Here is a 1,096,118-nt window from a genome sequence, read left to right as displayed (position 1 = left end):
AAACAGATGATGGATAATTAAATTGTTTGGTTATTGCAAAAACTTTACTTTGTTCCCTGTCTCTCTTGCTCTCTTCCCATCTATTTCGCAAATCGTCCGTAGTAAAGAACTACAATTTTGCAGAACTCAACTTAACACAAAAACAACCTGTTGGTCCAGGTACATGATAGACGAAATTTTAAAAAAAGTAAATAGGATAAAATACCTATAAACACGTATCTATTAATGACAGGGAACCTGTTGAGATGTCCACCTCCGATTTTTGAAAAGAGCATGGTTTAAAAACCCCAAAACCAAATTTTCAGCTGCCTAACTTCATTTTTCGATTTTTGGCGAACGTTTGAAAACATTAAAAATTGACTGTTTTTGGTGATTTATGCTTCTTTAAAAAAAGTACCTACGTATTTGATCAGTAAAAATGATGAAAATAAATCCTAAAACAGATATTAATTCCCCAAATTAAAATTTCACCCGTCCTGGAGCCTCCAGCGCAATTTTTCAATTTCTCCAGAATTTTGAATGTGCTCTAGAAGGCGTAAATTAACTTGTTAAACAGATCGAGTATAACACACAACTCGAGTTTCAGCTGCCCAACTTCATATTCACGCCTTCTGGAGCGTTATTCAAAATTCTGGAGGAATTGAAAATTGAAAAACCGCGCTGGAGTCTCCAGAACCGCTGGAAATGGCAAAATTTGCTCTCGTGGGGTTACTTTTGGACGAAATACATCGATTCGCGCAAATTTTGGAAATTTCCTTGCACATGGGAAATTTGCCAAAACCATCAAAAAAGTTTCGTTTTTTTCAAAATTATAAAAACATCCTAACTTTTGTTGAAATTGTTTACAATAAAAAACAGTTTTTGGCCATAATTTTCAAAAAAATAAGTACATTTTTTCTGAAGTTATCAAAAAAGTCCTAATATTTTTTGTAAAAATGAACAAATCCACGTATTGTTGTTCAAAATTTCAAAAAAATCCATTTTTGCCAAAATTGTACAAAGTTTCTTTTTTTTTAAATTATTTTGAAACCTCCAACTATTGTCAAAATTGCCAAAAAAATCCTTTTTTGCCAAAATTGTCGAAAAATACATTTTTTTACATTATCAAACTATCTGACATTTTGTAGCCAGCAGCTTATGGTCAGAGTTACAGTCAGCACCAGGATATGTATGACAGTTCTTCACTGTGTTTTTGAATAAGGTATTTCTTTTACAAGTATGTAGTCTATGTGGTTTCTGACTCGATCTCCAGGACTGACCCAAGTAGATATATAATCTTCTTGCATGCTGTTTGAACCCGGTATTGCATATTAATAGAGAGACGCGGGCGTTAAAGTGTAATGTATACATTGTAGTGCATTTAACATCTATTACACATTAAGCTCCGAGCACGAGAACAGCAGAGGCAACAGAAATGCACGCTATCTGTTGCCGGTATCAAAAAGCTGTAACTGGTTTGAGCAACTATAGGCAGTGATGATTATGGAACTCAGGGTTGTAAAAACCTGGCTAGTGATGTATGAGCTACTTTGTAGATAGCATAGGGAGCAACGGGAAACTACTACATGAAAGCTCAAAACAACGTCGATTCCCTAGAATAATCGCAGTGGCATAGGCATTCGCCTCACCCTGTTAGGGTACCACAAAAATGTGATTTCCAATGTCCTGTAAAGGAGAAGGAACCACGACGACGATTCTACCAGCATTTTACCTCTTTCATTCTGCTCTCCAAGTGTGTACCTCCCTGCAACTTGGCTGCCATGATCGTTCCTGACTTTGGCATTGAAGTCTCCCACGCTACAGGGGAAAATTCAAGGAAAAACGACAAGAGGGACGAAATGATCTGAGCTACTGACAACAAACTCACCGGCGAACTCTCCCTGTAAGACCCTGAAAGAAACTATCAGATATGCTAGAAACTGGCTAATATAGATGGAAATATACGCTATCTCCTGTAAAGAAGTGCAACCACAAAGACTATGACGTTATAGAAAAAGTCAAAATATTTTTCACAGAAATCACCAAAAAACTTTGTTAGCAGCCAAAATGTTGAAAATTCTTGCTTTTGCCAGAATTATTGTAAGAACTCTTCGTTATGTTTTTTGCCAGAATTGTCTGCTTTTTGCCTAAGTTGACAAAAAAAACTCGTTTATGTCAAAATTGTAAAGAAGCTCCTTTTTTGTCAAAATTAGAAAAAACTCCTCTGACTTTTGTAAAAATTGCTAAACAAAACTCCTGTTTTTTGCCCAAGTGTTCAAAAAATCCTATTGCCAAAGTTGGCAAAAATTCCTGCTTTTGCCAAAATTATTTTAAAAAGTCCTGTTTTCTGCCAAATCATGGTCAAAATTCATTTTTTTTTGTAGTTATAGAAAAACCACAAAAATGTAAATTACCTCTCGATTTTGGGACAATAATCTGATTTTGAATCCAATCCATGATCTAAAGCGAATTTTAGATGACTTTTTAGTACTTAATTCTGGATTTTTTTTCAAAATTTTTAAATTTTGGTAAGATTTGTTGAACACATGTGTATGGTACCTACTTTTTGGATTTGAAAAAGATTTTGTTAAAATTTTTGAAAATAAAAATTGAAATTGAAATTTGTAGATATTTTTTGCAGTTAGGGTACTGATTTTGAGTTGGGACTTCTGAATAATTTCAGGGTAATTTGCCCATTCTTGATAATATTTTCATTCCGAAGGAGTTTTTTTCGCCAAGCATGGTCCAAACGCCAAACGTGTTCATCTGTTCAACTGTTCAAATTGAAATGAATGTCAGAATTGTAACTGAATTGCTCTGATCTCAATTATTGAATTTTTTTGGTATTTTTTTATTCACAGAACTCATGATTACAATCCTTGCCAACTTCAGTATAGGTAGATGAGCGTTTGACAACCTTTTGAACACGTTTTCTAGGGTGAATTTTGACGCTCAACATTTTTTATTCTATACATTTTTTGTATATTTCGCATAATTTTGCACAAAAAAATGTGTATTTTTCAGTTGTTTTTTTTTGCAAATTATGAGATTTTTGCAGACAACATTCAATTTTATGGATTGGTAAGAAGAAAGTACTTGTGAAAAGACACACTTTGGCGAAAACAATTTTTTTGTGTCCAACCTTTCAATCCGGAGCTGTGAAGGTTCAAAGTTTTCTTTTGTGAATTTTACCTCACCACTACGACAAATTTTTTTGAAAAAAATCGCGTTGAAAGGCCCATGCTTCCCCTACACATTCCGCGTGGTACCAGAATTTTCTCCCCATTACTCATGGATATTGATTTTCCCCCGCAAAAACGCGTTTTTTGGCTTTATTGTCCAAGAGAGGGGGGGGGTTGAGGGGCAAAAATTCCGCTCGAAAATTTTTTTTGGAGGTACCCAACAATAATCCATTGTAATTTTCCAAATCTGGGAACAGGACCATTTCGTCTATTTTACCTGAGAATACCCTTTTGGGCCTTTGATTATTTTTTCATACGAGGTTTGACTGCACAGTACCTAACAATAAAAAAAAATAGGTAGGTAGGTACACATCATCTGATCAAACAGTTATTAATTTCTGTTTTGCAATTTTTAGTGAATTTTTAAAAATTCCAAGTAAGATAGGTAGGTACAATTTTCACAGAAAACTGAAAATTTCATGAAATTGAGTTGGGAAATTCAAAGTTGAGAGCCTTCAGCAGATTTTTGGAAATTTCCAATTTAAAACACCCCCCTCCCTCCCACAATTAATCACAGGTTCCTGGACTTACTTTTTTAAAAAAACTAAGTTGCTGTATGCACGAAATTCTATGTAATTAGTGTCTCAAGTTCTGGCCCCTTGTCCCATGTCAGGGAACCTAATTTAAAACAAGAAAATTTTGTTTCAAGACTGTACAATATAAGACAATAGGTATGTACATTTCGAACTGCGTGGCGATGATGTACTGTGGTATGGGTTACAGTCAGTGTAACTATAGGATAAACGTCGAGAGGACGATTCGGGATACTAATTTAAATGGTTCTCACAACAAGGGTGATAGTTTTCAGGACATTAGTAATTTAGATCCGGATGGAGAAGCGTGCGGAAAATTAATTCGTAATTGACAGATTTATTCTAGAGAGAGGATGACTTTCAGAATGGTTAAGGTTTTTTTATGTGCTGTACGTCGAATAGTGTGGACCGTGATTGAAAATCGTTGTGCTAATTGCTGCCGAATCGCCCCTCAAGTGTTTGAATGGCCGATTGGCCGGTGTCGCGATACCTGTAAATTGTGCGGTGCCGTGGACGTGTGCCTAAATTATTATGAATACCAGAAGAACGTCGCCACCTAATGTTTCATTTGCAGATGAAATATCAACCTACGAGCATAAACATGAAGATAGGCCGAATTCTGTAAATACTGATTCACCCTCCAATGCGTGTAGCTATTCGGAAGTCATCTCAAAGTAATTATTCATTTTGTCACCAATTTACCTTCGTATTTGAGGTGCATATTTTTTATTTGTACGTGTATTTGACATTGGTGTACTTACTCGAGATACAAATTGATATATTGCCGATAATTTAAATAGGCCTATAATACCATGTGTTGCCGAATTGTCATCAATCCATCCACCATAGAGTGTAACTTACCTAGCCTAAAACTATTACGTTGATACTCAATGTAAGTGCCTTTACTTTAGACAAATAGAGACAGCCAATTGTTTTTCCTCAGAATTTGGTTGAAATGTTAGGCTATGAATACATATTTGCTTAATGTGATTGAGTCTGTTCAGATTTTTCTCACCTACTCTCCTGACAAATTGTTATCATATTACACTGTTGATTTGCTGAATACTGACGATCTGTCAAATTTGATGGACATTTTTTTGAACTTGAAATTTCTCCCCCATATCATTTCCGAAACTCTTCAGGAATTCAAAACATTGTCAGCTCATATCTGATTTAAAATGGTTTTGAAAGAGTCGAACAAGTATCATTTTCGTTATTCTTATTTACAATTTATTTGGCATTCTTTATTTCGATTTGGTTTTTATAAATAAGGGTGTGTGTCCTAAAAACCTCAAACCAGCTAGGTCCATTTTCAGGCATCATTATCTTGATTTTAAAATACACGTTTAGCTGAGAATAATTCTAAAGTAGCAGTTTTGCTTTAGATTTGTTGAAAGTTTCCGCACATGGAAAAAAGTTACTGGAGCAAAACACTGTGTTTTGTGTGTGCGGCAGTCAACGTTTTAAAAATCGAACAAAGTGCCAAAAATACAAAATAATCGCAAGCCGTATAGATAAGCAACCAAGTAGAAATACACACTAAAAGGCAAACGAACATATAGACAGGAGGGCAACAGCACAAGCTTCATTTTCAGGCACACACCATCTACTATAGTACTATACTCGCTTTCACTTTTCTATCATTTTTCTAAAGAGAAAACCTTCAAGTTTAACGACATGGTTTTGCTAGCCAACGAAACCTTCTTAATGATTTCCTTTCGGTAAATTAGAAAACAGGAAAAATGATAGACTTGTAGACGTATATATACGTTTGCACCTAGAATAGCACCGCCATAAATCACGAATTCACTGAAACGTTAGATAATATGTTTGGTGTACTATATGGCGAAAGATAGATGCGTCCAAACTACACCCCATCGTACCTATCGTGTAGCTGTAAGTGGGATAGGTTAGGGTAGGTATTATGTAGGATAAGCTCTGTGCTGGTTTCGATATTGCTGAGAAATTTTTACTTTCGTTTGTCAATAACTTATCATCAGAATCAAGTATTTGGTTTGAAAAAAAAAGAATAGTCAAAAGCTATACTCTTAGAATTCAATACTCCTCAAGTAATCAAGAGATATGTTCATGTTTGATATTGTCATAAGTCATATTGAACCATCGGGTTGATTTTCAGTACCATATTTTCTACTCAAGGCGAGTAAAAGGATGTTCAGAAATCTACAAAATCCACCAATCAAGGAAATATAGATATATACTTATTTCAACCAACATAAAATTATTTCCAACTTAGCTCCAATCTGATACTTTTGCTTAGTTCCATCTCAAGAGACAACTTTCACTTAGCTCCTGCCTCGCACTTGCTTAGTTCTAGTCTTGCATTCACTTAGCTGTGGTCTGGAATTTGTTCAGCTTCATTTCAACTTTTACTCAACTTTAGTCTGGGATTAGCTTATAGTTCTGCCCCAATTTTTACTAATTTCTAGAGCTCCAGTCTGGGGTTTGTTTAGCTCCATCTCAACATCCTTTACCAATCTTGCACTTCCTTAACTCCAGCACTGTACTTAACTCCAGTCTGAGATTTGCTCAACTTCAACTTCACTTTCACTCAGCTCCAGGCTGGGATCCTTTCAACTCTACCCTAACATTTGTTCAACTTCAATCTGGGATTTGCTTAGTTCCATCTCAACTTTCTCTCAGCTCCAGCCTTGCGCTTAACTCCACTCTGGGATGTACCCAAATTCAATTTAGCTTTCGTTCGGCTTTAGTTTGGCAGTTGTTCAACTTCATCTCAACTTTGGCTTAGCCTAAGTCTGGCATTTGCTCAAGTCCATCTCAACTTTCACCAAGGTCTAATTTTGCTTTAACTTGGCTTCAATCTGCATTCGCTTCTCGGAAACAATTTTGAAATTCACTTAGATAAATTCAAATTAGGTACCGTTAAAAGAAGTCCAAATACCAGAAAGTCAAAAAATATATTTTCATGTTTTCTGGTATTTTTTTGCCAATATGTAGTAGGTATTTTTTTCAGGATTTTTCAAGTAGGTAAACATAAAATTGATTACAAAATGGCCAAATGTATTAATGCTTAAACTGAAACTGCAATTTTTTCAGTAGGTAGGAACCTATTCATTTTATTTTTTAAACATTTTTCATATTTTTTTGCTAGTTTATTCTTCAAATTCAAAGTTGAACACCCCTTCATTCAAATTTCAAATTCAAGGCTCAAATACAAAACTAGTGAATTGTGAAAATGTCAAGTCCTGGTGCCGCATCGGCAAGGCCAAGGCAATAAAATTTTTGTTTCTTTGGAAGAATAGAAATATTAAAAAACGTTGCTTTCCATATTTTTATACTTTTTTTCTATCAACACAACAAGAAATGACAAAACTGAAACTGAAATTGAAAAAAAGGAGAAAATTTGAAACTGAAAACTAAGAATTGAAAAAAAAAAAGTGAAACTTGTTAGACTGTATTCAAGCACTATTGGGATATGAAGGAAGGATGAGAATAACTCCTTAACAAGTGAAAGATTACCAGAATCCTTATACGGATCTTTGTAATATCAAGAAGGAACTTACTTACCCCTTGCTATCTCAGCTTATACCACTTTAGTGTCGGATACGTCAACATAATAAACATATCTTCGCATCAATTAGGCTCACAGATTCGCGAAATAATTAAAACACAGATTCGTTTCTCCTATGTAATCGCTGTAGTTAAATCACATTTGGTCTCTTAAATATAAGGTTTTTCATAATGTAAGTACACATTCACCTGATAAAACGTAATTAGAACAAAGCGCTGTGCTTGACCACCTAATCACGTGTAAGATACAAATTCACCAATCCCTAATAAGAGCACATAAGAAAAGAACTTAAAACTATACACTTCCTCAAGCGTTTTTTATGGGGAATCGGACTAAATGCTCAATCTGACGATTCATAGATCACTTAGTACAGTTCTGACTCACGTATCTGCCACGACGGACAAACAAGAAGTGATCTCAAGATCGAATATGGCTAAAGTTATACCTGCAGTTTTAGGTCAATCTTGAGAGATTATAAGCTAGCGCTATGTTATCAAATATGGGAGATATAGAAATGTTCATAGCGTGAACCCCCGCTGATTCTTGAGTACACCCTTCAAATTCGCGAGTACCTATATATGTGATGCGCTCTGTGAAATAGGACCACAAGTCGGAAAATAAAATTGTTCAGTACATTAAAATAATTGAATTGTGATGACAAATATCAATTTTCAAGTTTTGTTATGCATATTTTGAAAGAACACACTTCTAAGAACTTGTGTACAAATTTTCAGCGCAAAATATCGGTTAGTTCGTCCGTAATTATGTGTTATAAAAGCGCATATCAGATTTTTAAAAAGGATCAGGATCACAAGTCAGTAATCACATTTTGGTGATGTTTTTCTGCTCTTTCCTGTTATTTATGTTAGTTTCACAATAAAATTAGTTGTATACCATTAGAAAAACCAATTTTTAAAAAATGTTTTGGTAGCTGGGTGTCTGTGGTGACAGCTTGGCATGCCGGAGGTCGCGGGTTAAAGTACAGCTGCCGGCAAAAATTTAAAAAAAATGTTTCACTCATTTCTGTTTCAAGTCGTGAGTTTTTGCAAAATTATCACTTTTTACACATTTTTACGTTTTTTTTCAAATTTCTTGCGTCATTTTCCTATTTTTGTAAGTGATGAATTTATGCATGCCTTGCATAATATCAGAACCATCCATCCATTTGACGTAATTTTTTTTGATAGCATCGCATGATATCCAGGATACACATATTAAAATTTCAGATCGATATGTAAAGTGGTTTTGAAGTAAAAAAAAATAATATGTGCTAGGAAACGCAAAAAAACTTTGAACTGATTTTTCTCAAAAAGCATTTTTTCAAAATTAAAACTTTGAGGCACCCTGTCTCGGGTATTTTTCAACCAATTTTCGTTATTTTTATCTCAAAATGTTCGGAATGAAGTCCTCTAATAATTAAGCAAAAAAAATCAATTTCGATTTTTCCGACTTGTGGTCCTGTTTCACAGAGCGCATCACATAGGTATACATCTTACCTTAATAAATCAAACGATCCCTAAGTTGTCAAGACCTAAAGGATTGGATTATCAAGCCCTATAGGATCTCACCAACCTGAGAATCATTACGTAATGCACTGCCAAGACAGTAAGGCCATAATGCCACCTTAAAAACTTCCATTTTTCAGTTTTTTTTTTTTAGCCTGGAAATTTGCCAAAATTGTGTGAAAATTGTTCAAAAATTTGTAAGAATACTATAAACAGATTGAAAATGAATAAAAATTGTTAAACAATTACAATTATGAGGATTAATTCTACAAAATTGGATAAAAAATTTTAAATTCAAAATTTAAAACCCAGATATCCCATCACACTATATGTATTAATTGTAACTTTATTTCTAAATAATGTATTTATGCCCTAATCATAAGTTTGTTTTAATATAGAGCCCATAGCCTAAGCTGCTGTAAATGGTTCTTAATTAAATAAAAAAAAAAATCAAATATTTAGTATAGATACCTATTAGGTAACATTGAATAAAATCTTTAAAAAAATAACATAAAATACTCTGAGTAATTGCGCCATTTTAGGAATCCCTAACACCTCTCTCGGATGACCCACCAGGCTAAAATTCATGTACAGACAATCCAGTCCATACACATAATATGGCATTACAATTTCAGCTAAAATTACCCTCTCAGAAATCTTTGATTTTTTTCCTACTAATTTTCATTAGATGTGACAATAATTTTCAAATTTGGGAAAATGCATTCGCTATGCATGGGAAAAAATTTTCGATTTTGTTGAAATTGCAAAATAATTTTTTATACATTGTTGCAAGATTTCATGTTAGTAATATGGTCAATTTTTCATAGTTTTTGACAGTTTTCTATCTGTGAGGCATTTTTAAAGGAATTTTTCTTGAATTTTTCATCAACTTCAATAATCGATTTCTAAGGGAATTTTTGCAAAATATTGATCAATTCAAAGAAAACCCTGTACAGTGTACATAAGAAATTGACGAAAAATTATGCATTAGTTCATGTTTGGGAGATGGGGAGGGAGGGAGCAAAATAAATCTTTTTTTCAGTCACTGACTCAGAAATGAACGCGAATACGATTTCGCGTTCATAATAAATTAGATATTCTCAATTTTCCTTGCCTGTGAAAAAGCAAGACGCAATTGCAATAACTTACTAGTTACGTACGAATTTTCTTGCACTAAATATTGACCTACATTATATATCCAGACTTTCAATGTAAAATATTGTTCGATTAAATCCATTCAACGATGATTTTTATTCTTTCAGTCTGCCGCCGAACCATACAGCAGTCATGTTGCAATATCCGACAACCGATATTGTTTATCATTTTCGTCCTTTTAAAAGACCATCAAAGTTGGATCAGCTTCAAGAAAACTGGAGAAAAATGGGAAGGTATTTGCATTATTATTTGCTAAAATATACATATTTTTCATAGCTCGCAGTACGTGATCGGGTAGTAAAAATCGTATGTGCAGTTGTCGACTGTACGCGCCGAGAGTTATAGGTCTCTCATTGTATGCTTTTTTTTTTCAAAACGTTCACGGAATTTTTAAAATTTTTCCGCCACGCCACGCCACGCCATCTCGTTTCGTATTCAAATTTTTTTCTAGTATATTTCCCCCTAGTTCCATTGTACGTAGTACATGTCCATCGACTTGGTAAAACTAGTGGCAATCTTGCCATGTACGCAGGAAGGGGAAAAAAACTTGGTCGGAGCATTTTTCATGTCGTATAATTCCGTTTTTAATTTGTCAGAATCACGGAGTCCGTATACGGTACAGAATGCGGACGAATATTAAAATTTCATCGCGCAGTGAAATATTTACTTCGGACGAGAGTAAAAAAAAAAATATGTATATAATGTCTCGTTTAATAGCTAGAATAATTCTGCGAAATTAGCTTTTTATTTTAGCGAAAACCCCAAGTATTAAATATGTTTAAAGGAAGAAACGGAAGAAGAAAAAAAAAACAGTGCATGGAATTACTCGTGTAACTGTGGAAATATTAGCTCTCGTACGCAGTGTCACACAGTATAAAGAAATCTCTATGTAATATTAAAAAGTTACTTTTGTTGAAAAAACGTAATATGTACAATGTACATAACTTATATCTAGCACATGAGAAAAATAAGTGAGATTTTTTAAACATACGTTGCGTATGTGTATAAAAATTTACTTTTAGTCGACGAGAATACATATAACTGAATTTTTTCTTGTTTCGTTGTCGACGAGTGTTTTTTTCCTTTTTACAATGAAAGTAATTCTAAGTAGGTATTCGATTAAATTGCGGTAAATTTATATACTGTCTGAATTTTACATCATAAAAAGGATGTACCTAATATTTTCGAAATATGTAATTGAAAATTTCCTGATATTCGAGTACCTACTTACTGCTTGTACAGATATTTTCTTCGAACAACTTTTGCAAATTATGTGCGAGGACTGAGGGTGTAGACTGTAGAGTATTGATATTGTACCGCAATCGAAAACACGTGCTGACTGCTTACATGAGAAAAATCCTTGTAACCAAAATTTAAGGTCCTGACAATTCATTTTTGGTTCCTCCAGAATGATATGAAAATTCTGGAGTTTGAACCTCCCTGGAGGATCTAAAAAGATCATTGAAAATTTGATTTGTTTACCTACTCTTTCTGGAATTTACATATAAATTGGTTAAAAATTCACTTTTGAACTATAGCTCTCCTGCAATTTCAGGGTAAAATAACCACTCAAAACGGTCAAAAGAATACCCAAATAGCACTGGACAATTTTATCGGTCCCAAAGTTCATTTTTGGCGTTGTGTATAATTTGTTGGTTTTGTGGTTGATGTGTAAGAGTTGAATGAAAGAAATACGTACATACTTTACTTTGCTCAAAAAAAGATATATTTCATAAAAAAGTTTAAAAATTGCTCTTGAAACAGATTTTTGGGATTTTCCTAGTTTTTGAAAATTTGCCAAAAATAAACTTTACGACCTGAAATTTTGGTGTGGAGGGGGGGATAGTAAAATATTCTTTTGACCTAGCTTAGTTCCCTTCAAGGAGAGTATCAGTTCAAAATGTTTTATTGTTAGTCTGTAAACAGGCTGTTTTTTTGTACTCAGAAGGATTCTGTCGAACTTCCTGCCAACATTGAATATCCTAAATCAGATTTCGTGTACTTGAATTGAAGAAAAATTTGCAAAAGTATCTACTCTGTCGTTGAAAAAAAATTTGTTTTACTCTTCCAACCAGTACACTTATATTTCACTAAAATTCAAAACTTCTCTGATTGTGAGACATAGGTATAAAAAGTCTAAAAAATTTGTATGGTAAGGGTGAAGTCGCCCAAAACCGACCACTTTCTGTAAAACTGCCGCCAATCAAAGACTATTTCAATTCAAAACGTGGTAAATGGCTTAAAATGTATAGGTTGAACTTTCCCTTACTCATATCAAAATTTTGGTGCAAATGAATAATCCTTAATATGTTTTTTGAATTTTTTTCCAAAACAACTCAAAAACTTTTTCAAAATTTGGTATCCTAATCCCAACCACCTCCAAAAAGTGAGGTACCCTAATTCCAACCACATTTGAAAGTGCAGCAACCAATAAATACTATTTCACGTGAAAATACAGTAGATGGCTTAAAAGATAGATTGAACCTTCCCCCAACTCATATTAAAATTTTGGGGTTATACTAGAATAATTCTTTATGGCTTTTTGGTATTTTCTTCCGAGGCACCTCAAAAATGACTGTTTGAATTTGGTACCCTAATCCCGACCACCCTGAATTTACATGATCTTATGGGTAGTCCGGATTAGGAGACCCATATTGTTTTACACTTTTGTGAAAATTTTCTATACATAGGTACCTGCAATTGATTGCAAAAACTGCAATACCATCAAAATCTCACTTTAATCACGATCACAAATCATATGTAACACCACAAAATTAATTATAACAAGTTGAAAATTTTTGGCGATAAAAAATGGTGAAAAACAATTTTTTGATCATGGAATATCTTCAAATTCAATTTATTTTGTGAGTTTTGGCTTTACAGTGGCCGGGAATGTCTCAAATTAATTTTATGTGATAGAGGAACACGTTTATATCACTTTTCAATAGGTAGCGCTAATAACAGATGAGATATACATGGTGGTCAGGATTAGGCACTGGGCAGAATAGGGATGTTTTACCCTTAAATGAGACAGCGTGATTGGTTGGAAATTCGAAAGAATGTGGATAATTTTCATTTGGTGCACGCCTCCTTTGGATTAGATAGAGATTTTCTTTCTTTAAACTGATTTTTATTCTTGGTCATGATCACTTGCCTTGAACACCATGACCATATGAGCTTCTGATGTTTCCATCCCCTCAAAAAAAATTTCAAAATCTTGCAAGATTTGTGTGGAAAATGACGCATTTCGTCAGAGAAAAATATTCCTGCATTTTTAACACAGTTACAGGATCGATCATTTTGTATTTGAAAACTCGGACTTCACCTCTGTTTGATAGAGGAGAAGGTACAATTATGGACCCAGGTACAAATATGGCCCCCCATGGTTTAGTGTACAACCACTAGCGCTATGGTCATGCTGGGTACTAAAAATTATACTAGTAGTGTAGTACCGATGATCCATGTACTTATTTCGGATCCATTCAAACTTGGATGTCTCTCATCAGCAATTGTTTTTTTTGCGCATTATTTTCTTGCCAACGGAAAATTTTACAAGTTTTTCATTCAGTAATTCATCAACTTCAAATAAAGTTTGGAAAAAAAATTATCAGCAAAGTAAGTAGCTTACAATGTGTACTTTCAAAATATACTTTCATATTTGTCTGAACTTCAACTGATTTTCATAATTTTTTTCATTTTTCATAAACTGCGCCGATTTTTTTCTGGGTATAAATATGGACCCCTAAATTTTTTTACCTAATTTTGATTCAATATTTTTTAGAATGTCGAGAAAAGTGTTATATTAACAAAGAAGACAAGTCCAAAGTGTCGAAAATGGGACCATGATTTTTTCATTTTTCACAAACTTAGCCAATTTTTTACATGGGTATAAATATGGACCCCTAAATTTTTTTCATCTAATTTTGATTCAATGGTTTTTAGAATACCGAGAAAAGTTTTATTAATAAAGAAGAACAAGTCCAAAGCATCAAAAAACATCTTTAAATAAATTTTTGTTCAATTTTCTGAAATTTTTATTCATTTTTTTAGGGGGTCCATATATTTTGTACCTGAGTCCACATTTGTACCATTTTATGTCACTTTTCTAAATTTCAAATTTCTCCGTGAGTTTTCAACAAAAAGAAAAAAATTGTTTACACAATATACTAGAGTCTTTGGCCTTTCGAATGGTATATTCGAAAAAAAAATTTTGATAATTTTTTCTACCCTTTAAAGCCAAAAAGCTAGAGGGAGTCCATATTTGTACCTTCTCCTCTACAACAGTAGGTCTTTCTAGTTTTTGTTTTGAATTTTTGTGTTATTTCTAGAAATTCGAAAGTTGGTAAAAAATCAACTTCCAACTGACAAATCTATTAATTGCAGGCTGCAGCAAAATGTCCTGAAAGTGTCAGCTTGAAAAAAAAATTAAAAGTTGCAAAAATATCTACAGCTTTATTGAATGTTGAAAATCCGTTAAAAACACAAAAATATAAAGTTGAACTTCTGAAATTTTGGTAACCGTGTTGCGGTGTTGGGGAAAGGGAGGTTCAGAAATGAGTAATTTTTTAATGTAGGTACATATTACCAAATTTATAAAAACTTGGAGAAAGACTGAAATGAGAAAATTTTTAAATAAAATCATTCTGGAGAATGTTTACTTTTATAACAGAAAGGTAGAGAAAACACTAGAAATCAAGCTGACCAATTATTCAATAAAATGTTTAGGTATTTCTCATTTCCACTCGAAAAAAATTGAATAAATATTCTTGCTAAAACAAAGACCCGAATTGATGGATTAACTAGGTTTCAATTTTCCAAATACAGATAGGTACACCTAGCTCAAAATTGCTTAAAATGAATTTGCAAAACGTCGTTTCTGGTTACATTTTACTTGGAGTTACGTTTTGAGACCACGTGTTTGATGCCAATAAAGAATAAGGTGTTTTTTGGAACCCAAATATTCTAAAACAATATTGCGGAATTTCAAAAAAAAACCTATGATTCGGTAATCACGATTTTGGAGAAATTCGGCCAGACTCGAACAATTTATGAGAAAAAGTGTTTTTGATTCATTATTTATGCCCAAAATAAGCTCCGAAACATGAAACCAGTAGCCTAATGGAATGATCATAATTGAAGGTTCTTAGAATTGCAGTTATTCAGCCGAACTTTTAAAAAATTTTAAATTTATGATGGAAGTTTGAACCTTAGGTAAAGATCCATGCTTTCTCACGTTAGGCAGGCAGGTAGTTGAAATATGACGAAAATAGAAAATTTACTTTACCTCGTGGTTAGATACATTTTTTAAGATTTCCAATCATATTTTTTTGAAAAAGTTTTTCGTGAAATATCCAGAGTGCCAGCTGCCAGCTTATACCTAATCCAATTTTTCGAAATTTTACTGCTTTTTTTTGTTTTAAATGTTAGCACTTTTAAAGCATTATTTTCACCAGTGATATCAAAATGGTACCCCAAAAATGTGATTCTTTCAGTTGAAATATGATCAGGCGAACATCGTTAATCTGAAATGAATCCCGATAATTTTTTTTTGTGAATGAGCGAGATCGCATGGTCATTGGATGGATTACATTATAAGAAGAAGTTTTAGTAAAATTGCATGATTTTTATTTAAATTTTTACACAGTTCTGGTCAATTTTGGAAGTTTTTAAAAGTAGAATGTGACACCTTAATTACCTATCTATCCTATCCTTTTTCCATCAATTGACCTCGTTGACAATTTCTTTACTTTCCAATTTCATCAAAAACATTGTTGGAAAAATAAAAAAATTGGTGCCTTGTTAAAGTGATGACCGAGATGAAAAACAGAAACTAAAACCAAAATTTAAAGAAAGTGCATAATTGATTTTATTGATGCTGTTTCGGTTCACTAACCTCATAAAACTGGGGAATATAAACTTGGAAGATTTTCTTAAAACGTAGGTATTTTTTCACTTACCTAACTATTCACTATTCAGCTTCTATCTTATTGTTTGGTTCATTCATATACGATAAATTCAGATACCAGCTGTCTATCAATGCTCAATCAGCACTCACTTCTTCGTTGACCCACAAATCCGCTCCTCTCGATTCTTCAAAAAAATAACTCAAACTTATTCGAAAATGGCGTGTAATTAGATCGGATCAGAGGGAGTACAATATGTAAAATGTTACACAGGTTGTTGCGCGGTGTATTTCTCTCTTGAAGAGGTCACCAATGACGTCATTCGCTATCTCAAAAGATATATATCGTCGGGTTTTAACCAAATTATTGCACAGTCGTGCTTTTTTTTTCAACAACGTAAATATTAAAAAATAATCTCGCGAATTTTTCAACCACTTTTCTGTAAAGTTGTGAGATACCCTGCCTCTCGTTCGCAGCCTATAGGCCCTTATACCTTTCTCCAGCTGTGCTTATACCTATTCACTTTATCGTCGTATTGACACTCCAAAGTTCGATTAATAACTCGGTACGAGATTTTTCTTTCGCAGATTTGCAAATATAGTATAAAGAATGGAAAACTCTGGCATATTTTAAAGGGTCTCGTTGAAAGCTTTTGGAAAATTTTTAATATACTCGATTAACATTTTTTTCCTTTTTTTTTTGTTTCATTTTTTTCAGTGATGCTCTGACTACGATATTGTCCGCTTTGTATGGCAAACTTTTAGTTGTGATGGGTATGGCCTTTCCTATGTCTGAAGTTATATCTACTCATATTCCTCATTCGTATTACGAGGTATTTATTCTTTTTTTTTTCAACTACTTACCTAGGTACTTAAAATGTCAACTTATTTAATGATCAGAGCTTATTATCTGTATAACAATCACCGACGATGAGGAAGAGGATAAAACGCAGACTCATAAGCAAACGAATGTTAGAAAAGTTGAAGAAAATTTACCATATCATGGTTCTAATTGATGGCGAAATAGAACAATTTTCATATCGCGTTTATTAAAGCAATCCATTATCTAGATTTTACACAAGGGCGAATGTCCGGTTTTGAAAAATTAACACTTAATAGGATATCCGCCATTCGGCAATTATAGCCAAGTAGACAGGTGTGTCGAAAGCTTCATTTAAAGCTTATGATCGAGCCATTAAGACGCTATAGAAGAAATAAATTTACCTATTCTACTCGACTCGCCCCTTACACCGCCGAGAAAAGGGGCAAAATTGTGCTCATCTGAAGTTTACTAGGTGCTTTGAAATGCGGCAGAACAGAAGTTCTAAATTATCGCACTGTTGTATAATTTAAAGGGTAATTTTAACGTCATGGTTCAGTTTAACTCCATTGTCTTCGGTGTAAAGAAGGTACCCGTAATTGTACAGCATGAGCGAGAGGGGGCGAGCGGGGAAACTGAATGAATTTCTGGAAACGTTGAGGTTGTCGTAGTTAAAGCCAAGGGTTGCAGAATTTTACGTAATTTTTTCTCTCTTTTTTCGTCGTGTACCGGGTCACCTTTTCTCGCAATAGGGAAATAGGGTCAACGTTGAAGGGCTTGCTAGAGGTATGTATCTTCGTAATCTTTGTGACGTGTTTAATTGATTCGAGCAATGGTAAAGTTGAAAATTTCGGATGCTACTGTATATACGAGTTAGGTACAGCACCAGTTGGCAACGTCGACTGTGGTTTAGATATTACATAAAAAGGATTGAGCAAGTTTCTTAAACGTATTGTAGGTACCCTATTCCCCTATCTTACGTATTTTTTCCCCTCAAGGATGTGAAGCAATTTTTGATGTTTCGAGTAATTCTTCGAATGACTGAATGATTTTTCTACTCGCACGAGTTACATATTCATAACATAACGAACGAGAAACAACTTGACGTGAATGTGTTCAAAATCGAGTTCTGTTTTAGCTGGCTAAATATTAATTCTGCTTCATTTATTCAGATATTTCGTTCCGGAAGAAAGAGTAAATATGAAGGTGTCGCTTTTCACTTTTTCGATTTGTTTAAAAGCCGAGATTTTTATAAACTTTTACGATTCTCAAGGAGACCAGAGGAGGCAAATGTGCGGATATTGTTTATTCACTCGAGTCTTCAAATGTCATATTTTCAATCTACTACAATCGGATGTTCGGTATACAATCATTTTATGGAGGGAGGAAAGGTGAGGTAAGAGTCCCGAAGTCGTAATTTTTTTCTTTTTTCAAAAGTCGATAAATGTGTATCGAAATATCATGAAAATTGTCCAAAATAGTGGGAAAATTCTCTGGTACGTATAAGGTCTATAATTTGTTGAGAACTTTGTAAAACTTGTTCAGTCAAATGAAAATAATTTATTAGCGTTTTTTTTGAAAATTTGCATATCTTGTAAGATTGGGATTTTTAATTTTCGTTTAGAATGCCTCTAGGAAACCTTCATTTCTTCACGAGACACTTAACTACTTACTATGTATTCTCAAAAAATTCATCTTTTTTTGTAATGGAAAAATGCTGAAGAATTTTCAAAGTTTTCATCACCAAAAAGTAGGAAAAACCATCAAAATAAACAAAGACAAGTAGGTATACCTATCCCAACTAGTAGAAAATTTTTGAACCAGACAGTGAACAGACCAACTTTTCTCTAAGTAGGTAAAAATATTTTACGAACAAATTGATTCGCTTTTTTTGAAACACTTGTACAGCAATTGATCTGTTTACAATCGAATAGAATCATTTATTTACGAACGATTGGCGATTGAACAAATTGATTGATTTCTAGATGAATCATTCGCGAACGAATTGATTCGTATAAGTGATTCGTTCGCGAACGAATCGATTCATTTACTCAAGTTTTGATGAATCATTCGCGAACGAATTGATTTGTATAAGTGACTCGTTCGCAAACGAATCGAGTCATTTACTCAATTTTTGATGAATCATTCGCGAACGAATTGATTCGTATAAGTGACTCGTTCGTGAACGAATTGATTTATTTACACAATTTTTGATGAATCATTCGCGAACGAATTGATTTGTTTGAGTGACTCGTTTGCAAACGAATCGATTCATTTACTCAATTTTTGATAAATCATTCGCGGACGAATTGATTCGTATAAGTGACTCGTTCGCGAACGAATCGATTAATTCACTCAATTTTTGGTGTTGTGAATTATTCACGAACGAATCGATTCATATGAATAATTTTTGGTAAATCATTCGCGAATGAATATTGTTGAATTTAAAAATACGCATCCTATGCTGAAGTGGCAGATTAGATAGGTAGCCAATCGACTAAATTTTATATTTCAATTTTGGCAAGTATTGAAAATTCAAATTTTACTCATTCTTCATGCAAAACTCAAAATTATGATTACCTACCTTGAAATTGAATTAGAATTCTAAAATGTATTTAATGCCTTGTTTTTGATATTTCAAATTGTTTGTTGGAGATTTCGAATGAGGTGCTCTGAAACATCTAGCAAAATTTTGAATTCCTTTTTAAGTTTTGGAAAAATTGCAATTAAAACAGCCCTTCTGCTACCTACTTAATTTAGAAAGATTTCAAAAATGAGTAATTATTACAAGTATGATTTTTCTTTTTTTGAAAGCTGAAAAATTTTTAAAAGTCACTGAAGGCTTTAGAATAACTTGAAAGAATCATTAATTGATTTGGAAGGTCCGAAATAGGGTACCTATATACGAGTAAACGGCTAGCCCTCAGTTTTTTATAAGCCCCTGAAGAAAGTTTTGGAGGTAAGTCAGCGGGAGCACAATATTTTTGAACATTTATGCCTAAAGCAAAAAAAGAGGCCTCGGAGACAGTAAATTTGATTATGAGTTTATAACTGTTGGATATTTTGGCACTTTTCAAAATAATTTTCTAAAATAATTGTAATCTTCAAAAATTTGCTGGAGAGCTCTAAACGGTTTGAAATAATTATAGAAATGAATTTTGGTGGTCAAAAATGATGTACACAATACTCGTACATAAACCGAACTACCTATTCTGATTTTTAAGTGGAGAATAAACACAGTTTAGATTTTTAAAATTTCCTCCAAAAATCAAAAAATCAAATTCAGCTCCTATATTTTTGAATGTTCCTCCCATAATTTTTTCGCAGGTTGCCTCCCTTTTGCGAGCGTTTTTCAAAAAAAATTAAGAGAAACAAAATTGATCATCAACTTGAACGAAATCTGAGTTGATAATATTTAAAAATGAAGAAATTGTGATGTGAGAGAAGAGATCAGGGAAAAGGGGTTGACTGGAGACGTGGAAACACATTTCGTCACTTTTCCAAATTTACGAGCATTGGCAAAAATTACGTAAAAATTTACGTTTTCATTGTGAAAATTCAGATTTTCTACATTTTTTGGATCCTTGGACAATAAAACCAATACATTATAAAGAAGACTGCAGTTTTTGACTTTTTTCGGGGGTTCTTATTTTTGAAAACTTGAAATGACAAAAACAAAAAAAAATATGGAAATGTGTAACCATGATTTTCGAAAAATTTCAAAGGTAATTATTGTTATTATCACATTTTTCAACATTTTTTTTATTCATTTTTTTTTAAATAGAATTTTCAACAATTTTCAAATTGAATTTCATCACTTTATTTTTAAGGTAATTTTCATAACGCCTCAAATTGATGAATGCTTTTTGAAAATTTTCTAATATTTCAATAAATGTAGGTACCTACCTATCTACCAATCAATAGGCTATCTTTCAAAAATCGGCTCCCTAAATTTTAAATATTCGCCTAAATTCTTAATTTGAACCAAATGATAAAACTTGCATTTTAGAAAACTAATTTAATTACATTAGGTATTACTAAAAATTACATCCATGAATTATTCAATTAGGTAAGTCGAAAACATCTCGTCGAATCGAAAATTTCACTATTCAGAAGAAAGTCCCTATCTCTAGCCAAATAAAACAGTTCAAAGTAAAAACTACCGAAATTAACTAAGCACCGTGTTTACAAATTATTTAAAATGATGATCAAAAGCCGCAAATTGAAATATTTCATGAAACGACGACATCTTCGTTCTAGTTGAATATTTCGTATCAACAAATGTACCTAAAGAACCCTTTCGATTTCTATTTCAATAATTGATTCGCTTAAATAAACTCCTTATAAAAGATAAGAAGCTCAAAACACGCTGTTCATTTTCAAACATTGGAATACCTATCTGCAATAAAGCATGTTACCTACTTCTAGTTTCCGTTCAATATTTTCATTGCTAAAATTAATGAAAAATTTGCTCCACTAGCTGTTGCTATGAGAAATGAAATTTTTAGAACCAATGTCTCGTGTAAAATTTGCCAATGTCTTTTAGAAAATGCCTCCTGCTTTGGTATAAGTAGATATAGGTACTTACTTAATATTGACAATCAACAGTTTTTTTATACTTACAATGGGATAGAGGTTCTTTATAATAAGTTAGCTGCTTCAATTCCATTCAACTACTCGTAATAAAATATTTCCATAAGTTACACCGCAATAAGTAATTCGCATACATTAAAATCATCGAAGCAGCATTATTGCAGCCGCTCGAGAGAGAAAAAAAAACCATTTGACAGGTTGGACGTTTTTGAAGAAGAAAAAAAAGTCGTCATCTCGTTGGTATACCAGATATCCACTTTAATGTAGAGATAAAAACCTCGTCTGGATTAAAGTTAATTTTGAAAAAATTCCTACATCAAAGGCTCCGCTCATTAATTATGATAAACTGTCAAAGAAAATGTTCGTTCAACAGCACACCATACTCTATTAGACTTGAAAAGATTAGCGAAGCCTTAAAAAATAAAAACTGAAAAGAAAGTTTTTTCCCCTAGATATACCAATAAAAAAAGAATAAAAAATAATGAAAAAGAAAAAGGAAACCCCCAAAGGTGTTTTTATGGCGGTGTTCATGTCAGTTATAATTTCTGTTTCATTTGTTTTTGAAACGTATAATTTTACTGTTGAAGTATTATAGTACGAAGAGTAGAACAAAAAAAAAAAGATAGAAAAAGTATCTCTACGATAGAACCAACTATACATATCCATATTCAAGATTCAGTCTCGAGGCAATTTAGGGAAAAAAGGAAAGAAAAGTCTTCTATTTGGTTTTTTTTTTGTTTCGAATATGTATAAAGTAGGTATATCGACTTTTAATCCGGATACATTTTTTTTTCGTGTTTTTCGAGTGGAAAACAAGCTTTTTTAACTTGGCAAAATACACGACTAAGAAGTTTTATTCGAATACTATAGAGGGCTTTATACTTTAGATGGTTCTTAAGCTTAGTGAACTTTCTTACATTCGCCATAGATGGAGTATCGGGAACGGGATCTGTACTTTTTTATACTTCGCAAACCTCTTAGCGTTTTATCGAATATTGAAATGAAGATGGCGAATTAAGGCTTAAACTGAATCAATGGTGGCGAAAAATTCATTCGTGGTGAAACTCGTGAAACATATTGGAGCGCGAATTTCGACCAGATTATCGCAAATTTGTGACTATGATGACGTATCAGTTGAATTATGTAGACGATTACACGACGCAGCAACTTTCATTATTTTCAATAGCATTCTAAATTATCTAAATCAAACTCGTCAAATGTAAATGAATTTTTCGCATTTGAACGAGCACCAGTTCGATAGAAATTTCCAAATGGAAATTTTCAAACTGTCGATCGAAGCTTTTTTTTTGCACAATTCATTGATATAGAAATCGCAATAAGCGTGGTTATCTTTTGTTAAATGCGAGTATACGCTTTCGCGAGCAATTTTTAATCTCTAAATGAACATACCGTGTGTCGTGTGTGCTGATAAATTCAACGTAGTGAAAAGACAATGCTGACAAGTGTTCTCGCGTCGTTTACGATAGAGGCTTTTTTATTTAGAAGAGATTCCTTTTATGTAATTTAATTGCTATCGTGTTTTTTGTTCACTTTTCAAAGATAGATAGGTACGTACGTTTAATTAAAAAGTCTAAAGTCTTACTCTTACAAGTTGTTAATATGATGAAGGGCGAATAGGTATGGTTCTGATTAGACAGGTTTTTTTTCACGACAGGTACTTTGAAAAGTTGCAGATCTGATAGATCAAGCAGTTTTCAGACTAATTATTGAGCGTGTGCTAATGCAATTCTATAGTGTTGAATGAGTTGCATACCTATATTTCTTATGTTACTTTATTTATCTGACAATACGGTTTGATAAGTTGCCTATTTGCACTTTTCTAGGCGTTAATTGACGAAAAGAAAAAGTACCTACCATTAGAATTGGAATAATGAATCAAAATTCTGACAAGGACAAGAGATACTGAAAAAGAAATTAAAATATGAAATGAAATCTAATAATTGAAAAAGGGGTTGGGGGTAAAGTCTCATCCCTAAATCATATCATGGATGTTTTTTGCTTGAAACTTGATTTTTCCAAGTTTTAAAACGATAAAATGCCAGAAAGATTTTTCACGAGTCCGCCATACTTTCAGTAGCAATTCGTTGATTTTTTTCGTAGCTTTTAAAAATCAGAATTTATAAGCCCAGTCAAGTACGATTTGACCCAGACATAATTGGGACCAAAGGTTTTTTTTGCGAATATTGTCTAGGGTGGTGTGGTAAACAACATACTAAAAGCCCCCACCCCTACCCCTAGAGCTAATCCCCCCACAATGGATCAAAGTCCCCCAAGGGTTATTCCACGTCAATTGGACCATGAAGTGGTAGGAGGGTTCGGCGATTTTTTTAAATTTTTCCTGTGGAAATACCTTCTGAAGGGATGACCAATGGCGCAAATCGCAGCCCTCTAGCCCATTTTTAAAGGCAGCCAGAGGGTGTCAACGCTTTCAGTGAACCTAAAATATCATCTATTTCAGCAGTGGATTACTCGATAACCGCGGTACCTACCAAAATGAAACATTTTCCCATAGTTAGGGGTTTTGAAAGGATTTTTAGTGATATCATAAAAATCAGTGTTGCCACTTTTTTTCGTACAAAAAATTAGCTCAAAAATTTTAAAACGTAGTTTTTACATTGTTCCGACTCTCAAAAATTCTGAAAAAAATATATTATGGACAACTTTTCATGCTGAAAAACATATTAAAAAATTGGGATGGTAACATGTTGCAAAGTTGGTTTAAAAAAATTGAAAGTTCGCGAAAAAATGCGATTTTTTGATTTAAAACATGAAAAAAAGTTTTGTTTTAAAGTTGACCAATTTGACCCCTATTTTCACGTATCCGTTGAAAAAGTTGAAAAAATCCCTTCACTCGGTGAAATTAACTCATCACAGAAAAATCAAAATTCGAAAAAATTCAAAAAATAAACAAATTTTAATTTGTTTGATGTGAGTGTGATTTTTATAAACTTTTTCATGAAATACGTCAAAAAGAGGTCAAAATAAGGCAACTGAATAAATTTAAACTTTTTTTCATGTTTGAAATTGAAAATTGAATTTTTTCGAATTTTGATTTTTTTTTTGTGAGAAGTTCATTTCATCGAGTGAAAGGGTTTTTTCAGTTTTTTCAACAGATACGTAAAAATAGGGGCCAAATGGGTCAACTTCACCAATCAGAACTTTTTTCATGTTTTAAATCAAAAAATCGCATTTTTTCGCAAACTTTCAATTTTTTTTAAACCAACTTTGCAACATGTTACCATTCCAATTTTTCAATATGTTATTCAGCATAAAAAGTTGTCCATAATACGTATATTTTTTCAGAATTTTTGAGAGTCGGAACGATGTGAAAACTACGTTTTGAAATTTTTTGAGCTAATTTTTTGTACGAAAAAAAGTGGCAACACTGATTTTTATGATATCACAAAAAAGCCTTTCAAACCCCCTAACTATGGGAAAATGTTCAATTTTGATAGGTATCGTGATTATCGAGTAATCCACTGCTGAAATGGATGATATTTTAGGTTCACTGAAAACTTTGACACCCTCTGGCTGCCTTTAAAAATGGGCTAGAGGGCTGCGATTTGCGCCATTGGTCATCCCTTCGGAAGGTCTTTCCACAGGAAAAATTTCAAAAAAATCGCCGAACCCCCCTACCACTTCTTGGTCCAATTGACGTGGAATGACCCCCAAATCAATTTTTTGTCAAAAAATTCCGAAATGCCAACTTTTGAATAAAATGAGCACAGATCAAGTGATCATTTATCTCCTCTCAAATACCTATTAAATGAGCTGTCAACCAACTCTCTAGCCCCAAGTGGTTGGCGCTACGACCCCTCAAAGTGATGTGATTTTAATAAGTTTACATTTTATGACTTTGGGACTTGGAACAGCTGTTCTATTCGATCAAATAAAGTCAAACTTGAGGAATGAGATTTTTTGGGACCTATTAAAGTCGACCCCTAGAGTGGGGAGGGTTAAATTTGAAAATTACGGAAAGGTCATTTTTTTGGAGGGGCATATAATGGTCCCAAATCTATGAAAAGGTGGAAACCCCCTAATTTTACCCCTATTTTCGGGTTTTTTCCTCCTTAAAAAAAGTGGGGATGACCTAAAAATCTGATATTTGGATAAATGTTGATCAAAATGGGAGTACTGACCAATGATATGATTTTGGACAATTTTCATCCATTTGGGACCATATTAGGCCCCTCCAAAAAAATGACCTTTTTGACCCTCCCCATTCTAGGGGTTGACTTTAGGTCCTGAAAGAATCTCATTCCCCAAGTATGACTTTATTTGATCGATTAGAACAGGTTCCAAGTCCCAAAGTCATGAAATGTAAACTTATTAAAATCACATCACTTTGAAGGGTCGTAGCGCGCGCCACCCCTCTTGGGGCTAGGGAGTTGGTTGATAGCTCATTTGATAGGTATTTGAGAGGAGATTAAATGATCAGTGCTCATTTTACTCAGATGTTGACATTTCGGAATTGTTGACAAAAAACTGATTTGGGGGGCTTTGATCCTCTGTGGGGGGATTAGCTCTGGGGGTAGGGGCGGGGGCTTTTAGTATGTTGTTTACCACACCACCCTAAGCAATATTCGCAAAAAAAAACCATTGGTCGCAATTATGTCTGGGTTCGCCCATTTTTTTCCGCTATTTGACTGGGCTACTAAACATTACAATACAAATAATTATTACCTAATCAAAAATTACCGAGACATTGCTAAAGATTACTTGCAAATTTTCACGCATTATCAGTTGGTAATTTCTGAAAAAATACGAGTACATAGATAATTTGCAAGAGATTCAAATTATCAATAAAAATTTGCCCGTAATTTACAAATAAATTACCCGTAATTTACCAAAAAAAATTACCTCTAATTTACCAAAAAAAAAACATTACCCGTAATTTACCAAAAAAAACCGTAATTTACCAAAAAATTACCCGTAATTTACTAACAAAATTACCCGTATTTTACCGAACATATTACCCGTAATTTACCTAAAAGTTACCTGTAGTTTCTCAAAAATTACCTTGTAATTTACCAGTAATTCACTGGAAAATTTTAGTAAGGTATTTACTTAAAAATTACCAGCGATTTACCCCGAAAAAATGTACATTTTCCAACGATTTTGTTTTTTTATCCTCTGCATCAAACAATGATGAGCTCTGATCTATATTTTACTCGTCAACAACTTTGTTCATTTTCCAAATAATTAGCATTGCATTTTTTTCAGGTGTATTATTTATACCTTTACATCGGCAGTATGTTATTCCTATGTTACATGTACATAATGCTTTGCAAAATGCAGAAAAAATCATCCAGAAGAGGTAAGCAGAAAACGCCTACTGCGAATTTTTTTTAACGCGATAAACGAAACAATTAAATGCAACCCTTTTAACAATGGTACTCATTTGGCGTGTAACTTGAAAAAGTAATTATTCATTAGACCGAAGCAATTGGCTACTTGAAAAACCCCTTACTCTTAAGTTGGACATTTACAAAAGGTATCGTATTAATCCAACACGGGCTGTTGCCTGCCTAAAAATCCATCATATAGATCCTTGCGTTAGTGAAACACCACCCTGGAGATTAATTTAAAATTTAACAAACCTAAGTATTTTTTTCCTCCTAAAATGATATATAGGTAGTAGGTACCTATTCCAAATGATTGCAAAATAAAAAACCTCGACGATATTTTTAATTAACAAAGTAGGCGTATGTTGGCCATATTGTAAGTTACCTACTGCCCTTCGCCAAGTAAAAAAACTGCATTAGATATCGATGTACCCGTACTTACACATTTAATCCTTTTTTGTGCTATACATACGGTGGAAGTTCGGCTATACATAGAAAAGAAAGATTTAATTTGTATTAGTGATACTTATTCTATCCGTAAACTGACTAAATTGAAAAAAATCGCTCTCGTATGTGGCTAGCATTTCACTTTTAAAAATAAATTTGTTTCAGATTTAGACACATGTTCGGATTTAGAATCATCATCATCTTCGTCCTCTTCATCTGGTGGCAATTCGTCAGATTACAGCGATAAAAAAGATAGTAAACATTCTATGAATTCGGATTCCGTTCAGAGAAGTTTAAAAATGAAATCCAAGTATTATGGCCAAAGTCCGGGAAGTAACTCGCCTCTGCAGCATTTCGGCAGCTTTTATTTACGAATGGGAGCTGTTGGTAAAACAATTTTAGTACATTTTTGTTTGACGATTTTCTTGTAGCCTATTGGTTTTGTTTCGGTGCTGTTCTATGAAAAATATTATGTGTTTCAGCATTTGGAATAGGAAGTATGATATATTCAGGATTGGAAATCGGCCAGTATTTTGAATTGGAGAGGAATACCACTTGTCATAATGTACTGGTCGCTGTGACACCGGCTACTCGAATGGCATTCATTTTTATCCAAATGTATTTTATATTTTTGAATGAAGAGGCAAGTTTATGTTCCGTACTTATAGGTACCTTTTTCAAAACCCTGAGGGTTCATAAATCAAGTTTGAATGTTTGAATTGAATTTATTATCCAATTCCAAAAGATGTGGGTTCAATTCCCAGCTCTGGCTCATAAGTGATTTTTAAAAAAAAGTGCAACAAATATGTACCTACTTAAGTACCTATTAATTTATTTATGAATATTTCAGGAACAAATAAAAGTGACTCGACACCGGGTTTTTTCTAGATTTGGTCTGATGCATATGATTGGCACAAATCTTTCTGTTTGGTTGAATGTGTTAATTCAAGAAACCAAGCACGAAATTTTGACTTTTTATAACCCCGAGAATAACACCATCGGATTTAACAAACAGAATGTGCATAGTAAGTACCCATTCGTCATTTCTGGTTTGAAAAAATAAATACCGAAATAAATAAATAAATAAATAAATAATACCTAATCAAAAAATACTTATCAAACATAGGGAAGAATGATTTTGACTTTTTTCAAATTTTGAAACACTCGACCCTTCTCCTCCACTCCACAAAAGTTACGGTTTAGTCTCAAATGAACATGGTAAGAATTGGTGGGTACTTCTAATATTGTAATCACAACTAGTAATCCTTCTGATGACCTTAATTTTTCACAAAAATTGTTTAAATAATCATTTAAAAATCAAGTTTTATCATTTGAGGCAGTTTAAAGAAATTTACCTACCTATACTGATTTCATTTATTCAATTTTTCTGTTTTTTTTTCAACTTCGGAGGCTCCTATATATGTACAATATTCTTTGGGTCATCAAGAAAGGTTTTTTTGTTGTTTTTTTTGAAAATGAATCTATTTAAATGTGCATAGACCAGAAATGGAAAATTTTCAACAATTTTCTGCATTCTTCAATTTTGTGTTTTTTTGTTTCAATTTTTTTTAACTTTGAGGGCTTTTACTAGAGGAGGCCAACACGATTCAAGGGACGGAGGGAAGATTTTTATTGAAAAAAAAATATATATCTAATAGGATTTTAATACAGAAATTGGTCATTTTCAAAAAATTTTCATCGATTTTGATTAATAACTTTGGAGAGCTACTATAGGACCAACATATAGCTTGGGCAACCCAGAGAATTTTTTTTGAACATAGGTAAATGTAGGCAATATTATAAGAATTGAAAATTTATAATAATGAAAATAGACACCTGGCACACACACTGTATATTTTTTACTTACATTTTCCGACATACCTACCTATCTTTTCATTACGAAAAGATGAAATACGATTTGATAGCGATAGTTTGAAAATAAAACATATTTAGGTAGGTACCTATGTATGTGTAATTGTGTACTGCTCAAAATAACGCTTCGCTTTTCGAATTGCCATCAGTGTTATAAAATTTCAACGACAACAGACGAGTGTAGGAACTTGGAAAATGTAATAGGTGGAACATTTTACTGGTAAATTGAACATCGCATATTATCTATTAATGGGCTGTTTAACAAAACATTTCCGTCCCACGTGTCAACAGCAATACACTACCTATACCTACCTATGTATCACCTAACATAAATATTCGTATATGTACGATGTTTACCCAGCACACGTTTCAAAATGGCGGAAATGCTATTTATGCAGTTCGCTTCTCGAGAATAGATAGAGATCTATAGGGTATTAAAATATGTTTTCGCGAAAATTCGTTCGAGAAAAAGATTCTGCTTCACTACCATAGTACCGAGACATGCTTTTTACTCCGCAATCGTAACGAGCTTTTAAAAGTACCATATCTATCAAATTTGTTTCAGCTTTCAGCAACACTCCGAAAACGACAACGACACCTTTGGTGGTTAATCATACGACCGCGACAGAAGCGATCCGTTTGAAAAGAAGTTTAAAAGGAACTCACTACATTTACGAATGTCGTCGTACAAATATTATCGGATCTTTGGTACAGAACGCCAGTCCTTTTTTGTTTCCTTGTACCATCGAATACAGTTTGATTTGTGCAGCCATCTTGTACGTGATGTGGAAAAACATCAACAACCTGTATTCCCATAACAACAACCAAGAGACGACTTCGAAGCTTCCAACGTTACCGCAGTACAAAAAAGCACCTCATCATTATTCGGTTGATTGCGCACAGGCTCATAAAGGATTATTTTTAGGAATACTTTTCCTAGTGCTGACCATCATATCGTTGATATTGTTTTTCGTACTAGTCTCGAGACCGGATCTTATTGCATTTGCTGTGATGGAAGTGAACATTTGCGAATTGTCGTTGTACGCTATGTCGACGATGGCCTCGATCATCGGTATGATACAGGTGGGTAGGAAAATATTCTGTTTATGATTTAGGACTTGAAGAAAGAACTTATCTAATTTAAGGCGTTCTATGTGAAGAACCTTGGAAAAAGGTTACAAAGAATTTTAATTGGTAAACATCTTATTCTCCCTTCAGTGGCTTTGGCTTATTAATTTCATCTGAGACTATTTTCAACCAACTAACTTGAAACTATAGTGGTACAAAAATAGATAAACTAGAGGGTAATTGACACTGAATTTTCCAACGTTTTTTCTTTCAAACCGCAAAAATTATCCAAATTTAGTTTTAGAGGTTCAAATCGCTGTGGACAAAAGAGAACCGAATTCTGAAAAATTTTTAGAAGAAATCACATTTAGAGTGTATTTTTCACTCCTCATCTGGTCTCTCAAGGTTTTCTGAGTGCCTGTCTGGTTTCTTAAGGTCATTGACCCATCTGCTTGGTCTCTCAAAGTCACTGACCTATCTGTCTAGTTCCCTTTAAGGTAGCATTTCTGGTCTCTGAAAGTTATTAACCCGGCGGTATGGCTTCCCAAGGTTGTCTGTCTGCCTTTTTGACCTGTGTTAGGGTCATTGACCAGTGAGTACGGCTTTCCAAGGTCGTCTGTCCTGTCTGTCTGTCTGCCTGCCTGTCTGTCTAGCCCCTCATGGGTTGTCTGTATCTTGATCTTCAAATAAACTGTATTGAAACTGTTTCATATAAGACAATTAGTGCGTTATGATGTACATACGTAAGTAACCAAAAAGAACACATCTCAATACCCTAAATAAGTGTTTCAAATCGTTTAAAAATACGGTTTCCAAATTACAGCTTTTCTCCTCTATGAATAAACTGTTTCATTATTTTGTAGTCTCGCCTTTTGAGACTGCAGGTGCAGGGATACCTAAAATAGCAAAAAACTACTTCAGATTACAAAAAATTAATCGAATTAGACCTACATTAAAATAAAATGCATTTCGCTAACTTTATACGAAGATTCTCACCTTATTCCCACGTCGTCTTTGCTTTTGCCTGTGTATGAATAGATTAGATTTTGTTTTGTACCTAACTATACCAGTGGCGTAGCCAAGTTAGGCGAAGGAGGCCGTTTCACCCCCCCCCCACCCTTCTCAAGCGAAAATTTGAAATAAAACATGTAAAAATGGTCATTTTTTCATTTTTTGGACCCAATATTTTCTTTATTTTCAAGAATTTCAGAAAATTACCTCTAATTTCGATTTTTCATGTTTAAAAGTCTGCTTTTGCCTCCTTGAGAAATTGCTGGCTACGCCAATTAACTATACCAAACAGGGTGTCTGTCAAGTGGGTGTCAAAACTTCAGATTTGGATATAATCGGGTACGACTTAAAAAAACATGATATGGGCAAGTTGCCTATCTTTAAAATTTAAGAGGCAACCGAGCTTTGAAAAAAAATTGCGAAAAAACGTATTCTTGACCTTGGGAATGGGTAGTACTTTGGAAAACATACAAGTTTTGTTATTATGAATTTTTGCCTAACTTTAAAATTTAAGGGGCTAGAAATATTTCAAGAGAAAAAATTGAGAAAACGTATTTTTGACCTTGAAAATGGATAGTACATATTTTAGAAAATAGATACTTACCTATGCAAATTTTGTCATTATGAGTGTTTTCTTAACTTTGAAATTGAAGGGGTTAGAAATATTTTGAAAGAAATCTGGCCCTATCAATTTCAAAGTTAGGCAAAAATTCATAATGACAAAAGTGCTACCCATTCCAAACGTCAAAAACACGTTTGTCTCAATTTTTTCCATTTAAAATATTTCTAGCCCCTTCAATTTCAAAGTTGGGCGAAAATTCATAATGACAAAATTTGTATATTTTCTAAAGCACTATACCCATTCTCAAGGTCAAAAAACCGTTTTTCGCATTTTTTTTTCAAAAAAAAATAAGCAGGGGTGCCCAAAAGTCAGTTTACGCCATCAAAAATCACATATAATTCAAGAACTAAGTCTCCAAATGAATAACTAATAATTTTCATCACGGTCATTTTTCTCTAGGATGCACCGTTCGCCGAGAAAATCAACTTTTATGTGAAAAAACGTGAATTAAAAAAAAAAAATGAAAAAAATTGGGGAAAAAATTTAAAATTAATTCAGCAGTTAATTTTAGCTATTTTCAACATGATTCCCATAATTTGATGAAATATAAATGAACTTTTCAAAAAAACACGTCAATTTTTTTTTTTTACAAAAACGCCACGCGCCAGACCCTTTGGGGGGGGGGTTGCTACCAAAATCAAATTTTGTAAAAAATGAAAAAAAAATCGAGTGATATGTCAAAATGTAAGTTTTTTGGGTCGAGAAACACGAATTTGAGATCCTTTTTTCCCTCAAACCCTTTGGGGAGGTGCTACCAACAAATTTTGTAAAAAATGAAAAAAAAATCGAGTGATATATCAAAATGTAGGTTTTTTGGGTCGAGAAACATGAATCTGAGGTCCTTTTTCACCTCGGACCCCTCGGGGGCCGTTGGGGAGGTGCTACCGTTCTTGAGATATCTTGTCTCAAACGGGACTACAGTTTAATTTTTAACTAAATTAACGCGAAGTAATTGTAAGTGAATCCGTGAATCCCCTCCAAAGGGTCTGGCGTTTTTGTAAAAAAAAAAATTTATATTTCATCAAATTATGGGAATCATGTTAAAAATACCTAGCTGAAATTAACTGCTGAATTAATTTTAAATATTTTTCCCCAATTTTTTTCATTTTTTTTTTAAAATAGGTACACGTTTTTTGACATAAAAGTCGATTTTCCCGGGGAACGGTGCATCCTAGACAAAAATGACCGTGATGAAAATTGTAGAAGATGAAATTTCCTATCAGATCAATGTCATTAGTTTTTCTTTAGGAGGCTAAGTGCTTGAATTATATGTGATTTTTGATGGCGTAAACTGACTTTTGGGCACCCCTATAACGTTTTTTTTGAAGTCATGCCCGGTTATATCCAAATCTGAAGTTTTGACACCCACTCACCAGACACCCTGTATGATACGTATACGAATTGATTCTATCTCACAGGCAGTATTCTTACTCCTCGTTTTTTTCTGTTGAGTGCTGCTCGGGTGACAAAACCTACACCTTAGTGTCAAATTTTGGCACTTTTCTGCTATCTATGAGTAAAAGTGAAGTGGGAATCAATTCATCAATTCGACCATTTTTTTTTTGTTTTGCGAATCAGCTCACCAACTTCTACATTGCCCAAATATAGAAAAATTCCTGGAAAAAGAACTTGAATAATTACAAAAAAAAAAAAAAAGAAAAAAAGGTTGAAAATCATGAAAAATTGATTATTAACATTGAATGAAATCTTAATCTTATGAACACATTCTTAAGTGTAACTATAAATCTGTGAAATTGGCTTTGAAATCCATCTAAAAATTGATCAAATGGTAAAATTTAGCCTCAAATACATACGCATTGAAATGTCATAAAATCATATTGAATACACTTAACAAAGGATTAAATATGCAGCAATTCGAACAAAAAAATAATATATAAAACCACGTTCTGAGTTATGATTTGCTATCTAACTAACTTCGTTTTTTTCTAAAATACCACCAATGAACGCGTAGGAATGATTAGAAAACTGCCTCTTCTTTCGAAGATTCTGCGATGATTTTCAAATTTGAACAAATTTTTGATCTCATTGCAATGCGTCGAATGATACATAGGCCTATTCTATAACAAGACACCATTGTAACTATTAGTCTGTTGCCTCCTCCTCCGCCTCCTCACTACCACCCCATCTGAAATTCCTCGTGTGAAAAACAAAATTTACCTTCGTTGGAGATTTCAGTGTACCTACCTGCTTTATTTTACGCGTGACCATGAAGAAAATTCATATGCTGCTTTGTTCCCACCTACATACCTGAGTGATTAAAACCGCCACCATAGACCACAGCGAAAAACGGTCGAATAAACGATACATGGTAATAATTTGTACGAAATGGTTCGGAAAATGTCGCAGATCCGTTTATAAATGTAGTATCGGAGCCAAATATTACGGAAACGAGACCCCTGTATCCGACAATGGGCACATGTACAAAATATAGACTTTTCAGTATCTATCTACCTATGGTACTTTTCTGTGTTTATCGTCTGCTGGATGATAATAATGTATGCGATATTTTTACCTATGTTCGTAGGTACGTCAGTTGAAGTTCAACGGTAGTCGAAGCTTAGAGCTGGATAATATATTGTTGGTGGGCGGCCAAACGGGTATACTGATCTACAGTACGTTTACCATAATCGGAGGTCATTTTACCAAAGAAAAGAACACCATACTGGTACTGCTGACGGCTTCCGCGTCTCTAATACAGACAACGTGTCAGACTTTGTTTATTTTGGACGCATCGAAGAGGTCTTGCATTACGCAAGAACAATTCCGAAAGAAACCGGGCCGCGAGACGATAACGTTTTTGCTGGTAACCAATTTAGCCATGTGGGCTATAAATACGTTGGAAAAATCTAGAGGCGATTCGCATCCTATACAGTTGCACTTTTACGGACTTTGGGCCTGGACTATAATCACTCATGTGTCGATGCCTTTGGCCATCTTCTACAGATTCCATTCGACCGTGTGTCTGTGCGAAATATGGAAACGAGCGTATAAAATGAAACACAGTTATATCTGAGAGTGCAGCTCGCTGTGCGGCCTATCTCTCTCTGGCTCACGCTGCTTTTTCTGTGTAGATATCAAAGCTCTCTATCTGTTTCCCTCCTCGTTGGTACATTGTGCCGTGCAGGGCCGTGTGTTCGCGAGGTGGTATTCTTCCTTTTTTCTACGTCTACTACGTTTATGGTGTACGTACAAGTAAAACCGACGATGGCCAATGATGAAATTCAATCTACAAAAGGGTATTGCTTGCTGAGCTACCATAATGTTGGTAATTTGATCGCGTTTGCGTACTCCTATTTAGTTCTAAATGCGTATTTTGTATACGTACCTACATTTATGATGTACCATGCTGGTATTGCTTGCTACCCGATCGGTCACGTTCAAGTGTGGAATCTGCTATTACTAATTCAACTCAATCGGAATTTTTCAACTGGACGAAACTTTACTCGGTATAGTTCTCAAGATTTGTAGGCCTGCGGGTTTCGTATCATGTCAATTTAATTCTTGAACTATTAGCAATGAACCTCATACGCCCTTTTAACAGATTATGTTTTATAAATAAATTAACGTGTGTGTTTTTCTCTTTTTCGTTTATTTTATACACTAGCGATGATAAGTTTGAATGATACAATTTGTTTCTTGGACAGATGTTTACCCCTTCAACTTTAAATATAGGCAATATTTTAACCTAACTTTTTTTCATGAACGATCAGCTGATAATCTGAACATTGATCAAGAGGAAAATGTAGCCTATCAGAATTTCCAAAAATAGGGATTTTTGGCCAATTTCCAAACCCAACTTTTTTAGTAAGTAGGTAAATAGATTAAACAAAATTCAAAATAATTTAAGCTTTAAAAACTGTCCAATTATAAAAAATATGATTTCTTGTGTTCAGAAACCACGATCATAAAATTTAAATTCTGCAAACTTTAGGTACTTTCCTTCAAAATTTCACGCTGGCACATGTCAGAATAATCGAATGACTCGCAGAAGACATTTTTCATCGTTCTCTTGAGTAAAAAACTGATGGACGAAGGTATTATGCCTATTCTCACGCTTGAAGGTGAATTTTATTTTTGATTGGGAGGATTGGTGGAAGAGCAGTGTTTCGAATAAATATCAAGGAATTGATGTCTGAGTGAAAATACACATGACCTGGATTCTGACAAAAATTGACGAGGAAGTTAACTTTGTAGGGAGACCACGTGCCACAAAAAGTTTGAGCTTTCATCCGGGAGCGCTGACGTGAGCCAAGGGCTCCCAGACTAGGGTCATTTTTGAAGAAAACACAACTGTATTTTTTTTATCACGCTTGGGAACTGTTATCTGTATATGATCTCACCCCCCCCCGGTGCGATTTGAGTTTCTGAACGTTCGTGAACCATCTACATGCTTTGAAATTTAATACCATTTTTAGTTTTCCACTAGCAACTTTAAAATTGGCTACCCCAAAAATGTGGATTTCCTTCTATGTACTACCAAGAATTTTTCCATTTTTAAAATCTAATTTGCAAATTGGGCATCTACAAATCTAGATTTAGATTTTTTAAAAAAAAGATCTTGTACCTACTCATCACCGACAACTTTTTGTCCTGAACTAAAATTCCAAAATTCATTTACACCAAAACGTTACTGGATTTAATTTGTTTTTTGACATTTTAATTTCTTCAAGTTTTAATTACTAGGTAGGTATCAACTTTTTAATGAATCTTCTGTTTCAGACTAAAGTCTCTAATTTTTGATGTTTTGTTGATTTCCTTGATCATTTTTAAAATTCTGTTACTTTTTCTAAAAATCTATTCTTAACTCCTATAATCTTTAAGTTTGGAAAAAATTCTTCCAATCAAATATTGCTGATTTTTAGTTGTAGCCCCTTCTTCCCAAAGTCATTTAATTTTTTTCTTCTTCAAATCGTGAAAACGTGATTTTAACGTCATTTCGAAGAGTAAAATCTCAGAATTTGACCCAAAATAACACAATTTTGAAAGTTAATGGAAAAAATCATATGAAAAATTATCGAGCTCTTGCTACAATGTATTTCCATTGTAAATTCTTTAATTTATTTGAAAAAATTTGCATAAACGCCTTTTTTAGGGGTGCCTAAAATGGGGTACTCTAAAAAAAGGGTTCAAAATTACAAATATACAGGGAGCTTAATTCAACTTTTTCATCGAGATTATTGAATATATACCTCAAAACGTTACGTTTGGCGCAAATTGCAAGTTTCTAGTTTTCCAGGGGTTCCCAAAATATTGAAATTACGAAAAATTGGAAAATTGGATTTTTGAGTACCAGCGCAAAATTTTATTGAGCTGAAAATTTAGTATGATGGAGGATACTAATAAACTGTAAAAAGCTTTTTAGCGGGGCTCAAAGGGGTATATCAAAATGGTGGTTCCAAAATTTTCCAAAAATCAAAACCCCTCAGTTTCTGCCCCCGAGGGTGGAAAATAGAAAAATCTCCTCGCATAACGTTTATCGGATTCAAACATATTTTATGCTAAAAAAGTTTTTGAAAATAATACTCAGTGGTTCTTAAAATTATTTTTTCATTCACAACTTTGGGAACCCCTGGAGACCAAAAAATAGTCATTTTGGGTTAACCAACCACCGATTCGTATTTTGGACATTTATTTTAGCATTTTAAGAGTGGTTGAGTCGATAACTAACTGAGGCCAAAAAATGGCCTTATCGCATCATTCTCTTCCTTTTATTTGGAAAAATTTGTGATTTTTTTCAAAGTTTTGACTTCAACGATGTCAAGTTTATGGTATTTGAAACGAAAATTTTTTCAGATTTTTTGGATTTTTGAAAATGGATCTTTATAATTGAATATTTTGGCAAAAAAAAAGAAAATATGGAAGTTAACTATGGGCTTCTTTAAAAAAAAAAGTTGGTAGTAAAAATTTTTTCAATCAAAATTATTAACATTTTTTTAAATAATACGAATAAATCCGGTCCGTCCGATTATCATTTTTCGAGAAATTCTCAAAACACAGCGGAAGTTTAACTTTTTCTGAAAATTTTCCAGTTTCTCTGATACACACCCAGCCAATCAAAGTAATCAGCTGAAAATTTAGTTTTACGAGTTTTTCAACATCACCTTCCATGTAAGTACTGAAATTTCGTTCAAATGCGATAATACGTAGGTGGTACTTACATTATGTTAGTTAATGTTTTCTTTTTGGGATGAGGTGAGGTTAGGAGGGAAGTAGCTAAATTGAAACAGAAATACTCCCTACTTACCAACTGAAGCACGAGTTTAAGTACATTTTCAACATTTTACATCTAAAAAGTAATTTTGTTCTTTCACAAGTCTACGACTGGAACAAAGCAAAAATAAGCAAGTAAGATTTACATTATTTTGATAGGACCATCAGATGACCACAGCTGATTTATTTAAAAATAGTTATACCTACCCTTCTATTTTTGAAACCTCCTAAATCATTAGATAACATTTTTCTCCGCTTAAACAAATATGAAAGAAGACGAGAACCGTCTTTTTCGAATCCGGAGGGTGGCAGAGTTTCCTAATCTGTATGTAGAAGGGTTGCTCGGATTATTTCGTCGACCCTGACAATGATAATGGAGAAGGGTAATTGATAAAAAAAAAAAAAAAAAAAATAGTTGGGGATCATCTTTTGATAGTGCTTGTAAATTTGGAGTTGCTAAAGAATTTTCGTTTTTGAATGCAAATATCATAATTTCTGGCCTTTGTTAAGAACAGATGCTCATATGGGATTGATCAGAATTCAGAACTTGAAGGAGATACTCACAAAACTTTTTCAATCTAAACAGAAAACTTTAAAAATTTAGATTTAATTTTTGACAATTTTCAGTAATGATCCCTTAAGTATATTATACTTTTCAGCAAAAATTATATCTGTTCAATCGCAATTTTAATTTCTTATAATGAAACGTCCCTGAAATTTTGTAAAAAAAAATCCACCAGGAAGCAAAGAACTTTTGAGTGATTTTTTCCAACCCACATTCGAATTTTCCCAAGTGCTTGAAATCAATTTTTGATGTGAGTGACCAAAGTGGTTCTCGTATTAATAGTTTCTCAATAGGTACATAGTTCGTAATTTTTCAATTGAGTAACCTAACCTAACGTTACACACTCAGTTTTATTTTTCCAAAATCTTGAGATTCATGAAGCCTCATCAAATTTTTCATCTTAAAATTGGCCCATGAGAATGAATTTTAGAGTATTTTTCAGCCAAGTATCAAAAAACTACCTACTTGAAACCTTTTCTCTGTTTCGTGCCAAGTTAGAGCGTGGGGGAACGCCTCAAGTCTTGAAAACGTTTGTTTGGAATTGGAATACTTACCTGCATTGTAGATACATTATAGGTAGGCATGGAAATAGGTGAAAAACAAACGACGAATGATCAAAGAAACTAAACAAAAAGAAAAAAAATGACGAATACAGCATAAAAGAAGAAAAATACTGTTATTTCTGTCACCTTTGAAAGTGCTTTGAATAAAATTTTATCGCTCAAGTTCCATACCATACCTTTTCTTACCAATCTTCAAACCCTTGAACGAGGTAAGTAAAACACTGCCCCGAAACAAAATGCTTAAAACCGCCCTTCTACTTTAGCGGTAATTGTTTTTGAAATCACTTGTTAAAAAAAAGAAGAAAAAGAAAAAAAAAGAAAAAGACTATACGGAAATAGCATTCGAGCCTCAGAAGTGGGTGCATAATGTATACGCAACAACCACGCTAAAAGAGAATATGGACGCGTATGGTGCACAATGGACACGAGGATGGGGGAGGGTGAGGACACGAGCGCGAGCGGTAAGCAAAAGCATATACTACATACCCTTTGTAAACTGCATCGCACATGTATCGAGGGGTTAAAGTGTATTATGAGGCAATGATTGAACTCCCTTCTCTTGTGCGAATCTTTTCGGGTAATAGCATTCGGCGTTCTTCATTTTTCATTTGATCGTGCCGGCGAATCAGGCATTAAACGTGGGTTCGGTGCTCGTTGCAAGTGTGATCGCGGGTGTTGTGATGTACAGATCTCGTCATCGAGCTGATTCTGCGTTGTTGTTATACATTGGAAGTGTTTTATCAGTGTTTTTGTGCGAGAAGTTATCAATATTTGCGGTGAAAATTTCGAGGAAAGATATGTGATCTAGAATAAGAAAAATTTTTCCGGTGATCTTCTTTGAACTGGTTCTGGTTATCAGCAGGTTGGAGATTTCAATTCATCTTTCGGGCAGTTTTGGTATCACGAAGATACAGGGCTAGTTTATATTACCCAGAATCGGATCTGAAAATGAAAAATCATAATTGGAAATCGTGATTGTGATCAGTGATTTGAAAAACTCAAAATGTCGTTTCTGGGTGAACGTTGCTGATTCTTGAAAACTATAGAGAAGTGGACCGTAACTAGGCCGTGTATCATCGTAGTAGGTATACGAAAAGGGTCGTGTATTTATGGTTTGTAGCACCTAGCGACGAATCTCCGATGACACATGTCACCCTGCCATCTCGAACACAACCCTTTGCAACGTTTAAAAGCACTATATCATTATAAAAATACCATAAACAATGGCACAGCAGACACAAACGACAAAGATGTTTGATTAATCGAACAAGCTGGCTGATGGTTGATTACATTGTTTTACTGCGGCTTTACCAGCAGATTACATCGTCGTATTTAACATGATAAGTTTGCTCGAACGTTAAATCCAGGTACGTTTGCATCTTATTACCTCCTTATGTGTTTATAGTTGGTACTAGCTACCTATAAATGTGCTTTGAGCTTTTGATGATGGTAATCTTCGCTTAAATTGTGCAGTTAATGTTCACGTCGACGATGTCGACGTCGTCGTAGTCGGTGACGTTTTAAATCGAATCTCTTGAATGGGAAAACTTATATACTACATAGTCTAGTTTTTATGTGATTCTCTCACTCGTCGTCGTCGTCGTCGCTTTTGTTATGCAGTGTAAACCAGACCCATTTATTGTTCACATCGGTCGTATTGAATTTGGGGTTGACTGCGGCCGCCGCGCCGCGTCATTGTCCGTCCCCTCGCTCGCTCCATTGAAAAAAAAAAACATTTCACCGACGCATATTTTGTTTTCGTTTCAATTAATACAGGGTCATATTAATTGTTTTGAATTCTTATCGAGGTTTTTTTTCTCCACCGATGCGATTGTATGCAGTAGCATTGGGTTTATCGGTTTTGACGCGACCGAAAGAGCTGTGCTGGAACAGTGGAAATCCAAGTGTGAGAGAATAGAAGGGGTTATATAATCTGCGTGATTTGGTGTGGGTGTCAATTTCAGTCGCGATTTCATCGGCGATTTAGAGTCAGTAGGTTTGTATGCTTTCTGGTGGGTTTTTCGAAGTGATCTGATCCGCGAGATGGATGAGTTTAATTGTTTTGGAGGGTGAAGGGGAAACCATGGCCGAGGGGGGGCTATTGATCGAGGATTTTAATAATGTGTTTTCGAGTACACGGAACTTTTGTCGCTTTACATGTGTTGTGATGTGACGTGATGAGATAACACTCCGTTTAACGACCTGAATATTAGAGTAATTGAAGTGGCGAATCGTTCGCGAACGATTTTTCATGAGAAATGTGCAATTGGGCATGTACTGCTCGCATTTTACTTTATTTTTTCTCGGTTTATTCTCGTTAGACATGATTCTGGTCCATTCGTTGGCTCTACCCCCTCCTCCTCATATCGATTGCAACCTTTCTGGACCGATTAACAGCTGTCATAAACCTCCAATTTGAACAGAAATGCGATTTTTGGAAAGAGCATGGTATATGAAACTCCCATAACTAAAATTTCAGGTGGCCCAATTTTTTTATTTTTATTTTTCGCGAATTTTCGAAAATTCAAAATGGTGATTTTTTTGGAAATTATGGGATTTACTTTTTCTAATGTACCTACTTTTTCTATAAAAATAATGAAAATCAGTTTTGAAGTTGATATCGACTAGCCCATTACAGAATTTTCATCATTTACATCAGTTCTGGAGCCTTCCACTCAATTTTCGATTTCTCCATAAATTTTTGAATCTTTTGAAAATTGCAGAGGTTAATTGCTGATAAAATTTGAGGTGTGGATTATTCTCGACCTGTTTCGTGTGAAAATGGTCAATTTAAAATTTTAACGCATTCGCCAAAAATTTAAAAAATCAATTTGAAATTTTGGTCTATTTGGGGGGGGGGGTTAAACCGTGCTTTATTAGAAAATTGTAACCCCTACTAATTGTAGACGGACACCTCGAGTGATTCCCTAGCCAAGTTTCCTCTGTGCTCGGGAATTACTCTAGAAAGTGTTGTAGTACATATAATTTCATTCGAAAGTGGCTACAATTGATTTGGGTGTAGATTGTAGAAGGTAGGAGTAATTTCGACTATTTGGCTACAAATTGGGCCATTTTTACAAAAATTCTCCAAAAATTTAAAAATCATTCCACACTAATTTTCAAAATTTAATTTTGAAATGTGAGTGGCATGCTCTTTTAGTGAGCCAATATCAACTCGATCGGGTCTGCCTGAACTTATTTATACCTTCAATTTTTTTTTCTTTTCAAGAGTTTTTAAAATTTTTTATTTAATGGAAGGAGCTTGTCTAAATATTTCAGATAAAACAGAAGAAAAAATTATAATTTGTTAACATCAGGGAGGTATATTGTTTGAAACGTTAAACGTTCCCACACATAGCGTAAAATGTGGTCCTAAAAATGAACGGAGTCGCTTGCAAACGTATAACATAAGCGAGTGATTTCTTTTTCTGCACTTTCTCATTCTTCTGGCAACTCTTGCCTTGTTTCCATTGTACTCGTATGTATCAAAAGTCTCTTCATTACGACGATTTCTTGTTTCTGTTAAATTACTTTTTGGATTCTTGCACTAGTAAAAGGTGAATTCCACCCATGTTTTCCAAGTTGAAAAAATTACCGCTTTCCAAATGGAATGAAAAAAGTTTTTAAAAAGCGTGTATTTTTCAAAGTTAGCGAGTAAATTGTTAATACGAACTACTTACGCGTACGGTGCCGCTGCCTCCGTTTCTTACGACGACGCAATAATCAAAAAGGGGAGGTGTAATGTGTTGTGAAATTTCTCATGTGTATGTTGAAGAAGAAGATGAAGAAGAAAAAGGGGTGTATACTGTACGATCATACGTTGGTAGATACAAAACATGACAAGTATTGGCCTACTACAACATGAAACTTGAATTGGCTAACTTTATGCATACAAGGTGTCCCATCAAACGTCCGAGTATCTACTTGGAGGACTTTCGGTGTGGTGTAGCCAACATGACAGGAAGGGTGCCCAAAGCTGGGTTTTTAATGCATTTCTTTTCAAATTGAGAAGCATCTGAGTGCAGTAAAAGTGCACCACGGAAGATGCACGAAGCTGACTAATGTTCAATCAGAATTCAACGAACTCTTCCGAGCATATCCGAACCTTATCAGTGATGCAAAATCGTACTTTTTTGTATGGACATACACGGTTTTGGATTTAAGGTAATGTACGATTTAAAATTGAAATCATTTAAGACTGAAAATCAAATTCATTTTGGAAGTTGACTCCCTGAAATATATAAGACTTAATCATGTATAGAGTACTGCTCGAAGGGGTGGGATTCGGGGGGGGGGGGTTAGAGGATTTCGAACACAAAGCCTTCGAATTGGTATTAACAATTGATATGGAATTTTTCACTTCACTTTTGAAGTTTTTTGTCAAACTTCTCAGTGGTTTTAGAATCCATTTTGACAATTATTTCGATTGTAAAAAGGATAGGTAGGTACGTATAAAAAATATATGTCCACTGAAAGGAAAACTTCGAATCATGAGTTTGTTCTTTGCTTGAAAATTTGATAGTCACCATGAAATCAGTGGAAAATCTCCAAAAAATGTTCAAAAAAATAATAAAAGAGGAAAGAATCGATAAGAAATTGGTTTAAAAATCAGTATATCGGTAGATTTATTATTTGAAAAAAGTAATGGTTACTTACTAGTTACTGAAAAATCAATGATACTTAAGTACCTATCACCGGAAAATTGGCAAAAAAAATACTGAAAAAATTGGAAGAAATCATTTGAAAATTGATTTAAAAAAATAGCATGATCAGTACAGAAAATTGCTTTGAAAAATGTCTGAAAATTTAGTAAAACAAAATCGCTAGGAAAAAACAGTAGAACACTGGAAATGATCACAAAATTGGTATTTTAAAAAAAAATTACTGAGAAAACAAAGACTACCTAAGGGTAAGGGTGCTATATATGGACTGACGCCCAATATCGGTAGTTATTAGCACTACCTGGTGGGAACAAGCTTAATCTGATGTATTTTTCACAGAAAAACACAATGAGACCAAAATCAACTCCCTAAACCCAAAACTCGTGATTCTAGAGGGAAAAAACGAAATTGAGAACCTCAAATTTTTTTTCATATGTTTCGAAAATCCAGCTTCTCGAAAAATTTCCCGGGGACGCACCCTATAATGTTTTTTATTATTATTAGATACATATTAAGAAGTGGTGAAGTTTTCTGAATTAATCAAGACAATCTGGAAATTATTCAAGGTACCGTATACCTACTTACGATTTTTCAAAGTTCAAAGTTATAGGGTAGCCTAATATGGACTGGTGTACATTTGTTATGGGTTTAGTTAATTTCACGTTGAAGTAGTCCATATTAGGGATCCAAAATTGACTTTTAAAATTTTGACTACTTTCAGGAAAAAATTAATTTGGCCCACTTAGAATTTACTCTTATTGTCTTAATTAAACATATTTTAACGGTGTTTCAGCTTCAGCAATTAAACGTATTTTTACGACATTTCAGAGCTTTTTTTTGATTTTTCGAAACACTCCATATTAGAGTTGAACCAAAATTCAATTTTTGATTTTTGATAATTTTCAGAAAATGATATTTTTGAAACACTTAAAATTTCTCAAAGATGTTGATGCTTTGGAATATGAAACTAGATAGATGTAGGTACATTTTGAGCTATCAACCAAGTTTTTAGCTCAATTACAGCGGCCACGGCAATCAAAAACAAAAAACCTGTCCATATTAGGCGCCCTTACCCACTGGAAAATCTTGGGAATTGGTTTAAAAAATGACCAGAAAATTAGTGAAAAAAAATGTTAGAAAATTATAAGAGGAAATCACTAAATTGAAATCATTAAAAAATCAATGAAATAAATAATTGCTAGATAATAAAGGACGATGACTCAGAAACTGCTTCAAAAATGTCTAGAAAATCAGTTTTAAAAATGTCAAAAAAATCGATAAAAAAAAGTTTTGGAAAAAATTGTGAAAAAAATGTCCACAAAAGCAAATCAGTGGGAAAATACTAGAAAATTAATTTAAAAATAACTCGTGTACATATTATAAAAGAATCACTTGGATATTGGTTTAAAAATTATCACAAAATTAGTGAAAAATCACAGTGGAAAAACAGTTAAAGCACAGCTGAAAAATGAATTATTACGTGTCTGAAAAAAAAATGACTGAGAAATCAGTAATAGTGATGAATCACTGAAAATTGATGCAAAAAATGATCACAAAATTACGGTAAAATTTCTGGAAAAATATTTTCACTTCATATGACAAGAAAATTGAAAAAAAAAAACGTTCATCATAATAATATCAAGAATTCATCCCAATTTTTTCCAAATTTTAATGTAAGTAACAGGTCAGATATAATGTTGTAAAATCAGTAGCAGGTATTTATTTATCAAGTTTTTCAAGTTTTTAATTTTATTGTCTTACATAAATATGTAATATGGAGAACTCATTAGAATTTTTTCCACGATTTCAAAAGTCTGCAGTGTCACACAAATTTTGGAAGGACGACTCCCCCTCCCCATGATATTGAATGTTACCTACGTGAATGAGATACACAATTTTTTCATAGTAGGTACCTATACCTATTACCTATCTACCTACATACATTTTTTTCAAAAATTAATTTTGAATAATAATTTCACCTTATGCCTGTGCCTTCAAATAAAATAGACAATTATTGGCATCCTGTTTAGGTAGGTATTCCTATATTTAAGTATAAAAAATTCTGTACAATGCTCTTCTCACATCAGATCAAGAATAAATTCAAAATATGGCGAAAATTTTGATAGGACACCTTGTATACACACACACATGGTAAAAAGAGATAAGAGTGAAACAAAGATGGTTAAAGAGAAGATGTAGCAAACGAATTAAATTTACCTCGCTGTCTACCTGAATAATGCTCTGTGCGCGTAGCGAAAAGTATTTCACACCTTTACGCGTTTGTTTTTGTCATCGTATAATCGTATATAGGTGTAGCTAGTAGCTAGGTAGGCAAAGTCATACGCAAGTAGGTAGGATTTTTGCAAAATAGCGTGAAATTAGCGCAAAAGCTGTGTGTACACAGTTTACGGTTCACGAAGCTTGCCGCAAAAGTATACAGACGACAGCTTGAATAATACTTTTTGCAATCGATTAAACCATTATGGTAGACGATGTGTGCGCGACGTGCGAGTGCCCCGGTGTGCCCCGGGTGCTCAGGGGAGGGCAAAGCAGTCACAAAAGCGAAACAGAGGGGAAAATTACTGAAGCGGATTTCCATATGGGCAAAAGAGGAAGAGACACCTACCTAACCTACCTATCTATCTATGTGCTGGAGAAATATCGATATTGAGGGTTCGTTTCCATGACTAGCTGTTTGCGACAAGCAAGCGCTTCGCTAGAATAACTGATTGATTGGTCAGATAAAATAGATTAAATTTTAGCATCCGGTCGTCTGGCCATACCAAGTACGGTACATTGAAGATAATCGTTCGTGTCTTGCTTCGGGGTGAAATTGAATCGTGTATCCGCGACTTGGGCGAAATATGAAAAACCTTATGGTTTTCTTTTTTTTTTTTTTTGAACGTTTCCATGTGTGTGTGTTTTGGTCGGAAAAATGGTGTGTTGTAAAAATGGTACGTTAGCGCGGCGCCTTTTTATATAAGCTAAAAAATCCGCCGCTACGTATAACACTGATTACTCGACAAGGTACAGGCGCGTTATCATTCGGTTATATTTTTCGAATCGTTCATTGCCGTGCAAGTTCACTCTTCAGCAGTCGTTTGGTCGTCGTATTTTTCGACCTGTTGTTCGATCATTTGTTGCGCTTTGACGTGCTATCTGCTGGTGTACGAATACGTGTATTTTTAATTTCGTCTTCCGTTCACATCGTTATAGAGTGTATCTGCGGTAACCAAGTGTGAAAATTTTACGTGTTTTTTCATCATAGTAAAGTTCGTTATGTCGATAAGCTTTTTAGTATTTCATACGCAGCGCTGAGCTCGTACCGATCGAATCCGTGCCACTTTGTTTACATCCGAATAATGCCGTCTGGGTGGTGACCACGTGCTCCTTATCACTAACTACGTTCTGTGACTGCGAGGTAAATACGAAAATTTTTTTGGAAATTTTTTTTCAAATCGATTGTGTGTATCTATCGTTTTTATAGGTAACTTGAAATTACGTATAGGTTGTTTTCTTTCTCTCGTTAGTTGTTTTCAATTTTATCGTGTGATATTCTCTTGGGTATATAAGAGAAAAAACTCGATCGAATTTTTTTTCCTGATCAGCCCACACGTACGGGGCGGGGGTGTTTAGAAAGTGCTTTTTCTCGTTACACCCTTTTTTGTTTACCGCTGTTGCTGGAGAAGAAGAGAACTAGGTCATTCGACGTTGCTATACTATTCAATCTAACCATATACTATGTAGCTTGGAAACAACACAATGATATTAGGTACAGTGATAATTAAACTGTATACTGGATGCTGCGAAACGAACTAAGGGATTGAAATATGGGTCAGCGGAATCTAATAAACGGTGCAACCAAGCTCGAACCGAGCGTCTTTAAGGAAGAATTTAATTGATGGACTTAATTGAATAACTCGACGAAATGAAATTTTAACCAAATTATATGTATAGGTAGCATCACGTCTTTGGTATCTTGGCGAGAGGATTAAAAGTTGGCGGCAGAAATTTATTGTTGTCGTCGCCGTTGTGAAGGATTTTTTTAATGAGTTTTTTTTCTTTCCTTTTTGTCGAGCTTGCAGAATCGTTTGAGTGAAAATAATGCTATACGCGATGTAGGAACAGAAAGAAAATTTTATGGAGTAGTTGTGTACGAACAACTAATCGACTTACCTATTGTTGTAAGTATGTATGACTAACGAAGTACATACTACCTTTGTGCTGTTTATGTGATTAAAAAACAGATTATCCCTTTGTAAGCAAGCTTTTATCAATCCGTCTGATATGATACTCTCTTTATCAATACCTTCTTTAGTTTGGTTGTTTTTATGATAACGTTTCTCAATATATAAATAGCAAATAGCAAGTTCGTTTTTTCGATATGCATTCATTATAGGTACGATGAGCTAATGATTCGTAGAAATAGAAACTACAGTATGAATTGATTGAGATTGTGATCTTGTATTCAAATAGGTACAGATTACAGATGCGGATGAAAAATAGTTACGATGCGTTTACTTTTCACTCATGAAGGTTATTTTGCTGGCTGCTGATAACGTTTTTATTATTTTTATGCGTTGAAGGCGCGATAAGGAACTCAACACGATGATTTGGTTTCTCACGAAAAAATATGAAGAATATAAGGAAGAGAATATTTTTGATGATTTAAATCGTTGGATATCAAGTTTTGGTTTACATCTGCTTAAAATTGACATAAATTCAAAAATAAACTCAAATCATTATCCATGCTATGTCTATGTACAAGAAGCAGAAATTATCTGCTCGTGTTTGACACGTTAAGTAATCGTACATTTCTGCTCGAAACTGTGAGACTGTGACCCTCAGCTTTCCAAAAAAATTGATTCAAGGCGTCATACTTTATTTGAAAACATTTTTTTTATATTCGAAAAATATTTGCACTTGCTTCGAAGTCCCAGTTTTCCAATCACATTTTTTGAACGCAGTGGAAGGGGATCGACTTTGGTGCATAAACCAATTTCAATATTTTTTATAAAACTATATCAAGAAGCTGCTTTTACCGTTTTCAAAAATTTGCCAAAAATTGAAAAATCGCTTCGGCTGCTCAAAATTTGGTTGTAATACTCTTTCAGTGGGTCAAATTTAAGCTCAAATGGAGCTGACAGGTTGTAAAGTTTTCCTTCTAAGATTGTTCAATTTTTTTCAAGTTCATCGCTTTATGGAAATCACATGCACTTGAAATTGCCTTTACTATTTGTCAGCTCCGATCAAGCTGGAATTTTGATTATTAAGAGAACATGCCAATCATATCTCATAATTAAATTTTGAGCCGCTATAAACATGTTTCGATTTTTGGAAATTTTTTGAAAATAAATGTAGATGTAGTGGAAATGAGTCATGTTTAGATTCTAAAAAAAATTAAAATCTGAGGATAACCGATATTTTGAGGTCAATTCTTTAAGTTGATTGCGGCCATTTTTAAGTAGATCTGGACATTCTGAATCGATTAAGGCAAGTGAATCCCCAATCGGAGATGATGGATTGAAATAAACATTTTTTTTTTTAATTATGAAAATTGCCTTTTTCTATAAAAAATTACACAAAACTTTCGATTGCAAACACTTTGAAGTCGATCTAAATCTCACAGCAAATGATAACGTCCAAACCCTCCGTTGGTCGCATAACTGTTTCACAGACCAGTTGAGGTTGAATGAAACCCGATTCATCACGTTGGTAGGCGTATTGGCATCATTTACGTGCAAGAAACACTGACACGGCACAAAAATTGCCTATACAATTTTCGAAGGAGTAAATTTTTGAGATTTGACCAAAGGACTTTCACCTTAAGGCGTTTTTTTTTCGTACATACGTCATATTGATATGTACAAAAAATGACCTTAAGGTGAATTGCCAAAAAAAAAGTTCAGGATAATTTTTGAATTTAAACTCGGTTTTAGTAAATAAAAAATATTGAAAAGTTTGCATTTTTACATTATTCACTTCAAGCTGAGTTTTGAACTTTGACTGAATCCAAGAAAAATGCCCCTTCAAAAAGTAATTAGGCAAATTTGACACTACGCTAATCTTTTTGGCCTTTAAAAGGCATCAATTAATACAACAATAAGTCTAAAAAAATGACCCGGTCTGACAGACTGTTATGCGACCACTCACGGAAAAAAATTGAATAGAATTATGCATCAGAAAACGTTGTTTTATTCGATTCATGATGTACCTACTTTTTAGTTTTTACAAAGGCTCTCTGAAAAAGTTCATAGTCCACGACGGAAGGACAGGTTGATTGCATAATTTCGGTACATTTCAGTGGCGGTTTCAAGTCATTTTATGGCGGGGGTGGGGTCGTGCCATTCTGACGGCAAAGGTCCAAATTTTAACGTAGGTACTGTGCTTAAATAATTTACATTTTTCAAATAATTTAGGTAGGTACGAGTATTATTTCTTGAATTTTTCATAGTATCGCGAGTGTCTTGAGCCAAGCATAGGCAAAAACTTTGAAAAATCCTTTACCTATTCAGAAAATAAAACTATCCCAATTTTGATTTGAGAAATTGGCTTTTCAGTTTTCTGATATCAAAATTTTTTATAGATCAATACTGCCAAAAAATGGCACCTTATTGCAATTTTTGCCAAAAATGGCACCTTATTGCAATTTTTGCCAAAAATGGCACATTTTTTTCAAGTTGTGCCAAAATGGCACTTGTAATTTTTGTCAAAAATAACACTTTTCCTATTTTTGCTAAAAAAGGCACTTTTTGCAATTTTTCCAAATGGCACTCTTTGCAATTTTTTGTCAAATGGTAATGGCATTTTTGTGATTTATTGGCTCGAGCGGAGTAAAAATCCTCAGAAAAATAACAATTCTGTGGATAACTTGACAATTTTTCCAGCGATTTAGGATTCCCAATACCCCTTCCCCAGCTTGACTTTTTGTTATGTACTTCACCAAAATTCACTTTTTTATGTGACAAATGTATTTTTTGACCCTGCTTTAAGGCATTTAATGGAGGGAGCAATTCAATTGAACTTCATTTTGAAAATTGAGTAATACAGGATGTTAAATGAAATGTGAGCAATAATTTCACAATAGATGCAACTCGAGTAGACGAACAAACATATTTTAAATTATTCAAAATTTTTTTTATTTTTGATGAATTTTTCAAAATTAGTAAATTTTAGTTCAAAAAATGATGTAGGTGTAATTTCTTCAATTCGCAGACAGTAAGAAAATGTATCATTTAAATAATGCCCTAAGTCATAGTACTCGAGCGAACGAACAAAAAATGTTATTACGACCAATTGCCTATCTTCAAAATTGAAGGGGCAAACAGAATTTAATAATTCAAATTTGGGGCGCTCTTTTGAAAATTTTGAATCAGGTTTGCCCCTTTAATTTTGAAGACAGGCAATTGGTCATAATGACATTTCTGTTCCTCCACTCGAGTACTATGGGCTGAGGGCTCAAAGATTTTCTCATTTTTGATGAATTTTTCAAAATTGGTAAATTCTCGGTTTTGCGGAACACGTGGCGCTTTCATTTTACAAGATAGGCAACTTATCATAATAAAGTTTTTTGTTCGTCTACTCGAGTTGCCTTTAATGAGATAAACTTTTGACTCCTCCTTCTTTTGTAATAGTTTGAGGGGATACGTGATAACAACTGAAGGATCGAAACTCAAAACGTGGTGAGAAGGAAAGGGAGTTGATCAAGACAAGGGAAGGGGATTGATGTCCCAGTTTTAAAATGGGAAATATTTAATCGAACGACAAAAAAGGTGGTTTGAACGACAGGCCAGTCTTACGACAATAAGAGGGGTATTAACGACAAATTAGGTGCTAAAAACAGAAGCTTTTAAACGACTAAACAGGTAGTCATCACGACTATTTTTGTTTATGAATCACGACTACTTCTCCTGACAGATATGAGCGTTAGAACGACAAAGTATGATTTTCAGCGACAACTAAATCATTCTAAAACTGTCTACATTTTGCCACTTCTCCAGATGTGTCTTTAAAGGAGTGGATCTCTGGGTATCAATGGGCTGCTCAAAACAAACAAGTGATTCAAATTCCAGGCGATTCCAGCGCTGCTTCCTTTTTTTTCACCATCTCCAGCATAGCCAAACACTCAATTACTCCCAAATTAATCAAAACCTTCAAATCTGCAGACAAACATTGGAAAACTTTTGACAAATTCCTCAAACTCACACATGGAATTTGGAAAATCAGCATTGTACCGAACAATTTGAAATTATCAACTTGCTCATGCCTTTATTTCATGAAAAGAACAACATGTAAACATGTACTTGGAATGCAAAGTTGTCAGAAATGGGTTCGGGATCCCCCCCCCCCGAGGCGAAATCCATTTCCTTCGGTCAAAAACGCAAACTTGGGAGGCCAGATTAATCCAAAAGGGCACTATTGGTGCAATGAAACTTTTTTTTCCTATCAATTTGCAAATGTGTAGTCTTTGTAGTCTCTTTTTAATTGTATAAATTGCCGTTTTTTAATCATAAAATTAGTCGTTCCTAGATACTATTGTGTCGTGAATTTCGCTTATCCGGTTGTCGTGTAAAATAATTATTTGTCGTTGAATGCATTTTTTTACCGTGCAATATAAAATGCCTGTCGTTGAAGTACTTTTTTTGTCGTGTTTTTTGTGGGACGTGGTATTTATTTTTTCTGTCGCTTAAACCCCTTATTTTTGTGGTGCATTCCCCCTTTTTTGTCGTAACGATAAATCATACCCTTTTAAAATACGTAACTGTAATGTACATATAGTAAGCAATTTCAAATTCATTAAAAATCATTGAGTTAGATTGTCAACTTTCGATCTATTCGTACAATATTGTTTGACACTTTCCCCCGCAGTCTCCTCTTCTACCCAGTACCCTTCCCTTTCCTTCTAAGTAGAAGGAAATAAGTAGCATCCAATTTCAATAATAATAGCGATGCTGATGGGGAAACTTAAAATTGGAAGGGATGACGCTTCGACGTTTGAAAATAAAATTGGAAAATGACCAGCCCTGAATGGTGGAGAGGTTAGTAAATTGACAAAAAAAATAATGTGAGATGAATATTAACATTTCATTATAAGATTTGAAATTTAATTATGCCTATGATTATTTATTTCTGCGTCGTAATTGTTACGAAAGACTTCCCCTTTTCTCCTCACCATCGATATCGAAGAAAACCCGTACTCACTTTTCAGACGAGAGAAAGAATACAAAATACGCAAGTATGAATGAAAAAAAAACAATTGAATAGACTGCTAATCCATTTCAATCGAAAAAAATTTCCAAATATAGCAACAAAGGCGCGATAAAAATTCGAGAAAGGCGTTTGAAAAATGAAATTCAATTTGCAGACAGTGATAATAATGTTAAAACGAATCAGAAAAAGAAACCTCGCTAATCCAAGTTTAAAAGAAAAACATAAATGTTTCTCGAGAATTGAAAAGTATACTCTGCAAAAGGAAACAAACACTCTACAAGGAGAATATTTTTAATCCTTACCAAAAGCTTAAAAACTTCCCGAATCATTAAACGTACGTAATCCGCGTATTTAAAAAAGGGTTAAACTACTGCAACGTAACCAAACGAACAAAAGTTCATTGCGCGATTATATCTCCTTAAAAAACAACTTTTATCGGCGAAGTTTTCGTTTTAAAATCACGGTGGCGCGAAAATTAAAATCATAATTCATAACCGTACGCTCTAGCTGCTCCCTTCATTGTAGAACGACCGGATGTTTTATGTAGTACTTAGTACTATTTGGTCTCAGTTTTAGCAGGTCTTATCTAGTTCTTAATACGATAAACACGTTTCACTGTGAAAAATTACTCAAAATTTTCAAACCTACTTTGTATTTACGTAGACTTACTATGCGTACGTCGGTTCCATGCAGAAGCACTTTTTGGCGCCAATATTTTAAAAATCAAATATCGAAGGTGATCAAATTTTATACCTTTGGTGTATTGAGCGTGTAAGTAGGCTGTATTCTAACCTACGAACACAATTCGAATAAATTTTAACGGGTCATAAATATAGGGAGTACTTTATAGAAAACAGTCTAATGAAGTGGAAAGATCTACAAGCTTTCGGACGCATTTCGCACGACATTCTAGTAAAATATTCTCGCACTACCGTCGTATATTCTAAACGATTACCATAGACGAAATTTATTGATCATAAAGTGAGAAATTTAGTCAATTCGAAGCGCATTATCCTCCCCATTTATGTATAGTTTTTTACCGTATAAAGGGCGTATAAATTATGTACGAATATGTATTATCCTCAACACCACCCGCACTGCCTGCAATGTGCATTTTCCGCGAAAGGTCTAAATTCACTCAACAATTTGCCAATCAACGCCCAACCTAATAGTAATAATTATTCGTCCAAAGTCGAGTTTATTACCTACGGTATTTTAGAATAATCTCAACGTGCTCGAAAGATCCGCCCGCGGATTATTATGAATATATTTTGGAGCATCGTTCGTCGCAGAGATACCCTTTTCTATCATGAATATGGAATCTCTTTTATCGTGTTTTAATTAACTTGGTTGCCTGTGAACGACTTTCGCGTCGCGAATATCAAGCTCAACGATGACTCTAATGCTCTTATATTTACGATTACATCTTCAAGAGACGAACTAATTACCTCCAGTGGCGTTAATATTTTCCTGTTGGAATTATTCTTTCGAGATGACGTTGAGTCGTTGATGAAACAGAAAAATCCTCTCAGTTCGCTTAAATCTGAAAAATTTTGGATTAGAATTCGAAATTGATCCAGATATTATCTGCTCAGCTCTGTGATGTGGTTCAGTTACCTTTTCATGTTTTTGAGTCTCTTTTGGCGAAATAGGTTTTTTAAAGCATTGGATGAGCTTGGGGGAATGCCCCTCCCCCCAATCTACACATGCCTGCTCGAGAACACCTCTTCCACGAAACAATTTGGCATCGTTGCTACGTTGATGTTAAATAAGTTGCATATTCTCAAATCTCGATTGGCACATGTACCAGAAAACCACCCCCCTTTCATTTCATCCATTGATGTCGTAAAGTAAGTTGTCTACAGCCCCTTTGTAATGCCTGTTTCAGACAAATACAACCCTTACTACATTATTGTTTGATGAATTGCCTATGATAGATTATGTGCTTCTATTATGTGACAGTTAACAACGAAATTCATTCTTTCCTACCTCAAGGTTTATGGTATTGTGCATCTGTACGAGTATGTCGAAGAGAACACCTGAACCAAACAGAATTATGACTATTATGACTCTAGATAATATTTGAGCATAAAAAAATAAATATCATTTTTTGGGCTGGTACTGAATTTTGACAAAACCATCCTCAAAAATCTTGATTTTTTTTTTATTTAACGAGGTTTGTTACAATCTTGAGGAGACCTTAAATAAGTAAAAAGCTCGTTATAACGCTATCGGTTATAACGCTGATTCCCCCCCCCCCGTCTCTACACAACCCCATTTAAACCAGTGTAAAATTAATCGCAATATAATGCTCATGAGCGATTATAAAACTAGTATTAGCGCTCTAAAATTCAGAAAAAATCACATTTTAAAAATAATTTTGACAACGAAAAACCAATTTTTTGCGACAAAAAAGCTTACTTTCATGTAAAAAATTCTCACTTTCTGAAAATTTTGGCTGCAACAACAGTGAACAGTTTTTTTTTGCAATTTTTGCAACAAGTAAAATTATTTTTGATTTTGGCAAAAAAAAGTAGATAAGATTTTTTGATAAACGTATTAAACTTTAATTGAAGCTTGATTACAATTCTTACAAAATAAAACAGGTAAGTAAGTATCTAAAGTTTTTACAAAAGAGTAGAGTTCTAGATTTTTTGTCATAATCTTGAGAAGAAGTTCACATTTCCACTTCTTTATTATTACACTCTTTTTGTTTTAAAACGAGAATTCACGGTATTACACTCATCAGCGTTGAAATGATACTTTTGCTTATAACGCGTTTTGACTTATATCGGACTTCAAACCATTTTTTATAATATCTACGACTAAGGAGTGAGGTTTTAAATGATGGAAGCAGTTCCCAAATGTCATTTACACTTAGCTGCTCTTCTAGTTCCACTGATTCGTCTGATTTCTTGGAATTATTCTTTGGAATTGAAGGACGGGCTATACTGAATTTAACTATCACCTTAAACTTGACCCTAGAAGTTAAACAAAGGCAACTTTTATGTTAACGTACATTAAATTCAGTATAAACCAGTCGTATTCTTAAGTTACGGGAATAAGTTTATGGTCAAGTTCAATAGCCCATCCTTGACATGCTCAGTTGCTGTCATCTTTAGTTTAGATATAGCAACAACTTTTGCTTGATATACTGGACAGTGGATACCCTTTCCAGTTGGCTGTATGATCACCATCACAATTAGCACACCTGGCTGGGTCTTCTTTGTTCTTCCTACATTGCTTTGTTTCATGGTCTGATCCACACTTGACAGATTGGGTTTCCTTACTCAGTATGTTTTGGTATTACCAACTTACTGACAGTTTTTACATTGAGGTGACTCTCTTTTTTGCTGGAGGTTCTGCCATTCACTTTGGTGTGCAACAAGAGCCCCATTTCGTAATAATGGTCTTGTTGTTTTCTTTTGGGCTAAGATACTTACCCGGTTCAAACCCAGCTACAGAGGCAAGCTTGTGCGTGTAATTAAAAAAAAATCTTTCGTGCAATTATCAACATTACACGCCAAGTACCGTGGGACTACCAGTTTAGCCAAGCTAACACAATGATAATGCACGCCATCTGTTAGCAGAATCAAAAAGCTGAAACTGGTTCGAGCGTCTATAGAGGTCAACACTGAGGAGCTCAGGGTCTCTAAACTACCTGGGTAGCTCCAAGGTGCTTGTGTAGATGTCATTAGAAAGCAACGGGAAACTACTAGTGGAAGCTCGAAACAACGTCGATCCTCTAGAATAATCGCAGTGGCAATAGGCATACGCCTCACCCTGTTAGGGTACCACAAAAATGCGATTCCCAATGTCCTGTAAAGGATAAGGAACCACGACGACGACTTACACATAAAAGTGTGGTAATACTACTTTATAATAAATTATGAAAAAATCTTGGATTTGAAAAAAAAAAAAACATACTTACAATTGAATATTTTGCCAGTACCTACCAATGTAGATGAAAATTTCTACTTGTCTTGTAAAAAGATAAGCGTTCAACTTCTTTATTGAGTAGGTACCAGTACCTGCAGGATATGCAAAAATATTGTGAACCCCAAAGAAAGTTTTTATTAAAAATATAGGTTGGCAACGTGAAATGAAAGCATACCTCAGTCCAACAACCAATCATGGACTATCATTACTATCATTCACTGTGATCAACCAAAACTTTTGACAGAAAACTTTTTTAGGGGTACACAATATTTCTGCTCACCCTGTACCTACTCAAGAAACCAATAAAGTAATTACTTATGCCAATTCTTCGATATGTATTGGTACACAAACACTCTGATATTATGCACCAAAGAAAATACTGTTTTTTTCAAATTTGTGCTCTTTTTGGCAAAAAGAAAATCTCATTTGTCTTTGTCTATCAATACTGATAATATATTTTGACAATATAAAAGTCAGTCTGTCTGTCTTGTCCATCCATCCGTCCGTCCATCCACTTGTTTGGTTGGCTGGCTGGTTTCTTGAGGTCATTGACCCGTCTGCCTGGCCTCTCAAGGTCGCCTGTACTCTCGTCTGGCCTCTTGAGGTCAGTGACCTGTTTGTCTGGATTCTCAAGATCACTGACCTATCTGTCTAACTTTCCAAGATTATCCGTTTGCCTGTCTGGTCTCTTAAGGTTATTGACCCATTCGTATGACTTCCCAAGGTCGTCTGTCTGTTTGTGTGGTCTATTGAAACCATTTACCCGTATGTCTGGACTCAAGGTCACTGACCTCCCTGTCTGGCTTCTTTAAGTCATTGGCCCGTCATGTCTGGCTTCTCAAGGTTGTATGTATGTATCCCGATCTTTAGAAAAACAGTGAATTTTTTCAATTTTCAATTATGAAATCGGTGCAAAAATAGTCTTGCGGTAATTGTGAAAGCATGGTTGGAAAATTTAGAAAGGCTTGATTCCAGCTGAAATTATGCTATAAGTTAATTCAGCTTTTCACTTCCATTAGATGAATTTTTATGTGAAATATCAATTTTTAAAAATCTACTGAATGCTCCAGATCTGCTGGAAGTGGTTTGAACCCATGTCCGATCGATTGGAAGGACCTCTCTCGAAAGATGAATTTCCATTATAAATGAAATTATAATATTTATGTACAATAATTATGCATGTAAAAATCGAATACCAAAGTAAAACTTATTGCGTTGAGTACTTCCTCGTAAAACCAATATTTGAACTTAGTAATCATGTCGATTAAGTTTCCAGTAGGGACTTTCGTTGGCATCAAATCAATAATAAAAAAAAAACACGCAGCTTACATAACTTAATCGTTCGATAAGTTGCCTACACCAAGAAGCATGCAGGAGTTGGGGTAGGTTTTTTACTCACGAACATAATATAAAACTGCAACTTTCACTGATCGTGTGCACAATATTCTGCGGACATTACGAATAGATTTCGGTTAAGGGTGTATATCACGCAACCGATACACGATGATTATTACCCTTTTTGTGGCGGTTATTGCTTCAGTAAAAGCGGGAACCGTTGGACGAAGTTGACAAATTTGGAAACAAAGTGTGTAAAGCAATTAAGTGTACCAGCGGATGTTTACGTATGGAACGTGGATCCCTTTTGAATTGAAATCATTAAGTTTATTATGCCGGTTAATTACGTGGACTCTTTGAGAGAGCTAGTGGGACAATCGAGGTACCTAGCGAATTTGTCTCCGCTGTGTGATTTAATGAAGCAACCTTTTAATGTTGGTTTATTATTAATTTTTAGAAGTAATTCTGTTTACGTAATAGTCTTTTGTGTGCGGAACAAAGAATCTTCGTTATTAATCCATTAAAAGGTGCTTTTGTTGTAAGAAGGATATTTTCAAAGTTTTTCTGCGTGGTTGTAGTATATGGTGCGTATTATAATACCTATCTACTCAACATACTGACCTATCTTTGCGAATCATCTCGTCACGAAACCTGTGCTAAAATTACTACTCACTTTTTTGTTGATTCAAGTACATGATTTAATAAAAAATTTTCCTATCTTTTCTCGACAGAGATATTGGAAGTAATTGATTTCTAGATTTTGAAAAGATTTTTGAAACGTAGGTACCTACTCGTATGTATGGCTTGATTTTTAATTGATTTCGCTCCTGTCTCGAAAATTGAGAATGATTTATGTGCTAAGTTGATTTATCCGAAATATTTGCGCTCTTTTTATTTTCTTTTTGCAATAAGTACCAAACTTGGTAGGTAATTCGTTATGCTAGACGTTGTCCGAGTAGAGGAAAAAGCTTGCAAGTTTAAAGGGTTTTTAAATGACGCTTGATGGCATCACGTTCGAAGTTATACTAGTTTAAATGAGTTATTATTATATTTCTCGACGAGAGCTCGTAAATTATTCGATTAGCTCGTATGCCGTTAAATAATGTTTCGTAAATTATCGTCATGTCCGATGCGCGAGCCATGTCCTGCAGACATGATTGCGTTTAACGTATCGTTGAATTTTTCCCTAAAAACCAGTCGAATAAATCAGATTTAATGGTCTATATTTCACCTTTAGGTAGGTACAGTTTTTATGCCTGATGAACATATTAAATTTTTTAGGTGCTGGTTGTCAGATTAGTCACGGTGTATGATTTCATTTTATTTTTTTAATCTAGGATTCAGTCGTGTCAAGAATGTTTAAAATTTCCACCATTTTCTCTGTAGTCCATAAGATCATTTTTTTTTTTCATTTTGGGTGCTCAAATAATTGTTTGTAGAGTGGTATCAATGAAAATTTCAACAAAAAAAATCTCCATCAGAATCTCTGGTATTTTTACGAACAAAGTGAAAGGGTGGTAAACAAGGTAAACTGGAAGTATGACGATAAACGGTTTGTTTTTTTTGCAGAATTAGCTAAGAGAGGATTTCCAACCGGTTTTTGTTTGAACCGGACAAATATAATTGAAAAAGTACAAAAATATGTACATCATTAGTCAAAATTTGAAGTGCTGAATGCCAAAAAATCGAAATTCCTTCAAACTAATCCAGACAGCTGAAATTTAGTTCCTAGGGCAATGCATACCCTAATTTCGATCCTCCAAATTGATTAAAAACTGCATCGAATTGTTTTGAGCAGCTCTGGAGCCTCCAACGGATTTTTAAAATTTGAAATTTCCACAAAATTTTACCTAAGGTACTGAAGTTGAGAACGCAACTTCCCAGAAGCTGCGAGAGTCTACTAAACGACTTGAAGCCACCTCCAATTGACTCGTGTATTTTGAAATTAGGTACGGTGTAAAGTAAATTTCAAATTTCCACCTTCATTGGGTGAAATTTTGCGGAGATTTCAACTTTCAAAAATCTGCTGAAGACTTCAGAACTGCTCAAAATAACTGGAAAACGTTTCCAATCGATTCCAGAGGTCAAAAATAGCGTACTTGAATTTTTCTCATTTTTGGGCCACAAATTTTTTTTAATTTACAAGTTGCCAAAATGGATTAATTTTATTTCAGTTTTTGACATTGTTTTATATATTTTTGAAAAAATAAAAATTTTATGAAGTACTTTGTTTCAAAATTGATGCTCAAAAAACAAGAAAATTTGAAATAAAAAAGAATTTCTCCTCATAAAATTTTTAGTGAGAAATCGTATTTTCAAGAGAAATATTTTTACCACACTCTACCTACCAATCAAATTAAAATTATACTAAACAGGATAAAATTCATCAAAACGTACGGCAGTATCATATTCCCAGCTGAAACGAATAAAACAAGCTAATTTTTCAAAAATATCCCAAGAATCAGTCTCGGGGGAATTGATGTGATTCTCAAAAGGATGTCGTTCCCAGTTTTCCAGCAGAGAATAAATTTTTGACGCTTGCTAAAATTAAGCAAAGGGTGAAAGGCTGCAGAAGATGAGGGAGTAAAGATTCGTGTTGCTTTCACAATGTAAAAGTTTGCGTATAAATTAGAATTTATCTAGTCGATCGGCAACTCGAGGGAGTCACGTTTCGTGCGGTTATTATTTATTGAGGAAAACTGTACCGGCTACGGTTACAAAATAAAAAAAAGCCCCAACGTCCACGAGTTACGCGAATAAAAAATGTGCCGGAAACAAATTAAATCTTAACAGTCACATTTCACTGATTTTTGTCGCGTCGCACATCGCATCGTTGAAAAAGAGAAAAGGCTCTGAAACAATAACGAAAAACAAAATTAAAAAACAAATCAAAAATTGTTTTCACGTATAAATGAGAAAATCCCCCCTCGCCTACCCTTGCCCCCCCCGTTTCATCTCTTTTTCGCCTAACCGTTTTGAAAAGCTGCAAAGTAATCTTCAGGGGAATTTTCGGAGAGAAATTAAAAAAGCTGCGAAAATTGTGCACAATTTTGAGTTAGACGAGAATATGATGAAAAGAATATCGAAAGAGTGTGTGCTTGGTCGAATAGAGCAGCTGTGAGTGTAAGTTCAACAGACGTAGACTATACTATTTTGAATATTCACGAACTTTCGCGATGTTGGCAACATTTACCGTGTATCTAGGAATAGTTGAGCGAGTGCGGATAAGTTTTGTGTACTTAAATTTTACAATGTATTACGAGTACAAACAGTAGCTGGGTGTGTGTAATTGCGATATGTGTTCCGGGTCTGTGTCCAGCGTACCTATACAAGTAAATACAAACGTATTCGGAAATACGTTCGCGTAATTATAAACTTTACAAACCTGCGCCAACGAGCGATTCGCTGGATTTTTTTTTAAATCGTCGTGCGTGCCACATTCGTGCGAATGTTTGCTTTCCTAAACGTATCATAAACTCGTACGTAGTGTAGAAAAACACTCGTAAATTAGATGCAATTTGAAAGTTTTTTTTTTTACCCCTGAGTTTTATTACTTTGCGGACAGCAGCCGTTCGACGTTATACTAATAATAAATAAACATGGATACGAGCTTTTGATGTTGCGAAATATTTGCCTTTCAGTAAGTGTTTTAGGCTATAGTTTATAGTACACTATTTGGAATCGCATGCGGCCCTTTTCAAAGGAAAAATTGCAATTTGATACCCTATTATAAACTTCCTTCTCGAGTTGCCACCTAGAATACAATATACTTAGTTACTTTTAACGTTTCGAGATTTATACGTGTGTACCCGAGTACCTGTTGATTGCTCGTTTTTGGGGTTAAAAAGTTGTGCAAATTGATAGCACCTGCTGCTTTCCTCTCCTTTGACGAAAGTGTTTTCTGAGATTTAGATACCCAACTATAGGATATTTTGGTGGCAAGCTGGTAAATGTGACCTGTACGATACAAGTATATAGTATATCGAGAAGCTCTGCATGAATAATTAAAAAAATCGATCCCTTCTCTTAATAGACACCTCAACGACTCTAAAAAGGTCAACTGTGTATTCTCCGACGCAAAGCACGTTTCACCAATATGCCCCTCAAGTGGCAAAGGTACAACCTGCTATAAGTGCTATATGTGTGAATACACGAAATACGTTCTAGCGTAGGTACTTATAGTATACCATATACCATCTCCGTTAGTGATGAAATTGGCATTAGGCGCGATGCCAGTAGGAATTTCAAATGGTTGCAGGGTCGGGTAAAGAGAAATGGGCAGACGAGATAAAAAGGTGAATAGGTCTGTTAAAAAAAGAAATTCAAAATGAACGTTGTTTCGGATTACCGACAAAAGAGAACAAACGAACGAGGTGTGATAATAATGCACCTGGGATTTGGAGAGTTTTCCTCTCGTTTTGTTTTTATTTTTTCAATTGAGAAGGAAAACTAATACAAAATTTATAATTTGGTTTGTTTTGTTGATGTGAAAAAATCGAGACCATTTTGCACCATACCTATACCGGTCAATCTTCGACTATCCATTGGTGTTAACTATTCCAATGCTTAGTAGGGTTGGGAAAGTTTGTATTTGAATTTTTAATGGTGTCTAAGGAGTAGAGTTCAAATCTTTTAATCTCTATTACTTCCATTTTACTCAAGACTTTTTTAGAGGACCGAGATCTACAAATGATATTCATATTATCATGACTGATCATGGTTTATTGTTTTTTTGTTTTGATGAATGAAGTTATTGGAAATTCTACAGGTAAGTATTTGTGCCAGAGCAACTTAAAAATTTAATTTTGAATGGAAAAATTGAGAAAATTAATTTTTATTGAGAGAAATTTCAGGGTTTTAAAGTGCTCTACTACAAAACCATGATACATATACTCCACTGTCTAAGTACAAAAGATCTCTACCTCCAAAACCCTTAACAAAAAATTCCTAATTCAATCAGACTCGCTCTCTGCTCTTTTATTAATGGATCCAAAACAAATTTTCAGAACATCAACTTGTTCATAAGATCCATCAAATTATTTATAAACTTCAGACCACTGATAAAATTATTATATTTATGTTTGTCCCAAGTCATGTAGGTATCGAAGGAAATCAGACAGTAGATGAGTCAGCTAAAACAGCTGTTACCCCTTCTAAAATTTTCTCTGTAACCCATGATGACGTTATAAATATTCTAAAAATCATCCAAAACTCCAACTGGCAAAACCTATGGAACTCAAAAACAAATCACAAACTATGTATTTACCCACAAAAAATCAATCCTTTCTTGGAAACACCTCCATCACCTATAAATAGATCAGAAGAAATTATAATCACCCGCCTCAGAATTGGTCACACCAAATTAACCCATAACCATTTGTACACCAAAGCACCTAAACCCACCTGTCAATTCTGAAATAATCTCCTCTCAACACCTTCTATTCTATTGTTCTTCCCTCAAAACAAAATGCCAGTCCTTTAACATTTCAGACCTTGACCCTACAATTCCTGACAACATTAAACAGATGGAAAACATTCTAAAATACATCAAAAAAATCAATCTTTCGAATCAAATCTAACTAACCTCTCGAAACTGAGCGTAAAAATCCTGGCAATTATACACGCCCAGTATTAAAAAAATGTAAAAAAAAAAAAAAAAATGAGTCTAGGTATATCTCAAAAACAAGTTGGGCTCGAAGAAAAATATGTAAATTTGGTTCAAGAAAAACCATGCCATCTCACCTCAAAACCGACTCCAGAAATCATCAACTTTGGTCGGAAGCTCCAGATCATCTCAAAAACGGTGGCAATAGATTCTGGAAGGAGGTCGACTTGGGGTTGAAGTTTTGACTTTGAGCAACTTGTTGCAAAAGTTGAAGATTTTGGAATTTTTTTTTTTCAATTTAAGATTTTCAGTTGGTAAAAAGTGCAATTTTCAATCAGATCGGTTCGGATTTGAAATTGCTGGAGAGAATTAAACTTTTGCTTGAGCTTCTATATGGGCTCGAAAATTGTGAAAATCGATTCGGGAGGTCTACTCAAAAATTTAAAACTCAACTTTGACGGTTTAAAATTTAGTTTTGAGGTCTGGATGACAAGCTTTTTCAGTGAGCCACATTTCAGCTCAATTGGAGTAAAGTAAATGGGATGCGAAGGTTCCCTTGCCAGAAAAATGTATTTTAATCATCATGTAATGGAGACTTCTCTTTGTTAGAATGCCTGTAGAACTTTTTGCACCCAAAAATCAACTTCAAAAATCAGTCAGGCTTTCGATTTTCTCATCTTCACTAGGCACATACATGCCTACATACGTTTATAATTCTGTGTATCCAAAATTTAAGAATCCTGATCGATGGTTCATTATCTTTATTCTCGAGTCGTATGAACCGGACGTTCGAAATTCTTTAGTGGGAAGTGGGGAGGGGGGACGAATGATCCTAAAATACTGTCACCTCAAAATTCTACGACCAGGGAGTATATCGAATACAGCGGTATATTCCCCCATTTTCACATTCCAATAGATTTTTGGAGCTTTTTTCAGGGTTTCTCAGTCGGGAACCTCCTTCATGAACTAAATATTCTTTAGAGATTTTGGTAGAAAAGGGCCCAACCGGTAGCTCTTGGCTCACACACTATACTACCAAAATTTCAGATACCAGTTTTCAATTTGAGGACTGTAGTAAAGGAAATTTTAAAATAAAAAAAATGCAGAAAATCATGCTTCGAAAAAATAATTTTGCCTCTGAATTCTTCAAGTCTGGTATATCAACTTTTTGCCCATCATAAAAATCGAAAGAAATGAAAATTGTAGAATATCAGGAACTGAATTTCATTTTTAACCAAATTTTCATAATTTTTGCCGAATTTTCAAAAATTTATAGGTATTAAAACGTTATCATCATTTTCCATGAAAAACTCAAATGTCCTTCAGAATGGATGGGTAGTGGTTTCCAGCCTTTCTGCAGTAGTCTCCTGGGAATTTTTAGATTTTCCAGTTTCGGAAAAAATGCCATAAAAGGCCCAAAATATGATTCAGCACATTCATAAACTCCAATGTACCTCACCCACCGATCCCACCGTCTTTGTGACTCTTTCTATTATTTTGAATGCAAACTTCTTCTAAAATCCGTTCAAGATTTTTCTTTGTCCAAATCAAAAATTTTCCGCTGATTGAGATTTAGAGATACCAGAATTTTCTCTTACCAGACTAAATTTTGTCAACACTTTTTTCCCAATTTCAATGCACGAAAAATTGCTTGGTGGACCAATATTTTAGCAAAATGGTTCAAACGTTATCATACATAATTAATGACATTTTTTGTCAGAAATGTCTCTATGATAGATTAATTAACGATGAATGTAGTAAATTATGTAGTACCCTATGATTAGGATATTCTTCCTCACAAAAATTAGTGAACTTTTTCTGCTCGTTTTATTTGCATAGATTATAAAACGACTAATTTATCGTATTATATTGTTTCAGGCATGCATAAATCATCGGAAAGGGTGAGACGACCGTCTCCCGAATTTCTAGTACCTCTTGGCTCAAGAACAGCTACTTTGAAACGAGGCAGCAAAGAGTACAACACCGTTGTAAAGGTAAGTAAACAGCAAAAATACCATTTTATTCATTTTTCCGTACAAAAAAGGTCTCGTACGAAAATACACACTTTCCAAAAAGTAAACAAAATTATAATACGGATTTACTTATCCTTTGGTATGGAAAAACATGCCATACACAATAGCCAGTGATAAGGCAGATAAAAACTAGCATAAAGGAATTTGTTGTTATGACAACTGATGCGCGAACAGCAGAATCTATTTTGTGAGCTTCAGCATGAGGTCATTGAAAAATAGAAAAAAAATATGATGGATATTTTTTACCATCAAAAAAAAAAAAAGAAAAACGTTTTCAAGTTGATTAAATTTCTAAAATTTTTCCTGCGTAGATAGAAGTTGAGTTTAGCTATCATTCTACCCAGTACTGACAGATGCACGACTTGACATATTTTTCATTTGAATGAAACCCTGCGAATTGCGCGCTTGCGTTAGTTCAGGGATGCTGGAATCTTTTACTCGAACTAGCAACGGCATCTGTGTAAGATGGTTGAGATTAAATCCAGCAAGTTATTGATTTTTTGCCACAGCGCCACCCTGAGGTAGTTTTAGCAAAATAGCTTGCAAATTCGAGCACTGGCGCTCAGATAGGGTTACCTGTGCTCTTACAACCTATAATCACCTCTTGAACGCTAATGAAGGAAAATTACCTCTTACTTCGGTATCACAAAGAACCGTAAATTGGAGAGAAAAAAACTTCCTCAAAACGAAGGGTAATTGCGAAAAAAATCAAAAGGAAATTTTACCGTCGCTACTCAAACGCTGCGGTTGATTTTTCTAGCTTATATTCGTGGCTTTATTTTCTGTTCAATTTACGTATAGATAGGTACCTATTATATGCGAGTAGTTATCGGTGATTGTACATTCGTGCTTTTCGTTTTTCTTCTTGAAAATTGATTAGATATAGGTACCTACGTAAGTGTTCGTAAAATAGAATACCTAAACGCAAAATTCATGTGGGAAAATTCGTGATGAAATTTAAATTGAGAATTTTTTCTCAGTCAACTTAGGCTGCGTTAAAGTTTTAAAAAGTTTTATAAGTCGAGAAAAATTTACATGCTGGTATTGCTGGTGCCTTTGAAAGAATTCAATTTAATCCCCAGATCTGATCTTTAATGTACCTACAGAAAGTTTTCGTCGAAAAAGTTTTATGAAATAAATATTCAGCTTTCCTGAACTTTCATCTTGTATAAGTTTGAGAATTGGATTAATTTTTAGTTTGGGGATAAGTACATATAAAAGTGGTTGTGTTTCTTAGCATTTCTATGCAAAAGATGAATAAGTCGTATGGTGTTTCGCATAGTTCTATCCCAAACGAATTTTCATGACAATTGAAAGCAAAACAATTGAATCAGATTAAGTAAAGAGAAAGACGATGAGCATTTCGAACGCATGCCTGTTATAGTGACGTTTCTGCGTTTCTTACGCTTTTGGGTGAGCATCATCATCATTCATAACGAAAGTGCTCTTCACGTTCTTTGATGGAAGAAGAAGAAAACTGAATAAGAAAGATTCTCCCTCCCGCTCGCATGTTCACTATAAATGTATGCGCGCGCACGAATCGTTGCTCAGGTTCTCTGATGGAAGGGGAAACCTGAGTAGGATTTTTACCTGTTCGCTATAAATTGATGCGCGCGCACGAGTTGTTCCCAATCACGTTCTCTGCTGATGGAAGGAGAAAAAACCAGGACTGGGTCATTCCATGTCAATTCGATCAAAAAAATGCAATTTGGAATGTCGTCTTTCGATTTTGCTCCAATTTTTTTCACAATGTCTGTGCACCCAATACGTGAGAAACCCGTAATCAGTTTGGTTCCGGTCCCCACAGGGGGCGGGTGGGAGGCTTCAATTATTTTCACATTATCTCGAGGTACTCAACTTCAGCAGCGTATGCCTCCAAAGCTATGATATTTTGATCAAAACTGATTTCACAGTTCAAAAGGACATTGCATTTTGAACTTTTAAGTATTTTGAGATTTTCAAAAATTGAAAGTTCAAATTTCAAAATGACGCTGTAAGTGGGAGCTACCATTTGAAATTCTGAAAAAATTTCTGAAGATGAACTTTTTGATGCTTTTTTGAAATACAGTGGAAATCACTTATAATGAGATTGGTTAGTATGAGATTTCGGATACAAAGAGCAAAATGCTTGGTCCCGAGCACAACGCCATTTAAACATGCACAATATGGTATCTGTTAGAACGAGCTCATTTATAATGAGGAATCCTGATAGTGCGAGCTGAAATTCTTGAAATTTGGTTCGTATTATTGTGTTTTCTTCCGCTTATAACAAGTGTTCAGGCAGAAAACATTCATTAAATCCCAAATTTCAACTTTATAGTTTAATTTAGTAAAATTTTGAAATTCAGACAAATTTTGTGACATTTTTTGAAAACAGAAAATTTCTAAAAGCTGCTGGAGGCTCTAGAACTGCTCAAAACGATTTAAAATCATTTCCATTCGATTTGACATGTAGAAAATAGTGGTAAAATTCAAATTTTTTTTGCTACACGTGTTACGATTACCATTTATAACGAGAAGCTCTTCATATCTGGTTATTACAAGATACTCGTTGTCGGTATAAATGCAAAACGTTTTATTATATGAGCAACCGGATGCAACTAGCAAAATGTCCGGTCCCTTCAATCTCACTGTAAGCGATTTTCACTGTATTTAATTTCCAAGATGGTATCTTTTAGTGGTGGGATATTATCGATACCAGTTATTAGCCAAGCTAACAGATCATGCACGCCATCTGTAGGCAGAATCAAAAAGCTGAAACTGGTGCAAGTGTCTATAGAGGTCAACACTGAAGACGTGAGGAGCCAGGGTCTCTAAACAACCTGGCTAGCTCCAAGGTGCTTGTGTAGATGTCACTAGTAAGCAAGTGGGAAACTGCTAGTGGAAGCTCAAAAATAAATTTCCGTGAGATACATAATCAATGCGATAGAGGCAACACCAACATAAAGGATGTTAGCCCAAACACCTAATTCAGCAATACCACCTCGAGTGGTTACTGGTTATGTGACTTAATGATGATAATTATTGATATATAATAATATGCGAGTGTACTGAGATTTATCGATATACGTAAAAAATTCAATATCCGAAAATTTTTGAAAATTATGCAAAAATTCTGTAAATGAATTGTGCGAAGTGTTTTTTGCTCTTTTTGAGCATTTCTAGACTCTTTTAGGGTAAGATATTGATTATTACAGCTATTAATGTTAGCCATGGGCCCATGTCTGTAGGATGGTAAAATGTTGACATTGCGTCATCATTATATCTTGAAACTTTGAAGCCTGGAATAGGTAGCCAGATGCTGAAAAAGCAAAGAGTAAGGAATAGCTTATAGAGTTGATTTAGTTTCTCTTTTCATGAAAAATCAGCTGTTTTATGGTCTTTTTATGAATGTCAAAAACTTCCGATACATATATATCGATATAAATATGGATATGAGACCTTCGATATTTTGACAATATCGATATCCCGAAATATCGATAATATCCCATCACTAGATCTTTTAATGGAGGATGAGCATCCCCTCCTCCAAATTTAGGCAAAACGTTCAAAAAAAATATGGTGCATGTGATATGTCGAATTGTATGTTTTTGGTGATGCTGAACACGAATATGACGTCAAATTTTTGATTGGACCCACCCACGGCCCCCAGCACCTCCCCAAATGAGGTAAACCTTCAAAAATTGAAGTGTTTTATTCGTGCGACACATGAAATAGTATGTTTTTGGTGATGCTGAACACAAATATGACGTCACATTTTTTATAGGACCCTATATATGGAAATCATCACCTATTTGTTGGACTTTTACCTATTTGGGGAGGTTCTGGGGACCATGGGTGAAGTCAATTTGAAAAACTAAGGATATATTCGTGTTCAGCGATATCGAAAACATACTATTTCATGTGTCACACGAATGAAACTATTTTTTTGACTTTTACCACCTTTGGGGAGGTACTGGGGGCGGCCATGGATGAGGTCCAATAAAAAAATCTGGCGTCATCAAAGCGGGATCATTGGAAAATTAATTGCTGATGATAAGAGCTATATAAATCTGAAGTACACACGCATGCGCATACTATAATTCAATTCTACCAACACAATTACACTCATTAATTTTAGTGATTTCGATACCTACTATCAATATTTTTTTGATGCTGATACATATGTAATTCAAAAAAAATATTACAATTTTTTATCGATATTCTGAGTATTGCTAGTATTTTGGTACTGAAATTTCAATGAAGTGAGTATTGCAGCCCTCAGAGCTTCTATAAACTTTCACCTCACTGCAAATTTTCTATCAGATGACCAATGCTTTTTAATATCTTTACCTACTGACTTTCCACTACTTGCCAACCACCAACCTATCTACAGAGAAACATTTTTATTGAGATGAAATCATTTCATTTGTAAATGATTTTTATTCCTAAAAATGCATCCAAATGTATATTTTTCTGCGAGAATTAGAAATTTATTTCGAGGAGGTATCAAATTTTCATTTTTCTTAATTCAAATACTCGAGTTACCGCCCTTTACGCTACGCTATCTAATTAAATAGGCCTTAATTCGTCGTTGACCCAATGTCGGTAATTAAGAAAAGAACACAGAATCGTACGTACTCCGAAACATTTAATTTAACCGTCATTAGCGGCAATAAAATTTGACGTTTGCGGACATTTAATACACCAAAGTCACATCCACACCAACTTTGAGCACCAATGCATAATTTCCAACGCTGGTCCGGAGATGTTGGGTAAATCAATGTTGTGTAACCTACATTTTAGAGTTCGCTAATATCTCCGGAACTGTGCGAATTTCTACCTTTTTCTTTTTTCTCTCCGTCTTTCCATGCCCGCGTCGAGGATTTTTCCAGTAGTTATGCAATTTTGCAGTTTTCATAGCAATTAATTTTTTCTGCACGTTTGAAGTGTAATCTCGTTACTATGGCGATGGAAATTGTGTAAATAAATTTACACCGCTGTTGCGAATTTCATTTAATTTCGTCAGAGGTGATTTTCAGCGACGACGTTACTTTGTTGCGAGAGCAATAGCCGGGTTAGCCGGCTTATTGATTTTGTATAAATAAATATTTTTTTTCCTTTACCATTGTCGGTGTCTTTAACCTTTGGCGGTGAGAATTCCAGGTACACTGTGGTCCGGAAAAAGGTAACAAAGTTGAGATGGATTTTCCCCTCGGGGAAAGTGTTTGTATAATTAGCTTAATTTCAACTTGTTTCAACTTCGAAGCGACGAATTGGAATTACATTCTAGAGCAATGATTTTTGCAAGTAATGGTTCGAGGGTACTTTACAACTTCCGGTAATCAAGCATGGTTTGAAAGGTGTTGGAAGAATTAGGTACCTGCAGTTTGATAAGAGCTGTTTGGCGGAGGTGGGTGGTTTTTGGGGGGTTGGTAATATCGTATTGTACTGGCCAGTATATAGTTGGATAGACAGTCACCTACCTATGTGGATTGTGGATTATGTGGATACTTACAATTAGTTGATTATTTTTATTGCTAATAGGGAATTTCTTGTTTCAAATTGAAACAGTTTTATTGGATACGTTTTCGTTATTCAATTCGTTCCTGGTGGTTATATTTTGAGTTGGCTATTTTTAAAAATGCATGGGAATGTTTAGTGTAAGTTTTTCTCATATTTCATAAAAAATTAATAATTTTTAGATGGAAAAAAGTTATTCAAAATTTCACAGAAATTACCAGTAATTTTGTAAGATGAGATCAGGGATGTCTAAATGTTGGAATTTGATCAATTGATCAATTTTTTTAAAGTTTCCAAAAGTTAGGGTGATGCAACTCGTGGTCTTAAAAATTTAGAATAGACCCCCTCCCCCCACCCCACAAAAAACGCAACCATGTCAAAAATTTGTGTGAATTATTGGTTAGTACATAGATTAGTACTTACATTTATGTACTAGGCCTAATCTTTATTTAGCCTATGTTCCAAATTTCATCTCATTTGATCAAAAAAATGTTCAAGATCGAGTCAAAAATGCATAATCTTATATTAGTAGGTATTTTACCATCCTGTCTGGTGATTAGGATCATAATGATTGGCTTTTTAATCATGTTTCACTTCTGCTAGTAGAGACCCTGAGAAAAATTCATAAATTTTGTAATTAAGAAAATTTTTTCATGCCACATTAATTTTTGCTGTTAGGTTTTTAACGCGTTGCCGTTGATTCGGTCTTTCACACCCTTTAAATAATGAAAATAAACCAACCATAAAAACATTGCCGTATTCAAGACCTCCTTTGAACCTTTTCCTCTTTACACTCGATTTATCTTACTTTACAGACGTGAAAATTTTCCTAAATGACCCTCCCTTCTCTCCTTCCCTCATACGTAAAACTAGAAAACTTCATAATAGGAAAATAACTTTTAGTGTGCTTTTTTGCCACTGTATAAAACTACCTATTTATACGTGGGCCATGTATCAACACCTTATCAAACTACCAAGTAGGTCTATGACTATTTTGGAAACCAATAATATTATTTTAAAGACGGTACGAGTTTCAAAAATACGTTAGCGAGTTTTTGACGAGCTTTTGATCTTTATGACATATGCTTCATGTGTGTTCTCGTCTGTATGTTATTACATGTGAAAAGTTTGAGAAGTCTGAAATTTCATCATGGTAGACTTGGTATACGACTGCGACTTCTTTGCTTTTTTGCTTCAGCTCAGAGCCGTATACTCGCGAGTACTCGAATTTTAAATGCTTTCTCCACTTGAGATTTTATAGTGGGAAAATTTCAAGTGTTTTTAGTATATCATTAAAAACGAAGCCGAGAGACTCGAGCAGGAGTATTTTGAATAATTAACATCTTAGATACAGTTTCCATTTGTTTCTGCGAGGCGGCTAAAATTTGATTAGAAGTAGAAATTATTTTGCCACGTTTGATCACGATTAGAAGGTACGTACGTAAATAAGGAGAAAGATTTCATTTGATTTTTTTTTTTTGAATTCAATGAACCAGAATTGTTTAGAAAGTATAATATCACAATAAACCACATGATCAGAAGGTCTCACATCGGGGCTACGAGAGTTCTTTTATATTCGTAATTTTCTTCATTTTGGAAAGAAACCAATTAAAAAAATTCATACTTGGGCATGCTTCCAGCGAATATTTTTAGTAAATTCAATACTTACTTAACCGTAAGAGCACCGTATGGTAATTATGTCAATGGCGAGCAGTTTTGGTAGACCAACTAAACGAAGTAGTGGTTTTTCGCGCTGTTTCCAAAGAAAAAAAAATGTGGCGCGTTTTTAATACGAGTTTTTGTTATTTTTTTATAGCTTAACAATGAAACCTGTGCTTTGGAGACGGCCATCGCTAGCTGTACGAATTTCCGATGCTGTACCAATTTCGATATGTTATCGAAAAATGCCAAGTAAGAAATGTGTAACTTTATTATTCGATTCACGTACGAAAATAACACTCGCATAGGTACCTACTACCTACATGATAAAAGCTCGTGTAAAACAAGCAAAACGAATTATTGCTTCGAGATATACGAGTTTATGGCGATGAAACAAAAAGGCCATTGCTCTTAAGAGTTTATCCTTGAACTTGTAAATATGTTGTTTGTATTTGACTCGAGATTTTCAGTAATTGATTTTTTTTCAATATCATCAGAAAACTACCAAGTACACTTATGTACTGGTGTACAAAAAGTAAAAAACTCTGTTCAACAGTCTCAAATTAACTTCCTCAGCAGAAAATAAGTGCCGACTTATCACATGGCAGAAATTTTCAATAGGCACGATAAAATCTCTTTTATTGAAAAGCTCATAAGTTCATCTCAAAATACGTGTGTTAGTGAGATAAATGGAATATAGGTTACTGTGTTAGATGGGTGCTTAACCCCTTGTTGGTTATGAATTACATACCTACCTACTTCTAAGCTCTCTTGTCATATTTCTCTAAACGAATTCGAATAGCATGGAGTGGAAGAAACGTGAAACATATCACGTTCTACTATCTAACAATAGGTTGAGTCCTTTTTTATCTCTTCGGGTGTAATATACAATATTTCATCATTGGTTTTTTGACATTGGCGAATTTATTTCCTAATTCGCCGTGTCTTACTTATTTTAGCGTAGTTTGAAGAAAATACTAGTAGGGGGCCAGGGGGATGGGATGTGAGATAAGGTGGTAAAAATGTATCTTTGTTCAATTTTTGTTTACAAAAATATGACTGATTACTTATTGTTTTTAAGATCATTAATTATTTCAAGGAATTTTATGATAATTGTTGAATTTTTTCAGTAATTTTTTTTATTTTTTCATCGTGATTTGGTACATAAGTACATATTCAACTTTTGGGACAAAAAAAAGAAATTATAGAGATATTTGCCCTCATCATTTGAGAGCGGTAATAGCTGGAAGTTTTGTTAAAAGAAGAGGAAATCATATCAAAGCTCCATAATCATTATTTTTTATTTTTATTTTTTTAAATTGAACAGAACCGTGTAATGGTGTAAAGAAAGCATACAAATTTAGACCTCAGTAATTCGTTTTCATTTCGTTTTTTTTTTTCAAAATTAGAAATTTAGAAATGCATGCACTTTTTTCCTGCTCTACTTACGATTCCTCAAAATCCCCTTACGCCCCCTAAATGAGATAAAATTTCGAAAAGTCGCCAAAAAAAACGTGTAATACGTCGAATACGTAGTATGTTTTCAAGATTGCTGAATACAAGACTATTGACTCTTTTTCATTATTTCACTCATTTTACTGCTCAAACGTCCTACCAACGCACCAGAATTATCCTCCATGTCTTTAGTAGGTAAGATGTCAATCTTCTTGCCTATCTCAGTGATTTCATTTTGATTTCTTTACTGTGAATTGAAGGGTTGGGCCCAAAAAATAAGGTCATATTCGTACTCAGTGACCTCGAAAACATACCTACCATTCAATAATCACTCGACTTTTTACGATTTTTCAAAATTTTGATCATTTTTTTGTGGCACAGGGGGGCTTCGAAGGGTTGAACCCAAAAAATGAGTTCATATTCGTACTGAGTGACCTCGAAAACATACCATTCAATAATCACTCGACTTTTCACGATTTTTAAAAATTTTGACCCCCTTTTTGGGGCACAGAGGTGCTTCGAGGGGTTGTATGGAGAAAATAAGTTCATATTCGTATTCAGCGACCTTAAGAACATACTATTCGACATATCGCACGTCTAGATTTGTTTTTCAAATATATGTGTATGATTCAGTAGTGTGTTACTTGAAAAATCAAGCAACCCTCACGAACCCCCGGGGAGGGTTGAAAACATACCAATGGTAGTTTAATTAGTACATAGTTGGATGAGTAGACTTTGTAAAAAAAATTTGAGCGAAAACGAATGATTTTAAGTGGTAATTTTGATTAATTTATTGGACTGACCTTTTTTGAAACACCTACTCTTTCCACCCCCTTTTTTAGACACCCCCCTTGAGAGATGGGTATCGAGCGTAGTATCAAACTATCGAGAATCTGAAGGGGAACATTTTTCGTTATGGTGGTTTTTCTCAAAAACCTAATATTTACGGAGTAAAACGCAAAAAACGTGAATCGGAACCGGTTTTAGCCCCCTAAAAATTTTCCTGCCGGGGTAGGAGGGTCGGTTTTTTCTGGTAGTTCAGAGGGTCCATCCGAACACATTCCCGAAGAGAAAATTGATGTGCCAATGAATTTTGAATAGGTAACCAATTTATTTCTTTTGCCCAAATAAATATTTTAATAATAATTAGTTGTTCTCATGGAAACATTGGAACAGTTTTATAAAAACGAATCAAGTAACATTGATTTTTCCTCCCTTATTCATTGCTTAAGTATTCTTTTTTGAGCATAAAACGATACCTAGATAAATTATTAAATCGTACTCGTACTATAACTTTTTAAAATAATTACGCAGCAATTAATTCAAGTTTATAAATTTTGTTTACAATCCTATGAAAGTACATACGTACCTACCTACATAATATACTCGTACTAGGTAATATGCATAGGCAGTAAAACTCATTAGTAAAATGCTTACCTACGATAATTAGGGGGAAAAGGAAATTATAAATAGATAAAAACAATCTCCATTTTGCGTATACGTATAGGTGTAATTACTGCACTAAATTGAGAAACGAGCGATATAGTTCTATGAACGTCGGGTTAATTTTATAATCACGTCAATACGCGATAACCTAATCAGTCGGTTAATTAGAAAAATGGATTTTTAATTCATTCATTATTCGAAGCAAATTATTACGAAATTCAGGCCGCCGCCGATGTTCTTTTGTTGAAATATCGACTTATGGTATAATCACCAAAGCTTCCATCTCGCGTGCCAGCTTCTCAATTTTGGAAATTTTAGACGATATACGTCTTGTTTATACAGGTAAAGGAACGAGCTTTTCGCCTCGTTCGTAAAAATACGTCTTATCGCGTGTACCTCGTTAAATGGTTAGTTTAACTGTTGACTTTACACATTTATCCAAAAAGCCAACATGGTCGTATGATAAAGCTATATCTTTCGTCGGTAAAGCCTAAAGCTTCGTATTAATCGTGTAAGTGTATTGATTGAAATGGTCGAATACGTATAAATACGAGCGACCGCGTTAATCGTATTATGTAAGCCGAAAATGAATCTAATTTTACGGGGGAACGCCTTCATCGTATCGCGAGAATTATTAATAGGTCTCTCGAGAAAATCGAATTAGTATAACAATAAGTCTCCTTCAAAACTACCTAATCGCCTGATTAATTATCGACGAACAGCAGCAAAAAAAAACTTCGTTTCTATGAATCTGTATATAGGTTTCAATTTTTCGCGTCGTGAATTGGACCGAAGCCATTTCGATATCTTTTTCCTCAATAAAGAAACAAAATATATCTTCGATTCGAAGAGCTAAAAAAAAAATGATAATAAATGCTCTCAGTCGAGTAAACTCGTAAAACGAGAATTTGCTATTCGGTAATCCGTTTTCATTAATATATCGCGTTTCCGATCAACTTCCCTTATAGAAGAGACGTCTTGTTTTTGAACTGCGATATTCAGCACAGATAGAGAGGGAAAGGAGGATAGGAAAGTGGGACTATAGTGTGTTTTTGAGTTCTTTTCATCTTGCAATTCTATACTCGTGGCATTGTTTGATTGTTTTTTGTCGGTTCGTTGTTTCGATTTGCAAACTTTTACTCGGTGTTATACAGGGTGTCCCAACAAACGCTGAACTTTTTTTGATTGATACACCTTCATATAAAAGAATCTAAACATTGTAATTTCAAAAACTCCGCCAGAAACTGTAAAGGGAAATACATTTTTTAGAAGTTTTCCTGTTGGTGTATTTTTGGATAGGTATTAGATATTCTTTCAATTTTTGTGTTTTTGGTCCAAAAATTTCGCTACCAATTAAAAAATATTCCTTATTAAGTCACTTTGAATTTTTTTCCAATCTGGATTTCCTGAAATAATTCAAATAAATACACGTCTCTGTCTCGTAGTCCTTCCAACTTCGAGAAGCCTTTGTTTTCTGTGAAAATTTTAGAACCTTTACCCCTCCAAATGTTAAGATAGGCAAGCCTATCATTTGTACATACAAAAAAGTTTCGTGATACCATAAACTATACCCCAAACTATAGCAAGCATTCAATAGGACACCCTATATATACTACTCGCGTACACGGCGTATGATTTTTATCGCACCGACTTTAACCCCTTCGACGAAATGAATAGGCTGTACGGTACACACAATGAGGGTTGGGACTATGCATGAGGTTTTTCCCAATGCAACCAGATATACACGTATTATACTGTAAAGCAACTTTACTGCCAGGAATTTGATTAATTTTTCCCTACAATGTCTGGTTCTCTTTGTGCGAGTGTCAGAGGGTGAAAGTATACACATAATACCTTACCTACTGTTTGAATGCAACTGAACTGGCAAGAAGAAACGGTAGCTTTTGGCGGGAAAAAGTACGCGCGTTTCGCATATCGAGTGTTGAGACTGTCTCTGTCTCGCAGTAGAAATTGCACGGTCCAGAATCGATATTATTTTGGTCAAAAGGTTGGGAAATTAAATGCTTTGGGAGGGGTTCATGAAGAAAGAATCGTAGGGTGTGAAATCGTACACTTATATGTGTAGGTATGTGAGGGTGGTAAAAACAATGAGAGCATTTTCAAAGAAAACGAGTTGCAATCTGTCTTCATGTGTATGTGGCCAGAATGGAAAATTTTATATGGGTAAATGACTGTGACAAATTGTATGTTGGGGTGGATTGAAGATGAGATGAGAAGTGGGGTGTTTTGAAGATGTTAATCTATGTGAAATAATTTTTCACTGGAATGGTTCTGTTCGAGAAATTGATCTTGAAAGGGAGATTTTCTATTTTTTCAACTTGCATTTTGATTTTATTGTGTTTTTGATGAATATTTTCAAGTTATTTTTAGTTTTTTTTTTGGCGATCAAAATCAGATCAATATGAAAGGGGAGAGCAATTCGACCTTCCGTTGGTCTAGTGAGATTAAAAATGGGACTCATTTGGAGCTATGATGGTTTTGCAGGAAAATCAGCTTATACTTCGAAAATAATATTTGTTCCAGTTTATGAGGGAAATTTTGAGTTTTCAAGTTACTATACTGATGGAAAAATACTTTACAATGATTGAGCTGGTTTTTGTTTTTAGAGCCATCATTCTCTAAAATTATTCAATTTTATGAGGATATAATTCCCTATTTTTTGGTTTTGAAAATTCTCAATTTCTGTCTCAATATTCATCCAAATAACCTCTTTTCCGAGAAAAAACTTCCACCGATTGTTTAAGCAATGTTATAACCCTTATCAGGGCTATCTTTCTGCATTTGGAGTACTTTGTTGAATATTTATTTTCTGAGTCAGAATATCTTTAAATACCCAACGTTTTGTAAATATAATGATATTAAGTACCACTTGGTGATACTGCATAAGCTGAATACTCTGAGAATATTACTTACCCCGGCAAAAGGCTATACCAATTATATCACACAATAAGTAAAATGTAGTCACGTGTAAGACACTATGTATTAAACGTAAAAGAATAAACACAATTAAATACCTTTTAAGAAGGTTTATATGTATCAACACGATACTTAACACTTAACACTAATTACTTATAATTAAACACAATTAAAACTAATATAATACGCTTTCTTGCCAATTATGGCTATAATACACCACCGAGATTATATCGCGTCGACACGTCCGATCACTACGTACCTCAACAATATAACAATCGGCCGCAGCGCCGCTCCGTGGGCTTGTAGCCCTGTGTCGCGACGCGTGATCAGTGTTACCAACACATATACTTAATCCTATATAACCCTTACAGGTCCGGCATATCTCCCCTCTATCATATGCCCCTTCGTGGCTTTACTCAATGAGTATAACCAGTCGTGGAAAGCACGGATCAGAGAGAGAAAGATATGTCGAAGCTGTAAGGCTGGTCCCTGTGGGAGCAGTCTCTGCCCCTCGTGGTGTTCCACTGCGGGAAATTCGAGGCAGAGTAAATCCAATTTTAGCCCACTGTGCACGTAGCAATACCCCCGAAGCTCCCCTTCGTGACCCTGCACCACCCGCTGTCGCATCCGAAGGTACGAGCAGCGAATAAGGACAGAATACACGAAGTTGAAAATATCGGGTAAGTATGTACTATCTAGCGACAGAATACAAAAATAAAGACTTTTTCCCTATTCTACTAATTTTTTCAAACTCCCGAATCAAAATGGATAGACGAGACAAAAATTAGACTAGCGAACCGAAAGTCTGGTTACTGTGAACCAACGTAGGAGGTACGTGTCGTCTGCCTGTGGCAGTATGTCGTGTCGTATGTCGAGTATGAAAAAATTACGAAAAACTTAGAGCTTCTAAACATTTAACATTTTACAAAATACATAGAAATAGGACTGTTCGATGCGTCAAAAATACACAACTTATGAAAATAAAAAACAACTGTCCAAAATTACGCATCGTGAAATCAAATTTGTCAAATTCTTACAAAATAAAACTAACTCTAATCAGTCCTTTCGAAAACAAAATTATAGATAAACAAAAATTAATCAGTCTGTGACCGAATAAAGTTACATGTAATCAAATTATAACAATCAGCACAATAATATATCAATCGAAAAATGCAACGTAGCGGATTAATCGAATTATCGAACCAAAATACAGATGATTATCGTCGGATGTTAAAGTTGACTTCTTCGAATACAGATAACGACGTTGAAATAAAACGTTGGCGGAATGTTACCTCGCCTTGGTTGCGATGATGCCAAGTCAGTGGCGACTACGATGATACTTCGACGATTGCTGTTGAGAAAGTTGATTAATAAGGTACCCTGTGGGTAATTTTTACAAAATGTCAATTTGACATCGCTGCGCGATTAGGTTAAAAAGTAATTTCGACTCATTTTTTGCAATTTTACGTTAGTCCACTCGAGTTTGAAAAATTAAACAAGGTTCAAAGCTACGAAAAATAAATAAGACTTCGAGTGGAAGATTTTTTAATGAAAATTCTGGTGAGATTGGTCCCTAGGTTCAAACCTTTTTTGAATTTATCAGTACCTACTTTTTGGAAGTTGAAATTATTATTTCAAAAATGGCCAAAATTTCTATCTTTTCTGAGTCGTACGTAGTTGTTAATTTTCACCAGATTTTATGTATTAGACTGTGTCTAAGTCGTGTTTACGATTGTATCGTATTAACTCTCTGGCATGTCAGCATCTTCGTGGTTGATTGTAGCGTTTGCGCTATCTTTGTTGCTACTCGCTTCGCCTTGTTGGCGTTGAGGTTTCGGCGTACTAGTAAGGAAGTTTGCTGCATTTTGCGACTTATTCGGCGATGATCCTGTGGATCCTTGCGTCGTGTTTATCGGCGCCTGTGGCGTACCAGGGTTTGACGTTGAAGGGTATTCTGAAAAAGGAACCGTTCCTGGTAGAACAGTCGTTTCCACTCCTTCTTCCATTTTTTCAGGTGTATTTGGGCTGTGTCCAGTGTACTCAGTTTTTCCATCTCGCAAAATGGTGAAAGCTGGTTTATCGATCGTTGGGGGTAGCCCTTGGTGTTTTGCAACTTGATTGTTTCCAAATGGTTGCATTTGTTTCGTTTCAGGAGCATGTTGCTGAATAGTTTGATTCAATTCGTCGCAAGCTTGATTGAATCTGGTAGTCGAAATGTTCATCATTTGTTGTCCTCCAGGTACTTCAACCATCTTTTGTACCGTTTCCGGTGTGGTTTCGATACCTTCCATTGCAACGTGTTGTTGCGCTTGTTGCGCTTGTTGAGCGTTGAACTGCTCCAAGTTGGCTTGACTAAGTCCAGCTTTTACGAGTGTATTGTCGTTAGCTCCAGCTTGTTGCTGACCAATCGGTATGTAATCCGTTCCTGGACTTTCGAATTGTAATTCGGCTTGTTTTTCCGGAAATTCATCGTCCTGTTGAACGAAATGTTGAGATGATTGCGAGTATTCCGAAGAATTATCATCGTCGTAATATTGGAAGGCGTCTTCTTCCCCTTCGTTCTCTTCACGTTCCCGCTCTTTCGGATCTTTTGGCGGCATGATGAGGTCGTCGCGGATTGCGAATACGTAATCGTGATAGACCTCTGGTTCAAACCACGGTCCGAAATCGTCCATGTTCGGTCGCATGTTGCCAAAAAAGTTTTCAGGTCCCATTATCTCTACGATACCATTGTAGGTTCTAGACCAAGAGTCTGTAAATACCTTCGTGTAAGCCTCTACGAGCTGCTCATTCTGGTCAGGGAAATACATCAGTGGCATAATGTATATTTCTTTTACATTATACTTTCGCATGAGTCTTAGTAGTACCGCATAATGATCGCGGAAAGTCCTCGCAGACATGCCATTAAACATGTCCCAGTTTCCAATCGAGTACATGACTCGCGGTGGTGCGTGTTTTAGCTTCGTTAACGTATCGATGAGGTCAACGATACTCAAATCACGTCGGTATAGTCCTGGATGTAATGCTTGTAGCATATTCTCTCGTAGTCGTAGCATATACTGGACCATTCCCCAGATATACCCATCTCCCATCATTAGGACGTCTTGAGCTGCAATTGCAGTGTATACGCCGTTCGCGGCTTGGCTGTTAAACGTTGCAAGAAGTGAATATCGACAAGGATAGAATTGTAGTGGAAAGAATGGAAATAACGTCGTTGCTTTTATCGCATATCGTCGAAAAAATCGATCGTGTTCTCGTTTCGTCTGTGCGAAAGGTCCTTTACGATCACGTTCTTGTTTGCTTCGACTTTTTGTCTGTTGAGTTCGATAAATGCTGCGTGTTTGTGTCGATGGCGTGTGTAGCGCCGGTGGTATCAATTTGCCTTGATCGTCGTATTGTGGTACCTGGTCCATAACCGAAACGTGAGGAGGTACCTGGTCAGGTCTGGCTGCTGCCAGATTTACGTTGGCATTTGGTGCCATTTGCTGCTGTGCTGCTGCGGCACGTTGTTGATTTGCTTTCGTCATTCGAATGTTGCCAGGGGATACTCCTCTTGGTAACCGTGGCGGCGGCATTTGATGTTGTAACATCTGTTGTTGTGAATTGTAAGTTGGAGTCGGAGCTCGGCCTCTTATCGCTGGGTTTGGAGCAAAACTCTTCTGTATATTGCCTGTTGGCAATTTTTGACCTTGTGTACTTTTTAGTGGTGGTCTGTATTCGTGTATCGGACGTTGAATATTTTCGAAGTCCGGTTGGATTGCGGCTGCAGCTGCGTAGGATGCTGGTGACGATGTTGATGTACCAGGTTGGTTTGTGTTGTCAGATTGAACTGATAATACGTTCGCAGCTGTGCTGAGAATAACGGATGCGTCGTCAGCGTTTCTCGCTGGTGTAGTCGATCTTGATCGTGATCGCCTCTCATTAGCTTTAGATAAAGCTAATTGGTAAAGACTTTTAGTCTTAGCGAGTTGAGTTTTCGTACTCGTAAGTTCTGCCTGTAGCTTCGCTACTAAAGCTTGGGTTTGCGCGATTTGTTGCTCACTAGTGGCATGACTATCCTGCCAGAATTGAGCTTCAATTTCCACCGTCGAGTTTGCCAGCGCACGTAAGTCTAGCGCTTGTAGCGTTGTCTGCATTAAGTGAAATTGTGAAGCGTAAAGCGTCTTGTTACACTGAGCGCGTGGGCAGAGGACCATTTGTTGTCCGTTGGCATTTGCCTCATTGCACATGTCTCTTACGCATGCTGCGTGGAATACGTGTTTGCAGTCACTTGTTGCGAGTATGGTGGCGGCGTCCTTTAGGTCTGCCGTGATCGCCGGTTTGAAGATTACAAGTTGGCATTTTTCGCACGTTAGTGCTGGAAGCGACGACATCTGTGAAGCAAAATGAAACGAAAAAATACGCGATAAATTCGGCACTTGTTCACGGATGTTTCGATTTTACGTAAATAAAGTCATGCATTAAAAAGCAAAATAAATATGTGTTATTATTTACACTCACCGTCTTCGTCGTTATTTGTACTTTTCGTACTTGAAGTTGGCTCATCTGGTCCAGGTTTGGCCTCTTTCACGATTTTTCTCGCTACTCTGATCCAATCACCAGGTTTGGTGGCAAGCCCGAATCGTTGTGTGTGATATGCACAAAAGTCGCGATTTTGCGTCGCTAGCACTTCGGATTCGTCAACGTTCGGATTCGTCGACACTTTCCACTGTGGGTCTATGTCCGCGAGCCGTTTTTTGATCGGTGGAAATTCGTATACTTTCTCACCTTCCGACATTCGCACTCGCGATTAGAAATTAAGCTTTCGAGCTTAAGAGTATGAAATAAATCGCACTTTACACAAAAGTATAATCGTGACTTGAATCGCACGTCTCACTACCGAGCGCACTTTGGATTCCGAAATCTTTTCGCACAAAGTCGCGAAAAATGTTTGGATTTTTCGATAAATCACAGTAAAAAGCAGTTCGCGAAGTAATTCGCACAATTACACGTCAAAAGAGACACGTTTTATAAAAACTTTCAACTTAAAAGAGCAGAAATTAGCAAAAGTACACGAGCAAGCACATACCCGAACGGAGAACAAAACAATAATGTTCGTAAAGTACGGCGTGTCGCTCGATGCAGCCGGTTGTGTTGGCTTATCTGAATCCCCCACCTACCTACTTCATCTACGTTCGTAGCGTTCGGTTGGCGAAAATGGCGCCGGTCGGGCGGCTGGTTGCGAACCGATCGTGTAAGTGATGTGTTTGTAGTGGTAACTACGATAAGTTCTAGGAATTTCTGCTGTCCAATTGCAAACGTGTCGAGCTATGCTCGATTTCGATTAATTTTACGTCATATTTCAGTTGCTAATTAATATTTCAAAATTCTGTTTCGATAGAAATGTTCTTAATAAATCTGTGCATCTTTTAGTATAAGAATATTTTTCCTTTGTTATGTAATTTTAATAAAAACTTGTTGTTTTATGTGAAAAAATCTAGTCATGTAATCGGCTGATACAATCAGCTCGATCGAATTGGTTTGTGTTGGCTATGTTGCCAAATGTCGCTTTCATCGTGTTCGATGAATTCTCCGAAGTAAACTCGTCTACTTCTGTTTATTCGTTGGTTTTGGAAAAATTTTGACTTCGAATCAAAAAGTGATGCCTGTCGCAATATTAAAAATTCAATTTTGGTTCGAAATGTGTTTCAAAATTTTGGAAAAGTCAATGTTTTAGGTATTCGCTACGCGAAAATAGTTTTGAGTATTTGAATTTAATTATTCAGTCACGTAGGCATTACTTACCTATTTTGTACCTAATACTTACGTATCGAACTTGCAGTCTTGATGCGAATTACTCAAATTCGGTTTTATTCTTGTTGAAATAAATTTATTTACCTGTTTTTAGCTTGTTATTTATTTTTTAGTTTTAAGTTTTTACCTAATGAGTAGTCGAGTCATTTTTGTCGTATGAAAAATTTTTATTCGAAAATTTCACAATCTTAATTCTAGTCTTATTATTCTAGTCAATCTTAATTGTAAATTAAGCCTTTTGGCTGAAAATCTTCGAAAGTAGCGACTGTGTCGCAATATGTTAAGTCTTCGACTCGAAGTTGAAGATTTTTTCTTCAGAGGTAAATTTAAGTCTTATTTAAGGTCGTCGGATTCCAAACGAGCGGAAAATTTCTCGAAATGTGGATACCGGGATGTTGGGTCGAGTACGGATTTGTCCATTGATTTTTACCGTCGTACGAATTTCATCTCCTCTTCGGGCAATTCGAGTTACCGTGATCACGTACCCATCGCTGCTTGAAATTTCTGGCTCGTCGAAGATCAGGAGGCTGCGCATCCAATTCAAAAAGGTCGAAATTCGGATTTGTCTGTATGCGTCTCCGATGTCGCTCATGAAATCAATGCTGATGGTCGCTTCTTGACGTCTTTGACGAACTTCGAGGATAAAGCTGTGGATAGCCATTGTTTAATACGTTACGTTTAGCACTCGCGTCTATAGGTAATCGGTTTCGACTTTATCGCGAAAATATACTCAGTGATTTTGCTTAGGTGCAAAATTGAACGTGATGCTGTCTCGAAAATCGATTATCTGCGATCGGTTTGTCTTTTATCAATCCGTATTACGTATATGCACGCACGTCGTTGGAAATAACTTCACTTTGTCTATTCGAAATTTTACGTCTTCGATATCTCGCACAAAACAACAGTCAAGATCGAAATACTTTCCGTTTGTCTAAATTTTACTTGAGGTTATTTTTCCCTTTTTTCCCTCGAAGGGAATTTATCTAATTTTGAGGGAAAAATTAACTTCGCGAATTTTAATCCGAATTGAAAAATTCCAACTGCGTTGGTCAAATGCGGTAGTTGTGATTACATGAAAATTGTCTAGAAAATTTTTTATGCATATTTTTGTTAGGTAGGTATGTTACCTATTTAGTTGAAATTTCGCGATTTTTCCGAAACTCTTTACGTATCGTCATTTTCTCGTAGGTCATTAAGCTTTTTCTTAGCTTTTTCCAATGTAATTCGTTTTTCTCGTCTATCCGCCATGTCTTGGCGTAATTTTTCGTAATTTTCTTTTTTCTTTAGTTTTTCAAGTTGTACTTGATCTCTTAGGTATTTTTTTACTGAAGCGTCACCTACGATCTTGCTTACGCATATGTTTAATTTTGGTCTCATTTTTTTTGATAAGTTTGAGTAATTTTCAATGAATTTTTGTTTGATTTTGTGTTTTTCAGCTTCATTAGCCTTATCGTAAACCTCTGTGGGTTCAAAGTCGAGATCTCTTTTGATCATGTTTTCTATTTCCTGTTGTGAAGGACGTTTTAGGATTGAAATTTTTTTCAGCTCTGCATTTTTGCTGTGTTTCTCGGTCTTGTCTTTTGAGTCTGATTCAGAGCTACTGTCTGACGATGCGTCGTATACTTTTTCTTGTTCAGTTTTTAACTGATCTACGTCATCGTCGTCTGTTAGCGACATTATGATTGATTGACCGTCGTCGCTGCTATTGTCAAGCTCAGATTCGTCAGAGGAGATTTCAGTTTCATCCTTGATTAGTTCACAAGGATCTGGTGCAAAATAGTTGATGTATTCTCCATCAGTGTAATCAATTACGTCGATAGCATCTACGTCTATGACGTTTAGTGTTTTCTTAAGTTTTTTAGGCTTTGTAGGGCCCATTCTTTGCCTGTAAGCGGCCATGCGTTCTGATCGACGTAATTTGATTCCACTTGTGGATGGTTGGGGGTTTTGTGTCCCTGGATTTTGAGTAGTTGTGGGTAATTTTATTTCCTTTTTGGTAGGGTTTTTTACCTCTTTGTTTTTTAATTCGTCGTCAGTCTTAGGTGGCTGATTCGTAAAATTTGCTGCAAGTTTTACTCGCTTTTTCTTTTTAATTTTAGCTTTTTTAGCTTCATTGTCTGATTTTTCTTGTTTACGCTTTTTGTATAATTTTTTGCGTAGCTTTCGAGCTTTTTGTGCCCCAGTTGATTCGTCTGTCGAATTTTTGTCCTGAGTACTTTCTTTTTCCTCATTTTGTGTTTGTTTGGGCTGAAGCTGCGCTTCTAATTTCTTTTTATTGCGTAATTTCAGTCTTTGCTCTCTAGCAACGTCAATAAGTTTTTTTATGACCATTTTTGATCCTTCGTGGAAAATTTTCTTTTCCGCATCAGTTGCTAATGGTATACCTTGAATTCTTTCAAGCATGTCCTCTTCCGAGTCAGTTGTTGATGATTTTTGATCATCATGTTTATGTTTGTTTAGGAAGTCTTTGATTTTGTCAATCATTTTTCGTTGATCAATGTATGAATGTAACTTATCGTCTTTTTCCATTCTATCGATCTCCTTTTGAGTTAGGAAAAGAGTGAGTTGCCTTATGTTGGCTACACGATTGATGTTTGAGTCGTCTGTGGGCTCTAGTAAATAGGAATTTATTCCTGTACGTTTTATTACTAGGTAGGGACCCACTTTTTTAGGGTAAAATTTTTCTCCAGTACACTTGTCCTTACTGGATTGTTTATGGTTCGTGAGTAGCACCATGTCTCCTTTTTTCAAGATAGTAGGATCAGGATGCTCCTTATTGTATTTGTATTCTTCTTCAATACGTTGTAGTCTACGCCTTTCGCGTATGTAATTCTCAATTATTTGAGAAGGAGTCATTGATTCCACTTTGGACTTCATGTGTTCAGTCGTGTAGACTGCTTTTTTCGCCAATTGATCTGCGATTACGTTTGTGTACTCGATTTTACGAGCATAGACGTGTATAAACTGTACACTTGTGAATTTTTTCACTAACTCCAAAATTCGTTCAAATAAAATTTTGTGGTGTACTGGCTTCTTACGAGAATTAAGCCAGTTGTTTTGTTGCCATCTTGTGACAGTATAGTTTAATGCTTTGATCGCATAATTGGAGTCCGAAAAGCATTTTACTTTCTTAAAGTTGTTCTTTAACATTGTCTCTAGTGCGACTATAATTGCCTTTAGTTCGGCATAGTTATTAGATAGACTAAATTCACCGTCAAATTCCAATTTCTGTGAAATATTTTTTGTACTGTCAGTTGAAAAACAAATTCCAATGCCTGCTACGGCGTCTTCGTCTCCATTCTTGGAGCATGCTCCATCAGCTGTCACTCTCGCATAGCCGTCTGGATCCGAGTATACATCCTTTTCAGGGATTAATGTTGTTTTGTGATTTTGTTCGATTGTCATCGAAGGTAGTTTAATCTTTGCTAATTTATGTAACAACTTTATCAGTTTATGTTTAAAATCGTACTTGGCTCCTTTGTGTGGCATTTTGTCAGTAATACAGTCTTGGATGCCCCAGGCCTCATTGGGTTTAAATCCAAAAGGACCTGGTGTGTTATTAATTTCGTCTTCAATTTCTTGAACGTATGTGTGCCACCATATGTGCGTTGTAAAGGGATCGTGTAATTTATTGATTTTAGTCCGGAGTTTGTCTCCAATAATCCGCATCGTGCGTTCAACCGACGACGATTGTGGATTGTAGGCATTCGTGTGTGCCACTTTTATATTCCTGTCTTCCAGCAGGTTGTACCAGTCGTCATTGATAAATTGTTTCCCATTGTCTGAGATTACTTTCTTAGGTTTAATACCCTTTTTGTCTATCCATTCTAGGATTGTTTTCATCTCTCGACAAACGTTTTCTTTTTTGATTTCTGGCATCGATCTTAGCCAATTTCTACCCGTGAAAATGTCTTTGGCTACTAGTAGGTATCTAGGTGCCCCTTGTATAGCTGGAACTGGTCCATAAATGTCTACAGAGAGTACCTCTCCCATTGAGTAGGCTTCTATTTTTCCGAATTCAAGCACTTTTGGCTGAGCGTAATTTTTATTGAGTTTGCATATTATACATGCATTAGTGATTTCTCGAATGTAATCGAGTGATTTTGGATGGTAATAAATGCGACGAAATGCTGCGTCTAATTTATTTGCACTAGTGTGGCCATAGGCAGTATGTAAAAAATCGACTGTGTCATAAAAGAGTTCTGTTGGCAAGTAGGGAACGTATGTATCGTCATCAAGTCTTTTCATAAGAATTTCCTTTTTCTTTACGGTGTCTTGAATCTCTTCGTCTGTGTCGGATTCAGTACGTTCTCCGATATTCGTATTGCATTGATTTACAATTTTGTATCGGTTTAGTAACCGTTTCTTTTTGTCTAATTCTTTTTTGTTTTTCACAGGTATATATTCCTTCATTATTTTCATCATTGCGATGCAATTTTCATCAGTTTGTTGATATTTAGATATGTTTGACATTTTGTCAAAAAGTCTTGGGACATTTTCGTCCAAAAATTTTAAGTCAAAAGTAGAAATCATCGTTTCGAAATTTTTTATTTCAAGTTCAGGTGCTCTCATCATATAGAGCATCCTATTTGATTTGGTCATTGAAAATTGTAGGTCAAAGCAGTTCAGCATTGTAATCCAATATGCTGCTTTGCGATGCGTTTGCATCATGTCTCTATATTTGTTTATTGTGGCTAATAGGTTTTTCTTTACATGAATTACACGTCCGAATACCCACATTTGTAGGCGTTTAAGTACTTGGACTAACGCCATCATATCCTTGTCAAAAGGTGTAAAATTCTTTTGGTGAGCTTCGAATGCGATCGATACAAATAAGCATATGTGCTTTTGTTCGTCATCTTTATCTTTATTTGTGATGTAAAATAGAACTGCGTTCATAGCATCTTCACTTACGTACGTATCGAGATATAACTCGACGTCAGGAGGTGGTGGCTTCAGTGTAAAATCTGCACAGAATTCTGTCTTCAGCTTTTCAAAAGCTTCTTCTTGGGCTGGGCCCCACAGTATTTTGCCATCTTTAGCACTTTTACCTACAGTCAAGTTATAAATTGGTCGCAATAATTGCATGTAATTTGGAATAAAATTCCTGTAAAGACCTGTAAGTCCAATTAGTTGTAGTAATTGTTTTACTGTCGTGATATTAAATTTACCTTTTTTGTTTGTGTGTTTATCCACAAATTCCATAAATTTGGTGACTTTATCCTTTTGTTTGGAAATTTCGTCTTTGGATATTACAAATCCTAAGTGCTCCGCATATTCGCGAAAAAATTGTGTTTTTGTAGGATTTAATTTCAATCCATTTTCACGAATGCGTTCGAATACGTGGAGTAGTCTTTTTAGTGTTTCTTGGAATGTAGCTCCAGATACCTTCACGTCGTCGACGAATTTTGTGATTCCTTTCTGGTCAGGAATAACTTGGTTCATCATGTGGACGAATTCTCCACTTGAGATTTTCAAACTGTAAGGGAGTCTACAGAACTCATATACTTGTCCACATACTTGGAACGCTGTGAATTTTCGTGAAGCTTCATGTAGAACAAGTTGCCAAAATCCTGACGTAAAGTCAAGAGTACAAAAATATTTGTCACTTGTGTTCTCGTAAATTATCCATTCTATCGGACTTGGTTCAGTGAGTACTTTCTGTAAAACTGCGTTTAATTTGTCAGCATCTAAGCATAAACGTATATCTCCAGATTTTTTAATTACTGGAGCTGTGGTGTTTATGTAGTTTGACCTTGAAGGTCTAATTATGCCTAATTTCAGCATTTTTGATATTGCTCGTCGTAAAGATTCAATTATCTTTTGTGAGGGTCGGAATTTTTCTCCTCTCCATTTTTTCAAGTCAGGTTCTTTAATGTTATTTATAAATTTGAATCGGACTTGTTCGCCCTTGTATTTACCAGCATTAAAGCTGAAAATGTCACAATATTCTTCTAGTTCTTTCCAAGCATTATTTGCTTCTTCAAGTGTAATCCATCCTTTGATGACAAGATTGTTCAAGTCTATTTTCATATTTTTCTTGTAAAGCTCTCTGGCTTTTTCTTGTTCGTGAGCCCAATCTTCATCTAGGTATTGTGTATGATTTTTTATCATTCGTACTGTACTGTGTACATTTTGTGGATATACCATCATGTTTTTCAATGGTAAGCTACCATAACCAAATCTAGGTGTTAGTTCAAAACGTTCATCTTCTGTGAGGAAAGGTATTGTGAACGGTATACCATTCTTAGGGTTGCAGATAGCTCGTTCTTGACCATTTTCACAGTCAATTTTTATACCTAAGTATCTTAGTGATAGTCTACCAATTATGACGCTGTATCCGTCAGTGTCTAGTATAAAAAAGGGCATTGTTAGCATATGGTTGCCTATGCGTACACATACCTCTACAATATGTGTCATTGCTCGTATGATTTTATTATCAGCTAATTTTAAGTTTACTGGGTGGTCCAGTTTTATGTATTTGATCCATTGAGGATGCTCTCTTGTTAGGTAATCTACTACCGGTTTTGTCATTGCATTGGGCAATGCCCCCGTGTCCAGCTGAGCTGGTATAGGTACGTTGTCTATAAATATGGGGATTGCGCAGTAGTAATCTTCTGTGTTTATTGTTGGTCGTTGTAAATTTGTTTCGTGACGAGCTTCACTCTCATTTGTTTTCATAAATTCTAAAATGTCTAAAGCTTTTTGCTCTAATGTCAATTCAATCTTTTTGATTTGATTTGGATGTTCTTCATCCTCGTTTGGCTCATATTTGGATATTTTGATCCATGGATCGTCTTTTAAATTGTCTACAAATGATAGTTGTACATCATTTAAGTCCATTATGTCAGGCATCATTAAAATTGCCTCGTTTAGACGATCATTTGGTCTCATTTGTGATGCTTTGTCTTCGTAAATTTCTCGATTTCCGAGGTTGTCTATTTTAATTTTTTTCATTCCAAGTATCGAATCATATTCGTAATAGTCATAGTGTACAATTTTGTCCGGTGGTATAGTACCGTTCATGTTTAAGGATTTTACCTCAAATGTTTTTATCTCATTTTCAATGTCGGTTTTATCTTCACCTTCGATTTGTTTTTGTTCTTCTAAGATATGTTTCTTTGATTTCGGCTTCATTGCCGTTTCTGCGTTGTAGGGTTTTGAAAGCTGTGCACTTTTTGTAGGTGGATCGTAAGTTATTCTTACGAATTCGGCTTTTCCGTTTTCTTGTGATCGAAATTCTCTTCGCATGTATTCTCCAGTAGCTGGATCTATGTCTACTTTTTGGGCTAAAACAGCTACCAAAGTTTTCATCATGTTGCGATTAAATTGTATTTTGTCTTGAGTTTTTTGTGTACAGCATTCGCTGAATTTATTTTCTCGTACGTAGCTTATTGGTTCTTTCAATAGACTACCTGTTTTGGGCATTTCTTCGCCTGAATCGTCTACATCTAGCAATATTTTGCATAATAGGTCCTTTACTATGGGGTACATCGCCATGTCAGGATAATACCTGTCGTATTCTTGACAATAGTGAAAAGTAGCCTCAATCGGCATAACCTCATTTTTTGGTGATTCTTCGGGTTGAATGAACCATCCTTTTTTGTTACTTTCGACTGTTTCAGTGCGTAAAAATTCGTAAGCTATTTGCTTATGAAATGTCACTCTAGGGTGGTCGTCTGCTATTTCTTGGAACATCTTACAATACTCTTTGTATCGATGTAGGCTCGTGCCTTGTTCACCTTTCTTCGGTGGTTTTGCTATTGGCATTAATAGTATTATTCGTTCCGCTCCTTTTTCTAGCAGTGTGTTTACGATTAAACGTAATTTGTCTTTTACCATTTCAGTAGGCGCATTAAAGTGATTAAATTCAATTTGTCCTGCGGACAATATGTATTTGGCATTTTTTGGAAAGTTGGTTTTGCAAACTAGTTTTAGTAATGTTCTAATGTCAATCTGGTCCCTTATATATTCTGGTAGTTGTTCGGCTCTGCGTACCGTTCCTCGTCTTATAAAGTGTACGATGCCGTCGCCTATCCATATATAGTCTTCTGTGAATGCATTTTTTTGCATAATCGGTGGAGGAAGCATTTTGCTAGACGAAGCCTCCGCGTCGCCTAGCTCTACTTGTTTCCCGTAAGCTTGTCAGCTTTTTCTTTTTCTAAACGTTTCTTCTTCTCCTCTTCAGTCTCCTTCTTCGGAGGAGGTAAAATCGTAATTTGCGCTTGTGTTTGCGCATTCGTTTGGTTTAGCGCGTTTACCGGCGCTGTGAGTGTACCTTGAGTTACATTCGATGATTGCTGCTGCACAGCTTGTTGTTCATTTAGCGCTTGTAGTGCTGCTTGTTGAGCTGCGAGCGCATTTGGATCTACCTGTGGCATGAAAGTCGGCATTTGCATTTGCATTAGCGGGTAGGGATAATATGTAGGTGCTTGAAATACCGGTGGATATGGATATGTCATAGGTGCTTGTGTTTGGGTCATCGATGTATCGAAATAATTCTGTGATGAATTAGAGGCTGTGTCTGGGTAGCTATCATCCAAATTATTATCATAATTTGTGTTGTTGAAATCGACATAATTGCCGTAGTTATCATACCCGTAATCGGGGGTGTATTCTTGACTGTAGTCTGGCATTACGCCATCCATTTCCATTTGTTTCACTGGTAATGTTTGTTGTTGATTTCCTCCTTGTGGAGGTTTGTAGATAGCTACCGTTGTATCCGTGTTCGGTTGTTGTTGCCTACCTTGTATTGGTAGGGGTGGTCTTTGTGAACCTTGTTGGAATCTGTTGTTTTGTTGGCGTTGGCCGCCATTTGATTGGTTATTATTTTGTTGTCTTTGAAATCTTTGACCATTTTGATTCCAATTATTTTGATTTTGAGGTCTGTTGAATCTTTGATTCATTTGTTGATTGTAGAATTGAGCATATTGCTCCGGTGTAAATCTAGATTGGAACTGTTGTAGCATTTGCTGTTGCTGCATCAATAGATTATTTTGCGCTGTGCGTAAATCAGGTATGTTAGTATTTTGTGTCGTAAATTTTTCGGGTGTATATTTTAGTTCCTTGTGTTTGGGATTATGTTCTTTTTTCGAGATTTGTCTTAAGATTTCAATAAATTCGTCGATCGTTAGGTCCGGTTTTTGGACATATAATGCGTACATTTTTGGTGTCTTATCTCTCATCATGTCAACGATGAATTTTTCATCTCTAATAGTGGAATTTTTGAAATTTTCCAACCATCGTATCATAAATCCAATGATTTCTGGTAACGAACGGCAGTATTTTGCGTCATCGCAAAAGTTTTCAGCATCTTGCTGTGCTTTTGCATTCCAGTAGAAATTTAAAAAATTCGTGCGTAAATCGTTATATACATGAACTTGTAAGTTAATACTTTTGAAAGCCCATTGGTCTTTCGTGTCTATGTTCGCACGGAAGGCTGCGGCCTTCATAAATTCAGTCACATTAAATCCAAGAATGTATTCTTCAAACGCATTAATGTACTCGTATGGGAAATAACGTCGATGTTCGTTAAAGAATACGCCAGCGTTACGCATAGCTGCGTAGTCGATCTTCGTTGGTCGCGTGTCTGCGCCTGTAATCGCACGTTGGTGTGGATTTGCTTGTAGCGAATCGTGAATTTTTAATACTGTATTTGTAAGTGCCATTTGGTTGATAGTGCAATTGTTCACTAATTGTACTTGTTCAGCTACATTTTGTTCGATGCTTTGCATTCTGTTGTCGTTTTCTATGAATTTCTTTTTAGCGCTTTCATCTAATGTCGTGTGTTTGTTTGAGTAATTAACTGCCCAATCATTTAGTTCATCTAATTTTTGTCGTACGTATTGTACATTTGTAGCTGCGTCTTGCGCTTACGTTACGTGCAGCGGCAGCTGCGACAGTAAAATCGTCCGAGGTTGCGGCAGCGACAACGGCTCCGTTTTCCGAACTCGGCGGCTGGACGGGGCGGCGGTGGCAGCACGTACCACGTTGATTCGAGTGCTTTTGCTTCGCCTCTTCTTGGCTAATTTTCTCAAATTAACCTACGCGAAAATGCAAATAAAAGCTCCTACTTATGTCTAGATTATTAATAAAGCCACTTTTTAATCTTTTATTTGCGGATTTACCACCAAAAAGAAAAATAGCAAGCGTGTGCGAGCTCTCGCGGCTCTCTATTTGTCTGTAGACAATAAGCAGAAAAATGAATAAGTACTTGACGTTAGGCGCCAATGTAAATATAATGATATTAAGTACCACTTGGTGATACTGCATAAGCTGAATACTCTGAGAATATTACTTACCCCGGCAAAAGGCTATACCAATTATATCACACAATAAGTAAAATGTAGTCACGTGTAAGACACTATGTATTAAACGTAAAAGAATAAACACAATTAAATACCTTTTAAGAAGGTTTATATGTATCAACACGATACTTAACACTTAACACTAATTACTTATAATTAAACACAATTAAAACTAATATAATACGCTTTCTTGCCAATTATGGCTATAATACACCACCGAGATTATATCGCGTCGACACGTCCGATCACTACGTACCTCAACAATATAACAATCGGCCGCAGCGCCGCTCCGTGGGCTTGTAGCCCTGTGTCGCGACGCGTGATCAGTGTTACCAACACATATACTTAATCCTATATAACCCTTACAGGTCCGGCATATCTCCCCTCTATCAGTTTTTTTCAGAAAAAATCTCCGGCAATCTTCAAAAAAAAAAAACAATGTTGAAAAATTTTTATTTCATTTTATTATTTATTAGGTACCTACTTAGGTTCTACTTATCATTAAAATTCAATTTTTATTTTTTTTCTACTTTTTTTTCAAATTGTGTGAAGTTTCTTGGATATTGAGGGGAAGTTTTCTTTTTGAAAAAATGGTCATTGAGAGGAATTTTGACACAGATTTGCATTTTTTTAAAATTCCTTCATACCTCAGTCTGTATTAATTGTTCATTTATTACAGTGGCGTCGCGATAAGTGAAACCTCGATATGTGAAAAAACTCAATAAGTGAAAAATGGCTACCTCGTTAACTGAAACTAGGATTTATCCCAAAATTATCGCGTTTACCTCTATAAGTGAAAATACCTCTTTAACTGAAAGGTACTGACTCCTTCAGCCTCTATAAGTGAAAGAGAACTTGTTAATACCCGGCTCATGGTTGTGGGATTTTTGAAAAAAAGTCATGTGACCTACCTATATGTGTAATAAATGGGCTGATATTTTGCCAGAAATTCAATTTCTTCAACCAAAACTCGTTTTGAACATTTTTGAAGAATTTTGGAGCCAAGATTGGGTATTGGAATTTTTGGAGAAGTGTCACGCGACTTATTTAAATGTGTTGAATTTTTTTGAAATATGCAAATTGGTTTACTGATTTTTTGACTACCCTTTATTTTGGTTACAAAAAATATTTTGTGTACACTGCTTTGATTTAAATTGAAACTGTGGCAAATCATTCGGCACAAGTGCAATCAAAAATTGATCAGTTTTTCAAATTATAAATTCATAATGCGTTCGAGGTGTTCATATATCAATTTGTAAAAAAAAAAAAATCAATAAAAATTCATTTTTTCCCCTTTTTTTATCCGAACTTCGATAAGTGAAAATTAACCAAAAAAAAACTCTCCAACTGAAATCTTCGTATGTGAAAAACTCGATAAGTGAAACAAAAATTTTCTTCCCTTGAATTTTCACTTATCGCGACGGCACTGTATTTTTAAAAAAACAAAAAAACAATTGTGAAGGTTCTGTACATAAGAGGTCAGTTTCATTTGAGGCACAGGGATCGAAAAACTCCAAAATAGGTATCCCAACAGATAGAAAAACTTTTGAGCCATACAAAGCTGAATCGAGAAAGCACACAAAAATACATCACTGACCAAAATTCTAGGTTTTAAAATTCATTTTTCGATTTTTGATGACCTGGTTAAAATCAGAAGGCCAAAATGCAAAAAAATCAAAATTTTACAAAATCAATCGAAAAATTTGAAATTTGGGAATATTTTTTTTTAGACCTCCAAAATCGATTGGCCATGGTTTTGAACAGTTTTGAGCATTTCTAGAGCCTTTAGCAGATTTTCGAAATTTGAATTTTTCCTAAAATTTTACCCAACTTAGTTGAAAAAACTAAAATTTACTGGAAACTGTAATTTTCTCATTCCGAGGTAAATGAATACAGCTTTCAGCCGTTTTAGAATTCCAGAAGATTTTTGATGAAAATATCAGTTTTTGAACTTAATTTAGGCAATTTTTATGTCACTTTTTGAAAATCTGGAATTTACAAAATATAGCCGGAATCTCCAGAACGGCTTGAAATTACCTCTAAAACAACTCAGAATTTTGAAATCAGCATAATATAAAGTGACTTTTACCTTTTCCAATTTCGTTGAGTAGAATTTTGTAAGTATTTTTAAATTTTAAAAATTTACAAAAGGTTCTAAAACTGCTCAAAACAGTTTGAAATAATTTCAAATCGATTTGGGTTGTCGAAAACAAGGTTCACACCAAATCTCAACTTTAAAGCCATGTTTGGAAAATTTTTTATTTTTTCGCATTTTTGGCTCAAATTTCATGTTCAAAAATGTATCAAAAATCAGAAAAATCTCGTTGGCAAACTAAAATTTTGGGTGGTGATGTGTTTTTGTATACTCTTTCAATTCAACTTGTCAGGAACCTCTTTTGTGAGGTTTGAAAATTTAAAAAAAATGTTTTCGTTACTTTTTTGACTTATTGTTTTCATTTTTGGGTACTCTCGGAACCATGTAATTTTCAGTTTATCAGTTGATAGGAGACTAACATTTTCAATCATTAATTGATAATGAACTTGATAAAATATGGAGATCTAATGTCATTAAGAAGAACAAAATGATGTGCGAAGAAAAATGAATGAAATATAATTTATGCCAAAGTACCAATCTAATTTGCAAACCAAAAAAGACTTCTTTCATAATCCGAAAACAACCGCGTAATTACGAGGAAGAATATTTATACACTGAAAAATTACCCATTGCATACTAATTTTATTTCAGTCATCTTGAAAATCAGATCAGAATAAAATATAGAAAGGAAGATAAGATAGGTAGTTAAGTAAATATATCGTACCAGTTGAGTATTCAACTCGAAAGACTCGACAATACCCATCACAGAAAAAGGAAACAGAAAATAGTCGAGTCTGCAAGGTAGAGCACAACACCGAAGATATTTTCCAGGGTAAGAGATGGAAAGAAGAAAAAAAACTTGAGCTAGAGACGACACAAAGAATCGATATCTAGCATTTATGGCTGAGCTGTGCTAAGCTCGGTTGTGAGGTGACATTGCGGGTACACTTGACCAAAAATGAGTTTATAAGAATAAACGACTTGTCTGATTGTTAAAATGTTTCAACACATTTAGGCTTTTATTTACTAAAGTTTTTATTGACCGATGAAAAGTACAGTGTGAAAATTTCGCGAACCCTATCTTTTTGTTGCGTGACAAAATTATGACGATATTCAGTACCTACAAATAAAAGATACAGAGTACATTATTGTCGTATCATTGTTGACAGTTTACTAGCTTGTTGCTGTTCGAAGAGAAAAAAAATTCTCAAGTTTGAATAACGGTCAAATAAAGCGAAAAAAAATGTGGAAGTCTCCGGAGAAATGATGTATGTTCCTGTATACGAACGAAAGAGACAGAGAATGGGATAATTCGAGATGAAAAAAAATCACTAAACGCCTCGCCGAGTACCTTGGGATCGTATAATAAGGTATCCGAGTACCTATATGTAACCTGGATGCAAAAGAGAGAAAAAAAAAGGTAACATTTTCGTGAATCTTTTACACCAGCAGCCGGCCGGTGAACACGAGAATTTTCCAGAAAGCATGCACGTATAGGTGTAACGTGCTGTAGAAACGAAGAGGAAAGATGCATCGAGAGCGGCTCGGGGGGTACGATGTAATAACGATATAGAAAGAAATTCGGTCATTCGAAAATAGCACAATTTCCTACACACAAAAGGAGGAAAATAGTGTGGATATGGAGTAAGATGAACCCTCGTTTTGGCCCTGTTTCGTCGCCTTTTCACCCGGCGCGGGATGTGGAAAGCAACGGGAAGAATTTTATCTGCGAAATTACATCGCGAGGCTACACTGATTACCAACGATCGAATAGGATAAAATGCGAATGAACTTAAAGCTGCGAGAGGTTGTGTAGAAAAAGGAAAAGTGAGATGCGCGAGGTACGAAACGCAGCTCCCTCAGCTTGTATCTGTGCTATAGGTACGCGAATTGCGAACCGAAATTTTCGAGTACACGGTGACTCTGGAGTGGAATACGCGGCCGCGGAAAAACTGGAACTGGAAATGTTGCCGAAAGTGTAGAACGTAACGCGGCGGTGGCAGGGGCGGAGGCGAGGAGCTGGAGCGCGCGAGATAGAGCGCGAGAGTGAGTGACCCGTTATACGAATCCAGCATCCTAGGCGAACGCTTACTCTGCACGCTGGTGCGCTCTCCAATCAGCGAAAAGCTCGTTTTCGAATTTTCATCCCCTCTCACTAGCGGCCGGCGAGCTTGACTACTTTCGTTTCCGAATCCGGGGTGCCTGCCTGAGCTGCAGAATGAAAATACCGAGTATAAGACGCGGTCCGCGTTCGTGTAGTTGTGTGCGTATTACGTGTGCGATGCGATGATCGTCGAACAGATGCTGTGTGTAAGTTTTTTTTCTCATCTTACGTGATATCTGTGTGTCGTGCAAGAGAGTTGCTGCTGCCGGTGTAATTCTTTAAGGAAATCCTGTTTCGTTTTCGATGCGATTTTCTCCAAATTCGTAATACGAGCAGCCAGCCGATCCTTTTTGGATAATATTTTGGCGAGTTTTTACGGCGCAGATGTAAAATCAGTGGTGCCATAAGAGTGATCTTAAAGCCGCATCGAGTCCTTTCTCAAATTGCATATTGTACCTTCTACCTCTGCTCCTTCTGTATATATCTCTGTATTGTCGTCGTTGTCGTTGCGGGTAATTAATTGAGCAATATCACGAAAACGATTATCTAATGAATTTTAAGCACGTCGCGTAAAAAGGAAGCAACAATAAAACCTAAATTATTCTCAATGTAATCGTCGAGGAAATTTTTCATCATTGGTGTACGTCTAAGTAAGAAAGAGATGCTGCGTTCGAAAAGATTTTAATTATCAGCTTGGTCGCGTTTTCTATTCAGCTTTAATTTACACCAGTTGACGTTTCTTTTTCATCCTCGAGTAATCTGAGCTGTACATGGAAGTAGGTAACGAGGCTCGTATAGTCGATGCACTTTATGCCTACAATGTGTTTTTAAAACAGATTGCATAACATACTTGAAATGTGTGTACATTTTTCAGTTTATTTTCCTATACAATCTTGGCGCATCATGAGCTTGAGTTTCGAGCAAAGCTGTCAAAATCTTAAGAACTGTAGAAGGGCTGTGGCTCCTGGAACTTGAGTTTTAAAATGTTTGAGATTTTGTATCAAAATTTTAAATCAAGCACAAGCTCTATTCACAATTGAAATCTTACTCAGTTGCTTAATAATAGACTATTCTGTCTGTTTCTAACAACGAATTATCCTCCTACTTGGAAACAAAAAAGTTAGCTCAGTTAACTTAAAATGAAACTCATCAGTAAAAGCATGAAAATTAGAAGAAAAATGATGTTTTTTCATTCTTTTTGTGTCATTCCGGAGGGAGGGAAATAAATTATGGTTGTTTTTTCTCCTTAAGGCATTTGAAACGAATGTTATCGGGTTTTTCTCTCAAGGGGGGGGGGGAGATACCAACAAATTTTGAAAAAATTGTATGTAGGTAATACTTAGTCTCGTTCTTCATCGTTTAACACACACGTAATGATGAGTTTTCCATGCACATGTGCAATGAAAAAAGGGTCGCTCTGTTGTTTCTTTTGTAAAATGCTACAAATTATATCTACATCAATTTAATATAAAAGGACATAGGAAAAATACGAATGAAAAAGAAAAGGAGGGAAGAGTAGAGAGAGAAGACGGTCTGTGAAATATATGTTATTATTTTTTAATTGAATTCAACTGCATTTTAATTCACTTCTAGGTGTGGATGAGATGGGCGAGGAAGGGGATATCTTTTTAGAATTCTTCTCTATCGAATATTTCTACTGCGTTGTGATTGAGAAGGTGAAGGGGGAAGGGAGGTTGAATGAAGTATCTTTGGGGACAGCTCGAAGAAAAATTAAGGCACCTACTCGTATTTGAAAGTAAAGAAAACTAAAATGATCAATTTTGAGCGTTCCTCTGATTCAATGTGCTGTTTTTTTTTGTAATTCTCTTCAGAAAAAGACCAATGTTTAAAATTTTCTCGCTAGGATCTCAATTCACTTTTTCCTACCTGAAGATCAATTTCACCTACTTTAGGAAAAATGACTTGTCATCTTAAGTTTTCGCCCCTCGCATGCACAATTATGCACGTCTTTCTCTTGGTTAGTCAAATTTCGATTTCAACCACTTGTATTGAAACTTGAAAAGCTTCTTTGAAACGTTTTTGTGAAACTAAATTTAATTAATAGTAAAACGAGTTTTTTTGAGGAGAAAAAATGCATTAAAAATCAAACATCTAATTTGGAAAAAACATAGAAAAGTGAGAACCCAGCGGGTGTAGGATGATCGGATCTGATCACTGATCAGATTTGAACTAATCTAATCCGATCAAACTTCAAAACTTATCTGGTCAAATCATATTTGTATTCGAGAAACGTGCGGATCTGGTGAGGTCTGATCAGATCTATTCACATCTGTTCAAATCCAAATCAGGTCTTCCCTATTGAATCTGATGAAGTGTGAACAGATCTAATTCGATCAAAACTTTTGAAATGAATTATTCATTCGTTCACATCTTGTCTGGTCAAATTGGATCTGAAAAATGTACGGATCTGATGAGATCTGATCAGTTCTGATCAGATCAATTCAGATCCAAATCCGGTCTTCCCAATTCCCAATTGTATCTGATCAAATCTGAACAGATCTAATTCGATCAGAACTTTGATCCTACCGGATCAGATAAGATCTAATCAGGTCCCGTCTTTCAGGTCTGATCCGATCTATTCAGATTTGTAGGTCAGATCCAATGACTGAAACTTTGATCTGACCCGATCTGATTATATTTGGTCAGGCCAAATTGGATTCGAAAAATGTACGGATGTGATCTGAGCTGGTCTGATCAATCAGGACTGATCAGATCTACTCTGATTTGCTCAGATCCAATCAGGTCTCCTCTATTGGATTTAATCAGGTCTGAACAAATCTATTCCGATCAAAACTTTTATCTAACCTAATCTACTCGTAAAAACTTCTAAAATGCTGGAGCCCCTAAGGAGCATGAAATTGTTGTGCCTTCATTTTTGAGAATTAGAAACGCCAGTGCAACTTTTTAATTGTAAAATTAGACTGTCTTCTCCAAAATGTTGGTCCGGATTGGAAAATGTTGAAAAGATGATGAAAAAGGGCCTCTTTTGACGATGAATTTTCAATGCGTTCTAAATTTTTATTAGTAATGATAACGCGAAAGAAATGAAAAGATGGACCTCTCCTGCACAAATGGGTCCTAAATTTCATTATTTCCCTGTAGAATTTTTTTTGAACTTAACCGTGCCTGAAAATGAAAGATCTTTGATACAAAAAATTGAAGTCAACACTTTTTAATGTTCGTTTTTTTGCCCCTTCTCTCTAAATTTGAAACAGTCAATTTTCAGTGCTTAGCAGTCACGACATTTTGCCTTTTTAGAAGCAGTAGTTTTTGACTGCAAAACAGTAGAAAATCTACTGAATTGATCAGTCAAAATGATTTTTTACTCATCAATTCAGTAGATTTTTCACTGCTTTGCAGTAAAAAACTACTGCTTTTAAAAAGGCAATTCACTGTTTCAAATTTAGAGAGTTCAATAATGTATGATGAGTTTGACCTGAGAACCATTGGATTCTGCAGTCAGAACATTATTTTCAGAACACCCTGTAGTTATACATAACGAGTATGAAATTTCGAAAATCGATGAGGTAATCGAGTTTCCGGGGTCAATTTTTGATAACCCAATACTGCGTGGAAATTTCCCAATGTTGAGCCTTCGCTTACTCCGAAAGGTAGGTACCTACCTACCAGACAAGTAAATTTACAATACCGTTTACTTATCCTCCTTGAGCACACATCTGTTCTGTATGGGCAAGTTTGGTCGTTAGCTTTATACGCGGAGAACGAAAAAAGGGTAAACTTGAGCTTTAAGTTGCATTTTAATGACTATCGTAATGAGTTAGCGAGGGTAAAGTTCCCAATGTATCGGTGTTTTTCTATACAAATGTGCGGTCTTTTGTATTGTGGAAAATGTGTGCGCTGTGTCGCGTCGCCTCGTCGACGTGCGTAGCGACGTAGCATTTTGAAAGGGAGATGTTTATCGAAGGGACCAAAAAAGAGGTATTTGCATTTTGTAAAACGACGACAACGACAACGACGGGATATACGTATTTTGTACAAACCGTAGACATAGACGCAAAACCACGCCCATTTTGAATGTAATTTGGAAACTTCTGTATGTACGAGTATATCTATGTGTTGAAACGTACGTAAAAATTTCAATTATGGAGAGAAAATCGTCCAAAAAATCTGTTGGCATAGGATTGTGATTAAATTCCGCGTGAGGCAATAAAAACGCCGTTTTATTGGATACAAAATTAGATAATAAATTTGCCTCGGCACCTGTTACCATTATCTATACTATGTAATTCGCATTGTAGGCTTTCTTTTACTTGGATTAGGTATATACTCTAATAAGCCAATTTTTTTCGTAAAAATAGATCGGTGTGATTTCAAGAGTCGATGTACCAAAGGTGGACTGTAATGTTTGTTTGGTTTTTTTTCTAGATTGTACAATGTACATAGTAGATATATGATTTCCCTCTACTCGAATGTACGAGTACATACGTAGTTCTACGTAATGAATTCCGTACATTCGAATCTCTAAGGCTTATCGTTTTCACGCACCATTACTGATTTTTAGCTGCGCTCGTAAACATTTATTTAAAATGAAACGAATGAAAACGTTCGCGTCGAGTTGGTAGTCGTCGGAACTATACACGCGGTTTTGTTATATGATCTCGAACAATGGTGGGCGGTGAAGTTAAAGTGGCCACTGTGACTTCGGAAAATATTGATACAATGGCAACGCTGCCAATATCAGTGACGAGATACGCTCAGCAGCAAGGTACGGTGGAAAAAACCGAAAAATCTGCCTCGAATAAGGACTTAGAGGCGAAAAAATCCCGTCCACATTATGTATATCATCAGCTTAAAAGGTTGGTATTAATTTTACTTCTTTACTGCAGGGTGCCAAGTACAAGTACCAAGTTATCTGCGTCGATTTCCTAAAGTAGATAAACCATAAAGACCCTCGAAATTGAACGAGCATCTTTTTTTTCCCTATCTGTTTATAATTAAAGGGTGTGATTTTAGAGTAGGTATTACGAAACGATGGTACAACGCGAGCTCTATATCTTAGAATACCTGCCTATTTTTAAAGTTACTGTGAGAGTCCTTAACGTACGCCACTTTAGAGGGTTTAAGTTACTCTACTGGAAGCAAATGAGTTACCTACTATAGCTGTGTAATTTGAGATAAAGTTGTATCGAATATCGAAAAAAGTAAAGCTCTGTGATATTGACTGTCGATAGGTAGGTAGTTTCAATAAGCTATCAATTGGACATCAAGTGATTTTTACGAGTAGTGAAGTGATGAGAATTGAGAAGAGTGAAAGATTAAATTTATAAGGTTGAATCCCAAGTACTCAAACTATGGAAAAATCTTACCATGGTACTCGGATCATTAAATAATTGTTCATTGTGCAAAATTCAACCAATTTTTTATAATTGAAAATTCAGATTTTTTGAAAATTCAACTTGAAAAAAAAAACTTTGAACTCTAGGCTATGATTTAAAATTTTATAATAGCTGTCGATTATATATGTATAACTTTTCATGTCAATTCGAAATATTTTAATTTTAAAAATGAGTTATTTCAATTGGGGGGGGGGCAGTTTCTACCTCATCCACCAATTTGCGAGCGAACTTGAAAAACATATTTCATTCATTAATATGCATGTTATCAAAGATGCAAAATGTTGCCACATACTTTTAGGATCTGATCCTAGCCAACGTCACCCTTCCTTTCCTTAACAGCTGTCAACTCAGTGCATCAAACCCAAAAGAAATTATCTCCAAATGAAAACTTTTGTTCGGGATTTTTTTCAACCAACACTTTACTACTTTTTTTCTGAGATTGAGCTGGATTTTGGCTCATTAAAAGGGCATGTACTCATATCTTTAAAGCCAAACTTAGAGCTTCAAAATCTGATTTTTTCATTTTTGGCAGTATAGAAACCTGCTATTTTGAGTTTTTATGCCAGGCTCAGGATTTTTTTTGTTGAAAATTAGTATAAGATTCAAGAGAACATCGCTCGAGGTGTTTGTTATTAATTTGAACGGGAGCACAATTTTTGGAAAGAGTATGGTTTGAAAACCTCAAAACCAAAATTTAAACGGCTCAAATTAATATTGCAATTTTTTTAGCGAATTTTTGAAAATCCAAAATTGACCTCTGTATTGGGTATTTTATTGAGTAGAAATGATTAAAATTAGTCCTAAAACTAATACTTATCAATTTCCCTGAATCGAATACGTTTGCCATTTTGAAACCTCCCATGATTTTCGATTGGGCAGCTAGAAATCGAATTGTAGATTTTTCTGGACCTGTTCAACGAGTTCGTTGATATTTGAGCTGATTTCTAGGCGGACCCCTCGATTGTGCTTTCTTGAAAATTATAGGTGAGCATTGATTATACATATGAGGAGAAAAATTCAAAAGATCGAAAATTTTCTGTTCTCATGAATTTGTTTAAAACTGCCTCCCTCCCTTCAGATCCAGATTATGCCATTTAATGTAAGGGTAAGGGCGCCCAATATGGACGACATTTTTGTTTTTGAATGCTGTGACCGCTGTAATTGAACTGAAAATTTCGTTGATAGCTTAAAATGTACCTACATCTGTCTACTATCATATACCAAATACGTAAAAGTTTTCAGAAATTTTAAGTGGGTCAAAAAAATTGTTTTCTGAAAAGTGTCAAAAATCGAAAATTAAATTTTGGGTTCTTAATATGGACCACTTTGAAAATTTATTTTAAAACAGACTACAATGTTGTAAAAATACGTTCAATTGCTGAAATGCTGTTAGAATAAGTATGTTTAATTAAAACAATAAGAAAAAATTCCAAGTGGCTCAAAATCATTTTTTTCCTGAAAAGAGTCTAAATTTGAAAAGTAAATTTCGGGTCCCTAATAAGTATGGACTACTTTAACTTGAAATTGTCAAATCCATAGCAAATCTACAGGTGGCCGGTCCATATTAGGCTACCCTATAACTTTGAACTTTGAAAAATCATAACTATAAGTACTTTGAATAATTACTAGAATGTTTCTATTGATTCAAAAAAATGTAGCACTTTTCTGTATTAAAAATAAATCACATCGTAACGTTTCCCCGGAAAATTTTTCAAGAATCCAGATTTTCGTGAAACGTGAAAAAAATTTTGACCCCCCCCCCATCAATTTTGTTTTTTCCCTCTCAGTTCGCGAATTTTGACTTTAGGGCGTTGATTTTGGTCTCATTGTGTTTTTCTATGAAAAATACACTAGATAAAGCTTGTTCCCGCTAGGTAGTGCTCATAGCCAACGAAATCGCCGGTGGTCCATATTAAGCAGTGGTCCCTGGTCCATATTGGGCTAATTTACCCTAAACCCTCCTGAGCGATTTCATATTTTTCCAGAATTTTCGAATTTCTCCAGATGGCACTGACCAGCACTTCTTCATCAATACCTATAGCTAGGTCCAAAATAACCCACAACGCCATTTTTAGCTGCCCAAAATCATTTTCACGCCTGCTGAAGAAATCGAAAATTACATTGGATGCTCCAGAATTTCCCAAAACAGCTGAATTTGGTTCTTCAGTTTCAGGACTAATTTTCATCATTTTTACTAAAAAATGTATTTTTTAAAAACATTGAGTAATCGTCGAAAATTTTTGATTTCGATTTTACAAAAATTTGCCATTTGGATTATAAACACAGCTGTAAATCAAAAATACCATAATTGAAGGGTTCCTTTCCAAGTCGGCCTAAGTCCATTTTTTTCGTTTCGAGAAAAACACAAATAAGTGTTTTTCTCGCCCTTCCGCTTCAATAATAAATGATGTGATTATATGGTTGTGAAGCTTGATCTTTCTGCTTTAAAGTACCGTATTGGTATTTTTTTAATTTTGCGTATTTTCAGCTCCAGAGCGCGTCAAACAGTCAGAAAAAGTGGACTTAGGCCCATTTGGAATTATCTGATGTTAAAAATTTTGAAAAAGAGCTGAAAAACGCGTTTTTTAAAAAAAAAAAATCACGAATCATTAATTTAATACATTTTTGAAACAATTTCATTCGAAGCACCTTCAAATTTCGTCTCTCGAAAATCGTTGAAAAACTTGAAGAAAAACCGGCACAACCGCACTTGTATACAAATTCTTAAAAAATGTATGATTTAGGCCACTTTGGAATAATCAGCTGTTTTTTCGAGCCGGCAAAACAGCGCTCCTGAGCGAAAAAAGTAACGCCAGGTGTTGGGACAAGGTGATAAAGGTGTTAACCGACCTGTACCAGCAGATGGCGCTGCTAACTCAAAAATGATAAAAATGGACTTAGGCCGACTTGGAAAGGAACCAGGGCTGTTAATACGAAACGAAACGAAACGAAAGACACGACACGAAACGGAAAATTTTCCCTCTGGACACGAAACGAGACACGAAACGAAACGAATCGAAAAAATTACACAAAACGAAACGTTATAACGAAACGAATCATTTCTGTTTCTTCAATTTTCGGCTTTTCGTTGCAAGTTTTTTTTGTAAATTTCGACCAAATTTTGTCAAATTCACTCAAATTTCATCCATTTAGAGCCTTTAGAGGGGTTCTCTTCTTCATTTATTGATAAAAATGTCCGCTTTTCTCACTTTTTTGGCGGAAACGAAACGAAACGAAACGACACGAAACGGCACGAAACGAAATGATACAATTTTTATGGAACAAAACGAAACGGTATAACGAAACAGTTTGGTTTAAAGAGCTCAACCGAAACGAAACGACACGTTTACGTTTCGTGTCTAACAGCCCTGAAAGGAACCCTTCAATTATTTAAACTGTAATTTCTGATTTTTCGTTAGAATTAGACCATTATGAAACTCATTACCCCAAATTTTTTGAAAAAAAATCTATTTTTTGCTTGATCTTTTCCTATTAAATTTTCGAAAAAAGGCTGCTACACATTTACAGTGGGTATACCTACCAGTTACTTTGTGCAATTTGTGACTCAAATTTCACGAGTACAAAATTTCAACTCGTAGCTTACGAGTAAATTTTAACTTTGGCAACATCGTAATTTAATCTCTTCTCTTAATTTGATAATTTCATCGTACAAATTGTTGTTTAATTATTTTCATCGGTGTCAGTTTCAACGAACAGGAAAATCTCAACGTTTATAAATTTCTCAAAATGTTCGCCATGTGTTAAATTTGGCAGCTTGTCTCATTTATATCGTAGAAAATTCATGTAGACCCGTGTCTCGGCGTTTCACTTTTAAACAAGGCTAACATAAAATTTATTTACCACGCGAATTTCCAATTTTTTCGTCGCAAAGATGACATAACCTTCGTCTTAAACAACTTATCCGGTGACACCTCTCACATACCTATCAAGTGGCGTTGATCGATGCGTGTCTTACTAAAATAGAGTACCCTATTAGAGTAAATTTTCGCTACATCTTCACGCACCTAAGTAATTCCTAAGTCAATTTGTATAAAATATGATGTCTTTACTGATGCCAAAAAAATTTCAAATTCTAATCTCGATTGATCTAACTGCACCTGACATGGTAATATCGTGTAAAGCTATAAACATTAAATACTTGAACTGGGCGCCGGGTGCTATGCTATAATGTGCCAGCCAATACTTTATAGCCAGTTTCAAAAAATCAAAAGCATCTAGGACTATAGGAGAGATTGAACTCTCTCGAGTGACGATGACGTCAAATTTTACGATGTCAACGTTCGCAGTACAGCCAAAAAAAAAAAAATGCATGTCTGGCAAAAAATAGCCTCATTGGCAGTTACGTGCATAAGTCTAATGGCCTTTTTCAAGTACATTCATTGTTGGTACCTACTTATAGTTTTCAATATTTTAGTTAGTAAGCTTATATACGATTTTTATAATATAAACACACAAAAATTGAGAGTGAAACAGGCGTGTCGTATCGCATCGCGAGTCGTCTTTATATCCGGAAATAGACATATGTAGAGTATATTATTCTATGTAGGTAATTTTTGTACCAAATGCGAGTTTTATTTTAATTTATTGATATGTTCCTTCGAAGGAAGGGTGGACACGTGTTGAAATATTTATTGTTTTATATTACAGGACGTCCATGTTCGTCGTGTTGAGTTTGCTGTACGGAAAATTGGTGGTTGTAGCGTGCATCGCGTTCGTCGTGTCGAAAGAAGTCACTAAAAGTTTACCAACTCGATATTACGAAGTAAGTACCGATAAATTAACTCTTAACAGGGATCTGTCCTCGTAGCCTGGTCACCTGATACGTTTTGAAAAGGCAGACAGTTTGAAACTGGGTCCTGCATCTTGTACATAAGGCTTGTGCTTTCAACTTCGACGTTAATAGAGGGTAGGGGCCCAGTTTCATGGTTAATTTAAAGCCAGTCCGAGAATGCTGGTATCTTTAATGTTTTGACGTATACGCGCACGTTCGTGATAAAAATAGGAAATACGTTGTACTTACGTCGATTCGGTCTCGTATTTCTTAATTATCACGCCTCCGGAGACTCGCTGGAAGCCATCAAAAACAAATTAAAACTTTGAACGCAATCTGTACATGATCTAGCCCAAAAACTGCACAGTACTCGGCTTTGAAATTATTTCATCGCTATCGTCTCCTCCCCCTTGTTATTCTTTTCTGCACTAGACAAATGTGTACACAGAATCCCTCCGATAAATTTCCATATCCCTCGAGATTCGATTACCACGTTGAATTATCGTTAATTTATCGCCACTCGGAGAATACTCCTCGACCTCTTGTCATTTTTCACCATTTTGCCATCTCTCTCCTAATGATTTCATTTTTTACAGGGCTTCTTTACATATTTATTCGGAGTCAGCATAGTATTCCTGTTATACCTTTTCTGCTTCTTATTGCAAGACAGCTCGTGCTGCGGTGGAGGCAAATCGGACGAGAAAGCGGTCAAGAAACCACCGAAAAAGGATAAGAAAAAGGATAAAAAAGGCAAAGATGCATCATCGGAAGGCGCCACTCAATCCCAAGGTGCTCGAAGTAGACCGACTTTGTTACAGGTACAAGATTATTTTCACAGGTTTGGATTTTTCTAAGGCGTTGCTTTAGTTTTCTCCTTTTATCATATTTTTATTTCGGTATTTGTTTGATTTTTGAGTTTTTATCGCTACACTATTAGCAACGTTTTCACGAATCAGACAACGTTGCTGAAATACCTAGGCTTTAGCAAGGTGCACGCTGAGGTGGTGTTTGGCTTTATATTCTGTTGTTATTTTTTTTTTCGTATACTGGTTTTTCTTTCTATTTTTTCTATTTTTTTTGTTCTCGTTCACGTGGTGTTCACGAAAGCTTTAGCCAATGTAGTGCTTTTGTAGCTAAGCTTTTATATCGTCAGGTATTTAGGGAAGCATTATTAGGGGGATTGGTGAAAAGGTACTCTTTACAAAAAAATTTTAAATCTTGGTGACGGAGAAGTTATTATAGATATCTGATGGGTTACTAGAACTGAAGTGCATCTTGCTTCAGCCCCTCCCCCCTCCTGTTCCTTTTACCGTGAAAAATACGTACGAGTAAGCACACACGCCTTTTAACTGTAGATTTAATATATTTTTTTCAAATAGAGGGAAGTATATCCGCATAAAATCAAGGACAGAAATAAGACGAAACCAGAAACTGAAAGAGCTATTGAACGTAGTATCGATAGCATAGACGTCGAAGAAAATCCAAACGATCAAAGTTTGGTGGTGAGTTTTTCGACCTGTTTTCTGTGTAAGGCCACCTATACTACATAATCTGTCTGCCAGTGTAACGATTACGCATGGATAGATACCTACTTATTCTGTCTTGTTTTAACCTCTTCGTATGTTATGTGTCATTTTACATGTGATATGTTATGTTTCACTGTGGCTTCATCTGGTCTATGATAATCTAATGACTGATTGTCAACCGGAATATCTGTATGTCAGTATGTCTCGTGTGATTTGTAGGTAGCATGGTGTCGTCAGTTGTTGTTAATGTTATATACTCGTACTTTTACGCCAAGCACCAGTATATCGTACACTGTGAACCGATGAGTTTTTTGAAGGGTGCTTTCATCATCATTAGATGAAATTACAGTACTACGAGCCAGCATGTGACTCTTACTTAATGATTACCAAGATGCATGTAACAATGTTTCGTCGTGTCGACGTTACTTCGTGGTACCTACATACATTTTAAGAAGTCAAATAAAAAGCTGGATATAGTATGTAGGTTGAAGAGCTTCTATCTGAGCCCCTGTAATCTGTATCGAACTCTTTTCTCAACCGAGGAAAATTCAATATTTTTCCTATCTACTCCAGAATAAATGTAATGAACCCAACGATCAATTCTCATCAAATTTGTTGGTTTTGAATGTCGGTTCCGATCGGTAGAATAATTCTGAAAAGGTATGGGGTCTAATCTTGTTACAAGTCCAAAATTTTCCCCATAATTTTCTAATCTGATTCCACTGCTATCAGTCACTCAACTTTGAAAGAAAATAGGAAATCAAATAAGTATGTTTAATTTGAACGAGTTTATGGGGTGTGGTGCACTTTCCCTCAAGAATAAATTGAGAGGTTCATTGTTTTAAAAATAAAACAGTGTTGAAAAATCAAATTTTACAGTAGACCAAAATGTCATCGAAAAACTCATCTGATTTTTTTACTCATTTTTGTCAAAGTCAAGTTTTTTCAACTTTGGAAAAGTACCCCCATCACAGGAGAAAAAAATTAAAAATTTTCAATTTCTCTGAAATTGACATATATGATGCATTTCGAATTGATATTGGTCAATGCTTGAATTTTGGTCTGGTGGATGACCCGGAAGGCGGTTCAGGGTTTCCTAAAATGAGAGAATCAATCCCCCCCCCCCAAAAAAAAATTAGTATCAAACGTAGAAAAAAATGACAAATTTGCTCCAAATTCAGATTTATGATGTGGTTGGGTGTCTTTTATATTAGGTACCTACCTATCTACACTGCGAGAAAAAATTTCAGAAACTTTCTATTAACCTTTGGTGGTATTTTACTTCCTTGCAAATTGAAAAAAATCGGTTAAAAACTGTCAAAATTAAAAATTTTCAACAGAAATTGCAATTTTATCCTTTTTGAAGGGATTAGAGGTTATTTGGCGATAAAAATTTCATCACATGTTTGATGTTTTAGCTATAAAGGAACGTCGAGAATACACCAAAACTTGATTTTTAACCCCCTAAAACAAGTTTTGCGTCTTCTGGAGGAATCTTAAAATTTTGTAGAAATTGAAAATCGCGCTGAAGATTCCAAAACAGTTCAAAATTGTAGAATTTAGATCTGCTGGCTTGGTTTTGAAATCTTCCTTCGAACTGAAATTGTTGATTTTGAAATCTTTTTTTTCTTAATGTATAAAAGTGCTGGCCAAAATAACACATCCACCTGAAAATCTGCTCAAATGTGAATTAACTTGTTACACAGGTCGAGAATGAGTCACAACTCGATTCTTAGCCGCCTAAATTAATTTCATGGACTCTTTGGAGAAATTAAAAAATTCTGCAGAAATTAGATATCATGCTGGAAACTTTAGAATGGCCAGAAATGGTGAAAATTGGTGTTCGAGAGAGTTGATATTAGTTTCAAGACTAATTTCCACAATTTTTACTGAGCAAATGCATTTTTTCACGAAAATCGTGAGTTTTGGTTTTTGAAAAATTGCCTAAAAATTGAACAATTAATTTGATCAACTGAAAGTAGGTCGTTGTGCTTTCAAACCATGCTTTTTTCAAAACTCATAGTCTCATTCAAGTCTAAAAGATCTTGACCTCGTTAAGTAGGTTGGTACCTACTGTACTTATTCTTCAAAGGTAGCTTTAAAAACTGATTTTTTTTGGTTTTGAATTTTAAGAAGAAAAAAATTGAAAAGACTCATTTTCAAAAAATATTTCTGAATGCGAATATTCTATAGTGAATTATTGACACAGAAATCAAAGATGAAATCATGATAAAGAATTGAATCTTAATGAAATCATCATCCATAATATTGTAAAATGAGTCATCACAGTTGATCACCTTTGATCACTGCACAGTAGATAAAAGCTGACAGTGAGATAATTACCTACAGTAAAGCATCTTCAGCCAAAAATTAATATGATATTTCAACGTAAACTTACTTGATTTAAAATATACACGATGAATTATTTACATTTGAACGTATGGTAAACTGTTACTACAAGAATTACACACGTGTCTTGATCTATAGACGATATTTCTGGGTTGTTTTATTAAATAACTAACCTACATTCTAGTCAAATTGTATAAACAAACTTAATATCTTCGACACAATACTGCCTACCGGCCATCTTATCGTATAATCTGTCAATTAAATAGTGGCAAATTTGGTCCAAGGCAGAGTATCTGGAGCGTCTCAAATGAAAAAAAATTGCTTTCACCAGACACTACGAGGACCTTAATGAGTTTACAATCTGTTGCCAATAAACATACGAACGACGCGACGTTGTATACTGTAACTTGCTGAGATGCTCGAATTATGTGTTCGAAAATCTTGCGGATTAGATAATTTATGTGTATTTTTAAACTAACACTCGCATTGTTTTTGCTGGATAACGCTTGGCTTTGGACGCTTTTTTTCTTAGTTATTAGACATGGCACGTTCTTGTTTTTTAATTTAGGTGTATAAGTATTTACGAGTAGGTAGGTTGAAATAACTTTTTTTTTTTTTCGTGATATTTTTGTATGGATACAAAATCACACTTTGCATCAAGTCACTTGAACCTGAATGAAAATTATTTTTATTGTGATACCTACCTACCTACTTCTGTTTCGTAACAAGGAGTAAATTTCGCATCGTATTTAACACATTTATCGCTCTTGTACAAAATTTAATTACGTAGTAAAACGTGTACTACAGTAACATCCTGAATCAATGACCTTTCCCTCCGCGTTCTGCTCAGCATTTATATAGGAATTTGTATTTTATCATGCATGTATAAACTTTGTACAGACCTATTATTTATTAACGATCCTTAACGTATTGGTCACTGATATTCGGCATTTTGTATTACATGTGTCTATTCTCATCTCTCGAATACGATATTATGCTGTACTTGAGAGATGAGATGACAAAGAGGAGAGCAGGAAATTGTAAAAGGCTAGGTATTAATTTCGACCCAGTTGTTATGTGGTTTTGTAATCGAACGACCAAAGCTTTAATTAAATTTTCCTATTCGAGTGGAATTTTCTGATGAAAAGGTACATAGGTACCAGGTACCTATCGACTTGTTCGAGCGGTGTTTTTCATGTTGGAAATTACTCGATGCAAGGGTCAAATAAATTAATAACGATCGATGTTCGATAAGATTGCCAATCACGTAGATTCGTATTATCTAACCGATTTTATGTTTTATGTATTTCCAGGTTAAAAAAGGCAAAGGAACGAATCAATCTGAAGAAAAGTTAACCGAACCTAGTCCTGATTCTATCGATATTGAAGCTTCCAGCTCGGATGGAGAGTTCAGAAAACGTAAAACTTCTCAAAATCTTCATCATTATGGTAGCTTCTTCCTTCGAGTTGGAGCTATTGGTAAGTTAAATTGAAGTTAATATGGGAATCTCCTGTCTTCGTCTTTTTGGAGTTGAACTGAAATGTAATTACCTTCCTATGTGCAAGGTGTGGTGATTAAGGTCTAGAAATAAACTCTGAAATCGGATGTTCTCGCTAGAGACTTCAAAATTACCGAAAAAGGGCGAAGAGGGTGAAATTCGGCTCAGGGAAGTTGCAGGATAAATTTTCATCATTTTAAAAAAAAAAATTTTTTAATGAATTGCCGAAAATAGTCAATTTTAAATTTTCAAAAATTCTTCGAAAATCAAAGCTTTATTATAAGGAAAGCATTTTGGAGAACCTCGAAACTCAAATTTACCTACGTATATCTATTTTTAGCCCCTTCCTATCCTTTACATAGGCAACATATTCAGCTTAAGTTTTCCTGGAAGAGTTATAGAGGGAAAGGAAAAGGGGGGATACCCACTTGGTAAGATTTTTAGTTTAGTCATTCATTATCCAAACACCTTGCATGAATGGGTGAAAATCCCCTCCTCCTTCAAACGAAAAAATAAAATAACAAACAGATAAAAACAAAATTTATTGTTTTATTTTTTTTTCAAAATAAAAGTACAAAAAAATTTCTAAACAAAATTGAACAATTAAACCCAATTTTCTCATTTTATTGACCATTTTGAAGCTTCCACTGTCAGAAAAGTTCAACTTTTTTTTACTTAAACGAGCCATATAGTTTACATAGGGACTTAAACATTTGGTTTTAAGAATTTTTTGGTAATTTTGAGAATTCCCTTATAAGAAAAAAAAGGAGTTATTAAGAAAGCTCATGGAATATTATGGTTTTTCAGGTTTTGGATTGGGCACCATGATTTACATCGGATTGCAGTTCGGAAAAATCTTTGAAATACCTTTCAATTCTCCATGTTACGAATTGCTGCGTGCTTTGAATCCAGTTTTACAAATGGTGTTCACCTTTATGCAGATGTATTTCATATTCATGAATGCCCGAGTAAGTTTAAAAATGAAAAAAAAAATCGTTTTACAAGTATCCATGTAATGGCAGGATTGAATTTATTCCAAATATTTATATTTTAACCAGTTAAAAATCCACCGATTCAAATTCATCGCTCGGTTCGGTTTAATGCACGTTATGGCGACCAATATCTGCGTATGGATTAAGACCTTGGTATTTGAAAGCCTAAACGAGATCGACAGGAAACCAATATCGTACTTCAATTTCACCAAAGGCATCGTTAGCACTTTATCAACCGATTACGACCTCATGGGTAAGTTTTAGCTCGAATCTTCGCCTCAATTCGGCCGGATTCGCTTATTTTGCTCAAGTTCCTATCTGTATCTGCATGTACTTAATTTTTCAATACCTACTTGTAGAACGAAGCAAAAGCGTTCTAAAAGGCGCCACCACACCGAGAGGAGGTTTTAAATCGTACAATCTCGAAAAAGATTTCGAAGTAGGAGCAAAAACATATTTCGAAGAAGTAGGAAGCAGTGTAGCTCAGGTACCCTATGCCCTTCTGAGTGATACACTAAACAGCACCACTACTCGTCTAGTCACCACTACCACTGCGTCCACTGTGACTCCATCGACAACCGCTAGAATCCTGTCAACGTTGCCTCAGATTGTCACCAGTACCAGTACAGCTTCCTCTACCACTGCCCAAGCCATAGTTACTAATACTATTTTAAATAGCGTTTCTACTTTTCCAAGCCAGACTACCGCTGGTAAGTATCCCAGTTGAATGGAAATTCGTCGATTTTTGAGGCATACCTATTTCTTATGAAGTTATGATTATGAATTATGAATTATTTTTTTTGTGGTTTCCAGCCAACGCCACAGATTCCGCGCCCCAATTGCTCCATGCATTTGCCGAAGCTCTAGTTGGATTGAAGCAGAATGCTACCGTGCCTACTTACGCCAACGATTCTTGCGGTAGGATCAACATAATGGGTACAATCGTCGAAGACTCGGCACCATTTTTGTATCCTTTCATTATCGAATACAGTTTAATCGGTGCTGCGGTTATTTACATAATGTGGCGTCACATCGGACGTTACCCCAGGTAATTTTCGTGCTTCAAGAGAATTTATAAATTCTTCAAATATATGAAAATGGCCCTTTATCGTGATACTCTCTTGCAGATACGTATCTGAAGAAAACATTGAACATAAATTAGAAATCATGTTGTCTCAAAGAGCAGTAGCTATAGCTCAAGCTCAAAGCGGTAGCCGAGTTGACTGCATCGGTGCTAGCAAAGGCTTATTTTTCGGACTGCTCATGCTGGTCGGATCGTTAATTTGCTTGTTACTCTACTTCGTTCTTATACAACACGAACAGTTCAGCAAATTCGCAATTTATTTAGCCGATGCCTCTCACAGTGCTGTAATGGCTCTCAGTTTACTCGCCATCATCATCGGGTTCTGCAGGTAAAAAGATAGATTAAAGGATTATGGTGCAGAGATCGTTTTAAAAAATCTGTACATCGGTATTGATTGATTTTTTTTATTTTATTTTTTACTTGCAGAGCAAAAAATCTAAGATTTTACGCAGCTGATTCGACAGATTTGAATGATATTTTGTTACGTATTTCGGCGTTCGGATTGTTCGTCTATGCCACTTTCAGTATCATCGCAGGGGCACGATATGCTTTTATTAAAGAGAGAAATCTTCTAGTCTTAATTACCGGATCCATCACCATATTCCAAGTGCGTTTTTTTTTATTGTTAGTATTGGTAAATTATGAAGGGGAGAGGAGGGAGGAAAGAATTGACAAATCTGATTGACGTGAGCGATTATTAAAAAGGGTCAGTTCTCATTAGCAGGACCTAGATAAATTGAAAATTAGGTACCTTTGATTGTGAAATGAAATAGAAGGATAAAAAAAAAACATTTTCAAGTTCGAACATTTCTTTTCACAAATTATATTTAATCTAAAGTTTCAATTTTTTTCAACTCTCAAGAAATTTGAGAAAAAATAAATCCATTCATTTTCACTAGGAACTATTTTTTTTTTTTTTTTTTTTTTTTTTTAATTTCGACTCGAAAAAGTTGACGATTTTTTACCGAGGTCAAATCAAAATTTGAAAATTTGTTTTATTCCTTGATTGGTTTTAAACTCTATTACTTACTTTTGTCGACAGGTCGTACTGCAGTTATTATTCATCGGAGACATGTCCAAACGACACGTGTACCTTCCAGAACACGATCGTAATAAACCAGGACGTCAAATTGTCACGTTTTTATTAATCTGTAACATCACTATGTGGGTCTTATTTACATTTGAATCTCAGAAAGTCCTCGTTAATCCAGTTCAGGTAAGCTGTATTCTTTGCTGATGCCAAATTTTTATATTTTTGTGATTTTTTAAGCATAATTTTACCATTTTTTGATCATGGAAATTTTTTCAAATTATTTTTCTTTTCTAAAAACTGAAAAAAGGAAAAATCCATTTTTTTTTTAAATTAAATATTTTGAAAAGTGTAATTTTTTAACAATAATTTTTTTCAATACCTATGTACATAATTATAAGCTGAAAGTAGGTATATTTGAATATTAACAACTGATTTTCTCTTTTTTAGCTGGACTTCTATGGACATCGTGCTTGGAAATTAGTGGAGCACCTAACTTTACCACTATGTATCTTCCATCGTTTCCATTCAGCGGTCGCTTTAGCAGAAATATGGAAAAATTCATACAAACCTCGTATCGAATAAAACGCCAAACCCAAAAAGCTGTTGCTATACCTATACGCTTGCCAAGGAGGAAAAAAAACAAGTTTATAGACAGTCGTGTTTAAAAAATTTCTTAAGCTTTAGACGAGAGATCCTTTACTGTTTTCTAAAGAATTTTTACTCAACAAATTTATACATATATTATTGTTATAGAAATGATTACGTGTGTTGCATTTGAAATGATTTTTTTTATATTCGTCGCTTTTTATTATTTGCATTTATTATTGTTTTTGTTGTTCTCTTTTTTTATTTTTTTTTTATTTTAGTCATTATTTTATAAGTGAAAAACTCCGTATAGATAGGTATCCGAAAGCATCGAAGGAAATATGTAACAAACGGACCATATTTTTAATATGAAGACTTGTCAAAGATTTTGTATGTGTTCATTTAAACATTTCATAGGATCTCACAGCATTTAAAAATACATAAACGAGGAAAGGTCAATTTTTACGCGCTAGAGATATGCTGAATTTGCTATAATTTTTTTCAGTTTTATACGGTTTTTATTTTTCTATCTATGGACTTTTTTTTTTTGCTCATTTCTTATTAACGCTGCTAAAGCGATTTGATCGCCCGAGAGAGGAAGACCACAAAACAAGGCACTGGAAATTTTTTTCAAAATTAGAAACATAGTTTATTTTGTACCTGATTATATTTATACGTATTTGTATCGTGTATATTATGTAAGATGATCGCGCTGATAAAGATGAAATTAAAAAAATCAAAATTAATTTTTAAGCCTTGGAAATCAAGTACATAAATAATTAAGTTGTATAGTAAAGAAAAAAAATTGTAACGGTAGTGTTCATGAGAAGGAGTAATGCTGATGCGATTTTCTTTCAAAAAAAAAACTTCGGCTTCGACTGATTTTAAATTTGCCAGAGTCCTCGAGCTCGAGGGAGCTTGAGACGCCGCGTATAATTTTTATTGCCAAAGACATATCGCGTGCTATTCGAGTATAGTTCATTGGTCATGTAAATAAAAAGCTTTTTGCGCATCCGAGCTCAATGAATTTTCGCAAAGTATTACCATTCCTGTTTAATCGTAGATTATAGGTTATTGTTTTACCATATTTTATCTATTATTTCGCCCCCTTTTTAAATTGTAACGACGATTTGTTTAATGTATTAAATTTTAAAAAATCTTGGTATTGTTTCCTATAGCATTAATGTTTTGCTAATAAGGTTCTCACACGTGTTTATATATTTACGTTAAAGCATTTTATTATTTTTTTTTCTATTTTTCTATAGATTTTAAGAGGTTTTTTTTTGTTTGTCTTAAGAGATCGTTACTTTTGGAAGGATGGAGGCGTAATTGCCGATAAATATTTTTTGTTTGTGATGTAATTGTATAGGTATAAATACAACGACGGAGATGGAATTATGTATTTAGTAAGCGATGTGTAAAGTTACAATAGCTTGATAATTGTCCACACATTTAAGTAAAATATAATATATTTATGGTTATAAACGTAGCTGTGTGATTTGTCTGCAGGAATGCCTCTAATCGTATTCGGCACCTACGGTGATGCTGATTTGTTTAGAGATTACTTCGGTCGAATGATACCATCGGTTAGAATCTAAGACGACTGAAAAATATTTGAAATTATTCCAATTATTAAGGAATATTAAATTGAATCGAGTAATTGATTCTTTTTCGAAAAACACTTACTGATATCACCAGGTTTCATATCAACGGAAAATGTATCCTCGCAAGTGTACAAACATTCGGTCGGTGTTTTTATAATCCATCGTTTTTTACCTTTTATCTGAGCCTGCCAAGAGGGTAAATGAACATCGTCAATCTGTTAAATAATTTGTGTTAGTGGGTTAGTTTGGAATCTGTGTTAGAAAGGTTAAAGCTATAAAATGGTGTTTAAATTTTCTCACGTGTAATTTGGCTCCATGCCCAGGAGTACCCATGAATATCCAGTCGACGATATAATTCTCCGAAGTTTTCGGTAAAAAGCTCGGTTTTTCGTAATAATCTCGTAGGATTGCTACTGCTATTGGATCACATACGCTCCTGCGAGATTAAACAAGGAAAAAAAACCGTAGGAAAAATTGATCCTTCAGCTACCTATTTCTATAGTGATTTTGAAATCAGTTTTAAGTGTGATTTTTTTTTTACAATTATTGTTTTAAAATTAACAGTACTCTTAAACAAGCATGTAAGCTAGTCTTTGTAGGTACCTACTTACTTTTTTTTTCATTGTCATTTCTTAATGTTACGGAAAACACCTAAAGTTACCTCTTTTTGATCCTTCTTGGATACTCACCATCCAACATACCATGGCTCCAACAGCATTTTCTCACGGATTCGTGCAACGTCCATAGCAAACAATTCGTTTAAATTTTTGAACTCTTCATTATAGTTGATAAATTGGCACAGATGCATTTGAGAAATGTCGTTCAGATGTTTGAAAAATTCATAATCGAAAGCTTCCATAGCTTTCCAGTATCTCGCAGCATCACGAACGACCAAAGGACGACCAGTGTATGCATACCTGTGGATTAAAGTTCGAGTAGTTCATTCAGTTGGAGATTGCAAACTAATTAACTTCTTAATCTTAATCATAAATAACTTGCCAAAACTTGAAAAAATTTCAAGAATATTATGCATTGCAATAACCCAATAATTGTTAATTTCATAATTTGTTATCTACCCAGACCTACTTTGGCTACTTTAAATTTTTGGGTCTAAATTCTAATTTTTAAATCCTATTCTATCAAAAGTAAGAATCAGATAAGAAGAAACTGTACCTAGGTACCCTACCTAGCAAAATTACCAACCCTTCAAAGTTCAAAAAAATATAAATGAAAAATAAAAAATGTTCAAAAAAAAATAAAAATCTAAAAAAAATTTGTAAAAGTTGTCAACCAATCAGTGATCGCGATCTCTAATCAACTTCTTATCATTTCCTCTCCTCCCCCTTTCATTGTAGTTGTTGTTGTGTTTTGTATTTCTAACACGTGCCCAGTTCGCTGTTCGAGCGATTTTTTGCGGTTTACGGTTTTAATTCGTGTGAATTGAATAATTTAATTAATAAATAAGTGATCTAATGCTATCAAAGTGAATCTCTAACGTACTTCTCTTCGAATTCAGTTTGTGTTATTTTGGTTACGGTATCAATAGTGGTTTTGTTCGTACAAACCGAGCAGTCCAGCGGTTTGCGAATATAATGGAAAATGGTATTCTTCGGTCCGAGAATACATTTCTGCACAAATTACAAAAAGGTTAGTACCATTACTCGAATTAAATACTAAACAAACACTAGCAAGTACACAATTACTTTACGACTAATTAGCTTCATGTTTTCGAAATATTATACAACTCTCTAGATGAAAATTCGCGAACACCGGTATCTTGTGCTAAACGGAAGTTAAAAGTGTTCGTTTACCAAGATCACGTAATAAATTAACCGTTTACGACTAACGTAGTGGAAATTATACTAAATTTTCACGCTTCAAGTGTTGAAAAAATAAATTCTATGAGCGATAAATCTTGCTCGAAACGCCTTATATAAACCCCCAAACTTGATGATAAACTTTTTTGCAATCGTATTTTTCGAAATAGCTCCCACAGTATGATGAAGCTTATCGGTAAACAGGCCGAAGTGGTTGCTAAATTATTTTTATACGAATACAATAAAGCATCTGCATTTAGATCTAGTCATCGATGGGTTTGATTTTGCGTAAATTTATTCGATTTGGTGAATTGCGAATTGCAAGCCTTCAGGCGAACGATGGGATTGTTGTGTAGAACCCACGTGTTTATGTGCACTTGTTTGTTTTGTTATTGTTTGGTTTGAACTTGTAAGTAATCGTAGGTTACTCCGATTTACTCATGTGTTTGTGCTGTACTTCAACAAGATCATAGACCGTAAGCTGTATATAAGCAGTATTGTATGTAGATGATGTACGTCTACGTACGTACTTTGAGTGAACAGCTGATTTAAAATAACAAATGCACGTGGTGTTGTGATCTGTCATTCTATTTACGTTATACCTATGTATTCACCATTGCAAGAGTATGCTCATGTCAAAATGTCCGTTTTCGGGCATTGAAACACGTTTTTAAAAATAGTTTTTTCCATAATTTCAAAATGAAATACCCTTGTAGTTAGCAACAATGACGTGCACCTACATAATTTTTCAATTATATCCAAATAAGCTATAGTAATACTTACAGTGGATCTGAGCTGTTCCCAGTCAACAATATTGTTCAAACACCATTTGAAAATTACAAATGAAGCGATAATAATTATGAAAATTGCAAATTGTTTGAAAAGCCCCATAACACTTGGAGAACTACCAACAGAGTAGGTAAATTTTCGTAAACGTTGAATATGAAAAGGGTTTTATATTTTTTAAGACGATGATCTGCGCATGAAATAATTGGAAGGATGCGAGGCTTTTCCTGGTATTTTAAATAGGAAAGTACATAGAAATTTCGGTTTTTATGTACCATTTGATAATATTGCACCATTTTATTGTTCATTTTGGACTTAATGTTTTGGCACAATTTTCCATCATTTTAAGGTTGTTGAAACCGCACTAAGTTTGTTTCCCAGAATCGAGTGTTTATACTTATATAAATGTTTGTTTTCATTGAGTTGGATGTAAGTAAATGGTAAAAATTTTAAAAGTCGAAAAATTATTTTTTCGGTACCTATACCTGATTGAAGCATACGTTTCCAAAACGCACCAAGTCCATTTTCAAAGATTCTGAGGTTGCAAAGTCATCTAGCATAATGTTGCGGCCCAAAATGGCTGATTTTTTTATATGTTGTGCCCAAGGGTGTTGGTTACAACATATCAAAAAATCAGCCAATTTGGGCCATTTCTACGTTTCCAAATTGTACTAAGTACCATGAATTTCTTATCAATATTTTTTTGGACTTGGTGCGTTTTGGAAACGTATGCTTCAATTATTTATTGTCGTCCGAATTCTTTTATTGAACAAAGAATGGGAAATGGATATACCATAAGTATGTGCAAAATATTAAAAAATTTGAAGGAAAAAAAGTAGAAATTAGGCTATTTCTTAAAGTACACGTACATGAATAAAAATTGATGACAGAAGAATACAAAAAAAAATTGAAACAAAATTGAAAATTATTTGAGGTTAACTCAAAAATAAATTCTGATTTTTCAACGAATTTTTGAAAATTTTAAAAATGTTTAAAAACTGTCATTAGATAAAACAAAATGTGGTATTTATTTTTTTTTTAAATTTTTTTTAGGTTGAATAATTCATTTCATTTCATTTCAAACCTCTTGCTTAGAAACAACCACTTCTGGGGTATTTTGGAACCTTCAGCGAGTTTTCAATTTTCTCCAAGAGTTTCAATTATTGCTTTGGTAAAAAGCAAAGAAGGATAGGATCTGAGCACCTAAAATATTTCAATGAGTATTTTAAAGCGGTTTCTATAAAATTCCTGATGTACCAGTTCAAAGTCAAATTTTTATGCAATGAGCAGAGGTTATATTTCAGAAAGCCACGAGCTATTCATTCGTTTAGAATGATGTTACCTACCTGCTGGATTTATTTAATCGACTAAAACTCAAGACATTTTTTTCCTGTTTAGACCGATGTTACGTAAATTCTTGGAAAAAATTAAAAACACTCTGGAGGCACCAGAGTGTCTATTTTTCAGTTGAGGAGTTGAAATGAAGTACCCTAATCCTTCTCTTATGGTCCGTCTCCGTATTGTTAAAGGAAGGTGTCTGAGAATCCTGCTTATCCTGCTCCCTCTGCTTAATCAGTTCTGTTATTGTTTTTCTATCCTGCTATTCTTTTTTTTTCTTTTACTAAAGTTGCCAAAAATTTCTGTTTTTGTTTTTTTTGGTCATTATATTTGAATAAAACTTAAAATTAATCATTTACGATTTGCTATTCCTTTTTTCTTTAAGAATTTAGATTTTTCTATCCTCGCCAATTCCACTTGAAAATTGAAGAATGTTTACTCGAATAAATGTAGACAAGTCAAATGGTTTTCATTTTGTTCAAATTAAAAACATATCCATATGAAAACTTCATAATTTTACATTTATTTATTTTCTTTTCCTTTCAGAATGTTGATTTTTTTTCACGAGTAGTTCTGGGATTTTCTTCAATTGTTAAAGTATTGAAATGAGGAGCAATATTCCAAAGTGCCCTTAGTCCATTTTTTTCGAATTACGTTTTAAAAAAAAATAAAATAATGTTCCAAAACGCACTTTGTCCATTTTTATTGAATTTTTTTTAGCGGTATCTGGTAGATGAAGTGTTAGCTACATTCCTACATCATAAATCCACCCAAATAAAGTGTTAAACTCGCCTATATAGCCAATTTATCAGATTAAAAGGAAAATTTCAAAAAGTGGACATGCATAGGACGTTTTGGAATGTCGCTCCTCAAATGGTTAAAATTGCAAAAAACTCGAATTTTTTGCATAATCAAACTTTGAAATAATTCCCTCCCTCCGACCTTCTTCAAAATTGAAACATTTATAAAAATTTCTTGTCCAAAATCTTGCTTTTGCATGTTTTCCGTTTTGTTAATCTTTGTGTGAAAACAAAATTAATTTTGAAAAAACTAAAAATTCACGAATACCTAATTATTCTTCATTCTTCAACGTTTTTTTTTTAATTTTTCACAAGAAACATTGGTTTAATGACACTGATGAATGATGAGTATCCAAATCAGTAGAAACTGAAAATTCACCAACAAGTATTGATTTCACTCTCCACAAATCATTTTTAAGAATTTACAGAAATGCATTATAGGATGCAGAAGTGACGATTATTTATGCATTTATTACACTTCCATGTCTTTTTGTTAATTTTAGAATTAAAATTCAAGAATAAGATAAGCTGATTCTTAATTTTAAAAAAGTGGTTTTTTCATTTTTATTTTTATTTTTATTTTTTAAATTATACGATAAATTTCTGACAAAATTTTTCTTCCATTGTTTTCCATTTTTTAATCCTTTTACATTCATACTATAATGTCTCTAGGTCAAGTCATGAACCTCCAACGTTTAATTCCAATTCCAACAAATAAGTTGCAAAGAAGGTTAATTAAAATTAATTCACCCCATAAACATTCTAATTTGTACTTTATTAATCAAGTAACAATCACATATTGCACAATTAAATGAATAATAGCAATAGGTAATACAAAGAAGAAGAAAAAAATGAGAGAAAAAAATAAAGAAAGTAAAATAAGGAAGAAAATAAAACATAAAAATCACAAAGCTATTACACTGCGGCATTATTGAATAAATACATATTCTATACGTAGGGTATACCTCGGTAAAGGTAGATTACGAGTATATAAAAGAAGAAAAAAAATTACCAAAAAAAAACACGACATAAATAACAAAACGATACTCACGCTACGACCAGAAAAAAAGTATTAAAGAAAGAAAAAACATTTCTAATGATTGAGTATTATTTAAAAAAAGGTAATACTGATACGCATTTCTTGGAGTTTTTCGTTCTACTGGAATAAAAGAGAGATAGATAAATACTTTATAGAGAGAAATTAATTAGGTAATTAAAATAGTCAAGGAAAAAAAAGAAAGTAGATATATAAAAACAACGGGAAGGATTACGATTTGATCATCTTTTGGAGTAAAAACTCCTACTCGGTTGATATCCATTGGTATGTTCGACCGGGAACTCTGAGTAGAAATTGGATGGTAAACAGAAAGCTGGTTTGGGCATTTCTATCGGTACATTGTAAATACTGGAAGATGGTTGGTGTTTTACTTTGGTGTAAGTTATAGTTCTGCCAGGTTTTAAACCAGCAGCGCTGTAAAAATACGAAATTATCGATTAATTATCTCGAGTGAATGATCGTAGGTGGAAACTGCGGAAACTTACGTAATTGGTGTAGACAGGCTTCTGGGCTGTTTTCGAGATGCTTTTATTTGGTAAAGTTTATCGCCTTGGGAAGCGTTGACGCGACTTCGAGAATTTCGTATCGCTGCCGAAGTCAATTCGACCTTTTTCTGTAATTTTTTCATCCAAATAAATTGATCGAACATTTATTACAGGCGAATTGAAAGAGACCCTGTCAAACTCACTTTTTCGTAATTTTGGTCGTGAATGGAAACTCGCGCTTTACAAACTTCGTCCTTGTCTTCCAAATTAATGGCACCTATATTATGCATTATATCGGATATATCGGCTTTCTTTAGCACCGTAGGCTCGTATAAAAATTCCCTTTGGATTTGATCACCGTTACGAAGAGCGTGAATCTCGTTGCTATAAATTCCATATTTATGGGTAGGAATGAAATTCGCGCTGCCGTACTTCTTTTTACGGTATCTATTGCCTTCGATCCACAATTGAGTTTTTTTACTGCAATCAAATAACCATTAAATTCGATTAACGCGTTGACGTTCGAAAATAATTTGTTTATTTTTTACCAATGAATATCGAAAAGTCAACATGGTATTTTTAGATTGTGTTCTAAATATAGATTTTTCCTTTTTTTTTTTTTAGGATGTCACTTGAAGAATGGACGTCATCGATTACTTAAATATTTAAATGGTCATCGATTGGTGAGTTTTTTACGCGTCATTTCATTAATATTTAGCCTGCCTTTCGAATAATCGAATGTTTAGGTAGAAGTTCGTTCAAAGTTTCAACAGGCTTGATAAGTTCAGCTTTCTCTCTCTAATATTTTTCGGCTCGAATTTGGCGAATTGAATTTTTAATGGAAAATATGACGTGAATATCAACACAATAATTTATTACCTACTTGTTATCAATATTTCATGAAGAGAGAAAAACGGTCGAAAATCGTTGAAATTCACTATCGAGACGTTTCGGTACAAAAAATTCATTCTTGTGAAATGCCTGATTCAATTTTGGTTCATTTTTTTTTATTTTCGTAATCCTCATAAGAGCTTCACAAAAAAAAATTAACGATGATTGCACGAGCGAGGGGATAGATTGACTAGAGAAACGACTTTTCAACAATTTCCCTTCTTACGAATGTTTTTATCTCTCAGAACTGAAATTCCTAATCTCTTTAGTATCTTTATTTAATCCCTACGTGATTCCCACTAGGTACTGGAAACTTGTTAGATGAATAATCTTTCAAGCGGCATAACAAACGTTGAAAAATCCAACTTTCTCGCAAGATTTGCAACTCACGTTGCCAATTTAAACAAAAAGTTCCAATTTTTTGTACCAATTTTTACGAAAGACTGGTACTTAAAGTCTTTAAAAAATTGTCCTCGAAAGTTTAAATTTCAGTGTCTCTATGTAGAATAAAGAGCGAACTTCACCACGTGTGACCTCCAGGGAATTGATAAAAAAATCTCATCGTTGAACACTGAACAACTCGTGAAAATAGACGAATGAAAACGGCGTTGATTATTTTTTGCTTTGTTTAAAACTTGAAGGCAGTGGGAAGGTGCATATGTATCTCAAGACAGGTTGAATTTAGAGCAAATCTATTTAGAAGAGTTTTACGTGAAGCCAACAGATCAGATTCAAAATTAGTAATTAAATTTGAAAAGCTATAGTTAACATTTCTGGATAAAAGCTCAACTTTTTATAATGAATACAAAAGTTGAAAGCTGTCCTTTGAAGAAAATTGAGAAAATTACAGTGTTGCTTTTTTTTTTATTATTTTTGACGAATTTTTAAAATTTTAAATATTCTATTTTCCGTAAAAAATATCAAAATTTGACAAAGATTATTTCTCAGTTCTGAGCAACTGACTTTTGTAAACGAATTTTCGTATTTGGTTTTTGAAAAATATTTCCTAGTGTTTGAAATACTTGATCGACTATAAATTTTGAAATTTAAATTGAAGAAATAGATTTCTCCTGTGCAAATAATAATAGATCATTTATTCCATCATAATCAATAATCGATTTTTTTTAGACGAAAAAAAAACCATTCAACCGGTTTCATTCCACCACGCAATATTTTCGCAAATGATAAATAGAATATCATAAATTCGTATTCAATATCTGCGAAATATCCGGTATACTCAACGTATTAGAAATCGATAATCAATAATACCTCGCGGACAAATAACCTCGAGCCATCGAAATACAAATCCTAACAAGATGATTTTTTTTTTCAAATCAAGTACAGGTCAAAGAACCACCAAAATCTCCTACGCTCGACTTGCGAAATTCAAACTCTGCATACAATCAACCTATAAATCATTCAACGTACCATTATTATCGTTATAAGTTATCGTTCATAGCTCGAAATCTTTCTATGTTTCTCAGTTTCTCTTCTCTTGTCTCTTTGCTGCTTTTATACATTGGCTTAATCTAGCTGTACCCATAGTTTCATTTAAACTTGATGAAAATTTTACTCTAGTCGAGTTTACGATTCTCGTAAATCCTACTCTTAGTCCTTGGAAAATTTATACAACTGCTCTGATAGCGTTAAGAGATTAAATACAGTCGGATGGAGGAGCAGGGGGAGGGGGGAAAGAACACTACGAATAAATATATTCCAAAATGGCAATGACGATTAGTAACGATGGTCGTAATAATAAAAAGGTGTGCACTAATCGAACTAAAATGTACCCATGTGTAGTAATCGAAGCAAATCGACTAATATTGCATAAACTTGATAAACAAACAAACTATACTCGTATGCCCGACATGTACCTATTCGACCTTTTGAAAAACATCGCGTCTGTCACAGCAATAGAAATACGCATCCGATACGAGTAATTTCAAAACAAACGAGAGGAGACGAGATGATCAAAACAACCGCTCTGTAATTTCCTCTCATTTCAAAGAGGAAGACCCGAAAAATAATCACCAATAATTAAATTTCAGTTGTTTTCTTTTTTTTCTGCTATTTTCGTAATACGCAGCGTGAAAAACCTATCCCATATGTTGGAAACAATTTAGTGGCAATCGTCGTGATTTCATCATAAAGCCTGAGTGATGAGGCCGACTGTGTTTACTCAAAATACGAGTACTTCCTGCGTTGTCTCTACGGAACATCGAGCCGGAAATGACCATTTAAATTGTAATTTTTTACTCGTTAGTAGGTTAATTAGCATGAATACACGGGGAGGATGATAAAAAGTGTGAATTTTCGATCAAGTACTACGCGCGATAGACTACGTCATAATGTATTATCACGTCACTCGATACATATGTACTTACTCGTGTAACCATTTTTGCTGAATACCAATTATAGAACCGGGCCGACAAATTCGTACCCACGCAATGGCTTCTCCTACATTGAATCTGTAATGCTTCATAAGGTAACACGCAATAACCGATCCGGTTCTGCCAAGTCCGGCTGAAAAAAATTAATAAAAAATACCGATTCAATGAACAATCGTTTTAGATTAATATCGCGATCAGTAGTAACCTTGTCCTTTACCTTTGCAATGTACAGCCACAGCACCGGGAGCGTTTTCGGTGATTTTGAAAAATTTTTCCAAAATCAGGTTACTGGGTGTGCTGCCATCGTGGAAATACAAATCGTTATGTTGGAAACCGCTATCGATGAAACGATTCGCATCGTACGATTTTTTATTCAATCGTATGATGTTTGTTACGCCATTGGTCTTGAAGTACGAAAAATAGTATTCGGGTGCGTGTTCTTGAGAATTGGCTGGGTAAATGAAAGAATTCAAAATCAAGTGAATTGAAATATACCGAGACGAATGATTCGAAAAATTTGCAGATACCTTTATCGACGTGAGAATGAGGTCCGCTAAAGGCGAGGAACTTTTGAGGCACTATCCAATTCATGTCTCCTTCTTCGACTCTCTACATTGAAAGTAAGAAAATTACCTTTTTTGGAAGTAGAAGATATAGAAAACAATGACACCAATAAAAAAGATGATCTAATTACTTCGTAATTCTCGTATTCGGCTAAATTGAAATCATTGAAACGGAAGAATCCTAATGCGTGGGCTCTGAAGATCGCCTGAAGGCAATCTTTGATCGATATGGTTATGGTAGGTTCGGTGGTTGTTGCGTCTCTGTAACAAAATACGTATTGTGGTATCATTGGGCAAACAACGAAACACCATATCGTAAACAAACAAGTGTACAATGTGGGTGTGGGTGGAGGTCAAGTGGTCGTGAGATTTTTATTATGATTGAGAAGTGGTCTGGAAAATCTGGACACTATAGAAATCAAAAGTGGCTATGTTCGGTTACTGAAGAATCTTCCTCTTTCCTCTTTCCATTGGTCTGGGATGAGAAGCTCTGAGTAATAAGACGTAGATACGTTGATGTAAAATACGAACCATGTATGGTAAAAATTTGGTAATCGGGCGGAATAAAAAAATTATGGAAAAATTTTACTGCTTGAATTGCGAAGAAAATTGTATTTCAGATGAACAAATCGTCTAAACGATATTATTCTGCTATTTTTTAAAATGGTAGGTACCTATTGGTAATTTGTTTGGAAATTCGTACTTTTTGAAAATAGTTTGGTTTCTTTGAACATTTTATCGTCTATGCCAAGCTTATGGGTGAACTTTATGATAAAAATCTTGGTCAGGGCCGCGGGGCGTAAAATAAAATTCAAAGACCTTCACTCCCTATAATCTTGTTTTCATATATAAAACCTGTCCAATGAAAGAAATAGGATGACGAATTTTGAAAGTGAAACAAGCGATCGAAAAATGTATAGTGACTGAAAATTAGATCCTGAAACGAGATGCAAAAAAATGGATTTCTAAAAGGATGGGAAATTTTCTGATGGTTTATGCTTGCTTTTTTTAAGAGCAGTATATTCGTTTTATTAAAAAATGAAATTTTAACAATTTTTTTCCCCGATTGCTGTGTGAACTGAGTCCATATTACAAGGTGAAAATTTGATTTCGTATTATGATTCTTTTTTGGGAGGGAGAGGGAAGTACTCTTTTATTTTTAAGGAGAAAAACTGGAAAATTTCTGTAAATTTTTGTCTCATAATGGGTTATCAAGTTGCTGTAAATTTGAAATATTTCGGTTCCAGATGCCTGTTTTTTCCTCTCTCCCCGAAAAGTATTGAAAAATCACTATTAATTTCAAAGAAAAATTTGATTTTTAGGCATTTTTAGTAAAAATGTATGCATCTGTTTTATAGTTTTTATGGCCAACAGATAACCTGCTACAAAATGAATTTTGATAAAAATTTGTTAAAAATGTTCAAAAATGAAAAGTTTCATTTTGAATTGTGATCTGACCTTTCACGACGAACAAAAAAATGTCGTGACAATGTAGCCTTTGTAAAAATTAATGAAGCTATAATTGACTCAAATTTTCAAATGTAAGTACCTACATCAAATTTTAGTCTCCTGTGTTGCTTTGCAGCTTTTTCAATTCTAAAGATGAAAATTTTAATTCTAATTTTTTTGAGAAGTTGAATTATTTCTGTAATTTTTAATTACTTATTCGTAACCTTTTCAGTATTGTGAAGATTGGCCGTATTGGTGAAGAATTAATTTCGATAATTTTCAAAAATTATGGCAGGATAAATTCGTAAAGTTTTATTGTATCAATAATTTGAAATAGTAGTTCCTTCAATTTCTTATTATGCCTACGTCTCTTGTGAGAACTTGTGGGTCGCAAGAGATCGTATTGAAAAAATTAATTAGGTCACATTCGTGTTTAGCGGCTTCAAAAGCGTACCATTTGATATCGCATGGCTTAGTAAATTTTTCTACGTAGTTGTGACCCTAATTGCAGGTGGAAGAAGGGTTATAATCGGAAAAACAAGGTTATATTTTGTATTCACTTTTTTCTAAAACGTACTCTTTGATGTATCACATCACTTCGTCATTATTTTCCAATACTGCCCCCAAAATAATTAAAGAGGGGATGCTCCCTTGATTAATAAGAATGTCCATTTTAAAAATGGCGAATCTCAAAATAGTACTGAAAGATACATAAATGGTAATTCTCGTGTCACTTTATAGTTTGCACTTACAGCGTCATTTTGAAAGTTAAACTTTCAATTGAAAAGCTCAACTTTTGAAAACTTTGGTGTAACTTTCTGAATTGAATTTTAACGAGTTTTTGAAGAAGTTATATGCTTCCAAAGTTGAGAACCACGACATACGTATATGAATATGATGAAAACTTGAAGATCCTTCTCCCTCCCCTCTAGTTTTTCTGTGACTAGATAAAGTAAAAAAATAAGAAAAATAAGAAGACGGCCAAAAATCACACTTTTGGTTGAAGAGATAGCGAATGATCCTATAATTTTTTGGATTGTGTGGTATCCAAAATTTTCTCCATCGATTATTTTTGAAAAAAAAAAATGGGAAATTTCTGGCTCATTCACATGTCAAAGTAGAAAGCTATTTATTTTATATGTACCTCATTTTGACCTCTGAAATCGACTGGTTATATTTTTCGGGCCATTCTGGAGCCTCCAGTAGATTTTTGGATTTTCCAGTTTCGGAAAAATTGCCAAAAAAATTAAAAAGGAAGGAAATTTGATGTATTTTAGACTAGTTACCTATTTTATTAATACAATCTATTTTTCATTCTTTACCTTTATTGTGAAGAGAATGCAAAAAAATTGTAAAAAAGTAAAGTAAGTACCTAGATTGGAGTTTCTTTCTTTTTTTCTTTTAATTTTGACTAATTTTTTTTTGAAAATGAAAAACATTAGAACTTCTATAATTTTTTTTCGACTTCATTTTCAATTTTTATCAAATTGGTTCATTCGTTTTTTCCCCAAATACGTAGGTAAATATTCTTCTCTCTTTGATATAAGAAAAAAAATTGAAATGTATTTTGGAATTATTATCTGTGTTTACTGAAATCTTAAACGCTTTCAAATCATCTCGTTCTCCTTAATAATCGATGAACTCATTTTTTACGACATATAGAGAACAAAATTTTTAGTTTGATAATTTCAAGACCATAATAAGTATTGAAGTTTTAAAAAATGACTGCTCACATTTATCATATTCTATTACATTTCTTCCTTTCATCCCCTTCATTCATAAGGCTGCGAGTAATTTCACATGCAAGCTACAAACCACGTAATTGATTTTAGAAGACCGAACGAGGTTGGTAACCTAATTTCGAGAAAATTTTTGATTCTTTCTACATTAAATTGCGCACGTATTATTGAAAGAAGCAATTTATCAAAATACTTTTCTTACCTGAACGGTAAAAATGGTGGGATATGTTTTCCAGTCAATGGAGAATACGCTTCTTCGACGGTTTTATTCAGATAAATCAACTGTGTTGAAGTAGAATGGATGCGAGAAGAAAAAAAAAAACGAGACAAAAATTAGAAACGTCTAACAAAACTCCGTTGGGAGTCATTTAGAAGTAGCGTCTGTCTACGCTTTCAAAATACTTACAGCGAAAGACGATATTAGAAATGCTGCATTCGATCTTTTCTTCTCGTTCATCGTAGTATAGTGGATTATTATTTTATCAGTGAAAGTCTACATGGACAGAAAAAATGCCGCATTATTAGTAAAAAATTTAAAACTGCGGATTTCAAAAGCTGTCAGTGATAAAATTCAGCTTACGTTTAGACATTTTGAAATCATTGTGCAGTATCGATACAACATTGATAAATTCAGTGGCCCAAAATCGAAATAGAAATTTTCATAGACTAGGATATCATCGATACAAAAATAGTGGTATTTACTCGAAGATACTGGTACGATTCCATTTTGAACTGTAGCAAAGTACAGTCGATCTGTAAAAAAAAAATAAACAAGGTGTTTAAGTGACTGATAAGCTCTTAACACAGTTTTAAATTAAATCTGTTTGTAAACAGCGCACAGAGTGGTATACATTTATTATCAGAGTACGATTAGAAAAGTGTTTATTATTCCCTGATAATTATTTAATTATGTTATAAAGAGTATAAAAAATTGAAAAAATTGAGGAATTATTTTTTCGTAAAAAATATATAATCAAAATTGACACAATTCAACGTATTGTTTTGAACGTTATAACGTATAAATTTAAATCGATGACGCTTACCTTTGAGATATTCTCCAACGTAGAGGAAATCCTTTAGCTCCATTTTCGATATGATGTGTGTGGAAAAATTGTTTCGACGAATGAATTCAGCTTTCACCTCGTCAGAGTATCATATTTTGCGCGAGACTTTCGATTTTATTATTAAATTCTAAACTTGTAAAATATCAAACCGATGCATACGACGCGAAAGATCGAACACCTCCGTATATAAACAACATTGACACCTACAACCACCTACCTGAATGTACGTTGACGAAATGAATGGCTTTGCTGTACGGCTGTACAGCAGAACAGGTATCACTGGTTATAATCTGTAAAAACAAGACGTTTTCGGTACCTGAGCAGTGAGATAGAACCCAAGCCAAAAGCACCCAAGTTACCCCAAGAATCAAGAGATACGCGGAGCGGAGTCGAAGCGGTTACGCATTCATTCAAAACTACGATTTGCGAAAGTAACTGGATCGAATATGGCGTCGTATTCGCCCCATAACGCGTTCTGATTGGCCCAACTTCCAGTTACGTAGCACAATTAACGAATGAGAACTTTTTACTTTTTTAAATTGAAAAAAATTCTCTATCGGGGTGAATTTTTGGAACGGTGGAGCGCTTGCGCTGAAATTTATTCGATAGGTAGACTTGGGGGAGTTTGAAAGTTTAATAACGTGCGGAGGTGTCGAGATTTGAAAGATTTTCAAGGGTATACATTATTTATATTAAGGTAAATAACCTTGAACGTTGCTTCAGATTTTTTTCCACCAATTTTGAGTTCGCTATTGGGTATTTTTTTTCGCGTCGAAAGTTTGCCCGACTTCTGAAATTTGAGAAAATTACTCGAGGGATATTTGGTATTGAAATTTGTTCGTTTTTAGGAATGAAAATAAAATTTATAAATTTATTTTTATAACAAGAAATTGAAATACATAAATTACAAAATACGCGTAGGTACATAATATTACATAACTTGAAATTGCTACATTGATGAAGAAAAATGATCGTATATATAAGGGAGAAAACTTGCGTTATTTTATTTTATCGCACAGTTGCTGCGTAAGCCATTGAATTCCTTCTTGGATACCATCGCCATTCAGAGCATTTGTCGTACAAATATGCCAAGGTTTATCCTGGATCCGTTCCAGGTGTAAACTAGAAGCTATTTTTATGCTGGATAGGGCGTCTCGAAGATCTTTTTTATTCGCTAGAAATAATATCGGAATACATTTCGGAGATATATCCGGATGCTGGATCAATAAATCTAGTTCGTCTTTCACCACCGCCAAACGTAGCTTGTCACTGCTGTCTATTACAAAAATAATCCCTTCGCAGTCTTTGTAATAGTGTTCCCAAAGTTCCCGGTATCTACCTTGACCTGACATATCGAAAGCTGTAAATCCAATGTTTTGGTCTGAAAAATCAAAGTTGCAAAAATTTAAGCAAGCTTAAGCATCGAGTCTAAAATATGTAATGTGAAGTTGTAGAGTGGTTCAAAAAGGTGTAAGTTACAAACAATAAGTACCTACCTATTGCTGTTTCTACATAGATTATTCAATTTCTCAAAGTTTCCGTCCTACAGCCCCCCCTCCTCCAATCTCTTTTCCTACTTACTGAATTTTTTTCGTGAATTTTGAGTCAATTCAACGAGTAGTTCTCATTTTCATTTTTATACATATACATGCATTTATTCCATTTATTCTGTTTTACTACTGTTGTTTTTGTTTTATTTTAAAAATTAACAGCTTACACGCTTGCATTTTTTCGCCTTTGGAGATTGAATTATTTTTTTAACATTTTAAAACATTAAAACATTTGAATTTCTATATGAAAAAATTCAGTCATTTTTCAATGTTTTTGTCTACTTCAATATAATGTCTGTTTTTCAAATTATAATCGAAAAGATGTTTCGTGATGATATTTCATTGTTGCATTCAAATTATTTTCCATGTTTTTTTAAAATTTTTTTTTAAAATTTATTCATTGAGTAAAAATATGAAACCAAACTTTATTAAATAATTTTCCACTTGATAGATATATTTTATTTGTGGGATTTTTTGATTTCAATTTTTAAAAAAATGTAAATACTGAGCAAGTTTTTTCAATTTTTGGCTAATAACTACCAATTCAAGAGAAAAGAATTTAAAGCTTATCACTCTTTGATTTTTATTTACAATTTTTTTTTTTTTTTAATGTCATTTTAATGAACAAGTCTTTTTGTTGTTCATTTTGCATATTTTTACAGGAAATCATTCATGCTCTGACATTAGAATTTTAAATTTACAGAAACATAGAACTTGCTATCTCAGAAAAATGATTTGGAAAATAATTCAAAAATTAGATTGTAAAATTTGTTTAAAAAGGAGACATTTTCACTTTTTGTTGACCTTCAAAAATTGATATTAATTTAACCAAGAGTGATTTAAGTCAATTCAAAAGGACACTAATTAAGGTAGGTACTTAAAAATTTGACATTTACCTAAAAAAAAAAAAGGAAGAACCATGACACCTAAAGCTGTTTCTTGTACTTATTTGAAGAAAATCATTCTGTGAGCATGATTTTTGTGAGTGGGAATTCTATCCAAAAATATGTCCTATTTGAGATATCAAAATTACGTTATGAACCCCCACCCCTCTCTTTCATCTTCGTATCCAGAATTTCTGTTCCTAATATCTAAAACCATGTTTTGAAATTACGAAATATTTTTGTTAAAATTTAATTTTTCGAAGTTAAAATACGTTAGAAAATTTTGATGATCCTTGAAATGTATATCAAGTTTGACAAAGGCTAATATAAATATTAGTAAAAATTTCGGAGAGAAGAATGAAATTTTGGTCAAAAATGTGATTCTTTAATTACACATTTTTAAAAGTTATTTCTTCACTATTTTTGAGGGTTCGACAACGAATTTTTTTTATTTTTTTGGTTTCAAGTGAACTTATGAAATGATACCCTTGGAACGACTAAACCTCTCATCAGGATTTGCACTGAAGTTCTGAGCTTATTGAGTGAATTTTTTGGTGCAAAAATGTGGATGCGATTTGTGGTGCTTTTTGCAGAAAATTTAAGCTGTGCATTTTCGGGCACTTTTGCTGTTATTAGTGCTCTTTTTTGTAAAATGATGCCTTACTTTTGAATTTTTCTATATTGAATCCGACCGTGGGAACGACTTCACTGTGCGATTTGTTATCATCGTTTTTCAGCTGATTGAGCAAGGTGCTTTTTCCACTGTTATTCAATCCGAGCACCAAAATTCGCGCTTCTTTCTTCTTTATGCCGAAGGCGTTTATTAATTTATCCAAAATGCCCATTATTTTCATTTTAGCTGCTAGATACTTTGCATTATGTTAAACAGAACTGGCAAACAATCATATGCATTGTGTTGTGTTGACGACCTGTTATCGGGTGTATCGAAAATGCGATGCAGTATTGATACAGTGTTGCCCTGACTAAAAGGGGAAATCGGGAAAAGACCCAATACAAAAGGGTTGATTTTCGAAGTGACTGAAATTTCGATGCAATCACAAAAAGTGTAGGATTTGATTTAATACAATATTGCAAAAAAGTTAGATATTAGTAATCAATGCCTGAGAATCAGTGTTGGAGGAGAGGACTGGAGGAGGGATGAGCTAAACGAAGGAGAATGTGACAAGTACCTATATACGTGAATAGGTATTTCAGAAAAATTATTTCATAAATTTTCAAAACCACTCAAACCAATAGAATGACTGATCTACATGTTTGAAAAATTAAAACCTCTGTTTAGACACATCACATTAAGAAAGCCTTTCCGGGATTCAGCTCGTTGCTAGGTGGCAACACTGCTCGCGTAATCACCAACAAAAGCCCGTATCTAAGTAAATAATGTTTTTATTAGATTTTTTTCTACTTGTTGTATCGATTTTAATATTTTGCATGTCTCAGTCCCTCACTCATATGGTAATTTTTAATAATTCAGAAATTACTCGCCAGTTCTAATAAAATTTCACCGTACTTTTTTTCAAAATTTTTATTGGCGGTAAAAAAGCTATCACAGAAACGAGTAAGTATAGGTATAAAAATTATTTTAAAAATGATTCTTCCAATAAAAATGTCTATTTGATGAGGATTGTTTCGTTATCCAAATCCAGCCAATTGGTCCAGGTATAGTTCCAATATTTCGGATGACTAGAAGGATCTGCTGGTTGATTAAGAGGCTTCACCGGTTTATAGGTTTCTAAAGCTTCGAGCAGAATGCTGAGTATCTCTGGTTCGTCGTTAGCACGATTGTGATTCTCGCAGGGATCGTTGCGAACGTTGAAGAGACAATATTTTTCGGTTTTCAAATTACACGAATTGCCTATATACGAGGATTTAGGGAAAAACAAACAGATACATTATTCATACTTTTACGTTGCGTAATTCGACAACGTTTTATGGAAGTTTTTTAATTTCATCGTCGTGTCCTACGCGTTGCGTACAAAGTGTATAGGTACATACATATATTATGTACCTACCTACTTGTAATTTAATTAGGAAAGTTTTTCTTCGAATTTTGCATCTGTTGGTGGAAAATCCAAGGCCAAAAAAGATCAACTTTAGATTGTGTGGGAGAGATGATACGATACGACACGGTTATTTCGTATACGAGTATTTTTTCGTGAAAGTGCTTTTAGCAGATTGGGGCAAGATGGAGTTGAAATATCGAGCTTATAAAATTATGAAATATGACTGAAGAACTAAAGGTACCACTTACATCGTTGATTATTGCACGGACGACACAAAACGGAAGCGTTTTTCCGTAATCCATTGATCGTCTGTCTTGTAGGAAAAGTAATGTTGTTATTTTTGAACGCTCGCGCTACCATGCTGTTCTCGATTTCGGTGAAATTATATGCGAATTCTCTACCTCGACCCGAAGGACCGTACCAGCCGTCCCATTTACCGTCGTATATTTCCCCTGAAATCGTTGGTAAACGACGAATTTAATTACGTCAGGGTAGTGTGCTGGATGAGAAGAGAAGAGGAGAAGACGTATGGGGTAATTAAAAATGTACACAGCAGGGCGAATTTCGCAGAAATTGAGGTTAGTGACTTTGGTTGCAGGTTGAGTGGTTTCGTATATAATTTCTGACTTTTTTTATTCTATACGATGTGCGATTTTTTACTGCTTTAAAATTTCGAGTGGGGTGGAAAATTTTTTTCAAGTTTATGATTTTTGTGTAAGACTCAATAAATTGATGGAGGAGATGTGGGAGGGTAATAAGTGCAACTGCAAAATAATTTCATCTTTCAAAACTTGGAAAATTAATTTTATTAAAAGCTCGAGAAAAATATCCAAACCATTTTCAAAAATACACCACCAGACAAAATTTTAGATGCTGAATTGCATTTTTCCATTTTTGAGAAATTTGAATAAATACTTATACTTCGCTTGTTTTCCGTGAAAAAAAAATCAAAATTTCGTCAAATTGACCTGAAAACTTGAAATTTGGTTGGTATCCTATTTTTAGTCTGCTAAATCCACCAGTGGTAATTTTCAGCTGTTCTGAAGTCTTCAGCAAATTTTTTTTCCAGCGATCTCAATATTTTATTTATTGAAATGGACTCTTCTAAAGAATGGAAATCAAAATCATTTTAGTGACCTATCATATTGATTGACCTACCTGATATTACTTTCCAGTCACCTTTCCGTAAAGCTGACATATTCCTCAGTTGATCAATATTTAAAATAATTTCATCGTTATCTGTCGAGTTTTGTTCTCCCGTCAAAAGTGGCCAAACGTTGTGCCCATCAAATGTCAAATTTCCTAAAAAAAAAAAAATGATTTAATAGAAATTAATCATACGTAAAAGTTTAAAAAATAATGTAATTGCCTTGGATTTTAAAAGAGTTATAATTTTGTCCTGCACTGTCTCATTGAGCCGAATAATGAATAAATTCGGTAGAGGACGACTCATTAATTACCTATATGTTAAATTCGACAATGGTATATTTACGTATGCAATGGAATGTTTATATTATGACTTCATTTTTCGAAGTTCACTCACCTTTCAGACTGGTGCTGTTTACAGCCGCGAGGATTGTTGGTAACCAATCTTGAATATGCATTAAGTGATTGCTGATTTTCGAAGAAGGCAAAAGCTTACTCCATACAACTGCTCCACCTCGGACACCTCCTTCCCATAAGGTATCTTTTACCTAGAATTTATTGGTACAGAAAAAATAAATTGAATGAATTTTTATGCTGTTAGCCTATGAATGGTGTGAAGAAGAAAATGTCAAAGTGTGATGATACCCCTCGGAGAGGCCAATTTGAGGCAGCGTTGCTATTAAATCCAGCTGCAGGTCCTCCATTATCAGTCGTGAACACAATTTATGGTATCTTGCAAGAGACCTTTCTCGGACAGTGCTTCGATTATTTTGCCTACAGATTCGTCTAGTTTCCATAGCATGGCTGAAAACAGTATAGTGATGTTACTTAGTACTTTTATTATACACTGGAGAAAAGAAAAGTAAATATTTTAAGTAAGCCAGGTAATGGGTACCTGCGTATGTACGTCGATTGATATCCTCAATAGAGTTGAATTTCTTAATCACCTCTTTGGGAGCTTGTAAAAATTGATACATATTAGCCGAATGAACAGCTAAATGAGCCACATATAAAAACAAAGGATCGGAGGCATCGTGCGATTTAATTATCTTCACAGCTTCATCGGTAAAGAGATCAGTCGAATAGTTGGTGAACGAATCCCACGAAATATCCATTCCACGTCGCATATCGTAGCCCCAATAAGTGCCCTAAAAAAATATAAAGTTACCTATTACGATTTTTTATAGAGTAGGCACCTATATAAAATACCTATTATGATCTTACTGATTCTTGAGCCGTATGATCGAAGTAGTCTTGCCGGCCTGTCCAGTATCCAAAATGAGAATCAAATCCGCGATGTAGTGGAGTGTAAGCAGCACGACAGTGGCCCAAGTGCCATTTACCCACTGCATGAGTCTTGTAACCATCATCTTTGAGGTATTGGGGGAAGATCTTCAGGTTTAAAGGTAGACCCCATGGTTCGTTGCCGAATATTACTCGATGTTGCATTCCTGTAAAAATTATGGTTACTCATTGAGAAAGTACGTAAATTGGTGAAAATATTAAAATTCATGTCTTCTGTTTTCATAAAGAAATTTTTCACTGAAATTGTTGTTTTTTTTTTGTTCAAAAAAATTCTCAACTTGTAATTTTTCTACCTTTTTTTTTTTGGAAATTTTACAGGAAATTTATTTACGAAAGCAAGGTCTGTGATTTTCAAATGCCTGAATGCCCCATATTGGGCCAAATTGCAATTCTGGTGCACCAAAAATCTGAAAGTTTGTATGTATTATGAAGGTTTTTAGGTCGCTGATTTCAAATGTGCACGTATATAACCCAAAGTAACCGCAAAAGTTTTCAATTTACAAAATTTCAAACATTGTAACTATAGATGAAAATCTAAGCGAAACACAATATGGCTTTGTAGCAAAAAAAGGGACGAGAGACGCAATCGCCCTGCTGAAAGTGATCATCCAAAGAGCACTGAATGCAAACAGGGAAATTATTGCTTGCTTCGTCGACTATGAAAAAGCATTTGATAGTGTCAACCATGAGAGGATGCTGGAGATCCTGAAGAAATACAATATCGATGACAAAGACCTGCGGATAATCAAGAACCTGTACTGGGAGCAGAGCGCAAACATCAAGTTTGGAACTGAGTACTCGGAGAATAGATGTGGTATAAAGAGAGGTGTGAGACAAGGATGCCCCCTCTCACCTAGGCTGTTCAACGTGTACGCAGAAGAAATAATGAGAGAAGCGCGAATCAAACAAACGGGATTCAAGATCAACGGCAAGAGAATAAATGAAATAAGCTACGCAGACGACAAAGTGATCCTTGCTGAAACAGAGGCGCAGATGCAGAAAATGATCAACCAAATCAACAGTGCTGGATTAAAATATGGAATGAAGATAAATGCAGGCAAGACCAAGGTGATGAGATTTACAAAAGGAGACTTAAAGGAGGTCAAAATCAACATTGGAACTCAAGAAATTGAAAATGTAAATCAGTTCAGATACCTTGGAGCGCTGATAAATAATGATGGTAGAGATCATAAAGAAATCAAATCACGGATTGGAATGGCAAAAAGCGCCTTTAACAACCTAGCCAATGTGCTGGGAAATCGAACGATGAGTCTAGCTCTGAGAAAGAGAATTATGCGATGCTACGTATGGACCGTTCTGAAGTATTCTTGTGAAACATGGACCATGAGTGCAGAATGCGAGAAGAAAATATCTGCTTTTGAGATGTGGTGCTATCGAAGGCTACTACGTATCTCATGGAAGGACTTCATCACCAACCAGGAAGTATTAGCAAGAATAGGAGAGGAGCGGAAAGTCGTAGTAGAAGATATAAAGAACAGAAAGCTAAAGTATCTAGCTCATAAAATACGAGAAAACGGTATTTTCATGCTAGCGGTACAGGGGAAAATTCAAGGAAGAACTACAAGAGGGAGGAAACGATCGGAGATGTTAACAACAAACTCACCGGCCAACTCTCCCTGTAAGACCCTGAAAGAAACTATCAGATACGCTAGAAACCGGATGATATAGATGGAAGTATACGCTATCTCCTGTAAAGGAGCGCGACTACGACGACGGCGAACTCGAGTAATGGAAATTTAGCTTTTTATAACGTGGTTAATTTCGATTTTTCATTCAGTTTTATCCTTAACCTCAAATTGATCTCTCGGAAGCGGAGTCGATCTATTAATTTGCCAAAATTGTAACATGGGCGTGGAAATGTAGTTCTTAGAGTTCGTTGATTCCAATTTTTTCACTGGATTTCACCTCTGACACTCAATTAATTAAAATCAGCGACCTCAAAAACCTAAGTCCAACTTCCAAGCTCATGGCATGACAATTTTTGAAATTTTGAAAATTGAATTATTTTTGGAAGTGTTCAAATAAAGTAGGGTCAGAGGTAAAATTACCCAAGAGAAAAAAATCGTTACATCCACATTTTTGATATATGTACATGCAAGCCCAAATTCCAATCACAATTCCAAAAAAAAAAAACAAGTGTTCACTCCTTTGAAAAATTTCCATATGCAAAACTTCATTCTGATTGACGACAAGAGAGCGTGTGTTCCAACCTGTATTTATAGGATGAATGCCTGTCATCAAGGCGCTCCTAGATGGCGTGCATACTGGCAACACGTAGTAATTCTGCAGTATGATTCCGCTATACGCTAAGGCGTCTATGTTGGGTGTTGGGATCTGATCCAAGCCATGGAATCCCATATCATTCCATCCCTAAAGCAACAAAATCAACAAATATTTGAAGAGAGAAAAAAACACTTAGAAAATAGAATTAACACAGCTAGTATTAAGTACTTAATAGAGGGCTATAATATCGATCAACATGTAGGCAATAGGCATATGCTACTCACCAAATCATCGGCGACGATAAATACAACATTAGGTCTTTTTTCAGCCGAATTTACGCAAATAGGAGCAAAATAAATTACCAATACGAACACCGAGGTGAAATAAATCATCGCGTGTACGGAGTTCATTGCGCACATGACTGATGAAAAATAAACTCACAATATCAGACGCGAAATTACGAATAGTGAATAGTGAATAGTGAGAGTTTAGACTTTGCTTATCGTACATTTTCAATAAATTTACCACGTGCTATATTATGTAAATTGTAGATGTACTATGCATTTAATAATGTCTATTTCGATAAGTCTCATAATCGGCGCATTGGTAACACAGAAACTAGTTAATTCCAGTAAACGGATGCCAACAGACAGTGAATTTATTGAGTATGTCGCAGTAGGACAATTTGCATCAGGGTAGCGGTGGCGGAGACGACTTCAATGACGACAATTTCAAATAACCGCGATGTGTTAATGATTTGTACATGTATACTAATCTGGTTTGAAAGCGGAAGAAATACGTTCGTATTCGTAATGCAAAGTTTTATGACGATGAAGGGAAAGAGAGAGGATTGTCAAATCGGGCGGCACGTGTGCTTGTTGGTTTTCGTTTAGGTATGGTTTATTTGTAGAATGCAAACTGTCGAGAGATTTGATTAGGTTTAAAATAAAAGTGATATCGGTCAAAGCAGAATGAACTTCGTGATGTTGTTGTAAAAGTTGGTAGGTATAATTAACACTTCGAGTTATCTACGAGACGAGTATTTTAACGCGATAATCTAAATATGTAACATTAGTACCTACCTAGTACCTATATATTGATCAGAAGCTTGCAAAAAATATGGAGAAAAAATGGTTCTTTTTTAGCGAAAGGAATATGATCTAAAAAGGGGGAAAATAAGACGTTGTGCACCCTGTTAGACATTACTTAGGTAGGTAGCTAGAGGTACTGTACTTAAATTTGGGCTATTTTGAAACAATTCAAAACTCTGATAAGACCCTAATTTTTTAAATTGAGTGCTCAAAATTTAATGGTAATTAAGTCTTATGAATTTTCGTACTTTGATAAAAAATAAGAAAAATCGATGTTTGAGTGACAGCATTAAATAATTGTAGAAATAAATAAACTAATTCATTTGCTTTTAAACAAAATAAAAATTCGAATATTTGAAATTTGCATTCATTATAGTTACAAAAAACAAACTGTACCTGTACTCGTTAAGTTTATGGTAGAAGAAGGGTATAAATTTTGAAAAAATGTTCCTAATCTGTCGCTAGCACAATTAATCTGAGTTCGCAGGATTAATTACAATTTCATGCGGACCCCTTTAAACGAATTAAGTATGTATGCTATTACGTCAATTCAGAAATCTGCTGAAGGCTTTTAAGGGGCCTCAAGACTATATCAATCGATTTGATAAATCGGAAACAAGATGCAAGTTCAATCTTTGCTTTTTACCATCGATTGGATCAGAGATTCTGAATATTACTCATAACAAGCCTAATTGGAATTTTCAAACTTGTCAGAAAAAAAAGAAAGAAATCTAGTTCCTGAAATTCATCTCATGGTCAAAATTGGATTTTGGCTTCAATTTTTCAAAAATGGTTAAGATTCGAAAACGTGCTCCCAGTTAAAATGGTCCATTCACCAAGCTCAATTAATTGCTGATTTGATGCATTATCTATAAATTGAAACGCCCAAAGAGGTGAATTGTCCTTCGACTGATACCCATTTACACGTGACTATCTAGGTACATACTAGTATTTGCCAGAACTCGAGCAGTAAACACCTATACAGTAGCGAAGGTTCATACACCTTATTTCCATGTGCGTAAAATTGTTCAGTTCCACGAACTTGCACCAGAACAATCGCCTGAGGAAGTTTTTTTTTCTCTCCGATTCTGGAAATATACGCATGTTTACAGTTTAGGTATTTTTCTCGAGGTAAAACTATTCGCAGTCCCTTTTCAAGGTTTCAATACTCAAAGCGTACAATTTTTCCATCGAAAATTTCCTAGTTTTTGTTTCACATAGAAAGGAAAATATATTTTCGTTTTTCGTACTACTCGTACTCGTATGTACGTACTTTCATGAGCATAGGAAGACACGTCGACGACGTTGTTACAAATTAACTCATTTCAATTGATCTCTCTCGATGCGTGCGTATAGTCGAGTTGGATTATTCTCGCGCAGGTTAACCTTGTCAGTCGCGGCTTGTTTATAACGAATAATTACCATTAATTACAGAGAGACTATCTACGTTCGAAATACGAGTACTTATTCGTGGTGTCATTAAACGTTTGGTTTTGTATAGAGTTTTGCGTGATCAAACGGTGTTTATGGGAGTTTCGCAGCGAATTTTGGTATAAGTTTTACGAGGTACACGCAGATGGCAAGTTTTCCATAAACGCTTAGGTATACGATTTGCACGCAGATTTATGAATGTACCTTCGTATTTGCGCGTGGTAGTTGTTGGTTGGTTTATCGACGACGATGGTAGCTTTATGCAGTTTTGTAGCAATGTAACACGTGGACGTGGGAGTTGGAATATGGGACGAAAGAACCCGGAATTAAAGAGGTGAATAGACCTTAGGTATGGAGTGATTTTTTTCGTTATCATCTATGAAAAGAATTAGGGTTAAAATGAAAATCGCTCTTAGAAAAAAAAATGAATTTCCATACCACGCGTATCGTACTTTCCTGCATTAGACTCGTCATGTTGACTTGAAGAAGTCATGAGAAACAATAGTCAATCGAATATAGTGAGTGAGAGGAGGATCAAAATGAAAATTAATCGAAATTTTCGAGCTCAGTGCGAAATTTTATGTAATTTTGATGGGTCACGTTAAGTTTTCAAATCCACGTTCATACATAGTTTTAAAACGGGAGGGGAGAGGGCGGAGATTGGATAAAAATTTTTGAAAGATAAGCATACTCACATAACGAATATTATGAGAATCACTCTGATTGCGTACACATAAATCCCTAGTATCGGCGCGTACGTAATGTGCAAAATTTGTTCAATATCATCGTTACATTCAGTTGGAAGGGGGGGGGCAAAATACCACCGCGGGGGAGGGGGTCAAAATGAAAAATGATTGCGATTTTTGAGTTCAACGCGAAATGTTATATTATTTTGATGGGTCGCATCGATATTATCGGATAGACATTGCAGTGTTGAATTCTGGGGGGGGGGGAAGGGCGTAGTTGACAAGCCTATTAGTACACATAAAATCGCATTGTGGTCGTATTTTTTCGCTGATTTTGCGTAGTTGGGCTTTAAATAGCCCGTTTAACAAACGTCCAAGAATCGTTTGCACCCGAGTCATACTCTGGACATTAGAGCCATTTTACCATCAAAAATGGCCAAAAATGCATAAAAATCGCATTCAAAGTGCCATAGAATGCCGTTGTGGAGGATTTCACGAAAAAATTACATATTTGGCATCAGGAGAAGTCCCCCCCAACGCAACCCCATCGAGTTTTTTTGGTCCCGACCATGTCCTCAAAATCATCTTTTTGAGGGTCCCCCCACCGTTGTGCGGGGTGAAAATTTTTAGATTGAACTTTTCTGAATATGGAGCAGGTAGTATGTACTTTCATTTTGGCAGCACATTTTTTTGGTTCCCGAAAAAAAATACAAAATCAACTTCTAGAGCACTTTTTCGTGTATGGATTATAGTCTATGAGATTGGATTTCAAAAATCATTTTCCGATCGTTGAAACATTTTCCCAGAAATTTAAAATTGTGGAAAAATTACTTGTAGAAGGCCTTTTCTGCTCATTACAACCCCTCCCCCTCTCCCGTTTTTGAAAAGTAATGAAATAATTTGTTTTGTTTTTTTGAGACATGTTAAAATTATTTAAAAGATTATCACCTATTTTTTTAAAACTGTGTAAACATAATTTGATGAAATGAAGTACTCGAAAATTTTTTTAATAGAATCGTCTGATATTTATTAAACGATTTATTTTATGATCTAAGAGTCGTAAAAAGTTTTTCAAGTAACAAAAATACTTATAAAATACCTACCTATGATTTACGTTGAAATAAACTAAGATACAAAACTGAGAAAAAAACTACCTAAGTAGTAAGTACCTATGAAATAAATGTAACAGCTATTCAAAGAGTTTCTTTTTTTACTACCTAATTTTCCATTTCTTGTTTAAAAAAATTGTTCCATCTAATAAATTAATTGCAATACTTTATACTCCAATATCATAATTCAAATCACGAGCTCGAGCATATCCATTATTTCTCTCAGTCAATTTCCCAGTTCTTGAAAATGTATATAATACTCCGCGTCACACGCGGTGCATTTTTTCATCTTGGTCCAAGTACTACCTGGCACATCACCCCGATGTAATTTTATTCCGCCGTATATTTCGGTGAAAATTTTGGATTTTGAAGATGAAGAAACTGCAGCTTTGGGACTTCGTCGACAATGATCATTTCTGAAGCTGTGGATGAAGCTGGTATCTCACTAACGTAGTCCATCCAGTTAACCCAAGTCCTGTTCCAGCGAATGGGATCAGCTCTGAGATCAATTGGTTTGTTCAAAGGTGCTACTGGAACATATTTGGACATAATTTTCGTCATATTGGCCAAAACATCCGGATACTTGGCTGCCAAGTTGTTCTCCTCGCAAGGATCTAGGGATACGTCGAAGAGGCATATTTTATCGCTAGAGATGGTGCAAGGGGTACCTTTGGGAAAATGAGTAGGTATTAGAGTCGAATAGCTTTGAAATCGTAAGGATATTTATATGATGATTTCTTACAAAGAGTTTCATTGCCTTTGCAATAGTCGCACGAAAGTGTGATATTGGCGCGTATTTCTGTCATTTTTTCTTTAGATGGGATCGGGAAATTATGTTTCGTAAGTGTTTCTGCTACTGGACTACTGCTTATTGTGGTCACATTATAACTGTAATTTTTTTCACGTCCCGTTGGACCGTACCATTTATCATAGAGTCCCTTGTAAGTGTTACCTATTTTCGAATAAATTGGTCAGTGGATATTTTCTTTGATTTTTTCAGCATGAAAAAATTATATGTATCTACAAATTACCTTTGACCACCTTCCAGTTATTTTTACGTAGTGCAGAGATACCACGAACGAGGTCTCGTTGTATGATGAGCTCATCGTATTCCGAATCTTTATCGCCTTTCAAAACAGGCCACATGTTGCGTCCATCGAGTCCTGGTACAGATAAGAAAACAGTCAGAAATAGATACCTTTATTCTTTTCAAACGTAGGGAACACTACGCTTCGCTTACCTTCCAATAAAGTGGAATTTTTTTCGACGTTTTCATCGACAGCTCCTAGTATGGTTGGGAGCCAATCTTGAATGTGCATTAAAGCATTAGATACTTTTGAATGAGGTAGATCAGCACTCCACACAAATGAAGCCCCTCGTACACCTCCTTCCCAAATTGTATCTTTGACCTGTATTCGAAGAAAAATTCGTCAAGTCAAATGTTACCGAATTTCATTGAAAATAAGTATGTATAGGCATACGTACTCCTCTCAAAGGCCAATTAGAAGCTTGATTTTGATTAAAACCAGCAGCCGGGCCGCCGTTATCGGTAGTAAATATTATAATCGTATCTTCGAGCATATTTTTATCAGCCAGTGCTTGTACCACTTTGCCTACTGATTCGTCCAATTTCCAAACCATAGCTAAAAGTACAAAATTGGGTATGTTCAAGATGGAAAAATTATTGCAAAAAAAAAGATATCTATTGATCTATTGTAAGGAGCATACCTGCAAAAATACGTCTTTGTTTATTCTTAATGTAACTGAATTTTTCAATAATTTCTGGCGGTGCTTGAAGAGGTTGTCTGGGATTGGCTGAATGACAAGCCAAATGAGCCAAGTACAAGAATAACGGTTCAGATGTATTATGAGAACTGATTATATCGACTGATTCTTGAGTGAACAGATCAGTCGCGTATTGCCCATCGTGATTCCACGTCGTATTCATACCTCTTCTGAAGTCATATCCTTTTGTAGACATCTGAATAGTATTGATGAATTAAAATATAAATGCAAATTAAATTTCAATACGCTTAATCGCACTAAAAACTGTACCAGATCTATTTCATCGTGATGGTAATAGTCTTCGTGCGAAGTCCAGTATCCAAAATGCGAGTCGAATCCTCTATAAGTGGGCGTATAAACTTTCTTATAGTGTCCCAAATGCCATTTACCTACAGCTCTCGTTTTATAGCCATACTCCTTAAGGTACTGAGGCAGTATCTTTAAATCCAGAGGTAACCCATAAGGTGTGTTGGCTAAAAGAACCCTGTGATACATGCCTATAAAAATTTGAAGCAAGAGGAGGAAAGGTTGATGAAAATTCTAGTGTAAGTAACTAAGTATTGAAAATAATTGAAAGGATCATTAATCATATACCAGAATGAATAGGGTGAACTCCAGTCATAAAAGCTGATCGAGATGGTGAACATAATGGTAAGACGTAGTAATTGTGTAGAATGACACCGCTATATGCCAGTGCATCTATGTTCGGTGTGAGAAACTGGTTCGAGCCGTGAAAGCTAACGTCATTCCAACCCTTAAAAATTAAGCATTTTATCAGTATACAAATTTTTATTCAATTTTACACTTTGAAAATCGTTTTTTAAATTAAATTAATTTTTACTAAAAAAAATCCAAAGTCAAAAATTATTTAAAAAAGAAAAAAATGAAAAAAAAGTCAAATTCACGACATTAAAAAAATCCTAAATTCGGAAAAAATATTTTAAAAAAAGTGTAATGAAAGGTATGTTTATTTTTAAAAAATGTATCATCTTGAATGTTCAAAAAGATTGTAAGATTCCATTTTTAAAATTTTTTATGAATTATTTAATGTATTCTGTATAAAAACAACGTACCAAATCGTCTGCAACGATCACGACAACATTTTTTTTCTGAGCTGTGTACGAGTATTTGATTAATACGCAAAAATAAAGAATGAAAATTTTAAAATTCATTTTTCATGCACAGTAGTTTTCAAATTTGCGACTTCACCTTTCAGTAGATCGTTCGTTTGTGTTACCTATGAACAAAGTTGAGTACCTAATGCTTGTTGGCCAAAAAACATTTTCCCAATATACTTAGGTATAGCTATAAAAAGTTTATATTTTTTCATTCTTGAATGTGCTTTTCAAGAAAACAATAAAAGAAAGCATGGTGATAATGGAATAACCGATAAAGATAGTGGTCATTCATGATATTTCCTGCACAAATATTTACACGTATTGTGTGGAAATACGTGTTTTCTGTAAGTATGTAGCATGTGGATTGAGGATTGTGGGTTTAAATACATAACATGTTTTCGTTGGGATGTTGAATTTGAGGGTGTTTACTTTGATTTTTTAGGTACAGTAAATCTTGGTAACAAAATAATTCTACTTTCTCGGCCTATCTATAGGTACAGTATAATTTACTTGTATCTTCTTAATTACTTTCCTTTTGTGATTAGAAAATTGAAAAACGCGACCTCAAATCTGTTTCGTAAAAAAATAAAGGTGAAAGTCGCTTTCTGCAGGTGTTACCAAACGACCCTTGCTAATGGCGAAAGTGAAAATTTTTTTGCGATTATCTAGGTGCTTAGTACCTCTACCTACTGACAACTTTTCCGACAATTTTTAAAGTCTGAAATTATCTTGAATCGTGATCAAACTACGTCATCGTCTTACGAATACGTACGTAATAAAAGTTGAAGTACCTACCTACCTATCGTATAAAGCTGAAGGCGGGAAGAGAGAAAAGTGGTGCTTAAAATCCTTACAATATAAGCATCGAAATATCACTTATGGCTTTGAAAAGGTACCTTGTGGTGAAGTGAGCATTTTTACACAATTTGCGTTCATAGTGAATGACTCATTTCGTCACTCAAGATTTTTTTTAGGTTTGTCGCCACTTCAAGCAACCATTTAGTTCAAAATCGATGATTTCGTCGAATTCGCAGTTCTGCGTATAGATATCAGGTACCTTCTTACGAAAAAAAGGTTAAAAAAACGCTGGTATCTTAGGTAGGTAGGTACCATGTTGTCCTAATCAGTATTCACTATGAGACATTTCCATTCTGCGAAAATGTCCTGACATCGTCTTATATGAGACATCACGTTTAATGATTTTTCATTCTGCGAAAATTTCCTGACATCGTCTCCGTTTTCCTACCTGATGAGGGGTTTTGAATTCTGATGCGAAATTTTTCTAAAAGCCCAATTTTGAAATGAAAAGGGCCATATGACTTACATTAATAGCCCTACTTACAATTTTTGATCATTGAAAAAAATGTTGTATTGTAAATTTTATTGTAACTTTTTAAGACAGACGATAGATATTATTTTGAGAAATCGCCGATTTCGGAGCTTTGCAGGCCATAAGTTATCAAAATTATGTTCATGGTCCCTATGAAAGTTCATTTACCCTCAGCTTCGTCATGTTTGGAACATACGTACTTGGGATATTTTGTGAAATGCGCAGAAATTTGTTTTTTTGGTGCTTCAAAAACCCTTGCCCCGTTTTCCTTTGAAAACTTTTTTGAAAAATCTAGCAGGTATCTGGTCGCAATGCGCATCATATTAGTTTTTTTTTTTTTATAAATAGGAAGCGTTCTCAACGTTACGTGGAGCGCATTTTCTTTGGTAATCCCTTGTACTTTCCTTTTTTCCTTTTTTATTTTTTTTATGGGTTCAATAAACCTCAATTGGTATGTTGGTATCGACTGATCAAAAGTAAGTAGATATACATATGTAAAATGCATTTGAAAAAATATTGTATTTACTATGAAATCGTGCTCATAATACATTATTAAGGTATAGGTATCTGGGATCTGGGTGTTGGTTCATATAACCTCCTTCTTACCTCTTTAAGTAATAATTTTAAAATGTTAGTACACTTTGTTCGCATCAAGTTGACATCATTTTTGATGCCTTTCTATATGCCAGAACTTTCTACTATTGATGAATTTTGTGGCTCATAGTCCATCCAATTGGTCCAAGTGTTGTTCCAAAACATTGGATTGGATCTAGGATCGCGTGGTTGGTTTAAAGGTGAAACTGGAACATACTTGTCCATGATTTCCACCAAATCAGTCAAAATATCTGGGTATTTGTGTGCCAAGTTGTTTTTCTCGCAAGGATCTTTGGATACATCAAACAGGCATACGGTTACATTGTGTAGGGATTGGGAGCAAGGGATGCCTTTGAAAAAACACGAATCAAATCAATATATCGTTTTTGAAAATGTATAAATAATATTATGATGGGTGCAGATTGGAAAATTACTCACATTCGGTTCCATTGATGCCGCAGTAAGTGCGTGAGAGTGTAACGTTGGCACGTACTTCGATTATTTCTTCTTCAGATGGAATTGTGAAATTGTTTTGAGAGAGAGCAATAGCTGAAGGGCTAAGCTGTATTTCAGTTATATTGTAACTGTAAGCTTTACTCCGTCCACTCGGACCAGCCCATTCACTGTGAAGTGGCCATTTACCCACTTTGTGAAAAAAAGCACAATCGATGGTTATCATTGTCACTATTTTGCATGACTCAGTGGCTCAGCTGCATCATCAACTAATACTTACTTGTTATTATTTTCCAATTGTTTTTGCGCAAAGCGGAAGTTTTATTTGCTCGTTGAATTATGAGTTCATCATATTCAATTTTTTTTTCACCTTTCAATACCGGCCACATGTTATGTCCATCGAGTCCTATTGACAAAAACGTGTAGGTATGTACCTACTTGTTTTTGTTCATAGTAGAAAATGTAGTTTTTGCTGCAAAATACCTTTTAATACAGTAGAATTGTCGATAATGTTTTCATCGATTGCTCCTATTATAGTTGGAAGCCAGTCTTGAATATGCATTAATGTATTAGATACTTTTGAATGAGGCAGATCTGCACTCCAGACGAAGGAAGCACCACGTACTCCTCCTTCCCATAAAGTAGTCTTTGCCTGTATTCGAAAATAAATTCATTCAATAAAAGCTTCATCTTGAGTTCAAAATCACTCAGAACAAAATTTCAACTCCGGAGATGCCATTAGAGGTGAGATATGGATTCTTAAAAAGGGTGCATTTTCGAAAAAATTGTTGATTTTCACGTACATATTTAGAAATACTTATCTCTAGGTCAAAAAAAAATTGAAGCACGACCTCCACCTTAAAATAAGCTGTTTACAAATTCTCAACCACTCAGTGGAACTACATAAAAGTAGTATTGGATTTTTCCCGAAACCGGTTGGGTAATGATTTGAGCGTAAAAACCTTGATTTTTTTCGAAAACTATGTGTTCTTTTTGCGATCCATCGTATATTTTTTTGTACCTATTACTACCACCATCATCATACATAAAAAATTACGAATACTTACACCTCTTAAAGGCCAATTGGATGCATGATTTCCGTTCATACCAACAACTGGGCCACCATTATCCGAAGTGAATATTATAATCGTATCATTGAGCATATTCCTGCTTGCCAAAGCTTGAACTACTTTACCTACTGATTCGTCAAGTTTCCAAATCATGGCTAAAAATATGTAATAGGGACTGGTAGATTTTATCCTGTACAAATTATTCTTATCCAATTGGAAAGAAATGAATATTGTCAAATGGAACTGTCAACTACCAGCAAGTATTCTTCTTTGTTTGTTTTTGATATATTTAAACTTTTTCACGATTTCTGATGGAGCTTGAAGAGGATGATCACGATTTCCCGAATGAACAGCCTGGTGCGCCAAGTACAGGAATAAAGGTTTAGAAGTGTTATGTGAATTTATTATATCGACCGATTCCTGAGTGAAAATATCTGTTGAGTATTGCCCTGTGTAATTCCAGGTAGCGTTCATATTTCTCCTCAAGTCAAGTCCGTTGATAGCCTCCTAGAAAAATTTTAAAATATATTGAAACTGTAACACTATATACAGTTTCAAATCATGGATGCGTTTTTTGCTCAAAATGACTTGATGCTTACAATTTCAACAAAATAAAAAAAAATGGTAAAATATCAGAAATTTCAGAAATTGACCATTTTTTTGGAATTCCAAGTTTTTAAAAAATCATGTTTTATTTTTCAAAATTGATAATTTTGTTTGAGTTTATACGTAAGATCCTATCATAATGTCCGAAATTGATCATCTGACATAATGTGAAGAATCCATCGAAATTTTTTTAAAGTTCTCGAAAGTCAGACAAAATATTGTAAAATCGGTTCTAGGTACTCGAAATAGTGGATACATATTACGTTACCTGTTAATAGGATTTTTTACAAGTTTTTAAAAGTCTGACTTACCTAATATATATAAAAAAAAATAACAAATCATTTTCCCAAATTTTCAATAGCCAGAGCCAGCGTGATGCAAATTTTGGATGACGCAAAAAACGTATACATGTCAGAAACATTGATTAGGTATGTACATACAAATGGTACCCACATTTCCATAGATATGAGTGTAATAGTCGTCCTTTCCGCCCCAGTATCCAAAATGCGAATCGAAGCCTCTATATAATGGTGTGTAAACCCTCTTGTGAAATCCCAGATGCCATTTGCCAACAGCTCTGGTTTTGTAGCCGTAGTCTTTGAGGTATTCTGGTAGTATTTTCAAGTTCAAAGGTAAGCCAAAAGGTTGACCATTGTGGATAACACCTGTTTGCATTCCTGGAAATTTACATGAAATCTAATGGTTCGTAAAAAGGAAACGAAGCATCTGGTGGAATTTGAAGAACTGACAGTAGCGAAGTAGGTATGGTACCTGTATGAATAGGATGGATTCCAGTCATAAGAGCTGATCGAGATGGCGTACATACTGGCATAACGTAGTAATTTTGTAAAATGATGCCACTATATGCGAGAATGTCTATGTTTGGTGTCAAGAATTGATTGGAACCATGGAAGCTAATGTCGTTCCAGCCCTTTAAAATAAATTAGAGATTGTTTCGTTCCTCTTTCAGATAATTCGAATCATCAATTCTGTTGAGAGCCCGCATTATTTAGGCGAGATATTGAATTTACTATATTATGTAGTGTAGATGAAAAATTGTGGTTTTACAATTACACCTGCAGTTGCTTCATCACAACAGTTTTTTTTGTTACCAACTTGCAGATAACCTAGTACCCAATTTCTGAATTTATAATACATACATTTCCTCGTGCTTTTTATTTTATTATTATCATTATAATTGTTATTATTTTTTGTTTTTGTTTTTTTTTTTTTTTTGAATCTCGCCTCAAATCTGTAAGTTAATAAATATTCGTTTAAAGCTATAAATTTCACTCATGAATGGATCATTGGAGTAGGTACCTATAAACTTTCAAAAGTCCTGCATAAATCAGAACGAACTATTCAACCACGTTTGATGGTAAACTACTCATTCGTTCTTATTGTACAATCAGAATACAAATTGTCAAATGTCAAACCATTAGCTGAGATGGGTTGAAATAAAAATTCATTCATGGACTTACCAGATCATCCGCAACTATCAAGACCACGTGTTTTTTTTGTGCAGAGAATGAGTTTTCGAAAAAAAGAAAAATTGAAAAAAACACTACTTGTATTTTAAAATTCATTTTACGATGTTTGAAATTTAGGTATGTAGATGCTATTGAAAATAATAAGGTACATCTGTCTATGTTGGAGAATGTTTGTTAGTTCTTTGTGTGTCTTTCGAAAAAAATTTCCAGTCAAGTCATTATCTATATAGGTTTCTATAAAAATATGCTGTAGATAAGTATTTGCGAACATTTCACTAAAATAGCAAAGATTAGAAATAGGTAGAGCGAAGACAATCATAAAAATAATTTAAAATTTTCTTATCAACGGCCGTGCTACAAATTCTTTACTTTTTATTTGCAAAACCTGAAGTTGGGTTTTATCAAAAAAAGAAAGAAAGAAAGAAAGAAATGTACCTACTTACAAAAAAAGTTATAAAAAAACTTGTACCTTAGGTAGGTAGGTATACTAGGTAGATACTGTATTATCCTAATCAGTAATCAGTATGAGACACCGCGTTTAATGACTTCTCACAATCAGCATTCTGCGAAAATTTCTTGACATCGTTTTTACTATCACAGACAGTATAGTTCACCGATTTGAGTCCATTTTCTTACCTGGAAAGGCTTTTTGAATTCTGGTAAAATGAGATTTTTCTAAAAGCGTAATTTTGAAATGAAAAGAGCACTTGAATAAAGTTACCTATTACTTACAATTTTTTGATTATTGAAAAAAAAGTTTTCGATCAAATTGTAAATTTTAGTGTAACTTTTTGAGACAGACGATATTATTTTGAGAAATCGCCGATTTCGGAGGTTCGTAGGCCATAAGTTATCAAAATTAATGTTCATGGTCCCTATGAAAGTTCATTTACCCTCAGCTTCTTCATGTTTGGAACATACTTGGGATATTTTGTGAAATGCGCAGAAATTTGTTTTTTTGACACTTCAAAAACCCTTGCTCCGTTTTCATTTGAAAACTTTTTTGATAAATCGAGCAGAAATCTGGTCGCATGTTACCTCTTCAAGTGCGCATCGTATTAGACCTTTTTTTTATCAATAGGAAGCGTTTTGAACGTTCTGTGGAGGGCGTTTTCTTAGATAATTCTTACATACATTTTTTCTTTTCTTTTCTTTTCTTTTTTTTTGATGAGTTCAATGTCTTCTTTCTCCCAGAGAATGTTCGCAACCAAAGCTGAATTTGTATGGTGGTATCGACTGATCAGAAATGTAAAATGCATTTGAAAAAATATTGCATTTATTATAAAATCATGCTTACAATATAATTATACATTATTGAAGTATCTCATTTTGTTCGCATCAAGTTGACTTTTCAAATTTTTTTGATGTCTCTCTATATGTCAGAATTTTCTACTAATTGATGAATTTTGTGGCTCATAGTCCATCCAATTAGTCCATGTGTTTTTCCAAAACATTGGATTACATCTAGGATCGCGTGGTTCGTTTAAAGGTGAAACTGGAACATACTTGGACATTTCTTCCATCAAATCAGTCACAATATCTGGGTATTTGTAGGCCAAGTTGTTTTTCTCGCAGGGATCTTTGGATACATCAAACAGGCATACGGTTACACTGTGTAGGGATTGGGAGCAAGGGGTGCCTTTGAAAAAACACGAATCGAATAAGTATACATAATATGAAAATGTATAAATAATATTATGATGTGGTGGAGATTGGAAAATCACTCACATTCGGTTCCATTGTCGCCGCAGTAAGTGCATGAGAGTGTAACGTTGGCACGTACTTCGATTATTTCTTCTTCAGATGGAATTGTGAAATTGTTTTGATAAAGAGCTATAGCTGAAGGGCTGTGCTGTATTTCTGTTATATTGTACTTGTAATATTTACCCCGTCCACTTGGACCAGCCCATTCACTGTGAAGTGGCAATTTATCCACTTTGCGAAAAAAATTGCACAATCAATATTGGTATTATTGTTGCTATTTTGCATGACTCTACTGCATTACCTACGAATACTTACTTGATATTATTTTCCAATTGTTTTTGCGCAAAGCGGACGTGTTATTTCCTCGTTGAATTATAAGTTCATCATATTCAAAATTTTTTTCACCTTTTAATATTGGCCACATGTTATGTCCATCGAGTTCTATTGACAAAAGGGTGTAAGTATGAACTTGTATTGCTCATGCTCGTAGCAGAAAATGCAGTTTTTGCTGCGAAGTACCTTTCAATAGAGTAGAATTGTTGACAATGTTTCCATCGATTGCTCCTATTATAGTTGGAAGCCAGTCTTGAATATGCATTAATGTATGCGATACTTTGGAATGAGGTAGATCTGCACTCCAGACAAAGGAAGCTCCACGTACTCCTCCTTCCCAAAAGGTGGTCTTTGCCTATATTCGAAAATAAGTTCATTCAATAAACATTTCATCCTGAGTTTGCAATCACTTATAAAAAATTTCAGTTCTACAGATGCCACCAAATGTGAGATATGGATTGTCAAAAACCGTGCATTTTAAAATAATTGAGGGTTTTATTTTCGAAATAAGCGATTTATAAATTCTCAACTGCTCAGTAGAACTGTAAAAGTGGTACTGGATTTTGATGACCTTGGCCTGGGGTTGTTCTTTGAGAACCCATGCCTTCCCCCCGGGGAGACCTCCGGCGCTAAAAAATTTTCTGGGTGATTTTCAACTTGAAATAAAGGTCTCAAATTTAGTTTAGTTAAAATCATCCGGTATATTTTTTCCGCGATCCGCCCAATATTTTGTACCTAACTACAACAACTACCTACATGAAAAATTACAAATACTTACACCTCTTAAAGGCCAATTGGATGCATGACTTCCTTCCATACCAACAACTGGACCACCATTATCCGAAGTGAATATTATAATCGTATCATTAAGTATATTCCTGCTTGCCAAAGCTTGAACTACTTTACCTACTGATTCGTCAAGTTTCCAAATCATGGCTAAAAATAGTAGGAGATGATGAATTTTATTCTGCTCAAATTATTTTTATCCGATTGGAAAGAAATCGGTATTGTAAAATGAAACTATCAACTACCTGCAAGTATCCTTCTTTGTTCGTTCTTGATATATTTAAACTTTTGGACGATTTCTGATGGAGCTTGAAGAGGATGTTTATGATTTCCTGTATGAACAGCCTGATGAGCCAAGTATAAGAACAAAGGTTCAGAAGTGTTATGTGAATTTATTATATCGACCGATTCTTGAGTGAAAATATCTGTTGAGTATTGCCCTGTGTAATTCCAGGTAACGTTCATGTTTCTCCTCAAGTCAAGTCCGTCGTAAATCCCCTAGAAAAATCTTGGGGTATATTGAAACTGTATGAACACTATATGGTTTCAAATCATGGGTATGTTTATATCCATGTCAGAAATATCGATTGCAATTAATATAGTACATACAATTCCGTTTTTATGAGTGTAATAGTCGTCCTTTCCACCCCAGTATCCAAAATGCGAATCGAAACCTCTATATGTTGGTGTGTAGACTTTCTCGTGAAATCCCAGATGCCATTTGCCAACTGCTCTGGTTTTGTAGCCGTATTCTTTGAGGTATTCTGGCAGTATTTTCAAGTTCAAAGGTAAGCCAAAAGGTTGACCATTGTGGATAACACCTTCTTGCATTCCTGGAAATTTACAAGAAGTCGAAGGGTTCGTAAAAAGGAAACGAAGCATGTGGTGGAATTTGAAGGACTGACTGTGACAAAGTAGGTACCTGTGTGAATAGGATGGATCCCAGTCATAAGAGCTGATCGAGATGGCGTACATACTGGCATAACATAGTAATTTTGTAAGATGATACCACTATATGCGAGAATGTCTATGTTTGGTGTCACGATTTGATTGGAACCATGGAAGCTGATGTCGTTCCAGCCCTTTAAAATAAGTTCGAGATTGTTTCATTTGTATTTCAGATCATCAATCTTATTGTGTCGAGAGCCTGCACTATTTTGGTGAGATTTTGAATTTACTTGTACATACCAAAGTGTAGATGAACGCTTGGTATTTTATTACACCGTGTTACATTACCTTTATGTTTATTACCTACATTTGTGTAGGTACATAATTGAAAATTATTAACGACTTGAAAAACATTAGGTATCTTTTTTTACCAACTTGCATGTAACCTACCCAATTTATAAAATTTAAAAAACATTTCCTCGCACTTAATTAATTCTTTTTTTTTTTTTTTTTTTTTTTGAATCTCGCATCAAATTTTCAAGTTACTGAATAAAACTCCGAAGGTCGTGTAAAAAAATGAAAATTAATTTACGTACTTACCAAATCATCGGCAACAATCAAGACCACGTGTTTTTTCTGAACTGAGTTCGAGTACGAATTTTTGAAGAAAAGAAAAATTGAAAAAAACACTACTTGTATTTTAAAATCCATTTTTTCACGATGTTTGAAATTCAGGTAGGTACCTAGATGGTATAAAAAATAGTAATGCGCGACTATATTGGAGAGTGTTCGTTGGCTCTTTGTGTGTCTTTCGAAGAAAGTTTTCAGTTGAGTCATTTTTTGTATCGGTATCTATAAAAATTTGTAAATATTTTCGAAGAATAGGAATTACGACGAAGAAGACCATCATAAAAATAACGTACAATTTTCTTATCAACGGCGCGGCGATACTACGAGTACAAATCCTTATTTTCAAAACCTACATGAGCTGGGTTTTCTAAAAATGACTTCAAGGGGGGGGGGCAAAGGGTGTAATTTGAGTATGAGGATAAATAGTACGCTAGTATTTTGAATAGTTAACACCAAAATTCTAATTTATTTGGAAATTGAAATAATCTAGATTTTATTTTTTTGTTCCATGATACGTAGTACGAAGTTCATGAACCGATTATTATGAAAATTATAAAATATTAGCCGGTATTGGCTCGCAGATTTGTAAAAAACTGTAAAAATAGGTAGATAGATAGGTAGGTAGGTAGGTAGGTACTAGGTAGGTACATACTGAATTCATGAAAATTTGGTCAAAAGACTCGCAGTTTTAAATAGGTCAGCACAGTTATTGCCACTTTTATCTACATTAACAGCGTGTTCAAGACGAAATATGAGGACGAAAAAATTTGAAAATTGATAATAATGAAATAAGACGTATATACGAGGTATTATTTAGGTATATTGAACAAAGAAACGTAAAATAATCATATAATGCCGACAGGTGACACTCGGCCAATAGGAAGGAAAAATAATAACAAAAAATATAATAAATTGCTTAATTAGTAAGTACATAATTCGTATTGGAAACAAAAAGTAGGTAACAATAAGAAACAAATTTTTTAAAATTAGATTTAAATTAAAAAATACATTGTAAATAAATTTCGACGATGACAATAAGATCTATTCAAATAGATACACTTTACGAGCTTGGAATTAACAGAAAATCTCTATTTAAAAAACACATAAATACGTACTACGTAGGTAGTTAAGTAATTAAATAAATTTTACATTTAAAAATATTCGCGAGCAGATGAACAATACGAATTACAGGTTAGATTCCGACGAATATCGAGATTTTTATGAAAACATCTTGGCTTTATCTTTCACGTTTCCGACAGCGAGTGCTGTTTGGGTGCTTTGATCTGAAAACAAAGGAATAAAATGTTGAAAAAAAATGCATAGTTTCGAAATTTTTTGCACTATTTTAAATCGGTCGAGAATTCCACCACCAAGTTGACAAGAAACAGAGGCTAGGTCACGCATGAATTGTACTGCAAAGCAATAACCTACTCTACCTTATCGTGTTTAAAACTTCGCAACGTTGTTGAAAATTGCTCGTAAAAAGGTTTCAAAGGAAGAATTACATTTTTCTCGAATAATAAGAACCAGTAATTCAAATCTAAAGTTTTAGCAATGTCCGAAACGTATGATGAATGACGCGTATTTTGGTGTGAAATTTCTTCTTTATCTAAATCATTCATACAAAGGTAATGGTCAAGTCAAGTGGAAAGTAGGTATAGCATATCTCAAGAGATCTGAACTAGTGTCTATAAATTTTGGCTGAGGTTAGAATTTTTGGGGCTTGTGTAAATATTTTTTAGAATCTCTTGAGGGTCTTTCGACCGGTTGTTAATGATTCTTTCAAGTATACGAGTAATTATACAAGCAACAGAGCTCTGAGAAAAAGTTGTGGAGAGCTAAAAAAAACTCTGAATGTACCAAAAAAGGGTGAAGAAAGTTGGAAGGGATGGGGGGGGGAGGAATTGTCTGAAAATGTTTTTTTGAATATGGTCGTGAAAAAGTAGTGATTCTGGCTTTGAAAATTTCTATAGACACTCTGAAAAAGAAAACATTGAAAAATTGACGGATTTTGTTCATGTTAAAAGAAAAAACAAGAGGAGCAAAAACACATTTTTTTACTGCACATGGCTGTAATATTCCAACTGCGAATTTCCAACAAAGTGTGTTAGGGTCTCAAAACATAATGATGGGATAAAACGAAAATTACGATACCCAGAGTTTTAGCCAACTAATCATAATATTCTTATTCGGGAATTATTTGCAGTTTAAAAAAAAAATAGTTTTAAAAGAATCGTTGTAGCTGAAATATGACCAGAAACGACGTTTTCTGGAGTAATGACTGGCCAACTGATTTTCTCATTGTTATTTTCGAGCTAGGTATTTTTAAAAATTCAAATCCCTTTAGGATCTTGAATTGTTCTATTTGACAGCTGAATTATTTTTTTGGCATCTAAGCTATGCTGCGTGAGTTCACAATAACTGAGTGGACAAGAGGTTTTTTGGTTACAAGTGAAGAATGAATAATTTTCTTCAATATTTCCACGTTCTCATTTTTGTAGTGTTCGATCAATTTTCGTATTTTTTTTTCAAATCTGCGTGCACAACTTCCCTGAAAAATCAAATTCTCGCGTGCATTTTGATTTTAATGTATTGAATGAATTTTGGGGTCGAGTTTTAAAGTGAGTTTTTATCCAAGCTAAAGATGAAGCTCTAATCGATTTTATCGTTCCCATTCTAAGATCGCCCGGATACTTTTGTTTTACTCCATTGTGAAGGGGAGGGGTCTTGGAGGTCAAATTGGTTTAGCACAATTCAAAATCACCATACTTATTCGGATTTTTTCAAAACAGGGTGTACTTTTTTCGATTTTTTGACTCCATTTTTGAAAATTATATTTTCCAAAGCTTGGCTTGTCCTATTTTTACAAATTCTTTAAAAAATTTCCAAGCAGAGAAATTTTTGAAACTTTTTAAAAATTTTACTCCAAATGGAATAAATAAGATACCACCCTAAACGTTGAAAAAAATGAAAGAATGAGACTGAATTGTTAAATGTACATGTATCCATGGCCATTAAGTAGGTACCTATTTTGATTTTGAAAAAAAAAATAGATTCAATAAAATATGACCATGAAAAGTATGAATACAAAATTTTTTTAAATAGTTTTTACTGTACACTGTTCATTGACTATAGAAAACATTTTTAATGCCTAGTATATTTTTATTATCTCACTAAAATAGACCTATTTAGGTATTATTTCTCAAACAATTAAGTATTAACAAGTTGAAAATCGCTGAACTGGTTTGAAAAATTTATAGCTTGTTAAAATAACTCCGCCGGTCGGTAGACACATAATATTCATCAAACATGCAAATAAATAACTACGTAATCGTACGACTCAAATTTTCTTAGAAAATTTTAGGCCTGAATTTTCATAGGTAGATGAGTAAATATTTTGCTGGCAATCAGCCATGTTGGAAAATATAATAGGTAGTTCGTATTATGTTAATATTTATAGCTTGTATCGCTAATGGTTACTTTCTTCAAGATACAATTTATTGACTCAGGCTCGATCTTTTGAGACATGTATGAAAATGTTTGGGATGAAAAAAAGGCACGATCTGAACATGATGGCGAAAATCGAGAGAAAAAAGGTGGAAAACGGATTAACATGATGAAACTTTTACCTACTACCCACACGTCCAGTAAGCCATTGTTGGAAAATGTTTCGCGAATTGGCGTAAAGGAGTTTTCCATTAACGATGACGACAGCACGAGGGGAACCGGATAGTAGAAAAGTTTTACGAGTATAGGGATCTTCGTTTTTTTTGTTTTTTTGTTTTTTGCTGAAGATAATAATTATACAAAGTGAACTCGTTAGGTACGGAAAATTACCTATATACAAAACAGTGTAAACATATCCGGTATGTTGTGGGCAGTAGGTCTAGCTACACGTACGATGGATATCGAGGTAGACAGAGTGAGAAAAGGAGAGGTAGTTCTGGTTAATTGTATCACACATTCTCATCATTAACCTTAGCATTAGGTCTGATCAGAGGCATAATTACGATCGAGCTTAAAGAAAAATTGTTATAAGGACAAACCGTATTTTTCCGGCTCAGTTTCGATTTCGCTTTCATCTTGAGTTGTCGGTGTCTCAGCGGAAGGTGTCGTACTTGTACCGTGGACTTTATTATACAAATGGCTCACAGTTTGCACGCCGTAGCTACTGACTGTCTTGACGCAGTCAACGGCCGGTTGGACAGGTACGCTATTGATGGCTTTTGAGCATATCTGTTTATACATAGATACGGAAAACATCTCTAATTATTTATTGTTGAATCATATGATATGGGGTAATTGGTGGTGATTTTGAAGATATATATTATTTTTTAAATTATCACGCTTCAATGTACGAGAGCTTTCAAATGCAAGATATGATCGGCTTATCTAACATTTTGAAATTATGGCTTATGGACGCAGGTGTATTTCTATTTTTACCCAAAACAATCCTAAAGTTCACCTTGAGCTGCCACTTCGATTTTTTCATTTTACGTCGGTAGGTACTTTCTTTTCGACGTATAATGGTAAAAAAATACGCAATTACTTAAAATCGACGTTTCGGCTGCGTCGTTCGAATTTGATTTTATCTGTTCATTTGGCTGAATTTTATTTACGTGTCTCGCCGTGTTATTGACACGATAGTAAATAGAGCGTATTATATGCATATTTACGTTAGACTTTTAGATATTTCGCTTCGAAAATTTTTATCGCCTTATGAATAACGACAGGGGAATGCAAAATATCAATAAATGTTACGATAAGGAAAAAAAAATAACGTACCTTCTGGGGTGTTTCAACGCCCTTTTGGATTGTGGTGCCAACTATGTCCATCGTGGTGCAGAAAGTCGAATCGGCGAATTTGATTGGTTTTTCGAAAATATTGGTGACTGGTTCGGCTAATTGAGCGGCTTTGTTGACTGAATGTTCAGCCGATTCGAACAGGAAACGACATACCGAGTTGGATCCCTGTTGAAATAAAATGTCTGTATTAAAATTATATCAAGAAAAAAATTACAATATCTTTGAGGTTTCGAAAAATTGAAGAAATTTCGATGAGAGCCTTGATCAAATAATTAGGTAAAGGAGATTAGGACAGAACTTGGAAAATAATGCTGATAGAATTTGACGTCAAATTGAATTTTATTTCAATTTTTTCCAAACTTTCGAGTGGGAAAGGAGAAAGGATTTCTATATCACACTCGTAAATCAGTTTCTTTTTCATTTCACTTTTTTTTAATTAACTTAAAACGAATGTCATTTTTTAAATTCAAATTTTTTATTATTTTTTTGTGTAGTGCTTAATTAGATCACCCTCTCCCTCTCTCCCAAAATATAAACTTTTCAATGTCACTGGTCATCATACTTTGTACGTACATATATATTAGGTACTTCAATTATTATTACTTGAAGTTTGGTTTTCATTTGCTCAGCCTACATGTGTTTCTAAAATCTCGTTGAGTTGTTAAAATAATTTTAATGATTTTTTCCTGTCGTGCGTTGACTTTTCTTTGATTTTGTAAATAGGCAAGTATTACAAATTTTGAATCTTATTTTCTTTTTTTGGGAAATGTTTGTACATTTTTTTCATTTTTATTTCAGTTTTGAGCTAATTAATTTTCAATTCATACCCACTCGATTTTTGTAGTTGTCTGTCAAGTTACTTACTTTTACTTTTATAAATTTTTGCTCCAATTTTTTTTGGACATTTTTTCTTGATTTTTGTACGATAAATACCTAAATACATCATTTTCTCTTCCTTTTTCACTAATATATTTTTCATTTTTTTTTTTTTTTTTTTTTTTTTTGAAAGTCATCATTGGAAATTACAAATTGTTTGTCTTTAACTTGAGAAGTGATTTTCCTCCCTCCCCTTCTACTCATACCTTGAGAGCCTATGACTGAGCTGTTATAATTTTAGGTACCTAGACCTACACATTTTTACTTTTTTTTCAAATTTTGGGATTGGTGTCCAAAATATAGGCATTTTGAAAGAATTTTCAAATTTCGTAAAAAACCGCTCGCCAGGAAGAAAGTTCCTTAAGAAGTCTCGCTCTACGTAGGTTTCTATTATTTATTTTCAGGAAATCAAAACATCTAAGTGTATATGCAAAATGACAATTGATAAGGCATTTTTTCCAAAAAATAGGAATTTTGGATTTCACCTTGCGAATTGGTTTACAATTTACGAGTATGAGATAGACAAGATATCGCGGATATATTTTACCTATTTTGTTGGTCATTTGTTGTAAATTGAGTGAATTTTTTGATGAGTTATCGATGATTTCGATCGACCGCATACGTTTTTTGTTAGGTATTCAATTTCAAGCAAAAAGTATATGAATCACCTTGACATTATTCCTTAGGATAACATTGGACCTTCTCAAAAATCGAAAAGAAAAAATTTTCTCAATTTTCCTAAAGTTTTAATAAACTTGGGAAACATTTTTCATTTTGTGATTAATAAAAATCATATATCAGTCGAGTTTTTTCCCTTCCCTTCAACATTTATTGCTGGAAAATAATATGTATTATTGAAGGGGACGAGTACGCGTTTATATTTTAATAATTGATGTACTAGGATCAAATAGATCTGATTGAATATTTACGAATAAATACCTTTTTAATCGGAGAATGATGCAAACAATTCCTCAACCAGTTGAATAAAAAGTAGCACCAGAGTAAAAACAATAGCAACATAAATATTAAAAATAAAATCAAAGCGAACTGAATCGTGTAATAAGTCGAAGATTCGTTATTTTGATCGCGTAAAATCATTTTTTCGCGTTTTCGGGATCGAAGATTCAACAATTCATCAACCGTACCCTCACTTGACAAATAAATCCAGTCAAGTAACAAATCGTGAAATGTGTCAGCAAAATTCGATTAAACAATTAAAAAATAAGTTCAGATAACGTAGGCACCTATAAAAAAAATTCAATTCGACGATACGCGATGCGATACGAGTCATGCAAATACGTCATTTCAGGTTTTAAAGTTCGAATTCACATCGTCGTAAAGTTTTTCTTTCTTTGTGTTTTGTAATTAATTATTTTTATCGTATTTCGTTATCGTGTTAATTGTTTAAATTGATTTTTTAAAATGTTTTTTTCACTCAAAAGTACCTGACTTGTTGGTGTCATTTTCCAAAGTTCAAAGAGTCAATTTTTTCGTATCTTTACACTGATTTTCATTTTTACCTCTTTTTTATGCAATATCTTTTTTGAGTTTTTATAGGCAATTTTATACCTAATTTTTTTCATGCATGTACACAGAGTATCCTGGTTTTTGAAAAATAAAAAAAAAATAATCAGAATAGTTTCGAATAAAAAAACTTAATTTTTTTGCAAAGTCTTATACTCGACAAAAAATTTGATTTAGCCTTTGATGAGCTTAAACGACAAACGTATTTTCCCCATATCTGAATGTCTCTCATGTCCTCTCGCCCACCCTTCTCACTCACCAAAAAAAACTGTTCGAATCGAAATTCTCCTGAAATATTTAAACATGGCATGAATTGTTGACGCCATGATTGTTTGGAAAATTTTTTCAATTTTTTTGCAAAAATTTTCCAATATCGGTTAAATGTCTCCAAGGCATCGACATAATTGAACTCGTCGTTGCAATTTTCTTTTTTACAAGGTCTTCGATAATGAACCTTTTCTCTCGTGTAATTTACCTATCAGTACATAGTATTCACCTAATAAAATTGCATACAGTTGCATAATAAGGTAATAAATGCAAATGACGAATTACTCTAACCTTGACTTTGTCATATATTCCGGTGGTGAGATTGATTCCTGTACTGATGACTGGAAGGCTTGAGATTCTTTGCACGGATTCCAGATGCAATTTTTTTTCTTCCGGCTGAGGCGTTGTGGTCGGCGTTTGTGTTTCTTGGGCAGGCATTATGTAGATTTATCTACGAAAAAAATCACCGTAATTAGAACAAATTGAAATGACCTGTAATGTAAGTGCAACGTGCGCGAACGTCGTTTGGCTTACGAGCAACTTGTAGCGATGTCGTTACATATCTATATGTAAAAAGGAAACAGAACCCTTGACACTGATACAAGCATCATATTTGCATGCAGAGAACTTGAATTTTCAATGTTAAGGTTACCTACTCTTTTTGTGACTGGTCATTTTATAACAGTCTTTAGCATAAAGATTTCTTCAAAGTATTTTCTTGTCACTTTCTACCAGTCAATCGTAAAAATCTAATACATGGTTCATTTTTCAGTTAAAATTTATTTCAAAATACCTTCAGACCATGCAATGAATTGAACTGGCAAAAAAAGAAAAAAAACACTTGGAAATGGTTTCCATTACGATGACCTCTTGAAGAATCGAATACCTGCGTATATAACCTTAATGAAATATTAAAATCGTTTTCGTATTTTTTTCGTCGATAAATACTCTAAAATTTCCGAACACATTTGCATACAGTTTACATTTTCACCCTAGATTTTCAAGTCACCTTTACCCTCGAGAAAATGTTTCTAATCACGTAGCTAAATTTTCAAGGATTTTACCCAACACGTCGCAAAATTGGAAAATTTACTTACCTATGAAACGACGAAAGTACGCTGTAGAAAAAAAAATCACTGCACAAAAACGACACAAGATTTACACGTTTTCAAGATGTAATAACGACTATTAAAATACTACCGAACACTGCTGTAACGAGCTTGCCGAATCTCGAAGTATGAAGTAATTTGAACAATTTCAACGACAATGAACGGTTTCGATAATGAGCACGATTTAACCAAATTCACACACTTACACGTCGAATTCAGTTACACTTCGAGATCTGCTATCAGGTGGAAAGTCCACAAAGCGGTCGTGTGATGTTATCGAAATCGGAATGATTAAGGTGATTCTCGTATAATATGAGCGAATGTGTGGTTTATTGTAAAAATGAATATACCGGTATATGACAAATTTTATCGTCATGGGCTATGAGTCGGTGAGTCATGGATTCAAGTCGAAGTTTACAACAGGTTATGAGATATGATGAAATTGAACCTTAAAATTACCTGTTTGAAAAAAAAATTAATAATAATTTTTCTCATTAAATAGGTACCCATAGTAGGTACTTTAATGTGCTGAAAGTGAATTACTATGTACAGCGTGCGGTGAATTACTTTCCTAGCACCGAAGTAGGTCTAGGTATGGGTCTAGGTATAATGCAAGGAATAAACAAGTGTGATGAGAACTATCTTGCTAGCATTTGCTAAAACCTATCTGTGTAGGTAATGTAAAGGTATATGAGGGATCACATAATATGTAACTCGACTCCTGCATTTGAATTCGTCGAACTATTTTTCAAATTTCGATATGAGTGATGCAATACCTACCTCTATGGTGTTTTTGGCATTTATTGTAAAATATGCTTCTAGGGATTTAAAAAATCTGGATATTGAGAATGCAATTTAATTGTGAAATAGATAAAATTGACAATAATGTAGATTGTTTTTGATCTAAGTGGGAGAGAATAGAATACTACGGTTAAAATGTGACTTTATTTTGTAAAAGTTTTGTTGTTGTTTTGTCCAAAAATTGTTGACTTTATTTTGTAAAAGCTTTGTTGTTGTTTTGTCCAAAAATTGATTTCATTGCACGTGCAACGGAATTTTTTTGTTACATTACAGGAAATGGAAAAATAAAAATTGTTCTACTTGTACATACATAAAAAAAACAGATAATTTTTAAAAATGGAAAACCACCGTTTTAAACAATTCGAAATGTTTTTCCAAACAGTGAGTAGTAAACAAAGATAGCGAATTTTATATCGGAAAAGTACCATCAAGTGTTTAAAAAAAAATCCGTCGTAGAATAAATACATAGTAAACAATTTTCGAGTTTTTTTCCATTTTGTGAACTAGTTGAGTGAAAAAAGATAATGATGAGCCAGGGAATACAAATTTTATGAAGGGGCCGACCTAGATCACAACCATTGAAAAAAAGTGGTGATGAGATGAGTGGAAAATATTCGGAAAAATCCGCTTTGAATTTAAATTAATTCCGGTGCTTGTAGACAAAAGTGATTAAGTGTTTTGTAATAAATCGATGATCGATTAATTATAAGTTTTGATACCTAATGAAGCCTTCGATTATTGAGGATAAAATATGTAATTATCTGCGGTACACGTAAGATTGAAATAAATACAATGTATTCTAGAAGTATATCAACACGCCTGAAACTAGTTTCTTGCGAAGAAGTGGTTTAAAATAATATTCAAACACATCTGTAGTGTAAATACTCTCATAATTTGTGGGGGAAATAAATACTATTTCAGTTCAGCTATTTTTCACCAAAAACGTCTTTTCTATGTTTTGTTTAATGAATTAAAAAACTTTGAGAATATTTTTAAATTTTAAATATCACCATTGCTACTCGTGCTAATTAAAAACCACTCAACTTTTTTTAAAAATAGGCTATAATTTTCAATACTTAATGTTAAATAAAAAACAAAAAAAAACACCAAAAATGATGTATTTTTGAGATGAAGCAATTATTGGTCGCAGATTCTGTTTCTTATATAATGAAACTTCTGGAATGCAAATTTCTGTGAGGTGGGCAGGGGAGGGGGGGTAAGAGCGGTTAGAGATGAAAAATTTGAATATTTTTGTGTTTTGAAACAGCTGAAAAAATAATCATACAGATGCAACATTTGATTTCAAACAGGTAAAAAAGCACTTGGCAGATCATTTTTTAAAGCATCTGATGCTTCTTTTTATTGACATGTCAGAAAATGATAGGAAAAGACTTGTACATACAAAGTACCCGTGATTTATGTGATTGATTTTCAATAAAATTCAGATTTTTTTAAATCTTCACACTATAAACTTGTCCACGATTTGAAATTTTGAAACCACTTTTTGCTGATACATACTTTCTAATCCGTTTGATTGCATAATCACAATTGATCTAATCTCTTAATTTTTGAAATCAAATTACCCCTCACTCTTTCTTTCTCTCATTACAAACTGCGTACCTAGATGATTGTAAAATGCTATCGTTTTGCTTTGTTAATTATTACGGTGGTAGTTTAACGAACTCTGTCATTTTCGAAAAAGCGTAGTACAAAACCGTTTGATAATCTATGTTTACCAACAAATACATATATCGTTGTTTATGCAGTGGCCTGAGGACAGGTCAGAATGAAACACGAGGTCGCGTAGGTGCCGGAAACCGAAATTTACACGAATTGTGGTAATGACCACTATCTCATGTGGGTACTTCTAGGTACATGATTGATACATATCTGTATTTTGCATGTCCATTAAAATGCCCATTGGTTAAAAATGTTAAGATATTTTTTTTTGTAAAAGTTGAATAAAAGTTTAAAAATTCAGCTCGGAAATCATGTGAAGCAGAATATTTTGCATTCTAAACTAAATCCCTAAAAAATTACATTTTTTTGATACTTACATGTGAAGGTCGCGTTTTTTCCAAAACTACTTATGTCGACTCAGCGTGTCGAAAATAGGACATAGAGTAAATTTGGAGCTTTCCAACCTACCTAACTGGGTACCTATACCTTGTGGAAATTTCAATTCCAAAAATCCACTAGATCTCAATGATTTGTAACTGCTTCTAATGAATTTTTTCATGAAGAGGGGGGGGGGTCAATTTGATCAAATTCGACTATTCCATGTTGATTCAATGGTTCAAATCAAAATTAAAGCGTAAGTACGTCTTGGAACTTGAAAGTATGAATTCAAATATTTAACCTTTGCTCTGTATGAGTCAAACTGGATTCATCGACATCATTAAAAATATGTATTAGCTAAATTATTCATTCGTTTACTTCATTCTGTGTATTAAAAATTGGGTGGAGGTGGGAGAAAATATGAGCATAGAACAAAAAAATTAATATGTAAGTACCTTTGAAAAGTTTCTCGTTAAAATTTCAAGCATTATAATTCCTCAAGTCTGTTGATATTCTATACAAAACAAATTTCCTGACACTTATATTTTTGAAAAGAGGAGACTGGACTAGAGATGTATCCGTTGATTGATTTTTCGACTAGCTGAGATAAACTGAAAAAGCGTCTGAGTCCTAACGTTACATCATTGGGCAAAATTTCAGTGACAAGATTCCATTGCTCGATTTTTAACAACTTCTTAAAAATAACTACAAAATATAAATTTCACCCATTTTTCCTAAGAAAAAAAATAAAAATCAAATCCAATTGAGCTAAAAGTTGAACTTTGTTCTAGGTCTCGTTTTCGAACCTCCCGAATCGAGTGATGACAGTTCTGAATCGTTCTGGAGCCTCCAGTGTTTTTTTTACGTTTCAGATATTAGTTTTTGAAAAAAAAAAAAAAAAACACATCAAAAAAAGGGCCAAATGTAATTCAGAACTCATCTTTTCTGGTACTTTTGATTTATTTAAAAATGATTTCCCAAAATTCGGTTCTATTTGTTCATGCTTGCTTTTGTATTTTTGTATTTCTCAAACTTGTTTCTCTGGAGCAAATCTTAGTCTTATCTCTTTAATTATAAATGGTCTCTCCTGTAATTGGCTTTAGCTGTTGGAGAGACCTAAATTGTAAAATAAAAAAAAAATAAAAAAAATCATATTTGTAGTGAGTGTACTTCTACATCAAAAAAGCCCATTCGGTCGGTGCTGAGAAGGGTATTGATTTGATTTTTCAAAAATCAAAATAAACTTCCAACATTCTCTGGTGGATCTCAACGGCGCGGTGGTGAGTGTAAAGTTGTCCATAAAAGCTTCACGTTCACGCGCCATTTAGATCAACTGGGAAACGTTGTTGGAAGACTTTACCGATTTTTGAAAAATACAATCTATACCCTTCTCGGCACCGACGAATGGGCCCAATTGATGTAGATTCCAGTTTCTGAAAAATATACAATAATGTATATTTTTCAGAAACGGGAAGGTATAAAAATTCGCTGCAGACTCCAGAACGGCTCAAATGCCACAAATTAATATGAGAGAAGTCGAAAGTACCTATACAGCTCAAACTCCATTCAATTTTTCTACATTGATGCATTGTGAACAGAAAATTTTCAATTTTTTCCCCTGAATTTATCAAGAATTAAATCAAAGGTGTTACGAGAGGGATCGAGTAACTCGAGTTCACATGTCCTAAATTTCATTTTTGCCCTTTTGAATTTTTTTTTTTTTAGAGAGTTTGAAGAGTTCGAAAATCCCCTAGAGGCCTCCAAAATGGCACGAAACCGCTGTAAATTTTTTCAGGAGAGTTTGAAAATATAGTGCATAAGCCAAATATTATTTTCCTAGTTCAACTGAATTTTTTCAACAAAGAAATAATCCTTTGAACTTCCAAAAGTTCGCCAAAAATTCAAAAATAAAATCTAGCTCCTGAAATTTTACTTTGTGGTGTATTTTTGAATGCTTTTTCATCCATTTTTTTCTGTCCAATTCGAAAGTTTTCCTATTGATTGAGGTGCTGCTGGCTAGTGTGGGTAAAATTTTAGCTTACCCTGATTAACTATATTATGAGTTTCTCATTAGAATGAAATCATTTTTTAAATGATTATCAGTTGGTGAGAGATATAGGACTAGGGCACAGCGTCGTCGGTCAATATACCTATTATTTCTCAATCAACTTTTTCAAACATTAATGCAAGTTCAGGTCAGAGGTTATAACCTCTGTATTACAATACAGAGCCTATACAATCCGTTCCAGCTCAACTACCTACTGGAAAATCTCCCCCTAAGCAATACTACTAGTAAGCTGCACCATGATAAATGCATGAATTCGTAGTGCAAATGCTATAGTATTTTTCAATGGGTATATCTACTTCGCTTTCGTTTATTATTTTTACTGAAAATTCGCATGTAGTGCAAAATAATATTTGTGATATTCATCGCTCGTGAATCCGCATTTTTCGAAAGGTAATTGTTCTTGTGTTGCATACACAGCTGTCAGATTTTACAGAAATATTTTTTCGTTATCACGTATGTGATCTAGTCATGTAGATGTATATTGTATGTACTTTTGCTTTCAATTGTCGTAACACGATATTTGGCCATACATATTAATATATTGCATTACTAAATGTTGCCTATATGCCTTAGATTTAGAAAAAAAGTAAAACCAACGTCGACTTCGGCATCGATGCATACGAATTGTGTCGGATCTCACGTATGTAGAATTTTTCTTCCTTTTTCTTCTCGTGACAAAACCTATGTAGGCTGTTTCGCGAATTAATCAACTAGAACGTGATGTCTAATTTGGCGAATCAGTGGTACCCAAAACACTGTGCGAACGAAAGTTTTTCTTTACAATGAGTTAAAGAATATTTCAAAAACTAAATAACTTTGAACTTGACACATGCTAAACTATCTTTAATCCTTGAGAGTGTAGGTCTAGGTATAGGTATTAGGTACCTATATTTCAAGGCACCAATAATTCACGTTCAACTCCAAATCCATTCTTAATGTGCCGGAATCGTTAGACGAGACGGTACAGGTTGAATTGGCGCCTTTTTTTACGTACTTATAGTTCATCTCAAGGTCACCCAAGGGACATTCTCGCACCCAATGATGGGGGAAAAACACCAAAACTGTTTATCCGAATTCGAAGAATTGAAAATGATAACTAAACTGTCGCTAATTGATATTGAAATGAAGTGGACGTGGTCTAAGCGTAGGTAAAAAGTACCTTAGTTCGGTATCCGATCGGCGATCGCATTGAACTTTACACGCATTGCAGGTGACCTGCGAGTTTATTTGCATGGGAAAAGAAGTCGATTAAAATTTATGAATTTATGTATGTAACATTGAAAGCTATTAGTAAGATCATCGCTAGCCGCCATTGTCATAGGCTAATTTATAAAACCAGAGCAGCTAAGCTTATTTCTTCAGTTCGTAATTTGACCGTCGACAGATACCTAAAACTTTTCGAGATTAAAAAAAATCACTAAATTTGATATGTGGAAATGATATAAACGGATACACGTGATTGGTGGAGTGTTTTAATCGATAATTGAATTCATCTGTTTAGATTTTCTTTTGAATTTATTGTCCTTTTTTTTTGTAGTGACATAAATTTTTTTCCAAGTGTTGTGCCCTGTGTATACCTATTGGAAATAAGTGATAATCTTCGTTTAGTTGAAACTTAGCTTTTAAGTAAGTTGATGATGATTTTTCTTATATTTATTATGAAGTCTTGACTCTTGAGGGAGAATAAATAACGAGTTTTGAGGTGGAAATTGAAAGCTTTTTAAATGTTTTTTCCATTTTCAAAATCTAGAATAATTACTTATCAATTTTTAAATGAGTAAAGAGGAAGAGGGTATCTATTTATCGTTGAAGAGACAGATAATTTTTTTTTCAGATTTGTCAAACATTTTTTGGGCATTTACCTACATGTTTTATTTTTTAGAATTTTCGGAATAAAAATCGTAGGAATAGCTTTCCCTTGATGCCTAATTAAGTACCTGATTTAATTTGAAGTAGTGGAAAGACGAATTAAAATTCTTTTGACCTCATTATTATTTAATACTTTTTTCAACAACCGTGTAAATATCTACTGTCATTTAGATCACTTTGTTTTTCTATAAAATGTTATTTCACGATGACAATAATGATGACAAATGTTCGCGAAAAAATTTGCCATTATTTTAGCAGAATAGCTAAAAACTATCGTGTAGGTAGCTAGGTACCAACTTAAATAATGTTTCACGTTTAACTGCCTCATGCATATTAAATACTTTATTTTTACCTTTTTTTGCCAATTAAGAGAAGCCTGCTTTATACATTTTTCCTGGTAAATTTTTGTATCAAAGAGAGAGGAAAAGGGAACGTAATGATTTGTAGCATTTCGGATTAGTGGAGAAGTAATTCAATTTTTAAAATTGTAAACTTTTGTCATGTACATTTGAAAAATGAAAAAATTGATAAATATTAACTGTGTCGAATGAGTGCATTATCATTTTATTAATGTATATTTTTGTAAAATGTAATTAAGATGATAAATTTTAGACTTAGGCTTATTGCATTAAAGCTAATGGGTGCTCATGCTCAATATTTTAGTAGGTATCAGCTTACTTAGGTACTTTAGTTGATTTGGTTCCCAATTAAACATTTTGAACATTATTTCGAAGTACGGTATCACTAGATGAAAAGGGACGTCTAATTATTTCTTGAGCAATAAATATTTTAAAAGGTTATTCAAATAACGAATGATCAGTTTAAAACTATTTACCAAGAAATTCATAAAAGAAGGGAGGGAGGAGAAGGAAACCCCTTTCTGTATAGTCAGAGGAATACTAAAAGTTTTTCATTTATTTACTTGACTTTTCCTTTAAAAAAATGTCGCTTGAATAATTAGTGCAAAATATAAAAATTTTACATAATGATTTGACAACTTTGAAATATGATTTCGTGGTTGAAAAACTAAACAAATTTTGGTCAGAAATTTGCACCTTTGATAGTTTTTTGGTTGAACGCTTTCATCGAGTGAAATGCACTCAGTTCAATGTCCACCCTTACTTCTGGTAGGAATGATTTTCCTTTTCGATTAATTTTCAGAAAATTAACAAAAATTTTGAGTATCTAAGGTGAATTGAAATCTTGTGATTACATCTTTACTTGTTTTATTTGAAATGTGCAGGTATTTTTACTTAATCATTTCACGTGTTTTCATCTTGTTTTTCAACTCATTTGAGCCTATACATAATTTCATATGTTTTGCTCTTTTTATCGTTTTTCAAGGCGCAGGCGTACAGAGTGACCCCTCTGAACTCATTCAAAGTTTGCTCAAAATCATTTTAAAAACATTCTCTTTTTGAAAAAAATAATCTCAATGTTCTGATGAAAAATTTCATGCTGTTTAAATTTTTTCCTCATTATTTTTTCATAATACGTTTCAGTTTGTTTTTTTTCAAAAATTGAAAAAATGAAAAAAAATTGACTTACCATTAATTTAGGTTGAATTTTATTTTTGCTTAGAATATTTCAAAAAAAAAATCTCCAGAGAAAAATGAATCACACATTCGCGTGTAGAAAATTGTATTCTACAGTTTAGTGTCTCTTTATTATTATTAGTATTTTTTTTTGTGTGGAACACTTGGGTTTTATCAAAAATCGATTTTTTTAAAAAAAAACTTGACATTTTTGTTTCAATTTTCTCATTACAAAAAATTATTCATGAAAATTCGAGGGTTAGCTACGAAAAAAATGAAGAGAAAACTTGATTTATTGCGGTAAAACACTTTACTTTTTTCTCGATTTTCTCTCCAAAAAAAATCATTAATCCATGAAAAAATGAAGAGATATGCCTTTTTAGGCACAAATGTCCCATCGTTGTATACCTAATGGTCGAACATTTGTTCCTATTATTGTATAATTTTTGTTTGTAGGAAAATTGAAAATTTTTGTGTAGGTCTAGGTAGGTACAATATTTAAAACCTAATTACGTTTTTTTGTGGAATACATTTTACATGCCATTTAAAAGTATTATTTTTTCTCTATTTTGATAATCGTAATACGCTGTCATTTGCGAAGTAGGCATACTTTTTCATAGTTTAAAATTTTGAAGAATATATTTTACATAATTTAAAGAGTTTAGATTTTCAAAAAACTTCCTGAATTACTCATTAATCCGCAAGTTGCCATTTCTTCGGTTTCAATTTTTTTGTCGAATTTTTGTATAGTTAAGTGAGCTTAAAAAAAGACTTTTCAGCACATACTAATACAAGAAAAAAAGGAAATTATACCTATACCTACTTAAAAACATGCATTTTATTTTTGTTGCAGGATGGCAGTCTCACTGGAAACAGTAAATGTTTTAAGATTATTCTCATCAACAACCACCTTCTTTTACTTAATAATACCAGCCATCACGTTATGGTACATTTACTTCCGAATTAGCCGAAGACGTTTATACGAATTAGTATCAAAAATCGACGGTCCAAGCGGATTACCACTTTTTGGAAATGCTCTAGAATTCATCGGTGATCCACACAGTAAGTTTACGTCATAACTTAGGTACTTATTTTATGAATTCGTAGAGATACGTAATAAGTTAATTCGTAGGCTCGTAGGCAGTAGGCACTACAATTAAATTCGATCAATAAATAAAACCTTTGTATGCAAATTACCTCTCAAAAGGAAATTTTCTAATGGGTGTTTTTTTCTTCTATTTTCTTCTTTGAATTTCAACTGTGAAAAAGTAACCTTGACTAATTCGAGGCGTCAGTCCCAACTGTTTCGCATATTATTTACATGTATAATTAAGAATCGATTTTATATGATGATTGTTTCATGTGATTGGGAATAATTTGACGTTTATTTCTGTTTCAGCTACTTTTAAAATTTTTTACGAAAGGAGTTTCGAATTTGAATTCGGTAAACCGATTAAATTATGGATTGGACCTAGAGTGGTGGTTTTCTTGACTGATCCTCGTGATATTGAGGTAATTTCTTTCTGATGTTTACATTATTATCAGAAGTACATAATGATTACGAAGTTGGATGCCATTGAGTTCGAAATTCGGCCCAAATTTCTAGAGGGGGTTGTCCTGGTTCCTGAGTTTTCGAAGATGCCAAGAAATGAAGGGTCTGAGATGAATTATGAAATGTTCGAATATTTTCCTGATTAGGCAACTTGTTCGACACATATGTCGTAATTTTAGACTATATCATAGAATTTCATGAAATCTTCGAATGGAGGTATAATCGAGAAGGATTCAACTCCCTGGGAGTATCCCGAAGGTAACATCTCACTATTTTCAAACAGTAAGAAGCCTTTTTATGGCTCGCGTAAAATCTGATCCAAAAATGAAACCGATAACGAAATTATCTCTCTCAATAAGGAAGATGTTAATTAAATTCTTGGTTGTCCTTGCTGATTCACGAGGCAAGCTCCGTTACTCAGTCGAGCCGACGAAGAATTATTAATCGTCTATTTTGGGTAAATTATTTTTCGACACGATTGTCGTCTCGACGCGACCGACGTCTGCATCGAAAAGCGAAAGTAATACGTAATAACTGGGGAAATAATGCGTTTACTTTTTATCAATCTACACGACGACGATGCATGGCGTGCATTCAAAAAAGGAGCTTTCATTCATACCAACGTATCTCTAAAAGGAAGCTGGTAATATATTTTACAGGTGATCTTGGGCAGCCAGGTGCACATTGATAAGTCTCCAGATTACAGATTATTCGAACCTTGGCTCGGAGATGGTCTTTTGATTAGTACCGGAGAGAAATGGAGAGCGCACAGGAAACTCATTGCTCCTACTTTCCACTTGAACGTGTTGAAATCGTTCATCAGTATTTTCAATAAGAACAGCAGAGCTATTGTTGAAAAAATGAGGAAGCTCGGAAGCGAAGAATTTGATGTGCACGAATATATGGGAGAAGCTACCGTCGAAATTTTATTAGGTGAGTATTCAAACGAGTGGTATAGCCTGAAAGGAACAGGAAATTAAAAATTTGGTTTGTTACAGAGACCGCTATGGGTGTCGATAAGAAGACTCAAGATAGAGAAGCTAGCGAATATGTTATTTCTGTAATGAAGTATGTGTCAATTGCTAGAAAAAATTTGGGAGTTTCAAAATTTTTCGCTCACCCTTGAATTTTCTCTTATTTCAGAATGTGCGATATCCTCCACATGAGACACAGACAAATTTGGTTCAGACCCGAGGTCATCTTCCAGTTCACTAAATATGCCAAAGCTCAGGAAAGATTTTTGAATATTATCCACGGATTGACTAACAAGGTAAAAAATCCATTAGGTAAATTTTAATCGAGCTGCTGAAAAGACGTGTTTGTGATATTAATTGATCTGACTTCTGCCATGGCAGGTATTACAAGTGAAAAAAACCAAATACGAACAGAAAAAGAAATTGTTATTAGAAAACGAACCGGAGTACAATATTGAAGAAAAATCCGAATTCACGAAACCAGAAAAAGCTGAAGTTAAAATTGAAGATGTCAAAACCGATAAACCAGACGAGCCGGTTATTGGGCATTCTTATGGCCAAGCTGCCGGATTGAAGGATGATTTGGATGTTGATGATGATATTGGTAAAAAATCTAATTTCAAACGTACACAGAATGTTCGGGAAAGCGGATCATCAGATTGAAAATTTGTGTATACTTGACCGAGTATTTATAAAAAAAATTTGGATGAAATTTTTCCAATTTTGAGAACTGAAGGAGCAAGAGCTTTCAAAAAAAAAGGATGAAATTAATTTTTGATCATAAGTTTGGATGCTGAAACGAAAAAGCTGAGCACAATTTTGATTTAACGACCATTTCTCAGAAAATGGTCCCAAATCAAAAAATAATCGCAATTGACGTTGAAAGTTGATGAAAAAATTTCATAAAAATTTTTAATTCGCCAATTTCAGAGGTTGATAACTTTTTAAATTTTAGTTTTTGACAGAAAGCTGTCAGAATAAAATTTGTTCGTTTTCTATACGGTCAAACAAATTCTCACTTTGGTCATCTATTCTCCGGACACCATGTGTAATCATAATCAAGCTTTCGCACCTCACAGATATTATTATTTTGATGATTGATCTGTCTAGGTGAAAAGAAACGTCAAGCTTTCTTGGACTTGTTGATTGAAAGTGCCGAAAATGGCGTCGTACTGACCGACAAAGAAGTCAGAGAACAAGTTGATACGATCATGTTCGAGGTGAGCCAGCATTTAGATGGAAATCGTAACTTTTCGACTCGTATTCATGCATTCCTTTGAATAATTCTGTCATTTTTTCCTTAAAATTCAGGGTCACGATACCACAGCCGCTGGAAGTAGTTTCTTCTTGTGCTTGATGGGTACTCGTCCAGATATTCAAGTAAATATACTCAATTGCTCAACCTAATCATCAATTTCGAACAAGGAGAGAATTAAATTTTTAAACTCTGTTATTTTAATCACAGGAAAAAGTCGTTGAAGAATTGAATGGAATTTTCAAGGGATCGGATCGTCCTTGCACTTTCCAAGATACTTTGGAAATGAAGTATTTGGAACGTTGTATTATGGAAACCCTTCGTATGTACCCTCCAGTGCCTATGATTGCCAGACAAATCAAGGAAGAAGTTCAATTGCGTAAGTTCACTAAATTATGATTTATGCAAAGTTTCAAATAATAACTTTTGAATTACCTATACTTACGCGAAATTTTACCCATTTTTGATTGATAATTCATTTCATACGACGACCTTTCCATGAATAATTCAGTATTCATTAATTTAGGTAGGCATTGAGAAAGTTCCACCTTCCCCCTTTTTTGTTCCCTTTTTCCTTCTCCCAGATCTCATATTCCAAAACTAGAAAATTTTTTAAATACCTGTCAAATTTTAGTTTTACTTCCCCCCTCCCAATCACCCTTCAATAATATCTGGAAATGATTTCAACAAAAAATAATCATGTTATGTATCAAAATACTCTGAAATCACGCCCAGGATTCGATTAGTTGATCATTTTCCCAATTAAATTCACTTTTTGAAATTTTTCAGCGTCCACCAACGCTATTTTACCAGCCAATTGTACCATCATCATTGGAACATTCAAATTACACCGTAATCCGAATATTTACCCAAATCCCGAAGTATTCAACCCGGATAACTTCTTACCAGAGAAATCGGCAAACCGTCATTACTATTCGTATGTTCCATTCAGTGCTGGACCACGAAGCTGTGTCGGTAAGTGTGAATCAACATAATATTGCGTAACAATTACTAATAATATTTTGTTTACATTTACATTAACACATTACGCAAAATTTAACCTAACCAAAATCACTCTTGAAAAATATGCAACACGGTGGTCTGGTCTTGAGGTGATGGCAAAATTAAATGGGAATGATAAAATGGGATATTTACTCATCGGATGTTATTTGAAAATAGGACGTAAATACGCCATGTTGAAATTGAAAATCTTATTATCGACCATCTTACGTAATTTCCACGTAAAAGCTCTCAAGAGTCAGAATGAATGGCAACTTCAAGCCGATATCATTTTGAAAAGAACTGACGGTTTTAGAATCATCTTAGAGCCGAGGAAAAAAGTCAAAGTAGCCGCCTAAGTAAACACAGTGAAGATAGGTTAAAACTATCGATAATTTTCAGTCATCAGCATTATCGTTGTACATTTATACTCCTAGGTAATAAATTTATATTGTATATATTTATGTGTGTACCCTAACTAACAATATACCATTTGTTACGAGTCCAATACATCATGTTTTTATCTGTCTTCGGAAGTTTTGCCTTTGTGTGTGTGTGACTGTGTGGCATAATGAGACATTCTAGACGTATGAGAGATGAAAATATCTATATGTAGTTGTAGCTCAGGTGAGGAAATGATTAGTTTTTTGAAATCAAGTAGCATAGGTACTGTAGAACTGAGAATTATTAAGCTTTAGTAATTAGTTAGGTAGAAGTACTGGAGTGTTTGTCTGGGAATTTTTTTTGTAATGTTGAAGGAGAGACTCTAATAAAAAAAATTGTGGAATGATGTTGAAAGACCATGAGAAAAATTTTTGGTGTCTGAATCGGATTCCTCGTATTAGACTTTGATGTTTTGTGGAAAAATTTTGAGCTGTATTCAAGAGATGGGGAGTCTGAATCAGAGACCCAACATTTTTCTCACGTTTTTTTGTCATTTCCCTACAACTTTTTTCGATTCCCTCCTCCAACTTCTGGAAAAAAAAGTCAATGATGATTACGATAGTAGATAGTACGGGCACCTTTCAACCATAACATTACATTTTGATTTTCAAACTTGATAAACTACAGGGGAAAAACAATAAATAAAATTAAAATTGAAAAATATAATAAATTAAATTGAATAATAAAATCTTCAGTAAAATTTATTGCATTTCAAACATTTTTAAAAATAAAATCAGCCTACAAAACATTGTTTTTTTTTTTAAATTTTTGTATTTTAATTTATTTTACCTATTACTTACATAAGTTAATATTACACTTATATAAACTAAGGATGGGTGTAAATAAAATGTGTTTTTTTAATGATTTTATTTTTTTCTACTTTTACGATTTTTTTCTATGGAATTTTATACTTAGCCAAGTGGCTAAGTGAAAACTTGAACTTCAACTTGAAAAAATAATTTATCAACAACGAATTCCGAGAATTCCAAGTTTATGGAGGATTTAACTCCATTTTTGAGTAATGGGATTTGGGCAATTCGTCATCGTCTCATATTTTCTGAGTACTTCATCCAGAATTCGGAGTTTCATACAAATTCTACGAATTTGTATGAAGATTTAAATATTTCAATCGCAGCAAAAAAAACGTGCCAGTTACCAAATAATTTTAATGAACTGATATTACGGAAGCATTTGAAGAGTGATATTCCAAAACTCGCTTTGTCCATTTTTATCAAAGTTGAGTTTTCAGTGGTACCTGGTAGATGAAGTATTAACTCACATTCCTACATCATCAACCTACCAAAATGAGGTGTTAAACTCACCTAAATAGCCAATTCACTGAAAAATTTAAAAAAAAATAATGTTCCAAAACGCACTCTGTCCATTTTTATTGAAATTTTTTTTAGCAGTATTTAGTGGATGAAGTGTATACCTACACTCCTACATCATAAATCCACCCAAATAAAGTGCTAAACTCGCCTAAAAAGTCAATTTACCCGTTTAAAGGGAAACTGTTTTTCCTCTTTCCTGAAAAGTTGTGAAAATGGACAAAGCGAGTTTTGGAATATCACTCTTCATTTGAGAATTATCTTAGTACCTGAAGATCTTAATTCAGCGTTTTTACGAGGGAACTTTTACTTCCCATCACTTCTGATTGAGCTGAAATTTTGGCTCTACTGGAACAGCATGTCACCGAGACTTCAGAACCAAATTTTGAGCAGCTGACGTTGATTTTTCAATTTTTGGCGACTTTTTGAAAATGTACTTAATTATGTAATATTTAGATGAAAATCTGAAAATCGGGTTTTATGCTAAAGTCGATCCTATGAATCGATTACCATCATTTTCGATCGGATCTGGATGAGCCTCCAGCCGGAGTTGATCTTTTCTACAGCATCTTCAAATCGCTCTGGAAGGTGTTGTAGTCAAGTTCGGCAGCTGAAAATATAACCCTGTCTTAATAAAATTGAATTATGTTTTGAGTTCGGTTTTGCGAATTGATTAGAGTAGCTGAATCGCAAATTCGAGGTGAAGGGTTAGAAAGTGTATTTTTTTTTTTTTACAAATTAAACATCTCAATTTGAAAAAAAATCCAATATCGTCAAGTTTGGCCTCAAATTACTAAAAACTATCCACATTATTAATTTAAGAAAAAATCAACTCGAAACTGTTTGTATAAGTTCATTCGAGGTTTCTTCGTAAATCCTATAAATTGAAAGTTAAATGCAAATATTACATCATCAGTTCAATTTTTTGGTCTTCTAGCTGTCACTTTATACTCGCTGACGAAATTTTATATCGTAGAAACCTTTCATGTGTGAATGTAATTTGAGGTCTTGTTACTCTCATGCATTTGTACAAAGGTCAAGGAAAAAATTGTACATATTCATAACTTTGGTCATATTTCATCATGCGTACAATTTATCCACTCATAAAATTTATGAAAATTATTTGACAAAAATAAGAATTGAAATTCAGCAGTTGTGATGATTAATTTGAATTTTATTCAAAATATCATTAATGACAGATCACATGACTTGTTTCATATCAGACATTTTCATTTTCAGATCACTCTATGCTCTTGTGGGCTAAAATCATTAGTCGTAAAAAATATCTCAAAAATACGAGATCAATCAAAAATCTTCAGCATCTTTGAGCAAAGACCAGAAGGACCAACTATTGAAAATGATTGGTGATTGGTAGCTTTCCTACCCAATTTGACTTTTTAAAGAACGTGTTTTTCAAAATTTTCCTACAAGGATCCTATTCTTTTTTCATTTTGGCAATCGATTTAGTTAGTTTTTAAAAGAATACGAACTACTCGTGAAATATCTGCCTATTTTTATCAGTTATTTTGACACCTTCCCTCCCCTTCCCTGCCACCATAAAGAAAGCTACATTGAGGTGATGTTATCGAGTGGCGCATAAAAATAGGTTGAAATTTCACACATAATTATAGAATTACGAACTTACTTTTCATTTTTAATCACTTCATGGTTTTTTTTCAGACATTGTCCTGTATTCTTTGGAGTCGGGTGCATGCTTTATTGCTCACTCAGCAATCAATACGAATAGGAAACCTTTTCAATCGCCGTTCGCACAATCCCGGAAGGATGCATGAGAATGAACTTCTTATCGGAGAAATCAGCGAATCGTCTCTTGCTCACGTGCATTCCATTCAGCTTTGGACCGCTAACGCGAATCTGCACCTTGGTAAGTTGACTGTGTAAATAAACCTGCTGTGAAATGACGCGACAAATTTATTACTTAGTTGGTACTTTAATATTTACACATCGTAAAAGAATGCTCGTTAAGGAAAGCACTCTTGAAAAACAATACAATGTAGCCTGAAGATGATGGGCACGCGTTTATAAGGAGATGAGAAAAGTAGATAATATTTGCTCATCCATTTATTAATTCTTTTATCTTTCCAAATAGGTATAAAATAAATACGCAATTAGTGAAATTGAAAATAATCGACAACCTTACGTAATTTTTTGAATGAACACCTGTGGATTTGGCAGATTCGTGCAATACTGTAATAAAATTCAACCATCTCGAGATCATTTTCGTCTATCAAAATACAAATAAAAATTACAGTAGCTTTACTCGTCGTAGTCTAGAGAGTGAGAGTGGGCGACTACTTACTCATCACTATTCAGTCTTTTGTTTCGAGTTTAGATAAGCCTACCTACCTACCATTCTTGTAATAACGGTCCATAAAAATTAGATCTCGTTAACGTTCTTATAGCATGAAATACAACATTAAAGTATACAACTTTTCAATAATACATAAAACTGAGTAAAACGTCTCAACAATGTAACCATTTGCATCACATTCTCATGTTTATGTTTTTAATTCATCTTACTTACTATTTACCTATAGGCCTAATTACCTGTAAGTGCTGTGTTATAGGTGTAGGTATCTAAGATTGTTTTTTTTTTATTTCTCTAGGTTTACTACTTTCTTGATTAGTTTACGAGGAGTCAGAACTGAAAATATTTATGTGAAGATGCGAATAAGGATTGGTAAGTAATAATTAAATGTTGTAGAAAAGTTGTAGAGTAGAGACACTTGTGAGTAGAAAATTGCTGGGTAGATCTAGAAGAACACTGCATGTTGCAAAGATGCCTAGTGAATGGTGTTTTTTTTCTGAATAAGATTTGAACATTTTTGCTCCTTGTTGGATATCCATTAAGATTACGTTTTATGAGATGAACGAAAAACAAAAAAAGTATTGATCTAAAATACTTACACAGTACTGACATAATCCTTTGTCCTTCCTCTTCCTCTCCTCTCCTCTTTTCATTTCTACGAAACAATTCAACGATTTGAGGTATATTTCCGCTCTGTCGCAAAATATTATGACGAATAGGTATGTTGTATGTTATTTTATGGTTCTGAGCCAAAATGTCAACTCTACTCGTATGTTGACCAGACTTACGTAATACAATCACATAAATTTTATCCATGTATCACTTTCTAATTAGTTGGCGGGTCGTTGTGTGTTGTATGGACGCTGAAAGGTATGGCTTATGCTCTAGAAGTTATATTTGTTGTAACAGAGTTCAATGCATTACAAATTAAACTGGTAAATGTTTTAATAATGGACTCTGATGGCGCTAAACGAGACGGAAACGAGCAAAAAGAGTGCATTTAGAGTCGAAGAATTATGCCCAAGTTCTTTCAGTCTTTCCGCGTAGTCGACAACGGATGGAATTGTGCGAACCTTTCCCGTGACAGAAAATTTGTCCTCTTTTAGCTTTTCAAGATAACAAATAAAAAAGTTTTAAAGTGGTCTGTGTTTTCAAAAAAATTGTCGACATATTGAAAAAGTAAAAAATTGAAAAAAATGTATTCCAAATTTCAGCCTTCCTCGCATTAAAAATAACTGGTGTGTTGATTTTTTTTTTCAAATCAACAATTCAATTCAATTTTTTTTTTTGTAAATTGAAATCTTGATGGCAGAGTGGGAGGGGCTGAGGGGGAATCGCTTTGAAGAAGTAGACACTCCTGCTTGCATTAGGATGGTCTATTTCAAACTCTCAAACTAGAAGACGTATTGTCTACTATTAAATCCCAGCAAATGATTTCTTTACGTAAAGAAATGAGAGTAAATGGCTTCAAGAACTTACGGTTCTATGGAATTTTCGACCTTGAATGTTTTTTAACACTGCAAAATATGTCACTAATGGAAAAAAAAGTGAGTAGGTACTTAAATTGAAAAAAAATTAAAAATCACTCAAAAAATGTTTAAAAAATTTTGAAGTGAAGATAAAATTGTTGGAAAAAATAATTGTCGAAATAATACTTGTGTACTGAATACCTTGACCTACGTATTAACGTATTTTTCTTAAGCAGTGAAATGGTCCAGAAAATTCCCTTTCCCCATCCCTTCAATTCAAACTATAAGCACCTTTCAAACAAAATATTACCTACTGTCTCAATTGCTGCTGCTTGGATGCAGAAGAGAGAGTTATGAGGGAGCTGCAAATCTCGCGGTTATCAAAATTCATGAGTAAGTTGATCACTTCATACAAACAGGATTTCTGCAACAAAATTTATCTCGAAATTATCCATGTACCTAATACCTATACTCATCTTGAAATAATTAGTATGTACTCGTATTTGAATTTTGGCGCATTTTTTTTTGGAAAACTTGTTCTATGTATATTTTATTCCTGTTTTGGCTAAAAAGTAATCTTTTGAAAAATTCAACCAAATTGAAGATCCAAGATCACATTTTTTTCGAAATCTTCATCTTCCATTTATTTTGGTGTTCATCTTGAACATAAGAAGGAAAGGTGTATTTTCAAAGCTCCAATTTTTTAAGAAAAAATGCCATAAAATTTCAAAAAATACGGTAGAGAGCAGCAAGTTTAAAAATTTTCTATTTTGTTCATATTTTGGGGTGTCATTGTGTTTTGAAGCTCAATCTCAACGTAATGTGTTAGAAAAAGTAAAAAAAAAAAAAAAAAAAAAGGAAATCCTCAAACAATGCGAATAGGTTGCTTTGTACAACTTTGGAAATCTCATATTTGATGTTATTATGATTACCGTCGCTGGTTAAGATCCACTTGAGGCATTTAGGTCAATGTTCAACGTTCCAGGTGGCAGCTCAAAGTTTAAAAATTGAATAAAATTTCAAAATTTAAAATGTTTTGGTTTTTTTTTTTTGTGGGAGCGAAAGAGGAAGGGTTTCAAGTGGTCTTTTTTGAAGCTCGAAGTTCATTATTGTCATGACTCATGAGAAATTCTAAAAATAATAATGTACTTCTTTCCTTCAAAATGTGATAATTTTGTACTCAATTGTCATATGATCATCAAAAAATCGCCTAAACCAAAAAAAATCAAAAGTGGTGAAATTTTTTTTTTTCAAAGAACTCCTGTTGAGAGGGAGGGGAACACATTGACCTTGAAATTTGAGATTTTGCTGTGTCTTGTTAAGAGTACATACATATTTTGCCATAACTTTTTTCAAAGGTCCATCAAATTAAAAAAAAAAAAAAAAAAAGTTGAGAAACTTGATTAACATATTTGTAGAATTTTAACTTATTACAACATAAGTATTATGTTATGCTTGAGTATCTCATTTGAAAACACGTTTAATTGGGTGAAAAACTCGCCAACACTTTGGCAGATTCTCCATCTGTGGAATTCTTTAGGATGAATCAACATGTGACCAAATCAGCGAACAGGGAACAAACCACTTTTACTTTTCATTGGCAAGAACTTGAACAATTCGTGGATATTTTTGACCATACATAGAATAAAGTTGTAATACTCACCGAGAATACCGTACTTTTTCGTCATGACACTTCTCTTCCCCTCTTTGCTCGCATTCTTGTTGGGAAAATGCGGGTCTTTTTGAAGAAGGAGGTGAGGATTTTTTTAAAAACAATGAGATGTATCGGTGAGTCGTGTGACTCGAGGAGAAGGCAGAACGGGACTAGGATGGTCGGGCGAGGAGGAGAGGATAATCAAAGAGAGAAAAATCTATTATGTATAGAGTTTTGTGCTTAGTGTAGCTGTGTATGTGTAGACTCTCTCCATATACATGCGTGGCCTATACTTAGACAAAAAAAAAGAACTGCAGTATATGGAAGATGCCATGAAATATACATAAAATGTACCTATGTGCTCGAGTACGTACAACGTGTTGAGTAATGCAAGTGTAAGAAAAAGAAAAATACCTACAAAACGTCCGTGCCGCATCCAAAGGTATATAAAACCGATGGGATATGGGTCACTAGGTATATAAATGCGAGTACATGAAGAAGAAGAAGAGAGAAGAAAAAAAAACAAAACAAAACAATGAACTAAACGACTTGGCCGGCGTCGTCGTCGTCGTCGTCGGTAACGCTTCAACATCCAGTATCGGTTACTTGAAGCGCGCGCGTATGTTACCGTCTATTGTTTTTTTTTCATCTCTTGATTTTCTTCTCTTAACCTTACCTTGCTTCTTTCTTGTTGCTGAGTGTGCTTGTGTAAGCCAAGTATAGGTAAGTGAATTCTTGGCGAACGCGTGGTGGTTATTTTCCTCTCGGTCTCGCGAGCTATTACCTCCTTAGGTTGTTGCGGTCTGCTGCTGTCTCTCTGTCTCTCATATACTTACTCTTAATACACTTGTGTCCAACTCCCAAGAGCAAGAACAGGTATGCGACGTTGATACCGCGAGTGCTTTGCCGCGAGTACAAGTTCAAGGAGAGTGGATAGCCTTTCGGTAAACGCGTTCGCGTTCGTTTTCACGTTACCAGACGTGTCGGAAATTCACTTTTTATTGACGAAATCGATGCTTTGGCGCGAGTTTATGATCGCGACGTGTTGCGTCTTGATGTGATCGTGATCGAAAATTTTGTCCATTTTGTCGCGTGTGTTGTTCGGGTACCGAACACGATTCGGTGTCGGTGTCGGTGTCGGTGTCGGTGTTTGAAATCGGATACCTGTGATGTGCGGTGCATGACTCATGTGGAGCAAGCTTTTTCAGCCTCGTGAACCAAAAGTGTTCGCCGGATGCAAATGACATCGCAATATGGAGAAGATTGTAAGTGATTTTGGGGGTGTTTTTTTTGTAGATTTGAGATGGTGGGTTTTTGAAGAGGAGAATTAAGGGATGTTGGAAGAGCTGCATTAGTACTGCTGAATTTTGAGAGATCACGTTTGCAGGAAATTGAAAAATTGATTTTTAATTATTTTGGCGGAAATTGTGGAATTCTTGCGCTGAAAAATTGAAAACATGGTGACTGAACAGGAAAGACAGGTGAAAAATGAAGAACCTTGAGACCGAAAATGAAATAATCGAAATTATAGGATACTTTTATTCCATTTGTTGAAATTGAGGACTGTTGGTGCAGAATTGGTGTTTTTTTTTGAAATTTTGAAATTGGAGATCAAAAAAGTTTGAGCTGAGGATAGGTAGGTAGGTTTAATGATGAAATTTAAAATGTTGACTACCTTACAACGAATGAACTTGAGGAATTTAGACCTCTTAAAATTCAAAATTTTTCGTACAAAAATTGAGAATTTCTCAAGAGAGCAAACTTGGTGGCAATTTGAATTGTCTATAGTTACATCCTTACATTTTTATCACTGAATTCAGAAAAAAAAATGCACATAGGCAGTACCCTTCTCGAAAAAGCTAGGTCAAAAATTGTTGTTTATTTTCATATTTTACGCCATTTTTATGAAAATTTATGCAGACTTTACAATAATTTTGAGACGTTTGCCAAAATCTTGAAAATCCAAGAAAAGTTTTGAAATGAGAAACCCTGATAAGTTATCTACAATAAAAATTATCGGTGATAAAAAAAATAAGGATTGATAAAATAGTCTCAACATATAATTATGTAAAAGTAAGTAATGTTTTCAATTTGAAAAATAATGAAATTGGACAGATAAAAACAGATACTTACGTACTTACCTACCTAAAAAATAAGAATTGGAAATTTTTTGAAAAATTGTGTCAATCACAGAGGGTAGTTCCGAACAAACAAACAAAAACATCATGGGAAGGGAAATTCATGCCCTGTAATTTTGTTTCTCTTGATTTTTTCCATAAGACTCGATTTTCCAAAAATTTATTCCTTGTGATGAAAAAGTCGACATTTTCAAAAAATTGTTACGGAAGAAGACGTTTTTTGGGGGGAAAAAGTCATGTCTTGTACGAAAAAATGAGGAGAAACGAAAAAAAAAATCAGGGTCTCTGGATCGAAAATTGATTCACTCACAATTTTTGATCCCATTGATGAATTATGTTCGGAATGAAAAAAATTAATTTTAGCCTCGAAAATAGGCCATTAAATCCGAAATCGACTTATCAAATGCTAAAAATCGGTTCATTTGCGATTTTTGATCTTTTATGATCATTGATCAAACTTATGTTTGGAAATGGAAACTCAAGTTTTTCTTCGAAAATGTATTTGCAAGTCGGAAATCGATAAATCGAATCCCAAAAATCGATTCATTTGCAATTATTAATCTCACGCGATCGAACATATAAGTACCTATTTGAAATGGAAAATAAGTTTTTTCTTCGAAAATTGACTTCCGGATCAAAAGTTGATCACGATAGGAATTCGATAAATCGAATCCCAAAAATCGATTAATTGGCGATTTTCGATCTCATATGATCATAGATGTTTGAAAATGGAGAATCATATTCTTTCAAAAATGAATTTGCGGATCGAAAATCGATAAATCGAATCCCAAAAATCGATTCATTTGCAATTTTAAATCTCATGCGATCGAACATGAATATTTGAAATGTAAAATAAGTTTTTTCTTCGAAAATTGACTTCCGGATCAAAAGTTGATCATGATACGAATTTGATAAATCGAGTCCCAAAAATCGATTAATTTGCGATTTTCGATCTCATATGATCAAAGATGTTTGAAAGCGGAGAATCATATTTTTTCAAAAATGAATTTGCGGATCAAAAATTGATAAATCGAATTCCAAAAATTGACTCATTTGCGATTTTAGATCTCATATGATCGAACATAAGTATTTGAAACAGAAAATGAATTTTTTCTTCAAAAATTAACTTTTGGATCAAAAGTTGATTATGATCGAAAAATCGATAAATCGAATCCCCAAAAATCGATTTATTTGCGACTTTTGATTTCATATGATCAAATAAGATTTTAAATGAAATTTCGCATTTTAACTTGAAAACAAAACCCCTACTTGATCGAAAATCGATTGATCGAAAGTCGAAAATCTACATTATTTACTTCATCGATCATGTTCGAAATTATCGTCTGTTTTGCATTGTTTCGTTTCATCTTCAACAAAAATTTTATTTTTCGTCTCTCTAAACGCGATGTTATGAAAGCGGATTTTTTTATACTGGAAAAGAAATTAAAATTAACACAAAATATTGGAAATTGTCAAAATGAGCCATATTCACTTTTAAAACGAAAACGACGAATTTTGAATTTTATGGGCCAACATTGAATTAATAGGAAAATTGTTCCAGCGAATTGAACGATAAGACAAAGACTATATCTATTTTTATATTTTATAGATTTCTACCCTCAGTGTCTCCTGGTAGGTCAATTTTCTTAAAATGAAAGGTAGAGAGAAAATCGACAAGTCATCCAAAATTATCATAACTTTTCGTCCTTTCTTTTCAATTTTTTTTTTAAACTGTATTGAAGACAATTGTTGGAGGGGAGGAGATCACAGGGACTGGGGCTGAATCGAAAAAAGCTCGTATTTGAACGCATCCTTTAAGCCTTTCAAATTATTCAAAATCAACGTGTAACTTTAGTTGCATTTTTCAAAAAAAATTGAAGACGTCATAACAAAAAGGGGTATATATGACACATATGTCCTTTTTGAGACGAATCCATATTGTTATTCTTCAGACCTTCCTCTATCATATGAGACCACCCCCACTTCACAAAGTCGAAAAACCAGTGAGATATCGCCATTTTAAAACTGCGAAGTCGATTAAAAATCTACTTTTTCAAAGATAATGGGTTACTCATGGTCGATTTTGTGTTGTCAACCATTATTTACCTGGTTTAAATTCAAAAATTTGCTCAAAAACATTTTTAAACCAATAAAAAAAAATTGGCCAAAAAACTTGTCTTTTTTTTTTTTTACTCAATATAGCGATCTTTTTTCAGAGATAATGGGTTACTCATGGTCGATTTTGTGTTATCAACCATTATTTACCTGGTTTAAATCCAAAAATTTGCTCAAAAACATTTTTAAATCAAAAAAGAAATTGGCCAATTTTTCGCTTCAAAAAAGACATAATTCGAAATGTTTGAGCGCTTACCGCTAACACACAGTTTCCTCCAGACTGATGGTGCATAGCATTTCATATAGTTAGATAGTGGGAAAATAAGATAAAAATCGTCACCTTGTTCAAATATGCACATTTCTAAACTTCACAAGCATTCAAACTTTCAAACAGTTTTTTCTCAAAATACAACTTTCACACATAGATATGTCCTTTTTGCTATGACGTCTTCAATTGTGAAATTTTGGAAATGAGCTTGTTAAAAAGAAAGTAAAAAATAATTTTCGCCGTAATCTTGTCAAATTTTCAAATATGTACTGTACTTAGTAATTGTAGTAGCTTTTTACAGTTCTGATCACAAAAGTTGAACCTCGTCTTCAAAATTCAATTTTGAGTTTTTTAAATTTTTATCATCAATTTGAATCTCCTATTTTCTTACAAGCTCAGAATTTCTTGAGATATTATGTACTTGGTAGAAACGGCCATTGCTTAAAAATTAGTATAAGCTTAGCAGCCACCTTGAAACGGGGCTTCAACCTTCTCAAGGTTGAAATGGAAATAGGGTCTCTTACAATAATTTGAGCTGGATCGACAAAGCATGAAAAATATCCGAGTGATCGGAATTTCAAGTGCTAATAAAGCCTATTTTTTGAAGAATTTTGAAAAAATCATATTTTAACAAAAAGTAAAAAAAATCGAAATTTCACCTTATTCAGTCTGAAATAAGCTTAAATTTGGTATTCTTGTACGTATAAGCAATTTGATTTTTAAAAATTCCCTAAAATTAAAAAAATGAACTTTAGCACTTGAAATTTTAGCTGGTGCAGTATTTTTGTATACTCTTTCAATAATTGTTTTGTTCGACCTCGGAATTTTTCTGTCCGTTCGAATACTTCTTTCGTTAGCCAGATTGAAATTTTTCCAAGTGAATTTTTTTCTCAATTTATCAGTGTTACCAATCTACATATTTTTTTACTAACTTGAGACGTACAACTCACTTCATTAAACACTAGCCTAAAATACTTTCCAAAGAGAAAAGTTTCTCAAACCCATTACTGAACTTCTAGAAAAAATCACCTTCACCTCGTCAGTTACATATTCATTTTTTTTTCAAAGCCAGATCGTGAGAAAATGAAAACCCTAATATCGATAGCCTTTGATGTTGGTATAGATACACTTGATATTATGAAATGATTCAATACCCTATCTTCTTCTCTTTTCAGCCATTCTTTGCTTTGAAATTTTGAAGATGAGATAAAGGCTGAATAGATGAATGACACAATAACCGAGTGATTTTCGTTTAATTTTTCAATATTCCACCTACCTATAGGTACTTACTTAGATACCTTATATAAATGCCTATTTGCCCTAGTACGATAGTATAATATGGAGAGTATAATATGATAAAATACCGTTTAAAGAAATAACGATATTGAACAGTAGAATATAAATAGGCACTTTAGCTATTGTTTTTCTCCTCGACGACGTAATTGTAATTACTTTTTTAAAAATCAGTACACGTATGGACTATCTAGGAGAACCCCATGTGGGGGCATTCATTAATCATGTAAGTCAGGTAATATACCGCTCGCCGGTGCACTGATATAATAAATCACTAAAATGTTAAACGATTATCACTATAAAAAAACTATCCCTATATGAGTGCCTACTATAAGCTCCATATTCATAGTGAGATGATAACGTATTATGCTACATCATTGGACAATAATTTAAATGAAAGTACTCGTGTCCTCTGCGTCGTCGTCTACTTAATAGCTTCGTCCATTTTATTAACCTTGCTAGAAAAAAAAAATTATTTCGAGATATAAAAATTTACAAGAGTGGTAACACTTTCACATATCATCATCACCTGCTAGAAAATCTATAAGTATTCGCTCAAGTGTAAATACGAGTACAAGATGCTTATAGGAGGATCTATAGAATGAGAATTTTTCGCAATTTTATTGAACCAGTTGACGCTTATTTAATAAAAAAAAAGTACCCCCTCGTCCCTTGAAATCTTATCAGAATAAAATACGACTGAACGGTTTAAAATGTAAAAATTTATATTGCTTTCGAATACGAGTAATTCCTAAAGATATTCGAATACATACTTACCTATTCAAATCTGAGGTAGTTTACTCAGGTACTTTCTACACATATTCGCGGTTACTACAGGTAAATTTTTATGGTTCATTTATCTTCGTATTACGTCTTAGTTGTTGTTCTTGCTGGTGTTTTTTTTTTCGGATTTAGATTTTAATAGCCGATTGAAATATTTTTTTACGACTGATTGCCGACAAGAATTTGCGAAATGCCGATCATCGCTCGTTCGAGAATCGAAGCTGTCCAACTGGTAGTGTGTTGTTAAGTGATCAGTGCAACTCGTAAATGTCGATTGGTTTGTCTACGCAGACGCCATCCTCTTTGGTATTTTCATTAACGGCGCGTTATTATATCGGAATGATAAATACGGTGAAAGGTTCGAGTTAATCGGAGTATTTTTTCCCCTCTTCTGTCTGATGAGTTTTGTATGACGAATGATTTTATGATTTTTATATCGACTTTTGTCTTTAATTGACGAAGAAGGGTGTGTAAAAATGTGTGAATGGCTGTCTGGCGAATACCTATCTTGTTTTTTTTTTGTTTCCTTCTTTCGCCATTCCTTCAGATTTTCACATTCTCAATGACAATGTGGAAACAAGCTCATTTGCGCTAATTGTTGTTGATTGTACATTATCAGCTGATTATTTAATTGTACCTAAATAAAATTCTTACAGATTTTTTTCAGCTGCTGTGTCAATTGGATTTTTAGAAAAATGAGAATGAGGCGAGCAAAATCGGTCTTTTTTAAGAACTTGAAGGTGGTGGGGAGAGGAAAGAGACTGGAAAAATTTATGGGGCTGATTCCGAATAAACATGATAGAAAGTCTAACTATATATACGTCTGTTGGGAGGGTTTCTCCTTTCAATGTGATTAAATTTCAGAATTTTCGAAATTGAGAAAACAAGTTGGTTACAGAATTATAGTGTCTGGTTGTTGACGTTTCCGATGAAAGAGCTGCATGTGAAAATTTCTGCGCAATTAACTGAAATGCTCTGTAATTACCTAATCATTTTCGACTAAAAGAACCATCTGAGTTGGATCTTATATTCTCACAAGGAAAGAGTTTCTAAAAATAACATCATCACCCAAAATCTCAGGTACAATACTCAAACTGCTCTAGTGCATTTTTCGATTTTTGGTGAATTTTTAAAAACCTTTGAGCTATAATTGGAAAAAATTTAAATCTCACCAAATTAATTAACCAAGAAAGCTGGAACTGGGTACGTTACATATTGTTTACCGCCCCCCACCCTTTTGAAATAGATTGAAAACGGTGTCAAACAGTTTTGAGCAGTTTTGGAAATCTCACATTTTTTGAGGTGGGGGAGGGGATGGGGGTGGCGAGGTTTATTGGGAAAAGTTCCATAAAAACTACGTAAATTATTGTGAAATAGACAAAAACATGGGAAATTTGAAGATATGAAAAAAAAGAAAAAAATGTAGGAAGTTTTGAAATTTTGACCGAAAAACTGAAAAGATTTTGAGTGGTTTTACTCGTCTTTTATAAAAAATATCCAACAATTTTACACAAAAATTTCAAAATCAGCAATTGTGATTTTCGTTTATTCTATAACGGTTTCAAACTACCTCCAATCGACTTAGTATGTTGAAATTTTGACTTCCCAAATCCATTTGGTAAAATTTTGTGAAAACTTAAATTTCCAAAAGTTTGGTGGAGGCTCCAGAAAAACGCTCAAAATAATTTTATACCTCTTCCAATCCATTTGAAGAGTATAAGAAAGTGTTGCGTTCCAAATTTCAGCTTTCTTGACCAATTTAGTAAACTTTTGATTTTTCTTTATTTTTTGCCCTAAAATTTTCAAAAATTCATCAAGAATCAAAAACTCAAAAAGTTACACTAGAGTTGAACGCCTGAAAATTTGGCTGCTGATGTAATTTCTGAGTCCTCTTTGCTCTTTCGATTTAGTTTTGTCCAGTTCAAACGATGTTCTACCAGTTGTTTTTTTTTTTTTGATACTTCCCTCATTATAGGATTGACGTTTCTTACAAATCTGGCCCTCAAAACAACCTTGAAATAATTACATAGATTTTATTTAGATGTTCAATAATACTTACTAATTTTATTTATCAAACACTCAAATGTAATGGACTTTTGGAAATCATTTTTCTGATTTGAACAATTTTTCGATTTCTCAAATCATTTTAATATTTTTGAAGAATTTTGAGCAGCATTTACATATTTGCGGAACAGTTGAAATGAATGTGTTGTCTGATGATTGAAAATTTTAAGCCTTTTATGCTCTGATCTTGGATTTGATAAATCGATTTCTCTCCACGAATGTTTGGAGAATTGTGTTTCCAATTACGATCATAATTCATCTCAAAATCATTTTTTTTTTTTGAAAAATTATTTTTTTCAAATTAAATTTTAGCGATCATTTTATTCAAAATTTGCTCTTTTTCTGTTATAAAATGGCCTCCTGAAATCAAATTTCATTATTTCCTCAATTTTCATCACCTTTTGAATTCCTTCTCAATACCGGGAAGTCAAAAATAAGGCAACTGAAAATTTGGGTTTAATACTCTTTCGGCTTCAGACATGTCAATCTGAAAATTCTCGGTTTCGGTAAATTAAAGCCGGAAACTTCAAATATATGTACCTAACTACCTAATGATCGATGAATCAAATTCTGGGTCGAAAAGAGTGGTTCTTATTGGAAAAAAATTCAAAAATCGTGAATAGTTGTAATATTGTAAATTTTTCCAAAAATGCTTACCAAATCAAAAATTATAAAAAATTTCAGAAAAATGCACTCTTGTTTTGTTTAGGCAGGATGAACACCATTTTTTTAAAAGGTATAATCTTCTTCAAAGAACGAATGAGTATTTTTCAAATAAATTATGAGATTTTTTCAGATGGAAAAAAAAGTAATTTACTGGTTTTTTTTTTGGTTTTTTTGTGGTGGTAGGGAGGGTTTGAAGTGGTTCCACGACTCTAGAAACTTGAAGATGGAAAAATATCAAAAAAAGTCTCGAATTCCAATTTTGCTGCTTGCGAATATCAGTTCAGTTCATATTATAACATTTAATTTTCGATTTGTCACAATTTTTCGAAAATTTGGATCAGGCTCCCTTACCATAAAGAAAATTAGTTTTATACCAATTATTAATCAACCGAATCGATTGATAGCAATTTTGAATCAAATTTTTGAATTTTTCAATATTTTGAAAAATTTTATAAAAATCACCGGTAACGAATTCAGCACCTGTCTACATTCACATCAATCTTCTCACGGTCTATTCCGTTGATTTAGACAAAAATTCTCTCAATCTTATTTCTAGCTGTTGAAATCCATAAATATTTGAAAAAAATAAATTAAAAATTTGTCTGGATTCTTGAGGTTTTTTTAGCTCAAAGAAATCCATACATTCCAGAGGTCAAAAAAAAATATGGTTAACAAATTTCAGTTTTCTTCAAATCGTACCCTCCTCAATCTAATAAAATTATATTTTCTTTGTGAAAATACCGAAATTTATTTTCAAAAATTCATAAAAAATTGAGAAAAGAAATTTCGTACTTGATTTTTGTCCCTTAGGGTGTTTTTGAAAACTCTTAGTTTTTCTCCATCCTGGCCAAAAAATTTCCCGCCGATTTGCCTTGTCAGCCTGTGGATTTGAGTTGACTTATTCCACCTACTTGAATACCAATTTCGCGAACCATAACAGTTAATTCGAAGTGTTACGTAAAATTCTCAAACCACGGCGTATTTTTCGATCATAATTCATCACGAATGTCGGATATTATACTGCGGTATTTAAATATTCTAAAATAACGTAGAAAAAAATGTGTAGTTCTTGTAGAGAGTCGCGCCTTTTCAACGCTTTCTGTTCGTTTCAAACTCGCGGTAAAAATGTATGCACACATGCCAATAATATCAGAAATGATATAAATCCTAATGGTAAATATCCGCGAATACATGTGTTTTTAGTTATGTATCTCACTTATGACATGACGTGTCGTATTACTCTTTAGTCTTTACCGGATGTAGAAAATACAATTTCTAAATTACACGAATATTTATCGGAAATACTCGCATTCGTATAGGTAGGTATATTTGCTCGTATCAGTGAAAAGTGATAACTTACACCTAATACCTTTTCGAATATATTTACTTCCGCTCGCGAGTTCCTTCTTCCACCCCTTTACGTTAATTTTCACTTCCTCTTCGAAAATTTTTTTTTCCGATTACAAATTTTTGATTTTTTCTGCAAATTTCTCCTTGTTTGTAGGCAGGCTTGTCTCGAAACCCCAAAAAGGAGCCGCTCTTTGGTCATCGCGCCGGCTTCTAGAGAATATTTTCCATCGCGTTCTATGATGTTTGTTTAAAACGCGTGTCCACCTTACTCGAACGTGTTTTCGACATTTCATACATGCGAGTTTACACATTGGTCACAGTTGTAGGTACATACGTTTGTATGCATTATGTTTTGTTACTCGAAGAATCACCAACTCGCATGTTAATCCGTGCAATTCTTCGAAGAGAAACCGCGCACCATCTTTGGGAAAAAAGCCGCCTGCGTTCGACCAGTGTCAATAGTGAACCAGTCAATCTCAATAATCGATGAAAGGAATCGATAAAGAGACTATGAAAGAGTCGGTCTTCTTATATGTAGCTACGAGTACATAGATTGAGTTTTAAAACAGCCTACGTCATTATTGGGCTCGAATTTCGAGTGAAATTATTTTCAAAGTTATCCAGATGGCGAAAAAATAATCAACTAGATCGATCACTTGGAATCAATTGTTTTTAAAAAATGATGATAGCAAAGAGAAAAGGAAAAGGTGTTACATTATGTCGTTGGTTTGTGTGAATGTGAGATAAAAACCATAGGTAGGTAGGTAGGTAGGTGAAAGATTTGCCAAGTAGATACTATAGATAGATATAGGTGCTGACAGTTGAGAATTAGTAGAGACTGTTCAACTTCGATAAATAATTAACTGCTTTAAATATACATTAGCATTGACACATGTGTTAAGGAGATATATGTGGCTGCCTACCTATCTTACCTTATACTTGCAACCGCCAATTGAAATGTACATGTAAGTAAGTTATGTAGGTATATAAGGTATAATATAATGTTGTAGTTTCTCTTCTCTGGGTACTGCATTTAGATTAGAACAAGAACATTATTAAACAAAAGGAAGGACTGAGAGTGAGTGAGACTTCGATGTATTTAAAATTGAATTTGTAGGTACCTACATGTGCACTTTTTAATTGGCTCCAGAGACCTACCAGTCTGAAAATTTTTAACCAATGACAATGCTATAACTTGTTAACTAGGATATAGGTACTAACGTACATGCTTTGTATCGATTACCGTGTTGATTTTGTTTGGACATTTTATAAGGTTTCGAAATGTCAACGTGTGGAAACCTTTGAAAAGTCCCCTGGATTCTTTTCTCTCTTTTTTTCCCGAACAAGAATATTCTACTTGTATGTCACGTATGGCTAGAAATTCGATATTAGCCGGTACGTTGTAAGATATCGAAACTAATCCATAGTACATATTAAAGTCAATTATACGATTATTTTTTCTGTCCAATGTTAACGTAGGAGGTATACTAAAGAAGAAGAACATCAGATCGAAAAAATATTTCACGTTTAGAAAACTTTGTTCGAGAATGGAAAGTTAGATAATTTTTTTCAAAACGAAACTTTTTTCTGAACCTCTCCTCTCTTCTCCTTTTTAACAAAAAAAAAAATACGAGTGATAGAAACCTCTTCAGCTCAAGTACCTACCTACTTTGATTTAAACGAAAGTTGAATTTTGGGACGAGGCTCCTTCGGAAACAAGTTTTTATTTGAACAGAAATTCATTAAAATCGTGCATACTTTTATTTAAGTGCTTTTAAAAAAAATTAAGTACCTACCATTTTGATATTTTAAAAATTTACTTATTTGTTTACTCGCTCGCCTAAACATAGAGAGAGTCTGTTTCGGCTATCACATCAGTTTACCGTGAATTGGGGTGGTTTTCTTTTTCATTTACTCGTATTCGTGGAAATGAACAAACCAATTGGGAAAAAAGTAATTGACAACGTTTTATAGTTCAATAAGCCCTATACGAAATGTCGCAAGCAGAAGCTTTCCACCATTAAAATTAAACGAGCAGATTCAAAAAGTGTATATGTGAGGACCCTGAAATTGATTGTACCTAGGAACTCTTTAAGAATCGAATGGAACCTCCTCCTGTAAAATTTCAGTTTTGGTCGTATGTATGGTCCCTTTTGAAGTATGATGATTTTTGAAAATTAATGCATATCAAACTATCTGCGATCTTCGTGATGATGAATATTTTTTAGGTTGTCAGATTTTTCTAGAGACTCAAAAAAACGTTCAAATTGAGTAAAAAAAAATAAATGATTGACAAAATGCTGAAAAATCAACAAAAAATCATCGTTTTACTAACAAAAAATTAAAATTCATTTTTTGTTAGTTTCCAAAAAAGAACATTTTAAATGGAAGAAAATCATTTAGTTTTTTTGAATAACTTTCTTTCCATTTTTTAAGCACCTGTTTACCTACTTCCTCTCGTAATTTTTTTTCAAGTAAGAAAATTAGGTACATATTTAATTATTTTTAATCATTTTTACAAAAAATCATTCCTGATGAAGTGATGATTAATATTTTTTTAAATTGGACTTTCAAAATATGAATATATTTTTTATTCATTATTTTTCCCTCAATTTAATCCTTACTTCAATGTCCGAGAAAGTGTCTCAATTCTTTGGCATTTTAGCAAAATATTTTCATGTTAGGTACCTACGTAGGTAATCATAATTCAAATTACGAGTATTACTTTTGTAGCTAACATTCAAAAGTGTTTTTTCCTTAATCAGTTTTTCAATTTTTGATTTTTCTAAAATATATTTTTCGAGTTTTTTGTGATTGTTGGACGTTGGTGTAGGTATTGTTATTGTTATATGTATCTTTTCAATACTTACTGGAAATTTGTTTGATTCTTTGTCATTCAAGCAAAATGACTGGTGCTCGCATTTTTTGGGTTGTCACTTTTCTATAGAAGTCTAAAACAGGTAGTACTTTTGGTACACTTTTTTCAATCACCCAAAAAATGAGACCTTTACGTACACTTTTCTAGCAATCAAAAATGGTACATTGGTGTTCACTTTTCAAGCAGTAAAAAATGGGACCTTTGCACGTTTTTTTTTTCAATTTGAATTGTTCCAATTGCCAGGTTGGAACTGAAACCCAAAATCAAAAATTCGTACCTTTTTTCTTGTTACCTTTTTTTGGTTTTTTTTGTTTTTTTTTGGGGCTTTTGTTTTTGCATCTTTCAAAATCTTGAAAAGAAGGAAGCAATGGCAAAGAATTTCTCTTAGCAATCTTGTCAAGTTGATAACTGTATTAAGTATACCTCCTTCATTAACATTTAAGGGTAGAGGCACCAAATATGGGCCACTTTTTTTTGGAGGATTGCCACTTGAAAACTATAGTAGGTTGAAACCTCCACAAAGGCTTAAAATGAAGTTCCATCCTTCCATTAACACTGTATAAAACTTCAAGGGTGAAGGTCAACTTTAAGTATGTTTTTTTTATTGTTGAGTGATAAGTGTCAAAATGACAGTTCAAAATTTTGGATGCCTAATATGGACCACCTATAAAATTTCAAAATAAACATACTTTCACATTTTTCAAAAGGTCATATTTATTTGTAGAAATGAACAAAAAAACTTATTCTAAGCAGTTCAGGTTGATTTTGAATATTTTTTTCAAATTGTTGAATGACGAGTGTCAAAATGACATTTCAAAATTTTGGACGCTTAATATGGGCCACCTAAAGAATAATTTCAAAATAAAAATATTTTTACGTTTCAAAACATCATATTTATTAGTAGAAATGAACAAAAAAAAGTATTTCAAGCATTCCTCTTTTCAGAGGCTGTAAAAAATGAGTAAAAAATTCAATATCACAGGTGGTCCATATTAGCGCACCCCATAAAAAAAACTTTGCACCAAAAATTTCTGTACATACCTTCATTTTTAGCAAAAACTGATCACTCCAGCAGAAACTACATCCTTTTTTGATATTATAAACATCAATGACATTTTAGAAAATTACACCACATTATATTTTAATAAAAGTTGAAAAACACACTAAAGAAATTTTTCAGTGTCTCAAAACAGTTTTTTGTAAATTTCTCAGCGAGTTTTGACTTTACAGTTGTAATTTTTGTCTCATTCGTTTTTTTGATGAAAAATACATCAGAATACATTTTTTCCTGACAGATTGCGCTAATTACCAACGAGAACGGGCGCTGGTCCATATTGCGGACTGGTCCATAATTGGTGCCCTTACCCTTATCAACAACGTATACATCAATAATATTGAGTATTTTTTTCAAAAGTTTTTGAAGTGTATTCTGATTTTTTTTAAAAATCAGGTAGATGACTTTGGAGGTTTGAGGGAGGGGGGATTTTCATTCTACATGAGGACATGAAAAATGCTAGATAGATATGTACGTCCCTGACGACACGACAAGTATATTATGTTCTCATAAAAAGTGTTCAGAATAAAATTTTCTTTCGAGGGTAATTTTTACTCGAAACATTGTTTAAAAATTCCACAGTTTGATTTTAGCAGAAGTCTAATTAAAAAAATTAGATCATATTTGTGTTCAAGTTTTTCAAGAACGTTCTATTCAATGTATGTATTACATGAATCGCATGATTTCGTAATTTTTTTCAATAACACTCAAATTCAGGCGAGAAGCTGGCTTCCATTGAGTCCCCATTTTGAATATTCTATAATTCGAACTTGTACCAAAAGTTTCAAAAATGCGATTTTTTGATTTAAAACATGAAAAAAAGTTTTGATTGGTGAAGTTGACCCATTTGACCCATTTCTTTCACTCGATGAAATGAAATCATCACAAAAAAAATCAAAATTCTGAGTAAATAGCTGAAAAATTAAACAAATTTTTATTTTTTCTATGAGTGTAATTTTTATCAACTTTTTCATGAAATACGTCAGAAAGAGGTCAAAATAAGATAGGTAACTAAATTAGTAAATTTAAACTTTTTTTGATCTTTGAAATTTTTTCGTATTTTGATTAAGGGCCAGATGGGTCAACTTTACCGATCCGAACTTTTTTTCAAGTTCACTGAAAACTTTGACACTCCCTAGCAGCCTTTAAAAAAGGGCTGGAGAGCTGCAATTGGCGCCATTGGTCATCCCTTCGGAAGGCATTTCCACAGGAAAAAAATTTCAAAAAATCGCTGACCCCCCCCCCCTTACCACTTCTTGATTGAATTGACGTGGAATAACCCTTGTAAGGAAATTCCACGGGGTAACGAAAAAGCACCCTTTTTTCTCATTTCGACAAAAAAAATCACAATTTCTTGAATAAATTAATTTTTGAAATTTTGAATGAACTTGAAAATTACATCTACCCATTTTTTAAAATAGACTACCTATAGATACCTAATTTTTTCGTTTGTCTAAACTGTTCCTCATAATTATGAAATTTTTCGATATTGGTGCCGGGGAAATTCAACGTACCCAGAGGGAAAAAATTGAAAAAATTGTAAATAGGGCCCAGAAAATTTTAAAGTGGTAAGTTTGGTGGTATCCGTTTTCCTGTTTGATACATTATACGTATTACTTTTCGATGGAGAAAATACTATCTGATTCACTCCAATGTCCAATGTGATTAAAATCCAAAATTCATTTACTTAACTACTAGATTTCTTAAAAGCCTTGAATAGGTAAATTTTTTCTGGTTTCTTAATTGATTCTATTATTGTGCCCATTTTCAAAATGATACTGATACATATTTCATTTAAAAATTTGAATTAACTCATCCGAGAGCTATATATTAATAGACATCTGTCGTAATTAAGTACGTACACTTTCAGCCTTTCACCCATAACACATTTACTGTCTTATTGTAGTTACAAGTGAAATGTTAAACAAATAAGTTACACGATTGTTAAACTTGCAAGATGCTATTTAGCGTTGAGAATAGATAGATGAGTAATGCCACGAGGAGAATCTACAGATAGAGGGCGGGAGGCAGGAAGAAGAGCGAAAGAGAACATTGAGTTGAAATTACATGTACTTGTGGCCGGATTGATCGTACCACTATCGTATAATATACCTGAGTAATGTCGTATTCTGATGAGGAAGAAATCGAACGTGAGACGATTTAAATAGCTATCTAGCCTATACGATGGTTGTGGTAAATACCTATAAGCCTATATAACAATAACACGATGCCAATATACATACAATCTGCATAGTACACAGATTACACACCAAGACATGAGACATGTCTGGTTTCATTTTGCAGGTTCTTTGACTACATAATTAATACGACAATACTTTGGTCGTAAAGTTGTCGATGGCGTTTAATAAAATCCATAGATAGAGATACCATGCACTCATAATATGTGTATTGTGTACTCGCTCGGAGACAGGGGGAGGTATGTTTTAATAAACCGACAGTGAGATTATAATCTTATACGTTAGATGTGTGCATATTTAATAACGATGAGCTCGATTAAATCATCGAATTGGAAAGTGAACACTGTAATTTGGTCGTCGTATGAATCGATGATGTGTACAGACTACAGACTGTACACTCTTCACAGACATGCAGTTTTGTTTCGACTCATCGTCGTAATAATTACGACAGCGGGCGACATTGTCGTAATAAAACTCTTGTTCACTTTTCAATATTTGAACTTGAAACTCTCATGAAACCGTGTTGTTAAACACTGCACCAAGTCGACGCGGTGCAGTCACCCGTGAAATGCGAAATTTAAAAATGCCACCTGCTACCATTTAATATCGCTGGAAACTGGTTCTCGATGTGGTGCCAGAGTCCGAGTTGCTCGGTGCGGAGGTAGCTACGATAAAGAGACGTCGTTTAAATATCTGTTTTATTAATTGCCCGTACTGGCCACTGGTTGAAGACCGGAGGAGACTCGTAAAAGTAAAATTTTTTACCGTATTAGCGGTCGGTCGTGTGCTCTGTAGATTAGTGAAAACAATAGGTAAATAGTCGAAGTTTTGAATGAGAGATGTATGTGAACTGTGCCAACGGGTCAAGTTTATCTAATCCTAATATCGCAGGTTTCATATTTTTATTCAAGTCCAAGGTGAATACCCATCGCTCTGTATGTATACGAGGTATAGAAAGAAAATTTCATTTTCTGCATAGTTTCACTTTCCCTGGACAGACGTAGTACGAGTATATAGGATGCTATGGCAACGGTGGCCAAAAATTCAGGTGTCAAAATTACCAACAAGTTAATCATAGGTCTTGGTACTATTTTCGAGAGGTACCTTCTTATATGTTAGTTGAATCTAATGAATTGAATTCTCTTTCTGTTTCAGGTTTTAATCGCTATTTTGCTGATATACTTTTTGCTTATCACTAAGCAACCTGTGTATTGTCGAGATCATCGCAAACATGGCCATCTTTCACCATATCTGGAGCCTCCTCCTCCAAGATCCATCAGAACAATTCCACCACTTCACAAGCGCCCTCCAGCTCATAAATCAGGGCATCATAGTATCGGGCCTCCACATAAAGATCATCCTAGTGCAAATTCCGTTCTGCCAAACCTCTCGAAATGGTTTTCGTCCAGTGGAAAGCAAGATAAAGAGAAGGCTGCTTCGGGAATAGCTTCAAAATCAGTGCTGCAAACCAGATCGCATGATTATGCTGTCGAAGAGTCTAAATGTAATCCTTGTAATAGCGTTCCATGGATACCAATTGTGGGCAGTCATCGACCTAAACAGCTCGATCTGGGATTCGATCATCAACAACACGAACAGCCTGAGGATTTCGCCGGAAATTCGTATTATTCGTCTTTCAACGAGATGTCTTCCAATTTGAAACCCATCAATGTGATTCCTTCACCTTTTCCAATGTATTTTGGCACCCCTGTGTATAATCCAGAACTGTCCCATAATCATTTACCGGCTCAAGATGTATCCCAGAATCATTATCAAGTTCAGGATGTATCTCAGAACCATTTCGCAGCCCAAGACATATCGCAGACATTCCATGGCCAAGACTTTGCTCAAAATCATTTCCAAAGTCACACTTTACCCGAGAACCAATACCAAACTATCGATTGGGGCCATAATGCTGCTGCTCCTGTTGCCGGATTTGGCGCCACGTGGAACGCAGCTCCATCCTATACAGCTTCGGGATCAGATAATGTGCACGAGCCTAGTTTATATAGTCCTCAAGTAGGCCCTCAGTCAGGCCATGTTGCCAACCATTTCAATACTTCTGCAGATCCTTGGCTATACGAGTCGAAAGTTATGCCATTATCACACTACGTGTTATCGGTGGATCACCCGTTGCAAATATACCAGACGCCATTGCTGGATGTGCCATCGTACCAGGTACCCCCTAGTCCAGGAGCAGACTTACCTTTGCATGTGCAAAATCAAGTTTTCCAGCCAACCCAGGCTCCTGCTCCGGTTCACGAAGAGCCAGTAGCGAACCATTTCACATCATCGACCGGAGCTGATGGTACCAATGACCGGTATCGACCATTGGCTCATAATTCCTTATTGGATGATGCCAAATACTCTTCGAGCGAGAGTAAATTTTCATCTGTAGGAGCCGAAGGTAATCATGTAAATGATACTTCCGCATCGACTGATTTCTTCGAGAATATTACCAGTTCGTTGATCGAGTATCTGACTCCGCCTAATCTCAGCCCTAATACCAATGAAGAATGGGTCTTCGATGCGGAACCAGAAACACCCAAGAAAAAGAAACAGATACAAATCGTTATACCTTATACGATAGATAAATCCAAAGGTATCCAATACAAAAACTCCTCTTCAAATTCATGGAGCACTGAGCGATCCCTGTCGCAGAGATTACGCGATATGTGGGGCCCTTTTACCGAAACCACGACCCCGTTGCCAATCGTCAGCTACTTAAAATCCAACTCGAACGTATCTGCGAGTAAACCGTCCCTGGGCAATCCTCCCAAACGTCAAGAATGGTCGGACATGTTAAGACTGCAGAAAGCCATCGACACGTGGACTGTCGAAGGATACTCGAACCATAAACATAAACAAAACGAATACTATTTTCAAAAAGTAATCGCATCTACGTTACCTCCCTCGAAAGAAATACCATCCGATTACCTGGCCAGCACTGTATCCTACCTGCATGTCCAACCTGTACACAACTTTAGAGGTGTACGTAACCAGATACCTGTGATCGAAGAAAAGATGCACCAAGAACCGTTACACCTGACCAACTCCTCCAATTCTAAAGCATGGGAAAAATTGCCAGTTTCGGTGTCGCCTCTAACAAAGGAGAAAGTATACATTGTTACGCCTTTACCGTTAAAATCCTATAATTTTAGCGCCGAAGGTGTTGTCGAAAATTGGCCCTGAGGTGGTCTTCGAGATGAGACGATGCGGAGACGTCGTCGTTGCAATACGTCCTCTAGTTTTTTCTTATGATTTATACGCCCGGTACCCGGTGTTTTTATGAAACATTTATGTAGTATCGACTTGTGCCATAATTATATGTACGTACAGAGAGAGAGAGAGAGACGTACCTCAACGTGTGCTCGTAAATGTAATGTGTAATTTCTAATTGGATTTGCCATGTTTTCAAATCAATAATGTGCTTGTACGTAAGATTTTATATTCGTACTGCAGTTTGGTGTGCATTGGGGGGTTTGATCGGGGTTCGTTTTAGGTTGATATGGTTAGTAATTTCAAATGCAGTCTGTTTGATGCTTGTTCTCAATTTATTCAATATGAAGAATGAGTGTTTAGAAGGATCTTCGATGATCAGGTATTTTACTACGAGTACCAAAGATTTGTTGAGTTCAATGCTCCTGAAAAATGCTTCATGTAGGTACCTACTGCAGAGGTCTCAATGTTGACCGTGAAAGCAAAATTCAAAACTCCAAAAATACGGTTTCAGTTTTCTTCTTTCTTTCTTCTTTTTCTCTCTTGAAATAAGAATTTTTTACTTGAATAAAACTGAATAAATAAGTAGGTACGTACCTACATATTATTTTTTTTTATGATTTTTTACTTAAGTATTGGTACATTTTTCCTCTGTTTTTTTTTTTTTTTTTTTTTTTTTTTTAAAGTAGATATTACAATAAAAACATTTATCATCACCATCAGGAGTAAAATTACTCACTTTCTTTTCCCTTCTTTATTGGATATTATTTTTTTGTGATTTTTTTTGTTGGAATATCTAAAAATGCTTCAATTTTCTCGCACTTTGATATCATAATATCATTAGATAAAAATGATTGATGTCTTGATTTTTTTCAATTTTTTTTTTCGAATTTTTTCGATTTTTTTTTCGTGCTATTTTTTGTTATTTTTATAAATGTATAAACTGTGTTTTTTCCAATTTAAAATATTTTTCATTTCAAGCATATATATAACTTTGAAAACCAAAAAAAAAAAAAACAAACTAAAAACGGATGGTTTGACAGGGTTGTTGGGATGTTTAATGAAGCATCAAAAACTTGATGCTAAGTATAGTAATAATTTTTTATTTTTACATAATAAATCCACATTAAATAAAAAATTATGATATACAATTTTTTTTTAATTTTAAATCAATGTAAGTAAGTACCTATTTGAGCTGAATTTTTTGAATTAATTTTCATCATTTTTTTACCAAAATGACTGTTTAGGTACCTATTTTATTTATTGACAATGAAATTTCTTTTTCTTTTTTATTTCTTCTTTTCTTTCATTTTTTTTTTTTTCGAAATTGAAACCCCAAAAACACAATTATTCTTCTATAGAAAAAATTTTTAGTTTTTTAAAGCTTCTTTGACGAGGAACATTTATTCAAATTGGAATCATTTTTTGTTATTTTCACGCCATTTGAGAGCAAAGAAGAAAATTTTTCATTATTTAACAAAAATTTTCGAATTTTTTTCAAAATTTTGTTTTTTAACGACCTTTTGTTGTTCATCTAACTCAACTGTTTGCAATTTTTCGACGAGTAATGATTTCAAAAATTGCTTCTTTTCTCAACTTGAGAAAAACTTTGCATCATCCTATGGAGCATTGAACCTGACAAAATTTTGGCAATGAAATGACTGTTTACTGACCTTTATGGGTACCCTATTTTAATGTATTTTTTCTAGGTGTGGAAATTCAAATAAATCAAAATTTGTACCTACTTACATTATGCATCCTGAAAGTAAATGGATGATGATTATTGAATTTAAAAATTATTTTATCGTTCAAAATTGGAAACGTAAGAGCGATTTCAGCAGGCATAAAGTCTCAAGTTTTAGATTTAGTTTTCCATTGTTCATTGAGGGAGGGGATGGGGGTGATATTTTATAGTCAAGACGTAATATTTTAGTATTTTTAATGTAGGTACCAATCTATTTTTCCCAAAAATTTTATTTGTATTTTAATAAACTTAAAGTACCTACTTACTTTGTTTCTTTGTGTTTAAAAAAAAATGTACTTACTTAATACAGAAAAATTACGTGAAAAAAATTTAAAAAGTTGTTATTATTTTTTAATTTTTAAAATTTGATGATTTATTATGTATTAATCAAAATGATTGATGGGTTTATTAAGATTGTGATGCTGAAATAAACACATCAGGTATTTAAAAAACACCATAAGAAGTATACCTAAACCCTTGAAGTATATTTTAATATTCAAAATTTCATAGAAATAAGCAATATTTTTGTATTTTTTTACCCATGCATTTATTTATCAATTTTGTTTTGTAAATAAATTTTAAAGTTATCATTATATGTAAGTAAGTTCCTGATTATTTTCATGGAAAACGGAACGAAATTTCATATTATGTAAATTAAAATTGTAATTTGAAAATTGAAATCATAGTAGTAAGGTGTAAATAAAAAGTACATACCTCTGTCTCGTATGTTTGTGCAAAATATATTACGTAAAAGTCACACGAATCATCTTATGTTGATATACTCATTACAGATGGAAAAATAGTAGATAGATACCTCTAAATATTATGATGGTGATAGTTGACATGCCAAAATAGCCGCTGTTACACGCACAAAAGTATATATGACTAATTTTGTGCAGAGTCCAGCAACTTTATTGGTGTCGAAATTGCATTCGGTACTTCGGAGACGTAAAAAATCTTGTACAAAAAAGGTCACTATATATGATCATCACAATACACATTATAACTTATGCACCAAACACGACTACGACTGGTTAATGACTAAGAAAAAACTTAAAATGGTGATACGATTACGAAGAAATTTCATCCGAGGTATTTAAATTCACCCTGTTATTATGCTAAATGTCCTACTTTGGCTTTACCTGAAAGGAAGTCGAGAAAACCTAGTAATGTGGCGGGCACAGCCAACAGAGTCCAACCAGTAAGAAGCTTACTGTAGGTAATTGGATAGCATTAAACGGTATTAAAATTATATATAAACTCGAAAGTAAAAAAAAAGTCATCTAGTATGACTTATTCTTATGTAATTGATCGAGTGGAAAAATTTAGTGGTGTTTCTTTTATGGTGCCTGTCTGTATAAGGTTGATGGCCTTAAAAAAATGACCAATGGAGATATAGGGAAAGAAACATGAAAAATTATACGATTGGACTTTTCATTGAGTAATTCACCTGTCAGACTTGTGTGTAAGTTTGGTATTTTTCCAAATTTGAAAATCTGAAATCTATTCTTCTGGGTTTCTCAGTCATGGATTTTGCTCATTTTTTCACTATGCATGGAGCATGGGCATTCTTCTGGTAGTTCTCAAGAGAAATTTTATCAGTCCAAATAAAAAATTGAGAGCCCAACAGAGGTTTTAATTTTTAAAAATACATATTAATTCAGTTACAGTGGATGTCCCTTGGTTTAAAATCATATTTTTCCTCACCTGTGTTAAAAATGGGACAAAAAGCGCAATGTGAATCAAAATTTCACCAAAACAGAATGTTCTCAGAACTGCAGCTTAAATGCGAAAATTAATACTGATCATTTTTTTTTTATTACCTACTTTAAAATTTAAAAAGTTTTTGGGATTTAAATTTTTTTTATTAATTGGCTATTTTTGAGTTTCAAAACCTTTTTAAATTTTAGAGTAAGAAAAAAAGATTATCATGACAAAATTTGTATATTTTTTGACGTAGTATTCATTTCCGAATTAATTTTTTTCATTGCAATTTTTTGAAATTAAAAATCATTTGTAGCTTCTTCAATTTGCGAGGTGGGCAAAAAGTCATAATAATCGTAGGTATCTAATTTTGTTCATTTTCCAAAGTACTACCGACCTCCATGGACAAAATAGGATTTTGGCTCTTAGATTTTGAAAAAGTATTTTTCCCTTTAAATTTTGAAAATAGGCCACACCTTCACATAACTTTTTTTCTTAGTCGTACCAGGTTGTATCCAAATCTGAAGTTTATACCCCCACTCCCCGGACACCCTGTATAGATGAATTCAAAATATGGGTCATTCCATGTTAATTCGACCAACGTTTTTGAGTCATGTTTTTCGAATTCACTCAAATTTTTTTTACAATATCCACCCACCCAGTAAGTGATAAACCCACAATCAGTTTGGTCCCAGCCCCCTCGGGGGGGGGGGGCGGGTGGGAGGGATTCCATTATTTTCACATTGTCTTAAGGTACCTATGTACTCAACTTCAGCAGCGCATTCCTCCAAAACTATGATACTTTGATCAAAACTGATTTCACAGTTCAGAAGGGTATTGAATTTTGAACTTTTTAAGCGTTTTGAAATTTTCAAAATTTAAAAGTTGAACTTTCAAATTGAAAGTTACAATTTCAAAATGGCCCTGTAAGTGGGAGCTACAATTTAAAATTCTGAAAAAATTTCCATAGATGCACCTTTGATGCTTTTTCGAAATATTTGAGTTTCGTGATGGGATCTCTTATTGGAGGGGGAGCACCCCCTCCCCCAATTTTGGGCAAAACTTTCGAAAAAAATCTGGGACATGTGATATACCGAATTGTATGTTTTTGGTAACGCTGAACACGAATATGACGTTAGATTTTTGATTGGGCCCCATCCACTGCCCCCAGCACCTCCCCAAATGGGGTAAAAGTTCAAAATATGAGTTTTTTCGTGTGACGCATCAAATAGTATGTTTTTGGTGACGCTAAATACGAATATGACGTCAGATTTTTAATTGGACCCATCCACAGCCTCCAGCATCTCCTCAAGGGGGGTAACTTAAAAAAAGTGGTTTCAATCGTGTGACACATCAGACACATGAAATAGTATGTTTTCGATATCGCTGAATCCGAATGTAGCCTTAGTTTTTTAAATTGACCTCACCCATGGCTCTAAGAACCTTCGCCAATTGGTGAAAGCCCCAAAAAATTGTTGGAGGCTGTGGATGGGGTCCAATCGAAAATCTGACGTCATATTCGTGTTCAGCGTCACCATAAACATACTATTTCATGTGTCACCCGAAAAAACTCCTATTTTGAACGTTTACCGCATTTGGGGAGGCGCTGGGGGCCGTGGATGGGGCCCAATCAAAAATCTAACGTCATATTCGTGTTCAGCGTTCCCAAAAACATACGATTCGATATATCACATGCCCCAGATTTTTTTTTACGAATGTTTTGTCCAAAATTGGTGGTGGGGGTGCTCCCCCTCCGTTGAGAGATCCCATCACAAAACTTAAATATTTCGAAAAATTATCAGAAGGTGCATCTATGGACATTTTTTCAGAAATTTAAATGGTAGCTCCCACTTACAGGGCTATTTTGAAATTTGAACTTTCAATTTGAAAGTTCAACTGTCAAATTTTGAAAATTTCAAAGTGCTTAAAAAATTCAAAATTCAATACCTTTTTGAACTGTGAAATCAGTTTTGTTCAAAGTATCATAGTTTTGGAGGAATGCGCTGCTGAAGTTGAGTAGGTACCTTGAGACAATGTGAAAATAATGGAAGCCTCCCCACCCGTCCCCTGAGGGGTCTGGGACCAAACTGATTGCGGGTTTCTTACTTACTGGGTGAGTAGATATTGTGAAAAAAATTTGAGCGAAATCAAAAGACATGACTTTCAAAATCGCATTTTTTTGGTCGAATTGACATGGAATGACCCATGTCGTTATTTCGAAACGAAATTGAGAGGCTTTCAACATAAACTCGGTCAAAATAGTTATAATGATTAAAATAAATAATAATTACGAGTAATAAATCCATTGAATTTACGGAAGTTACCGAATACATTCAAAATACAAATACTCGTACCTCTGCAGTACTTAGTACTTACTGTACACTACCTACGTGTACACTGTACATTATAATCTCAATTCAATTCGTTACGAATGCCTGGCGCCATCTCTTGAAACATCAACGAACCGCTTAGTCCGGTTGGAAAATTTAGATAATTTTGTAGACCTGCTAAGATCTTATATTCTCCTAATAACGTAACCGTTTCTCGGGTCCGTTTTAACCCTTTTTCGCAATATTCGTTTTGTCGTATAAGTTGCATATTTATACGAAAAAAAGGCGCAAAAATAATATTTTAAATTGCAAAATTACCTGAATGATATTTTTTGAGCTCATCGTCAATATATAATATTAATCATCGACAGCGGCTTCGACGAAACTCTTGAGAAAGGCGACTGAGTTTGATTCGGGGAGTGTTTTCAAAGTTTCTGGACTTATTTTTGGCGCTATATTCGAGTATTACCCAAACCGAGCTTTCAAGAGGGAGGGGGTAAAATTTGAAAATGAGCTCAATCGTTATATGGGGTGTCAAAATATGTTTTTGGCTTTTCCCAGCACGAATTAGATAGTATTGAATCTGGAAAAGGCTCATGAGATGAGGTTTCGAGAAATTTGAAGATGATCTTAAATTCCATAGGAAGTATCAAATTAATTGTAGACCTATACATTTTTGGTAATTTTCCAGCATGACGTAACTATTTTTTTTTGTATTTTTATGAGTTTTCATGCTAATTTGAGATCACTGTTTGTTAGGGTGGAGCGGAAAAAATGTATAGTCTTCGATTTCGCTGAAATTGAAGTATGTTGGAGATTTTGAGTTGAAATGACCCCCAAAAAATTTTCAGCCTCCCACGTGCCCCTGCGGTGGAACTGTGGCCCCCCAAAGTAGGGTCATTTTGGAAAAAAAACGCTGTTTTTCGAATTTAAAAGTAGTAATAACCATTTTTTTCGAAAACGGGTAGCACTCTAAAGTTGCGATTTGAGATGACGATTCGAATGACGTAATCGGTTTTTCGATTTGACCCCCGCTAACCCTCCCCAGTTTCGTTTGAAAAGTCGCGAATCGGCGTTTTTTTGCTATTTTAATTGAAAATACAGTCGATTTAGGATTCGAATGCGATTTTATGATTGATTATTACTTTTCACATTGAAACAAGTGAATCTAGCTCGTATTACAATCTCTACCCCTCCCCCTTTCTTGAGCCCCCCTCCACATTAAAAACTCCCCTGCCACCTTGAATATCGTTCCAACAAGAAAAATTACGGGATAAAAGTTGTTTCTTGAACATTTTTCTACATTTTGGTTCTAACAAAAATTTTATTTGGCGCCACCCTTGGGCCCAAAATTCCCAAAAACCATTTCCAAAAAAATTCAAAATCGCGTTTTTAACGTTTTTACGAAAAATTTGTAATCAATGAAGCGTGAAAATTTTCAATTTCAACAGTTTCCATTACAGACTACCCCTGTTAGATTTTACATACTAGGTTAAGTTTAAAATTTTGAATGAATGAATGAAGATGTTATTATTTATTTTTTTTCAGTTTTCATAAAGAGAATTTTTAATTACGTACCTTACTGATTGATCGCAAAAAAATGGAAGTACGTTGTAAATTACGTTCAAGATACAAATAATAATGGTTATTGCTACTTTTAAATTCGAAAAACAGCGTTTTTTCCCCAAAATGACCCTATTTTTGTTGGGGGGGGGCACAGTTCCACCGCAGGGGCATGTGGGGGGCTGACAATTTTTTGGGGGTCATTTCAACTCAAAATCTCCAACATACTTCAATTTCAGCGAAATCGAAGACTATAAATTTTTTCCACTCCACCCTACTGATTGTAAACTTGAGGTTTTCAAGTTGTTGGAATTTTTTTCGGTGTAAATATTCATATCTACAATTGCTAATTTAAGGTCTCCAATTGTGAATATAGTGATTATTTCAAGCCTTCTCACTTCATTTTTCTTGAAATAGAATTTCTTAGAAAGCCAATAATTTGGATTTTTTGCATACTTTTTTCAAAAATCGCACATCTATGCTCATAACTGCAGAAATAAACTAATATATTGTAGAGAACAAAAAAAATATATATTAAATAAAATTCTTCTTACAAAGTAGAATGTATTTATTTCAGTTTTAATACACAATAGTCAATAGTATTGGTCATTACAACGATATGTTTTTAACCGGTAAATTGAAAATCAACGTAGATAAATTTAACAAGGAAAATTCTGTCGAAAATTTTTAAAGTAGGTAAGTTACGTAACAAATACTTTCAAAATCAATTAGGTAATACGTTTATTCGTTCAAAACTACATACATAAATGCCATAATGAACGTAAGTATATTAGGAGAAAAAAAATGGAAAGGGGCGGTAGGGAAAAAAGACTTTTATCTGCGAAAACAGAGATAATACAGCACAATATACTTACGTGGGTATATTTAAAATGATTTTACCATAAAAGAAAAATAAATAAAAATTCGTTACAAAAAAATTCTGTACAATTCAATAAATAAATAGTACAATAACGAAAACAAATAAACAAAAAAATAAAAGAGAAAAAAAGGTGTATACTATAATGTTGAAAATTTACTCAATAGGTACTATCAACATTGCTCATATCAAACAAAGATGTGCTTACATAACTAATCACAATAATGAAGAAAGAAAAAAAATGAAAATCAACCGGCAAAACAAATACCTAGGTCATTATAGTTTTGAGAAAGAAATATACGTCCAAATAAATAATTTTAAAAAATGTTCTTCGTTTTGCAGCAGCGCATATTCACGATATGCCTACCCCGACGTAATTCCATTCTTCAAAATAACAAAATTTCTTCTTTCAACTTTTTTTTAAAAATTACGAATAAAATGGTTTTTTATGATGTGCCTTTCGTAGCTTTTTTTTTAAACCACATACGACAGAGTTACACTCCATACAAATTTTATAGGGTTTGCTTCTTTTTTGTTTAGGTATAAAATATCACAGAACATTTTCCAATGACTAGATTAATAGTTAAAAGCAATTTTCAATTTCGAGAATACTTTTTAGACGCCATGTTTGACAATTTTTGGCCAATAGAAAGTAAATATTATAAAATAGGTACTACAGATTTAATACATGTAAATATCAATTATAGTATCAGCGTAGTATTATTCATTTTCTACACATTTGTGATGGTTTTTAAGGCCAAATAATTCATGAATTTTGACAGTACATACAACTTGAAAAAGGTTTCTCAAGTCTATTCTGGTCACGATAAATATGTCATTTGGTAGCTAAAGAACTTAAGATGATAAAATGTTCTTCTCCTTAAAGTGAAAAATGTCACTTTTCCACATCAAATTAGGTATTACATATAAAATTGCATTGAAATTGTTACGCTGATACTTGGACGATTTTAAATTTCCAAACGAATGGAAATTTCATACAGTAAGATAACAGAAAGATGATATATTACAAAAACGAAAGGTCTAAGAGGGAGAAGATGTCGACGTAAACAGATATAAGCTATTTATATACTTATTGAAGTAAATGGCAGATCAGTTGCCTCACATTCCAAACCTCAAAACGAAACCGTAGTACGAAGCTTCCTTCAATATTTTCCACTCGTTACTGATCCATAAAAAAAACATAGAGAGAATTGCCTAAAAGAACAATGACCCAAGACCACTGTTCTGATCTACTTTAGTCACGACTTCCAAGCACGAAATTTACGCAACGACAGTCTCTTCAATCTGGACATGGTACTGATAAAATCCTGATCTTTCTCCTCATCGCTAATGGCCTCTCCTTCGGAATGAACTTCGCGATGTTTCTTGGGTGTTGGTTCAATAGAAACAATGTTCTCTTTGGCGCTTCCTCCACGACCCAGTCCACTCAGAGGGAACCTGGTTTTCATGAACCGACTAGTTGGTGGATCACTGAGAGCTTCGCCTACTGGCAGCTTGGATAACCCTTTGCTGAGTTTTTCGAAAGTTGTGCTTCGTACTTTTTTCAGGGTGTCTCGCTCGTGGAGGATGAATCGACCCAGGGTGGGCCAATGGGCTTGGGTTCGATAGATATTCTCATCGTCTGGTAACACTCTCTGTTGTTTATTACCTCCGTACTCTAGTTCTTCGATGAGCACGAATTGAGAAGGGTTTTCTAAACGTCTGGCTTTGATTAGAGCCTGAGCTAGAACATCTTGAGCGCAGGCGCTCAATGGTACTTTGAGGATAGCGTAAGGGATATCAGCTGAGACATTGTAAACGCAAACTAAAAAGTTGTCAGCATCTTCCCAAGTTTTAGGCTGCCGGATTCGAGTACTTCGGATGGATGATAGCCAAGCTCTGCTGCTTGGATCGTCACCCAAACGTTTGAGTAAGAAACGCCCTTCGCCTTGCCATTGGGCTTGGGCTTGTAGAGGACATTCTTGAGGATCGAGGACACGTTGAGTGGCTGGTATTTCTCGGTCTTTCTTTTCCCATCCTCTGGATACTTCTTCGACTAACACGTAATCGTTGATTTTCTCAGCGCCTAGGCCAGCTTTCTGTAGAGCTTGCAGAATCACTTCTTGAGTGGTGCTTTCTTGGGTTATTTTCAATATGGTGCTAGGCTCATCTGGTACAACTCCGTAGACCATTAAGAAGAACATACGTCGTTTGACTCCCGGACATCGGGCATCCGGTTTGCCTAGCGTGCCACTGGACTCGATCGAGCAGCTAGGGCCTTCTTTGGGGAAGGAATTCTCAGAGCTGGCATAGTCCAAGCTTTCCTCCTCGGTTCTCGAGTAGATAAACAAGGTGGAAACGTATAAAGGTTGATTTTGATTATTACGCAGACGCACGTGTCTGTATCCGGGTTTCAGGTGTTTTAGTGGTATGACTCTTTGAGCTGTGATGTGACCAGTACTGACATCGATCACGTTGAATCTAATGAAAGTTAAATCTCTAAACATGACTTGAAAATAAAACGTGTCATTCCACGTCGGATTCAGCGAATTCCTCTGCACAATTTTCGTCTTCTGCTTACAACTATCCACCGGTATACCGATCAACTCGACCTCGACTTGAACGCTCGAATAGAAGTTATTCTGCGACAAATATTGACCAGAGATGACATGCAGTATGAAATTAGACGAATGTAATCCATCAAATTCCTTATCCCAAGGATTGAAACGACGATACATCATGTGATTACGATCGCACATAACGCTCGGTTTGAGGACATAACCGCATCGGCCATTTTGCTCGAACATGGCCGTATTTATATGTAAAGCGGTATCTTCGGTTTGATAATTCAAAGCTACCATTTGTATCCCGAAAGACCAGAATATAACTGGGTTGAAGTTGGATGAATCTATGCGCATTCCTGCTGGATAGGTTCTGACTAGCTGGGTCTCGGTGTGGGCGATCAAAGCGAGTGGTTGCTTACGACATAGCTTTTTGGCTGCGTTTTCGTTCAACGAGGCGCATTGGTAGCAAGGATGGTACATGTTGAGACGTTGTTTTGAGTGGTGAGATTCGGATGAGCTGGGGCTGCTCGTGCTGGATACTTTTTTCGTGATGGAGCTTGGCAGAGAACTGGTGACCGAGCGTTTGTAACGGACTGAGCTGCTGGGGCTGATCGTGTTCAAGCCTCGGAATTTTATCGCCTGGATGAATAAATAAACAAATTAAAATTAGGTATAGGTATGATTGAATGATATACATATAAAAGAAATAGGATATCGCTTCAACATCGAGTCATCAAATTGAATGAAACTTTGTACCTGTGTAGATTGTTGCAAAAGGATAATATTACATGTCCACTGCCAAGGGAGTTTCTTACCACTTTTAATAGAATTTTTAAGTAGGCACGTGTTACTATTACTATCAAGGAAATCGCATGAGGAATCTTCGATTTCAATGAAAATTAGATTTTTGGAAAGAGTAGCTTTTTCAAAATCACTACAAGCAAAATTTCAGCTCGGTAGATGCGTATCAAAAATTATTTTTCGATTTTTAGCAAATTAAGAAAAAAAACTCAGATTTTCAGCAAACTTGGAATACTTATTTTTTGACAATAAAACACTAATTATCCGATCTTCAAAAAAATAAAATAAAAATAAAACCATCATTTCTACCAGTTTACAACTTCTGTAGCAAGATTTTTCAAAATCTTATCACTACCTAAGCATGAAAATTGAATTGGGTAGTTGGAAATTTCCGGCAGAAAAAGCTGCCTGGGGCCTTTAATTTGATTTAGTTACAATTTTTTCAAAATCTTTACCTACTTATTTAAACCTCTTTTTTTTCAAAAATAAATTCTTGGAGAAAAATGATATGAATTTGGATATTGGTGGAAACAGATTTTGGAAAATGACTCCTAATGGTTAAAAACGGCCACGAATACAGTTAATCGTTTTTCTAGGACTCGCTAAAATTTTATTACGATTTATGACTATTGAAATGAAAAAAAAAAAACAAGAATGTAAATTTAGAAATTATCTGCAGGCTTCAGGGTGGCTTAAATCTTCATCAATCAATTAGGAAGATCATTCAAAGGTGGAATTTTAATTTCGATATCACCTTTCTGTCACGATTACAATACTCTTCATCATAGGGCAAGATTTTTAAAATTCATCAAAATTAGAAAAATTAAATTCAGTCCTTGAATGGTCATTACAGCCCCTGAATTTTTGAAATATTATTAGCAGAAAAATCGAAACTATCTACGTACATTTTTAATCAATTTAACTATCTAGTATATGTACATGTACAAATGCTATGAGTGCTCAAAAATAACACTTTTTTTAGTTTTCCCTCATAACTGAAAAAATAAAAATAATTAAATAAGAAACAATTTCTCTTTTCATACACCTTAAAATGTCCTCCATGTTTTTTTTTTAAATGTTAAACACGAGTAAGCAATCTTGAAAAATTGTCTCTGATGATTTTAACCAAGTCTGTATCTGTATTGTTTCTCTTTTATCAATAAAATTTTTTCATTTTTTTATTTTTAATTTTCCAAAAGAGGTGCCTATTTGATTAAAATGTACATCATAGTCATTCAGAGGGACGATTCGAGAGAGAAGGTGTCATTTTTATTCGTCTGATTTTTCATTTCCAAATAGGTAAGCGTGAGAAGAAGATGCTCTTTTGTTAGAGTTATTTTTCATTTTCATTTTTTTTTTTTTTTTTTTTGAAAACATTTTAAATTTTGCTTTAGAAATGTATTGTAGACATATAAAGAAGTCTCCAATACGAACGACCAGACCAGGAAATACTTATTTTTTCCTAAATTCAGGTATCAGAAATCCAAAATTAAATAAGTAATTCAATTATTACAAATTTAAATTCCTGCCTAATTGTAACTTGTAAGGACGATTTTTTTTTAAAAGGTGAAGTTCAAAAATCAGTCCATCAAGGAAATAAAATTTAAGATTTGACAATTGAGGGGTTCCATGAAAAAGGGGCCTTGGTCAATTTTTTTTGTTTTTCTGACTCGAATAATTCTGAATATATTTAAAATTATCATTTTTTATTAATTCCATCATATTCAGTGATATTGAAGGTGTTCATCCCACAAAAAAAACGAATTGGAAAATGTTTGCTCATAGAAAAAAATTTTAAGTCCATTTGAATTTGTAAAAATCAGTGAAAAAAATTGACTAAGGCACATTTTCCAGGAAGCCCCTCAATTTGACTCGAAAAACTTTCGTTGACATGAACACGATTATTTTATACATCAAGGCATCAAGTGTCATTCAATATGATAAAGTTTCAATCGAGTATTCGTTCTAATTATGTACCTGTATATAAATAATAATATCGGACAGTTCTTTGGAAATTTGGTTATTTTGTTTTTTGCATTTTTGAATGACGTCATCTTCCAAACCATTCCATTCGGTTTCGGTCAACTGCAACGAGGATTTCGTAGGATTTCGTGATGGAGTTTCGTGACTAGATAAAGAATCAGTTCTCGTAGTTGCTAAAATCAAAAATTATTCGCCATTAGCAACAAAATACACAAATGTCGCAAATTATGAAAATAGTCAAATCACCATCTAAGTTGTCGTCGTCGTCATCATCGTCGTCATCGTCATCATCGCTATACTCGTCATTCAACGATCCTCCACTTGTATTAGATACTATAGAACTAGCTCTGGGAGCTTGAGGTTGCCTCTGGGTTGCTCTGGCACCCTTCAGAATAGGATGCGGTGTGATATCAGCCATTAATTTCTTGTTTTTGATTAAAATACGGTTTTTGAGCTGCGCTGGTGATGGTAAATGGGGGTCGTCACTGAAATCGGCGTCGAATAGAAATTTTCCCACTAGTTTGTCGCCGAATACCATCTGCACAAAAATATTATCGTTGAATAAAAACCATACCATATAAGGTAGGTAGGTATGATAACCGATGATTAGGAACTGCTAAATGGTTATTAATCATACTTGAAATATTTGAGCCATTCTGCCTTGTTGTTGAATCGAGCAATGATTTTCTAAAGAAAGGATGACCGGATATGGAGAGGTTACAAAGGCGCTCTTGTTTATAGCCTCGACGACGGCTTTGAATGGTATCTTGGTGGTAAATGTGTGGCCATGGTAGATTAATGGGTTACCATCGTCACCATCCCAGCAATCCAGTTCTACACAACGACACCCAGTCAAAAGCACCTGAAATTGAAATAAATTGATTACTTAGTATGTATATTTTAATGACACGTGGGGTATTTTAATTCTAGCCTATTAAAATTTCGAAAGCACAAACCTGAGTATAAAGATCAACGGAAGATTCGCCTTTCAACTGATGCCCAGTCAAATACGTGTTATGAGATGAAGCGATATAATAGTGAGATAAAGGTTTATCCATATCCATATCATTGGGCTCCATTCGTTCATTCGGATACGCGTAATTATCCTTATCCATCAAATAACGAGCAAATCCTTCAAACGATAGACAATTCTGAAACCTCAGAACTGAATCAGGTTCATGTCTCTGTAACATAACAAACCCGATAATCGTTATTTTTCATAATGTGTCAAAAAAATACAAGTAGAATAAATAAAATGATCTAGGTATGCGATTATTTATCTACTCACGTGAATCAGGGCAATAACTTCATTTTCAGACAGCCTTTCCATTTGTTTGGTTTCCAGGAACTTTGAGAAGTTACTCAGTGTAATAATTTGAGATCTAGATGTGTCAACTCCAGCTGAATTTGAAATAATGCTGGCAGCGGCAATCGCGTCGAATATTTTCTTTTTATGGATGCTTGAAGAATTCCTCGATTCTTCCAGTTCGAAAGAGCTGTTTCGTGTCAATAAGCCTGGAAATGTTTCGCAGAAGCCATGAATAGTGTGTCAATTTCCAAACGAGTAATTCGATAATAATTATACTTATTGAGCGTGAAAAAATACAAAATATCAATTCTAATAATCACTCGGACGTAAAGAAAAATATCTCCATTAACGTAGAAAATCTGCCTGGTTCCAGTTTTATTTGCGAAATAAAAACAACAAAAAATTACGTTTGGTAACAATTTACAAGAGAACCTATCGAAGTGCCCACCTTCGATTAAAATGGGATCGTGATTTTTGAAAAAGCATACCATAGTCTGAAACCCTCATAACCAAAATTTTAGCTGCTCAAATTGATTTTTAGAGAATTTTTTATAATTCAAATTTGACTATTTTCGGCAATTCATTTTTTATTTTTGTTTTTTTTTCTTAATGAATTTATTTATTTAGTAAAAATGATGATAAATTCGTCCTGAAACTCGTCCCAACTTCGCTGAGTCGAATTTCACCGTTTCCGGTAATTTTGGAGCCTCCAAGCGTAATTTTCTATATTTTTTTAAAAATTTAAACATTTCTCCACAAGGCGTGAAAATCAATTTGGACGACTAGAAATCGAGTAGTGGCTTGTTGTTGACCTGTTTGAAAGGTTTATACACATCTGGGCATCGCATTTGAGCCGATTTTCAGCCGGGCTCCTCAAATGTATTTTTTTGACCGGAAAAAGGAAAAAATTTAAAAAATCAAGAATTTTCTGTTCGCACAGAAATTTTTGAAATTTACTGTACACGAATAGCCTTACATTTTGTCTAAAACCAACCACATAACTCCATGTTTCACCATTTCGTGTCATTCTGAAGCCTCCAGCATGATTTTCGATTTGTCTGTAAATTAAAAATTTCCCCAGAAGGCGTGGAAATTAATTTGGGCAGCTAAAAATCAAGTTGTGGCTCATTTTCAACCTATTCTATGAGTTTATCTACGTTTGATCTGACTTCTCGAAGAACCGCTTGAAGGAGCTTTTTCAACCAGCACATTTTTACTTCAACTAGAGAATGCTGGTCAAAAAAATGATAAATAAGTAAAATACCTTCGAGGTTTCCGCCAGAAAATCGGCTCGAGAATGTGGATAAACTCATTGAATAGAGCAAAAATAAGCCACAACGCAATTTTCAGCTGACTAAATCAATTTTCACGCCTACTGGAGAAATTTTAAAATTCTTCATGAAACCAAAAATCGCACTGGAAGCTCTAGAACGACCGGAAATTGTAAAATCTACGTTGAGAAAGTTGATACCAGTTTTTAGGATTGATAGTCACAATTTTTTTAAAAGCATAAATCGCCAAAAATGATAATTTTTTAAAATAGGGATTTAGATTTGTTTCGTTAGGTTGAGTTCTTAAAAATTCGTCAAAAATAGAAAAAGTCAATTTGAGTTGCTGAAATTTTGGTTTAGGAGTCTCAGACCGTACTTTCGGCGAAAATTTTGGCTCCCTTCAAATCAGGCCAAATTTCTTTTTATTGAGAAAAACACCTTTTGTTTTTCTCAATATTAACTTAATATGTGCGAAAAAGGTGGTAAAAGATATACTTGAAAAAAAAACTTCTTTTTCCCTGCTCAATAACTTAAAATTCAGATGAAGTATGAGTTTTTGTCCAGTTCATTGATCATTGTAATTTTTATGCTTAATCGAATGAATCGAGGATGAAATTTCTTTAAAAAGAAATAATTTAATTTTTAATACAGTTATTTAATTTTTTTGAAATTAATTACTTGGATCATTATTTCCAAAATGGGTACGTACTTATTTTAAAGGCTTTTTACGTCGTTATTTTTGCTATTATTTATAAATAATCGATGCAAAATTATTCGACAATTTTTTAAATAACCAACAAAGCCTAATTACGACACCAATAATCTGTCAAAAATCATGTTTACATCAATCTTTCTGCGAACATCAACAGTTTATCTTTTCACAGAACACATATGATTGCCTCAAGCACACAGCTTACTGAGACAATCATGTTGTGTTAAGTGATAAAAATAAGTAAATACGAGTAAATAAACAGCTTCAAATTCATAAATCCATTATTTTTTTCCAATTCTCAATTTTATATTGAGAAGATGTTAATTCAATTGAAGGAGAGGAAGGAAACTCAAAAGTTGGTACACAACAATTTTCAGAAATTTTTTGATCTTTTTTGAAGCAAAAATGCAGATTTGCAAAGCTTAATTTCAACCTATCCAAAATTTCAAATCCTACCAATATCTACACAACAACTTGACCATCAGGGATTCCAAGAGCAATACCAGTTTACTCACCAATTTGTCTAGACCTCTTTCGGCCATGCTCGGGAGAACTCCTACCGCTATCGGTCAGTGAACCATCGGATACGCTTCGTCCAGAAACCGCCAAGTGTTCAAATAATTCGCGTATATCTTTACGACACCTCAAACTACGAGAAAATATATTTCATTAATCACCGTACATGATTGTAAAATGGAAACACATCTAAGATGAGAAAAAGAAATCAATTTAGGTCTCATTCGACTCACTTGAATGATCTGAAAAGCTGCACAAAATCGTGAAAATCGATTTGCGTTTCTTGGGTGATGGTACCTTGAGGAATGTTCTTGATCTGCGACAATATATCATTTTTCTTCTCCCTGCGAAGGTGAAAAACGTCACGTATCAGCACCATCGATATATCGATAAGTATTCGCCATCAATAACACGTAATTATAATATGTACAATTACGTATCCGACTAATATGTATTAAAATATTAGAAACAGTTCGCGAAAGAATTTCGTCAAAATTTTGTTAATTACACGCCAGACGTGATACGAGCAACGAATACGAAACATGACTGAAAAAACTGTGCCCATCGTTTAAAGAGATTCACGAGCAACTGGCTAATTAGAAGTTATAATAGCCAAGTGCAACGAGGCTCGTAATTCGCATGTAGACGTTAGATTATTAGAAGAAAAACACACACGGTTTGATAATTGTAAATATCACACGAGGTATACGTATGATTTCTGCAGTCGTTTCAAGTAAACGGATTTGTACTTAGTACTTACTTTCGCGAAGGGCTGGTTTTATCTAAATGTTCACTCGATCCGTGAGGACTTTTTATTGTATCTATATCACTGGATATTGAACGACTTCTGCTAGGCGGAGGTAAAGAGTAAGTTCCTGGTCCTAAACCTTGTCTGCATTTTGTACCAACGACTAGATCAGTTATATCGCATGGCTTACTCACAAGTTCGCCCTGAAAAAAAATGTTGCTCTTCAAATAAGATCACCTACCTAATAATAAATAGATTAAGGTAGGTAATAATGATGAATTTGAAACCCACCTTGACCATTTGCAAATTACCAATGGATCTTTTCTTGCGAATACGTATAGATGTGCCTCGTTTTATGGCTCCATTTTCCGGAGGTGATATACCACTCCCTGTTCCAGTCAACGACCAATCACGACCACCGAATACCTATTTAAAAATGAATAAATTAATTCACTCGAACAAAAATCAAAATCGTAAGAAAATATATCCACATACTCGAATCGCATCCATAATAGTTGGTCTGGTAAAATTTCCTTCGTTCAAGTATAATTGAATGTACTGTTCTTTTAGCCAAATTATTCTCCGGTCGGTCAACTGTAACTGGTACTTCAAGCCTCTAATAATATTACATAGGCCTTCGAACCATATCCTATGAACAAAAAACAAAACAACAATTGTTTTCAAAATTCGTAATTACTACTTGTCAACAGCACGTACACGCGAAAACACTCAATGACCATTTTTGAGTGGAATGATCATTCGTAATAAGGTAAATATCAACTCGGACAGGAAAAGGAAAATTTTCATGGAAATTTCTCTTTCGGTTGAGGGGTTTTTTGGGGTATTTGTTTGCAAGTTTTGTAAATAAATACGAATAAAAAGCGAAGTAGACCTATGCGTATTGGATGTACCTACCTACTCTAAGTACTTACTCATATGTGTATACTATAGTAGGTATTTGGTTGTTTATTCATGTTCACCAGAAATGTGCAAGAAGAAAGAATGTTTTAGGTTCAAGGCTAATTTATGCTCATTTTACGCGATTTTTCGAATTGAAATGAGAAGAAAAAGTATAGCAAGTATGCCATTTCTTTCACCTGTCCTTGTGAATATCTATTTTACTCAATTATAAGCGAAGAATCACCAAACGATCAATTCTTGTCATCAATCATTTTTCTAAAAATCGAATAGGGTATACTTAATACATTATATTTTTTTAATAAAGATTTTTTCAATTTTTTTCAAAAAGCGAAAAAAATACTCGATTAAAAAAGTTTTGAAATGTAAAATACAAGTATTGAAAAGTTGTTACCTACAAATGCATAAAAAAAGACACTTGGTGGAATAAAAACTTTTTTAAACTATAAAATTTTTTTTTTTAATGAAATAATTTGAAAAAATTTGAAAAAAGTATCTACTTACTTACCAATTTAAACAAAAATGAAAAACGTTAAAAAATAATTATTAAGTTATTTAAGTACAGTAAGTCCCGCTTATTAGAATTGTGAATAATAGAATAATTCGGTTAATGGAATGGAATGTGCTGGGACAGAACGTTTGTATCTTCTTACATGCTAATTTTTCCGCATATTAGAATAGAAAAGCACATTTCACTCGGTTAATGGAATTGAATAATCTTCAAAAGTTGGAAAAACTCCCGAATTTTAGCAAAATTTAACAAAAATTGAATGAAAACGTGTTGAAAACGTATTAAAATGGCATAAAAAAACGAAATGAAAATTTAAAGTTGGTAAAAATTGGCAATAGCTGATGAAACTTTTGTAAAATCTTATAAAAATCATCCAAAGAAGTGTTCAAAATATATTAGAAGACTATATGTAACTAAAAACCAGAAAAATTATTGAAATTAACTTCACAAAACATCAAAAATTGTTATAATTTCAACAAAATTTGGAATTTGGCGTTTTTTATCCTTCCGCTTTATGGAATACTCCGGTTTATAGAATCAAACATACCGGGTCCCAACTCGATTCTAATAAGCGGGACTTACTGTACAAACATTAAAAAAACACTTGACAGAAAATATAAATTTTAAAAAGATGTTCTTGATTCAATCATTAATTATATCTCAAGAACACGAACAACAAAAAAATAATTAAAAAAAACTGTTTTAATGCATATTCGAAACATTTACTGGAAAAAAAATGAAAAACTAAAAAAATTATTCTTGGAAAAAATTGAAAAAATACTGTTTCATGTTTAAGAAAAATTATGACAGAATTTTTAAGCATAATTTTGGTACCTATGTGAATTAATGAAAAGAAAAGGATCAAAAATAACCAAAAACGGAGGAGTTGCGATTAAGGCCATTTTTTTGGCCTCAGCTATTCGTAGTTATCGACTCAATCACTCTTAAAATGCTGTAATAATTGTACCAAATACGAATCCGTGGTGAGTTGACCCAAAATGACCATTTTTTGGGCTTCAGGGGTTCCCAAAATTGTGAATAAATAAAAGAATTTTAGGAACCACTGAGTATTACTTTCAAAACCTTTTTTAGCGTAAAATATCTGTTTGAACCCGATAAACGTTATTCTAGATGATTTTCCTGTTTTCGACCCACGAGGCAGAAATGGGGGGTGGGAGTTAATAAAATCTCAGAATTTGACCCAAAATAGCACAATTTTGAAAGTCGCAAGGAAAATCATATGAAAAATTATCGAGCTCTTGCTAGTGTGTTTCTAATGAAAATTCTTCAATTCATTTGAAAAAATATGCATAAACGCCAGTTTTAGGGGTGCCTAAAGTAGGGGACTCTAAAAAAAAAAAAAAAAAAAAAAAAAAAGGTTCAAAATTACGAATATGGGAGCTTTATTAAACTTTTTCATCTAAGTAATTGAATACTGTATATGTATTCCTCAAAACGTTACGTTTGGCGCAAATCGCAGGTTTCTAGTACTCCAGGGGTTCCCAAAATATCGAAATTACCAAAAATTGGAAAATTGGATTTTTGAGTGCCAGCGAAAAATTTTATTGAGCTCAAAATTTGGTAGGATGGAGGTCTTTCAGATACGTACTAATAAACAGTAAAAAGCTTATTAGCAGGTCTCAAAGGGGTAAGGTTCAAAATGGTGGTTCCAAAATTTTCCAAAAATCAAACCCCCCCCATTTCTGCCTCCGAGGGTCGAAAACAGAAAATTCTCCTCGCATAACGTTTATGGGTAAAAAAGTTTTTGAAAATGATACTCAGTGGTTCCTGAAATTCTTTTTTTATTCACAACATTAGGAACCCTTGGAGCCCAAAAAATGGTAATTTTGGGTCTATTAACCACGGATTCGTATTTGGGACATTCATTACAGTATTTAAAGAGTGTTTGAGTCGATAACTAGCTGGGGCCAAAAAATGGTCTTATCGCAACTTCTCCTTTAAAACAAACTTGAAAAATTGAAAATTATCCCAAAAAAGGTGGAAAAACAGATTCGGAATAATAATGGCAATTTAATTCGCATATCGTAAAATTGCAGTATGTTGTAGCACTATTTTGATTCCGAAAATAAATTTTGAAACTCAATAACATTAGCAAAAAATATAACTACCTAGATAAGTATAATATTGTAATATATCTAAGTATTAACGAAATAAAAAGAATACAAACTCTAAAAAAATCATTCAGTAAAATTTGGAAAATTTCATCTTTTTGATGAAAATTGTGATTTTTTGATGTTTTGTTAGGTGTAGGTAGGTATTGTTAAAGGTTATACAGGGTGCGCAGAAATATCTTGAACCCCTAAGAAAGTTTTCTGCTAACTATTTCGGTTGGTCACAGTGAATGATAATAATGATAGCACATGATTGGTTGTTGGACTGAGATGATAACATTCCACCAATCATATGAATCTATTTCACGTTGCCAACCTATGTTTTTAATGATAAACTATCTTAGGGGTTCACAATATTATTCCGCACCCTGTACGCTGAATTAGGTAACCTTTATTTAAAATACCTATCTATCTTGTACCTACTTACTAAGCAACGATGATTCAAAAATTAATAGAGTACCTATCATCCGCATTGAGACCATCGAGAACGTAATTGTACAGGTAGGTACATGACTCTTATTGATACGATGGGTTCTGCTTCTAGACTCGACTTGGGTCGAGAACGATCTAGTATACCTTCATTACAAACACAAAGTACGAAAAGAATCGCGTATCGACAAAAAATAAAACACACATTGACACGAATTTCAACTGCAATAGGTAATTAGTTTAAGTTTACGGACCGGAATTCGCGAGAGTAGTTTACAAGTTTTAATGCCATGTTGACTAGGCAGCTATCGTTGAAGGAATGAATACTCATATCAGACACCTATCTCATCCCTACGTGAGATGAGATGAGTGACCGAGGCTGCGTGAAAATACATACATATCGTGTGGTCACATCCATCCCCAATGACGGCATCAAAAAATGAAAAAAGTGTTGTTGTAAAAAAATGACGTAAGTATTTAGACTCTCAAAAGCCCTATCCATATTAAAAATGTTTCTGCGTATGTTGAAAAAACTCGTTTATTTTTTTGAAAAAATCTCGACATTTCAATTTTTATCAATTTTTTATACTTTTACCACCAAGTCATTGCTTACCGAATTTCATTTGGGAGATCAACAGAAGACTAAATCAATGAATTGTAATTCGAAATTCAGATTAAAAAATTTGTTTGCATTTCCCAAGACAGATACTTATTCATTTTCAAATTACCTAATGGAAAAATCCAAATGTTCCTGTTCTCGAGGAAATTATTGAAATTGGTACAAATCGCTGCATCTTATTAAAAACTGTAACTAGACCTACCATGCAATCATTATTGTAATCGCTCTCGAAGATGACGCTTCAGCCGTCGAAATCGTAGGTATACGTACTACGTAGGTAAATGTAAATATATTCGTGACGTAAAGTAGAAGTGAATTTTTCATTTATATAATTATTATTTATCACTGAAAATGGTCAATTTTGGGTATTCAAAAATTTCTCGAAAATCTAAAAATAAATTTGGGCAGCTGAAATTTTGGTTATAGGAGTTTCAGATCATGCTCTTTCCAAAAATCGCGACCCCGTTCAAATCAAAGGCGTACTTGTCAAGTGGTTCTCTTGTAAGATTTTTTCCAATTTATAAAATCTCAGCAAATTTTAGGTCCTTTCAATTAGAAAAAAAAAAAAAAAAAACATGTACCTACATAGGAGTCAACAAATCAGGTAAAAATAAAGGAACATATGTAAACTAATTCCACCAATCTATCTCATAATTTTCAGAAAAACCGATACTAAAATTATTTCTCAAATCCCCAATCTATTTTTGATACAATTCCTCGTATTAAGTATAGAAAATCACGTTGCATCATATGAGAATAAACACTACTTTCATTTGAAAAATCCTACTAGTATAATAACATGTACATTATTATATTATAAGTTTAACGACACGATTTAAAATCACACGGATGAAAAAATTTCCTCAAGTTTGAAAATTTAACGTTCGAGGAAGCCCATAAATTAATTTGTCACACAACAAAGAAATACCGATAGTGATTTATTACCAAGGTATCGAAACTTTGCGTCGAGTAGGTCAGTCGAAACTCGAAATACCTATACAGACTGCGGAGAGAGAAGGGAGTAAACAAATCGTAAAATTTTCAAAATAAAAATTTGCGGAACTTCGATATTATCTTTTGGAAACGGGTTTATTGATTTTTTTCCCTTCAAAATAACGACATTATGCCGACGCGACGCCGACAAAATTTAAGCAGGTGGATATTTGATAAACACAGTATTAAAAAGTTTATGACATTTTCAGCGAATTTACGAAGGAAGGTAGGTGTATTTTGCACCACTTTATGTTCATTGTATCTTTTACTTGGTTGTTTTTTGAAAAAAACAACACGTTTCAAAATTTACGAAACGTAGAATGCGAGTGGGTATAATTTTTCAATCTCGCGTTCGCGAAAGAATTTCAATCCGAAGGTCAATTTTGACAACGTAAAGGGTTAAAAATCCGCGCAATCATCTCGAATTCGAATTCATCAATGACGCCATTTCGCACCACAAACGAAATGTATCGTCATTAAAAAATCAGACGGGCGTGTAATCGACGATTAATTAAAACCGGGTTTAATTAAGAGCGAAAAAAGGTACGAAATGTGAGCCAAATTGGACATCGAAGGCGGAGAAAGAAGGTACATACTGGAAAAGTGGATAACAGAGGGAGAGAGAGCTAGGTCTTTGACTTGAAACGAACATTTATCAAAACGTATTATTAATTTCTTACTTGAAAACTTTCGGCGGGAATAACAAATACAGCATTCGATTATCGCTGACATTCGCTCCGAATAGTAAAGCTAGGCAAGATTCGTTCATCAGGCTGGAATCGAAACCGTATCTTTTAAGCGTGGCTATCAATTCGACTTCTTTTTCTTTATCTTTGGCCCCGGAGTAGATTTCTTTGACGTAGGATAAATCCAAGAACCCTTCTTCTAAACCAATCGAGGTTATTTCACCGAACGGTTTGTTGGGCGATCCCGGAGTCGAGATGTCTTCAGGTCTGATACCCAGTTGGTAATCTGGCACAGTGACCGTCGAGGTTTTTAACCCGCTCCAAAATGGTTTCCTCCACGATAAAACCGAGCCGCTTCGTTCTAATCGAATGTAAATCAGGCAAGATCTGGAACCTTCGATGTCCCAGTGAATGGCTGTAGTACCGTGATGTAGCATCTACAACCGAAAAAAAAATCACACATGAACAGAAATGAATAGAAAAGGTCGAAAGGTTTCTCGAAAATTGAAATATATTACGAAGAGAATAATTCAATGAACCTGTAAAATATGCGTATTTAAACCAGAACAGGCCGTGGTTATAGGAAAGGTGCACACTCCATGGTCATAGTTCACCGGCTGGATTGGAACGTACGAATCCATTTCCGTTTGGAAACAGTTACCTTCGTCTTCGTCGATAGTATAAGATCTTTCGATTTCCGGCGTATGTATACTGCAATTTTGAACGTAACAAAAAAAAAATGAAACATTATTAAAGCTAACTATACCTATGCAAGTTTTAGCATAAATACGAGTAGTGTGTTTTACGTATAAGTAGGTTACATTATATGAATAGGTAGGTACGTAGATAATATAGACGTTGCAGATGACAGCTTTTCTCTGGCTGTCTGTTTAAAATGTTGAAATTTTCATTCGCAGACCTACATCAACTTTTCCTATTTGTACCTATCAATTTTAAAAATTTTCGCGATACCTACTAATTTTTCAATATTTATTCACGTACCTACACAGAATAATATGCAGATGAACAAGAAAAAGTTCTGCTATGAAATTGCATACATAGGTACTTATACCTACCTTATTTGCCCACTAACTACATACAGGGTGCCCAGCAATATCGAGCACCCCTAAGAAAGTTTTTCATTAAAAATATAGGTTGGCAACGTGAAATAGATGCATATGATTGGTGGAATGTTATCTCTCCAGTCCAACAACCAATCATGTGCTATCATTATTATCATTCACTGTGATCAACCAAAGTATTTTAGTAGAAAACATTTTTAGGGGTGCTCGATATTTCTGGGCATCCTGTATTAACAAAAATAAAGGGAGCGTGAGGCTGAGAACGTCAAATGTAATTGAATTTGTTTTAGAAAATCCCTTCACACCTTCACAAAGAATGTATCCCAAATGATTTTCGACCGCAAGGAATCACTTGAAAAAGTTTGAGATGCTGGATTTGATTTTTCCATTTTTGAAAATCGTTTAAATTAATTCTACGCATTTCCCCATGAAAAGATCAAAATTTGATGAAATTCAGCTAAAAAGATGGGAAATATACATAGATTAAACATAATTTTTCAATTTTCTAAAACAATTGACGTCTTACGATGATTTTGAGTCCTTCTGGAACCTGTTGTATGAGAAATAGCCATAGGTGTGTACAGCGAGTGAGCTAGTTGGATGAGTCAGAGTTCAAGAAATAGGTTGAGGAGTGCGTGAATAAAAGTAGGACACTTAAACATGACGTTCTTATGTGGTTTTATTAAAGAGTTGGCGCCCCACGTTGGGCGCCAACTCTGTCGTATGAAATTAGGGTACTATAAACCAGGTATGTCAGACGGCCATTTTGTTCCTGGTTTGACGAACTTAGCATTGCAGTATATGGGAATTCTGCAAACTTTAACTGCGTATATCTTCAAAACTGTGCACTTTTACAACTTTTTCATATGTAATAACTTCTTTGAAAGAGAATTGAACGAGCTTTCCAATGGTATGCTACATGTATCAATTTAAGTACATTTAATTTTTTTGAATTTCAGTCATTTTTCAGCACTTCATTTTTGGGTTAAAAATAGTTTGAAATTGTGTGAAATTCACAGCATGTGTTCCAATTCAATGATTACTTTCATCCTATGCCAGAAATTCCATCATTAAAAACCTTGAATTGAAAAACAACAATTTTTGAAAGTGAGGAACAAAATGGGAGTCTGACATACCTGGGTTCAGTACCTTAATGAAATAATAGGCAGGTTTTATCAAAACGATGTATTCCATAATATGTAGGTACACTGTTCAACTGTTAAGCTGTCTCAGTACAAACTTACTGTCTGGCTTGATACCAACTAAATTAATAAAACCGCATAAAAACGTCATGTTTAAGAGTGTCCTACTTTTATTCACTCACTTCTCAACCTATTCCTCGAACTCTGACTCATGCAACTAGCTCACTCTCTGTACACACCTATCTCGCATACAACAGAACCTTAAGCGAATAGTTGTTGGAATGTTGGATGTCTTAATTATTAAAATTTTTCAGTTAAAAACGCCTAGATAAAATTCAAAAGATATCAGCAAACGTGGATCTGAATCAATTGGCTGGTGAGAGTTTTTTTTTTTTTTTTTTTTTTTTTGCAATTCTGGCATCTCCGGCCCTTAAAAATTTTTCAGTCCTGAAAAATAACATCAACTTCTGAACGGAGAGGGACAAATTTTGAAAATTTGAGTTTACTATTTTTCTCAACTTTTTAAAAAATATGTAATTCTTCTCACAAAAAATCTCAATTACCGACCATCTAATGCGCTGAATTTCAGAATCTGAACAACAAATTTTAGGTTTGTTTTTTTTACCCAGATTTTGACAGATTTTCGAGAACCTGGATTTTGGCAGATTTAAAATTCACTAGAATCTGCTATGGTAGTAGCTTTTGAAAATGGATTTTGGATTTTACTGAATTTACTTGAAGAGAGAAGGCTTTTAAAGTTTTAAAAGTATGTGTGAAAAGTATTTAAAAAAAGAGATTTAAAAAACGTCCAAAAACCAGATTTTCGAGAATTTGGGTAAAAAAACAAATCTTTGTTCTCAAAATTGAAAATGCATAACCAAAGTTTTCATGTATTTTTTAATTAAACTTACTCTGGGCATCAAATGGAATTTTTTTCAAAAACACATTGTAATTTTTTGGGGGGGGAAAAGTTTAAAATTATTTTTAAAACTTGTAGTTCTGACTCCCAGAATATTTTTAGATGATAAAATATTAGTTTCAGTGAACATACGTCAACATTTATTCAGAGTTTTTGATTCCAAAGTTCGATTTTTTATTTGAACACTTTCTCCGTTCTTGAAAATATAATACCTAATTGAACTTTTTTTTTTTAATATTAAGGAAAAACTATGTTCTAATATTTCAAATCGTTAGACACTTGACCTTTTCACATTCAATTTTTAAACTTCATTGGTTGAATTACTCTCAAAAGTCAAACTGTCGAGCTGTCAAAAAATATAGGTATTAGGTAATAATAATTTGAAACGCAGAAAATCACAGCTTGAAATTTTCTCTCCGACGTCTTATAAAAATTCCAAATACCGCCTGTCCTACTCGATTAAAACGTTTAAAATGCCTTTTGAATTTGGTATCAGATTTTAAATATCACAAAAATTGCTTTAAATACAACCCATTGCATAGAAATTACCTGAGCAGTCAATTTTAATCTCGTTCGATTGCGTACAAACAACCATTCAATATCTTAATATTTTCGTTGTCAGATTTTTTTTTATTCCGAATGAGTTTTTTATTCTTAAAAAAAAGCAAAGAGAGAAAACTGAATGAACAGTTAACATCGAACGAAAGCAAATTTCAAGCTTGGTTTTTATACGCGCAAAATTTTGCAGTAACGTCTTATTTCTGTCTCGAAGTATTCATTTTTTATTTCGCAAGTTTTGTGTTTCTTTCAAAAATTTCAATTTTTTTTCACAGAATAAAATAAACAGATTGGATAAGTAATTTTTTTAAATTCATAGGTACCTGCAGCTCGTGTATTTCTAAAAACTTCTCAATATTTTGTACATATATTGATGTGCTTACCAATTTATAGGTTGAAACAGTTCTACAGAGTGTTCAAAAGAAATGGACACGATAAGAAAATCATGACCATACAATATACCCACCACCTACCTAATTAAATATGTATCTTCTGAAAAATTATGAGTACCTATAAATAAAATGAGTGTAATTTTTTCTTACCTTTCCGTGGGCGTACAAATGATTCTTTCACGATTGAAGAAATGCCCGTGAAAGACGGCGATATGATCCATGATATTTTGAGCTTGATACATTTTATCCAAATTAATTAGCCCAGCTGCGTTAATTATGGTTAAATAGTGATCTTCTTCGACTAAATCGGGTAAATTCTGAAATTTCCCATACAAAATATAAAAAAATTACAAATCGTGCGATTTTTTTTTTTGAAAAGTGCGTGTACTTATGTTTATGAAAAACCATCAAAAAGTACGTTTCTCTCATCTCACTCATCAAATTAAAATACGTAAAAATACACTCGAGACTCCTCAAATACTGAAAATTCTCTCCATCTTGAAAAATCAGCCATGGTAGAGAAGATGGTCTATTTTGTACAATGTAGATATATACCTAGATAATTACCTCTTGCAATTTTTGCAATTCTTTACTCTGTAAATTGGGAGCCAGCACCACCAAACTAGGAGTGTTTCTAACTACATCGGTTAATTCTTTGATGAAAGATCCAAAAAACGGTATAATTGGACATTCGGGTATTTTCAACGCTGTTGAAAGTGCCTCTTCGTAACGTTGCGTTAGTAACGAATTCGAAAGCCAGTCCAACAATGGCACTCCTTGCGACTCTTTTTCCTTAATTGATAACCAGAACGGTTTCAATTTCATCGACCTGTCAAAAAAATATTACTCCATTAAGAATATTCGTCGTCCAACGTCCATATAGCCTATATCCACCCTGAAGTGTTTTTTCTTTTTTCTTTTTTTTTTGTCTTCGTCATTTCTCCACCCAACCCAATAATCAAAATCATCTCGTAGTGATATCAAACAAACCGTATCAACCATCCATACTTCCACATCCACAGCAAAGAGAGGTAAAAAAATCAATATAGATACGGATAAAGTCGAGAATATTTACAAATGATGAACTCGTCCTTGAATAAATCGGTGGACCTGGGACTAATATTGTTGTTACGAGTGAAATTTTTAAGCCATCGTTATATCTACTCTTCTATATGAATAGTGTGTACCTTATACCTAATAATAAATGTCACACAGACACGCAATCCCTCTTTTTCATTATCCTTTTTCAAAAACCCGAGCAGAATGGGAGGTGAAAAGTAAAGCTTGGACAATTTTTCAAAACATATTTACAATTTTCTTCGATCAAATACTATTTACGGATACCTACATTGTAGCTTACTACTTAGGTACCTTACCTACCTACGTAAATATCTATACCTTTATTACATTTCTATTACGAATAACTCTAGATGGAGTAACTTGGGGCAGTTTTCACCTATGAGGATTCATATTTTTTTGGTGTAATGGATCAAAATTATTCGTTCAAGTACGAACAGGTTCAAAATGAATTGCTCTAAAGAGCATCATAATGTTTTTTCCCTAGCCCCAGTTCAAAATTTTAGCACTTATACCAACATTCAAACTCCAAAGGTTAAAATTGTCCCAAGTTACTCGATCTTACGGTACTTAGATATATGAATTGAATAGGTAGGTACATTTTATAGAAATAATTATAATAAAAATCCATCACGATAATTAAACTAAAATGCTGTATTATCTTTCAAAATCAATGGCTTATGTAATAATATAGCGTCACAACAATGCAGTAGGTATAATAATTTCACCAAAACAATAAAACTTTAAAGGGTTATCAACACTGAACATAAACACACGCCTCATTTAATTCGCGTTATTGAATTTAGAGCGCGATTTTTCACAATTCAGATGTATACCTATTCCTTGTACCTACACCAAGGTACTTCATCTCGTTGAAGTATAAATTGATTTTTTCAAAAGTTGAATTCGAGAGAAAAACGTTTGTGAAATTTGAAAAATTATAAATGTCTTGAAAATAAAAACGAGCCACAATAATAATTTTATAAAATGATTGTTTTCATTTTGAAAACCAAAAATCAACATTCTAAGCCTGCCAACTTTAAAGCAAATGTACCTGCTCTCCATTTCTCAACAGTCAACACAATTTTCTGATGTTTTTCTACGAACAGCATCTTTTTTCTTCATCACGATTTGTGTACAAATAACAAAATTTACGTTAAGATACTATATCTTTCTCACAGTCAGAATACTCATCAATTCGCGTGCAATTCTTTCATAAAATCTCCGCCAATTTCCATTTCCATTTCCATTTATCGTTCACAATAAAATCCAAACCTAATTGAACGCTGATTCCTCCCACCTCACATATACCTAAAAACTTGACTGGAAATTTAAATTCCAGCACAACCTTGGTCGCGTATAGGCCGAAATCGCGTAAAATAAAATTTTATTAGAAAAAGCGATTAGCTCGGTATAGTATTTTTCTTTCCATACCAAACAAACTCGCCGTCGTCGTCGCCTTTTCATCCATCCTGAACACAAATTACGCAAAAAGTTCACGATCCTATAAATTACGTGTGCGTGTTTTGACGCAATAAAAACACGTGAAAAATCTTTTATTTTTCACGTTATTGGCGAGTAATCTGTCGTCTTGGGTCGGGGTGTTTTTCTCATCGTGTGATTTCATTTTCTTTAAAAGCAATTCCGTTCTATTATGCCTCGAGCTCGTATAAATTAACGAATCGTAGTTTGTAGAAAAAAAAAGAAATACACGCAGTCTATATTATCCTTCTGCTTCCTCGAATTCCAATTTTGTGATTTGCTCATTTTCAAGCACACATATACCTATTACAAGCGAGTAGATATTATCTTTTTCCTTGACAGCAGATAAAGGTATACGTCTTATTTATTGAAGAAGGGGGGAGGGGGAGAAATGTAAATTATGAGCTGATAAGATGAAACCATCTAGAAAAATGTACAAATTAGAATATTTTGCAGATGTGTTTATGACATGATTGTCAACGACGAAGATGAGTTAAACAGCAGAACGTAGTTATTCGATTGGAAAAATTGGTAAAGAAATGAGTAGTTTCCACCGGCCTACAACATATATAGTACAGCTGGAGACCGAAAGAAACCCCTCTTTCTAAACCAAATAATATATTGCAGCTTCATGTAGTATTTTCTGTATTGCAGTCGATGATCTATAAATACTCGAGGTACAACAAGTTCACAGCATACTTAAGTTTATAGATAGTTGAATAAATTCACTCTTAGGTACAAGTGTATGTTGAATTGCTAATTAAATACATTCGATCAATCTGCAATATTCAAAGAGTGATGCAACGTTGAAGAATAATAATACTAACTTAAATTTTAATTTAGCATAATTTTACTCCTTTAATTTCCAAGATAGGCAAACTAATTCACAGTAATGTACCTATATATATATGTATGTTTAAAGTTTTCACATCGAACAGTACACAGTATTGTAATTTGAAGAAGAAAATAAATGAGCACAATGTCAAGTTCTTCTCGAGGCTAAATAATTTTTTTTTCAACGAAGGAAGTCGATATATTCCGATTCCTGATTATGAATTTCCGGTTCAAAAATTTGTATGAACACATACTTATTGAAGATTTGTGTATTTTTTTAAAGGAAGAAACCAAAATAATAAAAATTGATAAGGCGTAAAAAAATATATGCCATTTGCAATAGTCGATCATGTAGTAGGCAACATTTTGCACATCGATGGAGCTGGAAAAATGATTCAATTTCAGCTCGTATGAACAAATACGTAAGAGGATGGTGACAGTTGTAGGTTACTTTAGTCGTAAGCATGCATGGTACCTATATTGAGATGATTGACTGATTTGAGACAGAAGAATTCACACAGGTGCGCGGGATTGACTGATTATAAAACATACCTACTTATTTATAAAAGAAACTCGCGAATGTGTAATCTAATTCGTTTTTTTTCTACAACCAACTAACTTAAAGAGCCATTTCTGCTTTCATTTTACGAGTAAATCCCACTACTGCTAATCCAAGAAAATTCAGATAAAATAAATTGCAAGAAAAGGACGTCCTTTCCTGAATTTAATATACGGAGTAACTATGCTACCAAAGAGGAATCTTTGGCCATCTATTCGTTGTTACCGATTTCATTCGTTTTTCAAATTTTCAATTTGGAGGTGGGAGTCGTAGGGTGGCTTACAAAAAATTGAGTAGTTCAATCCAAAAATTGATGATCATAAAAAGAGGAGAATTTTATAAAATGGCATAAAAATTGTACATTTAAATACGAGTAGGTAAATGATGGAAGCAAAATCGTTTGCGGTCACATTTTTACTAAAATTACGTTTCCACGCTCAATTTTGATACGTCTATACAGATGAAAAATGTATTTTTGATGGCTCCAATTTTCAAAAAGAATGATACAAAATTCCAGAAAAAGAAGAGTCCTGGGAATATTTCATTCTTGTCGTATTTCATCATTCCACTACTACGTTTTGAAAGCCATTTTTGACAAGAGTGAGAAAAAGTATACCTATCATTTTTTCAGAGCAAAATTAAAAAAAAAAAAATAGGGACACATTCATCACTTATACGTTGAAAAAGGGCCTCAAAATGCGATGACAGTTCCAGAATATGATCAAAATACATAGAAGATTTTTAGAGTTGCAGCAGCACAATCGTACTTTTCAAGATTTTATAGCATTTTTTTTTTTTTTTTTTTTTGAAAAATTTGGCCATTAGGTAAAATAGGTAAACTTTTAAATCTCATGAACAGGGCAAATATTTTTTCACGTTAAAAAATTGGTTACTTATATGCGCAATAAATATGCACTAAAAACTGCGGAAATATGCAAAAATATGCGCTATAAAACCACGTTATCATAAGTATCGAAATACATACCTTGTACCTAGACCTACCAACAAAGGTTTTTGAAAACCAATGAAAACATCAACCATTTTTTTCCTTCTCTCTCCCTTTTTTTCAGAAACTCGCAAGAATTCATTTTGATTTTTGAATATTTTTTTCGGAAATTTTTGTAAAATATGCACTAAACATCTAAAATAATGCAGTAAATATGCAAAATGAAGCCATTTTTGACGAAAATACGCGTTTTTATGCATTTATACCCAAAATACGCAAAAAATATGCGCTATAAAATTTCATCATTCGATTCGAAATTCCAACCAAAAATATTAAAACATCAACATTTTTTTCCTACTCTCTTTTTTTCCTCAGAAGCCCGAAAAAATTCGGTTTTATTCTGTAAAACAAAACAAAAAACGTGAATTTTGAACATTTTTCTCGAAAATTTTTGTAAATTATGAGCTAAACACCTCAAATATGCAGTAAATACGAATACGCGAAATAAAGCCATTTTTATGACATTTATAATACTAAAAAAACATCTTGCGCAGTTCGCAAGATCAACCGACTTTGCTCTAAATATACCCCAGTAATTTACCAACATTTATCTCAGTAATTTACCAGACATTACTTAAAAATTTACCAATTTATCAAAATGCGCGGAAGTACCCAAATTTACCGATTTAATGAATACGAAAAGTTGAAAACATCGACAAAATAAAATAGTCAATCATAAGTAGCCATCATATTACACTTTTATGAAATTGATTTTCAAATAAAAATTAGCGTACTTATGAAGACGTAACCGTCATATTACAAGTGGAATAATATATCAGGAAAATTGTTGACAAAAAACAAAATTATTCCCGAAATTTACCAATTTACCAAAATTTAGCTATTTACCAAAATTTACCAATTTACCAAAATTTACCAATTTACCGAAATTTACCAATTTACCCATTTACCAAAGTTTACCAATTTACCAAAATTTACCTATTTACCAAAATTTACCTATTTACTGAAATTTACCTATTTACCGAAATTTACCAATTTACCAAAATTTACCAATTTACCAAAATTTACCTATTTACCGAAATTTACCTATTTACCAAAATTTACCAATTTACCAAAATTTACCAATTTACCAAAATTTACCAATTTACCAAAATTTACCAATTTACCAAAATTTACCAATTTACCTAAATTTACCAATTTACCGAAATTTACCAATTTACCAAAATTTACCTATTTACCAAAATTTACCAATTTACCAACATTTATGAATTTACCAGACATTTCCCCACTAATTTACCAATTTTTTACCGAATTTTTTTAGTTACCCCAGTAATTTACTGCCAAAGGTTTTTTTTACCAATTTACCAAACTTTACCAATTTACAAAAAATAACCTCAGCAATTTACGAAAATTTAATAATTGGAATACCAATTTACCAATAAAAATTACGCCATTAATTTACCAAAACAAAAATTACTCAAGCAATTTACCAAAATTTTCGACCAACTTTAATTACGAGTAATTCACCAAAAATACCTAATCATTTTATTTACTAAAAATTACTATTAATTCACCAAAAAAAAAAATTATCAAAATTTACTGGCTATTTACCAAAAACTTAATGTTTTTTGTTGAAACAAAAATTACACAAGAAATTTTTGAAAAATTTTGATTTCTTATGGCAAAAAAATTTTGGACGGATAAAATTAACAAAAAAATCAACAAAAAATTTTCTCCTCTTGACTCGCGCGGGATTCGAACACCCGACCTCAGGCGCACCAATCTGCAACCTACACACCTTAACCACCCCATCTGTTTGTTGGAGGTGAGCCGTTTGCGAGATATAAGGGTTTACACAAATTTCTGCTTATCCATAACGTTGAAACACACTTAAACGTTCATATCTCGTAAACGGCTGAATCGATTTCGACCAAATTAAAAATTTCTCTAGTTCAGTATCAAAGCAATATTTTGCCATCATCAGTTTCGACTTAAAGTTCGGAGCTTTTGAGTTCAGCGTGACACAAATTTATACATAAATTGATATACCTATAAATATATATATATAAATATATATGTAAACTTATCTCGTTTTGCGCCATACGTCTTATCGTGATCAGCACACTCCAAAACGTCAAGAAAACCCACCCCCACCCAAATCCTCAACCATCATGACAAATACAATACCTTACTTTTCCGTTTCACGGCAAAGTCGGTAAAATATGCAAAAACAGGGTGTCTAACAAAATTCTCAGACAAAAAATCATGACTTTTTCATGACCTATTTTTCACATTTTTATTACCGCATGAAAACACCCCTTCCCTCCTCCCCCAAATAAATAAATGACTTGAAACTGGAAGGAAAGTTTTCTAATTTTTTGGAAAAAAAAATCATTTTTTTTCATTTTATGGGCTTTTAAAAAAATGTTCAAGTTTGTTTCGAGCAAAATTCATGACTTTTATATGACTTTTCATGACTTTCACGACCATCTACCAAAGTTCATGACTTTTTCATGACTTTCATGGCCGTTAGACACCCTGAATAATATGAAATATAAAGAAAACTCGAATATGCGCAATCTATGTAACTACACAGTAAGACAAAAAAAATATGCAAATGCATAAAAAAGCTTGCCGTGCTCATGAGGAATGTGACCCTCAAAATGTAACAGTAATTACAATACCTATGATCAAAATGGAGGGGAGATTCTCATAGTTTTTGTTTCATCAATGGTAAGTACCATAATATTTTTTGATCAGTTTTTCAAAAAAATTTAGAGTGTCTTAGGTTCCACAATTTTTGGATCCAATGGTTCAATTTTTGCTGGAGAAGCTTCGTGGGTTCCATTGCAGCGAGTTCGAGTAAAAAAAGATGAGGGAAATCGATGATTGAATGGCCGAAAGGTTTGACATATATAACCTGTAAGCTATACAGCAGGATTAACAACTCAGAAGAATATTCAGCTTCTTGGTTAGTTTTGGAATAAGAGAGATCTGAAAATGTCTGAATGTTAAGAATAAGTTACAATATTTCAACTCCACTTTGAATGATTCTTCAGTTGGGTGGGGGGGGGATTATTGATCTAATGGAGTAGGTACATAACTTTTCATTTTTATCATCATGAAATGTATTTAGATTCTAAAAAATCTCCACTAATATATTTTTTTTCAAAAATGTTTTTCTCCAAAATTTATAAAATGTAGCGAAAGAGAATCCCTGCAGTCTCCTCAAATCAAGCAAGATGGGTTGCCTATGTCACCGTTGGAAGGATGTTTTACCAAAAAAAGGTCACCCTGTATATGCGCAAATAGAGTAAACTACAAGAAAAAAAAATATTAGAAGATTTTGAGTAAATTCAGTAGGTAATACTGAAGTAATTAGGGACGTCTTTAGTGTGCCCTCAGACGAAGATCGCTTCACCCTGCCAGCCTCAAGAAGATTATTGATACGACAACCGTAAACACACATTAACAAAATATTCAACAAAAAAAACACCTTTTACAGAATTAAGATCATTTTAAAATATACACAAATCTTAAATTAGAGAAAAGCTCCCTGGAATGAGCCAAGTTCTACATTCTGTTGAGAAAGTTAAGCACAGTGCGGAGCCGAGAAAAATTGTTAGTTTATTTATAAACGTAGGTTTTAAATTTGCCCCAAACGCCCTCTTTCTCATCATCCCATGCTTTGCATAAAAAAGAAATAGGTAGAACCCCTCCTCCCTCCCCGAAAGCATCATCCTAACCTTGCATCTTCAGAGTTCTGAAAAACACCTGGAGTATCTTTTTAACAAGATCTTCGTTTTTCAAAATGTTATTTTGAAAATCAGTGAACGAGGTTTTTCCCGCCCTCTCAGATTAACTTTCCAACAAAAAGCAAAACTTTTCCCAAACTATACATCATCAGTATAGGTACACAGAATATTAATTAGGTACAAGTACTAATTCATAAGTTAAATAAAACGACGTTATTTAATATTTCTGAAAATTCAACTCCCATTCTCTTTGAGCATTTTATCCATCTCGCTGCAATCATTCGCCACATAAGACGATAAAAATTACTTCTCGGAAAATTTCGCATCACGTTCGCAACACGTACATTCAAAAAACCTTACTCAAATACCCCCGCATAACGTTACCAATTAAACTCTCGCTTAAAAAGTTGGTATAGCAAATCGCGCGGTCCGATGATACTCGCGAACAATTTCCCTACCCTGTTGTTGGCAAATGAAAAACCCTCCATATTTAATTGAACGTCGAGCATAAAACGTACTTTATATAAATCAAAGCATCTCCGAGTGAGTCGGAGAGTCCGCATCTCGCATTTTGTAAAAGTTAGCAAGTAACGAGACTTCGACGTTCGCAGGAGCCATTTAAAACGTAAAAAACTTATTAAAAATTTTCGCCTTCAGCGAACGCCATTAAGCGAATAGAATGGAAGAGCGAGATGGAGGGGAGATGTACACCATTTGGCTAATTAACTAGATGAAAAAAAAAGAAAGCAAAGACCTTTAAAAAAAAGAAGTGCATTTAAAAAAGTTCATCGTACCGAGAATTTCGTCTAGTCCAGTAATGTCGAACGACGTAATGGTGAATTTCAATAAGTCTTTTTAATTCCTTCTCCGGTATAACCCCGTTTTGTGCTGTTTAGCTCAAATGAAATTACCCATGAGTTTAAAAAAAAATCCCTCTCTCGACCATATTAAACCTTAGTTAATCGTTTAAGCGTATATATATATACGCGCACAACACAGAACCAGCTTATGTATAGAGTAAATATCAAACAAATTTCACACAGACTTACTTCAGTCCGGCTAAAATTTCCATGGCTCCGTTGAAATTTCCAATATTCCAGCATGTGACTGCCACCCTCAATATACAAGATAATACTGCTTTTCGGTCTTCATGTGTCGGTTGCATAATAATCAAATGCGTTATCCACGAGCTCACCTGTCAAATGTAATTACGTTTGTTTTGATAATGAGGGTTCGAAAAAATAAATGAATAATCAAATAAAGATTGTCTTTGGGTTTTAAAATCAGGAATATGTTTAGAGGAAAGTCTTGATAGATGAAATATGTACCCAAATTTCAATTATTTTCTGCAGGTAAACCTTTGCTTATTAGGTACCTCTACCTATCTATTATTGGTCTAATGTTTCAATTAGTCTATTTGTTTCAAAAAAATTTATTTTTTGATAAATATTCTTCAATTTTGTGGAATTTGAGTGAAATTTCTATTTTTTTTTCAATGAGAGCTGGGAAACTTTCATCACTGTCCAGGAGCATGACACATACAAGTTATGGCCAAAGGTGTATAAGATCATAAAGAGAATTGACACAAATTTTAACGACAGAGTGGGCTTGCCAAAAATAAAAATCAATGATGCAAAGAAATATTTTGAAGAACTCTGGAGTGATGAAAATGCACAAGATACAAAGATAGAAGATGAAATTGGAGAAACAGAATATCAATTAAAGAACTAAGAAGCTTTGAAAACAGCAAAAAATGCAAAAGCTCCAGGAGAAGATGGCATACCAACAGAATTGTACAAATACGCAAGTGGTGAATTTAAAAGAAGACTGCTGGAATTCCTAATAATATGATCTACTAAGAAGAAAAGGTACCTGAAGAATTCAAAACAGCAATTGAAGACATCATAACAAAAAGGGGTATATATGACACATATGTCCTTTTTGAGACGAATCCATATTGTTATTCTTCAGACCTTACTCTATCATATGAGACCACCCCCACTTCACAAAGTTGAAAAACCAGTGAGATATTGCCATTTTAAAACTGTGAAGTCGACTAAAAATTTACTTTTTCAGAGATAATGGGTTACTCATGGTCAATTTTGTGTTATCAACCATTATTTACCTGGTTTAAATCAAAAATTTGCTCAAAAACATTTTTAAATCAAAAAAAAACTGGCCAATTTTTTGCTTTAAAAAGGACATAGGGTATAATTTGAAATGTTTGAGCGCTTACCGCTAACACACAGTTTCCTCCAGACTGATGATGCATAGCATTTCATATAGTTAGATAGTGGGAAAATAAGATAAAATCGTCATCATGTTCAAATATGCACATTTCTAAACTTCACAAGCACTCAAACTTTCAAACAGTTTTTTCTCAAAATACAACTTTCACACATATGTCCTTTTTGCTATGACGTCTTCAATTGTAATACCACTGTTTAAGAAAGGCGATATGTCAAACCTGAAAAACTACCGAGGAAGTCTACTCAACACCTGCTACAAGATACATGCGAAAATACTGGCGAAACGACTGGTAGAGCATGCAGAAGAAAAGATGTCAGCCATTTAGGGGCCAAAAATAGGCAAAAAAACATTTTTTGATTTTTGTGACCAATGGTCGGTTTTATCGCGGACAGTCACATATGATAGGGTACATAGAAAAAAACTGTTTCAAGTACCAAAAGATGAAGAGATAACAGATAAAATGCGAAAGGTAATAAATAGAATATATAAGAACAGTAGAATATAAGTGTACGAATTGGGAAAAAACTCGCAGAACAAGCAGAAATAAACAAATGAGTTTGCCAGGGATGCCCACTGTCTTGTTTTATTCAACATGTACATGGATGGATCACATGGTAAAAGAATGGCAGAAAACGAAGCTGAAAGGAATCAAAATAGACGGAAGGCAGGAAATATCAACAGTACTATTTGCAGATGATCAAGCAGTACTATCCGAAACAGAAGATGACCTGCAGAGATCAATGTACAATTTAACAAACACATCGGAAAAGTATGATATGAGAATATCATCAGAGAAAACAAAAACAATGGCCTCTAAAGGAAAGGAACTAGTAAGAAGCAAGATTGTAATAAATGGAAAAATCATTGAACAGGTCAGCAATTTCAAATACCTGGGAAACACGATATCATACCAGGGAGAAGTAGATGTTGGTGGAAAGATTGCAAAGTTCCTGAGAGTCACAGGACTGATAAACAGGACCCTGAGAAGCAGTAAGTAAGGTACCAAAAGAAACAAGATTGAAGGTGTACAATACCCTAGCAATTACCAATGATGACTTATGGAAGCGAGGTATATATGGGCACTGAAGAAATCTGATGAAAAAAGAATAATGGCAGCGGAGATGAAATTCATGAGGAGAATGGCAGGGGTGACTCTCAGAGACAAGAGTCCCATCTGAGAAAATAACAGCAGATCTCGGAGTGAAGCCAGTCATGAAGAAGATAAGAAAGTATAGGAAAGATTGGAGAAATCATGTTGAAAGGATGGATGAAACAAGATCGCCGAAACAGGTCCTCCAATATACATACACCAACGGGGAAAAGATGCAGAGGGAGACCAACGAGGAAACTCACTGATACCTCAGACTCATCCTCGACAAGTTCCACACCATAGCAAACAGGCCAACAGGCCTACCGCTTATAAGGAAACGACGGCGAGAAAATGTTTCAATTTTTGCATCATTTCACCCAAATATCATACGATTTTTTGGTCAATTTTTTTTGCGTTTTAAAAATATTTTTGGGTACTTTTTTTTTGTGCGATTTTTTAGTTCAATTTCAAGTAATAATTCAGAAAAAATGTTCAAATTTTCAAGTTTCATTTTAATTTTTCCATGTTTGAAAAATAAATATTTTAATTTTCAATGTTTCATTCAGTATGTAAAATAATTTTTTTTTTCAATTTTTTCAAAGCAGTTTAATCCGAGATTTTCAGGATTTTCTATCATTTTTCGTGTTTGGTGTTATTATTTCAATTTTAGAAAACCATTTCAAATACTTAATTATTATAATGTACGATTACCTAATATCATTATATTGATTTTTTGAGTCATTTTCACGGTGTCAAGTAATGAAATTCAAACAAAAAAATTAATCATTTGACGAGTTTATTTTCATTTTTTGTTCGATACTTTTGAAAAAAATTTCGATATTTTTGGCCATTTTGTTGATGTTGAAAATTCGGCGACTATTACAGATAATTGCAGCTCGTCGCGTCTTTCAGACTCGCAAAACGAAAGAAAAAGCATCTCTGATAAAAATAACCCAAAACACTCGAGTTTGAAAAGACATAGGCAATTTCCTTTCTCACGTATGAAACAACTAAAGGTAGATAAAAAAAAAAAAAAAGAAAGACGTATCTCAAGAGGGAGAAAATAGACATGTACACGAATTTCCATAAATATGTACTAGATAAAGAAAGTTCAAGGTTGTTAATTGATACACGACCCCGTTAAAAGCAACAAAATCAAGTACCTACTCTCGACTATAACGAAGATACCACATAGATCAAGTTCCCATTTAAAAAGATAGCACGTTGAGAGTACTCTTTCGCCTACCTATCATTTTTCAAAGGGCGCGAGAAAATTTCAACTTTCAACCAACATTGCGGACGAGTTTCTCACCTCGAACTCGTTAAATAAATTTAACGGATTCGAATTTATTTTTGGATTCGTTTCCATCGGCATGCTGATGCAGCTCAAGTATATGTACCTATGCGTTAATTTTAAAAGCTTTTTGTTGTGATGGTGATTTACGTATTTGAATAATTTGGAAATTCTCGCATGATATCTCTATACTATCTTCATGACTTATAGATAAGATGTAAGTAGTTGAAAAGTTTTGGTTCTTTGCATTTTTTATTCACTCGAATTTCCTTCTTTTAAAATGGCCGAATAAATTATAAATTGAGGAATAACTTTTGAAATGGGGAAATTGAAATTCGACGAAAAGATAGACTGATGGAGCAATTTGAATTAGGTACGTTTTGAAAAAGATGGCCTAAAAAGTAGAAGTGAAGAAGGGTATATGAACTGAGGGCTAAAAAAACATCGTTTCCTTCGATTAAAAGTTTATAAAATTGTTTTAGGTACTTTGTACCTAATTGGGCTCATTTATCGCTTTTTTCACTTACATTAAACCCCTCATTTCCTTTCATTTCTCTTTCCCTTCCCTTTAATTTAAAAACATATCCATATCCATGATTTTTTAATAAAATAAGTTTTACTTTAAAAACCTATTTTTTCAACTTTGAAGATGATTCTTCTCTTTATTTTGAATTCAGTCGTTTCGTACATTGGACTACCAGTAAGTATCATGTTAGAAAAAAATATTATATCGAAATTGCCAACCACTTACCTCGTTAAATCTCTTGACTAGTGTCCTAACTGTAGTCCGCGATGTCGGAGGTCCGCCTAAATCCAACGTCACCTGTCTCAGGTAGTCAATCGGTGGTACTTGATAGAACAGGTTATTTTCAGCTTCGGACAGTGATAAGGCTACTTCTTCAGGGAAATGTAATAACTTTTGAAACGACTCCAGTTCGATGGTGTATATTGGTTGGAAAATAGACGTGATTGGCTTCTTAATCGACAGTTCTGTAAGAAAAAATACAGACAAACTTGCATTAATATTTATGTCAATGTTGTCCTTTTTCGTTATTATACCCTCTACACTATAGGTACTAAAAACCTCAATTTGTACAACAGGGTATCCAATAAGGCGAGTATCTACCCGAAATATTTAGGAAAAAATGTTAAAATAATACGCAATTGTCCATTGAAGTTAATCAAAATTTTTATTCCGGAAGCATTTTCCTCTTTAGATTCAAACATAGACATGATAATCGCGAAATGGTTTCTCAAAATGGGACCTACCCGACAACCCTTCCTTGTATTACTCTTCAAAATTGGCCTTACTTAGAATTAGAAACAAATTTTTAAATTTTTGATTGAGTTGAATGATAAAGTGATTAAAATAAAACCAAAAAATACATAACTGGTGGAAAATTTGACTCGCATTTCTTTTTTGGTAGAAGATGAAAAACTCATATTTTTTTAAATTTTCGTGGGTACATTCTGCTTCGAAAATGAAGCAAATTTTTTTGGAGGACTCCTGAAAAAAAAGCGATTAAGCGGATTGCCATGGAATAAAAAACTGGTGGTTTTGACTTTTTTTTGAAAATTGAAAAAAGAGCAATTAAAAAAATAGTTGTGCCTGAACCTAAAATTTACCTGAAAAATATTTTCATCTCTCTAATTTCATCTTCCTCTTCCAAAATTTGACAACATATTTTCATGTTTTCAATTTTAGAGCATTAATGCATGTTTTAGTAGTTCAAAAATACCAAAAATCTGAGGATTTCATATTATTTTCATTCTAATGCTTGTTTTTTGAGGCATCTTTTAAAATGTTTTTAAAAGGGCATTCCCGGGTAAAATAGGTAAAATGTCCCTGTCCTCGGATTTTTGAAATTTTGATGAAACATTGTTGGGTACCTTTAAATGAAAAGATTCAAGCCAAAAAAATTCCTCCACCCCACCCTTTTGCTCACAATGGCGAAAAACACATTTTTCGGGGGAAAAATCATACTTCAACGAGTTTTGAATAAACATTTTTGGATTCACCCAAAATATATGCATAGAGGAAACACGAGTCTAGCAACGTGAATTTTTTCAAAAATTATTGCCTCCCCCCAGGGGGGGAGATATTGACAAAATAAAATTTGAAACCGCCATATCTCCAAACCTAGTTCAAACACACAAAATTTTTTTTCTTTCAAAAATATACTGCATGAGTACTAAGAGTATAATATTAGGTATTTTTTTTTCAAATTTTTTCTCCAAGTAAGCCATCTTTGAAAACTCAAAATCACTCAAAAATGTGCTTTTTGTGTCACGGCACCAGCACCAACAAGAGCGATACTGCCATTTATATAATTCTGAAATTTTACATGCTGTCCTTCAAAAACAATAGAAAACCAAACAAATTCTTGAAACCCCAATTTTGGGGCCATAGGCATCCCCTCCCCTAATTTTGGGGCGAAAGAAGATTGACAATATGGGTATCGTTATCATATGAATCGAACTCGCTGAACACGAATATGAAGTCAGATTTGAAGTTGGGCCCTTCCAAGTTCCAAGGGTCACATTGGAGAAGGGTGGGTTACCCAAAAAATATGGGTCAGAAAGATGTACATAGATAGACACTCAAATCGCACATTTTCATGGGTTGATCGAGGTACTTTATACTGGAGTAGTGGCATTAACAAAAAGTGTCAAAAAAGCAATTTTCTAAAAAATGGCCCAGGTTTGAAGATTTTTAGCGTAATCAGGCTGGGGTCTAAATTTTTTCAAGGTGGTCACTCAAAATAAATTCTCATACCATGTTTTCGTCCAGCTCCAAAAATATCTGTTTTTTATTGCTAGATACATTCTAATTAGTTATACCTACACACTTTGTGTCACGAAAAATAAAAACTTTTGGTGGATATTTTGAAAATTGAACAACAATGTTGAAAAACAGCTGGCTTAAATCTCTCTCTGATCATGAGAGGGAGGGATGAAGCTGAACATTAAAATTGAGCAAAATTTGATCGATCAAGTTTTTGCCCAACCTGAAAATTAAAAATCATTATTAACCAAATGATCGAAAAAATTAATAGCCTGCCAATAAGTGAACAAATTTTTAAAAAATATTTTTTTTTCCAAGTGGGTAGATATAATTTAAGAAAATTATTAACACTTGAACATGGCAAATTTACAACTTGAAAAATTGTTGTTACCAATTTTGAGCAGTATGATATCAAAGATTAATCTCACTCAGAAGGTTATCATTTATCACACTAAAATATAGGTGTTCACTTTTTGATAAACTACCTATTTTCTGAATCAATTTTCAAAATATTTCTCTCAAAATGTAATCGTAGCCTCTTCAAATTTTGCAAACTAGACAGAAATTCATAAAATCAAATTTTGCTTAATCATTCCTAAGATATTTAATGATTTTCCATTTCTTTGAGAGGTCTTTGCCCCTTGAATACCATATTCAAGGCAAACAGCATGTTCATCAATCTTTGCTTACAATGAGACCCATGCACTTGTGCTTAAATATTCAGCTTAGCTACCATCCCTTCTGAGACACCCGGTATCAGTAGAAAATAGAAGAAAGCGACCAAAAAGTGAGAAAAATCCAATGGCGAACCAACGGTCTATCGAATCGAGTAAAACACAACATCAATTAATATTTTAATTACTAAATAGGTCACGTATGTATGTATGTGTGCAACAATGCTAAAGCACAAAAAAAAATACCTCTACGCGGCGGTTTTTTAATTAACTACGCGTTTTCGTAGTAAGCAAAAATCAGGTTTGGATTTTTTTTTCATTCGCGGACTCGTTAGATATTGATTTTGTATTTTTATTGTTTCGTTTTGTTCGTTTTACTATACTTCTCACCGAAGTTTTATTTTAATTTTTCCTGCTCCTTTGATAGAGTAAGGTAAACTTTTAATTAATTTGCTATCTATCTACTTTTTTCTCCTCAAACACCTCTTTCTCCGTTTACTTTGAATTAACTCGTAGTTATCGCGATTTAAGAACATTACCGTACCTACTTCAAGTACGCGCAAATTAGTTATCATCTCTCGAAAGGGCTTCATTTAATAAAAAGTCACCCAACTGCTAAGCGCATACAACACGATTCAGCAAACAGAAGAGGGTAGAGGTAGCTGAATAAGGGATTTTGTTTATAAAATCTAGACTACCTACTACGTACTTTCTAGTTTGACGTAAATAGTACGTAAGAAGTATAGGTACTTACCCGATTGCTTTGTGTTTTTTAGAGAGGCATATTCCTCTAAAAAATTCGAATCAATTTCTTGTAATATTTGCCATAACGTGACGCCAATTTCTCTCATAGCCTGAATCGAGGGCACAATTAACGACCAACGCGTGGCCCGAAATTCTAATTGCAAACGATCGTGCGATCTTCCGCCTCCGCTACGCCACTGAAATCATCGTAAAACAACAAAAACACACAATAAGGTATCGGATCGGCAAAAAGCGTTAATATTATTCAAAATAATTACCACCTTTCCGGACTATAAAGCTTTACCCCAATAAAAAGTTCATCGTACTCGCGATAAATAGCATCGCGTTGAGCTTTTTAGGGTAATTTGTTCGACATATACGCGATGAGCTAACGTTATAGTATACGTATTTTACGACGGAATACCAAAGAAAAGCCAAAAGATAATACGACGATATACAATACAGAATTAACTGTAATCAATATGCGGATTACGCAGCGTGGAATTTTTATTCGTATATTATTCGATCATTTGTCATCGAAATTTTTAAACCGACAATTTAAAAATATTTACCGTTAGATTTTTCTGCGCATTGATCAATCTTACTCAATCGAAACACGAGCCCGAAATTCATACAAAAGTTACGTAACACGATTATACTCGTAGGTACCTAGGTAGTCGTAATAAGTTGACTTTTTCGTTGTTTCAGGTCGTGCGAGTAGGTAATCGACACCATAATCTTGTATTTTTAGCAACAAAAATTTAACCAAATTGAAAAAAATTCATCTTTCGAGCCGAATTCGATATTTAATGGAGGTTCGAAGCTATAAATCAATTAACCAATACACTTCTTTGCCATGATTCGTCCAATGTCAAGAGAATACCTACCTACCTACGTTATAGACGAGACTCGAGATGTGAAATAAGATAAACCTTTGTATCGAATTCCACCTTTTAACAGATATTATAAGTAATTGACCGAGACAATGGGGTTTCTTTATTATTGAATTTTTATACTAGATGTCTGAATTGTACGCTCTCCAGTTCCAATTTCGCTTTTTCTGCGATATACACGTCGTAATACGAGAAGGCACGCGCGTTATCGTAGATTTTCAAACGACCTGAGTCGGTGTTTTATTCGCAAAAAATAAGAAAAAAAGAAACACGTCTTTATTGTATCCACGTTTTTCTAGAAAGGTAAAAATTCGCGATATGGTTCGAAGAGTTATTCGTTGCTACGAGTACTTGAAATTTGATGAACAGAATCGATATATATTATTCAACTTCTTGCGATCTACTTTTGGATAACGTGCTTATCAAGAAAATTGATCGAAATGAGTGCGAAATTTGGGAGATTTTGTCTAAAAAAAATATGCTTGATAATGAAACGGTAACGTTAATGAGGCATCAAAATTTAAAATTTTTTGAAAATTTCAAGTCAGCCATTTACACCTAAGTACCGCGTGTTTCAGAACAAGTGTCGAGTATTTCGCGTAATGATCAGCAACTCAAACCACATAAGTGTCAGTTGAGTTGACGGTCTTGAAAACTGAAGGGTGAAGGGATAAAATTGTGGGCTAGTTTATGCTGACTCTGCAGTCTGCAAGTTTGCACAGTTCTCGAAATGCATTACAGATTCATTGAATCTGATTGTGATGTGCTATGCTGTGTTAAAAAATTTTGACAGCAGTATTGAAGTTAATGCATTAATTTTGCCTAAACTAAAAATTGAAAGTAATTTTGGAAAACTGTATTAGGTATACTTAAGATGATGTATGTACCTATCTACTAAACAACATACTGATAGTTCGGTCGTGGGGTGGGGGTGGGGGTGCTGGTGGGGGTTGGAGTTTTCAAAAATTCTTCTGACAAAATTTCCTACTTATCCGAAAAGTGTGAAACGATTTCAGAAAAAAAATTAAGTAATAAAAAAAAATAAAATAAAATTCATTTATTTGAAGGAAAAGAAGAAAATGGCTCTTTTGTAAGTTTTACATAATTTCGAGTTTCATTCATCATTCATTCATGATTTTGGTGATATCTTCGTAGGGAACTCAAAAAAAAATTGTCTTTTTCAAAAAATGCTCCTTATTAAATTTTCCATCCCATCAGTTTGAAATTTTATGAACTGGTATTTTTTTTCAATGGTGCGAAAAATGGAGGGGTGGAGTTTTTTTTTGCGTTTCAAGGTTCAAGGATCATGATTGCAAGTCCTTCTCAAACAAAAACAGCAATTTGCCCTAGTTCTGACTTTTCAGATTATCTACTCTGAAAATGAATGATCAGAAGAAAAATTTGGATTTTCAAAATGATTTTTTGTTTTTCTCTAAAGTTGTTAAAAGAGAAAAAAAGGAAACAGACTGAAAAAATGACTTTTAAACAATTAATAACTACAGCAAAACTGATTTTCAAAATGGGATTTCAATCATTAATTGAACCCTGAAGAAAGTTTGGCTGGAGAAATTTCAACAGTTTTACTTATAATGGTACTTCTTAGAAGGTTTCAAGCTCAGGTCCTCGCAAGAAAAAACTTAAATTCACTTATAACACCTTTCTACAAAGAAAAATGGATCTAGAAAACCCTCTTTCATTTCAAAATATCAAAAAAATAAAATTTAAAATCATTTTTAAAAAAGAAAAAAATTAAAAAAAATTGTTTGGTAGAAAAAATAAAAAAAATAAAAGAACACGTGCTTGACTCAAATATTTGAAAATATTCACGTATGAATCTTCCTCCTCCCCCCCCCTCCTTTCACCGACTGAAAAATTATCAAGACTGAAGGAACTTTTTTGGGGTGGGGGTGTTAATAATTACTAGATTATTACACCCTACTTCAGATTATATTGAATTTGTCAGGTTGTGTTTTTTTAACAAGAGTAATAAATTTTCTATTTCGGAGGGGCTGTCAGGAATGGACAATAGAATAGTAGGTATTGAACAGATATGGGTTCAGAAGAGCAAAATTGACATGATGGTTTAGGGACTTTTATTTTTAGGTAAATATGGTTATGTGTGATTTTGGTGTGTCCAATTCTCAGTCTTGTCAAGATAACTTCTTCAATTCTATTCACGTGGGAGAGGTTTTTCCAAGGATGCACTGATTTTTTATGTTGAAAGAGCTTGTTGGCTGTTTGTTGGGACCAGAAATTTTGCCAATTCATGTATATACTCGTATTTTGATTGAGAAAACATTTGATGTCGTCAGCTGTGATGATGGTAAGGGGGGGAAAGAGTAGTTGCAGATTTTGCATAAGTATCAACAATTTTGTTTCCAGTGATTTCAATGTGGCTGGGAACATACATAAACTGAATAATAAAATGGGAATTTTGTAGCTCAAATAGTTTTTTAAGAATATTTTGAACTATAGGATGATCAGAAAATAGGTTTTGTGTAGAAATCAATGAACTTAAGGAATCACTCAGGATCAAAAAATGTTTGTTATCTGGTTCAGAGGTGAGTATATTATCACAGAGGCAATGATAGATGACAGTGAGTTCAGCAGAGTAAATAGATGAACAGTTTGGGAGTTTGAAATTTGAAATTTCACCATTTATAGAGTATGCATATCCAGAATGATGATTTGGTATTTTTGATCCATCTGTGAAACAGAGGTTGAATTCAGGATATTTTGATAGAAGTTCCAGATAGTTATTTTTAAATATTAATGGGGAATGACTTTTCTTTGAATAATTATTCAAGTAGTAGTCAATTTGGGGAGGCTTAAGCAGCCATGGAGGGTAGGATATTGGTTTTTGAACGAGAGTTTTGGGGTCTATTTGAAGATTGGTTAATGTTCTAATAAAATCAGAGATAGGTCCTTCTGAATGTTCAAAAAGCTGAGGGTTGGGTAGGTGAATTGAATATTGGAGTGGGTGAGAGTGATTGGTTGAAGCTGTTGTGATGAATTTATGAACATAAAAAATCTTATGTTTTTCATAAACTTCTTTAGAAGCTGAAATCAATGCCAACTTTTTTGATGTAGGCAAGAGCTCATTATTTTCAAACTTCAATTTTCGAAGATTTGTTTCGATTTCGATAAAATATTTTCAGGAAGGGTAGATATTGACACATGTGAATACTTTCTTACACTTTGATCTCTGTAGAGCCTTTTTTTTTTTTTTTTGACGACCTTTCACTTATTTTAAGGGGTTGAACTTTCCTCCATTCAACGGTAGTGACGGTTTTCGAAAAGGGTTTTTTAGAAGTCTACATTTTTCAAAAAAGCCAAAGGTATCACGCAAATTTCAGTTTCTTGCAAAAAGGAAACTTGAGTACAAAGTCCATGTCATGGAACATGAAAATATTAAAGTCTCACCAATCAGACTACTCTCTAAATTTCACTGTTTCAAATTTAGAAAGTACTTACTCCAAATTCAAAAATGTTTAAGAGACAGTTAAATAGGCACGTAAATGTAGATTTGAAAATTTTCAATTTTTTTTTTAATAAATCGATGGAAAATTCAAACCAACTTTTGGCGAAAATCTTAAAGAGCCTATTCAAGTACATTATGCAAACAATCTAGACACTGAAAAAATTTGATCATCTGATTGAAAACTTTAAACTCGAGCATACGCAGTATTGTATAAAACGAAAACGAAGGAAAAATTGTAAAAGAATCGAAGGTATAAACGAGAGCACCTATTATATTTATCACTTATATACCAGTGACAATAGGTAGTTTTCAATTTATTCCTAACACGTGCCTTATCCATCAGCACCTAATTTAATCGTTATACCTAGATAAATTACTCCACGATATCGTCGTATTATTGATGATTCATTTCGAGATAACAGCTAGCCGAATACCACGACGAATAAAGACATTCTAACCTTTTCTTTTTTCTTCTTCTTTTTAATTTTCTTATTATTTTTTCTATTTTTTTTTTCTTCGCGAAAATTGTAAAAATCTTTTATCTGTATTTCATTGTTCAAACAATCGGCAAAAGGGTTTCCTTAACATTTACAAGAAAGCGAAAATTCGTCGAGCTTGTGTTTTTTTTTCATGTTTGAAAAAGCATCAGGTAGGTATTTTCATTATTAAAAAAAAAAAAAAAAAAAGAATCGTGGAAGAAATGGCTTATTTCCTATATCACTATTCAAACATTCGACATAGCTAAGGAAAAGTGAAACTATCTTGTCCGAAGGTGTTACCGATGGTAAATATAAAATATATACAATGCAAACAAAACGTACCGATACCGAAGAAAAAATTCAAGTGTAAACTAACCATTTTCAAGGAAGAGTGAACCTGTTATTATTTGTAAAAATGTGAAAAAGTAATAAAATTGATTTTTTCGTTTTCTTTTTTTTGGAGGTGAGGGAGAAGAGGAGAAAGAGGAATTGTACCTGTGAAATATTGAAATGCGCGTTTAATACTAGTCATCATACAGGGTGTCCCATCGGTTGCTTCCTGGTAGTGAGTTTTATTTCTATCTCACAAGGTTCTAAAAAATTAATTTTAAACAGGCAGAGTTGATAATCTGTGTATTATTGAAATTCGCAAAAATTTCCCATAAAATTTGTGGGTTACAAGAAGCGAAGAGATTTAAATCGAGAAAATGAGTAAAATTCGAACTCATTGTCAGTGTCACAAAAACTTAACAAACGATATATCACACGATATTTTTATTTTTCTAAAAATTGCATCTCTCTTGGTGGATTTTTTGGTGGAGGGGGAGGGGGGTAAAAATTAACGTGATTTTTACGCAGATATTTCTAATGAATTCATTTCAAAAAGACTTTAGAATTTGTAATCGTTTCTCATATTGAAACTTGCTGAAATGATCCTGAAAATTTCGCCCCCCCCCCCATTGAAGCGTAAAATGTCAAAAAATGAAAATTTCGGCCCAGTTTTTCGATTTTACCTTTTCCATCTCCCCTACTCAACAACTTTAATGACACTCTTTGTTTTTAATATTTAAAAAAATTAATGAAAATATTAACAATAATCGCGAGTAGTGTCTTGTGTTTTAAGCGATCCAGAAATTCGCTCGATAAAGCGAGTAAAAACAAGCTGATAAACGATTCTACAGATAATGAATATTTCCCCCCTTTTCCAAAGTACATACTACATTCGATTAGAAAACCAATAACCAAATAAAATAAAAAAAATCGAGCGATTTTATACGAGCATTGTAGATAAAAGTGTAGGTACGCAAATAATGAAACGACAAAAAGTATACAGAAATTAATCAATTACGCGTGAATTCTCGAATTAACCTTGTATCGGCGATTAATTTCTAAGGGCATAATAAACGAAATTTGTAATTTAGCCGACACGCATATCAATTAGTTTTGAAAACAAATTGAGCTGAGCCAATTTAAAAATACACCGGACATTTATTTGCGGTTTTCAAATGGAAATTCAGAAGAAGGGATGTGCGTGGGCAGGTGAGAAGAGGGAAACGTTCAATTTGTGTAATGTTGTGTATACTTCAAACAGGGGTAGGATCTAGTTAAAGTATGCATGCAATGTCGAAAACTAAATAATATGACGGTCAAATGAAACAATCTGAATTAGTTGTGCACTCGTTTTGTTCTCGAGAATTTTCAAGTCTTTGATGACACGTTTTATCAAACTTGGTAGACAAATTATTCAAAGGGTTAGAAGAGAAGTAGTAATACAGTCATTGTCATTTCTACCTTACAAGGTCAGTAATGAGAGAATACACAGAGGAATAAAATAAAACTTGTACGAGAAATTTCAACCATGAATGCAACCTGTACTAGTAAACTACATCTCGTATATATGCCATTGTACTACATATTTCGCTTTTTATACCTATGTATAAGTCAAAGCTACCCTCTGTAGATATATTGCCAAGATTTCATTAGATCTTATCAAAAAAATAATAGGAATAGGATCACGATTCAATGACCTTTGATTAAAATGTATCTTTTTAAAACATACTTAGGCATATTCAAAATTCAAAGTTTACCCCTTTAAGGCAAAAACTTTGGGGGTTTTCTCAATCTCACCCCGACCGAAGACAAATTACTCATTGGTCGGCCTTTAGTCTCGATAATTCATCAGTTCACGTGGATAACTCGGCGGTATCTCGCTATATGTACCTACAGTCTGGTCCGAAATATTCAGAAACAAATTTATTGTGTCGTAGATTACACCAACTATCCCAAGAATCGAGATCGAACTTGAAAGTTTCGATTAACCAGTATAGCTCTCCCTACGGTGTAAATTTGATTAAGTGCTCGTAATTTTTACTAAACTATACATATCCATTTTAAACTGTAATTAAGGCCATTTTACTAGCCTCTTCTTGAACAGGGATGCGTATACAAATGATCAGAAGCTCACGCCTTACGGTGTTAGTGGAACGGAAAAAGGCTATAAGTATACAAATGAGGGAGGGAATTTTTCGCAGGAACATTTAAATCTCGCTTAATTTAACGCGAACGTGCCCTCGTCGAGATGAATTTTTCGTTATAAATCAGGCCTCGGTATACTATCACTTATCAGTATCAGTTGACTACACATCATGGTCTATAAATTAATCGTTTTAATTATTATTAATCCTGTGTCCGCTTTCTTCTATGTGCAAACTTTGGGGGAGCTAAAAATAGCCTACTTTTCTGAGAAATTGAATTTTTAATCTTTTTTGCATGAGCTAGTAAGATCAATCCTCATACCATCATTTTCAAATTTTAATTTGAAATGAGTCATAAAATGAAGAGACTTTTTCAAAGTTTCCAAAAAATTTTGAAGCTTCGTTTAATTCTTGAGTTTTGCACCAAGTTTTTCGATAAAAAAAAAATATATTTTCACATACGAGGATTTTTTAAAAAAATATTCGAAAAAAAACATTGCAAAATGCAATGGCCAATGGTCTACATTCATATTATTCTGCCACACAAATTCCGGTGTCTCGAAATAAGGTCCTCAGATTTTTAGTCAAAACAATTTCCCCAACGATATCTTTCCTCTACACTGTCGTAAAAACACATTTTACGATTCAATTTGACAGAGCACAATATAAACGTTTTATTTTCTCGACTAAGTAAATCGTCCTTCGTCCAGACTAATATGCTTTCAAATACCCCCAGTTTTTACCCCACTGACTGAAATTTATGGTACCTATTATTGTATATAGCTATACACAGTACATACGTGCGAGCTGTATAGGCATTTTGGTGCACAAGAAAAACGTCGATACCGTCTAATGAAAAATCTGCATTAAAAGTCTTAGCGGATTAAAGACTTTTACTTTTAATACTTTTATCCCTTTTTTCGAGCGAAAATTCCCGATCCATCATCTCGTATTTTAAAATCAGGCTGTACCAAGACTGATATAAAATTTAATGAATTTCGTAATCGCAGGCTGAATAAAAAAAATTAACGTGCCAGGCATCGGGGTATTTTGAATTTCGTAACGATAATACTCGTATAATAATTATGAGATGAAATTTAAAACTATTAATAGATGCGATTAATTCATACACCACTGAAAGTGTTTTCCCCGACAGATAAGTTTATTTTTCGTAGTATACCCAAATAATGAGGTGGATTTAAAAGGGATCAAGCGACGTATATTGTTTAGTAACTATGTAAAAGATGTGGACCACCGAAAGGGGGAGAATTCGCGGAATATCTTGCCAGTCAAGATTCAATTTTGATAAGAACCAAAAGCAAGAGAAATTATATTGTGAAAGTTTGCAAAGATGAGAAGTAACGATGATGGAAAAAGTGAGCCCCACGCTTCCAAAAAAAAAAAAACTTCAGGAAATGAAGGGCAATGAACTTGTAAAATAGAAAAAAAAGAAAATTTACAACCAATGAACAATAAGAAATAAAAAAATAATTAGGTAATAGGTAATAGGTATGATGCAAAACAAAAAAGAAAAAATATACCCTACCCAATAAAAAAATGAAAAGGAGAAGACCAGGCTGAAAAACAATGTGACGAAAAAATTAGTTCGGGAAATTGAGATAGCAACTTCGATTTGAATTCACTTCACAGAGTATAAAAAAAGGGTTGTTTTCATTCTTGTTTTTTTTTTATGGAGAGGGAGTGAAAAAGGGTTATTTGCGACACTTTTATTTTTTCAGCTCAAACTGTAATTTTCCAGTTCTCCTCAAAAATTTTCAATTGATATTGAAATTTTCGACAGAGGCGTGTGAAAGAGGGAGTGGGATCTCTCGTTTGCTACTAATCTCATTGAGCTTTTTTTTTGGTTGTTCCTTTTAGTCTTTTTGATTTTTTCTTGGTGTTTATCTTTCTCCCTTCTCAGGTTCCTCGACCCTTATTTACAAAAATTCACACAACAGTGCAAATATGTATGTACCTAAGAAGTTGTACTTTTTTTCAAGAAATAGAAATCAATTCCCCGATAATACTCCCCCCCCACCCCACCTTCCAAGTGGAAATGAATTCATCAACCTTTTTTCTACATTTGCTCAATTGCAGATTTGCAGACATTCTTAGGCAGTGATTTTGCAAAAATTACTGGGTAGTTTTTCCAAATGACATTTCCAAAAAAATGGAGTAATTTTCTCAAAACTTTGAAACTGCATAAATATTCTCAACAGTTCTAAACAGCAAGATGATTAAATTATATGATTAACAATGAAGAAAAAGATTTTTCAATGTTTTTGATTATTTTTCGTCAAAGGCAGCTCAAAACTTTTCCAAACTTTTTTCTTTTAAAAAGGATCGACAAGAAAACCTTTCGAGCTCCGATTTGAACGGAATTGCGCTGGATTGAAAGAGTGAGTTTTAAAATCTACCTTAAAAAATTTCAAGTAGGTACTAAGGATCATTTTAAACCTTTGAGGATTTTTTTAATTTTTTAAAAAATTTAAAAATCTGTTTCATAGCAATTTTTTAGCTAATAAACAAAATGGACTAGTGTGAAAAATTATTTCATTTAAAATCTCTCTTCTCTCACAATAATTATCAATTTTAGGCCATTTTGGAGCCTCCAACAAATTTTCAATTTTTTTTTAAAGAAAAAAACCACTTTTGAACCGATCTTTTTGAAATTTTGGCGTAACCACCTGAAAAAAACCGTCGATAAGGTGCTCAATAAGCATCAAAACCAAGATTGTATGAGCTAAAGTTCACTTGCGTTCCTTTTAAAGCTACATATACCTACTTAAAATTTCTGAAAAAAATTGAAAATTTACTAGAAGCTTCAGAATTACATAAAAATGGTACATTTTCCAATTGGGGAGGGGGGGGTGTGAAATGGAGTAATTATTCACTTTCGCTCATTCTTCACGAAAATAAAATTATAAAGGCGTTAAAAAATCACCATTAAAAATAGATTTTTTGAATTTTTTAAATTTCAAAAAAAATAATACCAAAAATCTGAAAAATGCACTTGTGAGAAATTGATTCTGATTTTAAAAGCTACAATTTTTATTTATGTATTAAAAATTTCAATTAATTCTATGACTACCTCCCTTCATTTATTTTTGTTATTCAGAATGACTTGGTATTTTTTTGATCTCCAATAAGTAATAATTTTTTCCCCCACTTTCCGGCCATTTTTTCGAATTAGAGACTCGAGATTACACTAAAATTTAATTTAAAAAAGAAATTTTTAAACAGAAAAACAATGGAGGCAAATTATAGGGAGATTGAGTGGTTGAAAATCGCTCGAATTGTGGAGGAAATTCAGTCAAAAAATACCAAGTATTGACAAATTCTTGCTTCTAGGACGCAACAACAAGTTCAAAAAGAAGTGAAATTTGACCAATCTTGGAAAGGTGGCTGTCTCCCCACGTCAAAAATCAAAGACATAAAATTATTCACTCGACACTCGCACAATTTCCGTCGTGGAGGGGGGGGGGGTGTCAAAATTCACTGATTTTTGGCATTTTTATTTTTTGGCAATTTTTTTGTAGTACGGATGTATACCTATCTAAAATGTTTTCTTTTTGGAAATGAGAGGATGAGGGCACTTCTTATTTCATATCCCCAGGGTGTCTAACAAATTTTCTTCGAAGAAATGCATTATTTTTACATTACTTTTTGCATTACCATATAAACGTTTTTATTCAGTTTACCCCCCTCCCCCCCAAAAAAATTATCTTTTTGAAACAGTTGGAATTAACAAGTCATTTTTTGGCTTACTGGCTGAACCAGATGATGGAAAAACTTCGAAAATCATGGATTTGTCGAAACTGACTTGCACAATTCGGTAACTCAGTCATAAAATTTCTCAAATACCTAATTTCTTTCAAAAATTGGAAATTTTTTCCAGAACTTAGCCTTGGTGACGCATCAAACCGATTTAAAATTTCGCACAGAGATAAAAAATTGCTACAGATTTTATTTCACATAAATTTTCCTTCTAAAAGTTCAAGTTCGAGGTTAATTTTGTCAAACTAGTCATGTAACATACGACGGTAAATCAAAATTTCATGCTGAGGCTGAAAATAGCAGCAGTTTTCATATTTCCTTCAAATTGAGATGTATCTAAGCCTCTCATTATAAAATGCATCAATGGTAAAAATTGAAAAAATATCAAAGAAAAAAGAAACCAGCACTTACTTGTTGCAAATCGACGGAATTTTGCGATTTCGATAATATCTTCGTTTTGTCATCTAACAAAACCGCCTTCTGCGGACCCAATCCTAATAATCGTGTGGCCTGTAAGCAGAAAGAAAAACAATGCCATTAGAACGGACGTCGTTTTGACCTTGATAGACGTTAGACGTTGCAAAGTAGGTATTATTACATCTAAGTATATGTACCTGGAAAAGAAAAACAATACTCGACACTTTTTAAGATAAGCCTTATCGGCTACCGAGCGGGATACATGCAGCTCTTATCGAGCCGATACAAATTAACGATCGAAATTTCGTCTTAATTCTAAACACGTTTTTTTTTTTATTCTTTAATCAGATAACTCGGCTAAACAATTATCCAATCGATAACGTTTAATTCGCAGATAAAAAAATGTTACCCTGGTAAGTTACCTAATAAAGAAAAGCCAACTTACAATTACCACTACCAGTTAGGTATTACGATGAACGACAACCTGCTGAGGTATTTATTTTTCAATCTACGTTGGCATTGGACGCGCGGTTTTTTTTTCGACTGAAACGACCACGAAATCGTTTACTTTCGACGAAATGACAAGAATAGAATATACAGGGTGAAGTGACCAGAGGAGGGAAGGAAGTGCAAAAAAGACACGAACGGCTAAAAAAAAATCCTCAGGCTACTCTTTCTCTATTTTTCAGTAGTCTCGAGCGTATAATAAACGTATTATCAAGATTTTCAATTCGCGCTGACAAAGCAAAATGTAATCTAACAGATCTGCCATCCTTTTCCTACCATTTTCGGACGCTGCTGGCTCGATTTAATTAAAAAACCAGAGTTATCGAGTAACTCGCGAAAATACGTACAAAATTAAAATTCATCTCGTAAAAGCATTGTACGAGTTTGATCAATCATACCTACCAACTCGTCGCCGAGGAAATTTTTCCAACCATCGCCCATCGGTCTTAGTCATTCGCACAAATATCGCCCTTTACTGGTTTATTGAAGCGTACGAGGCTCATGCTTCAGTAATTAAAATGTTTTAAAAAATTACCTACCTTTCACGAACGCGAACCTTCGAATACGACGAAATTTTCGTCATTAATAAAAACATATTCGATTGATATGTCAAGACTGAGTCATCGAGTTACCGTACCTTTTTTTTTCAACCAAGTTCGCCAGAACGGAAAATTTATACCAGAAATCGGTACACGTAATTTCTACTTTGTGTTAGTACATCAGGGAGGAATTTTAGTTGAAACAGGAATCACATATCCGGATTTCAGGGGCAAGGGAACGAGATGATATTTCCAAAGGAACAGGTTCCTTGTACATATAAACATGATGTAGCTTTTATAAATATACGTAAGCGTGATATACATAAAGCCTGGTTTGATTTATGAATAAAACAAGCCCGTTTGGTATCAAATTCATTCTTATTTTTGTCACACATAATACCTATTTATTCTCAATGAGAATTTTTTCCCTTTGATAATATTTCATCTGCGTATGTTTCAGTAAAGAATTTTTATAGGATATTTCGACGAATTTGTTCATATGAAAAGGGCACGTAGGTCAAGGTAATTACAAGTAGATAATAAAAATAAGACTTTGTTCGAAATATTCGAATATAGATATCCAATAAAAAAAAAGGAAAGACCCAAACACACACCTTTTCACACCTACATACGTCAAGAAACACCTTTAAAATGACTCTTTCGAAGTAAACAGCCTCGAAAAATCCATGATTTACGATGCATTTTCAAATGAAAATAATTTTATTATCGTTCATAATCATAACTAGAAAGCTCGACGCAGTAAAAAAATTTCAAAAAAATGTGTAATTCTGGTTGGGTGAATAATGCAACAAAGTCGAATTTATCCAAATCTAAAGGGCACATGTGTCGTATATCAAAAAGTCGTAATTTTTCACGAAAAAAAAAATCAAAAATAGCCCCGAAAATAAAACTCGAGGGTAAATGAACTCGAACGAGTCGCGATTTTTATACCCTTTTTGAAAAAAAAATTAATACTTATACGAGGCGACAGGTCAACTTACACTCCGTTTATTACTATAATATACACCGTGATAAGACTTTTATTCACATTCACTTTCATCTTATATACTCCAGCAGTATGATCAGTTAGCCTTTTACAGTCTTTATCTTATATTTCAGAACGTGTCATTCGTAAAAAAAATAAAAAAAAAACTTCGCAACTGGGGTGAAAAATAGCCAACTATGGCGTTCGATATCTGTTCCATAAGCCTTTCAAACAGATCTTTCAATGAGTTTTACGATGAGGCTATAATTATTTTATAGTCTATTGTAAACGCGTTTCTTTTCTACGCGAAGAATATCAAATATAAATTCGCAGTAATAAGACAATGAACTCGATTTAGGTAATTGAAATACAGAATGATAGGTCTATTAAGCTATTTAAAATTAGCTTCATTGAGATGATGAGTAGAAAGCTGAGCTTATTGCTACCTGCGGGTGTGTTTTGCTTGCTGAGAAGATACAGGCACGTGTAACTTTTTTCCCTTTAATCGAACGAAATACGAGATTTTTTATGCATTAAAATGATGTAAATGAGAACACATCACAGAAAATTATTCAGGTCTGATTTTCATCTTTCGATATGGTTCTGCTTGAAAGGGAGAAAGCTGGGAATTTTAGCAGAATTTTGCAAAGGAGGTCAATGCGTATTGCTTACGTAATACTACTGAAAAATAATTTTTAAGGATAGATGGGATGAATTAAAATACTCTGATTTAAGGCGCGAGAAAGCTGCAGGAATCGGCTGGGGAAGGAGGTAGGAATATTTGAGCGAAAATGCGACCTTTTGTCTTACTTTTTGGAGGGGGGGAGGGGGTTGCTAAAGTCCTGCTTTTTACCATTTTTAAATTACATTTTTAAATATTCTTCTCTTCATAGACATTAAAAAATTTTGATCCATTTTGTTATTCTTCAAAACCTTGGAAATTTTTAAAAAAGATTTTTCAGAAAGTTTTACTTTTTACCTACTTTTTTATGTTGTCCTGCTTGTTTGACACTTCGTACTTTTTCTTTCATGTTCGAAAAAATGTCTTCAGAGATCTAAGTGAAATTAAAATTGAAAGGAAAAAAATCACAACAACCCCCTCCCTCCTACCACTTTAAAACTGCTATCTCTAAAATGAAATGTTTCGGGTTTCTGCTTCTCAATAAAATGTTGAAATCTTCTGTTCATTTTCTTTTAGATTTTTGATTTCGTTTCTGTATTGTTCGTAGAATTAGAAGTGAAGAAAAGAAAAGTTGACAAAAATTTTGAGCACCCCCCCCCCTTTTAATAAAATGGGTACCTATTAAAAATTTTGGGAAAATGGTATGTTTTCCACCTTTGAAATCAACTCCGAAGAAATGCAGAAACCTTAATTTTGAGTTGAAAAGTTACCCAAACAAATTTCAACTCAGGAAGTGCCTTAGGAGAAGAGATGCGGAATCTCAAACAGGGGACATTTTCCAAAAAATTGTAGTTTTTTTGCTCCTATTGCTACCCAATCTGTTATGGAAAAAATTATCTAGTTCCAAATGATATATAGTATTAGAAATTTTACGTCGATTTATGCTATTTTCATCAACATCCAAGACCACCTTTAGGGTTCTACTGAGCAGTTTGTGAGGCAGCATCCATGCCAGTACATGATACTATGATCGTGACTGTATCATTCTCCTCCTTGGTCTATGTGTTAACTCCCATTCAAGCCAAACCCCAAAGTGACTGGAACAGTTCGAGGCTCAATGCACCAAACTGGAACTTTCTCTCATCACTGCATAAGTAGCTGCGGCGAAGAAATACAAAGGAGAATTTGGTCTGTTATGCTCAATTGCTCATGTATGTCCTCGCACTATAGGTGACCAAAGATGGTAATCTCGGGTACCTGATCAATACTTGAGCCCTTTGTGCGTGTCATGTTGTGATATGTGATTCTATTATTTTACGTCAAGCCCTTAAATTGTTGTGATATATGTAACTATTTGAAAAGGTTTCTCGCGAACACGGGTTCCTGCGCATCATTGTTGTGACATGTGTATAGTCTCAATTATATTAGTAGGAAATTAGTATAACTTTATCTTACTAATTGGCGTTTGGTTATAAGGTGTATGTACGCGTATATTTGTAAATTTACTGCAAATGAGTTTAGATATAGTAGTTCTGATTTCTTATTTCGTTCTAAGAGCATCTCAATTAAATAGGTATCTACTCTAACTGGTATATCATATGTGAATATTGTCGAACCTATATACTTGGTAGTTCAAATAGGTAAGACTACATTAATGTAGAGTTGAATAAGTGAGAATCCTGTAGGCTATCCAAGAAACTCATAAGGGACGATACATCTATTCTTTGTGAATATATTCTGACCTTAACCACCCCTCAGATTAATTATCATCTAAACCATCTCTACCATTCTCTTATATTAACCCTTTACAAGTTGAAAATTCCCAAATCACTTATTTTTTAAATAAATTATTGTAAGTAGGTATTGAAAATTTTTTCTTTGCTAATATTTTGTATTGATTATGCTAAAAAGTAGAAAGATATCATTTCTGAGTCTGGAGAGATGTTTTGAAACGTAGTGGCGCCAATTCTTCAGTCATTATTGTCAACTTTAAAAAATTAAAAAATTCACATTCTCGGCTATTTTTCTTGATTTTTTGAAATTGGCAACAATGGCCAAAAAATTGGCAACACTGCGTTCTAAAATATTTCTCCAGTTTCAAGAATGAAATCTTTCAACATTTTGGCATAATTAAGTAATATGAAAAAGGTGTTTGCGAAGAAAAATTTTAAAAACACGAATTTATTCAAAAAATAAGCAATTTGAAAATTTTTAACCATTCCGGAAATGCATACATACTTGTAAATATGTACCTACCAAGGAATCTCAAATACCTATCTTTCGTTTGGGACTGGGTCATTTCCCGCAAAACAGGTTAGGTAGCGACAGGAGCGAAAAAATCACGATTTTTCCGAAAGTGCCATCTCTTTGAAGGCCCATCTCTTCTCACCAAGGGCACCTCCACAGCTAAAAAAATTTCCAAGTGACTTTCTACTCAAAATGAAGGTCTCTGCTGAATTTGGTTAAAATCTGTTGAATTTTTTTTCGCGATCCACCTTAATCTACATGTCATATTTTTGCTAATTTATTCTGAGTTCTCAATTAACATGTGTCATTATCGCTTTCGTGGAGTTTGAAACCCTTCCTCACTCTGTGTGAAAAAATTAGTCTGAAAAACCGAAAATGTCTGGAGAAAAAAAATTTCTCTGATGAACTGTATAGTGTGATTGGAAAAAAGTTCATCACTTCTAAAAAAAATTATAAATAACTGTGTGCTTTTCTTTAAAATCAATACACACGTGGCTTATGTATCAAGTAGATATCACCAGAAAGGCGAAAAAAGGAAACCCATTCAGCTTCCGATGTTTATTTTGCATTCACTTTGTTTCAGTCCAAATGGTTATTTTTCAATGGAAAACAGAAAAATTACAATCACGTAATAAGCAGAATGTCAGACACTATTCAAATGTGTAGATTTCCATTCTTTCTCAAAAACAACAACAACTATAGAATAGCTTGACGACTCAAATGGTAGTGACCTTATGCCAGACACTATGATAAATTCATCCCTATTCGGTTATGATTGTTTTGTACACGAGTTCGCTAACGTTACTTATACCACAACAACTCGTGGTAAAATTTGGTAAAACAAACGACAAAATGGTATTGAAAAAACAACCCATCATGTAGCATGTGTATCTCGGTACCGAAAAAAAATCCAAGTACTATAAGATTCGAGTCATGTGAGAATATTTCAAAGGAAATGTTTTAATATTGTCACACCGAATTAATATCCGGTTCGAGTTATAGCTCATACCCGACATTCGTTACTAATACACAACTTATAGTCATGTCTTGGTACCGTTTCTTCTTTTTTCATTTCGGGGGAAAACTCATGGCGTATCCAAGCTACGAGGTCTATGACTTAGAACTTGGTAAATTTCAATCCCGACTCGTGCCTCCCCTGGTCGCGTGTCGTGCCCTATCTCGCGACAATTTTCCTTACACACGTAAGTAAATACATATTTACTATTTTTATCTCGTTCAACGCCAATTTCATTAAACGAGACATTTTTTTTGCCACCGTATTCGTAGTATATAAGCGATCGCATTGCCAGCGTCATAATTTTACCTTCTTCATCAACTCACGGCGTGATTGATTATCGCGAATCACCGACTGCAGCGCCCAGCTCGCGATCGCCTTGTTCGCCAATAATGTTGGGTAGGTAGGGTACTTCATCATGAAAAATTTTTCATCGAGTTTCGAGCTCGCAGCGGTGATCGTATAGAACGCTATTTTAATTGCATTCTCAGCAATCGCGCCGGATACGAAAATTTACACTGATTTTCAATTACCGAAAATGAATTAAAATTACGAAAACGTTCGTCGTTTTAATAATGGAACTTACTAATACGTTGCTCGGGCGTATTCAATTAGTTTTTTTAAAAAAAAAACTCTCGCAGATTCAAAAATAGGTAACTTACAACACCTTTTTCTTGATTTTTTTTTCACTTCTCAACGCGTTTAATATTTTTTTTCCTATTTCTGCGTCTTTTGGCCTCTCTCCGACCTTTGTCCTTTTCCTTTTTTGGCCGTGTAGAAAAAACACAAATTTTTAACCGAAACGATCTCGTTACCATAAAGAATGAATTTTAATGGGAAACGTATACTTTAACGTGTTTCCAGCGTCGATTTTCGCTGCTGCCATTGCCATTATACACGCAAACCGAGTGTATTTTCTTCTCCGAGCGGAGCGTTTCTTTTTTCATTCACCGTGTTCCTATCTTTACCACCTACCCTTACTGCAATTAACTCGCGCCTTCTTTTTCTCCTTTTTACACTATCGCGCGAATTGAATTCCAAGTCATTCGATATTTCGAATTTTTAATCAACGAACTGAGGATATTTTTAGCCACAAGACTACCGCACTATTCCGCATCAGCAATTGGATAGCCTATTTGACGAATTAACTACAATAACTATACAATCATTAATTATTAATAGGCTACCTATTTCGCGATTCGATTTGCGCCGAATTGTTTTCCCCTAGATTTTAAAATCCGCCAACGTCTCCGGTTTCCTAATTACATACAATATAGATAAAGACGTCTGGAATTTCAAACCGAATTTAATCAAAATAAAATTGAAACCGAGAAAAAACTTTAAAATAGAAACGTGGGTGGTATTACGAGTATTTCGTGGGAAGCAAAATGTTAATAAGAAATTGTTCGAATAAACTCAACATAGAATGCTGCAAAATTAACAAGAAATTACCTCGTAAGAGTTTCCATCTATCTCTATAGTCCCGAAAGGATGCCTAGACTATGAAATTCGAGCTTTTTCTTCAACGGAAAGGCAAGGAAGGAGTTAACTACTCAATTTTTATTCTACCTACTTACTACAAGTTATTTAAAACATGGTTTATTTGAAAAAATCAAGCAAGTTATTTCTTTCATTCTAAAAAAAAAGTCAGTCGGCACCCATAATACTCTATCTTTCTTCCACAAGTACGCATCGACTTAAAAAAGAGAAAGAAAAAAGTTTTTTGAAAAAAATCGAAAGTAAAAATTATAACTTGAAAAAAAAAAGTAGATACCTAATTAGAAATATAAAATACTCGAGTTTTCAGCTAGCTTATCATTCCAGGATAAAAATAGTATATTATGTATTTTGAATTTCCTTGAAAAAAATGACACGCAACTTACGTCAGGATTTAGTTTTCAACAAAGGGTTGAAAATTTACGATATGCTTCAGACAAGTTATTTCAAGGTGAATTTAGGTTACAAATTTTCCATGAGAATTTGTTTCATAATAAAGCTACGGTGAGAAAAAATGTATTTTGTATACGACTATCAACTACTTACCTACTTCAGTTTCGAGGCTGGTGAGTTGTGATTGTGGGGAGAGGGTGGGGGGGGGTAGGAGTTAAACTAATGGAAATGAGGTTCCACAGTCAAATTTTTCATGTTTTTGACCTCACAAAAAAGTGATATTTTTTCTCAGTTTTTATCAAACAAAAAAGAAATTGAGCTATTTTGCAACTTTTTGGTAAAAGGTGGGACGTTTTGGTAAGTTTTGGTAAAAAACTGAGATTTTTGAGCAATTTTGCTAAACAGCGAGATGCTTGCCAATTTTTTTGCAAAATGCAAAACTCTGTGATATACATACAACTGGGCCTATCATGTTTCTGTGTTACTATTTTGGATATGTAAAAGCTCGTTATAACACTTTTCAAGGGACCAAAAAAAAGAGTGTTATAAAAGCCAAAACACATTATAAGCAAAAGTCTCATTTTAACGCTGATGAGTGTAATACCACAAATTCTCGTTTTAAAACAAAAAGAGCATAATAAAAGAAGTGGAAACATAAACTTTATTTTGAATTTGAACAACTGTTTCAATTTTGAGGTCTGCTGTAATAATATAATCATGTCAGTTTTACAAAATTGTTTTCTTTGGTCAACATTTTCAGAAAGCCTTGCTTTTTTGTTCCAATTTTTCCAAAAAGTAATCAGTTGCTTACCTACCAAAATTATGAAAAATTTTACTTTTCAGTTTTCTTCTCAAGATTTTACGAAAAATCTAGAAGTCTTACTCTTTTGTAAAAACTGTTATACTTAGATAGATATCTGCCTTTTTTTGTAAGAATTGTATCAGCTTCTACATAAAAGTTTGATATCAAAAATCTTACTTTTTTTGGCCAAAATCGAAAATAATTTTACTTGTTTGTATGAACTGAAAATATTGAGAGTTGAAAAACAGATTTTTTGTTTTACTATTTTAAAAATAAAAACTGCAAAACTTGCAAAAAAATGTTGTTGAGGCCAAAACTTTCAGAAAGTCTGGCTTTATTGAAGCAAAAAATTGGTTTTTTGTTGTCTAAATTATATTAAATGTGATTTTTCCTGAATGTTAAGGCATTAAAACCCGATTTATAATCGCTCATGAGCATTATATCCTGATTAATTTTACATTGGTTTAATGGGGTTGTCTAGGGACCAGAGGTAATCAGCGTTATTTTATAACTGAAAGTGTAATAATAAGCTTTTACTATAACTATGCAGGCCCCGACCCACCCACCAAGTTACTGAGAAAATCTTGGTAGGCCACGACATATTTTGGCCGATGAGGTAAAAACTGGACCGCTTAAAAAATTTCTGAATGAATTTTTATGCTCAGTGAGTCAGTGCCCTGCACTTTAAAAAATGGGAGAAAAAAATTTGGCCGATTAATTGAGGAGCCCAAAATCAGGGGCACTAAAATGGGATATCTCAGTACGCCACATGTTCTTGGGCCTGGCCCTGATAACTAGTAGTAACACTGCATTGTCCTTGAGTATGTGGGGAGCCCTACATCGAAGCTACGTGAGAAACAGATGGCATAATGTGTATTTGAGTCAATGCAGATAAGTACATAACTAAGAGAGCTGTATGCAGCACAATGCAATCTATCTTAGACAACATCAAAGATTTAGGAGTAAAGATCAAACAAGTTATAACCAATAATGGTTCACAATTTAAACCAGGCCCGGACCTACCCACCAAGTTACCAAGAAAATCTCAGTGAGCCGCGACATATTTGGGCCGATGTGGTAAAAACTGGGCTGCTTAAAAAATTTCTGAATGAATTTTTATGCTCAGTGTCATGCACTTTAAAAAATGGGAGAAAAAATTTGGCCGATTAATTGAGGATCCCAAAATCAGGGCCGCTAAAATGGGATATCTCAGTGGGCCGCTAAATTTTTCATGTTCTTGGGTCCGGCCCTGATTTGAATCACTCTCTTGGTATAATTTACTCTAAAAGATGAAACTCATATAAAGGTTGCACTCACTACAGTGTACAATCCGCAATCATCCTCTGTAGAAAAGACCACACGTGTTATAGAGAATTAAATAATGTACAAGTACAACTGAACAAAACTCATAATCCTCATTAGACACATCTGATTTGGAAATGGTTTGTTGGAGAAATCAAAAACAAGATCAATAATACTCCTACAGCTTTACAACTCTTACAATTTTAGTAAAAAGCAGGACTTTTTGGCAATTATTGGCAATAAAGTGATACTTTTTCGCAACTGAATACACAGTGAATCGTGATTGAGTTTTTACTCCAATTTTTTTTGTGAAAAAATTTGTAAATTATGGGACGTTCGCACTGTTTTTAAAAATTTTAGATCATATGACCTCCTTTCTGAAAAGTTTTCAAGTAAGGTAAAGTGGAGTAATTCCGATGGCAAAATTCAAAATTTTAGCAATTTCTCATTTATTGGGTTTCCTGTACATTTTGGGGCAAAAATGATAAAACAGCTTTATTCCTATGTCCTTCAGCTACACATTGACTAAGTATATTGAAGAGTGATTTGTGTGGAGGCTTAACATATAATTGAAAAAACATTTTGGAAGGTCCAGTTATCGGAATTACCCCATTTTTGGGGTAATTCCAATAACGAGTTTTACAAGGAACGTAATTCTCCTGGGGTAACTAATTCCGAGCCAGTTATGTTGAAATATACAAATATGTACTATTTATTGTATACTTAGGTTTTTATTTCATGTAAATTGAATCATTAGAACAAAAATTACAAAATTTTTACAAATATGCATTTTTGAGGCATAATTTTTGAAAACTAGACTAACTAGAGAAAAAAAAAAACCTTTTGATGTAGACTTGACAAAACGGAGCAGATGGACCATCTGATCATTAATGGGCGTAGGTTAGCACTAAAACTACCTACTTTCTTCATCAGTTGTGCCAAAATGTGTTTTGCAACAAAGCTAGGGCTTGCTATCGGAATTACCCCACTTTACCTGTACCTACCTATTAGGGTAAAAATAAACTCTGGAGCAAAAATCCCCCCTTCCCTCCATTTCTTTCCACATTTGGAATTTGGAAAACGAACCCACGATAAGAAGCTAACAAAAAAATACGTATCGAAACACCACATACTTTTCAACAGTACAATTTGAATCACATCATTCGCACCCCCCCCCCCTGCACACATCCTCTCAACCCGTATCTGAAAGATAATATTCTTCAGAGGCCTATATACACAAAAAAATGTCGGAATCTTTCAAGCAGCTTGGCTAAAAAAAAGCTCGGTATTAGCGTTAAATTTCCTCACTTTGACCGCATTTGTTTCAGTAACGCTATTCTAGATTCAATGTATCTCACAAGTTTAATAACCTAGAAGGGCGGATCAGTCAAAGCCTATATAGCAACCGAAAATACGTTATAGAAAAACAAAAAAGAAAAAACAAAACACTTCTTTCCGCTACTCTTATGCTTATCTATACACCGTTAAGGAAGTGAAAAAAGAGGCGGACACTTCGTTGTAAAAAAAAAATTAACATCATTATAGGCGCATAGGTCATTGATACCCGAAAATTGTATAAAGCTGTCGATTTCCGGACCGGGTAAAACTTTTTGTAAAGATAGTGTCCTCTCTTCTACTCCTCCAATCCGGTAAGCGGCGAATGATGATGCTGACGACCGCGGTTTTTTTCTCACTTCGTCTATTCCTAGCGTAATATGAATGACAAGTGTGCGTGCACGTTTATGTGTACACACGTCGACTGGTGGTATACAGATAAACGCCAAACAATTACCTCGTATATGTATAGAGCTTTTATTTTAAAAATCATCACCCGAAATGCGTGGGAGTCGGTATCGAGACCTTACATACACACGCGTACCCATAAAACCGAATCCTACGCTTGGTAAAGAGAAAGAAAAAAATTATAATCGGTGTATTTAACTGCCTAGCCGATGCGGCGCCTCGCCCTTTGAACCATTTTCCAATTTAGTTTACCTCTTGAAAAATACACGGCATTTTTTATGATTTTCAAAAATTTTACACGTACGCTCGGGGGATTAATTTGTACAATAAGTTTACAGCTTTTCTTCGACCATCGTTTGCAAAGCCCCCTGCTCGCTGCCCTCTTTCCGGCCACGTTCTAGTGTATCATCGCCGGCACTATCAGGACATTACATATCGCGTTCGCTGTATTCAGCTCGAGCTCGAGCACAGTCGTGGTTTTTATGAATAAAATCACGCGCTTTGATCTCCATCTCTCGCGTCTCTCGTTCAAGGTCTTTTCGCCGGTATATCCATAGAATTTCGCGATGCCCTGCCATGCTAGCGTTTTTCTCTCTTCTCTAATGTGCAGCGAATTCGTTTTCGACGTTTTAGTTCGCGTTTTTAAATGGAATATTTTACATTTAAATAAGACCGTTGCGAATTTCGTTCACCATCGTGCACCGACAACACCCGCCCAATAAAAGCGACATTATTGCCACTGCCTGAAAATACCGCTCGGTATATGGTATACAATAGAGTTTTATCGCGTATCATCTCATCGCTATATACTTATAAAGCGTGTTTGCTGGACAGACGAGGGGGATGAAAGGAGGCTCGAAAGCATCTTTGAAGCCATAGTCATTTCGTAGGTATATAGTACTGTTAAAATCTACTCACTGTATTATGCGAACATATTACCTATAATTCTGATTATGACCCAAACCTCACCTCGCCTATCTTTTTTAGTAGCCATCATAGCCAAACAGCAAACACACAGCGAAATCTTTGCTGTACATTGTTGCTTGATTTACTCTCTTCTTTCTTCTCCCTCGTGCTGTATATTTGCCAGCTCCACGGAGGTATAATTTTGAATTCGTACCAGTTCGGGTAATTTTCATTTTTCAAATGACCATTATAGCGACTAAAATGTTATTTGATGCGATAGCCCATCTCTTGGGCTCATTTCACGAATTGTTAAAAGACGAACATGAAGAGAGAAACAGCACGAGAAGCAATGTCTTAAATTTTTTTCCAATTCTTTTCGGCTGTTGAATTCCCCTAAGAAATGTCGTACATAATTACAAAGTGGCTCGTATGAAGAGAAAAAAAAACCAACGAGATGAGATGGTGACCAAAAGATAAGAATAGAAAAGACAGATGAGATGGTTGAGAAAAAAAAATTGGCAATTTTCTAGATACATGTTTGAAATACAGTATCACGTAAGTGTCTGCTGTGTTGGAAAAGAATTAAACATCACGAAATACTTTTCGTGCCGAAGAATTCGAAATAAAGGATCAATGATCATCCGTGGTGTAGGAAGTGAGAGGAAAGGGGGTGCTTCTTCTTAGACGTATAAATTTTGAGCTGAAACATTAGAAGTACCAAAGTACAGGGCGCGGGCTGATCATACAAATTTATTGAACAGAATCATGCTTTCTAATTTTTGATCGAAGTGCACACTTTTAAAATTAACTTCCCAGAAGAAAAAAACATTCACGCATTATGCGTGAGAAGACCGACTTTTCTTTAAATACAAATCTTTCACGAACAAAATTGAGTCACTTTTTTGAAACATTTGTATAGCAATTGATCTGTTTGCAATCGAATCATTTACGAACGATTGGTGATTAAATAAATTGATTGATTTTTTGGTGAATCATTCGCGAACGGATCTATTAATTTACGATTGATTCGGTTTTTGTGAAACTATTGCGTATAGGAATTGATCTGTTTTCAGTGTTTTCAAGTGAAGTGAATGTAACCGAATCGAATCAATCACAACCGATTGGCGATTGAACAAATTGATTGATTTCTAGGTGAATCACTCGTGAATGAATTGATTAGTAGTTAATGAATCATTCGCGAACGAATCGATTCATTTACTAATTTTCGGCGAATCATTCACGAACAAATCGAAAATTTTTTGGTGAATCATTCGTGAACAAATTGAATGATTTTTGGTGAATCGTTCGCGAACGAATCGAAAATTTTTTGGTTAATCATTCACGAACGAATTGAATAATTTTTGGCGAATCGTTCGCGAACGAATCGATTAATCTACTTAATTTTTGGTGAATCATTCACGAACGAATTGAATAATTTTGGGTGAATCATTCGCGAACGAATCGAATAATTTTTGGTGAATCATTCGTGAACGAATTCAATAATTTTTGGTGAATCATTCGTGAACGAATTGAATAATTTTTGGTGAATCGATTAATCTATGTACTTAATTTTTGATGAATCGTTCGCGAACGAATCGATTAATTTACTCAATTTTTGGTGAATCATTAACGACCGAATTGATTCATATAAATGATCCGTTTGCGAACGAATCGACTCATTTACTAATTATTGGTGAATCATTCACGATCGAATCGAATAATTTTTGGTGAATCATTCGCCAACTAATTGAATAATTTTTGGCGAATCATTCGCGAATGAATCGATTAATTTACTCAATTTTTGGTGAATCATTCGCCAACTAATTGAATAGTTTTTGGTGAATCATTCGCGAACGAATCGATTAATCCACTTAATTTTTTATGAATCGTTTGCGAACGAAATGATTCATATAAGTGGCTTGTTCGCGAACGAATCGATTAATTTACTTAATTTTTGGTGAATCATTCACGACCGAATTGATTCATATAAGTGATTCGTTAGCGAATGAATCGATTCATTTACTTAATTTTTGGTAAATTATTCGCGAACGAATTGATTTATAAATTGAAGAATTGATCAATTCGTTCGCGAATGGTTCTTTCAAAAAATTGATGAATTCGTTAATGAATGATTCCCTTAAATGAATTGATATTCCCACAAACAATTCACTCGAAATTAAATCAATTTATACGTAAACAATTCGTTGTTAATAAATGATTTGTTAGGAATGGTATGGTGGAGTCTTTGTGAGAATTCAAGTTTCATTAAAATCGGTTCAGCAGTTTTCTAGGCAATGAGTTTTACGTAAAAAATGTCGAATAAAAATTTTGTCGCTCGATAAACTTTCTAATATTTTGATTACCTACTTTATAACAATTTGTCTGACTTTTCAGAACTTTGAAAAAATGACTAATTTCTGACATTTCGAGTTACATTTAAGTACCCATACGAGTAATTTGAATTTAAATGCCTAAAAAAGCTCAATGAATTCGCTGAAATCGTGTCAAACCCCTAAAACTAATTTTTCAACATTTTGTAAAGCTCTCAAAAATTTGGAAAAATCGTTTTGAATTTCCTGAAATGTAACAATTTTGAAAACTTGAAAAGCTTTCCATTGGTCACTTCACCCAGTTTATCATATTTAATGTAGGTAATTTAACATTTTAAAATCAAATTTCATTCTCCTCCTTTAATATTTTGATATAGAAAATCTATAAACACATCCTCCATTAAAATCCTTCTCCATCAGTGAAAAATGATTAGGTTACAGTTTCGCTTTTCCAACCTCTGAAAATCATCCAATAATAAACTGCCAATTGCCTAAATTAAATCCGTTTGTAACTCGTTCAGATTTTATGTCGGCACAAAAAATTACGATTAGCTTTTTTCTCAAGGCCTAACCCAGTGGTGCATGATCAATAGATAGAAGTCTCGAAAAACTCAGGAGTAAGCTTCCCAGGTCAATTAGTCAGAGTTACATCGAATGCGTGTATTTTCTAGATGAAAACTCGTCCCGGATTAATTTTCTTTTCACTGGTCGTTTGCCCCTTTAACTCGAAATGAAACATAAGTAGATCTATAACAATAAAACTAGCGTAATGACTTTTCTCAGCTATGTCCGAATTGCCATTAGGATTGATTTATACTAGAATTTTTCAAGGTAGCATCCGTTTTGCAGGTATTATATCCTTTCAATTTCGTTTACAAAATTCTCAAAATTAAAAAAATATTTGACTTCGAATATTTTAAATGCACCTGCCTTTTCTACAATACACTTTTGACGTAATGTAAACCTGTCGAATGGAACTGATTCGAGTCAATTTTCAATACCACATTTCACGCGATCTCGTGACTCGTAAAAATACACGCAGATTTTCATAAATCAACACTCGAAGAGCGTCTGCCCTTCGATTGGGAAACTTGAAAGAAAAAGGAGAAAGGGGCGGGTAAATCAGTGTATAGGTAAGTATTACGATACAATAAAAAAGAGTACAAATTCGACACATCAATGACACAACCAACCACCAACAGATGTTCAACGTGTACATAATTCAAAACTCTCGGTAAGTTTATACTTAATACATAGTAAACTACTCGAGATATAATCAACTAGAGTATACCATTTCCTCATATCGAACCCAAGTTCCAACTATCCGTGTATGATTGGCTGTTCAATGTAAAAACCGCGTAAACACTCGTAAACCCAATTTACCAAAAAAGAAAAACAAAACGTAACATTATAAACAAGTGGCAGAAATCGGATAACGATAAAACAGCAAACAGCAGCGTAGCGATTAATTACTTAACGGAGTTCCACACATGGTTAGGGAACCTGATCGGAGCAGAGCGCGGTATTTAAAAGAACTTCCGAGCTCTCCGCGATGCATCGAATCGCGAATCGAAGAAGAAGAAAAAAGTAGTAAATCACGTCCTCGGTTTATTTTCAATTTACAAAAAAACCTTCGCGTTGCAAATATGTACACCGAGAGAGGGCTTATGTTCGCTGGTTGGATTCTTTTTCTCGTATATCGTATCACATGCTCTCGTATGTATACTACGAGTATCTACATACAGCATTGCCACAAAGTCGACGGCATGGCATCGGCATCGGCAGTCCGCACTCGATATCGGAATTATTATTGAAAGAGTATTTCATATTTGCACGCCACACGCGTGTGTAAATACATGGTCGAATAGTTTCATTAGGATTTGCATACGTTAGGCTATGTATATTTTCTCGAACGTATCGCAAAAAAAAATCCTTTGTACGAAATGGCCTTAGAAATTTTTAAAATATTAGGTCGACATCTGCTGGTTCGTAATACCCTTCGTATGGATGTGTATTGTGTATTTACGCGAAACGCGATTCTCAAAATACGACTATACTTATTGGCTTTTATATTAACAGAATATAGTCACAATCGAAGTCGTATATGTCTTAGAGGTCAGTTAACCCCTGATGGAGAATTTTTTTCGCAATTAAATATACCACGTGCTGGGCCATAAGGTGATACGAAATCGTATTACGAACACACCATGTTTCATCGTGTGCTTTTCACGCCCAGGGAATTCGCCGAAAAAAAGCCAAGAATCAATCTACAAGTTTGACAATATTCCAACTCGTCACGTACGATGAAAAAGTTATTTGAAAATTTCGTCGAAACCGCGATAATATTTGAGATTTCCATTTCACCAATAGATAACATTTTTCTTGTCTCAATTTTTGTTACGGTTCGAGAATGAGATTTATAAAAATAAAGTTTCACAGAAAGTAGGTATTGTGTTAGTTTACAAAATTAGCTAAAGAATAAATTCAATTCGGTAAAATAGGGACGAGGAGGAGGAAGGCGTTGTATAGGAAGTATGAAAATAAAAATGTTTCCAATTTCCAATATAAGGCTAATTTTTCAATACAAAAGATATTTGGTTTACAGTGAAGTTTTGACTCAGAAAGTGGCTGCCTCTCCCCTCCCATGCAGAATAACTTCACAATTCTACGATTCTCAAAACGCAAAATTCTACAAAGTACTTATGTAAATTATTGTAAATTGGTAGGAAGGTAGGTGCATTTCGAAATCTCATAAAATATTTTGTGCAATAACACAGAAATAAAATATACTTAATACAGACAAATTTCAAATCAGTGAATCTAAAATCCGCATAAAAAGTACAAGTCCGGAAACTTTTGTGCTAAAATATTTGACTTCTGAAATGATTTTTCAGCATTGATAAATTTTTGAGAGTTCACAGTGGTACATTTTTCACTCATTTTTAAACAAGAGAGCCCGATTCCTTCTCTTCCCTTCCCTTCTCTTCCCTTCCCTGAGTTGATAAAAACAACGTACCAGTCGTTCTAATACCTTCAATACACTTTATTTTTCTCTTCAAATTTGAAATTCTCAGAGAAAAATCAAAATCGTTTTTCTTAAAAAATGTATTTAGAATTCTAACAGAATAAAATAATGGGATGTCGAGTTCATTTTGAACCATGCTCACATTTCTGAAGGAAAATCAAAGATTTGAACGTCGAACGTTCTTTTAAAATATTTTTCCAGCAGGTTCCCAATGAATCCATTGCAAAAATCCTTGATTTTTCTACTTTTTCAAAAAATAAAAAATAAAATAAAATTCAGGCCCTGAAATTGAGCATTATGATGATGATAATGATGTAGTATTACGTAGTACCCTATTTCTCAAAAAATTGTCAAAAATTGTTTTTGGGTGACCAAAAAATTTCTCGGTGCTATTTCTCAAAATTTCACATCCATCAAATTTCAAAAAAGGGAAAGAAATGGTGATCAATAATTTTTATTGATCCTGTAAGATCTGAATGACAGAATGGTTGATACTATTGATCACTCACCCCCCTCCCACAGTTAAAATTTCTTTTAAACAGTTTTTACGTGATTTTTCAAAAATGTAAAAAAAAATCAGAAAAATTAAAAATCTTTGGGGTGAATAATTTTGATTGTGAAAAAAATCAGGCGAAGAAATTTTTTTTTGTGTTGTGGCATGTGAAAAATATGCTGAATCCGTCCGTCCCTGTGCATGAAAGACTGGCATTTTATTGGCTGAAAATATAAACGAATGAAAAAAATACCTGGAAACAAAATATACCTATACCTACTCAATTCAAAAGATTTGAAAAAAAAAAAACAGTGGGCATTTTAAAAAAAACATCAAGAGGTAGTAAGTAATAATTTTGTATTGTAAGATAAAAACAAACTATGAGGGGGTACCTATCCAGGCATTTAATAAAAATTGTGTTTCAGAAGAAATTTGGCTGAAAATTTTTTTGATATGGGAATTTTGAAGTAGACATTTCTTGAGCTTGATGCACGTGTAAGAGGGGAGGGGGGTGTATCTGTATTCTTACTTACATTTTTGTAGCCTTACCTACTTTTTTTTTGAAATTTAGAAAAAAATCAAAGATTTGACAAACTCAAAACAAACATTTTTAATTTTCTTCCAATTTTCCAAATTCACATGTCATGAGATTTTTTTCAAAAATATGTGATGTTCTAAAATCGGTAGTTTCTCAAAATTGTGTATTTTCTAGCAAAATTTTTAAAACAGTGTCTTATTTTTCTCGTTCAGTTCAAGAAAATCACTTTTGAAAACTTTTCAATTTCAAAAGTGAGTTTCTTAATTTAAGCGTTTTTTGGCTTGATGGGGGAGCCTTCTCGCCCCAGGTTTTGAACAACCTCAGAATGGATTAATTTGAAGATTTTAAAATTTCAAGAGTCAGAAAAATTATCCAATCAATAGTTCGGTATTACATACTTGATAGTAGTTCAAATTTAATCGAACTTTTTCGTAGGATTTTATTGTTACTTACCCCAACAAAAAATAGCAATAAAGAGTAAATTTTCTTTAAATTTCAATAAATCTCGAACACAGAACTACATTATTTTCTAAACAGGCCATTTTCAAATGAATAAATTCTCAAACAAATAACACCGTTTTCAAATGCCTTGATCTTTGAGTTAGTGCCAATTCTTACCTCTTATTCTTTCTTCACTCTCGATTTACAATACACATTTGGATATATATACGACTGTAATATTTCACAGTACCCAGCACTCATGCAATAAAAAAAATTCTACGAAAAAGGTATGTACATACAACGGACATTTTGCCTAGTTGTGAAATTTAAGGCGCTATAAAACTTCTCGCACTTGTAGTAGCGTCTTGAATATGAAATTTAGATAAATTCTTCACATCATTTTTTACGCTACTCGTTACAAAACGGAGAAAAAAATACTACAATGAGTTACGATAAAATCAAGAACACTATCTCCCGCGTAAGCGTATCGTGCTTATTTTTATCCCTTCTCCTTCCCCGCCTTTACTCCAGCATTTATCTTTTTCTCAAATCTGCCTTTACGCTCCGATGATAAAACTTGAAAGTTTTTAATTGCGAGATAATATAACTTTTTGGGCTATTTTTTTGTTCTGTTCTGTCATCAAGTTGATTTTACTATCTTGTACGTATTTGCCAAAAGGCCAGGACAGATCTTTTAGATATCTGTCATCATCGTATCATAGTGATAGTTGAAAAGTTTCTCTGGATTTTTTTAGAATACGACCGAAGAATTATCTTTAAAAGGGAGAAGAGAACGCAGGGAAGGTATAAGGTTTATTTTACACAATCACGAGTCACGACTCCTTTTCAAATTGACGAAGGCGAATTATTTTCAAAAAATAAAACAGCTCGATGTATACTTAGCATGTACTTACATATTTGTAGCAAAGACGGCGACGACAACGAGACTCCTAATACGTTAAGAATTTAATGATGGCATTTTAAATTCGAGCAACGGCTTCGAGCTCGTTTCAAGCAGAAGGTCACCAACGATAAAGAACGCTTTTAAAATGTATTTTATCGTGTAAAAGAAGTAAACTATACGTACAAAAGCACATATTATACATTATAATAACGTTACAATGTTGCTGCTTAGTATTACATTTATCGAGTTGAAATAAAAGGAATATTTTAGGATAATAAAGCGTCGCCGCCGAGTAGATATACCTACGCCGCGAATCAATCCCAATACACCATTTTGTGAAAACCTTTGAAACACACATCGCAATATCTACGATACTCTGTATTTTTTCATTCAGAGGTGATTCATTAACGCGAGTTGGAATTTTTTTCGCGGAATTTTTAATTTGAAAAACATAGGGATGAATTTTTTGTTACCGTACAAGTAACGCGAAAATTTCATTAATTTCAAGGCTAAAAAACAATTTATTTTTTAATTTAATTTTTTCGACGATCGCAGCGTCCGCATCCTCCCTGCTCAGGCTACCCCTTCGCGAGAACACGTTAAAATACGGTCACAAAAGCGTTACAGTGTGTTGTCAATTTTTAACATCGTGTTGTAATATACTCGAATTGACACATACGAGTAGGTACGATACATTGTTCTGTTAAATTGGCTCAAAAAATGACACCTAGACGTAAATTAAGGCAGAAAGGTTGAAAGTTGCGATGCAATTATGGTTTACATCCTGTCCTATAGGAAGGTATAGGCTATTACAAATTCACGACGAGAAACCAAATCGAGTGTCAATTTTGTGAATATCAAGATCAATGAAAAGCAATTTTCAAGTTGCTCTCTGTTTAAGTCATCTTCGAACAATCTAATAAACTTACAATTAGATTTCCCTCAAAATAATAAATGAAATTTTTTCTATATCCTGTTGAGATTATTAGGCTATAATCCGAAATAAATGATTTGTTCCTCAACTAAATTATTAGGTATTTCAATAATTTTGAAATTTTTTGAAAAATCACCCATTCTCTCTTTCCATTTTCCCCTCCAAAATTAACAGAAATTTCAACCACTTGAGAAGTAACATTTTTGATGAAACAAGAGGGGAAGGGTGTTTAACGGAGATGGATTTCTTACACGTTTTTGTCGGATCTTGAAATTTTCAGATTTAAATGGATTTTGGATATTGGAGTTCAAATACATGGTTCAAAAAGAGCCCAAAGTTCAAATCAGGATCCAAGATTCAAGGCTCCATCTGGTGCATTTTCGGATACTTGATACGATCATTACGATCGGTCAAAATTGGAATTTCAACGAAATCCTTCGTCAGAACTACCGGTAAAATTCAGATCCATGTCTCTCGCGTATCAACTTCCGGAGCTTAAATTTTGGCTAAAATCAGTCTTTTAGATACCTGATCGACTCATAACACCATTGGCCGAATCCGGCCTTCCGGTCAGAAAACAGAATTTTTTACTTTTTTTCTCATATTTTCGGTAAATTTAAAAAATGGCCGTTTCTCCCCACCACATGAACTTGAGCAGCTGAAATTTTGGCCGAGGGGTCTATGCTTGATACCTAATCGATTTATACTACCGTCGGCCGGATCTAATTATCATCAGAAATCATATTTTTTGCCCATCTGGTGGTTTATATACCTAAATGTTTTTGGAAAATTTGAAAAATCAGTAAAACCAGCTCTTGTTATGAACTTCAGGAGCTTAAATTTTCGTCAAACAGTCTATGTTAGATACCAAATCGAACCATACCATCATTGGCTGGATCCGGTCTTCTGGCCAGAAATCAGAATTTTTTATTTTTTTTCTCATATACTTCAAATGCTTGCCAAAAATCGAAAAATCAACTTGAGCAGCTGAAAATTGGGAGATGGGTGCTTTTTGAGGTACTCTTTCCAACAGTCCAAGTTTCATTCAAGTCGAAGATTATCATGTGGGGGGGCTTCCCTTGTGAGTAAGTATTAAATATTTTGAGAATTCCTGAATCTGACAAAAATGAAGTTTGAGCTCTTATAATCGTTCAAACACGATGATATGAAAATATTGAAGATAACAAGCAACAATTTAGGCCAAAAAAATTTTTTAAAAATTGAAACATTTCAAAATTTTTCAAATTTTTTAAATGTTGACCTCTTGACTGAATATTTAGCTGAAAATTTGAAATTTGGCCATAATTTTTTGCTAAAGTTCATCAAATTTCAAAAAAAAAAAAAAATTAAAAATTACCCACTTTGATTTTTAACTTACCTCATTCTTTCCCTACATATCTACTCGTTCTTTAATTTCAATTTAATCAATCGTGAAAAATTTGACTACCTATTTACCTACTTCTTTTCTAAATCAAAACATTTCAAAAACATTGCTTCACCAATGCCCAATACTAGAATTAGGGGATCAGATTCCTTTCAGAAAAGTTGGTCCCACCGTTCACTTCTACAAAAAAAAAAAAAATGATTCTTAAAAGTTTTCAACATTCTTTTATTTTTCAAATAGAAATCTGCTGACGAGCACGGGGAATAAAGACACTTTTCCCGTGGAAAAGTATAATATGCATTTGAATCTTTTTATTCTTTGTATCTACCTACTGATGTAGTTTGTTTGAAAAAACGGCTCATTTTCAGGGTAAAAGTCAGCTCAAAAATTATGACTTACTTATCTTAAAGTATACGAAAAACTACAAATGTAAAGAATACTCGGCCGAATGTAATAAATTTTCTCGAATTTCTTTTGGAATTGAAACACCTACGTAAAGTTGCTCGTTCAAGAAAACGAAAATTGTACGACTTGAAAAAATATAATATTGTATTCGAGGATCGATGTAGATACCAAAGTAATATATTGTAAGTACAATGGTACAAATTTGAATTATCCACGAACTCGGCATTTAGGCAGTAAAATTGAATATTAAAACAGGTTTTACTGGCGATAACATAATTTTGGACATTCGAGTCGAGAAAATATCGCAGCAAATAATTAACGAATAGTATGATTGATCGAGCAAATTTCACTAAAAGAAGAATACAAAGTTTCGTTCTTGTTTCTCTCATAATGGCGAAAAGTGAAAATTCGCACACGCGTCATTTCATATAAATAAATAAGCAAATTCGCGGCTAATATTTTATTTAAAAAGTTTGCTCGATTCGCGGAACAATTAGGTGTCTTTACAACGATTCAGCGAGTTTGAAAAATTCAATTCTCGCGTTAAATCGAATTCTCGACTAGCTTAGAAAAAGAGGTCCGGCTCCGGTTAAAGCGGTCGTAAAATTTTAACTCGTCGTCATTTAAATTCGCTCGAGATTATAGCGTAATTTACGAAGCATACGGTTCGCCAAAAATCTACGTGTTTATAAACTGGTAGAAGTGAGGTCTCGCGTATAAGACTTTTCTTGTTCTAAGGGAGGTCATTCCTTTTAACTTGACGCTATTTTCATGATGACTTCCCTTGATGGTATGAAAATTCCTACGTGTGTATTTTTTTAGTAAGTATGTTAGATTATTGGGCCTCCCTATAACAGGACGTTAGGCACAATCGAAATTAGATTCTGTGGTAGCTGTGGTTGTTTTTGTAAAGTAGCCGAATGAGCATATATGTAATACCGAGTATGTACTCGTATATCCAACATTTCCAATAATCGCGATAAACGCTTAGTCAATCTATTACACACATGGACCTCCCTTGCGAAAACGGTGTCCGAGACCTCACTTCGACTGATTACCAAACCATGGTGTGTACAGATACAGAGTAAGTACGGTGTACATATAAATTAATTATCGAGCTCGTATATTTCATCGCGTGCGCGTGTGTATAGGATCTTGTATAGTATTCCGTAGGCTGGTGGTGAAAGAAGCCACCATATAATACGTTCAAAAGAAATAAAAATGAGCGAAAAAAAATCGACAGAGATTATTAAAATTATAAAACTTTATTAATTCGCCAATATAAATATCCGCGATATCGTCCTGTTTCATTTCTGAATGGCATTCGCATGCTGCAAAATATCAATTAAACTTTATTCTTCAATGATTCCCAATTCCTGCAGGTTTTTCTCCCCTAGTTGAATAGAGTAGGTATATAAAGAGTATCGAAGCGTGTAAAATAAAAAAAAAAGTCCTATATGTAATAAAATTCGTAAAAAGATATAATCTAAAGTGTTTCATAAAGCCATTAAGAGGAGATTTATCTGGCTACCGTATACGACATGGAAGCGAGACCCGGTAATGTAAACCTGTCTGGTCGTAATTCAAAGACAAGCCAAGGTAAACGTACAAGTGTCGTATTTTTTTGTACTCGTTTCTTCTAACGGACTTCTAGATATCATCTTCTGGTAATTTTCACCGATGTGATCGTCGACATCTTGGCAGGATATCGTATAGAGTGCATAGACACTCCTATTGTTTGATTTTTCTCCGGTAACTACTGGTTTAAATACAAGTAGGTATAATATGACGAGTTGAACGAGTGAGGGAAGAGGGTGTAATTCAAAAATAACCATTATCGTACTTTTTCAGGAGGTGTCGTTTTTCCAATGCTATTTCAGATGAAAATTTCATTTCGTTTTTGAAGAAAATTTCCAATTTTCGTGTTAATTTTTCAAGATCGATTGAAATATCTGCCTACACTTTTCCTGTGAGATCGAATTTTTGAGTAAGAATGGCAAATTTGACAACCTACGACAAAGGTTATGTAATGTTTAGGTTGTTTTATTTGCCCTCTACCCGAGACTCTGGTCCAGGGGCAAGATTGAGAGAGCCAAGAGCATTCAAACATTAGTTTGAAAATCTCTTGTACATATTTGCATAATTAAATGTGTATTGTATTATCGTATTAATTGTTCACATTTAAAACCCAAATTTTTTTCTCAATTTTTGACGATTTTAAAAAATACAAAATTGACCATTTTCGCTACAATTATTTATCCAGGAAAAATCATGAAAATTATTCCTGAAACAAATAATTATTAAGCTGAAATTCGCCATTTTCGATTTTTTAAGAATTTTTGAATTTCTCCAGGAGGTACACGAAAGTTGATCGGGAAGCTGAAAATCGAATTGTACCTTTTTCTCGACCTGACCTGTTTGCCTTAGGGTTCTACTGAGTGATTGACAATTTGCAAATCGCTTATGAATAAATTCGTGTTTTGAAAATTTGTTTGTGGCAAACTGGCAAATATATTTCGCATTAATTATGCCAAAACGTTTAAAGATATAATTTCTGAAACTGGGGAAATATTTTGGAACAAACAGTGGTGCCAATTTCAAAAAACCGACAAAATGGCCAAAAACGTGAAATTTTTTCTATTTTTTGAAAATACGTATTAAAAATTATTTTAAAAATTGGCACTACTGCGTTCCAAAATATTTCCCAACTTTAGGAAGTACTTCTATAGCATAGATCGACGCATAATCTCAAATACTTTCATTGACGACAGGAGCAAGAAAAACTGTAATTTTTCCGAAAATTTTCCTTTTCTGAGGACCCAAACCTTCGATCCAGGCACATGTGGAGCTGAAATTTTTTATGAGTAGATTTCAACTCAAAATGAAGGTCTGTGCTGAATTTGGTAAAAATCCACTGATTGTTTTCGCAATTCACCCTCATTTCAGTCGATTTTTAAGGATACATCTCGGGTGTGTTTTTTTGAACATCATGAAAAACGAAAAAATTAAGACACTTAGGTAGGTATTCCGTATTTTTATCATTTCCTGGAAATTTTTGAAATTCGCGAGAATGTCTATACTTCATTTTAATTCAACGCCCTCAAATCCAATTTCGCCGTTTCGAGCTATTCTGAAACCACAAAATTTTGGAATTTCTCTATGAAGACAAAGTAAATTAATTCAAACATCTGAAAATAAAGTAGTTGCTTATCAATTTATCAAGTCAAGTCTCATAATTTCCAAGTGGACATCTCGTTTGTGCTGTATTTGTAGCTACACTTTTTGAAAAATACGTATTGGTATAATTAAAAGTTGCTGGTCAAGCACACACACTCGAGGTGTCCATCGGGAAATCATCTTCAATTTTAAATTATGAATAAACTCGTTAAACACGTCGAGAATAAGCTGCAACTCCATTTTCAGCTGTGCAAATTAATGTTGGCATATGCTGGAAAATTTCAAAAATTCTGGACGAGTATAAAATTACCTTTAAGTCTCCAGAATGATGAGAAATGGTCAAATTCAATTCAAGAGAGTATGACATTAGCTTCAGAACTAATTTTCATCATTTTTCATCAAATCGCTTAAAATGGTCATACTTTGAATTCTCAAAAATTTTGGTTATGATGTTATCAGATCATGCTCTTTCCAAAAATTGAGACCTCGTTTAAATCTGACACTAACATCTGTTTTTTTTGGAAAGATTTTTTTTCTGCTTCAAAAATGATTAATTAGGATCAATTAAAAAACACAAAAATATACCCATACATTGCCACATTGAAGGCCGTAGGGATAAAAATGCATATGGAAACATTATTTTAAAAAGTACCGAACTATAAATTAAAGTCTTTCCTCCAATAGAAAAAATAACATCAAAGACAAGTAAGTAAAGTATTTTCTGTTCACTGTAGACAATGAGAAAAAAAACACAAGTGAATGGAAGATTAACATTAAATTAACAAAAAACAATTTTTTAAAAAGTTTTTGAGTTGAAATGTGGAAGAAATTTTGGATTTTTTTTTTTTAAGAACAATTTATCGACAGAATGTGAACCAGAAATCAAATCCTCACGAAACATTCTTGGGTACTTATTGCATTTAGATAACCTTCTGTATACGTACAATTAATTTCGCAGTACCTAGTTTTCTCAAAAAGGAAATTTACGACTTCTCACTGAAATTCCAGAAAAACACGAGTAAAAATTGAATCAGAAATGTAGTGAGACTGAACTTTGAACAGAAAGATTGAATGAAATGTTGAAATAAAATTAAATTATAAATTGTATATTCATAGAAGAGCTGGAGAAGATCAAATACGTTAACTTTTTTCTCATTCAAGAAATGAAAAACAATATCAAATGAAATCTTGAAACCATAACTGATCTTGCGTATTATCAATCGAAAATTGATTAACTCGACGAATAAAAAACAATTTACAATTTAGATTGAAAAATAAAAATATCCACGAATAATATTAATGAGATCAAAAATAGATTCTATAAACTCCTTCAACAAATACCAACATCCTTCCAGTATCTCGGTCAACAAATTAACACAAAAAAGAAAATGTCTTCAACTATGAAGAACGTGAACCAAGAGCGAACCTGATATTCAATTAAAATCATAAATCTCGTTAAAAAATAACTCCTTCATGTAATCAATCTTTGCATAAAAAAGACGCAGTTTTGGATTACAGTAATTCCGAAATTTGATACAACAACTTTTAAAAAAAGTATGCACGAAAAAAAAATAATAATCGAGAAACGCGATTTTTTTCAAAACACATTTTCCTCGTATAGTAGTCTTAGGTCATAGAACCACTCTATCTACCATATGGTAATCGTCCAAAAACCAAATGTATCGTTCTTTTAAGATTCCTTTTCCACCATGCATCTTCAAAAAGTAGGTATTTTTCCAGGGGAATTTTTTTCGTTTTCATTTTACTGAAATTTAAGAGGCAAGGAAAACTATAGGTACCCGTACTCGTAGGTATACAGAATAAATGCTGCGAAAAAAGTAAAATTATGTTATCTGCTTGCTATATCGAAGCCAAGTAGTTTTTTTTCATTCTCCTCAACAATACTAGAACTCTTACATATCTCGAGAGAATGAAAGTATTTCCAAACCACTCGTACCCCTGAGTAAATTGTATGTACCACTTTCGATAAAAATAATATAAGAAGATATTTTTCTATTTGTCGCGTTAAATCGTATAGGAATGCATTTCTTCTTATTTTCCTATTTTCACATCACAATAAAATAGGCTCCGAGGTGATCACATTCTTTTTTCCCAAGCATGTACACTGTACAGACTGATAGGTAGGAATACATTTACAAAATTCGGATTTGAATTTCTATTACTGCGGATCGGATATTTTACACAATGAATTACGCGAATAAGCGTGGGTTGTTATCTATGTGTACATTTGTCTATGCAAGGCTGGCATTAACCCAAATTTTTGAAAATATTACCTTTACGATTACCGGGTATTATCTTGGGAAAATTTCGCTGACTCGATCTTGTAATTTCCTAATTGGTGTAATTCCGAGCAAAACTAATAATACACACTGATTACACACTTCCAATCACTAACACAATTTTTATAGAAGAAATTCAATTTAAAAAAAAAAAAAACAAGGAAAAAAGTAACTAATGAAAATACGTCTTGATTACGGAAAAAAATCGCGCCAAAAACGCATCGTAATCTACGCGAAAATTATCATTCGATAGTAGTAATGTATTTAGCATTGGAAAATTCGCAAAGTGTACGTAATACGTATTACGTACGAAAAATTGCACAGTACACTGGAAAGCGCGAATGAGAAGTTCGTTGTACGCGAAAACACGAATACTGAGTCTGAAACACGTTTGTATCGCCAGACGTTGCGGGTAATAGAGTTTTCCCGCCTTTCTTTTCAAATCACACCGTTCGATCTCGAATCGTTCGAGTCGTTCATACGAATCAACTCTATTACTTGCTACTTGGTTGTATGTAATCATTGATATTTGCGTGTTTTGTTTTGGAGTGTTGGAGTTGGAAGAAAAAATTATCGTTCGGAAGGGAATGCTGACATAGCCTATTTCAAAAAAATCTAGAGAAATTCCTTTGCATGGAGATCTTTTCTGAGCAAACAAAAAAAATGATAGATTCTTCTCGCTTTTCCAACATATCTTTTGCAAAATAAAGGAATAGGTATAGGATTGCGAATCCATTTTTTTTAAAAATGAAATAACAATTTTTTCGAATTTTTATTGCATTTTTTTGATTTTTTTTTGTAGAAACTGAAAATTACTGAAATTTTAACGAAATATCAAATGCAGGTGTCTACGGACTTGTGATATTGTTAAACTCAAAACTGTGAGATTTCTAAATTTTTTTCAAGTCTCCCCCCCCCCCCCCCGAAAAAATAAGTAGGTACTTACCGAACGTAAGTACTTACTCATTCCTATTATTTCAGGAAATTTTCAGAAGACAATTTTATATGTACAACTCAATAATTTTTTCATAATTCATAGAAATCTACGAGTAGGTTTTGATTTTTTTCCCAAATATTTCATGTCCGAGGTTTTAATTAAATTAAATTTTTCTTCATAATCAGAAAATTTTCCATGTATAAAAAATTTCTGTTACAAATGGAGCAAATTCAACAAAAAAAAAAAAAAAAAAAAAAAGAAAACTTGAAAAGATATTGACGAGAGATCTTGACCCACAAAAAATTGAAAGAGTAGTATCCAAAAATACATCACCAGTCAAAATTTCAGATTCTAAAGCGCATTTTAAATCTTTGGTAAATTTTTAAAAGTCAAATTTGAGCCAAAAATCGAAATTTAATGGGAAATTTGGAATTTGGTAATTACCAACCCTATTTTAGAATCCTCTCCCTCCATCGATTGGAAACTGTTTCAAATCATTTTGAGCAGTTCTGGAGACTGTAGTAGATTTTTGAAGTCGAAATTCCCACTTAATTTTACCAAATAAAGTTGTAAATCTAAAATTCACATTTTTATATCTTAATTTCAATATACTTAGCCGATTGAAGATGATTTCAATCCATTCTGGAACCTCCAGAAACATTTTAGGAATTTCAATTTTCAAAAAAGCACCCTGAAATTTTTACTAAATTTAATTCGAACAGTTTTTATGGCACTTTTTAATAATCTGGGATTCCCAGAATACAGTTGGAGGCTCCAAAACAGCATGAAATCGCCTCCAGTCGATTAAAGATGTTGAAATTGGCGTATATAATGAAAATGTCACCTTTCTAACTTTATTGAGGAAAAATTTAAGAAAATTCAAACTTACAAAAATCTGCTGGAGACTCAAGAACTACTCAGAACGATTCGAAACAGTTTCCAATCGATGGGAGAGGTGACGAAAATAAGAAACTACCAAAGTTTATTTTTTTTTTAGGTCAGTTCTGGTTTAAAATTTCTCTTCTGGCTGGATACCATTCGTTGTTGAAATATCTGGGAAGAAAATTAAGAACCCAAAATAATTGAAAAATAATATTTTGATGAAGTAGGTATATATACATTTGCTCGAAAAATACACCATTTTCCACTCGCATCCAAATTTGGTCTCTCAAAACACGATATTAGAATTTGATCTATTGTTAACCAGAAAATTCCCAGTGACGTAGCATCTCAATGGGGATTTTTTTGAAAAAATTCGGGGTCATAAATCGGCTACTAAATGATTGAAAGGTTGCCATCCCAGATCCCTTGTCAGGTACGTTGAGATACAGAACAATAGCTTTACCAATTTTATTTCGTCGAATTTTCGCTACAAATTACGTATAAGACTCGAGTCCACGATTAATATTGTTACGCGATAAAATTTTCCGGATGACGTTGATTTTCTGGCAAACAAATACATATGACTGAACCATGTGTTGTGTTGGTTCAAAATGATTCATAAAAATTTCAAATTTCTTGTCAACTTGATTCAAAATGGTTTAGCGAATAGGTATCTAATTATCTATCATCTATCTACCTATGTTTTGAAATTCATTCATTTTACATATTTTATATTTAATGCTTTGAGAAAAAAAATTGTTCTCGCATAGGTAGGTACCTAGGTACCTACTTATTCTTGACAGCCCAAAACTTGTGTAAACATTGAAAAAAAAAAAATTCAAGGTGAATTGAATAATTTCAAAACAAAACCCACAAGTCAAATTACGAGAAAATATGAACCATATGTAACATAGAAATTTTAGAATACTGAAAGTAAAAGCTTTCATACCACAATAAGCAGACAGTTAAAACCAAAATCAAAAGCTAAAGTTTTCTACGTAACTTGACATTTCGACGCTCGGTTTACACCATAACAATCCCTCCAAGTCAAACCGCACCACCACCAAAGACCGACGAATCATTAGCATAGCGAGTGAAAGAATCAATTAGCCCATTACACATTATTTTAACAAACGTATGTACAACGAACAACGCTGACAGCACAGTAATTTTAAACACGTGTTTTTTCAACTCACTTTTTTTTCTTCTTCTTCGATGAGAGTGGGGTCGGTGCGGGGACTCGTACAATACAATGAATACACATATATTTTTTTCAACACATTTGTTACACGATGTGGCTTCGGCAGTCAACTTCAGAGTAAGTGGAATAGAGATTATAAGGGGGGTAAATGCATTCGAAAATGTTGTTTTATCTCTTTATTTTCAAACCAGTACGCACGAATACGTAGATTAAAAACGAATGAACAAAATCGTCGAGCGATGAAATCAATGAATTCTCGACGAAAGATACCGTCGCCGTATTACCCTTCTCCTGCACATTGCACGATTATATTTTCGTCGATATTCGACACCTATGTTTCGAATCACCTATATAACGTGTAGGTAACGTTTATTATTATTTTTTTCTTTAAATTACACAACAACTGCGACAGCCACGAACACCTGAATATGACTCACTTCAGTTTCAAGAAGCCCTGCTCGCCTCGTTCATCATTCTACGGCCAGATCTCCCTCGTACCCGTCCCATCTCCTTTTGGAAGCAAAACACAAAATAAGCACAACGTATACAACTGTCACAGCAAATCGTGTCTATCAAAGCTAAATGTCGTTGTCTTGTTAAGAAATATTGGCCGAACTGAGATGAGACGTACTCGTAAGTCTGGGTACTTGCAAAACGATTCTTGGAGCTGAGAGTAAGTATAAGCGTGTGCTGCGTATCCATCCGTCCATAACTTTGCTTAGTTAGTAATTAGATGCAGAAGACAGGGAGTTAGAGGAGAGTATATACGACTGCTGCGTGATTCCATTATGCTACAGCAACATTCTCAATGTGTTTTTTTCCTTTTCTAAAGAATTGATTTCATTTTTTTTTTTTTTACAAATTGCAATTTTTTGTCGAGTGTTCAACTGGCGCCATCTTATTAGATTTGTTTTGTGTTAAAATCACGAACTTCGACTCATTGCACATTTTTGCATTCGAATACTTATACTCTTTCGGCTCCTGCTATGAACAATGTACATACATCCAGACGTAGAAAAACTAATAAGATTTTTTTGTCGCGTGGATCTGAGTACCTACAAATTGTACTCGTACATTGTGATTATAAGATGTTCCACGAAGCACATGCCATGCCATGCCATTTGTGCGTAGCCTAGTTGCATTAGCATGTGTGACTATTAACCCTCTGCACCTCAAACCCTCTCCATCGTTTACGTCGTTATGCAGAAATTTATGCAATCTCGTGGGCTAATGGATGAAAAAAATTGCACGAATTTTTTACCATTTTTTTTCTCCTTATTTAAAAAATTTCTACAAGTGAAGTTGAAATTCGAAATTAATCACGTAGCAATGCGAATATAAAAGCAGCGTATTACGACAATAGGAAAAAATTACGCGTATTTTTCAAATTATTCGCGAAATGCAAGAAGCTGAATGAATGAAGAAGAGTATAAGGATACATGACAGGATGTACTGTTTGGCGCAGTGTATTTATTTTTCCGCTGTTTTATCGTCCCATTTACATATTACACAGTATGTTTTCCCATATGCAAATGCAATAGTAGATTTTCTTAAAAGCGTAAGATATTGTATCCTGTATCTCTGTTGTGAAAAATTTCTCAAGACAAGGGCAATTGCAGTTGACAACAGAGGGAAGAGAAAGCCAACGGACGATGATTGGAAATGAAGAATGTGTTTTTTAGGGACCTTGAAAATGTTAAATTGGGCGATAAAAATTTATCAATTGTTTACATTCCTTCACGAGACATTTTCCCCATTGTTTTACTCATTCGATCGTTTTTTTTTTTTTTGAAAGCATATTCTGTTATTGTTTTGAGCCTATTTACTTGAATTCTTTTCACGAGGATTTGTTGTGGTTCTTATTTATTAATTTCATCAGTCATTAGTAGACTAATTTAAAGATTGTTTTGTGCTTTATGGTCGAAAATTAAAACTTGTTGGAAACTTGGCTTGAAAGTACATATAGGTCTACAGTTCGTTGCAGTGTTCAAGAATTAGGAAAAAAATCTCACACTCCTCATGAAAAAAAAAAAAAACAAAAAAACAGAAAATCTAATTATTAAGTAATTTATAAAATTGTTGCAAAATTTAAAAAAAAAATTGATGTTGATATACTTAGGTGTAAAAAAAATCAAAATAAGTAAGGAAAAAAGTGAAATTGCTTTGGATTTGTTAATACCAAATTGACCCCCCCACCCCGACACTGAAATATCAAGATATCTAAAAAATTTCTTCAGCATAAGAAGAATTTACAAAATTTTTAAAAGAAAAAAAAAGTTGTGAAAATGAAACAATGATATATTATTTTTAGTAAAACAGTTATACAAAAGAAGGGAAGATTAAAAGAAAACGAATAAAAATTTTTAAAACATAAAAAATATCTCATTCACAAAATTAAGAAATAAATGTTATTTTTTCCACTCCACTGATGAAAAATGATGAAATTAAGAACGCAAAAGACGAGAAAGTTGAGAAAATGTTCGAAAACGAAAAATGAACACCATTTTACCAAGATGAAAAATTCGATCGAAAAAACATTTAGGAAAAATACCCCAATGCAAAAAGTGATGCTATGTCAATAGTGGATTTTTTCTTGGTAAATATCTATTAATTATCAAGGAATAATCTTAACATCATCAAACGTGTTTCCTCGTATATTAAAACAAGACAAAAGTTTGAAAAATAAAAAAATATGTAAAATTCAAAAGTTCAATTTTATTTGAAAAAAATGACCTAGGTAATTTTGTTTCAAAAAAAAAGTGAATGTACTTCTAGACGTATTTTTTGAAAAAATGCATAAGAAGACCATAAAATTATGTCAACAAGTCGAAGAATTATGGCGATGTTTAATAAAATATTAACGTTTAACTTATCATTCATAAAAGTTGTATAAATTTTACAAAAAAAAAAATGAATTTTTCAAAAAAAGAGGGGGTCTTAAATTCGGTCAAAATGTAGCCTACTTCGGTCATTGGTGGTGAAAGTCCGTTTCGTAGGCGAAAAAACTTTGGCTATTTTTCTGGATTTTTTGAAATTGGAAATAAGTAATGATCAAAAACTTGGCACCACTACATTCCAAAATACGTATTGCTCCACTAAATTACCTCCAAAATAATTATCAATCCCAGAGTTCTAAGCCACTTTTACACATTACAGCCAAAATAATAAATTCAAAATCCATACGAGTATGTTTGCATTTTGTGGAGAAAAAAACTAGAAACATTTGAAAAATCAAATTCTGATAATAATTCTTAAGCCCTAAAAAAAACATCAAAATTTCATTGACAAAAAAATTATGATCATCTAAAAATAAATTACATAATTAATTCCTAATTTCTAGAATCCAGAGATTTGTTTATTTTCGCGTTTAAAAGTTCATCATGCTAAAGAATTCTCAACTTGACCTTGACCTTATTCCAATTTGCAAGTTTGCCATCGTGATTGAGCCGAGAATTAAATGTGATTTTTTTTCTCGCGATTGCCCTTGAAGAATTCTACCTTGAAATATCTACAAAAACAATCAAAAGGAAGCTACTTTTAGCAAAATTGAACCAAAATTCTTTTTCTTTCCTCCGTGTGCGAACAGGAATTCCATCCAAAGAGTGATGTGCCTCTGCCTACCTGACTACTACACTCTTATTAATTTATATAGGCTCGATAAAAATCGAAATATTTCACAAAAGAATAAAGAAAAAAAAAAGAAAGCCTTTTTAAAGTTTTACATTCGGCGTTTTAAACTCTTTCTCGTTGTTTTATTTCTACGCTTGTTGCTTCAATTTTATTTTGCCAATTTGACAAGGCAAATTGAAATTCTACTTTTATCGAGATTTAATTTTTTTGTGTACTTTTGCAATTCACTCGCAGTGATTTTTCCTCTTCGACTTTACAAAAGACGGTTTCTCGTGGGCGGAGATGGAAGTGAAGCGTATATTTATTTTTTCATCTTTGTGTTTTGTTTCGTTTTTTTTTCTTTCTTTTCTAAATGTAGCTTTTGCTTTTGATATTTTTTATAGCTTTATCATATTTTTTTTTGAAGGTCGATGTTATTTGGATTAATTCTCTTCGGAGATTTAGTGTTGTTATTTGCTAGAAGATTAAAGAATAGGTGGATAGAGGGGAGGCAGTGAAGTTGTTTAAAATTTTACGCTTGGATAGTATATCCTCGCGACTATAAGTACATTATTTTGTTCTTAGCTTTGATGTAATCGAAACTGAAAGTGAAATACGTATATTGCAAGTGCAGGATAAGAGTACTTTTTTAATTCGAGTAATTAATTTCAAAAGAATTTGTATTCTTTTGAAATTGTTTTACGTACGTAGGTGGAGATTTTCTGGTTTTAAGTTTTTTTTAACAGTAATCTGAAATGGCAGAAGTGAGTTGAGAGTTCGTGAAATTAATTATTGGATTGAATTTAATTTTCTATCCCTTTTCCTATGCATTCCATTATGTGACCACTTTTATCGCCCTTTTCTTGTTTATTTCAATGTTTGACCCTCCGGCAAATTAGCAAATCACACGAATATCATCTCATCTCTCACTATCTCCCCCCCCCATCCATTCCATCATTCGATCCCAAGTACATATGTACATAATCACCACAGAAATATCCTCAATTCCAGTGTTCAACTTCCAAAGTAATAATCATATGAATTACCCCCCCCCCTTCCATTCGATTGCCCGACTCTCTACTCATTACCACACAAATTTCATCTCTTATTACCTTTTTCTCATCCACTTCAATTCTCGATCCATCTAAGCATGTTCTTGCAGCTTCGAACCAATCAATCTTTAAATTTTGCCATCTCATAAACACCTAGATCAACCTTACATAATTCAGCTCACACGCGAGACATAACTTTTGTCGCGAGATTCGCCGCATGTGTGTATTGTGTATGTAATTTCCTAAATAAAATTGGAAAATCTGCGACAACGACAACGACTGTGCGCGTTTATCGCGTCATTTAAAAACGTAGTAAGTACTCGCGTGATATATCGTCTGTTCGCGTCCAATAACAAATCCCGACAAAATATTACCAGTTTAAGATTATACACCTAGATGCTGCGAGAATAGAGAGAAGACGCGACAATGTGATGGAAAAAATACTACACCAGCGTATAGTTTTTTTCGCAGATTACTACCGATTGTACACACATGGAAAAATACTATGGGATCGTTCACCCTTAATAATCTATTCGACTCGTATCTTGGCTCATAGTAGCGAAGCTAATGATGAGTTTAATGCTGTTACGTTTATCGTGTGTACGTATATTTGTACGTATATCTGCATATAGTACACGTACAATAGGTTACGAACAGTAGGTATAGGTGTTCGGTTTTTGCTTGCGAAATACATAGGTATGCAAAACACATACGATGAAAGATATGTATATGTATAATGTACCTACACGAGTATGGAATGGAGTCGACGAACGTGGGTACCCTAAAAAAAAACGGAAGTAAAATGAAAGAAAAGCTGCACCTGCCATTAAAATCGCATTATACCCAACACCCCTGCTTGAAAATAATACACATGGTAAGGTATAGGTAGGTACTAGGTAGCTTTTGATCTGCGATTTATACAAAGCCTCGTGGCAAAGCCTGTGACAATTATCCTACGTAGGTATTCATCATGTCGTCCTGCAAAAGCAACTCGATTATTGCGAAAGCAGCAGTTTGGTGTTTTCATAAAAACGGACCTTTATCCTGATAAGTCATGGCCATCGATATAGGTGCTTTGTTCACTGTGTGGGTTGCAAGTTTCATTGCACCGATTTGTCCCTTTCTCGAATTGCAAAAAAAAAAACCACTGCTCTTGTTGTTCTTTTTACTTTTACCAATGCATAGGAAGTAGGAACCCAGAAACAAAACTAGTTTCATTCCATGGGGAAGAAATCCTTATATAGACAATTTTACTATTGTAATGCTACCTTAAGTATATGGCGTTTAGCATATATACCAGCGTTTCCCTCTTCCCCTCAAAATCCCCTTTTCGTATTTTTACATTTCAAAACATCATATTTATTTGTAGAAATGAACAAAAAAAGTATTTCAAGTATTCTCCTTTTCAGCAGCTGTAAGAAATGATGAAAATGAGTAAACAAATTCAATATCACAGGTGGTCCATATTAGCGCACCCCATAAAAAAAAACTTTGCACCAAAAATTGTATCAAATGTCAATAACATATACAAAATTAAACCACAATTATATTATAATAAAAGTTGAAAAACACACTAAAAAAAATTTTCAGTGTCTCAAAACAATTTTTTGTAAATTTCTCATCGAGTTTTGACTTCACAGTTGTAATTTTTGTCTCATTCGTTTTTTTTTGGTGAAAAATACATTGAAAAACATTTTTTCCTGGCAGATTGCGCTAATCACCAACGAGAACAGGCGCTGGTCCATATTGAGGACTGGTCCATAATTGGTGCCCTTACCAGGGATGAAAAGCTAGCCGAAAGCTTAAAGCCGAAAGCTGAAAGCCAAGCAGATTTTCGAACTAAGCCCAAAGCTAAAAGTTTGCAAGTTTCATTTTTTCCAAACCAAAAGCTAGCCAAAAGTTTAATTTTTTTGGCTTTTTCAAAGGCTTGTTTGCAGAATTGAGTTCTCTAAATTCAGAAAAAACGAAAAAATGAAAAAAATTTCATTTACTTTTATTTTAATGCGATTTAATGAAATGAAAAAAAATTCTAGCAATGAATATTCTCTACTATCACTAATTATGAAATCAATGTACCTGATCTAATTTTTAATTCCCTTTTTTTTGTAAATTGATAGTGTATCAGCTAAAAGTTTAAAGCTAAAAGCCTAATGAAATATAGCTGAAGCTGTTAAATTGAAAATATAAGGGAAAGCCTTTGGAAGCCGAAAGCTTGGGTAAAGCAAGCCTTAAAAATCGAGAGAGCCGAAAGCTAAATCCAAAGGTTTCAATTTTGAAATTTCAAGCTAAAAGCCAAAAGTTGAAGTTTTATTTTAAGGCTTTTCATCCCTGGCCCTTACCCTTACAGTAAAAGTCGCTTATTATTATAACAGTTAATGTTATAAATCACTTCATGTTATTAAAATCATTTGGTCCCAATCTTTTATATCTTATTACATTGAAATTCCATCGGTTATTGTAATTAAAGCATAGGATAATGTAATAACTTTTAACTGATTTTAATGCGTTTTTCACATTTTTATACAGTTTTTATGTGTTTTTAACACTTTTTCACCCAGTTTTTGCCTAATTCTTCTGAAATTTCAGACGTTTTTTGTGATTGACATCACTTTCAATACTTTTTTCATAACTTTTTCAAAGTTTTAACCTATTTTCAACATTTTTTCTCGCAATTTTTGTGAAATTTTAGTTCAACGACTACATATTTTGTATAAAATTATTGATCATGTAAAAATTTCTGACAAAAAAAAATCATTTTCTTTTCAATTGGTTTGTGTTAACTTATAAGTCGATTAATGTTATTAAATTGGGCTGGGACAAAGGTTATAACATTAAGCGACTTTAACTGTATATATTTTCTTCAATACATGCTTAAAAATGAGAACTTCTTTTCTGGTAGGTAGGTAGGTAGGTAGGTAGGTATGTAAACGTGCCAGTTTTATTATTAAAAGTAAAATTCCTGAAACTGAGGAATTATTTAGAACGCAGTGGTGTCAATTTTTTAATCATTTTTGCCAACTTCGAAACATCGGAAAAAATTTCCAAGTTTTTGGAGCGAAACACCACAATTTTTTCGAAAATTCTCCCTCTTTGAGACCTTATTTCTTCCCTTCAGGGGCACCACCGGAGCTAAAAATTTTTACAAGTACCTACATAACTATGATACGTACTATCAACCAAAAATGAAGGCCTCTGATAAATTTGGTCAAAATCTTCCAACTTTTTTTTTTTTTGACGAGACACTGTACTTCATTTTCATAACCAATCATTTTAGTTTCTGAATGATGAACTACCTAAGATACGTTTTAAAAAGCCCCAAAAGAATACCTACGCAATATTTTGAAAATTTGTATAGTTTTATGCCAAAGCACCTCTCTTTATTTTGTTTGGCGCTTTGGCAGTGAAGTAGGAAATATTGTTGAAATAAGTAGGTACACATATGCAAGTTTTTCAACTGTGACAGCCTACATTTTCAATATTTTCTCCGTGTTTTATGATAAAAAAGTTCTTATTTTGGGAGGAGTATGATGATGGGGAGGACTAGATATACATGTAGATAATATCTATAACAAAATGTAGCACATAACCGCGAGATAGGTAGCGTTTTTCATCGAGCTAAGAAGACATACACGAAATCGTGGTACCGATTCGGGTGCTGGTTGATTTGATTCATTCGTTTACGCTCGTTGAATATACAAAAGTAACGAAATGTCGCTAACATTAATGATGCGTTTCACTAACGTAAGGTAAAACTATAACAATATTATTCTTACATGGTACGAGTAGTAGATACCTAAACTTTGTTATATGTAGTGTACCTCTACCTACATTTACTCAAATGAGAATAGGAATAGGTACTTACTACTTTTGCATGTGTTTGTGTAACAACACACTCAATTCGCCTTCATAATAATAATACATACTCGACTCTTTCACGTTGAAATACGTAGGCAGGTAGTCAAGTCACCTATACATAGGTGTGCAATTGCGGAAATGAACGGAAAAGCTAAATGTTAACGCGAATCCCACGAGTACTGCAGTGTCGCATTGTCTGCTTGAACATGTGGGTCTTTTTAGTCGAATTTCCTGACTCTCATACGAGAAATTTATGCTCAAGAATAGAAATTCATTGGAATTTTTTTTAACGCTGGATTTCGTTTTTCAAATTTTTGAAAATTTTTGAAAATTTCAAAATTTGATTTAATTGAGGTTACCTAAGTGCTGAAATTTGGGTCACACTGTATTTTCAACCTGTGTCGACTCGAATTGACCTCTCTAATAGATTGGTAAGTGATGATTTTGAATAATTTTGCATTCTCAGATGCAGTTTGAAAACGTGTTTTTAAAATAATTTCATAAAGAAGTAAGTAAACCAATAAAATTTTTACGGAATTTTTTCATCCTTCAAAATTCAAAAATCCTGGCAAAAGGGTTCAGATCTGCCACCCATTGATTCGAGAAATAAATAAATGAACCGTATAAACCTAATTCTATTTTTATTCTTTAATTAGATCAAATTTCAATGTTTTTCGAGGGCCAAGTTTTTCATCCTGAACTTTTTTTGAAAAACATGCTCGCAATTTTGGGACGATTGAAATAAATTTTTCATTTGGCTCAGTTAAAAATGACAATCCATTTTTCAAATTTTCTGGTTCAAGTATGTATTCAAGTGGAATTTATCACTTGAAATCTAGCTGTTGGGGTGTTTCTGGTTCAAAAAATCGTTTATTGGTTGCATATTCTTTGTAGAGATATTAGGGAGGTTTTTATTCGAAAGAAAATTCGACAACTATGCTGCCACCCGCATCTTCGGCAAACCAGCATTTTCCCTCAATTACCTTACAATCTACTTAATATAGGCACACATTTGGCTCAACTCGCAATATTTTAAAATGCTCGGCGTCAGTCAGTGGAATTTTGCAAGTTACTAGTTTTCCGAACCAAGTTTAAATTTTTAATTCCATTCACCAGACAGCACGGCTCGGTTCGTCGCTAATAAAGCGATAAGTATATTTCCACTTTTAAAAAAAGTAACTCGAGCATTTTTTTTTGTTGACAAAGTGGGCTCGAGGGTCTGAAATATTGTCTAATAAAATTTACATGGATGGCGGAGACCATAGCGCCATCACCTTGTAAAACCAAAGTGGCACGCGTGGGCGCCGCCTTACCTATCCATTTACGTTTTGTTTTACGATCTGTGGACGCTTCTTTTATGGTAGTTTAATAGAATAATTTCAGCGAGAAAAAAAGTATGTAGCTCTAGCTACGTCGAGGATACGAACAGGACGACGTTTCAGAACGACGATGAGTCGTAATATGAAAAACGGACCTCGACTTGCGTATATATATACACAGAGGGATGAAAAAAAGATTAAGTTTTTAATGAACGCATCTCTCGAAATGGCTTTTGAAAAATTCACGTCGACGTTTAGCCTCGAGTGTCCTTGAAATATAACGCCTCATTGTTTTCAATATATGGGGAAATGGTACATAGGTACGGTGTGTACGAGTTTTCATATAAATATGAAATGTAGGTCAAAAATATTATAACAGTTTGTCTAACCCCTGCGTTTATCCGCTTCGTGGCCTTCTTCCTTAAGTTGTTATCTTCGCTATGTACCTACTTACTTATAAACTATACCTAGATCCACCTACACGTTTAACATCGGTGGTTTATCTTTATCGACATTTTTATGCTCTTTTGGGCATTCATGAACATCATCAAAAGCCATGTAACATACGGGTATTATTTTCCTCTTTGGCACGACTGTAAATTACAAGATGTATTTTTATGGCGGCGCCTTTTACCTTATGGGTACGAGAGATTCGTGTCACTTCCATCCCTCTTACGTCTTACCTGCTCTTTTTTGATCGGTTAAGAAATGCAATTGTTAGTGGTGTACAAATACGATTGCTTGTATCGCGAGTTTTGTCATTTTTACTTCTCCCTGGAGAAGGAATGGTTCTCAGCTCAGAGCTATTTCTGACAAAATGAATGATACTCGTACAATGACACATTTTTCTGCAATCAGGGAATGGAAGTCTGGCACGAAACGATGAAAAATCATTAGTGGATGAAAAAATACGTTAAAATCGTCAATTGAATTTTCATTTGCCATTTTCAAGACGTGTAATTTTCTCAATTTTTTCTTCAAAATTTGAAAATTAATACTTCAACTCTCCCGAAGAAAATTGGGTTTTCTCAGAGATAGATAACACAGTAATTTCTTTGAAAAAATAACGATCGGAGTGAGATTATGATCCATAACGAAAATTCCCAGAACTGTTGCGGTTTAGTCGTACATTTCGGGATTTTAGGTTGATTTTTTTTCTAAAAGGGAAAGACGTTATTTTTGAGATATTTTGAGCAGAAATTAAAAGACTTGCGAGGATAATAATATACCTACACTTTTTTCTAGAGGAAAAAAATCCATAATATAGTATAAAAATATAAACAAAAATATGATACAAGATTAATCGGATAAAAATGGAACTGAGCCTACGCATCACACTACATGTGATTGCAAACACAGTCTACTCGTAGGTACGTATTTTTTATTGGTAAACACGACCAAATTAAAATCGCGTTAGACGTTCAATATGAAAAAATTACCATCATTAGGGTAGTAGTTCCATGTAGGTACATAATATTTAAAAAGCTTGTATAAATTGAAAATTTAATCTAAAATCAAAGGTAAACGAAGGGGCTCGTGTTGTTTACGCGGATGAATCAAACTATTCCATAGATAGGCACCAACCATTTATAATACAGTCTCACACATCGTAAAAATAACACATATAGGTAACTCGTAGCTCGCTGTTCAAGTGAGATTAGTACCTTGATATAGACATAGACATACCACATAAATTTCGTAATGAAAAAAAAAATAGTAGGTACACATAGAAATCTATCAATGTTGATAATTTTCAACAATACATGTTTCCAACGATACCGAAAAACTTCGATCGCAAATTAATGGCTACATTTTAGCCGACAACGTTCCTTCGACCTACGTGTAATAATGGATACAATAAACCCACTAAATTCAAGGTGATTCGCGTCTTCACCTATAAGAGATATTTTGTATTGTCGAAGATCAAAAAAATGAAAAATGCTCAAAAATTATTCGTCAAATTTCACATTTTTCAGAGGTAAATTTTTATAGCATGTTTAATAATTTAAAGGTGTATTGTGTACGGTAAATATATGTAAATTATTACACTCACCCTTTTCTTCGTCTTGCCTCGAAGTAACTCCTTTACTTGGAAAACTTTGCAGTTGAAGGCAGGAAGACGTTTGCATGTTTGAATGTAGAGCTTTTTCAACTGGATTTCCGATTCGTATATCGATGTATGAAAAAGTTTTCTTTTTTGTTCCTGTAAAAAAAAAAAAAACACATATTTTTTTTACATAATTTATATTTTTTATTTGGTAAAAGGAAATACAAAGTAAGATATAATACGAGTATAACCTGATTAAGTTAATTTATGCCCGGTATAATTCTTAGAAAATATTTCAGCTAGGTACGTCTTTCAGCTCATTATAGCTCAAATGCGAGTATTATATTCTGTATATCGTGAAAATGACTCCACCCAATCTCCCCTCCCGAAAAACAAATAAAGAAACGAAGATAGGACCTCAAGAATTTTAAATTGCACAATGCACACTTGAAATTCTGCAAAAAATCTCTCCTACTCATTTTTTCCTTGAAAAAGAGGTACCTATCCCAATTATCAGAAAATTTTTTGAACCAGACAAAAGTAAATCAAAAAAGCTCGCAAAAACACCCATCATTAGCCAAAATCTCAAATACTGCAGTGCATTTTTAAATTTTTGATGAATTTTCAAAAATCAAATTTGGGGAAAAATGAGAAAAAAATCAAAATTTTGCGAAATTGACGTAGAAATCTGAAATTTTGTAGCTATGAAATTTTCACAAAATTGGTCTGAATGAAATGTTGAAAAAGTAAAATTTAGGTTGTCGTTACTCTAATATCACAACATGATGAGTCGATTACGATTTCAAGGAAGTAAAATCTCAGAATTTGGCCCAGAAAAGCTTAATTTTGAAAGTTACAGGAAGAATAAAAAATAAATAAAAAATTATCGAGCACTTGCTAGTGTGGTTCAAATGTAAATTCTTCGATTTATTTGAAAAAATGTGCTCAAACACTTTTATTAGGGGTGCCTAAAGTGGAGGGCTCTAAAAAAAAGAGTTCAAAATTACGAATATACAGAGAGCTTAATTAAACTTTTTCATCAAGATAATTGAATATATACCTCAAAACGTTACGTTCGGCGCAAATCGTAGGTTTCTAGTTTTCCAGGGGTTCCCAAAATTTCGAAATTGCGAAAAAATGGAAAACTGGATTTTGAGTACCAGCGAAAAATTTTATTGAGCTCAAAATTTAGTAGGATGTGAAGGTCTTTCAGATACTGATAAACTGTAAAAAGCTTTTAAGCGGGGCTAAAAGGGGTAGGTTCAAAATGGTGGTTCCAAAATTTTCTAAAAATCAAAACCTTCCTAATTTCTGCCCCCGAGGGTCGAAAATGGTTAAATCACCCCGCATAACGTTTATCGAGTTCAAACAGATATTTTACGCTAAAAAAGTTTTTGATAATAATTCTCAGTGGTTTCTAAAATTCTTTTTGTAATCATCAACTTTGGGAACCCCTGGAGTCCAAAAAATTGTAATTTTGGGTTAACCAACCACCGATTCGTATTTTGGATATTTATTACAACATTTCAAGAGTGGTCTAGTCGATAACTGTCAGGGGGCCAAAAAATGGCCTTATCGGGACTCCTCCTTTTAGCCTCCCAACTTCATTTGTGCCAAACGTTATGAAAATTCCAAGTTTAAAAAATCGGCTGGGGGCTCCAGAACTGCTCGAATCAATTTGAACCCGTTTTCACTAGTCGGTGGGAGGGGGAATCGAAATTAATTTCGGCTTTCATAGGTTAATTTGGTTGAATTTTCATTTTTTCATTTTTTGCCAAAATTTGATTTTTAAAAATTTACCAAGAATCGAAAAAATGCACTTTAGCACCAGAAATTTTGACTGAAGATAGATTGTGATTAAAATCACGAGCTTTCGCTCTAACGTCTGAATTTCGCCAATTCGATTTTTGAATCGATAAGTACACTTTTTTTTTGGTTGGGAAAAAATAAAGGAAAGTGATAAAATGGAAGAAAAAGGTAAATTAATATGACCACTTCATTTTTCCTCACAAGCGATTTTTTTTAAATTTTTAGAGCATAATTAAGTATTGTGCTCATTGAAGGGAGGAGGAGGTAGTAGGCAATTTATGAAAGACAACCCCTGCCCTGCCCCCTTCACACAGTTTAATTTCATGAGCTATTGAAATGAAATCATTTGCAGAACTGTCTGAATTTAACAAAATATTACAAAATGTCATCCCCTTCCCCTCCCCTCAAAACCACTGTAAGATCCAAAAATGCTAGATTGCCAAACTCTACAACATCTCTATGGCAAAAAAGACTTCGATAAAAACACAAACAAATTGTTTGCGTTTTTCTTTCCATCTATGTTTAAGTATGTAGTTGTTGAAAATATGCACTGCGAATATTATTGGTCGAGAACGACTCTCCTATCATCATTTATAATTGACACATACAAATACGATCGCGCCATGAGCAGGGTGTAAAAAAATAGAGAGATACTTTGATTTCAGTCTCGTTTGGCGCTCGTTAATCGACGCAAAAATGTCAACAAGGTAATCCGAGACTATAGCTTCGATTTGCTAAGAATATCTCACCAAAAACGAGTACAGAAATCCACGCAAGAGTTCAAATTTCAAGCTCGACGACCCAAATCTTATCACTACACCCGAGACATCATTTGACCGAGGAAAATTACGACGTCGTGCTGAAATTATGCGCTATTTGTATCATTGGCCAAAATATACTTCGCGATCCACCCCGCGGCTACGGTTACGAAATAGGTCGGCGGTTCGTTGACCATTTATGGAAAATAGTCACGCATTGCGAGTACATTTTTAGTACACAGTCGACAGCGGTGTACTCGTATTTTCGTTGCAAATCCGGACGTCGTCGGAATGTGCCAGCTTGGAAATGGAAAAATTTAATCATAATTTTTCAAAATGACGAGACGAATTTGGGATGGGATTCGTAATTAAACGAGTGTTTATCGTGATGTTCGTTGGTATCGTGTATGGTTCGAGCTAGGGCTAGCGATATAGGATAAATATCGAAATGATAATATCGATACATCGATACGATGTTCTTCCAATTTTTTCAAACTATTATGTAGTTCTCAGGTCATTGAAAAAAATTAAAAATTTTTCATAGATTCTGGTGTAATTTTTGTGCTAACATGTGTAAGAGGGAGGGATCTCAATCCTTTGCATTTTCAGATTTTGGCAGCTGCAGAAATGAAAAAAATGTGAAATGAGCTCTACTGCAAAAAAAGTTGACTGGTATATCGACACATAAATAACTTGTTTTCCCACCTACTTAAAAATTCATTCGACTGCACCAAAAATATAAAGGCGGACGTCGGCGTTGCGGCTTTTAAAAGGCATACCAACAAGTAGTAGGAGATGTATAGCCGGCAAATTCGCTCTGCGGATCCTATTTCCATAGCTTTCTATAAAAGTACTCGTACCTTCCACTTCACCTTGAAAGTTTTTAAGTGTTTTTCGTATAGCTTCTGTTTTCAGAAATCAATACCACTCGACTTTGTCACCGTGTTCCACATGTCACCATCAGATCGGCCGAGCAAAGCCCAGCCCAAGCAAGGGGGTAGAATGCCTACTCCCTTCATTACGCCAAATTATTATTTTAGAAAAATTCGATTACCGCTTGATCTAAAATTAAACGCGGCCACGTGTCGAGAGCAAAACATTTTCCCTGCTTGTTACCACCGCCTCCTTCGTCGTCTTGGTCGTTGGTACTCTTCGATTCGTATACGTATTCGTATTGCCCGTAAAAGCGATACGTTTACCCGAAGATCACGCTTATCGACACCTAATCCATCACATTATAGCCGGCAAAACGCGGACACATTGGCCAAATATTTATGCACGTCCACGTAAGAGACATCGCTCGCCTTCGCGCCCATTTCCCTTGGTCCTGGTGCCATCAGCAGTGGCGGCGGCGATTCCCCATTTTAAGTGCATAATATTAATAATGCGCATCGTACGCTCAATCTTATTGCCATTTGTTTACATGCAATATGCATTTTCTGGCTGCGAATCTTCGCGCTGCATGTACGATAACTATACGTATGTGTATAATTTGTACGAATCGTGTGCATTTTTTATCGATGCCGCGAGGAGCATTGAGCTCGGCAGCATGGCACGGTCAATCAATGTAATGTAACATAAATAAGCGCATAAATCGTTATGTAAACAATCGAACGTTTGTGGTTGTGTGCGTGCCTGCCTGCCGTGCAATTTAAATGTTTTATTCAACAGTTCCGCTCAATCAATCTCGATAAAGTGAAGAATGCGTTCATTGTGATGCATGAAAAATTGCCCGCTATTAGGGAATCGTTGTTCTTGCTGATGCTGGTGTGCTCTACTCTGTGCTGCACATTCCCGAAGCTCTCATTAAATACGTACTATTTTAACATTAGATATAATATGTATCCAACGAGTTTGGGTTACACCAAAATATATGATTGCTTATGGTAGGTAGGTATATCAAAGTTTCAGTTCGAATTTCCCGCTGTATACATTTCCATTTAAGCGCAATGGTCTATTCCTGTTTGCATCATCTTTTGTACTCCTCTCTTCCCACCTTCTATGTTCATCCTATAGTCTCATTTTCTTAAAATCCTCGAAAAATGAAGATATCAATTTCATCTACCCAATTTGCGTCAGCAGTTTACAGTTTTCTGGAAATATTTTTCTTCAATTTGGAGATATCTCAAGTTAAGTATGAATGCACTGATAAGTTGTAGGTTTTTTTTCGCTTATTCTATTCCTATTCAACTTCCTAATAAAGACTGTAATCAAGTTATATACTGTTTTCCGATTCCCATAAACGGTTACCTCAAATTTTACACCATTCAAGGATGCTCGTTATCATTATTTGCATCATCCTATATGGCAACTGGTTCCGTACAGAAAAACCTCATTTGGTTTGGCTATCTATTGAATAGATAAATGCACAGCTGTATGGATTACTAAGACTCCGAATTAAGAGTTTATTGACATGTACATATGTAAGTAAAGTAACCTACATTAGGATAAATCAACCCCCCTCCCCCCCCCAAAAAAAAACCCGGCAGATTTTAATCAAATTCAGTAAAGACTTTCATTTTGAGTTGATAGTTGTTACCCAGAAAAGATCTCAACTCCAGAGGTGTACCTAAAGGCTAAAAGGAAGAAAAGAGTTTATAAAGAGGGGGAATTTTCGAAAAAAATCGTAGGTTTTTCACTGTAGATCTCACCTAACCTGTTTTGGAAAAAACATGTTTTGAAAAATTTTTTCTTCACAAATATTTCGTATTATTCAAGCCAAAATATTGAAAGATGTCATTCCTGAAATAGGGGAAATATTTTGGAATACAGTAGTGTCAATTTTTTGGTAATTTCTGCCAACTTCAAAGAATTGAAAAATTCCATAAGTTTTTATCTTTTTTTTATTTTTGCAAGTTTTTGAAATTGACAGAAATGACCAGAAAATTGGAATCACTGCGTTCTGAAAGATTTCCTCAATTTCAGAAATGACATCTTTCAATATTTTGGCCAGATTATAGTGCGAAATATTTGAGAAGAAAAAATTTTCAAAACTTCAATTTACGCAAAAATGAGCTATTTGCAAATTTTCAACTTCTCAGTGGAACCTTTAGAGTGGTCTTGGATTTTGCGGGCAATAGTACTTATACAATCTGTGCAGAATCTCAGATATTTACTTTCATTTAGAACTGGGTAATTTTTCCCGAAACAGGATGGTTAATGAGAGGAGCGAAAAAAACACGATTTTTTTAAAAATTCCTCTTCATTGAAACCTCATTGCTTCCCTACACGGACACCTCAGGAACTAACCCTTAAGTGCATGACTTTTCTATGGCTTCCAAAAAAATATTTTTGGGTAGCTTTTGCCTCTAATAGCACTAGAAAAATAATAAAAAAATTCCAGGATCAAAACTACCCCTTCTAGAGGGTTGAAAAAAGTATGTCCCATATACGGCACATCATGCATGTAGTGAAAAAATTTTTGTGCCAAATGGAGTCAAATTGTAAATTTATTTCGAATAAATGGTTTTATTCGAGTGAATTTCAATTCCATGGTAATAATTCGTAATAATTTAGCCAGAAAATCGAAATTTACTCGAAGAAAAGTGTAAACAAGCGATAAGGAGCTTGAAAAAAAATATAAAAATAGTAGAAAATGGGTGCTTTATGCGCATGATGTGCCAGATATGGAACAAAAAATACGAAAATGGGTACTTTTTATGCATGATGTGCCGTATATGGAACACGATTATTATTGAATCCCATGGTCTCAAATCGTCAGGTCGGGTAATTTTGGTTATCAGAACAGATACTAGAGAGTGCCAGCTACCCAACAAGATTTTTTTCAGCTCATTTCGTTCATATTTAGCGATTCCACAGTGTTTTCAAAAAAGCAGAAATCAGCTGTTATCAAAAAACTTGAGTTTGCCTAGCATTTTGACCTGTGAATGTTTATATATTTTTTTAATGTGGTTAGAATTCCGTGATTTTTGGTTTGTGGGTAGAAAACATGTTCCAGAAATGGAACATGATGCATTTAATGAAAAATTTCCATTTGGGTGCCCTTAGGAATTTTTCAAAATTGATGTTCCATATATGGGAACCTATGCACTTAAGGGCTAAAATTTTTTTCTGAGTAACTATCAACTCGAAATGAAGGCCTCTGCTAAAGGAAGAGTTGCGATATGGCCTTTTTTGGCACCAGACAGTATTGACCGACCACTCTTAAAATGTTGTAATAAATGTTCCAAATACGAATCCGTGAGTTAACCCAAAATGACCATTTTGGGCTCCAGGGGTTCCCAAAGTTGCGAATAAAAAAAGAATTTTAGGAACCACTGAGTATTATTTTCAACAACTTTTTTAGTGTAAAATATCTGTTTGAATCCGATAAACGATATGCGAGGTGATTTTCCTATTTTCGACCTTTGGGGGCAGAAATTGGAGGGGGTTTAATTTTTTGGAACCACCATTTTGAACCTAGAGGAGAAGGTACAATTATGGACCTGGGTACAAATATGGACCCACCCTCATTTAAAGAAAACTACTAGCGGTGCTGTCATGGTCGGAACTAAAAATTGTTCTTGTAGTGTAGTACCGACGATCTGCTTACTTATTTCGGATCCATGCAAACTTCCCTGTCTCTAATCAGCATTTTTTTTTCGTGATTTTTTGTTGCAATTGGAAAATTTTACTCCGTTTTCATTCAAAGATTGATGTACTTCTAATAACGTTCAGAAAAAAAATTATTAGCGAATTAAGTAACTTTCAATGTATACTTTCAGAATATATGTACTTTCATACTTGTCATTCCTTTACTCGATTTTCCTATTTTTTCCCATTTTTCATAAACTGACTCGTTTTTTTAAATTGGTATAAATATGGGCCCATAAATTTTTTCGTATAATTTTTTCTAGAATGCCGAGGAAAAAGCAATCAATGAAGAAGAGAAGTCCTAAAAGGCGGAAATGGGACAAAGAAAGTATGATATGGGCCGTTTTAGAAGTAAAATCCAGAAAATCCGGCTTTTTCTCATGAAAATCAATTTTTTTCTTCGTGTATTTGATGTTTTTTTCGTAATTATATTTAAGTTGAAAAACGTCTTTAAATATATTTTCGCATCATTTTCTGCAATTTTTAGACATTTTTTTAGGGGGTTCATATTTGCACCCGCGTCCATATTTGAACCATTTTATGTCACTTTTCTAAATTTCAAAGTTCTCCATGAGTTTTCAACAAAAAATTTTTTTTTACACAATATACCTACTAGAGTCCTTGGCCTTTCGAATGGTATATTCGAAAAAAAAATTTGATGATGTTTTCTACCCTTTAAAGCCAAAAAGTTAGAGTGGGTCCATATTTGTACCTTCTCCTCTACCCCTTTGAACCCCGCTAAAAAAACTTTTTAGAGTTTATTAGTACGTATATATTGGAAAGACCTCCATCCTACCAAATTTTGAGCTCAATAAAATTTTTCACTGGTACTCAAAAATCCAATCTTCCAATTTTTCGTAATTTCAATATTTTGGGAACCCCTAGAAAACTGGAAACCTGCGATTTGCGCCAAACGTAACGTTTTGAGGTATATTATATTTAATTATCTACATGAAAAAGTTCAATTAAGCTCCCTCTATGTTCGTAATTTAGAACCCTTTTTTTAGAGCCCCTTACATTAGGCATTCTTAAAAAAGGCGTTTGTGCATATTTTTTCAAATAAATCGAATAATTTACATTTGAAACACACTAGCAAGTGCTCGATAATTTTTCAAGTAATTTTTCCTGTAACTTTCATAATTGAGCTTTTTTGGGCCAAATTCTGAGATTTTAGGTACCTACTATGTATATCTACTTCATTGAATTCGCGCAAACGCGATTTTAACGTTTTTTCAAAGGTTTATTTTGTTGATATTTTTAGGCTCCTGGGTGGCATCAAATGATGATTTTGTAAGAACAAAAACTGTGGGAAAGCTTTTAAGGGACCACTTTTATTTGAAGAATTATCCTGTAGGACCCCCCTTCCCTTCCATGGGTCCGTACCTAATTTAAAACGTTTCTTTTGAAAATATGTTGTATGATCCAAAGATTTATCCAAAATTTTCAACGCGTTGACTACTGAAGACTGATAACTTCCTAATATTTAGAGTACATACTACGTTGAATTATACAGTTTTTATCTGACTAGCTTTTCATGAACTTGAAAAAAAATTGCATTAATTAATACCTAGACCTAGCCATTTCTTTGATATTTTGAATAGCCTAACATTGAAGTAGATTTTTAGATCTCAAGGTTTACTTCAAAGAATTCGGAAGCAGATCAATAAACTGCGATAATGTAACTTTATAAGAACTTGGAAAAACAAAAAACCCTGAAAAATTCTTATCAAAATTCCATTTTATTATAGGTGTCTGCTCAAGTATCTGACGAAAATACACAAAGGCCCTCACGCTCTCTTCGTAAGAGGCTGTAGATGAACTAATGATGATTTTTTCAAGTGTTGTTGGGTGGGTAGATATTGTAAAAGAGTGAAATTGAAACACATGACTTCGAAAATTGATTTTTTTTCAGTCGAGTTGATATGAAATGACCTCTTTGTCTTTTTTAATTTAATTCACTTCGGAATTTTTTTTTAGACAAATTTTGGAATTTATTAATGGGTTTTTCAAACGAAAGAATAGAAAGCAAGCAAGTAACTTGAAAGCTGAATGACTCTAATTTTATCAAAACGGCTCGCTACGAGTATATTTGTATATTTTTTCGAATGACTAAATGAGACGATATTACTCTCGAGAAGTCTTCTATTTTAGCAAAACGAAAAAAAAAAAAAAGAAAAAAAATGTGGGAGAGACAGCGCTAAAAGGTCAATGTAATTTCAACAGCACTTTTGGACATCACTAAACATTTCTCAAAAGAAAATCAAATGCTAAAATTAGTACCCCGTGGAAAAATTTTTCAAGGTTAAATCTTATTTGACCGTTTAAAACCTGAAATAAAATTCACAGGACGTTGATAAAATTGAAATTAAAGCCGAAATTTCAACGTTTTACATAAAAAATAAACACTCTTCTTAATTTGTACGAACATCGCGAGTGTAATTAAATTTAACGTCGAACCAGGGAGAAAATAACATAGAGAAGATAGGATGGACCATTGAGTGATTCTATATCTATACCTACTTTACATTGTAAGAATAGGAGACCCGTGTTACGAAATATAAAATTAGTGGATAATATTTTCAAGCAATTTTTTAAGATTATTTTATCGAGGTATTGTATGACGTAAATTTTCCTATTATAGTAGGTACCTACCGATATATAGGTATTTCCCCAAGTTGTCGCGAAAGTTCCAAAACCAAACGTTGTTGGCTTTAAAGGGCTCGAAAAGCTCGCAGATAAAACACCTGCTGCTTGCTATTGCTTATTATTTTTATGCGTTGTGACGTAATTTTGCTGGCGTTGTTGTCGTAGTACGTTGCGTATATGAGTATTATGTACTTTGTCTATATTAAACAAACCCTGCTATCAGAGATTTGTTGCTCCTTATCAACCCCAACCCATTTAGGAATTCGTTTTCTGGGCTTATATGGCGTACTTTTCAATTTACTCGAGATAAGGGATACAGTATGTTCCATCAAACGTTAGCCATGCATCGGATTTATGAGAATAATCAGTTACACGAGGCAAAAAACTTGATGCGAGTACTCGAACTGGATGTTTAATATTTCAAGGGACAGTGGTTCAGTTTTTTAAAATGTCAAGATGAGAATTTTTTGAGGAAAAAACATATTATTTATGATTAAATAACAACTTTTTCTCTTCAAACCTCGAGGAAACTTTTCACCTGTATATTTTATTACCTTTTGTATCGAGTTTTACTCAAAATCCAATGTATGGCAGCCAGGCAGCCGTTTAATATAACACCCTGTGTATAACGATTTTAATTTTTCCTTCGAGTACACATACGTTGAAAAAAAAATTATATTGCGAAACGAGTCGACGAAGGGATGACGTTAAATAAAACATAAAAGTCGAGTAATCTGGGTGAAAGGATACCAGATGAGGGATAAAATCGAACTTGATACGTAGGTAGTTAAACTTATACGTACGAGTCTATAAGGCGTAATAATTTAACCATAATAATTTCCACCATAGTATATTATATAGGGTACCATTGCGTAGTATACGTAAAATTTTCCAGACTAGTAACCCTTTATATATCGACATTTCATTATACGATCGGAGACTATACGACACACTTAATAAAAATATTGTTCCGCGAATTGATTTTTTTCCTGCCAAAATATTATAAGCCGATTTAGTCTTCTATAAACAATAGCAGGAGGTCCTGGACAAAGAATATTTTGACGTCAACGAGTTTCAGAATAAAAAAACAAACCAAACTTGGCTGTTTTGAGAAAATTGAAAACACGAGTATTTCGCAGAAGTTAATTGCCTTTGCAAGTGTTCATCGTATAGTATATGCTGCGTAGGTGTATATTTGAGGAAGATTTCAGAATTAATGGCGCACGAGGTGGGCTAATTATTTAATATACATTAAATTGTCGCAACGATGAGAACGTTTACCCCTTTGGGGATTTACACACGTCGTGGAGTATGAGACACGATGAGCTCATGACATTCGATGAATAATGATCTTTGTCAAGTGGCGTGAATCCGGCAATTTAATTTGAATGAAAAAAAATTACTTCATCGTATGGGCTTCATCGTATAATAGGTATAGGTTGGTAGGTAGGTAAAGGTATTGTGTGGTGTCGGTGTCTCGAAGCTGCGTATAAAAATGTGCTCGCGTAATCCTTTTTGTCGAATTAATTAACGTTATTATTAGCTCCGACAGTGTTTCCTATAGGTATAGTAATACACACATCGAGTACAATTGTATACGCATGAACTGGTTCGGTGAGAAAATAAACTCGCCATGTTCGGTTGACATTAAAAATAAAATACCGACTTTTATTTGTAATAGCTTTTTTGTATACCTATAACTATATAGAGTACGCGTTTATTTGGGTTCAAATTCAGCCGCGTGGGTATCTCGTGTACTATCCAAGTACAATATACCAAAAAGTCACATTTTTTTATTCTCTGTTTCATTAAGTATAATTATACATAGGTGTAGGTAGTAGGTACCTGAAAATTTTCACCGAAATTTTACTACAATATACTCGACCTGTTGTCACTATTTTTTTTTGAACAAGTTTGACGAGTATAGGTTGGTATAGAGGTATTAGCGTGGTTATTTTGACCCTGCCCGATGTTCGACCCTTGGCTGAGCAGGCGAGCCTCGTCAAGTGTTCTCGTTTTTAATCGCTCGTAATGAGTATACGACTTGTTGAAGTATTCGATCGAGCCAACGAGTAGATATTACGAGTATACGAGTACCTGTGTCCTGTGTGCACTATACAAGCAATCAAGATTACACGTTCTATTTTCAACGTTTCATTAGGCAGCTTTAAGGATTTGGAAAATTGAACTTTCCACAGAATGAGGTGAAGGGATCGAGTGTACGAGTGATTGTTTTCATTTTAAATTGTTCGTAGGTAGATATAGGTAGTATAGAGTAGTATAGGCAACCTCTTTACTAATCTACGTAGGTAGAGGTACTAGGTACGTAATATTACGTATACGGTATATAAATGTGTATTGTATACGTACTGTCGGCGCACAGATACTATACTTATGCATCAGGTACTCTTTTGTTTATTTGCGTGAATATTCGTAATACTTTCTCGAAACCTGGTTGACGTGAACGTGAACTTGAAGAGGAAATTTACGCACTTACGCAGTTTTCAAACGACCTCGACCCCGATGTTATCGGCACGTTGATCGTTGATTTGTCACCCGATGAAATCTACAGGCAAGAGGTCTCGGAGGACCCAAATGGATTATCATCCGCAATAACGCAAATAGGAAGTTTTTTTGGCGAAGGTTCAACATGCACGAACAGTTGGAAAATTGGAAGACAAATTATTATAATTCATTGCGAGTTAAAACAGAATTTGGGGTCTCCAAGGAGATTTTTTTGAGATGATATTTTAAATTAAAATGAATTGCGATCGAGTCAAGGACCTCTAAAAATTTTGTCACATTCGAGTTCTCGAACCTTAAAAAAAAAATTAAAAATGCCGAATCAATTTTTATGGAAATTATTTTAAATTTTCAGGATTACCAGAAATGTAATCAAACCAAATGAAAAATAATAAATTTCGAGTAAAAAAACCGCGGTTTTTCGTCATTTACCGAAAATTGATTTTTCACTTTCTAAATTTTTACTTGTAAGTACATAATGCCTCCCTTCCTTCTGAAATTAGGGATTTTCACTGATTTCATCCCTTTCTCGCGAAAGTAGACACCTTTGGTTCACTTCGATTCTGCTCACTTGGAAAAAATAGAAAAGGCACAACTCTAGAGAAATGCATACCAAAGTGAAGCAGATGATTACCACCCAACAAGAAAAGGAGAAGTGGAATAGCATATATGCGAAGAAAAGACGGAAATAATTGTGTTAAGAAGAATCAAGAAATAGGGAGATGGCACACATCCGGCTCAAATGGAAGTTTCATCCATGGAGGAGGCACCACGAATGGAAATGTGGGAGCTGAGAAACGCAGTGAAGAGAGCCAGTATAGACACTGCACCTGGGCCCTCCAGGAAGATATCAAACTGCAGGTAACAGGGAAAAGGGACGGTAGTAATATCTTGTGTCATGCCAATTTCTCCCGCTGGGTGCTCTTGGCTGTGCTGTACTTCAATCTGCAGGCAATGGGGAAAAGGGATGGTATTGATATTTTGTGTAGTGCCAATTTCTCCCGCTTGTTGCTCTCAGTTGCGCTGTATTTTGTTCAAGAATTCAACATCAGCGCAGCCAAGATCACCCAGTGGGAGAAATTGGTATGACACACATAATTCAGCCAATATGGTGGCTAGTTTGATGTCTTCCCCCAGGTGCAGTGTCTATAAGAGCCAGAAACCACAAAGCAGCGAGGGAAGATCTCATACCAGTAGACTTGATTAAACAACTAACACCCGAGTACAAAAAGGAGCTGCTGAAGATTATAAATGAAATATATGATGATGGTACGCTACCCAAGGACTTCAAAGCAGTAAATTTTGTACCAATACCAGAGAAGAACAACTCGCAAAAATGCTCTGAATATAGAACCATCACATTAATGAGCCACGCTCTGAAGCTACTACTATCCATCATAAATGCCAGAATTGAAAAGAAGATACAGTAGACTTCCGCTTATCCGGACGAAAAAAAATTCTCCTTATTATCCGGATTTCTCGATTATCCGGACAAAATCCGGATTATCCAAACAAAATCGGTATCATCCGGACAAACGTACACAAAGATTTACCACAAAACAAACTACCATTGAATCATTTTTGAATTTTTTTTGTAATTTTTGTGTTTGGTTTGTTCTTTTTCCATTTTGTGAAGAAGTAAAATTATTATCCTTTGCACTTTTTACTAAAAATTGAAAAAAAAAATGAGGAGCTCATTGCAAAAGTAGCCCTTGTCACATGAACTTTTAGACACGTTTTACTCGATTGCACCTATTGCCAACTGCGGAGATCATGTTGTAATGATGAAATGACCATCAAGTAAGTCTACCCTGAGTAGCCCTGAGAGGAATTGCTTTATAGAGTTTACATTCATGATACTGGGTACGCTCAGGGAGAGCTTTGGAGATTGCATAGGTTCATGTGACAAGGGCTACTTTTGCAATGAGCTCCTCAAATATTAATCCGTATTATCCGGATTTTTGCTTATCAGACAACCAAATTCCCCAGTTAGTCCGGATAATCGGAAGTCTACTGTATATGAAAATCTAAACGAAACACAATACGACTTTGTATACTCTCTAAATTTGAAACAGTCAAATTTCACTGCTTGGCAGTCACGACATTTTGCCTTTTTAAAAACAGTAGTTTTTTACTGCAAAACAGTAAAAAAATTACTGACTTAATTTAGAGAGTAGCAAGAACAGGGACGAGAGATGCAATTGCCCTGCTAAAAGTGATCATCCAAAGAGCACTGAATGCAAACAGGGAAATCATTGCTTGCTTCGTCGATTATGAGAAAGCATTTGATTGTGTCAACCATGAGAGGATGATGGAGATCCTGAAGAAATACAATATCGTTGACAAAGACCTGCGGATAATCAAGAACCTGTACTGGGATCAGAGCGCAAACATCAAGTTTGGAACTGAGTACTTGGCCTTGGAGAACGGATGTGGTATAAAGAGAGGTGTGAGACAATGATGCCCCCTCTCACCTAGGTAAGGCACTATAGTTTCACTCAGGTGAAATTGGTCGGCCATCTTTGGTGCAAAAGAACAATTGAATGACGGACAGCTATGCTGTGCTGTGATTGGCTGAAATCATTCATTTTGCACCAAAGATGGCCGACCGATTTCACCTGAATGAAGCTATAGTGCCTTAACCTAGGTTATTCAACGTGTACGCAGAAGAAATAATGAGAGAAGCGCGAATCAAACAAATGGGATTCAAGATCAACGGCAAGAGAATTAAAAATGAAAAAATGATCAAAAATGTAGACAGAACCCTAGAAATGGAATGAGTTTTTGTCATTTTGATTTTGATGAACAAATTTTCAAAAATCATTACGAGTAGAGATCTGTGCCGACCTGCCGACAGAAAAACAGCGGCGGTGGTGTAATGGGTGAAATTGGTCGGTGGCGGCGGCGTGAATTGGCGCGCCGGCGTGGCCCACTATGCCGATGAAATGGGCTCAAAGTATGATGAAAAATGAAAACACTGAATTTTCTAGGTTTATTGTTATGTGAGCTCTAAAAAGTGAATCTTTTTCAGGATAAGAAATCTTCCTCAAAAAACATCAATTTCTAATTTTTCTATAAAATACAAAAAAGTGACGGTGGGTCAGCCCCTCAGAAATCCATCGGCGGCAGCGGCGTGGGTCGGCGGCGCAGACCTCTAATTACAAGTAATTTGTAGCTTCTTCATATTTCACCTTTGGCAGAAAATCATAGTAGCAATACACTTTCCACTTTCATGACTAAAGATTTGTTTGAAATGGAATTAATTCATTTTTTTAATCCAATTCAACTCTCATAAAATTAGTTCATTTTTGTTGCATCCTTCCATTCCAGTACCTAATTTGAATTTTTCAATAAAAAAATTTTCTCTGCTCTCAATATTTTCTGATTTGTCAAATAAATATTATAGAAGTCTAATTTCTTTGCATAGTCTGAGCCCATTCATCGCGAAAATTGAGTAGGTAGGTTAACACACAATTACTCGACCAGAAAATATGAAAACAAATAATGCCATTTGTTATTTACCAATACATCACTATTTCTGCGTAAAAAAAGAAATGACTACGACTCACCCCCCCCCTCGTATCAACCACAGTAAAATCATTATCTGCTTTAACCTCTCACCTCCTCGTATAGAGATTACTCGATAAGCAATCGCTGGAGATGTTTTAATTTTTGTTAAGGAAAGAGTCATTGTCCTGACGAAGAACGATCACTAAAAACGTAATTTTTCATCGACCAATTTACGACGAAAGGCTGCTTATTGGGCGAGTATCGAAAAGAAAAAATTGGCGTCGTCGACGATAGACATTTTGTACAAAAACATACACAGAATCGATTACTCGCACATCTGTGATCGATTTATTCGCATCGAAGGCACGTATTATCATCGATCATAAAAATAATACGTATTAATCACCGAGACGATTAATCTGCCACCGTGTATAGCTGCCTAACGCTTTAATTAAATTTTCTCGCGAAATAATCGCGTTAAATTATCAAAACAAGTTAGGCATTGTTGGCATTGCGAAGTACGCCGCTGCTGAAGATCAAGATCCATCACATCGTTAAATTAATCACAATACAGACATATTTGTTTTATCGCGATCGTAAGATGTGAAAAATGTCAAAATGAAATTTTCTCATACACTGCAATCTACTTGACATTATATTTACCTACCTGCTTATTTATAAAGATTCTGCATCAGGCATATCGTAATAGGTAAGGTAATGAGATGATACAGGGAGGGAAATAGAAATTATGAAAATAAGATTGTTCGTTGTTCAGGGATACTTAATATTCCACCGATACAATCTTATATAGTATAGGTACTAAAAATATCAACGTATGCAGCTTAATTATACACGACATTGTGAAAGCTCAAGTTTTCTACGAGGGTGTGAATAACGTTGACGTGTATTTCATTACAAAGTCACCTCTAGTAAGTAACTATATCGTAACATCAGTAGACCAAACTCACGGACGAGAAATTTTTTATAATAAGCTCGTAGTACTGTTTGACGACGTAAAGTTTTTATTAATTGGTTTCGATAATAGCAGGGCACAAAAACCATCTTGAGGAACGTTTCGCTACCTCGTCTGCTCTACTTTTACGTTTCTTTTTTTTCCCTTCAGTACGCGGATATGACGAAAAAAGTCGTCGAGTTTGGTAAATTTAATTTCAAAGCGTTTTCCCGACGGATTCCAGAACTTTGAACCCGGCGAATTGAACCGATGGTTTATATTCTCAGTGGTCAAGTTGGTTCGCAAAGTTTGTTCTCGCGTTTATCATTTGAGAGGTATACATTTTTATATATAGATATCATAACGTTACGGTATAGTACTATAGTACGTATTATATTTTTACTATGTACCAAAAATTCGTGTCCGGTAGCTACGCCATCGCCACCTCTCCGCACCTCAGTGCCTTCAATCGTCGCTATCAGTTTTATTAATGTTTTGGCCGAGCGTGAAAATATCAAAAGTAAATGAAATTTGTATCGCGTGCCATGAAAAAGTAATACGCGCCACCGCGACTTTCCCTTATGATTTCCAAAACTCGTTACATTCTCGTACAAATAATTAACAACCTTCGTGGGGTGTCGAGTTAATGATTTCAGATAATTATTTGATACTTAGATATGGCGTGTTTATATTTTATGTAAATGATACCTATACCTACCTACTAAGCAAAGTATGCGTAATTCGAGCAGCAAACCATTCAGGAAACTTTTCCACTGATACTTTGTTGTGATAAGTGATTCGAATTCTTTTACAGCGATATTGGCAGCTGAATTCGATTTCAAAAATTGGCGTTTCCATTGTTATATACATTACATAGGTAGGTCTAGGTAGGTACTTTTTTTGTTATAAATGTAGGTATAGGTAAGTAGGTAATGGGGCTGTTTGGGAATTCAAGCGCTATTTGGAAAATTCGTTTTTTTAAATTTTTTTTTATTTTTTGTAAACGTAAGTATAACCTTGTTATAATTTGCAATCGAATAGCTATTTCAAGGAAGTATATATAGCATGATCATGAAATTTACAATTGACATAGTTAGGGACGCCACGAAGATTATGTCTATCCTCTATCCCTTATTATTCATTCTGCTGTATTTTAGTAATTATTCATTTTTAAGGAAGCCTCAAGCATTCACTCCGATCCAACCGAGCTGAAATTTGTCCCACTAAAAAAGCATGCCTCTTACATGCCAGAATCAAATTATGAGCAGTCAAAGTCGATTATTTTATTTTTGGCAAATTTTTTGAAACTGCAAAAATAAAAAATTACTCAACATCAATTTTAAAAAATTGAGTAAATTGTGGCATAAAAATTTGAAAATCTTGTACAATAACGTAATTTCTCTCCCTCATTTTTTTTCTCACACTCATCTGAATCCCCCAGTAAAAACCGACTTTTCTTCCGCAAACTAGTACATACGAGTAGAATCGCTCTTCGGTAGTTGAAAATTTAATTAATCCTGTCATGAATTCGTCAATAAAAAATACGTTTTTCTACACACTTTTTAAGCCAATTCAACAAAAAATTCGTTCATGAATGAATAGGTAGATATGTATTATTGTTTATAGGTGAATTTATTGAATCTAAAATGTGAAAATCCGAGTCAAATTAACGCGTTACCTATCGGATTCGGGAATTTTTTCAACTAGTGACCGTTTTAAAGGAGATATGAGGAGAGGGGAGAATCTCTCCAAAGTGCAGTATTTTGCAAGCATTTTTGCGCTGTTGTTTCACTGGGACAGATACCGATTACACGCCTAAATTTCAGTTAGAAAAGTCCATCTTTTCAAAAAAAATGAATAAATAAATGACACAGTTATTTGATTCTACCTGCCCCGCCCCTCCAATGAGGTGACAAAAATACTAGATTTGGACCCAATTATTCCCCTTCAAGGAGAAATCCTGGCACCAGCACTGTTTTAAACTACATAAAAAAAAGCCAAATATTTCAACCATTATGTATAATGCTCTCAAAATTTCAAAAATCAGTATTTCAAACATTCTTGTACGTATGTATTTTGCCATCTCGCTGTATTTTTTGATCCAAACAATTACAAAATAAGAAAATTCATGAAAAGCGAATCTTAGATAATAATTTTGACCTCATAGAGATCGATTCCTGAGAGAGAGTGTATTGAAATTTCAAGTACTAATATTTCATCAAGTTTTTAAGGATTCTGTGGTTATGTTCACTTTTTTTTTAAATTCTAAATTTGCAAAACAATTTTGCTCCCAGGAGTGACCATATGAGAAGAATTTCATACCAAAATAATTCACGAATAAATTACGAAAATATGTCTAACTTGGGAATTTTTTTCACTAAAAAATGCTCTTAGGAGCATAAGGACATTAAGATGCGCTGAGAGGTTTAAAACATCTAAAATAATTTTTAAAAATCAAATTTTTCATGGATTTTTCAAAAAATTAAAAAATATATATGCCATAGAATTTTTTTGCATTTTCAAAAATTTTATAGCGAACAACCTCCTTTTGATGACGATGACGATATCATTTTTTTTCTCTCACAAATCTATAGTTTGAGAGCTATATAAAAGTCAATGCGGTAATAATAATTGAAAAAATAATTATTGAGTTTAAGAATCTGGAGCATAGGTAATATTATTATTAATGACAATGAGCCACTTTATCAACATTTACCCCCCCCCTTCTCTCTCTTCTAATACTCAAAAAAGGTCAAATTTTAAAAATTTTAATTTCGAGCAGGTATACCTATAATATTCAAAATTGTGATGTAGATTAGGAAAATTAGTTTCAGGATGGAAAAAATCGATCTTGAGTTATTAGTCGTTTAAGGTATTTTCGAGTGTGAAAAAACGATTATGAATGGTTTCAGACTCCAAGAAAACTGGTATCGCCCTTAAAAATAAATTTGAAGAAAGCAGTAATGTATGTCTTCCAAGTCAATTGTAAGGTTAAGATAACATGGTCGAAATGACTTCCAAGATACGTCATTCAAATTAGCAAGAATGTTTTAAAGGTTTGGTCGCATAGGTAATTTTTTCATTTTCCCTGCCTATTTTCCCAAGTGATTCCTCGATATCCAAATTCCCAATGTAAAACTGTCATCCCTCCATTAAATATCCTATTTGTATTTTATGCCTGAGTTACACCACATGATCATAATATGAACGAAAAAAATAAAATGAAAATCACATCTTGGAAGTTGGGACAGCAGACCGAAAATGGCCATTTTTTTTTTTTTTTGGAAATGAGTAACTATAATCATAATGTAGGTATCAGTAGATTACCATCTTGTAAAATAAGTGATCAAAATGGACATGTAGACTGTCCACCATATGAAATTCATATCTACTCCTACAATCCTACATGCTACGTATGATAATGAAATTAAAATTTTTTCATCGCACAGCCAACTCTCCCAGGATTACAAAATTTTTCAAAAATGCACCGAAGTACTTATTTCTATATGCACAGTTACGATGCTGTATTACACCATTTTCAAGCCCCCCCCCCCGAGCCACTATAAAAATGTAAATTAATTTGGGCTTTAATAAAATAGAGAACAAGCTCGGCGTAAAAACAACTCGATGCGATGGTTATTTCTCATTTCGAAAAGTTGGATTGTTGATGTTATTCGTCGGTTGACTATGCCTTGGTAGTAATTACACAACAACAGCATTAGGTTCACTTTCTTATTCGATTCGATATTCACTCACTGGTAACGGATTGTTTTGAAAACACGCCTACTTGTAATATCGCGAGAAAAGTGTATTCATATAGATGGGAAAGGTGCGCGGCGAAAAGTATAAAAATAAAAAATCAGCGATTTATTTTTATTTTCTTCTCGCATATCTACACGTATAGTGCAGCTAATTGATGTCATTCGTATTCGAATTTCTGCTGTTGAAGCAAGTGAAATACAAAAGGCAAGAGGAGACCGGCGATGTTAAATATTAATAAACAGAACGGAATACCCTCTGGTTTTCCACCTTGCTGTATAGATCGGCGACGAGCAGAAGGTACCTATACAGAGTAGGATGACGAAGCCAAGGAGGAGTAGGAGTACACGCGGGTTATTAAGAATATTGTTTTTCCTGATTACTTTGACGATGACTTGTGCAACCTTCAAACGCGGTGTACTCGTTGCTTTCACAACCTTAACCCTTATCAATAGTTCTTATCCTATGGCTCAATATCGGACTTCAATTTTTCACACGAATAACCTCACTTGAAACGCCCTTTTCTCTATCCAAACCTGTAAAACGTCCGTGTAAATAGGTTCTTTTTCTTTTCCCCCATCACCTCACCCACTACCAGTCTGCTTTTCGCCGCAATTCATCGCTGAAATATTATTGTTGGTACTTTTTTATACAACAGATAGTGTATTGGAAAAGCGTTAATCTCCGAGGGAAATTATATTTTTCATTTTTTTTTTTTTTTTTTACCTAGTCTACGTATACATAAATAATATCCAATTAATTTAATGGAAATTTTAAATCTTATAACCGTGAACCAGTTGGTAATTAAAACCGTATAGTGTATCCACATTGTACACAAAGTCTACTATGTAGACTACTTATATACTTACTTTGATAAACATTTCATAAAAAGTGTTAATTAATGGTTTTTTTTCTTAATAATTTTTTTCCCTCGTGTACAGCTCTAATTGATTTATTCGAATAATAGAATAAAAGGTGAGTATTCGTATCGAGTTTTTATACTGATTTTTTTCTCGTTCAACGCACCAATGTTATTTTTTAAATCAATTTTCTCATTGGTCTAACCAGCACCACCGCCACCCTCAGGGTCTCGTATTAATTAATTTTTTTCCACGAGGTAGGTTAGGACACCATGTCTAAATACGCGAACAATTTTTTTTTCACTTATGGTTATGCGCATGGAATTTTTGAGTGGAGGGAATTCTTTAATTGAGAAAAACCAGATCTGACATGATAGAGGTTGAGAAAGGAGGATGTGAAATTTCACGTTATGTGAGTTATCAAAATGGAAAACAGCAGGGGAGGTGGCGTTTGGGTAATTTAATAAAATGCCTCGTTAAATTTCCGTATAAATACCTACCCATTATTTCTACGTACTTGATTGATCATCCGAAACGAGTAATACGGAAGGAATTCGGACTCCTTCTTCCGCCTCGTGCATTTATTTTCCTATTGGGTGGCAGGTGTGTTTAGGTTTGAAAAAGAGCTGGAGGTTCATCACATGGGAAATTACAATTTTATGAGGCTTTATTTCTGCGTTAAATGTGCAAAAAAGATAATAGTTTTTTTTATTAATTTTTTTTCATTAGATATTATTATTATCCATTATCACCTATAAGTAGCTATTATTAAAAAATATTATGCACTGTTCCTTTAAAACTTTTAAAACTTGAAAAACGATGATCTCTGCCTGTATAAAGGGAGACAGAGAAGACGAGGAATCTTTATTTCGAAAAATAATTAACAAAGGATAAAAAAGTTCATTGACCATGCTAACTCGTTTTCTTCCTAAAAAAAATGCCAATGACAAGGCCTGCTTTGCTTCGAAATTTTCAATTCCCAATCTAATTCTCAACTGCTCAACCGAATCACCGTTCAATTCAATGCACGTGTAAACATTAAAAAATATAAATACAAAAGATGAGGGCCAAAAAAGGAAAAAAATTCAATATTGTCGCTATTCCGAACACAGGAACGAAAAAGATAGGTAAAAAACTGAGAAAGTGGAAACAATAAACATGCGAAATTTGCAGTTTGTATCCATTATCATTTTATCAAAGACGCGAAAACTCATTAACCATAGAGAAAAATACGAAAAATGCCACCCAATGTTTCAATTTTACCGATAAGCTTTCATCGTTTCGTTTCAATTCGATTATTAACAAGTTGAATCAGGAGATAACGTTTAATTAAAAAACTGAACATGAATTTGCATTCGGTAAGAGGGTATTTTCGATGACCGTTGTTTTTGTACGTCCACATTGGAGACCTTCTACTTTAAAGCTGCGTAGAAAAAAAAATCCTCTTTATTTCTCGACGCAATGGTCGTCTCGAGTTCAAAATGTGATATTTGTTTTGCCCATTGAAACACGCTTACCTGTGTGTATTTCGAACGTGGAGGTATTCGATGTAGTTTTGTCGATGGAGATTCACCTCGAGTCTATAGGGACTTGCTGAACAATTCTGTCGATATTTAAAATTGTAATCGTAGTTTGGTCGTTCGTTAAACGTAAATAGTGCGTTAATTTTCTAGGTACCTACGTATTGTGTGAACGATAAAAAGGCAGGGAGTGAGTGAGGGTATTTTTCGATTTTGTTGCAAACAAAGCTTCATGTATTAGTGTATATCTGCTACGCACAAGTATGGAGTATAGGTAGGTATGCAGTTGTTTAACAGTTTAAAGTAAATATTGCGGTATTCGTCCTTGGGGGGATTAAAACTATGAAGGTGGTTTGTTTTAACCGATGTTGTTTTGGTTAAAAATGAAATTTTATTAAAATATAAGTAACTTTGTCGCTTTACATTACACTAGGCAACGGCATATTTGTTTTCGGGTCGAAAATGGGCTTAATCGATAGTTTAGACCCTAAAACAAAAAACAGAGTGAGGTTTTTCAATTTGAGTTGTTTTTGTAGTCAGGAGAGATGATCAAAGTTGCAAAAATGGCCGTTTTTGCCCTATTTCACGAGTCTGTGGCGACATCAGTATCATGTTTCAAAAAAAACCAAGGTCATATTCGGATTCTACGCACTTTTTTAAGTAAACATCTTTACCGGATTTTTGATTTTCGAACATTCAAGCGCACACGGAAGATTTTCGTTTGTAACACGAAATTTTTACTGCACGAGAACCACGCCCGCGTGAACACGGTTCCGCGCCACGATTACATCGTGGAGTAACGCCAGCGTCGCGCGCTCCGAGTTTTAAAATATGTTACAAACAAAAATCTTCCGTATGCGCTTGAAAGTTCGAAAATCAAAAATCCGGTAAAGATGTTTACTTAAAAAAGTGCGTAGAATCCGAATATGACCTTAGTTTTTTTTGAAACATGATATTGATGTCGCCACAGACTCGTGAAATAGGGCAAAAACGGCCATTTTTGCAACTTTGATCATCTCTCCTGACCACAAAAACAACTCAAATTGAAAAACCCCACTCTGTTTTTTGTTTTAGGGTCTAAACTATCGATTAAGCCCATTTTCAACCCGAAAACAAAAAAAAGGTCAAAAATTGTTGCCTAGTGTTATCGATTACGTGTAATACTTTTGCAAACCTACGTATTTTTTCAATATATCGCTATGTTTTACTTTAATTTAATAAAATAGAACAAAAAATATAGGTGAACACAACAGGGAAATGATGATCCATGTACTGAGGTGTTTGAGTCAAAAAAATATTCTTCAGGTATCGAAAATTGTCAGTAGGTGGAATTGGAAAAATAAACTTCAACAATTGAAAATTTAGCGATTGTGAATTATGAGGGGGAAAGAGGGAATTTCGACATTTTCTCAGCCTCAAATGTTTGGTTTGAAACTGAATCGCGTTTCTAGAAACTTAGTAAGAAATTTATATTGGGTCCGTTTCCTTGATTAAAAAACAAATACGAAAAAGTTAATAAAAAATTTCAATTTTATTGAATTTTCAAAAATTAACTTCGACTCCTGAAATTTTGGATTCTGGGGTTTCGGGGTCCGCACTTCTGATCTTGCTTACAAGGGAACCTCTCTGGAGGTATCCGTCTACAATTCGAAGGAGATTGCGATTCTTAGAAAGTGCATGGTTTGAAACCCCTTTAGCCAAAATTTAAGCGACATATTTTTCGGTTTTTGGTGAATTACTGAAAATTAAAAATTGATCATGTTCAGTGATTTGGCTTTTTTTTTAAATGTAAAGTAGCGGTAGACAAAAACACCGAAAGACGTAAAGATGACTTTTCGACTTTTTTCCAGAATTTGTACTCATTTTCTGAGCAATTTGAACTTCTTAAAGTAGATTTCAAGATCATTGTTGAGTTTAAAAAATTTGAAAACAATTTAGGGTCATTCCAAGTCAATTCGACCAAGAAGTGGTAAGAAGGGGTCGGCGATTTTTTTAAATTTTTCCTTTGGAAAGACCTTGCAAAGGGATGACTAATAGCACAAATCGCAGCCCTCTAGCCTTTTTTTAAAGGTTGCTAGGTAGGGGGTGTCAAAGTTTTTAGTGAATTTAAAATATCTGCATCCATTTCAGCAGCGGAGTACTTGATGACCGCGACACCTACCAAAATGAAACTTTTCCTAATATTTAGGGATTTTGAAAGGCCTTTTGGTGATATTGTGAGGTAGCATCCATGCCAGTATGTGATACTATGATGGTGACTGTATTATTCTCCTCCTTGGTCTATGTGTTAACTCCCATTTAAGCCAAACCCCAAAGTGACTAGAACAGTTTGAGGCTTCATGCACTGAACTGGAACTTTCTCTTGTCACTGCATCAGTATAGTTACGGCAAAGAAATACAAAGGAGAATTCGGTCTGTTATGCTTAAGTATGTATGCCCTGCACTATAGGTGACCAAAGATGGTAATCTCAGGTACCTGATCAATACTTGAGCCCTTTGTGCATGTCATTGTTGTTATACCTATGTGATTCTATTAATTGTTGCGATATATTGATGGCTTGGTATAAAAACCTTGTAAGTCCAGGTTTTTTCAAAAGTACTTTTTTTGTGGCTTCTTTAGTAAAAAAAAACGAGGAATCCAAATTTAAAAACCTTGAAGTCTAAAAGGCATCCTAGTGCTCTAATCGGCGAAAATACAACATTAAAAAACACGTAAGTCCGACATACGAGGTAAGTAGGTACAAGAATTTCATCAATTGTAAATTTGGAAACCTCATAAGTCCTTGTTAAAAACCACGTAAGTACAATGAAAATCTCGTATGTCTTTTCAAAGCGGTTTAATCAACTAATTATATTTGATCAACCTATAAAATATCATCAGGCCATACCATTAAGACCTCTAAAATATAATAATGCAATCTAAAACTGCAAATAACAAGGTATGAATGTTTTAAACAATTTTTTGTTCTCCTGAAAAATGTAGGATTTTGGACTTACATAGTATTTATACCAAGCCATCATATGATTTTAACGTTAAGCCCTTAAATTGTTGTGATATATGTTACTATGTATTTCAAAAGATCTAATGTGAACAAGGATTCCTTCTCATCATTGTTGTAGTATGTGTATTGTCTCTATTAATTTAGGATACAGTTAGTTATAATTACATCTAGCTAATCTGTGTGTTGTTATAAGGTGTTGTAAATTTACTGCAAGTATACGAGTGTAGATGTAGTAGTGTTGAGTTCTCATTTCATTGGTACAATTAAATAGATACTCTTACTAGTATATCAGATGTGAATATTGTCGAACCTATACTTGATAGTTACCTATAGGTGAGACTACATTAATATAGAGTTGAATTGGTGAGAATTCCGTAAGCTATCCAGGAAAACTAAAGGGAATGATATGTCTATTCTTTGTGAATATATTCTGACCTTAACCACCTATCAGACTGAAAAAATCAGCTCGAAAAGTTTCAAAACGTAGTTTTCATATCGCACCTCGGGAGTTATAAGGTCACATCTCAAAAAAAATCGATTTTGATGTTTTTGCATTTTTGGGGTTTGCATGACCCCCTGCAACCAAAAATAACACTTTGAGTCGGGTATGCTGCTTAGATCATGTAAAAAATGCAAAGGGCCTAACTCAAAATTTCTACAACATTGCAAGTTGTTTGGAGTTATAAGGTCACATCTCAAAAAACTCTCTCTTTCTTTGAGTAAAATTTGCGCATACAAAGTGTCAGAAACCAGTTTCGATAGTGTTGAACGTTTTTAAGATGTAAAATAATCACAAGGAGTGTATTTTTTGTAGGTTTGTTCCAAAACAAAAAATTTTTAAAATAGAACATTTTTCAGAAAAATTAATTTGCATACATATTAAAATTTTAGTTTTTTGGGAAAAACTCAAAAACTAAGCACTCTAGAAAAAAACTAACGACATTATGTCGATTGGAAATTTAATTCTCTACAATTTTGTTATCATGGAAATTTTTTTGGACGCTTTTTTTCGCCTCCAGATCACTTTTTATGAAAGGTTATAACTCAAAATGTTTTCCAAACATTGAAATATTTCCTCTTTAAGATTTCATTTTTCAAAATATTCTTATGCTAAATGAAGGTAGGATACCCAATCTTCAAAATGACATGCTATTCATTCCTCACAATTGATTATAAGTTGATGAAAATAATGAATCAAGTTTTAAAAAAAAAGAAAATCACTCTCCTGTAAAATTTCACTTTTTTGAGATGTGACCTTATAACTCCCGAGGTGCGATATCGTTCCCACTCTCATAAATTCGGAAAAAATTTATTGTGGACAACTTTTTATGCTGAACAACATATGTGACGCGACCAGCGATACCATACCATAAGTTGGAAAACTTTTTTTTGAGATAATCGCGTTTTCATGGAAAAAGTCAGAAAATATCAAAAAAAAATTTTTTGTCGATTCATATACTATGAAGCCTATACTTTGGAATGGGTGTACCCACCGATATCAAACACGTCGTTTTAGTGGTGAAAAACCGGTTTTACAAAAGTGCTTTTCATAAATAAATGTCAAAAAAAAAAAAAAAAATATTATGATGTAAAACTATTAAAAGATGAAGAAAATCAAAAAAAAAAATACTGTTCACTGGTTTTTAAAAATGTTACAATAACCCAAACTTTCAAAAACGTTTTTCTCAGAATTTTGGTTTTTGAATTTCAAAAAATACGCAACTTTGAAATTTTGCAAATTTGTCAGATTTTAATATTTTGAAAATCTATTTGCACCATTGAAAAGAGGAAGAAAAACACTACCAGAAACCACAATAATACGAAAAAAATTTTTGCCGACATATGGTATGGTATCGCTGGTTGCGTCACATAAGGTGCACTGGGGCAAGTCAGAATGATTTTTCGCAATTTAAACTTTGACCAGCTGTTACTCCCCTTCTAATGAACCAATATGGATCAAATTCATTATGTAGGTTCTCATAAGGGTTCTTAACCTATGGTAAAAATTTGAGCGCGATTGACACAGTAGTTTTCGCTTAGTGGAATAAAATATAAACTGTCCTGACTTACCCCAATTGGGGGAAGTCAGAACAGGCTAAACTTTGCAGAGGCGTCGATCACAAACCGAGCGTCCTAGAAAAATTGCATAAGCACAAAATTGTAGAGAATTTAATTCTCTTTGAGATCACTCTCATCAGATTTTCACTAGGACGCACGGTTCGTCCGCTATATGCGAAAAACTAAGAAATAGAAAGTCTGTATTTTAGACCAAATTCAAAATAAGTTCAAAACAACAACAAAATACAATTGAACCAAAGACATCTAAAATGAAACTGAATCGCGAAAATTTTTATGCCATGATGAAGTAGAGGTAGTACCCTCAAGTCACCTTTAGTGGCACTTCTCCAGATATAAACCTCTAGGCGCTAGAGCAAGTTTTCTAACTTACCCCGAATTCCAACTTCCCCCAGTGCACCTTATACAGAATCTTACATTTTCAAAAAAATTCCAAAATCGCCAAATTGATCGAAACCTTACCTATCGTTTAAAATCGACCCACCATCGATTGTCACCGTTTTTGAATCGATCTGGAGCCTTTAGCAAAAGTTGGCTTTTCTCCAGCAATTTCAAATCGCTCTAGAAGGTGCTGTAATCTGCTTGGCATTGCAAATTGATTAGTGTTGGTGAATTGAAAATCCAAGGTTATGAGTTAAAAAGTGTATTTTTTCGAAAAGTGAATTTTTAAAAAAATTCGTGGAGCAGCATAGTGAACGATGGAGCCTAGTCAACTTTTGCTGGAGGCTCCAGATCGGTTCAAAATGGTAATAATTGATTGGGAGGGGGTCGACTTCAGGGGGTAGGCAAAATTTCGAGCAACTTGTTGCAAAATTGGCGATGCTGGAATTTTTTGAAAACTAAACATTTTGCAGGTTTTAAAAAAATTCACTTTTTAACTCGTCACCCTGGATTTTCGATTTATCGATACTAATCGATTTGTAATATGTACCGAACTTATGATGGGATCAAATATTCAGCTGCCTTTTAGTTGATTACGACGCCTTCTGGAGCGATTTGAAGTTGCTGGAGAAAATCCAATTTCTGCTGGAGGCTCCAGATCGGCTGGGAAATTGTGCCAATCGATGGGGGGGGGGCGGTTTTTAGTATATAAACCGTGTTTCAGATTTTTATCTCTAGATTTATGCTCGATCTTTTTGCAGAAAAGCAATATTAGGTATGTCTCAATAGGTTACCTATTTCCGCCATTTTCAAAATTCATAAAAAATCAACTTCCGCTGCTGAAAATTTGGTTCTGAGGTCTGGGTTACATGCTAGCTGTTTCATTGAACTAAATTTCAACTCGATCGGAGATAGACGAGTTGTAGAGGTTGAGGTTACCTTGTCCGGTGGAAATCATTTCATTGTGGAGCTGTGTTGATCAAATTAGTCCATGCATAATGAATGATCCATGCTGTGCCCATTTTATTCCAGAATTTTTATCAAAAATAATAGGGGCAAAATATTCAAGATCAATTAGATAGAGTTGCCTTTATTACCTGATGAGTAGGTATACGTATGTATAGTCGTTTCTGAAAGAACCCAAATTAGTATTTTAAAAATTTGTTTTTAGATAAAGTAGGTAGAGAGAGAGTACGCATCATGCTCAAGTTTAATATAAAATTTACACCTACAGGAACAAAAGAACGGTACCCTAAATATACCTACGAGTAGGTACCTTTTATTAAGCCAATTATTTAGAAACCTTCAATATTCCTATTCGAAGTGTACCTATCCTAAAAGCCAAACACACATTATATTAAAGACCCTGAATCAAATTTTTACTCTCAAAGGGAAATTCGTCCAAAAAAAAAGAAAACAAAAACAAAACCACTCCGCTCCAGTACAGTTCCGCATTACACGATGGATAAAGTAGGCGATTAGGGTAACGCAAACACGACAAGGATCAGGTAGATATTGAAGAGGCGAGTAGTGCGGGTCCACATACTCGTACTCGTACTACAATCACATACGAGAGACGAGCATCGGTCGGGTTAATTTCACCGCAAAATAATAATGCAAAATCTAATTTACGTGGGTGTGTTTAACTCGGCGTGTATCCTTGGTTTTATTACTATGATTTGGCACACGGGCCAAGCACGATATCGGGGACAGAGGTATATGGCAAAGGGCGGCAAAGACGCGTGCAATGTTAATAATTGAACGGCGCCTTTCATTCGAAGAAATTTACTAAAAGCACAGCATAAATGCGTAGCGGTAAATCAATTTCTATTCATAACGGTATCGAAATAGTTCGAAAATCGATACGCATCAGGATTAAGAAAAAAACACAAGGCAGTCAAATCTTACCTAAACCTATCAAAATATACCTAGTCATGGTACGCCATTTTGACTCCCTCTCTGTTTACACAGCACCGACCGGCGACCGGTCATCCTAGGCGATTACTCAAAGTTCACGATGTACTTCCTTATTCACCCTTTGCTTTGTCGTTATGTCGATGTCGATACCGTCGCCATCCCCGATCACCCCCGCAGCTTCTATGTAGTTTACGTGTTTGCTGACATTTAAAGCGCGTACCAAGAGAATCATATACACAATACCCAATCAGTCATCGAACCGTTAACGAGTTTAATGTGCTGGTTATTCCCGGCCTCGGAGTAAAGGTCGTTGCGTATATGGTTTGTTCGTCGAGTACCTACGCTATAATATCCTTTCGGCTTTCAAATATATCAACTTATTTGTCCGGCCAATATCCTGTGTTCCTCTTCGTCCACACCTACGATTTAATTCGCAGAAATAACCAAGTACCTTGGCTTGAAAAATTCACCTGTCATCTGAATACAATAACAATCAAATTGAAAAACAAGGAGGACGTCTTATTGACAGAAAAATGTTTAAATCAATAAAAAAAAATTAAAAGCTCTGAAAAAAGTTAGACGGTGAGAGGGTCAAAAAATTTAGATCATTGAAAATTCCCAAATTTTTCCTAGACCTCCCCAGTCCCCACCCTCTACTTATAACTTTACCACCTGCAGTTTGATCGAATCGACGCATAAATAACCAAAAATCAGGTACGCGCAAATCGATCTGATGTCAATACACTCAAAATTTCGACCTTTGCAAAACTTCACATCAAAAACAAACCATCCCAGACTATTCGACGATAGGATACAGACGAATCGAAAACGTTAATCATTAGCAATCATCTCACGAACCCAAACAGCAAACAGGGAATCGCGTTGTATACACATTTATCGAAAGTGGGAATTTTCCTTTGAGTAATATGGTCGTTTCGGAGTTCACACCACCAATTTCATTCGACCATTCGACCCAAAAACACAACAACCATGAAATTATCGATAGTAAATAAGTCATCGTTGTCAATATGTACACAAGTCTGCTGACCTCTACGAACACTTTTTTTTTGTCGCCTGTTTTTCGTAATTCAAAAGTCGAACAAAATTCGCATTACGACCCGATTAGGTAGCACGTTTTATCCACATGGAGCGAACGAGCTGCGAAATTAATGAAAAACAATTCCGAGAAAGCGGCTAAAATATTACGAGTGTAGTGAATTACTTGATAAAAGCGTTATGTTTACAAATGAAAATTACTTTTTTCATATAATATTTTTCGAAGAAGAAGAAATCGAAGAGAACATCGAGAACATCGCTCGTGAGGGAGGGAAGGAGGCGCGGTGACTACGTCTACCACCAATAGTACCAATGTAATGAATTTCCTTTCAATAAAAGCCGCTTATACCTTCATAGTTTCACTGTATCGTAATATCGTATACCTGAGAACTGAAGCTTTATAACCATTCGGTGTACGAGTATTTATTTCAGATCTCGTAGTACACATACTCGTAAATCAGAGTTTATTTTATTATGGTGAACGAAAATGTCGTTGCAATACAATGCCATATAATAATTGATAAATTATTGAAAACAATTCGCAAGAACCAAAAGTTCATTGACCACTTGACTAACATTTCTCGTTTGGTACTACCAAATATTGCGATTTTGGTCGCATAGGTAAGTGGTTTTCTGGAGGTGATACTTCAGAAAATGTGTTTTCAAGGATTCTGAGCCCAACCTTTCTCGGGCTTTATTCGACCGATTGACTTGAAACTTTGAATGAAGAGGGAAATGCTGTAGTGAAAATGAACCTTTGAAAAAAGAATTTAATTTTAATTTTTTTGCTATGAGTGTAAGTAATTTTCATCAACTTTTTCATGAAATACGTCAGAAAAAGATCAAAATAAGACAACTGAATAAATTTAAACTTTTTTTGATGTTTGAAAATTGAATTTTTTTAAATTTTGATTTTTTGTGATGAGTTTATTTCATCGAGTGAAAGGGATCTTTCAACTTTTTCAACGGATGCGTAAAGAGGTCAAATGGGCCAACTTCACCGATCAAAAATAAAAAACTACACCTTCTTATTAGTCAACTCGGATTTTCGATTCACCGTCACCGATACTAATCGACCTGTAATACTGAACTTATGATAGGATTAAATTTTCAGCCCCCAAAGTTGATTACAACGTTTTCTGGAGCGATTTGAAACTGCTGGAGAAAAACCAATTTTTGCTGGAGGCTCCGGATCGGCTGGAAAAAGGTGTCAATTTATACGGAGGGTCGACTTTAGTATATTAACCGAGTTTAAAATTTTTATCTTTATATGCCTGCTCTTTTCATATAATATCAATACACCTACCAATAGATGGGTTATTTCCCCCATTTTCAAAATTCGCCAGAAGTCGAAATTCGAAAAATCAACTTCGGCAGCTGAAAATTTGGTTCTGAGGTCTGAGTGACATGCCGAGTCAAATTTCAGCACAATCGAATCAGACGAGCTGTAGAAATTCTCTTGTGAGTTTTTGCACTTCAAGTTCAGAGGAAGTTGAGCAATGGAATCTTAAAATTTGATATTTCGGAAAACAGTTTTTTCTTTCTTTAATACACACCGAAACCTTGGTCCAGATTAGCCTATCTTTCCGACAAAGAATTCTCTGACTTGACGTACACAAAACGTTGATTTTGGTGTAAACGTGATCCTACACCCCCTCCCCTAGGTGGATTTTTTTTGGAAATTCGTCGCTCTCTGCTCTCGCTCTCAATTGCTAAAACAGATTATTTTTAGTTGGGAATGAAGTCCTTACTGATAATTTCAGCTTAAAAATTCAATTTCTAAATTTTGTCCCAAGGGTGTCTGTGCCTTCTTATTTAAAAAAAGGTAAGCGAGGTAAAAACAGATATTTTCAGCGTAATAGATAGATCCAATTCGAAAATGATTGTTTTTACTTCAAGAACTCTAAATGCATGAGTACCTATTCGATCCATTGCAAATTGTGCTATTCGTTTGAAACCCGGAGGAGTTGTCAGTGGGCAGAAGCATTGCCTGCAGAATTTGAAGGAAAAAAAATGGACACATAAAAACTACCTAACATTGGTTTTTTGAATGAACTGGGTGGGGGTGGCCGAAAAGTCGATGCAAGTACTGTCAACTGCCCGAATTTCGGACACTTTTTTGACGTTTTTCCAAAATTGCTTCGAAGTAAGCGATTCAATAAAATGTTCATCCTTATGTTCTTTTTGAACATCATCAGGAGAACCATTTTTGAGCATCAAGTTATAAATTTTGAGCGATTTTGTTCATTTTATACGAGTACGAATTAGAAAATGCCCGAAATGGGTCACATAGGTAATCTAATTTCGAACACTATCTTTTTTTTTCTTTTTTTTTCAAACAAAAAAGTTTAAAATTATAAAATTATAATGGTAAAAAAAAAATTCAACGGAATTTCCAAATTAGCAGAAAACGTGTTCGTTTTTACTTTCATGTATAATTTTCTATCAATAAAATTGAAAAAACTGTTAGTGCCCAGGTTCACAGAGGTGTGGAAAGAGTGGATAATCGGATGGCAATTTTATTTTCCAGCCGATGAAAAAAATTTCCATGTTAATCAGCTACCTACGTATATACTTACATTTCGACATAATTCGATATCTATCAATTACCTACGCTTCATTAATCGTTTATAATTATGAATTTTTATTATTGATTACTTATCCAATAATTACAGTGTCTCGAACTACACCCGAGCAATGAGAAAAAAATTCAAACCCAGTGAAACAGATTTTCCAATCACCGCATAAGTGCAGGGAAGAAGAAAAAAGGAAACTGTATGCGCATCAGTTAAAATACCCACACCTTCATGTCATAAACTCGACTCGTATACATCGAGGGAAACCTCGTTTGAAAATGATTTTTTTCAGAAGGACACGAAGGACACATCAAAGCTTTTACGAGAACACTTAAAACGTCCGATGCATTTACAATTATCGCATTCGCATCCCTTAATGCCTGGTCGATTGTTTCCCAGCATTAGGTAAAAAGAACCCTGTGATGTAGACAATTGTGCTTAGTTGCGCATAACGTTGCTAAAAGATTTTCCTTCCTATCCGTAGTTACTTTTTCTGTAACGACTTCAGCTCAATTGTGTCGATTAATAACCCAATGTTGTACAATTTTTTACGCATGATGCATCTTTCTACACACATGAAACAAAACCATCTCTTTAAAAAGCCATATGCACATTTGTATGTACCTATCTAGCTAGATACGTACGTAGTTACGAGTATATAGAAAAACACTTTGTTAATGTTGAAACATTGGGCGGCGTGGAAAAAAGTCCAAGCTTTGGTTTCAAGAAGGGTGTGCTTATGCTGTAGTCCTCGTGGGTATAGGATAATCCACGAGAGGTAAATTACGAGTACAAAATACGTATACGCTCACAAATGAACCATAAATTGGTGGTTTCTCGATAGGTTTAGTCGACGTAGGCACAACACACATACGGCCATTATCGAATATCGTGTCTGTGTAGCTGTGCACAATGCATTACCCATTGACTGTATTAAGATACAGATGAACTTCACGAATCGCTTTCATGTTCCTAAAAGTCAGCAATTTTACAGTTGAACTGGTTCGCGAAATTTACACCCCACCCCCCTTTTCCCTCGCATTCCCAACTTATACATTATTCGAGACTCGAAGCAATACCATAGCTATGTAATTATCAACTTGAAAGCATTCGAATGCTGGTATGTACATTTCAAAGGTCGCCGAAAAACCATACGAATAGGTACGTTGTACGTATTTGATAAAACGTACACGCATTCTGTACGAACGAAATTCAACTCAGCAATTATCCACGGTAACCGAAAAGGATGCTAATAATAATTCATTTATTATTCGTTGTACCGTCTACAGATGTGGTGTACGAGAATATGGGGTAAGTCCTCTCATTCGGCTTCGCGCTGATGCGCCTTTACGCTTTGAAACAATGTACGGAGTATAAAGTTTTCGTTAATGAAATTCTGAACCGAAACTGCTTGAGAGTTTCCACCACATGTACTCGCTATATAACTAGCATCGGTCGCACTGGACTGCAATTACCGGTATTTCATATACCGCGCTCACCTTCCCAGTCTCATTTTACTTAAAGCGAAAAATATTGCTACTGAGTAAGTTATTTGAGAATTCTAGATTGTAATTTGATCGTAAATTACTGCTGTAATTTATTGCACTAGCACGAGCTATTCGTAAGTATTGGAAGAAGAGGTTTCCGAAATAGTCTTTCAAATTAGAAAGAAGATTGTTCTCGGAATAATGATTTTCGGCTTGAAGTTGAGGCACGGAAAGTAAGTTGAGATCACCCCCCCCCCTTCCGCAAAAAATCAGAATAAATTACAGAAGTGTATTATAGGCTTGGCGCTAGAATTTATCCTTTGATGACGCTTAAAAGTAACTCAAAGGATGAATTTAAAAACAAAAACAAAAACAAAAAATCGTAGAAAAGAATACAATGAAAAATATGAGATTGAAATTGTAGCAAAAAAGTTTGAGGTCGGTTCAATGCTAATTTTGGAAACAGAGGAATTTTAAAAAGATGAATTTTTGATCACCAAATTGAAATCCGTACGAAGAATCAAAAATACTTACTTAATGAAATTTTATTAGCTGAAAATGTCACCCACACCCTCTGAATTGCATTTTCAACTGCCAAAGTAGACTTTTCGTTTTTTTTTTTTTTTTTTGAAAATGGTAAAAATATAGGTACTTAAGTAGCTCATCAGTATGATTTGATAATCATTTGCAAAAGAATAAAATCTCGAGATAAAAATCTGAAAATTGGTTGTCAACCTTCCAAATCAATTGCAACCATATCTAGTAGAGTCCTCAACAAAAGTTCATTTTTCGACAATAATCTCAAATAGGTATAGCTCCAGAAAGAAACTTTGAAATATGAAAATCGAATTCAATGACAAAATCAGAGCAGGTGAATTGAAAATTCGAAGAGACTAGTTCGAAAATGTGTTTTTTGCAAGTTACCTATACAAAATTCTCAAACGGTCATAAAATTCCGAAATCGCTCATTTTTCAGCTGATTCCATTTTCCAGTACATTTTCGTGATTTTTTCAACATGAATTCATCTTCAAAAATGCGACAACTCACCCAGTGACTTCAGTGACCCGAAGTCACCAGATATTCAAAATCAATTACTAGGGTCGTTAGGGAATTCTGGTGTATTTTTCACCATAAATTCTGCTGGAAAAAAGTCGAAAACTCACTCGGTGAGTTCTGGTGAATCTGTCACCAGAAGTCACCAGGATTCACCAAGGAGTCACCGAGCACTAAAAAAAATTCCAAAGGCTCTGAAAACATTTTCGTGATTTTTTCAACATAATTTTACCTGAAAAAAAGTCAAAAACTGACTTGTTGACTTCTAGTGAATCTGTCACCAGAAGTCACCAGGATTCACAAAAGAGTCACCAGATATTCGAAAACAATTGCTGAGGTCATTAGAACATTCTGGTGAGTTTTTTCACCATAAATTCAGCTGGAAAAAAGTCGAGAACTCACCTTGTGACTTCTGGTGAATCTGTCACCAGAAGTCACCAGGATTCATCAAGGAGTCACCGAGCAGTAAAAAAAATTACCCTTTCGCAGGAGGCTCCACACCGACTCAAAAGCAGTCACAATCGATTCGTTTTTCCAAAAATTATAAAAATGTTTTCAAATACAGTTTTCAAAAAAAAAGAAAGTTCAAAGAGATTTTTAAAATTTAAAAATTTTATATTAAAATCCGAAATTGGTCAAAACGTTGGTAAGTATATTTTCGAAAATTGAAAAAAAATGCATTTAAATTGAAAAAAATCATTTTTATGAGAAAGAATTAATTTTTACAGAGAGAAACATTTTTTGATGAATCACAATTTTGATTTAGAATGCTTAAAAACAAGATATTGACATTTGATTTCAATGCAATTAAAGCAAAATTTTGAAAAAGAAAATAAGAAAACAATATTCATGAACAATCACAAATTTTCCACATGCTCGTCCCAAAACAAACGAAAAATATTTTCATTCATGGAAATGTGGACACTGGAGTTTTCTCACAATTCATAAGGGCGGATCAAAATTCTACTGTATTCATTTTTTACAGAAAAAAAACACCTCACAAAAAGAAAAAAATTAAAAAAAAAATCAACGATTTAAATCAATACTTATTTGAGTGTGAACTTCGCTTCAAATGGAAATTTTTTCAATTTTACATGATTCAAAATTATTCTTACGAAATTTTATGGAATCATTTTCTTTTTTAAACTAAAATTTCAGAGTGATCCTCCTTATCTACTTGTGATTTTGGTTTTATCGTGCACCTGAAGTCTGACGAATAATTTTTTGCATTGCACTACCCCCCCCCTCCGCTATAAAATGAAAACGAAAAATGAAGAGAATATGTCTTACAAGGGAGGTGCCCTGGGTGAAATGCACCGATTTCAATGATTCTTGCAACATTGGATAAAAGACATCGAACATGGTCTACCACGAAATTTTCAGCTGCTGAAGTTGATATTTCAGCCTTCTAGGGTGATTTTTCAATTTTCACATGAAAATTTTGAAAAATTGGCCAAAAATAGTCGGCGCAGGTCGCATACTGAAACCTTCCATATTATTTGGGCATTTCAATACATATTATAAGACTAGCCAACGGTGAAATTTTCAGCTGCTGAAGTTGATATTTCAGCATTCCATGGCGATTTTTCGAGTTTTTCAAAATTGCAATGTGAAAATCGAAAAATCGCCCTCGATGTCCTCTATCCAATGATGCAAGAATCGTTGAAATAGGCGAATGTCACCTGGAGCACCTACCTTGTTAGATTAACACTTTTATTTTAGCTGCCTACTTTCAGAAGGCATAACATGAAAATTTCAGAAGAATCAAGATTTTTTTAAGGATTGAAAATGATCCAAAAAACGATTACAATCGAATATCGACTGGAACGTTTCAAGTTGGAAATATGCTAAAGTTTCGATCCTGTTGTAAGATTTTCAAAAAATCATTTTCAAACTTCACTTTTTTCAAACCCACGAAAATCTTGTTTTGCTCTCTCCTAAAAATCCTGATCAAACCCTTAGACTGTGAGGCAGAGATGCCAAATCGTAAACATCGCATATTTTTCAAAAGCAATATTCTCCTGAGTCTCATTTTTTTTTCAAATTTTGTATGCGCCTTGAATTTGATCTCGAAAATGAATAACCCTCTTACCCATTATCCCTTATGTTTACAAAAACGTACGTATCACTCCAAAAATCAGCCACCTAAGACAACTCTATCAATCCTGAAGATGTACTGAAGTAGGTACACTACTTGCCACATATACCAGAAGTTTACACCGAACACCGATATTAGATTCCGAATAGATTGCATACATTAATAATTGAAGGGATACCTACAAATAACAGAACACACCGTATAACCATTCATTTATCGATAAACGAATACGAAAATAATTTCGACACGCACGTTAACTCCCGATTACGTCGTAATTTTCGTTTTCAAAGAAATATCGACTCGTATTCTCTATACCTTTTTGCGGCAATAGAATAAGATAACTTGAAAACATAGTACAGTGTAACACACACATGCTTTATTTTTAGCTCATTCATTTCACATCTCTTTCTCTCCAACGCTGAACGAAAAGAACACTCGGATAGGTAGAGAGAAGCGAAGTAATCGCTCGCAGAAGATCCGCTCATCGTATACAATTTACTCTCGTCACTTTGTATAGGTACTAGTACCTACAGCAGTCGAGTGAATTCGTAAAACCTAAACCGAAACTTTATCAGCATAATGGAAACCTTGAAAAAGTATAAAGTACGTAGGTTAGGTATATTAAGAGTCCCTATCATGCAAAAGTCAACTTTTCATCATACGGGAATGGAATGGGATAGGATGGCGTGTACATATTCGAATTTACAAAAGGGTGAAAAATTATTCGTACATCTCCGCAGGTATTACAAAGTCATTTACCCAAATGCGTGTTAATTTTCTAAACAGAAAAATTGCGTACCTAATCGAGTCAACGTTGAAAATATTCATTATTCGTAATATCTCGCGATATAATTTTTCAACCACATCCGCAATGGAATTTCAAAACCGAGCAAAAAATTCTCGTATTTGCCGAGTATTAATTAACAATTCGATTATTTACGTTACAGTTTTCATCGACTGAGGCAAAAATTCGTCTGGTCTGGGTTTTAAAATGAAAACCATTCAATACGCTATCGGGTTCCTTGCGCTTGGCCAGTTTTATTAAATATGTGTGTCAAAAGCTAAACGAGCTTTTACCCCTTTAGTGTGGCTTGGCTTCGGCTTCAGGCTACTGCATTGTATACATTTATTAACTGGAATTTGATAGCTTGAAATGTTAGTTTAATAAGCTTCGTATATAAATTTATACTGCTGCGGTGGGTATTTTTTTCGATACAAATTGTAAGCATAATACGTAATACATACAACGTATTTTTAAAAAAACCTCGACTTGAAAATATAACGAGTATAAATGGATTTTATGCGTAGGCGTTTTTACTTTGTATTTTTTTCCTATCTTGTCGATGTATTTTGTCAATTATATAGAAAACCTGAATTTAGAATTCCATATTTCTTTCTCGTCTACTAATTTGTAAGAATAGAAAAAGCTCAACCATCTCCTCTTTATACGAGAAGTGAAATACTTATTTCGATCTCTTGGATTTTAGACTCATCGTATCATAATAGGAGACAAATTCGAGCAGTCTGGTTCATTGATTTTAGAACAAATTGACGTAAAATTCTTTTTTTGTCTATCTATCCTCGAAAGTTTATTTCTTTCTTCCCACTGAAATACTTACTATAGGATTAAAATAACCATGCCATCATACAAGTGACGAGCACATACCACACATTGACATTAACTGAACAATTTTTAGAAAAGTGGAAATGGTATTTCGAAGAAAAGTAGGTAAGTATCTAAAGTAATAACCAAGCAGTCAACCTTCTAAAAAATACCCAAGGTTTTTCTGGAAAATTGATTTTTCGAATCAATAGGTAGGTGTTTTTGAATTTTGGAAAACATGATTCAAGTACTTAAATATTTTACAAAGTTCCCTTTCGCAACTGATGAATTCTAATGATGTTATGTACTTACTTCGAACATAAACACGTAATTTACATACATAGGCACATCAATATTTTGTATCTAAAACCTTAATTTCTAAATAATTCAAGTTGATGTACGTAGAATCAAATTGCACATTATGTACCAAGGTAAGCAATAGACTGTCATCCTCATTTGAAAAAAATCGATTTTCATTTCTTCAACAGAGAAATTTTGTTCCAAGTGAACGAAAAATATTCCAAACTAGTGATTTTCTAGTTTAAAAAATTAACCATCATTAACTTTTTCTGAATTTTGATGGAAACTTACAAAAAATGGATGTAAAATGACTGCAGAAAATGAATACCCTCATATTATTATATTTTGAAAAAAATAATGCTGTACATGATAAATTCAACTATCTTGTGTGATGAGCAGATCCGAAGGAAGAAGGTGCTTAATTGGATTACTTATTTTGGGAGGGGGGGTGGGATCAGGGAAGAAAATTATGAATAAAAGTTCATTCATTGCCTCATGCTTTAATCAAGAAACAATCCAACGAATTCAACATAAACCTCCACACAAAGGACGTAATAATCTACCTAGTAATTGAAAACACCAAAAAAATGGGATGATTTGACTTGCTGAATTCGAATATGGCAATGGGAAAAAATCCACTGAATAGGGCTGTTTCTCGAAAAATGATATCGAACTATGCCCATGAAATATGTTTAAAAATGCTTATTTGAAGAAATAAAATTTTTGTCAGCTCTTAACAAGATACGTGAAGGACATACCTACTTACCTATTCAAACATTCAAAATCGATTCAAGAGGTCAACCATCTTTATCAAAAATTCCTAAACCCACCTATCAATTCTGTGAAAATGAACCTACATCTATCCTACATTTAGTATTCACCTGCCCTAAATTAGAGCAGACAAGACTATCTCTCCAAATTCAATGACTATCCCAGACAACCCTACTGAAATCAAAAAATTCATAACCTTACTAAAAAACATCAACCTAATAAACCGAATTCAAACCCCTCTCTTCACGGGTGTGTAATAATCCTGCAATTATAAATACCCCCCCCCCCCCCGCCCCAAAAAAAAACTTGAAAAATGTGGACTGTTTTGAAACTTTTTCATAAAAAAGCGAGAATTTTTAGCAGTTTTTGGCAGCACTTGGCATCTTTAAAAATTCTGACAATAAAAGTCAATTTTTGGGAGAAAGAAAGACTTTGACAATTTTATCAAAAGAAAAGAAAGAGCTTATTGACCACCTACTTCTGAAAAAGTAAGACTTTCTGAAATTTGTTTGCAAAAAAAAACGAAAATTTTTGGCTATCTTGTTGAAAAGACAGAATTGCTCTCAATTTTGGAAAAAAGCAATGCATTGACAATTATAGCTAAATTACTTATAGCAAAGAGCAGGATTTTTTGGCAATTACCATCACTTATTAGCAAAAAATTATAGATACCTACTTCTCAGGAATTTTCCCTACAAAAAAGTGATACTTCTAGGTAGGTACCTAATTTTTGGAAAAAAGTCGGACTTATTGGATTTTTTGCGAGAAAGACAATTTTTTGCTATTTAGATAAAAAATAAGCATTTTTTTAATATAATTTTGACAAAAAGCAAATTAGCAAAAAACAGAATTCTAAATATGTACTTATAATATTTTTTTCCGAAATTTCTGGCCAATCATTTCCCAAAAAAAAACTGCCCAAGTACCTTAACTACTTTATTTTCCGTAATTTTTGTTGAAAAAGCGATCATTTTTTCCAATTTTTTGGTAATAAGGCCACACCTTTTTGGTAGCTTAATATTTTTATCAAAAAATCAATTTTTTTGAAGTATTTTGTTGAAGTGGAGTAACACATACATCCATCTCCGATAACAATTTTCCGAGAAAAATCCCAATTTTTAAAATTTAAAAATTTTAAGCTCTATGGTGAGCAATAAAAAGAACAAGTGAGATAGGTTCCCTCGGGGTTTCCCCATTCTTTTAATATGAGTTCAACAACTTTTAGTCACTGTATCCTTCCAGTTTTCTGAAAAAAGTAAAAGATCGGACCAGTCAAATTTAGCTTTCACAATATTAATGTAATGTTTTAAAATTTATTTTCAAAATGCCAAAAAAACTTGTTGACCAATTTCGTCGCAATCATACTCGTACATGTTACCTAATTGATGCATAAAATTTTTAAAAATACTCATAATCTTTTCAAACGCAACAGACTGGGAGTAGGTACTGGTAAGTAACTAAGTACAAAAAGGATATTCAAACTCATTTTCAACACGCGATTCTCCGAGCATCGATAAAAATAGAAATATTACAAGTCAAGTCAGTTGGTGTTAATAAATCAACGGTATTATTTCATAATATGAAGTAACGAGCGAAAAACAACACTTCCTTCTATAGTGCAGCAGAATTGGCTAAAACAAAGTATCTCTCTCGTACTTACGCGGTCGTCACCGCGCGGACCTTTTGATAGTCGCGACTCGCGACATAAACTGAACATACCTACACACAGGCACAAGACAATCAGACATGATAATATAACGAAAGAGTAAAACTCGTTCTGCCATCATGGCCTATACAGTTGGAATAATTATGTTAAAAAACGATAAAACATAAGTACAGTTGTCTGTACATATCGTATATTTTATGTTGGCATTGTCATTGATCGACCCTGGATACGTATTAACTTGTAAATCGTAAAGATAATCTTTGAACACCGCGACAGAAGCCACTGCCGCGAAAAAAAATGATACTGGCGCTTTGGAGAGTGATTTTCTCATTTCATCGATTGGGGAGGGGTACATGTTTTCAGACTGGGGGAGGGGTAAAGGATTTCGCGATAGTGAGAAATGGCTGAATTAATATTGTGATGGTAGGAATTTATAGTGTCGTATGAACTAAAAATAAATACTCGTATAAACGTCAATTTCGCCGAACCGGAATAGTATACCTAGTAGTAAAACTCGGCGTATAATTTACTCTCCATTTCAAAATCGTACATTGCTTGGTTATTGAGCGAGAAAACGAAACGGAATTAAAAACGTATAAAAAGTCGACAAATTAAGCATTCGTTGAACTCGTGATACCGAATGCTTCGTGTACAGTATTATGCTATATACTAAGTAATACTGCCCGAAATATTGAAGTCGAAAGGTGATGGTGTGGGTATATACAATGTAATGAGAATCTTGACCCTATATTGAAAAAAACATAATAGGTAATTGAAGGGAACGATGCTTGATAATTTCAAAGTCTGCACGGTGTGTTATACTCGTAGTCATCAACCCCGAAATACATGCAAAAGAATAATTTTAAATCTTAAAAAACAACGTGAAAAGATTTCTTACCTTGATTAACTTGGCGATAGTCTTGGTCCCATGGTAACAAGGTGGCAAAAATTCGTCCAAATGGCCTCCCGATGGTAAAAACGAAGACACTTGGTTCGAACTAGACGGATAACATTTTCTGAGCAAACTGTTCCCCGAATGTTTAGTATGAGGAGACTCTTCAGTCTTTGTACTGCCACTGGACACAGTGACAGTTTTCTTGGTTTCGGCCGGAGCCTCCATTTCTTCTTCGTTTTCGGCGTCTTCGGCCAAAGGACTAACCAGTCTTATTGTTTTACTTCCGGTATGGCCTCCGAAAGTGGGCACTTCTAAGAGAAAGCTTTCTTTATCTTCGGATATAGGTTTGAGCATAGTTAGATCTTCGTCTCCGTAAGGAGTGGTTGGCATTGGAGATGAAACTGTGAGGAAATTTGGCCGTCCCCAGGATTCTTCGATGCGTAATTGAATCCCTGCCAGAACTGCTGCTTCTTCTTTGCTACATGGCAGGTCTCCGCTAACTACCAACTTTAAAAGCTGAGGGAAACAATAGAAATAAAATCATTAAGAAATTAATTTGAGATACTATGCTAATAAAACATACCTAATCATTGTCTCAAAAAGTTATAGGTAGTGTACTTCGTGGGTAGGCAATTTCGACACAAGAATAAATTTTGTTTACTTCCAGTGGCCATATAAATCGAAATGTGTTTCAGAGATAGCAAAGTAGGTATACCTACCTATGAATCCAAGAATTGAATAAGTGGCATGTTAGACTCTCGAAAATATTGTAACATATACCGTTTATTACATAGAAATCTGATGAAAGCTACAGAGCTATTCAAAACGATCGAAACTGTTTCCAATCAATAATTCCTGGAGTCGAAAAAAGATACAAACCAAATTTCGGTTTCTTGGTCAGTTTGGTGAAATTTTGATTTTTTTCTCGTTTTTGGCCCAAATATAATTTTTTAAAAATTCACTAAAAATCGAAAAATGCACTTCAGCATCTGTCGGGGGGGGGCATAAGGATCTATTGCACACACCCCCCCCCCCGTCGCGTAGATCCTCTGGAACAACTTTTTTCTTAAAGGGGGAGTCCTAAGAAACATTTTAAGCACTTATCCTCGAAGAAAAAAAAAGTGGCCCTACTTACAAAATGGCGGCCATTTTCATTGACAGGTCAGTCGAAATTGCAGATTTTGCGTTCCAACATAAGAACTTACACGAAATTTTTTCAACCATACAAAGGTAACCTTAGATCGAAAGAGCAGGCAAAAATTTATCACCTGTCAAAATTATTTCAAGTGCTAAAGTGCCTTTTTCGATTTTTGGTGAATTTTTGAAAATCAAATTGAGGTTAAAAATGAGGGGGAAAAATCAAAATTTTACCGAATTGGCCTAGAAAGCTAAAATTTGAGATATAACCTATTTTCGACCTGCCAAATCGATTGGAAACTGTTTCAACCCGTTTTGAGCACTTCTGGAGTGTCCAGCAGATTTATGAAACTTGAAATTCCCACAAAATTTCATCAAATGGAGTTGGGAAGCTAAAATTCATTCTGCAAACTAATTTCAATACGCTATCAAGTCGACTGCAGGTGGGGTCAAGTAATTTTAGAGCTTCCAGCGACTTTTTGAAAGTTCTTAGAGTCTCCAGTAGATTTTTGAAACTTGAAATTACCACATAATATCATCACATGGCGTTTAAAAGCCGAAATTCACTCTGTACAGTTGGCTACGTGCTAAAGTTAATTCGGACAAACTTTGTGGCATTTTTTAAAAAACTGAAGTTTCCAAAAAGGCGCAGGAGGCTCCAAAATGGATTGAAACTGCCTGCAATCCACTCCGGAATGATGCCAAAAATAGGGGGCCAACTGAATATCATCTTTCTACCTCAAACTGAAGCGGAGGGGTGAATTTTTTAAATCTTCAAATAAGTACGAAATTGATTCACAAAAATAAAAATAGCGGGTAGTTACCTTATCAGTCACGAAGGCCATTAGCAAGCACCAATCTCGACCGCTCGTGATTAAGGTTATTTGCTGAAAAGGTTTTATGGCGTTTTTTGGAAAATTGAAATTTCCAAAAAGTAGCTGGAAGCTTCAAAACCACATGAAACCATCTACAGTTGACTTCATATTGTATTGAAGATAGTTTGCAGAGTAAATTTCTGCTTTCTAACTCCATTTGAAAAATTTTTGTGAAAATTTCAAGTTTCAAAGATCTGATGGAGATTCCAGAAATTTTCAAAAAGTCACTGAAAGCTCCAAAATGACTCGAACTCACCTAAAGTTGTCTTAATAGGGTGTAAGTTTCAAAAATCTACCGGAGGCTCCAGTAATTCTCAAAAAGTCGCTGGAGGCTCCAAAACGACTTGAAATTCATCTGCAGTTGACTTGTAGCGTATTGAAATTAAATTGCAGAAAGAATTTTGGCTTTCCAACTCCACTTGATGAAATTTTGTGGGTATTTCTAGTTTCAAAATCTGCTGGAGGCTCCAGAATTGCTCAAAACGGGTTGAAACAGTTTCCAATCGATTTGGCTGGTCGAAAATACGGTATATCCCAAATTTTTGCTTTCTGGATAAATTTGGTGGAATTTTGATTTTTTCCCATTTTTAAAAATTCACTGGTGATGTATTTCTTCATGCTCTTTCGATTTAGCAATGTCTGGATGAAAAATTTTATTTTAAAGCCTTCATCGTGATTTCAGCTTTTCCCAAAAATTTCAAATTGCTCTGGAGGCTCTAAAATATAGCCTAACAGCGATGGTTTTCAAGTAGGTCGATTACATAGATACGAGTACTTACAAAAAAAAACATCTTGAAGAAAAATACCTAGGTACGCTTGTGGTATGCTGTTTTTGAAAACTTGTTTTTCCCATTCGGGAAGGGGGTGAGAGGTGAAGGGCCGAGGGGGAGATTTATAAATTGGTCCACAATTAGTTCAGTTATTTTTATGGAGTCATAAAAATTCAATTTTCCATTTCTTTTCAAATTACAAAAATTACTCCAAAATTAGGAGCTACGACTGACGTAGGACGTATGATGCCTTTGCCTATCCTTTGAATTTTACATAAAATGGTGAACCTTTAGCACGTATTCGCGCGACTAAACCCACCATTATAATAACTACCATGGTATCCACTCAAACTGAAGTCTGACGTAATACTTTGTATCGAAAATTTTGAAGCATTTTATCGTCCATCGATCAGCAGGCATTCGGACTGTGCACGTTACAAGCGACGACGACGACGTATCGTTATAACTAAGCTACCATAACTATTGCGCAAAATTATGCTTTGTCGAAGAGGTAACGAAGGTATAAGAGGGTAAGGGTTATGGAGGGTTATGGAAAATTCTCATCATTCAGAAAGGTTAAACGTACTTTGGTAAGAATTCATTAAAAGTTGGCTTATAATTTGAAAACTTACCGACAGACGGCTTTCAACTGTTGATTAAATAGAACCAGATCAATAGCCCGACTTGTAAAAGGCTTCTGTTTACGTCGTCGTTAACGACTTCAAAATAGGTACCATGTTTAAACCATTAACCTTTACACAGAGAGAAAGCGAATATTCGCGAATTATGTTGTTGAGTGCAGGTGAACGTCTCCGTATTGGCTTGTACTATTGCCCACCACCGAGCGTTCGTCTGTAATTTCCCAACATAAAGTAAATTTTTCTCCAAGTCGACCGAATGAGTATGCTGGGTAATTTCTTTGGTATAAGTATATTTGCGCTGTAAACATGGCATCGTCAGCATGGCGGTGGGGGATGTTAAAACGCGAACAGGAGTGAAGAGCCGAAGAGGTATACGTACGAGTATAGTAATAATGATGGTACAGGACAACGAAAGCCTCTAAGACTTGGCACGCGATTGCAAATTACCAAATGGCGTTTTACAGCGCGATTTTTAATGCTCGGTGTAATTTTTAATAGCCTCGTTACTGCTCACTCCGTCGAATATTTTGTACTTTCGACGGCATACTCGTATTCTCAGAATCAGGGGGTACTCGTCGAATCGTGTAGCTTTGCACGAAGTACCTCTACCTACCTAACTACCCGCGATGCAATTCTCCAACGCTATAACATCGTGATAAATAATTGATGGCGGTGTAAAGACAAGATAACGTGTCGTTGTTTTACCAATGCAAGTTGGTAAAACAAACAAAAAATATACTGTGTGTGGTTCCTGCTACTGCTAATGCTACTGGTACATACGTACTGGTTATATGATTTCGTAGAAATGCACTTGGGCGATGTGCTCGACGTAGGTGTGAGATTAATTGCGGGTTGGGCTGCTCGAAGGCGTGTAAAGGATAGCAGAACTGACCAACGTTGGTGTACAATTACTTACCCACGTTTAGTAATAAAACTGACGAAAAAATTATGTTACCAATGCAGTGTGTTTTAATGTTTTTCACCGGTCAACGTTCAGATTACTTGTTTACCATCGGTGTACGATAAGTTGCCTAGTGTGGTTTTTGTGAGGCGCCACAACTGAGGAATTAAATCATCTCGTCGTGTTGAAATATAGCCAAGTTTTGGGGATACAATGCTCAGTTACTAATTGAACCGTTGTTCAATCGGAAAGAAACCAATGCGCAGTAGTTGTTTAAAAAACACAATTGTAAAAATTGCTTAGTCAAAAGTGATGTAATAAGGGGTGTTGAATTTTGGAAATTTATTAAAAAATCATACAAATTACCTACCCAAAATGCCTTACATATGATTGAAATATTTCTTCTTCATTAGTTGAACCGATTTTTTTGTTGAGGGGGGGGGGGGGGGGAGATGAACCATTGTTTTAGAATTTTTATGAAGCGTACGGAGAAGTTTTTTTTTTCAAAATTCCAACCAAAAATTTAAGATGAATCATTGTTTTAGATTTTTTATGAAGCGTACTCAGGAATTTTTTTTTCAAAATTCAAACCAAAAACAAACTTTAGAAACTTTTTTGGAGAAAAATGACCAAGAAAAAACCTTTTTTGTTTGATTCCTCCACCTTCTGAAATGTTTTTCGATTTTTCTTCAACAGTTACAAATTTTATTTATGATAACAAAAATTCGTTTAGGTATTTCCAACAAGGAGAAATGAAGAGAGTAAATGCAACTTGAAGATGTAAGTACAAATCAAAAATTATGATAATCGCAGCTTCAGTTTTTGCGTCAGCTCCTTTAAATTGAGAGATCGGAAAATTTTAAAATATGCTTCCTCGCAGGTCCTACAATTCTGATGATGCCACATTACATCGAAAGAGCATGCAAAAGGTTAACCCCCAGCCAAAATTTCTGCAGCTAAAATACCTACATTTTTCGATTTTTGGTGTATTTTTGCTAATCAATTTTTAAGGTCAAACGTGAGAAAAAAAATCAAAAGAAATAGGTACACTAGAAAGTGCTCGATAATTTTTCATTTATGATTTTTCTTGTAACATTCAAAATTGAGCTATTTTGGGTCAAATTCTGAGATTTAACTGTTCGAAAAGACGTTGAAATAACGTTTTCACGATTTCAACAAAGTAAAAATGTCAGAATTTGACCCTAAATAGCTCAATTTTGAAAGTTACTGAAAAAATCAAATGAAAAATTATCGAGCACATGCTAGTGTGTTTCAAATGTAAATTCTTCAATTCATTTGAAAAAATATGCATAAACGCCTTTTTTAGGGGTGCCTAAAATGAGAGGCTCTAAAAAAAGGGTTCAAAATTACGAATATACAGGGAACTTAATTGAACTTTGTCATCGAGATTATTGAATATATACCTCAAAACGTTACGTTTGGCGCAAATCGTAGGTTTCTAGTTTTCCAGGGGTTCCCAAATTTTCGAAATTGCGAAAAAATAGAAAACTGGATTTTTGAGTACCAGCGGAAAATTCTATTGAGCTCAAAATTTGGTAGGATAGAGGTCTTTTGGATACTAATAAACTGTAAAAATCTTTTTAGCGAAGTTCAAAGGGGTAGGTTCAAAACGGTGGTTTCAAAATTTTCAAAAAATGAACCCCCCCCCCCCAATTCCTGCCCCCGAGGGTCGAAAATGAAAAAAATCACCTCGCATAACGTTTATCAGGTTCAAACAGTGTATATTACGTTAAAAAAGTTTTTGAAAATAATACTCAATGGTTCCTAAAATTATTTTTTTATTCGCAACTTTGGAAACCCCTAGAGCCTAAAAAATTGTCATTTTGGGTAAACTAACCACGGATTCGTATTTGGTACATTTATTGCAACATTTTAAGAATGGTCGAGTCGATAACTGTGCGGGCCCAAAAAATGGCCTTATCGATACTCCTCCTTTAGTAAGTGACCTATTTTTTATTCCCCCTCTCTCTTTCAAATTAATTGGAAATAGTTTCGTACTATTTGAGCGGTTCAGGAGCCTCCTGAAAATGTTTGAAAGTTGAAATTTCCACAAAATTTTACCCAATGAAGTTAACTTTTAAAAATCTGCCAGAAGCTCCAGAACTCTGAAATATCCAAAAAGTTTATGTATGCTACAGAACTACTTGAAACCACTGCTAATCAACTCAGCATGTTGAAATTAGGTCAAAAAGCAAATTTTAGCTTTACAACTTCATTTGGTAGAATTTTGTTGAAATTTCAACCTTCAGGCTAGAGGCTCCAGAATTGCTTAAAATAGTTCAACGATTCTAGGATTAGGGAGGTTGGGAATAAACATACATCAAATTCATAGGTATGGGTTGATCTAGTAAAATTTTGATTTTTCCCATTTCAAAAATTCACCAACAATAGAAAAATTCACTCGATTACCTGCCTACAATTTTGGCTGGTGATGAATTTTTTCAAGCTCTTTCGATTTGACTTCGTTTTTGGTTCAAACATGTTTTTGTTCGTCGAGAAGGTACCCTTCCTTATTGTACCTACCTATATTTTTCACCTCGAATTCCAAGGTTGGAACCTTGCTCATCAAAAGTATCAAAATTTGTATTCAATCCAATTAAAAGGTATAAAGAACTCATTTTTTTGGTATTATGTACTTCATTCTCATCTCTTCTGTAAATCGATCAAATGCATAAATCCTTTTCTACTTTGAGCACATTTCACCCCAACGCGACGCATCGATTGTAGGTGTAGGTACATACGTAGATGAACGTAATACGTATTTACTAGCCTTTTACAACGTTCGCGTCGCGTCAAGTTTTAGAGGAATTTAACAATGTCAGTAAGAAGGACATGGCAGTGAGGGGAAGATACACCTCCATAAATTCGGCGTTTATTTAGACTCTCGGCATATATTACAGTATAGTTTCCCTATGTACCGTTGTACTAATAACATTATGAAGATGTTAAGTGATCCACTAGATACAATGTTGTGCTTCAGCGTATTAAAGCCAAGCACAATAAAATTTTCCTAGTATAATACGTAATTTTGTGCGCGTCTTTGACGTCACAACAAGCAGTATGCAAGGTGTTATTATACTAATATACTTAGGCACCTTACCTATCCACTTCCGTCAATATTTGCGTGCTTTTTCACGCTGCAATGCTATACTCTCGCGTTTTTGTTTTTTTTTTACTTTCCAACCCGCGTGTAAGAATTTTCCTTCTTTAATGAGTTTTGTTATTTTTAAGTACACAGGTACGTAGTATCAAATTTTACAGTTATTTTAAGTAAGTAAAGTATAATAGAGCATGTAGATTTAGGTATCTACCTATTAATTCACATGCATTTCCATAATGGAAATTTCTTTCAAATTAGTAATCAAATATATTGTATTTACAATGCTTAATGTCAGATCCCTAAATAGATATTTGTACAAAATTTTCCATCGACGCGATTCCAAACGAAATGAATTTCTAATTTTCAATCGACGTTGAAGTGAGGGGGGGTTAAAAATACAAATGATTGAAATTTATGAAAAAGTAAGCTCAACGGTTCAATTGCAATCGGATGTATTATGGAAAACATACTAGTTAAATGATCATTGCTAGTTATGGAATTGAATGGAGTGAACTCTATCGCTTTAGGGAGCAGGACAAGTGAAAAGTACACAGACTGATATTCAAATTACCTATTTTATTTTCAATCGTATGTAGCAATGGAATTATCCAACAGAGGGACCAAATTGGAAAAAGAGGTAGAAAATCCCATTAAATAAACCAAACGATCTGCCATATCATTCATCAGTCACAATGCTTTTCAACATAGACATTATTTTTCACGTACAAATACACAAATTTGTCTGCAAACAGGACAACTGAGCTCGTATCATTGAACTTGATCACCCGCCGAGCGAATTCTTCGAGTCGTTAATTATCAAATATTTTCATTATTTAACGATAAAATTATTTTTGTATTTGGGATCCCAACACGTAGGTCCAGGTGGATAATCGATCGCAACAAAAACGTAAAATATATTTCGTATTGGCGGATAAACGTTCGCGTTAATTAATGTAAAAAATTAATTAATTTCTGACGCGAGTTCAATTCGAAAAGAAAATTACGACTTTACAGATTGAAACTTCCTTAATGGAGTTTCCGATCAAGAAATAATTTGTTTCGTCGTACTTCCATTGGCACTGGTGTAGGTAAATCGGAATACCTATTCCGTCGCAAAAGTTGCCTGTGTTTAGTTTTTATTTACCAAGTTTGTTCATAATCACGAAAAGTATTCAAAGAAATTTAAAATTTTCTAATAATTATTTACATTTAAGTTGCTTTATATACTACGTGCTAAATGGAAAAACTTTACAAAAGACTTAAGCTGGAACTACATAACGTAAACTTATACACAGTAAGCGAGCAGGGTAAAGTACCTAGTAGTGAAAAAGAGGCAGGGAGAAAAAAGTAAAGAAAACAAAATTATATAATCTTTTATGGCTTGTTTTTCTTTTCATCGAAAGACGAAAAGCCTTTTTAATTGTTCCATTTAACAGAGCTTTACTCGAGTAGGTGAGGTACAACTACTTGCAAAGCTCACCACGTTAAACGCTCATTTCATCCCTTTCTTGTGGTCTACGAATGTTTATGCGCGTGTTATTATTATTATGGTACATATTACGGTAAGTAAAAGTATACGGTGGAAATATTTTTGAATATGGTTTAACAACTACATGCGTTGTAATATGCGAATTATTTCTTGGTTGGTAATTTATTCGGTCTTGTTTTTCCATTTTTTTTTTTTTTTGTAAAGCAGTTAATAAAGGTAGAGGTACCCCCTACAAGTAACACAATAACGTTATAACGTTATCCGTTATTTAAACCTACACGTGCTTCGTTGAGTCGAAATGAACTTAACCATCACGTCTATTAACAAGGTGTTTACTTATTCTTATAAATCATTATTTACGTGTATCACTGTATCTACTTACACGATACCAACCGATAAACCAAAAATACCTAATTTTTAAATTTATCCAAAATCGATGACTAAATACATACGCGACAAATTTTACAATGATTCATATTCATTCAATCATTCGACGATAATGAAAACACTTGACGGCAATTTATCTCAGTTTAACCGAATTTACCATAAACAATGATACTTGAACCAATGAAAAACGGTAAATTATCGTCGTCGAATTAACCAACGACGTACCTAATAAAAACGGAGAAAAATGGTTGTTTTATTTCATTCAAGTGTTAAATTAAAATTTTTAACAGAAATGACTGGTAGGGAAGTAAAGAGAGGAAAATTGGGATAGGTAAGTAGTAGTAAGTTCCATTCTTGCCCTCAGCCCACAGAATGTCAGGAAAGTGAGTATAGTAAAGAATAAGATTATAGGTACTTATGCACTAAAGAGGGATCATTTATAATTCTTCAACTTCGATCGAGCTTAAATTTGGCTCACTGATAGAGCATATACTTATCAACCACACCTAAAAACCGAACATTGAGATGTTGAAGTTTTCATTTCGATTTTTAACGAATTTTTTTGAAAATAATAGGTGAAAGTTTTACCCAAAAAAAGGTACGTACCTAAGCCTTGAAATGAAAATCTGAAAATTGATTTCTTTTTTCTCCAACCATTTGAAATTTTCTACACTGTTCATAAATATTGAAAAAAATCTTTACAGATGAGATGCATCAAGTAGAAGAAAATTTTTGAACCAATAAACGAAAAAAAAAAATTCAAAAAAACATCTAAAAATACACCACCAAGCCAAAATGTTGACGCTGAATTTCAGTCTTTGATTTTGAGCAAATTTTTAAAATCTTAAATTCGACCCATTTTACACGAAAAAATCAAAATGTGATTAAATTGAGGTAGAGAGCTCGGTTTATACCGCCTTTTTGACTTCCCAAATCTGTTGAGCCGTTCTGGGGCCTTCAACTGGTTATTGTATTTCATAGTTTTGGAAAAATCGTCAGAAAACGTCCAAAAATGAAATTCAGTCTGATTTATGAACTCAAAAAATGCTCGAAATGTCTGTCTTTGATTTGAACGGAAATGTGATTTCTGAAGAGAACGTATAGTTTAAAATCCCAATAACCAAAATTTCAGCAAATCGAATTCATTTTTCAATTTTTTGCCAAATTTTTTAAAATCCAAAAATAGGCGAGTATCCAACAATTTCGGGACTAAATTTTTTTTCAAATAGGATAACAGAAGGCCCAAAATACTCAACATTTGCCCTCGGGAAGTCATCTGTTTTTTTCTTAAGTTGACTTGTATTTTAATTTCAAATAAAAATACTTGAAAGTCTGAAAAGTATCAGAAAGTCATTTTTTGAAAGTTTGACAAAACTTTGGAAATTCACTGATTTTTTTTCAGTTTCTAAATTCAGCTTTAATATGCTCTATAAAAATTGGAAATTATTCAAAATTTCTTAAAAGTTTTCAAAACTCTGAAATGCAATATATCGGATTTTTTTTTCAAATTTGTAAAAGTTCAACAAAATATGTAATCATAAAAATGTCACAAATTGGTAATTTTTTTAAAATTTTAAAATTTTGAATAGGCAATAATTCATCAAATTAGTTATAAAAGATGTAAAAAAAAACAACAGTTTCCATAATGAGGTTTTACGCCAGAAAAATTTTTACTTCCGCATAATGAACAGAAAAGGGCTTCTAAAAGTGCACCACCAGCCACATTTTAAATTCTAAATCACTTAAGGACTAATTTAATTTTTTTCATTTTTTGAACCTTATACTCTCAAAAATCACTTTCATCCTACCTCCTTCAATATTTTCTTGAACCAAAACCACCAGAGTTTATTTTCGTATTTAGATCCTTTTTTACAAGAAATTTTTCAAATACAAATAAAAATTCACTGGAGACTTCAGAGCTGCTCAAAATACTCATCTATAGCTATTCAGAAGGTTGAAAATAGGACACGAACTAAACAGCTTTGCATTCTAATTTTATCAATTTAATTACGTTCACCTTTTCTGCCAAAAAAATTGTCTTGGAATTGAGTTTTCCAAAAAAAAAAAGATTGTACTTGGGTCATTGCAAGTTAAAAAAAAAACATTCACAGTTCAAGACTCAAGTTTACAAAGGAGAAAGCAAAACGCATTGATCGTTGGTTATATTCTCATCAACCACATTCATAAACAATTCTAGATAAACAAGTCACACACATGTCTTAAATACTCGTCAAGGGTTGATAAATTTACGACTATTCATGCACGTGTACCAAAGTACAATTATTTCTGGTAAAATGTCATTCAAAAGAAATGAAACGAATAAGTATTTTCTTAATCGTACAAGTTCTGTTTTCAGTTTTAATGCTAGTTGCCTTGAAAATACTCGAATATTTAAACGGTTTTTTCAAAATTCCTACGAAATATCCAAAGCTCATTCCATGATCTCTGCATAACAAAATCGTTGTTCTTAGAAATATAGATACTTATATTAAATTGATCTCACGAATTCAAAACATTCAAGTTAACTTAGGGGTAAGTAGAAAGACTTCATTATAATTGAGTAACACAAAACATTTACTTAATCAACCGAAAAATACGACCCTATTAACCAAGCAATTTACACGTGTTCCTTATTGCAGCTAGAGAAAAATAAATTGCAGGTAAACCACCGATCAACTCCACCTGGGGAAAAAAATCACTTCACACATGCAGCGGCAACTTTGTTGTAAAATTCTAGTACGATGTAAATAATTAGTAACGACACATTATAGCATAATTAATTATCAATTTATCGAACGCCTCATTTGAAAAAAAAAAAAAAAAAACACATACTACACGAGAATTTTCCAATATGCAATATGCATATATTCCGAATATTGTTATTCAACATGGTGACCTTTTTAGCAGGACGGAAAATTCATCGTAAATTGCAAGTCGGAAATTTTTTTTCTTAGATTTTATCTCACGAGGTGGAGTAAATTACACTTGTGTTCGATTTGGACGACCTTATGCAAAATAATAACACTTCACAACTCGCACCGAGTTAATAAAAACGCAGTTGGGTAATTGGTCTCAAGAAACGATTATTTTTACCCTTTACAACTTACGCCACATCATTGTGTACTACAAGTTTCCTATTTAAGCGCTATTTTGCCGTTTTACTATTTTCTTTATTCGCGAGTAGGTATTTTCTTCTCTCTCTCTCTGTTTCTACTTATTTCGTTTAACAAAAATATTACCGTAAGTGTTACAAGTACACAGGAGCGTAATTTCTAATGGAATTTGGCGCGGAATTTTTCTTTTATTTACGTTAACATTCTTCAGCTTCGATACAAATATGCACATATAGGTAACTGTGGCATATATTATAAACTGGTTAGGTAGGCTAAACTTAAAGACTGAATTTATTTATAAACTATTTATCTGTACACTTCTCAGATATGACTAATTATTTCGTTAAATCGACTACTTATTCGATAATATCAAAATAAACCATTGAATTAAATTACTCTTTGTGCAAGTATTTAGGCAGCTACTTATCTAACTCGTAATTTGTTCCGCGAAAGTCGGCTATTACAAGCACGAGTTTTCTCGAAATTCACGAAAAACTTTTCCTATTCGTTGACAATTAAACGGTGCTTGTAATTCGTTGAAAATGAAATTGAAAACGCAGTCTACCTACTCTCGAGTCTCGAGATCAATGATAATAACCTTGACTTTCAACTCGATACATCCAAGCACACATCCAATCATTAAAAAGTAACAAATGATACGACCCGGCAACTGTGCGAGATATATTGTACAATTCGATCGTTTACAATGTCATTTTTCGAACCATATTATTCATATTTCACCTTCTCAGCGCAACAATCGAGAATTTGCACTGCTTTTTTTTTTGCATTTACGACCAAAATTCGTCCGCAAGATTTATAACTGTTGTCAAACTGGATTATCGGTGATCGAGCAAATTACCAGCACGAATACAAGTACATATAACCGTCAACTTCAACACGTATAATAAAATCTATTGCTTACCTATCTAAACTGAACACCAAACACATAGTCTATAAAATTATTTCAACTGTGATTGGTAAAAAAAAAGAACAATTATCGATTTTTTTTCGGAACAGAAGGTAACATTTCCGGTTTGTGTTGTGTCCATTTAAAGGTAGAAAAATATAACATTCGGGCAATGAGGCGAAATTCTTGGATTATTTTCAGAGTATAGGTACCCTTTGTAGAGTGGTTTATAATTGAATAACTCGTTTAATCAATTAGCAAGTTAGGATTGGGGCGAGTTGGTCAAGATATATGGGTTGACGACTAATTGCCTACCCACCTACGATTATTGTACACAAAGGAAATTTTTTCGAAAAAAAAAGTAAAGAAGTACCATATTTGTACGTTACCTGGCAATATTCGCGATCAACATCATCGTGATTGTCTGTATTATCTGAATCGGGGTCTTTATTCTGAAATTAAATGTACGTAAATTACGAAATTTAGTACAGTTGAGTATAGTCTGCATTAGCTTTTTATTGACCAAACAAATTAAAATTTAGAAAACAAAATTAATATGACTTGTGAAATAAAAAGTAGGTATATAAACAGTGTAAACACCTACCAGAGCTGTGAACTCCTGACGTATTTCAGAACACCATTGCTGATAAGGAGCTCCACAAGTGGTAACTTTGGATAAAAAATCTCTCAGTTCTCTAATTAAAGGAATATTGTGTTCTAGTTCAATTCTGGAAATTTTCATCCATTCCTGAAAAAAGAAAGTTTCATGTAAAACAAAATCAAAAAAGTAGTTGTATGAAAAAATCACACATTAAAATTGAAATTTTTTTACATGCAACATTTTCAAATGAGTAACTACGTATAATATTTGTAGAAAAATTTGAATTATTTTAATGAAATAAATCCCTTGAATTTTTTTTTTTTTGATGATCTTAAACATTATGTTTTGAATTTTTTTCTGCAAAATTAAATTCAGTCTTCAGTTCAAGTCTAATATTTGAGGACCAAAAATGGTTGGGAGAGGAGTCTAAAAAAAAAAAAAAAAAGTAGTCAAGCCAATCTAAAGAGAAAAATCTGAAACAGCCTCCGAGCGATTTTATCAAAAACTACTCCAAATGAAGTTTTGAAACTTTGTAGATAGAAGTGTTTTGGTGGTATCTAAGATCTACCCACCATAAAAATTTCATCACAGAACTGAGCTTGGAACCATTTTTTCCATTTTTTGATTACATTTATTCGATTCTTCATCCTACATAATTTTCGAAAATGAAAACTCACCTCAACGAAAGACAATATGGCTCTATGCCTGGGAGGCACTTCCATCTGCAGACAAGCCGGACTATCACGTCTCCTGTTATTGCGATCCGAAGCTGGAGACAAAGAACTCCTTCGACTATTTGAATTACACGACGTAACACCTTGAGCAACATTCGGCATCGCAATCGGCTGAGCAGACGGTCTACGATCATCAGTAGGTGTTGTGACAGGACTACCCATTAGTAGGGCACCAAATGCACCATGTAGATCAGTCTGAAACCCCAACGTGCCGGCCGATCTTCCTCTAGGCAATCTGGAGGAAAATCCGCTATCGGGTAAGGCGAGATATCGACTCGATTCGTAGGTAACTCTGGGCATCGATCTCGATCTAGGCCTTAGTAACGATCGACCCGATAAAAATTCGCTAACTGCCATCGCAGCGTCTAAAATTTGATTGCTAGGATTGTCTGGTGAATCGAAATCGGGTAAATTTTGAAGTTGTTTTTGAAAAGCTAGAATATCTTGTTCGGCTGTTTCTCTGCCTCTGCTCGTGTGTTCAACCTGAGTGGAAAAAAATCAGAAATATGAAAGAGGAAAAAAATTAAAAAGGGTCAAAATTAGGTCATATCACGTCACGCTGAGCAATTTTTTTATTCGTATAAGTTCGTACACGTGCACGATTTTTTTTTTCATTCATTTTTTAAAAAAAAATTTTACCTTACTAATGTTGGCCTGTGACTTCGATCTTCTTTTACTCGGATGTTTTAAACTCGAGAAACGAAATGTCGGCCTGGCTTTCAAATGCAAATTCAAGGCTGACGAGAAAATAATGAAAAAATTATTAATTAATTCACAATAAAAGGAAATTATTCGAACAGAGTAGGTAAGCCAATAACCAAACACGAACCTAAAAAATTCCTCCTCTCGTCGCAACTACCGGTACTTCTGATACTGTCTCTAGACGGAGCATATCTCAGCATATTGGAAAACACATGAATAGCTTGCATTGCAGGTTCAATGCCTAATCCCGAGGCACTACTTATACTACTTTCACGACATTGCGACGGTCTCGGGGTAGGCCTCCCTGCTCTCACAGAGCTCACTGAATTCGAACTTTCTTCCACAGCCCCAGGGTCATAATCGTAATTGGCACAGTCTAAAGTTAAATTCACCTAAAACAATAGACTATTTGAAGTAGGAAAATTTTATGTACCGAGTTAAAGTTGGAGACAAAAAGCTTACTTTTCTACGTTTACGAAGAGTGCTGGTCTCCGTTTCGGTGGATGAAGCTCGACTACGAGGAGATCGAGGAATATCATGGGTAAGTACCGAGCCGAAGCTCGACCTGGAAGCGCTACTTTTCCAACGATGTAATGGTGCAGTGGTCATTAGTCGGTGACTTAACAGTCTTAATAAAATAATAGGATTTATAACGTAAGGAAAACAAGACATAAAATTTTGAGCAAATAACACCGTATTCGGATCATTTGGTAACTTACGCGGGGGGAATTGACCTGCGGAAAACACATAAAATAAATAAATTATTAGAAAAATTATTCAAATTGTTCGGATATATTATCCATATTGGATAATTTAAATTTAAATTTAAAAAAAAAACATTTTCGAGCATTTTAAAAATGTTGCCATCTTTGAAAAAAATCATTCATCATCCCCTCCCTTCGTCGATTCAAAAATAAATAAAGTTCTGATTTTTTTCAACATTTTATACCTAAATTTTGCAGGTTGAAAAAATGACGTAGGTACGTAACATTCTTATCCAACAACCACGTTTAATGAAATAATATTTTGTATATTGTCTTTCAAAAAAAAAAAAAAAAAAAAAAAATCATTGAATTTTATTATACTTATTCAACGAATTTTAATCCATAAGACTTCGATTATTCAGTGAAGAAAAAATAATATCAGCACTACATCCTATCTTTCGAGACATAAACAACCCAGAACAGAACTTTATCTACGCACAAAAAGATGGCGACACCGTCAGCAATGCTATCAACTCACCTGCATTGTTTATCTGGCCATAGAAAAAACCATTGATAACCCAATGTAAGGTCGAGGATTCAAAAGGTACAGGGGGCTGACTTAAAGTCGACTGAAAACAAACACACCAAAAATTAAAAACAAATATCCAACAGTACGCCTTCTCGTCACTATTTTACGAAACACTCACTTCAATAACTTTCAACGTATTATACACAGAATTCTCGACAGAAATACCGGTAATAATTTCAGTCTCATTTTGCACAATGCTCGGGCAAATAGATGTATAAGTGATGTAATCCTTCTCACTCTTCGGAGTTTCAGACTCTTTGCCTTTTGATTTATCATAATCAAGGCTACTTTGTTGTTGCTGCTGTTGCTGTTGTTGCAACTGCTGAACTAGCAACTGAGTCAGCAGTTGCGGATTTTGATTACGTGATTGCTGCTGTAACTGTTGTTGTTGTTGTTGGTGTTGCTGCTGTTGTTGCTGATGTAGTTCTAACAATCTTTGTTGTTCTTTGAACTCTTCTGCAAAATATCGCATAAATTGAGTAGATAGGTAAGGTACTTACTATGTGTACTTGGGTTCAAGATGATTATAGGTAAGATTGGAAAAACCAAATATCGGCGAGTGATCGTTTCTTACCTTGTATATGATAATCGAACACAGAATATTTATGATTAACTCGATGTTGATAGCCTAAATAAACTAAGACCCGAGACACGTGGTGTTTCACAAATAAACCATACTTGGTGCTGTGTGCATTGTAATACCAGTCGTCCGATGGCAGTAATAATTGGCTTAATAAATCCGGTATACCTTGATCGATCAGTACGCGATGGTGTCTCGGGTGTAAGGCAGCGTTAGCAAAAATTTGCAACATCAGCACCAATAATTGCTGAAAAAAACAACGCAATTTAAAATTATTGATACATAACGGTACTACCTAGAGTTTTTATAGGTAGCGCGTGTCTGAGGTACCAACCGGATCATGTGTTAGATCCAAAGTGGCAGCTAATATTCGTAATTGTTGTTCTTGCAGCAGTTCATTTTGTACTTCTTCGCTCTGCGTCATATATAGCAACACTCTGCCGGATAATACTTGCAAACAATGGTAACTGCAGTGTAGAAGTCTGTAAAATTAGGTATTAAATGCAGTCAGTTACCAATTGAAATTTCGTAAACAATATAAAAATGGATGAATCTCAAGTTATGTGGATTTAGCGCTGAAATAATTTATTCCAAAAAACATTAATACCTAATCTAACAATTCGAAAACAAAAAAGTAAATTGACGAAAAAATAAAAAGATCCGATTGAAACGTCATTGTCAATCTCAAGTCGTAAAAGAAATAAACGAAAGACTTGAGTCGAGAGTTTTCCGGTTCGAAATGTCTTCAAATAGGTGATTTGGAATTGAAAACTCCCTATTTTGGAAACCTTTAACAGTTAAAAAAGCAGACTCACAAAATGGACCACTCAAAATAAGTTTTCCTGACTGTGAGATCGAAAGCTAAATTTATTTTTGGACACATACTCACAAGGGAACCTCTTGAAGTGTCACACTGCAATTTGAACGGAACCGCGTTTTTGGGAAGAGCATAGTCTAAAACCCCCAAAACCAAATTTTCAGCTGCCCAATTTCATTTTTCGATTTTTGGCGAATTTTTGAAAATTCAAAATTGACTATTTTTGGCGATGTATGCTTTTTTTAAAAGTACGAACTTGATCAGTAAAAATGGTCAAAATAAGTCCCAAAACTAATATCAATTACCCAAATCCAAATTTTACCATTTCCAGCCATTCTGGAGCCTCCAGTGCGATTTTTCAATTTCTCCAGGATTTTGAATTTGCTCCAGAAGGCGTGAATATGAAGTTGAGCAGCTAAAAATCGAGTTGTGTGTGATACTAGACCTGTTTAACGAGTTTATCTATATTTGAGCCGATTTTAGGACTGACACCTCAAGAGTGGTTTTTTGACCAGCTTTTTTCAAAATTAAAAAATCCAAAAAATTAAAAGATTATTGTTTGTGAGGAAATTTTTGAAATTTATGCGAATCGCTGTATTTCTTCAAAAACTAACCCCCGGAGCGAGAATTCTACCATTTCCAGCCATTTTGGAGCGAGAGTGACGCCTCAAAAAGCCACTCTTGAGGTGTCACTTTCAAAATCGGCTAAAATGTGGATAAACTCGTTGAACAGGTCGAGTGTAATATACAAATCGGTGTTTAGCCGTCCTTCTGGAGCAAATTCAAAATTCTGGAAAAATTGAAAATCGCGCTGGAGGCTCCAGAATGGCTGGAAATTGTAAAATTTTGATTTGGGGGATTAATTACAAACAAAATACAGCGATTCGCACAAATTTCAAAAATTTCCTCACAAACGGTTATCTTTTGATTTATTTGATTTTTTAATTTTGAAAAAAGCTTGTCAAAAAACCACTCTTGAGGTGTCACTCTTAAAATCGGCTCAAATGTAGATAATATCGTTAAACAGGTCGAGTATAATACAGAACTCGATTTTTAGCTGCCCAACTTCATATTCACCCCTTCTGGAGCAAATTCAAAATTCTGGAGAAATTGGAAATCGCGCTGGAGGCTCCAGAATGGCTGGAAATGGTAAAATTTGGATTTGGGTAGTTGATATTAGTTTTGGGACTTATTTTGACCATTTTTACTGATCAAGTTCGTATACTTTAAAAAAAGCATAAATTGCCAAAAACAGTCAATTTACGAATTTTCAAAAATTCGCCAAAATGAAATTAGGCAGCTGAAAATTTGGTTTTGGGAATTTTAGACTATGCTCTTTCCAAAAATCGCGGACCTGTTCAAATCGGAATGTGACATTTCAAGAGGTTCCCTTGTGAGATCTAAAGCTAAATTTATTTTCGGACACATACTCAGAATAATAACGTAAAAGAACCCAGATTTAATTCAGAAGTAGACAATTTTTAAATGAAACAAAAAAATAGGGGGAAAGGAGATTTTGAAAAACACCACTAAGACTAATTTCATTGGCAAAGTTTCACTTTTTTGATTTTGCAAAATTTTTAAAAACCGAAATTTGGTTAAATTTTTTAAAAACCGAAATTTGGTTTAATTTTAATGAATAGTTGAGATAGAATGTGCAGATTTGTTCATATCCCTTACTTTTAATCTTTCAAATCGATCTCCAGCAGATTTTTGCTCCCCACTGTGATGAAAAAAAATCGCTGAATTTCATTTTGATTTTTTTTACGATTCTCAAGGCACAAATGACAAAGCTATCACCAATCGATTCGAGAGATCAAAAATGAAACATGAACCACACCTCAATTTCACCAAATTCTGATTTTTTTTCGCGGAAAATAAACCATTTGAATTTTCAAAAATTTGTCAAAAGTCAAAAAATGCAATTCAACGCCTAAAATTGGGCTCGGTAATGTTTTAGTGCACGTTCTTTCATTGCAAAAAGCCCTAACTTCGACAATTTATTGAATAAAATTAAAAAAAGATAAGATTTGTACGAATTATTTGCATGAAAAAAAAATAAAAAGATAAAAATCAAATTTATTTTTTCATAATTTTTTCAATTTAAAAATAATTATATAGAATGAACACAAGAAACGGCCAATCAGTTTCATTTCCGGTCTTTTTTTCATTATCAACAAATTTTTGAATGCCAACAAAAACAATTATAATTAGATGGATACCATATAAATATACTAAAAATGTTCTCTCCACTAAAAAACGAACCATTATTTTCCATACATTAATAAATTGTTTTGTAATTTGTGGAGAGATAACATATCTCACCTGCTCACCTCTTGCTCGGAGTGCACGTTCGATGACTATTGATGACACGCTTAAAAAGGGTCAGTGCATTATGCAACGTATTCAACACAGAAGACGCGTGAGTACAACTCAGCACATCTACAATGCAACATCGACATCAACAGCGACAGTGGCAGTGGCAGCAGCAGCATCAACAACAACGGTATAAACAAACATTATACGATCAAATGAACGCATTAGATTGACCAGGTAAACAAATCGTTTAAACTCTTACCCATAAGGCACTCTTCGGTAATTTCTTTCGATTTAATTGGTTGCTGGGGTTGTTCGTGTTTGGCAACAAAGCTTGGTCGTTTTGAGAATGTTTTCTGTATGCGACTTTGGCTACCCTTACGTGAGAAACAAGTTGGAGATTCGTTACCATTGTTCGAGCACGTCCTACAACCAGTAACTTTTTATAGGTACAATATTCGCCACGTTTAAATTGAGCTATTAAAATTTTTATTAAACTTCTACAGTATCTCTCGTAGTATCGAAAAATAATTAATAAATTTTTTTTACCGTTTTTGATACCTACTTAACGCTGCGCCGCGAAACGTTGCGACGACGAGGTAATTATACTAACGAGATCGCAGGCAGAGATAAGCGGGTGCAAGTTTGCAATTGAAATTGCGGTTCTAAATAATTTCTGCACGTTTTACGCGAAAGAGAATTAATTCCGTGAAAAATGCGTTCAAAAACGAAACGTCTTGTAAACAAAATTTATGCTGTAAATATTTACCAAAGAATCGACATTAACGTAAAGATTTTCGCGCCGATGTTTTCCTACTCCCTGGGAACCCCCGAGACAAAGAACGCGTATAAAATGATTTAACTCGGCGGCCAGGATTTGTTTTTGTTAGTGTTTTTTTAGGCATTTATTATCCTCTTTCGCGAACTCGTATATACCGTATATAGGCGTATACACCATTTTATTACCATATTATTCTTTTTTCTTTCTTTTTTTTCTCTCGCCATGCAAATTTATCACGATAGGACGAAATGAAAAAATAATTCGGTTTTCAGCATTATACATACTATAGGCGCATTCGCTACTCCATATTGCCAAATTTCAATCACAATATCGTTTACAAATTTATTATGTTCTTTACTTTTTTTTTTCAACGCTAAGAGAATCACGAGCCAAAACTTGGGCCTTTTATTTTTTCAATTTCGTCTATATTGGTTTCATTGATTTCGTTCAACTTACTCTTGTTCCAGTCTACAAGGGTGTTGCAACGATTCGCATATTTTCGTTTTACAAAACGACAGTTGATGTTTTACAGCCAAATCGATGATTTTGTTGAGGATCAACATGGCTGTGTACTGAGCTCCGTGTACGCTGTGGATCAAATGAAGGCAGATTTTTGAAATCATACATAAAATGGCAGTCAATTCTTTACGATTGTGAGATAGCTGTTCTACATCTGAAACGATCGATGGTGATGATGGATACGTAGATACCCCAGTCTGAAAAATAATTCATTCAAAGCATTATTGGTAAACAATATTATTCAACAAAGGTAAAAAAGCAGAAAAAAGAAGCAGAAATTAGCGAGGGAAAATTTCATCGCCTGTAAAAAATAAATTAGGCAAAATATCTTACACCCGCGTCAAAAATTGCATGGTTGTTTCAATCAAAGAAGATCATTTGGAATTAGCTTCAAAATTATGATTCATTATAATTATGTAAGTAGTTTACGATGTCTCAAAAAAATATGAAATTTTGGTTAAAAACTTGATAGGCACAGGACAATTTTTGAATAAATTAAAAAATATATAGCCAACTTATGTAAATTCCCAGAAAAATGGAAGAAAATCAGAAAAAGAAACTATATGAATTTGAAATATGTTCAAGATTGAAAACATATCCACACATCAAAAGAAATGCCAAAAAAGATTCTCTGATAAAGCAAACTTCCAAAAAAATCACATTTTCACCACAGACATAGTGGTATTCATTGATAAACTCCACAGAAATGAAATAGGCAATTAAAAAAAAAATAACCGAAACAAAAAGTCGAGTTTCAAAACCCCCAAATCATCGAAAAATTAAAAGTTTTTATCGTCAAAGGTATGAATTTTCCAAAATAATCCAAACGTGAGATGAAAATGATATGAGGAAAATTTCAAATCACGGATATCTATGTTTTTTCTGTCTGGCATCTTAAGGTCATTGGCCAGTCTGTTTGGCTTCCTAAGGCCGCCTGTCTGCCTCCTGGCCTCTTGGGGTCATTGACCCGTCTGTCTGGCTTCACAAGGTCATGTGTCATGTGCCTTTCTGTCTGGTTTTATAAGGTCATTGACCCATCTGTCTGGCTTCCAAAAGTTGTGTGTTTTCCTGTCTGGTCTCATAAGGTCATTGACCCGTCTGTCTGAGGTCAGCCTTCAGGCGTTTGGTGAGGGGGGCATGGGAGTAGGCCAGTAGGGGCATGGGTGCATTGGGAGTTACTTGTGGGCCACCTTGTTATTACCTTGTTATTATTAATTTTTTTTGTTTTTTTGTTTTGCTTTATTTATTTATTTTTTTGGTTGGTTTCATTTTTCTTTCTTTTTTTTGTTTTATGTTTTTTTCTCTTTTTTTGTTTTTCTCCTCTTTATGAATCACCACTTATTATTGGTCTTACTTACTTTTTGTTGTTAGTATCGCTTTTTCTTTTGTTTCTGATAATTTGTATTTTTTATATTTTTTTGTATTTTTCATTTCTTTTTCTTTTCAGTTTATAAAGTGATATTTAGTTCTTATTCTCCCTTAGTTATAATCGGTCTCTCCTGTAATTGGCTTCTGGCTGTTGGGAGAGACCTAAATTGTTTAAATAAATAAATAAAAAAGGATCATCTGTCTGCATTCTTAAGGTCATTGACCCATCTGTCTCGCTTCTAAAAGTTGTGTGCTTTCCTGTCTGGTCTCATAAGGTCATTGACCCGTCTGTCTGACTTCCCAGGATCATCTGTCTGCATTCTTGAGGTCATTGACTCACACGACTAGCTTCCCAAGGTCATCTGCTTGCCTGTATGTTTTCTTAAGATCATGGACCAGTCTGTCTGACTTCCCAAGGTCTTCTGTCTGTCAGCCCATCCGGTATCTCAAGGTCATTGACCTGGCTGTGTGACTTCTGAAGGTCGTATATCATTCTGCCTGGCCTTATTTTTTAAGGTCATTGACTCGGCTGTTTCTACAAGGTCGAATGCCTGCCTATGTGCCCTCTTAAGGTCATTGACCCATAGCTGTCTGGTTTCCTTCGGTCGTTTGTCTACCTGTCTGTCCCCTCGAGGTTGTTTCGTGTCTGTTTGGCCTCTCAAGGACGTCTGTCCGTCTGTCCGTCTGTCTGTCTGTCTGTCTGTCTGTCTGTGTGGCCTCATAAGGTCATTGACCCGTCTTTCCACAAAGTTGTGTTTCGAAAATCATTAAATATCGGGAGGAAAATCACTAATAAAATGGATTAAGAATTGACTAAAAAATCCGCTATAACATCATTGAGAAATCACAAGCGAACACCGATGAATAAATGACGATGTCACTTGTCATCGCAATTAAAACTTGGTCGCTGATTCTTATTCAACCCTCTTCCCTTCCCTCCCTCTCTAAACTGCTCCTCAACCATGCAACTTTTCCAAAGCACTTCAGCACGAGACGTTGAGAAAATTCCGAACTAACGTCTTTTGAAAAATTCGATCAATTTCTACAAGCAATTATGACATGGGTCATCAAGTAGCTAGAAGAGGTGTAATAAGAAACAAAACAGAATCACAACAAATACGTACCTTTAGCATATTATGTAAAAAAGCGGAAATGGCTCTGCGTAAAACTTTGTCGTTTTTCTGTTGAAATAAATTTAAAACTTTGCCAACGTTGCGTAAGAACTCCCTTATTAAGTGGCCCAAGCATTCGAAATTGCTTGACATCAAGATAAGAATCTTTAAACTTCTTTCGAATATGTAATCTTGAGGTTCTTCCAACTTCGCTGTGGAACAAATAACTAGCGTGAATAGAATGCCTGCTTGTGAACGCGCAATTTCAGCGAAAATTTTTAATTAAAAAGAGACAAATTCTCGCATACTTCAATTTACCGTTGTGCTCGTAGGAAAAAAAGAGAAAGATATAAGAGAGAAGAATGATAGATGAAATGTCGGTTGATTATATACGTCGGAGTGTTTTTTTTTCGAGAGGCGAAAAAAAAACGCCATTAATTACTTTTCGAGGTTGTCGAGTGTACACGATTTGGTATAGCTAAAGCAATAGCGTTTCATATGAAAACCCTCACCTTGCCTTTCTGCATATTGCAACGACAGAAATGAAATTTCATTTCTAAATGAAACAAGTTGCCCCCGTCGTCGCATCGAACAGGAAAAGCTTAAACCATTTGTGTACACGCTTTTGTTTAATTTTTAATCGCAGGTAATTCGGGTACTTTTAGAAAACTCGAGTTTTTTTTATCAGCATTAATTTTAATAATAGAAAAAAAATTTCAACGTAATTTCACAATACCTGGCTAAGGTAGGTTGTATTTTGTTGGTATACGAATGAGATTTACTCTTTCGAAACATTTCTCTCTCTTATATCCTATTCATCTCACTTTTGCAAACAAATGACTCCTTAACATGGAAACGGTTTTTCTCGAGAATACAGCGTAACTTTTATAATAAATAATCGAATAATAGCCCTGTATTTTCCTCTCTCGTACTTGGCTTACGCGGCGGATTAATTTTTCATAAATGATTACGCCTTTGTTATCTCTTTCTAAAAACGAGAAAAACATTCAATAATAACGCTCTCGCCATTGTACAGTACATTTATGAAATAAACGATAAAAGAGAAGGCAATACGAATCCTTGGGTAGGGCTGAGAATGAAATGAATATTCGGCTATGGGTGTATGTATGTACACTGTACAGTATACAGGGTGGTCCAGTGGATATCTGAAAGCGGGTAGGCAACCACTATTACATACATATTTAGTATGATTGTATGTAGCCCAATAATGAATAGATTTTTCTTTGGGGTTCATTTTATTTAGCTGCACAATCGCAAAAATTCCAAATCCAAGTAGAAAAAGTAAATAATGTTACTTAGATTTTTGAATACAGGAAAAATATAAAAATAAATCAGTTTTTTTTTTGAAGAGCATTAGAAGTTCATCAATTTTTCATGAAATTTCAAAGATCATTATTTTAAAGTTTTTTTTATTAGTTAAGTAACTTGGTTCTTTGCATGTATTTTTTCATCTTCTGAGCAAGTCAAGTTGAAATGAAAAATTCCAGATCTTCAAAGAGAAATGTTCGAAACAGAAAATTTGAAATTTGGAATGAAAAATAAATTCTAGATCTAGAGAGAAAAATGTTCGAGGCAGAAAATTTAAAATGATCATTTCCAGCATCAATCTTCACAAAACACAATGAAGCATCAAATTTATGTGTAAAATAGATTTAAAAGTGCACTTTGTAAGTCAGAAAAACAAAAATTTTATACATCAGAAACTAAATTTTCAAAATGTCAATACTTGGCCAAAGTCTACATTGAAAAAAATCAGTCGTGGAACCGTCTCTTTGAGGCTTTCATGACTTTGTGAGGGAAGAGAAAGGAAGATCGATCAGGGACAGCGCCGGTTTTAAGGAGGGCTTGAGATCAAAATACCCCTCCCAAGATTCTAGTTTTTTTTGGAGATTTTTTTTTTTAGAAATTCTTCAAAATTTGGTGTCTTTTCTTCACTTGAGCACATATCACTTCATTTTTTCATCTTCTCAAAAGTCAAACCCATATTATAGGTATCTTCATTACACTATTTACTCGAAATACTTTTTGGTTTCTGCCTTCCGGGAAGTTTGATTTTGCCCCGCCCCCAACTCAAAAAAATGAGACGACAAAATTGCTTTGTTTGAACTCAGTAATCCTCTCCCAAGGGAAAAACCTAGCCCCGGCACTAATCAGGAAATGGTATTTCCGATACACCAAAATTAGAAAACAAAGAAAGAAAATGAAGGAAAAAATCAAAACAATGCTTTCAAAATTAGAAGTGTCCTGTAATGCAACACGTTCTATTTTTATTAATTTTAAAAAAAAATGCTACAAAGTTTCTGAATCACCCTGTATAAGACGAAGGAATTAAAGGATGCGAGAAATCACTTAAAAATTGTACACATAACTGGAATTCTTGAAAATTATTCGAATTACTAGGTTTCTTCACGTCGCTTTGCACCGAGTTGAGAATGAGAAAATCGAATGAAAGACATTTCAAAGAGACATAACATCTCAGAGGACATCATCGTGCTAGAAATATTTCATTGTCGACATTCGAGTATTCTAAGGAAACACAATGCGAAGACTTTTCAAGGTTGATTTAAAACGACTGTATTCAAGAAAAAAGATTTACTATTATTTGGTTGGAAAATTTTCATTAGGAGAATTACGAGTAGGTACATAGATTAAGCTTCTGAATTTTCATTTTACAAAGACGTAAGCTGTGTATCTGTTTCAGTACCTATCAACCTACTCACCTGGTAGCTTTCTAAAACCTACCTATCTACCTTATACCTATACACCTACACGCAATATGCAAACATTATCACATACTAAGACACTCGGCTAATTCTTTTTACGATTCTCGATACACTCGTAAATGTTCTGACAAAATCTAAAACGTTCATGCTTCGTAATACAAAACATTATTTCCGTTACTTTTAGTCTTCGTTCGTTTCTTTTTTTCCCTTCATTTTATAGCTTTCTTGCGAACCATACGACTCGTCCTAATGGTAAATTTATTTTTTCGCTTTTGCTAAAACGAACGCGATTCTTTTCCCTCGGTTAAAAATTTACTTTCTCTTCGCCATCGGATTCTTCACGGTCTTTATCCCCGATCTGCAGTTTTCCACCGAGCTCAACAATCGTGCCATAGATTAATGGCAAATAAAATTCGCCGGTTTGTTGCTTCGATGGGGTTTTTCGCCTTTTTTTCTCACCGCGTGCGTGCTTCATCTTTTTACACCAGGAGGAGGTTCTGAAAATTTGTGCTCGCGGAGAAAAATTTTAAAATTGGGTAGCATTTTTTTTTTGTGAAATTTATTCGAATGGGAGTGAATTATTCGCAGAAGCAGCTAGCTGTGTTTTTTCTTTCCTTCTAGTAAATTTTTTTTTTCAATGAACGAAATTCACGTTCAAAGACCTACCTACTCCCTTTTTCTTCTTTTTAAAACGCACTGCACTGAAATACTTTCAACTCCACTTTCTCATTCCGAAAAATCTTCTTAGAGTTCTGGAAACCAGTAAATTGTTAATCAATTCGAGAATACAAAAATACATACCTATACCATACCAGCGAAAATCCCAGGTGCCAAGGTGAATTTTTCGATTTTTGGTAAATTTTTATAATTCAAAACCTAGGTAGGTACTTCAAAAATGTGACAAAAAATTGAAATTTTACCAAATTGGCCTAGAATTACAGCAAAAGTTTATTATAACGTTTTCCTCAAGATTTAAGAAAACTTCAAATTTTGATAAGAATTTTTCACCTCTCATCCCTAAAAATGTGACCAAAAAATTCTCTATTTTTCTATCTGAAAAAAGTTGAACCGAAAATTCCCCCCCCCCCCCACCGCTTGAGAAAACATTTTTTTTTTCGAAAATTCCTCATCTCTGCATCCTCATCAAGCTATGTTTATGAAGTTTTCCAAAATTGAAAAAAATCAAAATGAGAAAAAATTTTAAAAAGTTTACATTTCTGCGTCCGAATTTTTTCTAAGTAACTCTTCGCAACAAAACCCAATAAAAGTAGAAAAAATCAAAAAAATGTAAAAATTGAATTCTGTATACTTTTTTTAAAAAAATTCGTTTCTGGGCATAATTTTTCTGAATAACTTCCTTACATTCATCAGTAAGTATATCCAAGTATTTGTAGAAATAAAGGAGGCCTAAATTTTACTTTTTTGTGAAGGGGAGGAGGGGTCGAAATTATCAATAAGTATTGTAGTTTTTCTGATGAAGATGGGTCAAATCCAAGGGTTAAAACAAATAAAATCGTATAACACTTAATTTCAATTTTTTAACAATTTTTCTCATTTTTTGAAGGCGGAGGGGCAAGTTCCACCTTTTTATCAGGTAGAGTAGGGAGGATGAAAATTATTAAATAGTGTTTTTCCCGTAAAATTGACTACCCAATCGCAATTTTTCACTATTTAAATATTTCGAAAATTTTGGGTCCAAAAATACATTTCCAGGAATCTCTACTTGTGATTAAAAAATGTGATTCCCAAAGTTATAGGTAGAGGCTTAATATCATATTTTTGGTACATTTTCGGACAATTTTTGAAAAATTTTGGACTCAAAAACATCCAATATGGATCCTAGGAATTTTTGAAAGGTACTTGTTATACTTAATGTTGATATCACCATTTTACTGTTTTGGGAAAATTTTAACTTTGAAAAATTACCCCAGTTGATTTTGACTTCTTGCAAGGGATCCCCTTGAGGTGTCACACTCCAATTTGAACGGGACCGCGATTTTTGGAAAGAGCATTGTCTAAAACCCCAAAAACCAAATTTTCAGCTGCCCAAGTTCATTTTTCGTTTTTTGGGGAATTTTTGAAAATTCAAAATTGACTTTTTTGGCGATTTATGCTTTTTTTTTTAAAGTACGTACTTAATCAGTAAAAATGGTCAAAATAAGTCCCAAAACTAATAAGTATTAATCTCCCAAATCCAAATTTTACCATTTCCAGGCATTCTGGAGCCTCCAGCACGATTTTTCAATTTCTCCAGAATTTTGAATTTGCTCCAGAAGGCGTGAATATGAAGTTGGGCAGCTAAAAATCGAGTCGTGTATTATACTCGACCTGTTTAACGAGTTTATCTACATTTGAGCCGATTTCGGGAGTGACATCTCAAGAGTGGTTTTTTGACCAGTTTTTTTTCAAAATTAAAAAATCCAGAAAATCAAAAGATGACCGTTTGTGAGGAAATTTTGAAATTTGTACGAATCGCTGTATTTCTTCAAGAACTAACCCCCGGAGACCTCAAGAGGTTCCCTTGTTAGTATGTAGTAAGTAAATATATTCAATTTTTAATAACATTTGTTTTGGGTGAAATTTTTAAATTTTCAAAAATTGCACAAAGTTTTGAGACTATCAAAATCAATTTATGCAACTGAAAATAAAAATTGCCCAGCAATCTTCACTTCTTCAGTCTAGACAGTATAGACTTAATTGCAGTCTACAGCAATCTGCGTCTCACCTCTTCTTCTCTCAATCATTCTTATCTATAGTTACGACAAAATTTAAAAAATTTTCCTTCGTAATAACGTAGGTACTAAATTAGCTTATCAAAAGAAAAATCACACCTTCCTTCATCTCCACCACCGCTAAAACTCCTGCAGAAGACGCGACATCATTAACGTTAATTTCATTTCCCACTGCGCAAGAAAATCGTCTCTGGTATCTCATTCATATTTCGTGAACATCCTCATGTCCTTATCTCGGTCACGTCTCACAAGACAAAAATTCGGCCAGCAAAATGGTAAGGACCGTAAACAGAAAAAGGGAAAAAATTCCAACAGACATCACGTCTCATCGTTTAGTACGCTTGTCGTACGCACAACCCTCAAGTCGCACATAGCACATAGCAACGGTATGTTATTTTTTTATATTAATAAAAAATTCTTACTCTGTGATGGATTTGCAAGAGTATTTGCGCATTTGGTATAAGAAAAAAGAAAACCGCTCCGCCGCGTGTATTTTTTACCCCTAATATTTATACCGAAAAAAAAAGGGTTCCGGGCAGGAAAACCGCGCGTAATACGGGCCGAGGCAAAAAAAAAAACCTCGAATCCTTTATTTCTATTTAACATCATTTTTCCATTCAAGTTGGCAGGCAGATGTATTTTGTTGTGCTTAAATCTCGCTTACATTTCTCATAAATGTACGCGCGTGGTTTTAAACAAGGCTTGCAATAAATATTACGTTTACGAATCGTTGTTGGTTGTTTTTTCTTTTTGTCTGTACTCGCTTTTCAAGTACGCAAAGGACATTGTGCGCTAAACAACAGCGTAAATTGTGTACTACAAATTGATCCGGACGAGTTGAAAATTATATGAAAAAAAGAGAAAAATCCATTCGTGGAAATTTATTATCGATTCAAGGACTCTTCGGTGGAGTAGGTACTTATGTGGTACGTCGACTCTATTTATGAAATTGTTTTGGGTGATAAATTACTGACCTGATTGTACCGATGTCTGTCTTCTTTGCACCGCCTCCCTCCATTCTCTTCTGCGGGATTTGTAACTGCGACGAGCTTCGTTTAGTTTTTGTTTAACTGTATTCGAATCCTGTGAAAAAAATAAATAAAACAAATAATACCAAGAAAAATTCAGTAATTCGTTTGACGCGGGTTCCAAAGGGTGAGATACAAAATACAGATATCGCTATGATATGATAAGGGTCTGAGGGAAAAAGCTTGGGAACACAGGCACAAAGGAGTCAATCAATGTTAACACACGAGAAAAATTCCCGACAATGATAATCCTATATTCTTGCGGTAACCCTAGGGTTATTTACTTTCTAACAAAGTCAATAAATGAGAACAAGCCCTCTTTAAAGGATTAAAATTAAATTTACGTCCATCGAGAACCGTTTCTCGCTGTTCCTCGTCGAATCCAAACCTATATATCGGAATATTTTAAAAGTTTTCAGCTATATCGAGAAACCTTGTACAGTGAAATTCGGGTCGCAACTTCAAAGTACCCGTAAAATTCAGGTGTTTTAGGTATCATCGTGAATCGTGTATTTCCTGTATACCTTCCGATCTATAAGTTAATTATCAGGTGTAATGCATTTATCGCGGTTTTCTCTTCCACTCAGCCCGGTCTTCTGTATAGCTTTTCGAGTACACACGCCACCATCAAACCTTTATTTAACCAAATTCGTTCGCCATTTATCAAAATATTTACAACGTTTGATACGTATTATTCGTTATTTGCCAACTTTACGGAGGTGTCTCCACCCGGCAGGGAAGGGTTATTTAAAACCTCTAAATGATAACCGGACTTGCGAATAATTCAGCACGAAATTCCACCATCCGGATTCGTTTCAATGAGCCGAGTGAAAAATTCAAATTATACTGTCCCCTCTTTTCGTATGCCTCCTCGTCGTCCCACGTGCTCTTTTACCGATTCCCGGAATGCGGCAGCTTTTGTAATTTATTCCGCTATGATTCGTTTTTTCCAAATACGTTCCGGTTAAATAGGTTGCCTATGGTTGTGCCGTGCCTCAGTTTTTTCCACGTACTGCGCTTTCGATTCCCTCGCGTAATTTATGGCCATTGCCGAGGCAATTTATTTAACGTGTTGGCGGTGCGTGTACTACTCGAATATGTGAAGGTATGAGTAAAAGTCTCGAAGAGAAGATGAAATTTCGAGAATTTGTGTGATTTAAAAATCATGCCGAAGAAGACTATGGGAAGGCGTACTGATGAGAGTCGAGTCAGAAATGTACTTAAATCTATAGTCTCCAAGAGGAGGCTCTTCAACTCCCATCTCGTGCAGCTTTTCTGAAATTCAGACTAGTAAGTATTTAGAGTAACGAATTACCTCAACAAATTGCCTAGGGAGTCGTTCCGCGTCAATTGGACCAAGAAGTACATAGTAGGGGGGTTCGGCGGATTTTTTGAAATTTTTCCTGTGGAGGGACCTTCCGAAGGGATGACCAATGGCGCAAATCGCAGCCCTGTCGCCCATTTTTAAAGGCAGCCAGGGGTTGTCAAAGTTTTCAGTGAACCTAAAATATCATCCATTTCAGCAGTGGATTACTCGATAACAGCGATACCTACCAAAATGGAACATTTCCCATAGTTAGGGGTTTTGAAAGGCTTTTTGGTGATGTCATTAGAATCAGTGTTGCCACTTTTTTTCGTACCAAAAATTAGCTCAAACAGTTTCAAAACGTAGTTTTCATATCGTTTCAACTCTCAAAAGTTCTGAAAAAAAATATATTATGGACAACTTTTCATGCTGAACAACATATTGAAAAATTGGGATGGTAACATGTTGCAAAGTTGATTTAAAAAAATTCAAAGTTTGGGAAAAAATGCGATTTATTTTTACGTATCTGCTGAAAAAGTTGAAAAAACTCTTTCACTCGATGAAATGAACTCCTCACAAAAAATAAAAATTCGAAAAGATTCAAAAAATGAACGAATTTTTTTTGTTGGTGTGAGTGTAATTTCTATCAACTTTTTCATAAAATACGTCAGAAAGAGGTCAAAATAAGACAACTGAATAAATTTAAACTTTTTTTGATGTTTGAAATTGAAAATTGAATTTTTTCGAATTTTGATTTTTTTGTGAGGAGTTCATTTCATCGAGTGAAAGAGTTTTTTCAACTTTTTCAGAAGATACGTAAAAATAGGGGTCAAATGGGTCAACTTCACCTATCAAAACTTTTTTTCATGTTTTAAATAAAAAAATCGCATTTTTTCCTAAACTTTGAATTTTTTAAAATCAACTTTGCAACATGTTACCATCCCAATTTTTCAATATGTTGTTCAGCATGAAAAGTTGTCCATACCTAATATATTTTTTTCAGAATTTTTGAGAGTCGGAACGATATGAAAACTACGTTTCGAAACTTTTTGAGCTAATTTTTTGTACGAAAAAAAGTGGCAACACTGATTTTTATGATATCACAAAAAATCCTTTCAAAACCATTAACTATGGGAAAATGTTCCATTTCGGTAGGTATCGCGGTTATCGAGTAATCCACTGCTGAAATGGATGATATTTTAGGTTCACTGAAAACTTTGACACCCCCTGGTTGCCTTTAAAAATGGGCGACAGGGCTGAGATTTGCGCCATTGGTCATCCCTTCGGAAGGTCTTTCCACAGAAAAAATTTCAAAAAAATCGCCGAACCTCCCTACCACTTCTTGATCCAATTGACGTGGAATGACCCTCGGTACTTATGGAATTGAAAGAACTAGAGGCAGAAACGTACGTCACAGAAAGTTTTGCACTTGACTTGAAGATAAAATATTTTAATTTTTATCATTTTCCAAACCTCTTGACAATTTTATTCCCCCTTCAATCCCCTAAAAAATTTTTATAACTCGTCCAATCTAATTGGGTTGAAGTTTGGCTCACTGAAAGAACACGTCACCCAGACCAAAAAACTGTCATTAAATTGATGCAATAAAAATTCTTTACCACATATTTTGAGGAGCTTCAAAGGTAATTTTATTTTGAAAACAGGGGTCTCAAAAATGTAAAATTTGCCATTGATTCTGCACCTCTGTTAAAAATTTTGGAAATTTTCTGCATAAATCAAATGTTTCATTTCATAGGGTGCGAAGGCATGGGAAGGAGCGATCTCATATACCCTCAAATAATGATTTTTTTGACAATCACATCATCGAAATCAAAATTTTCCGTATCTTTCGTTAAAACATTCAATTATTTAGAGAAATGTTCCCAAAATGACCTAAAAATATGAACCAAAAAGAAACAAAATTTAATTTTTACTTTAATCCACCCCCCCCCCAACATTCGAATACCTTTGAAATATTTTGCTCCGTACGTTCGGTTATACAACTTTGTTTTTCAAGGTCGATTACATTCTCAACATTTTTTGGATCAGGGATGAACCGAGTTCTTCTTTCTGATTATCAAAGAAGATCACGGGCAATTACCTATACTCGGTCAAAAATTGAAAAATAAGGTACATTTGAACATATGTATTAAACTATGTTCCAATAAACAACGAACACTGAAAGGTCTCGGGGAAAAGGCTACAATAAGCCTTCGAATATTATTAAAATTTATAAGAATCAGGATTTTTGGAAGTTCATAGCTCCTTTATAAGGGATACCCTCTCCTTACTTTCTCTCTCTAAATTTGAAAATTCGTCATCCATAAAATCTTAATATTAAGGTATATTGCTCAATGAAACTTGGAATAAAGCCAATAGACAGGCAAGAATTTACATAATTTAAAAACCAAAAAAAAAATCATTACTTTTTTATCACAATGATGCTAAAAAAAAAGGACTTGAAATTGATAGGAAAAATATCATCCTTCTATACAAAAGAAAGAAGAAGAAATTTGCAAGAGATGAATTAAAGAATGATTTTCGAAGGGTCATTGTAGCAGTCCATGGTCATTTCAAATAGGTTCACACAATAAAAATATTTCAAGAAATTTTAAACGAAATGAGACACATTTTATTTCAAAAACACGACGTATGTAATAAAGCCATCTACAATTCAGAATATTCTGACCTGTTGCGAACCAAAAGAGAAAAAAAAAATCGCAACTGATCTCACATATTATATTAAAAGATACAAGAACGATCAAAAAACTTGTTGTTTATATAAAACTTTTGAAACGACGAAAGCACAAAAAGCGTAATAAAAGAGATTTTTCCTCGCCATTTGACGACGTTACGCGTCTGTTTCAGAAGGATTTATTCTTCGTAGCTATTTCGAAGACAAATAGATACTCGGTATTTTTAGTTAAAGACGAGGTTATTCATCTAAGCTAAATAATGATGTAAATGGTGCGAGAAGACCTGAGAAACGTTTTTTTCTTCGTATTTGTTCTTCAATTCGTTCTCGTATCTTTGAAAAAATTTGTGTTTTTTTTTTCATTTTCATGAAATACGCGATTCGAAACAGATACCTTATAGTTTGAACAATTTTTTTCAACTTTGTCATCGCTAGTTTTCAATTTTTGATATCTGATAACCCAGAATGACCGTCGAAAGCTAGCCTTATTCTAAACTCGAAACTTTAATTTGTCCCGATTGCCCAGTTTTGAGAAAATAATTACTAGTCTTCAATCATGAATAAAAACAAAACATGTAGATATTTGATAAAAAAAACTAACTTTTTCTTGAAGAAAATTAAATTTCACAACGCTTTGGCTTATTCCAGAAACGACTATTTAAGTAGGTTCTTACCACACTGAAATACTTAGTATCTTTCGATTGAAAAGTTCACCGTGAATTAAACTTTTCGCGGTAAGATAGGAAGAAAATTGCATCGTTAATCGTTGCAAAATTCAAGTAAGATTTAACCCCTTGAACGGTCACGCGGAGACTCGAGTTTAGAAACTGCATTAAAATGAAAAACGTGACTCACCTTCTTAGAAACCTCCAGACTACGAACGCTGCTTTTACTTCTGATCGAACCAGATGGAGATAAACCCGTGGAATCGACGCTTGCACCTTCTTCTACCGATTCGCCGGGATTTGAACGTAACTTTCTCAATATGCATCCCGGAGTAACTGCCGACTTTATATTCGAAGATGTCACCACAGCTGAAAAGAAAATTTTCAAGTAGAGACACACGTGTTATTGGCGAGCGAGACGAGACAAAATACTAAAACAAAACAAGCACCTTGATGTTGGTGGCTGGGTTCTGTAATGCTGAGCCAACAACTGTCTACTATGTGTGACTGAAGGCGTTGTAAGATTGGTTTTGAGGTTAGATCCACCGGACGTATTCCTCGGTGATTCGCTAAACAAATTCGAGCTCCATTTTCCAGTAAATCGAGTACACATTCCCACGGGATATTAGACTGACACATGGCTAAATGTAAAGGAGTATTTCCAAAAGTATCCTGAAATTGGATAGCGATTTTAAATGACACGAAGTATGGTACATAGTATGTATATAAAAGAAATACCGCAAAGGGGTAAATTTTATTACAGCTTAATTAAATTTCAACGCCAGATAGACTTTTTTCTTTTTTATAGCGCTTCCGTAGCGAGCGCCAGTGACTCTGGATTATACGACGAAATTGTATCGCAAAATAAGGAACAGGATGGTGAGAAAAATATGGGTCGAATGAGAAAAGTAAGTACGAAGAGCTACGCCTTAAAATAGAGGTACCTACCTTACCTATATCTTTATCATTTGCATACATATTTTGTTTCCTTACAATTAGAGCAGATAATCATGATTTGAATCAATTTTTATAGCGATGCCATGGTCGAAAAATTGTGTACTTATCTGGTATGATTTTCTCACTGAAATAAAAACCCCTCTAATTTTAAGATCATAATTTGTTTCTAAATTGAAAAACAATCATTTTCTGTACATCAAACGCTTCTTTTGACCCAAAAATTTCCTTCATGACTCCTGATCTACAAAAAGTACCAATAACCTATTTTTAGTCTACAGTTCAACTGGCAAAAAGTGCTCTAGAAATCGAATTTGGTTCACGTACATTTTTGCAACCCAATAAATTCAGTTTGTTTCTGGTAGATATTGGTCTAAAATGTCAGAAAAGACGTAGCTACGTACTTTAGATTTTCGCTGCCACACAGGGCTTAAAACCCCTTCCATTTTCAAAATGGCTCCGACGATTTTTTTAAATCTAGTTCTGGGGACTTTCCTCATTCCAAAAATATTCTTACTTTTCAGCTCGTTGGTTGCACAATGGGACGTACATAAACTAGTGTCTCTTAAATGTGATTTTTGGGCGAATTTCATGGTTATTCAAAAATTATGCTGTGTGACCTACCAAAATAATCAAGTATCCAGAAAATCATTTTTGAGCTTTTTAGAACTTTGAGCCCGAAATTGGGTGATGGTTTTTGAAAAATGTATTGCGACCTATCAAAATTATAGGTAGTTTAAAACTTGACTAAAAAAAACAAACTTTCGCACTTCTCCACGAAAATATTTTTGATCATTTTTGAAGAATTTTGAGCCCAAAATTGAGTTATGACTTTTGAGATTTTTGAAAAAGTGTAACGCGATTTATCAAAATACATATGTTACTTACTCGTACAATTTTTCAAGAAAATAAAATATTCCATAAAAAATTCTTCTGAGCAGTTTAGAAGAATTTTAAACACAAATAGAGTCATTATTACTGGGATTTTTGAAAAGGGGGAATACGATTTATCAAAATGGGTTGAAATTTCGTGAGAAAATCAATTATTACTTCCATGAAAATTATTTTTGAGCATTTTAGAACTTTGAGCACAAAAATGTGTTAATGATTTTTGAGATTTTTGGAAAATGTATCATGATCTATAAAAATACGTGTTAGGTTAAAACTTGGCAAAAAATCAAACTTTCGCACTTCTGCACGAAAATGTTTTTGAGTGTTTTTGAAGAGTTTTGAGCCCTAAATTGAGTCATGGCTTTTGGGATTTTTGAAAAAATGTAACACGAGTTATCAAAATAGGGTAAGTAAAACTTCACAAGAAAATCAAACTTTTGCACGAAAATGTTTTTCGAGCATTTTGGAAAATTTTTTAGCAGAAAATTGAGTTATGATTTTTACTAGGGTATTTTGAAAAAATGTAACGCGACCTATCAAAATAGGTTCAAATTTCGCGAAATAATCAAAAACTTTCAGGATTTTTTTTTTGAGAATTATAGAAGAACTTTGAGCTCAAAATTGAGTAATAATTTTTGAGATTTTTTGGAAAGTGTATTTGCGATCTATTAAAATAAGTAGGTTAAAACTTTACGAGAAAATAAAACTTTTGCACGAAAATGTTTTTGAGCATTTTTGAAGAATTTTGAGCCCAAAATTGAGTCATGATTTTAGGAATTTTTGAAAAAGTGTATTGCAATCTATAAGTTAAAACTTCACGAGAAAATCAAATTTTCGCACGAAAATTTTTTTTGAGCATTTCTGAAGAATTTTGAGCCCAAAGTTGTGCCCTTTTCCACAAACATGTTGTTTGAGCATTTTTGAAGAAAAATTTTCCTGGGCATTTTTGTGGATACTATCAAAGAAGGGATACGCAGATGCATCCTATCAAAGTGGATAGAAATTATACTAATCTGAGGAAATTAATTAGGTACTTATTTATGTATTATGTATGTATCTGAAAAATGTATGCAATTTGGCAAAGCCAATCAACTCACTTGAAAATTGACATTCGCTCCGTACTTCATGAGCAACCCGGTAACAATGGCATTCCCTCTAACGACAGCTAAAAAAAGAGGCGGCAATCCGTACAAATAATTTCTTCCATAGGTTTCGCTCATTTCACCAAGCTTATTAGGAGGGATATTGGTGTTAATTTTTAAATACGTGACGTTCTCCATATCGTGTACCGCTTTGCTATATTTTTCTCCTTCTTCTAGATCTGATTCACAAAAACTGCTGCGATCCGGTGACGATGATCTGGACGAGAACGTTGAAGAAGTTGAAGACGACGAACTCGTGTCACCAAAATATCGATAATTTTCCAAACAATGTTGCTTATGAGATGCCATCAAATTATCAACATCGACGTCGTTATCGACAATAGACGACGTCGACGAATGCACAACCTCCAAAATGGAATCGTTTTCTTTGACGGATAAATTTAACAGTATACTTTTAAAAATTTCACTACTGCGTCTCAATTCAGCCATGATACTCCTTTCGGGAGTTGACTGTTTTTGAACACCAAGGGGAGAACTACTAATAGAAGTTTTCATAGAAAAAGATGCAGGAAGGGTGGAAACATGATGAGCGGAAATTAAAGGGCTTGACTTCAACGAAACACATTTACGACTGATTTCCAAACTGGTACTCTTCGGTATGGCGGTTGTTTGCGATTCTAACGAAAAAGATCTCTGTCTCGTTAAATGCTTGAAAGGCATTCTTTTTCTACGATCGGTTTGCGAACAGCTAGCTGGGGTGCTTCGTGAAACCCAACTAACACGTCTCGGAACCGACACGCTAATCGGATCCGGTACCGGTTCGGTTTGCGGTGCTGAACCCGACGTTGAAGGTATTTTGGTCCCTGAAAAATTTTCAAACAAAAACGATGTCAGGCCTCGAAAATCATACCGGATAAATTCCATTTTGAAAATGAAATGCGTCCGGTATAAGCGGGGCGTCTATTAATTCGAAAACATAATTTATCCGCCGCCAAACATCTATTGTAACAGTGAAAGGTATTAGTTGTCTGAAAAGGATTTCTAACCGAGGGAAAGGTTATTGGAACCGCGGTTGAAGGTTATATTAATGGGCAAGTCGTGTTAAATTCTTAGGTCCCGATACGCTTACCTATCTATTCGTCGCATCCATCCTTAACAACCCTCCGAATTTGATGTGACTTCTTCATTAGACAAGCACTTATCAGACACTCAAATTTCCGCTTCTCCGTGTCCTCTCTTCCCCTCCGCCACACCAGGTACCTGCGCTTTCTAGTATTCGGCGTAAATTAATTGTATCAATGTTCTACATATTCCAGTCACGAATTACAACATCTTTTAAAGGTAAATTAATTCATAGATTGTACCTCGCCTCCATCGCCATTTTCCAAAGCAACTTCGTGATACGGACCAACGCTTTATCGTGCCGTAAACCAGGTTTGGTAATTTATGTCTAAACGACAACTTAAATTTTCGCAGCAAAGCTGCCAAATTCTTCGCGTATAGACAACAAAAAATTCACCATCAAGTTTTATCCTCTATCGACTAGAAGCAAACCCCCAGAAGATTTTTGATTCGAAAAAGCAAACCATCGAGTGGAAAATTTCGTTTAAAGTTGCCTCGCTCGCTCGTCCGTATGGGTTTTTTCTACATAAGGGACGTGAGACGTGGCCGTGATATTTTTAAATTTATTTATACCGAGAATTTTTATTTAAAAGTTTGTTTTTCGTCGCTCCGACGATTTTACCAAATTCTCACAACAAGTTTCAGCCGGAGGTCGAGGTGGCTCTCCTGAGACATCGTTATTTATACGTTTACGAAATACTTAACCACAGAGCCACCGATTAGCGCAGGTCTCCGTGGGAGATCTCCCCATCACTTCGAAGATCTTTAATTTAAGCAGGTACATCTGATTTGTTCAAATCGTTAAATTTTGTAGAGGAAACATCGCATTACAGATAAATCAATTTTAGGAATAAAAACCTGGACATAATTTTTTTTTAGCCAAAAATTCTCCTAAGATAAATGCGTTCAGCTCCAGCAAAAAATTTTCACATATAGAAATCTCTTTTTTGGCGGGAAAAAATAAAGTTTTAAATCCGATTGGATCCAAATTAGAGGTTTGAAAAGTGGATTTGATCAAAGATTAGATCTGCGAATTGGATCTCAAATCCGAAAGATTTTGACCAAATTTAGCAGAGATCTTCATTTTGGATTGAAATTCACTCAGAAAAAATTGTGGCTTCGGAAGTGACCCTGCGGGAGATATGGGTACTCAAAAAGAGGTCATTTTCAGAAAAACTATGATGTTTTTGCTCTAGTCTCTACTTAACCTATTGTATGAACAAATTACCCAGTTTCAAAAAAAAAACCTTTGTAGTATTTGAGATTCTGCTTCGACCTACATACTTAGGTCATTTTCATCAAAATCCAAAACCAATTTAATGAGGACCAAAAAATTGGCACAACTGTATTCCAAAATATTCTCCCCGTTTCAGAAATTACATCTTTAGATGTTTTGACATAATGAAGGCTAGAAATGAGCCGTTATTTTTCCCCATTTATAGAGGGACGATTTTTTCAAATTGGAAAATAATCACATCAGATGAAAACGAGTAGGAAAAAATTCGAAGCAAAAAAAAAACAATTTTTCCAAAAATTCTCCCACTTTGAGTGTCTATGTCTCTATTATGAGAAGAATTCCAGAACTTAATTTTTTCTGGGTGACTTTCAACTCAAAATGAAGGAAGGTTTTTTTTATCGAATTTGGTGAAAATCTCTCGACTATTGTTCATGATCCACCCTATTAGACATAATTATTTTACTCCATTTTTTAGAAAATTTGAAAAAACCTAATTTGATTTACGCCCTTTAAGAGGGCTGAAATTTTGCACCGCTGTTCTTGAGGGTTTGAGCGGACGACTCGATTTTTTTCGACCTCAAAAATCAAATTCTAGCCCTTCATCGGGGGTACCGAAAATTTGGACACCCCCTCCAGGGGTGGTCCGCTAGGGGTTGAAATTGAACGGGCGGGGCTAAATATGAATGAAAAATAAGCTCTGGAGAACAATTTTGACCTCCCATGGGTAACATGGAGGTTTGAATTGTGTCTACGGCACCCCCCTCCCCTCCCAAGTTTTTTCAAATACCTCGAGAAAGGAGGCAGCACAAACGAAACGTTTTTCAGCACAAACCAGCACAAACGAATGACATGTGTTTGAAGTCAATCGGTGGGGGTGGGGGGCCGTGGACAATGGACATGCACCTCCTAATTTTAAGATAAATGATTGGATTCTAAAATTTTTTTACTGGACACTACTTCAATCTTTACACTCAGCGGGAGGGGAGAGGGTGCAAAATCTCGGATTCGTGGTTTCTTGCGGAACTGCCAGACATTAAAAACTGATATCTGAGAAGTAAATTTCGAGCTAATCTGCTTGCGATGCTTCAAAGAGAATAAATTGGGAATTTAAATTTAGTGAATTTTAAAAAATTCAAAACTAAACTTTCAAAGTGAAAGCTTAACTTTTCATGAAAAAAAGTTGAAAAAATTATATCAGCTTATTTCTTTGATATGGAGCCCTCCCTAAATCTTCATCGCTGCCTGTAAACACGTTCCTATCATCGAACAATTTTAAATGACGAACTTGAAATCCTCCCCCTGACGCCTCATTTGTCAAGTTTTCGAGGGAGTGAAGTTCGAATATCTACTTATTTTCGGATATAACTCCTCAATGTCTTTTCCCCCTTGCCCTCTTTTTTTTAAAAAAAAGTCTAAAAATTGTAAAAATGGGATTTTATGCGTTTATTTCTATTGATTTTGTTTCCTATGTGACATTTTACCCTCCTCCACTCCTCCAAAAAGTTGATGACAGCCAAATTTCGATCGATCCTTTTTTCATTTATGGAAGTATTCTCGTCTCGTTACTAAATTCTGTTTACTAGGTACCTAAGTTATAAATTTGTTCCACAACAAAAATTTCCTCACACAGCAACTCTCTTGTTAGGAAAAAAAATGGAAAATAAATAGGCTCGAGAATATGAAAAAAACAACAAAAGAATGAGAGAAGATTCGAGGAAAATACATAACTAAGTGAAATAAAAGAAACCATATTCGAGAAATTTCGAAATATTCAAAAGCAGATGAAAGAAGTTGTAAGAAGAAAAAAACAGGTCCAACAGGAGAAATCACGTTGCAACAAAAATCGAAAAACCACTTTTATTATAAATATTTTTAGGCTTGAGAAAAAAATTTAAAATTAGCCAATGATAACAAACAGGCCTAAAAATCGATACCTTCCTACTTTAGTTTCAATTTGACAAGATGTGAAATTTCTAAAAAGAGAGCAAAAGCTTTAAAAGGAGAAGAAAAACGGTGAAATTTTTCATTGTAAAATAAAGCAATAACGTTCTTATTAATAAAGGTAATGCTCCCTTTCCATCATACTTCGTATCAACATAACTAACAATTAAGAACCGAAGTGTTCAATTTAAAATCCAGAATGAAAGTCAACTTTGCTTATCTTATTTGGGCATTTTTCATTCAAAGCCAATATTACTGACGAGAGTTTTTTTCTCTTTTTTTTTTTACTCAAGTTAGGCACCTACCGGCGTCTTTCATATAAATCATTTCAATTACAAAGAAGCTGTCAACGGTTTTGAAAACAGCGCAGCTTTTTTCAATATTTTTCTAAATTAGGATAACTTTAAAGACGTGAAAAATTGTCATTTAATAAAATTAAAAAATAACGCTTTTGTGGCGAGATACGAGTCGGCGGCGTCCTAGCGTCTAGCAAAAGTGTGGGTATTTTTCTCTTTCGGTAGCTCTCCGAGTCAGTGGTTCACAGAAGAGATGAAAAGTTCCATATAACGAGGCAAGGGATGATGGTGAAAACATCGAAGCAAAACGTTCTCGCGTGAAAATAAATAAATAAAAAAGAAAAAGTTTAAAATGTTCGTCGTCGTCGGGTGTTTTTCTTTTGACGTACATACTAACAAAATGTTTCTCCGCTGCTAGAGTTATAAAAATGCTTTCATGTTTACCGGTCGTCGTCTTCGGTTGGTTTTTAATTTTATCAAATAAAAATGAAGACTAGATTAAAATGCTAACTCGAAAACGTAGCGACTGCGGGAAAACGCCATCGCCATTAAAGGCAACAGCGTCGATGACGTAATTGAATTAAATTCTTTGTCATTTTTCTTGCTTTTGAAGAAAATGAGTTCATTCGATATTGGGCGACGGTTTTGGAGAGAAAAATAAAAACAATGTGGGTTGATAGGCTTACCTGAGTCTTTTCCATCACAGCTATCTTCTTTAATTTCGACCTTTTCGGCGGATTGTTTGGAAGCGAAATACCTCAAAGGCGAGTTATTCGCTGATGCGGAGTATTTCTGAGGCGACGACTGGTACTGAGCGGGTGATTTTTGATAATGAGCTCCACTCGGCGAATTTTTCAATAACAACGAAGAAGAAATACTTTTTGGTAAATAGTGTAATGGGCAGTATACTCTATTTGTCGAAGAATTATTGCTTCCGGACTTGGACGAAGTACCAGATTCTTCGCCAAGTATGGCGGCAGGCTCGCCGACATATTGGCGTATCGTTATTGTAGAATGTTCGGCGGCCAGTTGCGATGTGGAAGTCGACGTTTTAGGTCGGCTCGCCGAAACGGTAATATTATTGTCGACATTTTCAAATATTCTGTTAGACAAACTAAGATAATTTGACTGGTTAGCTGAACATAGCCCTTTAGACTCCGGATCGATGCTGTACTTGAGGAGTAGTTTAACTACGTCCACAGCATCGTACTCGACTGCTACGTGCAATGCGTTCGTATATATGGCCGGTGAGTTCTCACCGGATGACAGATCTGTCGAGATTTGCGACGAAGACGACAACGACGTCGATGATGACGAGCTTGACGAATAGTTATATACATCGGAATTAATTTTCTTCCTGTCAGTCCTACAACGTGGAAAAAAATCATCTCGATTAGGTATACTCGTATACAGAGCTCGATGCACGGCGCGAAATTTTCGAAGCAATTATTTACATTCGCTTCGTCGAACAAAGATTAAGTTTTGATTCGAAACGAGCGATTTTACCACTCGAAGAAGCATCCAGAAAAAAAAGTAGCGAATTTAACGCGCTTTACTTCTTAATGGAGCTTCGTGTACGGGTGTCGATTCTGCAATTTATTCTTAGCAATAATCGTCTACTTACTTCTCTGTTTCACTTGAAAGCAATGGGGTAGTTTCTTGTCCTTGATTTTCATTTTCCACCAACGGTTTCCTATCTTGCGGTTCTTTTAACTGGAAAATACAAGCGCAATTCGATTATTTCACTTTTACGAATATACCCGATAAATTCATTAGCTTAAATTCGAGTACGATATTTCGATCGTAATTCTATATTCTTGCTTTATTTTTTCGCTTTTTTGCCTACAGAAAAGGAAAAAAAGAAGAAAAACGTTTTTTTGTATATAAGCCCACTACAGTAGGTACCTTAAAGCACTTAATTTTTCACTCAGATATAAAATTCGAGTTGAAAGGCCAATAAAAATTTTTAGAACTGAAAAAGTTTATATTTGCTGAGTGATTCGGTAGTAGGTAATCGGATTCCTTCGAATAAAATGATAGGCAACACGTGTTGCGTTACATTATACGAATTGAGAAAAATCTTAAAAAAATAAATTTATACTTAACTACGCTAGACAGAAAATACCGAACAATGGAATTAAATCAACGGTTTTTTTTGTTTTTTTGTTTTTGTTTTTTTAATGTACTCGGATCAAAAAAATAAGTCAATTTGAACTCAGCGCCATTGAATTAGTCACAATCTATATTCTACTTCATTTTTTAATTTTTTTTTCAATTTGATAAAAATTAGGGCTGCAGGTGCTTCTAAAGTTGTTGTAATGAATTTAGCTATTGAAAAGACTGTACAAAAGGTCTTTACTGTAATTTCTTGGAATTTTCACGCAATAGTTTCCAACTTTTGAATTTATTATAAATAATAAGTTGAGCTTTCATTGCAAAAGTTTCATTTTGAATTTTTCAAACTTTGAATTACTGATTTCGAATCTACTATTTATTTTCTTCACAACACTGCAAAAAGATTTCCTCCACGTTCAATCGAACTCGAGATATGAGTAACAAAGATCAACACTTTCATAAGAAAACATGAAATTGTGAAAATTTTGAGGCTCCTCCTGTCCCTCTTCAGAAGATTTGCACGTTTTTATTTCACAGAACAACCAAAAATTAAACGTCAAAAAATTGAGCAAAATCAGAATATACCTACTACACTCATTTTTGAATCGCGTTGATAAAAAATGTTTATACGTATTTACGGCAAACTGGTTATGCAATTTCATTAACGTCTTTAAAATACTACGATCGGCGTGCAATTGAAGGCAAATTAACAACACCGCACTTTCATGTTTGTAGACAATTTCATGTTGGCTGACGAGTCTCATTTCCTCATGAACTTTCATGTTGAGTCGGTATGTTGTACCTACTTTCAAAATAATAGATAGGTACTTTCAAAGTCTAGATGGAATTTAATACAAAAATGAGCTGTTGTAGGTAGAAGTATTCAAAAGTGACTTCGTAACTTATCAAAATGAGTTAAAATTTTGCGTAAAGTTCAAATATTCTGAGAAAAATGTTTTTTGAGCATTTTTGAAGAATTTTGAGCCCAAAATTGGATCGTGATTTTCGAAATTTAAAAAACAAGTACCAAGCAACCTATCACAGTGGCATAAAATTTTGCGAGAATTTAAAAATTTCAATAAAAATGCTTTTTGAGCACTTCTTGAAGAGTTTTGAGCGCAAAATTGGGTCATGATTTTCGGTATTTTTAAAAGTGTCGTGACTTATCAAAATTGGTTAAAATTTTACTAGAAATTCAAATACATATTTCAGAGGAAATGTTTTTTGAATGTCTCTGAAGAATTTTGAGCCAAAAATTGAACCATTATTTTCAAGATTTTTAAAAATTCATCATGCGACAAAATATGTATCAAAGCGAGTTAAAATTTCGAGAGAAACCCAAAAAATTTTAAAAACTATCTTTTAGAACATTTTTGAAGAATTTTGAAATTTTGATCCCGAAATGATGCAAAAAAAAAATGATCCTCTAACGCTTTCCCCTCGCCCACAAAATTTACCAAAAAATTGAAAAAATTGCATGATAATATGGTTCAACTTATTTTTTTGACAAAACAAAAAATTCACAAAATCCCCATAAAAAGCATAATATGTATTTCTTTGTACTATCATGGAATATGCTCCATATCCATTATCAACCGTCCTATTAATTTGGAAAGAAGGTGGATTTGGTCATCAAAATCAAAACAAGCAAAGCATCTTTGAAAATTTATATTCTGATACACTGTTTGTTTCTCTTCAAAATTTGCTCATTTCCTTGAAACTGCATGCTTTAATTTGCTTTTTAGTGTGAATTTGCCTTGACCTTGAAAATAATTCACATTTACAAACAAAACTGAGCAATTTTTTTCGGCCATTTTTAATAATTCGAGTGCTAAGGTGAATCATCAAAATATGCACAGACCCGAAAAATTAATAATCTAGTGAGTAACAAAACACTTACTTGAAATTTACCACGATGTTCGATTAAAAAATGTTTGACTTTGACAACGTCGTTTTCTTTAATAGCTTTTTCTAGAACAAAAGCATCTACTGCTGTATCTTCAGATGTACTACGACTGAAAACAAAAAACCAGATTAAACTAAAACAGCTAGCATTATCAAATACATAAATATATTTGTAGGTATACGTTTATACGTAAAATTACTCGCAAAGTAAACACATCTACCTACATAAGTATATAAGCACATTGAATATAGGTATACATTCAAGCATAGGTAGAAAAACAATTTTCTCCAGCGCGATTTCATGACAACTCGTCGCTCAAAACTGCCGCATTTTTTACTCAACACCCACGACAAACGAAAACAAAAGTTTTTGAAAAACTTACAACTTTGGAGGGAATTTCATAAACGAGGGCAATTTTCCACGACAGATTTCATGCTTGAATATGTCTCGCGTTTCGGTGGGAAAAAAATCTGTTTCGGCTCTATCGCCGGTGATCAATAAGACAGCGAAATATAGCGGCTCGTTTCGAAATGAAAACAAAAGTTTTCGTGAAATCGCTCAGGAATTGAAGTACAAAACTGCGAAGAAAATTATTTGCCTCGAAACAAGATTAGTTGGATGCGTACATATCGAATCTATAATTTATAGATAAATCTTTTCGACGTTTTATTTATGTTTTCATGTTCGGATGAATTCGTTTTTGAATCATGTGAGAGCCAGCAGTGATTCTATGGTGAGCCTAAATTCCAAAATTACGAAGATGAAGCTTTAGGTTTCATACATTTTTTTCAGGCAGTAGTTAATTTACATAGATGTACAGAAAAAATGATTAAAATATTTCTTTTTCAAAAGACTTGAAATTATAATTTTTTATTTTTCGAAACAATACGAGCGAATAATTAAAAAACTGAGGTTTCACGTGAAATTAACACAATCGTTATAATCTCTAAAAAAAAACATCCGCAATTACTCATGTTCTCTATAAATAGGTACGGCCCTCATACTATCATCAGCCACCAGAGTGAACGAATCAAATCTAATTTTAATTTTTTAAATTCAAATTCCCTTTGAAGTATATATTCCTACCCCTCTCCATTATTCCAGCAAAGCGATTAAGCCTCAAAAGCAAACAAATACATACCTGTTAGTATGTTCTGAAAATTTCGACGGACTACCCACGTCGCGTTTGTATGGAAATAGTACTTTCTGACATTTCACAACGCTCTGGTTATCATTACGATCATCCTGAAACGCATATGAAATTTCACAATGACAAGACAACACGTCAGAAAAAAAAATCATACAACAAAGCGCTCCGTTGCTCCGTTTCGCTTACATCTTTCAAACAACGCGCTATATAGATATTTACAATAACCGCATCTAAGTGCGCTTAAACCCCCTAAGGGTTGCTTGAAACAGTCGCCTAATATCCATCTTACATCGTTCTGTTGGTGAAAGACTAATCGTGAAATCTTTCACGAACTCGTTTCAAAAGCATCGTCAAACCAGCCAACATGCTTTTACCAAACAATACCAAACAATTTGTATTTCAAAAAACAACAACAACAAAAAACGCACCCAAGTCAAAGAATCTTATCTTCAAAATGGGTCAATAGTCCAATAAACTTCTATATAAGGACAGAGAAGAGAAACGTTACCAGAAAACGAAATCATTTATAAAAGAATCGTGTTACAGTAAACTACGAAGAAAAAAAAAAGTAAAAATAAAAATACTAAATAAGAACAGAAAAAGATACCAATCCTATTAACGTTTTAATTCGAATTCTAAAAAGTTATCTTTCTTGTTCTCTTTTTCTGTCTTTTTATTTTTGGTAAAATCGAATCCATTTAGCGAATCTAGCCGTGCAAAAATTCTGCCAACAACGCCAAAAAATAAAGACACACGCTAAAAGAGAAAGAGAAAATAGTAAACGTGATTTGAACTCTGATGTGTTGGAAATTGTAAAAGAATTTCACCCTAGATAGTATTATACATTAAAAGAGCAACCGTTCATATAAAAGGTGTATATTCGTTTAAGATGAAAAAAAAATGCCGGTTGGCAATTTATAAATTTTACAAATAGTGCGGTCCTATAGTCATTTATGATTTTTCCATGTATCTAATTTAGGGCTAATTCCTTGAATAAATTTCGTGTTACGGAAATTTCCAAAAGATGGGAACCTATTTCGATAAATTGACTCAATTGGAATTTACAAAATGAGTTACGTAACTTTGACATCCTCAGGGGATAACTAGATACATTGCCAGTCAAGGTCACTCATATGTAGAAAGATGACTCTTTTCAAATGCCGTAGGGGAACTTACTAAAAATAGGTGTTCCTAAAATATTAAAACACTCATTTCATATACAGAAGGGAAGGGAAAAAAGAGTAATTTCCTCAGTTCCTTGATACAAGTAATTTTTTTATACCATTCAAGGTCAATCAATGAAATAGCAAAGAGAATCATTTGATTTCAGAATCAAAACTTAGATAAATTGAAAGAGGGTTTTCAACTCCCCCCTCACCAATTGGCTGAAAGTTGTGTGTTTGATTTCTGATCGACAGTGATGCTATCATTGACCGAATCCAGGATAAAGATTAGAAAACAAGTTTTTTGCCTGATTTTCAATAAATTAAAAAAAAAATCACTGGATCTAGCTAAAGGAGGCATCAGTTGAACGATCAGCGATCAAACAGACACCCTTAAGCTAATGTAGTGGAGAATTGAAATTTTTTTAAAACGATCACATACGACAGCATCACCTGCAGAACAGAAACTTCAAAAATTCGCCAAAAATTGAAAATCAACTTCGGCAGCAAAAAATTAGGGGATGTAGTTTTTTTGTAATCCTCTTTCGACCCATCTAAGTTTACTTCCAAACGGAGATTCCGGAGTCAATGACTTCTTTTGCAGAGTCTCTCTTTTCTCATTGATTCCATGACATATTTGCAACGCCTTCAATTTTTGGTGTAAGAAAAATACGATCATATTCAACCTTCTTGGTGGGACATTCAAAGTTCTAAAAATTAAGTTATACTTATGTTCTGCCTGAATCCAAAGTTGAAGGCGCTAGAACCTTCAAAAATGTTGATCAGTCATTCCTCTTTTAATTTCAAAATGTGACTAAAATTTGAAAAGACCTTTTGTCCACTGTTTTGAGAATTCTGTTACGTAACACCTTAGGATTCAAAGTATGAGTTTATTCGAGTGCATCGTGCCCAAAAAGAAGTCACCGGATGTTGACCGAATTCAGCAGAAACCTTCATTTCAACTTTCGAGATCAAAACTCAGAAAATTTTTTAGCTCCGGAAGTTGCCAAAATATTAAAAAATATCATTTCTAAAATTGGGGAAATATTTTGGAACGCAGTGATGCCAATTTTCAAGTTATTATTGGCAATTTCAAGTAATTGAAAATTTTCCTTCCTTTTTGGCTCGATATTTTGAAATTGGCAATGACCAAAAGATTGGCAGTACCGGGTTCCAAAATTTTCCCCCAATTTTAGGAAAAATATTTTTTTTTTTTGAAGGGGGGGGGTGTTTATAATTACTAGATTATTACACCCTACGTCAGATTATATTGAGTTTGCCAGGTTGTGTTTTTTAACAAGAGTAATGAATTTTTCTATTTCGGAGGGGTTGTCAGGAATGGAGGGGGAGTTTTCATCTATTTGAAGAGATAATCGATCTTGGTGTAACTGGGGACAATAGAATAGTAGGTGTAGAACAGATATGGGTTCAGATGAGCAAAATTGACATGAGGGCTTAGGGGCTTTTAGGTAAAGATGGTTATGTGTGATTTTGGTGTGTCCAATTCTCAGTTTTGTCAAGATAACTTCTTCAAGTCTATTTAAGTTGGAGAGGTCTTTCCAAGGATGAACTGATTTTTTATGTTGAAAGAGCTTGTTGGCTGTTTGTTGGGACCAGAAATGTTGCCAATTTATGTATGTATATAAATTTTGAGTGAGAAAAGATTTGATGTCGTCAGCTGTGATGATAGTAAGGGAGGAAAGAGAAGTTGCAGATTTTGCATACGTATCAACAATTTCGTTTCCAGTGATTCTAATGTGGCTGGGAACATACATAAACTGTATAATAAAGTGGGAATTTTGTAGCTCAAATAGTTTTTTAAGAATATTTTGAACTATAGGGTGATCAGAAAATAGGTTTTGTATAGAAATCAATGAACTTAAGGAATCACTCTGGATCAAAAAATGTTTGTTATCTGGTTCAGAGGTGAGTATATCACAAAGGCAATGATAGATAGCAGTGAGTTCAGCAGAGTAAATAGATGAACAGTTTGGGAGTTTGAAATTTGAAATTGCACCATTTATAGAGTATGCATATCCAGAATAATGATTTGGTATTTTTGATCCATCTGTGAAACAGAGGTTGAATTCAGGATATTTTGATAGAAGTTCCAGATAGTTATTTTTAATTACTAATGGGGAATGCCTTTTCTTAGAATAATTATTCAAATAGTAGTCAATTTGGGGAGGTTTAAGCAACCATGGGGGAGGGGGGGGGGTAGAATATTGGTTTTTGAATGAGAGTTTTGGGGTCTATTTGAAGATTGGTTAATGTTCTAATAAAATCAGAGATAGGTCCTTCTAAATGTTCAAAAAGCTGAGAGTTGGGTAGGTGAATTGAATATTGGAGTGAGTGAGAGTGATTGGTTGGTTGAAGCTGTTGTGATGAATTTATTTGTTATTAAAGTTCTTCTGAAGTCTGGGGGTAATTCTGCTGCTTCACAGTATATACTATCAATTGGAGAAGAATAGAGGGCTCCTATGCAAATCCTTAGGGTTGAGTTTTGTATTGTTTTTATGATATTAAAAGTTTTACTATAGAGATATCCAATATCTTTCAATATTCTGACAAAATTAAGGTGAAATATTTGCGAAGAAAAAATTTTTAAAACACGAATTTATCCAAAAATAAGTAAGCGATTTACAAATTTTCAACAGCTCAGTAAAACCCTAAAAGTGCTCTTGGATTTTTACGGCAATAGCATAGATCGATGCAGAATCTCAAATACTTTCATTTGGGACTGGCTCACTTCACCTAAAACAGGTTGGGTAGTGACAGGAGCGAAAAAACCACGATTATTTTCGCGAAAATGCCACCTCTTTGAAGGCCCACATCCTCCCCTACAGGGGCACCTCCAGAGTTGAAAAAATTGCTGAGTACCTATCAACTCAAAATTAAGCTCTCTGCTAAATTTGGTCGAAATCCGCAGACTTTTTTTTCGCGATCCACTCCAATGTTTTTATTACTTATGTTGTACAATTTGTCCCTTCAATTTTTAGGTTGGCAAACCACTTTATACTTCTGTTGTGCAACTATAGGAGGGCTACTAGACTATGCTCTGTAAGATCACGAGAAATAACTATACCCACTTCGGCAGATTCTCACACTCATCTGTAAAATGAGCTGCCCAACTGTAAGTTTGAAAGATATACGTACCTACCTTATTTTTAATAAACTGTATATTTATTTAATAATATTTAATTAAACGTGTTTTTTTATTCGTTTGGGGAATTACAATTTCCAACTAGATCCATTAGATAATAGCCGTTTCAATTACGAAATCGTACTTCGGTGTATAAAAAATTGTCACGACATTTTTCTGTTCCCAGACTAACGCAATCTATTGTGATTAAACCTACGACCGAGGACGAATTCTAGCCGGATAAAAAGTGCGAGAAAACTCGATTGTGGTAATAGCATTACATGGTGCGGATTAAACGTGTTACATATTTCATGCGCAATATAAGAATGGAATACCGAAAGGAAAACACATCAACGAAATGAACACGGACGTTAATTTTCTCTCAAAGGTTAAAGTAATATTTCTTCGCTTTTCCAAACGCATTTCTAATTTTCCCCTCGACAACATACTCACGTTATAAACTCGTGTACGCCGAAATCGATACCGCAATTATTACGACAATAGATATAAAATATTGCCCGTTGTTTAACTATAGTTAATTTACAGTATTTTTCTTCGCATCTAACACCTCGTAAATTACCACTCGGGGAGCCTAAATAAGACATAATTCTCGCCAGTTCGTTCTTCTAAACTTTCCACATAAAATTATCGCTATCGTAGCCTATACTCGTATAAAACACACAAGCGATAGTCGAATACAGCAACGTGTCCCTGTCCATATACCCTTCGTATGTACCTCAGCAAGTTACCGTATCTTTGAATTTGAATAATTGCGAGCACTCTAAATGTGTAGGTATTTCCAAAAGAATGTAGGGCTAAAGGGTCAACTTGTCACAAGAATTAGCCAACATATTTCTTACACGTAGGTTCCTACTTTTCCTCATTCGAGGCATTCTTTTCGTCGAATCTGTATGCGGAAATTTTATATGTTCGAAACGAATTGTGGCTTTCCTCAGAATACGAGTATAGGTATAGTATCCTTCTCTCGTATACACTCATATATGTACCTGCGTATCGAAACTTCACGAAATGATTTGTTTACGCTGATTTATAACTTTCAATAAATCAGCTATTCTCTCAACAGGTATTACTCGATGAAATTTATAGTCGAATAAATCTTCGATATTAACCATCAATGCCCCAATTATGGCTAAGTGAATAAAAACGTCGATATTTCGGAGTAAAAAAAATAAAATAAATACATAAATAAAAACACCACCGCCAAACCACGAAAAGCTATAGGGGTTGAATACTGAACGACATGATTTGATTAAACGTTAAGGACAAAATGCTTTTTCAAAAACCTTCTAAAATCGTGTCGTTTTTTATTTGATAAAAATATGTACGTTAGGCCTATCCTATAAACCAACCTACGTCGTAAAATATTACTGACATTTTTTTTTCTTCCTTCTTTTTTCTTCTATCGAAACGTATTTTCAATATTATACCATAGCGTGGTACGCTTTCAAATTAATATAAACGAAGTAGCAGATCGTCGAGAAGTTTGTAAAATCTGATGAATTTATATACCTATGCTTTTATGAAAATTTTCAAACTTTCTAATCGACTGTTCATACTATACTCGAAAACTTATTTCGCGACTTTTCAAACCACACACATAAGCCACGTAATAACAAAATGCACCGATGTATAATCTAAAACGTATCTCGGATCAAGCTCTTATCCATGCAGAGGGCCATGAGAGGGAAGAACGTGGTGATCCACTCATCTTCGTTTTCACCGCCGAATGAAATATAATTTACGTAATACATACTTATAAATCTAATAAAACTAAAATTTTTCGCTGTTATGTTTCAAGCGCAGGTAAATCAAAGGAAGAGGAGACTTTTTAACTTACAAGTAACTTGCTTAAAGAAAAGAGAAACATACTTTTTACTGATAAATTTACAAGATTACCATTTTTTTTTAAAAATAAAGCCAACTAAAAAATAAAAGACAAAATTTTTCTTTCTTTCTCGCTATCGTGCCTGACTTTTACTTTAGTTATTACTTATTACTCATCGAGTTTATTCCTTCCTTTTCATCAAATGCCGTTTCTAAAAATCAAAAGAAAATTGTACCAAGTTTAATACTGAAGTTGAGAACTTGTCAATATTTTTATTAATCCATTAAGTATATAAAAATTTGGTCAATTCACAATTCTAATATCCATTACCAGGGAATCAAGGAGTAGCCAAAATTTGCATTTAGAGAGAGAAAGAAAAAAATCGTTTTTGTTTTGCTTAGCCTATACATCCCTTTTTTAATATAATAAGTACCTAAGTGATTTTTAAGGCCCTCTAGAGGATAAGCAAATTTGGAAGTCATTAAACGAACAATTTTTAAAAATTGAGGTCAAAAATGAGTTGTTTACAAATCAACATTTTTCCACGATTTTTCCTCTTCAGAAGAAGCCTCCCCCCACAAAAAAATTGATAATTTTGCTTTTTCAAAAAATTTTGGAGAAAGGTTTTTTCTCTTGTAATGAAAGCTAAGTTTAATAATAACTTTTGTTCCATGAAGTTTCCATTTTCCTTTCAAAAATGAAGAGTGCAATTTTTCTTCAATGACCAAGATTGCAATTACGTGTATTCTCTGTTCAAAAATCAAGTTTTCATTTTTTCTTTCAAAAATGAAAGTTATTTTTTATTTTCTCTTCAAGAATAAAGTTTGCATACTCCCTTCAAAAATGAAACAAAGTTTTCATTTTCTGCTCAAAAATGAAGCTTTCACTATTAGTATTTTAAAAAATGAAATTTCAATTTTATTTTAAAAAAATTAAGTTTTTACAAAATATTTTATTTTCTAAAACGACGTTTTCCTTTGAATTTTCTCTTCTAACAATGAAGTTCACAAACTTGAAAAAAAAACTTGGGCCCTCTGGAAAACGTGGGCCCTGGGCAAATTTCTCCACTTACCTCCTTCGTCGGTGGCTTCATAAAAGCTCAATTTCTAATACTTAGTTGTCAAGGTCATAAATAATAGCTACATTATTAAAATATTGAAAATCGACTCATTTTGACTGGATATGCCTAAGTAAATTTTATCTCGTAACGTTTTTTGAATTTTTGTTTTTTTTTCATTTTTTAAATCAATTATAGAAAATTTTAAAACTCTTAAAATCATTTTCTTTTTTTTTTATCAAGGGAGCTGAACGGGATCGCGATTTTTGGAAAGAGTATGGTCTGAAACCCCCAAAACCAAATTTTCAGCTGGTCAACTTCATTTTTCGATTTTTAGTGAACGTTTGAAAATCCCAAAATTGACTGTTTTTGATAATTCATGATTTTTTTTTAAAGGACGTACTTGATCAGTGAAAATGATCAAAATAAGCCCTAAAACTGATATTAATTCCCCAAATCCAAATTTCATCGGTTCTAGTCATTCTGGAGCATCCAGCACGATTTTTAATCTTTTCAGAATTTTCAATTTGCATCAGAAGGCGTCAATATGAAAGTGGGCAGCTAAAAATAGAGTTGTGTGTTATACATACACAACCTGTTTAATGACATTTGAGCCGATTTTGAGAATTGTACGACATAATAAAACACAACAAATTCAGAAAATCGTGCTGGAGGCTCCAAAAACTGCTCGAAACAGTAAAATTCAGACTGGGGAGAGGGGGGTGATGGTTCTGAACTCGATACAGCGATTCGTGCCAATTTCCAACATTTCCTCGCAAACGGGAAATATTTGATTTTTTGGATATTTTTACTACTCGTATGAAAAAAACTGATCAAAAAACCACTCTTAAGGTGTCACTCTCAAAATCGGCTCAAAAATAGATAAACTCGTTAAATAGGTCGAGTATAACACACAACTCGATTTTTAGTTGCCCAACTTCATATTCACACCTTCTGGAGCAAATTCAAAATTCTGGAGAAATTAGAAATCGCGCTGGAAGCTTCAGAATGGCTGGAAATGGTGAAATTTAGATTTGGGGAATTAATATGTATCAGTTTAAGAACTTATTTTTGTTCATTTCTACTGATCAAGTACCAACATTATGTACTTTTAAAAAAAAACATAAATCACCAAAAACAGACAATTTTAAATTTTCAAACGTTCGCCAAAAATCTAAAAATGAAATTGGGCAGTTGAAAATTTGGTTTTGAGGGTTTAAGATTAAGACCATGCTCTTTCCAAAAATCGCGGTGTCATTCAAATCGAAGGGTGATACCTCAAGAGGTTCCCTTGTAAGTAGTTTATGAGTGTTTTATTTTTAGATTTTTTTACTTTTTTTTTAAACTTTACGAAAGGCAATATTTTACCCAATCTTGTTTGAGCTCCCACGTTTGGTTGTATCCATTTTTAAATACCTATCTAAAGAATATGACGCATGATGTAAGTAGGTACAGCACGTCACGCGAATTTTACCATCTGACAAAATAATTTTGATTTATATGTACACTAGAAAAAAAAAACATGTAAATGCGGAAAAAGAGCAAAAAATGACGAATTCTTTTAAAAATTTACTTAACGACGCGTTAACATCATTCACTCTCCAGTTTTTCCCCTCGCGCAGAATTTTTTAAACGGCAATTGAGGAAATCCTATAAAAGAAGTATCTAATTTGCGAAGTTACCGCACACGGATCAACGCTTTGATTTTTTTCACACATTAAAATCTCTCGAAGAAAAAGTAACTTTGTTTACAACTCGAAAATCTACTAGATGAAAAAGAAACTGTAGATAAGTTAAGCTAGATAGTGAGAAAAATAACAAACTTACAAAACTTCTACCATGAAGAACAACGTGACCCAAATCGTTCTGAACACCGAAAGGATATCGAACTTCGCACAAATTTGAAGAAGAAGATATCTTATTTGAAGAAGTTGATGGGCTAGCCGAAAAAGATGGCCACTGTCTCATAACTCCTGCATCCTCACGGGTACAATTACGTTATCTATTGCAAATTTGCACAGCTATCTGAAACACATTAAAAATAAAACACAATTTGATTAACAATTCTGGGTACAACGTTGCGAAACAATAATAATCAAGTTAGGAAATACACCGAATAGGTAGGAAAGGGTAGGTATTGGCGATTATGTAATAATTACTGGATAGTTTCCTTTCATTCCCCCAATATCGTATAGCGAGTTTCATTTCCATATTAACCGAGGAAAGTAAGCACAGAATATGGTGCAGTGTACGAGATTCACCTGTCAATATCAATTATTGATATAATGGACACGGGTACTTTTTCAAATTACGCTTCCCCTTCTTTCAACAAATTTCTCGTTCGCTACATTAGCGCGTATTCGGGTAATCAGTGTAACCGATTTATTTTCTTTTTTAATGCGTTCTCCCCCTGTACTTCCTCTTCCTCATCGACTGCTTCGCAGTACGTGCAATTTGATTGATTATCCTGGCACGAATTTTTCTAAATGTTTATCAAATTCCGCATCAATTTACTCGCCTAGTTAGGTTTTACCCTTTCAGTCGATATTTAGCTGGCCAACATATGCCTACGCACCTGATTACACAGACACACCAGGTACCACATTTAGAATACCTCCGAAATAAGCCACAATATCTTAGAAACACTGTTTAGTCGCATTAAACATAGCTAACGTCAAATTTAAAGTTGCTGTGACAATGGACACTTTTTTCTGGTACCCTTGTCACTGGAACAACCCCCATTATGTAAAAGTAGGCAACCATTACTACATGAATGTCAGTTAGGTAGTCACCCTATCATCAGATGGGCGTTTCGATGTGTATTAGAATTTCAGATAGGCAACTAACACCAATGTTTTCTATATCGTCGATGTGATGATTTCAGGAATAAAGTAGGCAACTCTAATGACATATATCGTTCATCAAACGTTTAACATTTAAATGTGGGTACTTTAACCTTTGAAAAAAAATACGTCGATCGTTGATGACGATGACCTTGAAAATGGGAAAATGACTAAAAAAAATCTGACTATCACGTAAACAATTTTCCTACATCTATAATTTTAAATTATTAAATACTTTGGAGCTTTCGCCTCAAATGAACAAATGTACCCAAAATCGAAAAAAAAACCAATCAAAAACCTGAAAAACACGCCTCGTATAAAATTCGAATGTCTAAAAACTGTCACGCCAGCATTGTTACGTAATTTAACATCAACCATATCACACATTGGTTGAAAAAAGCAACCAGAGAGATAGGTACTTATTTAATATGTGAATGATAATAGTGGTAATGGAAAAAGGAAATGAGCCAGGTACGCAAACCATATTCTCTACGCTGGAATCATATTATATGGGACAGGTTTTTGGCTTTTAATCGTATCAAATAATATTAATGAAATATCCAGCCAGCATTATATACCTACCATGGCGCAAATAACCCTTCCGTTTTGTAAACTCGACTGCAGTACATATTGCCTATCTATAGTGGTAATTTATCCTTGAATTGATATTGTGTTCTGTTGGCGAAACCCACCTTAGATAACAATCTTAATGGTGATTGATATTGCGATCATATACAAAATTAATCTCCATTTTGAATAAATAAAACGGATTTATTTTTAATCGTCGAAGTAAAAGCGAATAACAATTTACGAGCGTCAAAACTTTGCCAGGCGTAGTAAAATTTACATTTAATCGTAGTACGTATCTGTTCGTCGGTCGACGCCGAGTTGCAAGTACGATCCCTTCGACTCTTTACCCAGCGTATCTATGCTGGAAAATGTATCTTTACGAAAGGAAACCAACCACCTTCGAAGAAAATTGGCTAAGACGTGTCAACGACGAGAACACGTATGTTTCATATCTGTCTACCGGGTAAGTTGACTTGCTCATATTTAGCAGCCTTTGTGAGATCTCTTCGAGCTTCTCAGTTAATTAAATTTTCGTTCGCAGAAACAGATTATTTTCATATCAAATACACGCCCAACGTTTTCCACTGCTTTTGCCATTAAATAGCCGCGTCATCGTCGTCGCCGCAGCTCGTTTTCCTCGTCGGTCGTATCGGATCAGCCGAGCACACGCAAAGAATCAAAGACCTTTAGGGTTTCTACCACGGTTTTCGGCTCTCGAAACACCTTCGACGCACCTGTTTTATTCTCCTTTTCTAGTCCCCTTGGCTTTCTTCCTCTCTAACCCTCTGTCTTGTAGCAGTATAACCATGGCCCGGCGTAATCATCATTATACACGACCAGGAATTCACCTTTAACGAAATGTGACAGATATTCGATAACGTATTATGCTATATTTGCTCAACCAAACCATCCCTTCTTCTTGCGTCCAAAGCTATGTCCCTTTGAAACCTGCCTTCAAAGTCATTCTCAATTTAAATGTACCCGTTTCCTTTACATTTTGCGGTGTATGATACCTACGCGTAAGACATTGTAAGCAGTACAGGAATGGAAAACCATTGCTTGAATAAAATTGTATTAGATACCACTTGAGCACGAAAAATGAAAATGATCTGCAAAGACCCGAGCAGAGAAAAAATTCGATATCTAGGTAATAGTAAATGAGCCTTGGAGTCAAGTAGACAAAATTGCACTAAAAATTCAGTTATTCAGTAATTCTACCACTGATACTTACTGATTTTGAAACTGCTTCGAAGCTAAATCGAAACATTTTAAAAGAGAGGTATCCCAACCTGCAGAAAAAAATTATGGTCAACGAACCAAAAATCAAAAGAACGCCCAAAAAAACACCACGATGCTATATTTCAAATGCTGGATTTCATATTTTGGTTTTTATGGAGAATTTTTGAAAATTCAAAGGACAATTTTCCAAAAAAAAATAAAAGTTTGATCAAATTGAGGAAGTAAGCTGAAATCTATTTATAAACTCATTTCCCCTCCCTCAAATAAATAGGTAGTGGTTTAAAGCCATTGGGGAGGGGGGGACGTTCAGTGAATTTTCCAATTTTCGAGCTTTGGAAAAAATTGCCATAAAAAGAGCTCAAATGAAATTCAGAACCTTTAAATTGAGATTTACCATTATTGTGATCCATTGGATCAATTCAGGCACACATTTTCAACTAGCAATTCAATTGAGCAGAAATTCCTGAGGGAAAAGTGAAAAATTCTGAACGTACTCGTATAAGGCTGTAATTTGATTTATTATGCCCTATTTCTATCCTCACCAATCGATTGATGGTGATTTGAACTGTTCTGAAGGTCTCCGGCGAATTTTGGAATTTTCCAGTTTCAGAAAAATTGCCATAAAAAAAAGTCAAAATGAAATTCAGAATCAATAATGCTCATATATACCAGCTTTGTGGCTCCTTTGACCCATTTAGGAACAGATTTTCAAAATCTGTTTCAGCTGATTTTTCATACAGTAATTTTTTTTTAATGAATAAAAATTAAAAATTAACCTTTTTACTATCTACCTTTTTTACAAAATTTTTGGAAATTTCTCGACTTGCTTTCAGTTGAAATATGGTGGTGGAGGGTGGTGGGGGGTGGGAGTAAGCAATAATTTAATTTTTCGGCCATTTCCCCCCAAACTCATGAGTGATTGCGACGGGGAAGAGTGTACTCAAAATTTTGAAACTTTTCATGTTGGGTGACAAAATATGTGTGCTAATGTAAATTTATCTCAAAGAAAATTATTTCATTTGGGATCCCAAAAATGTGATATCGGAATCAATCTGCCCAAAAGTTTTAAAAGGGAACTCTACACTCAACAAAAATTTTAAAAAATAACAAAATCAAATTTATTAGAGAAAAATTTCAAATTCGGTTTCGACTAAAATTAGCTAGGTACCTCTTAACTTCTCTTCTTCCATTGCTTATAACTATTGAGCACTGAAAATATACGTTTTAATATCTCTAGCAGATTTTTGAATTTCCGAGTTGAAAAAAATCATTATTCCAAAGGTCGAAATTCCAAAAAGACATCAGAACCAATGAACGCTTTGTTCTTGGTGTATTTTTAAAAATTCAAATTTGTTTAATTTTCCTAGAAAAAAAATCAGCCGAGAACGGGTTTGGTACTTGCTCTATTTTTGACCTCATGAATCAATTGGGTAAAAGAAATGATTCTAAGTCGTTTTTAGGCCTCCGGGAATTTTCGAATTTTTCGGGTTTGAAAATGTGACTATGAAAAGTACCAAAATGAAATTCATTCCCAATAAGCTTTAATAGGTACCTATACCTATGTCAGTGGTCTTTATTATGATCTTGTTAATCCAACGAAAAACCTTTTCATGCCAGTTCAAATCCAAGGTAGGTAGTTGATTTTTTTCCATAACAGAAAATTTAAAAAAAGGCTCGAGTCTCCAAAACGACTGGCTCTCAGAAGTACAACCATGATAATCAATTTGGAGCGTTGAAAAATGTTTAATTTTTTTTTCTCAAAGAAATCACCGGAATTTTTTTTAGATATTTTGAACCAGCCGGTAAGTTCAAGTTCATGGGCGCTAAATTTCATTTTGGTATTTTCCATGACAGTTTTTCCTGAACAGGAGAGTCAAAAAATTTACTGGAGGCTCGAGAATCGCCGAAAAACACTAACAATCAGCTTATAACTTCAATTTGATCAAATTTTTCATTTTTCAATAAAATGATAAATTCAGAATCTGGAATTCAACGTCAGGTTGTGCATTTTTGGAAAATCTTTCGATTTTTCACTCTCTTACTCGGAAAATTTTCTGCTCGTTGAAATACTTCCTTTGTCAGGGATCATGAAGATTGAGTTCTGAGTATTTCAATTCGTTATTGATTTCGAATCTTCCATTTATTTGCTGTAAGGCCCAGCCAACAAGTTTAATTTAAATTCAACGAATATTAAGATAATGAAGCTTTGACCTTCCGGAGGGTTAAAATAGAAATTTTGGAAACAATTTCGACGCTTCTAGGTTTTTTTTTTCAATTTTTAGAGCTCCTTGCCTGTAATTTCTTCAAATTTAAAAAAAAATTCAACTTAATATTACTGAGTTGACTTATTAGGTGAGATCTGTGGATCAAATTGATTAATTTCTCCCTTCATTTTTAGTAATTTAAAAAGTACCTAAACAAACTTTTCTTTACTCGCTACACTTATCTACTTATTGTTGAAAATTTTTACATTACATAACGAATTCAATTTTAAAAACACAATCTAGATAGTGAATTTTGAATAAAAAAATTCAAACGTAGTTGACATTTGCGATAGTGAAAATATTCAATTAATTCAGCAAAACACGAGATGAATGAAATGCTTTAAAGCGGAAAAATTAACAGTTTCAACAGTTTTAAGAGTCTTTTTTTACGGCAATAAAATTTCAACCCTTCGTTTCCTGTTCGAAACACCGTGTTGTGAAATAACATTCTAATACCCCTATCTACTTTCAAAGAAAACAAGAAGGAAAACGACAGTAAAAAAGAAACAAAAACACAAATAAAACGAGGAAAACGAGGACACGTCTAATATACTATAATTCGATAAAATGTTTGATACTTCGGCGCTAAAAATAAGTATTTGATATAGCTTATCATTGATGCTACGTATGGCGATAGCGATATAATTCGCCTTTAGGAAATATTCGCAAAGACGACGAGCATTTGCAACCCTTTGGAGAATCCTCTTTAAAAGTTACGATACGTGCTTCGCGTACCTACACGCAGATCGTATAGGTAGGTATACATCGTACAATTCGTATAGGTAGGCAATACTATATCTCTGTTGTGTATCGTACAATATGGTATAATATTAAATTAGTAGTATTTTCACATGATACACGTTGTATAAACCTAACTTCACTTCGATGAGTAAAATAAAACGAACACGTAAGTTGGTCCTTCTTTTGTTAACGACGACCCAAACATTGTGTAGTAGTGACCACAAAAGCTTGATTCTTTTGAAATAACCTAGCGACATATTGGGTTAAATAGAGTGATATCATTAAATACCTACAAAATCCGGAAGTAGAATTGGAGAAATTACTCGTAGCTTTGTTTTGAAAGCTTGTGTGGTTCTTTAAAAAAATTCATACTCGAATGAAACTTGTTTGGAATTCAATCGTTCAATCGAACAGCTCTTTAATCCGATATAAAATGTATAAATCGTCGTGCCAATGGGCCAAACTCTCGACGCATTTTTCTACTATTTGAAAAATCTCTACTATTTAAAGATAAATAAAAAGTGCGAATAAAAAAAAAACAAAACAAACAAACTGTACCCGAACACACAACACGAATAAAACACCCATATAACACTTGAGAAAAAAGCTCTTTTTTCAAATCCCAATTTCGTGATCGTTCCCCGTGATATTTCTGTCTACGAGACAAATGTCTCGACGTTTTTTACACTTCGTTTCTCACTCGAATCTAATTTGCAAAAGGATAAAATTGTTCCGGAGGTAGAGAAAATTCATTTCAAGGTACCTAGCTGTGCCTGCTGCGTAATGAGCGGACATTACTCGATAAAATAATTATTTAATTCTTTTTTTTTCATTCAGTCTCACATTTTTTGCTGTTTGATTTGCGAAGCAGCTGATTTTAATGCTTCATCTAGTTCGCTTTTTACAGTAAAGGAATAAGGATACGAATTACTTGAAATATTTTATCAACTCGGCCGAGCCCGAGCTTGTAATTTGAAGCGTGAAAAATTATACCAGAATTGCGCCGAAAGGGTTCAATGCGTTTAAGAAAGCGCTGAAAGTTCAACTCACAGCCTCGAACCAGTAGTTTTATTCATCTTTGAACTCAACGTTGAGGTGGCAAAGTGGCGTTATACTTTTCACATCAGACAATAAATAGGCAGCTACCTGCATAAAATAAAGACTAATAAACTTTTAATGTCGGTACACACAGAGAGTTTTCTTCTATACTTGTATCTACATTGTTTTGGCGCATTAACTGCCGGCGATAATTAATATTAAGGGTATTACCTAGTTGAGTACCTTTTGATGGTATTTAAAATCATTATTTGGTTATACCTTTTATATTTTTTCTTCCGCTGCCTCTTTATCGACCTGCTTTCCACGCTCGCAATTTTCATTCGAGCGTGTTTTTGAACTTATTTACTGTTTATTAAGAACGAAGGCGAAGGCGTATTGTTAATTTTTTTACTACTTTTGAATACTTACTTAGTTGAAAAATAGAAACAAAGAAATGTGCAATTAACAAAGCGATAAAGATGGAGCGAGAAACGGCGTTTTTTCAAAACGGCGAGAAAATTACTGTTAGTTGCACATTTTTTCAGAAACCATCGTATGTACTTATTTAAATTAATTTAAAAATGAGAAAATTGTTTAGAGGTACAAAGTGTTTAAAAACGAATTGGTATTTTCATTTTCTTTCTGTACCTACCTATTTTTTTCTTACAGAGAATTGTTTTTTATTAGCTCCGTGTAGTGAAAAAGGAGGTTTACGTACTTATATACCTACTTGGAAAAATTATACTTTGTCAGCCCAATAAGAGGTATAAATTTTTAAGAAGATCCGAGTATAACTACTTAGCATGTGTTTCAATCATTCAACTTTCGTTTCAGATAATAGACTAAACTTTTGGATTTTTTAAGGCTACCCAATCAGAGCATTAAAGATTTAGTTATATTAACGGCTAAAAGTGTCAAAAATTGATTTTAACGCCAAAAAATATCACCTACATATTTCAAACAGCGAAAAATCTGAAGAAAATCCAAAAATACACAACCTGGTCGCAATGAGCATCATGAGTTAGGGATGGCGAATCAGCCCCCTGAAATGATTTTTAAATAACCAGTAGAAGATGGTCCTTGTGGAAGACAAGATCACCTTTACCAGATCGCTGGATCACCTCCAACACTCCAAACAGGACGAAATTGACATTTCCATCGAAAATCATCAAAAGTGGTCAATTTTGATTACTTGGTCATTTTTTCCCCCTCACAATACACCATGAAAGACATCAACGCCATCAACTTGAATTGGCACCAAATTCACAAATTTTTTCCATGTTTCATCATTTTCATTTTAAAAGATTGAATCACACCATTTTAGGTACCCATCCCCCCCCCTCTGTTTAGAACACCAATTTTGGACTAACATTCATGTAAGTAAGTATAAACTAATATCAATTTGAAATATGTCATACTGTAATTTTGACAAAATTGGATATTTTTGATTTTTTCTCATTATCATCACGTCTAAACCCAATGCCAAAGAGAGTTCTTAGTTCATGTGAAGGTGTGACCTATCTTCAAAATTGAAGGGGCAGAATACACTTTCAAAATCCAAGAGCCAAAATCCAATTTTGACCATGGGGGTCGGTAATATTTTGAAAAATGAACAAAATTACTTACCTATTATGAATTTTTGCCCAACTTGCAAATTAAAAGGGCTACAAATGATTTTTAATTTTAAAAAACCGCAATGAAAAAAACTAATGTGAAAATAAATACTACGTCAAAAAATAAACAAATTTTGTTATGATCATTTTTTATTTTCAAATTGCTTAAAATGCCATTAGATTTACAATTTTTGAGCTTTAAAAACTCTTTAAATTTTAAGATAAGAAAAAAAAATCATAACAAAAGGAGAGGTTACGATAAGACCATTTTTTGGCACCACCTAGTTATCGACTCAACCACTCTTAAAATGCTGTAACAAAATGTTCCAAATACGAATCCGTGGTTAGTTAACCCAAAACGACCATTTTTGGGCTCGAGAGGTTCCCAAAGTTTTGAATATAAAAATAATTTTAGGAACCACTGATTGTGAGTATTTTTTTCAAAAACTTTTTTAGCGTAAAATATCTGTTTTAACTTGATAAACATTATGCGAGGAGATTTTTCTATTTTCGACCGTCGGGGACAAAAATGGGGGGGGGGAGTTGATTTTTGGAAAATTTTGGATCCACAATTTTGGGCATACCTCTTCGAGCCTCGCTAAAAAGCTTTTTACAGTTTATTAGTATCTGAAAAACCTCCATCCTACCAAATTTTGAGCTCAATAAAATTTTTCGCTGGTAGGGCTACTCAAAAATACAATTTTTCAATTTTTTGTAATTTCGATATTTTGGGAATCACTGGAAAACTAGAAACTTGCGATTTTCGCCAAACGTAACGTTTTGGGGTATATTCAATAATCAAGATGAAAAAGTTGAAATAAGCTCCCTGTATATTCGTAATTTTGAACCCTAAAAAAAAAAATCCTCGCCAATTTTCGTCCAGATCCAGGATGTTTTTTTCCACTCTATTCTAATAATCATCCTATTTTCAATGGACAATTCTGAAAGAAAACATTTTGAGCAATTTCTAATAAGGAAATTAGCACTTTGAAAAATATAGTGAGATTTTCAAAATTTCTAGAATTAAAATCGAATCGATGAGAATAGAAAAGGAATAAATCCACTTTTGGCAGTTTTCACTTTTTCACTGATATTGCTAGACATAAGTTTCAATCGAGTCTGAATGAAAACAGAGAAATTGTTGGTAATTCGGAATAAAGAAAAGGGTATAGGTCACTTTTTTTTAAATCAGCCGCCGTGGTTCCGTCGAATGCGAATATATTTTTTTCGCGATTGGGTTAAAAATCGTGTTTTGGGGTCCTCTTTCACCAATCAAAAGGGATTTTCCCCGAAGAAACTATTTGATTTTTGAATTAATTAGTTTTTTGTGTTTCTTGAAAACCTGAAAAAGTGAACTTAATACATACCTTTCTATTCAAACCGATTCATTTACTCGTATAAATAACACGAGGCACAATGAAAATACGTATTTTGTTTCAGAAACAAGACATTATTGACGTAGAAAGCCGTTATCATGTAGGCTATTTCCTTAAACACTTTGCCTTCGCTAGCGTTCCCCAGATAATAATTAAAATACGATATTAACGGTATCATTATCGTGATTGTCCTTATGTGGCGTAAATTACTATGCAATTAATCAGTCAGACAAGTGGATTTAGATACTTTACGTCTTTACATTCGAATTAACTCGCGACCATGTATACTATGCGATTTTATAACAAGTTGAAAAGAAAAAACACCGCGGTAAACATTTCTATTAAGAGAATATTTCCACGACATCGCACCGAGAAAAGGAAAAAAAAATAAAACTGTACGTAAAAATTTTCCACCTAGTTTGATAAAAAGCGAACTGGGAAATGATGAAATGCGCGGGGAATGGTGGCGCGACGTGCGGTGCATAATGGAAGGATGGAGAGGTTGAAAGGTAGAGTTGACGAGGGATGTTTTCCGCTAGGTACATCATACAAGTGGTTAATTGGGGTGAAATTTTTTTCACATGGTGACATGGTTGCAAAAAATATGTTACATTTACCGCAGCTGTTTTTGATGACACAAAACCACCATTAAAAAGCACAGGGTAAACTTTTAGTGCATATACTCTTCCCCTTTCCTCTTTATTCTTTTAGGAAGCTCGTTACATGTTGGAACATTTGCTCTACGAATATAAATTCCACCTAATGTACGTAAGCATGTAAGGTGTTTGCGGTAAAATAATTGAATTTTTTCCCCCATATTGTCGCGTCATCGTAGGTCACTGCGACAAAATTATTAACATTTTGTTTATCAACCGTAATAGGCATAAGAGGTACACCTATTACGAATTGTTTGACCTTTATTATCCGTAACGTAGCAGGTAACTTACTCGCCGGAATTCATATTTACTTTTCGAGTAACTTGATAGAATTACTTGTTTCCAAGGAAACTTTATTTTTCCAATCGGCAAACATCACACAATAAAAGGCTCAAAATATAGAGCAAATTTTTAACCACGTACTACATCACAAATACTTTGAGTATACGAATCGCAAACGACTAGAACGTCAGCTTCAATTTATTTCAGTTCCTTGATTTTTTTTCTAACTGTGTGGTGGATTCTAATCGTGAAGATTTGCAAGCCACAGAATTATGTTTTTTTTTGCTGACTAAGCCGTGGTCTTTGGTGTCTACTGTCTACCTACGTATTTAATAATCATATGGTATTCTAGGTCGAAGTTATTAGGTACCTAGTTTTTATCAAACATTCGAAAATCCCTTTGTGATATTTCAGCACATTGTTATCTGCTTAAAAGTAATGTTGAGAGGTGAAAATCTTTCCGGAATTTTTTCACTCGTCTTTTGCAGTAATTTTCCAATTTTTCCAATCCTTGTTCATTTTTCTTTTACACGAGTACAAGATGGGTGTTGATAAAAATAATAGATAATGATGATGAAAATTTTCGAAATTCCAGAGAACAACGAGTGTTTCTAAAATGTCTAACGTCGCGATTAAAAACATTTTGAAAGCAATTATTTACGATTGATTTGATAGAATAGTTTTAAAAATAGATTCAAATTAAAAGCCGCATCCTAGTTCCGCAGAGTTGGCTTATTTTTAAATTAATTTTTTCGCCACATGTTATACAAGAAAACCCAACTCTTAGCCGGAGGAATTATTTACATATCAGGAAACCGCAGCGAAAAATTTATTATTCGAAAGCGCAACATCAGTCTCGTTTAAACACTTTTCCTACACAGAAGTAAAAAAAAAAAAAAAAACTCCTTCGTAACTTGGTAACATTGAAAACAGCACTTAAAAAGATAAGAATCCACTCGAAAGTAACAAACATCGGTTTGAAAAAAAAAAACGATCAATGGAAAACGGTGCCGAGTAAAAACAGATTTTAAAGATTAAATAAGTAAAAAACAAAAGCAGACAGTAAAAAAAGGAGGAAAAATAACACGATAAAAAATAGATTAGAACGAAAAAAAAAGAAAGCCAATAATATAAGGAAAACCTGCTATGTCGATATTTCCGCACGTGTTTGCCAAAGTACCGAGAAAAAAACAGAAATAAAACAGATCACCTAAAAACTTTGAAACAAAACTCGTATCATAAAGGAACAATTCAAAACACCGCCAAGAATTATGTTTAAGTTGAAGAAAGCTTTTACTTTCAACATCATACCACAACAAAGCTCACCAAAAGAATACTAGGTATATAGGTACACCTTTGAAAATTCGCAACGTAATAAATTCTTTATAGTGAAGTTCTTTAATGAAAGATGAACGAGAAAAGGAGAAGTGAAAAAAGAAAAAAAAATTACCTACGAAGAGAAAAAAGTAGAAATGTTGAAATGCATTGGTAATGGATTTTTCAAACTGTACTGTAAGTGAGAGAGAAAGTGAGATATTTTTTGGTAGATAATGGTTAGAAATTGTTTCAAAATTTAGACGAACGTAATCTGGAAATGTGGATAAATCATTGAAGACTTTTTATTTTTATTTTTACAATAAACATCACTTCAGAAATTCCAGTTGGGTAAAAAGTCAACACATTGACAGCTTACCTGTATTTATACTTAAATTTAAATCATCTCATAAAATGAAAAAAAAATGTTGATACTTTTGACAGGTTTCTCCCTCATCTTCAAACACAGCATTGGAAATAAAATACTTATACTACAGGATTCGACGAGCGAAAAAAGAAACGAATAAAAAATTAGAGCAACGCCTTAATTAAGTTTATAAAAAACAATCTCGGATGAGAAAAAAAATACCTGCTGACATTTGGAAAAATGAATAAATGAAGGGGAAAATCGCTCCATTTCCGAATGTAAAACGTTCTTTGGGGAAAAAAGTCACTCACCGCTAATTTTCATCGAGCTTCTTTACTAGGTCAATGTTGAAAGATAGCTGAACCTTAAGCTTTTAATTCTCAAAGGTAAACCTACGTCTTTAATTAATGTACGAATTTGAATTACTTACACAGCAGATCTTCTTCAACTTGAATTTACTATAAGAAATAGTACTTCTTGGAAGAATTATTGGATATTTCCACAGGTATACTTAGGATGAATATTTTTTACATGTTTGAACTCATATTAGGTACGTATGTACTTCACTAACCAACGCAACCTTTTTTAACCAAACACTTTTTATTGCCGGAAAACTTGACCTCAATTTGTTCCAAATATTTTCACCATCCCGAAAAGGAAAACTGAGTCCACTTCTGATGATCTCACGTCGTCACACTAATCAAAATAGATGAATTTTAAAAACGAGGGGAAAGAGGATAAAAAAATGAAATAAATAATATCAGACCTGAACTTTCAGAAAATAAAATTGACGTGAATTCAAATTCCAATTTAAAAACTTTGGAATTTTTCAAAATTGGTTTTCATTTTAAAAATTTCTGAAATGCAATTCTATGAAATATTCGTAGGTTAAAGATAATTATTGGTCCACATAGCTAATTAGAATTTCATCAGGTACCCACAAAACAAAGAAACAAGAGGAAAAGACCTTGTTTATTTCTCTCACTTAGAAATAAACGCTAAAAGAATCCAAAATAAAGATTTTTCATCCAAAAAAAAAAAAAATGAAACGAAAAAATGTAAATAGAAATTAAAGAAGTTTTTTGAAACTATTCACCAATAGTATATTACAATACAAGCACCGAAATGCTCACTCGGTGCTTGCATTGTAAGATATTTTTCATTACGTGGTATCATGAAAACGTGTTTCTAGCACCGTACGCGCATGCGCACTTCAAGTTAATTTTAGTCCTAGGGCCGAAAAGTAACTTTTCAGTCTTCGTAAACGCACGGAACAATACTTCTCGCGTTGCCAATAAAAGAGCTGCTTTCGTGCGTCAACGCAGGAGTGGGAATACGCACTTTCATGATATCAGTAATGAAAAAATTATTCGAAAAATTAATAAGTATGAAAAATTGACAAAACTAAGTATTTGGTTAAAATGTTTTGAGTATGTTTTTAAACTTGCACTCAAAAAACAAGACATTCAAATCATTGAAAATTTCAATTAAAGTGCTGAAAGAACAAAGTTTTTTGCATTAAAAAAAAAGAAAAAAAAACATAAACAGAAAATTGAAAAAACAGGTTGGTATCTAATAAGTAGGTATATGTATTTTACAAAAATTGATGAAAAAATTATCTGGCAAAATAATTTTTTACGAGTAATACTTACGTAAATTTTTTCAGAGATTTTCAATTTTTGAAAAAAATTGAGGGGGTCTATCTTTAGATGAGCTCAGCTACCAGTTCAACGAATTTTGAAAGATTTACTCTTGGATAACTGATAATTCTTATACCCCCTCCCCTTTCATACTTAGTTCTCAACTCTCATATCGAAATGGTGGCCCGAGGAAGCATCTAAGGGTAGGATGTCGATATCCCATCTTGAAAATCAGTTTCTAAATAGCATGAAAAGTTGAGTTTTACACTGAAAATTTAAATTCGAGCTTATTCACATTCTAACAACCAATTTTGAGCTTTAAATCTTTTGTTTATTCCATTTGAAATTCCTCAAACAGAGGTTTACGACTTCTGAACCCACTTAAGAAGTCTCAACTTTTTTAATTTCGTAACCACTCAAAAAATCATTGTAATCTGAGAAAATGCATTGACCTATACTGAATGTCAAGTCAAAACATTTCTGTCAAGTACTTAATTAAATTCTTTTCAACTGAAACGATATTTTCAAAATTTAAAAAAAACAGGATTTTTTCACCTAAGAATTTAGACTTTTGTAGATAGATTTTTTAAAAAAATTCTTTAGATATGAAATGCGTATTTGGAATAACCTGTTGAATAATTCGGAAACATTTGCTAAAATGGAAGAAAAACATTCTAACTGGAGCAGAACTTGATGACATTTTGCAAATATTTAAAAATAAAATGGTTTCGAGAAGAATAGGAAGATGAAAACTGAAACCAAACAATGACATCTGAGTTGGGGCAAATAACCTGACGAGTCTAGGCGATTTGTCGTTTTGAAAACTGCATAGGTACATATTTACGCCTCCAGGAGGAAATTTTTTCTCAAGCCATTGGAAGCTTTAGGTTGAAAGCTTTTTTGACACATTGACTTGTCGTTTCTGTGTGAGTGTGCGAGTTCGCGTAAGTCTAAGTATCAAAACCGTGAGAAAACGTACCCATTCGATATATATAAGCCTAGTCTTCGTAGGGTGCACGGATTTAATTGGAGGGAAGTAAAGTTAATCTGATAATATGTATTTTGGCTCGACGGTGTCGCCTTAGTCGCAGCTCGCAGACGACGAAGTGATTTGCAAACATGAAAGGTTCTTCGGGCAAAACTTTACGTTTAACTTTGATTGATTATACATACGAACAACTTACGCAGACGAATACCTTGCTTTATACCATCTAGAGATGAAAACATAAACGCCACCGTTACGGAAAATTTATCCGTCAAAATCCGGCACGCCGCACGACATCACGAAGCAGCGCAGCAAGCGGTAGAAGCGACTCCATATATGCAAAATCGTTCCATTTCGATGCCTACAGAGGAAATTTCTGGTTCCCCAAGTTTTTCTCGAACTGCTCGACGACGTCACCAAGGTAATCCAAACAATGAGCTGTATTTAAAGAAGGTCTTCGAGCTTTGAGGTTTTATATTTTACAAAAATTCCTCATGTTTAATGAGATTATTCGTCGGAGCTATTCGCGTTACTACTTTTTGTTCATTTTTTTACTCGAATTCTAAATATAGCCGGAGTTTTTTTCTTAAGAACTTTTTAAACGACAATGTTTTTAAAAAACTTTTCTTATTTAACTTTTTTGTGCTCATTTTTCACCGCCTCTGTCAAGGCCGACTTTCAATTGCGTAAGTTTACCATATTCTTTTTTATTAAATAGCCACAGCACACCAGCAAGTTAGCGACAGCCACATTCGCCGGCGTAATTGATATAAGAAATTAATCGTAATGAACCCCTTCTTTTACTATGCACAGCTCGCGATCCTTTGTCGTGTTCACTATTCCTGGTATCAGTTTTAATTCCTGGTATCAGTTTTAAAGTCAACGAAAACCGTCGCTCTTGAGATAATTCCTCGGTTCTTCTTCCTCGATCAATAGACGGTCGCACATAAAGCGGATTTATCTGTGTATTTTTCATCCCGGCATAACACGCCAGCCCAAGTGGGCGAATGCTTTTTCCAAGTCTTAAGCATCCCTTTTTAATACCGTATATCAAATATTATCACACGTGCCCTCGATTAACCGACCCATTTGATATAACAACATAATAAAACCTCTATAATATATTTTCCGATGAATGAATAATTTTAGCTGTAAATTAAATTCCCGGCGAGGATTCGTTTCATAAACATCCGCCCTTGCAACATCTTCCACCCTTAGGCGTGTTTTTACGACCGATAAATAATTTCGTCCGAAACGCTGACATTTTAATGTAATCGAGTATATCTAGTCTACATTATGAATTGTCGCGACATTGAAAAATTCTCAACACTTGGGGAAAAAATTGCGGAATGAAAAATTTATAGGAAAATTTTCACTGCAGAAACAAACACCTTGAGAGCTAACACTGCCGCCGAGAACGTCTCGAGACAAGAATTCGCAGTACGTGAAAGTGGGGCTAATTTTAAATGTCAAAACTTGGTTATAAGTAAGGGTTTTTCAAAATTGTCAAAACATTAAAAAAAAAAGTCGTATCTGTATTATGCATACCTAGATAATGTTTTCAGTGAATCAATTAACGTTTATTTCAAAATTCATCTAAGGGCAATTATTCTACAATAGTTTATTTAAAATTGAAAAAGTCGTTATACTCGTATTACAAGTAGGTAGGTACAGTTTCTAAATGATTTCATTACTTACTGTTATTTTTTTTTCAACTCGATATTAACAATAATCACTTAAACTCATCTCATCCCAAAATGAAAAAATCCCCAGTTTTTTTGATTTTTAAATGAAAGAGGAGGAGAGAGGAGTCTAAACAGAAAATAAAATAATGCTCGGCCACATAATTTTCTCGGATAGGTAGTTTTAGTTCTCGTAAGATTGAAATTTTCACAAAAATGTTACTCGCAACTTGTATTTTTCAAAACCTTCATGAGTGATTTTGAACATTCTTTTAATTTTAAAAGAACTTGCACTTTCCTTCTTTACCTCGGGATCATTCCATGTCAACTCAACCAAAAAAAGACGACTTTGAAAGTCATGTCTTTCGATTTCGCTCAAATTCTTTTTACAATATATACCCATCCAGTAAGTAAGAACCCCGCAATTAGTTTGGTCCCAGCCCCCTCAGGGGGTGGGGGGCTTTCATAAACACTTTTTTGAACTTTCATCCCCTTTGGGAAGATGCTGGGGGCCATGGATGGGGTCCAATCAAAAATCTGACGTCATATTCGTGTTCAGCGTCACCAAAAACATAGAATTCGATAAATACTAATATCACATGCCCCAGATTTTCTTTCGAAAGTTTCACCCAAAATTGGGGGTGGGGGTGCTCCTCTTCCATTAAGAGATCCCATCTCGAAACTTGAATATTTCGAAAAAGCATCAAAAGGTTCATTTATGGAAATTTTTTCAAAATTTTAAATGGTAGCTCCCACTTACAGCGCCATTTTGAAATTTGAACTTTCAATTTGAAAGTTCAACTTGCAACTTTTGAAAATTTCAAAATGCTTAAAAATTTCCAAATGCAATGCCCTTTCAAACTGTGAAATCAGTTTTGATCAAAGTATCATAGTTTTGGAGGAATGGGCTGCTGAAGTTGAGTACCTCGAGACAATGTGATAATAATGGAAGCCACCTACCCGCCCCCTGAAGGGGCTGGGACCAAACTAATTGCGGGGTTCTTACTTACTGGATGGGTATATATTGTAAAAAAAATTTGAGCGAAATCGAAAGACATGACTCAAAAACGTTGGTTGAGTTGACATGGAATGACCCCTCCTTCAGAAAGCACTGTTGAGAGCTGAAATCTTTAATCGAAATACAATAAATACAATGAGAGGAGTGGAAAGTGGAGAAAGAAAATTGATCTCCCAATTATGATGTACGAAAAATTCATGAAATTTTCTGGAATAATACAAATCAGTGGGACAAAAATGAATTAAACTGGCTAAAATGATGTTTTTTCAAAATAGTTTTACCTAGCCAAAAATGGATATTTTAAGAAGAAAAAAAAAATAGAAAATTTGTCTATCACGTCTGTTCTAGCACATAAAAAGCAGAAATTGGTCAAGGAACCTATTTTGATCTCTTAAATTTCTAAAAATAACATTTGAGCTGGCAGAAACAGTCAGATATTTGTTTTGAAGTCGATCGAAGGAGTCATTAAAAAGGTTTATCTGAGTTTATACATACATTGTGAATTTTATTTAGGCTCTTTTTATGGAATTTTTTGAAAGCTGAATATCTTATAAAAATTTTCATGGGGGCCCAGAATGAATAAAAATTATTATCAATCGTTTTTAGAAATCAAAAACCGATATGCCCAATTTTCTACCTCAATTTGAACGAGTTTTGATTTTTTCCAACGAGGAGAACTTTTACTGTCCGTCCACTCAGACTGAGCATGCATTTGGTTCACTGAGAGAAAATGACTTCCCAGACCTCAAAATCACGTTCTGAGTCGCTGCAGTCGATTTTTCAATTTTTGGAGAACTTTTGAAAACAGCCGAAGTAGCCAAATGGTATCATTTAATTTTTTGCAAAAAGACTAAATAATATAGGGATAAAAATCTGAAAAACGGTTTATTCAACTCATCAAGTCGTATTCCAGATTCACCAACCGCAGTAAATTCAAAACGTCGAACTTGTGATAGAATTGAATCTTAGCTGTCGAAGTTGATTACAACACATTCTGAAGCGATTTGAAGTTGCTGGAGAAAAGTCACCTTTCGCTGGAAGCTCTAGATCGACTCAAAATTGGTGGCAATAGATTCGAGAAATTCACTTCATAAATACCAAATGAGTTAGCTTCGATCAAATTCCAAAAAATAATCTTCGGCAGCTAAAAATTTAGTTCAGAGGTCTTTTAGTGACATGCTTTGTTGGTGAACCTAATTTTCGTTCAGTCAGAGTTTGATTACAAAAGTTCACTGGTCTACTTTACCAAACAAAACTTACGCATTTTTGAGTTGTGAAGAAATTTTAAATTTGTGTTCACGATCACTTTTTATCGAGTTGTGAACTAATTTTCCAGTCAATGCGAAAAAGTGCTCGTATTCTAAGGTGAAATCCAGTATTTAGTTGAATAAGTACTTTGAACCGATCAACAAAATTTCAAATCAAGTATTCTAATGAAAAATATAGATATTTTCATTCAGTTAGAAAAAAGTACGAGTAGGTAGGTATCTTCAAATATATATCTACTATGGATTAATTTACACCATGATTCCCTTTTTAGTTTTTATTCAATCCAAAAAGAGTATTTCATCGAAAGTACGCCGGATTTCTTCAATAGCCAAATAAAGTACCTACCTAGCTTTTTCCAGAAGAATGCCTCATCACACAGGGTAAATGTTGAAACAGAAATGTATTTCTATAAAAATAAGTTTTCAATCTAACTAATCGAGTACCTCGATCTTTATACGAGTATTTTACGATGCATTCAACCTTTATCGGCTCGTACAATTAAACCACGTACCGCGTACTTATTTCTATACACAAAACTTTCCATTTAACACCATCGATGATATTCATAGCAAAACTATAACTGTAAAACATATCGAATCCCTTCTTTATACCACACGAGTTTGAAAAGGAAACATTCCGTTGGAAAAATCTGAATCCTTCGGTGCTATTTAACAGTCGAATCACGCAATGAATCTCATTCTGTTAATTGAATTACATACAAATGTATTAGACCCGATGCCCATGTACTTATTCGCTGCGTTATTTACTCTATGGGTCACATATCGGGCCCAAATATCACCGATCATAAGAGCACGCAGTACGTGCACAGTTTACATAACTACAAAACGTTGATTCTAAGTTCATTTGAAACTAAAAACAACTTGCCGAGCAAAATTCGTTACGAAATGAAATCCAATTTAAAACTATTCGTCTCAACTTCTGATTTCGTTGACCGGTCATGAACTTGAAACACTTTCCCTCTTCGGTAGCTCGATACTAGATTGAGTCGATTTTTAACTTTATTTCTACTAAGTTTCGTGGTCGAGCTTGGCATAAGATGGCAGTGAAGTGTTCTCAAAAACATTGGATAAAATTTTGAGACTTGAAACTCACTTCTACTTCAGACAAAACCTCTACGGGGAAATTTTCATTTTAATCATTTCGGAAAAATCACGAATAGAAATAGTATAGTCCAGGAAAAATAGCATTCCATTGGGAAAAATGGGGGAGAAAGCTGAATTTTTGTATATTGGTCCATTTTTTTGTGCTGAACACGAATCCGATGAGTCCCCGGTCGTCCCTGGTGTGCGTTCTCCCCTATTGTGGATCTAAGCCCCCCAAAACCAGTTTTTTGCAATTTTCTCCCCCGCATTGCATTTTAGCGAGAAATAGGTGGTCGGATAAGAATCTACGTCAAATTTCCGATCTAGTGATATATCAACTTTCTTTTTACCCCCAAGGGGGGTGGAACCACAACCATTCAAAAAAGGGGGTTCCCCAAAAAATACATAAGGGCTGTAGGCGCCTAAGAGGGGTGAAATGGTCCCCAAAAGCGTTTAACATGAAAGGAGGGTACCATAGAGAAACCTCTGCGCAAAAAATTTCAGATCCACACCCCCTACCCTTTTTGCGGAGCCCCCCTTTTTGAAATTTCAGTAGCACTTTTCTCAGCCCCATTTCAACCGATTTTGAAAATTTTTCTGGAAGTTATGTATATCCTTGATAGGTATTCACACAAAAATTTTCAACCCCCTCCCCTTAAATTTACCCCTCAAAATGGTGTTTTTTTCATTTTTTTATGCCTATTAACAATCAAGATTGCGAGGTACAATTTTGTAAACACGTTTTTTGGATGTATTTTTCGCCCCCAAACATCATATACTAAATTGGAAATTTTTGCTTTGGTGCGCCGTGGTGAAAACTTGGAATAATGTATCGTAGGGGGGGTGGGGGGTGAAATGGGAATTTTGAAAAAAATAACTATCAATGAGTAGGGTATCGTTTTCATATGATTCGATACCGCTGAGCACGAATATGACCTCAGATTTTCTGCTACACTCACCTTACCCCTCTCCAGAGCCCCTCAGCCCCCCTCAATTTTCACGATTTTCGAAATATAGTTATTTTGATGATGTTGGTGTCGTTTTCATATGATTCGATACCGCTGAGCACGAATATGACCTCAGATTTTCTGCTACACTCACCTACCCCTCTCCAGAGCCCCTCAGCCCCCCTCAATTTTCACGATTTTCGAAATATAGTTATTTTGATGATGTTGGTGTCGTTTTCATATAAATACCCTACTCATTGATAGTTATTTTTTTCAAAATTCCCATTTCACCCCCCACCCCCCCTACGATACATTATTCCAAGTTTTCACCACGGCGCACCAAAGCAAAAATTTCCAATTTAGTATATGATGTTTGGGGGCCAAAAATACATCCAAAAAACGTGTTTACAAAATTGTACCTCGCAATCTTGATTGTTAATAGGCATAAAAAAATGAAAAAAACACCATTTTGAGGGGTAAATTTGAGGGGAGGGGGTTGAAAATTTTTGTGTGAATACCTATCAAGGATATACATAACTTCCAGAAAAATTTTCAAAATCGGTTGAAATGGGGCTGAGAAAAGTGCTACTGAAATTTCAAAAAGGGGGGCTCCGCAAAAAGGGTAGGGGGTGTGGATCTGAAATTTTTTACGCAGAGGTTTCTCTATGGTACCCTCCTTTCATGTTAAACGCTTTTGGGGACCATTTCACCCCTCTTAGGCGCCTACAGCCCTTATGTATTTTTTGGGGAACCCCCTTTTTTGAATGGTTGTGGTTCCACCCCCCTTGGGGGTAGAAAGAAAGTTGATATATCACTAGATCGGAAATTTGACGTAGATTCTTATCCGACCACCCATTTCTTGCTAAAATGCAATGCGGGGGAGAAAATTGCAAAAAAACTGGTTTTGGGGGGCTTAGATCCACAATAGGGGAGAACGCACACCAGGGACGACCGGGGACTCATCGGATTCGTGTTCAGCACAAAAAAATGGACCAGTATACCAAAATTCAGCTTTCTCCCCCATTTTTCCCAATGACCCTTTTTTTTCATCTAATTTTCCTGGACTATAGGTCGATTTTTATCAACCTTTTGGTATCTATTTTTTGAAGATGCACAGAGAATGTTAGATCCTTATTTACATTTTTATTTTAAAAAGGAGCACCTAAATTTTTCAATAAAAATCTAAAAAACAGTAAATTGGATTGAATTTCCTTTTCTCGTAGAAATTTTGACATTTTTAGCATCTGGAAGGAAAGAAAAGTCAAATTATGATCAAAATGTCTGAAATGACCATTCATAAAAATTTTTTGTTAGGCTTCGTCAAGTTTCAAATAATTTGAAAATCGATTCACTCTAGCGAATATAGGTACTTTTTCCACAACTCGAGCGTAATGCAGTGACCTCAATGAACGTGTTTTTTTTTTTTTTTTTTTTTTGCAAAGAATCAACGTCAAATACACGCAAACTTATGTGAAAAATATTACGAACATATTTTCAATAAAATTGACGTATTTTTCTCTGTTTTTTTTTGCAGCTTCCTATTTAAAGCAATGTTCGAAGAAGTCGCCAGATTTCCATAGATGTATGTTAGATAATGAAGAAGCTCTGCTACCTCATATAATAGATGGTAAGTACAACAAGAGCAAGTATATACGAAGCTATAACCCTCGACTCAGACACCGACCTCATTTCCCAACCGAATACAAAACTAAAAATCCAATTTTCATCATCGTTGAATTTTTAATTTAAACCGCAGAGAATTTACCCCGATGTGAAAAATTTCATCAACTCTATTCATTTGTTAATAATTAATGAAAAAAAACTCGCGCTGTGCTACGCTATGGTGTAGTATCTCGTTATTAATACGGGTGTTTGCCCTTGCATGTGTTGTAGGTAAGGTATAGTACTCGTATATGAATACTTGGTATCTTCAATGTAGTAGGTATCCCCTTTAACTACTACTTATCGAGTAAATGGTAAATTTACGTGATTACCACGCGAGCTAACGAGGAAATCGCCATAAGATTACAATCATATTTAATTCATTTCAATAATCTACGCGACTACGCGAAACACATGGTCATATAACGTATGTATGTATTATACGAGTAGATACTTAATCGTATCTCGTTGGATTGAGTTTTTTTTTTTTTCAAATTAAAGGACATCTATTTCAATGAAGGTACGTCTACCTACCTTACCCATATTTTATTTTCAAAACTGTAGCTCGGTCATCCTCAGATCGTAGGTATTCCAGCTGTTTATGAAAAAGTACCATAACTTATCATAATCACATCCATATAATATTGAATGATTCTTAATTCTCAATACCAATTTTTTATTACCGCTCGAATTCATTTATATATACTTGTAAATGTAAAAATGCAATATTCAGAATCTACATATCTATTAGGAAAGCATCGTGGTTCGCAGATACAAACCTCGTCTCTTTGTATCCAATCACTCAGTTGCAAATAATACGATGCCAACGATGTATGAATAAATTTTCTTTTACAATCATACCTCATCTACGTATGATGTATCCTTTTAAGTAGATAAAGTCCGCAAATAAGACACGACACATTATAATTCACCCTAGACATGTAAAATTTTCCATTATGTGATTTGCAAAATCGATCGGAACGAACAAATTTCCACTACGAGATTAGCAAAGTTGTAAATGCAAATAAAAGCCACGAATTTAGCCTTTTTTACCTTATCTTTATCGAAGCGTGTTAATGGGAGACACATGAAAGTGAAAAAGAAAACTACTTCGGAAAGGTAATTGTACCCTTTTTGCGATTTCGCGTTTCCATAATTTTTTCTACCCTCTTCTCGGCCCTTCTTCTGGATTTCCTAATATCTATACGAAATTGGTATAGGTGCTGTTATTTTCGAGTACCTTGTTTGAAGCATTTTTTTCACTCGTATCTTTCAATACTTCCTCGTCTTAAAAGAAAATAACCTCATGATTTTAATTTTTTTTAAATCGTACTCGTAATTTGCATGCATCAGTTTATTCACCATATACGTATACCGAAGGTTACTCCTAATTCAATTTTTAGTTCGTAGTAGGTACCCGCAGAATAACAAAAATCCCACTAAAACAAGGCAATAATCGTCACACAATATACGCGTGCGAATAAACAACCATCAACAATTTTTCGTCAAAAAGGAACGGTACAAACCTACAAATATGTTTACGGTAAACGAGTGTACGTTACGCGTATAATGATAAAGGAACCGAACGAATGACGCTTTCGTATTCCCCTTCTGCAGACAATATGATTAAAACGATAACGTTGTAATTACCAACTACGATTAATCATAATTTTCCGCTGTATAATATTAACAGAAAATAAATCACGCTATCTGTACAATTCTGATGCTATTTCGCGTCTATACACATATACCTTACCTACACTACACACACACACACACATATGCACATTTACAGGTAAAAACACTACGTTTACGCCTGTACTCGTATGTACGATAAATTCAATTACGACGTGGTACCCTGTATGTATCTGGATGGATAGCGGATACCTTGACTTAATATGTACTGTACAGGATGTTTCATAAATTAGATACCACACTGAACTCGTCCTCAAAATGATTTTGAAGAAAAAAAAACAGGACTTCATTAGTTTTAAATTAACAGAAATAGGGTCTCACTTTTTTCAATTTAGGACACATTTTAGTAATACCTACCTACAAAAAAACATATCCGTATTATAGAAATAGATAAGGTACAACGAACGAAAACATCGAAACTCATTGTTTCTTTATTTTTAATTTTCAATGAATTCTTAAAAATCAATATTGTATAAAAATTAGAAAAAAATATCAAAATTTTACGAAATTAAAGTAGAAAGCTGAAATAAGACAAGTATCCAATCAACGGTATCAACCCATTAAATAAATTGAAAATGATTTCTAACCGTTTTGAGCAGTTCTGAATCCTTCAACAGATTTTTTTAAAGTTGAACAACTCATCAAAATGTTACCCAAAGAAGTTGGATAGCGAAAGTTCACATTCTAAACTATTCTACGCATAATTTCAATTCAGAAAAGCTTGAAACTGCCATGTTGATATCAGGATAGAAAGTGAACCTTCAGCTTTCCAAGTACATAAACTTTTGCGAAAATTTCAAAGTTCAAAAATCTATACTGAACTGAAGGCACCAGAACTGCTCGAAACGGTTTGAAATCATTTCCAATCCATTTGAAAGTCGAAAATAAGGGACATACCAAATATCAGCTTTCCAAGTTGATATGATGACAAAATTTTGATTTTTTCCCACTTGGATAAATTTTCAAAAATTCACCAAAACCCGAAAAATTTGCCTTATCACCCGTGTAAGACAGTGCGTTTTTTACATGCTGTTTCTTGGGATAGGTACGTACCTCCCATTGTCAAAAAAATTCAAAATCAAAATTCAAAGATCCAAAGGAATAAGGGACCAAGTCGACACAAGTCCTCATTGTTTCAATACAGCTTACAGTGCTTCAAATAATTTTGAAATTATAATTTCCAAATTCGACTTTCTAAGACTCTTTATGGCGATTTCGAAAAATTGAGCTAATAATTGCGAAAAAAACGTAGATTTGAGGTAGTCTACCTCATTGAACATGATATTTTTTTTAAATTTTACACGCATAAACCTACTTACTCACACAATAGAATCGAATTTCACTTTCAAAAATGAGCTGCGAAATTTCCCCATTTTCTATTCCAAAATTTCACGCATGAATCACGGATTCGTACTCGGGAAGTGAAACTACCCTGATACCTACATTTCGTACCTATAATAATTTCGTTCAATTTTTCAGGGTAAAAAGAAGAATGCTAGAAATTCAGTTTTAAAACAAATCAAAAACAGAGAAATTCTGGATAATTTGACTTACTATGATTTCAAACGCGACAACTATAACGAAGTGAAATTTTATGTTACCTCTTGTAAGACAAACGATTTTTTTAAAACGCTTTTTTTTATCGTTCAGGTAGATTTCACCTCTTGAAAAGTGTATTGAATCGGTGAGAATAGAAAAGGACCAAGTCCACTTTTTCAATGATATTCATGTACATAATTGTACGTATTAGCACGGCGGATCAACTGGAGTTGTCAGATTTTCTGAAACGCTGATGCGATGTTGCCAACCAGTGGTGTTTGGCAACATCGCATCAGCGTCGTGCTGAGTGTAAAAATATAATTTTTTCAAAAAAATTAAAATTTGATGATTCTCTTGGAAAGTTTTTTGTATTACGAAAAAATATCAAATCATTTTTGACATTTAAACGCATTTTTGTACTAAAAATAATTAGACAATTTAAAAAAAAAAAATTGAAAGTTTGAAAAACTGATTGACAAAATTTAAAATTTTTCCGAGATGTTTTAGTATTTTCAACCGGGATTACTGGTAAAGTGATTCACTGTGATGTGAGTATAAGTGCCAATCGAGTCTGAGCGAAAACAAAACAATTTTTGGTGATTGAGAATACGTACGTAAAAAGGGGTATAAGTCACATTTTTTTCCATCAGCCGTCGCTCCGTCGCATGAAAATATTTTCTCTTTGGTATACGAATAAATCAGTTTTTTGTGTTCCCTGAAAACTTAAAAAGGCGAATCTTAGTTATAGTCCCTTATTTCTATTCTCATCCATTCAATTGATTCTGGAGACGAAAATTATAAATCTTTATTTGCTCAAAAAATGCCCAAAATTAATCTAAAAGCGTATTAGGGGGGGGGGTTGCAACAAAAATATGATGAAATCGATTAGGCGGTTTCACCAACATATCTTACACTACTGCATCTTTTCGCCGATTAATTTGATCAAATAGAGGCCAGCTGAAAAGTCCATACTCTATTTTTACGGACATGCAAGGACAGTTGATCCGAATTTGTAAGTGTTAAATTTCATTTTTGATTTTTAAAAACAAATCTAGAAAACCCAAAAATCTGCTGGAAGCTTCAGAATGGCTTAAGACCCCCCCCCCCATCAATTGACTTGACAGATCAAGAATAGAATACAAACCAACTTTCAGCTTTATAACTTCATGTGGTCAAATTTAGATATGTATTTTCATACCTACAGATTCTACATATATTGAAGGACCTATTAACAATTGACTAAAATTTTCATGGCCAAGACCTTTCAATTTCCCACTTATATGGGCAGAATATAAAAATGACCTCTTTTGTAGAGCATTTAAAGTTTTATAAATTGTTGCCTCAATTTTGAAGTTGGACTAAAATTAAAATGCATGTTTTTTATACTCCCTCTAAATTTCTGCAACCACGATGCTATCTCATTATTAAACCTATTCTGCAGTATTCAACGAGTTAAGCAGCTTTGAGGATTCAGTAGGCATGTTTTAAATACCCCGTAACTTTGCCCCTTCATATTCCAAGTCAGCAAACCAATTTACACGGGTGTAATTTGTGTTGCTGGAAAACCAGATGAATTATTCGACACGTCCTACGGAACACCCAGTAGGTGCATAGTATTCTTAAATTCGCGTCCAGGCCGTTCTTCATTTAGTTTATGTACCTACTTACTCGTACATAGCCATATAGCAAGCGGCATAATGAATTTAACGTGTTATTCGTCGAATTAGCGAAAACACCGATGAAAAAGATTGATGAATTTTACGAATGACTAGAAGTAGAGACCGAGCTAGTAGGTACATACATTATAAAACATCCAACGTTAGCTAATGTAAACGGTGAATTTTTTACTCCAAAATTAGGTGTACCTATCCTCGACGTATCTTCGAGAGTGCTACTAATTTGTTCGATGACAAATGACTATTTTCACGTTGTCACGACGTTGTTTTTTGATATATGAAATATTCATAAAGTAATTTTCAATTGTTATTCCCTTTACGTAGTAGTATAGGTACCTACCGTGTATGTAATAACGTAGGTACAACCCCATATGCTTACTTTGGCTACATTTGCACGATGATAAAACTATAAACGTTAACTTCCTGCGACGTTAAAACTTGTGTATAGCATACGTAGGATACTTTTTGGTAGGTGTGTGTTTGAATGCGCAACGAGAAGCCAAAAGCTTGCCGTCTCCGTCTCACTCAGTATACATCTACAGCATGTCGCGAGCAATAATAAACTAACCTATTATACTATGCGTGGATTAAAGCAGCTTAAAAAGTGACAAAATTTACTAAATTAATCTAAGGTGTGCACAATACTGGCGGATGAATTCAGCGTAGTTGTATATAGCGCAGGTTTGTTTAATTGATAAAAGAAAAACGAATCGGATGACGGAAGACGGAAGGGGAAACGGCTTAATTTAAATAGCTTTTAGGTGTAAGCGACGAATTTCGTTAATAGCTAATCTCATATTCGAAATACACACCGAAGTGCGAGATTTTCGTTCTGCTCGTATTCTATACAGTTGAAAGTTGACGAAATTTCGCCTTGCGGCTGCCTCTATATATGGCATTTTCTTCGGCGTGTATAACTTTCCGCCGCGCGTATCCGTATATATATACCGTGAGAAAACCGCACCGACAGTTTGCATCTGGTAAAAATTTAATTTGGCTCAGACTTAACTATTTTCATATCGATAAAGCGCGCCTACAAAACCGCCAACAAACGTCGTGTCTCGTCGTATTGCATTTATACGCGTAGATGGTGAATGGTGATGGTGGTATAACTTGGCCCGCTTCTGTGCCGAGAAAACTAACCGAGACTAGGCGTCGCGACGTGAGAGACAAATCTTTTGTAAAGTTTCAGCGTTTTTCTTCTTTTTTATTCTCCCTTCGTCTTGTAAAGTTTCGTCTTCTTTTCCTCTTCCTAGCGCTGCTCTGCAATGCGACGCAGACAGATTTAAGATATTTCATTATCCGCGAGTAGCATTTCTTGCGCCTTTGATCTTTACCGCTCGTTTTGTACACCAAGTGCAGAATTTTATTAGTTGACTCTCGAAATAGACTGCGGTGTGCTCTTTTTTACAACTCGTGTCATTGCGACAGGTCAGTTAATTATACGAAGTGAGAAAAACTGCGAATAGTTTTCAAAGTTGAAGGGTTTCGATATAATGATATTTTAAAACATGAATAACAGTAAAGCACACAACATGGGAAAGGTCAGGTTTGCATTATACAAGGGGCCCTAAGCTGCGATATCAACGGAAGTTGGATAAGGGGAAAAAAGACGGCCCATATGGCTGAAATTGCCATCCCTCTGATTATTCCAATTTCGTATCATCAGATTTTACTCCATTTCCATTTCGATCTGAAGTCTCCAGTAAAATTAAGGGTTTTTTAACTATCTATTTTTGGATTTCTTCTACCAGCTAAAAATTTACTTCTCATCATCCCTGCCAAAATACGTAATCAACTGCAAAATCCGCAGGCCCAATAAAATTCAGTAAGACACTTCCAGGCAGCAATTTTTAATAAAGCCAATCAAATTTTCAACATGTTCTCAAGCTATAATCAGCGGGTATCTGATGAAATTTTCTTGAAAATTCACATTTTTACCCGAGGGAAAAAATTACATCAATTTATCAGGTAATAAAAGTGAAAAGAAGCAAGAAGGTAGATTACTTAATACAAAAGCATCCTTTTGGCAAATTTTGAAATTTTTAAAGAATTTTTTTCGTCCATCGCGAAAAAAGCAGCTTGATAATATCTCACAATTAATACAAAATTTCAACTCTATAAGTCGTGATAGCAGAAGAAATCTTTGCAACCACATACGAGTACTACACAGCAAGGGTGACCAAATCATTAACGTACAGCTTTGAATTATATTTGTAATTTTTTTACTTACTTTACTTTGTGTGAAACAGTAACGTACGTTTTGTCGTCACATCCAATATTTTTAATAAGAAATAGTGAAATTAGTTACCTGAAACAGAAAAACAAAATAACAATGAAATTAAAAATGATGAATTGACGTCACAATCATTACCGAGTAGCTGGAAAAATAAATATAAATGTAGGTAAGCCTTAAATTCTTAAAGTAACCCAAATATATGTGAAATGTATCATGGATTTGAATTTAAGTTTTAATATTACAAATATTTATTGATTTTTCGATGAAATTGAAATTTATAAAAAATATTAGGGAAATTGTTTTGTGAAATTCAAAGTCACTAAACACAACAGTTTTCTTTTTCATATCTTTACGATCTATTTTTAGAGAATATATTCTTCTCATCATTCAAAATGCGGACAAAATTTTAAAAATATGTACTTATGAATACTTACGACATTTTACTCTTCTCATTATTCCATTAAATTGATTGTAATAATTTCCTTTTCAAAATATTTATAATGAAAGGCTCAATATTTAAGCAGATATGAGAACTTTGGGAAGAAATGCAAATGAAGGGAGAAGGGTGGGAGGGAGGGAGAAAAGAAAATTAGGTAATTCCAATCTGTTTGTGAGATACTAACATGAATCATTTTTGTTTAATCGAAATATAGCTACCTTTTCTCAAATAGTTCATTTCCACATTTTTACGCTAGCCACATTAAAAATACTGGCATGTTAATAGATTTGCATAACTAGTTCACCGTAAATACAGTACACTTCATAATGAGATCTGCTTCACACTAATTTGAACAAATGATGGAGTTCGATGTCCCAATTCGTAAAACAACCAAAATTTCTATCCAGACTCTACTCCCACTTTCCTAGAGGAATCCCAAATTTTCTCAAATATTTGATTCCTCACAAAACCGCCACACTTGAAAGATTTTTTATCTAAGATCTTGTTGAATTTAAAGCAAATCTGCTTAAAGTACTCTAAGAAAGAAATCATATCAGAGATCCAAAATCAGTAATTAAAATTTGATACGATCAAAATTCAACTTCCAATATAAAAATTAATTCATTTTTGTAAAAATGGTATAGAATTACAAACCTATAATTTAAACATAAATTGCAGTAAACTTTTTTTTTCAAAATAGGATCTAAATACCCTTCAAAAGTACAAATTCACTCGTGATTTTCATTAAAATTCAAAAAAAATCTGAAGTCAAGTTGCATATTGATTGAAATCAACCGAATACTCATTTTTTTTTTTTTTTTTTTTTTTTTTGAATCCGAACTCTCCGATTCCTTACAAACACCCTTGAACATAATCAAAAACATAGGTATTTGAATTTTTTTTGAATTTTCAGTGGTATTTCAACCAGAATATAGCAATCTTTAAGATGATTTATTGATGAGGTAAACGCTTTAGTTTTGAACATTTGTTCATTTTTTGGCCAGTAAAAATTTCTCAATTACAAATGGGTGTGATTTATCGGCACGACAGAAAAAGGCGTTTTCACGACGAGAAAAGGGCATTTTAACGACAAAAAAGGACATTGCACGGGAAAATAATCATTTCACGACGAAAAAAGTTTTCAAACGACGATAAATGAATTTGAACGACGATGTAAGATATTGCGCGACAGAATAATTTATTGCACGTCTATATAATATATTCAACGACGAAATGTGCACGACAAAAAAATATAGAAATGAACGACAAAAAAAATGCAAGTTTATTGGAAAACGAACGACATGAAAAATTATAAAAGCACGTCACAAAAAATTAAAAATAAAAAGTTCGTCTACTGAACCAGCAGTGCTTTTTTCGATTTCGCTGACCTTCCAGAAGAACGAAGTATGAAGAAGTGTTCAGATCAATCAAATAGGGAATTTGTATAGTGTACATGTATCTGGGTAATTCTCTAAAAAAAAAAGGTCAATTTTGATATGGTGCGGGGTAACATTTCTATGAGAACAGTCAATAACCAGTCCTGCCACTTACCAGAAAAAATGTTAGATTGGGAAGCTAGCAAAAATAATTGAAAATTGCTCTAAAATTGGCGCAAAAAGTGTGTGACAGTTTTCAAACCTGTGTGTTCTATGATAATGGGAATATGTCAATTTTTCCCCAAAAAAATGAAGTTCATGACACTTTATAACATTTCTTTTCAAAAACATGGCGTGTGACAACCAAGTCCAAGGACATTTGGGGTAAGGAGGGGCTAAAAATCTCAATACCAAATGTGAAATGTGTGTGGGGGGGTGATCCTTCAATGGACCAGAAAAAAAGAAAAATTCATGCTAAAATCTCTGAGAAATTTGCCATGTATACGAATTTTACCTTTTTTTGAGAATTACCCACCTATATACCTAAATGTACTATCAGTTTTACTGATGGGACGTGACGAGGTGGAAAGTTTCACAAACGTTCTCTTCTCGTAAATTCATGTTTACAAGTTGTTTTTTTTCAAAAAGAGTAAATTTTTCGATTTTTTTTTTTTGGCGGGGAATAATTTATTTTCCCGGGCAATTACTTTTTAGGCGGGCAATAATTTATTTGGATGTGGATTACATTTATTTCGTCGTTTGTATGAAATCAAATTGTCGTTCGTATTACCTAACTTGTCGTGCTGAACTGTCGTTAAAAATCGTCGTTGAAATAGCCTATTTTGTCGTTCAAATGTCCTGTCGTTTGAATCACTTTTTCTGTCGTGCCGATATATATTTCCCATTACAAATTGATACCGCTGATTCTACCTTTTATCTGTGGAAGTGTGGAATGGTGTTCTTAATTTACTTTTCAGAAAGAATTTGGCCAAATGAGGAAACCTCCAATCCGTTTTTGCCTCAAATATGATCATTGAAGGAAAAATTCACCAGAAATTTTTAAATTTTTGACCAATTGTCCACACCTCTTCCAGCTTTTTTACCCGTTTTATTGCGTTATTTTTAAATATTTATTATTTTAGTGAAAATAAAGCGAAATTATCTTTCTTTATTACAAAATTACATCTCCTAAAGTGGAGGGGGGTATTGATCTTTTTTTCTTCGTTTTTGTTTCTCATTTTCATGGAGTTTTCACCATTTGAAGTTTTCAAACATACGAGAATCCACACAAGCAAAAGAAGCACGTTACGTACCATTTTTTCCAAATTCATCAAAAAAGTCATTTATTGATGTAATATAATAAGATCTTTGTACAAATTCGGATCTTCCGATTTCATAGTTCTAAATGCCAAGAATTGCACAAAAAAACTGAAATGAAACGTAGTTAGGCACCTACCTGTTTATAAAGTTTTTCCTCAATAATAATAGTATGAATTTTTAGTAGTAATTTAGGGATATACGAGTGTAAACAAAATACTGAATAAAATCGATTATTCATCGTCCAATTTTTTGTATTTGCATACCCAATTTGCATACCTACATCCATTATTAGGGTGAGAGCTTTGTACGTACATGTTCCATGTGCCCAGTTTATATGTAAAAAGTTAATGGGCGTTTAATTCACACTTTCCTCATCACTGATCATCAATAATAATTCCAAATATAATTACTTTCCAGGGTAAAAAGTTCGTAGAAATACTAAAAATTACAAAAGTAGTATTCAATTGTTTATAGTGCCTGAAAACTTGATACTTTAAAATTTCAGGGGTAAGTAAAAAAAATTCCAACAAAAAATCAAGATGGAATTGAAACAGGGGAATAAGCTTATATTCCTCTTACTTTCTCATCATTTTTTCTTCCTTTTTTTCCCAAACTCCTTATCGACCCTTTTTCGAGAGAAGAAGTACGTACTAGAGAAAACAGAAATAGTGAAACATTTCACATAGGCATACGTATCTTCTTTTCTAAATACAAATACCTTCATTCATTTTCATTTAAGAACGCGGAATCAGGCAAATTTTCGCTTGGTAAAAGTTACGCATATACCTTCACACGTACTACCTCTGCAACTTTTTGTACACCCTCGAACGTAGGTACCCGTCGCGTCGAGCGTCTCGTGAAAACAAGGCGTATATCGTGGAAAAAGAGCATCTCCTACGCTGGAAACAAAGTTTCACTATACCTTAACTTATCGTACGCTCGGGTTTTGTAATTACATCCACCTACGATATAAATAATGGAACCATTTGCATGGTTGTTTTTTTTTCAGGTAACGAAACCTTAAACATACCAAATTTGAATCCTATGTTCGTGCCGAAAATCGTTGTGAAACAAGGTAACAAGCAAATCGGCTTAAGTATGGAAGTAACCGACGTAAAAATCTACGGCATGGGAGGCTTGAAAATAAACCAACTCGAGTAAGTCTTTTTCTACGCATAAATATGGATCTTCTGTACCTCTAAGTATCAAATATTTCCATACCGGAAAAGTAATTTATATTATAAGATGGTTATTAAAAAGAAAAAAAGGTAGGGGAAAATACCTACCTACTTCAATTAAAAAAACTTTCCAAGTTGAGATTTTTACAACTAATAAAATCGTTAAAAATTAGCGCTTTTACTTTTCGAGGACATCGTAACCTGCTCGTCATTGTCTAACCCACGCGATAAATACATAAAAAAATGAGCTGGAAAAAATATTACCTAATACGCGTACAAGTCTGGGATTAAAAATCACTTTTTTAATATCGATAAAATTTTTTTTGTTGCTTTAGTTTGAACATGGACAAAAAACATTTGAAAACTCGTATCGTAATACCACGTTTGGAAATTATAGGAAATCATAAAACCACCGGTAATATAATGGTTGTAAAAGTATACGGCCAAGGAAAATTCAACATTACTGCAGGTACGTCCAATAAATGATACATTTTATGCATTTTTTTGTTTATTTTTATTTTTTGTTTTATTCGTATTAAAAAAGGGGGAAGCAATAGGTACCTATGTACCTACTCGTATGCAGTATGGATCTGTGCACCTAACGAGGGAACCTTTTTGATCTCACGTTCTTCGATTTACTCAAAACCAAGATTGATCAGAAGAGCGTGAAAATTTTAGGTAATAAATTTAATTTTTGAATTTCTGGCAAATTTTTGAGAATTTTAAAATTTTTTAAAAAATTGATCAAAAATTCTTTCTTGAACTCATACTCCTGGAATTTTATTTTGACTTCCTAAAACATTCAAGAAAATGCCCAATAAGCATCGACCAAAGTTGAAAGTTTCAAAGTTCATTTTTGACCCTTCCAGAGTGATTTGAAATTTCTGGGAAAAACAGTTTTTGCAAAGATTTTCAATTCATGCCAATCAATCTACATCCAACAATAATTACTACCTCGAGACTATACGATTAGGCAAAATGTAGATAAGCAGGAAAACGAGAGAGAAAAACAATGCGGAAATAAAGATAAGGGGAATTAAAGAAAATGAATGAAATCGATATTGAGAGAATGATTTCATAAATATTCCATCGGACTGACAGCTTCGATTGTAAATCAGTTGGTTATTTAAAAAAATACTTAGCAACGCGTCGCTGAGCTTATATTTTGAAACCTTCTACGCGATTTTTAGCCTTCTCTGCGAGCAATAAACAATGCACCTTATAATCGGTATACGATTTGTGGCATTTGATACAGCAAGGACACAGCTACAATACGATATAATTTGCGCCTAAATTTAAATCCACGCCCAAGAAATCCTTGGCCTGGCCTAGGGAACGAATACAGTAGGTCAAAACCAAGCAAGAGCATCTTTGAAGAAAAAACAGCTTTTCGTATTTCACCAGGGCTGTTTTTACGCAAAGGTAAAGAAACGCCACCGCCCAAGTACACATAGGAAACTTTCATCTCGAGCGTGTTATTTCAACAGTTGAGAAAACTTTACGCACACATACTCGACGAGTTTGCGAGTAAATTGAAAATAAATAAAGATATTTTTAATTTCATTTATAAACCAATCTTAAAATTTGCCAGCTTGTCTTGAGAGAGATCAAATACCTACACAGCGGTAGGTACACAGAATACGAAAGGGATGGCGACCACGACTTCGACCACGTATAAAAGCTGGTTGGCCGCATCTGGCACAATCGCCTTAAAACAATACATCGCCGTTGGACCGGACATCGCTCAAATGAATTTGAATAGCAAAGCGAATTTTCGCCATTCGCCGGAAATGAGCTTAGAATTTTTAAATAAAACCTAAAGGCAGGTTTGGTATCGACCTCAATTCATCGTGACCAAATATCCATTTGAAAAACAGCATTACGATTCTTTTTGAAAGGTTATGGTAACTTTCTCCTCGTGCTCGTATTGAAATGTAAATTTCAGCAGGGTAAAAATCACTTCTTCGTTTTACGCCAATATCCTTCTTCTAGTTTACGAAACGATTGTTTTCCTGACCACCAAAGTGAAAAGCTTGGCACCCACGCGACCAGAAAACATTACGGCGAAATTTCCGGCTCTGTTTCTTATACGTACTTACTATAGCTCGAAAAGTTACTCGAATTAATTAGCCGTAATTGTGGTGTCTTTGCAAATTCATTCGTACGTTGATGAAAAGACACCCATTGTATACGAATGTGTAAATTTAAGCGAGTATGCTCGAATATCCGACCATTTTCTTTACTCGTCTCGAGGAAATAATAGTGTTTCCACGTCTTCGGTTGTACTATACGTACCTACTATACTCGTACTTTACTATATTGAAACACACAGCCGCCAAATGTACTGTGTATAGTATTCTCTTGTTGAAGATACTTCAGTTGCTAATAAAGTAGCTGTAAACTTTCCGTCATCATTAATCGTTTCTTCTGCGTGTAAGTCATTAAGTAAAACTTCACTACCTGCTGTTACCTTGGTATGTGGCAAGGTACAGTTACAGACGGGGGTATACGGGGAGGTTCCAGCCTAACGCGATGGTTTATATGTGTACTTTACGTACTTTAGCTACGGCTATATTGTATAGCACGTACTTATACTTCTTTAAAAACGACCTAGTTTATGTTACGTGGATAACAATGTGGTTTAGTCGATGAGTAGTTGACTGATATCAAATCTAAAAGAGGCATCAGACATAACTTTGTAGCCTATAAACCATCTCGAGGCATAAAAATGAGACATGAAGGATTTTTTTGTATTCAAACGGTTCACGTGCTAGAAGAATATGGACAGTTGAAATTTAAAATGGATATTTCGTAGGTAGTTCTAAAAAATGCATTTCAGAGTGTCGCGATGAAAAAGTTATTACTCGTATCAATGTTTGTATTTTAAGCTCAACGTTATTGTTTTTTTAGCTACTTATAGCTAGGTTTGATTATTTTGAACTTTCCGTTAGTTTCTCATCGAAATTATTCCAGGAATTCAAATCACAAAATAAATGTTATCAGAGTCGCACAAAGAGTTTTTTTTTCAACCCCAACCCAGAGTTAACTCGTTCTTTAATTTTTTTCGAAGATGAGTTGAAACGACCATTTAATTCTATATTTTTTCAAGGAATAAGAATTTAACACTCTTTAATGCACCAGAGTAATTTGGTGGACAGAATTAAAAAATTGTTTTAAGCGAGAAGTTTGACTGAAATATCAGGTTATGATATTTAGAAAAAATTGAATTCCAGATTTCACTAATTTTAGAAACTAAGGATTCCTTTAATTTCCCTGAAACGATTATGCTAATTTTTGAAGGCAAATTTAAAGGTGCAGACGGGAACAAAAGGCCAAGTTGATAAAAAATTGCTATAAAATTTCTTCACCTGAAAATTTTTCTGATTTCCTCCTCCTCTCAATTTTTTTAAAAACTCACAAAAGAACAATTCAAGCACAGCACGACAATTTCGACCACTCACAAGTAGGTGACAATTTTCACAAGACAAAATTGGAATGAAATGGGATCAGATACCTATTGCCAGTATTTTTGATTTTGAAAATAGGTATTGAAAACAGAAAAAAAATTAGGAAGAAACTGAACATTTGAAATATCTCAAAAAATTTTAATGTTTTTGAATTTAAAAATAGAAAAAATTGAACTTTGTGTGGGCAGCAGAGAACAAAAATTTTGAAAATCTGTTGATACCTAATTTTGGGATTGGATGGGAAAAATGAATTTATGTAAGTAGGTAAACGCATATCATTTCAATGTAAAATTTGAGAAATTAGAATTACCAATCTTCCAGCATCAAATTCCAAAAATAAAATTGATGAAAGGTGATCAAAAAGTTGAATAATTATATTTTCTTCATTTACCCAAGCCTATAAATAGGGCATTAAAAAAAACTGTGCAGATGCTGCATAGACAGTGCCGGTTTTAAGGGGGGGGATTTGGGTGATAATCCCCCCCCCCCCAAGAGGCCAGTTTTTTTGTGAAAAATTTTGATGCTATAAAGTGGGAATTTTCCAAGCATTTTTGCGCTCTTGTTTCACTGAGATGGATGCCGATTACAAACCGATGTTCATTTTTTTCATGTTTTTTTTCTTCTCAAGCCCACATTATAGGTATATTCGTACACGATTTACTTTGAATAATACTTTGCAGGCAAATTTCAGTCACTGAGGTCCCTCCTTTTTAAAAATTAAATAAATAAATGACATATTATTTATTCAGTGACGTGGCCAGGGAGTGAAGGGGGTCATTGTCCTCCCTTGCGACTGAAAATTTGAAATAAAGCATGCAAAAGTGAACGGGTTTTTTTGTTGTTCAGACCCATTTTTTCTAAAAATTTTCGCTCGAGCAGTAATTTTACCTTCATTTTCATAATGTAATCACCACACATCACGATAGGTTTCCACAAAATGACTCCTAATTTCGATTTTTCATGCCTAAAAATCTGGTTTTGCCTCCTCCTTGAGGAAATTCTGACTATGCCACTGTATTTATTTGATTTCTGCTATCCGAGAAGCTTAATTTTACCCCCCCCCCCCCCCAAACCCAAAAAAATTAGACGGCAAAATTGTTTGGTTCTGACCCAATTATCCCCCTCCAAGGAAAAATCCTGGCACCGGTACTGTGCATAGAAATAGTAGGTATGAAGTTTTCATACTACTTCAACTTCTGAAACAAAATTCTTTCAAAATCGAAAAACCTCGCGATTTATTCTGACCAGCTGTTTCATTTTAATTTTGTCTTTCATGCAAAAATTTTTCTTGGCAAGCTGTCAATTTGTGAAAAAAAGAATTAATGCTGTATTTTGAGACACTAAATTTTGCCTTCTCTGGTCTTATAAAACAATCAAGGAAAACACTTTCAAGTGATGAAATTTTATTAAAAAATTCTCATTTCGTTTCCATATCTGCGTCTTTAAATTTCGCTTCAGAAATCTACATCGGTAAGTACTCTTTTTAAGAAATCCCGAATTTCCAAATGATCATTTTCAAACATCACAATTCAGCCCTATTAGAAATTCTTGCATAGAAAATTTTGAAATTCTCCAGTTGAAGTTCTTCTGAGCGTTGAAAGATTGAGTAGTGCCTATCCCACTGAACATACGAGTTGATACTTCGAATTTGATTTTGAATTAGATTTTTTTAAATGATATTTTAATGTTTTTGAAAAATTTTAAAAAAAGTCATCAATTCAAAGTTCTACTTATTTTATTTTTTTTTTTTGAAGAGTATTTTTAAAGAGTGAAATTGATCTATTCTCTCTTCAAACCGAGTTGAATTAACTGAAGAGTTGCTTTATTTTCGAAAAGAGTTTGCCCAAATCCTGATCACAATTTGAATTTTGTCTTCATATATTTTTTCTACTAAGTGTAGGTACATGTTAAAACTTGTCAAAAATACTGAACAAAAAACTTGAAAAAAATTGGACATTGCTTGGGTTGGATAGAAACGCTTTAATGATCCGGTTTTAGGCTAGTTTACATTTTGAAAAAAAGAAAAATAATACTCTTCGAGTGAAAAAACGCAGCTATGCTGATGTTAAAAACTGGTATTTTTTTTTAAATTCTGGGACCTCGCTTCACCGAGGATACCTTTTCGAAATTCTCATTTTAAATTCTAGTACCAAATAATTTCGTCGGACTGCTCAGAAAAGTTTTCGCAGCCCTGACTTGTAATGCGAACTTAGGAACAGCAAACATTCTATTAAAAAAAAATTCAGAGTGATTTTCAAACAGTCAAGATTGGATTTTAATCTAAAGATAAATAAAGGGGTTAATTCCTCCCCCCCCACCTATTTTGAAACATCATTTTTATCATCAATTTTTGTGATTTCAAAGCAAAATTTCTAATAAATTTTTTTTTAGAGTCGGTCGCTTCGTTTGCGAGTTGGTTACTTCTTTTGTGGGTTGATTTAAAAAATTAATTAATTTTTCAAAAAAATGATTCAAAATTCCTACCTGACAAAAAAATTAATTTAAAATCACTCTAAAAAATTTATCTAGAATAATTTCAAATATTTATTAGCAATGCTAACTTCTGAGATTTGACTAGCGAGAACGGCTGTTTATTTAAGTGAATCATTTTTCCCGAAAAATAGTTGTTCCATTATTATTCAAATGAACATTGTTTTCAATTTTGAGTTTTCGAGAAGCTAATTCACCATAATTCTAGTCAAGTTCAAGACTTTTTGAGCTGTAATTTCAGTCTCATCTTTTCCTCCCTCCCTCTTTCCTTTTCTTAGTTCAAAAACAATTTTATTTATTTCGTTCAATTTCACGTACAACCAACGTGAGATTTCATATGATCGCGTTCACAATCTAATTCAATTTTTTTCTTCATGGTGTTGCATGCTTTGCAATGATTACATGTACTTTCTGACTTTTATTATTGACGTACCTACACATCTCGTGCTTTGACTTTTGCTATATAACGTTCATTTTACCTCAATCTAAGCAAAAAAATGTCGATCAAACGATTAGCTTCTTAACATTATTGCTTTTATCGAGCCAAAGCGGACTTTCGGAGTAAAATAATGAAAAAAAGAATTCAACTTCTATCTCTCTCAAAAGAAAAACTTTCATATAATATTATCGTAATAAAACTCCTATTCGTGCCAACCCTTAAAAAGAAAAAAAAATCACCGCAGCAGATATTATACATCTAATAAAAATTCGTCTAGTATTTCTCCAGCTAGAAAGAAACGTTCTGCATTATGGAATTCCGCATATGTGTTTAAATATAGCGCAAGTATACGACGATGGTATACATGGCTTATAGTGCTCGTACACGTTACCGTAATACATCAATAATTTTAATATAAACCATACCGCCGCGTTTAATGATAGTTGTTCAAATAATACATAACCGTCTTACCCTTTGAAAAACAACGCTTCGAGATTGCCATCGGGAAAAATGAAATTTCTTTTTTCGTAGTGTCTAGTGTATCGCACAGTTTCACCAAATATATTACCCGATTAACGTTTTTCGTCGTCGCGTCGCTCCGTATCCTTACGAGTATTTTACATCTCGTTCTCGTACCACCGACCAACGACTATTTTTGCTTTCGTTAACGCAAAAAACGCGCACAGATTTCTGCTCTAGTCGATGAAATAAAAAAATTTCATACTTGAACTTGACTTCACGCGAAATTCCCCTCTTCACGCGAAAAAAAAATGACACTGGGAGAGTCGATAAAACACGAGTCTCGTAAAACGCCACTAAACAAGCCAAAAATACCACCAATCTGTCAGCACAGCATATGCGATTCTCGAATAATACGCGATGCCTAAAGCGTCGCTATCAGGGGCAATATGATAGAGAAAGTACTCCCCGTATACCGGTTAATTATGCAATTCATTTCACTCCCAAGTGAAAGCATATCTACTTGTGTTTGAAAAGCTAAGGGAGTGAATAGGCAACAATCACATACGTATGCGTATATAATATAATCACACACACTCGACTGCTTTGGCATAAGTTTATATGGCATGTATTTTGATTACATAGAACGTGAAATGGCAATTCGTTTACAGTAATTTTAATCGCGAAACAATTCTCTCGTTTGGATGTGTACCTACCTACTCGAGTTGTATAAAAAATTTACAGTACGTCTTGATACACCCGCATCTCTAGTTCTATGCACAATGATTCGCGATTCAAGACGTCCCAAAATGTTGGAACCTTGAATATTAAACTATCCAGTAAATAGGGTATAAACTGTTCGAATTACGACGCCAAATAATGAAATTTTGAAACACTGCAGAAATTGTATTCTATGTCAAGGATTTCACTATGAATACCTAATTTAGTTAGCCCCCTATCTAGCTACTTTTAGTTGCATTTCTATAGCTTGCCCCAGTAGCTGCATTTGTGTGCATAAATCTACAACGAATTCAGCTTCATACCACAACACAAGAATAATGATCATCAGAAGAATACTAAATTGAGTCATAGTAGCTCACATAAATTACTGTAAGTATTCAAATAATCCACTGATTTCATGATTCGAGAAAATGCAGCACAATTATTCCAATTTGTACGTAAGATGAATTTTGTCAATTTCAAAAGAATAATCTCTAACTAAACACACTCCGCATTCTATAGATTCGATTCTGTATACGTACATATAATTCTACGAGCAGCATAGCGTCCAGTTGTCTGGTCTGATAATACATGCACGTGTAGTGAAATACAAAGTATTAAACGCATTCCTTCGAGAAAAAAAATGCACGTGCGTTTTTATAACGATTTAGTTTAAAGAACAGAAAAAAAACTCGTAAAAAGGCATACGGTACAAAATTATTTTTTCTCTTTATTGCGAAAGTGAAAAGGTGATTTACCCTACAAGAATACTTTATACTACACTTTTAACACAGCTGTCAACAGAGCAATATAATAATTGATCGCAGGAGTTGAATAACACCTTGTAAATTACCACTTTATGCAAATTATGTACTTGAACTGTTGCAAGCACGATAATTACGTGACAACTGCAAGAATACTTCTGAAGTACCTATCTTACAAAATGTGTTGGATTTTCAGTTTGAAATAATTGCAAAAGGAATATTGACCTCGAAGTTTAAAAGTTGAAACACTGTTTTGTAATTAATTTTTCATCTCGAAAGTCAAGTGAATGAAAGAATTTGGATTTGACATCTGATGTAATAGAAGCATCAGCGCAAAATTGAGTTTATTTTTTTTATTTTTATTTTTATTTTTTTGGAAAAAGAAACGATTACAGAAGAGCTTGGGCATTAAAATTTTGAAGAAATTCGCACAGGGAACTGACTGCAAGAATTCAATCATTCATTTTCAAAACGTCTTATCCCACAAAATATGAATTCTTGAGAAACTGTAAAAATGGAATACGAAAATGTTCAGGTCCGCCGAGGGGGGGGACAAAGGGGACAGTTTGTCCCGAGCCCACGCTTTCTGGAGAGGCGCGCCTGTGATGAAGTAAACCCCTGTTTTCTTGCTTCTCAAAACACAAATTTTTGAGAACTTTTGCCTTCGCTCGGGCTTATTTTCTTTCTTTTTCAAAATTGAAATTTCTAAAAAAAAATATCATTCAACATTTAAAATTTTTAAAGTGAAAAAATATACTTCTCGCATAAAAAGTGTCGTTTTTGTGCCTCTGAAAACACAAATTTTCAAGAGCTTTCGCCCTCACTTTTGGGCCTGTTCTCTTTTCTTTTTTAAAATTAACACCCTAATAAAAAAAAATCTTTCAAATTCTAAATAATATTAAAATCTAAAAAATAAACTCTTTGCATAAAAAAAACAACGTTCACTCGAAATACAAAAATTTTCAAAAGTTTTTGCCCTGGCTTTGTTCGGGTCTGCCCGCTTTTTTTTCAAAACCAACTTCCTGAAAAAAATACTGGTTTTACGCGTTTCAAAATGAAATTTTCAAAAACTTTCACCCTTGCTTCGTTCGGGCCAATTTGTTTCTTGTTTTACGTAAAATAAAAAAATTCACATTTGGCCTCTCACAAATCCAAAAGAGAAAATGCAAATTTTTATAAGGCATTTGTATTTTCTCTCTATATCAGCCAGCAAATACTCAGTCGAACTCCCCCCCCCTCTCAAAAAACCTCTATATAAGTTCCCTCCTTAGAAATGGGGCCAAAGTTAAAGATTTTGTATGAAGTCTAATTTGTGAACATTTCTTGAAAAAAATGTTGAATTCGTATTTTAAAAAATTGATCTTGTACGAAAAAAATTTTCGCCGCAATAAATGTAGCATAATAATTATACTTTTTGCCTATCTTCACTTTTGAAAGATACGAGTAATTTTGGACACGCCAATCCCAATTCTTGTGTTCCATGAAAGGTCGTTAGTTACCTTCCTAACCTAACTCATTTCATCGTTGTAACATCATCTTTCACGCTTCATAGCAATCATTTTAGATTTTTAGATATTTTAAAAGAGAGGTCGATAACTGTACTCATCTTCAGGGGGTATTATTCGTTTGATAAATGAATTAGCACATAGAAATACGTACGAGTAACAAGATTCTTATTACTGTGATCGCGTAGACTGTCTCATTAGGACATACGAAACCATTCACCTTCAGGGAAGTGCTGCTTGAGTTTTTTTTACAGTCAAGAGTTCGTTGAGACGTCTCTTATAAATATACGAGTACAAGAACAAGAAACCAAGAAAAATCATCTCGTTATATCGAATATCAATTCAGATATTTATTAAATTGAATTGAAATCAGAAGCAGGTTATTTTTCACATTGTAATTAGTCATCGTTAGTTTTGCTGTCAGTACATCAGAGATGAACTGTAGATACCTAACAATTAACATGGTTCATCTCAATTCAATAAGACGGTTCGCGACTACACATGGAAATTTTTTCTCGATAATACAATTTTTTCCTTTTTTTCTCGTAAATACAACACTTATATTTCACAAGTAGCTATGTTCCAGAACAACGAACATATTGTAAATCTATTATAATAACGTGAATGGAGAACTGAGAGAAGAACCAGGCTTAACATGGTAGAGTGCATCGTAATATTTTACTAATGAGATATACCTACCTACGTATTCGGTTTTAAGCTCTTAAAATACCTACATTTTTTTTCACTCGACGAAGACTCTAGCTCATCTTTATTGTACTTTTATTATTTTTTCATTGGTTTAATTTTCAACTAGATGGGTTTTGAGATATCGAACAAGTGTTCTTAACACACGACTGTGATTATAGGTTTTGCAAAATCGCAGGAAAAAATACAGAGTCGTGACAAAGAATGACGCTGGCGTTGTTACTCGTAAACCGAAACGCTACTGGTATGACGCTCTTGTAACGATATGCCTGAAAAATTCCAAAGAAAAGCTCCATAATGGTTTTTTGTAGGCTCGAAATGGAAAATACATTCGACGGTTACGTCGTTTAATTAATTACGCCACCGATCGTATTGAACGTTGTTGTTGTCGAAACGAACGACAACGCTTTTACTCGCGTAGGTACATAAATTAATCCTTTCGTCGATGGCGTTGCGAAGTTTATTCAAAAATCCGCACCTAACTCTGCTAAAAATCATTCGACTAGAGAGACTCAGTTATGGTAAATTTGTTTCTAAAGTAAATGATTAGTTGATTTATCAATAATAATTAGTCTTAATGGAGAAAATTTCCATGTCACGATTACGCGATTCGAGCGTCTCTTGCGATTGATTGGTAAACAATTAATTTTGTAGAAAACAAGACCTGTCTATTTAATGTTATGCTCTCAAATGATCTGATTTATTTAGTTTATGCGGTTTCGGGTTGGATGATTTGTTCCTCAATGCGCTAGGTATGATTGTTCTGATTTACTGGCAATCTTTTATGAATGACAAACAACTTTCGGTAAATTACCAAAAATCCTAGGTAAATTTCCTGTAATTTTAAGTAAACTACCAGTAATTTTTGGTAAGTTACCATTAATTTTCGGGTAAATTACCAGTAATTTTTGGAAGATGACTGGTACCTACCTAATTTTTGGTAAAATACCACTAATTTTTTGGTAACTTACCAGGAATTTTTGGTAAACTACCAGTAATTTTTGGTAAGGTAAACTACCAGTAATTTTTGGTAAATTACCCATAATTTTTGGAAGATGACTAGTACCTAATTTTTGGTAAAATACCACCAATGTTTTGGTAAGTTAATACCAGAATTTTTTGGTAAATTACCAGTCATTTTTGATCATAATCATCACCATTGAACTTTGACCTGGTGAGCTGTTCAGCACATCTGGGAAACTGTAGAAGAATTGCTTGCCGATGTGTCATCAAGTTTTTTCTTTGGTCTTCTTCTGCTCCTCCTACCAGTTGGTGAGTATTCTTTGACTTTTCGAGGGGACCATTCGTCAGGCATTCTATCAACGTGATCTTTCACCCATCTAATGATTGGCTCTGTTCCTAGCTCCTTCAGGATGTCTTCATTCCTTTTCCTATCATGTCTCATATGTGAGGGCGCATACGGAAAGGGACAATTCGACCAAAAAAAAAAAAAAAAAAAGTTCTCTGAAATTGTTGTAGGAACTCTGTAAAGGGTTCCTACAACAATTTCAGTGAACTTTTTTTTTTTTTTTTGGTCATAAGGACCCTTTCCGTATGCGCCCTCACATATATATCCTGCCATGGCTCGCATGAATCTCATTTCCTCTGCGGTGACTCCGCATTTTATATCCTTTCTCATTGTCCACGTTTCACTTCCTTACAGCAGCATTGTTTTTGCCAGCGTATTGTAAATTCTTATTCAAGTTTCTGCTCCGACTTTTCTTGGTGGGATGGCTCAGTTTATTGCCTCACTTACTCTAAGGAATTTGTTGATCTTAAGTTGTGTGTTGACCTCAGGGGTTTTTGAGTTAACGGAGTTCGAGTTATCGCGATTCCACAATCCACAGTACAACAATAAATCGCAAATAATTTTCAGTAAAGTAAATCCTCAGTAATTTAGCACTTTTGGTTAGTTAGCAGGATTTTTGGTAAATTACCAGTACTCTCTAAATTTGAAACAGTCAATTTCACTGCTTAGCAGTCACGACATTTTGCCTTTTTAAAGCAGTAGTTTTTTTTACTGCAAAAAAAACTACTGCTTTAAAAAGGCAAAATGTCGTGACTGCTAAGCAGTGAAATTTGACTGCTTTAAATTTAGAGAGTACAGTAAGTCCCGCTTATTAGAATCGATTTGGGACCAGGTATGTTTGATTCTATAAACAGGAGTATTCTATAAAGCAGAAAGATAAATAAACACAAAATTCCAAACTTTGTTGAAATTTCATCACTTTTTGAAATGTTTTGAAGTTAATTCTAATACTTTTTTGGTTTTTTAGTTATATGTTTAGTTTTTAATATGTTTTGAACACTTTTTTGTGCGATTTTTATAAAATTTTACAAAAATTTCATCATCTTATAGGTACTAATTTTTACCTATTTAAAATATTCATGTCGTGTTTTTATGCCATTTTTACAAGTTTTCAATACTTACATTTTCAATCAATTTTTGTTAAATTTTGTCAAAATTCGTGATTTTTTCCAATTTTTGACGATTTTTCAATTCTATTAACCGAATAAAATGTCTTTTTTATTCCAATAAGCGGAAAATTTTGCATGTAAGAAGATACCAATGTTCTGTCCCAGCACATTTCATTCCATTAACCGAATTATTCTATTATCCGCAATTCTAATAAGCGGGATTTACTGTATTTTCCATAAATTAACCGTGATTTTTAGTAAATTACCAGTGCTGGTAATTATTGGTAAGGCAAATTACTGGTAATTTGTAGAGAGTTGGAACCTCCCTGTCTAACAGAGGGAGGTGAATAGCTCTACTACGTATGGTTAAGCCCAGGGTACCTGTTCTTGCCAGATATCCTTACAAAAGATATCTTTATAGCAGAAATGAAACACCACAAAATAACTCGTGCAATTGCAACCTTTAATGGTCTCTGATTAGACACAATACAGTGGAACCTCACTAACTCGAAATCCAAGGGGAATGGTCATTCATTCGGCTTATAGAGGTTTTCGAGATAATCAGTTTCGAGTTATGCAGGTAAGATTTTAGGAGTGTTTGAGTTATAGAGGTCTTATGAAATGAATGAATTGAGAGATATGTATAAGTGAATCGGTCAGTGCAGAAAGGTAACAAGTCACATTTTTGAAAAAAATTTTTTTTGCGGAAATGGGGGTTTCAAAGTATGGCGGATCGACTGGTGATGTCAGATTTCCGCAAAACTGCCGGGAAAGTGGTATTTGGGCGCAGAAAAAGGGCGGATCCGCATTTATGACTTTTTTGTAAAATTTTTTAAATTCCTTGAAAAATAACTAACATTTTTGAGAAGACCATTTTTTGAAATTTAAGTTAATCTCTGAACTGAAAAATGATGAAAAAATTAACAACTTCGACAAAAAGTCTTAGAACTCAAGGGGTTTTTGGTCAATTTAAACGGGATAGCAGTCTAAATGATGTACTTAGATGTAGAATCAAGCCCCATTCGTGCCCGAGAAATTTCGAAAGAAATTTTGTCAATTCAGTGCAGAAAGGGTCTAAGTCCCATTTGTTTAGGCAGCAACAGCACTGCCGCACGTGAATATTTTTTTTTGGAAACTGCGCTAAAAGTTGTGTCTTGGGGTCCTCTTTCAATGATCTTAAGCATGTTTACTGAAATTTTTTGATTTTTGAATGAATCAGTTTTTTGTTATTCCTGAAAAACGCAAAAATGGACTTATGCCCTTTCTGCACTGACCGATTCAAGTATAAGTGCATAATAGATAGAAGTATGAATTGAAATATTCGAGTTATAGAGGTAAACGCCAGACAACGTACAACTTATAGAGGCTTTCTCACTATTTTTGGGCAAAAGTTTAGCTTCGAGTTACAACTGAGATAGGTAGGTAAGTGCATAAAAGATGACAGTGTTAATTGAACTATTCAAGTTATAGAGGTAAAACGCCTGACAACGTACGACTTATAGAGGCTTTCTGGCTATTTTCAGCAAAATTTTGGCTTCGAGTTACAACTGAGATAGGTAAGTGCATAAAAGATGACAGTATTAATTGAAATATTCAAGTTATAGAGGTAAAACGCCTGACAACGTACAACTTATAGAGGCTTTCTGGCTATTTTCAGCAAAATTTTGGCTTCGAGTTACGACTGGTTTGTGTAGTCAATTTCGACTAATCCGAGTAAAGTCAACATTGAGTGTTACGGAGATTTTAAGGGGAATGGAGGTTGGTTTGGCTAATAGAGGTTTTCGAGTTAAAAACTTTCGAGTTATCGAGGTTCCACTGTAAAAAGATTTACAAATAAAAAGGCATCAGGAATAAATTCTTGATGGAAGCTCTAAAATACTAACTTACACTAGCACTAGTGAAAATAAACTCAAAGCTTTGGGACTTCTCTGTTTTTGGAGATGGCGCAAGTCGAACTAATCCGACAGAGTGCACTACTAGAAGCAGTGCTGCCACTCCGAGGGAACACGGGAACACATCTTCCCTTTAGGTGGAAGCTGTGGGCGCATCCCCTACTGGTACACATTTCTAGTATGTTAAGTAATGACTGATGATGTCTGAAAACTTACATTTGAAAATTTGTGGAAAAAACTGTAGGTACCTACTACCTATCTCAATATTTCGTCTCACTTTTAAAAACTTTGAAGCAAAACGACCAATTTCTGACCATTCAAGTTACACTTGAATAAACTTTTCCATATCAAGTCGGACTTTTGAGAACTTAATTTTAAACACAAGAAGAAGAAGAATTTTAAATAGTCAAAAAAAAGTTTAATTCTATTCACTTTCACCAACCATATTTGAATTTCATGCAAGGAAAAATTTCAGAATTCAGAATCGTAATTTCACAAGGAAAAAACTTCAAAAATATAGTATGTAGTTAGTACCTAGATAGTAGATACATCCTAATAAAAGCATAAAATGGTCTATGTTTTAAAATTGATACAGCATACTAGATACGTTTAGATGGAAATTTTCTTACACACTGGAACGACTCCTCAGAAGTGTGGGCGATACGATGCATTACATTGTAAACGCCCTCATTCAACCACTCGTGTTTCCGTTTCCATTTCTATACAACGAGGTCGGTATTTTCAAAGTTGAAATACTTTGCAGTTTCCACGCATCTGGTAAACGTAACGCTACGTAAGATTTAATAGAACATGTGAAATATTTCCTACATACGAGAGCCAGGCGACTCCGGCACTGCGAAAACGAGATGATCAAAAATCGAAAATTGCGGCTTTTAACGCGGCCGCATTTGCATTGTTTTAACGAAACGATGAAATATTCAAAGTATTCGACGATTACCAAAGAGAGTAGATTGTATTTTATACGGCTACGCAATTCGTTTAAGATAAATGCGTGAAATAATACCCGGAGGCGCTTCGATGGCGAAATTTTCAGCCAATTTTAAATTTCGTTACGTGTACTCATTCGCAGGTATAGGTATACATTGCGAATTGCCGCATCGAGCTAAGCTCGGCGAAAAATCCGAATAATTTTACAACTATTTTGTTTTTCAGGCTTAGGTGAAAATTAGCCCGAGAGTAAATACATATTTCGCCATTTAAGTCGACCTTAGACTGGCAAATTCGTTAATTTGGTCAATTCGCCGTTAACGTAGGCTCTTCGTCGTTGCGGAATAAACGCGATTACCGAATTTAATTACGCGTTTGCTAAGGTGCTCGGATTCGTTGAACATTTTTTTCTAACCCATGTTTGCAGAATTAGTACACGCCGTAGGAGTGAAAAATAAGGAAAGAACGCTTAGTAATGTTGTTTCTGTAGCTGCAGAATGATTTCCTTATTTTTCAAAAGCGAAAAATTTTTCTTCAAAAGGCTCATCGAAGCGGATACACCGATAATTTTATACCATAAAATATAATAAAATAACGAAAAGTGGTAATTACTACTACGTAAAAATATAGAACAGTGATAAAGAACGAAACGTAATGAAAAATAGTTTAGCAAAATGAAAGAAAATTACTTATCGAGAAAACTAACCTACAAAACAGCAGTCGCGTGACGTGGGATCGGTTATTCAAAATCCCAAATTCTTAATCGGTATCGTCTGTCGTTTTCGTCCTTTCGCATAACAAGGGTAACAACAATAGCAATTTTATTTACATCCGAGAAGAATATTTTGTAATTTTTTTCCCATTCGGTCGAAGTAAATGACGCTTACGCAACTCCGACGTTGAAATATTTGCCTACTTCTGTATTGACAGATCCAGCGAAGAAAAAATTTTCACTTTTTCGTGTAATAATACGATAATCAAACATGTAAATGGATCAAATTTACAACTAAATTGATAAAAATATTTTTTCGTCGAAAACGGAATAGCGAGTGAAAAAAAAATGTTTAGAAGGAAACGACCGATATCCGACGTTATACGTTTAAATGTTTTCACGCGCGGAAAAAAAGAGTAGAAAATGGAAAATAAATTGCTCAAGTCTATAATACGCAAGAAATCTATAATGGAATCATGAAAGTATAATGTGCGATTGTTTTTGAAAGGCGATATTATTCATACGAAATTGGTTGTCGGTTTGTATTTCTCGTATACGAGTATGTGGATGTATTTGAAGCTTAACTCGCGTCGTCGCTTGCTGCGGTTGCTTTTACCAGCGTTTATTTCGTTCTAATGTTGGCAAATGGCGGAAAAACCTATTATCAATAATTATCCACGGTTTAGATCTTTTCAGAGATAATATCGATTATGTTTACGATTTTTTTTGTCATCAAATTAAACCAGGAAGGAAGGGATTTGATTGATACTAGATGATAATGAATTTTCGATATACAGGGTGTCCCATCTGAAAGGTTGCATAAATTCGTTCGATGAAGTAAAAATTTCAATTTTTATTCAAAATATCTCAAAAGCACAATTTTGTAGTAAAAAACAACCATATTTTTTTACGTGAAATTTTGTCTTCTACAATTTTGTTTCTTTTCATTTTTCTCGTTGGATCTCTGGTTTTTGAAAACGATTTTCTGTTTTTTTGAGACGTACCTAACGTTGAACAATACAAGTTGAACGTTCCAATTTTTACTCAGAATATCTAAAAAAAAAAAAAAAAAATATTCGACAAAAATGGTGGATAAATTTAATGCTTTAAAATTTTATTCAGGACTCTTGGTTCATCCCCAAAAAATCGAGTGTGTTTGATAAAACGATACGAATTTTCTTCCAAATTCCGGTTAAACTCGCATAATAATGCAATTAAAAAAAGGAACATGCGTACAAACACACGAAAAACAGGTCTTTGAACTTTATACTTTTAATGCACCGTAACCAAGCCACCATATAACCTTTTCGCGAGACTAACTCATAGTCGAAAACTACTTGCGAGTGAATTTTCGGGCCGAATTTTTTCGTCCGTATTCCATAAGTGCTTATAGAATTGCCTAAGCGACCTTTTACAAAGGTAATTTCAAGTTTAGAGTAGCTATAAAGCATCATGTACAGTAACACTTCATAATATAAAAATAACGTTACAAACGAATACATACGTAAAGTTACACTACACCCGCCAAAAAAAACCGCACACGTTTTGAGTCGTTGCATTAAACATTCTCGCAGCGTCGAACACCAAGTCAAGATGGCTTATTAAGTAAAAATTACTTGAACGTGCGAAGGAAATTCACAACGTACGCGAATGTTGTGTTTAAAAGCGCCGCTGGCGGTGTAGAAGTTAATTAAGTACACCCTAAATTTTACCCGTAATGAGGAAATTTCCTATAAATTGTCAATTAATTCTTGGTACACAAATGGATGTCTACCTGAGAGAAATTTCGGCTTTCAAGTGAACAAAGGAACTCCCACTTCCCATATTCAAAATGTAAAGATCTTCAACTTAAGAGGAAGGAAGAGCGAGAATGAACGAGGAAAGCGAGATTAACGTACACTTGAAAGGATTTCAACATGATTTTTTCAAAAAGACAGCCCAAGGTGCGATTTGATAATTATTCACTTCATTCACCAGTCTATCCTGGAATTTGATGGGACTGAGTTGTAACATCAATATGAGAACAAAAAATTATTTACAGGCAACAGTTTTAACAAATTCTGGTTTATTTTTAAGGAAAAACAATTTTCTGATTTTTTTTAAAAAGTGATTTTTCAAGATTTCAAACGCATAATTCCTTGAATGATCAAGATAGAGGAGTGGGAATAGCGCCATTTAGAATGTACAAACATGTGAACAAGTGGTTTTTGAAAGACAAAAAGTCAATAAGTCAGCTCCTTCAAGTTTCAGTTAGGCAAACATACATACTTATACTCAGAACGGATTGCCTATGGATCTACTGAAAGGGGGTCATTCTCTGGAAAAACACCCTGTACTTTTGGAGACGTACAAGGCAGGTACTTCTTAAAACGTGAGCAACAATTTAACCATAAATGCACCGAGGAAAGATTGATAAAAAAACACTATAGATAATGACCAGTTGCCAAGTTTTATAAAATTTTGTACCATTCTGGAAAGTTGAGCAGCTACACAGGCAATGAGTTACCTGTAGAAATCACAATTACCTAGACCTACCTAAGCTTTGAAAATTCATTCGCAAATGGCACCTTAAATTATTATTGCATTAGTTAGAAACCATTGACTTACGTATGTACTCATCATATTGGTTCTTTTACTCTACCAATGAAAATTTTTTCTCACCTGAAATGAAACAAAACAAAAACTTTGATTAGTGGATTGGCAATTATCTCACGGTGTAAAAACAAATTAATAAACAAGAAATTTGAAATAGGTGTGCATTAGGTGCTTAAAGTACAAGCTAGAAGAAAGCCTGCTGGATAAATACAAAATTCTCGAATTTGAGTTTAAACGCAATTACATAGTTATTACTTTATAGAAAATTAAGTGGAAAAAACTTCTTTTTTTTTGGGTATATCTAACTGTAAAAAGCAAAATATATTTCAAAATGTTTCAGATTTTTTGAATAGGTATCTTACCTATTTGTTACCATTTTTAGTGTGCGTAGCACACTATTGGTTTCGCTTTGAGAAATGAAATTTTATTGGAACTGAATGTTCTCTTAAGCTATCCAACCGTTTTTTGTACCTATTGGACACCAATTGAGAATCATTAAGGCGGAGGGAACAGATTAATCTTCATTCAATTCGGATGGGTAATTGCTGAGTAATTGCAATTTTAGTTCATTATTTTAATGCATTAAATCCTAAAAAAGGGAAAAGGGGACTTGCAAAACACCTGCCGCTCATTGTACCCTGAACCCTGCTATACCCCTGTCCTACACCAACACCACCAGCTGTGTGTTTCATGTACCTTCCTATACCCCCAGTCTGCCCCCTGTGTATTTCAAGTGGGAGTGGTTTGGTGGGGCGTTTACCAAACAATACATATATTCTTTTAATGCCCTAACCCACCATGTGAACTCTTGGCCGAGTGGTTAGGGCATTTAGGTAGGAATAGGAATATTGTAGGGACCCAGGTTCGAATCCCCATGAGGTAAGTAGGTATAGGTGACGGATTTTTCGTTGGAAATATTGGATAGGTAAATGCTTTGGAGTGAGTACAATGATGTTGGTGCAAAAAAAATGAATTTTGAACCATGTAACCCCCTCATTTCAATTTATAAAAATTAAGTTATGAAATATGATGATTTCATTTGCTAAATGAATTTTCATTCCATTTATTCAAATACTTTTTACTATGTACTTATAATGCGGTAAGTATAGTAAAAATTATCTTAAGATGACTGAGTGATTTTTACTTTTTATGATACATATGAAAATTACTTTAAAATGATTAATTTTCAAACAACATGGTTTATGTAATTTTTATTATCATGCTTTAGTAAAAATTATTATTGTAACTGAGCAGTTAGAAAAATTACAGAAGAGAAGAAATATAACCTGTCTAAGAATAGGTCACTCTTAAAATCACACACAACCATCTCTATCAAAAAATTCCAAAACCCCCCTGTCAATTCTGTGAAAATGAACCTACATCCATCCAACATTTACTATTCACCTGTCCTAAATTACAGCAAACAAGACTATCTCTCCAAATAGACCCAAATTCAATGACCATCCCAGATAACCCTTCTGAAATCCAAAAATTTATAACCCTACTAAAGAAAACCAACCTAATAAACCAAATCTAAACCCTTCTATCCACGGGTGTAATAATCCTGCAATTATAAACACCCAAAAAACGAGTATATAAGAAAAAAAAAAGGTTTCAAAACAAATTTTATCATACTTAATATTATGTATTTTTGAATGGGATCCGGTTATTGTGCTGAATATGTAGTTAAATTTTTTTGTAAAAATTACCAATATTTTTTTTGTGTTATTTAGAGGCAATGCGAATTCTGAACATAGGTATTTTATAAGATTTAATAATTTAGAATCAATGGCAAATTCTGAAAATTGGTTGGAAATTTTATAAATTTGAAGACAATGAAAATTCTGAAAAAATAATATGAAAATTTGTCATTTAGAGACACTGAAAATTCCAAAAATTGATCAAAAGTTCTGTACCTAAGTTGTAGATAATGTGAACTTGAAAATTATATGAAATATGTAGTATGAAGATAATGAGAATTTTGAAAAATTAGAGGCAATGTGAATTCCAAAAATTGAGTAAACGTTTTGCAATTTGTGGACAATATGAACTTGAAAATTGAATTTGAAATTTTGTAATTTGAAGACAATAAGAATTCTGAAAAATTATTCAAAATTTGGTCGTTTAGAGGCAATGTGAATTCTAAAAATTGATTGGAAGTTCCCTAACTCAGCAACAATGCAAAATTCTGAAAATTTATTGAAAACTTTATGAAATTGTAGCAATGGGGAATTCGGGAAATTGATTTGAAATTTTGTAAATTTTAAAACAATGCAAACTATGAAAAACGACTAGAAATTTCTTAATTTAGAAACAATGCAAGCTTAGAAATTATTCTGAAGTAGGTATTGTAATTTGGAAGATATGAAAACACTGAAAAACAATTATTATTTTGAAGCAATGAGAGTTTCGAAAATATTATTATTTCTCATCACTGTGACATGGTTGAGTCACTTATGCACTACCTAGATATGTAATAGCGGTTATAGCTGTAGAAAAGGCAGCTAGCTACGCACACTTTGCAGCTAAGCTTTGCTTAGCTGTCTAGTTTAAATTATGGATTTGACTTTTTGGAATTTCCCTCAGGATCACGTTGCATTTCTGCATAAAGCCGTAGAGAAAGAGACAGCAAAGGGTTCAGCGCTTGTCTCGAGCTCGAATTTTCGGGAGGGGCCTTTGATAAATAAATAGATTCACTTCAATCTTCTCACAATTTTTTTTTATGAATAAGTATCTACCTAGGTAATCGATATTTGAAAAATCTAAAAATTAAAAAGAACCATTATGAAATTTTTAACATTTTTCCAAAATTTTCTGCCCATAAGAGAATTTTTTGTCAAAAACAAACTAACAAGGAACTTTTACACAACCCATCAACTCTGATTGAGCTGAAATTTGACTACCTCAGGGCGCATGTCACCCAGACCGTAGTCCTAGAACCAAATTTTGAGCTTCCAAAGTTGAATTTTCGATTCTGGAGCGATTTGAATCATTGGAGTCTGGAGATGAATCAATTTTTGCTGGAGGTGCCAGATTGGCTCGAATATGACGGCAATCCAGGGAATGGGATAGGGATTCACCCCAAGGGACAAAAGTAAGACACGTTTTGAGTTTTTTTTTTTAATTTACCTACTGTTTTGTAATTTTTTTGAAATTCGAAATTTTCAACTTGAAACAAAATAGGCTTATACGAGTACTTTCGATTTGTCACCTGTAATTTGAAATTCACCTGTTCTAATCCATTCAGAAGTAGGTAAAACTTATGACATGATTACATTTTCAACTGTCGAAGTTGATACAACGTCTTCTGGAGCAATCTGGAATTGCTAAAAATAGTAAACTTTTATGGAGGCTCCAGATCGGCTTGAAAATGATGGAAATCGATTCGAGTGGTCGACTTCAGTACAGAAATCAAGTTTTAGATTTTCATCTCTATATATTTACCAACTCTTTTTGGAGAAAATTGATAACTTTACCATTATTTTATTTCCATCGAAAATTGAAAAACTGACTTCAGCAGCTCAAAATTTTGGTTTGAGGTCTGGACGACAAGCTTTTTCACCAAGTCAAATTTCAGCCTAATCGGAGTTTGACCGATTGTAAAAAGTACTTTGTAGGCATACAAGTTTTTCTTTAGTTTTTATTGAAGCATTAAAAAAATATAGGTAAGTAATTACTTACGATTTTTTTTAGCAAAAATTTATATTTCTGTCGTGAATTTTCTTCTAATTTAAAAAAAGTAAACAAATAAGCTTTAATTCGCGAATTTCATGTTGGTATTTTTAAAAGTTTAAAACTTTGCCATCGCTTCGCTGGGGCATGGCTGAATTTTTTTTGCAGCAACCCTAAAAAATTGCGAAAAAACCTCGTGTTTTCCAAAAAATGTATGCTCACAAAATTCAAGATGAAATGCTATTCTTATACCTCCTCCAGCGTTAAGCTTCTACTAGCCGCAACTACACGAAAAAATGACTAAAATACTCGTAATTAGAAGAGAAAATTACGCGTAAATTTTCATGGAATTGCCCCTACAGCACAGGAATTTTACAAACATGTTCATTATGTCCATATGCCGTTAGTAATTGTTGCATAGTAACCAAACAGAAGGCTGTACTTCTACAGCGAAAGACCTTGCATAAAACCACAGAATCTTATTTCATCCAGAAAAGAACCGAGAAGCAGAACTTTTTGCAACGTTTTTCCAATTAAATCGCTACCTTTAATTAAAAAATGATAAAGAGATTCGAGAATTTTGAGTTTCTTTTTTTTCTTTGGTGAAAAAATTACTTACAAGAAACAAGATGCGCGTTCTGGTGAAAAAAGCGAAACACGTCCGTTGTGTTGTAAGAAAAACTCCTTTTAAAATTCTCTGCCAAACAAGACCAATTATCCGAAAACATAATTCCGGGGTAATTTTTACATTACTACGTTAAATTGGTCTTTTGAAAGAAATTAACTCAAATATCTCAATGTTAGAGGCAAAACTTTCGGGCTCTCGGCATTAAAAATTGAAGCACGCTAATTTATGCGTCCTATAAATTATTTAAATTCTATCTTCGTTAATGACTTCGCCGGAGTTGCGTTTTTTTCTTCAAGACGCATCAATAAAAAGAGAGAAAAGAAAAAGAAACCCAGTGAGGAGAAAATAAAAACATATCGTAGCACCAAGTTTGTGATTTTTCTTAGACTTCTTTTTTGCACTACGTTTCACCCCGCTATGTAATTCATTAAATACGTATAAACTTTTTAAAACTCTTTTTATAAAATGCTAAGTGGCAAAAAAGTTACAAGTAGCATTTAAGAAAATTGTTTCTTTTAATATTTTACTCGAAGCGAAGTAATCATCGCGTTTTTTCCACTAAAACACGCAACTTCGATAAATTCGATAAAAAAAATTCAATAACACGTTAATATTTTCTTATTCTATCGGTATAGGTAGCCTATATGATAGGTACGTACACTAAAGAGGCAGCGAAAAAAATATTACCTACAATTTTTTACGCCCCAAATGATATTATAAATTTTACACCATTTTTACAGCAAATCTTTAGTATTATTTTTCGTTCTTTTAATAAAGTGCTTATTACAAGAGAGGTAAAGCAAGTTGAAAAAAAAAGGAAAAAACACAGAAAACTTGCCCAACATAGTAAAAAGCGCCATATTTTTATTACATTTCTGGAAAATCTCATTAAAACGTAATGGTTTCGGCTTAAAGGTATTTTTATTGGATTCAAATTAAAAAGTCAGCCACACTTCGTATACCCACCCTTTTCGCGTACTCTTACCATTAATTTCCTGTGCATAATGAAAACAGTCTAAGGGTTGTTATTTTAGGATATCGCACCAGGAAAAATATCAATCGGGTTATTAATTATTTTTACACTAATTAGTTTATCGTAGGAAATTTGTAAAAATAGCGCGCACCTTTATAATTCATTTTTTTCATCGTTCATTATTTTACAGTTGGTGTGGATTTAGAGTATGAAAATGATTTCGATTATGAAACTAAAGAAGATGGTCACGTGTACACAATGTTAAAAAGTCAGAAAATCAAGATGCTCAATTTCAAAAGAGTGCACTACAATTTGGAGAACATGTTGGGCGATGATAAATTAGGTAAGTACGAATTTAAGGCAGCAGTTTCAAAAAATAATTATGTGTTCACTCATGCCAAACAAAAACGAAAAACCCTTGCCTAACCCCCTTAAAATTATCTTTAAAAAAAAATGAAGGCAAACCTTGATGAATAATTAATCACATAGAATTCGAATCACAAACAGTCAAATAGTCACCATAAATATTTTAAAAGAACCGAAAAAAATCTCAAAAATTAGATGCTACTTTTTTGATTTGCAAAAGAGTTCTCTCTAAAATTCAAATTTCAAGATCACATCATCGAAAAACTTCCATCTTTCTCTCCTGAGAGCTGGGAAGTGCTCCTATAAACGGTGTACGGTACTAAATGTTGCTCATCAAAGCATCGAAATCTACGACGTGGGTCTTTCTAAAAGGATACGAAAAACATCACCAGCATCGCTTCAACCTCACACAGCTAAAACATCAGGCCGAAAAACCACCAACGCGCCACACATTAAACCACTATTAAACCCTCTTTAAGAAAGTCAAGATGGTTTTCTTAAATTTCTCACGCAGCGTGAAAGGCAATATACCTCGCTATAAAAATGTACGTCAAATTCGAGGCAGCTATACGAGTATTCGAAACGTTGTCGCGTCTAGAGCGACGTTAAAAAATATGAAAAATATAATATCACGCGACAAAGATGCTCATTTAAATTCTACAAAGTGATTTGAAAAATGTACACGAAAAAATTTCACTCTTGTTGTAGTCGAACTAAAGGAAGCAGCGAGCTACAACATTTAAAAGGTTCTTATGTAAATATATCCTACTTTGGAGCGGTAAAAATATTTACGTTCGTGTTTGTGTTATACTCGTACGTATCGTTTATTTATATGGTGTACGTAGCATAGGTACTGGTACATACGTTTTGTGCGGTTACGTAGGTAGGTACGTCGAGTTCGTCTTTCTTTCTGACCTTTTCGGTCACCATGTTGCGAAGAAGTCGTTTTTCATTTTGTTTATTTTGATTGAAATAGTAACGTTTGTTTGCGAGATGTACATAATATGTAAAGTTAGTTCTATAAATATTACTCGTAGTACATACAAATATTTTGACACACGTCATATGTACGTCTCGCAGAACCTGCTCTGAACTGGGTTAGGCTTAGTTAACAACCTTTCAGCCTGCCTACATATTCATATTAGGCAACATTTCCTACTACACGCTAGATGAGTTGCCTTCAGATACCATTAGATATACTCGTACATGGGAAAATTACCTATTCCTCCAACTGAAAATTATTCAAGCCGTTCAATTGAAATGCATGATAATTGATAAGTTATCTAACTCAGGTTTTCGGGACAGTATTTAGAAACTGTGCTTATGCAACCCATCTGAACCAAATCAGCCAAAATGGAGGTATCCCACAGGCAGAAAATTTTTTGAAATGAGCTAATAAGCTACATAAAGAGCATGAAAAAATACTTTGCCAGCGCAAATTTTAGGGTTTCAAAGTGCATTTTTTGATTTTTGATGAATTTTTAAAAATCAAACAAGCCAAAACTTTGAAAAAAAAAATAAAATTTTACCAAATTCATCTAGAAGGTTGAATTTGAGTGGGTTTTTCATTTTCAACTCCTCAAATCAGTTGGAAACAGTTTTGAAGCATTTTGAGCAATTCTGGAGCTTTCAGTACACTTAAAAAATTGAAATTCCCACAAAATTTTATGATACTCAATGAAGTTGGAAAGCTAAAATTTACTTTCTACCCTAATTTCAACAGGCTGAGTCAATTGGAAGTGATTTCGAGCTGTTCTAAAGCCTCCAACCATATTTTTGGAATCTCAAAAAGTTTCAAAAAGTGCCATAAAAAGCTGTGCAAATTGAGGGCTTGTTAGTGGCCCAATTTCAAAATCGGTTTCTGCCAGTTCGAAGCCGAATATTTCCCTGCGAATTCACAGTTGAAAATCTAAATAATTAATCAAGTACAAATATACCACTGCCGAGTCAACTGAAGCCATTTGAAATATCCAGCAACTTTTTTAAGACTAGTTTTCGAAGAAAAAAAAACGCCGTAAAATCTGTCGAAATTATGGAATTTTATAAATACATAGATGGAGGTTCCATGATAACTTGAAACCACTTGCAATCGACTTAGCATGTTGTTGAAATCAAGATATATAAATTAAATTTTAGCTTTTCAACTCCATTGTAGGTACAAAATTTTATGGCAATTTTAACGTTCAAAAATTTTCTAAAGGCTCCAGAACCACTCAAAACAGTTTGACATTGTATCCAATCGATGGAGGGGGGGGGGGGAGTTGAAAACCGAATGCATACTAAATTTCAGATTTCCAGGTCAATTCAGCGAAATTTTGATTTTTTCCTGAGTTTTAGTCCAAATTAGACACTTACCTGTGCTTTCAAAAATTCACTAAAAATCTTAAAATGGACTTTAACACCTGAAATTTTGGATGGCAATGCATTTTTGCATGCTTTTTTGAATCAGTTTTTTTTCGGTTCAAACATTTCTCTACAGGTTGGGATAGGTATCGCCCTTACATACGTACCTACATATAATGTCTCTGAACCCAATTTCCTTTTTTGAATTATTTTATGGTCTTAAGAAATTAAAATTTTAATCTAGAAAAATGAGGACTAAAATGTAATTTTTTTTCTTTTTTCAATTCTAATGATAGTCAATGCCTCCAACATTTTAGAATTTTCAGTTTTCAAAAACTTTGGAGACTGGGAAATTTTTCAAAAGTGAGGATAAAAGTGGAAGAACTGTGTATTTGTGCATATTGTTGATTTCTATGATGAAAATTAAATCCATTTAAATTATTCATAGGCCAACGACAGAAAAATCATAGGTACGTTTAAAAAATGTATAACCAGTTTTAAAGATTTTTTAAAAATTCAAACTTGATCCATTTTCTTTTTAAAAGAATATAGATTGACAAAATTGCTCAAAAACTGGAAATTTGGTCTATAATTTGTTCTATTTTTGACCTTTCAAATCGATTAAACTTTCTAAAAAAAGGTATCACCGAAAAGGGAACTCTCATTCTTATCTCACATCATAGTCATCATTTGAAACACACTTACACGTAATGATAATGACTGAATTTTGCCGTTAATAATTTCAGATACAGCTGTAAACGAACTTCTGAACCAATACTGGCGTGAATTATCATTCGATTTATTCGGAGAAATGCAAGAAGATTTATTAGATATAATGAGAACCGTTGTAAACGTAATCCTAGGAGTATATCCAGTCGACGTTATAATAACTGATTACAATTCGTAATTTTTATAAATATTTTATAGGGACCTACCTACCCTAAATGTAATTATTTTTGTATTAAGACATTTTTCATTAAATATACATATTTTTCTTACTCACAGCGCGTTTTAATTATAATACAAAATTAATCAATACCTACGTTAATTAGGTGAGCAATACCTAAACGAATAAAACTCGCGAATGGAATATTCAGTTAAGAATTTCTGACACATGGTCGGTTAGCAGCTTCATTAATCAGTGAAGGAAGTAGAATAAAAATCCTCTTATAGCGAATTTAACTACATCAGTCTGTTCGAATAAGGTTTAAAACATCTGTTTTACAATAAAGTAAGATTTATTATTTAACGTTGCAGTTGCGAAAATAGAATAGCCTTTTGTTTCATTAAAATAAACAACATCACTTTTAATTAATCACCAAATAAAAAGTTAATAAATTAAAAGCTGACGCTTTGTAGTTTAAAAGCTCTTTCTAGAAAAAATTCGTTAATAAGCCGCGAATACGAAAATATAACAATGTAAATGAGCAACACAGCGCGCTCAAACAACAAAATACCGAAAAACTTTATTATCATCGAATTAACAGACTTCTTAATACTTACCTACTCGTAACATTTTCTATGCGTATAAAATTCAGTTTACCTGGGTGCATACTCTATACTTTATGAACAATAATACGAAAGCTTTGTGGCCAAACAATACACAGTAAAATTTATAATACCTACTAGATTCATAAAATGGAATATATAAAAATGAAAATATCTTCGTGAGTAGGTACGTCACTTATTGAAGTAGACAGCGAAAAAGTGTTTGCAATTGGATTCAGGTGCGGATTTAAGGGACTAAGGGAGGAAGTTTAAAGAGCAGATATAGCTACATCCCCCCCCCATATTTTCAAAATTCGGAATTTTCCGACAAAATCACCTATCTATCTTCAAAATTCTCATTTTTTGATCAAAATTACTGGTTTTTTGGTTCTTGAAAGTACAAATTTTGAAAAGTTTTTGTCCTCGCTTCGCTCGGGCCAATTTAGTTCTCTCCTACAAAATTCCAATTTCAAGAAACCTATGATTGAATTTGAACAAAATTCGAAAGCTTTTGCCCTCGCGCTTGCTTTCTTTCTTTTTCAAGATTAGAATTTCTAAAAAAAAATATCAACATTTAGATTTTTAAAGTGAAAAAATAAACTTCTCGCATTCGTTTTTATGCCTCTCAAAATACAAATTTTCAAGAGCTTTTGCCCTCACTCGGGCCTGTTCTCTTTTCTTCTTCAAAATTAACATCCTAAAAAAAACCTTTCAATATAAGTTCCAAAATTTATAAATTGCTTGCATAAAACAATATCGTTTTTAGTTCTCTCCAAATAAAATTTTCACAAACTTTTGCTCTTGCTTCCTCCGTCCAATTTGATTTTGTTTTAAAATTTGAAAAAATCCAAAACATAGAATGAAAATTTAATGAGTCATATGAATATGATATGAATCAGAAAAATTCATATTTTCCCCCATATTATCAGTCGGCAAATTTTAGGTGGAATCCCTCCCCCTTCTCCCTCTTAATAACCTCTATATAAACCCTGGCCACAGTGCTCAGCAGTTCAGCAGGTTGAAATTTTGAGTATTGTCGACAAAATTATAATTTTTTGTCGGCAAAATGATGTGATAAGCACCCCCTCCCTCTCCTCTCAAATAGCATGACTTCGATTCGCCTCTGTTTGGATGTAAAGGGGGAAAGTACAAGAAGGCAAAATGTCTGGCTCGATGTATGAAATTAAAAAATTGAAAACAGGTAGGCGTGTTTTTTAATTGATATTAATCTTTTTATATATTTTGCCACTGAGGGAATCAGCGAAAAGTTAATTTTGTGGTAACATTCTGACGACGCGACGGGCAGTACATTTAATTATAATACCTTCGTATTATATTCGCCACGATCGCCGAGAGCTTTTCCAGGTAAATTCTCCCCATTGCGTAGGTCTAATCGATAACAAACCTAGCTAGTTTGATATTCGTAGGCTATATAGTTACGTATGTAAGCTAATTTTAAAAAATATCGTCAATTTTTCACCTAACTACCCACAACAACATAATAATGTAACGTAACGTAAGTACCTACCTAGTCAACAAAATGCTCAAGTATCTAACTAACTATTGTACTCTAAGATGGGGAATAAAAGAACGAAAGATACAAGAGGAATATTTCTCGATTATTCTCTTCCAACGAAAACATCGCTAAAACCTCGTTCTTTTTACCATTATTAACTTCATATTCGTGTGCCAGCGTCGCAGCACGCGCGCCTTCGTCAGAGAAAAGCCTACTTTATTAGTTTTACTCTCTACGTTGACGTTTTCAAAAGTTTATTCACTTCAAACGCCAAATTGTACGGTACTCTATCCTATTTTGAGAATCTACTTATTTTGATACATGGCAGTACTGTGTGGCGCTACATACACAACCTAGGTATCTATATGAATGTAGTTTCAAACAATGTCCGAATTTTTAAAAGTACAATTAGGTAATGCATTATGCCGAAGTTCAAATTGAATTTGTCGTATTCAGAAAAATTAGTCGTATGCGCTTGAAACTTCGAAAATCAAAAATCCGGGTTAGTATACATTAAAAAAGCATGTAGAATCCGAAGATGACCTTGGTTTTTTTCGCAAAACAATACTGATGTCGCTACAAACTCTTGAAGTAGGGCAAAAAAGGCCATTTTTGCAACTTTAATCATATCTCCTGACCACAAAAACAACTCAAATTGAAAAAAACATCTTGCGCAGTTCGCAAGATCAACCGACTTTGCTCTAAATATACACCAGTAATTTACCAACATTTATCTCAGTAATTTACCAGACATTACTTAAAAATTTACCAATTTTTCAAAATGCGCGGAAGTACCCAAATTTACCGATTTAATGAATACAAAAAGTCGAAAACATCGACAAAATAAAATAGTCAATCATAAGTAGCCATCATATAGTCCAGGAAAAATAGCATTCCATTGGGAAAAATGGGGGAGAAAGCTGAATTTTGGTATACTGGTCCATTTTTTTGTGCTGAACACGAATCCGATGAGTCCCCGGTCGTCCCTGGTGTGCGTTCTCCCCTATTGTGGATCTAGGCCCCCCCAAACCAGTTTTTTGCAATTTTCTCCCCCGCATTGCATTTTAGCGAGAAATAGGTGGTCGGATAAGAATCTACGTCAAATTTCCGATCTAGTGATATATCAACTTTCTTTCTAACCCCAAGGGGGGTGGAACCACAACCATTCAAAAAAGGGGGTTCCCCAAAAAATACATAAGAGCTATAGGCGCCTAAGAGGGGTGAACTGGTCCCCAAAAGCGTTTAACATGAAAGGTGGGTACCATAGAGAAACCTCTGCGCAAAAAATTTCAGATCAACACCCCCTCCCCTTTTTGCGGAACCCCCCTTTTTTGAAATTTCAGTAGCACTTTTCTCAGCCCCATTTCAACCGATTTTGAAAATTTTTCTGGAAGTTATGTATATCCTTGATAGGTATCCCCACAAAAATTTTCAACCCCCTCCCCTCATATTTACCCCTCAAAATAGCGTTTTTCAACTTTTCAATGCTTTTCAACAATGGTAAAACTTGAGGGGGCCAAGTGCTCTGGAGAGGGCTAGATGAGTGTAACAAAAAATCTGACGTCATATTCGTGCTCAGCGGTATCGAATCATAAGAAAATGACACCCTGTTCATTAATATTTAGTTATTTTCCCCAAAATTCCCATTTTACCCCAACCCTCCCTAAGACACATTTTTACACCATTTTGAGGGGTAAATATGAGGGGAGTGAGTTGAAAATTTTTGTGGGGATACCTATCAAGGATATACATAACTTCCAGAAAAATTTTCAAAATCGGTTGAAATGGGGCTGAGAAAAGTGCTACTGAAATTTCAAAAAAGGGGGGTTCCGCAAAAAGGGGAGGGGGTGTGGATCTGAAATTTTTTGCGCAGAGGTTTCTCTATGGTACCCACCTTTCATGTTAAACGCTTTTGGGGACCAGTTCACCCCTCTTAGGCGCCTATAGCCCTTATGTATTTTTTGGGGAACCCCCTTTTTTGAATGGTTGTGGTTCCACCCCCCTTGGGGGTAGAAAGAAAGTTGATATATCACTAGATCGGAAATTTGACGTAGATTCTTATCCGACCACATATTTCTCGCTAAAATGCAATGCGGGGGAGAAAATTGCAAAAAACTGGTTTGGGGGGGCTTAGATCCACAATAGGGGAGAACGCACACCAGGGACGACCGGGGACTCATCGGATTCGTGTTCAGCACAAAAAAATGGACCAGTATACCGAAATTCAGCTTTCTCCCCCATTTTTCCCAATGACCCTTTTTTTTCATCTAATTTTCCTGGACTAATATTACACTTTTATGAAATTGATTTTCAAATAAAAATTAGCGTACTCATGAAGACGTAACCGTCATATTACAAGTGGAATAATATATCAGGAAAATTGTTGACAAAAAACAAAATTATTACCAAAATTTACCAATTTACCGAAATTTAGCTATTTACCAAAATTTACCAATTTACCAAAATTTACCAATTTACCAAAATTTACCAATTTACCTATTTACCAAAATTTACCTATTTACCAAAATTTACCTATTTACCGAAATTTACCAATTTACCAATTTACCAAAATTTACCGATTTACCAAAATTTACTGATTTACCAAAATTTACCAATTTACCAAAATTTACCAATTTACCAAAATTTACGAATTTACCCAAATTTATTAATTTACCAAAATTTACGACTTTACCAAAATTTACGAATTTACCAAAAATTACCCCAGCAATTTACTAACATTTACCTCAGTAATTTACCAGACATTACCCACTAATTTACCAATTTTCCATTTTACCAAAAATTACCCCAGCAATTTACCAACATTCACCTCAGTAATTTACGAGACATTTCCTCACTAATTTACCAATTTTTTACCGAATTTTAATTACCCCAGTAATTTACTGTCAAAGGTTTTTACCAATTTACCAAAAATTACCCAAGCAATTTACTAAAATTTTCGACCAACTTTAATTACGAATAATTCACCAAAAATAACTAATCATTTTATTTACTAAAAATTACTATCTATTAATTAACAAAAAAAAAAAAAATTATCAAAATTTACTGGCTATTTACCAAAAACTTGATGGTTTTTGTTAAAACAAAAATTACACTAGAAATTTTTGAAAAATTTTGATTTTTTATGGCAAAAAAATTTTGGACGGATAAAATTAACAAAAAAATCAACAAAAAATTTTCTCCTCTTGACTCGCGCGGGATTCGAACACCCGACCTTCGGCGTACCAATCTGCAACTTACACACCCTAACCACCCCATCTGTTTGTTGGGGGTGAGTCGTTTGCGAGATATAAGGGTTTACACAAATTTCTGCTTATCCATAACGTTGGAACACACTTAAACGTTCATATCTCGTAAACGGCTGAACCGATTTCGACCAAATTAAAAATTTCTCTAGTTCAGTATCAAAGCAATATTTTGCCATCATCAGTTTCGACTTAAAGTTCGGAGCTTTTGAGTTCAGCGTGACACAAATTTATACATAAATTGATATATAAATAAATATATAAATAAATAAATATATAAATAAATATTCTAGGGGGTAAACTCGTAACTTTTTTATAGATTAACCAGCAAACTCATAACGTTTTGACAAACTCGTAACCTTTTTAGGACGTGACTTTTCGATGAGGTGCCATATGAATCTACAAGGTGTGGGGAGTCTACTGGCAAAGTTTGAGCAGGGATGTGAGATTGCCGTTTATACACTTTCTCTTTTGACTCAATTTTCAAATGGGTGCATAGCCTAAGTATTATGTACAAGGACATGAGGAAAAGGTGTTTATTGCCAAGAATCATTTTTTACGTTTTTTACGTTCTTTTTGGTGATTTTGGTGGTTGAAGATGTCCTCTTTCACATGGCGTGGTCAAAAATCGTCTAAAATAAATTTTTGACTGCTCAATTTTAATTTAGAGTTGATTATACAAGTCCGAATTTTCGTGTTTTTCAGTCTAAACAATGATTTTATGGGAAAAGTATGCATCCTAGGAAAAAAATGCAATGAAGGAAATTGTAGAGAATAAAATTTTCTTTCTGCTTAGAGCTGGTTATTTTTCTGTGGGATGCTTTGTTAAAAAGCTATTTGCGAAAAACAGAGACGTATGGGACTTTCAAAAAAAGCTTTTCTGAAAAATTGATGTTTCGGCAATGAGATACCTCTCCACAGGTCACCCAAAAATCAAGTTAACGAATATAACGCGGCCTAACATCGAGTACTATCAGGCCTATGGGGTGACGCGTCGAGCGCATGCACAGCAACGAAGTTATAGGTGGGACGTGAGTTTGTATTTTATACAAAAGGTTATGAGTTTACCTGTATGCGGCTATATATAAATATATATATAAACTTATCTCGTTTTGCGCCATATGTCTTATCGTGATCAGCACACTCCAAAACGTCAAGAAAACCCACCCCCACCCAAATCCTCAACCATCATGACAAATACAATACCTTACTTTTCCGTTTCACGGCAAAGTCGGTAAAACCCCACTCCGTTTTTTGTTTAGGGTCTAAAGTATCGATTAAGCCCATTTTCAACCCGAACACAATAACACAAATATGTAGTTGCCTAGTGTTGTCGAATGCATTTGTATCCCATAATGAATTATTACTTAACCCTTCCCTCGTTATACATTCTTGAAATGAGAGTCATGGTGAAGGAAAAAACAATAAAAACATCCACAACAAACAACTTTACAATCCAACATTGACACCATGGCAGTAAAAATCTTCAATGCTTTACCCCCTGACCTAAAAACCATCAATTCTACAAAAACATTAAAAAAATATCTGAAAGCATGGCTAGAGACGAAGGCTTTCTACACAGTGCAGGAATTTCTTGAACTTTGTTAACACTAAGATTATAAGTTTAAGATGCATGTGTACCTACCCACATTAACTTGTACAACGCCGAAAGGTGACAACGTACGCAATAAATAATTGAATTGAATTGAATTGAAGATGAAAGTAGCGCTATTTACATACAGGTAAGTGAGGATACATATAATGTGATGAAAATAACAGGTTATTTGTATCCTCATTTATTCCTTTGTACAATTTAATTGAAAATTCCAATTCACGAAAGTCTAAATCGGTAAGCTCTCGCCTCTACTCCTTTCACATCACAATAAGATCCTATGATTATACCTAATTGAAAATTTCAAAAGTTTTTGGAATCATTTTCATAAAAAGACAGAAAGTATGAACCAATTCATAATGATCGTGTTGTTGAGAGTCAATGTGTGCCTTGGGAAAAAATTGAGTGTCTCCTAAAAATTTTTCACCCCCTCCCCCCTCTAAAACAAGTACCTATGTTATTTTTAGAAATAATCGAAGTCAAAAATGAGTAGTTTGCAATACAGAATTTTGTTTATAAATTTTCCTCTTTGAAGAAGTCACCACCACTCCCCCTCCCGCCTCTCAAAAAATGGCCATTTCGTTTTCAGAAAAAAAGTTTATTGGAGAAGCAGTTTTTTCAAAGGGTTTTTTAAGTCATTTCAAAAAGAAGTTTTTTTTTTTTTTTGAAGAAGCAGTTTCTTTCAAAATAGTTTTCATTTTTGAAAGAAGAGGATCAGAAACAAATTTTGTTTCGCGACAAAAATGTTTGGAGAAAGTGTTTTTCTCTAGTGGAGAATTACATGTTTTTTCGAGAACGAAGTTTAATAGCTTTTATTCCATAAAGTTTTCATTTTCCCTTCACATATGAAGTTTTCAGTTTTTCTTCAAAAATTAAGATTGTGTGTATTTTCTGTTCAAAAATAAAGTTTGAATTTTTTTTCAAAATCAAGTTTGTATGCTCTCTTCAAAAACGAAATAATTTTCATTTTCAGTTAAAAAATTGATGTTTTATTTTATTTTCAAAAATTAACTTTTCAGTTTTTATTTTCAAAAATGAAGATTATTTACATTTTTTTTTACTAAAAAATGATGTAAACGAACTTTTTCGAGGGAAAATTTAAAATTTTACTCACGTTTTGTTGAGGTTACTTGACCATATCGTAGGTATGTATAGATTAAAGTTTCATTGAACTCAATTTCTAAGTTGTAATAAAATTTTAAAAAACATTTCAATTTATTAGGCAGGCCTACTTACTTACTTACTTACTTACGATTTTTCAGAGGCTCAAATCCCATTTTTCCCCCTCGATTTCTTTTAAAAATTTAACGCATTCAAATTTTAAAAAACACAAAAAAATCTCAAAAGATAAGGAGTTCTTCAAATTTTGGATTTGAAAAAAAATCAAAATTACGGGGCTTATTGGATAAATTATTTTTTTTCATGCAAAAACATTACCAATTTATCATCGTGAGATATGAGAAAATTTTATAGTTGAAGAACACACGAATTGGGTTTTGTCTTGGAAAAAAGATTACGAGGTAGTCAACTTGACCAGCAGAAATATTTCTGAACTAGGTAAAACTGAATCGAAAGAACACACAAAAACACTTCAGAAGTCTACATTTCAGACGCTAAAGAGCATTTTTCGATTTTTGGTGAATTTAAAAAAAAAACAAATTTGGGCCAAAATTGCAAAAAAATCAAAATTTTGCCAAATTGACCTAGAAAAAATTGATTGGAAATAAACAGTTTTGCAGCCTTCGTAGCTGATTTTCTAAAGATGAAATTTTCACAAAATTTTACACAATCAAGCTGAAAATCTAAAATTTATTTTTTATCTTGATTTCAACATGCTGACTCGAGGTAGTTTTTCTGTCGTTCTAGAACCTTCAGTCACATTTTGGAAATTACAGATTTTCAAATAGTAAAAAAAAACATAAAAATTGGAAAAATATAGGTAAACGTAATTTGGTGCTTATCAGCGACTCAATTGACCAATTGTAGGTAGGTACATGCGTAATTTTTCCGAAATCGGGTTTTGTCGGTTCAAAACCGTATTCAATTTTGAAGAGGGGTTAAAATTTAAAAAAAAAACTTCTTTGTGTTCGTTTCAAAAATATACAACATAGCGTAGGTAATAAGATTTAATTTATGCAGTATATTAATCGACAGGTAACTTGTACCGTACGCGAATTTTCGTCTCTCTCGATAACAAATCGCAAAGAAATTGCTACTTTTCAACTTCGTATTCACCATCTTCACTGATGGTATCTTTAGCCAACTTCGTAAAAGAAAATGTTGCTATTCTTGAACGAACCTTTTCATTAAATCATAACAATCCGAATAAGTATTGCAATTCTCTTGTAAGATATGCTTTTTCAGTAGTTGATACATATTACACTATTTTAGAAATCAGTTGGTTGAAACGATAACAAAAACAAAGTTAAAATTTCAGCGAATATATTCATTTATATTTTGTATAAAATTGTACGAATTTCTGCATAAGTAAGCGCACACACAAAATACTCTAAAAAAAAAACTCAATTTTTGCATGCATAAAAGTAATGATAATAATTACTTCTGGTATTATGCACATCCTCTGATTTCGCATTGATAAATTTCATTCGCGAAGGGAAAAATTCCTTCACAGGTTTTAACATGAAAAGGTCAGCACAGCTTTTAATCATTATTATATTGTAGATTGTCATGTAGGTAAGTATAGTTATAACCTTGAATCTTTCTGCTTACTATTCGATATTTGTATCTTCATTCAAGGCAACGTTTTTTTCATTTTATACTCTCATACAACACTTGAATGCTATTTCATTTCACCTGCATAGAAGACATTCGCGTACTCTTACATAATAAAAAAAGCAGGAAAAAAAATTGAAAACTCGGCCATCAGAAAAGCTTTCACTTTGAACAATTACATACAAGTTGTAGAAAACCTTGTATGTACCTACACCATAGGTTTCGTCATGTCAGGGAAAATTCCAACACGACGACGACGCTTCCAAAGTAAATACAACTTCTAGACTGACATATCAAATTTATTAATGTTAAATATTTACTTTTATACGGACAATTGGCGAATTATTTTTCAACGACGAGTAAGTATTTTAATATTTCGAATCGATAAATTGTCGGGTAAAAGCACTTCGGACTTTGTAGGAATTATATTAACGTAGATACAAATTCGTTACACAGAAAGGCAGGAAGTAGATCGAACTGACGTGAACGTGTCATGAAAATCGACATCGAGCATTTCGAATTTCCAATTCGCCATCAAATAAATGCCTGTACATTTAAATTTCTAAAAACAGCAAATTCGTAGAACCCCCTCGCTTCCTGTTTTTGTGTTTCTTTTTAGATCGACTTTCTATCGCGTCGTGGCGTCGTGTGCCTAGCTATCGTTGGCTGATAACTGGGAAATTTCACCACTTTTAAGCACGGCACACACATCGTATCGCTAGCGCCAATCACGTACTTTTTAAAAATTCATTTATAGCGTATCGTTAAGGTGTTTGTAAATAGGAAGCATGAGCACGCGATTCGAATACCATGGTCGATTAATATTTATTGGAAATTTTCAAAATACGGGAGTAAAAGACAGGAGAAAGAAAAGTTCAGCCGGATATTACGCAATGTTACCGAATTTGTCGCACATTCGTTCGAATACAAAGTACAAAAATACACAAATAAAAGCCTTATAAAATTGCACTTTGAATATTAATCCGATATTGAGATAAGTTTCAGAGAATAGTATAGGTCTGTATGTGGAGAGAAAACACTTAAACGAGCTGCAGTTGGAAACTGAAAACATTCCAAGCTCATACAACCACGAGTTCTCGGGCAGAATTGAAACATAAGACTCATTCAAAATTCACATCTTATAAACGCGTGTAAAGGTGAAACTTTTACACGCGCTTCCTTTTGAAGTGAAGAAAAAGATGGAATAATATTCGACACTATACATCAACGAATTAAATAGGTACGAGTACCCGTGTAGAGGTACCTTCGAGTGCACTACGTAAATTTGCAGCTCAAAAGCACAACTTGACATTTTTTTTTTTTTTTTTTTGAAAACCATGCCACATTTTTGAAAACAACCCATCTCACTGCACCAGTCAATCGACCAAAGTTTGTCGTCGAAGAACAAACAAAAAAAAGTAAGCCACTAAAATCATAACGAGCTTCGAACGAAATTCCAAACCGCACACGTTGAAAAGTTTTACTTAGAACTTTGGCTGCCACGAATAAACCAATACCAGCGTATATTTTCGATGGAATAATAAAATAGGTAGGGGAGCAATTTTGTACACACCTAATCCTACATAACACATTTCTCGTTATCGAATATATACCTTTTTATATACACTTTCGTCGATAATTCTTCTCGTAATTAAATTAACTTCCCGTTCGAATTCGAAATAATTTCATAACTACGTGTGAGAAAATTTTATACCGCGGTAAAATTTATTAGGTATTATCCGTGGAGTATATATGACTGCATCCGCGAGGTTTGGACTAATTAGTGGTGGTTTTTGAATCGATATTTGGCATAATTACTTCCCTAGATTACTGCTTTTGGAAACTACTTTTTTCAAGAGCTGGTTTCAAACAATTTTTATGGAATATCCCGAAATTCAAAGTTCATATTTAGGTAATTCTCAAAAAGTGGTAAATTTTGTGTCCACAGCAAATTTCTCAATGGTTTTAGCATGATTTTTTTTTGGTCCATACAAGCATCACCTCCCTCACATTTTACACTTGATATTGAGCTGTTCAGCACCCCTTTCATTGTTGTACATTCGATTTTATACCCCAAATGTCCTTCGACTTGCCTGTCTCACATCATGTTTTTGAAAATGAATGTTATAAAATGTTATGAAATCCTTTATTTTTTTTTGGAAAAATTGACACATTCTCATTATCATAGAACACGAAGGTAAATTATTGTGCAAATTGCAATCTCAATAAGTCCATAGGAAGCTCACATTTCACATTTGAAAACTGTCTCACAGTTTTTGCGCCAATTTTAGAGTAATTTTTAATTATTTTTGCTGACTTCCCAATCCAACATTTTTTCCTAGCGAGTAGCTGCACTGGTTCACTGTTCTCATAGAAATATTACCCCGCAACATTTTTTTTTTAAACCTACGTAACAGCTCGTTCTGATCGTATTAATCTGTGAAGTTTTTATGGGTGGAAAAAAATGTGTCCTTCGGCTTGCGTCTTTATTTACCCTGATGAGCCCGCCAAAAACGATAATTGAGAAAGGGAAGTTATTCTACATGATAAGCGCACATTTATTACGTGTTAAAAATCAAATAATGTCCAGTAAGTAAGGCTAGAAACAAAAAAACGTTGAGATTGTCCTTCGGCTCGTCCAGCGCTCATTTGTCCTTCGACTTGGCCAAATTTCAGACAGCTGTACTTTTATCGCGCTAGTCGACATATTACACGATAATACAAGCAAAATTTGACATTTTCTCCCTCTCCATGCCTCACTTCCACCCCTACCAAAAAAATAAGTCCAGATTCGAACTCTGCGGCCTCGAAAATATATCGCCCATATTACACGATAATATAAGCAAAATTTGGCATTTTCCTCTCCTCACGCCTCACCCTTCATCTCTACAAAAAAAATAACTCCAGATTCGAATTCTACGACCTCGAAAACATATCAATCGACATATTACACATCTGTGAGTGTCGAATCCTAATTATCACCGTTTTAAGGGGCCAAGGCCCACAGTGAGGGGGGATTGAATTGAGGCCAACACTAGAAAAGGGATCCGGGACACCTATACAAATGATTCCCACTTGAAATTTTCCAGAAAAATGATTTTTGTTTTTCAAAATTATGCATATCAAAATTGACCTTTTTTTTGAGAATTACCCACGTAGGTAGCAAGTTTTTTTTTCAAAAGCCACACCAAAAAGCCCGTAGTATATCAGCCTACATGCATTAAGCCAATATGTATCAAATCAGGATGTCTGATCCTAAAATCCTGCGTCCAGTAAGACTTGAATTCATCGAATCTATCAAGAAAAGAATCATATAATCGTTGGACATTTTTGAATCAAGTCAAAAAAATGTAGTAGGTAAGTATACCTAAGAGATTAGAGAATCTCTCGAGGTGTCTGCCATCACGGATTTGAACCAGACCACGATTTTTGGAAAGAGTACAGTCTGAATCCCCCTCCCCCCAACAAAATTTCCACTGCTAAAATTGATTTTTCGTGAATTTTTGAAAATCCAAGATTGATCTACATTTTTAACGATTTATCTTTTTTTTAACACATTTAAAATAATGGAAATCATCCGGTGTGATACTAAAATCACCTCTTCCCCCCTCCCGGAAAGGATTTCAGTGTTTTGTGACATTCTGAAGCCTCCAGCATGACTTTCGATTTCTCCGAAATTTTTAAATTTCTTTAGACGGCGCGGAAATGAATTTGAGCAGCTGAAAAACGAGTCGTGTGTCGCATTCCCGAATTTCTCGTTTTTTTATTACCCACCATATTATTTATCTTTGGAAAAAAATGTTTAAAAAACTGTAAAATGCACTCCTTATCCACATTTAATCATTCCTAGCAACTCTGTGGCTTCATGGGTGATTTTCAACTTCTACAGAATTTTAAATTTTATCCAGGTGTGGAAAACAACTTTGATTGCTAAAAATCGAGTTGTGGATTATTCTCCATCAGCTTAAAAAATTTATCTGCATTTAAGCTGATTCCAGACAAACGCCTCGAATGTGCTTTTTTGAACAGCATAATGAAAAAAAAATCAAAAAAACCAAAAATTTTCTGCTTGCAAGAACATTTTATAATATTTGTATTAAAATAATTGTATATTCTGTCTAGAATCAACTCATCGTATCCGAATTTAACCAATACGAGTTATTCTAGAGCCTTCAGAAAGATTTTCGATTTTTCTACAATTTTTGGAGTTTTCCAAAAGGCACACAGAATTTAATTTGGGGGCCTAAATAGAATTCGAGTTTTTTAAGCGAGTTTATGCACATTTGAGGTGATTTTTTAATGGACACTTCTGGTGTGTTTTTGATCATATGTATATACCTACCTTATAGGTTAAAAATACCGATGGGAGTGATGGGTAATCAAAAAATGCTGGTAAAATAACAACCCTCCTGAACTCGTAAAAGATATTAGACGATAACAAATAAATTTATAAAAATTGAAAAAAAAAACTGTTACACTGAAAAAAAAACAATAAAAATTACTATTTCAGTACAGTAACCGGATCCAATCCAAAAATAATAGTGATTTTTACTCAGCCAAAAAATACATTTTACTATAGAATTAGGTAAAATTTACTAATCTCATAGTAAAATTTACTAATCTCATAGTAAAAATCGCAATATTTTTGAATGGGATCCGGTTACTGTATGAAATAGTAAAAATTATCCATAATTTTTTTTCCCGTATAGCAGAAAATCTTAAAATAGTAGTTTAGCTATTTCAACGGTTTTTGACAAGTTATTTTCTTCTAATTACACTAAAAAAGAAAGATGATATTCCAATTTTACAAAATTTCCAATTAAAAAGAAATCAAAACATTTGAAAATACGTTACGAGATTAAATTTCATGCAAAGAATTAACGAGTGTGATTTTTCAATTTTCCGGTAAAATTTTGTAAATTTAAATTTGGTTCATTTTTTTCCGAAAAAAAAACCATCCATACCTAGATACATTTATTTTCTTACTGCCTCAGTAGATGTAGATACACAGAAATCAGAAATTAGATCAACGATGTGTGAGACATTGAAGCACTTGAATAGATAACTGAGTTAATAGAACTCGAATTTCATTTAGGATTTTTCATTAGATTTTTAAAAAATCATAAAATCCAAAAATTCGCCAAAAGTTTTAAAATGGCTTAAAATGGAAATCAATACTATCGATTCGAAGAGTCAGGATTTTTTTTCAACCTTGATCGAAAATTTCAACGTTTCAGTACCAGAAAGGAAACTGCAGGCATGCTTTTAACATTTAATGATTGTCTCACTAGATTAAGCTCCTACATTTCTACATGATTCTGCAAACATAGGCTATAAAATAAAATAGGCAGTCGAAACGTAAACAACAAAGGTGAAATTCATCGAATGGGATGCTCAAAAATCAGCTGGTGTAATTAACCGCGAATCCCCTACTAGTATAAGCACTTGTGTAGGGATTTACTACCCATGCTATGTATCTGCATAGTTACATATGAAGGTGGTGGCGTTAACGCCACACAATATATACCTACACCCACGTGTATAATGTCGTAACATTGTACGAGAATACGAGTATAACTTTTAATACGGTTCATGTTCATACTGAGGCCATGTGACGAAGAGAGGTACCAATACGTAAAACCCAGCGTTAGTTACCTGTTGATATAAACCTAATGCAATCCTTACAAATAAATAACCTGTAGTATTGTCATCAAACGACTCTTTCGCGTGATTTTTAAGCTTACGATAGGTAAATACCAACGATTTAATATTCAACGAATTCGTAGGTACATACCATGGAACTAATAGTTCCATGGTACATACAACGTTACGATTATGTCGTCGAGGCGAGGCATAGCGCAGTCATATACCTACTTAATCATAATTGCCCCAAATGAAATATTATACACGCGTGATTTGTAAACATAACTTTGCCCTGAGTCGTCCGCCGCCGTCAGTCATCGAACTAGATTATTATCCAATCCGACCGTTTTTATAACCTAAAATATGGACCAATAAACCTAAATTACATAGCCCAATCAGTCGATCAAGTTTAAAAGGAAGAAAAAAAATTATCCAAAGCACACTCTCATTATTCGGCCATACTTCTGAAATGTGTATACCCACTACCCAGTGCAAGTGGTCAACTTTTGAGGTTGAAAATTTCTACAAAATCAAACAAATTTTTTTGGAGATGGATTCGTGCATTGTAGAACTTTCTCGTTCACCATAAAGTACTGTCTCAGAAGCGAATTTTAAACATTGAAGAAATTAAATTTCGAAAAAATATTTTTTTAAAGGCCTCAAATAAGAATATTATATACTCGTAGGTCCACTTTTTACCCTTTTCTCATTAAACCCTCCTTTAACAAACTGAAATGAAAATTTACAAGTCGCTAAAAAAGTAGAAGCATAAGCGTGTTTAATTTACACTTTAATTCTCATTGTAACGCAGTAAAACCGAATTCATCATAAATTCGTTTCATTTCTAAAAGGTAAATTTCCACGAGAATGATTCGTTCTGACGTCACTGCTCACTCTAAAAGCTAAACACCGCAGCCTCATACGTGAACATTGTCGTTTAATATCACAATCGTTTACCTACTTTCGGTTTAAATGTATGTAAATTTATTAACACGTCGGGACGTCGCGTCGTGTATTTGCGTTTTAAAGTCAGAAAAGCAGCCTCTCAACACAAATCTGCAAAGATTACATCGATAATAGGTCATGTTCCAGTTATCACAATCTCAGAAATCAAGAGATTTGTACCTGACCCAAGAGTATAAGCGATGCCATTGCCAGCTCCCATTTTACTTTATTTCAAGGCACAGTTTGCCAAACCAGATCATCGCCTGAACTTTCCATAAGCTTTACCGCACTTCATATTGCTTTTATTAACATGTCAAAGGTCTGTCAAGTGTTAAAGGTGCCTGTACAAGGCGATACCGTTTCTCGAAGACGTTCATTCAACACGCATTTCGACAAAATGGTGCATTTATTTACATATAATGAGCTCTTCGTGTGTATAACGATTTCGCTTTCGCCGCCGTTAACGAAGTAATTCCTTTATATGATTTTATGTTTACTCAAAGCTTACAACACCGACTCTTTACATTTCGCAGCATTTATAAAGGTTCGCTTGATTCCTTTGTAAATATACGACCGCTATTGGCAGATGGCCATATTTATTAGGTAAACGTTACAATTGCTGGGTTTAGCAATATTTTAATGAGCGACTTACTGCAATTATAGAACAGATCTTGGGTATTGGAGAAATAGATAGATTATTTACATTTGGTTTTTTCATCTCCAGTTCTTTTCGATAATCACGTCATTGGGGAATACCAATTAAAATAAAGTATCAGAGGTATCTATTCTTCACTCACCTGTAACAAAAAAAACATAAGTACTATTAAAATGGATATCAATATTGAAAATTTAGCTAGCACATCATTAAATAATAGGTAGATATTTGTCTGTTACATTACATTAACTCTTTCCTTACCGAAGCGCGAGTTTGTGTGGTGGAGAAGGGAGAGGAGTAATATTTGATACAATCCATCAAAAAATCCATTCCTATGCTCATACAAGCATACTAACTTAATGCGAAGATAGAATTTAATTACAAAAGGTAAATTGAAGGTAGGTACCTGTCTGTAGCAGGGGTTAGGAAAGTCGGAAAAAATGAGTTGAAACTCTGACTCAGCATCTCACCCCCCCCCCCCCCACCGAAAAAACGTTACAAGCGATACGTCACACAATTTTTTTTTCACAGTCGAGCTTGATTGGGTTACTTTTAATAGAGGTTAGGAAAGTCAGATGAACAAATTACGTTATATATATTCGGATTTGACACCTCTACAAACCTATCAAACGATTCGTGACTGCGATTTAAATATTCTTCTTCAAGTTTGAAAATTTTCGAATTTTATTCATTTCTATCTTAGTTTTCGCTCATATCTTCACATGGATGAATTCTACGAAAAAATTGACTTTTTTCCAAAATGTTTCTCATTAATAATTATTAATTTTCTATTTGAACAGTTTGATTTTTTCTCCAATAGCTTAAATCCCTATTTCGTGATTCAAGTGAGGGGGACCGATATTTACTTTTTTGAAATTTCACAAAGTCATGATTTTAATTTAATCGTAACTCAGTAATGACACATTCGAAGGAAAATATATGTAGATAAATTTTTATATGTATCTTCCAAATTTTAAAACTTGATGTGTCCCTCTCCTGGGGGTCAATTCACACAAATGTTTTCCAATTGTCTTATACAAGTAGAATGCACAACTGAAGAGATATGAGTGTCCCCCCCCAGTCATAAGTCTCGCCCATCCCAGGAAAAGCTTAGTCCCTACAGTACAGAACTTTGGTATAGGTATTAGTTAGTAGAACTGCATACCTGCAAGCACCACTATTCCTAAAAACCTTTTTAAAGGTCAATTTCTTATATGATTGAGCTACCATCATTTTAAAAAATTTGAAAAAAATTCAGTAAGCTTGCGATGCTTCTACGTATAGGTATCTGCAGAGTTACAGCAATTTGAAATCTTTTTGGGGTTCTTTGGCTAGCGTATGAGTAAAAAAATTATCAAAAATTATCAAAAATTGGTTCTTACTTCTCCCACACCCCACAGCAATTTCAAAATTTCTGGCCAAATTTATGATAAATGGGTACTACGACTTTTTCTCCAACACATTTCCTCTTAAACACATATTTTCTACTAAACATTTTGCTAACAGTATTTTTTCTCTAAAATATATTTCAAAGTATGAAAAGTTACCATTTTTGTGTCTGAATTTTTCTGAATTTAATTTCTTTTTTCAAGATAAGCCCCTCCCTTGGTCTCTCGCAGAGGTCTCCAAAATTGGAACAAATAACAGACAACCCTTTTGAAATCCAAAATATCAACCTGGTAAATTGAATCAAAAACCTTCTCTGCGTGTGTATAATAATCCCAATCCCAAACACCCTCCCCCACCTAAAAAAAAATTAAAAAAAAAATAAATGTAGGTAAGGTACTTAAAAATATATACTTAATTCAGATTTATAACATTTTTTGAAAAATTTTCAATTTCTGGTAAAACATTTCTGAATAACCCCTTCACATTTTCAATAAACAGGCTCCTTCCGCCCCTGTCCGTAATATTGGTTTCCTTGTGTATTAGTAAAAATCCTCAAAGTTGAAAAAATTGTTTAAACAATCAAAATTCCTCTCTGCTAGGCAATACAAATATTGCAAATTCTGTCTTTTAGAAAAAATTGTGTTAGAGACTATGCGTTAGAGAAAGTGACATTAGAAAATTTATCATTAGCGAATAAAGTTTTAGAAAAAATGACATTAACAAAAATTTGTTATTAGAGAAAATGTTTTAGAGAAAACGTCATAGAATCGATAAATGAATTTTATATGATTGAAAATCATGATTTGAAAATCATGAGCAAGGAGAGACACACCTACTTGATTTTTTCGCAAAATTTAAACTTACTCTTTGATTAGTCGCGGTAAACTTTTTCAAAAATCCCAAAAATCGTGATCCAGTTTCTGGCTTAGAATTTCTCAAAAATACTAAAAAAAAAAAAAAAAAACATTTTCACGGAAACATTTGATTTTTTCGCAAAATTTTTACCTACTTATGTTGATAGGTGGAATTAGTGTTTTTCGAAAATCTCAAAAATCATGACCTAATTTTGGGCTCAGCAAAATTCTTCAAAAAACATTTTCATGGCAATATTTGAATTTTCTACGTCGCTGACTTGATGAATGACGCCTGTAAAACCATTTTTATGTTAAATTTACCCAAAAATCACCTTTAAGGACCACTAGATAGCGCCCCATTTTGCAACTAGAAAGCTGAAGTAAACGTATATTCGGAATGAGAGGAGTGCTCAAAACTAACCTATAAAAAATTTTTGAGTCAGAGCCATTTTGAAAACTGGGATTTTTAAGCTCCATGCCATTCTTGTGCAAATGTGAAAATCTAAAATACGTCCTTGCTGATATTTTAGATCCATATCTACCAGAAGTAACGTGGATTTTTTGTACGGCAAAAATGCAAGCCAATTTGACACTATTGGCCGGTTGAACTATTTTATCCGGTGATTTGTTAGCCTCAAGTTCCTAATTTCATTTCTGAAATTAATTTTAAAATTTATCAATATGCGCATTGAAAACTTTTACACAGAAATAACGACCATTTTAATGGGATGGCTCTCAACCCTCTCATCGACTACCCTTCTTAAACCTTACCATCGAGTATCATTTTTTGATTGGCACCGCAATGAAACTCGTTTCAAAAGATACCCATAGGAATAAATCGAACCGAATGGAAGAAAAAACTGCACGCTGTTGAATCGAAATTATCTAACATCTTGTCTATTGAGGTAGATGCCGCCAGCACTGCCCATATCAAATTTGAAGTTGAAATATGCACCAATCGTTTGTGCATCGTTAGTGCACGTTTGTGCACCAATGCATTTCGTTAGTGCACACCCCCTTCTCCCCCTGTAGAAGAAAACCTTGGGCAGTGCTGGCGGCATGTTAGCACTGCCCATATGGAATTTCAACTCGAAATTGATGCCAATCGTTTGTGCATCGTTAGTGCACGTTTGTGCACCAATTCATTTCGTTAGTGCACACCCCCTCCCCTCCCCCCGAAAAATTTTCACCCCTGGACCCCCCAAATGGCATATGGGGGATGAAAGTTACATCAATCGTGAGTGCATCGTTAGTGCACGTAAGTGCATCAAATAATTTCCTTATTGCACATCCCCCCCTGAATTCAGCACCCCCACCATAAGGTTCACCTCAAAATCCACCCCCCACTCCCTAAAATATAATTTTTGAAAAAATACCCCACAATTACATCAATGATGCATTGATACATCCATGTACCAAATTTCAGCTTGCCCTGACGATTACAACCCCAGAAAATGTTTTTTTAACTGTTTCAACACGATTTTCAGGTCGTGAAATAAAGCATATAATACACTGCACCTACACATACCTTGCTGTGGTAAAAATCAGTTGAAAAATGTGTTTTTCGGGTTTGTTTTGGGCACAAACCATCAGAACGAGCTGAAATTCAGCAAATGTATGCATCAAAAATGCATCATTAATGTGATGCTGGACTATTTTTTTTTTCAAAAAATATGTTTGAAGGGGTGAGGGGTGGAATTTGAGGTGGACTTTGCTGAATCTACGTTTGTACTGAAATACTATCTAAATTAATGTTCAGTGACCTAAAAAATTGAGAGAAAACTTGTTACCTTTCTATCTTGCGGTATTTCGCCCAAAATTTATGAATTCAGATTTTTTTCTAAATTCATTTTCGTTCTTAGTACATATTTTAAGCAAACTATTCGGTTAATCAGAAAAACTTCAGCAGCAAAACTTTTTCATTATGTCGAGTACTAAGGAATTTTCAGTTTTCAATTTGTTAATCACCTACTCCCTTATTTTTACTTCAGATTAACATGGTTAGGTTTTTTTTTTTTTCTGAAGCGAAGTGAATCTATGTGAATAACTCTTCTAGTTTTTTGCCATTCTAGAAACTCGCATTCAATTTTTCCCCAAAATAACCGCCTTGCTGTGGAAGGCTCAGAAATGGACTTCAGCAAACGTATATAACTGTGGTCGGTGCTAATTAGGCACCTTCTGTTGTTCAGAACACTTGATACCCTCCGCAAATTTCTTCAGTACCTACCTACCTACCTACTACCTACTCAGGCATGCTGAATTACTTCTGTTACTGCAGATTTTTCGATTACGAAAGAAGTTTGCTTTGAAAATGGCAATTAGAATTCTGAAAAAAAATCAAAACCTATCAATTTTGGACAAAATGCCACGACATAATTAAAAGATTGAAAGCTGCCCGCTAAGTTTTTTTTCAAAAAAATTGTCAAAAATCCCCCCCCCCCCAAAAAAAGAACTTTGACACTTGGAATTTTGGTTGAGGACGTCTTGGGATATCGATATCGTAATTCTAACACCTCGTAACTCTCAAACACCAAATTTTTCAAGGAATGGAAAAAAAATGATTAAAATAAATTTTGTATCTTGGTTATCGACAACGCATGAAATAATGAATATTGAATACCACGTATATTACACAAATCAACAAAACAAAACTGAAAGAAATCGCCGTATTTTTAGACGAATTTGGTTGTTCCATTGTAGGCTTACGAGAGACTTCCAAGGATGGGTTACGAGGTATTTCGATAGAAGAAAATTAATTGTGGGTCATGTGACAGCATCGTTTGAAATATCTGAAAAAGTATTTGTCGTGGACTCCTGCGGATTGTGCCATTCGATCAGGCGAGAAACCAGAAACGTTCATATAGAATCCGTCAAAAAACGAAAGATGATTGTTTGTGGGTTACGAGGTGTTAATAAGGGTATCTAAGTACTGTGCTTTTTCGATCTAGTGAGGCTATGGTTTCATTCAAATCATAGGGTGTGTCGGTTCAAAAAGTTTTCATGGAAATAATTCTGAGTACATACACAGATCACGTATGAGAGTATACAACAAATTAAATATTATGAGAGGCAGGATCGTAAAGGAGGTAAATTGATGGAAATAGTGGAGAAGGGGCACAGTATAATTTGAATTGAGAAATGAGAGGGAAAAACGTACCTCCTTACCGTAAAATTAATTTTATGAACCCAAGAAAATCTGTTTCAACACGATTTTTGAAATTGTAAAATAAAGAATAGCAAATCTCATATACAATACCTGAATAAGTAGGTGTATCTTACTTCGACGAAAATCTGTTTAAAAACATTTTTTTTAGGGTTTATTTTGGGCACAAAACATCAAAACATTCAAAACAAGGTGAAATTACAAGTTTTCTCTCAATTTTTTAGGTCACTGAACATTAATTTAGATAGCATTTCAGTACAAACGTAGATTCAGCAAAGTCCACCTCAAATTCCACCCCTCACCCCTTCAAACATATTTTTTGAAAAAAAAATAGTCCAGCATCACATTAATGATGCATTTTTGATGCATACATTTGCTGAATTTCAGCTCGTTCTGATGGTTTGTGCCCAAAACAAACCCGAAAAACACATTTTTCAACTGATTTTTACCACAGCAAGGTATGTGTAGGTGCAGTGTATATATGCTTTATTTCACGACCTGAAAATCGTGTTGAAACAGTTAAAAAAACATTTTCTGGGGTTGTAATCGTCAGGGCAAGCTGAAATTTGGTACATGGATGTATCAATGCATCATTGATGTAATTGTGGGGTATTTTTTCAAAAATTATATTTTAGGGAGTGGGGGTGGATTTTGAGGTGAACCTTATGGTGGGGGTGCTGAATTCAGGGGGGGGATGTGCAATAAGGAAATTATTTGATGCACTTACGTGCACTAACGATGCACTCACGATTGATGTAACTTTCATCCCCCATATGCCATTTGGGGGGTCCAGGGGTGAAAATTTTTCGGGGGGAGGGGAGGGGGTGTGCACTAACGAAATGAATCGGTGCACAAACGTGCACTAACGATGCACAAACGATTGGCATCAATTTCGAGTTGAAATTCCATATGGGCAGTGCTAACATGCCGCCAGCACTGCCCAAGGTTTTCTTCTACAGGGGGAGAAGGGGGTGTGCACTAACGAAATGCATTGGTGCACAAACGTGCACTAACGATGCACAAACGATTGGTGCATATTTCAACTTCAAATTTGATATGGGCAGTGCTGGCGGCATCTACCTTGTCTATTGACCCAATTCGAAAAGCGTAAAAATCTTTCCTGCGATATCCAAAGTATGCAACTTAGTTTACCTCAAAGTACCGCAATAAGTTGCCCATCAGCCGGAAACGTCTCAAACGGTTACTTCTCTTTTCGAAGCCGTCATTCGAACATTTGATTCACTGGCAATATAGACAACTTTGAACTTTGTATACAAGTTGTTGGAAAAAAATAGTGGCGAAACGGTTAAAACGACTTTACTTTTCGATAGGTTATCACTATACCTACTTGTTCGCTTCGAATAAAAGTTGAGAATATTATCGGTTCATCCGTTCCAGCGAGGCGTTTATTTTCGCTTTTCAACCAAGTACCTCGTATCGTAAAACCTAACGAGTATTTTGGCCGCGTTAAGAATCAGCGCCACGACGCGGTTGCGGTGATAATTCGTTAAAATCACGCACACTAATTACCATTTGCCTTCTTTGAAAATAAAATCCGTTCCGGGAATGAAAAAAGTTAGCCGAGGCGCGCAAAAAACATAAAACGCCCGCCAAAGTCTTTACGTAAACCATGAAAATGGCAAAAACACCGTATAATCCGTGGTGCAGGGCACGACGCTAACAGAAAGAGAGAAAAAAATACCCTGCTCGCAGAATAAGCCAACCTCGAATAAACCCGCAAAAATATCAACTTGCAACGCGTTAAAATAGTAAAACGTATCCGAATATAGTCGACCCTGCTTCACCCCCTCTCCCTCCTCTTGAACGCAAGGCGAAGGAGTTTTTTGTCTTGTTTTTTGTTTTCATATTTCAAGCGGAAAAATTACATTATCACAATAACAAGATGGAAAATTTACGACATGAGAGTTGAGCCTAACGCGCGAAAACTTTTACATAGCGAAACGAACGACGACCCCTGCACCCCCTCAGGACACATACACAAGCTCAACGTCGAGAATAGCGAAAAAATAACGACTTACAAGACGCTCCCGCAGCACATTCGCTAAATATTATTTTTAACCGAATAAAGCGTCCGCGAACACCGAATAAAAAGACTTAAATTACCCGTTACTAACATCAGCATCAGTGTCTGCATCCTACCAAACTCTCCTCTCATCTCGCTTCACAAAAACTCAGTTACGATTTTATCATTAGAAAAATTATACCAACCAAAACAAAGCTGAACAAAGCCAAAAACAAAAAAAAATCCTCGTATCATTTAGTACCTTGTTGTACTAAAAAACAGCTTCAAAGTTTTGGAGACAAATTTGAACATAGGAAGGGAAACGAGCGAAGGGAATGCGGTTCATTCAGCGACAAAAATTTATCGCAGTTAATTCCAGCTCACTCGTTAATCACAAATAAATGCGAAAATAAACATTTAGCTTTGTGCAAAATGAAAACTTGGGCATAGAGATAAAATTTCCGCTTCTTTATCTGATGCTGCGGATAAGGGTGGCGAGTATTTGCCACATGCGAAAGCGAAATTCGTATACGGTAATTTTCATCCAACGAGTACGTCGATTATACGCGATATTGCTCACGCAATAAACGACGAATCGAGCCATAATGAGCTGGAAATGAGGCAGAGGAGAGGCACAAAATCGATACATTGATAAAAATTCGAGCTCGTAATTAAGCTTATCAAATCGTCTTGTAAAGCAGTCATTACTCTTTTGTCATCTTACACACAAAGGTCAGCAGGGTTCATCGGCGGTATTTACATTAAGTCTCGAGTCACCTGCTCGTCGTCGTCGTTGTTTGCCATTGAGAAGCCCGCTTATCGACGCCACAGTGAAAAAAAGGTCCAACTGTGAAGAAAAAAAATTAATCGAAAGGTGCTTCTGTACACGTATCTGCTCTGCTGGGACTCGGCGACTGCCACTCGAAGCATTAATACTTATTTCCTAACAGCGGTGGCGCAAGGCGATGCCGCGTCAAGTTGGAATTCCAACGAGAAGCTAGAAGCTCGAAGCTCGTCTTCCCAACAAGAAGAAGAAGAAGCCTATATCCGAACACAAAGTACCTGATCCGGTCCCATGGGATGGTAAATTTACGCCAGGCCGCCTCTGCTCTATAGTTCTATTTTACACTAATGTATATATTTTTCTCACAACTCTTTTTTTTTCAGTTCTTCGAAATTTGTGGCAACGTTGCCACCATTAGTTAAGAGAAAAATTCAACATTTTAAAAGCCAACGGATATACGATACCTACAGGGTGGAAAAATCGCCAAACCGCCCAGCAGCTTCCCACGTAGCGAAAATTTTTTCTAAAGGCTTGATTTATTCTCGACTCGACGGTTTTTTCCAGCTTTAATAGGGTTTAAAAGATTTAAATACGAATATTACGCACTACGCAGAAGGCTCGACAACGATGTAAATGTAAAATAATAACTTCGCCTCGCACAGCTCGACCAGCCGGAGTAGATTACCGTTTAACCATCTGTGTACCGACATCTCTGACTTGTGTATATTTACATTTTTCCAAACATAAAGGAGTGATTTTAACGAGCTGTTTTTTTCCTCTTCATTTTCGCGAATAAAAAATTCCGTCGGATGATGCGGATCGGATTATTTGTACGATTGAATCCGTTCGTGTCGAACTGTCGAATATAGGACATTGTTTTAAAAATGTTGTATCAATACGAAGGTGTAGTTTTGTCAGGGCTTCCAACCCGTACCCGTACCCGTACCCGAACAGTTTTTCGAATATTTTTGGGTACTGCTCTACCCGAAAATACCTGTCATCTGCATTATTATTATTTAATTTTTTTCAGATTCAATTAAATAAAAAGTAGAATAAAGGTCTGGAAAGTCAACCGCTTCCAAACCAAATTTCAAAATTTCCGGTCACTCTGGATTTTTCAATTTTTCCAGAGGAGTAGACATTAATTTAGGTAGCTGAAAATTCAGTTAAGATCAATTCTGGGTCTGTTTAACGAATTTATCGACATTTGAGCTGATTTTTTGTCCAGTAATTTTTGATAATTTGAATTTTTTATCAATAATTGGTCAAAAAGCAAGGATGAACTCATTCAGCAGGTTAGGAATTAGACAGGACTCGATTTTTAGCCACCCAAATTCATTTCAACGCTTTCCAGGGAAATTTAAAAATTCTAGGGAAATCAAAAATCGTGCTGGAGGCCCTAGAAGAGCTCGAACCAGTGAAATTCAAAATCGGAGAGTCGATTGTAGGCAAAATACAGCCATTCGTATTTTCTCTTCATAAAATAGGTATGCAAGTCAAAAAGGTAAACTCAAGGTGTCCACCTGGAATTCGCCTCAAGCGTGGATGAACTAATGTAATTAAACAGGTTGAGAATAGGACAGATCTTAATTTTTAGCAACCCAAAGTGATTTCCACGCTTCCGAAAAAATTAAAAAACTCTGGAAAAATCGAAATACCACTCTCGATACTCCAAAATTGCCCAAAACAGTTTTTATAGTTCAAGGAGATAATATTTTTTTTGGGACCAGTATTCCCCATCACTAAATAAACATAAATCGACAAAAATGGCCAATTTTGGAATTATTTCAAAAAATTTTACAAAGATTGAAAAATCATTTTGGGCACTTGAAATGTTGATTAATTCCGCGATTTTTTCCACTTTGGAGTGAAAAATGAACAATAATTTGAGGGGGAAGAAGAGACTAAATTTTCCCGATTTTCTCCAAGACATAGCTTCTCTTCGTTATCAGAAAATTCTATAAGTTCATAAATTTTACTAGAAAATTTTTCCTAAATTTTTAAACATTTGATAAAAATTTGAAATTTTTTCAATTTTCTTTCAACTTGTCCTTCGAATTTCAATTTTTTTCCAGGTGAAATTAAAAATGTTCCCCTTACAGTATTAAAATATTTGAATATTGTCATTCTGTTAATACTTATCTACTTATGACGTGGATTTTTCATTCAAAAGTGGTGATAAGTAGGTAAGAATCAAATTCTTTTCTTTGCACATAATTATTTAAAAAATCCACAGACACATTCGCAAAAAAAAGAGATGATACGACTCATTGTCATCTGAAACTCTGGAAGGGTCTACGACCAGCCAATAACTCGTTATGTGCTTGCAGACCACTTATCATCATCTTCACACCACACAGTTCACACATATTACTCTGAGAAATGATAAAATACCAACACGTGCCAATACGATTGGTCAGATTTGAATAGCCTGTGCATCGTGTCGCTCAACGGGGGAAAAGTGACTGAAAATGAGAAATGTCCAGATAGGTATGTGCAATATTTCATATACACTCGGGTATTCTCGAATCGCGTCGATATTTGCATAAACTCCAGTCTACTCGCAGCTAGGTATATTGCTCAGATTTGACTCATTTTTCAACACTCTGGAACCCTGTTGTCGTAGCAGTGCTTTTTGAACGATGAAAAATTCGTTTATAGGTCGTCGGTACCTCTATAATATACCTATTTGTATTCAACAGCAGACTACTTGATTACACTAGACACCTAATTTTGTGTTTGTCCAATTTAAATGAACAAGTTGGCTATTTCATGGCTGTATTTTTCCAGTAACTTTGAAAGAGTATAAGCATACAGGGTGTATAGGGAAAGAGTATCCAAGTAGAAATTTAAACACAATCCAGAATCACTGACAAAAAAATATTCAGACGAACAAATCAAGTTGGGAAAAAAATTGAATAGACGAAAAACGCCCAAAGGGAAAAAATGGAAATTTTTAGACCATTGAAAAGATTGATGAATACTACGGAGCCAGGAATTGATTTTGAGGGGGGAAAAATCATAATTATAACAAGGATTGAAAGACTTGATAGACTGTAGGTAAATACGAGAAAAATAATTACAACAAATGCAATATGTATTCAAGAAGTGATTCAATCTTGAAGAATCAAAATTTAGTACCTACTCACAACTTTGACCCTTTAATTTTTAAAATAGACAAACTATTCAACATTTGAGTAGTTTGAGGTTGCTGTACTACCAGACAAATTGACGCCTCAAACAAAACACTCAGAATGTACAATTTAAATCGCCCACTCTCACGAACAGTAGGTAATTTGTTTTCCTTATGAAATTACTTTTTTCTATGTACACCACAAATGTACCTTATTTACGTTGAACCCATTTCAAAAAAAAAAATGTACGAATATCGAGAAATTTCAGGCAAAAGAAAACGAAACTTGAAAAGTGAAGGAAAAAAACGCAAAACTGTAGGATTTCAATAAGCACATATTTTGATACACGAATGACGCGTATATATAGAACATTTGTGTATTTTTATTGTTCAAAAGTCGAAAGGTTTTACGGTACGGAATCCTTTTACGAGAAAAATCACGGTTTCGTTTGTCGTAAAAATAAAGGAGGAAAAAAATAAGCAACGCTTTTTGTCATCATTCGGATCAATTTACGTATACGAAATCGTTCACTATAAAGATGTTTTCGCAATTACAAATCAACACCGACCAATAATGAAGGCGGAATTCTCGCTGAGCCTTCAAATCACAGCGCCTAAGACTATTTGCCGATTCAAAAAACCCCATAACGTTAGTTTCGTCGAACGATCCAATAAAAACCGTGTAATTCACCTTGAGCTTCGCAAAATTTCCGCAATTCTACGCGTTTAACCTTTTTTTTTTTATCTTTTTTCTATTCTATTCGTTTTCTGTTCTTCTTCGCTGTTAAGCACCTCTCGAAACCTTGACATAGGTGCGCCATTTGTTACTCGTTATACCACTCAATTTTCACTCGTTCACGCTTTTTTACAAAAGTAAAGCCGTTATTTTTTCTCATATTCAACGTGTAGATATATCTACGCGTGTATTCAAGTCATCGACGATGTGAAAGAGAAAAAATATAAGCAAAAAACCTCTACTCTAGAGCTTCCGAAATGCGCCGCTCTGGTATTTCAATTAATATCACAAAACATACAAAGCGTCTATTTTTTCAGATATAAAAAGACGCGGCAGCGCCCTCTCAAAAAAAATAAGCGAGCCCGACTTGACGCGTCGAGGTAAAATGAAAATCTCCCAAGATTTCCGTATAAAAGGAATCTCGCCAAAGAACCCATTACATCGCAGATAATAAAAAGAGTGGAAAAAAACTCAACTTCGGTACTTTGAAATTGATCAACTGTACAAAGTTTATTTTCTCACTTCCCATGCCGCACTCAATCTTCTGGTATTGTTTACACGTGTCTTTTTCGTCTATTTTCTGAAACGTTAACGACCAAGTATCGAGTACACACAACGAGCAAAACACCCCCGCTGTCGCAGAAACCGATTTCTAAAACGAACAACTAGCATATTCTATTAACACCCAGCAAATACGCAATATTATTCAATCACCGAAATAGCCTCGTAAAAACCAGCACCACGTTTACCACGAATGGTCTGGAAATTGCCCTGCACCGGTACACGTTTTTATACTAAAACACGTAAATACCGTACCTCAATGCGGCAGAGGGAAAAGGCAAAAAGCTGCATTAAAATGCTACTACACATTCAGGTTTGATAGGTTCGTCGACACCGAATATCTCGATGAAATTATTAACCCTTTGAATACCGCGAGTGTGGAGGGACTTCACCTCTTCGCGTGCGTCTCTCTATATGAATGGGGTACAATGACGATGAAATAACATATTGCTTAATGCTATATAAACTTGAAATAGGTGAGTTTGAAATTCATTTGATGACGAAATTCAACTAGTACAGGATGTAAAATGTATAGAATTGGAGATGATTTGATCTGAACACAAATTTTGTGGAACAGAGAAGTACTTATGTAAATTAAGGTAGACGGCGGAAAAAACTATCTCGAATTTGAACAAAATTAAGAGCAGATACTGGTATTAGATCGAATCCAAAGCATAATTATAAAATTTTAATTTTTCTAACAAAGGACGAATACTGAACGTTATAATTATCATTTCAAAACCAGACAAGGTAAAATCAGAAAAGCATTCAAAAATACACTACCAGGCCAAATTTCAGAAGCTGAACTTTATTTTTTGATTTCTACCTATATAATTTTCAAAAATTTAGGTTTTTTTTGCCAACTTTCTATGAAAAAAAATCAACATTTGATCAAACTAAGATAGGAAGCTGAAATTTTATGAGTACCCTGTTTTCGACCTTCTGAATTGATTAAAATAGTTTCGAGCTGTTCTGAAGCCTCTGGCAGATTTTTTGATTTCCTAGTTTCAGAAAATGTCATAAAAACCTCCAAAATTGTATTCAGCAATTAGCCCTGTGATTTATCGTCTTTACAAATTATAACCCCTTTCTATCAATTTGAGCACTTTTCAAAAGTCGTCTCTACCTATATACGAGTACGAGTATTCAAATCGATCATGTCAACCACACCTCACAAGGGATCTTTTCGAATTCGCATTCTCAAAGAACCAATACCAAGCTAGATTGAAAGAGCCGGTTCTAATTCCCCCACAACCAAAATTTCAGGTTGTAAAGCTTATTTTTGGACCTATGACAAATTTTTGAAAATGAAAAAAAAAAAAAAAAACTCAGAAAAGCGGTTTTGAAAGCGCTTTTTCAACTTGTTCATGAAATGTAATTTTTTGAGGAAAATGAACCGATATGAATAAATCCTTCAATTCAACTCTCACACACCAAAAACTATTGGTTTGGACCATTCTAGAGTCTCCAGCGAATTTTGAAATTTCTCCAGAGATTTCAAATTACTCTGGAAGGGTCAAAAATGAACTTTTTAGAAAGTATAAGTTCGCCTGGTGCTTATTGGATACCCCCTCTACCGTTTTAGGTAGTTATTGCAAACTTTCAGGCGTGGAAGTTGAAAAGTGAATTTTTGACCAATTTGTAAATTTAAAAAAAAATAAAATCTTCTCCAGAAATTTTAAATCTCACTAATAGGGCCAAAAATGAACGCTAGAACGCATAACTTTGGTCGATGCTCATTGGACACCTTCTCCACCATTCTGAGCTCATTTTTGGTCTTATCAGAGAGATTTGCACTTTTCGGAGAAATTTCAGAACTCGCTGGAGGCTCCAAAAATATCAAATTGCGACTGTTTCCGAGTCCTGTGATAGGATCGATACACCACGCTCGTGATATAACTTTTTTAAAAATTTGATTTTTTCCTATTTTTTTTTTTTTTTTTTTGGAATTATTTATAAATAAGTCAAAAACTCACTTTTGAACTAGCACACCTGGAATTTCGCGGTAACAAACTGAAATCGTCGAGAGGGTGCCCACTGCCCAATAAGTACCGACCAACATTTTACGTTCTAAAGTTTATTTTGCGACCTTCTGAAAAAATTTCAAAACTCGCTGGAGGCTCCAAAACGGTCCAAAACTATTCGTTGTTGATGTTTGAGAGTTTAATTGAAGTATTTATTCACATTGGTTCACCTTGCTAAAAAAAAATTATATTTCATAAGAAAGTTGAAAGTTGAAAAATCATCTTCAAACAGCTTTCAAGTTTTTTTTTTCTTTTTTTTTTAATTTGGCGAGCCCAAAACTGAACCTAAGAACCTGAAATTCTAGTTACGGCGGTTTTAGAACATGTTCTTTTGATTTAGCTTAGTTTCATTCAAGTTAAGTTCCCTTGTCAGAACCCAAACTTTGAGCTGCTGTGGTTAATTTTTCGATTTTTGAAAAATTTCTGAAAATGGCTCATTATCTCATCAGTATACTGATTTTCAGGAGTGAGCAGAATCGCGTAAAAATTGATTCGAATCGCGACTTTTGTCCTTTCTTGACGATTCAAATCAGTAGAATCACTTAAAAATTTCTGAATTATGAATCGCGAATCACTTATTACCAATAATTGAGAATCGTTGATTTTTCAGAAACTTTTTTTTATTCCCACACAATTAGGTATTTTGAAAGTTGTATCATTTTTAATTTTTAAATGGGGAGGGGGTGGAAAAACGATGCATTTGTATATCTATGCAAGAAAATTGCACGAGTTTTGGTAAAGCATTTCAAAAAATATGAAATTTTGCGTAAGACTGACAAGCATAATATTATATGTACTAAGTAATTAATTGAATTTCGTTTTGTTTTCCGAAGGAAAAGATTTGCAACGTCAATGACTAATTCGAGGAGAAGAGATAGTAGGTAGGTATGTGGGAACATAATGCAATGTGGCTTTAGAGATGAGTAGCTGCGTTTTTTTTTTTTTTTTTTTTGAACTTCTTGGCTAGAAAAAGTAAATAAGGAGAAGTAGCACTCGACAACAAAAAAAAAAAGGCAGAGTTTCCCGAAACAACTTGAACGTTAATTATGGCGAAACAATTTTCTCCGCAGAATTGGTATTCCGTTCGAGATACAGCAATAAATTAAGTTGCTTCAAAATTTCAAGTTTTTTCTCTTCCGATAAAGTATTTTTCGAAGATGTTATTATAATATGGAAAAATTGGCGAAATTAAGGATCTGTTGAAGGACAACGTGCTGTACAAGTACAAAATTCACCGGTGTTTTTTCTTTTCCAAAACTTTTCTCAACTTTCAACCCTATTACCGAGTATTTCCTGTTGAAAGCTGAAGTGTAGAATATTAAATACCTATCCACCTACTTCGAGTATTTTTCGTTGCTGCATAGATCCAAGGTGTATGAGATGTTGAATTTCGAAAATTTACTGCTTATATGGATGGTTTTTCGTTCGAAAGTTTTCATTCTTGTCAAAGCTAATACCCACTTGTTGATTAGCGTGAGTTATGTGAACAAAAATAGAGATAAAAGTGAACTTTTAAATTTTCCAGGAAAAAAGTAAACGGCGTTTGTTCGGTACTTAAAAGTTTATCGAACCGCAGATGATATGTAGTGGAATTAATTTGTTGCTATTTTCTTTTTCTAAACAGTCGGAGAGGAAATAATAATGTATGTACTATCCAAATCCACCAGTTTGTTTGTTTGTTGTTTTTTTTGCAAAATTCTCAAGTCTCAAATTTTTTAGGTGTTAATTGTTCAATATTAACTTCTTTTAAGAGAATTTTCAGCTCGCACCATTCACTGTTAACTTTTTGTGAATTTTCTTCGTGTTTTTGATAAGATTATTTCATCACATTGGAGTTACATATTTATCGAAAAACCTAATGGGTACTTTTGTTGTTGAAAAATAACAAAATAATAATACAGCCACGAGTTCTTACTTACTTATTACCTCGAGGGAGAATCAGATAAGAAATGCATAAAACGTCGTTCATTAAAATTATATTAGTTGACCCTTTGATAATATAGCCAAGTTTACACTAAATTTATGCAACTTTTTCTTCGCTTTGGTTTTTAATTTTTATTTTCTGAATACTTTTGTATACTTTTATACCTGAGTATGAACGTAGTATCGCGTGTAAATTTTCATTAGACAGACGATGTGTGTACTGTGTAGTATTACGAAAGCTAGTAACTCGTGTCTGTAAAAGGAAAATCAGTGTCATTATACCGAATGCAACACGTTAAATTCGTTTCCGATGACGACCAGCGAGCATCAGAAAGCAATTCGATTAAAACGTTCTATGCTACGTACAAACACATTTTTACATTATACACATAGTAATGTCTAGGTAAAGGTCACAGCACAAAAGCATACGAAAGGGAAGTTGAAAATTGTGTTGAAAGACGAGAGGGCGAAAGATAAAGGGTGTCGATGTCTACATATACTCGTACTCCGTGTACATTGTAAATGGATTTCAAGGTTCGAAAATAAAAGATTAATCCGGCAATCAACGCAGCAAATTCGATTGTTTTCCCAAAGCTTAAGGTATCCGGCGCTACATTGTTTTTTGCTGGAGGTTATCGCATGCGGGCATATTGGCAAAAATTCTTTTTAACCCGGCGTGATAATAAAATGAAAAGCCACTAAGACAATGCATTCGAATAATAACGACTACTACGACAACGACGACTACAGCTACAACAGCAGCAGCAGAAGCAACAACAACAGTAAAACTAGGTTAATGAATTTTATCGACCGGATACCTATTTGTTAACGTATTGTATTCCAAAGAATGAAAATTGTTATTAACATTGTCCATTATTACGACGCATACGTACCTAAGTTTTTAGGGTAGATACATTGGATGGTCTACGTGGTCGTGGTCGTTTATCGACGACGACGACGAGACGTTTCTTGTTTCTAGACGATATGCGCGAATACGACCAGTAATTTACTAAATACCTACATGTAAAAATATCCCTGAGAATGGAACATGTGCTCGATAGGGTACGTTTTGGCGCCAAACTGCGTGAGTAATGATGCAAGTAAAAGGTGTAATTTTTATACCCTCTCCGGAGCTTCTCGCGCTGCTGTCTTTTTTATTCAACCGATGCAAAATCAACCATTTTGTTTTGCAGAACTCGCGGTGTGCTGGTTGATAAAGAGAACATCATACGTCGTTGCAATAATTAAATACTCTGTAGATGAAGGTTTTTACTCGAAATGGAAAGAAAATTACACGTCAAATTGGAATTAGCTTTCTGACATGATGCAATAAATTCACGTACCATATAAAACGTGACGATTTTTCACTTTGGAAAGATTTACGTTGGGTTTATTCGAGTTCACGTGTTTGTATTCTCTTTTCTTCGTTGGGAGGTGAATTTTTTTTTTTATCAAATTATTAAATGATTTTTAAGCACCTGCGTGAAGTTGTGGATAACAGAAAATGTATTGTGTGATTCGAAAATTCTAGATGAAAAGGTTCAATAACTTTTTGAAAGTTCGCTGGAATGATGGTGATGTTCAAGCGATTTAGCAAACATTTATTTGTTTGTTTGTTGGCTCAGAATTACAGAACTATACTTACATATTAAATAAATCAGACATAATTTTAAACATTTTCAACGGGACAAAACTAAATCGAAAGAACATGCAAAAGTACATAAGAAATCAGCCAAATTTTAGGTGCTGAAATTCGAATCAAAGGGCCGAAAATATGAAAAAATCACAATTTTACCAAATTAATCTAAAAAACAAAACAAAACAAAAAAACGAATTTTGGTATTTATCCTATTTTTGATCTTTTGAAAAAAGATTGGAAACGATTTCGAACCATTTTGAGCAGTTCTATATCCTCCAGCAGATTTTTGAATGTTCAATTGTTCAATTTCCATAAAATTCCATTCATTGAAACCAAAAAGCTAAAAACTTCGTACAAATAGTAAAATACCCTTTTTCAACATGATGGGTCAATTGGAGGTGGTTTCAAGATGTTTTTGAGCTTTCGGCCATATTCTGAAAACTCTACATTTCCAAAAAATGTAATCCCGACCTAATTAACTTTAGCTTGTGAACACGAATCACGATTGGCGCTTCTAGATTGGTTCCCACAGGTTGGAACAGTAAAGTTTTGAAAATTCTACGTAGCTTTCCAGATGAGTAATAGGGTTTGGGATGATACGAATCACGATTCGGATCAAAAATGTCGTGATTTAATTCGTGAATCGAATCATGTTTTTAATTGTAATTTGTGATTTATGAATTATGACTTATGAGTCATGAATCAAGTTCACACAAATCATTTTTTTTTCTCCTAGTTCTCTTAAATCAGACAATATTATTTTTGATTTTTGCAACATTTTTTTTCAAATTTTGAGATACATGCGTTTTAAATATTTTAAGCGATTGCTGTCAATTTTACTTCAATTTTAGGCAATGTCCAGTCATTTCTATGCGAATATTTTACAGTTCTTATGATTAGGTACTTCATGGAATTTTTACCAAATTTCATTTCACTTCGATGATACTGATCAATTTGATTGATGAGTAATTTTTGAAAATCTACGCAACTTTCTCAAAATTTCATCAATTTTCAAGACATTTTAACAAAAACATTGTTTTATGCAGTTTTCGTGAAGTTTTGTTTGATCTTATTAACGTTACATTTTATCACTCAATTGGTAGGTAATTTTCAAATTTGGATGATACAGTTTTCCAAAAATTTGGAAAAAGAAGGGGAAAATGGGCATATCTTGAGTATTATTCACAAACACAACGATAAAGCAATTGAATCAATCAGTGGCATTTCTACTAGTTAATAAAATAGGTACCTACATGATCATGATCAATCAAAAATGATTCGAATCACTTTTTTTGAGCAGTAATTCGTGATATGTGGTTCGGATCATTTTTTTTCGTAATTCATCCCAACCTTGCCATATCAATTTAGTAAAATTTTTATTTTTTTAGCATTTTTGACCCAAAGATTTTTAGAAATTCGCCAAAAATCGAAGAATACACTTTAGCATCTGAAATTTTGGCTGGTGATGTATTTTTGCATGCTTCTTCAATTCCGCTCTGTCAGATTCAGAATGTTTTTGTCGATTGGGACTCCCTTGTCAGATCAGAAACTTCTAAACTGGGGAATTTTATAGAATAAATCCATTGATTTTCAAAGTTAAATTTTTGACCTTGAAATCAAAACCTATATGGATCACTTTTTCCATTCTACCTCCCTCCTCCAACTTTTTTAGATTGGATTGTCCTTCCGTGTCTTTCTAGCTCTATCTCAATTTCTTTAAATTAGGCCTAGCGACGCCTTAAAATTATGAAAGTTGTGCGGAACTTTCGCGACGTGCTGTTTAATTTATATAAAAATGATAAGTTCGTTGAAAGGCGAATTACACAGTATACCGGTGATTTTTACAAATACGTATACTTTGGCATCGTAAAAGAAAATTAATATAACTAAGAGGGTTTCTTTTTAGTCGCTACAAATACGATGTTTTTGATTCATTTGAAAACATGTTATACCAGAGGTCGTATTTTTGGCATGGAGAAAGTTTACAAAAAAGCTACGGGTCGTTTTAAAGCTCATTTGAGTGTGTTTTGTTTGAAGCGAATTCGAAGGCACGTATATTCATTAATCATCCACAGTTGACCGATTGAATAGCTGGCTGGAGTTTTCTTATACTAGTAATGTGGATATGTGGTATTACACGTACACTTACGTATGTGAAAATGGCTAACGGAGCGTGTATATGGGAGTGTTGAATCCAAAGTATCAAAAAGCTAAGCCTCAAAATGAACTCTATATTCGAGAATACGCGCTATTTAAATGGTACATTTCCCTCATCGCTATACTGGTACGCTATGCAAATTTTCTGCTGCCTGTTGTATTAATATTTCATGAAATCTTGCCAACGCAGTTATATAATCCAACCAACTTAACGGTTGCAATAACGGTTTTTCGACCAAGTTAAACTTATTTTTGATAGAAAGGGACAACAGGTTATAAACGTATCAAACCTACACCGCTGTTGAGCTATCAATTATTCAAATGTCAATTTAAAACGTCACTATTGTTTATATTTACATTAATATTGTACGGAATCGCTGTGAAATTTTTTCTTATTCATCGTTTGCATACACAGACGACGTGTTTTTCCCCATCTCGTTTTTCTTCTAGCCGAATAAAATATTCCTTTGAAGATTTTTTCTTATCGAATGTTCGTTGAATAATACATTTGTTAAAATGATCTACCAAAGGCATGGTGATATAACTTCGAGATGAAAAAATTATAAAAAATTTTATAAATTCGTCGCCATCGTCAGTTGAACTCGTAGCTTGTACATGTAAAAAGCTTGTTTTTCATTTCGATGATTGCTTAGCCCGAGAATCTTTTTCAACTAATGATGTTCTTGCTATGTATATTTTACCCATCTATGCTTATAGTCGTTTCTGTTAACTTCTCATATTCTACGCTTTGCCGTTTGATTGTATCGTGTCACAAGAATCGAGATGATAATTGGACTCATGCAAATGGCTCGCTCGGTGACGAATATTTTAATACCTATGTATTTTTAGATGGCTTTTGACTTGACGATATTATGTACTTTTAGTTTAATTGTCTTCAGCGGCGTAGTTGTCGAGAAGACGAGTATTTGTTTTGTCGAGTGGATAATTTCATTATTGTGATGGGGTAAGAAAACTCGAGTATTTTACCAGGGTAAATAACGACGGAACGAAAACGAATACGAAGTACATATTTCACGTCATGTAGCTTTTGACCATTTTGAAAGTCTGAAGAATAATTTATAAGAAAAAAATTATCGAAGAATGTTTACTAAGTATTACTAAAATTGATAAAATAATGTAAGAAAGTGATTCAAAAATTTTACCAACTCACACTCAATTTTAAAGGTTGGCGGATTTATGAATTTTGACATGCATATGTTTTTAGGTCTGGGAGTCTGACCAAAATTTTTATTACGCTGATTCGTTCGACGCGACGTTGATCTGAGTCTCGCTGACTTTTGAAAACTCAGAAAAAAATTGTCGAATTGTTGAATTATTATGTCATGACTTTTAAAAACTTGGAAAAAATACGCGATAAATTCTCGTCATTATTTTTATTAGACTTTAAAAAACAAAAATGCCCAATTTCTGGTGTTTTGATATTATTCCATGAACTTGAAACAAAATTACTAAACTGCTGATAGGCCCGACAGGTAGACAAACGGCCTTGAGAGACCACATACGGGCCAATGACCTTATAAGAGGACAGACAGCTAGGCGACCCGCGACCTTGGGAAGCCAGACAGGCACCCAGACAACTTTGAGAGGTCAGAGAGGAGGCAGACAAACGACCATGAGAAACTTGACAGATAGGTCAGTGACCTTGAGAAGCCAGACAGGAAGACATACATAAATATACAATCTTTGGAGGCTCAAGGGTAGACAGGTAAGCTAGTGAGTGACCTAGAGAGTCCAACTACACGAGTCAATGACCTCAAGAAGCCAAACAAGCACGACTAACCTCGAGAAAATAGACAGGCAGACCGAAAATCATGAGAGGCTGGACCGGTAGGTCAGTGACCTGGAGAGGCCAGATAGACGAGTCAATCACCTTAAGAGACCAGACAGGAGACAGAAGACTTGAGAGGCTAAACTGATAAGTCAATGACCATTGACCTTGAGTGTCCAGACACACGAATCCATGACCTTAAGAAGCTAAACAGACAAGTCAATTGGCTGAAACCTTGATCCGTGATCAGATCGGATCAGATCAAACCAGACCAGACCTAATTGGATCAAATTTTGTCCAGACGACTCGCGTTCGTACAGACATATCTAACCAGAGCCGGGCACCAGGCTGCGGAAGATATTATCAGCATAAAGCTCAGGCTTGCTCAGGATCTGCCTGAAGACCTGGTCCGGATTATCAAACATATCCTTATCCATGATTCAAAACTTTTCTTCAAGGAGGTACTTCACACCTATTTTTTGGAATTTTTTCTTCAACTTTGAGCTTCTTAGATTTCGAATTTGAATTTCAGGTCTGAGTAAAAATTTTCTAAACAACTTTAGCAGTTAAAAGTTCAGTTGTATCCGTAAGTTCGACATTCCGATCGATTAGAATGGGCGAATCTCAAATCCATAAAACGGGTTGAAAAGTGCAGGTTTTCAAAAAATTCCAAAATTTCCAATTTTTGAAGAAAAAAAATCTGCATCTTTCTAACCTGTAGCAACCATTTTCAAGCCGATCTAGAGACTCCAGAAAAAGTCGAGGCAACAAAAATGATTGCTACAAGAAATTATGAATTCGATCTGGTAATCGAATCACAAAAATTGAAATACAAATTGGTCAAACGGGCAGCAGAGATGTCAAACGCGAGTTCATTGGTGCTGAAATTCCATTTAGACCCTTTTTATGTCAATTTTTCTAGAACTAGGAAATCCAAAAGTCCACTGAAGGTTTCAGAACGGCTTGAAACTACCACTAATGATTCGGACGGTCAGAATGGGGGTATAAATAAATATGCATGTACTTACCAAATTTCAGCATTCCATCTCAATTTTCTCAAATTTTGATTTTTTCATAGAAAACAAACCGAAATTAAATTCTTACAAAATAAAAATTCATGAAAGTCATTATCGAGAAGAATGTCACTCCAGCAATCCAATTTGGCTTTCCAGCAAAGCATTCAACCATTGAACAAGTACATCACGCAGTTAATACATACAATAACTCAGGCGCTGGAGAAAAAGCAGTTTGCACCAGCTGTCTTCCTAGATGTCAGTTGTGCCTTTGACAGGGTATGGCACGAGGGACTTATCATCAAACTAAGAGCTTATCTTCCTAGCAGTCTATGTGATCTACTAATATCTTATCTGAAGCATCGCACCTTCAGAGTTCAATGGGGCTGTGGCTCATCACAAGATACAGCAATTGCCGCTGGTGTTCCACAAGGCAGTGTGCTGGGACCTATACTCTTTTTTCTTTTCACAAGTGACTTCCCAGTTACTGAAGATACTATCGCCATGCTGTTTGCAGATGACTCTGGTGTCATTGCATGTGATGATGATTATGAGAAAGCTGTAAGTCATCTTCAAACAGCTGTAAACAAAATTGTTGAATGGGCCAGAAAATAGAAGATCCAGCTGAATGAAAATAAATCTGTCGGGTAGATTTTGCACTCTGCAAGCACGGATATGTTCCTACAATTATCAACAGCAAACCAGTCCCTGTGGCACAGCACACCTGCTACTTGGGCTTACATCTAGATTGTAAGCTGAATTGGCAAGAACATGTTGAAAAAAACATAACCATATATATGAACCTACAATTTCAAAGATTTCAATGGTTGATTGGAAGTCACTCAAAATTGAGCTTAGCCAACAAGAGGTTAATTTACAAAACCATATTTCTTCCTGCATGGTCATATGGATGTGAAATTTGGGGTGTCACGAAAAAGTCAAATCGGCTTGTCATCAAGCGTTTTCAAAATGAGTTCACGAGAGCCATAACTAAGGCTCCTTAATTTGTCTCAAATGAGCAACTTCAAAGTGACCTCAGGCTCGAACCAGTGGATGTAATTATACACCAGAAAGCAAACGCATATGTGAACTGGCTCCATAAACACCCGAATTGTGAGGCTGTAGTTCTTTTAGACCAAAGTGATGACACAAGGAGGCTGAGCAGACTCCACAAGTTGGACCTTATCAACCTCTAAGTGCACTGCGCAAATACTGTGAATTGAAAATAATTTTTAAATAGTGTTGTAAATAGCTTTGATAATTTTAGGTTGTTGATTCTTGGTATCAGTTCCTTAAATAAATAATTTGAAAAAAAAATAGAAATTCATCTGAATCAAAAAATTCAATTCAGCATTTGAAACTTGGCCTGAAGATGTACTTTTGAATGCTCTTCTATTTTTTCATTGTCTGATCCAGAAATGTTTCAAGTGGTAATCATCAATGAGAATAGTGAGCACTTTTCGCAAACATTAGGTAGTTCTTTGAGCTGATGAACGGCGCTAGAAAATTTTTGTAAAAGAAACCATATTATGGAATTGAAATTTTGATCATCTTGCTGTAGTATTCGCTTGAAAGACTTTGTTCTCGTGCAGTTTATCACCAAAGTTTGATTCTACTTATTTTTTAAGGCCATGATGATTTTTCAAACTAGACATGTAAAACTCAAACTGTGCGTCCGATTTTTATTGAAAATTTCGTCCACCATCTTCCATTTTTTCAAATTCTCATCATATCGCTCACACAGTTCCTGAGATATAGAATTCTAAAGCACAGATATGCTTATTCATTTTTCATCTCTATTTTATTTTTTTGAAAATGAAAAAAGTAAACTGGGAGAGTTGATAAGCATTAAATAGTACCAAGGGGGAAAACTCACATCATGTAAAAAATGTATAATAAAATTTTTCAAAACGTCATCACTACTTCTCAAAAAAAAATTTTAATTAAAAAAAACAATTAGGCAGCTCAAACAACGTAGAGAAATCAGAAATTATTCCCAAAGTCGTACATGAGATGAATAGGTACCTACAATACCTATATACATTCACACAACTTCTGCCAATGCCAAATACATGCAAACATGCATGTATTACAAGTTGCAGACTTGAAGCTTACTTTTTCATCTGTACAACTCAACTATTTGCATTATATGCATGCAAAATATGATACATACACAGACACACAAATGACATGGAAAATTTCCAACCAGCAGACAATTCAACGAAACAAATTTCATTAAAATGCCACAAAAGTTGAACGCCTGCGATATAGTAACTTATGCAGTACTTCAAGCTGCGATCAAACGCGAAGGGCAATTTTCTAGGAACCACGAGTAGGTACGAAAGGTAACCTACGCTCGCCCTTGTCAAAGGTATCAGTCCAATCTACTTTTACAGAAGGAACAAGTCAAGAAAACCTGTACCTACAAAAAACGCAACTACGCACGAGGCGATATTGGCGTGAGTAAAAAACAATAACATAACATGCACGCCTAAAGAAATATGTATTAATTTTTCAATTTTTTTTCTCGTTTGAAAAATTACTAGATTCCGTTTATCATTAATAATTAACTGTTAAATTTCACTATCGCTTAAGCGGTTTAACACGTTCTCTATCATTATAAGGCTCGTACAAAGCTACGACGCGTTTAAACAATAATGACTATATTTATGGGGCCAAAGTAAAGTAAAGCTACCTGGGTTAGGTTAGGAGAACGGAAATACGCCATTTACCGAACAACCTATAATAAGTAAGAATATAACGAGAACAACAACTGAACAAGGGAGAGAATATCATTGCGAATTCTCGACATGCGATAACACATTATAAGGTGCACTTATCGGCATCAATATTTATTTACAAAATCAATGCGACTCGTCGAAAAAGAAACATTGAAAGCGATCGTTGTATTGTCATACAAATACGTTTGCTGACATTATCGCACTTTGCGCAGCTTAAAAAATTCATCCGTTTACCTGTCACATGTATTAGGAAATCAGCGAAATATGTTATGAAATGTATGGAAAAGTTGCGAAAACGGGTTTCCGACCATTCTGCCATAGCTTCGTGTCAGAAACACGTGGAATAGTATAAGGAAAAAGCTTTGAAAATTGCACGTGCTGCATTATCCACGTATATATACACACATTTTCAAGTATCTAATCTGTATTACGATCAAATATTAACGCTTAAACTGTAGGCGTACTTTCAATTGCGGCGGCGAGCCGGTGAATTTCGCAATAACGTCGAAACACACGTTCCATTCGGTTTACGTATAAAATTTAAACTATATAGTTAGATACGCTACGTTCTTTTTAGTGTGCGTAGCACACTATTGGTTTCGCTTTGAGAAATGAAATTTCATTATACATGAATGTTCTCTTAAACTATCCAACCGTTTTTTGTACCTATTGGACACCATTTGAGAATCATTAAGGCGGAGGGAATAGATTATTTTTCATTCAATTCGGATGGGTAATTGCTGAGTAATTGCAATTTTAGTTCATTATTTTAATGCATTAAATCCTAAAAAAGGGAAAAGGGGACTTGCAAAACACCTGCCGCTCATTGTACCCTGCTATACCCCCAGTCTATTCCATCTCCGCTTTTCAAATCAGCTGTCTCATTGTACCCTGTTACACCCCTCATCTGTTAGCTGTATGTTCCAAGTGGGAGTGGTTTGGTGGGGCGTTTGCGTTTACCCAACAAATATATTCTTTTAATGCCCTAACCCACCATGTGAACTCGTAGTCGAATGGTTAGGGCATGTAGGTAGGAAATTGTAGGGTCCCAGGTTCGAATCCCCATCAGGTAGGTAGGTATAGGTGACGGATTTTTCGTTGGAAATATTGGATAGGTAAATGCTGTGGAGTGAGTACATGATGCTGGTGCAAAAAAAACGAATTTTGAACCCTGTAGCCCCCTCATTTTGATTTATAAAAACAAAGTTATGAAATATGATGATATCATTTTGCTAAATGAATTTTCATTTCACTTATTCAAATACTTTTTACTATACCTATAGCGCCGTAAGTACAGTAAAAATTACCTTGAGATGAGTAATTTTTACTTTTTATGATATAAAAATTACTTTAAAATGAGTAATTTTTACACAACTTGGTTAATGTAATTTTTATTATCATGCTTTAGTAAAAATTATTAAAACAAAATGATTTTTACTATAAGATTACAGTAAAAATTATTATTGTAACTGAACAGTTGAAAATTGCTGATTTTCAAAACAAATTTTATCATACTTATATTATGTATTTTTGTATGGGATCTGGTTATTGTGCTAAATATGTAGTCAACATTTTTTGTAAAAATTACCCATATTTTTTTCGTGTTATTTAGAGGCAATGCGAATTCTTAACATATTTTATATGATTTAATAATTTTAGAATCAAAGGCAAATTCTGAAAATTGGTTTGAAATTTTATAAATTTGAAGACAATGGAAATTCTAAAAAAAAATATGAAAATTTGTCATTTAGAGACACTGAGAATTCCAAAAATTGATTAAAAGTTCTATAAGTTGTAGATAATGTGAACTTGAAAATGATATGAATAATTGAAGAGCTCTATTCCAAAGTGGGTTAAGTCATTTTTTCCTCCAAAAAATGCGTTTTTGTTTTTGATACTGAAATTTGTTCTGTTTCCAAAGGTCGGTGCACCTTTCCTTTCTTTGGACATAGAACAATCACTTGTAGAAAAATTTACTTTGAAAAATCCATCCCACTTTGGAATAGAGCTCTTCAATTATTGTATGAAATATACCTATATGAAGATAATGAGAATTCTGAAAAATTAGAGGCATGCACTACTTAGCTATGTAATAGCGGTTATAGCTGTAGAAAAGGCAGCTAGCTACGCACACTTTGCAGCTAAGCTTTGCTTAGCTGTCTAGTTTTTTCTGCGCCTTTTCAAATGAATCTCGAATCTCTATATTGGATCTTGTTTATAACGCGTAAAATTTTTAAACATTAACCACCTTCGAAGGTATTTTGCAAAATCACCCGTTTTTAGGCATGAAAAGCGTACGTTTCGACTTTCTGAAAAGGTACAGTACAGAGAAAGAAAAACGATGATTCTGTGAACAAAGCAGACGAAAATTTGACTACGGCGAATGAAAAAACTGTTTTCAACTTTTTTTCCATATTTTTTTTTTTGCTGACAACAAAAGAAAAATTCTCGAAAAGATTTAATGAGCGAAAACTTTTTTTTTTCAACTGTACGTAGATAGCTTAGGTAGTATATGGGCGAATGAATTTGCTAGTGGATTTCACTGGGGGTATAAAACACGCAGCATCACAACCTCTTGTCAAATTATATATAACTTCATTCGAAGTATCAATTTATTTATACAGGGTGCTCTTGCGAAGAAAAAAACAACGGCTTTTGGTGGCAATTAGACAACTTATAAGATACTTTATTCCGCAGATATATCAACAAGTACTTCGCACAAGATGTATATGTACGTTGTCTAAGTAGATTTTAAAAGGGGTTAAGTAACTGAGCAAGTTGTTTAATGAAATTAACAAACGAGGGTAAAAATTCACATTTCGTGTTGATCTGCAGCGCAACAACACCCCACACTTTTACGAGAATGAATAGTTATCGTGGAAACTCACTCAATTTCTACGTTCACATTATACACTCGTGTTTTAAAATTTTATCGAAATATTACTCCTTACAAATTCGCTTCTTTTACAAAGATGACTGTATATACTTTCTGATGTACTCGTAGGAGTGTACCTATGGCGTTGTATTATTAAAAGGACCAAGGTTCATGCCCGGATAACGATAAATAATGAAATTTCTCATAACTTATAACCTCCCTGTAGGCTATGCAACTCCTTTGGGTAACGATAGAAAATTTACGACTTGATAAATTCGCTATGCTTTTTGCCTTCAAGTGTATTATGTACAATATAATCTTAACCCTTAAACCACCAACATACTGGATATTTATTGTACCACACGTAGAAAAACATCATCAACGGGAGGGTAATGCCATTTTTTTCGCTCTAATAAAATCAAAAGTCACAGACAAAATGTACATTATATACACGATTATGTTGTTGATGAATTTATTTAATCAGGGGCATATTTTGTATACCATCGTAAATCTCTTTACCAATAGGTATGTTTTGCAGTAATTTTTGCACAACCGTGTGGTTATTTTTAAGAGCATTATTTCCGGAGTAGTATTTTTTAAAGTAAGGTATGAATCTGAGAAGAAAATATTTCATAGTAACCAAAAAAGTCACCAAACACGAGAAAAACGTTTTAATATAAGTAGAAAAAAATCACTAAAAAAACATAATTATCCCTTTTTTATTACATCTACAAATAGAAATGGAACTCGATGAGAACTTGTAAGATTTTATAAAAAGGCAATCCTTTTTCGTAATTTTTATTGAAAGAGTTGATTTTGCAACTTTTAGATTGAAAAAAAGACAAGTTTTTTTTGAGAATTTTGAGTAAAAAGTAAAAATTTGACAACTTCTGGATAAAAGCGAAGCTTTCGACAATTAAAGCAAAACAAAGGCATTTTCAACAGTTTCTTGGCTAAAAAAAGTGACGTATAAGGACAATGGGATGGGTTATTATTCCTCTATTTCGTGCTCTAAGTGAACATTTTTCCCCATCCCCGTCCCCCTTAACATAAAAAAAAGAGATACCCCAATCGGAAGAAAATTTTTTCAAACAAAAAAAATAAAAGAATCATGCAAAAATACACAACCAAGCCATATTTCAGAAAATTAATTCCATTTTCAACGTTTTGTCGAATTTTTAAAATCTCAAATTTTATCCAGTTTTTATGATGAAAAAAAATCAAAATTTCATAAAATTGCTATAGAAATGCAGTATGAAGTTTGATTTACACGGGTTTAATTTTCGACCTGTCAAATTGATTGATGGTGATTTTGGATCATTTCAGAGCCTCCAGTATATTTTTTGATTTTCCTTCGCTAAAAATAAACGCTGATTCTAACCTTGAGTTTTATTAACTCACCTACATCAATTTTCAAAAAAATCTCAGTTCACCCCATAGTAATGATCAAAGATTTTCTGTGTTGATCTTTCTGGTCACTATAAATATTACTTCTATTCATTTAGGCCCCCTTGTCAATTTTTACGTTTACACCACTGTCAAAACCACTATAAATTGAAACATGCATACTCACGAATGAAATATCCAACAAAATAACCAAGAAATTTCTGAAACTAACCTGGAACAAACAGAAATGGAAATTCCAATTAGTTTCAATATACATATATAGACAATAATAAAAAATGGGGTAAAAATACGAATAAGTAGAGGTAATTAAAAATTGCGTGTCAAGAAATTACATACACTCGAGATGTCCGTCTGGAAATCAGTTCAAATGTGGATAAACTCGTCATACAGGAGGTTGAGATTAAATCACAACTCGATTTTTAACTGCCCAAATTAATTTCCGCACCTTGTGGAGAAATTCAAAAATTTGGTAGAAATCAAAAAATCACGCCAGAATCTCCAAAATGGCCAGAAACGTTGAAATGCTGCTCAGGGTGGTTGCGATTCTCAATATGACAAATTTTCGCTATTTTTCCTACATTACTTAAAATACATGTATTTTTTCAAAAAAACACAGAAGTCGTCGAAAATGTCACTTTTGCACGTACATATTTTCAAAAATTCACACAAAATCAAAAAAACAAATTTGGATAGCTGAAACTTTAGTCATTGGGCGACTGGGCGTTCATACTTTTTTCAAAAATCTCAACCCGTTCAAATCAGAGACGGACATTTCGAGTGGATCCCTTGTTAGACTCTATAAATGCAGAACGACTTTCTATTTTCAGGGTTGCTTCGCCCCTGAAAAAAAGAAACATCGCATGCCATTAAAAATTAGAAAAAAACATTCTCTCCTTTCCCACGCTGAAGCCAAAAAACCCTCCTTGAAGTAATGTTGCAGAGACATTCCCTGTCTTAGCTACAGTAGTACGCATTGCTGCGACATCAGAGACATGTATTTCTCTACTTTGTTCCTTTCTCAAACAAGCGGCAAAGCTGTAGACGAGTTCAGAATAATCCTTCTTTCATCTCACGCAACGTAAATATTACAATCAAAGCAAAGCAATCCCACGAAGAAAGTTTCTTCAAAACAGAAAAAAAAAACGAATGAAAAACCCATAAGAAAAACCACAAACATTCTTAATTTTACGAGTACAGCATTGCGGGCGTCTCACGTTGATAATTATTCAAATAACATCTTTTCTTCGCCATTTCTATAAAACCGAGACGACGTAAATGTCAGCAAAAAAAAAAAAAAAAAATGATAAACAGTTCGCCAAAAAGATAAGAAAACACGACGCCGTCGAGATTAACATAAAATCCTCGCATAGCCGAAATGAGAAAAAATTCTATCCATACGCCATCATGCCCCTATTCTCCCAGTGACGAACGCTAAGTAGAACCACGAAGAAAAACACTGAGATAATTGAGACGTCGAGATTGGATACCATCCAGACGACTAAATCTTCGATGTCTTCTTTCTGAGATGTGAAAAAATTACAAATACGACCTTGTTTATTATTTTGTCGCGCAGAGTAAGTAAAGCTCGACAGCGACACCGTACTCTTTTTTACTCAACAAAGCGAGATAATAAATTTTTATTCTTTTTACTGGAGGTAATCTCTATATTTTGTGTGTTTGTGTAAGTTCAAAGTTGCGAAGGCAGGTTTACAACACTGGTTTTGGAGCACTGTCCAATCGGAACATTTCAGAGATTCCAAATTGGAGTAAAAACAGACAGATAGGCCTACTTATTTCATTCAACTATCATTCCCATAAATTACTATCGAAATTTACACATATCATTGAATCATTTCACTCATTCTTGACCAAACAGAACTCGGAAAAACCCTGGGCCTGAGCATTCAAAAAATTCAACGCCACTGCAGATGATATTTTCTCGAAAAAAACCAAATACCAACTCAACACAGGTGGTTTCAACCTACTGGTTTTAGGCATTCAGCTTCACATCCATCCAACTAATTCTCATTTCTCAACTCTCAAGACTGAAGGAGTAAAGTCTAAATTAAAAATAAGAGCACAGAGACGGAACAAAAGGAAAGATTTTATACAAAAGCCTCGTACACCTTCACCTAGTTACATACCATCGTAACCTACCAAACTCGAGAAAACTTTCCACATCTCGATAGACCCATTTACGAGAAAATGTAAATATTTATTCGTTTCTGTTTTCTCTACCTTGTTCATTTCGTTATTTATCCATCCCGAATAAGTATACATTTCGGTTAACTTCCTATTTAAATAGTTCGCGATCGTTGAACTTAAAATCACCAAAAGAAAAGGTTTACAATACAGTATACGATTTTCAAGCTGTTCAAGAATTCTGAAAGTGTTCTAGGTAAAATTATACGACATCTTATGGGTATAACCTAGGTAAAATAGTGAAAACTACACCAAGATTACCACAGATGCCGAGGGAGTTGCGGCTGCAGCAAAAACTCGCAAAGATGTAGTTTTCAAATACCATAAGACCATTTCTCACTCAGTAAAGACACTTTTATATGGGTTGGTTCACCGAAAATGGTGAAGTTTCGTGTGGTTCTGTAGTGTACACTTCGCTATGAATCAATTGATCCGGACCAAGTCTGGGTTGTTGTGGTACAGAAAGTTAAAACTATTTGGTTTTTCCAACTGCTCTTGTACATTTTCTCAAAAAATAGGCACAGAATGACTTTCAATAAAAGAATAGCTAAATTTGATAACCATTTATTAGAGGGCAATTATTCGCTGCAAAGACCATAAAGTCGAGGTAAGCAAATTTCCTATACACATAGGATCGTTTGACCCTTTAAGAAATATTACGCTCAGGATGGTGTTAAAACTATAACGTAATATTTTGCGAAACCTGCTGAGATACTACACGGTGTGGCAACCTCGATGGATTATTTTTATTACGAAGGGGTTCTCTATGCTCTTTTTTTTTTAGGTGCTCTGTGTGTGGCACGCTTTTGCTATATTATATAGTAGCACGTTGAAAAGTACAACCAAAATGAACGTTTATCTGGCGTTTTTCTTTTTACGCGACCTAATATCGAGCTATTTTAAAAGAAAATTTCTAGTAGCGTTATCGTGTTCTTTTCAATGTAAGTACATTATCTTTGTGCGAAATACAATTTGATCCTATATTTGATATCCTTTTACTATACTTACTAGTTATAACCCTAATATTCCCATCAAAGTGTTCTTTATTTTCACGTGGTGAAGCTTTCGTGTTAAGGCGTCGAACGAGTTGAGTATAGATAAATTTTTACCGCGTGTAGCATCAAAACCATTACTATACCTATACTATAGAGTGGATCAACCCCCCAAAAAAGTCGGCGGATTTTGACCAAATTCAGCAGACACCTTCATTTTGAGTTGAAAGTTACTCTTCAAATTTTTTTAGCTCCGGGGGTGCCCCTGGAGGAGATAAATCTGCTCTCAAAGGGGACATTTTTTTTAAAAAATCGTGGCTTTTTCGCTCCTGTCGCTAATTACCCTGTTTTGGGAAAAATGGTCCAGTCCGAAATGAAAGTATTTAAGATTCTGCGTCGATCTAGGATATTTTAATCAAAATCCAAGACTGCTTATAGGGTTCTACTGAGTGGTTGAAAGTTTCCAAACCGCTTAATTTTGGATAAAATTAGTGTTTTGAAATTTTTTTTAGCTACCTATAATATTTTGCATTGATTTAGCCAAAATATTGAAAGATATAGCATAGATCGACGCAGAATCTCAAATACTTTCATTTGGGACTGGGCTTTTTTTTCTCAAAACAGGTTGGGTAGTGACAGGAGCGGAAAAACCATCGATTTTTTTTTGAAAATGCTCCTTTTTTGAGAGCCCATTTCTCTCTTCCAGGAGCATTACCAGAGCTAAAAATTTATCTAAGTAACTTTCAACTCAAAATAAAGGCCTTTGCTGAATTTTGTCAAAATCCACCGACTTTTTTTTTCGTGATCCACCCTACTGTTCTAGCTTATTGAGCGAAAAAAAAAACACTGAAAATGGTTTTCTCATCGAACAAAATTGTACTCCTCGCGTCTCAGTATCCTCTGTCCTTGATTCAAAGAAAAATAGGTACTAATTTGCATTCTTTTTTCAAGATAACGCTATGAGGCCGGCTGCGGCTGTCGAATTCTAGGGATAAGAGACAATTAGTTCATGTTGATGGGTCACGTGTTTCGTTCGGACGAATTATAAAAACAATTTGGCCAAGATGTCGGAATACCAATGTCTTTGGTAAACGAGATTTCAGCAATTTGCACTCGAAATAAGAATTATGGTAATATCAACGAGTCGCGTAGAATTTCGTCGTCATTCTGCTTCGCTTTCAAGTTGAATTAGGTATACTACAAAGTATATCTACTTTGCGTAGTACGAGTTGAATTTCTTGTAAAACGTCGTGGTTTTTGTGAATTTTAACATTTAACGGAATGGTAATAAGAATGAGTTCAAAGTGGTCTACTGGCTTTGCTCTTGAAATAAGAATACCTACCTACCTACCTTTTTACTCATTCGTAATGTACTCAGATATTTATAACGATAGGTCGATCCTTCAAATCGAATCTATTAATTTTTTTTCTAAAGGAAATTTTCCTGATATTAGGTAGGTATTCGGAGTTCAATGTGCATGATGTAGAAAATGGGTATTGTTGATTGTAAAAGCTGCTAACCATTCGCTTGTACCCGTTGAAATGATTGCTTACACAGAACTCAAGTCTTTCTATTTTCAATTTTGATACCTTGATACGAATGAAATAATGTTTTCTTTTGAGTATCTCTTGAAATAGGTATGGCGAAAAAGCAGAGTCGTAGATATAGGTGATAGTAGGAAAAAAGGTCTCACATCTTTTTTTTTCGTGGGTAAGTTTGGGAAAAATAGAGGTAAAGGCTCCTCCATAAAAAAATTTTTAATCATGGATATGTTTTTTGCTTCAAACTTTCTGAAATGCATTTGATTGGTACTTACATACTCTATAAGATTGCTTCCAAATCTTCAAGAGTCTGCGGTTACAGAGTCTCAATATAAATTTTTACACGTTTTCAAAAGTCTGATGAGATCTCAGAAAGTCAAAAATCCGGTGAAAATTGCCAAAGTGGAAAATTTCAATTGAAATTGCAATTTCAACCCATTCGAAGGGATTAGAAGTAATTTGACGATCTAAAAATTTCATTACCGGGGTTTTGGACCATAAGGAACAACTTCTGCTGGTTAGTTCGTCGTGTAAAAAATTCGACTTACGAGGTTTTTGGATGTCCATGACGATTATATTTTTTTCAGATTTTTCTTAATTGGTGGAAGACATGCGAAAATGCAAGAAACTGCTTTCTTCACGATTTTTCCCGCCTTATTCGATGAATTTTGACCGAAACAATTTTTCTCGCAACATCATGAAAGACGTCCATCTACACCATCAACCCGAATTTGGACCGAATTTGTCAATTTTTTCTGCAATATTTAATAATTTTTCCTACAGAGAAATTGAATTACAAAATGATTTTGGAAACCCCTGAACTACCTTCCGGCCTACCCCGTGGCCAAAATTTATGCTCAGACTAATATAAAGTCGAAATATATCATATAATAATATACCATTGTACCTATTGCAATTCCGAGAAAATTAAAAATCTTTGATTTTTTTTTTACTCATTTTCGTCAAAATCTATTTTTTTTTTAAATTTAGAAAAATGCACTCATCGCAGGAAAAAATATCAAAGATTTTTAATTTTTCTGAAATCGTAAAAGGTATACATAATATGACCTCACAACAATCAACAAACTCAATCAAACGTTTTCCCCACAAGTGGACTTAATAATATGCAATCCACTTCGAAAATACTATCTGAAAAATTCAGTCATGCAGGAACGCATTTTGATGAAAAAAAGTACCCCAAGAAGCTCATTTAAAACACATCCTGAATTTTTTTTCATCTCTTCTATAGGTTCGTAGCCATTCAATACGAACACGTTTGAGATACTGCAATGCATGTTCATTTTGTAAAGGTACCTAGGTTGATTTATAACATAAGTAAATTATTTTTGTACTACAATACCCATCACTGATACATTATGTCAATAATGGTCTCATCGCATGTATACAAAAAAAAAAAACTTATCAATTGTACACACTTTACATCTACACCACAAGGTACGATTTGAAAAAAAAAGGAGAAAAAATAGAGGAAAATTTACTCGAAAAAACAGCGTACTTCCTCGAGAAAATAACGTATACATGTTACTCGCTATCACGTCGATAGCAGCAGAAGTACCTATTTTATGATCATTTGGGTCACAGAATGTCGAAAAGGAAATGAGCTACGTTTACCGATAGCATCGCATTTAAAAAATAAGTAAAAAGCAATCGAAGAAAAAGAATCGAATTTTTTTGCACAAAAATGTGTTTTTCGCGTGAAATGTTTTGCCCTGTCACAAATGGGGCAATTCCATGTGCCTATATACGATGTCTACTCGATCCATAACTTCGATAGAAAAAGAAAAAAAGAAAAAAAAAGTACAAAATCGATTTTCTAATGAACCGAATTTAATTTCGTTTTAAAGCGAGTTTTACCATTTAATTCGGAGAAAAAAAATGTTCAGGTTGAACAGGCTTACAGTAGTATCGATGTCGATTTCTATCTTGCCCCGAATTCACTCTCATTCCATTGGTTTTTTATGTAGTTCAATGTTGGGTACTATCGAACAAATGTAATTTCGCGTTAATTTTAACTTCACGCTATAAATTCGAGCAATTGAAAGAGGCTTTTGGTATTTTGTGTACGAATTGGTTCAAAGTCGCAGCTGTTTTTATTCAAAAATTTCACCGGCGTATTTTCTCTGTTGTACAATAGGTGACCATGACCGAGAATATTTACATGAACGGAAGAGAAAAGGGATAACATTGTAGAAATGAATCCTCTCACTGCCTCCTGTTTGCTGTGTTGTCCAAGCAATACGTGTGTTTTCAGTAAGTGTAGTCGTTTACTGTACATCTACCATATGAGATGCTTTGTGCTCAAAATTTCTATAACCTTACTGCCTGAGAAAATTTCTGTTTTGCTAGAAGGGCTTGAAAAGTTATTAAGATATGAATACTTGAAAAAGGTTTCGTATTTACCCCTTTCACTCTCATTTACCTCGTGGCTGCGAAGAAGAAATTACGCAATTTTAATTAGCACGCCATCATTACCGGCTTCGGCGTGCGTTCGCGTTCAAGAGAAACTTTTTTTACTGGGAAAGTTATCAGAAAAAAGGAAGAGCTTGCGAGATTATTAAAAACTTGTTAATTGTTATATTCGCAAAAAGAACGAAAATATTTAACGACCGTGTATTGAAAAGGTTTAATTTTCAGTTGCTTTAAAATAGGTAGGTAGGTCTTGATATGTATATACCGGTGCTAGATATCCGGCAAATGACTCCGGTTACCCTTACAATTTATTATCGGTTCAAAAAATACCCCCTGAGTTTACGCCAATCGTAGGGTTTGCCTACGATTATCAGTACGAAAGCTAGGTAGTTTAATTTCCACCATGTTCTGATACAAACTGGCGTTTTGCTTCTCATAGTGAAATTTTTTAGCTGAAATTGCATTACCGAGGAAGTGTAAAAGCTAATCCGAAGGTTAGGCGAATATTAAAGTTGGATTGTTTTTAGAAGGATATTTTTAACGCATAGGTAGGTATCGGGTTACTGGGTCAACGAACAGGTAGACTGGAAAAAGTATGCGGGTTTTATACCTTTTATTTTTGGTCAACTTGGCCGAACTGGATTTCTATAATGAATTTTTTAAAGCAACAGCTTATTTATTAATCAGTTACTTTTTTTGTTCGTTTTTTACATTTCAAAATTGATCAATACAACATTTTTGTGGTTTACTTGACGAATATTCAATGTTTAAATAGTGTACCTGCCTACCAGTGTCACTCTAAAAAAAAAAATGAAAATTCTTTCTTTATCATTCATGAAAATTCCAAAAATTAACATTTTCAAGTATGATACCTGATCATTTGGAGAATCTAGGGCCGTGTTCAAGATTTTCAGCTTCAGACAAACTTCTTATTACCCCCCCCCCCCCCAATAAAGAAGTATCACAGTAAGCAAAACTTTTTGATGCGCTGAACAAAAACCATCTAAAGGGCATATAAAAATATAAAAACACCAGTGAGGCAAATTTCAAAGGCTCTGATCCATTTTTGAATTTTCTATGAATTTTTAAAACTTTTTAATCTGGTCTAATATCGATGGAAAAATCATATTTTTGGCCTCTTAAAATTGACTGATGCGAGCTTCGCATACTTTATTCAGAGCTTTCAGCAAATTGGAGTTTCTTCTGTTGTAAAAATGATAGATTTCAGATTGTGTGTATTTTTTGACAATTTTCTGCTGAAGCCCCTACAAAAACTTCAAACTGCCACCAATCGATTCGTAAGATAAAAAAATAAAACACTAATCAAATTTTAGTCTTCTATCTTATTCTTTTTATCAACATAATATTTCTTATGAAAAATAGTCCATTTTAGGCATTTGAATATTCAAAAATTAGTTGAAAATTGAAAAAAAAATTGTAGGATGCTCTTTCAATATGTATTTGACTTTTAAAAAATGATCCAACAGTCAGAGTTCCTCGCTCAACACTTAATAATAAGTTAACCCCTTCGATTTCTAGGATCTGCAAAACAATTCACATTTTGGCTCTAGGAATTTCTGAATTATACTGCGAAATATTTATCACCTCCATCAGAATACATGGTCCGGTAGAAAATTTTTGATATGTGTATGTGTGAGAGTGAAATAAAAAAAAATAGTCTGGAATTTGACATGACTGTAACGAATACGTTAAGATGTATATTCTGTTGCTTTATTCAGTTTTTAAAAAGTATGAAGTTTTTCCTCGACTCGAACAAGGTAAAAATCAAAGAAAAGACACCAACTCCTCGAGATAGCCGTTCGTTGATGAAAGAAGCGAAATTCTTCTAATAAACTTGGTTGATTTCATTGAAATGAAACGATGGAACTGAACCTTTACGAAAAATTAATTATGTTATTGCGAGGTCAGCTTAGAATTTCAAAAAAGAAAGAACCTCGAAGGTCATTTTACTACCTACGTAAATTCCTTCTTTTTAATCCTGCAAATAACATTGATGCTTTTAGAATAAATAAAACCCCTACAGAAAAATCTAATCGAAGTGCGTTTGTGAGCTGATGCGAAAATCGAATCAACTCTAAGCTTTTCGTTCTTGAAATCGTCTACAAACATCGTTTTCCATTTTGCAATGTGCAATGTGCATAAAATCACTAACTCTCAATGCGTTGTTCAAATATGTAGCCTAGTATGTGTGCCTATAGTGAAACCATGAAACTAGAAATGTGAAAAATTATTCTCACACTATTTACTTGTCACGTAGGTAGGCCTAACAAGTACCTACATAAGTGTAAGTACTCCTAACTATGGCAATTCCAAAAGCTGGTCATAACCATTTCTTTGTATACCTACAAAAAATAGTAGGTTTTGGATTTTTTTTTCAACAGAGAAAAAAAATCGAAGTGAATAACTCGACTCGGTCAAAAGGGGAAAAAATCATTAAAACAAATTTCGGTAAAGTTACGAGTATATGTGTTGGTTAAAGGTTGCGTGACTTTCGTGTATCGGCTATTTTGTTATAACATTAGTAGATTGATTATTCTCGCATATGGCGGTCGGTAGCAATTTTTTTTACTTAGCGTTTTAGCTTTTTAATAATTCACATTGTATTAACTGGACAGCTTCGTTTTAATGTAATTTTTCAACGTTAAATAATTTATTCGCTGAAAAGCGTTACACAGGTACGATAGGATAATGCCTGCGAATAGCAGCTAAGGTACCTATAAATTATTTTACACAATGTGGACATTCGTTCGAAGAGTAGATTTCGGACGAATGAAAATAAAATTCACGTGAGATGTTGCAATTAGTAGTGTTACTTCTGACTTGAAACGTAGGTACCTACCTATTAAGTACCTAATGCTCATTCGAAATGCTCGGAAATTTTTCAGACGTTAATGTTAACTTAATTTTCTGATTGTTTTATTACAAAGATGGATCACTAAGACCATAGAAAGTTTAGCAGGTGATTAAAAATAATTTTTTGATGTTATATTTTCTCTTTTTACAGGAGCTAAACATCAAATAAATATTAAGTAATAGGTATACGAAATTTCAGATTCGTCAGAAGTGTGAGTCTGAAAAATTGTAATTTTTTGAGCACTTTCAATTTGAAATTTGCGCAATTGTTGACAATATTGAAATTCAAACGAAATTGTAAAATTGAAAAAAATACGTACACATGTATAAAAAGGTACCTATTTAAAAATAGTTAAAATATGTGCTATGGTTTTATAGGATTATAAAATTAATTCCTAAAGTGAACAGTGTATCATCTCAGTGTGAAAAAATAACAAATCAAGTCACTAAAATACAAACCGTTCTCCGAGAAAACGTGACGAATACTTCGACCTGATAATGTACCTACCTACCTACCTACCCACCTATAAAGAGTATGAAAATATAAATACTCGTAGACTCTCATCCAGAGAGAGAGAGAGAAAACCACCAGACCTTGTTCACTACAGCAAATGTACATCGATCTTTATACACATAGCAAAAACTCACGTGTAAATGTACGGTTTTCGAGTTAATCGTAAAAATCGTAAGCTGCTTTAAAATATACGTGTAATGGATAAATGGATCTAGAGCGCGAAGTACTTTTCGAGTATTTTTACCATGAAAAGGTATAAGTATCGTTAACGCAAATAGAATGAAACGTTTTACACGGTTTACTTGTACAGCAGTATATAGCAAAAGCTATCTTAGGGAGATTTGTTTCTCATCCTTTCAACGAGTATGTAGCTATAGGTTGAATCGAATCGCTGGTTATTTTTCCGGCTATTCTAGAGAAAAGCAGAAAAGCGAACATCGCATTTATCATGACCACTATCGAAATTATCCAATTTAACGTTTCTGATCGTCGAACAAATCAAAAGCAACAGTTTGTATTTTTTACCATTTAAAAGTAAATAAATCACTAAAATAGGATACCGGTTTTAAGTACTTACTTTTCACGTTCATTGTAACCGACTTTATTAAAAATTCAATTAAAGGCTAGCCATAACTAATTGCAACGATTCTAAAAGCGTCGTAAAAATTAATTTCGTAAAGTAATTATTAATTAAATTGATCGGGGGTCTAGTTTCCATATTAGAGTCGAATAAAAAAAAAAAAAAGAAAAAACAGAAAACGTGAGTTTTTTTTTATACGAGTGTAATATTCGTGAAAGGTGGCTCGTATTGTCGTCCAAATGCAATTTTACATCGTGCATGCGAAAAAATAACAAAATTTATGGCATCGTTTGCAATACTGTAGCAGCAAAAAAACATAGGGTATCGATTCTCGTTTTAAGAGAGAAAAATTTTAAAAACAATTTTCTTCTTTCAGGTGTATCATGATATAAGGAAATACGCGTCGTACGTGCGTACGTTTATTTCGAAAAAAAGTTATCTTTACAACGCTCACATACAAGATAGTATTTTCCCCTTTGGTGACGTTTTAACGCAAAATACATTTCAAGACGATTTTATAGGCTTTGTGGGATATCATTTCGAAATTTTCTCAACTTTTTTTTGCGTCCACCAATCGATAGGAAAATTGATAAGTTAATTAGATTTTCAATAGGTTGAGGTGGTGAAGTGCGAATGTATTTATTTATTTATTTATTTATTTATTTAAGGTTATCTATTTTCCAAAAGGTCAAATGAATACCCTGAAAGACATTTTATTCGATCTCTCAAGTTCCTTAGTTCGTCAATTCGGTCAATTCTTTCTGAATCGCCCGAGTTGAAAAGACGTAGTGAGGCGTTGGAATCGCCAAGATGAATAAATATTCATACTATTATGGTACAGCAACTTCAACGTTGGGGGAATAAAGCACAAATTTTTTGAACCAGACAAAAACTAAATTTAAAGAGCATGAAAAAAAAAATTCAGATGCTATAGTGCTTTTCTCGATTTTGGTGAATTTTTGAAAATAAATGGCCCAAAAATGTAGAATAAAATAACATCAAAATTTTACCAAAGTGACCAAAAAAAAAGAAAGAAATTTGCCAAAGGACACACCACAATTACGTATATGAAGCCAAAAATCTACTGAACACAGTTTCGAACCGTTCCGAGTAGTTTTGGAGCTTCTCATATCTATATTTTGGAAATTGAAATTTCCACAAAATTTTATCAATCCAATTCACCTGCAATAAACTAAAATGCAAATTATACTCTCATTTCAACATGCTGAGTTTGATTGAAGGTGGTTACAAGCCATTCTGGAGCCTCCAGCCATATATTTTAGAAATTCCCGAATCGGCAGAAATAGATTTAGCATCAGTCGTGTATATGTGCTGTGGTAAGTCTAGACAGTTTTCATTGCACTGTATAAAAACTGAGAATTTTCAAAATATGTACATAGTTGGAGACTCCAGAACGGCTTGAAACTGTCTTCAATCGACTCAGCACTTGAAATTGGAAAATACATATAGTCAAGTAAAATTTTGCTTTCCAACTTAATTGGGAGAAATTTTGTGGACATTTTTAACTTATAAAAATTTGCAGGAGGTTCCAACTTCCAAAACTACTCAAAATGGTTCGAATGCTGTTCCAAATCGATTCCAAGGGTGGAAAATAGGGTAGATACCTACCTAAAATGATACCAAATTTCAGTGTTTTAAGTCAATTTATTAAAATTTTGATTTTCTCTGATTTTTGACACAACTTTGATTTTTGGATTAAAAATCGAAAAATACACTTCGGCACTTGAAATTTCGGCTGCCTGATCGAAAAAATGTTGCTGATGGGATACAATCGCGTCTTTCAAAAAAAATTATTAATGGAAAGTGAGTGAGGAGAAGAAAAGAGTTCAGAGAGGCTCGACAGAAAAATAAGCAAACATTTCAACGTGGCGTCTTTAAATTAGTAAAAATAAAAATGCTAACTTTACAATGAAATTTTATGGATTTTGTTCAAAATTTGGGATCCCTGCTCCCCACACAAGGAAAACATCCCATCTTCAAAAGTATTTGTTTGGTAAGAGAGGGTTTTCAACGTTTTTTCCCCCAACATTTCAAATAATAGTTTTCGATTTTTGTGTTCATCATAAAAAGTTGAACTGACACCTACAGTACAGAACTGAGGTTTCCAAATTTTCAACACTGATTTTGAATCTTCAATTGATTCATTCTTTAACCTCTTTCAACATACTTATTCGCTACAAATGTTATGCTAAAAAAAAAAAATGATCAAATCTCAAGGAGCATTTCCTTCAATACAACTTAGATATGAATTTAAAATTCTTCAGCCTAAGGAAGATTTCGTAATACCGTCGACATTACTTCACATAAATAGTTACAAAAGGTCAAATGTACACAAATGCTAACTTAATCTAAAAGCGTATTCAAAATAATCACATACTCTTTTCCGTCCAGGCAATCAGTGAAAGGGAGAAAAAAAAGAAGACAAGGGGAAGAAGGAAGAGGCAAATTAAGAAACGTGTATTCATTTTTGTGTTTTTATAACACTACGTTTTCATGTTACCATAGTTACGATTACATGGCCTACGCGAATAAATATGTATGTATGTACCTACCTATAGAGCTGCTACGATGGTCAACATTCTGACGAATATAAATTGATTGAAGAATACGTATAGATATAAAGGTATTTTTCGGCATTTCGATAGAAAGTAGAAAGTAAAGAAAAAAGGATTCGAGATACTATCAAACTTGATCTAATGGAGTGTACATTGATTTAGTAAAAGACGACGTTATCGCGTATTTGGGTATTCCAAATGGCAGAAGGTTCGTTTTTGAAGAAAAAAAAGAGGTGATGAGGAATGAGGAAAATGGACGAAGTCTAATATCGGTCAAAAAAAAACTCTGTGTAATGCTTACCCGGCCAGGAATCAAGTGCAATTGAGAGTTTCGCTGTAATTTCAAAACTTTCGCAACTTTTAAAGTAAGTATATCAAATTAAGCTCCCGTGATCAACATTTAAAGTACAAATAGGTACTTAACAAACCAGTGTATGCTGTTTTTCTATACTGAAACGTATGTACGAGTAGGTAACTTTTTGAATGTTTTGAATGTGTGTTGTACTCGGATACGTGAATGTGACAGCACGTGCTTTTTGCAAAGCCATTTGTATTTCCAAGACAGCGAATGACAAGCAGTTAAGTATACGTACCTAAAATAATTAATAGTTTAAGCGAGCGTAAAATGGTAGAAAAACGAGCTTTATTGACAACCATAGTCGGTTGGAGGGGCGAGAGACTGCGATGTAGATTCTTCTCGGCGCGGTGTAGAGTTTAAGTATTAACTAGCAGGAAATAAATTAAAACAGCCAGAAGTCTTTCGCGATATACCTAAGTAAGTCGTGATTCTACAATGAAGCAATGTTGAGATAAGTATACGTATACCAACACTTTTCGTGAAACGTCTCCAAAAGCTCAGCTTTCAGTACACAAATATGTAGGTAGGTACACAAACCTTGCAATATCCCAGTCTTACGGTGATAGCGTATTCTTATTTCAGAAATGTAATTCGAATCCGAAACTATCGTCGAGTTTTGAAAAATCATTCCGTTATCTACCTAGCTGGCTCTTTGATGATACAGAAATATGAAATGTGCACATCGACTTGAATAATGGCTCTTTAATGCAATAATAGGTACCTTGGCTTTTGAATGTGAAAGGGAAAAATGTAAGGATAAGTTTCGATGTTGAGGATTTTTTGCGAAACCCTGTTTTAAATTACTAGCTGTGTAATGAATCGTTTAAATACCATCGAGTACTCGTGAAAATGAAAAATGTATCAAGTAAGTATAATTATAGCATATTAGGTGATTAATTTCTTATGTTATGTACATTTTTAATTCATTTAATGAGCACTTAGGAGTTAGGTGTACATGATAATTTTCTCAACGAGTACCTACTTGGACTTGAAAGAATTAGTTTAATCAAATTAACTTTTAATGGAATATTTTTCTTTTTTTATAGTTCACGTTTTCAGCTTGAGAAGATCGATGGATTTTTCAAACTTTGTTTCCTCCCGAATCAAAAGTTTGCTGACTAGTAATGCCTGAATAGTGAATATTCGACTAATTCTGAATAGAAACGAGTAAGTATAAGCATACTCACGAACTCGGAATTCTTTCTGTTTAAAAATTTTTTTGAAACATTTTGATTAGACTGGAAAATACGTAAACTGACCCGAGGATTTAAAAAAAAATCGAGGTAGCGTCAAGTGAACAGATTTATTTATTTCATAATAACCCGATGAAGAAGAAAAAACAACTTTCCACAGAGAAGATGAAGATCTGTTCAAATTATATATTTTTAGAATAATCTCTCAACTTGGCTCCCCCTCTAGAAAAAAATGAAAAATTAATTACAAAACGACAGTTTTGCCATTTCAAGTCCTCAAATTTTTACATCTTACTTTTTTACGACTTTTTCTCAAAATTTTGACTATTATTACAAGTGTTCTGTTCAACTTGAAACAACTTCAATTTAAATATGTACATGTAGCTATACTTAGTTGATTTTTGGGACAACTCGTACTTTCCACAGAAACAGTTGAGATTTATTTCAGGAAAAAAATCAATCGACCTAGCTGGAATTTCCCATTGGCCATCACCTTCTTCGAAAATTCCATTGGGGTTTTCATTTTATAATATTTGGAGATGAAAAGAACAGTTGGAAAAGCTTTCAAAGTCATTATAATTTTGTATTTTTTTCAGGCATCCAAAAAAAAGGAAATAAAATACAGTGGTACAAATATTTTTATCCTTTACAATACAGATAAAAATATTTCAGTTCCGTTTACAGTTACACCCATCAAGTAAAAATGACGTTTATTTTTAATCCAATAGAAGAATTTCCGTGTAAACTAAACTCCATTTTACCAAATTAATTAACAACGAGTTTTTAATTTTATTGCATGGTTGATTCTATTGAAAACTTTTTTTTTGGTGAACATTTAAATCCGCTTTACCCATCTACGTATCTATGTAGCTATCTACCTATCGATCTAGCATGGGCTGTTAAAAAAAAATATTTTGTTTTTTTACAAAAGTGATTATAATGAAAAATTTTCTCATACACGTGATGTATTGTCAGACGTTTATACACGATAAACCACCGAACGCTGCTGTGGTTAGGACAATATGTCAGCCAATTCCTATGAAAAGGATTAGGACACGGGTACAAAAAATTACGAAGAAAGGTAAAAACTGTAGGATTTTGACGACACGTGGCACGAATTAGATAAATTAATCCGGAAAAACGATTCGCTAATTTCGAATAATTTTTTCTCCAATTCAAATTTCAAATTTTACATATTTGTAATTTTCTCATTGTCAAAATTGATTGAAAGTAATCCGTAATCCCTTCTAAACGTATACTTTATGAGAACAAATCCGAAATCCTACGACAGTGCGGACCTAAGTGAACCAAAAACTGTTTGTATTTGTAATTCAATAGAATGACAGACGTGCATCTAAAACCATAGTCCAAATACCTATTTATGGTTGAAAAGATCGCAAAATACTAATCTGATGTCATTTTTTTCATTTTAGAACATGAAAAGGTAGTAGAGAGAAGGCTGGTTTAGTGGAAAATTACAGAGAATATACTCAAGTAAATCCGGTGTCTGAGCCCGGGTTCAATATTACAGTTGGGTCAAGTATTGGAGAAAATAATCGTCCCGAAATTTTCGTAACTAAGGTTCCAGGCCCAAAATAGTTCAAATTAATTCATTTGATATATTGAAAATTAAAAAATATATTTCCTTTGGATACTGAAGATAGAAAAATACATAACTGAAAAAACCGTGATGAAGTCGTCCCATTTCACAACATTTAAAATTTTTAAAAAATTTTCTGCATTTTTTCAAGGTTTTTTCTTGTATTGTTATTATACAGGCGCGCACTTTCTATTCCTCAAAAAATAGCATCTTTAGGGTCACAATATTAAAAAAAATTAAATCCAAATACAAGACACCGTTTATGGCATCGAAGCCCACGTAATTTTTCAGGGCTTATACTTCTTCAAGAATAACGTCACGCAGTTTACCATTCGAATACATGCCGAACGCTCGGCAACGACATTACGATTTCTCTCAGGTGCAATTTTTTTCCGAAGAAAAAATGTCTAAACCGTCTAATCGCCTAGATTCAACTTTTGCGAGATCTTTTCGCAAACTTATCAGCAGTTTGTAATACACGCGCGTACAAATGATCGTATACATACAAAGTCTCGTGTCTGCCTATTCGTTTTTCGTATACGTATAAGGTATATAGACAGAATTTCTCGGAGCAGCGCACAGTGCGTTTTGAAATACGACAGAAGAGAATTCGACACTACGGGCAGAGAGATAGATATGTGAAACATAGGTAGGTAGGATATATCTCTTCGGGAGGGTGGTTTTTTGCAAAACAGAAAAAACTTTTGCTAAAACTTTTCCTATCTTGATTGTAATTTTCGTACATAGAATAAAACGAGGTTAGTAGGTAGAGATTTTACGATAAATTTCACAATCGTTGGACACGCTTTATTTGAAAAAATACGAGTACTATGTCTTGTGTCGGCCGCGACCGTTGGACGGGAGATTTAGCGATGAGAAAATTTCACCCTTGAGATAAGAAAAAGCGCAAGAACTAGTAGATGAAATGTTTTAGAGAAAAGCTTGATGGATTTTCGAGCAGGCAATTTAACGTCAAGAAGTATAGTCCACTGGTGAGCAAAGCTGAGTTGACAACTTTATGAAACTCTCACGCTTGAAATAACTCAAAAAATACGGCTTCGTGTAACGATGGTTAAGAAATGTCGTGAATTTTTTCCCAAAATTGATATGAAAATTCATTGAAATGATGTAAAAATTGTTCAGAATACGAGAAATTACGATATCTTGCAGAATATAGGTAGATACCTACGTGGAAAAATACAACTACAACTCGAATGGACAATATTCATGAACGAAAAAATGTCATAAATAACAGGGACGTTGCAAACAGCTCCCCAGAAACAAAATTTCGTACTTAAACTAACAAGAAAACCGCTTGAGGTGTCACACTCCGATTTGAACGGGACCGCGATTTTTGGAAAGAGCATAGTCTAAAACCCCTAAAACCAAATTTTCAGCTGTCCAAGTTCATTTTTCGATTTTTCGCGAATTTTTGAAAATTCAAAATTGACTGTTTTCGACGATTTATGTTTTTTTTTGAAGTACGTACTTGATCAGTAAAAATGGTCAAAATAAGTCTCAAAACTAATATTAATCACCCAAATCCAAATTTTTCCATTTCCAGCCATTCTGGAGCCTCCAGCGCGATTTTTCAATTTCTCCAGAATTTTGAATTAGCTCCAGAAGGCGTGAATATGCAGTTGGGCACCTAAAAATCGAGTTGTGTATTATACTCGACCTGCTTAACGAGTTTATCTACATTTGAGCCAATTTTGGGAGTGACACCTCAAAAGTGGCTTTTTGACCATGCAGATTTTTTCAAAATTAAAAAATCCAAAGAATCAAAAGATAACCTTTTTGTGAGGAAATTTTTGAAATTTGCGCGAATCGCTGTATTTTGTCCGTAAATAACCCCCCAAATCAAAATTTTACAATTTCCAGCCATTCTGGAGCCTCCCGCGTGATTTTCAATTTCTCCAGAATTTTAAATTTGCTCCAGAAGGCGTGAATATGAAGTTGGGCAGCTAAAAATCGAGTTGTGTATTATACTCGACCTGCTTAACGAGTTTATCTACATTTGAGCCAATTTTGGGAGTGACACCTCAAAAGTGGCTTTTTGACCATGCAGATTTTTTCAAAATTAAAAAATCCAAAGAATCAAAAGATAACCTTTTTGTGAGGAAATTTTTGAAATTTGCGCGAATCGCTGTATTTTGTCCGTAAATAACCCCCCAAATCAAAATTTTACAATTTCCAGCCATTCTGGAGCCTCCCGCGTGATTTTCAATTTCTCCAGAATTTTAAATTTGCTCCAGAAGGCGTGAATATGAAGTTGGGCAGCTAAAAATCGAGTTGTATATTACACTCGACCTGTTTAACGAGTTTATCCACATTTGAGCCGATTTTGAGAGTGACACCACAAGAGTGGTTTTTTGAGGGGTCACTCTCGCTCCAAAACGGCTGGAATCAAGAACTAACCCCCGGAGCACAAATTTTTTAGATTTTACCCCTCCCTCTACCCTTAAAAAAATTCATAAACTAAATAATGCGATTTCTACAATAAATTCCACTTTGATGAGACAAATTTTAGGAAAAATTTTAAGCACTGAAAGCAATTATCTTGGTAGTACGGGGGAGATGCATTTCAAGATGAATTTTCTGCGCAGTTTTCACCGAATTACTTAGATGGCAAAGTAAATATTTTGCAATATGTTTTAGATGCCGAGAGAATCAACAGAATTTTTTCAGCTTTGAAGATAATGATTTTCTGCTGACTTATAAGATTTTGGAAATCTCGAACAATATTCTGACCAAACATCAAACGCGAAACGTGAAATCCTTTTCAACTTTCTATACTCATTTATCACATCAGTAGGTATAAATAATGCTGCAACAGGTACCTACCTACTGTTTATAATACTTGAATACTTGATAATAATAATTAGCTCTTTAAACGAGCACATCGATCCAAAACACACAATCTAAACATTGTTACTTGAAACAACACTTAAATTACAGTTTCAAATATTGTGTTTTATGGTAATTCGTCGATCCAATCCAAGCCCATTAAAAAAAGACCCCCGTCAATTTTGCACTAGGTATCAATACTAAAACACTTCTGATACAGAAAAGCGCACGCACATACCTATGTACGTTTCACAAACGTATACCTTTACCTACATATTTGTAGTATAATATTAGATATCGTATCGTCAAAAATACCACACTATGTCCTTTTGACAACCGCAACAGAAACACTATTCCATTTATTCCAATAAATGCCGCCAAATTAATAATTCGTTAAATAGTTGCCCTTTTTCATTTTCAATTTGATCAAGGGTTAAGTTCCTAAAATCGACTACTTTTTTTTGTTTTTATCTGTCAATCAAACCCATTTTTAGATAGAACCCTCCGAAATGGCTTAAAATATACCTTAACTCTACCGTCCCTTCACCACCCCCCCCCCCCAATATCAAAGCCTCGTGAACATCAAGGCATTTAAAATATTTTTCATGAACTCTTTTCTTCAACAACTCAAAATTGGAATCGGAAATTTTGGGTCCCTAATATCGACCACTCTCTAAAATGCTCAAAATAAAGTCAAATACACCAAAATCAACATTTCGAGTAAATACCTACATAGCCTACCTACATAATATTTGAATATTAATAATTATGGATTAGCTACTTAATTTTTGGATTAGTCAAACGCAAGTTTGGTAAATTTCTCCAAATTTTGTTTTTATGGGGATGATGCCATAATTTCGACCACCGATGTTTATGTGATTTTTAAAGGCTGAAATTAGGGCACCCCAAGGAAATTGAATTTGATGAGGGGATTTGCCAAACTTACTTTCATTCGTTAAAATTTCCAATTTTATCAACTTATTTTACATTTTCCTGTACTTTAAGAACATATCTGAGGCAGACAATCGAAGATACTGCTAAAATTCACGATTGTGAGTTTTGACTGTGCAGTAGTACCTAATTTTTGTTTTATTCGTTTTGCCTGTGAAAAAACAATCTAAATAAATTATTTCCCGACTTTTTACGGTAATTATAGACGAAATACGGCAATGGTCGCGATATTAGGCAACCTTACCCTAATCGAATGTCGAATGAATAAAGCGAGCTGAAAAGGACGCAATTTCAAGTACTTCGCTAATTTTTTTGCATACAAAAAAGTAGGGTCAATCGAGAATGTCTGTTTAAATTACAAACGTAAACTTCCTTCATAATGGGAGATTTGTGGCGTAAAAATTTCTTAGTAGAAATTACGTTATTAATTTATTCTCGATTTGCATAAGACGAATTAATTTTTACCAACTCTTCGCAATGGTTTGAAGCAGGAGAAAAATCAATTTCGTAAAATGATTAGAATTTTTTTCGCGCATTTGATTATAATTTTTCAAAAATTGCAACATACTTTTTTCTCCGTCGCAGTTGACAAATTAATAAATTGAAATCTTCCAATAATTTTAATTTTCGATTACGAGTACTCGGTTAAATTCCCAACTCGTCTGTACTGGTTAGTTTGATAATAGAATTTTCACCAAAATTTGATACGTATCATCGGAAGAAAAAACGTTCCAACCTTCATATCATATATTTCGATAAAAAATCAAAAAGAATAAAAAAGGAAACAGGAACTCCGTCAATTCAATTTAAACCCCAATACCAGCCCGATAAAGTAGATTTCGCTCAAACAAAAACATAGCAAAGCTCGTCGTAAAAAAAATGCCAAACCACAATAACACTAAAAAATGGCAATTTCTTCGAATTATTGTAAAGGTAAACTGGTGTAAAGATCTCCGGTGACCTTTAAGTGTTTTCCCGTCGTATATTAAATTTTATTTCACCTCGGTGCCGAGTATTATACAACACAATATAGTAGGTAAGAAGTCATGAGAAATGAAACTTTTTACAAGGAAAAATAATTTTCCACGCGGAAAAAAAAGCGCACAAAAAAAACGAACGCCTCGAGTCGAATTAGTCTTTACACTTTACGTCGGTTTTTCACGTTTCATTTTTCTCTTTTTCACCTCCGTATTAGTAATTTGATACCGGTTGTCCTGCGGCTTCACTTCATAAAAAGTAAAAAAATTTATCGCCGGTTACACCTACAGAACGAAAAGAGCAGCAAAGGAAAACAATATCTTGCGGCGTCTATCTTTTATTTACCAACTTTGAGAAAATACCTTCGCGAATAATTTACAATGGTTTCATTTGATTTGCGATTACCTATTTCGTTCGATTTTTCGTCGTCTGTATTTCTCGATTCCATTTAGAGTTGCCATTTCAATCGTCGTCGTTCTAAATAAGAACATTCGATATTCAGTTAACAATGAAACTACATTAACCCTCCGGCTCGGAAATTGAATCAATAAGAAGTGCAAGGTAAAAAATTTTAAATTTTCGATTACCAAGTTTATTTTTAGAAAATTTTTGAAAGTAACCAGATCGAATTTGCGATGAAAATATGAAATTTTTAAAATTTAATCATTTTAAAGATGACAATATTTATTTTCAGTAGATGAGGAGTTTCTATGCTCATTTAGGTACTCGATTTTCAAAATATTTATTTTAAATTCTCAGAAAATTTTGAATTTTTTCCAGAAATTACTTTCAAATTTAAAATAATCTAAAATAAATCTCTTCAGATTCATTTGGTTTGGAATTTTTATTGAATTCTACGAAAATATTGGTCAACCAATTTCTGGTTTCCAATGAGCCATTCAACTTCTCAAAAGAAATAATTGGCAAGGAGCTCCTGCTCACCCACTTGAATATTTTCACCAACAAAAATGTTTGGAAGGTTTATATGTGAAGAAAGAAAATTGTTTAGGACTTTAAATAAGAAAACTCATGTTTTCTAGATCTTACTTAAGCATTTGAATTTTCAAAAATTTTCCAAAAATTGAAAAACAAATTTGGGTAGCTAAAAATTGAAATACCTACTTATTTCTTTCCAAAATTTAACATTCATTCAATTTCCGGTTAGAAAGTATTGCACTAGTTCTCCTCTTTTTAAAATACCAACCCACATATCTATTTTTTTTTTGAAAATTTCGCTGCAGAAGAACGGGGAGGTAGGAGAGATAAAGAAAACATCTTTCACATGCTTCTACCCTCTCCATTCATTACAATGTCTTGAAATTCAGGGTGGAAGTAATATTTATAAAAGATACAAAAATATTCAACTCTTTAATACTGTCACTCGACGCTCGTTGGGAAAAAATACATAGGTAGGTATTATTTTAGGAATCACTCAAGGTACGTAAAATACCTCAGCGTATTTGTCGAATACCCTCTCCTGACTCAAACATCTTACAGCAGACAGACAGCAAGTTCTTTATCGTATAACTCTGGAAAATTTTCAAATAATAAATTTTTTGCAGGAATTTCATACGCAGTTTCAAACACGCGTGGAGTTTTTATTAAAACCAGATTAAAATATCGAACAAAAATACCTACATTACATGCAGATCTCTATACAAAGCTTGGAAATATTAAAAGCATATGATACTCGCACTTATAGTTTTTTTTTCCATCTTTAGGCTGGTAATATATCCAATTTCAATAGCGATAATCGAATATGATTTTTCACAGCTTCGATAAACTTTCAAAACAACTTTTACCCTCCGGTGAACTTTTATTTTTAAAGAGGATTTACCATTGCTATATAAACCTCTCTTCCCACGTTTTTTTTTAGGCCAAAAAAATCCATTCCCAGTTCCCACAAACCATGGAAGACATAACACAACCGACGTTTTTCTTTATTATTATTTTTTTATAGACTAAAATTATCAATTCTAATTTAATTAGGAAAACGCAAAATCGAGAAAGTTTGTCAATTTTTTGACTCTGTGCGAATAATTTTATTCGGGATTGATGCGAAGCGACGTTAAATAATTTGAAAAGAAAAGCAGTTCGTATTCAAATGATTGCTTCTTCTGTCGATATTGTCAACAAAATAATGCACAAAAAACACAACCAGTTAGGGAATAGAATAATTAGGAATTTTTTATCGCGAAAAGTTTCTTTATTAAAGTTTTTTGATACTTAATTAACGCGTCTCGAGTTAGCAGCTTTTGTAGGAGAAAAGAAAATTGTAAATTTTTCAGACGATTTCGAGACTTGGATTGCCGTAGGCGAAGAAACTAAGAAAAATTTATGGAAATAGGTCAAAAAGGTGAAAATTTTCAAGTTCAAACTTTGAAATATCAATTAGTCGAATTTCGCAGACCAAAGTTTTGTTTTAAAAAAATGTACTTAAACGTATATGCTGTACCTATTTTGAGAACAATCTTGGCAAAAAATTAAAATTTGTTTTTATCAATTCAGTCAGAATTTTGATTTTTTTGTGATGAGTTCATTTCATCGAGTGAAAGGATTTTTTAAACTTTTTCAAAAGATACGTAAAAATACGGGTCAAATGGGTCAACTTCACCAATCAAAACTTTTTTTCATGTTTTAAATCAGAAAATCGCATTTTTCGCAAACTTTCAATTTTTTTATATCGACTTTACGCAATAATGCAATCTTAATTTTTTAATATGTTGTTCAGCATGAAAAATTATCCGTAATAATTTTTTTTTAGAAATTTTGAGAGTCGGAACGATATGAAAACTACGTTTTGAAACTTTTCGAGCTAATTTTTCGTACGAAAAAAATTGACAACGCTGATTTTTATGATATCACCAAAACGTCTTTAAAACCCTCCAACTATTGTAACAAGTTACATTTTGGTAGGTATCGTGATTATCAAGTAATCCACTGCTGAAATGGATGATATTTCAAGTTCACTGAAAACTTTGACACCCCCTAGCAGCCTTTAAAAAGTGCTAGATGGCTGCGATTTGCGCCATTGGTCATCCCGTCGGAAGGTCTTTCCGCAAGAAAAATTTCAAAAAAATCGCCGACCCCCCCCCCCCCCCTACCACTTCTAGGTCGAATCGACGTGGAATGACTCAGTAGCTAATTATTTTTTATGAAGCAGGTACCTCGACAGTTTTCATGCTTCAGAAAAAAAATGAATGAAATCGACCTCTGAGTAATCAAGACTTTCTCTTGTTCATATATATTATGTTTTCATGTCTTACCAGTTTTCAATTTTTTTCAGCGCGCTTGTTTCAATTTTTTTCACGTATACTGAAATGTTTTTCACTCACCTGTAACAAGAAACAATACCATACATATTAATTTTCTGTGCATAACATATCAGAAATTTCTTGAAACGTTTCAAACTTCGTAAAATGACAACCCGATACTTCTTTCAATAAGTATGTATTTTTTTATCAAATTTGTCGAATAAAGGCATAATTTCAAAAAAATATTCTACCAGCATTGAGCATACGTATTGATGTTACGCAGACAGACATAAGAAAAGAATCACACACGTGAGAAATTTTCTAAAAAAAAAAATTTAAAAACGAATTCGATTAGAAAAGGAATACCTAGGACAGTCGACACCAAAATGAAAAAAATTTGCGTATAAACTTTCTCACAAAATCATCGGTACAGAAAAATAGAATTCGAGGCTCCAAACGCAGAAAAAAATTCAGCCTTTATTCGAGCCTGGACAAAATAACGACCGAACGCAGCAGATGGTACTTGAATAGACCTACACCTCAACACATCGCGTCATTCTTCAACTTGAAATTATTCTATTCAACACTCGAATTTCCACCACGTTCTTTTCCGAGCTCATTTTTTGAGAAAAAAAAACTCTCTGAACCACAACGCACCGCTCCACCCTACCATCTCAACAGTTTCTCTTCGACGTACTCGCACTCGAAACCACACTCGATATGGTACGATGGAAAGTTCACGCCGCAATCGTATGTGCCGATGGTGAACTCTAGAAGGCGGAAAAAACAACACCGTTTATTTCGAAATTTTCACGCCACAGTAATTTGAAACGTTGCAGCAGTCGCCGACCGAAGGAACAAGATAATTGTGAAAAAGAGCTCCATTGAAAAGCGTTTTTCTCGCTTTTGTGAGAAGCGCCACATCGTACATTATATACATAGTCGAGTAATAACGTCCCTTAAGCTTCACCTTGCTGCCCCTCCTCGGTATCCTCCTTTCCGGCACACGACTCGTGTAATCCTTCGCAAACATCAAAGCATTGTTTAAACGTGTAGAAAATTTCCAATCAGCTACATTTATACGTATGAGGATTTTTATCTCGCTGGCGAGCTCAGCAGCGCGACCGAAATGAGAAAAATACCGCATATGGTACCTGTACTCCGGAATCTGCGGAACATGGAGATATACCCGAATAAAGAAGTCATCTCGAGTAATAACTTTCTTCGCACACCTACTCCTCATTTCTCGCAAACATAATGACGTTTTTGAAAATTTTTCTAGCTTTCGGGGGTCGTACAATGGAATTACTCGTAGAAATATTAATAATAATCCCTTTTTCGAATCCAATATATTACTCGTATGTAGGTTTTCGCCAGAGACGATGCGGATACAAAACACCCACACGCACCTACGAGTAAATTTGAGACATGACGTGAACCCGGCGGCACGGTCGATAAATAATTCAAATTCAAAGTTGAAGTCGACGGAATCACGAATTTGCCTGGTAAACAGTCTGGCCATGTTTCAAAGAAATCGAAAGTTTATCGACCGATGTACGTATCACTATTTTTTAGTCATCATAGTTGAAACCAAAAAATCGAAAAATATACTTCAGCAAAAACTTGTCAATTTTTTGAGTTTTTGAAGTCGGAAATAGTGTTCAGAAAATTGGTACCACTGCACTTCAAAATACACCATCGATTTCAAAAATGATATCTTTCAAAATGTTTGCATCCAAAACACGAATTTACTGAAAATGAGGCTATTTTCAAAATTTCAACAGATCTGTAGAACCTTATAAGTCAACGCTGAATCTCAAATACTAATCCTTCGTAACTGGGCGTTTTTTTCAAATATCCTTTCTTTGAGAGCGCACATCGCTGTCTCAAGGAGTCCTCTCCGGGGCGAACAATCTATCTAGATCACTTTCAACTCAAAATGAAGGCGTCCTTCGCCGACATTTTTTTGTAATCCATTCTAAGATAGAGACATACTCAAGGTCAAAATACCGAATTAGGCACGTATACGGAAAAAAAATAATAAAAATTACTATTTTAGTATAGTAACCGGATCCAATTCAAAAATAATAGTGATTTTTACTCAGCCAAAAAATACATTTTATCTAGAATTAGGTAAACATTTATTACTCTCATAGTAAAATTTACTAATCTCATAGTAAAATTTACTATTCTCATAGTAAAAATCACAATATTTTTGAATGGGATCCGGTTACTGTATGAAATAGTAAAAATTATCCATACTTTTTTTTCCGTGATAGTAAATTAAATTACAACTTTCTACCTTATCAAAATTTGAAAATTGAAATTTAGCACTTCAAAAATTTTTATGATGGTGAATTTTTACTCTTTCAATTATTTGTCCTGTTTCGATCTAGAATTTCCCATCAGTTGGGATACTTTTCTTTGTTTTTCACGATACCTCTTTGCAGAGAAAATACTCCAAAATTAAACTCATAATCATCATCATCAACGTCATAGTGGCCAGCGACTGGTGTGCCCTCAACAACGACCGCCACTCCTCTCTGTCTTGAGCTAGCGTGGCCGCATTCGCAACTGAACCAGCTATTTTCCGGACTATATCGGTCCACCTTGTTGGAGATCTTCCTCTCCCTCATGTTCCAAGGACCCTGCCAAAGAGAATTCCTTTTTCAATGTTTTCCGGTCCTCTTCTGGCTATGTGTCCAAAATAACTCATTATCCTGATCTCGCATATTTTATTTAGCCTGGTTGGTTCTTGCAGTTGTTCCACAATTGAATCGGTGAGAATGGAAATGGGCTAAGTCCATTTTCGCACTTTTCAGGAATAACAAAAAACTGATTTATTCGGAAATCTAAAATTTTTGGTAAACATGCTTAAGGTCATTGAAAGAGAACCCCAAGACACAATGCTAGTACTGTTTAGAAAAAAAAATATTCACGTGCGCCGGCGCTGTTGCTGCCTAAACAAATGGGACTTAGACCCTTTCTGCAATCAATCGCCAAAATTTCTCTTGAAATTGCTCGGGCACGAATGGGTTTTGATTCTACATCTAAGTACATCACTTAGACTGCTATCTCGTTTAAATTGACCAAAAACTCCTTGAGGTATAAGACTTTTTGACAAAGTTGTTAATTTTTTCGCCTTTTTACAGTACAGAGATGAGCTTAACTTTCAAAAAATGGTCTTCTCAAAAATGTTAGTTATTTTTCAAGGAATTCAAAAAATTCAACAAAAAAGTCATAAATGCGGATCCGGCCCTTTTCTGCACCCAAATACCACTTTCCAGGCAGTTTTGCGAAATCTGACATCACCAGTCAATCCGCCGTACATTGAAACCCCAATATCCATGAAAAAAAATTTCCAAAAATGTGACTCGGTCCCTTTCTGTTCTCACCGATTCAATTGATGCATTTGTTCGGTGCGCACTGTATGGTATCCTCAACATCCTGCGCCATACCCACATTTCAAAAGCATCAATTTTTCTTCGATCATCTTGCTTCAATGTCCAGGTCTCCGCTCCATACAAGAAAACTGGGAAAACTAGCGTCCTGATTAGTCTTTTCCTGGTTTCTATGGAGATATGTAGAATATTCCCATGGTAGTCTCTGCTTGTCGTAAAAAGGCGAACTGAGTAAGCCTGCCACCTACTCAGTCCATAGCTCACAATACAATACAAATTATAAACCATTAAGAAGCAATAGTTATTTGTACTAAATGTAAATCAGAAACAGAACAGACATGGACTTCTCTTGGCTAAAGGATAAATAGCCCCACTGAAGGCAACGCGAAACCACCATGGAATCAATTCGCAAGAAACCCCCGATGACAAGTGCGATAAATCCAAATGGCCCCGAATTCTGGCGCCCCTTAGATGGGGTAGGGGTGCTAAGAATATCCGTTCGCACTAATCGGATTCAAATTGCGAAAATGCGCAGCAGGATAGGCACATGGAATGTGAGAGGCTTGAACTCAAAAATTAAACTAAGTACTAAACTTTTAATTATATAAGAGACCTTACTTCGAAACTCAAAAACGTAATATCACGCTATACCTATACCTAATGATGATACAAAAGCACAAATATTTAGCTTCTTCAAAAATTAAACACAGATGGTAACAAGCGACTACCCAGTTTTTCTCGAAAATTCGTTTCATTTACTCTACTTTCTTTTTCTTCATTACACAGCGAGTCTCGAGTCGATTTTCATATCAAAATAACGTTTTATAATTGTCGCCTGGGTTGTTCGACGTTTTCTGGTAACATGTTAAAATGGGAAATTGCCACTATTTGTGCGACTCCCGAGTCCAAAATCCTTTTACTTTTTTTTCTGTCTGTTTTTCAAAAGTGAAAAAGCAAAACGAAAATTAAAATTCAGCGCACAACTTGCACGATACTCGTTTCACAAGCTTATAAAAATAATCAAAAAACTAGTTTAAAGTTTTCTATTTCAATAGAGAATTTTCCCACGCTGCGCGCTGCGTCGCCTCACAGCTCAAACGACCAAAAGAAAAAAATATAATACGATAAACGTGTAAACGTTTTTTTTTTCACCTTTTTCTCGTTGTTTTCTCACCTAGAAATCTCTATACGGGTAAATGCGAGACATTTTCTTCGGTTGTAGTTTTAAATAATAAAAGAATAAGAACGACTTTTCCTAGACGTGCCAAGTACGAAGAATATAGTTGTGTATTTGTACATTGTATTCATAGAGTAGGGTATACAATACATACGAAGAAATTTCACCTACAGTGGCAATTTTCACGGCAACGACGAAAGCGACACTGAAAATTCAGCTATGTATTTTAATTTCACCCGAGTACGTATATTTTTGTACGAATAAGCCGAGTGTTTATATTTACTCGTTTCGGGGCGTAATTAATTTGCCAGCCGAAGCCGAAATCGATTAATTATAAAGTTTTAATTCGCCGAGTAACTAATTTCGTTTATATTGTATTTTCAATTTTGCTGAGCCCCTTGCTCCACACTTTGCTTGCTGGTGTATGTACCATACCTACTACTTTTACCGCATCCAACATCTTCTCCGCCTTGTTTATTTGATATTAAAAATTCACTTCAGACTTTACTTCTTTTTACTATGTGTTGTATACGTGTAAAACGGAACCAGAATACCTAACCAATGAAGTTACGTATAATTTCAACCTGAATTTCCCAAGATCGCAATATACCTACTAAATAATAATTGGCCAAGAATAGTCTATGTTTAAAAATTCGACTCGAACGAAAGGGTAGCTGGATAGCTTTGATACGACGACTACGAGGAAATAATATTTGAAAGATTTCCGCAGTATTCGAGCATGTGTAGTAGGTTGTGAGGATAGGGATTCGAAAAATTAATAGTTATTCTCGAGTTTATTGGGGCGTTTTCCTTTTACCTTTGAGCTTCCATATAATATTATGTTTTAACAAGAGCCATATCACATGCATATACGATTTAATGAAAATGTTAGGTAGACTACTCACTCTGTGGATAGGTACGTATTCAAAGTTAAGTAGGAAAAATGAATACTTTTAGTTTTATAAAATAAATAAATAGGTAAACAAAAATAAACTAATATCAACGAGGTTCCTAACGTGAACCACCTGCATAAATGATATCAATACTCTCAATCTAATAACGGTTCAAATTCAAAATTCGTCCGAAATAGTACCTAACAATATGAAAATCCAAAATTTGGTTCATGCCTTATTTTCAATTTCCTATGGCGGCTATACCTAAGCGATTCTTAGATTCAATTTTTCAAAAATAAGTATCAAAGGAACTTTGAATTTACCTAAACAAGCAGAAACAAATTTTGGGAATTGGAATCTAATCGACTAAAAAGATTGCAGAAACGGTTAATCCCAGTTTACGATACTGAATTTCATTTTGGCTTGCTTTTAACACACAATTTTTCCAGAACTGCAGAAATTCCGAAATCCTACGAAGGGTCCGAAACGGCGCGGCTGAAATCATTGCCAATCGATTCGGAAGGTCAAAAATAGAGTGTCAACCAAATTTCAGCTTTATATCTCAATTTTATCTCAATTTTATCAATTCGTCCAGACTCAAAAAAAGAAATTCAGCTTCTGTAATTTTGCTTAATTACCCATGCAAAACGCTTTTTCACTAGTTAATTGGAGATTTTGATTCAGATTGGTTGAAATTTGACTTCAAAAAATGGAATATTTAATTTTGCCATCAAATATTGAGATTTTGATTTCCAATATTTAAGAAACATCTTGAAAAATCAGCGAATGATAAAAACACGAAAACTCATACTTCGAAAACGAAATGTGAGTACTTACTCGAGGGTGAGTTGTACTCAGAAGGAAGAGAGAAAGAAGGGAGATGTGATCAGACTTTATGTGAGTTTGAAAAGTTGCATTTTTTCATTGCTCTTCTTTTTCTGAAAATTTAAAGCGAATACGTGAAACAAAAATCAAACAAATTCTGCTGGAAATCCTTCTGGTTCGAAAATGAAAACATTAACTAGGTATATTGTCAATTTTATGATCAATCTAGACAAAAAGCATGCCAATGTCGAACCCATCACGCAAAATCACCATACAAAAAGTACGTTTACAAGAAAGCAAGATAGAAAAAAAAAGGAAAACGCTATAACCGTAACGAATCCTCATGAAGCAGACTATTCTGTCGTAAAAATTCTAATTCAGAAAACCGCGGCTCTTCGCGTTTCAAAAATTGTGGAAAAACCACACGATAATTTTTGTCATCCGTTGCCAGAAATAGCGGTAATTTTGCCTCGACGGCAAAAAAAAACTGCCCGCTATTGAATAATACATAAGAAAATGTGTTGGCGCGCGAATTTTATGGCAGTTTCAAAAATAAGCAAGTGCAACAGCTCGAGCAACAGGCTAAAGGGAAAATAAAGCCGAATTAAATGCGTGTTGTAAACTTTTGGTCTTTGTATATTGTGATGGTTTATTAGCAGGGAAAGGGTCCAATTTATTCTTTTAAAAGTATCTATTTTGCGAGGAATTCAAGTAGATATCACCATTATGTTTGTACGTATTTACGAGTCATTGGAGCATTCCTGCTGTCGGTGTGTTGTCTCTGATTAAATCATGTACGTAATACGTATGTACCTAACCTGTCGATTTTTTTTTATTTTCTAATCACGCATAATATGATGGTGAGAAAAATATCTAAAATATTTGAAAGCGTGTAATAAATACCTATCAATTTTTCAATGTAAATTGGTTTATTTGATCTCATACGTGGGCTAATTTAATACTACGACGACAGAAAGGATACCTAACAACAAAAAACCAGCATTATTATTTCCGTGTCTCGTACAAAGGCTAAAAAGGCTTCATCAGCTGCTCTAACAACATCGACCAGTCGACAATCGTCAATTAAAACGTTCAAAGCTTAATTGGAAATTCAGCTGAGAAGTTTTTTTTCCGGCCTTTCTATCCAAGGTAAACATTTCAACCTTGTTCTAATTACGTTCGCAGCAGTTGCACCGCGGCTTCAAAACGTGGAGAAGTTTTGTTTTCAAATACTCCGGGATTTATACGTATGTACGAGAAAACGGTAACAAAATGTCCTAAATGTCCCATTGTGACTCTTTTCTTACCTAAGGTACGCACGAAGAAGGGACGAGGCGCAACTTTGCCGACTCAAAATAAACTATCCATGTATCACTGTCAAAGGCAACTCGAGAATTTATTACTATAAAACTGTCGACTTTCCGTTATTCATCTTTCTTCGCTATTCGATGCTGTGACGTTTCACGAAACGAAACAATTACTCGGACGGATTTGCGAAGAGAAAATTCTTAATTAACATAAAGCGATATATTTGCGGTGTGAAATTTTTTTTTGGCAATTTTTGATGTTTTAATTGGGATACTTATAACTGCGAGACTCTCGAACCTTGAGAAACCTTATAAGCTGATACTTATCTAGTCGAAAAATTGAATTAATACCTGTACCTACATAAGTGATTTAGTAATTGTGGATACACAAATCTTTAAAAAATGGAAGGACAAGTTTAAGGGTTCTGAAAACACGATCTCGCTTTTCCTCGTACTTGTGAAAACACCTCTACCTCTATATACGTATATATATAAACTTTTCTGGGTGAAATTTGAAAATTAATGTTTCGAAACCACCCCTAGGTACCTAACCTACTTACTATGTGATAAATTTCGCAAGTATATCAAACCCATTACACACGTCAACGACACTAGCGACGTATTTTTTATTTTTATTATTATTTTTAAAAGCTTTAAAACTTGTCTACCGATCATCAACGTTCACTTTAAATTTTTCTGCCGGGCTTTTCTTTCATTTTGAAAAGTGTTTTAGGTCGCTTCTCACGTTCACGTGTGTGTAAAAACGCTCGCAGGTACTCTTAATTCCGCTTCTGCTCTCTTCCTCAATCTTTCGCTAGCTTTTTACTTTACACTTATACGAAAAAGAGTCAAGATGCGAGTAAAAAACGTATCAAATTGTAATAGTATATTTTCACTTTTGGATGAAAAAGGATCGTGGAACAAGGTAAAATGGAGTTCTACTGAAATGCCACATGTAACGTTGCCGCATTTTGTATGATTATTTTTCTCAAAATTTCTCATAAGAAAGCGATTATGTTGAATTATTGATTATTTGTTATTCACTTTAATTGAAAACTAGGAAGGTAATTAGCTAACAAATAAGATATCCCAATTCTCAATTCGAAAATAAAATTCGCTAAATTGAAAGTGCACGCAAAAATACGTCATCAGCCAAAATTTCATGCGTTGAAGTGAATTTTTCGATTTTTGGCGATTTAAAAAAATGAATGGACATTAAACTTACGTAGAAAACGTATTGTATTAAATATGATTGCACATTTGGGATCATTACCTTCAATTCCAGGTGCCAATTTGGTAACCAACAATTCTGAACAAAAGAAATTTCACTTTTTTAACTATGCCAACACTGCTTTACAATCTATGAACATTTCATTGCCACAATTTTTTCACTGGTCACCCTCGATTCTACCACCTTGGGAAGAACTGAAGATAAAGATTGACTTCACCTTATTACAAAATTTTGGGAAAAACCAACATAGTTATGTAATTAAAAGAGCCTATCAAGAACTGATACACAATTACCAAAATTGTGTCAAAACATTCACAGATGAATCAAAATATGGCTCATTTGTTGGATGTGCAGTACTTAGTGATAACTTTGATGTTATTTGTTATTCAATACCATCATTCTACTCTATTCTCTCTGCCAAATTATTTGTGATGAAATTAGCAGTTCAACAAACTTCAAGCATGCAAAATGAATCTCTCATTCTTACAGATTCAGCCAGCGCACTACACTGCCTATTGTATCCGCATCATCATTCTCAACATCCACTCGCCAAAGAAATAATCTCTTATTTGACCTCATCACCTATTAGTCACGTTACACTGGCATGGATTCCTGGACACAAAGGCATTGAAGGGAACGAATCAGTCGATAAAATGGCAAAAGAAGCAGCCTCACTTCAGCCAGTACCAAACATACCAGACCATAGTATTGATTTCAAAACTATGGTGAAAAACTAGTAGTACTCAGAATGGTCTAATATGTAATTGGAATTGTATCAACACAACTAATAAACTGAGATCCATCAAACCTTCAGCCAAATTCTGGGCTGCCTCCTACCAAATCAACCGCCAAGAAGAAACAGCTCTGTGTAAAATGCGTATTGGTCACTCAAAACTTACTCACACCTATCTCCTTGAAAAGAAAACTCCTCCATTATGTACCCTACGTTCTGTCCAAATCACAATCCAATATATATTAATAGACTGTCCGAAATATCGTGATTTGAGAAATAAGGTTCAAACTATCAACTACCTTACCAGCCATTCCACTTGATGACCCTGAGACTATAGCCAACCTATTCAAGTTTCTTCACTCCAGTGGACTTTCAACTCAACTGTAACCTTTTTATCTGCTGTGCCTCTGGCCTTTGTTGCAGTAAAGGCACGTTAATGGAAAAAAGTAAAAGTAAGAAAAAAATCAAAGGGTCGAAAATCAAAATGTCATCAAATTGGCTGAGAACACTTGACTTTGGTATGTGCCAAAACTATGGCCTATACTGAATCGATTGGAAACGGTGAGCAGTTCTGTAGCCTCAAGCAGGTTTTCGAAAGTTGATATTCCCAACAAATTTTACCTACTTACATAATGAACTCCCCCTCACCCAATGTATTTTTCATCCTATCTCATTCAATATTCCTAGTACCACGTTTCAGAAAAATTGAATATTCTGTCCATATTTCCCTATACAAAATTTCATTTACATGGGCACAGAACACTGGCCATTTCCTCAGGATACGACTAGGGGGGGAGAACTAACAACCATGGGATCAATTTTCATAATAAATCTATTCATCTACGTATGCACAATATTTTTGACTACTAAAATTGAAATTAATTTTAAGCGAAAAAACAGCCTTTGCAGCTTCTCTTTCGGCATATTTCATGCAAAAATGATCACCACTATACATATTTAAAATCTCTTAAATACGGGTTGCATCGAGTGGAAAATTCCCTTAAACGGTCTCGTAAGGCAAAAATATGAAAGCTACGTCTATTTGAATACAAACTTCTCAAAAACGGTGTTTATATTTTTTTCACTTTACTCAAAGAAATGAATCATTGATCAGTGGATGCGCACAAGCTTCATGGAATAAAGTTAAAACCCGCGTTTTTATTTATTAATTCGCGAAAATTTCTGGCAAAAAAAAGAACGCTCGGAAATTGACATCGCTTTCGAACATTTACAAAATTGACACAGTCGTCGTAGGGAATTTTCCATTTGAATGGCGGCATCGGCGCGGCGGCGGCGTATTTCACATCATCATTCAATCGAGCTGCGTGGTTAACTATAAAAGCTATTTGTGCGAAAAAAAAGATGGGGAACTCTGGCAATACCCTTTTTATAGCTAATTAGAAAATTTTCAAATTCGCTCGTCAAATATTTAAAAAGACCGATAACCTTGTAGCGCGGCTGGCGGCAAAAACTACGCTAACATGATGGCAGCAGGCGAAGGGATGGGGTAAAAGTTAGCTGGAAATGTCCGCAGTAATGAGAAAAAAGAACGCCCATTATCGTGTCAGTCAAAGTCAAGCAGCTTCTCAACTCTGAAAAGTCTATTAAACTTGCATTAAAGCGCTTTGTAACGTATAGAGCGCCTCTCCCTACATCCTTCATCCAGCAGCATGGTCTGGTCTTCTGAAATAGCGTAGCAATGCGACTCACGTTTTGTTCCATATTACTTAGTTATCGGAGGTATTGTTCTGTGTTGGTAATTTTTTTTACGGGTCTGCGCCTTCGTCTACGCGGGTTTAAATTCATCATTTCTACGTATAGCTCGTCTCTCGAGATGGTTAATTATAACTGACAAATGTTGACACTTGGGCAAACTTGATCAAAATTTTGTTAGATTGGCGCCGGAAACTGGAAAGTGGGAAGTTTGCAAACAACATATACATACATACGAGTATATGAGTAGGTTATTCGAATAGGTAGTATATAGGAGATCAGCCAACATCTGACTGAATTTTCTTCGGATAAATAATTAATATGTGAGGTGAACACGATGTTATATGGATAAGGTATTGCTATAAGTCGGATGTATTTTCTTTCTGCCATAAGGGAAGTGAGAATTTTTATGAGTTTTAAATCTTTTCCATTCCTAAAAGAGAAGTAAGAAGAATTTACGACACATGCGATGGCGATATAATTCGCTTTTATTACATATGATGGTATCTGCAGTTTACCGCATACGTTATGAAATCGTAAAACTATGAACATTTTCAGGACTATAATACGTGGTCCGAAATTTTCAACCTAATCAAATTTATCACACCCAAGGACACGAGCAATTTTTTACGATTAATATGGGAATAGGTATCTGGTATACGCTTCTTTGGTAGTACATACGAGTTCGTTTCGAAAGCCTCTTGGAATATCATTACAAAGGCTATCATTGAGTGGTTCGGGGAATCATAATTTTAAATCTTTCGATATTCCATCTCGTTGCCTTTGAAGTAGCCAATATTATATACTTCTATATTTTCAACGATTTTCCGCAATACCAACGGATGACGACACACAGGAGTAATCTTTAACCAAACATTTCGTTTCGACGAAATACTATTTCATTTATGCAGCGGAAATTTTACCTGCTCGTTTGAATTCATCTTTTATTGAGAAAGAAAATCACTCGCAGTCTCGTTCAACGTTTTCCTTTCACAAAGCTTCACAATGAGTAGATTTCAACTAACGCGACAAGCGATTATAATCCGATAAGGAAGGTATTCGATATTACGATATTTGGCTAGACAAAACGTAAAATCCGCAACCTTAGCTTATCCAAGCATGCAAAATTTCTCTACGGAGAGCTTTTTCTGTTGGAGAGCTTTTTCTGTTGGAGAGCTTTTCCTGGTCTTAAATTAACTCAAAGCGATTTGAATTCGAAAGTTTTCGTTTTCAATTAGACAGCTGCCAGCGTAGGAAAAGAGTTGATTTTTCTTTAAATATTGAATTATGTACATATTTGTGCTAACTCTTTTTCTCTTTCATTTATTGACCCACAAATTTGCGAATCCAGCTAGATGCGATATTTTGGTCACTTTCAGTCGTTGTGAGATTCGTCCAAATTTAAGTTTAGATATTTTATACATCTCAATCTCATCCTGTTTATTATTTCTGACATCGAGTTATCCTAATTTGACGACCCCGGGTTTTTAAACATTTTTTATTCTTATTGAGGGGGGGGGGGTCAATAAACTCGTTGTTTCTAGTACATACCTATATGCTCAAAGTGATCTTGAACTTTGGATTGCCTGTTTGTTTCTTCATAAAAGTTAAGTGATTTAGAAAATGCTAAGGGAGAGGAAGAAGTGCAAAAAATCAATATTTGTCAAGAACGTATTAAATCGACAAAATTTTGACTCCGAAACCTATTAATTGTAGTAGGTACTCGATATTTTTGCCATCCCAATATTTTTAAAAATCGTTTATTTTATCCTTATTTTATGGGTGAGAAAGGAGGAGTAGTTCTTTTCTAACTACGGTGATTACTTGCCGTAATATCAAACTTTATTGAAGGCTACTCACTGAGATTAGTAACACTTGAAGAAAATCTGTTGACGTACTTTCGAAGGAAGCGCACGAAATTCGAAAGCGCTAGTAAAAGTTTTCCAGTATTAAGAGAACAACTTTTTCGTACAATTTTGTAAGAAATATAGTAAACAGATCTTTTAATGGTGCTTAAGATTGATAATTTTCATTTCAGCGAGTATACAGTTCTTGAATTCTGATAATAAAAAACTTTATTCGTTAAGTGTACCTACCTTAGCAAAAAAAAAAAAAAAAGAAATGAATGACTCAACAGACTCAACTCTCAACTTCAGTTTCATTTTATCGCTTTTTTTGACGTTTCCACACTGAAGGAGAAAATAATTATTCAAGTTGAACAATTTAATTATTTTACTGATCAAAAAGTCAACCCAGCCAGAAATCTTGATGAATCCAAATCCAACCACATGAAAAACTATTTCAATCAATCAATTATTAGTCCAGTCATTTTAGCAAAATTTCAAGTCGAACCTCGAAAAAATTGGGGGAAAGCTGAATTTCACATTATTTGTTCGGATAGGTCTCTAAAACAACCCATCAAAAGTTTCACCCCGCAACTTGCCGGCTACCCCCGCAAGAGGTCATTAACCTTTGTCGATACAGGTTTTTCGGCTGTATCGCCGAAATGAAGGGCCCGAGAGGAAAAATGTCCGAACAAAAATTGTTCTACGCTAAATTTCCTATAAGCATGACTAGTTCAGTTAAAATATATTTTTCGATTTTTGATGAATTTTTGAAAATCAAATTTAGGCCAAAAATGAGAAAAAATCAAAATTTTACCAAATTGAGCTATAAAGCTGAAATTTGGGACATAACCTATTTTCGACCTGCCAAATCGATTGGAAACGATTTCAACCCGTTTTGAGCAGTTCTGGAGCCTCCAGCACATTTTTGAAACTTCTAATTTCCACAAAATTTCATCAAATGTAGTTGGAAAGCGGAAATTCATGCTGCAATCCAATTTAAACACGCTATTAAATCGACTACTGGTGGGTATGAGTCATTTTGTGGCCACCAGCAACTTTTTGAAAATTCTTTGGACCCGCCAGTCGATTTTTGAAACTTGAAATTTCCACTAAATTTCATCAAAAGCAGTTGGAAAGCTAAAATTCGTTCTGTGAACTAATTTCAATACGCTAGGGAGTCGATTGCAAGTGGATTTCAAGTCATCTTGGAGCCTCCAGCGACTTTTTGGAAATTACTGCAGCCTCCAGTAGATATTTCAATGCTCGAAATTTCCATAAACTAAACAGAGTTGGAAATCCAAGATTCACTGTGTACTCCAATTTCAATACGCTATCAAATCGACTGCAGGTTGGTTCAAATCATTTTGGAGTCTCCAGCGACTTTTCGAACATTTTTAGAGCCTCCAACAGATTTTAGAAACTTAAAATTTCATAAAAAGCGGTTGGAAAGCTGAAATTCATTCTGTGAACTAATTTCAATACGCTATGAAGTCGACTACCAGTAGATTTCAAGTCGTTTCAGAGCCTCCAGCGACTTTTTGGAAATTATCGGAGCCTCCAGCAGATTTTTCAATGCTCGAAATTTCCATAAAATTTTACCAAACAGAGACACCCTGTTTTTGGCACTATTCTGAGGTGGATCACAGGCAGTTTCAATCCGTTTTGGAGTCTCCAGCAGATTTTTAGAAACTTATGTTTTTTCAAAAAAAGCCACAAAATCTATCCGAATCAACTTTTGACTAGACAACTCCATTTGATGAAATTGTGTAGAAATTGTAAGTTTCAAAAATGTGCAGGAGGCTTCAGAACTGTTCAGAAGACTCCAAAACGGATTGAAACTGCCTGTGATCCACCATTCAATGAAAAAAAAGTAGAAAAAACTTCAACAAAATTGGTAGGTATTTACTTACGTTTACAGTTTACACATCTTTTTGTTCCAAAGATAAAAATTGTGAACTCACCTGAAACAAAAAAAATGATGATTAAAATTAATATTTCGAAAATCTACTGCAGTGGTCCTGATGTGGTACATATTTTTTTAGTAAATGTACATAGGAGAGTAATGCAATTAAATCGTCACATTTCCGTAAATCTCGATGACCACATTGTATATTTACAGCTCGAATACACGTAATAGGTAGCTAGTAGGTACTTAGCTAAGTATTATGCAAAAATTACAAGCTCGAGATGAAACCTCGCATTGGCAAAGGACAGAACAGGGACACCTCCGACAAATTTGCACGATTCTTTTACACGTTCGCGAATACTGTGCTCTAACTATATACGAGCTTATTCACAAAGAAAAGCTAATAGTAATCCAAGCTCGATAACGTAATTAAATATCTGTCAAAAGTTCAGCGTGTGAACAAGGGTGCGCGTATTTTAAAGCTTGTTTCGCGACTTTGAATAACCACTTTGAAATAAATTATCATACGTTATCACCTCGGTATATTATCCATTGTAGCTTACACCAGCATGCACACGTTTTCCGAATACACCATAGTACCTACTATAACCAATTCTCTACAGCAGCTTTCAGCAATTAGCATTCAAATAGCTAGAAACTGCTTCAGAAATACAGGACAGAGAGGATTAGTTATCAAAAATTTTCTTACGAGAATTTCCTCCCTCTGTACCTACGCTTATATTAGCATACCCTAAGCCAGATCTTGAGACAATTAGGTAGGTGCCTACCTATAATTAAAGTGTGTGTACAACTCGATATCAATGGTGCGAAATTTTAAAACAACGTACAAGCATAAAAAGCACCGTTTTATAGTTAAAATTTCTTTCGAGAGAACACTCGCCTTCGGCTTTTGTAAAACATTAAAAACCTTTTCGTTTTCAATAATTAGCTGAATGAGGAACAATTTAGATTATTCAAGTAAAAAGCTCATTTAACTCGTAATTTGAAGGTGAAAAATTGCCAGCCTAAGCCAGGTTTCGATGCTATTGAAATAGAAAAATTGACAATTTTGTACCCAGTAGAAGAAATTAGAATTTCGAAAATAATTTCTCTATTCAAAATAAGAAATTGAACAAGTTTTTCAAATATCTGACAGAGATTATTTTATGTACTTATCGAACCACTTTTTCAATAATGAGTCTATCAATGAAAACTGAATCGAAAAATAAACCAAATAAATACGAAACAAACCGGCTATGTCAAACTCACGGATGATTTTTATTTTCATTGGCGTAATTTCGGCGATCAAAAAAACAACTCGGCCCATCAACGAGCAACTTCAAAGTTTCTTTAAAATAAATACTCCTCGAGTAACTGGTAACGCCTTATTTTTTTCTCCTAATTTAACGTAACCCGAAGAATAATTCCATTTTGTAAATATTTTCATTGCATTAACCGGAAATGTTTTTGTTTAATTATCGACTTCGCGAGAAACGTGCGTGCGTGATTTGCAAATTGAGTTGAATTTCATTCATTCTTGTATATAGGTGTGTAACTTAGGTAGGTACATTGTACCTATATTATACCTTCACGTGTTCGAAATTTAACCGAACTTTATGTATATTGATTATCGAAGTGAGCAGAAAGCTATTATACAACAAGGTTCAGGTGTTGTAAGTATTTATTTTCAAACCAAAAACTAAACTCACATTAAACAAGGAAGCATTACGGTGAAGAATTTTTCAAGTGCGCGAATTTGAATTTTCAGCAAACCTTTTACGAGTGAAGTTTTTCACCCCATCGTGTCGATTATTTTGATTTAATGCTAATAATGCTCTTTTTTAAAAGTACATACTGAAAGTTGAGAAAAAGAACAGTTGGTTGTTTAGAGAAGTTGAACTATTACCAATAGGTACTGTAGTCTAGCTTTGGAGAGGATTTTGGACTAATACTATATACATGAAAAAATGGGTATTTTAAAAATGTTCAGTTGATTTTCGATTTTTAAAAAAATTTATGAATCACCAACAATTTACAAGAGGGCACGAAAGTCCGGTAGTTATTTTGAAAGAGGAAAGAAGGAGAGAAGAGATCGGGCTCGAAATATTTCCCATCATACTTCGTGATGAAAAATTGTAACGTTCAAAAATAATGACGTATTTTTGAATATCAGTCCTCAGCAAGTTGAAAAAAACTCCAAATAAGTAAATAACAATTTTCCTTGGAATGCTCCTTGATACGTACGTACTGCTGTTAAAGTTCACTATTATTTCCTTCAATTTTTTAAATCAAGTACATGCATAGTTTTATTATATTTTTCTTTTAACATTTTTTTATCAAACAAACGCCTGTTTTTTAATAAAAAAAAAAAAAAAAAAAAAAAAAAAATACAATTTCGAGTGCAATAAATTTCAAAAATATCAAAATACAGCTGCACTAAATTACCTGACGCGATAACGAATATATGTAACACAAAAAACATAAATTCGCTACGAATAGCCAGGGTATAACGTAACGTAACGTAAGCTAAAGTAAAATATACGAAATTATTCATAATTACTCGAATCAAAGCTTCACCTAGCTTAATACTTTAACCCGTAATAAAACGCCGCGAAAGAAAGAACTAAATTAGCCAACACGGAGAATGTTTCTCGTATACAAGTAGCTATAATTCACCCGATAGTGGGAAATTTTTCCCCTCGGTGGTAATTTCTACTTTGCAGCGCACACACGCGGGGTCATAGGACTGTTTAATCGCCATATTTAAGCCGATTAAACGATAATATTTACGATTTAAGTATATGGCACTTAAACATAAGTAAACTACCGTGTTTCGAGGTATCGTTCCGCAGTTGGAATAATCCTAGAAATGTTCGACAATAAAAGCGCCGAAAAATTATTTTTTTATTCCGAATGCCTTTCGCGTTTGAACCCTGTTTCCAAAGTTGCTAATTTTTGGCCATTTTCGTAAAAATTGAATTAAATCAGGTGGCACACACGGGTCTTTTTTTTTAAGCACCGAATATTCCACCAATAAACCAAAATTATCGACTTTTTCTCAGGCTATATGGTACTCGTACAAATACATACATACAAGTAACCAGGCATAATATGGAATGTGCAAAACGCCACATCGCAATAAACACTCTTGTGTTTTTTTTTTTATTACAATACCACACGCCAGGCACTTTATCGTTTTGGCTTTTATCTTGGCGCGCGTTTTTAAACCGTTAAAATACGCCAAAAGCAGAGAATCAATTTTGATCTTAAAAGGCCCTACATACGTTCCATGTGTCACAAACAGTTATTTTTCAAGCTTGATAAAAACTTTAATTAGAGTTTTTCGCTTAACTACACCACGAGCTCATGTTGAAATTCAATTCACCTTGAACATCGCCTTCATTATATGTGATGTCGTCGTCGCATTACAATCGAATTTCTACTCCAAATCGACGACATCGTGCATCTAATATACGATACAATTCAAAATTGCCCAATTGAAGTAAAATAAATTTGAATCGTTTCTTTTTCGTTGCCTCGTTGGCAGGCTGAATTTAATTTTTGCCTTTTTTTATCCGCTGAAGGCTCCGGAACGGTTGCAGAAACCTCCATTAATCAATTTGGGATTGGAAAAATCGGATATAAACCAAATTCCAAAATTCTACTTCGATTTTATCCATTTTTTTTTCATGGAAAATGGGTCAAAATAGAGCTAGGTAGTCAAAAATTGAAAAATGAAATTCAAGTTCCGAAATTTGGTCTTTTACTTTTTTGGAGTATTTCAAGATACCTACTCCCTTCATATTTTTTCATTCGATTCAAAAAATTTTCTGCTAATTAAAAACTTTTTTTGCAATGAGCTCTGAGGAGAAATGAGGAGATACATAGAATGGTCATCTTGTAATATCCGCCACGAAGCTTTTACAACCAGGGAAATTATTTCACTTCAAAAAGCTCACCTCGTATCGCATTTCCAATTTCAAGATTTCAACCTCATAAGTCATAAGTACTCAAGTATCGATTTTACAACCATATTATCTACCTCAGCTTCTCTTTTGTTCAAAATGAATTTCACACCCATACGAAAGCTGATACCATACACTATAATATGTATACTCGTACGACGAGCTCTCAAAGTTAAATGCAAAGCTTATTTAGCATCGAGGTTAAAATTAAGTTAAGATATTTCACACGTACTCAGCCAAGCTTTGCTGTACATGTTAATAAAACGTAATCGTTTCAAGGACGACTTCGATTCAGTAGAAGAGAATGAGCTAGCGCTCGTATCGAGCTTCAATTTACTCCTTTATTATTTGATTTACCTGTTAGAGGTGATTATTTTATATAAAATGTATTCTCTTTCTCTCGCCTTGATAGGATAATATGATATAATGAGCTATGTATTGTGTACTTTTACGTATATTGTATCAAATGTGGTATAGGAAAAAGCGCTCAAAAAGGGTTCAAATTCTCCGTAATTCCATCTGCCTGGAGCATCGTTTAGCCTGATTTGGCCGCCGGAGTTTAAAGGTAGATACTCATGCCAACAGGATGGAAATGTGGAAACTCGATTCATTTGTGTTTGAAATACATTTATACCAACGCGAAGGGAATAGAAAAGGAAAGAAGAGGAGAAGATAAGTTCACAATAAAGTATAAAGTAAGTTCATTGTTCCAGGAAAAAATCGTAAGCTATTTTAAAATATTCTAGTTGGATATAATGTACCTAGGTAATCATTTTTTCTGAACTTGAATAATCTATCTGAGTCGAATTTTTGCACCTTTACTTATTCATCTTTAGCCTTCACACAACTGAATAGTTCTTAACCATCGTTATGCCAATCTAAATATATACTTATGACACTAAATGGCTTCTGAGAAAATTTTAGAAATTTTCGAGTTCCTAAATTATCACCAAACGTCATTTCTACGAACACGTTCGAATTTACTGTATTATTTCAACACCATTACAAAATTTTCGAACCAGCCATGAAGCAGTAAGTACCTATTCCTTTCATTTTACATGCTCTTTCAACGAGAAAAATATTAGGAATTAATTCTAGACCAAAAATTCAAAATCAACACTTTAATTAAAATGTTTCTTCATTTTACTAATCTCCATAATAGTATCTTAAGTAAGTAAATACTTACACGTAATTTCCAAACTTTGAATTTTTATTCGACTTAATCCATCTCAGATTGTAATGTCTGATAGCAGAAAACTTTGACTATAGAAGTTGGTTAGGTAGGGTATAAGAAGGCTGTACATATTAAAAACAACTATAAACACTTTAAAGTAGACTACGCATTGCGTATCTCGTAAAATAGTAACTTTAAAAACAGAGAAGATGGAACCAGTACATATGCAACGAGCACGCAGAAATCGCACAAATAGCTGGTGGCAAAATTACGAGCCATTAAACTGCAACATCATTTATTGTGTGCGGTTATTCGAACCACGCGTGCAATTTAGCAACGCTACAGAAATAGTTTTCCCTAAACTGTACGGAGCAGCAATAAAACCCTCATCTTGAGTACCAAAAATTGATACACATAAAAACCTATAAATACGAATAGCGTGACAGACCTATCGTATGGCTGTTGCTTTCCTGTGCAAATTCGAAATACTCGTACATTGAAAAGGCTACTGTAGCGAATTCGTGTTTGTCTATTAAGTATCTACTTACACTAAACTGGAGGTGAAATGAGCATGTACCAGTACGACGTACGTAGTATTAAAGAGGTGGCTCGTGAGAAAAAATTTAAGAAAATGTTGACCAAATTTAGTGGAGACTTTTATTTCAAGTTGAAAGTCACTCGCAGTCAGAACACATTTCAGCTCCGGAGGTGCCCCTGGAGAGGAGATAAAGGTTCTCAAAGTGGGGGAATTTTCAAAAAAAAAAAATAACAACAACGTGGCTTTTTTGTTCTAACTCTCGAACCTGCTTTGGGGAAAAGGGCCTAAATCCAAAAGACTGCATACGACCATAGCTATCAAAATCCAAGGTCACTTTTAAGGTTTTACTGAGAGTAATCAAGCCAAAACATCGAAAAATATAATTTCTGAAACTGGAGCAATATCAAGGCGTCTAAGTCTATTGAATCAAAAAAGGATGACCTTTTAGTGACTTTTTGGATGACCATTAAACTTCCATTTTTAAAAATTACACAGGCCTGAAATTCAACTTCAATGGGCGATTTTTACAGAATTTTTCACGCGGATCATGGGGAAAATAAAGAAGAAAATCCAGAACTTTCAATTTCTTACAATTTCAGAGTTGATGATGATGTCATTATCACTAAAACTTCAAATTCATCAATTTTTGGTGATTTTTTGAATGATTCCTTATGATAATTTTATGCGTAGCTTTTACGATATTTCAACTGAATTTTTCACAATTTCATTTAATTTGATAATATTTTATCAATTTTTCGTAATTTTCCTCGTTTTTTTCAAAACTAAACATTTCGACGAATTTTTGCTCAATTTTTATAAGATTTTATCAATTTTCAACTAAGCAAGTTATTTTTTTGGAATTTCGATTTCAGCAACATTTTTATTCATTTCATAACTGAGAGGTGAATTTTGCAAATTCTTATTACACGTTTTGGATTTTTGAGGAATTATTATTCAATTTTTAGGATATTTGATACAAATTTTCGTAATTTTCAATGGTATTTTAAATGATTTATTCCAAATTCCACCCTTTTCAGACATTAGGTTGTTTTCTAATATTCTATACATTTTTACTAACACTGAGTTATTTTTGTACTACATAATTGTACAGTTTTTATGGTAGGTACTCAGGTAGGTATAGGTACTTCATGTAAAAATATTTATTTTCGCGCTTCTTGAAAGGTCAAGATCATATGACCTAATTATCGTCTCATTCGCAGCCTATTTCTGTTTGTTTTTTCGCATTATTTTTTTGCATCTTTTAAACTTGATTTTTTTTCGATAATTTGTACTTACATCAAATGCAGTTTGCCGAAAATACAAGTACATAATATTGGAAAGTACATAAGGAAATGGGCATATACGCACTGCTCAAAATTTTCAGTTCATCTCTGAATTTTTCAAAAAAAGGAGCGAAATGGAATAAATTTGTTCAATTTTTGGCCGAAAGGATGACTTTTTGACGACTTTGATAATCTGGTAGACATCTTGAATATTTTTGCCAATTTTTGGGTCATTATTGCCCATTTCAAAAAATTCAGAAAAATAGCCAAAAAGTTATTTTTCTGTTTTTTGAAATTGGCGAAATATTTCACCAGTTTCAAAAATTACATTTTTCGATGTTTTGATTTGAAAAGAGAATATTTTGAAAACATGAATTTTCCCTAAAAGGGTTCTCAACCACTCAGTACATAGAACCCTAGACCCTAGATGATCTTGGATTTCGATAGTTCAATGACCTAGGTCAATGCGGAACCTCAAATATGTACTTACTTATCTTTTGGAACTCAGCCATTTTTTTTCACAAATGTAGGTTGAGTAGGGGCTAGAGCGATTCCCCTCCCCCCATCCCTCTTCTTTGGTGAATCATATCTCCCTGGCAAAGGTGCCTCCGAAGCTATAACTCTTTCTGGATGACTTTTAATTCAAAATTAAAATTTCCACTAAAATTGGTCAAAACCTCCGACTATTTTTTTTCGCGATCCGCCCTAGTATAGGCCATAAAAGAATTTTCTTTCTGTTCTACTCAGCCCGCTTAAGGTTTGAGGTTTCTTTCGCATGCCTGCCGATTGGAATTCCTAAACCTTCTGCTTCGTTTGAAATTTTTACCATTGAATAATTTTCCGGGTCGAATTACCAACGAAAAAAAAATCTACTCAACGAAATTGGTTTATGCATAATACCACGGTTATTTTTTATACATTTTCTATTTTTTGTTCTTGGTTTGCCCAAATAACTTGCTAACGATTATATCAAAAAAGTTTGATAATATGCGGCAAAACTTTTAATCTGGCCATCCAAGATTCGGCCGTACACCGCAGACGACGAGCGGTTAAACGATATTCTTTTTTTTTTTAAATGTAGGTTCACATCTCAGTCGTGGCAAAAAAAAAAACTTTCCAAATATTATTACTCCGTATAAAGCGAAATTTCAACCGGCAAGTTTTCAAATACAGGTCATAAAAGAGCGCGTATGTGCAAGTATTACACATAGTGTATTTTTCGAGTAAGCGTTCTTTTTTTTTTCATCTTATGTTCCTCTAGATGTACGATATTCGTGGCCTATAAGACTTAGGTAAACCGCGTGGTAAGAGAAGGAAAACCTTGAACAATCGTTGTGAGGAAACATGATATTATGAAGGAATGATTTTCGGGTATTTGGTCGTGTCGGAGAAATGGAGAGAGAGAGAAAATGAATTTTACACGAATGAGTAGACGAGAAAAGACCTATGGTAAGTACATGAAAGTGCGACCCTTTACCTCATTTACGAGCCACCAGGGAGACATTTGGCGTTACCGTTACGTATGACTAACATGATATTAAAGGCGTTTTCTAGATCTGCATATAAATCATATTTTTTTGGTGTTTTTGGCCTTGTGCTGTGCGCTTACGAATAAAAAGTATCTACGAATAGAGTGTAGGTACTAGGTGTATAAGGCTAGAATTTATAAAAACTTCCTAAGGCGTTGAAAATTAACTCGAGCAGACGACCTCATGTTGGCCTTCGGGTTACGATAGAAAGAGAGAGAGAGAGAGAAAAAAAAGTAAAACGAGCACCAAAAGCTGCGTCACATTGACACGATAAAATTATTAACGCCCGAATTTTCTCGCTAAACCGGCGCGTATTGAATAATCGAAAAAAATGTAATGCTTTTTTTTCATCGAGGAAACCTCGAATCGGGCGGACGCGATGAAATTTATTAATATTCTGTCCACTCTTGGGGATCACTTTTATCTACAACAGTTGCTGAACTTTACACGGGAAAAGTTTATCATTACAAACGGCATATACTTTGGTAGAGTTGCCGTCCAGTTTACCAATATAAATCATATTTATTTGGCCCATACGGTGTGCACGTGTTCGGGATGTCTTTATATTCTTGTACAGTACCGTGTTGACCAAGTTGTAAAAGAACGACCACAGCCGCGGTTTGCGATGATTTAATTAACCGATGAAACGAGCCGGTGTTAATTTGCAAAAAATATACTATACTTTTCCCACCGTGTGCAGGTATTTAATCGAATAGCTTAGCTAGTCGAGGTGAAATTTCATCGGGGTTTTATTTTTCATTACTTTAAATGCGGTTATCAATCAATGACAATTTTATAGCCGCAGATTGGCGCGCTGATTAACGCAAGACGAGCCAATTATCTATTCGAAACAATTAGCCAGTCAACGTGTCAAAGATAAACGCTGTCCTGAAGTAATTTATTACAAATTCGTCGCGTATTTCGCCAATTTCAACAGCGAATTTAATTCGCTAAGATGAATCGAATGAAACGCTAAAAATGATTTTGATTTTACATGATTTCGGTTACTTATACCTATATGTACAATAATAAATGCCAATAAAAGTGCACCCGGATTTTGGAGTGAAAATATTTCTCCGGTTGAACTCTTCTAGCAATCACAAAAAGCCACAAAATTTCTCATTACAACTTTTCAGACACACGTTAATAAGTAGAACACTAAGCATCCACCTCAAAATACTTCGTAAATTTCAAGAACGTAGCTTGACACCATGCAAAAACATAAAAAAAAGTCATCAGAAGCGGAGGAGAAGGAAAGAGAAGCAAAAATTCAACTTGAATAACACTTTTTTCAAACATAAGGAGGTCCCCTTTTCATTTCTGTTCTTTCTGAGGGAATTTAAAGCTCAATTTTCTCATTCCTGGCGCAGAACCCGCTTTCATTCCCAGTCAAAATTTCTCATCAATACCACCCAGACATTCGTAAACTATAGTAAGATTAAATATTCGTCTTAGGTAAATTAATACAACTCGCAATTTTGAAATCGTAGCTTGCAACTGCACAGAAACAAACAAAAATTATAATCACAGGAGAAGGAAGAGGACGAAGAAAATAAGGGATAGAGCGAGTAGAAAAAATTCATTGTCTCAAAATTTCAACATGAAGGTCATAAGTATGTATTTTCAAATAAAAACCAGCAATGGAAATAGAACGAACGATCATTTTGCTCCCTTCTTCATTCTGATGCAATCAAAGGTCTTTTTTTATTCCTGGCGCAGAACCCGCTTATATTTCTAGTTGAAATTTTTCATTATCACTCTTCTGACACTCACTAGTCAGTGATATCACTAAATGTTCACCTCAAAATTCTTTTCAAAATTTTGAACCTAAAGCTAGCTATTTTGCAGAAATAATGAAAAAAAATCATATGAGGAGGGGGGAGGGGTGGTGGAGAAGAAATGAGGGGAAAAGCAAGTAGAAACAATTTCCAATTTCAAAATTGACTTGAAAATCATTTTTACAAACACAATCTTGTTAATTCTGAGGCATCTGAAAGTCAAATTTTTATTCCTGGCGCAGAACCCGCTCATTATTTTGGGTTCAAAATTTCCATCAATATTCTTCAGGCATTCAAAAAATTTGGATCACACATCCGTCTCAGAATACTTTTTACAATTTCGAAACTGTAGCTTACTAGGGGAAAAAATCACAAAGAACGAGGGGAAGGGTGATGAATAATGCGAAAAATAAGTACATACTTAGAAAGATTTCCAATTTAGAAATTCTCACATAAAAACCACTTTTCCACATGTGATAGAACTTTATAAATCTAAATAATGTATATTCGATCCCTTCAGATCGAATGGGGGGAGTTTGGTAAATATGTCTTACTTAAGGTTTGCTAAGCAAATATATTATAAATTAACTTTAAGCTGTATTCTTTAATAACGTTCATAAGTAAATTCATTCTCATACAATACAGTCCATAATTTCTTTAGTTATCAACCAAAAATTACTCATTTTAAGGTAATTTTTATATCATAAAAAAGGAAAAATTACTCATCTTAAGGTAAATTTTAAATTTTACTATACTTATGGCACTATAGGTGGTAAAAAGTACTGGAATAAATGAAATTAAAATTCATTTAGCAAAATAATATCATCATATTTCATAACTTAATTTTTATAAATTAAAATGAGGGGATTACAGGTAGCCCAGGAGAACTAGACATTGAGGTCGGAAAAATTCTGATCAAAGGGGACTTTTTTCTAAAACGTGTAGAATACCACCCTAAACAACATACTAAAAGTCCCCATCGCTAGAGGGCGAGCTAACCCCAGGCCGGGGGGTGGGACCACCCCCAAAATACGTTTTTTGCCATTTTCTCCCCCGCATTGCATTTTAACGAAAAATATGTAGTTAGATAAAATAATCTACATCAAATTTCCGATCTAATGATGTATCAACTTTTCTTGTACGTTCAAGGGGGGTGGAACTACAACCATTCGAAAAAGGGGGGTTTCCTGAAAAATACATAAAGGCTATAGGCGCCTAAGAGGGGTGAAATGGTCCCCGAAAGCGTTCGAGTTGATATTAGCATGAAAGATGGGTACCATTGAGAAACTTCCGCGTGAAAAATTTCAGATCCACACCCCCTCCCATTTTTGGGGAACCCCCCTTTTCTGAAATTTCAATAACACATTTCTCAGCCCCATTTCAACCGATTTTGAAAATTTTTCAGTATGTTATGTATATCCTTAGTAGGTATCCTCACAAAAATTTTCAACTCTCTCCCCTCATATTTACCCCTCAAAATGGTGTAAAAACGTGTTTTAGGGAGGGTTGGGGTAAAATGGTAATTTTGGGGAAAATAACGAAGTATTAATGAGTAGGGTATTGTTTTGTTATGATTCGATACCACTGAGCACGAATATTACGTCAGATTTTTTGCTACCCTCATCTAGCTCTCTCCAGAGCACTTGGTCTCTTCAATTTTTACTATTGTTAATCCCGTATGAAAAAAAACTAGTCATCACTACTAAGTACCACTAGTAACTAGTAGTAACCAGTGGTAACTACTCGTCATTGAGTGGTGATTAGTGGTAACTACAAGAAACCAGTCGTGATGACTATTCACCACTAACAGGATGAGTTGTGATTAGTAGTTACCACTGGTTACTACTCATCAGAAGGATGATGATCAGTAGTGATGACTGGTCAGACTAATGGTAACCACTAATCACAACTAAAAATTTTACAGGTCAAAATTAAAAAATCAAATAATTATTAACAGGATGAAGTACGTGTGACTATTTTTATGGAAAGTGGAAACAGCAATTATTTTGCATAGAAATAATAACTCAAACGCTCATTTTGGCGTTTTTGCAATACCTGGTTACCCATATTTAATTTAAATGACTTTAAATTTTGAATAGGGAAATTGTTTCCTTTTTTTGGAACATTAAAACCTTTTATTCTTGGACACAATTTCAATACTCAGCACCCCAAAAGCAATCATTCACTTTATTCTTTAAAAATTATGAATTATTTCAATTTGGGCAAATTATAAAAAATCAAAAATAAGGAAAGCTCCTTTGTTTTTTAGGTATAGATGGTGCGATATCAATTAAAATTTCATCTAGAAGTACAAACATACTAAAAACTTTATTATATATCCGTAATTTACATTTTGTAAAATCATCATACTTGGAATTTTCTAAGTCCAGAGTGCTGAAAAGTGCTGAAAAGTGCATATAAATCCTTAAAACACCTAATCTTTCATCTTCCCCAGTAGCCTAGTAGGTTAGATAAATGACTGTGGAGCGAGAGGTCCCAGGTTCGAGTCCCACCCCAGGTGGAAATTTTTTTTGGTTTTCAAAATTTTTGGGGGTCGAATTCTTTGACCTAGAAGGGTCTACTATAAGAAACAATGACTGTACTGCCGTAAAATATATGTTTTAATTGATTTTCAGTTCAAAATATGTACAGCCTGCAGCAACTACAACTACTACTACCACTGGTTATTAGTGTAGTGGTAGTGGTAGTGGTGTCGAAAATACCACTGGTACTTTTTACCAGTGGTGATGACTGTTTTTTTTTCATACGGGTAAAAATCATTAAAAAATGAAAAAACGCCATTTTGAGGGGTAAATATGAGGGGAGGGGGTTGAAAATTTTTGTGAGGATATCTACTAAGGATATACATAACATACTGAAAAATTTTCAAAATCGGTTGAAATGGGGCTGAGAAAAGTGTTATTGAAATTTCAGAAAAGGGGGGTTCCCCAAAAATGGGAGGGGGTGCGGATCTGAAATTTTTCACGCGGAAGTTTCTCAATGGTACCCATGTTTCATGCTAATATCAACTCGAACGCTTTCGGGGACCATTTCACCCCTCTTAGGCGCCTATAGCCTTTATGTATTTTTCAGGAAACCCCCCTTTTTCGAATGGTTGTGGTTCCACCCCCCTTGAACGTACAAGAAAAGTTGATACATCATTAGATCGGAAATTTGACGTAGATTATTTTATCTAACTACATATTTTTCGTTAAAATTCAATGCGGGGGAGAAAATGGCAAAAAACGTATTTTTGGGGTGGACCCACCCCCCTCCTGGGGTTAGCTCGCCATCTAGCGATGGGGACTTTTAGTATGTTGTTTAGGGTGGTATTCTACACGTTTTAGAAAAAAGTCCCCTTTGATCAGAATTTTTCCAACCTTTGGCTGATTTTATGTCTAATTCTCCTGTGCTAAGGGTTCAAAATCCGTTTTTTTTTTGGCACCATCATCATGTACTTACTCCGCAGCATTTACCTATCCAATATTTCCTACGAAAAATCCGCCACCTACCTACTTACCTCACGGGGATTCGAACCTGAGTCCCTAAATTTCCTATTCCTACCTACATGCCCTAACCACTAAGCCACGAATTCACTACGAGGGTTAGGGCATTAAAATAATACATTTGTTTGGTAAACGCTTCACCAAACCACTCCCACTTGGAATTTACAGCTAACAGACCAGGGGTGTAACAGGGTACAATGAAACACAGCTGGTGATGGAATAGACTGGGGGTATAGCAGGGTACAATGAGTAGCAGGTGTTTTGGAAGTCCCCTTTACCATTTTTTAGGAATTTATGCATTAAAATAATGAACTAAAATTGCAATTACTCAGCAATTACCCATCCGAATTGAATGAAAATAAATCTATATCCTCCGCCTTAATGATTCTCAAATGGTGTCCAATAGGTACAAAAAACGGTTGGATAGCTTAAGAGAACATTCATTGCAATTGAAATTTCAATTTCTCAAAGCGAAACCAATAGTGTGCTACGCACACTAAAAAGATGCACTTTTTTCAAAATGTTTACACAATTTAAACACTTCTTTCAACGTTTTAGCAGTTCAGTCATTTTTATTCATACAATATTCAACTCGTTAAACTGCTGTGAAAAAATGTCTTGATTTATGTATTGTCTAATTCGTGAAATGAAACGATTGTCAATCATAAACTTGGCGATCGGCGTTATCAGTTTAATAAACTAGGCATAAAATTACCTACTATTCACCAAAATGGCATATTATATTTACCTATGCAACTCTTTACACACATCGACCTTTAAAATTTGGCCTCCTGAGACCCCATTCATGTCTCCACATAAGCTTTCGTTCGCACCAAACTCTTCCACCTTGAACTCTCTCACACGTATTGATACGAGTACATTAATGTTCGCACCAATACATTAACACAACTCGGGGCAAAATTTTCCAACCGTGAAGAGATGTTCTTCAGGCAGGTTGCGATTCTTAACCCGATTCCATCATTGGTTTAATTGTATCGGTATCACTGTTTAAAATGTCAAACCGTACCTCCGGGGAAATATATAGGATAGGATGTTTGCATTTACGTAGCTCACGTGCTTGGACTATCGTTGGAATTTCTGCTAGCATAGCACTATACGATGCATAGATTCTCTCGTACACGTTTATATCGTATTTAGTACCTCTTGATGCATTCTTTCATACATCTATCCCCAAAAAGATGCCTTTGAAAGGGAAACACGCGCGTATTTCTACGTTGAAAAAAAAATACCACGACGTAGAGCACATTGTTAAGAGTACAAAATACGTACGAGTTGATTTAAAAACAAGAAGTACACCGACACGATCGTTTTAACGCCATCGATTCGTAATAACAATTACACATTTTGCTTGAGAATGGGTCATTCCTTAAGGTACCATTCGCGAAACGAATCTCAGAGCCACCTTTCCTCTATGGTATCGTTAACCCGCCGGTGCAAGATGTTCTCGCAAATTCCGATAAACAAACGACTGCTGCGCTGCATCTTACCCCCTGCACATCCATATAGGGCACCAACCAACGAGTAATTCTTACTCTTTAATGGAATTTTTTAATGGCTCGCATAAATCTAGAAAAGTACTGTTTTTTTTCTCTGTCTCTCTCTCTTTCTCTCGTAGGTAGAGCATCAGACGTTAATGAAATTTTATGTTATGTTTTTCAAAACGAGAAAAAAAACTGCCAACAAAAACTTGTAATATTAACTATTTTGAATACCTACATTCTCGTGCATACTCGTAGGTATAGGTACATATATATAGGAGGTACATAAGCTCAAAATAATTCATCTTACGCGTTGAGAAAAAATCAACTCATTTTCATCACATATATGAAAGCAAATCGTCAAAAAAAAAGGTACTTCAAGCAAATTTATACCACGTTGTGGAGAAAAGTTTTAACGAGCGACACGAACGAACGTTTAAAGTATAAACGAAACCTTGTTTCTTATTCCTTACGTGACGTTGCAACAGTTTGCTTATCTAATTGCAACATTAGGATTTAAAAAATTGCCACTCTTATAATCCGTAGGTTATACCTACACTATAATAAAACACATAGGGGGCTGCGTTACACTCTATTTCCCGCTCTCTCTCTCTCAGAGAGTATAGCTAGATAGTTTTCTTTTTTCTCCGAACTTTGTAACCACAAATAAAGTAGAATATCTTGTGGAATTTAAATTAAAATTAAACCGAATATACGAGCTTTTAAATCAAAACGCGTACTAATTTTTACGACCATAAAATGCCAACTAAGGTAATATTCGTTCGCAAAAATAAGAAAGGGGAAAACGTAACGAAAAAAAAAACAACGAGAAGAATACCAAAGTGTGTCGTATCCATTTGTCCATATTTAAAGCTCGAATATGTACTAAATTTAGGCTACCTTTTAATTAAGTTTGCGTTTTTAAATTAGCTCTTTAATTTTACGCAATGCTTGCAATTTGTGCATGTTGTAATGCCAAACAAATTTATGTGTACGCCAGGCGCGGTGTTTCGTTCGGTCTGTACCCAGTAGCAGTTTCGGGTTAAAGGATAGTGCGTTTATGGCAGCAATTTATGACTTTTCACAATCGTCTATAATTCCTTCGCGGTATACATTCGCTATAGGTACTATACTTACTGTACGCGTATATGTAAAGGGTACTACATACTACAAATACACGCTTATACATTATAATGCGTATAAGTGTAAGCCATTCGTAGCATACGGATAAACGCAGCATGCGTATTTTATACATGTACACCAGCTCTAAAACACCCTATTTAAGCTTTTAGCTTAATTCATTATTCGGATTAAAGAGCGCGATACGTTATTGCGTGTTTGCGCTGCCTCGCAATCTCTTTCTCATCCCACTGTTGCCATTGCCGAGTCGAGCCCGAGCCGAGCCGGTCGAAAGGGTTAATCTGTCGACACGACGGATAATCGTTTCGATTAAAAATTCCCCGTGGTAGTGATAATCGTCGGGTTAATTCGAAAATGTATACAATAGGTGCGTGAAACGAATAAAACGTTCGAATTTTCAAAAATAATACCCACGTATAGGCTGAATTTTATACGAGCTGTTGATAATAATTTTGCAAGCAAATAATTTGACAACATAACAAAAAAATTCTCGGAGCGTCAAACTGGCTCATTTTATTTTACAGGAATTCAAGGATGAATAGATTAGGTAAAATATTAGGCTCTGTTTAGATTTTGGAGCTAAAATTGACAAATAACTTGGTAAAATTACAACATATCTGATAATTGGGGAACTCGAGAAATTTCTTCCAGATTCACTCTCTTCTCCCCGTCCCGTCCCTCTCATGCCTATTTCATCATTTTATTCAAACGAACGAGAGAACTGTCAAAAGAATTTCACGCATTCTCCAACAAGCTTCGTACAATTCATTGAAATCCAGAGTCAAGACATTTTTGTGATTTTTGGACTAATTTTTTGGACAAAGAAAAATTCGATGCAAATGACCTGCAATATTTTCTTTCTTTCTCAACTCAAGACTTTATAAAACCATCTCATCGTGTTTGATGAACAATCATTTTTCAGAAAATTTGAAAAAAATCCTAGTGGCTCAGGCAAAGCAAGGGCAACAGAAAACTTGAGATTAGAAAAAATGATTTCTGTACTCTCCTGAACCATCATGGCAAAAAAATTGAGAAAACTATAGGGGGGATTCGCAATTTTGGATGAATTGCGCATCTCTTCAACAACTTTAGCAACCAGCTGTTGAATTTGCAAAAAAAAAAAAAATTAATTTAAAAAGTTTGTTTCTAAAATGGTGAAAAAGATGCACAATTTTATCTATTTAAGATCGCGAATGTTCCCATAATTTTCTCATATTTTAATTTATAAGGTAAGTGTTTTTTTCCAAAAATTGACGTAAGTTGCTGATTTTTGACTAAAATTGCTAAAAAGTGTTAATATGTATATTCAATTTTCAAAAGGGTATCGTAACAAACTGATTTTGATTCCATTCTCAGCGAATTTTTAAGTTTTGAAGTTACAGAATACATGTGTAGCCTACGTTTGTTACTCAATTGCATAATTTTACCGCAACACAAAAGCAAATAGGTTTCAAGATTCATTCTCCAAGTTTTTGGTACCTCAAGTTTCAGCTTATACGGTACATTGGTTGAAAAATAATTCTAAAATATATCATTTTTGACATGAGAATCGGTTTTTCAGACTAAGTCTTGACGCATGTGCTCAGAGCTTTCTGTTATACTGAATCACTGATATCAAGGTTGCTCAGCAATTTGGCACCACATCGGCTACCAAATCTAGAAATGAATTGTAGCACCTGTAATTTTGGTCTGTGTTTATTGAGCACCCTCGAAAGTCGAAATCCTAAACTGTCAGTTCAAAAGTGAATTTTTGATCACAAACTTGTAAATTCAAAAAAAAACTAGACAGCTAAGCAAAGCTTAGCTGCAAAGTGTGCGTAGCTAGCTGCCTTTTCTACAGCTATAACCGCTATTACATATCTAAGTAGTGCATGCCTCTAATTTTTCAGAATTCTCATTATCTTCATATATATTACATACAATAATTATTCATATCATTTTCAAGTTCACAATATTATCTACAACTTATAGAACTTTTATTCAATTTTTGGAATTCTCAGTGTCTCTAAATGACAAATTTTCATATTTTTTTTAGAATTTCCATTGTCTTCAAATTTATAAAATTTCAAACCAATTTTCAGAATTTGCCTTGATTCTAAAATTATTAAATCATATAAAATATGTTAAGAATTCGCATTGCCTCTAAATTACACGAAAAAAATATGGGTAATTTTTACAAAAAATGTTGACTACATATTTAGCACAATAACGAGATCCCATATAAAAATACATAATATAAGTATGATAAAATTTGTTTTGAAAATCAGCAATTTTTAACTGTTCAGTTACAATAATAATTTTTACTGTAATCTTATAGTAAAAATCATCATTTTAATAAATTTTGCTATAACATTAGTAAAAATCATTTTGTTTTAATAATTTTTACTAAAGTATGATAATAAAAATTACATTAACCAAGTTGTGTAAAAATTACTCATTTTAAAGTAATTTTTATATCATAAAAAGTAAAAATTACTCATCTTAAGGTAATTTTTACTGTACTTACGGCGCTATAGGTATAGTAAAAAGTATTTGAATAAATGAAATGAAAATTCATTTAGCAAAATGATATCATCATATTTCATAACTTTGTTTTTATAAATCAAAATGAGGGGGCTACAGGGTTCAAAATTCGTTTTTTTTTGCACCAGCATCATGTACTCACTCCACAGCATTTACCTATCCGATATTTCCAACGAAAAATCCGTCACCTATACCTACCTACCTGATGGGGATTCGAACCTGGGACCCTACAACTCCTATTCCTACCTACATGCCCTAACCATTCGACTACGAGTTCACATGGTGGGTTAGGGCATTAAAAGAATATATTTGTTGGGTAAACGCCCCACCAAACCACTCCCACTTGGAATATACAGCTAACAGATGAGGGGTGTAACAGGGTACAATGAGACAGCTGATTTGAAAAGCGGAGATGGAATAGACTGGGGGTATAGCAGGGTACAATGAGCGGCAGGTGTTCTACAAGTCCCCTTTTCCCTTTTTTAGGATTTAATGCATTAAAATAATGAACTAAAATTGCAATTACTCAGCAATTACCCATCCGAATTGAGTGAAAATTAATCTATTCCCTCCGCCTTAATGATTCTCAAATGGTGTCCAATAGGTACAAAAAACGGTTGGATAGTTTAAGAGAACATTCATGTATAATGAAATTTCATTTCTCAAAGCGAAACCAATAGTGTGCTATGCACACTAAAAAACGAACAAAATCAAAATTTCAAAGAAGGTATTAAAACAGTCAATAGGTTGCCCAATCAGCATAGAGCTTAAATTCATTTTTAGTCCCTCTAGAGCCATTTGAAATTTCTGGTTTGAAAATCTGATTTTGTCATTTTTTATGGGATTAACAAATTTGTCAAAAATTCACTTTTGAACTGGAACCTCTGGAAATTTGCAGTAAGTGCCTTAAACAATCGAGAAGGTACCCAATGAGCACCGACCAAAGTTATAGGAGCTAAAGTTCATTTTTGGACTTTCCTGAAGAATCTGGAAAGAATTAAAAATCACTGCAAGCTCCAGGATGGCTCTAAACCAATAGTTGTTGATAAGTGGTAAATTGAAGGAATTATTCGCATTGATCAACTTTGCCCACAAAAAAAAATGTTCAAAAATCGCTCCCATTAAAATTTTTCAAATTTCAGAAAATTTTCAAAAATTTTAAAATGAACTTCAGCGTTTGAAATTTTGGTTATAGGGATTTCAAGACATTCTCTTCTGATCTATCGCTGGATTTCGTTCAAATGGAAGAGTGCTAGTCAAAATCAGCATTCAGGTCGCAATATTTTATAATCTTTAATTAAGTTTAATCGCGAAATATTAACTAGCGAATAAAATATGTAACATTTATAATACAATAAAGACACAATTCATACCACAATCATAGCTATTCAAAGCCTCACCATAGGGCTAATTCACATAACCGATACGACGACGAGAGAAATACCTACTTCTGCCAATATGTAGCCCATAACGTACATTGTCAAAACATATATTTCCCTACTCATGTTCCTACGTGGTTATACGGCGGTTTGCGGTAAATGATTCGAGTCCTGGAAACCCGGTTTAATTCGCCGAGACCGCTACCAAAAAAATGCGTCCAAAAAATAAAACTCCTCGTCGCGAGGTATGACAAACTTAATGGAATGAAATTACCAATGATAACGTTGTGGTTGTAACGACGAAGCTTGCGGTAGCCTATACAAGGGTGAACCGGGAAGGGTATAAAAATCACCTCTGTAGTATCGACTTTTAACACGGTATGTGGCTTTGATGCAATAACTATGCACATTATCATTTGTATCAAGTGGTTTGCTGATAATTAAATGAAATTCGCCGAGATAATTTCCATTTGGTTATTGCTTTTAGCGTCGCTTGGAGAGTAATTGATTTGCATAAGTCAATTTTCTTATATTATGTACAACTCGGTTAACGCCGAAGCTCAGGTTAGTGTACCTTACTCTACTCTTTTAAAATGCATTATTACTCGTATTATGAATATCATATTACTCGAATTACGAGTCGGCGTTGGTTTAAAACCCGCGCAAACATTTATAATTCAATTATAATTTATACAGCTTCTATTTCGTCTCTGCGACGAAATTATGAGATTTGGATTTTTGGTAGCGAAAGAAGTATAAAATTTATTATCGTGGAATCAAAAACTAGATGAGCCAAATTCCCTTACCTCCTCAAACGAAAAACGAAAATTGATAACCTGAGTAGGTATAATAAATGACCATGCCTGAAAGGTGACGAATAAATGGTAACTATCCCCCCTCCCCACACACAAAAAAATCCAACATAAATCATGAAAACGACTTGACCACTCACTTCCATCTTACACTAATTGGTGTCGACTTGAGTACATATTCCATTATATTGATGAAAATTTGAACTCACACACATATAGCAAAGGAAAATGCAATTTAATTAAATTCGTATCTCAAAATCAACGCATCATTACACTGCTGAAATTGTTTATTTCAATCAGAAAACCACTATAAATTGATTCAAAATGTTGAAATTAGGGTATATCGCACCTCGGGAGTAATAAGGTCACATCTCAAAAAAAAATTGATTTTGATGTTTTTGCATTTTTGGGGTTTGTATGACCCCCCTCAACCAAAAATTACACTTTGAGTTGGGTACATTATCTAGATCTTGTAAAAAACGCAAATGGCCTATCTCAAAATCTCAACAACATTGCAAGTTGTTTGGAGTTATAAGGGTACATCTCAAAAAACTCCAACTTTGTTGAGCAAATTTCGTACATACAAAGTGTTAACAAATAGTTTTGATTGTTTTGAATGTTTGTCAGTTAGAAATAGTCACAAGGAGTGCATTTTTTATTGGTTTGTACCAAATGGAAAAATTTTTTTAAATTGATCACTTTTCAGAAAAATGAATTTGCACATATCATGAAATTTTAGTTTTTTGAGAAAAACTCAAAAACTAAGCACTCTAGAAAAAAACTAACGACATTATGTCGATTGGAAATTTAATTCTCTACAACTTTGTTTACATGAAATTTTTTTTGGACGCTTCCTTTCGCCTCCACATCAACTTTAATGAAAGGTTCTAACTCAAAATGTTTTCCAAACATTGAAATATTTCCTCTTTAAGATTTTATTTTTCAAAGTGTTCTTATGCTAAATGAAGGTAGGATACCAGTTCTTTAAAATGAGGTGCTATTCATTCCTCACAATTAATTATAAGTTGATAAAAATAATGAATCAAGTTTTTAAAAAAAAGAAAATCACTCTCCTGTAAAATTTCACTTTTTTGAGATGTGACCTTATTACTCCCGAGGTGCGATATGTATAGTGAATTTTAGTTTTTCAGCTTCATTGGGTAGAATTTTGTGGAATTTAACTTTCAAAAATCAGCTGGAGGCTCTAGAACTGCTCAAAACGGTTCAAATCTGTGTTCAATAGGTTTTAGGGGTCCATAACAGGGTAATTTGATAAAATTTTGAATTTTTTTCATGTTTAGCCCAAACATTTTAAAAAATTTACCAGAAATACTGCAGGGTGTCCACTCATTTCTGGAAATGATTTTCCCTGACTTTTCCAGGTTTTCCAGACCAATTTTTCCATTTTTCCAGACCATTTTTTAAAAATTTTCTATGCTTACCCCACACATTAATTAAACAGGAGTTTTTTTGGGGGGGGGGGTGTAATTTTATTTTATAAGCATCTCTTCGAACTGAATACTTCTTCGGATATAAAAAAACAGTTAAACTTCGATTATCAACTTTTTAAATTAAAAATAAATTAATACAACATGCAACAATTTTGGCCAATTGATACAATATTCATATGGCTTATGAAAATTTTTCTTCTGTTTTACTTTTTTGGATTTTTGGAGGCCTGAAAATGTGAAATTTGTTCTTTTTTAAAATGAGAAACAAATTGGCCCGAGCAAAGCGAGGGCTAGAATTTTTGAAAATTTTCATTTCGAGATGCCTAAAAACGAGGTTTTTTTAATGCAAAGAGTTTATTTTTTGGTTTCTTAAATTTTAATATTGGAATGATGTTTTTTTGAAAGAAGTTACTTTTGAAAAAGAAAAGAGAAGAGGCTCGAGCGAAAGCTTCTGAAAATTTGCATTTCGAGAGGCATTAAAACGAGGTTTTTTTAATGCAAAGAGTTTATTTTTTGGTTTCTTAAATTTTAATATTGGAATGATGTTTTTTTGAAAGAAGTTACTTTTGAAAAAGAAAAGAGAAGAGGCTCGAGCGAAAGCTTCTGAAAATTTGCATTTCGAGAGGCATTAAAACGAGGTTTTTTTAATGCAAAGAGTTTATTTTTTGGTTTCTTAAATTTTAATATTGGAATGATGTTTTTTTGAAAGAAGTTACTTTTGAAAAAGAAAAGAGAAGAGGCTCGAGCGAAAGCTTCTGAAAATTTGCATTTCGAGAGGCATTAAAACGAGGTTTTTTCATGTGGGGACAAGTAAGCTTAGTTTTTTTGGCTTTTAAAATTTTAGAATTTTAATGCTACTTTTTTCGAAGGAAGTTGATTTCGACAAAGAAAACAGAACAGGCCCAAGCGAGGGCGAAAGCTCTTGTAAATTTGTATTTCGAGATGCATAAAAACGATGGTTTTTTTTGTGAGGAGTTCATTTTTTGGATTTAAAACTTGATTTTTATTATCTAGAAATGTTCATCTTGCCGCGAAAAAGAAAAGAAAACAAGCCCGAGCGAAGCGAGGGCAAAAGCTTTTGAAAAATTTGTCTTTCGAGAAGTGAAGAATATTGTTTTTCTTTTATCACAGGTCCTTATCCAAAATTTGCAATTGATCGTTTTTTCAAAATTCCAGGGATTTTGCGTGAAAATTATAAAATTCCCTGACTTTTCCAGGTTTTCCAGGCTTGTGGACACCCTGTGCTCTTCATTATGATTTTTGCCTAAACATTCGATTCAACTTTGCCCGGTTCAAAAATTTTTCTAGCTACCAATTGGAATCACCCCCTCCTTTGTTACAATAAAAAATGAGTGATTTCTGATGGCTACTGAGCAATACGGACTCTTTATGTTGAGTCAGTTGTGAGCTAAAAATTTGTGACATTTATTTGGCCAAATTTATCATACATGAATAAATCACTCAACATTAAAGAACATGAAAATCGAATCAGATATGTATTATAAATACATAATATATAGGTATATGTTCATGCGGGTTCAAAATTTGTTAATGAATTTCCTTCAAACCGCCATCTCAGGTTACGGCGCGGCGCGAATTTTGAATTATTAATTTCTCGTTCAAGTTTGAATTACGGTTTGATAACTTCATTCATTTTGGATTACCATATACGCCACGAATACGATACTTTCCGATGTTTTGAATATTAATCCGAAAATTGTACCGACATTTGTTTCGTAGGTACATATGAACTAACCCGAAGTATGTACGAGAACTATACACACAGATGTCTGTTAGTTTCACAATTTGCGAGCTTTTGAGGCATCGAACGACGAACGAGCCTATGTTTGCGTAAAAACATCTCGTGTATAGACCGTACATACGAGTACATTGTGCACTACCTACACGAGCTTATTTTGCCTGTGTGTTTTTTACTTACACATACACAATATAATGTATGAAAACACTAGAAAAGTATCATTTGTTAATATCAACAACCAGTCAAGTCGTTAAATTTGCAGCTGGAACGTAACGTACGTACATACGTAACGTATCTACGTGGAAATTACTACGCGTCTACGGTCTCGTGTTCGCGCAAAACTTAAACAAAAGATGTTACACGGCCGCCGCGCGGCAACAAAACAAAAAATTACCATAAAATCGACGCTCAGACTACAACAAATAATGAACGAAGTACGCCACGCGTGTGTAGGTACGTGGTAGAATTTATAAAACTATTTATATCGTCTCCCTAAAGGATGTATAAACGGTATTGATTGTCAAAACAAAATGAAAAGTGAAACAATATTGTGCGAAAACGAAAAGTCGACTCTGCTTCGCGTGCATCGCATCGTAAAGTGCTAACGAAGTGCCAATGAAACCGAAAGTACGAAGTAGGTACTCGACTATTCGTTACACAATTATACGTTAACCAAGACGAAAGAGTTTTCTCACTTTTTTTAGAATACCTAGTGGTTAAGGTTTTAATACATACGTGAATAAAACTTAGTGAGAATATCTGAACTGCGTGGAAAGATTCCTTTCGGTGGAATATTAATTCAATTTTTCCTCCACATACCATCACGTTAATTTTCAATCTAACTTGAGTGTAGGTGAACTGTGAAGATGTACTGAGACGAAAAGGGAAGAGGGTTTGGCTTTGATTGAAAACACCTCCAATTTGGCACATGATTTATCGAGTTGTTTCACAATTAACACCCTTCAAAGTCCTGTTTAAGATGGCTTACTTACATGGCATGCCAGTAATGAGCAAAATCGTTAGACTCTGTCTATGTAGTGGTTTGAATAATGGAAAATAAAATTTTCCACTTCATCTGAATTCGTCGAACGTATAAGTAAATTATTATATGTACATTTAACCTAATTACCTATACCTACCTACATATATCCGCTCGATTTATCAATTTTCTATGGAAGAAGAGGGAAGAGGAGACATGTTTTGTACATACCTATTCGTATTTATTTCTATACCTATTTAATTAATTTTCTTCAAGTACAAGTAGATTACACCATTTTTGAAGGAATGTGAATCAGAGAGCATGAGCATTGAGTATCAATAAGAACTTTGAAATAATGTCCATAGAACCATGCCCTCCTGTGAATTTAGTTCTCAATTTTAAGGATTTTCAATTAAAAAAATTAATCATCCGAAGAAAGGTTTTCGAGAACTTTCTTTGAAAAAACAACTTGAATTTTGACATTTTTTTTTTGGTAAAAATTCTTAGTCATCAAGTACCTACTTACATGAAAAAAAATTATGAGCAACTTTTTCCAGAGGATCACACTCAACTCAACTGAAGCAGGTGATTTCAAAAATTAATTTTGAACAACACCTTTTTAAAAAAAATTAAACTTTGTAAAAGCCATTACGAGCATCTCGTTTGTTTATAATTCGTCTGCATGGGTCATTACGATCATTCGACTTTGAAATTTGGTACCATTCTGGAGCCTCCAGCGAATTTTCAATTCTGTCTTAATTAATGCTGTAGAATGCTGAAATTCACTTTTGGCTTTTGCAGATCAATTTGAAATTATCAAAGAAAATTCGAAAACATGCTACCAAGAGACTATGTACTCGTAGAATGAATAGAACTTGTTGTTTGGAAGTTGGGAAAATTGAATTAAATCAATTATTCCTACCAGATTTACGTGGTTTTAGGAAAAATCATGAAAAAATAATAAATTAGCTTAGCCTTATACCTACACTTGAAGAGTTCAAGTTTTCAAAAGAGTGCTGAAAATCTGAAGTTGAATTTTTACACGTTTGGTTATCGTGGCTTTTGCAATTTGGATGTAGCTTTGTTCAAGTTGAAATTGGACAGCGTTAGTTTAGGTAGTTCTAGAAAAGCATTCTTTCTTTTAAAAAAATGATGGTAAATTTTCTAAAATAACAACTAACGTTAAGTAGGTACCTAGGTACATCTGCGCAGAAAAATAAAACTATCAATTTCTAGAAAAAAAAAATGTCATTTCATAAGTACAAAATGGATTATTTACTTCATTTTGTTTATTTTTTTTCGAAGGCATTTATTTCAATGTAAAAGGATTACGTTTCAATTTTTATTTTAAAATTTGTTTTTTCTTCGATTTTGTTTCACTTTTAAACGCCGCGCCTGTTGAAAATATTCTTCCATTGTGAGGTGGGACCCAAAAAATAAGTTCATATTTGTGCTTGGCTACCTCAAAAACAATCCATTTGATATATCAATATCACTCGACTTTTTGATGATTTTTTGAAATGTTGGCCCCCTTCTTGGGGCACAGATGGACATTGGGGGGTGGGACACAATAAATAAGTTCATATTCGTACTCAGCGACCTCGAAAACATACCATTCGATATATCACTCGATTTTTCACGATTTTTCAAAATTTTAACCCCTTTTTTGGGGCACAGAGGGGCTTTGAGGAGTTGGACCCAAAACATTAGTTGATATTCGTATTCAGCGACCTCGAAAACATACTATTCGATATATTTCACGTCCAGATTCGTTTCAAATATATGATTCAGTTGTGTGTTACTTGAAAAACCAAGCATCCCCCACCAACCCCTTGGGAGGGATGAAGACCAATCAATGGTGGTGTAACTAATAGTTGGGTGAGTAGACTTTGTAAAAAAAATTTGAGCGAAAACGAATGATATCAAGTGGTAACTTTGATCAATTTATTGGACTGACTTTTTTTGAAACACCTACTCTTTCCACCCCCATTTTTAAACACCCCTCTTGAGGGATGGGTATCGAGCGTGGTATCAAATTGTCGAGAATTTGAAGGGGAACATTTTTAATCATGGTAGTTTTTCTCGTAAACCTAATATTTTCGGAGTAAATCGCAAAAAACGTAAATCAGAACCGGTTTTAGCCCCCTAAAAAAATTAGCTCCAGGGTTAGGAGGTTCGGGGTTTTTTTTTGGTAGTTTAGGGGGTTCATCTGAACACATTTCCGAAGAAAAAATTTATGTGCCAATTTTTTCCTTGTTGCCCTCGCTTTTTTACGTTATTTTCCCGCTTTATTTTGGTCAAATGCGAATAAATGTCAAAACGAAGCAGGAATATTTTTTTGAGGAGGATTGCAGGAAAATAGAGGAATGGCTTAAAGACTACGTCTAATAACTGGCAAGATATTACTAATTTATTATACTTAATAGCGAAATTCATCTAAAATTCATTCGAGTATAAATTTATCGTCAAATTTTGCAGCGTCATATTTTTAATCTGATTTCACCAGATTAAAATTTAGGCATACCAACGAACCAAAAAATTACCAAATTTGAACACCAGTTAAAATACAGCAAGTAAGTGATACCCTTGACCGAGAAGAAAATTTCGTCACTGAAAAGTTTAGCAACACATTAGGTACGTTTTTTAAATAAATAGCTTTCACTAGTAACAGTAAGTACAGCATTAATTGAAAAACGCCCCATCAAAACAGCGAATATAAAGTCTTTTAAAATGTAAAAATTTTAAAGAAATGTCAATTAAATAAAGCAGCTCCCGTTAAGATGTATATTGTATACATTGGTGAACTTAGCAAAAGCAAAAAAAAAATTACGTAAAAAGAAAATAGTTTGTTTTCAATCATTTATCAAGAATTTTTCCTATTTTGAGTTTAAAAGGTTAAAAAAAAATTCCAAAATAGTGAAATATTAAAAAGTTATAAATAATGCACATGCCGTGCCACAGTCAAGTTTTCAACTTTGTTATACGCGGATGAGAAGGAATTGCAGAGTCGTTCTAAAATTTCATAAATAATACTTATTTTTCCGAAACGAATTTCTCCATCGGTTACTAAAACGTAAACTAACTCAAGTTTGCTGTACGGTAAAGTTACCACTAGAAATGTACACTTTTACTTATTATTATCGCGATATTGTTTATCGTTCAAATAAATCTAGCAGAGGTGAGTTTCATATTATAAATAATGAAAGTACGAATTATTATTGCTATACGCATAGTACGTATAAGCATTTGCACAACATTGCCGTTTGCAGGGGTAATTATTGTACTTTACTAAATATCAAATAATTATATCATCCGAATAAGTCTGTTGTGCGGATAGAATGTTTCGTGTTCGTAAGGCTGAAAAAGGGATCGTGTCCAAAGGCCAGCTTTCAAAATGATGGAACGAATCGAAAACTCGTCGTGTACTCCGGTATTAAAAAGTTTTCTTGCATAATTAACTTATCCTACTAAGGTCTTCTAACTTTAATTACACACAGAAGTTTTCGTTTTCTGTAATTTTCCACTTCTTTTTTTTCCCAGCCAGAATAAAAATTTTGCCAGCTTATATATACATTCTCTTTTGTTGTAAAATTAATTCGTTCGATGTCTTTTGTTCTTCTAAGTCTGCTGAGAATGGCGTTTTTGTATCTTTTATTATAATACTCACATTCACACCTAATTCGCTCATTTATCGTGCATATTTCGTATAACAAATGTCAATTCGAATAGAGTATATTTTGATGTGAAACACCAGTTAGGCAAATTTCTCCGTTAATACATTAGCATAAATCGCTCAAGTATCAATTACACGTATTGCTACTAAATATATCCACCTTTTCGCGTAAACATTTCCATTTCAAATGTCTATATAATATCCGAGGTACGTACGTATGTTTATGTTTTACAAGTTGAATAACCGCGTGCACCTTTCCCAACTCGATATGTTAACAAGTCGTACCATTAAATCAAAACAACCCTTATGTGCAAATTTCATCTGCTCGTAGGTATATTATGTACATGAATTTCCCTGCAGGAAAAGAAAACTTTTGCCAGGAATATAATTTAAAAGATTTTGATACGAAAAGCCAAATATTAATATTCCACCGACCTTTGATTTTCAAGGGAAAAAACACATTCGAGTGGTTTGCTTATATTTAAATAAAACAGAGAGAAAGAGTGGATTGGAAAGGAAGATTGCACCTACATTAAAAAATATAGAACATGGATGTTATGCGGGTATTTAATATCAATTTTTTTTTCAATAAAAAAACAGATATGAGACACGAAAATTCTACACATTCTCGATGAATATACGATATTTGGTGGGATATTATTTCAAACGTCTCAATATTATATTCGTTTTGTAGAAAGGAAGGGAGGGGGTCCGCATTTTTTCCAAGTGCATAATATTTTATTACACATTTCTTTCGTTTCATTTTTCAGCTCACGAGAAAAATTTAAAATAAAAATATTCAAAATTTTGGAAACAGAAAAGAGTAATGAAAAATTTCTAAAAGTGTTTGAAAGATGTAAAATGAAAAAAAAAAATAGGATTTTTGGCAGAAGTGTGCATTTAAAAAAAGTGATGGGACATAATTAAAAATTATATGGGCAAGAGAAACTACAAAATTATTTCAAGTTATGAAAAATAATCGTTTCAAGGATGAATGGCAAGAATCACAAAAAATTGACGGATCACGTCAAAAATATGCCACCACAGGAAATTTTGGAAGCCGAATTTTATTCTTCGAATTTCAACAAACAGGTAGGTACGAGGTAGGTAGCTAGGTACATGAAAAGTCAAACCTGACCAGTAAAATAATTTTAACAAATTTATTAAAATTATTGTACAAAATGCCAGTTTTAATTTCCAATGGATTGAATATCTGGTATGTAGTTTCGATGGCGTTCTGGAGTCCCTAACTTTTGTTTAAGGTCTCTCATCAAATTCAGTTCCAATTGAATCAACTGATCAATTTTTTTGGGGGAAAATTACAAATAAACTGAACGAAGGACCATGAGAAAAAGTAACTCAGATGTTTACCTAATTTCATCAGAGCTTTTCAAAAATTTTCTAAAAAAAAACAACAGAATTTCACCAAAGTCTGTCTGCAGTTTTGAGCCCATTTGGACTTCGAAGCCTCCAACTAAAGTCGATTTTTCTCCAGAAATTTCAAATAGATTCAGAAGACGTTGTAGTCATCTACGGCAGCTGAAAATGTAAACCTGTCATAAGCAGGACATTACGAATCGATTAGGACAAATGATTCTCAAATACGAGTTGACGAATTGAAAAGTGTATTTTTATTACATCTTCCAAATTTTTTTTGGTAGATTCAATTTATAGCCAAATTTTTAGTTTGGCCTCTCGCTCTCACTCTCTGTACATATGACCTCATAACCTCATACATGTTAATAATTTCCACTTGGATTAAAAATTGAATTAGACTAATTAAACGTTATCCAAAGGATGTAATATTCAAATCGTGAGTTTCTAATTGAAAAATTTTAATTCAATTATAAAATTTTATTTCTATAATTTAAATGCTGATAAAATTAACGTGACGTAAGAACTACATAGGTACATGCAACACATTTGTATTATAGTTTCAGTTCAGTGTAGGTGCTGTTTTTCAATTTCTCAAAGATGAAAAAACCTCGAAAGAATAAGAAGGTATTCCACGAGTGTCTCGTTGAAAATAATGGGTCTATTATTCAATCCCAAAAATTGTAATTTCAACATCTCACAAAACCTAGGCAATAGGCATATTATTTCACATTCCAAGTCCGAGTAAAATTACTGTTTTGAATTTTACCAACTTTACTGAACTACACAGTACAGTAAAATTTAATCAAATTAGAAAAAATAGGTAAAAAAATTTCAATTTGTATAGAGAAACATTCAGAACAATAATAATACCAGCTCAAGGTCACCAGCATGTGGAAAAATTCTGCTTTATTTCGAAATTAAAAATAAAACTCCCCTCGAGGGAAGTTTTTTTACGGTTAGATTAGAAAGGAACGATATACATAGTCCGAATAAGTTTATTTTCAACATCAATGTTGGCGAGTGTACGGCTGTTTCTCGTACATTGCACGTTTTTCCAATACACTCGCGAATAGGTAGAGGTACATTATTTAAATACGTTTGATAACCTTGACTCAACCAAGTTGAAAATTTTCAACATAATAGACCATATACATATTAGGTACGATGTAGACGCATACTCATTTCGTCTCTTTCTTTTCATTATTTCTAATATACTTTTATTCAATGACAAATCAATATGAAATCTCATGACGGTATCAGTTACTTTTCCTTCTCTTTCGAATACAGAAGGCCATAAAGGATTAGGTAAGATGGCAGAGTGGAGCAGGTCGAAGAGCCCTTTATTTGAGGTTCAAGGGACGGCGAGAGATTGAAATTTAGAAATATTTTCACGTGCAAATAAAAACATTTCTAAAAGATAAGGGCTGTCTCGCGCGTATATTTTTGCATTGTTGCTGCTATTGCTGTTTTTTTTTTTTCTTGTACAACATAATGCGTTTTTGTTTCACCGCATTTTTTGAGCAGAGACCGCGGAGTGGTGGTAAAATGAGTACTTTTTATCTTTTCAGCGAAGTGATGCGATGCGATGCTTTTTTTCCTACACATTGGTAGAAAGGGAGAGAAAGAAACAAACGAACGCTTCAAACTTAATATGCTCATATAGAAGTTTTAATCTTTGAGTTGAAAAATCGTATTAACCTAATGTTTACACTCACTTTCACGTGCTCGAATGCCATACTATACATTATAGACACATGTACATACAGGGCTACAATGTAAGTATAAATTATACATATTTATTTAAGAACATCGACAAAAGGTAGGATTTTCATTGTTTTCAAGTATACTCCCACTCACTCTGACCTCTTCAATTTGGGCGAGAAATTTTCGCCGTTTTTTGAAACAATTGCCTTCGAATTGGAATATTTGAAAAGTCAACATAGTCGAATATTTTTTCATTTCATTTAGTCTGATAGATTTGTTTGCCGTCTGTCAAAACTGAAACGACATTTCGTTTTAAATCGTGACCATTTTAAGTAAATAAAGTCTAAACGATATTTTCAAATATTAAATCCAAAAAAAGCAGCAGACGATCCGAACGTTTGAATTTTCCCATCTTTTCTCAATCATTTCCACAGCTTTTACGTATTTTTCACAAATACCGCCAGAATGAAGGAACACGAGAGCACGTTTAATAAAAAATTTAATTTTAGTACGTCTGCTAAAAAGTGAGACGTGGTGGTAAGAAGGATTTTTTATAGACTTAACTGCAATCGAAAGGTTTATTTTTTCAGAGAGAATTCCACTCGTTCAAATTACACCGACGGAATTTTATTCGTTATACAAACGAACAACAAATTATTACAATCCGGTTTTCAAATTGAAAATTGATCGTTTAAACTATAAAATTTACAATCGTAAAAATTTCAAAAGAACATACGTATTTACTTATTACTGAGCACTAAAATAAAATCGATCCGTTTTACATTTTTTCCCCTCAAATATTGAACTCTACCTCACGTTTCAAATTTTCGCCATTCGGCGTATAGAGAGGAAATTCATACTTCTACACCTACGTATCATAAAAAAAATACGAAACAATTTTCTAAATTTTCCAATTGAAATTTAATCCAGAAATTGAACAAAAAAAATGCCATCGCATAATTTTCAGTAAGGTCCTATCGTTTTTTTAAGCGAAGAAAATATGAGATTGATTTTTGAGACGGAAATTCCATAAAATTCGAAATAATTTTTAAAAATCCAGTATCAAAAAATTTTTTTAAAAATAATTTCGTTTACTTTTATGCAAAGGCAGAAGAACTAAAAAAAAGTACCTACTTCTGAAGTTGAATTATTTCAAAAACTAGCTATTACCTACTTACAGAAAAGTTTCAAAATATTAAAAAATAAATAAAATCAATAAAAAAAAAAAGCCCCTCAATATGAACTTTTTGAAAACCCATCTAACAGAGATTTTCTAGTTCCTAAAAAACATACCTAAATCTATCTCTAGATAAAAATGCTTTCAAGTATGGAGGTAAAATAATATGCAATATGAGGTAGAGTTGCGATTCGATTACACGAGTGTAGTAGGTATGCATAGGTAATTTGCATATTCAAAATGACATATAAATAAGTACAATAATAAAATACATAGCTACATATGTCTAGGTAGAAGAAAAAAAAGAGTAGTTTGAGTTACCATGTTATACGCATATCAACCTTTGCGAAGGTTTATATATGTACACCATCCGTACAGAAATCTTCACCATCATGCGACTATTCGCAGTCGAGAAAACTTTTCGCCATCAAACTTTTCGACGGAGTAATCTCACAGAACGGAGAAAAATCTCGGAAGACCTTTCGCGTATATGTATACGTGAATTGTATATCCGACTTGGGAAAACCCATTGCCGCATCGGTATAAATTACACGCGCATATTCGTCGAACGACGAAAAATGAATCGTACATTATTAATTCACCGTTGCCAAGAAGGAGACACGAGAGGACGGTAGGTAAGAGTTGTACCTATTGTGTTTTTAATTAAATTTGACCACGTTATATTCGTCGTATTCATTTTTTAAAACCATAATAAGTACGTACGTATACGGTAAGTCGTGAATTAGGTAGGAGTATTTTCGATTCCTTCGGCTATGTTGGTATGCAATACATGTTACGTATGATTACGTTGCGGTATTTACTCTCGCACGAAGGGGCGAAACAATAAAAATACACGAAAAAGAATGAAAATAAATCGAAGAAACTTTCTTTTATAATTTTTTGAAGTCAACTAGGAGAAAAGGGATGCTTTCAGGATGCTCAGAACAAGGCAAACTCGGTTGAAAAAAATTATACGCTAGAAAGAACCGATTTTTCATTTCATTTATTTTGTTTTTTTTTCGCAATTTGATGTGGTATGATAAAAAGTTGTGGCCAAATGACTCCACCAAATTTTAAAATAAATCGAAGAACGAGTCACTCTATAATTGACTTTTCACGTGACATTGGACAATCGATAAGGTGATCAACATTTGACACTTCTGATCAAGTTTTGGCATTTTGCCTCGCACTATACCTACTTTCAAATTGCACGTTTGATAGCGTGACTTGAAAAAATTGAAATCGAAAAATGCAACTTTGAGAAATCCTGAGATACACATTGAAAATGGGTTGATATTTCAACTTTCAAGAATGGTCCAATATGAGTTATTTGAGATTACGGCCAATCCCATTCCCCACTCCTTTTCTGCAAGGAAATATAGGTCTATATGACACCCAAAGTGCTCCATTTTCACAATTTTAAGAACTCTTGAATCGGTTCCGTAATTCTACATATCTGAAAAATGTGATGGTGCTCTCTAAAAAATCTACTGAATTGATGAGTAGAAATCATTTTTACTCATCAATTCAGTAGATTTTTCACTGTTTTGCAGTAAAAAACTACTGCGTTTAAGAAGCCAAAATGCCGTGACTGCTAAGCAGTGAAATTTCACTGTTTCAAATTTAGAGAGTGGGTAGAATTTTCTGGAAATATAAAGAAGGCATTCACAAAAATTTTGTAGCGAAAAAATAATTCAATATGATTTTTTCCGATTTGAAATGATTTTCGTTCTAATTTGTCTTAATAGTAGGCAGGTAGGTACCTATGTACTTGCCTAGAAAAACAATAACACTGATAGAATGACCAAGGAGCAGCTTCGCTAAATGTTTCAGTAATTTTCATAACATTTTTCAAAACAAAATTCTCAAATTATTCCATCTCCCCCTAAAAATCTATACATTTTGGGAAATTGTGTCCAAGGTGTCTACTAAATTGCAAGAATGAAAAAGGAATGACCTTTTTGATGACCAAATTTTCATTTTTGGAAGACCTTTTTATTAAAAAGTGCGTTTTGGTTTCGAATTAAACTTTGGTAGGATCTTTTTATAGATGTTTTCCCGCTGATCACTGATAAAATACTAGTAATGAAAAAACTCTACCACGTCAGGCTTTCTCACTTCTCCAGAGTTGATGATATCTATTATAACATAACTAAAATCCCTTCACTTATTGGTAACTTTCGAGTTATTTCTAAAATAATTTCACGGTTTTTATTATTCTTTATGTGATTTTTTCACGATTTCATTTCAACTCGATACTTTTTCGCAATTCTGCACATTTTATTTATTTATGAAGGAGCATTTTTGCTCAATTTTGCTCAATTTCTAACAATATTCCGTCAATTTTCAATCATTTAAACAATTTTTATGGCACTTCAACAAATTTGCAAGCAATTTTCGCAAAATTTTGCTTATCTATGCTAAATTTTTCACCATGGTAATTTTCAATAATTGGGAGTTCAATTAAACAATACTTTGCATAATAATTTTCGTATTTTTGACAAATTAATAATAATAATCATTCAATTCCACCCAAAAAGATGACTTTTAGTTGACTTTAATGGTCCACAGTCCAAAAGGATGACTTCTTGATGACTTTGATAACCTGATAGACACCATGGTACTCATTTCTCTTCCCTTTTTGAAAAAAGATAGGAAATTTGAAAGTTACTCATCAAGTATCAGTTCAGAATATTAATTGGACAAAATAAAACGAAAGAGCTCCAGTGCTCCAGGGAAGAGAGGGAAAAGTTTTCTTACAGATTGAGAGTGCACGTGCAAGTGCACCTTTCGACTGTTTTCGACATATTTTCAACTGACTCAATAACATTTTTAAAAAATGGATTCAGGTTCTCAGAATTTTTAAAATTTTTGAGCCCGTTTCACCAGCACAAAATCTTTAAAAATGCAGTATTTCTTAACCAAGGACGATGGAATGTCTGAAAAAAAAGTCCAACTTATCAATAAGTCATCATTTGATTGTCTCGTGGATTCCCTGAAAAATAATATTGGATTATAGCACAACGTAAAAACAGGAAAGGGAACAAAAATTCATAAATTTTAAAAAAAAGTCCATCTCATGCCTTTCGATTCACTAAAATGAGTATGAGGGAGAAAAGGAAAAATTTCAGGGACAATTTTTCGACTTCTTTTTATGTAGAACAGGGCATATTCTTTCAAGATGATAAGTAGAAGATATTTTGGCTAAAAAATTCAAACTGCATAAAGACTGAAGAGTCATGCGAGAAAAATTTCCAATTCTCAACCAATATTTTAGAATTTTATCAAAATAGAAAAACAAATAATTGCATCAATCTTTGTATCTTTCTTTCGCAATTTGAAACAAAAATGAGAGATCAGTCCAGCATTTTATCTTTTTTACACTTTTCCGACCTCGTTTTCTAGCCTACCTCGCTTTTTAGCTTTCATCTTTCCAGAAAATAAGTCATTTCCGAATTTTGAAAAAATGAGAGGTAAAAATACTCACACAATAGAATTTTTTATTTTTTTTAAATTGAAAACTTTTAGCCATACCTAGTTTTAGGAGAAAAAAAATCAAGAGGCAGATCTTCAAAAATTTGTATCGCATTACTATCAACAAAAAATTTTCCAACACGCCCCTCCAACTTTCCAAAACAAAAAAAAAAGCCAAACACCTCCAGTAGACAAATGGAGGTACACGAGTTAAATTTTCATCACATCTTATTGTTCCAATGTTCCAAAAACTTTCGAACAACCTCCTACCATAATCTAGGTAAAACATGGAAACTCGTGTAACATTATGGGTTTCCAGAATGGAATACTTTTTACAAAGCTCGTAATTCTTCATAATGAAACGCTGCTTTGGCCAAAATTTAAAGACTTTTCCACCCCGAACATTCCATTTTATAGAAAAAAATCCCATCAGCAATAAATTTGCAGCTTGAAATTTACTTCGCAGGTAATAACTACTTTATCATACAGTAACGTATGTGTATGTACCTATGTAGATGTACCCAGACCCACCTACCTACTCGTTCGTTCAAAAGACCTAGATCCATATTGAATCACCTTGTATGTAACTCGGGTTGAAGAGAAAGAGCACAGTACCTCTCTTCACCTGTTTCTCAGATGATCCAATTAAAATGCTAAACGCAGCGAAAATTCGCATCTCTCTCTCTTCATCGATGGAAAACACACGCCTTGTTCTATTGTACGAGATCTATATATTAACAATGACTAGCTAGTAATTTCGTTGTTGAGAGATGTTAAATTTAGTTTAAAATTTCCCTATACCCTCGTATCTATTTAAATTGTCTTTTGTCTCCGAATTGCCACAAATTATCAGATCCAAAGATCTGACACGTATTTCTCGCGAGAAGGCAAAAATACAAGCAGCCTAAAAAATACGCCGGAGTTTTGTGTGTCTTTTTTCTTATCTGAGTATAAGTATCTACCTGAATATTGCGTGTGTTCATCGCGATGATCCTTCAATTCGGTTCACTTTAATGACCAGTTATAATTAGAATATGAAATTCGGTACCATATAGCTTTCAGGCCGGTATACTCGCGTGAAATGGTCACATAACAGTATTAACCATCGCAACAAAGGTTAATATACGCATAACAGGTGCAGGGTGCAGGGTGAATTTAGGTAAAACCAACACATATGCAAATGGTATTAGCCTACTGGATGTGATATTGCACATAAAGTGGTTGTTTAATCGAAATAGTATCTCACATATGAGAAAATGTTCATTACACACAAAACAAGTGTACTACGTAGGTATATGAAACTCACCTGATGAAAAAAAAATATGGGTGTATCGTCGTACTTATGAATTTTACACGACCATGCGAATATTCTCAGCTAGCAACGAATATACGTTCGAATCAAAAACCAAATTTAATTAGCGAAAATTTTTTTAAACCTCATAACCGCAATTAAAGTACCATCGTTATATTCGTAAATATTGTACGTAATACATTACATCAGAAAATTTCGATTGTGATACTCGCGACTGGGAAAAAACCCCGATGGTAATTTTTTTCCAAGTCAAAATTCATCAAAAAATACAAATTCGAATAAAAATTGAAATATTATTAATTACTGAATAAAATCTTTACAAATTTACGAGATAAATTTGAAAAATTCGCGACCTGAAACGACATACCGACCAGAGAACATTGTACAGCTATGAATACCAAACGAGTACATTCTTGACTGTTTTCGCCATATCCTGATGCCGAACGAAACGCGCCCGAATATAGTCGAACGCAGTCGAACAAGTAACGGCGATTATTTCTTGATTAATCATCATTTTTTTAAAGTACTCTTACTCTACTTTGCACCCTTGCACATTTCATTTACGAGAAAATAATTCACTACGATGGGTAAACCGTTATTGTTAACGTGTTAGGTATCAATATGGGCAGCATATATGCTCGAAATCATTGTACGACATTTCTACCAATAATACAATGAAATTAAACGACGTTGTTTTGGAACAAAGTACTTTTTTTAGTTCAAATTACTAGAGGGAGGTAGCTTAACTCACGCAATTTCTATTCAAAATTACTTAATTACGTTTCGTTAATTGTTTTAGGGTTATTGCTCTATTCGTGAATGCAATTCAAAACTTAATGTGATACTGTATACCATTATTTGACAATACGTATACTATAGTTTTAACAACCAATCCTAAAAACCATAAGCTGCACGTTGGATAATATTCTGAGGGATCATTCTGCATGAGTGTCGAATAAGTTGCCGACATAGCTTAATGGTTTGCCTTTGTCTATCATCATCGCATTCGAAATATTATCAAGGTACTCGTATGTAGGTAAAGGTATTAGGTAATACGAATCCACTCGTATGGCCAAGTAACGAGCATCAAACATAATTTATCGTAACGTAAAGCGAAAAGCACACACCTTTCAAAAAAGATGTTTATACGCCTACGACTTGGACGTGCCGTGAATTATAAATAAAAATTCGAGGCATATTGTAGCAAAGTTTCTACATTATTTTGGACTTTGAATTAGAGGTAAATGAATAGAAAAAAAGCTACATACACTTTCACAAAAGGGATTCATCATAGGAGGGCACCTTCATTCGTGTAGAAAAATTTTGTTCAAATGGAGAACATAACTTTTCTCTTTTAAACATGAAAAATTGAATTTAAAGAAAAAATGAACGAAAAATATTACTTATGCGAAAATTTACACCATTTTAGCAAAAAAAAATTAGTTTTACACTCTACACGGGAGACGAAGAGGACTGTTGCTTTTTTCGAATTTTTTGAGACTCGACCCGAGCGAAAGTTCCTTTTGTTGTCATAAAATTGTGAGCAAATGAATTTTTTTTCAAAACTTACACCATCAAAGAGAAATTTTCCAATAAATAAGAAGGAAAATTTTTGAACTTGAGAGATAAGTCGAAAGAGCATCCACGCCATGGCAGGAGAAAATTTAGATACAGTTTCATTATCGATCCTCGACTTATTTCTAAAGATTTATAGACCCCTCAAATCAAAAATTGATAAAATTGAGCAACATTAGAAAATTGAAATAAAGTTCAATTGTTGTATTTTCGAACTCTTCAACACATCATTGGATTTCATCAGACATTGTGATAAAGTAGGAGTGAGTAGGACATTGACTCATCCTCCTCCCCCTTAAAAAAAATTTCGACTGAAATTCAGCAACCTCAAACTCAGAATAATCGTACTTATTATACCCATATAATCAACTTGACAACAATTTTTTTTGAATTGGTTTCAACCTGTTGGCATTTTTAGAGATTTAGAAGAGGTGCTCTAGAGTGGCTTGCAGTTTCAACTAACTGATTCGGGAGGCTGAAAATAGGGTATAAACAAATTTTACTTTTTTGCTTTGACCTGTTTTTGTAACACGAATTTTGTATTTGCTTTTCCAAAAAAATTCGCTGGGAAAAATTATAAATCTGCACAGTAAAAAAATGGAAGAAAGATGAGGGTGAAAGAGTTTTAATAAAATTAGGTATGAATCCATAAATTTTAATTCTATTTACTCTGCTGCACTCACTGCTATCTATCATTGCCTCTGTGCTGTGATATAGCTACTCACCTCTGAACCAGATGACAAACATTTTTTGATCCAGAGTAATTCCTTAAGTTCATTGATTTCTATACAAAACCTGTTTTCTGATCACCCTATAGTTCAAAATATTCTTAAAAAACTATTTGAGCTACAAAATTCCCACTTTATTATTCAGTTTGTGTATGTTCCCAGCCACATTGGAATCATTGGAAACGAAATTGTTGATACTTACGCAAAATCTGCAACTACTCTTTCCCCCCTTACCAGCATCACAGCTGACGACATCAAATCTTTTCTCACTCAAAATATATACATGAATTGGCAAACTTTCTGGTCACAACAAACAGCCAACAAGCTCTTTCAACATAAGAAATCAGTTCATCCTTGGAAAAACCTCTCCCACTTAAATAGACTAGAAGAAGTTATCTTGACAAGACTGAGAATTGGACACACCAAAATCACACATAACCATCTTTACCTAAAAGCCCCTAAGCCCTCATGTCAATTTTGCTCATCTGAACCCATATCTGTTCAATACCTACTATTCTATTGTCCCCAATTACACCAAGATCGATTATCTTTTCAAATAGATGAAAACTCTCTCTCCATTCCTGACAGCCCTTCCGAAATAGAAAAATTTATTACTCTTGTTAAAAAACACAACCTGACAAATTCAATATAATCTGACGTAGGGTGTAATAATCTAGTAATTATAAACACCCCCAAAAAATTTTTTTTATAAAAAATGCCAGAATTCAAATTTTCAAAAATTGACCAAAAATGGGAAAGAGTCGTTCTAAAGTCAATCAGATTTCTGCAAAGGATCCTTCTGATTTCGCACAAAAAAATTTCGATGAAATCACATCACTCTACCAAATAAAAAACTACTTCAACTTCCTCCTGGACCCACTTATAGGACATTGAGGACGAAGTTTCTTCTTTTTTTTTACACCCAATAAACCAAACGCTTTCCTCGCGCCCTGGCGTAAAGCTACCGTTTCCTCTCGTTTTCTAGCTTAACTTCTTACAAGCTATCGTATGATTTGGAGCACCTACGTAGTAAAAGTTAACATTTCTAAAGGAATTTCAAGAGAATGCGTTGAAATCAACTTTTGCAGTTTATAATTTAATCCTGTTATGAATACGACTTTTCAACTCGATTTGGGTAGGTGAATCACAGGTTTGAAGGGACGGATCAAAAAGTATATTTTTTACAAGTTGAAAATCTCAAATTTAAAAAAAAATCCAAAACGGTAGGTCACCAATTGCTCAAAATTAGCCTAGCTTGAGAATCTATTACCATTATTTTCGAGCCGATCTGGAGCCTCGAGCAAAAGTTGATGGTTTTAGAACCTATCGAAGTCGATCACAACACCTTCTAGAGCTACTGGAGCGGTTCGAAAATGGTGTCAATCGCTTGGTGGGTCAACTTGAATACATGAAGCGATTTTCAGAATTTTTATTTCTATATTTTACTGTTTTCATAGAAAATTGATAACCTTACATCGATATATTGCTTCCATTTTCAAAAAGTTTCCAAAAACCGAAAAATCAAATTCGACATCTCAAAATTTGGTTCTGAAGTATGGAAAACATACTTTTTTAGTGAGCTAAATTTCAGCTCAACCAAAGTTGCCGACGCTGATATTCAACCAGCTCATTTCAGCATGTTTTTCAATTCTTCTGCATCTTACTCAAAATATATAAGCCAAAAAATACAATAAATTCAATTGAATTCAAAAATCTTCTCGATAAAATTCCTTTCAATCAATTTCAAAATTTTCCTGCTACAGACCTGAGTCTAGTCGAAGAGAAGGAAAAGTTAATTTATTTCGAGATGTATCCATTTAAGCACTCAAAATAAAAGGCAATTTCACGCTAATTTAAATGAAATGAAAGAACGAAAATAAATAAGAAAAACTTAAAACACTCGAAAAAAAGACATAAACACCGATGACCTTGTTAATGACCCATTATTGGAAACCAACGTTACTTTGCAAAAGACATGACATCGATCCAAAGTCATTTAAAATCCATTCAACTGCATCAGTTCTCATCATCATCGTATACTTAAAACTAGGTTAAGAATCCAAGATAGGAGAAAAAAAACATGCTCTTACAGTTAATTGAAAATTCATCAAAAAGACGACCTATTTTTTATAATTTAAAAAACATTTTTGTTGGAAAATAGCGAACGCGGATGCTTTTGAAAGACGATAAATTCAAAAGTGATAAAAACAAATAAAACGTTAAATATTTTCTCCATAAAAATACACCGAGGACGAGGCGAATCTCTCGAAAACGCTCGGATTAAAATTTAAAACATATTTTTTTTTTACCTCATCCGTACTTAAAAATGTGAAAACGGAAAAAAATCTCGTAGGGTTTTCAATATAAACGCAATGTACTACCTATGATAAACAACATACGACACGTAACACGTAGTAATTTCGGTATAATCGGTCTAGTGTATTATAAAATGAATCAAATCGGGCGCGAATTCTCTTTTGATATGGAACAAAATTGACAAGATTATTTTTTCAACATAGCATTTCCATTAGGCGAACGTCTGATGCGCTTTTAAAACTTTTAAAAAGTTGAAAGCTGAATAAAAATAAAAATTGACATTTACCGCAATCCCTCTAGTAGACTTTTATCTTATGATTCTCGCATTTGAGGGGAAAAATGAGAGGAAAATCACCCTATAACTCGAAGGGTAACTCGCGATTGTAGCTTTTTAACGTTTTAAAAACAAAATATAATTTTTGCTGACTAAAATGTAGTTAAGTAGAGGTATGTAAATGTGTCTTTAGATCTAAATATACAATAATAGATATGTAAAAGAGAGAACAGTCAATTTTTTGTATAATACGTAGTAACATGCCTATGTTAGTATGTTCCTTACCCAGAGTTGAATTGCAATCATCTGTAATGTTATGTAAAATAAGTTGCCTACCTATCCTGTTAGAACAAACGGCAAGATTACACGAGATACGCAGACAAATCGTTTGAAGTATCATTTTTCAACTTTATAGCACGTCTTTAGGTTACTTGAGCTCTGCAAAAAAAAAGTAACGAACCTACCCGTAGTTACCCACCCAACAGCCCAATTTGGTCTGAAAAATAGCCTTTGTCTAATCCAGTTCTGATGGGAGTCTTGATTAATTCTACATTTTTGTTTTTGATTTGATTATAATTTATAACCAGTAGACCTGCAGATATGAACGGAAGGGAGAGAGGTGGTGTAAAAATATTTTAAATTTACACATCTGACATAAAATTTAAGCTACTGAAAAAGGAAAAGAAAGGCACTTGAAGAAAAAAACGAGCCTATGGGTCTTATCTTCACAAGTAGGTTTAAATCTCCCAAGTTACATTTTTTATTATCATCGAGAAGAATTTCGCCCTAATAAACTGCGACTCTGTTGCTATAATAAAAATCGAGTGAGTGAAAAATTTTTATGAATAAAACGTGTAATATGTTTTCTTTCTATTAACTATACACATTTTAGCGGACTCGGTACGATTTATTTAAATCCTAACTCATTGGTTATTTACATCACGCGTTACCTAACGTTATAGAAGATGGACTTATTACGAAAGTTTGTCCTTTTTACTTCCCTTCAACTTTACCGGTTACTTTTTTTTTTTGGTCTCTTTTACTATACGAGTGTATCGCGTGCTATATACGTATACAAACAGTAACAGTGCCGTTATGGCGAACATAAATTTTACAGGATTACTTCGAAGGATGCTGCTTTCGCTTAAGAAATAAATTTAAATGAAATAACTATATGCAAGACGTTACATACCTCGTTGTATACCGCAAATATGAATAGAATTTCGGTCTTGCAAGCTTGCATTATTTTTCCTTTCTTTACCCACGAGAGGACTTTCGTGTTGTAATGGTTGCAAATTTTTCGGCGATGATTAATGTCACATTGTACCTATGGTTTCTTAACATGCCTGAAACAATATAAAAATTTTCAAAATGTTATTTTTTATGCTGATTTTGAGTGCATCTGATACAAGAAGACATTTTTATTCAATGTTCGGAACGTTGACAATTACAATTTTATTTTACTGGAAAAAAAACAAAAAAAAATAATAATTTATAGGCCTAGGAATTGATGTTTTCTAAAACATGGATCTGAAATAGTTTATTCATCAAAGGGGAAAAAATGCAAGTGTCAATTTATTTCGAAGGAATGATTTTTCTTAACCTATTTTCCAGATCTTTATGGCTCTAAAAATATAATGAAATGGAGCTATGACTGTTTCAAAAATATTATAGGTAACAAAATACACAATAAATCTTATTGTTCTCACTTTAATAAAATTGTTGATCATGATCAAGCAGAAAATCTTAAAGTTGAAAAAATCGAGTATAAATACAAAAAAAAATCTGAATTCAAATAAGTAATATATATGTACAATACTCTAGCCAAATATTAGTATTTTTTTTTCATCAGATTAAGTACATATTTTCCACGATCTGAAAAAAAAATCATTCACCCACACAAGCATATAAACAGGCGGTGATCCTGAAAAACCTTTTCAACAAATCGAAATTAGGTAACTAAGTATAAAATATTCGTACTATTGTGACGTAAATATTACACAGGTATTTAACATGAAAAACAAGTAGGTACCTCAATTTGAATAAATTTTTCGCTTTGGTTATCGTATATTTTTCCCGAACTAAAACATTCATTTGGAACTTTCATTATGAACGTTGTTAATGTAAATAAAACTACGACTTGATGACTACAACAAGCTAATGGTGTATATAGTTATTAGGTACAGGTACAAAAAAAAAGAAATAATACGAGAAACATTGTTGCGAGTAAATTGTACAGAAAAAAATGTGTGAAATAACAAATCATCGAATAAAATTTTAACCTGGAAATGGAAAAACATCGTAAACAAAATGTAGGTGTAAAATTTCACGTTAAATTATGTTGTTTTGGTTTATTGGCATCGAAAATGAATTGTTTATTTGATTTTTTCAATCGCATTAAGTAAAACTGCAGACTAAAGATTTTCGCTCAATTTTAAAGCAGACAAAACTATTCAAACAAACAATATAATCTGCAAATAATTAAAAGCTATTTCAACTTTATTAGATTTGGTTTCTTGATCATGCCCAGACTAAAAATATTTTCTATTAAAACTATACCAAATTCTGATGCAGAATTGCAGATATACTGCATATTTGAAAAATGAATTTAGCATCTAATCTTTCAACCGCATCATAAAACCGCATTTCACTATATAATTTTGCTGTTAACAACCCTATTTGAATTAACGACATGCTCATTTTCCACTACAACTGTGAAACTGTCTCCTAAAAATTGACGAAAATATACCCACGCAAATTCAGTCAGACGTGGAAATAAAACTCGCGATGACTTCGAATTGAAAAATGGAAATATACGAAGAAGAGTTCACTCCTAGGCGAATAACTATGCGAATTGTGTGTACAGGCGAAAGAAGCGACAGAGTATTTTCAAATTTGGAAAATATCCGGAACAACGCTCGTAATGTGAATAAAACGTCAATATAGAATATCTGCGTGTTATTCTTCATATGACCAAAAAATTGTCAAAAGGAAGAACTGACGAGAAGTGTTTGTGACAGAATCTGTCAGTAATGAAAATTCACAATATGCTTTTGTTACCTATATATGATAATATGTAAGTACGCCACCCTGAAGAATGTTTACGGATTTGTAGGTATAGGCATACTTTTTAGCACGATGGGTATATAGGGTAGGTTTGTGTAGACCTTCATTTTTTTCTCTCGTGACTATTAATCTTCCAACTTGATGAAAGCTTGGTAGTACGGACACGTGCAAAAATGTTCATTATTCATGGTCATCAGATTGGCAGGTTTGTTAAGTTTGTATTATCGAGTTGCCGGTAAAAAGACTCATTTTAGTCATCCCCTGACTTTTGAAACTTTCGCGCGTAGTGTCAATTTTATTACCAAGTTATTCTTTTTTGCGTCGAAGGGTAGTTTATTTTATTTATTGTGGTATTTTTTGAAAAATCGATTGTTTTAAATAGTAGCAAATTTTTGTTTTGAAGAAGGAAAAGAAGCAAAGTTAAATAAATGGAATTTATTTTGTTAAGAAGTTACTTTTGCACAAAATAGGGGCGATTTAATTTTTTTTTTCAAGTTGATCGAGTATGGAAAAATGGTTCAACTTTAACAAAGGTAAAGTAACTTCAATTTGAACAAAATTTTGAAAATTACAGAGCCAATACTCTCAATAATAACACTTACTTAGGTATTTCAAAAAATATTAAGTTAGAAAATTGGTTTTGTAGGTGAAAAAAAAAACAGACCCAAGTGAAAATGAAATTATTTTTGTAGTTCTTCTACCATGTTTCAATTTGGGAAACGGGGTTCCTTTCCTCATAAATTTGAATATATGTGCCATTTTCGTACCCATTATAGGTATAGTAGGTTATTTCATTTTATTATTCTACGATTTCGTTTCCCTTTATAGCAGATTCACGTTGTATTTCTTCCTGATTGAAATGGTTCTTTGCGCACATTACAGTAATACATAATTATGTAGTAGTGGTATTCAAATGTGATGTTGAAACAATTTTTTCAAATTCAAAATTCAAAAAAATTAGAAATTAGAAACACTGTTGCGTTAGTCAGTCACTGGCTTACAGCCCTCCCTAGTCCCTACAGGACTGGAAAACTGAAACTATAATGCAAAAACTGAAATTTTTTCATGTTTCTGTTTCTGTTACAGTTTTCATTCTCTTTTTTTGGTCATTTTTCCTCTTTTTTTTTGCCAGTTTATTCTTGAAATTCATACTTGCATCGTTGCATCTTCCTTCAACTCTCAACTTCTCAAGTCTAAATTTTTAAAATACAAAATTTGAAAACAGTCAACTGTCCAACTGTCAAGTCACTGAGTCAGTCAACTGTTAAGGAGGGTCTATACTGAATTTAACCGTAAACTTATTCCCGTAACTTAAGAATAAGACTGGTTTATACTGAATTTAATGTCCATCAACATAAAAGTTGCCTTTGTTTAATTTCTAGGGTTAAGTTTAATGTTACAGTTAAATTCAGTATAGCCCCTCCTTCAAGTGTCAATAATTTGCCAAATAAATACCAGCATCAGAATTTTTCAAGTAGGGAAAAAAATAAAATTTTTAAAAAATACGTTTTTTAGACTATAAAACTACAACTGAAACTTGAAAAAATTAAAACTGAAAGTCCGAAACTTTTCATTATTTCAAATATTTATTTTCAAAACATTTTTTGCTTCCAAGTTTTTTTTGAAATTAGCCTGTAATTAGTGTAATTACTACATAATTACCAAAACGAACTGATCGCAGCGCCATCGAGCGCAATCCAGCTGTACTACTGAATGATAACAACAAACACATTTTTGATAAGAAAGTATTTGAAAACCTCAGAAATTGCGCGAATTTAATAAATTGAATTGCAATTTTTAGTTGACAACTTCTACATTAAAAACAGAATTTCACTTTAAAAAATTTATCCATCGATTCGGTGAATGAAATGGTATAAATAATCATGGATACAAATTCTTGTCCAGTTTGCGATAAAGTCTTCAGTGTTAAAGAAATCGAACGACATGTAAATAACTGCTTATTTTTGAACAGTCGAAATGAAACTCCAGCAACAACTCCGAAAAGAAAACGAGATAACAACGAATCCCCTCAATCCACCAAACAAGTAAAAACTTCCACAAGCACTACCGCAGCTACTTTTCCAGGCAACGTTGAAGTTGAACAAGTATGTGTATGTCACGATATATTCTCAACATACTTCATATTTGAAAGTACTAAAACAGTAATAAATTTCAGCCGGAAAATAATAATCCACCGGAAGCGGATAAACCGAAGGAATATGCGTTCAAAATACCGTTGGCAGAAGCTCTAAGACCTACAGATCTCGAAGATTTCGTCGGTCAAGAAAAAGCGATCGGTAGTGGTACCCTTTTAAGGAAGCTTTTGAACACTGCTGATATTCCGAGCTTGATTCTATGGGGACCTCCGGGATGCGGAAAAGTATGAATTAATTTCATCATAACACTAGTTTGTTGTCAACGCTTCACTGATGTAAAACTTTGTTCACAGACCACGTTGGCGAATGTCATCAAAGAAACCTTACTCAAAAGAGCCAAGAATAAGAAAGGTGCATTGGTTAGATTCGTTAAACTTCATGCCACAACTGCTGGCGTTAATGATGTAAAAGAAGTGATAAACATAGCGAAAAATGAGATGAAAATGTTTCAAAAAAGAACGATCTTATTTATGGATGAAATTCACCGATTTAATAAGTCACAACAGGTACTGACGTCCGGATGTTTTTTCCTTTATATCAGATCGTACGAATTAATGAAATGATTCTCTTTTAGGATACGTTTCTACCTCATATTGAAAACGGAACAATTACATTGATCGGAGCTACAACACAGAATCCATCGTTCAGCTTAAATAACGCCTTATTGAGTCGCTGTCGAGTAATAACTTTTGATAAATTATCGGTCGAAGATATTGTCGATATTTTACATCGAGCGGTTGAACATGTCGGAGGATACATTGGTTCTTCGAATGAAAATGAAGATACTCAGTAATTTAATTCAAGGTTTATTAACTCGCTATTGCAATGAATTGAATACTACAGATACGATTCATTTTCAGGGAATCGTTTATTATCGATGAAGATACCATTAAATGGCTGGCTGAGATATCAGACGGTGATGCTAGAATAGCACTGAATAGTTTGCAAATGGCTATTCAGAGTAAAAACGAAACGAATGCTGTGATAACTCTGTCTGATATAAAAGAGAGCATCAAAGTATGAATATAAAATATACTAGCATTAATTTCATCATTTTTTATAAATAATTTTTGTACTTTTTTCTTGCAGCGATCACATCTTTTATACGATAGAAATGGTGATGAACATTATAACATAATTTCAGCTTTGCATAAATCAGTTCGAGCTTCCGATGATAACGCAGCATTGTATTGGTTAGCAAGAATGATAGAGGGTGGCGAAGATCCGATTTATATAGCTCGTAGATTAGTTCGAGCTGCTGCTGAAGATATCGGTAAATTTTACTGTTTTAAAAACATGATATCGATATCGGAACATTTTTTATTTTGAATGTTTTTCTAGGATTGGCTGATCCTCAAGCTTTAGTATTAGCTGTTTCCACTTTACACGGTTGTCAAACTATCGGTATGCCTGAATCTGATGTGTTACTGGCTCAGTTGGCGGTTTATTTAGCGAGGTAATATTTCAATAATAAATCCAAGCTTTTGAATAGCGAATTTATAATTTGATTTTAATTTCTCTCATACCCCTCAGAGCTCCAAAATCGACAGAGGTTTACATGGCGTTGAAAGATGCAAGAAAATTCATCAAGGAATTTAAAGGTCCTCAACCATCAGTGCCCTTGGATTTACGAAATGCTCCCACCAAAATGATGAAAGATATGGGTATGTTACGTATACGCACATAACTTCTATGTACAGATCTATTGATTTTGCAAATATCCGAATTGATTCCATTTTTCTTCGTTTATAATTTAGTAACTTGTTTTTTTTTTAAGGTTATGGACAGCATTATAACAAGCAGCATAAAGATGTATCCGGTTTAACTTACATGCCCGAAGGACTGGAAACCCTTACGTTTTTTTCAAAATAATTAAATTATTCCTATTACATATTACTTTTGCGTTTTTTATTACGTGCTTATCATGTTACATCATTTATGTTTGATTAAACTTTGAGTTTGCTTTTTTTCCAACTTGCTATCTTATTCAATCTGCATTCACACTACACTTCCATGTAATCAAACAAGTATCTAAATTCTAAATGAAATTGAAAATACGAGTAGATTAACTCCTTGATATGACAAAACCGGAAAACGAACGTTCAACTTTCCATCCTCAACAGGTGTTTTTATTTCGTTGAAATTGTTACCACCTCGCAAGATGTTCGAAAAATCGTATTGATCTCTAAACAAATTAATAGCCAAGTAGGGAAGAGTGTTGTGAAGGAAGATGAAACGTTCAAATTAGAATTACTCACTTGGTTCTTCCTTTTATTTTTAGATGATAAAATAAAAACTGCGCCAAAAAAAGAAAAAAAAATCAAAATTTGACAAGTTGAACTAAAAATATGACATTTCTTGTGTCCTATTTTCGACTCTCTGAATTGAATGTCGAAAATTTCGGTACAACACCTATTTTACTTGTCTTGAGGAAATTGCAACGCTAAAGTTTATTTTATACCCTGATTTCCACATGCCGAGTTTACTGAAAATGGTTCTATCTGGCTGCTTAAGAACAGCCTTCACCAATGATTTTTGCTATTTTGAAATTGTAACTTTTCGGTCAAAAAAAAATTCGTCCACGAATTTGATTTATATTTTGGAAATTAGATGTTCATTGTTTACTTCAAAAGATATGAAGTTCTCCCTGCTTTTCAATTGATATGATTTTGATAGATTCCTAAACCAGACCTTTGTTTTGTCCCCCGCAGGTTCGGTGTTCGGTTAAAATTTCAGAAGCAAAGTTCAGTGCATCGTAAATATTTTTATTTGTCAACATAACACCATATCGAAAATAATAGTCCAACGGGTACAATTATTTGATTTGAGGCCAGCATGGGTAACACTTTTAGGAATTTAACTCATCGATTTTAAATGTTTTCTTAGTATGTACCTACTTTAAGTTTCTACTCGAAAAATGAAATGGTGAAAAACATTTCGTACATCGATGCTGAATGTTAGACACCAGTGCCGATGCTGCAGATTGTGCAAAAGGTGGTGCAGCAAAACAGCATCTTCTTTGTGAATGCCATGGATGGATCCTCTGAATGAATGGTGAATTGTTATGGTAAAGATGGAGAAATCCATCAAAATCTTTGAAATTTCATGGGGATCATGGGAAATTATTTGAGAGTGGTGTATGTTCTGTACTTCTTGTTACGCGAAGTTTGCACCATCTTTTTGGAAGGAAAGCTCAAAGCTGTAGCCGGTAGCCGCCACTTCGATCTTATGAGCTGAACTTCCATACAATTATATGCTTATCTGCTCTTATAGGTAAACACGATTAGAATAATGATAAATGACACTCTTGATTGCATACCTGAATATTGTTTCAACGATGTTTCATCTTCAAAACGTTTATTTCATTTCAAAAACCAAGAACACTTGAATTCGAACATGACAACATTTTCCACGTGACATGATGATTCTTTAAAGCATCATACTCACTGCTTTTAAACAATGCAAATTTGACAAGTAATAATCCCAATTTCGCAAAGAATGAGAAAGAACTGAAAAGCGAGAACATTGAACAAAAAATAAATTCGCGAACGCTCGCTATCGCTATCACATTTTTAACTTTCTTCCAGCAGTTCCAGCACCTGATGCTGTTTCCAAGAAATGCAACAAATGAAAACAAGTCGTCCAGCTTCGACTTTGTTCGGATTCGGCTCATATTTTCCGGAAACGGCGGGAACATTTATAATTCAAAATTTCTTATCTGGGTAAATTTTTTGCCAACTTTTGAATAATAATAAAAAGAAATCCTCATTTGAACACGAACTACGTTCATGGCAAATCCTAATTCGAAAATTCTGATTTTTCAAAACATAGTCACATAAAATATGTAGCATATACATACATTATGTATCTACTTAGTTCTAGTCCTAGAACATTTTTTTCAGATTGAGAATTAACCATAATTGTCTGTTCTACTTAATTAGCTATTATTGGATGCATCAACACTCAACAGTCATACGTATTGTTAGAAATTTAGAATGCGGGTATTACTGATCGATATTTGATACATATCTTTCTGTTCAATAACATTCGAAAGTACTTAGATTTGTACACTCATCTATAATCTACATTCATTCATTTTTTATTTTTTCAGACCGCGACAGAAATTTACAAGTAACTCCCCTTGGAATGGATTACGTAATTTTTCGCTGAATTTAATCTTATCTAAAAATGAATCAGGCTATCTAAATACAAAAATAAACATTTATGTAGATATGCTCTAATTCATGACGAAACAACAATTTCCTGTTTTTTTGTTAAATTAATCACAACAGGGATTACGATATTTTCCAACTTTTAATTTTATTTGCCATTAGGAAAAAACTTACACGCTCTGTATATTTTCAGTTTTTCGAATGATTTCTGCAATCGAAACACTCATAGAACATCAGCTGAAGAATTTTTCAAATACATATCACAACTCGACCAATTTACTATGTTAAAAAAGAACCATCGATAAAAATTTCACAAATATAATTTGACTTTGATCATTACAAAAACATGGCATCGAAAAAGACTATAAGTATATACTTTTGAAAGATAAACGTAATATAACAGGTACTCATTATATATAATCATTAAGTATTCAAATCTAAAACTAGTTTTCCATATCACGAATAGAAAAAGAAAATTGGTAAAGTATCTACAATACGATTAAAAAAACGGCCACGATTTTTAGAAAGAAATGGGTTCTCCGGTAAGTAATTTTTTATCATAAAGAAATTCTCCAAGAGGTCCGTGAGTAATCATCATTTTTCCAACATCTGAAATCTTGCCGGCCAAATCTCTCTGTCCCTTGTACTGTTCATCTAAGTATTCAGCGGTCAACCAGTCGACAAGCTGTAAAAAAAAAATATATCATTGTAATACCGGTATTAACATAGTATGAAATATTATTCTGTCATAAATCAATTATCGATTAAATATAAATATTCGTAATCAATTAATTCTCAAGGGCTATCAAACAAATATGAGGTTGACGTGGTTTTTGTACCTAATACAGAACAATAACTCTAACTCCTCTAGAAAGACCTCTTCAACTTTAATCAAAACTTGTTTTATCTTATCGGCATTCACCAAACACTACAAAGCGATGCAGCAGCGAAAGCCAATATCATTATCTATCATTTTGTAGAACAATGGTACTTGTAGCGATAACAAAAACCCAGTAAACATCCGTACGAGTGAGTAAACGGAGTCGATGACAAATTTTTATGTAACACAGGCGGAATACGATTTTTCCCGATAACTTACATGGTAATCGTTGAAGTTCGCAGCTTCTTGACCAGGGGCTTCGCAAATTGAGGCGATATCACGTAATTTACGAGTCACGCTAGATTCCAGGCTCAAAGCATCTTTCAAAGCGCTAACAGCGTCAGCCCAGGTATCCGACAATGGAAGCTGAAAAAATACAGTCGAATATAACTTCATAGTTCAGTAAAACAGACGTGTGCAACATCGCACGAATAGTTTGCATGATACGTAGTTTCAAGTGCCAATAAGTATTTACGTGGTTTTAAAAAAATGCGTAATACTTCGGATAAGCACGTAATCTACGTACTTAGCAACGAATATCAGACTAAAATGACACCTATATCGATAATTTTCCACCCATCCCAAGATAAAAAATTTTTTAGTAAGTACTTTTCGATGATCTTGCATTGAACCATGATTCAACATGATTTTAACAGGAAAATTGATATAAAAATTACCTACCAAGTTACGGAAAACCGCAATGACAAACATGTTAAAGGTCACACATGTACATAATTACAATCCAAATATGCTCAGTCATCAACGACAATTGATCGAAGTTTAGAAAACATCATTGAGACCAATGTTTTCCTTTGTCTATAAATTTAATCTCGAATACATATTTTTAATCTAAATAATGGTTTTGGTTGAAAACTCAAATACTGTTCAATTACGTTATTAAACTGTAAACATGTTTTCCTAAAATATTTGTCCACGAATCCCCACAGACTAGGATAACGAAAATATGTCACGAAGATCAAGACAGTATTGGGTAGTTAGACAATACATTGAGGTTCAAAGTTATGAAAAGCGACTGAGAGTTTTTTGTCTTGATTACATTTTGTATGTAGGTCTAGGTATGATAACTTCGTTGCTTGAAAAATTGACCACTTTTTGGAACTCTGAACTTCAACAAATTTTAAACCATAAAAGCTAGAATTCTGAATAAAAACCCGAAATGAAACATGCTCGCTGCAAATCACATTATTTGTAATTTTAATTCAAAGTTGAATTTTTGTACGAAAATCCGTAAAGGAAAATGCTTTATAAATCTATTATTAGTTATTACGCCACGAAATTAGTTTAAGTATACCAATTAATAGGAAATTTCATTATCTTTGATGATGTGCTAGTAAAAATTCACCAAAAATCCTTCGTTTGTGAGAAAAATCATTGAATTCCATTCTATTATTTTACTATGCAATGTAATGAGAATTTGACTCAGAGTTTAGAAAGTTGACAATGTTCGCATTCGGTAAGTACCTAGCACACGTTTTTGAAGTTGAAGGTCATATCATACGTTCGTTACCTTTACTTTACTACCTGAAGTACCAAAACTCATAACAAAAACCTGTCAGAAATCACAACTACGAATTGTAGTAGCACACTAAAGACAAACGGTGTTTAATTGCCGAGTAACTCGTTGATTAGAACGTTCGCCATTTACTATTCAAAAACTAAAGTCGTACCATACGTTTAGAAATAAGTAATTACCGGATCTCTGATCAATTGACTGATATCTTGAGTTAAACCTCCTCGCATCAACAAATATTCGATCAATTTTAAAGCATGTTCTCGCTCTTCGGATGCGCTATCGAAGAAAAACTTGGCAAATCCGGGTCTGTTGACGGTATCTTTGGAAAAATGTGCCCCCTGAAATTAGAAATTCAGTATTTTATCAATGGAAACAGAAGTTAATAGCGTTTTTATGAACGAATGTCATTCGATATGTTAAATAATTCATCGATTCGCTAAGAGTAATAATATTCGACGTTGTTTTCTCAACAAGTATAGCATTGGTAGGTAAACTTGGCAACGTTAGGATGGGCAAAACATTCGCGATACCTATTTGTTTGATTTTTTTGTTTTCCTCGCTTCGTATAATAAGTACATATTTGGATATTGCAAAAAATCCAGTAAACAAACGAGATAGTCTCACCATTGCTAAATACGTCATCGCTGCTGTTAATTCTTCTTGTATTTGAGCCTTCATCAACTTAGTACAAGGGTCGGTCATCGTAATCCAATCGGTAGGCATTTGGACTTTTGGTACTTTGCCTAGAGTGAAAATAAAACAGTAGAATAAAATTATCGATATGGTAGAGTTAAAATAAGATAAAGAAAGCTATAAAATGATTGTAAATGAAAGGCAATTAGAATTGATGTTTCTGTTAAGAATTCTTATCTTTCATTTGCATCGTTCGGATAAAACTCTAGTCTGGTTATTTTCTCTATTTAAAATTAGAACACATGAGCTGCAGTTGGTTACGATTTATAATTACGCTTCATTATATTAGTAACCAAGAGTCTAGAAGGAATTCATATCGGTTTAGTAGCCAGCCACCTAAATTACTCAATAAATAATCGTAATAAATAGACTATGATTTATCAATTAAATCATTAGGTACCAAGACAACTAACCTACGACTATCGAAAAAACAACCCATAATAGTTAATCTATAACCCTTTCCGCATGAACTTGATAAAGTCTGGTTTTTATAGATTGAACAACAATGACGCAATTTCAATTTTCCGCTGATTATGGCTACTACCTACTTGCATGACAAAGCAAAGCAACGCACACATCCGCAAAGAAATTATGTATGTACTTGTGGACCTGACCAAATAAATTAAATAGTACCGATTCCATATTGCTCATTATTAGATACTCCGGAAAATACACCAACGATAACTTAAACAAAAGAATTCCCCATGAGTAATTTCCTTCACTTCACATGTGACTGCCGAATTATTAGCTGTAGGTACTCGACGAATGATATCAATTCGTCCTTCATTGTTGTTGGCACAGCTTATGAAATCCTGAAGCGTGAATTTTGTGCTTTTGTTTCGTTAATATCGTATCGCCATAAGACAGTCGCAGGGAATAGAACAAAGAAGATTCAGAAATCGAAGTTGTGAGATATTCATTTGTTTGGAATAAAGATACACTTTTCAATCTCAACTCCTCCATTAAAATGAATTTTTCTTCAAAATCTTGAAATGTCTACCGAACAGAAATAGAATTGGTAACGCATAACGATAATGAAAAAAGCTTTTCCACTGAAAATGGTTCAGTTTTGAATCGTCGTCGACAGCTAGAGCAAATGACCTGCACAAGTACTGTCAAATAAATTTCCAATGAATTGAATTTTCCCTCAAACGTGATTTAGTCGACTATATGAATTAATAAGTAAATCTTTTCTGAGAAGGTTCTGTAAAAGTGAACTTCAGTAACGATCGCAAAATACTGAGATTTGATTCTACTTCAAGATAAAAACCGGTGATAAAATACCAATAGGTACGAGATTTCAACATTATTTTATAATAAACGACATAAGATACCTAGTCATGTAATTTCAGGCCCACAGTGTATGTAAACGAAACGGTTCACTCATTTTTGTGAAATGATTTGGTCGACTACCATCGGTGATCTGGATTTGAGTCTTGATCAATAATATCAACTTCAACTTCTATCGTATACTGCAATATCAAAGCTGATGCAGGTTTTCTATTGATTTTGTAGTTGAAAATTATCGGTAAGAAATGCAGCAAGCTCATTAGAAGGCTCTTTAGAACAAGACCACTTTTGCCTGCACTCGGATTCATGATCATGATTCATGACTCTTCTCAAACAACCAAGCAACGTTAGTTGTTCATATGCATTTTATATGATTTCGCTCTTATCAGAGTCAGACAAATTTGTGCTTCGAATGAGAGTGATAGAATAACTTAGAATGAAAGTGTAAGTAATGTACGATGAACGATATACCACTAAATACTCACAATTCAATTTTCCTTGTGTTTGGGCATCGACGCCGGTCGAGCAGAAGAAAACGAAACTCAAAATCAAACATGATACCACAGAGAACTCCATTGTTGAACTTGGAAGTTTGATTTGAATACGAAATGATTTTGATATTAAAATAAAGTTGAACTTAATAAATATCACCTTTACACACACTGGCGCAGAAGGTGTAGAGAATGTAGAAAAATATTAGTTACAATACGGCACGAAACGAAATGAACAGAGTAATTCGAATACATAGGATTACTTGAAAATTTCGATATCTTATCGCTCATCCATTCCTATGAAACTTCGTCATCCGCCTGTAAACAGAAATTTCCACTGCGAAGTTAGAATATCTATCGAGATCGACTCTCGAAATCGCGTTATTCTAAGTATACCGTTATTTCAATGAATACGAAATTTCTTGAATAAAATGATGCAGAAAACAAATTTAAAGCAATTTTTCACACTGATGCGTAAAAAATGTGAGCTCAAAACGCCACAAATTCGTGAAATTTCTCAAATTTACGAACGTTTTCGAATAAATCGATAATCGCGATATCCCAACTATCGATTCTTCCCCACTCAACGGGAACTGATAAGGCGATCGGATCAAGGACACTTATTGCGCTATCTCTCGAAATGAGCAGTGGAGTTTGATTTATTCTTCATATTTTATTTCAGATGTAGTTATTCATTTGTTAATTGAAGTTTTTCTTTTCAAGTATTAACATTACACCTTCTGCGCCAGTGTGTGTAAAGGTGGTACAACGTTCGTAAATTTTTCTAAAAATTCGATCACTCTGGTTCTTTGTTCAGGTAGATATCTCGTCACTATTTTTCAATTTTTTATTTTCGAATTTTAATTATTTTTCATTTTTCAGTCATAATTCATCTCAGCGACGATCAAAATGTTCAAGTCAATCGTTAGTGTTTTCTTGGTTTTCACCGTTGTTATCTCTAGCAGTTCAGCTGCTGAATTCTGTTACAGCGAAATTGTCAGCGCTTGCAGCTTGGCTGGTAAGTGATAAAATTAATTTTATTTGCTGAAAAAAATTATAATTACGTGAATTAAATTATTCCATTTCATTCGTCTATTTCCTTCGTAGGTGGCGAAACCCAAAACTGTACTGCGAAATATGGTGCTGCTCATACGGTGCTAAAAGATCTTCAAAATTATGCTAATCTTCATATCACCCGGAATTGGCAGTTCATGTTGATGGTAAATATTACTCTAACATAAATTGTACCTATTATTGATAGTTTTACTCAAGGTTTCGATATTTTTCAGTCTTCTCATTTTAACAACTACGTTAAGAACCGTGAAGGATTCGGCAAGCTTTACAAAAAATATTCCGACAAATCTTGGGAAGACACGATCGAATTAATTAAATACATGGCTAAAAGAGGAGGTGCCCATGATTTCAAGTACAGAAAAGAAATGCCCAGCGAAATTGTAAGTACTTTTAGTTAATTAAATTATTATCGTGGTTCAATTTCTGACTCATATTTGATAATTTTTGCTAAGCTTTCGAATACTTTGGTTTGGGTAAGTTACTATATTGCATATGTAACTAAATCCAAAACAAGTTGAATTCGCTTCACTATTTGTATTCACTTATTTAGTTTCATTATCGAGCAATTCTGGTATATTAATGAATGTTGCGCATTTTTCAGGGAACTCCTGTTTTGGAATTGGATGAATTACCGAGTTTGGCTAAAGCATTGGGTATGTGGAAAACTGTCGCCGAAGAAGCTCATTATATTCATGGAGAAATCATCAACCACAGACAAGGTTACCATGATCCCGAAGTAAGTTCAACTTGAATGTTCTAAAATATTATTATCGATGTAACGATGTTTTAAAATGGATTACGAATTGAAGTGTTTATTAGTGTTACTAAAATAGACTGAGAAAGCAAACTAAAGTGGTTGATTGAAATGTTGGATTTATGCATATTATTTATGTATATTCTTAAAAACAAAATTTCCTCCGCAATTCTTTTGCCGTGTTTTTCAATTTGCATAATAATTAATATTCGTTTCACATGTTCAGTTTTTTAATTTTTCTGTGTTTATTTCAGACTTCTTCGTACCTTGAAAAAGAATTCGTCCACGATCACGCCAAAATTATTCGAGAACTCGCCGGGCACACCAACGATTTGAAACGGTTGGTTCATGAAACTCCAGATAGCAGTTTGGCTGTATTCTTATTCGATAATTACTTACAAAAATCCGCTTAACTGTAACGATCAAATTAGTCCATATTATTTGTGTTTCACACCATTTTTTATTTTCTTCCTTATTTTACCCTGGCGCATTTCTTATTGGTATTTATAGAACAGAAATGTCGCGTATATTTGAACCATTTTCTATAATTAATGTTCTTTCTTTTTTGATGTTTAATTACTCGAGTGTGATTTATATACTTAGTTTTTATATTGAAATTATAAGGTGATTAGTGCCATAAATGTTCAACTATGAAATTACGTGTTTTATTTCCTTATTCGGATTTATGTGGAGTTGATATTAAAGTAATATTCGAATTTCATTCGACAAAAATTAACGAACAAGTTTAATAGTTCTAGAATCATTGGGAGTAGTAATGAAATTTTTACGAGGAATAGATACGATGTAGCTTAATTTTCAATGTGATGATAACAGTTCGTTCTGTTATTGAGAAACATCCTATGATGTTGATAGAAACTTTATCGAATCGCAATTTATTTTATTATTATTATTATTTTTTTTGATAATTTAATGACGAAATTGAATGGAACAAAAATTTTCATCTTATTTTCAAAAATGGACATTGCATTTCCTCTTCTAAAAATGAAGTTCACAAACTTTTTTGAAAACCTTGTCAACAAAAAATTGTCTCAATCTAATTCGTAAGTTAATTTCGAATGAGTATCGTAGGTATTTGCTTCTGTTATGTGCTAAGGGAAAGAAGTGATGCAATAAGATGACCAGACTTACGCATTTTGATTGCATTTGACTCAGTTCTTTTTGGTGTTGAATTACACTAGGCAACGGCATATTTGTGTTTGGGTTGAAAATGGGCTTAATTGATAGTTTAGACCCTAAAACAAAAAACAGAGTGGGGATTTTCAATTTGAGTTGTTTTTGTAGTCAGGAGAGATGATCAAAGTTGCAAAAATGGCTGTTTTTGCCCTATTTCACGAGTTTGTGGAGACATCAGTATTATGTTTCAAAAAAAACCAAGGTCATATTCGGATTCTACGCACTTTTTTAAGTAAACAATTTCACCGGATTTTTGATTTTCGAAGTTTCAAGCGCATACGGAAGATTTTCGTTTGTAACATATTTTAAAACTCGGAACGCGCGACGCTGGCGTTACTCCACCACGTAATCGTGGCTCGGAACCGTGTTCGCGCGGGCGAGGCTCTCGCTCCAAGTTTTAAAATATGTTACAAACGAAAATCTTCCGTATGCGCTTGAAACTTCGAAAATCAAAAATCCGGTGAAATTGTTTACTTAAAAAAGTGCGTAGAATCCGAATATGACCTTGGTTTTTTTTGAAACATAATACTGATGTCTCCACAAACTCGTGAAATAGGGCAAAAACAGCCATTTTTGCAACTTTGATCATCTCTCCTGACTACAAAAACAACTCAAATTGAAAATCCCCACTCTGTTTTTTGTTTTAGGGTCTAAACTATCGATTAAGCTCATTTTCAACCCGAACACAAAAAAAAGGTCAAAAATTGTTGCCTAGTGTTATGTACATTTAGAACTGAGATACAACTGATACAAGTAGTTCACCAGTCATTACCACTATTTGAAATCCTTAATGAGTCAATTGTTCTAAAATTCCGCTTGTTTTAAAATCTGTTACAATGTTAGTAACAACATATTAAAAAAATAATACCTACTCGTACTTAATATATTGATTGAATTGAATCATTATTTTGTGTACCTACTCTTGGCACACACATTTTATTTAAAGGAAGAAAAACGGGGAAAAGATGAATAACGATGCAGGAATATGAATATTCATTTAAACTAGTTAACTTCCCGAACTTCCGTTTTATAAAAATTTCAATCAGCAAAAATTCAAAGATGTCAACGGAATTCCCACACGATGACTAGAAAAAAAGTTTATTGCTCAAGCATGTGATGCATCATTACTTATCCATTATTGTGAAAATTATACCTTGGTTTTGAAACTGCCATCAAATCATCAATTAATTCAACTGCCAAGCGCTGTATTGCCAGTCTTATCGATAACATTAGATTGCACGAGCACGATAGTTTTTAATTTAAAAAAAAGTTTAACAATGAGAGTATTTTTTTCTCTAAAAGTATCTTTTTGTTCCTGCACTGCAAGATCATGCAAAGAAAGTGTTTTGATCAATGATCAACACAGAGATTTTGGATAAAATACCTAAATGAAAAAAAAAAAAAAAAAAAAAAAAATGGGAATAGATTTTAAATATATATCTATATGGAACGTGCTTACTATCCGAGACCCAGTACATCGTACTGACGATCCGAGGCCCGCGTCTTTGACACTTAGAAAAATTTTAAAGAGTGCCTGGTAAATTTGTTCGCGCATGCGCCTTGCTAGCGGCTATCAAGCCTGGTCTAGAGCCGTTGGTGCTATCTCCAAGAAGTGATTTATACAGGAATGACGCGAGTATGAAGTTTCTGTGTGGGGTGAAGTAAGGTAAGCTGTATATACTGTAGGTATGATACCTACTTTGTGAGTCCCAGACAAAAATTTGTCTATAGCATCCCTGAAGTGTGTACATCATGAAAATATAGTTTTTAATAGGAAAACGTTCCGAGACCCGCTAACGGGCCTCGGAACGTCGCGTTGGGTCTCGGATAGTCGATGTCACTTCCAGAAACGGGCCTGTATAAGCTGTAGCAAGCCTGTATACCTATTCACGTATTTCATGCATTCTGCTAACAAATTTCAGATTTTAAAAAATTCAAATTTTACTCGTTAAAATTATTAAAATCTGAGCTGATTAATACGAAAAATAATGTGATTTAATGTGTACCGTTTTAGAATGTGAAATTTTTAAAATTTTTATGAGTCGAACTTTAGTTTCTAAAATACTTATGGGTATTTACCAAATTCGAAAAATAAAACGTTGACTCTAAAATTGTCTATGGTGATGTATTTGGGATGTTCTATCAATTCATATGCTTTATCCGATTCAATCCAAAATATTTCTGCCTCTTGGAAATTGAAATACGCATGGATTCATTTTTTTAGACACTTCAGAATCATAAATTCTGTCAATAGATAGTGATCGATTTATAATTTTTTAAATATTTGATTCAGTCATTTATTATCAAGTATAGAGGATAGGGGGCACACAAGACTCTAAAATAGAAACACAATTTCCCTATACGTTAATGTTACACGATTGAACTGCGAATCATAAGTAGGTATCGAATTAGAACATAGAAAAAGTGAAAACTGTAGAATAAAAACTTCGATTTACACGCAGAAATGTTTGATTATTATATTTTTCCTATTCATTATGAAAGTTTTCTAACTTTTGATGCGTCCTTTTGTACAACTTTCCCAAAATCTGGATGGATAATTGGATACTTTTCTTCGCATTTCCTAAAAGTAAGACCAACTTCACAAATTATGGAAGAGGAGAAGGAGGGTCCCCATCTGTTCTCATCCATTGGCAGTGGAAGTTTAACTTCAAAGATTTAATGAAAAAATTCTTGATCAACAAGGTTTCCCAGCCAATGAGCTACAATGCAAAGAAGTAGCTAATAAAATTTTTCACGGTATGCAACCAATATAACGTTAGACTGTACGCATTGCCTATCTTTGGATTCGTAGGCGTACGAAATCCTGATAGATAATTTCAGTAGAATGTTACCTATTTATCGAAGCTGCTCAATCTTGAAGAAATCAACTTTGAATTTTTAAAGTAGTAATATATTAATTTCAAAATTTAATTGTAAATTTTCATACAATTCAATACACCTTTTCACCTTTTTCTCCATTTCCCTCCTTTTTTTTCAATAAAAAAGTACGTAATTTTACGAATTACAACAAACTGACATATTATGATGCTTTAGTATCGCATTTTTCAAGATTCAAAACCCTATGGAGCATGTAGGGTTTCTCCATTTCATCTCATCCCGAGTCTACGCCAGAATTACAACATCTTGATTTCTACACAAATACCTAATTGATCATTTTTGAATGCATCCTATGAAACATTCAAATAACTACCTAGCAAGTAAAACGAGCCATACATTTTTTGAACTTTTTGATTGTTCTAGTGTTGAATAATTTCAATATTTTCAAGGGGGAAAATACAAAAACGCGCAGTAATATTTTTTAAAGTTTGTTGGGTGATGTTCTTCCTTTTAGATTGATTTTATTTATTACCTATAAGAAAGAATTTTGTAAGGTGCGTGAGCGAAAGTTGCCGGAACGACCTTCTTCGTTCCTTCCTATTGCTGATCGACATAAAAATATTATTACGAAACAAAAACTCAACTTGATGTGCAAATTGATTGAACAGGTTGATTTACTCACTTATTTCAATGATAAACCTATCTAATTACTTTTAAATGATTGAAATTAAACGCACTTGGGTAGATATTCACTCTACTTGTAAAACTAATCTAGTTTTCAATTGCGTATCATTGCAAAATGATTTGATTTGCTTATAAGTGGGTATCTGTAGATGATTTGTTTATAATTCAGAGAGTAGAGTTGATGAATTGAATGGGACAGAACTGATGCTACAGAAAGATACCTTTTGGAAGGCATTTGCATGAATATTTCGATAATTGAAGTTGAAAATACTGTGCAAATTTGGTAAAAATTCGACTATAGACAGTAGACACGTGAAATACCACAAATATAGAATTTTTATGAGTAAACTGGCAAGTACGAGTAAGATATTGACGCAAATATATAATAATTCATCGTATTACCGTAAATTTCACTTTTACCAGTAGCCTCGGGTAAAATCAACGTAAAATCTCATTCAATCAAAACTGTCAATTTGAAAACAATTTTCAGCCATAACCAGTTTAAACCAAAACCAAAGATTTCTTCGATTGATGAAAAATTTTCGCCGTTGAAATGCATCATCTTCAAGGTGCCTGTATACTCGGAGTAGGTTATTAATAAAGGCGAACGTATTGAAAAGTAAAAGTCATCGGGTAAATGAAGAAATCTTTTTGAATGGTCGAACGGCTTGTTAACAAATGTAGAAAAAACGTACCTATTTTACACGATAAGTAGTATATCTATCATCGAATCGAGAAAATATTTCAAATACCGTTGCGAAGAGAGGAATTCGTAAATATGTTGATGGCGCGACCATAACCGGGCGAAAAATCTTAAGGTGTAGTTTATCTTATAAATGAAGAGGGTTACTTGTGTGAGAGAAATCGGCTTTTTGGGTACCGTTTACAAAGGATATCTTGGTAGGACATTTCCGGTGCTGTTTCTCGCGGTTGGTGGCGCTAAATGCGCTCCAGGAGGCCCCCAACACCTTTATACATAAGCGCCCCGGAGACAATTTTTTCAATATTTTCTTCTCCTTGCGGAGAAAACATTGCCGCCCATTTTTGACGCGAATAGATAACGTCTGTAAGGGCTTATTTATTGGCGGCTATTTTTACTTTTACCTCTTTAAAACATTGCTATGCGCTTATCTGAAACCTTAATCTGGCGAAAAACTACCCACATTTACAACATACTACTTATACATATATGTACTATAGGTAGGTACCCAGTACCCACCTAAGTACTCAGGTATAATGAGATATTTTTCGCCTTATTGCTCGTCGTGTCTTTGATACTTACTTAGCCTATTCATGACGTAATGTTAATAGGTAGTGTACTTTTTTATAATTTTACTACTTCTGCCTCTCCCCTCATGCTTCCTCTCTCTTCCTCAAACACCTTTTATCCTATAAATATGTTCTACCATTTAATGTATAATTAAAGAATATAAAAACATCACGTACGTACATCGGACGGGTTTTTCGTTCAAAACATTTATCGTCGCGTAATAGACGTTAAAGTAGAAAAAAAACTGTTAACTATAGCGCCGTTTATAAACGTCAATGTGTATTCTCAGTCACGCTTTTGAAGCGCGTGTAAAATTTCTGTCGTACCGTCAACGACATTAATGACATTGCACCGAAACCAATTCGTGCGATTTATTATTCACCTATACGATTACGATGCACTTCAACCCGTCCACCTTTTAAGTTTTTCGCTATTTTTTTTATTGCATATTCAAAAATGCGATACCGACTACGTCGAATAAACTATTTACGTGACCAAAACGTATATGGTTTCGTGTTATTCGAAAATGTCTCTTGGATTGCCTATTCATTCGTAATAAGGCGTTCGATAATGGTATAGGTGCGATGACTACGTATCATTTTTTTCCCCGCAAATAGACATCGGTATACGAGTACAAAATGATATTCCGTGCGTTATTTTTTAACCACGTGTGAATTTGATGAGTATCGAGTAAGTATAGGCATTTTTTCCCCTTATTTCATGACGCACGACAAATTATTATTTTTCGTTTTGTTCGCATCCCTTCGAGAGCTGAGGAAGATGTTTGAACGGATGATCCTTTTTGCGATGAAGTTTTAGGTTCAGTTTAAATTACTCCAATTCTCTCTCCCTGGCCTCGTAATGTCTCTTTCCACATTTTTGTTGAAAAAATGGAAAATTCAACATGGAAGTGAAAACTGGAGAAAAGTTTAGGTTTAGGTACATTTATTCAATACTTTTCAAGCGAATCACCAAAATAATGTGATCGATCATTGTGATTATAAAATTTGAAAATGAGAGGAAACGAAAAAATTTAATAATTTTTAACGAAAACCTCTCCAGGGGAACGTCTACTCATCTTGTTTATACCTACGTACATATGTAGGTACTTGATGCGATGGGGAATTGTTTCTCAGATTTTTTTTGCTCCCACCTTCTAAAGTAGATACCTTGGGTGAGAAAATCACGACATGAATTTTTCAACCTGCTCTGAGAAACATCACCCTCCCCTCCTATTTCAAAAAATATGAAAATGTCGAAGCATCGGGTAATATTTTTGAAATTGAAAACTTTCTACTTTCAACATTCCAGTTTGGCCCCTGCTTGAGTATAAAATCAACTCGGGTACCAATGAGCACCCATCCTATACCCATGACCAACATATGGACCAAGGTGGCTCTTATCTAATACCTACGTAATGCGCCTGGAAAAAAGTTTGTGATTTTTTTTTTAATTTCTGAAAATTTTAGGGAAATCAAGTTATGCAGAAAAAATAAGAAAAATCCAAAAAAAGAAAATTTTGTACGTTCTAATCCACTACATTTGATCAATTTTCGTCAGAAGAACATTACTTTCGATCACCCTCTCTCCTCTACACGATGAAAAAGTGAAATTTGCTTCTTTGTTCCTACCCCTCCCCCACCATTCAAAAAGTAAACAAATCCAAAAATTGAAACTTTCGTGATTTTACGTTCAAATCCTTGTAGAGCACCATTTAATAGGTACCTTCGACTCTCTCTCCCAACTGGAAGTTGAAAAAGTAGAATTTTATATGTACTTTCTAGGTACTGAAGGGACATAAATGAACCTTCAAAGAGGGGGTATTTTCAAATTCCTATACTCATTTTCATCAGATGATGATTAGTACCCAGCTACCTACCTAATTTGGAAAAATATGTACCCTTACGAGTAGAAAAAATTGAAAATTTATAATTTTTCTGAATTTGCAGTATATAATGTAGTTCGATTAATTTATTAGTTTAGACACGCACGGAAAAAATGTTTAATAAAAATTACTGCAGGTCAAATGGGTAATTTTTACTAAGTATTTCAGCATGGTAACCGGATCCTTTTAAAAAGATAGTGATTTTTACTCAGCCAAAAAATACATTTTACCTAGAATTAGGTAAAATTTATTACTCTCATAGTAAAATTTACTAATCTCATAGTAAAAATCACTATATTTTTGAATGGGATCCGGTTACTATGCTGAAATAATAAAAATTATCCATACTTTTTTTGTAGTGTGAATTTCAACTATGTAGGTCACCCGGAATGGGGTGCTGGGGGTTTCCAAAATGGCGAAATCCAATTTTGTAAATAAAAATCATAAACTATTGAAAAAATTGACCAATTGGGTACAAATTCAGATTAATGGTGTAGTTCGACGTCTTTGATGGTCTATTGCGAAGAAAAAAAAATTTAGACCAAAATTGACCACTTAAGGGGGGAAAATCGCGCTTTCAAATAATTTTTTTTGGTCATGGAGTAGCCGCCATCACTTGAAAAATTCTGAAAAAATTACCAGTGGTAGAAAATGTCCGGAAAAATAATTTTTTTGGCTTTTCCAGATTTTGACATTCCTTCCAAATCGATTTGAAGTTTTCAATGTGTAATTTAGAGTCATTGTGTGGGTCAAAAAAGTTGGATAAAATTCAGAAGGGGGTGAGAGAGATTTTTTCTTGAAAAGCAGAACTTTTTTTTCAAAAATTTTCAAAAGATTTGTGCAGACTTCAGTTTTTTAAAAATATTATTAGATTTTTTCAAAGTTTTAGGGCTCCATACGAGCGAAAAATTATTATTTGGAAGGCATCATGAAGACTTTTTCTTAAATTGGGATTTTCCAGAATAATTTTGAAATAGAAATGAAAAATTCTCTAAAAAAGTTTTACCGATTTTGATTTATTCAATTTTTATTGATTTTTTTCATCTCTGGGGGGTTTCATAATTGAGGCCATTATAGTTTAGGAGACTATTAGAAGATTTTTTTTCTTTAAAAAAGTTAGGTACATATTACCTATTTTGAAAAATTCTGACGCAAACATTACATTTTTTCATTCTCAGTTTTTTTTAAAAAAAGAATAACTTTTGCTCCTTTAATTTTCTAGATAGGCAACACTTTCATCCAACATTTTTCCTCATTCAACTCCTGTGCCCTGTAACCTGTAGAATGAATTTATGAGCTCAACATTTTTTGAAACTTAGGCTCATTGCTTTATATGGTAGAGGTGAAACCAACAGTTAGTAGCTCTTTGAAAATACATGACTACCTATAAAAACAATTGACAGTTTTTTTGAATAATAATTTTTTTGAATCTGCAATTTATTGATCATATGATAAGCATTAAATTATTTTCAAGAGCAAATCCCTTCAAAATTAAAAAAAAAAATTGAACATAATCTTTGGAACTAAAGACAATTTACGTTTTTAAAAAGTATCGTACTTTTATAATTATTAGGGTACCTTGATTATAGCCGTTGCTTCCGCTTCAGTTTCTGTTTGGCACAGTTCTGATCCAATCCAGCCTTAAAATGTATGATAGCTTTTGTAGAAGGGAGATGAAGCTGAATTCTGTCGCAATAGAAATGGAAGGGGGTAAATTGCTTTTATATGTAACCCTATTTTCAATAAAATCCGCCAATTTGGACTTTCGTTGCACAAATTAGCGCATATTTTCATAAGTTGCCGAAAAGCCTTCTGTCTGGGAAGTCTTCTGATTGTGTCCTTTACATAATTTCCAAAACCATTTGAAGGGTCCACTGAAAGAACCAGGTAAGTCACTTTTTCAAACTTTTGTGTTACGCGTTTTGAAGTACCAGAATGCTTCAATTTTGTAGTAAATTTGAATTTCATCAAAGTAATGACTCCTGGAAATACATCACACAACATCCCACAAACACTTCTTGAAGCATAGTATGTAGATAAAAAATGAAGAGATATGCCAGTCACGAGTTGAAAAGTCACTCTTTTCGTGAAAAAATCAAGCAAAGAATCGAAAAATTAGTGTTTCGCAACAACTTGAATTCGATGAAAATCGATTCTCTCTTTTGAAACAGTCAATTTCACTGCTTAGCAGTCACGACATTTTGCCTTTTTAAAGCAGTAGTTTTTTTTTACTGCAAAACAGTGAAAAATTACTGAATTGGTCAGTCAAAATGATTTTTTACTGACCAATTCAGTAATTTTTCACTGTTTTGCAGTAAAAAAAAACTACTGCTTTAAAAAGGCAAAATGTCGTGACTGCTAAGCAGTGAAATTGACTGTTTCAAATTTAGAGAGTTATTATGATGATATAAATAGTTAACGATGTTGAAATTTTCTTCCTATCGCCTCACATTTGGTCTCGGCTCATTCTCCTCCCTCCTCTTTTTTTTAAATGCCATTTTAACCACAAAAAGTCGATTTTTTTTCAAAATCCAAATGGACTACATTTTTCTACTCCTCAGTGTGAATTTAATTCAACCCTAAACTCATTTTTGAAAAAAAGTGACTTACCTGGTTCTTTCCGTGGACCCTTCATTTAATTGTTTTGGAAATTATGTAAAGGAAAGATTCGAATCTTTCTTTAAACAAAATAAGATCTGTGATCGAATTTAATCGAATTCAGAAACGATGACTAGGTACATAGGTACGTCTTAAAACATCAACCGACTATTTTATAAATTCCATTGAGATTACCATTGAGTTCAGAATTTAGCTCTGACTATATTGAATGATCAATAATTAATCATACCTACCTATAGCTGGAAAGGAAATCGTGTCATTTTTCGGCATCATACTTACGTTTTTATTTTGATAAGACAAAGTACATCGCCTATATGTGTATAACGTGTCTATACTTGGTATCAGCAATATTCGGACGATGAAATAATTATGTAAGTACCTAATAATTCTCGATAAGAAGTAGCCTACATTTGATCTGAAAGCGTACCCAACTCGCGTCTACACTAATTTCAACTTATTTGATAACAACTACAGGAACATGGAACATCTATGTTAATCTCTATGGTATGACTCAACTAATACATACAAAATTAGTTTGTCGCCTATGATAAAATTGACAAAAGCGTGTGTATCTTTCGAAAACTGAAAACTTGAAAGTTATCGTGGTTTATCGATTTATCGAGGGTGGCGCAGGCGGTTTTCAAGTCTTTTGAAAATCTCGCGTAAATACATAGGTATATATCTTGGCGTGAACGTAATCGAAAAAAAAAAAGAAAAAAGAAATAAGGGCTGAATCGACGTAGACGAATTTACCTCCCAAGGTAAAAATATTTAAGGTCTAGATCTATTCATCAATCCGACCTTCATCTAAATTAAGAGACACAGTTAAATGGCCCCGACGCATTGTGCTCGCTATATTCGGACAAACCTCATTGAAGAATATTTTCGAATATTTTTACACTTTTGAATGGCTATATAACGATTGAAGATACATGGTGGTGCGAATACATATATAGCCAATTCTGACCCGTTGGGAGTAACTACCGAGCATATAAGCTTTTGAATTCGGCATCGCGCCTTTGTCAGCAGCAGGAAACTGCACGCCAACGTTTTCAAAATGTCACACAAATACATCTTTTTTTTCTCTACCTCTCCCGTAGAGTGAGATGTAACCTTTTACTGTTAACAATACTGTAAGAAGTGGACCCTTTTATCAGCGCATTTTATGCCTTCTGCTAAGTGCGCTGCGCTCAAGCCGCCAATGTTGTCGAGTTTGTTTGTTTTCTTAAGGTAAGATACTATATTTTCCGGAACGAATCAAATAGTCAAAGCAAATTCGCGCTTATATCATTAATTCAAGCGACTTACGTTTGCAATGTGGTGCTAGCCAGATATTCGTCGGAGTTGGAAATTATTCCTTTTAAGGGCGGTGGTTGGGTCTCTTGATATTTTGACGAGGTGTTTGCATTATTTATTACATTAATTGCGAGTGTGAAAAAGTATAGATATGTATAGGTAGGTAACAGACTTACAGTTAACTGCGTGAGTAAGAGAAAAGAGGATTACAGTTTTTCAAAAATTTTTCAGGGGAAGTTTGAATGGACAATTTTTGCTGGAATGATGAAATTAGCCTATGATCTAAATCTAATAAAAAATGAATAAAATTAGGACATGTGATTTAAGAGCACATGACTAAAGCAACTGCTGTTTCGTGGAAGGATCGAAGATCTTATAATGCAAGTGATAAATGCGGCCATTTCTGACTTCGGGGCGTTGAAAGTGTGTTAAATACGTTCCAAATTTAATATTTTTCACCAAATTCCTAAAATGTTGTCAAAACTATAACATTTAAACATTTTTTGGAGACCCCCCACACCCCCACAACTGCTCAAAACGATCCTAAACAGCTTTTAACTGATGTAGAGCAGGGGAGGGAAGTGGATAAAGAGAGAACATGCATATTAAATGTCAGATTCCAGTTCAATTTGGATATTTCCTTAAATCCATCTTTAGTCCCAGTGGCGGACTGGGTCGGTTCAGGCCCGTGGTGGATACACCGAATGGGCCCCCCAAACATTTTCCCCTTCCCCCTTAATAGGGGCGTAGTCAGGATTTTCTCAATGAGGGGGCAAAACCAGATTTTTAAGCACGCAAAATCAAAATTAGGTGTAATTTTCTGGAAACCTGTCGTAATGTGTGGTGATTTTATGAAAATAAAGGCAAAATTACTGCTAGAGCGAATTGAGAGCGAAAATTTTTAGAAAAAATGGGTCCAAGCAACAAAACAAAAGTCTATTTTTGCATGTTTTATTTCAAATTTTTGCTCGCAAGGGAGGGGCAATGGCCCCCGTCGCTTCCCCTGAGCTACGCCACTGCCCCTTAAGAATCTTTCTCTTTCTGTTTCTTTTCAAGGTTTGGATACTTGAATGCAAGTTATGGGATGGATTTTTGCTTTTGTCTTTTTATTCAATAGCAAAAAAGAGGAGATTTTTTTGAGGGAGGGTGGACAAAAATTTTCCATAAGAAAAAAATACCGATTTTACCGAATAAAATTACGAGTTTTTACAGTACCTGCTTTGTCAATTGATATACTTAATATAATTCGCATTTGGGCTTATGAAAAATTCTTATTTTCCCTTTTGAAATGTTATATGGAAGTTTCAAAAATGTTTTTTTTTTTTTTTTTGGTTTAGAGAAGAGATAGAAATTGACCCGAGCAAAGCGAGGGCAAAAGCTTTTAAAAATTTGTATTTCGAGAGATAAAAAAACGATGTTTTAAAAAATTTCTTCACTTTTTTAGCTCAAAATTTTAGAATTTGAATGACTGTTTTTTAAAAATTTCAAATTTGAAAATGAAAAGCAATCCGGCCCAGAGCGGATGAGTGAGAGCAAAAGCTATAGTTTCGAGAAGTAGAAAAACAACGTTTTTTGAGGGGAAAAGTGTATTTTTTTAAATTAAAACATTTCTTGAAATTCGAATATACCTATGTAGATTTTTATTAAAGCTCGATTTCAGTTTGAAAAAAACCACAGAGGCCCAAGGGAAGGGCAGAAAATTTCAAAAATTTGTTTTTTGAGAGGTAAAAAACATGATGAGTTTATTTTTTTGACCACACAATTTTAGAATTTGAATATACTCGTATGTCTTAATAATTTAAGATTTAGATTAAAAAAAAAAAAATAAAACTGGCCAGAGCGAAGCGAGGGCGAAACCTTTTAAAAATGTTTGTTGGAGATAATGAAAATATCATATTTTTTTTGTTTAAACATGGCCCTGGGGGCCCCTTAGGGTCTTGGGGCCCCTGGCGATCGCCAGGTAACATCATAGGCCAGTACGCCACTATATTAGTCCAAATTTGATTTCTAAAAATTTCCCAAATTTGAAAAAATGAACTCAAATACTTACCTACCTGCAGGAATTCCGGAGATTGGGTATTATTGAATGATCTTCGATTTAGTTTTGTTTGGACCCAAAATTTTCACCAATCAAAATTTTTATAGATTTTTTTCACAACAGAAAAAAGCATTTAAAACTTTTTTTAAACCCAATTGTCAAATTTTTGTTGTTTTTTTTTCACAAGTTGCTTTGAGGAAGATTTTTCAAAAATTCAAATCTGTAACAGTAACAGAATAGAATAAAAAAATGGGCAATTTTCAAGTGTGATTTAAAACATACGAAGAGAGGACGTTTACCCATATGTATTTCAATATTTTTTTTGGAGGGGGGAGGGGGTTAAAATTCTTGTTGATTATTCTCTTTCAATTCGTACATCACCTACAAAAAAATCAATTTTTAAGAAGATAAAAATGAACAAAAAATTTCAAAGTTGAAAAATACGAAGAAATCAAAAATTTTTTTCGAAAATAAAAATAAGAAAAACAACGTGAAAAATAAGGCAGCAGAGAACGTTCAAAATATTATATTTTTCTACAAAAATGATTCAATTTGTAAAAAACGGGGGAGGGGGAGGCAACATTTTTTCAGTCAAAAATTTCCAGACTGAGATGTTTCAATTTTTAAGAACAGGGGAATAAATGAGAATTTTATTTGATTAAAAAATGGTAAAAAGCAGGACATTTTAGAAATTAAAAAAAAAAAAAAGGAAGTACAAAAGTAGCTGATAACAGGACACATGAACAAAAAACTCGACGAAAATAGGATAAGCAGGAGTATTAGACATCCGACACTCTGTAATAGATACCATTTTTACTCAAATTCTAGTTAAAAATTCTAGAATTATTCCAACTACTAAATTCATACTTTCTGAATGCGAGATAAAAGCAGCCTCTAAATATTTAAGGAGTAAATGGGTCAAATTTTGAGGGAAACTTTGAAGCAATTTTTTGGGGTTTTAAGTCAAAATAATATCGTGAAAACAGAAACCTTATTCTGTTAGATTCGGTTCTTATTCTTCCTCCCTCCTATCTTTTTGCCTTTTCAGCTTAGGAATTTATTTTTTGATATAGGTACCTATTCATTTTCATTTCTGAGAGGTAGCTATAGGTAGGTTTACCCTAAGAAATATCTTTTTCTTTGAAAATAAATGAAGAGATTTTATTAGCATTTTAAATATGTACTTATAAATTGATTCGAAGTTTACGATAAGCTATAGAGGCCTATATTATTCCATAGATTTGCAAAATTTCCCCCTCACAAAGTCACGTGCACATCCAAAAATATTCCTCCAATAACTCATTTCAATCTAACTCGATCAACTGGTTACAAAAAATGCTCACTAAACGCGAACCGTCTTCAAAGTTCAAATACACCATTAATATCCAGCAATCAGCTGATTCTACACGAATTTAATATATTTTAACGAGTCAGCGTATACGAAATGATGTATCCAGATCGTGCCAATATTTAAGTAAATACGCCTCGAGGGTAAATAGGTACTCGTACAAGCGATGATTCGTGGTCTTTGAATATCTAATGTATACATTGTTGAACTGCATTCTGTGTGTACATTATGCGACAGGTTTTTCAAGAGGTCGTTACTCGTTAGTCCTGCTTATGACTTACCATACACGCCGCTGTGTTGTTGGTCAAGTCAAATCTGACATTGGATTTTTTATACACAGGTGGTGATAAGATGCAGAAGCTGTGCAGCTATTAGGAACACTTGTCCAGGCGTTGTAGAACATGATTTTCAACCATTAGATATATGTACAACTTGTTCGTTAGAAAATTTTGCTTCTGGGATTACCAGCAAATGGCCAAACGAGTATCATTTTTATTAAAGTCCATCGGAAAACAGCAAGCGGTATTTCAATAATTTTAGTTTATGGAGTAATTAGACCATATCGATCGTCGTACTTAAGTCGGCATACATTTTTGTTTATCTTATAGGTTGCCTATTTATTTGATAAAAATAAATGTATTATTAGTGTGGCAACAGTTTAATTAGCTGTTTATATTACGCATTGTGTTGATAACAATTCATCGACGAATAACGTTAGGTACCTATATATCTAAATAATTACGTGAATGGTATGGTATCCATTACACCAAAAAAGCTAAAATAGATAAATATTCGCGCTGACAGCTCTAATGTTAAAATCATTACGATTTTCAAAAGTTCACCTCATATAGATGATACTTATAAATTACAGATTTGTTCATTCATTAATGGCTTCTGGATTTTGAAATGATGGTAAAGTATAGGTAAAATTGAACATACTCGTATTAGGTATGGGTACCCTTCATCGTAATAAAGTAATGTCAATGAGACGACGAAAGTTGAAATTATACATAGAAAAAGAATATCTCTATACATTTTGAAAATGTACGTCATTTAAAATGACGAGATTAGGTACCTACCTACCAAAAAAATCATATTTTTAGTGATGTATATTTCAGTATTTGAAAGCTACCCCTCTGATTACACTTCGCTGGCATATAAGTGTTACCTCCCCACCTTAGGGCTTCCTTTAATTTTCTCCAAAAATGTTAATCCTCAAATTAAAAGAATAGGTACTTACTTTTATTTGAACTCAAGTCACTCTCTTCCCTCACTTATCTACTTATCTAAAGAAAAAATGAATAAATAGGTAAGTCTAGGTACCTACATCTACCCTTCATTAAAAAAATTTAATTAAAAAAATATAGTGAACGTAAGTAAGTTTTTTTTTCAATTTGATTAGAACGGAATTTTCCTTCTCGTAAAAAATAACTCGTACCTAACTGCCTATACTTTTTATGAAGACAACTTGGAGGAAAAATTTTCCAGTGAAATTATTGACGTAGGTAAAAAGTATTTGCAACTGAAATATGCGTTCTTCAACATTGAAATAAATTCTTTTAAAAAAGTATTTTTATTTCGAATGAGTGAAATTGTTTGATTTGATTTCGTTATAATTTCTAAATTTAGACTATTTCACGAATACCGCGATAATCGCCTGCCTATATTGATCAAACATATGAACCGTAGAATTCATTTTCAACACCGAATTTTGGGAACTACTTTTACATTGAAATAACACTAAAAACGACACTTTAGACGCGTCAGATTCAGATTCTTTAATTTACGTGCATTGGAAAAAAAAATCATCTATAAATAAAATTTTAGGAGGTTAAATGTGATATGAATTATTTATAATTTTTTTTTGCTCACAGGTGGATTTTTAAATTGACGATAATAGAAAATTTAGGTAACCATCACCTGTACGATCTACGAAAAAAAATCAATTATCGAGGAATGGCAACACATGATATGTAGGTAAGTGTTGGTAGGTTGGTACATCTAGGTACGTCAGCCCACAATCATAGCGCTTTACATCTTCCTGGAGGACAATTTTTCAGGGAGAAAATCCATGGCTCGGACAAATCGAGGTTAAATACTCGCATTTTAAACCAATTTTCAAAACATTTTTCAACGTAGCTCTACTTACGTACCTATTTATTTTCGAGCAGATGAACAATTTTTATATTCCAATTCAAAGGTTCAATAAATTCACTGTAAAAACATCTTCTCGGAAAAAAGATAGGAAGAGGATTGAGAGTTTTGTATATTTTTTGAACTATTTGCTAGAAGCTCATTATTTTTGGTAAATGCCAAATGCTGGCGTAAGTCAATTGAATCAAGGACATCGATTGGCTAATTTTTTTAAAATTGGGATTTACGTTTATTCTGGTCATCAATTAGGTAGGTATAATTGATAGTCAGAATCTGTACTCCAACACCCAAGTAGAATACGTCCACTTTTTGATAAGTAGGTAAGTATACCTACGTATAGGTACTAGGTAAGTACTAACAAGGGAACCTTTTGAACTGGCACTTTTTAATTTGAATGAAACCAAGTCAGATCGAAAGAGCATGTTCCAAGACTTCTGTAAATAAATTTCAGGTCCTGCAGTTCATTTTTGGATTTTTGGCGAGTTTTTAAAAATTTATTTTCAAAGACAATTTCTGTGCTTTTTTGAGACTGATAATTTTTTTGAGTAAGTAAAGTAAACGAATGAAATAATTCCTTCAATTCAACTCATAATTTCTATTGATCTAAAAAATACCATTTCCCTGTCAAGAACATCTGTTGGATGTGTTTTATATTTAGAAATTGTTGATTAGAAAGAACATGAATCATGTTATTCCTATTCAAATTTCACGAGTAGAACTCGAATATACGGAGAACATCGCAAATTGTTTAGGGTTTTATCAACAACCGTGGTAGGTACCTATACCTACTCATGTAGGTTTTTGTAAAATTAATTTTTTGCAACAGTCTTCAAAAAGTGATAACAGAGTGAATTAATTTTTTTGGCAAACCATATCAGAACCATTATAAATGAATAGTTAAATGTATGTCTGAGGACTTACCTTCTTCCAGCAACTTTCATTAATACGGATTTGCAATCAGCATCATACCTACCTAGGTATAAATGATTGGACATCTACGTATAAAGTTTTCATTTTCCCTCTACCTCTTCACCCCTATGCTTGGAATTCACACTCGTAGTTCGCATTCACATCACCCCATAGTTTTATAAATGTAGGTACCTATTATTTACAGCTGTAAGTAGGTTTATCGCTGACTTCACTGTTACAATGTTGCATCATTTTTTAGCGCCGGCGTTAATCTGACGATAAGACTTTTATTTCATATCAATAACAGATTTTCTTTTTCGGTCGATAAAGTTGTTTATTTACATCCCATCTGTCGATTTCAAGTCCAAACCGGTGTCTGATGAAACAGAACATAGATTGATGCAGTGCTACCTCAGCATTATATGCATTGTTCGCTGCTTCACAAACAGCAGCTGTTCGTCAACTCGGCTCGCCAGTCACCACTGACGAGACACCATGGTCAGCATTATAGACGCGGTATTTCTAAATTTTACGAGTATTTTCCTACTTAAGTCAGAAATTGAAAACAGTTCAACATTTTAAAATTATATTTCAAAAGAAAAAATGAAAAAAAAACAATAAATGCAAATAGTATTTAAATAAATTAATACATCATAAAAAAAGAAAGAGAAGAAAGAAGCACTACAAATTATACGCAAATTAGGTATTACTGTATAAATTCGTAATCAGTTAATCACAGCCAAAAACTATTTGAAAATTCTACTAATAGTTTTACAAACGTTCCGTAATTATGCCTGAAACTAAATAAAGATAATTTTTCTTGAATACTGGCAAGATTCTTATAATATCAAAATAAATAATTAAATAAATTAAAAAATCGCCGGCCATATGGGATGATTCATATTAGTTACAATTTTCAAATTGAAAAAGCCTAATTGACGTACAAAATAAAAAATGAAAACAGTATCAAAAATTTTTGAAAAGAAAAAATTAATAAATTAAAATGACAAATTATGTACACACAAGAAAATCAAATTGTATTACATTCAAGATGTAAGTATTATGAAAATATTTACAACAGCATTGGCTACATGAAGCCAAAAAATAATGCAAAATATTTAGATCATAAATGTCTACACATTTTATATTAATATATTTTTGATTTCAAATTGATTAGGTACCATTAAATTTTGATTTTTGAGAAAAAGCATCATTTGCTTCATAATTCAACAAAATAAATTATTATTAAAAAAAACTAAATAAATTAAACACAGCCTTAAATATTTTACACAAATAGTGTAGTGCGCCCTCGATGGTCATAGGCGTCCTGAGGAAAAAAATCCATCAAGTGCACTCACACAGATAATAAATTAAATAATATTCAGCGTGTGGTGCGATGGTATTTTATCAATAATTCGTTCAAATTTAAATACAAATAAGAGAATATTCCCCCTCTTCACTTTTTAAAATTCAGTCTTATGTGATTTCGAAAGGGAACTGTTTACCAGAATCGATCGAATTGATCAAATGTAATCGATTCATAACTACATAGATAGAATAAATAATTTTTTTTTTCACGATTTTACTCATCAATCGCATCTAACTGACTAATTCCAGATGCGATGCTTTTATAAAATACCTCCCTAGTCCACTCAACGCTGAAACTTAAGAATTACAAGGAAAATTAAGATCAATTAAGATCTTTTTACAAAATAAATATTCTTATGTACATGAAAAAAACAAGTAGAAAAAAAATGTGAAAAATAAATAATAGGACGATTTAAAGGAAAACAAAAAGGGAGAGGGGAGGGTCAATAACTTACTTTCAGTCAAGAAATAATTTTTAAAAACATTTGGCAAAAAAAAATTATAATAAAACCGGCGTCAAAGAACCTTTTTAAACAGTCTTGGTTTTGAAGTACTCCAAAACTTGAATTAGATACTCCACTACGTTCATGTAATCTCTGAATATCAGCCAGTCCCTGACATTTCTGTAAGTATGATCGTCCATGTGCCTGAATTCAGGCGGCATTATATCTCTGTTGGCATCGCGGTAGATGGCGAATTTCGAATCTGGGATTATTTCTCGTAATTCGCAGAGAATCTGTCAAGAAAAAAAAATGTTTGAATAAGAATTTAAGCCACAAAATTAGAGTTCAAGTTATGATTTATGAGGCATCTCCAAAATATTCCAGGGGGAAATGATTGGATTTGATCAAGTCCTGATCAGATATTCTTAGATCCAATCAGGTCTCCCCAATCAGGTCTGATGAGTATGAAAAGCTCTAAATTGTATTTAGAGAATGTTCATTTCTCGAATTGATCTGGTCTTATCAATCAAATTTGATCAGAACTAACCTTACTTGGATCTGATCAGGTCTAAACAGAACTAATCCGATCAAAACTTCGATCTAGCCAGATCTGGTGAGATTTGATCAAGTCGAATTGAATCCAAGAAATGTCCTGATGTGATCTGAACTGATCCAATCATTTTCCACTGGGATGTACTACGTAATGTGTGCATGTTTAATTTAAGTAAAACTCAACTCACCGATTTCAAATGGGTTTCAGCAACAGCGAATTCCTCCTGGAATTCAGAATTGACTTCACGTTGATCTTTGGTTACTTGCTCGAAAGCTACAGCCAATCGTTGCAAATACCCGTAAATTTTTATTGATTCATCATCGAGCTGAAAATGAAAATTGTACGTGAATATAAGTCTCTATTAAGACTGGGTAGGCATATTTGGTGTTAGGAGTGTAATCATAAAACCAATAACTTACCTCCATCTTTTGCAAATTATCTGAGGAAAGTTTTTCCCCGAGCTCCTTGGGAAGAATAACTTCTTGCGCGAGCCATCCGTATTTGGCGCTTTTCCAGTTTGAATGATGTTTTTCAAAATCAACGGAAAAGGTTCTCATGACCTGAAAATATAAAAGAAAATGTACTTTAAATAGGAGTTCATGTTGTACCAACATATGTATCTAATGAGGAATAAAATTATGTACGTAAACTACACAATGAAATGAAATATTACTAGATTCTGCATTTTTTGTGAGTGAGTGGTGAGGGAAAACGATGACAAGGATTCTTCATCTTAAACCTACGGTCATCGATAGTTATGTAAAGGTACCTATTTCTAATTTTAGAAGTCAAATGTTATCCATTTCAACTCGTTTCAGTGATTCACTATCTATACATGGGAATAAGGTATCTGGAATTCTTTATAGGTACATAGTACATACATACATCGTGGTAGGACGACATGATATTAAGTAAACTACATCACACACTCACTCAACCCTTCTCAAAATTACTTTCCCGGACTTGAAATTGCAATCTGATTAGTGCGCTAACTAGTAACTAGTCTCAGCTTTCAATAAAAACCAATCATTCCGATGAAAATAGGTTAATAAATCGTCCATAAGAAAACAATATAGGTAGCGTGATGGCATGATTGTCATTATATCGATGTTAAAGTCTACCTTGTGTTTATGTAGAGTATGTGTGAATGTCTTTAGCATTAACTACCTATGCATTTATATGTACATATCTACGTCGTAACATTTGTCTGAAAAACCGGTGATAAGAAAAATTTTTTAATTTATATTTTCTTCTGAATAATAACATGGTGCTTGTCTCGCATTCACATTACGTACACAAGGAGGTAGGTACTTCCTAATAGTATCTATATCTAGGATAGTCTCTGAACTTATAGGTAGATTTTTCTTTCTCTCAACTCCGGCGACATGTTTTTTTAATGTATAATTGGATTTATAATAAATGAAACTTATTAAATATCGCGTGATACAGATGAAAACTTCAAAGCCACACAAATCCTAACAACACAATTATTAATTTTTTTTCTCCACAACCCAACCAAAAACCCTTACGGCTGACTACCCTTTTACGTCTCCTATCAACCATCATCATACCTATGGAAGCTAATTACCTTTCGAGTTTCACACTCATCTCACACAAATATAGGTATATTTATACAGGATGTTCAGTCGAACGTCTGTCAATTCAGTAGGTGAGATTTTTTTTTGCTGTAAGTTCAAAAATTCAATTCGCAAATATCTAAAAAAAACTAGGTTTTTTGGTGTAAAAATGTATGGAATTTTCATAGCTCGCAATGTATTTCATGGGGGGGGGGTTGAATGGATAAATAAGGGCTGGACACGAATTGCGTCCCGCACCACGGGTGGTACAAATGGGTAGGCTCGAATTACGTCCCAAACAGGCACGAATTGCGTCCGCTGGGGCAGGTATATTTTAGACAAAAGAAGTGGCTCAAAATAGAAAAAAAATGTATCCACAAAGTAGGGTGTACCTTACGTCTTGAATACCAATGTTATTTCAAATGAGCTTGACATCCATACGCTTGAACTCTAAAAGAATTGAAAACACAACACTAGGGTCCCAGGGTTTTAAATAGAAACAAAAAAAATGCTGAAAAAATTGAGCGTGGGGGAGGGGGGTTTGTTTAAAAAACCACCAATGTCAAAATTTACAAACATTTTTTCCAGGGACGAAACTAGGCATTTTCTTTGAAGGAGGGGGGGGGGGTGTTCGTCCGAAAATTTGCCGACTGATATGACAAAAAAATATCGATTTTGCCGATTAAAACATTGAGTTTTTTAATGTGAAATAAAATGTGAAAAGACAATTTTGCCAATTGATATAAGTACTCAACACAAAACATACATATGAAAATTAAACAGAACAAACTCCAGAAATACTCAATACTCTAAATATACAAAAAATGCAAATTTTTCACTTTTTTGAACAGAACAGAACTACTGAATTTTCAAAAATGTTTGATACTACAGTGCTCAGCACGTTAAAATTTTGATTATTGTGGCAAAATAACAATTTTTTGCCAGCAAAAGGACGATGCAATCCTCCTCCCAAGTAGCATAACTTGTCTTCCCCCCGGCCCAGATTTTCTCTGTGCAGCCCTGCATATTTCTTCACAATATTTGAGTTTGAAAAATTGGGAAGTTTTTGTTGGCAAGTAGGAATAGCAAATTAAAATTAGTAATTAACGAAAATTCATGAAAAAAAGAGAAAAGAAATATTTCTTTTTGAACCTTAAGAAAAAAATTATGAAAACTGAAACTGAAATGGAAAACTGAAAACTTGAACTGAAAAAATCAAAACTGAAAACTGAAAACTGAAACTAAAAACTTGAACTGAAAAAAATGAAACTAAAACTTAAAACTGAAAACTTGAACTGAAAAAAATAAAACTGAAACTAAAAACTAAAAACTTGAACTGAAATGTAAAAGTTTTGCCATCACTGTATTTAACACCCTAACCTTGGGACGCAATTCGTGTCTAATTCTAATGATCTCGAAAGGGTTGCTTTGGGACGCAATTCGTGCATAGCAAAATATTTCTTGGGACGCAATTCGTGCCTTTTCGTACTTTCGGGACGCAATTCGTGCAGTGCCTAAATAAGTAAGCTTCATTGCATCAGAAAATAAAGTGAATAGGTTGGTACCTAGGTATTACAATCAAAACGACAGAAAAAATGAATCGAGGAGGGGGAAGGATTTCTTCATGGTTTTTTTGGTAATTGGGATGGAAAATCCTTTCAAAAATTTCATTTTAGCATCTTCAAGGTGAACTCTTGTTAGGACACCCTGTATGTAGGGAAATGAACATCATCTACGAGTAGTTTTAAAATTTCACGTACGAGTAGCTGTATTTCTAAGTTAACCCTTCCGATATAAAATTCTGCAACTTGTCGGTTACCATAATTCAGACATGATTAAGATATCTGCGAAAGCATCACACCATACCCCTTCCTCTACGGTAGAACGTTATTGGATATAATACCACGAGTGGCTGTGGGAAAAGAATGTAGTTACGGAAATACGGGAGTGGTTTTAGAGCAGTTCGGAAACCTTGGGTGGTATTAAAGAAGGGGCCTGTTTGTCTGTAGGCAACGCATAGAATAGTTAACCAGGTAAATTAGAGAAACGGCATTGTTATTATGGCAGAGAGCACATACTATTATGCAAAGACAACGAAAAACTAGAAAAAAAAACATTGGTCAGTCCGACTCATCCGACATCGTTGGTCAATAAGTTTTTAAACCATGTGTGAAATTTTTTCAACCCTTGTAAAATTTTCCATACGCGATGAGAATATTGTACACAAGAATAATAACCATAACTCGTTGAAATTTCCCTTTCTCGGGCGAGATGACCTAATTTTCTAAAATAACGTTTTTCACTTTATCCGTAAAGCCATCAACATCACGTATTCAGATGACGTCATCGTATCACTGTCAGCATTATTTTTCACCAGTTGCTCCGTGTCCGAATGAAATTCGATTATAAAAATATAACTGTAACGTGTGAACGTGTAACAGTGTAACATGATAATCATTGAAAAATATCATCCACATTTAAACTATGATGTCACCAAAGTGTAAACAGTTAGTTCGTCGACACCACGATACTTTGCTCTTTTTTCCTCCCCCTTCCCTCCCTCCTGCTCGTCGTATCTTTCTCATTTTTCATTCTCCTACTAATATCGCGAATCTCCTCTCGTATCGCCCAGCTACCACCAAGGTCATCTAAGCCCGAAACACCTTCCATATGAATAACGTACTCGTAATCGTAATATAAATCAAACACATCGAGATCTGTTGCCGAAGAAAAACCAGGCAAAAAAAAGGTTGAGGAAATACCCCGCGTGTTTGGCTAGCAGGCCTGCATCAGTCGTGATTGAAAATTATATCAAGCTTCCTGTACTTTAGCATATAAGTAAAAGTATAAATACACAAATACAACAATATCGATTAGGTTTCGATGAATCTCACACTATAATGATAATTTACGACGAGACAAAACACACGCGCTAGGGAAAATTACCTGCACTAGTACTGTACGAGCTTTACCTACTGTTCCTCCCTTCACCCTCCTCCATCTCGTTGCTTCATTTCTTCTAATCTGATCTCAAGATGAATCAACCTCCACTATCTTCAGTCGCTCCATTTCCATACACGATTATAAGACTACCGCAGAGAGTATAAATATGAAAATTTTTATAGATCTGCATTTTTGCATTGTACATTTAATTTGTATAACTAAAACAAATGTATAATTTACACTCTTACGTCAATTACACAATTTACTCGCACGAATCAGTAACCAGTTTTTTTTTAGAATAAATATGGAAGCGGTTTTTTTTAGAGAGATATTTGTTCTGCCACTGACGTAGATAAAGGACACGATGCCTCAATAAATGAGCATAATAAATAATTCGTTACAATATGTCCGCAAAAATTTTATCGTAAGTTGTAAAATTTTATCGTAAAAATATTTTACTCGCGACGTAAGTAACTGCAACTAACTAAGTGAACATTACAAAGCTAAGATTTAGAAAAATACTCATTAGATATCTTCGGGATCTATAGGATGCTTTACTGGCAAGAGACGTTCGATATACGAGAACAGAGACATACCCTTCTCCCTTCTCCTCATCTCTTAAATTAAAGGAAAATTGGTCGAGAATCAGTGGCTGAAGTAAATATAACTGTGGAGTCTCGTTTCACCAGCTCAAAGTGAAGAAATACTGAAGAGCAATTTCTAACATTGTGAGTTTAGAAATAGACAGGAAAAGTACAGAGAAAAGAAAAAATGAAACAATGAAATATTTCATGCGAAAAAATATAATGAAATTTGCGCTAAAATGAACAAAAAAACGAGGAATTTTAATATCTATGTACTGAAAACTTTGGGAGATTTTTGAAAGAATTCAAAGAGTATTTTGACGTATTTTTTTTTCAGATTCGAATATTTTAAATTTGAAACTCACATGTTGAATGTTGTATATTTTTGAGGGACTTTTTGCTCCCTCTTCCCTTCTCGACCTGGTACACATTGAGCCTTGAACTCTTTCAAATAACACGATAATTTTATTTTGCTTCAAACTCACGTTTTTCTATTCAAAACCGGAGACGAGAGGAGAAGAATACCTATAGTCTTTTGAGAGATTTTTGGAAATTTCGCACAAAATTCAATTTACTCATCTACTCAAAAATGGGTGATTCAGCATTTTGGAGTTGGCAGTCCTTAGGTTACCTCCTCTCTTCTCTCAACCTCATTCAAAGTATCTACTCTTGGTTGCTTTTATGACATAAGATATGGAAAACGTGCGTAATTTATCAACGTGAGGGATATCTATATAGACCTGAATTCTTATTCTAATTTCCATTTCATCATTGATCGTACACTTGATCACATCTCGTAATATCAAATATCTAGATAGGTAAAGACTTTCAAAATACTGTCAAAACGAGAGATATTCCCTTAGAAAACTAGGTTGACGTGTCATTGCTCATTGGGAAAAAATGGTCCCTATCTTGAAGACAACCTTAGGTAAATCATACCAGTATATTTTTATTAAATGCAATTAACATCCACTCAATGTCGTATATTTCTACGATAAAAATCAGCAACGCGTTATCATGGCATTGTAACTTTACCAACGACAGTTCATTTTACGCGATTTTTTTTTTTTACGAAAACTCACTCCATTGGGCAATCCTGTATAATCTTAATACCAGTGTTGAATGTAGGTACCTACATCGTATTCATATTTTATCAAAAGTGTTGACAGCAGGTGCTCAATAAACATCTCTGGCAATATCCGAATCATTCTCGAAAGTCAATCGTAAATTTATAACAAATACCTTTAAGTAAAGTTTTACGCCATTTTGAAAAGAACTGTCACAGATAACTAGTTACGTCAGAGATGAAAAGGTTTTCTCATTTGGGACCTATACAAAAGGTAGATATTACCCCTTACTTCTTTTAGAAATTTTTGAAGTCTTACAAAAGATACCCAGATGAGACAAATTTTTATGATAAAGATTTTAAAACTATTTGGTTGATTAAAAAAATGTTTGTAATTTTCAATTTCATTTCTATATAGGATCAAGCATTTTGAATGACTGTAGTTCGAAGGGCAGAAACAGGAAGAAAAATAAATATGCTTAAGAGAAATACCCCCCCCCCCCGAAAAAGTAGCTCATTACAGTCGTAATAAATCTTTTTCAAAATTGCACAACATTTTTTTTTTTTACAAATAAAATCCAAGCATTATTCATTCTCACTTCTACCCTTCTTTCCATCTTTTTGAAATTCCTCCTCGCGTTGAACCAGTCTTTTTTCAGATAGTACGAGTCAGATGAGACATAAATTAGCAGTTACCTATAAATTAATCCGTATCAAATTATGTCAAGTTGAGCACACAAATAAGTATTATTATCTTATCAAAACGATAAATAGTATTAAAGTGGTTCATTATCAAAACAAAGTACCTAAAACCTCACTTCGTAGTCCAAACTCGGGACTTGATGGGCATTTTGCACGAACACCTACTCGACGCATCAGGCATACCCTATATGCACAGAATAGAATTCAGTTCATCATTCGCACGGTCCAATGGACCATTGGTCAAACAATATCGAAAATATATCGATGCTCGTGTAAGCTGGCGACTATGTGAAAAGATATTGTTTAAGAAAAAAAGCAATATGTAAAATATGTTTACATACAAGAAAAATCGACTTCCTTTCTCACAGACTACATGGAGAAACCCCCGAAAAAAAATCTTATTGCATCGGTATCGTAGTTATTTACCTTTTCTCCCTTCTTCTTGCAACGAATATGGCCTAGTAATGTATACAAACATTTTATAGACATAGTAACTATGTGTTAAACATGTTTGACATGGTGTCAGCAAACATTTAGTTTTCACAATTATCCCACATGGATTAATTATAGATTCGTTTTTACGTACGCTATAATAGGATGCACGCAGGCCATGATTTATTCACTCAGATTCGTATTAAATGTCGTCGTCGACGTATGTTTGTGAAAATATTAAAATTTTGCTATACGGTAAAACCAGATTATGTTTATTGAAATATTCAAAGTTTTCACTTAATTTGTAATTAATTTGGACGACTTGTCGGGTATGACGTAAGTAATGGTGAAAAAAAATCATCTCGGTTGTTTCTAAATCATTTAGATGACAAGTAACTTAGGTATCTTATATTCAGCGGCGAGATTAAAACGATTTGAAAAAAGAAAGGTAATTTAAAGATCTCTGATTTCAATTTATTTCCTAATATTGATTTATTTAATTATAGCTAGGTACCTTGACCATTTTTTCCCCCGCATCCCTTAATGCTTTTTGTACATAGGTATTTAGATAAACAAACAAGCTAGACAATTTTTTCACACGTATAACGTGTGGGTAATCCTCGTATATTATATTTTAACGAGATTTTTATTACATTGATGATCGTCTCTCGATACAAATATAACAGTATGCGCATACGCGATTGCAACCTGTATGTATCATATGTAAATCAAGGTCGTATCTCTTCTCTATTCTATACCGCAGCGATGTACAAAGTGCAAGTGAATCTGATTTTATGCGTTTCATCGTTGTGGTTTATTATTATTATTATATAGTTTTTCATTTTGTAACGTCTTGTTACCATTTTTTTCCTCATACTTTAGCACTTTTTTTTCTGATGGATGATTTGTAATAATTTTCTCATAGAGTTTTTGCCCTTGCGTGATGTGTTATGCAATAATAGGTATGTGTGGGTAGATTTTTTTGCATCTTTGTAAATTTTTATTCTCTTGCAAGATTCAATTACACTTTTGCAGTTTTTTTTTTCATCATTAAAAATATTTCCAATAGTTAAGAATTTAATTAAGCGAATGTTTATTTTTATTTATTTTATGTACGTACTTAATTTTTATTACGTTTATTTAAATCAATCTTTCCATCAGCCAGTTTGAAAAAAATAGGTATCTACGTTTGGACAGGTTTCAGATAATTTTCCAAGCATTGGGGAATTTCGTCTAAAATTACGTAGGTATTCGAATGCATTAAATTTTTTAAAAATTTTGCAGTTGAAAAATAGATGAACGAGAGGGGGGGGGGGGGGTGAAAATAATGCAAAGTTAAAAATAATAAACTCATTTTGAGGTATTTTAAACCCAAGGTTCATTTCAGAATATTCTACCTCTACCACACCTTTCTCCTCCTTCCAAACAGAAAAAAAACCAAAGATGTTTTAAACTAGAAAAATTGAGGAATTTGATTATTCAAAAAATTGAACAGAAAATACCATAATTCGAAGAAAAAAGAGAAAGGAAAAAGAAAAGGAAATGGAAGAAAAGAGAAGGCTGAAAAGAAAGATCTGATTTGATAGGATTTCAATTTTTTTTTTTCTTTCAGAATTATAGAAGATGATGGTAATAATGGAATAACGAATTGGTTAAAATTTTACTCGGAGAACTGGTACTCTCGAATTTTTCATGATAAGTAAATAAATGAAACGGTTGAGAGAGTGTCCAATAAGCACTGCCAAAAATTTTAGGGTCCAAAGACCATTTTTGGTCCCTTCGGAGCGATTTGAGAAGTTTCTGGAGAAAATTGAAAAATTCCTGGAGGCTCCAGAATGGCTTAAAAGAAGTTCTTGGGAGATGAATCCACTCAAGGAATTATTCACCTTGATTCACATTTGTTCAAAAAAAAAAATATATGTTTTACGAAAAAGTTTGAAAATGACCCTTAAAACAGTTTTTGAATTTGTTAATTAAGCTTCCAAAAATGAGCTTTGATACCTGAAATTATGGTTACAGGGTTTTAGGACTCGCTTTTTCGACCTATTGGTTGGTTTCTTTCAAATCGGAGAGTTTCAGCTTAAAAAGTTCCCACGTGAGATTTCAGAATGAAAACAAACTGAGGGCATTTGAAAAATTTTACTAGAGACAAAAATTCAGCAAATGAAAAGCTGAAATTCCAACTACTCGAGTAATTTTCAGCCCAATTTTTCTTATTTATCAGTCAAGAAAAGAGAAGGAAGGGGTCAGGGTGAAGTGATAAAATTCAAAATTTAAGCAAATTTCAGATAGAGAAAGGAAAAAATTAAAAAACAATAAATCCAAAAATATTTCGCGAGAATTTTCAAATTATACGTACACCAGACTTAGTCATCAAAATGACGATTGGAACGTGACCAAAGGAAAGTAAGCAATTCATTTCGTAGGTAGAACGAAACCTGATGAGTATAATTTTCGTTGTTCTAATAAAGCACCTATAAGAGAGCTCGTATGTGGCCACATAGGTGCAAGGTCGATCGCATTACTACCACTTGCACGTATATCCAGTCGAACGCTGACGATGGCGGCGCGACGGTATCGGGTGTCGATGGTACGAGAATATCGTACACGATGATTTTTTTGACTCACGCTTTCATCGATATGCGTAGAGCTCGTGGGCGTCCATTTAAATAGCAGGTACGTTGTAATGTAACTCTTGTCGCGCGCGTCAAACGGTATTCGGATCGACATTTCGCGATCCGATCAACGTCAACAGACGTCATTGATCCATATGGGTTTTACCCCGCACCTTGCGCTCTTTATTGGCCGGCAACGGCGTGTCTGTGTAACGTAAAAATTCGCGAAATTTTTTCAGCCTGTGTAAAATGCCGAAATGGTCGCGTGCACACGTCAATTGTAAAGAAATTTCGCGCAGAATTGGTCCGAATATGCGTAAATCAGCGATCCTCCTTTATCACTGGCTGACATAATTTTCTTACATAAAATAAAAGAAACCAGTTTACGATGGACGCCGCACAGCGCCGCCGCCGATACCGCAGTTCGAACAATTCGTAATATTCTCGAATCGTTCGAATTTTATTGATATCAGGAAATGAATCCAATGAGCGTATTGACGTCAATTCTAGCTATAATTTCAATGATGAATCTACATCCGTCTCGGATTTTCGTATGTGTTTGTATGTGTACATAGGTGTAGGTGCCTGTACCTGTATATATAGGTAGAGGTACCTACGCGAATATTTCGTACATACATTTTATAGTTACCTACACTTCATTGTCAAAAAATAATTACCTATACTCGTACAGCTATGAAGAAATACGATTTTTTCATCAATCGAAATGGGCCCTCGGATACGAAATTTCCAGTTTTTCGACTTCTCTAATACGCATTCGATAACAGAAATCCGATTAATAACGATAAGCCCTTTCATACATGTCAACGTCGAATTCGTTTCTAAATCTATGTGCCACAATTTACGCGACGCTTGTCAAAGCAATACATATGAGCAAAACTGCCCAGTAATAACAGGTTCCATTCTGGTTCAATCCAGTTAATTTGTTGTATCTGGCATTTTTTTTTTGTTTATTTCGACAAAATTTGCTCCATTCGCGGGTTGCCCTAACATCGGAAGAGAAAAGTTGAAAGCTGGATTTCATATTACACGTGTTAAGTGGTACCCTAGCTACCATCGATCATTCAATTTCACTGAAAATTATTCCAACTGATTCACGGTGGGAGGTGAATAATTAAAATATTTACAACGTAGGAAGAAAAATGACAAATTTTCCATAATCATGAGAAATGAGAAATCCATTTCGAGATGGAAAAAACTCAACAAGAAATCATGAAGGGAGGGGGGAGCAGGATCGATGTAAATTTTCAGCATTCTGAAAACCAAAAAAGGCCCATCATGGTGATTTTTCAATTAAAAAATAATGATTCGATATCTGATATTCTCCCCACTTCCCTAGTTCTCTCGAATTGACAATGAAAGCAGCTTCTTAAACAAAGTTCGAGAGATGAGAGGCAAGGTGAAGTGTCTCCCTAGATCTTGAGAAGTGAAAAGGGCCTTTGAAAAGTCCGGAAGTAAATCAAGGGAAAAAAATAAAATTACTGGAAAAAAACAAAAAAGTGAAAATTACGTATCAAAAACCTCTACTCCCCCCCCCCCAAAGAGCTCATCTGCCTTCGAAAATGTTCCAATTATATTAGGGAACTTTTCTTCGATTGGGTTGAAAGGCTCACCAATAGAGCCTCCAGCAGCAGAAGATGAATTTTCTCCAGCAGCCTCAAATAACTTTGTCATAATTTGACATTTCCACATCGATTGGGGCACCTACTAGATACCCTGAAAATTTCTAATTTGAAAAAAAATTCTAAAATTGAGACCTTGAGTCCTTGACATTATCGAAGGGGGGAGGGGGAATTGAGTTTAGGATATATTTAACGTTTCGAGTAATTTTATAAAAAAATTGATGACTTGAAATTTTTTTGTACTTAATTTGAGATTTTCAATTTGCAAAAAACACATTCGGAGCGATTTGAAGGTGCTGAAGAAAAGTTAACTTTTACTATGGACGTTCCAGTTCGACCGGAAAATAATGGCAATCACTCCAGGAAAATCAACTTTGTTGGAGGGGGGAGGGTGAAAGAAGTTTCACACTGATTTGATGCAAGACTGATGATTTTGGAATTTTTTTCAAGTTTGAGATTTTCAACTATGTACCTGGTAAAAAAAAATACACTTTTCATTTCATCACCTTCACCGTTGATTTACGAATCACCTGTCATAACTGATTCGGAATGTCGAACTTATGACAAGATTGAATTTCAGCTGCTGAAATTGCTGAAAAAAAATCAATTTTTGCTGGAGGCTCCAGATTGATTGGAAAAGTGTAGCAATCGATTCAGAAGGTCAACTTTAGTAAATAAACTTATTTTTAAACTTTTATCTCAACATTTACTTTTTTTGCATAAAATTACCTAATAGACGAAAACGCTATTTCCATTACATATTTTCAAAAATTTGCCAAAAATTAAAAAACCAGCTTTTGACCGATGAAAATTCAGTTCCTAATTATGGGTAACTTGCTTTTTCCTTAAATCAAAATTTTATTCCCAATTTGAAATGAATTTTGTCACAATTAAAGAAAAAGATCTCCAACTTACCATTCTTTTCAATCAGCCTGGCACTAGAAACGGTTCATTTATGAACAAAAATCGACTATGCAAATCTACCTATAGGTTTTGGAAAATACGCGATTTTGTTTTTCCAGAGTCGTATCGTATAGTTTCCCATCATTGTATTCGCGCAAGTAGGTCGCACACCTGCGAAAAATGCTACTCAAATCGAAATACTACACGATAAGCAGCGACGCTTGGTACAGTTAAGTTTTACGACCTTTCATTTCACGCGTTCGACTGGTTGATTTTTCAACTATAAGGGAACAAAAAATCACCGAGCTAAGCGTATTCTTATCTCGTCAAAGTACCTCATTGTCTTTGGCGGACAATCGAGCCGCGTGTGTCACCGTTAAATCATCGAATCAACCCACGCCTGTATAGATCTGTAACTGTTAATGCATTGCTGACATTATGTATTTCGGTAATGGCGCTGTATATTACACTTACAATGTCTCGACAATGGGCATTGAGGAATGCATGTCAGCTATAGGTGGAGGATCTGCGCCACCGAATACAATATACTCGCACTTCGACGAAACTCTCAGCCATATAGTCATCAAATACCTAACTCGAGTCCTCGGCGTTTCCTGTCCCCGTAAGATTTTGATTCATTTTTCACTTCGTATCGTTTCTAATTACACAGTTCATAAATCGAGTAGGCGTCCATAATAACGGATTACGAGGGTTGCTGTCTAATCAGTCTTTATCTATAGGTATTTACACGTTTAGAAATTTCGAAGAAAATTTCTGCATGTGTTGCCGGAAGTAGAGAAGAAAAATTGATCGCAGAGAAACTAGTTCTGGTTTACGAGTTTTTTTGCAGGTACCTATACGTATCTATGTACTTCCCGAATTTACAACTATAGAGAAAATTTCTAAATAGATAGTAAACAAGCACACAGGTGGCTATTTTTAAAACCAAACGTAAATAATATGATGGGGATGAGCATGATAACGAGATGCCTGAAGGGAAATGCACGCTCGATTTGCGTCATTTCATTCGTATATATGATGGTGGTATTGGTGGTGAAAGGTTATCCACATTGGACATATACGCACGCAAATCATTTTGTATTCAGGAGACATATAAGTTGGTAGGTGCGTTTTTTTTTCAGGATGATTTTTTTTCAATACTTACGTATTTTCGAAAAAAAAAGAAATTATAAAAAACACGAGACCAAATCACAAATCAAAAACGCCAGGTAAACGATTCAAAAGGTTAACAACTCGATGTGCGACGCTGTGATGACCTCGTCATAGTATTTTTAACGTTAGTAAACATTCAGGGACACACGTATACAAGTGCGGGATATCCGATATATAGGTTAGTCTGTAGTGGGTGGAGTTATTGTAGGATATGCTAAGATGAGGGTGCACAACCGCAAACCAGTGAACGTATTTCAAAATGGCGATATCGATATAGTCAAACATCGATATATCGATTAAGAAGTTCGTATTTCACTTTATCTCTTGGTGTTTTGAAGTTCGTGAGTATTGAGCATGCGCAATGTCTCAAAGGTCAATCTTGCAACCCTTATGCGAGTTCGTCATGTCCTTCTTTTCTATTGGTGCGACTCATGATGAAGCATCCATCTATATTCAAGACATGAGATCTTCCTCAAATTTAGAAAAAAAAATTCTAAAAGCTTCCTCATTGCTTCCCTCACTACTGCAAAATAAATTACTCTGGCAAAATAGCATGGCATGAAAATTGTCAATCAAAATGGGGATCACTTCTGCACTAGGAACAAATTTCTCCAAATTGAAGATCAATTTTATAAATTTTGGACAGACCAGCTCTACCCACTGTTTTTAAATCTTATTGTGGAGCCCCCATAGGATCCTTCTATCTCCCTTAAATTTTAGAAAAACATTCAACAAATCTCTTTCTCACTACCCCCTTCCATGCACAAACATCCACCCCACAAGTCAACATGATTACAGAACGTTTGCTTTACATAAGACATCACGGATGAGTCTCGTATACAGATAGCACGGTACATAGAGACACTATACCGCGAGATAACACGGATATCTGGTCTTTTTACCTCCTCAGCTAATCACGCCTCGAATTAGCATAAAGCATAAACACACCGAAACCGGTTGAATAAACCGATCGGACAATTTGTCTCTATAAAGATGCTTTATTTTGGCACAACAAACGATACAATTCGAGTACCTCTATCGCCGAAAATTAATACATAAAGTTCTCTAATAAGGTACAAGATACGAGATGATGCGCGCGGGACCAGACTCTATGACAATTCGGATGCACACAAACACACGTAGTGAGGCGCAGGCGCACGTCAACACATTCGAACACGTTCCACAAACGGTAGACCGCCAACAGAGAAACCAATCTGCACCGGTTCCACAATATTGACGTCATCGCGGTGACTCTCGTACACATATATGTAAAAAAAATACAGTTTAAAAAAAACTTCAATTTGCATTCTAGTACGCGACATTAATTATGGCCTAGGGCCTAATACGTGTACATTTTCCCTATATTTATCCCAGGTGTCAAAAAGTACCCTACGTCGCGCGTATACACCTCGTCTTGTGGATATTTTTAAATCGTTTCCTATTTTATTGGCAATCGCGGTGACAAAAAGAAAGACTTTTCTCAGTTCCTCTTTATTTAAAAAAGGAAGTAGTTAGGTTACAATTGACTATTGAGTGAGAGATATCAACGATGCTTCCACTGAAAGGGGTATTACCTGAAAGCTACTTTCCACAGTCGTGTATCTAGGTCAATCATTTTTGATGTAATAGCTTGTTTATTTGCGCATGATGAAATGTCTCAACTTTGAAAAAATAACATACCTAACGCGTGTTTCTAATGTACACGAAGCTAAATAATATAATGGCTATTTTCATCGTGAAAAATCCTCTCCTGATATCGTCCAAGCGCGGTAATCTGTTTTTGTACTCGTTATGCATCATTGTCAATGCCTTAATAGATTTACCTATACCCATTCTCAACATAACAATAAACTAATCGTATATTCCTCAATGAGTTGATACATGACAGGTTTTTACCTGCGCGATTATTTTGGTCCGGTGACCTTAATAAAAGAGTGGTTTACTTTCTTTCGATTGTCCATCTTGAGAATGGGTAAGAGGGCGAAAAATAACACGGTTTTGCCAAAGGATACAAAGTAAATAGAAATGTTACCTATAGGGTTAGGTAAATACAATATAAGTGAGATCTTAAGCGCCGAAATACAAATTTTCAGGTAAACCATCACTTGAAATATGATTTAGAATGTTTTATACCGAAAAAGAGCTTTTAAAGATATTAGATCAATCATCAAGTATCCATTCAATTTATCACATGGGCAGGGAGGTGAAAATGGAGGAGCATGAATATCAATGGCAATCAAATATTGGACAATGAAAGTTTGAATAATCCTCTCCTTATGAAATCACATGACAATGATGCAAGTTTTCAATATATTTACTCATCCAGAGTCTCAAATTTCCAAAAGAAAATGCCAACTACCAAAAAAAATTTGAATAAATACCCAATTTGAACGCTCCTTCCCCCCTCCATAAAAAGGCAAAAGAGAATCTGATCTGAATCCAAACACAACACCTCAACTGGTTACACACCTATCGATACTTCCTCATGTTATGGTTTTAAAAAGAGGCCAGGGACATTCTTCCTATAACTAAATTAATGGTCAACGTCAACGTCACAACAAAAATGATCCTAGGGAGAAGGGTTATCGATTGAGCAAAACATATAGAGAAATTAATCACGTGAACCAGATGCCTCAAAAATTATAATTGGCGCCATCTACTTCCTTTAGGAGTTGGTTTTGCAATTTCTTCTAAAGGGGCCATGGACGTTATCACTGCGGTTGACGTCATAGCTGTGGTATTCTTCCATAATCATATGTTTTTAAACATCGTATACCATTTTTCAATAATGACTGACCAAATTGACAGATTCAGGGTTGTGTTAGCTTAAATTGTTCCAATTTTCATGCGTCAACTTTTTTAGAAGAATCAGTAGACATGGCAAAAGGCAACATTAATGGATCAAAATGCAGAATCTAGTACTCTTTCCAAACTTAAACTACGAATTATTTAGAGAAGTATTCTTCAATTTTATCTACTTAATTGTTAGTATGAGAATTAACAAGAATTTCCAACTTACGTATTTCTCTCGGAATTTCTCTGCTTGATAAATAGCATGCTTCGAAGTTAGCACAATACTGTTGATAAAATCAGCCTCCGATCCGGTGTCTTCTTCAGACACCGAACGTTTTTGAGCTCCTGAAGACGACGTAGGAACTCCGGGGCATGGATTAACCCAATGCGGTTTGTCACCATTTGACTCATTTGACTTATCGGTTGAGGAACGTTTACCACGCATAGGAACCGACATAGTTAAAGGAAGGATTAATGAGAAAATCAATAGGAACCCGTAAACGTCTGCAAAAACAAAAACAAAAAAATTACCTATATTAGTACATACAACGGATACAGAAATTCTTAAAATAAATATTTGGACTCTAACCAATATTTTCAGGTCACGATTTGCTCATTTTAAGTATGAATAAATTAATAATGAAACCCAAAAATTATTCAGGTGGCAAGATAAAAGAGAGTTGAAACTTTTAGCAAAATCAGCTTCTATCTCGTTCAGTGATCGCACGTGATGGTTGTTAGGTTAATGATTCATATGTACCTATCAAGACCTGGGTACTGTTTCAATACACTGTGTTGTTTGCGAAAAACATAAAAGAAAGAAGTGAATTAAAACTCGGAGTTGTCCTAGTCAGAATAATTAATCGTATTGAAGACTCTAGGGACTAGTCACTATGCAGGGTGTCCCATCGAGATCGACCGTCTGCTATAAAGAAGTACCTATGTTTTTGGTTTGGGTACAAGCTATTGCCCCTTCGAATGTCCAGATAGGCATCTTGTTTACCAACCCAAAAGGCGGTAAAGTGAAACAACCAACCCAATTTTGGCCTAAACGAATTGTTTATTAAAATATAGGTATCGAACACGCTTTTATTAGTCAGGACATCTTTCCTTCACCCATTGCAGACGTCTATTGAACCTGAAGATGATTTAGACAGACAATAGGTGCGGATGGTGTACATTTTGGTGCTCTCCCTTCCCTCACTTACCCATCGCCGACAGAAAGATCAACCAAAAGAGCATATCAAATTGCCTATTACTATGATTTTTCCACTTTGCTAAATCTAATCCAGTACATTCCCATCAAATGCGAGATGTAATGTTTCTGACTTGAGCGATGGACTTATTCGCCAATTTAATTAGAAATACTGGAACGAACGACATTCCCTCGGAAACCCATAAAGACACAGAAGTGGTAGTTATCTTAACGGGTGAATATTTTCAATTCAGACTTGTTAACATTTTAAATAAGTTAATAAGAGAGCAGTCTATTGAGAATCCGATAAAGATACCTGTTGGTGGGAGGTTTGGTGTTTCGGAGGTTCATTTGTGTTCGCTAAATGTATGTTGACGGTACGCGCATTCGCTTCGGCGGCCGATTCGGTGGCGGTAGATCTTAAATAAGGTGATTTACGGATTCGTTAGTTAAAAAGGTGAGATCGCTCTCGGGGCCCACCTGCTGATTAAGGCGTTAAAAGACCCAGGGCCCACCCGGCGAGAAGTCGATCGAAGTTGCCGAATAGTTCCGCCAGAGGTCAGATACGTATCTGACAAGCTGAGCAATATCTTGTTGAACTTGTTTGTTATACTATGCATGATATTTTTCTTTTTTTTTTTCTTTTCCTATATATGTGTATAATTTTTTATATGTACATACGTGTGTGTGTGCAAACTAACCAAAAAATCAACTAGAATCGGAGAAGAAAGCTCCTATACCTTTTAGGCCCCCTGTAGCGTGTTACGTCGCGCGTCGGTAGCTTTGTGTACTCTCGGTTGGTATCCGTTTATATGAATTAACTCCCTTTGGCCCGTATCTTCTCAAACACATCTATAAACGATTTGTTTATCTTGAATTTTTTTTTCCTTCGCAGGTAGCCCTTTTTTTTATAAAATAAATTGCGACATCTCGAAATTATACCAAAATCGACGTCAATTAACAAATTTTTTTTGACCACTTCCACTTCCCCCATTTTTAATATCCCATAAAACAGACACCTTATACGTCAGCAAATGGTCGTATTATGTAACCATGCGTGAGCAATGAGCATCCACAATCCAACGTACACAGTCAACACTTCAACAGTCAATCAAGGAGAACGATGGTCTGTGGCGTCATAGGTGATTTTTTTTTTCATATTTTGGGAAATTATTGCGTGTTTAGTTGTTACAGATTTGCAAAGAAGTTGGAAATTTATACCTATCTACGAGTTAATTACAGTAAATTTATATGGCGTATGTGTAGCCACGCTGCAGGTACCCGATCGTATAATTCGAAAAAATTTCTACTACGTTTGACGTAAATACCATCGGAATGCGTTATTATGGCGCATCGAGCTTTATGATGATTTACCTTACGAACTTTACAGTGAAAGGGAAACCTGCTTTAATATACAGAAGGACTCGCAGACGACAACTCGGTCAACTATAAGTATACGTTTATTAAGTTAAAAAGAGACCAGGCACCCGGCAGAAAAATAGAAATTATTGATACAGATCTACGCAGTAAGTACAGACGTACTACAAATACGTACGCACTGCACGACTTTTTTCATATCCACTGGTGCAACTTTACCTACCAGTTGTACCATCCAAGCCATAATTACCTTTTTACGTACTTATCACGTATACAGATTCAATTACCTTCAAATTATTTACTCAATAATCTACCTACTTATAGGAAGATAAGACACTCAACTCACTTAAATAACCTCAATTTTTACCCCAATTTTCTTTCCACCGAGGAAAACACCCTACCCTTTAGCACACTCTTTTAACCCAACCAGGACACCTCGAGGTATATTAAAATAATAGATAACTGTGTAATATTTATAAATAGGTAGGTACAGGTAGCTGTATCCTTTAATAGGTGTATTTTCGTCTTCATTTAACGTCAATAACATTAATGTCGTAAAAAGTCGCCGTCAATAAAATATAAATTTATTGTATCTTTTGTGCAACCATTTCATAATTACACGAACCGTTTAACACCGGGCAAATCACCAAGAAATTTATAATAAAATTTTCGAATAAATTAACGTTTTATGATTTTCCTTCTTTTTCGCAGCTTCTTTTTTTCTTTCCTTCGCCGCAAGTTGGAGTGGCGGGACATTAAACTTTGGATACCTATTTTTTTTTCATTTTTTTTTTATTGACGCCGCCGGGTGATTTTTCAACACAGTTCCGTAAACAGTAGCGGTTTGTTATATGGGTCGTCAAATGGGGAAAAAAATCGATCGATAATTGAGAAGAATTTTTTTATATTTTGAAACGCGTAAGTATAAGTAGGTATTTTACTCGTTACACGTGTGTGTGTTTGTGATTCCTCTATTTATATAATCATCTGTCTTATAGGTAGGTAATCGCCTCGGCACAGTTTGCAGTAGTTTTCTCATTGATTATACTTATTTATCAACTTAGAAGACAATAATTCTCGTAGATTATGTAAGATGTTTCATCCAGATCGGCGAATCAATTCAAGTAATGTGTAAGTTGTGCACTCTAATTTTGAAATTAATGCTCGAAGAAGAATTTGTGAATCACGCTTTCCTTCACAATGTGAAAAATTTAAAGCCGAGTGAATAATTAATTCTGAGATGATCATTCAAAAATTTTAAAATCATTTAGAATTGATTTTTTGAGTAGAAAATTTGAATTTTTGGTTCCTTCTTGCTTTCTCGCTTGGTATGGTAATACCTACTAATAGGGACAAAACGTGAGGAAATTGAAATTGTATAAGAGCGATTTCAAGGGAAAATGAATTTTTTTGCTGGTTTCTGAATCTGGAACAAATTCTCAAATTTTGTCGATTTGGGGGGGGGGGGGTGTTTATAATTACAATTCTTGATCATGTATCTACATCTCCAAAATTTAAGGATTTATACAAGCATACATTTTTATAAATTTACATTTATCTCATGCAGGTCCCTCAAAATTTTTGAAAGTTGAAATTTGTTTACTTTGTTGGTAAATTCTTTTGAAACATCTTGAAACAAACAAAAAATATCATCTTATGAAATTATTTATTTTCGAAATTGAAGGAGCCAGAGGCAATGAATATAAAAATGTTGAGGCAGGTGCCTTGCCTTATAATTTTAGAGATAAATATTTTTGTAAGAGAACCTTTTTGTTTGCCTTGAAAAAATTGACCAAAAATCTTGATAAAATATTTGGCTCTTGGAAAATTCATCAAACCATCGCTCGCCCCTTCAATCCTCAAATTAGGCACTTTTCAGATAAATCGATCATTTTAACCTTTCCATGTGAGCAATAGACCCCTAGGGTTAAAAAATAATGTATCGAGGAACTCCGCTTAAATTTTTTTGTGTTTACTTAATTTTGAATTTGATTTTTCTTCTAAGAGGACACAAAAGTATGTACTTGAAGATCTGATCCTTTGGCTTAGCTCTAAAAAAAAACTTGAATGTACGTAGATTGATTTTTTTTAAAATGAAGAGCTTCAGTCCCACGAGTTGTTTGTTGTTGTTGTTTTTAAATATCTCTGTGATTTTCAACAGTTTTTTATTGATAGCTAAGCACGTTTGATTTCTGTCACTCAGTTCCACTTGGACTAGCACAGCACTTACGTATTAGGCAATCAATTGTTATGTTTACAAAAAGAAAGGGAAAACCCTAAAAGCAGTAAAATCGCCATCTCAGAGCATCATTTCCAAGACTATGACGACAATGTGTGAGAATAACACGTAAAATTTATAGTCCAGCATGACATATTTTTGCAAATTTTCAAACAAAAGAATGAGAAACACTTTAAAGCAGGTACAGGTACACCTCTAGACTATATTAATTTTCTCTCGTGCATGGTGCATCGAAGCAAATATTCATACACGCGTGAAAGTTATATACGTAAACCGAGCGCCGGCCAAAATACGCGTCCAAGGACGTATAAGCCCATCAAGGTATATACAGTTAACAATTTTCTCAAACTTTTCGCAGCGATATTCTTGTACGCGCACGAAGACACTTTAATGTACGTAAGCAACATATAAACAGGAACCTATCGGTACCTACTTTGTAAGTCTTGCAAAAGTAGTAAACCTGAGCTATAAAAATTATTCACATGTTACAAACAAACTAGAACTTAGTAAACAAATATTTATCTTGGGCATTACTCTATAGGTAGAGTATAAGCGAGCAGATTCTTCAGGTAAAATTTCTTTTTATGAATCCTCATTTTGTGGAGTATATTATGGTATCGTTAACCCTTCATATACTCGAGGTACAAGAACCTCCCACACTGGACTGGACTGGACTGGACAAAAAAATCGATATTTAAATCATATACCTATGTATAAGTATTATTAACAATTATACATGAACACCAAACCGTGTTATTTTTTATTTCGAAACGCCAAGTAATTAAAATTCTTTAAATGAACCGAGGCGCCAAACCATTGTCTATTCAATGAGTTTCCTGTTTTACGAAAACAACGTTAAAATACGTAGAAATAACTGCTAAAGGTATAACCGCGCGGCGCTCATCGCTTCCGAATGATTGTTGACTATATTTTTTTTTCACTACCCGTAGACGCCACCGTCTGACAAATGGGGATTTTTATCATTTGCGAGCCGGCATCGTACACATATTCACCTTTCAGCCTAAGCTGATGCTGTATATCTCTATAGCTCAAGTGCATAGGTATTGAAATATTGTGCAAGATATCACGCAGGTGTTTATGATATCACTTTCTTTAAACGTAACGTACTCGCACAGATGCAATGGTCATTAATGATTTTGCGTTCGAGTTTGAAAAATTGTTTATCAATGAATCAGTACAAAATACTTAATACGAATCAATAAATCGTTATACCGATAGATTCGATATGCTTTGCTATTCTAAGCAATTTACAAGAGCGCAGTTATCACGAACAGGATGTTACCGTAAGTACAAAAAAAAAGTCATTGTGCCTTGTTAGCTTAATTAATCGTGGTTCTCAATAGTCAGGAGGCGAAGTTTTTTCACGGTTTTCTCTCATTCGGTGGACTTTTTTTTTTTTTTTTTTTTTTTACCAAGTCGGCTTGATTGGCGAAATCTATTCATACGCATTATTCTCAGAATTATACGGAGCTTTTTTTAACGGCGCGACTGCTGCGAGTTATTAATTGAAATGATACGATGGGAGAGGAAGAGGGATAAATATGAATGCATAACGCTTCGTTTGTGATTTCATACTTATGCTTGACAAAAGCATGAAATTCTAAATTACATATTTGAATTTTTTTTGGATGCTCAAAAGCCACGAATATTGAAATGCTGATGAGAAGGGAGGAGAATAAGACAATTTTCCAATTCAATTTTCTAAAAAAAAAAATGTTTATCTACTTCGAAACGAAAATTTCACCAAATTTTCACGTCTCAATGCGTAGGTAGGTAGTTTTCTTCTCCTAACGTTCGAGTAAATGAACCATATTTTTATTACATTTTTCAAATTCTAAATCATCAATTTTTTAGACCTGAAGGTGGAAAAAGATGCCAGAAAATATAGGCAGAAGGGGTGGAGGGACTCATCAAACTTTTCTCTTCAGAGAGATTACATCATAAAATAATCAACAGACCTATTACAATATGTTTTAGAACCCTTGAGCATTTTTTTAAAATGAAAATTCCTTCAAGAATAATTTTTCTTCCCAACTTGGCCACTATTTTGAACTTTTTTTTGGTGTTTGGGTTGAAAATGGGCTTAATCGATAGTTTAGACCCTGAAACAAAAAAAAGGGCGAGTTTTTTAAAATTTGAGTTGTTTTTGTGGTCAGGAATATCAAAGTTGCGAAAATGGCCATTTTTGCCCTACTTCAAGAGTTTGTCGGGACATCCGTATCGTTTTGCGAAAAAAACCAAGGCCATTTTCGGATTCTACGCACTTTTTTAAGTAAACTACTTTCCCCGATTTTTGATTTTCGAAGTTTTAAGCGCATGAGACTAATTTTTCTGAACACGAAAAATTCAATTTGAACTCCGGGTGAACACAGTTCCACGCCACGGTTACGTGGTGGAGTAACGCCAGCGTCGCGCGCTCCGAGTTTCAAAATATTATACAAATAAAAATCTTCCGTATGCGCTTGAAACTTCAAAAATCAAAAATCGGGGAAAGTAGTTTACTTAAAAAAGTGCGTAGAATCCGAAAATGACCTTGGATTTTTTCGCAAAACAATATTGATGTTGCTATAAACTCTTGAAGTAGCCAGTAGGGCAAAAACGGTCATTTTTACAACTTTGATCATCTCTCCTGACCACAAAAACAACTTAAATTGAAAAATCCCACTCTGTTTTTTGTTTTAAGGTCTAAAGTATCGATTAAGCCTATTTTCAATCTAAACAAAAATTTGTTGTTGCCTGTGGTAATTATTTTCGTCTTCGTGATTTTTTTAATTTTAATTTTTTTTTGAGAGAAAGATGGAGGTTTTTAAAATAAATTCAGTTTAGCTTCCAATTTTGGTTTTTTTGTCATGGGTCATGGTTCCTTACAAATTTTCGTCAAAAATCATCCAACTGATTTTACCAAATTTTCAGAAAGCTCTCCTCAGCCCAGAAAATATATAAGATACGTAACTGTAATGTGATTTTCAAATTTCAGGATCCGACCCCTCCCTCCCTCACACACTCATGAAGCTTGAATCACAGAAAATTCAGATGATCAATTTTTTTTAAATTTATTTTTAAAGAAAATCAATTTTACTATACATTTGAATCTGAAAACCCTGTCCATGCTTATTTCCTTGTTAATAAATTTCAGGCATTCAATTAATTATTTTGATATAGGTACCAAGTCAGCTCGGAACAAGCTGCCAATTTTTTCCAGTTCAAAAATTCGAAAAAAATATGCTTTTGGACTTGGATTTGAATATGGAAGAATAATGCATTTTAAATGCAGTACCCAATCTAGATTTACAGTCGAAATTTTCGAATTTTTTTTGCTGCCTAATCCAGCTCAGATATATACATTAATATTTTGAGCAGGTAAATTTGTTTCGTTATTTAGACGAGCGTAAAAACACACTTCATTTCATTTCGGGTACAATTTTAGGGTATTTTCGACCAAAAATCGTCCAGAGAAAAGATGCCCATTGCCCAATAAAGGTTCAAAGCCCGTCTTTTCTCCAAATCCCATCTCGAGTTTCTCTAAATGCATAGATAATATTAATGATCTTAGTTCTCGGTACCTCTGCCTAGATACTTAGTTTCCGGATGACTCACAGTCAGTGACGTCAATAAGATATACCTTCATTCAAAAACTTTTGGAATGCTATTTACTGCGCGACTCCCGTTATGCAAATGTCGCGCACGTGGTGGTACGGCTATAGGGTAGGTAATCTCGACTAAAAGTCGTCCGAGAAAAAGACACACAAAGGTTCAAGGTCTCTCTTATACCTCCAGCAAGCGAAGATAACTACATAGGTACCTACACCAAATCCATATTAATGATCTTCGTTCTCGGTACCAGTACCTAACCTGTATGCATGATTCACAATCAGTGACGTCAATACAGCTTCTCATTCAAAGGCCTGTGGAATGTATGCAAATATATCTTATTATTCAAAGGCCATGGAATGTTCACTCGTTCCTATGTCTGCACGGTGGTGGCGCTAACACAAGTCTCGAGATCATCCGGCGAGCGTACCAGAAACATGCTGATACAGGTATCGTTTGGTCGACGACGACGTCGTATCTCCCATCATTAATATTACCTCTGTCTGGCTGGAAAAAGTACTGCTATGTTTGATGCATCACCAGGGGTAAGTCGACGAGGTCGGAACACCCATCAATTTGCAAAAAAAAAAAAATCTTTTCTTTAACAGAAGTCAACTATTTGACGTAAATAGCTTCTGAAATGTACAAGAGAACCCGAGTCACTGTTGCAAAGTTTTCCGATTTCTAAAAGAGAAAGCGCGGCACAGTGGGCTGTGAGCACCCTCAAAACGGGCGTAATTCAAAAACTTACAATAAACCCAAACACAATTGTAAAAAGATATCCTCCCTTATGTTTTTGGGGTCGCAGAATACGAATTTGGCAATATTTTTCTTTTAGGGGTATGGGGTGGGGGGGTGAGGGGGGTCAAAAATTCAAAATTTGACCATAATGACGTGTGATATGTCGAAATGTATGTTTTCGAGGGTGTAGATTACGAATCTGACAATATTTTTTTCGTAGGGGTGAATGGTGGGGGATGAAAGGGGTGAAAACGGTGAATAATTCAAAATTCGATTATAATGACGTGTGATATGTCGAAATGTATGTTTTCGAGGGTGTAGATCACGAATCTGACAATATTTTTTTCGTAGGGGTGAATGGTGGGGGATGAAGGGGGTGAAAAATTCAAAATTTGACCATAATAATGTGTGATATGTCGAAATGTATGTTTTTGAGGGTGTAGATGACGAATTTGACAATATTTTTTTCGTAGGGGTGAATGGTGGGGGATGAATGGGGTGAAAACAGCGAAAAATTCAAAATTTGACTATAATGACGTGTGATATGTCAAAATGTACGTTTTCGGGGGTGAAGGAGGGGTGAAGGGTGGGGGATGAAGGATTTTCTGTTGGGGAGCCGTCAAAGTCCTAGTAAGACAAAAATTTGTAACATTTTAACGAAATTCACCAACATTTTTCACTATAATCGACCGTGGAGGTCGCCGGAGCACTTTGGAGCAAAAATGGCAATTAACATCTTGAAATACACTATCTCAAGTATTACCTGCCACTGGAATTTCCCGTGCATCTACGTGCGAACATTTTTTCTATTCCAATTTGTGCAGCCGAGTAGGAGAAAAACAGGGTTTTGAGATGAATTTCATCTCTATAATTACTTTATAACAACTAAAATCCAGTAAATTGATGGAAAGTACTTACTTTCAGTTGAATTATTCATACTTGGTACATTTCAACATATCACACATCATTATAATCGAATTTTGAATTTTTCACCGTTTTTACCCCCTTCATCCCCCACCATTCACCCCAACGAAAAAAAAATTGCCAGATTCGTGATCTACACCCTCGAAAACATACATTTCGACATATCACACGTCATTATGGTCAAATTTTGAATTTTTGACCCCCCTCACCCCCCACCCCATACCCCTACAAAAAAAATATTGTCAAATTCGTATTCTGCGACCCCAAAAACATAAGGGAGGATATCTTTTTACAATTATGTTTGGGTTTATTGTAAGTTTTTGAATTACGCCCGTTTTGAGGGTGCTCACAGCCCACTGTGCGCGGCGTATTACGCTACCGACTGTGGTCTTTGCCATCTCTGGTCTGTGGTAGATCTTGGACGACGATACCTTAGATCTGCAGATCATTTATCTTCTTTTTACAAGAGCATTTATGATACAATAGTAACGGGAAAAAAGTCATGAGTTGAAGTATGTGGGTACTTTGACTACCGAGTTGCAGTTTCAATGCTTTTTAACATTGTTTTGAACGCGTTATGGTGCCAGGATTTTTACAATCCTGTCTTATCCTGTATGTCGACGCTGTTTTTTTTCTAGTGCAAGTTGCTCGGATGAGGGCATCATTCAAATTACCATATTTTAGCCAACCAAAGGTTTACAAATGTATAACGAAATTCTTTCGACATTGTGAGTCATGCTATGCGATTCTTTGATGTATTTTCAGTTGACAGTTAACTGATACTTGGATACTTAGTTTCATTCTCATCCATTTAATATACTTCCTGTATCAATGAAGTGACTTTCCGGAGTCAATTTAGTATATGATGATTGTTTGAATGAGTAGGTCATTCAGGTAGGTAGGTAAAACAGAGACAACTGAAGGTGCCAGGTCGAGTGGGATAAAAAGATCACGATACTTGAAATGAAAGTACAGGCAAAGCATGAGCCTTAATTTTTGAAAGTACGAGCTCTTTGAAATGGGTCAGTGATTTCTCAAAAATACTCATGAAAATCGTTCCAAAAAGAGTCCCAAGGAGTCAACTTGACAAAATATTTTCAAAAAATACCCAAATCGAATTTGGATACCTACAAAAAAAATTTGCAGCAAATACCTCGCAATTTCACGACACATTGCACACGACGGAGTTCGTTAGCATGGGTTCGCGTACCTATCGATAATGAAATTACGATTTTCTTATCACAAAGAACATGCGCTAATGAATAGAGAGAGAGAAAAAAACACAGCACCATAAGTACGCGAACGCGAACAAATTATGCATTAGGTGCATAAAGATATACTCTATCTCTATCGTTTGCTCAGGTTTTCCAGCTTTAAATACATATTTTGTAGTTTTATGTCCGCGGTAAATATTTACCCATGATTTACAGCTTTTTTGTCTATATCACTATACCGAAATGCCGTTAATATATGATTTGTTTCGCGCGTGTTTTAACGATCTCCTTGAACTCTCTCGAATAAAGATTTCCAAAATAAATTAAGTACACCGAGCGCTGGTTCTTATATTTTCAGGAGTTCACCCAGGGCGTCGAGAAAAAAATTTTCATCCCAATTTCTTTCGTCTTTTTTTTTTACAACAAACGTACTAAAAAATCATCAAAATAACAAAAAAGAAGACGCGCTGTAATTTCAAGCAGACCATGCTGCCAACAGCCAGGAGATTCCCATCAAGTTATTAGCACTATAACTGAACAGGTCGTCTGTTTGATAGGACCACTTATGATGATACACCCGCAGATTATCTGACGAAAAAATATGAAAATTACCGTTGGCCAAAACACAGCACGCGGTAGCATTGGACTCACAATCAGTCGTTGCCCGAAGGTCTTGTCTAGTCGAAAATTACTAACGAACTCTGAGTCGTACGAGTCTGCTCGCGTTCTTCTCTCGAATCAAGCAATTGTGTCTGAGACACGTAAACAAATTTTGATTTTTTTTGTGCCCAATGGGTCATTGTATTCGAGTATCTAGCCAGCGCCGAAGAGATTTAAGTTTGATATGAATCAATGATTCATATTTGTTTAAAGTATACCTACAGTATAATTTTAACAGCTGATGGTTTATTGATAAAATTTATCTAACGTAAGTATTCATCGGGCTATATAAAAGACATTGTCGAAACATTTGGAAGTAATGACGTAGTCGGCTCCATTTAAACTAAGTACGAATCATCTATAAATATTTTAAATACGGATCAAAAATCATATCTATCTACCGCGTGTGTTTATTTACATGGTAGTTCACCCAGTTAATTTCTTATCGTTTGAAATACAACGATTTTTGCTGACTTATCTACTGATTTGTCTTTTTACCCATCTTTCCACCTTCTCGGCAAAACACTCGAATATCTGAGCCGGAATAAGTAGTTGATAATTTTTCAAATTTTATCTCAATTTTATCAAAATTGTTGTCCTAAGTTTCCAAAAAAATTATCTCTTTTTTATGAGTTGAAATAAACTGCAGGTGATTTTTAAATTGAAAAATGCTTTTGGATTCGGGTTTTAAAAATGGTAACTTTATCATCACATTTTTTTGACGTGATTAGGAAACAATTCAAAAAAAAGAGACGATTAGATATTGACCAAATGAAAATCACTTGGTAAATTTTGGCTCAAAATCGATGAGTAGGTGTCTGCTCAAATAAGTAGTCCTATAATTTTCCAAATTTATCAAAATTGGAAATTTCGAGTGTGAAAATTACCCACTGATTTGTTAAATTTCAGGTACAAATTTCAACTAGATATTTCAACTCACGTTTAATTTTTCCCAAATTTTTTTTTCAGGTATGTACCTAAGGCTTTGGGTAAGTATTTATTGAAACTTCATTTGAGAAATTCAAAAAATTTAGAAACTCCTTGCACTAATCCTGACTTTTTGGATTATTTGGCACACGTAGAAATTATTTTCAAAAAAAGACACAAAATTCCAAATTTTTTTTTAAAAAAATGACGATTTTTTTTCAAAATTTCCTTATTATTGATTTAATTAAACAATTTTTCTGTTCTCCCTCTTCATTTTGTTTAATTGGAAAAATTGAGAATGTTTATAATGTGGGGAAGACGGTTCAGAATTCATTGAATATTCTTTTGTTTGTAAATTAATCGAAAAAAGGACAGAAAGAGTTTTAAAAAATTTAAAATATTTTATTTTGAAAAAAAGTTTCACTACCTAGATTTTGAAAAATTAACGTTTTTTAGATTAAAAAAAGTTGAGAGCGTTTGGAATAATGCGAAGAAAATAAATTCAGAAATTATAAAAAATCTACTTAAAAATGGGGAAAAATTGGATCAGGGTACTCGTAAGTAAGCTATTTAAATTTAAAAAAAAAATATTATATGCCCACTGACGTAAAACTATAGATCTGAGCACCGCAGTTTCAGGAACTCTTACTATTTCTCGAAAATAGGTAGGTATCATTGACGTTATGTGAATCATTTTTAAAAGTCTGCCAACACTATTAAAAAATCAGTCTGGGTCACGCGTATTCGTTATATTTTAGTTTCGGTCAAAATGAATGAATCAGACTTTTACACAGTATACAATTTTTTTTTACAATGATGAGTGGTAGATGAGCGAACCCAAACAGACGTATAATTACTTAACCTGTACGACTCTGTCAGAGCAGGGATTCCCAATTGTATATACGATGATTGGTGATATACCTGTACCTATTCACAGTTGTGATGTAATCGATGATTTGTCGAACGATTTGTGATCTATGCCTCTTGATGAGATCAATTAGTAGAGATATGATGATTTATGGAGGATTTTTTCCAATTTGTTGCTCGTGAATAAGCATTGTAATAAGAATTTGTCACGTGTACCGGCATTTACTCAGTTTTCGAGGCTATTATTGGTTGAATTTGCGAAGAGTGTAGATTTTATATGTTTTTAAAGAAAATCTGCATGATAAGTATATTTTATTAAATACCTAATAATTATGTTTGAACAAAATGAAGAGGGAGAACAGAAAAATTGTTTACTTAAATCGACAAAAAGAATTTTTTTTTAAATCGTAATTTTTTTTGAAACTTAGGTATTTTGTACATTTTTTTGAAAATAATTTCTACGTGTGCGAAAAAATCCAAAAAGCCAGGATTAATGCGAGGAGTTTCTAAATTTTTTCATTTTCTGAAAGGAAGTTTCAAAACATACCTAGTGAAACTTTTGTTTATTATTTAATATTTATGTAGTTAATTTTTTTAAATCTCTTTCTGTCCTTTTTTCGATAAATTTACAAACAAAAGTATACTCAATGAATTCTAAGCCATCTTCTCCACATTATAAACATTCTTAATTTTTCTAATTAAGATAACTGTTTTCTAAATTAATTAAAATGTTAATTTCTGATTTAATTCTTTCATTTTTCTGCATTCTTTTCTCCCTGAGAATTTATGAACTACATAATGTTCCACTTTTACCTATTTCAATTTCAGATCTTTTTTTAAATTTTCTACAAGGTTTTAGTTTCTTTAAGTGAGAATACTGCATAATTCAATTTACTTCAAGCCCCCAAAATAATTTTTATCGCTTATTGCAACACGTTCATTCAAATACGCATGAAAGTACCTATGCTCATATGATACCCACGCAGTGTAAATTCGTAATAATGGTGAATTATGAAGTAGCCACACTAAATATTGATAAAATTTCATAATTGCTGATTGATTCGAGTGCATACTTGATATTTCGACCAATTGAAAACGGGCGCACTCTTATTTTACAACCAGATAAACGAATTTGTGAAGTTTGATTTGGCATATCGAAATCAATAACGAAAATATACATACTTTTTTTCAGCAAATACTAGGTAGGTATGTCAGAAAGGCAGATAATATCGTACCTAACTCAATTTTCAACCAAAAATTATGCGTAATTTATAACATTTTTTAAATGGTATACTTTTTTTAATTTGGGTGAAAATCCTTCGTAATTCTTCCAAAAAATCTACTGTTTGAAAAATTATTCTCAATAATTTCCTAATATGCACTTTAGGTACTTACTTGAAAAAAAAAAAAAAAACTCAAAAAAATAAAAATATTCTAAACATTGGCTAGTCTGTGAGATGTGTAAGGATACCATGTTTTGAATTTTGAGAATTAATGTCATTATTATGGAATAAAGGATTCTTAGAAGAATTTCAAAAATGTCCAAAAAATAATTTCAAAGCTAAGAAAAATGCAAAGTATTTATTTTGAAATTTAAAAAATCATATCTAAGTATACCTCCCTACATTTGCACTAAAAAAAAATCTTAAGGTATCTAACACCAAATAAATCAATGTAAATTTTTTTTAAAAAATAAGCAAATAAAAACTCACGTTTGAGAGAGAATCCGTTAAATTTGGTCGAACCTTCGTTGGATGGTTGGATACGTTTTCTTGAGATGGACAAACATGTGCCACACAAATAATTCGCGAATACAGTCAACATATTATCGGCGGAATCGTTATACATTTTACAAACAGTACGTTATAAAATTGAAAAATAAATAAGAAAATCGAAATATCTTCGGGAAAAAATAAATAAACAATCGATAAATAAAATCCGCAGCGAACCAGTGAAAAAACGAAATACAAGTAGATCGTAACACTTCGAAATCAAGATTAACTATGAGAATGGAGTATTGCACTTGTCATTTATAAAACGCTTACTAAACTGATAAAATCACCGGTTTGCATGCAGTAGTACCCAATACAGGTGTGAATGGTGAAAGAGCAGTTCTCACCCCCACTCCAAACAACGACTTTTGACTTGACCAACATGTGCATTTCGTCTCGCAACCGATTATGACGAATCTAGGGCTTTCCCCGTATCGGCCAATGAATAATAGCGCGAACGTCGAATGGGCGGAGCAACCGATTTCGCGACAAAATCCAGTCCTCTGGATTGACCAAGTCCCTTAGAACATATAGTATGTATTAAAATAGAAGGCTCGTCCGCTATACCACTGTACAGTGTTTTATTGTCAAACATAAATGTGGCATACTAGTTATGTTGACGCGTTTCACTACCCCGCTTCAGCTAATTTTGAACGGGACCGCGAGTTTTGGAAAGAGCATAGTCTAAAACCCACAAATTCAAATTATCAGCTGTCCAAGTTCATTTTTCGATTTTTGGCGAATTTTTGAAAATTAAAAATTGACTATTTTGGTGATTTATGCTTTTTTTAAAAAAGTACGTACTTGATCAGTAAAAGTGTTCAAAATAAGTCCCTAAACTGATATTAACCCCCCAAATCCAAATTTCGCCATTTCCAGCCATTTTGCAGCCTCCAGCGCTATTTTTCAATTTCTCCAGAATTTTGAATTTGCTCTAGAAGGCGTGAATATGAAGTTGGGCAGCTAAAAATCGAGTTGTGTGTTATACTCGATCTGTTTAACGAATTTATTCACATTTGAGCCGATTCTGGAACGGACACCTCAAGAGTGGTTTTTTGACCAGCTTTTTTCATAATAAGAAATCCAAAAAAATCAAAATTTTACTGTTTGCGAGGAAATTTTCGAAATTTGCGCGAATCACTGTATTTCAAACACAACAAACCCCCCGAGGCCGAGTTTCGCTATTTCCAGCCATTCTGGAGCCTCCAGTGAGATTTTTAAATTTCTCCAGAATTTTCAATTTGCTCCAGAAGGCGTGAATATCAAGTTGGGCAGCTAAAAATCTAGTTGTGTGTCATACTCGACCTGTTTAACGAAATTATCCACATTTGAGCCGATTCTGGAGCGGACACCTCAAGAGTGGTTTTTTGACCAGCTTTTTTCATAATAAAAATATCCAAAAATTAAAGGGAGGCCCAAGAATGGCTGGAAATGGCGAAATTTGGATTTGGGGGGTTAATATCAGTTTTAGGACTTATTTTGAACATTTTTACTGATCAAGTACGTACTTTTTAAAAAAAAAGCATAAATCACCAAAATATTCAATTTTGGATTTTCAAAAATTCGCCAAAAATCGAAAAATGAACTTGGGCAGCTGAAAATTTGGAATTGGGGGTTTTAGAACATGCTCTTTCCAAAAATCGTGGTCCCGTTCAAATCGGAGGCGGACACCTCAAGAGGTTCCCTTGTTAAGTCATTATGCAATTTTGTATTTTTTGTAGTTTCTTTATTGTTACTCATTATGCGATTTGCATTTTTTGTTTTTTACTTTTCAATTTTCAAAGTCCAATTTGAAATCAATTTTTGTTATATATGTACTTTATCTTAAGTCATTATGCAATTTTGTTTTTTTTTTAGTTTTCAATTTTCAAGGTCCTTTGTATATTTTCTAAATTGAAATTGTTTCTCAATAATATTTGGACAGTGTTATATCTGAACAAGTGATCATAATAAAATTCCAAATTCAACATTTCTGAAGAAAAAACGTATTTTCATTGAAATGATTGGGGATGGGAGCGGGTGCTGTGGAAAAATTTTCAATTGCGAAATTTTTTTTGAAGGTAGGTACCCAACAATGTTGATTAAAAATTTCGAAAATCCAAAAATAAGGGCATTTCACCATTCTTCTCTGAGAATACCTTTCAGAGGAAAGGAATATTGTTCTTTGAAATATGTAAATCAATGTCTCACAGAAGTAAGCACCTCAATTATTTATAAAAATCAAGCTAAATGTTTAGTAGGTAGTAGGTACTTCTGTGGGAATAAAAAACTTTTCAAATTTCAAATCAAAATAGAAAAACATACAAAATTGATTGAAATTTAGGTTACCTGTATACCTCCGAGTAAGTACTTTGTGCATGATCATGTTTTAAATTTTCAGATTTTAAGTACTTTTTTGAATTACAACTTCGAGTTTCTATAAATTTTTTTCTTCAACACAGGTAACTTTCAAACCTACTCCATCCTGTAGATAATGTCATGTAGATTGTTCCTCACCCAAAATTTCGAGTAAATTGCATTTAAGCGGTGAAAAAACAATTTTTTCCCACAAATTTACAACTTTAAACTTTCATTACGTTTTTTCTACTGCGCGGATAACTTTCAAACCTACGCTTTCTCGTAGAGAATTTATAATGTAGATCATTTTCCTTACCTCAAACACCTATGTCCCCACTCAAAATTTCAAGTAAATTGTATATAAATACGAAACAACAAATTTTTTCCAAGAGTTTTGCAACTTTGAGCTTTTATAACTTTTTTTCTATAGCACGGATAACTTTCAAACGTATGCCATCTTGTAGAGAATTTAACGTAGATTATTTTTCTTACCTCAAACACCTATGTCCTCAATAAAAATATCGAGTAATTTTCATAAAAACAAAATGCAGTCAACACATCACGTACAACCACAGGGATATCAGATGCTGAAGCGGGGTAGTGAAACGCGTCAATGTAACTAGTATGCCACATTTATGTTTGACGACTCCTGGTATCACAACGAGCCTTCTATGTTAATACTATATGTTCTAAGCCAAGTCCGCAAGGCACTCGGGGAATCGAAAAGCACCTCTTGGAAGCCGGATTCTCGACGTCATAGATTTCTAACTAATGACTTCATCTACCTATGACGCGATACTAATTACGTAACGAAACGTCAATAATCAATATTATCAATTCTTCAAATACCAAATAGGTACCTAGGAACCTAGGCCAGGTATCTATACCGTTTGTTGAGTAAATTTCCTCTCAAGTGCGTTCTAAAAATAACCACCACGTGATCTCATTTTTCGCGAAAATTTACCAAAGTTTACGAGGTACTACTTTACTCCACTCTTATCACCTAGGTGTAATGAATGATCTATTTCTATGACTTTAAAAACATCGTAAATTTTTGGAGAGCTTAAACAAATCAAACCTATAACTTACTTCCTTTCATTCATGACGTATGATGAGATCATTAATGATTCCTAATTCCAGAAATTTACTTTTTTATTTCAGTTTTTTTTTATAGCTCAAATCTCAGTGGCATGGCATTTTAGTCTTTAACAAATTTAACTTAGGTACTCGTAATATTCTGCTCTCAAGCAGAATTTTTGGAAACCATTACATTTTCACCCCTATGCACAGGCTACTCGTAAATGTGAGAACTTCGTAAGGAAGCATGCTTTTACTTATTTATCCCCAAAAGATATTTCAAAGGTATAACAAATAAATTTTTGAGTTTAAAGTTGGAAAAATCATAAGTACATAAGTTGATCGGACTCTTTGATTTTTTTTCAAAATCCAAGGTAAGTAGGTATAGGTATGCTTTTCCAAATCCACTCGGGCAATGAACTCACAAAATTCATCGGAAAATGCCAACCAATAATTTGCCTATGAGTAGAGTTTCAATCGAAACGAGGGGGGGGGGGTAAAATCACAGCCACTTCAGGTCAACTTTATAGTTTTGGCTCTCGAGTCGATGGAGCTGATTTCGAGTAGGTAATCAAAAAGAAATGTCTAAAATAAATGTTTCCAAAAATTTGGAACATTGAAATTTATAATTGCATCAAAATAAATCAAGGTAAGAATCCCAACTTGGAGCAGAGCTGTCGTGAAACCAAAAATGCACACGAGCTCCAGCAAATTCCATTTTTTAAAACCCTTTCTGCCTCTATAAGCGTCAATTTCCAGTAAAATTAGATTTTTTTCTTCGACCAATTAAAATTTTGAAATAGATACTTAGTCTACGTATGTAGATAAATTCAATAGGTACTTACTTGTTTAGCAGATTTATCATTCGTAGAACCTTCTGAATTCCCCTCCCTCCCACATCCCTTCTTCACTAGCTGCCCTATTCAAGAGTGGATTTAGCGTTTTTGCGTTCCTGAGCAAAATAAAAATTGCCTGCTCCTCCTCCCCAATTTACACTTGAAAGTCACACAAAAAACTGTTCAAAAAAATTTTAGTGGGGAGAGGCACAATCAGGTACTTACTTCAACTTGGTAAGATCATAAAGAACAATTTTTAATTTTTCACAATTTTTTTAAATTTTGTTAAAATTTTGATGGATATTAAATCTTGAAAAAAAAGTTTTCAAAACAATTTTTGGGAGTCTGAAAAAATGAAAAATCAACTTTTAACTTTTTGTTCATAAGTAATACTCTCGTTTTATTGCAAGTAGGTAGCCTATTTTTTAAAGATATTCTAAGATTTTCCTCAGATTGTGAAATTGGTTAAAAACGTACTTAAATTGGTGTGGTAGGCACCTATGTACTATTTTTTGGAAATAAGAACATAATACCTGTCTGAAAAATTTAGTGGCTGTGATGTGATGAAACACCCCCATCATACCTAATGCTATTCAATTGTTTTTCAAATCTTGGCAATATTTCTGAGAATTCTAGCTTTTGGCTCAAAAATAACAGGTAAGTATAAAAAAAATGATCCAATCGTGGCAGAAAGCTGATGGATATTTGAATTAGCATCTTATTTCTGATTCCGAACTGATTGGGGTTTAAGTTATTTGAGCAATTGAGTCACCGGAATCACAGTTTTGGAAAAATTCTTCCAAAATGGTCCAAATTCGGATCAATGTACAAATTTGTGATCCTTACCATCAGTTTAAAACATTTTTTTTTTCGAAATCTCAGAAATCGCGTTCAAGTAAGTATTTTCCACTCCGTACCAACTTCTTTTTACCGCTGCACCTCTCTCCCTCCCTCATGCCATTAAATGTGGTATTTAACCGGCAGAAAATTTGTTTGACCGAACAAAAAAACAACAACAACAAATAAACAGCAAACAAACAACAAACAAAACCAAATGAAAGAGCAGATAAAATTACACCACTAGAATTTCAGGTGCTTTCATTACAAAATTGTTGGCAAGCTTTTTAAAAACTCGCAAAAAAAATCAAAATTTTGATTCCTTTAGTCAAATCGATCGACGATGACTTCGAGCATTTTCAGAGCTTCCTGCAAGTTATTGAATTTTCGTGCTTTAAAAAGTCTCTTAAAGACAAACTTTACCAAAACCTGAAAATCTAAAAATTCTCCAAAGTTCAAAAGCATCATCAATCGGCCCCCGAAGGTCAATTATAGGGCACAAACTTAACAGCCTTCCATGTTGCATTTATCATTATCACATTTTGTTATTTTTAATGTAAAAATGGGCTATACCTAGGTACTTATAAGATTCTCAAAAATTCATCAACATTTAAAACATAAAATCATTCTCGTAATTTTATTTTTCCCCTTGCTGAAATAATCTATAGGTATACCTAGACCTCTAGTAAATTTTATGGATAAAAATTTCAACCTCCTGTGCACGTCACAAATAGGTTTTCAAATTCCAATGTGAACACATACCTAGGAGTTTTCCGATAGTTCATAAGCCACAGCCTATCATTTTCACATAAATTGTATAAATATTGCATCATTGTTTCTCCCTCCTCTTGCCAATCTTTAGAGCACTTAAAATACTTGATTGTCAATTTCCTCAAATTTTTTCACGTTTTCGGCACATTTTTCTTGGTACTTAACTCCTATGTTTACTAAACCGAAATACATTCTTTACAGTCATACGTACATATAATTTATAAATTTTAGGAGATAAGAGGTCCTCACACTTTGACTTCTTAGTTCCCCATGTATTAAAAAAAAAAAACACGCGGAAATTACCATAGAACTCTCTCCTTCTTCCTTTCAACTTTCTTCCGCATTTATGGCACCCTTACTTTTCTTATCCATGTATAGATGAATGCTTATCGAAAATTTTACATGAAACCGCATCGATAAACTGCAGTCTCTTGACAAAATTTTACTCAAGAAAACGGTAAAACCGGTTCAACCACAACATTCACATATTCTACGAGTACATTATAGAATCTATATTTATATTGTGCACATAAATAGTAAATTTCATCCTTGAATTTCTACATTATTGCCGTGGAAGAAATTTAATAGTACGAAAGGTAAATTTTGCTCACTTTATTGAACTTATTTATACCTATTACCTATACGTTAGATCAATACATAGTATTCGAATGATCGTCGAATGAAAACGTGTTTTCTAACCACAAGTCGAAATTTTCTCAACAGGGAATCGAGTCGATTGAACTATTTTTAAATATGTATCATATCACGTGGAATGGCCGATTTTGATCGACCAACGTGTTGGTCATTATTAATGAGATTTCGTCTCTTTTTGGAGTTTGACGACTCACAGGACTGACCTTGGTGAATAAATATTTTCTCGTCTCAATGTATTTTTCGTGATTAATTTCCGTCTCACTTCTTGCTCTTTTGGCCTGAAATATCGCCCACAATGTGCTCGTTTTTCCAGCTTCAGGTCGTTTACAGCGAGAGTGTATTTTTTTCCTCGCAAGAGTGTTTGAACTTGCGACAGACTGAGAGAATAGCGAGTATAAACCAGTATAAAATCTGGCGAGATGCCCGAATTCGGCGATTGATTCAAAATTAACTTATGTAGGTATATTTGCTTACGAGATGAAATTTTTTTTTCAGTCAGGAAACCACGATACACCTTTGCATAATTTTCAAACTATTGAAATGCCTACGAATGTTTTGCGATTGAGAGTAGGTACGAGTACCTATATCGTTGTATTATATTTCTTCTAGTGTCAAATTCAGTCGTAAGCTATAACTTGAAAGTGGGGAATTTTTTCTCGAAGGAAAACGAATACGTGTTGGTGAATTTTTTTTAGTTCTCGTGAGTCAAAATTTTTACTTTGACGCTGGTTGCAAGGAAATGTGGGGTTTTTTCTTTATTTCTGAGAAAAAGAAAACGTAAAGTTTTGAAAATTACAATTCCGAAATCTGAATTGTTTATTGACGTTACTTTACTTCAAATGAATGGACTGGGCATAAGATACAGGTAGGTACCCAACATATTTTTCAAAGAAAGATCGTTAAAGCTGAATAGAAACTTACCGGCGAGGAAGGTGGGGAAGGCCAAGTTCACGTGTTACATCCAGATTCAGCAGTTACACTCGTAATAATGAGATTCCAGCGAATAATTCACGGAAATGATGAGGCATTTTTTCAATGAAATTCGAAAGAAATACCTACCCACGTTTTTAAAAAGATATAAAAAAGTGTGAATTTTTTCATGGGTGATTCAAATAGGTAAGTAATTAGTTTTCTAAGATTGCACTTTTTTATTAATAGAAATAAATTCTTGGATTTATGCAGATAATATTTATGAGAAGAATTGACGAATTTTTCGATGTTTTAATCCATTTGACGTCAATAGTTGGTTCACATGCTGAACAGTAAACGTTTCCAATTAATTTTCCAACTGAAAAATGAATGAAATTTATCGTGCCGTTGAATGATGAGGGATGGAGAGAAGGGTATGAATTATGAAAATGATCAATGCACCAGAGTAAAAGTTTGATAACTAGAAATATCGTGGCACTTTCGTTGGAGGACAACATTCTAGGTACATTATGGAGGTAACTCTACCTGAATTTTTTTAAATAGCTTTGAGTACCTACCACTTAAATTAACCCTCTAAAATTTAAGCAGATATTCACACGATAGTGCATTCCATATGTTCCAATAAGAGTAGAAAGGTACCTCTTTAATTTATTTTTTAAAAAAAGAGCAGGCCGCCGATGTATAGAAAAAACTCGAATCATAAAACATTGACTGGATATTAAAAGAAATGGCGGATTATGTCACATTGATGATTATTTTTCGCTGTAAATTGTTTCAAATTCGATATAAAACAACTAGGTAATTATCTCGTAAAAATTGCAAAATTTTCACAAACCACTTTGCATCTCATAATTATGTAAATCTCTACATCATTATTTCGTTTATTCTTTATGTAATCAAAATCGACATAAACGTTTATTTGAAATTACATTCAATTTGCTAGTAAATTTTAAAATTATAAACTAACTACCTACTTATTTAAACCACGATAATGACTAATGTGAGTATTTTAAAACAAACCTTATACTCAGCGTTTAAGGTTTTTCTGTACCTAGGTACCTCAAAAATAATGTGAATTTGTACTCGTAGCTTGCAATACAGACTGAAGTACGTATACTACGTATTAGTGAGGTACCAACCACGACCACATTATACATAGAAATCTACATTCCTTCAAAAAACTACCACACGGCAAACCTCGAGTTAATGTAGTCCAATACGTATAGGCAATTAAAAAGCAGACGTTTTTGTTTGCACAGAGACTCCCCGGTGAAAAAAAAAACAATAAGAAAAAATACCACCCCAAAGGCTCAAAGCTACTGGCCATCTTTCTACTCGTTTTGTTTTGTTTTTCTTTCAAGTCTGAACATCGTTTTACCCAGTTCTATTCGCAAATAATTTGTCAATTATGAAAAACATGTACAAGCAAATGAGGATAAAGGCGCCAATACGTATTTTAAAAATATGTACAGAAGCCAAAAGTAGTTTGTTCTCACATTAAAAAAGGATATTTAATTTATTTATTTATTTGCAGGAAATAGGTGTCATTGAATTTGTATTGTAAAGTGAAATGAAACGTTGTTGTTGTAATTATACGTATGTCAACTTTATACTTATATGGATAAAAAATGGAAAAAATCCACTAGTATTCATTGTTTATTGAAAAAGGATTATTCTATGTAGCTAGCTTAAGGTATCCACACATATGTAAGTAATTCCAGACTCCAGAGTTGCATCCAGGGCCTAATTGAATGAATAGGTACTTATTCTTTACACTCGTAGGCTACCCTGTCCAAAAGTGTACGGTAATATTACTTTACCAGACTGTATCTATAGTAGGTACCTTACCTACCTAAATCACACTAATACGTATATGCAGTAAGCTTAATAAAGACATCGTTTTTAAAAAATATTTTCTTCTCGGAAATATTCGGTTCACGTTTAAAGGCTTTGGAATTCATGTCATATTCATATCCAGTACCGTGTTTAAAAATATTTTCCGCTCTGGGTAGCCTTTTTTTTGTTAATTTACCCCCTCCCCCCAATAAGATTTCCTACTAGCTACAAATCCTTTGGATCAAACGCATAAAAATTGAAAGACCCAGAGACTAATTTAAGGGGAGTACGCCGTTTTCTACTATTTTTAAATAAACAAACCTTTTGCCCTCGCTTTGCTCAGGTTAAATTGTTTTTCTTTCCCAAAGTACCGACACTATGTACTTATAGAAAATATTTTATCCCAACTTTTTAAAATGTCATGAGAAAAAAACAGACTTTTCACGTCAAAATTAATATCTAGCTATTATTCTCTTTGAATTACAAATATTGGAAAGCTTTTGACCTCGCTTCACTCGGGCAAATCTGGTTCTCGTCTTCGAATTTGAAATTTTAAGAAACCATTGATCACACTTATAAAATGTTGAGATCAAAAAAACCGATTTCTTTTATTAAAATTGATTTGTTTTACTTTTCGAATTATGAATTTTTGAAAGCTTTTGCCCTCATTAAAGTTTCCAACATTTTAAGAATGGCAAAATTAAGCAGCAAAATTCCAGAAATAAGGTTATACCCAAATCATTTCAACAATTCCTTTTTTTCTTTTCTTTTTTTTTTGAACAAAACCCCTACCTCTTAACCCCTTTAAAATTTTTGGTGTCATTGTGCTCAGTGCTCAGCACGTTGGAAGTTTGGTTTTTGTCGACAAAATGACAAGTGATATACCCCCTCCCTTCCAAATAATTATAGCTCGGATCCGTTTCTGGAACGACTATACACAAATACATCATTCAAGTCAAATTTGATGTGATAAATTTAATTTTCAAGTTTTTGGCAAAATTCAAAAAAAAAAAATCAAAACTGACCCAATTTCCATCGAGAAAGTATAAGATTTGGAAAATGCATTTGAGTAGATACCTATACCTAATATTAGAAAACCGACTGGTATAATAGGGGTATTGAGCTCTTTCAAAGTCCAGGCAAATTTTTTTAAATCTTCCTGTGTTGAAAAAATATGTGCTAAATTTCATTTTTGTCTTTTTTATGACAATTTTTTCAAAAATAAAAAATCTCAAGATTTTCTGAATTCTCTAAAAGAGAACAAAATCACATTTAATGGAGTCCAGAGATCGAAAATAAAGCACAAATCAAATTTCAGCTTTCTTATTAGCTCAATTCTATCCAATTTTGATATTTTTTAATGAAAAATGAGCCGTAAAGTACTTCAAAAAATTCACCAAACATCGAAAATTTCCTGAAATTTGCTTGCTGATCAGCTGATGTACGTAAGTATAAGTATTTCTGCATGTTCTTTCAATTTTTTCAAATTAATAGTTCATTAGGTCTACTTGTATCAACCATAAATCAATGCCTGAGCTAATGCAAAAAAATTTGAAAAATTTGAAAAATTTTTAAAAGATTTTAAATAGGTGTCTATACCTATTGAATACTTTTTTTCTTTACCTTAGGCTACCTTGATGACAAGTATTAGGTAACTAAATGAACACGTCGAAGAAAAAATGTTCACTCTGAAAATTGCATGCTGAACCGAGACAATAATTCAAAAGATCGTAGAAAACATTGTTTTTCGAGCTATTATTTGGGAAACTTACACTAGGCAACGACAAATTTGTGTTCGGGTTGAAAATGGGCTTAATCAATACTTTAGACCCTAAAACAAAAAACAGAGTGTGGTTTTTCAATTTGCGTTGTTTTTGTGGTCAGGATAGTTGACCAAAGTTGCAAAAATGGCCACTTTTGCCTTACTTCAAGGGTTTGTAGCAACATTTGTAGGTATTGTTTTGCGAAATAAACCAACATCATTTTCGGATTCTACGCACTTTTTTAAGTAAACTACTTTCCTCGATTTTTAATTTTTGAAGTTTCAAGCGCATATGGAAGATTTTTATTTGTATAATATTTGAAAACTCGTAGCGAGCGACGCTGGCGTTACTCCACCACGTAATCGTGGCGTGGAACTGTGTTCACCCGAAGTTCAAATTGAATTTTTCGTATTTAGAAAAATTAGTCTTATGCGCTTGCAACTTCGAAAATCAAAAATCGGGGAAAGTAGTTTACTTAAAAAAGTGCGTAGAATCCGAAAATGACCTTGGTTTTTTTCACAAAACAATACGGATGTCGCGACGAACTCTTGAAGTATGGCAAACGTGGTAATTTTCGCAACTTTGATATAGTCGCTCGTGACCACAAAAACAACTCAAATTTAAAAACTCACACTGTTTATTATTTTATGGTCTGAACTATCGATTAAGCCCTGCATTTTCAACTCAAACTCAGTAAAAAATTGAAAATACGTAGTTGCCTAGTGTTATCAACTTGAGTATTCGTATAGGTACCTATTGAAGTTTCTTATACGCTACATATCCTCTCACCTATCTCTCACCTTTCTCGTTCACAAGAGTAGAGTGATCCTAAATTTTTCGTTTCTGAAGAGTCGCAACTATAGGTCTGGCGATGGCGTACTTACCCCCCGCAGTGTGAACGCGACACGGATGAACCTAAGATACCTATACATACTTACAATACGAGTAGGTATGTGTAAGTACGTACTGCAGTATAGGTTGATGGACACGGACAATTTTAAGGTAATTTCTTAACCTTTTATTTTCTTTTTCCGTTTTATTTTCAAAATATTCATTCACGTGTTACCGTGTTACGCTTTAGTTATTTTTAAAATCCGGAATATAAAAACATCATTGGTATTGTTTCTTAGAAATTGGCAATATTTTACCCAATTCCCCAAGGAATGGCACGTTGTACATATGTACAGATGCCTGAAATCGATTAATTTCAAAGCACTATTCAAATGTGACAAGAGACAGTCGACCGTGCGGATACAGTTAGTTAGTAAAGATCATTAAATAATAGATACTCGTGCCTTTGTTAAACTGCATCAAACATACAATGTGTGTTTTCTTTTTGCTATATTAGTAGTATAATAAATAAGTAGGTATGTCTAATCAGATACACCTACCTACAAATGCCAGTCACTTTGAATAATAATAGCGATAAATTCAACTGTACAATAATAGAAATATTCATTTTTGTTTTTCTATAGAACCTGCATCTCTACTTATCGCACTAATGGGCCCGTAGTGCAGTCGGGTGTACGTTTTGCAGTGCAAGAGTTTTTACACGATCTTTTAACATAAAATCATTCAAACACATTTCAATAATTGGTCTCGATTTGTCTGGACCCGCCCTTTTCAACATGCTTTCCCCTCAAAGAATGAGACGAATTTGTGGCGACTTTAAAATTGAAACAATCAGTTTCTAAATGTATGAAACATAATGGGTATTTGAAAAGAGCGAACGAAACTCCTTCTAGGACTGAAAATTTCAATCGAAGTTGATGAAGTATATAACCTTGGTTCATCCCTAATCCCTTAGAACGAGGATGCCAAAAAATTGGCACCTCTGCATTCCGAAATATTTGATCCCCTGTTTCAGAAATGATCTTTCGACATTTTGCTATTTGTAAGTATACCTAAATAATGAGAAATATTCGGGAAGAAAAAAATTTTCAAAACACGAATTTATCCAAAAATAAACGATTTGCAATTTTTTACCCGCTTACTATAGTACCTATTTATGTAGAATCCTACCAGTGGTCTTGGATTTTGATGGCAGTAGCCTAGGTCAACGCAGAATTACAAAAATTACATTTTGGAACGGGCATATACAATTTGGGCACAAGATAAGCAAGCACACCAGGGGGTCAGTAATGACACATACAAACTGGGCACATAAGAAAAAAAGAACGAAAGGAACACATACAAATTGAGCACATTAGAAAAAATGAACGAAATCGAAAAGAAGCCATACTATTTCGACACACTAGAAAATAATCAAATAGGTAAAATAGATAGGACATGTATCCACACATATGTTCTCAATAGATTTCATCCAAGATGTACAATTGTACATATGTAGGTACTCATCAACAAAGTAGGTACCTAGTACCTACTCTGCTAATTCATGTACTTACAATACTTACAAGGAAGGTGCCCCTGGTGACATTCACCGATTTAAACGATTTTTGCACCATTGAATAGAGGACATCGGACATAGCCTAGACCCAAATTTTCAGCTGCTGAAGTAGATATTTCAGTAATCCCAGGGGATTTTTCGATTTTCACATGGCAATTTTGAAAAATTGCCCAGAAATCGTCGGCCCAGGTCGCATACCAAATCCTCTCGTATTATTTGGGCATTTTAATACATATCATGAGACTAGCCCGTGGTGAAATTTTCAGCTGCTGAAGTTGATATTTTTTGACCAATTTTTATTTCAAAATATGCAATGTGAAAATCGAAAAATCGCCCTGCACGGCCAAAATATCAACTTCAGCAGCAACAAATTTCACTGTGGGCTAGTGTCATCATATGTATTAAAATTCCCAAATAATATGGAAGTTTTCAATATGCGACCTGCGCCGGTTATTTTTGATCAATTTTTCAAAATTGCTACTCGGATTTACACTTACGAGATGTGAAAAATCGAAAAATCGCTCTCAAAAATCGTAATATCAACTTCAGCACCTGAAAGTTAATTGTGGTTAGGCTAAATTTGATGTCCTCTATCTAATGGTGCAAGAATTTTTGAAATCGGTGAATGTCACCTGGGGCACCTCCCTTGTTAGGTACATAAAATAAAACTTACATCCATCCCTATTATCCGTATTAGAGTACTGTACCTAAACTAGGTACCTACTTGCGTATTTATGCGCAGGTTAGGTGTGACAAATTTTTTACATTCAAGTTTTTAAATAAAAGTTTTAAATGCGAGGTTCATTCTTTCCTGTGTGCCCAGTTTGTATGTGCTCTTTTCGTTCTTTTTTTTCTAGTGTGCCCAGTTTGTATGTGCCCAATTTGTATGTGTCATTAGAGGACGATTTCTAGCAGTGTGCCCAGTTTGTATGCCAGGAGTGAGAATGTGCCCAAATTGTATATGCCCTTTGGAACTGTGCCATTCTCCACAAAACAGTTTGAGTAGGGGCCAAGAGCGATTGTTTTTCGTGATCCACCCTAATGTAGCTCAAGTTTGCAACGCCACTGCTCAAATTTGAGGAATTTTTTTGAGAGAAGTACTTATCACGAAAATCCAAAAAAGCGTGATAAAAATAGTCAAAGACACCTGTACCTACTAAATATTATTCTCCCTTCATTTTTAATTTTTTTTTTTGTGAACAATTATCGATTCATGAGCTGGAAAATGTAGTTAGATCTTTCTATGGCTCCAGGACTGACGGCGCACTCCTTTTTTTGACGCGCCACTAAAAAGACAAAAATCCAATTGTCTGGATTTTAAGCGAGTAAAAATTAATTTTTAGAAGAATTCGCAATAAAAAGAGAAAAAAACGTATAATCCTGGCTCCTTTCAAGGGCTCCTCACGTTTAGGTATTTTTTGAGCTTTCTATTTTCTCATTTTAAATTTAAAAAATGCTAATGATTGTATTTCTCCCAAGCTACACGCCGTGCCATGCCAGTATACGTACCAATGCTGTGTTTTTATTGAGCCCATCAAATTACTCACCAACACCAATCATCATAAAACTCCATCTGTGTAGGTTTATACGCAGACAGTGTGCTTCTAATTCGCCACCGAGTCGTTAATTTCGTCATCTTCGGACAAATTGAATAATTGCCCTAGCGAATTATCGATCAACTTTCATCTTAAAAGGCGCATATATGAAATAAAGCATACGCATTTTTGACAAGGTTCTCGCAATCGTAAACCTATAAAAATAGTAAATATTTAGTCCGGAAATTTCATACATATCTTCGCACTCTTCGCACGACCACAACCAGTACATTTGTTAGATCTGAAAGCGCTGCTCTCGCCTGGACACGAGATAACTATCAATGTTTTCTTTAACTTTATCGCCGGTTAATTGGTGTACCGGTTCTTCAGGGTTTCATTGGTTGATTAACATAATTTTTATTTACCTAGTTGGGTTTATAATCCGTCATTGCTGCTTGCACATTTTCGTACCATTTTCAAGGTTCCGCGCCAGTAGGTAATTCTTCATCATTATCCTTATAAAAAATCGCTCCCATATGCACACTAGACTAATAAGTATAAGTATCTACAGACGCCATTGTAGTGTGTGAAAAAACACTGGCGGTTTTCTTGATCGTGCCAGAGATCGGGTGTTAATTGTTAATTATTCAAATAAATCACTTCGAGTCGATGACGTTTTGAATTAATAATCGCGTCAAGAGGGGGAGAGTTGTATTCCAACATTGTAAGTAGGTACTTGTACTTCTTAATCATCTTGGAGTTTGAATGTATTTCGTATTATGTGGGTGTCTGGGTACATTATTTTTGCATTGGTACGTATTTGTATATAGGGATTTACGTAATAATGTCAGATTAAAGTTCTTTCGAGTCGTACTACTAAGACAATTAATGACGCGGTTTATTTTAATTCACCCGGTGCAGGTCTTTTTTTCTCAATTGATTATTGAAATTGAAAATTACGCTGTATATTACCGTTAGATTAAGTTATTACTGACGTCACTGGTTGTACTAGAACCTATATCGACATCGTAAACGTTTAAAGTTGCATGAGGTTTCTCCGCGATGTTTACATTAGAGATTTTCTAGGCCTATGATGTTCATTTATAATGACGTCTTTTAAAATATTAATTAGCAATTCGATGGCACATGTCGTAACCGATAATCTATTTTTAAACGTAAAAATCAAACAAGAGTGTTTTAAATTATGTATCACTATCTAATAATTCTTCAAGATTGTAAATAACCTCTCATCACATTGCCATCCTCCAAGCTCCCATTGTAGGTTACCTATACTATTATAGTAAGGTGTTCTACAGGCTTCATAAAAATACCTACTTATTCATTCAATTAAAAAAAAAAAAAATCAAATCACCTATTCGCATTTTAACGTTTGACTATTTTATTGAAAGACGACAAGATGAGGGAAGTCGAGGCAGAGAGTGTATGAACGCAGACCAGATAAGTAATACATATTACGATATTACCTATATAAAAAGTATTTTCTGTAAGTATAAGAGAACCTTTGCAACTTATCAACTTCGATTGAGCTGGAACCAGGCTATAATTGAAAGAGCATGTTCGAGCTGTCAACGTTAATTTGTCAATTTTTAATAAATTTCTGAGGGAATAACAAAAAATGGAAAGTAATATATTCCATCTAAGGCAATCCTTGTTCATACTCGTGAAAAAGGAGGAGTATCGATAAGGCCATTTTTTGGCCCCAGACAGTTATCGACTGAACCACTCTTAAATTGTTGTAATAAATGCCCCAAATACGAATCCGTGGTTAGTTGACCCAAAATGACCACTTTTTGAGCTCCAGGGGTCCCCAAAGTTGCGAATAAAAAAATAATTTTTGGAACCACTGAGTACTATTTTCAAAAACTTTTTCAACGTAAAATATCTGTTTGAACCCGTTAAACATTATACGAGATAATTTTTCCATTTTCGACCCTCAGGGGCAGAAATTGGGGGGGGGGTTTCATTTTTGAAAAATTTTGGAACCACTATTTTGAACCTACACCGTTGAACCCCCCTAAAAAGCTTTTTACAGTTTATTAGTATCTGAAAGACCTCCATCCTACCAAATTTTGAGCTCAATAAAATTTTGCACTGGTACTCAAAAATCCAAATTTCCAATTTTTTGTAATTTGGATTTTTTGAGAACCCCTGGATAGCTGGAAACCTGCGATTTGCGCCAAACGTAACTTTTTGAGGCATATATTCAATTACCTAGGTGAAAAAGTTTAATTAAGCTTCCTGTATATTCGTAATTTTGAACCCTTTTTTTAAAGCCCCCCACTTTGGGCACCCCTGAAAAAGGTGATTAGGTATGCATATTTTTTCAAATAAATTGAAGAATTTACATTTGGAACACGCTAGCAAGAGCTCGATAATTTTTCACTCGATTTTACCAGTAACTTTCAAATTTGAGCTTTTTTGGGCCAAATCCTGAGATTTTACTCTTCGAAAAAACGTTAAAATCACGTTTTCATGATTTCAACGAAGTAAAATCTCAGAATTTGGCCCAAAAAAGCTCAATTTTGAAAGTTACTGGTAAAATCGAGTGAAAAATTATCGAGCTCTTGCACTCAGTGGTTCCAAATTTTTTTTTATTCGCAACTTCGGAGACCCCTGGAGCCCAAAAAATGGTTATTTTGGGTCAACTAACCACGGATTCGTATTTGGGGCATTTATTACAACAATTTAAGAGTGGTTCAGTCGATAACTGTCTGGGGCCAAAAAATGGCCTTATCGATACTCCTCCTTTTCTGTGATTTTATAAGAACTAGGTATACAAGACCATGAGGAATACAAACACCACGAAGACCTCAACTCAAGCATAACACTTGTAACTTGCGACCGGTGTTTTGTTATGTTTAAAATTTTAAAATCAATTTTGACGATGAAAAAAAATATACCTAAGTATATTTTTTTTACTGAGGTGCATACCAAATTTCTTTTTATTAGGTAGACCAAAAAATTCTCAAGATCAAGCTAAAATTGCAGACCTGCAATGTTTTGATGTCACACTACCCTGGAGAGCTTAGTAAGATGGATTAAAATGAAAGGTACTCGTGTGACAAACTCTAAAATTATACGAACCTCTTACCCCTGAGAATAGGTGGCTGCAGAAAAATGTGAAAAAATTGACCCAGACCAATCCACTCGTTTCATCTTATTTTTATTCTCATTCGTGTCAAAAAGTTGGGTATACATATAAAATTTTGAGTCAGTAGATTTCCAATTTTTCAGGTGAGAAGGGAGATGATTGAAAAGTGTCAACAAACCGCTTTTCACATTTTTTTATTTGAGCAAGTTGTGCAGCTCTAAAAATTTTTTTAGAATAATCTGTCCGCCCCCCTTGAAGTAGTTGATTTTTATTTTTTTTTATTCGCCAGAAATTTTACTCAGTTCCCTAATTGAAAGTAAAATGGTAATGAGAGCCCCTCCAAAGTTGAAAATACATTTTAAAATTAAATTAAAATGCTCATGTTGAAAAATCTCAATTCAAGCATCAAAATTTCCCAAAGAAACTTCCTTTTTAAGAAAAATCACTTTTAGTCTCTCAAGTAATGTTGCTAAGTATACCCTTTGTACAGAGCCCTCCGACATTGAAAAAAGAATCAAGGAAACGAGAAGTCAGTGAACATTACTCACAAATTTCATTATTTCTGCGTCCGAATTCCTCTAAATATAGCCCTATAAGTATAGGTAGGTAAAAACATTTACCTATTTATAGGTTCTGCAAGTAGTTGTTGGCCTCTTTGTATGGAGCCCTTTTGGTCTGGATAACCTCTTTTCAAAAAAAAAAAAAAAAACAACAAAAATACAAAAAGAAACCATAAATCTGAAGTTGGAATCGAATTCTATAAATTGACCAACATCGATTTTTACTTAGAGACTCCAGATCGGCTTGGAACTGATTGAAATCGGTTGGAAGTGATCGACTTAAGCTTTTTTCAATTGAATGAATAGCAAATGTTCAGCAGCTGAAAAATTTATTTAAGACATTTTCTGGGGCGACTTGATATTTCGGCAGGCTCCAGATCTGCTCAAAAATTGTCACAATTGGTTCGAAAAGGAGACAGATGGTAGATGATCAACTTTTTCACGAAAATCAAATTTCAAATTTTTATTTCAAAATTCATTTTTTTTAGAAAGGTGATGAAAAAATTTCCACCATTTTCAAAAAGTCGACAAAAATCAAAAAGTTGACTTCGACACCCTAATCTTAAAATTTGGTTCTGAAGCGTCTTGAGTGATCGAATGATCGATATCTACATGTACTTAATGCATCATCTGTAACTAAAATTTCAGCTCAGTCAGAACTGATGTTGTAGAGGTTCATTTGCCATTCGCTTCTTCCTTTCTTCTTCCTCTGTTTGTATGGGTGAATTTTTTAAAGGAATGAAAACATTTGAGAAGTTGAGATCATCCTCGAATTTCCCCTTCTTTAAAGGGGGAAGTTTTATTTTCAATGAAAATCTTGAACTCTAACAAAAAGACTATCATCCCATTAGTTATGCATTTTCCCCATACAATTTTATTTGCTTATTGCTTAAAAATAAATTCGTATTTTACAACATGTTTTACAAGGTTGATCGGGAAGGGGGGAGGAGGGAATTGAAGGATTTTGACCAAATTCAGTAAGTATACACACCAATAATTTGAGTTGGAACGTCACTTACATTAGACAACATTTTCAATTTTGGAGGTGCTTCTAGAGGCGAGATATGAGGTCCTCAAAGAGGGACATTTTCGAAAAAATCGAGTTTTTTCTCTTGTCCTTACTCAATCTGTTTTGGGAAAAATGAAATTATTTACGTAGGACTTCTCAAAAATTTCGCATTAATTATGCCAAAATATCGAAAGATATGGTTTCCATGAAACTGTGGAAATTTTTTGGTCATTATTGCCAATTTTGAAAAACTAAAAAAATTAGTGTTCGTCCATGCTTTGACTTTCCATTGATTTCAAGTAGGCCTATACGAACGTAGGTGGGCCACATACTCACGTAATAGGCCTATTTATCATGTTAAGAAAATGTACGACGTCTGCGAAGTCAAAACGGTTAAACTGCAGTAGCAACATTAACACACCAAAATAGTCTAGTTTTGTATAATTTACCATTTTTGCCGCGACCAATTCGCTGCAGCTTCGATGTCCGCGGACATTATTAATGACCTAAGTACAATACCTGACGGCCACTGTTCGACTATCTCACTATAGAAAAGAGTTCTCCTTTGGATTTTCTAAAGTCCTTTTCAATAAACAAAAGAACCAGTTTTGGGCATTTTAAAAACCACATAAAATTCGAATAAAAGACTACCAGTGGGTAATATGTTTCACAGTCTCGGGTTTTGTTTCCATAATAATGTATTCTGTATACATATAGGTACAAAGGTACCCACATATACAGGCTCACGCCAAAATCCGACAAAAAGTTAGTCATTTTAGTCAGTCTATACGCACCTAAACTATTGTTACGAGGGTTCAGATGATACTTTAAAATTCGACACGCCAATTACAAATTTTATAAGGAGCCTCGCTATACGAATAGGCATGGTCTTTTGTAAAATTAAATAGGTATATTCGTTCGCAAACGATGCCAAAATATTTATTTAAATTTTCGAACCAAACTCGATGAAAATGTCGAAGAGTAAAAGCCAAGCTGTCGGCTAGTTTAATTAATTGAATTCGCAGTAAATTATGAAAGTATGTATTTCACTCAGAAATGAGAAATATTTCCCAATCGAGCGAGTTCATCTGAAACGACATCGACACAGGCAGCTGAAAAAGCAAAATACTAAAAATCCTGCCGGCTTCGGCTCGTTGAAGATCCAAGTACATACACATTTTTCTCTAATTTTGCATCGTCGATGGTGCCTAACCTAAGTAGGCACTTCGACTTCGTATACTTACTAATTGAATTGAGGCAAAAGTTAATGCTGTTTGTGTCGAGTGCACCTTAGATATTCTGCTCGGCGTTAACGTAGTGTGCTGTAAACATTTTATCGATTTCAAGTTACTACACAATGCACTCGAGTGCTTTTAGTTTACTTTGAAATTTATCCCGGTAGCGAAATACGAAAGGTTTATTTTTATATAAATTTGCATCAATTAGTCGTCAGTTTGAAAACCACACGTACATAGGTAAACTTTCCAAAGCTCATATTGTCGCTCGGCTCGCAGTCGCAGTTATAATTATCGTAATGAATATTCAGTTTGGTAATTTGCATTCACTTTTAACTATTACAATTATATTTTTCAGCAGTTTTGCTGGCTCGTTACTCTCTAGCAGTAGTTCCTTCCTCTTTCGCGTAAAGTAAAATCAAAATCCTTTGCGGTGTAAGCTATGGTAGACCTGTGGTCTTGTTTTACGTTTTAATTACGAAATAACGAAGATCTCTAGTCATCGAGGGGATGCAAAAGTTGTACTCAAGTTTCGTGTATTTTTCTTTTTCTTTTTATTATGACTAGAGAAAGTGTACGTTTTTACGCTACTTGCCGTATTTCTTTTCTCTTGGTAACGTTAATGAGTGTGTTGGGGACTCTGAGCTATAGTCTCAGTGACTCGATAGCGTGAACCATGAAGTGTAGGTATATAGTCAACAGATGAAACAGATCTCAATGAGGTTGGTTTTGCCGTGCGAAATGTATGCATAGAAAGACTTCAGGTGATGCATATACTATAGTCATAAAGGAGTACAGCGTACATTATTTGTACATAGAATAGGTCTACCTACCTACTTATAAACTGAGAAAGTGTGAGAAAAATTCATACTAGTTTTCAAATCATATCCATACACTCCAATCGATAGCCTTTTTCTTTTTTTTTTTTTAATGTGAAGACACTGAAGACGAATGAATATCTGTTGTCTCCTCTTTCAACTATAAGATATTGAACAAAATTTTGAAATATTTACTTTACCTATGACTTTCTTTTCACTGCAGAAAAGTTGAATCCCATCTATGTAATTATAATCAATTAGGTACTCAATCAGAAGTTACCTAATTATAAGTATTTCTTATAACGTTTTAAAATGAAAAAGGAGACCATTACTTATATGCTCCAATCATTCCCAGAATTCGGCTCAAGTTGAATTTTGAAGATAGTATAGGTAGGTAGGTAGACATTTAAGTATGATTATATATCTACTCTGTTATTTTATTTTATTTATTTATTTATTTTCCCCCTCAAAAATCAAGTCTTTTACGTCAAATATGTACCTTAAGCTAGTTGATCAGCTGATAAAAAAGAGGCTTTACCTGCGCAGAGGTAAATTAAATGGAATTATAACATTTTGTTTTTCGTCTCACCTTGCGATTTGTCAGATGTAGGTATCTACTCACACGTCAATAAAACTTGAAAGTATTGATAGCATATTCAAGTTGAGTAAGTATGTAGGTAAGTATAATACAAAAAAAAGTCAAGTATGCTGTGGGTGGAAACTTTTTTTTTTTTAAAGAATGTAGATGTATGAAATTAAAATGATAGCTCACTTACTTTTCAAATTTAAATGTCAATTAATTTATTTCTTACGACATTAACAATATTCAAACACAAATCACTTGATTTGAATTTATTCGAATTAAGTATGGAATTTTTGGGACCAAAAAAGAAAACCTAAAAAACAGAATTTTCTATTTTGAAAAGTTGACAAAATTAAAATTTATTTTATTCTGCGAAAATGACCCAACATCCATTCAACACTTACTATTCACCTGTCCTAAATTACAGCAAACAAGACTATCTCTCCAAATAGACTCAAATTCAATGACTATCCCAGACAACCCTTCTGAAATCCAAAAATTCATAACCCTACTAAAAAAAACTAATCTAATAAATCAAATCTAAACCCCTCTCTACACGGGTGTAGTAATCTTGTAATTATGAACACAAAAAAAAAATTTAGAATTGAAGAGCCCCATCATTATTGAGATTTCAAGTCAAAAGATGGTGTTTTTTTTCTTCTTCATTAGCTTATCCAATTACCTAATATTCAAAATTCAAAAACTGGAAAACAACTGGAACGCTTTAAAAATATTTAAATTGAGAACTAAAAAAAAAAAAAAAAAACAACAACACACAACACTTGCGTGCGTAGCTCACGAAAATATCTCAGCTGCCTTATAAAGATAAAAACAAAATCAAAAGGAAAAATGAATAATTTTCTAACATTTTTTTCGTTGTTTACTTTTTATTAATTGAAAAGTTGTGTCCGAAATTAGGACGTTTGACAGTATACCTTCCTATTTTTTTGAAAGTCATTTCTTTCTGGTGTTTCATTCACAACGAAATAATGATGAATATTTTTGGTGCCCTAAATCGAAAAAAAAAACATGATGTAAGTTCAAAGAGTGAAAATAAACAGCTGAAACTCTGGAAAGAGACAAGAAGGTTTCCTCGAAACGATTTTCATCAACAGATCTAATTTTCATGAAATATTCTACTGATTGAGAACAGTTTTGACGTCAATCTCAATACCTAGGTAGATATACTTACACTAATTCTGAATTTTTTTCTTGACAGTTTTGGGTCTTGAAATAAGTACCTACGTAGACAGCTTGAAAAATAATGAACAATTGAAATGGAATTTTTTCATGCTTTCATACCTTCTCCTCAACAACATCTGCATTTCTGCAATGCTGCACAAGATTCAACTATCGTTTAAACCTTCGGGTTTAAGATGTGAAGGCAGTCCTGAAAAACGTTTGGAACAATCGCTACCAAGCTTCGATTGGTCAGAAAAAAATTTTAATGCTCCAAAAAATCAAATTTTTTGCTGAATGCATCAAGCTATCTGAAACAGAAAGTTTGTCAAAAGTAACAAATATCTACCTCCTACTTAGTTCAACCGACCAACTAAAAATTTGTATTTTTAAAGGTGATTCTTTTTTTTAAATAGGTGCCTACCTACTTTTTTCTTAAACTCATTTTTTTAACCTGACTACGATATTGTGTGATTAAGGGACTAAGAGATGAGGTTTACAAGCTCACAATTTACAATGGAATTTAATTCTGAAATTAAGGAGTGCCTTGGATGACTAATCAAAAATTGCTCAAATTTTTTTAGAAGCAGATATCATACGTATTTCTTTATTTGAGAATAAAATAAAATGTTATTATTCGTAATTTAATGAACAAAAATTTTTATATTTCAATTTCATCACCAAATCGTAAAACTGGATACTTACTTATCCAACTGAGCTCACACTTCAAGTAAGTCTGTTACCTTACCAATCTTACCATAAATGTCATCAACGTGCAAAAATATTGAATCGAAATTTATCACATCAAACAACCCATTAGGTTGTTAGTGATATTATACACGACATATTTACATTCCTGCTACTTGATTATGTTTAAAAAATTATTGACCATTTAATTTAATTATTTTACAGTTAGGTAACACGTAAAATAGCTAAACTCAAGCAACATTATTATCACGAAACTTGGCACGTAGGTATACAACAAGGTGGTTTATCAGCGAGTTGGATGAGTGAATACCTGCAGAGAATCCTTTTCCTTGGGGTTTTGAAGCATGGCGTAATCAATTTAATTTTAGGTGATGGAAACTGTGCATTTAATTTGACTAACAAGAGAGTCTGAATTTTTCATCCATTGCAGCGAACTTCGATAGGTACATATTTTTCTTCTTTCATGAAACATGAATCTGGGTATAGAGGAAGACTGCAAGACAAAACCTAATTTTCAAACATCGCTCTTAAATTTGGAAAAATGATATGATCAACTGAATTACGGATTCTTGGAGAAAATATCTCACTGAAGTTCCAAGTTACGAAAAATTCGCACTATCACGCTGTCAACAGCCTAGAACATTGTCTGAGCCATTGACGGGATACCATTAACCTTATTAATAATCTACTCGGGTATGGATAATGATGCAAACATGAATGAAAACAGTATGCCTTATTCGTCAACAGTTTAGGCTGACTGCCAAATCATGCACAATATTGAAAAGAAAATTCCAAAGTCCAAAACCTCGGTATTCCCGCAATTGAGTCAATGCTCACAGGCGTAGTAGGCGGTGTTAAAAAGAGGCATAACGTCGACGAGGAAAAACGAATAATTACCAGGTTATTGTATCAATGACGTCATTACAAATAAGACTTTCTCAATTTCAATTCACACAATCGTAGCATAAGTCACCTGTACATTGAGGACTCCTCTGCATTTATAATAGATACATCGATATTTAAGGTATAGGTACATTGGTTAGCAAGGTGTTTCGAGATGTACTGCTGTCGGCATGTGCTAAGGGACAATGGACCACACGTCGAATTCCGGAGGAGGTCCCTTTATCCTCTAGCATCTGTCTTTTGTGTAATATATAAACGTAGCCGGAGAAAATGTCTCATGGGCGGGCTACCCGCTCCCTTGCAGAGGACTGTCGATGTCGGTTGTTGGTTTTTGTGACATATATGTACATGTACCTACCTAACAATTCATTCGAAGCCTACAACAGTCGAAGTGGCGACAAAAAAGGGTGGGAAGGGGTTGCGCAAACAAATACTGGCGGAAATTTATTGCAACGAGACTGCAAAAATCGCAATCTTCTGAGAAAAAAATCGGCGATATCTCAATTTAGCAAATTCCTACATCTTTCATCACAGGACTATGGGTAGAGGTGCCATCTCTCAGCAGTTTCCTTTACAGTACAGTCTCTGACTATATACTCGTAGTCAGCCACTAGAATAACGACGTTCGAAAGTTTTCAAACTACGACACTTCAACAGATAAAAAAAATGAAAACTCGCAACAATTTAATTAAAAAGTTAATCCTACATACGTGATAATCAGTGAAAATCACCTAAAGCCATTCACAACCTTATAGGTATCGTCAGTAAAACATCTTCAGAGTCAACTTGGCGCATTTAAACAACCTGCAAAGGCAATCAAGTGGCACGTAACATTGTTGAAAACCAGCTTTGAGAATCATTCGCGTGATAATAATGCGAAAACTAATTACTTTTATGCGAATGTTTAAGATCCCCTTCCTCTTATTATTACCAATGAAACTCCGCCCATTCGTATATATCGGCGGGGAAAATTATTTCTCTGTCGTTACCGCCAAGAATGCTTTCTTTTCTGCGGCAATACGCGAGGATTACATCTAATTCAACTAATCGTAAGAATTTCGCGTGGATAAATGCATATTTTAATCAGTATACGAGTGGACGAATGTAGGCAAGCAGCCGCGCAAAAAACAGGAAATATTTAATCCACTCGTTAACCGATAAGAATTTACAAATTCAATCCTGTATTTTCTAAATGAAGAAATAATCGTAATTTTGAATTGGTAAGATAAAAAGTTGTTAAATACCTATTTACAATACCTACCTACGTAAGCAGACTCGCGTCCGTTGACTGTTGACATTAATCAACATCATCATGGCACCTGGGTCATTCCACGTCAATTCAACCAAAAAGTGGTGGGGGAAGGGTCGGCGATTTGTTTTTGAAATTTTTCCTGTGGAAAGACCGTCTGAAGGGACGACCAATGGCGCAAATCGCAGCCTTCTAGCCCTTTTTTAAAGGCTTCTAGGGGGTGTCAAAGTTTTTAGTGAACTTAAAATATCATCCATTTCAGCAGTGAATTACTCGATAACCGCGATACGTACCAAAATGGCAATTTTTCCAATGGTTAGTGGTTTTGAAAGGCTTTTTGGTGATATCATAAAAATCAGTGTTGCCATTTTTTTCGTACGAAAACTTGACTCTAAAAGTTTCAAAACGTAGTTTTCATATCGTTCCAACTCTCAAAAACTCTGAAAAAAATAATATGATGTGGACAACTTTTCATGCTGAACAAATATTAAAAAATTGACATGGCGTTAAGTCGATTTAAAAAAAATTGAAACTTTGCGAAAAAAATACCTACAACTTTTTAATAACATGAAAAAAAGTTTTGATTGGTGAAGTTGACCCATTTGACCCAGTTGACACCTATTTTTACGTACGTATCCGTTAAAAAAGTTGGAAACTCCCTTTCACTCGATGAAATGAACTCATCACAAAAAAAATCAAAATAAATACGAGTGGATTGAAAAAATAAACGAATTTTAATTTTTTTGCTATGAGAGGAATTTTTATCAACGTTGTCATGAAATACATCAAAAAGAGATCAAAATAAGACAACTGAATAAATTTAAACTTTAATTGATGCTTGGAATTGAAAATAGAATTTTTTCGAATTTTGATTTCATAATCACGAGTTCACGATAGTTAGTATTTTATTTATTTCTTGGTATAATCAGCCCCTCGCGGTGTTTTACAGCAATACTTACAATTAGAGATGTGCAGTGTGAAAAGTGAAAAGCACTTTTCTTTCAATGAAAAGCTGAAAAGAAAAGTTCCTACTTTTCATTTCACTTTTCAGTTTTTACTAAAGCGAATGACCAATCAATTTACTCATCAGAGATCACTGACCTCATTGATGAAGTCAAATATCAAGTTTCACTCTCTCTGCTCCTCCACCTTCGCAATTCAACACCCATTTTTGATATTTTTCACAACATCTTTTTCAAAACTGAAAACCCCAAAAATGTTAGAGGCTCTAGAAAGGCTCAAAACTACCACTAAGTATTCGATTAAGTATAGGTGACAAAAATTGTTTTGTTTTTTTGTGTGTTTTAGATAGGCAAAAAAAATACATCAATTTGAAGCTCTTATACAGAGAGCTTTAAAATGAAACTCACACGATTTACTTTTCACAACTTTTCACACTTTTCAATGAACTTTTCATTTTTCATTTCATCAAAATTTCTTTTTTGAAAAGTGCACATCTCTATACTTACTTACAATTATTTTGAAAGGAATCGAGGACTGGGTACACTTGAGGTGTACTTTTAGAATTTTTTGAAATTTTTTCAAGCGGAAGGCTGGAGAGGCATTGAGTGGTCGTATCCAAAAAATAATTAGATTACTTTACCCATTTAAACTCAGAACCACAAAAAAAGTTAATTCCTAGGTGGGTCATTCCAAGTCATTTTGATCAAGAAGTGGAAAGGAGGGGGCGATTTTTTCGAAATTCTTCATGTGGAAAGACCTTTTGAAGGGGTGATCAATGGCGCAAATCGCAGCCCTCCAGCCCGTCCTTAAAGGCTGCTAAGGGGTTTCAAAGTTTTTAGTCAACTTGTAATATCATCCATTCCAGCAGTGGATTACTCGATATAACCGCGATAGGTACCTACCGAAATGGAACTCTTTCCAATAGTTAGGGATTTTGACAGGCTTTTTGGTGATATCATAAAAATCAGTGCCCTTAATCAAATCTTTTTTCTCCATTTTAAATCGAATGTAAAAATACTTAGGGGTTCGTTTAAAAAATAACTAATGTCAAAAACATCAAACATCAATCAAATTTGGCGATGAAAATTCTATTTTTGGACTGTAGATTGTTCTTAAAATTTAGTCAACATTCAGATTAATACAGTCAAATAGGGATTTCGCCTGGAATAAATTGGGGGAAAATTTTTTTTTGCGCCAAAATGCTCAGGATGGTGTCCTAAATGACATACTAAAACCCACCCTAAATCCGCCTGGAGCTTCTCCCCCCAGACCCACATTTGTGCCCCCCAGAACAGTTTTTCGCGATTTTCTCGCGAGCAGTTGACTTTACGTCGAAAATAATTTTATTTTTGTATTCTACGTCAAATTTCCGATCTAGTGATGTATCAACTGTCCCTCTACCCCCAAGGGGAGTGGAGCTGGAACCATTCAAAAAAGGGGGGTTTCCTGAAAAATGCATAAAGGCTATAGGCGCCTAAGAGGGGTGAAATGGTCCCCGAAAGTGTTCGAGTTGATATCAGCATGGAAGGTGGGCACGATGGAGTAACTTGCGCGTGGAAAATTTCAGATCCACATCCCCTCCCCTTTTTGGGGACCCCCCCTTTTCTGAAATTTCAATAACACTTTTCTCAGCCCCATTTCAACCGATTTTGAAAATTTTTCTGGGAGTTATGTATATCCTTAGTAAGTACCCCCACAAAAATTTTCAATCCCCTCCCCTCATATTTACCCCTCAAAACGGCGTTTTTTTCATTTTTTTATGCCTATTAACAATCAAGATTGCGAGGTACAATTTTATAAATACGTTTTTTGGATGTATTTTTGACCCCCAAACATCATGTAGTTCTTTCAAAATTTTTGCTTTGGTGCGCCGTGCTGAAAAGTTGAAAAAATGTGTCTTAGAGGGGGTTGGGGGTGATTTTTAAATTTTGAGAAACATGAATATCAATGAGTAGGGTGTCGTTTTCTTATGATTCGATACCGCTGAGCACGAATATGACCTCAGATTTTCTTCTACACTCACCTACCCCTCTTCAGAGCCCCTCAGCCCCCTCAATTATCACGATTTTCGAAATAAAGTTATTTTGATGACATTAGTGTCGTTTTCATATGATTCGATACCGCTGAGCACGAATATGACGTCAGATTTTGTTTTACACCCACACAGCCCCTCCGGACCCCTCAGTCCCACCCCTTAATTTTTAAGATTTTAAAAATAAACTTACTTTGATGATTTTCGTGTCGTTTTCTTACGATTCGATACTGCTGAGCCCGAATATGACGTCAATCGCGAAAAACGGTTCTGGGGGGCACAAATGTGGGTCTGGGGGGAGAAGCTCCAGGCGGATTTAGGGTGGGTTTTAGTATGTCATTTAGGACACCATCCTGAGCATTTTGGCGCAAAAAAAAATTTTCCCCCAATTTATTCCAGCTAGGTTGAGTTCTCATATGAGCTAATTTGACTGGACTAGATAGGAAATGCAAAAAAATCATTTTTTTCATTTTTCCCGTAAAAATTTTGACTACGGCGCGTTTTTAAACGAAATCTAGTTCAATACGTACTTTTAAAATTGATAAAAATTAATGAAAGCGTGATTTAAAAAAAAAAAAACCTCTAAGTTATAGGTACACATCAGAGATTTCGCTTCTACATTATGTAGTTCTTTTATTGCACGAGAATACAAGCAGATATTTATATAATGTCGTCAAAACAAATGTTATGTGGCTTTTAGAAGTAATTACTTACTTTGTTTGCTGAAACGGAATACTACTATCTGTGTAGGTAGATATACTTACCTACATAGAGTATTCGAATACATGGAATGTTGCGCTTCGTAAGCGTATAATCTTTCCTTTTTTCCCAAGGTCTTTTTTTTCAGTTTTCTCAAAATCATCTATTTTTATCCAAACACTATTAATTTTCCCGACAGCTTTGTCCCTATCTCAATTTAAAGAAGAAATTTTATTAAATTTATCACCCTTAACGATACACAATGCCTGAGATATGGTTACACATTTTTTTTTCAGCCTTGTCAAAGCTCTGAATCACGTTAATGTCGATTCGATATCGTTGTCGTTTTATTAAATTCGTATTTGGAATAGGCGTGCGGTGCCGGGTGCCGAGTTTCGATGGTGGTAACTTATCGTGGATTTGGGTTTTCAATGACGGGGCTCGTTTTGCTGTTTAGATTATGCAAGGCGTGTACGTAGGGAAGTATATACTATGTCAGCAAGGAATAAGTATAGTGAATGTGGAAAACAACGACGGAGTTGGTGGATTCAATGTGAAATCATTTTTATCGGTTTGGATTCTATATTCTCATCAGCAGCGTAAATACTGGAGGAGGGGGTTTGGGGACAACCCCCCCACCCATAAAAAATTAATTTTTCGCTCGCAACGACCGCGCCGTTATGTAGAAAAACACTTTTTGTACGATATCTTGTATTTTGATTTCACCCCCCTTCCCCCCTCCAGAAGGGGTGTCAAGTTACGCTACTGATTCTCATTCATCTATCACGAGTAGAATATTTTTCATATTTGAAAAACTGTTTATATGGAAAGGTTGAAGGGAAGAAAGATCAAGATGCTACATTTACTCAAAATGGTTTAATTTCGCGATATCCATCGTTAGCACGGCATAGGTATAAGTAGGTAATCGTTTCGCGAATACATTTACGATAAACAATTTGTACCTAACTGATACGGAGTCTATACTGCATCATAAAAACATACACGTAATCTCGATCAATCCATGACCTATAAGTCATCGCAGTCTTGTTATCAAACGGAGTGATTTTTACTACTTGGTCACATTTCCATTCCATGCGTTAATTAGTCAGCTTAGAAATATTCGTTGTGCCGATCGTCTCAGGTCGCACGCCCACGCTAGTCGAACATTTCATGTCTTTTTAAGGCAATGATATGTCATAATATTGTCATTATTTCATCGTATGTCAAATCTAAAGTGGGTACCTACCTATTTACACATTAGTATAGGTTTTGTACACCAACAACCATGAATTGGAAACTATCTACTCATAGTCAATAAGAGTAAACTAGATTGAACTGGTTATCTACATAGCTATATCGAGGATTATAGGTAAGGCTGGGTGTGAAATTCATTTTTTGTAAGTATGATCGATATTCAAATTCGATAGACTGAGTTGGATCTCTAAGGCGTAGGTAAATGAATGAAACTCGAAGACACGTGTCTTCGGGATATGAATGAAACCGGTAAGTTAAGCATTTGATTTATGCGCAGGTATTTTGCAATTTTTTGGTCGATGGTGAGAAAGAAGACACATGAATTTTGGAGATTTTGTTAACTAATAAAATAAGTTTTTAGAAAGACAATTCAGTTTTCAATTAATTCCATAGTTTATGGTTCGAATAAATAATTCAATCCAGCATTAGGTATCTATGTTTTCAAAAAAAATCTTGAGACTTATAGGTAAAGGTGCAATGTTCTCGATGGACTTTAAGTATCTATAGGTATACCTAACTAATGTAATTACATACTTGTAGCTTCATCTTCCTCTCTCCAACGAGAATACACCCCATGGTTATATAAATTCCATCATCAAGTGATCTGCCTAAGTGTCTAACTGAATATGAGACTGTAAAATGGACCCTAGTGGGCAAAGATTGTGTGCCTTGTCGAGAACAAATGCCCCAACAATTTTTCACTTGTTCACAACCCACACCCCCTTTCCTAGATATTTAGCAAGTTGTGTTATTTCAAAGAAATTTTTTAATTTGGTAAAAATTAGGTAGGTGAGTAGTATGCTAAATTATTTCTTATTTTTAATGAAAGTTCAGCGGATTTTTAACACCGCACGCCTTTCTAAGAATGCACTTCCTTTTTTTTTTTCAGTTTTTAGAAATGTACAATAATGATAATAAAATTAATTTTTGCCCAAAAACATCTTGAATAACGAATTTTTACATTTTAGGGTAGCTGCATGAAAACATAATGGTAGAAGAGGGAACAGCAAAGAGTCAATCTGTCCCAGGTCAAAATTTCCTGAGGGTCCAAAAAATTAAAGATATGAGATAGATAATACGTAGATCATCATCAAACAACATTGTAGTAGGTATCTACTTATCAACAATTTTTTCATTTCATCAGTTAATTATTAGTAGGTAGGACATAAACTTTAAACACCAAAGGGAAATCGAAAATTCAAATACTTGAAAATAAACGATCAGATAAAAATTTCTGACGCCAAATACAAATCTCATGAAGCAACAATAATATAAACGTAAAAGTAAGTTTTGAATAAAATTAACATGAAATTTTAGTTCTGCCCTATAGTTACTCAACCTCCCGAATGAATGATGGAGAGGGGGTAGAAGTTGATCTGGAGTTATTCTGAAAACTTCAACAGAATATTGGATTACCACCGATCAATTTGGAGAGGGAATATCCTTTGTATGGTGATTGATTTTTTAAACTATCACTGTTCAGCTGAAACAACTTTTCTGTCAGCAAGGGCACGTTTTTTTTGTAAATATAAAATATCTATATCTTATCAACCTAATTTAGAATTTTTGTCCTAGAATTGCTTTAGAAACAAAATTTACCTATCTACATTTATGATCATATGATGATTGATGATTGAACCTTTGAAAAAATTCATTTTTTTCAACATTTTTTTCAGAACTTGTCGTTTTTTTCAAAAAAAATTCAAGTTGAAAACCATTTCAGACAGAAGAAGCTTAATTAAGTAAATTTGGAGTCATTCTAATTTATTATGATTCCTTCACAAGGGAGGTACCTAGACCTACCCATAAATCAACAAAAAATAGAACTAGATCAAGCTAAATCTAAAGAGCACGCAAAAATTTGATTTGGTCAAAATTTCGGGTACTAAAGTGCATTTTTCAATTTTTGGTGAATTTTTGAAAATCAAAATTGGACGAAAAATGGGAAAAATCAAAATGTCACCAAATTGACTAAGAAAGCTGAAATTTGGTATATGTGCCCTATTTCTGATCTCTTAAATCGTTTAGAAATGGTTTCGAATTTTTTTGAGCAGTTTTGGAGCCTCCAAAGGATTTTTGAAAGGTGAAATCTTCACAAAATTTTACTCAATGAAGTACGGAAAGATAAAATTTACGTTATATCACAATTTCAACATAGTGGTGAGTCGATTGAAGATGGTTTCAAGCCTGCAGTCGTATTTTGAAAATTCCAGAAAATTATTCAAATTCACTTTAGCGCCCCTATAAACGCGCAATTGGCGCATAAATGACCCATCTTCATCGATTATACACTCAATTTTTCCAAAATTTGTTTTTGCCAATTCAAAACCATAATATAATTTTTCCAGTGACTTCAGAATGGCAAATTTGAAAAGTATACGTTTCGAACCAGCATAAACCGATTTTGGAAAATAGAGACGTGTATCTAATTAATATTACTAATTATAGTCATGTGGGTCACCAACATGCACTGAACCGAACGTGATGGTTGAAGTTTATTTCTACAGGTTTAATGTAATTTTTTCGAAAGCTGGAGAATCTTCAAAATTTTTTGCAGACTTAAAATAACTCAAAACAATCTCCAACGACTCACTCTCTAAATTTGAAACAGTGAAATTTCACTGCTTAGCAGTCACGACATTTTGGCTTCTAAAAAGCAATAGTTTTTCACTGTTTTGCAGTAAAAAACTACTGCTTTTAAGAAGCCAAAATGTCGTGACTGCTAAGCAGTGAAATTTCACTGTTTCAAATTTAGAGAGCATAATGTCAAAAATAGAGTACCATACGTAATACGTATAAACGAAATCTTCGTTTTTTTTGTGGCAGGGGTAGGTAAAGGTATTAGGTACAGTGAATTTTTCAAATTTCTAATTATACCTACTTATGGAATCGGCGGAGAAGTCATTAGAGTGTCAAGTCGGAAATTTTTTTTTGGAAAAATGGTGTGTAATCAATCAAGTGGTTCACTAACAAGCAGTAATTACGTTTATACGTCATGGTATATCAAAATTTTATTTAGACAGTTTTTATGGCATTTTTTGAAAATGCAAAAATTTTCAAAATACATATGACTGGAAGCTCCAGAACGGCTTGAAATCATCTGAAGAGCTCAATTCCAAAATGTGCTTTGTCCCAGATTTTTGTTTTTGGCAAATCAAAAACAAAATTCGTGAACACACAAAGATGTTTTAATGTCAATTTTCAATATCAGACAGCTTGTAGTGTAAAGTATTTCGAATATTTTCCCTGCAATTTTTTTTTTTCAAAATGACACCTATTTGTTCAATCTGTGTACGAAGTCGCCAAAAATGGGACTAAGCACGTTTTGGCACTGCATACAGATTATTTTCCAAAATTATCACGATGAAATATGGTATTTAGCACGTTTTGGACTGGTACAATGTTTTGTTAGGCAACAGACTACTGCACCCAGTTGGACTTGGCACATTTTGGAGTGGTAGGTTGGTTCAATAGTGTTGAATAAAACGAATTTTACATAAAATTCTGCATTCAATGTACTGGATAGTGCGTTTAAAAACGAATTTTAGGCTATCTGACGTCCTACCTAACTGCGTAACAGTCCCATCTAACGTTCACTGAAAACGCATTTTGAAAAAATTGGACAAAGCACATTTTGGAATTGAGCTCTTCATCTCCATTCAACATTCAGCACGTTAGAAGGGTGTAAATTTCAGCTATACAGCCTCATTGCATGAAATTTTGTGGAAATGTCAACTTCCAAAAATCTACTGGAGGCTTCCGAATTGCTCAAAATTGCTCGAAACCGTTCACAATTGATTCAGGGGGTCAAAAATATGGTGCATACCTTTCAGCTTTTTACGTAAGTCAATTTGGTAGAATTTTTATTTTTTCACATTTTTGACTAGCTCTTTGAGTTTTAAAAATTCACCAAAAATCGGAAAATGCACTTTAGTTAGCACCTGTAATTTTGGTCGCCAGTGTATCTTTGCCCGCTTTTTCGATTTAGCTTTGTCCGATTCCAACATTTTTCTGCCAGTTGGGATAACTATAGGTGCCTCCATTGTCAGTTAATTTTTACATTAAGTACCTCGTCGATGAAAAATTTGACACTATAGTTGGCAAGGATGCTGCGAATATACACGTTTTTTAGAACCATTTAGTAGCATGAAACATGATAACGGTTAATGTGGTACTGGTACCAACTAAATTGATTATTACTTCACTAAAGAAGACGAGACAAGAAGCCGCCTAGAAGGTAAAAATTTTCCACTCCGTTCGATAACACCTACTAGTCTATTAACCTTCGTATTAGTAGTTCGTAAACCTCCTATGATTATTTCATCGTAGTTACCGTATCTGTAGGTCTGGTGTACGTTCTACCGCGTCAGACATTTCCGATGAAATAACGTATACACTTTCCAGCTACACCGGAGACTGGTGATCCGGTAAGTTACCTACATGTACTTCTTTCTACTTACTTACACTTACAATTCGTACACCATCGTATGTATTTATGGTATAGGTATACGTCGAAATTGCGATGACAAATCTATGTAAATTTACGTAAAATGCAACGCGCACGTCAGACTCAGAATCTCTCCATGGCATTCCAAAAAAGGTCGTTTGGGAACGAAATTGTTCTTAGAAGCGGTCTGCATTATTGACATATTTTTAGGTTTAACTATTTTGCGGTCATCTGACACCTACGTAAGCTTCGTCGTCATTGTATAATCGTTCGAATGCCTAAGTATTGTTGGCAAAATCAATAAAGTACGAGTACATACGAGTACGTATAGGTACGTCGACGAGTAAGTACTTACCTCTTCGGTATTTTCACAATGAGCAATAATCTGAAAAAAAAAAAAAAAAATAGATTATTACACGATGATTTGTTAATTCTACGGTGCGCTCGACGTCAAGCGTACGTAACGTGTATTTAAATTAGTAATGCAAAGCACGCGTACGCCTTCACAATACATGTGCAACTTGAATCGCTACTTTTCATCTTCCGGTTGTGCGTGTGTGTAATGTGTGTTTTCTTCCCTCTCGTTTGATTTATCGTATGGTGTAGTATTAAACTCTCTTCTTATATGATATAGGTACTTACTTATTTGGTACATTTTATTAGCTATAGTTACATAATAAGTCAAGGTCTTTTGGGTATATCGCGATTTAGTTTTTTTTTCTTCATCCCGAAATATTAACTCGTTAATTTGCCAATTTAATTCCAACTATTTAATCCGTACGATTATATTAATCGGAATTCTTTCTCTTCCGATAGGTCTATAAGATCAACTCCCCCTCACCTCTGATTTTTTTGTTTTTTCAGTCCATATTATATGCCTATAGTCAATATTATCTGCAAGTAGGTATGGTAGGTACCTGAATACAAGCTCGAGTCATCTCCATTGCTCGCATAGATGAAATGAGTATTAGATAAAAAAAAAATTGCGGAGATATCATTAAATCAACAGCATCCCGTCACTGACATCTACTCGGCGCTGATTAACCTGTCATTCAACTTTTTTTTTATCGTTCGGTTCATTGAATTCGATAACATTTTTACAGGTGTTTATAAATCCATATGGCTGCTATCGAGCTACCGATCTGATCACACCGCCAGATGTAGTATTATCTGATAGATTGATCATCTTCCTACATGTTTACATCTTTTTTGCTCCTCTTCCTCCATCTTCGATACAATTAATGAATTTGTAACATCGATTGAATGCAAATAATTGGAGGGAAATACGGTAGCGGTACATAAATGCGAATAATATTTTATTTCTGAATGAGCTTTAGAATGGATTGAAAACAAAGTGATGTGGATTTTGACAGAAATTGGTGAAAAAGTTTAATTTGTGTTGAAGACTATTCAGAAACATTATGTAGCCTATATCTAGGTCTCTTATAATGGGCTCGGGTCAGGGCTACAGGTTCTCAAAGTAAGTAGTCATTATAAATTTATAAAACAAAGGGACGATAGAAAAAATTGCCAAGTTCGATCCAAAGTCGTGCTGATAGCGTAGTTGGGCATCTTTCGTGATATATTGCGAGAAAAAAATTTTCAACCAAAATTGACAAATTTAGGTGGGGAAAATCGTGAACAAAAACAGTTTTCTGCATACTTACCTTACACGAAAAATTCTGAAAAAAATGTGTTGTGCACCTGGGTGAGATACATGATAGGTACCTAATATTTATTTTTTCATGATTGCACCTATGAGAGAAGTGACCAAAAGTACCGTTTAAAAGTTGAAAATGTTTGTTTTGCCCATGGAATATATGTGCTAGAATTTTTTTATTTGTTTACCTACGTACATAAATACTAGGGTGGTCCTTATTTTTGAAGTTGGGATTTTTTCCGCTCCCACTCCCTAAAGTGGTGACCTCGGGTGAGAAAATAATTCCCTATTTTTTTATTTTTTGAAAATGGAAAAAATAAAAAAATAGGGAATTATTTTCTCACCAAAGGACACCACTTTAGGGGATGGGAGCGGAAAAAATCGCACATTTTTTTCCCATGTAGTTAAGGACCATCCTAATAAAAAATACATAGCCTTTGAAAGTGTCCAATATCCTCTCAAGTTTGAAAAAAATCCAATGAAAACTGTCAAAGTTAAAAATTTTGAACTGAAATTGCAATTTCACCCCATTTGAAGGGGTTATAGAAGTGATTTGGTGATCTGAAAATTTCACCACACGTGTTTCGGACCACAAGGAAGAACTACCGCTGGTTAGTTCCAAAATCCGAGGATGAGGCCAAATCGCCTATTTTATCCAGTTATGCTCTTTCGTGAAAATCCATAATTCCTCCAGTTCTAATTCCAATTGACCGAAAATTTCTTAGATTAGGCAAATAAAAATCAAAGGAGTATTCAGAAATGCTGCATCTCAGTCAAAATCTCAAAGACGATTGCCAATTCTGGTTCACCGGCCCGGAGGACCAAAAATTCGTAATTCCATGATAAAATGTTCATGAAGTAAAAGGCTCCGGAACAAACTCGAAACGACGGCCAAACTCGATTCGAAAGGCCGCATCGTTGAATATTCATCCCATAGGATTAGGTAAGTATAATTTTTCACAACGTTTAGGTATATGCAAAAAAAAATCAGTCTCCGGTTCGACGGACCAAAATTTGAATCTTAATCTTGCAGTTCAAAGAACTGAACGTTTTAATTTCTATCGCACAATTCGAAAGAGGAAACGTAGGTACATAAATGGAGTTTTCACTTTCCCTATAATATCCTAATGTAATATTATTGGCATGTTCTGAGGAGCCCATAGAGAGCCTATTGTGAGCATTTTGAATATAGAATTTCAGTAAATTATGGAAAAATGAAGTTTTGTTCAATGGGCTATAGTGCCACCGAGAGCTAATGTGTGCCCAGGGCAAAAAATGAGGGCCTCCTGAAAATTTTTTACACCTAATGCCTCTTCTGAAATAAGTATGTTTTTTTTTTCAAAAGTTGGGGTCGAAAATGAGTCGTTCACAAAACAGAACTTTCCACAAGTTTTCCTCCACGAAGAACTCCTTCTCCTGCTCAAAAAATTGATAATTTTGTCAAGTCTTTTCCAACCTTCCTAACAAAATTTTCTCAGGAAAAAAGTTTCAAAGTCAAAAATGAAAACTTCGTGTTTTGCGACCAATAATACTTTTTCTCTAGTAAGTAGGTAGAGTTTTTTTTTTTCAAGAAAGTTTTTCATAAGAGACTTTTTTTAAAAAGCGAAATTTAATGCGTAGCTTTTGTTCCATGAAGTCTTGACTTTCCCTTCAGAAGTGAAGTATTCAGTTTTTCTCCAAATATGCGTACTTTTGGTTCAAAAATAAAGGTTGCATTTTCTTTTCAAAATAAAGTTTGTACCTATTTTCTCTCCAAAAATACAGTAAGCATAGGTACGAAGTTCAAAAACTTTGGAAAACGCAAGCTCGGGGCAAATTGCCCCACTTTTTCCCCTGTGAACGGCTTTTAGAAATGAGAAATTATGGTTACAGAAATTGAGTTCAATTTGCACTGATTTTGAAAAATTGGGGAGCAAAAATTTATTAGGGGCCAAAATATACATATCTACTCTCTTGTACTGGGAGCTGAAAGTACTGAAGCTGGCATTCGCTTTGGATCAGAGTTAGATCCAGTTGGATTAGATTGGATGTTCACAACTGAATCCAGTCGAATTCAATTTGATGTGAAAAAATCATGGATGGGACCCAAATAGATCTGATTCTGAGTACAGCTATTTTGACATAATTACATCAAATTGAATCTTGTTCGGATCGGACCCAAGAATGGATGGATCTCTCCAGATCTGTTTGAATTATTGTGCCATTGTTCGGATCAAAACAAATCTGATTAGACCTATTGGCTAATTGGACTTGATTCAATCCAAAATACTCTAGTCAGGTTCAAATCAGATTCTATTGCCTCTCATTGGATATACCTATTCTGGTGCAACGGGATACCCAATGATTTCTTTAAAACCCAGCTTAATTTGCATCCAAATCCAAAACTTTTTTCCAAAGATAGATCGTCATTAAATGTGTCAAAATACGTTTTGAGAATTGAAATGATCTCTATTAAGCATACGAAGTAAGTATGTAGGTATTCATGATTTTCTAGAACTGTTGGGACACAAAACCAGGCAAAAATCTACCGTTTCCCTGCATAAACGGAATGACATTTTCAATTGGGAATTTTAGTCATTATTTTCTGAAATTGAGCTAATGTGAGTCGATGTTCCATATTTTGAGTCACTTATTTTCCCAGCACTTTTTGATTTAATTTTTAGCAGAACTAAGTAAGTACCTATGCTTTTTTGCTAGTAAAATATAGTGCAGGTACTTATAGGTATATACCTTATTTTGCTAAGTATACGACAAAATATGACCTAAGCCTATGCTAATCATAGGTAATACGTTAGCAACACTGCAGAACAGAACAGAATCAAATAACGATGTCCTTTAACCGGTTACCAACGGTACAATAATCTTTGCTGACATCTGATTTAACATTCTTATGAGTCTACCGAGAAAACATCGTTTAATAAAGAAAATAACGAGGATAATTGAAAATACTAGCAAGATAATTCCAACGATCGGTACAGATCAGCATGCCAATGCGAATTACCTACCTACGCATTTCCAAACGAATTCCACGGTTTCACCCTTAGTATAGGTACTCGAGCACCTTATGTTCCATAATGCAAAAGGGCGTCCACCTTAAAGCGTTTTTGGGAACGGGAAAATGGCCGTAAAAAAAGTGCATACAACCAGAATATTTGTATAAATTTGCCCATCGCAAATGTAAAAAAATCAGGTGACGATTTGTCCATTGACCGGTTGTAAACGGTACTATCTTTGTCGGAAGATTTGACATTCTTGTAAGTCTGCTATAAACAGACGTTACTGTAGAAAACAGCAACTTAACTAGTAAGTAGCAATACAAAAAGAAAAAAGGTACCTCAAGACCGCCGTGGTTGAGATACTGCAACATACCAATGAAATCGTATTTTTCTATAAAATATATATTAGAGATCTGGCACACAAGCAATTTGTATCCTGGGAATGTCTCTATTAGTTTTCAAGTTTGCGTTGAAAAAAAAAAAAAAAAAAAACGGGCCACACACGCGAGAACTGATCCAGTTTTAACGAATGGTGCGCTTTCTGCGCAATTATATTTACAATCATATTGGCTATAAGTACATATATAAGTGTAATATGAACAGTAAGCATGTGATATTGAGTGTTCGGTGTCGTTTCCATCATTTTAACATGGTTGCATGCTTTTCTAGGAATGAAAAGTGCGTATACATTTCAAAACTTTTATATTGCTGGTCTGATTTTGTTACTTAAGTACCTATACTTAGGTTAAGTGATTCTGATCTGGTGTTGAGCACGGAATTAGAGATTTATCTCAGCTCACCAGTTGTTCCTTTTCTCGTATGTGAGATATTGAATTTTCAGCGTTGTTTCCATTTTTTTTTACGAGGTTGAGAGCTTTTCTAAGAATGAATTGGTTAAATGCAAGAGTGTAGGTACTTAGGTAGGTACAATTCAAAATTTTCCATTAGTCCGGCATATGACAATAGGAACAATTGCACCCCCCCTCCCTCGCAGATCCACCGGGACAACTTTTTTCTTGAAGGGGGCATCCTAAAGAACATCTTAAAGCAAACCTGCCAAAAAAAAAAGTTGGCCTTACTAACAAAATGGCGGCCATTTTGATTGACAGGTCCACTGAAATCGCATATTTTGCGCTCTAGTTCGAAAACTAAGCGACCTACGACAAAATTCATGAGATGGAAATTATTCTGCATAAAATTTGCAACATTTCTGTCATTATATGTGTGGTTTGAATCATCTGCGAATTTCAAGGTCAGCTACTGGAAGAACAAGTTGAGTGACAAGTGTCGGGCCAAAGCGGGTATTTTGTATTCTTATTGTCAAACTAAAATCACGCGTGTTGATTGATTCTGCGATTTATTGCCGTTTTAGATTGAGATGCATTAATTAGCCTCTTTTTGTATGATTTCTGCTTATTTATAAGCTCGGCTCGTATGTTTCTCCTCGACCATTATGCAGGAATTCAAGATTAATTTCAGTCGCATGTTCCCTGTCTCGCAATATTTTCTCACAAAACTTCTTTTCAGCAGATTTTTTTTGAATTTCTCGACTTTATTAGGGAAAAATCGAAGGGGAAAAAATTGTTATGTGAAAATCTTATTAGATGAAATGTCTTCATCGTTTTTCTCCTGAACAACTCGAAAAGAAATTTCATCAAAATCATCTCGTTAAATTGTAAACAGTATTGTTGCATAAACCTGTGGAATTGATTAAGATTGATACAATGGGATACAATATTGAAAAAAGTCGTAGCAGTCTGCCGCTACGTAAGAGCCAAATTTTTGCTCCAGAAACTTTGAGGGCTCTTGAACTACTCTCACCCTCGCTGCACTCCTGTGCTACAGCTGTTTGTCCCCCCACCCCCTCGGGCTTCGCCCAACTCGCTTCTTCCCCCACCAAAAAAAAAATGGTAACAAGATTTTTTCGACCCTGAAAAGGGTCAAATAGGGTTGAAAGGTTGAAACATGCAAAAGGCACTTCGGGTACATCCTCTTATTATACTGTGAAAATTTGAACCCTCAAGGTCAATTTGGAGAGGCTGTAGGCTTTCCTAAATGTCAAAAAACACGTAAAAATAGACCGAAAATCCACTTTTTTGATCCTAAAGAGAGGTCAAATAAGGTTGGAAGATTGAAACCTACAATAAGTACTTATGGGACACCCTGCCATTGTATGCTGAAAATTTGGATCCTCTAGATCAATTTGAGGGGTGAAGGGGTCAAAAATAGAGGTAAAATGTGGGTTTTCCACCTTGAATAGGGCGGGGTTAACCTAGGAAGTTGAAATTTGGATATGTTGATCACAGTAAAAGTACTGACCAATGGTATGATTTTGGACCCTTTTTGTTTATTTGGGGTCATATTATGCTCCTCCAAAAAATTGACCTTTCTGTAATTTTCAACTTTGACCCTTCCTACTGTAGGGGTCAACGCCAGCTCCTAAAAGAACCCCATTTCCCAAGTTTGACTTCATTTGATTAATTAGAACAGGTTCCAGGTCATAAAATGTAAAAATCACCATCGTGTACTGAAACTTAAAAACCTATAAAAACTGACACGCCGGGAATCGTCTAGTTTGAGCTCAAAACGTCGAGAACTATCAAAATTTTTGATCCCCGACTTTTTTATCCAAAGTTGGGCCTACCGCAATAGCCATAATTTTTTACAAAAATTTGGCTAAAAATCAAAATATCCTCAATTTATGAAAATTTTAATCTAAGCTACCTATATCCACCAATGAAATTAGAATTCGTGTCCAAGTAAGCCAATCAACCAAACGCAGAAAAAACACCCATCACATAAAACAAATTTTTTTGAAAAATCTAGTCCAGCAGTAATTCACTCAAGGTCGACTAAATGATACCCGAGGATGAAATTTTACACACACATTCACGCTATTAAGGGAGAAAAAAACACACTACGTACACGAATTTGCTTACGTTTATGTAAATTTTTTCGTATAATTTTTTATTCTCTTAAACCAGACGTCAACATAGGTATAGGTACCTATACCTTAATGGAGTTTTCAGCTGTTGCTACGAAATAAGCACTTTGCCAAATGATTCGTAGAACTCGGTACAATTGCCTTGATTTGCTTTTAAATTAAAACGAAACACAATCTCGCAAATGATGCGTCAATAATGTAAACGTAAGCTGGCTTTTTGGCGCTTTGTGTGCTTGAAAAATTATAACAAAAGTATTCAACTACGACAAGTACAAATTCTCCGACAAAATTCCACGTCGGGCGTTTTCTAACGGCAAAAATTTTGCGATAAGAATACTTACTAAAAAAAAGTTATTCTCCGAGTAAATCTTTCAAGCTTATATAGTGTAACAGCAGTGTCGTCTAAGAAATTGAAAAACAATAACTGAAGTCTCGTTGCCTTTGTTTTTAAAACAATCAAAAAGAACAAGTTCATCCGAGCTTTTACGTTTTCTCATTTAATTTCATTTTATTATCATTTTCGAATCGGTTGGGAGAAAAAAAATGATAACATGCACAGCTACCGAATATTTAATTTTACAAACGAATTTCATCTCGTGAAATTTCCATTCGTCGCAAACGTAGGTATAGGTACTTTATATTATAGATACCTACGTACTTTTACCTTTTCTGTACTCGGGTGTAATTTTATATAGGTATAGAAGACAAGGTTTTTAGCGGTGCAAGTTCAGTATTTGTATTTCAAATACACATAGTATAGTGTAGAATTATAACGTCGAAATTAAAATCGGCCCCGAAAGCTTTTGTAATAGGCTTATTCGCGGAAATTATAACAAAAAGGGCCTTCATGTGAAGAAAGCCTCGAAAGAGATATTATTTCTCAACGTAACAACCGCTGTTCACACGCTTACTATAATAAACAGTCGATGTACCTACCTGTGCCTATATTACCAGACTATTACTTATACATTTTTGGTAGCATTCTATAGGTATCTATGGTTCAAGAGAAAGGGGGTAAAATCAGCATAAATTTTACCTGAAATCTGAAAGAAAGTCATCACAAGTCGAATTATTTTACGTGTATTCGGCAATATTTCTAGAGTGATGTCATTTTTTTATGAATGTATAAGTAAGGACAATGTCCAGCTTCAGATGTATATGGTCGTTTGTCGAAGACATCACTGATACAACTAGGTGTAGGTACTCGTATATGGACACTTAACAGCATCAACCTAATTGAAGACTTGGATTCGATGAGTAATTTAAATGACTTGATCTAATGGAATGTGCAGTAGCTCGCAATGAGATGGAAAATTTGACTTGTCACAAGATTGGCTAAATCACAATTTTCGCAGGAAAGTTTGAAGAAATGACGACTTGGAAAAAAAAAACGAAGAAAAATTACGTTGAAGAAAGTTATTTTTTGAGTGGGAGAATTCAACAATAATTTTGAGGGATTGCAGTTTTAGATTCAATTTTAGGTTTACTATGAATCTATGAAAAAATTTCCTCTACATCAGGTGCCTATCTTGTAAGGCTTTGGATGGGTCTTTTTCTCTTCTCAATGGTGATAAATAAACTACTCGTATGAGACTAAATAAAGTCAGAAATTTTTCAGAACTTTCAAACTTCCATCATCCTTCAATTAGAAAATGGTAAGTATATACTCTTTTCCATGAAAAAAATTGAATTCGATCAAATTGAAGAATAATTTGCAATTTGGTGCGCAGCTTATTGTCGATCTGACCTTTGAAATTAATCAAGTAAAAATAGTTAGTACATGCCCTTACTTTTGATCACCAAAAAGACTCGTTTTCCCCCAAAATTACTAAAGAAACTTTTTTTAGTCAAAAACTTTAGACAATCTCGTTTTTTTTTAAATTGCAAAAAAATCAGTTTTTCATCAAAATTGGCAAACAATTTTTAGGAATACGTTTTTCTCAACAAGTGCAAAAAGTTTTACCTTTTGTAAAAACTGAAAAAAGTCCATGTTTTCAAAAAATTGTCAAAAAAGCCTGTTTTTCATCAAAATTAAAAGCATTGGTTTTCCTTTCAAAATTGCAGAAAACACTTTTTTTTGGACAAAATTTTCAGACAGTTTTGCTTTTTTTGTCATAATTGTAAAAACAAATAATTTTTTATAAAAATTGCAAAAAATTAGAGGTACTTTTTTGGTACCTAAAAACTAAAAAAATCTCAAGTACAATCAAAATTACCAAAAAACTGTCTTTTTTGTTTTTGTTTTTTTTTTTTTTTAAATCAAAACTGCTAAAAGTCTTGTCTTTTTTCAAACCTGCAGAAAAAACTTTTCTTTGAGCAAAATTTCCAGACAGTTTGTCAAAATTGCAACAAAAATAAGTTTTTATAAAAATTAGCAAAAAATGTCTGCACTCTCTTCTGTAAAAATTACCGAGAATTCCATTTTTTTTCGATTTCAATTTCAATCTAAATAATTTTCTTCGAATAAAAACTGTAAAAAAAGGTCAACTTTTTGGCTAGTTTTTGTCGAAATCCGAAAGATGTGAGTTGAAGGAATTTCTTTTTCAGTTGAACTAAACTCATTGAAGAATTTTTTTGTTAAAATCACGAATTTACGAATTTTTTCTTTCTTACGATTAGAATCATGTACCCACAAAATACATACAAATCTTGTTCGCGACTATGAGCAGATTTTCGATACGCACGATAAATATTCAATTCATTCATTGATCATTCACCAAACTATACGTCCTAGCAATGTTGCCAAATTTCTGGTTTTACGTTAGCAACTTTGAATGAAACAATTTTTTTAAATCTCGTCAGATAAATAAACCTGAAATTTGATCCATTTTTTTTGAACACGCTGAACTCGAAAAAAATGTTAATTTGAAACGATCATGTATTAAAATAATTGATATTACCTACCTACCTACCTACCATTCGCGAGCTAGCGTATATAAGTATTAAGCATAATTTTTTTTATTTCATCCATATAAGCGAATGATGCGTAGAATAATTATTCAAAAAATTTAACGCTTTGTATATTATTAATGAGCCCCTGTGGTCAAATACAACTACATAATCTATCACTAATTACCAGGTAACGTATTTTGATTGACTGATAAATGGGAGGAGTGAAACGCGTCATGTGTTAAATTATTTAATATCTATGGGTTATTTCGCACTATTCGGATGAAAAATTCAAAAAGGAGTTACCATCGCTCTTTGGGAAATTTATCAATACGATATTTTTTTGAGTACCTAATTTGATTTTGTTGGGGGTTGAAAATTTTACTGAGAGTACAAGTATTTAGTTAGGTACTTCTAGACCTACAATGTAGGTAGGTAGAGCTACCAAATAGGTAAGTAGTTTATTGTCTTACAGGGCATTCGTATATTACTCGAATGTACTCGTATTTCCCATATTACACACGGTTGGTGCAATATGCGAAAATGAAGAATGACAATAATGAAATTAACGAGCATTTAATGGGTTTGGTTTTGAAACGTTTTTAAACTTGTTTCGACACATATATTTTTTTCTGACATTTACGAGGGGATACCTGCAAATTAACTTTTCGGCAACGATAGCGAGAAAGAGAGTAGAAAAAATAAAAGAAGACAAGAGAACTTAATTTAAGACCAAATGTCTTCATGACAAAAAACCGCCAACGAACATCTTGGTTTAAATATTTTACAGAATGCTGCCCTTAAAGAATGTTCGTATATTTAAATGTGAATATTTTCGAGGTTATTTTCTTAATAACGTTCGGCTCCGCATTACGTGTTGCTTCTCGATCATTTATTCACCTTGTTATCGTCAATCTACCGCCCATAGAATAAGCTATCAATTAAGTACCTTTAACAGAGCTACGCACCGTTCCTTATGAATCAACCGTGTAACTGGAATTGTCTTTTAAACTGGCATCAACAAAACAAACGAGCTAATTTTAAACGAGAAAACGGATTCCAATTTGAAATTATAGGTACCCATAGACTTTGGTGGTGAGCCTGTGCGTGATTTAAAGATCCCAACTTGCCTGTACATTTAAACCTAGCTAGGTGCCGATAGAATAAAAAATAATCATCACTTACCGACGATCCGGTAAACGTCGCTTCTTGCTTCTTAACAGACCTGTAACAAGATCAAACATTTTGTAAATTAGTTTACAAAATTATGTGTATTTGCCGCGTTGAAAAATTACACACGAGTATTTTTATTTTGGTTCTTTAAAGATCTGTTTCACGCGATAAGATAAATGTACTTGTCAACGGCTGCTTGTGAGGTTTTCGACGTTTTTTTTCATATAGTAAGTGAGGTCTTTTTTTGAGAAGAGGTCAGGTAGAAGACCTCAAAAGCTGCATGGCTAACCCTGCATCATATAGTATATACTCGTAAGTCGTATTGGTCTGTCTGCGAGAGGAATTTATTCTTAAACAGCAGATACAGCATTTTGTTGGCCACTATAGTTTACTTTATAAGGTACTCTCTTTGTTGTGATTTGTCTAATATAAGAAACACATTGTATTGTTTCGAGTGTTGGTTAAGCTTGGGAAATCGCGCGTAATTGACGAGGTTTTTCGGTGCCAATTTACAAAATCTTGTGAAAATATCTATACCTAGTACCTACCAACATTCAACGTCAAGGTAGGTTGCCCATTAGCTTTGTACGTACGAGATGTCGCAGTTAATGGCTTGTGTTGACATGACCCTCATAGTGGACTTAAATGTGACCAAAATATACTCTAAATGAGATCTTCGTTGTAGGTATCGACGAAATATTTATACAGGATCATTATAAATAGCATTATTTTCTCATTTCTTTCATTTTTTAAATAAATGATTTGACTTATGCTAAATGAAGTGGATGAGATACCTGTATGACAAAAAGTTGACATCGTGGGAATACAACGATGAGAGGGGTAAAATCGCTCACGAATAGACTCCTATACAATAAATTAGGCGAGAGCTTTTTTTTTCAATTTTCTAAACCTCAGGGAAGATTACGGATTTTTCAGAAAAAGGGTTCCTACGAGAAAAGTATTTTTTATACTTTACTCAAAATAAGTCTGAAATGTAAAAAAAATAAATAAATGGTAGGTATTTTCAGTATATCAAAATCATTTTTCATTGGTTTTTTTCTCAATTTTTTCAAATTTCAAAATTTTTCAGCTGCAGGAATTTATTGCAAAATATACGTAGGAGACAAACGATGCTGAAAATACTCCTGATATCTATTGTAGGGTACCTACATTTCAGTACAACTGTTCACCAATTATATATATCAATCATTGAAGGAGGAGGAAGAAAAACAACTCAAACCACGCTTTGAATGGAAAAAATTTGAGAAAAAACTGTACTTGAGAGGGGTTTTGCGATAAGGGCCCTTGTGGTGATATTTCGATTTTTCCAGGAGAGAGAAAACATCAAATTGCTTCGATTTTTTCGATTTTTTTTTTTTTTTTGATTTTCGGGTGCAGTGTTGTCTTGCGCATAGGTTGGATGGGAAATTTTGACGAAATTCGTTCATCATCGCCTGATATCCGTGATTTAGAAAAGGGACCTTGTGGTGAACAGCCGAATTTACACAACGTTACAGACTACCCCGCAAAAAAATACCGAGAAATTCGGATTCGCCATGAAATTTTACGTAGGTAACAACAATAAAATAATTTTTCCATCGACCTTTTTTTTTCTCTTTTTTAAATCAAAAACAAACGAAAAACTTTGTTTTTCGATTTCCCAAAAATGTGAGTTTTTGAGTATTCATGTTCAAGTAATTTTTAAAACAAGAAGTTGATGAGATAGGCGAAATCTGATTGCACCATTCGATTTCTCATGAAAAAGTAAGTCGGAATCGCCAATAAAAAAAAAAACATCGAATCACCACAAGGACCCATATCGCAAAACGCCTCTCACTTAGATTTCCTCTTGAAAAAAGTTGATTCTGAATTATTTTTAGGTGGTTTAGGGACAGTCTCTTTGATGAGAAATTCAAAATAAGTGATATCTGCACGTGTTCCCAATTTAACCTGATCCAATTTTTTTTTGTTACTTACCTAATGATTTGATTATGTACCTACTTTTTAAAACCCCTGATTTTTTTGGAGAAGAGGCAAGGTGAATTGAACATGATGAGAAGGAGTCTAGAATTCTCCTTTCACTTTGGAAAAAATTGAAGAGTTTGTCTCAAAAAATTGTCTATTTACCGCGTTACTGCACTATTCAACGTCTGTAAAATTTTAACCCAAAAATCAATTTTCTTCCACAAAAAAAAAAAAAAAAAAAAAAACAAGACAAGCAGATTGTGAGTACTGAGTATGAACAGATTAAATTATTCAATGAAAAAATTTCCAAAACAAACATTACTACCTACCTATTCTTGTAAAAATTTGTAAATTTTTTAGTTAATTTTCTGCGAATTGGTTATTAGGAAAAAAAAATCCGTCATCCTAATGTGTCACCTTGTAGCCTCGGTACGTGACCAGGAACACTCAAATTTCAAGATAGGTGTGTAAATTTTAAAGAATTACCCGGTTCTTCAGTGAACAACACAATTACTTATCTGCGAAACTATTGCGATCATAATATTTTCTCAATTAGAAAATTTCCTAAAAATTTGCCAATTTTTCATAAAATTTTTACGATCTGGTAATTGGCATCAGTTTCCAAAAAAAAAAAAACGGAGAGAAAGAAGATAATATAACCTGGGACCAAAAAATACTGATTGTGAGTGGTAAACGAGGATTTTCACTCTCTCAGAACAGAAGGAGTGTGGTACATAAAATTCAAGTTTTCATTCTAAAGTTGAACGGAAGAATTCTTTTTTATTTTTTTTAAAATTATTTCTTTTCCAAGTTGTTTTTATTATTTTTTTAAACTAAAAATTCCGAATGTTTTCGGCCTTCAATCAATAGAATCACAAGGATTTCTAATAATTATCATGCCTTGGTAAAATTTTGATTTATTAAAAATTTTTGAAAGATTGATTTTAATAATTAAAAATTTCAGATATGTACCTACCAAAATTTGAAACTGCAAACGAGAGAACGTTTACAACCCGTCCATTTCAATTGAGCTGAATTGACTGTTTTTGGCGATTTATGATTTTTTAAAAAAAGTTACGTACTTGATCAATAAAAATGGTCAAAATAAGTCCCAAAACTAATATTGATTACTCAAATCCAAATTTCACCATTTCTAGCCATTCTGGAGCCTCCAGCGCGATTTTTCAATTTCTCCAGAATTTTGAATTTGTTCCAGAAGGCGTGAATATGCAGTTGGTCAGCTAAAAACCGAGTTGTGTATTATACTCGATCTGTTTAACGAGTTTATGTACATTTGAGCCGATTTTGATAGTAGCACCTCAAAAGTGGCTTTTTGACCAGTTTTTTCAAAATTAAAACATCCAAAAAATCAAAAGTTTCCCGTTTGTGTGGATATTTTCGAAATTCACGCGAATCGCTGTATTTTGTTCAAAACTAACCCCCCAAATCCCAAGTTCACAATTTCCTGCCATTCTGGAACCTCCAGCGCGATTTTCAATTTCTCCAGAATTTTGAATTTGCTCCAGAAGGCGTGAATATGAAGTTGGGCAGCTAAAAATCGAGTTGTATATTACACTCGACCTGTTTAACGAGTTTATCCACATTTGAGCCGATTTTGAGAGTGACACCTCAAGAGTGGTTTTTTGAGGTGTCACTCTCGTTCCAAAACGGCTGGAAATGGTAGAATTTGCGCTCCGGGGGTTACTTCTTGAAGAAATACAGCGATTCGCGTGAATTTCAAAAATATCCACACAAATGGAAACTTTTGATTTGTTATTGGATTTTTTAATTTTGAAAAAAGCTGGTCAAAAAACCACTCTTGAGGTGTCACTCCCAGAATCGGCTCAAATGTAGATAAACTCGTTAAACAAGTCGAGTATAATACACAAAATTCTGGAGAAATTGAAAATCGCGCTGGAGGCTCCAGAATGGCTGGAAATTGTGAAATTTGTATTTGAGTAATCAATATTAGTTTTGGGACTTATTTTGACCATTTTTATTGATCAAGTACGTATGTATTGTTTTAAAAAAAGCATAAATCACCAAAAACAGTCAATTTTGAATTTTCAAAAATTCGCCAAAAATCGAAAAATGAATTTGGGCAGCTGAAAATTTGGTTTTGGCGGTTTTAGACTATGCTCTTTCCAAAAACCGCGGTCCCGTTCAGATCGGAGTGAGACACCTCAAAATTCTTCCCTTGTCATTTTTAAAAATCAAAAAAAAATTTAATTTTTTCAATTTTCAACACAAATTGTCTCATTTGTCTCCAGCTCCGGTAGTTTCCTAATATTTTAAGTAAGTAAGTACTTGCATAATTATAATCATTTTTAGGCCACTGGAAAAGTTCAAAGTTCATTTTCGCCAAATGCAAGAGTTTTCAAAATCTGTAGGTTGTCCTTGAAAATGTGATACCTAACTTTTTAATCATCTCCTTGAGATGGTAAAATCAGAATTGAACACTGATTAACATTTGTGTAAGTGAAAGATAATGGACATCAATAGACTACCAACACATAAAATGTTTATCGAAAGTTTGAGCTCAAGCGATAACGGGGGTGGGGGAGGGGGGTGGAGCAAACGTTGACCAAAAAATTGAAATTTTTCCTACGCCTTATTGAAGTCATTTGGCCATAATTTTTTGCCAACAGTAAGTTCCATTAAAATTCCAAAAAAGTTGAGGTATGAGCAAAACATGATGAATACCTAGAGAACGGATTTTTATGCACGAAAAACTTGAAAATATTCACATAAAACATGCATTCATTGTGGCTGAAATATGACGTAAAAATGCTTAAGGCCAACTTACCAAAAAAAAAATTAATTTTTCGAGAATTTTTTTTCTGAATATGTTTTGGCATTTTTCCATAATGGTGCTTTCTTGAAGGAAAAAAACTATAAAATTTTCGAAAATCTTGCTTGAAAAAATGCTGAAAACCGAATAAATAAATTGCTTAAAAATGCGGAAATATACGAGTATGCGCTAAAAATGTTGAAAATATGACGTTTTATGCATTTATGACCAAAATATGCAAATTTGCAGGATAAGACTATGCAATTTCATAAAAACCCGGTCTCTAATAATGAAACATGCACCCCTACACATGATCTCAAACATGACCAAAAAAATGCACACCACTTATTTTTAAAATCACATCTACAGCAATAGCCAAATATTTCGCCAAAAAATTCGGCGAATCAAACGCAAATCCAAACGCTACTAAAGGAGTTTTAGTAGGTATTCATTCATAATACGATACGACATCGGAGAAAAAAATCTTGAACAACGTGTACCAAGTTCGAATGTTCTGGCTTGGAAAAGTTTGTCGGAAAATGCGCAATAGATGGATGTTGTGGTTTGGGATGTAGGCTGGAGCGAAAAAGCAAGGCACAGAGATACGGGACGACATGAAGGCTGAAAGAAAATAACGTTTTATTATGTCTATTTTACGATGTCTCCCAAAGGAGAAAAGAAATTCTGATAAGAAGATTACGTTTCGGTGATGATTTTATTTTGTAAACGCGTAAAAATCTTAAATATTGCATCCAATAAATTGGTATTATCGGAGAAATTGTATTTTCAGGCTTTACACGAGCAAAATTTTTATTGTTTGGGGTATTCTATGGTCTCGGACTACTGCAGAGAGTGGGATCTTGTGCAGTGCGCTATTCGCCTTATACATACAATCATATAGAATACTCGAGCCTGGGTATCCTTTTTCTAAGCCTACCCGACCCACGCCGCGCCGTACCCGTGCACTCGGGGGTAGGTATGAGATATTTTCTCCACACAAAGTAATTAAAGAGTACCGATGACGATCAAGTTTTAAAGAGGTTGAAAAGTCGAAGTTAATTAGGTATTATAGTCGAATGATGAAACCGCAGTAGAAGCGAACCGATAATTTTTCTAGAAGAGAGAGCGTCAGCGAGGGAGATATTAAAAAAAGAACCGAAAAATGAGTTTATAGGGATAACATAACGTATAAGTGTATACGCAGCAGACTGTATATGCCTAGGATGTGTGTAGTCTGGGAATGAATGAGCCGCAAGGCGTATTTGTCTCCTAATTTACAGCGTTATAACGCGTGTGAACTACCTTTTCATTCATGCCGAGCGTAGTAGGTAAAACGCGAATGCCCGCACGTGAGCGCTAAGGCTAGGCGGTTCGCGATAAAGAGTTAGCCACCTTATTATTAGGCATACTGATGTAATACTCGGATATCCTGTTACGTCCACTTCACTTCGGCTTTGTGTAGAACCGTTGCTTGTGTCGGGCTCGAGATTCTTTTAAAGTTTAAATAAATTATTCCACAGACGAGTTCGAGAACAACGTTGTAAAAGACATTTCTTTCGAGTTTATGCGCTCGAATATCGTATACCTATGCGATCGTATTCGGCCCACCTACCGATTAGTTGCCGGTCATTCTTAAACAGTCGAGTGCGAATTGCTAATAGACGAGGCGCTACCTTACATGCCGTATGCACTTTGAGCTCCCCGCGATCTGATGGCTGATTATTGTAGAGGACATCTCCCTTGATTTAAAAAGTGATGTTGTCGCTCCCCCACGTGGTCCACATTTTTGCTAGGGGGCCAAAACCCCCTCATTTTTCAGTTTTTTGCCATTTTCTCAAAAATGGCTGCATTTAGAGATAAAACACCTCAGAGAAAAAATGTAGAGCATCGAATTTCCTACCAATAATGTTCCATGCATCTTTTCCGTATGTCTGATAGTTTTCGAGATATTGTTGATTGAAGTTACGCGGCGAGTGCATACACGTGTACATGTATTAGGTATGGTTACGTATATCCGTAGTACAGCAAAGTGGCAATTCGATATCAAACAAATTTGCAGTACAAGTTTTATTTTAGTTTCATTTCTTACAAGAAAGCCCACTGTAATCATATTGGGAATTCTTCACAATCCACCCCCGTCCGTCCCCCTGAAGCCACTACTTTTAAGAATTCAGCTCTTGAAATCAAGTTTTTCGCTTTCAGTGCATCGGAATCGTTACCTTAATAAAAGTTCATCTACTTATATGAAAAATTCCTACAAATAGCTGTTTACAATTTTTTCGTATGTCCCATAGGAAGGCAGTGGTGGGGACTGGGAAGGGGGGATCTCACGAATGGTGTTTGAATAGGTACATGTACCTACCTATGTATATATTTGGTGCGCCAAGACCCTTACAAGGTTATAAGTCTCAAAGCTTACGTGCTGATGTATTCATGTTTGCACCTGGTGACCAAAGAGTCCTCTCAGGGGCTGGTACCTCAACCCCCATTTGCGATTTTATTCCAAAATTCTCAATTTTTAATTCCTTTCTTTTGGAATTTTTACAAAATAAAATACCCCTTAAAATCAGTTTCATTCATTTTTAATGAATTTCTATAGCATTGATTGATTGATTGATTGATTGATTGATTGATTGATTGATAGCTAGAGAAATATGTTTCAACGAATCATTGAGATTTTTGAGATGTGTTGTGGAAAGAAAATGAAAAGTTCTTCTGTTCTATTTTGAAAAATGCAAAAGATCAATGCTGTGAAATGACATTGAATTTTGATTTTTGATCTGTTCGTGTGATAATATTTTGTACGAAACTTCTTCCAAGATTTTTGTTAAAGAGCTCCAAATTTTAAAACTTTTCTCACAGCCTCCCTGGACAACATTGATTCTATTTTTATTTTACAAGATAAAGGAGAAAAATATTGATCTTTTTCATTTTTGTACTCGAACAGAAGATTGTAGGGGAGAGGTATGGGACCCCTGAGAGGACTCTTTGGTCACCAGGTGCAAACATGAATACATCAGCACGTAAGCTTTGAGACTTATAACCTTGTAAGGGTCTTGGCGCACCAAATATATACATAGGAAACACCATTCGTGAGATCCCCCCTTCCCAGTCCCCACCACTGCCTTCCTATGGGACATACGAAAAAATTGTAAACAGCTATTTGTAGGAATTTTTCATATAAGTAGATGAACTTTTATTAAGGTAACGATTCCGATGCACTGAAAGCGAAAAACTTGATTTCAAGAGCTGAATTCTTAAAAGTAGTGGCTTCAGGGGGACGGACGGGGGTGGATTGTGAAGAATTCCCAATATGATTACAGTGGGCTTTCTTGTAAGAAATGAAACTAAAATAAAACTTGTACTGTAAATTTGTTTGATATCGAATTGCCACTTTGCTGTACTACGGATATACGTAACCATACCTAATACATGTACACGTGTATGCACTCGCCGCGTAACTTCAATCAACAATATCTCGAAAACTATCAGACATACGGAAAAGATGCATGGAACATTATTGGTAGGAAATTCGATGCTCTACATTTTTTCTCTGAGGTGTTTTATCTCTAAATGCAGCCATTTTTGAGAAAATGGCAAAAAACTGAAAAATGAGGGGGTTTTGGCCCCCTAGCAAAAATGTGGACCACGTGGGGGAGCGACAACATCACTTTTTAAATCAAGGGAGATGTCCTCTACAATAATCAGCCATCAGATCGCGGGGAGCTCAAAGTGCATACGGCATGTAAGGTAGCGCCTGCACTATAAATAGAGATGTGATTTTACTAGATGTACTCGTAGGTACACTGACGAGCACGTGCTATCGGCGTGCCGCGCGTGAAAGTCTGCAGATAACTGTTCAAAGTGTAAGTAAGTCTGGATGAAAATATACGAGTAGGATACGATCGTATAATGCTTAAGACTTTTGAAATGAGCTTTTAGATTCATCTCTTTTGGCAGAAAAAGCGTGTCAGATTTGAGTAGATTCGATCTTAAGCTTTCACTTTGAAGGTTCCGTTTTGATCTTTTCACACAAATATATCCCAACTTTTTTCTTTGAAGCCCTCCTATCAAATCTACATCACGTTTAGCTAGCCTCAATTTCATAAAAAATTGCAAATATGTAAAAAGTACGAGGCCAAAATACGTACGCATCCAAAGGTGCTGTGAATCCTCATCGAAGAGTTGACTGCCATTTTTACCAAAACAAAATAAGTTAGGTATATCCTCTTGTTACGGTTAAAGAGAGTAGGAATCAACGAACCAAGTTGAGTAAAAAGGGTATTCCCGTATAAGATAGGTGAAATGCCCCTGTCCTCCGATTTTTGTTACAACATCTTGAGCTAGAGGATATCACTGTAGTATTGTTGAGTGAGCTTTTGAAGTGATTTATTACCTATTTTTTAGAGATCAAGAAAGCAGTGATGATGACTTGTTCAGCTTCCCTCCAGGGGAATAATTTTTTTGACCATTTAAAGAACCCTTATTCTTAAACAACTAGTTTCTACGTACCTGTGTCATATTTTGATACATGCAGAATAATTTCTTTTTTGTTTATTATGTACTCGAGCACTAAAATAAACCATTTTTTGCGAAAAACTCAATTTTTGGGCACTGTACCTCCCAAATGGGGCCCTTGGAAGGGTCCAACTGTAAATCCAACTTCATATTCGTGTTCAATGGGCTCAATTTATATGAAAACGACACCCATATTGCCAACATTTTTCAGACCCAAAATTGGGTGGGGAGGTGCCCATGGGCCCAAAATGAGCTTTTAGAGAAATTGTTGCATCTTCTACAGTTTTTCAAGGTTCACGCGCAAATCTTCAGAACTTCACTACGAGTATTTTTGAAATTGGCGGTGCTATTATGACACAAAAACCACATCTTGAAGAGCTTTTTTGAGTTTTTAAAGATGGCCCACCTGGAGAAAAAATTTCCAAAAATAGTACTTACCTGAACATAAGTATCTTCAGAAGAAAAAAATTTTGTGCACAAGAATTATAGGTTCGGAGGTATGGCGGTTTCAATTTTTTTTTGTCAATATCTGCCACTCGGGGGCCGAAAAATTTCGAATTTGGGTAAAATCAAAATTTTTATCCTAAACTCGTTGAAGTGCGATTTTTTCCCCGAAAAAAGCGTTTTTTCGTCATTGTGGACAAGGGGGTAGGATGGTGGACAAATATTTGGGTCTACAATTTTTTTTAGAGGTACCCAACAATTTTCAATCAAAAAATCGAAAATCCGAGGACAGGGGCATTTCACCTATCTTATCCAGGAATACCCTTTGAAGAAGAATTTCCGGTGACCACGGGGGTGGGGGAATACTAAAAAATCCAAAATATTCAACATTGGAATTTTTTCAGTTCTGTACAATTTTTCCCATTTGTCAACTTCCACGAAACAAAAATTGTAATTTCTCGACTCGAGAACCTCATTTTTCTCGCTGAAATTTTGCTATCCGAGGAAGGAATTTGCTCTTCGCATCCACTTTGATGACCTTGCATACGTCATTTTCATAGTCAATCTGCGGACTTATGGATAAATATTAAATAATTATCTGCGCTGTCTAGCGTCAATACTTTTTTGTCCTCACATTTTTCAAAAAAATAAATAAATAAAATTTCAAAAACCGTGAATTGGCAGCTGTAACTTTGCAAACCTTCCATTTTAGCCACTTTCAGAAACCATCGCGTTTTCAGGCCAATTTTTGCTCCAAGTGAAAAAATGTAGGTAGGTAGATACGTAAGTACATATTTTCAGGGTCACATTTTTCCAAATAAAATACAGAAAATCTGAAAAATATACCTAATTTAAGAACAAGAGGGCTTCAATCAGAAGCTCATTCATCACTTCTAACTCGCAGTTTCAGCATAAGATTAGTCAATAGTGGAAGCTGAATATTTTCACTGAAAAAAATAGTTCAAGAACAGTTACCCAAATTTAGTAAGAATCAGAAGTGAAAGAAAATTGGAGGGACTAGACCATATTTTTAATAAAGGGCCCCCAAAAAACTGCATATTTTTTTGCTGATCAATGATGATACTCTCTAAATTTGAAACAGTCAATTTCACTGCTTAGCAGTCACGACATTTTGTCTTTTTAAAGCAGTAGTTTTTTTTTACTGCAAAACAGTGAAAAATTACTGAATTGGTCAGTGAAAATGATTTTTTACTGACCAATTCAGTAATTTTTCACTGTTTTGCAGTAAAAAAAAACTACTGCTTTAAAAAGGCAAAATGTCGTGACTGCTAAGCAGTGAAATTGACTGTTTCAAATTTAGAGAGTAGTTATATACCTATAAATGTGACCAGAAGCGACGTTTTTCGAAGTACCTGCCTAATGAATGATCTAGAGTGGTCCTAATTTTGCAGTTTCGTTTTTCTATACTTATTCACATCATCCCCAAAAGTTATTAAGGGAAGTAAGTTATCCCAACCGGCACAGCAATTTTCAAACCAAACAAAGAGGAATCGAGAAAGTTCCCAAAAAATTTTTCTCAAATTTATCACTAGCAAAATTTCAATCTCTGGAATCCATTTTTAAATTATTTGTAAAAAAAATTAAAATTTTATCAAATTGTCATAAAAAGCTGAGATTTGATCTATACCCTATTATGACATCTGGAGTCGATTGGTGATGGTTTCGAACCATTCTGGAGAGTCTTGCGAATTTTCAGATTATCCAGTTTTTGGAAAAACGCTACTAGATAGGTACCTACCTAACGTAATAATGAAATTCAGCAGCACCCATAAACTTCCACTTTTGTGATCCTTTCGACCGATTTAGGCGCATATTTTCAAAATTAGTTAGTGCCGGTTCAAATTGAAAAATGTCTCCAGGGAAGACGTGGATAGGAGTACATATTTTTAAAAACAAAAAATAATAAAACAAAAAGAAACATGAAAATGTGTAAAAAAAATAGAAATTTGCTTTGAACCCTATTTTTTAATCTTTCGCGTAAATTGGGTATCTAAATCATCGGAAAATTGTTTGGATTTGAACCGGCTCAAAAAGATATTGAAAATAAGTATGTGCCTAAATCAATCAAAACGGTTCGCAAAGTTTATAGATAGTTTATGAGCTTAATTTTCACCCAATCTTACAGCAGGATCTATTCCACGTCAATTCGACCAAGAAGTGGTAAGAGGGCGGTGGTTTGCGATTTTTTTGAAATTTTTCCTGTGGAAAGACCTTTTGAAGGGATGACCAATGGCGCAAATCGCAGCCCTCTAATAGCCTTTTTTCAAAGACTGCTAGAGGGTGTCAAAGCTGAAAGTTAAAAACCATTTCATTCGATGAAATGAACTCATCACAAAAAAATGACAATTCTGAGTGAATTGAAAAAATAAACGAATTTCAATTTTTTTGCTATGAATGTAATTTTTATCAACTTTTTCATGAAATACGCCAGAAAGAGGTCAAAATGAGACAATGGAAGAATTTAAACTTTTTTTGATGTTTGGAATTGAAAATTGAATTTTTTCGAATTTTGATTTTTTTTGTGATGAGTTTATTTCATCAAGTGAAAGGGTTTTTTTTAAACTTTTTCAACAGATACGTAAAAATATGTGTCAAATGGGTCAACTTGACCTATCAACATTTTTTTTCATGTTTTAAATAAAAAAATCGGATTTTTTCGCTGGCAAATTTGCAAAATTCAACTTTTATCAACTTTTATTCGATTATAACGCGAAAATTCTTGGAGTAAGTGCTCGAAATGGCCACCGTTGACCTCAATACACTTTAAACAACGTTTTTCGATGGATTTAACAATACGAGCGAGCATCACGTGGTCCTCAGGTAAAAATGGAACACTTCAGTAAAATGGAATTTGCACATTTCCTAAAATTTCAGTTTTTTGAGTAAAACTCGAAAACTAAGCTTTCTAGAAAGAAACTAAGGACATTATATCGATTGGAAATTTAATTCTCTACAACTTTGTTTACATGAATTTTTTTTAGGACGCTTCCTTTTTGCTCCAGATCAATTTTAATGAAACCGTACGTAACTCAAAATGTTTCCTCAAAACTCAAATGTCTCCTCTTTTAGCAAAAAAACGCAACAACAAGCACAAAAAACGTGGTAAACTGCTGTCTGTAGGTCTGCTGACATGCTAACTTATGCCCAGCTGGTTGTGTTACTAGGCAGTATAGAGTAACGTGAAGGGAGAACGTTTTTGAGGTTGCCAGGTGACTTATGGGCACCCCTATGTTGTTCAGCATGAAAAGTTGTCCATAATATATTTTTTTCAGAATTTTTGAGAGTCGGAACGATATGAAAACTATACATTTCGACACTTTTTACGCTAATTTTTTGTACAAAAAAAAGTGGCACCACTAATTTTTATATCACCAAAAAGCTTTTCAAAACCCCTAACTACATATTAAAAAAAGTTCCATTTTGGTAGATATCGCGGTTATCGAGTAATTCACTGCTGAAATGGATGATATTTCAAGTTCACTGAAAGCTTTGATACACTCCCCCCCCCCAACAGCCTTTAAAAAAGGACCAGAGGGCTGCGATTTGCGCCATTGGTCATCTCTTCAGGTCTTTCCACAGGAAAAATTTCAAAAAAAATCGCCGACCCACCTTACCACTTCTGGGTTGAATTGACGTGGAATGACCTAGCATTTTTTTTTTGAAAACTGGAGCATTCGAACATCCGCTGGAGGCTGGAGACTGAAGGCCCTAAAACGATTCAAAACCATCACTAATCGACATTGGGAGGTAGAAAATAAGGTACAAACACTACCAACCAAATTTCAGTTTTTTGTGTCATTTTGAATGAGCCAAATTTGAGTTTTCAAAAATTCGCTGAAAATCGAAAATGAATTCCAGAATCTAACATTTTTGCTGGTGATGTATTTTCGAATCTACTTTCGATTTCTTTTTGTCCAGCTCAAAAATTGTTGTGTCGATTGGGAGAGGTACTCGTAGGTAGTATTTTTGTTAGTAAACGATATTTCACTGCTGGAATTCTATGTGTATCTGCAATAATACAGGCGTTGAACACACATGTTCCTTCAACAGAAAAATTCGGCACTCGAGTGCGTCAGCTAGACTACGCTGTGACAACATTTGTAAAACATGTCTTATGTGTATAATTTTCTTATCAATTTCGGGACCATTTTGTCATGAAAAATTACCCACCAAATGTACATCTGCGGGGGCTCACACAATGCTGCCGGCTAAATGAGCTCGTTTTAGTATAATTCTTTCTAAAGATAGAACATCTTCGCTTTAAACGAGCAGAAGCTACGATTCTTATGGAAATTTACCAAACAGAAGAGTTTACTGACCCAAAGTACGTACGTATACGTAGATATCATCTAGGATTACGTACAAAGGCGCTTGCTGGAAAATAGTCTAACTTGGTAGATATTTCGCAACGCGTAGGATCAGTTGTTATTCTCCACTAACCCCTGGACCTTATAGGTACCTAAACTGAGAGAACTCGACCAAGGGGGGAAAATGATACTCGATATGTGGAAAAGTAATCGTGTACGGCATATGTAGGCATTTTACGTGCTGTTATTAGATAACAATGGTACGTATTCGGATAACAGATTCGGATCTATTTTTAAACTACATAAGGTATCTTAAATAGAAGCCAAAGCAGATCGCAGAGCATGACCTAAACATTAATGGTCAATTTTAGAAGGTACTTGGACTTGAACTCTGTGAGCCATCGACCTCGTACCCACATCAATCATGCAGAATGATTTATAACCGATGCAAAAATAAAAGCGAATACGACGACATTGTACTACACAAGTCTATAAGTGTACACCTGACATGAGAACAATTTTCTGTGCTAGGACTAAAGCGTTGCTTTGTCGTCGTCCGCAAATCGCAATCGGAAATGCAGAAAAATGTCGATACGCATGCAACCATTTTTCCATCCAAATTACATCGCTCATTGGTAATAATTTAAATGTAAACGCGCAAAGACAAATTACATAGCGCTTCGTAAACGTCGTATAATTGAGTCTAGATGACCGTAACCTGTTTATTTATTTATTATTATTTTTTTTTACCTATAGTTAGTTAATATATTCGCGCCGCATTGGACGCGATTTCGAAGAATATATATTTTTGAAGTGAAAGAATGAAAGTCGCCTTGAAATTTTTATAAAATAACTGTATCCAGCGTTGATTCGTCGGACAAATTCTAGGAAAAGCGTTTACCTACACACACAGCCGCGATGATGGCAATGAGTTAAAAAATCGAGTCTTGTGCGGGTGGTCTTTACAAGTACCTTACACACGATGCTGCGATCGTTACGAATGTAAATCGACTCTTTGCTTGTACCTATACAATTGTACAGAGAGCGCGAACTTTTTCATTGTTACGTGATGTGTGCCGCGATGATATTGTTGTCAACAATTTCCGACTCGCAGACGTCTAATTAGAACTACGTTGAGGTAGATAGGGAAATAAAATTGCACGGTGAACTTTTCTTTTTGCATTCAGGCGGCGAACCGCTTTATATAAACAAAGTCGTCATACCTAATTCTTTCATGACTCACTAAGCGCGGAATGCCTGAGCCAAAACGGAAGTACGCGATCTATATTATATTCGACCATCTCAACGTAGGTCTATAGCTACATACAAGAGCATATTGTGAAAACATTCGTCTTTTCATTCGTCCTTGCTGCTTGATGAAAATATCCACACAGTCGGCTTAGTGTTAATAAACCAGATACTTAAGGTATACCATCCTACAGATCTATACGATACATCTGTACATACCACGTATCTATACAATGGTATCTAAGATTTTCAAACCGTGTCGAATCATTGATCGTTTCTTTTTGGCACATGGTCCATGGACTCAAGCGCCGGATTAGTGTTCCTGTTCACGAGAACATAAGTGCTGGGCTACTTGTTGAATAGCCTACTATTTTTCTTATACTCGAGTAAGTTGGTAGTTTTGTTTTGAAAGGCTGAATAGTTGATACTTATCGTTTGAAAAGAAGATAAAGAGTTGATCGAAGAAAAGACGATCCTCGGGTATTTAGATCTATATTGTATAATGAAGATGCTGCGGCTGAAAGTGTCGCCGTTTACATGTTTTCTCGATCCTTTCAAGAGGAAGTGATTGCTGCGGGGATAGGTTTGTGAAATGTGGTCAGAATATCGAAGGTAATTTTTGAATGATTTCAAGTTGAAAACTTTCAATGTCCATCGTATGTATCATACAACTACCTAGGTGTAGAAATTTTGAAAATTTTGAAGAAAAAATGAACTAGGTGGTATCTACTAGGTCCTGCAGAATTTTCATCATCGTGCAACGACAATCGGTGCAGAATACGGCGGTGTTTATGGCGCTTTTCTGATGAAATCGCGTGAAAATTCATCACACTGTTGAAACCAGAGTACCTAGGTATTTATGCTGAGAATTGTTTAGAATTACCCAAATATCCTTGAATCGAAATTTTGAAGGTTTAAGAAGGGTGAGGCAGGAGGATAAGGGTTCCAAAAAAATTCGAAACACGCCCTTCCTTTGCTCACAATTCTGCCACCTATATAAAATTTTGCAAATTACTAAAAGTTTCCACGTACAAATCAGAATTACAACAGTCTAGCGAGAGAGGTAAGTGTCCCAACTGGCGAAAAATTTGTGGTATCGGGCAGCTCCGAATCAAAACAGCATAGGTACAACATGGTAAGTTACAAAAATACATCAACAGCCGAAATTTCAGTTGCCAAATAGCATTTTCCTATTTCTAGTGAATTTTTGAAAATCAAATTCGGGCTCAAAATGCAAAAAAATCAAAATTTTAAATTGAAATTTGGTAGTCTATATTTGTGGTAATAGTATCCCACGAGTATTTTCGACCTTTCAAATCGATTGAAAATGGTTTCAACCCGTTTTGAGCAGTTCTGACCCCTCCAAAAATTTTTGGAAAATTGACGATCTCCAAAAAGTTGTACCTACCTAATAATAAAATTGAAATGCTGAAATTTATTTTATAGGTAGGTACCCTAATTATAAGATGATTCATGCAGTGCATGTTAGTGACCGATTTGGCCGATTACAAATCTATTCTACGAAATTGGTTTCAACCGGTTCAGAACAGTTTATACTTTTCAAACTTTCAATTATGAAATTGCTGGAGAAATAAGTAAGTACACGGTTTCAAACTGACAGAATCCGATTTTTGAAAAATGGAGTGTAATTACTCGTAGTAGGTAAAGTGGATCACTAACGAGTACTTAACAATCGAGTTTATCCAGCAGCTTATGTCGAGGATGGGGTGAGGGGGGATTTTAATTTTCACCAAAATATCTTTTTAATTTTGGTGTGGTTCATTTTTCACCAAAATATCTCTAAATTTTGTTTGAGGAACTTGTGGCAGTGCCTACTTATCACCAATACACTTCGTTTCATAGGGTGTGTAAATTTTTTTTTTAAATCGTTTTTTTGAAAACTTTTCTGAATTTTTGAAAAAACCAAATTTTTGAAGAATATTAGCTATCTTTAAAATTGAATGCGGGTAATTCTCAAAAAAAGTTTAAATTTCAGTACTAAAATTTTTTAAAAATGAAAACATTTTTTTGATTTTTTTCAAAAGGGACTTGATTGTAGGCATACCCAGGACCCCTAAAATGACTTCAGGCCCAAGTCATCCTCAATAGGGGCGGGGGCAGGGGCTTCAAAAAAATCGGTGTCACATGTTGGGAAAAAGGCTGTTCACTACTTTTGGGTAGGTATAGGTATAATTGGAGCAGTTATTGGTAGCTTTAACTCACAAAAAGGTCATCAAGTAGGTACCAGGTACCTTTTAAGGGGAGTATTCGAACACAATAGGGTAGGTATTTTCCTTCGCCGTGGACAAAAAATCACGATAGCCACGACGAAATACCGAACTGTTCTATCCACGACGTAAGAAAAAAAGAACTAAAATTTGTTTTACTGGTAATAGAATCAATAATTTTTCAATTTTCAAAGTTGTGGTCATCAAATATGTACTTACCATTTGAATATTTTCTTTTTTTCAAGAAAAAAAATGTCTCTTTTAAACGTGAGAATGATAAGCCACGGCGATGGATCTGAAAAATGGTAATCTGTACAATTTTCACAGATTACCATTCGGAGAAGGGGTGACTGTATTTCCTTGATGGTAGTGAAATGGGCACAGCACTGCTATCACTGAAACAATGCAGTGTAGCCATTTCACCGCAAAAAAAGTTGAATAGGAGAGCCAGGAAAAAATAAACAAAAATTGGCCACGGCGATGGACAAAAAACTGATTACATCACTTTATGACCTCGGTTTCAGGGTATTAAGTATCATTTCAAAAATGTATATCAGTTCTGTCATTTACTCTCATATCATATAATAATATGTATACCATTTTTTTTTTTCAGAAAAAGTGATTGTGTACTTAATTCATTTTTGAAGATGAAGTTGAAAAATTTAAGTCATTATAGGCCACGACGATGGAGTTTTCAAAGTTTGGGGGGACTTGACCCATAGTAGAGGGGGGGTTGGGGGACGTTAAACTATATGCACGTGACCCCTGAGTTAGTATCTACACAATACCACTGAAAAAAATTTCAATTGTCAATAGTATTCAAGTAAACCACCCATTATACGATTTTTAAACTTTTTTTGAGAATTACCCATGCCTGGCTCCTTCAATTTCAAAGATAGGCAATCTTTTATGGTTCTGTTTGGAAATATAGAAATTTCAAAATATGGCTGGAAACTTCATGGTCTTAGACCACCTCCAATCAACTCAGCAATCTGAAATTAGAGTACGATCAAGTAAATGTTTGCTTTTCAACTTCATTAGGTAAAATGTTGTGGAAATTCTCAATTTTCGAAAAATCTGCTGGAGGCTTCTGACTTGATCAAAACAGTTCGAAATCATTTCCAATCGATTTGAAGGGTCGATAGTAAGCAACACTTGCCAAATTTCAGCTTTCCACGTCGATTCATTAAAATTTTGTTTTTTTCCATTTTGAGCCCGAATTTGATTTTCAAAAATTCTCCAAAAATCGAAAAATGCACTTTAGCAACTGAAAGTGCCCCGGAAGACTTTCAAAATTGCGAAAAACTGTTTTTTTCGTGATTTTTCTAGCCCAAATTTGTAACATTTGGCCGGATTTTTTTTTCTTGCAATCGTAAAATACGTCCTACTGTCCTACTACTCTATCAATCCGAATTTAGAGAAAAATTTGTCAATTTTTTCATTGGTTCTCGAGGCTCTGCGCTTGGGTTTTTTGGAGAGATAGTTTAGGCTGCTCTAAAGGTCAGAAAATGTCTTTTTCAACTCTGAAGAAGGGTCAAAAGAAGATTAGAAGATTGAAACCTATTTCTTTTTTTAGGGAAATGTTGATTCTCGCAAGTTTTTTTTCAAAAACTAAAAGATTCCTAGCTGCTATTTTGGGAACTTCTTGCCTGACGTCCGGATCACCCACAAAGCCAAAGTCATTTATAGAACCAATATCAACTCAAAATACATCAGATATTTCAATTTCAGAGAAATTTACTACTTCAAATTTTTCTACTCATTTTTATCGAAATCAAGTTTTTTTTTAAATTTGGAAAAATGCAATTATCACAGGTAAAAAAATTTAATATTTTCAGTTTTTTTGAAATTCATATAGGTACACGATTTGTTGGGCGATCATTTTTCAGCGATTTTTCAAAAATTGTGGCTCAAAAATACTGCATGGATCCTATGACTTTTTGACTTTTGATGTATGGGAATCACTGCTTATTTGACTGTTTTAGGCAACTTTTTTCATTTTATTGGCGGAATTGGCCAGCCAAAAATCAAAATTTTGAGATTTTGTGATCGGACAATACGAACTGCAGCTATACTAATTTTGTGGTGGGCTACCCCCAAGAATACTTTTGAAAAAAATTGGATCGAATTGGTTAATACTGCACACTCGTGAGGTCCCCTTTTGTGTTGAGTTTTAATTATTTGAAATTTCGATAGAAAAATATGGTAATATCTAAGCTACTTAGACTTACCTAGTAAGTACAGTGGTGTGAAAATTATTAGACTAGAGCAATTTTTTGCTACTACATAAACAGATTTTTGGGGAAATACGTACTATTTAATGAAATAAACTGATTTTGAATTTTTTATATCATATCATTGACCACAAGGAACACTTTTTTTTGGTTTGGAAGCATTCATTTACTTTATAAAAAAAATTTCTAGTTGTAAAATGAAATTTCACCAATTTGGAAAAAATCTGTTTTTTAGTAATGAATAATTATAAATTTCTAAATCTGGGAGTAATTAAACGTGGATTCCGATTAAATGGATTTCTATGGACCTTAGCCGATGCTGATTGGCCATTGGTTTTCAAAATGGAGCTGTATTATCGAAATGCGCCATCATTCATACTGGAATTTGGAGTTTCAAAAAAGTCAAAAAAAACACGTTTTTCTATTGCTGATTTCTCAATTTCAACCAAAATTCAATAAGTGGGACACCAAAATGACCGGAATTTAGTTGCGGATCTCCTCCCGTTGACAGAATTTTGCTATCTCATTTAGCTCTCGCGAAATTCGCGAAAGAATCTTGAAAAATGAGATTTAAAAAATGCACAAAAAATCACGTTTTTTAAGCTACTTCTGCTCGTGGAAGGAAAACGCGAATACCAATCGTTTCGCTCTAACCGCCATTCGATTCCTCATAAAATTTACCTTCAGAATCAACTCCTGAAAAAAAATTTCAAAAAGCTATTGCGATAATTTGCGATGTATTAGTAATTTCTTTTTTCTGAAGATCGCCTTATATGCGATTTTTGCTGCATGAGCGATTTTGTGAAAAAATAAATTACTAATACCTCGCAAATTATCACAATAGCTTTTTAAAATTTTTTTCGGGAGTTGATTATGAAGGTAAATTTTATGAGGAATCGAATGGCGGTTAGAGCGAAACGATTGGTATTCGCGTTTTCCTTCCACGAGCAGAAGTAGCTTAAAAAACGTGATTTTTTGTGCATTTTTTAAATCTCATTTTTCAAGATTCTTTCGCGAATTTCGCGAGAGCTAAATGAGATAGCAAAATTCTGTCAACGGGAGGAGATCCGCAACTAAATTCCGGTCATTTTGGTGTCCCACTTATTGAATTTTGGTTGAAATTGAGAAATCAGCAATAGAAACGTTTTTCGAGAATTTATATTTTTCGAGTTCATTTTTCATGTTTTTTTGATAAGCAAAACACAGCTCGTAGAAATGCTTCATTCTGACATAAAATAACTTTATTTTTACAGCTAGATCGGAGTTGGAAAAAGCGATATGAAGACGCGACAAGCAGCTGGTATCATTAATAAAAAACGAATTTTTTTTGTTGCATATTTTGGTCTCCTATGGATATTTGATTATATCCTTGAATAAGCCAGTCAATCGTGAGCATTGATGTGAAATGACGAGGAAAAAAATATAAGCAAGCCTGGAGTTTTTCAAGACAATATTTTGAGTAGTCGCTGACGACTTTTCCTTATTTCACTAAGTACAATGTGACGGTAGGGGATGCGCCCACAGCTTCCACCTAAAGGGAAGATGTGTTCCTGCGGAGTGGCTGCACTGCTTAAGTAGTGCACTCTGTCGGTTTAGTTCGAGTATAGCCACTCCGCCATTAGAGACGTTACAAACGTTAAGTATTTTTTCACTGGTGTTCCGGTACGGATGCATTTCAGAGCTTCCACTTGCAATCGTCATTGCAAGTGTCTTTTTATAATGATTAGTGTGTCTTTTTGTAATATATCGATTCGGTTTTATATCAGAGATTTATACAATAAAGCTGAACACTTTCATTTGCGGTCTACGATCATTTATGCGGTGTTTCGTCACCTTTGCTGTTCGATGTACTTTCGTAAGGTCATCAGTAGAGTTTGGGTTCCCTGGGCTTAACTATATGCTGAATAGCACTGGGCTCTCCCTCTGTAAACCAAGGAGTGTCCCAGCTATCACATATTTGGCGCCCTAAACGTGGTAAACTGTACCCAGGGCTTTTCAGTGCACTTTTTGTGTCACAAAATTAGGGCAAAGTCACGAGGTATCGCGACCTCTAGCCTAACCTCTAGCCTAACCGCTATTACTGCTCTCGAGAGAGGCAAACTGTACCTAGTACAGGCAGAATCGCGTATTCCAACCAGAGTTTTTTACTTATCAGAGTTCTTACAAACCCCAGAATTCCGGTCAAATTTGGTCAACCAGGCGACTACGGCGAAAATTGGTCAACCAGGCGACCACATCGTGTCAATCAGTCAACTAGGCGACTGCAACGTTCGTTAAAAAGGTACGTGAGAGTTTATTTCTCGAAAGAATCGCGAAAAAGTGCCGAAAAATCACGTCATTAGAGCTTTCGTTCCAAGTTCGACAAGCTTTGGTTTGGAAAAACCGAGCACAGTGGAACAAGCTCGTACCAAAGTTCAAGGTCAAGCGTTGAAAGCTCGTTGCAAGCTTGTACCACGTTACGTACCTAACAGAGACGATACAAAGCTTCGACATGCCGATGCGGTTACCGGAATATTTATCAGAGGAATTTTTGGATCACTTACCTGATCGAATGCGACGATTATTTGAGATGACGGCTGATCGAAATTCTCCGAATCCTGGAATTGACAATGCACGTAGATCCAGCTTCCCATTGGTCAGTCAGGATGCACGTGTTACCGAATTGAGACCTGAAATAAATAACAGAGAGTACGATAGCGATGGTTTCCAAAATCAGAGTAATACAAACCATGAAAGCTGTAAAAATCAAAATACTCACAATCAGCAGTTACGACGTTCGAGTAGAAATGCTGCAAAAAATGCTGATATTCAACGCCGGAATCAATTGGGAATTCAAGCCACGCCGAAAATCAAGCCTAAAATGAAGGATCGAAAATTATTGCGCAGATTGCACGAGAATATTTTAGATCAGAGAAGAGAATGGCGCAGTGCTGAAATAAAAATTGATTCGATCGAGTATCAAGAAGCACTCAAAGAAGGCGATTTATTTTTCCTGAATAATGATCAAGATGAGATCGACGCAAGCGGTGCTGATGAAGCGAAAGCTGGAAACGGTGCACAACCGTCAGGTGAAGAAATCCCTGAGGCGTCGATTTTACACTATGAACCTGACTATGAACTTGAAGGTGAACTTTCCCGGTCGGACAAGTACATGAAAAATATAGCAGAGTCCAAAATGGCTCAAATTTGCAATTTTGATCCGGTAAATTTCGATAAGAAAATAGAAATAAAAATTGAAAAAAGGCCAGAAGAATTGTTTCCAAAAACTTTAACAGAGGAGGAACTAATTTTCCATAAATGGGCCTATTCATCTGCTGATAATCACGATAGCAACGATAAAGTTATTGCTCAACGAGTCATTGATTCTGAAAAAGCCATCTCAAAAACCAGAGAGGATGTAGGTAACCTATATCTTGAGCTGCGTGCTCAAATGGCGATTATGAAATCAGAGTTGAAAAGAGAAAGTGAGAAAAAAATCGAAAATTTGAAATCAGAGATGAAAGCAATTTTTAAAGCTTACAAAGAAACCACCGATAGAGTACTCACATCTCACGTCCTCATTATGAATAAAATGAAGGAAAGAAATATGTACCAAGGTGGCCTATTATATCAGATGCAATTACAACATGTTGAGTTTATCGAAAATATGGAAGAAGAACGTGCTGCTTATTTTGAATGGAAAGAACACGTGGATGGATTTATCGAAAATCTCCATGAACCGGATGAACCACCCTACCAGCCCTCTGTTGTGCCACCAGTTGTGCACAACGTGAATAGTAATATCGTTGGTAACACCGCCAGTCGCAGCGGTGCAAATACCAGTAAAGGAGCGGGTCTCTTCCGAGGAAGGAGGGACTCAAATGATCGATCTAGATCCCCCGCCCCCTCCAGGGGCAACTCGAATTCGAACAATAGCAACTTCGACAACAATAGACATCGCACTCCGAGTAACGGTAACCGAAACAGATCATCTTCGAGAGATTCTAGATCCCGTAGATCGCGTTCGCGAAGTAACACACCGCGACGCGACAGCCGCGACAGCCGAGGTAGCAGCGATCGACGCGAAAGCAGAGACAGCCGCGATAGGCGAGACGGTAACGGTAGCAGTAATCACAGTGATCGTCGTGATCGACGCGACAGCTACAACAGTCGCGATCGCGATAACAGAGATGATCGAAATAATCGTAGTGGCGATGATCGAAGAAATGGCGATTATAATAACAACAGTAATCGCAATTACAATGCCAATAACAACAATGGCAACAGAGATGATCGAAACAGTCGACGAAACGATGATCGAGAGCCCGAAATTGATCCAAGATGGCTTCAGGCTGAGCGTGAGCAGCAAAACCACCCCCCAGAGCGTAGGCTGAATTATCGAATCCAGTTTGGCGGTACCAATACCAACATTAGGCCTGATAGATTGCGCGAATTTGGTGTTAGTTATTCAGAAGAAAATAAGTACCAAGTTTACAACTTCATTCACCGCTTCGAGAGACGTATGCAGCCATATCAGGTATCTCAAAGTCAATATTGCGATGCTCTGATGGTGCTTATCGATGATAAGCTGATACATATGGCACCCTGGAAGGATCTTCAGGAAAACAGCACTGATTATTATCAACTCAGAAAGGATTTCATTGATTGCGCTTGGAGTCCACAGAGGCAGAATGAAGCAAGAAATCACTTCAGGAATATGTCAGTGTGCAAAACGTCATCCACCACTCAGTGCTCTGAGTTAATGATTTGGTTGAAAGTTCTGAAAACCACCAACTCGCCATTCGAAGACATAATAATGATGATTTATTACAAGCTAACATCCAGTCTCAGACCTCGCTTTACTGAGATTGAACTTCAAGATATCAACATTTTTGAGAAAAGGCTGAACGCGATGACTCGAGTGGAGGAGTTTGCTCAGAGACCAGCTGAACCTGAAAGACCTACTCAGGCTCGAAACACTCAACAGAGATCTGAAAATCGTCGAGCGAGTTTTGGTGGCAATGATAGGCGCTCTAATTCATACAATTCTCGCAACAACAACAGTGAGAGCAAAAATGAGCGCACAACTGAACAGCAGAAAAAATCGTATGACAAGTATAGAAACCAGTCCAAATCAGAGACGATGAAAACTGGTCAGAAAGAGAAGAAAGATGAGCCCAGGTATAAAAAGCCTAACAAAGAAAATGCTCATCAAGTGAATTCAGTCACAGGAAAAGAAGAAACGCAATCAGAGACTGAAGTTTCAGACGAACAGACCCCCCCTACATCACCAGAGGGGTCCATCGACTCAACAGGTATGCCGTCGGGAAACGAGTAGCTGACGCGTGCAATTTAGCACAAGTGGAGAATTTCCATGAGCTACCGCAAGATGAATTTGAGTTAATTGGAGACTCACTCGCTGTATTTTTAGCGAATGTAATACCACGACGAAGGCCTGAAATTTCTCAGCCTTACCTCAAAGAACAACTCAACATCAGTGACCTGTTAAAAGCTGCCAAAGCTGCCAGCTTTACGAAGAAAAAAGCTATTGTATCGTTGGCTCAATACGAGCTGAACTACTCTGACATGAGTTCACAAGCTATCAAGAATTATGCGTCGCAAGTTTTAGAGATGTTAAAAAAGAAAGGCTTCACGAAGATTATTTTATTGTTTCCACTGGTTAAGCCAAAAGTTGCTGCAAGTAATCCAGTTTCGCTGGACAGATACTTTGCATATAGAAGAGCGCTGGAGTCACTTGAAGATGATATTGTGTCGTTTTGGTGGACACCTGCTGCGGTATTTTTGGACTTAAAAAGAGACCAGCAAAATCAAGCTATGCGTCAGTTCAGAGTGGATGAACATTACAACATGATACCAGTGATGCACAAATTCCATTTAAGCAAGAAAAATGGTAGATATTATCCAAGATTTGCACGCAAAACAGAGCTGATTCAGGAAATGGATAAAATGTACAATTATGATTGGTATAAGAAGACACCTCCTGAAATCATCACTGATCAAGATGGCGCTGAAACTCAGGAGAGTAGAGAAATTGTAACAGAAGAAGATGGATTGCAATATGAAATTATCAGAAAAAAGACCCTGATAGAGAAGAAAAAAGCAGAGAATCCTAAAAACATTGAAAAAGAAGTCGCTGATGCTGTTAAAAAAATAGAGAAGCTCAAAAAATTCATCAAACCTCAGACACTCCACAAGCTACTCAACAAGATAGGAATCCCCTCCCCTCCCGGTGAGGAACGAAACTTATCAGAGACGCAAGAAACACCTGTAGGCCCTGCTGGGGCATCAGAGACGATTAAAATTAATGTTAATCACGTAAATGGGGCAACGCATATCCCCGAAGACGCGCAGGGTGCGCAACCGACTCTCGAAAGTTCGTTGAACTCGCTCAGAACACCTGTTACGCCGAAACCACCGCTGCGCAGAGAAGAAATTGAAGCACGAGTCAGAGAACAGATTCTCAGAGAAAAAGATAAATTCGATACATGTGTGGTGCCACTGACGGTAAATGGCACCGCCTATCCGGCGCAACTCGACACGGGTGCCACTCCCAACGTAGTATCAGAGGAAACAGCCAACATCCTACTCAGAGACCACTATGACAATGTTGAGTATATCATGCTGAAAAGACCTATAGTATGCAACTTGGCAGATGATTCAAAAGTAGAGTCATATCGTTATGTCATAGTGCTGAAGCTCAAATTTGGAAATTGCGAGCTCAAAATCCCATTTTACATCTTGAAGGGATGCAATCAGATATTCATTATTGGCACAAAAACAATGAAAGTGCTTGGAATTAAACCTGATGTGGAAAATCAACAAGCTACCTGCTGCCCTCCAGGAGAGGAGAAAACAGAGACGTTGAAATTTATGTCAGAGCAGGAGTACAGAGAAAAAATTACACTCAGGCGGATCAGAGTAAAGAAAAAGAATGTTGAGCAAATTGATCGTATCTCGAAAAAAGCCAACACTGCGGATAAATACCAGGCAGAAGAGCCTGAGGATGTTGATGATGGACCAGAGATATTTTTGGAAACACTGCGAGCAGATTTGGAGCAAGCTGTTAATGAAGAAACCATTACGAAGAAACAGGCAAAAAAAGCTTTCGACATACTTAAAGAGTTTGCCTGTATATTCAGCAAGTACCCAGGAAAATGGGTAGGACCACCTATGAAGCTGAGATTTAAAGATCCTAAAAACATCAGGAGATTTCATGGTCCTAAGTACACTCCTTCGAATAAGCAGATGCCACTGGTGAGAGAAGCTCTCAGAGTGATGGTTGCAAAAAAGATCGTTGAACCTTCCAGTTCACCATACATCAATGCATTGGTGGTCAATATCAAGAAAAATGGCGACGTGAGATTATGCCTCAATCCTATGGAATTAAATCCAATACTCGAAAATGACTACAATGAGGCTGGATTGCTTGATAGAATTATAACAACAGATGGACGTGCCAAAATTTACTGCTGCCTGGATTTTGTGGCAGGATTTTGGCAGATGGTGTTACATGAAGCATGTAGAAAGTATTGTGCTTTCATTGTTGACGGGGAAGTCCATCAATTTATCAGAGTGCCATATGGATTGAAGGTGTCGTCTGCATTGTTTGTGAAAATGATGAACACAATTATGCCAGCAAAAAAAGGCAGAACTAAGTACGTCGACGATGTGCTACTTAAAGCTGCAACTTTCGAAGAGATGATGGAACTACTTGTTGACACACTCAAGATTATCAGAGATAATGGACTTAGGCTTAATCCAAGGAAGTCAAAGTTTTTCAAGAGTAAAATAAACCATCTGGGATTCCAGCTCCAGCCTGGCAGAATATTGAAGCAGAATAAAAAACTCGAAAAGCTTGATCAATTCAAAGCCAAGCACACCAACAAGAAAGGTGAATTCAAACTCAAAAATGAAAAAGATGTTATGGCATTTTTGGGAATTGTTGGATTTTATAAGCGCTTCATAGCTGATTACCAGCAGTTAGCAGTGCCACTTTATGAAGTCATACGGAAAGAAAACTTCAAGTGGGGAGAAGAGCAGCAGAATGCATTAGAGAAGTTGGAAACTGAGTACCGGAAGAAGTTTGAGCTGGCATCTCCGATCGAGGGGCAAGATTTTTATCTTGAGACCAGTTTTACACATGATGCCATGAACGCTGTAGTTTACCAAAAAGGAGAAGATGGCACTGATCATGTGATTTTATTTGTGAGCAACACATTTAAAGACCATCAGAAGAAGTACACCATAATAGAGAAAGAAATGTACTCGTTGGCGAATGCATTAAAAAAACTCGAAATGTGGCTTCATGGTTACAAAGTGCATATCAGAAAAGATATTATGTCAATTGTGCACAGATTTAATACTTTGGCTCAAATACACCGCAAAGCAGCAGCATGGATCACCCACTTTAATTGCCATGATTTGGTTTATGATTTGCCAAAAAGAGTTGGTAAATGGTGGGAAATGCAGGCACCGGAGCTGACCCTATATGAGACGAACTGGACCAGAATGGTGCCACTTGGCGTTGTTTACAAAGACCTAGTAAAAGAACAGTTGGTAGACTGTCTGAAGAGGCTGGACTTGTACCAAAACAGAGATGAAAATTGGTCCAAGGTCATACGAAGACTTCAAGCTGAAGAACTGGACATGACTTCAAAGCAGAGAAAAGCGAAGAGACAGCTTGAGAAAAAATATGTCATTTTGGAAGAAGAAGAAGGTGTCCGAGTACTTCATCGAATCAGAGAAGATGGCTCAAAAGTGCCATGTATGCCAGATGAGTTGTATAAAGATACCATAATGTACCTACATGAGGAATACGGCCATGTAGGAGCTGCCAAAATCGATGCTATTTTTCGACGCATGTACTATTCGCCGAATGTACCAAAATCTGCCAAATTGGCCACAAGCGAATGCCTCGATTGCAAACATAATAAGAACTTTGGGCAGAAGAAGAAGTTAGAGTATGCTCAAATTGAAGCTTATGGCATAGCAGATGTACTATCAGCTGACCTAATTGGACAAATTGCTAACAAGGCCAGTGATCCAAAATACATGTTAGTTGTGAAATGTGTATTCACTGCCAAAGTTTGGCTAAAAACCCTGATTGTGGCTACCAAAGAAGAGGTTTCTAAAGCGATGAAAGAAATCCTCGAAGAAATCAAGAAACTGGGGCACAAAGTGCGTAAAGTCATTACTGATAATGGTACTCAATTCGTGAGCGATGCTTGGAATGACCTACTCAAATCCTACGGTGTGAAAGTTGGTCACACTACCAAATATAATCCACAATCAAGCTTAGTGGAAAGAACAATGAGAATAATTGGCGATAGACTGAGAGTCAAGATAAATCAGTCAGCAGAGAACTTCGACTACACTCACCATGGCTGGCATAAATATGCCAAGCAAGTTGAAAATGAGATCAACAATACGCCAACGGAGTTTGGAGTGAAGCCAAATGAAGCTTGGGGAATTAGAGATGATTTAGCTCAGGATTTGCCAGTGCCAAGTATTGGCATAAATGCCAAATTCGAGTTGAGAAAGTTACGAGAAGAGCAACGTGCCAACAATGTACCATCTATAACATCAGAAGAGGCTCTAAAAATGAAAATGGACCCCAAAAAGCTCATTATTGATAAGAAAGGATTTGTATGGGTAGCGGTAGATGGTGCCTGTTCTCAAAATGGCACTGATGAAGCAATCGCGGGTATCGGAATCAGTTGGACACCCAGTGGAGATTTCAATATTTCCGAACGAGTCGTGCACCCTGATTATAAAAATTCCAACAATTTGGCTGAGATTATTGCATTGATCAAAGCGATGGAAGTTGCCTTAAAAAATCAAGTAGAGAAGCTCAAAGTATTTTCCGATTCCAACTACCTAGTCACTGCAGTCAACCACAATTCGAAAAGGTGGATTGAAAATAACTGGAAAAATTCGAACAAAAAACCAGTACATCATAAAGCAGCTTTCCAGCAGGTCATTGAACTGTCTAAAAAATTCAAGGAGTTCGAGTTAAGACATGTCAGAGCGAGAAAATATGATCATAACAATTTCGTAGCAGACAAACTGGCCAGAAAGGCAGTCTATACTCAAGAAGTCATTGATGAAAATATTGACAATATGACTAACCAGCAGGCGTTGGTGAATTTTATTTGTGAAAAAAGAATGCAACAAAGAATCAACAACGAAGTCGCATTCAATAAATTACATGGGCCTCCCACTATTTTTGAGAATGGTGAATTGGTCATGTTAACATCGCACCGCTTGTCATCATATGAAAAAGGCCTGTCCAAAAAGCTATTTCAAAAACGCTATGGTCCTTATACGGTAGAACAGCATGTTGGTAGCAATTGTTACATGGTTAAAAATGTGGCTGACCCTACTGACGAGCAAATTGTCAATACTCGCCAAATGACGTCATATCTTAACAAAAACCAGCTGGAGGAGTAAAAAAATGACTTAAAGCAGAGATCAAAATTCGACAACAGAGACTTGGTGGAAAAAATCAGAGATTATTCAAAGCAGAAAACCATCGAGCAAACAGAGAAGTTGGAAGAGGAAAGTGACGATGAGGAGGAGGTCGACGACCCCAGGGATCCAGAGTACTTGCCCAGAGGTTCGCGAAAACAACCTGAAAAAACCCTGGAAAAAATTCGCCAAACTTGCCAATCAGAGATGCCTAAAAAAGAGATATCCAGACACGATGCAGCGTTCCGAGAAATAAAGAAGAGATTACGCAGAAAGCTTCCCCCCTCCGAAGAGCGAAAGCTCAAAGATTGCCTCGAACAAACATTTCCTGATAAGAAAATGTACAGGGAGAGGAGAGAGGCGGCGCGGGAGAGGTATGAAACGCGTTCTAAAGCCAAGCAGGTACCTATTAATCTCGAAAGCTCAAACTTGCATACTCGAAATGCACCAGATGACCTTGGAAATCAGAGAAATAGAAAGCGCAAAAAGACATTGAATTTCGTACACCTCGAAATGTTAGAATGGAACGAACGTGCATATTTTGTGCAAGCTTTCAAGTTCTACGATATGAACAAACAGAGACAAGTCAAAAGCTGTGTTGCAGATAAAGAATAGATGCGTATCTGCTCTGAAAGCTCGTGAGTGAAAAATATATTCTTATCTTAAGTTGTAAGTTATTTTTAAATTCGCTACAATAGAAAGCTTCGAGTGCGGAAATACCCGCCTTTGTTATAGAATAAGTTGTATTTTTATGTTATCTAGAATTAGGCAAAATTTTTCATGCTTTTACACAGAGGCGTAATATTATCTTAGTGAGATATTTTCTGCATACGTTGGAGGGAGTGGAAACCGGTTGTCTCCCACCTTTAGTCAACCAAAAGCTCAACTTCGTCGAGCTTTCAAAGTATTCCATGTCACAGTTCGATTATGTGGCCCGTTCGCGTCCGGTTAAACTTTTGGCTTTTGTTTGCTGAGTATGTTCGCATAGTTGCAAGACGAATAACGTTGAGCAGGTTACTCGGTGAAGAACATTCTTACTCGTTTATTGATTCGCGGGTGAATTTTCGCGACCTCAATTGGAGTCTGACTCCAAATAGAGAAGTTGAAACCAGTAGTGCACAATCTTGGCACACAGATACTGATCCAGACTTTGATTTTCCATCCGATTATTGGAACGACGCTGCAAGTGAGTTCAGTAGTATTTGCGAGGCTAGACGCGATTTTTATTTAACCTCTAGTGAACAGTCTGAGTGTCAATACTCTGACGACGATTGGGAATCAGAGTGGTCGCAAATAACAGAGACGCACTACGAAAAGCAGTACACTCAAGAAACAGAGAAGTGCGAAGAAGAGGCAGAGCCTTTCAACGATTCCATTTTTTGGTACTGAAATTCGCGGATGGCTGAAGTACTCAGATTAAAATTTGAGTTTGTTCAGAGAAGTTATAAACCTAGTTTGCGAATTACTCCGCGCATTCGCCTTCTTGATATTGCTCGTCTGCGTCGGTTCCAAAATTTCATCTCAGAATAAAGAATGGAGATAAATCATACATTCGGCAAGTATGGTATTGGATGCAAATCCGTAATGTGTCCGACCTGTCATCTTGAACCAGAGGAAGAAAGGAGTACGACTTATTATTTACTGCACGTGTGTGACCATATTGCAAAGCTTGAGTTCAAGAATCTCACCTCAATCCCTACCTTGTTGGATGTTCATGCTCCGACCAAATATGAAAAAGAGGAGGGAGAGATTTCGGAGATAGACGAATCAGAGATGGAAGAAAAAGTGACGCCGGAAATTGGACTAAAAATAGAGGCGGTAAGGTCACTCTCTGATGACGTCAAGAAAGAAGAACCACCTATGGACAAGTTAAATCCAGCGCCGTGGCTCAGATTCGTAAATTTCAGCCGATCAGTGATGACTATGAAGCCTGAAAAAGTCTCACTGGAAGAAGAGAGGTTCGAAATATTCGCTGATGAACCTAGTAGAGAAGATGAAAAGAAGACGATTGAGAAATACGAAAAACGAGTAAGAGAGGTTATAAAAATAAAAAGTGAAGTTACTACCTCGAAAACCAGAAAGAAAATATACGTGGATCTAACTTGGTCATCAAGTGATGAAAAATCTACCATCGTTCAATATCAGAGAAGGTCAAAGAGAAAAACAGCAGCGAAGGCTCGCCAGAAAATAAAACGACAGTTGTCAAAGGATGGTAAGGAGGACGCAATTCGCGAGGAGACAGAATCTATGTTCGGCGGAATGTTTGACTCAAGAAAAAACCCTCAGGCCAGGAAAATAAAAATCAATAAAAAATTCGAAGACGAAGATTTTGTGCCTTGAACGTGTGCGGACAGGTTGTTATTTTTATATTTTTTTTTTTTTGTTTGTTTTATTATTTTGTCACTATGGGATCAGATTGTTATGTATTTACTAGTTTTTGCCTCTGTGTAAATTTCCTTTAATCTTTGGTTAAAATACAGCTTAAGAAGCGACTGTGTTTAATTTATGACTAATCTAGGTAGTTGACTTAATTTTAGTTTAGTTGTAAATTTTGTTTTTTGATCAGAGAAGTTGAAAGTCGTATGAGCGAGCTTGAGGATTTTTGAACGAGAGAATTTTGGTAAAAAATGCCAAAAACAGAGTAATTCAAAAATATGTTCGAGCAATGGTCAAGAAAGGTGCGAGAAATTTTCCAGTCTCAGAAACAACAGAGAAAATGCGATGAAAGTTCGTGGAAAAATTCAGTTCCGGCCAGCTGTCAGTGGGAATAGCGATGTAAACATTCCCAGCTGTGGGTGGCGATAGCGAGGTGTGGCTAGCTGTCCGTGACAGTAACGCGGCACTGATTAAAACTACACGAGACCAGAGTTCGCGAAAACCGGTTTTTAGGCAGAAAAATACTCGCGATTGGGAAGCTGATGAATAAACGGAGTACTTACGTTAGCAGAGATGAATTAAAGCAGTTTCCGGCTCCAGTGTCGTATCGTCGAGATTATATTGACGGGAATATCAGCTTGCTGATAACAGAGAAAATAAAAAGTTAGTTCGCGTATATAAAAAGAAGCAGAGTCAATATGAACTCAACGTACCTGTTATCAACTCTCAAGACTGGAGCCTCCGATGGAATTTTCGAACATCTCTTACAATGGTTTTCAACATCTCTGGTACTTTTGGGATTCGAGATTTTCCTGCCAATGATGCTGAACGGAGAATGCGATGGACGCCTGCATACTGGAAAAAGAAAACAAACATCTCCCAGTGTTTCCAGACGTTCCATAGATCATTACTGCGGAGAAATCGCAATAATTGTCAATTTCGCAGTAAAAGGAAAAAGAAAACTCACTGACTTACCTGAGGAATTAGATGGCTTCTCAGAGGATGGTCAGACGTTCCAGCATAGTGAAGAAAAATAAGAAAAAAACTCACTAGTTCTTCCGGGCGAAGCAACCGTCACCAATTATGATGAGGTTTTGCGGCTACGTAGAAAAAACAAAGGCAACTCTCCAGTTTCCATTTGGAGATGCTATCCTCTTCAGTCCAGCAGCTAGGGTATGAAAAAGAAACGGATTAACGAGGTTCAATACGCAAAATTGATGGAAAATTAGAGAAAACTTACGTACCAATACTGAAGCTGCTCCGGAAGTAAACATCATCTTCATCCGTTTCCAATGGATTCAGTGACGCCGATTCGATCCGGGAAACTTTTAACAGAGAAAACAAACGATTCTTCATTAGCTTACACATATGGAAGACGATTTGGAACGCGTAATTAATTAAAAGTTACCTGTTAAGTACTCCAGATGAAGAATTCCAGCGTCTCTCTCGTGTTGGTAAACACTCGTTATCACTTCCAGTGGAACTTTTCACGAGTTGCGCATTTTCGGCTTTGCATCGAACTGGATAGTAGCAGCTCAACGCGTATTACTATGGTAATTCTCGCGTAATTACGGATTTCGACTTGTTTTTGAAATTTTGAACTTTCTCTGCTATTTATGTAAATATTTATGTGTTTGTGAATTTTTTTGGACACTTAGCGACTAAGTTGTGAATGTAAATAATTTATTTTGAGAAAATGTTCGCATCTAAGGTAATTTTAAGTCGCTGGTGCCGTAGAAAAATAGCAGAGACGTTTTAAAAGTCAGCAGTTGGAGGCTGAAATTGGATTCCGATGGACCCAGCCAGTTTAACATCTGGAAGCTGCGGGTTCATATGAAGCGGGGCAGATGGGCCCTCCCGTCCGTTGTCCGTTGGCCAGGTTTTTGGCTTCAATGTTCCAGCATCTCCGATGTCCACGCTGTTCAATGGAAGCGGGGCATATGTGACGGTAGGGGATGCGCCCACAGCTTCCACCTAAAGGGAAGATGTGTTCCTGCGGAGTGGCTGCACTGCTTAAGTAGTGCACTCTGTCGGTTTAGTTCGAGTATAGCCACTCCGCCATTAGAGACGTTACAAACGTTAAGTATTTTTTCACTGGTGTTCCGGTACGGATGCATTTCAGAGCTTCCACTTGCAATCGTCATTGCAAGTGTCTTTTTATAATGATTAGTGTGTCTTTTTGTAATATATCGATTCGGTTTTATATCAGAGATTTATACAATAAAGCTGAACACTTTCATTTGCGGTCTACGATCATTTATGCGGTGTTTCGTCACCTTTGCTGTTCGATGTACTTTCGTAAGGTCATCAGTAGAGTTTGGGTTCCCTGGGCTTAACTATATGCTGAATAGCACTGGGCTCTCCCTCTGTAAACCAAGGAGTGTCCCAGCTATCACAACAATTCTCTTGTGAATAAGAAAAATATAGAGAAACCAAACATCCCTATACTTACATTCCACAGGTATCCAGACCGAACGATAGCCAGGGTTTTGCATAGACGAATACTCGAGTGCCTATTGTTTTTATTTCGCAGCAGATTAACGGAAAATGTCGAAACACTGTCGGTCCAATGGCTCCGCGGATACTCGATGGGCTTTTTTTACTGTTGAAAAATACGTCGATATGTTTAGCATATATAGTACCTAAGTACCCACATAGGTATTTGCAAAATCTTCGATGATAAACGATAGTATACCTCCTGTAGCTGAAAGTCTCAACTCACTGATGAGTTTCTTTTTCGCGGAAAGATTAACTCGATGGCTCGGCACACGACTTATAGTGTTGGCGAGCCTTTGCACGTGAACATCAAATGCTCATCTTGAAGAAGCTAGTAAGTCTTTCATCTTATTGTTTCATGTTAAGCTGCTGATGCTACCTCTGCTGTGAAATGATCCTAATTCCTACCCTTGGTTTCTTTTTTGTTTGAAAATTGCTGGGAAAACCGAACACGATAACATTGTTTGTGTGTAAAATGTGGAATCTTCCCGTTGCTATAAATAGGTAGGTATTCACGATATGGTAGATAGTAAGATGACTTTTATAAGTCGTCGTCGTGTATTTACCCTAATTTTACTTTTTCTTTCATTGTTTTCGATTCGTAGAAAACTTCCTGGTCTCAGGTTGAGAGTTTTTTGTATGACGATTTCGTCTCGAACTGCAACTATTTGCAGAACCCAGACAAACTAATACGGTTTCTACTACGATTGCCCATTATAAGCTTAGGTATGTCTCAGCAGGGGTTCGAGCTAATGAGAGCGATTCTTTTGCATATTTTTTGCAAGTTTTTTTCCTTTTCAAGCCCGCATATATGCTTTGACGTATTCGTTTCAGTTAGTTGCGTTTTAAAGGAAATTTAGTAAGAAATTGTTACAAAGGTGAGAGCGTGTATTGACGTTAATCCCTTTACTTCACGTAGATACCTTTACTTAAATATCGTCGTATGGTAAATTAGAGCATGTTATTTATCTTGGGTATAGAAGTGGCCTTTATTTTGAGAAAGCCAAAACAACACTTTATTGACGTGACATCTCATTATCATAGTACGGATGATGAAATTTCAAAACTAATATTCAACATCTAAACAAAAATCCACCCCTATCGTTTCACTTGACAATAATTTATAAGGATTAGGATACGAATATGTTTATCTGATTTACGAGTATACACGTGTAGGTATAGGTAGTCTATTGTCCAAATAAGAAAAAGGTGAAAGTTTGGATGTAGAAAGACGTCGACCAAATTCTGTTTGTGGGTATCTACCTATCGTTACCTTAATGCCAAATCCGAGTATGTCCATCAAAAAAAGTACGATTTTTTGAATCACTGATAAGGTTCGGATATGCTCGGAAGGGTTTGTTGAGTTCCGATTGAACATCGGTTAGCTTCGTGCATCTTCTGTGGTGCACTTTTACTGCATTCGGGTGAAAATTTTTCAATTCAGGGCATCCCAGAGTCTTATCAGTGACGCAAAAGACGATTTTTTTCCGGATGGACATACTCGGATTTGGCATTAAGGTAACGCTATGCTTTTTAATGTGTATTTTATAAAATGTCTCAATTTTTTGAATTTTAACAGTTTCCATATCGAGTGACCTGCATGAGAAATAATTCTCTAATTTTTACGTTTCCCCGTCAGAAAAAGGGTCGCGCAGGGATTAGCCCACATAATTTGAAAAAATGAATCACGAGCAAATCTCTTCTACTCGAGCAAATTTTTGAAAAACTGTTGTAGTTGGGAGATGAGTAGAGTGAACGTCAAATACATAAACCCATTTTATGAAAAAACTTTCCCTATTCTCCAAGATATAGTGACCTGGTGGCTGGTAGTGGAAAGCTTCCCTTAATTGGGGAAAAATCAAAAAATAAGAAATAAATCAAAATCAGTAAATGTGTTCGAAAATTTCCCATTTCCTGATCAGAATTTTTCCCAAGTAATTCCCTTTCATAGAGAAAACTTTTCTTGGTGTTCCAAATGATATCGATCCTGTTGTGTGGAGTCTCATCCTGAAGTCGAAAAATAATAAAAAATAAAAATGGTAGTCAATTTGTTCAAATTTTTTGGAATCTTTTAATTTCTAAGCAGACTTCATCTAAACATTTTCCTTTTCAAGAAAAACTCTCCCTCAGCATGTCCAATCAATCTTGGTCCCCTCACGTAGAAGCCTTCAAAGTATGAAAAATTGAGAAAATTTTCCTACTTGACAGTTTTCAAGAAAAAAAAAGCTCATTGCCTCCAAATAACTTTTCCCCCTTTCTTCATACAGTCCCCAAAAGTTGAAAAAAAAAATCAAAAAAATTGAATGAAATGAAATGAATGAATTTCTTTAAAATGTCAATCTTTGAGTCAGATTTATCTAGTTCGATTTTTCCAATTTTTTGAGAAGAATTTACATTGTGTTTTTTTGATGAAAACAGACCTAATCGAAGGATTACGAGTAAAAACGTGAAAATTTCAGGAGTTGATTTTCTCACAAGCGGTGACAACTTCAGTGAGGGAAGCGGGGGGGGGGCAAAAAGTTGAAACACATTGGCCATAATATGATGCCAACAATAAAAATTAAGTCTTAGGTAAAACCTACTGTCTTATCTCGGTCATATAGGTACACATTACAGTGTGTGCCATTTTCGGGGGAAGTGAAAGTAGGGTACTTATTTAGTACCTACCCACCTACCCATCATATTGTTTTTGACCGATGGACCAGAATATTGAAAAAGTAACCTGTGTATGAACTAATGGGTACCCTATACCTATCTAATTGATAATTCAACTCTCTAATGTGAGACGTACGTTCATCGTCAATGCGATTACAATGAAATACGAGTAACTTCTCCCATCTGCTTCGTGGTCGAAAAAGGCATAGGCTTAAAGAAGATTCATTTAAATGTTTAAAAATACCAAGTGTGTTTCAATTTTTTTTTTTTTTATGGTGAAGCCTGGCAAATAATCGTGGTTACATGACCTCAAAAAAACGTAAGAAAAATTTCACATTTCTGGAGCAATGACTCCCTCAGCGAGAGATCAAAGACTAAAAAATTAATAAACATGTTTCGATTTTTTTTGGCTTACGTGATCTTTTGATGTTTGAATCCTCGTAAAAATATAAGATCTTTGAGCTTTTGTAATGGTTCTCAAACGTAATGGTATGGAAATACTAACAACATCAAAAGGCCTTCAAATTCTTAAAACTTGAGCTTTCACAGTGGAGGTTAAACAGCCTGATTCGCACAGTGTCAGAAAAAAACTAGGTTTTTTGCCATTTGTTCACTTTTTGTCAGTTTTGTGACATCTCGTCAGGTCTCGTCGCTCATTGGCTGGAATTTTTGCCATTGTGCTGCCACTGTGGCAATTTCACAGGCAAAATTCAAATGCTCGTCGCTCATTGGCTGAATTTTGCCATTTCACAAGTTTTTTTTTGCCATTTGTTCACCTTTTGTCATGGCAAAATGAACTGAAAACTTTTTACCCATAATTACCTATAGACATCAATAATTTTCATCTTTCTCGATATTTTACAATTTTGGGGGTCTCATAAAAGGAGACCACTATCATTTGGAGGACAAAAGGGTGTTTTTCTTGAAAAAGAGGTTGTCTAAAAGTACTCTGTTCAGAAATGAAACTTTTTCAAAAAATTTATACCGATATGAATTTTTCATTTTTTTGTTGATTTTTTTCAACCTTGAGGGGCTTTATAGGGAACCAGCATGATTTGGGAGACGAGGGGGGAGGTTTTTCTTGAAAAAGTGCTTATTCAGAAAGATTCTGCACATAAATGAAAAATTTTCCAAAAATTTCTACAGACATCAATTTTTCATATTTTTTTTGTTTTTCCCAAATTTGAGGGGCTTTATGCAAGAGAGCCAATATCATTTGGGGGGTCCCACAATGGTTTTTTCTTGAAAAGGGGGTTATGTAGAACAATTCTACTATGGAAATGAGATATTTTCAACAAATTTCCATAATTTTGATTTATTATCATTTTTTGTAATTTTTTCAACTTTGAGGGGCTCCTTACTAGACAGCCAATATGGTTTGAAGGTTCGGGAAACGTTTTTTCTTGAAAAGGGGACTATTTATAAAAATTCTGGCGCAAAAACATAAAATTTTATAAATATAACTTTTTTTTCATTTTTTTGATTTTTTTCAACACACCACTTTTTTTTTTACAGATGGGGGAAAATAAAAAATATGGAATTATTTTCTCACTCGAGGTAACAACTTTGGAGGGGGGAGCTGGAAAATTCCAACTTTGTAAAATAAAGTACACCCTATTAAACACTGACCTAGCAACCTATTTTAAATTTTTATACAAATTAAAAATGAATAATATTGAAATTATTTGACTTTTTAGAGGTTCATGGAATATCTTCTCTCTTTATTTATCGACGTATATCGTTCAAATGCAAGATAGTCTGAATCATAAAATCGAGAAATTCAACTCTTATCTAGTTGAAGTTTGGAGCTGCAGCTTTGTCTCCTAGTTTTATTACAACAATGTACCTCACCTTATATGTACGTATGTCTATGTATGTACTGTGTAAAACTAAAGATGATTTCAATTCTTTTTGAAAAATTAAAAAAAAACGAGCAGGCCTAATTTTGACCAAAGAGCAAAAAAAAATGGGCCATTAGGCTGAGCACAAACCATTATATGTGTAAATACATAGACACCTTTCTGATATAGGTAGTTTCTTTTCTATTAGGTACCCACTTTGAGTGCAATAAATAAAGTGCAACAGAAAACACATTATTAAATTCCACAGGTAGCGGTATTCGTTGTAGTTCAACTCGTTCCACGATAAATACTATTGACATTAAAAATAACTGCTAATAAAAATATTTCAGTGACACGTCGGGAGAGAGAAAAAAAACGCATCGATCCTAGCACACAAATCTCGGTATACCAACACGACGAAAATGTAAACGGCCATAATCTATAAAACAAGAGAAGAGATAGGCTGCGTATTTCTAAAAATAGCTAAAAAAAATTGGGTAAATATAGTAAATACGTAAGCATAAAATTAAAAATTCATTCAATCTGATGATAATTCGGTATAAAAATAGAATATATATGTCAAGTAAAAGCGGCACAGGTTGCCTTATCCTTCGTTATGAACTTTGTGGTACCTCTCTAACTAACCCAGTAGTATAGCGGCTGGTTAGACTGCTTTGATCAGCTACACAATGTGTACGTGTACCTTCCGCAGATAATAATCTGGAAGTAAACGCATGTTTTCTTAATAGCGTGCTAGTGACTCATCAATGACCGCAGGCTCGTGAACGCGTTCCGAATTACCGCCAAATTCACACATAAACTAACAAGGCGAGAGGAGTTTACCGCTTATTAGAATGGTTACCTGTTCTTTGATCCTCTCTCGGTGTATGGTGTATCTATCGGTTAACCTGAGGCGGTATAGCTCGCTCTGCGTAACATTAAACGCGCGTATTTCACTTATAAAAACTGCCATGCTATGGCCCAGGTCCGTTCATTCGTATCCTACCTATCGTACATTTCATAATGTTATGAAACACACACACGATTCGATTTCTTATACAGATACAACCGTAAAAGATCATTCTGAAAAATAATATATGGGTACGAGACGATGAAGACGACGACGACCGACGACGATGCGACGACGACGTAGACGTCGCATATAAGAATAAGCTACACCTTTCGGCTAATTTGTAAAATTCAAACGTTCATCAATGGGATGCTGCTACCTCGTCTTCCTTTCCAGGTGTCTCGTTCTCGCTCTCATATCCTTTTCGATGACTAAGCTGTTGATGACGAAATGAATTTTCAAAATAGTAATCCAATAAAGTTCTAAGTAATGTTTCAAGGTCATCAACTACGGAAGAAGTTCAACGGCAGTGATAAGGTTAAAAATCTTCTCGGGTGAAACTTACCAGTTACCCAATGTACGAGTACGAGTATCTACATAGACTAGATACACTCTCCAGCTCGCTAACGGATCTAGTATACGCACCATGCTGTACAATTACATGTTATACGCGAGCGTAAAAAATTTTAACGTAATCGTGACGTCTATCACGTTTCCTAAAAAATACCATTTTAATTGTATTTATAGGTCATTAAAATGATTCAGTCTGCTCGTATAACTTTCGTTATCCGTTCGCTGGAAAAATAATGATGCATGCGGCATTGCATCGGGGATTACCTATACCTACACTGGTTCGAAAGTTGCACCAAGTATCGCAAGTTTTGGCGCATTTCAACGAAAGCATCACGGATCCTAATTCGAGTTCTGAGTGAAAGATGATGACGAAACACTAAAAATATTATTAGATCCAGATCCAAACATCTGATCATCTCTTTTGATATATTACATGGTGACTTTTTCCCACGTGCATAGGCACTCGTATACGTAGTACCTATATCTATAGGTATATTTCACATTCCGATAAAGAATTTCCGGTGCATTCCTTCAGCTTCCAATTTACATGCACGTTGCTCTTTTCCCCTTCGGTGTTGCTCTTCTAACTCTACGTACCTAAGCTATATCTTCATTTCAGTGCTCGATTTTCGCACATAGACGTATAGCTAATTTTTATTTACCTTTTGCCTGCCCAGTGCCCAGTGTTCAGATAATAAAGTCGATCCACGCTGTCCTTTAATTTAATTGTTCGATCCGTGGTACCTACTATATTTATGGATCATTAGGTACCTATACCTATATTTTCCTCAACTCCTACTCTGTTTCTTTATGTAATACATGCATTATAAGTAGACCTATAGGTAACCTATCCATAACGATGGTCTTATGTGCACAGCTATATAGCCAGGCTTAGGTAGTAAAAAAAAAATTATGCATCGAAAGGAAGTTACATTGTTGCTGAACTGCATTCTTCGATAAGTGATACTCATCAATTACGCTCACTGTATTATATTTTTCGCTTTTTATTCGCTCATAAAGTGTTCGTGTTGCTTTGACATCCATCTTAAGTTTGTTGAACCGAAGCTCTGAATATAAATTATTGAATATATGCAGAGATATAGGTTCGTAGTATGTACATATTATATATAGAAATTTATTATTAAGAGTCGAAATAATAAAAAAAGAAACAAATTAATATCTAAAAATTACCTAGTGTCAAGACAAACCGCGATCGTGTAGAGCACATTCTGTAATCGTATCGTTGTACCACAGATACATTGGATTGGACATACATACCTCCGACGACGGCGAAATATATTTTCATTTGACAGAATCAAATTATGCTGTGTCATGACATGGCATCGCGCCAATACCAGACTCGACTCGACATAGTGTTCAATCTCTATAGCTATATTCAAAATATCGGTCTCGTGTTTGGGTGTTTTAAATATTTTTAAGAATAGTGCTGTAATTGACCAGGTTATCAGGGGTAGGAGTGGAAGGTACAGTACCAGGAGAGTGAGATAAATTTAAACTTGTGTCATATTTTTGAAAAATTACGTACGTAGGTATTTACTAGATGAACTGGCAGAAATTACAATGAGGTGATGAAGGATGGAAACACTTGAACTAAGTGAGTAACGACAGTTTCTAAGTTGAGTGGCCTACATGTGTAGGTGATTCCAATTGGCAGAAAATTTTCCGAACAGGTAAAAAAAATTGAAAGAACATCCAAAAGTACACCATCAGGACAAAGTTCAGGAGCTAAAATTCATTTTCGATTTTTGGTGAATTTTTGAACATTTAAATTAGCTCATTTTTCTTAAAAAAAAAACGAAAACATTCAATTTTTAGGTGAAAAAATGAAATTCGTTTTTTATACTCTTTTTGACTTCCTAAATCGATTTTTTGTGGTTTCGAGCATTGCTGGGTGATTCTCAAAAAAAGTTTAAATTTCAGTAAGTACTAAAATTTTTCAAAAATGAAAATCTTTTTTTTGATTTTTTTTCAAAAGGGACTCGATTTTAGGCATACCCAGGACCCCTAAAATGACTTCAGGCCCTAGTCATCTTCAATAGGGGCGGGGGTAAGGGGCTTCAAAAAAATCGGTGTCACATGTTGAAAAAAAGGCTGTTCATTACTTTTGGGTGGGTATAGGTATAACTGGAGCAGTTATTACTTATTAGTAGCTTTAGCTCACAAAAAGGTCATCAAGTAGGTACCTGTTACATTTTAATGTGAGTATTCAAACATGATAAGGTAGGTACTTTCCTTCGCAGTGGACAAAAAATCACGATAGCCACTGCGAAATACCAAACTGTACTTTCCACGACGTAAGAAAAAAAGAACTAAAATTTGTTTCACTGGTAATAGAATCAATAATTTTTCAATTATGTACTTACCATTTGAATATTTTCTTTTTTTCAAGAAAAAAAAAATGTCTCTTTTAAACGTGAGAATGATAAGCCACGGCGATGAATCTGGAAAATGGTAATCTGTACAATTTTCACAGATTACCATTCGGAGAATGGGTGACTGTGTTTCCTTGATGGTTGTGAAATGGGCACAGCACTGCTATCACTGAAACAATACAGTGTAGCCATTTCACTGCAAAAAAAGTCGAATAGGAGTGCCAGGAAAAAATAAACAAAAATTGGCCACGGCGATGGAGCAAAAACTGGTTACATTTTTTTATGGCCTCGGTTTCAGGGTATAAGTATCATTCTGAAAATTTGTATTGGTTCTAGGTATCATTTACTCTGGATATCACACAATAATATATTGTATCCTTTGTTTTCTCAGAAAAAATGACAGTGTAATTAATTTTTGAAGATGAAGTTGAAAAATTGAAAGTGGTTACAAGCCACGACGATGGAATTTTCGGGGTTTGGGGGGACTTGACCCATTGTGGAGGGTGGTTGGGGGACATGAATTATATGCACGTGATGCCCGAGGTGGTATCTAGACAATGCCACCGAAAACAATTTTAATTGTAAATAGTATTCAAGTAAACCACCTGTTACATGATTTTTAAAGTTTTTTTGAGAATTACCCTGCTGGAGCCTCGATGGATATTCGAATTCTCTAGTTCAAGAAAAATTGCCATAAAAAGGACCAATAATCGAAATCCATCACCTTGGAGTACGAATTCGAATTTACTTGCCATCTTTGTAATTTTCTCAATCAATCTAAACACAAATTCTCTAAATCCATTTCTGTTAGTTTCAAATTCATATTTTAATAGTTTTTTTGAGAGCTGAAAAATGCATAAATTCGTTACTTGGGACTCCCAGAATCGCTTCAAATTATCATTAAGGGCCGATTCCGCATACACGATTGCATACCCGATCCGCCTGATTTTCGAGTGTTGAGATCTCGAGATCTATCCGACGAAAATTGATGAAATTTGAAATATAGATACTATGAAGCAATTAGAAAAAAATGTCGGAGGGGATTTTTAATTACTTGAATAGTTTTGGAATGAACAACGATTGAAAAGTGTTCAAATTTCGTTGATTTTCAATTTCAAATTCTACGAAAAATATTCAATCAAATGAAAATCCCATCCGACATTTTCTTTTAATTGTTTCAAAGTATATATATTTTAAATTTCATTCAATTCTGTTCAGTAGATCTCCAGATCTGAAGATGCAAGGTGACAACTGGAGTTTACACGTGGCTAGTTTATTCAATTCAAACAACCGCAAGTAACTTGACTTTTCAATTAATTGGCGGATTATCCATTCCATTTCACGATGAAAAATAATAAATACAAGTAAATTTATTTGATCAGACATGATCAAGTACTTGAAAGTAAATGTACTTGAATTAAGTAAACTTGCAACGTGTGAATTTTAGCGCCTGCTGCTTATGCAAAAAAGTATGCGGAATCGGCCCTTAATAGATACGGGGGGGGGGGGTAAAAAAATCAGTGTTGGTATGTAGGTAAGTATGTAAATCGAACTTCAGTGGCTAATCGCTCAGTTATATTCAATTTAATTAGATTTTGATTTTGTCGTGGAAAGTGATGCCTACAATTGAAAGATGAATTTCAGCTCCTGAATGATCCAGTGGAGTTGTGATACATGAAAACTTTTCAAACTTTTCTCTGTTCAGGGTTCCTTTCAAAATTTTTTTTACGAGCTAAGTTTCCTCATCAATTAAAAACGCAATTTGCCAGTAAAAAATTGAACTCTATTTTTTAAAGTGTTTTGAACTCGAGAAGTTACAATTATTTTTTCCACCTTCTACGTATAAAAATACCATCACTATTTCTACTATTTGGAAGTTTTCCAAAATAAATAAATATGTAAGTAAATAAATAAGTAACTAAAAAACACTTTTCCAACTTGAAGGTCGGTTTAGTCAACGACGTCAGATCTTCTTGATATTAGAATCAAAATATTGGGCTGCTAAAGTATAGATTTTACAATTTTTAGCGAATAGATATAATTGAAAATTAGGGTAAATGTGCCTAAGTTTGCGCACCTAATTTTCAAACAGCCACTACTTTTTATGAAAAGCAGCTAGAATATTGAAATTTGTACAGAAGGTTCCTCAAACATTTGGCTATGATTTGCCACAGAAATAAAATTTTTAATCGATTTAGTTTTTGATATTTTGACCAAAAACCAAAAAAAGTCAAATGCGCAAACTTAGGCATATGCCTTCCTAAGATTGCGCATTCACCTTCTCAAGATTGTGCACCAGTGAAAAACATAGAAATTCGTCAATATTGTTTAATTAATGATGAAAGCAAACAAAATGTCTCACAAGAACGTGCATTTGAAACTTCTGAGTGAACCACACTGGAAATGCGCTCATATCTGGTATTTCCAGCATTACACCCATTTCTCCCTAGCTTTTGACAAGGAGTAAACTCGATACACGTATAGAAGGTGTCATTTCATTCCAATAAATTGAATTATTAATGAAAATTTCAAAAAGTATCATTATTAGTCTAGAAAAGTAGCAAAAACTAAAAATCGCAATCTTAGGCACAGGGGTGTTTTTTAAAAAATTGAAAAATTGAAACCTAATTAAAGCAGAAAATACTTGAAATAGGTATGTGCTTGTTATAATCTCTAGACAATGACGAATCTAAAAATAGCTTATTTAGATCTCTACTGCCGTTTCCATAAAAATTGTCGCGTGTGACTTTTATTGGAAAAGTTACAAAAAAATTTGAAAAAAAAGTTTTTCGCTTGTCATTTCGCGACACTTGGTGCTACCATCACCAAAAAACGTGAAGTATGGTCATTTTGATTCTTCTTTCAAGTAAAGGCAGTATCAATGTTGTAACTCTCACTGGTTTTGAGAAATCATTACTGCGCAATCTTAGGAAGCGCGCAAACTTAGGCACATTTACCCTATGGAAATAGGACCCTTTAATATACATTGATTTTTTTCCAAAATAATCTGAAAATTTATTTTAGAAGTGAAATCGCCCACCCCCTTCCTACCCCATCAACTACATCCACGTTCGAGACCATTTATCCAAAGCCTGTTGACTTTTCTCCAGAGCTTGTAGGTACGTCTATAATAATTTCAGCAGCTGCAGTAAATCTAATTCTGTCGTCAATCTGTATACGAGCAACAGATAAGGGAGGAAAAGATGATTGCAAATTTCATTTATGACGAGTTGAATTTTCAAAAAACTAAAAAATTCTTTCAATGAAAATTAAGTAGGTAGGTATGTTAATAATTCAATAGGTACTTGGAATTCAAAATAAAAAATAAATAAAAATCTGACATGATTTATTTTCATCAAGTCATTTTTGAAAGTTTGACTAGGTATAAATAATCCATTAATTGATAATTACCTAATGAAAGTCAACCTGCTGCAATTTGAAAAAAATTCCAGAAATTTGTGATTATTTTCAAAATTTTTGAAAGTGACATAATTTCAAAGAAATCATGATTTTTTTTCCAAGTTTTCAAAAGTCAACGTGAGGTGGGTCAGACGCAAAAAATATACCTATATCGATGCCAAAAACCACCCCCTCTCGTTCTCAGAGAAATAGGTGCAAAGTGGAAGATTACAAAAAAAAAATTCAGTAGCTTCAAATAAAATTGACTGATTTACCCCGTACAAATTAATAGAAAGTTTTCGAGATGAAAATTACGATATTTTTTTAGTTTTTCAACTCATTTTTCTTTTTTCAAGAACTGGAAGGTGGTTTTTATTCATTTTTAACCCAAACAAAATATGACCAAAAAAATTGAAAGATTAAAACAAAATTTTAAAATTGTTTTTTTTTGAAGTTTTGAAGCCAATGAAGCCATCATAAGGGATCATAGCTCCTAAAAGGGTTGAAGGCCAGGAAAATTTGGTGCATGTGGTTTGACCTTGATAGGAAAGTCATTTCTAAAAAAAAGTAAAAACAGACAAGCATTTCAATTGTCCAAATTGAAAATTTTGTGAAATTCTTTTGAAAAATTCGTGCCCCATAAAGTATATATCTTTTTACCGATGTTGAGAGTGGTGAGTGGTCCTCAAAACGTGTTATGGTAGTTGAAATATGGCCCATAGAAGATATTTCAGATCTAGTATGAGGTTCATTAGTATTTGGAAAACATAAATAAATAAAGAAAAAATAAAGAGGAAAATACCTATAATTTGAAAAATTAAAATGCAATTTTTTAGCTGAAATTACAGTTTATTCCGATGTTTTTCTGTTGTTTTATGTGAGTCAATCGCGTTTAATCTTTTTAAAAAAATCAATCTACCTGATTTTATTTAGCTGAATCTATCACAGAATAAACAAAAAAAAAAAAAAAAAAAAACTCCAGAATTTTATGCGATCCTCTCTCCAAGTATATAGTGAGATGAACGTCCCTCCGGCCCCCTCCCCCTCTAGTTTCAAGGATGTAACCAAATTTATAGGGGAGACAGTGCATTTCAGCAAGGGAGTGATATTATTTTCGATCATTTTTTTGAGCACCGTTTTTCCAAAATTCACTCAGCAAGTGAGAAATTTGACCCCTTTACCTTCAATACGACCTTCGAATCAAATACAACACGCGAAGATGAAATTTTGTGCAATTTTATTTAGCTTCAAGCGCACGTTGATCTTACGATTCAGCATCACGTTCACGTGTTCAAATACCAAACATATTACAAATACAAATCTTAATTTAATATAGGTACGTACGTAAGTATGCCCAAATTTCTAAGATACACAAACCTTTTCCAGGTATCTACAAAAGATTGATGCAATGCAATAAATACGTAACATTGAAAACTAACGGAATTTTTAATGACTAACTCTGCATCATGCGTCATAATGATTTCCATGGTTGATCTTGTCTATCATTTTCCCACTTTCAGCATTTTTCGATTTACCCAATACGTGTTGTTTGATGAAATGAGATCAAAGATTGACGCGTATCTATAAGTAAAATGATAGTAATCAATTACATATAGACCTACTATAAGGAAAGGAGAACCTAAGCTTAACCACCACACACTTCATACACTAGCGCAAAATAGTTTATTTTGTGTTTGAATAACGACTTGTTTGTGATTCAGATTATCATCATTGTGACATTCAAAACACGGATCAATGTATCTTCTATGGTAGGTAGCCAACAGACATCTCTAAACGGAGGATTAAGCTTTTTTCAATAAAAACAATCGAAGTTTACAAAATTTTCCATACAAGACTGCGTAGCCGTCGCGTCGATTCGACGATAGAATATAATTTGGTTTTATCGATAAAAATGAGTCCTGGATCATGAGATTAACTTTTGACTATTCGAGATATATATAAAGATTTAATTTAATTCTATGGCGATATTGAAAAGCAAATATATGAATAAAATTAAAATGACATTTTGTTATGTCGTATCGAATACGATAGTACTCCTTTTTCGGTCGAGAAAAAACTAGTAATATCCGGGCCAACTTAAACTAAATTGAATTTACGAAAAAAATACATATTTATAACATAAGAATAAAAAATCCCCTAATTCCATATTTTAAAAATCCCAATGCATAATAATAATACACGAACGTTGAAAAATTTTCGATAAGAAATTCACGTTGGTTCTCAAATTAACTGGAAGAATTTCAAATTAACGATCGAGTTTATAGGTACCTACATATCGGTAGTGGTACGGTTCTCGAACGCCTACTTCGATATTGGAATACTGTTCTGTTGTATAAGTTGCCTTGCAGGTTTCTTGCAGGCGTTCGAATCAACGGTGTAGTATAAATTGCGTATTATTCACGTCAGGCATCATCAAATAAGCATCAAGTTGTCAAATACGACCTTCCAGTACGAAATTGTATCTCGTACACATCGATGCACACGCGACGAAAGAATTGCCTAAGGTTGATATGACCGGTAAGACTCGAGTTATATGAGTTGCATTCGAATATCCGCAGGGGCTTGCGATGTTCTATTTACAAACTGCGAGATTATTGCAAGCGGTATAAGTATACGTGCAACGAGAAAAATAAACATTAACCAGCCCTGCATTTTCATTTTGTGCTAAGGTAACTCATAGGTAGGTACAGGGTATGATACCATGTGTAATATGTATCCACTTCCACCATCCACGTACGTACTTGGTGGATTTATCAAAACAACGTATAACTTTAAATTATTTAAAAGAAGAGAAAAGCTAACCGGCTCGGCGGTTAAATCGGTGCCAACAAAGTGAATATAAATTAAGTTACAACTGCGAGTATCTAGTCATTATCAACTTTTACCTCCAATTTTCAGCCTATTTGATATTATATAAAGTTGCAAAGTTCTGTTAGGTATACTTATGTGCACGAAAACTGTTTATGATTTCACTTCCTCGTTACCGCCAGTGCCTTCTTCCCGACACTTAGTCGCACATTCGTTCGAGAATTATTATAATCGTTCACCGAGTAAAATTGTGGAAACTGTTTGGTGTCATTATTTATGGTGGAACAGACATCGCTACATCAAAGTTGATCCGATTAGTTTCATACCCTTATAAATGCTTGTATACTGGAAGGATTTGGCTTCTTTTTCTTATTTTTTCGCCTCTCGAAACATCTTTGCGAAATAAGTAGAAAATTTTAAGTAGGTACTTATATTTTGAAACTCATAATCTTTGCTATACTGATCTCTGTGTGCCATTATGTAAATTATTAAACCAGTACACCTACCTACTTAATTGAAAAGTTCTAAAAAAAGAAGGGAGGATCAAAAGTTATGAAGATTGAACTCAAATGTGCAAACATTTTCTCAAAAATTAAAAAATATATACCAAGGATGTTCGTTATCTGACAGTCAAGAGATTTTGATAAAATTTTTCCGATATATGTAGGTACAATATGGTCTATTTAAAGTTGAAAGATTTCAATCCATTGATTGATTTTTGAAAATTTTTAAAAATTATCTCATTTTTTTAAGAATGGGTGTTTCCCTTTTAACAGATTTTTGAAAATTGAAGCCAGTTTTAGCAATTTTAAAATCACACCTGAAATATCGTACGAGTACCTACCTATGTCAAAATGGCATCATTTTTATAACAATTTGTTTGCAAGTTTTCAATTTTTATATACTTTTTGAAAAAAATGCATTATAAACTTGAGATGATTTTATTTTGCTCTTAAATTTTCAAAAATCCTCCAAAAATATGAAAATCTGTATTATGAATTCAAATCTTGTATCCGGAAATTTAAAAATTATAATTTTCCAGGGCAATTATTTCATCAAAATCGGAGGCTTATAAAAAACAAATGTTCTCTCAAGAGGCTCTCAATTTTTGGTTTAAGTAGCGCAATGTAGGATTTAAAAAGTTTGAGTGTATACATAGATGAACTTACCCAAAATTCACGTATGTTTTAATTGCTGAAAAGTGGCGAAGGAAGATGAAGTATGAATTTTAAAATGAGTAAAAATAGGACAGAAATCAAAAATCAGTGCTCTAGATCATGATCAACTAGCAGGAATGAAACTAAACTTTTCTGATGTGAAAAAAGGCCTTATTTTTTGAATTTACCCAACAAGAGAAGTATTCCAACCGGAACAAAAAATTGTATACCGTACAAAAAGAAATTGAAAGAGAAATTCTAAAATACACCGCCGGAAGAAATTTCAGGTAGATACCTATGGTTCTGGAATTCATTTTTTGATTTGTGGAAAATGTTTTAAAATTCTTTGGCATCTTTTTTCATGAAAAAAAAAAATGAAAATTTTATCAAATTGACATAATCAAGCTGAAATTTGATTTGTATCCTATTTACGACCTCTCAAGTCGATTGATTATGGTTTGGAGAACTGTTTCGGAGCCCCAAAGGATTTTCAGATAGGTGTTCCAGTTTTTGAAAAAACGCGGTAAGTATAGAGTGAATATGAAATTCAGCACTCGGATTTGCAATCTTTGTGACCATGGCCCTACTTTCGATTGATTTCTGCACATATTTTTGAAATCTTTTTGTGCCTGTTCAAAATCCAAAATTTTCTCTAGCAGTTAGGTTAGGTAGGTACCGTACCTATTTACGGTATTTTTGAAATAAAAAAATCAAAACATCGAAAAGTTTGAAATTGAACTGACGTTGAAAAAATTTGAAAATATCCGCCAATTCGATCGGAAGGATTACAAAAGTGTTAAATCCGAACTTATAGGCGCTGAATTTTATTTTCACCTTGCTTACATCGTTTTTTTTTTTTTTTTTTTTGAAAACTGGAAAATCCGAAAATTTTCTAGAATCTCTAGAACCATTCAAAACTACCACCAATCAAATTGGGAGGTCGAAAATTGGGTAAAAAAACAAATTCTAGCACTTCATATCAATTCAATCAAATTTTTTATTTTTTTCCATAAGAAATAAACCAAATTTGAGTTTTTAAAAATTTCCCCAAAATCGAAAAATGAATTTAGGATTTTTCGGATCTAAAAATTATTGTTATACCTATTGGGATGCTTCCCTGGTAAGGAATCTTTTTTTTTTGGGGGGGGGGGGGTGTTCATAATTACAAGATTATTACAGCCGAAGGGGGGGGGGGGGGTTGAATTTAGTGCGTGGCATTTCAGTTTTTCAATGTAGGTTTCAAACATTTTTCTAGGCACCAGCACCCTAAACAACGTAGGTGTAAGTTAGTTTGCCTGCTGTAAAAACTGAAGGGACAAAATTAGGTATAGACAATTGAACAAAGTTATGGTCAATACGGCCATCTTTCGCATAAATGTCTAAATAAATTGAAGATTTCAACATTATTTTTTGGGCAGTTTTTTTCAATGTTGCAAGTTTTTTTAAAAGATAAAAAATATTATTCTATTCGATTTTAATGAAGAGACGTGTTTGAAGTAACTTCCAAATATTTTCATGCAAGCTTAAGAAAATTTGGTTGAAAATTTCTAAAATAAATTTGTTTAGTGAGAATTGAAATTTCACATCCTTAAGAGGGGTCAGGGATTTTATGTGATCCAAAAATTATATCATGAAGTTTTTGTAATACCATCGGAACTAATTTTCACTGGGTAGGTACCAAGGACGTAGCAAAGTGGTTGTGCTGGGGGGGGGGGGGCAAAAATCCTAAGATTCCCAACTAATTTGACTGAAAATTCCCACGTTGGGTGAAAAAATAGGGTATTTAAGTTACAAGTGGTGAGGGGATTGTATCACGACATTTAAGAAGTGAAAAATTAGCATTTTTATATACTTGAATGATTTAAATATTATGAATATTTCAGGAATTTTTCTGTTCAGTTTTCAAATTCTTGAAATATTTTAAAACAGAATTTTGAATGGCCCGAGCGAAGCGAGGACAAAAGTTTTGGAAAATTTATGATTTGAAAAGTAGAATAACATCATTTTTAATGAAAGAATTTGGTTTTTTGATCTCAACATATTTCAAATTCGATCATCGATTTTTTAATTGTAAGTAACCCTGTAAAAGAGAACCAAGTTGGCCCAAGTGAAGCGAGGGCAAAAGCTTTGAAAAGTTTGTAGTTTGCAAAGTATGTAGAACAACATCAATTTCAATGTAGATAAGATTTCGGTTTTTCTGATCTCAACTTTCTTTTTATTTTATCAATGTTTTAGTGAAATTTTTAGTGTGAAAAAAAGAAACAAATTGGCCCGAGTGAAGCGAGGGTAAGAAGCTTTGGAAAATTCGTAATTCAAAAAGTAGAACAACATCAAATGTAATGTTACAAATTCGGTTTTTCTGATCTCTACTTTTTAAAAATTCTATCAATAGCTTCTTTAAATTTTCAAGCGTGAAAAAAAACCAAATCGGCTCGAGCGAAGCGAGGGCAAAAGATTTTCAAAATTTGTAATTTCAAGAAGCAAAACAGCTGTAATTTTGATGTGTAAAGTTACAACAATTTGACCCGAGCAAAGCGAGGGCAAAAGTTTTTGAAAAAAAATTGTGAATTTTTGTTGGGAAAATCATAGATTTAGAACCAGATTTGGCTTAAAAAGTTGGGAAAATTGTTAATACATATGTAGTGATTGCCCAGATAAATAAACTTTGATGATTGTAGAAAATTTTAATTTTTGAAAACTCTGAACCTAAAATAAGTATTGTCGGAATTTTTGTATTTTCGCAACTTTCTTGAATTGCTCACAATTTCCCAACTTTTCCCAACTTTCGCGAAACACTGGGGGGAGGCAAGCTGCCTCCCAAGCCCACCTTCACTTCGTCCCTGGTAGGTACTTAATTTCAAAATCGATTCTAAAAGCCAAATCAGCTCCATATTCTTAACCTAGACACTTATAACTTTCATCAAATTTTAGACATGATCACTAGATGATAAGTAAGATATCAGCTAAAAACATATCAAGCCCAAAATTCAAAAATTTCCAAAAATTATAAAAACTAACGACATAATTTATATCTCAGCTAAAAACTTAATTTTGAGGTTTATGGATACGCCCCCGGGATCTTGCGTAGTTGCATCAAAATCTGAGTGTCCTTATAGCACTTTGAAAAGTTCAACAATTTTGAAAATACATAGCTTCTTCTATCGTCCATTTCAATTTACTCGGTAAACAGTCATGAAATTCAACAATTCCACCAGCTTTTTTCACAACTCACCTATTCATTTTATTTCTTACCGTATTATCCAACACCAAAAACATTCTCAGAGTCGTCGCCTTACACAAAGCAAAAACACCATTTTCATCACGTCATCGATAAAGTCCACGCTTAAGATCGTCGTTAAATTTGGTAATTTGAGAATTTTTTTCTCCACAAACCGAATAAAAAGTTCAAAGCAAAAATTTAAATCGTTCTTTTCTTCTTTTTCTGCTTTTTTGTCAAAAGAAAAATCTTCTTATCAAAAATATAAAAGGATCGGCTGACTCGGGTCGCTCTATCTATACCTACCCGATATTCATGTGAACCAGCACCAAACACAGAGTTTTTCTCCCTTTTCAAATATTTCTTTAGCTTTTAAAATCGAATTTTATTTTACTTTAAAGACTTCGGCATTGTTTTTGTTTTTTTGAAAAACCTACACGTTCTCAAGTGTTTGTTTACCATTATGGAAATATCGTACGTGGCATAACGTTCTTAGGTGGTTACAGTTTTTTAAATTGAATTTCCGTTCTATAGGCTTCGTATGTGTATAAAAATGATGGCGGAGGTTTTCTCGTTTTAACGAGTATCTGACTAGAAGCGCCCAACTCACGCTTGATTTATGCAATCAGTACAGCACACCTGCAACTTACCCATTTCGGATGTGAAATAAGTTGCATATTTCGTATTTATAAGGCAAACGCAGCCGTGTTTAGTCAACAGATATTATGCTGCTGCGAGCGTTTGGAAAAATATTTCATAGAAATGCGAAGATGTACTGGGTAGGTAAGTATTTCTGAAAGTATTGTTATCTAGAATTTTTATCGCTATATGAATCGTCGTCGACTTCTAAATAGTCGTAAAAATGAGCAGGAAACCTTCAACGAGGAAAAAAGCGTCAACTATCCTTTCTTTCAAATTACTCTCGCGAAATAAAGAGGAACAAAATCAAACGATTAGGTAGCTCGTTCTCTTACAACCTTGAAAGCTATAAAATAACCAGGAAAAAGTCGTTTTTATCATAAAAATAACCAACGTTTCGTTCGGCAATTACAAGTTGAATTTTTCACTTATTTTACTATTTTATCCGAATGAAAAGTTTGTTTAAAGAAGTTTTTGTGTAATACTTGCCATTAAAGGAATCTAGTATTAAAATACTAGCCCTTCATGAGCTGAATGCTAGAAGTAATTTTTTTACTGGGTTGTAAAAAATTAACTTATCATTCCATTGAGAGTTGATAATAAGCTACAAAAAAAAAACTGGTTGTATAAAAGTTTTTATTATAATTTTTTTTGTTTACCTACTAAAAAAAACTAGGTACTTCATTACATTACTTATTGATTTTTTTTTTCTCCAACTCGGTGAATGCACTCTCTGTACTTTATTTATTATCAACAGTTGCAAAATGCATGTTTTATGGTAGAAGAAATGCATGATTTCATGCAAGCGAATCAGTTTTGATTTTCGATGTAGGTTCGAAATTAATTTCAGAACTTATAATCGACTAGAAGTTTACCAATTTAAACTCAGCAAGAAAGTTATTTTCTTTGGATTTCTTCTATGTAAGTTTCAGTTTAATTTCACCTTCGTTAAAATCATTTTTCTTTTGCCATTTTTACTCGTCGCTCATTGTATCCTCTCGGTGTGCATGGCTGGCGTATAGTTTTTCTTTTTTCATTCGCTAGTTTTCTTAGGAGCCTGTTTTTATTTTTCTGCCTCGTTATCGCAGCTAGGACGCTGTTATCGCTAATTATTTTCGTCTTGGTGATACGTAGATTCGCCTGTACCGGTAATGTTGTCTTTTTGCGACGAATTTTTAACGCTCGAGTAATTTCGATCGTTATGGTGTCGATTGTTTGTTCCACAGATTTGCCTGTACCCGAGCACCGAGGGTTTAATGGGATGGAGTTGATAGAAAAAAATATTTTTCGCCAACCACAATCGCGGGTTCTTTTTTTTTTTTAAATATGTGTGCTATAACGATAATGCTCGGTGTAACATCATGTCACATATTTTATCAGCCTTCAGCGCGCTTGTACGCTTATAGCACTCTTATAAACGTAATATTAATTAGTTCCACGGCGATGCGAAAGCCGGAGTGGTATTAATAAATATAAATAACATACAAGAATTCTATCAACAAAGCCGAAATGCTCGTTGATGAGGTTATCATGTCCGACAGCGATTCTATAAAATACACGAGTTTCATACCACCACATTACTTATAGCTATTCGTAGTCAGCTTGATACGATGTGGAAGTGTGGAGGGTCTTATGAGTGAAAAAAAAGGCAACAGGTCATCAGATGTTCTATTCGCAGCGTCTTTGCTTTCTTTGTGGTGTTTTTTTTGCCTAGTACATATTTCAGGAGATTTTTTTTCGTGTAGGTAACTTTGAAAGAAAAATTAAACAAGAACAGATGGAGGATGAAAAGAGGAAACATGCTACCCTGGGGAGGGGGAGATGCCTGGACCTAGACCATGAAAAATTGAAAAAAAAGCACCTAAAAATACATCAACATGTGTGATTTTCAAAAATAATTTCATTTTTTGAATGTTGGTCAATTTTTGGAGATTACCCACAACACAGACGATTCGGATTTTTATGATTTTTTGTAAAATTTCAAGTAAAAAAAAAAAGTCTCATGCCATGTTAAGATGTTTTTTGATTATGTGTCACACGTCATTTTTATTTTATTTCATTTTTTTTTAAATGTACAATATATTATGTACCTATACAGGTAATGTATTTTTGTATTCATGTTTGAAGGCATTGTGAGGGGAAAGGAGGATTCAGAAAAATGACAAGAGCAGTTTCTTGCAAAAAAAAAAAAAAAAAAAAAAATGAAAAAGTGTCATCACTGTACAAGGTAGGTAATTTTTTTAAAACATTAGCTCTCAACTTTTTTTACCGTTTTTTATGCTCTTTAGGGAACTTTTGCAAAACTTATTCATTTCGATAATATTTGATCAATTTAAAAAAAATTAAATTTATATTTTTCATGCATTTTTTGAGATATTGGCAATATTTTATCCACTATGTTCATTTTATTTATACTGTTTTCATGATAAGTATTTCAACAAATTTTTGATCAATTTTTACGATTTTAGCGGATTGTTAACTAATTTATGAATTCTATAAAGTAGGTACCTAGTTAGTTGAACACATCACTATGATTTTTTTTGGTAATATATTATGGAAAAATTTAGATTCTCGGACATTCCTCCAAATACGTTTTCCTGAATGGAAAAATTCAAATCGCCAGTTTTCCGAATGACCAATTTCCTGAATCCACTTTTCTCGAACCCCATTATTCTGAATGCACAAAAGTGGGCATAAGTTCGGTTTTTTGTCAAAATTTCAGAAAAGACATATTTTTTTTTGGTCAAACTTCTCTAGAAGTTTTGTTTTTTGCAAGAATTTAAAGTATTTGATGTCAGAATTTTGTGATAATTGTAAAAAAGATCCATTTTTTCTCAAAACATTATATTTTTAGAAAGAATGAAATAAAAAAAAAGAAAGATTTTTTTAAAATCAAAAATCGCCACAAAATCTCGGTTTCTTTTGCCAAAATTGCAAAAAAAAACTTGTTTTGGTCGAAATTTTCAGAAAAATTGTCCTTTTTTTGGATCAGAATTGCATTTTTAAGTAAAAAAAATCCATTTTTTGTCAAAATTTCCAAAAAGTCTTCCATTTTTCATTCCGTTTATCTTGATTAAAATTACATTTTGAAAAAAATCAATTTTTTCACCTTACATTTTTACCAAAATTCAAAAAATTTCACTTATATTTATCGTAAAAAATGTAAAACAGACCCATCTTTAGTCAAAATTGCAAAAATTCAGGAAAAATATCAAAGAATCTAGCTTTTTTGCCAAAGTCCCAAGAACTTATTTTTTTCTTGTCATAATTTTTCCAACAGTTTAATTTCTTATTTACCAAATTTCGCTCACATTTTAAGAAGGTTCTGTGAATTTTTAGTACACCTACATTTTTGACAATTTCAAGTATTTAACCTATCTATTTTGTATCATTAAAGTTTACATTCTACAAAGATTTTAACACAACTTCTAAAATTACAGAAGTACAAAATATGACCACCCTATTGCTTCATTGCTCATTATTAGAAAATTCACTTATCTGCGAGAAAAAGATTTCTCATCCACTAAAATTATGCACATATATGAGACTTCGTTTTTGGGTAAAATGTCTTTTTCCTTATGTATGTACTTACCTAACAAAACATTAATATTAGTTAGGTAGGTATGCCTAATCTTTTTTCAACACCTCTCTCCGTCCTTTGCAAGTAAGCTTGTACATACATACATTTAAGACCAAAAAAAAAAAAAAAAAAAAAAAAAAATGAACACACTTTTAAAACTGAAAATAATCTTCTTCATCAAGCTTCATTTTCCATGAACTACTTGATTGAAGTGATCCCAGAACGAATGACTCAGTCTGTCATCGAACGCTTGAACGATAATAGTCAAGTTCAATACACTACAATGAATTACCCGAAAATATACCGTTCAAGTACGTTAACAAAATTTACAAGAAATACTTAATCACGGTAGGTATTGTTCAAAATCGATGAGATAATATTATGGGCTGATCTGGTAATTCGTCAAATTTCAAGTGCCTATTCCTAGAAATGCCAACAAACAATTTAAGTATACTTAAGTACACTTGTGCGTGAAATTGCTTTAAATGAGACTACAATATTACGTAAGACAGCTCAATTCGAATTTTCGAGCTATAAAATTTTTCGAATTTTCGAAAAAGTTGGTTAAAACTTTTAGGTTGTTGCGAAAGGATGAAAATTGATTTTTCTATCACAACAAACTCGTACAAAGACGAGTATTCTCATAACGAGTAACAAGAGTTGACTCTCTTGGCTGATTAAGATTTTTTGATAAAATTCCTCTTTTAATGATCGGAATCTATCTTCTTATTTTTCTGAATAAGTAAATGATGAATAAATAGTTGTGAGTGAGTCATCATTAAGAGATTGATTCACCCCTTAAGACCCAGTAGGGGAAGAGGAGTACCTATCGTCGTACTTATAGTACCTATGCATTTTTTCATTTAAGCAGATTTTGCAGCCTGTAAATAGATAGGGAAAATTAATTGTACCCAACAAGACAACGCGTCTTCAGATAATTTCCAATGTTTATTTTCAATTTTTTGAAATTAATTTTATGCATTCCAAAAAATAGGTAGGTATACTCAACTGCCATTTCAAGAAGTAGGTAAACAAAAATACTATTTCTGACAGAATTTCGTTTTCTGAAAGCAAACATAACAATTTGAACGCAGCAAAGTCAAAATAACTTACCAAGGAGGGGAAAGGAGTGCTGATATGTTTCGGTCTCATTCTTCGTAAAAAATTCAATTTCAATCATGGACGAAATAAGGAAGTTGAACGATAACACCACAGATTGAAACATTCGTGTTTTCTAATTACGATTTTATTGTTGCTACTGTATTAAAACTGAAGGTTTCGTTTGACTTGCAAATGAGAACAATACACCACTGTTTGACAATTGCAGGTACCTACATTATACAATGATGATTTAATCAATTTCTAAAAATATCTCATATTTTGGGTAGGTAGGTACTAGGTAGGTAAGTACTTATTTGCGATCAATAATTGTAATCATAACAGTAATAAATTTGTTTGTTGTTCAATGTACAACTACAAGACTATCGCTATCGATCTGCCTACCAAGTCCATAGGTAGGTATGAATATTGTAATAGGTCTATTACTGATACTTACCTACGTTGAATTTACCAATGCATTGCGTTATAACATTGCACAGACGTTTGAGTGCGATTAGAATCGTCCCGCTAATGATGCATGTATAAGTATTTAATTACTAACATAGGTAAGTCACATAATACATAGGAACAATTAATTAGAGGAATGTTAAATTTACCTTTGACGCTGGGCTTGAGTAGGTATTGAAGGCAAACAGCGAGTAAAATGCAATTTAATGCTGCGAACGAATCGTACCTATTTGTCCAGTAGGTTTTTAGTTATAAGGTAAGTATGCAATACGTGAATACGCGCACAAAAAACTTCAAAATACACTTGACACACCGACCGGTAACGCCGCCGCGAAGAAGACCGAACGAACTTTTCAACGTGTAAAACTCGCGCATACAACTGCAGCAGCACCGAGCTACGACGAACCGATTTTCGAATATGTTTGTTACGACCTTCGTGTAATTCTAAGAATGAAGAAATCCGATATTTGATAATATGCCATGCCAGACTAAATAAAAACTAGTTAAACGAGCGAAGAAACGAAATACATAGTAATTAGAATATTGGCGTGGTACTGTTAAAGTTATAAAAGAAGTTAAAAGAAGTGGTCGGCCACACTTCGTCGTTTAAATTACCCGCGCGTATAAAACTGACAACTGCCAGTGGGTTTCGTCGAATGTTCTTTATCTCTGGCCAGGCTTGCATACATATGCTGCTACGTGAGTATAGTGTGTCTGTGTGTAGAGCGAGTGTACCCACCAAACCAACCAACGCAGTATGTGATCTCATGCTGAACTTTTAAAAAGGTAACTTGCCTTGCCTACTCGCGTACCGTACCATAACCAACAAATTATAAACTTTTAGCCGAATTCAGATTGAAAAAAGAAAAACAAAATTTTAAAACGCACGTGTTAGACGTTAGTGTTGAATTTAACACCGCATACCGTAACGTTCTCCCTACCCCCTCCCCTCTCCACACTCTCGTCACGCATCGTAGACGTGACAATATGCAAAAACTTTCCGACCTTAAGTTACTCGATTTATTAACTTTTCGACTCGACGTCCGACTCGTCCATTAAACATTACTAGCCTCTGATGGCTAGGTAAAACTTATTTGTCTCCAAAGTTTTGCAAAGGTGAAGGAAACTGTAAATGCTCAAAAGTCAAAATCTACGACTCTGAGACGGTTAGCAACGTCGCAGCGTTCCCTACTTTGATGCACTCTGAATTCGTGAAGTTTTGGGGCGAGCAAACAAACAAATTTACACCGCTAAATTATAAATGATCTTATTGAGTTGTCTTAAAGTATCATCACCATTGCAGTTTTTCAATCAATCACCAAGATGGGTAGAGATGGATTTTAAAGTCTGGTCGGCTTATTTAAGAAGCTGTCCCTCTCAAAAAAACGCATATAATGATGGGTCATTTTCCATTTTTTTAAAAATTTGATGAGCCTAGAAAAAAATTATGAACGAATTACCTCAAAAAGGCACCAGAAAAATTTCAAATTTTCAAGTCTCAACCCTTTCCCTCGTTGAGAGCTAAAAGTTTGCATGATTTAAACATTTTTCTTATGCTTTGAAAACAAAATTTCCAATTTTTTTTTGATTTATGTATGATCCTTTGATACCCTATTCACAAGCATATGAATGTAAATTAATTGCTTCATTACAATTAAGACAGGTAGCATTCAATAAAGTTGTACAACTCTAATAATTATTGTGTTTTGAGGGAAGGAACTATTATATTGGGAACTCCTGAACTCGACAGAAATAAACTTAAGGGTTTAAACGTAATGATGTGGAACTACCGACAGAATACATAAGAGACTGCTTAAACCGAAAAAATTGAAATTTTTTTTGAAACATTTAGAAAATTAAAATTTTCAAACTATGAGTTCTTGTCGAGGAGGTTATTCATCTGGTCATAATGTTTTTTATTAGGTAATCTCCGTAAAATTTAAAAATAAAATGAAGTACCTAGGTACGAAAAGTTTACAAAAAATGTAGGTAAATTCACTTTTATCCAATCGAAAAATTTGTATCAAGTATGGAGACATCCAGTGGCGTAGCCAGAATTTTCTCAAGGAAGGGGCAAACCCAGATTTTTAGGCATGAAAAATAAAAATTAGAGGTGATTTTCTGAAAACCTTTCATATTGTGTGATGATTTTATGAAAATGAAGTTCGCTAAAGCGAAAATTTTTCGAAAAAATGGGCCCTAAAAACCCAAAACGTCCATTTTTGCACGATTTATTTTGAATTTTTGCTCTCAAGGAGGAGGCGATGGCCCCCTTCACCAATCCCTCCAAAACGCCACTCGAGGCATCCTAAGTTGGAGAAAAAAATTTAAACCTGACAAAAGAAAAATTGAGAGAGCATCCAAAATATACCAATAACAGGTCCAATTTCAGGTACTGAATGTAAGTTCTTAATTTTTGGTGAATTTTTGAAAATTTGCCTGTTAAAAAGAAATTGAATTTGATCAAATTGAAGTAGGTAAGGGTAAGAAACATGAATTTGGTTACTTCCCATTTTTGAAATCTTCAGTCCATTGGTGCTGATTTCGAGCGTTCCCAGGGATGAGGCCCGGCCCAGGACCAGGACCCGAAACCCGAAAAAGCCCCGATTATTTCATCCTTGAAGCCCGTATGTCCAACCCCAAAACCTTAAAAACTGTAACCTACAAAGCCTTGGCCCAAAGCCCGAAACCTTTTCCTCTGAAAACCAAGCCCCGAACGGGAGCCCCGAAACCAAAAACTGTGATCAAGGCTTTTCGGGGCTTTTCAGGGCTTGTGCAAATTTTGTAAATTACTATTCGTAAATTACTGTTCTGTGCATCTCACAACTTCAAAAGTCAAAAAAGATTATTTTCAAAAACATACAACTTCAGCAAAAAGTTTAATATTTCAAGGGGTTTTTGGTACATTATTTATAATATTCTGTAGGTAGTTCATTGTTCTTTGAAAAATGATACTTAAAAATTTAGACAATAATTAAAAATTCCAAAAAAATTTAATTCTGATTTTTTTTTTTTTAAATGTTCCATTCAAATAATTTTGAAAAAAGCAATATTGGAATCTGCCCTTAAAATGTTTTTAGTTTTTTTTTTCAACAGAAAATCAAATACGATCTTAGGTAGATAATTTATTCCTCATTAAAATTTCAATTGAGGGGCTTCACTTCATGGAAAAGGGCTTTGGTCAATTTTTTTCACTGATTTTTATTAGTTCAAGACTTGAAAATTTTTTTTACAAGCTAAGATTTTCCAATTCGTTTTTTTTTTTCATGGAAGAACAGTTCAATATCACTGAATACGGTGAAATTAATAAAAAAAAAATTTAATACCTACATTCAAAATTGTAAATGAAAAAAAAAACAAAAAAACACTGAGGCCCCTTTTCCATGGAACCCTTCAATTTCAAGCCCCGAAAGACCTGAACACTTCATTCAAGCCCTGGACACTGAGCCCTGAAACCCAAACCCAAAATTCCCTGGGCCCCAATACAAGCCCAAGACCTAATAAATTTTTGATTGAAAGCCCAAGCCCCGAAACCTGGAACCCGAAAAAAATCGTTCGAGCCCTCATCCCTGAGCGTTCCGCATCCAGAAGATTTGTTGATCTTCAAATAATTTGAAATAAATGCCCATTAAAAAGATCGAAATGAATTTAGCTCTCATAAAGGAAATAAGCTTATATTACTGGCTTTATGACCTTTTCAAATCAAATCTTTTATTGCAGTGGACAGCTTTTGCTGTATTTACAATGTCAATAGTATTAATTACAATATTAACACAGTAGGTACTGCTGGGGGCGGGGGGTGGATCGAAAATACAGATAAGTAATTAAATTATATAAGATATTAAGAAATACTCTTTTGTGAGAAAATAAGTTTGAAATGAGAAAAAAAAAGGGGAAAATTAACACAAAACCAAAAAAAACATATTATGAGATACAGCTCATGAAAAAACAGTAAAATACTCTTTTGTGAGAACAATATAAAGTTTAAAATAAAATAGCACACACAAAAAAAAAAAAAGTTTAAATAACAAGAGATTATAAAAATTACAGTAGGAAAACAACTTAATAATCTAGCTGCAACATTTCTTCAACACTGTAGAACGCATATCTCTGTAGCCAATATTTCAGTTTATTTTTAAAAATTTTTTTGGATACTATATTTTTTAGCTCCTGTGGTATATGAAATCAATGTTATTTTGCATATTTTTCGTTCTTAAATTTTCACTTATGGCCAAATTTCTAAATCGTGTTTCATATGTAAGTATGAGAAGGTACCTTAAAATTTATTATTCCATTCTTTACCATAATACATAATTGAAGAATGTACTCACATGGAGCTGGCAGTATTTTATTTTCAATAAAGACTGGTCTACAGGATTCTCTTGGATGTTTTCGAAACATTATTCTTAGAACTCTTTTTTGTATTAGAAGTACACGATGGAGTAGGCTGTGGTTACCACCCCAAAGTGCTATTCCATAGCTCAGATTAGGAACAAATTTTCAGAAATTGTTTTTACTGGTTCAAATCCTTTTTTTTTCAACTGACAAAATCCACTGGAGACTTTGGAATAGCTTAAAAGGATTATGGATCGATTTTCGAGGTCAAAAATGTCACAAATGTTACTTCATTGAAAAAAAAAATTGTACCAAATTTTCAGACAGGAATTAAGAAAAACGGATTTTGATTTAGATCGTAAAAAGTAAATTTTATTTCAGCTCATTTCATTAAGAATTTTTCAAAACTGGAAAATCCAAAAATCAGCTGAGATTCTAGAACAGCTCAAAACCACTATTTTTTTTTCTCAGCATTTGCTGAATTTTTATCAGTGTTTCTCTTTTTTCGTAAAACAGTTCAATGTTCTTATTATTCTTATTCAATTTTTTTTCTTTTAAAAGTTGTTCCTATACCTAGTTTAATGTGACATTATTGTATGAAGTCAGGTGCCTGGTGCTTCATTCAGTCTATTTTTCAATCTTTTTAGGTATGCTAAAAATTTCAAAATTAACTGGGGAAAGGATTAAATTCGAGTAAAAACTTTAAGATTTGAAGATTCATTGCAGTGTACGTATATTTTTGATTGCATGAAATTTGTTAAAAATTTGATTCATATTTTATCAATTTATATGTAGAAGATGATTGCTTTATTCGACGCTTTGTTGGAAGTTGAAATTTTATTTTATTTTTTGATCTCGACAGTATTGGGCAAATGACAGCATAAAAATATTCAATACAAAAAGTACATATGTACCTAGACCTACATAACCTTCACAAATTGATTCCATCTTAGAATTGCATCGTAACTGAAAAAATTTTCAATTTAGAAACCCAAAGCCTTATGGCGATACAAAAATAACAAAATATTACCGAAATAGCTGGCAGAAAATTCGGACGAATTCATCGTTTCGTCGCACAGTTTATTGAAAATTTCACGTAGGTACGGATCAAATAAATGTGGGAGATGAGAAATCGTGTCGTCGGGTCGAGTTGACTTACTCATAAAATTTTTTCACCACGCGGACCAAAAAAAGAAGGAAATCTACCTAATATACCCACATCGAAATGTAATCGCCAGCGCCATCGCAACGTAAAAATAGATTTTGACGAATACCGAACAGAACAGCTCAGCTTGGTCGTCTCCACGCAGGAAGTTAATTCCAGTACGTGGTGGCGATGGTGGTGGCGTCAGTATTTATACGGCGAGGTGTTTGGCCGATCTAATCCTTTTACAGCTAATTAGCCGTACCAACGTAATACCCAGATGCGGCTAAATTGCTCGTCTCGTTTTTGACGATAATTAATTCGGATATGAGATTTTAAATTAGACAAGTAAATTCCACAGGCACAAAGTCGAGTATTGAGAAAATTTTCGACAGTCGTGTATTTTTTTTTTTTTGCCTTCGTCGATGCTTGTATCTCTTGAGGTTATAGTGCTTCCGGTTTTACAACTTTTGCATCATTATAAGCGAATGGTCAATTTGGTCTATAGCTTATTTTAGGAACCTGTTTTTAGATTGCGTGTATATAGAAATTCCTTGCTCGCGTTTTCGTCGATTTATCACACGTTCGCGCCTTTTCAGTGTCTACATTGTTGAGAAGATCATCGCGAGAAGCATGTTTTCGTGATGAATGTGATTAATTTATGCAACTTTGTCACGTTTGAATTCAGATAGGCCATGGGGTACGAGTGGATTAGCTAATGGAGTGAATCGTTCGACCTGAGCGAAAAAGGCAATTTCGTACGATAGAAGGCTTCATCGAGTTAATCATATCTGAAAGCATGAGAGATTAAAATGAAACTATTTTTTTAAAAAAAGGAAGGTGAAGAGAAAATTTTTCTTCAATTTTTTTGTGTTGGTTTTACCATAAATTCAAAAAGGAAATTTTTCATGTCCATTAGCTAGGTGTATTCGCCCTCTGTCCCTCCAGGCACCATTCAAATTCGGAATTAAGCTTAAGTTATTCTGATCTGGAAAATAATTACCTAACAAAAACTGTTGTGTTTTTATTTTTTTTTTAGAAACCTACCTAGTCCTATGTAAATTTTAATAACTTTTTTGTATACCTACACTTCATATCCATTGTATCGATGAAATTGGTTTCAAGCATCCGCGTTCACCAGTCTATGCAATTCATACACATTTTTGGATCGAATCCAACTTCGGCCGAAATTCAGACCCACAATTGCAGCGCTGCGTCGTTGAACCATCGCGCCACCTTGTAACGACCATCATTAACCGATATTTTTTGGGTGCTTTTCTCGCATAACAACCAGAAAAGAAATAGCGCCGAGACGCGATGGTATACCAGAAATGCGTTAACTTGGCGCTTTTTATTTTATTTCATTTGTATGTACGTACTAGGTTCATAGTGAAAAACAATAATATTGTTTTAGCATTTAGATGTTGCAGTTTTTATTGCCGACGTAATGTCTTTAAAAGTAATAGTGGCAAAGCGACATAAGTATTTTTATTACAATCGTAAACCTATTTTCTATCTTATAAGATAGATAACGTTCTCATCATTTTAGCACATCCATTTATTTTGATTATTTTTCACGTTTCGACGATAGATATTTATTTTAATACACACAATATCCGCGTTAAGGTTGCTTAATGAATGGGAAAAAGTCCTCCCATATTGTCAGTACCTTTTTTAAAACAAAAAATTAGGGGTTGGAGAAGTACTGAGAGATCGAATTCAAAAGATGAATAAATGTTTTTGAGCCCAGAGACGTTGAATTAATTGGAATTTACATGTCACTCTACAATTTTTATGGTGGCTTGTTGGTACTTAGGTACTTAGGTTTTTTTCTGATTTGGGGTAGGAGTAGGAGAAACACAACACTGAACTACGAGTACCTATATCGTATCCAAAAAGTAGGTAAATAAATATTTAAATTCAAATTTTCTGTTTTTTTTTCCATTTGAGAAATCATTTTTAAAAATACAAATTTAAAAAAAAAGAGAGAGAAAATAAATCCGAAACTTTGAAGTTTGATTTAAAATGCGGAAAACAGAACATTTTTGCAATTGTTTCAATTTTTTAGAAAAGGGGAGGAGATTCAAAATTTTTGATAATTGCTTCAATTCAATTCCACGTGACCAAGAAAAAACAACAAAATTTCAAAAGAAAGAGAAAATAAATTAACGGAAAATTTCAAATTTTTGATTTTAAAAAATGGAGAATCAATACAATTTCTTCATTTGCTTAAGTGAGTACTTCAATTTTTCAAAAGAGAGGGATGGAGGGAGGGGATAGAAATTTTCAAGATTTTACGAAAATTATTCGGAGGGGGGGATAGAACTGTCCCAAAGACTTTACCTATTTCTAAAAATATTTCAATTTGAGAAGTGGGAGAGAGGGTCAACATTTTTTGGATAAAAAATTCCCTGGCTGAAATTTTCCAATTTTTAAGGGAAGAACAAACGAAAATTTCCAAATTTTATCAAAAAATGGTAAAACGCAGGACGGTTACATCGAATTGAATCAGCAGGATCCATAATTAGAATTTGACGAAAGGTAGAATTATCTACAGGTAATGAATCAGCCACCATATTCTGTTTTCTTCGAAGTTCATTTTTTATTTGCTCTATCTTCAAGTGAAACAGTACTAGTTGATGCAAGCACTCAAACAGGTGCTTATTTGTTGATACTTACACCGAAAAATATTTGTTATCAGATAAGAAAGGATTTATGAGGTCGTTAATATACTCAAGATTTTTTATGCCAGGCTAATAATTATCAAAATAATTATGCCATTAAAATGCGACAATAAACACTTATGTACAATACCTACGTACCTAGGTAGTAGGTACGATCATGTTTCACGTGGAAGATTAAAATTAATCAAATTCATGTCAAATTTATGTACATACTTGTATATCTATCGAAATGAACAGTCCAAGTTAAAATATCTGATTTCTAAGAGACAAAATCGTTCATTTTTTTTCTTTTCTCAGTATAAGTACCTCATATTTCTGCATGTTTAGCAAACTTGAAGCACCTAATATTATCTTTTTGAAAATAAGTAAAAAATACTGGCGTTTCTATAAGTTAAACATAGGTAGTTAGGCACATTGTGGATAAACGTTGTAATCATTTTTTTTCACCATCGTGAATACACCAGAATAATATTTTTTGCTCCTGAAATCCATTCGAGCGAGTGTAAACGCCACATTACAGATTCTTTTAGCAAGTAAATTCGACGATTAGTATGCAAAGGCGCAGTGTGTTCGATTATGTAGACGTTGTGCCTCCTTGAATTAAGTAAATAGGCAACTAAGCTATCATCGAAAAGAAAAAAATCCAATCTAGGAAGCGTTATGCCTACGGTAAGGTACGACCAAGTTGAAAATATTTCTCGATAAAGACCCTCTCTTATGTCTGCGGCGTGTGCTGCTAATGGTCATAATTCATTAGCGCGGAAAATTTTCAAGTTGAAGAAAATTTTATCAGCGCAAACCGTCGTCGTCGTCTGCCGGACCGTTTCACTACATTAATTTAACGAGAATAACGATAATTTAACATTTTTCTAAATATTGAAAAAGTTACAACGCTCAGCCCATTGCTTATGTTAAAATAACTTGGTGCTGGTCCAAATTGCTATTATCACGCGGTATATGCATTTTTTTCCTCATATACTCGCGTATACTGGTACTAAAAGTTCCCACATACATTAAAACGATGCATTACGACCTGCGAGAATGTTTTCTACGTTGAATAACAACTCTCCTCGTTGGATCGCCTTTTTCTAGGGGTTTTTTGTTGTACAGCCTTTTACTATACATACCTATCCACTAATGAAATGGAACGCTATTAAAACTTTCTCCGGATGAAAATCTGCTTCTGTTATGGAGAATTTCGTTACCTACAGAGAAAAAATTAGGAATATAACGAGGTTCGTTTTATCAGACTATACAAAAGGTGTTGAGAAAGGTGGAATTTTTCAACAAAAAATACGTTACGTGCTCCTATTTAAGAAGATCTACCTATCTATGAGTAGGTATGTACCTTTATTTTCAGTAGAAACTAATTTAAATTCTAGTTGTGTCAATTATTCTAGATAACCGCACCAGTTTGCAGTATTGTTTTAACAAGAAATTTCCTCTCGTTTATAGTTTTACTCAACAGACGAAACCAACCAAAATGTCGATAATTTCTCAACTCTTTGTTGGTTAATTTGATAAAAAGTGCAGATATTCGTAATGGGGTCCTTAATACTGGTACTCACTCGTATTCAGGATAAGATAACGTAGAAAATCGTGTAACCCCTGAAGGTATTTTGAATGAGATTTTACAGATTGTAGTGTAGGTAATGGTGGTTGCAGTAAGTATTTAAAAGATTAAGGTGTTAGCAATAATAAGCATACCTACATTACAGGTAGGTGAATTGAAATTTTTTAGCAACTCAATAGTTTCTTAATTGAGAATATGAGGGTGCGATTTCATACTAATAAGTAAGGAAACCACATGGATTGGCCCAATAATTCAATTTCAACAGAGCTAAGCTGCATTGGAAGAGCATGTCTTGTTGAGTCTCCATAAGCAAAATTTTAAAATTCGAAGTTCATTTTTGGGCGTTTGAAGTTTTTTTTTATTTGATGCAAGAAATCAGTCTGGTATTAAAATCTACGAGGGACGTCTAATAACTAAGAAGCGAGGTTCCCTCTTTTACAACAATAACTGTGCTAATTTTGATGTAAATGTCGACCCATCCACATCCGTCACTTATTGATCCCACATGTTGATGTGAATTTCGACCATGAGTGAAGCCAATTATTGTCGATGTTGATCAACATTCATGTCGACAATTTGGCTCGACATAGGGTCAAAATTTACATCCACATGTAGGATCTAATAGTGACGGATGTGGATGGATTGACCTTGGCATCAACATTTACATCAATCTCCTGCTACATAAGTACATATGTACTTAACAGTTATAAAATTTTAGTTCCAAAATTGGAAATTTTTCAAAGGTGGTCTTTGCTCAAGCTGAAAGCAGCATCAACGCGAAATTAGGTAGAAGGTGAACACAAACTCTTTATATTGAAAAAGGTGCAATACATTATCTAAGAGTACTGATCTAATACATTTTCATATCGACACCAGGTCGATATTAATGTTGATGTGAAATTCGACATCAACAAAATACATCCACAATATCAACGTCATTTTCTAAATTTAAGAAATCATTGAAAATTTGGTCAAGGTTGGTGTTGATGTATTTGTGGACAATCAACTTTCATGTCAACTCAACATATCATCTACAACTTCAAACTGTGGAAAAAAGAATAAAAATTTATTAATACGTACAAGTACCATAAAAAATGTATTTTCCTCTTTAAGCAAGCTCATATTTTTTAATGTTTGCTAGACTTTCAAACACTAAAATAGAATTTTAATCCTGAAAAATTGGTCGACATACTCGTTGTTGTAGATGTAAATTTTGAGCACTGAATTTCGCATCAACATTTGTCAAGATGACATATCAATGTATCAAAAATGATGAAAAAATTTCAAAATTTTTTAATAACCTGGCTTCTTTATGGACAGAAGATTCCTATACTTACTAAATAACTAATTGATCTTTTTTCCATCATTATGTTGAATATTGACCATTGTTGTACACTAGGCTATTTTACCACCATGTTCAACCAAAATTAATGTGCTTTTTGGAAGGGGTGAAGATGCATCATTTGGCTTTCATTTGAAGCTAATACCAAGTTTCTAGCTACAGACACTGGACCTACAGGAAGACATCAAACAAGCATCCATATTGGCTAAATTACACGTGTCATGCCAAATTCATCCGCTGGGTGCTCTTGGCTGCGCTGTTGTCTAATTCTTAAACAAAGTACAGCGCAACCAAGAGCACCCAGCAGGAGAAATTGGCTCTGCTCAAAATTTCACTACGGTCCCTTTTCCCTGTTGCCTGCAGATTGAAGTACAGCATAGCCAAGAGTACTCAGCGAAAGAAAGAAATTGGCATGACACAAAATATTAGGTAGTACGCCATTGGGGAAAATCTGCCCATGAGCAGAAAAAGTCGCCAAAATGAGCTGGTTTATTGACATATTCTGAATATACTCATGAAAAGCGCTGTTCAGAAGGCGGATTGGTCTACCAAAAAGAAAATCTGCTAACAAATACGCTATGTGAATATTTTGTAGCGTATTTTTCTTGCGTAAGGCCACAGCGCTTTCAGATTATATGGCATGTTTCTTCGCGCTGGAAGAAACCAACTACAAAATACTCCACTAACCTGTTTTTTGGTGTATTCTTTCACATTTTTCTAAATAACACGAGTAAATGTGGTATTTTACACGAATGTTTTAGCATAGTATAGAAATATTTACATTCATTCCATCACATGCCCTGGTAGTTAGGTAAGTAGAAAAGCCGCTCTCCAACTCAAAGACTCGGGTTTGATCCCCTGCAGAGCCAAAACATTTTTCATGAATATTGGACGTTGGCAGAATTTATCGCGTAAAAAAATATGTGTGTACTGATTAATGAGCAGAAAAGTATTGGTGGAAAGTGTTGCAATTCCTGTCGCGTTTTTTGTCACGTATCATCTGCAGATTTTCACCCAATGGGATACCGTCCCTTTTCCCCATTGCCTGCAGTTTGATGTCGTCCAATAGGGCCTAGCCCATCATCCAGTGTCTATATTTCAAGAAATTAGTGTATTTGCTCATTTAATCACAAGTGTACCATCTTAGTTCCATCCAATGAAGTATTTCAGGGTATCACCCAATTTTTGAAATTTGATGGTGAAACTTGAACTGAAATTCATCCACAGTTGACATAGAAGTATGGATGTATGGTTATGAGAGTTTTAACAGGTGTGTAGGTAAGTAGTGGTCTTTGGTTGGTGAAATGAAAGGTCACGAAGTTGGAAGACAAAGAGGCGCTCCAGTTGCCTCCTTGTCGCTGACAGATGCTTTGCTGCACATTGATAGAATGGTCAGAAAGAACCTCAGAATCACTACATCTGATTTTCAGGGTGATTTACCTACTGAATGATTGAATCTAATTTTTAGGAGGAGATATTTTAAAACTTACACCAAGATGTGACAACAATAATTGTATTAATCGCTTAGTATCACTACTTATTAGGTAGGTATGTCAAAAAATAGCTGAAAGAATGTACTACATACTCGTAGATTCCGAAAATGTATTAGTTTTTTTTTTTTTACTTTATCTTGTTTCATCACTGAGAAAAAAATAGAGAACCTTTGTGTAGGTACGACCCACCCGTACTTACTTGATTAATTTTCAGCTTTTTTGAATAATAAGTGGATGGCTTTTTTTTCGAATGAACCAAACCAATGAAAATGGTCACCTTTTTGAGTCATTCTGCATTCTGCAGCCTCTAGTAAATTTTTAATGTTTTCTGAGAATTTCAAACCACTCTAGAAGGCGAAAAATAAATTTGAGTTCTTGTAACGTTGGTTATTGCTTATTGGTGGCTTTCTTGACCATTTTAGCTTGTTATGTACTAATCACGAAATCTCAATTGTGTGAATTCAGAAGTAAAATTTTTTTATTAGTTTGTGAATTCCTGGGGAAAGTTTCCAAAAAATCACATACCTACCTGATCAGATTTTTTGGTTTGTTCCAAAATATTTTCTGATTTTTTGAGGTTTCCAGTCTGCCGTCTCTGTATCGTACGCGTATGAGTTTTAGACACAAATTATTTTCTGTTTTAACAATTTTGAGAACCCCTACCTACCACTCGATATTTATTTTGATGAAAAATAAAAACCTTCGTCAACTTTTTTTTTTCGATAAAAATGAGCACTTTCATTTACCTACTACCCTATGTGGGCCTTCAAATTTCTTCAAGTTACTTGAAAGAGTAGTAGATATTGAAAAAAGTTTGAACTAAAACCTCAAAAAATAATCGTTCCGTTTTGTAGGTACTGTAAAACTAAAGCAACGCATGTTTAATTCCAGTGAAATTCTCGAGGTTTAATTAAAGGGTCGTCATCTAAAATTTGAGTCCAGAGTTCGACCTTCCCACTAATGCGTTACGTTTTCGGCGGGTTGCTAAAATTGCTAGACTATTACATACACGAGAGCAAATAAAAATGAAGATAAATGAACAAGTGCTCTCAGGAATCGTAATTATGTTTAAAAGCAGTCTTGTACTTACATGCATTAAAACACACGCCGCGCAAAAACCTCATCCAAGACGTTATTTTTTTATTTAGGTTTCTAAACACGTGGTTAGTAAAGTGGACCTCCTAGATGGCGCAATTTTTTAATCACTGTTACGCTCAATAAGTAACTATTTTACAGGCTGTGCAGCTTACCGGTTTTGAAAGTTCTTTATTTTTTAATGTATGATAACGTTAGGGTTATGTATGAACGTACACAGTTGACGAGTAATTTTTACTTTTGGATCATTTCCAACGAGTTGAAACGTCTTCGTGAAATAATATTCTCGGTATATTGTCAGTTCAATTACATCGAATTTGAATTTGTCTCTTGAATTTTGAAACGTTATTTTTGCGTGAAAATTCGTATATAGGTTTCGCGTTGCGGTTGCGGTATTACGAGGTGAAGTGATAATGTGGTGCTGAAACGTGTGGTCGTTGTGTGTGTGTCTGTGTATTTTTTCGTATGATTACGCGGTGTGCGCGGATGGAGAATTCAATTTTTATAGATTTATATTTTGGCACAATTCTCGATCAACAAAATCATCGTAAAACGAATATCGGAAACATGTTACGTTATAGTGTTTGTTCGGCTTTCGATTACCCTAACCGTGGGTTGTGTTTTAATTCCAATTTCTTTACTTTATCTGTACTCGGAATCAGCACGAATGCTGACCTCTATCATGAAAATACAACTAACCAATAAATGTAACAGGTAATTTTCATTTTATACTTTTTATTACCATACCTGAGAATGTTGAGGTAAGGAAGGGCCCTTATCAAGGACACAAACACAGGTAGACGCGGTTCTACTCGTATATACCTACCTATATGATTCTTGAAAAAAATCACCAATATCGATCGTAAATTTCCACTAATTATTTCACTAATTTATAATGTAACCGATTCGGGTACAGACGTTATAATTTAAAAACAAAATATAATCACTCTTCGAGTCCGTAATTCCATATTATTTTCGTAGATTAAAAAACATGAGCAGTAAGTCTTCCGAAAGCTATGATGATTACCAAGAAAACAGTGAGTTAACGTATTTTATACACGAGTTCATCTCATACAATATAACGTGTGTGTGCCCTTTCGTTTGTTTTTTTAACACCTTCTAACACGTGTATCTAAAGCTAAAACCTACTGGGAAAAAAGTTGACTTTTGAAATTTTCAAACTTCGTCAGCTAACGCCAAGTGTTCATTATTTTAATTTTGTGGTCGATTAAACTAGTAGTTTTTTTCTTCTTTAACGTACACAGAAGCTAAACGTTTACAATTTGTTAATTAAATGAGATCTTGACGGAAATTTTTTTGTCGGTTTGTGATAACAGAAAAGGCAAACTTTCGAGATTTTTTTACGCCGTTACACAGTTTACTTCGCCATCATTTTTTTTTTTTTTTTTTTTTTTTAATATGAAAACTGTTACTTAATGATGGCAATTATAATTAAAATTATTCTTAATTAATCAACTTGGCTACATTTATAGAGTTCCTTCCTCGTGGCCTTTTTTCTTTTCCAGTAAAAAGTTGAGAAAAATCTTCGAATTATTCTCGAGTTCTTTTAATAAACGCGTTTAAAACCCGCGAAGAACGGTGATTAATTATATGTTGACATTAGTCGAACGCGGAGGAGGAAAAAATTTCGCCTTTTGAATCACACTCTCTGCTAGCGCGGTGACACTAAATGCTTGTAATTACAACGTGGGAGGTTACGCTTTGTTCAAAAAGAGCCTCCGGAGTATTCGTAGATATACTACGTGGGTACTATAAGCGTATAAGCTGCACCTTAATGCGACGAGATCGTGTAATTATATTGGAGTTAAGAGCTGTGACGATTTGAGAGTGTGTTGAAAAGCTTATGTTTTCAGCCGTAGTACTTACGAGTTTAAGAGTGAAAATTTGTATCAAAGACATGAGGATTTTTGAGCAGCGAATACATCATTACCCACCCAGTTCTCAAAAAAAAAAAAGAAATCATTTCATACCTACCTGTATTCATTTTTTTGCAATAGGAATGCAAAAGTTAAAGAAAGAAAAAAGTGCACTACACACGTGAAAGATGGCGAGCGTGATTTCTGAAAAAAATTAGGAACCATCTTTTACATAGGTACCTTACCATCAACGGTTTATAGCATTGAAAATTCGAATGCATAAAAGTTGAAAATTTTCGTGTCACTTGGTAGATTGTTCATGAAAATTGAAAAATACGATTTATGCAGAAAGTAGGGTCCTTGGAAACAACTAAAGTAACTAACTGAAATTCTGGTACTCGATTTTATGAAATCAGCGAGAGAAAACTGCGAGGAAATATTTTACTTTACCTACCATTAAAAAATAAATGAATTTAAAAATTAAAAAATTGGGGCAATATTTTTTTTCCAACAAGAGAGATACCTACTTACAATTATCCCGACCGGTCGAAAAATGTTTTATCGGACAAAGTTGACTTGAAGGAACACGCAAAAATAAATCATTGATCAAAATTTCAGGCGCTGAAATGTATTTTTTGGTGAATTTTGAAAAATCAAATTTTGGACCGAAAAAGTAAATAAATCAAAATTTTATCAAATCGATCATGAAAGCTGAAATTTGGTATGTACAAGAAGTTAGTATGTATATCTATATAACCTATTTTTGACCACTCAAATCGATTTTGGAGACAATTTCGGACTATTTTTAGCAGTTCTGGAGCTTCCGCGCCAGATATTTGAAACTTGAAATTTCCTTCATTTTTTAATTTCAACAGCAGTTGTTGGCGGCTCTAAAACGGCTCAAAACCTTCAGAATGTCAAAAATAGATCATTGACTGAATTTCAGATTTTTTTTGATAAACGGCAGCTTGGGTGGTGTGCGGTGAATTTTTCAAATTTAAAATCTGCAGTTACAAACTGGCAGAAATCAACTTAGTGAGTCAATATAACAAGCACCAAATCATATTTATACGTGCCAAAGTTGATTTGGGATTTGGTCAATTTTTATGACACTTTTTGAAAATCTGGAATCTCTAAAATAGTGGTGTGATAAAATTAGTTTATAAAGTAAATGTTAGCTTTTCAGCTTCAATTGGGTAAAATGTTGCGGAAATTTCATCTTTTGAAAATGTTCTGGACGTTTCAATATTGCTCAAAACTGTTTGAAACGGGTTTCAAATCGATTTGGACAGTTAGAAAGAGGATGAACAAAATTTCAGCTTTCTTGATCAATTTGGTGAAATTTTGATTTTTTCTCACTTTCTGCAGTCTGAATTTGATTAAATTTGACAGACACCCGACGGATAGGTCAATGACCTCAAGAGGCCAAACAGCCAGACAGACGACCTTGAAAAGCCAGACAGCCAGTTTAATGACCTTATAAGAGGCCACACAGCCAGACAGACAAACCATGAGAGGCTAGACAGGTAGGTCAATGACCTTAAGAGACTAAACAGGCACATGGATGACTTGGGAAGCCATACTGACGAGTTAATGACCTCATAAGAGACTCAACAGGCAGACAGACGGTCTCAAGAGGCTGCACAGACAGGTCAATGACCTTGAGAGGACAGATGGGAAGGCAGATGACCTAGAGAGGCCGGTTAGACGGGTCAATGGCCTTAAACGGTTAAACAGATGACCCTTGGGAAGCCAGGAAGGCATGAGGCCTCTCAAGGTAATTTGCACATCTGTTTACTCTCTCGGTGTTATCGACCTGACTGTTTAACTGTCAAAGTTGTCTGTCTACCTGTCTGGCTTCTCAAGGTCACTGACCTGCATGTCCAGCATCTCGAGGTTGTCTGTGTCCTGGTTGATCCTCTTAAGGTCATCGACCTGCTTTTTGGGTTTCTCAAGGTTATTATTTGTCTCATTGTCTGTCCAGCTGGTCTCTCTCGCTTCGTCTGTCTTCTTAACCGGGCTCTAAAGGTCGTCTGCTTTGGTTTTTGGAGCTTGCATGGCCTCCAAATTACAAAATTTCAAATCGTTTTCAGGGATTCACATGACCGCCAAACTAAGCATGAAAAAGTTAATACTTAAGGAGCTTCCGTTGCCTCCAAATTTACAAATCTTTCATTTGATTTTTGAAGCTTACATGGTCTTCAAATTACAAAATTTCAAATCAATTTTTCAAGTTTGAATGGCATCCATATAACGAATTTCAAAATTGATTTTACGCACACGTCTAAAGTTTGAAGAACTCATCAGTCGTCTGCAATAGTAATTCTTACTCAGTCTCAAAAATATTTTCGTATTTATCTATCTTTATACCACTGCCTTTGCATTTACCTATTCAAAAACATCAAAACTCTTTCTTAAAAACAAAAAAAAAAAAAAAAAAAAGAATCAGTGAGCTATTTTGAAAGCATAAAACCATTCCCTACTTTTCTCCCTTAAATTGGAATTTTAAGTAGATATTATTAGATAATTCACCATCATTTTGGTTCAAAAAAAAGGAAAGAAGAACTTACGATTTTACTTAGGTAAGTATTTTAAGAAGCCCTTATGCACGATGACGATCGAGGAAAAGGAAAACCCGGAAAACTATCCTCGTAAAGATCTGCTGCCTTCATTCCGTCTGAACTTAAACACTATTTATAAAGGTGGATACCTATAAAAAGAAATTTTACTCTCGAAGAAGCCAAAGAAAGGGGGCAAAAATGTTGAAAAATCGATAAAACTCGCGTAACTATATATTCATTAAAAACAAAAACCCGGCTACAAGAAAAACCTTTAAATGATTTTTACCAAGTTGTAGACGAAGACCTTTCTCCCTCTCTCTATATAAAGGTAGGCTATACGTGGCAGAGGCAGACCATACGATATACCACACAAGTATATATGTATGTGGAAGTGTCCGTAATATTGTAATTAATGAGAATGAGTTCGCCTTTTAGTTATAATGAAAACTAAACTTTTGAATTTCATAATAAGCGAAGTTCAAAAATAGGCGGGATCACAATAAAGGTTGTTTTTGAATGTTAGTATATCTACTCGTACACAAGTAGGTACATATAAGGTTGGCTGGAAGCAGCCAGAGAGAAATTCATCTAATAAAACATTCAGGTACATGTTGGAGATTATGAAAATTTTACAATTTGCAAACAATTTATTCGGAAGTTTAGTTTAACCGTATATTTTACTTTTTGCGAGAGTGAACGGGGAAGAAACGTCGTTGGAAAGTTTCGAACACGTGATACCACCAGCGAGGAAATTCATTCAGTATCAGTTATTTAATTTTTCTCGAATATTCTCGACCCTCTTTAATGAGAGGAAGGAAGCAGAAAAAAAATGAAAGTCATTTTTACCTACTCTACATACATAGGTATACTAAACAGGATGCATTATTGCTTTATCAATCCCTTTGGAACTTCATCTTCATTGCTTAAAAGTCAACTCTTCGGAGGAAAAACGAGACACTGTCACGCTGATATTATTTTTCACCCCAAGAAAAAACCTGGATATGTACTAGGTACTTACTCTCTCCGAGTACCTATATACGTATGTACTTACTGAAAATTTACACCAATAAAAAGTAGCATGGAAATACGAAACGTCTGATAATTGGAGACCGCTTCGTATTACCGGTCAATTACGTCATCGTGAAAAAAAAGGGATGAAATTATCGTTTGGCAGGATTTTGAAAAGGGGCTAAAAATCGTGGCGATCTTAAAAGAAAAATACAAAATTTACATACATTTACAATGAGTTAGACTTTATTGCATTGTCTGACACATTTTATAAAGCAAAGGTATAATATTTCGGGTAGTATAATACAATTTAACGATTGTTAAAGTCTACTAACACGAAGCTGGCTGAAATCCAGCATCGCATAAATAAAGCATTTAATTCTTGTGGGGAAAAGGACGTACCTACGTCAAGAACAACTCTGTCGCGTATTTTAATTGTAAACGAACAGCTTTTAGTTTACAAAAACTCGTTCGCAAAACATACTACAGTAATTAAAAAAGATGCTTTCAGGCCAAAAAAAATGCTACTTTATGCCACTCCGTTCCTAAAACTTACCGACGTTATTAAAGGTCGACCGTAAATTTGATTGAAAATTGTGCAGTACCTACAGGTACTTTGACCTTTAAGTCAACTTTTCGAGTGCATAAAACGTCGCGTCGCTCGTATGGTAACATTTTTCGTTATAACATTTTGACAACAAATGCATCAGCCATCATTATAGATGACCAAGCTAGGTAGGTACGTATGTCTTTTAGTACATGGATCCATGAGTTGATATTATGACCATCGTACATATTTGAAGTTCATTCCTCGATTTTAGATGAATTATTAAAAACATCAAAAACACTCGAAAATTGGCGAATAAATAAGCTTCGAAATTGTGGAATAATTGATATTTTTTGTAAAGCATAAATTTCGACCATTAGCTAGTGTGAACTTCTCGAATCCATTTTTTGCAAATTCTGTAGGCGTTCCTGGAGCTTCTAGCTCAAAAGTAATTTTCTCCAAGAATTTCAAATTTTTCACGAACGGAAAAATCAATATCAACGTGAATAGCTGGAGTTTTGGTTCGTACCTACTTTCGTCCAGTTCAGTTGAAAAATACACATTTTAAGCACTGAAGAATATAAAAGTAGATATCTAGATACCAACGATTTTATTTTTTTTAAATATTTGCATCATTCACTAATTTAAAAAAAACCTTACCGATCCAAAAATTGATCAATTTTCACTTTAACTCAGTTTCTTCATAAATTGGTGTACTTCGGTTTCAAGGGGAGGAGAGCTTCCTAGGTCATTCCCACTCCGTTTAAGATGGAAAAACCGAAAATAGGGACAAAATAAGGGGATTTTCAACTTGATTCCGCTTTAAATGGGGTGGGGATGACCTACGAAGCTGAAATTTGGATATGTTGATTGCAATGGGGGTACTGTCCGATGGTATGATTTTGGGCCCTTTTCATCTATTTGGGGTCATGTTATGCTCCTCCAAAAAAATTACCTTTCTGTAATTTTCAACTTTGACCCTCCCCACTCCAGAGGTCAACTCTAGCCCCCAAAAGAATCCCGTTCCCCAAATTCGACTTTATTTTATCGATTAGAATAGGTTACAAGTCCCAAGTCAAAAAATGTAAAATTATTAAAATCACGTCACTTTGAGGGGTTGTAGCACCACCCCCTTGAGGCTAGGGAGTTGGTCGATAGCTCATTTGATAAGTATTGGAGAGGATATGAAATTATCACTGAGCTCATTTTACTCAAAATTCAATATTTCAGGAGTTTTTGACGAAAAACTGATTTTGGGGGGCTTTGATCCACCATGTGGGGGGATAAGCTCAATGGGTAGGGGCGAGGATTTATAGTATGTTGTTCAGCACACCACTCTAGACAATATTCACCAAAAAAACTTTTGATCCCATGTTTGGGTCAAATTGCATTTTGACTGGGCTATATTGACAAAACGACGCAAAAAAAGTTTCGCATAAATGATGGCGACATTTTGACACTGTTTTTGAGCACGTATGAGGGCGCATCTGATTTTAGGCTAACAATAAGGGAGCGCCCATCAAAATTTTCGCTCTGCACGCCTGTATTTTTGATGCGCCATTATTAGCGTAACATTGGATGTGCTCTCATACGCGCTCAAAAATAGTATCAAAAATAACACACATAACCTCACTTAGTACCTCTGCACATCTCACTCTCTGTTATTCCACCCAAGCTGAAAATTTCCAAAATCTCAATCCCTTCAAAGAACTGAACAAAATGAAAACCCAATTCAATAAAATCTGGGAAGCAGCCGTCGGCCCAAGGAGGAGGTACCAAAGCCAAACCGTTATTTATTCAATTGTGATCAAAAATCTACTCTGAAAGTTCATTGTAGTGCCATGGTGAGGGCGAATTCGTAAAATTTCGCCCGGATTTCATAAAAATGAACTAAGAGGGCGATCATCGTCCTTCGGTTTGAATCTACCATTTGTATTGCAATCAAGGGGATGAGACTGGTAAAGGAAAATTTGACTTGATAGGGCAATTCTTACAGAAAAATTATCTTATAATTTCAAGTGACCTATATTACATTTGCTGTCATTTTAGGGTTTCGAACATGAAGTGATATTATGCCGAAGACCAAGAAAAATAATTCAATAATAATTTTCAAAGTGCGGTTTAATTCTATAACGAAGGAATAAATTACATGTGCATGAATTCAGCTAATATGTACGTAATTAAGTAGATACCTAATGTAGGTAGGTACCTGATAATGTTAATCTACGCAGCAAAATAGATTCATAGTTGAACTTCTTACTTTCTGATTTTGGTGATTTCGTTAGTTATTATAATTTAAGTTACGTATAGATCCATCACTGTTAATTCTGTAACATTGACAGAAGTTATTGATATCGCAAACTGCTGAGGCTTGTTGCAATAACGCAATAGACCCTGGATACTGCTGTGCACATAGATTTTGACATGTTCCATAGTCACAACTATCGTATTTCGTCTCTGCCGCCATCGAAAAATTCACGTTATTGAAAAAAATCAACAATATGCAGCTTATTGTTATGATCCGAATATGATGGGGGTTTCTGCAATCATCCTGCATGTAAAATAAAAAATAAAATAAAAAAATCAAGCATTTTTAAAATTTACATTTTTTTTTTGTTTTCATGGGTCCTGAAATGGGACACTTTCAAAAACTCGTCGTTTTTCCGCTCTATGCGCCTATTCAACTTCGTTTTTCCCGTTCCAAAAGATAGTAATCACTCGGTAAGTAATTTGAAATTCTGCGTTGACCAAGGCCATTTCCACCAAAATTCGAGACTACTTTTACGCTTATGTGGCGAGTGGTTGAAAATTTATAAATGGCGTATTTTACGATGAATTTGTGTTTCAGAAATATTTTCTTCTATATTCTCAAAGAGGTATTTTGCAATAATTATGTCGAACCAGAGATAGATATAATTTCTGAAACTAGGGAAATGTTGTATTCTGGAATGCAGGGTGCCAATTTCTTTCCATTATTGCTAATTTTAAAAAGTCTAGAAAAATACTAGGTAGCAGGTACCTATGATTTTTTTTTGATTATTTAAAACTGACAATAGTGTTTAAAAATTGGCAGCACAATATTCCAAAAGGTTTTTCTAGCTTCAAAAATCAGGTATTTTTATGCTTTGACGTAATGGATGCGAATTATTTAGGAAAGAGCATACGCATACCTACTTAAATCCAAAACACGAATTTATCGTTAAATGAGGCTTTATAAAATTTTCAACACTCCTTGGAGGTACCCAATGAAATCTTAAAAATGGTCTGGGATTCTAATGGCAATGGCCTAGACTGACCCAGAATCGCAAATGATTCTTTTCCTAAAAACTGGATCACTTTTATGCAAATCGAGTTTGTGTACCTAGATGTTAGAGTGAAAAAGTGTAGAAATCCTCCAACATTTTTTTTTTTTTTTTTTTTTTACGATACCTAAATACTTCACCTTGAAATAGGTACCTTACAACGATTTTGAATCGTTAAAAACTCATTCACTTCAAACTGAAGAATATATAATTATAGACTCACCTGATTCTTGCTGTAGACTCTTCAATAAAGTACTTTATCCACGCGAAAACTATTAAATATATAGGTACAGCAAAAAAACCTTCGCTTTCAATGAACGAGTGTTTCTTTACTAGGTATCTCAAGTTTAGGTAATTAAAACTACAATGACTTTAGTTGGAGGAAACGCTCTTATTTATAGGGTACATTATTGGTAGCCATTTTAAATTGCGTCAACTCATATGTCATGTTATTCTACATACATTGTCTAATTTCAATATAAAATATGATGCGTACATTTTTTTAAAAAATTGATAAAAAAATGAAAATGTTTCATGGTTTGTAACACCATTTATTGCGCAAGGAATTCCAGGAACTGTCCGTCAATGATAAAAGTGTTGGGTATAAGTATCCAAAATTTCCTGCAGTTTTATTCACATTCAGCGTAATCAGAGTTCATGTGATTTTACAGCTTGAGTTGTCTTCGCGATTTCTTTAGGTACCTGTTCGTAATAATGTACAGTTAAAAAACCACAATGTAGTCTAATAATGATCGCGTGCGCGTCATTTGATATGAACACGTCTTTTTCGTTACATACGAGTAAATTATGTCTTTCTTTTAGCATCGAGTAGGTACACAGGGTGGAGGAGGCATTATGATGAAATGAGACCCGTGTGCATTGCGCAACTATAAAGTTGATAGTGAATTTCAGAAATCACCATGCAGTACTAGGTATATGGCTAAAGGCTTTGAAAATGTGAATTGAGCTCATTTTCACTTTTTACATGCATCACATCCCTATTGACAATTTCAAGTGGCAGAATGCTAGCAACGTTGCTAGCATGACCATGCTAGCACCGGTGGCACCATTTTGAACACCTTACTAGCATGCTAGCAAACTGTTGCTAGCATAATGCTAGGAAAGTGGTACCAGCACCACGCTAGCATCATTTTTCTAGCATTATGCTAGCAATAGTTTGCTAGCAGATATGCTAGTAAGGTGTTCAAGATTGTGCCACCGGTGCTAGCACGATCATGCTAGCATATTGCTGTCATCTGCTGGCATACAATTGGCATAATTCTAGCAGGGAGACTAGCATTGCGCTAGCATCAATTTTCTCGCAAATGAACTAGTTGAGGTGCCCAAAATGGTGCTACTGGTGCTAGCATGCTCTTGCTAGCTTTTTGCTTGCTTATGCTAGCATATTAATTTCTCTAAAAGATTATAGGGTGTTCTTAAGTAATGGTATGTAATTCCCCAAAAATGTCCAAAAATGGGCAGTTGCTCTACAATGCTGGTTCAGAACTAGCATTGCACTAGCATCTTGTGCTAGTATAAACTGAGTGATTAGTTGGCCAACTTCACTCTTCTTATATTTAAACAAGAAACCGCATTGAGCTAGTATATTCCACTTGACTACATACTTCATCTAAGAGAAGTTAACTGTATCATGATGAAGAACAACGCTAGCAAGTTGCTAGCATTATGCTAGCACCTGGATAAGAAGTCTTTTAACAAAAATCTAGCACCATGCTAGTACTTTGACTGCTAGCTTTACCAAGGTTAGAATAGCGCTAGCAGTAGACTAGTGCAAGTTTACCTGTGAGGCTGTGATTGTCTTTCTAGCATGTAACTAGCAGATTGCTTGCATGCATTTTGCTAGTTCACCTCATGCTAGCACCATTACAGGGTGTTAGCAATGCACTAGCTATATTCTAGCAGTGACTGCTAGCTGTACTCAGTGGTTATGCTGCTAGCATGTAACCAGCAAATTGCTGGCCTGCCTTTTGCTAGTTCACCTCATGCTAGCACGTAGCACCATACCAGTTCTATGCTAGGATGAATTTTTCAATAAAATGTCTGCTGGCAAAGTGCTAACACCATTCTTACTGGTAATCTGCTAGTTGATTCTATGCTAGCACCGTGCTAGTGTTCTGCTACTAATGCCAGCATTCTGCTGGTAAAATTGTCAATGAGATAATTATTCTGCTAGGATTAACTAGTGTATGGCTAGTGTACTTTTTACTAGCTCATATCAAGCTAGCAACGTGGTAGCTTTATGCTAGGAGAAACTGCCAGCATCGCTCAGTAATTATGGCGCTAGGATATAACTAGCATATTGCTAGCATACATGGTGCTAGCTCATCTCAGGCTAGCATTATGGTAGAATTTTGCTAGCAGGAACTGCTGGGATCACTTGATAATTATGGTGCTGGGATTTAATTAGCGTATTGCTAGCATACATTTTGCTACCTCATCTCATACTAGCAATATTATAGCATTTTGCTAGTGGGAAATGCTAGCATCACTCAGTAATAATTACAGGATGAGGTTTTAACTAGCATAGCCCTAGCATACATTTTGCTAGCTATCTTACATTAGCAATATGATAGCATCATGCTAGCAGGGACAACTGGCATTACTAGATAATTATGAGGCGAGGGTTTAACTAGCACATTGCTCGCATACATTTTGCTAGCTCACCCCATGCTAGCGATATGATAGCATCATGCTAGTATGAACTGCTAGCATCACTTGGTAATTAAGGGGTAAAGGTTTAACTAGCATATTGCTAGCATGCATTGTGCTAGCTCATCTCATACTAGATATATGATAGCATTTTTCTAGCGGAAAATGCTAGCTTCATTCGGTAGTTATATTGCTAGCGTGTAGCTAGCTCATTGCTAGTTTGTATCGTGCTAGTAATAAGCTGGTATTTTGCTAGCATGTTATGCTAGTTCATTTTATGCTAGCATAACGCTAGTATCATGCTAGTTTCCTGCTACTCATGCTAGGTGGGTGCTACTAACGCTAGCATTCTGCTAGTAAAATTGTCAATTGGGATGGCACAAACTTAGATACCTACTCATTGTTAAACATTTTATTTGAAATTCAAAAAAGCTGAATTTTTTAATCCATTTTCTGTTGAAAAGACCACTTGGATACGAATTGTGAAATGGCCCCTCAACTGGATTTTGAAACCAACAAGTGGAAGTTGATCTTAAGTGACTAGGTACTACATATGACATCGAGATGAAATTTTTTTAGACTGATGTACCTACATGATAAATTATAATTGCCGAGACGGAGTTATTTTAGTGCCTTTTTGCTATTGAGTATTTTTTTTTTATCACGTTCAACATCATAACACCACTTTCTTTGAGTAAATGTGAGTGGCAAATGATACCTGAACCATCTGTAGCAATCGAGAGGGTGTCTAATATGAGCATCCACCAAAGTTAAAGTTTACCTTATTCTTCGTCTTTCCAAAGCAATTTGAAATCCCTTGAGAAGATATAAAATTCGCTGAAGACTCCGAAATGGATTAATTGCAATTTATTACGTTTTATTGGTCCAAAATTTACTTTTGAAAACTTTCTAGGAGGCGTCAATTTGAAACTTTAATTCAAGTTAACTACTAGCTATTTTTGCATATGCCATTTTAGTTTTCTATCTAACAATAAGTCTTACATCTTTTTGCTGGTTGAGATACTTTTGAAATAGATTTTAAACAATTAGAAAAACAAACAAAACGAACAAACAAACATAATTTTAGGATTAATAAATCCAACTTCACAGTCAGATCAGCTGGTATAAAAATTTGCAAAATGATTTTAACGATCCATCCTATTTGTTAGTTCGGCCTCTATAGAAGTTCAATGTAATTCTACACATTTTCAATTTTCTAAAACACACACTAACAACATAACACATCTTTGTATACCTACTCGTGTGTTCTACTTTCATCATAATCTTTCATCACTGAGATTGGCCGCAAGATACGAGTATAATTTAAATATACAGATCCAATTTTCCTCCAAATCACTCTCCGTATGACTGCGTGAGAACTTTCACCGTGAAAATTCCGGCCAATATTTCAAATAATTTAACGCAGCTTTCTGTGAATGACAGCGTCGTACAGACGAGAGCAGCGAGCAACAATGAAAAAATCAACGGTGAAAAAAAAATCACCTGGCAGAAAAAAATGATTCAATGTTTCAAGTGATTTTACGCTTCTCCAATTGGAAAAAAATAATTTCGACGAAGAAATATCAGCGGATGAAGTGAGACAAACAAAGAAGGAAATTTTGTATTTTCCAAATTACTATATTTTAATAAAAAAAATATTCCATTACCGTTCTGTGAGCGACTCTCGACAACGAGTTCCATTTAAAAAATCGAAAAAGAAATGCCTTTGTTCGCATTTGGGCTCAATGGCTGAACTTTGTTACGGAAATGGCGAATCAAAGTAAAATATCAGCGTGTAAACGTGTTTGTGTGTAAAAAGCGATGGAACATTTTATACTATTCGGCGTAGGAGAGAAAAAAAAAACAAAAATCTGGAAGTATGAAAATTTCCTCGAATAATTAAAAGCAAAATGCGGAATAATGGTTATATGATATTGAAGATACAACAGCAGTCGTTTCAAAAGTTAAAATGTAGTACTGAAGTCATCCCTTCCGGCGGAGGATTATTACCGTTACTGTGTGAGGACTATACCAGCGCTTTTTGTTGTTGGCGAGGAAGTTGAAATGGTTGAAAAGAAAAGGAAAACTTTTATAAACGATTTTCCGCCGTATTAAACAACGAATGATTTGTTTCTCCGCTGTATTCGCAATTGCCTGGGTTTTCTGCTGCCTTTGCCACTATCGTCGAGCCACCGGGTTACTCGACAATGTGAACATGAAAATGGAAACGATTTGTCAGATAAGAAATGCAAATAAATTTTTTTCACGTAATTAATCAACTTAAGGTGATTTATATAGATTTTATATTTAATTATTCCGCTGTTGTGCAATCTTCCCCTTTTTTTTCACTCCATCTTTTTTAAACGTTCAGGTATTTTGATAGGTAACTTATTTGGAGAAGGAAAAAAAAGCAAGGCGCCTAGTTCGCCATTCTCTCGTACACTTATATTTATACTACGAGTAAATGAAAATTAATTCCGTGATTTTACTGGTATTTTCGAAAAGCCTATGTGAAGCTCGTCTCTAGAGGGAAACTAGCTTGTTAAAATAAACCCCATTATACAACTTCGTGTACTATGTATACGCCGAGAAGAGACGAGAAAGTGGACAATCGTGTTATAGGGTTATTTGCCAAAGAAAAACATGCTCATAAATTATATAGGACGCCGCCGACTTCAAAATAATCCCTAATCAGAGAAAAAAAAGATGCCGCAAAAAATCCAAAATTTCCTATATACGAGTATGTAAGTAACTCGAATCGTAGGGGAAAAAAACCTTTTGCGAATCGAAAAGTCTCATCATATTAAAGAAAAAAACCCTATTTTTATTTACATGTAAGTATATATTAGCGTACAAACGCTTTACTAAATGACGTCATAAATAAGCTAGAAGCAGCTACCCTTTCATTATATGAAATAAAACCACGATGCTTGGTTTCATGATGCTAAACTAATGAAGCTGCATTATTTTAAATACGGGTACAACATTTGAGGGTACTGTTTTTTTTCTATATTTCGTCCAAGTCCTTTGAAAAATAGCTTTAAAGTTTTTACGATCCGCCCATTGCGGCGAATTGCTATTTGTCATTCGTTAGTGCGGTATTGAAAACATTATGAAAATTATAGTTCGACGGGTAATTAATTAGAAAATAAACTGACCGATAATATATGAATGGAAGTTAATTATCAAGGATGCCTGAAGCTTACGTAATATAAATAACAACTTGGTACCGTGACCCTGGTCATAATTTTTTCCTATGGTGGCGTCATACGAGCGCGAAATATGGGGGTTTACTATAGCTATGCAAATATATGTATGTACCTACCTATATTGATACTGAAGGGTTGAGTGGAAATGGAAAATCCTCTTCTAAATGCGGTCCATTTGGGTATATTTGGATGGCAACATATTGTGTGTCTATATTTATACTGAGCTAGCATTTATTTCGATTTGTCGAATTTTTGTAACCGAAACAGCTCACCAAAATTGTGTTTTTTTTGTTAACTTTCGACGAATTTTTAAAAATTTTAAAATTGCGACTCTGATGAAAATTAATCCATTATCGACTTTCCAACTCTGAATTTCATCTCTATCTACCAGCCAGTCTGAAGACTCTGGCGAGATTTTCTTTTCCTCATATTTATAGTAAGGTAGACTTTTAAAATCAGCTGAAAAGTAAAGATGTGAAAACTCAACATGCAGAGCTAAAAGTTTGGTTTCTCCTAATTTTGAGAAACTCGACCCGAATTTGACTACCTATACCTATTTTCAAATGCCACCTTTTTCTACAATTTTAAATTTTAAATAAAAGGATACCTGAAATGTCAGGCTATAATTCATTTGAATTACACATTACTGGATGGTCCTCTAATCTTGAAAATGGACGTAATTGTAAACCAAATGTTTAGCCATCTACATATTATTCATTCCGGATTCATTTCCAAACCTTCGAAAAGGTTTCTGAAATTTTTAAAAAAATCAGAATTTTGCTGGATGCTTAACTTTTTTTAAAAATGATGAACAAATTTCAATCAGATTTTTGAAGAAGGGTTTTATTTCAAAATTTACCAAAAACCAACTCAGGAAACTATTAGATCTGATTTACAGGAACTCAGGAAGTAATGAAAAATCAAACTTTTGCTGAATATTATCATTGTCCCTTTTATATAAACTCGAGCAAAAATAAAATCTCAAGTCTTCCAAATTATTTCACTCTTTTTTTTTTGAAGGATTTGAGATCGATTCAACTTTGGAGAATTTTTTTTGGCAGTTCCAAGTAAAACGAATAAAAAATTCAAAATTGAGGTAACTCATCCTAGGTATTTAAAATTTGAAAAGCTTAAATTTGTATACCACAGTAAAAGCTCTTTTTAAATTCCTTTTCAACATACTAATTTTTGAAATGAAATCCGAAAACCTCAAAAGTGTGAGGAGCCACGAATCTCCCATTCCAATCAAAGATCAAAAAATTTATAAAAGTGAAGGGCTCTTCTCAATTCTTATTAATTTGAGAGTGCCTAATTCAAGTAAGCTTCAATCACGACTTTGACTTTTAAATTTAACCCTTCAGACCCCCCTCCCTTTATCTTTCCATATATTTTTTGCTTAATTAATGCGAATGTATTTACGCGAAGAAAAAATTTTCAAGAAACGAATTTACGAAAAATAAGCGATTTGAAAATTTTCAATCGCTCAGTAGAACCCTAAAAAAGGTATCGGATTTTAACGGTGTTAGCATAGATCGACGCAGAATCTCGAATACTTTCATTTGAGACCGGACCATTTCCCCCCAAAACATGTTAGGTAGCGACAAGAGCGAAAAAACGCGATTTTTTCGAAAATTCCCCCTCTTTGAGGCCTCATATCTCTTCTCTAGGGGCACTTTGGGGGCTCGAATTTTTGTGAGTAACTTTCAACTCAGAATGAAGGTCTCTATGTTCTTTTGAGTTTTGATATACCTTGATTTCGTTCGAATCAGAGGATGCCAGTTCACGTTCCCTCGTAAACAGTGAGTTAAAAATCTGTCAATGGATTTTTACACCAAATCGACCTTCTCCGTAACCTCAGAAAAAATTGAATGCAATCGTTTTCCATCTAGTGAGAAATAATAAAAAATTCAATTCCTGTATGAGTTCAACATCGTGAGTCAATAAGATCAACTTGAATACAAATTCAGGGTGATGGTTGAAATAAATTTTGTTTACCACTTCAGAATCTCGCCCAAAATTGAAAAATTCTAAAATGAGCACATCTATTTTTATTGAACACTACTGGAACCTTTCCCTTCCCCTCAAAATCAAAAACACCAAGGGGCCACCGGGACCATATTTTAACCAAAAAAAAGATGATATTTTCACTTATATCAAACAAAGATTTTTGTAAGCTTTTGCCCTCGTTTCGCTCGGGCCAGTTTTCTTTTTTTTTAATTTAAAAATCTACATTTTCAATTTTAGTACACTCAAATTTTTAAAATTTTCTGCCCTCACTTCACTTGGGCCTGTGTGTTTTTTTTCAAATTAAGATCAAACTTCTATAAAAATCTATAAAGTAGGTATTCAAAATTTAAGAAATTTTCTTACCAAAAAAACACAATTTTCACCCTCAAAAAACGTTGTTTTTCTACTCCTCGAAACTAGCTTTTGCTCTCACTCCGCTCTGGGCTTGTTTGATTTTCATTTTCAAATTTGAAATTCAAAAAAAAACAACAGTCATTCAAGTTTTAAAATTTTGAGCTAAAAAAGTGAACAAATTTTTCAAAAACATCGTATTTTTACCTCTCGAAATACAAATTTTTAAAAGCTTTTGCCCTCGCTTTGCTCGGGTCAGTTTCTATTCATAAGCCCAAATGTGAATTATATCAATTGACAAAATTTCCATTTCATATTTTAATAGGTACTTTCACTTTAAAAATTGGTATTTTTTTCATATGGCAAATTTTTCCTTCGCCCCCCCCCCCTCAAAAAATCTCCTCTTTTTGCTATTAATTAATATGGAATAAAAAGACAAATTAAAGTAAAAATCAATCGCACAACATCCATTCAAGTATCCAAACCTGAGAAAAAAAAACAGAACAAGAAAGATTCTTGTGGAGGAAGGGAAAAATTTTGGGGGCCCCATTCGGTGCATCCACCAGGGGCCCCAAACTGACCCAGTCTGCCACTGAGTGTAAGTAGCATGCTCTTTCAGAGATCTGAATTTCATCTCAATCGGAGCTGATGAGTTTTAAACGTTTCCTTAATGGTACTATCTACCTTGAATTTTGTCCCTTCAATGTTCAAAAGAAGCAAACCATCCTACACGTATTAAGTATTGTATTTCGCACCTAGAAAATTGCAAAGATAAAGTGATTACCTATAAATCAATCCGAGGTGTGAGATGATGCTTTTAAAGGTTTTTTACTCGTAATTATCTACCGAGTACAATAAGTCAAACCTGTAGGTGTCTAAACATAGCTAAATGCCTATCAAACGTTATAACGATACCGAGATTAGTCTGTTTGAAATTCAAACCACGCTCTACCTAGAGTTACACTTTAAACTGTCGAATTTTCGAGTAGGCCGAAAGGCGAAAACAGACACGGACGTTTTTATTGAAACACGTTAAAAATAATTGTTATTTTTTAAACGTGTGCATGTTCGCATTAATCGATAAGGTTGAATTTTTTTCTCGAATAATTTCCAAAGCTCCATCGACGCTGATATCAAAAAACGAGTAAGCTCATCCATAAACCGTTCTATCTGGCGTAATAATGTTTATTCAAAGGCGGTTACATGCTCTGGTGGTCTGGTTTGACGATATGGCTGATATTTTTGTTTTTACACTTTTAGCACGGTCATCGCGATACCATTACACGAACCATTAAACTAACCCCGTACTTTTATTTCTAACTTTAACCTCCTCTTTGTAGTTTTCATCCTTTTGGGTAATAAAAATTCTCCTCCCTGCGATTCTCGCGTAAAACGCTAACCTTTATTTGTTCATTAATAAACGCGTCCTAAAATGAAAGGATAAAACGTGTTTTAAATATTAACCCGCTTTAAAACAATGAATAATTTTTAACCGTGCGTAATTTTTTTCCCAGGACAAGCCATCCCTTTCACTTCACTCTGGGCTGTGATTTTATTCCCTGATAAAAATGATCATACAGCAGAATTAATGAAAGCGATAAACCGATAAAATGATCATAACGTTGTGTATTCGGTATAAATGGGCGCGATACAATTTCCGATAAAAAATTTAATCTTCTTTCGTGACTAATTGTTTTACCGTTTTTCCAAATTAGTTATTTTTTTTTTATATTTTCAATTCGAACAGATGATTTAATGAAAACCACCTATGTTAGGTATGAATGTCGGAAATATTATAAATGGATTTAGTATAGGCTGCCAGGCAGGTATTTTTGAAACAAAAATTACATTTTGATCGGCGAGTCGTAATTCCAATATAAAGAATGTAAGTACAGTAGACTTCCGATTATCCGACCTCCGATTATCCGAACAGCCGTATTATCCGAACGAAAAAAAATTCTCCCTATTATCCGTTTTTTCTGATTATCCGAACAAAATCCGTATTATCCGGACAAACATACACAAATTATTTACAAGTACATAGTCAAAAATTTTTGTAATCTTTGTTTTTGGTTTGTTTTTCTCCATTTTGTGAAGAAATAAAATTAATCCTTTGCACTTTTTATAAAAAATTAAAAAAATACACCATTATCATAAAAAAAACAGTCATTTTCTACCAAAATTCAACCAAAAAATATTAATCTGTATTATCCGGATTTTCGATTATCCGGACAACCTAATTCCCCAATTAGTTCGGATAATCGGAAGTCTACTGTACATGTGTTATGAATAGATTTTTTTTGCATAAATATTTAGGTTCTGAATTAGAAGATTTGTACATTCGATTTTAGATCTGTTTCAACTTCAGTTCAGAGATTCTTAAATTATGTTCAACTTGAGTGAGACGAAGACGTGATCCAAAAATATGAAACAGAGGCTTTTCGTAAAATGCAGAATATTGATGAAAAGATCCAGCAAAGAAAAATAATACACGTCTCGAACTATACATCCAACAAGGAAATGTTGATATGTTATATACACCCTACATTACTTTTATTCTATGTTCCGGTTCAAAAGTGTAAAGGCCGTCAGCAAAATTAAAATATGGTAATATGGTGCCGGTGACACCAGTTCATGGTTGGCTTATTTTTTTACTAGATTGATCGATAAGATGCGTTGAATAGAAGTTTTTTTTTCTGCACAAAAAGTAGAAAGGATAGAGATTCTACTTACAAGAATCTGTATACTCGACTACTTTCCTATTGAAAGCAACTCGAGAAAAAATAGAGGAAGAAGCGAGTACCTATACTTTGGTAAATGTGAATTGTAATGGTAGAAATTACTTTATGCGGTTCCTTGAGAACTGAGCTTCGTATGCCATTAAATTCTGCGCAGCGAATTTCCACCTGATTTAGATATCTGTATGGGTACTTGTGTGGGAAAAATAATAATCATTTTTCCATTTTCTATTACCTACGTACGTGTACTAGGTATATATATAGTAAGAAAGGGTAAAAATATTGTATAGCTTGTGTCGTGCCATTACACGGTCACTAGGCTTTCGATTGACGAGTCTGCTGGTATGATCGACTCTCGAATGTATTGAAAATTTACTTAAAGCATATGATAGAATACAGGTACTTACATAAGTCATAGAAATGCATTTCTTTTTGAAAAATGTCGAATTGAGGCAAACGTATATTGTCAAAATAAATGTACTTACGTATTTTATTGATAAAATATTGAAGAGTATTACATCAACGTGTTTCTCAGCAAAGAGTATAGTTGGTTGGGATTTTGAAATTAGTCGATGGAAGTCAATTTTGTGATCTCAACCCCCCCCCCGGTAGAACTGATTTTTCACCATTATTCATCAGAAGTCGCCAATTTTGATCAACTTTTCCCCATTTAAAATCCAACTAGGTACCTAACTATTTTATTAACCTGAGTTTGGACCAAATTGGTCTATTTTCATCGTGTTTTATGATTTTTATTTTTAAAAATTGAGTCGAACCACTTTGGGAACTCCTGTCCCTTTTTTGGGAGACCCAAGTGGGCTAAAATTCATACCTAGACTATATTTAAATGAATAAGATAAAATCTCAAACTCAATGTAAAAGATGAATATTTATGTATTCGACCTAATTTTTTGATAGGTACCTTAAGATAGTGGTTATTAATGTTCTATAGAATATAAAGTTCGCTATGAGCATGAAAAACAATGTTCAGACGGATTAACCAGAAGGACGATGCTTCACCTTCGCATATATATACTTACAACGGCTCTTCAACTACCTAAACACTCGCTAGATTCGAGTTTTCCATGTATACAGATAATTCTGTTAAATACCTGGCAACAGTAGGCAACTTATCTTACACGAATGAGTAATATAATGAATTTCATTACATGAAAGGTATATTATGCGTCGTATTAATCAACCAAGGTCGGGTTACATCATGAGAGAAATACTTTACTCGAAAATGGTGTTAATTAAACGGCGATATTTTCTACAGAAATTATCACTCTATGTACTCAATTTTACTCGAGTGTGCTCCTACTTAAGTATTACTTACAAGGTCTCGAATAATATTGAGCGTAGTTGCCGAAAATTTACGTGATGAAAATGTGAGTTGACAGCGCTGGGTCATATCAAAATATTGTACATTGATTCAATGCTGCCAACCAACATTGGGAACCCTGTATTGTGAAGTTTATCTACATACTTCCTAAGTCGGAGGTATCATCATAATTTTTTTTTGAGGGGATGAGGAAGAAGAAGAAGCAGGGCCATATTTTCCAATGGATGAGACTATAGTAGAACTTTTAGAAAAAAATAATATAAATTGTACCATTTTGTGGACTCCACCCCCCCCCCCCCTGGTATATCAATTTAGAAGTAAGAAAACCGTTTCTGAATTTTTTTCACTTTTGTAGGAGGTTTGCATGATTGGTGACGTAAATGTCCGGAAAAAGTGAAAAAATGTTCGAAAATTGTGTTCTTATTTCAAAAGTAGGTAAATATAAATAATCTACATATCATCGCCAAAACATTTTTTTTTTTAGAAAAACCTTTTTTTTGAATTTTTAAAATGTGAATTTTTCTGCAATCTTTATGAAGTACTTTCACAATTTTTTTTATCGAATCTTCCCTTCAATTTCCCTCCAAAAAAAGTCAAAGCTAGACGACATACTCCAAGATCTGATCTTCACGAAAAAGATTAAAATATTGACAAAAAAAAGATAGAAAGCTGAAATTTGGTTTATGTCTCATTTTTTATCTCCCAAATCCATTGATAGTAGTTTTGGAGCACTTTCGATCCTCCAGCAAATTTTTAGATTTTCTAGTTTTTGGAAAAATTGTCAAAAAAAATGGCCAAAATGAAATTCAAGTATTCTCACATCAGGGGAATATCCAAAAATTTACTGGAAACTCTTGGACTTGAAATTCCCGTAAATCGATTTGGGAGATCAAAAATAAGATCAACATTCAATGTATTAGTGTTCTATTCCGATTTAATTGAATTTTGATTTTTTTTTTCATGGAAATTTGGCCAAATTGAAAAATGAATCAATGCACCTGAAAGGCTTGGTATTAAATATTTGTTTGCCCTTTAGATGTTTTCGTTCAGTACAAACATTTTTCTGCAGAGGAAGCGTAAGAAACAATTTTTTTGAGTGGAAAACGCTTAAACATGGTCCTGGTGAGGAGAATTATCAAACTGAAAAGTGAAAATATTGAAGGGGCAAGCATTGCGTTCAGTAGACAAATTTTTTTTTTCATTTGTGACCGGGGAATGCATAGACACCATGTATTATAAATAGTAATAAGTAAGTAATAAAAAGTGAGCAAAATTGGATTAGATGAGTTTTTGCCCAACTTGAGAATTTTTCGAAAGGAATACCAATACAATTTTTTTTTTAAATTACCTGCTTTGTGAGGATAGTTAAAAATGATTGAGAAAGAATCAGCAAATTTAAGACTGTTTAAAAAATCATCAATGATCAAAGTTGATTTACTGCAAATTCAAAAAAATGTATATGTAAAAAGTTGTCATAAATGTAACTTTTTCCCTTTTGTGCTCGCCAGCTCAAATTACATACAATAATTTTTTGCAATTTATCCAAACACTCTTTCATTAAAATTGTGATAATTTTTTATTTGTATAGGTAGGTATACTGACAACGTGACCACTCTCATGATCAAAAACTCATTTCACCTTTTTCCTTTCAAACCACATTCACTCCTTCAATTTTCGAGATAAGCAACACATTCATCTGATTTTTTTGTCAACTCGCTCATATCCATATTTCCAATTTGGTCTCCTACTCCCCGGACACCCTGTACACCTACTCGAGTGTCTATACAATAGGACTGGCGTGATAAATAAGTGTTCCTTTTGATTAGTTCGATTTTTCCTACAATATGTTTCATGTCACGTGCAAAATGAACAATGGTGTGTCGGGTCTTTTGATGGTTTTATTCTTTGTGAAGGTGCTCGATGTGAAGTGGGAATAACGTTGACGAATAATATATTTACATGTGAAACGTTACATTCGGAATAACACCATTTTTTTTTTTCATAAAAGGATTTTCACAGCACTCTTTTTTTTCACAAAAAACAGTTTGAATGTTTGCGAATAATTACGAACGTTTGAGGCTTACATAGGTATAAGTAATTAACACCATTTATTGTATTTATAAGCTCGAAAAATTTGTATAAATGAATTATGTTTTTTTTTTTTTTTTTTTTTTGTATGAAAAACTTATCTAATTCAAAATACGCATCCTTGGTTATGAAACCAAAAAAAAAAAAAAAAAAAAAAAAATAGGTATCAACGAAGAAAGAAACTTTTTAGCGGAGGAAAACTTGGGTGAAATTCAAGATTTATGAAATACTGAGAGTGATTCGTGTTTGTAGAACGTGGATGTTCAAATGATATGCTTATTTTGAACGAACAAAGTGTATGCATTAGTTTTCGAATACACACGACAACAAATCGTTCGATATTTTCTCTCTGAACGAATATTAACGTGTGAATACTCGAGTACATATATAGACATGTCAATTTGGAGAGTCATTGAAAAAAATTTCTCTCTGGGTGTACGACGTAAAAATTTCACTTTGGTAAGGCTGATTTACGTTTCAATATTATGGTCGATAATACTCGATACATGGAAATGGTGTTAAGATGGCCATGAAATTGGCACTTGTTTTGTTGAACTATATTTTCAAAGGCTGGTTCGACGTACCTACGGTGTATGTGTGCGAGCGAGGTCAAGTATATCATACAGTTATGTACCACACACAGTATACGTACACATACATAATATTATATTTAAAAATAACTCTTCGGATAAAAGCCCGCCTTTTTACTTATTCGTTCGTGAATAAGAAATTTCATCAGTATTTTGTTTCTCTCTCTCTCTCTCTCTCTCTTACTTTCTTCATAGCTTCGGGGAAAAAGGTCAGTATTTAACGAAAAATTCACTCGGACATGGCGCTAACAGTTTACGTTTATGGTCGTCGCTCGTCGAATTGATTAGCGTTATACGGGGACGTTGATTGATTGTCTTATACGTAAGAAATGCCTCCTTTTTATGATATATATGGCGCGCTTTTTAAGGCCTTTGTTACCTTTCTTCTTTCTTTTTTGCTAGTCGACGAGAGACGCGAGCAGGCCGCAGGCGAGAAAGCTGATCAAGTGAAATTACCTCTTGCACTTCCCACATACTACGATAGTAAATCCTTAACGCGATTCTAAGCAGCTACGAATAAGCTTTTTTTGGCACGCGATCTCGCAAATTATCGTCGAGCGGATAAACCGACGAAATATTCCCTCACCGAAGAGAAGAACTCGTACGAGTGTACGTCAGCGTCATGTTCGTTTGCAGGTTATGGTATCTCTCGTATAATTGAGTCTGTGTTTCCAACAAAAATGATATAGCTTTATGCAACTTGTTAGGCATATGTGAGAAAAATTTGCATCGGGTCATTTAAAATGGTAATTTGGTTCAATTGATGTCTGAAAATTAACATGCAATTTGGAAAAAGACGCGATTCAATTTTTTTGCTGCAAAATTTAGCGGGCTAAATAAATAGGTACCTACCAAAAAGTTATGAAAAATTATTCTAAAAATTACCTGTGTCAGAATTAGGAACGTTCTTTGCTAATTTCATACTTCAAGCATAAAAAAAACGAACCGGCAGATATAGAAAACAATCCAAGAGGGAAGTTACTCACCGAGTCGAGAATGATTTTTTTTTCGTGAGTCTGAAAAGATAGAAAAACGTGCATTTACACATTCATTTCATTAAAAAAAATAAAATAAAGTAAAATGTCAACAGAATGCATATTATGTATTTGACTTCTTTGAGATGAATAGAGAGAAGTGGGTACATACATACATTTGTCTACATACTTGTATGATCAAACCAAAATAAAAACATGCATCCAAAGTCAGAGCTGAAAATGGAGGCTGAAAGCCCACTCTTGAGAATGTTGTCTTGCAGGTTGAGGCAAGGGTACATACTTTAGTTGAAATTGAGCTGTAAGAGTTGAAGCTAAAAGAACTTCAATCAAAAATTGAAGAATAAAAGCTGAGAATTTTGTTCAATGTTCAAACATTTAGTGGATATCGACAAAATTCCCTTAACTTACTTACGAGTATATTTCAGCGATGGCGATGATCTGCCTGAATCAACAACTCTAACATTTTTTGCTAATTTTCTCATAATCAAAAAACGTGGTAAAAATCATAAAGGAAAAGAAAATCAAGTGAGAGAAACTTTCTGAGTTGAGATGGTTTCTCTGGAGGCAGGATCTGAAACGCCTTCAGAGCTTTCGAAAAGACCTCTGACCTCTGAGAGAGCTTGAAGGTAGCTACTCCTGAAGCTTTTTCAAAGCCTGAGGCACAGCTGAAGGTGGTGGAACCTGAAAAAGAGATGAACAAATTGAATCAAAAGAGACTCAGCACGCAGCTTGATCATGATCATTGATCATCATTCAATTGATTACTTAATTCTAATATAGATGATGAAAAAAACATACTTATATTTTGCAAAGTTTCAGACATTTCAAACTCAAAGTCATATTTTCAACAGTTTTAGAAAAATAAGCAATGAAAAAAAGTGAAATTTTGAAAAAATTAGCAATAAAAAAATAATTTAATGTTTGTAAAGAGGGCTTAGAATGATCTGAGATGGTAAGAATTATCATAATTATTGTGTGGGAATTTTCCAAGCATTATTCCCTAGAGAGGGAATATTTCTCTTCTACCTGACTAGCTCAGATGGGTAGGGTATAGATCATACAAAGTCTCAACTACACCAGAAATGTCTTGAAATGTAATAAAACACCTCAACAGAACAGTTTATACTCCTTTAATGATGTAATAACTATAAACAGTTCAGCTAATTATACCAAATAAGTATTGTAATAACTATAAACAGTTCAGCTAATTATACCAAATAACTATTAATACATAATTATAATTATTCTATGTGTGAGTAAGGCAAATAATTCCTTGCTTCTATGGTCAGAGGCCAATCTGACTAGATCAATTAAAACATCCACAGGAAAACCTGGCAATTGCACAAAAAGGTATGGCAGATTAATCAGAGATGCGTTAAAATCACATCTCTCGACCAGATAGGTATCAAATTAATGACTGATAAATACTCACTATTGCAATATCCTGATTAATTTAGGATGGGCAAATGCAACTAGTAGGAAAGGTATTTCAACTTCCCCCTAACACTGTACACGTTGACTGCCTCTCTCTTGTATCCCCTAATACTAGGTGTGGTGGCAGCTATTAGTAGAAACTAAGTAGAAAGATGACATGTAAAAACTGGATACATCTCTTCTATGTGCGGATAATAGAGAGATGATCGCTGAGAAACCATAAATCAAATCAACATTACGTTAATTTACCTACATACGTTAAAAACAAACACTTATTAACCAATAAAATGGACTACATGACTTCTAGGGTATGAGGGGGGTGGCCCTCTCCTGCCTTTGTATTTTCACCATCAACAATCAGCATGGGCTTACTTGTGAGACGCCAAACCAAGTGTGATTCCTGTTGGTTTAAGATCCGTGCTCAGAGCCATGGATCGTAAGAATTGAACACATACATACTTATATGTACCTGTTTTTCCCACTCTTAATATGGAAGGAGTACACTAATATTTCCCATAGAGGAATTATGTCATGAACCACCTACAGCAGTTAAGGCATACCTGCTCATCACATGTTAATTCTTGTTTTTTTAGCATAGGTACCATAAATTTTTTTTAATTTTGAAAATGCAAAAAATTGGATTTTCAAAATTTAAATATTTCAAACTTTTTCAAAATTTCAAAATAAATCACATTTAAAAAAATTTTTGAATTACATTTTCAAAATGTTGAAAAAATAAACAATGAAAACAAATCAACGTTGAATTGTTCCTTTTTAGCGCAGAATACATATTTTTTTTTAAATTTCGAAAATTGGTAAATGCCCCTTGAAAAATTTTCAAGTTGGATTTTCTAAATGTAAATTTCAAAATCAAATTTTCGAAATTTTGAAAAAATATGCTATTAGCATAGGATGAATATAAAACTAGGGCAGAACAGACTTTTTCAGCTTCATATTTTAAAATCTAAAGAAGGAAAATTTATTTTTGGATAAAAATTAAAAGATGATTTCGAATGAATCAAGTTGTGTGTAATTTTGATTAAAAATAACAGAACAAAGTTATATTTTCTTTCTAGTACTGCTAAATTTGTTGAAAGTAAGTATTAAAAAAAAAACAAAAAAACAGTTTTTTTGGACATTTTTGAGAAGATAGGGCGACATTCTGATAGGTTTGTCGAGTTAAAATGGCTCTGTTGTGTATAGGTACATTATTCTTTATTCTTGGATCTGACTTTGTTCTCCAATAGGTACGAGTAAATATGTAATTTGATAATTAAAAAATTATGAGAATAAATGTTCAAAAAATTTTTCAATGTCACACAGCCAATTCTTGAATTTCAACAGAAAAATTTTCGCATCATTTTACAATTGCTGAAGACCTGTGTTAAATCAAAAAATTGAGGTAATAGAGAGAAATTATGCAAATTGAATTGGGTAAATAAATCTCAAAGATTCGCCTAAATTATTCCACGAACGTTAAAAATTCTCACCTAAAAATTACCTCAGCATAGAATTCGCGATCATCGATGGAAATTTATATCGTCGAAGTAATCAATTCGATAATTTTCCGCTCCAGTGAGTTTGAAATTGGACGCTTTTGGCGGGCAATAAAACACTACTGTGATTTTTTTTTGAGCAATTATCATAGAACGGTACTCGATGGCGGGCAAAAGAGTCGAGAGGAGGTCTAGATGAAAAAAATGGTCCTCTGTACAAAAATTAATTAAAATCAAATTTCGAACGGCTGAACAGAATTTATTACAAGATGAAAAAGCGAGGCCTCCTATAGCGTTAGAAGAGTAGCAGATTCGGCGAAATGAAGGCGCGTTGACTGACAAGAGTGGTACAAGGTGTTATGGCGGTTGCTTAGTAACGGATGCCAGGCGTCTTTGCTGGTACTGTTCTACGTCCGAGTACATTTATAGTGGTTTATACGAGTCGTTCATGATAACAAGTGGTTCGAACATCATTTTTTGACGCGTTTAGAAGTTTGCGATTCGTAACGGTTGATTTTCAAATTACTCGGATGTGTTTTTAACGTTGTTATTTTTTCGTACATATTTTCGTTGATTAATTTTTAGTCTAGAATTTTTCGTTTCGCCCGCGTTTGAAATCTTCTTTCGGTAATTTTTCTATCTTGTTCTTATATGCTGGTGTTATCAGCTCTCGTGTAATATATTCATATCAGTTCGATATAACGTAGTCATTGCGCGCCCAACTATGTTGGTCCTTATGGCGAAAATTCATCAGTGTTGTGCTCGCGTGGCTTGAAAACCTTACAAGTAATTTTTCTTCTCTTTTGAATGGTCAGCCCAAGTACTGTGGTTCGTAACTTCTCACACGTAACATCACAATTTTCTCATTGTCTTCTCCGACTAATCAACGATTAACAATTTTCTACGTGATATTTTCTAACTTGAAAATTTATGCAAATCAAGGATCGAAAAAAAAATTTTCTTGGAAATAAAGTAATAAAAATTGCTTCCATTATTTCTAACGTCGGTTGATAAAAAATAATTCGCTTAATACGAGTGATGATTTGATTATCGAGAGAATTATAAAATTTCTCGTCACGTTGCTCGAAACTGAGCTCGAAGATATTCAGTGGTGGAAAAGAGAAAAAACGTATCGAGCTTGCGGATTCATCTCGTTAATCATTTGACGTAGACGATTTTTTAATAGAATTGTCCCACATCCGCGCAATTCTATAGCTCGCAGTCCAGTTTTCCGCAAATGATATTTCTTCGTGTCATACGCGTCTTGAATACTGTAAAGGTTTTTGGTAAAACACACCACATATACACGCTGGCAGATATATTTTAAACATTACACGTGTTCATTGTGGAAATTTCTTCCATTAGATTTCCTTTCTCGAGTTACATTACACGTATTCAACGCACAGAGCGAGGAAAAGAGAGGAGTGACTTTGATTTTCTTTCTCTTTTTTTTTTCGTTCGTTGTGGTATTACAATTTGATAGAATTATCTCGTGATCGAATACCAGTACCTAAAACTAGATGAAATAAATTGAATTATTTTCTGATTTATAGAAAAAAGAGCAACCTTGTTAGTAACTTTCGAAATTGACGTGAAAATGGTCAAACTTACTAGAAAAGTTGGCGTGATTATCAATCAAGTCATTAATGGGTAGAGATGTGTAAAAAAAAAAGGGTACCTATTGTTTCGCCGCGGACGTTTCGCCGCGGACGATTCGCCGCGGACGTTTCGCCGCAGATCGTTTCGCCGCCGCTGAAAAAAGGTAATTTTTGAAAAAGCGTTCATTTCGCCGCCACAGTGATATATTACATAATACACATCTGTTCATACATAAAATGCAAGTGAATGGGAAGTAGATACCCATGTAATATACCTATGTAATATACATATGTTCATATGTACGTGCATGAAATGAACTGAATGAGAAGTACATAAGTACATGGTGAATGAGAGATGTTCTGTAATGGCTGCTTATTTCATCTGACTCTGACCCAAAATATTCAAAAACATGTCTCAAATAATGGTCTTGGATCCGAATACCGTAATGATTCTGAGTTCCGCTGCAAAAATGTGATACGCGATTTTCATACAGGTCAACTTTAAAAGCTCCTCAAACACGTTCGCAAAGTTGTAGACTCACCAAAATTTGGGCACAGAGTCAGGGGGAAGTGCTATTCAAGTTATTAAAATTTTTTTGAAATATACCTATGCATTTTTTAGAATGTTTTATGGCTTTGGTCTCAGTTGTTTTTGAATGCTCCTCCTACGTACTTATAATTTTATCAAACATAATTTCATTTTTCATCATTACGTAATATTTCACCGTGGCGGCGAAACGAACGCTTTTTTTAAACATGACCTTTTTCCTGTTTTTTCGGCGGCGGCGAAACGATCTGCGGCGAAACGTCCGCGGCGAATCGTCCGCGGCGAAACGTCCGCGGCGAAACAAACGGTTCCCAAAAAAAAAGGGTGATATTCTTCTCTGGTTTTTTGACAACAATGAAACGCTTTCTTTTTTTTTCTTTTTTTGCTGAATTCAACAAATTCAACTGTATAGTGCTTCTGTATTTATACCTACGTTGGAAAATGGCGTCGTGTCAATCGTTTCGCAAATATACGTATTTACCAAAGTTTTCAAACATCCCAAATAGAAGTTCTATTGTGGACAGTGTGAATAGCATAGTTTTGTATTTTTTTCTCGTATTTCCTTTTTCCGGTGTTTGTACGTGTTTCAAAAGTGTGATCGTGTATTTAAATTACAACGGATATAGTATACGATGTGTTTGGCGAATCTTTGTTGGCTGACGAGTGAGCCTTTGTAGATTCAAACAGCTGGGACGTTCAAGTTGCATACTCGTCAAGTTTAAGGCGATGATTATTTATTATTCTTCGATAGTTTTATCGAGTATATTGTTTTCTTTTTTGTTTAAGAAATTATTCTTGTACATATATCAAAGCTTTTTTTTTTCTTGGTTGGATAATCTTTGAAACGTGATGATTTTTTCACCAAATTTTACGCTTGTTGGGTATCAAAGTCTTTTATTCAATCATATTTACGGATTTGAGACGTCGAATAATGTGTTTCTTTGTTTATTTATTCAAATTCAATTTCCTCAGGACAGGACTTTTTACTATGCTCGATTCTTTCACTCTGTCATGTCACGTCCTCGTCGTTCTTGTCCTTGTCTGTTCTCGTCATCGTCGTTCTTATTCCTACGCAACGATCTGCCACAAACGAAATACGTCAAAACGATTTAAAAATTTATGTTTTCCAAAAAATTCAAAATCTCAAATTATTATGATGTGATTTTTGACAAAATTTCATCAGCGTAGCTGTGAGAAGTGAAGAGGAAAATTCTTAGTTCACATTTTGAAATTTTTGTTCTCTTGAATTTCAAGGACAAATTGGGGTTTGATTGATAGACCACGTAATGGCCGCTGTACCCAGGAAAATTTAAAAAAAAAAGGCAAATTGGGAAAAATACATATGAATTCTGAAAAGTATTATTTTGCAGATAACATACCGGAAAATTCTGACTTTCACGATCCGTAACTTTTTAACACGTCCAGTTCTCGTTGACTGAAGGGCCAAGGAGATTTTAAAAAGTGTATGATTTCTTGCACCAAATTATAAGTATGAGATGTAATTGCTATTTACCCCAGTTTAAGGACTCACAGCTCCTTCATTCTTTGACTGAAAGGTCTCAAATTTTTTATGGAACATTTTCAACACAAAGGAAACTTGGTACCTCCATGGCTTTGATAAAAATGCAATTCGATTACTTATTGATGTATAAGTTCAATATTGTAGGTACTAAATGATCCTCTTGATTTTTTCATGTCTTGCAATGCTCAGTTTTTTCCAACTTACTTGAAAAAATTGTTTAAGTTTGGTCTGTTTGAAAAATTTCCAACTTGAATCCAAAATTTCAGCTTTTTTTGGCTTAGCTTCCTTAGAAAGATGAACATTGAAAACATTAAGTAATAATTTAATTGATAAAAACTCTAGTTTTTCAATTTACACCTAATGCAAAATTCATCGACTTTTTTCAGATCCAAATGAAATAATTCAAAAATTTTCTTCAATTTCCCAAACTAAAAATTAGTTTTGCTCAACTTTTTTTTCAGTATAGAAGTTCATTATCCACATTTGAAGTTTTTCACCGAAATCTGAATTTGTAACTGTGTAAATGTCGCGATGAATCTGGATACCTCTGATTATGATCTTTGACCTTGAAAAATAAAAATGCGATGAAATGTTAAGAAAGAGTTGAAAATCTAACTTTTTGAAGGAACCATCGATTCAGAGTTCGATTATTTTTCAAAAAAAGTTTAGCGTCAAGTTATTGGTTTTTTCATTTCGTCACTTCAAAATGAGTCAAATCGACTGAAGAGTTAGTTCATTTTGTGAAAGAGTTTTTCCAACCCTGGCATAGATATCCATCATGTAGGTAGGTAGTTTATTCCATTTTAAATCACTGAGTATTTCATTTTTTTTTTAATTTTTTGATCTTTTGAATTTATTTTTTTAATATTAGGTACTTACCCACATTTGGGGTTCAATTTCTTGAGATTTAAACCGAATAATGCGAGTAAGCTTCAGGTATCAGATTAATTTATGGTTTATTCTGTTTTCTGATTCATTAGCATATCAGCTTGGAATTTTGTTTGAAACTATGAGCACTTTTACTTGACAAAATATTGAAGTACATTATTGAACTTCCAAATTGTGAAATTAATTTTCAGAGCATTACCACTCTGACTCTCTCTCTCTTTCTTTATTCTTTGAAAGGATTGGGGATTAGATGAAAATGTAGTGCTTAGTTGTTGAGTGATTAGATTTGATGAAAAAAATGACAAAAATTGAATTGAACGTCTCGAAGTCACGAAAATCGTATACTTACTTTTATCAATTTTTGGCCAAAATTTATTTTCCTCTCTGTGATTCTATAGTTGCTTTCTTGGAATAAGATATGAGCTTTGACTTTTGTCGCGAAGTCTAAGCTGTTTTTCGATGTCATCATGGTCCCTTTATATATTCATGAATTACACATTCCACTTCTTTTTCAACCCTTTTTTACTCAATATTTTCAATAAAGAGTTTTTGAGATAAGTATGACTTTTTCAGGCAAAGGTCAAAATACTTAAAGATCAAAGTTTTCTTACATGAAAGTACTTACCGTACAAAATTTGACAAATTTGTTAAACGAGATCTTTTTTTTCAAACGTCAGCTCACAATTTCGTATAAAATGAATTTTTTTCCTATACCTATTCCTTGTCTTTGACCCAACGAAATACTCATAGGTATAAGGAAAGTAAGCCTTCTTCTCCTCGGTGTTGAATTTTCTTTGAAATTCACGTTGAATGTAACATCGTATTTTATTACACCCTCTGCCACACCCACATCTCTGCTGCTAGCTTCGAGTTCATTTTCAATCGTATTCGTGTTTTAGCTTTGATTTAGTAATTTTTGCCAACGATTTAAACCTTTCCATTGCACAGTTTCGTCGAAGAAGGCCGAAAATTATCTGCGTTACGAGGGACAAAAACGTCAACCTTTACCCGGGGATAATTTTTTTCACCCTTTTATACGCGATAAGATACGAAGAATATTTTAAAATAAAAAATTATTCTGCTTTAGAAAAAAGACGACATAATTTATCGTTGGCGTATCGCCGATTCGCGTTAAAATCCCCTGAAAGTTAGTTTAAACGCAACTTATAAGACACGTTGGCATTATTTATGGTCTAATTTCTTTGAAAATGTGATACAATTGATGTTGCCTTCAAGAATTGCTTCTATGCAACTTATATGCCAGACCAGGTTTGTATTAGTTCATTGTAGCGTAACGAGAAGAGCAGAGAAAAGAGAGAAGGTTTGATTTAGATGAGGAGAATGCCAACCTGGCTGGGTAAATTTTTGAGAAATAATATTTTTCCTACCGAAAAGATCATTTTACTTTATAAATTGGCAAAATTTTATATAAAATACGACTTGGCTCCGGTTCTGGAGTGTAATGTTGCAAAAACGTCATAAATAAGCCCACATCTCGTATACGTAGGTACTTTTTTGTCTTTTGCTAAAACAAATAAGGTCTGTGTACCGAGTTGAACTTTTAAGATAGACTCGACTCGTTTTCTTTTTTTTCCTCCCCCACCATGCCTTCGAAAAAGAAGGACGAAAGGCAAAAAAAACACATCGAGTTGTGGAATCGTTTTTCATTGAACAAAGCCGAGTAACATAAATCCTCTTAAGTAAATTACTTCGAATAAAACTAAAAGAATATCATCGAAACGCATTCCTAGACGAAAAGTTTCCATTTACTTAGATCCGAGTTGTACTTGAAAGTTCATCATAAGATTGCGAAAAAAATTATTACGGTTTCGTAAAATATCATTGTGTATCGTCGTAGAAGTAATTCAAATACATCGTCGAGCTACTTATTTTCAAATATTCGATGAGAAAAAGGTATTTCGAAAAAATGTATCGTCCAACGACTACATATAAGGTGGAATACGTACGCGATGACAAGTAAACTATTCTAGGAATTACCTACGGATACCCTTGTCAAGTATTTTTTTTCCTCGAGCCGACCTTTCTTTTACGATTGTGAAAAAAAGAAGGAAACTTTTTACCTTTAAACACTTGAAATTTCATCTTTGAAAGTTTGAATTTATATGTTGGGTGAAACCCGACGACGATGAAATAAATTCCGCAATCGTAACAAGGCGTAGGAAAAAAGGGCGACGAGTTTTTTTTTTCTTACACGAAGGGTAGGTAAGGTAACCCTGGGTGCCCATTTTATTATACATTGAGAAACGTAATGCGAAGAATTAAACCATCGACACGGCGTGGAAATAGGGGAGGAAAAAATGAGAGTGTACCTCTCATCTCGTGCATAAAAATTGGCGAATAGCTTTTTTCATTGATCATTTAACGCATTAAGGCGAAATTTTTAATTACAATTTTTAATATTATTGTTAAAACGAAGAGAAATAAGAGCGACTTTCGGAATTTTTTTCTATAACAGATAGTGTTTTATGATTATAAAAAGAATCACGTTTCCGGAATATAGAAAGCAGGAAGTTAACTGCTCTCCCAATAGTATAATAAATTCAGTAAAATGTACCCAAAGGATTAAATGCGTATTCGTGAAACTTTTACCGTATTTTTTTCCCTCCTTAGTGTACCTCTACCCGCGCCCTTTCTCAAAACAAAGGCGTTAAACGTGATTCGACAAATTCTGCCAGTAAAAAACGGATTTAATTTTTACAAATAGAATGATTAATGGATGTCAAAAAGAAGAAATATTTTTAAAATATTAAACCACCAAATATTATCTTTGTCGGTTATAAATTTTAAGCCTAGTGAAAGGTGAGAGAAAATTTTATATATAGCTGAGGTATGTTTTTTTTTCAATGACTCTTGCACGTGCTTTTTTACCACACCGAAGGTATTATTTTTTAGAGTAGACGCAGGGCATTTTTCTGTACGTTTCGTACTTTGAATTGTGGTGACTTCAGCAGAATTCTTCTTGCTTGGTGAATTAGATGACTGAATTCAAAAAATTTTTCTTAGAAATGCTTACATATATTCGTTGGTTTTCGATCATTGGGCAAAAAAATTAAATAAATAATAAAAGAGAAAAGAGGGAGAAAGAGCGATAAATCGAAACGTGAAGGTGTTTTTTTTTGGTACTTTTATACCTTTTTGTGCACCATCTGTTGAGATTTTTTCACGAAGCTCAACGTATGTACTTTAAAATGCCTTATCAATGTTCTCAACCTGTTTTCTACGTAATTGATGGATTACTTCTATTGAAAAAGAAATGCCAAAAAAACATTGCAGTAGATCAAAAAATTATTTTTTTAAATTGGAAAATAACTCAGTTGTATCATTCAAATCATCGATTGATTGAAATATGCAGAGAGGAGACTCCCAAAAGGTTGTGAGGTGATATCAAAAAAAGTGAGGAAATTTTGTGGCACCTGACTCGACCTCCTTCCTTCTAATTTTCTTATCAAAATTGATCGAATTATATACTTAATGAGGAAGTATGTACAGTACTTATTGGAGAAAAAAAACTTTTTTGTGAGTTCTCATTTCTTTATGGGTTTTATACCTAGGTATTTCTCTTGAATCAACAGCAGCTTATTCATACTTATTTTCAAAAATTTAAATTTTTCTAGAACTTCGCAATTTGAGATATTTTCTGTAAATTCCGATAATACAGGAGGGGGATAAATCATCTATATTTAGAGATGTTTTGTAAAAAATAACTTGTAGCAGGGGTCAAAATCTTTTACACAAAAATCAATTTTTTTCAACTCAACACCTTTTTTCTCATTTTTCTTCTGGAAAGGAAAAAAACTTACATTTCTTTCAAAAAATGATAATGATGGGTAATAATACATACTTAATGTAATTATTCATCTATTTTTCTTGATTCCTATTATTCAGATTGAAACGCAATTTTGATGTTTTCTAGGGGAGGGGTTAATTTGCTTCTTACCTCTCCTCCATACTTTACTGTCAAAGTCAACGAAATCAGCCAAAATAGGATCTTCGACCTGAAGAAGCATTTTTGAAAATGTTCAAGATGGTCACAAATTGAAAATTTCAAATTCCTAAAACAAGGATTCTGATCAACTCAGAGCTTTGAGGTTTTTTTTTTGAAGGGAGGAGTTGCTCCACATTTTAAAGGCTGATAAAGTAGGTGCGGAGCCAAAAACAATGTTGCCACTTTTGATGATACAAAAAAACTGAGTTGAAAACTTATAATAATTGAAATAAAAGACGTATATTCTCGCGCAAATCTCAAAAATTTTCTCACAAACGGTTATTTTTTGATTTTTTAATTTTGAAAAAAGTTGGTCAGAAAACCACTCTTGAGGTGTCACTCCCAAAATCGGCTCAAATGTAGATAAACTCATTAAACAGGTGGAGTGTAATACACAAATCGATGTTTAGCTGCCCAAAACTGCATATTCACGCCTCCTGGAGCAAATTCAAAATTCAAAATTCTGGAGAAATTGAAAAATCGCGCTGGAGGCTCCAGAATGGCGGGAAATTGTGAAATTTGGATTTGGCAGGTTAGTTTTGGACAAAATACAGCGATTCACGTGAATTTTAAAAATTTCCACACAAACGGGAAACTTTTAATTTTTTGGATTTTTTAATTTTGAAAAAAGTTGATCAAAAAGCCACTTTTGAGGTGTCACTCTCGAAATCGGCTTAAATGTGGATAAAATCGTTAAACAGGTCGAGTGTATGTATATACAACTCGATTTTTAGCTGCCCAACTTCATATTCACGCCTTCTGGAGCAAATTCAAAATTCTGGAGAAATTTAAAAAATCGGGTTGGAGGCTCCAGAATGGCTGGAAATGGTAAAATTTGGATTTGGATAGTTAATATTAGTTTTGGGACTTATTTTGTCCATTTTCATTGATCAAGTACGTACTTTTTTAAAAAAAGCATAAATCGCCAAAAACAGTCAATTTTGAAAATTCGCCAAAAATCGAAAAATGAACTTGAGCAGCTTAAAATTTGGTTTTGGGGGTTTTAGACTATGCTCTTTCCAAAAATTGTGGTCCCGTTCAAATCGGAGTGTGACACCTCAAGAGGTTGCCTTGTGAGATTGAGTTTTTACAATGTTTACGCACAAAATAGGAAAATTTTGTCAACTTTTTTTTTCTGAGGACCAATACATATATATTAGTAAAATTGATCAAAAACTAGCACTGAAATAAAAATATCTACCGAAGTATTCATGAAATTCACAGAAATAAATGAGTGCATTTCGATTTAGTGAATTTATTCAATTTTCTAGTAATTTCGATCACTGATTTTCCGGAAGTAAAATTTTTCTCACTGATTCTTTCCAGTGCTATTTTATTAGACTCCATGATTCCAAATGCGAGAAACTAGAACTATACAATTTTCAAAATCTTTACCGAGAAACAGCTAGACTAATGAAGGTCATAAGACTATACATAAAATAGGGGTTGCTCGTTTCGCTCGTTAATTAGTAATATGGGTTCGTAAAGGCGAACGAGTTATGTGAATACTCTGCCAACCTCCGACAACCTTAACATTGCTCAATTTTTTACCTTTTATTAATGTTGTTTCCTTTCAGCCGACAAAAATTTACATCCGAGTTTACTTCCAGGTAATTTAAAATGTAGGTTTTGTTTTATTCGTCGAGTGTGTTGTGTACTACCTACCTAATTCCGCAGTCTACATGTCGATGTGTGAATGGGGTTAGTTTAAATAATGACGCGAAAACAGCTCGCACGAGACTCATTAAAACCAAACTACTGTTTGATCAGTGTACTTTTACTCTAAATGAGCTTTTCAGCTGGCTTTTTGGTGGCTAGTTTCCGCGTTTTTTTGCTGATTTATTTTCGAGTTCGGGCTCTGGGAAATGACCGTAGGTATCTCTATCATGGAATAATTAGGTATCTACTGGATGAGCAGAGTGATTTGAAAATTACCTACTTCAGGGCATATTGTGAATATACCAATAATGTGATTTACTGATATTGGGTAGGCTATTTTTCCAAAATAGGTCAATGTTCTTGAAATTATTAGGATTAATTTCAAACCATTGTAAAGCTTCTAATCTAGATTATGATTCTTCTCTATGATTTATAAAATTCAAAAATTTTCATCAAAAGAGTAGAAAAAGTCGAAAGGGGTTTGAAAATATCTAAGCTTCATCTCCGAACATTTCATGGTCCATTTCTTTCCCAACCCCAGCTTTTCAAGGCACACTCTCGTTGAATCGTTGATACAAAAAGAGCTAAAAACCCTAATAACTAACCCAAGGCGATGAAAATTCAAAACCTAACACCTGCTCGAGAAAATGGCGAAAAAAGCCTGCTAAAGACCATAGCACGAAAACCTCGTGAAAATTTACCTTAGTAAAAACGAGTTCATTAAACGAGGAAAAAAAAAGTTAACTCGAAAATCATCAAGTTACAAGGAGTAAATTTTTAAACGTAAAATAACGTCACCAAAATGAAATACAACATTGGTACATTAACTAGGAAGACGGGATAAATTAAGCAACGACTGGCTGGAGGAGTTGTGAAAAAAAAGACCTGTAGCGAAGAAATAAAAAATTAAGTAGCGCAGCTTTCTCGTCTAAAATTGGATTGCTCTGCGCGAAAGCTGAAAAGTAAGAGAAAAATGTATGAGGAAAATGTTGAGCGGCGAAAACATTTCTCATTATGTTTCATTTGAAGCAATAAGACGAGCTGAATAGTTAAATTTAGAAATATGTTTCGGGTTTGTTTCTTCTTTTTTTTTCGCTGCTCGGTTTCTCGTTGTTTCTTTGATGAAGTGAGCTTTGTCATTAGTGTTGATTTCTTTTCGTTTGATTTGTAGTATACAGGGGCGTTTAATTAAAGCGTCGAAATACGGGTAGTCTATATACCGAGAGCTTGTTTGATATAAGAGATGTGATCATTTTAACGTACATCCAATTTACAAATAATAAGATTATCGTCGTAAAGTCCCAAGTATCTCTACTCGATCGCTGACCTGGAAAATGCAACCGTATATTTTCAAGTACCACAGGCGCAATGTACCTACCTCTTACCTAAAGCTACGTACTCATAGACGAACCTCTTGTTAAAATTGATAATCCAAGTAGGTACTATACTCGCTACCTAACTCATTACAAACCAAATTGATTTATCAGTGAGTTCGCTTCATCTTCGTCGTCGTCTCTATGTTCAAAAGCTGCATCCGCACTAAAAAAAAAATAAAAAACAAAAAAACTTTCCGTTAAGTAGGTAGGTAGGTAGGTGGTATCTTTGCAGGCTTGTTTTTCATTTAGTAAAACATCCACGTTGCTATTAAGGTTAATCCTCAGTTTTTCGTGTACCGTCAACTGGGGTGAAATAGGACAGTGAGGTGAAAATGGACACTTCACGTTTTTTTGGCTATATGTCGTCACGGATCACGCAATTATGAAGATAGGATCCTACTTTTTTTTTCATGTGATAGTGGAATGTCTGACGAATTTTTCTGTGTATCATAATGCATGTTTCGTAAATATACAAATCCACGAAAAAATAAAATTAAAATTGATAATTTTCGTTTTTTTAAAAATACGTGCCGATTTTTCGACTTCATTTAATATTTATGAGAGGTAAGTGTTTTAAATTATTATACACGTATAGAGCAATTATTTAGCTACGATTTCGTTTTTGAATCATCAAAAACGGTTCATAAATACGGCTTCGGCGATTTTTTTTCTGTCTGAAAACATTGTAAATATTGTCAGAAAAATGTTAGGTACCTATAGTAATTTTGTTATATTGCTGTTTCAGAATGGTTAGCGTGCATAAAATGAACAAAGGGTCAATACCTTACAAAAATCTTGACCCTTTGTTACTTTTACACACCCTAACCATTTTGAAAAAGCAAAATAAAAAAATTACTACAAGTAAAATTTTTGAAAAAATTTACGATTTTTATAAAAATCGCAGAAGCTGTATTTATGGACCAATTTTGATCATTTAAAAAAGAAATTGTAGCTAATGCATTGCTCTATACGTGTATAATAATATAAAGCTCTTACCTTTCAAAAATATTTAATGAATTCAAAAAATCTAAGAATGTCCATTTTCACCCCAAAATCGGGGTCCAAACTTGCTCACTTTGAGCGCTCCTGGAAATTTTGGTTGGTGGAGGGGAGGGTTGGGGGTGAGGTCAACTTGTAGCCAAAGGATGCCGAATTCGCCGAAAAAAAAATTTGGCTCAATATGTTCATTAGTTTTGAAGTAAATTAAAAAAAACCTCGAAAATCGTCCTATTTCACCCCAGTTGACGGTAGCTTTAGAAGGATAAATAGAACAAGAATTGTTTTACTAAACCGAGTGAAATGTGTTGTTGGGTGTATTATCGCGCCTATTCAACGTTCTTCGAATGATTAACGAGATTGGTGCAATATTTCATAAATGGAGAATTTAACTGTAGAAAATTATAGGGTCAAGATTCATAATATAGGTATCTATTTGCGTACCTACAGATAGAATTAAATAGGAGAAAAATACGAATTTTTGGGGAAATATCGTTAAAAACTTCTAAACTTTTGAATTTGGGCAGTGGGCACTCAGTCAAGTTGATTTCTTAATTTTTTAGAGAATTTTGTTTAAATTGAAAATTTATTTCAACAGGACTCAATACAAAAAAACTTCTCTGTCATTCTGTCATCGAGTTTGCTCATTTTTTTTTACCATAGCATGGAACCTCATAAAGTGTCTTCCAAAAACAGTTCAGTTGTCCAACCAGAAAATTACCTGAAGGCTCCCTAAAAGATTTAAAGTTGATCAAAATAGTCCAGAAACAGGTATATAACATGTAGGTATTTACGCATTTTTTCTAAGTGTATATTTTTCATACATGATCGAAAAAATTCTCAAAATTTTGAGCTTACTTACATTTTTGAATGGTTATAGTTACTATAATTGGAAAATCTCATTTCTAGTCAACGTTCAGAGACCAAATTCAAACATAGGTGACGAAAATACCGTTTTTGAAAGTCTATTTTTTTCAACCCCTCTGTAAAATGTCAAGAATTTTGGAATTTATTTTTGGAAGAAATGTGTGGCCAGAAATATGACGAAAGTGCTTCTTAAAAACGTGTTAGCAATAGGAGAATTCCTACTGTTTTTAGCTCTTAAATTGCACATTTGAAGATTTTTTTTCTTGGAGGCCCTCAAAAATACTATTTGTATACTTATATCAAAATTGAGCCTCTAAAAAGAATTTAATTTTAACTTGATTTTCTAGAACAATAATTGGTCATTTGATTTCTGTCATCAATTAGCTAAAATTAAAAATCAAAAGTTCAGGATTTTTCTTGGAGAAAAGATGTAGAATTCTTTCATTATCTACCAGACCCTTAGAAACTTTGGAAAAATTGATAACCAAATAAATTTTTTTCTAAAAAAAAAAACATTTTTTGACATTTTTACTCACATTTGAAGTGGACTTTTAGTATAAAGTCTGATTTCTAACAATTTAAAACCAAACATTTAATAGCTAAAACTATGCCAAACTTTCAAAAATTAATTACTTTTTGAATTTTGTCAGATTTTTTTTAAAATTTGGATCTCAAAACAGTAGTTAAACATTGAGTTAAATTGGGGGAAAACATACATCTGTTTTTTTTTTTGTGGGTCCCTAGTCCAACCATGATTTACCTAAAATTCCTCTTGGAGAAGAGACTTTTCGTACCCACATTTTTCTGGGTATTTTTATTAACTCTCAAAGAAGAGAGTGAGGGGAAAAGCGATGAATAAATTTCAAACTAAGCATCGAAAAATGTGAAAACTACTTACCTATGGGTATTAAATAATGAAAATTTGAAATTTCTGATTTCGATTCTGAAAATTGTTCGGCCTTAAAATCAAAACTGAGAAAGTGAAACCCAAAATTTTAGTAAATATTCAAATGTCTCAGCTTAGATTTTTTAAGGACACCCGTTTCTGATTTCGATAACCATAATATATTGTCTTCAAAACTAGAAACCTTTCGGGTTTTCAGATGCATGTATTCTTATTCTGATTTAATCATTTGGCCCTGAAATATAAATTAAACTCTTTAAAGAAGTCCAGAGTTTTGAAAAATAATATGAGTAAGTATGTACGTTGTCTACTTATTTAAATCTAAATTCTGATGCAAGTGCTCTTTTGCATTATTTGAAAGTCCTGACCGTGCGTTTTGGCATATTTTTTCAAGTTCCTATCTTTTGAACTGGAGGAGCTGTAGTTATAAGCAATTATATTTTTAAAAAAAAATCTTTTTAAAAGATAATAAGTTCCTAAAATTTTTCAAAACATTCCACTTTTGTCAATTTTGAAAGCTATTTTAGTGTAAATTCTCAAAACGAGCAAAAAATGTCATTTTGTGAAATTGTTCACCTTTTAAATTAAAGGAGCTATATGGGAATAATTTACAGAAATTTTGGGACACCCCTGAAAAATCATTTGCTTATACACATCCCCTTCAATTTCAGTGATAGGCTATTTTGCAAGCAAACATTTTTTTGCTTGCCTTAAACTGTTGTGTAAGAAATCTTCCTCAAAAATGGGATTTTCTGAAATTCATGCATTTTGAACAAAATTTGTAGATACATATTAAAGCGGTGCTAATATTTTTAAAATTTTTATATCTACCAAAAAATACGAAAGTATTTGAAACTTTATCGACCAAATTTTATGATTTTTATAGCTACTTATGATGATGATGATGATGACGATGACGATGATGATGAGTGGTCAATCGGTCAAATTTTCCTTGGTTCGTTCATCGGAATCTTTTTTTTAAGTTACAATCATTATGCTCATAAAAATATCTGGGTACCTAGACCTATACCAAATCAGATAATCTGCAATCATGAAAAATCCAAATAAGTAAGTACAATAATGAATAAATGAAATCAATAGAAAAATTATTTTCGGCTGAAAGCAGTTGAAAAAAAAAACTTGTAACCCTACTGTTAAAATAAGTAATTTTGTTATTTTGTCTTGAATTTTTATGACACAATCTGGTGTTTCACAGTCGACTAATTCCTAAGAAAAAAACATCCACTTTTACATCGTACACCTGACATCTCTAATCTCATTCATATTTTCTTTCACAGAATTCTACCTTGAACCCCCCCCCCCCCATTTCATTTGGTAGGTACCAACACCCACTACGACCTATAGGTGGGTACATATTTTACCAAAGTAATCTATTTTTCTCGAAACTGAAAAATTTCGAAATTTCTGCACCTTTGTCAGACCTTTACTCATTCTCAATCTATTCCTTTTGAAAATTACTTTCGATCCACATCCTGTCAATTTCGTTGTCAAATTTTCCATCATCGAACGCCTTAAGCAGGGTTGAAAACAAATTGAATGCTAGCGAATTATCAAACACCTCGTCGATGTACGAGTATAAGAAAGCCGAAAGGATATGCGTGCGAGGTTTCCATCCCTAGACAACCAATTATATTCGCGTAGAAAGCACCACATCCACATTCGAATTGTGCCGAACAGACCCTTATTATTCGTAAAACGCTCCTCAAACCTACAAACGCGCGGTGTTTAAAGATGAAAAACAAATCACGTGCACGAACGCCTACCTATACTACTGACACAGAAGTACATTTTGCAAAAGCCATTTGCACAGTTGAAAACTCAGTGTGTTTTTTAATACTGTTCTTTGTGCCTTGTTACACAGAGATTTATTCGTTAAAATGGCACATGGTGTAAGCTTTCATTTGCCATGTTACTTTAAAATACTGCCGGAAAGGTACGTAGAAAAAAAATATTAAATAGGACTACCTACGCGAGAAGAGCTTGCGATACGAGAAAAAAACAGAAAATTTTCTATCGCAGAACGAGAGATGAAATTTCAAGAGCAGCGAAATCAGGTTTAAAAATACCCATCCTATCGTGAATTTCTGTAACAATATTCAACCATTATCGAAATACTTACCAATCAATTATTTACAAAGAAAGCTGAAACGAGAGCGGATATTTAATATTTAACAAATCTGCCTCATTAAAGATATGATAAAACAAAACGATGACGCTATGCTTTCGACACGACGACGAATCAAATGTAGCGTTAGGTTTGCCTTTGAACGAAACCATTATACGCGAGAGAAATGAAATTCAAAAACATTATTCGCATTCCAACACTAAAATGCTTGCTCTTTTTTTTAATGCCACGCTATCGTTAAATACTACGACGAGTATTAAATAGTCGACGACGGCGGCGGCGGCGGCGGCGGCGTTTCGTAAAAGGGTTTATTTTTTAAGGAGAGCACTGGGTAATTGGGACAAATGATTAAATTTAGCACAGCAGTGTTGAAAAATTCCTAGTGTGCGAATATTTTTACGATATACCTTGGTAAATTATATCTTCTCATACCAAGTAGAGATATACGAATACCGAAGTAGAACGTAAGCGCGCAGCGGTGTCCTCGAGAGACGCAGCTTCGCAAATTTTCACGTAATTTAGAAAACTAGTTTTGGCTTTAAAATTAACAATTTCTCAAAGTGACGTTTACGTGGCGGTCGTGTTCATCTCAAAGGTCCAAACCAATACGCGTCACATCTTAAGCGGATTCAATTTCATAGAAAAGCTCGTACTCGTCTTGCCTTCTCGATATTGTTCAGCCAATATAAGCGAGCGTTCAGCGTTGCTTCGAAAGTGATGAAAAGAATTTCATAACTTTACAAATCCTCCTCGGTCGTATAAAAAATACAAGTCTTTCTAGGGAATTTTTATCGCAAAACTTGTTCAAAATGTATTAATTTCGTTTTTGAAAAACGTTATGAAAGTTTCCTTTCCGCATATAGTTCTTAACTCTAGATATCGTACCACGGGTAGTCATCCTCGATATACGCAAAAAGATCCGGTAAACACGTTTTTCGTGTAAAAGCATTACCCTAGATATGTAGATCTTTTCGAGTTAGGTATACAACTTATACAATTTCGTCATTGTATTCTTACTCTTTGGGAAAGCTTTTAGATCAAATGAAACCTCTTTGCATTTGTAAGTATCTATACATTCTACACATATACCTTCATATGTACCTATTTGGGTTTTCTTTAGAATAGTTCTGGTAGGTACCTAATTATTGTGCAGTGGAAATTCACCATGAGCATATTTTATCCAGGTAAATTGTAATGAGTTTAAATGTTAACAAAAGCTCTGTTGTACCAAGCAACTTTCCACTCGGATATTTTGATTTTTATGCTCTTTCTTGTAGTAAGTTACTTCTGAATGATGATTTTCAAACGCATAGCCGGTTTTCTATCCTCGTCCTGGGGGTAGGTATGTCTCAAAACAGATTTTGTACGCTATACCTACATACATTTATATTTGGTTGTATCGGTGGCGCGACGAAGTGATGGAGGGGAAGTGAGACTGAATTTGCCCCAAGTTTTCTCGCTAGATTTTCCCAAACTACCCTCCTCCCACTGATTTTTCCGACCAATTGGGCAGGGAAGCAATAAAATGTTGAATTGGATTAAGGTTTTTGGAATTTCTCAGAGTTGATTTTTCCATTCTAGGAAATGTTTGAAAATTTTAGCTGTACATAGAATTCAAATCTGCCAGGACGAACGGAGAGTGATATCACTCTCGAATTATCAAATTTTCACAGCTTTTAAAAGCTGTGAAAAATCGATAATAACTCAGAGTATAAAGCATCATTTTGTAGTAGGTAAATTAGAAGAGAATGTTATTGGGCTTGTTTCTATGATTAGTTTGAGGGGTGGTTAAGGTCAGAATATATTCACAAAGAATAGACGTATCGTCCCTTATAGTTTTCCTGGATAGCTTATGGGATTCTCCTTGATTCATCCCTACATTAAAGTAGTCTCACCTATTTGAACTACCAAGTATAGGATAGGCTCGACAATATTCACAACTGATATACTAGTTAGTGTCTATTCTATTGTAGATGTTTTCAACAAAATAAGAACTTGGAACTGCTATATCTACACTCGTATCGGTATATTTGCGGTAAATTTACAAAAATATACACCTTATTTCAACATACAGATTAGCTAGATGTAATTAGGGTAAATGTGCCTAAGTTTGCGCGCTTCCTAAGATTGCGCAGGAACGATTTCTCAGAACCAGTGAGAGTTACAACATTGATACCACCTTTACTTGAAAGAAGAATTAAAATGACCATACTTGACGCTTTCTGGTGATGGTAGCACCAAGTGTTGCCAAATGACAAGCGAAAAACTTTTTTTTCAAATTTTTTTATAACTTTTCCAAGAAAAGTCGCACGCGACAATTTTTATGGAAATGGCAGTAGAGATCTAAATAAGCTATTTTTAGATTCGTCATTGACTGGGGATTATAACAAGCACATATTTCAAGTATTTTCTGCTTTAATTAGGTTTCAATTTTTCAATTTTTTAAAAAAACACCCCTGTGCCTAAGATTACGATTTTTATTTTTTGCTACTTTTCTAGAATAATAATGATACTTTTCGAAATTTTTATTAAGAATTCAATTTATTTGGATGAAATGACACCTTCTATATGTGTATCGAGTTTACTCCTTGTCAAAAGCTAGGGAAAAATGGGTGTAATGCTGGAAATACCAGATATGAGCGCATTTCCAGTGTGGTTCACTCAGAAGTTTCAAATGCACGTTCTTGTGAGACATTTTGTTTGCTTTCATCATTAATTAAACAATATTGACGAATTCCTATGTTTTTCACTGGTGCACAATCTTGGGAAGGTGGATGCGCAATCTTAGGAAGGCATATGCCTAAGTCTGCGCACTTGACTTTTTTTGGTTTTTGGTCAAAATATCAAAAACTAAATTGATTAAAAATTTTATTTCTGGTGCAAATCATAGCCAAATGTTTGAAGAACCTTCTGTACAAATTTCAATATTTTAGCTCCTTTTCATAAAAAGTAGTGACTGTTTGAAAATTAGGTGCGCAAACTTAGGCACATTTACCCTATAACTAACTGTATCCTAAATTAATAGAGACTATACACATACCACAACAATCATGAGAAGGAATCCGTGTTAGCAGGAGACCTTTTGAAATAGTAACATATATCACAACAATTTAAGGGCTTAATGTAAGAAACATATATTCCAACAATTAATAGAATCACATATAATAACAACAATGGCATGCACAAAGGGCTCAGCATTGATCAGGTAGCCGAGATTACCATCTTTTGTCACCTATAGTGGGAGGACATACATACCTAAGCATAACAGACCAAATTCTCCTTTGTATTTCTTCGCCGCAGCTACTTATGCAGTAATGAGAGAAAGTTCCAGTTTGGTGCATGAAGCCTCTAACTGTTCCAGTCACTTTGTGGTTTGGCTTAAATGGGAGGTAACACATAGACCAATAGACCAAGGAGGAGAATAATACAGTACGATCATAGTATCATGTACTGGCATGGATGCTACCTCACAATTTTTGTGCAAAGTTTTTTTTTTTTGGGGGGGGGGGTGTTTTTAATTACTAGATTATCACACCCAGAATGATGAGGTTTATCTAGAGTTTGCTAAGTTATGTTTCTCAATTAAGGTGATGAGAATGAATTATTTTTAATGTGAGGAGTTGGTTTTTTCACACTTAAACTTCGATTAGAGAAAATAAAAGAAGAATGATCTAGCCTGAGCAAAGCGAGACTAGCGAGAGTGAAAGCAGCGGAAAATTGATAATATGAGATGTAGCAAACAACACCTTTCCTGATGATGCAGCTAAAAACTCCTTTTTCAGGATTCAAAAATTTCAGTTTTTAAGAGGGCAAAAGCTTTTGAAAATTCACAATTCTTTGGAAGTAAAACAAGATTATTTTTGATGGAAGTAGTTAATTTTATTTTTTTATACCTTCTTAATTCTGCCAGAGAACAGGAAATTGATCTAACCCAAGCAACATGAGAGCGAAAGATTTTGAAGATTTATAATTGAAGATGTCATAACAAAAAGGGGTATATATGACACATATGTCCTTTTTGAGACAAATCCATATTGTTATTCTTCAGACCTTCCTCTATCATATGAGACCACCCCCACTTCACAAAGTCGAAAAACCAGTGAGATATCGCCATTTTAAAACTGCGAAGCCGATTAAAAATTTTCTTTTTCAGAGATAATGGGTTACTCATGGTCGATTTTGTGTTGTCAACCATTATTTACCTGGTTTAAATCCAAAAATTTACTCAAAAACATTTTTAAATCAAAAAAAAAAAAATTAGCCAATTTTTCGCTTCAAAAAGGACATATAATTTGAAATGTTTGAGCGCTTACCGCTACACACAGTTTCCTCCAGACTAATGGTGCATAGCATTTCATATAGTTAGATAGTGGAAAAATAAGATAAAATCGTCACCATGTTCAAATATGCACATTTCTAAACTTCACAAGCACTCAGACTTTCAAACAGTTTTTTCTCAGAATACAACTTTCACACATATGTCCTTTTTGCTATGACATCTTCAATTTTAAGTAGTAAAAAACAATAGTTTTTGATAATTTTTCTATTTTCCCAACTCACGCAACTTCTTCCCAACTTTTTTCAAATTTCCTAACTCATTCAATTTTCCAAAAAATTTCCAACGTTTTTCTGTGCAGGGGAAGGGGGTGAAATACCCCTCCCCTCCCCCTCTTCCTCCTCCTCCTCCTCCTCCACCACCACCACCAGTTTGGCACGTTTTACGGCTATATTCATCATTGAGGATAATGCCTATGATTTTTTTGATTTTTTTAAATTTCGAAGATGACCTTGAAATTTACTATGACAACTTCAAATTAATAATACGCGTATACATATAAAAAAGGCTCCAAAATCTTGAAAAAACAACAACTTTTTTCTCACATTTTTTCGGATTTATATTTTCTATTTTTCGATCAGACTCACACTACTTATAGCAGACATATCTAAACCTAACCCAAAAACACCTCTGTCCTTGGTGGTAACAGTAAAACATTTTCCATTGCGATAGAATTAGATTTTCAAGTGTATAATTCACGAATACGTGGAAAATTTTGGTGTTTAGATAGGCTTCCCATCTCCGTTTTGTGGTAAAATTGTCAATAGGTGATTTCTAAATTAAGAGAAATACCAGCAAACAATTCAATGGTTCGCAAACTGAGCGCAAACATGACATATACTCTTGTATGGATAGAGATACTCACTTACAACGTGCACATATTTAGAAAATTTCCAGCAATAGAACCCTTTCGTAATCCAAAACGATTCCGAGCTCAATTATCAAAGCGCAAAAGTAGTCTGTTTCCGCTTCTCTGAAAGTAACCGAGTAAAGAAAAAAAAAGGAAAAAGAAAGGAAAAGTAAATAAAAAATAAGCTCGTTGAGAAATAAAGACGTAAATCTCACTTGTGGTTTTCATCTAAGAAGATTTTTTTTTCGCAAATAATAAAATAAAAAAAATCTTTGAAATGTGTTACCTTCTAAAAAAGAATCTCTTTCTTTTTGAGGATACGAATGAAAATCGAAACCTATAAAGTGTTTGCTAGAAAACTGTCTGAGATGTTTAAGTAAGCAAGTCGTTAGCTTTTCAGTGATTTTTAACCCTTTTGGTATTGTTGAGTGAGAAATTACTCGTACTTCAGATGGAGGATTTTTAATAGTTGATAGCGGGGTAACTACTGCGACCAAGTTCGACTAAATTAGATGTACGAAATTCAAGCCTTGTTGTAATTGCGGTCTATTTTGAAATTTAATTAAATTCAAGCTTTCAAATACATATATATACGTTGACGAATTCGCCAGTTCTCGAATTTAATCTGGTAATTGTTTCGACGAATGACTATACGACGTTCAAATGGTGCATAATGATACTAGTAATGAAATACGATCGTTTCAACTCGTATAATGATAATGAGCCGGAAAAATAAAATTACATTTAATGGAATGCATCAGGTGATATCATTTATGATGAAAAACTATTATACATACTTTTTTTAAACTTTGGTTGGCAGGGGTATTTGGGAGCTTAATCACCAGTAGGTAATATTACAATTTTTATTGATCAATGAGGTCAACGATGCGCGACAACGTATCTACATACCTTATTTGGTAATTTTGAAATGTATCTATCTATACGTAGGGTATTTTTAAAAGTTTATTTGCATGTAGGTATTTGTCCGATGTCTTGTGAGAAACAAAAATTCACTAAAAAAGTGAAGTAGGTATTTTTAAAAGACTGATTCCCCTCTCCTTCACCTGTTTTGGGAAATTGAATGAGCGAAGAACAACAAAGTTGTATACCCTGACCTCAAAATGAATCTATGAAAATTTCACCAACCACTTCCCGAGGGGAGGAAGGGGTGAATTACCAGCTCGACTGTAACTTAAATTGAAACATTCAGTGCCTAATGCAGCAAGAAGTGTGCCAAACTGCCTACTTCAATTGGGGGGAATACTACACTCTGCAAGCATCACATTAAAATAAACATCTCAGACAATTTCAATGAACTACATAAAATAACAAACGACATAGTACGCGTATTTTTCCATCTCAAAAGTAAAAATTTTGTCAGCATCGCTTCATGAAAGAAAAAAAATTACCTCGCTTTTGAAATATTCAATCTACGAATGATACATACGCGGTGAAATTCAAATTGACAGAACGAATATCAATTAGAATTTTTTCAATGAACAGGAAACGATAACTTCACAGACTTCTCCAACATTCATACCGAATGAAAAAAAAAAAAAAAAATTGATGAAAAAGACACGGAAAATGATTTGGTTTCAGTCGAAACGTACATTTCAAGATAAGCTGAAAATCGTTATTCCATTTTTAAAAGCCATCATTCGATCTATGGAAATACTTATTCCGTTGAAAAAAAAATTATAAATGCTAATAAGATACGCGAAACTATGAGTAAGACTCGATAAAATTTACATAAAATCCACGCTGACTCTGGAATTCGTCGCGAAAATAACGTATACATTTACCAAGAACAAATTACATACTTGGATGCAGTTAGCGAGACAAGATAAGCACGCTATGATAATTCAATAAAAATACTTATGTATACTCTGCATTTATATTACTTGAGAATCGAACTTTTAAAGTTTTGTATAAAATTTTGCGAATATCGAACAGAGTAATTGTTGAATGAGTATTTACTAGTAGGTAAGTACCGTTATAGGTAGGTACATGGTGTGAAATGTTAGGTACCTATACACCATACAGAGAATGATGAATACCTCGTAGACATATAAAAATGAACACCTTCATAGTCTGCACGCTATATACGTTCTTGGAGGTTTTCTTCGAAATTGCCAAATTATGGTGAAGATGACCCTGGTATATGCCAATGACAAAGACGAATGCGTTCGTAAATGTATAGAACTAGAAGGGTAAAATGAACACTACCAGAATAGATCTCGTTATAAAATTCACATAACGTCGAGATCGTAAAAATAACGTCCATTTTATAACCATGGCCGAGCTTTTAAAATTCTCATTCTTCGTTTTGCCAATCGAAGCCGAAAATTTGCCTTAAACAGACTATTCGCAGCGAAGGAAAAAAAGAGCTTACCTACTCTGAGTAAGTGCAGCTGCAAAATTTTGGGGGAAATGACTGCATTACTGTATATGAAATTTCAGGTATTGAAGAAATATTTTTTTCTTTAAAAAAATGTTTCGATTTGCGATTCTTCAAAATAATTTTTCTGTGTTTTGTGTTTCCGAACCTCCCTCTTTCACAGCCCTTCAATAGCTTAACTATTCCAATGTTTCTACCAGAAGTAGATAATTTATTTTTGAAAATTCGATTTGTTTGAATTTCGTAAGGTGCAACTTTTCAAACTGTGTAGTTACCTACATTCTATGTCTAGACGGCTAGACTGAAATTTTCACAGATTTTCAAAAATCTTCAAGAATAGAATGATACCTATTTAATAAAATCAAGCGCTCTTCCAAAAAATATTCGAATGGAGATAAATTCATTTTAGACTTATAAAGAGAGCCATCAATGATTGACATAAGATTGTTGGTAGGTACGAAAAATGTTCAGTAAGATACCAACTCAACTTTCTTCATGATAAAAAATATCTTGAAACCTCATTTAAAAAGTCTGAAAAAAAATTATGGATTTTTAAAACTCTGAGAGGACAGGTACAGCCCGTCCGTCCCCCATTTTGAAATGTTTAAACAAAATATTTGTTATTTTTTGAAGTTAATTTCTTTTCAATTTCTTTGAAATTCCATATTCTCAAGATTTAGAATTTTGAACATACTTAATATCAAAATATATCAGAGAACTGATTTTTGGTCAAAGAAATCTGTTTTTGAAATTTAGAGAGAGACGTTTTGGAACCCCTAGCATGAAATCGATTTTCTGTAGGAATTTAAAAAATCTCCAAAATGATTAGAAAAGCAGAAATTTTGAAATTCTCTTATTTTATTATTCCTAATAATATGTACTCGTGCGAGTGTTGGAGTGGTTTAAAAAATGCATACTTGAATCCTCTACCTGGAATTTCCTGGAAGTGTGCATTTTTTAATCGAACTATCAACAAAAACCCTCGAGGTGTTCACCTCCAATTTGAAGGAAACTGCAATTTTTGAAATGAAATTGGTTTGAAACTCTCATAACCAAAATTTCAGCTGCTCAAATTGATTTTTAGATTTTTGGGGGATTTTTAAAAATTTAAAATTGACCTTTGAAAATAGGTAGGTACCCACGTGTATTTATTCAGTAAAATTATTAGTCCTTAAAAACGAATTCCACCCTTTCTTGTCATTCTGAAATCTCCAGCGTGATTTTCGATCTCTCCAGAAGGCGCAAAAATTCATTTTGGCTGTTCAAAATTGAATTGTGCCTTATTCTCGACCTCTTTCAAGAGTTGTTGATTTACATTTGAACTAAACTTCTAGGCAAACATCTTGAGGGTATTTTTCGAACAGCCATTCTCCAGTAACCTATATCTATCATGGAAAATGTTCGGATCAACAAAACTCGCTCGAGGTGTCCGCCTGGAAATGATACCTACCAAATGTGAATAAATTCGTCGAATAAATTGAAAATAAACTAGTACAATATGTACAATTTTCAGCAGCCAAAATTAAAATTCTACGCTTGCTGGAGAAATTCATAGTTCTGTAGGAATCGAAAATCTCGCTCGAGGCTCTATAATTGCTTGAAATAGTGAAATCCTGATTCGCGGGGGATGGAGAGGGAAGGGGAGTTGGTTTAAAGGAAGATTCCGCCAACCGCACAAATTTTAAAAATTTTACTGTGAACAGAGAACTTTTAGTTTTTTTTCATACTTGAGTAAAATGTAGGTACCTACTGGTGAAAAAAAACACTCCAGATGCTCACTTGGAAATCGGCTCAAGTGCAGATAAACCCTTTTGAACTGGTTGGAAATAACCCACAATTCGATTTTTAGTTGCCCGAATTGATTTCCATTTCTTTTGGGGAAATTATAAAGTTTTGGAGAAATCGAAAATCGTGCTAGAGGCTTCAAAAAAATGACCGAAAATGGCGACATTTGATTCCGAAGAGTTGATATCACTTTCAAAACTAAACTCCTTCATCTTCACTACTTACCTAAATGAACTTTTTTTTATGGCAGCTAAATTGACAAAAATGGCCAATTCTAGATTTTTAAAAATTCAAAAATCTCCATTCTAGTTTTCTCATTCATACTGAACAGTGAATATATTACACTGGGGGCATCATCGCGCAAATATTTGAAACAGTTTATCATATAGTCTCGTTAGAATGCTAGCAAAGGTTGTCCAGACTCGTCTATATAGGATTCGAACAAAGAAAACCCAGACCAGATCAAAGTCACCTGTACCTACCTATGTTAAAAATACCACCTTTTTTACCACTAAAGAGAAGAATACAACGAAATATGAAACATTCACGCAAATCTCGCAGATTGAAAAAATAAATTCAACTTCAACGCTCCGTTGGGACATAAATATGAAAGTTTTGAATGAAAAGGTTTTTTTTCTAGGGTTTTCACATTAATCGGGGAAAGAACACGTGAAAGCCTTTGGATACCGAAGGATCAAGTATGCAAAAACTTTTTAAACCTTATAAATTTGAAATATATGACAGCTATGGCATCTTTTGGGTGATATAATTTTGATAATTTTTAATTATAACGTATCTATAGAGATAAAACACGACAAAATGATGAAAAAAACAACCAAAAAAAAAATCTTATAAAATACATTTTCGCGTAAAAGTTTATTTGGGTTGAAAAATTGAAATAAGTAGGCACATTTTATTTTACATACGAGGCTTTGTAAATTATTATCTCAAGACCGTGGCGTCGTAAAAATCGCCTAGTATTTTTTCCATTTGCTCAAAATCGAAAATATTTCGAGCCATTTATAAACAAACGCAATTTTTCAAAATCCTATAAGTTATCTCTGGAAATACGTATCTACCATAAAAAGTGTTATATAGAGAACTGGCCGCAAACAGAATCCTCTTCGATGAAATTGAATCTCACCAGAATTGTCTCTTTTTGCTCTCGAACCGAACATCTCGTTGAAGAAAATTAGGATAGTTGGGTTTTGGAAAACCCTGCATGGGAAAATGATTCGACTATTATTGATTTTGAGCCTGGCCAAGCTGATTTTTAACAGTGAAACGTTCATTTTGGTTTTCTATCCGTCTTAGGTGTTAGCCTTATTTCCACAATAATCCTAATAAAATTCCACATAAATGTAATGGAATTTTATTCTTTGGCTGGGAAAATTTAAAGGATTTTCGTATATCTTTAAAGCAGTTTGCCTCTGTGCGCTGTATACATATAAAGAGCAACGCACATTGTACGAGCTCGCGACTCGTTAGAGTTTAATACTTATTTATACGCGTGTGTTTTCGCTATAACTATGTAGTACATTTTCTTTTGAAAATATCATATTCCACTCGCATAGAAGAGAATGCCAATTTTAACTGTTTTGTTTTTCCGTTCTCCCTATATTCCGACCTTCTACATATCTTGCTGGCACAGTACTATAGTTCTTCTTAGGGGATTCGTCGTTTATATGTGTGCAATATTTTTCTTTTAAAGACCATATTTAAAATCCAACTTTCTAAGAGATGAATATATTTTTAACATTATAATTTGCATACTGCATAAATAGTACTACTTTTTAAAAATTGTATTAAAACGCAACATTTATGTAAATTTTGCCTTCAGCTGATAAGTGCTTTTTGACATTTCTTATATGCTAGCATGATTCTAATCTTGTGTATAAGCAGACCTTTGGGGCGATAACTTGGACGTGCTTGCGGAATATTCTTTTTGTTTGTTGACTTTTTACATGAAAGGATTCTGGAATATTGTTATAGTTGAATAGAGCTTATTATTTTTTCAGTCGGTTGTAATTTGATTCGACATTTGATATTTTTATAGGTACTTACCTACTTAATTAAGGACGTGAAATTTTCGGAAATGAATCAAATTTTATTGATGTTAAAATTGAATGCATTAATATTAATAGAAAATCAACAAGGTATCCGTCTATGTACAGGGTGTACAAACAATTAGTGACCGAACTGCAGAAAATCCACTATTTGCAAATTCAAAGATCGTAGATTCTTATAGGAAAAAAAGTCATCTGAAAAATGATCAAAAAAATGGACAGATTGTCAAAAAATGAATGAAAATCTTGTTCATAGGTACTACTTACGATACTTTAACTACAATCGCTGCACATGAGATTAACCACGTTTCAAAATGTTATTCAATGTGTTTCTATAATCTTCATGTCTCATGTCCGTTTTGGTTTTTTGTTTTTTTAAAACGCCCCTTCCTCAAAGATCTGTCTCAGTCTACTCCCCAAGTCGAAAATGTGATTAACCTGAACCTGCGGACCTTGGTGTCAGAAAATTTTAGCTGGTTTTCGACGTATTTGGGTGTGCAAATTTCTCATTTCTTTAAAAAATTTGTGTTTAAACTTTTTTTTCAAAAAATATCGAAAGATACTTATCAGTTTTCAAGCTAATTGACAGTTTCAAAAATCGAGAAAAATGGTCAAAAACTAACCAAATTTTTTTAATTTTTTGAAATTGGTCATTTCACGTCAATTCAACCAAGCCTTTCACTTAATAAACCCATCACAAAAGAATCAAAATTTGAAAAAATTCAATTTTCAATTCCAAACATCAAAAATAGTTTAAATTTATTCAGTTCGTCTTATTTTGACCATTTTCTGATGTATTTCATGAAAAAGTTGATAAAAAAACAACTTATAGCAAAAAAATTAAAATTCGTTTATTTTTTGAATTTTTTCTAATTTTGATTTTTTTGTGGTGAGTTTATACAGATCCCTTCGGAAGGTCTTTCTACAGGAAAATTTTTTAAAAAAATGGAGACCCCTCTCCCTTACCATTTTATTGTCGAATTGACGTGTAATGACCTAATTAGCATGGTTAAAAAATACTTTGCCAGTTTTAGAAAGAATATTTTTTCATTTTTCTAACATGAATTACTTACTTATGTCAAATATTTGAGAAGAAAAAATTTTCAAAACATGAATTTGATAGGGTGAAGATAGGTAGGAATTAATGATATAGAGAGGAATTATTTTAATTTTTACTTAGACGAGTGAGATTATTTTTCATTCCCTAGAGAGTGAGAATTACCTAATGCCGGATAGATGGTTGAGTCAGAGAGCTTTTGTGGTAAGACCAAATCACCCTATGCACATCAAATACTATTTGTGGTTCAAATGAGAATAAATGGATATTTCCAACATGTCAATATTATTTATTCTTCATAAAAATACAAATAAGGGGAATCAATATAGGTAAAATATTTGCAGCTACTTTATAATTACTAGGGATGCGTGTCCCTAATATACGACTCGCGTTAATGATTAGAAGCATAATAATTCTATAAATTATTAAATTAATCGAAGGTGATGAACTAAGCATTATTTATATGATGTAGTTAGTATCCCTAGTTTGATACCAATCTGGGTCAAAAGCTTATGCACAAAACCCAGATAGATATTCGTCGAATATAATTACGATAAAGTTGTAATTAGATTACTTTTGAGTCTTTCAACTCAAGGTATGTGCCATTTCATCACTTACCCACACTGTGCATATTTTCTGTCTCTTTCGGGGGCTCTACTCATGCTAAAAGCAGCGACAGAAATGGATAACTGGAGGTTCCTTTTCCACGAGAAATACCTCTGATGGCCCGCAGGATCGGAGTAATATTCAATGTACCGCGATTGATTAAATAATTAATAAAAAACCACGTTAAATTGCACAAATTATCCACTACATAGTGGGCAAAATTAGGAAAGAGGAGAAGAGGGGGACCTATTCTACCTATACATCTGAGAAATACACGTCTTGGTGACATTAGTACCGAGGAGCTCGAGATATCGATGCTAAGTGAAGTTACTCTTACATTCTTACAGCGAGCATCACGATGGGGAGAGGGAGGATGTTTTGGACAGTTGCTGGTTTGATGAGTTGGTTTGATTTTTTTTTGACGGGGTTTTCACTATTATGTGGCAATGTCGTACCACAACTGATATTTGACCACATTTACCGGATACCAACTCGTGTGATAAAAATATTTCAGCTTTTGTTTTGAAGTGCTGTTTTTGGAAAAAATTGTTGTCTCACATTTTGAGCTCCTGAAAAATAACTGTGAGGAATTTCATTAAGAGCCCAAGTAAAATGAAATCTCTGATTCCTTCTTGTTAATAATCACTAATTACCTTTTCGTGAAAAGCTGATACTTTTTTCCCACAGCCAGTTTAAGTAGAAATGGCATAGTGGGGATGTTTTGGACACTGCGATAAATTCGTGTTAATTTGCTATGTTTGGGTGTAAGAATGCCTCAGTTTTATCCGACAAATCCAGGAAAGACTTTTAATGAGTCTGGAATGATAAATGCTAATCAAGAACGATTTGAAGTTGCCTCCTGAAAATATGTCAATAGAGCACGCCAGCACTGGCTGAAAAATATGGCATAAAAAAGTTGACTCTTCAACATTGCCACACCGCCACACTAATATTAAAAACAATCCGAGTCAACTGAAATTGTGTGAAATTGTGGACAGATACTGACAATTGATTTCTAATGGCTTGAAATTTGGGATTTCCAAAAATAAACATTCAAAAAAACGTCTTTTCTCAGCATGTCCAAAACATCCACCTATCGTGTCCAACACATCCACCCAAAATGGTGTTTTTTCAAAGTCCAATGGTTTGTTCAGTTTGCAACTTAAAAATTTTTCTAGTAAGTCAAAATGTGCACATTGAGATCCTCTTTCAAATGAGACCAGCCCCACCTTTCTAGGTGTTTCCTATCGCTTGTAATTTCAAATCAAAGAAAAGTGTCCAAAACATCCTCCCTCTCCCCTACCTAGCTCACCATGAGGAGGGTGAAATAGTTCCCACGTTACCATACTTCCCAGTATAAAGAAGAGTTCTATTAACAACCGCCAAGGCGATTAAGGCATATATGTAACACTCTCTCAAATTTACCCAAAAATAAGCAATTTGCAAATTTTGAACTGCTCAGTAGAATCCTAAAAATTGTGTTGGATTTTTTTTTTTTGAAAAATCGGCGTAATTTTGAATAAGATGATTTTTTTCCCTCTAAAAATTCCCATCATCTCGTTTAAATGACTCGCAATGTTACAGCTCAACTAAAATCCAGAAACGAAGACGCACGTAAAGGAAAAGAACCCCGTGCAAAAATTCGACCTGGAAGTTGACTCAAAAGTGGCAATTTCATTTGGCATCGCGTCATTTGCCATTAAAGTTGAAAATGTATTTCGATATTTTGCAAAAGCACCGACATAGGAATTCAGTCGGAGAAAGGAAATTGAATACGTTTCGCAGAAACACTGTTGAAACAAAGCTATGTACTGAACACATTTTACACAATGTAAATATTACTTTTTATCGTAATAAAGGCGCAGCTCTGAATGGCACTGAGGTATCTGCGTCGTAAAAAAAAATTCACCCAGTAAAACTGAAAATTCGTACGTCGCATTGTTAGGTTTGTGGTATGAAGTTTGGTTTACTTACTACCTATAGGAAAAAAACAAACTAGCTAAACCAAAAACAGCTTAGAAAAAAAAAACATCACGACCTACCTATACCTTATTTAAAATGTATGTTACCGTGGGGAAAATTTGGTCGAAGTAACGTATACATAGATACCAGTTGCATTGTATTTTTAATTAAAAGCTTGTCACGAAAGTGGCGGTTAAAATGTTGAGTAGTATTGGGTCTAAAGGTGTTACAATCTTCGTATTGTTTGGATTTACACCGAAGTAGGCTATTTTGGGTACGTGGCGGTCGTTTCGCATGTCTTATTAAACTTTATGTGACAACATGACAGCGTGAAACCTTTTTCAAATATGTATGGGAGTAAACTTTTTGCGGTAATTGGACCGGTATTCGATACTTAGCGAGTAATTCGATAGAAATTAATCGAATAAAAGAAAAACTCGACGCTGACGTGACAGAGAGGTAGATAGAGCTCGTAAATTACTCCGTATTTTCATTTGTTTTGAAAGTTTTATGATGAAAATTACTCCGTACGGAAATCCATTTCGACTCGTAATTCACTTTTTCTTCGTACTAAAAGATTCGAGAGTTAATTAAGTCCGAAAACTGGCTGCCTTTAAAATGGACACGCATAATTAAATTAGTTCTTTGCCATAGTGTAACGACAGACGACTGCGACTACGACAACAACAACGACCACGACGACGACAACGACAACCGACCAAACCGTGTTGCCAATTTCCATAATTTCGATCGTCGTCGTCGTCGTCGTCGCCGCCACCACCGTCGAAGAAAAGCCGAATGGTACACTTTCGATAAAATGTGTCTTCGTGGCAATTTCCTTTTCCTCGGTGATTGATAATTTTACCATTTTCGTTCGACAGCATTGTATTGTGTAATTCATTTGCCATCGTGTAAACATAACAGGAAATGTGTTAAATAAATTTCTCCTTATAGTTTTCCCGAGCTCGTATATCGGCTGCTCTGACTGAGAAAAAGTCACCAAATTAGGTCGGCTGTTTGAATTTTGATTTGAAACTCGAGTGCCTACCTTTAATATGATTATTCAACAAACCGAATAATTTACATATTCCCTAGAGTTTCAGTTTTATTCGAAACTTCACATATGTAAAACATTCCAAAAATTGCAAAAGATTAGCTAAGTAGGTACCTACCTATATTTGGTGGGTAAGGTAGGTACATTTTTCTTCTTTACAGTATCAATCTGGTTGAGGAAAATGTCATCAAATGAAGCGAAAACATAATAATAGAATTGTTTTTATCAGAATACACTTAAGTACATACATACATGTTACATGTTCATATTACCTACCTACATTAATGCGAAATGTCAAGTGAAATTGGACGCACAGATTTTCTTCATAGCTATAATCAGCGTTTCCTTTCTTCTCAAATACTGCATTCGGAAAGATTTTTCGTGAAAGAATCGTTCAAAAAATGATTCACTCATTTCTCATTCATTCATTATTGGAAGACTGAATAATACTTTGAACGAACCGTTTTGAACGGGCCAACAAAGTGGACAGTCAGGTTGTTCTGTTGAATATTATGAAAATTAATTTTTAAAATGAACCAGGATTATTCCCCCCTTGGAAAAATTTTTTCGTCAAGGGTGAGAAAATCTTGTAATTTTGATATAAATGCATGTAAAAGGCACATTATACCTACTGGATCTATTCCATACCTACTCGAATCAAAAATGGAGTAGAGTCCTTCGATTTTGCTCAATTTTTTACGAGATTCTTTTCGATGTTCTAATAAAATGTTGTCTTTTCTGCTCTATTCTTTCTGAATACAGAAGAGGGTTTGGTTTAACGTTTCAGTTCAGTGTAAAAGTTGAAAGGTGTTATTGTAAATTCGAAGAAATTACAGTGAGGACACTAGTTAGGTACCCTACTCTCTTTTCAACGAAATAATTTTTAAAATACAATTTCAACATCAGTGGGAGCGCAAAGGATCCCAGTTTTCATAAAAATTCAAAAAAAATGCATAGGTACCTAAATGGTGCAATTAAATTAATGTGAGAATGTTGTATGTGTATTTACGGCAAACAAGATAGGCAATTTTATTAACATCAAAATCAGAATCACCGAATGCAGACGACGTACCTATGTATTTACGGCAAACCTAGTTGGCAAACTATTATACACGTTTTTTAATGTAAGTACATACAAGCAGTGACGAAAGAACCAATATGGTGGGCTTTCTTTTTAAAATTGAGTTCATGCGTATGGTTTGATTCATTCCGGAATTTATTTACCCACTTGAGACAGCTACTAACGACTGATCCAATTCAGTAAACAAAAAATGGTTTGTTCATAAATTATAAACAATTTGATTATAAATGATTTTAAAAATGTCGTTCATTCCGTAAGAATTAGAAATGGAAAAAAGTACATACCTACCTACCTATACTACGAACATATGTACTATAATGTTGCGAAAAACATGGTCTGAAACCTCCATATTCAATTTAATCTGCTCAAATTGGTTTTTATATTTTTAGAAAATTTTTAAAAGTACAAAATTGACTATTTTTAGCGATTCACTTACACTTACCATATCTTTCCTATTCAAAAAATATTGACACCTACATTTTCATTTATTCAGTAAAAATGACGAAATGCTTGAAACCAATCCTCAGAATCCTAATTTCAGCATTTCAAGCTGTTCTGCAGCTTCTAGGTTGAGTAAGGAAAAATAAGAGCTTTCAAAAGTGACCTAGAAAATTGCAGGCCCAGTCCACAAATTGAAAAACTGGTTTGGTCAAAAAAATTCAAACTGGTTTTTATTGACGCAATGTATTCTACACACTAAGGCGACAAAAAAGTGATATGAATTTTTTGAAACTGGTTCATTAATTTGCAACCAGTTATCAAAAAATACCCAAAAATTGTAGATAGAGAAAAAAACTTGAAAGAAAAGTTGTAGAGGGTGAAAAATTAAACAATTCTGTCTCATCACATTTTGAATCCAGTTCATTGGTTTGCATTTAGCAACCAGTTTTTAACAATCACTTAAAAGTTGGAGATAAAGAAAAAAGCTTGGAACAAAAGTTGTAGCACGTGAAAAATTGAACCATTTTTGCTGATCGGATTTTGAAAATGGCTAACTTGCAACCAGGTAACATTTGATGGCTTGCGGCGATTTAATGAACCGGTTTCAACATCGGATCAGCAAAAATGGTTCAATTTTTCACACTCTACAACTCATGTATCAAACTTTTTTCTCTATCTTCAATTTTTAGCTGATTGTAAAAAACTGGTTGCTAAATGCAAACCAATTAACCGGTTTCAAAATATGATTGAACAGAATGGTGTAATTTTTCATGTCTCACAACTTTTGTTTCAAGATTTTTTCTCCATCTCCAATTTTTAGGTTATTTTTGATAACTGGTTGCAAATTAATGAACCAGTTTCAAAAAATTCATATCACGTTTTTATTGCCTTAGTGTGTAGAATACATTTCGTCAATAAAAACCAGTTAGAATTTTTTGACCAAACCGGTTTTTCAATTTGTGGACATCCTACGTGCATGGGCCTGAAATTTTCAAGGACATTTTTGAAAGCCCTTATTTTTCCCTACTCAACGCCGCTTCATTCATCTCTCTAGCTCTTTTCACTTGGAAATAAAAGCCACCGGGCACTACTTTTGTGTCATACTGTAAATTATTTTGGACAGCTAAAAGTCGCATTGTGGCTTATTCTTGACCTATTTAACGAGTTTATTTACATTTGGCTCAATTTCCAAGTGGACATCGGAGGCTTCTCAAGTGCGCCTTTTTACCTAATGACTGGAAAATGCTGGACAAAAAACACTCTTGAGGTGTCTGCCTGAAAATCGGCTCAAATTAGGATGAGCCCTTTTAACAGGTCAGAATAAGCCACAAAACTCGATTTTCAGCTTCCCAAGTTAATTCATACATCTTCCGGAGAAATCTAAAATAACTTTGGAGGCTCCAGAATCATCTAAAACGGTGAAATTCGATTCGAACGGGTGTTAATATTAGTTCCACGAGTAATTTCCATCAGTTTCATTAATTAAATGTTCTTTTTTATTGTTTTAAAAAAGCATAAGCAAATTGCCAAAAATCAAAAAAATCCATTTGGGTAGCTGAAATTGTGGTAATTATAGCTTCAGGTAGGTACCTAATGCTCTTTCTCGTTTAAATCGGAGGTGGAAATTTCGTGAGATTATTTTTTAAAAATAATAGGTATTTTAAAAATTTGAAGAAAAAAAATTACGGGGTTACTGAAAGTATCTACTCGAGTAAAAGAGTGAAACGGCCTGTTCAGGAATTTTCTTTTCCCATCAACTACATATAATGATTATAAGCCTTGAAAACGAATAGGCAATATGAAAAAAATTGTAAAAAGGTTAAGTGATATTGGAAGTAGATACTCCAGCAGACAAGTAGAATAAAGAATGAAGCATTCAAAATTTTCCCCTTCCTTATAGCTTACCAGGATTATAACGAGTCTTCAAGGAGATACACAAAAAAATTTCAAACAATGAAAGGGATGTTGAAATCACTCGAAAGCAATCAAAATTTTTCTTTTTCTCTTCGCGTTTCTTTTCGCGCATATTATAATTATTCGGCCAATAAATAGGTACCTAATAGACTTCCAAGGTCCATCATGCAATTATGAGAGTGATTTATGGATCAAATAGAGAGGCATAAAAAAAAACACACTCCGAGAATGAAACTTTGTTGGAGAAATTTTCAAATAACTTTGGAAAATAAAATTATATGTTGGGTTTTCAGTATACATTTTAGATAAGTTGAAAAAATTCTAAAGACTGCGAAACTTTTCAAAAAGGTGAAAGGAAGAAGAAATATATAGTGAAAAGGTTGATGCCAAATTTTTTTCTTCGGTCACCAGTGAAATGTAGGTATGTTCAAGCACTTAACCAACTACTTCAAAATTTAAACGTTTATATTCGCGTTTTTAAAACTATAATCAACTCTACGTATCATTTTTCAAGCATTGAAAGAAATAACTCTCGTCAATTCTTTTTTTCAAATGTATTGCTCTGCAGTAAAAAATATTTTCACGATTTTCTTCGCTTTTTCATTCTTGTTAAAAAATTTTCCTTTTTTCTATTTTTTCCAACATAAAATTTTCAACTCGCATTCTTTCTTTTTTTTCTATAGTTTCACTTTCCGAGGAACATTGCATTTTTAAAACTCCTAAAAGTACATGAGTTCCAATTCTAGTCCAATCCTAGTCCCATCTCATCTTCTATAAACAGTTCCCGTTCAGGTCTTTTTAGAAGGAAGATGGGGTGTACTAGAGGAGAAAAATTAAATTAAAAAACAAAAAAATTGAAAATCAAAATTTTTGAGGAACACAGTCTCGCTCCTGTAGCTTTAGGATTATTTAAAATAATATTACGCGCTTTCACTTCCACCCTAAAACACCTTGTATTTTAGTAGTTCAAGCTTCTCGCAGCTTTTTTTCTCTACAGAATATAATGTTCAAAGACTAATTAGTTTGAAAAGTGACGTAACCTATATTTTTTCAAATATGATTCAGGAAGTTTGTTAAAAATTTAAAAGCACTTATTTTTTTTATCTCCCACAAAGTTAATCTAAGGAGGAAAAAAATGAATACCTAATGGTATTTATTTGCATATATATTACTTTATTCCTTTCGCGATGTCATCAATTAAGTTTTCGAGATGAATTTATACATTTCCATTTGGTTCTTTGTCTTGAGTAAAAGCCTATATTAAGAATTCGCGTGCTAATAGGATAATTTGGTTTTATAATTTACATAGCAGCGTTCGTAAACTTAAACAAATGATTTTCATCACGTAAATAGGTAGGTAGACACAAGTTCAAGGCTATGAACGGAGCGTCGTCGTCGTCAAAGGTTCGTTAATTACTCGAGATGATGTCGTTCTTATCACCTTGATATCTTGATACCCTATATTTTTCAACTCGCTTAGGTATTTACTGTATATACCCAGGGTGACAGCGATAATTGGTTTTTAATCCTCGCTACTTTTCACGGAAAGTTCCGTCGCACCATTTTCAAAGCAAATTGTTTTGCGGTGTCGGAAGCTGGTAATAAGCTCGGTTAATAAGCACTTTAATTGAAAAAAATCATTACCTACCTTATCGTTATTGAAAATATTCGCGAATGCGTTTGTATATTGCGAGTTGCAAACTTTGAAACTTGAAAAAAAAAGTACTTCTAATAAGTTTAACGAATGAGAGGTAGATTTGCAAGATTTCTTATTGTAATTAATTTCGTCGACAGTAAAGAAAAAATTAATTACACTTGGAAAATACCTCTCAACGGGAGACGTATTTTTTCCTGCTTCGTCTTATAGGCAGACGTTGAGACAAAAAAGCGAATTTCTTCATTTTCCACTACACAAACTGTGCTAAAAGATTAGCTCGCGAATGCGACTATTTTAAAAATTAACTTTACAAATGGTTCAATTAGTTGAATGGGACGAACGAATGAAGCTGAAAATTATACCATTTTCAGGCATTTTCCTATAGCCCTACGTAGAATAATACTTAGGTAACTCGAATGTGTAACGACTATGGTACTTAATCTTGAATTATTCAATATCATTGAAAGATCACGTAGTTCTTTTGAAATCATCCCAAGAAATATTTTCGTCTACCTATTACTTACATCTAGAAATTATTGCAGTAATTTCGTTTATATAACCGAAAATTTCTTTAGAGATATCGGGATAATTAAGCCTTACAATGTTACTTTGACCTCAAATAGCTCTTTTAAACCAGCCAAATCCTTTCGCAATGTTGCAGTTTGATCTTTTTTAACGACCTCTGCATGCAAATCGAGTCGATTTATAAAACAGCAAATGAAAAATATACCCAGATCTTACGTTCTAAGCTTCTATTCATGATGCGAATTAGCATGATATAACGGCCGAATTCAACATGAAAATGCACTGAACTGCTTCACTAACGAATTTTATTATCGATAAATGCGAACGTCTTATCTAAAGCATTGAAAACTCCATTATATACCTACACAAAATTTTCACAATCGCGTTTCAACTCCCCAAGTATTTCAACGAAAACGAGACTTTATTATAAGTTTTGTTTTTATTGGCTCAGCAAAACGAGCTGAACAAAATTAACGTTATGATTGTAACATTAGTTTGGAATTTTCGAACAAATCGAACGTGTAGAGTGAAAACTGGCCCTGTATCTATTGTTATATTAGCAACTGATATCAATTCTTTCCTGCTGAATGGGTGTTGTTTTATTTTATTTTTATTTTTCTTTATTTTTATTGAGTTTATTAATTTATAGGTATTTTCAAATATTAGTTTTATTCGCTCTTTGAAGTTTCTTTTTCTTTCACAAAATGTCAGGTAAAAAATTGGCGAATACAATCCTCAAGCAAATAGGTAAGGTAGATGATAGATTTAATGCTCAATTTTTCACCGCACCAATTATTTTTTCTTGACGAAGGGAACCTTTTCAACTCACAGTTTCTAATCCGTAAAGGAAATTTTGGGTGTTAAAGTTCATTTTTGGATTTTTGGCGAATTCTTGAGAATTAAAAAAAATTAAAAAGCAATGTTTGAAGAAAGATTTTTAATTTTTTCAAAAAATATAATTTTTTTAGCGAAGTGAACCTATGTGAATAACTGAATAATTCCATATGTTCAACTCCCACACATCAACAAATATGTACTAGTTTCAGCCTTTCTAGAGCCTCCAGAGATTTTTAAATTTTCTCAAGAAATTTCATTGCTGTGAAAAGGTCAAAAATTGATTTTAGCACCTATAACATAGGTCAATGCTTATTTTAATGGATACCCTATCGACCGTTTTAGGCGGTTAACGTTAAATTCGAGGAGTGTAAGTTCAAAAGCCAAAAATGTTTGACCAGTTTTATAATGGATGGTATTTTTAGACAAAATATCGTTTGGTCGTTTTGAAAATAATAATTGCAATTTGACCAATGTGCAGTACCTCGTCCAGTTTCCAAAAGGGCATAAGGCAATTTAAGTTTCTAAACGTCAAATTGACTGAAAAATGCGATAGATACAACTTTTAGTCCTCAAAATGGAACTTGAAGCTTGGTGGATTCGTGATTTTTATGCCCAATCAATAGGTTAGGTTAGGTTAAGATTTTTATAAGATTTTAAAAGATCACAGTTATTTACTCATTTTAGAGGGTGCTTTAAAAAATCAGAGCAAAAAAGGAAATCGTACAAATTAATTGAAATGATCGTAAAAAAGTTACACTTCCCAAAATAGCAAAAAATCATTATTTTTTAAAGAAAATAAATGACCAAGCATTGAAAATGTTTTGCTCAGTCCACTAGGAGGCTAAAAAGTTGTCTGGATTTGGATTGTCTCCAACTCAAAATGAATTTACTGGACAATTTTCGTCAAAATCAAGAATTTTTTTCACTCCACCATAATTTATAGTTTCCAACTGTCCATTAGAGTGAAATAAGAAAAACTTTTTCAGAAAATCTCAACCACACTCAGTGGACAACATTTTTAGGTGAAAGTCAGCCAGAAAAATTTTCATGACCAGAGGAGGAAATTTTTGAAATAATTGCGATTTTTTCCGGTCTAGCACCTACCTTATCTATTTTGGGAAACCAGTTTAGCGTGTAAAGAAAGACTTTGCCACTCTGTGCCTATTTTTCACACATGATTCATCTTCCACCCTACTTCAAGGAAGTGAATCTTTACCTACCTCTGTACACATAAGCACTGGTGAATGACCGCCTCAATACCTACTCTTTGGTAATGAAATATCAATCATATAATGAATATAAATACATGATAATAAAAGATAAAGCTCAGTCAATTATAATACACCAGCTTTATTAAAGCACTTATCATGTAGCGTTTAGCGCATATGTATGTAATCGAATAAAGATAACATTTATCTCTCGTTGATGTACAGTTACAATGTATGTATTAATCAGTAATAAAGTGTTCGTTGTAACTATCGTACGTTCTTTAGCTCACAAAGTGGCGACCGTGACGAAATAATTGTTATTCAGCTAAAAACCTGTATATTTCAACGTTTTTTGGTGAAAATTTTTGCAATTTTTTGCGTATTTTTGCGCGTAATAACATTTTTTGAGTATTCTGGTGTGTTTAGAGAATTTTTGAGTATATTCGCGTGTTTTTTACGGTCGTTATCGGCGGATTTGTGCACGATTTCGTGTTGTGACGTTCTACACATTTTTATCGCTTGTTGTGTTTCGCAAAGATGACTGGCGGAACTCCGTCTGCCGCTCCTGCCTCTGCACCTGTCAAGCTACGTATTGCTCCTTTTTCGGAAACCTCTCCAGATTTATGGTTTTCTGCGGCACATGCAATTTTCGCCGCCAATGACGTCAAGGATGAAAAGACAAAGTTTTCTCATCTTCTACAGAGTTTAGATATTGCTCAATATGAACGAATTAGTTCAATCATAAAGAGTTCTGAAACTCTTGCTACGCCATACTCAGACGCGAAGACGAAGTTACTAGAGGCGTATGGTGATTCTGAGGAACGAAAGTTGCAAAAACTCCTCAATTCCCACACATTAACCGAAACGAAACCTACTCGTATTCTCGACCAGATTCGCACGTTGGCTGGTAACTCCTTTTCGGATAGTGCAATTAAGGAGATGTTTTTATCAAAAATTCCCATTCAAACTAGAATGGCAGTGACATCCAGTCTCTCTTTACCACTCGACGAGCTTGCAAAGCAGGCTGAGACGATTATGGATTTGCAGTTAGCTAGTGGCATGTTGAGCCAAGGTTCATCCGTGTTTTCCTTGATGGCAAACTCTGCCATGCCATCTACGAGCAGTACGTTTACCCCTTCAACGTTACCCGCATCGGCAACTGCACATACACAGTGCTATGCAGCTTCAGCACCGCAAACTGCCACGTTACCTGCATCGGCAACTGCACATACTCAGTGCTGTTCAGCTTCAGCACCTCAAACTGCCGACACTTTGCTGCTGGCTGCCGTTACCGAGCTGACAAAACAAATCGCCGCTATGAATCGCAGCCGCTCGAGGGATAGATCGAATTCGAGTCACCGTGGTAGAGATCGTTCACGTTCGCGCCGTCGTTCTCCATCACCGTACCATTCACGTGATTTATTTGATGGTAAATGTTGGTACCATGATAAATGGGGAAACAATGCGCGTAAATGTTACGCAGGTTGCAGTGAATATAAGGAGAAAAACTCGGAAAACTAGCTGAGGGGACACGTAAAGCAGCGATACAGTCCCCCAGCTGCGCCGGAGCTGCCGATACCTCTCATACTAATTCACCTCGTCTATTCATACGCGATAAAAAATCTGGTTCGTTATTTTTGGTGGATAGTGGTTCCGATATTTCGATTTTACCTCGCAACTTCCTGCCAAAGCGACATTGTGCCAGAGAAAAATACCTGTATAAGCTTACCGCAGCTAATGGCAGTAAAATTGATACCTTCGGTACAGAGGTAGTTACGGTGGACTTTGGCATGTTAACTACGTACTCGTGGAATTTCGTTTTTGCAGATGTCACATCGCCAATTTTGGGTGCAGATTTTTTATCATATTACCATCTGCTGCCTGATACACGTCGCAAGCGCCTGTTCGATGGGAAATTATTATTGAGTGCGCAATGTCAAACTGTTGAAACGTCTCAGGCCAGTGTTAATTTAGTCAATGGCGAGTTGCCTGATGGCCCTTTAGGCGACCTCTTTCGAAAGTACCCATCACTGTTGCGCCCACCTCAGTACCATGCAAGTCCACCTCACGATGTCCTTCATTTCATTGAGACTCATGGACCACCAGTGTACCAAAAACCACGAAGAGTTCAGCCACAAATTGCCAAACAGATCAGAGCTGAGATGGATGCTCATCTTGAGTCCGGCCTAATCAGTCATTCCAAGTCACAATGGGCTTCTCCAGTGGTACCTATTCGAAAAAACGGCAAAATTCGAATAGCTGGCGACTACAGGTTGTTGAATTCGTGTACATTGCCTGATCGTTACCCATTGCCTGATATGCGCGATTCTACTCAGAGTCTGTTTGGAAAAAAGGTGTTTTCAAACCTTGATCTCGTTCGTGCCTATTTCAACATACCCATCTACCCTCCTCATCGCCCTAAGACTGCATTATCATCATGTGCCGGATTTTTCGAGTATAACCGGATGCCGTTGGGCTTACGAAACGCGCCTGCCACCTTCCAGAGGTTTATTCGTTCGATCTTAGGCGATTTACCTTTCGTTTTCATCTACTTAGATGATATTTTGGTTTTCTCAGACTCTGTAGAGGAGCATTATCGTCACCTTGAGATTATTTTTGAAAGGTTGGCAAAGTATGGCCTTAGTATGAACGTAAAAAAATCTACATTTTGCGCTCCAGAGGTTTGCTTCCTTGGGCATCGTGTGACTCAAGATGGTTACAAACCAACGGAGGAACGTATTGCCTACCTCCGCAAATTGCAATGCCCAAAGACGATAGAGGCGCTGCGCAGCGTAATTGGCACATTCAATTTCTACCGTGAGTTCAAGCTGCAGGCGGCTGAGGTCCTCGCCCCTTTGAACACAATTTTAAAAGGCCGAACGAAGCGGAAAGATAAAACTCCCGTAAAATGGACCCCCGAGCTGACAAAAGCATTCGAAGATGCCAAAACCCTGTTCTCTACATTTACATTGTTGCACTACCCTCGAGAAGATGCTGTTTTGGTGTTGACTGCGGATGCCTCAGGCACTGCAGTTGGCGCGGCCCTTGACCAGATTACGAAAGATGGTACCAGAGAACCATTAGGGTTTTTTTCACGAAAATTGGACGAACGTGAGCAGCTGTGGCCCACCTACGATCGAGAGTTATATGCTTTGTTCCTGGGTGTTGAGCATTTCGAATACCTCATCGAGGGTAGACGCTTGGTATTGGCAACGGACCACAAGCCACTGCTGCCTATTTTTCAAACTCAAAAACACATAAAACTGCAGCGTAGGTCCAGACAAGCCCATTACCTCTCACAGTTCACTAGTGAGATTGTGCATATCTCCGGGGTTGACAACGTTGTGGCCGATGGTCTGAGTAGGCCAGAAGTAGACTCAGTTACAGTCAACGAGCAGTTTGGTTTCACCCTGGAGGAATTTGCTGAAGCACAGAGGTTGGACAAAGACATGGAGTGGATCCGCAGAAATGGCCTACATGACCACCAAATTGGCGAGCTGTTCGATATAGATGGTAACAGTGTGCTTTGTTCGTTATTTCGAGGCAAGCACAGGCCACTCGTCCCTAAAGCACTTCACCAAACGGTTTTTCAAAAAATACATAATGTGGCACATCCTGGGCTGAAAGCCACTCAACGGTTGATAGCTGATCGATACTATTGGCCTGGTTTAAAGAAAGACGTTCGTGTTTGGCACCGTGCCTGTGAACCATGCCAACGCAGTAAAGTTACAAGGCATACTAAAGCTCCAGTTGGTGTGTTTCCACCTAGTGACAGATTCGAGCACCTACATATGGATATCGTTGTATTGTCTGCCACTCCTGATGGCTACAAATACCTGTGCACCTTTGTAGATCGCGCAACACGCTGGTTAGAGGTTGTACCACTTCGTGATATTACTGCGGAGACTGTGGCAAGAGCCTTTGTTGAGCAGTGGGTGGCTAGGTATGGCGTACCTGCGTATTTGACCACAGATCGAGGCAGCCAATTTACGTCTGCGCTATTTTCTCAAGTTTCCACACTGCTGGGCTCACAGCAAGTCAAAACTGTTGCATACAACCCCCGTGCCAACGGAATGGTCGAGCGCATGCATCGCCGATTGAAAGATGCACTCAAATGCAGAGGTGGAAATTGGCTCACTATGCTACCGGCAGTTTTATTGGGTTTACGCTCGTCACCTCGAGATGATACTGGTGTATCATGTGCGGAAATGGCATTTGGTCGTACATTGAGATTGCCAGGCGAAATTTTCGAAAATTCTGAGCATATTGCAGATACTTTCTCATATGTTTCCGATCTGCGTAATGCTTTCCGACGTATCCGCCCTGCACCAGTCCGAAAAAGACACACTGACGTGTTTGTACATCCGGATTTGAAGTCCTGCGATCGTGTGTATGTACGTGTTGATCGTGTCAAAATGCCGCTCGAGGCACCTTACCAGGGGCCATACCTCGTCATAAAACGCACCCCAAAGTGGTACCTGATTGATGTCAACGGTAAGCAGGATTCGGTCAACATCGATAGGTTGAAGCCTGCGTATTCATTGGCTAGTGATAATGCCGACAAAGGGCCTGAATTGCCACAGAAGTATATTGTGAGAGGTTACGATGTCAAGCAGGCAGAGGAGGAAACGTTGAGGAACACCAAAGCGAACCGAAAATCGATTTATGTCCGAAGTCAGGCTCGATCCATTCCCCTCTCTCCTGCCTCAACGCCTCTCCCTCCATCGCCAGATCCTACGCAGCCACGTACTCGAAGTGGTAGGGCCATACGGAAACCTGTGAGATTTGGAGATGGTTGTTGCTAGATTATTTATACTTCTATGTTTTAATTTGTATTTTATTCGCTGATATTTTTACCTAATTTTATTCTAATATTTTTTATGCTTGAAAAATTTTTTTTAATTTGAAATTGTCGTTTCCCTCTTTTAAATAAAGTTACCATTAGTTTTAAGTTGTATAGTATAGTCGAAAAAAAAAAAAAAAAAAAAAAAAAAAAAAAGGGGGACGCTTGTAGCGTTTAGCGCATATGTATGTAATCGAATAAAGATAACATTTATCTCTCGTTGATGTACAGTTACAATGTATGTATTAATCAGTAATAAAGTGTTCGTTGTAACTATCGTACGTTCTTTAGCTCACAATCAATATAATTTATTATAATCTTTGTGTTGTTATGAAATACCAATAATTAAAGTATTACAAGTATGTACGATTTATAAAGAGGAAAGAATACTAGGTATTTGTGAAAATGTGCAATGAACCACCCGGGGATGAAGGGCATGGTCAACAAACAGAGCAGATTCATTGTCCATGACTCTGTTTTTAGAGCTTTTAGATAATGATGATAGTATACGTAACACCTGAGCCACCTTGAACTTTGTGTATTTGAATCCCAATTATATTTACGCAACAGGTCACAAGTGAATTGGCACTGCGACGCAAAGTGGCTGACATCTAGCGGTGAATGCTTGAAATGCTGAAAATGGGTCCAGTTGTACAGAGAGCATAGGAAAAAATCGCGTTTTGTAATTTTTACGCAAAAACAGTTGGATTTTTTACCAATTGTATTGTACCGGTAAGTCGTGCGCCCGCAGCTACCACCATAAGTGGAAGTTGTGAGCCCATATACGTAGCATCGCGCAGCTCCATTAGCGGCGCGATCTAGCGGTGTAGTTCGAAGAAGCTTCACTGATCGGATGCTGTGAAAGCAGCATCAGTATGTTTTTCGTTAGCTTTGCTACACAACGTTGAGACTGAATCCCTGCTATGCAGATGAGTAAGCTCAACTTAGGGACTTGTTTTTTATACTGTAGTAATTGTGTCTTTACTCATTCGCTTGTATATTTCGTGTAGTCGTTTATATGTATTAGTAGAGCAGATTCTAGTAGAGAAGCTGTCTCTGACACACGTAATAAAGCGTCTTAAAGTACCTCCGGTATCAACTTATTTGTGTCGCGTTCGTCCTACGATCTTAGCAGCTGTACCTCAGCCTTGGCCTAGTAAAAGAGTGTTTCCCGACATTCTTCCCCCATCGGAGATAGCTACCCTTAATTTGTAACACCAAGTAGCATCTCCGATACATGTAGCAGTTAGTCCACCCAAGTGGCAAGTGCGGTAACACCCCACACTACTACAGTATAGGGCATTATTTAAAGGGAATTTAATTTCCGATTTTTTGGTATTTAAAAAAATGAACTTCGACCATTTCCAACGCGACAAATTCAGTTTTTGTGTAGCAATTTTCACCTGTTTTCAGCATTTCACAAAAACATAAGTAAGTATATCGGTAAATCCCAATTTTTTTAATGTTCTCAGTAATCAGCATTTTCTCCTCTTTACATTAATATAATCACCAGATCTTTAGCATCAATACTCACGGAGAAATTCAATTAAAAAGTTCTGAAATACTGAAAGTTTGTGAAAGAAATTATCGATAATCAATTTTTTTTACACCAAAAAATCGGAAATTAAATTCTCTGAAAATAATGTTCTATACATAATAGGAAAGAACCCTACCGTTCTTGCGTAAAAATTAAAAAATGTGATTTCTCCCTATGCTCTCTGTAGGTACATACAACTAGACCCATTTTTAACTTTACATTTCGGCACGTAGCAGCGCGCTCTATGTATCCGTCGCACAGCCAATAGTTCATGTTATGTAAATATGATGTCCATAAAGACAAGGCTCCACACCTTGACTTGTCTTATCTTCTCAGATAGGAAGCCTGACATGGACCTATCTTGGTGAATGGATAAAATGCCCATGCTATGCATGGTGAGTCCGTGGATGACTGAAGTGTGGCTCTGAGCTCTCACAACTCATTTGTCAAGAGAAAACTAATCTACCTGATGGCGCTTTTATGTAACTAAACTGCCAGAATGCGTTTTTATGTAAGTAAGATGAGAAGCAGCTGAATACAGAACAATTTTCTCTCACCTAAGTGATAGAAAATGCTACAATTCGTCCCTTTACAGGCGTTCTATTGAGTGGTAGAGAATTCACAAATCAAAAATATTTTCTTTCCTATAGTTATTACCTACGCGTTGAGTACATTCAGGTATGTGTGCTAAAATATCCGAGGGGATCGTTTTTTAAGCTGAATGAATATTTTGAAATAGGTGAGGCCAATTTTTTAGTCACTGAGTTTTGCCACTTCCAAAAAATTAAGGCTAAGACTGATCAAATTAAGAGTTTTTGAAGTTGTCAGCAGTGTCTATTGAAACCACTGCAATTCTGAAATATTCGTCTAGTTTTGAAAATTATATTTTTTGTGTAAAAAAAAAATATTTTTGAAACATGAATGCGCCAGAAAATAATCAAGTCTCAAAGTTCAAAACTTTTTAAAAAATACTTAAAATTAATAACCCTAGTGGATTCACTTCGAAAATACTTTTAGGTTCATTTTCACTTTCCATCTTTTTGAAGAGAAAAGGCACCAGGAAATGATACGGAAATATCTGATTTCTTTTTATATGAATGTTCAACAGATTTGATTAATCATCACTTTCGTTTTAAAATCTCGGTTCTGGATCTGGAGAGTTTCCTTCCCCATGCACGTCCTACCTTTCATCCATTTTGAGTGTAGATAGTTCGTAGATATTTCCATGAAATGAAAGAATAAAAATAAAATAATAATAATAATAATTACCTAATAGGTACCTAAAAATGAAATTTTTCACTACTCAAGTTCAAGATTTTTCCAGAGAAAGAGACGATTAAATATGGTATTGTCTGAAAGATCTAAAAACCACACGAGTAAGTACATATGTACATATTTTCGAAGGGTTGAACACTAGAGATTTGTTGGACAGTATGTCTCAACAAAACGACAAATGTGTGAAAATTACGATGATCACTCCCAACCGTTTGAAGGGAAGGAAGAGAAATGATGTTGGTTATTTCACTTGACCATCAAATGGCCAACTGTTATAATTTTTTGGGCAAAATCAAAAGCATAAAATCAGAAATGGTACGTCCAACGTGTTATTCATATTTACGGCAAACTGGTTATGCAATTTTATTAACACATACAAAATTCTACAGTAACGGTGCGGAGGACGGTAGGGGTACTCGTTACGAGCATTTGTTTCCAAGTTGATTTGACAGGAAAAACGTGTACACAAGCGCAGTCGAGTTTGATCGATAAAATGATCGGGTAAAAATTTCATCTTCCTATACCATTCTACGGACTCGCGATTTTCCTACTTTAAATTAAAAATTGCAGTATTTTATCAGAAGTGTAATTCATGGTTATTATTTTACTTGACCATCGCGAAGGAAATTCGTACAAAAAATGACTGAAATCCAAGTAAAGAGGTACTCGATTTCATTTTTTGTTCGAGTCCATGTAATACACAGAATATACCGATAAATTTGTCTTATCGCTACTGCGCCAGGAGTTTTTCCCGCCAACTCATCTGCCACGTACAAAAAACTATTCAGCATGTACTTGGATAAATAAAATAACACATGTTGTAAATCATCATCCCACATCTATTTGGAAAACTCCATTCAAAAGTTGGAAACATCTCTTCATTCAATTCACCACACAGCATCACCATCGAACCCTTCTTTACTCTATGTACCTATTACAGCCAAGGATTTTGAAAAAAAAAAGAATAGTAGGCGATCGCTGCAGGGACGATAGTTAAACCAAATTAAACACGCAACAACGACACGCCGCCAAACAATGTCGGATTATTTCGTTTCATTGCCGTCTATACGGCATTAGCGCACATCACCGACAACCAACTTGCACGATACTGACGCTCGGCTAACGTATATAAACTTGATTAAATGTGAAATTTAAAATTTAATATCTTAAAACCGCGACCGTAGTGAAATATTTTCAACTTGTTTGCGTCAGCGGCGGTAGCAGCGTTCTGAAAAAAAAAAGTAAATCCACTTTTGTTTATCTACTACAGGAAAATTTAATTAAAAGAAAATTTCAAACTCGTATAATAAAGTTTGTAAACGGTATTTTTTTCCCTCCACAAGAACATGGGTACTAACGTTTAAAGTAATTTTCAACACGTTCTCGGGCAAAATGATGTCTCAGTTTGATTAAAATATTCGTCAAATTTTTGAATTTCATTAACAACGATGTCCTCGCCAGTAAATTTTTTCCCTTTAAACGATTATAGCGATATTATATTTTTTCCGTATTTGAAAAGAGAGCGAAAAAAAAGGGATTATAAACAGATACTTGAATAATAAAAAAAAAAAAGTTCCAATGTTTCGAAAAATTTATCGTTAGGTTTTTTATAAAGCGTTTTGTTATCAACCTCCAAAGGATGTAGCTTAATTTTGTCATTTTATCGTAAATTTCAACGTCTGAAAAAATATTATCACTTTGAAATACTATAAGGACTAAAAATATTTTATATAGTTACTATGACAACCGTGAAAACCCCAAGTATCAAATCAGAAATAATTATCGAATTTCTTCAATCGAACTAAATCGTAGATGTGTATTCTGTTACCGAAATAAATTTCAAAATGATGGCTAAATGTTAGCAAACGGTTCATTAGGTTTTCATGTTGAGTTTTGTTTATTGCACGTCACAAATAGAAAATCTGCTTCGACCAAATGACACATTCACTAATCCTCAGACCCATTATATGTGATGTAAACTTCAAACTTTCCTAATCTCTTACCCTTTTAAGCTTTTAATACCTTGATACATGTGCGACCAGAATTCTTTCATTCTCACTCTATACCTATGTGTACTGCAATCAGATCCAAATCGAATCGTAAATTAAACAATGAATCGAACCAAAAGCACTATGCAGGGTTTTCTTCGAAGGAGGAAGGGAGGGTATGCACGAATGAAATGCAATTGGTGCATTTAATTGCACTATGCACTAACGATTGGTGCACATTTCAGCTTCAAATTTGAGAAGGGCAGTGCTGGGGAAATCGACCTATTAGATCTACAGAAACTGAATAAGTTACGTAACTACATATACGCCCTTTTATAAAAATAAGCCATCTCTTATGCAACATTTTTGACACTTATGAATTATTTTGCAATACAAGAATGCAAAACGAGTTGCCTAAGGCGATGCCTACTGAATAGATTAATATTAAAGGCGAATTATATATGCAACTTATGTACCTAACTATAAGGAACGAAATGTGTTCATGTTCAAACAAAACGTATGCTTTTTTTTTTTAGCCCGGACGATTTTTCACGACGAATAAAAAATGAGATGAACACATCTGTCGTGTTTCCATATGTGAAACGAGATTTTCAAAAAGGAACATTCTGTTGGGAAAATTTTTCACACATATTGAAAATACAGTTATTTGATAATACAATTTATAGCTCTGCGCTGAATATCGCAGGCAACGATCGTGAGTTAATTTGATCAGTACGCGATTCGTCTCAAGACGAGGATATTTTTGAAGTTGAATCGTTTTTCATCTTATTATTAGTTTTCAAAATACTGCAAAATGATTTATGCAAGAGAACAAGAAACAATGTGCATAAGTAAGATAAGGAAGTAATACCTTACTCGATGTTGAGAAAAGTGCAATGAAAAATTATCATTCGATTCTTTAAAAGTTAATTTTAAAAGATATCCAGCCCCGTTGTTTTCTCATTTTCAATTAGCCGTCCTCAAAGTAAATAATCTTCATATTAATCGAGCTTATCATCTATGGTAGGATGTTTACAATTTACCCTTTCAAAAATATGTAGCCTAGTACTAATATAAGACGTTCCACTTGCAGCTTAAAATATTCCTACCAAATAGTCAATTAATATAGATAAGATTAAAGGGCTCTCGGGTATAAATTCCAGCAACAATATGCTCCTCGGACCACGAAATTCTAAGCGGCTTAATTGTTCGCAGTTTTCGTCACTTTCGATCCTCGCGACCTTTACAAACACTACGATTTTAGACGCTATTCTATATGTATACCATATATGCTTAATAGTTGGAATTTTTATTCATACGAGGATGAAATCGATTCAATTATCGGTGTAAATTAATGAGTATCGGTATTGATTTCGGAATAAAAAGGACGCAGGGGGGTATAGGCGAATATCTAAATAACTAATTTGTGTTGGTTCGGCGTTAAAACTTCTTTAGTAAGCCTGTAATAAATTATACTTCTTAAACTTAAATAATCCATCGACGCCCTCGCTTTAAACTGATGTTTAATGTTCTGTAGAACGTCTTAAGACTAATGGCTTTCATTAAATATTCCTGTATTCGGTACGAAAGGTACTTAGTATTGCCATAAATTCGTTCCACATCTTAAATAGAACGTATAATTTGGCCGGCTTTTGTGCATAACCTAAGTATACCTATAGTGTTGCAGGATACTAACTAATATGCTATCGTATTAACCCATACCGAGTGTTTCAATATGTAAAAGATCGCGTGTATTTAAACATCTTGCCATCTTTTCATAGGTATCATTTTCTTTTGAGCCTTTCATCTCTTCTTTCTCTATATTATGTATCATGAAATCGATAACTTGATAATTATATCTAATTTATCGCGGATATAAGGTTCAGTTTTTACCATATATTGCTATATTATGGGATATACATATTTTTCAACCCTTAAACCCTGCGATAAATCAAATTTTCTAGCAAAAGTAAGAGTATTCAACTTAATTAGGGTATACCTCGAGCTTGGCACCACTTCTCTTCACATTTAATAAACTGATGTAGGTATGCGTTCTACATACATACAAAGTTGCAACTCACTAAACGAAATTAACACCATTTGATGGGAAAAGGACGTACGTAGTGCGTTTATTTTTTTGTGACGACAATGTTTTTTGCTCTTCTATTTCAACACCCACCGTCTCTGTCTACGAGGAAATTACTTTTATTGTGTTTGATGCGTTCGGAATTCTGGTACCATAAAAAGCAATCGTTCGCTCAACAAATCCTTCTACGTAGAAAGAATGCTTCCAAGTAACGTCTTTCTTTCTCTTCCCTACTGTCCTTGCTTCACTTTTTCCCTTATACCAGGAAATTATTCGCGTAGTTTTGTGTTCCATTTTCACCATTTGCTCTGTGCCCTTGATGTATCCGAAGAGAAAAAAAATACTTTCGTGTTGATAGAAATGATCTAGTTTTTTGCTTTGTGATATAAAGGAAGCCAATGCATCTGTTGTAAGGTATTACCTAGTGTTAAGTCTGCGTTGTGATACTTTAAGTACCTATATCTACTGTGTGGAATGTGGAGTAGATTTAAGCTGCAATATGAAGATCCAATCCAAAGATATGGCTTGCGAAAAATTTGAGCTGTCTAATCAAAAAAATTCAAGGTTTTTCAAATTTTCCCAATTTCATTTTTTCTCCCAATTTTACTCGATTATTTTTCATGAAAATAGAATAGGTAACTACCTCCTTTCTGTCAAATTGCTTCATACATAACACAAGATACTCGTAGCTATGAAAAATCCAATTTAACGATACAGGATTGAAAAGTGCAAAACCCTATGAGAAGCATACAATTGAGTGCGCCAAATCCTCTTAGATCTGTTTGAAAAGATCAAGGACGTAGAATAAAATAGAAAATTGCTGGGAAAAAATGAGAAAAGCCTTCCGTAGCAATGAAAAAGTTGAGAGGAGTTGAGACTTTTCATAGAACTAAGAGGATGGAACAAAATATAGAGAACGGCTTCTTTGAAAAAGTACTAGGTACTGAAGCGTTGAAAAATGGAGAAAAAAGGTTAAGAAGCTCAGACCTACCATATTTCAGAAAAATTCAAATGCGTATGTAATAAGTGCTCAATTTTTCTGTTGGGTGGCTCAAATTTTTTTTGATGAGAAAGATAATATCCCAATCAGGGAGAACATTTTTTTACCACACAAACCTGCATGAATCGAAAAAGGAGACAAAAAATACATTATCAGTAGAATTTCAGATAGATTCCCACCTAAATTGAATCTTTAAATTTTCCGTGAATTTTTGTGCATGAATAAAAAGACAGAAAACGAAAAAAAAAAACCACATGACACAAAATTGACCTAAAATTCTGAAATTTGGTACGTACCACCACCCAGATTGATTGAAAGCTTTTTCAATCCATTTTGAGCAGTTCTTAAAGCCTTCAAAGATACTTAAGAGTTGAAATTTCAATAAAATGTTACCAAATGAAGTCGAAAAGTTAAATAATCCAATTGAAAATTCTGAGTCAATTGGATGTACTTTCGACTTGCTCTGGAGCTCTCTACATATTTTGGAAACTTCAGATTTTCAAGAAGGACCATGAAAACTGTACAAAATGAACTCTACTAACTCGTTATCTTCTCCACAGAAAAACAACCACTTTTGAAAAATTCTGAGGCCTCCAGCAGATTTTTAATTTTTATCAAGAATCTCGAATTAGTGTGGAAGGGCCAAGCAAACCAAATTAAGTGGACAAAATCTAAATGAACGAGCAATTTTTGATATGTCGTTTTGGAAAATTCAACCTATTTTTTTTCTGAAATCTACAATCTACATGTTGATTAAAAATTACCTAATTAGAGTTGATTCGCCTAGAATTCTGCGACAACTGCTCAAAACTATCGAAATGGCCACCATTAAACTCCAATAAAAATTATAGGGACTAAAGCTCATGTTAGGTCCCTCCGCGCTATAAAATGATATACCTACCCTACCTATCTGAAAAAAATTTAAAAGGAAACTGGAGGCTCCAAAATTACTTAAAAGTGTTTATTCTCAGCTGAGAAGGTTAAAAATGATGAAAAATCGTAAAAGAGTTGACAGTTTGCAACATTGGTAAATTTTTTATTTTTGAAAATTCGCCAAACACAAATCCCAAAATGGAATTCCACGCTTGAAATGTGGTTTGCTTTATTTAGGATGGCGACAAATCACGTTTTAAAATGATTTTTTGTGCATAACGAAGCAGGCACCATTTGAAAATTTTTGAAATAGGTACCTATATTGTTAATGCTAGGAAATACTCCGAAAAATGCAAAAAAAGTGTTGAATTTTTTCGTAATTTGGGACTCACCTTGACAACGTGGTTTGAAAGTTTGAAAGTGGATTTCAATAACATTATGGAGGTAAGTTAAAAAAAATGAAAAAAATGTCGGTCGTTGCCTTCTGGTACCTTTACCTTCACACCAAGTTTCTAGTTGATTGGTTAAATGCAGCCAGAAATAATACCATAATACCTAATTATAAAACCCCTGAAAAACACGTTTTTGAAGGTGCCCCTGCCCTCCCCCAGGATTCGAATAAAAAATTGCTTATGCACTAAAAAGATCATCATTCGGAGTACTAAAGGACAGCTTGTGAGCCAACTGCAAGTAATTTTACAAGAGCATTCTGGTTATTTTTCTGCTTGCAACCCAAATTTCATTTTCAAAAGCTCAGTAAAAATCAAAAAATGCTCTCTGACGCCTGAAATTTTGATTGATGATGTATTTTTGCTCAATTTGGAAAAAAATATTGATAAGTATTTACTTTTATTTGACAGTTTATTCAAAAAATTTAATTTTCCAAGATGTTATCCAGTAATTTGGCAGCTTTGGAAAAAAAATCAGAGGGACTCGCAAAGAAAAATTTCATCCTGCATAAACACTCATTTTGAAAAACAAAAAATATTGGATTTTTTCCATCCATATAATTCACCGTTAAAAGCACATTACTCGTGTAACTATTGCATTAAAACGTAATTTGAAATCTTTATGAAAATTGAAACCCCAATAAAACCCCTTTATATACGCATATTGATCTTAAGGGTAAATTTTTACGTAACTTTTGTTTCATGGTTAACCATAACAACAATAGCGAGAAAAGTTACACAGAGATTTAGCCTTGCGAACTATATTAAAAAGCCGCTACAAAGCGTAAAAGTTTTAAATTCTTGTTGATGTTTCGGTGTAGTGTAAGTAATAAAAATAGCAAAAAAATGCCTATTTACATCAACTTTTTTTTTAACGTTTATTTTTGAGTAAGTAATAAAAAAAATTATACTTACGAGTAGGTAAATAATATACCTAACAGTTATGCTGAAAATTATAAACGAGTTAGTTATGTAATACCGAGCTGAAAAGTTTAATAATTTAATAGCTTCGGCATTCAACTTTGGAAACGTTTAAATATAGACGAGCAGCAGTAGATGGGTATTTTTCAGCGTAAAAATCCACCAGTTGAATTTTTTCAATATAGCTATGAGAGCTCAATTAGGCAATTTATATCGTTGAAATGTATACCTTACGGAACGGTAATAGTCGAACCACTCGAGTCGAACGAATCACAAAGTAATTACGCGAGCACTAGCGGAAAATTTCAATAAAAAAGAAAGAAAAAACTCGATGAAACTGGAATAAATATAGGAGAGTGGAAAAAAATAGAAAAGCGAGAGAGAAAAGAATAAGCTTTAGAATGAAAATACAAATATGAAATATTAAAAAATTAATGAACTAAAACTTTTAATTTAAAATCAAAATGCGGTAAATATCTCGGTCTATAAATTTTTTGCTGGAACTTAAATTTGAAAAAGTTTACTGAATGGTTATAATTTATATCTTAACATTCTAAGTTTATAAGGGTTACTACTTTTTCCCCTTATTTTCATTTTTTTTCCTCAGAAGGGAAATAAAAACTGCCGAGCTTCTTAAATCTGCTTCTAATTTTCCTAACGAATATAAATCAGAGAAAGATGAGATTTCATTTGATATTTTGAAAATCATTAACCGACGAGAAATCGCCGCGTATATTTCAACGTTTAGTGAATAATGTAGCCAGGGGTTGGAAAACTGGAGATAATCCGAGGGTGTTATTTGGCCAAACGGGATTAAAAACAGTGAACTGCAATTGTGAAGTGCGAGTGCAGCGAACGAGATATTTTAATGATTTGCCATTTCGAGTTTTCATACAAAAGGTGTAATTTCTCCGGGCGATGTCAGTTGGAAAAGGTTTCATGTACCCTACAAGAGGCAGAGAAACTGCATAGAATATCCGATCCTATGACAATACCTATCTCATTGAGTTATAATTGAAAGTATAATATAACAAGGGTTGGTAATATGGTTTTAAAGGTACCTACCTATACGTACTTGCTTTCTATTACGTAGTTGCATTTTCAGGCTAACGATATAGGTACTCTTTACCTAATAGGTTTACCTACGTGAGTACTTACTGGTAGGCTAATGGATTTATTTTTTTGTATATGAAGCATTGAAGCACTCATTTTCACAACACACTACGTTACTCGAATTTCATCAGGAAGCTAGTAAACAAGACTTTCCGGGTATAAAGTGATACAGACAGAGTATAAAAGGTGACGCTTAGCATATAATGCGATTTTGGTATACTCGTAGTTATTTCTATATTCAAAGTAAATATTTATATTTTAAGCAAATTACGATTACACTTAAAAAGTTTACCAACTTTGCGAATTTAATTTTAAACAACATAAAAAAATTATAATGCGAACCTGTTAAAAACAAACTTTACGGTTACATCTTCCTGGCGTGAAATTTTCCCAAGCTGGAAAATGCAAAAAGTCAAAAGTTTTCCTTCCAACATTCTGTCAAAGAAGTAAAAAGTATTTAATATGTTCAAAAAGTTATTCACACCAGAAGCAAAACAAAACTATTTTAATGATGAAAAAAAAAAGTATTAAAATTGTCTGGTTTATATTCGTGTCTAAATCATCACCACGAAGCCTGAGTCTTGTTTTTGTAACATGGTGTTACTTTGGGGAGGTTTAGTTTTTCACTTTGGAGGTTTCCGAGCAGTACGTGTCAGCTGGGCTGTGCGAGGTTCGATTATTTTTTTCGGAATTTGAGCTATGTGCTAGTTTTATTCAAATACATCAGCCTTTAACTGGCATTAAATTTTTAAAATTTCCTTCAATGTTTCAAAAATGTTGGAAGTTTGAACGCATGTTGTAAATGAGAGGGAGAGAGAAATTGAGGATCCAATAGGACAAAGATCAGTTTTGAAGGTCAGCTTCTTCACCTCGTTTACTCATCTAACGTTGAAGTATTTTGTTTCTTTATTTGAAAAGTTTGAATTTTATCGACAAAATAAGAAAAACTCCATCTCAGTAATATGGATTTCCTTAAATTTTGAAATGCATGATAATTTCAGAAAAACCAAAATTTCAGCAAATTGACTTTCAATCCCCGTCAAAGTTTAAAATTAAAAAATCTATGATTGAATAAAATTTCTAACGTGTTTCAGCAGTTTCATCAATTTCAGACATAGACAAAATATACTTAGGGAAGTAATGTTTTGTGTAGGGTATTCAAAGTTCTGTGAATTGGATTTCAATTTGTTGCGCGTTTAAAAATTGAAAGCACCAATAATTGTACCCCCTTCCCGATTCAGGATCTTTCTCCTCCTGTTTTTTTTCTCAGGTTGGGATACTTGAATGCAAGTTGTAAGTACAATAGATTTTATGTTTGCTTTTTTATTCAATTTTGTGGAAATAAGTCGACAAGACAAAGACCTAGGCTGTGATCTACAATGACCACAGGTCAGTTTGATGTCTAACTATTTGATTATGTATTTAAGGCATACAAGATGTCCACACCTAGTGATTCGCAAACAAGCAGGAGTGACACTGCTCCCTCAAAGAGAAAGTTTGGCTCTTCAGGCAAGCTCTCTGACTGTTAAGGTGGCAGTTACTCACTACTCACCTGACTGTGGCACCTTTCTGTATTTGGTGAAAGTGGGTATGATCACCCCCTTCATCATTACTTGATATTATGTGTGTATCTGACTGGCTCACCTCGCTGGATTACTTTTGTGCCTACACCTGAGTTTTGTTTTTATTATTATTTGCATCATCATCATCATCATCATCATCATCATCATCTAATATCACCTCCATTGGTAATGATGGGGTCGTCATCTGAATCATTATCAATAGGTGGTGTCTCATCATCATCGTCGTCATCATGGTTCCTTGTCCTTTACAGGACATTGGAAATCACATTTTTATGGTACCCTAACAGGGTGAGATGCGATTATTCTGGGGAATTGACGTTGTTTTGAGCTTTCACGTAGTAGTTTCCCATTGCTTTCTACGCTATCTACAAAGTAGCTCATACATCACTAGCTAAGTTTTTACAACCCTGAGTTCCATAATCACCGCTACCTATAGTTGCTCAAATCAGTTACAGCTTTTTGATACCAGCAACAGATTATGTGCATTTCTGTTGCCTCTGCTATTCTGGTGCTTGGAGCTTAACGTGTAATAGATGTTAAATGCACTACAATGGATACATTACGCGTTAACGCCTGCATCTCCTAGTGGGATTTGAACCCACAACCTCTTGTTCAGAAAGCTGTGACTCAGCCCACTACGCCACCAAGCGTCCATCATCATCAGAATCTATAATTATGATCTTGAGCCAGTCAATTATATCACTGTACATCTATATAAGGTGCACTGGGGTAAGTCAGAAAACTTAATCTAGCACCTAGAGGTTTATATCTGCCAAAGTGTTACCAAAGGTGACTTGAAGGTACCTTTGACTATATACACATGGACTGCTATCTTCCGTTTTGCCAATGAAGCTGAAGTAATAGAGGTACTTAATTGGGAGCATTGGGAGTTTTCCTGCATGCGCAGGAATCTGAACCACCCTCACACCTTCCAATCACCAGCAACAAACACCCTCCCATGTTCCAACAACCATTTGCGCATGCTCAGAGCCCATGTCCCAATTAAGTACCTCTATTGCTTTGGCTTTGCTATTCCCTTTAATCTCCGTATGAGATAGCAGTCCATGTATATGTAGTCAAAGGAGGGTACTACCCCTACTTCATCACGGTGTAAAAATTTTTGCGATTCAGTTTAATTTTAGATGTCTTTGGTTCAATTGTATTTTGTTGTTTTGAATTTGTTTTCATTTTTTCAAATTCAGACTTCCTATTGCTTAGTTTTTCACATAAGTATAGCGGACAAACCATGCATCCTAGTGAAAATCTGACGAGAGTAATCTGAAAGAGAATCAACTACTTTACAATTTTGACTAAGTGCAATTTTTCTAGGATGCTCTGGTTGTGAGCTACACCTCTGCAAAGTTTAGCCTGTTCTGACTTCCCCCAATTTGGGGTCAGTCAGAACAATGTATATTTTAGTCCACTGAGCAAAAGCTACTGTGTCAATCGCGCTCAAATTTTTACCAGGTCAAGAACCCTTATGGGAACCTACCTAATAAACTTGATCCATATTGGTTCATTAGAAGGGGAGTAACAGCTGATCAAAGTTACATATTGTAGATGAAAGCTTGGTGCTGTCATTGTGGGGGGGGGGATTACCTGTGTAATAGTCCACTGTATAGTTCACTTTACTCTAGACTAGGGTCCAGACTAGACTAGTGTACTTTCTATGGACCTTGTGATTATGGTCTGAAGCTGTAGTCCAAACCAGGGCTGTCAAATTACCTTAATTTATTCGCTGGTAAAATACGGCGGTAAAATACGGTATTTCACTATATTTTACGGATTTGGATTTGAAGAATTTTGTAGTTTGACTTCAAAGTTCTGAGCTTCTGACCTGCCCCTGAACTAAATTATCATCAGCTAGGTGTTACTAGTCCATACTAGCATTTGCCAAAGTTGTAATTTCTACTGAAAAATACATACCTACACATTTTAACACCAATTTTACCCATGGACTATAGTCGATCGAACATAGACTAGGTGGACTATTGTCCTGGCTTGGAATTGGTATATTTCCACTACCTACTAAAATAGTACCTATATTTGTACTTTTAAATATGGGGCCACGGGATTGGGAGCCACTGTTGTCTTGGGGCCCCTGATGATCGCCAATCAACAGTATAGTCCAGTCCACCTCTGATCTTGTTTAGGTCATTTGACCATAAATTTTTGCTGGGCTCTTTAGTCTATTACATTTGAAAAAAAATTAAAAATGGTGAATCCCCTATGGCAATGTTTAGCCTCTTTGTTACCTATTCGTATATTCAAGAAGTTGAAAAGCTTTGAATAATTGACCTTTACCTGGTATGGAACACCAGGTAACTCGATAATTACAGGAAAAGGAAAAAGTTCATTATACATAGTAAAAGCATTTTTATAATTGCATTGAATATTTAATTTAATTTTCTAAACGATCTCGATTTGAAATTGTATACAAAAGAATTTTTAAGAATTTCAGTAGGTACCTACCTACATTTTTTTTTCAATTTAATATTACTCATTTGAAGTATACGAGCGAGAACCACAGTTATGGGCACCATTTTCAACCGAAAAAAAAAACACCGAATCTAAACATAATTAAATTTTCAGCACAAGGTGTTATCAAATGCGTGCGTTGGCGCCGCTAAAAAGGGCACGATCGTCGCAGAAGATGGATGCTGGTACGATATCGATTGATTCGTAAAAGGAGACAACAACGTGACATGATTCTGGCTACAAGTTAGTTAAAAATCATTGAGTTGATTGAAGAAGATTTTGTTGGGGAGGTGGTGGATTTGCCAGAACTGGTTTATGATGATGTCGAGATGTACGGTATGGTCAGTGGTCACCACAAAAACCACCAAAACCAAAACGTCGAGAGTCCAGAACGGCCAAACCACACCTCCAAATCGTTATTCAGACGTGTATTTAATTTCCTAAAACAAACGTGGACAGGAGTTAAATTCTCATTAGGTAAGTACATCGTAAAGTAGGTAGTTGTTTTTTTCCTTTACTCGTCGCTATGTCTATACAATATTGGGTCATCGGATTGGCGATGCGATTGAATTTAAGCACAGTACGGTATCCCGCTGAGAAACGAATGGCTTCGTGGTTAAATTAGATGATACGTTAATAAGCCTATGGAAAGTTGAAATTATCTTAGCTTTCAAGCTCTCTCTCACTTCTCTCAGTGATAGAACTTGACACGAAAAATTTCGCTGTCAAAAATTTTCCTATTCGTGGATCTCGTCGTCCTTATTACTAATTCGGGTTATAACTTTAATCCGAGGGTTTTAAATTAGATTTTACTTTCACGTTATGTCGATGTTTAAAAGCTTATTTGTGTTTTTGCTTTATGTACCTACTCGTAATATACCTACTCGTAAATATACCTACCTACTCGAATCGAAAAAGTCAAGTTGATGATGAGCTCTTAGAGCTGAGAAATCGTTTTGTAATGCAAGTAGCTTAAATTTGTTAGGAATAGCCGAATAGATACCTCTGGAAAGAAATAGGTAGGTACCTATATAAATACATAGATATCACTCGTATAGATGCGATTTTAGCCTGACTCTCATGGATGGTGGAGAAGGTGAAAGCAAAATAGATTGAAAAATTTAAATATCATGGATGAGAATGAGATATACAATTTTCATCAGCCTTTCAACGTACATACAAAAAATTGCCTTTACTTACAGCTACAGTTCTACTTCATAAATCGACGGACGACAAAACAAAATTTTAAAAAATCTACTAAAACCTTGTGTCTGTTATAACTTAATTCACTAAAACCTTTTGACAGTAAAACGCTTACGCATGTGTCAAAAGTTATTGCTTATATTGCTTTTTATTCGTGTCATTTTTGTAACGTATGTACATGTATGAATAACTTTAGACTTTTCAGTAGGTACCTACCTATTATTCCTTTTTATTTCGGAACAGCCGACGTCGTAAAATAATCAAAATTCGCGTATTTATCGTTATTTATTAATTACGTCGTTAATACCGGTAATTCTCGAAATCGACCGGTTTCATTCGTTCGTTCGCGAAATCAATCAAATTATTGAATTTCTAACTTTGTAAATTTTCAATTCGCGAATCGCGATCTAATTATTTGTAGCCTAATTTTTGTTCTTTGGAATATTCATATTCGTTAAAAATGTAACCATGCTTTTTCGTAAATAACGTTGTAAATAAGAGTAGCTAATATTAAAATACATCGTGAAAATCATTTCAAAAGCGTTTATTTCATCAGTAACAAGATTACAAAGGTGAATGTTGTGTGCACGTGAAATATCACAGTACCTATAGGTAAAGTTAAACCTGTCCAATATAACTCCAACTATTTATCAATAGGCACTTCTCATTTACGAAAATAAAGTTTTAGACGTCCCGCTTTGGAAAAGAGAAACAGCCATATAAACTTTGACACCGATACATTGAAAATCCTTGTTTCAAGTTGACACCTCTAAGTGCTCTATCTACTTTGATATTTCACCAAAGCACACCCTTTTTTTAAAAAACTTTTTTCGAAATTATATTTTCCATCAATTTAATCAAGTATGTATTTCTCATGCAATTTTTTTTTTTCATTTACATTTTACAGATTCTGAATTAGAAGATTTAGAAACTCAGCCGATTCATAGACCTCACAGTCTGAAAGCTTTATGTAAAACCACCAAATTCACTGAAAAAGAATTAAAACGAATATACAGATGTTTCAAATCCGAATGCCCAACTGGTATCATTAAAGAAGACGCATTTAAAAATATCTACTCGCAGTTTTTTCCTCAAGGAGGTAAGTTTTCGTTGTGCGAATTTGACACCATCTTAAATCATAAAATCAAGAATAAAAGATATACCTAACTTATATATTCGCCGAGTTAATTTCACGCTTCGGATGCTACGTTGACAAGTATTTTTTGTTCCCATAACGATGAGTAATTGTTGTAAAAATCCTTTACGCGTCGGCAAAATTTTAACTAAAATGTGATCAAACAATAAACCATTAATAGGATTTCGTATACAGAGATATAGGGGTTTGCTACGAGTGGTGTTTTGTCGTTTTGATAATTATCGCGTTGCTGTTTTTTTTTTTTGATGTTTTAAAACTGTTGGGAAACAATGAAGGTAAAAAATGTATTCTTTGCTGATTCAACAAAATATACCTAACTATAGCCTATGGTACTCCAAAAAAAGAGATTTTGTGGTTGAACACTTTCTTTGTAAAACCACGTGTTCTAGAACGAATCATTGTGATTGAGGTTCGTTTCGATTTTTTCATTCAGTTGTTTTTGTTTTGCGAGGAAAAAAATAAAATTTCAATTTGAAAATACCTAGGTCGGGAGATTGGAATAAAGACGATGGAAAGCAAATTATTTTTAGAAGTTTTTTTTGTTAAAAATATACCAACCTAAATTAATGTAGGTAGGACGTAGGTAGATAAATATTTACCAATTTCGTAGTTTGAACTTTCGTTTAAAGAAATACCTATTTAAAAATTGTAGCCTCATAAATTTTGTTCAATTTGATGATGTTAGGTCCATTGGGGTAATTGGGAACATGGAGTAGGTAATTGAGAACAATTCCCAAGTGCATATGAAGAGCTCTACATATGTATTATATGTAGCTTCCTTTAATGAAGTTCAAACGTCTGGCTTTCATTTTGATGCATGTTCGAGGTCGTTAATGATTCTGTGATGCAAAATTTTACTGAAGAAAAACTATGTTGTGAAATTTTGATTTTTTCAATTAGGTATCCTATTTGAAGCTTCATAGAAAAATAAGTAAGCGTATAAAATTGTGTTTCAATGTGTTAATTCAGTTTCAAGAGTGATCAGATGATTGTACGTGATCCGTAGAACTGATTTAAAAAATTTCTGAAGTATTCACAATTACCCAACGAACTTTTAAGGAGTAAGGAAATTGGGAATACGATGTATTTCGAGGTGATTCAGTGACCTTGGGAGTCAATACAGACAGGTCAACGATCTTATAAAGACCATGCAGGAATACAGACGACCTTGATAAGCCATACAGACGGGCCAATAGCCTTAAGAAGCCAGACAGGCAGACTGACAACCTTAAATTTTCACTCCATTGATTTCATACTTCTTTGAAAGTGTGAAAAATTACCCTTCTGCCTCCGTTTGAGGTAGAAAGATGACACTCAGCTTACACTACTTTTGACATACCTAATTCATCCGAGGAGGATTGCAGGCGATTTCGACTAGGTATTCATTAAAAAATTCCACAAAATCTCTCCGAATTAACTTTAGCACGTATACTGTGCTATGGCTCCAAAACGACTTGAAATCTACCTGCAGTTGACCTATATCGAAATTAGTTTACAGAATGAATTTTAGCTTTCCAACTGAATTTGATGGAATTTTGTAGAAATTTCAAGTTTCAAAAATCTACTGGAGGATCAAAGAATTTTCAAAAAGTTGCTGAAGGCTCCAAAATGACTTAAACTCAACAACAGTCAACTTGATAGTGTTTAAGTTGGAGTGATGCAGCGTGAATTTTAGTTTTACAAATTTATTTGATGAAATTTTGTGGAAATTTCAAGTTTCAAAAATCTGCTGGAGGCTCCAGAACTGCTCAAAACGGTTTGAAATCGTTTCCAATAGATTTTCCTAGGTCGTTTTGGTAAAATTTCGATTTTTTCCTCATTTTTGGCTTAAATTTGGTTTTCAAAAATTCATCAAAAATCGAAAAATTCACGTGAGCTCTTGACATGTTGGCTGGTAATGAATTTTTGTATGCTTTTTCGATCTATGTAGTTCTGTCCATTTCAAAAATTTTAGTGTTCGACTGACCTAGGGTATACCTTTTAAGAAAAAAGTAGTCCCAGAGGATCGGGGGTGGTGCAATTACACCATATCCATATCTGCCATATGCCGGACCAAGAGCTATGCTGAACAAATTTTTGAAAGAGCAAGTCATTTTTTTTTGGAAAATTTCCAGTTATCCCAATTGACCTTACCTACCGTAGGGTGAATCGCTCAAAAGTCAGTGGAATTTGACCAAATTCAGCCGAGACCTTCATTTTGAGTTGAAAGGAACTCAGAACAAATTTAACTTCCGGAGGCTCCCCTGGAGTAAAGAAAGGCCATTTTAGAAAAAATCGTGGTTTTTTCGCTCTGGCTATTCAACCTGTTTTGGGAGAAATGTCTCAGTCCCAAATTACAGTATTATATGAGATTCTGCGTCGATCTATGCTATTGACGTCAAAATCGAGGACTACTAATCTTTTAGGGTTCATACTTTGAAAATCTGCAAATCGCTTATTTTTGAGCAAATTCGTGTTTTAAAAATTTTTTCTTTGCAAATATTTTGAATTAAGTAGTATGCCAAAATATTTAATGATATCATTTTTGAAATTTTGGAAATATTTTGGAACGCAGTGGTGCCAATTCGTCACTATCATAGTAGGTAACTCGAATCTTGATTTCTAAAATTCCGATTAGATCACATTAGTGGCGGCTTCAGCCAAGTTTCAGTTCCTTGATGAACTATTTCGAAAATTTCTATGCTGTAAAGCTTGAAATTTTATCCCATTTTTCTTTTCTGACAGCAAAATAATATCTTCGAAAAACCAAAAAGATTCGAGTAATTGAAAAATTCCGCTCACAAATTCAAATTTGAAATTGCTTTCTCAGCAGCTCTATGGGATGTAGATAGGTACCTTCCTACTTCAGAAAACATATTACCCATGTGAGATATGAATGAAAGATTTACTCCTGAAAAGGATATTAAAAACGCCATCGAAATAACTGCGTATGAAACTGATTAAACTTTGATTCTTTTTCGAGATGGAAAATCACGGTAAAAAAGTTTTCCGCGTTTGATTTAACAAGACTTGAAGATAAAGGAGCATCGCTCGTTGTGAAAAGAGGTGGAAATTTCTTTTCGCTTTTCACGATGAAACTTACAACCTACACGATTAAGAAATGAGAGCGAAAAAAAGAAAGAAAAGGACTGAGTTGTTAAAAGTTGAAACTGTACAAGCTCGAGATAGCGAATGTCTACATTTAAGTTGAGAAATCTTGTTAATAGCGCTCAAGTGACACGTTCGGTTTTTAAATGAACGAACGAGTTGAGATAAGAAAAGTAAAAAGAAAAGAGGGCATAATTTTATATAAAAGACGATTTACAAAGATTGATACTCGTAAATAGTAGGCCTAGGTATAAACTGTCGAATCATCGATAGAGCTACACCTATTCAGTTTCTGAAGTTGGGTTGTTAAAAGGTTCATTTTTATAATTAATATTCGAATCTAGTAGGTATAATAACAATATCTTTGAATTTTTTTCATTATGAAAGAAACAAAGAAACAGGAAAAATATCTCGAATGGCGTTTTTTTTTTTTTTTAAGAAACACTGATTTCCAACTAGAATTCGCTGTAAATAATATGTTCGCTCAGTTTGCCAAGAATTGCCGCCCTTTTAAAACACCGAGCTAAAAAGTAGCTTCGAAACAATTTTAAACGTCGTTTTGATCCCACGTAATTTACCTTATATTACGCGTTTATTTTTGGTTAAGGGGAGAAAGAGAAGAAAAAACGAAAAAAATAAAAGAAAAAAAACCTATGTACCTATTTTTTAAAACGTGAAAATTTTCTTAAGGAATTTAATGGCGTTTGGAGCACAGGCTTGTAATAAAAAGGTAATTCATCAAACTCCTTCAATATAACGTCCCACCTTTCTCGAATATATGATTCATTTACACAAAGATACCCCTCTCTACTCTTTTATCGCCTGGCTCGATACCTTGGCTCGTATTTACCTATAAATAATTTTACCCTTTGTGAAGGAAATTTTCTATTATGAAAATTCAACAAGCTTTTATAGTAATTTTCGTCGATATGAAAATTCTTCGAATTCTCGGGTATTAAAAAAAAAAAAAATGTATAAAATTCAATTTTTTGTTTCAGCCAATACGAGTCAATACGCGCATTACGTTTTTAGTACTTTAGATCAATCGAAAAGCGGATTTCTTCATTTCGAGGTAAGCGAACATATTAATTTGGCTAGGATGGTTTCTCCTATAGTAATATAAATATTCCTATATCATGCTTATGCTATAAGAAAAACCAAAAATAGAATTATAAGCGAGCGTGTTTCATTTATCATTTTGATATAAATGTATTTTCCATAAACCTGTACCGTAAAATTAAACGAATAAATTAATACCTACGCTACGAAGAAGAAAGTTTTATAGCGTAACAATATTTACGACGAGGGGGTAGAAATTTTACTCCTCATCAAAATTCTACTCGATGGCAGCTACGTAGATACATCTATATAAAGATAGGATAGGTACCTATAACATAATTAAAGTAAAGAAGTCTCTCTCACTCACTCATACCCACGAGACAAATACGACGTCTGTTCGAAGTAGGTATACAATCTAGAGTAGGTAGTATAAGATTTTCATTTTTAAGCTGATATCGACGAAAGGTAAAAAATTATACTTACCGAATTTCGTTTACAACCGCGAAGACTTCACGCTTGTCGAGTTTACCATTGAGGTTAATTTATTTCCTTCTCGAGATATATTCGCGTTTTACTCGAGTCATTATTCATGAGTAAGTGAAAGGTTTTTAGTGAGTATTTTTTCTCTCTTTTTTTATTTTGCCTTTAAATCGAACTATATTTTTTGGATTAAGTTTAACCTGTTGCCGGGATATAAGGAATAAATTCGAATACTTTATTTCGTAGCGGGAAGTTTGCGTTGAAGGTGAAGAATGATTTGAAATTAATCTCCCCTAATTTATAGGTACGTCGAATGAGTCGATCGAACGAACAAGTGTTGCAGACGGAATGAAAGGTATTACGTATTACGTACCTATACGAGAGATGTTTTTTTTACAATCGTTTCATTTTGGTGTGTTTTTTCATTTTTTATTTTTTTTTTATTTCAAGTTTGCGTTGTTTCGTTTTTTTTCTGTTGTTGATGGAAGAAAATGGTATTGTAAAAATAGTTTATTTGCAAATAAGTACAGTACCCATAAGTAATTGCGAAATAAAGTAGATCGTGAGAATAAATATTTGGAATAGGTACGTCCACATTCTTTGACAAAATTTTGCTGAAATCTTATTTTTGAGTTGAAAGTCACCTAAAAAAATTATTGTTCGAAGTTGTCCCTGAAGAAAGGTATGGGCCCTCGAGATGAGGCGTTTTCGGAAAAATCACGAATTTTTTGCTTCAATCCTTACCTAACCTGCCTTGGACAAAACGTAACTTGATTCTGAAAGATGAAATTTGAGATTCTGCATAAAAGTGAATGTTTCAGTTTTCTCAAGTAGGAACTAAAAGTTAGCTGTTAAAAGTTTTTTAAAAAAATACTTTTTCTGTTTCCCTGTTTTCGTTACTCAAAATTCGTAAAAAATTGTCCTGAATCATTATGCTGATAAACAGGAATAGATAATACAAAATATTGCAGTGACTGTTTTTCACGTTCTCGATTTCAAAAATTCCAAAGATTAGATACCTACAAAAAATACAATTTTTTTAGTAAAAGATCAAAATTGTATTGTACTTAATTAATTCAAAAAAATAAAGAAAGAAAGTCAGTTAGTAGAAGAATTTTTACTCATCTACAAGCACTTTTGATACTTTACCAAAAGCAGATTTTCATGGAAACTTTTACCGTGACCTGTTCTGACAAAAGGGACCACAAGTCGGAAAACGTTTTTTTACAGTAGAGGCAAAAGTGTAAAAATAGGTCAAAATTTTGAAAAATTGTTTTTTCGCGGATTTTGGTTGTTTGATATGTGAACTGTCATGTGACACAGCCACAACACGTAATTTGGCCGAAAAACGTGTTAAAAGCGCATTTTGAAGTTGGCAGTCGAAAATTTGAGCGCTCAAAACTTTCAAAGCTCTCTGGAGGCGGAACAAAGCATTCTACGGAAAAATGATGTCGAGAAAAATTGTAGAGAATTAAATTTCCAATCGACGTAATGCCATTAGTTTTTTTCTAGGAGGCTTAGTTTTCGATATATTTGCAAAAGGAAGTAAAAATCGAAAAAAAAATTTCAATTTTTTTAAAATTTTTTTTTCTCATTTTATCTTATTTTTTTGCGTTTTTATAATGTAAACGTGTTCTTATCGTAAATTTAACTTATTCCATGTTATTCTACGCACTTTCAAGTACCAGAATCCATTTTTTGAAACATTATGTACCTTTCCTCGGAAAACATCACATTATCAGTTTTCATAAATTTTTTTCTTTAAATGCCTTTTTCTCAAAATCTTGTTTTTCTATCCTTCAACTTCAAGAAATGAAAAAAGGTGGGGAAAATGAGCTAGGAGGCTGGGAGTGGTCTCATTCGACTCGGTATGATGTCTAGTTTTCAAAATGGCCAAAAAATGAAAATGAAAAATCCGACTTGTGGTCCCTTTTGTCAGAACAGGTCACTTATGTTTCTTTTTATCATTTTTAAAATAGTTACTGCCTAACAAAACATGCATTTGGGTATTTAGCAAAAATGATGGAAAAAGTAGTCTTGAAACTAATGTCAACTTCTCCAAGCCCAGTTTTACAGTTTCTGGTCATGCTGGAGCCTCCAGCATGATTTTTAATTTCTTCGAAATCTTGAAACTTCTCCAAAAAGCGTGGAAATTAATTCGAGCAGCTAAATAATATAGATTTGTGGCTTATGCTTGACCTGTGTAAAGAGTATATTCAGATTGGACATCTCCAGGGTGTTTTTTGACCAGCATTCTCCAGTTTTTATTAAAAATATGTACATACTTTAATGAAAAAAACACACACACTCATTTAAACAGGTCGAGAATGAGCCACATTTTGATTTTTAGCTGCCGAAATTGATTTCATCTAAACCTTCTATAAGAATTCCAAAATTTTGGACGAATAAAAAACCACGTTGGAGGTTTCAGAATTGCTTGAAAATAGTGAAATTCGTTTTCAAGAGGGTTGTTTTAAATAATAAGATAGATAGAGTCATTCATACAAATTTCAATATTGCCTACTTTCATCATTCAGAACTACTATAAATAAATTTATACTTATGTACTTTTAAGAAAAGAAAATGAAAAAATTGTCAATTTTGAATTCTTAAAAGTTTGCCAAAATTCGAAAAACCTATTTGGGCAGCCGAAATTTTAATTAAATACCGTTTTAAAAGATCTTAGCCTTGTTCAAATTGAAGATAGATGCCTTGAGAGGTTCCTTTGTTACTATAAATAACTTTTTTAGTCCACACAACTTCGTTAAAAAACAAGTTTACGAATTAAGTGATAATATTATAGGTATCTCTACCTATTGTGTGAAAGAAAATTTTTTTAAAAATGAAGTGAAAAGCGAGGGGACTAAAACGAGTTGAAATGTTTTTACTTACTGATTTTGTTTTTGTTTTTGAATGGGGTATGTTGCAAAATGACTAATAATAATTTAATTTACAGGTGTCTACAAAATATGTACTAGAAAATTGAATAAAATTGGTTCTCATTAGATTGAGAATTTGAGATCTATGAAAATGTTATTGTAACAGGAAAAGGAAGATTTCTCAAAAATGACGGGGGTGGGGGAGTCATGTAGTCTGAAACTTTCCACATGAAAGTTTCTCGTTAGTTGCTACCTCGCATGCATTGCAAATATCAACTCCGAAGCTTCCAAGTGTAAACCCAGATCTCATTGTGAATCTTGCTATATTTACGGCAAACTGGTTATGCGAATTTATTAACATGCAAGTACCTCTACCTATCTACATATGTGGAAATGTACTTGAGCATTTTCAACGTGCTTGAGTAAAATCTGGAAAGAGCAGTTGGAGAGATTAGATAGTTAGAATCTGAAAATTAATTATGACCTCAACTCACTTCTCTCATTTTTTCCTCAAAAACAGATTGTTTATGCTGGTCATGAAAATTTTTCAAAAACACCCCCAAAATATGAGGTAAACATCGAATGTGTGACTCGCGCTATTTACCATGCTTTTTAGATATTATTTTGCAATACATTTTGACCCTCTTTCCTCCACTTATCTGTAAGTTTATTCTAATAAAAAACCGGGAAAAAGGGTTTCCTTTTTCCTTTATCTAATTCTCACATGAGTAGGTATACAAATATCAAAACCGAGCACACGTTAACCTACGTGTTTGCACATTTTTTGCCCTTATTTGATGATTACTTTATTATTCAAGTACCTACATCGGGAATGCAAAAAGACTGAAATAGCGGTTATTTTCTCAACCTTGTTCGTCTAATGCAATCATAGAGCTTTTTAGAATACCTAAACTATACGAAGGAGCGCATTTGTAAACCTTGGTGATCTGTTTTAACACGAGCAAGGAACTTGAGTGTGACAAGTTGTGAAAAAATAAATAAATACCGGCGCGCTTTTAACAACTAGTACCACTTTACTTGCTCTTATATATTTTTAACAACGATCCCAAAGGAATATACGAGGTTGAAAATGCTTAATGATAACTAAATTGAATATTGCTCGCAAATGCTGAATAAATGATATCAAACGATTGAAAAAAATAACAAAAGTGAAAAAAAAACCTAAACGCACACAAACGAAACGCTATATTTTTAAACTCTTTCACCATAAAAAGTTTTTCCCTTCTATTTATACATGTATAAAATATTAAAAATAGTTGCGAAAACGGGTTGAAAAAAAAATACTTATCAGATAAAGTTTCATAACAAACGAATATACATAATATGAAGTAAAGTCAAAAGAAAAAACCAATTACGGTTTTGCCGTTGTTGTTGTTGTTGTTATGTAATAATATACCTACCTATATGTAGTTAAAACAAGCAGAAATGGCATAACTCGGTGTAAAAAAAAATTCATTCTCTGCAAATCACACTTGATTACATTCAGTTTAATTAAAATGTAGAGTAAATAGTAGTAATAAGATTTCGGCGAGGTACTGAATATTCAGATATTTTAATTTATATAACGATGAAGCACACGATAACATGTTTTATGTGTATTTTGGGCCGATTCTCGGTACACAAGTCGGATTTGAATTTATCTTTCTTATTTTACTAGATTAACACTAAGTAAACGAGACTTCATTGAATTTGCAATTCATATAAGATCGAAAGAACTCCCGACAGCGGTGTTTATTAGATTGTTCGTTACTTTCGAACACTGCCGATGACGATGACGTATTTCGATAATGCAAATCTCGCGAACGCCGAATACCTACCTACCCTTCCCCCACCCTCCGCAGCTTGTTTGTTAATTAACAACGAGTAATTGGTTGTATTGGCCTGTGGCTGATGATAGGACTAGATAGTATCTAATAGATATAAGTTTGTTGTTCTACGCACACATATGATTTCGTGAATAGGTAGGTATATATCGTAGATACTCGTATGTACAGGCAGACAGTGTTGGTGTGTGGTAATTTTTTGGCTGGGTTGCTTTAACTTGAAGATGATACTTTAAAATTGACTCGAGGGAAACAATTTAGCTCGTTATATTTCCTCATAATCGTATTTCCGCAATAAAATTGGATAAAAAGTGTAGGTACCATAGCTAAGTCAGCCATCCAAATAAAATATATATTTATGGTGTAGTGTATTTAAAAAGAAAATATAATTCGAAAGATAATTCTTTTCGAATCAATTACATTTTCAACTCTTCTACCCTAGTTTCCTATACGGTTATATGTAGTTGCTCGAAAGCGAAAAGAATACCGAGGAAAAAGATTAGGATATCTTTCATTCTATTTGAACAATTTAATTTGTTTCACTTGGCTTCGTTTCAAAATTTAAAAATTTCTTCCCCAAATTTTGCCAAACCATACATAGAGATACATGCTTACGAGTTTATGAACATTAGGTATACAAGGTGTGCTATCTCAGAGTAGATCATTTTCATCTCTACATGTAACATAAGCAACATTTAATTAGTTCACGAGCTCCTGTGAGCCGAATCTCCAAATTGCAGGAACAGAACATTTTTTCTCATACCCTACCTCTTTGACGAAAAATCAATAAGTAAATTTTATTAGAAACTGAACATTTGAGCAAAAATGATATCTCTGGCCTCCTTTTTTTTGCAAAAATTTCCAAATCGTCCTTCTCTTTTATCATTTTTTAATCAAACTTTGAAATTTTCAATTATTCTCCTCCTCTGAGGCTCCTCTTGATAATTAAAGCATTAGGACTCTCAAATCTTAATCTGAAAAGATTTCAAATACCTCTCTCACCCCCTCTTTTAAGGATCACTTTGTCGTCTGCGTAACTTATTTTGTTTATTCACTTGCCATTGATCTTAAATCCCATTTGTTCAATTCGCGCTTCTCTCATTATTTCTTCTGCGTACACATTGAACAATCTATGTGAGAGGGGGCATCCTTGTCTCACACCTCTCTTTATACCACATCCGTTCTCCGAGTACTCAGTTTCAAACTTGATGTTTGCGCTCTGCTCCCATGCAGTACAGGTTCTTGATTATTCGCAGGTCTTTGTCATCGATATTGTATTTCTTCAGGATCTCCAACATCCTCTCAGGGTTGACACAATCAAATGCTTTCTCATAATCGATGAAGCAAGCAATGATTTCCTTGTTTGCATTCAGTGCTCTTTGAATGATCACTTTCAGCAGAGCAATTGCATCTCTCGTCCCTTTTTTTGCTGCAAAGCCATATTGTGTTCGCTTATGGTTTTCATCTATCTTCTTTTCAATTCTGGCATTTATGATGGTGAGTAGTAGCTTCAGTGTGTGGCTCATTAATGCAATGGTTCTATATTCAGAGCATTTTTGCGAGTTGTTCTTCTCTGGTATTGGTACAAAGTTTACTGCTTTGAAGTCCTTAGGCTGCGTACCTTCATCATATACAGTAAAAGCTTGTTATAACGCTTTCGGATATAACGCTGATTTCGTTACAACGCTGATTTCTTCCGGTCCCTTGACATCCCCATTTAAATCAATGTAAAATTAATCGCGATATAACGCTCTGAAATTTCGATAATTATCGTTCAATTTTGTTGATTTAAGGCATTCAACAACTACTTTTTACGTGTTTTTATGCGAAAAATAATGAATGGAAAATTTGAATTGAAAAATATTCACAATATAAAAATGTCTTATCACAATTTCGACAATTATCGTTAAATTTCGTTGATTTAAGGCATGCAACGACTAGTTTTTATGAGTTTTTATGCGAAAAATAATGAATGGAAAATTTGAGTTGGAAAATATTCACAATAAAAAAATGTCTTATCACAAACTTTGCGTGAATTCGCGAATCGACATCGACACTCATCTATAACTTCAATCAAATTGAAAAAATGATGCCAGAATTCAAATTTAGCTCAAATTGCAACTTTTGAGGGAGGATGACCAAAGGACTGCAGAAGTTAAACTACCTACCATAACATGGCAAAAAAAAAATACGTTTCTTCCAAAAATGACCCTGCACTTTGAGGACCTCCGATCATCTCCTTGAATCGTTAGCGAGCTCAAAACTTTTCTGGGTAGTCTCCCACTCAAAGATACGTCGGTATATGCATTTGAATTCGAAATATTAATTACAAGTTTACCTATAAGTATATCGTTTTGACTTCCTTTATAACGCTTTTTTCACTTTAAAACGAGAATTCACGGTATAACGCTAATCAGCGTTAAAATGAGACTTTCGGTTACAACGCGCTTCTGCTTATAACGCTCTTTTTCTCCGGTCCCTTGAAGAGCGTTATAACGAGCTTTTACTGTATTTCATTTATAATCTTCAGCAGTTCCTTTTCGTACTCTGATGTTAGATATTTAATCAAGTCTACTGGTATGAGATCTTCCCCCCACTGCTTTGTGGTTGCTTCACCGCGTTTTTCAGCTCCCACATTTCAATTTGTGGTGCCTCCTCCATGGATGAAACTTCCATTTGAGCCGGATGTGTGTCATCTCCATACAGTTCTTGTATGTAGCTGATCCAGACCTCTTCTGTTTCTTGACTGTTAACACAATACTTTCCAGTTTCCATCTTTTCTTCGCATATAATTATACTATTCCACTTCTCCTTTTCTTGTGTGCGGCTATCATCTGCTTCACTTTGGTATGCATTTCTCTACAGTTGTGCCTTTTCTCCAGTTCTTCTATTTCTCGACACTTCTCCTCATACCATTCATTTTTGGCCATTCTGCACATTCTCATGATCTTGTTATTTACTGCTGTGCATTCACTACTTGGTCTGTTTGCTTTTCTTCCTTCTTCCATCAGATCCAGTATCTCTTGAGCCATCCTCTCTACTTGTAGAATATCATTCATTTTTTCAAGGAAGCTTTGTTTTTGAGATATTTTGAGCAAGAGTTTAAAAGTTCAAATTCATTATTTGGTTAATTGATCCAAAACTTGGATTTGAAAAAATTTTTGAATAACAAAAAAATGGAATTTTTGAACAAATCGAATGTCCTTTGAAAATTTTTGAGATGTTTTGCGCGAAAATCCAGTATAGGTTCAACTTTATTCGATTCTTGTGATTAAAAATTTCATTCTTTTTCAATTTTTGAATGTTTTTTTCTTTTATTTGCGAAACGAAGTCAGAAGAACATGCAAAAATACCCTCATCAGGAAAAATTTCAGAATCTCTTAGTTAGCTTCTTGAACTTGGGGAATTTTTTAGAAAACACAACTAGCATAAAGATGAAAAAACCTAATTTTATCCGATTGAACTAGAAGCTAACGTGTGATCGTTACAAGCTGAATATTTATAATTATCTTATTCCTCCCCACCCTACAATAGATCCATTTGAAGTAGTTTCGGATCGTTTTGAGCACTTATGAAAGCTTCCGGTAGATTTTTGAAAAATAACAGATCTCATAAAATTGCTGCGAAATTGCTTCAGAATACCTAAGCTTATTAAAAAAGCAGTTTGTAATTTTTCAATTTTTCTGAGGAACACCGTATTACCACAGGATTTTTCCAGGTCATTGACCTTGACAGAATTGGAAAAAAATTGAAAAAAGTTTATTTATGTAGCTGATGTAATCTCACATTACTGCTCCGGTTTACGATATTCAGTAATTTTTTTTTCGAACTTGGACAAGAATTCATGACCCTTGTGACTCTCTATAGAGACAATGGAATAAGCAAGCGTGTTTTTTATTTTTATTTTTTATTTTAAGGATAACAAAAGAGCTTGAAAAAGTCTTACTAAGTAAGTACCTATTCGACGTATCGCATGATTTCGACATTTTTAGATCTTGTCCGAAAATTAAGAAGGGGTGCCCAATTATGTTGAGAGTACCCATTTTGAAAGTATGACCTCATAAATTAACACAAAAAATTATAATTTAGAATCAAAGTAGTACCTGCTCTGTCAATGGTATGCATTCCGTGTTATTTCGCCTTCAAATTTCCATCAATCACTGTAGTATTATAAAGATGTTAATAGAATTGCATAACCAGTTTGCCGCAAATACGCGAGTTCATTTTTTACATAACCTATACTTTATCTTTATCAACATGTACTAATAATTTAAGATTCTCCCAAACTTTATTGAGGGCTCATATTCACGAGGTCAAAACACCAATAAATAATTTTTAACCACCCTGTAGTAGTGTAGTACCCTAAAACTGGTTTTGAATCTCGACGGTAATGTTTGGAATTATTGGCATAAAATCTGAAATGAGTACCTTCTTCGGTTGAAATTTGCCTCATTTTTTTTCAAGATAAGTTCACTAGAGAACGAGAGCAAGAAAATCAAGTTTTTTTTTAAAATTCTGAGTACCCTCATCCCCCTTCCCAGGTACATCTCAAAAACTAATTTTCCATGAAATTTAATCAAAACTTGCAACATTTTTTCCTCAATCATTCCTAGCGTACCTACCATAGAAATAATAAGCATTGATTTAACAAGCATTTCTATTTTTGCCTTCATTAATGAAAGCAGCTTTGAGCTTCGTTAGGTTTTAATTAAGTTATAGCAAAGCAGACTCATCAGTTGTTAAATAAGAGATACTTTGTTGTTTAAAAAAATCCCACGTCATGATTCATTCGTTCACATTCAATGGTATAAAATATCACAGTGCTAGGAATTCCATTTCTAGTGCATTCAAAATTGCTGAACAAAAACGTCGAATTCTACTTTCTCTGCAGTTTTTTTTTTTCAGACGTAGTTAAATTTTTACATCGCTATGCGCCTCATTTCACACGTATTGTCATTTCATCGCCTTTTTTTTTTATCTGTTTACAAAATAACGATATAGAAGCGTAGCTCTCATTACATTTCGTGTAAAAGTATTTGTACACACGTAGCCTATTTTATTAAACGTGAAAAATTTAGATAAGCATGTGAAAAAACCCAATTCAGTCGACTTATTTGACAAGTGTGTTTGAATAGTTTCCCAATCCTGTAATACAAGGGGTATAATTTTCAACTCTTTAAATATTTGATAGACGCAACTTATATGGTACTCGTACGTCAACAAAGTAACTGCAAAAGCTTTCTGCCTATACGTTGTCAATTGAATGGGTAGCACTTCTGCAATTTTTTTGACAATCGAATAGACATTTGGAAAAACTTTCTCAATTGTTGAATTTGTTCACCACGCAGGCCGTTCAGATGAGAAGGAAACGGTTATATTTTCATAGCGAAATGTGGTAAGCAACTTACATGCCATTAAAGTGATGGAATTCACGTATACGTTAAATTGGAGTGGAATCGAAACTCGAGTAAAAATATTAAAAATTCAAATTCGAAAAAACAATGGTGAACGAGAGACGATGAAGCAAGAACTCGTAAAAGTGAAACTCATATACGAGCAATCTTACGAGCGAAAATTGATTTCAATCATAGATTTTGTTTTAAAGAATAGTAGGTAGGTAACTTTCAGCAAAGACGGCGAGACGTGAATATCGCTCGAGCTTTTCCGAAGCCATGAAATTTACACCGTGTTAGAATGTATTTGAAAATTGTTCGTTATTTTTGTTCATTGTCGTAAAATATTTTCAAGCTTTCGAATGCTGTAGGTATTAAGTTGCCATAAATAGAATAGGGACGCGGGCGCAATTTTGTAGGGATAATTTTCTAAATAGATTTTCAATATTATTATCTCGCAGAAGGCTTTGATGGATGAGGGTATTGTAAATATAATCGGACAATTGAGCGTATTAACCCGCGAATATGGCGAAAAAAGTCCCGCTATCAATTAGTCGTATAGGTTTTTAGCTGTTTATAATCGTTGCGGATTATAATTCGGCAGCTTTTGAATAGATGGCGATATTTACATTGAGAGATTGATGAAGGTTGAGACGAATTGAAATATTCGATCCTATAGCTCTTCGATGATTACCTACCGTTGTGAAAATTTCTATTTATTGTCGAAGAAAATAATATAGCACTTCTGACGACGTTCATTTTTAAGATATTATCAAACCTATAAGACTTCGTACATGCTTTAAAAAGGAATACATCGCAGAAGAATGTAAGCTAGGAATTTTCTCGCCAGTGCTGTTTCAATTTAGGTAACGAAAATGTTAACCCTTTTAACGCACAGAAAGACGAAAGACGAAACGCAAAAGCCAATATACTTACGACAAAAGATAAACCAACTTATATAGCTTGTATGTTTGAGGTTAATTTTTGACGAAACATAACAATTCTAATCAAGAAAACTTGTTCCCTTGTGAAGCTATACGACGATGTTATACCTTTTCTCTACCCTCTTTCTTCTCCTACCCAACATTTTAGGCTTTTGAGAAGAAAAACAAGCAACGGGGTTTCTCTTTCAAATTTTCATACGGGGATTTTCATTTGAAATTCATTATTAAGTTGAAAAATTCAATATCGATGCTGGAAAAGTATAGGATGTATTTTTTTTTTTTACTCAAGACGAGGTTTCCGTATATAAACATAATATTGTGAAGTTTTGCAAATCGAATCAATTAGAATTGAAAGTTTTACGCTTCGGAGAAGAAACAATTTTAAAGTTCGCTTTCGCTAAGTATTTTAATAACGTGTTTTAATAACGAATAAAGTTGAACAGATCTTGAGAATCTTTTAATAAAGCAAATTCTTGCTCGCAATCTAATTAAATTCAAGCCCCGGCAATGGAATTCTAACATTTGACATTACTATAGGTATGTATCTGAGAAGTTAGTTATAATACCAGTTCTACTCTCGAGGGAATTTTTCAGCCTACTGCCTTACCCAAGTTCCTCTTTACAGACATATTTTGTCAAAACCTCTTTGACGAATTTTACAAGCCTGCAAAAATTCTAAAGGTAAACCTATTGTTTTTTATATTTGTTTACTTAGGCGTTCGGCAGCCTTTTTTTTTTGTTTAAAAACTCGCCGGAAAAAAATTATTCTCGTTGTAATTTTTTTTTTACCCTTTGGTAATGTAAATTAATAATTTGCACATTTTCGCGTACACCGAGGTGTGCAAAAAATGTTTAAATGTTATTTTAGCAATTTTATAAGTCGCTGAGAAAGGTCACTAAACACGACACACGAAGCCGGTTAGAAACATTTTATTCTGCATTTAAACGATTATTTTGCCAAAAATTAATTAAATTAGACTCGAATGTTTTTGTAGGCACGTACGAGAGAGGAGGAAACACATAACTATAAGTATAATGGCTAATTTGGCAAAAAAAATTTCAAGACTTTTATGCACTTCATCTCTATATGGAAGTAGGTACATGAACTTTTTTTTTTTTTGAAATTCAATGAAGCTAGACAAAAATTTGTCACAAAATATCCTATTAAAAAATAAAATAAAAAATAAAATAAAATAAAATAAAATAAAATTGTCTTGAAGCTGATTTACCTTTCAGCTGAAGCTTATTGTTTTCTTTGTTTTATTATTATGTATAATTATTATAGGTTGGTTTCATAAAAATTTTGGTAAGAATGTTCAGTTGGACATGGATTTTTTTTAAATCCAAGGTATACATTTTTGAGAAAATGATTACTGATACTCGTACCTATGATTTTGAAGCAGTGATTTTTATATCCATTGTGGCTATTTTCCACAACTTTTCGAACAGCTCTCGACTTTTTAACCAATTCTATTTTAGAAAAATTCCTGGTCTGTACATGGCTGAATCAAAACAGCATGCGAAAATACCCCTTCAACCAGAAGCCTCCATCATTCCTAACAAATCGTTTATTAACAAGTGGATCTGTTTTCAAACGAATTGTTTACTTATAAATTGATTCATTTCTCGGTGAATTCTTCATTTCTTCGTGAGAGTATTGAATTATTTAATGGGGATCATTCAAGAACGAATTGATTAATTTTTTGAAAGAATCGTTCGCGAACGAATTGATCAATTCGTTCGCGAATGATTCACCAAAAATTATTAAATTCGTTCGCAAATGATTCACCATGATTCAGTAAAAATTGTTCAATTCGTTCGCGAATGATTCACCAAAAATTAAGTAAATGAATCGATTCGTTCGTGAATGATTCCTCAAAAAGTATTCAATTCGTTCGCGAATGATTCACCATGATTCACCAAAAATTGTTCAATTCATTCGCGAATGATTCGCCAAAATTTGAATAAATGAATCGATTCGTTCTTGAACGAGTCACTTATTCAAATCAATTCGTTCGCGAATGATTCACCTAGAAATCAATCAATTTGTTCAATCGACAATGGATTGTGAATGATTCGATTCGATTCGATTCGATTCACTTCGCTTGAAAATAGATCAATTTATTCCTGTACAATAGTTTCACAAAAACCGAATCAATCGTAAATTAATTGATCCCTTTGCGAACGATTCACCACGAAATTAATCAATTCATTTAATCACCAATCGTTCGTAAATGATTCGATTCGAGATTCGATTGTACACAGATCAATTGCTATACAAATGTTTCAAAAAAAGTGAATCAATTCGTTCGTAAAAGATTTTTAATTTGAAGAAAAGTCGGTCTTCTCACGCATAATGCGTGAGTGTTTTTTTAAAACTCAAATCCATTGATGTCATTTTCAAACTATTCAAAAGCTACATAGCCCTATTAGTAAAATTTTTTCAATTTTTTTATTCTGAAAATTTTTTTTGAAGAAAAACACTCTGATAGAATTCTATGCTTGATGAACTTCGATCGATTGTACATATCATGTCTTCCTTGATCGTTTTAAAAATATTTTCCGAAAAAGTAATTTTGCCAGCATTAAAATCGAATTTTTTTCGAAATTCTTTCATTGAGAAATTTATTCCCGAACTAATGATTTTAGATAACTGCTGTTTTTTTTTGGTCACTTTGCATAGCATCTTTTGAAGACTAGATATATTCGGTGCAGCTTGGGCCACTAAAAAGCATCAATCGTAGATAGGGTACCTATACGTGCTATAGACTATAATCCATACACGAAAAAGTGCTCTAGAAGTTGATTTAGTATTTTTTTTTCGGGGACCAAAAAAATGCGCTGCCAAAATGAAGGTACTACCTGCCCCATTTGGAAAAACGCAATTTTGAAATTTTTTCCCCGCACAACGAGGGGGTGGACCCTCAAAAAGGTGATTTTGGGGACATGGTCGGGACCGAAAAAACTCGACGGGGTTGTGTTGGGGGACTTCTCCCGATACCAAATATGTAATTTTTTTCCGTGAAACCCTGCACAACTGCATTCTATGGCACTTTGAATGCGATTTTTATGCATTTTTGGCCATTTTTGATGGTAAAATGGCTCTCGTGTCTACGATATGGCTGAGGACCGAACAATTTCTTGGACGTTTGTTAGACGGGGCTATTTGAAGCCCAACTGCGCAAAAACGGCGAAAAAATACTTGCACAACGCGATTTTATGAGCACTAATAGGCTTGTTACCACTCCCCCGCCCCCCGAATTAAATAATGCATTGTGAATTCGATAATATCGATGCGACCCATCAAAATGGTATAAAATTTCGCGCCGAACACAAAAATCGCAATCATTTTAAATTCTGACCCCCCGCGGTGGAGTTTTGCCCCCCAAACTGAATATAACGATGATATTGAACAAACTTTGCACGTTACACGTCGATACTGAGGATTTATGTGTACGCAATCAGAATGAATCTCATATTCGTTGCTTGGGAATATTTTTGCTTCAAAATTTTTCATTTAATCTCCACCCCCTCCCTTCCCCTTTAAAGACTATTTTTGAACATGGATTTGAAAACTTGAACATGACCTATCAAAATGGTACAAAATTTCGCGCTGAGCTTGGAAATTGCAGTCATTTTTCACTTTGACCCCCTTGGTGGAGTTTTGCCCCCTCCCTCCATAAAGTCAACTATGAAATTGAACACGTTGCACATTACGTGTCTGTATATAAGAATTTATGTAACAATGTGACAATAGGTATAAAAAAATATTCAAGGAAAAAAATACAAAAAAAAGATGAAAACATGAAATGAAAAAAAAAAGAAAAACAGAAAAATATACAAAAAAATGGAACAACAATGAATGATTCAAAGAATGCAAATGAAAAAAACGAGATGAAATGAAAAAAAATAACAGAAAAATAAGAAAGGGAAAAAATACAAACACATAAGAAAATTGGAACAGAAATGAAAGATGAAAAAATAATATAAATGAAAAGAAATCAGATGAAATAAGAAATGAAAAAAAACAATAAAAAAATTACAAACAAGAAAAATGGAATAACAATGAAAGATGCAAAAAATGTAAGTAAATGAAAAAAAAAATAAGATGAAATGGGTAAAAACAGAAAAATGAGGAAAACGAGAAAAAAATGAAACAACAATGGAAGATACAAAAAATACGAAATAAACAAGTTGAAATGAAAAAAAGCAGAAAAATAAGAACTAGAAAAAAATACAAAGAAATAAGATAATTGGAACAAAAATAAAATATGAAAAAAATATAAATGAAAGAAAACGCTTTCCCGAGCTCCATCGTTTCCAAACTTCATTCGAAAAATAGTCAATCGAATGTGAGGAGCGAGAGAAGGGGATTAAAAAGAAAATTGATTCCAATTTTCGAGCTCAGCGCGAAATTTTATGTCAGTTTGATCGGTCGCGTCCAAGTTTTCAAATCCATGTTCTGACTTTATGGAGGGAGGGGGCAAAACTCCACCAAGGGGGTCAAAGTGAAAAATGACTGCAATTTCCAAGCTCAGCGCGAAATTTTGTACCATTTTGATAGGTCATGTTCAAGTTTTCAAATCCATGTTCAAAAATAGTCTTTAAAGGGGAAGGGAGGGGGTGGAGATTAAATGAAAAATTTTGAAGCAAAAATATTCCCAAGCAACGAATATGAGATTCATTCTGATTGCGTACACATAAATCCTCAGTATCGACGTGTAACGTGCAAAGTTTGTTCAATATCATCGTTATATTCAGTTTGGGGGGCAAAACTCCACCGCGGGGGGTCAGAATTTAAAATGATTGCGATTTTTGTGTTCGGCGCGAAATTTTATACCATTTTGATGGGTCGCATCGATATTATCGAATTCACAATGCATTATTTAATTCGGGGGGCGGGGGAGTGGTAACAAGCCTATTAGTGCTCATAAAATCGCGTTGTGCAAGTATTTTTTCGCCGTTTTTGCGCAGTTGGGCTTCAAATAGCCCCGTCTAACAAACGTCCAAGAAATTGTTCGGTCCTCAGCCATATCGTAGACACGAGAGCCATTTTACCATCAAAAATGGCCAAAAATGCATAAAAATCGCATTCAAAGTGCCATAGAATGCAGTTGTGCAGGGTTTCACGGAAAAAAATTACATATTTGGTATCGGGAGAAGTCCCCCAACACAACCCCGTCGAGTTTTTTCGGTCCCGACCATGTCCCCAAAATCACCTTTTTGAGGGTCCACCCCCTCGTTGTGCGGGGAAAAAATTTCAAAATTGCGTTTTTCCAAATGGGGCAGGTAGTACCTTCATTTTGGCAGCGCATTTTTTTGGTCCCCGAAAAAAAAATACTAAATCAACTTCTAGAGCACTTTTTCGTGTATGGATTATAGTCTACTAAGGTTAATTTCAATAATTTTTATGGAACTTCTTGCAAATCTAGAATTATCAAAATATAGATGTTCCAGAACAGCTTGAAATCCTTTCCAATGACTCCGCATAGGAGTTAGAGTAGAATGTAAATTCTGGCTTTCCAAATTTTTTTAGTAAAATTTTAGCGAAATTTCAACTTTTAAAAATCCGCTGGAAGTTCCAAAACTGACCAAAAGGGTTCGAAAACCCTTCCCAATCGATTCAAAGGGATAAAATGAGGTGGATACGGATATCGCATTTTAAATTCCTGGGATAATTTGGTAAAATTTTGATTTTTTTCTCATTTTTGGCTAAAAAAAAATGCTCAAAAATTCACTAAAAATCGAACAATGTTCTTCTACTCCTGAAATTTTGGCTGATGATGTACATATTTTTGCATTATGTTTCGGTTAACTTTTGTCTAGTTTAAAAAATTTTCTATCTGGTACGAGGATTTCTAGACCTACCCAGTCAGAATATGTTGGAAACTTCACAATGGTTCGAATTATCAGTTCCATGTTTTATCTTTTTTTGATTAGCTAAGAGTACCTATATTTTTAAAACCCAGTCGATATTATAGACTTACTTTTTCGTGAGTTCAGGTAAAGCTTCCCATCTGTAGCAAGAAGATTGTTCACTTTTTTCAATCTTCTGGTACTCCAAAGCGTTTAGGTATATGAGATTGCCATTTTGCATTATTTGAGCAAAATTTGTGTTCTATGTAGCTGCATTGTGTAAACTAAGATTTTTCAATTTTTGGTACACGACATACCTCGTCTACAAGTACTTTATTTTTCTGAAACAATACGAGAAACACGCTTTCTTAAATTGTGCCTAAAACACAACATTAGTCAATTAAAACCTCGAACGAAAAACTGATAAAAAATATATACACATTACTATTGAATTTAACCAAGATCTTTAAACAGTAGCTTTATTATAAATTCATTCTACCTGTTATCAATTTACACTCGAGTTAATTCGATTAAATTTTTAGGATTTAATTCACGGTTTATCAACTCTATGCCGTGGATCACTCGAGGAAAAGCTCAAATGGACGTTTTCATTGTACGATATAAACAAAGACGGCACCATCAGTCGAGAAGAAATGACAATGATTGTAACAGCTGTGTACGAACTAATGGGCAAATTCGCCGAACAAATGATGCAAGACAATACCGTATCCACCAAAGTTGACTCTTTGTTTCAGGTAATACTACATTGGTAATCTTCTGTTTATTATTCTAAAACATTCTCCCTAAGGATAACTTGACTCGACAATACCAAAAAAACATGGTTTTAAAGGTACCTAGAAAATATTCACGAACTCATTCAACCATACCTACGTTAAGTGAAACCTTGTTACGTATGTCTGTTTGACGTACAGAAAAAGAGGAGAAAAACGCAAAACTAAACATCGGGCAATGATGAACAGAGATCCTTCAAATAATAGTTCGTGCAATTTTCCTCGTTCGCATGTATTGTATGATGAGTTGTCTAATTTGTTCGAAGGAATTAAATGGCAAACATGTCGAGTTTTCTGGCTCCTGTCAACGATTGCTTAGGCATTTTATTTTGCTCGCGTGCATGTGAAAATGTGTTATTAGTATGTGGATACCTACATCGAGTGTTAGAAGGATATGCATGTGTGTTTTTCACCTTTGCGAACAATTAATTGAGGATTTTATTCTTCTTGCGTGTATTATTCAGAATGCCTCGTATCTACCCACCTAATGTAATTTTGTAAACATAATTATGACAAAGGTGAGAGCTTTTGAATTCACTCGAGGTTTTTAATAAACTGAGATTATTGTTGATAAATTGCGCGAATTTTAGTTCTTTCTTTCTCAAACGTCGCGTTTAATTGACAGAGGTGATTATAAAAATGTAAGACTTTGGGAGAATTTTCACAAATTTTCCACTCTTTGCAACATGGTATCTTGTAATTGGGAGAACGGTTTCGTGGAGAGGAAAAAAAAGGTGAATATCGCGATGATAAAAACGTTCTCTCACTTGTTATAACAAGCTTTATAAATTTCATTCCAATTAACCATTCCGGCACACTGGTAGTTATTTTTAATCAAATCATGATTTTTTAAAGGCGTAAAATTTTCCAAGCTTTTATCGTATTTTTTAAATTATATTTTTCAAAGCTGGTGCGCTTCGTACTAATTCATTTACCTTTTAAGCACTTCGTTTCGTTTATAATTGGAGCGATTCCAGCTCATTCATTAGGCTAGTAAAAATGCTACTTTTCGTTAGGTAACGCTGAGTGCAAATTAGACTGGTACGTAATTAGAATTCCATAAACGCGAATAACGCAAAATTCAATTCTGTGTATAAATACTTACGTAGGTAGTCACGAAGGTACTTGAATTTTTTACCATTTTTGTATATCAAGCGAGCGATACGTTGCGATTTTGGTAGTAAACAAAATACATACATAGAAGAGATGTGAATTGTGCAAATGGGAGGATTGGAATCAAATTTCACGATTGCAAAGAGGAGTGAAATAATTATGAGTTTTTATTCCGAGCATTAATTTATTCACTTGATGATTTTTGATTGAAATTGAATTACCTATCTTAGAGGGAAATGATTAGGTCTGAACAGCTCTAATCCGATCTTGTTAGATTTAATTCGATCCCGAGAATGTCTAAATCTGGTCTGGTCAAATACCTATTAGATCTGATCTAGTCTGAACAGATATAATCGGATCTACAGATCTAATTGAAGCGTGCTTTTTCAAAACACATTAAGTCATTTTTTTCATTGATTTTTTCGTGTTATTTGGTTTGTGACGTCATAATAAGGTAAGTTACCAGTTGGGGATCCCGTACCCAGTTATGGATCCTCGTTTTGTGGCGTTCCAAATTGTGAAAAATGTAAATACAAAGTGATATCTTTTTCTGTGACATCCGTACAGCACAAAAACAACAAGTTTAACAGAAAAAAGTTTTTTGGGTGCGGAAAAAATGATAAGTAATTGATAATTGTGTGAAAATTTTGATGTGTAATTTCAAAAATTCAAAAAAAAATATAAAATATGCTATTTTTTTCTGAAAAAGTGATTAATAGGAAGTGAGCAGTGCCTTCTTTGAAAATTTTAATGTTTCATGAGTGGAGAATGTGAGTGAGCCATTGGATAGGCATTTGTTCCAACATGATCAAATTCACGAATAATTCGCCAAATTTATGTCAATGCACATCAAACCCAGGCTGTAACTTATCGTTTGATGATGTGCATTGATAATCATTCGCATTTGATTGGAATTTTGTAGATTTATTTTTGATCCGCGACTGGGCTCTTAAATTTTCAATCCGCAAGTGGTACTCATTTTTTCATAGAATTTTTAGGTACTCTCTCAAATTTCGAATAAAACGCAATAGGTAAGAATCAGAGCTGAAAATGGTTACGCTACCCGCTTTATCAGTATCTGGTTAAAATACTGGGTAAACCTGCTAGTGGATGTATCGAGTTGATTTGGGTACAGATAGTAGCATATAGCGAGCACAACCCAATTGTTTTCGCACTTAGTCTGTGCATGAACCCCAAAATTTGATAATGGGTAAGTGGGAGGAGTTACGCTTTGATACCTGTCGTTTGTATGTGTGATTGCCATCTGACAGTGATTGTTGGCACTGATGACATAATGTCGATAGACCCACTACACATACAACATGCTACTAGTTGCAATGTGAACTGGTATGACATTTTTTCAACTCGATACCAGCTACTGGCGAGTAGCGAGAATTTACAGTATGGGTACAGTAGTTACCCGCTGTTTGCGAGTACCATTTTCAGCTCCAGTAAGAATATAAAAATCGGTGAAGCTAAACATAAGTTTGGACAAATATAACCTGGAATTGGAAAAATTTCAAAAAAATTGCTATTGAAATGCATCCTTGATTTATAAGGGTCCGCTTGTGGATTGGAAATTTTTAATCCGCAATTGGTACTTTTTGGGTCTTGGATTTTTTTCCTGTAACTTTTTATCTGTGAAACATTGAAATTTTTCCCAGTGATAGGTTGTTATGGAAGCTACCTTCTATCAATGTCAGGGCTGTTAAATTACCGTAATTTATTCGCTGGTAAAATATGGCGGTAAAATACGGTATTTTACAGTATTTATGGTATTTTACCATTTTGGATATGAAGTCGAGTTATTTGTAGTTTGACTTCGAAGTTCTGAACTTCTGACCTGCCTCTGAAGTAAATTTTTGCCTGTTTTAGGTGTTATTAGAGATTATAGGAAATTTTCCATGGACATTTTTTGGAAATTTATGGGGAAAATTTTTGGTAACTTTCAAAACATGAAAATCCATGGAAATTTGTAAATTTATGAAGGAAAGATGGAAAAGAAAGTGTTCAATTTGGTTTTTTGGTAAAATACGGTAAAATACCGCCGTAATTTACCAACATAAATTACCTTACAGCCCTGATCAATGTATGAGTATAATTTTACAATTGTTCAATTTGGTTTTTTGGTAAATTATGGTAAAATATGGTAATAAACTTTTGGTAAAATACGGTAAAATACCGCCGTAATTTACCAACATAAATTACCTTACAGCTCTGATCAATGTATGAGTATAATTTTACAATTGGGTGAAAAACCCGCAACTGAGCCAGTGACCCGGTTGTTGTTACATATTTCAGCAGGTTGCAAAAACAGCCTCACAGACTCCAGTTTTGAACAAAAAATTTTTTTCCAATATTTTGTGGAGGTAGGTTCCCTTTATAAGTATAGATGATAATATTTAAAAAATGTTGAAATTTATGCCCTACAGAATTTTTAAAAAAAAGGTAATCCAAAACTGGTACTTTACCTCACTCCATCTCAGACACATCCCTACCTAAAATACCTATTTATTAATGTTCTATTCAGTTTTTTGTGAGATCGTTACAGTGCGCTTATGATGTCATAAACCACATGGCGCGAAAAAATTATTTTCAAAAAAAATTGGCTTAATGCGTTTTGGAAAACCACGCTTCAATTGGATTCGGAGAATGTCCGGATCTGACCATTCCTTTCTTATTCCTTTTATGAAGAGATAAAAATACACAGGCTTATTAGGTACGAGTTTGACTCTTCGCTTGCGGTCCAAGCTATGGGTTGGTTTGGTTTGGCACTACCCTCTTGTAAATCCACCATGATACGTCACAAACAATATAATTATCTATAAGCATTCAAAAATTAAATTGCACCACTTATTTTCAACAGAAGCGAATTGTGGTACCAATAAGAACTTCAAATCTTCAGTAGGTACTTTTTCTATCCACTTGAATAAGTATAAGAGTAAGAATTATAATACGAGTACTTATCGCAAGACAATTTTGAACGCAGAGCTTCGTAGCATAATATTCATTCCTCGTTGAAACAATGATACATATTGCATATCAAAGAGATGTAGAAAAGGATGAATTTTCAATTTGGAAGTAATTTAATTGCGTTTGTTCATCGTTGACATGTTGAAAAAGGGTTGATCATTCGAGCTGCATAATTTATTGCAGTTTTTCTTTGAAGCGTCGCAACGTCGGGTTTGCAAAATTCCCAACCAGTAGTAATTATTTAAATTGAACGAGAGAATTTTAATTTCCTGTTGAGGTTTTATCGTTGATTGAAATTAGAAACGAATACGGCTTCCGCTACATTGTCTATTTTGGTGTTTTGTTATAGAGCACGCATTAAAATGGCGCTAAAGTGTACGTGTATGGAGCTCTGTATGGGCTCGATGGTGTGTACTATGGGTTTTATGCATTTCGAATGAAATTTATTCTCAAAGGCTTTATAGAGAAATGTTTTCGGATACACGAGTAAAATACGCGCGCGAGGTCCGTCAAAAATATCTTTTATCGAAAACGCGCCCAGGACGAGAGAACGCGGATTAACAAATTTCCACCACTCTCTGACACAGCCATGAATAATTATTGGACTGGTTGGCAGCTCGGAACGGGTCATTTTTTCATTAAACTCGCACTATTCGACGTTTATAGTATTTTTTGTTTGACACTTTTTTAATTAATTGTACTCATCGTTCGATACCTACCTTATCCTCCCCCCTCCCTCCCGCCAATCCGATCCGCCTATTCCTTCCTTGTTTGTGGGCTGCTTTTTAATTACGCGGTAAATTAATATCGTCTCGTTACAAATGTAGTGTTATTAAGCTTTTATAAACGTCACATATTGGACGCGATATCGCAAAGTACACTCGTTGTGTCGTAAGGTTTCTCTTCACTTGCCCCCCCCCCTCCCACCGAATCTTTGTCGACGCCACTTGCTCGCTCTTCTTCTGTGTAAATATATTTCTTGGCATCGTATCGAATTCTCTGCTTCGAATGTGTTTTATGTGAAGTTGGTCTTAGTTGGGTTTTGCTGCGTGGCGTATATTTAATATTTGATTTGTTCACTGAGTCTGAATCCTTGTCGTCGTCAACTTCGTCCTCTTCGTTGCTTTTCTTTTCTCAGCTAGCCCCCCCCCCCCCTGCAAGACGCTGTTTTGTTGTTTTATCAGTATTTTTCTGGCTTTTGGAGATTTTTTTTTCATTTCGCGAGTTTATTTCTTATTTTTCATACAATTTTTTTTGTTTTTATACTTGCCGTTATCTGTTATTATTTTAGTAATTCGGTAATATGATTTTATCATTAGAGACCAAGTTTTTATCGATTCGTATAGAGTTGAAGCGACCACAGGAAACTTCCATTTTGAAAGAGAGTATCGTTTTGATTGAGTCAGGTGGCAAAACAACAAAGTAGATATGGGTAGATAATAATAGATAGTTCGAAAATTTGGACTGAAAAATAAAACTGTAGCAGGAAACGTCGGGAGGGCAGTTACAAAACGGAACCACTGAACCAAAAAATCGATTTTTTAAAGATTTCCGCGCAATATTTAAATTTTAAGTGAAGCATGTCAAAAAAAATTTTTCCACAAAAACGTCAAAATAAGTAGATACGTAGGTACTAACAAGGGAACCCTACCACATGATAATCTCTGATTTGAATGAAACTTAGACTAGTAGAAAGAGGACTTCAAAAACCCCCCATCCCCCAATTTTTAGCTGCTGAAGTTGATTTTTCAACTTTTCACGAGCGTTTGAAGTTTTGTGTATTTTTTATATTTTTTCTCATGTTATGTAAAAAAATTTGATTTCTGATGATAATTCCAGATTTGACCGACGACGGTAGTACATATCGGTTAGGTATCAAGCATAGACCCTTTGGCCAAAATTTCAGCTGCTGAAAATCATGTGGTGGGGAGAAACGGTCATTTTTCAAATTGGCATATAACACGAGAAAAAACAGTAAAAAATCTTGTTTTCTGAACAGACAGCCGGATCCGGCCAATGATGGTATGAGTCGATTTGGTATTCGGCACAGACTGTTTGACCAAAATTTGAGCCCTTGAAGTTCATTAGATGAGCTTAATTTACTGGCTTTTCAAATTTTTCAATGGCAGATGGACAAAAAATTCGATTTCTGATGATAATTCCAGATCAGGTCGGCAGTAGTATTAGTCGATTAGTATCAAGTATAGAACCTTTGGCCAAAATTTCAGCTATTAAAGTACATACATGTGGTGGGGAGAAACGGCCATTTTTCGAATTTACAAAACAACTTTACCTGTGTACACAAAACTTCAAACGCTCCTCAAAATTCAAAAAATCAACTTCAGCAGCTGAAAATTGGGGAGTGGGGTTTTTTTGAGGTCTTCTTTCCACCAGTCCGAGTTTCATTCAAATCTGAGATTATCATGTGGGAGGATTCCCTTGTAAGTACAAAAAAAACACATGTCCTTTCTTCAAAATATGGATCATAAAAAAACAAAACTAACAAAAAGTAACATGCAAAAAAATCATTTGAAAACTTGTGAAAATTATGTTAAAGGATCAAGCTTCGATAGAACTGTTCAGTAGTATAGACACTTAGTCCCGACCTAGGCGCATTCCCCTTTCCCCCTCACCTCAGAAGAACTTATTTAGTCTCTTAAGATCGTTTGTCTGTCTGTCTGTCTGTCTGTCTGTCTCCCCCATTCGAAGTCATCTTGGCTGTCAAGCCTCTCAAGGTCATCGGCCCGTCTGCCTGACCCCTCAAAGTCATCAACTTTGTCCTCTCAAGATCATTAATCTGTCTGGCTGGTCTCTCGAGGACACTAACCTACGTATCTAGCCTCTCAAGGTTGTCTGTCTGCCTGTCTGGCCTCTTCAGGTCATTGACCCGTCTGTCTAGCTTCCCGAGGTCGTCTGTCTGCCTACCTGTGCATTGTCTGTCAGTCTGTCCGGTTGTTTGGCCCCTCAAGGTCATTAACCAATCTACATTATCACTCAAAGTCATATATCTGCCTGCCGATACTCTCAAGGTTGTCTGAAAGCCTGCCCGACTTCCCAAGGTCATCTCTGTCTGTTTGCATGCCTGTCTGACCTCTCAAGGTCATGAATCCACCTGTCTACCCTCCCACGGTTATTGACCCATGGCTTTCCAAGGTCGTCTGTCTTTCTGTCTAGCCTAGTTGGGTCATTGACCCGTCTGTCTGGCTCTTTAGAGTTGTCTGTCTTCCTGTCTGGCCTCTAAAAGACATTGACATTGGCTTATCCAAGATGGCCTCTCAAGGTGGTATGTCTGGGTTCTCAAGGTCATTGGCTCGTTTGGCTAGCCTCTTAAGGTCACTGACCCACCAGTCGACCCTCTCATGACCGTCTGTTTGCCTGTCTGACCTCTCCAGGTTGTCTGTGTCTCTGTCCGTCTTCCCAAGATCTTCTGTCTCCCTGTTCGGCCTCATTTAGGTCATTTGTCCGCCTGTCTGGCTTCTCAAGGCCGTCTGTCTTCACTTCCGGCCTACCTGTCGGGGCTCTCAAGGTCATTTGTCCGCTTGTCTGGCTTCCCACAGCTCCAAAATGCAAATTGAAATATTGTAGGTAATTCAGAGACTATTCCAGCTCTAAAAACTGATTTGAAGTTTTGTAATTTGGAGGCCATGCAAACTTCAAAAATTGATTTCATTTTTCGTAGTTCAGATGGCCATGAAATTTGTCAAATGTTTTCCACCATTAAAGAAATTTTTAATAATGAAGATAATCAAAAAATAAATCTTGAAAAAATAATTGTACATACGTACCTATATAGATAAAACGTAATGGAAGGAAATGCGCCACAGGGCTTGCCTTAAAAAAGAGATGATAGTCAAAAATCACTACAGGTGTTACTTTTGAAATAGAGCATCCCTAGGAAAACCATTTTGAGCACTTTTTTGAATTTTATCTCATTTTTCGAGGATTTTTACGTAGATTGAAATTTTCACTAAAAAAATCGTTTTGAAATCATTGATCACTTCTGCAGCACTTTCTCCCTTGCTGAAATTCTTTCTGAGAGAAAAACACTCATGCATGGTTTCAACACTCCATAGAAAAGTGTTCAATTCAACTCAAGCCTACCTGATTTTAAAAAATTGACAATAATTTCTCGAGCTGAATAAATTCTCGTCGAGATATTCTATGAGCATATTTTGGCCTATATCAACTACTTACTCATTATTTCTTCAGAGTTGCACATTTTGCCTCGCCTGCATTCTTAACAATTTCTTGTTTTCTTTGTAGAAAATGGACATCAACAAAGACGGTCTGGTATCGTTAGAAGAATTCCTAGAATGCTGTAAATACGACGAAGAAATCAAACGATCGATGGCAGTATTCGAAACGTCATTTTAGAACCAATACATATCGGAGAAAAATTAAACTCGCGATGACACTTGACTGTGGATTTTCGACGCCATAGGGTCCAAATTTTGATGACTAAGCGTGCATATCGTAAAAAGAAAACCCATTACAAATGACTATAATGACATTTTTTTATAAAAATCATATCATATGCATACGCTTTGAATTACACAGTACGTATCTTACCTACTTCTACAATGTGACTTGAGAAATAGTTTGAGAGGAACGTACATCCTTGATATTTCGAAAAACCTATTCCTATCATTTTATATTGAAACTGCATGTAGACTATTTTAACATTACGTAAGTTATAGTTTGAAAGACAAAGACTTTTAACGGTTCACACGCTGATTTAAAAGAAAAAAAATTTACCAACGGAATTACTCGGTTTGAGAATACTTTGGTCTTGAGAGTTTCGTCAGCACCGAGAGAATTTCATTTCACAGTTATCGAAAGGGGATGAGGTGATGAAAGTTGCCAACAAATTGTCGACGAGTTGCAAACTATTCATCTACTAGTCTCTGTGAACCGTTAACAATCTTTCAAGTTTTAAAAATACCGAAGATGTTTGTTAAGTAGTACATAGTTTTGTACATAGTGTTGTTTTGTGTATGTACCTATTTTACAATCGTTATATCGAATATCATTCTCTTAGAGAACGTGTTACGTACCATAATCTTTTACCTTCGCTCGTCGAAACGTCGATTCGAGTATAGTACCTTTTCATGTGTACGTCGAAACGACTAAAAATTTATATTTATTTTACGCTTGATGGACATTTTTAAATTATCAGTATTATAATCTAATGTACTTACTACTTTTTTTTTTCTTGTGTGTAATTTTTTTTTATACATATGGTAATCCTATACGCTGCGAAATTATATTAATTATGATAATTTTAGGATTATCGGTATTATGCTCCGAGTATTATACTCGTACATACTTTGTGTAATAGATACGCCAGCGCCGCATTTAGCTTCACAACACAGATTAGAATGTTGTTCGTGTGTCGTGTGTGTGTGTGTTAAATTTTGTTCGTTGTATTCTTATAAATTCGCGATTCGTATTTGTAGAAATGGGATTAAGTTATCAATGTATCGTAAAATGTTGCTTAATCGTAGGTCATCATTTGGTAATACAGAACGCAGCTGGCAGAATTATCCCAGATCATTTTGTCTCATAAAACATTTCATAAACTTTATAAGTTGCATGATCAAATAATGTAAATCAATCAAATAGGCAACTTAACAGACTCACGAATCATTTATTTTGAGGTCTTCCTTGCGACTAAAAATTTAGGCAATTTATTTAACATACAATGTCGTATAAGTTGCCTAACTCAATTATTTCTCGAAAGCACCGAAGTAGGCAACCTGATTGACGTAGAAATATGAAAAGTTCGAGACTTTTTGCTTGACTGAAAACTTGGACAATTTATTTGGAATAATAATGTAGTATTAGGTGCCAAATTTGAGCATCCTGAGAAAGCACAAAAGTAGGCAACTTGACTAAATCAGTAATACATATGACGGGTTGAGAACTCATTCCTTGATTTTAAGCTTAGGCAACTTATTCGACATCGAACGTCGTATAAGTTGCCTAATTCGAACATCTGCGAATGAAGCAACTTTTGTAGGTCATAAAGAGGGCAGTTTATGCAAATTTCTAGTCATTTGACAGAATTACTTGGTCATTTTACCATAATGTCTCATCCGTCCAAGCTACTCTATAACAATACTTAATCTACCTATTTATTAGTCGCAAAATAATATTGAAAATTGCCATAATGGAAGTTGTTACGAAGAATTAAAATCCTAAATAAGAGTCTGGTAGGGAAACAATAAGAGTATACATTCGCCTTTAAAATGTTTTTAAAAAAAATTAAACGCATTCGTGTAAATATTAAGTTACGTTTATGTGTGATAACGTTTATGTTCATTATTATATAACTTATGTTGTTAAAGTTTTTTCCATGTTTAATTTTGTTACCGTTTTTTTTATGTATTCGCCGAAATATTAAGCGAATAAATTTATCGGTGTAAATAAATAGTATTCATTTCCGTGTGATATGGTTTGTGTTTTTTTTTTTTTCGTGCACGAGGGAAACTGCCTTAGAATATATGCGGGTTAATTTACAGAGAAGCATCCTGCTGCGATAAATTTATTGCTCATTAAAACGATACATTTCCATGCAAATGCTCATTATTTTTAGCTCAGTTATGACGTCAATTTAGTGAATTTGTCGCTGGCTGGAAATACTATAAGGCCATTGGGGAGGAAAATGTTGGCTCAAAGGAGCGACGTGGGTACGCTTACGTTTATTTGCCAATAAAAGGGCACATCTTGAGGATATGGCGATGTATTCTTGCGGCGTCTAAGTTGGCTCGCGTATTGTTTCTTGAACCTGGACCATTTTACTTGCTGATTTAATGAACTATAAATTTGAGCATTGCTGGGGAAACTGCTTACGATACGTTGTCTAACACGAGGCCATACGTTGTTTTGGTTATGTTGCAATAAAAAATCTCTAGGGATTGTTAAACATCGAACAGCCGTTTCTGAGACGATCCAGCGGTTTGTTAAGTCTTCGCCTGAAAATTTTACAACCGTCGAGAGTAAAATTTTTATTGAAAATTTTGTCAAGAAGAGAGCTAAATTTATACTCACCTAAGCCGAAACAATCGCCGGAAATGAAATTTCGTATCTTAATAAAAACTATTTCCAAATTAGGATCGTCGTCTTGAGCGATGGTTTGATCGGAATGAAATTTGAATACTTTCCTACCATTGAAAGTACTCTTGACTCGTAGAACAATTTTCTGCACCATTGTGCAGACTCCATCGATAATGAAATAAGTGTAACTATGGTCACCCTTTGAAGAGTCTACATAAATAAGTCAAGTTTACAGGAAGATAAAATTTACCTAAACCGTACTCGAAGATACTGTTAACAAAACACTCGTCGTCGTGTAACTCACCCAGTATAACATTATCCGGTAAGAACCTCTTGATGGTGGACAAAATACAACATTCTCTCAGACTTTTTTCTGACCAACCGTTAAAATAGGGGAATAAATTCAAACACTTGACGATATCGTCACTTCGACCACGACCAGTAGCTAATAAAACAGATTGTACGTCATCTTTTTTAACCGATAATAATTCGGTGGCTGCTTTTTTAAACATTGTACTTTCGAATGAAATGTGTTGTCAAGTTTGATCAATACGGTTTCGAAGTAGATTCTGTTTCTATGCACGTGCTCGACGAATGCATACGTAATTTAGCACCAGCAACAAGTTGTTTGCGAGAGAAAAAAACGTGATTTTTTTCGTCTTTGGGAATGTACCTGCGAGAGCGCCTTCCCTTGTATGAAAATTAATACCGTTATTTGAACAGAAAAATTTTCAACGTAGGTATATAAGTTGCGAAAAAAAATAGAGTTCTACGTAGGGTTGTACTGCGAATTTGCCTACCTAATGGAAAATATTTGTAATGGGGGTTGCTTCTCGTATAATGGTTACCACGCTCGAATTTTTTTTACGTACGTTTTTCACGATATTCTACGAGTAGAAGATGTTATAGCAGACTTTAAATGTTATAGTTATTTCGTGGAAACCTTTTTCACGTACATAACGGAAAAGTAAACGGAAATTTTGGTGTTTTTTCCTTATGATGACCTGTGTTTTTTTGAATTTTTGTAGATTTTCGTTGAAATTCGACTACAAAAAAAAGAGAGGGATCCCTAGCTTTCAAAAATGAATTTGAGGTGACAGCTGCTCATAATTATTCGGAAGATCATTGCTCAAAGCTAAATTTAAAATTCTCACATTGCTTGGACACCTACAAAAAAAGTACGTAGGAGTTGGAGGGGGATCCTCACCCCGAAATTGTTTTAAACCTTGCACAGAAATATCAAAAGAGCATCCATAAATGCACCACTTGACCAAATTTTAGGCGCTAATAACTTCATTTTTCAATTTTTGGAAAACAAAACAAAGACTAGTTTTCCATGAAAAAAAAACAAAAAACAAACAAACGTTGATTGCATCGAGACTTTATTTTGAGCTTCTTGAAATATTTGGTGGGGGTTTAAAACCATTTTGAAGCCTCCAGCGGATTTTTTGATTTTCCAGTTCTAGAAAACTTGTCATGATAAGAGTAAAAATTAAGTTCAAGACTTGGAAAATCAAATTTTCGGTCTTCCTCATAAGATCGATTTTGTCGAAAATTTTCAAACTCCATTTCTGCAGATTCAAATCCAAAATGTCATCCTCCAGAAATTACTCCAGTATTGAAAAAAAGGAAGAAAAAATTTCTTATTCACAAACGTATTAACATGAAAAGATCAAATGCAGTATATTCTCATATTTTAGACCATCAAAATCTTTTTGAACTGCATTTGGGTCCTCCAGTGGATTTTTGAATTTTTAAATCAATTCTCGAAAAAAAATAATCGAAATCTTTACTTATCTAAGCATAAATTTGAGCTGTTGAAAACAGAATTCATAAAAAATGTGGTCAAATTGATCCGAAAAATTACAAGGACGGTGGAAGGTCAATCATTTACGTTTTTGGATGCTAAATTTTCATTTTGACTTGTTTGAGGAAATTTTTGCAAGGCAGAAAATCAAAAAATCGACTGGAGGTTGTTGAATCACTTGAAACAATCAAGATCAAAAATAAGAAATATCTTTGGAGAAAATGTTGATGGATTAAGATTATCTAACGGAAAAGTTGTGCTCAAATTGACATGAAAAGTCATAGGAATGGTCAACACCAGTTCTTATATGCCAAATTTCATGTTTCGACTTTTTTGGAACGATTTTTCCTGAACTGGGAAGTCCAAAAATCTGCTGATGAAAGCTTCAATACAGTTTTAAATCATAATCGAATCAATCAATTCCATTCAAAAGGCCAAAAATAGGGTAAGTAAGTAATTTTTTTTAAATTTAAAAATTTAAAAATTCTCAGAAAAATCTAAGGTAAAATTCAATTTTGAAGATTTTGTCCAGTGGTGTATTTTTGAATCTGTTTTGATTTTTCTCTTTCCAGTTCGTCTTCGAAACAAAAAAATCAAGTTCACAGATTTTTTTCTTTTCTCATCAATAAGTAATAATTTTTATTACAATACATACACTAGTCAAAAATTATTTTTGCTGACTGAGAAATTTGGCGACTTTGGCGTCATTTTTTCGAACCATATTGTTCATTCATTTATTTGACCGCGTTTCAACTTTCGATATTTTTTTCGACACTGAAAACATTCATACGTATCGTACAGTATTAGAATCGTACGATACTAATAATTGCTTGTAACGATCCAAACTCATGCTTAATAAGCCAAAAGGTTAAGTGATTTTGACATGAAATTGAACTTGTCAACCTTGAAATTTCTCGTCTGTATATTATTTATACGAACAAATTACATTGTAACATCAAAACCCATGTTTCGAGTTTTATACAATCAATTTTGAAAAATTTGTAATTACCTACCTTCAAGCTGTTTGTTTTGAAATAATAATTGATCTTTTTTTTTTGAACTTCGATTTGTTATGAAACATTACATTCAATAATGAAAATTAGGTAAGTCATTAAAAACAAAAGCAAATTGATTTCCCTTGTGAGAATTTTTTTTCTGATGAATATTTATAAACGAATGCAACTATATCGTGAATTCCAGTCTGGGTTAGGGTCAATATAAAGATTAACGGAATTACATTTAAAACCAGTTTTAGGAATCTCCTTACAGTCTACGTTAATAGCAGATATTTTATCAAGTTCAATGTGCGCGTTTAGTTTACCTATACCTACCTTAATATTTTTTTTTCACGTTATGTACCTATGAGTATTTTTTTTATTCAAAGCCAGTTAAAGTCTTTATACGAATTTAAACGAGGGATAAAATGATTCCAGTATAATGTGAGATATAGGTTTGTGGGTTTTTGTAGTGTCACGTGAATTTTGCTATGTAAATTTTTTATAAAAACTGGCTTAATTGAATACGAATCAGCGATGAATGACGCGAATTCTATTTTCACATGGTGTCGACCTGAAGTTCCGTAATTGTGTTGAATTTATAATTCAAACATGAGTCAAGTTTTATTACCTTCGGATTATACTTTTTTTTTTTAGAATAACTTGAACTCCGGAATTCGCTTCATGTAAATAAAAATCTTGAAAGTTTCGATTTCGATACAAGAATTTTTGAATGAATGGATAGGTATTTTTTCTACATTTCAAGTTCAAGTGAAAATGAGTATTTTAACCAGGTTATTGACTTGTTGTGTGACCTTTTTGAAAGTTTCTGATTGAAGCTGAAGAGGTCGCCAAAATTACCACGAACTCCTTTTTATGAATACCTAATTTAAGGGATTGCAGAAATCCAAATTTTGACTATTTTATTCTTCATTTAAAAAATTAAAAGAATTCAAAAAAAGAGGTTGACAGCGGTTATTCAACAGTTTTTGAGAGCGGATTTTTGTTTAAGAGATTTTTTTCTCTGACATTTTTTTTTTCAGAAAAAGTTCGTAGACCTTGGGCATAAGATTTTCAGCATTTGAGGCATCCAATGGGCAAAAAAAAAATTCATAACCTAAAAGAGACATTTCATTTTATTGGCTTATAAATTTTTAAAATAAGAAATGAAAGTAAAAAATTACTTTGAGAGAATTTTCAGAAAAAATTTTTAACTTCAAACTCGTTTTGAATTTTGAAAATGTCGAAGCAGTCTGAAATGAAACAGACGGCAGAAGAATTTTACGATCGCTCTCTGGCTGAATAAATTCGAATTTTTGACTCTCTAATTTATCAACTTTTGAACTTGACGACAAATTAATCGCCGATTTTCATGCATACCAAGAAAGAAAGTCATTTCAAAATATTATTTAATCAATGTTCGTGAAAATTTTAATTCGCAATTTCTCGTTGACCTTGATTTTTAGAAAAAAATGTTAGTATTCGAAATTCACTTATGTTCAAAAATTACCTACCTACGATAGAAAAATTTTGGAATAAGCCAAGATTAGACCATTTCAAGGGTTCCTGTCACTTATTAACACCTTTGAGATCGTATTTTTTTCAAAAGTGGATCGAGATCTTTAAAAAAAAAATGATAAAATTGCAAAAAATATAAATAATATCTTATTTTTTTTTCAAATTCCAAAATTCTTAAACCCCAACAGAAAAACAAGTGGATGAATAAGAGACCCATAACATTTTTCTGAGGTATTTGCTGAAGGCATAGACATAGACAATCATATTCAGAAGGAATCGAGGTTCATAAGAGCTTATAATTTGAGTTCAATTTAGCCGTTCTGGAGACAAAGATCATGCAACACCATCCTAAAATTGAACTTTTCTTTGAATCAGCTTCCGTTCATTCTTTAGCTCTGCTACCAAGTAACTCCCTCATACCTTTGTACATAATATGCGCTTGAACAAAAAAATCAATTTTCCCACTAGAATAATCCATCTCTTGAAAATATATACCGAGCTAGTTGGGTTTTCACTCGATTGAATAACTGAAGACACCATAGACAACCTCGAGGCATTAATTATTGATGATATTTACACCATTTAAGATGCCTACTGTTATTTAATTCGCCATTTAGATCTTCTTTTATACGCCGAATAGATACCAAGACGGAAATAAACATCACCATGTGTGATTACCGAGGACACTTCTACATCTAATCAGATCTGATATCTTGGAAGCCTAACTTGTCGAATGAATAAACCAAATAAAAATGCCAAGGTACCTTTTCACGATTGAGAAGGTAATGTAGTGGATATCGACGTGATTTTGATTCATCAAACTCGGTAGGAAAGCAATACCTATCTAATGATCAACTACAGTAGATATTGTTTATAGGTAGGTACTTTTTATTTTACAAATATCTTATCTTATAAAAATTAACAATGAAATGTAATTAAAACTCAATAAATTACAAGTACATTATAAATAATAAAATAAATAGGTACTCTAAATAATAATTTTGGTAACATAAATACGATAATAAATAATCAAATAATTTAAATCGATACTCAATAATACATCAGTAACGAGAACAAAAAAATAAATAAATAAATGCTCGAAATGTTTTCAAATGAAAAAAAAAAGAAAAATAAGTAGAGAAAAAATTAAACCGTATCGTATAAAAGGTATAGATACATTGACGAATCTAACAAGCCTGCAGAGAGTCTCGTCGTCGTCGTCGGTTTCCAACGATAAGGTTTAATTTTAAGAGAACTGAGGCGAAATTTTTGAATTCCTAGTGGAATAAGCCTATTTACATTACGTTAGGTTTCTTAGTAACTATAAAGAGGCCTTTAGATATTAGTAAACATCAAAACAATCATGGCTTTGAAATTAAATACGCTTCAAGTGGTTTCGAATAGAAAATTTAAGCTTTTCAGAGGTCTCGTCGAAATGAAAGTTATCGTGTTCGAGGGCGTTTATTCGGCTATGTTGAAAGTTTTGTAATTTTCGGCGGTAACGAGATAATTTAGAGTTGAATATTAATCTTCGATATATTTGCCTTCATGAATTTCATTGGGTGATCCGTGACTGTCGAAATCCTCACAACGACCCGATCTGGGATCACAGACCAAACCATCGGCGCAGGGGCACATCACCAAGTGCACATTTTGCAATGAGACCATGTTACCATCTAGGTAAGTCACTGTGGTATTCAACGGCTCGTCAGAAGCTGGTCGACAGGCTTCGTAAAGCTGTATCTTTTTCTGGCATTGAGGTATGCTGTAGCGTCCCATTCCTGCGTGTGGAAAAAAAATTAGGTACCCATAAGTTGGACGAATGGTCGACTCTGACGTCAGCCAGATTAAAAATCGTGCGATTAATTACCTAGAACGCAACAGCTATCGAAGGAACAGTCGTCAGGGTGAGCACATTCGATGTATGCGGGCCTTTTTCTCACTTGCGGGAAGCAACTGACCGATAAAACGCTGCACAGCGCCACTATACACAGTATGTAATTCATGATGATGAATTTATCTGAAAAAATTTATAAAAATAAACCTAAGATTAGGGCTCGAATCGAATAGAAAACTGGATGTCAGCGGGCGGAACAAAATTATGTAATCGTGACTCGATTATATGTGGACGGAAATATGCCTTAAAAATATGTAAATGCGGAACCCTGTTGTAAAATTGTAGGCAGATATATCAACCCTATTACCAAGACCTACTTGTACGTGTAAATGCGCCAATATTATACCTACCTATTGTTCACATGTCACCATCAAAGGATCAATATTTTCTCAGAAATTTGCCCAGCCACATGATCGCTATCGTTTATCATTTAGTCGAGGAAGTACATTACATGTATAATGACCAGTCCACCCCTTTACATGTAATTGCCTTCGTTATACCACTCAATTAACACGCTCAGGCTATAAAAATTTATCGTCGGGTGATTTATATAATTAATACGGTGTGAAAACGCTACTTATTAAAGTGTAAGGTCTGAACGTAATTAACGTCTAGAATTTCACATAAATTACCATCCGCTTGTGCACTTGTGATCGAATAATCGCTGGTACATTGTTGATAATCGAATATATTGCTAGGTTTATTGATTGGTGAACGAACCTTATAAGTTTATTGGTGCGACGAATTCGAATTTTAAGCGTTTAAACCCGAATTCGAATGGGTAATTACCATTGATTAGACGATACTTTTTTTTTTTTGGTTGTTTTTCGGATGGTTGGTTTCTCTATGTGTAGCATTGACTGGGAATAGATAAATGCTTCGATTGCGGGAATGGGAAAGGCAATTGAATTAGTGACGAACTTACTTAATGAGTAATTTATGCATTTCTCTGGCTGGTCCTAAATATACCCAGCAATTTGGTAAATAGGTACTACCTATCTATCTGATTTACAACGTAAACATTACCAAAACCTTTTAAATAAAAGCTAACAATCAAAACGAAAATTAATAAAATTAATGAATAATTTATATTTTTGTTTTAATTTTTCATTTGTATTCTCTACTCGGTGCAAATCGTTAAAACTGCATTTATTATTTTAATCTTTTTCGTCAACGATGAAACCGAGCTCATTTTTACAAAAAAATAAGTAGGTATTGAATTAATTTCACTGGCAATTTTATTTCTTTTCGATTCATAATTTTTACTATCGAGATCTTCAATGTCTTCATTTATTTCTAGCAGATTAAGCATAGTGAAATTGATATGGAATAAAATTCAAGTGCTCATCTATTATTTCTATTGATTCGAGGCATTTGATCTCCTCCATCTTCCCTTCATTTTCCCTTCAGAAAAATTTCACATGAAATGGCTTAAAATTTTTAATATTTTTTCATAGTTTGGCAAACTCTTGTAAACAATCTGATAAAGCTATAAAAATATCTAATATTTAATTTTCAACTGGGGTCTTTATGAATTTTAGTAAGCAAATCAAAAATTGAAAGGTCTCACAGTGTTTTGAATTTCTCAAAATAATTCAAATTAAACGTGCTTTTGCAGCTGCAACATCGGAAATTATTTTATGGCAATCATGACCTGATCTGATATCATATGCATTTTTGAAGCCCATTTTTGATTGATGGGGTGAAAAGGGTGCATTTACCTACTCAAGTATCCACTTTTCGAGATCAAATCTTTTTTAACCAAAAAAGAATAAAATTTGGAAAGACTTGTCTGGAAAAATTTATTCTTGCCACATTTTTATGCCTACCCTCTCACATTCTGAGGCTCACTATTTCCACATCTACACTATTCGAGAGCTTCTAGATTCATTTAAAAATTGAAGTTTGATTCTAAAAATATGTCATTCCGCAGGTAATGGCCCATTTGGTCGATATTGAGTTATGGGTGGGGGGGGGGGTGAAGTAAACCTCCGGAGCAATGATATGAGCTGGATAGAAGCCCAAAAAGTGCAAAAAAAACTCCAAAAAAACTCCATAATTAAAAATTTGAAAAGCTCAACTTTTGAGAAAATCGCCTTCAAAGTTTTTTTTTCTGAAAAAAGCTGAAATTTCATGTAATCCCAAAACCTTCATACCTAAAATTGAAGATTATTGTTTCTGATATCAAATCGCACCTCGGGAGTAATACAGTCACATCTCAAAAAAGTGAAAGTTTACAGGAGAGTGTTTTTCTTTTTTTCAAAAACTTGATTCATTATTTTTATCAACTTATAATTAATTGTGAGGAATGCATAGCACCTCATTTTAAAGATCTGGTATCCTACCTTCATTTAGCATAAGAACACTTTGAAAAATAAAATCTTAAAGAGGAAATATTTCAATGTTTGGAAAACATTTTGAGTTAGAACCTTTCATTAAAGTTGATGTGGAGGCGAAAGGAAGCGTCCAAAAAAAATTTCATGATAACAAAGTTGTAGAGAATTAAATTTTCAATCGACATAATGTCGTTAGTTTTTTTCTAGAGTGCTTAGTTTTTGGGTTTTTCTCAAAAAACTAAAATTTCATTATGTGCAAATTCATTTTTCTGAAAAGTGATCAATTTAAAAAAATTTTTCCATTTGGTACAAACCAATAAAAAATGCACTCCTTGTGACTATTTCTAACTGACAAACATTCAAAACAATCAAAACTGTTTGTTAACACTTTGTATGTACGAAATTTGCTCAAAAAAGGTGGAGTTTTTTGAGATATACCCTTATAACTCCAAACAACTTACAATGTTGTTGGGATTTTGAGTTAGGCCATTTGCATTTTTTACAAGATGTAGATAATGTACCCAACTGGAACCCCAAAAATGCAAAAACATCAAAATCGATTTTTTTTGAGATGTGACCTTATTTTAAGCCTGAAAAACAATGATTAATAAATTAAAATTTTGCATAAAAATTCATTACTCTATTCAAAAGCAAAAAAAAAAATTATTAAATTTCAACTTGTAAAAATAAAAATTGTAAATTTTTTTTAAAATTTCTTCCCAAGGTATGATTTGAACCCATATCTCCAGTTCAGCAATTCATTACTGATGCCACACAGCTAGCGCTGCAGCTAGCTGAAACATGTTTTTGAATGGTATACATGTTGCCACTGGCGACTAGGTGCAGTATAATTTGAGGGTATTTTTTTGGAAGTCTTCGGGAATGAATTTACCGCAAAAAAAATAAAATCGACCAAATGGACCCTTCTTGGAAAAACTTTAGTTCTGTTTTACTCTGCTTGGGGCGCACCTGCGGCCTTGATACTTTAACACCCAATAGTTGGATATGTTCTACATCGAAATCCATCAAAACCTCGATTATCGGTTTTCTCAACTTTATCTCGTGACAAAAATGGATCTCTAAACACACTGGTATGTGATCAAAATAAAATATTCATAATTTTCAGCCACTAATTTGCTCTTTCCAAAATTTCATAAATTTTTTTTGAAAAACTTGAGCCCTTTAAAAAAATGTTGCCTTAAAATAAGATGGTAAATAGATTAGGTATCATCTAACAAGGAAAATATCCCAAAATAGGCAAACATTTTTCAACCTTATGAAATCTAATCCCCCTGTGTAGGGACTGGGTAAGAATATCCGTATGGTACCCTCTGCCTGTCTTAAAATGCGACTAAAAGAGGACGAGGCAAGTACAGAGGCCCAGACTGCAGCCCGATCACCATGATATATCTGGCATGGCTGGTAACCAAGTCAGACGAAAATAACCTTACTCAAAATATGCAAACAAAAGAAAACGGATGGAACTATGGGATCCCAGGGAGAGGTGAACCACTGGTTAAAATAAAAACGCATGCAAACAAAAGAAAATACAAATTCAGAAACTGGAATGTAAGAGGATATGCAGTCAAAGAAGCAGAAATAAACAAAATTCTAAGCAGCAGAAATATACTGGGAAAAGATGCAGAGGGGGACCAAGGAGGAAACTCACTGATACCTCAAGCTCATCCTCAACAAGTTCCACGCCATGGCAGACAGGCCAACACGCCTACCGCTTATAAGGAAACGATGACAACGACAATGAAATGTAATCAAGAGAGGACTCCACAATACATCAACAGCCAAAATTTCAGGCGCTGAAGTTCATTTTTTTTGATTTTTATAAAATTTTAGAAAATTCAAATTTGGGCCAAAAATTGGAAAAAATCAAAATTTCAGAAAAATTGACCTAGAAATCTGAAATTTGATTTATATGATATTTTTCACCTCCCGAGTCAATTGGTGACGGTTTTGAACCGTTCTGGAGCCTCCGCGCGGTTTTCAAGGTTTCGCCATGCTTTCAAAAAAATGCTGTGAATAGGCTTAAAATAAAATTCAGCACTCATAAATTCAAATTTGCCATATTTTATATCTCTTCGATCAATTTAGGCACATAATATCAAAAAAATTTGTAATGGTTTAAACCCAAAATGTTTTCCATTGATTATTTTTAAAGAAATGAAAAAATTAAAATTCCCGTGAGGCGCCAGAACGTTTTGAAACCAGCACCAATTGACTCCAAAGGGCTCCAGAGGTCGAAAATAGTATGAAAAAGTAATGTAGGTACCTACACTACCTACCAATTATTTTATAATGTATTTAGTTGTGTAACTGTTTCATAAAAATATTTACTCTCTAAAATTCGCTCCCAATTGTTTTTCAAATTTTACACTGAATTAGGTACTTATCGAACAAATAAATCAAAATAATGTAGGTCTAGATATCACGTGGTTGAAAAAAAAATTGACGAATACACCTCTAATATTATAAACAATATCTACTTATCTACACAGAATTCGACGATAAAAATTCAAATGTAGGTAGGTTTAGGTGCATGGAATACCACACACGTATGTACTTATTCATAATATAAAATAACATCATCACCGAAATCGAATTTCTAATCACGACATATTCGATCGGCGCCGATACCGAAAGTTTGTCGCTGGTAGGCTTCATCGCTGTATATAATATGCAGATAATCTGAAATTTACCCGTTTGTAAAATCTATCCAGGTTATCAGTTTACCTATCTATGAACGAGTACTGCTAACACACTTCTTAATCCGAATGTAGGTTTCGATAAATAAATAAAATTAATTGTCAGCCTAATCCTAAAACTCGGTGCGAACAAGTTTTTTACGCGCCACCTACGGAGCATCCATGAGAACGTAGTATGAAAATCATTTCGCCTGCGATGTTGAAATTAATAATGAAATTAAAAACGTTTTCGCATTACGATTCGGTACGTATACGTACTCGTGTACGCTCCTTTTGTTATTATGAGTCATCGATATATACGAAACAATTGAATTTTAAATAAGTCTCTTCTCTCGAGAGCGAGGCACAAGAGTGTAGAATTGAATCGCGATGTAACAAGATGTAACTTACTCGCTCGTTGAAAAAAAAAACGAATACGATTTTTATACTCGAAGGCTGCGCATGAAGACTAAACGAGTACATTCAACTTATATACCCATAATAATTCTAATCGAAAATTTTTTCAAGTTTTATAAATTTCGAGCAATTCATCAAAATATGATGTCAAATACGATGACTTCATCTGTTTCTTTTCCCTTTTTTTTTCTCGTATGATTTTCCAGCGTTTTCTTTTGGTTTTTCGTACGTCGCGAATATAGAGACTCTAAATTGCGTATTCACCTGCTATACGATATAATAAAGTCGACAATTTCATATCTAAAATGAAATCTTTATACGATTACCGGTTCATTTTAAACCTTGGTTCTATCACGATGAAACTTACTCAATAGAAGTCGGAAATAAGATGCGAAATTATCATAAATCTCCTACGTGTACATTCATCGAGGTGTCTTTTTTACTCGTCTACAAGAAAAACGTGTCTTTAAAAACTCATCCATGTGAAAATATTGCCGCCATTTTGTAGGTATCAGCCTATATGCACGAGATATTCGTAACTATAGGCTGATATCTGTAGGTATAAGATTGTTTTAAATTAATGTGAGTGCTGCATGGTGTATCGACGACGATAGCTCTGTATGAAAGAGAGAGAGAAAAAAAGGGAAATGTAAATACGACGTTATAATATACAGGGTGATTCAGCATGTTTTTCAAATGTATATTTTCTATCAATTGGTAAAATAACCCCGGAGAAATATATGAAAAAAAAGACTCAATATAACGATCCATATCTAATACATACGAGTACTGAAGTCTGTTTGGTATCCTGCTTCTCTTCCCTCGCCTCCGTCACTCGTTAGTGATGAAACGGCGCCCCAATCTCGAAACTCAACATTTTTGATACCAATTATGGAAATTTTTGGGAGATAGATAGAATAGAAACCACATATTATACTTAATAAGAAGCAAAGAAAGATGAGTGGGGATGAGGTTAAAAAAGGCTCATGAGTGATGAATTTTCGAAAGTGCATGTAAAAATGTATCACCACCCAAAATTTCAGATGCTTTGGTGCATTTTTAGATTTTTGGTGAATTTTTGAAAATCAAAGAGTCAAAGAAGCAAAAAAAATCAAATTGACTTGGAAAGCAAAAATTTGGTACATGTACCTATGTACTCACAGTATAACCACTCTCCAAATCGATTGCTGGGAACAATTTTGAACCGTATAAGGCAGTTCTGGAGCCTCGAGTAGAATTCAGATAGTTTGAATTTCCACGAAATTTTACCCAATGAAGTTCGAATGTTAAAATTTATTTTACATTCCTGAATTTCAACAAGCCCAATCAATTTGAGCTGGGTTCAAACTGTTCTGGAGCCTCCGGCCATATTTTGGGAATTATTACAAATTTTCAGAAAATGTCATAAAAAGGTTCAGTTTACTTTTCGCTTACAGAAATGTGATTAGACTCAATCAAATATAGGAGGTTTTTAAATATGAGCCATAATAAGCATGAAATAGGGGGTAGGGGGGGGGTTTGGAGGGCACCACCAATCGGATAATTTGAGGTCATGATTTACTTTTGCATCCCATTTTGAAAATTATTTTATTCAGAAAGAAGGTAATAAGGCTCCTCACTGACTTTTTTTCAATTTATTTTCAAATGGATAAGAAGCCACTCCATAATCGACTCAAATTACTTAATGTGGAATAGATCTATACATGCAGAAGGAAAACGGCCGGCCTCTTCGGCGAATAGACGAATTTTAAGTGAAATGAGTGTGATTCTCTTGACTATATCTACTGGGAGACAATATTCGAAAAATTTCGAGCAAAGTTGAAAATCAAACAAAAAATGGCATATTTCTTGAAAATAAAAAATTCTTCCTTCTATTTCTAAAAAAAGACCTTTCAAATTGTAAGTACTACTAGGTGAAATTTTTTAAATTTGTGGGATTCATAACCATATTTTTGGAGTAATAAATTTTAAATTTGAGTTCTCAAGTAATTCATTCCACCCCTCCCCCTCCTATCTGTTAATCGAACTCACAAAAATCAATTTGATACGAGTTCGAAAATGTGAGAGCAATGCAATTCTTACGTAAGGATTTCGACCCTTTTATTTTCTCCAATTGAAAAAAATATTCGATGTATATATGAAAAAAGCCTTTTGCACATCCCTCAACCGATCCTACCAACTCGAAAAATACTTTGAAAATAAACTGAATCACCTTGTATGTACCTATAAGTACGACATACGTATGGGTATAAACGATAACATTAATTTAACCATTTGAAATTGCTGCGTACGAGTATATTCAAAAGAGAGCCGAATACTCGTACGTTTGATCAAAGTAACTCGATATTTTGTACAACTTCAAAGTACCTACCTAACCCTTATATACTCGTACTTGTAAATACGAGACAACGAATGACTTCGCCATACATGAGCTTCCTTTTCCTTTCTCCTCGTCGAACCGAATTTCGCTCAAAATAACAATCCGTATATTAAAGCTTGAAGCTGATTAATTGATACTCGAATGAAAATAAAAGCACACGAAACACGATGTCTGCGACCTTTCGAACTTGAACTATTACAATTAAGGTTAAAAAGAATCATATACGTAGTATGTACTTATTCTGCCAACTACAAATATTTTTGCATTACCTAATCAATGAATTTTTATCACCCACAGTCTGTTTGTCGCGTCAACGTCATCGCCATCATCTCGGACGTGTATCGCCCGCGACTATAAAAACGTGCAAAGTAATTTGCATACATTTTATCAAAATAGTATTTACAGAAGCGTGAAAAAAGTTTATTTATATTCGGAAGGAAAAAAAAGGAAAAAAGAAAGAAGTTCAGCTGTTTTGAAAAATGTTTTCACAACTTGATAAATTCTTTCTGTCTTTCTCCCTCTCGTACGTCCCGACACCCGTATTTCGCTCGCGACAACCAAATTAATGAATTATATCTACGTGGCTTTTTATGAAAATTTACTTTCCTTTTCTTCGGGCTTTCTTCTTTTATATTCTTTTCTCTCTGTTTAAAAACCAAACCGAAGAAAACTTAAGGTTCTTTATTTTTGTTGACAATGCGGAAAAATTAAGTTTAAATTATAATCAAAAATCAACAAAACACAAAGTTTTTATCTTCTGCTCTGTTTTTCCCCCCTTTTTTATTTTTTTTCCTAACTGCAATTGTTACGTTGACGAGGAGGAAAATTAAAGATTACCTAGTGTAGAAAATTATAAAAACAAAAGTCTTGTTTTTTGCGAGGGTAAATGTCTCAGCAGACTTCATATAGCCAACCCCTCCTATGCATTATAATATTATGGATTTTTCGAAATTTGTGAGATATTCGTCATTCTGAAGATGTTTTTGTTTCTTTGGATTGATTATAAAATAAATTGCCTTCCGTTTTCTCGCAGCGGAGAAGAGGGGGAAGAAGGGCCTTATGACTATGAAAACCAACGACAGTGCTGCTAAATTGACGGATGTTTGGCTCAGCGAATTCAATTTGAAGTAGGTTTTATTTTCTACATTTTTTTGTTAATTCCTTTGTTTTTTTCAAAACTGATCTTTGTGAGCGAAAGAACTAACAAAAATTTCAAAATTGTCATCACAAACTATAGATTTTAGCTGAATTGTCTATTTCAGCTCAAACCATCTCAAAAAAATCCCCCTCCCCTGAGAAAATTACTCGTAAACATAGAAATAAATCGCCCTAAACAAATGGAAAATTTTATGCTCTACAAATTTGATTTTTCTTCATTTCTTTTTCGTATATTTTTTTCTCAAAAATTAGTTTTTCAATGAGGGGAAACAATTTGAAAAAATTTAAATTTTTCATCACAAGCAGTGGATTTACGTTTCTAATCTCAACTCAAAATATCTCAAAGAAAAGCTCTGAAAACAAAAATGAACCACTGGGAATTTTAGTGTGTAGGTACCTACTTTTAGTGCCTCTTCATTTTTTTCATGAGATCCTCAATTTCTCTCAGAAGACAACTTTAAAAAAAAAAACAAGAACGATTTTTTGCGAAAAATAATTTCTGATTTCTGAATTCAGGGCCCTATAAGATTGAAAGGTCTTTTTTCGGTTCCTAGCATTTTGAGATCTATGTACTTTTGGATACCAGTATCAGACTGGTATTTTGAGTTCTATCGAGGAACTCTTTAAAATATTGGACCTCAATATGCCTACCCTTAAAATTAAGTCTCAAAAAGGTTAAAACGTATTATCTTAAAAATGACCATCAACAAAATATTTCAGCTTAGGTAAATTTTTAGGATTTTCCAGAAAAATTAACGTAAGTTATTGTCTGTTTTGGGAACTTTCAACGTTTTTAAATCTAATTTATACATTAATTTTATCCTACATTCAAGCCCCCTTCCCTCCCCAAAAATTCGAAATTCAATATCATTAGATTACTTATTCGAGAAAATATAAAAAATGTCAAAAGGAATTTAGCTCGCACCTCTACTCGAAAAAAAAACACTTAAACCCATCAAAATTCAATTTCCAACATCGAAAATTTGAAAAGTCAAAAATTAATAATTACAAAACCAAAATTAGCAATTTAAATTAGACCCGTATTTACCTACGCGTAAAAGTAACTCGCAGGTATTGAAAAACCACAGCTACGTGAGCCCATAGCAAACATGGTAAAATAAATTCAAAAAGGTTTGTTTGTCTGAAAACTTGGTAAAAAAATATCCAAAACATCTCTAGATAGGTTTTACTCGAACTTTTTTTTGGAGAAAAAAAAAACGAATAAAACCCACGACAATTTTTAGTTAACAAACGAGGTAAATTTTTAAACGAATTCTACTTCCTATCGAAAGTTTTTTTTTCCTCTGTGAAAAAAAAATCACTAATTTTATACTTAAGGGAGACGAAAGTTTTGAAAAAGATACGAACACGAAGTGAATTTCTATTCAGAAAATATATATAACCAGTATCGAGGCAGCGTATCGAGAAAAAAGTTTTCCTAAAAGCGCAACTTTGTTCAACACCAAGCAGGTGGAAAAAAATAATATGCAAATAAGCGCGAAAAAATATTCATTTAATGGTACGAGTAAGTATAGCCGAGTTGGAAAAAAAATCGCAACGTAAAATGGAAAAAAAAGCATCAACAAAAGCTAATAAGAATTATTAATTATTCATAATTCGTTATTACCTGTGCACTAAAAAAAACTGGACGATAAAAATAAAATCGAAGTTGGAACAAAAAATTAATAATAAAACAATACACGATTACGTTATTAAAAACTTACTTTATAGATAAGAATTTAATGAGTTGTTTTTTCTTTGAGATGCAAATAATTAATTATGAAGATGACACGGTTAAGACTGCTTTTTGCTCTTTACCAAATTAAGTAAAACGCACACCGACGCTATCTGCAGGCAAAGTCAGGTACACGACGAGATCCGCCAGCAGGAAGAAAACAAAACAACCAGTTAAACGCTGACCGAATGAAGATGATTTCGAGGTGGTTATTCGCGTTTATAAATAGGCGGCCGCGAGCCATGGATCATAGGTGCATCCGCATCAGATAAGAATTTTTTCCCCTTTTTTTCCAACGTAAGCGTAAACGGGTGTTAAATTATGGAATTGGATTTGCGCCCAACACGGTGAAACTGTCGCCGATATTGACATAATTAGGTGATTAATTTTATTACCGGAGGAAGGCCGGATTTCGTTAGGGCGGAGGGTCAAGTGGACGTAGGATGTGGTCATTGTACAATGTCAACGGATTTTTTATTTTCGTTTATGCTCGCGAGTAATTATCGGGAAAACCACGTATAAGGAAGTAAAGCGAAGCAGGGGCTCAGAATTTATAGTAATTTTTCCATTTTTTTTCTCGCATTGTTCCGGGAAAGATGGGTATTATGGATTGTTTGATGATATGGTCGAATTATCTATTTCACAAGGTTGAGTTTTAGATCTATAGGAATTGGTAGCGGATTAATCAGTTTTAGCTATGACTCTTGATGGAAGAATGCGAGCGTAAGTAAATTGCAAAGAACTGGACTGAATTTCTTGGTAAGTAGGTACTTGTGTAGATAATTTAATCAAAACGTGTAATGCAAAAGCCATAAGTATTAAAAAATTATTAAAATTCATTTAAAATTTGAAAAATAGCAAAAATATGTTACATAATTGATCTAAAAATAATCAAAATTATGAATCTGAAAAACATTTCAAAATTCTGCGTAATAGTTCAAAGATGTGAAAATCTGCCTTGCATCAAAATTTAGAAGATTATTGCGAAGAAATTGATCAAAAAATTTTCCTATCTCAAAAATCGATTCGAAAACTTCAAAAAAATGATCAAAATTGTGCAACGAAAACTAGACGAAGAAATAATTTCAGTTTGTTGTATTTTAGCAATCCAGTTGAATTTCATGGAAATAAGATCTATGAAATTAAATGAAGAATACTTATCATTTAAAAAATTATTCCAAGTTATTAGGTAGGTATATTTATTCAACTGACAGAAAAACGTTTGAACCGGTGGAGCTAAACCAAGAAGCATGAAAAAATACACCAGCCAAAGTTTCAAAATGGCCAAGTGCATTTTAATTTTTGATGAATTTTTGAAAATCAAATTTGAATTAATAATGAGAAAAAATCAAAATTTTACTGAATCAATCTGGAAAGCTCACATTTGATATTCTCCCTACCTATTTTCGCTCCCCCTCCCCTTTAGAATCGATTGGAAAAGGTTCTGAACTGTTTTGTACAGTTTTGTGGACTCTCCAACAAAGTTTTGGAAGTGGACTTTTCCACAAAATTTCACCTATGAGCATCTAGCCATACTTACCTACTCTAGAAATTCCAGGAGTTTTTTTTTTGCATTTTGCAATCAATTATTTTAAATCTAATCTTTGTATTTTTGAGTTTAATTTTATTTTGTTTATATGTATTTTTGTGTTTTAGAATTTAGGCGTTTGCTGATTTCTTGTAAAATTAAATTAGATCAAGTTTGTTATGTTAGGTTAGGCTTCTGAGATTTTGAGGTTTCAAAAAAAAAACAAAAAATTGAAATCGATACAATTCAATTCAGAAAGTCGGCAGTTGGAGCAGAATCGAATTTCAGCTTCATAGCTCAATTTGATTATTTTCATAAACAATTTGAAATTTTTGAATTTTCCAAAATTTCTAAAATGAAACTTCAATTTTGAATTTTTTCATGAAGGATTGGAGGTGCATTTTTGCTTGTTGTTTCATTCGCGAACCAACTGAATAATTTTTGAAGAATCATTCGCGAACGAATTGAATAATTTTTGAAGAATCATTTGCAAACGAATTGAATCATTTTTGGAGAATAATTTGCGAACAAATTGATTAATTGTTGGTGAATCATTCGCGAACGAATTGAATAATTTTTGGTGAACCATTCGCGAACGAAAACTAAATAATTTTTGAAGAATCATTCGCGAACGAATTGAATAATTTTTGATGAATCATTCGCGAACGAATTGATTCTCTGGCATGGCAATGTATTATAGGTAACTTTTAGTACATTTTATCACGTTTTTTGAAAAAATGTAGAACCCCCTTCCCCTCTCTCTTAATAATATTTTGTACATTCATGTCATAAGTCGAGTCTCTAAACATTTAATGTTACCTAGGTACCTACTAGAAATAAGGTTTTGTGCGTAAATATTTTTTTTTATCAATTTGCAGTATTTTTGACCAATTTTGGAAAATTGAAAAAATTGAAAATTGAGAATACTTGCATAGGTAAGTATTCAAGTTAGAATTGTTTTTAGCTTGCATTTTTTTTTGGCAATTTTTCGTTGAATAAAGATGATATTGGTAAGCATGTATAGATTATGATACTATATCTCTAACTTTTGGAAATTTATTTATGTTGATTTAGGGGAGGGGATGAGTGCTGTTGCTTAAAAAACTGCGAATAAATTGATTTCCTATTTATTTTTTTTTTTTTCAGGAAAAAAGCTTGTTAAAATTTGTTTAGCACAATTTTTTTATTGAAAAATACTCAATTTTTATGTGACTTGTGTTTCCTAATCAAAAAATTTTGAATAAAGAAGGATCTTATATGCCGAACATAAGGGGAAAATTCGCCAACCCAAAGCTTCCAATATGAACTTGAATGTTGGAAAAGTTCCAAAAATAATGAGTTTTATTTCATCCAGATACAAGAAAAAACAAAGCAGGTACCTACCTGAAGAAAATCTAATAAAGTTTCGTTTGGAATAAAAAAACTCAAATTTTTAGTCAGAAAATTAGGTCTCTGGACTCTGCCACAAAAAAAAAAAGCGATTAGGTGTGAGGTTTCATTTTTTCATAATAATGACTAATGAGCCACTGGTGAATGGAGGAGGGTTCTAAGGACTTGAAATGTCTTTTATTTCTGAAACCGTTGCACCTTCCAATGCAACTATGACATAAACGATAAAGGATGAAGCATTATTACGTCATTTCTAGCAAATCCAAATAGGTAACACATAGTACTGGGTAAAACTTACGGAATTACCAATATTACGTTGACCCATCACCTTCAAGTTCACGGAAAGACTGTACAATAGTTGAAGATCACGTAAAGAAACGATGATGGTACCCAACGGAGCACATTTCGCGTGTGCAGAACACGATGCTTAAGTAAATTAAGCACATTATCATTCTGTTAAAATAAACGTTAAGTTCGAACCGGTTCGTGCCATTAGGTCAGCATGCAGCTCATAGCTCTAACCTTCACAACATCCCGATAGCCATAGGTGTCCAGACTGCAGTCGAGATTCATAGAATGTGATTCAGTAAAAGTACCTACGTAAGTATAAGGTGTAAGCTTGATCACAGGGTACCTATTCTTGAATGAGAAGTTCCTAGCACAATAAAATTATTATTCAATATGTCAAGGAAGATTTGTGGTCAAGTTAGCAAGCACGTAAGAATTTATCTAGCTCAAATTCTTCGTCATGATTGGGAATTGATCCATATTTATGTATATGAGCGAATTCCCTCGAAATGAAATATTCGTGGGCTCATTTGGGGGCCTGGTAAGGGTACCTACCTAATTGATAAGTTAGGATGAGCATGAAGGCCCTTGCATAATATCCTACCATAATTAATTGATAAACAAAACTATAAGATAATCGATTGTATTGTCACGTGTATCCATCTACGTACGTTGAGAGAAAAATATCCATATTACATAATAGGTAGGTAGGTACTAGGTAGGTAATTCAAAATCATTTTTGTGATAGGTACGTAAACGTATACTACGTACGTAGCACGTAGGTACTTTAAAAACCATATCTAGACGAGATTAATGCGAAGCTTCCTATCAAACAGAAGAATGATATTAAAGTGTTATATTACCGCATCTTTTAAATTCCGGTTTATGAATTTTAATATACCTACCCGTGAAATGAGTTCAAGTTCAATGCGCGTAAGCGTAATCGTAGGGTATCATTCGCCTATACGAAGTTCACCAAATTAACAACTTTCTACCGTATGCATCTCATAATTTTAAAATGAGCCGTGAATAAGAATTCAAAAAGTGATACGTAATTGATAAATGTACCGAAAACAAAAACATCTATTTGCAATGCTATCATGGCGAAAAAAGAGATAGGTTTAGGTACTTTGTGTTCGTTTTTATCGTATTCGACGATCGTACAGTAAACGAATAGGCTCCTTTGAAAGCGTCACTCGTACGTAATCGCACCGAAACAAGATTTTATCAACTAGAAGGATTACAAAGCATTTGTGGTGAGATACACACAGTCTGTGATGTGTAGTTTCATTTTTATTTGCAGCTCTCTATATGTTTCGTGGTCGAAGGTACGACATTAAATGGCCACAATTTAAGTAGGTACCTGCCTATAGCGAAGGCGATTAGACGTCGAGCAGAAGTCTTATCAGTGATATTAATTATATGTATTTTACTGGAAGAATAATTCGTGTTTGATGTCAACAGAAGTGTTTTGAGAATATCTGCATATGATTCTTTTATGATACAAATATTACCTATGTTTACTTAGGTATCTAATATTACTTATTTGATTTCAACGAACAGTAGGTACCTATTACAAAAGAGGTGACGGATAAAGTGAAAATTTCGGCTTTGGGTTATACCTAAGTACCTACGTATTATTTAGATTCAGGAGAGGAGCATACGTACCTAACTAATAAGGATGATACATAGGTATTTTAACTGCAGCAGACAATTTTTTGTACTGAATGCAGAAAAATAGAAAGAGCATCCAAAATTACAATACGTACCTAGTACCTACCCCGTACTCCATCAAAAAATGGTCACAATGACGGTAAGTACATCTCAGCTTTATAGAAATTTAATTTCATTTTAACCTCTTTTATGGCAATTTTTTTAAGACTAGAGAACCCTAGAATTCATTAGAGACTCCAGAACCACTCCAGGCGACTACCAATCACGTCTTGAGCGATCAAAAATATGATACAAACGAGAATTTAATTTTTTATGTTGATATTTTCAAGCTTTAATGAAAAGGAAATTTCTTCTTCAATTTTTAAGTACGTACTTAATCAAATATCGATTACGTACTAAAAAGTGTAATCGATATTTGATTACGTATATAAAAATTGAAGAAGAAATTTCCTTTTCATTAAGGCTTGAAGATATCAGCTCCTCAGTGTTGACCTCTATAGATGCTCGAACCAGTTTCAGCTTTTTGATTCTGCCAACAGATGGCGTGCATGATCTGTTAGCTCGGCTAATAACTGGTAGTCCTCCAGTACTTGATGTGTAATGTTGATAATTTGCACAAAAGATTTTTAATATAGACACTGGACCTGTGTATAAGACAACCAACTGGCAGCCATCTTAGCAAAATATCCTGTGTAACGCCAATTTCTCCCGCTGGGTGCTCTTGGCAGCGCTGTACTTCAATCTGCAGGCAACGGGGAAGAGGGATGGTAGTGATATTTTGTATGGAGCCAATTTCTCGCGCTGGATGCTCTTGGCTGTGCTAGGGCTATGCTGTATTTTGCATGGTACTTTGTTCAAGAATTCAACATCAGCACTGCGAAGAGCACCCAGCGGGATAAATTTCAGTTACACAACCCTATTGACAAGAAATGCGCGTTTTAGTCTCACTTTTCAGCTATTACACCCGCGTTTTTTCAAATCCGCTAGCTGCTGTTACAATGTTCTACCTGAAACCGGTTTTGTTGAAGTAGACCGCGTTTTTCCACTGCATCCGCACTGAGTTTATGCCATCTCACACTCCAGGGGGTCTATCATAAAAGCAATTACATACGGCGTTTACGCGATTACGCCGGGCATAAACACGCCAAAAAACGCGGTCTCAGTTTTAAGCGTTTAACCGCGTTTTTCTTGTCAGTAGGGAAGTTTTCTTTACCGTTTCCATTCCCCTCGGCCTGCAGTTAGTTGTCTTATTTTGCAGGACCAGAGTCTATAATTTTTAATTACACGCACAAGCTTGCCTCTGTAGCTGGGTTTGAACTGGGTACCTTGTGAACGGAGGTCCGCGGCTCTACCTACTACACCACCGAGGGACTATTTGATATCAACATTTTACGCCAAGTACCCGGGGACTACCAGTTATTAGCCGAGCTAACAGATCATGCACACCATCTGTTAGCAGAATCAAAAAGCTGGAACTGGTTTTAGCATCTACCCAGTTGGGTGAAAATCTGCTCTTACGCGACATAAAAACGTGGGCAGGAGATTTAACACTTTACGCCAATGCTTTTTCTAAGCCCATTAATCGGCACGTATTTTATTTACGCGTAAAAATCTGCCATTGATCAATATTCTTGAAAAATTTTTACGCGATAAAAATACACTACAAAATATTATCGTGGCGTGTTTATCAACAGGTGACAACCTAAAAAGTCGCTTCAAATTACACCAGTGAATTGAAGCGCGATTTTGAAAACTGTAAAATCTGCTGCATGGCAGCAGTTGAAAGTCTCGTTGAAGTATAAAACACCAATTAAACTGCTCTTTACCTCGTATTTATTGGCAGAAGGGCAGATTTTTACCCAACTGGGTATAGACGTCAACACTGAAGAGCTCAGTGTCTCTAAACTACCCTGCTAGCTCCAAGGTGCTTGTGTAGATGTCACTAGTAAGCAAGTGGGAAACTACTAGTGGAAGCTCAAAAATAAATTTACATGAGATACGTCATCAATGTGATAGAGGCAACACCAAGGATGTTAGCCCAAATACCCGCAATTCGGCATAAGGGTACGCGTTGATTTGTACGCGATACCGCCTTGAGCGGTTATTTGACTCAATGATGAATCAAATATTGAGCTTTTTCAAAGATGGTGAGCTGAAGAAAATTCAAAGATTTGTCAAAAATCAAAAAATGAAAGTCTTTTAGATACTCTTTCGATTTTTTTTCATCTTCCAGAAAAAAATTTCTGCTGGTGGGAATATACAAGCCACTCATTGCTTGTAAGCAGGAAATGAAAACAAAATTTTCGAGCCAAGTGAGCAATTCTCTGAAAAATTTGATGAACTTCAATCTTGAAAGTTGAAATAGGTACTTACCTACCTAACTAACTTCCTGGGCATGGAATAAGCTTTGTGTAGGTACACAGGTACATAGATGGAAGATCATCTTGGCTCCCAGTGAGATATCAGATATGACAGCTTTGCACGCTAAAGTGTTCGTGAAACTGAAATTTTTCAACCAGTTGGCTCCTGCTTCCTGTCCCTATAATACTTATACTCACTTGGAGAAAAATAATGGATTCGAACCAAATAAATCGGTATTGTAAAAATGTTCCAGTTCGATTAGAAGGATTACAAGAACGCTTTTTTATTCAAGCTTGTAGCTGCTGAGGAAGTTCATTTGGATCTTATCCCTGGAATTCATTGAAACTGAAAAGTTTAAAACACATGCTGGAGACTCCAGAACAGTTCTAAAATCGAAATCGCCATCCAATTCATTTGAATTTTTAACATCAATTTCATCAAATTTTGGTATTTCCCATTAGTGATGAACAAAATTTGAATCAAGTTGAAAAAATCATAGATGCCTACATAAAAACAGGTTTTTTGAATTTTCAAAAATTCTCCAAAAATCCGAAAATGACTTTTTTTGGTCAAGTTACCAACAAATAATTAGGGCAAAACATCGACAGATATAATTTCTGAAATTGGAAGAGTATTTTGGAATGCTGTTGTACCATTCTTTTTGATTGCCAATCCCAAAACTTGAGAAATAGAGGCAAAATCTTACTCATCAAATTTTTTCAAGTTTTTGATTTTGACAACAATGGACAAAAATTCGTACCTCTTCTCCCCTTCAGTTTAGAGACATCTTCAAAGCTATAAAATTTTTTCTGGGTGACTTGCAACTCAGAATAAAATTTTCCACTAAATTTGGACAAAATTGTTGAAAAAGTATTTTATTTTTATTTTTTTGATTCACCCTAATCTACATAGTAGGTACACGTCTAGATAATTCGAAAATACTCGTATTCGAAGAAAATATGAGTTCAACCAACATTCAAGGGTGACCCCATCCTCTCCTCTTAAAAAGTGAACCCCTTTTGTCTATTACTATCATCAAAATTGTAACCCATAAGTTATGAACCTATGCGAGTGCCGAAAATGGTCAAACCTGCATCAAGGTTACTTAACAAACAACGTAAATTTAGCATCTTTATTTATTTTCTTTCTTCGTGTAACGAGGTAACAAGACTATTGGAGTATATTTCACTAAAGTTTACGAGCCTGATATCCATACAATATAATTTCACGAATAAATATTTCACGATAAACAGTAATTTATTTTTTTCGTTGGGTGCATGCATGTACCTCCTCGTACCTTATAGGTAAGTATAGCGAGGCGCTTCTTTTATTTTTCAGTTTTATTTTTAGAGAAGGTTATGCAACATGATGCAGATTATACCCACAAGTAGGTATTAATTCATTTTAGAATGAAATACACTCGAATCCGGAACAAAATTCTGGTTGAATTTTTTAGATACCATACGTCTGTGGATGTGAGAGGTAGAGGGTTTATTTTTTGATATGTATCTCGAATTAGGTGAAAAATTAATCTCAAGATTGCCCTGTCAACTTTCGTTACATAATTTTAATCACGGTTATGGTAGCCGTGAAACTGATATCTGTGGCGAATTTTGAAGACTTTTTATCTAATTTTTATACCATCTACCATCATTCATCATGATGCCAATGATATCTACAATCTACCGGTTTTTCAGATTCATCGTAATGTTTATATAATTATGTTACGAAGACGCGCGTGTAAAGTGTCAAATATTTTATTAAGCTTAAATCTTGTTCATCTCGTATAAAGTATAGGCTACGCGAGATAAAAACGTCGGAACGTGTCATAAACAATAAAATTTTCCTAATGGTTGTTCCTCAGATATAGTCAGTGCCTAATTAAGTATAATTACGCGAGTCTATTTTAGGTTAGTCGTTGAATTGAAAGTCAGTCACACTGGGTATAGATGAGTGGACTCGATTTAAGTAGTCTTTACACACGAGTGAACTCTTCTCGTTCAGCACAAGCAACGTGTCTCGATCACGTTTGATAAAAGTCTCGTTGAGGTATTGAACAGCATCGCAGGGTAATTTACTAACCACCTGGCAACGATTACTGAACCCGTAAAATTGCCATATTTCATCGAGTACGCGACGAAATTGCGTCTGAGAGTCGGTCTGAGATGAGCAAAGGGCGAAAGTATCGTTCACTCGGGATGGTAAATTCGATACCGTGTCTAGTCTAAGTTTTATCTCGTTCAGAGTAATCAGACATTTACATTTGGATCTCTGTGGGCAGAATGTCTTCCAGTCCCAGGGCCATGGGTGGTTGGCGTAAGTAAACGTGATCAATAACAAGAACAATATGAGATTCATATTCGCGCGAGACTCTCTGCCAAGCTGAAAAGAAACACGTGTGAATTATAATCAAACGCAGCCATCATCGTGTAACAATAAAATATACAAATACGTAAATACGATTTTAATGCGGGTATTAGATTATATTTATCTTCAAACTGGGAACAAGTATATTAGTCAAGTTGGTCGAATCGTAAATAACAGTACAATTTAAAGCTTTGGAAAAAGTATTAGACGTTTCGCTCATACGAATATTTATCGTTTTGCAGTTCACTGCTAAATCTGCTAGCTCAGCTAATTCATCCGAATCTATTTCAGAACTAGATAAATCTCTAGGCAGCTTCCTCATCTCGAATGAAGATGTAACTTGTGATCCATTCAACGTATCATCATCTGGTTCGTTCGAGTTGAATAATTTCCTGCAAATTGTGCTATTCTTGCCTGAACAAATCTTCAGTTTTAATTGTCGATCGTCTACAGTGGAATTAAACTGCGGCGAGGATTCCTTATTGTCGTCGATAATTTTACCATCGATGATTTGAGTGATGTTGTAAGGTAAAGTGGGCATTATTATACAGGTATTTTGGATGTTTATAGAATTTGACCATATTTCGTTCATAATTTGGCCAACAAAAAGGTTTTCACGATTTAAGGAAAAGTAAGCGAACTCGAATTTATCGCTGAGATTTTCTATCAAATTGAGACGCTTTACGATCGTGTCTATCGATATCATGCAATCTGATGTGACCCCGTGACGCTCCATGAATAGAATAAAGATGATATAAAATAAGGTTGATGTGAAGCAAAAGTCCATTTTTGAGGTGTAGCAGATGTAATACAGTTTCGAAAAATCTGTCTACGCAGACGATAGATCTGGAAGTTGAAACACATTTGGTAGGTAGGTATTTGTTGTGATATTACGTAAATTCTTTTTTCATAAAACTTGAGGATGAAAGATTTTAAAATGGCTGGTAAATACTCGTAAATGTCAATCGAAAAATTCCCGAATAAACATAACATTATTTTAATTCATTAAAAATTAAACGTAAAAACGTCAACATTTTGAATAAAAAAAAAAAAAAAAACAATGAAAAATCAAAAAACTTGAGCAAATGAGTAAAAACAAAGAATCATTTTCAAAAATTACAAAAATTACAAACGTGATATTGTTTTTTTCCTTTTAAAAAATAACTTGAATAAAAAGAATTTCGAGTACTTTTTAATTTTTTTAGCATTTGATTTTTTTAAATTTCTCTCTCAATGCTGTAGATATTAAAATTGAACCTGAAATGTGATATGATAGTAATTGAAAAGTAATCAGAAATATGTAGCGTTATTCAAAGCAATTTAGATGGGTACCTATTTTTGCAATTTTTGAGTGATTTAAAAAAAAATATTCACTCGAATTTATTCATAACAATAGACCTGAATTAATTTCTAATTAGTCACTTACCTTCGAAAAAAAATCAGCCAAATGTTGATTTGTACGATATATGAAGCATATTCAAAACTTTAACCACAGAGATAAGCAATCCATGATAATATCAGACTCCAGTTCAAACATTAACTCTACTAATCAAGTGTTTGTTTTATATTTATTACAACTATGCGAATACTTATCTGTGCCTATATTCCCAGCTTGCTCACTTCATTAAAAAAATACATTGGTACCTAGGTAATAAATGTAAAACTCATTAAAAGCACGCTTTTTGTTCGAAAAAAAAAGTTTTAATGCACATTTATAATTTGTTTTTATTGTTTTAATGCCACCTGCATAATAAAAAGTACTTAGAAGATTAGCCTGTTGCACTTTAATATTAATCTAAGTAAATGCATATCGATATTGAAAATCCTCAAAAAGAACACGAATAAACTATTCACAGCCTATTGATTTCTGATGCAATATTTCAAACAGAAGAAAACCTGGCGATGCTTTTTTCACAAAAATAAGCACACATCTATACAATATTACTCAGCTTCTTTAGAATTTCTTTTCAAACATCGTTTAAACCAAATGACTGAATTTATCCTCGAATCCATTTCTGTTGTGACTTTCGATAACTTGTGACCATCTTCGTAAAGTAAAACTCTGAAAAATTGACCAATTTACGTATTAATAGGTAGGTAATAATAAGTAGGTAAATAAGTACCCATCAAAATACGGAAATTTTCCAGCTCATTAATTCTTACTTGGTAGGCACGTTCATCTCTTTTAAAATATGATAATAAGACAATCCTATTTGCGGTGGAACCCTTACGTCATTTTTACCCAACAAAAATAACATTGGTGCTCTAACGCTTTTAATATTCATCATGGGTGATATATCGATCATTTTATTGCATAAATCGGGATTAGTGAGGATATCTGCAAATCCATTGTAAGGGTACCCAAGCTGAACTGCAGCCCTGCAAAAATAATTCCAGAAATACTATGTGCTTAATACTTTTCCAATTCCAGTCGTTAATATATAGATAAGAAACAATTTTATTTACCAGTCTGGAATATCAGTTAAAAAGCAGCGCAAGTAAACATCAGTGACAGGATTTCGCATAGCTGAGCCTTTGATCTCATTCTGTTACAAAAAAAAAACAAAAAACACTTGCTTTAGTAGGTACTTATTTATACATACGTATAGTTGGCTTATTTACAGGCCAAATGATGAAAATTTTATAATTGACATACTGGGTAACGTGAACTTAAATGGGGTATTAAAAATCCTCCGGTAGAGCCACCGAATAACACAACTTGACTAGGATCCAGCCAGGGAAATTTCTTCAGAGCTGCTTGTAAGGTATTATAACAATCTTCCACATCTAGTGATCCCATATTTCCACAAAGAGAATTGAGGTATTTTTGACCGAAGCCTGGAGTTCCATGAAAAAACACCACCAATACTCCAAAACCTAAAATTGTCGATGATCATTGTAATATACTTACTGTTAGGTAAAGCAGGTGTACCTAATAGCTATTGTGTTGTGATACCAATTCAAACTCGTAAATATTACCTGATTTGATAAAGAAATTAAATTCTGGTGTAAAGGCGTTGGCAACTGTTACATGAGGACCTCCGTGAAGGTACATTATTAATGGAGTTGCTTTGAGTCGATCGTTTTGAGGCCCATAATAGGTAGCAAAACAATCTCCTTTGAATAAAAAAAAAAAGTAGATAAGATATGAAAAAAAAAAAAAAAAAAATACCAAATACATATTTGGCGTCGATTTGAATACGAGTACTTGATGCATAAAAATCCCGCGAAAAAAAAATTCACGATTGACCAGTACACTCACCATCTTCTCTGCTATCACTACGAACAGTAAAATTTGAAATTATGTTTTTATCAGATACGGTAACTGCCGGAATTAGAAATGAAAACAAAGATTCATTCGAATGACCTCCTGTCAATGAAGGAATATGCAACGAAACTAACGTAGAAGAACGCTTGAACGACGTGATGTTTACAAGAGCATAATCATCTTCCGATACATTTAGAAGAATCGTACTTTCGTTTTCTTTTTCGTAACCGATGTCCCAAATTTTTCCATTTTCTGTGCAAGTTGAAAGGACATACATAATAATGAATATAATTGTAACAAGTAAGGACTTAAACACCATTTTAAACTCAATACCAACCTATATTAACAGCATATGTACTGGTGCGATATTTTTGATCGGTGCTAAATAGTAAATATTTGCTATCTGAAGTCCAACAGCTAAACACATAACTGCCATTTAAAGAGAGACGTGCATAGATACCGAAGAATGCTTTACCATTTTCTGTTGAAATTTCATCGTGAATCGTATTGATGACAGAAATGATCTAGGTAGAAATGAGAAGCATAAACACTCAAAAATGCAGACAAGCTAAAAATGATTCTGAAATGTGAAAAGATCTTTCATATTAAGGTAGAACCAACCTCTTTGGTGCGCCAATCACATCTTATAAGAGAAAGAGCTGCTTGAGTAGATCCAGAACGTTGTCTTTGAAACCACACAAGATATTTTCCATCGTGGCTGAATTTTGGAGAATTAACGGAGAATTGTTCATCACTCAATATCACTGTTACATAATAAATATTAAATTTCATTCAACTGAGAATATAATCTAGGAAATAGAGATATAAAATATGATTCCTCTAGATTTCATAACTCCTCAAGTAGGTATTTCAGACTATGTTTAGCACTCCGCACTCGGAATATTTCAAATCAATCACAGCTTTTTACCGACTTTTTTAATTTCGAATTACCTACGAGTATATCGAAAAAAATTAATTTGTCCTTTTGTTCGTTCTGAAAAAAGGCATACTTATTTCAAGAGTTAGACAACCTTAAAAAATTCAGTTGTATTAGCTTATAGTTTTTATCCTTCAATTTTTAGGGTCGGCAAGCCAATTTACACTCTTATGTTTTTACGTTGCTTAGCGAATTATTAAATACTGATTGGTACAGATACTTACTATATTTTCCTTGGTTGGATAAATAAAATATATGATTTTTCCTATTAGTACAATATATCAATCCTAATCTTCTTGGACTATTCATAAACCCAACTCCAACGATTCCTTTGCCATCTGGAACGTAGATTGTTTGAGCTGGAGAAATATCTTTAGGTACTCCTTCCAACACAGTGATGGTTTTTTCAACAATATCACAGCATACAATCACTGATTGATATTTTGAAGAAATACATTCGCCCCAATCTTCTTCATAAACAAACTGCTCTCCCTGATTTATCAACAAATACGTATTTCAAACGGATTAGTGAATGAGAATTTTTTTTACAAAATCAATGGTTATAAGTTCCCATTGATTAGAAATATTGCACAAGCGCTCACTTACTCTCACATTGTTCGCAGAACCGTTTGAAGAATTTGTAATTGATTTTTGCTCATAAAAAGGTGAAGTTTTCGGTTTCTTTTGTTCGGCTATGTAAATCACTTTATCCTCTTGAGCTGACCAAGAAATTGAGCAAAAAGGATCTGAAAAATACAATAGGCACTTACTTGGAGTGTACATAACGTATTCTTATCTACCTATACCAATAGGTTCCTATTTTTTTATTTTTTTTTAGGAAAAATGATTTCAAATTATGAACATGGTACTGTATACTTTTGTAGAAAAATGAATAGGTATCTGTGAAATAATAAAATTGTTCCAGTACGATTTCATCTCCATAAGTGGTACTTAAACACCAAAAGACATCATTTTTTTAAAAATACAAACATGCATGTATTTCACTACTTGAGAGATAAGTAAACCCAGGCCCAGGTGATATATTAAATAAAGCATATTGAAGCAAATTAACAATTTTTAGCACCTAACATTGACTTCGTATTATCTACTTGTTCAGAAATACCTACGATTAAGTGGAAAAACCTTTCACACAACATGAAATAAAAGCCAATGATGAAATTACGTACAATCCGTATAAACTGCTCCATGCAAATCCAATGCTGTTAAATCAAACGTTGCGATTGATCTTTCTTTAGACCAAATCTCCAGATAAGTTTTATTTTTTCCATTTGATTTGCTATCTAAAGCATCGCATATCACTGCTCTGAACTTTCCAGACTTGGACGAAGCATTTAATATCCTATAAGTTACGTAATAAATGTAGACAAAGGCAAAAGTCTTCCAAAAATATGGAAACTTTCGATTAAAAATTATAAATCTGCTTCAACTTACCAATGGGAAACATCAATTTCATTAATATCGATACAAGATTTAAAATCTGAATCCGATAAAGTGTATCTTATAATCTTTATAGGTTTTCCTCTCTCCAAATTACGTTGACTCCATTCAGAAACGATTATACTGATTTGGTTCGATGCCTTATGTACTCTGGCTGATATCAGGTTAGATGCAGGCTGATAAATGTCTTTGAATGACTCGACTATTTTCTCAACCTGAAGCAATTTCCAAAGTACAATTGGTACCGTTATGTGTAGGTAAATTCGCTCATTTACGAATGTCAAAATGAATATAATTAATTACTTATAATGAATAAAATATGTATTTACCTCAGATTTATCTAATTCTGGTAAATTATCTGTCATAGTGAGAAAAAATTCAGGAATCCACGAAAAAATTTCACGTTTTTAGAGTTCGCTGCCCCCAAAATCATCAATAAATGATAACAGCCTGCGAGTTGTCAGAGCAAATTAATGCAAAGTTGCGTTTAAAAAAAAAGTACCAATAGGTAGATAAGATAAGCAGGTTAAAATATACCCACCGAATAACTGACACAAAACACGATTCAAAGATAAATATTAGAAATGTTCGCAACTTCTCTTAGCATCTGCTATTCTGAACTCCGATTTATACATGTTATCAAATTTTTGAATAGTAGGTAGAGGTACCCTACATAGCTATCTTCTGTAGGTAATTGATATTTAAGTAGGCCTATTGGGTATTTCATGATTGCATTTTATGCAGACTCGTTCATGTAGGTAAGGTACTCGTATGAAAATTGACGATGCAAAACCGAATGAAATTTAAATATTATATAGGTACATATCTCGTTATCTTAGGTATTACAGGTTGGTTGGTCCAATGAGAAGAAAAAGTAGATTTTATAGGTAATTCTAGGAATAACGCAGTGCTATTCGTACCGGAAAAATTACTCTCAATTTTGAAATGTAGAAAAACAAAACTCATTTTATAGATAAAACAAACCACTAAACGTTTAAAAAGAAGAAAAAAGGACATAAATAAACATATTAAATAAATACATAGAATTTTATTTAAACAATTGATTTAGATAGCATACGCAAACATTTATATACGATAATAGGAACAAATAAGGATTAAAAACTCGACATAATTATTCGAATTGAAGATATATTTTACATTTTATCATAATAATTCATTGCACACAAGGAGGACAAAATGAAAAACAAAAATCAACAACACTCATTTATAATTTATATGTATAGTCTACAAAAATAGAATCTACACGGTGATTTTAAAATATACATATTGCAATTGGGTCTATTAAGGTAAATAAATTCGACAAAAATGAATTCATCTACACACATTTAGTCGAAGTTCATCTATAAGACGACATTTATGTAAATAATAATCAAAGTTCATTCTTTGATAAAAGATAACATAGGTAGGTACAATGTAATCACATTATAAAAACAAAATCTTAAATAAATCAATTTTAGACAGTGGATTTAGCTAAAAAAATAATAATTGAAGAAGCTTCTCAAATAGCACGTATTATTTCTTAGTGAGTGTTACTTATACAGATTAAAATTGTATAAACACAGCCAAAAAAAATTGCTGTATAGGTAAATTTAAAATCTAAAATTTACATTTTTTTTTTTAAATAGAAATTATTATTATACAATATTAAATTAATATACTTAAGGGGGTTTCAGGGGGCGAAAATGTGATCTATTCACAAATCGATCATTTTTTGCTGGCTCCGAAAGTGAATACATAAATATTATGCAATCTAGCGTACACATGTGTATATCATTACATAACCTGTTTTTAACAGGAGTGAATTTAATAAATTAATTTTTATACAAAACAATCACTGAGACAATTTCTTAGCCATTTCTTTATCAATATTACTCATCGTGTGAAATGGATCTTCAGGCATTTAATGCTCTTTGAAAAAATAATTCTTTTCTTAGCACCATTAGGAACGACGTTTCCACAACTATCATAATTCTTTTATTCTATTTCTTTGGCGTATTATATGGATAATAAAAATGAGCAACACTTTTAAGTGAAGTATAGCTTTTTTAACCGTACCTATATATTTTCAACTGAATTCATATCCATAGGGATTATAAATTTTCACAGAGTGTGTATTTTGAAGATTAAAGAATTTATAGACGTAATTGGCATACTGGAGAAATAGAGAAGAGGTGGAATGTTGAGTTTTCAAAACCGAAAGTCACTCATGTCAGAGTTTCTACATTTCTTTTTTTTTTAATTTTTTTTTTATATTTCAAGAGCATGTTGCATATATTAACAAATAATACACAATGCATAGTATTTTTAAATTTACAAAAATTTCGACGTACCTTTTACATTTTATCATAATATAAATTTTGAAATTTCGACAAAAATGGGCGAAAAATATGGGAAGTTATTCTGATAAAAGTGAAGAAAATTTTTGAAAACATTGAGATTTTCACTTTTCAGATTTAAAAACATTTTTTAAATAATATTTGCAAATTTTCAATTTCAATTAGATAGTAAAATACGACGTTTTTTCAAAGTTTTATTCTGTATTTTAAATTTTGTAAGTTGAAAACAAACGACACCTTTCACTGCAACCTTTACACGTTTAATACATAGAATATGAACTTGAAAAAATTTAATTTTTTTTATTTTTGAAAAAAAGTCGGTTAGCTCGATTCTCATTTTGGAAATAGAGAAAACACTGAAATAAATTATTCTAAATAAATATCTTTGAAATGAGAAATACATTGAAATGCAAAAATTCGCACCGGTTTTCAGCGTTGAAAACATTTAAGTAACATGAAAACTAGCTTGAGGAAAGTTGAGTTTGAAAATTTTGTGGACATTTCTGTTGGGAATTATAAGATGTCAATATCTCATTTTCACCATCAAATTCCAAAACAAAATTTTAAAAAATGTTAAAATAACAATTTTTTTGTTCACTGCAGGAATGCTCATTTCCAAGAAAATAAAAGTACCTATTGCTCTATTAATTTTGTTGATTTTCAAAAAATTTGGAATAAAAAAAATCTGAATAAGTAAGTAGATATAATGTGTCAATTTTTAAAACAAATATTTTTTAAAACTAAAAATAATGCTTTGTTAAATATTTTTTGAAAATATTTGCAGTTTGGTTGTTAAAAACATTTCTGAATGATTCTAATTTTCAAGATACTAACAGGCTATTGAATAATTGGACTATTTATTTTCACATTGACATATAATTAATTGAATCGATTCCGAATATATTTTTAAAAAAAATTACAATGGAAAGTTTCACATTGACCTATCCTTTTTTATTTTATTTCCGAAAAATTGATACGTTAAATCATTTGAAATCGCTAATTAATGTTAATTTTTTCATCTAGTGGGTACATTTTGTGTTTTTTTTTTTCATTTTGAAGACATGATGTTCAAAAAATAGGTAAATTTTTGTCAAATTCTTGGTTCATTTACCTCTCCTCTTTTCTCTTCGACCGCCATTTAGTAACCAGTTACGTCACATATATTCTTAAAAAACGAAAAAATTACATTCATTGAACTTAAAGCACCAAATATACAAGTAATAGGCATACACCATCTAGCAATTTTTGGGAATGATTAAATTGAGCTAAAACGTAAATTTTCATCTCCTAAACACGGGAGGAACCAAGTGCTGAGCAAGGTATCTTCTCTGTGAGAAAAATTACGAATGCATATACACTTGAATATTCAGTGCTCTAATTAAACTTAGTATTTGCATCGAAACAGAACACATTTTTAGATCAATACTGCCATAAAAATTACAATACATAAATTCGTATCAAATAAAAATTGAACATCAGACGACAATTAATTGACATATCATATCAACGTCAATGACTAACAATGCAATAGTAAGTATCTTAAATAGGAATCTCCCTCATGCTGCAATTCTGAACCTGCTTAGCAGTATTAACGTACCCGTTTGTAAAACTACGATATTTTATATACAATTAAAAGTACAAATACAACACGATGAGCGTTTTGTTTCCGTCAAATAAATCAAACTCCGAATCTGATTCGATTTGCTTGGAAGAATATCACGAATGTAGCAAACAATAACTGTAACTTGTGCACGAAGACGCATCATCACATGGAGATTCAATGTCAAGGTCGAATTTAACGTTCCCCTTCCCCTTGTCAAGGCTGCTTTTATTGCTGCCCAGCACTGACCACGTTGCATCTCGGGAAGGGGAACACGAAGATCATAGTCTCCAATCGAATACTTGAATTGACTTGATAATGAGCTCATCCTGTGGGAAAAAATACACCAGTTAGTCGTCAGATAGGTACAGTTTTTTGCTATTAAATATCATTTTACTAGAAAAAAAAAAAAACTTTTCCAAAACTTGATAAAATTATGGAATGGTACTATTGGAAAAAAATTGAATTTATTTGTTCAATGACGTATGTAGGTATTTCAAAATCCGCTTCCTTGAAGTTTGACCGCAATGAAACGATTGTTATGAAAAACGTGGAAACTTCATACACAAAATAAGAATTCTTTAAAAATAACCTTTAAACAGGATTCGATAAATTCTTCTAAAGTAATAACTCCATCTTGATTCAAATCTAATTTCCGGAAGACCGTATCTACGTGATTTCTCGTTTTTCTGTCTCCGACTCCCTAAACACAAATAACACACAAATAAACATCCTGATTTCAAATAAAATAACTAACCAAATCAGATAATAAGAACTACAATAGAAATATCATAGTGTATTTCATGCTCGTCTCTTTTCTGTTTGCAGATAAAATTTCCTCGTTACTTCGTATATGTATATTATAAGAATGAAATAAAAGAAGAAAATAGGCTCGAGGGATTTTTTGTAAAAATTATTCTATGATATCAGGCATTCCCCTCCTCATCCAAAAAAACACAAAAATTTTAGATCGATCTGCATGACGTTTTTCGGCTAATTTTTGGATATGAATCATTATTATCCTCGTAAGAAAAACACTGATTTTTCAATATGTAATATATATGGTGTGTATGTTTTTTTCTGAAAATGTGTTAGGTATGAACCGATTTATAAAAGAAAAAGGGTCAAGGGTCAGGGAACAAATTCAGAAACAAAATAGTTAGTTTAAAATAATTAAAATTGTTTGAAATGATGTTGAATTGATCAAACTTTCAATTTCCTTCTTTCTATTTCTTTTTTATAAACGCGAAATTTGTAAAGTGAATTTAAATTGACCAAAAATGTGAAATTCTAAGAAAAAACAACTTTATTAATAAATACAATTTGTTGTCAGAATTAAGATCGGATTTTAAGAGCTATCGGTAAACAGAAATTTAAAAAAAAATACGCTTCATCAATAAATAAAATAAACTTTTTGAGAAACAACCGTAACCCAAACGCAACTTGAGACTTGAAATTCATTTCTTTCAATGGCGTGAAGTCTCATGTGACATTACGGACTACGGTTGTTTTCAAAAAATTATTATTCAATTTATGATTATTCGTGGTTTTTTCATAATAAAGTAGAAAAATTATAAAGTAGACTTCTCAAATTTAATTTATTGATGTTGTTGCGTGTATGTAACTTATTTGAGAGCTTGAAGACAACAAGGACCATGATTTTGATTTTTTCGTACGTACGAGACTGAAATTCAAATGTGATTCGTTTTCGTTTCTCATTCTTCGTGCTATATTCATTTTATTTTTTCATTATTATTATTTTTTTATTTTATTTTTATTTTTTTTGTAACACAAAATTGCTTATTTTTATTGTTAGAGCAAGAATTTAGAAAAAATAGTAACTAGATGAAATTTTAGGTGCTAAATTTCATTTTTAATTTTTTGGAAGTTATAGATTTGGCGAATTTCTCATGAAAAAAAATCCAATCTAATTGAGGTAGATAGATGAAATTTGGTTTATTCCTTATTTTTGACCCTCTGAATCAAATAGTAATGGTTTCGAGGCATTTCAAAGCTCCCAGAAGTTTTCATAATTTCTGATTTTGAGAAAATCTTCATAAAAAGTGTTTAAATAAAATAAATTCAATAACTACAAAATGAGATGAACCGTTCCTGAGAGCTCTCCGATTCATTAAAACGCATAATATTTCTAAATCTGTTTCTACTGGTTCAAATCCAAAACGTCCTCCAAAAATTGATAACGAGTTTTCGTTTTTTTTTTTTTTTTTTTTTTTCGAAAAGTAATGTACCTACCTGTGTAATTGCCTGGGAGAATTTTGGATTTGAAACAAACGGAATAAATTTTGAATATTTATGCCTAATCGATCGAAGTGGTCACAAGAATGGTTATACGTAATCCTAGTTTACGGACGATCGATTTGATTTAAACATTCTTATGAAAATACCTATTTTCAAAATTATAGGAAAATTTTAGAATTTACCGAACCCTCCAAAATGGCTCCACTTCTCCAAAACATTATGTCAGTTCCCAAAGTAGAATTTACTAATACAGGCGGAAACAAAAAGCCAAGTTGATAGTATTTTTCCGGAAAATCTTATCAGTTGAAAATTTTTTTGATTGTTTTTCTCAATTTTTTTATTTATGACTCATGAGGTCCTTAATAATTTATTAAGTACTCGAAAACACAAAATGACAATCCTTTTTTTTTTCAACATCGACAGCTTACATGGAAAAATTGTCACATCGCAACAAAATTGGAATGAAGTGGGGGTAACATAACACTAGAGTTCTCAACTTTGATCAAATTTTTATTTTGAAATTTCAATTTTTTTTTAAATGGTAAAAATTTTAAACAATTTTTAAATATTAACAAAATTTTTATGTTTCTGAAATTAAAAATAAATTGCGTTGAATAAAATAAAATTTTATACAAGGAAAACAACGCAAAGATTTTTAAAACCATTTGAAATTATAGAGAAATTTCTAAATTTGGAAAAAATCGTAAAAAATAGCAAGATTAAAAATTCTCAAATTGATATATTTTCCATACAAGTCCAGCAGTCTCCTGAAATGACATTTTTTCCGTTGAAACATTCCGATGCTGCATAGAAACAGCATCAGTTTTCATACTTCAACATCGAATTTCCTAAAATTCCAAAATGAGATTCGATCAAAATCAAAAACTGCAACTCAAACGTTATTTTGCCCTACTTTATTTCAATTTCGTCAAGATGTGAAAATTCTTCCTTGTGAGCTGTCAAACTTGTTGAAGAAAGGAAATGATATTTTGCGTTTTAAAGCATTAAATTTTTACATTGTAGGTCTTATGAAAAAACTGAACTGAACAATCAAAAAACTTTTACCTAGTTGATAAAATGTCTTCAAAGTTTTATCAACTTGACTCTTTGTTTTCATCTACATCTATAAATTTGGCTTTGGGAATCATTGAATCAACATAATCTTTTGAAGAAAATCGAGGAAAATCCTCAATTTCCAAAATGAGTGATCACTCAAATTCAATTTTTTTAAAAATGTCGCAATCAATTGGAGCATACGTTTCAAAAACGCACCAAGTCCAAAAAAATATTGATAAGAAATTCATGGTACTTAGTACGATTTGGAAATGTGGAAATGACCAAATTAGCTGATTTTTTGATATGTTGTAGCCAAGACCCTTAAGCACGTCGTCGTCGTTTCCTTGTAGGCGGTAGGCCTGTTGGTCTGTCTGCTACGGTGTGGAACCTGTTGAGGATGAGCCTGAGGTATCAGTGAGTTTCCTCCTTGGTCTCCCTCTGCTTCTCTTCCCCGTTGGTGCACATTGGAGGACCTGGTTTGGTGATCTTGTTTCCTCCATCCTTTTGACATGATTTCTCCAATCTTTCCTATACTGTTTTATCTTCTTCATGACTGGCTTCACTCCGAGATCTGCTGTTATTTTCTCAGATGGGACTCTGTCTCTGAGAGTCACCCCTGCCGTTCTCCTGATGAACTTCATCTCCGCTGCCGTTATTCTTCTTTTCCTTGGGCACAACATATCAAAAAATCAGCCATTTTGGGCCGCAACTTTATGATAGATGGCCTTGCAACCTCAGAATCTTTGAAAATGGAATTAGTGCGTTTTGGAAACGTATGCTTCAATTGATCAGTCCAACTTCTGTCAAAATTTATCTGTTGAACTTCTCCCAAGCGTTGAAATAATTTTGTAATTATCTCCTCAACATGATGAAATTAGAATTGAACAACTGATTTACATATACGCGATAGTGCAAGTTCATCAACTGATCAGCTAATCTATAAAAATTTAAGAAAAAAAAATGTCCACAGAAATGAAAAATTTTCAAACTATTCAAACCTTGAACTCTCTCCTCAAAAAAAGAAGTGATGAGATTTCACATTGATCTAGAAATTTGACATTTTTCCTACAGTAGCTTATTGAGGATACCTATACCTATTTGACTTTGAATTTTAAATTTCGAAACAAATTTGAAAACGACCCATTCTAATGAGATACACTTCCGAGGGGTGCTTTTAACTACCTATAAAAACTATTAGCAGCGATTTTTCAGCTCCCTCTTTTTTTTTAAAGTCCCTAAACAGCACCTAAAATATCAATTCAAAAAAATATATTTTCATGTGTTTTTTAAAAAACCATCCAACAAAAAAAATTATGGCTGATATTTATTTTTTTCAAATTCTATTTCAGATAATTTTTTTTTTGAAAAATTTGAAATTTGGAGCCCTCTTAAGAAAATTTGAATTTTTAACCCCGTATTCGAGTATTCATGAAAAAATGGATTAAAACTTTATAAAATTCAGTGACGTGTGACGATATGTTTGTAAAAATGGGTACAATTCATCTTTCCATAACTTTATTGAATAGTAAACCTTTATTTAACACTCTTCTGAAATTTTCTTGAAGCTTCGTGGAAAATAATGCAGCCTACAACTAACCTCACATTAATGAAGCATACGTATGCACAGTTCGATACAAGTATTTCTATTGAGATAAGCCACGTTCATCGATCGATCTGTTCAAAGAGCACTTCATAAAACCAGGATTTACTCGTTTTAAGTACGAAAGTTGCAAAAAGCCAGCGACGGTGAGAAATGAAAAAAAAAAAAAAGAAAAAAAGAAGAGCACAGAAAATGAAAGGCCGGGGCGGCTCACGATGAACAAAATATAAGGCGAGGAAAAAGGTGGTAAAAACCTAAGGTCGAATCTGGTATTCTAACTTGTGCGAAGAGAATGACCGACAAGGCTCAAAGCACCTGGCTTTTTCATCGTGTGTAACAAAAAACCGCAGCGCACCATCGTTTAGAACCGTAATAAGAGAGCGAAAGAGTGAATGAGCGGTTCGTACGCGTATTTACTATATAGTCGGTGAATGTAAAAAAGAAGAAAAGAGAGCAAAAAATACAAAAAAAAAAAATAAAAAGGTTGAACGCGGATACGAAGAATAAAGGCCGATTTTGAAAGCGCGTACATGACGCAAAACATCACACTGCCAACGTATAATTTCCTGTTTCGTACATGGCGATAAAATTCTCAAAGGAAATTAACACAATTATAAAAGTGGGCGTCGTGAAAACTTATTAAAATTCATTCGAAAAATATCATCAACCTGTTGATATTTCAATTTAGCGACGCGCCAAGTAACGAGCTGTGGAAATTATATTTTACCACGACGATTCGATGCACCCTTCCTCATTCCCATTCCATTCTCCACTATGGTCTTCTCATATTGTACAGTACGCGTTCGACCGTTCGTTTTCGCTGGTGATTAAGTAAATATAATAATAATTCGCTATAATATAAGTATCGACGAAGCTCCATATCGTCGATCTACATTCCTTGTACATCCTACCACGAGTATTATAGACTCGATCGCGAATTAGCACCACGATATATGACATCCGAAGGATGATGAGTAAGTATCGCATTCGATGCTGAGAGACTACCTACTAGTATGCTTAACGATGGAGCAAAAGTTCGACGTAAACAGCTTAAATAAATCTTTTGTAAAAGTGTTCGCGTGGCTGCTTTGCATTAAAACAATATTTTCGTTAAGTTTTGAGATCTTGGAGATATAAAGTTGCGCTGCCTTTAAAACTGCCTAAACTTGTGGAAACAAAACTGCGCTGTGCCAGTTCCTTGTGAGTGCGAAGTTTTCAAGGAACAACTTTTCTCCAATGTGAAATTGGGTCGTGTAATGTTGCACAGTCTGGCACCAAAGTGGTATAAAAATTATTACTTATTGGGTTCGGCATTCTCATTTTTTTAAAGCCATCTTTCTCTTTATATATTTTACGGATAAAAATTCCAACTATACTCGTAGTATCTTCCTATCTATCCCTTGTTGTCCATAATACCGCTGCAGTAAGCATTTTATACCGAGATTTGGCCAATATTTCCGACAATATTTGGTAATAATTCCGTAACTTTTTCCATGCGCTAGCCGAAAACTTAGTGTATTATGTGGAGAGTTTATCTTATATTAAGTTTAGAAAAGTTGATGATGACGTCATATGAAACAGTATTGAAAATATATTGGAGCATGACGTCATTGTATTATGGCTCGTTGAGCTTATGTGGTTGAATTATTAGTTTCGATTTGATTTCGTGGAATTTATTGGATTTGGACGTAAGATTATAGCAGCGATTACCTACTTACTTTTATTCTTTTTCGCCGACAAGAAAAATAACAAAATCAGGGCAGTTCGAATTTTCAAAAAAAAAAATTCAATTTTAAAATGTTTTCGGGTAGGGAGAAGATTATTATCTAGAGTTTGGTTTATTGATATCTACTATAAATAAAATAAAATGAATAAATTTTATTGCTACCAATAAAATCGGTTTATTTTGGATGAAAAATGAAATCTGAAGAATTTCAGCTCAAAAAATTAATGTTTCATGAATTAAGGCCAAATTTTTTTTTTTTTAAATAATAATTTATGCATAAATTCTAGTTTTGTTGACTTTCTTGACCCCCAATCACACGTAAAATTAGTGAGAAGTGAGCTTAAGAAGATTATTTTAATCTTGCGGGTTACAAGGAGACGAGAAAGTACCCAAAATTTTTAAAAATAGGTAATTGATATACTCCTTTATTCAATAAAAATAGGTAAGTGAGTACACACCTAGTGAAATTTTACACCATTTGAGAATTTTTTTTGACTAAAAAATATTGTAGGAGATAAATACATGTATGTATTTCAATTAAGTATCTATATTTGAAATATGAGGAACTTTGGAGAGACAAAGAATCAAGGCAAGGAAGGGAGAGAGGGTCAAATTCCTTAAAAATTTTAAAAATCGGCAATTCAAGTTATTTGTGTAAGAACACCACAGTTGTATTGACACTATTATTGGCTGTGAATTAACTTTTTTGGCACTTGAACCTGCAAATAGGAACATAAAAACTGACAAGGGAACCTCTTGAGGTGTCCGCGATTTTTAGAAAGAGCATGTTCTAAAACCCTCAAATCCAAATTTTCATTTTTCGATTTTTGGCGAATTTTTGAAAATCCAAAATTGACTATTTTTGGCGATTTATGCCTTTTTTAAAAAAAGTACGTACTTGATCAATAAAAATGGTCAAAATAAGTCCCAAAACTAATATTAACCCCCAAATCCAAATTTCGCCATTTCCCGCTATTTTGGAGCCTCCAGCGCTATTTTTCAATTTCTCCAGAATTTTGAATTTACTCCAGAAGGCGTGAATATGAAGTTGGGCAGCTAAAAATTGAGTTGTATGTTATATTCGATCTGTTTAACAAGTTTACCCACATTTGAGTTGGTTTCGGAAGGGACACCTCAAGAGTGGTTTTTTGACCAGATTTTTTCCTTAATAAGAAATCAAAAAAATCAAAATTTTACCGTTTGTGAAGAAATTTTTGAAATTTGCGCGAATCTCTGTATTTCGTTCACAAAAAAACCCCCGAGGCCAAGTTCCGCCATTTCCAGCTATTCTGGAGCCTCCAACGCGATTACTTTCTCCAGAATTTTTTATTTGCTCCAGAAGGCATGAATATGAAATTGGGAGCTAACAATCAAGTTGTGTGTTATACTCGATCTTTTCAACGAGTTTATCCACATTTGAGTCAATTTGGGGGGGACACACAATTCTGGAGAAATTGAAAAATGGCGCGGGAGGCTCCAGAATGGCTGGAAATGGCGAAATTTGGATGGGGGGGTTATGATATCAGTTTTAGGACTTATTTTGAACATTTTTACTGATCAAGTACGTACTTTTTTAAAAAAAGCATAAATCGCCAAAATAGTCAATTTTGGATTTTCAAAAATTCGCCAAAAATCGAAAAATGAACTTGGGCAGCTGGAAATGTGGATTTGGGGGTTTTAGAACATGATCTTTCCAGAAATCGCGGTCCCGTTCAAATCAGAGGCGGACACCTCAAGAGCTTCCCTTGTAAGCCTCATTGTCAGAAAATAATTTTGATCAAATAGGACCCTAATTCCAATTTAGAAATCAAGAAGATTCCTTAGTCAGACGAATTTTCGTCGTTTTCAAAAATATTGGGGCTGAGACTCCTCTCCTTTACATAGCTTTTTCCAGAGCCAAAATTATTCTCCGGGGTTCATTTCTCAATGATATTTATATTTAAAACTGAAAAAGTCAAACTACAACAAAAAATGTGTAAAAATGAATGAACTACTCATCTACTGATTTTCTTAATTTTGAGGCATTTCGGTTGCTCCACTTGTTCCCTTACAATTTTTACAGTTTGTATTAATTTTGAAACATGCGCCTACCTCCCCAAAGACCACTTTTCAAAAGGTTCCTATGAGGTGGAAATTATTACAATTTGTGTACGATTTGCTTCGAACGTAGGTATTTTAGTACCTATTCATTTTTTTTCATTTGATAAACATGTTTGAAAATTAATAAAATTATAATTTTGGAAATTTTAAAACATTGAGACCCTCCCTCATTCCACTTCCCTTTAGGTAGTCTTTCATCCTCAGCTTTCTACTGATTGTTCACTTCAATTTTGTGACCCAAAAAATGCTTCTATAAAATTTTTTACAAAAAGCGATCCTCTGCCTCCTTCTCTCCCCTTATCATGTCATTATTACAATTTTCTCTTGCCATTTTCTTTAAAACATTTCAATTTTTTCATTTGATCAGAATGGTTGAAAATAAATGAGAATTGATTTTCAAAATTTTCCAGACATTGCAATCCCTTTATACGAGTACTTTCTCTTGGGTCTCTCGCCCTCAACTGTCTTCGAATTACATAGGTATTCACTTCTATTTTGTACCCAAAAATTCTTTCAGACAATGTTTACTATTTTTTTCAATTTTTTTATTTTATTATCATCATTTATTTAAACGCAAGGCTTCTTCTCTTCTCCTCGAAGGGTTCTTATGAAATCATTATAACAATATTATTTTTGTTCACTTTATTCAAAAATTTTCAGAATTATTTTTTTTCATTTGGTAAAAATGGTTGAAAAATGAATAAAAATAATTCTTTTTTAAAATTTTGAGACAATGCGATCTCCTCTCCTATTTCCTTTCAGGCTTTTCACACTTCAGTTGCCTTCAGATTATGTACTATTTCATACTTACAAAATTTTCTAATAAACTTCTCGGTGTTTTTGAAATTTTGTATTCATGTAATTTTCTCCTTTCTCATCCTCCTCCACCACCTCCTACTTCTCCTTTTTAAAGGATTTCTATGAAGTCAAAAATTACAATTTCCGTTCAATTTTCTTTGAATGCACTTCAAAAATATTGTTTTTCATAGAAATTTTCTAGAAATTATTTTCCAAATTATTGGAGCACTGCAGCCTCCTCCAACTTTCTATTGTGCCTCTCACATTTCAACTGTATCCAGATTTGATCATTTAGATTTTGAAGTCGCACCCTACACCCTAATAGAATTATTCTTTTTGTAAATTTTCACTATTTTTTGACATTTTAATAACTCTTATTCCTCTTTCTTCTTAAAATCTTCTTGTAAAATCAAAATCACAATAAGTATTATTTTCATTAAATTTTTTGCAAAAATATTTCAAAAAATTCAACATTTTTTTATGTATTTGATAAAAAATGTCTAAATATGAACGAAGTACTGATTTTCGGAATTTTTTGGCATTTCAACCCTCCTCCCCTCCTCTCACCCAACGCAGATTTTTCTTAACCCGACTGTTTCTAGGTTATTCATTTCAATTTTCAGGTAGAAAAATTTATTGATAAAATTCCACCGCTTTTTAAATTTTTAATGCAGGTACTAAATCCCCTAAAACCCATCTCCTCTCGCAAAAGACTCCCATGAAGTCGAAATTACAATTTTAGGGGGAAATGAAACGGTAAAATATTCATTCGGTAGATACTTTTTCACCATAAAATCCAATCAAGTAGAGGAATAATGAATGTGAACAAATTTCTCCAACTGTTCGCGAAATTATTCGATTCATTGGAAAATTTTTCCAATTACAATTTGAACCCCGAATAACGAACAACTTTCGAAACGAATTTCGCTCCATAAAATAATATTAACGATTATTTCGTGACGTAGGTAGGTACCTGCAGGTATAGCAGTATACAAGCAGGTAATGAATAAAACGGCGAGTTGTTTTTTTTTTATCAATACAGACGTACCTATAAAACAAATCGTTCGAAAACAATATTTCGTATACTAAATTGCGGAAAACACGCCTTCTACATCATACGAAATATTATATGTCTATGCCTACGCGCACGTAATTCAAAAGACAAAAAAAATAAAATAAACCACCGAAGTGAAAAAGATTTACATGCTAGGATATATTTACCTGACACTTTTTACCCATCAGTTCATGCACAGAGAAAACAATTTTTTCCAGCTCCGACCTCGTTATACAACCATCGCCGTTTAAATCATACAATTTGAAAGCCCAACGTAGTTTTTCATAAATAGAACCTCTTAATAATGTTGATAACGTGGTTAATAAATCCTGTAAACAACAATTCGTCGTTGTGTTAAATGAAAATTTAATTATATCTACGTTTGCTATTCACACAGGTATAAACTAAGTAGGTACTAGGTAGTCGTATATCGTATCGTACATATAAGGAGCGTACTTGTACAGGGTGGCTCACATTCATATCATTCCAAAAAAAAAGATTTGCCAAAGTTCATCAATTTTTTTGTGAGATTTTTTCAAAAATAATGCCTCAGCTAGAAAAAATGGATCATATCTTGGATCGATGAAAAAAATTTATGCCACATAATTTTGTGGTTTTTTTCAGTTTTTTTTATAGAATCCTAATTTTTTTTTAAATTGAATCTTTGAGATGAAAAACTGAAACAAAATCAATTTTTCATGAAAAACGATCAATTTTAGTAGAACTTTCAATTTTTGCTATTAATAAGTCTTTTACGAGAAAAACATATTTTTTTTTCAAATTTTTGTACCAGATAATCAATTTCTAGAGAAACTAAAAAATTTAGAGAGAAAAGAAACTGTAAAGAATAAAATTCCAGCCGACAGAGTGTTGCTATTTTTGTCTGGAAGGGTTTATTTATGATATGTGATCTGTCACGAGAAAACCAGGTTAGTTTCCAAAAAATCGATATATTTTTTTTGATGGATATTGGTAGTACTCAGGGTGCAGAATCTGTCTGTGGTGGTAAAAACGTTCGCGAACGATTTTTTTGACCCTAAATTTAAGGTTAAAAAAATAGAGCAACTACAAAAAAAATGAAAAAAAATTTTTTTTCTTCATTTTCTTAAAATGTATGCCTGGGGGAGTCAGCATGCAAATTTTTGTGGATATCCGCTCACATTTGTAGGATTAAGGCCGTTTTTTTGAAATTTGAATGAGGCTTAAGCTGGAAAAATCAACTCTTTTCACCTTGAACAAGTTTTTTTGAAAAAATTGAAAAACTCAATAAATAACTTATTTTATGTTAATAATTCATTCTTAGTAGTTTTCGCGAAATTTTTGGTGCGAAATTTAAAAAAAACGAAAAAATCGATTCAGGGAAATTTCGATTATTGGCCTTTGGCAACCCTGATTTTGAAAAAAAAATGTCAGGTTATGTTGGCATCCCTGGTGGTCAAAAATGGTCCAAGTTTCACGGACCTACGAATCATAGATCCCCGAACACATAGATTCAAAACTTCAAATGCCCGTCCTGTAAAGTTTACGTTTTGGACACTAACCTGGTTTTCTCGTGACAGATCACATATAAGAGACGAAAGTAGGGAACTTTTATTGATATCTTACATATAGACCACCCTGTATACTCTTCGTGTTGGGTATAATGTGGGTACTCGTATTCGTACGCCTTTGTGTGCTTGTGTTGGTGAAAAAGTTGCCGAAAATTCCACACATCTCGGTCATTTCCCGGCAATTGTTAATTTCGGTCTACACAAGCCGAAAGTAGCAAAGCAGGGGTCCACGTTTCGTTAATTATTTGGCGCCTTTACTCTTACAGCCTCATCAATCTGCGGCCTTAATTTATACCGGATTTTTTAACGTATCTTCAACCACCGTGGGAATTTCCGGCCAAATATTCAGCGAAATTTCCGTACGATGCCGATGGATTCCCTCGACGTGGCACAGCCTTCGTGAGTCGATTTCGAATTCGAAAAATAAACGTGCACAAATCTATCGAGCTTCTTTTATTTTTTTTTCAGCTAGGTATTTCATCGTTACGCGAGCCGACATTAAAAAGGCGCCATTAATACTGCAGGCATTACGGTTTTTATATCATTTCCGTATACATAAGATACGCCAGAGTGGAAAAAAACATTTGATCAGGCTCGCATTTGGATGCTAAAGTTGTACGCGTCGCTGACAAATTTAAAATTACGTTCACTTGCCAAGCCCAAAATGAAACTAAATACCAAAAGAGGAAAAAGAAACGCCGGCTCAGGCAAACGAAAAGTTTCAATTTAAACATTTTGATTCGCCTTTTCGTAATATTTATGTAGATATTTTTCAACTTGGAACTTGAAAATTGTAATCATTTCCGCAGATTTAATAGTACTGCATTTTAACTCTACACTGTACGCTACCTACTCTATGCTGTGGTCACAATTTCTAACTGGAGGTCGAGAGGGTTGTTTTGTGGTACGTACTACTATATGTATAAGGGATGTTTTTAATGTTTGCGAGTATTTAGTTACCTTTTGTTTAGTTTCCACTAGCGCATAAAATTGCGCTCCATTTCGTAGTAGAAATTTGAATAGAGAAAAGCCTCTTTAGAAATGAACAAAAAAACCGAGTACTTTTTTTTACTATGCCTACTCAATGCATGTAGGTAGGTAGGTAGGTAGGTAGCTAGGTAGGTACTATGTATAAGTGGATTTTCAAAGAAACAAAACACCACAAGCGGGGCGGAAAAATTTTAAATACATTTGAAAAACAAAACCGAGCCAGGGTTTTATAGATTTATTTTTAAACCGAGAAGGTATTCAAAACTTTTCCAAGCGAGTGTTACTTATCCGAAGGCTTTTAACCAAAAGGATAAGCATTGAACGAGGTAACGTACGTATAAGAAAGATATTACCGTACCTTGATTATTGAAATTTTTACACGTATTTATTTGAGGTAAGTAAACATAATATTTTGAACACGCGCCATAATTGTCGAGTTTGAAGGTTTTGATCAACGTAAAAAATTCAAGATGATTGAAAATTTGGAAAATTCACCGAATTCGTGCCAACTGACGAAAAATATCTGGAATCAACCTTATGGCCTATTTTTGACGTTCTGAGTCAATTGAGAACAGTGTTGAGCAATTTTTAAGCCTTCGGCATTTTTGGGAGGAAATACCACTTTCTCAAAAGATTTCATAAAATCTGTTAGAATGAACTTTAGAAAGTCTATAAATAGGTACCTTTTATGCATAGTACTGACCAACTTATGTATTTTGTTGATAATCTGGATTTTCCAGAATATGGCTGAAGGCTCCAGAACCAATTGAAACCATCTCCAATCGACTATAAGCATGTTGAAATTAGGATATGATAGTAAATTTCAACTTCTCAATCTTATTGGGTGAAACTTATACGTGAGTTGAAATTTCAAGTTTTATTTGCTGGTTCAAAATGGCTAAAAACTGTTCGAACCCGCTTTAAATCGATTCGGAGGGTCCAAAATTAGATAATACAAAATTTCAGCTTTCTAAGTCAATGTGGTAAAATTTTGTTTTTTTTTCACATTTTTTGGCTCAAAGATTTCCCAAAATTTGCTCACGATTGAAAAATGCGCACTTTGGCAACTGAAATATTGGCTGGTGATATATTTTTGCATGCTCTTTCAATTATGTAATTAGTTTTATCCGGTTCAGAAATATTGATAATTGGTCCGCGGATTTCGTAATTTACCTAGGTGGATGTTCATTTTTTACAATAAGACAAATTTTACAAAAGTCTGATTCAAATTAGAAGATACAAGTACAATAGTTATTGGATCGATTTCTATTTTTTTTTTTCAACATTTAATTCGCAAATATTTTTATACCCAGTTCAATCCCATCGGATTCTTATTTCTAGCCTCTTTTTTGAAAAAGGTGAGGAACAGTGGGAATATCGAAGAATGGAATCCAAAAAGGAAATAAATATTCCAACTCATCGACTACGAATTTGATACATAGAAATCAATATCACTACATTTTCGCCATTTTTCAGAGTTATTTTAAAAATTGGGGAGTGAAAGAGGTAAGTACTAAAATGCAGTTTTCAGAAAAGAGTGAATTTTTCAGCTCAATGCCCAAGGGGACCTCACAAGTAAGTATACACACGATGGTATTTTCAATTTTTTGTTAAGTACATATTTTTACTTTGTTTAAGGGCATCAGTCGAGGAGCAGAGAGGTAGAAAAGTCGGACCGAAAATCTTGAATAAAAATTGAAAATTTTCCAAAACGTTTAAAATTGATCATTATTTTTCAAAAAGAGGCATTTGAACTGATTAAAAGTAATTGAATTGGGTATGCATAATATTTAATTATCATACAAAAATACAACCCCAGATCATATTTCAGAGGCTTAATTTGATTGCACTCAATTTCTTGAATTTCAAATTTATTGAGCTCATTTTTTTGAAAATACCAAAATTTGATAAAACCGAACTAGAAAGGTGAAATTTCGTTTAAATCCTATTCTCTACCTCATCCTAGTTCGGTTGGTGATGATTTCGAACCATTATGAAGCCTTCGGTGGATTTTTGGATATTCCAGTTCTTGAAAAAATCTCCATGAAAATCACTCAACCCTATTGACAATTTTAAGTGGCAGAATGCTAACAACATGCTAGCATTTGAAAGCTTGAACATAGATTATTGATCAAAGTTCAACCGGTCTTGAGATATGCCCCTTTATAATGTGGCAGTTTCGCAAGCAAACATGAAATATATTTCCCTGTATTTACGGCAAATCGAGTAGGCAATTCTATTAACACCCGTCTATCTTCAAACTTTTCATGTACCTAAACTGAAACTAAAAATGTAGGCAGTCTGATGCTTCAGTTTCTCAATGAGCGTTTAAAATTTCAAAAGCTGAAATTGATTTTTGGATTTTAAGCAAATTTTTAAAAATTTAAATTCGGTTCAAAAATGGAAAAAAATCAACATTTTTCACAATTGACCTGGAAATCTAAAATTTGGCTTGTATCCTATTTTTGACCTCCCGAGTCGATTAATGATGGATTTGAACCGTTTTGAAGCCTCCAGAGGATTTTCAGATTCTCCAGTTTGCGAAAAAATGCTACAAGTAGGATGGAAATGAAATTCAACACCTATATAAACTCGGATTTACCATATTTGTAACTCTTTCGATCGATTTAGGCGAATATTTTCAACATTTTTTGTGTCGATTCAAATCCAAAATTTCCTCCAGCGATTAGGTATTTTTTTTAAAATTGAAAAATTGCCGTTCGGAAACGCGAGAACAAAAAGAGCTGAAATTTGATTTTTCTCCTATTTTCGACCAACAGAAAATCTTGAATTTTAACCGGTACTAAAATATTTTGAAAATAATGCCCCTAAATCGATCGAAAGTATTATAAAAATGGCGAACCTGAGCTTTTAGGTATACTGAATTTAATTTTCACCCTATACTTACTTCTAGCCTTTTTTTCAAAAAATGGAGAATCCAAAAATTCGCTGGAGGCTCCAGAACGATTTGAAACCATCTCCAATCAACTAGGTAGATCAAAAATAGGGTACAAACTAAATTTCAGCTCTCTAGATTAATTCGGTAAAAATTCAGTTTTTCCCCATTTTTGGCCCAAATTAAAATTTTTAAAAACTCGACAAAAATTGAAGAATGAATTTCAGCTCTTGAAATTTTATCTTCGCTGTAATGTTTTCAAAATGTCGAATAACAGCTTTCCACTTTCATATTTATCATGTAAAAGTTGAGTTTTCGCCTTGAAAATTTATTTTTGAGCAGTGTTTATTTTACCTCAAACCACTGAAGAGAGTTCGAAAAAAAAATTGGCAAAATCGTGGGACCCATCTTATTTGTGGTTCGAGTCAATACAAGGAGTACAATTTGACCAATCAAGATTTTCTAGTCACGCTGTACAACGTAGTGTACTATATATAGGTTGATGCTACAGAAAGGCGAAGAAGAACAAGACGAGCAAACGAGATGAGCTAGAGCGCGAAGGGGATAGTAAAGTCAAAATTTTACGATTGTTATATAGCTTGTCTATGGTAGGTAAATTCTCTCTCATAAAGAGAGGATACTCTTGAACGTATAGTAATCTTACTTTACTGCTCTCTTTTCTCTTAATTAAAAGGGTTTTGTTCAATGGTTTTATCTTAATACAAAAGCTCGTCCGTGCTGCCGGTTAATTAATTCTTGAAAAAGCGAACGCGCGCAGACTCGGCTCCGGTGTCGGTGAAAAGCTCCCTAAAGTCCAGTTGATAATTCATTTACTCTTCGGAGAATACCGTAGGCAATTTCCGTCCCCGAAACCGTCGCTCACGTCTCGTCTTCTTCTCTCGCTGACTTCGCTTCTGTATTTATAGATGGGATGATGCTGCAACGAGCTGCCTTTAAATCGAATACAGTATACACTATTTTAAAGTTTCATTGGCGGGTCTTTCACTCCTTTTCGTTCTCCGTCTCTGTTTTTCGCTCTGGTACACGGAATATCTCGTACTATGGTGTTTACCAAATAACGACGATAGGCGTTTTTGGTGGCTGCCGTCGCTTCCGCCATTGCTGCTTTTACTAGGCGCAATTACCGACGAAATTTAACGTTTCAACGTAAATCGATTATGGCTTCGTTAATTTTCAATTTCGCCTAAACGGCGTGTAATTTGTAAATGGCAATGAGGCGACGAGAGCGGACGGTAGGAGACGGGTAGCAGAGCAGGGAAGATATTTTATGGGTAAAATTGCTCGCTATGTATAGTGTATACATGGACACGAAACCGTAGTAAGTAAAGAGCCTGTATTTTCTAATATAAATGGTACATCTCGACGATCTCAAGAGGCGTAAGAAGAGGGACTAAATAGGAAGAAAAGGATCGACTGTGTAGGTATTATCGTACGACGGAATCCGGCTAGTATAAAAATGAACACCAAACGTCGAGCTATATCTTGTTTTAGTATCCAATTTTTCGCGCGTCAATTTCGTCGATTTTTATCAATTTTTCTTTAAAATTGTGTGCTATGCATAGATAAGCTGCGAGCGTCAATACGAATAAAAAGCCAGAAAAACATAGAGAAATGGAAAGGCGATGTCAAAACGTTGCTAGAGTATATCCATTTGCATAACGAGGCCGTACCGCAATTTTTTGCCGAGTAATTTTACGCGTAGTATCTGCGAGACGATATAACGCGATGGTTGTCGATTTATTGTTTTATGGGGTTTCGTCTTCGAAGAAATTGTTTTTCCGAGCAATCACCATAAAAACAGGCTCGAGACGTCGTTTTAGTAACCGATATGTCGAGATGGAGAGGGGCCAGGGTCAATTTCACGAAATGCTGCAAATCGCGGATGTGTGAGAAGAGGTTTTTGTTTTTCCTCTTCCGTGCCTATTTCTTGTTTGTTTTATGTAGACGACGACGCGACGCGAAGGTGAGAGGATACGAGAAATTACCGGTATTTCGGAGGAGATTAGGTTACCATGTTTTTGAATCGTCGAGTATTTTTATACGATATAGGTGAGTCTATATAGGATTACAGATGAAAGCATATAACAGAGTTAAGAGAGATTTTTCAGGGATTTTGTTTCTTACGATCTACGTATTTTTTATTCGAACCTAGGTTTTTGAATGATTTTTCCCCGATATTTTTCGCGATGATCCTGTTTAAATTATTATGCGGTAGAGTGTTCCATAAATTGGGCTTTTTTGTGCGTTTTTCGCGAAGAATAAAAATGGAGAAGGAGGAGAATGAAGAGATGATGGTTGAATTGTGATTTTACCGAGCTAAATAACCCCTTCTGGTCTTTTTTCAGTTGAAACAGATTTATACCAAATTTTTTCTCTATAACCAAAATGTAGATTGCTAAAGTTCATTTTTGGATTTTTGGTGAATTTCTATAAAATTTTATATTTCTTGAAAACTATTTTTATAGCAATTTTCCAACGTTTTCGTCAAATTAATTTTTCGAAGAAAATGAGTAAGAGTGAATAGTTGATTCATTTTACACATCCCTCTCCTCAAAAACTACACAAGTTTTTGATCTTTATGAAGCCTTCAGGGAGTTCTCATTTTTTTCAGGAACCTAAAATTCCTGTGATACTCATTAGTTGAAAAAAGAATTTTTGACCATGTTGTAGTTCATAAATTTCCAACATATTTAATACTTACGAGTATACCAAATATATCTGATCACAGATTTCACAAAATTATTGGTAATTTTTTTCATTCTGGGAATAATTGGTGATTTTTTTAAAAGAAAATTACTCGTTACCTATTATTCTATTCCAGGAATTTTTATAAAATTTTTGCAATTTACCATCACTAATTATTACTAAATGGGGAGGTCTAAAAATGTGATCTGGACTCACAAGGGAACCTCTTGAGGTGTCACACTCCGATTTGAACGGGGCCGCGATTTTTGGAAAGAGCATAGTCTAAAACCCCCAAAACTAAATTTTCAGCTGTCCAAGTTCATTTTTCGATTTTTGGCGAATTTTTGAAAATTCAAAATTGACGGTTTTTGGCGATTTATTCTTTTTTTTAAATAGTACGTACTTGATCAATAAAAATGGTCAAAATAAGTCCCAAAACTAATATTAATTACCCAAATCCAAATTTCATCATTTCCAGCCATTCTGGAGCCTCCAACGCTATTTTTCAATTTCTCCAGAATTTTGAATTTGCTCCAGAAGGCGTGAATATGAAGTTGGGCAGCTAAAAATTGAGTTGTATATTACACTCGACCTGTTTAACGAGTTTATCCACATTTGAGCCGATTTTGAGAGTGATACCTCAAGAGTGGTTTTTGAGGTGTCACTCTCGCTCCAAAACGGCTGGAAATGGTAGAATTTGCGTTCCGGGGGTTAGTTTTTGAAGAAATACAGCGATTCGCACAAATTTCAAAAATTTCCTCACAAACGGTTATTTTTTGATTTTTTTGATTTTTTAAATTTAGAAAAAAGCTGGTCAAAAAACCACTCTTTAGGCGTCACTCCCAAAACCGGCTCAAATGTAGATAAACTCGTTAAACAGGTCGAGTATAATACACAACTCGATTTTTAGCTGCCCAACTCCATATTCACGCCTTCTGGAGCAAATTTAAAATTCTGGAGAAATTGAAAAATCACGCTGGAGGCTTCAGAATGACTGGAAATTATGAAATTTTGATTTGGGGGGTTAGTAAAGGACAAAATACAGCGATTTCCGCAAATTTCAAAAATTTCTTCACAAACGGTCATCTTTTGACTTTTTGGGTTTTTTAACTTTAGAAAAAAGCTGGTCAAAAAACCACTCTTTAGGCGTCACTCCCAAAACCGGCTCAAATGTAGATAAACTCGTTAAACAGGTCGAGTATAATACACAACTCGATTTTTAGCTGCCCAACTGCATATTCACGCCTTCTGGAGCAAATTCAAAATTCTGGAGAAATTGAAAAATCGCGCTGAAGGCTTCAGAATGACTGGAAATTATGAAATTTTTATTTGAGGGGGGTTAGTTAAGGACAAAATACAGCGATTTCCGCAAATTTCAAAAATTTCTTCACAAACGGTCATCTTTTGATTTTTTGGATTTTTTAATTTTGAGAAAAGCTGGTCAAAAAACCACTTTTGAGGTGTCACTCTCAAAATCGGCTCAAATGTGGATAAACTCGTTAAACAAGTCGAGTGTAATATATAACTCGATTTTTAGCTGCCCAACTTCATATTCACGCTTTCTGGAGCAAATTCAAAATTCTGGAGGAATTGAAAAATCGCGCTGGAGGCTCCAGAATGGCTGGAAATGGTGAAATTTGGATTTGGGTAACTAATATTAGTTTTGGGACTTATTTTAACCATTTTTATTGATCAAGTGCGTACTTTTTTTAAAAAAGGCATAAATCGCCAAAAACAGTCAATTTTGAATTTTCAAAAATTCGCCAAAAATCGAAAAATGATCTTGGGCAGCTGAAAATTTGGTTTTGGGGGTTTTACACTATGCTCTTTCCAAAAATCGCGGTCCCGTTCAAATCGGAGTGTGAGACCTCAAGCGGTTCCATTGTCAGCCTGAGTTCTATGTTATAATGCTGAGATCTTCCCCAGCCTGAGGGGTTTTCTGTGTGCTTTGTCTGGCTTTCCAAGGTCGTCTGTCTACCTGTCGGACCTCTCAGCAAATTACTAATTTTATTTCAAGTTCTTATACTCGTATAATTTCAATCTAGAAATTTTTAGAAACTTTTGCAGTTTCTCATCATTTATTGCTAAATGAAGATCTCTAAAAAGTTCGAAAATGGAGGATTTTGTGATGAAATTCTACAAAAATTATACAAATTTAAAAATTTCATGTCTCTTGGGAAAAAATGGGGTTTCAATAAGAAACAGGACACCACGACTTGAAAAAAACAACAAATCGTTAAAATAATGTCAAACTCTCAAAAACGACTTTAGGATTCTGTCAGACTTTCAAAAATGCAGAAATGCATTTTTTGAAAATTCGAGTTTTAAAGGTTACTTTTGAACTGGAACTTCTGGCGCTTTATTACAATCGAGAGGATGCTCAATAAAACCAACAGAGAACATCAGTCGGAAGTTATATCTTAAAGTTCATTTTTGACTATTCAAAAGCAATTTGAATAGTCTCGGGAGAAAACTGAAAACTCAATGGAGACTCCAAATAAGCTAAAATTGGTATAGTTTCCAAAATAGATGGATTGAAGTCAAGTCATCATTCACAGCAGTTCATTAAGTTTGAAAAAAATGAATGAAAAAATTTAAAAATGAAAAAATTTAAAAGTTATCATAAAACTGATTTTTTAAATGCTTTAATTTTCAAAAATTCGGGGAAAATCTGAAAATGGACTTCATTAGCGCTTTAAATTTTGTTCAGAGGGGTTTTCGGACATGCTCTTTCGATCTAACTCGGTGTCGTTAAAGCTAGAGAGTGTCAATTCAAAAGATTCCCTCGTGAACTCAATCACAGCCGTACCTAAATCTCGAAAGTTCACTGATGTGTCTTTTGGGAATTTCGACTCCTCATCCCCTTCCATGCAACTTATTTTTGCGTCTGTTTTATTGCGATTTTTAATTTTGTTCCACGCCTCAGATTATTTCATATCAATAAATAAAGCTATTTAGCATATTATTGTATATGTATATTTGTAAGGTACTCTAAATGTGTATTTTGGGGAGGGGGTAGCTCTTCACCTCTTTACAACTCTTTAATAACGTAAACGAATTTCTCCAACAACCCGCCCATTATAACATCAGTATTTCATTTTGAAAAATAGTTACAATCAAAAATAACATTCTGACGTGTGTGAAAAATTTCAAATTTAGCTGGAATAATTATTTGGAAACCTCTTCTAAAAGCCCATCGTAATCATCCGCGTATTTATTTGAAAAATAGCTCTATACCTACACAGAAAGACGAAATCATATTCACTGTGTGCACAGCACAGCACAGCACAGCACAGCGAACACCCGAAGAAAATCTAAGAAGAAACAAAATGGATATTTCGATGTACGGAACGTTGGGTTTTTCTGTTTTATCTGATGAACGACGAGTATCATTCTCTATGCGGAAAATTCTACACCTAATGGCAACGTTTTTGTGAAAAACGAACCGGAAAATTATATACATAGCAAGTCGCAAAATTAAAAGGAAAAAGAAAACAAAACCGAAACACAAAAAAGAAGCAGAAGAAAATTGCGAAATATTAAGAAGTATACGAGAAGTATACTATAGAGAAAAAAAATTGTCGAATAAAAGTTTTCTTTGTTGTTGGTCTTTATCTCTTTCCTTTTTATTTTCATTTTACCAAAATGTTTGCTCAAAGTAAATACTGCCATTTTATTCGGATTGTTTTTAAATTCCTCTCCATTGCTTAATTTCTTCTCGCGTTAATAGTGTCGTTTTCCGATTATCTTTAATAAATTGCGCGTCTCGCTCTTTGCGTCATTTTCCGTGGCAAATTCTCTCGACTCGTTTCCCGTCGATATTACGAATTTTTTTCTCCAGGAAATGGGTATTTTTTGTCACGTAAAAGTTTTTTTTTTCTCCTTTTTTCTTTTTCTCTTTTATGTACCTACTACTCGGCTATATAAGGTCTTTTTGAATTCACGCACGCTATACCTACTTTTATGTACGTATGTGCGTTATCTGGACTCTGTTATCTCGTCACCGCAGTCGAGCTCATTTTCGCAGCAACGTTTCCCAATAAAATTATCAACCCCCGGTTCGCGAATGTAGCCTATTTTGCTCCTTCTTTTAGGGGGCCAACGCACGCACAATTCCTACGATAACATGTACACTGTACATTATATATACGAGAGTAACAAGCTCTTATATAATTTACGACCTTTTCTCGGCCGTTTTCTTCTCCTTCGCCGTTTCGTGTATGTACCCGGTACCCACCGCATAGAGATACTCTAGTGTACGATATACTAGTATACTGTATGTACTTAGATTTGAATCACGTATAATTTAATTATTCGACCATCTCCGTTATACATAACATCCGTTTTGGGAACGATTCGTGGCAATACGCCATGCCACAAAAGTTTTAAATCTTAAACCATTTCCAATATAGCCTATAAAATTGTCCTCTGGTATAAATTTGAGCTGCATTTTCGAGAGACCATCTAACGAAAACGTAGAAACCATGACGCCGTAAATTACTTCCTACTTCTATTGTAGTAAGAAGGCAAAGACCTCTACGATACACCAGAAATATAGATGGATTACATACCATTCACGAGTCATTGACTTTGTGTACCTACTATTAGTATTTTTTTTTTTTTGAGCATTTTCACGATAAATCTGCATTATGGCCTAGTTGTAATTAACTATAATTATAAGTAGAAAAACAAATTTCGTAATTACCTTAAAACTAATAGCTCCATTACAATTAATATCGAATGCTTTGAACACATAATGGGCGTATTGAGTCGAATCTGCAAACATTACAAAAATAATTAAATACCTAGATCTACATGATTAGGTACGTAAAAATTAATGCATAAGTAAATAAATTAGGTAGTGGAAGATGTAAAATTAAAAATTACACTCGCAATCAGGTTAAGTATTAGATTGACTAAAAAATAGTTGGAATTAATTCAGAGGATCCACTTTCGAAGGCAGAGGATCTGAAGTCAGATTGCTTCCAAAAGTGCTTGCGTTCGATTCCAGTACCTAGGGGGTGGGGGTGTCTATTTTGATAAGGTACATAAACCGAATTTTATATTTTTATCTTGAGATTTAGGTTTACTCCTTTTACAGAAAATTAATAACAATAAGTACTGATGGACTTTTTATTTTTTTTAAATTCGCCAAAAATCGAATAATCAACTTCGTAACTTAAAATTCCCAATCTCGGCCAAATTTTAATTCAGTCGGATCTGATGGGTTCAATTGAATTGTTATCAGGGGCGAACCTCAATAAACTTGAGATCAATTCAATCTGAATGGAAAATCTGCCGCATAAATGAAGCATTTTATTAATTGTTAGGGTATATTTTTCTTTGTATTTTATTCGTGAGTAAAGTCAAGTTTTGTGATGGCATCATCAGCTAATTTGATTCATCTGTGATTCATTCTTTGCCAACGATTTTTTCACCTCTAAATAAATCATCATCAAATTCATATTGATAGATTCGTAAAAGTCAAACTTATCCACGTCCTCATTCACTGAATTGGTGATGTGATTTAGTAATTCTTGAATAATTTGTCAATTCTGAGGAAGTCGTTCGTGAACGAATTGTGTTTAGTTTTTGATGATACATAGGATTAAAACTACGACGTTTTGTCATCTCACACATACTTGTTTTGATTTTCAAACAATTTATTGTTCGCGAACCATTTTTCTTCTCTGAGCAAATCGTTCGTGAACGAATCATTCACAATTTTCATTCGTAGATTAAAGAACGTTTCGTTTTGTCATGTCATGTTTTATCACGTTCGATTACCGAGTGATTCGGTCGTTCTCGAACGAATCTTCTCTCCTGAGCAAATCGTTCGCGAACGAATTATTCACAATTTTCATTTATAGATTAAATATCGTTTCTTTTTGCCTCGTCGCGTATCATCTCATATACGATTTCCTAATGATTCAGTCGTTCTTGAGGATGATTTGCCGATTCCGAACAAATCGTTCGCGAACGAATTGCATCTAATTTTTCATGATAGGATTAAAACGGTCAAATTTTGTTATATTCAATTATACCAAATTTGATTTTTCAGTGATTTATTTCTTCGTGAACGATTTCTGTCCTCTGAGCAAATCGTTCGCGAACGAATCATACGCAATTTTCATTCATAAATTAAATACGGTTTCTTTTTGCCTCGTCGTGTATTATGTCATACGATTTCCTAATGATTCAGTCGTTTTTGAATGATTTGCCAATATACTGAACAAATCGTTCGCGAACGAATTTTTGATAATGGGGTTAAAACTGTCAAATTTCGTCATAAACAATCATGTATAGTGTACACCAAAATTGATTTTTCAATAATTATTTATTCATTTATGAACGATTTCTATTCTCTGAGCAAATCGTTCACGAACGAATCATTTCACATTTTTTATTGATAGGAAAATTAACGTTTTGTTTCATCTTTTTGTCGGACATTATCTGATTTGATTTCCAAGTAATTCAGTCGTTCTTGAATCGTTTGCAAAAAAATCGATTCCAAATTTTTGTTAATAGACTTGTAATGTCATGGTTTATAGTACCCAATAATCTTTTATTTCTGTTGATAATGAATTTGAAAGCTCATTCCACGAAAACTATACACATAATTTTGGCAAAAGTTTTGAAAATTGGAAAATTTATTTGAAAATTCGTAGGTTAGTGCCAAAGTTTGTCAAATAATGCAATGATCACGTAAAATGTAAACTAATTTGTACGAAATTATTAACAAATCTGGAAAAATTCACATGACAACGATGGAAAATCCATGAAAAACTGACAAAATATGCGATAACGTGAAATACAAATATATAATGAAAAAATGTTGGAAAATACAAAGAAAGTAAGGTAGGTACAGCAGAGAATCTGTTGAAAATGAAGTAAAAGTTGATCAAATATTAAGTATCTTAAAAACTTGATTTAAAATTAAAAAGTAAATATTGAAAAATCAGCAACAAATTAGCACAATTGGTAGGTATAAAAATTGATGAAAATTATTTAAAATTTTAGGAAAGTTCAGTATTAGACATTTTACTTTATTTCGAAGATATTTTACCAATTTAAAATAAGTTCACGTTATTTTTTACGTAAGTATTATCATAAGAGTGTGTAATATTTGGCAATTTTGAACAAAAGAATTTTGATGTAATTCTGCTAATTTTCTGCAATTTTTATGAGTTTTGTATCAATTTTCTAATATTTTCGTAGATTTTTTTTTGAATGTAACTTAGTTTTTGAATAGATATATATTTTTATAAAAGTTTGGATCATTTTTTATGAATTAAAAACATGTTTATTAATTAGTAGGTACTAGGTATGTGATGCAGTTATAATGATGATTCATCAATTTTTTTCTCATTACCAATTTTCATAATTTTCAGCAATTTCTTGACTCATTTTACAATGCTGTATTTTTGAAAATTTTAAGCATTGAGTAAGTCAATTTCACTGATTTCTTAACAATTTCAAACAGAACTTTTTTTTCACCACTTTTTGTAAAGGAGATTTCCCTAATAAAAATAATTAGTCCATATACAGAATTTAAAAAAACAATCGTCCATCCGTTTCAACACGATGTGAAAACAAAAAAAAAAGAACTTTTCATTTATTATAGATTTTGCATTTCAAATCACTTCCAGCAAAATATTTTTGGCAAGGTTTCTCAGCTCAGCTCCCAAAAATTGCTTACATGGCGAATTTCAAACACGAAACACGTAGATAGTAGGTAAGGTACGCAAACGCATCCTATTAGTAGGTAAAATGTAGGTAGTCGCAGATTTCTCAAAGCTGTAGGTCTACCTTTGATTCCTCCTCCCTTTCATCTCTTAATACAGATAAAACGCTGCGAATCCTCAAAGATCCGAGATAAGAAACAGAGAAATCTACTAGCCCATTTAAATTCATACCACTCTATGCGCCTACAGTTTTGTACATATGAAATTTTAGGACTATTCCTACGCCATCATCTCACTATACACATACACAGACACACAATGCCCTCAAAACCGTAAATTTTAATTTCCTTCCACGTAGGAAATTTTTCTATCTTCGAATCGACCGCATATCATATGAAAATACTTCCATTCTGGCTCATAGAGAGTACGAATATCTATCGTTTCCGAATCGTAATTCCTTCACGACCTTTCTACTACTACGATAGATTAATTCGCTGCATATCTCTCGCCAGCATAATATTGGCGCATTTTTATACGCATTATTACGACACTACGAAAAATACATAATAAAAATATTACCATATTCGTATTTCGTATACTTACTGCCATGTGGAAAAAATTTAGCGTATATATCTTTGAAAGCATTTTCATGAACGACACCTTCCGGACAATCCTGCAAAAAGAAAATGAAACAGTCACAGATTTTTTACAAACACAGAAAATTGACAAGGCAGATAAATTCGCGAAAAATTTTCGCAAATAACGAAGTTTTGTAAAGTATAAAAGTTGACTTTTTTTTTGCCATTTCGAATTACTACGCAAAGTTTTGCCTTTACGTTTAGTACACGACTAATAAACTACGTAGGTTTTAACTTTCGCCGAAAGGGTCATAAAAACTTGGTAATAAATATTGAAAATGTGGCAATACAAAAAATAATTCTAAAAATGGCGATTGGAATTTGTTTGAACATTTTCGAACTACAGGATGTTTTAAGGGTTGAAAATTTATCTATACACTCGGCTCGTTCTCTCGTATCCCTTTCCTTATGCAATAAAAACTTTCTTTTATTGAAATTAACGATTCGTATAGTTCGCAAACGCTTAAAAAAAAAAAAACTTTTCTCCGACCAGCAAAACGAGACTCGACTCGGATTCGAATAAAAAAAACACCGTTGTATCAATTTTTACCATTTTCTTCATTCTGGAAACGATATCGAGAAAAAGAGAGGAAAAAATACCTCGTAAACAAACCGATTGTCCTCCGGAAAAAGCCTCAACTTGATAAAAAGCAACATAATAGCTATAATATTAAGTATGGTTTTGTCACCAACGAAAAAAAAAGGGGAGCGAAAAAAAATCTAATGAAACGGACAAAAATATCCGGCTCGCGAGTATTGTAAATTTATAAATCTACACAGTTCTGTGCATCGTAAAAAAGAGGAAATTATTCCTTTACACATCGACGCTGAAATGAAGCTTTTTTTTATTGGTGCTTTCTGCGTAGAGAGAGGGCTGGTATAGTCTACAGATTTTTTCCTCTATTTTACAAGGGTTAACTATATATATACGAGCCAAGCTTTAAAGTACACTAAGGGTGTTGTAAAAATAACGTCTCCCCTCGACGTTCCCTTTCCTCACTGTGCATAAACCGCCGTCATCAAAATACTCGCCGAGCAAGCTTTCAGTTAATAATCACTTTTAACCTTCAACATGGTCGTAATTTTTCTTCTTCGAGGGTTTCTACGGCTGAGATTACATCGTGACAAGTAGACATTGCAGCAAAAAGAAAGAGGAAGCTTTCATTTTCGATGACGTTTCATTAGCATAATAAGTCGAATAATGTAAACTTCTTCGGTATAAATGATAATTATTGATAGATCCGAGGCAAGGGTTATACGTCTAATGTTTATCATCGGTATTTAAATAGACTTTATTGCTTTAACCCTTGACTCGACCGAAGAGCTTTTTTTTTTATTCGTAGGAATTATCAAGTCTGCACTCGAAGTACCTACGTGATTCACTACAGCAGCTTCGACGATGACGACGACAACGACGTCAGTAAGTACGATGTGAATTTTCAAGTACCTATCTACTAAGTACATGATGCTACTTAACCTAAAATGAATACGTGCGAGATGAAGTTAGCTTCGAAATCAAGTACCTACTCTCTTGTTTAATAATCAAGAAAACCCATATTTCTCCCTATGACGCGAGAGTTTAATTGCTTTAATCAAAAGTGTTTAAATATTGTGTTATTAAAAGCGTGATTATTACGGAACAAAGTTTTTCTCTTTCCTTGAAAGCGACGAGTAGGTACCTACGTAAAGGAATTTCCCACTTAGGAAACAACTCGCACTACTTTATAAAGAGTAAATGAGTAGACATTATAGTTCGGTGAATTCACACACAGAGCCTGGGGAATTCAAAGTGTGATTTTTTAGTCGTGTTAATTTCATAAAGATGAAAGTTCGCCTCGTTTTTGATCGTAGTTTTAAACAGAGTTTGTTTTTTTCTCCTGTTTGGAGAGGAAGGTGAAGAGGAAATTTGTTCAGATGTAGTTTTATATTTGAAAACAATCCAGTTCCCTATACGTAGTAATTTATATAATGAGGAAAATCAGTAAGCGAAAAGCAGAAAACTCAGTTGAATTACAAAATACATGAAATGCTGGAAACAAAAACTTGCACAGTGTTTAAATCCTCTTTCATGGTACAAGTGACAAATCTTTATTCTTATGTCAATTAATGCTGCTGGTATTATATTTGGTAGGTAGGTAAGTAGGTAGGCACGCCTCCCCAATGTCTCAAATATTGGGCGAGCAATTGTCCCAACTGTTCAATGGAAAATGCAACATCTTGTTATAACTTTGATTAAATCGAAACTTCTTAGATAAACTGCATTATTAAAACACCTATTCATAAAAACTCAATACTTATTGAAAGTTCACGTTAGGTTAGGAGTATTTACCTCTGAAAAATATTCCTTGTATCAAAAAGAATAGCTTTTAACCTTCAAGTTCAATTTTCAATTTTGAGCTTTTCAAATTTTGAACATTGATCTTGAAATTATTAAGGTAAAACTAATAGGTCCAAATGAGGCCGCCTTTTATAGTCAGGGTTCCATATAAACTCCGTGTGATTGGTCATTTTGTAAATGAGAGCTACCTACGTGATTACATAATTATTCTGATGTTCAAAAATTTGTTTGCTTCAAGATCAACTGACATTTTTGCTGCAGTTCATTTAAAACTTTTTGATGGTGAAATAAATTATTGTTTGTGGCGATTGAATAAATTATTTGTGTCGATTTCGAATTGATTTTCCATCGTAATTCTGATTAATATTTTGTGGTGATTTTTAGAAATTCAATTTTTTTAGAATTTTTTGTGATTTTAAATGAATGTTATTGTAATTGTGGTACATAATTCCAAAGCAATCTTCCGCAATAATTTTGGATTTCAAATAAGAAAGAGTTGAATTTAATTCTAATATTTTTTTTGAGGGGAGGGGGGTTATAAATGATTTTTCTTTTGTTTTCATTTTTTGGTAGAGATTCATTTTAGGATTTTTTTAATGATGACTTGAAATCAATTTATTTGCAGTAAGTTTTGGTAACTTTTTTTAGTGATTTTTCAGAAAAAAATTTTCTGAGGTGATTTAGAATTTCACGTTTGGTTTAGCAAAGAATTTTTCTGTGGTGTATAGATTTTCATTGAATCTTGTTTAGAAATTCTAAATTATTTTTTTGTGGTGTTGATTTTAGGAAAAATGTGATCTTCCAAGGTATAGATTAAGCTAAAGCTACTGGCTCCAAAATCATAGCAATTCAAAGTAAAAAAATTTGAACACTCACAAGGGAACTTCTAGAGGTGCCATCATCCGATTTGAACGGGACCACGATTTTTGGAAGAAGCATGGTCTAAAACCCCCAAAACCAAAGTTTCAGCTATCCAACATTTTTCGATTTTTGGCGAGCGTTTGAAAATTCAAAATTGACTGTTTTTGGTGATTATTTAAGCTTTTTTTTTAAAAGTATGTATACATGATCAGTAAAAATTATCAATATAAGTCCCAAAACTGACATTAATTCCCCAAATCCAAATTTCACCATTTCCAGCCATTCTGGAGCCTCCAGCGCAATTTTTCAATTTCTTCAGAATTTTTAATATGCTCCAGAAAGCGTGAATATGAATTTGGACAGCTAAAAATTGAGTTTTGTGTTATACTTGACCAATTTAACGAGTTTATCCACATTTTGTAATGAACAGGTATATGGCCTAATCACCAGAGGTAATAATTGTCATATTTACCCCTCTGGTGGTTATAATGTAACCCCTCCAGGGAGGGATTATCATAACCACCCCTCTTTATGGTCAAGGTCAACGTGTAAAATTCTATGACGATCGGACGCTTCATAGGAGGATCGTACAATCGAGCTCTTTACTTAGTTCCTGCGACTCACAATAGCAAGATCCTCGTCTACGACCAGTGAAATGTTTTAACTAAGGATATGCCGTGATTTTTCTATTATTTATCTGTTACCACAGTGCTGGTTAATTTAATTATATAATAACTCACCCCCCCCCCCCATTATGCCATTGTGGGGTGAGGATGCGTAGGATCATCACCATGGAATCGAACATGCGATGATGTACCCAAGGTAAAATAAACTTAACTTAATGATACTCATCGAAAGGCCTAGTTTGAGAGTGCCATACAGAAGAGATGAGAAATTGTATAGTGTTTTGACGGAAATATCTTCAGATATTTCTCTCCTCTCCTTTGAAGTTGATTACAACTACATCGTTAATCAACGTGATCTACTATTGAATGAGTGAATTTAGTGTGAAGCTTGATTGATAGTAGAAGGACGAAGGGCCTGACTTCATCAGGTGTCCCTAACTTAGTTATAAGTTAAGTTATACCATATTTTAAGACAGTTCATTGCCATTTGTAAAATAACTATTCATCTAACACCCATGTATATATTTTGCCTACCTAAATGTTAAGTGAATAGTGTTAAATCACGTAACTCTTAGAGTATTTTAAAGCAAAACTAATAATATGTTACAACAATAAACAGCTGTAAATAGTTTCTCTGAAGTGTTTCATTACTCTTCTACTTTATTTTGATGAATAGTGAAGTTTGAATTAACGACCAACATCCCGTTTGAGCTAGCTTGGTCTTAGGAAAATCTCCTTTCCTAAGGAGTATTTTTATGCTTAACCCCAGGTGAATATTTTGTAACATATTTCCTACTCCCTAGAATTCTTCCTTTCACTATCACAATTTGAGTCAACTTTGGGAGTGACACCTCAAGAGTGGTTTTTTGACCAAATTTTTACATCAGGAAAATAGTCAAAAATCAAAAATTTCCCATGTTCGAGGAAATTTTCCAAATTTGCGTGAATTGTTGTATTTCATCCAGAACTGACCCCTAGAGAGCGAATTTCGCCATTTCCAGCCATTCTGGAGCCTCCAGCGCAATTTTTCAATTTCTCCAGAATTTTGAATATGCTCCAGAAGGCATGAATATGTTGGGCAGCTAAAAATTGAGTTGTGTGTTACACTCGACCAATTTAACGAGTTTATCCACATTTGAGTCGATTTTGGGAGTGACACCTCAAGAGTGGTTTTCTGATCTTACATAAGGAAAATAATCAAAATTCAAAAATGTTGCCGGAGGCTCCAGAATGGCTCGAAACGATTCAAAATCTCTTCCATTCAATTCGGAGAGTCCAAAATAGGCTACATACAAAATTTCAGTTTGGCCCGGATTTTGTTTTTAAAAACTATCAAGTTTCATATCTCCCGTCTCCTAAACACCTGTACTATAGTACTGAAATTATGAAGATCATTTTACAAACTTTTACTTGAATTTGACCTGCTAATTTCTGGATTTGAAAAAAAAAAAACTGAAATACCAAAACGAGAAATACCAAGGATCAGAGTCAGACATAGAACTGAAAACAATTCATACAGGATGTTCTTATATACGAGCAAATGCAGGTACTAGGTTCGAAATAAAGACAATTTATTTAGCTCGGATGCATATATGATAGCCTATTTGAACAAAGTATGCAGACTGAACATTTTCCGAAGGAAGTAGGTAATTTTTTGCACTTGTGTCATACAAACGCGACCGTTCGGTCTCGTCGACGCGTGATATATGTATTACCCTGGTGTATTCTCGCAGGTACAGTTTTGAAAAACGTGAGGGGCCTCGTGCTCGATGTTTTTTTTTGTACCTATATTAAATATGTATGTATACGAAAGATTATCAAGTGTGAACCAAAAAAAAAAGAAAGAAAAAAAATGTTCGCAACGTCGCCAAGTCCATAATAGGTGTTTTCTGGCACATCTCTATAAACTTTTATTTTTCACGCTAGTTTGAATTTCACGATGACGCTTTCGATATAGGAACGATTTGCGTATAGAGTTTAAAATGAGAACCACTGGAGCGAAATTCAGATAAACGTTGATGCAAAATCTGCGCGATAGCTGAAAACCAGTCTGCCGGAAAAAAGAGTGTAAATTCGGGGGTAGAATTTTTTTTCTCGTCTTATACGAAATTTTAATATGTTAAAAAAGAAGAAGAAGAATAGGAAAGAGAATACTCGTTGTCGTAGCGTTTACCTTGGCGTAAGAAAAATTCAATCGAAGCATGAAACTTTTACGAAACGTTATCCAAACAAATGTACTTGGAAATGAAATTTTCACGATTGTTTTACCGATGAGGTCGTCATCGTCGCCGAATTCAATTTCACTCTTTCTCTTTTTCTCGGGCCAAATGCAGGAACCTCTTTATATTTTTACACCGAACGAATGTACGTGCAAATAGAAACTGATATCCTGTATAAATGTGGAAATTTTTTCAAAATCAATGGAAATACTGCAGTTGAGTTTGTCAGTTCGCGAGTGAAAAAGGAACAAAATAGATAGGTCGATTCGCTGGGTACGATGCGAAGATTTTCAAACGAAATGGATTATTAAAATTCCTATTTAGCAAAAAAAATACCTACCGAGTATTTCCTTCTATTGTGGAATTTTAATTGAAATCGAAATCTGCCCGAATTGTTCGGTTGAAAATATCGCCCAGCAAGGGATGAAGGCCTACCCAACTAAAAATACAATATTAAGGTTTTTTAAATCATCACTTCCATTTTTTTTGTACGTTTCTATTCCTTTTGAAATTTTCGTAATGAAATAATTTGACTTGTGTACGAGTAATTGGAACTATCAGTTTCAAAAAACCTAAATCTCCTCCTCTCTCCCCTTTCAATTTGGGTACATTGAAGTACACGCTCAACTTTTCTACATAGCAACATCTTTCTGAAAAAATTTCTTTGGCTTCGAAACTTGAAATGTCCACTCTACCAGGAAAACTTGCAAACATCATCTCTGAATATTGGTAAAAAAAAAAAAACAGATTGAAGAATTTCCTTCTCTAAACATGGCAAAAAATACTCGCTTTTATCGTACAAACATGTACAAACTATTAAAGAAGTAGGAAAAAATTTCATAGTAAAAAATTTAATGAAAACTATTTTCAATAGAGAAATCTATTAAATTAATTTCCTCGCACAATGGAATTTCGTCAGTATTGTTGAAAGCATTAAAAGCTTTTACAGGATGGGGAAGCGAAAGAAGCGGTAGAGAAAAACGTTCGCTAAACGAATCGGTAAATAGATGTTTTTGTATTTTATAACATTGGCTAACATTTTAAGGGAAAAAAATATTTGCTAGTGGGTTTTTACAAAAGAGATCGCAGACACGATGTCAATGAAATCTCGAGTAAGTATTTCGTGTATTATTAGTATAGAAATATATACGAATCACTCTCAGCAAAGCCTGCGTAATATCTCGAATGGAAATAACCTTTTACCATGGTGCCGACGAGTTTATAACACTGACGATTGATGATTCCATTGATCACGTTTGAGCTCCGGTGAAAGACGATTTTTTACAATTTCCATTAATTCCTAGTTTTTTTTTTCGGTCTCGTGAAAAAACCCAGAGAGGTCGTTTAAAATGAAAAATTATTTTAAAAATTGGCGTACTACGAAAACCCCCAGGTTTTAGATATTTTTACATAAATTAATTCGAAAAACGATAAAATCTTAACGACGGGAAAAAAATTGAAAAAAAGATATATCAATCAATCTGTCAACGTGGAAGGCAATTAAAAAGGTTAAATCGTACAATATTTTATTAGGCTCCACGTCTCACGTGACACTTTAACGAGCTTTTATGCACAAGTCTAATCAGGGCGTTGTCGTGAACGCCTGAAAGCTTCGGTACACGCAACATTCAAATACCTGTCGTATTTGCAAGCTCAAATGATCGGATTGCGCTGATAAATACACAGCAAGATTTGATTAAAGACGATATTACCGCTTGCTGAGCTACGCGCGTTCTCCTTTAACACGCGAATACGATATTTTCACTGATAAGTATCGCCAGACTTATCGAGAAGCAGAAATAAAAAGGAGTAAACCATTGTTACAAATAAATAAAAAGTTTTTCGCAAGGTATTGGCGTTTTCCGCAAATTAACGACTTTTTTACGTCTGAAATAAAATTAGGATATTTATACAGGTCGGGCAACATAGAAACAAACTATAATCATCACGTAGCAGTTTTATGAGGGCGCTTTTCAAAAATAAAATTAAAAGGTAAGTAGTAGTCGAGTTTTATATTGCGGTCATTTCAACAATTTTGCAAAACTTATCTAGATATCGAGTCCATAAATTATTGAATACATTTTTACCTAATACCTACTTACTAAAAAAGCAAAAAATTATTTTTATACATTTTTACGATGAAAAAATGATTTCTCAAAATTTACTAAATTTTGAACGACATTATTACGTTTCTGCCTCCGTTTTGAACAGCACCATGATTTTTGGACAGAGCATGATCCAAACCCACATAACCAAAATTCATTTTCTGATTTTTGGAACATTCTTGAAAATTCAATAATTGCCATTTTTTGTGATTTTAGTTCCTCTTCCTCCCAAAATGATGAACATTAGTCCTGAAACCAACATGAACTCCCCCAAACCAAATTTCACCATTATTTGAGCAATTCTGGGACCTCCAGCACAATTTTTAAATTTTAATCTGCGAACCATACAAAGCTAGCTAGATCAAAAGACAAAAATTCTTATGTATATCACCAACCAAAATTTGAGAAGGTAAAATGTATTTTTAGATTTTTGGATGAATTTTTGAAAATAAAATTTGGCCCAAAAATGAGCAAAAATCAAAACTACCAAATTGTCTTGGAGAGTTGAGATTTATAGTATGTGCTCTGCATTCGATCTTCAAAATTGATTAGAAATACTTCGAACATTTCGGAGTAGATTTGGAGCCTTTAGCAAACTTTTGAAACTTGAAATCACCACAAAATTTTATTAAACCAGCTAACTTTAACATTCTGAGTCTCCTAGAAGCGATTTCGTGCCATTCTGGAATTTCCAGTAATTTTTTAGACATTCCAGTTCTTCAAAAAATGCCCCAAAATCTGTCCAAATCAACTTCAGCACGTATGCACGAATTTCCAAACAATCGCTGGAGGTTCCAAAACGGCATGAAATCAGCTTCAGTCGACTTTGAATGTTGAAATCAAGGTAGATAAGGTACTAGGTAGGTGTAGGTAGGTATATGTATTTTGTGAATTTTAGCTTTCTAATTTCATTTGGTAACATTTTGTGGTGATTTTAACTTTCAAAAATCTGCTGGAGGCTCCAGAACTGCTCAGAATTGTTCAAAATCATTTTCAACCAATTTGGCGGATCGAATATAGGGCACATCCTAGATTTCAACAATCGGGTTCAATTTGGTAACATTTTGATTTTTGCTCTTTCAATCCAAATTTTTTTTTTTTTTTTTAATTCAATCAAAAGTCGAAAAATGTATTTCACCATCGGGAATTTTGACTGATGAGTGGTGATATATTTTTATAATGCTCTGAATGAAAAAAAAATTGCACGAAATTATAAGACTCAATTTTGTGATCTGTCACGAGAAAACCAGCTTAGTATCCAAAAAATCGATTTATCTTTTTTATGGTGGATATTAGTAGTACTTAGGGTGCTGAATCCGACTGTGGGGGTTGAAACGTTCGCGAACGATTCTCTTGACCTTAACTCTGAGGTCAAAAAATAGAGCAACTACAGTAAAAGTTGAAAAAAAAATTTTTTCATCTTCTTGAAAGGTATGTTCTGGGGAGTCGAAATGCAAATTTTTGCAACAATCGGCCCACATTTGGAGGATTTGGGCCATATTTTGAAATTTGAGTAAGGCTTGAGCTGGAAAAATCAACTCTTTTCACCTTGAACAAATTTGTTAAGAAACGTGATAAATTTAATAATGATAACTTATTCTTCATTAATAATTCATACTCGGGTAGTTTTTGCAACATTTTTGGCGAAAAATTCAAAAAAATCGAAAAAATTGATTTTGGGAAATTTTGATTATTGGACTTGGCAACCTTGAATGTGATGATTCTGGAAAAAAAATATCGGGTTATGTTGGCACTCATGGGAGCCAAAAGTGGTGCAGACTCAAAACTTCAAATGCCCTTCCTGTAAAATTTACGTTTTGGACACTAGGTTGGTTTTATCGTGACAGATCACATTTTAGTTTTGTTCCGAGTAGGTATGAAATAAGCCTCGACTTATTTTTGTGATTCAGCACTTCTGATTCTCTTTCTCCAAATGTCCAAAAGGGGGTCGAAATTCCAAAAAAAAAAAAAAAAAAAAAAAAAAAAAAAGCATTCGAATAAATATTTTTTTTTTCAATTCAACTTTTCGGTGATCCCTCCACTTCTTTTTGTCACTCCCTCCCAGCTTTGAAAAAGCACCATTGTGTCAACATTTTTTACAGATATGCACGTTTGCATGTACCTATAACCAGCTACAGAGTGCATACGAGTACAAGGTATGTTTCGTGAGCTCAATAATTTTATAAGATGATAACGAGATAGGGAGGTTCTGCGCCAGGAGAGCGAAAAACGCTGATTTCTCGTGTTTAATATGAAGAGATAGAGCACGAGAAATTGGAGATGAGATGTGACGTGAACCGTAAAACGCTCGAGAGCTTAGTTAATTGTATTTCGGTTGTAATATACTTCTCAGGAAATGAACTGTTGTCAGTTTATATGATGCAAATCACATCATAAACGTGAAAACTGCATTTTTACGGGTGAAGCAGTTTGTAGATTGGAATGCTTTGAAATCATGAAAGGAGTAATGACGCAAAGAGAATGCTTCGATATTTATTGAAGCAAGTGGGGGAATTGTGAATGAATAATCCAAAACTTTTGATATCGAAAACTTGAAAATTTTGGGACTATTTTTTCTCGAGATTGATCCCTGCGAATTATTCCCAATTCCTCGAACATTATTTCTTCATAAGTATTAAACTTTTAAAAAATTCAGTGCATTTTTGTCCTCCTGGCGCAGAACCGCCCTGTCTCGTTATCGTCTCATAAAATTATTCAGCTCGCGAAACAAACCTCGTATGCACCCTGTAGGCGTCTAGATAGGTACTTGAAAATGTGTATAATACTCATACTTTGTCGCTGTGTTGGCGTCGCGACGCCCAATCAACGGGGCAAGTTCAAAAGGTGAAAGTATTTGAACTTGAAGAAAGCGTGCCTACCTACACGATGAAGATTACCACCTCTATTCCGGTAAAAAGCTCTAAAGCAGATGCTTAGAACGTCGTAAAAATATATAAAAGTGAAACTCCGCCGCGAGACGACGACGCTTACCTACTCTTTTATCGTTTACAGCATCTGGCTAGGTCAAACACAAACGGAACGAGATTGCGGAATGAATTGAATTTCTAACCTTGAAATTTTTCACTCTTCTTTTCATTCGTTCGAATCTCCTGCAAATCGACCGGTTGAGAGAAATTTTTCACACAAGTTGCTTTACGTTGCTTTTTAGGCCCGATGGATATTCAAAGACTTAAAAATACACCTGGGAGTAGAAAATGCTGGCGCAATAAACTACGAAACTCGACGGTGTTCACGTTTCACGCGGACGATGAGGGTTGAAAATCCGATGGAATGAACACGTGTGTGTATGTGTGTGTGTGAGAGAGAGAAGGAAGAACGGAGAAGGTAGGCTATATCAGGTAAGTATGAAAATTACGATAAAAAAATCCTCGGCGAACCCTACTAAATCCTATTCAAATACCGTATTTATACAACGAGCACTTATCACCTAGAAATGAGTAGACTATAACGGTGTGCTGAGCCGAGTAGCACAGCGGAACGCCTAATTAAAAAAAAGTAGAAAGTTAAAGTTTAGTCAGCTCGTATAGGGTTGTATACCTATGTGAAAGTATAATGGTGAGGAGAAGGAGTCGCTCGAGAAGATGGTACAGAGAGCTGTGAGAACGGGGGAAAGAAGAGACGGTAAAAGCACACAGGTGCCGTATGTAAAATAAGCGCAAATAAATGTACCGAAGAACAGCAGTTTCGAAATGTAAATATAAGTACAGAAGACGATTACAGATTGCGCCGCGTCGAGTCGCGCCGAAAGGTGCGTTCCTCCTTAGCACATTTTAAAAGGGCCGCAGCGTAGCCCTCGACGCGGCGTTTTGCAAAACCGGGCGCTGTATTGATTACCGTACCGGTGACGTCATATACCTACAACTCAACGGACGCGGGCGCTTTTACCCGGACATAATTTCACCAATTTGAGCGCGTTGGTATTAGGAAGATACAGCGCCCCATACACCACTTACACGACACGAACAACAACCGCGCTGCGATACGACGAAAAAGTGAAAAAATTCGCCAGTGTTGCCCCCTTGGAAAAGGGTAAATTTTCCCTGAGGTGATAAACGCCTATCCGAAGCTGTTGCCCCGGCTTCGAAGATGATGATGGTAGCCGGTGGCGGCGGTGGAGACGAAGATGTCTCGTACCTACTCGCAAATTAATCAACACGTTACACGGATGCTCATCGAAACGTTAACCACTTGTGGTATTTTCCGATTAATTGAAATTTATAGCTGTATTAAGAAACGTCACTTTCACAGCTCATATATACCGGTGTTCTGTCAAATGTTAACTAAACTTGAAAATTACATTACATGTACCTACTTAGGTAAGTCTATGTATCCACTTGAATGAGTAAGTGGAACCACATACCTGCAGGGAGGTATTCATGTCCAGGACAGGCAGCTGTCTAGGATGGCAGATTTCAGGGTGGAGGTGGCCGTTTTCAAGCTCGAATTTTTTTTTAATACGTAATCTTTTGTTTTTTGCAAGAAAAAAAATGAAAATTTGAACACAGCTGCATCCTATGAGAGCACTTTCGTGTGGAAATCAAACTGCGCATTCGCGATCTTTTCATTACAAATTTTTGAAAGCTCTTCTTTTAAAATTAGGTAGGTACATAATTATGTTGCGTATTGGATCGAATTTCTAAAAATGTGACGTGTTGGAAAAACATAAAATTTTGAAAGCGTTTACTTACCCTCACTTCATTTGAGTTGATTTGCTTCTTTTTTTAGAATTGAAATAAACTGTTGATCAAGTTTGAAAACCAAATTCAACTTTTCACGTCAACAGTGATTTTGTTTTACATTTCAATTTTTATTTTTTTTACAGATTTTGTCTTCGCTGATTTGTGAAGCTAGAAAAATTAATTTGAGTATTCCCAGAAATTGGACCAAATGGTCATAGGGTCATTCCATGTCAATTCGACCAAAAAAATGCGATTTTGAAAGTCATGTCTTTCGATTTTGCTCAAATTTTTTTTACAATATCTACCCACCCAGTAGATAAGAAACACGCAATCAGTTTGGATGGGGTAAAAGTTCAAAATAGGGTTTTTTTCGTGCGACACATCAAATAGTATGTTTTTGGTGACGCTGAACACGAATACGACGTCAGATTTTTGGTTGGACCCCATCTACGGCCTCCAACCAATTTTTTGAACTTTTATCAATTAGGGGAGGTTCTGGGAGCCATGGGTGAGGTCAATTTGAAAAACTACGGCTATATTCGTGTTCAGCGATATCGAAAACATACTACCTATTTCATGTGTCACACGATTGAAACCATTTTTTTAGGTTACCTCCTTGGAGTGGTACTGGGAGCCGTGGATGGGGTCGAATCAAAAATCTAACGTCATATTCATATGTGTTCAGCGTTACCAAAAACATACAATTCGATATATCACATGCCCCAGATTTTTTTCGAAAGTTTTGCCCCAAATTGGGGGTGGGGTGCTCCCCCTCCATTAAGTGATCCAATCTCGAAACTTGAATATTTCGAAAAAGCATTAAAAGGTACATCTATGGAAATTTTTGCAGAATTTTACATGGTAGTTCCCACTTACAGCGCCATTTTGAAATTTAAACTTTCAATTTGAAAGTTCAACTTTCAAATTTTGAAAATTTCAAAATGCTTAAAAAGTTCAAAATTCAATTTCCTTTTGAATTGTGAAATCAGTTCTGATCAAAGTATCATAGTTTTGGAGGGATGCGCTGCTGAAGTTGAGTACCTCGAGACAGTGTGAAAATAATGGAAGCCTCCCCACCCGCCCTCTGAGGGGGCTGGGACCAAACTGATTGCGGGTTTCTTATTTACTGGGTGGGTAGATATTGTAAAAGAAAATTGAGTGAAATCGAAAGACATGACTCAAAAACGTTGGTCGAATTGACATGGAATGACCCAATATTGTAACTTCAACGTTTGGTATTGAACTAACATTTTTGAAAATTTTATGTAAATTTTTTTAAGTTTTATTCAGCATTTAGGTTTCCGAATCTTTCTCCCTTTTTTCTAAAATTGTTCGAACTTTATTTCCCTCCGACCTCGATAGGATTGAATTTTGATATTGTTCATTAACCAAATTAAAATACATATTTGAAATTCACCAAAATTGAAAAAAAAATAGAATTTATCATTGTGATGATGCTTTACTACAATTTCAGATTTTTAGACACTACAATACAAAAAAAAATGTCAAAAATTGCCTTCAGATGCTCAGAAATTTTTCCCAACCACTTCTCCAAATCGCTCTTAATGATGTTGCCATGTTAAAATGACTGTATTGAAACCCAGCTTCCATTTGAATTTAATTTAAACAGTGTTTTTTTTTCAAAGATGGAAAGGAAATTTTACAAAAAAAAAAAAAAAAAAAAAAACGATTGAGAGCTTTAGATGTTTAAAATTTTTTTAAAAAACAAACAAACAAAGAAAAGAAGTGCCTCAAACCAAATTCAGTCCCCACAAATTCTGATGAACTGCTCTCGTAGCTTTCCTATTTTTCAAACTCCGTTTCTGTTGTTTCAGAATCATCTTTTTATAGCATTTTTGAGAAATGGAAAATTCACAAATCCACAGGTGACTTCAAAACGATTATAACATGGCCCCTACCCCATTGCTTTTGGAGATCAAAAATATTGGGTATTCGGGAACAAGTGTTGACTATTTTTCCTAGTGATACAGCAACTCAAACTCCGACAATGTAAGTTGGGGTTATCCACCCTAAAAACTAAAAGAGTAACATTATATGTAGATAATTTTATGTTAATCAATAATCATTCATGAATCCGATTGTGCAAAGTTGCAGAATTTTGAAAGCAACATAAAAATTTCAGTTTTAGAATTTCTTCAAAATTATAGTGGGGCTATGATTGATGAAAATTTTCAAAGTGCTCTAGCATTTCCAATTTTGGACATGGATAAAAAATGAATAGCCTAATATGGCTATTTTTGTAGAAAATTCAAAATTTTGCAAATTATGCTGTATTTATTGATCACCTTAACTCTAACGTGAAGGCGCTAGAGCATTCTGAATATTTGAATGTACCGACTTAAGATTTGATTTCTATTTTCTAAAAATTCGAGCCTCTTCAATATTGAGTTGAGGCAATAAAATGAATGCAATGCAACTATTTCCAATGTTATGCTAGGATTTATGCTCAAAATTGTCATTTTTGAATTTTTTTGAAATGTGATTTTATTTATATTTTAATTAAGGAAATCCAGAAAAAATTGAATGAATGGTGTATTTGTACATATTTGGTAAAATATTATATCCATTGAATGCATGGCATGGACAAATTTCGCCAATTTTCTAGCCGTTCTTTCACAAGATAAAAATAATTTATTGATCAGGTACCTAATGTGCCCATATTTAAAATCGAAATAGCAAATTCAACTTTTGAAAATAAAATGGAGCAAAAATATTTTTTACTAATACTTTAAAAATTCAAGGAAGGTAGAGGTACTACAAATTTTGTCAAGTTTTTCAATCCAACTCCTCAATTTACTCGATATACAGATATTTCGTCCATGTCGATATCGATGCATCATCACACCCCATGCGTGTTAATATTATACCGCAATCAACCAAAAAAAGGAAGACTTCCTCCCGTATTAACCAAGTATACCACCGCCTTAAAGGCAAAATTGATTTTCCAACAGCGAAACCACCTTATTCATCATAAGCAATAACGGCAAAGACCGTTGCCTCTTACCAAAAAATTCTACATTTGTATGCGTAACCATAATAGAACGTTTTCTTTTGACGTTAATTTAATTTTTACCTATTTCCTATAAATCCCCCTAGGTTCGAAGCCGGTCCAGAATTAGCTTAATTAACGAGAACTCGATGCGCAAGTATCCTCAAAGGAAACCTAGCTTGTTTTTTCAATCGAAAAAATTCTTTCTCGCAAAATAACCCAACTTCTTTTTCAGCCAAACTGACTTGTAAAGGTTAAAAAAAAAACGTCAAAATGTAAATTTACTCACTCCCTCGTCGTGTAGCGCTAATTCGATGCATCGTTAATTTTTCTCGAAAAAGATTCCTCTTGTTGGTATCCACTCGGTGGTGCTTTTAATGCAGTCGAAAGAATTATAATTCCCTATAAAACGATTCCATTGCGAGAAGAAAATCACTGCTAGAAAATAACTGTACGAACCTCGGATCGTTCTGTAGCTTAAGGTTGATTAACAATTAGGGCGAATGTCGCATAATGTATTCATTTTCTGCGTCCGTAACCAAATCCTCGTAAAATATACAGGCTTCGGTACAATGAATAGCAATGGAAATATTAAATTCGAAATTTCGTCCTGTTCGAAACCACCCCTCTGCCTCATCTACCCGCCGCTAACCCGTCACTATTCACTTTCTACTTGTCGTACCACTTTACGAAGGATATTCAGTCGAGAGGATTTTCTACGTAGTGTGGACCTATAAGTAAGTAGATACAGTATACCTGTACCTACGCGGTATTTCCTCTCAGTTAATATACGATTCGTTCTCCTCTATTTTCCTTTCACTCTCTCGGTTTTTAAATGATTAAATTCGACACCATTTGTAAAACCTTCGTATTGAGTAAAGCAGAATGAGGAAAGAGTGATATTTATTTATTTTCCAAAATAAATCAAACTTTGCATGATGAAATACCTAATCGAATAGCTAATCGCAAATATTATGGAAAATATTGTTCTTAGTCAATTACTGGAATTCTAGAAATCTGCATATTAATTTTTAGAAGTCTACTTTCAACACTAGTGGGGAAAAATTTGAAAAATTGAAAGTACCTATAGGCTACAGGATTTTTAATTTCCCAAAATAACCCGAAAACTGCAAACTGGATCGGATAGTCAGATGGTTACTGTGAGAATAAACGTCGTTTTCTGATCACATTTCAACTATTACCGTGTTTTGAAGCCCAATTTTGACATTTGCAGGGAAATGGCATTCTTAGGGGCAACATTTTTCATAAAATGCTGTAATATTAGAAAAGTGTGAATGGGTATAGATAGACCATTGGGGTTGCCTTCTTGTACATATTTTATACTTGGGGAAATTTTGTTGAGATTTTTTTTCTCATCAGATGAATTTGGGTACATTGGTTTTTTAAGAGGGGGTGGGGGAGGATCATAGAAATAATAGCCCTCTTTTCTCTTTATCTCGCAATCAAGTTGAATTTTTACTATAAAAATTCTCAATTACTTACTGCTTCAGAATTAAGTAGGCCTATTTTGAATAAGTCTACTTACAAAAAAAAAAAAAAAAAAAAACCGGATTCCCCAAGAAAATTTTAATCCTTTTACAAAAAAACCCTCCAACTCCCCCCCCCCCCCAAGTTGAATAGAATGAAAATGGGAGACATTTTTTTGAAATTTTTCAGTTCTGCATCATCATTTTTTAAAATTAACTCTCTTGTGAAGGAAAAACCTCTCCTGTACTTCCAGAATATGTTGACTTCTTCTAAAGAGTCCTCACAGTTGAAAAAAATAATAATAAAAAGAATAAAAGTGATGATTTTTTTTTTAAATTCTGAACTGGTACATCCAAATAACTTTTTTTCAAAAACTTGAAGAACCATCATCTTTGACATTTTTTTTTCTTCAAAAGAGTGTTTTGAGAAGAGTTACCGATGTAAAAATTGAAAATTTTGGAATTCGTAGACTTTTCCACTATTTTATTCATTTGTTCGTCTTCCTTCTCTTCGGAGGGTTCTAGATTGGGGAACCAGTTGATAGGTTTTTTTTTGAAAAGAAAGTTAGGAATTTAGAAAAATTCTTAACCTGAAGGCCGATGGACCCTTATGCTCTAGTAAGAAATGAGCAAAATAAAGAACTCAAAGGCCAAGAAATCCCCTTGTAAATCATTGTGACATTTTATTTGAAATTTTTCATAAATTTTTAAACATGACCGTTATTTAAGGTCAGCTGGGAAAATAGTGAGTGATTACCCTCCCCCCCCCCCCTCTGACCAATTAAGACTTCATCCCGCCAAACTTTTGGGATAAACCACCTAATTCATCGTGGAGACAGTGGCTATTTACCTTTTGGCATTCGAAACAATCGATCAATTACGAAAACAAAGTGCACAACTTACAAAATACACGTTAACCACTTTGCTTCGTGTTCGAGCCATTGCACACCTTAATGCAACGGTTGATTAAACCTCGGTAAATTCACCACTATTCGACTATAATACCATATCCATTTGTATGTATCATGCAAGTTATACCCCGGAAGGTCAATGTTTACCAGTACAACCCGAATCAGTGGAACAGTTCCTTGGTTGGGCACCTAACCCATCGTAGATATGTTTACAACACAGTGTGATATATTTACACGACGAATCGCGTGTCGGTGTATACGATACACAGACAGTGGTTCGTGTAATCAAGCCCCTCCGACCCATAAACAAATCCCCAGGTGGGTCTACGGATTCGCGAAACAGCAACGATGAACGTCACCTCGTCACCAGGAATAGGAACATGCGACGACGCGAAGCATGAAATCTAAAACTCCATAACCCGGCAGGAAGGATGGCAATTTCTAGTCAATTAGAGAAGAGCGGTGGAGTGAAAATAAATTAATATTCGTTCGTTTTCTCCGCAATGTACGCGCGAACAAACAATGAGCTCTCAAATGACATCGTCTCTTGATAAATTGAATCGCTGCTGTGTTTAAAGGGTTATAAATAAGTTACCCATCGACAGTTCGATATAAGTATACAACTTATTACCGATGTTATTAATCTTGCAAATTCGCATCGCCAAGCGTTCTCTGTCGAGTGAGAAATTTAATTCATACCCATTTCTCTGTTTGCTATTCCTGTTCCTGTCTATCTTCTTATAAGAAAAGCAAAACCTTTCCGGCGCGACGCTGTCTTCATCCCATCATAAAAGAAGCATAGTGAGATTTTAAAACGAAAACCGTAGTGAAGGAAAACCCCCATGTAGAAGTAGGAAAAAAACCGAATGAGTTGTGAAAATTGCGACGTTTAACGCGCGTATTCACGAGTTGGAAAATCGTGTTAAATCTCCATAGTAACGAGCGTCTTTATAGCCGAATAGTCCGAAGAACAAGTTTATTAAAATTACCTTTTAATAGTCGAGAAGGATATTGGATTTTCCAACATACTTAACGCCGCCTCAACCACCTCAACCGTTGTCGTCATATCGTCGTTGAACGAAGACCAACATAAACGTTGGCATTTTGCCGAATTTTCATCCTATAGCCAGGTACGATATACGAGGTATGTAGTACGAGTACATAAGAACAACGTAGGTCTACATTGAGGGATTGAAGTTCTTGGGTAATTCATACAGTTGAAAAAATAAAAATAATACGAATAGGTAATAGAAAAAAAAGAAAAAACAACTCTGTGAAGTTTTTCCTCATTAAACCAACAACCATGTGAAGATTAAACTCAAACGTTCGAATAATTAGGTAAATATGGATACGGTCAGACCACCATGCATAGCTATTCTTTTAATATCGCGACCGTTTCACGCTTCATTGCCCATAGGGACCATTGAATAGCGATAACGTTTAATTGTGACCAATAAATTCAGCCACTGGTAACCCTTTTCTTCGCTTATTATTTACAAGTCCGTCAACGCGACTGAAAAAAACCGTACTGTGGCTTTTCCAACTTATGTAAATTATCTGTGTTTATTTTATCGTAATTCGCAAATATTTTCATGCAATGTTCCATGCATTTAAAGCCTAATGCATTATAATAACCGAGTGCAGGCTGATGAAAAAAAAACTAAAACTCTTCTGTTCACGGGGAAAGTTTTGAAATTTGCACGAATCGTTTAATCTTGTCTAAAACCAACCTCTAGAGTCGAATTTCACTACTTCGAGTCATTTAGAAGCCTCCAGCAGGATTTTTGATTACTTACCTGAGAATTTATAAAATTATTTTCCCATAAGGTGTGGAAATTGATTTGAGCACCTAAAAATCGAGTTGAGGCAAATTCTCGACTTCTTTAACAATCTTTTTTTTAAGCATTTACTAAAAATGACTAATTAGGTGTGGATTTTTCAAAAATTGAAAAAAATTGAAAAACCATTTTGGATGGCTGAAATCAAGATTATGAGGGTTCAGGACCCTGTTTTTCCAAATGTGACTGTCTCCTTGAAACCAAGGATGTGCACCTCAAATGGTTTCAATCTAACGAGAGAAAAATACGCACAGCAACAGAAAATTTTTAGAAAAATTCTTTACCAATTAAAATTTCTGGTACCAAAAAGCATTTTTCAATGTTTGGCGAATTTTTGAGAATCAAAAGGCCAAAATAGAGAAAAATTCAAAATGTCACCAAATTGACCTAAAAAGCTGGAATTTGATATGTACCCTATTGACAACCCTCTGAACCCTCGAGATTGATTGGAAATGGGTTTGAACTAGTTTGAGTACCTACTTACCTATAGTTGTGGAGCATCCAGCAGATTTTTGAAAGTTGACATCTTCTACAAAATTTCAACTAATGAAGTTGGAAAGCTAAAATTTACTTTACACCCTAATTTCAAGGTGCTGAGACGATTGGAGATGGTTTCAAGCCGTTCTGAAGCCTCCAGTCATACAATTTTTGAAAATCTGGAATTTTTAAAATATGGCCAGAACGGCTTGAAACCACCTCCAATTGACCCAGAATTAGGAAATTAGAGTATAAAGTGAATTTAAGTAATCCAACTTCATTGGGTACAATTTTGTGAGAATTTTGTAATTTAATGTGATCTGCTGGAGCCTCCAGTACCTACTGCTCCAAAACTGTTTCCAACCAACTTGGAAGGTTACTTACTTTTTACTTTTTTCTATTAACGTGCCTTTACTGCAACAAAGGCCAGAGGCATGGCAGGTAAAAAGGTTATAGTTGAGTTAAAAGTCCACTGGACTGAAGGAACTTGAATAGGTTGGCTTTGATCTCTGGGTCATCAAGTAGAATGTTTGGTAAAGTATTTAGTAGGTAGTTTGAACTTATTTCTCAATTCGAGATATTTCGGACAGTCTACTAATATGTGCTGGATTGTGATTTGGACAGAACATATAGGGTACATAAAGGAGGTTTTGTTTCAAGAAGATTGGCATGAGTAAGTTTTGAGTGACCAATACGCATTTTACACAGAACTGTTTCCTCTTGGCAGTTGATTTGGTAGGAGGTGAACCAGAATTTAGCTGAAGGTTTAATTCATCTCAGTTTATTATGTAGATGTGTTGATACAGTTCCAATTATTAGACCATTCTAAGTATAGCTGGTTTTTCACCACAGTTTTGAAGTCAACACTATGGACTGGTATTCAGACCAGACACTCACGTAAAGGGCGCTAGTGAGCTGGCAAATGTTTACATTTTTCAGACGGGGCTTTTCTTATCAGTGTTTACAAAAGCATTAATTTCAAGGGTTAAAACTGAAAATACATTATTTTTACGCTTATTATTGCATCTCATTCATGACCAAATCATATTTTCATTTTTAACTCGTAAATCCAATGTTTCGGTAAAATACGACTGATAAGAAAGGGTTAATAAGAAAAGCCCTGTCTGAAGAAGCTAGAACAATGGGCACACTAGCGCACTCTACATCAGAGACCAGTCCAAATGTTTGGTACTATGTTGGTACTGGTTGAAGTGAGGCTGCTTCTTTTGCCATTTTGTCAACTGATTCATTCCCTTCAATGCCTTTGTGTTCAGGAATCCATGCCAGCGTAACTTGACCAATAGGGAATGAGGACAAATGAGAGATTACTTCTTTGGCGAGTGGATGTTGAGAATGATGATGAGGATCCAATAAACAGTGAAGTGTGCTAGCTGAATCAGTAAGAATAAGAGATTTATTTTGCATGCTTGGAAGTTTGTTGAACTGCTAGTTTGATTGCAAATAATTCAGCAGAGAGAATAGAGTAGAATGATGGTAGTGAATAACAAATACCATCAGATGGAAGCTTGAAAATAGGATAAATACCAAATTTCAATTTTCTAGGTCAATTCTGTGGAATTTTATAATTTTTTTTGCAACTTTGTTAAAAATTATTTGAAAGTCAAAGCTTGATTTCATCTGACGTCTTGGAAACACATTCGATCTCTCAGTTTGAGAATTACAGGTAATTACAACAAAAAATTTAATTACCAATAATAACAAGATTTTCCATAATTAGTAACACTTTCTCCAAGTTCGAGAGCTACACAGCAATTTGATCAATGACATCAGTCTGGATTGTTCACGCAGAATTGACAATTAAGGACGCGGTAAAGGATTTGTTAGAATATCAGACAATTACTGCTCAGAGCTCACATGTGATGAATGTTTATCATGTTTCCTCAAATTTGGTCGAGGATAAAGAAGTATTTCCTTAGGATATGTTTTATTCAGCTATGAAATTCGATGTTCTTGCCAATTTTATTGGCATTTTGATTAATATCCACTAATAGAACTAGAACTTCAGATAAGTCGATTAATTCTCGAAACAATCTCAATATCCAGATGACTTCTTTCGATGCTTTGTTAGCGTGGATGAGTTCAGATTCACAACTTGAGTCTACTACCAGCTGTTGTCAAAAATTTACCAAAAATTGGAAATGAGGAGCTCATTGCAAAAATAGCCCTTGTCACTTTGAAAAAAAATTGGGCAGGTTTTTTTCTCCACTGCATTGTATGGATGTATCAGTATGATAGCCCTCTAAAAGTTTTTCTGAGAGTAACAGTAATTACTAAAGTTGATTAAAAAAATCTGTTTGAATACACTATACCAATTCATCAGGACTTTACAGTGGTTTCTTGTCTTGCTTGTTTTTTATTTTCATTTTGGACAAGAGCTATTTTTGCAATGAGCTCCTCAAATGCTCTTTAGCACCTAAAATTTTATGCATTGATGCATTTTTACATGTTATTTCAATTCAGCATTTATCAGATTAGAAATGGATCCATCTCTCACCCTCTGACTACGTACCACCCTCACTCCACCATCTATGCAAAAAAAAATTAGGTTTGATAGAAGAGATGTTCAGAAATTGAATCTAAAAAATACATGCGTATTTGAACTCAGCAACTTTAAGTTATTGGGAATTGCTGCGTCAAATTTTTATAACTTTTTGATAACGACTAAAAGGGCACTGAGGAGTCATACCCGAAAAATAATTGCACACCCAAACTCATCAACCTCAGAAACCTCATAAATGATGCATCGCCACACACCTCCCCAGTCGAAAACAAACAATTGAAAAAAAAAATCAAATAATTAAATAAAAGAATAGAACCAAGAAGATCAAAGGATCAGCAATAATTGAAATATAACTAATATGGTTTTAATTTTCAAAGCATTCGCGGATAATAAATTTCTTTGTGCAAACGCGATGGCAGTAGTTTTGATTTATTTACGACGCGGTGTGTTCGAAGCATTTGAGAAAGATTTTAAGTAAAAAGCATCGCGTGATCTGTCTAGCCTGCCAGTGCTTTCCTTGGCGGTAAATTTTTCCGGTTCGTGAATGCATACTCGACACTGCGTGTAAAATGGCGCCTTGTACAATATGTTTGATCGAGCCACATCTATGTAGTAGTAATAGGAGATATATACATACATATGTACCTACATATTATAAGGTACATTACATACCACATACCACATAGTGGAATATTTATTGAATACAGTAGCGACATTAAAGGAATGCACAGACTACAGATACCGAACTGCGGAGAGACAGAATCGGCATAATTTCCAAATTACGAAGCCATTCGACGAAATTAAGCCTTTGCTAAATCTTAATACCGATAAAAGCCGGGTCGATGAAATCGGTCAGCGACGGTTCGCGTCGCGCCGGATGACACAAGTAATACGCCTGGCGGTACACGGAAGCGGAAATTTTCCGCCGAATTAATTAATTGTCATAATTCAAAGGCGCCGTATTATGTATGTGACACGACAAATAGCGAAGTAACCCTTTCCTACGGAATTTATTACACTGGAACGATTCCAAACGATTATAAACATCAATAAGTGTTACTATACGAGAGCTCGCTCTACGAGGTCGTCTCTTGTTCAAAGCCGCTTCGGCGGCCGGATCCGAAATGTAAAAAAATTGCCACTCGAGTTTGTTGGTTTGTTATATAGTATATAGCGAAACCCATTCGGATATTTTAGATTTCAGAATACATAAAATTCGTCGAATTATTTCATTTTCTTTACGAGCGGTTTTATTGGCCCAATTCTAAGCCTTTGGATCAAGAGGCTTGGCTTTTTAAACGTAATTTTGTTAGGACTACTTTTTTCCTCGTAGACTGGTGCTATCTCAAATTATCTAACCGGAGTAGGCTCGTAATGAAAAATTTACTTCCGGCGTGTTTTGTCGTGAAATATGGATTTACAAGGGTTGAAAAATTTTGCAACTTGCTAGTTGTTTTACGGTACGTTTTGAATTATGACTGCCAGTTTTTCCCTTTCTATTTCCCTATTTTTTTCAACCGTCGCGCCTCTTCAAGCCGACGACCAGGAAAAACGCGACGAAGCGTCGATATCTTCGCTCGGTGCGGTATCGAAACGACCCGCAAGGTTTCAAAAAGGCATTATACTCCAGATAAATGGTTATATCGAGGGGTGCTAAATAATGAGTAAAAATTATCGCGAAAAATCGCTTCGGAATGCGATGAAATTACATGTAAATTTTCCGTTTTATTAATAGCCTATATTTCTTGTTTATCGCGGAAATCGATTTGATTTTTGAAATTTTTATACATTTTTCAATAACTTTGGCTTCGAGTTTTGTGACCAAATCAAAATATTTCTTTTTCATTTATTCTTCTGAAAAAAAAATATAGGTATACATCGTACCTACTATTCTTATATTTTTAGACACACTGTAGTTTGATATGAGGAGCTGAGAATCAAAACTCACATTTGCCAAAAAAAAAAAATACCGTTTTATGGCAGATTTGGATATACCGTTTTACACTCTATAATGTGACATATTCGGTTTTTTTGGATCAAAGTAATTTTGGTGTGAAATTCACCTTCAAAACCAAGGGTTAGAATCAAAACTCACATTTGCCATGGCAAATGTGAGTTTTGATGAAAACTTAGTTTTGTTTGCCAAATTCCATAGGGAAAAGTTTGATAACAAGCTGAATTTTGGTACACGGGGGTTTTTTGATACGCTGAACACGAATTTGGGGTGTCCAGGTGAATCCGGTGTACGCTTCCCCCTTTTTTGTGGACCTTAAGCCCCCAAATTTGTTTTTTTGCGTTCAAGTTCGAAAATATGCAATTTTATGCAAGATTTATGTTTTTTGGGTCGCAGAATACGAATTTGACAATATTTTTTTTGTAGGGGTGGGGGATGAGGGGGTTAGGGGGGCGAGAAATTCAAAATTTGACTATAATGATGTGTGATATGAGTACCTTAGAGTCAAACCCAGAATTCTCCAAATTTTTCAAAAATGAGGTTATGATCGTTTTGGGTACAGTTAGTAGGTACGCATCGATTGCCATTCTTCGTTTTTACCTATCTGACACAATGACGCAGTCAGGGGGGTCCAAAGTACAGGGTCAGAGTCAAATTCCGAAAAATGTCCAAAATTTTCAAAAATGAGATTATGGTTGTTTTGGGTACAGTTAGTAAGGTACGCATCAATTGCCATTCAACATTTTACCCCATTCGATACCATGATGGTTAGGGGATCCAAAGTACCGGGTTCGAGTCAAACTTTGAAAAAAATACTTCAAAAAAAAATTTTTTTTCATTCTAGTCGACTATAAACAACCTTGAGATACTTTCAACAGACTTGAATCTAGAATTATCCCTCATTTTATCATGCATTTTCGTGTATTTTCAATATTTTTTACAGACTTGGAGTCAAAACCAGAATTCTCCAAAATGGTATCGTGAATTACTGCTATGGAAAGACTTGAAAAAAATTTTTTTTTTGTCAATTAGATAGTTACCCGAAGCACTATATATAGGCGAGATCAGAAACCTGCTACTACTGATTCCCACCTTTCATCAGTTTTTTGCGTTTTTCTCAAAATGGTGAAAAGTGGAGAATTCTGGGTTTGACTCTAAAGTACTCATATGTCGAAATGTATGTTTTTGAGGGTGTAGATCACGAATTTGACAATATTTTTTTCGTAGGGGTCAATGGTGGGGGCTGAGGGGTTAAAATGGTTAAAAATTCAAAATTTGACTATAATGATGTGTGACATGTCGAAATGTATGTTTTCGTGGTTGTAGATCACGAATTTGACAATATTTTTTTCATAAGGGTTGATGGTGGGGGATGAAGGGGGTGAAAAATTCAAAATTTGACCATAATGATGTGTGATATGTCGAAATGTATGTTTTTGAGGGTGTAGATCACGAATTTGACAATATTTTTTTCGTAGGGGTGAATTGTGGGGGATGAATGGGGTGAAAACGGTGAACAATTCAAAATTTGACTATAATGATGTGTAATATGTCGAAATGTACCAAGTATGAATAATTCAACTGAAAGTGAGTAATTTTCATCAATTTACTCGATTTTAGTTGTTATAAAGTCATTATAGAGGTTTAATTTACGTTAAAACTCCGTGTTTTGCCTATTCTGCTACATAAATAGGAATAGAACAAATTTTTGCACGTAGATGCACGGGAAATCCCAGGGGCTAGTACGAAAGATAGTGTATTTCAAGATGTCATTTGCCATTTTTGCCCCCGAATGCCCCGGCGACGACAACAGTCAATTATACCTAGTGAAAAATCATGGTGAATTTTGTTTAAATGTTACAAATTTTTTCTTCCAGGGACTTTGACGGCTCTCCAATAGAAAATCCTCCATCCCCCACCCTTCACCTTTTCTACACCTTCAAAAACATACATTTTGACATATCACACATCATTATGGTCAAATTTTGAATTTTTCACCGTTTTCACCCCCTTCATCCCCCACAATTCACCCCTACAAAAAAAATATTGTCAAATTCGTGATCTACACCCTCAAAAACATACATTTCGACATATCACACATCATTATGGTCAAATTTTGAATTTTTCACCCCCTTCATCCCCCACCATCAACCCTTATGAAAAAAATATTGTCAAATTCGTGATCTACAACCACGAAAACATACATTTCGACATGTCACACATCATTATAGTCAAATTTTGAATTTTTAACCATTTTAACCCCTCAGCCCCCACCATTGACCCCTACGAAAAAAATATTGTCAAATTCGTGATCTACACCCTCAAAAACATACATTTCGACATATCACACATCATTATAGTCGAATTTTGAATTTCTCGCCCCCCTAACCCCCTCATCCCCCACCCCTACAAAAAAAATATTGTCAAATTCGTATTCTGCGACCCAAAAAACATAAATCTTGCATAAAATTGCATATTTTCGGACTTGAACGCAAAAAAACAAATTTGGGGGCTTAAGGTCCACAAAAAAGGGGGAAGCGTACACCGGATTCACCTGGACACCCCAAATTCGTGTTCAGCGTATCAAAAAACCCCCGTGTACCAAAATTCAGCTTGTTATCAAACTTTTCCCTATCGTCGTAATTAAAACAGTGAAAAAAAATTTGATTGCAAATCTTGGAGTCAAAACTCACATTTGCCATTCTTTGGCTGGATATTAAAGCAGAAGGGAGCTAGGTGAAAATCAGTCAACACAGGGAATCGTGTTCTAGTAGCGCTATCTAATGATTCATTTTGGTATTATAAGTTTTTTCAACTGGCAACACTACTAACTCAGTTTTTCGCGTTTTTCTCAAAATCGTTTATGGTGGCAAATGTGAGTTTTGATTCTCAGCTCCTCATATTTAAAAGGAAAAGATTTTTTTTTGGAAAATCCGGACTAGAAGTTGTTTTCCTCAATTTTCCAAACATCATAATTATAAAAGTTGTTCAAAATTAACATTTCCAAGATTCCTCATTAAAATTCTTAAACGGTTGGTTCCTTTGACAGGAAATCATTTTTGAAAAAAAAACTATGTAAGTAATTCTCATTTTAAAAAATCTTTAAATTTCTACTCAATATTTTCCAAGGATACTTAATACATATCTATTCAGTGTTTTAAAATCCGAAATCGCTTTCATTCTTGAGTATCTAATCAAGGGAAGTTTTCCAACCAGTAGGAAAATTTTTGAACCTGACAAAGCTAAATCAAAAGAGAATTTCATAATGAGAGACTAAAAAACGTGTTATGCAAATTTTTGAGCAACGTACGTTGATAGACAGAAATATTACCTAAAACACCTGGAATAAATTGAAAAAAATAATAATTGGTATGAAATAAAAATATTTGTAAACAATAAGTTTATTTTGATGGGATTTTTTTCATTTTTGTTTTATATATTTTTCAAACTGGAGTTTTTAGAAGGATATGTTCCAAAACCTGGCCACTATTTTTCCATTTAGAACTTATGACGTTTGTTTTTTCCAAATATCGACTTCTTAAAAACAAATTCAATTATTTTGAGCCTATCTGGAGGCAAATGTAGGATTTCAGGTTTCTTCATCAGTTTTTGAATCCTACCACAGAAGCAGAAATTGATTCAAGGTACCGAAAATTTCATTTTCATTTGCTTTCGAGGTGCTCAACTCAAAAATCTGCTTTTCAGTCAATTCACTTTCCAAATATTTTTGCATATTTTCTTGAAATTTTAAATCTGGTTGAGAAATTACACATCACATCAGATGTTGGTTGGAATTTGTAGAAGCTACGAGATTTTGACGTGAGGAAGCAAATCCCCCCCTCCCCCAAGGTCAATTTTACATGAGCATAATCTTTTAATTTCAAAATTACAAGAATTCAATTCATGAAAAATAAAACCACAGGATGCACCATTGCACCTAACCAATTCAAGAATTTCTCATCTAAAATGAAACAACTAAAAGAAATCGAACGAAAAAACTTTTCAAAAAAATCATCTACTTATACTTACCTAAATTTAATTTTCCAATATTCGTGCCTCGATGACATTCAGTCGAATTTTTTTATTACAAGAAATCCGCGCAAAATATATTAATTTTTAACGAATAAAAGTCGCCAAACTAGTAGCTTTAAAAAGGCAATTAACCATGTGAAAAACACTCAAACTTTTTTCACGGAAGAATTCGCATAAATGATTAAAAATTCAAAGAGACTCCGACAAAAGCATATAAAACGGGTTAATCACCGTTAACGGTGTGTACCTTTTGCGAGTAATACCTACCTACGTTTATTAAAAAGCTACAAGGACAAGTTTACTTGATCGTAAAACCGTAATAGTTTTTTACACAAATGAAATTCACCGCATGTTCGGGGTTGTTTTCAAGAGATTACCTTTATGCGACAGAAATCACTGTTCCGTTTCTTTTTCCGCCCTTTTTTTTTTCTCATTCAGGAAAATGAAAAACAAAGAGAAAGCATAGCAGGGCAAGAATATCAAATTTCTTGCGTTCAGCTTCGCGAAATTACGTCAAAATTTCTCAGATAAAAATAATCCAGAAGAATTGAACGTATACTAGATGTGTATCTTGGTCATGGGAAGTTCATCCTACGTATTTTTCTTATCTTATCAACTCTTACAAAGCTTCAATAGTTAATTTTGCTTCGGAGAAATTCGCTTTAAAAAACTTACTTTTTATTGGAATATTCCTTAGAAACCCTTTAATGTGACGATGTCTTTACTAACCTGAAACAAACAAAATGAAAATCACGTCGTTAGAAATAAATCACCAAACGTAAGATAAAATACCTAATAATAAAATTTCCTCATTTCAATGATTTTCTAATTTTAAAATTTCAGCTCGATTACTTCCATTGAATAAAAACATTCCAACAAGACCAATTCTTTGCCACTTAAATCTCCATTTATGAAAAGTATCTCATTCGCGCGGAAAATTTTCGACAATTTGCGAGATTTAATTCTGCAAAACGAATTTTAACCCAGAAAAAGGATTATTAGACGACATTCGTTCGAAGCAGAGTCTCTAAGGCTGCGTTGCATGTACGCCATATTTTGCAGGATAAAATTAAAAACAAATATTTGGCATTTCGGCGTACTTAACGTAGGTATGATTAGTACGTAGTCTTGTAATTTATTCTAGAATTTAAGGGCGTAGCTAAGCTCGTGATTCAAGATATCGAGAATCTTATATCGTTTCGTACTGCCTTTGGAGGAATAATATAGCGATATTACCAGCACGATAACTTACCTACTTATTTACCGCAGATATGTATATGAGGTGATACAGAGAGGTAAGGGAGAGGTGGCGAAGTTAGGCGGCTTATTCGACATTTTTGAATAAAAATCGTTACGAGTTGGCTTTCTTGAACGCGAGTGTGTCGCATAAGTTGCATACAATTTCACTCGACGGCGGCGTATGGCACAAATGTTGAACGAAGAAGGCAAGGGGTACTATTATAGTCAACTCATATAACTTTTACGCCTGAAAATTACTATACAGTCAATTTAACGGCATGAACGTCGAGTAAATCGCATACGCTTGATCATTTTAGCAAGTTATTTAGCCTATATAGTATAGCAGGAAGAAAGCAGTAGGGTAAAAAAAAAAGAACCATAGTTTCGCATTTCTATTTGAGTAGCAAAGTAATGAGAAAAACGTCTGCTAGATTTTTAAGAACGCACAACTCGTGCGAGACACTCGAGAGTGAAACTTTACCCTTTAAAAGAAAAATAACGAAATTCCCATATATTTTAAAAGGACAGTGTTTCGAAGCGTTAGTAAATGTCACTGATAGTGTACGTGACACAAATAATGTCCGCAAGATTGAATAGTAAGTTTAAGGAGCTGCTTTGGCGTTTTCTTGAGGGGAAAGAATCCTTTTACATGTCGCCGATGAAACGAAAATCTCTGTAAATAAAACTGGTTCTGATTATATCGCCAGATAAAAGGATTATATAGGTTTTTGACTGTTCTTTTCCAAAATCTAAAAGGGTAACTAAGCTCGTTGTATATCATCGCTACGACAAATTCAACCATCGTGAGGATATTCGGGAAATAGCTTTCGTTAAATTATAAAATGTTGCCGAGACTTGATAGCTGATATCTGATAAGAGTCGCGATTTAGTGATTTATTACGATAAAAAGAGACCGAGATGTAAAATGTCAACGAGAACACGTTTCGGGCTTATGCAGCTTTCTGGTCGAATATTCGTTTAAAGCTATGGTGTACTAGAAATTGTGTAAAAAGTTGAACTTTGACGCTTTTCTGCAATTTTCAAGAGAAATTTCGAAGGTAGGTATGTGAGAATGGATCATTTCGGTCGTCGGTTCATAAAAAAAAAAGTACCAGCCGGAATTTTCGTCAAATACCTACTAAAGATATATTACCAAAAGCGAATTTTATTACCAGAAGTAAAACCCCCAACAGCACTGGTAAAAATCGATTTCTACCAATTTGCAGAAACTGATATTTTGATTTGACCCAAAATATGTACGGGAAGCATTGGTCTATCCACATGAATTTTTTCGAAATTTCTCTCCAGGTGGGTCATCTTCAAAAACCCAAAAAACTCTTCAAAATGTGTTTTTTAAGTCATAATTGCACCGCCAATTTCAAAAATACTCGTAGTGAAGTTCTGAAGCTTTGCACGTGAACCTTGAAAAACTGTAGGAGATGCAAAAATTCTTCTAAAAGCTGATTTTGGGCCCATGGACACCTCTCCACCCAATTTTGGGTCTGAAAAATGTTGGCAATATGGGTGTCGTTTTCATATAAATCGAACACCCTGAACACGAATATGAAGTTGGATTTACAGTTGAACCCTTCCAAGGGCCCCATTTGGGGGGTACAGTGTCCCAAAATTGAGTTTTCAGCAAAAAGCGGGTTATTTTAGTGCTTGGGTACAAAATACACAAAAAAGAAATGATTTTACATGTATCAAAATACGTATGACATTTCCCGAAAAAAGTGTTTTTTCGTCATTGTGGACAAGGGAGGTGAGGTGGGGGACAAATTTGTGGGTCTACAATTTTTTTATAGAGGTACCCAACAATGTTCAATCAAAAAATCAAAAATCCGAGAACAGGGGCATTTCACCTATCTTATCTGGGAATACCCTTTAAAATGCAATTCAGAAAGAAAGTTTTGAAAATTTTCATGTTAATTTCAAGATCTCTTCTCCCAAATTTAAGGACAGCTTCTGTCTGGCTTCCCATGATCGTCCATCTTTCTGTCTGTCCTATCAAGGTCACTGACCTGTGTGTCTGGACTCTCAAGGTCACCAACCTACCTATCTAGCCTATTAAGGTCGTTTGTCTGAGTGTCTGGCTCCATCTGTCTGGCCTCTCGAGGTTGTCAACGAGTCTGGCTGGCTTTCCAAGGTCATCGTCAGTCAGTCAGTCTGTCTGTCTGTCTGGTCTCCTAAGGTCATTGACACATCTGTCTGGCTTCCCTAGGTCGTCTGTCCATAAACCTGATCTCTTGAGATGATCGATCCATCAGTACAACAACCCAAAGGTCATATGTCTGCCCATTTAGCCTCTTAAGGTCACTGACATATCCGTCCAGTCTCGCATGGTCTGTCTGTCTGGCCTCTCAAGGTTGTCTATGTGCCTAACTAACTGGCTTCCAAAGGTCGTTTATTTGCTTATCTGCCCTCTAAAGGTCATTTACCCATCTGTCTCTCTTCTCAAGGTCGTCTGTCTGTCTATCTGACCTCTCACGGTCATCGACTCGTTTATCTAGCCTCTTAGAGTACTCTGATCAATCTGTCTCGCCTCTATAATGGCCATCTGTCTGGCCTCTCGAGATCGTCTGTGTATCTGTCTGACTTCCCAAGGTCAACTGCCTACATTTCTGTCTTCTCAAGGTCACTGATGCATGTGTCTGGACTCTCAAGGTCACTGACCTATCTGTCTAGCCTCCCGAGGTTGTCTGTCTGTGTGTCTGGTCTCAAAGTCATTGACCCGTTTGTCTGTCTTCTCGAGGTCACCTGTGTTTTCAATAGTCAGCGGTCGCGCCGATAGGCTGACAATTGATAAGGGAGGGGGGAGTCAACTCGAGCATAAAACGGATTTTCAGATTTTTATTTCTGTTAAATTTTTGATCAATTAAGATTTTCTGAACTTTAATACGCTCAATAGTGTTGTAAATTTCACAAAAAAATCTGAAGGTTTTATAAATTTTAAAAAATTCAAATTTTCGTTCTCGTTCACTTTTGAAGAGGCCAAGTTACTCTTGCCAGATCATACCTTAAATCTACAAGCTCCATTGTAATAATATGTGTTCTGAAAGGTAAACATTGCATGACACCTTTAGTTGTTCCATTTTATCGCGATTTTTAGAGCAGCGTACTAAGTACAAAATGTATTTTTGAGAGTTACTATCTGAAAACGACCCTTTTTACTGTTTACTGTTAAAATATATCGTACTTATACTCGTACCATTAAAAGTACACGATAAGAGAAATCCTACTCCAAAGCACCATAAAAAAAACGCCTAGGCTTTGGTCCGATTCACTTTTTGGCATTTTGGCTACTCGGACGATTTTTACTCGCTTATCATCGTAAATACCATACGATGGGTGTGAGTAAGTAAGTTGAACGCGTACGAGCACATGAAGCCAATGGAGAGGTGAAAGGGGGCGAAGATGCCTTGAACTTAAAGCCACGGTTGCGATGACACAGAGAAAGATGGTGGACGTCGGAATAGCAGCAGAAAAGTAAATGATACAAAAAAGGCCGACCTGTATAGTTGGGCGTTGGGCGCGAGTGGGAAATAAAACACATGTCCGGTTAAATGTAAGATTTTATTGCTCATATTACATTCGAAATAAAAACCATAAAAGCGCGCTCCGTTGCCAATGTCTAAAACAAAAGCTCTCTTCGGTCTATACATGTATAAAGTAATAAAGACGTACACACGATGAAAAGGCGACCGACGACGTAACGTGCTGAACGGGGCAGACAGCGCGGGTACATCGAAGAAGTTATATCTTTTCATTACCATGTATAGTTCATTTAAGAGAGAACGAGCCTCGAAGGGCGGAATAAAGAAGGTCGCATAAAAATCTATTAATGCGACATTAATACGAAGTGTAACAGATACCCAGGTGCGGAGACGGACGAGGGGGTGGCGCGTTATGACAAAAAAGCTCATCAAGCTCGAGCTAATGTAAGCGTAAAAACTTAATAAAACTGTCGAATGAAAAATTACAAAATTTTTACGCTGATCTGGCGAAAAACTTTTATACGGCGATTTGTTTAATACTGAAATAGGCTGGAAAATTTTTCCATCTTGTCATTCTACGGACTATACGTAAACGTAGTACTCAAAGTATAGCCTATATAATATAAGTTTGTGCGAAAGTTTTTTCTATATTGTCAGCGTTGTGTTCAGCTTCTCTCGGTGTCTCTGTCTTTGTCGCACTCCAACATCCAATTTCCATGCTTTCTACAATAAAAAGGATTAATGTCGGAGACGAAGACGACCCCAAAAAAGAAAACGCAACAAAGCTGCAGCATATACTACACATATCCTACAGATAAAATCAAGAATTCCGTAAACGAAGAAGACAAATGTTATAAAAACTTATTACAGCGTAAAAACACAGAGACGTTCGACAAATCCACAAATATATCGCTTGATTTGCTCGTGCACACGTGAAATGAACGCGAAAAACAAAGATTATCAACAAGTTACATATTTCAATCAAACAGACAAATGGATTTCTTCTTCTCGCTTCATCTTGCCTTTATTCCTTTCTTCATTCCCATCTTTAGTTTCGCGTATTGTCGAATCTCAATGTATTCAGATTTGAACAGAAGGGAGAAAAAACAACGAACGAACGGCAATGCATACAGTAGTCGTTAATTCGCTAGAACATTGGAATTAGCTCATAAAAACCAGCTGCGCCAAGTGCAAAGTTGATATTTTAGGTGTTTTTATTCTTTCTTTATTCTAACGTTCATTTCTAGGCGAATTTATTTCTCAATTACCTCGAAAGTTTCTATCTATTTTCTTAGTCTGGTTTTTTTCATCTAAAACATCGTTCTGAGAGCTGAACAAATTGCATCAACTTATAAGAATCATATGCAAGTGTAACGTTCGTTGGTACTAAGGGAGAGTGGAGCATAATGCAAAATTGCTATTTCTGTGACTACATTCGTGGACGATAAATTTTTAGTTACACTTTGATATGAAAGTAAAACTCTGAATAATTTGAATCATCTGTGATATTTTTTTTCAGGTAGGTATGTAGCTTACCTACTTATAAAAATAAAATATTGAAAAAATCAGTTTTTACGAGTTCTCTCATTCACGTCCACAGTCATTGAAACACGGTGTAGGTGATGGATAAAGTACCAACATCTAATTAGCTACAAAACGTTTTATTAACGATTAAATTTACGCAGGTAACAAATTAAATGCTTGGCATTGAGTTGAAAAATACGAAAAAAAATTACGACGCGAATTTTTTTTCTATTTTTGAACTGAACAAAGCTGAATTGAAATAACATACAAAAATACATCACCAGCCCAGATTTCAGGTGATAATGCGGATTTTTCGATTTTTGGTGAATTTTTAAAATCAAAGGCCAGAAATGCAAAAAAATTAACATTACAAAAAATTGACCCGGAAACCTGAAATTTGATAAGCAGTACCTTCTTATCGATCTTCGAAATCGATTAGAAACGATTTTGAATTACTGTTTTGAGCAGTTCTGGAACCTTTAGTATAGATTTTTGAAAGTTTAAACTTCATGTATAAACATTTACTCAAAGAAGTAGGAAAAAATAAAGTTTACTTTATACCCATATTGCAACATGCTGAGTTTACTGGAGGCGGTTTCAAGCCATTCTGGGGCCTCCAGTCACATTTGGAAAATTCCAGATTTACAAAAAATCCATAGGTAAATCTGCCAAAATTAAATTTACGAGATTGGAGCTTGTTAATGATTTACTTGACCGATTTTTGCTGATTCGGGACCGTATATTTTCACAGCGATTTTATTATTTGATCAAATTAAAAAAAATTAATGTAGGTACCACACCGTTTCAAGAAAAAAATCTATTTTTGACATAGCCGAGTCACCTATAAATGGTCTCAAGACATTTTGAAGCCTCAAACACCTTTTTGGAATCTACAGTTATCGAAAAAACGCATTAAAATCTATTCAACTTAACTTTAGCATTGTGACCAACTTGACCAATTACAAGTTATTTTTCAAGATTAGTTTCTGCGAATTATTGGAACCTTCTACGTATTTTTCGTGCGATTTTATCATCAGAAATTTTGAAAGTGTAAGGTTCTGAAGCGGCAAAATGCAATTTTAAAAAATTTTTAAAGGGAAAATTTCAATTTCGAGGCTAACGTATTAAAAACGTTGCTATTTTTGAGTTCAGTACAAAGTTTTAATCCACTTTAACAGGTATACCATACCTAAAAAAATATAGTTATTGTCTCGATCGCGATAATTTGACAAAAAATTTCATTTTTATGAAAAAATTCAGTTTTAGAACCAAAATGTAAAAATGATTGTTATTTTAAAATTCAACGATAAATTTTAACCCATTTTGATAGGTCGAATGGGCATCTTATTCAAAATGGTTGAAATGTGTACTTTCTGGGTAAACGTGAATTCACGCAAGTTCAAAATTACATCGAGCCCGCCCAATGTCCGAACCAATTTTCGAAAATAAGGTCACGTTGAACACATAATACTTGAGACTAGGTATTTATTTTTATGGTGGTTTTTATTCTGCGAGTCAGCTGTATTGTGCATTTATAACGTAACTACCTGGTTTTTTAAAAAAATGGTTAAAATTCATCAAACAGTGCACTTGAAGTGCAATAAAGGACAATTGTACTTATAAGGAGCCCGATAGTTTGAATGTATACTTCAGGTTCAAAAGTGATTTATTGTTTTCGAATAAAAAAAATACAAAGAAAGTTGAAAATTTTCTCTAATAAATAGAAGCAACTTTTTTCTAATTTTTCAAATTTCCAAAAATTCGCCAAAAATTTAAAAATGAACTTCAGCGTATAAAATTTTGTTTGCGAGGTTTTTGAAACTGCTCTTTCAATTTTTTTAGTCCGGCATATGACAATAGGAGTAATTGCACCCCCTCCCCCGCCGATCCTCCGGGACAACTTTTTTCTTAAAGGGGACATCCTAAGGAACATTTTAAAGCAAACTTGCCCAAAAAAAAGTTGGCCTTACTTACAAACTGGCGGCCATATTGATTGACAGGTCAACAGAAATTGCAGATTTTGCGTTTCAACATAGGACTTGCACGAATTCAAACCTTACAAAGGTAGATCGAAAGATCAAGCAAAAATACATCACCTGTAAAATTTTCAAGAGCTAAAGTGCGTTTTTCGATTTTTGGTGAATTTTTGAAAATCCAATTTTGGCCAAAAATGAGGGAAAAATCAAAATTTTACCAAATTGATCAAGAGAGCTGAAATTTGGGATATACCCTATTTTCGACATGCCAAATCGATTGGAAACGGTTTCAACCCGTTTTAAGCAGTTCTGGAGCCTCCAGCAGATTTTTGAATCTCGAAATTCCCACAAAATTCCATAAAATTGGAGTTGTAAAGCTGAAATTTATTCTAAAAACTAATTTCAATACGCTACGAAGTACTGCAGGTGAATTTCAAGTCGTTTTGGAGCCTCCAGCGACTTTTTGAAAATTCCTGAAGCCTCCAGCAGATTTTTGAAACTTTAAATTTTCACAAAATTTCATCAATGGAGATGGAAAGCTGAAATTTACTCTACACGTACACTCCAATTTTAACACCCTCTGAAGACGACTTCAGATGGGTTCAAGTCATTTTAGAGCCTCCAGCGAATTTTTTGAAAATTACTGGAGCCTCCAGTAGATTTTTCACGTGCCAGTTTAAGTGGTTCTGGTTTCTTCATTAAGAAATTCTATCTCAAACAGGTGAAACAGGAAAGGAATCGAATCTTGAATTTTAGTTTCCGTTTTAAATTTCAATTCGTGGTCTCAAAACGAACAAGTTGGTTTTAATTCAATGAAATGCAGAATATAATGTATGTACTTAGTGTAAAAAACGGTGAAAAAACTTCGAATTTAAATGAGATCATTTACTCATATTTTTATGGAAATATTTCAGAAAAATGTGAAGATCTTTGGCAGCAAAAAATTCAACTTAAAAGGAAAGATACTCGTAGCTTCAGTATGACAAAAGTGGTGAATATACCGTCAGAAAAATTTAAAAATGTGGTCTAATTTGATAACTGTGTAGATGCAGCTTCATCTTTTTCACAGCTAACAATGAGAAGCTCAACATTTTTTCAGAGAGGTTTTGCTTCGTCGAAATTTTCGCAGGATTTTTGAGAATTACAAATTTTTCACAAGAAGGGTCCTAACTTATTTTTTAAAACTTCATCAATTTGACTTTTACCAAACATACAATAGAGACATCAGTCACTCAAACAGTAATAAGTATAGGTAATTTGATTCATATACTCGCTACTTCCTAAAACTCTCATAACCTAGATCTACTTCACACCCCCAAAAAAAAACATGGCACATGTGCAAATACTCTTCTACAGGTCTTTAACTTTCAACTGACAAAAACTACTGATCTACTAATCGTTCATAGAACCTACACTCCTGCAGCTCACTCTGCTGTAAAAATTCACTTTCGGTACATGTACCTATAATAAAAAAATAATACCCGAACGCAAACAATGAATTAACTACGTACGTAATCGGTACAGTTTTTTTTTTCGAATAACAGCGAGCGTCGCATACGTTATTAACACAAGTTTCTGTACCAACTGTTGACTTGCTTTGGTTCGTTGTGAACGTTGAAATTTGCGGTGATATCGAGCATTATGGCGTTTCTAAAAAGTATAATATTGGTGGTTTTTTGCATTGGATGGGTAAAAGCTGTCCAGTATGTAAGTAAATGTTTCCTTTTACCTATATCTTTGGTTTATTTTGAGTGAAAAGACCATATACAATATACATATGATGCCTTAAAGATTTCTATTAGAAATTTGAGGCACGCGCTCATCGAAGAGATGTGCGTATGCCTACTATAACTAGGTACCTACATACCTACAATACAAATATAGTACATACATCGTTGACGTCTGTAGACATAGGTTTATTTACCAATACACCTAATGAATTACATGCCTAATTACAAAGTATTCGACTTTCGAGTATATTCTATCACATTTTCTCAAGTACTGTGATGTAAGCATAGAATTTTCTCCAACAATTTTTCTCTGCTAATGAATGATGAAATTCGTAGCTAAAATTTCCTATTAATTAAATAATGCGGTTAAGCCTTCTACAGTGCATATTTTATTAGCGCAAATTAAAAAAAGAAAAAACAACAATTTTTCAACTCCTGAGGAAATTTAATACGTTCGAAGAAATCAATCTTCATAGAAACGATCCACGTTCAAGGCCGTCTCTTTATACGGATATTACTAAATTCGATTCGTTCTATAGCAGTGACGACGACGACGGTGCTATGCGCGATTCTAACAATTTGAAAACAATGGGCCTATATTTAACGAGTATTTCAATATGTTTGCAGGATTTCGACGCTGAATTCAACAGAATCTTCCACCAAATTAGGAATTCGTTTGAGAATGCATGGAAGTGGATGAACACGGCAGCTGACAGAAGTTTTATACGTATAAATGAGATATTCAGGGCGAGGAAACCTGTAGAGCTAGGTCGTCTTCATAAATATCAAGACGTTATACCACCAAATAATACTCCAACGAGCCTAGAAAATGCACCGATTCAAGCGGAAAGCCCAAATACTCAAAATTCATCCGCAATTGGAACACCTAAGTCACAACCATCATCATCTGTAGAACAACTCGGCTCCCCGATTATTCCTCCAGAATCGGTCAGTCTTAAAAAAACTGAAGATAATTCGAAAATACCTCCAAATAATACCGTAGAGGTACCTCAACAACCAATGAACTCATCGGAACCTCAGAGTAACGACTCTCAAGCAAAACAACCCAACGAAGACCAAGTTCACTCTGAGATACAACCACCTACGAAATTACCAGAACCTCACAGTGATGATGTTTCTTCAGCCAAAGAGTCCACTATGGATGAAGTTCACCCTGAGACGCAAACAGAAGCTGTAATTCCATTAAAGGAAGAACCAACGAAGAGTAAAATGGAATTATCGTTGGTTCAAGATGTTGGAACCGGAGATTCCCAAGCCACTGAGAATCAACCCGAATCTGATATGAAAATAACCGAGGATGAGAAAGAAATGCCGATTTTGATAACCGATCGACCAGAACGTATTGAATTGGAGACGAAAAGAGTATTACCATCCATTTACGACCAACAAAATATCATAATTTTATTCCTATTCTTTTTAATTATTCTTATGAGTATTTATTTCTTTTTATTAGATCGAACTCGTAGTTGCCCTACTATTGTTATACAAAGAGATCTGTGTGGTAATTTAAAACCGACCATGGATCTTTATAAGAAATAAGTTTACTATTTGTTTTATCATCTCTCTATTTTTATTGTAAGTACCTATTTTATTACCTATTTATTATGTTTCGAAAATTTTCATACTTGACTAAATAAGCCTATAAGTATCTATCATTAGTGTATTCTACTAAAACAAGAAAGCTTATTATTAAATTCATTAAACTAACGATGTATTGTTACATAATAATTATTGTCTAGTTATTAAGAGAAATAGTACGAAGGTAGTCTATTTTTGACGACGAAATATCAATACTGTTAGGTATTAATTCAAGTCTTCAGAAATTTTAGGAATATAAAATTAAGAGACTCTTATGATTATTCAAGTTTTTTCTTTGTTTTGATTTTTGCAATAAAAGTTGTACTTTATACATGTTAGTAGATATGCCAAAATCATTTCAAAAAATCATTTTTTTTTCAACTCTAGTAGAATTAGTTCATCTGGAAAATTGAGCTAGAAAGCTGAATTTTGGTACATTGGTCGTTTTTTATGCCCTGATCAAGAATCTGAGGTGTCCGGTGCAGTGTGAGCGTTCCCCTAAATTGTGAATTTTAGTTCTCAAAATTCAGTTTTTGATATTTTTCTCCTCTAATATCGATCCTATCGCAAAACGGTGAAATGATTTTAATTTACAGAAAATTTCTTGCAAAATGGGGGGGGGGGCATGTTTGTTCAAAGAGGTGGGGTTTGTTTAAAGTGATTGTAATTGCTTGAAAATCGTTTGCCATACTAATATTAAACCGAGAAATGCTATTTTGGACTTTGGAATCATCCCCTCCTCTTTACCCTCATGATGTCATTACTTTCACAGAAAACTTTCAATCAAAAAATTGACACCAGATCCTTGATCAGGGCATAAAAGTAGACCAGTGAAAAAAAAATTCATCTTTCTAGGTCAATTTTTCAGATGCTCAAGTAGTTGATTCTACTCGACTATTTCAGGTTGGAAAAAAACGAATGAACTGGATCAAGAAGCTTCGAGAATTTTCAAATGCGATGAAAAATTTTATTTTTTTCCAAATTGGAATGCCCATTTTGCACACAATTTTTAATTTTGACATTTAAGTTTAGTTTATACGAGTAGCTCAGACTTTTTACTTTCTTCAAATGAAAATTTGTTAAAATTTGCACAAAAAAAAACTTGACTGGGAAAATTTTACTCATGAAGATTAATGCCTATAATTACCAAGGACAACGCAGAAAGAAAACTTTGAAATTATAGCACAAATAATATTTTAGGTTTTCATCAAGGATACAGAAAAGAAAAGTTTTGTACACAAATGAAATTATGGAATTTTACACGAGGTGAAACTGAAATCTAAATGGCTTGATTCCTTTACATGGGTAAGTATGCAGCCAAAGTGACGCCATGTTATTGTAGTTGCATGGGGATTAAACTGCAGGAGCACGAAACTCAACAATTCAAAATTTTCATAACTTTTTTTTTATTTTTGAAATAGGTACCTACCTAAATAAAAATGGTAAAAGGAGAAATTTGATGGCATCTACTGGGGTACATTACTCTATAAGAAAAGTAACATACTATTTCTTCTGGTCCAAAAAAAAAAAAAAAAAAAAAAAAGGTTCTAAAGAGAAGAAAATTTTTTTAAGTGTTTTGAAAATTTCACAAAATATTTTTTTAGTGTTTATCGGTATTAGAACAAAAAAAAACCTTTTCAGCTCTACATTTTTCCTATGACGATACCAATAAATCTTATTGCACGAGCTTTTTGTCGGCTAAAATCATCCCTCTCCCCCCGCCAAACCAACATAACTTCGATCCGCCTCTGCTCAGGACAATATTCTCTGCATTTTTTTAAAAACGAAATCCTCGTTGTCAGTGTTTTTTTTTTGGTAAAACGTAAAAAAATTGTCTAAAATCTTGAAAAAAAAACAACTTCCAGAGCGAGAAGGTGATACTGAACCAACCTCACTGTGAAAATCCCAAAGTAATTTTTCAATTGACCCTCAAAATTCATCCACTGAATTGACGAGTTCGTTCAAAAAAAATCACCAACCTTATAATTATTCCAATCGAATTTTGTATTTAAAATTTAATTTTGTGACTGTAGATTGTTCGCCAAATTGAGTCAAAGTTCAAAAATCATTTTTTGAAATTATTCCCCCGTAAAAACGTTGGCTATGCAGTTCATTAAGTAAACAAATTCGGTCAAAATTTGTATTTTTAAAATTTGAAAAAATTAACAAAAATTTTTTTCATCACCTTAAACCCAGCCTTTCAATTATCATGCACTTAAAAACTTTCAGGCATCGAAGGACTAATGAACAAAGCATTGCAATATTTCAGAAACCGTATATCTACGTAAATTTCTACAGTATGGCAATCAACTAGGAATACGCAGTGGTGTACTTGTAACCGAGTAATTGGCCAAGCAAAAGAAGTGTTCACAAATCAAAAATTTGTTAGACTGGTAAACTCCTTTCTTCAATTAGGTGCAGATACGCTCTAAAGATTTCCCCAGCGGATTAAAAATAATACTACAAATACCTAGAAACTTTTATCCGATATTTTTTTGCCTTTTTTTCAGCTCTTTTTTTTAGTACCACGTTACCTACTTATTCGACGAACGATAATATAGCAGGCTTATGCGGTTTCATTTTGTAGCGACCGTATTTTTCCAATTCCATCCTCTATTTCGTCAGTGTCATGGTGCGACTGTTATCGCCTTCTTTACGTCTTCATACGTTATAACAACATCGTACCTCCACCTATCTACCTGCCAACTGACAACCGCCCTTTGCAATTGTTGGCTAGAAAATCAATTTTTATCATTCTTATTCGTCGAAGTTTTCTTCACTTCGTCGTATTCTTTTTCATTCCTTCACAGTGAAGCGAGAAAAAGGAAATTTTCAAACAAATTATTCTCTTCTTTTAAAACACTCGATAAAATTTAACATTTCCAATAGTTATTCCTAACTATCGATTTGATTGCTACGTACTATTATAGTATACGTAGATACGAATGTTTGAAGGAGGAAAAAAAATATCAACGAATTCTTTCGTACACAAAAAAAAGCATATGTAAGCGTCACCAAAGAAGATAGTATTTTTATGTCCGTAAAACAAATAGCGTGTTCCTTTGATATTCGTTTTTTTTTTTTCTGCTTCGCAGTTTCACAAAACTGTAGATTTTTCTCTGAACTTTGTGTATATGTCGATGTAAACGCGTGCCTTTTTTTTCAGCATTTCTCCCCATTTAAAAGGTACAAAACGTGTAAAAGGAGTGGCAGATGCGAGTGTACGTATTTTACGTAGATATAAACGCGAAACGACGCGACGACGAGTGAAATTCAAAAACGAAACTGTATGCGTTTTTACTCGCTAGTTTCTCTTGCCTGGATGAAGAGGGCTTTTTCGCTCTCATTGCTTCTCTGTCTTTCGTTACATTTTACATTACATGCGGAAACTATGAAATGACAAAATCTTTTGTTCGAGTATTAAAACAATCGTAAAAGAGGGAAGACGACGTTATGAATACGTCATGAAAATAAAGTCATAATGTCTAAAAGATATAAAAATGGCGAATATTAAAATCACTAACGACTCTATATATTTTAACTTTACGCGAGTTAATGTGAATGGGTAATATTTCTTTTTAAGAACACTATTATTATGTGATGCGGATTCTTCTCTTTGCGATTTATATACACATCAATCGGCCTATGTGTGTGTATGGTTTTTACGTATAGTACTTCGTACATTTGCTCTGAAACGGTGAACCCAGAAAATTCACGACGACGACGATGTGACTACTTTAAATATGGTTTCCGGTGGCTGATGTGCAGCTGTAATGGAAAGATTTTTGCATCTGAATATGTCTCGGGCGTTTTCCAAATGCATATGAAATGCGAATCTTGGTAAAGTTATTCCAATAATAGTTGGGAAAAGCTAGTACATAGTATACACAATGCTACGCTATGGAAACAGGATGGATTTTTTTTTTTTACAGTCAACTAGAGATTCCTTTAGAATGTCAGTTTACTGGAATATTATCAAAATGGAAGAAATATCGATGTGAATTGTCGTACAAGGGAAATATTTGTAGAGATATAAAGGTAAGTACAGTCTGATTCGAAAAGGATGGAATTAGAGTTAGTTCAAGAGTCAAGACCTTAAATTGGGTAGAGGAGTTTTACCGATCGAAATATTTTAAACAGGGTGTTCTAAATTAGCATTAGGTATTAGGGAACGTCATGAAGTGTTCCCCAGAGATTTGGATGGAAAGTGGTCTCAATGGTGGTCCTTAGCCCAAGTAGTTAGGTACCACACTATTAAAATTTTGGCTGTCAGTTTTGAGCTTAGCTCCAACAGTAAAATTTTGAATTTTAAAATTTTCAAAAACCGCTACCCCGACGCTCAGGTTTTTTCCACGGCGTTGTGGTGGGAAAACTTTGACGCACGCGCTGGACCAAGAAGCGTGTTTTATTTCATCTTTCAACTAAATTTTTCAGATTATTCAATTTCTTTATTTTAAATGAAAATTTGAATAATCCTTGGAAGATGTAATATGAAAAATCTAGTTGCATGGGAAAACGAAAAAAGTCCCTTGTGCAAGCGCGTATGTCAGAATTTTCCCACGACAACGCCGTGGAAAAAACCTGAGCTTCGGGGTAGTGATTTTTGAAAATTTTACTGTGGAAGCTAAACTCAAATCTGAAAGCTAAAATTTTAATGATGTGGTACTTGGGTCAAGGGTTACCACTGAGACCGCTTTCCATCCAAATCTGCGAGGGACACTTCATGAGGTTCCCTATAGTTATGTAGAACTAACTATCTGCTTAAGTGATGATGCTGTTTCATTTCGGCGAGGGAGCCACTAAGAATCTTACCATAAATTTCAATATGTACCTACTTATCTTTTGCAAGTAAAGATTTTTTTTGTTTTTTCATCACTTTTTAAATGTTTTAAATGTTTTTTGGAATTTTTGAAATATTTTGAGTGAATTTTTTGTAAATTTTAAGAATGTTTTCCTTATTTTGAGACAATTTTTATAATTTTATTGTCATCAATGAAGTTGTAATAATAATTGATTTTTTAAAATACTTCTTCGCAATTTTCACCATTTTATACCAGTTTTTGAGGATTTTTAGTAAACTGTGTCATTGTTTTTCTCATTTTAAAAATAAATGTTATTATTTTTTACTATTTATTTAATGTTTCAAACTAGATACTCTTTGCAATTTTCACAATTTTTTTCATTTTCTGAATTTTTTGCAAATTTTAACAAAGTTTTTTTACATTTAACCTATTATTATGCTTTTTTACCATTTCTTCAACATTATCAATAATTTTTCACAATCTTAACAATTTTTCATGAATTTTTCAATTTTTCGTACATTTGAACATTTCTAATTTTTTTTGAACAATTTTTCACATTTTACTTACTCATTTTTCGTTGATGTTTCAAATTTTTTACAATTCAAACAGTAGGTATTCTTCTCATTTGTTCAAGATTTTACTTTTTTGTATTGGCTATTTTGAACATTTTCACACATTTTCGTGACAAAAACTACCCAATTGACAAAATCGCAAGCGTTTTGCTAGCGGAACCTCGCGTTATCCTCGCTGACTCGCGTTTATCTGGCGGATTTCTCGCGATTTCCAGCTAGTAACATTCCTTCCTCTCGCAAATCAAGCAGTTTACTAGCGAATGTAAGCTAGCGTTTTAGATGCTCGCAAAAAGCGAGCTATCATCTCGCGCATTTGACCTAGTTTGAAAATGGTTAGATTTGCTCGTTATAGATGCTCGCAAAATGCGAGCGATCATCTCGCGCACTTCAGCCAGTTCATTTTACATAAAACTGATCTATCTTTACGCTAGAATTTTGCTAGCATAAATGTAGTGTGTCTCTTTGGTGTAAATAAGCACGCATCTCAGTGCTGCCACGGGTGGTTATTCGTAAATATGGCTACACTGATATAGGCGGATTGAAACGCGAAGTCCGTTACTCTACTTTTGTTGCCTTCGGTTCGCTATTCTGGCGGGGATCAGTCTCAGTCAGTAAGTCGTGCTCGTAGTTTGGAATACGTATGTTGTCATGTGATTTTGTTGTGTTATTTTGTTAATCTAACGTTTCGTGTTTCGTCATTCGTGGTAGTTTCAGACATCAAGTGCAAGTGCTCACCACCAGTACAAGGTATGTAATGTTGTATGTATAATATTACTATTGTAATTACTAATTTATATATTTTGTGTCTGAATGTCTCTTGTCCCTGTGTCTGTTGGCTCGCGTATGTGCATATGTGTGTGTGTGTGTGTAAGTACATACATATATGCGCGTGTGCATGTGCATGAGCGCGCGCCAGACCAGACAACGAGTTTCATTTCAACGGTCGGATGGTTTAAACGAAACGAAGAAATAACGGACTAGATCGATTATGAAAATTCGTTAAAGTTAACGAATTCGTTAACTCGCATATTTTTCCTGTGACCTTTCGTTAACTGTTCGTTAAGCCATGTTAAGTTTACGTGAGAAAATATCTCTCGTTAAGTTAACGAATAGTTAACGAATTCGTTAACTTTAACGAATTTTCATAATAGATACCCAGCATGCCTCCGTGTGATTTTTATGATTTCACGTATTTCAAACAAATACTTAATATGTGCTAAATAAAGCACTGGCATTTTCGGCTGTACATTTCATTTCTAACTTGTACATAAATTATAGCTGCACACTCCATTTCGATGTTATGAATTAGGTATAAATTAGATTTACCTATATTCAAGTTTGCGTAAATTCATCAATTTATTATTAAATAATTCTGTCCTTGTCTTGAGATTACTAATGAGATGAGATGATATAATATGATATGATATGATAATTAAGTATGCAGTTGGAAAAAAAAGAGTCAGAATGGGATTATTTGAATGGTGAACGATTCCAAGGAATAAATACGCGCATGGGCGTCACATATTTTTACAAACCACAAGATTCCCAGTACTTACGAGAATCAATAGAAAAATTGGAAATTTTTTATACATATTAAACCACCATGTTTGAAAATATGAAATTATTCCCTGTTTTCATATTCTTATTCGATGTTTTTGGTTCTGACTTGCCTAAAAAAATCAAGGTGTCGAACTTAGAATTTTCAATTTTTCTCCAGAATTTGAACAAATTTTGTAGAAAAGGGCTCATTTGTCGACTTCCTTAGATTTTGAATTACACGTTTTTGAAAGCTTTTGCCCGGGCTAATTTTCCCTCATAAAAAACGTTTTGTGCAAATTCAAAAAATGTTCAAAGTTTGAATCAGGAAAATAAACTGCTCTCTCTATTAAGAATGTTTTTGTTTCAACTTCTCAAAATATGATTGAATTTTTGAAAACTTTTGGCCTCGCTTCACTCGAACTTGTTTGCTTTTCTTTTTCAAGTTTGAATTTTTTGTTCAATAATCATCATTCAAATTTTAAACGTTTGAAACAAAAATAACGAACTTCTTCATTACCTAAGTATATCACACAAGAAAACATCGTTTTCAAACTTCTCGAAACACTAATTTTCGGGGCATTTTCCCACGTTTCGCTCGGGTCCATTTACTTTTCTTTTTTCAATTTTAAATTTTCTAAAGAAAAACATCATTTAAATTTTAAAATTTTGAAGCAAAATAATCAACTTTTTATGAGAACTCATCACATAAAAAAACGTCGTTTTTGGTACCTCTTGAAATACTAATTTTCGAGAGTTTTTGCCATCACTACGCTCGGGCTAGTTTGCTTTTCTCTTTTTTTGAATTTTTCTAAAAAAAATCATTCGAATACCATCGTTTTTATGCCTCTCGGAATACTGATTTCTGAGAGCTTTTGCTCTCGCTTCGCTCAAGCACATTCGCTTTACTTTTACAAATCAAGAAAAATCATAATTCAAATTTCGGAATTTTGAAACAAAATGATAAACTTTTTATAAGTGACTCGTTACTCATAAAACATCGTTTTTTATACCTCCAGAGATCTTTTGTCCTCGCTTCGTTCGGGTTCGTTTGCTTTTCTTTTTTAATTTTGGAATTTTCAAAACAAAAAAAATATCATTCGAATTCTATCGTTTTTATGCCTCCTGGAATACTACTTTTTGAGAGCTTTTGCCCTTTCTATGCTCGGAGCCATTTGCTTTTCTTTTTCCATTTTCAATTTTTCAACTGAAAATAACTATGAATTTTAAAATTTTGAAGCAAATAATAATACCAACGAAATATTTACGATCGAAATTGAAGAATTCGAGTTGAATTTGATTTTAAACGAACATGATGTGACAAAAAATAAAACGAAAAATTGAAGTGAAACGTTATATTTTTGGTGTCTATTTGCTTAAATAAAATCATAGGGTGTTTGAAAACATCAGAAAAGCACACGTTTTTTTACAAAAATTTGGCCAAAAACTTGAATGTGAATTTTGGCGACCCCCCCCCACCCGGAAAAATTCCATAAGTGTTCGAAAACTGACCTGCCGAAAGTCTTACTTAAGTCCTACTTTTTCATTTCAAAATTTTGTTAGACACCCTGAAAATGCTCAAACACCTTTCGCATTCAACTTTGAATTACTTACGTTCAAAAAAATTGTGCCATAGTTTTTGAAAATTTGAAATTATTTGGTGTTGTTGATGTTTTTGTTTGGCGTTTTCTTCTCTGCCGCCTCCCCCCAACAAAAAAATATTGCTCGAGCAGCTTTTGAATTTAACCTTGAATTAAGTACGTGTAAAAAAAATTGTGAAAAAAATGAATTTTTTTCTTGGATTCTACATTATAATAGACTTACGCATCGAAAAGAAAGTTTTTAAAAATGTTCTTGATGTCATTACTAAAATTACTTTTTTCGGCACAGAAAGTAATAGGAGCTTCATTACTCTGTTTAGTACATACAAGTATGCAGTAGCAGCTAAAATGGAACGAAAGAACGTGTATATTGACGAAGGCCGAATTGTAGGCAAAAGCTCATTCTACAGAAATATAGCTAAATTGAATGTGAGTTTGTGAACTTTCTACTTGAATTAGTTTACCATTTGAAAACAACTCGAGTCACACTTTTCAAATTTTACAGGAGAACGTAAATGATGATCGAAATTCTGTCAATGCCGACTCTGATTATTCGTGTTCTTCTGATCATAACAATTCCACGCCAGTTCAAAATGAAAGTCTCGACGCTTCTGCTTGTAACAATTCTACACAGACTCAGAATGAAAATCCCGACTCTTCTGATGACGATTTTTCTCATAGCCAACCAGATCAGGTGTTTCCCACTGAAAATGAACACTGGTACCAAAATTGCTGTTCTGATTCTTCTAATACAAGTTATTGTTCAACTGAAAATAATTCTCCTCGCCATATTGAATCTACGAATAATTTAATGGAAAGTACTAATGCGTCTGCTAAACCATTTGGGTTCTTCAATTTGAGCTGCTCGCAGAAAAATCCGTATGATGAGTTGAAATTTCAGCTCCTCAAGTGGGGACACGAGAATAAGATAACAAGGGAGTGCGGAAACCAGATTTTAAAAATCGTAAAACAGATCCAATTTTCAGATGTACTGGAGAAATTACCTACTGACTTTCGAACGGTTATGGCAGTTCCGTTGAACAAAGAAACGTCTCCCACTATAATTTCTAAATGTGGCGGTCAATACATCTATTTTGGAATTGAAAATTTCTTAAATACGGTTGGAGGGCAACCTTACTTTGATCCCACCAGTTCTGCTTTAAAACTAAGCATAAACGTTGACGGTCTCCCTATAAGTAAAAGCTCAACCAAACAATTTTGGCCTATTTTAGGTAGTTTTGGTCAATGCAAAGTTTTTATTATTGCCTTATTTCTCGGAACAAGTAAACCAGATAATGCCAATGATTTCTTAAATGACTTTGTTGCTGAAACCAATACGTTGATTAAAAACGGTGTTAATATTAAAGGAAAACTATATGAATTCGACCTAGAAAAGGTCATCGCGGATGCGCCTGCAAAGTCATTCGTTTTCAATTTGAAAAGTCATGTGGGCTATAACAGCTGTGTCAAGTGTACCGTAGTAGGCAAGAGAAAGCACCATCGAATTTTTTTTCCAGAGAAAGGAGAGCCACGTGATAAAAACCACTTCATTAAAAATCAAAATGAAGTCGATTTAAGTGACGAAGAAAACGATCATGCTGTTGATGTTAATGATGATGATGATGATGGCGATTTTTGCAAAGAGACATCCATCGTGACCTCTATAGAGGATCTAGATCTTCCAATGGCTTTACCATTCGATTATATGCATAGTATATGCTTGGGCTCAACAAAAAAATTGATTGAATTCTGGAGTACCAATAAACATAAACCAATCAAGCGCATACTAGACAAAAAAGTCATAAAGAAAATTGACGAAAAAATCGACGAATTGAAAAAGTATACTCCAGTTGAGTTTAACCGAAAGCCTAGATCATTTCACGATATTGGAAGATGGAAAGCTACAGAGCTACGCCAATTTATTTTATATACTGGCCCTAGTGTTCTGAAAAATTTATTACCTAAAAAATATTATCAACATTTCTTACGTCTACATTATTGCACAAGAGTTCTCTGTATGAAATCAATCATGACTCCAGAGGTTTTGGATTATGTTGAAGTATGCCTTGAAAAATTTATAACCAAATTCGTGAAACTGTATGATGAATCATTGGTCAACCACAACATTCATAGTTTATTTCATATATTATCAGACTGTCGAAAATTCTTGAATCTGGACAACTTTAGTGCATTTAAGTACGAAAATTTCTTGAAATGGATTAAAGAAACGCTGAAAAGTGGTAATAGACCACTAGAACAAGTTAAAAACCGTTATTTACAAAGTTTATACATCAGAAGCAAGAATATCGATGTAGATACGAATGATAGTAGTGAATTTCAGCTACTGAAAAAGTTCAATGAAGGCATTTCCGAACAGGGTGAGCCCTTCGAGCAATTTCGCCAGTTGAAACTAAAAGATTCGATTTTCCAGACTAATAACATCAAAAATTCTGTGTGTCTCACTTTCGATGGCACTATTGTTAAAATTGAGTCGATCACTAGATTTTCAAATGGCACCATCGAAGTTCAGGGAAGACAATTCAAAGAAATCTCAGACTATTATACGACGCCATGCGATTCATCACCGATTGGAATATATTTAGCTGGAAAATTAAGCCGCCGGACTTGTAGCATGGATCCTCGTGAGATCAGCAACAAATGTTATGTCATACCAGAAACAGCATCACCTCCAACTTTCTATGTAGCCTCTCTCGTTCACCAGGTACTTGACCATATTTTTTAGGTCAATATTAACTTCTTGCTTTTCACTACTCATGAACATTTGTGTCATACAGGAAAAAAATTTTATGCTCGAAAACTGCTATGAATTCCTTTAGGTATTTAAAGGGGGGATGGGAGAAGAGCTACCTGATTTTTTAATGGGGAAGGGGTGACGCCTAGTGCAGGGATTGTACTCGGTTACTTTTTAAGTACTTATAACCAAGTTACTAAAGTTACTTTTTCCGAGTTTTTTCACAAATTTCCTTTTTTTTTTCTTCAAAATTTTACTCAGAACTCTTTTCTTGTCATCAAAAATAATGCTGTTTTACGTTTCAGGAATTGTGAATTTTGAAAGGCTTTCGCCCTCCCTTCGCTCGGGCTTTTACTCATATTTTTACGAATACATAACAAATAGGTATATGTCATTTTCTGAAAACTTTTAAAATTTGAAAATTTTGAAGCTACGAAAATCAATGTCTTGCATAAAAAATGAGGTTGTTTTATGTTTCGAATCCTAAAATGGAAAAATCAACTCGACAAATCCCAAAAACATAATACAATCAATAAAAAAATTCAAATGCATTGTTTCCTCGGCATTTTTGTTTCTAACTTTTGTTTTAAAAATGGTTCGAACTATATCTGACGAATTATTTGGAAAAATCTTGTTTGGGGGGAGGGGGATGAGTCTAGAGTAAAAATTTGGAAGAATCTAGCGTGAACAGTTGGGAGGATTTCGGTCCCCCCTTCATCACACCTCTGAAAATAATGTGTAATATTTTGTATGGATTAAAGTTTTTCGGTCACCTCACCTCTTTTTACATTGAAATTTTTTTTAGTCACTTTTTTGGATACTTTTTGGTTACTTTTTCCAGATTTTTTGATTACTAAAGTTACTTTTTTTGAGAAAAATTTGAGTACAATCCCTGCTAGTGTATGCAAATTTAGATGACTGAAGCAGTGTTCTCGTTTTGAAAAATAATAGGTTATTTGCTTCCAGAATTATAAATTTTTGAAAACATATGCCTTTGCCTCTTTGAGGCTGTTTATTTTCCTTTTTTGCAAAATTGACCTGTCTAAATATCTGTAAAAATGTTCAAATAAGTAATTAAAGAGAACAAAAATAAACTCCTCTCTTAAAAAAAATTATTTAATTTCTGAAATTAGATGTGTAATTAATAATCTTGTAATAAAAACACCCAGAACAAAAAAATTTGATTCTAAAATTTTAAAGCCAAAACAGGGTATCTACCAGATAGTGAAAGTAGTGAAAAAGTAGTGATTTTAAAAATGGGTAGTTGAAGTAGTGAAAAAGTGGTAAATTTCGTCAAAAAAGTAGAAAAAGAATTCAAACGCGCCACAAAAACCTTCAAATCATTGAGAAAAAAGTACATTTTTGATGAAATTGACAACTTGTTTTTTTTTTTTTTAATAATTTTGCTAGAATCGAAACATTTTTTCGTACATTGCTAATTTTTTTCCAATTTCAATTTTTTTTAAATTTTCACACGAAAAATTTGATTTTATACATTTTTTTGTACGTGAAGGCCTGAAGGGAGGGGGGACGGTCAAGTGGAGAGCTTTCTGAAAATATGGTTGAAAAAAGTAGTGAAAAAAAAGTGGAAAGTAGTGATATTTTCACAAAAATTCTGTTAAATATACCTACCGTGCAAAACAAACTTCTCGCATTGAAAAAAAATCATTTTTATGCCTCAAAATACAAATTTTCCAAAACTTTAGCTTTCATTCTATTGGATCTTGTTTGCTTAATTTTTAAACATCAAAGCTTTGAAAAAATTGAATAAAATAAAATAAAATATGTATTATTGAAGCTTTCAAAAATTTTAAAAAGGAAGATGAGAATTTTTGAAAGTGATTTTTTGAAAATGTTATGGAGAATTTTAGTGAGAATATCTGAAAATTGCATACCTACATTATTTCAAACTTATGAAATGTTTTTTGAATGGTGATGATGATGAATTGAAGAGAATTTTCAAAAACTGGATGTATAATATCAAATTTATATCCAAGTGTACTTACGTAGATTTTTAATTTTGTTTCTGTCATTTTAGGATTTTTTATGATGGAGTCGGTCAACAAAAAAGTAATTGACCGCAAGCCAGTAAAAAAATATGTCGTTCTTTCCGAAATGGGAAAAAAACCAAACACAGTAATACTCAGCACCGTTCTATCCAAGTGGGTTCTCTTTGAACAAAAGGAATTCTGGTACCCTACAAATCTTAAAAAACTAGGACATGATATAGAAGAGGTCTTAAGAAACTGATCCATATAAGTGGAAGAAATACAAATGGCATTCGATTTATTACGAAACAAGTAATGCTCTTACTTTCAAAAATAAGTATGTTGTTTGTAAAAAAATGTAATGAATGAAAGATAGGTACAGTAGTTTGAAAAAAAATATCAGGTACCTAAGTAGTTTGAAAAAAAATGTAGTTTGAAAAAAAATGTAGTTTGAAAAAAAAACCGGCAGTTTTGAAAAAAAAATACAGAGCCTAGTTTGATAAAAATTGAGTACATGTGTGACCATTATTTAAATTTATAAAATGTATTTCTCAGATCGGTACGACAGCGCTGCTGATCAAGTAACAGCGTTAGAAAAAGATATATCCGAAGTGTTCGAAGTGTCCGAATCCAGCATTATCGATTCCAGCCCTCCGAATATTCTACGAAGCAAAGTCTCTAAAAAAGGTCGTACTCTAGGAAGTGTACCTCAAAAAGACTTCTCAGATCGGTACGACAAGGCTACTGCTCAAGTAACAGCATTAGAAAAAAATATATCCGAAGTGTTCGAATCCAGCGTTATTCATTCCAGCACTCCAAAAAGCCTACGAAGCGAAGTCTCTAAAAATGCTCCTACTGTAGGAAGTGTACCTCAAAATGCTCCTATCTCTGAAAGCCAATATGCTGAGTTGAAAAATGGTATTGATCAAATATTGGCCAAAATGAAACTTTTGAGAAAAGAATTAGGTGGGTTCAATAGCGTTGGCCAACTAAACCTGTATACGAGTACGTAGATATATGAATATTCAACATTTTAATTTTTTCTTACTCGTACAGACGATATTAAACGAAGGCAGTCAAACGCTGTCGTCCAAGTCCGCCAACCAACAACTTCATCGCCAAGGAAAACCTTTATCAAATTTTCTCCATGGAGGAGGGACATGGAGTTGCCTGTTAGTACGGTCGAGGAGATGGAGAAATTAAATAAGAAAATAGAGGACGCTGATTATTTCGCTAAATTGGTAAGTGTGAATATTAGTGCAAGTTGAAAAGTGGGGAAGGGGAAGGCAGAGTGGCGTCGTCTTAACATGCTATATTTTCTAAGAATTTCGAGTTTTTCTTTCATCCTAATTTCTCATTTCCAGGGTGAATTGTTCAAGTACTGCAGCAGCTCGGCTTTAAACGTTCCTAAGAAACTTGATGCTATCATGGATCAGTTATTCGACCCAGAAATATCACGATTTTACAACTGCAACGGACTATATCAGAAGTATAATTTTACAGAGACGCGGATCTACAAAGAAATAAAAGGTAATTGAACTATGCATTGATGGATATGTTGTAGATACCTACCTATACACAAAAGTATGATTATTTTTACACACGTGAAGAATTCAGAAAACAGTGGTCACTTTTGAAATCTGATGGAACATTGGGTGGTATCATGCTATTTTTGTCACTTCTTTTTCTGGAGCACTCTAATTATTTGAATTATTTTGTTCGAAATTCTTCAATTTTTTCAGTTTTTATTGCAATTTTTTGACGTTTTTAATGCCTCAGAGATGAGATGAGAAAAAATAGTAAATAAATAGGTACATTTTTGAGTAAAAACGAAAACTTTGGTTCTACTTTTTTTGAAAAATTCTTCTATTGAACACAATATGAGAAATGGTTTTCAACGTGTTGATAAATTTTGTGTTTTATAAGTGATCTATTTTCCATGCAGGAAATTTTTCTCATTTTCTGCATAAAATAAATACCTATCTACTTAATTACAGGTTTTTTGGAGAGAAAAATTGACAGTACTGTGACCGAGAACATTCGTGAGATCGAAAAAAGTTTTGTCAAATGGCTTAAAAAGAAGTCCGACGGACTTAGATACGCTGCAGCAGTGAAAAGTAAATTCATTCTTTAATTTAAAAATAGTTTTTGAAGTATCTATGTATGTACCTGGGTAATTCTCAAAAAACAGTAAAATTCGTGTACCTACATTGCAAATTTCTCAAAGGGTTTAGCATGCATTTTTTTTTTTTTTTTTGGTTCATGGAAGGATTACCTCACACATTTCACATTGGGTATTGAGATTTTTAGCCCCTCCTTTCATTGGCGTACATTCGAATTATAGCTCGTTCTAATCGTATTTATCTGTGAAGTTTTGATATTTAGAAGAATCTGTGTCCTTCAGCTTGCGTTTTTAATTACCCTAATGAACCCGCCAAAAATGATAATTGAGAAAGGGAAGTTATTCTACATCATAAATACACATATTTTTATTACGTCTTGAAAATCAAATTATGTCCAGTAAGTAAAGCTAGAAACGAAAAAACGTTGAGATTGTGCTTCGTCTTGTGCAGCGCTCATTTGTCCTTTGACTTGGCCAAATTTCAGACATCTCTACTTTTATCGCGCTAGTTGACATGTTACACGATAATACATATAAGCAAAATTTGACATTTCCTCCCTCCCCATGCCTCACACCCGCCCCCTACCAAAAAAATAAATCCAGATTCGAACTCTGCGGCCTTGAAAACATTATTGACATATTATATGATAATATAAGCAAAATTTGACATTTTCCTCCTCCCCACGCCTCACCCACCACCTCCACAAAAAAATAACTCCAGATTCGAATTCTATGACCTTGAAAACATATCAATCGACATATTATACATCGATGAGGGTCGAATCCTAATTATTTCTGTTTTAGGAGGGGGGGGTCAGGGCCCACAGTGGGGGAGATTCAATTGAGGCCAACACTAGAAAAGGGATCTGGGACACCTATATAAATGATTCCCACTTGAAATTTTCCAAAAAAAATGATTTTTGTTTTTCAAAATAAAATTATGCACATAAAAATTAACCTTTTTTTTTTTGAGAATTACCCACCTAGAGTTGAAAATACGAACACTCAAAAAATTTTTCGATTTTTAGGTGGTAAAAGGAATACGTCAATAAAAAGTTTGAATGATGAATTCAACGCGTCTTCAAAATCAACGAGTGATCTTCCAACAGGCGAATCTTCGGCGCTTCAACACAAGGCGAACAAAAGCGATTTTCTTCCGATCGAATTTCCATCGAATCATTCGGCTGAAACTCTGGCGAATGAACTTTCAAGTGATGAGCCTTTTTCAGATAACGACGATATGTACGATAAAAATGACGGCGATGAAATTTACGAAAAAACTGACGACGACGTTGGAATGGGGTTGAGTAAGTTCTAAAATGTTATCAATACTTTTCATAATGGGGTTTCATTAGTTTAAATTACACTTTATTTTCAGGAATTGCGGGTGCTTTTGCCAATGAGCAGTTTTTGGATAAGTCGACCGATTAATCGTTTTTCAATTATTATCGAAGTGAGAATCAGGATCTGATTTCTCCATGTTATATGTATACGTATGAACAAGCTTAAATTTAAATTTATCGGAAACATAAGGTACATAATTTGACTTTTTGTTTGAAGTAGCAGGGTGTGAGTTTCGTGCCTTAAAAAACAAAGTGACTTTTTTGCTCTCATTTTTGTGGAATTGTGATTTTTCTTTTTCCAAAAATCATAATTTCCTTTAAATTTTGATCTTCTTTTTCGTGAAGGGAGGGAAGCTTCTTCAAAATTTGATGACTTTGTTTTTTTTTGTGTATTTTCACCTTTTGTGGTGGATTTTTCTGCATCTCGATATCTTTTATTCGTTGATCCCTCTCTCTCTTTGAACTATTTTTTTTCTCTGTTGAATCCTCTTCAGTTTTACTAGAAATTTTTCGATAATTTTCCTCAAAAAATGTTCGATTTTATTTCCAAATGTATAATTAATTTTAATTCTCGTGAGTTCTCTGTTCTGAATTCATAATGGTTTTTGCAGTACTGAATTTTCGAAAGATTTCCATTTTCATCATTTCCATAGATTTTGTTTTGAATTTCATTGATTCGTTTTTCTGCCTAAATTTTTGTTCTGAATTTCTGCGAAACCTTTTTTCTAGAATTTTCGAGATTTTTAATAACATTTCTTCCTAATTTAGTCCCAAATTTTGGAAATTTTTTCGGCCTAAATTTTTGCAAAATTCCCCTGTTTACAGATTTTTTAAATTTTTTTAGATTTTTTTTTGGACTTTGAGACTTGATGGTTTTATTTGGAATTTTTTTGAGGATTTCTTTTGAATTCTCATAGATTCTATTTTCCCATTTTTCGACGATTTGCCTTCGTGAGTTTTTTTTCAATTCTTGTGATGTTTTTTCTTAAATTTTAGTGCTTTTTACCTTAATTTTTTCGCGGTGGAGTTTTTCTAGGTACTTCTTATCGAATTTTTAGATTGAATTTCGTTCCTCCCTGTTTCGGTAGACTTCCCCCTCTTCTTTCAATTTTGCAATTTTTTTAGTAGTTTATCACATTTTTCGATTATGTTTCCGGAATCCATAATATTATTTTCATGCGTTATTATTGTAGTGTAATTTTGAAATGTTAATAATTACATATCTGTTTTGAGCTTTTGCTAGGTTGTTTTTTTTTACGCTAACTTACAATCACTGTTCTTCAACTCGTATCCCCTAAACACTAACCTCAGCCGCTCCTCAGATCACTTTACGCTCACTTCACCTCAACATGGCCGAAAGATTTCCCGTCCAAACACCTGAAAACCACTGACCAATGGCCAAGGGAATCTCACGCAAGGGATCCTTCGGCCCGGGGGCTTGGTGCCGAGGATTATTCTTTATTTATTTATTGTTTAGAGGGGGGTTGACACCCGAAGGCTTATACAGTAGATCTTTCGTCATGTTTTAGATTGAATCCCTCCCCTTCCCTCATGATGATTTTTTTTTGTCGTAATGTTATGTTCAAATCAAAAAATAGAAATATGTAATGAAATCAGTATCCCTTCTCGAAAATCATATCAAGTGTTGAAAATATTGTCATTAATACTATATAATAGATCGGAATTAATTCAAATCACTGAAATTTGCCATAAAATTGATGAAAAAATAGCAGAATTGAAAAATTGGTCAAAATCCCAATTGACAAAAATTCGAAAAAAAAATACTAGATAAAAGCTAGCTAATCACGCTAGTGCGCTAGCGCAATTGTAGCGTGATTAGCTAGCTTTTTTCTAGTATTTTTATCCGAATTTTTGTCAATTGGGTATAGAAATAAATTCCACCATCTTTCATAAAAAATGTTTGGGATTAATCCACACACAACTCAAAAGTCACTCAAATTTTATATATCTACTTAATAATCAAATCTCAAAAAAAAAAGCTTTGAGGAGCAAATGAAGGAAAATCTTTCCTATATGAAATTAAAGAATTGAAATTTCGAAAATGGTCCATATGATATGCCCCTACTTACCTATAAATTAAACTAAAAAGAATAATTATTAATTAGGTACCATTTTTTTTTCAAATACTTCCAAATAGGTAAGTATCTCCCACTTTTACACAAATTTTCAACACTTTTCGAGAAGAAGAACCAAGTTGAACGAAAAAGCTTTTTTCGACAGCACTTTTCGTCCTAGGGGCGACCTTATTCAATTAAATATTTTTTTCATCGCGATGTTCGGATTCAACGAATCAACTTACCCCGACTTCATTTCTTTTCGCGATGATTTAGTAAGACTTTGATCATTCTTTTTTCAGCCCAAAATCTGAAGTCATGAAATCAAATTTTGAAAAAATCACTCAAGTAAGTATCCACTTGAAAAGTGAACCTGTAAACTTCGAATTCGTATTCAGGAAGCTGAACTGACCCGATTCCATTTTTTATTTTGAATCATTCAGCTCAATATTTTAAAATTTTATTTTTTTGACTAAATCTTTCACGAAAAATTTCTGGTCATTTAAAGGTGATGAAAGAAGTGATAATTTCAGAGTAGGTAATTTGAAAATCCAGGGGAAAAATTTAAAACTCGCTGGAAGCTGTCAAATCACCTAAGAAAGGTCGTATACTTGTTTTTGAGTCAAACAATGAACTATTATGGTGTTTGTACTTACGAGTATGGTTTTGGAAAATTTGATTTTTTGTTTTTTTCGTGGAATTCATCCGCTGGTCAAATCATTTTTGGTCACTCTAAAGTCCAAATTATTTTTAAGTTCCTGGAGAAAATTAAAAACTTGCTAGAGGCTTAAGAATGGCTCAAAAGCGGTTCTTTCCTATTGAAAGGGTTGAAATAAAATTTAAATTATTTTCATCATTTAGTCAAAAAAAATTGAGATGGGAAATTGCATTGCATTTAAAAAGTCATCATTTGGTAGGTTAAAACGAAAAAAATCATAAAAATCAAAATCCGGGTCAAAGGCCACATTACCATGCTCACTGTAATAGCGCCTTTGAGCATATTTTATCAACAACACTCTAACTGAGTTGCTCATGCGTAAAATGAGGAGAAGGATTAGTATCAAATATGTATGACCAAATATGATAAAAATGGACTTTTTGGATCACGAAACAGATTTTGTGATACACTTTTCCCTATTCCTTTCATAAATTGATTGATGTCCATATTTTAAGGAAGCATCTCCTCTTCCAACTTTCAGTCACCCAAAAATTAATAGACGTTCATTCATACCTACTGGCCAATTCGCCAAACAAACCCACCTATGGTTATTTCAAAAATAAAAAACATTACGTAACATCTCCTTCGCCTTGAAGACACCAAAGGCCGAACCGGTGTTGAATTTTTTCGCAGTTTGTTTCTCATTAACCTCGTTACACATTCGCATATTTTTCACAGCCATGTAACCAGCGTGTTTGTAGGCAAAATATGTATACCTACGAAGAGACGAATACGAGTCGTTGATGCGGATCCAGTGAGTAGCGTCAGTCGTATACGAAAGTTTCATCAAAAATTACTTACCCACTCTTTAGAAGAATTTGTACCGGGGCCAAAATATAAATATGATAATTAAAAACATGCGCGAAAATAAACACGCCGGCCGTATATTAGACGGCAGCTTGTTTGCATGGTCGTCACAATAATCAGCCCAAAACACGACCTTGATTTCGGATGATTAATTCGAAAATTTGAAGAGATCTTCGCGAATCTAACGTGAAGTTTTTTTCTTCGTTTTGCCACCAGTGTGTACGCGAGAGAGAGAGAGAGGAACATAGCGCGTCTTTCATTATACGATGAGGATGAAATCTCGACGGCGGCGCCATTTAACACTCTCGATTCGAAGTTGGGGGCTCGTCTAACATAATAAAATCTTAATTACGCGTAATTCCAGTCGACAAAAGCTTAATCAAAAACATTCAATGGCATAGAGAAGTTTACAAATTGCTCGGTTTCCGTTGTTTTTGCCCGTTTATACACAAAACCTCTCCGGCCTCGCACGTCGGTGTATTTTGTTTAAATAGAGAACCGCGGTGATAGAAATGGGCGAGAGTGGAGGGCGCCGGGTGCGCCTTTAAAACTCGAAACAGTGCTTTTGTTTTGATTACTAGCTATGATGAATAAATTAGCCAAAAAAGGAGGCACCCGCGGCCAGCGTTGTCGTAAGAAATGATATAAACGAGCGACAAAATACTTTTTAAACGTTAAATGCTCGTTTGTACGACGATAACAACGTTGTTTATTGACAATACACGGTAATAACATGTTTATCGAGGTTGCACGCGAGAGCTGGAGCTATTCGAGCGCGTAATATTTGTCGGATTAGAGAGAAATCAACCCCCAAGTGCGTGTATTTTTTGGATACAAGCTCAACCTGTGCTTAATGCGTATATACGAGTAGGAGCGAGTTGATGGTATGTACGTATAAACTAAAAGCGCCCAAGTTTGGGCAAGATCAACGGGGTCAATCGCTTGAAATTCGTGGAAAAACTTTTTAAACTCTCGTCACGAAACGTTTAACAACCTAATGATCAATTCACGGATTAATGAAATGCATGAATTAACTATGGCAGGTTTGCCAACAACTTTGTGGCTGAAATTTACCAAGTTGTAACCTGGTTAAAAGTTAGTCTTGTGCTTTGTAAAGTGACACGTAAATTTTTATCTGTTTGTGAGTACAAAAGGCGAGTTGAGAATTACCTGTCGCAAACTTTGATTGCAAGCGAAGTACGCCTTGTAAGGGTATGAAATGTTAGATAACAGATACTATAGGATGAAAGCTGCACAAGCGAGCGTCATCTAAGAACATTCTTTATTCGAGGTAAAAGCTACACAGACGACTTGAGCAACGCTAGTCGAATTAATAAAGCACTGTGATAATAATTCAGCGTATACCACGAAACTCCAAAGTCATAACTAAATTATTCCAGCGGAGTTGAAGCACGTCAAAATTGAAAATCAGAAATCAGAAAATAGTTCAGAAAGCGAAACTATCAACGATAGATGACAAAAAATTCATTCTCAGAACACCTCAAAAATTTCCTTCGAGCAAAAATTTCAGATCTATTTCAAAACTTGAAAAAAACGAATTAAAAGTATTAAATTACCTAAAAATCAAAATCAGATCGAGAAGGTCAAATTTTCATCATGTCTTTTTGAGGTTCCTTCCCGAGAATTTTTTTAAAAGACTATGAAATTTTTGAAAAAGTCGAAAATTAGTCCTTTCCAGAGTTTGCCCCATTCCAAAAATTAAGTTGTGAAAATTGAATTATTTCTGCGTAACATATCAATTTGTTGCGTTCAGCGACGTAGCTGAAGAGATGCAAGAATGAGATCCCTTATGAACTGGAATCTCAGAAATTTGGCAGCCCACCTAAAACGATCGAGAAAGTGCCCAACAAGCAACAGCCAAATTTAGTAGTCCCAAAGTTCATTTTTGACCCCTGCAGAATAACGATTAGAAATTTCTGGAGAAAATTTAAAAACTCGCTGGAGGCTCTAAAAATGTCAAACTGAAATGCTTTTAAATCGGGTGAAGCAGACGATATCTTGTCGAAAAAACCGCTCGTCTTTTGAACTCACATTCCTGGGATTTCGTGGTAATCAACTAGAACGGTCAAGGGGGTGTCCAATAAGTAGGTGCTAAGTCATAAGTCAAAAATTCACTTTTAAACTTACATTCCTGGAATTTTGCGGTAACCGACTTTCTGAGGAAGATTGAAAAGTCGCTAAAGGCTCAGAATGGCCCAAAACTGAAGAAATTATGGTATACCTACTTTGCTTCAAAAAAATTTTAAAATGTTCAAAAATTCGATTTGCAAAAAACCCGAAAATGAATTTTAGAATTTGAAATTTTGGTTATGGGAGTTTTAGGGCATTTGCTTTCGATCTAAGTATCTCGGTTTTGTTCAAATCAAAAAGTGTGAGTTCAAAATATTCCCTCGTCATTACAAAATTTTATGCTTCCCAAAGTTTCTTCTCACTTTTTGTATAGCCTAACTCTTAGTTTTAGCAACTCAAAAATCGATTTTCATCGCAGAAAAACTGCTGGCAGGTGAACGATCAAACTTTTCATCACAAGAGGGTACAAATTCAAAATGAATTTTATGAATCGAACTCTGAGCATAAAATATTTTGAAAATGAAACCTCGTGGAAAGAAATCTCACTCTGCTGTTAGGACATTTCATATTCGGGTCATTTCATGTCAACTCAACCAAAAAAAGACGATTTGGAAAGTCATGTCTTTCGATTTCGATCAAATTTTTTTTACAATATACACCCATAGTTTTTTAAATCGACTTCACCCATGGCCCACAGAACCTCCCCTAATAGGTAAAAGTCAAAAAAAATTGTTGAGGGCCGTGGACGGGGTCCTATCAAAAATCTGACGTCATATTGGTGTTCAGTTTCACCAAAAACATACTATTCAATGTGTCGCACGAACGAAACACTTTTTTGAACTTTTACCCCCTTTGGGAAGATGCTGGGGGTCATGGATGGGGTCCTATCAAAAATCGGACGTCATATTAGTGTTCAGCGTCACCAAAAACATACAATTCAATATATCACATGCCCCAGATTTTCTTTCGAAAGTTTCGCCCAAAATTGGGGGTGGGGGTGCTCCCCCTTCATCAAAAGATCCCATCTCGAAACTTGAATATTTCAAAAAAATCATCAAAAGGTACATCTATGGAAATTTTTTCAAAATTTTAAATGATAGCTCCCACTTACAGCGCCATTTTGAAATTTGAACTTTCAATTTGAAAACTCAACTTCCAACTTTTTAAAATTTCAAAATGCTTAAAAAGTTTTAAATGCAATGCCCATTAGAACTGTGAAATCAGTTTTGATCAAAGTATCATAGTTTTGCAGGAATGGGCTGCTGAAGTTGAGTACCTCGAGACAATGTGAAAACAATGGAAGTCCCCCACCCGGCCTCTGAGGGGGCTGGGACCAAACTAATTGCGGGTTTCTTACTTACTGGATGGGTATACATTGTAAAAAAAAAACTGAGGTTGAGTTGACATGGAATGACCCATTCTACAATTTTGTTTCTCATTATTTTTTTCGTGAGATCCTTAGTTTCTCTCAAAAACTGTTTTCTGTCATGGTAAAACTGAAAAAAGATTCGAATTTTCAATAAACCTCGACTACTCATTTGTATTTTCCAGAGAAGTCATTCAAATTGAATAGGAATAAGTAGTACAGACTGCAATAAGGGAAAATTTTTGGTCCAGACGGAAAGTACAATCTCAAAATCTAAGTAAGTACCTATATTGTCTTACCACAAAATTTTGACAATTTTTTGAAAATCAAAATTTCATCAAATTGAGATAGAGAACTGAAATTACATTATTATTTTCAATCAGATCTGGAGCCTTCAGAAAATTTTTGGATTTTCCAGTTCTCAAAATATTACATACCTACATGGATTTCAATCAGAAGTAGGTACCTAATCAATTTTGAAAAAATGTTTCCTCAATTGATTAGAAGCCTCTGAGGGAAGAGTTTTAAACTACCATAAATTAATTTGAGAAACCAAAAATACCTAAGAACTTGGAGTAAAAAAATCTGCTTTATAAGTACTTTCAATTCGAGAATATGATAGGTAAGTCATACGATGTACGAGTACATATATTTTTCACATGATCATTTCTCCAATCAAACCTCATCGAAAAAATAAAAAGCCTCAAGAGTTGTGAAAATACTCTTCCCTCTCGTACGTCACCTTACACGAAGTAAACAAATCCAGCAATATTTCTTCTCATATTTGTATTTACCATTAGGTCACCAGAAAAAAAAACTTTCGTCGATGGTAGGCAGAAGTAAATTCTCGATAGTAGATTTTTTGACAGTTGGCACGACCAATCGAATGTAATCGTGTTACAAACTGATAAAGTGTACGAGATAATAATGAGCAAAGTTGTTTTTTTAATTTTCTGATTCATTTATTAAAGTGTGACGAGGACGAGAATTTTCACAACAAACTATCGTATACATATAAGTGAAAAGTTTCGTCATCGTGAACCGTTCCACTCCAAAGAACTAGAAGGAGAGTGAAAAAGAATCGTGGTATATGTGATGGGGCAGGATGAGCGCGGTCGTCTTGTGGAAAAATTTTTACACTACGTATTGTACAAATATCGTACGGTTGTTTGATTAACGCGAGACAATTTTCAAAAACGCTGCGTACAGTGGATAAGATATACGAAGAGTATTTTGCAATAAAATATTATTAAAAGAATGAACGACATAGAGAGATAGAGACTTTTGAAAGTATTAATAAAATTAATGGTTTTGAAGATCTGCCAAGCTAGATAAGACGTTCTATAACGAAAAGTTCATTATTTTTATTCGTTGTCTATATCGGCCACTAGTGAAGCGACGCCGCGCCTGCCTTGTATACATAGTACGTAGTATGTATTGCTTTCTCTCAATCGAAAAAGATACGAATCCTCGCTTTTATCCGTAATAAAAATCAAAAGCCACGGGTGTCTTTTCTGGCGTTTCTCAAATATCGAATTAATCATACGACGTGCTAGCGCCATCCTCAACTTTGCCTGCTTTTCTTCTTGTCCAACCTTAGCTATCGAACTGATACGTCCGGTATAGATGTTTCGAATCGGTTGACAGTTTTAACCACGAAACGATGCTACGATCCGAGTTGTATACAATCTCAAGCATTAAAATCTTCTCTAACGTTTTCCATTCAGCTCGAGCCAACAAACCGTGTCCGTAATCTTGACCTTTTTGGTTAAAATATCTTTACTTTTTCGTCTGCATGTCGTCACTGAACGTCTCTCGGAACTACGAACTAGCAAATTGCATCGACCAATTTAATAAATTTTTCTCAAACTGCGTTCGAAATGTCCGGAAACAAGGACGACGTACGAGAATATTTAGCTATGTGATTCATACGTTTGCCTTTTTCAAGAAGTACAAGGTGGGTATTCAAGTCGTGGCTCAGATATGTGCGTACTTACTAGAAAATTTATTAAAATGGAATTTACGACGTGGTTTCCTGGTTTAAAGGTCTGATTACGTTTGTATCGTCGGTATACCACGTCCCTGTACAATGAAGGAATACCCTGGCAAGCCTGCACACAATATAAAAATTTCATTCCAACTCCTACAAAACGTACCTATACATTGCGTGTATACGGTTTGTATAAATTACCGGCTGCAAATCTTACTGCTGGAAGTACCACTCGTACGTTGAATACAATACGAGTCCACTTTAGCACCTAGTGAATTTACAAGTCCCAAGAGTCTTACATAACACATATCTACACAGTGTTCTCTACATAAAATAGTAGATACTTGCAGCAGTTGCCACAAACGAATGCCTTCATTTGTATACACGTACCTAAGTCATGTAAAATTCAATATTGCAGATCAACCTCCAACCAAATAAAAGACGTATATACAGGGTGTCCCATCGAATGTTCACCATACTAGAAATTTATGTGTCATTACATATCCCGGAAGAGAAATAAAGAAAGTTGGATGTACACTGAGCAGTCACTGAGGATCTTCATTGTACCAGGTGTCTCATGTAAGGTTCCTAATAATTCTTCTTGGAATGAGGCAGTCCAAAGTCCAAGCTTATGCAATGTTTTTTTCCAACATAATGATGGAAAAGTGATCAATTAGTTATTCAGTAGGAATCTTCTGTCTGTAAAGAGGTCAGGTTTCAAAATTTTCTCATTACTCGTATTTCTGATAGGTACCTCCACATGGCATCTCAACAACTATGTCAACCAATTTTCAGAATTAAAATTTCTATTTTAGAGTTTAAAAGTTCAATAAACAATTAAATATTTGATCTTGTTAAAAGAGGGAAAAAATTTTTTATGGCATTGATAAAATTGTTCATTTTTCCATTACTTAGTTTGGAGTTGTCAATGATATGTCTATGTGAAAGTTGATTATCCACTAATTATATCAACACCAACCTTGACCAAATTTTCAAAGATTTCTCAAATTTAGAAAATGGCGTTGATATTGTGGATATATTTTGTTGACGTCAAATTTCACATCAACAATCAACATTAAAATCAACATATACTTAATCAACATGAAAATGTACTAGTTCAGTACTCTGAGATAAAGTTATAGCGCTTCAAGATAAAGTATTGCACCTTTTTCAATAAGAAGAGTTTATGTTCAACTCAGGGCTGTGCCGTAGAATACACCATGTAGAATAGCCTGAAATCCAGGTAGGTATGTGTAGCATGCGTAGAATGCGTAAAATAAGTGAGCATGTGATATTTTCTTTTGAAAAAGTTCAATTTTTTCCCATCATTATTCATTTTATGTTGGAAAATTTGAAAAAGTGTTGAAAACTTGAATAATCAGGTGAAAAAAACAGAACAGTAGGTAAATTGAAAAAAAGAAAAGACTAGAACTAATTCATCGAATCTGATCAGTGACAGAAAACTGAAACTGAAACTGAAAAAAGCAAAACTGAAACTAAAAAAAAATGATTTTTGGTACTTAGTCAATTTTTTCCAATAAATTTCCAAAATTGATGAGGAAAAAAGTGAAACTGCAAAACTGGAAAAACTGAAACTGAAATTAAAAAGTGAAGACTGAAACGCAAAAGTGTTGCCATCACTGGATTTAATGACCATAATGGTTTCAAAAAATGAAACAATACGTTAAAAAAAGAAAAACAATGGAAAATAATTTTTCGAAGCAAGCATCATGATTCTTAATTTTTAGAGTATAACAAACAAGAATGGAGTAGTTATGTATTATTGCATTCTACGCATTTTATCGTCTATTTTACACATTCTACGCTTTCTACTCATTTTACTATATTCTACATCAAATTTCACAATATATTCTACATCAAAATGTAGAATAGGCTATTTTATGTGTAGATGCCCAACCCTGGTTCAAGTCAACGTCTAATTTACACAGGCATTTGGTCTGTACCTCTTGGAAGCAGTCACCGCATTGTTGCTGCTATCAGCATAACATGAGCAATGGCTAGCTTCAAGAAAAAAAAATTTGGAAAAAAATTTCCAATTTTGAAACTAAAATTTTATAACTTTTTACATAGCAGGGGATCGACATAAATTTTGATGCCAACATTGACCCATCTACATCTGTCACATTTTGAATCCCACATGTAGATGCAGAGCTATGGGTCTGAAATTATCCCAAAACTGGAACTGATGGAATCCTGATTCAAATCCAATCCCAAAACCTATCCCAAAACCAAAATCGTTGTTTTACTTAATCCCAAACTAATTTTGAACCCATAACAATCCCGGGAATTGGAACAAAATTGTTTTGGTTTTGGGATTTCAATTTTGGATTTTTCCCCAATTTTATTCTGATAAATTGTCATTTCACAATTGAGGGTCTTGATGGAGTAAGGTCGTTCGGCACTTAAAGCCCTTTTTCCGCAAATGGTCTTAAAATAATCTCCGAAGCCTTGTAAATCTACCCACCAACTTTCAGTTCACAAAACGCTTCCTTCGTAGAGCTACAGGTTTTTAAAGACGACAGGGTCTGCAGGGTCGCGTTTTCACATGCATTACTAGATACTGCACATATCCGGTTTTCTCTGTTTCTTCACAAAAATACACGATTCCGGATTGAAAATTAATGAATTTTGGAAATATTAGTAAATGACGATGACAACAATGATAATTAGAGATATTGTGTATATTATGACTTTGACTATGAAACTTAATCTATAGTTCTTTAAAATTCATTTTTTGAAAACTTTCACAGCTCTACATTTGGTGTTTTTTATTCATTAAGTCGATAATCACTCTTTTCAGCAATCAGCATCTCAGAAATCGTCACTCAAGATGATTAAAATCATATTAAATTTTCTGTAAAGTGCATTTATGGAATAAGGGCGTTAAAAACAGTTTTGAAAATCACTTTTTTGAAAGGTTTAATGTAACCGAGTGCCGCAGTTGAGTAAGGGAAATGAAAGATAACACTTCGAACTTTGAAAAAACGTAACCGCAAAGCTCTAAGTTAAGTAGTACTGCCTAAGCCACATAGGTTTAAAAACTTCAATCGCGTTTTTCTCAAATCGTCATTTTTTTCTAACGCCCTTATTCCACCAGGACCTTCAATTTTACACCATTTATTATCATTCATTTAGATTACAACAGAAATTACTGGATGAATTAAGCAAAATATAAATAACTACATATATCATCGGATTCCCCATGTCAAAGTCAATTTGAACTTATAAAATTGGTTGAAATGAAAATCCTAAAACCAGAACCAATTCATCCCGGAACCGAAACAATTTTTTCAATCCCAAAACCGAAATGAAAATTTAGAAGAACAAAACTGAAACAAATCCAATCCCGAAATGAATAAATTTTGATCCTGAAACCAAAATCCAACCCCGAAATTGTTTCGGACCCACAGCTCTGTGCCGATGTAAAATTCGACCCTGTTTTGAGCCAATTTTTCACATGAATGCCGAGCAACATTGGTCGACAATACCTACATATACCTACAATCTGTTCGAAACAGGGTCGAAATTCACATTGACATTTGTGGGATTCAAATGTGACGGATGTGGATGGGTCGACATTTAACTACATTGAAATTAGCATGGTCATTGTTGTACAGGAGATGTATGCAATCTCTTATAAGGAGAAGTGACCAGGATTACAACAACTAAGGGTATTACTAGTTCTAACTTTATTATCATCAGTGGTAAAGCTTCACAGGCACAAATAAAAACCCTGCTTCTACAAATGGCAGGAACCGATTCTTACTGATGGTTACCACTGGTAATTTCTGTTTCACCACTTGTACTTTCTCATGTGTAAATAAGAAAAAAATTGTTTAGAAATTTTCAAAAATTCTATCTATATGGAGCAATAGGAATTCTGTTCAAGAGAAATTTCAAAACATTTTTTATACCAATGTCACACCCGAATCCAAAGTACCTACTGAAAAACCGTTAGTAGAACACCCTGTATGTATACAAGATGGTTCTTTACCTATAAGGATAAAATACCAACAGCCCGTTAAATTATACCTTTACCGCGTTTTAATTTGACTTGGAATTGAAAAATCACGCGCATTACGACCGAGGGATGTAATTTTTTCAATTCGTAGGCTGGTTGAAAAAAAAAATTAATTCAATTCGTGTAAGAGGCGAAACCTAACCAACGACACATCCCCAATTTATAACCATGATGAAAGTTTTATTGTTTGAAATTTTATTTTTCCCTTTTTCGTTCGACTGGATTTATTTTTATTACACAGTTTTAATAACTGTATGGTTGATGCGTCTTTTCCTCCATTTGTGCACAAAGCTATATATGGGCTACGTTTTCTCAAGTAACACATCTACAAGATCTTGAAATTGAACCGAGGGTACTTTCATTTTTATATCGACAATTTCGCGACACGTTATTGCCTGAGCCCTAAACCATAAACTCGAAACTCATTAAAGTCGTTTCAATTGATAAAAAGTTTCTATTTTTAGGAGCACGTGCCAAGGGTATCGAGTATATACTTATGCAGAGTCAGAGGTATTCTAGGCAATTGGATGGGTATAAAAGTGAAAATTAGGTACCAGACATGAACCTTTATTTTGCAGCTGAATATTCAATATTTCCAATAAAAAGTTGGAATTTTTCACAATAATAGGTAAAGTAGGTAGTAGGTATCTAGTATCTACTTCCACCTCATTTTGAATTTTTCAGAAAAGTTTGTTTTTGGGGGGGGGGGGGTTTCAAACAAACCTAGTTTTTCAACTTGAATTCATTTTTTTCAACAATAGTGAAATGAGCTGCTCTTTTCTCCATTCTTCCCCTTGAACGTCTCTGAATTCTGTCTTTGGATTTAAAATTCTTTCATAAAATACATCCAGTGTAACGTTGCCTCATTTAGAAAAGTATGAAGTGATCTCTGGTGAGAAAAAAAAGGCTGAGCGCTTCTTGGACTTAGGTAATTCGATCTTCTTAAATTAAAAAAGCAAAAATTAATCCTATAATTTCATATGCATTTACCTACATGAAACAGTGTCTTTCAATACTTAACTTATTTTTCAACTTTTCCTCTTATAATTTCAAAACTCAAAAGTCTCTTCTCTTACTCGCTAAATAGAGGTAAAAATATCACGTTGAACGAATTCGCGTTAGATTTTAAAGAAAACGTTGAAAAAAATCAACGAGACAAAAAAATCCTTCTTCGCGAATTTTGTTCACTTACATCTTTATATTTCCACTCGTATCACATTAGGAAAACTAATACGAGAGCCGAGATGTCTCGAGCTTTCAATTTAAACAGCGAATCGCATTAATAGTCGAGTTTATAGGCGGTAATTCGTATTCGTTGGAAATATCGTGTTTATATTTCAATTTCGATAAAAACGCTGTCGTTAGATGAGTAAATATATGTTAAAATAACCATCAATACTCGTTTATATGTGACATACTCGGAAGCGAGTAGACGCGACTGAAAGATGTGAAAATATGTACATATTAGAAAGCCATTCGCAATTTTCTCGTAATATTTCCTCGTTGTCGTACGAGTTAAAGTACCTAATACTACGTCTATACTCGCAGACTTTACAATACACGAAGCATTTGCAGAGACGATAACGACAATATGTTTCCATATTGACACCATCCGATCAGCCATAATGCATAATATTAAGTGTAGGTTCAGATGAATAAGTAGCTATGTACAAGAACTTAATATACGTGTAGTGATGTTAAGCATATTATACCTACCACATTTTGGGAAAATTAGTCTTATTTTCCGAAAATACCTACGAGTAATAGTTGTTTCCTTGACATGTACGTATCTACTACAACAATATATGTTATGTACATAGCTACATGTACATACCTACATATATTAGAAACGTGAACGAGCACCACCACAATCAACCCATGAAACAGTTCCCTTTACAACGATATTAAACCATAGCTAGGAATAATTATTACCTACACATACGCGTAAAAATTACATCAAGCGAGTAATTGCTCAAAGAAAGCCTTTGCAGATGATTATTCGCCAAGTGGAAATGCTAATTTCGCCCGTATAGTTTACTATGCTCATAAAAGATGACGAATAGTACTAAACATAGAGATACAACCGAGTCAATATACCTTCTCGTACATTACGTATATGCCAAAACATAATGCTGAAATTAAACCTCGATTTAGTACCTTTTTATCCCCTTTTCGATAGGAACACTTAGATCAACTCTTACCATCATAAGCACCCTTTTCTTAACATCTTTCCGAGAGGTATTCAATAAAAGTACATAATATTTTGTCGTATATGTGACAACGAGAAAAGACCTTGGATGAAATACCGCCTTTTTTAAAAGCTTATCTGGATGTAATATTGCCTACAGCATTGGCACCTGCGATATAAAAGTGCTGAGAAGAAACAGAAACGTGTGCTAGTATGCGTCGCAGATTGCGAGTAATACAGCAGTAGAATTCAAATAGAGCCGAATTTCCCCAAGTATGAACTACAGAACTTACAGACACAGGAACCTCACAACTACATGAGTAATTAGTCAACGATTATGATAATTTTTTACTCACACCATGGAGAGCCATAGGGTCTCTTCCAATAAAATTTCAATAACCCAAACGGAAAATTGAGGAACCTGAATTCTGCAAAACTGTACAAAAATTGCATAAATTGAAAATAAAATACAATTTCCAAAAGCTGTGGTAAAAAAAAAACATGAGCAAAATCGAAGACCACGTGACTGAAACGTTCCCTTGAGGATTTTCCCCCCGGTCATTGAAACACTTATTTTTCTCATTCAAGCCCATTGATTTGAAAAATGTTTCCATCATGGAAAAACTCGCGGTCATTTTTTGATATCATCTACACTTTATCAGATAATTTCGAAAATTTAAAACGCAACTTAATAGAGCAGTTTCTCTAGCCAAACAGACACGAAGATTGTTGTACAAGATTCGATTCAAAAAAAAAAAAAAAAGAAAAGCTTAAGAAAGAGAGAGAAAGTGATAGTATGTTCTCGGTGGCCAAATTGTATTTACGCTACGAACACAACGACACGAGATAATAAAAACACCGCGGCAACTTGGTACGATTATGAAGTGTACTCGAGTTTCAGCAAGTTCGTGTATAAATTTACATTTTAATTTCAAAAATCTAATCTAGCCTCCGACGCGTATCGTGCGAATTAAAAATCCCTCGGTTTTGAGAAGATCAGCCGCGTACGAGAACACCAGAGATGGAGTTCCAGTCGTGAATGCAAATTGCTGGATTTTTTGTGTATATGCGGTAGTATCGTGATGAAGAAAGGGATAGGAGATGGTCTGAGGATCCACGACGTTTTGATGCGATAGCGGTGGTGAAACAAGAAGATGATGCGAATGGTGGTGTTTGCTCGAAGGCGAAGGCGGTTTTGTCAGTAAAAATGTAAATGGAAGTGTGTAATTTGCGTTGAAATTATTATTATATGGAGTTCTTTTTTTTGTTCTTCGTGCATGAATACGAAATACTGAGTAAATAGAGTTCTATACGGAGAAGAATCCGCAGCTGATTTGTTTGCTTTTAAAATACGATACTCCGCGTGATTCTTTGGAAGAATTTTTTCCTTAAGATATGCCAACTAGATGGTATCGTTCGTTTGTTTATTTTTCGAGAAATTTTTGAAATTTTCGTAGCAGGTAATTTAGTATAGCGTCTCGAGGAATATTTTATAACGCTTACGAAGGTGTATACCTTACAAATGCTTCGACATTCTTCTTTCATTGATTTCTTTTCTTATGATCAGAATTCTCCAAAATTTTACCTACACGAGACTAGTATATCTACGTATTTGAAATGTAATAATGTAACATATTATGAGGTGTCATGAGAATGCTCGGTGACAATCACATTTGAAAAATCAGTTTTTTTATGGAATTTCATTCTTTCAATATGGATTTGACAAGTGGGTACATACATACAAGAAAATAGGATTCTGTCATTTGAGGCTACTGTAGACTTCCCATTGCCAAACCATCCAATTTCAAGAGAATTGAAGAAAAATGTGGGGAATTACTCCATAATTGGAAAAACAAAATTGAAGCCGCACAAAAATTTTCATTTTTTCTCTTCGCCCAAATTCTAAAAAATTAAATTGCAAGAAAAACTGTTTTCTGAAACACAGAATGTCCAAAAATTTCAAAGGATGAGAAATAAATTTGAAAATGAAAATAATGGAATTTCTAAAATGGAAATCTTGGTATAACGCTTTATCCTTGTTCAACATAGGCAAATAAAATAATCAAAATTTTCACTCATCGAAAAATCTTGTAAGCTACGGATAACAAATCATAACTCTTGCCTTAATTTTGATCTTTCTGACGCAGTAATCGCTGATTTCAGTTTGATAAGCTGCTATACAGAGGATTCTGGAATTACTTCTCTACAAGGAAGAAGAAACTATTTAGCCCTAAAACAATATGTCAAATAATAGCCAAAAATACTGGTCATATAAATCATCACAAAATATTCCACTCTCACCTTCAACACAAATATGGCACATACCAAGCATTTGGATATAGAACAAAAAAGCTGATAGTTTCTATGGGACTTGACCCACTCAACATGCCTCAGATTGAAAGCTATTGTAAACAGTACCTACCAGAGCTGAACACGGTTACGCTACCCGCTTATCGGTATCTGGTTAAAATACCGGTCTAACCCGCTAGTAGCTGGTATCAAGTTGATTCGGATACAGATAGTACCATATAGTGAGCACAACCTAATCATTTTCGCACTTAGTCTGCGCACGCACCCCAAAATTTGATAATGCATAAGTGGGAGGAGTTATATTTCAGCACCTGTTGACGCTGTCGTAGGTGCATGTGATTGACGTTTGACAGTGATTGTTGGCAATGATGACGTAATGCTGGTACACCCACTGCGCATACAACATGCTACAAGTTACAATGTGAACTGGTGTGACATTTTTTCTACTCGCTACCAGCTACTGGCAAGTAGCGAGAATTTATAGTAAGGGTACAGTGGTTACCCGCTGTTAGTGAATGCAGTTTTCAGCTCTAGTATCTACCAATTTATTATATGTACCAACAAAAAATACCTCCTACAGATTAAATAGAAGAAAAGGGGTGATTTTGGCCAGAATTTGAATCAGACTAATACTGCATTAACACACTGATCACTTTTTACTGCAAAATCCCTCAAAAAATGTGACACATGTAATGTGAATGTGACAGTCCAACACATTATAGAATCATGTAAAGTATATGAGAAAATCAGAAAGAAACACTTGGGGTAAATTTGAAATACTACATACAAGTATACATGAAGATAAAGAAGAAATGTGTGTAAAGTTGTTCTTGTTCCTAATTCATGCAGAGATTTATGATTTGTTATAACATTATGTTTCGCTTTGTTAAATTTTGATATCTTTTTGTTGAACTTGTTATATTTTTGTTATTTGAGGAGCTTGGAATCAAAACTCACTTTTGCCATTGGACAAAGTTTCGAGAAAATCGACAATAACTGATTTCGCCTGGTGCGTTGATGAAAAAAACGCCGCAAAGTGTGTCGAGCTCTTAAGTAAGACCACTAAATAGGATTCCATGAGAAAATTTTTTTTTTCAAGTTGCCATATGGTTGCGGTACGGCTATCAAGTTTGGCAAAAGTGAGTTTTGATTCCAAGGTAGGGTAATTCTACTTTCTTTTGCAAATATATCGAAAAATAAGCCTTCTGGAAGAAAACTAACGACATTATGTCGATTGGAAATTTAATTCTCTACACTTTTCTTCGATATAATTTTTCCGTAGAATGCTTCGTTCCGCCTCCAGACAGCTTTAAAAGTTTTGAGCGCTGAATTTTTCCAAAAATTATACTTTCCTTTGCAAATATATCGAAAACTAAGCACCCTAGAAAAAAACTAACAACATTACGTCGATTGGAAATTTAATTCTCTATTTTCTGTAGAGTATTTTGTTCCGCCTCCAGAGAGCTTTAAAAGTTTTGAGCACTCAATACATCCAATTTTTTACCTCCTCAGTTGCATAACTTCCAAATTCAAAACTACCATTTTCGCTATTTTCACAATCAGAAAATGCTTCCGAAGTTTCAATTGAATTATTTTCGCTTTGTAGACTGTCATGCGACCTTGAAAATACAGTTTTTTTTATAGCTTGGAGTCAAAACTCACTTTTGCCACTGGCAAAAGTGAGTTTTGATTCCAAGGGCACTTTTCAACACGAAATTGTGAAGAACTGGGGCCGAATTCGGAAAAATGGATTCTGTAGGGTGATAGAGAAATTGAAGAAGTATCCGAATCCGCAAAAAAACGCATATCGATTTTTGGTGTCAAAAGTGAGTTTTGATTCCAAGCTCCTCATTTGTTAATTTAATTTCTGTTGCTGGATTGTTGATGTTAAAGGCCAAGATGCCGGATGTCATAAAATAAAACTTTTTGATGATGATAGAAAAAGCATGATCTGAAACCTCATAACCAAAATTTCAGCTGACCAAACAGATATTTTGATTTTTAGCAAATTTTTGAAAATCCAAAATTGACCATTTTCAAAAATTTATGCTTGAAAAAAAAATACAGAAAATCGGCCAAAAAATGGATAAACAGGTTGAAAATAGTCACAATTTCATTTTTAGCAGTCCACATTTTATTTCCACATCTTCTGGAGGAATTCAAAAATTCTATAGATATCGAAAATCTCGCTGGAGAGGCTCCGCAGAATGGTGAAATTCGGTACGTGGGCGCTGATAATTATTTCAGGACTAATTTTCATAATTTTTACTGATCAACCCTACATTTAATAAGGGAAAAAAAGCATATATCGTCAAACAAATTTCCATTTTCGGTTCGATCAGGACAAGTAAATTGCAAGTTAGAGATGATAGGTTAAAAAAATGCAGTTTTTTCAGAAGTACCAACCTATTAAAAAAATTGTTAGATTTATTTCAATTTTTTTGAAACAAAGCAAACAATTACGTATTCATCGGACTGGCCACTCCCTTCTCACTCACCAATTCATATTCCTTAAACAGCCTCCACCATTATGCCCAGAATGCAACAACATCCCCCTAAACATTGCTCATTTACTAATAGACTGTCCTTCCTACCAGAATGAACGCTCCAGACACCTAAGTTCTGACCAACTTCAGGTCCTCCTTTCTAACAACCCTTCTCACACAGATGAAGTTATTAAATTTCTAATCTCAACAAAATTAGATAAAAAAATTTGAAATTGTATGTACATACTTAACTTTATTTCTTGTATAACCTAATTTTAAGCTTTTCACTCGTAAATGCGAGCCTCTAGCCGATAAGTTGCTGTATATGGCTCATTAAATTTAAAAAAATAAGTAAGATCTTTTTTTTTTGTTTCAAACAAAACTTGTGAATTTCCGCGTGTTTTAAACAGGATAAATTAAAAAATTCACAACAATTTTTGATTTCAAAACAATTCTACAATTCTATTTTTCATCCCCCCTCCACAAAAAATTAAAAAATCAAGCTTTGTTATTAAAAATCAAAATTAAAAAAAAAAACATGTTTAAGACAAAAAAGAGAACTTTTCACGCACATTTTTGTTTTGAACACTTTTTGTTTTTTCTCGATTCTGATTTTTTTTCAATTGATAATCTCTCAAATCAAAACAGAAACATAATCGTCAATTTTTGAAAAAAACAATCACTCAAAACTTTCTTTAGGTACCAGAAGACCACAAGAACCAAAAATCAATTTTTCACACCAAAAAAAAACTGAAATAATGCAAAAAATTTGATGAAATTTCTACAGGGAACTCTCAATTACAAGTTGAATTTCGTTTCGTTTATAGTTACTTGGTAAAAAAAAGTGCTCTCTATGTCAAAGAAAAATTGTTAAACTTTAATATTTTCAAGTCACGTTTTTCTGTATAATAGTAAATTTGTGATAATGGACTCTGTGATCATAGTTTATCCCTGCAAATAGGGTGGAGTAAAAAAAATTGAAAAAATCAACCCAGCCAAATTCACGCATCCCATATTCTGCCTAACCGAACAACATTTTTTCTCATTTTTAACAAATTTGCTGCAGCATCAGACATGACTCCACACCAACCAAATAGAAAAAGAAAATTTTCGATTCGTATTGACTTTACGTTGATTTCTCGAATACGGGTAGTTTACCTCTTGAAAATAGTCGAGATTGCATAAAACAATGAAAATGCATTACTCGTATAAATGCAAAATAAGAAAGAGTGAGAAAATATGTAAAATAGCGAACCTAACGAACAATTAAACTAAAATTTGAAACGCAAATAATGCTCAAGCATGGAGAAAAATTAAAAACGAGAAATAAAAAAAAAAGTAAAGAAAACTAATAAATAAACAAAGGAATGAAGAAGAAGAAGAAGCAGCAGCAGAAGAAGAATAATTCCAAAACCCTTTTCCAACATCCGGGGAATACTTTATTCTTTATACTTGAGAGTTGTGAAAAACTCTCAAAAACTGTATCCATATTAAAAGGGATGCGAAATTGAATTATATTTTCATATAAAACACTAGGCGTTGATACGTTCTCGCGGTCTCAGTGCGACGAAGTTTTCTGCGCTTTTTATTCCATTTTTCTTTAGCTCGGTAAATTTGAAATTTAAACTTGAAATTTGAACGAGAGAAGTACACGCGGCCGGGCGCGGAGTGTGCCATGGCGTGAAAATTTGATATTCGTTTAAAAGAAAAAGAGGCGAATTTCGCTGCTCGTGCAGAGGATGAGGACGAGCATCCAGCTTTTTTTGATAGATTAAAAATTCATTTTGAACAGATTTCGCGAAAAGAGTCGGCTCGGCAACAAGTTTGCGAGAAAATTCAACTCTCATTTGAAATAATTTAAAATTCTAATTACGTCGTTGCGAAATTGAAGGTAAACGAGAAAAACGCGCGAGAATCTTTAAATAAATTTTTTTTCTCTCCTTTGCTCGTAGCTTTTTCGCGTGTATTAATCGTATACCTATCGTTGTCGTTGTCGTAAAACTAACCGCAAACTTTTGCCTTTTTTTTATTCCACCCCTGCATCAATTTAGTATACTTTGCTTTTGCCGTTGGAATAATTGTTATAAGAATTTGAAAAGTATTCATTTGGTTCATTTGATACCGAGGAGAAAATTTTCTTTACATTTACGATACCACGGACTCGTTTGTTTTCCAAACGAGGGGTTGGTTTTTTTTTCTCTCTTGCCTTGTTTTTCTACGTATCTTACCGCGGTATAAATGTATTTTCGGGTAAACTGTTTAAAAGCGAATTTGACTTGTGAGAAAAGTTGGTTTTTCTTAATGAAGAAAACGTGTAGTTTTTAGTAAAAGTTCATTATTTTAAATATGATGTTACGTGACTGTGCGTTTATATTTCGCCGCGAATAAGACGCGTGAGATTTTTCGCTTCATTTATTACATAAACGAAGCTGGCGTGTGCCCTGTGCCGAATCATCTTTCGCTGCCTCTCACCCTGCTTCACGCTCATGTGCCTCGGATATACGCGCGGAGATAGAGAAAGAGATACATATAAAACTCTTATAGATATACGAGGAAGTGCTTCTTTATATACGCTGCTTCTAAGCGTACAGGGTGAGAGGTTATTTTGCCTAAAGCTTTGTGTGATACGCGGTTTTATCGAAATTACCCTCGTATACTTTTTAGCAAGAATCCTCTTTTTCATAAATAATTTGGCGTTTCGATGTCGGCGTTGTGTACGATGTGTTACGATGAGGAATTGAGGATGCGATTTGCTTCGTATACTTTCGTATACGTACGCGCCGTTATCCCATTAAACGTGAATTTTTCTTGTTTACCAGAGATTTGTTGGCAACAAAATGGCGAACACTTGTCATTGCGGTTTGCTTAGCCTTTTTGGCATTTTTTTGCCTCATCGCTTCGCCCGCACCCAGTCACCAGTGTGTAACTTTTCACTCAGTTTTTCACCCTGGCTGCGTATACTCGTATGGTATACGACGAGTAAAAGTACATGGTGGATTTGGCGAAAGAAGAATTAGCATCGTGAGGCAGAGGCACTAAGGGTAAAACTATTCCAAGAATCTCGTTAAATTTTCATTAAAACTTGTGCCAATGTCAGCAGATGCGCGCAACTTTTTGCTACACGCTTGTTTTTTCCTTATTTTTTTCCGATGGATTTTGTTATTTGAATATCAATTTATCGCGAACGAACTCGACTCGACTCGACTCGACTCGAGCTCGCGGGTATTTGTATACGCGGCGTGTAAAATTTATAGACGTCGAGTGTTAAATATACGGCCTGCGGAACGTGTTCCCGGCTAAACCAAAGCTCGTATTTTTGATTAATTTACAAGCATAGGCGATGTAAAAATTCAGCCCATGAACGATGAAAATTTTTAATGCGTAATCGATTGTGTGTTGGCGTCGTGAAAGCTGAAGCTGAAATTGAGACGATTTTTAACGTAAAGAGTTTAGAAGTGGGGGTAGTTGGATCAGAAAATAAATTGAAGATTAAGGTATTTTTACACATAGTTATGAAATTTCGAAGACATTAGTCAAAATTCCCCCAGGAAGGCATCGAGATTTCAGTAAGATTTTCTGCCAACGAGTCAGTCTACATCAATTTTTTCAAATTTTTCTTAATACTCCTCTCCTTAATATTTGGAGTGGTGAAAACTGAAAGGTAATTTCAAAGCACATTATCACAATTCCACCACCTTTCGAAAAACTAATCTCAGAATGAAGAATTTCCACATTTTTTACTCTATTTTGAAAGTTTTTTTCAGTACTAATGTTACTCATTTTTTCGAAAAATTTTCATTTTTATTTTTTGGTTTTTAAAATTGATTTTGAGATTTTGAAAATTTCCTCGCTCTACACAGGGAGCTAGATGAAAAATTTACCCAGGTAAAATTTTAAAAACTGAAAGTTTCGGATCGATGCAAAACTAATTATACGTAATGTGATTAGAGTTCTGTCTCTGTGAAATATTTATGCACGTGAAAACGGTTTTTGTCTATTCATCTATCTGAGTGGGTAGCGGGGCAATCAAAAGTCAGCGATTTCTTAATCTCATTAATTTCGAGATTCTGTCAACACATTTTGAATCGCGTGTAATCCTCACGCAAAGTATAATAGACTACGGTTCATAAATAGATAATGATTCTCATGAAGTCTGATATCATTTTTTCATGCTATCATCAAATTTGCCCTCGATTTTGCAAATGAATACCTAAGTAAATTTTTGAGGGTTAAAAAAGCATCTGAAAATTATGGATTTCTACCGCCAAATGTTCATCAATCTGAAGTAAAAAAAAAACATGTCCTGTTTTTTGACGAAAATTTGAAAGGAAATTGCCATTTGTCTCCCGAACGTTATCCCGAATATGTTTTCCAAAATGGAATGCCCCTGAATTTCCATTATTCCGAATGATAAATTTTTCGAACTCACTTTCTTCCAACCCCATTATCCTGAATGTACCAAAGTTCGGTTTTTTGCTAAAATTGCAAAAAAATTCATTTTTTTGTCAATATGTAATACAAAAAATACCCTTTTTTTGTCAAGATTGACAGAAATTTTAGGTTTTTTTTTTGCCAAAATCCCAAAAAGAACTGTTTTTTACTTCTCATGATTAGCCTAAAAGCTTTGATTTTTTTTGACAACATTGCAAACAAAAACCTTGCTTCTTCATCAAAATTGCAGTAAAGACTCGTTTTCTGTCCAAATTGTCAAAAACTTCTATTTTATCACTCAGATTACATTTGGAAGTTATGTTTTTGAGGAAAATTTCATTCGAGGAAATGATCGTTAGGGAAACATTAATTCGAGAAATCGGATCAGAGAACTCATTAGTCGCGTCGTGAAAAAAATGTTTGGGATTTATCTGGGGAAACGGTGGATTCACGGGTTTATTTCTGAATTCTCATTTTCAGTGAGAGACTACCAAGAAAAATTTTGAAAGCCCTAGCCAAACAGGGGGTTGAGCCAAGGATCCTCAAAGTAGGCTCATTATGGAAACAAACATGGTTTTTGCTATTTTTGGGTACCTTCACGTATGTTAAACTTCAGTCAAATTAACTTGATAGCAAATTTAAGAATTTCATTCATAATAAAACGCCAAAGGACATATCTATGTGCTTCGAGTTTTTGAATCAAATCAAAATTAAAATTAAAATCAGCACTCAGAAAACTCACATTCTGATACCAATATTTTATTTTTTGGGTTTCAGCTTGGTTTTCCTCACTATGGGCTCATTTTGAGTTTTGAGGGCACATGTTCATATATCCGTATTTCAACACTAATGTTGCATTTTTTGGAAATTTTCATTTTGGTTTATCTCTCCAGAGGCTCATTTTTCAGTTTCAAGGTCAAATGGTCACCTCCCTGCGAAACTTTTGATTACTCATTGATGTAAAACTTGACTGGGTTTGTCTCAGTAAATTATTTATTTGACTGAAAGCAGTAGGCGGATTCTTCTATGTGAAATTTTTTTATCGTCATGTTTGGATTTAACCAGTAAAATTACCCCAATTTTCACTCTTTTCGCGATGATTTAGGTAGCTAAATTAGAAAATTTTTATCTACAATTTTTGGGCAAAAAATTTAGACAAAAAATCGAATTGTAAGAAAGTACCTAATATAATCGAGAAGCGTGCATTTCAGAGCTGTTCAATTCACTGAATTAGAATCTTGGATTTATAGGTCAAGTTTTTAATTGAAGGGCTAATGGTGAAAGTCGCCTTAGTCATTTTTTTGTTCACGCAACTTTAAACATTTTTTTTTCATATTTCATAAATTTTAAAGGGAAAAATGAGTATTGTAATGCATTCTTGGATAGTTGAAGATGTTTTTTTAATACTTGACCATAAATTTTTTACATTACCATTGAAGTAGGACAACAACGTTTTCATTGATTTGTACAAAAATTGGTTCTGACTAAGGCGACTTTCACAATTAGCCCTTCAATTATAAAAATGAGTTTCAATTTTTTTTTTCAGCGTTATCATAATAAGTAGGTATGCAAGTAAGATTTACATACGAGTACTTGATACTTCCTATTTTCAAAAATAAGCTGCGGAGGTTTCCCATTTTTCGGTTCCAAAATTTACCAAAAATCTAAGATTGTTTCCAGTCAACTCTCCCTTGAAATATGTACACCCATTAATCGATTATTTTCTTCAGTTTTTCTAGATTCAATCGAAAAAATAAATGAAGCATGTGTTTCCAAAACGCACCAAGTCCAAAAAAATATTGATAAGAAATTCATGGTACTTAGTACAATTTGGAAACGTAGAAATGGCCCAAATTGGTCTTGGCTACAACATACGATCAAAAAATCAGCCATTTTGGGCCGCAACTTTATGTTAGGTAGATGGCCTTGCAACCTCAGAATCTTTGAAAATGGACTTGGTGCGTTTTGGAAACACATGCTTCAAATACTTCGAAATTTGGCCAAGTCATTACGAAACGAGTGAAAATTTAGGTGATTCAATACACTGAATCAAAATACGATATTATGACGATGAAAAAAAATTCGACTACAAACAACTAAAATATGGTATCGAAACACTCTTTTGATCGTTTAGAAAGATTTCACTACTCGAAGAGTGTGAAAAATTGAAACAAAAGTGAGAAATAAGTACCTACTTGCATTGAGAAAAGATGTGCGAAAAATAGAAAAATTTTGTCAATATTGTAACCGGCGGTGTGAAATCAATTTTCAAAATTTTAAAATTAAATTTAGATGTGATAACGCTGAGGAAATTCTAAAAAAAAATTGGTGGTATTTTCATGGGAACCTTCACTTTGCAGAAGTAGGTACGCAATCTAATTGCATACCATTGAGCTAAAAATGTGAAGATCCTATACTGTTTTTGAGGTCACAGATTTGAAATAATAGTAGGTATAGTACTGAACCAAATGAAATTATCTTTGTTCAAATTTTACTCACTCTGAAAGAAACATTGCACTAATTTGATAACGTGGAAGGGGTGCATGAATATCATAAAATTCTAAATTTTCAAATGAATAAGTAGATCCTAAGTTCCGAAACATTTTTCCATTAAGTAATTCAGGTTCTCTAAAAAATATTTCAAAAATTCAATACACCTGAAGAAAATAAAATAGCGTTTGGAATTGCCCCTACTGAAACTTATATATTACATAAAAATATTGGTAAGCAAGGGCGTATTCAGGGGGGGGGTGATTTGGGGTACAATCACCCCCCAGGGCCAAAAAATCCTTAGGTTAATATAATTTCCTACGATTTCTTGCATTGAATCACAGGAAAAAAATCATGTTGTTTTACGTTTCTAGGGAGATAATTTGCTACAAACTTCAAAATTCATTAAAAATCACATTATCTCCCTAGGTAGTTGCATAATCTATGTACTAATTATTTTTCTTTCTTGAATTATGAATTTCCAATGCTTTTGTTTGCTTTCCTTTTTTGAAATTGAAATTTCTGGAAGTATATTTTTCGTTATTATAAGGGAGAAAAAGTGCTCCTTTTGCTCCAGCTTACTGATCATTATTGGAATTGAATAGGTACTGGGATTTTTATCCCTCATAACGAAAAATATGTTATCCAACTCAGGAGTATATAAAAATGATTTTCGACAATTTTGAATTATTTTCCTCGCGACGCTTGCGCAATAAACCTCGAAAATCGTCAAAAATCACTATCGATCCCTAGTTGAACAAACTACTAATTCAAGTCTGAGGACGTGAGGCGTGTCAAGTTGAATCCAGAAAATTCAATTTTACAATCAGAAATGTAGTATTTTTTACTCTTTGGATTGACAAATTTCCAAAATTTTGCCCTCGCTTCGCTCGTGCTTATCTGAATTTCATTATAAATATGTAGGTAGGTATAAACAATTTACTGGATAAATTTCAAAAACCTCACTCTGATCAACACGTTTTTCAAGCTGAAATTCAGCATGAAAATGTCTGAAATGTGCCTACTATTGAAATTTTTATACATATGAGCTCGTTGGGAATTTTGTGATTTTTGTCCCTCACTTATGAGTCATTCATCACCCCCCAGGAGAAAATCCTGGATACGGGCTTGTTGGTAAGCACTAGGCAAGTAGGTACACATTAAATTAATTCACTTGACTAAAAACTATGTAAACTTGACGTCAGATGTTTAAAAAAATAATTTTGAATTTCTAGGTGGGCTTTCTGCACTCTGGTTTTTCATCACCAAGATAAACTTTTCCACACAATTGGATGAGTTGAAGACTCGTCGAGAATCAATCCGTTAATAAAAAGCATTTCGTTGAAAAATTCAACGAATCAGCTAGGTAGGTAATAGGTATAGGTACGCGTTTTCAAAACCCTCCAAATGATTAAATTTCTACATAAAAAATAAACAAGCTACAAAATGCAAAACGTAAATTAAATTTCATCTCGCAATCTCGGGCGAAAAATATCGAATAAAATAAAATCGACAACTCGATTAATTTTTACTCGTACATGCCTCGAAATAAATTGAAAAGTTTTCCATTCGTCGCCATTTTCATTCTACTTTGGACCAAATTGAACTGCATATCTTATCGTTTCTCAGCATAGGTATGCTCAGGAACGAGCAAGTTCGTTGAAAAATTCATTTAACACTAAGAACACGAAAGAATAAAATAAAGACACTCCATTTAAAAGAAGAAATGCCCACTTAAAATTTGTTTCATTATTCATTAGTATACCTACAAACTTGACTCTTTTAATACAATGACGAATAAAATATTACTGCACAACTTGACAACATAGCTTCGCACTAACGTAAATCAAACTCAACCCTCGGTGTACTGAAAACTAGGTAGGCTACCTTAGAATATACACTGGAAAATAAAAGTAGATAGCAAAAGTTCTCATCGAAAAACATCGCCCGCTTTGGGCAGTTGTACTGCAAGCAAAAGGTTCCTTTAAAATGTCCCTTAGGCTCTCAACTTCGATCAGAATCCACCCAAGTTGTGAGTTGGAATTCCGTCACAAATGGTTGCAAGTTGAACTAATACGACAAAAATTATACAAAGTGTATTTTTTACCTTTTTTTTTTCTCAAGAAAACTGTGCAGCTTTTGACGTCGTCGTTTGTTCTACGAGTAGGTATAACTACTTAAGGCGTTAAAATTTTTCAAGCATTCGATAAACAAGGAAAAAAACAATTTCAAAGTGAGCGAAATTTTCCTCAACTTGACAAGTTCTTTAATTACATAAACCGCTTAATTTTTAATTTCGTAATCGTCGTCGCGTCGTCGCCATTCAAAAGAAACAAAATTTTGCTCCAAAAAGACGAAGGAAAAAAAAGGGGAGCCAAAAGCCCTCGACTAGGGGAAATTAACCAATAAAGAAGCTCGAAAAAATACACTTATACTTTTGTCTTGGCGAAAGAATATTTCCAAAAAACCAGGCATTCATTTTTCATAAAACTTTATACAATTTAATGAGTAGATCATTTAATCTTTTAATAAAACGTATCACCCTTGCTAACTTCAAAAAGACATATTTTTCTCGAACAAGATTTATATATACTGCAAAGGAATTAAATTCTGCTTTAAAAAAAAAAAAGTTGAAATGTGTTTTTTTGTTTTATCGTGCCATGATTTTCTTTTGTATAGTATTTCTCTCTCTCTCTGTGTTGGTGTTAGCCTATTCTTATATCTACATGATCCAATGTTTCGGTAGAAAAGAAACATTGCGTTAACATACGCTTCGAATGGCATGCTTATATAGAAAAATTTTTTATAGAATTTTTAATAACTCGAGGATGATTTTCTCGAGCGAGTTTTCTCTCTCTCCTTTCATTTCAACTAGATACTCTTTAGATGATAAATTTTTCACGAGTTTGAACACGACAGCGTTACCATAATACCTATATGGGACAATTTTTAAATATATACGAGGAATAAGTCTTCAAATGGTATGGCAATTTTCTTTCTTTTTTTATATTAAATATTATTTCTGATAGAATCTGTCACACGGAATATCATCTGATGAATTGGTGCTCGGTGATTTTCATTAAACTGGTCGAAATGGTGGAGAAGATTTTTGACGTGCTGGACGAACGTTGCTTCTTTTCATAGCATCAAGAACGAAAAGCAGGCGAGAAAGCCCCCATAAAGATATGAGAACTTGTGAAGTGAGCAATTTAAAAATTTATGGCATTCGATGTCTACCGTTTTGGTTAAATTTTCCTTCGCCAGAGCAAAAGGGATATTTATTTATCAGCATTAAATTTATATTTTCGCATATAAAGAACTCTTCATCTAACTCCAAGTAGGTATATATACTTTCAATATGAGATGGAATATAGTAGAATGTATCTTTCCTACCAAAGTTACATCGTATATACGTGTAAATCATAAAGCATGGAAGTTGGTACCAGAATGTATATAAAAGTTAACCGCTAGATGAATCAGTTTTTGCAGAAGTGAAAACTACCGCAACAATAGAAGATATTGAAAAGTTAATCGATGAAACAAAGACAGCGAGAGGAATTATACTTAAAAGTTTGTTTAGCTATTGAAAATTCAATCTTTCAAAGTTGTATCTAGACAACGACAAAGCACAGAGCTTGACAATGTAGCCGAAGAAAATGTAATTAAAAGGCGCCATTTGTTACGTCAAGAATCTGTGTGTGTGCCGTTTAGCTCGAAAGTCGTAGGTACATATTGCCCTGTCTTAACACGGTATAGCGAATAACGCGAATAAACTTGCAAGTTACATGAAAAGAGGGGGTTGGAGGGACTCGAAGGTAGGTACGCAGATGTAAATGAAATTTGCGAAATTACCTGCTTAAATCCTCGATACATGACGCGTATTTCTTGACGTGTGAATTTGGTTTGTTTGCAGAGATCATCTAAGCCTCCGACCGGTCGTAGGATAGATACTGGTTGTGCACCGTCGATCAAATCGTAGCCGAGTTCTTCGTCAACTGGACTATCTGGTAAGGAAGCCATTATTTCTACATGGAAATGCTACTGGAACGTTGATCCGAATTCCAAGCTTAAACCATGTCTCGTGCGAATTATTTCCTTCGAAAATAAACTATCATTCGAAAATAATCACTCGAGATGCTTCGCAATTCGAAGAACTGTTTCCGAAGCGAATATCCAACTATGGCTTTGGCTTCATTTTTCACCTACGGTCCTGTACCTACATACATGGGCACAGAAGAGAAAAAATAATCAAAATATTACAACGAGTAAAAAAATAATATCTATAAAATAAAATTACTAGGGTTTTTAGAAAACAATGTCGTTTAAGTAAACAGAATAATAAAATGGAAAACTTCCAAGACACCAGATAATATTTATTTTAAAATTATACCCGTCGAAATTTTCGAAACGTTAGCGAGCCCATGAAAAAAATACCTATGCTTTTGAAGTAAATCGAATTAAAAAACACGTTACACACGAGAATATTACGTACCTGTCCGTAAATTACGAAATCCCCAGCAAGACTTGTTCAAATGGAAAATCACCTGCTTCTATCACAATTTACGAAATACGACTACAGCACGTCTGGATTATTTTCAAATTCTTCGTATTCGTTATACACAAAATAAGAGCAATTTCGAACGCAAGCGCAGAATAAGGACTCGTGTAGCGTCGAATACTCTCTTCATCGTAACGTAGATACGATTTTTTCTGTCGTATAATTTCGCATGCATTCATCAGCTGCAACATTTCGTGGATAATGCACGTAACGCGGTAATATTTTTTTTTCTTTCTAGTTTTTCGAAATTGTAGCGAACCGCACGCGAATTTGCGAAGGTTATACGACGTTTCGAGACCTTTTTATCGTCGTTACCATCGCATTTATCGCGTGAAAAAATTTTAATTAAGGCGATTACGTCGCGTCGCGTCCGCTTTTCCAGTTTAACTTATAGTTGAATGAATATAGATGCCGTAATCGTGTCTGTATGCGGAGGAGAAATACCTGCAAAAAAAAAAACAAACAGAACAAAAATATTAATTTTATAATAACGAATCAGGAAGGGAAACACAGATCATGCATGTTGAACAAAATTATAATGGTAGGGCTACTGATTGAAAATAAATCCGATTCATGCGAAAGTTGAATTTAAAAAAAGTAAAAGTACGGATTCTTTGGGCATTTTTTTTAAAGAGTCATTTTACTCGAAGATTAGAGCCTTTTTTTGGATTTTTTTTTCAGTACCTGAAAAAATTTCGAAGAATATTTGGACTTCTTCACATTTTTAAACCTATGATTTTTTTTAAATCCGCCAAAAAATCGAAAAATGCGCTTGGACATTTTTCGATCATGCCAATGACTCTCCCTTTCAATTCAAGCACACATTTTGAAAATTCATTTCAGCCTGATCAAATGCATATTTTTTAGGTTTTTTTTTTGAGGGAGGATGAAACATTTGTCTTTTATGAATTTGTCAACGAACAAAGTACCTACCTACAAACTAAAGTTTTATTTTCGTTTCATTCCCGACCCCTCATAACAATGTTCCGGAGATTCCCTGTCTTGTTGGTTGTTAGGTACCTCTATGATGAATTTAGACAAAAAAGAGGAGTCCCGATAAGGCTACTTTTTGGGCCCCTCACAGTTATCGACTCGACTACTCTTAAAATGTTGTAATAAATGTCCCAAATACGAATCCGTGGTTAGTTAACCCAAAATGATCATTTTTTGGGCTCCAGGGGTTCCCAAAGTTGTGAATAAAAAAAGAATTTAAGGAACCACTGAGTATCATTTTCAAAAACTTTTTAAGCGTAAAATATCTGTTTGAACTCGATAAACGTTATGCGGGGTGATTTTCTTATTTTCGACCATTAGGGGCAAAAATGCGGGGGGGGGGGGTTCAATTTTTGGAAAATTTTGGAATCGCCATTTTGACCTCACCCTTCTGAACCCCGCTGAAAAGCTTTTTACAGTATATTAGTATCCGAAACACCTTCATCCTACCAAATTTTGAGCTCAATAAAATTTTCCGCTGGTACTCAAAAATCCAAATTTCCAATTTTTTGTAATTTGGGTTTTTTGGGAACCCCTGGATAGCTGGAAACCTGCGATTTGCGCCAAACGTAACGTTTTGAGGTATATATTCAATGATCTAGGTGAAAAAGTTAGATTAAGCTCCCTGTATATTCGTAATTTTGAACCCTTTTTTTAGAACCCTCCACTTTGGGCCCCCCTAGAAATGGCGTTTATGCATATTTTTTCGAAAAAATTGAAGAATTTACATTTGACACGCACTAGCAAGTGCTTGATAATTTTTCATTTGATTTTTCCTGTAACTTTCAAAATTGAGCTATTTTGGGTCAAATTCTGAGATTTATACTTCGTTGAAATCCTGAAAACGTGAATTTAACATCTTTTCGAAGAGTTAAATCTCAGAATTAACCCAAAATAGCTCAATTTTGAAAGTTACAGGAAAAATCAAATGAAAATGGTCAAAATCCATAGGTACGTATTTCATTAATGTTTTTAGAAGCCATGCACATAATTTTCAACTTTTTTTCTTTTTTTGATTTAAAAATAACAAATTGGGTACAAATACGAGTAGTTCATTAGTTTTTCATATCAACTCACTCAACTTGCTAACCGGTATCAGGTATGTACCCACTCTTGAAGCATTCGAAAACCTGCTGCAGGTTTTCAATTTTCTTCAGAAATTTCAAGGTGCTTTGGAAATCCTAGAAGGAGCGAAAATGAACTTTATCACAGCCAAAGGTATTGCAAATTGGCATTGAATTACTTATTACAAAATTCACCAAAAAAAAAATGGGAAAATTGAGTGAAACATTTGTGAAAATGCTTGAAAAGTTGTGAAAAAGACATGAAAGTCGCGTTATAAGGTTATAAATGAATATAAAGTTTATAAAATTAATTTCCAAAAAAATATCGAAAATTCCAGAGAAAATGTTTAATACAGAAAAATTACTGAAAATAGTACTTCGATATAAAAATTGATCAAACATTATTAATATCCAATAAAATCTTGCAAAAATTGCATGAAACATAGGACGAAGTCAAATTAGCATTTCAAAAACAGAACATTATCAAAAAATTAATGAAATTTCAAAAAAAAGGAAAAATTTGATAAAAATTGAATAAAACATTTTAAAATTGATAAAATATTCAGAGCTAGAACAAAATACATAATTAATCCACTATTGACCTTCATTACAACACTTTAAGTTTCTAATTCAATGTTGGTAAACTGGTAAATGCCAAAAACAGGAAGAAAAACTCAGAAAATGTAATCGTCGATAGTTTTATTGATAGGTAGGTACATTTTTCACCATAAAATTTCCACATTTCTGAACACAACCAGGGCAAAGACGTTGGGACTGAAATCAGATTCATATCAATTCATCAGCACTCACGATCAGCAGTCTTGTATATTGCTTAGGCCACTAAAATTGTCGCTTCGCCTTCGCACCACAAAAATACTTCACCAGCACTATTTTGACATCATAACGATTTGAAACGCATCATAAATATTCATGATACACCTCGGATGGTGTCCCTAGGAGCCAATACGTTCGATATTGGCACCCATTCCACGAAGTTTTTTTTCGATGTGATAATAACCACGATCAATATGATAGATTCGATCCACTTCTGTCACACCTTCGGCCACACATCCTGCCAAAACCAGACTGGCCGAGGCTCTCAAATCAGTTGCCATCACCGGCACACCAAACAGTCTCTGTACACCTCGACAAATAACACTATTCCTTTCGATTTGCGCCTTTGCACCCATCCGGCTCAATTCGGGGATATGCATGAAACGATTTTCAAATATGGTTTCGGTAACAATACCAACTCCTTCGGCAACTAGATTCAACAAACAAAATTGAGCCTGCATATCAGTCGGAAAGCCAGGATATGGAGCAGTACGCACAGATACCGCTTTTGGCCTTCGACCACGCATATCTAAGCTTATCCAGTCTTCGCCAGTTTCTATATGAGCCCCTGCTTCACGTAGCTTATGCAACACTGCATTCAAATTGTCTGGACAAGTGCCATGGCATACCACGCTTCCACGAGAGACTGCCGCAGCCACGAGGTAAGTGCCAGTCTCGATACGATCGGGTAAGATTCGGTAAACACCACCACCAAGACGTTCAACGCCTTCAATGGTAATCTTACAAGTACCGGCACCAGTGATTTTCGCTCCTAGAGTGTTGAGGAAATTGGCTGTATCTACGATTTCCGGCTCACGAGCTGCATTTTCAATTATTGTGGTACCGGTTGCCAAAGTGGCGGCGTTCATAATGTTCACCGTGGCTCCGAAACTCGGCTGATCAATGAAAATGTAAGCACCGCGCAGACGACCATTTACCGTAGCATTAACGTAGCCTTTTTCTAAATTGATGATAGCGCCCAATTTCTGTAATCCGCTGATATGCAAATCTACTGGACGTGAACCGATCTCGCAGCCACCAGGTAGTGAGACTACTCCTTGGCCAAAGCGCGCTAGCAGTGGTCCCAGCGCCCAAAATGATGCCCGCATGGTTTTCACCATTTCATAGGGTGCGTGATAGTTACTGATAACGCTGGCATCTACGAACACTGATCCATTACATTCCACCTTGACGCCCAAATGTTCCAATAAGTTTATCGCGGATTCCACATCGCTCAAATTGGGTACGTTTTGAATCTCGACTGGTTCTTTCGTCAGTAATGAAGCAAATAGAATCGGCAGTATGGCGTTTTTAGCACCTGATATTGTTACATTCCCTTTTAATTGAGTAGGACCGTGGATACGAAATTTCATTATAACTGCTTAATGTGTTTCAGGAAGGAACGCTTGTGAGACACGGTAGAATGGGATATCTTGTGAATCTTGGTCTGCTTGTCACCTGCACTTGAGAAGCGTTGGTTACTGTATTCGATAAGTGGTAAATTACACTCACATTATACATCTCCGCGCACCATTATTTTTGCTGGCATCGAAAAGAAAAATCGCTCTAGTGACTTCATTAGTATTAACGAGAAGCAGTGGAAAATATAATCCAGTAATCATAACTCAAAATCGTCAATATCTACACTACAGACCAAAACTTTCCCGGCGGAATTTTAGAAAATTCAAAACAAATACGGAAATGAATGACTGATGAAGGAAGCACACCTAACACACCATTAAAAGCACATTTTCATCTCTGATAGCTCGGCCTTCATATCTTATCTACTGATTATACAAAGTAATCATAATGCGTAAGAAATGTAATAATGTAATTAATGTAATAATGTACTCACTTGAATTCTGATAATGAGAGTAATATCCATTGAAAGTTGAAATTGATTACCAAAATAAATGAAATAATATATGAAATACAACAGGGATTGCGGTCGCATCACTCATCACATCTGTTTGAAACTGAAAATATTAATATATGAGTTCTGAACTTCTATCATTTCTCTTCTTTTTTCTTCATTTTCTTCAATCTGAATCTGATAAAAAGTTTTTCGAAAATTCAATCAAAATATTTTTTTATTTTTTTAAAAAAATAAAAATAATAAAAAAATGAAAAAAAACTGTGGAGCAAACTCGTTCTTATTTTGTTCAAACTTCGTTCACGGAATCGTTACCAAGGTCGCAAATCTGAACAATTCATTCAATGAACGATGCCAAATGCTGCCTGAATTTGCTTCGTCTTTACTTCAACAAAGTTGAAAGAAATATTTTTCTTAATTTCTTTTCAGCGAAACTGAATTTTGACGATTGTTCATGTTTTAATTAACGATTTAATTCGTTTAATCGTGTTAATTATTAATAAATTTATTATAAAAATATCATCGAGATGGGTTTCCAAAACATCTGGTATTCGCACCCGCGAAAATACGGTCAAGGATCAAGATCTTGGTGAGTTTGTGTTACGGTCATTTCAGCCACACGTTGAACTCATTCGATTCGATGTTGATATTCTCTGCAAATATGTCAACGTGTGGTATTTCATCTCATATTTCCGTATTATTTTATACTATTATATACTTACTTTATGTTACAGCCGAGCTTGTGCCAACAAACATGGTATTATCCGTAAATATGGATTAAATTTATGCCGTCAGTGTTTCAGAGAGTACGCATCTGATATCGGTTTTAAAAAGGTATTCTGTTTTTTTTCTAATGATTTGAATAGATATATTGAGTAGTTCGAAGAATTCACTATGTAATTAAATGCAGCTAAAGTATGGTTTTCATTGCGATATGTTTTTTTGATCGCAATTTGTCATCTATGAACCTGGAAAAAGCCGAAAAGGTACTCTCCGGCGTCAGTGCATTGAATTATGACGTATTGTTTCTCATTCTCTTTCCTTTAAAATTGTCTCATTTTTGAGAACATTCGACATCAGTTATCTATTATTTATTTACTGTTGAAGTTCATGCATAACTCTCTAATTTGATTTTTGTATTTTTTAATTTCAGTTGGACTAATGCAGTTTAGTGAACTGGTCGATTCAACATCTCTAATCCTAAGTATTTTTATTGTTTCGGTATGTGTTTAATAATTAAACAGTAACGATTTACTCTTGGTTTTTATTATTGTCATTTCGAACAATATTTTTAAAAAAGAACAACATAGACGTGAGATAAATTAACATGAAAAAATCAACAAATTTACATTTATACAAACAAAACTAATTACAAAAACTATACACAAATGTATTGAATTTTTTGAAAGTTATTTATTCGTCAACCGAACCAGCTTTCTCTCTGCTAGAAACAAATTATCATTAGTGAATCATTCATGTTGTTTTATTTTTCAGTACGTAATGCTTAGTACCTGAGCAAAATTCGATATCAACGTTAGAATTGATTTTTTCGGCGGCCTACACACTTTTTTATCTTTTTCCTGGCAGCATAAATTAGGAAAACAGTCAAAAGTTGACCGGCATGGTTTTGGGAATAGATCGTAACTCGGTGGTGGCGGAGGTGTACATTGCCAGTATGCCATAGCGGTTCGGAGAGCTGTAAAATGAAACGAAAATTAAAATGCAAATCATAATCTACAGAAATACTGCGTGAACACATCAGAAATATATTTACGGGATACGATCCGTGGCATTGGTAATTGATCCCATACGGGGATAGCGATACGACAAAATCCGGTCAATTCGTTATCGTCGAAGCAACATACACGAGGCCAGCATTCCTGATCCGATGTGCATTTTCGTACTGGGAATAATTCCGGTAGTGGATCTTGAGGACATTCTCTGGGTATGAAACCGAATAATGCTGAAAAATTAGATATTCGATAAGTAAGACGTGTCATCAATTCGTAAAGCAACGTAAACTTAATTATCCACTGATGGATTTTATTCACTTACGAGCATGCGGCGTTGTTGTCGTAACATTTCTCTCCTTAAATTTACAATCAGCATCTGAACAAGTTTCTGGAGTAGTTACGATATCATTTATGTCATCCGTATGAGTATCGATAATGTTCTCCGCCAAGTCTGAAACATAGGCAGAAGAAAATACCCGGTTAATTCGCCGCATAGATCCCAGCTACTTAATGCTATAAAACGCGACGGTACATAATTGTTTGATAATCATTGTAAAAAAATTTTAACGACATAACTCGCGTCGTCTTACGCTTCTTTATTTTGCCAAGAACAAAGTTGTTGATACTTTAATGGAGTGAAACGTTGCGAGAATGTTAATTAAAATGTGTACAAATTGTCTCAGCGGTGCAAAATGTATACGTTTAATTGATTTAAAATTATGCTAATGAAAGATTTTTTTTCCTAAATTTAACCATACAGTAATGTTGCAGTGTGTTGGAAGAAATTTCTTTGTGCATAATTAATTTCACTTTCTTCTTATATGATTATAATTAGCATGTATTGAACACGTAATTGCTGCATTCAAGCTTGAAAGTAAAACTGCACAATGATGTGGGAGAAGTAGAAGATCCGTTTCAATATGCCAGCATAGGTGTCATATTTTTACAAACAGTTAAATATTCCAACGATTTATATTTCCTTCTCTATTGATTATCTAACTGGAGCTTTCAACTTGTAAATGAATCGTTTCCGTCAATACGTTCTGTAATCGTTTTTTTACGATCATACAGTTCAACAGACTGAAAAACCGAAGTAAATACAATAATTAAGAGCATTTTCTCCTTTTAATAACGAATTTACTTCAGGTCTTGATATTTTAATATGTAAGTAAACATAGTACCTATTAATATACCTGTGGTTTAAAAAAAAATAAATAAATAATCCTCTTAGAAAGGATTATCACTGGATTTGTATTAGGTATCTACTACTAATTTTTTTATATCGCCATTTTCAGGATCAAGTTAAGTACTTGGTTGATATTTTGTACATTTACTAGAATATTTACCAAAAAAAAAAAACTTTCTTTTTTTACAGCATCAGTAACACCAAAGATGCATAATTAATTTTCCTTAAATTAATTTCGTTGCATTTACGAAAGTTGGTAGCCGTCTTCCAATGTCAAACGCATTTCAAAACCTGTATTCGATTTGCTAAAGAACTTCGTACATTGAAAAATATTATTCAAACGAGAATTCAATGTCAACTCTCAAATCCTTACGTACCATATACGTTAGAAGTTCGTCAAAAAAATCACCTAATACTGTATCACGAATGAGGAAACGATGCCATTAAAAATAAAGAGAAGGAAAAAAAGGGATAGAAATAATTTGAATTGTATCAAGCATTTTTGTTGGGTATTTTAGTCGTACGTGCAGAAAATATTAATGACGGTAATTTAATTAATTTGCATTTTTGTTTAGGGTTACGCAACTGCATACAAATTGTACAATATTATGTAAAATGGTCGAAAAGTGGTGCCGACCAATGGTTTTTTTTCTTCATATTCGCAATTCTTCCGATTGAATTAGGTATCAACGTGTAGTATTTTTTTCTCCTATGAAGTATTATGAAATATAATACAGCGTGACCTGTCTCCTTGCATGAGGCTATAATGCACTATAATCATACTCTAAGATGAATGCCTCCTTGTTACATATACATATTGTGTTGTGAAAATTAAATGTAAAGTAAAACAATAATGCAGCAGCATCTCAAAAAGTATCATATTCATATTTAAGGTAATTTTCCATCGATATGATGTATCATACAAGCTTTCATAATTTCAAAAAAAAAAAAAAAAATACAGATCTCACCAGTCAACGATACTTGCTATATAGACAATTGCAACTCGATGCGGGAACTAGTTGATGATTACTAACATAGCTATAAGCTCGTATACTCGATCCAGACTGGTAAATTCGTCATTTGACCTACAATTTCGTATAATAAGTTGGTCACGATTTAGAGAAAAAAAATATACATAAATAGAGGTGTGCATACGCATCGGACATCGTTTAGTTGGCGACATCATAACGTTTATCTGGGTGTATTCTGCGAGCTGTTTGCGCTTGGGTGGGTATGTCATAAACTAAATATCAATAGTGAAAGTGTTAGTTGCACCTTTTCTTTCAAAGTTGAACGCATTAGAGAAATGAAAATGATGCCGGTTATTGAAAATTAATATATGAAAGTAAAATATGACGATTTTTTGTTTTAAAATATTCCATCCCTTCGAGTTGTTTGAAAGACTATCCAAGTAAAGAGATACCTTACCTACCTACATGTTATAAAAAGCAGTTATAAAGTAAATCAATTTCAGAACCAAGTTTTTAGTAAACATCAGCTGTGTGAGATTAACTTGGCGAATATTAAATTCTAATTACTTTACGATCGATATAGAGATATAGGTAGAGATATACAGGTACACGTAGAAAAGTTGAAACTGGCGAATAATTTAGTTTTCAAACGCATCGAAATGATATCTCCGTTGCTAGCAGCGTTTGTTGGTATATTCTCATGGTAATGAAGAAGTGTCATGTATCAGTAGCCTATCACTTGTACTATCTGCGTGCCATAAAAATGCAGTTACTTACAACTTTATCGGCGCCATAAAGAACTGGTTCTTATATAATTTCAAACGGCAATCGTCATTCATATTGTTCGATTTTTTTTTCGATGTGTTTTTAAGTGCCTATCTACTCAACTTTTGAAAGCATTCGCGTTGCTTTTAGGTTTCGCTCTAGATTGAGGATTTTTGTGTTTTTAGGACAACTTGGAATTGCATCGCTTATCCAACCTACGACAAACTTTGGAAATTACAATCAAGTATTTCTGATCGCTGCATGAGCAGTACCTACTTATCTACGTATAGATCACACGTATAATTTGACGATTAATCGATTAATGTTCGAAGTTGATGCATTATCGAGTAGGCTATCGTAGTACAGGGTGCCCAGAAATATCGAGTACCCCTAACAAAATTTTCGTCTAAAATACTTTGGTTGGTCACAGTGAATGATAATAATGATAGCACATGATTGGTTGTTGGACTGGAGAGATAACATTCCACCAATCATAAGCATCTATTTCACGTTGCCAACCTATATCTTTAATGAAAAACTTTCTTAGGGGTACTCGATATTTCTGGGCACCCTGTATGTACGATAGGCAGTTGATAGGTCACAGTTGCGGAATAAAAAATCACCTGAGCCAGTTCATTTATACTTTTACCCTGCTTAGGTGTTAATTTTTTGACATGGATATGCTTTTTGCGCCGCGGAGGTCGATCCAAAATTTGCATTATGCTGATCTTTAAGACACTGTGTCATAAAAACGTCAGAATTAAAAAAAAAAAAAATCAGAAAATCCAAGTTTACAATTACGTTTGACTTTCTAGAACTTACAGGGGAACCGGGGGTGGGGGGTCAGAAGGGTCAGCCTCCGATTTGAATGGAACAGTGATTTTTGGAAAGAACATCGTCTGAAACGCCTATAATAATCAAAACGAATTTTTGAAACTTCAAAACAGACTATTTTCGACAAAATGCTTAAAACCGAGCCAATTCATTTATATTTTTATTAGGTGTTAATTTTTTGACATGGATATGCTTTTTGCGCCGGAGGTCGATCCAAAATTTGCATTATGCTGATCTTTAAGACATCTGTGTCATAAAAACATCAGAATTTAAAAAAAAAAAAAAAAACAGAAAATCTAAATGACAACTAATCCTGAAACAAAATAAATAGGTATTAACCAACCCGAACTTGAATTTTGAAGCCTTCAGTGCAATTTTTGATTTATCCAGATTTTTTAAAAATTTGCCCAGAAAGCGTGGAAATGAATTTAGGCAGGTGAAAATCGAATATGACTTTATTCATCTCGACCATTTCAAGACATTTTTCAAATTATTGATTATTCTTGTTTTCTCGGCATTTTTTAAAGGTATAATTTTGTTACTATTTTTTCACTTGCTTTTTTTACTGATTTTCTGGTGATTTTTCACACTAATTTTCTAGAGATTTCCAAGGCAATTTTCTAATGATTATCCTATCATTGTCTAAGAAAGCATGATACAAAAATATGCTTACGATTTCATCATTTTTATCATTGATTTTCTAGTGATTTAAATTTTTAAAAATTGCTCCCAATTTTCTAGCAATTTTTTGTACCAATTTTCCAGCTAGGTACTCGTCATCGATTTCTGAATGAATATTTCCAATATTCTGATATTTTTTTCACTGACTTTTTTTCTTGTGATTTTAAAATCAACTTCTTGCTCCCAATTTTCTAGCAATTTTTTGTACCGATTTTCCAGTCATTCATCATCGATTTCCAAATGAATTTTTCCAATTTTCTGGCATTTTTTTTTACTGACTTTTTTTCTTGTGATTTTATAATCAACTTCCCTGCAGTGATTCTTTTCTGATCTTTTCACTTCATTTTCGCCAAGGGCTGGTGATATAACATACTTATTCGTGATTCAAAATTGTTTTTTTTTTTTTTAGAAAAGACTTTCTTTAACTTTCATTTCCTAAACTTAAGTTCCAGGCAAAAAAAGTTGTCATAATGAAATTTGATCACATTTTGACGAAATGTTCGTTTAACTTTTTCAACTTGGTTCTTTGAATACTCTATTTTCATTTTTCTTCAGCAAGGAAACCCAATTTCATTAGCTTCTTTTCAACAAACTAATTTTCAAAATATAATTACGACATTCCAAGAAGCGCGAAATCCTCCAATTTTGGTCATTTTTTTGGTCACTTTTTCATAAAGTTTTCCACACTATTTCTCTAAAAATTTAACTTCTCAAACGAACTTCCTGCATAGATATTGATGTGATTCTTTTGTCGACAACTCAACAGCATTTCTTAATAATAGAAAAATTGGTATCAAACTTGTGTACCTAAACTCAACTTTCAGTAACTAGGTATATTATCCTCAAAAATTACGTAAGAGCTAATCCAAATACGTCTGTATGAGGTACCTATTTGTTTTAATACAAATACGCTAATTTTCGCTGTCATTTTGTTGAAACTGCATTTGAACACGAGTTCATTGAAGATTTTGTTTTGTAATTTTTGCAAACACAATATTACAAATTGCTCGACACGAATTTCAAACAAACGAGTTGGTAAAATATTGACAACCATTCATCACATCACAATTCCACTACACGTATGGACAAAAATCAGTTTCGACACTTATGTCTTTTTTTCAAAGATTTAAAATCCAATATGTACCTATCTATGCACAAAGTAGACCATAGACCTGTTGGGTTTTCGTTACACACTTATGTACACTGAAGAGCAAAGTAATATTTAGAATTAAAATGATGAGTTGATGCCTACTTGTCGAGATATGCCTATCTATTTATCCAATTTTTATTGCACCTAAAAGGTGTTTTATTGCAGCCAGGTATGCGTACAAAAATGAAAGTTCATAAACGCTCCAAGTTGAGAGTAATTCGGTGAACTGAACGTAATATTTAGTACTGTATTTCGGCGTAATAAAAAATCACGCAAATTCTTTCTAATTAATGATGCTCGTTAATTAGGTATACCAACACCGTTCATAAATATCTCTAATGTTGATCTTTAAAAACAAAAAAGCAGATCTGAAGATTTATCATATCATCGGCGTGTCTATGGGTTCGCGTTGTCAGTACGTACAAAGACACATGAGACAAAAGATGAATTTTTCATTGATAAGAATCAGCTGACTACTGCATGAGATGGCTTAGGCTAAGCACAGAAAAAGAAATCTTTAAGTTGCGATTTTAACACATCTTGAAGTACCTATACCTGTAACTGGAGGTGTAAAATGATTTGCATAACAGATAATTAAATATTTTAACACTTTAAAAACCAAAAAATATTATAAAAATGATGCGGTTCGTGTAGGTGGGTAGGTACTCAAACGATGATTTCAATATACCTGCCTGAGCCAAGTTCAAACTGCGAGTTTTAAAACAATAATTAAAGGATGACATTAAGAAATATCCATTCTCTACACATACGCATACTCCGAATGTACGTATAGGTATATTTTTTTAAACATAATAATTACTATACGAGTCTTGGTAACCCGAAGGCGTGTTATTGTGATAATCAACTGGCGTATGTGTACTTTTAATAACTTCGCAACAACGTAATGAGATACCTGATTCTTGACATCACTGGAGCTGGAGTTACTCGTCGATATGTATTTACAAGCATTTTAACGTTTTAGTGGCGACTAATTTCATTACAAACTTGTTTCTCTCATGATTGGAAAACCAGCTACCTACCTGCGCTAAATTTAAATAGGCAACGCTACAGACTAATTTCGAGCGACGCGAAAATACATAGGTACCTGAAATATACCTACCTACGTTTTAATTTACAGAATTATAATAATAATACCTAATAATAATAGGTAATCGACGATAAAAGCGTCCATACGAGACCACCGTGCACGCAGTTCATTTGTTAAAAGTGTAGATAGGTAATTGAAAAATATATTGTGGCATTTTACGAATATAATGACAACATTTAAATGCGAGTAAATCGAATTGCGCGCGACTCTCATTTCTCGTTTTATTAATTTTTTTTCTCATTTCCCTAGACTAACTTAATAATGGATGTAAATTTTTAACGAGATGTGCCTCGGTTACGTTTTTATTGAGCAAGATGAACTATTGCCATTTTTTCGTTTGTTTGCAGTGTTTTTTATGATAACACCTTGCGCATATGCCTGTAATGGATAGACCTGCCTATGTTTTAAGGAGGAGATGATTGCTATACCTTTACCTATACATATGTTAAATTAAGCAATCACTATCGAATGGATTATGATGTTTTTAGTCTGATGTATCATTTGTGCAATTTAATGGTTTTATTTTTTTCATCGTTTGTTGGGATTGCTAATGAATGTAATGGGTTTCTTTTTGGAACACAGCTCTCTATATTCATGCAATTTTGATACCTTACAACGAAAGAAAGTAGCAGTAATGATGATCATTTTAGTATTAGTTCATTGGTTTGGTAGGTATTTATATATGTAGAAGCAGATGCGGAATGTAGATAAGAAGATCAACCAGTAAGATTATAACAACTTTTATAGGTAGCTCACAATTTGATAAAAAAAAATTGTTGCTATTGCAGACACCTATACTTGATCTTGATTCATGTGAAGTGAAAAGGTTCAAAAATTAAAAATTGCTACACTAAAATTCAGCCTCGAAATTTCGTTAGAGTTACAATGGATCTTACAAATTAAGATACCTATGTAGGTTGTCACATTGTCTTTCCTGATTGAGCTAAAATTTGGTCATTGAAAGATAGTCGTCATCCACACCTCAGAATCGACATTTTTGAACTGCTTGACGTCAATTTTTCGATTTTTGAAAAATTTTTGAACGTGGCGGAAATTATATGTATTTTGGTGTTTTAATTTTTTACAAAAGGAACTATAGTAAAACTTGTAAAGAAAATCTTAAAATCTTAGTTTTTGTGCAGTAAAGTAGACCTCCCTTCCCTCGTCCCCCCCCCCTCCTTAATAACTACGACCTTTTTTGAGCTTATCTGAAACCTTTATCAGAATCTGATTTTTTTCCTACTTATTAAAGTAGGTAGCTTCAGAAAGTGCTCGTATAGTGAATTTTGGTTATTATTCCATCCTAACATAGTACTCAAGTTTGACTGTACTTTTTTTTCACAAGTTGAAACTAGAGAAAAGGTTATTTTTGACGGAAGCTTCAAAAATTTTCACAATTTATTCGAGGGTAAATTTCAAATCAGAAATCGATTCTCAGATTCTTATCTGCCAATATGGTACAAGCTTTTTCTGAACCAGATTTTCTTTGGAATAAATAAAAAACCGGACTATTGACTTGATACCTTTTTTTTTTCAATTTTCGTTTACTAAAATTCATAGGCGTATTTAGGGGCGGAGGGGGTGTGATTTGAGGTATAATCCCCCCCGGGCCAAAAAATCCTTAGGTTAATATAATTTCCTACGATTTCTTGCATTGAATCACACGAAAAAAATAATGTTGTTTTATATTTCTATGGAGATAATTCTTGACAAACTTCAAAATTCATTGAAAATCAAATTACATATCTTCCTAGTTGCATAATCTATATGTACCTACTAATTATTTTTGTTTCTTGAATTATGAATTTTCAATGCTTTTGTTTGCTTTCCTTTTTTGAAATTGAAATTTCTGGAAGCTTATTTTTCGTTATACATATAATACGGGAGAAAAAGTGCTCCTTTTGCTCCAGCTTACTGATCAGTGATCATTATTGGAATTGAATAAGTATACTGGGATTTTTCTCCCTCATAAGTCATAACGAAAAATATGTTATCCAACTCAGGAGTAAAAATGATTTTCGACAATTTTGAATTATTTTCCTCGCGTACGTCGCTTAGGCAATAAACCTCGAAAATCGTCAACAATCATTTTTGCTCCCTAGGTAGTTGAATAAACTACTAATTCAAGTCTGAGGACGTGAGGATAGTGTCAAGTTGAATCCAGAAAAATCAATTTTACAATCAGAAATGTAGCATTTTTTACTCTTTGGATTGACAAATTTCCAAAATTTTGCCCTCGCTTCGCTCGTACTTATTTGAATTTCATTATAAATATAAAACAATTTACTGGATAAATTTCAAAACCCTCACTCAAATCAACACGTTTTTCAAGCTGAAATTCAGCATGAAAATGTCTGAAATGTGCCTACTATTGAAATTTTAATACATATGAGCCAGTTGGGAATTTTGTGGTTTTTGTCCCCTACTTATGAGTCATTCATAATCCCCCCCCCTCTGGAGGAAATCCTGAATACGGGCTTGCTAAAATTCGATACTTGGACTTGGTTCGGCATTGGATTTGAGAAGTTCGAATGAGAAAAAATGTTCATGTTTTTGTTTTTTCATTTTGTTTCGTTATGTTCAATTCTGTTTGTAGAATTTTTATTTTTCATTTGGAGGTTGTTAGGATGACTTTTTTTTTGGTTTTCATTTTGAAGTCTTTCAATTTTCAATGTTTTGTTAATGAACTTGGCCTAAAGACTAAAATTCGTGTATATGTAGGTGCCTATAATAGCCAAAAAGCTAAAATGGAAATTAATCGAAAGAGAATCAAAAATTACGTATGTACATATAAGAAGAACACAGAAATTCGCTTTCTGTAGCAGATTGGAGGGGATAAATTTGTTGTTTTTTTTCTAGTGATATGCTTCTTATATGTACATTGAAAAACAGTGATTCCGTACTTCCCCTTCCCTCATTGGCCGAAGAGACTGATTAGGGATGCAGATTTGAAGGATGCTGTGCGCCTTTTAGGAAATCCAATTTTTCAACTCCTCCTCGTCTCTTCCCACCTGCAGAATAAAAGTGAATTTTTACGCCTTTTTTGAGATTTTTTATTTTGTGTCATCATCTTGAGCCTCCCATAAATGAACGGTCTACGACCTCAGAGGCAGAAAATAGAGATTTACATCTAAGATATTTTACTTTTATGCTTTAAGCATTAAGCAGTCCCATTTTTTAAAAATTCATAATTAAAATTTAGGTATCAAAAAAAATTAATTCAAAAGAAAAATGGGAAAACACCATAAAACCAAAATACATTAACCGAAACAAATACATAGGTTATTGATCACGATTCGATCAGTTTAAAAACAAGATGATCAGGTTTGGAAGACACTGACCTATCGATGAACTCAAAAAAAACTACCAAAATCTTGAGAAACTGGAGCAAGTTTTTTGAAAACAGTCAAGTTACTTACAACTGATGATTTACGAAATATCTTCATACACAAGTAAGTAACAATTCTTAACTTGAATGTGACAAAACTTTTTTGTTCACTCGATGGAATTTCATGAGAAGTAAATTAATTTTGAAAATCACTTGGGTATATTGCTAGAAAAAAATCTGCATTCAGCGAGAAAATAACTGAAAGCATGAATGAGGGAAGATATTTCACACACGAACAAATTTCTAAAGCAGTTAGCAAAATTTTAGCTCCTCTTTCATCATTATCTACCGGTAACTTTGAAACTGGTGACGATTGTATTCAGTTTGTAGGATCTGAAATTCGAAAAATTCGTTTAAACTTCTAAAATATTATTAAAGTTGTCTAAATTAATAAAATTTGAATTTTTGAAAATTTCAAATTTTTTGGATTTTACGGAAGTAGGCAATTCTACCTAGAATCGTTTTAAGAATGCGAAATAGGTTTTTGAAAATGTATAAATGGAAGTAACTTTAGTACCTACCTAGCTTTTTTATTTCAAGATTTTTCAGAAGCATACAAACTCTTCTGGATGATTTTGAAAGTTTTTCAAGGGGAGGATGAGGGCAAGTAAAGCAAAACACTGCGAGAATTCAAAAAAGGTGGGAGAAGCTTTTGGCATAAGTACCACTTTTCTCACTCTCGATGTTGATACTCGATCATTTTTCAGCCCTTTCCCTTGTTTTCTCAATTTCTCTCGTTCTGAATGAAGAATGAAAAAATTTCAAAATTCGAGAAATTTTTCTAAAAAATGTATACTTAATTCAAAACAAGTTTGGAATTTTTTCCGTCAAGTTTTTACTCAGTCATTAAAAAGTCAAAATATTTTTGATCTAAGCACAAGAACTCGTAATTTTGGAATTTGAATGAATCTTGGATCTCGAATTTGAAAATTCAGATGGTCTTGAGCTTTTTGATTCCAGATTGAAAATTTATAATGGGACTCCTCGCTCGGCTCAGCTCAAAAATCATATGCCCAGTTTAAAATATGGCAACCAAGTAAAATTTTATAGCCAATTATGGATTTCGATCCAACAGTACCTAATCAAGTCCTCTCCAACCTTAATCAATATCTGCTGCATTTTATACACTACGAACCCAAATTGCACATGCAATTTAATTAGCCTGTCAGTTATCGCCCTTTTTGCAAACGCACTCATTCATCTTCAACAACACTCTTGGTAAGACAAACCCATTAAAATATTTGTACACGAGAGGGAAAAAAATGTTTCCTCAAAAGAATTTAAATTATACTGATATAGTAGAATCAAGTGAAAAGGCCTCAGCGTGCCGAGTTGTTTTTAATTTGCAGATGTACAAAGAAGTCTTTTGACACGTTTGCGGCGTTTAACATAGTTGAATTGTGTCTCACAATGGAGGGCACTTGCGGAGATGTTGAAAAGATGAGAACCCTATGAAGATAAGTAGCAATTTGTATTCACTCCGACAACACATAATTTCAGGTTTGAGTGGCCTCGTCGTCATCATCGTGTCATGTCGTTGTTTTTTTTCATAGCTTTATTATATCGTTGAAAAGCTTCGCAGTCGCAAATACACATTATACGAATATGGTTTGTGAATTGGAAATTTTTTTTCATTTTCGGTGATCGAGTTTTGTAGGTATTAAGAAACAGGTTAGTGGGACGATTAGAGCACGTGCTATTGTCACCATTTCCAATTAATAGGCGATAATTAAACTAGTTAATGTTGCGATGGTTGACGAATGCGACACCGCTGTGTGCGGATTCGATTCGATTACTCGGTGTGAATTTATTATAAGGAATAGAAAAGTAATACGGAACGATGGGAAGTTAAGGTGTTCCTGTAATTTGGTTATATTCGCTAGGAGGTGTGAGGAGGAGAAGGAGGAGGAGGACTGTGTCATTCGTGTTTAATGGAGCAGAGTTAAACACGATTTAATTTAATTCCAGTAAAGTGTCGATAGTCTATTGTTTTTTTTTCTTTTTTAAAAAGAAATAGAAGAACTGAATTTTACAAAAATTTGTGCCAATTTGTATACGTTCAACAGGTTGCAATTCTTACCTAAACTGTTGCCAAAATCCGTCTCGTTGGATATCGGTAGTTTATAAGCGTTGGTAACTCGTACATGAGCTAAATTCACCACTATGTACCATATCGATATTAATTTCACAAATAAACACATCAAATAGGCCATCACCCATCACAATCGCACGAGAAAAAATTCACAATTGGATTAAAAAAACACTATAAGGAACTACAAGATCGAACCTCGAACGCGAGTAAAACAAACGCTGGATCAATGATCGATCGAGAGATGTTTTTTCATCGAACGCTTTGGCGATTCTGTGCGCGGTGGTAAAAACGTGAGGCCGCTGTCAAGCATCAGATTGTCAAGGTGAACACCCAGGTAACTTTCCCTGGACCAGGTTCATAGCCCCTCGTGCATGGTATATTGCATACACGAAGTTCATTCGATCGCATCGCAATGCTGTTTTGTGTTTTGATGTTTTGATGATACCAGCCTGCGCGAGATTTCATTCGGTAATTATGACGATGAGCGGCGCCGGCGTCACTTTTTTTCACGCATGCAGCGACGATGCAACTTACACATGCCATTGCAGCGGAAATTATCGGCGTGTGTAGTGGAACCATTTAGATAAATTTTCAATACCCCACGTGAAAAGGGCATCGACTCGCGAGTCGTAAAAAATGCATTATTTTTATCCATTTCATTTCTTAAATCACGAAAATGGGAAGATGACTTCTACTGGGTATCGTAGGTAGTGAAATGAGATTTTTATTCAAATTATCAACCAAAAAAAAACACCAACTGTTTTGAAATCAAGCTTAAAGACGTGTGTTGCGATCATATAGATAACAATGGGATTTTTTAACGAATTTTCAAATTAACCTTGAAATCGAGCTCGGTCAACTTTTACTTTCGATTGTCGATCGCATACGTACCTATATACTTAAGTATACACTTACAAGTAATGGATAGGTAATTTATATCCCTAAAACGGTCGAACTCAGGTCAAAGACCCTTGTTCATAGTTTTGTAAATCCGAATCGTAAATTACGGTTTTCGTAATTATGTATAGGTAGAATCAACCATTTGAAGAAAAAAAATCAAATTGGCATCTTTATGCATTTTAAAAAATTTTTTCATTCATTTCTGGTTAATAAATTAAACAGCTAAAAAACAAGAGGAGAAAGATTTATAAAATGAATGCAGCTTGGAAAAAAAGTTTCGTTCGAGTTGAATTTTTTCATAAAAATTTTAATGTAATGAATTCTCATCCATCATCTCAGTTAGAAAAAAAAAAAAATCTTATAAAATACAACATAAAAGTAAGTAGATGTAAAATTACTTTCAACTTTTAAGATGTTTACTTTACCGAAGTTTTCTTGTACCTATTCAAAGAACGATTGCAAGGTAAGGGTATAAAATTAAGAAAAAAAACAATACAATTTTTGTAAACTGATTAAGGTAATGGTAGCATTAAAACTTTTCCAGATTTACACGCTGCAAAATTCCCATATCCGTCATTGAATGACAAAAATTTTCTATTTTATATTATTTTTTATAAACTCGAGGGAAGCATTAGGACAGGGTTGGGTTTTCAAAGTTATTGCTTAAAATGATGAGTAGGTAGCTATATGATTTTGGGGTTGATTACCCATCTCATCTCAACAACTGAGCAACTAGAATACATATGTATGTACCTACACCTACCTACATGTTGCAAAGTACAGGATGCCCAGAAATATCGTGAACTCCAAAGAAAGTTTTTTATTAAAAGTATAGGTTGGCAACGTGAAGTAGATGCATATGATTGGTGGAATGTTATCACCTCACAACCAATCATGTACTATCATTATTATCATTCAGTGTGATCAACTGAAACATTTAGCAGAAAACTTTTTTAGGGGTTCACAATATTTCTGGGCACCCTGTATAAGTAAATAGGTACCTACCTACATGTTTTTTTTGTTTTTTTTTTTTTAAATGATTTGCTTTTCGAATTTAACAGTTTTCTTACCAAGGTGGGTATCTTTTTAGTATATTTTTTTTGCTCGTTAGTCATCAGATAGGTACATAATTGTTTCTTGTTTTGATTTTTTTTCTTGAATTTTGTGATCTTTTGAATTTTTTGCACAATATTTCATGTTTTTTTCCAAAGTGTCATTTTTGTGAGTCGGCGATTTTTTTATTTTATTAGGAACCTAACTGCAGGTAGGCATACTTGAGTATTTAATCTAGGTACTGCAAAAATTATTTAAAATACATTATACTTCTCAAGAAAATCGCCATTAATAATAAATTGTGATGAAACACTCATCAGGTAATTAGACGAGCCTACAGACGTACGAGTATAAGTATGCAGTTAGAATGAAGTACGGAAGATAAGTAGCTAATTACTTGGCCTTTAACAAGATAAAATTGACCTTCATCAAAAACATATTTTCGTATTTTAAGATGGGGTTTTTGAGCCAGGGCGAATGAAATACCACCCATCAAAGCAAGGAAAATCTCAAATGAATTGATGAAATTATTGGGAAAATTATTTGCACGGAGGCCAGCAGTTGACAGAAAGATAGTTGAACCGAGCCAAAGAAAAATCAAAAGATTATCCAAAAATAGATACCTGCATCGATAGACAAAATTGCAAGTATAGTGAAGTTCATTGTTCATTTTTTTGCTAAATTGAAAATTCAAAGATCAATTTTCCATGAAAAATCAAAATTCAACAAAATTGAGTCAGGAACCCAAAATTTGGTCATAGGTTATTGTTTTTGACATTTTTATAAGTAGGTATTAAGTAGCCAAGTATAGGTACATATATTCAAGCCTGTTTAATCAATATGCAATGTTTAAGTCTAAAGATACGTCTCAACTTTTAAGAACTTGGAAAAAATCACGATGAATTCTTGTCATTATGTCAGGCTTTTAAAAACCGAAAAAATTACCAAATTCTGACATTTATATGTATATTTTATCTGACTTTTACAAACTTGAAAAAATGGCGATTAAATTCTTGGCGTCATGTCAGAGTTTTGAAAAACTTGAAAAAATATTGTATAATTTCCAATATTTGAATCGATAAGAGCTAAAAGGGGTCAAGCGCCAAAATTCAATTTTTCAGGAGTAGCGAAAAACTAATTTATTCGAAAACTAAAAAATTGTCAGAAACGTTACTTGGGCCACTGGTAGAGGTTCGTCTTAGATAATTTCTATGATTGGTCTAATTGAAAAATATTCACGTGTTCAGGATTAATGGCTCATCAAAGTTGATGGACTTAACCCCCTTTTACTCTAAACGTTTCAAAATATAGGTGATTATGGCTGATGATGGAAAATGACTTGATTCGCGCTTCGTGAAGGTATAGGTCATTTGAGCCTCATATCCACTTGGAACCTTTTGGAAATACTGGGATGCACGGCATTCATAAGCGGATGAAAAAAAAGGATGCATTTTGGGGGGGGGGAATGCACATTTTGGAAATGAAAAATTGTTTCAAGGATAAAAAAAATCAACATTTTTTAATCTTTGGGTTAATTTTTTTTTTTAAATTAAAAACATTTTTGTCAAAAGTACCACTTTAATCAAAAAATGGGTGCCAAATTTGGAATCTGCGACATTCGAACACCTAACATGATATGTCTCACGTCAAAATTGGCATGTTCGGACTTAACACCTTTTAGCTCCTAACAGAGAAAACGTTGCGAAGCACATGTGTTCCCAGTACTGGACTTAAATTCTGATCAATGTAAGCAGATCCGCAATATTTCATTGCATCATTTTCTGAAGAAAACCGAAAATCAACTAAATGGCACTTGAGTAATCCTTTTTAGCTCTTATCGATTCATTTAAGTATAGGTAGCATACTCGTATTAAAGTTGACTTTTAAAAACATAAAAACAAAAAATCATTAAATTTCTAAAATTATGTCAAACATTCAAAAATTACTTTCTGATATTTTTTCAGACTTTCAAGTGTTTTTATTTGAAATTGAGTCAATTTAAGTAAAAACATATCTATGATTTGAAGTTTCCTTGCAGAGCAAGACTTTACCCCCATTTCGATTTAAGTGAATGGGCAATTTAAAAATTTGTTGGGGGCTCTGAAGAGGTTCAAAGTGATTGCGTTGGTTTTTGGAAAGTCAAAAATAGAGTATATAAACCCGATTTATTCAGCTTGCTATCTCAATTTCATAACAGATTTTTCTACTGAGGAATGAGCCAAATTTGAATTTCTCATAAATTTGCCAAAAATTTGAAATTGAAATCTCTAATCTATTTCAAAACTGAATTTTTGGAATTTTATCCAGTTTAAAAAATTGATTTTTGAGATAAACTAAGAGTTCTGTGATAAAAAAAAATAGGTATAGGTAAGCAAAATTTCACCTAGGTAGGTACATATATACCTACCCTACCATTTATACAACGAAAACTGATCACCTACCTACCTAGTTTTTCTGTAGGGGACGTTGTTTTTGAAATTATTTCAAGCATAAATTGGAAAGCTCGATTTTATTGTACAGTTTTAGTCAAAACTTTTCATTTATGATCTACTCATTTGAAAGCTGTTCCTCATGAAATTTGTAAGCAAGGGGATAAGTCTACCTTTCCCTCTTCACTTTCTTTCCACGCCATGTCGTTATGCTAGAAACAGACTTGTATTAAGATTTTCCTTATTATTCTGTAAGTCTACTCTTTTACTTTTTTTTGCATTTTCGCATTTTTGTATCTTAATTATTGTAAATTTTTGGTCCCAATTTCACAAAATTTTCTCTGACCGTGTGGTCATAAATTCAGCAGTTTTTGATCCAGTTCTGTGATTTTTTTCTCATCAAATCTAACCAAGAATCCATCATTCTTCCCCTTTCACAAATCTCTCAAACTTTATCAATAACAATGACCTCTCAAACGCATCATAAATAATGATATCACCGTAGAAACGTCGAATTTCACCTTCTAAATGGATATACCCCAGACCAGACGTCGTATAGTACCTAGACCTACGTATTGTAAATTCTCGATTCATACCTCTGGACACTTTCTACAAAAATTCTCCAAGCTATTAGGTATAAACTCTTATTTGATTATCGTATTGCAAACATCACCTAGGTACGAGTAAGGTAAGGTAAATTTCCATTGAAAAAACCCGCACATCACGTGAAAGGCTACCAATGCTGTTTTGTTTGGCCTAATGAATAAATTCTAAATCGTGAAATTTTTCTACAAACCAGAGAACTGAGACGCGACCTTAATGCAACGCATTTGTATAAAGCCAGGTACGATACCGAAAAACTCGTCTCGAATGTGACCATTTCAAATAACTTATGGGTATTATAGTAGGTACCTACTTATAAGAATGCATCGTGTGAAAAAACGAAAAATAAAAACACAGACAATGGCTTCTGGTTTCGTGTGTATATGATTTATAACTGGTCACATCAATTGTTGCCTTGACATTTATTTAGTAATATTGTCTTATTTACTAGGTAATTATTATGCCAGTTGTTTGCATGTGGTCGACCGACGACGTAAAGAAGCTCGTGGGTTTTTATCATAATAATCGTAAGGTTAATGTGGCCATTTTAAGAATAAGAAAGAAAATATTGTAAAACAAAACAATTAATGAGAGATGTCTGCGATTGCGAGAAAAATGAGAAACGACGAAAACTATATGTAAGGTAGGTACTTATACCTCCGCGAGCCTCAAAGCTACACTATAAATATGTGTTTGTTAATATGTAAGACAATAGGTAATTAATTACTTGTACGTTTTCAATGATTCGACGAGTTATTTGTCAAAAACGATGATATTGGAAGAAAACGTAGATGACGGATCGACATACCGGTACCGTTCAGAGAGCCTATTTCCTTTAAATCATCGCACAATTGCAAAGAGGAAGTTATCTCAGTACCTTGAGAGATACGTCAAGATACAGGAACTCTGGAACCGACTCGACTCGGATGTATCAGAATTCTCGCAAACGTACGTCATTGTTCGAAATACTTATCCGAGGTGTTGGAGGAGATGCGGTCATAAACGGATATCGAATGGAACCACATCTGACTGACTAATCGAGATGAGGCAAAATGAAACGGAATCGGAGTAGAAAGAAATGCGTCCGATGATGCGTAATATTTTAACATAATTTCTGATCATTACAGGTCAACCATGTATTTGGTAGGCGTGGCTGGATGTGTAGGTATTGTTTCAAACACCATACGAGTATACCTATTTGAATTTTATTTTGTAGCATCAGCGACAGCAACAACGACGATACGTACCTCTACCTATTACATAAGATGACTTTTTTTTTGACGAACGAAGTTGGCAAAACATAAAGATTGAAAAGATACACGTCGTCGACGAGAGATGAAATACCGGAAGACGTTTCAAAAATCTTAATTTGAGTTGCGAGGTTAGCATTGTACAGCGCGTACTGCCTGCGTACAAATCACAGAAGAAGACTGGTTTCGGCAGGTCTCACGTGTAGACAATTTCCAATCAAGCTGACTCACCGCCATGTGGCGCGATTAGTACGCGTAATCGCAGATCGAGACAGCGCGCGAATTCATATTTACTAATTAAACAAAGGTTAAAGCGACGATGTTTACCTATGTTGGAAGGCGATACCGGAAATTCCTGTTTTCGGTGAAATTACCGCTGTGAGAAGAATATTTATGCCGACTTAGCGGTACAAACGATGCATTTTACAATGTACTAGTAGTACGAGTAGGTACGTAGACGTAGACGAAGATGTACGTACAGTTGGTTCTTGCCTACTTTGCACACTGCTGCGTGTACCTTTGGCTATCAAGTCACTAACTCGCGATTATTGTTACCTAAACAGTAACGGTATTCCCAGTAGACATCTTCGTAATAAATTATCAATCGATGCAGCTTCCTCAAGTGTACCGATTAACGGTACCATTGGCCGCACAAGGTTGGTAAAAATGAAAAAAAAAAAGTCTATCAATTATCTTCTTACTACATAGCTCTCATTCCAATTGTAACTTAATTGAAGAAATAGTCAGATTTTTTTGATATGAAAATGCAAAATGCAAAATATTTTACATCAGGAAGGTAGGTATATCTCTTTACAGAAGATAATTTTATTAATCGGGCAAAGAAATATTAAAACACGGTCCAAAAATAGACCACCAAACCTAATTTTAAGAGATGGATTTGATTTTTCAATTTTTGGTGTATTTTTTTTTTTAATCCAAAGGAGGAGTTGCGATAAGGCCATTTTTTGGGCCCGGACAGTTTTCGACTGAACCACTCTTGAAATGTTGTAGTAAATGCCCCAAATACGAATCCGTGGTTAGTTAACCCAAAATGACCATTTTTTGGGCTCCAGGGGTTCCCAAAGTTGTGAATAAAACAAGAATTTTAGGAACCACTGAGTATTTTCAAAAACTTTTTTAGGGTAAAACATCTGTTTTAACCCGATAAACGTTATGCAAGATGATTTTCAAAAATTGGGAGGGTTTTGATTTTTTGAAAATTTTGAAACCACAATTTCGAACCTACCCCTTTGAACCCCGCTAAAAAGCGTTTCACATTTTATTAGCATCTGAAAGACACCCATCCTACCAAATTTTGAGCTCAATAAAATTTTCCGCTGGTACTCAAAAATTCAATTTTCAAATTTTTCGTAATTTCGATATTTTGGGAGCCCCTGGAGAACTAGGAACCTACGATTTGCGCCAAACGTAACGTCTTGAGGTATATATTCAATTATCTAGATGAAAAAGTTGAATTTA

General features: G+C 34.2%; 25 protein-coding genes, 2 long non-coding RNA genes and 1 pseudogene across 44 annotated transcripts; 11 read left to right on the top strand and 17 right to left on the bottom strand.

Annotated features, from left to right (window-relative positions):
- The first annotated feature begins 4,092 nt into the window (after nucleotides 1-4,092).
- Nucleotides 4,093-35,264, top strand: LOC135835710 (proton channel OtopLc-like). The gene is made up of 9 exons (XM_065350105.1): nucleotides 4,093-4,428; nucleotides 10,072-10,197; nucleotides 16,585-16,699; nucleotides 26,524-26,617; nucleotides 27,258-27,479; nucleotides 27,575-27,735; nucleotides 27,943-28,117; nucleotides 29,530-30,047; nucleotides 34,211-35,264. Exons 1-9 carry the CDS (start codon nucleotides 4,286-4,288, stop codon nucleotides 34,697-34,699), a joined length of 2,043 nt encoding a protein of 680 aa, XP_065206177.1. The 5' UTR covers nucleotides 4,093-4,285; the 3' UTR covers nucleotides 34,700-35,264.
- A 4,403-nt stretch (nucleotides 35,265-39,667) lies between these two features.
- OtopLa (Otopetrin-like a) lies at nucleotides 39,668-119,828 on the top strand. Of its 6 annotated transcripts, none has more exons than XM_065350099.1 (15): nucleotides 39,668-40,391; nucleotides 65,653-65,768; nucleotides 73,126-73,220; nucleotides 109,152-109,266; nucleotides 109,872-110,093; nucleotides 110,655-110,777; nucleotides 114,464-114,629; nucleotides 115,457-115,617; nucleotides 115,708-115,894; nucleotides 116,001-116,351; nucleotides 116,455-116,689; nucleotides 116,769-117,053; nucleotides 117,152-117,332; nucleotides 117,768-117,941; nucleotides 118,206-119,828. In XM_065350099.1, the coding sequence occupies exons 2-15, from the start codon at nucleotides 65,655-65,657 to the stop codon at nucleotides 118,338-118,340; spliced, it is 2,544 nt and encodes an 847-aa protein (XP_065206171.1). In that variant the 5' UTR covers nucleotides 39,668-40,391; nucleotides 65,653-65,654; the 3' UTR covers nucleotides 118,341-119,828. The 6 variants fall into 6 exon arrangements, with proteins under 6 accessions (XP_065206171.1, XP_065206169.1, XP_065206174.1 ...); XM_065350097.1 differs by lacking the exon at nucleotides 39,668-40,391 and adding an exon at nucleotides 46,745-47,106; XM_065350098.1 differs by lacking the exon at nucleotides 39,668-40,391 and adding an exon at nucleotides 61,415-61,809.
- On the bottom strand, nucleotides 119,727-121,869 carry LOC135835708 (uncharacterized). 2 transcript variants are annotated; one of them, XM_065350103.1, is made up of 6 exons: nucleotides 121,651-121,869; nucleotides 121,448-121,575; nucleotides 120,637-120,864; nucleotides 120,248-120,383; nucleotides 120,030-120,162; nucleotides 119,727-119,946 (listed from the first exon to the last, which is right to left on the bottom strand). In XM_065350103.1, the coding sequence occupies exons 1-6, from the start codon at nucleotides 121,669-121,671 to the stop codon at nucleotides 119,861-119,863; spliced, it is 732 nt and encodes a 243-aa protein (XP_065206175.1). In that variant the 5' UTR covers nucleotides 121,672-121,869; the 3' UTR covers nucleotides 119,727-119,860. The 2 variants fall into 2 exon arrangements, with proteins under 2 accessions (XP_065206175.1, XP_065206176.1); XM_065350104.1 differs by having other exon boundaries at nucleotides 120,030-120,132; nucleotides 121,651-121,866.
- A 3,575-nt stretch (nucleotides 121,870-125,444) lies between these two features.
- cdc14 (cell division cycle protein 14) lies at nucleotides 125,445-134,710 on the bottom strand. The gene is made up of 11 exons (XM_065350095.1): nucleotides 134,306-134,710; nucleotides 133,843-134,015; nucleotides 133,669-133,755; nucleotides 133,465-133,544; nucleotides 130,206-130,335; nucleotides 130,039-130,120; nucleotides 129,729-129,962; nucleotides 129,506-129,644; nucleotides 126,434-126,710; nucleotides 126,231-126,358; nucleotides 125,445-126,159 (listed from the first exon to the last, which is right to left on the bottom strand). Exons 1-11 carry the CDS (start codon nucleotides 134,346-134,348, stop codon nucleotides 125,967-125,969), a joined length of 1,566 nt encoding a protein of 521 aa, XP_065206167.1. The 5' UTR covers nucleotides 134,349-134,710; the 3' UTR covers nucleotides 125,445-125,966.
- Nucleotides 134,711-135,183: 473 nt separating this feature from the next.
- Nucleotides 135,184-137,845, bottom strand: LOC135835706 (ADP-ribosylation factor-like protein 6). The gene is made up of 2 exons (XM_065350096.1): nucleotides 137,425-137,845; nucleotides 135,184-135,707 (listed from the first exon to the last, which is right to left on the bottom strand). Exons 1-2 carry the CDS (start codon nucleotides 137,612-137,614, stop codon nucleotides 135,325-135,327), a joined length of 573 nt encoding a protein of 190 aa, XP_065206168.1. The 5' UTR covers nucleotides 137,615-137,845; the 3' UTR covers nucleotides 135,184-135,324.
- Nucleotides 137,846-138,288: 443 nt separating this feature from the next.
- Nucleotides 138,289-144,162, bottom strand: LOC135835704 (arylsulfatase B-like; annotated as a pseudogene).
- Nucleotides 144,163-147,707: 3,545 nt separating this feature from the next.
- On the bottom strand, nucleotides 147,708-150,851 carry LOC135835703 (arylsulfatase B-like). Its single transcript, XM_065350093.1, has 9 exons — nucleotides 150,652-150,851; nucleotides 150,173-150,332; nucleotides 149,849-150,075; nucleotides 149,522-149,774; nucleotides 149,279-149,436; nucleotides 149,034-149,202; nucleotides 148,825-148,956; nucleotides 148,536-148,745; nucleotides 147,708-148,461 (listed from the first exon to the last, which is right to left on the bottom strand). Exons 1-9 carry the CDS (start codon nucleotides 150,748-150,750, stop codon nucleotides 148,124-148,126), a joined length of 1,746 nt encoding a protein of 581 aa, XP_065206165.1. The 5' UTR covers nucleotides 150,751-150,851; the 3' UTR covers nucleotides 147,708-148,123.
- Nucleotides 150,852-152,689: 1,838 nt separating this feature from the next.
- On the bottom strand, nucleotides 152,690-160,887 carry LOC135835699 (arylsulfatase B-like). 2 transcript variants are annotated; one of them, XM_065350088.1, is made up of 9 exons: nucleotides 160,551-160,887; nucleotides 159,985-160,144; nucleotides 159,672-159,895; nucleotides 159,308-159,560; nucleotides 159,055-159,212; nucleotides 158,463-158,631; nucleotides 158,259-158,384; nucleotides 157,968-158,174; nucleotides 152,690-152,970 (listed from the first exon to the last, which is right to left on the bottom strand). In XM_065350088.1, the coding sequence occupies exons 1-9, from the start codon at nucleotides 160,785-160,787 to the stop codon at nucleotides 152,705-152,707; spliced, it is 1,800 nt and encodes a 599-aa protein (XP_065206160.1). In that variant the 5' UTR covers nucleotides 160,788-160,887; the 3' UTR covers nucleotides 152,690-152,704. The 2 variants fall into 2 exon arrangements, with proteins under 2 accessions (XP_065206160.1, XP_065206161.1); XM_065350089.1 differs by lacking the exon at nucleotides 152,690-152,970 and adding an exon at nucleotides 157,498-157,878 and having other exon boundaries at nucleotides 160,551-160,872.
- A 493-nt stretch (nucleotides 160,888-161,380) lies between these two features.
- On the bottom strand, nucleotides 161,381-167,812 carry LOC135835702 (uncharacterized). The gene is made up of 3 exons (XM_065350092.1): nucleotides 167,202-167,812; nucleotides 165,366-165,551; nucleotides 161,381-161,863 (listed from the first exon to the last, which is right to left on the bottom strand). Exons 1-3 carry the CDS (start codon nucleotides 167,358-167,360, stop codon nucleotides 161,825-161,827), a joined length of 384 nt encoding a protein of 127 aa, XP_065206164.1. The 5' UTR covers nucleotides 167,361-167,812; the 3' UTR covers nucleotides 161,381-161,824.
- LOC135835700 (cytochrome P450 4g15) lies at nucleotides 164,612-182,783 on the top strand. 2 transcript variants are annotated; one of them, XM_065350090.1, is made up of 12 exons: nucleotides 164,612-164,788; nucleotides 178,347-178,555; nucleotides 178,893-179,005; nucleotides 179,705-179,978; nucleotides 180,044-180,113; nucleotides 180,189-180,315; nucleotides 180,401-180,623; nucleotides 181,130-181,239; nucleotides 181,331-181,399; nucleotides 181,485-181,653; nucleotides 182,064-182,249; nucleotides 182,454-182,783. In XM_065350090.1, the coding sequence occupies exons 1-12, from the start codon at nucleotides 164,724-164,726 to the stop codon at nucleotides 182,630-182,632; spliced, it is 1,794 nt and encodes a 597-aa protein (XP_065206162.1). In that variant the 5' UTR covers nucleotides 164,612-164,723; the 3' UTR covers nucleotides 182,633-182,783. The 2 variants fall into 2 exon arrangements, with proteins under 2 accessions (XP_065206162.1, XP_065206163.1); XM_065350091.1 differs by lacking the exon at nucleotides 164,612-164,788 and adding an exon at nucleotides 175,440-175,715.
- Nucleotides 182,784-185,799: 3,016 nt separating this feature from the next.
- LOC135835698 (uncharacterized) lies at nucleotides 185,800-210,211 on the top strand. 2 transcript variants are annotated; one of them, XR_010556935.1, is made up of 3 exons: nucleotides 185,800-185,930; nucleotides 186,673-186,746; nucleotides 207,460-207,575. XR_010556935.1 is itself a non-coding variant. In XM_065350087.1 (2 exons), exons 1-2 carry the CDS (start codon nucleotides 190,751-190,753, stop codon nucleotides 209,494-209,496), a joined length of 2,049 nt encoding a protein of 682 aa, XP_065206159.1. In that variant the 5' UTR covers nucleotides 190,662-190,750; the 3' UTR covers nucleotides 209,497-210,211. The 2 variants fall into 2 exon arrangements, 1 of the variants encoding a protein (XP_065206159.1); XM_065350087.1 differs by lacking the exons at nucleotides 185,800-185,930; nucleotides 186,673-186,746 and adding an exon at nucleotides 190,662-190,762 and having other exon boundaries at nucleotides 207,460-210,211.
- A 7,197-nt stretch (nucleotides 210,212-217,408) lies between these two features.
- Nucleotides 217,409-604,809, bottom strand: LOC135835697 (uncharacterized). Of its 2 annotated transcripts, none has more exons than XM_065350086.1 (45): nucleotides 604,790-604,809; nucleotides 411,343-411,540; nucleotides 402,299-402,402; nucleotides 401,152-401,266; nucleotides 398,761-398,849; nucleotides 397,823-398,502; nucleotides 392,535-393,403; nucleotides 390,042-390,264; nucleotides 389,783-389,961; nucleotides 384,873-384,981; nucleotides 378,435-378,634; nucleotides 375,880-376,139; nucleotides 374,905-375,068; nucleotides 374,660-374,768; nucleotides 371,844-371,991; nucleotides 371,504-371,756; nucleotides 371,048-371,385; nucleotides 370,879-370,969; nucleotides 370,099-370,370; nucleotides 369,764-370,028; nucleotides 369,574-369,671; nucleotides 368,878-369,417; nucleotides 368,204-368,347; nucleotides 367,989-368,051; nucleotides 354,262-354,774; nucleotides 310,453-310,602; nucleotides 267,050-267,148; nucleotides 255,545-255,731; nucleotides 252,083-252,321; nucleotides 247,747-247,892; nucleotides 238,594-238,855; nucleotides 238,177-238,343; nucleotides 234,473-234,644; nucleotides 233,928-234,370; nucleotides 228,141-228,294; nucleotides 227,937-228,071; nucleotides 227,658-227,848; nucleotides 227,131-227,241; nucleotides 226,897-227,030; nucleotides 224,378-224,604; nucleotides 224,046-224,273; nucleotides 223,727-223,951; nucleotides 223,336-223,627; nucleotides 223,084-223,262; nucleotides 217,409-220,944 (listed from the first exon to the last, which is right to left on the bottom strand). In XM_065350086.1, the coding sequence occupies exons 2-45, from the start codon at nucleotides 411,481-411,483 to the stop codon at nucleotides 219,001-219,003; spliced, it is 11,652 nt and encodes a 3,883-aa protein (XP_065206158.1). In that variant the 5' UTR covers nucleotides 411,484-411,540; nucleotides 604,790-604,809; the 3' UTR covers nucleotides 217,409-219,000. The 2 variants fall into 2 exon arrangements, with proteins under 2 accessions (XP_065206158.1, XP_065206157.1); XM_065350085.1 differs by lacking the exon at nucleotides 604,790-604,809 and adding an exon at nucleotides 598,699-599,102.
- Nucleotides 426,922-473,684, top strand: LOC135835692 (uncharacterized). The gene is made up of 6 exons (XM_065350079.1): nucleotides 426,922-427,129; nucleotides 433,997-434,089; nucleotides 445,418-445,565; nucleotides 445,922-446,055; nucleotides 470,164-470,316; nucleotides 473,429-473,684. Exons 1-6 carry the CDS (start codon nucleotides 427,051-427,053, stop codon nucleotides 473,587-473,589), a joined length of 768 nt encoding a protein of 255 aa, XP_065206151.1. The 5' UTR covers nucleotides 426,922-427,050; the 3' UTR covers nucleotides 473,590-473,684.
- A 3,587-nt stretch (nucleotides 604,810-608,396) lies between the features above and the next one.
- Nucleotides 608,397-610,793, top strand: LOC135835696 (ATPase WRNIP1-like). Its single transcript, XM_065350084.1, has 9 exons — nucleotides 608,397-608,768; nucleotides 608,840-609,043; nucleotides 609,113-609,325; nucleotides 609,394-609,608; nucleotides 609,680-609,836; nucleotides 609,909-610,092; nucleotides 610,161-610,275; nucleotides 610,353-610,483; nucleotides 610,597-610,793. The coding sequence occupies exons 1-9, from the start codon at nucleotides 608,547-608,549 to the stop codon at nucleotides 610,689-610,691; spliced, it is 1,536 nt and encodes a 511-aa protein (XP_065206156.1). The 5' UTR covers nucleotides 608,397-608,546; the 3' UTR covers nucleotides 610,692-610,793.
- A 2,500-nt stretch (nucleotides 610,794-613,293) lies between these two features.
- On the bottom strand, nucleotides 613,294-618,174 carry LOC135835695 (ferritin heavy chain-like). The gene is made up of 5 exons (XM_065350082.1): nucleotides 617,874-618,174; nucleotides 616,030-616,148; nucleotides 615,585-615,743; nucleotides 614,091-614,237; nucleotides 613,294-613,676 (listed from the first exon to the last, which is right to left on the bottom strand). Exons 1-5 carry the CDS (start codon nucleotides 617,962-617,964, stop codon nucleotides 613,512-613,514), a joined length of 681 nt encoding a protein of 226 aa, XP_065206154.1. The 5' UTR covers nucleotides 617,965-618,174; the 3' UTR covers nucleotides 613,294-613,511.
- Nucleotides 618,175-618,508: 334 nt separating this feature from the next.
- LOC135835694 (ferritin light chain-like) lies at nucleotides 618,509-620,363 on the top strand. 2 transcript variants are annotated; one of them, XM_065350080.1, is made up of 7 exons: nucleotides 618,509-618,696; nucleotides 618,762-618,897; nucleotides 618,987-619,099; nucleotides 619,169-619,333; nucleotides 619,406-619,426; nucleotides 619,555-619,689; nucleotides 619,962-620,363. In XM_065350080.1, the coding sequence occupies exons 2-7, from the start codon at nucleotides 618,789-618,791 to the stop codon at nucleotides 620,118-620,120; spliced, it is 702 nt and encodes a 233-aa protein (XP_065206152.1). In that variant the 5' UTR covers nucleotides 618,509-618,696; nucleotides 618,762-618,788; the 3' UTR covers nucleotides 620,121-620,363. The 2 variants fall into 2 exon arrangements, with proteins under 2 accessions (XP_065206152.1, XP_065206153.1); XM_065350081.1 differs by lacking the exon at nucleotides 619,406-619,426 and having other exon boundaries at nucleotides 618,513-618,696.
- Nucleotides 620,364-638,517: 18,154 nt separating this feature from the next.
- On the bottom strand, nucleotides 638,518-780,125 carry LOC135835691 (uncharacterized). 4 transcript variants are annotated; one of them, XM_065350077.1, is made up of 8 exons: nucleotides 779,602-780,125; nucleotides 779,000-779,217; nucleotides 719,671-719,710; nucleotides 708,352-708,381; nucleotides 656,961-657,238; nucleotides 640,726-640,866; nucleotides 640,494-640,631; nucleotides 638,518-640,046 (listed from the first exon to the last, which is right to left on the bottom strand). In XM_065350077.1, exons 5-8 carry the CDS (start codon nucleotides 657,189-657,191, stop codon nucleotides 639,840-639,842), a joined length of 717 nt encoding a protein of 238 aa, XP_065206149.1. In that variant the 5' UTR covers nucleotides 657,192-657,238; nucleotides 708,352-708,381; nucleotides 719,671-719,710; nucleotides 779,000-779,217; nucleotides 779,602-780,125; the 3' UTR covers nucleotides 638,518-639,839. The 4 variants fall into 4 exon arrangements, with proteins under 4 accessions (XP_065206149.1, XP_065206148.1, XP_065206150.1 ...); XM_065350076.1 differs by lacking the exon at nucleotides 779,000-779,217; XM_065350078.1 differs by lacking the exons at nucleotides 719,671-719,710; nucleotides 779,000-779,217.
- A 13,178-nt stretch (nucleotides 780,126-793,303) lies between these two features.
- On the top strand, nucleotides 793,304-916,993 carry LOC135835689 (Kv channel-interacting protein 4-like). Of its 3 annotated transcripts, none has more exons than XM_065350073.1 (6): nucleotides 793,304-793,832; nucleotides 794,100-794,116; nucleotides 883,876-884,067; nucleotides 888,210-888,283; nucleotides 906,209-906,421; nucleotides 914,807-916,993. In XM_065350073.1, the coding sequence occupies exons 1-6, from the start codon at nucleotides 793,786-793,788 to the stop codon at nucleotides 914,915-914,917; spliced, it is 654 nt and encodes a 217-aa protein (XP_065206145.1). In that variant the 5' UTR covers nucleotides 793,304-793,785; the 3' UTR covers nucleotides 914,918-916,993. The 3 variants fall into 3 exon arrangements, with proteins under 3 accessions (XP_065206145.1, XP_065206144.1, XP_065206143.1); XM_065350072.1 differs by having other exon boundaries at nucleotides 794,100-794,155; XM_065350071.1 differs by lacking the exons at nucleotides 793,304-793,832; nucleotides 794,100-794,116 and adding exons at nucleotides 821,748-822,119; nucleotides 881,880-882,242.
- On the bottom strand, nucleotides 801,215-802,770 carry LOC135833770 (uncharacterized). The gene is made up of 2 exons (XR_010556540.1): nucleotides 802,637-802,770; nucleotides 801,215-801,662 (listed from the first exon to the last, which is right to left on the bottom strand). It is a non-coding gene; the product is annotated as an uncharacterized LOC135833770 (long non-coding RNA).
- On the bottom strand, nucleotides 916,986-918,163 carry LOC135835690 (uncharacterized). The gene is made up of 3 exons (XM_065350074.1): nucleotides 917,904-918,163; nucleotides 917,594-917,809; nucleotides 916,986-917,517 (listed from the first exon to the last, which is right to left on the bottom strand). The coding sequence occupies exons 1-3, from the start codon at nucleotides 918,109-918,111 to the stop codon at nucleotides 917,216-917,218; spliced, it is 726 nt and encodes a 241-aa protein (XP_065206146.1). The 5' UTR covers nucleotides 918,112-918,163; the 3' UTR covers nucleotides 916,986-917,215.
- Nucleotides 918,164-943,519: 25,356 nt separating this feature from the next.
- LOC135833769 (uncharacterized) lies at nucleotides 943,520-945,706 on the bottom strand. The gene is made up of 2 exons (XR_010556539.1): nucleotides 945,572-945,706; nucleotides 943,520-944,160 (listed from the first exon to the last, which is right to left on the bottom strand). It is a non-coding gene; the product is annotated as an uncharacterized LOC135833769 (long non-coding RNA).
- A 138-nt stretch (nucleotides 945,707-945,844) lies between these two features.
- Nucleotides 945,845-950,489, bottom strand: LOC135835688 (acylamino-acid-releasing enzyme-like). Its single transcript, XM_065350069.1, has 14 exons — nucleotides 950,350-950,489; nucleotides 950,138-950,258; nucleotides 949,803-950,023; nucleotides 949,538-949,710; nucleotides 948,957-949,096; nucleotides 948,575-948,842; nucleotides 948,035-948,177; nucleotides 947,751-947,937; nucleotides 947,408-947,665; nucleotides 947,125-947,262; nucleotides 946,802-947,022; nucleotides 946,612-946,691; nucleotides 946,309-946,524; nucleotides 945,845-946,207 (listed from the first exon to the last, which is right to left on the bottom strand). The coding sequence occupies exons 2-14, from the start codon at nucleotides 950,171-950,173 to the stop codon at nucleotides 946,087-946,089; spliced, it is 2,202 nt and encodes a 733-aa protein (XP_065206141.1). The 5' UTR covers nucleotides 950,174-950,258; nucleotides 950,350-950,489; the 3' UTR covers nucleotides 945,845-946,086.
- An 835-nt stretch (nucleotides 950,490-951,324) lies between these two features.
- Nucleotides 951,325-1,074,602, bottom strand: LOC135835687 (Kv channel-interacting protein 2). Its single transcript, XM_065350068.1, has 8 exons — nucleotides 1,074,479-1,074,602; nucleotides 1,069,667-1,070,176; nucleotides 1,069,027-1,069,390; nucleotides 980,789-980,858; nucleotides 977,206-977,276; nucleotides 964,526-964,687; nucleotides 954,358-954,468; nucleotides 951,325-954,094 (listed from the first exon to the last, which is right to left on the bottom strand). Exons 3-8 carry the CDS (start codon nucleotides 1,069,192-1,069,194, stop codon nucleotides 954,047-954,049), a joined length of 630 nt encoding a protein of 209 aa, XP_065206140.1. The 5' UTR covers nucleotides 1,069,195-1,069,390; nucleotides 1,069,667-1,070,176; nucleotides 1,074,479-1,074,602; the 3' UTR covers nucleotides 951,325-954,046.
- On the top strand, nucleotides 1,019,634-1,021,795 carry LOC135835684 (uncharacterized). Its single transcript, XM_065350066.1, has 2 exons — nucleotides 1,019,634-1,019,842; nucleotides 1,020,493-1,021,795. Exons 1-2 carry the CDS (start codon nucleotides 1,019,777-1,019,779, stop codon nucleotides 1,021,423-1,021,425), a joined length of 999 nt encoding a protein of 332 aa, XP_065206138.1. The 5' UTR covers nucleotides 1,019,634-1,019,776; the 3' UTR covers nucleotides 1,021,426-1,021,795.
- On the top strand, nucleotides 1,034,970-1,039,418 carry LOC135835683 (uncharacterized). The gene is made up of 7 exons (XM_065350065.1): nucleotides 1,034,970-1,035,027; nucleotides 1,035,271-1,035,681; nucleotides 1,035,772-1,035,956; nucleotides 1,036,080-1,036,245; nucleotides 1,036,713-1,036,832; nucleotides 1,037,866-1,038,144; nucleotides 1,038,216-1,039,418. Exons 2-7 carry the CDS (start codon nucleotides 1,035,657-1,035,659, stop codon nucleotides 1,038,266-1,038,268), a joined length of 828 nt encoding a protein of 275 aa, XP_065206137.1. The 5' UTR covers nucleotides 1,034,970-1,035,027; nucleotides 1,035,271-1,035,656; the 3' UTR covers nucleotides 1,038,269-1,039,418.
- LOC135835686 (UDP-N-acetylglucosamine 1-carboxyvinyltransferase-like) lies at nucleotides 1,072,220-1,074,483 on the bottom strand. The gene has a single exon (XM_065350067.1). It carries the CDS (start codon nucleotides 1,073,994-1,073,996, stop codon nucleotides 1,072,743-1,072,745), a length of 1,254 nt encoding a protein of 417 aa, XP_065206139.1. The 5' UTR covers nucleotides 1,073,997-1,074,483; the 3' UTR covers nucleotides 1,072,220-1,072,742.
- Nucleotides 1,074,603-1,074,901: 299 nt separating the features above from the next.
- Nucleotides 1,074,902-1,075,750, top strand: RpS29 (ribosomal protein S29). Its single transcript, XM_065350064.1, has 3 exons — nucleotides 1,074,902-1,075,085; nucleotides 1,075,231-1,075,330; nucleotides 1,075,650-1,075,750. The coding sequence occupies exons 1-3, from the start codon at nucleotides 1,075,024-1,075,026 to the stop codon at nucleotides 1,075,656-1,075,658; spliced, it is 171 nt and encodes a 56-aa protein (XP_065206136.1). The 5' UTR covers nucleotides 1,074,902-1,075,023; the 3' UTR covers nucleotides 1,075,659-1,075,750.
- On the bottom strand, nucleotides 1,075,741-1,088,721 carry LOC135835681 (uncharacterized). 2 transcript variants are annotated; one of them, XM_065350063.1, is made up of 5 exons: nucleotides 1,088,393-1,088,721; nucleotides 1,076,552-1,076,680; nucleotides 1,076,271-1,076,459; nucleotides 1,076,008-1,076,192; nucleotides 1,075,741-1,075,937 (listed from the first exon to the last, which is right to left on the bottom strand). In XM_065350063.1, exons 1-5 carry the CDS (start codon nucleotides 1,088,523-1,088,525, stop codon nucleotides 1,075,917-1,075,919), a joined length of 657 nt encoding a protein of 218 aa, XP_065206135.1. In that variant the 5' UTR covers nucleotides 1,088,526-1,088,721; the 3' UTR covers nucleotides 1,075,741-1,075,916. The 2 variants fall into 2 exon arrangements, with proteins under 2 accessions (XP_065206135.1, XP_065206134.1); XM_065350062.1 differs by having other exon boundaries at nucleotides 1,075,741-1,075,940; nucleotides 1,088,393-1,088,716.
- Nucleotides 1,088,722-1,096,118: the final 7,397 nt, after the last annotated feature.

This window comes from Planococcus citri, chromosome 2, assembly GCF_950023065.1.
Source record: "Planococcus citri chromosome 2, ihPlaCitr1.1, whole genome shotgun sequence".
NCBI lineage: Eukaryota > Metazoa > Arthropoda > Insecta > Hemiptera > Pseudococcidae > Planococcus > Planococcus citri.
The sequence above is the reverse complement of the archived record's forward strand: the minus strand, read 5'-3'. Positions and strand labels throughout refer to the sequence as shown.

Coding starts and splice junctions, on each gene's coding strand:
- LOC135835710 (XM_065350105.1), top strand. CDS start 4,286: ATGAATACCAGAAGAACGTCGCCACCTAATGTTTCATTTGCAGATGAA. Junction 4,429..10,071: donor TATTCGGAAGTCATCTCAAA/GTAATTATTCAT, acceptor TTATTCTTTCAG/TCTGCCGCCGAACCATACAG. Junction 26,618..27,257: donor GAAAAAATCATCCAGAAGAG/GTAAGCAGAAAA, acceptor AATTTGTTTCAG/ATTTAGACACATGTTCGGAT.
- OtopLa (XM_065350099.1), top strand. CDS start 65,655: ATGCATAAATCATCGGAAAGGGTGAGACGACCGTCTCCCGAATTTCTA. Junction 110,778..114,463: donor CAAACGATCAAAGTTTGGTG/GTGAGTTTTTCG, acceptor ATGTATTTCCAG/GTTAAAAAAGGCAAAGGAAC. Junction 116,352..116,454: donor TCCAAGCCAGACTACCGCTG/GTAAGTATCCCA, acceptor TGTGGTTTCCAG/CCAACGCCACAGATTCCGCG.
- LOC135835708 (XM_065350103.1), bottom strand. CDS start 121,671: ATGAAGCTAATTAGTCGTAAA. Junction 120,865..121,447: donor CAAACTGAATTCGAAGAGAA/GTACGTTAGAGA, acceptor TTTAATCCACAG/GTATGCATACACTGGTCGTC. Junction 120,163..120,247: donor GGCATGGAGCCAAATTACAC/GTGAGAAAATTT, acceptor ATTATTTAACAG/ATTGACGATGTTCATTTACC.
- cdc14 (XM_065350095.1), bottom strand. CDS start 134,348: ATGGAGCTAAAGGATTTCCTCTACGTTGGAGAATATCTCAAAG. Junction 129,963..130,038: donor TCATTCTCACGTCGATAAAG/GTATCTGCAAAT, acceptor TCATTTACCCAG/CCAATTCTCAAGAACACGCA. Junction 126,711..129,505: donor CAGCAAAAATGGTTACACGA/GTAAGTACATAT, acceptor ATTTGATTGCAG/TAAAAAAACTCAATTGTGGA.
- LOC135835706 (XM_065350096.1), bottom strand. CDS start 137,614: ATGAAAATAATGGGCATTTTGGATAAATTAATAAACGCCTTCGGCATA. Junction 135,708..137,424: donor CAATATAGAAAAATTCAAAA/GTAAGGCATCAT, acceptor TTGATTTTTCAG/ACCAAAACATTGGATTTACA.
- LOC135835703 (XM_065350093.1), bottom strand. CDS start 150,750: ATGAATTTTAAAATTTTCATTCTTTATTTTTGCGTATTAATCAAATAC. Junction 149,203..149,278: donor CTAATTGGCCTTTGAGAGGA/GTACGTATGCCT, acceptor CTTCGAATACAG/GTCAAAGATACAATTTGGGA. Junction 148,957..149,033: donor AAATTCCACTTTATTGGAAG/GTAAGCGAAGCG, acceptor TATCTGTACCAG/GACTCGATGGACGCAACATG.
- LOC135835699 (XM_065350088.1), bottom strand. CDS start 160,787: ATGACTCAACTGAAAACTTTCTTCGAAAGACACACAAAGAGCCAACGA. Junction 159,896..159,984: donor GATCCATCCTATTCACACAG/GTACCTACTTTG, acceptor GTAAATTTCCAG/GAATGCAAGAAGGTGTTATC. Junction 159,561..159,671: donor ACACTCATAAAAACGGAATT/GTATGTACTATA, acceptor AGATTTTTCTAG/GGGATTTACGACGGACTTGA.
- LOC135835700 (XM_065350090.1), top strand. CDS start 164,724: ATGGCTCACAGTTTGCACGCCGTAGCTACTGACTGTCTTGACGCAGTC. Junction 179,006..179,704: donor CTGATCCTCGTGATATTGAG/GTAATTTCTTTC, acceptor TATATTTTACAG/GTGATCTTGGGCAGCCAGGT. Junction 180,114..180,188: donor TATGTTATTTCTGTAATGAA/GTATGTGTCAAT, acceptor CTCTTATTTCAG/AATGTGCGATATCCTCCACA.
- LOC135835702 (XM_065350092.1), bottom strand. CDS start 167,360: ATGATTTTACGCGATCAAAATAACGAATCTTCGACTTATTACACGATT. Junction 165,552..167,201: donor ATCATTCTCCGATTAAAAAG/GTATTTATTCGT, acceptor TTATTTCAACAG/GGATCCAACTCGGTATGTCG. Junction 161,864..165,365: donor GCGTTGAAACACCCCAGAAG/GTACGTTATTTT, acceptor CTTTGTTTTCAG/ATCAAAGCACCCAAACAGCA.
- LOC135835697 (XM_065350086.1), bottom strand. CDS start 411,483: ATGAGACAGTGGCCATCTTTTTCGGCTAGCCCATCAACTTCTTCAAAT. Junction 228,072..228,140: donor CTATTATGGATGCGATTCGA/GTATGTGGATAT, acceptor ATTTTTAAATAG/GTATTCGGTGGTCGTGATTG. Junction 227,031..227,130: donor CAGCTTTTCAGATCATTCAA/GTGAGTCGAATG, acceptor ATTTTCTCGTAG/TTTGAGGTGTCGTAAAGATA.
- LOC135835692 (XM_065350079.1), top strand. CDS start 427,051: ATGTTTTTAAAAAACTTTTCTTATTTAACTTTTTTGTGCTCATTTTTC. Junction 427,130..433,996: donor CAAGGCCGACTTTCAATTGC/GTAAGTTTACCA, acceptor TTTTTTTTGCAG/CTTCCTATTTAAAGCAATGT. Junction 434,090..445,417: donor GCTACCTCATATAATAGATG/GTAAGTACAACA, acceptor TTTTTTTTTCAG/GTAACGAAACCTTAAACATA.
- LOC135835696 (XM_065350084.1), top strand. CDS start 608,547: ATGGATACAAATTCTTGTCCAGTTTGCGATAAAGTCTTCAGTGTTAAA. Junction 609,837..609,908: donor ATATAAAAGAGAGCATCAAA/GTATGAATATAA, acceptor TTTTTCTTGCAG/CGATCACATCTTTTATACGA. Junction 610,093..610,160: donor AGCTGCTGCTGAAGATATCG/GTAAATTTTACT, acceptor ATGTTTTTCTAG/GATTGGCTGATCCTCAAGCT.
- LOC135835695 (XM_065350082.1), bottom strand. CDS start 617,964: ATGGAGTTCTCTGTGGTATCATGTTTGATTTTGAGTTTCGTTTTCTTC. Junction 616,149..617,873: donor AACACAAGGAAAATTGAATT/GTGAGTATTTAG, acceptor TTTTCACTCTAG/GCAAAGTACCAAAAGTCCAA. Junction 615,744..616,029: donor CGATGACGTATTTAGCAATG/GTGAGACTATCT, acceptor TTCTAATTTCAG/GGGGCACATTTTTCCAAAGA.
- LOC135835694 (XM_065350080.1), top strand. CDS start 618,789: ATGTTCAAGTCAATCGTTAGTGTTTTCTTGGTTTTCACCGTTGTTATC. Junction 618,898..618,986: donor CAGCGCTTGCAGCTTGGCTG/GTAAGTGATAAA, acceptor TTTCCTTCGTAG/GTGGCGAAACCCAAAACTGT. Junction 619,690..619,961: donor AAGGTTACCATGATCCCGAA/GTAAGTTCAACT, acceptor TGTTTATTTCAG/ACTTCTTCGTACCTTGAAAA.
- LOC135835691 (XM_065350075.1), bottom strand. CDS start 672,338: ATGTATAACGATTCCGCCGATAATATGTTGACTGTATTCGCGAATTAT. Junction 640,632..640,725: donor ATAATTTGCAAAAGATGGAG/GTAAGTTATTGG, acceptor TTTCATTTTCAG/CTCGATGATGAATCAATAAA. Junction 640,047..640,493: donor CTGAAACCCATTTGAAATCG/GTGAGTTGAGTT, acceptor TTTTCTTGACAG/ATTCTCTGCGAATTACGAGA.
- LOC135835689 (XM_065350071.1), top strand. CDS start 882,095: ATGTACGGTATGGTCAGTGGTCACCACAAAAACCACCAAAACCAAAAC. Junction 884,068..888,209: donor GCAGTTTTTTCCTCAAGGAG/GTAAGTTTTCGT, acceptor TTTTTGTTTCAG/CCAATACGAGTCAATACGCG. Junction 906,422..914,806: donor AAGTTGACTCTTTGTTTCAG/GTAATACTACAT, acceptor TTTTCTTTGTAG/AAAATGGACATCAACAAAGA.
- LOC135835690 (XM_065350074.1), bottom strand. CDS start 918,111: ATGTTTAAAAAAGCAGCCACCGAATTATTATCGGTTAAAAAAGATGAC. Junction 917,810..917,903: donor ACCGGATAATGTTATACTGG/GTGAGTTACACG, acceptor TTATTTATGTAG/ACTCTTCAAAGGGTGACCAT. Junction 917,518..917,593: donor CGGCGATTGTTTCGGCTTAG/GTGAGTATAAAT, acceptor TAAAATTTTCAG/GCGAAGACTTAACAAACCGC.
- LOC135835688 (XM_065350069.1), bottom strand. CDS start 950,173: ATGACAGATAATTTACCAGAATTAGATAAATCTGAG. Junction 947,666..947,750: donor TACATATGCTGTTAATATAG/GTTGGTATTGAG, acceptor CAACTTGCACAG/AAAATGGAAAAATTTGGGAC. Junction 947,023..947,124: donor TAATTTCTTTATCAAATCAG/GTAATATTTACG, acceptor CGACAATTTTAG/GTTTTGGAGTATTGGTGGTG.
- LOC135835684 (XM_065350066.1), top strand. CDS start 1,019,777: ATGGCGTTTCTAAAAAGTATAATATTGGTGGTTTTTTGCATTGGATGG. Junction 1,019,843..1,020,492: donor GGGTAAAAGCTGTCCAGTAT/GTAAGTAAATGT, acceptor ATATGTTTGCAG/GATTTCGACGCTGAATTCAA.
- LOC135835683 (XM_065350065.1), top strand. CDS start 1,035,657: ATGAAACTTTTGAGAAAAGAATTAG. Junction 1,035,682..1,035,771: donor ACTTTTGAGAAAAGAATTAG/GTGGGTTCAATA, acceptor TTACTCGTACAG/ACGATATTAAACGAAGGCAG. Junction 1,035,957..1,036,079: donor CTGATTATTTCGCTAAATTG/GTAAGTGTGAAT, acceptor TCTCATTTCCAG/GGTGAATTGTTCAAGTACTG.
- LOC135835687 (XM_065350068.1), bottom strand. CDS start 1,069,194: ATGGCTTCCTTACCAGATAGTCCAGTTGACGAAGAACTCGGCTACGAT. Junction 980,859..1,069,026: donor TGTATCGAGGATTTAAGCAG/GTAATTTCGCAA, acceptor TTCTTTTTGCAG/GATTGTCCGGAAGGTGTCGT. Junction 954,095..954,357: donor TTATCGAATCCTGTTTAAAG/GTTATTTTTAAA, acceptor TTTTTCCCACAG/GATGAGCTCATTATCAAGTC.
- LOC135835686 (XM_065350067.1), bottom strand. CDS start 1,073,996: ATGAAATTTCGTATCCACGGTCCTACTCAATTAAAAGGGAATGTAACA.
- RpS29 (XM_065350064.1), top strand. CDS start 1,075,024: ATGGGTTTCCAAAACATCTGGTATTCGCACCCGCGAAAATACGGTCAA. Junction 1,075,086..1,075,230: donor GGTCAAGGATCAAGATCTTG/GTGAGTTTGTGT, acceptor TTTATGTTACAG/CCGAGCTTGTGCCAACAAAC.
- LOC135835681 (XM_065350062.1), bottom strand. CDS start 1,088,525: ATGGCCTATTTGATGTGTTTATTTGTGAAATTAATATCGATATGGTAC. Junction 1,076,193..1,076,270: donor AATGCCACGGATCGTATCCC/GTAAATATATTT, acceptor TTCATTTTACAG/CTCTCCGAACCGCTATGGCA. Junction 1,075,941..1,076,007: donor TGATATCGAATTTTGCTCAG/GTACTAAGCATT, acceptor ATTTGTTTCTAG/CAGAGAGAAAGCTGGTTCGG.